General features: G+C 45.6%; 20 protein-coding genes, 4 long non-coding RNA genes, 4 other non-coding genes and 8 pseudogenes across 109 annotated transcripts; 21 read left to right on the top strand and 15 right to left on the bottom strand.

Moving 5' to 3' along the window:
- Positions 1-24028: 24028 nt before the first annotated feature.
- Positions 24029-26899, top strand: MYOG (myogenin). The gene is made up of 3 exons (XM_002760661.6): positions 24029-24551; positions 25299-25380; positions 25994-26899. Exons 1-3 carry the CDS (start codon positions 24081-24083, stop codon positions 26113-26115), a joined length of 675 nt encoding a protein of 224 aa, XP_002760707.3. The 5' UTR covers positions 24029-24080; the 3' UTR covers positions 26116-26899.
- Positions 26900-31365: 4466 nt separating this feature from the next.
- Positions 31366-84598, bottom strand: PPFIA4 (PPFI scaffold protein A4). Of its 20 annotated transcripts, XR_013529819.1 has the most exons (32): positions 84460-84598; positions 70987-71618; positions 66450-66551; positions 65862-66026; positions 65518-65592; positions 65185-65274; positions 64438-64629; positions 64012-64158; positions 63617-63751; positions 61693-61776; positions 61304-61435; positions 61048-61110; positions 60292-60383; positions 58188-58296; positions 56435-56643; positions 54318-54558; positions 53528-53563; positions 53177-53310; positions 52734-52900; positions 50463-50556; positions 49917-49998; positions 49349-49549; positions 48838-48929; positions 48566-48628; positions 47931-47957; positions 45686-45861; positions 41957-42054; positions 41138-41313; positions 38325-38393; positions 34315-34495; positions 33999-34107; positions 31366-33740 (listed from the first exon to the last, which is right to left on the bottom strand). XR_013529819.1 is itself a non-coding variant. In XM_035280566.3 (30 exons), exons 2-30 carry the CDS (start codon positions 71218-71220, stop codon positions 33691-33693), a joined length of 3624 nt encoding a protein of 1207 aa, XP_035136457.1. In that variant the 5' UTR covers positions 71221-71618; positions 84460-84598; the 3' UTR covers positions 31366-33690. The 20 variants fall into 20 exon arrangements, 8 of the variants coding, with proteins under 8 accessions (XP_035136457.1, XP_035136458.1, XP_035136459.1 ...); XR_013529820.1 differs by lacking the exon at positions 33999-34107; XR_013529821.1 differs by lacking the exon at positions 47931-47957.
- Positions 84599-84728: 130 nt separating this feature from the next.
- Positions 84729-87279, top strand: LOC118149436 (uncharacterized). Its single transcript, XR_004736839.3, has 3 exons — positions 84729-84928; positions 85625-85699; positions 87025-87279. It is a non-coding gene; the product is annotated as an uncharacterized LOC118149436 (long non-coding RNA).
- TMEM183A (transmembrane protein 183A) lies at positions 86370-103973 on the bottom strand. 3 transcript variants are annotated; one of them, XR_013529824.1, is made up of 9 exons: positions 103786-103973; positions 103493-103582; positions 102538-102705; positions 97231-97390; positions 95853-96033; positions 93912-94075; positions 93272-93352; positions 90350-90505; positions 86370-88455 (listed from the first exon to the last, which is right to left on the bottom strand). XR_013529824.1 is itself a non-coding variant. In XM_035280571.3 (8 exons), the coding sequence occupies exons 1-8, from the start codon at positions 103901-103903 to the stop codon at positions 88270-88272; spliced, it is 1140 nt and encodes a 379-aa protein (XP_035136462.1). In that variant the 5' UTR covers positions 103904-103973; the 3' UTR covers positions 86370-88269. The 3 variants fall into 3 exon arrangements, 2 of the variants coding, with proteins under 2 accessions (XP_035136462.1, XP_035136463.1); XM_035280571.3 differs by lacking the exon at positions 93912-94075; XM_035280572.3 differs by lacking the exon at positions 93912-94075 and having other exon boundaries at positions 97231-97387.
- A 17426-nt stretch (positions 103974-121399) lies between these two features.
- LOC118149497 (alpha-1,3-mannosyl-glycoprotein 4-beta-N-acetylglucosaminyltransferase-like protein MGAT4E pseudogene) lies at positions 121400-123276 on the top strand (annotated as a pseudogene).
- Positions 123277-138789: 15513 nt separating this feature from the next.
- Positions 138790-144458, top strand: CYB5R1 (cytochrome b5 reductase 1). Its single transcript, XM_002760658.6, has 9 exons — positions 138790-138856; positions 139149-139298; positions 139447-139519; positions 140036-140142; positions 140478-140607; positions 141300-141383; positions 142570-142655; positions 143185-143284; positions 143648-144458. Exons 1-9 carry the CDS (start codon positions 138842-138844, stop codon positions 143818-143820), a joined length of 918 nt encoding a protein of 305 aa, XP_002760704.1. The 5' UTR covers positions 138790-138841; the 3' UTR covers positions 143821-144458.
- A 3163-nt stretch (positions 144459-147621) lies between these two features.
- On the top strand, positions 147622-166163 carry ADIPOR1 (adiponectin receptor 1). 5 transcript variants are annotated; one of them, XM_035281504.3, is made up of 9 exons: positions 147622-147754; positions 152145-152211; positions 155164-155398; positions 158066-158182; positions 160490-160661; positions 161921-162107; positions 163112-163299; positions 164800-164993; positions 165295-166163. In XM_035281504.3, exons 3-9 carry the CDS (start codon positions 155258-155260, stop codon positions 165421-165423), a joined length of 1128 nt encoding a protein of 375 aa, XP_035137395.1. In that variant the 5' UTR covers positions 147622-147754; positions 152145-152211; positions 155164-155257; the 3' UTR covers positions 165424-166163. The 5 variants fall into 5 exon arrangements, with proteins under 5 accessions (XP_035137395.1, XP_035137392.1, XP_078212981.1 ...); XM_035281501.3 differs by lacking the exon at positions 152145-152211; XM_078356855.1 differs by lacking the exon at positions 164800-164993.
- A 7979-nt stretch (positions 166164-174142) lies between these two features.
- Positions 174143-174249, top strand: LOC118149663 (U6 spliceosomal RNA). Its single transcript, XR_004737217.2, has one exon. It is a non-coding gene; the product is annotated as a U6 spliceosomal RNA (small nuclear RNA).
- Positions 174250-177756: 3507 nt separating this feature from the next.
- Positions 177757-184210, bottom strand: LOC118149561 (transcription and mRNA export factor ENY2-like). The gene is made up of 2 exons (XM_078356854.1): positions 184043-184210; positions 177757-178307 (listed from the first exon to the last, which is right to left on the bottom strand). Exons 1-2 carry the CDS (start codon positions 184064-184066, stop codon positions 177948-177950), a joined length of 384 nt encoding a protein of 127 aa, XP_078212980.1. The 5' UTR covers positions 184067-184210; the 3' UTR covers positions 177757-177947.
- On the top strand, positions 184053-224193 carry KLHL12 (kelch like family member 12). Of its 3 annotated transcripts, none has more exons than XM_035281477.3 (12): positions 184053-184226; positions 188041-188271; positions 193884-194037; positions 195722-195939; positions 200255-200404; positions 202371-202485; positions 218367-218473; positions 219605-219800; positions 220571-220729; positions 221047-221145; positions 221888-222074; positions 222631-224193. In XM_035281477.3, the coding sequence occupies exons 1-12, from the start codon at positions 184053-184055 to the stop codon at positions 222755-222757; spliced, it is 1917 nt and encodes a 638-aa protein (XP_035137368.3). In that variant the 3' UTR covers positions 222758-224193. The 3 variants fall into 3 exon arrangements, with proteins under 3 accessions (XP_035137368.3, XP_078212979.1, XP_008983687.2); XM_078356853.1 differs by lacking the exon at positions 184053-184226 and adding an exon at positions 185703-185891; XM_008985439.5 differs by lacking the exon at positions 184053-184226 and adding an exon at positions 185703-186382.
- LOC103789267 (phosphatidylinositide phosphatase SAC2 pseudogene) lies at positions 210912-212720 on the top strand (annotated as a pseudogene).
- Positions 215429-215550, bottom strand: LOC118149609 (small nucleolar RNA SNORA26). Its single transcript, XR_004737180.1, has one exon. It is a non-coding gene; the product is annotated as a small nucleolar RNA SNORA26 (small nucleolar RNA).
- On the bottom strand, positions 219737-224507 carry LOC128930233 (uncharacterized). The gene is made up of 4 exons (XR_008477965.2): positions 224376-224507; positions 221458-221640; positions 221016-221157; positions 219737-219871 (listed from the first exon to the last, which is right to left on the bottom strand). It is a non-coding gene; the product is annotated as an uncharacterized LOC128930233 (long non-coding RNA).
- A 1972-nt stretch (positions 224508-226479) lies between these two features.
- On the top strand, positions 226480-241544 carry RABIF (RAB interacting factor). The gene is made up of 2 exons (XM_002760656.8): positions 226480-226629; positions 238457-241544. The coding sequence occupies exons 1-2, from the start codon at positions 226504-226506 to the stop codon at positions 238700-238702; spliced, it is 372 nt and encodes a 123-aa protein (XP_002760702.1). The 5' UTR covers positions 226480-226503; the 3' UTR covers positions 238703-241544.
- Positions 241545-262369: 20825 nt separating this feature from the next.
- LOC100393747 (tubulin alpha-8 chain-like) lies at positions 262370-266787 on the top strand (annotated as a pseudogene).
- Positions 266788-290604: 23817 nt separating this feature from the next.
- LOC103789266 (alpha-1,3-mannosyl-glycoprotein 4-beta-N-acetylglucosaminyltransferase-like protein MGAT4E) lies at positions 290605-297627 on the bottom strand. Its single transcript, XM_017966457.5, has 3 exons — positions 295694-297627; positions 295197-295293; positions 290605-293628 (listed from the first exon to the last, which is right to left on the bottom strand). Exons 1-3 carry the CDS (start codon positions 295796-295798, stop codon positions 292505-292507), a joined length of 1326 nt encoding a protein of 441 aa, XP_017821946.4. The 5' UTR covers positions 295799-297627; the 3' UTR covers positions 290605-292504.
- A 12978-nt stretch (positions 297628-310605) lies between these two features.
- KDM5B (lysine demethylase 5B) lies at positions 310606-396123 on the top strand. Of its 7 annotated transcripts, none has more exons than XM_002807724.7 (27): positions 310606-310925; positions 339687-339764; positions 341321-341443; positions 342827-342997; positions 347604-347738; positions 350838-350934; positions 352165-352274; positions 354477-354635; positions 356481-356600; positions 358705-358863; positions 359725-359906; positions 362105-362267; positions 370588-370707; positions 372251-372445; positions 375303-375484; positions 375650-375774; positions 381728-381878; positions 382032-382146; positions 382576-382931; positions 383490-383628; positions 386301-386480; positions 387440-387598; positions 389163-389648; positions 391086-391197; positions 392154-392308; positions 393495-393815; positions 394346-396123. In XM_002807724.7, exons 1-27 carry the CDS (start codon positions 310722-310724, stop codon positions 394481-394483), a joined length of 4635 nt encoding a protein of 1544 aa, XP_002807770.2. In that variant the 5' UTR covers positions 310606-310721; the 3' UTR covers positions 394484-396123. The 7 variants fall into 7 exon arrangements, with proteins under 7 accessions (XP_002807770.2, XP_035136929.1, XP_035136923.2 ...); XM_035281038.3 differs by lacking the exon at positions 310606-310925 and adding an exon at positions 310957-311109; XM_035281032.3 differs by lacking the exon at positions 310606-310925 and adding an exon at positions 311141-311982.
- Positions 394024-413514, bottom strand: LOC118149512 (uncharacterized). Its single transcript, XR_004737037.3, has 3 exons — positions 413228-413514; positions 407167-407251; positions 394024-397613 (listed from the first exon to the last, which is right to left on the bottom strand). It is a non-coding gene; the product is annotated as an uncharacterized LOC118149512 (long non-coding RNA).
- On the top strand, positions 411838-528869 carry SYT2 (synaptotagmin 2). 4 transcript variants are annotated; one of them, XM_035281046.3, is made up of 9 exons: positions 411838-412033; positions 514233-514433; positions 515392-515558; positions 517185-517304; positions 517758-517925; positions 518259-518426; positions 520190-520307; positions 521294-521427; positions 522590-528869. In XM_035281046.3, exons 2-9 carry the CDS (start codon positions 514250-514252, stop codon positions 522794-522796), a joined length of 1266 nt encoding a protein of 421 aa, XP_035136937.1. In that variant the 5' UTR covers positions 411838-412033; positions 514233-514249; the 3' UTR covers positions 522797-528869. The 4 variants fall into 4 exon arrangements, with proteins under 4 accessions (XP_035136937.1, XP_035136935.1, XP_035136936.1 ...); XM_035281044.3 differs by having other exon boundaries at positions 517176-517304; XM_035281045.3 differs by lacking the exon at positions 411838-412033 and adding an exon at positions 482185-482362.
- A 1956-nt stretch (positions 528870-530825) lies between these two features.
- PPP1R12B (protein phosphatase 1 regulatory subunit 12B) lies at positions 530826-777739 on the bottom strand. 21 transcript variants are annotated; one of them, XM_035281039.3, is made up of 27 exons: positions 777302-777739; positions 760150-760250; positions 713697-713827; positions 705994-706112; positions 702187-702346; positions 700732-700876; positions 699170-699244; positions 697312-697391; positions 696507-696646; positions 693304-693416; positions 690008-690211; positions 686911-686993; positions 685153-685278; positions 682500-682682; positions 678018-678200; positions 636130-636220; positions 630940-631146; positions 628258-628453; positions 628057-628169; positions 626782-626823; positions 561265-561281; positions 556329-556473; positions 554702-554806; positions 551119-551172; positions 549760-549810; positions 544131-544311; positions 530826-538479 (listed from the first exon to the last, which is right to left on the bottom strand). In XM_035281039.3, exons 3-26 carry the CDS (start codon positions 713801-713803, stop codon positions 544177-544179), a joined length of 2874 nt encoding a protein of 957 aa, XP_035136930.1. In that variant the 5' UTR covers positions 713804-713827; positions 760150-760250; positions 777302-777739; the 3' UTR covers positions 530826-538479; positions 544131-544176. The 21 variants fall into 21 exon arrangements, 13 of the variants coding, with proteins under 13 accessions (XP_035136930.1, XP_078212974.1, XP_008983676.3 ...); XM_078356848.1 differs by lacking the exon at positions 682500-682682; XM_008985428.4 differs by lacking the exon at positions 760150-760250.
- On the top strand, positions 571242-574624 carry LOC144580456 (zinc finger protein 318-like). The gene is made up of 4 exons (XM_078357338.1): positions 571242-571263; positions 571399-571451; positions 572159-572210; positions 573981-574624. Exons 1-4 carry the CDS (start codon positions 571242-571244, stop codon positions 574562-574564), a joined length of 711 nt encoding a protein of 236 aa, XP_078213464.1. The 3' UTR covers positions 574565-574624.
- LOC118149597 (small nucleolar RNA SNORA70) lies at positions 596421-596540 on the top strand (annotated as a pseudogene).
- Positions 688350-689772, bottom strand: LOC103789264 (peptidyl-prolyl cis-trans isomerase FKBP8 pseudogene; annotated as a pseudogene).
- On the bottom strand, positions 707549-708105 carry LOC108589169 (HIG1 domain family member 1A, mitochondrial pseudogene; annotated as a pseudogene).
- Positions 722513-722616, top strand: LOC118149569 (U6 spliceosomal RNA). Its single transcript, XR_004737147.1, has one exon. It is a non-coding gene; the product is annotated as a U6 spliceosomal RNA (small nuclear RNA).
- A 7429-nt stretch (positions 777740-785168) lies between the features above and the next one.
- Positions 785169-796516, top strand: UBE2T (ubiquitin conjugating enzyme E2 T). 2 transcript variants are annotated; one of them, XM_002760652.6, is made up of 7 exons: positions 785169-785240; positions 791601-791773; positions 792355-792424; positions 794472-794577; positions 794681-794779; positions 794927-795010; positions 796044-796516. In XM_002760652.6, exons 2-7 carry the CDS (start codon positions 791665-791667, stop codon positions 796170-796172), a joined length of 597 nt encoding a protein of 198 aa, XP_002760698.3. In that variant the 5' UTR covers positions 785169-785240; positions 791601-791664; the 3' UTR covers positions 796173-796516. The 2 variants fall into 2 exon arrangements, with proteins under 2 accessions (XP_002760698.3, XP_035136781.3); XM_035280890.3 differs by lacking the exon at positions 785169-785240 and adding an exon at positions 785560-785695.
- Positions 796517-811054: 14538 nt separating this feature from the next.
- Positions 811055-936706, bottom strand: LGR6 (leucine rich repeat containing G protein-coupled receptor 6). 7 transcript variants are annotated; one of them, XM_035280557.3, is made up of 19 exons: positions 935407-935448; positions 934996-935063; positions 904808-904879; positions 901980-902051; positions 893691-893762; positions 857149-857364; positions 851632-851703; positions 834328-834396; positions 830725-830796; positions 830410-830481; positions 828663-828731; positions 827335-827406; positions 826166-826231; positions 824979-825050; positions 824502-824573; positions 822753-822878; positions 821581-821741; positions 816324-816404; positions 811055-812770 (listed from the first exon to the last, which is right to left on the bottom strand). In XM_035280557.3, exons 3-19 carry the CDS (start codon positions 904867-904869, stop codon positions 811515-811517), a joined length of 2682 nt encoding a protein of 893 aa, XP_035136448.1. In that variant the 5' UTR covers positions 904870-904879; positions 934996-935063; positions 935407-935448; the 3' UTR covers positions 811055-811514. The 7 variants fall into 7 exon arrangements, with proteins under 7 accessions (XP_035136448.1, XP_078212964.1, XP_035136446.1 ...); XM_078356838.1 differs by lacking the exons at positions 934996-935063; positions 935407-935448 and adding an exon at positions 936243-936706; XM_035280555.3 differs by lacking the exon at positions 934996-935063 and having other exon boundaries at positions 935407-935820.
- On the bottom strand, positions 897927-898029 carry LOC118149621 (small nucleolar RNA U13). Its single transcript, XR_004737190.1, has one exon. It is a non-coding gene; the product is annotated as a small nucleolar RNA U13 (small nucleolar RNA).
- On the top strand, positions 931851-931965 carry LOC118149623 (small nucleolar RNA U13; annotated as a pseudogene).
- A 1614-nt stretch (positions 936707-938320) lies between the features above and the next one.
- Positions 938321-950749, bottom strand: LOC100895196 (uncharacterized). Of its 3 annotated transcripts, XR_013529808.1 has the most exons (11): positions 949765-950749; positions 946783-949095; positions 946287-946561; positions 945351-945954; positions 944345-944412; positions 942762-942852; positions 941197-941288; positions 940963-941077; positions 940710-940800; positions 940526-940602; positions 939173-939548 (listed from the first exon to the last, which is right to left on the bottom strand). XR_013529808.1 is itself a non-coding variant. In XM_078356843.1 (6 exons), exons 1-6 carry the CDS (start codon positions 941730-941732, stop codon positions 939181-939183), a joined length of 1029 nt encoding a protein of 342 aa, XP_078212969.1. In that variant the 5' UTR covers positions 941733-942483; the 3' UTR covers positions 938321-939180. The 3 variants fall into 3 exon arrangements, 2 of the variants coding, with proteins under 2 accessions (XP_078212969.1, XP_078212968.1); XM_078356843.1 differs by lacking the exons at positions 942762-942852; positions 944345-944412; positions 945351-945954; ... (1 more) ...; positions 946783-949095; positions 949765-950749 and having other exon boundaries at positions 938321-939315; positions 939474-939548; positions 941197-942483; XM_078356842.1 differs by lacking the exons at positions 942762-942852; positions 944345-944412; positions 945351-945954; ... (1 more) ...; positions 946783-949095; positions 949765-950749 and having other exon boundaries at positions 941197-942483.
- Positions 950750-960262: 9513 nt separating this feature from the next.
- Positions 960263-976542, top strand: PTPN7 (protein tyrosine phosphatase non-receptor type 7). 16 transcript variants are annotated; one of them, XM_078356835.1, is made up of 10 exons: positions 960263-960454; positions 962206-962375; positions 963282-963465; positions 963764-963848; positions 966352-966428; positions 967770-967907; positions 968256-968366; positions 969499-969656; positions 972136-972249; positions 974552-976542. In XM_078356835.1, exons 2-10 carry the CDS (start codon positions 962254-962256, stop codon positions 974643-974645), a joined length of 1083 nt encoding a protein of 360 aa, XP_078212961.1. In that variant the 5' UTR covers positions 960263-960454; positions 962206-962253; the 3' UTR covers positions 974646-976542. The 16 variants fall into 16 exon arrangements, with proteins under 16 accessions (XP_078212961.1, XP_078212956.1, XP_078212952.1 ...); XM_078356830.1 differs by having other exon boundaries at positions 962202-962375; positions 963767-963848; XM_078356826.1 differs by having other exon boundaries at positions 962202-962375.
- LOC144580388 (uncharacterized) lies at positions 975206-978895 on the bottom strand. Its single transcript, XM_078356836.1, has 2 exons — positions 978183-978895; positions 975206-976893 (listed from the first exon to the last, which is right to left on the bottom strand). Exons 1-2 carry the CDS (start codon positions 978640-978642, stop codon positions 976871-976873), a joined length of 483 nt encoding a protein of 160 aa, XP_078212962.1. The 5' UTR covers positions 978643-978895; the 3' UTR covers positions 975206-976870.
- On the top strand, positions 978464-989684 carry ARL8A (ARF like GTPase 8A). 2 transcript variants are annotated; one of them, XM_035281476.2, is made up of 7 exons: positions 978464-978763; positions 985127-985207; positions 985496-985569; positions 987084-987177; positions 987577-987644; positions 987882-987952; positions 988583-989684. In XM_035281476.2, exons 1-7 carry the CDS (start codon positions 978641-978643, stop codon positions 988630-988632), a joined length of 561 nt encoding a protein of 186 aa, XP_035137367.1. In that variant the 5' UTR covers positions 978464-978640; the 3' UTR covers positions 988633-989684. The 2 variants fall into 2 exon arrangements, with proteins under 2 accessions (XP_035137367.1, XP_035137365.1); XM_035281474.2 differs by lacking the exon at positions 978464-978763 and adding an exon at positions 978918-979175.
- A 5462-nt stretch (positions 989685-995146) lies between these two features.
- GPR37L1 (G protein-coupled receptor 37 like 1) lies at positions 995147-1001547 on the bottom strand. The gene is made up of 2 exons (XM_002760647.6): positions 1000871-1001547; positions 995147-996887 (listed from the first exon to the last, which is right to left on the bottom strand). The coding sequence occupies exons 1-2, from the start codon at positions 1001498-1001500 to the stop codon at positions 996072-996074; spliced, it is 1446 nt and encodes a 481-aa protein (XP_002760693.3). The 5' UTR covers positions 1001501-1001547; the 3' UTR covers positions 995147-996071.
- LOC144580389 (uncharacterized) lies at positions 999800-1001530 on the top strand. The gene is made up of 2 exons (XR_013529807.1): positions 999800-1000540; positions 1000752-1001530. It is a non-coding gene; the product is annotated as an uncharacterized LOC144580389 (long non-coding RNA).
- Positions 1001548-1051222: 49675 nt separating the features above from the next.
- On the top strand, positions 1051223-1052286 carry LOC108589108 (armadillo repeat-containing protein 1 pseudogene; annotated as a pseudogene).
- Positions 1052287-1087611: the final 35325 nt, after the last annotated feature.

Here is a 1087611-nt window from a genome sequence, read left to right as displayed (position 1 = left end):
CAGTGAGAGACTCCAGCCCATGGAGGAAAAAACAGAGAGCACTATGTTTCACAAGACAGGGCAATTTTGCCCTCCAGGTGACATTTTTGGTTGTCACAACTTGGGGAGAAGGGGAGAGTGGTGCCACTGGCAACTAGTGGGTGGAGGCCAGGGATGCGCTAAGCACCCTACAATGCACGGCCCTACAATTAATAAGACATGAAACAATAGGATCAAACTGCCAAAAGTTAGTTTTTTGAAAAGTCTAATACAATCTATAAAATTCTGTCAAGATTGATCAAGTAAAAAGCAGAAGAAATGACTCTAAAATATTAAGAATTGAAAGGGGGGACAAAATTATGTTGGCTGCAAGGATTTTGTAAAAATAATAAGATAATATTAAGAAAAACTTTTGTGCCAAAAATTTTGAAAAATTAGATGAAACGGAAACATTTTTAGAAAAACATAGCCTACTAAAACTAAGTCAGCAAGAACAAAACCTGAATAGTCTTATAACCAGTAAAGAAATCAAGTTAGTAGCTCTAGTAAAAATTCAAGAAACATTAAGTCCAGTCTTACAAAAACTCCAGAAGACTTAAAGAAAAAATCCCAACTCATTTTATGGACCTAGCAGAACCTGGATGCCAAAACCAGATCAAAAAAAGTATGCGAATAGAATTTTCCAGGACTTTCTACTCATGAATATAGCTGCAAAGTCTAAACAAAATAGTAGTGGACCGATGCCACAACATATAAAATGTACCACATCTTGACCAAGATGGGCTTATACCAGGAACAAAAGTTGCTTTATCGTTTTTTTTTTTTTAAATCAATTAATGTAATTCACCACAATAACAGATTAAAGAAAGGAAACCATATCACTTGCTGCCAAAAAAAGTATTTGATTAAAAATCCATTCATGACAGAAACTCTCAGCAAACTAGCGACAGAAAGATATTGATAAAATATTGCTTTTAAGAACTCACAGCAAACATACGTAATAGCAAATCCTTGACTATCTGCCCTATGAGATCAGGAACAAGAAGAGAACGTACATTACTACCACATCCACTTGGAAGTTCCAAGCTAGACACAGAAGGAGGAACACAAATAAAGTGGGTGGTGGGGGTGGAGGGTGGGGGGGAAAGTTATAAGTATTGACAAAGAGGAACCAAAATTGTTATTTTTTATGGATAAGATTATCTATGTGGCAAACCCTACAGAATCCGCAGATAAAGGCGTAGAATAGAAGCACTTGACAAGGTTACTTGTCAAAATCAATAGACAAAAATCAATTTTACTAAATGAATTTCATTTTCATAAACCAGCAAAACCAGAAACAGATAGAAAATGTAACTTTTAAAACTATGGTAATTCAAAATAAAATCAAACTGTAAAGTAGCTAGGAATATTTATAACAAAAGATTTGCAAGACTTTTATGGTGAAATGCACAGAACTATTGAGAAGCATTAAAGAATTATTTCATGTAGGAAACACTTGCACAGAACCCACAATATGTCAAGTGGTTCTAACTCTGTATGAACCTATTAAATCCTCATAACCTCCCCTATGAGAAAGGCACTATACTATATTCACCCCAGTTACAGATACGCAAATGAGAAACTATCCCAAAATTACAAATCTACTGAGTGACAGAACTGGAATTTGACCCCAGGAAGCTTAGCTACAGAATCCATGCTCTTAATCTTGTATTATGTTGCCTCTTATAATGAGTTAAATAAATGGAAAGGACATCCTGTTTATGGTTTGAAATATATAAAATTATAAAGACGTCAGTTATCTTCAAATTATAAAGATGTCAATTCTCCCCTATCTGTAGTTTCAATGCAATTTCAATCAAAATCCCAGGAGGTGTTCAGGTGCAACATCTTTCTAGGTTTTGAGGTTCACGTGCAGCAAAGGGGGCAAATCAGATCACTACCGTGGCCTATGTTGAAGTCAAGAACTAGACCACCCCTTTATTAAGCCCCTAATATATTCCAGTCACTGCACTAGAAACTGGGATACAGTGAGGAACAAAACAGACAATATCCCTCAATAACTGAAATCATACAGAGTATGTCCTTTGACCACAGAGAAACTAAGCAAAACACCAGTAACAAAAGATAACTTGAATATTACCAAATGTTTGGAAATTAAACAACATACTTCTAAATCACCCACAGAGGAAAGAATTCACAATGGAAATTAGAAAATATTGTGATCTAAATGGTTATGAAGACCCAAGATATCAAAACATGTGAGACACGACTAAAGGAATCCTTAGAAGAAAATTTATATTTATATATTAGAAATAAAGCCTTAGTACGTACAATAGAAATAAAGCATGGATATCAATCATCAAAGCATCCATATCAAGAACTTTAAAGAAGGGCAAGGTAAACCCAAAGAAAATGCAAGACAGCGCATAATAAAGATAAGAGCATAAATCTATGAAGCAGTTGAAAGAAAAAAAACCACAGAACAAAAAAGCAACAAAGCCAAAAGTTGATTCTTTGTAAAGACTAATCAAAAACTCTTCAAAAAGAAAATGGAGAAAACATATATTTCAACATCAGGAGTTAAAAAAGAACCATCATTACAAATCAGATCATACACAAATGTTAAAAATGTAAGGGGACATTATGAACAACTGCCAATACATTTGAAATTTTTCACAAAATGGAAAAATTCTTGAAATATACAAGTTACTAAAATTAACACTAAGATAACTAGAACTTAGTATGAACTAAGATAAACAGAACTTCATTAGATAAATAGAACTTCCTATTTCTAATGAAGAAATTAAATCTGCAATTTTAAAATTTCCTAACTCTAGGACTACATGGATCCCCAGGTGAACTCTTCTAAGTAGTTAATGAAGAACTGGGCATAAATCTTAAACAAAGTCCAAGATCACAGAAAAAGAAAAACACGCCCCAATTTGTTTTATGAGAATAGTATTTATAAATGTGATACTAAAACCTGACACGACTTTGTAAGAAAGGAAAATTATGCATCAGTCTCCTTCATGAACATCGTTGAAAGTCTAAACATAATATTAGCTAATCAAATGCAATGTTATAAAAAATATACGTATACATGACTTGACATTGAAAAGCCAATCAATGTAATTCACCATATTTACAAAACAAAGAAAGGAAAAGAATGAATGATCTCAATAGATGTAGAAAATTCATTGAATGCCCATTTATAGTAAAACACTTTGGAAACTAGGGGTAGAAAGAAACTCTATTAATCTGATTTTTTTAAGTATTTTTTAAATGACACCAAATATCAAGCTTAGTAGTAAAATATATAAAGATTTCCCCCTTTGAAATCAGGAATAAGATAAGGATGTCTGCTATTATGATTTCAATTCAACATTACACTAGAGACAACCAGTGCAATCAGGCAATACAAAATTAAAATGAATAAGAAATGTAAAACCAAAAATCCATCATTATTAGGCAATAACATGACTGTGAATATAAAACGTCCAAAAGAACTTATATATCTAAACTATTAAACCTTAGAAGTGCATTTACCAAGGTCACTGAATATAAGGCTAATATTAAAAAGTAATTGTATCCCTATATACTAGCAATACACAATTCTAGAATAAAAAACTTACAGAGCCTATATATATATCAGCATTAAAAAATCATATACCTAGGAATAAATCTAGTGAAAGATATTAAAATTCTTTACAATCAAGACTACGGGGCATTACTGAGAGATAGCATCGAAAAAATCTAAACACAGAGAGAGATACACCAACCTCATGGATTAAAAGACTGCATATGGTGAAGATGTTCTAGGGTTTTTTGTTGTTGTTGTTTACTTAGTTGGTTTTATTGGTAGAAATTGGCAAGCTAGTTCTAAATGAAGGAAACAATCTTTAAGAACAAAACAACTGGGGCAAGGGTAAATGGGAGAGATTGTAGCCCAGAAATGCATATATATATAGTTACTTAATTTACAACAAAGATATCATCGCATTGCAGTGGGGAAACAATCATCTTCTCAAAAAATCATATGATGTCAGTTGAACATCCATACGATGGGAAAAAAAATAAACGTTTATTCCTCAACCTCAAACCACATACAAAATTCAGTTCCAGGCATATGAAAACCTACATATGAAACATAAAACAATAAAACTTCTGGGAGAAAAAAGAAAAACCGTATCTGTGTGACCTTACAATGAGCAAAGATTTAACAGGAACGAACAGCATTAATCCTAAAAGAGATTGACAAACTAGACTTCATTAAAATAAACAATTTCTGTTCACCACAAGACATGCTTAAGAGAGTGAAAAGGCAAACCATATGGGAAAAAGACAATAACACACACACACACACAACACACACCACATTACAAAAGACTACCATTGAGCATATCTGAAGAACTTCTGTAATCAGTGAGAAAATCAGAAATTATCCAATAGAAAGATGGGCAAACTAATTGAACAGGAATTTCACAAATGAAGTAATCTGAATGTTTTCTTGAACATTTGAAAAAAATGTTCAACTTCATTAGTCATCAGGAATATTTAACTTTTATTTTATTTATTTATTTTTTGAGACCGTCGCCTGGGTTGGAGTGCAGTGGCATGATCTCAGCTCACCACAACCTCTGCCTCCCAGTTTCAAGCAATTCTCCTGCCTCAACCTCCTGAGTAGCTGGAATTACAGGCATGCACCACCACACCTGGCTAATTTTTGTATTTTTAGTAGAGACAGGGTTTCCCCAGGTTGGTCAGGCTGGTCTCAAACTCCTGACCTTGTGCTCCACCCACCTCCCAAAATGCTGGGGTTTGGCTTCCCTAAGTGCTGGGATTACAGGCATGAGCCACTGCACCTGGCAGAATATTTAACCTTTAACATGAGAGAAACCATTTTATCCCCTCCAGATAAACAATTTTAAAAATTAAGTCTGACAACACCACTATTCATGGAAGTATAAGTTGGTACAACCACTTTAGAAAAGAATGTTTACATTATTTAGCAACATTTAAGATGCATATACTCTGTGACTCAGCAATTTCACTTTTATATATTATATATAGCCTAGAGCAAATTTTCCATCTAGGAAATCCGGAGACATGAAGTAGAATACTCAGTGCAGCACAGTATTTAGTACTCCCACACTGAGGAAAAATACTTTCCATTGGTAGTAAAATTGAGGAATAGTTGTGGTTTATTTATACAATGGAATTCTGTATTACAATGAAAATAAAATGAATTGCAATGCACACAACACAGATGAAAAAGTTTGTCACAAAAGAAGACATATACTTTGACTCCATTAACAAAATATTTAAAACCATATAAAATAACAAATGACATATCATTGAAGGATAGAAATAAACAATGATAAATCTATAAAGAAAAGCAAGGAAATTAGAAGCGTGAAATTAATAATGACTTAGCTCAGCTCAGGGAAGGAATGGGTAAGATTATTCAAAGAAAATGATGCCAGGTTCTCTTTCTTGAACTGAATTGGCAGGGACATGAATGTTGTTGGATTATTTTATATATCATGATTTGTAAATATCTCCTATTTAGTAAAATTTGGTACAACAATTATAACTTTATGGATGTCGGATAATCTGGCTCAGGATGAAAAAACACAAGGCTGCTTCTGTACTAGAATTAACTACCCAGCAGACCATCAGTCATTGACATTGTCTCCAGAAAGCCCCTGATGACATGCTCTTCCTAAGAAGAGGGAAGTTCCTGGCCATTCTGTTTATATAGGGTTATTAGTCAATTTGGGCTGCCATAACAAAATATCATAGGATGGGTGGCTTTAGCAACAGAAATTTATTTTCTCACAGTTCTGGAGGCCAGAACTGAAATCAGTGTGCCAGCATGGTCCAGCTGTGGTGAGGGCTTTCTTCCTGAGAAGACAGATGGCTGCCTTCTCCCTGTGCACTCATCTGCCATTTTCTTGGTGTATGCATGGCTGGTGGGTGCAGATAGACAGTGAGGGAGAGAGAGTGCCTGTGCATGTAAGCTCATTAGGGCACTGATCCAATCATGAGGGCCCCATGCTCATGACCTCATGTCACTCTAATTATCTCCCAAAGGCCTCATTTCCAAATATCATCACACTGGGGGTTAGGGCTTCAGCACATGAATTTGGGGAACACAAGCATTTACTCCATAACATATAGCCACCCAGGTTAGCTAATTATCACTTTGGCAGGTTGAAAGGGGCTGAGGCCATAGGACTTGTCAAGAGTATGTTTCCTTAGAGGGTGGAAATGAGAGTGAGAAAAGAGCTCAAAGATTCTCCCCTCCTCCCCCCAGCAAGGTTGAGGATTTGCTTGGCTTTGAAACTTGAAAGCCCCTCTGCTGAGCATGGTGCCTGCATCTAGTCCCCTCATGTTTTCCATGCACATTTCATCTGCCTGGCAGCTGCTGGCCCTGTCCAGCCAGTGGTTCAGGAGGGAGCACACCACTTCTGTGCAATTTCTTGAAATGGGCACTTCGTTCTAAGAGAACTGTTCCCCAGAGAGTTCCTCGACATCTGCAGTGATGGAGAGTCCACGCACAGGCTTGAGGGTGGGGGAGGCAGCACAAAAGAGAAGCTTTAAATTCTAAAGTAGAGAAAACAAAACTCCTGCCAGAAGCAGGGGAAGATGGGGAAGGAGGCAGGGACCTAGGAAGCTTCTGCTCTGGTCTCAGTATTGGGGTTTCATAGCACAGATGGCCAGAGTTATTTATAACTTGCAACAGGCAGAGTTGAGATCCATGAAATGCAAGCGGCTTGGCTGACAATGACTGGGGCCAGCTAGAGATTGAGACCGCCAGAAGGCCTCCTAGAATGTGGGACTTGGTTTTAGGGATGGGGGTACCACCATGAAAGACTATGGAGCCCAAGTCCCCTCCTCCAGGCTAGATGAGAAGTTCTTCAGAGAACCACTGCTTTTAGGAATAATCATGGTCCCATTAATAATAATAAATAATAGCTAACATTTTATTAGCTGACTGGGTGCCAGGCAGTAAGCTAAGTGGGTTATTATCCTCATTTCCAAAATGAGAAAACTGAGGCTTAGTGAGGGTGAGGAACCAACCTAAGGACTCATCCATAAGTAGTGAAGCTCTCTGCCTGCTCTGTATGGGAAGGAGGAGAGGCCAAGGATCTAATGTTTCCCACTATGTTACATCAGCTCTTTGCCACCCAACAGAGGCAAGATCACTAGGGGTAGAAAGTTGGACAAGGAGCTTTGATTGGGGGGCAGTGACAGGGATCTGGAAGGATCTGGGGTTTGGCAGACCCAGGAGAGGTCTAGAAGGGAGGCTCTGGACAACGTGTGTGTGTGTGTGTGTGTGTGCATGTGCTTGTGTGTGTGCTCACACACAGGTGTGCGCACGTGTCTGTACACCTAAGTGAGCACCTAGGTAAAGGTGTTGTGATTATATGTAGAAGATATTAAATGCTTATTAAATGAATATTTCCTGGCTCTTGAAGAAAAGGCAGGCAGGCTGCTAAAGTCCAATGTGGCTTACTCCATTCTGCCATCTGTCACCTTAGGCAAGGACTTCCTCCTCCCTACTTCTCAGTTTCTCCTCTTTAAAATCAGACAGTTGCCCTAAGATTCTTCCCAGCTCTGATAATTTGTGCATCTGTGATTTCACTGTGGTTAGCACATGTGGAGAGGGGAGAGGCTGGATGTCAAAGGTCAAAGGCTGGCTACCAACCACCAAGGCTGACAGCCAAGCCCTGGCAAGGACAGCCAGCAAGACCGAAGCAAAAGGAAAACCAGTCAGGTGGCACCGTCTGTTCCCCAGCTCAAGCCCAGGAGCAGCATATGCAGGGAGTGAGGCGCCACGAGCACAACAGATCCTGCCAACACCCACTCCCAGGGCTCCAGGCACGGGTGCCAGGCACCCCCACCAATGGGTGGTTGGAATGCTCAGAAATTCACAACTCCAGGAGTGAGGCTGTCTGTCTCAGGATAAACAAAGCCCCAGGCAACTTGATGCAGCTCACCTACTCCTCTGGCTGCAACAACCCTTTTGAAGGTCAAGTCATCCAGCCCCCTGATGCAGTCTACAGTTCTACAACCCTCTGAATGACATCCTTTTTTCCCCCAAGTACCAAAGGGTCAGTAATTCACCTCAGGTCATAGAGCATGCAACTATTCAGAGGATTTAGATCCCTGAACTCTCACTGTGTGCCGCAGAAGGGACTTGCTTCTATGACATGGACTTTATCGCTTAGTTTCCCTAATCAATGAGTATGTACTGAACATCCACATGTGCACTTGCTGCATGTCTATGTATACACACTCTAAAGAGGAGTTGTCATCAAGGTTGTCCAAGGTCAATCTTACTGGTTGTAGACCTTAGTGGAGAAGACTGTCCACTGACTTTCAAGTGAGCCATTTGCACCACAGCAAATTTCTTAACCACGTGATATGGTTTGGCTCTGTGTCCCCACCCAAATCTCATGTCGAATTGTAATCCCCACGTGTTGAAGGTAGGGCCTGGTGGGAGGTGACTGGATCATGGGGCAGTTTCTAATGGGTTAACCATTCCCTAGTGCTCTCTCGTGATAGAGTTCTCACAAGATCAGGTTGTTTTTTTTTCGTTTTTTTGGTTTTTTTTTTTTGAGATGGAGTCTCCCTCTGTTGCCCAGGCTGAAGTGCAGTGGCGTGATCTCGGCTCACTGCAACCTCCACCTCCCGGGTTCAAGCAATTCTCCTGCCTCAGCTTCCCAAGTAGCTGGGATTATACGTGCTTACCACCACGCCCAGCTAATTTTTGTATTTTTAGTAGAGACAGAGTTTCGTCATGTTGGCCAGGCTGACCTCAAACGCCTGACCTCATTATCCACACGCCTCAGCCTCCCAAAGTGCTGGGATTACAGGCATGATCCACTGTGCTCAGCAGAGATCTGGTTGTTTAAAAGTGTGTAGCACTTTCCCCCACCCTTCTGCCACCATGTAAAGAAGGTGCTTGCTTCCCCTTCACTTTCCGCCATAATTGTAAGTTTCTTGAGGCCTCCCAGTCATGCTTCCTGTTAAGCCTGCAGAATTGTGAGTCAATTAAACCTGTTTTCTTCATAAATTACCCAGTCTCAGGTAGTTCCTTATAGCAGTGTGAAAACGGACTAATACACCATGACTGCCAGTCTGAAAACTGGTAATAATACCTAGCTCATAGACTCACTGTAGGGACTAAATAGTTAATGTGCCTAATCCATTTATCATAGTAAACAAGAAGGTCCTAAATGATGATGCAGCTGCTGGTGATGGTATCGTGATGATAATCACACTGCCCCCTGTAGCAATCCTACTCTGGGCCCAGGTATTTGTATTTCCCTGACCATCCAATCCCTACCAGGTGACATTACATGAAAAACGCAGCTAGCTCTAGGTTCAAGAATCACACACACACACACACACACACACACACACACACACACACACAAAACACTGCTCCTTGCCCTTGGACCGGGAAGTGTGAGAGCTCACAAGTTAACAAAGAAACAGCTGCTTTCACAAATCTAGTAACTGCCACGAAAGATGAGGCCTATGTTGTGGCAGCAGCCCTACTGAAAGATCAGGGTAGGAGGACCCCGAATCAGGGAAGGACAGGTTCCTGAGTTCCTATCCCAGGCCAGCCCCCTGAACCACCTTGCAATGCCCCTACTTCCCCACCTGTAAGCTCAGGAAAGCAAATCACAGGTGAGGTGAGCCACAGCTAGAAATCTGAAATCAGGGCTTTGTCTCCACTGTGGGGAGCCAAGGTGGGGTGAGGATTTGAAACAAGTGAATCACCGGATGTCTGGCTGCATGGACTCCTGCAGTGGGGTGAGGACGCGAGGCTTGGCACTCTAGAAATGGAAACAGCCTGCTCATAAACATCCCTGTTCCACCCAACCCCACCCCTACCACCAGGAAGCCACCTGCTTTCAGAGACAGAAAAGCAAATGGGTCCTGACTTGGGCTGGCCTAAGCACCCCCAGAAAGGGGAATGCAGACAGGCTGTGTGGCTCAGGGAAAACACTCCAGGCACCAGGGTCTGGAGGGTGGAACACAGCGTTCCCACGGCCCGCTATGCAGGGAACGCAGCAGATGGAACTGCACTGACTCCAGGGAAACATTTGGTTCCTTGTCTCACACCAGCTCACTGGAGAGGGTGGTAAGGAAGGCCTGGGGACAGACAAACAAAAGAGAAGGTCAGGGAAAGGCAAGGAAGCCAAGCCAGGAAGCTGCGCAGAAATTTCCTCAGATTCTTCCAGAGTCCCTGAGCAGGTGGTAACAAAATGCCAACACTGGAAGGAATTTTCTAGAACACTAAATCCAATTCCCTTATTTTACATATCTGGAAACAGGTCCCTAGGAAAGTCAGCACTGTGCAGTGGAAAAAGCCTGTAGAGTCACGGAGATGGGAACTTCACCAAATAGCTGTGTGATTTGGTGTAAGTTTCTTAACCTCTCTGATCCTCGTGTTTGTCCTTTGTAAAATAGGGACCCTGTCATCTCCACAGACATGTCATAGAAAGGGTGTGAGGTACTCAGGACATAACAGAGGCTCAACAAATACCAGCTTCCAATTCTCAAAGTCACATAGGGGTTAACGGCAGAGCTAGAACTCGAATCCAACGTCCCAACTTTCCACACTCCTTACTCCAGTTACGGAAAAGAGTCAAAGAAAAGACATGCCTGTGGCGTGCACTGGGGGTCGGGTAGGGAGAGGCCAACGCGGTGTTAAAGGGGTTTTCTCATGACCAAAGCACAGGAATGCATTACCAAGGGTTCCATTTTGGGAGCTTATTTAAGTGTGTGCCTGAGATGGATTAAAGGCTGGGAATGAACTAAATGTCATCTTGATGACCTGTTCAGCCCACAGATGGTAGAATTCAATTTACCAGAGGCAGGGTTGGTTATGCCACTCCCTAAACTCCCCCAAAGAAAAGAAATGAACGTGCATTCTTTCAGCCAACTAACATTCATTGAACACAAAACGTGACCTGAGAACAAGGTTTTCTTATTATCATTTTTGTCTACGAGGAAACGAATGTCCCAAGATATTAAAGAAGTTTCTATGCAGCTAGCAAGTGGCAGAGTCAGAATTCAACGGTGTCTTAGTCTCCTCTTTACTCAATGCTATACTGCATCTCCTGTCTTCTGATAGAGAGAAAAGAGTAAGATTGTGCTAAGGCTGAACTTCCTCAGAACAGTGTGCATGGTGTGCATGCCTTAGATGAACTCCCCAACTTCCCCCTTCTCCCCAGCAGAAGTAGCTCCTGGAGGCTGCCTTGGGATCTTGTTTCTGGAGCTGCTCTGGGGAGGAATCTGCCTAGGATCTCCTGGCTCCCTTGCCAAGGCCGGATCCATCCACTGGACAGAGCTTCCCGGGCCCCTCCCAGAACATCCTCACTGCCCAGAGCTCCACTGTGCTTCCCATGTTCACAGCCCCATTCTGAGAACTGAGAAGCAGGCAAACAGTGAAAATTTCAGAGCCTGAGAAGCAGATCCAGTCCCTGTCTAATGGTGGAGACACAATCCCTGACCTCAGGGAGCCACCATTCTTTAGGGGAGATGCAGCTCCACTCTGCCAGAGAGCTCCCAGGATAATAGAGTGATTGAAGAAACACTACCCTGCTCTAAGGAAGCTCCCAGTCTGATGGAGGAGACAAGAACGAAAGGATGTAAATTAATAACAGAGCCAGGCATGGTGGCTCATGCCTATAATCCCATCACTTTGGGAGGCTGAGGTGGAAGAACTGCTTGAGTCCAGGATTTTGAGACCAGCCTGGGCAACATAGTGCAGCTCCATCTCTACAAAAAAAAAAACAAAAAACAAAAAAATTACCTGGGAATGATGGCATGCAACCTGTAGTCCCAGCTGCTCCAGAGGCTGAGGAAGGAAGATCACGTGAACTCAGGTTGAGGCTGTAGTAAGCCATGACTGCACCACCACACTCCAGCCTAAGCCACAGGGTGAGGCCCTGTCTCATAATAGTAATAACAGAACTAATGCTAATTGAGTGCCAAGCACTTTGTAAATATGAAAAAATTCAGTCTATACAACAACCCTGTGAGACACATCCCATTTTTTTCCTTATTAAACAGATGAAGAAACAGAGGTTGCTATGGTCTGAATGTATCCCCCAAAGTTCATGCATTGGAAACTTAATCACCAATGTAACAATACTGAGAGGTGGGGCCTAACAAGAGGTGACTGGGTTATGAGAGCTCTGCACTCATGAATGGATTAATGTCATTATCTTGGGAGTGGGTGAGTTATCATGAGAGTGGGTTGTTAGAAAAACAAGTTTGGCCCACCTCTTGCTCTTGCCCTCTCTTGCCCTTCCACCTTTCACCAGCACAAAGGCCCTTGCAAGATGCTGGTGCTATGCTCCTGGACTTCCCAGCCTCCAGAACCATGAGCTGAGTAAGTTTCTGTCTATTATAAATTACCCAGTCTGTGGTATTCTGTTACAGCAGCATAAAGACTAAGACAGAGGCACCAACAGGTAAAATGACTGACATAAGATTACAAAGCTATCAAGTGATAATTCCAGGATTTAAAATCCAGACAGTCTGCTTCAAAGATCTCTTAAGTAAAAGAGAAAGATAAAGTGAAGCACTGGGCAGTAGCCAGATCCTCTAGCTACTGGTGGACTCCAGGTGGGCCAGCGACACTTGGTTTGGTCTAAGAAAGCTGCCTGAGGAGAAAAGAAGAACAGAACAGTGTTTCAGGTCTTGCAACATCTGGACCTGGATCCACACCTTTCTGGATGAGGGTCCAGAAAGCCCTGGATCACAAAGCAGGCCTGATGAGATCAGGATGGGGGAGCCAGAAGTAAGAGCAGTGAGGATTAGACCCGTAGAGGAAGGAGGCCTTGTGAGCTATTTGGATCAAGCACCCAGGAAAAGCCAGTAAGCCTGCCAAGGAAAGAGCTCATGGGGGACACAGGAAGCTCACAACAGAAGAATGTGGGTGGAGAAGAACATGAGAGAACACGCAATGGGAGAGTTTCCATGGGGAAGGCTCCTGAGTACCAAGCCTAGGGGTAAGATTATGGACAGGGAGTTGGCAAGGAGGCAAGCAGCAACAACAGCACATTCCCTTCACCCCTCATACCCAACAGGGTACTCTCAGCACAGCTCTCTTCGGGGTGCCCATCTTGAATGCTGTTACTAGTTTCCTGTGGAATAAGACACTGATCGTGAGCTGGGCTTTGGCATGAGACAGATCTGGGTTTCTGTTCCTGGGTTTACAACCTACCAGCTGCCTGCCTCTCTGAGCTCTGGGGGCTCATCTGCAAAACAATGATCATTATAATTACCTTATGGCATTATTGCAAGGATTAAATGTGACACAATTTATGTAGCACTTAACTCAGGGCTTTATTTTTACGTAGCTCAGTAAGTAATAACCCATAGGTTATATAGAATTTTAATTTCCATATATTTGGGGATCTTCAGAAATTTCCATTGATTTCTAATTTAATTCCACTGTGATAAGAGCACATACTCTTTATTATCAATACTTTAAATTTTATAGAGAATTATTTTATAGCCCAGTGTATGATCTTAGCAAATGTTTTGTGTGTCCTTGAAAAAAATGAGTATTCAGTTATTGTTGAGTGGAATAGCCTACAAATGTCAACTGATAAAATTGATAAGAGTTAAGTTTTCTACTTCCATAATGGCTTCATCTACTTGTTCTATGAATTACTAAGAGAGGAGCATTGGCATTGACATCGACATCTCTAACTAAAATTTTGGATAAATTTATTATAAATAGACAAAATAAAGATCTGTCTATTTCTCCTTTCAGTTTTGCTCTGTGGATGTTGAAGGTCTGTTGTGAGGTACACATAAATGAAGGATTAATATGTCTTGTTGATAAACTGACCCCTTTATCATTATGTAATGTGTCTCTTTATCTCTGGCAATATTCCTTCTTCTGAAATATACTTTTTCTAATATTAATATAGGTACTCCAGATTTCTTATGATTAGTTTTTGTATGGCATACATTTTTCCATCCTTGTACTCTTAGCTGTATCTTTATGTGTCAAATTAGTTTCTTGTAGACAGCCAATAATTGGATCTTGCTTTTAAATCCACTCTACTTATGTTTAATGCAGTTATAGATATGGTTAGGTTTAAATCTACCATCTTGCTAATAGTTTTCAAATTGTCTCATCTTCTTTTTCTTGCATCTTTTCCTGTATTCTTCTAGATGAACCGAGTTCCAATTTATCTCTAGTATTGGCTGATTAGCTACAAGTCTGTTTTTTTTTTTTTTTAGTAATTGCTCTAATGTTAATAATGCATCTTTAATTTATCACAGTCTACCTTCAAATAATATTATACCACTTCTTATATAATGTGAGAAACTTACAACAGTATACTTCTAGTCCCCATCTCCCATTCTTCATCCTATTGTTGTCATACATTTTATCTTTATTCTATAAACCTCACAACACATTATTATTTTTGATTTAAGTAGGCAACTATCTTTGAAAGAAATTTTAAAATGAGGGGAAACAGTCTTTTTATATTTACTCATATGTTTACCACTTCTGATGCTCTTCATTCCTTTATGTATGTTATATTCCCATCTTATATCATTTTCCTTCTGTGTAAAAAACTTCCCTTGACATTTCTTATAGTGAGGAATGGCTAGTGATGAATTCTACCAGCATATTGTTGTCTGAAAAAGTTATTTCACCTTCATTCTTGAAATACATTTTCATTGGATACAGAATTCTTGGTTGACAGACTTTTCTTTTGGCACTTTGAAGATGTTGCTCCATTGCCTTCTGGTCTTCATTGTATCTGATGAGAAATGGACAGTTTTCCTATCTGTTCCTCTATACATAATGTGCCTCTTTTTCTTTGGCTGCTTTAAAATTTTTCTCTTCATCACTGGCTTTCAGCAATTTGATGGTGTGCCTTGGTATGGTTTTCTTTGTGTTGATTCTTTTGGAACTTATTGAATTATTTAGATCTGTGAGTTTACAGTTTTTATTAGATTTGGAGATTTTTTTAGCCATTATTTCTTCAATAGAAGAAACAGGCTTTTTTGCCCTTTTCTGGAATTTCAATTACACATTAGTCCACTTGGTATGATATTATCCCACAGGTCTGAAGGTCTTTTTGTTTCGATATTTTTTCTCTGTATTCCATTTTGGGTAGTTTCTATTGCTTTGTACTCAGAGTCAACAAACTTTTTGTGCAATGTCTAATCTGCTATTGATCTAATATTGACAAAGTCCTCCAAAATTCCTATGTTGAAGCCCTAACTCCCAAGGTAATGTATTTAGAGATGGGGCCTTTGGGGGATAACTGGATGATGTGGGAGGGGTCCTGGTCTCATGGGACTGGTGTCCTTATAAGAGATACCATAGACCCTGAGATAGATCTCTCTCTCTCTTGCTCTCTCTCTCTCTCTAACTCCCCCACAGCCCCACCTCCATCCACAAACCAGGGAAAGCCATGTAAGCATGAGGGCATGAAGGTAGCCATCTGCAAGCCAGGAAGAGAGCCCTCACCAGAATCTGACCAAGCTGGCACTCTAATCTCAGACCTCTAGTCTCCAGAGCTGTGAGAAAATAAAAGCCTATAGTTTAAACTACCCAGCCTTAAGTATTTTGTTATAGCAGCCTGAGCAGACTAACACATAATACTATCCAGTGAAAGTTTGATTCCTTTTTATATCTTCTAATTCTCTCTTATGTTCATGTTTTTCTTTAAATCCTTGGGCATATTGAACAAATTTATAATAACTATTTTAATAAACCTATCTCCTAAGTCTTTTTTTTAAAGATAGGTTCTCATTCTATCTGGGCTGGAGTGTGGTGGCACAATCACAGCTCACTGTAGCCTCAGCCTCCCAGACTCAGCCTCAGCCTCCCAAGTAGCTGGGACTACAGGCATGCATCACCATGCCTGGCTAATTTTTTTGTAGTTTGTATAGAGTTTCACCAAGTATCACCATGTTGCCCAGGCTGGTCTCAAACTTCCGTGCTTAAGTGATCTGCCCACCTCTGCCTCCCCAGGTGCTGAAATTACAGGTGTGAGCCCTTTTGTCCAGACCCCTAACTGCTCATTCTATCACATTCCTATCATTTCCGGGTCTATATCAATTAATTGATTTTTCTCCTGATTATGAGTAACATTTTTTCCTGCTTCCTTACTGTCTGCTAATTTTTGATTGGATGACTAACCGTGGATTTTACATACCTGAGTGTTATATTTTGTTATAATCTTTTAAAAAGAATTGGACTTTGTTTTGGAAGGCAGTTAAATTAATCTGATGCTTTTGCAGCTTGTTCAAAACTTTTTGAAGGCAGATCTAGAATAGCCTTTATTTTATTATTAAGGTGTGACCCTTTTGTGATCTCAGTTAAATGCCCATGTCTTCAATGAGGCCTCTCATTTTGTCTAATGGAACTGAAAACATTCCCGGCCCTATGTGAATCTAGGAATTGCTTGGGTCTTTTTTGTTTTGTTTTGTTTTTTTGAGACATGGCCTCACTCTACCACCCAGGCTGGGTGCAATGGTATGATCACAGCTCACTGCAGCCTCGACCTCTTGGGCTCAAGCAATCCTCCCACCTCAGCCTCTGGAGTAGCTGGGACTACAGACACTCTCCTGTAGTCCCAGGTATTCATACTCACCTAATTTTTAAAAATTATTTTTAGAGACAGAATCTTGTCATGTTGCCCAGGCTGGTCTCTAACTCCTGGACTCAAGTGATCCTCCCCAGGTGGCCTCAAAATGTTGAGATTACAAACTTGAACCACCGTGGCTGGCCTAGGAATTGTTGAGATGAGGAAGACAGCAGAGATTGTTGGACTTGTAGAACAATTAGATGTGGAAGGATAAGAAATGAAGAGCCATGGCTGGGTGGGTGGTGGCATCGGTCACCAGTGAGGGGGATATTGGAATGGGGAGTGAGTGAGTGGCTTCTAGAGCAGATAAATTAAATTGTAGGAGTCTGCAAGACATGGAAGTGGAGAAGTCTACTAGCACTTTGGACAAGAGATCCAGCTCAGGGAGGAGGCAGAGGCTAGAATATAGACTTGGGAGTAATTAACATATAACATAAATACATAATTTAATACATAAAGGTAAGAGACATTAACATTTACCAAGCATTTATACACATGATAGTTAAAAGTAGGTGAAAGAATGAGATTACAAAGGGAGACAGTAGAAAAGCAGACTAAAAATTAAAATCCCTCTTAAAGGGTGGGCAGGGGTGAGGTGCATGAAAAGAACAAAGAGGGCCGGGTGCGGTGGCTCACACCTGTAATCCCAGCACTTTGGGAGGCCGAGGCGGGTGGATCACGAGGTCAAGAGATCGAGACCATCCTGGTCAACATGGTGAAACCCTGTCTCTACTAAAAATACAAAAAATTAGCTGGGCATGGTGGCACGTGCCTGTAATGCCAGCTACTCAGGAGGCTGAGGCAGGAGAATTGCCTGAACCCAGGAGGCGGAGGTTGCGGTGAGCCGAGATCGCGCCATTGCATGCCAGCCTGGGTAACAAGAGCGAAACTGCGTCTCAAAAAAAAAAAGAACAAAGAGGAGAGGAGAGAGCAAGCAAAGAGAGGAGGAGAAATGGTGAGAAAAGTCAGAGACCCAGGAGAGGAAGGGGCCATGGAAGGTAAGAGAGCAGAGAGTTTCAAGGGAAGTATGGTCAACGTTGTCAAATGACACAGACCAATCAAGTAAAATTAAAACTGAGAAATATCGGCAGGATGGCACCCGGTGAGGGTCTCTTTGATTTTGGGAGGAACCATTTTTGTAGCTTAGGGAAGGTAGAAGCCAATAAGTAGACAAGCAAATGGGAAGTGAGAAGTGGAAAGAGTAGGTGTAGACTCCATTTTCCAGAAATGTGGTGAAGAAGGAAAGGTTAGTTTTCCAGCCATAGCTGAGGAGGCTCCATGGAAAAGAGAAGGATTTTTTTTTTTTTTTATAGGAGAGATTTCACCACGTTTATGGGCTCATAGGAAAGGCCAGCGGACAGGAACAGTGGAATGAAGTCCTCAGAGGAGATAAAAGTAATGGGATCAATAGCACTGGGAGGGTTTCCCGAGTCTCTACAGTTAACAGGCAGCAAAGTTACTTACGATTGATAGGGAAGACATTATTCATCACCACATTTTAAAGATAAAAAAATGAAACCCACAGTGGGAAGAGAATTGCCTCAAACCCCACAGCTTGGGACTTAATAGAAGAGCTGCGACTCCCCTTGCCCCCTGGCCACACGACTTTCTACCCCAGAAGACTCCCTCTGTATCAGTGCAGAGCCTTGGCCACCCCTGCAGAAACCTAGGAAATGTTGGATGTCTGAGTCCCAGAGAGGAGAATGTAGGGAGGGTCACAGGGCACATTCTGGGAAGGGGTGGCTGTCTGGAGAGGGATTGAGGAGAAGACAGAGCTGGGAGGAAAACAAAGGCAGCTCCACCCAGGCAGCAGCTGCTTGCAAATATGTCACAACTTGTCAAAGAGGCAGAAATAGACGCAGTCCAGGGAACGGAGGGGGTGGTGGCATCCCAGGGCTTCTGAATCCACAGAGAGGGCAGATTTGGTGGGGTGGGAGGGAGTAGCAGTGAAGGGGACAGCCAGGGGAAGCAAATCCAGAGGTAAGTATGATAAATATATGCCAAACTGTTCTAAGTGGGTAGAAATGAATCCAGAGAACCATCTGGTTACCTTTCGGGGAGGTTAAACATGGGAGCAGAAGTGGAGATGGGAAAAGGATAAAATATGTCTAGGAAACCTGCCTTCTCTGATCCTCTGAGTCTACTCTTCAGGGCTAAACCTGGTTCAGACAACACTCAAAACAGTCCTCCTTCCCTGACTCCATGAACACTTCCTCCAGATACACATACTAAGTCAGGGAAAAAAAAAAAACAGCATCCTAACCAGTGAGTCCAGCATCTTGGTTTACAGATGGGGAAACTGAGAACCAGACAGGAGACAGGGCAACAACATGCCCTAACTCCGGGTCCAGGGTTCCTTCTTCTACTTTCCCTCTGCATCCTGATAGTATTTGTCCTAACCAGGAGCTGAAGGCCTGAAGGCCCTGTTCCCATAGGAACGTAGGATACTTGTAAGAAATCCCTGCCCATATTTCCAAAGGCCCCACCAGAGCCAGGTTCCCAGTTCACACTGCTGAGCCCAGTTCTGGTTATTTTTAAAACCAGCTCTTGGCTTCATCTCCCACCAATCACCCCCCCTTGACCCTCGCCCACTCTCCTCGGACCCAACTCCTTCCACCTCCTGGTCTGCATCTTCCCACACCCTAAAGCCAGAAATTCTTGAAGAATGATCCTAGCTCTGAGCTTCAGATTCCAGGCAGGGACGGGATTTCCCAATGGTCATCCGATGCTCAGTCCTCCATGGAAACAATGTGTGGCTGCAGAGTCCTGGTGGAGGGGGACACTCCCTTCCTCCTTACATCTCAATCCTGGTCCCATCTGCCTCCAAACCTCCCCTGTCTCAATCCCCCAGGCCTCTGCCTGGCACCTCCAGCCCATGCTCTCTCTCACACCTCTCCTGTATATTCTTTTCATCTCTCCAGCAGAACCTCTCCTGATGTTTCTCTAAACCCTCCATTTGAACTCTCCAACCCCTCACTGTCTGCCTACCTGTGGCCCCAGGCCCACCGGGAAATTATCTACTCACTTGCACTCTTCCTCACCTGCCAACCTCAGCGAGGGAGAGGACGCTCCGGGATTCAGAGCAGACACCCTTCACACTTCTGACATTCATCCTCTGTACCCTTGGGCAAATCGCTACCTTTTTCTGGGCCTCCCTCTCCCCACGTGTGGAGGAAGAAGGTGGACTAGTGGATTCTAGACTGCCTTGCAGCTCTGACATTCTGTGATTCTGTGATCTGTTCTCATCCCGCTGCAAAGCTACTGCCCCACAAATAATCAATGCTGATTTGCACGTAATGTTTTCGCATCTATGTCCTATTGAAATACACATGCATTTGCCACCCCCTACCTCATCTTCATCAATGGTACCCAGAGACCCATAGGAAAATATATGGCGACACCTGTTTGGAGTAGCCAGAGGCCCCCACCCTTCCAGACCTTTCTCCTTCTTGCTTCTCTATTCCCAAGCACATGAGACTCTAGAATGGAAAATTTGCTTTGATTTTAGCCGAGCACCTCGGCAGCCCAGATCAGCCCACCTGCAGTGTCAGCAGGAACTGGAAGATGCTGAAGGCCAGAGAGCTGTGACTGAGTGTGCAGCAGAAGGGGTAGTAAGGAGCAGGGAGCAGGTGAAGGGGATTTCTGAGCATTTTGAAATCCAGCTGCTACTATGCAAATGACATCAGCCCAGCATGCAAATAGACAGAATCAAGTTGAGACAGTCAGGGTGGGGGAGCCAACAGTGTGGCCGAGGAGCCCCAGTGGGGGAATAAGGGCTTCCTCTGGAGGGCGCAGGACTGCTGGAGGAGGAGGCTCCCATCAGGGCAGGGGGCCCTGTGTGCCCAAGTCAGCAGGGCTGGGGATTAGGGCCGGACGCCCTGCTGTCAGGGTGGAGCTGATGGATTGCCGCTGGTGGCGGAGCACAAAGGCTGTTCTGTGCTTGGCACCAATGTGTTCCCGTCCATCAGAGGGCAGCTTGCCGGGGTGGAGGGGTGTTCAGGGGGAGGAGGACCAAGCATCTAGATGAGGCGTCTCCACAGCTCGGCTCTAAGAGAAGAACGAGATGGGTAAACGGCCAATCCCCCTGTCAGGGTATGGAGAGGTCAAAGACACCTGGGTCACTCTATCAGCTCAGTCGTAGGAGGGTCTGTGCCCTTCAGCTGGGCCTTGACATGGTCCCCACACCACTCTACTCAGACATACACAAATACACACACAAACAGATTCACAGAAACCATGCACACTGTCACCCTAACCTCCCGGCTCTGTCCTCATGTTTGGTCAGAGGCAAACATCCAGGCACAAGGCCAAACGCATGCCCGACAGTTTCTGCAGGCAAGCACTGAGTCTAGGCACTGCTCTTGCCCCAGGTCAGGTCTCAGATGGGGCACTGACCCGGAGTGGGTGCTCCGTAAATATGTGTTAAGCAGATGAAGGAGTGAATGAATGAATTCCTTCTGTGGATTACATCAGCACTTTTTCTAGCCTGCTCTTTCTACCTTGGTTAGATGACTTTGTGTGACTACTCATCAGTGAGCACCCTGAAGGCAGAGAGCGGGTGTCTTAGTGACCCCAGCACCTGGCAAAGGTGCTAAATACAAGGTACTTGATTGAAAAAAATGAATGAATGAATAAACACACCCGGGGTGGAGCCAGGTCTTCCCTCCTCCATTCCTGCTGCTGTGGTCCCCTGCAGGGCACTCAGAAGTAGAAGAAAACACAAAGCAAGAAAAGAGAGTAACATTTGCCAGGTGTATCCATGTGCCAAGGGCCCTTTCACCTAATACAACCATTCCCCTACTTCGTGCACACCCACCACCCTTCGCTAGCGGGAAACTCGCGCCTTTTCCCAGTCGAATCCATCCTCCTGCCTCTGAGTGGGCTGTTCAGACCTTCATCATCTCACTCCTGGACAAGTGTCACGCTGTTCTGTGTGGTCTCCTTGCCTCAGCTCTCAAGTCCTTCCCTGCCCAGTTGGGCACCCTCCCCGCTGTGCGAGTTCGTCTCCAATCACCCCCTTACCTGAACCCTGAGCTCCATACAAACCAGCCTACCCAATGTCCTCCTGCCCTGCTCCCTCTCCTCATCCACATCCTGCCAGTTGTCCAAGAGCTAGCCCAGCATGTTCCCCAAACCTTCCGCAGAGGCCCAGCCTGCAGCAATTTTGCTGTCCCAAAATTTCCCAGAATCCTTCTGCAGAACCTACTAGTTTGCCATTGCTCACAGCCCCCATGTTTGCTGTGAAATGAACACAGCTCTCCCTTGTCTTGTAATCCAGGTTTCACATGTCAGCCCATGCTCACCAACTAGATAGTAAGGCCCCGGAAACCACCGCAGAGCAAGCCAGCTCCACCTGCATTTTATGGGAAGAAGACACATTATTTAGAGGTAAGTTGCACTGGATCCTGCAATGAAAAAGATGCAGTAGGGGGGTGTCTATAGTAGCTTCAACATGACTTCTTTTCACAGGGCTCACAGGATTGGAGTGTAAACCAAGGCATGTTTTTTTTCTTTTTTCTTCATTTGGCAGGAGATGTGTTGGAAATGGAGACTTCTTCAGCCCAGCTGGCCAGGGGAAAGCAAGGTTTAGAACCCACAGTGCCTGTGCATGCTACTTTCTATCACGTCGGTAGGGCCAAGAACAGAATTAAGACCTCACAGCTCCCCCTCAATATGCTTAGGGTTCTTTTCTTGCCCAGCTATGTTCCCGCTTTCCCTCTGTTTCCTACCCCAAAAGCCCATCAGAATTCTCCTGGCTCCTTGCTGGGAATAATGAGAAGAAGGAACGCTGGTTCTTCACATGCCATGCAGGTCTCACCTTCCCTGTGAAGTCTTGTCCCCCCTCCATTGTCCTTGCCACTGGCTTGAACTTATCAGTTTGATCTGTCATCAGATGAGGAGTAGGACAGATCAGACTTAGTCTATGGGGTCCCAGGGGAAAAAAAATCTGGGAAAAAAGGGTAAAAGATATAGGGAGCAGATTGCAGCTCAAAGCTGCACATCAATGGAGCGAGCTGTCTCCTGACATGAGCAAGAAGGTGACAGTGGCCACCTGGGAGGGGATTCAGGCATCAGGGCCTGGATAGAAAGAGGTGACCACTGTTGTCTACCAGATGGTAAGGTCGAGGGCAGGGACCCTGTCTGGGGTGTCCCTATAATTCCCAGCCCTAAGACTGAGCCCTGTTCATGCTGTTGTCTGAAGTCTGCCTACTGCATTGGAAGGAATTTGTCCTCTCAGATCCTGAGGCACCTACTGAGAGGTGATCATGGCCTGAGAGGCCTGAAGATTAAATAGTCCCTGCTCCACCTGACATTTGAGACCTGCATGTTACTTGTAAAATTGATGCCTTGGACAGAAAGAGGCAGAACAACCAAGCCCGGTGGTCAAGGAGAGAGGAGATTTAAGCTGAGTTTGAAGGCTCCGTTATTTCTCCTTTCCCACCCCCATCCACAGTAATGAGTCAGGAGAATTCTGGTGCTGGAAAAAGAGTTGAGGAGGTAACATAGAAGGACAAATCAATGGTCCAGAGTGAGACAGGGAGGAGACAGGGAGCTTAGTAATCTTGACCTTGATGCTCTGGGGAAGGTGGCAACGTGTAGGCTGTAAATTCTAATCCCTGCTCTGACCACGGCCGCTGTATTAAAGAGAAAATTTCTCTTGACCCCTGGCAAGAAAACCAAAACCCAAATAATTTCTCTTGCCTCAATTTACCCCCTGCCATCACATGAGACCTAAGAGAACATACAGGTCAAAGCTGCTTGGGAACCCCGAAAGTGGAATCCATGAGCTACTCTGAGTCTCGATCCTTCTTATCCCTGGATACTGAGTGCCCGTGGATACCCAGAATCTGAAGCAGTCCCATTCTTTTCGGAGGGAGGTCTTTAAGAGTCTCATCCGACTGATGTAGTGTAATTAAGGTGCTATCAGGAAGCAGGGAGATGGATAAGTTGACTCTTAGGGCCCCTTCCAGCCTAAGCCTACCTTTCCTTGTTCCCTCCTCCCCCTACAACCACCAGCTTCTTTAAGACTAGCAAGGAGAGAGTAGGCAGGCCGCCCAGCTAGGAGTAATTGAAAGGAGCAGATGAGAGGGGAATGTGTCCTCCCCCAATGCCCCTTGCCCCACCAGGGCTGCTGAGAAATGAAAACTAATCAAATTACACCCGACAGCCTCCCAACCCGTGCACAGGAGCCCGCCTGGGCCAGGGGCAGGCTGGCTGGGTGGGGTGGGGGCCATAGGGGAGAGAGAAGGGAATCACATGTAATCCACTGTAAACGTCTTGATGTGCAGCAACAGCTTAGAGGGGGCTCAGGTTTCTGTGGCGTTGGCTATATTTATCTCTGGTTCCATGCCAGCGGGGAGGGTTTAAATGGCACCCAGCAGTTGGCGTGAGGGGCTGCAGGAGCTTGGGGGCTGGTGGCAGGAACAAGCCTTTTCCGACCCCATGGAGCTATATGAAACATCCCCCTATTTCTACCAGGAACCCCGCTTCTATGACGGGGAAAACTACCTGCCTGTCCACCTCCAGGGCTTCGAGCCACCAGGCTATGAGCGGACAGAGCTCAGCTTGAGCCCTGAGGCCCGAGGGCCCCTCGAGGACAAGGGGCTGGGGACCCCTGAACACTGCCCCGGCCAGTGCCTGCCGTGGGCATGTAAGGTGTGTAAGAGGAAGTCGGTGTCCGTGGACCGGCGGCGGGCAGCCACACTGAGGGAGAAGCGCCGGCTCAAGAAGGTGAACGAGGCCTTCGAGGCCCTGAAGAGGAGCACCCTGCTCAACCCCAACCAGCGGCTGCCCAAGGTGGAGATCCTGCGCAGCGCCATCCAATACATCGAGCGCCTGCAGGCCCTGCTCAGCTCCCTCAACCAGGAGGAGCGAGACCTCCGCTACCGGGGCGGGGGTGGGCCCCAGCCAGGGGTAAGTGGCCATCCCATCCTCCTGCCCCAGGGGCAGGGCGCCAGAGGGAGGCACCTGGACAGCCTCAAGACCCCAACAGGGGTTCGGAGGGTTGAAGTAGGTGCCAGACAGGATTGAGGGGCTGCAGGAGCCCTTCCCTGGTCAGAGCTGGGCTGTCCAGCTGACCTCCCGTGTTCTGTGTTCTTTCCCGAGGAGATAAAGGCAGTGGGGAGGAAGTACAGGGGGGTGGGAGTGGGGAACACAGGACTAAAGAAAGGATCGGGAGCAAGGCTGAGGATTAACCCCAGCGCCTGAGTCAGAGCCTAAATGGCCAGGCCAAGTTCGCCAGAGAAGACTGCCTTGTCCCCCGTCTCGCCCCATCCTGGGTGTGGCTGAGCAGAGAGAAAACCCACTCAGTCTCACTGGAACTCCAGCAGGCCTGTGCAGAGCGACTCTCACTGGGCCAGTCTGTTCCCATTACCCTTATCCCCAGGGTCAGGAGAACCAGGGATCCCTTTAAGCTGGTGTCCTCTGAGGGCAGAACCACCACCCAGAATGGAGGCCAGGAAGGCCTGGAAGCAGGGCCTCTGGGGAGTGGAGGAGCTGGTTGCAAAGATTCTGGGGTTGGGGATGGCCTACACTGGAAGGCCACAGCCTGTGGCCCACCCTCTGACCCCACCACAGGTGCTTCTGCCCACTGGGACTAGGCAGACAGACACATCAAAGAATGGCTGTGCCCTGACCTTGGGCCTTCGCCCTGTCTTGCAGGTGCCCAGCGAATGCAGCTCTCACAGCGCCTCCTGCAGTCCAGAGTGGGGCAGCACACTGGAGTTCGGTGCCAACCCCGGGGGTAAGTGAGGGCAAACTTGGCTCCAATCCCTCAGTCCCTCCCTGGGCCAGGTTCTCCCCTCTTACCTTCTTCCTTGCTCTGGTCCTCTTCCTTGGGTCTCTGCAGGGACCTGCGGACTCCAGGGCCCAAAGGGTGGGCTGGGAGGTTCCGTGTGCCCCTATAGTCTTGACCAGCAAAGGAGTGATGGTGGCTCCTGCAGCTCCCCAGCTGATGCCTGGTGGCTGACCTTCTCCACAGAGAGGGCAATGTCCCCGCCCCAGGGGTCCCTGCGAAGTGCTGAGTCAGTGCTGCAAAACTGGGCCCAGAAAAGGGCAGGTCCAGTCTCTGAGGAGCTCCATCCTGCTCCAACTGGAGTGGTGCTTCCAAATCCTACCTCACTAGGGGATTTCAGAGAGGAGGGGAGCATGCGCGTGCACACACACACAAACACACACACTCACACACACAGAGCATGGGGAAAGGCAGGGACTAGGGAGTAGAACTCCCGAGCTTTGTCACCCATCTGTCCTGGAAAAACTGTGTCACCCCAAGGGTCCCATTCCCCATTCCCCCATTCTGGGCCTCAAGAACCCCCACTGCTCACTCAGGCACCACCTCCCACCTCCCCTTACAGATCCTCTGCTCGCGGCTGACCCTACAGACGCCCACAACCTGCACTCCCTCACCTCCATCGTGGACAGCATCACAGTGGAAGATGTGTCTGTGGCTTTCCCAGATGAAACCATGCCCAACTGAGATTGTCTGCCAGGCCGGGCATCCTTGTGAACCCCCAAGCTGGCCACAGATGCCACTGCTTCTACAGCAGGGGCCTCCTAAGCCAGGGCACCCTGATGCTAGGAAGCCAGCTCTGGGGTGCCATAGGCCAGACTATCCTCTTCCTCATCCATGTAAGGTTAACCCACCCCCCAGCAAGGCAATGGATGCCCTCATTCAGCTGCATCCTTGGAGGGCATCCCCTTTCCAGGGAGGTAAAGCAGGGGACCAGAGCACCCCCTGGTGTATGCCTCAGCTCAGGGGGCAAACTCAGGAGCTTCCTTTTTAATCATAATGTGGCCTCTAATCCCACCCCCCAAATGAAACGGTTTGAGAGACAAAGACAGTGTCCTGACCTGAACAAGCTGTGCATGTCTCCTGTTCTGGTCTCTTCCCAATGCCAGTGGCTGGGCTGGGCCTGCCCTGAATTGAGAGAGAAGAAAGGGAGAGGAACAATCCTCTGTTCCCGAGTCTCTGGGGGGCCAAGCTTTTGCAGTGAATATTGGGAACCTTCCAGTGGTTTTATGTTGTGTTTTGTTTTGTTTTGTGTGTTGTTTGTAAAGCTGCCATCTGACCAAGGTCTCCTGTGCTGAAGTTGCCAGGGACAGGCAGGGAAAGGGGGTTGGGGGCTCTTGGGGGTGATTTCTTTTGTTAACTAAGCATCGTGTGGTTTTGCCATTGTTTTGTATTTTTTTTTTTTTTTTTTTTTTTGCTAACTTATTTGGATTTCCTTTTTTAAAAAACGAATAAAGACTGGTTGCCAGAAGAGTGTCGGTGATGATGCAGAGGGAAGGAAATGACTGATAGCCCTGCCCCTCCCACAGAGCAGGGAGGGCAATGACTGACTTCCCCCTTCCCACTGAGCAGTCCAGACACAACCTAGTGGGCAGGGCTCCACAGCGCTGAGGGCCTCACCTTGCTGGTGGTCACTAGGCACTGGGGCCCCTGCTCTTTTTACCATGCCAAAGGAAGTCAGGCATGTCTGGACCTCGGTCTAGGGGGAGACCAGATTCCACAGACATCCTTGTGGGACACAGAGGACAACTGGGTAGGCACTCCATGGCACTCTACCTCACAGCCATTGTTCACAGGTTGCTATGCTCTGTGTCATATCCCAAAAGGTCCTCTGGTTTCAGTTAACTGAGCACCTCATATGCCCAGTGCTCAGCCCACAGCCAGGGTGCAGAGGTAGAATTTGTGGTTTCCTTTTCCTAGTCCCCACCTCTGCCCTGGTGTCACAATACCAGGAGCCCTGTAGAGAAGTGGGAGGTGAGAAAGGGAGTGAGGTCAGACACTGTAATTTCCTTGTAGGCTAAACAGCATGTCCCCTCCCCACTATCCTCCATTCCCTCCAGGCAGAAGGGGATCCTGGTTCCTGCTTGCAGCTCCCAGCATGAAGGAAATTCGGCTCAGGGAGGGTAAAGGGGTCCACAAAGAACAATGGAAGAGAAGCTGGGGTCCTCTTCATTTGGGTTGCTATTTTGCAAAGATTAGCTTCCTGAGCGTAGAAGGTGGGTGGGAAATTGAGAACAAAGATTTTTGGATAGATATTACATAGGGATTAACTGGAGAGTTCACAGGAGCTAGAATTCAAATGGAACAGGAACATCTACTGAAAACTTTATTCATTCCAACTGCTTGCAAATCATAAGTATACTCCAGCCCTACTTAATTCTTTGGGGTCCTTGACAACGGACTTAACCCAGTATTGCCTGAGGCTCTAGCGACCGCCCTGCACTTGCTGGCTCTGGGCTCAGCTGGGCCATCTCTCCCACACCCACCCTCCTGACCTTATTGCTGGAGAGGAGTTGACACTGTGTCCCTTGAGGTTCTCCAGAAACTCTGCCTAAGGAAAAGAATCAGAAGGAACCTCTGGAAGCTCACAGAACTCAGGTGAGGGTACCGAAGGGAGGGTCTCCCCCACTGCCTGCCTATCCCAAACCAGTCAGGCAGGGCTTACTGGGAATTGCAAATTGGCCCACTCTGCTCCCATTGGTGGAATTTTCTCCTTTTCAAGCTGGTGTCACTGAGTTTAGTCTTTCCCCCTTGGAAGAGCTGGAGAAGAGGACCAAGGTCATTTCCATGATTCTTAGCCCTGATTCACTGCCCTTGGGAATGTGGAGGGCAACTGGGCTGGCTGCAATGCCATGACTTTGGAATCTAGTCACTCTTTTATTACCCTCCGCAAATATTCAGGACACATTCATGGAGGATCTTCTCCCCTCAGGTTCATTTCCTCTGCCCCCGGCACCTCCTACGCTCCTAGGGTGGAAACAACCCTGTCACCTGCAGCTGTGACCTGCCCATCCGTTGCCCTCCTTCTGACTGGCCAAGGAAGGCACTCCGCTCTGCTGAAGGACAGGCTCTGGGCTTGCTGAAAATACATTTTTAAATCAACTCCTCTTCAGTTATCTTGAAAATTAGACAAGGAGGTTCACGTTCATTCTCTGGGAAGAATGAACAGTCCTCAGCAACGATACTGGATGCAATAGATCCCTACCATGGTGGCATGTAGACACTGTCGAATTACTTTCTCACGTCTTTAAGTCCTTAAGGGAAAAATAATCCGCTAGAATTCCACAGATGTGAATGGCAAACTCTGCAAAGCAGGAGCCCAGGCTCACTCATTATTTTCACAGAATAAACAATTGTTATCAAAGCACGGGACTTCCTTAAATTATGGAAGCAAATGCTTAATCTTCACATCAGAATTACAGAGAAGACTCCAATTAATGAATAACGAGTTAGAGTTCTTTAGGGAGATTAGCTCCAATTTGTTCTATAGTTGGAAGCACCTACAATAAATCAAACTGGGTTAATCAAATGTTGCCTAATAATGGACTTTAGGGAATCCACTACAATGAAAAGATAAACATTACTTAAAATTGGCATACTAATTGTTGGTGTGTAAATAGGAACTTCTTAGAGTGCTGAGATAATTGGCGTGAATTGAAGAATGCTTACAGTACTACTTGTGGCACTCTGATGAGCATTCTTAGGCATCTAACCTCTCAGAGTAATTGATTTGGGTAGACTGGAAAACCTTCTTAAGTGCTGCAGGTGTAGACGGGGTGGATCAACTGGAGAGGGAAGCGGCGGAGGAGTGACAGCGGAGGGTAAGAGGAAAGGATACCCCTTAGCTCAGGTATCTGCTTCCTGGGTAAAACGCCATCCCAACATGTTAGGTTCCTTAGGCTTCCCTGGGGCTTCTGGACCCCAGACTGGGACAGAAAAGCCTGAAGGTGAGACTGGAAGACTTCAGGCTGAACCAGGACCTTGCCTAAGGAAGTTCAACCGAGGCCTGAGTGGGAACTCCAGTCACAGCCCCTCCACAGTTCTAGCTGTGCCTCATCCCCCTCAGCCACAGGTCCCCATTTGGATCTGGATTCCCTATCCCACACTGCTTGGAGCATTCCTAGAGGGAGCGAACGAAACGGTTCTGGGAAAGAGACCTAGCTTCTTCTTTCCTATAAATGCAGACAGAACCATGATGTCCAGTTCTCACCTCAAGCCCAGCATGTCCAAAATCAAAATCAAACTCCTATTTCCACATAAGTCCACCCCGTCTATATCCCCTGTCCCAGTGGGAGGCAGCACAGGGAAGTCATAGTTTTCCTGGATCCCTCCAGTGAAGATCTCACTCCCATAGCCAGCCAGTCACCAAGACTCATCAATTTTACCTTTGATCTTAGAGACAGTAGCAAGGGACCCCCAGAGGCCAGCACCTTCCCTCACCTCTGTTTGCCCTTACTGGGCTGTGTCCAGGGTGCCTTGTCCCACTCCCTCCCCTCACGTGTGCCCATGGATGCTGCCATCCTTGCTCCATCAGTGTTTGGGGCCCCATCAGCCTTAAAGAGGACACAAGGATGCATGGTGCACTATGCTGAATGAAGGGGGTTCATCACTCCAGGAAGCAGAAGAAACACAGCCTGGTGAAGATTCATAGAAGCCAAAGACCGCAGGAGTTGTACACACCAAGGAGTCAGGGCAAGGGGGCTGGGTATCTGGGAAAGGCTTGCTGAGGCACAGGGGCTTAAGTTGACTTAAAAAAGAAGCAAGCAACATTTGATAAGCACTCCTTTTCCTCATGCTACTCCAAATGAAAAATAAAGAAAAGATAAACACTCCTGGCACTGGGTCAGGAGTTTTAACGTACATATTGTAGTTAAGGACAAGACACTGGAGTCAGGAAGACCTAGGTTTGAACCCACATCTGTCTCTTACCTGCTGTATCATCTTAGCCTTAAAATGTCCTGTTCTATAAAATGCTGAGAATATATCAGAGTTGTGAGGATTAATGAGTTAATATATTTACTGTGCTTAGAACAGTGTCTGGCAAACAATAGTGCTCAGTGATTTTTAGCCTTTACTAATATTAATCCTTATACGACCCTCTGAGAGAAGGCTGGTGCATTGATTCATTTGAGGATAGGAAGAGATCAAGACTGCCCTAAAGGACGGAACTCGCAGCCCAGCGTGGGACGCTATCGCTGCCCAGCCTGCGACGCAATCGCTGCCCAGCCTGTGCATTGTGCAGTGTTGGGAGAACAAAGCGTTGCTGGTTATCTAGCTCTGCTGGGAAGGGGAGGTGATGCCTCTGCAGTGATGCTTGAAGTGGTCTTGAAGGCTCAAAACTGCAAAGGTAAGGACAGAAGCAACTGTGCTGCCTTCTGGTGATGGGGCTGGGTGGACACCGTGTTTCTGAGTTGGGTGGACACCGTGTTTCTGAGTTGGGCGGACACCATGTTTCTGAGTTGGGCGGACACCATGTTTCTGAGTTGGGCAGACTGGAGCCTGGTGGGAGGAGAAAAGGTTGAGGAGGCAAGTCATCAATGGCTTCTTAGGCCACAGTGAAGAGGAGCTTCGACTCTGATCTAGAGGTGCTGGGAGCTGCTGAAAGTAGGAACAGTAGAGTGATGTGACCAGGGGCCATTCAGGAGAAGGAACTCCAGGAGCAGCGGGAAAGAGTGACAGCCTGACCAGATGAGCAAGATGAAGGAAGACATCGGGCTCCTCTCTCCTTATCTGGTCCTCTACCCACTGGGCACATGCAACCCAAACATTAATCTGTCAATCCTGTGCTTACATAAGTAAATAGACAGTTATTGACTATAAGTTCTCAAAACTGTGATATTTCCTCTCTAGAGTACAGCAGCCTTTATGACTGGGAAAGAAGATGGAAATCTCAGGTGAGCTTCAAAGTTAAAAAAAAAAAAAAAAGACTGGAGGCCATTTATACATTATCTTAAAACCAGGTTGTTTATTGGTATATACACACTCACACTCACACCCACACACACCCATACACCCATTCCTGATGCACTGAGCCAATACAGTACTGAGAAGGGAACTGATGAGATACAGGAGGCTGGTGTGGAGGGCTCGGGTCACTGGTGACTCTCCAAAGAAAAAAATATATTGACTATGAGGCAAGGGATACACCAAGACAACAGCCTTCCATCACTGTTTGCACAGATTTCGCTTCTCATCACCTCCCTGCAATAATTCTCAAGGTGCCCTGAATGGACCCAGCTTCCCCGGCACAGCTGCTACCTTACAACATGGCCAACAGTGGCAGGATTTGTAGAGGGGAGAGGCTGGGACTGAGTGTCCCATACAGCTAGCCAATCAAGAGCCACCTTACGGAGTCAGACGGCTGTGCAGTGCCCAAACCCACCAATCTTAGGAATCTCCATCATCTTGATATCCACTACCCAGGAATGGGAGCTCTTTATCTCCATCCAACTCATTTTCTGCTCAATAATCCCTCCATCTCCACTCCCAGAACTTGATGGCAGGGAGGCCCGGGAACGATAAGGGAGAGCAAGGGCAGGTGGCTGCCTTGACCAAGCCTAGGGGAGAGCCCACCCGCCACACCACTGATGAGCCTCTCCTCTACTGAAAAGGGGCAGCAAGCTCTAAACCCTGGCACTGCCCAGGTGCCACTGCTCCTTCTGGACTGGGTGCCCTGGCCCATTATCTCACCTGCTAGCCTAGTCCCTGCTCAGAACTCAAGGTGATCAGGTTGCAAAGCAGCTGCTCCAGTCACCTGTAGGATGGCACTGCCCTGGCCTCTCTCCAAGAAATGCGTGCCAGATGCTTTTCCTTTTCTCTCACTTTGATGAAGCCCTAGGGTCCATCATCCCGCCCTGAACATAAGTCTTGAACATTTCAGGCACCTTGGTGGGATGAGGGAGTACCTTGGTGAGGAGGGGGAATAATATTCCTACCAAATCAGGACCTGTATCCCTCAGCCCCAGTTCTCACCATGCTACTGGGGAAAGCAATGAAAATGGTTGAAGCTGGGCGGATCTTAGGAATTCTGGAAGGAGGCAGTCCCTGCACACCAAAAGAGCCTGGATTAGGGCTGGGTGGTTTGGGGATAAGCAGGAGAGTGGCTGCCTTCACCAACATTGGATCTCCTGGACGTGGACATGAATCACTGTAGGAGAAGCTATTTTCTTCCTGGGATGTCAGAGAAAGGATGCCTCAGTCTGCCTTTTCCCCATACTTGACTTTAGGGTCAATGTGTATTCAATCCACCCATCAGGTTCACGTTTATAGGGCTGGGGTTACTAAAGAAGTGAGGCAGAGGGGGAGAAGAGGGGAAGGGATGCTGGAAACAGAGTCAGCAATGCATGGTTAGATCCATTCTGCCCCAGAGCCAAGATCCACACAACCTCCCCTCCCTACAGCCCAGCAGGAGCTCCACAGATAGTTGGGGCAGGGAACATTCCCACTGCCCTTTGGGCTTAAGGCTACCAGAGGCCATTGGCTCTCCCTCTGGCTGGTCTGCCTACCTCTTATAGGGCAGGGGCTTAGAATTTCCCCTTCCTCGCCCTTGGTCGAGAGTTCAGGGATCCATTTCTCTCTGGTTCTTCCCAAACCCACATTTGGGATTCATCTTACGCCAGGGCCTGGAATCTCTACCTCAGCCTTCCTCCTCCCAGCCTCACCATCCTTAGGGAGAATGGGGCCTTCCTGTAGCCCTTCCCAGCCCCTCCCTGTCCCCAAGAGAATGGGAGCAGGAACTGCAGTCATGGTAATGGGTTGGGAAAGTAGTGATGCTGGGGGTGCCAAAACCAGCCGCCAGACTGTTTGGCACAGTCAGACGTGGACAGAGACCCTAAGGTTGAATAGCCCAAGCAGGGCAGCGTGTGAAATGACCGTTTCTTGGAAGCACCATCCCAGCCTGTGGCCCAGGATCCTGGTCCTGGTGGAGGTTGCAGTGCAGACCAGACTGGCTCCAGAAGAGGAAGGGTGGCTTCACATCCACCCTGGACTGCCCTTCTGTCCTTCCCCCAGAATCCCAAGCGTGGACAACCTGGGTACCTCCACCATACCAGGAGACCCCAGCCACATCCACCAGACTTACAAAGGACACGTGGTGGGACTGGGGATTGTGGGGTGCAGAGGAAGTGGACGAGTACATTCTGAGATCCAGGGCAACCGGAAAGTCACGGACGAGACTAGGAGCCGTGGAAGGAAGGGGAACGAGCAGGAGGGGTCTGGAGCCTGTGAAACCCAGAAGGAGGAAGCCCGCCCTGGGGGCTGTGGCTAGTCCCGGAAGGCGGAGAGCATGTGTCCGTAGAGATAGTGGGAGTGAGCTGAGGGAGAGAGAGAGACAGGCATCGCACTGAGGCAGGTTGCAGGGCATCTGTGAGGCGGGTTGCAGGGTATGCAGCAGCGGCAACGCAGCGTGCTCCAATCGCAAAGCGCCTGGGCCAGATGAAGCAGGAAGAGGCAAGCCGGGCAGACTGGCGAGCGAGGCTGGAGCAGCAGGGTAAGGCCGGCAGCCAGAGGTAGGTGCGTGGGGCCAGGGGCCAGCAGCAAGGTGCCCGCGTCCCCGGGCCTGGCCCACTTACCCCGAGCCACGGGCACACCCCCGTCAGACCCGGGGCGGGAGGGTGGGGGGTCAGCAGGAGTAGGTCCGAACCGTGGAGGTCTCCAGTCTCTGCGCCCCCGCCGTCCCGGCTGGGAGGAGTCAGCAGCCGCGGGAGAACACACAGAGCGGCGGGTTAGTGCGCGCACACGCTCCCCGCGGCGTTAGTGCAGCGGCAGCCCGGGAGCACGGGGCGCCAGCCTCGGCCTTGTCCCTCTCCGCCCAGTCCGGCCTCAGGTGCCAGGAAGGAGCCCGTGCTCGGCTGGGCCTCAGCCATGCCCAGCCCGCCTGTCACTCACCTTCAGGCATGATCTTCTTTGGCGGGGCCGGTGGGGGCTGCAGGGGCCCCAGGGTGGACACGCGGAAGCCCGCCGGGAGGGTCTCTGCCGAGGCGCTGAGCATGCCGCCGCCGCCGTGGTGCTCCCGCGGCCGGAAGCGCTTCCTCCAGGAGGGCGCACGGCGGAACACCTTGTCATCCCCCTGCACGGTGGGGGACACCAAAGGCCAGAGGGCCCTGTTGGAATTGCCATCCTCATGGCCTGCCTGGAGGGGGGCAGTCGCGGCAGGTTCTAGAAGCACCAATCCTACCCCTTTGGAAAGAGGGGAGCGGGGTCACCTCCCCTTTCTAGGCCTGAGTTTTTCCATCTGTTCAGTGAATGGAGAAACCCTGCGACTCTGAACTTCCCTGTCTCTGGCTGGCGGATGAAGGGAGTGTGTGGGGAGAATGTGGTTGGGTCTGCCATCCTGCGGTTGAACTGTTTCCCAGCCCACTGCAATCTTCTCAAAGTGGGCTTGGCATGACCACTGACCTTTCAAGGTTCTCCTCAGCCTCAGCCCATGGAAAGTGACAGCCAGTCCCGATACACACTGTCCTGTCCTTCTGGGGCCACTATGCCGGAAGAGCACTACCAGGAGGCAGACACCTGGCTTCTAATCCTGACTCTGTCATTTGATTGGCTATGTGACCCTGGACCAGATGAGTGACCTCTCTGAGCCTCGGTTTCATCATCAGTAAAATGGGAATAATAACATGTGTCCTATTTCTCAGGCTGCCTATTGCTAATGGGATCAGATGAAATCACCCGGTGACAGAGATGGGTCAAGCAGATGACCAAGCAGATGCAAGCTCCTCCAAAGGACATGGCAGGCAGCCCCTGCCATCTGCCCCCCTTACCCCTGCCAGCCATGTCTCAGAAATAACCATCTCTGCCACAGGGCACCCAAGGCCACAACCTTACAGTAGGCCCCTCTGCACAGGCCTCCCCTCCCCACACTTTAGAGCCTCCATCCACCCTGCTTGGAAGTCATGCCCATCTCCCTCCACCCCATGTTCTCAGAGCTGATGCAGGCAGGGTGGGACTAGCAGGAACAATGGACATTCACCCACCTGTTCTTGCCTCCACAACCCCTCCCAGCCCCGACCCCCCAGGGTTTGTTGTGTGTGCCCTGAGTGGTCCAAATGCTCTGATAAATTCTCAGCACCATGTCCCTCTCTGTCATAGCACTCCTCCTAGTAGCATTTTATATGTATTTATGAGATTATTTTATTAATACAGTCACACACCACAAGTTTCCGTCAGTGATGGATGACATGTATACGATGGTGGTCCCATAAGATTATAATACTTTTACGGTGCCTTTTCTATTTAGAAATATAAATACTTACAAATGCCAACAGTATTCAATACAGTAACAAGCTGTATAAATTCGTAGCCTAGGAGCAACAGGCCATACCATGTAGCTTAGGTGTGCAATAGGCTATACTGCCTGGGTTTGTGTAAGTCCATTCTATGATGTTCACAGTGATCGAGTTGCCTAATGATGCATTTCTCAGAACTCATCCCCATGGCGAAGCATCACTAAGCCACGCATGACTGTATCTTTCCTCCTCCCCTTTTCCCACCTCCTTCCTTTCTCCCTACCTCCATGCCTTTCACGTTCTCTCTTACTCTTTCTCTCTCTGTCAAATTCTATGCTCCATGGGGCAGAAACCATAATCTTTTTTGTTCCAACCAATGTATCCCCAACCTGTGAGCGGTGCCTGGGGTCACCTTAGGCACTCAATAAATACTCATTAAATGAATAGGTGGCAGCTGGCTCTTTATGCAGGAGTCCCATTCCTGACTCTGTCAGAAATGTTCCTTGTCACTGCTGTCCTCCCCTTGAGGATCCCTAAAAGGATCTTGCTCTTACCCTAGCCCAGAGCCTCTTTTCTCTCTCCTGCCTACCCCATTTCTCCATTTCTACCTTCAGCCAACCCTAAGACCTATTTCTACATTCCTCCACTGTCCCCTAATAATCAGATATTCTTCCTTCCCACTCTCCTCCTCCTTATTTCCCTTGAGTCCTCATTTCCATGTAGAGGGAGAACTGGATACCACCCTCAAGAGCCTTGGAGCTTGAGAAGGGACACTAAGAACCAAAATTGGCAGAGGGTCTGATTGCAAGAGACAGATCAAGGTTGCTGATGATGTGTCCAGACATCTGGACAGGAGGCAGTCTCCTTGGACCTCAGACCCTGTCCCCAACCCCAAATCTTACCTTATTCCCAGGACCTGGCTTCTACTCTATGCTTCCCGCAAAAACCATCCCTTCTAGCCCAAACCTACTTAAATCCCAAAAACCCCACTGCACTGCTCTATGTGTACCCCAATGGCTAATCAATAATGCTGCCCCAATGTCTAATCAATAATGCCACCCCAATGTCTAATCAATAATACCACGCCAATATCTGGGGCCTGATAGACCAGATAGCTCCACAAGCTTCCCAGAGGAAGTGGAACAAGGGGGAAGAGCTCAGGAATCAGACACATATCTGCTGTGGTCCTGCTCTGCCACAGCAAGTGAGTTCCCTCTTTGAGTTTCAATTTCCTCATCTGTACATAAGATGAGCATAATAACCTGTCTCGTGTGGTGATCATTACCATAAAGTGAGACATCATCATCACTAACCACCATGCCTGGCACAATGCCTAGCACAGGGCAGGCAAAGAATATTTTTGTAAGGACTAAAGGACTACATAGCTTCTAAATTAGCACAACACTAATAGATATATAGGAGTCATTTCTCCAGAGAGCAACAAAGAAAGCTGCGATCCTAAGTGCATGCAGAATTAGTGGGAGGGTCAGTATCACAGGGGCATTGGGAAAACTGAGATCTCTCAGAGTTGGGACAGCTCTGGGTCGGGGGTGGGACACTGCCAGTTTATCTCTTTTCGAGTATCCAAATGACCAAAAAATATACATATATAAATCTATTTTTTTCTCCCAAACTTCAAGATACCTCTGTGAATAAAATATTTCCACACATTCTATGTATTCCTGAGAGTGCCCTGTGTCTCCCTGAGGCAGAGCAATCCTTCTACAAAGGTGGGTTTTAGGCCCATTAAGAATCAAGGATCTGACTGAAGACAGAGCAGCGAAAAATAAACACACTCTGGGCTTTTAACTTATTTGGAGCCAAATCAACTATGGCAAACCTGACAGACAAGGGCAGTGATGGGAAAGTGAGGAGGGAGGAGGAAAGGAGAAAGAGGAGACAGGGGCCAAGGAGGGGCTATGACCTCAGGAAACTGGTACACTTAGGTCAGCATCTCAAAGGGGACCATAGACTCCAAATGCCAGGGTCTATGGTCTTCTCTTAGCTCAAGGGGAAGGCCTGATGAAATCAAGAGTGAGGGACTGTTCCTTCAGTGACCAGGAGGGCAGAGAGAGGAAAACTTTAACTTGGTGTGAAGGTAGCCCCAAGGGTGAAACTAGAGAAAGCTGGGATGGTAAAAGCCTGAGCAGGTGTTTAGCTGTGCAGACTGCACTGGGGAGTGAGAGAGCAAACCTGTCACTTAACAGCCTCAGCAGGGCACCCACCTCCACACACCCATGTTCCTGGAGGATGGGCTGGAGTCTTACTGAGCAGGCTGGAGGTATGCTGGGCTCAGCACTGAAGAGACATGGTCTCAGAGATCAAGAAAAAGGTATGCTCCCAAAGTTATGGCCTTTGGGGACAATCTTTGATCCTATGCAGATAGGAAGGTGGGGCACCAAATTGGAAGATGCTGGAAGTACACATGGGGCCTTCAGCTTTTGTATAGGATTTTCACAGAGACTTCGCCACAGCCTACTGCTACCCAAGACAAGTCCTTCTAGGACTGGCCCACCTCCTTGACCCCTTGACATTATCCCCATCCCCTCTGGCTCTCCTCCCTTAGATTAGCCTTCCAATAACTAGCCAAGGGAAGGCAGAACTCATGAACTTCAATCCAACTAAGATGACCAAATCCCCAAAGCCCCTAATTCATGGCCAGGTACTCACGTCATCCAGCTTCCGGTCTGTGCCCAAAGCCAAGAGGTTATTGAACTCTCTTTCCATCACTTGACGTGCCTGGAGAACATAGAGCAGGGGAGGGAAAGGTGGTTAACTAGAGTTAACTACCTTTATGCCATCTTTCACCTTTTTCATAGGGTCCAAGGGTAGAGATGCAAGGCTTCAGTGCATTTAGCCAATTAGAGACCTTTACAACCTTTCTGAAGCTTCTCCTTCAAGCAAACCTCAGAAGTAAAACCATAAGTCTAGGATTCTTTCATATACAACAAACTAGAAAAATGTATTCTTTAAAAAAAAAAAAAGTAGCAGCCTTGGCAACCTAGCAAGACCTTGACTCTACCATTTAAAAAAATTAACTTGACATGGTTGTGTACACCTATAGTCCCAGCTACTGGCTGGGCGGGAGGATAGTTTGAGCCCAGGAGTTTGAGGCGGCAGTGAGCTGTGATCGCACCGACACTCCAGACTGGGTGTCAGAACAAGACCCTGTTTCCAAGAAAAAAACAAAAAAGTAGGACCACAGAACACATAGATAAGCAGACTTCACCTGCTTGGAAAAAACATTGTCTGAAAGGGGAAAGTCGTGCCTGACTGTCTTTCTGGAGGGGTAAGTAAGCATATAAACCATGGACCACCAGAATTAAACTAATTTGAATTAAATAAATCTATTGGATAAGTTTTCACATCAAATTAGGAAGTCTGCTCAGTTATGGATGTTGGTGGTCCCTGGGCTGTGTGCATAAGCCCTTTCTCTAGGCCTCCCAGGAGATTAACTCATTCAGAGTTTTCAGAAATGCCAGAAATTGAAAAGTTTTCAAAATTGCTACCAGATATTTTTAAGCTTTTTTTTTTCTTTTCTTTTTTTTTTTTTTGAGTGACACAGGGTCTCACTCTGCTGCCCAGGCTGGAGTCCAGTGGCAAAATCATGGCTCACTGCAGCCTTAAACTCCTGGGCTCAAGCAAAGCTCCTGCCTTAGCCTCCCCAGTAATTGGGGCTACAGTCACGCACTACCAAACCCAGTTCATATTTTAAAACTTCTGTAGAGACTGGGTCTCACTATGTTACTCAGGCTGGTCTTGAACTCCTGGACTCAAGCAATCCTCCCACCTTGACCTCCCAAAATGCTGAGCATACAGGCCTGAGCTCCCACGCTGAGCCATTTTTAACCATTTTAAATGAGAAATTCCATATTGGGTCAGACTACTTCTCCCAACAGCTAAACTCAAAGACTGAGTCAGGAAATTCAGAAAGGTTAGAAAGCCATAGAGCGGTGTCCCTGCTACTATTTACAGAATTATTGCTGTCCTCCAAAACTGAATGCATTAGAGATAGCAAATCAAAGAAAGAGAAAAATCCATTTCTGGGTGGAAAATATTAACCGTAAGGACAGTCTGTGCCAGTATTGGGAACATAACATTTTTAGAAATGATTTGAAAGAAGCATAGTAAATTTCAAGTATCCAAATGACCCTGCTCCTCTGGGCAGTGAAAGGTAAGGAATATAGGTATAAATTTCAGCAGCTTCTCACAAAGCCATGTGAGTGGCCGGAAAGCAGATGAGGCTTTTGCCCAAAGTGGGCAAGTGGAGAGAACTGCACTTGGGGGAGAAATCCAAGTTCCTCTTGGAGAATCAGGGAATCTGTCCTATTCATTTTGACTCACTGGGGTAGAGGGGTCACTGCAGAATGCCTACAGGACACACTGGCCCTGTGCACTGCCACCACCCCTAAAAGGCCAATACACTACCCAGAATTATGAGACGACACAGCCCTGCCCTCACTCAAGCCAAAACGTGTCTGCTCCCAGAATAGACTGTGCAGCTCTGGTGGCTGAATTTCAAAAGGGATCTGACAGCTGCAAACAGTCCAGACAAGGGCAGCTAAAACAATCAGGGGACAGAGGCGAGTCTATATGAGGAAAGCCTAAAAGAATTAAGAATACTCTGTCTGGAGAGACAAAGGCTTGGGCCCAGAGGCCATACAGTAAGAGTTTATGAAATCACGAAAGGTGAGAACTGGTTAAATACAAATATCCTTACCAAACCTAAACTATTAGGAGGAGGTAGTTCCTTCCCCAGGAGCCTGACAGGAGCATTTTTAGGACAAATAAAATCAGGAAGTGCTCTACACAACAAGCAGTACTTCTAGAATCTATTATCCACAGGAAGTTAGAAAGGCCAGAACTATAAATAGGTTCAAGAAACATTTATATATTCTTAGATGACAGCTCCATAAAAATGACGAAATGTAATTTCAGGAGATGTTTAATCTTTTGAGCTGTTGACAGAGAGCCAACGCCCTGGCATGGCAAAGCTCTGGGCCGTGTGATTTGGTATATGTAGCTTTTTGAAGCCTGGGGGCCCAGGAGCAGATCCCTAGGGTGGTAGACAAAGGTGGTATGGGCTCTCTGGTCCCTCCAGGCCCTGGGACTAATCCCCCTCTAAGAAAAGTCAGATCAGAGAAGCAGGATGAAAAGGAAGGCTCAAAGTCTCAGCTAGGAAGTGGGGTTAGGAGGAGATGGAGGTACCCCGGGCAGGATGGGGATGGGCACTGTAAGAGCACATTGTGTGCCAGGCCCACGCTAGGCATGCTCTATATGTGAAGGCCATGTGTGCCCATGGGGGCTTGCTTATGCACAGGGACTACTGGAGGATTGAGAACACTGCAATCCCCTCTGGCAGAGACCCTAAAAAAGCCCCCGCCTCCCCTTTCTGCAAGATACCTAAGCCTTTGTGTATGAGAGAAAGAAAGAAAGCAAGTGAGGGAGAGAGGGAGAGACAGGTTGATTAAAAGGCCGCCTACCTGGGTGTTCTGTGTGGGGATCTGGAGGATCAGGGCCAGCGTGTTATGGTCGAAGTTCTCGTCCAGGGCCAGCAAGGCTCCATGCACACCACTCTCATGCAGGTTTCCTGCGTAGTCCCGGAGCCCAATAGACTGGACCCAATGAACCACCTGGTCATTGGTCCAAACCAGCACATCTGGAGGGTGTGGGAAGAAAAGGGATGGAAGGAGACACTACATTTCATCAAGGCCCTCCAAGGATGAGAAGCACAGCTCCCGAAACTCAGAGCCCCCAGTCTACCTTGCTCTCTGGCCCCAACCCCATCCCCAACTTTCCATATCTTCTTTTTGTCCTCCCTGGCACCTGGGCTCCTGGGGAACCAACCCCCTACTCACCCCATCCCTGCCAGGTTACAGAACCCAGAGTCAGGCTCACAGCCTCCGAGCTCTCTCCCCAGATCCCTTGCATGGGTCAGCCCCCTGCCCCAAGCTGGAATGGCCTTCTTATTCTTCCCACCTTCAAGGTCTCCTCTAAAACTTGCGTCTCCCATCCAACCCCACCCAGATCACCAAGTGCCACAAGCACTAGTCTATAACGCCATTCCAGAGGATTCACTGCATTTGTCGTTGGTGGCTGCTGTCTGGTATGTGGGATCGAGGGAGGGGAATTATAGCCAACGTGGCATGGACTATGTCTCCTCCAACAGACTGGGAGCTCCCTAAGGTGAGGCCGTCTCTGGGAGATTCCCTGAGCCACAGAATGCCTCCCCTCCACTTGGCTCAAGGCAGGAACCAGCCCAGCAGGCTGCTCCTGCACCCTCTCCAGCCTGACGAGCTTACCCTTGATCTCGTGCTGGCTCTCCTCTCGCCTCTTCTCCAGCTCCTTCCGGTCATAATTCAGCCTCTTCAGACACATGATGCCATACTGAAGACTGGTTCTGCAGACACACAACCCCCGAGCCAGAGCCTCAGTGGGGCCACATTCCCACCCCACCTGTCCCACATCCAGCACCAGCCACAGCATGTCCAGACCTACTGCCTCTAGCACAAAGAGCACCCCAGCCCCCTCGTACTCCTCCTTCCCCAGGGGCTTGCCCAAGATCCATCCCGAGGTTACTCCCTTTCTCTGTCTGCCCCATATCCTCCCTCTCAGCCAGGGAGCAGGCCTGGGGATTGACTGATGTGAAAAAAGTTCTTTGAATCAAACCAACATGTCCCTCTCTCTCCAGGCACTAGAATGACAAAGACCCCTACCACCTGCAAGTAGAAGAAAAAGCAAAAACAAGATACCCCTCTGTATCCACACTTGACTCAGGTCGTGACCATGGCCTATAAGATACTCCATGATCTGCTACCCTACCTGTCTAACCCCCGCTTCAGCCACTCTCCTTGCTCTCTCTGCCGCAGCCGCACTGACACCCCTGCTGCTCCTCAAACCCAGCAGGCTGCCTGGGCCTGCAGACCTCAGGGCCTTTGCACTGGTGGCTGCCTATGCCTGGAACATTCCTCCCCCAGTCAGCTGTGTAGCTTACTCCTTTTGTCTCCACTAAGTCTTTGCTTAAATGTCACCTTCTCAGTACAATTCACTAGTCACATTGTTCATCAGATTTAAAATTGCAATATCACCATCACCTCCCTTGGCCCATACTCCCAATCCCCCTCACCCTGGTCAAATTTTTTCCTAGCCTGTTTTGTCTATTAACATACCACATATTATCCCTTGACTGTCTCTTTCAGTTAGCATATAAGCTTGTTCACTGACCCTAAACCCTGAGCACAGGCAGGGACTCTACAGATGCTTGATGAAGTAAATGAAATAATTAATTCACACCAATTACTGAAAGTACTTAAACAGTATCAGGTGCACAGTAAGCATTCAGTAACTAAGCCAGGTACAGAACCACAGATCCGGAGGGTCAGAAGGAACCCTGGAGGCCATCAGTCCACACTCCCACCTAAGGCAGGAGTCACCTCTATAGCTTCCTTCAGGGTAGTCACTGAACCTGTGCCTGAACTCATTACTTCCCAAGGCAGCTCATTCCATCTTGGAAGAGCTGCAGTATTCTTCCTTCCTTGAACGCTCCTGTCATTCAGCTTCTCTGAGGTTTTCCATCTGTAGAGAATTAGAATGGAAGGTCCCTCCCAACTCTATCTGCTTTTGACTCTTATTGAGGGCACTGCTTTTTGAGATTAAACTGCACAGACTGCTCCCTCCTCCTCTCCCCTCATTTCTAAGCAGGAGGCTCTTCAGCCTAGAACAGAGCTCAGAGATGCCACTTCCAGGAACCCTTATCTGGCCCAAGCCACTCATGTGTGGCTCAAGCTGCTGGTTTAAGCCTTGCTCCACTGGGAAGGGCCATGTATACACACTGCTCGTGACTGGAAATGCTTTCTGTCTAATTTCAAACTCACTCACTATCATTTTCAGTCCAGTTTCTCTCAAAGCTGCTGCATGCCGCAGCAAAACTATGAAGCCCTGAAAGTTAGGTCAGCCTGGGTTTGACACCAGCTCAGCCCCTTCCTAGCTGAGGGGCATCCAGCAAATGTGAGATGGCGTCACACCTCTCCTGTAGGTGAGAATAAATGCAAGAGCTCAGCCCAGCCCTGGGAACACTACAGGCACTTGGTAGTGGCAGCACTGTTAGGGTGACATTCGTGACTATCCTGCATGCTTGTCCTACCATAACAGGAGCTCTTCTAGAAGACCTGCTCGATAGAGCACCATGTCCCAAGGAAGAGAGCTCTGAGTAGGGTGTCAAGAGACAAGGATTTGAGCCCCAGTCTGTAACCACCTGGCTGAGTGACCCGATGGAAATCGACCTCTGTTGAACTTGTTTTCCTTATCTGTAAAATAAGGTTTTAAAATATCCCTTTCTTGTCATAAAAATTATGATTTAAAAGAAATTTTAAAGACGTTAGAACATGCCTGTGAAATATTAAGTGGAATAAAAGCAGGTAGATACATAGTTTGGTGGTGAGATGTGAAAATGTTTTAGAAACTCTGAAGTACTCAAGATTCAGAGCTGAACCTAGAACCACAAGTGCAGGCCGCAATTCTCTCCTGGAGACAGGGCAGAGGGGTGGGGGGAGGATTTCCATAGTCCTGGCTGGGGCCGGGCTGACAGATCTTCCAGCAGCCCGGGCACATCCAGGTTTGGCAGGCGAACAGCTCATCTCTCCCCAGCCCTATCAATCACTGAGTAGGGGACAGGTGCAGCTGGGCCTGGCAGCCTCCAGGCAGAGACAAACGATTCCCTTTCAGCCCTAGCTGATTTGGGTGGGGGTGGGTGCAGAGGAGAGGATGCAGTCTTCCCTCACAAGTCAGCATTCCTGCTGGGGTCAGACGGGCCAAGGGTTCCAGGCCAGGAGGCTCTGCCTTTTGGTGGCAAGAGCACTGGACTTGAGTCAGCGTACCTGGGTTCCCCTGTACTCCACTATCATCCTTGAGTGACTTTGGGCTGCTGCTCCTCCCCATGCCTCAATGTTCTCATCCATAAAACAGGGACACTAACTAGATTCCTTCCAGATTTAACTTTCTATAAGAGTTCTCAGTTGGAGTGACCACAGGACATCCATGGAGCCCTGAGGGAACCTTGAAGAGCACTACTCCTTGTCTTATTATCCAGCCAAAGAGCCACCCACACGACCTGAAGCTGGACATTAAGAAGGACTTCCTAAAAACTGCCAACTCCTGGAACCATGCCCACCCACTGCGTTCTCCAGCACAAATGCCTGCTGGGACCAGGCAGGTAACGCAAGTGAGGGACGAAAGCTGGGGGGCCGGGAGGTCCCAGAGCAGGCCCACCTGTCCTGCTCTTCAGCTCCAGCTGGCTGCTTCCATCCTAGAGTGTGTTGACAGAGCTTTCAAGGTTTCAAGAGAAGCCAGAAATCCAGAATTGTATATAAAACCTCTTACTGTTTAAATAACTCAATTTGAGTTGTTAAGATATATGTGGGCCAAACAAAAACACATCTCTGGGCCAAATTCTGCCCGTGGGCTGCCAGTTTGGGACCTCTGCCGCAGATACTTTTGAACAGAAGATATTTTCAGCAAAGAGGAGGAGAGGACTGGATGACCTCCTATAAAAAAGGATGTGAACCCAAAGCAGAGGTTCCGATCTGGGATGCTGGCATGGCAAAGGCCAAGGAAGACCTTCCCCGTCACCTTGGGAGGAATGAGATGCCCAAATTGACCACCAGGTTCAGTTTGAGTCTTGTCAGAGTAAACACAGCAAATTCAGCAAGGCCAAAGATAAGCAATAAAACTCAGACCTGGGGGGACATCTCAAAGGAAGTGAAGGAAAGAAAAAGGACTTTTTGTGGCTTCAGGACTAGATATAATGACCTGGTCATTATGAGGACAAAAACCTGGTCAATCTGAGGATCAGAATCCTCAAATTACAGGATGAGACAAGGATTTGACAAGGGAGATTTTCCCAAGGGGGAGATCTGTTACCCCTCAGAAGAGGCCATGGGAAGAGATGGAGGCACCTCTGTTCCTGGAGGCAGACCCTCAGAGCTGGGGGAGGCCCCCACGAGGGAGGCAGCCCTGGGCCCAGCCTTGCTCACCGATGGAAGCTGTCCACCATCTTTAGGTGGACCCGCAGGTCCTTCTTGGTGAGGTGGTCCAGCATGCGGGCGTCCACCAAGCACTCCATGAAGTAGCTGCGGTACTGCGGGAGCCCCAGGCTGGGCAGCCATTCATTCCCAATCCACTCATGGTTCATGTCCCCATAGGCCAGGGTCTAGGGAAACGAGATGCAGGAGGTTATGGGGGAGGAAGGTAGAGCCGGCAGGCTGAGGCTGGTATAGCTGGTTGGGAGACACATGAATCCATCCTCTACCCGTGAGGGAGGAAGGGCAGTCCAGTACAATTTCAGTCTATCTTCACTAAGGGGGCTGGAGTGGTGGGAAGTGAGGATTTTAAATGGAACTTTTTAAGATCTCAAAATGATGTGATTCCACTCACATATCAATTACCTACACTATTGAACAGAAGTGGCTATAAGAAATCCTTCCTGTTAACTCTGCATTGCATTTGTGGTCTTGTGCAGCAGACATGGCTTCCTGACTCTCAGTGAGCCTCAAGCTCACTGAGCCCAGGGGAAAGGCTGTGTTGTTACAGAGAACCTGCCATGTGGCAAAGGAAGCCTGTCTCACTCAGGGACGAGGCTGGCTTCATGCAGGAAGCAAGGAAGTGAAATGTTGGTGGAGGATTGAAAAAAATAAAGGGTGGTGGCCTGTGCCTGAATAATCAGTGCTCATTCTCTAAGGCCTGAGCCTCTGCTCTAAGAATGCCCCAGGTCCTTTGTCGCTTTCCCACGCACACCCCACCCCCTGGTCCTGCAGGGCCTGTGCCATGTGGACGTGGCCTCCTAATCTGGGCAGGGCGCTCCTTGACCGCCCGTCCTGAGAAAGTTTTAGTTGTCATCGTGACCCTACCGCACTCTTTCCTTACCCTTACTTGATATTTTCAGATGGAAAACGTCTATTTTGCTCTCCTTTACAATGTAAGAGCTGACACTTGTAAGACTATAAGTAACATGCTCATTATGAAGCATAAAATGAAGTTAGCAACAGTGGACACCACCTAAGCTAAGCAGCAGAGCATTACCCCCACTGTACTCTGCATGCTGATGCTCACCATCACCGCCGGTCTCCTACTGCCCCTCACAGAGGGAACCACTATGCTGAGTTTTCTGACTAATCCCTTGGTTGTAAAACATTGTTTTACACATTTTACAGTCATCCATGTATATTTCCCTAAACAACATATTATTTTTTTTTTTCAGATGGAGTTTCGCTCTTGCTGCCCAGGCTGGAGTGCAATGGCCCAATCTTGGCTTACCGCAACCTCCGCCTTCTGGGTTCAAGTGATTCTCCTGCCTCAGCCTCCTGAGTAGCTGGGATTACAGGCATGTACCACCACACCCGGCTAATTTATTTATTTATTTGTTTTTTAGTAGAGACAGGGTTTCTCTATGTCGATCAGGCTGGTCTCTAACTCCCAACCTCAAGTGATCCACCCGCCTCAGCCTCCCAAAGTGCTGGGATTACCGGTGTGAGCCATCGTGCCCAGCTAAACAACATATTATTAATTTTGTTTGGTTTTTAATTTTGGTATCAAATTCCATGCACCTGTTAGGATCTGCATTCTTCATTTAACACCCATCGGATGGGTCCCCCCATCATCTCTGCCAAGGGTGTTTATGGTGTGAATGATTCAGCCAATCTCTTGAGCAGGTATAAACAGTGCTGCTCCTGCTCCATTCTTCTTCACAGCCTGCATCCCTGTCCAATATTGTCCCTGTGTTTATTGAGACTGCCTTTTTTTTCCCTATTGACATGGTTTGTTTACTGATATTATTGCTTTGTTTACTGCCTCCGTGAGGGCTTGCTTTGTTCACTTCTATATCCAGAGAGCCTGGTAAGGCCTAATACCTATAAATGTTTGTTCATAAAATGGACGGATGACAGAGCTTTGCTCAGTTCACCAGGGTGCCCCTGAGAGGGACAGGGAGAGGAAGAAGACCCATACTAATCTAGGTCTCATTATTCCTAGGAAAAGGGCGAGACTGAGAAGAAGGGCCAGAAGTGCAGGGGCCACAGCCCTCCAGGGCTCCTCACCTGCCATCCTGAGAAAGCAGAACAAGCAGCTAGAGGGAATGGGGTGGGGGTGAGGGATGCTGACAACCTGTGTCCAGGGCTTTTCATGGGAAGTGAGATTCAGAGATTCCTGCTGGGGAGAGAACCTACTGGAAGAACACTGTCCTGGAGTTCTGGGAGCTGGTTCTAGACAGGGGAGGGGTCTTACCTGAGCCCAGCTGCCCTCCTCACTGTCCTAGCAGGAACAAGTGCAGCGTTTAGGGGAAATAGGCAAAGTCAAGAAATCCATCAGCTCTACCCTAGGCCCCATCAAGGGAAAAAGATCCCCCAGTATCTGGCTGGGTAACTGGGGAAAGCTTGTCGGGATGGTTAAGAGAGAATACAAGGTTGGTGTGTGCACCCATGTTTGCGGTGAGGCAAGGCAAATACGTGTTTGGCAAAAACACACACCTCCCAGGCTTGACTGGGAGACAGGCAAGATGCCCAGCTCTCCCAACACTCCCCCTTCCTCCACCAGGGAAGAAGCACAAGGGCAGAGACTCTGTGGCTCAGGTCCATAGCAGGGCAGAGCCCTCCCCAGCCCAATTCCCCTCCTCTGCAGCATACCAATGGCCCAGGACAAGCTTGTGACCCCCTGGGAAGGACCACACACATACCAACTGCTCCCAGCCCACCCCTCTCCCAACAGCCCTCCACCCTGAGAGCAGATCACACATCAAGGATACCAGTCTCACATGAGGTCCATGGCAGCCCACTCTGACTGCCCACAACCTTCCCCTCATCCTGCGGGCATTATCAGTCTCAATCCCAGGCCCAAGGACAAAGGCCAAGGGCCAGACTCACTGTTTTAGTAGATGTTTCCAGAGTTTCCATCTCTTCATGGGTAACCCAGACATTCCCAGAAGACTGCAGGCAGAGAGGAAACCTAGTTCATCCTGAGTGTGGGTCCCCAGGATCCCCATCAGGCTGGACACCCAAAGGACAAGGACAAAGTTCCCTCCCTGGATCCTCCCAGGGGTCCAGCCCACAGCTCTGCACACTGTCTGGCTCTAAGCAAGTGGATAGCAGAAGCCACATCTCTGTTACCACCATAGCCACACTGCTTAGCACAGCACCTGGCACATAGAAAATGCTCAGTGTTTCTTGGATGAATAAGAATGTATGATGCTGATCTGGAGTGGGGGCTGACCTCAATCATGGAGATGGCCTGTAAGAAAAGATTTCACCCCAGGGGCCCATGGAGCAGTCTGCATTCTTGTGTTGGGGTTAGAGGACCAAGACAATATCACAAATGCCCTCTTCCCTTTGTTTCCCCCAACCTGGCAACCATATGAAACCCCAGAAAGCCCATCCTGGGAACTCTGCCCAGAAACCTGGAAATTTTGGCAGAGTAGGGATGGGGAAATGGAACCCCATGGGTGGAATGTGAGAGGCAGGGAACCAAGGCTGCTGGGATCCTCCTTGAATAAAGGTCATATCCTCCTGAAGACTAGGGAGAGCCCTTTGTGAGGATGGGAAGGAAGGGGCATGACTCAATGCTGCATCTTCCCAAAGCCCAACAGGAGACCTTGCGGACACTGTTCCAGGACCTCTGAAAATGTCCTGGGCAAGGGAGGGGTCACTCACAGTCCTGGAGGTGGGCGGGGCAGAGGGGCTGGTCAGTGACACCATCTCCTGAATGGCCAGGCGGAGCTTGAGCCGGTGCAGAGCATTGCTGATGCCAATCTCCCGCTGGATCTCTGTGTCCGACAGGGCGGACATGATGGCACCACTCTTGACGTTGGCCCGGCAGGCTGCCACGTACCAGGCAGGCATCCCTACCCAGAGCTGCAGACACCAGGCACAGGGGGTGTAATTCAAGGCCTGGGCCCTACCACCAAAAGTTTGGCAATAGCAAGGGGCAAGGGCCAGGCCTCATCCATGGACTCAGAATAACAAATGCAGATCATAGGAATGCGGAGGTCATCAAATCCCTCTCTCTCCCATTTTACAGATTAAAAGTAGCATCAGCTCTGTCCTCTGACTGGTATGTGTGTGTGCTGGGGAGAGGGAGAGGAGCTAAATGCTAGGCATGAGACATGTGCAGGTGGCAGAGGAGAAACACACTGTAAAAGTTCCAGGATGCCACCCATCTGCCCACCCCACACACCCTTCCCTCCAGACCCCTGAGTTGACTTCCTTGGCTCAGGCTTACCTCCAGCCAGGAGACCACAGTAGGACCATCCCACTGGGCAAAAGGCATTCCTTTTCTGCGGGCATCCTCAAGCAGCTGGTGTCTTATAGGAAGAGGAACAGCAGACTCACTAGTTCTTCCTTCTCTCTTAACTGTGCTTGCTCCAGGGACCCCTGGATAACCACAACCCTTGCTCCCCACCCTGGACTTCCTCCGCTCTATGCCTGAAGCAATATGACAAGAAATGGGACAGGAATACCTCTCCACCCCCAGAGGGCAAGGGGCTCTCTGCATGTGACCTGACACTGACTTAGAAATTTCAATCTGTCCTGCCAGAGATCCACAGGATCCAGGTCGCTCTCCCATCATCCCCTTGCCTCCTTCTCCCTAGGCACAACCTAAGAACTTTCTCTTAGCCCTGCTGTGCCCACATGGACCAGGCCAACTCAATTCAGGAAGGGCCTTGCTGGGATCTGGGTCCCTTAGCTCAGTTTCACAGCAGCCCAGGGGAAGGAAAGTAGGTGGGGGGCTGGGCCCCACCAGCAGAGCCTGGCCTGTGGCTCTTACTTCTTCTTCAGTCGCCGGTCCTTCTCTGCCTGGGTCCCCAGCTTGGCAGGCACCATAGGCTCCTGCATACCGAACTCGGAGTCTGTTAGCATAACTACAAGGAAAGAGATGTGCGTGTCAGCCAAGCCCTCTGCCTCTCCTCCCTTGCCTGGATCAAGGGTGGGGAACAGAAGCTGCAAATTGATGGCCTGATAGAACCACCCACTATTCCTGGAGTTTCTGCTCAATGTCCCTACATCCAGGCAGTCTCAGACAGTGGCATCAAGCAGGTCATCCCTAGTTTAGAGAGTCTCCCAAGATCCTCAGCCCTGGAGGTGTTTTCCAGCCAGATGGACCAAAGTTATCCCACCCAGATTCTAGACAGAACCTGCCCTTCCTTCAAGCCAAGATGCAAAGGAAACCCAGAGCCCCAGACACAGTGGGCCACAAGGCTCAGAGAGCAGGATGGCCCTGGCTTGGGTCAGGGTGGGGAAATCCACACACAGAGGTGTGTCTCTGGGCCTTCTTCTCTGGGTGCACTCACTTGCACAAAAACACAAAAGGGAGCATGTAGAGTTCTGTCTTCTACTAAACATCTCCTCAAATCGATGCTAGAACCCTACAGAATTCATGGCCAGAGGCAGAATCTTAGAATTAAGTCCTGGTCACACACACCCTCAAAATGCACAGTAGGCAACAGGTGTGGGTAACCCAGAAACTCATCTGAGGTACTGTCTCAGGTTTAGGTGCCAACATGGTGTGGAGAGCATTGGAAATCATAAGGCTTCACCTAAAATGCTTCTTCCCCCTGATCAAACCTTTCAGCTTCCCCTGTCTGTGGTGGGCTCCACAACTCCACTTGCCCCTGTGGACTGCAGAGGAAGAAGCTGGGCCTCATTCTCTGGGCTGATGCTCCCATATCCTGAGCAGAGGTGGCCATGTTTCCTCCTCCCCATTCCCAGATCACCCCTTCCTTCACACACAGACCTCTCCCTGTCTCATCGAATTCCTCTTTCTCCTTCCTCTTCCTGCCACCTCCTAATCTCAAGATCTCCCTCCTCCTCCTCCTCACCCAGCTAGCTATCTTCTAATTCACATCTTCCTGAGGTGCAGAAAGGTCTAATTATGCATTTGGGTCCAAAGGTTCCTTTATTCTCGTTGATCAGTTCCTCCCCTGCATGAAATTCATCCGTGCTCCCACTGCCTCAGGGGAACTTTTAAACTAAAACAGACGCTGTAGGGCTCTTACAGCTGGCCCCAGCCTCGCTGTCTAGTCCCATCTCCCCACTCCTCCCCTGCTCCTTCTTCTCGAATCTGAACATGCATAAGTACATACAAATCTCTCACACCCACAAAACTTTGCCTTTCCCAGACCACCCCCTTCCTCCACACACAGACCTCTCCCTGGCTCGGCTAATTCCTCTGTGGCCTTCACACTTCAGCTCAGCTGTTGCTATCAGACAAGGCCACCCCTCTCATCCCCGCCATTCCAGAGCTGACTTCTGAGTCCCAGAAGCACCCTGGGAATGTCTCTATCGATAGATTGTTCTGGAACTGTCTCTTCACTTCTTCCTTTTCATTAGACACTGAGCTCCCTGAAGGAATGAACTGTTGCTGAGCACCTGTTACTCAGCCATACAGTGGAACAAATGGCTGAATAGGTGACTGGAAGAAAAGGAGAAACAAGAAGAAAAATAGAAAAGAAGAACTAGAAGAGGGGCAGATGAAAGCCCACATGTACTGTGTACTGGCCACGTGCCAAGCATGTACCGGAACCCTATACTACCACAGAGGTGATAACGAGGTCACCCTTCCCTTCCTTGAATTTAATGTCTACAAAGCTATAATTAGGTGTTATCACATTTTGAGTCCCAGAGGCCAGATGTACCCAGAAATAAATTCCAGTCAAGAACTGACTCTTCAAAAGAAAGAACCAAGAGATTTCTCCTGAAGGTCCTGAGCACAGTACATCAGAAAACCTCCAAATTGAAAGAAACCCCAGAGGCCCAATCTTTCGCTCAATACAGGAGACCTTTCCACAGCATGCCAAATAAAAGCCACCCAGCCACTTCCTGATGCTTGTAGAGGCAGCAGCTTACCCCCTCAGGAGACAGTCCACCCTGCCATGAATAGCTCTGACCGAAAACTGCTTCTGCAGATCTGAAATCGCCTTCCTGGGGCTTCCCCCCACTGATCCCTGGGACGCGGGCAGAGAAGGCCAGTCCAAATACACCTTCCTGCTTCTGATGCCCTGACACCCGCCCAGACCTCCGTTCAGAAGGGGACAGAGACCATGGCCTGTGGCTCCATCCCGACTCGGCTGGATCAGCCTGCCCTTCTCCTTCTTCCCAAACAGGCGGCCAATGGACGACTTGATGCCCTTCCGCCTGGCGCCTTTGTGCAGGGAGTCCTGGCTGCTGTTGCTGCTGCTGGGGTTGCTGCCCTGATCCTCCAAGGCACTATAAGGTGACAGCCAGAAGGGGGCGGAATAAGAAGAAACATACTTAAGTGACAGCAGGAAAAGTGGAAGTTAGACCTTAGGAAGAACTTCTATTGAGTGTCAGAACTGGGGTGAGGGCAAGGGAGACACAGGAACTCCCTTCCCTGATGGTGTTTCAAAGAGAAGTAAGACATTCAGGAACCTGGAATGGGGGAGATGGGGTCCCTGCAGAGGCGGAGGAAGGGAGGAGGTGACCCTGCGGATGGAGACTAGAGGTGGGGCCTGCGACACTTACCTCTTGCCTTCCTCCTGGCTCAGGGCTGGGTGGCCAAGCTTCTCTAGCCGCAGCGTCCTGGGTGAGGAAGGAGGAGAAGTCTCACATTTTATGGTGGCTTTATCCTCTCGGTTCTCTTCCCGAGACACTGGCGACTGAACAGATAGTGGAGCCGTCAGGGGATAAGGGAGAGAGATCTCAGGCCTGCCTACCCAGCCCAGAAGAGGTGGAGGAGCATGGAGAAATGCAGTGGGGAGGCCCTGAGTGCCTCTCTGAGTTCAGACTCAGACTCAAGGGCCCTGGGGGAAGAAGCCAAAGGAAAGGGCGGCAGCAGTGAACCCGTTAGTACCTGGACCATCAGGCAGCACTCACCAGCAGCTTCCTCCTATGTTTTCTTAAATCACTGGGCTGCAAGAGAAAGGGAAGGGTAAGCTTGGACTCACCCTCTGGCTGCCCCAAAGCCAACCCCAGGGGAGCCCAGTGGTCTTAGGATGAGAAGACAGGATTCATGCCTCCCACAGCCCCAGAGAGAATATCACACCAGAAAATAAAGCTGGTCTAGAAAAACAAGTCAGGGCTTATTTCTCTGGAAGAAAGGAACAGGGGAGGGTAGTGGGCGAGTTTCTTAAGTAGTCTGGGCTCATCCAAGGGAGAGGGCAAAGAAGATATGACCTAGGCCCTTCCCAAACACAGGAGGTTGGTGGCCTGACATGTCAGGGTCTGCACACATTATGGGAAGAAGAAGGCAGGCCCAGCTGAGAACATGTAAGTCCTACTATCCCTTAAAACCCCTGCAGGCCCAGCTGAGAGCACAGGAGTGCTACCATCCCTTAAAACCCCTGCAGGCCCAGCTGAGAGCACAGGAGTCCTACCCTCCCTTAAAACTTCCCCAGCAAAAAAAAAAAAAAAGGTGGGGGGGGCAGGCACAGTGGCTCATGCCTGTAATCCTAGCACTTTGAGAGGCCAAGGTGGACAGATCACAAGGTCAGATCGAGACCATCCTGGCCAACATGGTGAAACCCCGTCTCTATTAAAAAATAAAATAAATAAATAAAACCCTCCCCCACAGGCCCAAGTGAGAGCACGGAGTCCTACTATCCCTTAAAACCTCCCCTGGTGCAGGGCCCAGTAATGCCAGGGCAACTCCTCAGCTGTCTCTCACCAGGGTCATGACCCCCATTCGGTCCAGGCCCTGGGCTGCGCTGCGGGAGGTGAGCTTAGGTGTAGAGCGGCCGCTGAGTGGTGGGGACGTGCTGGCCAAGGACAGGGCCGTCAGAGAGGTGGGGATGGAACCACGCTTGCGCAGCTGCTTCAGGTTTAGGGCCTCCATGCTGCCGCTGGTCACACGCGTCTCAATCTCTTCTGCACGGAGCTCCGTGGACTCCTTCTCTTCCTGAATCATCCTGGAAGGCAGGTAAAACCAGACCTCACCACTAGCCTCAGCAGGAGGCAGTAAGGGCGGATGCCTGCACTCATCCTCATGTGGTGGACACAAGGCCCAGCAGGCAGGGTTTGTCTGTCCCACTGGAGCTTAAAATAATGTCTCTCTCTTGTTAACTTGCCTACTCCCTCCATCTACAAAAACAGCTACTAAGGAAGAAGGCAGTTTGGTCAGTGGAACATAAACCACCCTGAAAATCAGAATTCTTGACCTACCCCTACCTAACTACGGGGGTGGGCTTAAGTCAGGTATTTTGCTCTGTGCCTCAGTTTCCCAACATATGCAATGATGAAGTGGTGTAAGTCAGCAGTTTCCAAGTGTAGGATTTTTAAATGATGCTGACCCCTGATGGGGTTTTCCCTGTTCCACAGAAAAATCAGAGAAATAATAATGGTGTATATGTGTGCATGGGAGGTACTCAGCGAGGACTGTATGCACACTTACACACACATACACACGGGAGGTACTCAGCGAGGACTGTATGCACACTTACACACACACACACACACATGGGAGGTACTCAGCGAGGACTGCATGCACACTTACACACACACACACACGGGAGGTACTCAGCGAGAACTGTATGCACACTTACACACACACACACACACATGGGAGGTACTCAGCGAGGACTGCATGCACACTTACACACACACACACACACGGGAGGTACTCAGCGAGGACTGCATGCACACTTACACACACACACACACGGGAGGTACTCAGCGAGGACTGTATGCACACTTACACACACACACACACACATGGGAGGTACTCAGCGAGGACTGCATGCACACTTACACACACACACACGGGAGGTACTCAGCGAGGACTGTATGCACACTTACACACACACACACACACGGGAGGTACTCAGCGAGGACTGCATGCACACTTACACACACACACACACACACACACACGCTGCAGTAAAGATGCCCACTGCCTTTCACAAAGAAAGACTCGCCTTTATTCTGAGTATGTCTTTCTTACTTCCAGAATGTTAAAATGTCCTTTCTTTTGCAGAATGATTGTGATAATAGATGGTCATTATCATTAATGTTTTACTTTGCAAAACAAAAAGCTGGTGGTCCTATGTTTGTACCTTCCTCTGTGTGTGTGTGTGTGTGTGTGTGTGTGTGTGTCTTCTTTGTAACTGGTCTGTGCAATACCTTGAACCATTGAACTGGATGACCTGTACAGCTCGTAAAGCTCTGATCCACTCCAGCTCAGATATTCCCTGCTGTTTGTCATTAACATTAATAAACTCATTAAAAAGTCAGGATAAAGTGAAGGTTTCACAGCTTTCCCTGTCACTGTTTTTGTTTGATGCCTCATTAGGGACAGGAGGCATAGTGCAGTGGACCGAGTTCAGACTTGAGTTTGAATCCTGGCTCTGTCACTTCTGTGCGGCTTTGGGTAAGTCACTTAACCTCTCTGAGTTTCTGTTCCTTTGTCTGTAAAGCAGGTATCATGCTGCCCACCTCAGGGACTGTGGTAAGACAGACAGTGACATTTACAAAGCTCTTACCCTGAGCTGGCCTCAGTAAGTGGGAGCTACACTCTTAGTGGTTATGATCAGCTGCAGGCCTGCAGGAACACAGCGTGTATCCTCCTGAGCCCAGCCATATCTCAAGCCCTGAGAGGGGAGGTAAAGCCTAAGAAGTCCACTGAGGCCCCGTCCTCTCACTCTGGCACATGCCCCACAAAGAGTCCCTGAACTGTGGCACTCTAAGTTGCAGTCATAAGATATGAGCAAATCCATATAGGATTTTTCCAACACAAAGGGCCCCGATGCCCTTCAAAGCACTTTCCAGGTCCTCCGCCTCTCCCCTAACCTGATTTCCTCGTTGATGGCATCCAGCTGCTCCTGCAGCATCATGGCCAGGGTCTGGGCATCTGAGTGGCCACTGGGGGAGACAACGTCTGTGGAGCCCACCAGACCTCCTGGCTCATCCTCATCCACGTCGGAGATCTCAGGGTCACTGTCAAAGGCAGGAGCGGCTGTCGGGGCCAGCATCCCAGGCAATGGAGAAGTCTCCCAGTCCTTAGCAAAGGAGGAGGGTGAAGGAGTCATAGTAAGACACCCAGATAACTGCAGAGCAGGACTGTCCCTACCTCTACCCAGCAGCCCTGACATCTCCTGGGAGCTGGCTGAAAATGCCACAGCACCAGACCTACTGACTCAACATCTGCATTTTAACAAGACCCCTGGGTGATGTGTTTGCACATTACAGTCTAAGAAATACTGCTCAAACTAGTTGAAAAAGCTAGCTAGCAGTGGTTAAGAAGAGAGTCCACAGAGAGCCTGCCTTGGTTTGAATCTCAGCTCCAACAAATTCTAGTGGTGCAACCACAGGAAAATTGTTTAACCTCTCTGTGCCTCAGTTTCTTCATTTGTAAAATGGGGATGGTAAAGTACTTACTCATAGATAGCTGTGAGGATCAAATGAGAATAATACAGGAAAAGCCCTTAGCACAGTGCCTGGCACAAAGCAAGCACCATATAAATGCTATCCGTTTCCATCCATGCAAACTCAAAGGCTGACTACACCCGGGGAAGCAGAAAGGCCAAGAAGACCTGACGAGACATTCGGCAGAGTTTCAACTCATCACAGGGCTGTGTGGTCAACCCCGAGAGGCGGCAGCTTCTCTGAAATCATCCTACAAACCTATCTAGTGGACAAAGGCCCAGAAGAGGGAAAGGCAGAATACTGAGCTGGGAGAGTCAGAAGAAGGAAGAGAAGGAAGGGGGCCAGGGACAGAAAGGTACTCTAACACCCATCTTCCACCACCCGAGCCCCCTAGCTCCCCTTCAGGTCTCCTGCAGCCTCTCAGCTCCTGGGCAGCTACTATGTTCTTATAAACAGAAAAAGTAAAGAAGTGGGGAGAGAAAGAAAAAGAGGCACCTTCCGGCTGTGACTCCCCCATAAGACTAGGGGTTTCTCAAGGGCAGAAATGAATCTTCCCAAGACTAGGAGCTCCCTCTTTCTCCATCTATATCCTCTAATACCCCAGTGCTCTAAATGCTATTGAGAGGACCTGGGCTCAGGATAAACCACGATGAATAATCGCACTTTCCCAAAAGATGCAACTCGGCATTTTTCTGCCCCATATCTTTCCTCATTCTCCCCTAATCTCCCTGGGCAGACGCAGACAGCGTGAACTCACAGCTGCTTCTCAGAAGACTCCAGGTCCAGGGCCAGTTAACCTGTCATCCCTCCCTCATCTCCCCCATGAACCACAGCTTTTGTTCCAGAAAGCTTGCCAAGTCCATCTTACCCATGAAGCCCCCACCCTGACCACCAGACACACACGCCTGCACGCCCAGGCACACGCACACACACTTCAGTGGGGCCTCAGGGACTGGCTGGTTGCCTGCCAGCCCCACCCCTTGCCCACCAGGAGGCCAAGGCAAGGCAGGGCACAGCTGTTGCAGCTGACGATGGCCTCAACCCCAGGGCTGCAGCTGTCGACACAGGGGAGGGAAGGGGAAGGATTTGCCCCACACACCAGCCGTCTGCGTAACTGGAGCCAGGCACGCGGCGAATTGACCCCAAACTCCCTGAGGAGACCCCTCCACCCCCTCACCTTGGCAGACTCTTCCCTCAATGCCGAGTAGCGGCGATGTGTGCCTGGGGATACGTGGGTGGTTGCGCCCAGGGAGAACCGCACATCTGCTGCACTGCCCATGTGTGACCTGGAGCAGGGACGGGGGAGAGAAAGACAGGCCCTGAGGACTGAGAGCCCCAGCTCACCCTCAGTGGGCACAAAGAGTCAAGGGATCTTCAGCTCAGAGAAGTCTTAGCACAACACGGAGCTGTCATAAATGTCTGAAGGGCTGCCATGTAAGCAAGAGAGGAGACATACGCTCTGGTGCTCCAGGGGTCAGAATGAGCAGGGGCAGAAAGTTCCAGAGAGTGGCTTTCCATATGGCATAAGAAGGATCTCCTGATGGCAAAGGCTGGCTTATGATGTAACCGGTGGCTTTTAAAAAGTTGAGTTCCCCAGCAAAGAGGTACTGGGGCAGAGGCTCTCTGGCCATCAGACACACATGGTGCAGGAGGGCTCCCGGCACTGGGACAGGTTGGAAGGGATGATGTCTAAAGGTCCTTCTCACTCTGAGGGTCTCCGTTTTTTGGTCTTCTGCCCAGCACTTTTCCTTGGGTCTCCCCATAATCTGGACTGAGTCCCTGGTTAAAATTCAAGCCAGGCACACCCCCTATCCCCAGGAAGCTTTAGGAGGCCCTGACACTGTCAGAAACAAGCTAGAGAAAACACTTTGAGTGCTCCAAGAGTCTATTCCAACCCTGAGATTCTAGGACCCAAGCAACAATCCTGCAGAGTATCTGGAAGCCTCCCCTGGGCACTCCATCCCTGTGCCGTCCTACTTGGAAGAACCCTTGAGGGAGCCCAGAACAAAGGGACACAGTGAGCCTGCAGCAGACTATACAAGTATACAAGGTCCCTGAAGGGAGAGGGAGTTCTTGCATATTCCCCTTTTCTCCCTCAACTCAGCTCCAATTCTGTTAAGTATCCAGTGATTCTATAGTTGAACTGAAGAATGCCCAACCACTATGGAAAGCTGAGCAGTGGCAAATGGCCTGGTGTACTATGGGCTGTGTTTTACTAATTGAGGGGTCAGGATGGGAGACATAGGAGAAATCCCAACTAGTTACCTGTCTCCATCCTCTGCTTCTCTTCATACCTATATGCAGTAATTCCTGGCGAACATGGAGATGGCACTTAAGCCTCTACCACCCCAGACACCCACGGGCTTCTCTTCTTCAAGCTCCATGTCCCCTTCCCTAGTTCAAGCACTGCCCCTCCACACACCCACATGCATATTTCCATTCACCGTTCCTCACGGTAGTTCATCCCCATTTCCTGGATAGAGCAAGCACATGACCAAAGGCAACGACAGGGTTCTGACCTATGAGACTGGTTTGGAAAGAAAACAGCCAAGAGCCATTACCCTTGAGTGGCACCATCCACTTCAGTCTCCTCTGTCTTCAGCCTACCTCTCTGGCTTGGGGAGTGAGGACAGGCTTGAGGTCTGAGTTCAACACCAATCGCTCCACAAAATGTGGGGGGAAACGCAGAGGTTCCCTAAACATGGGCCTAATTCGAGCATAAGGAGATAAACTCCATCTCTTACAATGGTTTCAAGAAAAGGGATGCCAAGACCATAGGGCTGCCATGGCGTCTCGACTTCCATTAAGGAGGTTTCCGATGCTCCACTCCAATCTCTCCCACTGCCTGAACGTGGGTGGGCCTTGACTCTCGAAGAACTGGAATGAGTAGCTCTCGTGGCCAGTGAGCCTTGCGGGACACAACAATCCCGGGGAGTATCTGGGCCTCACTTTGAGGGTAAGCAAGGGACCTGCAGACCTCTCTCAAGGGTGTGCCCTCGTCAAGGAAGGAGAAAGCATGGCCTGTGTCCTACCGCAGTGGGGACGGGACACTGTCTGTCTGATACCTCGCCTCTCAGCAGCCCTCAGAGGAGAGCTGCTCCCTCCCAAACTGCCCAAGTAAGCTGGATGACTCTGACCAAGTTCTGCAAGCCTCAATGTCCCACTCTGAGTAGGAGGAGGACCTGGAGGTCCCGGGCATTTTTTTTTTTGGAAGGAAGGCTCCTTCCGCAGGGTCCATCAGGACCCCATCCTGGCACGTCCAGCCTCTGGCGCTGCAGTACCTGGAGTGGACGCCGTCCACAAACGGCCCCCCTCGGCCCTTCAGCTGGTCCACCTCTTGGCGCAGCTTCTCAATCTCTTCAGACAGGCGGCCCTGTGCCAGCAGACCCGGGGTGGGGATGGGGGCCAGGGAGGGGCAGAGAGGGAGGGTGGGAGTCAGAGAGGGACAAAGAGGACAGCAGAGTTGGAGAGAAGCTGAAGAATGTACTACAAAGTCCAAAATCAGGGGCCCCAGGCCAGGCCCACAGATGACACCAAAAGAGAAGAGGTCCAACTGGAGAGTGAGTGGAAGGATGGGCAGAGGGGCAGGGCCGGGAGGGGGTCTCTGTCTGGGGAGGGCTCTGCTAGCCTAGACCTGCTGACCCCTCACCATGGCACAAACACACAGCAGATGAGGCGGGGCAGCAGAGGGCCCCAGCGCCCTCCCAGACCTCACAGACACTGCCGAGGCTGGGACGGAGGTGAACCCTCCCAGAATCACCAGGCTCTGGCCACACCAGGGTTTGAGGCCCCTCTCAAATCCTGAGTGGAGCCCCTCACTGGGCCCTGCCTCTCTGCTGTCCACCTCTGCCCTACACTTCCTGCCTCAGTTTCTTCTTCACCTGCAGGCAGCGACACACCTACCATGATGCGCCCTAATGAGGAATCACGGAACAGCGTATGCAGTGCACTAACATATGCGCTAACACTGCTGGGTGTCCTTTCCTCCCTGCAACCCGGCCCTCCCAGGCTGGGCGGGGCTGGCCGCAGCCGGGTACCTTGTGGTGGTGCTGCTCCTCAATCTGCCGCTGGGAGCTCTCCAACTCCTGGATCAACGTGTTCTGGGGGAGAGCAGCTGTGAGCCAGGCCCCTGCCTTTCTCTCCCAATCCAGACCTGAGCCTCAGGTGTGTAGTATCAGCGCCACCTCTCCAGTCTGGCCAGCCACCCCAGTGAGACCCAATCTGCACCTATCGCAGTCCCACCTTCCCACCCCACACTAACCTCTGGCATCCCAACCCCGCCCTTCCAGGCACCTTCTCCTCCAGGGCTGCCATGCGCTCCTTCAGGTGGAGCTGTAGACGCTCGTTGGACTCGCTGAGCAGCCGGTCCACTGTGTCTGACAGCCGCTTGTTGTGATCCTCGTTCATCTTCTCCCGCTGGCGCACCTACACAGCCACCTACCTCGCACCAGGCCGCCCTCACCAGAAGCCCCACCCTCTCCTGCTGGGGTTCGACTCCTCCCATCCTCTAGGACCTCTCTCCACTCTCCCGACCACCTCCTCCTGCAGCTTCCAGCCTCCTCCCACCCTCTGCTCTGTCCCTGGTCAGACAGAGCCCTTCCTCCGTGCTCCTTCCACAGACCACCCTGGGAGCCTGCCCTGGGGAAAGGAAGGGGCCTGCGGACCCAGCCTGGTGCCCTCACCCGTGCCAGCTCCTGGTTCTTCTCCTCCAGCTGTCCCTCCAGCTGCCGCAGGTGTTCCTCAATGTTGCCATGCCGTTCTTCAGCCTATGGGCAGGGATGGGTCGGTGCAGCCCGTAGACCTCTGTTCCTCCTGCTCTGGCCCCATATCCCCTGCACCCTAGTGCCAGGGTGGCCCTGGGGATTATGGCCCCTGGTACCAATGAAGCTCAGCCTCCACCTACCATCTTGGAGCAGAACCTCCATCCCCACTGCCTTTCTTCCCAGGTACCCCGACACCTGCCAGGTCTCCCCTACCTTTTCCCTGCTCAGGGCTCGCCTTAAAACATCCTGGAGCTAGCAGTTCAAGAGATTGTAAATCCTCCCCATGCTTCCAGAGAAAGCTCCACTTGAAAGCATGAGCCACCATAAATCTCTATGCTTCCAGATGGATAGAACCACACTGAAGAGCATGGACTCATGCCATGCCCCCTGGGTTCAAATCCTGGCTCCTCTCACCATGTGTGTGACCTTGGGCAAGTTATCAAACCTCTGTGTGCCTTCGTTTCCACAACTGTAAAATGTGGGTAATAACAGCACCCAAGCCCACTGAACCTTCGCAAGGACTAAATGAAATAACCCAAGGCCAATGCCGAGAACACAGTGAGCACTCAACAGGTGTCAGCCTCGCGTGGCTACCAGCACTGCCGTTAAACCCACCCAGGTGGAGGAGTCTCCCCTTCCAGTCATGGATGCCCAGAGATGGAGACACTCCTGTCTCTGCTGGCAAGATATTCTAGAGAGCCACACCTCTTATAGTCAGGCACTCCTTCCTTCAGCTCCTCCTGCGATGACTCACTTGACTGTATGAACATTCCAGCCATGCCTTGATGTCAGCTTTGGGAGATACTAAAGCTGACTACTCAGCAGCCCACACGTAACAACCTCTGCTGTGAGTTCAACCCAATCCCGCATTCCTCGAGGCTAGAATGACCTCTGAGACCATTCTGTCTACCACCACCATAGAGATAAGGACACTGAGGCCCGGTTAAGGCAGGGGCTGACTTTTCCCAGGTCGCAGAGCTAGTCACTGGCAGAAGCAGTGTTGGTCCTGGGTCTGCTGGGACACAGCCAGGCTGCAGTTCCGTCCTCAAAGCAGCTGAGCTGCACACTGACTGGCCAGCCTCTCCCTTCCGAGCACCGTGCCTGGTGCTTCCTAAACACAGCTTTTCTTCTCGCCACAGTTTGGAGAGAGCCACAGAGAGCCCCTATGAGGCTGACCAGCTGACAACACTGCTAAATTCTTTTGATTAACCCCTGCGTGCCTAAGTCCATGCATTTACCTGGCTCTTCCAGAACCTTTTATGTTTTCAGCCAGCATACCTCTCAGAATTACTACTGCATAAAGTATCCATTAAATAAAATCATATTCCCTTTTCTTTGTCCTAAAACTGCAGGATTCAACAACCAGAGGCAGTCCCTAGCTCTAGAATGCTTCAATTTGGCAGTCACAGATGTCCTCAACCTCACCCCCACTCATTCCCCTCCAGGGATATATATACCATATCCCTTCTAAGGTTTCATCTTTCCAGAGATGAAAGTCCTAATCTTTCTGCTCTAGCCCCAAACGAAAGTAAGTATTCACAACAACAGTGTAGATGATTAAAAAAAAAAGAAAAAACTTTGCATCAACATGGCTTCATCTCCTTCAAGTACTTTTACATCCCTTCTTATGAGATTGTCACATCCCTCAGAGTGATGAGGACAGGGATTACTCCTCTGACTGACAGGCACAAGGAGTGTGCTCCCTGGAGTCACACCGTGCCCGGGAAGCAGTTTTCTGGTTCCTGGCCCAATGCGCCTCCCATGCGCTCCCTTCCCTGCCTGGCTCCCTGAGAGCTCAGAACATGGGGGACAGAGGCAGATCCCAGGCCCCTGGCCCACTTGCCTTGGTGAGGGCTGCAATTCTCTGGGCCAGCTCAGCCTCCACCTCTGGCAGCGTCTCTGCCCTGCGCATCGTCTGCTGCAGCTTCTGCTCTGCCACCTCCAGCAGCTCCTGCAGTTGTCGGGCCTTCTCCTCACACTAGCGACGTGGGGGTGGTGAAGTGATTCAAGGGGGAGCACTGAAGCCCCCACCCCTACCCCAGCCTCAGCAGAGAGCAGATGACAGGTCAGAAGCAGCAAGGGACAATCTTGGTTGTTGGCTGCCCAAGATGCCTGACTTCCCCTTTCGAAGGGCAACCTGCAGGACCCCAGGGGCTCCTCAGCCACTGTGGGTAGGTTCATGAGGACACTTCCAGGGCTAAGAAAAATGCCCCCCACCCACCCACCCTAAGGAGGTACCTGGCGGTGCAGGGACTCCTTGTTGGCCAGCTCATTCTCCAGCTTGTCATTGAGGTCATGGATGGATGTGGCCTCGCGCTGAGCAGCCAGATACCGCTTCTCCAGTGTAGTAATCCGCTCTTCCATGTCCTCCTTCTGAGCCAGAGCCTGGGAGAAAAGGGGACGAGGGGAACGGTCACCAGCCTTTCCCTGCCCCCATCCTGTCTACGCCTCCCCACCCACACCTGGCTGACTGGAACCCATTAAGGGGCATGAGCTACACTCCCCTGTCAGTTTCTGGCCTTGGCCTACCCCTTCCATGACTGCCCCCCACAATGGACCCAGGCAAGTAGGCAGGTGCTCAGTCTCACGCCCCCAAGCCCTTGCCAGCCCTCCCTCCACACCCTCCATGATGAGGTCCCGCAGCAGGCCCGCACCCTCACACACCTCCCGGAGGTCCCGCTGATGCTTGCTGCTCAGCTCCTCTGACTTGATGAGGTCCCGGCGGGCCGTGCCCAGGTCTTCCTCAAGTTCGGTCACGGTTGCTGTCAGGGTGACCAGTCGCTCCCGGGCCTGGCTCAACTCAAAGTTCTGCTTCTCTAGGAGCTCCTGCAGCTCCTCTACCCGGCCAGCATCCTCCTTCAGGGACAGTGAGCTCTGTGAGTCACAGGAGCATTCCAGCCACCACACTGCCCTATCCCAGGGGGTAGGAGGAGGAACGGCACACCCAGAGCAGGCCCCAGGTGTGCCCCCAACATCACAGCACTCCTCCAGCTACAGTTTCCTCCCTCTGCGCCCCAGGAGGTCTCCTGACAATGAACAAACACCTTGCTATCCTGTGTCTCTCTTGAAAAACAAGTTTCTAGTTTTATCTGCTATGCCAGCCTCTTGTAACCCAGAAAGGGGCATGACTGGGGGAACAAAGGCTCAGAGAGAGAAGGAATCTTGCCTGATGCTACCACACAAGGTAGAGGGCACCTAACAATTCAGATAGACAAGCATATGACATGCCCAGCATGTGTGGGGCACTAAAACAAAAATCTACAGATTTCTTTGCAGATGAAGTAGGGAGAAGAAGAAAAGGTAAGTGGGAATATTGGAGAAAGCCCCCGATTTAACTCAAGCAGTTAGTGAGCCTCCAGCCTCCCATCCTGGGGAACACATGACCCCTGCTACCCAGCTCCTATGACCTACCTTCCACAGACGCTTCGGCCCCAGCTCCACAGTCCCTTCCTCATCTGCTGCTCCATCCCGGACCCCTGCCCCCTGCTGCAGGGCTGACACCTACAGAGCACACGCCCCAGGGCGATAAGTCAAATAGAAGAGAACCTCCCATATATTTCAGACCCTTCCCAAGCCTCTGCCTTGGTTAAACAGGTGTCTCCTAGAAAGAGGTGCTCAGCCTAGCCTTGCCTAGCAGCCTCCAGCCACAGCAGGAAGATATCCGATGAGAAATAGAGTAGGGCACAGGCGTGAACCAGCCTGGACTTCCAGGGGCTGCAGACGGAGAGTGAGCAGTCAGCTTACCTGCTGGTGAGCACCTGCCAGCTGCTCCTCCAAGGTGGTGACTCGCTCCAGTGCTGCCCGGAGCCGCTCTCGCACCTGCTCAAGGTAACGGGAGATGGAAGAAGAAAGGGGGACCCCACTTGAGTCAGGCTGGAAGAGCCTGGGCTTCGTCTACCAAGCTTGAGGGCAGTGAAGGGCCTGCCAAGAAGCACATTTGCAGGAGGGAGCCTAACAGGAGGACTTGAAGTGAAGACAATGGTTGAAGGGAGCCAGGGTTTCCTAAATACCAGATGCAGAAATCTCAGTACCAGAAATGGATACATGGGAGGCTCCAGGTAGGCTGGCTGGAGGGGGCAGATGGATACCTTCTCATCCAAGGCCTTGTGGTGCTCAAACAGTGACTTGAGGGCCTTCAGCACCTCCACCTCACTGGAGACCCCCGAAGGTGACTGGGCCTGGCGCTTCACCACGGTCATCCTCAGTGACCGTTCATGGCGGGACACCAGGCACTCCAGATGTTCCAGAAGCAGCTAGCAGGGAGCAGGGGAGGGCGAGAGGGAGTGCTGTAAGCATGTGCCCCAAGGGCTACAAGCAGTGCCCACGTGATCCCCGAGCAGACAAGAGTATAGCCATACCACTGTTAAAATGCTGAAATACTTGCGAACTGGCACAGAGCCACTGCCCAACCAATACTACAGAAGCCAACTGCCCGGCCTCTCCCCAGGACCCTGAGCTTTCTGTGAACCAGCAACTGCAGGTGGAGAGCCCAGCACTGTGGTTAAATGATGTGGCTCTCACCCCAGGATGGGAGACAGGAAGAGGGAAGGATGGGGCTTGAGTTAGGGTTGTGCCTGGCCCCAAGCTTGCCTGCTTTCTCAGTCAAGGTATTCACAACACACCCCCATACACACACACACACACACACACACACACACTAGGTCGTCCCCACTTACCCGTGTGTTATTCCTTTCTGCTTTCAGCTCTGATATCTCTTCCTCCCGCTCTAGAAGCTGCTCCCGACACATGCTCAGCTCCCGAGTTAAGGTGGCAAATTCCTGAAAACCCCCCCAAGGCCCCTCAGTGCTTGAGGATTCACTCCCAAAGCAGTGTTCTGCAGGCACAAGTCAGTGGTGGGATCCTCTCACCCAACCCTTACTTCCATTACCTCCCCGACTAAATCCCAGTCCATCCGCACTGCAGGTCAGTAAACCTGCAGCTAGCATGTGTTTCTCCAGAGGGGGCCACATCTCTGGGCCCTCCATGCATTCCATGTGTTAGAATCCAAGGGAACAGAGTTGTACACAGGAGTGAGACAGTCACTAAGTCTGCTCTGCAGGCCCTTCCCCATCCAGCCTCCAATATGACCAGATTACATCCTCCCTCCCAGTTGGCATTTCCATTTCTCCAGGAATTCAATGACATTTTCCTTTAGAAACTGATGGAGGAGGGCTGGGCGCAGTGGCTCAGGCCTGTAATCCCAGCACTTTGGGAGGCCAAGGTGGGTGGATCATGAGGTCAAGAGATCGAGACCATCCTGGTCAACATAGTGAAACCCCATCTCTACTAAAAATACAAAAAATTAGCTGGGCATGGTGGTACGCACCTGTAATCCCAGCTACTTGGGAGGCTGAGGCAGGAAAATTGCTTGAACCCAGGAGGCAGAGGTTGCGGTGAGCTGAGATCGCACCATTGCACTGCAGCCTGGGTAACAAGAGCGAAACTCCGTCTCAAAAAAAAAAAAAAAAGAAACTGATGGAGGAGAGTTCTGCGTCTGATTTGGTGGAATAAGGTCCAAACAGAAACTGATGGATATGAAAGAGGGAAGAGAAGGCTGGTGCAGTGGCTCACGCCAGAATTCCAGCATTTTGCAAGGCTGAGTCCAGCAGATCACCTGAGGTCAGGAGATGGAGACCAGCCTGGCCAACATGATGAAACCCCATCTCTACTACAAATACAAAAATTAGCTGGGCATGGTGGTGCATCTGTAATCCCAGCTACTCTGGAGGCTGAGGCAGGAGAATCACTTGAATCCTGGGAAACAGAGGTTACAGGGAGCTGAGATTGCACCACTGCACTCCAGCCTGGGCAACAGGGCAAGACTCCATCCCAAAAAAAAAACTAAAAAATAAAATAGGGAAGAAAAAGAGGTTTTGAAGACAATGTCTGCATGAGCGCCTCAGGGAGCTCCTCCAGCCCCATCCCAGGACTTTACAAATTGCAAGTAGTGGGTAAAATAAGCGGATTCAAGGACCTACCTAAACAGGAGCAAGAGAGCATGCGGACCTGCCCAGTCAGGCTTCCTAGGAGCTGTGCCCAACCAGGCAAGGGCTGTGTCCCAGCTCCTGATGCCAACGCACTTGCCCTGGCTTTACCAAATAACCATGTGCCAAGTATTACTTCTAAAGGGATCCATTTCCACACTGTCAGGCCCAGATGCCTTCAGAGACCTTGCCAGCCCACCCTCCTCCAACAGGACAAGCATACAGGGATGAGAGGCTGCTCCCACATTCCAGGCTCATCACAACCTGTGTAACTAAACATCACCTCCTTCCAGGGCGGTTTTCAGATGAGTGGCCCAAACTCTGTGGATGTCTGAGTCCTGAGAGTGATGCAACAGGCCTCACCCCTGTCCTAACCTGCAGCTCCCTCACACACCAAGGATTCATGTCCAAAGGAAGAACTCCCAAACCCCTCTCATCACTCCAGATAGGGCAAAAGTGGCTAGAGGGGTTGTGGGAGGGAACAAGGGACAAAAGATGCCAGAGCATGAGAAACCATGAACCTCTGATGTTATTACTTATTACTACCTTTCTAACAGGGCCATGGCCAAAGGTGGTCAAGGTCAAGCATCTCATCCTCCAGAAGCCCAGGCCTGATGCTGCCTCATCCCTCAGCTTATGCACACACACACTTTCACAGGCATATGCACTCAGGTACACATGCTTGTACCCAGAGACAGGATTTGACAGCCTGCCACCCAACCCTACACCATGACACCATGACCAAAAGGCTGGTGCTGCACCCTCTCCTGGCCTCAAGCTCAGCAGCTGTCTTTTCTCCCCCTTCACAGGATACCTGTCCCCTCTCTCCCCACCTCTAGCTTATCTGACACACTGCTGTCTACAAATCTACCAAACCACAATGCTGTCTACAAATACAGGAGACAGGGTCTCCTCTGTTACCCAGGCTGGAGTACAGTGGCTCAATTTCAACTCACTGCAGCCTGGACCTCCTGGGCTCAGGTGATCCTACACCTCAGCCTCCCGAATAGCTGGGACCACAGGCACGTGCCACCATCCCCAGCTAATTTTTGGATTTTTTGTAGAGATGATGTTTTGCCACATTGCCCAGGCGGGTCTTGAACTCCTGAGAGCCTCCCAAAGTGCTAGGATTACAGGAGTGAGGCACTGCACCCAGCCTACAAATGCAAACTTTTAACCTGGTTTTCAAATTTCTCTCTCGTGTCATTTCCATATGCCCTAAGACCCAGTCAGCCTGGATCACCTGCTGTTCCTAAACACCAGCATGCCCTCCTAATACCACATCTTGGCTCAGTGGACTCCCTCCCCGTGGAAAACCTCTGTCACCACCCGATGAAATCATAATCATTCTTCAAAGCCCATCTCAAAGGATACAGCCTTGCTGGGAGCTTTCCAGACTCCCCAGTGGGAGCTCTCTCCCTCTCCTGAAAGCCATTTGGAGCAGTGGTCAAGAACACCAACTTGGGAGTCCATCATTCAACCACAAATATGTGTGAGCACCTATCATGTACCAGGTCCTGTGCAGGTCACTGGGGACATAGTGACAAGAAAGATACAACCCCTACCCTCATGAAACTTCAGCATGGGAAGTCGAGTAGGCCTGGGATCAAATCTCAGCTCTGCCCCTGTTAGCTCTATGACCTTGAACAAGTTACCTGACCTCTCTGAGCCTCATTCTCTGATCTGTAAGCAGAGGTTAACAGTCCTCCCTCCAGGTGTTGTTATGAGAATTAAACGAGCCAATATATAGAAGGCACTTAGCCCAAGCCATCAAAGGCAGCTATTTTTATCACTGATATGTGCTTAATAACCCTTCTGGGCCTCTCTTATCTTCCTCTGCATTCTCTCCGGTCACATGGGTTGTGTGTCTCCTTCCTAGTCTGTGAGCTCCTTGGGGTTAGGAACTAGCTCATTCACTCCAGGGCAAGTTCAGAGCCCCATGCGAAGTGAAAGAAGAGGGCCCACCTCCCTACCCAGCTGCTTTACCAGGGCTCCATATTCTTGCCCACCAAGCATCACTTCTGCTTCGGAAACTCACCCACCCAGACCCAGCTCTGGTTCTCCTCCCCACGCCCAGGAAGGGCCTGGCGCTGAGGCTTGAGCTATTTGGTTCCTCAGGGCTGCCTCCCCAACCCCAGCAGCACCCTCACTGGGTCAGGGTGGGCTAGTGTCTAGAACTGCTTTCAATACCCATCTCTCCGCTCATACGGGGGGTGGAGAGGGCAGGATGTTCCCTCGGTCACTGTGAGCGCTGTCTCACAGACACACAACCTGCAGCCCTCTCTGGGCCGGGTTACCAGGCCGAGTTCATAGCTTCTTTGACAAGCAGCAGCTAAACAGTCCAAGAACCAAGTCACCCAGGCTCCTGCTCCCTCCTGTATCCCCAGAGCATGCGCTTGCCTAGGGTATCTACCAAGTGGGTGGTAAGTAGGCATTATCAGGGAGCTCAGGGCCAATGCAGTGAGGGAGAAATAGGTGCAGTGCTGAAAAACCTGGCCTCTACAGGCACTTTTAGCCCCTGACCACATACCACCTGGATGGCCATGAGCAACTTACTCATCTCCCCCAGCTTTAGTTCTGTGATTTGTACAATGGGATGATGGTGATAACAGCACCACCTTCAGAGTCATAAGAATTTAGTGAGAGAATCCTTAAAAAGTGCCATAGAAAGGACACAGTACATGGGACTACAGGACAGGTAGTTGTGCTGATGAGGAGTGTGAGACTGGATGTCGGGATGCCGAGATATGTGGCTTCTAGACTCAGCCCTGCCTATCATCTTCCATGTGATACCTCTTGCTTTTTTCATCTGTGCAATACTGGAGCTGGACGAGACGATCGCTAAGGCTTCTCCCGTCTCTACTGCCTGTGATTTCCCACCTGCCACCTCCAAGAATAGGGTACTGGAGAGGAGCAGGCAGGGAGGACGTTTCTTTCCAGTCTGGGGTGCCACCTACTGGCCGTCTGAGCTCCCTACAGCTGGCACCTATGGTTGCGTTTTCCTACCCACATCAAATTCCATCCATTTCTCCAGGGGAAACCAACTCCAAACTGAGGAGCTTGGGAGTAACAGGGAAAGAATTCAAGTAGAGAGATTAAGGAGAGTAAATGCTCGGTGAATTCCAATTGTTGACAGGCAAACAGACGCAGATGAGCTGAGGGCTCAGCTGATCTAGCGGGGCTAGAGGAGAGAAAGGGGTTAAGAGTGATGCAGGCCTTTGGGCCTTACCTGGGGGAGGGCAGAGTTAAGGTGGCGCTGGAGCTGGTCCCGCTCATGCAGGGCCTCCTGGAGCCGGCTCTGCGTGGCTGCCAAGGTCTCCTGACTCTCCCGAAGAGACTCCAGCAACTTCTCTCGCTCATCCAGCATGTTCACCATCAGCTGCTCGAAGTTGGCGTCAGCATCGGTGCCATGGGGGGGCCCCAGGGGGTCCCCCTCGTTGATTGTGGGCATCACCTCACACATGGTTGGGGGGGCAGGGCCTTCTCAGCGTCAGGGGACAGGAAGGGACTCACAGGGTTGGCACCTCCAGGGGAACCCAGTGCATGGGTCTCAGAGTGGGCAGTGCCAGGTGAGTGGACAGGTGGGCAGGGGCTTCTCCCATGGCATCAGTTGCTTTTGCTCTGAAAGGGGCCTGGGGTCTGGAGTGCCCCTGTGGAACCGAGCCAGAAGGCCTGGCTTAACTTCTCAGGGCTGGGGCTGGGTGCCCTCTGTCCCCAGACAAGCAGACAGCAGCCGAATGTGGCCATGACAGGCAGAGAGAGCAGGGCTGGAAGATAGCCCTTCTCTTAGACTGAGCACTGGAGCCTGGCAGAGTCCCAGCTGGATCTGGCGACACCCATCGTTTCTGGAGGGCAGTGTGTCTGTGGGAAAAGAGACTGCTGTGAGTACCAGCTGAGTGGTGAAGGGCATCAGGGGAGAGGGTGGAGCAGAGGAGACAGGACCTGAACTAGAATGCTGGGGGAGAGAGGGTGGTGCTGGCTAGCACATGCCCCTGCTCCAGGCTTACTCATTCTGATGGCACCTCCTTCGTTCTCCCAAGGAATGCACATGCCTACTGCCTAGCCTCTGCCTCCCCCTGCTCCCCACAGCTGTCAGAAGGGCAGCCACAGTGGCAGTGGTTCCCCTACCCACGTGGCTCGCTGGCCAAATATAGAAATGATTCAGTCAGCGGCAGGGGAGCAGCCAGCAGGATGCCCAGAGTCCTCCTGAGACCTGGGGGTGGGAGGGGAGGAAACAGGGTCTCTGTGCCACTCCTGGCCTTTTCCCCATCACTTAAGCCAACCAAGGCAAGTGCAGACGGTTATAAAGAACACTTAGTGGGAGTGGGTGTGAGTCCTGAAGGCTGGATTTGTGGGGTCATAGGAAACAGGGACAGAGTAGTTCCTGCCCTGGCCACTGGCACATCATGGCTAAGGGTTTGGAGAGGCACAGATTGGGTACTGGAGCAGGCAGAGAGCCCTGACCTGCTACACTGCCCATGAGTCAGGGAGGAGGCTCTGACTCAAGTCATTCCCCACTTCCAAAACCTGCCAAGGAGAACAGCACACAAGCCTGGCAGACAGCAGGCTTGGATTTTGAGTTCACAGCCTCCCACCTTTGCATCAGAGCGGGGACTGAATGATGGAAAGGAACACCAGGGTGATGTGGGAGTGGGGTGTGCCACTCCTGGGGTGGGGCTATAGTGCGGCCCCTATCATGGCTGCGAATCTGCCCTCTCAGCACCATTACCCACTGCTGACACTGTAGAAGTCACCACCAAGGTCAGTTAGCATGTGCACAGCCTGGCTCTGCTGATGCCTTCAGCATGTCACAGGAGCCCAATGGTCAGAGCAAAGGAAGCCAGCGATGAATAACGCCAAAGTAATGAGAAAGGCTGCTACAGCTGGGGATTTCTCTGCCTATAATCAGATTCCAACTCCCTGTCCACATTAGAAAGCTGCCACCTTAGTCGTTTTTCAGAGAGGACTGTCTTCAGAGGCCCCAGTTGCAGGAGAGAAAGGGTATGAAGCCCCCAGCACAGCGATGGGCACACTGGAGGTGCTCCATAAATGATGCTTTTCCTCCTTCCTCTCTCTTATCTTATGGGAGACACAGGGAAAGCCTTCTGTCCACCCTCAGGGTGAGAATAACAGGCAGACTAGGAGGGTCAGGGTGGGCAAGAGGCATCAGGATCCAGTGTGAAGCCAGAGGTCAGACACTGCACAGGCCTGTGGCAGGACTGAACCCTGCAGGGGAAACACAGAAGAGCCAGGCCTCTCCTACCTGGAGCCCTCCCCAGAGTACCGATGCTCTAGGCAGAAATAGAGGAAAGGAAGAGGGAGACTGGGGAGCAATGTGGGGTCGAGATCAGAGAAAAGTTAGTGCACCAGCTTGAAAGTTCAGAGCTCACACTCCTAGCCCTTCCCAGAGGGGTGTAGTAGTACAAGCAGGCATGCACACACATATGCTCATACACATATACACATGCACACACATGCATGTACACATACACAAGTGCACACACACATGCACAGAGACAGAAACACAGAGACTTAGAACAGACACCACGTGGCCACATACACACGCCCATGCATAGAAACTGGACACAAACTCTGGTCAAGAGCATCCTTCCCCAAGCCAGACAGTCACTATGGAGGGTAAGGTCCCAGAAGACTACAGAAGTAAAAAGTAGAGGCTTTCTCGGCCTCCTTTTTTCTCCAACATTCCTGCTGCCAGGGCAGCCTACTCGCACCTCCCTGCCCCTCAGAGCAGCTGGGAGTGGAGAGGAGGGGCTGCTGCCCAGTCCGACCAAAGCTGACATCTCCCTGAGGCTGATAACCGCCATTCCTCCAATTTTCCCACCCACCAGGCCCAGGCCCCTCCAACCTGAATGCTCCAGCCCTGAGGCTGAAAGGCCATATGGCCCCAGCCTACCTCCCCAACTCATCAACATCCAGGCCCACCTCCCCATCTTCCGCCACCCCTCCACACACACCAAGATGCCAAAAGAGAAGGCTAGGCTTGGGAAGGGGCCCCTTGTGGCAGAGGCTAACTTTGGAGAAGACTGTAGTGTGCCAGGAAGGAGCTTAGGTACCCCAGCAATGGCCCCAGCCCACCAGATTCCCAGGCAGCCTGCAGTGTAGCACAAAGGAAGAAGCCCAGAGCAGGGACTCAGGAGACGGGGGTACAGTTCTGCCACAGACCAGCAGGGCGACCTCAGGCTTGTCACCAATTACTGAGGCCTCAGCTGTAATAGCAAACCCACAACCCTGGTTTTGCCTACCTTAGGAGGATGAGCTCTTGGATGGGCAATAAATGAAGAGTAGAAAGCACCCCGTGATTGCATGGGAGTGTGAATTCCCTTAGTGTTGGCCCGCTGTGGGTGGAGTGTTTAAAGCTTCTTACAGGAAAGGGGCTGGAGAAGTTCTCAGGAAGGAAGAGCAGGACCTCAGGCTGCCCACTGTGAGGTACTGGCTATCTGGTCCAACTTGGCTCCCAAATCCTCCTGGTCATTTTAGCAAGTGAGAAGCCGGCTTTGGTTGCTTCTCTTCTCACTAACCCTTCTCTGGCCTCTCTCTAAACCAGGTGCCAGGGAGCAGCTCCACTTCCCCTGGCCAAATGGCATCATATAGAGCTGGTCTGAAGATGAGCCCAGAGAGGACTGCCAGGCAGATGCCCCTGAGATGACTGTCCAGGACCTCCTGCCCCTGCCCTGTCGGCCGCACGGGAACAGTGAGCAGAAGGGAGCCCTAGGACAGCCACATACGGCACCTGGCTCCTTCCGGCTCCTCTGGCTCTAGGGCCGTCTTTAAATAGCGCAATTATCATCTCAGCCTCACAGAAGCCTCCTCAACTCCCGCACAATTTCTAAGTAACAGTCACAGGTCCTGATTCAGAGGCGAAAGCTGCCAGTCCCCAAAGCAAGCATTTGCAAGGGGCTTTGCCGGGGAGGAGTGTGGGCAGGCTGTGAAAACAGTGGAAGAGGGCTCAAGAGCGAGTGGGTGTGAGTGCGCATGTGTGGGGGGTGGGGGCTCGGACAAAAAGTAGGCCTTGGGCCTTTAGAAACAGAAGAGGCAATTTGGGGGCCTCACTGGCATCACAAAAGTCACCCCCACCTTTTCCTAACGCACAGGAGGGATGGGCACAGGGTCTGTTGCTCTGGCTGGCCCCACACATAGGCCTGGCTCCCTCCTGCCTACCAGATGGCAGGCCCAGCAATGGAGCGAGCTGGACAAGGGCAAGGCTGCCAGCCCCTGCGGAGGCCACAGGCTGGGGCAAGGCTGCTAGGAGCATCTGAGGGGCTATTTAGCTGGGCAAAAACGGAGTCTCCGGGTGGCAACCACAAGGGAAAAGCGGAGGGTCAGACACCGCCCAGCTAGAGGTGAGTGGGGAGGATCTTAGGAAATGGAGAGAGATTGTGATTCCAGAAAAATAACAATCATCAGAGCTGCTATGAGTCACTCACATTTCCCATGTGCCCAGCACTGTGCTGCCAAGTGGCATGGATTAATTTATTTTGATCCTCACAATTTTTTGCATGGAAGATGTAATTCTTCCTCCCATTTCACAGAAGTGAGAACTGAGATGCAATGTCATATAACCAAGTCTACACAGCTAGTGAAATGAAGAACTAGGATTCAATTCGGTTGTCTCATGCCAAAGAGGGGTAGGAGAAGGAGGAAGAAGAGAGAGGGTGAAGACAACTCCTTCAGGCCTCATGTCTCCACCAACGAACCTTTTCCACCCTCATCAGAGGATGGCAGACAGACAGCTCCTCTTGGCCTTCCCTGTCCCTCTCCTCCTCCAGCCTGGGGGAAAGCCTCTACATAGCAGCCAACATGGTTATAAGGCCCTGGGGCGACCGAAAGGCCCCACTGGGAAGGCCCATCCACCACGTGCCCAAATTTCTGCTCGCAGCCCCTAGCTGGCTCCACACCAAGTTGTGGGCAGCTTCCCTGAGTTCCCCACACTGCCCCCACTCCCATAGGTACTGCAGAAACAGACACTCTTCTGAGCCCTCACCCTTGGGGCTCTCAGACATTCTCCCTGCAGTGGGCCTGCAGCCCAGCTCCCCATGCCTCAGGCTGCCCAGAAGCTTCTCTTTCTTCCTTGTCCAGCTCAGCACCCCCAGAAGTCTGGCCCTCACTCATCCTCTCCTCCAGAAATCCAGCCCCACCTCCTCTCCTGCTGCTCCCTAGCCCTTCCCTAGCCCTGCTCACTGGCCTGCTCCCAAGGCCCACCTATAGTGCCTGTTCATCCAGCTCCTCACTGGCCTGCCTCTCATCTCCCTTTCCATGTCAGTCTAATGAACTTAGATCATCCTGCTATGCTCATCTCAAACACCACTTCCTCCACGGAGTCTCTTCTGATCCCTCCAATGGGTGAGATCTGCCCTTCCGCTGACCCAGCATTGCCCTCTAGTTATACCTGTCTTCATGGGACTTCTCTTACATCATCTCATCTGTAGACCCATCTCCGAGTGCTCTGACACAGGGCCCTAACCCACATGGAACTGAACAGACCTGTGCTGACAATCATTCCAGGGCAGTCCATCCCTGACTGGCTTCAAACAAAGGGAACTCTACAACAGGGAAAACTGGCTCAAGGCCTTGGAAGCGTTCCTGTACCTAGCCCTCTGTTTTTTTTAGATGGAGTCTTGCTCTGTCACCCAGACTAGAGTGCAGTGGTGCAATCTCAGCTCACTTCCCGGGTTCAGGTGATTCTCCTGCCACAGCCTCCCGAGTAGCTGGGGTTGCAGGCTCCCACCACCACATCCAGGTTTTTTTGTTTTTGGTTTTGTGTTTTTTAGTAGAGATAGGATTTCACCATTTTGGCCAGGCTGGTCTTGAACTCCTGACCTCAGGTGTTTGCCCACCTCATCCTCCCATAGTGCTGGGATTACAGGTATGAGCCACCATGCCCGTTCTGAAAGTTCAACCTTCTTGAGAGCAAGATGGGGGCTACCCCTGTCTTGAAAGGCGGACTCCAGAGCAGCTGATGATTCCGAAGGCTGTCATGCCCACTGACCATACAGGTGACCCTGGTTTAAGAAATCTATGCTATGCAGGGAGGAATATCAGAAGAATGTCTTGTAGCAGAAGTTTTAAATCGTGTTAGACTTGAATTCATCAATTGTTTGAATGAGGGTGGGTGGGTAGAAGGATAACAAAATTACTGTTAGTGTTTCTTAAGGAAAAAGATGTGAATCCCAGCCTTATTTCAGGGACGCCTTTGAAGCTATGATGGACATAAGTCTAAATTAAATGTATGTATGTTTCATTATATTGCTCTTAAGACTACTGAGGTGGCAGTTTAATTCTTAAAAACAATAAAATGGAAGCATAAATACTAAAAACATAATAAAAAGATCCTGAAGATCCTGGGAAGATCCTGAATCTCTCTGAGCCTCCATTCGCCATCCTCTGTGAATGGGGATGATAACAGTACCCACCTCTGACAGATGCGACAGAGGATTTCTAGAGTCAGCCTACACAAAGTGCTGAGATCAGCACCCAGCAACACTCAGTAAGTGTTCATGAACTCTCAGCACCCTAGGCTCCCAAAGCACCTCAAGGCTGGGCCCATTTGTAATATAGTAAGAAAATTAAAAATCTACTCTGGCTACAGGAAGCCATTCCCAGAAAAAATACTCTTGGAAAAGCCCTACTTAAGAGTTTCTCGCGGTGATCCACAGATCCCTTTAAAAGCATACAGTTCTCCGGGCCCCTGACACAACTCGACTAGCACTGAGACTTCACCCCTCTGTGCTTCAGATTCCAAGTCTGGAAAATGAAGACTGTAACACACAGTATGCTCCAGTGCTCTCACAGGTTGTCATGAGGCTCAGAGAGGTAACAGACATGAAACAGTTCTAAGAAGTATAAAATGCCACCTAAGCACAGGTTAGCACCAGCTGCCTAACACACTCAGCCTCCTAATGCCAGGCTCATTCAGGGCACATGGAAGGAAGCATCTGTTCAGACAGGCTCCCCTGGGGTTGAGTCTGTGAAGCCCATTTCTCCAGCTGCTCCCCTGGAGTTAGACATGGGCCACCTCTTCCCAAGGCATGGCCCATCACTTGAGTGAGCACAGAACTTACTGTCCAAACCAGGACCCTCTTGGCTTAGAAGGACCTGTTTTAGACATAAACCACTGTTAACAATCACACCAGAACACAGGTTTCACCTGGCCATAGGGTCACCCTCGCCATCACCACCCTAGGAAGACTAGTGTCAAACTAACAGGAAGGCCAGGTATGGTGGCTCATGCCTCTAATCCCAGCGTTTTGGGAGGATGAAGTGGGAGACTGCTTGAGCCCAGGACTTCAAGACCAGCCTAGGCAACAACAACAACAACAGAGGAGGTGAGACCTCCTCTCTATTAAAAAAAAAAAAAAAAAAAGTAACCGGGCATAATGGCATGTGTCTGTAGTCCCAGCTACTTAGGAGGCTGAAGTGGGAGGAAGAAGGATCCCTTAAGCCTAGCAGGTGGAGACTGCAGTAAGCCGAGATCATACCACTTACTCCAGCCTGGACGACAGAGCAAGATCCTATTTCAAAATAAACAGACAAACAAAAAACAGCAGGGAAAAGAGAACTACAAGCCTCTGAGGCCCCACCGGAAAATAGTTCCTCTTCTGAAATACACAAACTTAGAGATATCGCACCTATCTTTTTAACTTAAGACTGGGATTAGCAAACTTAGCTTTATGACAAGTACCTTTAGGGGCAGCCCAGGGCCAAAAAGAGGGTGAAGAGGTGTGACAAACTCAAAAGGCTCCAAATTCCCTCTTCTTACTGTAATCCCATCAACACCAATCTGTCTGTTTTATGGGACATCTGATTAAGGTTTCATTTGTATAAAAGGATTCTAAGGCCATGAAGAGGTTTGAAAATCCCTGGTTTAAGTATTGTCTACAGAAGTCCCCTGCTTAAAAAAAAACAAACAGGAGTTCTCTCAGAAAGGATGCAAATCAGTGCAACAGTGATAACCCTGGGACAGCTACACAAGGAACATCAGGAGCCAATCAAATAATTTCCACATTCCAAATGTCTAATAGAGATCATACAGTCACCAAGCCAAAATAGGAGTGTGCACCACCACCAAACGCAGACACAGCTTTTGCTGAGCTCACATCAAGTACATTCCCAGAGAAAACCCTACACATCTTCTGCTAATCAGAGCCATTAATCAACAACTGTCCTCAAATAATATTTGCAAAAAAAGAAATGAAGTAATAAGTGTAGCATATTTGGAGAATAAAAATATTTCAAAACTAGATATCCGTGTGGGACAAATATTAAACAGGGTCCTCTGGTGGTGAAATAAAAATGCTCAAAAGTCACTGCATTCATTGATCAATCCAACAGATTAGGGAGCCATCGCAGGACAGAGAAGAGGACGGTCCAGAGTGCTAACAGGCACCAGGTGTAAAAAGTCCAGAGTAGAGAACTGCAGGGAGAAATGGGAGCATCATAAAAAATGTGCATGTGTATGCGGTCACAAAAGTAGGGGGGAGTATGAAAAGAGAATGGGGGGTGTCATGTGCCTTCATGCAACAGTGTGTGTGATCATGAGGACACATGGTAGGAGTATGAAAAGAGAATGGGGGGGTGTCATGTGCCTTCATGCAACAGTGTGTGTGATCATGAGGACACATGGTAGGAGTATGAAAAGAGAATGGGGGGTGTCATGTGCCTTCATGCAACAGTGTGTGTGATCATGAGGACACATGGTAGGAGTATGAAAAGAGAATGGGGGGTGTCATGTGCCTTCATGCAACAGTGTGTGTGATCATGAGGACACATGGTAGGAGTATGAAAAGAGAATGGGGGGTGTCATGTGCCTTCATGCAACAGTGTGTGTGATCATGAGGACACATGGTAGGAGTATGAAAAGAGAATGGGGGGTGTCATGTGCCTTCATGCAACAGTGTGTGTGATCATGAGGACACATGGTATACTTGTGCGGCCATGAAAAAGGAAGAGAACCCAGTGCAGTAGTTCATGCCTTGGGCATAAGCCCTGGGCACAAGCCCTGGGCACAGTGGCACTTTGGGAGGCCAAGACCGGCAGATTACTTGAGCTCAGGACTTCAAAACCAGCCTGGGCAACATGGCAAAACCCCAATTCTACTAAAAATATGAAAACTAGCTGGACACAATGGCATGCACCTGTAGTCCCAGCTACTCAGGAAGCTTAAGTGGGAGGATCAATTGAACCCAGGAGGTCAAGGCTGCAGTGAGCCATGATCATGCCACTGCACTCCAGACTGGATGACAGGGAGAGAGAGGGAGAAAGGGGCAGAGAGAGAGTATGTATTTGTGTGTATATGTCTGTGTATAAAGGTATGGTCCTAAGTATGGTGTCCTGAGAGCACAGGCATGAGGGCGAGTAGGTGGATATACTCATGAGAGTGTGTAGATGTGTGTGGTTATACGTACATCAAGGCTCAGACTGCATATAATTGTGCTTATGAGAACACATGTGCGAGTACACAGCCATGACAGTAAATGCATATGGTCATACATGCACAAGCATCTGGGATTCATAACTTCATACATGCATGCTCACAGGAGCACATGGGGGCTGTGAGAGCTTGTGCAATTATGCATGTGTAATTACGAAAGTGTATCTCTGGTCTTGAGACACTTATGAGACAGCTTAAGTCCATATGAGGCCTCCAACCTGTGTGAGAAGCTATGAGCGAGAGAGGAGGTAGGGATGGGGTGACAATGAAAGAATGAAAGCTCCACTTGCTCCAGGTGCTCTGCCTCAAACAGGACCAAAAATTTGGGGCACTCCGCAACTAGCCTAGTTTGAGCTGTGGTCATGGAACTGGGGCCATCCCATCCTTCTACCTACCCCCACCCATCGGGGATGCATTGCAGCGTCTCCCAAGCCCAGGCCTCCATGCCATGAGATTGCTTGGGTCACCCCCCTGCATGTTCCAAAATGCCCACTTCTCATGGAACAGCTCAGGCCCAGCCTCACTCCCCAGGCCTCCACGCTTAGCAGCACTCCTCTAGGCCAAAGGAGAGCCATCTGCTGAGGCCCTCTCCTATCCAGATCACATGCCATACCTGGACTCAGAAGGGATCTCTGAGGTCACACAGGCCACCTCCCACCCTGTGTGGAGGTTCCTTTCACAACATCCCTGGCAGCCCAGTCTTTATTATCCTTCAGGAACAAGGAGCTCACTACCAAATGAGGAAGGCTTCGTCATTCTAAGGAAGCTTTTTCTTAAAGTGAATGGAAACCCTTCTCTCTTTGAAATGAGAGTTATCCATCTGAAGACAGCGGCCATGAAGGCACATCAAGTATATATCTAACTTATGAGAATTCAACTCTACTGCCTGGGCGAAATAAGCAATAAAGGCCTCTAAAATCAAATCAGCTATTTCACCTGACACTCCACTACAAAATCATACCATGCATATGTACTCTTTGTAACATCACTGTACAATAGTATATACAGCATATATTTATGTAATTAATGTAGAATATGTACATACCATATCTATACATTCATACTATAGTTTAGAGTTACAAACCCGTACGCCATGCTTTATGAGAGACTGGGGGGGGCTTTCACTTCATCTACTGCCTACAGAATCTAATGCCCCCACAGGGATGTAACACCAGTGTCCCGGGTCCCCAGAGGCTTCCCTGCTCCAGGTTAAATATCTCCAGTAGTGAGGAGGCCCTGTTTCATGGAACCCAGGGGATCAGAAGACAGACCTCTTCAATTCAATCCATCGATCACATACTGAGTGATTTCCGTGCATCCAATACTGTTACAAAAGCAAGAGACATGTAAGACAAGGTTCACAGGCTACTTGAGAGAACACAGATACACATGTAATCACTGGAAAGCAGTACAGAGACGCATGTGGCCAAACACTCAGTCTCTGGCACAGCCGGGGGGTCAGTGCTGAGCACCACTTGAAGTACGACCAACTGAATTCACTGGGGGCAGCTTCTACTCCAGCTCTCTCGGAATGAAGCAGCCTCAGCCAAGGCCTCTCAACCACCAAGTGAAAGGCAGGTGGCTACTTCACCCAGGGGAACAGAGACACCTGAAGGAGGCCCCGAGGTTGCAGCACCCACGCTTCTCTGAAGGCAGAGCCATGAGCTGGGCAGCAATCATGCTTCTTGCATGGTGGGTCAGCAGCCAGGTGACAAGAAGAGGGGAGGCCTCAGGCTCAGCCCAGTCTTGGAGTCTCCTGCATCCTTGCTTAGAGCTCCTTTCCCCACTGCTGTTTCCCCCACCAGGCCTATCCCAGTGATATTCTCAGTTGCCTCAGGCCCCTTTCAGTATAGCAAATGCAGAGGGTCCCCTCGAAGCAGCCCCTTCCACAGTACATCAAGGGTCCCTCTGAGTCCTCCACTCTGCTGGCCACCCGAAGTGCCACACTCCTGTGAGCCAGCACCGTATGCCCTCCAGAGCTAATTATAGGTCAGTGAGCTAGCAGGCCAGAGGGGGACAGATGGTGACTTCATGTGGCTGCAATACACACTTGTCTCTCCCTCCAACCCCACTCCCTCTCCTCCATTTCTCTCAATTCCCTACGTGGGACCCAGACTCTGAGGCAGCTTTCACTCTCTCAGTCCTCCCTGCTCTTCACCACTCCTCCTCTCCAGCACATGCACAAACACACACACTCACGCATGCATGCATGCATGCATGCACACACACACACACACACACACACCCCTCCATACCACTCAGTTGCCAACCTTGTTTCTAAAGCAACTCACCTATGGAGCCAACACAGTAGGGCCTAAAGCCCAGGGGAGAATGTCCTTGGCATTCAAAGGCCTCGGCGCTAGCTGCCCATATCTTAAAACCCCCTTGGCACTCAGCTCCCCAGCCCTGCTAAGCCTTCATCCCCACCTCATCACCACCACAGCATGACTATTGGTACTCATACCTAGCTCTAGCTCTGCCATCCTCAGAGGCTCCATGAGGACCTACAAGCCATCCCTGACAACTCTTTCCAACTCTAAGATTTCAACAATCAACTCAGAGATGAGACCCAGGAACCTGGCTGCCTGCCATGCCCTGCCCCTCCAGACCTCCTTTACAACCCAGCAGCCAGACCTCATGCATTGCACGGTTCTGACATCATGACATGCTCAGCAGCACACACCCCCACCCCACTGCATGAGAATTCCCTTCCCCGCCCTCCTCCCCCACATTCTTCCATCTTCCAGAGATGGCATCTCCCACTATGCAGAGTGTCCAGGGCATTCTTAGCCCCCAGTAACCATTTTCCCATGCATTATCTCTTTGCTTTGAGATACTGTTTACCCAGGAAGCCTCCACAAGCCTCAGGACAAAATCTGAGAAAATAACCAAGGGAAATCATTCAAGCTGCCCTTTTGCCTAGGCAGCTTCCCTGGACTATCTGGCCAGTTAATACTGGTAAGGGGTGTGTGGGTTGGCGTCTCGTTCAGACAGCTGTTTAAAAGCACATGGACACAGTTCTTTCTTTTTCTACTCCAACAGCAATGTAACAGAATGGGGGCTGGGGGGAAAGGGAGGTGTTAACAGAACACCTAGTCTGTGTGCCTACTATGTGTACCTTTTAGCTGCTCCGTGGCTATAAATGCCTTCAGAAGACGTAGCACATAGTATCTGGCATATAGCAGGTGTCCAATAAATGTTTGCTGGATGTTGAACAAAGTACTAGGTACCAGATCCAACAACTCTGGAAAGGACCATGGGAAATCCCTGAAACCTGGCTGCTGGAGGGGGCCCTTAAGCGCACACCAGGAGGGATCTCCCTGCTAAGCAGAGCCTCCTTAACCACTTGCTTTCCACACAGAATGCCCCAGCTCTCCTACTCCTCTCATGGAAACTACCAGTACACCTCAAAGGTGACATCAGCTCCTAGTGGCACCTTGTCCTGGATCCCTCCTCCTTAAAAAAAAAAAAAAAAAAAACCACCCACACTATGTCTCCAAGTCCTCCAACCCGACCTCTCTCTCCCCACCCACCATCAAAACCTCAAGATTTGTGCTGGAAAACATCTCTACTGCGTGGACGTAAGTCAGTGCTCCCCTCCCACCCTTCTAGCTCAGGCATCTCTATTCCAGCCCTCTCTTCCTGTTGCGCCCACCCCTGTCCCCACCCCCAACAGGCCTCGGGTTGGCCGCTCCTTCCACCCCACCGCCCTGGCACTGCGGAGATGGGGGCATCTCTGGCATAGACTGAGGCTGGCAGTTCGAGGAATGGAGAGCTAGCGACAGGAACAGGGGTGCTATGAGGAACGCGGGAAGAATTAAGACCCCCGCGAAGCGCGAAGACCTCAGACCCTCAGAAGCTCGTGCCCAAAGGAGTGGGGCTGGCCCCGGAGCCAGGAGGTGCTTTTTCTGACTCTCCTGGAGGGGAAATGGGGGCGCAGTCTGCTCGGTTCCCACCGGAGACTCGCCAACTCGGCCCCCTTCCCAGAAGCGGATGGAGCGGAGGGCGCACTCCACGCCCTCCCCGCAGATCGGGCATCGCCCCCATCCTCACCCCCAAGGGCACAGGGCACCGCAAAGGCCGGCGAGGGGCGGTGGGGGTAGCAGTACCGACGTCTGCCGGAGACAGCACAGACGGAGTCCAAAAGGGCTGTTTCCCGAAGCGCGATAGACGAGACCCCTCCCCAAACTGTCGAGGGGAGCTGGAGGTGGGGAAAAGACGCATCCTACCCCAGTCCAGGCTCTGCGCGCTCACCTGCCTGCAACTGCCGAAGGCCGGGCGGCTAGGCTCGGAGGCAGCAGGGAGCCGACCCCGACCAGGGCAGCCCGACACGTCCTAGAGCCGAGCCGGCGCCGAGGTAGCTGCAGCCTCCGCCGCCCAAGTGCCCGACCGCGAGACCCCGCCCCCTCCCTCCGCGGACTCCCCCCCCGGGCTCCGCCCCCTGGGCGGGGCCGGACCGCTGTTCCCAAAGCCACGCCCCCCGCCCCCGAGCGCCTCCAGTATCGACACGTGACGAGAGCGCCGCTTTGAGGCTGCGCGCCATCTTGGTTGAGGACTCGGGAGGCCGAGGAGGTGGCGGAGTGCCAGAGTTTTACCCCGCAGGAGGGTCCGAGGGCCCAGGAGTGCTGCGACATTCTGCCCCTCCCTCTGAACTCACCCCTGTTCCTAGTCTAACAGCCTGTTCCCTAAATTGGCCTTAGTCTCAGCCTTGTAGTTGTCAATGGTTTGTCACCTTTCACACTTGCTCTCTCCTGCCCATTACTTGCTTTTCCTTTGATCGCACCCATTTTTAAAGTGGGGAAAGTCGATATCCAGATACTACATCTGTAGTATGCACTTCAGTGAATTGTGTCGCTTGCCTTCAGGCACCTGGCTGTTCTAACACTGTTACTACAAAACGAAGGGTTTGTCTATTACATATACATAGTATGAAAACAAGTCTCAAATGCCAAAATTTCTGACTGACAAATTTTAGCTAAGCCTCTCCATTTTCCTCAATTGCTCCCTTACCCTGCCCCCTGTGGCTATTAATGCATCTTTTCCATCTGCTTTGTGAAGTTTCATCACAGTGCCTACACAATCCTTTACCAATACCCAGTAAGCACCACTAAAAGTGTGAACCGTTTTTTATATACATGCAATGTGTTCATGTGTATGTATTTATAGATATATACACAGCATGTTCTACATCAGCAGCAAATGCTATAGTTGAGATCAATGACACATACAACCTTCTCTCATTTATTTTCCACCCAATAATTCACCATTTGGCATAATTTCCTTGCCTCTCTTTGAAGACAGAGAAATCTGGGTAATTCTGATCTCAGGGGTGATACATGAAGCTAAATTTGTGACCCTTGAACAGGACCTTGAACTGCACAGGGCCATTTATATGCAGGTTTTCTTCCTTCTCCAACAGCCCTGAGACAGCAAGACCTACCCTTCCTCTTCTTTCTCATCAGCCTGCTCAACATAATGAGACACCTAATGAACAGTAAATATATTTTCTCTTCTTTATGATATTCTGAGTAACATTTTCTTTTCTCTAGCTTTACTGTAATAAGGTATATACTACATATACAAAATACACATTAATCAACTGTTTATGTTATCAATAGGCTTCCTGTCAACAGTAGGCTATTAAGTTTTGGGGGAGTCAAAGATTATAGCAGATTTTTAACTGTGTGAGGTCTGCACCCCAAACTCTCACAGTGTTCCAATCACCTGTATGTTGTTTGGCTAAAAGAGCAAAATCATGGTACAGGTTAAAAACAGCTTTAAGTTATAAATATATATATTATATATATATATAATTTTAAGTTATAAATATATATATTATATATATATAATTTTAAGTTATAAAGCTTTATAACTTAAAGCTGTTTTTAACCTGTAGTCCAGAAAGTTCCAACTCTTCTTCAGGTGGTCTAGGATCCTCACCAAAAGGAAATCCCTGAGACACTTCACATCCTGTCACTAATAAAGCATGCATCATGCTAGAAAAGGCAACTCAGCCAATGCAGAGGAAGGCTGAAGTCAGGATAACTACTGATAACACATTTTACCAAGTGTTTGTCAATATTGTGCTAAGAGTTGAGGCAGCATCTAGTACTGTGTCACCATACTATGGAATTTGACACAAAAAACTCAGAGCTGAGTCAGAATACAATTATTAAGCCAAATTTATTTCACCCCCTTTTTAAAGGTACTCCTAAGCGGGGACAACAATGCACCAAGACGCTCCTGCTCCACGGCATCTTTAGTTCAGGCAACCAGGCAGGGATTGTGCTCCTCTCCTCCTGCCTCAAAGAGGCAACTTTTGATTGTAGAGATCTGCAAAGTGCTCATTGTCCTTAGGTTTTCTGTCTGTTATCACTTAAATGCCCAAGTTCTGTTTTTGGCTGACCCAGGCTCTCTCTCTGTGTGAACAGTTTTAATACCACCCTCAATGTGGGATAAGGTTAACTATTAGCAGCAAAATTAAGCAGATGCTTTCTAAGAATATTCCTGGGGAAGATGGTAAGGAAACACACACACACACACACACACACACACACACACACACACACAGTTTAGCAGTTTGCCTCACAAGACACACACACACACACACACACACACAATTTAGCAGTTTGCCTCACAAGATTTTCCTCCAAAAGATTTTCATTTTTAAAGAATACTGTCTTAATGCCCACCTCCTGGCAATATCCAGGTAATACCCAGTTTACTGATTAATTTTGTATAGCAGAGGGTGGGAGGAGAGAAAAGAAGCAAGGTTTTCTTCCTAGCAAAACAAAAAGACATTTGTGATCCTCTTCTCAGAGTACACCTGAACGACAGGAGTCATCTGAACAACAGGAAGGCATAAGCATTTCTGCATGGACGGAAGGCCAGGCTTCTGTAGGCACACAGGATGGCAGCAGAAGCAGCACAATACAGGGCAGAGCAAAGTCGCTAAGTGCTTATGGTTCGAGAGGCTGGTTTCAACATGCAATGCATTTTGTTAATGATTTTTTAGCATAATAAATGCCTTTCTAACAGTTCAGTGCAAGTGTCACCATCCTTCCTGAAATAACATTCTTGGTTTGTTTTACATTTTACTCAGAAATACATATTTAAAAGATCATTTCATCATCTTCTATACTTTTTAAGCTGATTAGAATAAGGTATACCACAATCAACTTTTTACTTACCCTTTTACTTTTTTATCTATGTACACTCTGCCTACTCCCTTTTACCACCATCTACCACAAGAAAAATGAGACGCATCTTTTTAAATTATGGTATAACAAAAGACCTGGGTCAGAATCCTAGCTCTGCATTTCCTGGTGCTACAGGTACAGTCACTGATTCTGTTTTCTCAACCATAAAATGGGAATATTATCACCTACCTTGCAAGACTGTGAGAAGTAGAGATACTATGTAAAGTTCCTAGTATAGTACCAAGGGTAATAAAGTCATCATCACCACTATCAGCCTCATGCAAAAAAAATACCTAAAATCCAAACTGGCAAAAGAAAATGTATGCAATAAATATTACAAATTATTTTTTAAAAAAGATACACAAGTCAATCTGGTAAGATTCTGAAAACCCTGTCACCTGCTTTATTTCTGGAGAAGGGTAAAGGGAGAAAATATTCACTTGAATTTGAGGGGGAGCTAAACTGGAAGCAACAATTTCAGGCCTCTAAAGTTCCTCTGATCGTAAGGGAATGCTGAAACTTGCTTGTTTGGAGATTCAGTTTAATTTTTCCCTAGAGCAAGATCAACAATTTTCACTGGGATAAAAGAATAAAGAACAAACTCAATAGCACCAAATGGGGTTTTAACACAGAAAACAGGGCCACTCCTTTTAAATGCAAATTTTTACATTAGAATATGTTCATAAATTATAGTTGTTATTTTTCCTCTTGATTCAACATTTCTCCCTCCCCTAACAGGAGCCCTAAAACCTGAAGAGCATGTGCATTACTAACCAGATATACATTCCAGCTGCCCCTTCGAAACCCGAATCTGATTACTAATGGACTAGACTCGGGGCTGCTTCCAAGGGATGGGAAGCAGTAACTATGCTCTCAGGGAGAATGGGTACTGAGGATGCCACCAGTCAAAGAGCCGAACACTGTGCACTGGGTCCAAGATGACTTGTACACCCTGTTCACTGCGCAGCTTCCGACCACCATGGACAGGGGAATCTTGGAACACCAGTCTCACTCGATGGTGCCGCATGTCCGTGCTCACATTGATAGTAAACTGAAATGGAAAAGCAAATTCAGTATCCAACTTACACAACCTTGGTTCCCAACAGCTCACTCTGAAATGAAATAATCCAAACTAATTTACCCTGGCTAGGCCACAAGATTAATCTCTAAATTATAACACCAACACTTTTTTTTTTGAAAGAGAGGAAGTCTCACTCTGTTGCCCAGGCTGTAGTGCAGTGATGGGATCTCAGCTCACTGCAACCTCTGCCTCCCAGGATCAAACGATTCTCATGCCTCAGCCTCTCAAGTAGCTAGGAATTTAGGTGTGCACCACCACAACTGGCTAATTTTTGTATTTATAGTAGAGACAGAGTTTCGCCATGTTGGCCAGGCTAGTCTCAAACTCCTGACCTCAAACGACCCCACCTCGGCCTCCCAAGTGCTGGGATTACACTGGGAGCAACCACACCCAGTCAACCTTTGTAAAGATATAAAAATTTAAGGACAATTTTATAAGGCCTTCTCAGCTTCACATGTTTAAACTAGGCTAAAGGCCTCACTAATGAACACTTTGGGAGGCTGAGGCTGGCGGATCACCTGAAGTCAGGAGTTCAAGATCAGCCTGCCCAAACACTATCTCTACTAAAAATTTAAAAATTAGCTGGTTGTGGTGGTGGGCACCTATAATCCCAACTACTTGGGAGGTGGAGGCAAGAGAATCCCTTGAAACCAGGAGATGGAGATTGTAGTGAGGCAAGATAGCACAGCACGGCACAGCACTCCAGCCTGGGCAACAGAATGAGACTCTGTCTCAAAAAAAAAAAAAAAAAAAAAACTGCATGTATGACACAATCTCAATTACACAGAATTATTTAAGAGCGAGACAGTATACACATATTAACAGACATATTAAGAGAACAGTTTCCAAAAGATTAATTGCAGTTACAGGACAATGGAAGTCTAAATCACCTTTACTTTTTCAGTAAATTTAGGTATTATTTAAAGTCATTTGCCATTAAAAAAAGCTACTTTCATTGTGGAAGGGGAACATCATGTATTTCTGAACGGAAGCCTAAGATATGGAGAAGACAAATTACATGAACTCTCCAGTTGCCAAGCCAGTGAAACATTTTTAAAACCTGGGAAAAATATGCCAGAGTCACATACATTGTTTACTAGTCTAAATGACTGGCCAAGCCTTGAACAGTGACAATATGACACAAAGGACAGAGCTGACCTGATCACCCTATATTTTAATAGCCATTTGTAACCCCATACGCATGCCTCAAGATCCTGACATACAGTGCTCATGTACGTATCTCATCATTATTCCTATAGTTTCTCAATCATTAATGATCGCTACACATGAAAATACAAAAACATTCCCTTTCCTACAAAGAAAGAAAAAAGGTAAAATATTCTCAGATATAATTAATGTCTCCACAAATCTGTCTGTTCCTAATATACAGGACTGATTTCAAACTTTTTTTTAAAAAAGAAGATATCTTCCTTCACAGTTAAATTTACAAATACCTCTCAAACCTCAGATGTAGCAAAAGTCTCTAAGAGCTGAAGGCAGTGGTTCATGCCTATAATCTGAACACTTGCGAGGCAGATACAGAAGAACTGCTTGAGGCTAGGAGTTTGAGACTAGCCTCAGCAACACTGTGAGACACCCACTGCTACAAAAAACAAAAATTAGCCAGGGGTGGTGGCGTGCACCTGAAGTCCTAACTACTTGGGAGGCTGAGGCAAGAGGATAGCTTGAGCCCAAGAGTTTGAGGTTGCAGTGAGCTATGATTCTGTAACTGCACTTCAACCTGAGTGACAGAGACCGTGTCTCTTAAAAAAATAAAGAAAAAAAAAGAGCTGTAGTTCATCTCCTTTCAGAATGACAAAAAAAAAAAAAGGAGCTGAGAATGACATCCTGAGTCCCCACTTACCAGAGTAAATATCATTCCCATGACAATCGGAATAAAGATGAAATTGAGGGTGGTGACCTGCAGTAGGCAGCAGTCCTGGTCTGGGTTGGTATGAACATCTTCATACTGAACGGGAGGCTGCAATCCTCCTGTACACTTGCTCTTTAACCTAGGGGACTGAAGAGAACTGAGAATTAATCCAATGGCTTAGAAGAAATGTATATGGCTCTAAGAGTCCACCAAAGAAAATCCTATGGCTCAATAAAAGCTAGTAAGATACATTTTACTGTCGTCTCCTCTCTTTATATATATGATTCTATATCAAGGTCAAAGAAAATCTGCCCTTTGAAAGAAGGGGAAATACATTTGGATGAGCAAATGTGTCAATGGGTTTATGCTTCGTTTAGATGGTATTCCTGGCCATTTGACAAGAAATGGAAACTTACAGCCTCTACCAGAGGTTCTACAATGTTTGCAAGATTGCAAATTCCTTGTAACTTGTCAGACTCCAAAGAACATCTTCTGCACAAAAGGGATGGAAGCAGATTAGGCCACCTATTTCCAGACACCATAAAACAAAGGAATCACAAGTCTCGGAACTAACGGAAGCCTCACCATTCACTTTCCTCCAGTAATCCTGGTTTCTGCTTCTAGTCACATTTCAACACTGAAGACTCACTCTCAATCCCTTCTCAGAAAGGTGTATGGTGGACTTTCTACCAGCATCTAATGGATACCACAGACTGTGCAGATCTTAGTAAATGCAAAATATCAGAACTAAAATTCTTCCCCGAACCATCTTTTTGAAATAAATCAATAGGAAAATAAGGTTTACTTTAATTACAAACTTACCTGTAACCCACCTGCCGTCACGTGAGGAATAAATAATAGTATTTATAATGTGTCTCATCAGTGAAATACTAAGTAGACGAAACAGGTGAAAACACTTCTCTATCAATCCCTCCCCTATCCTATGTGTTTTAACTGTCTCCTCTACTTAGTAATGGGTTTATGGGTTTTAGATATATAATGACAGAGAGAAAAATCCATAAACCTACTGCCATATTTGCTTATAATTCCACATAAGAATTTAGGGTGACTATAATTCCACCTAATAATACAGGGGTCCGTTGAGTGACACTGTCACTGTTCAAGGCTTGGCCAGTAATTAGAGTAGTAAACAATGTATGTGCCTCTGGCATATTTCTTCCAGGTTTTAAAACATTTTCATTGGCTTGGCAACTGGAGAGTTCATGTCATTCGCCTTTTCTGTATTTAAGGCTTCCATTCAGAAATACATGAGGTTCCCGTTCCACAATGAAAGTAACTTTTTTTAATGGTAAATAAGTTTAAATAATACATAAATATATTGACAAAGTAAAGGTAACTTAAGACTGCTACTATCCTGTAACTGCAATTAATCTTTTGGGAACTGTTCTCTTAATATGTCTGTCAATATGGATATACTCTCTCTCTTAAATAATTTTGTATAACTGATATTATATCATACATGAAGTTTTTATTGTAGACACCTCTCCCTCCCTCCAGGTTAAGCTACACTAATGACCTGGTTATATACTCCATGTATTCCATACTCATACAGACCTACCTACACACACATATTTAGAGATTTTGTGTTTTGACAAAAGATGGGATCAGACTGTTTCATGCATCTTGCTTGACTTCCTCAACAGTATCTCATCAAAATCCCTTTAAGCTGTCTCTTACAGCTCCAACCTCCAATTTTTTTTAAATGAGCTTTGATGGTATTCTTTGCACAAGTACCTTGATTTATTCATCCATTAGTGAGGCTTTCTTTAGCATAGTTAAATATATGAAGCTGAGAATATCTTATAAAATTACATGTGTGTATATGTGTCTATATTTTGTAAAATACATGTATACACATATTTTATATATGTATACACATACGTATATAAAAATCACACACTTTGGGGGAAAGGGAGTACAAAGCCATTTGAAAGTAACATTTACACTTCAGCCTTGAGTAATTCAGCATGAATACACTTACAAACAACCACATTATCATCATCACCCATAAGAAAATTAATAATTTCACACTATCCATAGCACATTCGGATTTCCAAAACTGCCCCCAAAATGTCTTTTATAGCTTTGTTCCCTTATCAAGGATCCACTCAAGATTTACTCTTTACAGTAGGTTGCTATCCTTGTCTTTCAATACAGAACAGTACCTCCTACCTTTTGTTTTCATGGCATTTTGGGTTGGGTATCCCTCATCCGAAATGCCTGGGGCCAGAAGTGTTCCTGATTTTTTCAGATTTTGGAATATTCATACCAGTTGAGCATCTGAAATCCACAAATCCAAAATCCAAAATGCTCCAATAGGCATTTCCTTTAAGCATCATGTTGGCACTCAAGAAAGTTTCAGATTATGAAGCATTTCAGATTTTGGATTTTAAGGCTGTATTTGGTTTGCTTTTAGTAAGGCAATTTCATGCCTAGTGTTATGACTTGAATGTTTGTGTCTCCTCCAAAATTCACGTTGACACTTAATCTCTGACACAATAGTATTAAGAGGTAGGGCCTTTAGGAGGTGACCTACTGGGAGAGCCCTCCCTCATGAATGGAATTAAGGCTTTTATAAAAGAGTCTTCACAGTAGGTTGAGCCCCTTTTGGGGCTTCCACCATGTGAGGACAAAGTGTTCCTCCCCTCTGAAGAATGCAATCAGACACCATCTTGGAAGCAGAGAGGACAGGCCCTCACCAAACACCAAACCTGCAGGCACCCTGATCTTGGACTTCCCAGCCTCCAGAACTGTGAGGAAATAAATTTCTGTTCTTTTTAAGTTACCAAGAGTCTGTGGTACTGTTATTGTGCACAAACAGACTCAGAAAGACACCTATGGAAATCTCTTAGAACAAGGTATTATCTGGAAAACAAAGAGAAGACCACAAACCTGTTTTTTGAACTTGAAGTTGAATTCCCACATTGGTTCCTGTCTGTTCCCAACAATCTTTCTGCACCAGAAAAGTAAGCACTGTAAGAAAGTAAAAATAAAATAAACCAAGAAAAAGAAAAAAAAAAAAATCAAAATACACTATAACAAAAATAATCAGCAAAAACCTTTCTGTTTGACAGCTCTAAAGCCAGCCACAGTCCCAATATTGAGATTTTACTTTGGCACAAATAGACCCCCAAGTTGACACTGGTGCAACATAAAAATAGACAACCCCAAGCCTATTCAATAAGGAGAAGAGGGACCAATATAAGTCAACCTCAGAGACTACTGACATCAACCCCTACTGTTCTCATCTTCAAAGACAGAAACATGTTATCTAGAGACCGGGGCATCCTCTGATTCAGCAGGCTAATCCTCTACATTAAAATATAAGGGAAGCCAGCAGCCACCAGGCAAGATGATACAAGGCCATAAGGTAGGCAGAGTGCTGGCCCTGTAATAGAAGCAAACTGCTCAGGACCTTCTGGGAGCAGACAGCCAGTCAGGAAACTACAGAGCTAGGCTGAATTCTGTCTAGAAATAAGCCCCTCAGTGAAAGTCAGGCTACAGCTAGGGTTAAGCACAAGAAGTGAAGTACCTCCCAGGGGATAAGGGGTGGGTCGTCCGCCGTGCCAGCTGTCCTGCCCTTCAGACATGCCCTGTACGTCCTGCTGTTCCATCAAAATTAATGGGCTTGGCTTTAAGGGGAAAACACTTCTGCTGCCATCACAACGGCTCCAGTGTCCCACACAAGCTATGCTACTGAAAAGAGAGAGAGGGAGAATCAAATACGAAAAGCTGGAGTCCAGGAACATGGGACAACTTCCTTTAGGCATGCTGGCAACTCCCTGAATGCCACGCAATCATGGATATACAAGTGGCAAGGCCATGCATGGGACACCTGCCACTGCAGGCCCCACACCCTCTTCAGAAATTCTCTAACAAGGCATAAAAGCAGCAGCCAGATGGCCTGGGCTTACTATCTGGATTAAGACCTTCGTTTTCGGCCGGGCGCGGTGGCTCACGCCTGTAATCCTAGCACTTTGGGAGGCTGAGGTGGGTGGATCACCTGAGGTCAGGAGTTCAAGACCAGCCTGGCCATCATGGTGAAACCCCATCTTAGAAAAATAAAAAATTAAAAAAATAAAAAGACCTTCATTTTCATTCTACTTTGGGTTTTTACAGTCCACTTTAAAAAAAGTAACATACAGTGATAAGAATATGAAGATAAGGGCATTTTGGAATTTAGGCAGTAGCACTTGCATTGTGCACTGGAGCCGCTAAGATGTGTCAAGCATGAGGAGTTTGCCCAATGCTGCTCTGCTCCCAGCAATTGATTCACTCCTGGCATGGCTAACTTTGGGATGATCCCCACGCTCACCACAGTTAATCTGATACTATCAAATGTTTCGGGGGGAAGGGACACTTGTAAGTGTGAGAAGATACACTGTCCAACTCATATTACAAGGAGAAGCAGCTGCTAGGTGAAATCCTACTCTCCCAGCAATCTACTCCTTCTCTAAATCCACCAGTTAGCATGATTATTAAATTGAGTTTGGCCAATGGCCCTGACTACCTCAATTTACAAAGCTGGGGAGGAACCTTGATAATCTTGAAATCAATAGTACCCTTTTAATTAATATGTATCAGGTAAAATATGATCACCCTAGAGCTAAACTGGGGTAAAGAATCATTATATAATGTCCAATACCATAAAAACAAACAACGAGAGAATGGGAAATGATATGGAACATCAAATTTGGGGTAGGAACAGAGTAACCTCATTTGACAAAGGTGATTTAGCAATTTCATCAGGGAGGAGAAAAAGAGAGAATGGACCAAAGGCTAGTAGACCTATTTACAAATCGGAAGAATGACAAAAACTTGAATATAAATGTATGAATATAAAACATCAAGGAAATCCCGAGATAAAAAGAGCCTAGAACACAGACAGAACTTGAGAGAACTAAGGTTTATGAATCAGGGTACCTAATAGTCTGTGAGATGACCTACCAGAGCCTGGCAATATCCTGGTACAGGGTACTTCCAAATGCTACAGAAGTCAAGTCTACACCACAATCTTTTAAGGCGATCAACAATAAAGGGTAAACCCTGATGTAAAGGTTGCATTAGAAAGAGAAAAACAGTGAACTGCTCATGTTGTATCTGTACCGTGATTTAAAACACCTCTTAAAAATTACAGCATATATCTACCATTTGAGTTGTGTTCTTCCTAGCCCAAACCATCAAAACCATTGTATCAAAAGTGATCCAATGTATAAAGCTAAATTAAAATAAAAAGAATAAGGAATACACTAAAAGCACAAGAAAGCTTTAAGGTAAGTATAAGATAAGGCAGCCCAGCACAGCAGAAATGTCTTAGAAAGGTAAAATCTCTAAGCCCCGAAAATTTTACATTAGTCCCGTAGCAGCCTGGGACCTGCAGCCCTCCCCATCAAGGAAGCTGGAGACAAGCCAGGATAACAAGACTACCATACAAGAGTCCATTAGTCAAACTCCAACACAAATTCTCACTCACTTTGGAATTCTTCAGTGTGCTGGGGGTGCTTTCTGGAATGGCTGGATTCTTGGAGATTCGAGCAGCAAATGGCTCATACATATGGTACAGAGATCGGATCACACAAGCCCGGAGGCAGCGCAGCTTCTCCATTGACTCTGGTCGCAGGCGCAAAGGCAGGGAAGCATCCAGCGTGTAGTGCCTGAAACATGACACATTACTCCTACCAATATGTGACCTGTCTCTCCTGCTCTAGGTCAGTCTCCTAAGACTCCTGGTCTCTGTATGAACTTTACTACACTATTCCACTGGCCAGCAGGTAGCTTGTCCCCAGTGCTACTTGACCACTTGGCAACTTTCAGCAACTTGTACGTCTTTGCCTTGTAATCCTGCAGTTCTCCATCTTTTTTTTTTTCTTTTTTGAAATGGAATTTCACTCTTCTTGCCCAGGCTGGAGTAAAATGGTGTGATCTTGGCTCACCACAGCCTCTGCCTTAAGGGTTCAAGTGATTATCCTGCTTCAGCCTCCCAAGAAGCTGGGATTACAGGCATGTACCACCACGCCCAGCTAATTTTGTATTTTTAATAGAGACAGGGTTTCTCCATGCTGGTCAGGCTGGTTTCAAACTCCCGACCTCAGGTGATCTACTGCCTCGGCCTCCCAAAGTGCTGGGATTACAGGCAAGAGCCACCACGTCCAGCCACCTCCATCCATTTTTAAAGCTAAAGTCCTCCCTTTTTCACTGAACAAAAGAGCAAATTCTGAATTGCTCAAAAAGAACCTATACTGGAGAAACCTGTAATGAAGAACTGCCAGGCTCTCCTATTAGATCTCACAATGAGTTCTCTACTCCTTTCTACTTCAACAGTCCTTCTCACCACAGCCTGACAGTTTACAATCATCCCTACACTTCCACACCTAGAATCAAAAACTAGCCCTTTTACTAATCACACAATTTACTTACTCCTCACCACTACAACTATACATAGGAGACATAAGTACAAAAACTGTGTAATTCTTAAAAATGACTAGCAACTCTAAGCAACACCAGTCCAGCTAAAAAGATGAGCAGATAGGCATCTGTAGCTCTGAATATTCTAGCTAAAATAAGCCTCTGACAAAAATTCAGAGAGTTCTCTCTGGGATTTGAAGCGAGACATTTTGCTAAAAGTGGATACTGGAGTGGGAAAGGAGGCAACCACATGGAAAACAATTACCTGGACAATTAATAATATCAAATTTAAATCAGACAGGGGCTCAAGAAGTCCAAAGCTGGGTCATGCCCAGACATGGAGTAGAGAAAGTGAAAAGAGGTCACCATCCAGTGAGTAGCTCCAAATCACAAACAGCAATGAAATCAGCTACACAGATAAGACAGTGAGCTCTCTGTGGTCGCACCTTCGGTACAACCTGGTCCAAAACGCAGCAGTGCAAGTGACAGTCCAGGCATTCTTACAAATCAGGGAAAAATTCACAATGTCCTCAGGACGGATATACGAGGCCAGCAATAGCCAAATATCCATGGGATACTCTTCTCCTCCAGCCCCGTCCAGTTCTTCTGAAACAGAAAAAGGAATAATCTTTGATCTTCTACACACATATCTAAAGATACTCGATCATTTCATTTCTCCCAAGGATTGCAGTTAAGAAATGGTTTTAAATACATCCACAGAAATCCCACAAACCTATCACTTCCTGTTCATCCTAGGTACTAGAAACTTTTAACTCCTGTTGCCCAAGAAAATAGGTTTTATTCTTAACGCCTTTATTTAACAACTACTGACATACCATTTTGAAATTTTACTTTTTATTTATTGTTTTTTTTTTGAGACAGAGTCTCCTCTGTTGCCCAGGCTGGAATGCAGTGGTACAATCTTGGCTCAGTACGACCTCTGCCTCCCGAGTTCAAGCAAGTCTCATCCTGCAGCCACCCTAGTAGCTAGAACTACAGGCACATTCCACTGCACCCAGCTAATTTTTGTTGTTTTTTGTTTTGTTTTGTTTTTGTTTTTCTATTTTTTACTGGTAACTGGCTGTGTTGCTTTGAGCAATTTTTGTATTTTTAGTAGAGATGGAGTTTCACAACGTTGGCCAGGCTGGTCTTGAACTCCTGGCCTCAAGTGATCCACCTGCCTTGGCCTCCCAAAGTGCTAGGATTACTGGTGTGAGCCACTGCGCCTGGCCATCATTTTGAAGTTTCAAAAGTGCCTTCGCACACATTGTATCATTCAACTCTAATAATTCTTCAATGGAATAAGAAAACAAAACCTTGCCACTCAGTCAAGGGAAACAGAACCAAGATTTTCTGACTCCAAATTTCAGCTTCTTTTTTGAGATGGAGTCTCACTCTGTCACCAGGCTGAAGCATAGTGGCACCATCTTGGCTCAATGCAACCTCCACCTCCCAGGCTCAAGTGCTTCTCCTGCCTCAGCCTCCTGAGTAGCTGGGACTACAGGCATACACCACCACACCCAGCTAATTTTTGTATTTTTAGTGGAGACAGGGGTTTCACCATGTTGGCCAGGATGGTTTCAATCTCTTGACCTCATGATCCGCCTGTCTCGGCCTCCCAAAGTGCTGGGATTACAGGCGTGACCACCGCACCCAGTCAAATTTCAGCTTTATGCTATTAAGCCCTGCTCTCGGTTTCTCTTTAAGTCTCCATGCACTAAACATTTTCAGTCAGGTAAAAAAACAAAATTGACTTTAAGATGATGTAAGGAAACCTTAAAGTATAAACTAAATTTAAAAAACCAGGTAAGTTAGAGTACATTCTCATTACTCACAACTACCTGCACACGTTTTTTTCCTTCTAGTTTCTCCTTGTTTCATTGCCAGTCTGACCTATGATCCAGAGACAATGAGTCACTCCTTAACAATGTATCCCTTTCTCTTCCTTCTTCCGAACTCATTAGTGTTAATTCTGTTAACCTTGATGTCCACTATACTTCTCAGGTTCAGGTAATACACATGCTCTGTAAAGATATCTGAATCTGGGCTAATCCTGACCCTAACCCTTATTTCAAACTGTCATAGAACTATTCTAAAACCAGCCTTCTTCCTTCCTGAGGAAAAAGTCCCTAACAACCTCCCCAAAGCTGCCCCTCCTTTTCTAGCTGCTTCCCACAGCTCTGTGATTAGATTAGGTTATTTGGTTAGGCTTGTCACAACAGAGACCCAATATGTCTAAAACAACATCATCTTTTCGATTCCTATCCCTCTTACAATCTCCAGTAACATGCAAGACTCAGTCTACCATGTCTAGGCCCCACTTTCTCCCACATAACCTCTTCTCTCTTTGAAAGAGAAGTCAAACAACTATTAACATTTCATCGATTGTGGCTGAGTAAAATGGCTCATGCTTGTAATTCCAACACTTTGGGAAGCCAAGGTGGGAGGATGGCTTGAGCCCAGGAATTTGAGAGCTTGAGCAACACAGTCTCTACAAAAAATTTAAAAATTAGGGGGCCATGATGGTGCATGCCTGTAGTCTCGGCGACTCAGGAGGCTGAGGTGCAAGGATTTATCAAGCCAAGATTTCGAGGCTGCAGAGAGCCAAGACTACACCATAGCACTCCAACCTGGGCAACAGAGTGAGTCCCTGTCTGGAAAAAAACAAACAAACAAACAAACAAACAAAAATTTCCTCTAGTGAGACCCATAAGGATTTTTACAAAGCAGAATGCTATTAAAAATTTTCTGCCTTCAGGGACAAAATTTAGTAAATAATGAAGAATTGTGTTTTATACATAATTATTAAGAGCTTTCAAAATGAAGGAAATAGAATCAATAAAGGAAAGCTTCACAGAGTTAAGTCATGAAGTACATGAAGAATTTTGATAGGCATAGGTTAAGAGGAAAAGCATGTCACGTAAATAAAGTGCTAACATGAAACCAACGGACTTAGAAAGCAAAACATGTGAGAACAGTAAACAGAAAAGTCTAACAAGATGGTAATGACATTGAGAAGTTACTGTTAAGTCTTTTAGATGTGATAATGAAATTTTAAAAGAGATTACTACTAAAATATTTATAGAGATGATGATGGTATGGAAATTGTTTCAAAATAACCGTGTGTGTGAGTGATAGGGTGGCGGAGTAATGGCTCAAGTAAAAATGGCCATGGGTTGGTAGTGTATAAAAACAAAATGGAAATTAAAAAAAGAAAGAGAAAAAACTTTTTCATGGCCATAAGTTGATTACCGTTGAAGCTGAGTAACAGTTATATGGAGTTATACTATTCTCTCTTCTTCTACATTTTTCATTAAAAAGAAGCTTTAAAAAAAAGAAGAAGAAAAATACACTGTACTTGCTAAAACAATAAAATAAAAAGAAATTTAAAGAAAAAAAAAAGATCAGTCTGACTGGAATGGAGAAACCTAATGGAGGTAAAGTGGAATAAGGAAGTAAAACATGAATTATGGTTAAAAGCCGGTAAGCCACAAATCATATATCTGGTGACTGGTAACCTGAATAAAGAAGTCTTACAATTCAATAATAAAAAGATAACCCAATCTAAAAATGGGCAAAAATCATTAGCCATTAGGGAAATGCAAATCAAAACCACAATGAGATAGATACAAATCCACATCCATTATAATTTAAAAAGTCAGACAATAACAAGTGTTGGTATAGAGAAACTAGAATTCTTATACACTGCTGGTAGAAATATAAAACGGTGCACCCACTTTGAAAAACAGTTTGGCAATTCCTCAAAAAATTAAACATAGAGTTTCCATATAATCCAGCAATTTCAATCCTATCTAACCAAAAAAAACCTGTGTCCACATAAAAACTTGTCCATGGATGTTCATAGCAGCCAAATAAAAAGCAATAAAAAAGAATGAGATACTGATACATACACAGTATGGATGAACCTTGAAAACATTATGCTAAGCCAAATAAGCTAGATGCAAAAGGCTACATATTGTATGATTTCATTTACATGAAATGTCAGAATAGGTAAAGCTGTAGAGACACAAAGATTAGTTGGTTTCCAAGGGCTGGAGGAGGGTTTGGAATGAGAAGGGATGCTAATAAGTACGGGGTTTCTTTTTAGAGTAATGAAAATGTTCTAAACTTAGACCATGTTGATGGCTGCACAACTCCGTGAATATGCTAAAACCACCAAATTGTACACTTTAAAAGAATAAATTTTATCTCGATTTTTTTTGAGTCTAAGCCATTCTGTGGAACATGTCCAAAAAAACCAGATAAATCCCTAACAGAATGGTGATAAGTAAGGATTTTAAGTGAAAAATTAAGAACAAGTATGAAGAATGTCAATACCGCTTGAGTACCCTTTATGAGAAATGCTCTTAGGACCAAAAGCGTTTCAGATTTTGGCTTTTTGGCTTTTTCCACATTTTGGAATACCTTCACTGTACTTATTGGTCGAGCAGCCCTAATCAAAAATCAGAAATCCAAAGTGCTACAATAAGCATTCCGTTTCAGCTTCATGTCAGTGCTCCCAAAATTTCAGATTTGGGAGCTTTTCAGATTTGGAATGCTCAACCTCTATTAACTTTTGTATCCTGAAAGAGAGGGCTATGACTAACAATAACTGGAATAATTCCAAAGCAATCATCCATTAATTCATTATTATTTGAATATACTTTGATGAATATAAATATTTATGATCTGATTCTCAGGTGAAAGTTCTGGTAATCGGAGACCAAAAATATATACATTTATTATTTATCAGCCTTCACCTAAATGTAGCTGATCATCTGAACCACTTTAGCTTTACAAATTCTGGCCTAAGCATGGTGGCTTATACCTATAATCCCAACATTTTGAGAGCCAAGGCTGGTAGATTGCTTGAGCCCAGGAGCTCAAACCCAGCCTAGGCAACATAGTGAGACCCCATGTCTCTACAAAAAAATAGAAAAAATTAGTGGGCATGATGGCACAGCACCTGTAGTCCCAACTACTCAAAAGGCTAAGATGGGAGAATCACTTAAGCCCAGGAAGTCAAGGCTGCAGTCTGCTATGATCTTGCCACTATACTCCAGCAGCCTGTCTCAAAAAAAAAAGAATTCTGAGTTCTACTCCAAGAGATTCAAGATTCTGACTTATTAAGTCTGAAGGAAACCCCAGAATCTGAATGATGGTTTGGCACATTATATACCATCAGTTTATTATTCTTTGTTTCATTTGTGTAAGTTTCATTGCTATTAGGATGTAAAAAAATATCACCTACTTTTCTATTTCCCACAGTACTTACTAGACACAAAGCAGACATTAATAATTATAGAGCACTTAAAAGCCCATGAAAATGTCTAACTCTGTGAGTAACAAAACTTGTAACAAAAAATCCACATATTTGGGAAAACATTTTTTGGTTACATCTGTTTCCTTACACATTCAGAAATCCAGAAACGCAAAGGCCTTTTGTTTTCACATTGCCATATGGGTTTTTACCTGATAACATGTTCTCAATGAAGGGCTACTATAGTCCAGTGCACAACTCTGGAACTCTACTAACACATACTAATCTCTTTCCCTCTCGAATTCAGACAAAAGCAAAAAACCCAGGTGTATTAAATTCTGTCCCACTACCAGTGTTCTTGTGGAGAGGCAAGTTTTCTTCAAACTCCCCTGGTATCACCTCTTATATCTTCCCCTGTGCTACTGGGAAAGTAACAGCTTCAATTTGTCACCACAGGCAGGTCTAATAAACCAAAAGAGAGCAAGCTCCATACCTTTGTGCCTCTTGCTTTTCTTTTTTCTGGAAACAGTTCTCTCATGGATGCTTTCCTCCTGGGCATCCATCTCATCACTGCTGTCGATGATGTCACAGGGCTCACCAGCCCCAGAAAGAGCTTCCTCTGCAGGAACCTGAGAGGCTTCCAAGCCACAAAGAGATTTTACTAGAAGAAAATAAGAGAATGAAATGGCACACAGTTCCGCCCAGAAATACAAAAACTTAGCCAAGGTATCAGCATCCATTCAGGAAAGGGGGGGCGGGAAACATCGTTTTGAGAGAGAAAGGTGAGAATCTGTCAACAACAACAACAACAAAAAAAAAGAAAAATTTTTGTATTTTAAATACAAAAAAAAATGGAAAGCAATGGGCAAACTGACTCCACAGCTGCAGAAACTGACTCGTTTTTTCAGCCCTGAAGCAAAAAGGAGTGCACAATTTTTCCACTATAAACCCTGCAGGATAAAAAATTATTTGTATTCCCATAAGTTCTACAGAGAAATGTTTGAGACCAGTTGAATCCAGTTTAACCCTGGTCCTGAGCTGGAGGTAGAGGTGTCATAAAATACAAGTCTTAGATTCATGAGTAAACAGACTGGAAGCAAGAGAAACACCGGAAAAGGAAAAGAACACTCCAAGGTTATTAAAAAGGAAGCACACTGCAGAGTAAAACATAAATGAACTACAGCAAAGGGATTAATATCCAAGAAGAATGCAGTGGAAACTAGAGTATGCAAACACGTTTTTAAATGCAAAGTAAGAAAATATTGCTGCTACAGAAACTGCTACTCTTGACTAATTCTTCCCCACCCCCAATACATAAGTTAACATTGAGAAGAGTAAACACGGTTACAGGAAGACGACTAAAGGATTGCAAGAAAAACAGATAAAAAATAAAATGCCTAGTTCTGTCATCGCGACATGAAGTCTTAAAAGGCTAGCGCAAAGCTCACCTTCCTGCTGAACAGCGTTGGCTACGGCTTTCTTCACTCGTCCTGACCTCACGACCGCCGGATCCGAGTTGGCGTAATCCGCCACGGTCACTGCAACACAGCACCAACCCTCAAAAAAGAGGCCTTCTCCCGTCAGCGTTTCCCCGCCAAGACCTCCTCCTCGCGGCAGGCCCCGCGACCGAGCGGTCCTCCCGCTGCGAACAGGCAAGCCCTGCCTCAGCTGCCCCCTCCCAGCTGCGCCCCCCCAGCTGCCAGCCCCAAAGTATTTCAGCGCCCCTGCCCCCCTCGCCCACCTCGGCCGGAGCAGGCGTCGTGGGCCCGGAACTTGAGTCGCTTTCCTCTCTTGGGCATGGCGACCGTGGCTGCCGTATCGGGGCGAGGCCTGCCTAGCGGGCCGGGCCCCCGGGCCATGTCTCCGGCCGGAGAGCCGGCCCCGGGAGCCGCAGGCCAGCTCCGCCCGGCTCCTCGGCCATCCCACACCGGAGGCCGCTAACTCTCGCGAGAGCATAGGTCCGGGTTTCGAGTCGCGTTGGCGGCCGACGCCCCTCTACGCGAACCAATCACCGCCAGGAGCAAAGATAAGTCATCATCAGGCACCGCGAATCAAGCTGGGTCCGGGTTCCAGGTGAAGAGAGCTGTTCTACTGAGTGGTGTCTGGTATTGTAGTACCTCGCGTCTCACAGACCCGGAGCACACCTGTGTTGATTAGAATGACGAGTTTACATCCTGGTCTTCTGGATTCTTCATAGTAATTCCTCTGCCCACACTCCCGGTCCACGTCAGCACCAGAATGCATATACACTGTCATCTTCGTGCTCTATCTCGGGCCACAGAGACTGGGCGCCTGCTAGTCCAACATAGGTCTGTAAGAGTCTTCACTCTATTTTATGAAAGCTATAAATAAATTTTTGAATTCTCAAAACAGGAAAAGACGTTCTTAAAAGTTTCCAGTCTATCACCATCCCCCAAAAAAATCACTAGAAACATCTATGAAAAAACTATCGCCGAGGCGAGGAGAATCGCTTGAGCCCGGGAGGTAGAGGCTGCAGTGGGCCATGATCGCACCACTGCACTCCAGCCTGAGGGACAGAGCGAGACCCTGCCCCAAAAAGAAAGAATACCGTCTTTCCTTTGTACTGAGAGAAGCGAGTCACTGAGTCAAAGTTACAGAACCGTAAGGGAGCCGAACCCTAGGCTATTATCACCACGACGAATAGTTATTTGGTGTCCTAAGTTATTCTCCTTTATCCTTCTAACTTCTTTGCAACTCCTAAAGCGTAATAATTCCTGGCTTGAGAAATTTAGGACCCAGGCATCCAATCCGCAGGATCTGCCAGAGAGTTATCTATCTTACTTTCAGTCTAATCAGCTAGAACAAAGTTTGTTAGGAGAAAAACCCCAGACCTTTTACTAACCTTATGTAACAGACTACCACCAGGGGTCGTGATAATAGGCTTGAATCTATTAGGAATTATAATTGAAGCTGAAGATAATTGACACAATTGTGTAATATTCAAATTTAATTTATCTAAAGTTATAACATGAAACAATGTCTAATAAACTGTTAACAAAGGAAAATTGTTTCAAATAAGGTTTCTATTTATATGTTATTCATGTTTGTAGTCCATTTCAAAAATGGTAAGTGCTGAGGCTTCTCATTTCACATTATAATAAAAAATTCATGGCTGGGTATGGTGACTCACGCTTGTAATCCCAGCAGTTAGGGAGGCAGAGAGGGGAGGATAGCTTGAGCTTAGGAGTGTAACACCTGCCTGGGCAACAAGAAGACCCCATTCTCCACAAAAAGGGGGAAAAAAAAGGTGCAATAAAAAAATTCACAAGTTCCACATATATGTAGATTTCTACTCATGTGGCATCCTGTTGAAAACACTCAGGCATTCAAATTCTGGAGGGAATCAAAGGTACAAGAAACATAAACCCTATTACATTGTCACTATTAAAAAAACTTGGGTTTTAACAGGAATGTTCTCTCATTTTTCAGCAGTATAATTACTATTTTAATGCATTGGATGAAATAAATGCTAGTTCCCAAAATTGTTTATTTCATCTTTCAAAATTTCTAGACTGAGAAGATTTTAAGCAAAACCTCTCAGACTCTGAAGTCTTCCAGCCACTATATTGGAACAAATTATCCTGATCTTTCATTCCACCTTTTATTAAAAAGCAAAAACTTTTAGTTAATAGCACTGTTAATCTCCAGATCGGAGGATACAGTTTCTTTCTAGGATGACAAGTAAAACTTACTAAAATTGTTATTATGTTTAAGTGCAAATGGCTTAGCCTAGCTATTAGGAAGAAGGTGGAAGAAAAATGTTCTCAAATATTTTCCTCAGAAAAATGAGAAATTTAAGAACAATATATGAATACCTATGCATTCGAATGCTATCTTTCTAGATTACGTCCACCCTACTTTTTTGGTATTAAATTGTCCTTTAGGCCAGGGGCGATGGCTCACACCTGTACTCCCACACTTTGGGAGGCCAAGGTGGGTGGATCACAAGGTCAGGAGTTTTCGGCCAACCTGGCCAATATGGTGAAACCCTGTCTCTACTAGGAAAAAAAATAAAATTAGCCGGGCGTGGTGGCACACCCCTGTAGTCCTCGCTACTTGGGAGGCTGAGGCAGGAGAATCACTTAAACCTGGGAGGCAAAGGTCGCAGTGAGCCAAGATCATACCACCGCACCCCAGCCTGGGTGATAGAGCAAGACTCTGTCTCAGAAAAAAAAAAATTGTCCTTTACTTTGCACTAATAGTAAATGATCACTGGAGGTGTTTGCTTTTTAAGGTCCTTTCTCATGAAATCTTAAAGGTGGCAAATCTATATTGGTTATCATAATTTTCTTTTAAATTGTAATAGCCTTTGAAATCCTAAAGCCTGGGAATCTTTGCTTTGGAGGTATTGGAAAAGTATTCCTTCTGATTTGAATAAATACATGACAGTGGAATTTCCTACTTAAGGCAGTTTATTATAAAAAAGTAGTAGTTTTAAAGTAGTCAAGAGTGTGATTATGAAATCAGACTTGCCTTCATCCAAAACTTCCCTCTGCCATTTATTATCTGTGTGACCTTGGAAAAGTTACTTAACCTCTCTGAACCTCAGTTTCCTTGCCTGTAAATTTCAGATAATAAAAAGCACCTGCTTCACTGGGTTGTTGAACTAATTAATTGAATTAACCCATAAAAAACATTAAAAATAGCACATAGTAAACCTTTCAACTGTTGTTATTATATTGGTGAAAAAGCTGTGGTGGTGGTGGTTATTTGAAAACACCTTAGGTGACTAATTCCTTTTTGCTTCTACTGCATAAAGAGAGAATACACAGAGTCAGAAGGAAGGCAACCCATTCCAGTTGATTAAAATGGTAAAAGATGGCCAGGCTCGGTGGCTCACACCTGTAATCCCAGCGCTTTAGGAGGCCAAGGCAGGCGGATTACAAGGTCAGGAGATCAAGACCATCCTGATCAACACTGTGAAACCCTGTCTCTACTAAAAATACAAAAATTAGCTGGGCACGGTGGCACGCAACTGTAGTCCCAGCTACTTGGGAGGCTGAGGCAGGAGAATTGCTTGAACCTGGGAGGCAGAGGTTGCAGTGAGCCGAGATCGCACCACTGCACTCCAGCTTGGCAACAGAGCAAGACTCTCTCTCTCAAAAAAAAAAAATGCTAAAAGACTAGTTAGTACTGAACATATAAGTGGAAGGGCTAGAATTCAGACTATCTCCAAAGTTCATATATTAAAAAAAGACTTCACTTTGGGAGGCTGAGGCAGGTGGATCACTTGAGGTCAGTAGTTCAAGAACAGCCTGGCCAATATGGTGAAATCCCATCTCTACTGAAAATACAGAAAAAATTAGCCAGGAATATTGGCCCATGCCTGTAGTTCCAGCTACTCGGGAGGCTGAGGCAGGAAAAAACACTGTCTTGGCCAGGCGCAGTGGCTCCCAGAACTTTGGGAGGTGGTGATGGGAGGATTACTCGATGCCAGGAGTTCGATACCAGCCTGGTCACCATAGTGAGACCCCCCCCATCTCTGTTAAATAAATAAGAATAAGGAATAAAAATAAAAACCACTATCCTATACTGCCTCTAAGATGGAAAAAGTCATACAGAACTTTTGTCTTTGATTAACATTGGTAGTCTAAGTACATGCGGAGTCAAACTGGCTAAGATAGAGAAAACCTGTAACAGAAAACAAACTGAAAGTGTACTTAATGAATTTCTAGTTGGGTGTGGTGGCTCACGCCTGTAATCCCAGCACTTTGGGTGGCTGAGGCGAGCGGATCACGAGGTCAGGTGTTCATGACCAGCCTGACCAACATGATGAAACCTCCCTCTCTGCTTAAAAAATACAAAAATTAGGCGGGCGTGGTGCTGCGCATCTGTAATCCCAGCTACCTGGGAGGCTGAGGCTGGAGAATTGCTCGGAACCCGGGAGGCAGAGGTTGTGGTGAGCCAAGAGCACATCATTGCACTCCAGCCTGGCCGACATAGTGAGACTGTCTCAAAAAAAAAAGCAATGAATTTCTGTGATGCACTAAAGCTCTGGAAAAGGTCTCAGAAGAATCTCATTCATAATAGGAATGCAGTGGCACTAGAAAAAGCACATTAATTAAATCTAGGGAAAATTGCCTGTGACTAACTTTATATGCCTTATTTAAAATATAGTATATTGATGCTGGGTGCAGTGGCTTATGCCTGTAATCCCAGCACTCTGAGAGGCTGAGGCAGGTGGATCACCTGAGGTTAGGAGTTTAAGACCAACCTGGACAACATGGCGAAACCTCATCTCTATTAAAAATACAAAAGTTAGCCAGGCGTGATGGCAGGTGCCTGTAATCATAGCTACTTGGGAGGCTGAGGCATGAGAATTGCTTGAACCTGGGAGGTGGAGGTTGCAGGAAACCAAGATTGCACCACTGCACTCCAGCCAGAATGACAGAGCAAGACTCCATCTCCAAAAGATAAATAGATAAATAAAATAAAATAAAGTATATTGGCCAGGCACAGTGACTCACACCCATAATCCCAGCGCTTTGAGAGGCTGGGATTTAATTTAATCCTCGGCTTTGAGAGGCCGAGGCTGGTGGATCACTTGCAGTCAGGAGTTTGAGACCAGCCTGGCTAACATGGTGAAACCCCGTCTCTACTAAAAGTTCAAAAATCAGCTAGGTGTTGTAGCAGGCGCCTATAGTCCCAGCTACTTGGGAGGCTTGAAACACAAGAATCGCTTGAGCCCGGGAGATCACACCACTGCACTACAGCTGGGCGACAGAATGAGACTCTGTCTCAAAAACAAAAAATAAAATACAATACAGTATATGGCCAGGTGTGATGGCTCACACCTCTAATCCCAACACTTTGGGAGGCCGAGGCAGGAGGATTGCTTGAGGCCAGGAGTTTGAGACCAGCCAGGTCAACATAGTGAGACCACCCCACCTCTATTTTATAAAGTAAATTTTAAAAATAAAATATAGTATATGATAAAAATAGTTCAATTCACATAGTTCTGAGTGGTTTTCAGTTAAAAGTAATAGTAACAGAGTAGCGTAGTGATTGGAGGCTCAGGCTCTAGAGGCAGATGTTCTGAGTTTGAATCACTGTAATCCTGTTAATAGGTACATGAGCCTGAGCAAATTACTTACTCACAAAAATTCAGTATTCTTATCTATAAGATGAGCATAATAATGATTCCCAATTCATAGAGTTGTTTTAAGGATTACATGAGATGATACAATACACAGAAAGCTCTTAGCCCAGCACCTGGCATGTAATAAGCACTCAGTAAATGTGGGCTACACTTAAAACTAGAAGCATATTCATTTGAATCAGTACCTCTCAGCCGTGACTGCACAATGGACTCCCTCCCTGGTGGTGGAATTTTATAAAGTACTGGTGACCTGGCTCTACACCCAAAGTTTCATATTCAATCAGTCTCAGGTGTAGCCTGGGCACTCACATTATTTTAAAACAATCCCCAGAGAGCCAGGCTGGTGGCCCCACCTACATTTCCAGCTACTCTGGAGGCTGAAGAGAGAGGATCCTTTGAGGCCAGGAATTATTCTCTAAATAAAAAGATTAAATCCCCAATAACTTAAATGTTCAGTCCTAATATTCAGAACACAGGTTTAGATCAAGGGCCAGCCAACCAGAGGCTGCAGGCCAAATCTGACCCCCACCTACTTTTTGCAAATAAAGTTTTTTGTTTTGTTTTGTTTTTTTGAGACGGAGTTTCGCTCTTGTTACCCAGGCTGGAGTGCAATGGCGCGATCTCGGCTCACCGGAACCTCCGCCTCCTGGGTTCAGGCAATTCTCCCGCCTCAGCCTCCTGAGTAGCTGGGACTACAGGCACGCGCCACCATGCCCAGCTAATTTTTTGTATTTTTAGTAGAGACGGGGTTTCACCCTGTTGACCAGGATGGTCTCGACTCTTGACCTCGTGATCCACCCGTCTCAGCCTCCCAAAGTGCTGGGATTACAGGCTTGAGCCACCGCGCCCGGCCTGCAAATAAAGTTTTATTGAAATACACATACCTATTTACGTATTGCCTGTGGCTACTTTTTTTCTTTTTCAAACAACTAATAATCACTTTAACAAAATTGATTAATCCTGTGCAGTGGTGACTTCAACACCTGCCTCAATACTGATGAAAGTAATCTGTTTAAGAGTCTCAGAAGTTGTGTCAGTCAGTGAGTCGCTTGTGGATTCTCATGCGGATTCATCTTGGATTCTTCTAAGTCTTAGAACCTTCACCACAGGAGTTTTTCCTCTTAGTGATTCTCAGAATCTTGGTAGGGATCCAAAATGGTCCTTTCACTTTGAGATTATTCTCCTTTGCACTTTTGATCAAGTCAGCCCACATCTTCACCAGGGTTGTTAGGTTCTGGCTAGTTAGGGTAATTTTATTAGAGACAGGGTCTTGCTCTGTTGCCTAGGCTGGAGTTCAGTGGCACAATATCGGCTCACTGCAACCTCGACCTCCTGGGCCCTAGAGATCTTCCCGCCTCAGCCCCCTGTGTAATTGGGACCACAAGTACGCACCACCATGCGCACCTGGATAATTTTTGTATTTTTTGTAGAGACGGGGTCTCTCTATATTACCCAGGCTAGTCTGGAACATGGGCTCAAGCGATCTGCCCGCCTTGGCCTCCCGAAGTGCTGGGACTACAGGCCTGAGCCACAGCACCTGGCCGGTTAGAGTAATTCTAATTCAGTGAATTAACTTGTGGATCCAGGGATGTCTTTTTCATGTTGTTAAAAGCTGCGTCTATGGCACGATTTCCTCTGGAGAGTGAACAACGGCGAGTCAGTTGCAGGAGTGGGCAGACCAGAGTTCCAGTACAGCTGCAACCACGTCTTACTCAAAGAGCTGTCTGTGGCTCGTTTCACTCTACAAGGTGTAGTTGTGACAAAGACTGACCCTTAAAATCTAAAATATTTACCATCTGGCAAGTTTGTAGACTCCTAGTTTAGAATAAAGTTCCTGGGCAGTCTGCACCACAAGAGGGCAGTATAGCCTCAGTATGTGATAATTGAGTCTACAAAAATAAGGAATCACATCAAGGATCACAGAAAAAGAACATATTTTTTCCACCTATAGGCTCCTTTCTCTAATTTACAAACCTGCATAAGTCTGTTCTGTCCTGAAAACCTCTATGACAAACACTGCTCCCTCCTCTATCTACTATGACTAATAAGAACAGTTTTAGCCCATTGTCTTTGTTTCTTTAGCACCCGGACAATTCTGTGTTACCAAACTCGGGCTTCAAAATTCACCTGTCCAGCCGGGCGCGGTGGCTCACGCCTGTAATCCCAGCACTTTGGGAGGCTGAGGCGGGTGGATCACGAGGTCAAGAGATCGAGACCATCCTGGTCAACATGGTGAAACCCCGTCTCTACTAAAAATACAAAAAATTAGCTGGGCACGGTGCCTGTAATCCCAGCTACTCAGGAGGCTGAGGCAGGAGAATCGCTTGAACCCAGGAGGCGGAGGTTCCGGTGAGCCGAGATGGTGCCATTGCACTCCAGCCTGGGTAAGAAGAGCGAAACTCTGTCTCAAAAAAAAAAATTCACCTGTCCATTGAAACTACTCTTCAAGGTAGCCAGTGACACCTTCATTGCATTTTCTACATTCTCTTTCTTATATTTCTAAGAGATCCCATCCTTCCTGAAATCATCTTCACCATGACACTCCATTTTCTTAGTTCTCTTCATTATCTCTCTGGACACCCTCACAGTGACCATGCTCTTTTTTCTCCTCCTATAACCTGTGTTCCCTATTCCACTCTGTTTAAAATGGGCATCAGTCCAAATAAATGCTGTTTTTGCTCTTGCAAATTATTAGCCATACTAAGTTTGGGAGTCGGATTGCTAAGTTGTAAGGGGCATGGCCAGGGTTTAGTATGCAATGGGGCCAAGTAAAAAGGAATTGATATTAACTGAAAAGGTTTGGTCAAGTACCACGTTCCAAAGGCAGACCACATGAATTGAAGGGTGAACATAATCTTCCTCAGCTTCATAATCCCACACCTGATGATCCAGTCAATTTTGGGGGCCAGACCCAAGTCTAATCCTTAGGGTCTTTATACTGCATCCTCTATCAGGGAACACCTGTTCCATTCCTTTTTACTGGGTAACACAGGAGCTCCGTAGCATAAAAAGAAAATGGGAGTTCCATTGCTAGCTATAGTACTTGCAGTTCCTATAATTAGCTGAGGGCTCTGGGAATTTAAAAATTAACCAGATGTGGTGGTGCAGGCCTGTCATCCCAGCTACTCTGGAGGCTGAGGTGAGGATTACTTGAGCCTAGTAGGTTGAGGCTGCAGTGAGCTGTGATTGTGCCACTGCCCTCCAGCCTGGGTGGCACAGAAAGACTCTGTCTCAAAAAAAAAAAAGGAAAAAGATGTATGATTTTTCAAATATTTTCTCCAACTTTGTGAATTGGCCTTTTACTCTGTTGTTAGTTTTGTGTTTTTGATGCACAAAAGTTTTTAATTTTCATGAAGTCTAAATTGTCTATGCTTTCTTTTGTTGCTCGTGCCTTCGGTGTCATATCTAAGAAATCATTGCCAAATCCAGTACTGTGAAGCTTTTGCCTGTGTTTTCTTCTAAGACTTTTATAGTTTTAGCTCTAAAATTTGTCTTTCACCCATGTCAATTTAATTTTTGTATGTGATGTAAGGTAAGAATCCAACTTCATTCTTTTGCATGTACATATCCAACTTTCTCAGCACCATTTGTTGAAAGGACTGTCCTTTCCCCATTGAATGGTCTTGGTTCCCTTATCAAAAATTATTTGACTGCATGTTAGAGTTTATTTCTGGGCTTTCTTTTCTATTCCATTGGTCTATATGTCTTGCTTTACACCAATACCACACCTTTTGATACTATAGCTTTGTAGTGAGTTTTGAAATCAGAAATGTTGGTCATCCAAATTTGCTCTTCTTTTTCAAGACTGTTTCGCCTACTCAAGGCAAACTCCATATGAATTTTAGAAAGGATTTTTCTATTTCTACAAAATACATTATTGGAATTTTGGTAGGTATTGCATTGAATCTGTAGATCACTTTGAAAATATTAACATCGTAACAATTCTGAGTGTTCGAATCAAAGAACATAGGATGGCTTTCTGTTTATTTATGCTTTTGTTAATTTCTTTGGCAATATTTTGTAGTTTTCATTGTATAAGTCACATCCTTGGCTAACTGATTACCTAAGGTATTTATTCTCTTTGATGGTATTATAAATAGATTTAGTTTTTCTTAATTTTCTCTTCAGACTGTTTGTTATTACTGCATAGAAATTCAACTGGGTTTTTTTGTGTTGATTTTGTATCCTGCTAATCTGCTGAATTAGTTCCAACAGGTTTTTTTTTTTTTTGGTAGACTCTTCAGGACTTTGTACATATAAGATCATATCTTCAAACAGATAATACTTTGCTTCTTCAAGTTGGGATTTTTTTTCTTTCTTTTTGCCTAATTTCTCTGGCTAGAATTTCCAGTACTATGTTGAGTAGAAGTGGCAGAAGTGGGCATCTTTGCCTCGTTCCTGATCTTACAGGAAAAGTTTTTAGTCTTTTACTGCTGAGTATGTTATTCACTGTGAATTTTTCATATATGACTTTTATTATGGTGTGGTAATTTTCTTCTATTCCTAAGTTGTTGAATGTTTTTATAATGAAAGTGTGTTGAATTTTGTCAAATGCTTTTTCTGCATCAATTGAGATAATTATGTGGTTTTCTTCTTCTTCATTATGTTATTGTAGTATATTACATTGGTTTTCACGTTAATTCAATCTTACATCCAGGAATAAATCCCTCTTGATCATGGTATATAATCCTTAAGGTACTGCTTAATTTTGTTGGCTAGTATTTTGTTGAGGATTTTTATATGAATGTGCAAAAGGGATATTAATCTGTAGTTTCCTTGCGGTATCTTTGCCAGCTTTGGTATCAGGGCAAAACTGGCCTCACAGAATGAACTAGGGAGTGTTTCCTCCTCTTAAATTTTTTGGAATAGCTTGAAGATTTATGTTAATGCATTAAATGTTTGGTAGAATTCGCCAGAGAAGCCACCAGATCTAGGGCTTTCTTTGTCAGGAGATGTTTTACTGATTAGACGTCCTTACTAATTATAAGTCAACTCGTAGTTTCTATTTCTTAATGATTGGGTCTTGGTATGTTTGTGTTTCTAGGAATTTGTCCATTTAATCTGGGATATCCAATTTGTTGGCATACAATCGCTCTTAATACTCTCTTATAATCCTTTTTATTTCTGTGAATCAATAGTAATGTCCCATTTTCATTTCTGATTTTAATGTTTTAGTCTTCTATCCTCTTATTCTTATTTAGTCTAGCTAAAGATTTATCAATTTTGTTGGTCTCTTCAAAGAACAACTTTTGGATTGATTTCTTTTCTTTTTCTTTGAGACAGAGTCTTGCTCTGTCAGGAATGCAACGGTGCAATCTCAGCTCACTGCAAACTCTGCCTCCTAGGTTCGAGGGATCCTCCCACCGCAACCTCTCAGGTAGCTGGAATTACAGGCGCACACCACCATGCCTGGCTAACTTTTGCATTTTTTGTGGAGACAGTGTTTGGCCACGTTGGCCAGGCTAGTCTTCAACTGCTGGCCTCAAGTGATTCACCTGCCTTGGCCTCCCAAAGTGCTGGGATTACAGGTGTGAGCCATTGTATTTTTTATTTAATTATTATTATTTTTGTTCTCTATGCTTTGATCTTTGTTGTTTCCTTCCTTCTGCTAGCTTTGAATTTTGTTATTCTTTTTCTAGTTCTTGAAACTGTAAGTTACGTGGTTATTGATTTGAGATCTTTCTTCCCCATGGGGGAAATTCATAGCTTCTTATATCTAAAAAGAAGAAAGATGGCTTTTGTTGCAAACGCTAAGTTTGATATGTCGTATTTTCATTTTTATTTATCTCTAAGTATTTTCCAATTTCCCTCTGTGATTTCTTCTTTCTCTTCTAAAAGGAGGTCCTAGAATATAGTTCCTTGATAAGCTACAACAAAGTTTTAGTATGTCAAGTGAGATACCTCACTAGTCCCTCTCATAAGTAGACTAGAATAACGGTTACCAGAGGATGGGGAGGGTAATTGGGGAGCAGGGATAATGAGAGATTGTTCAGTGAGTACAAAGCTGTAGTCAGACGGGGGAATAAGTTCTGGTGGTCTATTGCATACTAGGATGACTACAGTTAACAATAATGTCTGTTTCAAAGAGCTAGAGGAGAGGTTTTTTAATGTTATCTTCACAAAGAAATAAATGTTCAAAGTGATGGGTATGCTAATTACTCTGATTTAGCCATTGCACAATTTAGGCAAGTATCGAAACATCACATTACACTCCATAAATATGGAGACTGGTACACTTATGTGCCAGTCACAATTTTTTTAATGTACATAGGATAATGTTCCAATGAGCAAGGTCAGGATAGCTAACAAATCCTTTGAATAAAATATAATACAGTAGGATGATTTTTTTAAAACTGGGGGTAGGAAAGAATATTTTGCTGGGCACAATGGCTCACAGCTGTAATCTCAGCACTTTGGGAGGCCAAGGTGGGTGAATTGCTTGGGCCCAGGAGTTCAAGACCAGCCTGAGCAACATGGGAAAAACCTGTCTCTCCTGAAAATACAGAAAATTAACCAGGTGCGGAGGTGTGCACCTGTAGTCTCAGCTACTTGGAGGCTGAGACAGGAGGATGGCCTGAGCCAGGGAATTTGAGGCTGCAGTGAACCATGATTACACCACTGCACTTCAGCCTGAGCAACAGGAGTGAGACACTGCCTCAAAAAGAGAAAGAATATTTGTAGAATATATAAAAGTTCTCTAATAGTATCAACTGTGGGTAATAGGAAAGAACCAATATTGTAATACTCAGACTTGTCAAGGTATAAAATGTAAAGGAAGGAGAGATGAATAAGAGAAAACTATATTTTAACAATTAACAATGTGGGTTAATTTTTAAATAAACCATATAAATACCAGGGCTATGTAGGAAAAGCTCACACAGGTTTTGCTATTGGTTTTCTATATGCCTTACAGCTCTTTGGTTCCTTGTTTCCTACGTTACTATCTTCTTTTGTTTAGCTGGGGTTTTTTGTAATGAAATGTTTTAATTTTCTTCTCCTTCCCTTTTGTGTATATTCTATAACATTCTCTTTAAGGTTGCCATGGAGATTACACTTCACATCCTGAAGTTATGACACTCTAATTTGAATTTACACCAGCTTAACTTCAATAGATACAAAAACTCTGCTCCTATACTGCTGGCTCCCCACCCCTTTCAGTTATGGATATCATAAAATTATATCTTTATACATTGTGTGTCCAAAAACATAACTAATAATTGTTTTTAAAAATGCATTAGTCTCTAAAATCACATAGAAAACAAAATGTGGAGTCGCAAACCAAAGTTACAACAATACTAGCTTTTAGACTAATAATTGTATTTTATACTGGAAATTTTATAATCATTTTTACTTCTATATAAATTTTTTCAAAAGCAGCATTTTGGTTTAGAGAGAAGAAAGAAGACAAGGAAACTTTTTTAAAGACTAAGAAGGACACCCTTGTAATTCCAGCACTTTGGGAGGCCAAGGCAGGTGGATCACGAGGTCAAGAGATCGAAACCATCCTGGCCAACATGGTGAAACCCCCTCTACTAAAAAATGCAAAAACTAGCTGGGCTTGGTGGTGTGCACCTGTAGTCCCAGCTACTCAGGAGGCTGAGGCAGGAGTATTGCTTGAACCTGGGAGGCGGAGGTTGCAGTGAGCCGAGATCGTGCCACTGCACTCTAGCATGGCGCTTGGCGACAGAGCAAGACTGTCTCAAAGAAAAAAAAAAGACTAAGAAAGAAAAGGAGGAAGGGGTAGGAGAAGGAAAAGGACAAAAGGAAGAGCAAAAACCTGCGTATTTATCTCAGTCTCAAGTGAGTCATGATGCTATAGTTTTATACATGTGCCTTCAGCAAAATTGCTAAGTAAAGCTCATCTGTAATTGAAGACTTTTTTAGATATAAAAGTTCAATTTAGGATCATTATGGGGTAATTAGAACTGGTGTTAACTTCCTTTTATAAACACCTAGAAAATTGGATAAAATATAAGAAAAAAATGCCTTCAGACGTTGAACGACAAATAACCGAGGGGAGAAAGGACAGACACAAAGTAGGCCTTACAGTTCCCCTGGCTTTCTGCATTAAGGTAATTTCTGAAGCATTGACATTACAAAGCAGAGTTCCAGGAAGGAGAGAACTATGCAGGAAAAAAAGAGCTCCAGAAATCTGCATATGAGTTTCCTCAAGTCAAGACTACTGGGCCATGCACACATAAAGTAAAATTCCACAAGGTTGGGGGGGAGTGGGATGATGTCAATAATAAAACTGAAGCAGAGCAGAGGAAGAATATGGAAATTTATTGGGCCAAACATTAACATCAAGGGGGCTGGAAAGAATAGAGGTTTAATGACCAATTTATGGTGACTAAGAGATCTAAGAATCTGTTGGTTGTTGGGCCTAATCTTAGCCTGGAAAGGGGGGTGTAAGAATGAGAGTAGTGAAGAAAGACTCGTCACCTCCCTGTAGCTCTTCTTTGCAATTCTCCATGAGGGCTTTCTAAGTTGTTGAAGGTGTTATTCAAAACCTACTGCCAATTTAATTCAAAGTGATAGAATTGAATTCTAAACTATTTCTAAAATGCTGGGTTAAATCAGGATAGCTAAATTATGCTGTGGTAACAAACAATCCCAAATATCAGTGGTTAAAGACAATAAAAGTTTATTTCTCCCCCAAATTACATGTCTCATCCAGGTTTAAGGAGCAAGTGTTGACTCTGCTCCATGTAGTCACTCAGGGAACCAGGCTGACAGATGTTCCACGGTCTTACAGCTATGCCATCTGGAATGCAGAGCTTAGTCAGCAGAGTAAGGGAAGAGAAAAATTGGAGAATTTCATGTGGGTTTTTTACTGTCTTAGCCCGGAAAGGACACACACTAATTTCTACTCATTTTTCATTGGCTAGAGTTAGTATTGTATCCTCACCTAACTGCAAGTGGGCCAGGAATAGAAAAGCAAATGGAATATTTAGAGAGACTTACTGTGTTTACCACAGCTAGAAAGCTGGTGTTAACATTTCTCACCACCCAAATCTAACCTTCACTTACAAGTGGTGGGGGAGATGGTGAGCTCCCTGCTCCCCATTCAGAATGAATAATGATTGCTAGGTACTGTCTCCTGGGAGTGTGACCATGCTTGGCTGCCTTATAGGAGACATTCAGTGGCTTCAACCTACGCTGTGCAGTCAGAGACCTGCCCTTCAGTCACTAAGGTTGTTTAATTTTTAGTTTCAGAACAGTCCCTGCTTTCTCTGGACCTTCAAATTCTATTTGTCTGTGTGTGACACAAGAGACACAGACAGATGAAATTATTCCAGTGGACGTACTGCTCTGGTTATGGTAAGAATTTTCGTATGGTTAGAAACTTCTGGTTGGTTTCCATTTTCCTTGCTACCTCAATATTTCCCTTGGAAATGTTGCACATGCAATAAAGGGCTTATACTCAAATATTGATTTTTCACTTGACTCTGAGGTAGAAGGTCCTTCAAAAATTCTACCACCCCAACCAAACATGAGTTTGGAAGGGTAAGCCTTGAGAAATCAATCAGCATAATGGCTGGTAGATAGGAGAATCAGAAAACCCAAGGGGGAGCTTTAGTGGAGATTTGGGATTTGAAAGGATCATACTTGGGCCATTTACCTTCTTTTTTGGTTTCCTTTCCTCGGTACAACGCCTCTTCTGGTTGTATCCCTACTCCAAGAGGGTGTTTCCCTTCTATTGCATGGCCCTCCTAAGAAGTATCCTCTTAAAAGACCAGTTAGATGGCAATTTTTGCCTTTTTTTAGATGGCATACATTTGGGGTGAGGTGTTAGTATGCAGAGGGAGAAAGCTCAGGAAAGAATAAGCCAGTGTACCTTGAAGTAGGAACAGAAGGGGAAAGGGTAGGAAAATGGCACCTGTGTGCTTCTCTGAGCAGCAGGTAATTAAGATCCATGTGCTGCCCACATTTATCTGCAGAGCTACATCCAAACCCTGGCAGCATGCACCATTGTTTTTGGAAATATGTCACAGCAATTATATCCTTACTCCTCTTGAGCTGCTTCTTCCATGAGAAAATTCAAAATGTTGAATATAAACTTTGTTGGTGAGTACCAGAACCTGATTGTGAGTACCTGAACCAATTTTCAGTTATTAAGTAGGAAAATAGCTAAATAAAAGTCAACATTTAGGCCTTATCTATGTGGGACACTCTAGAATCACTGTAAATGTTCTCAGAAAAGAGAAGTAAAGACTTAGAATAATTTTTTTAACAAACATAAAAGAAAGTAAAATAATTTTGTTTCATTTTTCTTAAGAAAAGATGGCTGGGCACAGTTGCTCATGCCTATAATCCTAGCAATTTGGGAGGCTGAGGTGGGCAGATCAGGAGTTTGAGACCAGCCTGAGCAACATGGGGAAACCTCGTCTCTACTAAAAATACGAAAAATTAGCCAGGCATGGTGGTGCGTACTATGGTCCCAGCTACTAGGAGGCTGAGGTGGGAGGATGGCTTTAGCCCAGGAGGTGGAGGTTGCAGTGAGCCAAGATCACACCAGTGCACTCCATCCTGGGCAACAGAGGGAAACCCTGTCTCAAGAAGAAAAAAAATGCAATTTGCTTTCTGTAAATTGCTCTGCCATGAAGGATATAAATGAGTAATTTGTTATAACTATCAATGGTGACAGTAGAGAAGAATAGATGAAGAAAAGGGACATTTCCAGGGGAAAACAGAGTAGTACCAGATATAAGAGACAATTGACTGTTAGATGCCTAATTTGTGGTTACTAAGAAACCCACTTGCTAGAAAGGTATGAAATAGGAGTGATAGAGACTTCCTGTAGCTTTCCCTCAAAAACTCTGCCAAGGGCTTCTGTGTTATTGAAGAAATCAGTCAAAACCAACCCTACCAGCTTGATTCACGGTTACTTTCTAAATTCCTGAATGTAAAACAGCCACTTTCCACTGTCCCTTGATATATCAGTTGGATTTGACTAGGGGCAGGGAGGAAGAAAGGGGACTCCAGGCGTGGAGAGGCCACCTCTAGATGACCAGGGCCACCTCTAGATGACCAGGCTGACTGGTAGGAACAGCAGGCAATGAGGACCTGTGTGCTGGTCACCTCCCAACCAGGACCTGGGCATGGAAATGTTATTTTTCCCATTTCTCACATGAAGGATTGGAAACAGCTTCCCCAAGTGGACACCATCTGCAAGTGAGAAGACCAAATCCCACACAGTTCCTGGCCAGGCTTTGAAATCCACATTTTTCCTAAAACACCTCAGACCAGCTGGAGCTAAGCATAGGGCAGGTGTGGGGAGTGGTTCAGAATGTGTGCGTGGTCAGATCTGAGCAAGAGAAAGGACTCTAGAATTGAGGCACCGGGCACTAGCACATCTCACAGAACCAAGCCCCGGCCTAAGCCGAGGTGGACCACACTGGTTAGCCTGATGACAATGGGGGCAGACAGGTGCTTACTCCACACAAGCTTGGGAGCCCCACCTCCCGACTCAGGACCCATGACATCTGCTGGAAAGCCCTGCATGTTCTTATGATGAGGTGGAAAGAATGGTTCCCTGAGCCCTGTTGCTGGGCCTCCCAAGGAACAGGAAGCTGAGGCTTGCCTAGCCTGTTTTACAGGGTGATCTGATCCTAAATTGTCTTCAGAGAATCTGGGGATGAATCTCAGGACTGACGTATCTTATCCTCAGAAGGAAAAGGAGGACATAGCTTGGCGGACAGTTCAGGAACAAATCGGCTCTGAAAGCAAGAACCATCTGCAGACCTTGAAGGAGATGCAGAGAGACTCCCCTCTTTCCCAGCCCCTCCCCAGGAAAAGAGTGAGGATCTGGGAGGGAGTGGTCAGACTGGGAGAAGGCCAGACAGGGTATTTCAGCCAGAAAAAGGAAGGAGGGTCGAAAAGGGAAGTGATTGGCATGTGGTGAGCAAAGAGGGTGCTCTGAGGCAGTGTCACGCTGTGGAATTTGGTGCACGTTATAATCTCAAGTGTGTTTTCCTCCCACCTGGCCACCCCTTGAATGGCCAACAGGACAGAAGGGCCATAGTGACCCCGAGAAGGAGCTGTCCCATAGTTAAGTTCAGTCACGTCAGGCTCCCAAGGAGGGGAAGACAGGAAGGGGGAGGAGCTGGAGGGAGCCACTAGAAAAGCCGTTGGATAGAGGGCAAAGAGGGCCATGTGGACTTCTGGGCTAAGTGCACTAGACTGCTGGACCCTTGGGTTTACATAGGTTTTCTGACATTCTATAATCCACAGATTGACCTGTGTAGCTGAGACAACTCTGAAGGTCTAGGCCAGGCTAAGATACTTTGCCAAGCCAGCAAACTTCCCTTTGGTACCTGGCAGCCTTGCCCATGACAGAGCCTTGCCCTTCACAAAGCTTTCCCAAGAGCCTTCCAAAGTATTGACCACAATACTCTGACCAAATAAAACCATATCACCATTTTTGATCAGCTATTAACCTCCCATGTGGACCACATGCCCCAGGAAAAGGAATGTGAATTGTCACTGGGATCGGCATAAGGGGAAGGCTTGGGAGGAGAGTCCTAGGAACTCTTCACCCTCCTCAAGTGCTAGTATGCCTCATGTCTCCCCCAGGACTGCTGACCCTGGGGATTGCCTCGTTGCAGCGTCCTCGTGGGAGCTACCTGTTGGACACCCTGCAGTCCATGTTCCAAGCTTCATCAGAAAGTGAGCTGGAGTATATTGTGGTGCTAGTCCACCTGTCAGGTCCTGACCCTGAGTGGCTCGGCAAAACAGCTGCCAATATTTCAGGTCTCTTCACAACACAGATTGGGGCGGGGAAGCTGCTGGTGATCCACAGTGGCTCTCCTCTCCCAGGAGGTCTGAGTGACATTAATCACTTATCACCCTGTGAAGCCCTCTATTCCAGGCAGAAAGTAGATCATGCCCTCCTCATGAACTTTGCCAGCAACCTCTCTGATTACTTTCTACTGTTGGAAGATCATATTCATTGCACCCCTAAATTCGTTGGTGCTATCTCTTTGGCATTATCAGCCTGGAAAGAACTACCTTGGGTGATCCTGGAGTTCGCCCACCTGAGCATCTCTGGGAACGTTTTCCACACCAGTGACCTCTCCCGCCTGACAGCTTTCTTCCTCCTCTTCCAGAAGGACACTCCTACTCACTTGCTTCTCTCTGAATTTCGTCTTCTCTTGGCCCAGAATGTCCCATTCACTTCAGTCCCTCTGTCTTCCACCACACGGCTGATTATTCTGTTTGGTGACATATGCTTTCCTGTGGAGAAGGATAGGGTCTTTGGTGAACCAGACAACCCTGCTGCTACTGTCCTCACTGACATGGTATCAGTATTGACTGTGATTCCACAATACGCTTATACACTGAACGAGGAGGGCTACTCTACCTTAGATCCTTTAAAAGGAAACTACCTGACAGTGATTCTGGACAGGCCACAAAGAGTCACCCGGATAGCGGTGCTGACAGGCTCTGACAAAGAAGGGAGGTACCAACTGCAGCAGGGGCAAGTGGAACTCGGCTATGATCCCCAGGAGGACCCCAAGGGCTGCACTCGCTATGCCCTTCTGGGGCCGCTGGTGGGAGGGAATTTGGACCAGATAGTATTTTCTGAAAAAGAGTCTGTGGAAGAGTTGAGTTGTATCCGACTGCTGGTGTTGGCATCTCAAGAGTCTTGGCTCCTGATCAGGCAGATCAAAGTCTGGACCGAGCCTGAGGAAGAAGAGAAATAGAGGGCACAGTGGGGATTCTGAAAGAACTGCCTTTGAGAATGGAATCTACATGGTTGGGAAGAAATAAATCTACACACCAATCAAGGGCTGCTCATTCTTGGTAGGGTGGTCATACAATTTATTGTTCAAACTAGGACACTTTTGAAAGTGAAAGGAAGCACTCTTTAAAAACCGCACTAGAACGGTAGGTACAAACCAGGACTGTCCTGGGCAAGATGAGATGCAGTGTCCTCCTAATGAAGAGTTTTAAGGTCTGATGAGGGGTGAAGATAAGACAACATCCTTCTGGCTTCCAAGGGCGGAAGAGAGGGAAGGTGTCACCATGAACTGCCTTGTTCTTGTCTATATACAGGTATAACATCCTCAGATCTCTCTTTGAGGGAATTATTCATCTATCTAGAGTTGGCAATAGTCTTTTTTTTTTTTTTTTTTTGAGACGGAGTTTCGCTCTTGTTACCCAAGCTGGAGTGCAATGGCGTGATCTTGGCTCACCACAACCTCCGCCTCCTGGGTTCAGGCAATTCTCCTGCCTCAGCCTCCTGAGTAGCTGGGATTACAGGCACGCGCCACCATGCCCAGCTAATTTTTTGCATTTTTAGTAGAGACGGGGTTTCACCAAATTGACCAGGATGGTCTCGATCTCTTGACCTCGTGATCCACCTGCCTCGGCCTCCCAAAGTGCTGGGATTACAGGCTTGAGCCACCGCGCCCGGCCGGCAATAGTCTTAATAGTATATTCATGACTGTTGAACTGACTTTGGTTCACATCTGTAGACCCAAACCTTCAATATACCAAGGTTGAGTTCTTTCCAGAGCAAAGTTTGCTGAGCTGGGTTTAAGGAATGGATGCTTCAAGTATCTAATTTCCTAGAACTATGTGCAAAATTTGCTGTAGGCTCATATGTCCATTTTTTCTAAGGAGAGGATACTTTACTTTGATTCAAGCACTGAGATGTTTCATGTCTTTTCCTAAAAAGTTAAGAGTAGCTTTCAGCAGCTGTAATCTTCTTAAGGGAAGAAACAATGTTACTTACAGCAGAATCTTTCTATTTCCATTGGAAAATAAGGAGTTAGGATTACACATTCTTTCATGTATCTAATTAGCAAATATCTGGATGCATACTTAGTGTTGGATGCTTTTAAAGACGGTATGAATAATAAGGTGAACTAAACATTGATGATACCAGCAAGGGACTTAACAGCAAAAATCAGTAATTAAAATGAAATGTGACACAGATATCAATTCTCTCTAAATTGAATAAATTGATGAACCCCAATAAAAACACAAATGAGGTGTTTTGTAGTTTCTTTTGTTTTTGAAATTTTTCCTAAAGTTAAACTTGCAGAAAAATATATTTGTGCCTAGCCAGTTGCCTCTCACTAGAATGTTTATTCTCCCATTTCGTTAGAAACAGAATAATGTCATGGGAGACCGTGTGTACATTTAAAAAAGAAGAAAATACCCATGTTTCTTGCAATTTAGATTGGCCAATAATATAAAAGCAAAAAAATGCTTTGGGTGGAATTTCCATTTTAAAATTCCAATGGAGGCTTAGTTGGCTGGCAGAAACCTTCTTTTGAGTTGGCCTCCTGATTCTTCTTTACCTTATTACTTTACTGTTGCTTTAAATGAAATGCTTTATATATTTTGTTCAGCTTTTCTAGTTGTCTTCAAATAGAGCTTATTTGAATTATGTAGCTCAGTATTAGAAAAAGATTTTATGTACAACTTGAAAATATCTCAAGACACAGCATTAAATGAAAAATCAAGCTTCAGTACAACGTACACAAAATTATTCATTCATACATTTCTATTCGTGTAATTATAAAAAGAACCTGGAGGATTCTGTTACTGGCTATTTGTATGACTGAACCCTGTAAAAACACTCCTGGTTCAAATAACTAAGTATACTTCATGCAATACTTAAAAGCTGTTTTTAAGTTTATCATTGAAATGAAAAGAAAATAAATCTCAGAGACCAAAAAAGGTAAACAAAATAGAAACCCAGATAGGTAGATAAGAACTTAAGCTGCCTTTTGCCCTGAAGCAATTAACCAAGCACCTGCAATATTGAGCTCCTTTTTTAACAGCTATTTGAGCTGCATGGAACAAGAGAAAATGTCACGGATTACCCAAGATATCAAATATAACATGAGACCACCATGTAAAGCTGCAACGTCAAAGGACTACACACTCATCTCAGGATGCTAAAAATAAACATCTACCATAAAACAGACAAAATAAATTGTACCTATTTCTATCTTTGCACTATTAAGAGATAATCTTCCCTGATAACTCCTAATCATAAACTGTTCTTTATGTGGATTCGCAACCACTCAAATTAACATGACCAGGGGCTCCCGAAAGTCTCCAGTCAAGACTGTATTTTAAATTAGTCACAATGCAAGTTGTAGCACTCCTCAGGATGCCTGGAAAAAACAAAGCAAATCCTTCAGAAAAATCTAGGACTCAGAATCTTCTCAAAGTTCTACAAAACATAAGTTTATGGTAAAAAAATAAAAGTAAAAATGCAAACACACAAGGAAATAAGCCCCTCCCCCAATTCCGGAAGAAGCAAAAAAACAAAAAATTAGAAGCAGAGCTGAAAAGACGTCAAATATTGGAAATGCCATACACAGAATTAAAGATAACTATTAACATATTAAAAAAAAAAGTCAGCCAGGCGTGGTGGCTCATGCCTGTAATACCAGCACTTTGGGAGGCTAAGGCAGGTGGATCACAAGGTCAGGAGTTCGAGAACAGCCTAGCCAATACGGTGAAACTTTGTCTCTAACTAAAAATACAAAAATTAGCTGGGTGTGGTGGTGGGCGCCTATAGTCCCAGCTACTTGGGAGGCTGAGGCAGGAGAATCGCTCGAAGCTGGGAGGTGGATGTCGCAGTGAGCTGAGATAGTGCCATTGCAGTCTAGCCTGGGTGACAGAGCAAGACTCCGTCTCAAACGAATAAATAAATAAAAGTCAACACTGACAATTTAAGAATATGAAACTTAAAAAAGGACAAAGAGAACTTGATAAATAAACAAATAGAACTAAAGAGGAAAAAATGTTATAATTGAAATTTAAAACCAATGAACAAGTTAAAAAGCTGACTTGATGCAATCAAATAGAAAATTAGTGTAGAATTGAAGATATTATCCATAATGCAGCACAGGATTAAAATATAGGGAAATAATATGAGATCGAAATCACAGGCTTAGCAGACTGAAGAACAAATATAATTTCAGTCAGGGTTCTGCCCAGAGAGATCTGAGAATTAAGGAGAGGTAATGTTCAAGAAGGTACTAACTAAAAACTATTTTGCAGAACTGATGAAAGGAGCCAACTGTTAGATTGAGGAATCTCAATAAACAGTAAAAAAAGAAATCAACCCCTATCAGAGAAAAATACAGAACATCAAAGAAAAAATAAGTTACTAAAGGCAGCCAGAAAGAAAAGAAAGTTCACTTATAAAGGAAAATAATTACCCTGACAGGTAAGGCGGTGGCAACAATTTTGCCAGAAAACAAAACACTGTCTTCAAAATGTTATAAGAAAATGAGCAGCAACTTACAATTAACTTCTCAACCAAATTGTCTTTCAACATGAGAAGATTCTTAAAAAACTAATAAACACGAAAAGCAGGGAGTACCAGAAGATCCTCATTACTAAAGGACATACTGCAGGAAGCAGGAATATCATTCCAGCTGGGAGTCTAAGACACATGAAAGAATGATATGTAAAGAAATTAGTAAATGTTGGCTGCACACGGTGGCTCATGCCTGCAATCCCAGCACTTTGGGAGGCCTAGGTGGGCGGATCACCTGAGGTCAGAAGTTCGAAACCAGCCTGGCCAACATGATGAAACCCTGTCTCTAGTAAAAATGCTCTAGGTGACAGAGTGAGACTTCATCTCAAAAATAAGAAAATAAATAATGCCAATTAATAACCATACACTGGCCTCTAGGTGTTAAAGTAAAAAGAAGAATCACGTCTCTCTCTTTAAATCAAAAGAAATGATAAAGCTTAGAGAGGAAGGCACGTTGAAAACCAAGACAGGCTGGAAGCTAGGCCTCTTGTGTCAAACAGTTAGCTAAGTTGTGAATGCAGATAAAAAGTTCTGAAGGAAGGCCAGGAGTGGTGGCTCATGCCTGTAATCCCAGCACTTTGGGAGGCCAAGGCAGGTGAATCACCTGAGGTCGGGAGTTCAAGGCCAGCCTGACCAACGTGGAAAAACCCTGTCTCGACTAAAAATACAAAACTAGCTAGGTGTGGTGGCGCATGCCTGTAATCCCAGTTACTCGGGAGGCTGAGGCAGGAGAATCACTTGAACCCAGGAGGTGGAGGTTGCAATGAGCCAAGATCAAGCCATTGCACTCCAACCTGGGCAACAAGAGCAAAACTCTGTCTCAAAAAAAAAAGAAAAAGGTCCTGAAGGAAATTTAAAGTGCTACTCCAGTGAACACATGAATGATAAGAAAGTGAAGCAGTCTTATTGCTGATAGGGAGAAAGTTTGAGTGGTCTGGATAGATCAAAATTCCCTTAAACCAAAGCCTAATGCAGAGCAAGGCCCTAATTCTCTTCAATTCTATGAAGGCCAAGAGAAGTGAGGAAACTGCAGAAAAAAAGTTTGAAGCTAGCAGAGATTGGTTCGTAAGTTTAAGGAAAAAAGCCCTCTCCAAAATCTAAAAGTGCAAGGTGAAGCAGCAAGAGCTGAAGTGCATCACGTTATCCAGAAGATGTAGCTAAGATCATTGATGAAGGTGGCTGCACTAAACAGATTTTCAGTGAGAATGAAACAGCCTTCAAATGGAAGAAGATGCCATCTAGGGCCCTCTCTCTCTCTCTCTCTCTCTCTCTCTCTCTCTCTCTCTCTCTCTCTCTCTCAGACAGAGTCTCGCACTGTTGCCCAGGCTGGAGTGCAATGGCATGATCTCAGCTCACTGCAACCTCCACCTCCTGGGTTTATGTGATTCTCCTGCCTGAGCCTCCCAAGTAGCTGGTGTTACAGACGCATGCCACCACATCCATCTCATTTTTTGTATTTTTAGTAGAGATGGGGTTTCACTCTGTTGGCCAGACTGGTCCTGAACTCCTGAACTTGTGATCCGTCTACCTCAGCCTCCCAAAGTGCTGGGATTATAGGTATGAGCCACCACACCTGGCCTGCCATCTAGGACTTTCATAGCTAGAGGGGAGAAGTCAATGCCTGGCTTCAAAGCGTCAAAGGACAGGCTCACTCTCTTGTTTGGGGCTAATGTAGCTGGTGACTTTAAGTTGAAGCCATGTTCATCTACCATTTTAAAAATCCTACGGCCCACGGCCAGGCGCGGTGGCTCATGCCTGTAGTCCCAACACTTTGGGAGGCCAAGGCGGGTGGATCACGAGGTCAAGAGATCGAGACCATCTTGGTCAACATGGTGAAACCCCGACTCTACTAAAAATACAAAAATTAGCTGGGCATGGTGGCGCATGCCTGTAGTCCCAGCTACTCGGGAGGCTGAGGCAGAATTGCTTGAACCCAGGAGGCAGAGGTTGCAGTGAGCCAAGATCATGCCATTGCACTCCAGCCTGGCTAACAAGAGCGAAACTCCATCTCAAAAAAAAAAAAAAAAAATCCTAGGACCCTAAAGAAATATACTAAATCTACTGTACCTGTGCTCTAGAAATGGAATAACAAAGTCTGGATGACAGCATATCTGTTGATAGCATGGTTTGCTGAATATTTTAAGTCCACTGTTAAGAACTGTTGCAAAAAAAGAAAAAAAAAAGATTTCTTTAAAAATATTATTATTGACAATGCAACTGATTACCCAAGAACTCTGATGAAGCTGAACAAGAAGATTAATATTGTTTTTATGCCGAAACAACATCCATTCTGCTATCTATGGATGGATCAAGGACTAAATTTGACTTTCTAAGAAATACATTTAGTAAGGCTATAGTTTTTTGGTTTTGTTTGTTTTTGAGACTGAGTCTCACTCACTGCCACCTCCATCTTCCAGGTTTATGGGATTCTCCTGCCTCCGCCTCTTGAGTAGCTAAAGCTACAGGTGCCAGTCACCATGTGTGGCTAATATTTTTATTTTCGGTAGAGGCAGGCTTTCAGCATGTTGCCCAGGCAGGTCGGAATTCCTGACCTCAAGTGATCTGCTGGTCTCGGCCTCCCAAAGTGCTGGGATTACAGGCATGGGCCACTGCACCAGGCCTAGTGAGGTGACAGTTGTATGATTCCTCTGATGGATCTGAGAAAAATAAGTTGAAAAATCTCTGAAAGCGTTTACCATTTCAGATGCCATTAAGAACATTTCTTACTCATGGGAGGAGGTCAAAATATCAACATTGACAAGAGTTTGGAAGAAGTTGATTCCAGTCTTCATGAATGACTTCGAAGGGTTCAAGACTTTAGTGGAGGAAGTACCTGCAGAGGTGTTACTTCTGGTTCAACAGAACTATAATTAGAAGTGAAGTCTGAAGATGTGACTGAATTGCTGCAATCTCATGATAAAACTTGAAAAGATAAGGAGTTACTTCTTATGGATGATCAAAGAAGGGGGTTTCTTGAAGTGGAATCCACTGCTGGTGAAGATGCTATGAACATGGAAATGACAACAAAGGATGTAGAACATTATACAAAAAATTAGCTGGGTGTGGTGGCAGGTGCTTGTAATCTCAGTTACTTGGGAGGCTGAGGCAAGGAGAACCACTTGAACCTGGGAGGTGGAGGTTGCAGTGAGCCGAGATTGTGTCACTGCAGTCCAGCCCTAGCGACAGGCTGTCGACAGTGTGAGACTCATCTGAAAAAAAAAAAAAAAAAGGACATTATATAAACTTAATTGCAGCTGGGCACAGTGTCTCAATGCCCGTAATCCTAGCACTTTGGGAGGCCGAGGTGGGTAGATCATGAAGTCAGGAATTCAAGACCAGCCTGGCCAATATGGTGAAACCCCGAAACCCCATCTCTACTAAAAATACAAAAACTAGCCAGGTGTGGTGTCCCGTGCCTGTAGTTCCAGCTACTTGGGAGGCGGAGGCAGAAGAGTCACTTGAACCTGGGAGGTGGAGGTTGCAGTGAGCTGAGATTGACCCACTGCACTCCAGCCTGGGGAGACTCCGTCTTAAAAAAAAAAAAAGATGAAGCAGCAGCAGGATGTGAGAGGACTGACTCCAATTTTGAAAGAAGTTCTACTGTGGGTAAAATGCTCTCCAACAGTGTAACCTGCCACAGAGAAATCTTTTGGGAAAGGAAAAGTCAATCAATGTGGCAAACTTGATTGCCATGAAGGAAGGAAGCCAATAAATAAATCACTGGTCATTTATTTATGGGAGAATTGTACAGCCGTGTTCTTCATTAGAGGAAGAGTGATGAGATCCAGTGCTCAAGCAGAGGGAGTGATTTTAAATTAACTAATGGTAACAGGTGTAGAAGGCAGAGTATAAGGGTGCCAAAGCTGGAGAGTGGGTGGACACAGTGGAGGGGGTCTATAGAAGTTCTTTTCTTATTGCTTTAATTTCTCAGTGAAAAAAAAAGAGGCAAAGTTATAAATTGAGAGTGAGGATGAAGAAAAGGTAATGGAGGCTCAGAGGACAAAGAAGATGGGAAATTGTCTATGAGATTATGAGGGAGAATGAATTAGGGAAGCATTACAAACAACATAAAGGGCCTACTCAGGGCTCTTGACTATGAATTCAACAGGATGTCAATCATGACGGTTGTGTGTTTCTCCCAACCATGGTCAGCTGAATAGGTGCAGGCTCATAATAAGTAGAGAAGATTGACCATTGGACTTAAACAGTGCTGTGGGTTTTCCAATCTTATACAATGAATTGAGACGCAAAGCAGTTACAAAAACATGCAAGGCTATGACTATAGGGATGGACGACTGAGTTAAATCTGTGTAAGCATGGGAGAAAAGATGTCAGGGAGGTGAGGTGTAGTAAGAGATGGAGGCAGTTCAGTGTCTGGGTCAGCACTCAGTGTCAGTGATAACAAGACATGAGGTGCCCTGACGACCTCTCAGTACCTGAGGAAATCTCCCCACTGAAAACAATCCAGCAACTGCAGCTATTACTAAAGGCAAAACAGAACCAACAAAAATCTAACAAAGCATCACCAACTTCCATAGGAACCTTGCTCAAAATCACTGGCATTTTCTAGCGTGACCATGTGATTTGTAAATATCATGGGCCTTAAGAGTGAGGATTTGAAGTCAGAGTGCATGAATAAAAAACATAGCTCTACCTCTTAAGCAACTTCTTTCGGCCCCTCTAGTCATTTTCTCATCTCTAATACAGGAATAAAAATAGCTCCTACTCATAAGGCTGTGAACATTAAATGGTTTAATTAATGAAAGACATTTAAAAGAGTATCAGGCATGTACTAAGGGCTTGTTTATATTAGCTAATACCAACAGTGTCTTCATCATTTAAAGGGTTAACTCCTAATCCTTTGCAAGAATACCATCTAGCCACTACCTACATCTGCCAACTCACTGCTACTGGCCATCCCATACTCTGCTCATTTCCTGGAATACCATTTCTCCCATTATTCTTTGACAATGTACAATGCCCAAACAGGCATGGAGAACTTGGACTTGATTCAGACCATGTCCTTAGCAAAGACTGATCAAGGCACAGCACCGCACACAATGAGGGGTAGTGGGCAGGAAAAAGAAGATTAAAAAAACAATTGGAAGAAAGAAACAATCAATTGCAGTTATTTCCAGGGCTCTTTCTGTACCCATGGAAGGCATTAATTCCCTCCAGATATTGGCTCCTCACCCCAGCCTCTATCATGGCAGGAAAGATATGCAAGAGGTATAGCAGATGCTGAAAAACAGTTGCCGAAACTTGGGCTGTTTTAAATAACAAAGAGTGGCAAAGAACAGAGCAAAAGCAAAAATAAAATGAGACCACAAAGAAGTGTTTGATTTTGCTTCCCCAGTTCCACTCTAACCTCACCTTACATATACCTTTTCCCAGCCTCCCTGCATTCCATTATTCCAGGGTCCTCTTTTCAACTGTGGTTCTCAATCAGGAGCAATTTTCCCCCGGGGGACATTCAGCAATGTCTGGAGATATTTTTGGTTGTCACAGCTAAAGGATGCTATTGACATCTAGCGCAATAGCTGGAGATTGTGCTGTGAAAGAATAAATCTTGGGACCCCAAAATCACTAAGCCAGAGAAAAAAGTCAAGATGGGAACTGTATCAGACAAACATGCCTCCTTCCCCTCTTTTTGTTTTTAAACAAAGTTTTCCCTCTCGTTGGCCAGGCTGGAGTGCAATGGTTCAATCTCAGCTCACTGCAACCTCTGCCTCCCAGGCTCAAGCAATTCTCCTGCCTCGGCCTCCCAAGTAGCTGTGATTACAGGTACCCACCACCACACCCAGCTAATTTTTGTATTTTTAGTAGAGATGGAGTTTCACCATGTTGGCCAGGCTGGTCTTAAACTCCTGACTGCAGGTGATCCACCCACCTCAGCCTCCCTAAGTGCTGGTATTATTCCTAAATAAGATAGCCAAAAAGATTTTTGTTTTTTAAAGCTACATACCTTCCTCACAATTTGCCCATGAGGAAATTCCTTGTGGGCCTCAGGATCTTTATCCTAAAACAGTTCTGTTGAATTTCACCTTGGCAATGTAAATTAATACCTTCTCTTCACAGGTGCAGGACAAAGAACTCAAAGTCATCCTGCTCACCTGAGACAAATGCATATCTATCTGACAGCTCCCTCTGCCTTCTTTTTATGTAAAAATGCAGATTCACGGAGCCAAACTAAGGCACAAATGACCATTCCTCTACCCCAACCTCACATGTACATTGCATATTCAGTGAAAGGCTATCGAAGACTCAAAATAGTGCAACCATTTGTCTCTTATCTACCTATGACTTGGAAGCCCCTGCTTCAAGTTGTCCTGCCTTTCCGGGCCCAACCAATGTACATCTTACATGTAATGATTGATGTCTCATGTCTCCCTAAAATGTATAAAACCAAGTTGTACCCCAACAACCTCGGGACACATAGGACCCGCTGAGGCTGTGTCATGGGTGCATCCCTAGCCTTGGCAAAATTAACTTTCTCAGTTGATTGAGACCTAGCTTGGATACTTTTCGTTCATACTGTTAAGCAAACTATAATGGGCAGAACAGCCCTCGACAACAAAGAATTGACCAGCCCCAAATGTCAATGGTGCCAAGGCTGAGAAACCCTGCTCTTTGATAAGTTAGCAACAGCTTTCATGACGGAGTGAGACTACATTTAAACAATTGCACTAAAAGCAGACAGTGTCAAAATGATGCAGAGGGAGTAGATTCTTCAAACAGCAGATGGGTCAAATGCCACCAGAAAAGGCAAAACCACTAGTTAGATGAGCAAGGCATGGTACAGAAAACATGTCTGGAAAAACATCTATAAAGGACAGAATTCGTGAATGTAAAGTCTTTACATTTAGATGTGTGTGTTTGGTCAATTGAAGGTTTTACTTGGGATTTATAGTATAAAAATAATCTGAATCATTGAAAGAATTATACCTATATTTTACAAATCTATGAATGTCTCTCTCAGACCCTCTCCAACCAAGATTTTACCTCTGCCACTCAAGCAAAATTCTTCTTGTCATGATTTCTCCTGGCTGCACAATTTGAGGTTTGTCACAATACAAAGCCATGAGATTAGCAAGGACCTCTCCCTGGATCATTGCAACATTCAGAGGTAGAGCAGATGAAGGGGAACTAGGAAAAGAAAGTGGGAAAGGGTAGATAAAGAGGTAGGAGGAAAACCAACTATGTGTGCTGTGAGGACAGTGTTTCAAAAGCAGGTAATAATCAGCTAGATCAAAGGCTGCTGATCAATCAGGTTCAATGAAGCATGATCACAGATCATTGGAGATTTAAAAAAAAAATAGCAAGGAAAGGATTATAATGAAAAACAGCCCTGGCCAGGCATGGTGGCTGACACCTGTAATCCCAGCACTTTGGGAGGCCGAGGCAGCAGATCACCTGAGGTCAGGAGTTCGAGACTAGCCTGACCAACATGGAGAAACACTGTCTCTACAAAAAATACAAAATTAGCTGGTCATGATGGCTCATGCCTGTAATCCCAGCTACTAGGGAGGCTGAGGCAGGAGGATCAGTTGAACCCAGGAGGTGGAGGTTGTGGTGAGCTGAGATCATGCCATTGCACTCCAGTCTAAGCAATAAGAGCGAAATGCCGGAAAGAAAAGGAAAGGAAAGGAGGGGAGGGGAGGGAAGGGGAGGGGAGGAAAACGGGGAAGGGGAGGGAAACGGGGAAGGGGAGGGAAACGGGGAAGGGGAGGGAGGAAAGGGAAAGGAAGGGAAGGGGGTAGGGGAGGTGAGGAAAGGGAGGGGAGGGGGGAGGGAGGGGAGGGGAGGAGGCAGGGAAAGGGAGGAGGGGAGAGGGGGAGGGAGGGGAAGGGAGGAGGGGGAAGGAAATGGAGGAGGAGAGGAGAGGGGAAAGGAAAGGGAGGAGGAGAGGGGAGGGGAGGGGAAGAGAGGGGACAGCCCCATCTCCCTTGGCCCTAATTCTGTTCCCTAAACATAACTATAAGGCTCTACTATTTCTTCTAGTGTTGCACCCATCTTTCTAAATAATATACTGACACTGCCATTTTAAAATGTATTGTAAACAATTCCTTGTCATGTTAGGACATGTCCTTTTATTCGACTCAACAACAAATATCTCTTTCTGCTATTATTCTCCCCCTTTTTTTTTGGAGACAGAATCTCACTTTGTCACCCAGGCTGAAATGCAGCAATGTAATCTCAGCTCACTGCAATGTCAGTTCCAGGTTCAAGCAATTCTCATTTCTCAGCCTCCTGAATAACTGGGATTACAGGCATACACCACCACACCCGGCTCATTTTTGTATTTTTAGTAGAGACAAGGTTTCACCATATTGGCCAGGCTGGTCTCAAACTCCTGGTCTCAAGTGATCTACCCACCTTGGCCTCCCAAATTGTTGGTATCACAGGTATGAGCCACCTCGCCTGGCCCCATTCTTTCGATATAGTTCAATTAATAATTACATTTTGATGCTTTTTAAAAATATTTGCTGCTGAACAAGTAGTTGTTGGGAGACAATTCTCCAAAGCATTTCTGTATCTCAGACTATCTTTTCCAGGATGTATGGGCAGCGAACAACCTTAGAAGCTAGAGGTAGTGTCTCCTTTGACAGAGGGCAGATTTATTTATAAGGACAGTGACTCCCTCTGGGAGAGATTTAGAGGCATGGTTCTCCAGCCATATCAAGGGATAGTAAGATCTTCCCTCTTCTCCCTTCCCAGAGATTTCTTTGTTAACCAGGAAAATAAAGATAATGTCTCCCTGTGGGACAAAGATTGGGCAGGCTTGCTAGTGGTCCCCTTATAAGACTGGGGGTTTCCTAGGCTTAGCATTTCTGAGCTGTGAGGCAGATCCACTGTGTGCTCGCCATCCACCCAGGCCCACTCAACATTACTACTGCTCACCAAGTTCCCTCTTGGAACTTTCAGGGAAAGGAGAATTGCTGAAAGCCCATGCTGCCTGCTTGTCATGGGAACTAAAAGGCCCACTGTTTTCTTACTGGTTGGATTTATGGCAATGTGGCAAGTCAGCCTAGAAGCTTCACTGTGCTTGGGAATTGTTTGATCTCTTGATTAAACAATAGCAATCTGTGATTATATTTTGTGTATAATTATTTTCCTAGAGCAAATAATTGCCTCTTTTGTTATTTGCATTATCCGAGCCACTTGAGGTTCATCGGTAAACAGACCAAGTTTGCAACCCTCATGGAGCTTACACGCTGAAGTGCAGGATAAACAATGAAGATAATAAACAAGTGTGAAGCAGAGGAACTGCAGGGTTTCCAATGAATGGTTAGGCATGATCTGGCTGCAGTTATGAAAGTAATACTCTGCCTACTATGTAGAGACTAGATTATAGAGGAACAAGGATGGAAACAAGCCAGTTTCTACAGGAAGCTTCTACAGGAATCCAAGCAATAAAGGATGGTGGTTTAGACCAGAGTGGTGGCAATGGAAGTGGTGAAACCAGCCAGATGTTAAATATATTTTGTATATATTTTAGTAGCTGGGACTACAGGGCAGCGCCATGGCACTCGGCTAATTTTTGTGTTTTTGTAGAGAAAGGATTTTGCCATGTTGCCGAGGCTGGTCTCAAACTCTTGGGCTCAAGTGATCCACCTGCCCCAGCCTCCCAAAGTGATGAGATTACAGGCATGAGCCCAACCTGTTCTATTCTTTATTATTACCCAGGAGGAAATCCTAAACTTAAAAGATTGAGTTAAATAAAAATTCAGAAATACCTATATTTTCCTCCGGACAGAGAATAATGAAAGATTACCGTGAGTCACAGTGGAGTGGAGTTCACCACAGAATCTGAGACAGGAAGACCTGCCAGGTCATCAGGTCCCACCTCTGTCCCACTCAAGGCAGCAGCCCACCATTCCTGCAGCATTCATTTTCAGGAATGAAGGAGCTTTCCCACTACTGAGAACAACAGTTTCCAGGGTAAGCCCACGCTCAACCATTCTGTCCTGTGGTTCCCGGTGATCAACTCATACTTGTTAGAATGTGCCACTTTGGGGTTCAGAAAATGCAGTCACTGAGAGAGTTGTAGTTATGCTCTCCTTTGGTTCCATACCTCCCCCTCCTTTGCCATATCTATCCACTAGACGGAGGAGGGCCTAGAACCTCCAAGCATCAGCAGTGTGTTCTTAACCAAGCCAGCAGTGGGGGTGTCAGAAGCCCTGAAACATAATCACCTCATTCTCTAGGAACAGAAAAGAGGAAGGATCCCTTCCTTCTCCTTTTCAGCCCTCTCTGTACAGATTGGCACGTCACCATGCCCTGGCACACTCACTTCCCTCAAGTCAGTGTGCATGCCGGCTGCTTCAAAAATTCAGAGGAACATGTACTGGGGTCTTAGGAGCATTTTAAGCCAGTGCAGTGGAAAAGGAAAACTAAGTATCTTTTTTATCATTCACAGAGTTCACCAAATACAACTGAAAATGAGCTCCAATGTCCCTGCTGCCCTGATGGCATTAGCTTAAGATGTTGACAATGACATCTGCAGAGATCTCATCCATCACTGTACATAAAAGAGCAAATGTCATTCTAGTTGAGAAACTCTTGTATGAGAAAGAACCGTCATCTTGGGAGATCCGTAGCTCCAGCGGCTCCTGATGGATGTCTTTTCCTGCCTCCTCCTGTCCCATGCTTGTGCCCCGCACAGAGCTCATTCCTAAAACCCTAGCTGATCCTCCCTGCTGTCTTTTGAGCTATAATAGTAGCTGCCATTGTTGAATATCTTGCTTTATGACAGGCACTACCCTAAGCACATTAACATAGCTCATTGAAGCCTCATACCAAGGCTATGAACTAGATGCTATCCATCTATAGATAATAATATATATCCATCTGGAGATAAGAAAGTCAGGTTGAGTAAGTTATCTAAAGTCACAGAGCCAATAAGTGATAGAGCAAAGTTCTTAATCTGTAGACTCTTCCTCCAAAGCCCCCCACCCTTTTTTTTTTTTTTTTTTGAGATGGAGTCTTGCTGTGTCTCCCAGGCAGGTTGGATTGCAGTTGTGCGATCTCGGCTCACTGCAACCTCTGCCTCCTGGGTTCAAGCGAGTCTCCTGCCTGAGCCTCCGTAGTATCTGGGACTACAGGAGCAGGCCACCAGCCCGGCTAATTTTTTGTAATTTTAGTAGAGACAGTGTTTCACCATATTGGTCAGGCTGGTCTTGAACTCCTGACCTCAGGTGATCTGCCCACCTCGGCTCCCAAAGTGCTGGGATTACAGGCGTGTGCACCTGTGCCCGGCCTCCAAAGCCCTTTTTTTTTTTTATCCTAAGGGCACAAGAACCTAAATCAGGATGTGTAGCTTGGACTCTAAAGCCAAAGGAAGTTCCTGGATGATCCGGATAGCCTGACCGCTTGGCGCTGTAAACAAAATCAGTCTTTTGTCAAAAGGTGTCAGGAAATGAACTTGCCATGCCACTGTTCACTCCTGTAAGAGACTCCTCCAGGCTGTTCCATTGTTTAGCTGCAATTCAGCCAATTGAAAAACTAAGACGACTACACAATTATTAACTTCAGGCCCTTCTGCTCTACTTTAAGCCTGACTATGGTTCATCCTTACACTCTCCGCTCAGCATTGGCAGACTCAAGAAATTTCCAATCCCCCAATTTAGCGTGGTTCTACCATAGGCAGAACTCCCATCCTGTTCGAATATAAGCGGGTCAAAGTGGCCAGGACCACTTCACTGGGAGGAGGAGCTGGAGCCGCGGTCTTAAAATATCTTGGGGCCGAGCGCAATGGCTCACGCATGTAATCCCAGCACTTTGGGAGGCTGAAACGGGAGGATCATTTGAGGTCTGGAGTTCGAGACCAGCCTGACCAACAAGGTCTCTACTAAAAATACAAAAATAAATAAATAAATAATAGCCGGGCGAAGTGGTGCACGCCTGTAGTCCCACATACTCGAGAGGCTGAGGCAAGAGAACCACTTGAACCCGGGAGGAGGAGGTTGCAATGAGCCGAGATTGCACCACTGCACTTCAGCCTGGGTGACAGAGTGAGGCTCTGTATCAAAAAATAAAATAAATAAAATTTTAAATAAATAAATAAATAAAATCGGATAAGCACCGGAGTTACTGCGCCCGAGAGCCACCAGTAGCGGAAGGTGAAGGTCGGGCGCAGCAGAGAGGGCCAGGCCCACCTCTGCGGGCCCCGCCCCCAACAGGCCCCGCCCCTGACAGCTACTGCTAGGCCCCTCCCCCGACAGACCCTCACTGCCAGGCCCCGCCTCCTTCCCCCCCGACTCCGCCGCAAAGTCCCGCCTCCTGTTATGCTCCGCCTCTAGCCTGCCCCGCCCTCCGACCCACCCCGCGGCGCATTGTGGGATCGGTCGGCTGGCCGAGTGGTGGAGGACAAGACGCTCCGTCATGGGGATCCAGTGGGTAAGACCCTCGTTCCGTATCCTCCACTGGGAGACCCCTCCCCATCTGGTTCTGACCACTCAGCTCCAGACCAGGGGCTGTCGCTGCCGACCCCGCCCTATAGGGCTCTGGGCCCACCCTGGATGCTGGGGTGCCGGTCCCTTACACCCGGGCTCAGGACCCTGCCAAGTTACCCCTCTGCCCTTGGCATGCCTCCACGCTGGAGCTCGGGATCGCCACCCCTGGGACGGTCACCACCTGCGCCCGGGGCTCTTCCCCAGCCTGGCGGTCACGCTGCCTTCTCTACCCACAGAGCCCCGTCCTGCTGGCCTCCCTGGGGGTGGGGCTGGTCACTCTGCTCGGCCTGGCTGTGGGCTCCTACTTGGTTCGGAGGTCCCGCCGGCCTCAGGTCACTCTCCTGGACCCCAATGAAAAGTACCTGCTGCGACTGCTGGACAAGACAGTAAGTTGTGGAAGAAAGGGGCAGGGTAGAGGAAGGGACCACAGTGCTCCTGGCATGGAGGGGACAGTACCCACCGTGGTTGGGATACCCAAGGGATGTGGCAGTGCCAGGCGTGCTTGGTGAAACACTTGTGTCCTCCACCCTCCAGACTGTGAGCCACAACACCAAGAGGTTCCGCTTTGCCCTGCCCACCGCCCACCACACTCTGGGGCTGCCTGTGGGTAAGGAAAGTGTGGAATGGACTCCTTTCCCTGGTATCCTCAGAAGGTGACTCCCCTCCTGGGGTCTCATGAAACAAGCTGCTTCAACCTGTTTGCTCCCCACACCACTCCCCTTCCCCCACTTGGTTCTGCATCCTCCAAGCTGTGAGGTGCCACTGGACCCCTCTAGGGTGTGGCTTCTGTGACGTCCAACCAGCTTTAACACTCAACATTCTTGCCTCTTCCCTGCAAGATTTGCTTATTACTCCCTCTGAGCAAGCACTACTAACTTCTTCCCATTGCCCAGACCCTCTGACTCAACTGTCAAGGTCCTGGCAGTAACTGTTAAGTGTTTTCCTCAACTGGGGGTTTATGAGGAATCCAACTGAGGGTTCAACGGGGTGAATCTTCCCTGCCTGGTAGCTCCTTGGCACCACAGCAGGAAGCAAGACATCTTGTTCTCTCAAATCTCTCGAGTATTTTGAGGGATGCAGCACATCACAGGCAGCCCTTATGTAGCTCTCTGCACATCCCCAGGCAAACATATCTACCTCTCCGCCCGAATTGATGGCAGCCTGGTCATCAGGCCATACACTCCTGTCACCAGTGATGAGGATCAAGGCTACGTGGATCTTGTCATCAAGGTAAGGGACTAGGAAGGGACACCAGGGCTGCTTACCCATTCGTTCTGGGATTTGTAGAAATGTCTAAGATTTGCCTAACAGCAGGAAATGGCATGTACTTTGTGGATATGAAGAAAGTATGTAGATTTTCTTTCTACATGGAAAAAATAGCACATAGCTGATCCCTGCCCCAGCCTCAGGGAGGTTTAGTCAATATGCATTTAGTCATCCTGAAAGTCCCTGCAGATCCAACCCTATGCTTTCTGCTTTTTGCCAGCCAGGTTGGTTTGCTTTCCTCCACCTTAAAACTTCAAAGTGACATTCCAAATAAGGTATTTTTCTCTCTGTCTTATAAGGTCTACCTGAAGGGTGTGCACCCCAAATTTCCTGAGGGAGGGAAGATGTCTCAGTACGTGGACAGCCTGAAGATTGGGGATGTAGTGGAGTTTCGGGGGCCAAGCGGATTGCTCACTTACACTGGAAAAGGTAGTGACCTGTCTTCTCCTTGAGCCTGTCTCCCACTTTATCAGTTCCCACAGTCCTAATGGCACAGTATGGCTGTGTGTACACATGAGTGTGCACATGTGTAAGGGCCAGGGCCGCCCTTCCTTCTAAACATACCACTGATATAATAGAAAGGCATGATTCTCACCCTCATTTGCCACAGGGAGCAGTTCCTCACCCACTTGAATTCCCTAGCCATGGTAGCTGTGGAGATTACTAAAGCAAACATGTGTCCCTCTTCCCTCCTTCAAAAATTTGAGCCCCAGCCCACCCCCACCAGGGTGAGCTGTGGAGAGAGCCAGAGATAGCTTTTGGCCCTTCCCATGGGAACAACTGGGTGCATTAGCAAGTCCCTGGAGCTGCTGTGTACCACTTGGGAAAATAGATTCACATCTGGCTCCATGCCTGTCTCCTTCACCAGGGAGTGACACTTTGCCAGAGGCAGCTGATATGCCTTGAGGCTCTGAACTGACTCACAGATAGCCCTGGCTCCATTGTCCCTCAAGTGTATTATTGTCAGGGCTGGCTCAACTCAAACTTCCACCCAAGTTCCAGGATCAGATTTCATAGCAGCTGCTCAACTGGACTCGGGCAGATTTTCAATTCTGCATTTGTTTTCTAAATTTGCTGTATTGACTTTATTCTTCCATTGCTCTCTTCACCTGATTTCTCAGGGCATTTTAACATTCAGCCCAACAAGAAATCTCCACCAGAACCCCGAGTGGCGAAGAAACTGGGAATGATTGCTGGCGGGACAGGTACATTACATGGAGGGTCTTTCTCTCCCACCATTGTTGATTGTTTTCCTAAGTGACCCTCTGGAGACTGGTAATCATAGCCAAGTTTTTCATCAGGGATTTCCGGCAATGCTTAGAGCTCCCTAGTATCTGAAAAACAAACTCATAAGCAGGTAGAAACCAAAAAAATTTTAACTGATGGAATTAGAGAAATAAATCAAGTGAGCTTTCCTCATATTGAAAGGATCTAATACATTTTAGGTGACAGAAGAGGGAAGCAGCTAGGAATGACTAGCTAGGAAGAAAGAAACATTGCACACTACAATGTATTAGATACTATGTAGTCTAATAGTAGACACTGTGTATAGTCTTATACACTGCTCTATATTAGACACATGTGGGGCCGGGCACGGTGGCTCAAGCCTGTAATCCCAGCACTTTGGGAGGCTGAGGCGGGTGGATCACGAGGTCAAGAGATCGAGACCATCCCGGTCAACATGGTGAAACCCTGTCTCTACTAAAAATACAACAAATTAGCTGGGCATGGTGGCACGTGCCTGTAATCCCGGCTACTCAGGAGGCTGAGGCAGGAGAATTGCCTGAACCCAGGAGTCGGAGGTTGCGGTGAGCCGAGATCATGCCATTGCACTCCAGCCTGGGTAACAAGAGTGAAACTCCGTCTCCAAAAAAAAAAAAAAAAAAATTAGACATGTGTATATATCTACGAAGTAGGAATTACCCTTTTCCTTTTACAGAGAGACAATGGAGGTCCAGAGAGGCTAAATGATTTCCACAGGGTTATTTAACTGGTAATGGCCTGGAGCAAGATTAGTATCTGGCTCTGCCTGATTCCTAAGTACATGCACTTAACCTCTCCCAGTACAATGTTCTACAACCCTCATCACTGAATCCAGAAGTACTTGGAGTTATCTATGACATGGGAGTCCTAGCTTTCAAGGGACCTTCAGAAGAGACTTAGATTGGTTCCTAAGAAATATTTCTACAATATGAACTTACATGAATTTGGAGGGTGTCTGGAAATGTAGATATTGGAGAATATGCAGGAGTTTAGAGGACAGGAATGCTAAAGGAAAATGGAGTAGAGTGATGAATGAGCAGAATTAAGATGAAAAGCCTAGTCAGCCAAGAAGCCAGAACAGGGCAGAGAGTGTAGCCAGTACATTTCACTGTGGGTATCTTCATGCAGGAATCACCCCAATGCTACAGCTGATCCGGGCCATCCTGAAAGTCCCCGAAGATCCAACTCAGTGCTTTCTGCTTTTTGCCAACCAGGTTGGTTTGCTTTCTTCCACCCTATGACTTCAAAGTTGCTGTGTGGATAGGGCTGAGAGACATGGTAAGAATGGGCAGAACTGGCCCAGTGCCCTGTTTTAGTCTCTGCCCAAGGTCCTGTCTCCAAGGTACAGGGCCCTCTTTCAATAAAGAGGAGAAAGGACAGAGCACTGAATCCAATTCCTTTCCTGGCAAGCAAGGAAAGAAAACTTTTAAAGTATCTACTCTGGAGCAGAGAAACTTGTATCTTCTTGGTTAAATATTCATCTCTATTCCTTCATGATGTGTAAATAAAGGCTGTTCCCCTCTTCTCCTCATCCTAACTCCCTAAAAGCACTGCAAGTCTTGCTTATTTCCTAGAATTTTTATATTCCCTTAACCTTCTTTTTCTTAGTTGGAAAGTTGTAACAGCAAAATACTTTTTTTTGGTTATCTTTTTTTTTTTTTTTAACATTAAAACAACAGCAAAATATTTTTTATGTGGGCCTGAGAAGGCTCCTAAAGACTTTCCTTCCCCTTTGCCTTTCAGACGGAAAAGGATATCATCTTGCGGGAGGACTTGGAGGAACTGCAGGCCCGCTATCCCAATCGCTTTAAGCTCTGGTTCACTCTGGATCATCCCCCAAAAGGTATCCTTCCCATTTCTGGACATCCCACTATCCCTTCATCATCGACACCAAGGGCTTGCCCTTCTGTGAGTTCTGGCTTCAGTGGCTTGTCTCACACTGCCAACTCGGAAGTCTGAGTGCACAGCCACAGTGATCTCCTGGTCCCTTTCCTTTGGGTTCCTGTTTGCCAGGTGGGTGACAGGGATGGCTATGCTGCTATGGCTCAGCCTAAGGCAGGCTGAGTGTACCCATTCCCAGCTGCTGCTACAACTTGACACTTTCCAGGAGCCTTTCAGGTCCCTTCCCAGTGGTCCATTCTCATGGCACCACACCCTTTGCCGCTTGTATCTAGAGTGTAAGTACTTTCTTCTCCCCATACTTCAGACTGGGCGTACAGCAAGGGCTTTGTGACTGCCGACATGATCCGGGAACACCTGCCTGCTCCAGGGGATGACGTGCTGGTGCTGCTTTGTGGGCCACCCCCAATGGTGCAGCTGGCCTGCCATCCCAACTTGGACAAACTGGGCTACTCGCAAAAGATGCGATTCACCTACTGAGCATCCTCCAGCTTCCCTGGTCCTGTTCTCTGCAGTTGTCTCCCATTCATACTCAAGCACCATAAGCCCTAGATTCCTTTGCTGAGAGTTTTAGCCTTTTTGAGCTCCATCTAGAGCTGAAATCTGGATAGTACCTGCAGGAACAACATTCCTGTAGCCATGAAGAGGGCCAAGGCTGAATCACTCCTTGGAAGGCCCCTAAATCTCCCCGTGGCAACAGGTCCAGGAGACGTCCATGGAACAGTTTCTTCCATCGAGTAGGAAAAAAGGGAGCATGTACCCTTCGTCCAAGATTGGCTAGTTCCTTGATAGCATCTCACCTTCTTTATGTCTGTGATGAAAAGAACAGTCTCTGCAATGAGTTTTACTTAATATTCACTGTTTTACCTATGCCCAAATCCATACATGTGAGTGTAAGTGGAGCATACTTCCAGAGGTGGCCTTATGGAGATGGCAGGAAAGGAGGAAATGGTTTCTCAGACTCTATGGAGTCTGAAATACATATTTCTGTGTGTGTCTCTCTTGGCCCCTGCCCAGGCTAGAGGGAAACAGCTACTGATAATCGAAAACTGCTGTTTGTGGCAGGAACCCCTGGCTGTGCAAATAAATGGGGCTAAGGCCCTTGTGTGATATTGAAATGGTTGTCATGTCTGGGGTCCTTGTTTCCAAATGCCCAAAGACCTAGGGAGGAAGGGTTTGCCAGCAGGGAACTCTCCCAGGTGTTCCAAAGAACCTTTGAGAAGTTGTACCATGTGCTGAAATGTGAGCTGCCAGTAGACTCGGTGATCATCTCAGCAGCTGTCTCAGCAGAGCCAGAGCTCCTCTTCTCCCTGGAGGCCCTCGAGGTGGGGGAAGATGAACACACATTAGAGGGGACTTTTCTGAGCCCAGCTGCCCCTCACAGTGTTCCCTTAATATGCCACTCTTCCCCTTCTTCCTTCCCGCCCATCCTTCACCATATTTATCCTTCAGGGAACCTGGCACACAAATCAAAGTGTTGCCTTTCTGTTTGGAAGAGAAGCCATCTCCTTTAAAAAGTAACCTGACATCACCAGCCCCGGCCAGACTTGTTGATGCCTTGATGCCTGGACAGAGTTGGCCTCCCCGAGGCCCATCTGTCCTGAGCGCCAATCTACTCTGCTATGGGAGTCCAACCCTTTCCTAGGGTAGGACTAGGGCAGCCTCTCCAGATTCTTCTTTGTTAGTCTCACTGGAACAAAACAATGTGGTGGGCTCAGAAGGTCGGTCAGCATTGCTTTTCTGCTTCTCAGCAACTGTATATAGCTGTTTCTGAGGCTCCTGAGAGAAAGGTTTATGGGACCCTCAGGATTCACTCCTCCCTAGAGCAGAGGCATCAGTAAATTCTGTTGATGTTTTTCCACCCAACATTTCTTGATCAGCTAACGTGTATGGCACTGTGCTCTGTTACATAGGCTCAGCCACCTCACCTCCAGCAAGGAAAATCTTGCCTAGGAATGTTGGGCTCAGACAGTGAAGCAGGTTTGTAAAGAGAATTTCCCTCATGGAAGATCACCATTCCTCATCTGGCATGGGTTTTTGCCTCATGTGCTCAACATACGAACGTTTATTAAGGACTTGTCATGTGCCAAGCACTGTGCTAGGCCCTGAGGATACAAGTGTGACCAAGACTGGTCTGAGACCTCCAAAGAACTCACAGTCTAAGATAGACAAGTGACAAATAATTATAACACAGTGTGACTAATACCAAGCAGAGGTACATACAAAGCACAGCTGGGAAGAGGTTGAGAAAGATTCAGAAAAGAAGGAAGGGGAGAAAGAGCTAACATCTGGGCAACATAGACCCTATCTCTACAAAAACAAAATAAAAATTAAAAAATTAACTGGGCTTGGTGACACGAATCTATAGCCCAGCTACTTGGGAGGCTGAGGTGGGAGAATCCCTCAAAGCCCAGGAGTTCGAGGCTGCAGTGAGCTATGATCTTATCATAGTACTGCACTCCAGCCTAGATGACAGAGTGAGAGCCTGTCCCTAAAAATACAAACAAGTATTTTTGAGTTAATAGCTGTATATCAGGTACCGTGCTAAGTATTCAACCTATATCACATAATTTAATCCTCATGATACTCATATGAGTTGAAGATTAATAATTGGCCAAAGGTCGTACAGCTGGTCAGGGGCTGGCAGAGCCTAAAGCCAAACCTAGAAGTGGGCATTGTAAACTGCTGGCATCTTGCAGCAGACAATGAGAAGGGCAGTCCAACAGAAGGATCAGCCTGAATGAATGAAAGAGAAGTTCACTTTAGAGAACTAGTTCACCAAGACCCAACATGCCAGAGGGAAAATGGAGAACAATGAGGCCTGAGAGGTTAGAACCAGCTCATAAAGGGCCTTGAAACGCTGTTGAAGAAACCTGGACCCAGTCCTGTGGACAGTGGGAAGTTTCTGAGGATTGTATACAGTGGGCAACATGGTAATGGCTAACATTTTTACAAAGCATTTACCATTGGCTGGGTCTCATAATAAGAGCCTGCATGAATTATCTCACTCAGTCCTAACAAAGACCCAGTGAAATGCTATTATTTTATTCCCATTTTTCAGATGAGGTAATTATCATTTGGAGGGGTTCAGTTATGTGTCAAGATCACAGGCTGGTCTGGGACAGAAGCTTGGCTCTATATGACTCCAGAGCCCATGCTTTTAACCAAGACCAAGAGAACTAACCCCATGTCCCTGAGGCACCTATGTCAGATTACGAGTCACTTTCTCTGCCACTAGAATGGCACTAGTTACACAGTGAACTATGATCTCATGATTCCACCACTGCACTCCAGCCTAGGTGACAGTGAGAACCTGTGCCTAAAAAAAAAAAAATTTTTTTGAGTTAACAGCCACATACCAGGTACTGTGCCAAGTACTCTATCTACATCACATAATTTAATCCCCATGATAATCCTGTGAGTTGAAGGTTTGGTCACAGGAGGTAGATCGACATTGCTGTTCAGCAACTGTGGATCGCTGTATCAGGGGCTCCAGAGCATGGGCTGTAAAGTCACACAGAGCCAAGCTTCTGTCGCTGGCCAGTCTGTCCCCTTGAGCACATTATGGAACCCCTCCAAATGACAGTTACCTCATCTGAAAAATGGGAATAAAATAAATACTATTTCATTCTTGGGAGAAATGCGAAAATGGCCAGACCCTGAAATCCCCTTCTGTGTTGTGTGGTTCAAACAAGGGCTGCATTGCCTTAGGTCGTCTCCCCAATCTGCACTCGGTGCGTGTGGGAGCAGGAGCTGGGGCGCGGGTTCGCCAGCAAGAGTAGTTAGAAACAATTCTGCTCCCTGACAAGAAAATAACAGGAGCCAGAACTAAGGTCTAGCCCAGGGCCTGGCACACGGTAGGCGCTCAATAGTTTGTGGAAGGCAGGGAGGGACCATGCGGTTGAAGAAGGGATTAAGACGTGTTTAGAGATGAAACGACTGGCCTTGGGGACAGAGGAGATGAGACGAGGTGTATGGTAGAAGCTTCAGCATTCCCTCCCGGAGTTCCGTCTCATTCTCTGAAATTCCTTCTCCATCACGCACTCCAGGCTGCGAAGACGAGGCGGAGTGTGGAACGCGACCGGCGAGGGCAAGCCCGGGGCTGGTGGAGGTTACCTGGCCGCGGTGGGGAGGCGCGGGGCGGCAGGAAAGGCGGGGCAGCGGGGCGGGAGGTGTGGCCGGCGGGCGCGGGCCTGTGATTGGGACTCTGTGAGAAGGCCTGGGATTGGAGGGGCCCGGCAGAGCCCGCGAGGAGGTGACGCGGCTGCGGAGGTGACGCGTGCGGTCGCGCGCCCCTTCCGGCGCGGGGAGGGCGCTGAAGATAGGGGCCGCTCGGCCGCAGGCCGCCTCCAGCGCCGCGGGATGTAGCGCGGGGGACCGCGGCCCCCAGCAGAGCCCGCCCGCCCGCCCGGCCGTAAGTCTCCCCGGGGCTGCGCTGTGGGCGGGGACTCGGCGGGAGCGCGGGACCCCGGGGAACCGGCCCAGGCCTGCGGAGGGGACAGCCGTTGGGGGAACCCGCTCCGACGTGCCGAGGGTCCCGGGCCTCCGACCCGGAGCCGCCCGGCCTCCGGGCGTCCAGGCGGTGGAGGTTGTAAACATTTCCGGCCCCTCCCACTGCGCGCCGCCTCCGAGGCGTCCTAGGTGCGGTGGGCGCAAGTCCCCTGCTGTCCCTGGCTGTTCCCCGACTCCCGGCAGTTCTGTGAGTGCTGCGCCCTTAGCCCCGCGGGGTGGAGATGCCTGGGTTCCCCGGGTCGGGACCAGTCAGCCAGAGATAAGCCTGGCCCCGAGGCCCGCGCTTGGGGAGGGAGGGCTGCGGGCCTAGGTCGCGAACCGCCTCTCAGCGGGGAACACCCGTCCAGGATGGCTGGGAAGCCCTGAGGTTCCTCGACCAACCATCTTTGGCAGGTCAGGCCATGACAGTGCCCCCACCTTGAAGAGGTGGGAAGGGAGGTTGGTGATCGCTCTGCAGGATTAAGGTAATCCTGAAGACTGAAATGCGGGGCAGAATCTAAGCTAGTTTGGAGAAAAATGAAATTTCATTACCTTGGAAATCTAGAATTGATGTATGCTTTCTTCTGTTTAAGAATTTCGGCCTTCAAACCTTCGATTTTAAGAAAATAGATAAGTGCTTTCCCTCAGTTTCTGGTGCTTCGTGGGAGAATGGGAAACTGACAAGGCCAATTTCAGTTTACACCGTTTCAGGTGTCAGAGGAGCACTAGGAGGCCATGGTACTTTGCTAGATTTCCCTCAAGTAATTTAGAAGAGGGGCTAGAAAATACAGCAGAGAATACATAGGCTGCCGTCTTCAAAACAAATGAAGATTATAATGGCTGGTTGTTTTCTGAAATGAAGTAATAGTGGGGTCTGTTCACTGCTTTTCTCTTTTGCTAGTAGTTGGGTAGGCTGCAATGGTGCAACTTCGGTTCCTGAGGTTGTATATTATCTTTATCCTGCCAGGAATTTAGAGTGGTGCTAAACAGACTTCAACGTCAGTGTTCCCAGTTTGCAGCCACTACATTTATTTATTCCAGAAGTAACTTTTATGTACCCATATTGTGATTTACACTTGGGAAGTCAGTCATAAAAACTGATGTTACCTGTGACGGCCCATCTTAGGGTAGACCTCCGCAAAACTATACCGAATTGCAGAGTAGAATCTGAAAGCCTTCTATTCTCCGTGGTCAAGATTTTGCTAGCAGGTGGGAGAGAATCTCAGAAAAGTAACAGGAAGCAACATTAATCCACTGATCTCCATTGCTGATAGAAAAAGTACACCACCTTAAGTAGGCTTTTAGGCTATTTTCAGTTTCCTCAGTCTGGCCTCATTTTACCTTTCCAGGACTCCATGGAAAGATGAATTGTTTACTGCCCTAGGGACTGTGTTCCTTCACGGCTTTGTTCACGCTGTGTACCCTCCTCTAATGCCCTGTTTCCATCTCCATCTATCAAGATCCTTTCATAAAATCTTCTGCAAAACTGTTTTGATCACTTCAACTAAAGTTGCACTTTTCTTTTGAATTCCTCCTGCACATAATGGCACTAACCCTTGTAGTAATGTCTTAGGAAAGTTACTTCCCCCATTTAGAGGCCAACTATTTCAAGCCTCTGACCCCACTTTGCCGTGTCTCTGTGGCCACAATACCATGCATACTGTAAGTAATCAATCGGTATTCTCAGATTAATGAAGTATAGAAATTGCCCTTCTTTCTAGGCCAGAACGTTTGTTCTCTCTTTCCATAGGAAATTTCCTTTGACTTCTAATACAAAGCCAAACTGAAACCCTTTAACATTCCTGCAACATTATCCTGTCCTATCTACTTATTATCACACAGGTAAAATAAGCAGTCGTCTTTATATCTAGAAACTTTGTTAATTATGGTGAAGTTTTTTCTTGGACCACTTCCTGGACTTTGTTCCTCTCACCATGCTCAAAGTTGATTCCCTTTTTCCTGCTCAGAAATGTTGGGGGCATAGGCTGGGCACCTTGGCTTACACCTGTAATTCCAGCACTTTGGGAGGTCAAGGCAGGCAGATCACAAGGTCAGAAGTCTGAGGCCAGTCTGGCTAACATAGTAAAACCCTGTCTCTACTAAAAATACAGAAAATTATCCAGGTTGTGTGCACCTGTGATCCTAGTTACTCAGGAAGCTGAGGCAGGAGAATCATGTGAACCCAGGAGGCGGAGGTTGAAGTGAGCCAAGATCATACTATTGCACTCCAGCCTGGGTGACAGTGGGAGACTCAATCTCAAAAAAAAAAAAGAAAGAAAGAAATGTTGGCGACATGAATGATGTTACAAATTTTAAACTTTGTAACTATCTTGGATTGAAAAGATCCTTGAAAGTACCCTCTAGCCAGACCACTTCCATATATGGGTCTAGTTTGCTTCTGTTTCCTTAAGGCTTCTGGAGTACATGGTATAAAGTGAGTACTGTATTGTGCAGTTGTATTGACCATGTATCTGTAATGTACTTGAAAGATGGACATTAAAAATGGGCTCTCAGCCAGGCGCAGTGGCTCACGCCTGTAATCCAACACTTTGGGAGACCGAGGCAGGTGGATCACCTGAGGTCAGGGGTTCGAGACCAGCCTGGCCATGATGATGAAACACTGTCTCTACTAAAAATACAAAAATTAGCTGGACATCTGGCAGGTGCCTGTAATCCCAGCTACTCAGGAGGCTGAGGCATGAGAATCACTTGAACCTGGGAGGCGGAGGTTACAGTGAGCCGACACCATGCCACTGCACTCCAGCCTGGGGGAACAGAGCAAGACTCTTGTCTTAAAAAAAAAAAAAAAAACAACGCAGGGCTGGCATTGGCTGGGTATGGTGGCTCACACCTGTAATCCCAGCACTTTGGGTGACTGATGCAGGAGGATTGCTTGAGTCGGGGGGTACTAGGCTGCAGTGATCTGTAATCGCACCACTGCGCTCCAGCCTGGCTCACAGAGCAAGACCCTGACTCCAAATACAAAAAAAAAAGAGAAACAGAAAAAATGGACTGGCATTAAAATCTTTCATATGCCTGTATACTGTTTACTTTTTTTGTCATGACATTAGGAAAGTTTGCCTGTCTGTTAGGGCTCAAAAACACCCCTTCAGTCAGGCACAGTGGCTCATGCCTGTAATCCCAGCACATTGGGAGGCAAAGGCAAGGCGGATCCAGACTAGCCTGGGCAACATAGTGAGAAAAGGTCTGTACAAAAAATAAAATTAGCTGGGCATGGTGGCACATGCCTGTAGTACCAGTTACTAAGACTTGGGAAGTTGAGGTAGGAGGACTGCTTGAGTCCGGCAGGTTGAGGCTGCAGTGAGCTGAGATGACACCACTGCACTGCAGCTTGGGTGACAGAGCAAGACCCTTTCTTTAAAAAACAAACAACCAAAAAACTTCTGTTGGGGAAGAGCTACAAAGGAAGTCAGATTGTTTTTCAACTGGGAGGCTTGACATCAAGTAGGAGAGCTGAGGCCCTATTGCTGCAGTTTGGTGATTTCAAACATGTGCCTTTGCTTTGACTCATATTTCTCCAACACAGCTGTGAAACTATCCTCCTAACAGATGGTAGATAGGGGGAAAGCTGGCTGTGTTCTTTATCTGTACTGCTAGACTGATCTTGCTTTAGCACAAGAATCAAGCTAGGCATGGATAGAGCCTAGCCATAGAATCTCTAAAGGCCTGGGAACCCCAGATTAAAAACTCTTGAAGCTTTGTCTTCGCCTCCAGGAAAGGTGTACCGTAGCCTAGAAAACTTGGGAATTGGTTCACAGTATAAATGTCTCCAACACCTGTAAGTGAAATAACTCTCCAGCTAACTGACTGGTGATTAAAAATCAATCTTTTCCCCAAGTTTGGCACAGGATTATCTTATTTATAGGAGCACAAACACCTCCCTGCTCCACAGCTTTACTCTAATATCCTAGGTTTATCCAGTTGGAAAGCTTAGTGGTAAAGGTTTATTAGCTTGAGTTGAAGAAATCCCATCAAAAATGCACTCAGTGGAGTCTGGCTGAAATAGAATTTGCTATATTGGGTGTGGCAAGCTTGAGGGGAAAGGCATTTCCTCTAAAATACATAAGGATATAGAAAGCTGGCAGAGAGTTGGCCCTCCTAGGATCATTCTAACACCTTAAGGATTTGTTCTGATTTTACATCATAGACTAAAACACACTTGTAATTCTCCATTGTATGTGAGTGGTCCACCCCAGAGAAGTGGTATTTTCAGATCCTAGGATTATTTGCTCTTCTTTCTTGCCAGACGTCCGATCCCTATCTCTCCCTTTCCTGTCTCTGTGTTGCTACAGTTTAGAAGACCAAACTGGACAATGGACTTTGCTCACTATGATGACATGATCTCCATTGACCTTCATTGTATGTACTTTAATGCATGATGATATATTTTGTGTGATGAGTTGCAGCTTACTATTAGTTGTGGTATAGGTAGTAGTGATAAACGAGCTAGAGGGAATCAGAAGAATTAACAGAAAATGATTTGGACTGAAAAGGGAAAAGACTGTGATGATAACCAGAAGACTTGAGGGCATGAAAGCTTTTCAGATCAAATGATGAAATTAGTAAGAATGCCATGCTGGATTCTGCATGTGATCTTAGGACCCTAATTGCCCAACTTAAAATTTCTCTATATTATTCTCATCGCCTCTACTAAAATAGTTATATAGCACTCAAAATAACTGAATTTAGCGTGTGACCATTCTAGTTGAGGGGTTCTCTCTCTCCACTGCCCTCCTGGAGCAATCAAATTGTATCACTTATTTTGTGCATATCACAAACTGCCTATGTTATCTGGCTCTTTGAAAACAATGCTATAACTTGTTCAACTTGAACTTTGGACAGTATCTTAGAATGCCTTAGGGTGCTAGTCCTAAATACAGTTGCTAAATATTCAATTAATGTGTTGACTTACTCTCGGGAAAGGGATAAAAGAAGCCACCACAAGCACAAGAAAATGCACATGAACCCTTACCTACATAGAAGCTAAGTTGTATGCTCTCAAGCTGGAATTTGCCCCCTTCATTCATTCGTCTTGAAATATGGGTTCTAACCAAAATAAGAGATATTATTATTCTGTAATCCATATATTGCATCCCAGAACCAGAATTTTATTTTGTTTTGTTTTATTTCTACCCTGTGGCCTGATATAAATTACTACCAACAGTATTCCAAGCTAAGTGTGCCCCTCTTTTCAGACTTATTAGAGATGCCCAAAACTATTTATGTTTTTTGCTCACCATATAAAATATTTTTTAGTAAAGCTGTCGATTCAGTAGTACTTCACTTTGAGGAAATACGTTTTGAGGTTAGCCTATTGAGAAAGACTTCCCAGTGTCCCTTCTCACGTGGGTTGCCCATCTTCAAGGTTTTCAGAAGCCTCTAGTTTCCTGTTCTCCTTGAGTGCAGTTGCTCACTGTGACTGTGCTGGCATCTCATCAGAGCCTTGCATATTTATAGGAAGAGGAACTGTCTATGTGTTGACACCATATAAAGGTCTGCTGTATAGCAAGTTATTGTTTTTGTCTCTCTTGGACTAGATTTGCTGGTTGCTTTCAGCTGTGCTTGTGGGTTGAGCATAGCATGACTCACAACTGTTTAGAAGTTTGAGGATTGCCCTTACCTGATGTGTTAGGAAGTGTTCTCCAGAAAGAACCAATAGGATACATACATATGGATAGAGGGGGGATTTATTAGGGGTATTGGCTCATGAAGTTATGGGGGTTAAGTCCCACAATATGCCATCTGCAAGCTAGACAACTAGGGAAGTCAATAACTGTCTCAGTTTAAGGCTAAAGACCTGAGAACTCAAAGGGCTATTGGTGCATATCCCAGAATCTTAAGGCAGAAGAACCTGGAGTTTCTGATGTCCAAGGGCAGGAAAAGAAGAGGGGGAGAGAGAGAGAGAGAAAGAGAGTTTGGGGGTCAAAGAAAGAGATTTATAATCCCTGAGAAGGAATTGTGATTACTCTTAGATAAAAAAGAACACACGATATCAAAGATATTTGTATGTATAGTGAACTGCCATGGATGACATAGTGTCTCCCTCGTGAGCAAAGTTATGTTTACTGTCCACTGTAAAAGACTGGGGCTCCCTAAGCTTAAGTTTCCTCTCCCGGAATGCAACCCATTCCATGCACAGGTGTTACCTGGCCCTCCCTGCATTTCAATGTGGTTATTTGGGTTTGGGTGGGGCTTGGGTGGATGCAAGAATATGCTAATATTCTGGCTACTGCTATTGCTATAACTAATAAAGTCCATAGTATGGGGAGTGGGGGTGGGGAAAGTACTGATAATTTACAGCATAGTGGAAATCTTTGGAAACTTTCTCCCTCTTGCCCTCTTTTTTTATTTGCATTTTCCTGAGGCCTGATTAAAGACTACTGCTAAACTCCAACCCAGGAAAATCCAAAGTGTCTGAGATTTTTCCTAGAAAATGGAATTCTGGGTTTTTCTGATTTTCTGTGTGCCTGTCTCTAGTTTCTGAAATACTCTTTTGAGTGGGGCTTAGATTGTGGGTTGTGGTGGTTGAGACAAGTTGTTGCGGAGCTGGTTATTAGGTATGCGTGTGGCAAAGGGCAAACTGGGGCTGCCTCCTCATCTTCAGCTTCCTGCTTCCAGGTAAGTTCTTGCTTGCTTGCAGGACAGATTGTGACAAAAGCTTGTTATCCCAGGGTTGAACTCAGGCTATAATCCTATAATAGAATTAGTAGACTTTGCAGAGAAATTAACCACTAGGCATCTGTCCCACAACCAAGTTCCTTTTGTATGTATGACACGTTTATCAGAGCATTTGTAGATAATTGTAGATAAAGCCTAGCTGAGTTCAGTTGGCATTTATTTCATTTCTAAGCCTGGGTGATCTTATAGTATTTGCAGCCAGATGTTGGCTTTATATTTTTGTTCCTCAATCTTAGAGCTAGACCTTTCTTGGGCAGAGTAAGGTTTGGGAGTGGTAGGTGAGACTCTTCTGGCTAAGTGGTTCCATATCCTTGGGAGGGAGTTGAGCGTGGGTAGCTGGTTTTCTGTGGTGAAGTTGGGTGCAATAACCATAGATCATTTGAAGGCAAGCAACTTAATTATTATATTTTATTATAATAATTATTTCCAACCTTACCTATAAGATTAGTGAGGTTCTAGGTAAAGGTTGACATTAAAGAGGGAGGACAGAATAGATTTCATTTAAACAATTAACTGTTCTTTAGAATTGGAGACAATATATGGGTTGGTTAGCTTCTTATTCAATATTAGATTATAGAAATGAAATATAAGAGGAATAAATTGTCAATCCTTCATGTTTGTGTTTGCTTTTAGTGTCAACCATCACAGGGAGATCTCTGCCCCCAGGGGCTGAGAGACCCCAACCTTTCCCCAAGCTGAAGCTGCGGGGTATTGAGGTACCAGCCAGATGTCTTCCCACAAAGGATCTGTGGTGGCACAGGGGAATGGGGCTCCTGCCAGTAACAGGGAAACTGACACGGTGGAACTGGCTGAACTGGGACCCCTGCTAGAAGAGAAGGGCAAACGGGTAATCTCCAACCCTACCAAAGTAAGTCATCTTCCCAGGAGTCACCCCTTGTCCACTTTCTCTCCTTAGAACTCTGTCACTTTCTCTTTTTTTAAGATCTCACTGTCCCAAAGGAGGAACATAGCCTGGAAATATCTCTACCCAAGTCCCTATGACACTATTATAAACGTCTCATTTTCTGTTTTCCTCATTGTAAGCTTTTGGGAGTTCACTCATCTTGGTAACCCCAGTACTTAGCACAAGGCCTGCAGTCCAATAAATAACCAGTAAATGTCTGAATGAATGAAGGAAGCAGTCAATTAGGACGAGGTTTGACTTCATGTAACACACAAAAATCCATATAGCTTTGACAAGACAGAAGTCTCTCAAGCAAAAGCATTTCAGAAGTAATCCAGGACTGGTATGGAGGCTCCACCACTGTCAGGCACCTGTGTTGCTCCGCCATCACTCTAAATATGTTGCCCACATTCTACCCACCATGAAAGAAAAAGGAGGAGAAGAAAGTCCCTCTCTTTCCTTTTTATTTTTATTGAGACTAGGTCTTGCCATGTTGCCCAAGCTGGTCTTGAACTCCTGGGCTCAAGTGATACTCCTCCCTGAGCCTCCCAAAGTGTTGGAATTACAGGTGTGAGCCACTGTGCCCAGCCAACTCTTTCCCTTTTAACAGGACTGTCAGGGCTGGGCACAGGGCTCACACCTGGAATCCCAACACTTTGAGAGGCCAAGGTGTGTGGATCACCTGAGGTACAGAGTTCAAGACCAGTCTAACCAACATAGTGAAACCCTGTCTCTACTAAAAATGCAACAATTAGCTGAGTATGGTGGCACATGCCTGTAATCCCATCTACCTGGGAGGCTGAGGCAGAAGAATCACTTGAACCTGGGAGGCAGAGGTTGCAGTGAGCTGAGATTGCGCCATTGCACTCTAACCTGGGTGACAAGAGTGAAACCCTGTCTCAGGGAAAACAAAACTAAATAAAGGCACTATCAGGAAGTACCTCCTAACACTTGGGCCAGAACTTACTTACATAACTATATTCAGCTGCAGTGGAGGTTAGAAAAATGCAGCTTGAATAAAATTGCAGTAACACTGTCACCCTGAACAAAACCATGGACTTGGTTACTTAGGAAGAGAGAGAATGGATATTGGGGTAGGCTGACTGGAAGCTGTAGCACAAAATCTAAGATGGACCATGTGTTTGCCAGGGACCATCAACAACAGGAGAGGTATAGCCCAGAGAAGGAGTTGAACTGCCAGGCTCTCTATAGCCATGATTCAGAGCCTTGGGATAGAGAGAAAGTTCTCTCCCTTTCACAGCCAAGTGCTCTCCTGGGTGCACTCTTTCAGGCCCTGTTGTCAGTACTGCTGTTTTTCTCCAAACCAGTTCTGAGGCCCTGGTACTCCTGGGAGCTGCTATAGATAAAAAATGTTTCAGTCGTGACAGCATCCCCAGAGTCAGTGAACAGGGAACTCTGAACACAATTATTGTTAAGGAAATCTCTGAGACTCTGTCTTTTTCATTGTTTTGAAAACATAGACTGGGTGTAGTGGCTCATGCCTGTAATCCCAGCACTTTGGGAGGCCAAGGTGGGAGGATAACTTGAGGTCAGGAGTTTGAGACCAGCCTGGCCAACATGGTGAAACCCCATATCTACTAAAAATATAAAAATTAGTTGGGTGTGGTGGTAGGTGCCTGTAATCTCTGCTACTCGGGAGGCTGAGGCATAAAAATTGCTTGAACCCAGGAGGCAGAGGTTGCAGTGAGCAGAGATTGCACCACTGTACTCCAGCCTGGGCAACAGAGGGAGATTCCATCTCAAAAAAAAAGAAGAAGAAGAAGGGCTGGGCACTGTGGCTCATGCTTGTAATCCCAGCACTTTGGGAGGCCGAGGTGGGCAGATCACCTGAGGTCAGAAGTTCAAGACCAGCTTGGCCAACATGGTGAAACCCTGTCTCTACTAAAAATATAAAAATTAGGCCAGGCGCGGTGGCTCACACCTGTAATCCAAGCACTTTGGAGGCCAGGGCGGGCGGATCACCTGAGGTCGGGAGTTCAAGACCAGCCTGACCAACATGGTAAAACCCCGTCTTTAAAAAAAAAAAAAAAAAATTAGCTGGGTGTGGTGGCATACACCTGTAATCCCAGCTAATCAGGAGGCTGAGGCAGGAGAATAGCTGGAATGTGGGAAGCGGAGGTTTCAGTGAGCCAAGATCACACACTGCACTCCAGCATGGGCAACAGAATGAGACCCTGTCTTGAGAAAGAAAGAGAGAGAGAGGAGAGAGGGGGGATGGTAGAGAGAGAAAAAAAAAAAAAAAAAAAAAGTAATGGCCAGTAGAACTATTTGGGAAATGGGGGAAGTTGAGAACCACTGTCCTAGAGAAAAGGATGTTATTCAGTGCCTAGAGCTGGTGTGCTAATCTTGCATTCCTCCAGTGCTAGTCTGTGACAGTCCTTCTCTTACGCACTGCACATAGAATGTTCACTGCAGCATTTATGAAGGATTCGTAAGTCTCTAGTGTTGTAGACTCAGTATGTGTGCTTTTGGAGAAGAGACCACAAGACCCTCTGTAGGAAAGAGGCTGGGCAGAAGGCATTAGGTTTGGGTTTTTCTGGGTCTCTCTGCTCTGGAATAGTACAGTTTATGAGATGACTCCCTGGATTGCTGTGGTTTTTTACCCCGCAGGCTGAAGAAGAGCAAACATGCCCAGTGCCCCAGGAAGAAGAGGAGGAGGTGCGGGTACTGACACTTCCGCTGCAAGCCCACCATGCCATGGAGAAGATGGAGGAGTTTGTGTACAAGGTGTGGCCAATGAGCTTCTGCCCTGGAAGGGGAAGGGCAGCAGGCTTGTCTGGGATGTTCCCAGCCAGCAAGCTTGTGCTGGGTCGAAGAACTTTTACTCCTGGGAAGGAGTGGATTTGTTTTTTTTCTTTGGTTAAGATGAGGTAAATCAACATGAAGCTGGCTAAATTTTTACTGCCTACTCTGTGAGGCATTGTTCAAAATATATTCTTAAAACAGGGGTTCTTTTCTATGCAAGGGGTCCCTTTGGAAGTCATCAAAATATTTCAGTATGACATAGTAATATGAGTGCCTTTATTAACACATTAAATATGCATTAGTGATGAGCACTCATGTATTTTATTAAAGTTTGCAATTTCTGAGTAGTGATAGAGTATTTTGAAATACCTGCAGGACTTGTGTGAAAGTATCTGATTTCTATTGGTGACAAAGCCACAAGTTCTACTAATACCGTGGTTTGTTGCCTATGCTTATAATTGAGGAAAATGCTCAGTTTGTTTAGAGCTAAATGGAAATACAGTTTTTTCCCATCATTCCTCAGATCCTGTCCATAGTGCATGGATCCAAGATTAAGAACCCCTACTCTTAAAAGACATGGGGCTGGGTGTGGTGGCTCACGCTTGTAATCCCGGCACTTTGGGAGGCCGAGACAGGCGGATCACAAGATTAGGAGATCGAGACCATCCTGGCTAACGCCGTGAAACCTTGTCTCTACCAAAAATAAAAAATTAGCCGGGCATAGTGGCAGGCGCCTGTAGTCCTGGCTACTTGGGAGGCTGAGGCAAGAGAATCCCTTGAACCCAGGAGGCGGAGGTTGCAATAAGCTGAGATCACGCCACTGCACTCCAGCCTGGGCAACAGAGCAAGACTCTGTCACCAAAAAAAAAAAAAAAGACGTGGTAAGAACTTCGAATCTAATTGGGGAAGGGAATGGTACAGAAGGTTGCAGTGAGCCACGATTGCACACTGCACTCCAGCATGGGACATGAGGTAGAATCTCCTGGAGAGGGGTAAAGGAGGATTCTGTATGTTTCTTAAAACTATGTTTATGAGCCGGGCACAGTGGCTCAGGCCTGTAATCCCAGCACTTTGGGAGGCTGAGGTGGGCAGATCACAGGTTCAAGAGATCGAGACCATCCTGGCCAACATGGTGAAACCCCATCTCTACTAAAATACAAAAATTAGCTGGGCGTGGTGGTGCATGCCTGTAGTCCCAGCTACTTGGGAGGCTGAGGCAGGAGAATTGCTTGAACCCAGGAGGTGGAGGTTACAGTGAGCCAAGATCACACCCCTGCACTCTAGCCTGGCACCTAGCAACAGAGCAAGACTGTCTCAAAAAAACAAACAAACTATGTTTATACTTTTTTGTTTGTTTTTATTCAGTATATCAACTTTGAAATTTCAAGTATCCTAAAGGAGGTTGTACCATATTTTCTTGAAAGGTTGAGAAACACTGACCTAAAACTTCACCAGATAAACTAACATGAAACAAAGACAAAGGGATTTTTTTCTTTTTTGAGACAGAGTCTTGCTCTGTCGCCCAGGCTGGAGTGCAGTGGCGCAATCTCAGCTCATTGCAACCTCCGCCTATCCCAGGTTCAATTGATTCTCCTGCCTCAGCCTCCCAAGTAGCTGGAATTAAAGATGCCTGCCACCACACCTGGCTAATTTTTTGTATTTGTGGTAGAGATGGGGTTTTACCATATTGGTCAGGCAGGTCTTCAACTCCTGACCTCAGGTGATCCACCTGCCTCAGCCTCCCTTAGTGCTAGGATTACAGACCTGGATTTTTTTTTTTTTTTTAGACAGAGTCTTGCTCTGTCACCAGGCTGGAGTGCAGTATCACAATCTTGGCTCACTCCAACCTCCACCTCCTGGGTTTAAGCAGTTCTCCTGCTTCAGCCTCCTGAATAGCTGGGATTACAGCTGCGCACCACCACAGCTGGCTAATTTTTGTATTTTTAGTAAAGATGGGGTTTCACCATGTTTCACAAGGTCAGGCTGGTCTTTAACTCCTGCCTTGTAATCTGCCTGCCTCAGCCTCCTAAAATGCTGGGATTAACAGGCGTGAGTCACTGTGCCCAACCAGATTTTTTTTTTTTAATGTTCAGAATATGAATCAGGCCTCTACTAGCCCTGTTGGTGCTATGTCTTGGATATCTCCCGGTCCAGGCTGGTTCTCCACTATTACCTAGGACCATTCAGAGCCTGATTGACATCTTTCTAGACTGGTTCTCCATCATTGCTTGTCCTTGGGGAAGGTACTTTTCTCCAGTGCCCTACCTAGAGAAAGTGTGTATGTTCTAGGTCTGGGAGGGACGTTGGAGGGTCATCCCATATGATGTGCTCCCTGACTGGCTAAAGGACAATGACTATCTGCTACATGGCCATAGACCACCCATGCCCTCTTTTCGGGCTTGCTTCAAGAGTATCTTCCGCATCCATACAGAAACTGGCAACATCTGGACCCATCTGCTTGGTGAGTGATTTGGAAGGTTAAAAGTTGAATTTGTTGTCTCCCTAACTGCCAAGGGATTATAGAGCCAAACAAAGGTGATCGGATTGATTATCAGCTGGGGTTCTGTCTTTAAACTGCTAGTGACTTTAAGCTAGTGACCTTGGTTGACCCTTCATCACTGATCTTTAAAACTGAGAGTAAAAGGCTTAGAAACCAAAGAAATTGGAACTAAATATTCTTTTGTGATCCCTGGCAGAACTGTTCTAGGTGGGGACAATTCCTTCTACTTCATAATTTCCCACTGTAAAAGTAAAATGTCAGCATTTCAAAAACCGGACCTTTTGTCTGGTTTTTTGTGACTGGTGCTGCTTTCTTTGAAACGTTGAACTGTAGTTACACAGCTAAACCTCATAGCTTTCTGATTTTTTAAAAAATGTCAATAGCTCTTGGGGAAGGGGGTTTTGGTTACATGGATGAATTATATGGTGGTGAATTCTGAGATTTTAATGCACCCATAACCTGAGTAGTGTACATTGTACCCAATATATAGTTTTTCTATCCCACACCCCTACCTCATCCTCCCCCTTCTGAGTCTCCAAGTCTATTATATGACTCTGATTGCCTTCGCATACTCATATCTTAGCTCCCACTTATAAGTGAGAAAATATGCTGTATTTGATTTTTCATTCCTAAGTTACTTAGAATAGTGGTCTTCAGCTTCATCCAGGTTGCTGCAAAAGACATTATTGCATTCCTTTTTGTGGCTGAGTAGTATTCCATGGTGTATTTATACTGCCTTTTCTTTATTCACTCATTGGTCAATGGGCACATAGGTTGGTTCCATATCTTTACAGTTGTGAATTGTGCAAGAAACACATGTGTGCATGTGTCTTTCTCATATGACTTCTTTTCCTTTGGGTAAATACCTAGTAGTGGGATCGGTGGATCAAATGGTAGCTCTATTTTTAGTTCTTTAGGGAATCTCTATACCTCTTTCCATAGAGGTTGTATTAATTTATAATTTACATTCCCACAAGTAGTGTATATTCATTCCCCTTTCACCACATCCATGGCAACATCTGCTGTGGTTTTTTGACATTATAATAATGACCATTCTTGTAGGAGTAAGGTGGTATCTAATTGTGCTTTTAATTTGTATTTCCCTGATGATTAGTGATGTTGCCCATAGCTCACTGATTCAAAAATGTCAACTGTCAAGTGTACGCAGTCTATTTTTCCTTACAGGTTTTTTCTTTTTTTTTAATTTTACCCTCCTGCAGGTTTTGTGCTGTTTCTCTTTTTGGGAATCTTGACCATGCTCAGACCAAATATGTACTTCATGGCCCCTCTACAGGAGAAGGTGGTTTTTGGGATGTTCTTCTTGGGTGCAGTGCTCTGCCTCAGCTTCTCCTGGCTCTTTCATACCGTGTATTGTCATTCAGAGAAAGTCTCTCGGACTTTTTCCAAGTGAGTGGTAAGAACAGCATAGGAAAAGACTGCACTGTTGTCACATCTTGAGATCCCAGTGCTGACTGGGTGCTAGGAGCTGTGTAACTCCTAAAGGTTTCTTGGTATGCCAGAGGAAAGGCTTTCTGTTCTGTGGGGATACTGGGGTGATGAAACCTCTTAAACACTTCATGAACAGACTTACTGTGTCCTCCTCAACACATGGAGACCAATTGTGGATTATACTTTCTACCTGGAAAATACTGTCTTTTGTGAGGCTTGGAATGCCAGTAGGCTGCTTTCCAAGACCTTGTACCCATTCCTACAGTAACTTACTGTTGGCCCAAGCCAGAGTAGGGCGTGGTAAATTGTCTATGCTTCCTTCTGCTGGTGCTCCTACTCACCAGTCAGCTAAAGCTTATCTTTGCTCCCCATGCATTGCTGGGAGCTCCAGATGTCCATCATTGTGTGCTTTCTCTCTTCCCCAGCTGTGAGCCTGGGGTTCTATTTGTTTGCTTGTATTTGTTGTTATTGTTGGTTTGGGTGGTGTATTATTTTGTTTTTCCTAATAACACCAGTAAGAAGGGTACATGTTCCTCATTTAAAAAGTCAACTAAGACAGAACAAGCTAGAGTACCCCTTAATACTACCTCCGATTTAAGAATTCTGTTTTTAGAACTAATTCTAACAGAATTGGAGACTTTTCAAAGCCCTTCCTGAGTGTTATGCTGGGAACCAGCTGGATTGTGATGGAATTTCTAAACTCAAATGTGTACCACGGGAGATACAGCTGTTCACTAGTAAGGGAAAGGGGATAGAGTTTTGAGTGGGGATTCTTAGAGACTTTTTCATTGTAAAATCAAAGTTACCTTGTGGAATTTTAATCCAGAATACAGGATAGAGTATATGGGAAGTGAGGGGATGGTTAAATCTGGGAGCAGGTGGAGAACAAAAAGCGCTAGTTAAACGGACCATACAAATTCATTTCGCCCACTGATTTGTTTCATGTTTGTGGTTTTTTTTAGACTGGACTATTCAGGGATTGCTCTTCTAATTATGGGGAGCTTTGTCCCCTGGCTCTATTATTCCTTCTACTGCTCCCCACAGCCACGGCTCATCTACCTCTCCATCGTCTGCGTCCTGGGCATTTCTGCCATCATTGTGGCACAGTGGGACCGGTTTGCCACTCCTAAGCACCGGCAGACAAGAGCAGGTAGGTCAGAAGACATATGTAAACCTCAGAGGTTTTGGACCTTAGGCCTGATAGGCTCAAACCTATCTGAGCCTTAAGGTTTGCAGCTTGAGAACCCCACCCAAACCCTGATTTGCATTTCAGAACTTTCAAAACAGCATCAATTTCAAAGCTCAATTCTCCCCCAAGTGTAGTACTATTTCAGTAGAATGCTAGGACAGATCATTACCCAGCTGGTCAATTAACTGCAAGCAGAGATATAGCTACTCTTAGACATGGTTTGTGACAGTTTAAGAATGTAGCAAGCACAGTAATTTTATTGACCCGAGTCCCAAGCACTCAGACCCAGGGATTAAAATTAAACACTCAGAGGCATTTTACTAAGGGAAAAGAATGCTTGGTTTGGTGAATGAAAATACCTTGAGCATAAACACTGGTAACAAAGTAATAGCTACAAGCATAAACATCTGTGTGTTGTCTCATCGCATCTAGAGTCTGATTTTAAGCTTTTATTACTTGCAGCAACACCACCAATTACTGCTAGTCTTTAGCCCCTTTACAATTAATATCTGCTATGTTTTAACCTTCAGTTAAAATAATTAAATGTTGGCCAGCATGGTGGCTTATGCCTGTAATCCCAGCACTTTAGGAGGCCGAGGACGATGGATCACTTGAGGTCAGGAGTTCGAGACCAGCCTGGCTGACACGGTGAAACCCTGTCTCTACTAAAAATATAAAAATTAGCTGACATTTTGGCAGGTGCCTGTAATCCCAACTACTCGAGAGGCTGAGGCGGGAGAATCACTTGAACCTGGGGGACGGAGGTTGCAGTGAGCCGAGATCACACCACTGCACTCCAGCTTGGACAACAGAGCGAGACTCTATCTCAAAAAAAAATTAATAATAATAAAATATTTATCAAGCACTAGCCACATGCCATGCACTGTGCTGAAACAATGGTATCTACAAAGATGGAGAGGTGGTCTCTTCCCTTCAGCTACATGTAGTGTAATGGTGTTGAGACAAGTACACTCTTCCCTTGCTCTTGCCTTATCTGTGTGTCTCAGCAGCTACAGGATAACTGCTTAGCTGGGTATATCTGTCTGCTCAGGAGGTCAGAGTCTTGGTTATGTGAGAATTCTATGATCTTAGCAGGAAGCCTGTCCTACGCTTCTCTGACTTGGTAGCCAACTGAAGCCTTGCCATCTAAGTTGTGTACCCAACTTAGCCAAAGGGTCTTGACACATCATTTTTACTTAAATTCCTAACAGGTAATTCGAATATGAGATGTTTGTTCTTAGTGCTCCTTAAAAGCTGGTAAACACACAGTTTCTTCCCCTTGACGACATAGAAGAAATATCTGCTGAGTGTTATCCATCTTGTAGCTAAGTTTCCTAAACATGTACTCTTCATCCAGAAATAGCTAATTATCATAAACATTTGAATTCCAGAGTAAGACAGCAGTGCCTTCCATGTGCTGGCTGTTTCCTTGCTTGACAGTCTGATGTCTGTTCTGTTCAGGGGTGTTCCTGGGACTTGGCTTGAGCGGTGTCGTGCCCACCATGCACTTTACTATTGCTGAGGGCTTTGTCAAGGCCACCACAGTGGGCCAGATGGGCTGGTTCTTCCTCATGGCTGTGATGTACATCACCGGAGCTGGCCTTTATGCTGCTCGAATTCCTGAGCGCTTCTTTCCTGGAAAATTTGACATATGGGTAAGAAATGAGTCTTCCAGCAGCCCAAAGTTAAAGGTCTGAGGAAAAGGTGGTAAGAGACTGGGATCCTAGAGTGTTAGGAGGTACATACACATACATTGGAGGAAAATTGTCAATATTTAACACTTTGGTGTGTCTCTGACAAGGACTGTGTTTTTAAAACTTTCTAAATGTACCACTTTTATGAGATTAACATATTTGTTTAATTATGGAGAAACTAGAAGGAGTGAATGCTTTCTCCTATTTGTTTCTTATTCCTCCATGCAGTATCCTAAAGGCTCTTCTCTTTTTATTTCTGCAGTTCCAGTCTCATCAGATTTTCCATGTCCTGGTGGTGGCAGCAGCCTTTGTCCACTTCTATGGGGTCTCCAACCTTCAGGAATTCCGTTATGGCCTAGAAGGTGGCTGTACTGATGACACCCTTCTCTGAGCCTTCCCACCTGTGGGGTGGAGGAGGAACTTCCCAAGTGCTTTTAAAAATAACTTCTTTGCTGAAGTGAGAGGAAGAGTCTGAGTTGTCTGTTTCCAGAAGAAACCTCTTAGAGAATTCAGTACCAACCAAGCTTCAGCCCACTTTCACACCCACTGGGCAATAAACTTTCCATTTCCATTCTCCCAGCTGGGGATGGGGCATGGTCAAACTTAGCCATCCCCTCCTCGGCAGTCACCCTCCTCAGCAAGTCACCTACTGGCTCCTCACAAAGACAGTACTTTGAAACTCATGTTGAGATTTTATCCTCTCCTCCAACCATTTTGGGAAAATGATGGACTGGGACTCTTCAGAAATTCTGTCTTTTTTCTGGAAGAAAATGTCCCTCCCTTACCCCATCCTTACTTTGTATCCTGGCTTATAACAGGCCATCCATTTTTGTAGCACACTTTTCAAAAACAATTATATACCCTGGTCCCATCTTTCTAGGGCCTGGATCTGCTTACAGAGCAGGAAGAATAAAGCCACCAACTCTTACCTAGCCCAGCTAATCATGGAAGTGTGTCCAGGCTTCAAGTAACTTGAGTTTTAATTTTTTTTTTTTTCTTGGCAGAGTAATGTAAAATTTAAATGGGGAAAGATATTTAATATTTAATACTAAGCTTTAAAAAGAAACCTGCTATCATTGCTATGTATCTTGATGCAAAGACTGATGTTAATAAAAGAAAGTACAGAAGACACTTGGCATTCAAAGATTTCACATATATGTTCTTGATTATTTGCACAGAATTCCAAAAGATTAAGTAATACCAGTGATAATTTCAGATTCTCCTGAGGCACAAATTTGAATCATAGGCATTGACAGGGTGGCACATGAAGGCCAATAAATGATCTTAACTGAACTTCTAGCATCTGTTCCCTAGTATGCCTCTTTTTAAATGTAATTATTGCATGGACTATCGTTTTTAATTTTTTTTTTCATGGAGCCATTTGGAAAAAATAGACCATCTTGTTAAATCAGTATGCGATAGTAGTGTTCAATAATTAGAAGGTTCTCAGGGCCGGGTGTGGTAGCTCATGCCTGTAATCCCAGCACTTTGGGAGGGGAGGCAGGAGGATTGGTTGAGGCCAGGAGTTCGAGACCAGCCTAACCAACATGGTGAAATCCCGTCTTTACTAAAAATACAAAAATTAGATGGGTGTGGTGGTAGGCACCTATAATCCCAGCTACTCAGGAGGCTAAGGCATGAAAATCACTTGAACCTGGGAGATACAGGTTGCAGTGAGCTGAGATCACACCATTGCACTCTGGCCTGGGCAGCAGAGCAAGACTGTCTCAAAAAATAGTAGTAATAGGCCAGACACTGTGGCTCGCACCTATAATCCCAGCATTTTTGGGAGGCCAAGGTGGGTGGATCTGAGGTCAGGAGTTCAAGACCAGCCTGGCCAAGATGGTGAAACCCTGTCTCTACTAAAAATACAAAAACTAGCTGGGCATGGTGGCAGGCACCTCAGGAGGCTGAGGCAGAGAATTGCTTGAAACTGGGAGGCAGAGGTTACAGTGAGCCAAGATCGTGCCGCTGCACTCCAGCATGGGTGACAGAGCAAGACTGTCTAAAAACAAAAAAACTAATAGTAATAATAATTAGAAGATTATCAAAAGTGTTAGGATATATCCCAAAGTTTAAGGATATATCCCACATTGCCTAAGGTTGCCTCATCCAGGGGTCATTCCATGCCTTTCAATGCTATTGTGAATTGTACTCAACCTGACGTGACATTAGATAGCACAGTGATCATTTCTCAGCGAATGCAGGCAGTTTAAGAGAAGTCTTCTCAAGTTAAAGTTGGGTTCACATCAAGGATCAAGTTTCTAAACTGGAAGAACAAATGATCCTTTTAGAAAAATAATCCACCTACACCAACAGGAAAAGTTTGTCTGCCTCAAGTGGTAACCAGGGAAATGTAAATTAAAACCAAAATGATAAACTGTCTCCAGCCAGATTGAAACCAAATTAGAAGGCTATTATTGAGTGTTGGTGCAGATAAGGAGCAGACCAGTTGCTGCTATGGAAGTGTACACTGGCAGCACCACTTTATGTGGACATACAGCATATACATGTTAACATTCAAACATTTCACGAGACACTATACAATATGAAGTGCATCTGATATCTAACCTAGGTTACTTCACTTAAAAATACCACTGGCTGACCCCTAAATTGTTCTCATGACTCAGTAATAGGTCACTACTCATGCTTTGAAAAACTGCTCTGGAAAAACTTGGCTTGTACCAATGGGTTCATTGCAGCTATTTGTAGTAACAAAATATTGCAAACAAACCAAATATCCAAAACTGTTCGGTGGAAAAATGTATCCTGGTATATTCATATCATGGAACACTTGGTGGAAATGAATTACAGTGACAAGCGACAACACGGTTGAGCCTCAGAAATAAGATTGGCAGGAGGGAAGGGAAGCAACAGTGAGGGAATACATTGGCATAATTGCATGTAAGTAAAATCAAGAACGTTGCAAAATTAATGATAGGTTTAAGGATACAAACGTGGTAAAAACTTTAAAGAGGGAATTTAAATTCAGAATAATGTATACCTCTGAAGGACTACAAATCTTTATGTTATTTTAAATTAGGTAGTGAAGACCAGGTGCGGTAGCTCATGCCTGTAATCCGAGCACTTTGGGAGGCCGAGGCAGGTGGATCACCTGAGGTTGGGAGTTTGAGACCAGCCTGACCAACATGGAGAGAGAAACCTCATCTCTACTAAAAATACAGAATTGCCCAGGTGTGGTGGTACATGCCTGTAATCTCAGCTACTCAGGAGGCTGAGGCAGGAGAATTGCTTGAACCCAAGAGGTGCAGGTTGTGGTGAGCTGAGATCACACCATTCACTCCAGCAGGGGCAACAAGAGTGAAATTCCTCAAAAAAAAAAAAAAAAAAAAAAAAAAGCTTAAGGAACTGTTGGCAGAAGTCACAAACTGATGACCTGTACATTGAAAACATGCATAGATATGTTTGGCCTTGCACAATGAGAACAATCAACTGTGGCTCAAAAGCAGCTATGTATGTCCTTTATAGAGGGTTTGTGCTCTCAGTTCATCATGGTCCCTACCTAGAGTGATTGTCTCAGTGTACTCACCTGCCAGCATCTGAGTTTGCAGCCACTAGTATAAGAAATGGAAGGAAATCTAGGGATCATATCTGATCCAACTGCAGTTTCTAGATGAGGAAATGAGATCGATAGCAGTTGAGAAAGCCTCCTGTGTGTGGGAGAATTGCTTGAGTCCAGGAGTTGGAGGCTGCAGTGACCTATTATCAAACCACTGCATTCCAGTCTGGGTGACAGGGCAAGAGCCTATCTCTTAAAAAAAAAATGAATTAAAAAACAAACAACCTAATGTGTGTTTTTTTATTTCCCAGTGCTAGACAAGATCCAGGAAAGAGGATCTGAGAGGTAACATTTATTGGGGACCTATTTGGTACTTTTGGTATGTCATTTTACATCTTTGACTCTGTGGAGTAGGTAGTAACCATAGGTAGAAAACAAGTTAGTCTTTCCCCTAATTCTTCATTCACTAATAGGAAAGGGGTAGAATCAGATTCTTAGCTTTCATCCTTCGCCTTTTTTTTGTCTTTTGAGATGGAGTCTTGGTCTGTTACCCAGGCTGGAGTGTAATGGAACAATCGCAGCTCACTGCAACCTCTGCCTCCCAGGTTCAAGCAATTCTTCTGCCTCAGCCTCCCACATAGCTGGGATTACAGGCGCCCACCACCACACCTGACTAATTTTTGTATTTTTAGTAGAGACAGAATTTCACCATGTTGGCCAGGCTGGTCACAAACTCCTGACTTCAAGTGATCTGCTCGCCTTGGCAAGCAGAGGCTTGATTTCTTTAATCACAATTCATCAGTATTTCTGTCATTTACTTACTCTGTAGTGCCTGGCACCTAACAGGTCCGGACCACACTGGATATCAGCTGCTGTGGAGCTGCTTATTGCCTCATCTAGAAAATGGATGGAGTTGTATCAGGTGTAATCTCTAGGTTTCCTTCCAGTTCAATATTAGTGGCTGCAAATTCAGATGCCTCCAAGAAATTAAAATTAGCTGGGTGTGGCAGCAGGCACCTGTAATCCCAGCTACTCAAGAGGCTGAGTCACAAGAATCACTTGAACCTGGGAGGCAGAGGTTGCAGTGAGCCGAGATCATATCACTGCACCCCAGCCTGGTGGGGTGCAAGACTCCATCTCAAAAAAAGAAAAAAGTCAGCCGGGCATGGTGGCTCACACCTGTAATCCCAGCTACTTGGGAGGCTGATGCAGGAGAATTGTTTGAACCTGGGAGGCAGAGGTTGCAGTGAGCTGAGATTGTGCCACTGCACTCCAGCCTAGGCAATAGACTCCATCTCAACAAAACAAAACAAAACCCACCTCTTTTCTTTATAAATTACCCAGTCTTAGATATGTCTTTGTTAGCAGCGAGAGAATAGACTGATACACCATCCATTTTCAATTTTTAAAAAACATAACTTTGGGAACATTAGTAAACTTGGATTATTGCAGATGAATAGGACCCAAAGAAATTCTCAGATGTGTTAGTCTAGTTCTCTTTGAAATTAAATGTGCAAAGATTTTATTAGGGAAAATGCTTAGATGTAAAGGGAAGTAGGAAGGGGCCTAGAGAAGACTGGGACAGCCATTAGACCTTGAGGAAGAGGGAATAGGGAAAAGCATCCTAAGCTACCTTGCAATCTAAGGAAGGTTCAGCAAAGTCATTTTGGGAAGGTCCTCGATCTGTTGACAAGTCCCTTCACTGACAAAGGAGTCCCATCTCCCCTGAAATGGGTTTGCCTGCATATCTCAGCTCTCCCTAGTCAGGGGTAGGCAGCAGCCCTTGGGCGGCATAACCTTGGCCTGGGTGCAAGTTCAGGGAATGAATTCCTAAGCAACAGCTGAGGCACTGCTTGGATTACACTCAGTGAGTAATCGAGAGGTGCATTCTCATGTGTGCCATATTCTGGCAGTACAAAAATGCAAAGTATTTTTCCTGGCTGGTTTGCAGATTCCATCTACATTCTATGTACTTGATCTAGAGTTCCAAGGCAAACTCCCTGTTTTCCCTCACTTCAGTAGCCTGAGGCACTGCTTGGATTACACTCAGTGAGTAATCGAGAGGTGCATTCTCATGTGTGCCATATTCTGGCAGTACAAAAATGCAAAGTATTTTTCCTGGCTGGTTTGCAGATTCCATCTACATTCTATGTACTTGATCTAGAGTTCCAAGGCAAACTCCCTGTTTTCCCTCACTTCAGTAGCCTGAACACTCATAATCACCCCAAATGTCCAAACCATAAAGGCAAGATGTATAGAACCTGACTGACAACGTATCCATACCCACCCCTCCAGAATAGACCTAAGAAACTCAGCATTCTGGGATGTAGAGTATTGGGTCAGATATCCAAATGACTGGGAATATTCTTGTATAGGAAGGATAGTGTCCTATGAGAGAAAGACCCAAATACATGCCAGGACTGTACCCCTGAAAGAAACAAGAGCCAGGTGAAGGAGGTTGAACAAGATAGAAGTCTACACCATTCTTCTCCCCAGAACACCAAATTTTAATCAATATCTGTGCACAGAAAGGCATCATTAAAAAAACGAAAATCAGGTGAGCAATCACTGTACCTGGTTTTAACTACATATTGCTGTAAGAGGCACTGAGGAAGGCAAGAGAGACAGCCTTGAATTGCCAACGTCACCCCTCCATCCCCCAGCATTAGCCATGCGACATGGAGAGGAAATCTGTGAACTTGGGGGAGGAAAAGCATGGCAACCATGAGACTTTACATTGAACTCAGTGCTGCCCTGTCACAATGGGGAATAAAGCCATGCAGGGCTCAGACAGTGCCCATCTACAGAGGGAGCATTTGGACTAGCCCGAAGCAGAGGAGAATCACCCAACAAAGTGGACAGAACTTGAGTTTCTCTGCAAGCCTCACCACCATGAGCTGAAGTGCTCTGTGGTTCCTGGTAAACTTGAAAGGGCCAGTCTAGGACACGAGGACTGCAATCTTTTTTTTAAAGAGATGGAGTCTTGCTATGTTACCCAGGCTGGAGTGCAGTGGCTATTCACTGGCACGATACCACTACTGATCAGCTCGGGAGTTTTGACCTGCTCCGTTTCCGACCTGGGCCAGTTCACCCCTCCTTAGGCAACCTGGTGGTCCCCACTCCTGGGAGGTCACCATATTGATGCCGAACTTAGTGCAGACACCCCATCAGCATAACGCACTACAGCCCAGAACTCCTGGGCTCAAGCGATCCTCCCATCTCATCCTCCCGAGTAGCTGGGACTACAGGCACACGCCATCGCGCCCGGCAGGACTGCAATTTCTAGGCAACTCTTAGTCCTGAGCTGGACTTAGAGCCGGTGGACTAGTGTGGCATGTGCCTAGGGAGCCGATAGCTATATCTGCTAAGGGATTGCTTGCACCATCCCTCCCCTGCTTCATTGCAGCTTGCAGCAATGAAGATGACTCCTTCTTTCTGCTTAAGGAGAGGAGAATAAAGAGGACTTTGTCTTGCATCTTGGACACCAGCTCAGCACAGTAGGATAGGGCACCAGGCAGAGCTGTGAGGCCCCCAGTTCCTGAGTAGTATTTCTAGACAGACACTGGGTCAAAAGGAAACTCACTTGAAAGAAAGGACCCAGTCCTGGCAAGATTGAATACCTGCTGACTAAAGAGCCCTTGGACTTCAAATAACCAGCAGTGATACGCAGGGAGTGCACTGCGGGCCTTGGGCTCTGAGATTCGCTGGCTTTGGGAGTGACCCAGCACGTCCCAAGCTGTCATGGCTACAGTGAAAGACTCCTTCTGCTTGAGAAACAGCAGAGGGAAAAGTAAAGGCGACTTTGTCTTACACCTTAGTTACCAGCTCAGGCACAGTGGGACAGAGCAACCAGCAGGCTTTTGGGGTCCCTGAGTCCACGCCTAGGCTCTTGGACAATATTTCTGGAACTGCTCTGGGCCAGAATGGAGCACACTGCCCTGAACAGTGAGTCCCGGGCCTGACAGCATTTACCATAAACCAATGGAAGATTCCTTGGGCTCTAAGTGAACATGGGTGGTGGCCTGGCAGAACCCCCCCCATGGACTGGTGGTTGTAGTGGCCACAGGGAGAGACGCCTATGCCTGTGGAAAGGGGAGGGAAGAGTGAGAAGGACTTAGTATTGTGGTTGAGTGCCAACCTAGCTGTAGTAGAATAGAACATCAAGTAAATTGCTAAGGTTTTGAGCTCCAGTCCCTGGCTCCCAGACAGCATCTTTGGACATACCTGGTGCCTGGAGAAGCTCACTGCCCTGAAGGGAAGGACCATGGAAAAGACCTAGTGCTGGGCTGGCTTCAGGTCTGACCAAGCACAGTCCCAGTGGTGATGGCCACAGGGTGTTTGCATCATCACACCCCCAGTTCCAGGTGGTTCAGCACACATACAGACACTGTTTATTTGGGAGAAAGTAAGAGAATAGAACAAGAGTCTCTACCTGGTAATCCAAAAAAATTCTCTGGATCTTATGCAAGACTACCAAGGCAGTATCTCTACGAGTCTGCAAAAATCACAGAATTATTGGGCTTGGGGTCCTTGTCCCTTAAAATACTTGGAAAGCCTTCCCAAGAAGGACAAGCACAAACAAGCCCAGATGTGAAGATTATAATAAATACCTAACATTTTAATGCCCAGACCCTGAGAAACATTGACAAGCATCAGCACCATCCAGGAAAACAACCTCACCAAATGAACTAAGTAAGGCACCAGGGACCAATCCTGGAGCAAAAGAGTTACATGACCTTTCAGACAGAGAATTCAAAATAGCTGTTTCGAGAAAACTCTAAGAAATTCAAGATAACAGAGAGAAAATATTCAGAATTCTGTCAGTTAAATTTAACAAAGAGATTGAAATTATCAAAAAGAATCAAGCAGATAATTGAGAGCTGAAAAGTGCAACTGACATGCTGAAGAATACATCAGAGTCTCAACAGAATTGATCAAGCAGAAGAAAAAATTAGTGAGCTTGAAGACAGGCTGTTTGAAAATACACAGTCAGGCTGGGTGTGGTGGCTCACGCCTGTAATCCTAGCACTTTGGGAGGCCAAGGCAGGCAGATTATGAGATCAGGAGATCAAGATCTTCCTGGCCAACATGGTGAAACCCTGTCTCTACTAAAAATACAAAAGTTAGCTGGGCGTGATGATGCATGCCTGTAGTCCCAACTACTCAGGAGGCTGAGACAGGAATAGTGCTTGAACCCAGGAGGAGGAAGTTGCATTGAGCTGAGATCATGTCACCGCACTCCAGCTTGGTGACAGACCAAGACTCCATCTTAAAAAAAGGAAGGAGAAGGAGAAGGAGAAGGAAATACACAGTCAGAGGAACCAAAACAACAACAACAACAACAACAAAACAAAAAAAAAACAATGAAGCATGGCTACAAGATCCAGAAAATAGCCTTGAAAGGACAACTCTAAGAGTTGCTGGCATTAAAGAGGGGGTAGAGAAAAAGATGGGGTAGAAAGTTTATTCAAAAGGATAATATCAGATAACTTTATAAACCCAGGGAATGATAACAAAATTCAAGTACAAAAAGGTTATGGAACACCAAGCAGATTTAATCCAAAGAAAGACTAACTCAAGACATTTAATAGTGCTCGCTTCGGCAGCACATATACTAAAATTGGAACGATACAGAGAAGATTAGCATGGCCCCTGCACAAGGATGACACGCAAATTCGTGAAGCGTTCCATATTAAAAAAAAAAAAGACATTTAATAATCAAATTCCCAAAGGTCAAGGATAAAGAAAGAATCCTAAAAGTAGCAAGAGAAAAAAAACAACATACAGGGGGGCTCCACTACATCTGGCAGCAGCCCTCCAGGAGAACATGGTATGACATATTTAAAGTGCTGAAGGAAAAATAAATTACCCTAGAACAGCATATCTGGCAAAAAATATCCTTCAAGCATGAAGGAGAAATAAAGACCTCCCCAGACAAACAAAAATTGAGGGATTTCATCAACACCAGACCTATCCTACAAGAAATTCTTCAATCTGAAAGAAAAGGATGTTATTGAGCAAGAAGAAATCATCTGTGAGTGATTGGTGGCTGGGTGTGGTGGCTCATGCCTGTAATCCCAGCACTTTGGGAGGCCAAGGTGGGCAGATTATGAGATCAGGAGATCAAGACCATCCTGGCCAACCTGGTGAAACCCCGTCTCTACTAAAAATACAAAAATTGGCTGGGTGTGGTGGTGTATGCCTGTAATCCCAACTACTCAAGAGGCTGAGGCACAAGAATCACTTGAACCCAAGAGGTGGAGGTTGCAGTGAGCCGAGATCATGCCACTGCACTCCAGCCTGGTGACAGAGCAAGGCTCCATCTCAAAAACAATCAAACAACAAACAAAAAAATCCTAACTGGTAATAGAACACAGAAAAACAGTATAACACTGTAATTGTGGTGTGCAAACTACTCTTAAGTAGAAAAACTGAATGATGAATCATTCCAAAATAATAACTATAGCAACTTTTCAAGATATAGACAGTACAACAAGACATAAAGGAAAATAACCAAAAGTTAAAGAGAGTGAAGGGTGAGAAACTGTAGAGTTTTTACTAGTTTTTGCATGTTTGTTTATGCAATAAGTTTTAAGTCGTCATCTGTTTAATGGGTTAAAAGATGGTATTCACAAGCTTTGTGGTAATCTCAAATTGAAAACATACAATGAATACTCAAAAGATAAAAAGCAAGAAATTAAAGCATACCACCAGAGAAAATCACCTTCACTTAAAGAAAGGCAGGAAGGAAGGAAAGAAGGAAGAGAACATCAGAAAACAGATAATAAAATAGCAGGGGTAAGTCTCTACCTAGAGACTTTAATCAAATGCTAAGAGCTATTAGCATTTAATAGCAACATTAAACGTAAATGGACCAAACTCTTCAAAGACATAGAGTGGCTGAATGAATGAAAAAACAAGACCCAATGATCTGTTACCTACAGAAAACATATGTCATTTATAAAGATACACAGAGACTAAAAATAATGGAATAAGAAAATACTCCATGCCAATGGAAACCTAAAAAGAGCAGGAGTAGGCCAGGTGCTGTGGCTCATGCCTATAATCCCAGCACTTTGGGAGGCCGAGGCGGGTGGATCACGAGGTCAAGAGATCAAGACCATCCTGGTCAACATGGTGAAACCCCGTCTCTACTAAAAATACAAAAATTAGCTGGGCATGGTGGTGCACGCCTGTAGTCCCAGCTACTCGTGAGGCTGAGGCAGGAGAATTGCTTGAACCCATAAGGCGGAGGTTGCGGTTAGCCGAGATCATGCCATTGCACTCCAGTCTGGGTAACAACAGTGAAACTCCGTCTCAAAAAAAAAAGAGCAGGAGTAGCTATACTTACATCAGATAAAATAGATTGTAAGAGAAAAACAAGAGGAGGCAAAGAAGATCTTTATATAATGATAAAGGGGACAATTCAGTAAGAGAATATAACACTTGTAAATATATGTGCATCTAACACTGAAACAACCAGATATATAAAGCAAATATTATTAGAGCTAAAGAGAAAGACAGGCCCCAACACAATAATAACTGAAGACTTCAACACTCTGCTTTCAGCACTGGACAGATTTCCCAGAGAGGATATCAACAAAGAAACATTGAACTTAATCTGTACTATTAAATAAATTGACCTAACAGATCTTTACAGAACATTTCATCCAGTGGCTGCAGAATACACATTTTTATCCTCAGCATATAGATCATTCTCAAGGATAGACCACATGTTAGGTTATAAAACAAGTCTTAAAAGATTTTAAAAAATGGAAACGATAAGAAGCATCTTCTCTGACCACAATGGAATAAAACTAGAAATCAATAACAAAAAGGAATTTTGGAAACTATGTAAACACATGAAAATCAAACGACATACTCCTGAATGACCAGTGGGTCAATGAGGAAATTAAGAAGAAAATTGAAAGATTTCTTGAAACAAATGATAACGGGAGGATAACATACCAAAACCTATGGGATATGGGGAGAGCAGTACTAAGAAGGAAATTTATAGCTAAAAGTGCCTACATCAAAAAGAAGAAAGACTTCAAATTAAAAAAAAAAAAACTAAGAATGCATCTTAAAGAATTAGAAAAGCAAGAGCAAACAGAGCCCAAACTTAGTAGAAGAAAAGAATAGTAAAGATCAGAGCAGAAATAAGTGAATTTGAAATGAAGAAAACAGTACAAAAGATCAACAAAACATAAAGTGGCTACTATGAGCAACTATATGCCAAAAAATTGGAAAACATAGAGGAAATGGATAAATTCCTAGACACATACAATTTACCAAGATTGAATAATGAAGAAATCCAAAACATGAACAGACCAGTAAGACGTAATGAAATTGGATGTGTAATTAAAAGTCTCCCAGTAAAGAAAAGCCTGGGATCTGATGGCTTCACTGCTGAATTCTACCAAACATTTAAATAATACCTATCCTACTCAAACTGTTCCAAAAAACAGAGAAGGGAATATCTCCAAACTCATTCTACAAGGCTAGAATTACCCCGATACCAAAACCAGACAAAGACACATTGAAAAAAAAAAAAGAAAGAAAGAAAACTACAGGCTAATATATCTGATGAATATTGATGCAAAAATTCTCAACAAAATACTGCCAAACTAAATTCAAAATACATTAAGAAGATCATTCATCATGACCAAGTGGGATTTTCCAAGGGATGCAAAGGTGATTCAACATATGCAAATCAGTCAATGTGATACATCATGTCAACAGAATGAAATCACATGATCCTTCCAATTAATGCTGAAAAACATTTAATAAAGTTCAACATCCATTTATCATAAAAATTCTCAAAAGACTAAGAATAGAAGGAACATACCTCAACATAATAAAAGCCATATATGACAGACCTAAAGCTTGTGTCAACCTGAGAACCTTTCCTCTTAGATCTGGAACCTGAAAAGAATGCCCACTTTCACCACTGTTATTCAACATAGTACTGGAAGTTCTAGTTAGAGCAATCAGATAAGAGAAAGAAATAAAGGCATCCATATTGTAAAGGAGAAAGTCAAATTATCCTTGTGTGCAGATGCTATGAGCTCACATTTGAAAAAACCTAAAGAGTCCACAAAAACTATTAGAACTGATAAATGCAGTAAAGTTGCAGGATACAAAATCACCCACAAAAGTCACTAGCATTTCTTTTTTTTTTTCATTTCAAAATCCAAGCAAACCTCAAACTCATTCATGAGATATTTATTAAAATAACACATTTAGGGAAAAAAATCAATACAATGTATACATCATTACCGAAAAGTGTATACCATCATACAAAAAAGGATTTTATTTTGGGAAACTGTTTTCTAATTTATGGCAAGTTTTACTTTCAGAAATAAAACCACAGAACAACACAATCTAATTCAATCTTAAAGGCTGGCATGCTGAGCAAGGAATGTTCTTATTCTTTGTAGGAGTTCCTTCTTTACACTGTCAGGTACCAGGGCTCTGCCTTTTGGAGTGATTTCAGCCACCAAGTCATCAACAGTAACGTGTTCTAGTCCTTTTTCTTTAATTACCTCTTCACAGTGTGCCTTCAACTGATCCTTCCAGCCACATTCAATTAATTTAGCTCTCAGCAACTCTTTGAGACGTTCTCTTTCTCCAGTTTCTATCAACTTTTGGTTAATCGCTGCTCTCATCTGCGCATCTTTGTTCATCTTGCTAACCACACTCTTCGGCTGCCCGGACTTTGTCAGTAGCATTTCTATATGCCAACAGTGAACAATCTGAAAAAGAAATTTAAAAAGTAATCCCATTTACAATAACCACAAATCAAATACTAGGAATTAACCAAAGTTAAAAAAAAAAAAAAAAAACCTCTACAATGAAAACTATAAAACAGTGATGAAGGAAATTGAAGAACAGATCAAATCATAAAAAGATATTCCATGTTCATGGATTGGGAGAATTGATATTGTTAAAACGTCCATATTATCCAAAGCAATCTACAGAGTCAGCGCCATCTCTAAAATACCAATAACATTCTTCACAGAAATAGAAAAAAAGAATCCTAGAATTTAATGAAAGCACAAAAGACCTAGAGTAGCCAAACCTATCCTGAGCAAAAATAATAAAATGGGAGGAATCACATTACCTGATTTCAAATTATACTATAGAGCTATAGTAACCAAAACAGCATGGTACTGTCATAAAAACATACAGAGAGAACAATGAAACACAACAGAGAATCCAGAAACAAATCTGCATACCTATGGTGAACTCATTTTCAATAAAGCTGCCAAATAATATACACTGGGGAAAAGAGTCTCTTCAATACATAGTGTTGGGAAAACTGGATATCCACATGTCAAAGAATGAAATTAGATTCCTATCTCTCACCATATACAGAAATCAAATCAATATGGATTAAAAACTTAAATCTAAAACCTCAAACTATGAAACTACCATAAGAAAACTTTGGAGGAAATCTCCAGGACATTGGTCTGGGCAAAAATGTCTTTCTTTACTATTTCAAAAAGAAATTCTTGTTTCCAGTGGGGTTGGAAAAAATTTCTTGAGTAATACCACACAAGCACAAGAAAGCAAAGCAAAAATAGGCAAATGGGATCACATCAAATTAAAAGGATTCTGCACAGCAAAGGAAACAATCAACAAAGTGAAGAGACAATACACAGAATGAGAGAAAATATTTGCAAATTCCTCATCTGACAGGGATGAATAACCAGAATATACAAGGGGCTCAAACAACTCTATAGAAAAAAATCGGCCAGGTACGGTGGCTCACGCCTATAATCCAGCACTTTAGGAGGCCAAGGCAGGCGGATCATGAGGTCAGGAGTTTGACACCAGCCTGGCCAATATGGTGAAACCCCATCTCTACTAAAAATACAAAAATTAGCCTGGTGTGGTGATGTGTGCCTGTAGTCCCAGCTACTCAGGAGGCTGAGACAGAAGAATCGCTTGAACCCAGGAGGCAGAGGTTGCAGTGAGCCAAGATCACAGCAGTCCAGCCTGGGCAACAGAGCAAGACTCTGTCTCAAAAAAAAAAAAATCTAATAATCTGATTTAAAAATGGTTAAGGCCAGGTGCAGTGGCTCACACCTGTAATCCCAACTTTGGGAGGCTGAGGCAGGTGGATCACTTGAGTCCAGAGTTCCAGACCAGCCTGGGAAATATAGAGAGACTTCTTGTAAAAAAAATTTTTTTTTAATTAACAGAGTGTCATAGCAGGCACCTGTAATACCAGCTACTCAGGAGGCTTAGGTAGGAGCACTGCTAGAGCTTGGCGTAGGGAAGCAGCACTTGCAGTGAGCTGAGATCATAACACTGCACTCCAGTCTGGGTGACAGAGTAACACCTGTCTTAAAATAAATAAATAAGCCGGGCGCGGTGCCTCACGCCTGTAATCCCAGCACTTTGGGAGGCCGAGGCGGGTGGATCACGAGGTCAAGAGATCGAGACCATCCTGGTCAACATGGTGAAACCCCGTCTCTACTAAAAATAGAAAAAATTAGCTGGGCGTGGTGGCGCGTGCCTGTAATTCCAGCTACTCAGGAGGCTGAGGCAGGAGAATTGCCTGAACCCAGGAGGCGGAGGTTGCGGTGAGCCGAGATCGCGCCACTGCACTCCAGCCTGGGTAACAAGAGCGAAACTCCGTCTCAATAAATAAATAAATAAATATTCAAAAATAGAAATGGGCAAACAATTTAGACATTTTTCAAAAAAAGACATAAAAGGGGATGGGGCAATAAAAAAAGGCATGAAAATGGCAAATAGGCATATGAAGAAGTGCTCAACATCATTAATCAGAGAAATGCAAATCAAAATTACATAAGCTATCATCTCCTCCCAGTTAAAATGGCTTTTATCCAGAAGTCAGGCAATAACAAGTGCTGGCAATGATGTGGAGAAATGGGAACCCTTGTAAACTATTGGTGGGAATGTAAATTAGTACAATCACTATGGAGAACAGTTTGGAGGTTTCTCAAAAAACTAAAAATAGAACTATCATACAATTCAGCAATCCCACTGCTGTGTATACACCAAAAAGAAAGTAAATCAGCCAGGCACGATGGCTCACACCTGTAATCCCAGCACGGGCGGATCACAAGGTCAGGAGTTAGAGACCAGCCCGGCCAACATGGTGAAACCTGATCTCTACTAAAACTACAAAAATTAGCCAGGCATGGTGGCATGCACCTGTAGTCCCAATTAATTACTCAGTAGGCTGAGATAGAAGAATCACTTGAACTGGAGAGGGGACGGTTGCAGTGAGCCAAGATCACACCACTGCACTCCAACCTGGGTGACACAGCAAGACTGTGTCTCAAAAAAAAAAAAAAAAGGAGAAGAAAGTAAATCAGTGTATTGTAGAGATACCTGCACTCTCATCCATGCTTGTTGCAGCACAGTTCACAATAGCTAAGATTTGGAAGCAACCTAAGTGTCCATCAACAGATGAACAGATAAAGAAAATGTGGTACTTATTCTTGATGGAGTACTATTCAGTCATTAAAAATAGTGAGATTCTATCATTTGTAACAACATGGATGGAACTGAAGATCATGTTAAGTGAAATAAGTCAGGCACAGAAAGACAAACATCGCATATTCTCACTTATTTGTGGGATCTAAACAAACTAACTGAACTGATGAAGATAGAGAGCAGAAGGATGATCACCAGAGGCTGGGAAGAACAGTCGGGGTTGTGGGAAGGTGGGGAGGGTAATGGGTACCGAAAAAGTAGAAAGGATGGATAAGACCTGGTGTCTGATAGAACAGAGTGAGTATAGTCAACAATAATTGAATTGTACATTTAAAAATAACTACAAGCATACTTGGATTGTTTGTAATGCAAACGATAAATTCTTAAGTGGATGGATACCCAGTTTTCTATGATGTGATTAGTACACATTACATGCCTGTATCAAAACCTCTCATGTACCCTCTAAATATATATACCTACTATGTACTCACAAATATTAAGAAGAGAAAAAAAGAAGAAAAAAGATGTCTGAACTCGTTCCGTTGGTGTGACTTTCTTGCTAACGGCTTCTCCATCTTTCATTTTGTGAATAAAAGGAGTGGGCATACTCTAAACAAAGCCTGTTTTATTAAGTTCCTTCTCATATTTGGAAAAATCCTTAATTTAGCAGTCAGGAATTAGGCAATATCATTAAAGTACTATTTTACATTCTGAAAACAAGGAATTATTTTTACTTTTTATTTTTATTTTGTTTATTTATTTATTCGAGATGGTGTCTTGCTCTGTAGCCCAGGCTGGAGTGCAGTGGCGGGATCTCAGCTCCCTGTGACCTCTGCCTGACAGATTCAAGCGATTCTTCAGCCTCCGCCTCCCAAGTGGCTGGAAGTGCAGGTGTGTGCCACCATGACTAGTTACTTTTTTTATTTTTAGTAGAGACAGGGTTTTGCCATGTTGGCCAGGCTGGTCTTGGCCTCCTGACCTTAGGTAATCCACCCTCCTCGGCCTCCCAAAGTGCTAGGATTACAGGCATGAGCCACTGGACCAAGACTATTTTTGCCATTTAAAAAATTGAACATATAAAAATAAAAAAATTAATTGAACATATAAGGCCGGTCGCAGTGGCTCACGCTTGTAATCTCAGCACTTTGGGAGGCCGAGGAGGGTAGATCACAAGGTCAGGAGTTCTAGAGCAGCCTGCCCAATATGCTGAAACTCCGTTTCTACTAAAAATACAAAAATAATTAGCCAGTCGTGGTGGCACACACATGTAGTCCCAGCTACTAGAGAGGCTGAGGCAGAGAATTGCTTGAACCCGGGAGGTGGAGGTTGCAGTGAGCTGAGATCGAGCCACTGCACTCCAGCCTGGCTGACACAGCGAGACTCCGTCTCAAAAAAAATTTTTGAACATATAAATATATTTTGAGACGTGGTCTTACTATGTCACCCAGGCTGGTCACGAACTTCGGGGCTCAAGCAATCTTCCCACTTCAGTCTCCAGAGCAGATAGGACAACAGGTGCCCACCACTGCACCAGGCTCTGAACATTATTTATAATTCACATGATGAAAAATTCAAAAGGCAAACAAAAATTATAAAGGGCAAAACTCTCCTTCCCACCCTGTCTCACAGCCAAACAGTTCCTCTCCCCAAAGAAACCAATGTTACCACTTTATTTTGTCTTTCCAAATACAGTTTACACACACAAGCAAATATGAATATATCTTCTACGTTTTATTTTTTGTGGGGGGGATGAGTTTCCCTCTTGTTGCCCAGGATGGAGTGCAATGGCATGATCTTGGCTCACCACAACCTTTGCCTCCTGGGTTCAAGCGATTCTCCTGCCTCAGTCTCCCAAGTAGCTGGGATTATAGGCGTGTGCCACCATGCCCTGCTACTTTTGTACTTTTAGTAGAGACGGGGTTTCTCCATGTCGGTCAGGCTGGTCTCAAACTCCTGACCTCAGGTGATCCGCCCGCCTCAGCCTCCCAAAGTGCCGTGATTACAGGCGTGATCTTCCACCTTTTTACCCAATAATAGAGAATACAGATTGTTCACAGCTTCATGGTATTGGATTTTATGGATGTACTATATTTCATTGAATTGGTCCCCTACTAATGGACATTTAACGTTGTTGTCAATCTAATCTACAAACAATGCTGCAGTTTGTACATATGTAGTACATATCTTTTACATATGTAGTCTTACATGTGCATGTGAATAATTTTATTAAAATTGACAAATATTTCCAAAATGCCCCCAATAAATTTTATAACAATCTTGCATTCTTCTCTACAATGTGGAAGTCAGGGACAGTTTTAGACAAGGAAAACACGACATGGAAGATGGAGATGCAATGTAAATTTAGAATGCTGCCCACTTGGCTATGGTTTTAGTATCCTTAAGAATGAAAGGGCTGGGCGCTGTGGCTCATCCCTGTAATCCGAGCACTTTGGGAGGCTGAGGAGGGTGGATCACGAGGTCAGCAGTTCAAGAGCAGCCTGGCCAACATTGCAAAACGCAGTCTCTACTAAAAATACAAAAATTAGCTGGGCGTGATAGTGCGTGCCTGTAGTCCCAGTTCCTGGCGGGGCGGGGCTGAGGCCGGAGAATCGCTTGATCCCGGGAGGCAGAGGTTGCAGTGAGCTGAGATCATGTCACAGCATTCCAGCCTGGGCAACAGAGTGAGACTCCATCTCAAAAAAAGAAAGAAAAAGGGGGCTCACAGAAGAAAATAGTATTACCAATTTGTTGTCTAGACATTCAGATAAGTTGAACCAATTAACCTCTTTGCCTTTTCAGACACTAACTGCACCAAAATCAGTTAGAAGCGAACTTTCTTAAATTAACCTTCAGCAACCATAGCCTGGTGAAATGTCAGCAGGGGAGTAACAGTGGTGATAAGGCTGTCTAAGATTTCCCTAAGAAGATTCTTTCCAATTTCCCTCTTAATGTCCACCTTGTAGTGGCCACAAGTTCCTTTCACTTAATTGTCTTGGAGTGAAAGAAGTAAAATCACCTTAGTGGTGATGATAAGCCCCATTATGACGCAAAGTATATACGAGGTCTGTGGATCGCAGGGCTCAGAGGATTCTTGCGCAGCGTTGTTCGGCCCCAAGAGGTCATTGTGGACAATGGAAGGGAAGAAATTTGAGGCCTCCGTGGGTTTTCTCGATAGCAAAAAGTTCCTCAGTACCTGGAAGGTAAAACGCACTTCCTGCATTCAGATGTTTAGCATATTAAGCCTTAGAATTCTCTCCGTCTGCTCTGCCTCCTGAGCGGTGGGGAGGGTCTCAGGCTCATTCAATCGCCAAGCTGTAGAGCTATATTCCCAGGCTTCCTGCGGACCCCACACCACCCAACCGTCCGTCCTTCCTTCCATCTTTCCTTTCTTCTATCTTTCTCTCTCTCGCTCCCTCCTTCCTTTCTTTCTTTCTCTTTCTCTCTTGAGAGTCTCACTCTGTCGCGCAGGTTGGAGTGCAGTGGTTCTGCTGCCTCAGCCTCCTGAGTGGTTGGGATTACATTCGCACACCAGAACGCCCGGCTAATGTTTTTGTATTTTTAGTAGCAACTGGGTTTAACCATGTTGGCCAGGCTGGTCTCGAACTCCTGACCTCCAGTGATCCACCTGCCTTGGCCTCTGGGATTACAGGACTGACCACTATGCCAGCCCTCCCCCCGCCCCCCCCGCCTCCCCCCCCGCCCCCGACAGGGTCTCATTCTGTGGCCCAGGCTGGAGTGCAGTGGCTGTCAGGTCTCCATATGCAAGCCTGGAACCAGAACGTCTGAAGTCCTGCCTGCTGCCTGCCTCTGCTAATTGTCTCCCACCCCACCGCCTGCGTTGGCCATTGTCCCTAATCGCCCAGCAGAGCTTCCCCGGACAAGCCCCTCACCCCACCCTGCCATCTTAACTGTTCTTATGTTAAATGTGGATACCTCTCACCCCATCCTGCCATCTTAACTGCTCTTATGATAATGTGAATGCTCCTTGCCCCATCCTGCCATCTTAACTGCTCTTCCGCCTTACTCAACCCGCCATTGTAACTGAACTTGTGGTCATGTATACTCCTTGCCACTACCCCCGACCACTGTAACTGATCTTACTCTGCAACACCCTCGCCCCCCAAAATTACCCCAACTTATAGAACCAATTCCCACCCTTACTCTCTTCGCCTTTCTCAGATTCGGTCCGCTTGCACCCAAGCGAGAAATAAAATGTCCTTGTTGCCCACACAAAGCCTGTTTGGAAAATCTCTATATTAAATGCATTTAATTTTCGGTATTATTAGACGTGAATAACAGTGGCGATCCTGGCCCACGGCAACCTCTGCTGCCTGGGTTCAAGGGATTCTCCTGCCTCAGCCTCCGGAGTAGCTGGGACTACAGGCGCAGGCCACCACGCCGGACTAAATTTTTTTTTAAATTTTTTGGTGGAGACGGGGTTTTGCTGTGTTGCCCAGGCGGGTCTGGAACTCCTGAGCTCAGGTAATCCGCTCGCCTCAGCCTCCCAAAAGTGCCGGGATTACAGGGGTGAGCCACCGCGCCCCGGCCACCTGACCTTTTTCTAATTCGGCTTCATAGCAGTTTACAGAAGTCCCGCCCCCGATAAGGCAGGTCACGTGACACCGCCTCATCACGTGACGCGGACTCTGCGGCGGGAGGAGGGCGGTCCTCACGCTGCATTGCGTCATCACGTCGCGCGGCCGCGGGGTCCAGACCCGAAGGCTCCAGAGCCTCCGGAGCCTCCGGGTCTGGGCGGCGGCGGCGGCGCTTCGGCTCCTTGTGAGCCGCCTGCTGGCCCTGCGCCCCACCCTATCCCCACAGGCTGGGGACAGGCCCGGCGCGGCTGTGTGGGCACGGGAGCTGAGGTGAGTTGCGCGGAAGTGATGGCAGTCAGTCTTTCCCTTCCTGTCCATCAACTCCGGGTTATGGCCCTTCCCCCATCCTTGGTCTCCCTGCAAGGGAATCGGAGGCTCGCCCTGGATAGGAGGAAGGCTGCGTGGGGCGTCTGGCCTCGGTCGCCCTCTCATCTCTCCGCATACCTCCACCTGGCGGTGCTGGTCATATGTATGCCTGCTGGTGTCAGGGGGAAGGACTTCGTTTCTTTCTCTAGAATTTAGTCTTTCCCGAATGTATTGCCCCTCCCCTGCCTCGAATCTCCCGAAGTGGAATCCCTCTATTCAGATGTTAACGGAAGTTCTAGAAAATAGGTCACTTCAGAAAGGTGAGAGTGAAGGATATGCTGAGACTTGGAGTGGTGAGGCAGGAATCCCCAAGAAGGAAGACCACTTTGCACCAGGGTTACTGTCATTTTGATGTGGAAACGACAAACCCCCCTCCCTCCCAGATTGTCATCAAGGTAAATAGACATTTGTTTCGGACCCTTTTTACACCCCTGGAGTTGAAATTAAATTGACTTAAGGCTTCTTGAAAAACATCATATGCTTTGATGAATCACCTGCTTTTCTGTAAAATTGGTCTTGCAGAGTTGTTGGAGGGATTATCTATGGTGCTTGTAGTGTAAAATGCCAACTATAAACATAAGTAAATGAGAATTTAAGATCTCATTTTTCCTATTGAAAAATTGTGAGTTGTGGACTTTTAGAGACCGTCGTTTGATTCCCAACCTTGGATCATTTCAGAAAGTTTTGGATTCCAATATTGATTCGTTAACAGTAATTGACATTTACAGATGTAGAGTAGGAATACCTTCTTGTTGAAGAGCTTCAATAGCTTAAGCAAGTAAGTCCACTTGGGTGGTTTCCACAGTTCATTGTAGGTAATGGGTCCTCAATTGGTTTTTTGTTGTTGTTGTTGCTGTTTTTAATTTTTTATTTATTTATTTTTTTTCTGATGCATTCTCGCTCTGTTGCCCAGGCTGGAGTGCAGTGGCATGATCTAGGCTCACTCGATGGAGCAATTCTCAACTGCCTCCTGGGTTCAAGCAATTCTCGTGCCTCAGCCTTCCCAGTAGCTAGGATTACAGGCATGTGCCACCACACCCGGCTAATTTTTGTGTTTTTAGTAGAGACAGGGTTTCATCATGTTGGTCAGGCTGATCTCGAACTCCTGACCTCAACTGATATGCCCACCTCAGCTTCCTAAAGTCCTGGGATTACAGGCGTGAGCTACTGGGCTGGGCCTGAAGTTTCACTTTAAGAAGAAATCCAGATATATTTGGAAGTCATCAGACGTAATTATTTGCATACTTTAGAAAAGTACATTTTTACCGAACTTTCTTGCTCTAAGTTGAATACACACTTTTTTTTTTTGCATTCAATTCTAAGCATTTATTGTGCAACTTCTAGGATAGAAAGCATACATATAAAGCAGGATCTTCACCCTCTAAATGCTTATCTACTTATGGATATTAAATAGTAATGATATAATACCTTTAAGGAATTTTATATTTTATTTTATTATTATTTTTTTTGGGACAGAGTCGCATACTGTTGCCCAGGCTGTAGTGCAGTGGTGCAATCTTGGCTCACTGCAGTCTCTGCCTCCTGGGTTCAAGCAATTCTCCTGCCTTACAGGTGTGTGCCACCATGCCCAGCTAATTTTTTGGTATTTTTAGTAGAGATGGGGTTTCACCACATTGGCCAGGTTGGTCTTGATCTGACCTCGTGATGCGTCCGCCTCTGCCTCCCAAAGTGCTGGGATTACAGGCGTGAGCCACTGCACCCGGCCTATATTTTCATTGTATCATTTGACACAAGAACCTTGTGAAGATTTACAGGACATAGATTGTTTACTTACATTTCAGCGTTCATCATAATAAATGTCAAGTGGTAGGGACACTCCATGATAGAGGAATTCGGAGGAAGAAGAGAGAACTTTTACATGGACTAGATAGTAGCTAGATAGTGGTGGTTATGTCAGGTATAGGAGTGCCTTCTACTTGTATATGTTTGAGTCTGAGGAAGCCCCTTAGATTCTCAATTTGTAAAGCTAATAAATATGTTGTTTCCCTAGTTTTTTGAATATGCTCATTGTTTTTTTCTCTTGTAATTGCAGAATCCAAGGACCCCTTTTGTTTCTCTGCACCACTTTCTGGGTGACATTATGGCCCCCAAAGACATAATGACAAATACTCATGCTAAATCCATCCTGAATTCAATGAACTCCCTCAGGAAGAGCAATACCCTCTGTGATGTGACATTGAGAGTGGAGCATAAAGACTTCCCTGCCCATCGGATTGTGCTGGCTGCCTGTAGTGATTACTTCTGTGCCATGTTCACTAGTGAGGTAAGTGGTAAGTTAGCCCCACACAAATGAAACTCTCCCATTGAACTCTACTTGTCTAATTTCACTGAATAAAATGTGATATAATTGTGAATTTTTACAGTGTGATGTTTAAGTAGGCAGATTCTGGATAAGATCTACCACCTGACTATGCCTTAGTTTCCTCATCTTTAAATTAGGGGTAATAGTAATATGTAATAACACATGATTATTAAGGTTATTGTGAAGATTACCTTATAAAATAACTTACGAAGTGCTTAGAATGGTGTAATATGTAGTAAAGCACAAATGTCAGCTATTGTATTTTACTATTTCTTAAATTTGTCTTCCAATTTTTCTCCTTTTTTTGTTTCTAATTTTATTTATTTGTAAAGACAGGGTCTCACTATATATTGCCCAGGCTGATCTTGAACTCCTGGGCTCAAGTGTTCCTCCTGCCTTGGACTCCCAAAGTGGCCACACCTGACATTACAGGTGTAAGCCACTGCACCTGGCCTTTTCTCCTTCTAAAGTTTAAAAATTCTTAAGTGAATACCAGAGGGCTAAGAAGGAAGGAAGGAGAGAGGAGTAGGATTCAGATCTCACCCCATTCCTCCTAACAATATGTGAAGAAAAATCAGTGTAGATTTTAGGATAACTTCAAATGAAAGGAAGAAGAGTTTTTAATGAATAGCTGTACAGGTATAGAGTACATCACCTGAAAAAAGATGTTAGCTCATAAGCATTTAACCAAGGGAATTAGGAAAAAGGTGACGTGACAGAATACAGGTAGTGCTAACAAAGTATTAAGAAACACTGCTTAGTAATTGCCTGACAAAATACTTGAAATGTGGAGTAAGGCTATATTGTGTTCAGTGCTCCTAGAAAGCTGCACAGGAAGGAACATTGCAAGCCTTTGTTTTTCAAGATCCCAAGTCTGATTATAAGAGCAGATTTAAATGAATTACCTTGATTTTTTTTTTTTTCATAGCTCAGTCATGGGTGCACCACTGTTTATTATATTATCTACACCCATATGTATGCCTGAAATAGTTTATTACAAAAACACTTTTTTAAACATCTTTTTAAGCACAAGTATTTTTTTTTTTTTTTTTTTTTTTTTAGTTCTATCATCTTAGTGAAGATATTGCTACTGGATCAGGATGGGAGAGGCATATTCTATGATGGTAATAACTACCTTTTATGGGCCAGGTACTGTGCTAGTGATTGTTGTGCATATCTCACTCACCCTAGGGGTTGTTATTACCATCTCATTTTTACAAATGAAGGAACAGGGTTTCATATATTAAATCACTTGCCCAAACTCCCATGGATTATAAGTGCTCAAGGTAGAATTTAATTCTATATTTTCTGTCTTATAAAGTCCAAACTTTTTTTTTTTTTTTTAATTTTGGTTTTTAAGATGGAGTTTTGCTCTTGTTGCCCAGGCTGGAGTGCAATGGTGCAATCTTGACTTACCGCAACCTCCCTGTCTCAGGTTCAAGCAATTCTACTGTCTCAGCCTCCCTAGCAGCTGGGATTACAGGCATGTGCCGCCACATCTGGCTAATTTTGTATTTTTATTATAGATGGTTTCTCTATGTTGGTCAAGCTGGTCTTGAACTCCCAACCTCAGGTGATCCGACTGCTTTGGCCTCCCAAAGTGCTGGGATTATAGGTGTGAACCACCACACCTGGCCAAAGCCGGAATGGTTTTTAACTATTATGCTGCCTTAGTCTCTGAAGTATGAATTTTATATCCTACAGTCTACTTTTAAAACCAGTATAGTTAAAAATACTATGGGCTGATGCTCAGTCACATGGCTAGTAGGGAAAACAGGAACTGATAGGTCATTCCAGCTAATCCAGGCTAATTTTTAAATGAACTTGTGTGATAAAACAAGGTAGATCCCTGTCCTATACTGTTCTTCATGGGATATACCAAGAGCATCAGAAGCATTTGGAATTTACCTGGGTAAAGAGAGTGTCACCCAGCAGCTGCTGAGCATCAAATAAACTAGAACTGTTGACTGCTAATTATGTATTGTGTATCCTGTTTTTTGTCAGCTTGAAAATATTCTGTCTTTACTCTTAATTCAGAAATTAATTCTTTTTTTCTCATTTTTGATTTCTTTCTTTAAAAACTGACATCAGGCTGGCCGGGCGCTATGGCTCACGCCTGTAATCCCAGCTCTTAGGGAGGCAGAGGCGGGAGGGTAGCTTGAGCCCGGGAGTTCAAGACCTGCCTGGGCAATATAGCGAGACCCCGTTCTCTACAAAAAGGAAAAAAGACAAAAAGACAAAATAATAATAATAATAATAAAACTTGACATCAGGCAAAAAAATGCCAGATGGTTTTGTTTTTATTTTTCAGAGTAATTGGTTTAAAGGAGAGAGTCCAGAGACCTGGAATCTAGGCTTAGTTCTCTTAGCAATTCTGTATAAACCCTGTCAACCATCTAACTTCACTGGGTTGATCTGTAAAATAAAGTAGTTGAACTAGATGGTTTCCTTGTTCTCTTCAGCCATGAAATGCTCCTCAAATGTCATCTGATTGAAAGATCACAGGACTGAGGCAAGAGGACCTGGGTTTTATGTCTCTCTTTTTTTTTTCTGAAATACTTTGATAGCAATGATATCTGTCTCTCACTGGCTGAGTGACTCTGGTTAAGTCCTATATCTGCTTTGATTCTTAGATCCTTTATCTCTTAAGTAGTAATAATATCAGATCTAACTACCTTACCAGGTTGTTGGGAGAATCAGATGAAATAGTAGAAAATGAGAAGCACTGAAAAATTCTAAAGCAAAATATAAATGTGAAATGTACTATTGCTCTAATCAATATTTAAACTATTTGATGGAAATATAGGTTATTGAGTGAGAAATTTCAATTTCTGGAATACGTGTACTTACATATTTCAGTATCATAATTTTTTTTTTTAAATTTTTTATTGGATTTTAGGTTTTGGGAGTATCATAATTGAATGTATTTAATGTGTTGGGACAGTAATTGTTTATAAATATTAGTACTGTATTAAGTGTTAATAAAACCTAATATGTTTTTTCAAAATAATGTGCTCTTGACTTTTTTTACTGTTAGGGATTGATTTTGTTCTTGGCTTTGTAGAGAGTGCTTTTTGGTTATTCTCTGGCTGACGGAGAAATCAAACATGATAAAGCAATTTAGTTCATAATGGAGGTACACCAGATTTTTGTTAGTAAAATAAATTTCTAAACTAAGATTCAGTAAAAATTTTTATAAGGTATTTTTAGATAATTTACTCTCCTTTAAAGTTGAAGATTTCTTCTCTTAGCTCAACAGTTTTCTATGATTATCTGGCCTCATCAATACTCAACAGCTTCAAGGAGATATACTACTAACAATTCAGTTAGTCTAACAATATTTTGAAAAAGTAACAAACACTTTATTTGTATTCAGATGGTGTTACATAAGAAAGTCCCTTAGGATGACCTGCATATTCTTTTTCATCATTACTAAATGTAGTCTGAGGGCCAGGCATGGTGGCTCCCTCCTGTATTCCCAGCACCTTGGTAAGCAGAGGTGGGTGGATCACCTGAGGTCAGAAGTTCAAGATCAGCTTGGTCTACATGGCGAAGCCTTGTCTCTACTAAAAATACAAAAATTATCTGGGCACGGGGGCTCACGCCTATAATCCCAGCACTTCGGGAGGCTGAGGTGGGCCAGTCACTTGAGGTCAGGAGTTTTGAGACCAGCCTGGCAACATAGTGAAACTCTGCCTCTACTAAAAATATAAAAATTAGCTGGGAGTGGTGGCACATCCTTGTAGTCCCAGCTACTCAGGAGACTGAGGAAAGAGAATTGCTTGAACCTGGGAGGCAGAACTTGAAGTGAGCCAAGATCGTGCCACTGCACTCCAGCCTGGGCAACAGAATGAGACTCCATCTCAAAAAAAAAACAAAACAGAAATTAGCTGGGTGTGGTGGTGTACTCTTGTAATCCTAGCTACTTGGGAGGCTGAGGCAGGAGAATAACTTGAACCTGGGAAGAAGTACAGTTTGCCGAGATCGCATCAGTGCACTCTAGCCTGGGCAACAGAGCGAGACCCTATCTCCAGAAAAAAAAAAAAATGTAGTCCAGGGACAGATGATAGGAACTAGGTAATCCTGGAGAGACTGGAGTTATAACCCACAGGTCCTCTACAAATGTGAAATTTTTTTGAAATTCTGTGTCTTAGCTGGGCGCAGTGGCTCATGCCTTTGGGAGCACTTTGGGAGGCTGAGGTGGGCGGATCACCTGAGGTCGGGAGTTCAAGATCAGCCTGACCAACATAAAGAAACCCTGTCTCTACAGAATTAGCAGGGCATGGTGGTGCATGCGTCTAATCCTAGCTACTTCGGCACCTGAGGCAGGAGAATGGCTTGAACCCGGGAGGTGGAGGTTGTGGTAAGCCAAGATGTGTCATTGTACTCCAACCTGGGCAACAAGAGTGAAACTCTGTCTCAAAGACAAAGAAAAGAAATTTTGTGTTTTATCTTAAAAGTTGATGGACTAGTGTTATATTCATGGAAGTTTTGCATTCTATTCTGTGATACTTTTTTTTTTGGTATTTTTAGTAGAGATGGGGTTTCACTATATTGGCCAGACTAGTCTTGAACTTCAGACCTTGTGATCCGCCATCTTGGCCTCCCAAAGTGCTAGGATTACAGGTGTGAGCCACCATGCCTGGCCTATGTCTGTATTTTAATATGAAATTGATTTTTAAAGTTATTCACTGGCAACATTGCTATTCTAGGAAGGTGTCACATATTATTTACTCCGAGGGTATAGATAACTGCCCATTTCATTTGGAAAGCTACAGACATGTGACATATTTGCTTTATTCAAATCCAACAAAACAGGTCATAATTTTTATTTTTATTTATTTATTTATTTATTTTTTTGAGACGGAGTTTCGCTCTTGTTACCCAGGCTGGAGTGCAATGGCACGATCTCGGCTCACCGCAACCTCTGCCTCCTGGGTTCAGGCAATTCTCCTGCCTCAGCCTCCCGAGCAGCTGGGATTACAGGCGTGCGCCCCCATGCCCAGCTAATTTTCTGTATTTTTCGTAGAGACTGGGTTTCACCAGGTTGACCAGGATGGTCTCGATCTCTTGACCTCGTGATCCACCCGCCTCGGCCTCCCAAAGTGCTGGGATTACAGGCTTGAGCCACCGCGCCTGGCCTATTTTTTTAATTTTTAAATTTTTTTGAAAGAATCTCACTGGTGCCCAGGCTGGAGTGCAGTGGCACAATCTGGGCTTACTGCAACCTCCACCTCCCAGGTTGAAGCAAGCAATTCTCCTGCCTCAGCCTCCTGAGTACCTGGGACTATAGGCATGTACCACCACGCCCAACTCATTTTTGTATTTCTAGTGGAGTTGGAGTTTCATCATGTTTTCCAGGCTGGTCTTGAATTCCTCACCTCAAGTGATCTGCCTGCCTAGGCCTCCCAAAGTGCTAGGATTACAGGTGTGAGCCACCACTCCTGGCCCTTAATTTTTAAAGATATATGTTCAATTAATATTATTAACATCTGTAAGCTCTTAGATATGAGATTGTGCCTTTATCTTGTGGAATTATAACCATCATTCTTTTATACCTTTTACATTTTCAGCTTTCAGAGAAGGGCAAGCCTTATGTTGACATCCAAGGTTTGACTGCCTCTACTATGGAAATTTTATTGGACTTTGTGTACACAGAAACAGTACATGTGACGGTGGAGAATGTGCAAGAACTACTCCCTGCAGCCTGTCTGCTTCAGTTGAAAGGTATAGACATTAAAACTTGCTATGTCAAAATAGCCCTGGAAAGGTTGAAAATTAATAGTGTAAACTTAATCGTGACCATTTTGGAGACAAACTGGATGCTCACGTTTACTGGCTATCCCTTTTGTCTCATTAAGCAGTAAAAAATCAGATGTCAATAGCAGTATAAAGGAACTTCTGATATGCATATGTGGCTCTATGAAAGGAGCACTTGCATGTTTTTTTTTTTTTAAAAAAATGTAAGAAGAAATTATGTATTTTCTTACATACATGTATATAACACATCTGTAAGAAGTATAAAAAACTGATATTTTACATAGCCTACAGGGATACTCTTCATTTACCTGGCCATTAAGTAGCCAGGTTGATAATGAGGCTAGGGGGACTTTTCATGGTAAACCCTTTTGTATCTTCAAATATTTGAACTATGTAGAATATCTGTTAAATGAACTTTAAATTCATGCACAAAAAAATGATAGTTTTCACAGGATTACAGATGGTTTGTTTTCCCGTACAATTCCCAGGTTTTTTGGGTTTTTTTGTTTTGTTTTTACCACAGGGTCTCCCTCTGTCACCCAGATTAGAGTGCAGTGGTGCAGTCACAGCTCACTGTAGCCTTGAATTCTTGGGCTCAAGCAATTCTCCCACCTCAGCCTCCTGAGTAGCTGGGACCACAGATGCATGCCACCATACCCACCTAATTAAAAAAAAAAGTTGTGGAGATGAGTTCTTTCTGTGTTGCTCAGGCTGGTCTCAAGCTCATGGGCTTAAGTGATCGAGCTGCCATTCCTGGTCCCCAGTTTTTCTTTTCTTTTCTTTTTTTTTTTGAGACAGAGTTTCGCTCTTGTTACCCAGGCTGGAGTGCAAAATGGTGCAATCTCGGCTCACTGCAACCTCCGCCTCCTGGGTTCAGGCAATTCTCCTGCCTCAGCCTCCCGAGTAGCTGGGATTACAGGCACACGCCACCATGCCCAGCTAATTTTTTGTATTTTTAGTAGAGACGGGGTTTCACCATGTTGACCAGGATGGTCTCGATCTCTTGACCTTGTGATCCACCCGCCTCGGCCTCCCAAAGTGCTGGGATTATAGGCTTGAGCCATCGCGCCCGGCCCCGGTTTTTCTTTTTTAACATTCAGTTATGTTTTCATTATTCTCAGTTTTTATATATACATAATTGACACATTTTTAGTTTTTAATACATGATTTAAATAGCGTGATGCTTTTGCATTAGTGCATAGTTGTAAAATTTAAATACTCTGAACTTTTCAATTAGGTAAATATGAGATTTGTTATTACTGTCTTCTGCTTTTCTTTCACTCGAGTCATTTAGTAGGTTTTTGTGTAGAGTAGAAAATAGGTACATTATGCTGAATTAGTAATTGGTTTTATAGTTTGATTCCCAAGAGTTTTATAGGCATGTTTGTTGAACTGTGCTAGTGTCTCTGGATGCAATTCATCTTGCAATACTGATTTTAAAGAATAAGCAGAGACGGGTGTAAAGGTCTTGCTGAAAGTGACACAGCATGTAAGCCAGAAATAGAGTTTAAGATCCTTAAGCATAGAATTTCTAATCTGTTTCTTAGGGTTCATCTGATAACATGTAGAGAAGATGTCAACATATAAGAATATAGAGTAGATCACACCTGTCTGACTATTCTAAAGTGTTTGCTGCCTGTGTCTATCCTAGGTGTGAAACAAGCCTGCTGTGAGTTCTTAGAAAGTCAGTTGGACCCTTCTAATTGCCTGGGTATTAGGGATTTTGCCGAAACCCACAATTGTGTTGACCTGATGCAAGCAGCTGAGGTTTTTAGCCAGAAGCATTTTCCTGAAGTGGTACAGCATGAAGAATTCATTCTTCTGAGTCAAGGAGAGGTGGAAAAGCTAATCAAGTGTGATGAAATTCAGGTACAGATTTGTCTTTGTGTTATGGTTTCTTCAAGATTGGGCAATTACAAAACTGGCAAAGTAGGATGCAGTTACTTACCAGGGCTTCATATTCAAGTGTCCATATTGGCTCAAAGATTTCATTAATCCCTCCTGTACCAAATTTATTTGTATTTTTATGGAGAGGGAGTCTGCTACTTTCTTCAGTTAGGTGTATGATCCCAATCGGTAAGAATCACTATTAAACAGAGTATAGAATAAGCAGAAATTGGAAGTAAAGTCGGTATCTGTAGAACACGTCTTTATTACGCATTCACTCAGTTCACAAAATTTATTGAGAATATCTACTATGCAGCAATACTATGCCAGGTGCTACAGATCCCCAAGTGGGTAAATATAGTTTCTTGCTTTCAGAAAATTCACAATATGCTAGTAGAGACAGGGATATAGATAAAAAAAAAAAAAAAAAAGGTTGAGAGGATAATGAGAATAATGAGCCTATACAAAGTAAGGACATTACATAGAAGAAAGAAGAATAAACCCAGGTGTGGATCAAAAATGAAGAGATAAAAGTTTGGAAGTGAGGATCTTCATAAGCAGGAGACAAATCAAAACTTTCTTTTGAGGGTGCAGGGGATGGAAGGAAGGGACAGGTGAACTAGATCTTAAAGGAATAGTAGGCCAGGTGCAGTGGCTTATGCCTGTAATCCCAGTACTTTGGGAGGCTGAGGCAGGAGACCTGCTTGAGCCCAGGAGTTTGAGACCAGCCTGCAACATGGCAAAACCCCGTCTTTACAAAAAAATAAAATTAGCCTGGCATGGTGGTGAGCACCTGTGGTCCCAGCTACTTGGAAGGCTGAGGTGGGAGGATCTCTTGAGCCCAGGAGTTTGAGGCTGCAGTGAGCCATGATCACATCACTGCACTCTAGCCTGGTCAGCAGAGCAAGAGCCTGTCTCTTGTGGGGGAAGAAAAAGGAATAATGTTTCACCTACCAGTGGGATACTACCTGTACCAGGCAGGCATTCAGTGACTTAACCTATACAGAAGAATCTTAAGTCAATTCTAAATCAGATACCAGTAGCAGAGTTTTATTGCATACAGGTCTATAGTTAGGCTAAAAATTGGAGTGAGAAGTCCAATATAGTTATTAGATGTCTTTGAAGCCTGTAGTGTTGATCTCCAGTGGCCCAATTCTTTAATTTTTGTTTTTGCGATGGTCTCACTCTGTCACCCAGGCTGGAGTGCAGTGGTGCAATTATGGCTCACTGTAGCCTGTATGTCTGAGATCAACCAACTCTCCCACTTCATCCTCCTATGTAGCTGGAATTGCACACCACCACTAATTTTTAACATTTGTTGTTGAGATGGGGGTCTCACTATATTTCCCAGGCTGGTCTCAAACTCCTGGGCTCAAGCAGTACTAGCCTCAGGCAATACCATTTAAAGAAAGCCTAAAATATACTTCCATAAATGAAATGATTACTCCCTCCTAATTTATTTTGTTAAAACTAGGATATTTGTGTAATAGAATAACAGATCTTAAGTATACCTCTTCCAGGCTGGAGTGCAGTGGCATGATCTCAGCTCACTGTAACCTTCACCTCCTGGGTTCAAGCTCTTCTCCTGCCTCAGCCTCCCAAGTAGCTGGGACTATAGGCATGCATCACTATGCCAGCTAATATTTGTATTTTTAGTAGAAACAGAGTTTCACAATTGTGGCCAGGCTGGTCTGGAACTCCTGACCTCAAATGATCCACCCACCTCGGCCTCCCAAAGTGCTGGGATTACAGGCGTGAGCCACTGCTCCTGACCTTAATATATTTCATATCAAATTTAGGCAAGTGTTTCTTTACACCTTTCTTTAGTGACTGTTATTGGTGACATTGGTTCCAACTGTAGAGGAATTATTTTCCAGCCTGACATGCTGCTCTGTATCAGCCCGGAGAAGCTGCTATTGCAAATGCTGTTGAGACAAGAATTTGCTAAAATCTTAGTTCTCATCCTCTTAGTGTGGTACATTGTCTCCTTGTGCCGAAATGGCAGACATAGCCAAAAGATGTATTCATCAGACTTGGAAACTGGCAGTTCACTAGAATATCTTGATTTTTCTTGATTTGTTCACATATCGGAAAATACAGTGACTAGAATGAGCACTACAGATTTGAAGTTTACTACATATACATAATAGATAATACTTACTCAGCATTTACTGTTGGTTCACTTACTAAATACCTGTTGAACACTAACTGTGCTCAGAACAGTTCCAGGTGCTGCAGATCAAATTATGAACAAAACAAACAAAAATCCCCGTCCACTGGAGCTTCTTTTATGGCACTGTTCTTGGTATTTTTATCTTATTTAATTATCACATCTTCATTTTTCATAGGAGGAAAGTGAGGATTGGAATTTAACCATCATACCACAACTAGTAAGTGGTAGAGCCAGGATTCAGATTCAAGTAGTCTGGCTCCAGAGTCATTCTCTTAATCACTCACCTATGAGCTGGTCATGTTTTCAGTTTGTTTCTAATTGTCCAGATCAGGAAACAATCACAGAAGGCATTTATTTTGGAACTATACAGGCTTTGAAATAAAACTGGATGGAGCAGAGAGAACAAATAACTAACCTTATTTAGAAGCTGAAATGAAAACAGCTTGAGAACTCTTATGTATAGTTAAGTGTGTGTCAAGACTGCCCTTTGCCTTTTTTTCTGGAAAGAAAGCAAGTGACGCATTTTTTTCTGTTCCATATACCAGCCGGAAATAGGAACAAGATGTCTGACTCCCAGTTGCTAATACTTCCTCTTATCAAATCCAGTATTCTAATGCTCTCTGAATCTGGTTCTTGCTGAACTCTCCAGTTTCATCTTTTACTCCTCTGTTACCCTCATTGACTCTACTACACTAGCCTCTATCATTTCTTCAAGCTGCCAGTTCTTTTTTGCTGTAGGACAGAGCTGTTCAGTAGAACATTCTGTGAAGATGGAAGTACTCTATATCTATACTGCCTAGTTTGCTCCCACTAGCCCCGTGTTGCTGTTGGGCACTTGAAATGTGGCTTGTGCAACTGAGAAGCTGATTATTAGTTGAATTTGAATTAAGGTGAATGTCAATATCCACACATGGGTAGTGTATTGGACAATGCATTTCTAGTGCTTTTATGTGTGCTCCTCTGTCTGCCTTGCAGTACTGTCTTACTCTCCTGGCTAACTGCTACTCAGCCATCAGATTTCAATTTGTTACTTCTTCAGGGAGGCCTTCCCTGACCCACCACCAATCTAAATTAGGAAATCTCATGTTGTTCTGTCTCAAACCCCACTATCTTTCCTATGTCGTATGCAATAATAGATTGTTCATTTTTCTGATTTAACAGTTTGACTCCCCACTTAAGAGCAAGGATCATATCTGATTTCTTCACCATTGTATAATCAGTTTCCAAGACAGTGTCTGGCACTAGGAGAGGGGTTCGGTAAAGCCCTCAAATGAGTGAACTTTGTGAAACATTTTCTGCGTTTTTAGAGTATCACACTTCTTGGGAAAAGTTTATAGGGTGGTTTTTTTTATCTAGTCACAGTGACATTCTGAAAGGTATCTCCCAGAATATGTACTCTCTAGGTACTGGTAGAAGGGACACAGGACCTGTACTCAGGTGTCTGTCTTTGGGAAGTCCCAGGTGTTATGATATATATACCTAGGTCTTTCCAGTGATGTAGGTTTTTTTAGAGTGTCTCTCACATTATCTAATTGGTCATATGTAAGCTTAGACCTAAGTTCCCAAATGATTAATTAAATATATCTTCTCAAATAGCACAGTGCCTAATATATAGTAGTTGCTGGAAGGCTAATTGATATTGCTTTTGAAAACTGCAACCTAGTGATGTTAGAGAAGCTCCTGCTTCAGAGGCTTGGGTAGACAATTTGAGGGGTGAGCCTGGAGATCATTAGATAACAATTATGACCAAAAATTATTTTAAGAGTTGATTTCGAATAAGGCAACAGATTCTCCCACCTACCTTCCCTAAAGTTACAGAGATGACCAGAAGCAATTCAGGAATGGGAACAATTCTGAAATGAAGGCCAATATGGGACTGGTGATTTATTAGGCACTATTTTAGATTTTTTTTTTTAACCCGAATTGACTGTCATTCTTTTCTTGATCTGTTAGCTGTGTCTGAAAAAAGTTGTTTTCCCAAGAGCCTAGCTGTTGGGATAGGAAGATAGGAAATGATGGTGGTGGGCAAGGGGAAGCAGGAAGGAGAAAGCGAATGTGGTTACTATTTGAGATAGTGAGCTAATTTGAAAAGTAGATCCACGGTGTGTAATTACACATTTATAGGTGGATTCTGAAGAGCCGGTCTTTGAGGCTGTGATCAACTGGGTGAAGCATGCCAAGAAAGAGCGGGAAGAATCCTTGCCTAACCTGCTACAGTATGTGAGGATGCCCCTGCTAACCCCCAGGTATATCACAGATGTAATAGATGCTGAGGTAAGTAATGCAACACTCTCAGAATCCAAAACCGTGGCAAACTCTTACCTTAGTGTTATATATTCAAAATTGATTATTTTAATGTAGGCACAGTGTCTCCTGGTTTGCCTCTCGAGGAATGCCAGTGAGAGTGATGCTGGGTAGTCCCCAGGCATATTTCTAAGAAAAGTGAATTTCTTGACACAAATGAAAAATCTGTGGTTCAGTTTTGTGTTTTGCTGTCTTTTGTTTTACATGCCCCTAAGTGTTTTGTATCAACACCTGATAATAAACTTTGTCTCCTTCTCCATTAAACATAAATTGTTCAAATTGCCCTGATGCCTCACTTAGCAAACCTCTTCATTTTTGACTTCTGGTAAAACGAGTATGAAAGGAGTTTGATACATTTTAGTGTCAACTTTAGTCATATCATGTTGAGTTTATTTATAGAAGTGTTTTTCCAACTTTTTCATAATTTTTACCATATATACCACCTATGTTGCCTGGACCATACTTTGAGGGAGCACTGATTTATAGCATGGAGGTAAGGCCCAGGCCAGTAGAGAGTTCCTCTTGCTGGCACAGCCCTAGATCTGTTAGTCAGTTAATTACTAACAGTTTTCAGTTGTTCACACTAGAAAAGTTGCAAGATGGTTAGTGTCACATTTCAAACTCTTTTTCTCCTACTTGTGATTTCTGTCTTTCTTAGAACCCACTCACATATCCCTTGTGTTTAGTTCTTTACATTGTGGTTAGGAGCACAGACGCTGGAACCAGACTCAGGCCTGAAATCCCAAATTCACCCCTTACTCTGTGAACTTCTAGCAATGTCTTAATATATTTGTGTCTTAGCTTTCTTATCTGTAAAACAGAGATGATAATAGTGAAAGTTTTTAAAATCATGTCTTGTACGTGTTTACTACTGTTTATTGTTTGTTTTCCTTTCTAGTTCAACTGAGAACTTCTTGGGTCAGGTTAATAGACGTGCTTTGTAATTAGAGCTGTGTCCTTTAGAGTCCCAACAGGAAACAGATGGTTTGCTCAAAACAGGACAATTTGAGAAGAGTTTTTGTTATAAAGAAGCTGTTCACAAAGGTGCAAGTTTAGAGAAACAACAAAGGACAGTGAAATAACCTGGATTTAGGACACATAAGCTATTAACAGCCCCTAAGCCTGAGGGGACAAGGTTGAGGAGTGGTTACTAGAACCTTAAAGGAAAGAGAATCATGTAGAGTCACTGCCTTGAGAGAAACGTTGAGCTTTGGTTGGGCTATCCCAACCAGAAGCTAGAAGGCATAGGAAGCCCTATTGACACAGTTTGTATCGTATAGGCCAGCCTTCTGAGCCAGAGGACAGAGTGGAAAAGGGTACAGAGCGAGTTGGGAGGCAAATGAAAGATGCCTAGTACAAAGCTATCAGAAATAGACATGGTGATTACAACAGTACTGTGAACCTTGGGGGAGATATTTCAGACAAAATATACTTCTTCCTGTCACCCAGAAAATAAAAATCTTTTTGGTTTTTCCCTTATTATTTTTCTTGTTAGTTATTATGAACTTGTGTTTGCATAATCCTTGGAAGGACATACAAACTATGTAAAAATAGTTACATGTAAGCTCTGAGAGAGATGGAAAATACTGCTCCACATATCTTTTTATATCATTTGACTTTTGGTCCATCTAGTATATTATCTGTTTTTTAAATAACTTTTAAAAATCATTTGTGGATCTGAAGCAAGGAAAAGAACCTTGGAATGTGAAGAAACATGAGATGGTAGCCGAACTCCCAGTTGAATTAGAAATTAAAAAAAAAAAAAATCATTTCTGGAAACCCAGAGCATAGTTACTACTGGCAGTACTCCTGGAATCACGGGGCTTTGGAAACTGGTTTTCTGTGGTCAGAAGTCAATTCTTTGCATGTGCCCTTTGTACTCTTACAGTATTACAGGTATCCCCTGTGCCTCACTCTACTGTCTGCTGTATTTCAGCCTTTCATACGCTGTAGTTTACAGTGCAGGGATCTGGTTGATGAAGCAAAGAAGTTTCATCTGAGGCCTGAACTTCGGAGTCAAATGCAGGGACCCAGGACAAGGGCTCGCCTAGGTAAGCTGGTATCTTGGCAGAATGAGGAGATGCTTTCAACTTCTTGCAGGTGACAACGTAGTTGAAAATAACACTCTATAAGAAGTACAAAGACCTTGTTTCAGATCTTTTATGTTGTCATATCAGACAGGTCAGTTTACCACTCTAAGCTTTCTTTCCTATAAACCAAAGATATCTTCTCTATCTGCTGCACATAACTATTAGGAAACTATTATAAAAGTGCTTTATACATTGTCAAGCATTACTGAATATGTTACAATTTTTTGTCAATATTATGTAGAGTCTGTGAATCAAAGATAATTTTAGTGCCACTTAGAGGCATGTAAGTAGTATGTGCTCCCACCTACCTCTTCACTTCCCCTTATGTGGTTTCCATTCCAGAATGAAAAGAGGAAGAAAAGGAGCCCAGTATGGTAGAAAATACATGGGTTTTGGCAGTGACTGTGGCACGTACCAGTTAACCTCATACTAGGTGTATTAACGTGGGCAGGAACCTTAACCTCTGTGTGCTTCAATTGCCTCATCTGTAAATGGAACCGTCATGGGACTTGCCTGTAACATTGTTATGAAGAGTAAATGAAGTTATTTATGTGAAGCCTTAAAACAGTTGTTGGCACATAATAACTATGTATATTAGCTATTGTCTTAGCAAATAGACCTAGGTTCAGATCCAAGCCCCAGCAGTGGCTGGTTGGGCAAGGTATCATTTTATCTGAGCCTATACATCTGCCACTAAGATGAGAGTTAGTGTCTTATCTCAGTGGGTTTTTGGGAGGATTAAATGAGATGTATATAGGATACCTAACACTATAGCTGGCACATACTAAGTACTCAGATATTATCATACTTTCCATATCCTATTCTCTCTGCTTCACTGTCCCAAGAGCCTAAGTATATAATGTATAAAAGCATTTTATGAGTTATAAATTACTCTATATGTACGGGGTGGTATTTTGTTTTCCTTTCATCTGACTGAGGACTCATCATGCATACTAAGGTGTTAACTGATAAATAAGCTGCTCACTCACTGATGGGTTTAGGTAGAACGGTGATTTATCCCCTATATTTAACTTTTTTTTAATAGAAATGGGATGAGGTCTCACTATGTTGCCCAGGCTGGAGTGAAGTGGCACAATCTTGGTTCACTGCAGCCTTGGCCTCCCAGATTCAAACAGTCTTCCCACCTCAGCGTCCCAAGTAGTTGGGACTACAGGCATGTGCCACCATGCCTGGCTAATTTCTGTATTTTTTATAGAGACAGAGTCTTTGTTGCTCAGGCTGGGTCTTGAACTCCTAGACTCGAGCAATTCACCTGCCTTGGCCTCCCAAAGTGCTGAGATTACAGGCTTCCCATATATATTAATTTTAAAAATTAATTTATTATTATTATTTTTGAGATGGAGTCTCACTCTGTCTCCCAGGTTAGAGTATAGTGGTGCGATCTTGGCTTACTGCAACCTCTGTCTCCCAGGTTCAAGTGTTTCTCCTGCCTCAGACTCCTGAGTAGCTGGGATTACAGGCACGCACTGCCACGCCTAGCTAATTTTTGTATTTTTAGTAGAGACAGGGTTTCACCATGTTGGTCAGGCTAGTCTCTAACTCCTGACCTCGTGATCTGCCCGCCTTGGCCTCCCAGAGTGCTGGGATTATAGGCGTGAGCCACTGTGCCCAGCTGTTACTCTGTTTGTTTTTTTTTTTGAGACAGAGTCTTGCTCTGTCACCCAGGCTGGAGTGCAGTAGCATAATCTCACCTCACTGCAACCTCTGTGTCCTAGGTTCAAGCAGTTCATGTGCCTCAGCCTCCCAAATAGCTGGGACAATAGACAACTGCCACCATCCCCAGCTAATTTTTGTATTTTTAGTAGAGACGGGGTATCTCCATGTTGACCAGGTTGGTCTCAAACTCCTGGCTGCAAGTGATCCACCCATCTCGGCCTCCCAAAGTGTTGGGATTACAACTATGAGCCACTAAACGTGGCTGCCTCCCCTATATTTTTTAATGGCATAAATACTGTATGTTCATTGTAGAACTTTTAGAAATACAGAGAAGCAAAAAATAAAAATCATCTGTAATCTTACCAAAGAGAGAGAAAATCTTACCATTTTTTTTTAAGAGAGAACTTTAAGATAGGGCATTGTAGATGGTATTTTCTATTACTGCAGTATGACAAAATGTGATCTGTGTTTTATATACTTTATACAAAGATACATATCAACACAAGATAAATTGAAGGACTAAATGTTTGAAAAACTATGAGAAGATTAAAATAAATTATAGAAAAATATTTGCATACCTTCTGGATGGAAATCTTTCTCTGTTTTTGTAAAATACATGTAATAGGCTGGGTATGGTAGCTCACGCCTGTAATCCCAGCACCTTGGGAAGCCGAGGTGGCCAGATCACTTCAGGTTAGGAGTTCGAGATCAGCCTGGCAACATGGAGGAAATCCCATATCTACTAAAAATACAGAAATTAGCCTGGTATGGCTCACACCTGTAATCCCAGCTGCTCAGGAGGGTGAGGCAGGAGAATTGCTTGAACCCAGGAGGTGGAGGTTGTAGTGAGTGGAGATTGCGCCATTGCACCCTGCCTGGGCAACAGAGTGAGACTCCGTCTCAAAAATAAACATATATACACACACACACACACACACACACACACACACATATATTTAACATAAAATGTACCATCTTAATCATTTTTACGTGTATAGTTGAATAATGTCAAAAACACTTACATTGTTATACAGTCAATCTCTATAACTCTTTGTCTTAACAAGACTGAAACTCTGTAGCCATTAAAAATAACTCCTAATTCTCCCTTTCCTCCCAGGTTAGTAACCGTTTTAACCACAACAGAAAAACTCAGAATCCTTCAAGGTTACTTGACTACATTAAATTTGTTTTAATCGATGACAAAAGACAGAAAGTTAAAGACATGGACTAGAAAAAATATGTTCAACATGTATGATAAAAGGTTATATAAAGAACCCATATGAACCAATAAGATAAAAATAAAAGCCCAATAGGAGATTGAGTACAGGTAACACATACAGGAGGAAATATAAGGGACTGATAAACATTTAAAAATGTGCTTCATTAACAGGTCTAGAAATGAATATTAAGATAACTTTTTAAAGCTTATACTGTTCATATGCCTTGTGTCCTATTTCTGGAACTGTATGCTATAGAAATAAAAGCCAGTTTATAAGGATATATTTGTAAGAATATTGGATTTACTACAAATTGTTAGTATTGCCAGAAAGAAAGGGATACAACCTGAATTCTATCTCAAGGGGATCGAATAGTTGACTGAATTATCGTACAGTTTTACTGTGGAATATTATGGCACTATTAAAGGCATTGAGTTACATATTCTTAGCTGGGTAAACAGACTGGACCTACTAAGAGAAAAGCTTTCTCAATTAAAAAGCACAGGCAAAAACTCCTGTTATGTGTATGGTGTTTGTACAAGCCTAACCAACGGTATACAAAGATCCACACTGCATTTTTATTATTAATTAATTAATTTTTTTAGACAGGGTCTCTCACTGTCACCCAGACTGGATTTCAGCTAACTGCAACCTCCATCTGCCAGGCTCAAGTGGGTCCTCCCATCTGAGCCTGTTCAGTAGCTGGGACTACAGGTGCCTGCCACCATACCTGGGTAATTTGTATATTTGTTGTAGAGACAGGGTTTTGCCATGTTGCCTAAGCTGGTCTTGAACTCCTGGGCTCAAGCAGTTGGCCTGCCTCAGCCTCCCATAGTGCTAGGAACCACTGTGCCTGGCCCACACCAAACTTTTAACAAGATTACCCAACAGGGGTGGGATTACGAGGAAATACATTTAAAATCTTATTTATATACCTCTGTGTTATTACATAAGTTTGGTAATAACAAACTTGGCTCACTGCAACCTCTGCCTCCTGACCTCAGGTGAGCTGCCCACCGCAGCCTCCCAAGTAGCTGGGATTACAGGTGCGTGCCACCACACCTGGCTCATTTTTTGTATTTTTTAGTAGAGATAGGGTTTCACCATGTTGGACAGGGTGGTCTTGAACTCCTGACCTCAGGTGATCTTCCCACCTCGGCCTCCCAAAGTGCTAGGATTACGGGCGTGAGCCATTGTACCTGGCTGTTACTTTTGTTTTTTAAAATATTATCATTATTTTAAAAAATCAGGTTGGATATCCTTAATCTGAAAGTCTGAAACTCAGAATGCTCCAAAATCTAAAACTTTGAGTGCCAACATAATGCTCAAAGGAAATACTCACTGGAGCATTTTGGATTTGGTGTTTCTGAATTAGGGATGCTCAAATAGTTATGCGAATAAGTAATGCATATATTACAAAAATGTCTAAAATCTGAAGCACTTCTTATTCTAAACATTTTAGATAAGGGTTACTCAACCTATACCATGAGAGCCAGTGACGTAGTGGAAAGAACCTGGCACAAGGAGATAAGACATTTTGCTTACTTTGATTTTTACTCCCATTTCTGTCACTGACACTAGTAGCTTGCTGTTTGGACAAGGCCTTTAGCTTCTCTGGGTTACCAGTTCTTTATCTCTACATGAAGAGAGTTAACATTCAGTCACTAAAGTACTTTCCAACACAGAAAAATGTTTTTTTGTTTGTTTATTTTGCATAATAACACTCATCACTTGCTTATTAAACAAAATAATAAGTTTTTTAGTTTTTGAACTAAAAACTAAGGAATCAATTAAACCCAGAAGATTCTTTGGAGGTACATTTCCTGCATATCTCTGAATAGGCAACAGAAGGGGCTCCTGTCTGGTTAGAGAACTTGCTTATTGCCCTGACCTTGAGGGATTAAACTATGAATCTATATACCTTCATAATTTTGAGGTTTTTTTTTTTTTTTGAGATGGAGTTTCGCTCTTGTTACCTAGGCTGGAGTGCAATGGCGCGATCTTGGCTCACCGCAACCTCTGTCTCCTGGGTTCAGGCAATTCTCCTGCCTCAGCCTCCTGAGTAGCTGGGATTACAGGCATGCACCACTATGCCCAGCTAATTTTTTGTATTTTTAGTAGAGACGGGGTTTCACCATGTTGACCAGGATAGTCTCGATCTCTTGACCTCGTGATCCACCTGCCTCGGCCTCCCAAAGTGCTGGGATTACAGGCTTGAGCCACCACGCCCGGCCCCTGAGGTTATTTTTTAGAAGTTCTAAAAGGGAAATACTAAAGCAATTTCCAATTAGATTCTTAGCATCGCCTTGTCAGTGCCTTAGAAGGTAGATTGTTCCTCCATCATGTCTTCTACCCATCTCTATGCATATTGGTTGCTAAACCAGCTACCAGAATAATGACTCTTCTGCATACAGCAGAAGGATATTAAATTGACAGCCAAGTTAAAATAGCCTGCCAAATTTTAGTTATTAACCTTACCCATTACTGTCTCAAAGAAGATGTAATGGAAATTGCTTTTCTAATTTGTGGCTGTCTCCATTTTTGAACTAAAGATCAATGCAAATGGAAATCTAAGTCTCTGAACCCTGTTATTTTAGCAGTCCTGCATTAGCTCTTTTTCTCTAATAGTGTTTCACAGCACACACACTCCCCTTCCCTCCGGCTAAAAGTAATGAGCATGCCACTGCCAGGTTCTTCAGTTTTAGAAATGTACTTTTTCTTGTTAGATGTCTTAAACAAGCTTTTCTCATTAAAAAGATAAAAATCTCACTTAACAAGTACTCCATCATTGGCAGAGAAGAAACAGGCTTCTTCTGGTTGACCTTTTCACTAGCTCTGTTTTAGACAAGTCAGATTATTTCAGTATTGGTCCCCAACTTAGGGTTCAAAGACGTTAAAGCCTTATGAGTTCTCCCGGGGGAGGAAGACTTTCTAGGCACAAAATAGTGGAAGAAATCACAAAGGATAAAGTCAATATTGACTAAATAAATCACATAGAAAATTATGGCAAATTAGGAACATAGGTTTGGAACAATACTTTAAAGGGTTGAAGGGTTGGCCACTGCAGTGGCTCATGCCTGTAATCTCAGCACTTTGGGAGTCGAGGATGGTGGATCACCTGAGGTTGGGAGTCTGAGACCAGCCTGACCAACATGGAGAAACCCTGTCTCTACGAAAAATACAAAATTAATCGGGTGTGATGGCCCATGCCTGTAATCCCAGCTACTTGGGAGGCTGAGGCAGGAAAATCACTTGAATCCAGGAGGCAGAGCTTGCAGTGAGCCGAGATGGCTCCATTGCACTCCAGCCTGGGCAACAAGAGCGAAACTCCGTCTCAAAAATAAAGTAAAATAAAATAAAGGGTTAAAATCATTTGTGTGTAAAGAGCTCATAAGAATGCATGAGACAGGGGCAAGAGCAGTGGAGAGGTTGAAGTGGGCAGATCTCTTGAGCCTAAGAATTAATCACCCAGCCAACATGGTAAAACACTGTCTCTACTAAAATACAAAAATTAGCCGGAGGTGGTGACTCATGCCTGTAATCCTAGCTACCGGGGAGGTTGAGGCAGGAGAATCATTTGAATCCAAGAGGCGGAGGTTGCAGTGAGCCGAGATCACACCAGTGCACTCTAGCCTGGGTCACAGAGTCAGACTCCATCTCACACACACACACACAAAAAAAAGAAAAGAAATTAGTGGTTGCAAGTACTCGGGAGGCTGAAATGGGAGGGTGGGAGGATGCTTGAACTCAGGAGGTCGAGGCTGAGGCTACAGTGAGCCATAATTGTACCATTGCACTCCAGCCTGGGCAACAGAGCAAGACCTTGTTTCTAAAAAGAAAAAAAACAAGAATACATGAGAGAAACAATAATGATTGCAATGTACAGTTCACAGAAGGGGTGTAAAGCTTAAATATAAGAGGGAGTTCAACCTAATTAATAATAAGGTCTTATTAGTAATACAATAATTAAAAATATGATTTTTGGCCTACCAGAGTGTCAGAGATTTAAAAACAATATCCAGCGCCTCAGAAAGTGGAATGAGTTGGCATGGTGTTGGTGGGAGTAACAGCTTCAAAAAGTCACCTTGTATCAAAATAATTTTTTTTGAGACAGAGTTTCACTTTGCCTCCCAGGCTGGAGTGTAGTGGCATGATCTTGGCTCACTGCAACTGCAACTCCACTTGCTGGGCTCAAGCAATCCTCCCACCTCAGCCTCCTTAGTAGCTGGGACTACAGGCGTGTGCCACGATGCTTGTCTAGTTAGTTAGTTTGTTCGTTTGTTTTGATACAAGATCTTACTCTGTCACTATAGTGCAGTGGCATGATCTTTGCTCACTGCAGCGTCCACCTACTGGACTCAAGTGATCCTCCCACCTCAGCCTCCCAGATAGCTAGGACTTGGAACTGTAGATGTGCACCACCAAACCTGGCTAATTTTTTTGTATTTTTAGTAGAGACAGGGTTTTGCCATGCTGCTCAGGCTGGTCTTGATCTGCTGGGCTCATGCAGTCGCCTTCCACAGTGCTAGCGTTACAGGTGTGAGCCACCATGCCTGGCCCCAAATTTTTTTTTCTAATTCATGTTCATTACTCAGCATTCTTCCCATTTCTTTAAGAAAACAATCAGGAAAAGTTTCGTATTCAGGTTATTTATCACAAGAGTTATTTATGTGATTGTTTATAACCCAAAATTACGAACCCTGAAATGCCTAAGAATATTATAACCATGTACTAAAAGAGTTATTCATATATTTGGAAAATGAAATAAAAACATCAAGATACAATATAATGTAGTCCCATTTGTGTTTTATAAATACATAGAAGCGAGGCTGGAAGGAAATTATGTTACATTTTGGTGTGTATTGTGGAACTATCAGTAATATTTTTTCATAATACTTGTATTTTCCAAGTTTTTTAGTAGTAAAAATGTATATGTTTTATAATTACAAGGAAAATACTTTTCAAGTCTTTTTAACAGGGAGAAGTAATATGTGAGTGGGGATGGTGATTATACTATCCTTTAGTAATTTTTAAATTTTCTAAAAGAAAATCATTTTTGTGCTAGAAAAAGCTGAACAGGCTAACATTTGACTAAAATTATATCCATTCATTGTGAAACACTGGTGCTCATAGTTATCAAAAGCTCTGTTGGCAGTTAAGGGAAGTTAATTACTTTAACTCTCTTTGGTAGACAGTCTGTCAAAACACAGGATCTGTCAGGGGAAAATAATGAAGAGAGTCCTTCACAGCAGAGAAGCTTGGGAATCAGTTATCAAAGGTTCCCAGTCAGTTAGAGCCATTAAACTCCTGAGTGGCTGGTTTTTGTGGCTCATGTCTATAATCCTAGCACTTTGGGAGGCCAAAGTAGGAGCATCACTTGAGTTCAGGAGTTAGAGACCAGCCTGAGCAACATAGTGAGACTTTGACTCTGGAAAAAGTGTTGACATTTTTCCGACCACCTGTTACGTGCTAAGTGCTTTTCATTAAGGACAGAATATTTTTGACTGAGGATCGTGTTTGGCTGATGTAAATATTAATGCCAAAATAGGAAGCAAGGATGAAAGTAACACTCTAATTAGTAGTCGAATTTATTTTATACTAAACTGCGTCATGACATAATTTTTATGGCTTGGCTCAAGCAACAGTTTTCACACTGCACCCGCACTGATGCTGCTCACAGAGCTGTGGATGGGCTGTTTCTGCTTCCTAACTCTGCCTGCTATGCGGCCTATTGTGATGAAGTTGATACAGTAGACCAGTATCAACCACTAAGTCTAGAAGACCTGGAAACATTGAAACAGGTCCTGAACCCCTCTTTTTGGTAAGCCGGAGTTCTGCATCTGACTACACTACAGATAAAAAGAAGCAAGTGGCCATTTCTGTACCATGCGAGCTGTAATGTGCAGTCCTGAAGAGGATGGATAAGATCCCCTTCAGTGCATTGCAGAGATGCTACAGATCACCATCCAAGCCATAGGATCGGAGGTACCCATAATCGAGAAGAAGCTTGAGAGGAAGAACAGTTAAACCTCACAAAGACATCATTGGTATCAGATCTCAAAACCAAGGGTCTTTGGCCCAGGGAAAGAATTTTTTAATGAGCAAATTTTCATCTCTAAATCAAAAAGTGAAACAGACCAAATCCAGTAAAAATATTGGCAAAGAAACTTCCAGAAAGCTAGGAAACTTTACTGAACCTGAAACAAAAGTTAACTTTATAAAACCAAACTTAAAACTAAATCTTTGAAAATCAGATCATAGTCTTGAAACAATGAAAAACACAGGAGTGATGGGTAAGGTTCAGGCAGAGTTTGATGGGGACATGTCTTCAGGTAATGACTCATACCAACCCATGAATTCCTTACAGATTCTAAGTCTGTTGAAGACAGGCAGCTAGCTAATTCATGAGAGAGTGTAGGGCCAATAGATTATGTTCTTCCTAGTTGTGGTATTGTTGCTTCTGTGCCTCAGTTAGGCAGTTGGTCCCAGTCTCTTAGCAGCACTGATAGTAGCATTCATGCCCCTTCAGAGATTACTGTTGTCATGGAAGTGGGCTTGGAAAGGGCCAGGAGTCTCGTTTGAAGAAAAGTCCTTCTGTTGCAATTACACGTATTGACTGGCTTTGCCAAGCCTATGGATATTTACTGCCACAGATTTGTGCAAGATACATAAAACAGTGACCCACCTATTAGACATTAGATCTGTGTCTCAGCAGGCTAGTCAGAAAAGAAATCAAATGACCAAGTTTCCAACGAAGAAACCCAATCAGAATCAACAGAACAGACATCTCCTCAACTGTCTCAATTAGATGTGTCTCTTTCTGCAACAGGCCCACAGTTTTAGTTGAGCCAGCGCATTCAGTTGCATCTCAAAAGACCCTTAGTTCCGCTTCCAGCATGCTTGAACTTGAGACAGGGCTTCATGTAACTCCTCCTTCAGAGAGCAGTAGCAGCAGAGCAGTCCCTCCCTTTGCAAAGATTTGAAGTTCCATGGTTGTGGTTACCAGTATTACCCAAGCTGGACTAACCCATGGGATAAACTTCGCAGTGGCAACAGTTCAGAAGAGTCCTGCAGAACCTGAAGTGATTAATGAAGATGAAGTCCAGCAAAATGAACTTAAAAGTATGTTTGTACAATGCTAGACACAGATAATTCAGATTTAGCTTTTAGCCATAAGAATTCTTCCATTACTTTTATTTTAAAATACGAGAAGACGTTTTTACCTCTTGGGGTATTTTAATTGTACTGTCTGAATCCAGGGCCCACAAATTCTTTTTCTTGAAAGGGTTTTAAAAGGAGTCTGAACCTAAGTAGATTTCCAAATTTTAGAGTCAGGACTACAGAAGTGCATCATCCTAGAATGCGCAGACCTGAATAGCGTATACACTATGGAGCACTTTGCTTATCTGAAAGTAATTCAGCAACAGGTCACTTTGGGATATAACCTGAACCTTTTTTGTGTGGTGGGGTGGGTAGAATACATTAAGCAGACACAAGGGCTGGACATGCAGATACTTAGGGGATTAGAATTTTTCATAATTTGTTCTTTTTTTTTTTTTGATACGGAGTTTCGCGCTTGTTACCCAGGCTGGAGTGCAATGGTGCGATCTCAGCCCACTGCAACCTCCGCCTCCTGGGTTCAAGCAATTCTCCTGCCTCAGCCTCCTGAGTAGCTGGGATTACAGGCACCCACCACCATGCCCAGCTAATTTTTTGTATTTTTAGTAGAGACGGGGTTTCACCATGTTGACCAGGATGGTCTCGATCTCTTGACCTTGTGATCCACCCGCCTCGGCCTCCCAAAGTGCTGGGATTACAGGCTTGAACCACTGCGCCCGGCCTAATTTGTTCTGTTTGTTCATTCCTGTGTGTTACTTCTACAAAATAAAGTATACATTTAGTTTTTAGTGACTTTTAACATGTTACTGAAGCATTTAAATATAAAGCTATTTTAGTTTTGATGGCTTAACTATTCCCTGAGGAGTTGAGGGTCATTGATACTAAAGTCAAGAAATGATTCTCATTTGATTCTAATTTTCCCTGTATTCTACTTGAACACGTTAAAAATTTTGTTCTGCCTATACCATGTAAACCTAGGAGCATTAAGTCTTGTCAGGCACACAGTAAACCTGATAGATCAGATGTGAATACCAGCACCTATTAAATTTCTTTTTGCTGTTTTCAGGAATGTAAGAACACATGTATTGGCTACTGGAAGTTCTAGAAGGAAGTCAGGTTTTAAATTTATTCTAGGAGGGGCATCCTCAACCCCTTAATAGACGATCTACAACTTCAAAATATTAGTCTGGGCCAAGTGCAGTGGCTCACACCTACAGTCCCACCACTTTGGGAGGCCAGGAGTTTGAGACCAGCCTGGGAAATATCTATCTCTACAAAAAAATACAGAAATGAGCCAGGCGTAGCGGTAGACACCTGTAGTCCTAGCTGTGCAAGAGGATTGCTTGAGCCCATGAGGTTGAGGCTGCAGTGAGCTGTGATTGTGCCACTGCCCTCCAGCCTGGGGGACAGATCAAGACCCTGTCTCGAAAAAAAATTCAGTCTGAAGCACAATTGTGCTGAAACTGGTCTTCTGACTATAATCGTGACAACACAGAACTAGGGCCGCCTCTGTAAGCCACACAGTAAGAAAGTTGCACAGCATATTCCAACAAGTATTTAGAGCTTTACTCTCTTGAAGTGATTCTCAGCTGAACATTATGTCTGTTGTAACTTTGATGAGCATTCCATTTTTCTTTTTTATTAGTGGTATCTTTTTTTAATGTGTTAAATCTTGTGATTATTAAAGTACCACTATAATTTAAAATGAACCAAAACAAACCTCTTTGCAAATCACACCAATACCTCTTACCAAGTTCTGCTGTAGACATAGAGTTACCAGAATGTTTACGTGGAAAAATTTCAGCCAACAGGAAGTGTTGCCAGTCGTCTAGGTTTTGAATATGATCTATTTCCTTTGTACTTCTTTTCTCCCACCTTTCAAAAGGTGCCTGAATGAAATCATATGAAGATAGAGCGGGGGTTTTTATTTTATTTTATTTTGAGACCATCTTGCTTTGTCACCCAAGCTGGAGTACAGTGGCGTGATCTCGGCTCACTGCAACCTCTCCCTCAGCCTCCGGAGTAGCTGGGACTACAAACGTATGCTACCACACCTGGCTAATTTTTCTATTTGTATTTGTATATTTTTGTGACAGTGTGGTGCAGAGCACCACACCCAGGTAAGTTTTGTATTTTGAGACACCTAGGCTGGAGTGCAGTGGCGTGATCTCTGCTCACTGCAACCTGCATCTCCCAGGTTCAGGTGATTCTCATGCCGCACCCTACCGAGTGGCTGGGACTACAGGTGTATGCCACCACACCTGGCTCATTTTTGCATTTTTAGTAGAGATGGGTTTCATTGTGTTAAGCAGGCCGGCCTCAGACTCCTGACCTCAAGTGATCCACCCATGCCTCAGCCTCCCAAAATGTGATTACAGGTGTGAGCCACCACGCCCGGCCTTCTTTATTTTTTGAGACAAATTCTCACTCTGTAACTTAGGCTGGAGTGCAGTGGCACGACCTTGGCTCACTACTGCCTTAACCTCCTAGGCTTAAGTGATCCTCCCATGTCAGCCTCAGGAGTAGCTGGGACTATAGGCATTTGCTACCACACCTGGTAATTTTTTAAATGTTTTGTGGAGATGGCAGTCTCACTGTGTTGCCCAGCTGTCCTTGAACTGGGCACAAGCAGTCTGCCCACTTTGGCCTCCCAGAGTGCTAGGATTATAGTTGTGAGCCTCTGTGCCCAGCCTCCTTAGTTTTTTTTTTTTGTTTATTTTTTGGTTTTGGTTCTGGGGATGGGGTGGGGAGTTATATAAAGCAACAGAAGTAAGACCTGAAAAATCAGTAGAAAACTATAATTTGCATAGCACAGGAAGTACCTCTTGGTTGGTGTGGGAATTTATTTATTAATTTATTATTTTTTTAATTCTTATTTATTTATTTTATTCAAGTGTGACTCCAGACAGGATCCAAAGAGGAGATTTTCAGTCTCTTCCCTGGGTTTTATGGAGACTTACTTTACCCTTCTGTGTTAGCCTCTTCAAGCACTAGGTCAGCCTTAAAAGGGCAGAGGAAAGGACGGGGAATTTTTATTCAGACTCACGTCATCTGCTGGCATCATATTCCTCTGCAAGGGAAATGTCTGGATAGAAGGATCACACTTAACCTTCTCTATTCAAGTCAGGAAGAGAAGAGGTGGGGTACAAAAGGGACTAATAGGGGAATTGTGCTCCCAAGGCAGAAACAACTTGTGGTCCTAACTTCTCCCAGATTGAGGTAATTTTAGGCAGACATAAAATTAGTTTGGTCAATGAAGAACTCTTCATTCATAGGCTTTGATATCTTTTTTTTTTTTTTGAGATGGAGTCTTGTTTTGTTGCCCAGTCTGGAGTGCAGTGGTGCAACGTAGGCTCACCGCAGCCTCTGCCTCCTGGATTCAAACAATTCTCCTACCTCAGCCTCCCGAGTAGTTGGGACTGCAGGTGCGCACCACCACACCTGGGTAATTTTTGTATTTTTAGTAGAGACAGAGTTTCGCTGTGTTAGCCAGGCTAGTCTCAAACTCCTGACCTCAGGAGTTTGATCTACCTGCTTTGGCTTCCCAAAGTGCTGGGATTATAGTTGTGAGCCACTGTGCCCGGCCATGCTTTGATTTTCAAAGGCGCTGACTCCTGAGACCTACTTGCTGGCTCACTTTGGAGAGAGTCCACTTTATTTGGCAGTTATATAAGACAAAACCTTCTTAGAAAAGCTACATGGTCTATATGTAGGTATATATGGTTTATTAAGAAAAATCTCAAACATAAAAACAGTAATATAATGATCCCTTATGCCCATCACACAATTTTAATAGTTATCAACATGTGGCCTATTTTATTTGTTTGTTTGTTTATTTATTTAGAGGTAGAGTCTCGCCTTATTGCCCAGGCAGCTAATTTTTATATTTTTAGTAGAGACGGATTTTGCCCTGTTGGCCAGGCTGGTCTTGAACTCCTTACCTCCAGTGATAAATCAACCTCAGACTCTCAAAGTCCCAGGATTACAGGCATGAGCCACTGCACCCAGGCTATTTTGAAGCAAATTCCAGACTGGATATAATTCTGTCCCTATGTGTCATACTTCCACATATATCTCTAAAAGACAAGGAAAAAATTTTTTAAACATCTAGAATGCCATTATCACTGTTTAAAATCACACAACATTTCCTTATTTTCTTAAGTACCTGTTTGTGTAATTTTTTTCCCCATAATTTTTCGTTTTTGAGTACTTAATGTTGTTCAAATTAGGATCCAAAGTCCACACATTGCTGTTGATTTCATGTCTTTTTCAGTCTGTCTTAACCCAAAAGGTTTCTATCCTGTTTTGGTTTTTCCTAGCCAGTTTATTTCTTGAAGAAACGAAGTTCTTTGACTTGTAGAATTTCCCACATTCTGGACTCTGCTCTTGCATCTTTGTAGTGTCATTTTACATGTTCTTTTCCCATGAATTGCCTGTAAACTAGTGGTTGGACTAGAGGCTTGCTAAGAGGCTCAATTTTTTTGGAAAAAAGACTGACTACATGGTAGTGTGGTCCTTCCTATTCTTCACCATAAGGAAGCACACAGCGTCTCACAGTAACATATTAGTTTTTGACAGAATGACTCTAGCCCAGTAATTGATGTTGTCAAATCCATTACTTCATTGGGGGTTTATCTGTGCTTCCTGTCAGCTTCAAGGTACTGCATTGGCTCTTTCAAGTCCAGGTTACTTATAAGATTTATAAGATCACTTTGGTCTCCTAGATGCTTCCTAGTGATTGAATTTTCCAAAGCTCCAGCTACCTATTCTTTCCATGAGTTCTAGTGGAGCACACACATAGGGAATTTTCTCAAAGAGACTTTGCTCTTTGAAAAAAGCCAAGCTAGGTGCTGTGGCTCATACCTGTAATCCCAGCTACTTGGGAGGATAGAATATTGTTTGAGGCCAGGAGTTTAAGGCCAGCCTGGGCAATATAGTAAGACTCTCTCTCTAAAAAAAAAGAAGAAGAAAAAGAGCCAATGTAGGCAGTATTTTGTCAAAGTAAGGCCTTAGAGGGAAGGATAGGATATAAAGGCTGTCAGAATAGCTTCTTTGGGAAAATAGAGAAAAAGACTTTTCCTTTAAATCTCTAGTCATTTGTTGCCTGGTAGTTTTGATGAATAGGCAGGCAATGTGATCATATAGTTGACTAAATTGGAGAAGTAAATGTTCATGGAAAAGAGATTTTAGGCCAGGCACAGTGGCTCATTCCTGTAATCCCAACACTTTGGGAAACTGAGGTAGAAGAATCACTTGAGGCTAGGAATTTGAGATTAGCTTGAACATAGCAAGACTCTTTCTCAATTGAGAAAAAGAAAAAGAGATTTTAAGTCCATCACTTGGATCCTAAATTTCAACATGCAATTTTTTTTGTGACAAGGTTAGGAGAGTTCTTACTACATTACAACAACAAAAAACCTAATATTCTGCAGCAAGAGAAAATTAAAAAAAAAAAAAACCCTCCCAATTTGAGTTTGTCAGGCTGAGAAGTGCAGAGAGTGCCTTTAGCCTCTCACCTGCACTTAAGACCTCAAATATTATGTCAGTCAGTCATCTAACTGGGTTGAAATGGTACAGTGTCATGTTGAAGTTTGCCTTCTAGAGTTTTAATGTTGTACAGAAATTTAAGTTTCAGAGACTCAAGAGCTACAGCCTCAAGGAGAAATAACTCCCCATTCAACAGCCTCTTGATTATCTCCTATTTCAGATTGTATCCCTCAGCTACATAAAACAAGACATCCTAGAACTCTTTCTGTTTACACTTCCCTGTGACTAGTTATCTATCCAGGGATGCTGAACTAACCTATCTTTTCACTACCTTGTCTTCAGGAGCCAATGAAGTGCTTTTGGTGGTTGGGGGTTTCGGAAGCCAGCAGTCTCCTATCGACGTGGTAGAGAAATATGACCCCAAGACTCAGGAGTGGAGCTTTTTGCCGGTAAATAATGGTGAAACCATTTGTTGGGAGGGAGCTTAAATTCCTCAGTCTCTGGCTCCAGAGCATAGCTAATCCAACTGTAAGAGTAGAAAAGCCTAATAACAGGTTGTTTCTTACAGCAGTCTTGTGCACATAGTAGGTACTCAGTAAACAGTTTTTTTACTGTTTAGATTAGAAGATTATACCTTAGAAATGTTAGTGGCCCTGTGTCAGGTTAAATCAGATGGCCACCACTAGTTAGGTGCTTTTCTAAGCTGTCTTTATAATTCCCAGCACATTTCATTGGTCATGTTTTGTTAAAGTAAACCCAATGTTAAATTGTGTTGAATTGAACCCAGTGTTCAATTGAGCTCAGAAGTTTGGACAGAGCGTGGTAGCTCACACCTATAATCCCAGCACTTTGGGAGGCTGAGATGGGACGATCTCTTGAGGCCAGGAGTTCAAGACCAGCCTGGGCAGTATGGTGGAACTCTGTTTCTGCAAAAAAGTAAACAAAAAAATTAGCCAGGTGGTGCATGCCTGTAGTCCTAGCTGCTTGGGAGGTTGTGATAGAAGATTGCTTGAGCCCAGCAGTCAAGGTTGCAGTGAGCTGTGACTGTGCCACGCACTCCAACCTGGGTGACAGAGTGAGATCCCAACTCAGAAAAAAAAAGTTTGTATCTGTCTCCCTCAGCATGTCTCTCAGTGCTGAATGAACAATAGTAATTTCTGAGAAAACATGGAAATCCAATCCTCCTACCTTTTAAGGTTTTTATAATAAATCCTGGCCCTTTGATTAGCAATGTGGGAACACTTTTCCACTGTATGGAAGAATATCAGTCTCTTAGCCCAGTGCCTTATGGAAAAGAAAGGAGTCAGATACTGGATAACAGAAAGCTGTTAAATCTTTTGGAAACCTTGGAAAGAGGCAGATGTGCAGAAAGCTTACATCTTTAAGAGACCCACAACAAGCATTTCCTTCAGTAGGCAGCCATGGGTGGAGCCACTTGAGGATGAACCACTCAAGGAGGGTTCATGATGACAGGTGAAGCAGCACAGAGGTGTGTAGATACAACAGGGAAGATAGCAAAAGGAAAGGCCCGAAACTTACCTAACTGAAATGCTCTGTACCTCTTCTCTCCAAATCCATAGAGCATCACTCGTAAGAGACGTTATGTGGCCTCAGTGTCCCTACATGACCGGATCTACGTCATTGGTGGCTATGATGGCCGTTCCCGCCTTAGTTCAGTGGAATGTCTAGACTACACAGCAGATGAGGATGGGGTCTGGTATTCTGTGGCCCCTATGAATGTCCGACGAGGTCTTGCTGGAGCCACCACCCTGGGAGGTAGGCTTGATAAGCAGGGCAATATTTCCATCTTACTGTGGCTGGACCAGGTTTTTAACCTCTCATGTTTTCTGGCAGGAGCATGAAATATGGAGAAAAAAAATGAGGTCAAATATTATTATTATTTGAGACAGGGTCTCTCTCTGTTGCCCAGGCTGGAGTGCAGTGGCGTGACCACGGCTCACTACAGCCTCAACCTCCCCAAGCTCAAGCGATCCTCCCACCTCAGCTTCCCGAATAGCTGGAACTACAGGTGTGCACCATCATGCCCAGCTATTTTTATGTATTTTTAGTAGAGACAGGGTTTCGCCTTGTTGCCCAGGCTAATCTCTAACCCCTGAGCTCAAGTGACTCACCCGCCTTGGCCTCCCAAGGTGCTGAGATTACAGGTGTGAGCCGCTGCGCCCAGCCGACAAATACTCTTTTTGCTTTCAGACATATCAGTGTAATAGAAGCTGTTCAACCTTCATGGATGTTTCAGTACTGACTATAAAGTTCGCAAATCAAGTTCTAATGTGCTGGGTGGGGAACTGGCACTGGTTGTATTTTTTGAAAATTCCCAAGTGGTTTTTGAATGCTTCTGAGGATTTTAATTTACCCCATTCTTTTTAGATGTCTTTCTTGTCTGTAAAACTTAATTGACTTATCTCATTAAAAAATACTTTGTTTTTGCTTTCAGACTTTTAAAAGACACTTGAAAATTTTGTAGAGGAAAGAGTTCTAGAAATCTCTCATTCTCTAATAGTCTGTAATTTGTTTATTCTGAGCAGATATGATCTACGTCTCTGGAGGCTTTGATGGAAGCAGGCGTCACACCAGTATGGAGCGCTATGATCCAAATATTGACCAGTGGAGTATGCTGGGAGATATGCAGACAGCCCGGGAAGGTGCCGGGCTCGTAGTGGCCAGCGGAGTGATCTACTGTCTAGGTATCCTGAGTCTGCGATGCAGGAATGGGAGAGAACTCAATGGGTAGTAGATTGTGGGTAAGGGTTCCTTTTTAGCAGAATGAAGTTCATAGACTTCCCTTCAACTAAAACCCTGTTGTGTCAATGTATTTTCCATTAATTGGGATTATCATTTTCTTATAAGCAGAAAGTAGGATACTATCAGATTTCTGTTAGAGTTATTGGGACTCTAGTGGGAAGTTAAAACTAAAATAATTAGTTGAAGCACTCGGAAAAAGGCTGACCAGGAATAGGCATGAGGATTTACCACTCATCCTGCAGTGGTCTCTGTCTTCCAGGAGGATATGATGGCTTGAATATCTTAAATTCAGTTGAGAAATACGACCCTCATACAGGACATTGGACTACTGTTACACCAATGGCCACCAAGCGTTCCGGTAAGATCAGATCTGAGGGAGGAGACAATAGGCAGTGCTGTCAGACCTTTACATATATAGTAGTGATGCATGGGACAAACTGTAGATGAATGTAAAAATGAGATTCTGCTCCTCGTCTCTGCTTTCTCTAAATATTAGGATAAAGACAGTTTATATTTAAAACTAGATTATAAATTTGAAAGCAAAAGCCTTCATGTCTTTGTTCTCTCCCTACGTTTTAGAATGCTACAATTTTGTCTGTGTAGCACATGTTAAATAAATGTTTGTTAAATAACGTCTCTAATGTATAAGAACAAAAGAGTAGCACCTTACCTTCACGAGAGCTTTTTGAAGTGGAGTAGGCTGAGATGTAGAAAAGGAGAAAACACTGTGCTGTTCTAGTTTACATATTCTGAGTAAAAATCGCTTCAGAACCATAATCACAGTTCCTTTCCCTCCATCTACCTTTATTGCTGCCTTTCTTTCACTTCCTCCTTTTCTGAGAAGGGTGGGGCTCTGAGTTAATGAGAGTAAAGAAGAAAAGATAAATTTCTATTTATCTTTTATCATTTCAAATCCAAGCCAAAGGGTTTATAGATGGAATAACTTGTGCTGGACTAGATTATCCTAGCCTTGTCTAGGTCCAGTCCATATCTCTTATCTACTCTAGAACTCAGCTAGCCATTAGTGACCATAGTTTATTTCTATAACTCAGATTCTAGGCTTAGTACCATTCATTTGCTAATGCCTTCATTTTCCCCAGGTGCAGGAGTAGCACTGCTGAATGACCATATTTATGTGGTGGGGGGATTTGATGGTACAGCCCACCTTTCTTCCGTTGAAGCATACAACATTCGCACTGATTCCTGGACAACTGTCACCAGTATGACCACTCCACGATGCTATGTAGGGGCCACAGTGCTTCGGGGGAGACTTTATGCAATTGCAGGGTGAGGATTTAAACAACTCCAGACTCAGTATGTAACCAGAGCAACAGTCTGTGTGATCTGATCCTTATTTTTGGATGGAGACAACATTTGGGTAGGGGTAGACATCTCCAGTAGCAACTTGATTTTTTTAAATTAGATTTTTTTTTTTTTTTTAGAGACAGAGTCTTTCTCTGTCACCCAGGCTGGAGTCTGAGTAGAGTAGCTGGGACCACGGGTGCATGCCACTGTACCAGGCTAGTTTTTTATGTTGTCTAGGCTGATTTCAAGCAATCCTCCCACCTCAGCCTCCCAAAGTGTTAGGATTACAGGCGTGAGTCACCATGCTGGCCTCCAGTGGCAGCCTTAAGGAAGAACTCGTGTGGAAAAGAATAGAAGGCTAATTTCTTTCTTTAAATTTAATTGAGACAGGGTCTTACCATTTTGCCCAGGCTGGTCTCAAATTCCCTCCTAGGCTTAAGCAGTCCTCTTACCTCAGCCTCCCTCATAGTTGGGATTAAAGGCATGTGCCACTGCACATAGCTGATTCATTTTTTTCTTTTGCTGCTTTCTCACTCAGATATGATGGTAATTCCCTGCTAAGTAGTATTGAATGTTATGACCCTATCATCGACAGCTGGGAAGTCGTGACATCCATGGGAACCCAGCGCTGTGATGCTGGTGTGTGTGTTCTCCGTGAGAAGTGACCATTGTTGGAGCACCATCCAGAACTAGTGACCAGTCTGGTGGACAGTTAGTGGGAGAATCAAGAATCCTTTCCAGAATGTCTGTTTCTCACTATGAACAGGGTGATTACAGGCACCAGTGCAGTGATGATTGTACTTATTTGACATATATTCCGCCTTGTCCTGGTTATTGTTCCTGAGAAGGGTGGCCAGCAGATACTCCAGGGAAAAGAATGCAGATTGAATGGATGTGAGAGACCAGATCGCCTCTCCCACTGCCTTGGGGAGCACTTTCCTTTCGTTTCTAACTTACCACATGCTCAGTGTACTATATGTATGTTGTGCCTCATATGTTGCAGAGAACGAAGGTGAGTATAGCCTACTAGATGTGGGCAATATCCAGCCTAGATGATTGGAAAGGTACCAGTTTAAGTAAACTTGGTAAAATCCAAGTCTTTTTTTTTTTTTTTCCAAGAAAAGATACCTTTTCTAATCTACAGGTAGCTGGAGGCAACACAGTTCCATTCTAGAAGGAAACAGAAGGGAGAGCCCCATAAAACTTTGGGGGCAAGGGAGAGAGACTCATCGGACACTTCTTGTGGGGGATATGGTTGGTATATCAGAATTTAAGTTAGAATAAGTGAATCAACTGAATTTGATGGATTGTGAGTGAACCTAGAACAGCACTGAAGTATTACATAATCTGGAAGACTGAGAAGGGTATATCATTTGAAGGATCTTTTTATTTCCCCAAGGTCTTTCTGAAGTAGAATGTTACACATTTTAGCACTGGAGGCAGCATAACAGTGAACAAATGTTGGGATGAGAGAAGATGGCATCAATGTGCAAGTTCAGTATAACTGGGGATAAACTAGAAGTACCTGTGATTCTACGGTCTTATTCCCTGCCAGGGCTCATCTAGCCATGGCAATGTTTGCCTTGAATGGGGGTGAAAGCCTTTCTTTGTTGAATCAAATACTACTACACTGTTACACTTCCACACTATTTATTTGGGGATGGGCTGGGAGTGACAGTAGCCCAGTAGTTTAGCTACCTGATTACTGCCCATTCTTTTAGGAGTACACTTCTGCCAAGGAGTGGTTTGTACTGCTGTGTTTGGTACATTTAGTCTTTTTTCTGCTATAAGTTTCCCTTGTCTGTCCTTTAGTGTAGATTTTATTCATCACAGGACAGAATAATCAAGGACAACCAAAATCCTTTTGTCAGTTTCAGTACCTCAGCTATCAACATTTCTGAGCTATTATTTAATGTTGCTCTATGTCATGGAATGAAATTCTTGTTTTATGGATATTGAAATTTTATGGGAGTGTGGGAATGTGATAAACAACCTTTGCTCTGAAATTCCATTTTTCCCTTTTTCCCTGAATCGTATTGACCTACAGAGTTAATTTCCTTTGTATTTTTTTAAGAAAATATTAAAAATTAACAGTCTCAAATGCTGAGAGTTTGTGGTTAACCAGCATTGCCTTTAGCAGATACTTAGGGTTCAGCTGTGACCCCTGTGTCGTCAGCCTGTTCATCTTGTGTGTTTGCCAACTAGTTCTGCTATTTCTCTGTTAGACACAGGTAAGAGGCAGCCACTTTACACTATGGAGATTCTCATCAGTAAAATATTTACCTGATTTGCCGTATTCATTAGCCCCTCTCATGCTTGGAGTTACTTGAAAACCAAAGGAGTAAAGAAGAGATGTCTTGAATTCACTTAGCATCCACTTCAATTTTAGGGTTTCAGTCATGCCAGGCCTTTTTTCCATTTGCTTTGAATGATGGCATGTGATATTAACAGCTATGCAGAAGGCCTGCAAAACTGCAACAATCCTGATGCTTCCAGAACAGAAGGAAGGAGAAGCCACAGGAGGAAGTTATTTTCCCTAAAGATGCCTGCCAACTTTGGCAGATGGATTGCGCCTGCTAATTAAACCACAGCCTATAAAACATGTGGCTCTTCCTATCTCAAAAAGAGATCCAGGAGAGGCTGAAGGACTGATGGCTCTTATGCTGTCTTTGGTGCTGACAAATTAGTTTCAGACCAATGTCACAAATAGTTCATACACTGCAGCCACTGAATCTTCTACAGAAAAATCAACACATAAAACTGAATAGCTCCTTTTTCACTCTTTTCACAATCATACACACTTTCATGTGCTCACATACATCCACAGAGATACCCCTAATTTGGTGGGTTATCTTAAATTTTTTTTTTTGGAGACGGAGTCTCGTTCTGTAGCTAGGCTGGAGTGCAGTGGTGTGATCTTGGTTCACTGCAACCTCTGCCTCCCAGGTACAAGCGATTCTCCTGCCTCAGCCTCCCAAGTAGCTAGGACTACAGGTGTGCATCGCCACACCTGGCTAATTTTTTGTATTTTTAGTAGAAATGGAGTTTCACTATGTTGGCCTGGATGGTCTCAATCTCTCGACCTCATGATCCACCCTCCTTGGCCTCCCAAAGTGCTGGGATTACAGGTATGAGCCACCGCACTCGGCCAACATGTTAATTTTTTTAAGCTCCCACCACTGGCAACAAGCTACTTAGTTATCTAACCTAGGAAAACCAGCAGTTGCTTTGTGTCACCCCCATCACAATACAGACTTCCAGCTAGTTTCTAAGTTCTGTGCAATTTTAATTGTTCCAAGTCCATTCCCCTATCTTCATTCCCTCTGCTAGGTTCATGGCCTTTCTCAGCTAGACCCTAAGGTAACAGCCACTTAATACCCTTACCTTTATTCCTCTCTTCAATCTAGCCTCTCCATTTAGTCATAGGTTATCTTTCTGAAGCACAGAAGTACTTAACCTACAGCAGACAGTAAATATTGAACAGTTATTTCTGGCCTAAAATGCCAGATTCCCATTGTTCATATTATAAATGTTAAATTCTTTAACATGACATTAGATCCATGGAGCTCTGGGCCCACTGTACCTTCCTGATCTTACCTACCTCTATTATCACTTCTCCCCAGGTTTGTGGGTCAGCTACAGCGGTCTAGTAACCATTCCTAAATTTGCTCTCACCCTTGTTCATATACAATACTGTTCTGTCTGAAATAATCTTGCTTTCCTGACAATCCTAGTTAAGAGCAGTGGCTTTAGAGTTGTGCTGCAACCTTTCTGATCTTTACCTTTCTCATTTTGTGCACAAGAGTGCCGACCCCATAAGGAAAGTGTGATGATTTAATACGTTTCTAAAGGCGCTTCGACACGTTTTGCCGCGTAGTAAATGGTCACAATGATTAGAAGCGGCCAGCAATGACAGTTTCCACTCAACTTTTTTCCAGTACCAAAAAGATACCTGCCCCTCTAAGTAGTTTCCTATAGAAGAAGCCAATGTGGCTAAAATTTGATGGGAAGTCCGACCCAGATTCCCTTCACATTGCCCCCAATAAAGTCCCCATTCATTCAGGAGACTAAATTCAGATCTCAGAAAACTAAACAGTAATGTCAACCTAATGATTTATTTCTTTAGGTCTTACTATTAAGCACAGTGACCAGATGGGTATGGAGATGTGTCACTGGTCCCAAGAAGTGTCCCTGTCACAAAGCTGGTCGACACCTAGCCACTTATGTTAGGCAATGAATGAAGGCGCCTGCGCAGTAGAGTCCAGCGAGGGGAAGCGGGCGCCTGCGCACAGAAGTAGTGACCGTTCGTTCCCGCCCCGCCTCTGCCAAGCCGCGCCAGCGCAGTGAGGATCGAGCCAGCAAATACAGCGCCTGCGCGGCCGTGGCTGAGGAGCCTGTGGCGGCAGCGGCGATGGAACCAGCAGAGCAGCTGAGCGAGTTAGTGTCAGCCGAGGGCCGAAACCGGAAGGCGGTGCTGTGCCAGCGTTGCGGCTCCCGGGTGCTGCAGCCAGGGACCGCTCTCTTCTCCCGCCGACAGGTAGGGAGGCAGGTTGGAGGGCGTTTACACCCGCAGTCTCCCAGACAAGCCGCCCCAGTCGAAATCTGAACCCCAGCTCAATTTCCGGAGACCGCGCCCTCCTCGCGCGGCCTTAAGCCCCGCCCCTCGGGCCTCCGCTTTGCGAGGCTCCGCCCCTGGGGCCACCGGCGGCGAGGGAGAGAACCGGATCCCGCCTCGGGATCTTTTGCTGCGGAACCGATCCCTGGGTTCCAGTCTGCCCTGCCCTCCGCCCCCGGGGCCGCCGCGAGCGCGGGCCCTGCGCCCTGCCGCAGTCCAGGGCCGTTGCTTCGCGGGCGCGTAGAAGGGAGGCGCCCCATTCTGGCTCCCGGAGCTCCCGCCAGCCTGCAGGACCTGGCAGGTGCCTCTCGGCCGCCGCTCACCGCGGATGTGGCCGGGTTCCTGTCCTACTCCAGACCCCACCCGCCAGTCCTAATTTCTCCGTCTCATTTATGGCAGCCACCTGTTTCACGAAGGAGCCCCAGAAATAACTGGTGTAGGGGACGCGGCAAAATAACCCCGGTAACCTGCATACCGAGGAAGTTAACGTTTTCCAGATGAATCGTATTTCAAGTGCAATAGATACCTGACGTCCTGGAAGTAAATTTCAAAGAAAAACAGTTTTTTCCCCTTGAGTTTAGCAATTTTAATACCCTTCCTACCACCATGACCCCAAGTGAGAAAGTTGGAAAAAAAAAATTATTTCGGTCAACTCTGTATTGAAAAGTGCAAGTATAATGTCATTTCAACCATAGGGACATCCTGTCATTCAAAATTCTTTCTTTTTTTTTTTTTTTGAGACGGAGTTTCGCTCTTGTTACCCAGGCTAGAGTGCAATGGCGCAATCTCGGCTCACCGCAACCTCCGCCTCCTGGTTTCAGGCAGTTCTCCTGCCTCTGCCTCCTGAGTAGCTGGGACTACAGGCACGCACCACCATGCCCAGCTAATTTTTTGTATTTTTAGTAGAGACGGGGTTTCACCATGTTGACCAGGATGGTCTCGATCTCTTGACCTCGTGATCCACCCGTCTCGGCCTCCCAAAGTGCTGGGATTACAGGTGTGAGCCACCGCGCCCGGCCATCAAAATTATTTCTAAAACTATGCAGATCATCTTATAATTTCATGTGGTTGAACAGATCGTGAAGCGTAATGTCTAGTAGAAGAGCAAGAATCCCCCATACCTCCAAAACAGCCTTTTGTCAAAGGAGGAAAAAAGGAATCTGTGTATGTTGTTTTGTAGGTATATTGATGACTTTTTACCTACATATTGGTGGAGCCCCCAGCGTTCTTTTAAGACTTCCAAGGTTTGGGAGTAGAGTTGTCGATTAATTTTACTAAGTTCATGGCATTATGGAGTCAGTGGAAAGAACATGGATCTTGGAATTAAAATATACATGGAATTAAATCCTGACTTTATCATTCATTAACATTGAAAGAGTTATTTAGGCCGGGCGCGGTGGCTCATGCCTATAATCCCAGCACTTTGGGAAACCAAAGCTGGTGGATCACCTGAGGTCAGGAGTTCGAGACCAACTTGGCCAACATGATGAAACCCCGTCTCTACTAAAAAAAAAAAAAAAATTAGCTGGGCGTGGTGGCACACACCTGTAATCCCAGCTACTCTAGAGGCTGAGGCATTAGAATCGCTTGAACCTGGGAGACGCAGGTTGTGGTGAGCTGAGATTGCATCACTGCACTGCAGCCTGGGCAACAGTGAGACTGTCTCAAATTTGAAGAAAAAAAACAAAAAAGTAAAAAATTTAAAAAAATAAAGTTATTTAAACTCCATGAGATGCAGCTTGCTATTGTGTAAAACAGGGGTGTCCAGTCTTTTGGTTTTGTTGGGCCACATTGGAAGGAGAATTGTCTTGGGCCATACAACATACACTAACAGTAGCTGATGAGCTAAAAGAAAAAAAAAAAAAAAAGGCAAAAAAAAAAATCTCATAATGTTTTAAGAAAGTTTCCCAATTTGTTTTGGGCCGCATTCAAAGCTGTTCTGAGCCATATGCAGGCTGCGGGTTGCACAAACTTGGAAGCTTGGTGTAAAATGATGATGATAGAGGGAAGAATTTGCATGAAAGCACTTAGCACTGTGCCTAGTATATAGCCCATTATATAGGTTAGATCCCATACTCCTTTTCCGTGGCAAGGCTCTAATTTTTCTTTAATTAATTAATTAATTAATTTTTTTTTTTTTTGGCAGCTTCTTTTTTTTTTTTTTTTTTTAATTTTTTATTGGATTTTAGGTTTTGGAGTACATGAGCAGAGCATGCAAGACAGTTGCGTAGGAACACACATGGCAGTGTGCTTTTCTTTCCTTCTCCCCTTCACCCACATTTGGCATTTCTCCTCAGGCTATCCCTCCCCACCTCCCCCGGCCCTCCCCTTTTCCCCCCAATAGACCCCAGTGTTTAGTACTCCCCTTTCTGTGTCCATGTGTTCTCATTTTTCATCACCCGCCTATGAGTGAGAATATGCGGTGTTTCATTTTCTGTTCTTGTGTCAGTTTGCTGAGGATGACGTTCTCCAGATTCATCCATGTCCCTACAAACGACACAAACTCATCATTTCTGATTGCTGCATAATATTAATTTATTTATTTTTGAGACAGAGTGTTGCTCTGTCACCCAGGCTGGAGTGCAGTGGCACAATCTCAGCTCACTATAACCTATGCCTCCTGGGTTCAAGCCACTCTTCTGCCTCAGCCTCTCTAGTAACTGGGATTACCACCATGTCCAGCTAACTTTTGTGTTTTTAGTAGAGACGGTGTTTCACCATGTTGGCCAGGCTGGTCTCAAACTCCTAACCTCATGATCCACATGCCTCAGCTTCCCAAAGTGCTGGGATTACAGGCATGAGCCACAGCGCCCAGCCTGGTTTTGTCTAATTTTATAAACTGACATAAATTAAGAGTCTTTTTAATGGAGTTTATAGTTTTTTTAAAATTCTTAATTTTTTTCCTATTTATTGATTTTATTTATTTATTTATTTTTGAGACATCTTGCTCTGTTGCCAGGCTAGAGTGCAGTGGCATGATCTCAGCCCACTGCAGCCTCCACGTCCTGCGTTCAATTGATTCACCTGCCTCAGCCTCCCAAGTAGCTGGGACTATAGACGTGTGCCACCATGCCTGGCTAATTTTTGTATTTTTAGTAGAGATGGGATTTCTCCATGTTGACCAGGATGGTCTCGATCTCTTGACCTCGTGATCCACCCACCTCAGCCTCCCAAAGGGCTGGGATTGCAGGCATGAGCCACCGCGCCTGGCCTATTTTATTTTTATTTTTATTTTTTGAGATGGTGTTTCGCTCTTGTTGCCCAGGCTGGAGTGCAATGTCAGGAGTTCAGGACTGGCCTGGCCACCATGGTGAAATCCTGTCTTTACTAAAAATACAAAAATTATCTGGGTGTGTTGGTGGGCACCTATAATCCCAGCTACTTGGAAGGCTGAGGCACAAGAATCACTTGAACCTGGGAGGCGGAGGTTGCAGTGAGTCAAGATCACCAGGTGCATCACTGCACTCCAGCCTGGGTGACAGCGAGATTCTGTCTCAAAACAAAACAACAACAACCGAAAAAAACATAGAGAGACGGGCTCGCTGTATTGCCCCTGGTCTCAAACTCCTGGGCCCAAGTGATCCATCCACCTTGGGCTCCCAAAGTGGTGGGATTACAGGTGTGAGCCACTGTGCCTGGCCAGGGTCTTTTTTCCCTTCCCGTCCTTTTCCTTTCCTCTCTCCTTCCTTCCTTCCTCCCTCCCGCCCCTGTTTTGCTGTCACCTGACTGGAGTGTAGTGACACAAGCATGGCTCACTGCAGCTACCAATCAGCCAAAATTATTAATTCTTGTTTGATACTATTTTAAACTGATTTTGCCAAAAATTGTGTGGGCAAAATAAATTATGTATGTTATATTTCTTTTTGTTTCTCAACTGACACAGTGGCTCCTATTCTCTAGAAAGAGGTCTAATAATTGTTTAATGCATTTTATGTGTTTAAAAATGTTTTCCCTCTTTTAAAAAGACAAAAAGTTTTTTTTGTTGTTGTTTTTAACAATGGCTTCAACATTTCTGGAAATTTCCTATTTCTTGAGAAAGAACTGTTGGAAGAATCCTGTCCCCTTTCTGGACTCTAGCAACTCAGCTCTAATTTAACCCAGTGTTCTGACTCTCATCCTAATTTTTTTCTCCTTTCTTTGCTCAAATACTAATTTCAGCAAAAATATAACCTCTAGGACATGATGTAAATAGAAGTTAAAAAATTTCCTGGGAGATTCTAATGGTTATTAGTCCCCTCCTCTGCTCTGTGTCACATATTTTAAGGCGGAGAAAAACAGTTCTATCATTACAGAGAGCAAGGAGCTTCTGAGATGCCAAGCTCCTTAACTGAAGCTTTGGGGTGAACCCCCTAAAGTTTTAGGGTAGCTCTTTTTTGTCATAACTGAAATACTGTAGATAAACCACCATCAGGGCAATTACAGCAGGGCTGTTACTCATCTCTGCAGGTGTTAAAGGAGCACTCCCAGCAGTTAAGCCTGGAGAAGGATGTGTAAGGAGTCCTGGTTAGAGGTGGCCTACAGCTTTCTCTCTTGCTCCACCCAGTGGAAGAGAAGAGCCTAATAGTCTGTAGATGGGAACAATCAAGAGAGCTAGACTGCCAATCCTACCTTTCAGGTGATCCAGGGCCTGCCTCTTACTGTCTCTTATATTCCACAGCTCTTTAGTCTAAAGCAGTGTGTTTCTTGATTCCGTCCCCCACACCCAAACCTCCAAAAGACATTTAGCAGTATCTGGAGACATTTTTAGTTGTCAGAATTAGGGAGGTGTGCTACTGACAGCTTGTGGGTAGAAGCCAGGAATGCTTTTAATCATCTTTTTCTTTCTTTCTTTCTCTTTTTTTTTTTTTTTTCTTTTTTTGAGTTGGAGTCTTGCTCTGTTGCCAGGCTGGAGAGCGGTGGCACGATCTCTGTTCACTTAACCTCTGCCTCCCAGGTTCAAGCAATTCTCCAGCTTCAGCTAGCTGGGATTACAGGCATATGCCACCACACCCAGCTAATTTTTACATTTTTTAGTAGCGATGTGATTTCACCATGTTAGCCAGGCTGGTCTGGAACTCCTGACCTCAGGTGATCCACCCGCCTCCATCTCCCAGAGTGCTGGGATTACAGGCATGAGCCACTGTGCCCAGACCCTATTAAGCATCTAATAATGCACAAGACAGCTCCCAACAACGATGAATTCTGCAGCCCAGAATGTCAGTAGTGCCCAGGTTGAGAAACCTTGGCCTAAAGACTACAAAGCAGTCTTCCTATCTATCATCTCAGTCAGCCTGAGGAAATGATTCGCATCATTTGTTGTTTATACCACTAGACTATTAGGTCCTGTGTCCAGTCCGCTTCTGTATCTCCTATGTCTAGACTGTGCACATGAGTGAGAACTGAGTAAATACTGGAATTTAAATAAACTAGTGAATAAAAGTTACTAGTCCAGTATAATAATTAGCATGGATACAATAGATCAGTATATTCAGTTGGCACCATCACTTCGCTATTTGTGCAGCATGTGATTTGTGTTCTATTATTTTTACCTTTAAACTATGTTGGACTTGATCTGTTCTTTTAAAGTCATATGATTGTTTTCACATATGCAATGTTCATATCCTGGGGCCAGTTGCAGTGGCTCATGCCTGTATTCCCAGCACTTTGGGAGGCTGAGGCGGGTGGATCACCTGAGGTCAGGAGTTCAAGACCAGCCTGACAAACATGGTGAAACCCTATCTCTACCAAAAATATGAAAATTAGCTGGGCGTAGTGGTGAAAGCCTGTAATCCCAGCTACGCGGGAGGCTGAGAATCGCTTGAACTCAGGAGGCAGAGGTTGCATTGAGCCGAGATGGCGCTACTGCACTCTAGTTTGGGCAACAGAGAGAGACCCTGTCTCACAAAAAAGAAAAATAAAAGTTCATACCCTTGAACTCAGTGCTTCTCAGAACCTTACCCAGTTTCTGGTGGAGGAAGTGATAATTGAGCTGTGTAGAGGCAGGGTGCAGCACTGTGATGGTTCATACTTGTGAGAGAAAGCATGGGATGCTTGAAGAATTGAAAAGTTCAAGTTGGCCAGGGTATGGAGTGTGTAAAAATGACAAGAAGTGAGGCTGAGGTGGGATTAAGATGATTGGAAAAGAAGAGGGGAGGAGCTTCGGGATGAATCCTGTCCATGCAGGGTAGAAGCCCATGACTGGGGTGAGATATGGAATCAAAAGGAAGATTGAGCCAGGTGCCAGTCAGCTGTGGATAGGACTGACACCCCTGAGGGGTTGTGAGATGGCCGAAACCTTAAAGGAGCAAAGGTGAGCAGAGGAGGAGTCATAATTTGGGAACTACTTTTGGGAGCAAGGAGGACACTGATTCCCAGCCCCAGATCCTGAAGGATATGGAGTGTCAGAGGATGGACAGTGGCCACTGGGTTTGCGTCAGTGTCCTCAGCCAGAGCCTCATTTCTGTGAAGACAAAGAAAACAGGAAACTCCAAAGAGCTTGGAAATGTAGGAAAAGGAAGGTGATGCTGGAGAAGAAAGTTGCTGCTCTTGTGTATTTTTAGGGGGCCAGGGGAGCATTGTGGCAGGAGTGGGCAGTGAAAGACTGGCCTGTGGGAGGGAAAGTATGGGACAGTGTTGGGTTAGGACTGTGAGGGCAGAAGACCCCAAGGGCAGTAACCAAGGGCAGTTTCTTTTCAAACTAAATGTGCACTTCACAGAATGACCCAGCACTCTGGGGTCTTTTTCCCAGAGAAATGAAAGTTATGTGCACACCAAAACCTATACATAAATGTGCATAGCAGCTTTATTCATGATAGCCCCAAACTGGAAAAAGCCCAGATGCCCTTCAACAGGTGAATGGTTAAACAGATTGGTACATCTGTACCATGGAATACTACTCAGCAACAAAAATAGAATGAACTATTGATGCACATAACTTGGATGCATCTCAGTGACTTGTGTTGAGTGAAAAAAAAAGCTAGTTTCAGAGGGTTCCATACTGTATGGTTCCATTTATATAACATTTTTGAAATGACAAAATTTTAGAAACGGAGACCAGCTTAGTGGTTGCCAGGAGTTAGGCCTGCAGTGGGTGGTGTTTGATGAGCATGGTTATAAAAGGGTAAGGAGGGATCCTTATGGTGATGGAACTTAACCATGTTGATGGAAACATGACCCTACATGTAGTAAAATTGTATAGAACTAAATACACACGTGAGTAGAAGTAAACTGGGCAGATCTGAATAAGGTGTGTGGTTGTATCAGTGTTTCTCTCCCGATTGTCATTTTGCACATAGTTTTGTAAAATGTTATCTTTGGGTGAAACAGGGTAAAAGTTACATGGAATTTCTGTATTTCCTATAACTACATGTGAACCTGCAGTTATCTCAATAAATTTTTAATTGAAAAAATCAGGCCAGGCACAGTGACTCACACCTGTAATCCCAGCACGTTGGGAGGATCGCCTGAGGTCAGGAGTCTGAGTCCAGCCTGGCGAACATGGTGAAACCTCGTCTCTACGAAAAATATGAAAAATTAGCAAGGTGTGGTGGTGCGTGCCTATAAGCCCAGCTACTCGGGAGGCTGAAGCAGAATCCCTTGAACCTGGGAGGCAGAGGTTGCAGTGAGCTGAGATCATACCACCACACTCCAGCCTGGGTTGACAGAGCAAGACTGCTTAAAAAAAAAAAATCAGGACATTAAGTGGAAAAAGCCAGTCACAAAAGGACAAATACTACATGAATTCACTTCTCTGAGGTACCTAGAGTAGTCAAATTCATGGAGAGAAAGTAGAACAGTGGTAGCCAGGGGCTGTGGGAAAGGGGATGGGAGTATTGTTGAATGAGTACAGAGTTTGCGAAGATGAGAAAGATTGAAGATGGATGGTGGGGCGGTTGCACCATAGTTGAATGTACTTAAAGATGCTGAACTGTACGCTTAAAAATGGTTAAAATGGCAAATTTCATATTTTACCACAAAAAAAATTGGGAATCAAAATGGAACATGCATCTCAGCTATGTAAGTATTGCTATTATCTACTACTGTTCAACAAAATCGCCCCCAAACAGTGACTTCAGAACAGTGATGTATTTTTTTTTTTTTTTGAGACAATATTGTTCTGTCACCCAGGCTGGAGTACAATGACGTGATCTCGGCTCACTGCAACCTCTGCATCCCAGATTCAAGCGATTCTCCTGCCTCAGCCTCCCGAGTAGCTGGGATTACAGCCACCCGCCATCATGCCCAGCTAGTTTTTGTATTTTTAGTAGAGACAGGGTTTTGCCATGTTGGCCAGGCTGGTCTTGAACTCCTGACCTCAGGTGATCTGCCTGCCTCGGCCTCCCAAAGTGTTGGGATTACAGGTGTGAGCCACTGCCCAGCCCAAACAGTGATGTGTTCTGCTCAGGAATTTAGGGGTTGACTAGCCTTAGTGAGGCAATTCTCACTGGGCCCAAGTGTCCCACGAGAAATGGCAAAAGTTGTGTGCCATTTTCTAACCAGCATATGTTCATCAAGCAATCACCATCAAGCAATCACCCTGGCCTGCCCAGACCAGCGGGGAGGGGCATGGACTCCACTCTTGGTGAAGGGATTATCAGAGAATTTTCGAATGTGTTTTGAAACCACCACAAGTAGCCCCCAGAAGGGAAAAAATTATGAAAAAGTTAACCGAAGTGTACCCTGCATTGGAACAGTTTCTATTCTCATCTATGTTGTAGCATGCTTGCCAAGTTTTCTATCACGAGAATGTATTTTTACAATAAGAAAGGTAGTATTTTGTTTTTAAAATGGTGCTGTTAGTAGTATATCAGCAGTCTCACTGGGTTGTGGTGTTCCATCTGTTTCTGAAGAGGTGGTCCAGGATGCGCTGGGGTCCTGACAGAGCGAAGGTAACCCATGTGTTCAGGGATCTCACTGGCAACTTTGCACCAAGTCGAGTTTGCCTCAAATTACATATTACCTTTCTTTTGTTTCTACCTCCCAGTAGTCTGTGTAGAAATCCTCATTATATTCCAGATGTTCTATCTAATCTCCTGGCCCTAGCAGTTGTCCTTGGTGTTGCAGTGAAGAGGCTGAGATCCAAGCAGAGATGCACATACATATGCATATATATGGGTATAGTCTTGTGGGTCTGACTTAGAGGATCTAAGTAAAAATGGGAATGTCGAGGAATAGAGCAAACAGGACCCAATATGATGTCTTGAATGGAGCGTTAATAATAGTAGTACCAACCGGGCGCGGTGGCTCACGCCTGTAATCCCAGCACTTTGGGAGGCTGAGGTGGGTGGATCACGAGGTCAAGAGATCGAGACCATCCTGGCCAATATGGTGAAACCCTATGTCTACTAAAAATACAAAAACAATTAGCTGGGCACGGTGGCACGCGCCTGTAGTCCCAGCTATGCAGGAGGCTGAGGCAGGAGAATTGCATGAACCCAGGAGGCGGAGGTTGCAGTGGGCTGAGATCGCACCACTGTACTCCAGCCTGGCGACAGAGTGAGACTCTGTCTCAAAAAAAAGTAATAATAGTAGTACCTTTAAATCACAAATCAAAGGAGAGACGACTGGACAGGTGACGCTTTGTGCTACAGATGGGAACCGAGAGCAGGAAGTGGTGTTCTTTTGTTGGGCACCGCCCGAACGCTGATGCTTTAGTCCATTTTCTTTTTGTTTTGTTGGACACGCTGAATTCTTGGTTGATTGGTTTAGGTGTCTTAACTTGTCCTCTGAAGTTCACTCCGTCTATGTTAAGATGTGTGAGATTTCACACCTACAATATAGGGGATAAGCCAGAAATATATTTAGGAAAATTGAGGCCCACAGAGAGTTACAGATAGGACTGGAATTCCGGTTTCCTGGTTCTGTAATTTTGATTCCTCTCTTTGCCTCTGATTGTTCCTGTTTTTGTTTAAGGTAGAACAAAGTATTAAGGGCATGTTTAACATGAGGCAAAAAGAGTGACTGGAGTGACAGTATCACACAGTGGCTTGTGGCATAGCCCCAGCTACTTGGGAGACTGAGGCTGGAGGATTGCTTAAGCCCAGGAGTTCAAACCCAGCCTGGGCAATGTAGCGACACCCCATCCCTAATTACAAAAATGAAAAAGTATATTGTGGAGTGGGAAATGGGAAATAAGTGATATGACAGCAGCCGTATGAGGAGCAGAGGGGTAACACACTTCACTGGCTTTATATTTTGCAGTAGTCTGGGACAGCCAAGGGTGTATACACTATCCATATGGAAGAAATTAAAGCAATTATGTGAGTGCCAGAGGCCTCCTCCTAATGATTGAGAAGTCCTATAGATTGGAGGGTGCAAGCATCCTAGAGCTGACAATTCCAAACTGTAGAACTAGATTTTCCTTTTTGTAAGATAAATCCAGTATGTTCCTGCCTGACGGAATAGATCAAAGCCAGATATCCCCTGTTCATTCTTTTAACAAAATCGTTGAGATTCTGCTCCATCCCAGTTGCTGTTCTAAGCACTAGAGATCTAGGAATGAACAACATAAGCTCCTTGCTTTTCAGGAGCTGATATTCTAGTGGAGATAGACACATGGTAAATAAGTAAGCCAATAAATTAATACAATAATTTCAGAAAATAAGCAAAAAGTAAACAAGTAGGCATGGCATGAGGAGATGTCCGGGGAGATGAACGTGTTCATTTTCTTGATTATGATAACGGTTTCACTGGTATACATGTGCTAAAGTGAAAGAAACTGTGCATTTTATTTTATTACTTTTTGAGACAGGATCTCACTCTGTCACCCAGGCTGGAGTACAGTGGCATGATCTTGGCTCATTGCAGTCTCAATCTCCCCGGCTCAAGCAATTCTCCTACCTCAGCCTCCTGTATAGCTGGGACTACAGACATTTGCCAACATGCCCAGCTATTTTTTTTTTTTTTTTTTCCTGAGGCAGAGTCTTGCTTTGTTGCCCAGGCTGAAGAGCAGTGGTGTGATCTCAGCTCACCTGTAGCCTCGACAACCTCCTGGGCTCAAGCGATCCTCTTACCTCAGCCCATGAGTAGCTGGAACTACAGGCGTTGCACCACCACAGCCAGCTAATTTTTGTATTTTTTGTAGAGAACGGGTCTCACTATGTTGCCTGAGCTCAAGAGATGCTCCTGCTTCAGCGTCCCAAACTGCTGGGATTACAGGCATGCACCACCGCACCCAGCCCTAGCTAATTTTTTCGTAATACTTTTGGTGGTGGAGACTGGGTCTCATTATGTTGCCCAAGCTGATGTGCATTTAAAATGTGTGCAATTCATGTGTCAATTATACCTGAATAAAGCTCTTTTAAAAAAAATACAGTGGGCAGTAAGTAAAGCTAATTCAGGTCATTTGGTTAGAAAAGACCTCCTGAGAAGGCTACATTTGGGCTGACTACTGTGGAGGAGCCAGCCATGCCAAGATCTGAGGCCAGAGCAGGCTAACGCTCTTTGAGGATGGCAGGAAAGCCAGTGTTGTCTGAAGCATAGTGACCTGGGGAGAATAGGACCACCTGGGGCCCATGGTGAAGACAGCAGTGAGGCCAAGTTCCCAGACCACCCAGCTGGCGTCCCTCTTTCATTTCTCTTAAGAATCAGGGCAGGGACCAGAGGCAAAAAAGAGCCACCCAGGATCATCGTGTACAGCTTAACGAGAGGGCTTCTCTTTTTTAGTTTGTCATTCCTGCTAGGGAGCAATGTGAAGGGTACTGAGAATGTGGGTATTGATGGAACTGGGCCAGTTCAACTTCTGTGTTCTTTATGTTCTCTCCCACGGCAGCTTTTCCTCCCCTCCATGAGAAAGAAGCCAGCTCTGTCTGACGGCAGCGATCCCAATGGCGATCTCCTCCAGGAACACTGGCTGGTTGAGGACATGTTCATTTTTGAGAATGTGGGCTTCACCAAGGACGTGGGCAACATCAAGTTTCTGGTCTGCGCAGACTGTGAAATTGGACCAATTGGCTGGCATTGCCTAGATGACAAGAACAGTTTCTATGTGGCCTTGGAACGAGTTTCCCATGAGTGACTGAGGGGAGGGGTACTCAGCTCCGCCCCCAAAGATAAACTTGTTCCCCACAAGAACTGGCATTTAACGTGGTGTAACTGTTCCGCTGCCTTCTTCTCTATGCTAATATAAATACCGAGTACCAGCATGTCCACTTGAACATGCAGAGGGTTCATCCTGCTTCCTCAAGCCTCACATACATGCCTCCTGCTTAGTTCACTTGCCTCACATTTCCTAAGCTCCCTTTTCCCCTGTTTTGGGACACTGTGCTTCCGCAAATCTCATCTCTTCCCTGGCGTTCCGCCTAGGCTCTTGTTTTACCCAGGGGCTTCCTCTTTTTCTTGCTCTCGAAGAGCAGTATTCGACCTTTTAACTGTGATGACACATGACAAAAGATGCTTATGTGCTAATAGTTGAAAGTCTGCCTTTTTCTCATTCAAGAAAGCATCCGAACATCTGAAAGTGGCTTTGTTGTATGGCTGCCCTTGTGATCTACAGTAACTTCTTTCTAAAAGTAAAGCATTTACAAAACTCAGTATTTAAACCACCAACCAGAAACATTACTTTGGACACATCTCTAACACCATGTTTGAGCGCCTCTGCTCTAGGTTGAGAATGACATTTTATTGTGAAGATGGGTGCGGTCCCTCTGCCCTTGAAATCTTTTGGTTTCTTTTTATATTAGCTCCTCACTGCTACAGCCTAGAAGGTGAGAAACAAATCTTTAACCCCATCTGGCAGTCACTCAAGGAAAACCCAGCCCTGGCTGTTTACCCAGGCTCTCTCAGGATCAGAGTGGAGGGTATAGAATATGAGGGTTAGGCCTTTGCCAAATTATACACAAGTTTATAATTTGCCTCATCTGGACAGGTAACTTTCCTTTTTTCTTTTTTATTTTTTTGAGACAGTTTTGTTCTTGTTGCCCAGGCTGGAGTGCAGTGGTGCCATCTTGGCTCACTGCAACCTCCGCCTCCCAGGTTCAAGTGATTCTCCTGCCTCAGCCTCCTAAGTAGCTGGGATTACAGGCATGCACCACCACGCCCAGCTAATTTTGTCTTTTTAGTAGAGACCACCTCCATGTTGGTCAGGCTGGTCTCGAACCCCCAGCCTCAGGTGATCTGCTTGCCTTGACCTCCCAAAGTGCTGGGATTACAGGTGCGAGCCACCACAACCGGCCTGACAGGTTACTTTCTTCCTTTGTTTATAGGCAAGACTTCTTTAATGTACAGTATCATCATTTACTAAACATACTAAGCATGGTCCTCATGGAGTTTTGGTCCAACTGGAATCTCTCTACCAAGCCAGGATACAAACTTCCATTCAGATGCTTCTATTTCAATAGCTCTGGGGTTGCTCTAACAGTTTCATATTAGCAGAGTTGTTTAAGCCTTCAACTTGATTTCCAATTATTCCATCATTGCTATTCTGAAATGACTCACCGTCGTAGAAGGAAGTTTATTATATAACCAAGCTTTCAGGTATCCTTCTTCACCTCTGCAATTCAGACGGCCTAAAATTGAAATAAGTACTTAATAGAAACTTACTATCTGAAGTCCCTTCCATTGTTTTCTAGTGGCTTCCTCCTTCCTTACCCCCAAACTTTTTTTTTTTTTTTTTTGAGACAGAGTCTCACTCTGTCACCAGGCGCTAGGCTGGAGTGCAGTGGCACAATCTTGGCTCACTGCAACGTCCGCTTCTCGGGTTCAAGCAATTCTCCTGCCTCAGCCTCCCGAGTAGCTGGGACTACAGGCGCACACCACCACGCCCAGCTAATTTTCTTATTTTTAGTAGAGACGGGGTTTCACCTTGTTGGCCAGGATGGTCTCGATCTCTTGACCTTGTGACCTGCCCGCCTCGGCCTCCCAAAGTGCTGGGATTACAGGCTTGAGCCACCGCACCCGGCCTACCCCCAAACTTTCTAAGGGCTTCCTCACTGAAGTGCAGGCTGGCCTTGGGCGCAGTTTTGCAACAACCTACTCCCCAGGAAAGGTGGCTTCCTTCTGCAGTCAGCCTGAATGAGCTTCAGTAAGCAATTGAGAGAACTGTGTTTTTCTGACAAATGATCATGTCCATTGTTATGGCATCTGCAGAAAAACAATTACCCACTGAAGTCAGGAGCAAAACCAAGTAGACACCTCTAGGGACACATGGCCCCTGACATCACAAACCAGAACCTAAGCTAAGCATTTCTTAAAAATTAGGCTTTAACTGTTTGTTCTTTTTTAAATCATAGAATACATATTCGTTGCAGATAAATTCAAAACGTATAAACTTTTTTAATTGCTGATACTCCCACCATTCAGAGATTGCCAATGGTAATGTGGTATATATCCTCTTCAATGTATATGTATATATTATACACATGTGCAGTTAACAAATAGGACATCATCCTGTCCTCTTAAAACTTGCATGTAGGCCAGGCATGGTGGTTCACGCCTGTAACCACAGTACTTTGGGAGGCCAAGGCAGGAGGATTGCTTGAGCCCAGGTGTTCAAAAGCAGCCCGGGCAACATAGTGAGACTCTGTATCTACAAAAATAAAAGTTTGCCGGACATGGTGGCACATGTCTGTGATCCCACAGGCTTGGGAGACCTGAGGTTGGAGGATTGCTTGAGCTTAGGAGGATGAGGCGCAGCAAGTCACGTTCGCATCACCGCACTCCAGCCTGGGCGTCAGAGCAAGATCCTCTCTGAAAAGAAAAACAAAACTTTCATTTAACAAAATAGGATGAAAATCTTCCCACGACGGTAGATATGTATCTAAGTCCACCATGATTAGTATTCCATTGTATTGCTCTATTATAACAGTCCACTATTATGTTGTCTTCAATTTCTTGTAAACAATGATATGACATGCACCTTACATTCTGTGTGCACCTTCTTAATTATTTACTTGGCGTACATTATTAGACGTGGAATTGTAGGGTATGCACATTTTTGAGGCTTTACTGTATTGACACATCTCAAAAACTGTGCTGACGTGCCCTCCAGCAGCATAAAAGAGCACTCATTTCTCTGAACCCTCACGAACACTGGATATCGTTAAAAATATTTTGCTGCTTGTGCCTATAATCCCAGCACTTTGGAAGGCCAAGGCAGGAGGATCCCTTGAGCCCAGGAGTTTGAGACTAGTCTGGGCAACATAGTGAGACTCCATTTCTATAAAAAATGAACAAAATGACCTACCTGGGCACGGTGGTGTGTATCTATAATCCCTGCTAATTGAGAGGCTCAGGTGGGACGATAACTTGAGCCCTGGAGATGGAGGCTGCACTGAGCGTAAATCACACCACTGGCACTCCAGCCTGAGTGACAGAGTGAGAACCTGTCTCAAAAAAAGTGTACATACATATATATGTATATATAGCCACTTGAATAGGAAAACAGTATTTCATTGTTTTAATATGCATTTATTTAATTGAAATTTTTATATACTTATTGGTCATTTCTATTTCCTTTTTTGAGAACTGCCAAATGTTACCCTAGTAGCCAAAAATATCAAGTTGCTATTCTGCCTTTCAGTTTGATTTGAAAGAAAGAAAGGAATTTAAGCAATGGAAATTAGATTTCTGCATGTTCTTGGGAAGAATATATAAATTGAAAAAGCAGAGGAGAGCTGAAACCTGAACCTTAGGGTTTAGCTTCAGGTCAGCCAACTGATGATCTAGTCCACTGTAAAAAGCAAATGTCATTTCATTTCCCTCACACATAAAAGGCTCTCACTCCATACTTGTGAATCAGCTGCTATTTGCTGTGGGTAGATAGAGGCAACCTGTGCTTGCTGCTCCAAGTATAGATACTTCCGTTTTCTGTCGGGGAGAGCAGTTGATTTTGCGAAGGCCTAATTGTTTCCGCATGATTGTCGTTTTACAGAAACACAGAATCCAAGATGGACAATGGTGTACTACATTTCACAAATTGTCACCATGTTGTACATGAGGCTACATGTCTAACTGACAATAACTAGTGGGGACTTCTGCTTCTGGTAATCGTGCATAGGTCCTTTGGACTGACCAGCTCACTGGTCAACTAGAAAGGCTGGACAAAATATTTTTTAAATCTGTTTGCAGGCACTAAGAGAGCTGACATGGCTTTGAAGAATTACTAAACCAGGAGGGCAGAGAAGATGGGGATCTTGGGAGGTGGGCTTGGTGTGATGGACCATCGTTCTCCAGGGAGCATTTGTCAAACTTGGAGGCGATTCAGGGGCTTAGCACTGATTTTAGTAGCCTTTCAGAAGTAGGGGTCAGGGCCTGTTAAAGGGTGATGGACTTGGTGGTGTCCCTCACTTTTGGTTGAAGCCCTCAGTCTTTTGCACTCAGGAATAAGGGTGAGGCGATGTGGGAAACAGGCTCTTGGGACTGCGGCCCAGCTTCCAATTACCGATTTCAATCCTTGAAATTAGATTAAGGTGATCCCAGTGTGGTAGTTTGCTCAAACTCTTTGGATAAGCAAACAAAAACCCTCTCTAGAGGATATTATTATTATCCTAAACTTCAGATTATTTCTACAAACAATTTTGCTAATACAATATCCTGAGTACAACACAATGTAACCAGGCATGTGAGACCAGATAGCAGGCCCATAGTGGCTAGAGATACTGGCGCTGTCAAACAGACAAATAACTATTTACCATGTTCAAGGAGAGACACAAGCTTGGGAATTTCAGCAGCTACGTGGACACGTTTTGTTTTGTTTTGGGGTTTTTTGTTGTTTTGAGACAGTCTCGCTCTGTTGCTCAGGCTGGAGTGCAGTGGCACAATCTCGGCTCACTGCAACCTCTGCCTCCCAGGTTGAAGTGATTCTCCCACCTCAGCCTCCTGAGTAGCTGGGATTACAGGCATGTACCACCACGCCTAGCTAATTTTTGTATTTTTTAGTAAAGACGGTTTCACCATGTTGTCCAGGGTGGTGTTGAACTCCTGATCTTGTTGTCTGTCTGCCTCGGCCTCCCAAAGTGCTGGGATTACAGGCATGAGCCACTGTGCCCAGCCGGACATATATATTTTTTAAATATAATTCTAGAATTTTTAAGAATTCAATAATTAAGAATACAGTGGAATCAGCATGGGCAACATAGTGAGACCTTGTCTCTACAAGAAAAAAAAAAAAGAAGAAAAGAAAATAGCCAGGTGCATGGCACCTCCTGCAGTCCCAGCTACTTTCCAGGCTGAGGTGGGAGGATCACTTGAGTCCAGGAATTGGAAGTTTCAGTGAGCTATAATGATGTCACTGTACTCCAGCCCAGGCAACAGTGAGTCTGTATCTCTAACTTTAAAATTGACTGGGACATTTTAACAGCAGCTTAGGCACAACTGAGGAGAAAACTAGAAAACTAGGGGCGAGGTGTGACAGTAGACGTGTGAGACCACAACACAAAACCTTATCTAAGAGAAGTAAAAGAAAATAAATTCATGGGACCAGGGAATTACAGCCCGCAGGCCAAATTCACTCAGCCAGTACCTGATCTACTGAGACTCAGAAACTTTGAAGCTAAAAATGGTTTTTACTTTTTTTTTTTTTTTTTTTGATACAGGGTCTTACTCACACCCAGGCTGTGATTGTGCCACTGGATCTATTACCCAGTGGCACAATCACAGCTCACTGCAGCCTTCATCTCCCAGGCTCAGGCGATCCTCCCACCTTGGCCTCCTGAGTAGCTGGGAACACAGGCACGCATGTGCCACTGCGCCCGGCTCATTTGTATTTTTGTTAGAGACAGGGTTTTGCCGTGTTGCCCAGGCTGGTCTCAAACTCCTAGGCTCAAGTAATCCTCCTGCCTTGGACTCCCAAAGTGCTGGGATTACAGGTGTGAGCCACTGTACCTGGCCAGTTTTTATGTTTTGTAAATGGTCATAAGTTATCTATATAATATCTCCAATTCTGCCTCAGCCCACAAAGCATAGATACTTATCTAACTCTTTAAGAAAAAAGTTTGCTAACTCCTGAAACTGTTATCAATCTCATCTTTGCCAGGCACAGTGGCTCATGCCTATAATCCCAGCACTTTAGGAGGCCGAGGCGGGCAGATCACCTAAGGTCAGGAGTTCGAGACCAGCCTGGCCAACATGGTGAAACCCCTGTCTCTACTAAAAATACAAAAAAATTAGCCAGGTGTGGTGGTGCATGCCTATAATCCCAGCTAGGCAGGAGAATCACTTGAACCCAGGAGGCAGAGATTGCAGTGCACCGAGACTGTGCCATTGTACTCTAGTCTGGGCAACAAGAGCAAAACTCTTGTCTCAAAAAAAAAAAAAAAAAAAATCTCCAAACTGAAATTCAGTAAATCCCAGTTAAAAACTCAACAAGTTTGTGTGTGTAAAATTCAACAAACTGATTGTAAAAGTTAAATGAAAATGCAGAGAACCAGGAATAGCCAAGACAGTCATGGAGAAAAAAAAGGCAGGAGAATTTTTCTATTGGATAGAAAGTATAATTTTTCACAAGGATAGACAAATAGACTAATGGAGCAAAAGAGCTCAGAAACAGACCCGTGCATATATATGGACACTTGATTTATGGTAAAGGTAGGAGTGATGATTTGGAGGGGGCATGAGGAAGGCTTCTGCAATGCTGGTAATGTTCTGCATTTTAAAATCTTGGTAGTTGTTATATAATAAATTGAGCTGTACATCTGTGCTCTTTTCTGAACATATATTTTCACAATAAGGTTTTTGTTTTTCTTGGGACAGGGTCTCACTCTATCACCAAGGCTGGAGTGCAGTGGCATAATTGTGGCTCACTGCAGCCTCAAACTCCCAGGTTCAGATGATCCTCCTGCCTTAGCCTCACGAGTAGCTGGGACTACAGGTGCATGCTGCCGTGCCTGTTTTTTTTTTTTTTTTTAAGAGACGGGGTCTTACTGTGTTCCCCAGGCTGGTCTGGAACTCCTGGCCTCAAGTGATCCCCCTGCTTCGGCTCCCAATATGCTGGGATTTATAGGTGTAAGCCACCGCAACTGGCGACAGTAAGATTTTTTTTTTGAAGTGGAATTTCGCTCTTGTTGTCCAGGCTGGAGCGCAATGGTGTGATATCTGCTCCCTGCAACCTCCACCTCCCAGGTCCAAGCAATTCTCTTGCCTCAGCCTTCCGAGTAGCTGAGAGTACAGGGATGTGCCACCACACCCAGCTAATTTTGCATTTTTAGTAGAAACAGAGTTTCTCCATGTTGGTCAGGCTGATCTCAAACTTCCAACCTCAGGTGATCCCCCCACCTCAGCCTCCTGAAGTGCTGGAATTACAGGCATGAGCCACCACACTGGGCTGACAGTAAGATTTTTAAAAGAATGTAAGTAGTGGTACTAAACAAAGCCCACTTTTCTAAACATCAGTTCTTCCCTTCAAAATAAGATAGCATTTCATTTCCATTATCTTCTAGATGTATACATATTTAAAAATTAAATGCCTGAATCTACTTCCTCACTTCTAGGGATGATAAATTTTATATGCATAAGGGCTCAGAATAAATACCCTATCTGTCCTTGGTGCCTGGCCTAGTGTCTGACAAATTTATAATAGTTCAGCAAATGGTTTTGAAGATAATTTAAAATGAACTCTGCTGAATGCTGTATCATTTGAATGGGACTAATTTAAAGAAGTTCATGCAGATTTTTGAAAATGGAGCTAGAAGTTAGAATTATATTTATATTTTGGTTTATTGTGGCACTTTAGTTTTCCTTACACAAATAACAGTGGAAAACCAAAATTTGTGGTCATCTCTTTAAAAATTAAGAATTATGTACAAAAACTTAAATTAAAAGTGAAGAAATTCACAGGTATAAATGCAAACTGCTTATCGAGTTCAAGACTTAACACAGATAGACCAGCAAGACAGAAATGAAACTGGTTCAGGAGCTCTTGCCAGGCTCTAGAAAAATCCTGGAACACTGAGCTCCGACACATTAGTACCTCTGCATAGATAGGGAGACTGCAGGTCACACAGACCCACCAAGTCACGGACACCCTCCCACAAGCACGTCCTCACCTCAGCCATGAAGTTACCAAGCCACATGTACTAAGGGATAGATCAAAGATACGTACAGGATATTAAACAAATACCAAGGGAATAGTTAACTTGAACGTAAAGTCAAAATCAGCAACAAGTTCTACAATCCAGTGCTGATACACAAGTTTCAAGGACCAATTTCTTTTCAAAGGCTTGTTCTGGTTTCTTGAGGCCAGCATGGGCAAATTTATACTTATGCACTAAACCCTGAAGCACATGATACGCATCTGCTTGCAGTCCATGGAGAAGCATTTGCAGTGAGTGATGGAGGGGCCTGACTCATCCTACTTCTGATTGTTGATCCGCATCTGCTGGTAGGTGGCCATGGCAACCAGGATGGAGCTGCCAATCTACACAAGTACTTGTGCTCAGGGGAGGCGATGATCTTGATGTTCATGGAGCTGGGCACCAGGGTGGTGATCTTCTGCATCTTGTAGGTGATGCCCAGGTACATGGGGGTGTCAGCAGACAGCACCACATTGGCATGCAGGTCCTTGCAGATGTGCAAGTCATACTTTATAATGGAGTTGAAGGTGGCCTGGTGGATGCCACAAGATTCCATTCCCAGGAAGGAGGGCTGGAGCAGTGCCTCCATACACTGGAACCACTTAGCTCCTAGATCTTCTCCATAGAGAGGAGGACGCTGTGGTGGCCATCTCCACAAAGTCCAGGGTGACGTCACACAGCTTCTCCTTGATGTTGCGCATGACCTGCTCCTGCTTGGCTGTGGTGGTGAAGCAGTAGCTAGGCTCCCTGAACATCTCCATGGGGTGGCCGGTCATCCAGATGCAGGATGGCATAGGAGAAGGCATAGCCCTTGTAGACGGGCACCATGTGGGTCTCCGCTGTCTATGATAATACCAGTGATGTGACCAGAGGTTTGCAGGGGCAGCACAGCCTGGATGCCCGCATACCTTGCTGGGGTGTTCAAAGTCTCAACATTATCCAAGTCTTCTTCTTTCTGTTGGCCCTGGGGTTCAGGGTGCCTTGGGCAGCAGCACAAGCCATGTGCAGCTAATTGTAGAAGGTGTGGTGCCAGATCTTCTCCATGTCATCCCAACTGGTGATGATGCGGTGCTCCACGGGGCATTTCAGAGTTAGGATGCTGCACTTACTCTGGGCCTCATCACCCAGGTAGGAGTCCTTCTGGCCTCTCCCCATCATCATGCCCTGGTGCCAGGATGTCCAACAGTGGAGGGAACATGGCTCAGGGGGCACTGTACCCAGCAAAGCCAGCTTTGCAAATGCTGGAGCCATTGTCAATTACAAGCACCGTGATCTCTTCTTCCATCAGCAGGGGAGCTGGCAGTGGAGTGATGGGAGAAACCAGAGTGTGGGCTGGTGGTGAGGGAGTGAGTTATAGTTCGAATACAGGAATATTGGGGGCAACGTGTGGCAGCTCACACCTGCAGTCCAAGCACTTTGGGAGGCCAAGGCAGGAGAATCGCTTGAGTCCAGGAGCTTGAGGTTACAGTGAGCCATGATCACACCACTGCACTGCAGCCTGAGTGCCAGAGACTCTTTCTCCAGGAAAAAAAAAAAAGAATAGGTACTATGCTTTTTTTCAATGCTGTTTGAAAAAGACAATGAAAAAACAGTATACGGCTTACTGAGAGAGTAGTTCAAGGTGGTTGTGACCATGACTAAGTCTTCAGAGGGTAAAAGGGAATAAAGATGTTAACCTCAGCAGATGCTTTATTATTATTATTACTATTTAAACAGAGTCTCCCTCTGTCACCCAGGCTGGAGTGCAGTGGCATGATCTCCACTCACTGCAACCTTCACCTCCCAGGTTCAAGAGATTCTCACGCCTCAGCCTCCTGAGTAGATGGGACTACAGGCACGTGCCACCATGCCCAGCTAGTGTGCTAACCAGTTATGAACAAGATTTTCCTGTGTTTGGAAAATTAAGCTCCTGGAATATATAGGTGTAAGAATTTAGAGTTAAGTGGCAGGAGTGCCCACCAAATTCACTTGAAGTCAGTTGAAACTTAGAATGTATTTTGCCTCAGAGAGAAACAACAGATGTTGAATAGTTTTTAACCTATGACACAGCCCATATGTGTACCAGAAGCATAGCGCTATAACAAACAATTCTAATGTTGAATGCCAGGAGCAAGGCCTCTGCTGCTGTGAGCACAGGGTCCCTTCTCAATCCAAACTTGGTGACCCCAGACAGTCTATTTCAAGTTGGGGACTAGGATGAACTCTGACCTGCATAATGGTAGGGAAACTACTGAGGAGATAGACGGTGGGCTGGGAACACTCACTCCACCAAGGAGGTAAGAGGAGAGTGAGCAACTCCATGGGTTTATACATCATCCCTTCTCCCGTGTCCTGAATGGGCCTTGAAATGAGATGTAAAATAGGGATTGAGTGGAAACTGGGGGTTCTATCGTAGGAAGCAGCTGCCTGAGTCAAAGGGGAAATAAATTTCATGCTAAGACCAGAAGAAAAGAAAGTGCTCTCATGTCGACACTCAGCTTGGGCAACTGTTCTAAGGTATTTGTAAGAAATTCCAGGCAGGGCACAGTGGTTCATGCCTGTAAATCCAGCACTTTGGGAGGCTGAGGCAGGCGAATCACCTGAAGTCAAGAGTTCGAGACCAGCCTGGGCAACATGGTGAAACCCCATCTCTACTAAAAATACAAAAAATTAGCTGGGCATGGTGGTGTATGCCTGTAATCCCAGCTACTCAGGAGGCTGAGGCAGGAGAATCACTTGAACCCAGGAGGTGGAGGTTGCAGTGAGCCAAGACCGCGCCATTGCACTCCAGCCTGGGTAGCAGAATGAGACTCTGTCTCAAAAAATAAATAAATAGAAAGAAAGAAATACCATCATTTGAAAGCCAGGTACTGCTTATAGTCTTGGCACTGGCTCAAGAATGAATCCTGAAGCACGGTCCTGGTCTATCACCGTTTACCTTGATTCTTCGCCACTGGGTGAACAGGATATTCTTGTTCCCACAAAAGCCTCTCCATCCATTGTCTTTTGTCCTCCCTTTGCCCAGACTGAAGGATGTTACTTCAATTCACAGTGTCACTTCAATGCTATGTGGTGGAGGATGGGGAGGATATACATAGAGAAAGAACGCAGGTTTATCAGGATACTTTAGATTGCTTGAAAACTAGAGCTGACCATGGGGTTGGGGAAACAGGAGCATGGAGAGCCAGGGTGACACCATTTTAAAATCAACTCCAGCTCCAGGGACCATCAGGCAAGAATAGGTATAAAAATAAATAAATAAAATAAAATCAACTCCACCTTAAAACTAGCAAGGCACATTCTTTGCCAGTCACAACCCATGGCCATATGATGTTTTGAAGATGTTTTAGTAATGCCTGCAAGAACAAACTCCCATGATAGCAGAACGTCCAGCTGTCCCAATATTGCAAAGGATTGTATGTTTTTAAAATAGTTATCGACATACTTACACACTCAAATGCCAAGAATAACTTTCTTTGCTTTTTCTTTTTTTTTGAGATGGAGCCTACCTCTTGTCGCCCAGGCTGGAGTGCAGTGGTGTGATCTCAGCTCATTGCAACCTCTGCCTCCCAGGTTCAAGTGATTCTTCTGTCGCAGCCTCCCAAATAGCTGGGATTACAGGCACCCAAAGTGCTGGCATTAGAGGCATGAGCCACTGCACCTGGCTGAGATTTTGTTTTTCTTATACAGTTCAGCGAGTTCTAGATAAAATGGAAACATCAGAGACTCATTTGACACCAAGGAAACAAATGTGAAAAGCTTTTAAAAACCAAACTTCCAGCCAGGTGTGGTGGCTCATGCCTGTAATCCCAGCACTTTGGGAGGTCAAGGTGGGCATAGGACTTGAAGCCAGCCTGGGCAACATGGTGAAACCCCATCACTACTAAAAATACAAAAATTAGCCAGACATGGTGGCGCATGCCTGTAATCCCAGCTACTCAGGAGGCTGAGGCAGGAGAATTGCTTAAGCTTGGGAGATGGAGGTTGCAGTGCGCCATGATCACACCACTGTACCACTGTGGGTGACAGAGTGAGAACGCCATCTCAAAAACAGCAACAACAAAACAAACAAACAAAAACAAAAAATCCAAACTTCCATAAAGACTTGACCCAAAATTTTGGTCCACAGCTTTCCTTGGATTGCTTGATGGACATCTGGGTTATTTCCAATTAAGAAAAGTTTATCGGCCAGGTGCAATAGCTCACGCCTGTAATACCAGCACTTTGGGAGGCCAACGCGGGCAGATCACAAAGTCAAGAGATCAAGACCATCCTGGCCAACATGGTGAAACTCCGTCTCAAAAAAAAAAAAAAAAAAGTTTATGATATGGAAAAACATGTTTCTAGAATTGTGGAATGGTTTTCTCTAGAAAATGCTTCCTAAGTTTTCAGATTCACACCAGGTGAGTGTCCTTTATTGTTCCTTCCCTTCTCTGTGTTGTTCCTTTTCCTGCTGAGACTTCTGAGCCCCAGGAGTCATGGGATGCCCATGTTCCTTTACATTCCCTGGGGACTGGGGGTTAGGCCCCTGCCCAGGGCTGTGGGATGAACTGAGGTTCAGAGACATATTTGCCAGCACCTACTGCTTCTCCGTCCCCCTTGTCCCCTTGGTCAGCTGCATATTTGCTGTCTATGCCTCATTAGTGACACACACCACCCTCAGCTTGTATGCCCTGAAGCTTACACCTGTCTTGTTCCTTCTGGTCTTGATGGTTTTCATTCTTTGGGCTGTTTAATTCAGCATCTCTCTGGGCAGCATTGGAGGGCAAAAGCCTCCTGGAGACTAGTCTTACTGAGAAAATGAAAAATTTAATTCAGAAGCTATCTAAAGGTCAATTCAAATTATGGACTTGAAAATAGTTGCTTATGGCTGGGTGCAGTGGCTCATGCCTATAATCCCAGCACTTTGGGTGGCCAAGGTGGGCAAATCACCTGAGGTCAGAGTTCAAGACCAGCCTGCCTGACACAGTGAAACCCCGTCTCTACTAAAAATACAAAACAGTCGGGCATGGTGGCATGTGCCTGTAATCCCAGCTACTTGGAAGGCTGAAACAGGAGAATCACTTGAATCTGGGAGACAGAAGTTGCAGTGAGCCGAGATTGCACCATTGCACTCCAGCCTGGGCAATAAAGCAAGACTCTGTCTTGTGGGGGGAGGGAAGAAAACGATTACTTATAAAAAAAGGTTGAAAGGAACCAGTAAGTAGGGAAGAGAGAGAGATGAAGAAAGTTTTGGAAATGAAGCTGTATTTTTGGTAAGGAAAGTTATAAAGAGAATAATTTGATATAAAAAAGGTGGCCAGGCCAAGTGGCTCACACCTATAATGCAGCACTTTGGAAGGCTGAGACGGACAGATCACCTGAGTTCAGGAGTTCAAGACCAGCCTGGACAACATGGTGAAACCCCATCTGTACTAAAAATACAACAATTAGCCAGGGCCAGGCACAGTGGCTCATGCCTGTAATCCCAGCACTTTGGGAGACTGAGGCAGGTGGATCACTTCAGGTCAAGAGTTCAAAACCAGCCTGGTCAATATGGTGAAACCCCATCTCATTAAAATATATATATATAAATTAGCCAGGCATGGTGGCGCGTGCGTGTCATCCCAGCTACTCAGGAGGCTGAGGCAGGAGAATCACTTGAACCTGGGAAGCAGAGGTTGCAGTGAACAGAGATCGTGCCACTGCACTCCAGCCTGGGCGACAGAGTGAGAGACTCCATCTCTAAATAAACAAATAAATAAAGCCTTAACCCTTTTAAATCTCAGTGTTTTTATCAACCAAAATCCTAACAAACATAGCATAGGAATTATCTTGATAAAATGTAAAATCTTGGGTTTTTTTTTTCTAAGCATCTAGATAGTACATAGAGAACAAGGGGTTTTATTTTTTGTTTTGGTCTGTTTTTGTTATTTAATTTTTTTTTTATTTTGAAACGGAGTCTTTGTCTCTAGGCTGGAGTGCAGTGGCGCAATCTCAGCTCACTGCAACCTCCACCTGGGTTCAAACGATTCTTCTGCCTCAGCCTCCCGAGTAGCTGGGACCACAGGCGTGTACCACCATGCCCGGCTAATTTTTGTATTTTTAGTAGAGACGGGGTTTCACCATGGCCAGGATGGTCTCGATCTCTTAACCTCGTGATTCGCCTGCCTCGGCCTCCCAAAGTGCTGGGATTACAGGCGTGAGCCACTGCGCCCAGCCTGTTTGTTTGTTTTGAGATGAGGTTTCCCTCTTGTCGCCTGGGCTGGAGTGTAATGGTGTGATCTTGGCCCACTGCAACTTCCACCTCCCAGGTTCAAGTAATTCTCTTTTCTCAGCCTCCCTAGTAGCTGGGATTACAGGCATATGCCACCACACCTGGCTAATTTTGTATTTTTAGTAGAGACGGGGTTTCATCATGCTGGTCAGGCTGGTTTCAAACTCAGATGATCCGCCCTCCTCAGCCTCCCAAAGTGCTGGGATTACAGGTGTGAGCCACTGTGCCTGGCCTGATTTGTTTTTTAATACTGCCTCTGACATACCTTGACAAAAAAGGAGGAATATAAACTAAAAATAAAAATAAACCACTGGGCACCATGGCTCACGCCCGTAATCCCAGCACTTTGGGAGGCCGAGGTGGGCGGATCACTACATCAGGAGATCGAGATCATCTTGGCCAACACGGTGAAGCCCTGTCTCTACTAAAAATAAAAAAATTAGCTGGGCGTGGCAGTGGGTGCCTGTAATCCCAGCTACTCGGGAGGCTGAGTCAGGAGAATCACTTGAACCTGAGAGATGGAGTCGAGATTGCGCCATTGTACTTCAGCCTGGGTGACAGAGCAAGACTCCATCTCAAAAAAATGCTCCCTCCTGAATCTCACTTGTTTTTTGCCCTTCTTAGGACCTTTGGTAGCTATCTTGTTATTACCAATCGTAGGCACTGAAATAAAGGAAATAAAGGCATCCTGCCTTTGGGCCCCATAGGTGGGGCATCCAGAGAATTTTTACTTCTCCAATATTATGCCCATAAAATCAGCAAGTAGAAATTACAGAAGAATGACTATCATACCTCATCTCCATTTAAGATTAAGTGATCTCTACAGCCTGGTGTAGTGGCTCATGCCTGTAATCCAAGCATGGAGGCCAAGGTGGGTGGATCACCTGAGGTCGGGAGTTCAAGACCAGCCTGACCAACATGGTGAAACCCTGTCTTTAAAAAAAATTTTTTTTTATTTAAAAAAAACAAACATTAAGTAATCTCTCATAAATTGAGGATTATGTTAGGGAAACAGGAGCATAGGAGAACCAGGGTGATACATTTTAAAAATCAACTCCATCTTAAAACTGGCAAGGTAAGGAGGAGGAGGAGGAAAAAAAAGAAAACCTAGCAAGGCATATTCCTTGCCAGTCACCACTCATGGCCATAAGATGTTTTGGTTAAGGAAGCTGTTTAGTAATGCCCATGAGAACCGACTCCTATGACAACAAAATGTCCAGATATCCTGATATTGAGTAACAATATATGCTTTTAAGAGAGTTATAGGGCCGGGCGCGGTGGCTCACGCCTGTAATCCCAGCACTTTGGGAGGCCGAGGCGGGTGGATTACGAGATAAAGAGATCGAGACCATCCTGGTCAACATGGTGAAACCCCGTCTCTACTAAAAATACAAAAAATTAGCTGGGCACGGTGGCGCGTGCCTGTAATCCCAGCTACTCAGGAGGCTGAGGCAGGAGAATTGCCTGAACCCGGGAGGCGGAGGTTGCGGTGAGCCGAGATTGCGCCATTGCACTCCAGCCTGGGTAACAAGAGCGAAACTCTGTCTCAAAAAAAGAGAGAGTTATAATCATGCTTTGAGGTACTTACACACGCAAATGCCAAGGATAACTTTCTTTCAATCAACAGATTCCTAAATTGTCACGCTGTCAGCCCACCAGCATGTAGACATAACTTAGCTTTAACATAGGTAAAACCCCTACATAAGAAGAGTTTATTTATTTATTTATTTAATTTTTTTTTGAGATGGAGTCTCGCTCTGTCCACCTCCCAGGTTCAAGTGATTTTCCTGTCCCAGCCTCCTGAGTAGCTGGGATTACAGGTGCATGCCACCATGCCCGGCTAATTTTTTGTATTTTTAGTAGAGGCAGAGTTTCACCATGTTGCCCAGGCTGGTCTCAAACTCCTGACCTCAGGTGATCCGCCCATCTGAGCCTCCCAAAGTGCTGGGATTACAGGACTGACACCGCGCCCAGCCAGAAGAGTTTAAAACAATGATGGCGTGTTCCTCCTCTTGCTTTCTGAGAACGCCTCACTATGTAACTGAGTAGCTTTCAATAAACTACCTCTTACTGTGCACTCTGTGACTCACCTTGAATTCCTTCCTGCGTGAGGAAGATTTTAAATTCCTGTAAAGACAGAGGTGTTAAGGAGGGGGAGGAGGGGAAGGAGGAGGAGGAGGAGGAGGAGGAGGAAGAGGAAAGAGGAGGAGGAGAAGTCAGAAATAAAACTCCAAGTTAGGAGGCAGTCTGGATAATAGAAATAAATCCAAATGTCTTATAAGAGGATTAGTTTTAATCAGTTTGATATAAAGAAGTATACTGCCAATGGCAGGGGTGGAGGGCTGTGTAATTTCCATAAATAACACTGAAGATGTCACTGTTTCAAATGTATTTATAATCCCTGGGTTAGAGTCAACTCAGGAATGGAAAGACATTTTTAACTGACTGAGTCTACGGCAGGTGGAATGAGCGCTTCCTAAGGTGGGGCAAGCAAGAGATGAAGGTGTTGAGTTTAGGATTTTTTGAATTTATTACCAGGTAGCTTAATTTTAATCATTGATATGCCTGCCTTTAGTCAAAGGCAACAACTCAAATGTAGCATTTTGAGTTGTGTTGTTTTGCTCTTTATATACATGAGGTTTCAAAGCACTTATGTGGATGTTTGCCCACAGTGTCTCACCCTATCTCCTAACCAGAGGCATCCACTTTAGAGCTGGCAGTCTCATAAAGCCCATTAACAAGGATTGAGACCAAAGTATACTTTTCAGACTTTCAAGTTAACCTCTATACCCTGGACTTAAATCTTCTTGAGTCACCTGAACAAGCATTTCATTTCAAAATATTACAGGACAGTTTTGAATGACATGGTTAGAGTCTTGTTTAAAAATGGGTGCAGGTATCCAGGGGACAGCTGGTCTGATGTCACACTGGCCAGTGATGCAGTGACAGAGTCTTCCTGAGCTCTATCAGCAGAAAGTCGTATCAGCTGCAGATTTTCCTTAGGCAATTCAAGCCTCCAAGCCTGATTCTATATACAAACTGGGTGCACCTGTCCACGGGAAGGATGAATAGGAGACGGGGATGCTTTGGATTCCTCTGGAATGTGCTTTGCAAATACTAAGGGTAATCACTGGGTGGGGTGGTCAATCATTTGATAAGCCAAATACCAATTAACCCTCCCAAAAAGAAAGGGGCTAATTTGTTACACTTAGGTATTTCCAACTAAAACATCTCAGCTAAGGAGAAGTTTGGAAAGAGGGAAAAGTATGTGAATGCCCTTTAGCATGGAACAATATGAAACCACTACTGGAAAAAAATAATGCACAGGTAACACCTAAGTACTGCTCAGAATACTGCAGTGATCACATCACTCCTCTGCTCAAAACCCCTCGACGGTTCGAAATTATATGCCAAGGAAATTATATACAAACCCTTCAGCCTAGCATTGAAGGCCCCACGCTTCCCTTCCAACTCCACCCCACAGGCCCCACTCAGTCTGCTTTGGCCAGCCCGGGCTCTAGCAGGAATCTGAGTCACCTGAACCTGAGCAGCTGCTCAGGTCAAAAGAGAAGTAAACATCAGTTCCCGGCGCCTGCAATAGCCTTTCCAACACCTGTCTGCCCATCCTACCCACCCCAGCTGCATTTTGTCCCGTTCTGGAAGCTCCCAGCAGTCGGTTCTCATAACAGCAACTTTCCTTCTCTAATGGTTGCTGAACTTAAGTCTGCACCCTCCTCCAAGGCTGACACACTTTTCGAATCAGGTCCGCGGTATCGCTGGTGTAAAGTCCTAAAACTAAAACGGAACGAAGGTGCTTCCCCAAAGATACCAGCTCTTAGATCCCACACTCTCGGGGAAGAGGATCGAGCTGGCCTGGAGGACACGGACCCCTCTGCCTCCCTCTGGCTGTACAAACTGCCCAATGACCGGCTGCGGCGGGGATGTTTCGTGAGCGGCCGGCCAATAGCGGAGAGGGGGGCGGGCCTCGGTAGGGGCCTGGCCCAGTGAGAGGCGCACGGGGGACGTCCCCCGCGGCCCGCCGGGGATATATAAGGCCCCACTGGCGCCAGCACGGTGGGATTCGCGGTGTAGCTGGAGATTTGTAGCGCGTTTGCAGTCAGCGACCCTCCACCAACTTAAACTACTGGGTCAACCATGGTGAGGGACGCTGTGCAGGGGAGGGTGTCGCACGATAGGGAGGATGCCGGGGCCCCCGGGGGGTCGGTGGGAAGGGCCTGAAGCGCAGAAAGGAAGGACGTCCCGGCAACCCAGGGTGTGGGGTGGGCTGCACGGGGATGCCAGGGGTGTTTGGGCGTTCAGGGCGAGGGTGGGCTCTGCAGAAAGCCCGGGGACGCCCGAGGACCACTTTTCTACCCTACTTCCCTCTGTGGGAGACGGTGAGAGTTAGAAACGTTCTGAGCGCTCCAGGAGCGCCGCGGGACTGGGCAGGCTGGAGAGGTAAAGCGCGGGGCGAGAACGCGATGGAGTCGCTTGTGCGCTGCGCGCCAAGTTCGGGCAGCAGAGTCGGTCCTGCGGCGGAGCGCGCTCTGGAGCCTGGAGGGGATCTAGGAGCCGCCCTTAGTTCTCCCGAGGCGGTCCTGGACAAAGAGATGCCCGCCTGTAGCTGCGGTCCCCGCCTTCCTCTGAGATCACACTCCCACGCAGGAGGCAGGGCCCGGGATGATTGGGACGCTCTAACAGGTTTCTCCAATTCAGTACCTGTTTCCCTGAATGCCTTCGTCTTGGGCGCCCGACTCTGGCCAGAGGTAGAAATCCTGGACCTTTGGCCCCATGCTTGACTCGGGACTCCTGTAAGCTCTTGGGGTCTTGAAAAGAATGTTCTTGACTCCACTTCTCTCCTGTTTGGATCCCAAGGGCTTCAGGTCTCTCCGTTAAAATGGAGAACTTGGGGTGGGTACACAGAGGTTCCTGTGTCCCCTAAAAAAACCTCTTGATCCCGGTCTCTGTTCTGAGCCCCCTTAAAGGCTCTGAGGCTGTCTTGGAGGGTAGATCCTAAGACTGTTAAACTGTTACCTACCATCACCCTAGAAGATTCCTTCTACATTTTGGAGGTGCTTCGCCCTTTTAAATTGATCCCCTAGAATGTGGGTTGGGGTGAAGGACCAGAAGATGGGAGGGTTTCTCCACCACAGAAGCTACCTGAGTGAACAGAGTCGAAAGGTGGGGTAAGTCTTCTGGACTCCACCGTGATGCTTAATTATTAAGGGGTACTTGCTTGGTACTGTAGTTGGCAGGGACAGATGCTAGGGTAGGTGCCTGTCCCCCCAAAAGAGTTTGTGGGTGAACTTTCGGAAGGCTAGCTCTAACTCCAGGGCTGCTTCCTCAGTTGATCCACAGGTCTGAACTTCGCCTTCTGCCCTTTCGAGTTGTGAGGGAGACAGTTGCTGCACATGGGAGACCTCTTCTAGGCCCCAGTGCTTGAGTCTAGAAGCTCTTGGTGGGCCTGTCTCGGAATACAGACTCTGAACTTTCCCAAGCCACCCAAACAGCAGAGGGCACTGTGCAGTGGGAGTTGGCTGTTTGGTTTTGCTTTCTCTAGTTCCTGCCCCAGAGACCTAGGGCTTATATAACCACCACCTTGCCGGGCGTGGTGGCTCATGCCTGTAATCCAAGCGCTTTGGAGGCCGAGGCGGGTGGATCACCTGAGGTCAGGAGTTCAAGACTAGCCTGACCAACATGGTGAAACCCCATCTTAAGAAAAAAAAAAAAGTAATAACCACCACCTTAAGCCCTGCGTGAATGAAGGAAAATGAGGGCCTGGTGGTGGTTTGGCTTAAAGTATGGGAAGGCCTGAAAGAGAACCGAGTCTTCTGGGCTTTGGCTATTTTTTTTTTTTTTTTTTTTGAGGCAGAGTCTCACTCTGTCTCCTAGGCTGGAGATCAGCTTACTGCAATCTCCACCTCCTGGGTTTAAGTGATTCTCCTGCCTTGGCCTGCTGAGTAGCTGGATTACAGGCGCCCTCCTGTGATCTCATTCCTTGGTGAAAATTTACTTTAGTCTATATTCTTATCCCATTCAAAAGTGAAGTGAGATTCCCCTAAACATCAAAATTAGCCTAATTTTGTATTTTTAGTAGAGATGGGGTTTCACATGTTGGCCAGGTTAGTCTTGAACTCCTGACTTCAGATGATCTGCCTGCCTCGGCCTCTTAAAGTGCTGGGATTACAGGTGTGAGCCACCTTGCCCGGTCAGGCTTCAAAACTTTGGACTAGGTAACACTAAGCTTCAGCCCTTAGGAAAGACAAGGGTGCTCCCAGGGAAGGCTTTTCAAGCCCCCATCTTTTACTCCACACCACTCAGGGCATGTTCCTCTGCTCACCCTCATAGTGTGAGTGCATCTCCATCCACGTGGGCCAGGTGGGAGTTCAGATGGGCAATGGCTCCTGGGAGCTTTACTGCCTGGAACACAACATCCAGCCTAGGGTACCATGCCCAGCCACAATGCCCTGGGGAGCAGTGATGACTCTTTCAACACCTTCAGGGAGACCCAGGCTGGCAGACATGTGTCCCAGGCTGTCTTTGTGGACCTGGAGCCTGCTGCCATAGGTGAGTGGATGGAGGAGTAGGGCCCCCTCCCCCAGGCCATAGTTTTTGCTAGCGCCAATGTCAGATGGGAGCTCTGCTTAAGAGGAAAATACTTGAGATGAAAGCCGTCTCCTCCCATGAACACTGATGTCTGAAGTCTATTGCTTTTGTCTAGACTCTGTCCTCGGAAGGGGTCCTGGGGGCTTCCTGTATTGAGAGGAAGATCATTCCCACAGCTCTGCCTGGAGACTGCCAGATTATAAGTCAGTGTTCAGGCCGAGAATGCAGACTGAGTGGATGTAAAAGCAGAAATTTAAAACTAGCTTTTCCCTGCCCTCAGGCTCTTGAGGGTGGCCCATTGCCTAAGAAACAGGGAGCCGAGAACATTCATAATGGCCCTCTGCTTGGCCTTAACTGAAATAGGCCTCTTGTGGGATGTGGGCCTGTGTGAACCGGCTGTTGCTGGCTTCCGGAGGCTTTCCTGCTTCCTCCCTTCTGCAGCTGGATCTCCTCAGCTTCCAAGTCATGGCAATCCTACCCCTCCCCCATTTTTAAAAGCTGTTATTTTAGATGTTAAACACTGGACTGGGTTTCTTCGTTCGTCTGTATTCCTTTTCTCATTCCTTGGTGAAAATTTACATTAGTCTATATTCGAAAATGAAGTGAGCTTCCTGTAAACACCACTCTGATTCCTCACCCAGCAAAATGAAATGGCTGTGATCAGAGGGAAAGGGCCACCAAAGGTACCGCCTGCTCTCCCCATCCCAGGCCCAGGCAGGACCCAGCCTTAGAAGTGGGCCTCTGGGATGCTTTGTGTCATCACTCTGTTGAGCAGTTTGGAGCAGTAAAGGTTCTGGTGTCTGGTGTTCCCTTGGGGAATGAGACCAGCTTGTTTTTAACCTTTGTTCTTTCTCACCCTCAAGATGCGGTAAGAACTGACTTTTTTTTTTGAGACGGAGTTTTACTCTGTTGCCCAGGCTGGAGTCCAATGGCACGATCTCAGCTCACTGCAACCTCCGCCTCCCAGGTTCAAGTGATTCTCCTGCCTCAGCTTCCCAAGTAGCTGGGGTTGCAGGTGCCCGCCACCATGCCCCGCTATTTTTTTTGTATTTTTAGTAGAGACAGGGTTTCCTTACTTCCTTCACCAGGTTGACCAGACTGGTCTGGAACTCCTGACCTTAGGTGATCCACCCACCTCTGCCTCCCAAAGTGCTGGGATTACAGGTGTGACCCACTGCACCCAGCTCAAGAACTGGCATTTATAGGCAGCTCTTCCACCCTGAGCAGCTGATATCTGGTATGGAAGATGCTGCCAACAACTATGCCTGTGGCCAGTACACTGCAGGGAAGGAGATCATCAATTTGGTGCTAGAGCGAATCCGACAACTGGTGAGCAGGCCTCGAGGACCTACAGGAGGTCATTGCATCCTTAGCCTTTTCCCTGGCTGAGAGGCAGCCACAGCCTGTGCTGGTACCTGACATCATTCCTCCAGCCTGTCAGTCCACTCAGCTTCCCCTAGGGGGATGTGTGTTTTCCCAACCTGGATGCGGATCTAGGGTTGCAAGCCTGAATAACTTGCTCTGCCTTGAGTTTGTGGACTCAAGCTTCTGTCCTGGTGCTTCCTCACTTTGCCAGGTCTGTCTGATCCAAGCCTTCTTTGACCTTTGGTCGATCTCCACAGCAGCTCAGCTTGTGGTTCTTAGACTCTTACGCAGATCTGTCCAGGTAGGAGGGGCTCCTGCCTAGCGCTCAGCCATTTCTCCAGTTGACCCATCCCCTGTTTGAGGCACTGAGAACCATGAGTGAGGCTACCTGTGAGCCAGGACTTTGGCTCTGTTGCTGTAAAGGATTGTCTGGATATCCCCTCTGCTGCTCAGTAGACACTGAGGACTTGGAAGGGACTTGAGGACTGGGAGTCTGTGCCCCCTTCTTCAAGAATGAAAAGAAAATGCCTCCTAGAGCTAGAATTCTCTTATACGGTCACTACCCATGTGTCTGGTATAGACTGATGCTTTTCTTACCCAAGGAACACCTGTACCAGAATCACCTGGGGTACTTGTTAAAGCTTCGGGTTCCTGTGTTCCAGTCTCAGGTGACACCTGGTAATCTGTCTGTTCTTTTCCTTTTTTTTTTAACTGAAACTACCTTTGCATGTATGTTCAGTAAGTTGCCACCACCACTCCCACTCCGCTGTAACTAGATGGCAGAGCAACATAACTGAGAGGGCCTGGCTCTGACTGCAAATCTTATATCCTGTCTCATCCCTACCATTGCATAGACACAGCACTGTCTTTCCGGGTCATCTTTTCCCCAGGAACTCCAACCCTCTTGTAGATAATCTTTTTTTTGAGAGAGTCGCTCTGTTGCCTAGGCTGGAGTGTCACTAGTGGTGTGGTCACAGCTCACTGCAACCTCCGCCTCCTGGGCTCAAGCGATCCTCCCACCTCAGCCTCCTGAGTAGCTGGGACTGCAGGTATACACCACACGCAGATAATTTTTGTATTTTTTTGTAGAGATGAGGTTTTGCCATCCCAGCACTTTGGACAGCTGAGGTCCACCACACCTGGACAGGTGATCTTTTTTCACCTCTATGGAGGTGAAGCAAAAGGACATGAGGGAACTTTCTGAGGGTGATGAGAATTTCTTTATCTCTGTTGGTTTGGTTATATAGGTGTCTATGCATGTCAAATCATTCACCGTACATCCAATAAGATGCACACGCTTTATACTTCAAAGTCTTCCTAAAATACAGAAGTTAATGCAAGTGTAGTTGGGTAATAGTAGCTTTCAACACAGAAGTTTCCTCAGGAAAAGAGGGTTGGAGCAGGTGACGTGCCATCTGCATCCTTAACGATGTTATCTCCTACTCCAGACAGATGAGTGGGGCTTCAGGGCTTCCTGCTCTTCCATAGCTTTAGGGGTGGCACTGGCTCAGGCTTGACCTCCCTGCTGATGGAGCAGCTTTCTGTGGACTGTGGCAAGAAGCTCAAGTTGGAGTTTGCTATTTACCTGGTCCCTCAAGTGTCCCCGGCAGTTGTAGAACCCTATAACTTCATCTTGACCACCCACACCACCCTGGGGCACTCAGATTGCCTTCATGGTGGACAATGAAGCCATCTCTGATATCTGCTGCCACAACCTGGACCTCAAGTGCCCTACCTGTGCCAACTTCAACCGGCTCATCAGCCAGATTGTGTCCTCCATCACTGCTTCCTTGCATTTTGACGGTGCCCTCACTGTGGACCTCACAGAGTTCCAGACTCATCTGGTGCCCTACCCTTGTATCCACTTTCCCCTGGTGACCTGCTCGCCCAGTATCTCAGCTGAGAAGGTCAACCATGAGTGGCTGTCAGTGGCAGAGATCACCAGTGCCTACTTTGGACCCTGCAATCAGACGGTCAAGTGTGACTCTCGCCAAGGCAAGTACATGGCCTGCCACATGCTCTGCTGTGGAGAGGTGGTCCCCAAGAATGTGAATGCCGCCATCACCACCATTAAAACCAAGTGGAATATCCAGTTTGTGGACTGGTGTCCCACAGGTTTCAAGGCAAGTGGGTAAAGGGCAGTTAGCGCATGGCCTGTGTTCCTGGTGAGAAGGAGCTTTCTGCAGAGCAGGTGTGAGGAACAGATGCACAGGATCTTACTCTGTCACCCAGGCTGGAGCACACTGGAGTGATCTTGGTTCACTGCAGCCTCGACCTCCTAGGCTCAAGCAGTCCTCCCACCTCAGCCTCCTCAGAAGCTGGGACCACAGGTTTGTGCCACCACATCCTGCTAGCTTTGTCGTTTTTGTAGAGGTGGGGCTGAACCATGTTGCCCAGGCTGGTCTCAAACTCCTGGGCTTAGGTTATCCACCCACCATGGCCTCCCAAACTGTGGGGATTATAGGCATGAGCCACTGTGCCCTGCTAGAGGATGTCTAACTAGATAGATTTCAGCTGGTCTAGAAGCCAGGCCTTTGGACTGTAAGCTAGGGTGGATTCTACTTGAAATACTGCCTTGATGAAGAGTATCTGTTTCATTTTACTTAGCCTGGTAAATAGGCATTCCCAGAGCAGCCAGTCACACTGGGGAGAATGGCCTTCTCATCACTTGTGCTAGGGACATAACCACGTGCTATGGCTCCTGCTCAGAAGGGAAGGCTTTTAGAAGCCAGAGAGGCCCATTATCAGATGACGGGGAGAGTTCGGATCTGAAGGTCAGAAGGATTCTTGTGTTCTGCATCTGTGAATGCGTTCTCTTCCTTTTGCAGTACTGAGCAAGAAGCACTCATTTATGCCCCACCCTCTTCAGGGTGCTGGGCATATGACCTAGTTTGTTTTAAGGGTTTTGTTCAGGAATAAGATTCCAGATAGATTAAAGATGGCAGCTGTGGCATTAGAAAACATATATAGCTTTCCCGCCCCGTGGCACTGCTGTGAACATGACCACAACGGGAGGAGAGGCAGAGATAGTAGCTGCTTGCTAGTGTGGAGGAGTTGCCCTGCAGCTCAGAACTGGAAATGAGGGGTAGGAAATCTGGGAGGCAGACTGTTTCTGCCTCCATATTAGGAAGATCTTTAGCTACTTGGAGGAGGAATAGGCTGCCTTTAGGACATGGCCAGCTTGCTGTCCCTAGAGGCAGTAATGGGAAATTGACTTTTTTTTTTTTTTTTTTGAGAATGAGAACCACTAAAATGTATTATATATTCTGGGCTGGGTGCAATGATTCAGGCCTATAATCCTACCACTTTGGGAGGCAGAGGTGGGAGGATGGATTGAGCCCAGGAGTTTGAGACCAGCCTGGGCAATGTGAGACTCCATCTGTACAAAATATAAAAAAAAAAAATTAGCCAGTCATGCTGGCATGTGCTTACAGTTCTAGCTACTCGGAAGGCTGAGGTGGGCGGATAATCTGAGTCCAGGAGGTTGAGGCTGCAGTGAGCTATGATCGTACCCCACACTCCAGCCTCAGCAACAGAGTGAGACCCTGTTTCTTAAAAAATAAAACTACATATTCTGGTAGACTAGTGTTTAAAGTAGGTTAAATTTAGCTCTAATTGGAGTTTTTCCCTAAGTTTAACATTTTTAAAACTTAGTTTTCTTAACTACAGGAAAGGAGGGATACTAGTTCGTTTAACACCCATAGAGCCACTACCTGGATTTAACATCTAGGTCTGTTTCCCTTATTTTTGCTTTCCTGACCTTGTTTAAACTCACTCCTCTTTGTGGGCAGGGGGAGATGGAGCCTTGCTCTGTCACCAGAGTGGAATGCAGTGGTGGGATCTCAGCTCACTGCAACCTCCGCCTCTAGGATTCAAACAATGCTCTTGTCTCAGCCTCCCGAGTAGCTGGGATTACAGACGTGTGCCACAATACCCTGATAATTTTTGGTATTTTTAGTAGAGATGAGGTTTCTTCATGTTAGCTAGGCTGGTCTCAAACCCCTGACCTCGAAGTGATCTGCCTGCCTTGGCCTCCCAAAGTGCTGGGATTACAGGTGTGAGTTACTGCGCCCAGCCCACAAATGCTTTTTATAGTCAGTTTTTCAGTCGTGATCTAATCGAGGAGCAGGCATTATGCTGCTCTGTCTCCATGTAAGAGTCCACCCATTTCCTTGACTGTGACTTTGAAGTCACTTGTCTTGCAGAAGCTCCCTCATTCTAGACTTATTTCCCTATGCTGATAATCTTCCTCCATCTTTGTTTCTTATAAGTTGCTAAATGCCCCTTCTCCAGTTATGGGGATCCCTGTACAGACCTTCTGGGAAACATAGAATCAGGCACTTAGACTTCTTTGTTTCTTCTTAGGTTGGTATCAACTACCAGCCCCCTACAGTGGTGCCTGGGGGTACCCTAGCCAAGGTTCGGCGGGAGGTCTGCATGCTGAGCAGTACCACAGCCGTCACCGAGGCCTGGGCCCACCTGGACCACAAGTTTGACCTGAAGTATGCCAATCAGGCATTCATGCATTGGTATGAGGGCAAGGGCTTGGAGGAAAGGGAGCTGTCTGAGGCATGAGGACCTGGCTGCCCTGGAGAAGGATTATGAAGTAGGCACAGAGTCTTTGCGAGGATGAGCATGAGTTCTAGGGGTCCTGGCACCTGTAACACCTGGTCTCTCGTACCTCAGTTGTGTGTGTATAGCTGTTTCCTGAATCCCTACTAATACTGTTGATGTTGCAAGTGATCTGGAACTGTGTGGAATTCTGCCCAGGCAGTGGGCCATCTTTAAGATTCCCAGCTTCCTTTGATGTCTTTTTTTTTTTTTTCTTTAGATGGAGTTTTACTCTTTCACCAGGCTGGAGTGCAGTGGCACGATCTCAGCTCACTGCAACCTCTGTCTCCTGGGTTCAAGCGATTCCCCAGCCTCAGTCTCCTGAGTTGTTGGGATTACAGGTATGCGCCACCATGCCTGGCTAATTTTTTTTTTTCCGTATTTTAGTAGAGACGGGGATTCACTATGGCCAGGATGGTCTCTGTCTTGATCTCCTGACCTCATGATCTGCCTGTCTCAGCCTCCCAAAGTTCTGGGATTACAGGCGTGAGCCACCGCGCCCAGCCCCTTTGATGTCTTTCTAAGTGAAAGGGCAAGATGGCCTCTGCTGCTAGGGCCTCCAGCCAGGGCGTGTCTAGAGAAGGGTTGGCACTGCTTTTCTCCTGTGTGAGTGGCCCACCCTGACAGCTCTTTGCCAGCTCAGCACCCAGGCTGTAGAACTTCGACTTCACAGGGGTCCCTATTTGTGCCCCCTTGTTGCCAGCCCACCCCGAGGAAGAGTAAGGCTTCTAGAGGTTTTGATGAAAGCTGCCAAGGGTTTATCTGCCCCCAGTATTCTGGGACAGAAACTGCTGGGCTCCAGTGCCGCAAGGAATCAAGCACTTCTCACTCTCCTCCTGCCTGATGGCCAACAGAGGGCGGTAGAGGTTGTCTGCACAGGCCTGCCTGCAGCAGCCATCTTAGACTTGAGGGCTCTACCCTGATGTCTTAAAAGGCAAGGTCCAAGAAACAGGATTAAAAACAAAAAAAGCAGTGGTCTCCAGCCTGGGACTATGAACATGTGAAACAACTTCCTTTAAGGCACAGGGTCTCACTGTGTTGCACGGGCTGGAGTGTCATGGTTATTGTCACACATGTGGTCACAGCATGCTACAGCCTTGGAGTCCTGGGCTCAAGCCATCCTCCTGCCTCAGCCTCCCCATGTGGTGGACTATAGGCACCACCTCATACCTGGCTATGAAGTAAATTTTAAAAGTACCTGTGAGACTCGTAGGCAAGAAGTCTTATGTCTTATTCTCAACGGAGTTCCTAGGGAGGAAATCAGGAACTATTGTTCTAGAGCCGTAGCCATATCTGGTCACATGTGGTTTCAGAAATCAATATATATATATATATATATTTTTTTTTTTTGAGACGGAGTTTCGCTCTTGTTACCCAGGCGGGAGTGCAATGGCGCGATCTCGGCTGACTGCAACCTCTGCCTCCTGGGTTCAAGCAATTCTCCTGCCTCAGCCTCCCGAGTAGCTGGGATTACAGGCACGCGCCACCATGCCCAGCTAATTTTTGTATTTTTAGTAGAGACGGGGTTTCACCATGTTGACCAGGATGGTCTCGATCTCTTGACCTCGTGATCCACCCGCCTCAGCCTCCCAAAGTGCTGGGATTACAGGCATAAGCCACCGCGCCTGGCGAGATCTATGTTAGTAAAAGGTTCTGGTGGTAGCTAAGGACTAAACTGATGGCCCCTTCTAGAACAGTCCACATTCCAGGAGGCTGCTTTTATTATTTATTTTTTTGAAACACAGTCTCTCTCTCTCCCAGGCTGGCATGTAGTGGCATGATCTCAGCTCACTGCAACCTCTGCCTTCTGGGTTCAAGTGATTCTCCTGCCTCAGCCTCCTGAGTAGCTGTGATTACAGGGGTGCACCGCCACACCCAGCTTATTTTTGTATTTTTAGTAAAGAAGGGGCTTCACTATGTTGGCTAGGATGGTCTCAAACCCCTGACGTCAGGTAATCCACCCACATCGGCCTCCCAAAGTGCTGGGATTACAGGCGTGAGCCACTGCACCTGGCCAGGCTGCCTTTAAATAATGTGCTCAAAGTCCCCTCAGTCAGGAGAGATTGTAAGCTTATGTACTCTGCAACCACAGAGAATCTCCATGGAGTCCTGGCAAGGCTACTGAGCAGAACCTAACCCAGCCCCTGCCAGAAAGGCGAGGGCCACCCATACTCTTGGCCTGGATCTACCAACTCTGGGTTTGGACACTTAATTCTAGCATGTGTCTGCCTCTCTCAAGCACCAGTGAGCCTTGAGGTTGCCTAAGTGTTACCCGTGGCCTTGCTTTGGCTTCAGGGAACTGGTTACCAGCATTAATGTAGAGACTGATTCCCAGCATCTGTGGGCCTTGCCTGCTTGATCCCTGGGACGGCATTTGCTGAGAGGATGGAATCCCAGAGCCTACAGCATAGTGCCCAGGGTCATGGACTGCCCTACTATGAAACTGCGTGCTTAGGTTCAGAGGGGCTGTGGCCCTGTGTGCTGGTTGGTCCCCATGTGTTGGGCCTCTTCCTTTTTCCCCATCTTCCTCTGTATTTGCATTTCTGAGCAAAGAGGTCTGACAGTCTTCTGCTTGGCTTTATTTCCCCTTTCTCTTAGTCCTCATAGGCCCAAAGAGACAAGGGCCTCAACCTACTCTGTTCATGTGTCTTAATTCGCTAATAGCGTGGCTCTAACATGGGTGTGTGTCCATACTTGTGCCCCCTTTCTTTTGTGAGCAACACAAGTCTCCCTTGCTATAGCGGTTGATTTTTCTTTTCTTTTTTTTTTTGAGATGGAGTCTCACTCTGTAGCCCAGGCTGGAGTGCAGTGGCACCATCTCAGCTCACTGCAACCTCCATCTCCTGGGTTTAGGTGATTCTCCTGCCTCACCCTCCGGAGTAGTTGGGATTACAGGCATGCGCCACCACACCCAGCTAATTTTGTATTTTTAGTAAAGACGGGGTTTCTCCATGTTGGTCAGGCTGGTCTTGAACTCCTGACCTCAGGTGATCCACCTGCCTCGGTCTCCCAAAGTGCCGGGATTACAGGCGTGAGCCATCGCACCTGGCCTTGATTTTTCTGTTATACTCTGGAATCTTTCTTCAGAGCTGTACCTGGGAGACTCCTAACCTACTGGTTCCTCTAGTACTGGGGTTAGAGGTGGAATTAGGGCACACAAGGAAGGGAAAGAGATTGGAGAAACCTGCCCTATGAAAATGCCTACTAACAGATCTGGGTCTGTTCATGTGTGGCAAGTGCCTCTAGTCTGCTCTGCCAGTTATTTTCATCCAGAAACCAGTGAGCTCATGTTTTCTTTCCTTCTCTTCCTCTCACATGGCACATGAATCCATACATATTAGCAGTTCTTCCTGGGTTCAAACCATCATGTAGAGATACCACTCCCCTAGCACATGCCCCAGGCCACAGGAAGGCGAATATCCAATGAGGGCTGGACTCCTAACCCTGAGCACTCCTGTGATTAGATACCAGATAGAATGAGTCAGTTAAAGCTGGGGGTAGCAAGCTTGATGGTTCATTTGGATACCTAGCAGCTGCCATGCCTCTTCTCCTGGCCCCTAGGTAGAATGGAAAGTAAATCATCTTCTCATCTATGACCCATCCCTCTCTTTGTACTTTTGAAATAAACAGGAAGGGTTTTTGTTCAGCCTTTGCCTGACCTGAACCCCTACCTCCCCACCTCCAAGCCCCAGATGGGGCCCAGTCCCTTGGGAGAGCCTTGCCTGTGTTCCTTTCAAACTGGAACCTCTGACAGGGTGAGGATGAAGAAAAGAAATTCTTATCTTGGGATTGTGATCTGAAACTTAGAGACACTTGGAGTCTAAACAAGCACAGTTGACCCTTGAACTACAGGGGTTGGGGTGCTGACCCTGTGCAGTTAAATATTCACGTATAACTTTTGTCTGCCCCAAAACTTAGCTACTAACAACCTACCATTCACTGGAAGCCTTACCAATAATATAAACAGTCAACACATTTTTAATGTATTATGTATTATTCTGTGTGTGTGTGTGTGATGGAGTTTCACTCTTGTTGCCCAGGCTGAAGTGCAATGGCATGATCTCAGCTCACCGCAACCTCCACCTTCCAGGTTCAAGTGATTCTCCTGCCTCAGCCCCCCGAGTAGCTGAGATTACAGGCTTATGCCACCACACCCAGCTAATTTTGTATTTTTAGTAGAGTTGGGGTTTCTCCATATTGGTTAGGCTGGTCTAAAACTCCTGACCTCAGGTGATCTGCCTGCCTCCACCTCCCAAAGTACTGGGATTAGGGGCGTGAGCCACCATGCCCAGCCAATATATTACATTTTTTTTGGCCAATCAGTTTGAGCTTTGAGGTTGCTCAGGTTAGCCTTGAACTGATGACCTCACCTTCGCGAGCGCCATGACCTCCGGCGGGAGCCACTTTGGACCCCCCAATATATTACATTCTTAAAAGAAAGTAGACTCATGGCAACAAAAGCGAAAATAGACAAATGGGCCCTAATTAAACTTAAGAGCTTCTGCACAGCAAAAGAAACAGAGTAAACCGGCAACCAACAGAATGGGAAAATTTTCACAATCTACCCATCAGACAAAGGGCTGATATCTAGAATCTACAAAGAACTAAAGATTTACAAGAAAAAAAAAAAACATTCAAAATTGGGCAAAGGATATGAACAGACACTTTTCAAAAGATAAATATGCAGCCAACAAACATGAAAAAAAGCTCATCACTGGTCATTAGAGAAATGCAAATTACAACCACAGTGAGATACTATCTCACACCAGTTAGAATGGCGATCATTAAAAAAATCAAGACAAAACATGCTGGAGAGAATGTGGAGAAATACGAACACTTTTACACTGTTGGTGGGAGTGTGAATTAGTTCAACCATTGTGGAAGACAGTGTGGTGATTACGCAAGGATCCAGAAATAGAAATTCCATTTGACCCAAAAATCCCATTACTGGGTATGTATTCAAAGGACTATAAATTGTGTCATACAGACACATGCACACACATGTTCATTGCAGCACTGTTTACGATAGCAAAGACCTGGAACCAACCCAAATGCCCATTGATGGTAGATTGGACAAAAAAAAATGTGGCACATATACACCATGGAATACTATGTAGCCATAAAAAATGAATTCATGTGCCCTGTAGAGACATGGGTGAAGACCTAGAAACCATCATTCTCAGCAAACTGACACAAGAACAGAAAACCAAACGGCATGTTTTTACTCATAGGCAGGTGATGAACAATGAGAACACTTGGGCACAGGGAAGGGAACAGCACTCACAGGGCTAGGTGGAGGGGAGAGGGTCGGGGGGGGAACAGTGGAGAGTGGGGTGCGGGGAGAATGGGGAGGGATAACACGGGAGAACTGCCTGATGTAGGCGACGGGGGGTGGGGGTGTGGTGAGGGGAGGGATGGAGACAGCAACCCACCATGGCATGTATGTACCTATGCAATAATCCTTCAGGATGCAGGACATGCACGTGTACCCCAGAGCCCAAATACAATAATAAAAGGCTAGAGAAAAATAAGGAAAATATACTTACTGTCCATTAAGTGGAAATGGATCATCATAAAGGTCTTCATCCTCATCTTTACATTAAGCAGGATGAGGAAGAGGAGTTCTTGTTTTCAGGGGTGGCAGAGGCAAAAGAGGGTTGAGGAAGTAAAAGGGGAGGCAGGAACACTCAATGTAACTTGTTGAAAAAAGCCACGTATAAGTGGAGCCGTGCCTCTCAAACCCATGTTGTGCAATGGTCAACTCTATTCTACTTGGAGGATGAACATAAAGGAAGCATTGCCCTTCCTGGGCTGGCTTTCTCACGGATGTTGTTACGGGAGGGTGCAGCAGATAGACAATTTCTATGGCCTAGTCCTGGCCACAACGAGATCTAAACCTAGATGATGTCCTGCTGGTCACTTTGGCTTCCATTTATAACTGCCCTAAGACCCAGGTCCCCATGCTCAGCTGGCTCTGTGGAGGGGAAGGTGGTTATTCTGGTGATGCAGGACTGAAAACTAAGGGGAAGTGACCTAAAGGAGAGAAGACAGCACCTCCAAAGTGCCTGGTCCCTGTTAGAAATCCAACTGTTTCTGGCCTCCAAGAACAACGCATAGATGGGACAGGAGACCTTGACTGTTACTTTTTCTCTGTAGTGCAGACTCAGTAAGTTCTGCCCAGCTTTCAATCTGGTTCCTCGTCTACAGCCTGAGCTGTAGAGTCTTTTGGATTTGACTGCTCCAGGGTGTAAACTTGTTTTCTGTTGGATGCATTAGTTGTCTGTCTGTATAAAGAGAAAGACAGGATCTTGGGGCCTAACTTTTCCCTTATGAAGACTTGTGCTATTCTCAGCTCTACCCTGCATCCCCACCTTCAGAACTGGGATTCTGTGATGTGACTCATCTTGCTGCTGCTGGGCGTTCAGTGTCCTGCACTAGTACACCCACCTGCAGTGAGGAAGCTGCTCTTTTTCTGTCTTCCCTCGGCTTAAAGCTCAGTGGAGTGGGTGAGATATGTGCACAGTGCCTGGAGGGAACGGGGGCCCCAGGCAAGAAGAGGGGAGCTTTCCAGGAGGTCTGGCACTTGCACCAGATACTGACAATGAGCTGGGGTACAAGGAAGGGTTTAGGCAGAGACTGTTACTGGAAAAAAAACTATGGAAAACACGAGCACATCATATTTGGGTGATCTTGACTAGCTTGTAGCTGGAATTTGGAACAGGAAAGAGCTAGAGAAAGAGGTACAGGGCTGAATGACTGCTTTGGATTTCTTTTTTTTTTTTTTTCCTTTTTTTAATTTTTATTTTTTATGAGACAGAGTCTTGCTCTGTTGCCCAGGCTGGAGTACAGTGGTGCGATCTCAGCTCACTGCAACCTCTGCCTCCCGGATTCAAGCAATTCTTCTTCCTCAGCCTCTCAAGTAACTGGGAGTACAGGCACACGCCACCACACCCAGCTAATTTTTGTATTTGTAGTAGAGACAGGTTTTCACCATATTGGCCAGGCTGGTCTCAAACTCCTGATCTTGTGATCCACCCGCCTCGGCCTCCCAAAGTCCTGAGATTACAGGTGTAAGCCACCGCTCCCGGCCCTTCTTTTTCAAATATTTATTGAGCACCTATGATGAGCTATGGATTATTCTAGATGTTAGAGGGCTACTGTGGGAAGCAGAGAAGGTTGAACTTTCTCCTGTGTAAAATCTTCAGTGGCATTCACAGATAACCTGTCCTGAAAGCAGTGGTTCTCAACCTGGGACAGTTTTGCCCTCCAGCAGACTTTTGCCAATGTTTAGAGACATGTTGGACTATTGCAACTGCGGGTACGGGCGTTCTGGCATGTAGCGTATAGAGACCAGGGATGTGGCTCAATCCCATGAAGGACATAACAGATATCCCCACACCACAAAGAATTATCCTGCCAGAAATGTCAATACTGCCGAGATTAAGAAATCTTGCCTTAAAGGATTGCTTGCCAATTGCAAGATGGGTAGATTTCTGGGCATGGTACAGTAGAGAGAGAGAGCGGCTGTGGTAGTATTCAAGGTGAAAAACTAATGCTTGGACCAGAGCAGTGAGATGGTAGAGGGAAGAGTAAATGGGGTGAGTCACAGCCCTTAGTGACCAGTTGACATAGGACACAGGGAGGAGAGTCATGGGTGACTTGCTGCCTTGGATAGCATGAGATGTTGTCCCTCCCATGTTTCCCATTTGGACTTGGAGAAGAATTCAGTTTTAGATTTTGTATTAGTCTGCTGGGGTAGCCATAAGAAAGCACCACAGACGAGGTGGCTTAAACCACAGAAATGTGCCTCCTCACATTCGGGAGGCTAGAAGTCCAAGGTCAAGATGTGTTGGCGGGTTGGTTTCTTTTGAGGCCTCTCTCCTTGGCTTGCAGATGGCCATCTCTGGCCTATGTCCTTATTGCCTCCTCTTATAAGGATGTCAGTCCTATTAGATTAGGATCTACCCTTACGACTTTATTTTACTTTTTTTTTTTTTTTTTTGAGACAGGCTCGCTCTGTTGCCCAGGATGGAGTGCAATGGTGCAATCTCAGTTCACTGCAACCTCTGTCTCCTGGGTTCAAGTGATTCTCCTGCCTCAGCCTCCCGAGTAGCTGGGATTACAGGCACGCGCCACCATGCCCAGCTAAGTTTTGTATTTTCAGTAGGGACAGGGTTTCACCATGTTGGCCAGGCTGGTCTCAAACTCCTGACCTTAGGTGATCCACCTGCCTTGGCCTCCCAAAGTGCTGGGATTACAGGCATGAGCCACTGAGCCCCGCCAAAACAAGGTCTTCTAAAACAAGGTCTTCCAAACACAATCAAGGCCTTTTCATTTCCCTGGAAAGAAATGTATCAATAACTAGTAAAATAGACAGGTTAAGGCTAGCCCCCAGTTCCATCAGGAGCATACATTTTCCCATCTGCTTCCGAGTCCTGATGGGGCCGTAGAGTCCCCAGCACACGGAGCATGAAACCTACTTGCCCTCCGAGTCTAAGCTCGGAAGCGGGCAAAGTTAGGAAGGGGAAGCTCTAAACAAATCACAGTATAACGTGACAAATATGCATAGAAATGTGAGTAGAGTCCAGAAGCAAGGCAGACCTGGGGTAAATGGCAGTGGATTTTGGAGGCTGAGTTAGTTGGCCAGACAGACCAGGAAGGAACAAAATGAGGGGAACAGCATAATATCTTAGAAGTATAATGAGCTCCCTAACGCTGGGGCTTAAGGAGAAAGGCAGCGTGGTGGAAAAGAGATGAAAACTCAACATGGGTAGGCTATGTATCCATGGAACGGGAATCTTCTGACCAAAATCAAAGATTCGTGCCAAAGAGTGAGAGGAAGGGACTCCCCCAGTGCATAAGCCTTTGAGGGAGGGTGTGTGTGTGTGAATCACATGCCTCACAGTTCTGGGCCCTCCCATCCCGTGCATACTTGGGTACTGAGCTAGGATGGACCCGGTGGGAGGCAGGAAGATGGGTGTTGGAGCCCCAACTTATGGTGGAAGAAAGACGGTGACCACTTAGAGCCTAAGATGCCTGCGAATTAAAAGTCCAAGGGATGGTAATAAATGTAGAAGGTTCTCATGTCCTGGCATCTTCACAGTGAGGCTGGCTCATTGCCCAGGGAGAGAGGGAATAAAGTTAGAAACCAAATCCAAGCAAAAGTTCAGGGCCTCAAGCTGCGACCATCTCTGTGGACTTCCTGGGCACTCTGGCCAGCCCCGGCAGCAGGCTGGGGGCTATTGATGCTGGCTTCACTGGGGACTTGAACACCTGCTCAGAAGGATGTGGCAGGACTCAGCTAAAGAGGCTGCATGTTGCTTGCGGACAGGAAGAACGCGAAGCTGACAGCACATGCTTCCTTTCCCCGCCTCTCCTTACCCCAGTCCCGAAGGTCAGTCTTGAGGAAGAAAGACAGTGCAGTGTATCAGCCCCTGGGAAAAGAGAAGACCCCCTCTGTCACTTGAGGGAAGAATAGAGACCTGGTCAAGTAATTCTTCTGGATGCTTTGTCTATAAATTCAGGGACTTGGACTAAACCTCCAGTTAAGAACACCCTCAGCCTGGGGTGGTGGCTCACACCTGTAATCCCAGCACTTTGGGAGTCTGAGGTGGGCAGATCACCTGAGGTCAGGAATTCAAGACCAGCCTAACCAACATGGAGAATCCCTGACTCTACTAAAAATACAAAATTAGCTGGGCATGGTGGCACACGCCTGTTATCCCAGCTGCTCAGGAGGCTGAGGCAGGAGAATCACTTGAACACTGAAGGCAGAGGTGGTGGTGAGCCCAGATCATGCCATTTGCACTCCAGCCTGGGCAACAAGAGTGAAACTCTATCTCAAAAAAAAAAAAAAGCCCTCCACCCCAACCCCGACCACCACATGTCTCTATGTGGAACCCAGCAACTGGGAAAAAATGGAAAGATAAGGATGTCTTAGGTGTAGGCATCCCCCCCACACCCTATCCTGTCTTGCTGATCTAGAGTCTGAATTTTTTTTTGCCTCATCAAGTCTGGACAGGTCCTTAAAGGGTTGTGAGTGTCTCTTGAGGAAGGAGCTGCTTCCAGGCTGTCAGAAAAGTAGTGGGCAGGCCCAGAGAGGATTTCCTGCGGCAGTCACTGGTCCATGTTGTCATCTTGTTCTAGAGCATTGCACTACAAAACAGTCCCCAACCCTGAGGGCTCGGCCCCTTAGAGTGGGTTTTACTAGCTCCAGCACAAGCCATGTCTAAGGCTGCGATTAAGGCTCTGTAGAGGTGTGATGAGACAGTGATCTGGCCTTAGAAAGGACAGAGCAGGCCGGGCGCAGTGGCTCACGCCTGTAATCCCAGCACTTTGGGAAGCGGAGGCAGGCGGATCACAAGGTCAGGAGTTCGAGACCAGACTGACCAACATGGCAAAACCCCATCTCTACTAAAAATACAAAAATTAGCTGGGCGTGGTGGCACACGCCTATAATTCCAGCTACTCAAGAGGCTGAGGCAGGAGAATCACTTGAACCTGGGAGGTGGAGGTTGCAGTGGGCTGAGATTGGACCCCTGCCCTCCAGCCTGGGTGACAAAAGAAGACTCTGTCTAGAAAAGAACAAAAGAAAAAGGACAGAGCAGCAGTACAGCTAACGATGAAGAACACAGACTCTGAAGCCAGAATACCAGGATTTGAAGCGCAGCTTTGCCACCTCATAACGGTGTGGCCTTGGTCGTGTTACTGGCCTCGGTTTCCTGATCTATAAAATGAGACTAGAACAGTAGTACCTTTCTCAGGGCCATCTTGAGGATTAAATAGACAGTTCTGAGAACAGTACCTGGACACAGTGAGTGGTCATCAGTGCTCACTATGATCAATGTGATTAGGACCGTAACCCACCATGCGGGAGGAAAAGGGGCTTTCTGTTTTTAAGCACTTTCTCTTCCATCACTGTTCTCCATATAATCATCCTCTGTTCCTATTCTAAGTAATCACTTCTTTGTGCTTCTCTGTAGCTCTTCATTTCCCCAAAATTAAGCTCTTTTGAAGACGCTCGTTCTCAACGGTTAATTATTCCAATTTTCCCCTAGCCAAGGCCTCTCACTACTTGTATTCCTCCTCTTACCCCCTGAGGTTCCAGTGTCCTGGAGCCCACACAATTGGCTCTGTGCGCCCGAGCTCTGGCTGTAAGCCCGCCCGCACAAAGCGCCCCTCAGTACGTCTCTGTCCCCTCCCCTGCTCGCACCAGGGGCCCAGCTTCTCACCCGCACTCTCAGAAGCTTTTAGGTAGGTCAGAGGGTGCCATTCATTACATACAAGCACAACTTTGTCCTCGTTCCCAGCCACTCCGCTAGCAGTGAGACCCAAATACTTTATCTGAGTGATAGGCAGACATTGGGCTCTGACAGCAGGGCTTCCAGCAGAAGGAATCGAGCATGAATTACGAAGGCCCTGGGTTGTGTGAGGCTCATGGCAGCTATCTCTTGCTATGTAACAGACGACCCCAAAACCTAGTGGCTTCAAACCACCACCACCACTGATTGACTCACTTTTCTGTAGTTTGTGGGAGGGCTTGGTGGTGGTGCACTCTCTCTGTGGTGTTGACTGGGGCCACTCAGGAACTCAACATGGCCATACTCGCACATATTCACCGGTCTCAGCCGGCATGGCCGGGGACCTCCCTTGCTTTCTTAGCCCTTGACCTACAGGGCCTTTTTTCTCCAGCATGTTAGCTGAACTTCTTTACATGGCAATCAGCTTCCAGAGAGAAAAGCTGTGAGGCCTCTTAAGACCTCGCCCTGGCCAGGCGTGGTGGCTCACGCCTGTAATCCCAGCACTTTGGGAGGCAGAGGCAGGTGATCACCTGAGGTTGGGAGTCTGAGACTAGCCTGACTAACATGGAGAAACCCCATCTCTACTAAAAATACAAAATTAGCTGGCATGGTGGTGCATGCCTGTAATCCCATCTACTCGGGAGGCTGCCTGAACCCGGGAAGAGGAGGTTGCCGTGAGCTATCATGCCATTGCACTCCAGCCTGGGCAACAAGAGCAAAACTCCGTCTCAAAAAAAAAAACTTTGGGAGGCCGAGATGGGTGGATCACAAGGTCAAGAGATCAAGACAATCCTGGTCAACATGGTGAAACCCCGTCTCTACTAAAAATACAAAAACTTAGCTGGGCATGGTGGTATGTGCCTGTAATCCCAGCTACTCAGGAGGCTGAGGCAGGAGAATTGCTTGAACCCAGGAGGCGGAGGTTGCGGTGAGCTGAGATCGTGCCACTGCACTCCAGCCTGGGTAACAACAGCAAAACTCTGTCTCAAAAAAATAAAAACAAAACTTGCCCTTGGCCAGAAGCAGTGGCTCTACACCTGTAATCCCAGCACTTTTGGAGGCTGAGGTACACAGATTGCTTGAGCTCAGGAGTTTGAGACCAATATGGCCAATATGGTGAAACATCATCTCTACAAAAAATTACCCAGGTGTGGTGGCATGTACCTGTAATCCCAGCTACTGGGGAGGGTGAAATGGGAGGATCGCTTGAGCCTGGGAGGTAGAGGTTGCAGTGAGCCAAGATTGCACCACTGTACTCCAGCCTGGGGGACGGAATGAGACCCTGTCTCAAGAAAAAGACTTAGGGCCTTAAGGTCCAGATTCACTGGGATACGCAATGTTGTGTCTTCCCAATATTGTATTTTGAACTCCTAACCCCTCAGTACCTCAGAATGTGACCTTAATTGGAAATAAAGTAATTCCAGATTTTATTAATGAAGATGAGGTCCTACTGGAGTAGGGTGGCCCCTCATCCAATATGACTGGGATCGTTTATAATGGAGAAGTTTGAACATATACGCACACAGGCAGGCAGGCAGGAGGCTGTGAGAAGGTTGACATTATGCTGCCACAGCTATCAGGGGCTAGGAAAGAAGCCCAGGACAGACCCTTCCCTAGTGCCTTCAGAGGAAACATAGCCCCGCCTGCACCTTGATCTCAGACTTCTGGCCTCTGGCACCATGACACAATACATTTTGGTTGGTTGAAGCTGCACAGTTTGTGGCACTTTGCTGCAGCAGTCCTAGTGAACTAACAGAGAAATCAGGTCTGCCTCTTGATGGGAAAGATGGCAGGCATGTCCAGGGTAGTAGGAACTATATCCTTTGTGGACTGTCTCACACAGGGCTGTACAGGAGTGGACAGGACAGCGGAGGAGAAGACTGCATGTGGGGAGCAAAACCCAGCTTCTAGGTCTGACTGCCGAGAACATAATGGGAAGCTGTTTAGCTCTCCTTCCTTTTTCCAGAGAGCAAAAGGACAGACTTAGGTAAGACCTCCTTTTTGATTATTTTCGGCTTTAAAATTTAGTGCCTCCAGAAAAGAAAGAAAGAAATAAATAAAAATAAAATAAAATTTAGTGCCTCCATAGAGTTCTTTAGCCTGTACCAGATCCCCTGGAGGACTTGTAAACTCAGATTACCAGTCCCACCCTCTGAGTCTCTGATTCAGGAGATCTGGAGGGAGGCCTGATTATTTTCGTTTCTAACAAGTTCCCGGGTAATGCTAATGCTGGTTGAGACCACACTGAGAATATCGGTTTTAGGTCAGTGCCTCAGTTCTGCCTGCCTATTAAAATAACATGGGGAACTCTTAACAAATACAGTTGTTCCTCAACTTATGATGGAGTTGCGTCCTAATAAACTTAACAGTTGATTTAATACACTCAATGAACATTAGAGTTTAGGCCGGGCACGATGGCTCACATCTGTAATCCCAGCACTTTGGGAGGTTGAGGAGGGCAGATCACCTGAGGTCGGGTTCAAGACCAGCCTGACCAACATGGAGAAACCTCATCTCTACTAAAAATACAAAATTAGCTGGGCGTGGTGGCACATGCCTGTAATCCCAGCTACTCGGGAGGCTGAGGCAGGGGAATCACTTGAATCTGGGAGGCGGAGGTTGTGGTGAGACGAGATCACGCCATTGCACCCCAGCCTGGGTAACAAGAGTGAAACAACGTCTCAAAAATAAAAAGAATATTAGAGTTTAGAACATTTCCATTAGCCTAGGCTGGTGCAGTTGCTCACACCTGTAATCCCAACAATTTGAGAGGCCAAGGTGGGAGGATCACTTGGGCGCAGGAGTTTGAGACCACCCTGGGCAACATAGTGAGATCTTATCTCTACACAAAATAGAAAAAAATTAGCTGGGCATGGTGATGCTTACCTGTAGTCCCAGGTATTCAAGAGGCTGAGTTGGGAGAATTACTTGAGCCTGGGAAGTTGAGGCTGCAGTGATCAGTGATCAATCACACCATTGCTCTCCAGCCTGGATGACAGAGCAAGGCTCTGAAAAATAAAAAATAAAAATAAAATACGTAAATGAAAATTTTCCTAAGTGAGGCAAATGTGCAGGCAGAGTTGAGCACACGGTCCTAGGAGCCCCAGATATTCAAGGAAACAAGAATACAGTAAAACTGAGTTAGCACATGCTTTAAAAAAGGTTCCTCGGCCAGGCGTGGTGGCTGATACCTGTAACCCAAGCACTTTGGAGGCCAAAGCGGGCGGATCACCTGAGGTTGGGAGTTCAAGACCAGCTGACCAACATGGTGAAACCCTGTCTTTATACAAAAAGGTTTTTTTAACTTTTTTTAAAAGTTAAAAAAAGGAAAAAAAAAAAGGTCCCTCAATCTGACATTCATGGCTTAAACACAAAATATAGCTTTACAGAATGAAGAAATGGCCAGGTGTGGTGGTTCATGCCTATAATCCCAAGACTTTGGGAGGCTGAGATGGGTGGATCACTTGAGGTCAGGACTTTCTCTATTTTCTTAATAATTTTTTGTACTTACAATATTTTTTTAAATCTTCTTCAGTGAGGTTGAGAAAAAAATTTTTTTAAATCTTCATTTCTCTAGTTGTGACATATTTTCATTCTTATTTATATTTTTACCCTTTTAAACTATAGGTTTAGGCTGGCCACAGCGGCTCACACCTGTAATCCCAGCACTTTGGGAGGCCAAGGTGGATGGATCACTTGAGGTCAGGAGTTGGAGACCAGCCCCATCTCTACTAAAAATATAAAAATTAGCCAGGCATGGTGGCACACGCCTGTAATCCCAGCTACTTGGAATGCTGAAGTCGGAGAATTGGTTGAACCTGGGAGGTGGAGGTTGCGGTGAGCCAAGATTGGGCCATTGCACTCCAGCCTGGGTGACAAGAGCAAAACTCTGTCTCAAAAAAAGGAAAAAAAGAAAATTGCTAACTTGCTGAGGTTAAGAAATTTGAAATAGAGTTAGGGACTCAAGTTCCTTCACCTCTTTTGAACACTGTAATTTCTTCTTGCCCCACCTTGCAAGAACAAGGTGAACAAGATGGGAACTGGCCAAGAACAAGGTGGGAGTTTGCTTTTTTGTTTGGTTGTTTTTTGTTTTTTGAGACGGAGTTTACTCTTGTTACCCAGGCTGGAGTGCAATGGTGCGATCTTGGCTCACTGCAACCTCCGCCTCCTGGATTCAGGCAATTCTCCTGCCTCAGCTTCCTGAGTAGCTGGTATTACAGGCACGAGCCACCATGCCCAGCTAATTTTTTTATTTGTAGTAGAGACGGGGTTTCACCATGTTGACCAGGATGGTCTCGATCTCTTGACCTCGTGCCATGCGCCTCGGCCTCCCAAAGTGCTGGGATTATAGGTGTGAGCCACCGTGCCCGGCCCTGTTGTGTTTTGTTTTTGAGATGGAGTCTCACTCTGTTGCCCAAGCTGGGGTGCAGTGGCGCGATCTTGGCTCACTGCAATCTCCGCCTCCCACGTTCAAGTGATTCTCTTGCCTCAGTCTCCTGAGTAGCTGGGACTACAGGCGCCCGCCACCAAGCACAGCTAATTTTTTTGTATTTTTACCTGAGACGGGGTTTCACCATATTGGCCAGACTGGTCTCGAATTCCTGACCTTGTGATCCACCTGCCTCAGCTTCCCAAAGTTCTAGGATTATAGCCGTGAGCCACTGCTCCTGGTGAGTTCACTTGTTAATACAGGAGGGAGAAGGGGACTCCCTAAAGTTTCTACATTCGTCTTTGACATCAGCACGTTCTTCTACAAGCTCCAAGTGAGCTCCAGGAGACAATCCTCCCTAGCTGCCTCAGTGAATTCAAATCAAAATAACCTGAAACTACTGAGCACCTGTTCTGCAGCTGACTTTAAGGGAACAGAGCAAGCCTGGCAGTTAGGAAAGAGCTTGGGTCTCCTGGGGGAGCTTGCCTGAGTTCAGACCACTTTGTTGATGGTGTGAGCAAGCCACGTGTGTAACCCCTCCATGCCTCACTGACCCCACCTGGAAAATGAAGTAGAGTCTATCACATTAAGCTGCTCAGATGAAAGCAGGTAGAGTGCTTAGCACAGTGACAAACACCGTAATTTATATACCTCATGATTTCTACCACTCTGTGAAGTGATATTCTATTTTACCGATGAGGAAACTGGTACAGAAATTGATTTGCCCAAAGCCTAACAACTGGGACAGTGCTGGGCTTGGCCTGTGCACAAGCCTTTGGATTTGAGAGGCTCTGCTCTTTGCCTAACAGGGAGGGATGGGAGCCATCCTCAGGAGGTTCACTAACAGGCATGGGATCCAGCTACAGAACAGTCCCAAGCTAGAAACTGAGGTGACATGGTAAACAGGCCATGCATTCTCTGGCCTCACGAAAGGGAGTCAAGAAAGAAGATGCAAGTGACCAGAATTTTGAGTTTAGATAGGGAGGAGCAAGGAGGAAAGTTGGAACAGCACTCCTTATTCCTCTCCTGGACTGAGAGCAGCTGCTTTGCCAGGTAGGGTTGGGGGGACTGTAAATGTCATAGGCTTCTGGCTAAGGAGAATGGATGAAGAGCCTGGGGATGAAGCTGCCTCCGAGTCAGTTGCTTTTTTTCTTTCAACAAATAAAATGCCTACTGTGTACCCAATGCTTTGCAAAGCCTGGGATGCTGTCGGCATACTGCTCGGTTCCTATCCTCAGGAAGCCCATATTCAGGGAGCAGAGGTGGGCGGATGCAGACCTGGGACGGTCACACAAGTCTCTACAAGCATGCAAAGATGAAGGTCCAACGACGGCAAGTGACAAGCAGCCCTGGCCTTGTGTGAAGAGTCGGGGAAGGCTTATCTGAGGAAGTTTCTTCAAAGCTGAGGATGGGCTGGGCAGTGTGGCACATGCTTGTAATCCCAGCACTTTGGGAGGCCAAGGCGGGCAGATCACCTGAGTAGCTGAGGTCAGGAGTTTGAGACCAGCCTGACTGACATGGAGAAAGCTTGTCTCTACTAAAAATACAAAATTAGTTGGGCATGGTGGCACATGCCTGTAATCCCAGCTACTTGGGAGGCTGAGGCAGGAGAATCTCTTGAACCTGGGAGGCAGAGGTTGCAGTGAGCTGAGATTGCGCCATTGCACTCCAGCCTGGGCAACAAAAGCAAAACACTGTCTCAAAAAAAAAGCTGAGGATGAGTAGTCAGCTAGATGGAGGAAGTCTGGGCCAGGAAGTGGTGCCTGCAAGAGAGCCAGGGCAGGCATGAGCTCAGCTGCAAGGTCCATGTGGGTCAGAGGGTGGGAGATGAGCTGGTCAGAGGTGGTGGTAAAAATGGTTTTACCCCAAAAGCCGTGGAAGGACTTTAAATCGGGTAATGTCCAGTGAAGGATCTCTTGCCTTACAATTCTGAGCCCTCCCACATTCGTCTCATTTGATTGCCACAGTAACCCTGTGAAGATACTACCTCCATTTTACACGTAAGGACGATTGGAATCCTTATCCAGTTGGAGGTCAGATGTCTGAAATTACATATCCAGACCACACCTCCACCCCTCCTCTTGCTCTTTCTCCTACCAGACAGACACCACTACACCCAAGGGAGATGATGATGCCTGTAGGGGACCCAGGGAGCCCGGATGGTCTCTCTGCCCTACTCTTAGCCCTCATGGTAACAATACTGCTCCTTGGATGCACAGCGCTCCTAAAGTAGCCCAACCAGAAAAGGGAGAACTTTTCCCTGAGGCCACTGGGTGGGAGAAAGCTGCCCTTCCCCACCCACCTGGGGCAGGGCTGGCAACAGTTGAAATGTCCTGCCTGCCTGAGCCTGTCTGAAGCTTCCTAGCAAAGAAGGATCCCAGACCCAGTGAGGGAGCAGCCCAAAGCCCAGGGCTGAGTGTACCATTGCCCTGGAGCCCCTGGAGTACATCAGCAGGGAGCAACAGAGGCCCTTGGAGGGAGCTGAAGCCTGTGGCCCCCCATGGAAGGGTGGGGGTGAAAGAGGGTGCCAGGCTTGAGAAATGCTGAAGGCTAGGCACCTCCATCCCCTGGAGAGGGAGAGTAGAGCTGATGCCCTCCTAGTGTCTCTCATTTGCCTTACATGGAGAACTCCCTTTAGCCCCAGTGCCAACCCTATGTGGAGCTGGAATCCCTGTTTCATTGGTGGGGAGACTGGCTCAGAGAGGTTAAATAACATAAGCTCTCTCAGCTAGTAAACAGAGATGAGATTAAAACCCACGTTCGAATGGCACCACCATCTATGCACCTTCCTTTGAACCATAGTAAACAGAACTTACTCCCAACGAGAGCCCCAAAGCTTCATGGAGGAGGTGATGGCGGACACCCTCCTCTCGGGTGCTTAGCGCTCAGTAGGAGCTCAGTAACTGTTTGGATGAATGAGAAACCTGGAAGAACAAGGGTTGCTGCTGGGTCCTGGAGGTGGAGAGGGTCAGGGTGTCAACTGTGGTGCCCACCAGTGGTGGGTTCCTCCCCAGTTCTCCAGGAATGAAGGATTGCCATGGTCGCTCCAGTCTCACCTGGGCAGCCAGAGCCTGTCTCACCTTTCTCAGCAGGAACTGGCTACCAAAAGACACAAATGCCTTTCCCCTAAAAGGCAATTCAGGAGGCTCCGAAGCGGCTGCTTTTGATAAAGGAAGGATGTGGCCAGCACAGAGGGAGGAAAGGAGGTCAATGGAGAAGATAGCTGCCAGACAGACCTGAAGGGAGCCCCAGAGCTGCAGAGAGGATGCAGGGTAGGCCGTGTTCACACTTCACTTCCTCCTTCCACGCCCCCATCAGAGCCCCACTCTTCACATTGGCCAAGGTCAAATTGCTGGTCACCAAGAAAGGAGGACACCCATGTCCCCCACAGCAGCCTGAGGCCACCTCAGCCTTTTCCCTGGGAGAAGGGAAGCCACATCACAGGTCTGATGGGGTGAAAGGGGCAGGATGTTTGGGTCTCCCAGATTCACTGCACTGAGAGAGCTGGGACAGTCAGGGAAAGGCCTGGGCCCTGCTGGCAGTTTGGTGGAGACTTAAGTGGGGTTGCTAAGAAACCACCTCCCTGCACTGGTGGGAACCTCCCTGAGACGCCCACCTTTGGCTGCATGAGGTGACACAGGAGCTGGCCCTCAGGCAGGGTCTAGGTTGTCACAATCTGCACGATCCATGCAGATTCCAGGTAACCAGTCTCTCATATATGTATATTTATAATATGCAAAATAGGAATCTTCCCCGCAGTGTGCTTCTGAAGATTAAATCAGATAATGTATTCCTATGAGCTTTATGAACTGAAGTGACATGCAAAAGCAAGGGATTATTCACTAATTCAGCAAACATCCACTGAGCTCGAGCAGTGGATTTGGAGGTAAAACAGGAACTCAATGTCCAGACAAATCCAACTCAAGGTGCCCTGAGCTGGCTACTGCAGGGGAGGCAGGGATTAGTACTGCAGACAAGGAGGGAGGAGGCTCCAGGCAGGGTGCGGAGTATGTGGGTGTCAGGGAGCTACTGAACACCCGCCAGGAGCCACGTAATCTTTTCTCCTTTATTCTTTGGTAATACTAGCAATGGCTAACATTTTTCAGTGCTAAGTACCACGCAATGTTCTAAGTATTCATGGTATTTCTTGTCTCTTAATTCTTACAGCCTGTATTCATACCCCCATTTTACCAGATGAAAAATGGGGTCCAGAGGTTAAAGTAACTTCCCAAAGTCACTCAGCTAGTAAATGACAGGTAAACTTTGAACCCTTTCAGACTCCAAAGCCGTGGTTTTAACCTCCTTGTTAGAAAGCCCCTTAACTTTTATTCAACCCTCCAAAAATCCTCTTAAGCAATATTTCCTTAACTTAAGGATGTCACCCTTCCTCTTTCCCCAAAATGGAATCTTTTATTTATTTTATTTTATTTTTAAGACAGGGTTTCACCATGTTGGTCAGGCTGGTCTTGAACTTCCGACCTCGGGTGATCCGCCTACCTTGGCCTCCAAAGTGCTTGGATTACGGGCATGAGCCACTGCGCCTGGCCCAAAAACGGAATCTTAATTCCTTGAGCTTTTTGTAAGAAGGTGTCCAGCTTGTGAGAGGCCAGAATGAGGTCGGCAGGGCATGGAAAGAACATCTGAAGGAAAGTGAAAGTGTTTATGAAGGGACCAGGGCCTCGAGTGAACCAGAAATCAGACCCAAGCCCAAGGCCCCTTACCTCTGCATCTCACCTATCCCAAAAAGTGCAAGCAAGGAGTTAGAGGAGGGCGACAGCAGCATTTGTGCTCAGAGAAGCGTCTTGCTTTCTGGTAACCAAGGCTGATCTTGTAGAGTTCACTTCCCCCAAGGAAAATTAAGGCAAGTTGTGCTCTTTTTGTTTGTTTATTTTGTTTTGTTTTTTTGAGACAGAGTTTTGCTCTTGTCACCTAGGCTGGAGTATAATGGTGTAATCAGCTTACTGCAACCTCCACCACCCTGATTCAAGTGATTCTCCTGCCTCAGCCTCCCAAGTAGCTGGGATTACAGGTGCCCATCACTTTGTCCAGCTAATTTTTTTGGTATTTTTAGTAGAGACGGTTTTGCCGTGTTGGCCAGGCTTGTCTCAAACTCTTGACCTCAGGTGATCCACCTGCCTCAGTCTCCCAGAGTGCTGGAATTACAGGTGTGAGCCTCCATGCCTGGCCAGCAAGTTTTATCCAGCTGTCTTTCTTGTCTTCCCCTGCCCTAACCCTCGCTTGGAACAGAAAAGGCAAGGAAGGCCTCCACTTTAGGGAAAAAAATAATGTCCCAGAGAAGAAGATTTGGGGGATGGGAGGCTAGTAAGGCTCAGTCAGGCAGTAAACCCCCTCCCTTGCCTGGCATTTCCTTTAAGGAGAAGAGGGCCCTGGAAGGATGGCATTCTCAGAACTCATCACCAGAGCCCCTGGGACTATTCAGTGACCTGCGTTCCTTTCTTTCCTAACTGCATATTCCCTGCCAACCCCATAATAACTTCCCTCATTGTCTGCGCTCACCATTCAGCTTCTTGAAGGTGAGACCCCCAACCCAGCACATGAAAAGTAGGCCTATTTTGGGGACATAGGTTGCTCACTTAGTTGTGTATGGCTCGAACTCACATCACCTGCAGTTCAGAGTCATGGCCACCTAAACTCCAGGCCCCTCCAACCTGTGATAGCACACCCCAGTCTGTAGCAAACGTAGGACTTTCTTTCGAATGATTATACTAACTGTAAATCATCTGGTGGCTCATCCTAAATAACGTCAAGCCCCAAATAGGGTGGGTCAATACCAGGAAGATGCCAACCTTTGAAAGTGGAGTTAATAGGGCCGAGCATGGTAGCTCATATCTGTAATCCCAGCACTTTGGGAGGCTGAGGCGGGTGGATCATGAGGTCAAGAGATCGAGACCACCTTGGCCAACATGGTGAAACCCCATCTCTACTAAAAATACAGAAATTAGCTGGGCATGGTGGCGCATGCCTGTAGTCCCAGCTACTCGGGAGGCTGAGGCAGGAGAATTGCTTGAACCTGGGAGGCGGAGGTTGCAGTGAGCCAAGGTTGCGCCACTGCACTCCAGCCTGGCACCTGGTGACAGAGCAAGACTCTGTCTCAAAAAAAAAAAAGTGGAGTTAATAGAATCAGCAGCAGATTTATTCAGCCATCTTCAGAGTGATCCATGCTCAGAGGGGCTTGGTGTTACTGATAGAGATAGGGGTATGTCCCAGAGATCTATCTAGGGGACCAATGCTTCTGAAGCTAAAAATAATCATCTCAGAGGATCCCAGGAAGTTGTAACCCTATCAAATGTGTGGTAACATGAGGCAAAACTTAACTTGAGGAAGCTTCCCCAGAGCAGAGCAGAACTGTGGCCTGTAGTGGTTTTTGTTGTTTTGTTGTTGCTGATGATTCTGGGTTTTTTTCTTTTTTCGGTAGAGTTCGGGGGGTCTCACTCTGTTGCCCAGGCTAGTCTTGAACTCCTGGGCTCAAACGATCCTTCCATCTCAGCTTCCCAAAGCACTGGGATTTAAAGATGTGAGCCACTGCACCTGGCCATTGTGTAAAAACCATCTTTTGATAACATTCTGAATTAGTTGCCAGCATTCAGAAAATTGAGAGGTCTAACATAAAAATTGAAATTTCCAACTTCTCTTGACATATGACCAGATCTGCAATGCTGGGCCCACCTTCTCACAGGATACCTGTCCAGGAACACTGAGCTTCAGAGAGGGTCTGAAGTCCCGAGTTTGCCATGAGTCCACCACTCTCCATCACCCCCAGATATGGAGGCTGAGACTCAGTTGCCAATTATGATGACACTTTTGCTACTGGATTCTTACACCAAGTCTGCTTTACCTGGCTATGTTGTCTTGTGGCCCCTGTAGCCATAAGAATGAGGCCTCAGCCACTGTCTAAGGCAGAGGGTGACTTGATATGATCTCAGTCCATGAAGAAAGAAATGGGAAGTACCATTCATCAAGTAGCTATTAATATGCCAGGCACAGAAATAGGCACCTTATACATATTTCCTCCTCCTCCTCCTCCTCCTCCTTCTTTTTTAGATATGATCTGGTTCTATCACTCAGGCTGGAGTGCAGTGGTGGGATCTCAGCTCAATGCAACCTCTGCCTCCTGGGATCAAGCCATCCTCCCACTTCAACTTCCCAAGTAGCTGGGACTACAGGCATGCACCACTTCACCCAGCTAATTTTTGCATTTTTTTGTAGAGACAGGGTTTCACTATGTTGGTCAGGCTGGTCTCGAACTCATGAGTTTAAGTGATCTGCCTGCCTTGGCCTCCCAAAGTGCTGGAATTACAGGCATAAGCCACTGCACCTGGCCCATATTATTATTTTCTTCTTCTTCTTCTTCTTCCTCTTCCTCTTCCTCTTCCTCTTCCTCTTCCTCCTCTTCTTCCTCCTCTTCTTCTTCTTCCTTCTTCTCTTCTTCTTCTTCTTTTCTTTTCTTCTTCTCCTTCTTCCTCTTCTTCCTCTTCTTCTTCCTTCTTCTTTCTTCTTCTTTTTCTTCTCTTCCTCCTCCTCCTCCTTCTTCTTTTTTTTTTTTAAAGAGACAGGGTTTTTCCATGTTGGTCAGGCTGGTCTCGCACTCCTGACCTCAGGTGATCTGCCTGCCTTGGCCTCCCAAAGTGCTGGGATTACAGTCGTGTGAGCCACCGCACTCGGCCTATTTTCTTTAATTGGTTTCCCCATCTTGACCTCTTTCCATCCAGTCCTCATGATGCCCGTAGTCATCATGCCAAAGCACAACTCAGATCATTTTGTTGTCCTTCTGAAAACAGTTTGATGAGTCCCTGTTGCCATCAAGATAGCCTACACCCTTTAATTTGCTTCTACAGCCTTTTGTTCTTGTTTTTGAGACAGAGTCTTGCTCTGTTGCCCAGGCTGGAGTATTGTGGCATGATTTTAGCTCACTGCAGCATTGAATTCCTGGGCTTGAGTGATCCTCCCACCTCAGCCTCCTGAGGAGCTGAGACTACAAATGTGAGGCACTGTTCCTGGCCGGTTTTTAAAAAAATTTTTTTAAAGATATAATTCACATAACCACAAAATTCCTTCTTTTCAAAGTACACAATTTAATGGTTTTTAGTGTATTAACAGAGTGGCGCAACCATCACCACAATCAATTTCAGAACATTATGATCATTCCCAAAAGAAACCCTGTACCTGTTAGCAGTCATTTCCCATTCCCCCTTCCCCAGCCCCTGGCCACCAATCCACTTTCTGTTGCTATGGATTTGTGTATTCTGGATTCATATAAATGAATCATACAATATGTAGCCTTTTGTGACTGGTTTCTTTCATGTAGCAGAATGTTTTTAAGATTCATACATGTGTCTGTTTCATTCTTTCTTATTGCTGATTTATTTCACTGTATGTATGTGCTATGTTTTCCTTACCTGATCATCAGTTGGTGGACACGTAGACTGTTACCATGCTTTGTTAATAATAATGCCCCTGTGAACATTCATGTATAAGCCTTTGTGTGAATATATGTTTTCATTCTCTTGAGTATGTACCTAGGAGTGGAATTGCTTGAAAATATGGCAACTTTAACATTTTGAAGAACTGCTAAACACTTTTCCAAAGTGGTTGTATCATTTTACAACCCCACCAGCATATATGAGGGTTCTAATTTCTCCACATCCTAGACAACATTTATTTTCCTTTAAAAAAAAATTATAGCTGGTCAGGAGTTCAAGACCAGCCTGGCCAACATAGTGAAACCCCATCTCTGCTAAAAATACAAAAAAATTAGCTGGGCATGGTGGCAGATGCCTATAATCCCAGCTACTTGGGAGGCTGAGGCAGGAGAATCACTTGAACCCGGGAGGTAGAGGTTGCAGTGAGCCAAGATTGCACCATTGCACTCCAGCCCAGGTGACGTGAGAGACTCATCTCAAAAAAACCCCACAAAATTATAGACATCCTTGTGGGTGTGAAGTGGTATTTCATTGTGGTTTTGATTTGCATTTCCCTAATGACTGATGATGAAATCTTGGCCAGGTGTGGTGGCTCACACCTGTAATCCAAGCACTTTGGAGGGCAAGGTGGGCAGATCACCTGAGGTCGGGAGTTCAAGACCAACCTGACCAACATGGTGAAACCCTGTCTTTATTTAAAAAAGAGAAGAAGAAGAAGAAGAAAAGGAATCTTTTCATGTGCTTATTGACCACTGATATGTTGTCTTTGGAGAAATCCCTTAGCCTGTTTTTAAAGTGGGTTGTCTTTTTATCATTGAGTTGTAAGAATTTTTCTGTAGATTTGCAGATGAATGATTTGCAGATATTTTTTTTCCATTCTGTGGATTGTCTTTTCACTTTAGTGAAAAGTATCCTGTGAAGCACACAAAAAAATTTTAATTTGTTGGCTGGGCACGATGGCTCATGCCTGTAATCCCAGCACTTTGGGAGGCTGAGGCGGGTGGATCTGAGGTCAGGAGATGAGACCACCCTGGATAACACAGTGAAACTCCATCTCTACTAAAAATCCAAAAAAATTAGCCAGGCCTGGTGGCATGCACCTATAGTCCCAACTACTCAGGAGGCTGAGGCAGGAGAATCGCTTGAACCCGGAAGGTGGAGGTTGCAGTGAGCCAAGATTGTGTCACTGCACTCCAGCCTGGGTGACAAGCAAGATTCTGTCTCAAAATAATAATAATAATTTGTTGAAGTCTAATTTATCTATTCTTTGAATGCTTGTGTTTTGGTGTTATGTCTAAGAAACTTGCCTAATCCAAGATCATGATTGATATTTTTGTTTTCATCTAAGAATTTTATAGTTTTAACTCTTAGATTTAGGACTATAATACTTTTATATGTTAATTTTTTATATGATGTGAGGTAGGAGTCCAAATTAATTCTTTTTTTTTTTTAATTTAACTTTTTCTTTTTTTTTTAAGACTAGGTCTTAAAATGAGAGCTGAAAAAGTCACTGGGTTTTGACTATTCTCATCATGACAAACAGGGAAGAGTTTCAGTAGCATTATGGATGCAGAAACCAGGGTTAAGGAGTGAATTGCTGATGAGAGAGTAAAGTTTTAGTTACAAACTTTCTTTTTTTTCTGAAACAGGGTCTCACTCTTGCCCAGGCTGGAGTGCAATGGCATGATCATGGTTCACAGTAGGCTCGACCTCCTGGGCTCAAGTGATCCTCCTGCCTCAGCCTCCTGGGTAGCTGGGACCATAGGCACATGCCACCATAACCAGCTAACTTTTTAATTTTTTGTGGAGACAGGGTTTTGCCATGTTGCCTATGTTGGTCTTGAACTTCTGGCCTCAAGATATCCTCCTACTTCAGTCTCCTAAGAGAGGCTAGAATTACAGGCACGAACCACCACACCCAGTCTAGTTACAATCTATTTGTGTCCAAGTTTGTCGGTGAGGAAAAGAGGGAACTAGATTGGCACTATGAAACAGCTTAAAGGATAGAGCTAAGGGATTTGTTTTATTGTTATATGTCCATCTGCTACTTTCTTGCACTTCTGAGATTTTTTTTTTTTTTTTTTTGAGACTGAAGTGCAATCTCAGCTCACTGCAACTTCCACCCCTCCTGGGTTCAAGCAATTCTCCTGTCTCAGCCTCCCAAGTAGCGGGGATTACAAGCACATGCCACCATGCCTGGCTAATTTTTTTTTTTGTATTTTTAGTAGAAACAGAGTTTCACCATGTTAGCCAGGCTGGTCTCAAACTCCTGACCTCGGGTGATCCTCCCATCTTGGCCTTCCAAAGTGCTGGGATTACAGGTGTGAGCCACCATGCCCGGCCAAGATTTCCACTTCTAACGAGAGTCCCTTTTGTGGCTTTTTATGATGTCAGTTCTAGGGATTCGGCTGTGGTTTTCCTGCCTGCCTTCCTATGACCACATACCTCACCCCCACCTCTGCCTGTGTGTGAACATAGATGTGCATCCACTTGCGCACATACACATACACACAGATGCCTTGATTTGGGCTGATCTAGCATCGCAGGTATCTGAAGATTTTGGGAGTGACCAACAACTCTTCCTAAATTTGAATAAGCTATATCTGCCCCAGCAAAAGATATTCTATGTGAGTTGTTTGAGTTGAAAGGAAGCGACAAGTCTCCTGACATCTTGGCGGCACCAAAAGACTTGACAGTCCTCTCTCTTGGCCCTTAATTCCCTTGTGTCTCCCCTATGCCACTCATATAGGCTAGAATAAAATGGCTTTAAGATTTTAATTTTCATCCCTCCTACTGATTTGTCTTCAGCATTGATCCACTTGCTGCTAATTGGCATTTTTCTCCCAGAGGTAGATATGCCTGATTATAAGTCCCCCAGCCTGACCAGCTTTCACCACCAGCCTCACACAGCTCATGTGGTACCCCATACCTTTCAGAAGTATCTGCTGATCCATCTGCCCCTCCAGAAGATGTCCCAGCAAGGTGAAGCTGGTGCAGTGCTGAAGCATCCCCTCAAGTTCGTAGCCCAGCTCCACCTGCCCCTTTTCCAGGGCGTACCTCCCATCCACAATGGAGCCCGTCATCACTTGCAGCCTGCTCAGGTTTGCTGGATGGTTCAGAACCACTGTCAGGTGGTTTCCTATACTAATGTTGTGTGTCCAAAAGAATGACTCATCCAGAGTGTAGGCCTCCCAGGGGAAGTGCACATTGGAAACCTGCATATCAGTGAAGACAGCTGCAGGCGGGTTATTGGGACCAATCGTGTTCTTTTTCCGAAGTCCTGTGGCCTTCTGCTTGTGATCAAAGGCAGCATAGGAGACCCTGCGGTAGAAGAGGAAAGATCTGCAGAGGATTGGGCTTTCCTGGACCAGGAGGGTACGGAAATGAGAAATCAGGCTGTCAAGGAGTTTCTCCTTGTAGAAGAGGAGGAGGAAATGGGCCAGGAGTGGGAGGTCCCTGCTGTGGAAGAGTTTGCCAAGGAAGCCCATATTGGAGAACTCCAGTAGCACCCATGAGTTGGACTTCATGGTGGCCACCCTCGAGTAAATGTGGGTGACAAAGTTGGGGGCAATAAAGACATTGTCCTCTATTAACAGGAAGTAATCAGAGAACTTTGTGGCAAAGTTCATGAGGAAGGCGTGATCTATGTTCTGCTTGGAGTAGAATTCTCCAAGAAAGGCCTCATCCCTGACGCTGTCCACAGTCGGGTAGGCATCGGATGGAGCATGGATCAGTAGCAACTGCCCTTCCGAGATCTGTGGGCTGAAGAGGCTTGAAATATGGGCAACAATTTCTCTGAGCCAGGTGATGTCAGAATCTGCCAGGTGGACCAGCACCATGAGACGTTTCTGCTCAGCCTTAGAAGAAACACGGAACAGGGAGACCAGTGTGTACAAGAGGCTGCTTCCATCTCCTTGCTGCACTGAGGAGATCCCCACCGTCAGCCATCCTAAGGAGAGGTAAAATTGGGGCGACTGTCAGTGTACAGGAATAGTGACGGTTGTCAGAAGGGTTAGGGGTTGGGATGCTATGTGGGACCTTCACTCTTCCTTTCTTCCCTCTCATTTCCCACCTGTTCTTCCCTTTGGCAGAGGGGATGCTTGCATCCTTGCTACTCCAAGTGTAGTCCTTAGTCCAGCAACATCAGGCTCCTCTGTAAGCTCATTACAAATACAGAATCTTGACCCCTACCTCAGATTTAATCAGAAGCTGCATTTTCACAATATCACCAGGTAACTTGCATGCACAATAAAGTTTGAGAAGTACTAAGCTAGGTGATGCTGAGTCTCTGTGGGTTCTGCTGAGTCTTCTTTGAGCCTAGAACTTTGTAGTGTATGGTTTAGGGGCTCAATAAATATTGGCTATTATAGTCATTATAATTGTTGTCAATTATATTACTGTTAATTGTTGTCATCTTCCCAAAGCTGTCCTTTGAAGAAGGTATATTAGGAAAAGGACTTCCCAGCTGGGAGTGGTGGCTCACACCTGTAATCCCAGCAGTTTGGGAGGTCAAGATGGGAGGATTGCTTAAAGTCAGGAGTTCAAGACCAGCCTCACCAACATGGAGAAACCCCGTCTCTACTAAAAATACAAAATTAGCCAGGTGTGGTGGCACACACCTGTAATCCCAGCTACTCGGGAGGCTGAGGCAGGAGAATAGCTTGAACCTAGGAGGCAGAGGTTGTGGTGAGCTGAGATCACACCATTGCACTCCAGCCTGGGCAACAAGAGCAAAACTCTGTCTCAAAAAAAAAAAAAAAGAAAAAGGACGTCCCTTAGAAGTCAGGAACCCAGGCCAGGTGCGGTGGCTCACACCTATAATTCCAGCACTTTGGGAGGCCGAGGTGTGTGGGATCACGAGGTCAAGAGATCGAGACCATCCTGGTCAACATGATGAAACCCCGTCTCTACTAAATATTCAAAAATATTAGCTGGGCATGGTGGTGCGTGCCTGTAATCCCAGCTACTCGGGAGGCTGAGGCAGGAGAATTGCTTGAACCCAGGAGGTGGAGGTTGCGGTGAGCTGAGATCGAGCCATTGCACTCCAGCCTGGGTAACTAGCGAAACTCCGTCTCAAAAAAAAGAAGTCAGGAGCCCAGAGTTTTTGTCCCAGTTCTGCTGATTTTGTGATCTTGAGCAAATCCCTTCAGCTCTGAGTTTAGTTCCTGATCCATAAACTGGGGGAGTTGGACTATGTGACTCTAAGACCCCCGCTAATCCAAATGTTCTCTAGTCAAGTGAGTCCACCTTCTTATAGCAATTAACTTTAGTAACTTGCCAAGAAGGGAAAAAAGAACAGTGGTAGCTAACTAACTTTTTTCTCCTTCCTCCTCATATTGCTGATATGTAAATATTGCCTTGGGGAAGGAGGAGAAAATTGTCTGCCAGAATCTACTATTCCTAGGCACAAATCTGTCTTCCTTCTTCCCTCTTCTACTTTCCTTCCTATCTGGCTGATCTCTCTCTCTGTCCCTACTTCCCCTGGGGTACTGAATTCTTCCTCTTGTTGGTACTCACTCTTTCTTCTCTTCTGGATTTTTTCCATATATTTGAAGGTGAGGCTCTGCCAGTCTTCTAGTGGTCTTGGGTCCTTCCTGCTGTTATAACTGGCCTCCTGGGGCAGTGACAAGGACAAACATATATATCGTTTCATAAAAAGAACAGTTTACACCCCAGTGGCTTCCCATAAGCTTTTCTGGGGAAAGAATGGAGTGAACCATTTTCCCTAGAGTGAGCCCAGCACATTCTCAGGATGCTTGGCCATTGGCTAAAATATCCAGGGCTCAAGCAGTATCTGCTGTCTTCTTTGTCTTAACTAATATGGAGAACTAATAGACCTGGTTCCATACCCCCATTCCCTTTGGAGCTTCCTGCTCTCAGGTGAAAAGGTACAGGAGGAAGGAAAGCCCAGGGACTTTCAAGAATCTGCCAGTCCACACCATTTCCACCCTATATTCCCAGTTCCCAAACTGAGCAAGTTCAAGACTTGCTGCTTGGCCTTTGATAGTCATCACATTTTGATCGTCTTCAGTTTCCTTGGGGATTTTCAAAATGATGAAGAGCCACAGGAATACAATGCCCACTGAGAGTAGGAAGCATTTCCTGATGGAACACCGCATTGCGTCTGCGCCCGGATACGGTTCCTATAGCAAGAAGTCAGCATGTACAGCTTGAGGACTCGCTTCTTCCCACCCATGCCTAGAACCTCCCTTCCGTCCTCTGGAAGGCTTCCCCGCTCGTATTAACCACCCCCTGCCTGCCCCCATATTCTGTCTTTCCTCATTGTTAACTTATTTCCTAGATTTCGGCCCACTACAGCCTCCACCTCCCAGGTTCAAGTGATTCTCCTGCCTAAGCCTCCTGAGTAGCTGGGATTACAAGCACGTGCTACTGTGCCTGGCTAATTTTTGTATTTTTGGCAGAGATGGTGTTTCACCATGTTGGCCAGGCTGGTCTCAAGCTCCTGACCTCAAGTGATCCACCCACCTCGGCCTCCCAAAGTGCTAGGCATGAGCCACCGAATCCGAGCACATCCTTTTATCTGATCTACGAACCTGATACAATAGAGCCTATTCCTTGCCTAAAGAAGGAAGGTCACTTGTCCTGTGATAATATTGGTTGCATTCACTTCATATCCTTAGTGATTCAATTTCAAAATGATGAGGGAGGGTTGGCTGAGGCTTTAGTGATACAGTTTATCTGAGTAAACAGATGGCCATTGTACTCTCCTTACCCCCACTTTTTATTTTTGAGACAAGGTCTCGCTCTGTTGCCCAGACTGCAGTGCAGTGGCATGATCATGACTCACTTCAGCCTTGACCTCTCTGGTTCAAACAACGATCCTCCCACCTCAGCCTCCCAAGTAGCTGGGACCACAGATGTACTACACCACCAGCTAACTGGTTTTTTTTTTTTTTTTTTTTAAGAGATAGGCTCTCCCTGTGTTGCCCAGGCTCATCTTGAACTCCTGGCTTACATGATCCTGTCTCAGCCTCTGAAAGTGCTAGGATTACAGGCATGAGCCACCACACCCTGCCTCCCATACTTTTTAAAACAAAAATCAAGCTATTAAAACAACTAACCCTGAGTGTTGCTAAGTGCTATGCCAAATTGCTGTCTTTGTCACTTTTTTAATAAAGAGTATCCTTAATTTATTCTAGTCTTTTTTTTCTGCCGCCACCCTCTTCCTCTTATTCCAGTCTTTAATCTTATTCACAGACCTTGATTAGAACATGATTCTGTTAACTTAGAGTGAAAAAAAAAAATCCTTTCCTGTGTGTTGGTTTATTGGAATTCAGGCTGGCTCAGCCTCAGAAGTGCTTGTATGCTGCTCTCTTCCTCTGTGAGTGTCTTTTCTCTGGTGAGATGTGTTTCTCTGATTGCTTTGAGATTATCAGAGGAAAGGCTTTAATATGCCATCTCACCTCTTCTTGATTCTTTCCCTGTGTGATCAGTACACAAAAGAAAAGCTGTAGTCAGTGATTTCTGTGCTCCGGAGGCCATACTATTCTCTAATCTCCCCCATTTCCAGGGATGCCTTCGACTGTAGTATTTTGGTAGAGGTTAACATACTTCTCTCCCTTAGTCACTTCGCTTTGCGATGAGTTATAAAAGTAGGCTGGGCATAGTGGCTCACGTCTGGAATCCCCGCTCTTTGGGAGGCTGAGGCAGGAGGATCTCTTGAGCCCAGGAGTTCTAAGACCAGCCTAGGCAACATAGGGAGACCTCCATCTCTATTTCGAACAAAACAAAACAAAACCAATAATACTTATATCTCCAGGTAATCACAGGGATGAGGAAATAAATAAACCTTCTTTATTTTTTAGGCAGAATTTCACTCTTGTTGCCCAGGCTGGAGTGCAATGGGACAATCTCAGCTCACTGCAACCTCCGTCTCCCGGGTTGGAGAGATTCTCCTGCCTCAGCCTCCCAAGTAGCTGGGACTACAGGCATGTGCCACAACGACTGGCCAATTTTTTTGTATTTTTAGTAGAGATGGGATTTCTCCATGTTGGTCAGGCTGATCTCTAACTCCTGACGTCAGGTGATCTGTCCGCCTTGGCCTCCCAAAGTGCTGGGATTATAGGCGTGAGCCCCCATGCAAGGCTAAAAAATAAATCTTATGTGCATTTATTTTTTAAATAATTAAATCATTTAATTATTAAATTAATCATTAAATAATTAAATAATTAAATCATTAAAACATAAAAATAAATCTTTTTTTTTTTTTAAAGACGGGGCTTCACCATGTTGGTCAGGCTGGTCTTGAACTCCTGACCTCAGGTGATCCTCCCGCCTTGGTCTCTAAAGTGCTTGGATTACAGGTGTGAGCCACCACGCCCTGCAAAAATAAATCTTATAGTAGTTAAGTTTTTACAGATTAAACTTTTCTCACTTGACTTCCTTAAACAAAGACTTTTAGTCCCATGGGTGATTAACATACAAACCTCTTCATGTAAAAAAAAAAAATAGACCTCTCTTCTCTAGACCATAAATACATATATATACACACACACACACTGAACAAAAGGGCTTTAGGGGCCAAACATGGCTCATGCCTGAGTCCCAGCACTACAGGGAGTGTTGGGAGGCCAAGGTGGGTGGATCACCTGAGGTTAGGAGTTCAAGACCAGTTTGGCCAATATGGTGAAACCCCTTCTCTTCTAAAAATACAAAATTTAGCCAGTCATGGTGGCATGTACCTGTAGTCCCAGCTACTCGGGAGGCTGAGGCAGGAGAATCAGGAGAGGCAGGAGAAACTTGAACTTGGGAGGCAGAGGTTGCAGTGAGCCAAGATTGTGCCACTGTACTCTAGCCTGGGCAACAGAGCGAGACTCTGCCTCAGGAAAGAAAAAAGGAGGGGTGGGCTTTAGGGCCAGGCAAGGTGGGACTGGGATAAAAATCACCCAGTGGAAGTGTTTAGGCACTCAGGCCTGTAATCCCAGCATTTCGGGAGGCCAGAGTAGGAGGATCACTTGAGGCCAGGAGTTGGAGACCAGCCTGGGCAACATAGGGAGACCCCATCTCTACGAAAAGTAAAATTAGCCAGGCATGATGGCAACATGGCTGAAGTTCCAGCTACTCAGGAGGTTGAGGTGGGAAGATCGCCGAGGCTGCAGTGAGCTGAGATCATGCCACTGCACTCCATCCAGCCTAGGCAACAATGAAAACCTCTCTGTCTCTCTCTCTCTCTCAAAAGAAATAAAAATAAAAAAAGGTTTTAGGCAGGGAATAATGTTCTAATTGCAGTTAAAGGGTTTCACCACCACAGGTATAGCTCTGCTCCCTTTTTGTACCTCCCGTGTAGTTTCCCAGTCACAGAGGGAAGACTGCTCTCAATGAGCTCTCTTGAGTTTGACAGACTTCTGGAAGAGGCAGGAGACAGAGGGAAAAAAAAGGGAGCTGGGGTGATAAGGACCAGTCACTCTAGGACTAATGAACAGAGGGTGAGGCCAGGCATAGCAAACAGAGGTCTCCCCAGCTTTCTACCCTTGAACTAAGCTCTCTCTGTGATGTTACTGTTGTGTCCTACCCACCTACACCCCATTGTCAGAGGAACGCATGTGCAGGACTTACATGTGACCAGTGTGTGCTTCATCAGTGGGAGCTATGACTCCTCCTTCATCCTAAAGCCCAGCATCAGTATCTCTTTAGATACTGAGCACTCCCCTCCCCACCCCACCATGTCCCTACTTCCTTACCTCTCTCCTGCATTCTTTCCTTCCCTCCTGTTGGTTCCACTGATGCTTAGGTTCTGACTCCTGCTTCCTTTGGCCTTCCCAAGTTCTTCACCCCTGCAGTTATGCTCTTTCTCTTCTGCATGATCTGTTTCTCCCCTTCTACTGGATGATTCTCATCACTAGGAAAAGGAGCTTTATTATCTCCCAGTGGGTGGGAAGAAAGGCAAAAAGCAAAATGCCTCCCTGAATTTGTGTTCTCTTCTAGTTCTGTGTGATTTCTCTACAACTGCACACGGCAAAGGCCCTTGAAAGTGCTTCGTTGTTAACTAGCCCCACTTCATTTCACATTCTCTTTCCTCATCTTACTCAACCGCTCTGCAACTTCGATTGGGTTGACTGTTGTCACCTCCGTGAAAGACTTTCTGCTCTGGCATATCTCTCTTGCCACACTGATGGCTCCCTCTCAATTTCCTTTCCTGGCTCATTCTCTTTCCAACCTGGAGATGTAGGAGTGTGCTGTAGATGTAGGAGTGTGGTAGGGCTCTCTTTTCTTCCTACACACTTTCCCTGGGGGATTTTATCCCAGCCCCATGGCTTTAAATTACACACACACACACACACACACACACACACACACACACACAGATGCACATAGGTGAATGAATGTGTGTATGTATGTATCAGATAACCCCCAAATCTTATCTCTAGTCCTGATTCTTTTTTGTTGTTGAGATGGAGTCTCAATCTTGTCGCCCAGGCTGGAGTGCAATGGCGCCATCTCGCCTCACCGCAACCTCCACCTCCCAGGTTCAAGCGATTCTCCTGCCTTAGCCTCTAGAGTAGCTGGGATTACAGGCATGAGCCACCACGCCCAGCTAACTTTGCATTTTTTGTAGAGATGGGGTTTCTCCATGTTGGTCAGGCTGGTCTTGAACTGACCTCAGGTGATCAGCCCGCCTTGGCCTGGCCTTCGGAGCCACCTCGTAGCCCTCTAGCCCTGATTCTTGTCTTGCTCCCTATCCTGAGCTCCAGATTACCAGACTATTCAACATCTCCAATTGGATGATAAGTTATCTCAACTTTAACAGAACCAAAATAAAACTACAGATTCCTCCTACCTCCCAAATTATTTCCTCCCTACGGTTTTGTGGTTTCTTTTCTTTTCTTTTCTTTTTTTGAAATGGAGTATCATTCTGTTGCCCAGGCTAGACTACAGTGGCGCAATCTCAACTCACTGCAACCTCCACCTCCCGGGTTCAAGCAACTCTCCTGCCTCAGCCTCCTGAGTAACTGGGATTACAGGCGTGCATCACTACGCCTGGCTAATTTTTGTATTTTTAGTAGAGATGGTGTTTCACCATGTTGGCCAAGATGGTCTCAAACTCCTAACCTCAGGTGATCCGCCCTCCTTGGCCTCCCAAAGTGCTGGAATTATAGGCATGAGCCACCATGCCCAGCCTCTCAGCATTTATTTCTACCAGAAGCTAATTTACTTCTTTGTGTGTGTGTTTACTGTCTGTCTCCATCCACTAGATTAAAATATAAGTCCTTAAAGGGCAGGGGCTTTGTTTGATTCAGTGCTGTATCCACAGCACTTTGCTTAAAACCTGATCCACCAGAAAACATGCTCAACAAGTATTTATTAACTCTCCAATTATAGGGATTACATGCTAATGGTGAATGGTCATTTTTCTCCAACAAACACTATGCTAGGTGCTAGGGGCACAACTGTGTCAGGGCGACTGGGCATTACTCCAGAGAAGGGAAGTATATGGGTGATGGTTAAGTGCTCGGGCAGTGGGACTCAGACAGCCAGAGCTGGAATCTCGTTCTGCAAGACTTGTCCATGTGACCTTGGGCAAGTGACTCAGCCTCTCTGAACCCCAGATCCTCATCTATAAAATGGAGATGAAAATAATGGCTACCCAGGACAGGGCTGGGCTAACTGTAAATAAATAGGATAAATGGTGGCTGCTGTCAAGAGTTCTTATGAGAATCAAAAGAGATCATCCTATATAAATTGTTACTATTTTTCTTTTTTTTTAAATCCATATCCCAAGATAGTACCTAAGGAATTGTTATTATTTTTTTAAAAAGAGACTATTCACATAAACATACTTGGCATATAGCAAGCACTCAATAATTGTTAGCTTTTGGCTGGGTGCAGTCACTCACGCCTGGAATCCCAGCACTTTGAGGTGTGCAGATCACCCGAGGTTGGGAGTTCAAGACCAGCCTGACCAACACAGAGAAACCCCGTCTCTATTAAAAATATAAAAAAATTGGCCAGGCGTGGTGGCGCATGCCTATAATCCCAGCTATTCAGGAGGCTGAGGCAGGAGAATAGCTTGAACCTGGGAGATGGTGCTTGCAGTGAGCTGAGATCGTGCCATTGCACTCCGGCCTGGGCAGCAAGAGCGAAACTGCCTCAAAAAAAAAAAAAAAAAAAAAGTCTTTTCTGTAAGAAATTACTACCATTTACCATTTTCAACCATGGAGACCAGCACTGCTTGTTTTCCCATCATGCCGGAAGGGTCCATCTTCACTTATTCCCAAACCGGCATCTCAATTTTTTTCTTTTAGATTCTCACAAAGATAAACAACACTCTGAGAACCTTTCTGTGTCTTGCCACCTGATTCCCACTTTTCTAAAAGATTTAGAGAAGGCAAAAAATAGAGAAGGAGAAATAAATATTAAAAAGCCCTGACAGCCACCCAGGTTCCTCATCCACATTGCAGTTAGGAGCGGCCGTCCACGACAGTGTGCCTGTGGCCAGTGTGTGTTCTAGGAGTGGGCTCTGCACTTCGCTGGAAGTCAGAGTTCTCCTTTAAGCCTAAGGGCATGAACTAGACCCACAGGGTAGGGATGGGGCAGGAGCTCTCCATTCCAGCATTTCTCTATGGGTGGCTTAGCTAATGCTCCCTTCAACCATTGTTGCTTCTGAAGGGCAAGAATCTCATCACCCCACTAGTCTCTTCAGGCAGGTGGAGAAGGGGTGAGGCCACAGGCATGTGTGATTGGCCCCCACAGTTTCTTAAAAATCTGAGGAAAGGGCTGGGTGCAGTGGCTCATGGCTGTAATCCCAGCACTTTGGGAGGCCCAGGTGGGTGGATCATGAGGTCAAGAGTTCAAGACCATCATGGCCAACATGGTGAAACCCTATCTCTACTAAAAATATGAAAATTAGCCTGATGTGGTGGCACACGCCTGTAGTCCCAGTTACTCAGGAGGCTGAGGCAGGAGAATCACTCTAATATGGCGACAGAGTGAGACTGTCTCAAAAAAAAAAAAATCTGATGAAAGATTGAACATTTAAGAATTGGGAGAGCTGGACAGGTGTGGTGGCTCACGCCTGTAATCCCAGCACTTTGGGAGGCCGAGGTGCACAGATCACTTGAGGCCAGGAGTTCAAGACCAGTCTGGCCAACATGGCAAAACCCCAACTCTACTAAAAAGGCAAAGATTAGACAGGCATGGTAGCACATGCCTGTAATCCCAGCTGCTTGGAAGGCCAAGGTAGGAGAATTGTTTGAGCCTGGGAGGTGGAGGTTACAGTGAGACATGATCATGCCACTGCACTCCAGCCTGGGTGACAGAGGGAGACCCTTTCTCAAAAAAAAAAAAAAAAACTCCAAGAATGTTATGAAGAAAAATAAGAAATAAAAGAAGCGTTAAAAAAAAAAAAAAGGCTGGGAGAGCTTATATAAAAGCCTAAATAACTGGCTCCTCTTGAAAAATAGAAACTTACTGCAACCCTGGTTCGAGGAGTGATGGTCCACAGTAGCTGGACTTGCATCCTCACCTCTCCACAGACTCCACTTTGCTCACCTTCCCCACGTACCTGCCTGGCTTCTACACAGCCATTTGAGTTTTTAACTCCTGTTCTCACTCAGGTCTTGAGAGATGTGAAGACTATGTTAGCTGTTGGTCTTACATGTGGCACCTGTTTAGCATAAGGTACTATAAAGATAAGGCACAAAGGGACCCCTGAGGTTGAAGGGCTGTGGGTAGAGACAGAAGGAAAGTGTGCCGGGCGCAGTGGCTCACACCTGTAATTCCAGCACTTTGGGAGGCTGAGTCAGGAGTTTGAGACCAGCCTGGCCAACATGGCAAAATCCCATCTCTACTAAAAATATGAAAATTAACTAGGCGTGGTGGCATGTGCCTGTAGTCCCAGCTACTCAGGAGGCTGACACAGGAGGATCGCTTGAACCTGGGAGGCAGAGGTTGCAGTGAGATCGAGCCAATGCCCTCCAGCCTGGAAGACAGAGGGAGACTCTGTCTCTAAATAAATAAATAAATAAAATAATGATGCAGACCAGTGAAAGAAAGAAATGGTGAGAGACATGGAAGAGAGAAGACATAATTATTGATTTTGTATATGATGTAGACAATATTTTGGGGGAATTCCAGTGTTCATGGGGAATATAGGGGGAGTGGCTGAAATTAAGATTATTTTTATTTTTTAGAGATGGAGTCTTGCTTTGTTGCCCAGGTTGGAATGCAGTGGCACAATCATAGCTCACTGCAGCCTTGAACTCCCACCTCAGCCTCCCAAGTACCTAGAACCACAGGTGTGTGCTACCACACCTATTTCTTTTATTTTAATTTTTGAGATAGAGGCTCACTCTTGCCCAGGCTGGAGTGCAGTGATGTTATCTCAGTTCACTGCAGCCTCCGCCTCCCAGGTTTAAGCAATTCTCAGCCTCCCAGGTAGCTGGGATTATAGGCGCCCGCCACCAAACCTGGCTAATTTTTGTATTTTTAGTAGAGTCAAGGATTCACCATGTTGGCCAGGATGGTCTTGATTTCCTGACCTTGTGATCCACCCGCCTTGACCTCCCAAAGTGCTGGATTACAGGTGTGAACCACTGTGCCTGGTCTTTTTTTTCTTTTTTGTAGAGATGGGGTTGGGGGTCTTCCTATGTTGCCCAGGCTGGCCTGGAACTCCTGGCCTCAAGCAATCTGCCCACTTCAGTTTCCCAAAGTGCTGGGATTACAGGTGTGAGCCATGTGCCCCAGCCTCAAGATTAGATGGGTATGCATAGGGAAAACTCACCATTAGGTTGTATTAATCAGTGTTCTCCAGAGAAGCAGAACCAATTAGATGTGTATATGTATATGTGTACACAGAAAGAGAGAGAGAAAGAGAGAGACTGATTTATTTTAAGGAATTGGCTTAAACAACAGAAATTTATTTTCTCACAATTCTGAGGGTTTAGAAGTTCAAGATCAAGGTGTCAGCAGGGCATTTTTTTTTTTTTTTTTAAAGGAGTCTCACTCTTAACACCCAGGGTGGAGGGCAGTGGTGGGATATCTGCTCACTGCAGCCTCTGCCTCCCGGGTTCAAGGGATTCTCTTGCCCTCAGCCTCTGGAATAGCTGGGATTACAGGCATGCACCACCACACCTGGCTAATTTTTGTATTTTTATTAGAGATGGGGTTTCACCATATTGGCCAGGCTGGTCTTGAACTCTTGACCTCAGGTGATTGGCCTGCCTTGGTCTTCCAAAGTGCTGGGATTACAGGTGTGAGCCACAGTGTCTGGCCAGCATGGCATTTTTTCTGAGGACCTCTCCTTGGCTTGCAGATGGCCATTGTCTTCCAATATATTCACGTGGCCTTCCCTCGGTGTGTGTCTGTGTATATCTTCTTGAAATCTGCCTAAATGGGAAGAAAAAACTAATCTTGAAGCAGTATTTTTTTCAAACTGAGGGTCACAATCTGTTATAGGTCACAACTTAATGAGTTTCAACCAGCATAAGTAAATACATCACTATATAAAGGTAATATTATTTTGTAAAACTGTTTTTGCTCTTGCTATGTAAACAAAAATACTGGAGATTAGTCAAAGTTTGAAGCCATTGTAGTCTAGAGGGGAAAGAATGGATCGATGTTGGCAGATTAAGGGGCAGCTGGTGGTGATATCTGAGATGAGGCTTCTGTGTCCTCTTTCCTTAGCTTTAGAAAAGTCAGCTTGGTGTTTTGGGAAGATCACAGGTAGGCACTAGAATGAATATTTGGTTCCTAGCCCTGTTATTACTGTCTGTGTGATTTTTGGCTAATTAACCTTTCTGAGTCTCAGTTTCTCCATCTGAAAAATGGTAACACTAATACCACTCATTTCACAGGGCTGATGTGCTCAATAGACTATGATTTACTCCCAGCTAACAGCCCCATCTTATTCACGTTACTACAGTATTTCTAGTGGTTCCCATATCCCTGATTTCTGCCAGGAAGGAGGAAAAAGGGAATTTGCCTGTAGTATTTACTGTGTCAGCTCCTGGGCTGGGCACTCAGCATGATTTGGCTGAACATGGAATTCCAAATTCCCAGTTTCAAATGGGGATTTACAGTGGTGGTCTGTAAAAGTTCTGACATCCTGTTGAAGCAGGTTTCTTTCCCTTCCTTCCCTCTCTCCCTCCCTCCCTCCTTCTCTTCTTCCTTCCTTCCTTTACAGAGTTTTGTTCTTGTCACCCAGGCTGGAGTGCAATGGTGCAATCTCAGGCCATGGCAACCTTCACCTTCCAGGTTCAAGCAATTCTCCTGCCTCAGCCTCCCAAGTAGCTGGGATTACAGGCATGTGCCAACACGCCAAGCTAAGTTTTGTATGTTTAGTAGAGACAGGGTTTCACCATGTTGGCCAGACTGGTCTCGAACTCCTGACCTCAGGTGATCCACCCACCTCGGCCTCCCAAAGTGCTGGGATTACAGGCGTGAACCACTGCACCTGGCTGCAGTTTTCATTCTATTGGAAGTTTTTCATCCAAGATGCAGGCAATTCCAAATATTCCAGCTATCCAAGGCCATTGAGCATGCTGCAAGGGGCCCCTCAGCCCAGATACCCAAATTGAAAATGCTGGTGGTGCTGCTGCAGGATGAACCCGCAACATGAATTTCCCTCTCATTCTCACAGCTTCTCTAAGCAGCTCACAGGATTGCTCCTTGGGAGTCCAGGGCTTCTAAAGTTGCCCAACCGGAATGGGAAGAAACACGCCCCGAAGCCCTGGTGTGGCTAACTCTGCCCCTCCCAATCCCTGTGGGCAGGGCTGGCAGCACCGTGGGAATGTCCCACTTGTCAGCGCCTGAACCCGACAAGGGTCTAGCCCTTTGAGCCTCACACCCAAGTAAACCAAAGCCCAGCACTGAGGGTGCAGTTACCCTGGATCTCATTTGGGCTGAATCAGCAGAAAAGTGGTTCCAGGACGGGAAAGGAAGAGCAGGTGGGAGGAGAAAGAGGTATTTATTAGTTACCACGTGGCTCCCACGACCCAGACCCAGCTTCCCAGGGACAGAAGCCCAGAAATGAGCACCTTGCCAAGCTGTGAGCTGTTTCCCAAGGGCAGCCCCAACAGCTGTGGGTAGGGCAGAATAGGGAGCGCAGAAGTGCCCCATAAGAGACCAGCTCAGGAGAAGTTGATAGCATAGGAGGAGTTGCTGGTTCCCGGGAATTAAGCAGGGCAGGGAATTGGGGAGGATGGGTTTATCTCACCCATGGTGCCCACCTATTGTGGAGGCTCCCTCAACACTGTTCTGAGCCTTCTTCCTGCTTAATGTGGTCAACCAGATTCTTCTCTTTGTCCAGCCCAAACTCCATCCTCAGCCAATCGGAGCCAGCGAAACTCAAGGCCATTTACCCTCCCCTTCAACAAATATTTGTGGAGTGTCTGCCGCGTGCCTGGTGCCAAGGAGACAGACATTACTCCTTCCCTCTAGAGGCTTACAATCTGGCGGGAGAGGAACAAGTATGGGGAGAGTGCAGGGACACCGCTGGAAAAAAAGACAAATACTGAGTTATAAGTGTTGTAATAGGGGGCAGTAACAAGACGTTGTGGGAATACACAAAATGAAACAAGGAGGCCAAATCGCGACGGTTTGTGGGTTTCACAGGGGACATCTGACAGCAAACATTCCAGGGTACGACGGAGAGGTGGTGAGGAGAGATGATGGTATTGAACTGGCGAGATGAGCTGAGATGAACTGCGAAGAGGACGAGGGAAAGCTAGTGCCCTGGAGATTGGGGGAGACGAGAGGATCCACCGGGCTGGGAGGGTAAGGATGGTGTAGAAGGGAGGCAGCAAGAGCAAGGCAGAGACCGGAGGCCAGGGCGGAAGGGAGGCGCACGGACGACACCAGGAGCTCTGGAAAGTTGTCAGAGGCGGCGAGGGGGTGGGGAGCGGGCCCTACACGTGCGCTACGTGCAGCGCCGGCAGCTGGGGAGCCCGACCTGCCCCCGTCATCCCCGAACCGGTCCCAGGGCAGTTGCACGGCTCCAAGGGGAGGGAAAGGGGTACGTCCCACAAGTTTGCAATCCCGGAGCGTGGTATTCCCTACGCGGCTACCGGAAGGAAGGAGGGAGCGCCTCATCACCAGGCGGGTGGATCTAGGGGAGGAGGCTGCTGATCTGGGGGCGCAGGCTGGGGAGTGCGGGGGGGGGCAGCCGGTTGGGGACGTGAGGTGTGGGAGCTGGATGGACAAGATGAGGATGGAGACACCTAGGGATGTGTCCAAAGAATCTGGCGCTGCACAAATGGGGGCGGTTTGGGGGACGGAGGCCCGGGCGGGGGCGGAGTGTTGTCCTAGAGTAAGGAGGGGGTTCCTGGAGACGTGGCACTCGGAGCTGGGCTGGGTTCCGCTCCGGCCGCTATGGCTGCAGCCCCGCTTTGCCCTGGGAACCCGAACCTGACCCCGCCCAGGCCTTGCTCCCAGCACTCTGGGAGCTCCGGCCCGGCACCTCCAGGCTGGGGTTGCCCAGGTCCGGCCTCTGGGGTGTACAGCCTGCCCCAGACGAGACAATGCGGCCCCGGCCCCGCCCCCGGAGGCTGACGCACCCGGTCGCAGGCCAATCAGCGCCCGTGGCTAGGCTCTTTAAAAAAAGAAGGGCCGGCGCGGTGTGGCTGTCAGCTGGACGGGATCCCTCCGCCCATGTAAACATCATAAAGGGCATGGGGAGCGTCTGCTGCGGGCGGGGGAGCGGTTGCCTTCCGGGAGAGTCTTCTTGGTTCCTAGGTTCCCCCTCAAGACGCCGGCAACCGCCCCCTCCCTTAACGTCACACCAGGTCCGTTGGAAGCCAGACAGCTTCGGCCTGATCTGGGAGCAATAAAATCTCATCATTTGGGGTCACTACCGGAAATGGAGGAAGCGGGACTGGGAGACCTTGAGAGTTGGCGAGCGAGAGGGAATCGTAGGACGCGGCTGATAATTGGGAAAGATTTTCTTAGGCTTGTACTTCCCGTGTACCTCGGTTAAATAATAGTCATAACTCATATGTGTCTAGAATCTTTCTCAAAGTTATGCCTACCTGGCTTGTAGGCTACCAACGTTAAAGGTGAAAGTACTCAACGCTTTCCCGAGAAAGCACATGACAAGACAATCTTCATCAAGACCCTCAGAGGCACAGAATGGCCACCAAAGAGGCATCTTCTACCCAACTTTTTATTTGGAATTATCAAATGTTCAGTAAAGTTAAAGTAAATTTGCAGAAAAATCCTCTATTACCCACTACCTAGATTCCATTATAACTTGCCACATCGCATATCTATCTTGCACTGATAATTCTAATAGTGTGCTAGCTGTCCCCTGAGCGTGATTCTCCATTACAATGGGGAACAAGAAAGGCTCCAGTCCCAAAGCCCTGGAGAGCTAAGGATTACGTTTTCCCAGGACCACTGTGAACTCTTTCCGGGCCAGGTATCTCCGGGAAAAAGTTTGTTGAAGGGGAGGCGGTTTTCCTTTCTCCCGCATGACCTTCCCCCTTTTTAACTGAAGACTTCTCAAGGATAAGAGATTTCCTTCTACTAGGTGAATCTTAAAGCAGAACTAAGATCTTGACAAACAGACCTTGCACAGATTTGGCTGCTTTCTGGATGAAAGAGGTCATTTCAATGTTGATGTTCTACTGTTTGAGCTTCCTCTCTTTTCTGAGGCTGGGCACCCCCCACTCACCCCCGACCCCCGCCAAAAAAAAGGCGCCTCAAAAGTGTTCATAGCTCTTAAAGTACGTTCGTTAACCTCTCTTTGCCTCCGTTGTCTGCTCTGCAAAATGAAGATAATATCGTACCTACTCAATATGGGGGTTGTGAAGACTCAGAACAGTGCTTCTTCACACACAGCATTAAACAGCGGCTATCACCCGTATGCAAATAGCTCCCAGATTTATATCTCCAATTCTGATCTCGCCTCTTCAAATTTATACCCTTCAGCCTGTTGAAGGATGCCCCGTTGGGTATCTAGCTGTATGTACCAGAGACACCTCAAACTCAACGTGTCCAGAAATGAACACAGTATCTTTTTCCCTTGAAAAACTCGCCTTGTGTAAATAATTGGGGTGAATGTCCCAGTAATGCCAACAAGCTAGCTTCTACTCAGGCAGTTACGTCAGTCACCTGAATCTTAATACCTCATCTTCCCTCCTCAATCTGTCACTAGGTCCTAATTTTATTTCCTACCTTTCCATCCCTTGTTCATAATCCTCAGCACCACTGCCTTAATTTAGGTCCTATAACTTCTTGTCTGGATTATTTCAAGACTCTTTTGCCCCTCTCAAGTCTGACCTTGTCATAGACTGTGGATGACTGTTTTCCCTGCAACGTCTCCACCTCCGAATAAATAGTCTCCATCACTTATTAGCCATATGCACTTTGGCAAATTGCTTAATCTACCTATGCCTCACTTTCCTTATTTGTAAAGTGGAAATAAGAGTACCTACCTCATAGGGTTGTGTGATTAATGATGCGACAAAACCGTGCCTAGGATATGAAAGTGCTCAAAAGTGTTACATTATTATTATCATTACTGTTACTGCCTTCTCACGAACATACTCTTTGTATGTTCAAGCTGTTATCTCTACTGGAAAATTCTTCATTTCTAATACTCTTTCCAAAACCCCCTCCTGGGTTTTCCTGCACCCACAACTGTGTACTGACATTATTGAATGATTGGCTTATGGGACTGAGCCTTTCTACCAGACTTAACTTCTTCAGGGCCGGAACTCTGATACGTAGTAAGTGGTCAATAAAAGTTGGCTCAACTGAAACCCTAAGGTTTCAGTTAAACTCCATCCAAGGCGAAAGGCGCGGCCCCGCCCGATTCGGGGGCGGGGCGGGGAGCCCTGCACGGAGGGTGGGCGGGTGGGGGAGGGGTGGGACTCTTTTTCCTCGCCGTGGCGGCGGAGGCGCACGGCGTGGGCTTGCGGCGAGACGTCGTCGTCGGAGGCTGAAAAAGCCCAAGGTGCTGCCGTTGCCCGTACTACTCGGACTTGCTGTGGCCCGACCTGCGTCTGCACGGGTCTCGGACCGAGCGGAGCCCGCAGCCTCGGTCCCAGAGCCCACCCTGCTCTCGGTCCTGCCCGGCTTGGGGTGATGGAGCCGGCCACCGCGCTGCCCCCGGGCCCGCGCCCGGCGCTGCCCCTCGGGGGCCCGGGCCCGCTGGGCGAGTTCTTGCCTCCCCCCGAGTGCCCGGTCTTCGAGCCCAGCTGGGAAGAGTTCGCGGACCCCTTCGCTTTCATCCACAAGATCCGGCCCATAGCCGAGCAGACTGGGATCTGTAAGGTGCGGCCGCCGCCGGTGAGTCACGCCAGCACCCCGGATCCAGCTTGCGGCTGGGGGAGGGAGCGGGGACGCGCGGGGCCTGGGAGGCCCAAGGCGCGGGGGGTGGGGGAGCCTGTCGCCCCTCCGGCCTGGTCAAGTTTGGGGCTGCCTAGAAGGTTGCATTTTGAGGCTGGGGGAGGAAGACGGCGGCTTTTCCAGGGTCGGAGATAAGGAGCGTGGGATAACCGGGGGCTTTGGCGGTGCCACTGGAGGGCCGGGTCGCCGCGGGGCTCAGGCGGCCGGGAGCGCGGCCGGGGCCGGGGATTCGGGTTCGGTTCCGGATGGAGTGATGGCAGGAGGCGGGGGTGGTCGCGGGGGAGTTCCCTCACGGAGCCCAGCGGAGGCGCGGGCTGGAGGGGAGGACTGTGGGCCCGGCGAGGCTCAGCAGGCTGGTCCTCGCCTCCGCTCCCGGGGTGCGGGGGTGTGTGATGGGGTGGGGGTGGGGGTGGGGGACTTGCGAGTTGTCGTGCGAGGAGGAAAGTTTTCAATATGGCGGCGGGAGCCCCTGGTCCTTTGTGTGGTGGCGGCGTCGGCCCGGAGCGGCCCTCACCTGGGCGCCCCACCCTCCAGACCAGGGCACCCCTCCACCGCCTGGTCCCTGGGCCTCCAGGTGTCACCCGGGCCGGGGTCGAGAAGGGGGCGGCCATCGCTGGCTGGGGGCGGGGAGGAGCCGCGGGTCCGGCCCCGGAGCGGATGTGTTGTGGGGAGCGTTAGTGTCTGGGGGACACTTTTGGGGCGGCGGGGGCGGGACGGGCGGCGGTGGGCCCCGTTGTCCGCCCGCGCTCCGGAACGCGCACACACCCAGCTTCTTCTGGCCCAGCCGCTGGGCTCCCCAGGGAGGCCTGGGCTGTGCTGGTGGGGACGGGGTCGGGGCGAGGCCGTGTTTGTAGGGGAATGTCAGACGAAGAGACCTCCGAAGATTTCGTGCTCGTTTCCCCCGGCCCTCAGCCTCCTGGCGCTGAAAGGCAGTCACCCACCGCAGCCCTTCCAGCCCTGTCTGCAGCGACTCGGACCTGGGGGCAGTGAGCGAGGGGTGGGTGTTGCTGAAACCATCCCTAACGGCTCCAACGTTCGCTGAGGAGAGCCCGGCCAACTCCTTCCCCCGTGGCCGGAACTGGGTGCGCTCCTACACCTCTGGTTTTTGCCCACCTTTCGGGACGGTCTGAGTCCGAGTTAGCCTAAGCGGCGGTTGGACGGGCTGGGGCCGTTGGGAAGGGGGTTTAACTGCCTTTCCTACTGTTTAAGAATCTTCTCCCCACTCTCCTCCCCTCGCCCCCCTCTCCTAAGTGGAGGAAGACCCCCTCCCAACCCTTCTCCCTTAAGCATGCTCTTTGTAATGACATTTTGAGTTGTGGGGATTCTGTTTGGAATCGTTATGTTTTGGAAAGCTGTTTTCAAGGGAGATCCCTGAAAATAAGGCTTCTTATCCCAACCCTTCCCCACCCCAAATTAAAACATGGACGCCTACTTTAGTTTTTCTTAAGCAAGTTTGAAAATGGAGGTGAAATATATGCTTCAGAAAATAACTGGCCAGGGAATATAAGGGAAATATTTGAAAATAGATCAGTTTCTTACAGCGAAGTGGGCAAGGTTGATTCTTGCTGCTTGCGGGAAGTACGTTTTTGTAGTGCAAAGAGGGCTGCAGAAGTTATAACAGGGCTGGTTGGAGCTGAGGTTTTAATTCTTGAGTAATAGGTCATGTTTCACACAGTAGCAATGTTGCTTTATGTCACATGCTAGGAAGGATGAATATGAATATTCCACATTTGCATTAATTGGATTTTATTCAGAATTTGGGTAACTTGACTAAGTTCTTAGTAACCAAAATGAGGGGAGTCAGGTTCCTGGGAGGTGTCCTCCATGTTGGTATTGTGGTGTACCAGGGCTGGGGTAAATCCTTTATCTTGCTTTCTTGTTCTTTGCCTTTTAGAGGGCCCTTTTCCTGAAAAGATAGTATTGCTCTGGTTAGGTTTGGCTACCCATTTCCTCATCTTGGCTAGAATATTAATGGTAATCTTTGCAAAATGTGTAATTGAATTGCCTTTTCCCCACTCTGAATGCCAGACAGACATGATGGCCACCATTTTGTATTGAGAGTACTACATAGTACAGCCTGAGGAAAGGGGTTAAAGAGGCACCAGTAATCTACAAATACAACCAGTGCTCTGTTTTGGAGACCTCCTTTGTGTGGAGGGGGCTTGCTTCCTCCTTTGTTTAACAAACTCCTATGCCAAATGGAAAGAGTTTGGGAGTATTTGTTGTTGATAAAACCACAAAAAGGGAAATCTTTCTAGAAGTTGTGCTCTTGAAGAGGGGTCTTGTTGGAACAAAGGCTTCTTAAGAGATGTAAACAGTCTTTGTTTTAGAAACTGTTTTGTTTTTAGGAAAGCTAACTGTGAACAAGTGGTTTCATATAGTTGATATATAGCAACAAAAAAGATATGAAATATTTTCCATGGTGATAGCTGTATAATGTCTGCATTTCTGGAGGATTTTTGTTAACTGAGTTTTTGGAACACAAATGGTTATATTAAAAGGGGAATTGGGACTATTGGTATTTTACTCGTTAGAAGGTAAGGGGAAGTATAAAACATTTCTGTCTCCTTTTGTTCTTAACCTTTGTAGCTTTATGAAGGTACTTACTATAGCTTCAGTTTATAGCTGCTTTCTCAGTGAGGCTCCCAAACTGCTTGGCTTCTGACAAGGTGCTTACATTATTTGGTACGTGACAGCTTAGGGATTCTCAGAAATTTGAAAATATAGTAAGCTAAATGTGAGAAAACGTAATTAAGTCAAGAAGACTATACTTCAACTCGATTGAGTTTGAAGTTTAATACAAACCTTTGTTTCAAATTATATCAACTATGTAGGATAACTAGGCTTGTTTTCTGGACTGAGACCTTCCTAAATTTGTGAGTAATCTGGCTTCTGGTTTTGTCACCTTTAAAATGCAAATTTTGATTTCTTCCTCAATACTGTACTTAAGATGTCTGTTTGAGGACAAATGATATTTTCCATATCACTTTGTGTTATTTGGAGATGAATAATTTTAAATGTGTAACTGTTAGGCAGAAAAATAGTTGGCTGCTCAGTAAATACTTTGTCTCTCAAATTTTGATAGGAATATATTTATGACTTTATCCTGCTTTCAGATGTCTAACATTTGGCCATAGATTCCACAGATTTCTTCATTGTGTCCAGAAAAGGTTTAAATCAAATCCCAGAGGGCACAAGAGACGAAAATGTTTCAGCTTTAACTTCTTGTAGTTACTAGTTTGATGCCTTCATCTTTATAGCTAAGTAAAAAACCGCCCTGAAATGTTTCAGTACCGTCAGCATCTTTGAGTGAGCCTATTGATTCCATTCCTAGAGAAGGAGGAAGTTACTTCTTTGCACTGTAGAAGTGTTAATGATACAGAGCTCTTTTACTCCCATTCCAGCGTATCATTCTCCCTAACTTTGGATTTGATTGATTTAGGCCTAACCCTCTCTCTGTGTTTTCCCAATTTCTTTGGTGTCATGAAATCTTTCCCTAGTTGTGGTATCTTTGGCTACTTTAAAGCTTTAACGTTTGGAGAAAGGGCTTAGTAAAACATCCTTGAGCAAAGGAAGAACTTATCACTCCTTAAAAAAAACACTTTGAAACGTAATTCATACAGCGTAAATTCACCAATTTCTGATGCGCAATTTAGTGTTTTTAATATTTTCACAGAGTTGCGCAGCCATCTCCACAATGGATTGTAGAACATTTTCCATTTCCCTCAAAGGAAACCCTGAACTCACTTGAAACTATTTTTTAAGGCAAATTTAGGACTATACTGCCCAGGAGAAAAACTTGGTAGGAGGTTGGATTAAGTCCTGCAGTTCCAGGTCACAAACATCTACCTTAATCAAAGCAAAACCAAACTGTATTTGTTGTGGTTATTGAATGGGTGGGTGTTTAGCTAATTTGACTTTGCCAGTGGTAAATTGGGCACATCAGTAGCCACAAACATATCTACACAGATATAACTCTTAGTGAACTAATCAACAAAACTTGTAGACTTTAAGAATGGAACGTGAATGATATTGCAAATATATGAGTTGGCAAAAGATTCGAGTCCCCTATCCCTACTGGAAAAAGATCCTTCCCTTCCTATGATTATAGGATATGGTTTTAAACAGGCAATCTAAACTTTTTTTTTTTTTTTTTTTTGAGACAGAGTCTCACTTTGTTGCCCAGGCTAGAGTGCAGTGGCGTGATCTTGGCTCACTGCAACTTCTGCCTCCTAGGTTCAGACAATTATTCTGCCTCAGCCTTCTGAGTAGCTGGGACTATTAGGCACGTGCCACCATGCCCAGCTAATTTTTTTTTTTGTTTTTGGTGGAGGTGGGGTTTTACTATTTTGGCCAGGCCGGTCTTGAACTCCTGACCTCGTGATCCATCTGCATCGGCCTCCCAAAGTGCTGGGATTACAGGCATGAGCCACCAAGCCTGGCCCAATCTAAACTTTTGAAAGAGGGAAATGAATAGAGAATTACCTTTGAAAAACATTAATAAATGTTATCTATTAAAAGCCAGGGCTTGAAATTTCCTTTTTAAAAAAAATTTCACTGTCACCCAGGCTGGCATGCAGTGTTGCAATCAGGGCTTCCACTTCTTGGGCCCAAGTGCTCCTCCCTCCTTAGCCTTCAAAAATTTTAAATTTTTTGTCAGGACAGGGTTCCTCACTACGTCGTCCAGGCTGGTCTTAAACTCCTGGCTTCAAGCAATTCTCCCGCTTTGGCCTCCCAAATTGCTGGTATTACAGGCACGAGCCAGCGCACCTGGTCTGAATTCTTTTGTTGAGATAATGATGAGAAAAGTTAAAGAAAATAATTAACCCCTGATGTTATTCTTTCTGTTTCTAGGGTAATTTTCTTTGTGAACTGTTGGCCCTAGCCTTGGAGTATTAGGGTATTTCAGGTTGATAGATTAGTGAAAAATGGTATTATTGGTTTAAATTTATAAGTGGGTAGGAATCTGATAGTGAGGGAATTTTCTCTTAGATAAAAAATACGGGGCCAGGCACAGTGGCTCATGCCTGTAATCCCAGCACTTCTGGGATACCTAGGTGGGGAGATTGCTTGAGGTAAGGAGTTTGAGACCAGCCTGACCAACATGGTGAAATCCTACCTCTACTAAAAATACAAAAATTAGCTGGGCGTGGTGGCGGGCTCTTGTAATCTGTAATCCCAGCTACTCCAGAGGCTGAGGCAGGCAGAGGCAGAGGTTGCAGTAGGCCGATCGCTCCTTTGCACTCCAGCCTGGGCGACAGAGTGAAATTACATTAAGAAAAAAAAAAAAAGAGGCCAGGTGCAGTGGCTCACTCATGCCTGTAATTCCAGCATTTTGGGAGGCCGAGGCGGGTGGATCACAAGGTTAGGAGTTTGAGACCAGCCTGACCAACATGGTGAAACCTCGTCTCTATTAAAAATACAAAAATTAGCTGGGCATGGTGGTGCACATGTAGTCCCAGCTACTCTGGAGGCTGAGGCAGGAGAATTGCTTGAACCCAGGAGGCAGAGGTTGTGGTGAGCCGAGATCGCGCCATTGCGAGCCGAGATAGCGCCATTGCACTCCAGCCTGGGTAACAAAAGGGAAACTCTCTCCAAAAAAAAAGAAAATACAAAAATTAGCCAGTTGTGGTGTCATGTGCCTGTAGGAGGCTGTGGCAGGAGAATTGCTTGAATCTGGGAGGCAGAGGTTGCGATGAACCAAAGATTGCACCATCGCACTCTAGTCTGGATGACAGAGCGAGACTCTTTCTCAAACAAACAAATTAAAAAAGACCCTGTAAACTATTTGATTAAAAAAAAATAGAATCCTGTTTAAATGCTGTAATGGGACCTTTTTGTAGACTTTTGTAACCTTTCATTGTTGCCTTAATTGGACCCCATTAAGGTTGTCTATAGAAAAAGATAAGGGAAAGCCTATACCCCTAAAATGAAAGTGCGAATTAGGTCTCTGGTGTTTAGGGTTTTTGAAACCTATGCTTGTACTTCTTTCCAAATGCCATCTATAGCTTTGAAAAACCGCTAACTGCCAGGCCTGGTGGCTCATCTCTATAATCCCAGCACTTTGGGAGGCTGAGGCAGGCAGATCACGAGGTCAAGAGATCGAGACCATCCTGGCCAACATGGTGAAACCTTGTCTCCACTAAAAATACAGAAATTAGCTGGGTGTGGTGGCATGTGGTTGTAGTCCCAGCAACTCGGGAGGCTGAGGCAGGAGAATTGCTTGAACCCAGAGGCAGAGGTTGCAGTGAGCTGAGATCGCACCACTGCACTCCAGCTTGTCTCAAAAAAAAAAAAAAAAAAAAAAAAAAAAACCAACTAATCTCGGAATACCTTGCTTTCATCATTGGTTAGTCCTCTCAGCTTCGTTTGTGTTGAGATTGTTGTGTGATTTTTTTTTTCCTAAGAGAATTAGATATTCTCTAATATACCTGTTATAGTACAGATCACTGCCAGCCTCAAAAAATAAAATTAGATGGAATGAAGGTTGGGAACTGGAGGGCTACCCATTCTTAAATTTAAGTTTGGGTCTCTTTAAGGGGACTCACCAGAGGCATACTGACAAATCCCTTTGGGGTGAGTAGGTGGATGAGTTGATACCTTGGGAAAGCCATGTTCTTGGGCTGCTGCCATTAACTTTTGATTAAAGTTTGAGATACTAATAACTGGATTTATAAAATCCATATTGTGAGAAACTTGTTTTAGACATGAGAATTGTATGCTATTGAGAAGTTTATAAGTATTTATTAATTGCCGTGTCCTTGCATGGTTAAAGAGAAAAATGAGGTGACTTTTGTATACCTCCACAAATTCTTCAGAAATGTTTCTTTTTCTGTCATTATCGGATGAATTCTTTGGTGAATTTGCTTTTTACAACCAAGTTTATGAACCAGACTCATGAAGAAAAGATGTGTCTAGGACAACGAGGCATTTCAGTTCCATTATTGTAGGATGTTTGGAACAAAGATGCAGAATTTGACTGAATGAATTCTTTTAAGTCCTCTCCCCACCACCATGATTTAAGACATTCAAATCTTTAACTGTAGACCATTCTTCTTAAAGCACCATCAGCGTATATCTTGACATGGCCTTAGAGTCATCCCATCTGTGCTGCTGCTGATTTTTTTAAGCATTTATTTAAGCTTTCTTATATTTCCTAATCATTTTGTTCTGCCAGACCCATCACTTCTAGGGAGTAAATTAAAAACTTTTATTATGAAAGATGTCAGCATACACAAAAAGTGTAAAGAATAGTTACTTTAGCTATTTTCCTAGACAGAATAGCAGAAAGTGGGCCAGGCACAGTGGCTCACACCTGTAGCCCCAGTGCTTTGGGAGGCTGAGACAGGTGGATCAGAGACTGAGACTATTCCTGGCCAATGTGGTGAAACCCTTCTCTACTAAAAATACAAAAATTAGCTGGGTGTAGTGGCACATGCCTGTAGTCCCAGCTACTTGGGAAGCTGAGGCAGGAGCATCACTTGAACCCGGGAGGCAGAGGTTACAGTGAGCCAAGATTGTGCCATCCATTGCACTCTAGCCTTGTGACAGAGCAAGGCTGTGTCTTCAAAAAAAAAAACAAAACAAAACAGAAAGTGGAGTAGCAACATTGGGATTGAGAGAAAACTTGGAAAATTCATTCGTCAAGAACAGCTTGGCTTGGCTTTTTCCTATGCAGGTTATAAGTGACATTTGAGCAATTGGGAGTGAGTTTTCTAGCCTTCAGTTCAGTGATGGTCACTTTGCCCAATTAGGATAGGGATAGTATTTCTCAGTTTTAGTCAATTGCTTTGTAACACATTGTTGGGACCTGTCAAGTAACTTGACCAGTCCCAGGCCTGTTCTTGGCACATGGTGGTGTGGGAGTCAGTTGGTGGGTGGAGGGCGGTCTCTGTTAACATGACTCCATTCTCTATCTGTTCATTTTTGTATTGCCCAGACTTTATCTCAACTTTCCTTTCTTAGGAGGGGCCCTTCTGGTCAGAGTAGGTATTTAGCCTGACAGAACAGAACTGAGATCAGTAGTAACCAAGAAATAGAATGACGTTCTAGTCCAGGCATGGTGGCTCTCACCTGTAATCCCAGCATTTTGGGAGACTCGAGGCAGGAGGATCGCTTGAGGTCAGGAGTTTGAGATCGGCTTGGGAAACACATTAAGACCCTATCTCTACAAAAGACAAAAAGTTAGCTGAGAGTGGTGCTGTACCTGTAGTCCCAGCTACTCAGGAGGCTGAGGTGGGAGGATGGCTTGAGCTCAGAAGTCCCAGGTTTCGGTAAGCCCAGATTGTGCCATTGCACTTCATCCTGGGCAACAGAGCAAGACTTTGTTTCAAAAACAAAACAAAACAAAACAAAAGTCCCTTCCTGGAAAAGGAGTTTTAGGGAAATGAGAATTTGAAGAGTTAATGAATTACTGCTTAGATTGTAAGGTCCAATTTAAAAATTAGGTCATTGGATAATATTTTCTACTAATAATTTTTTAAAATCTAAAGACTTCTCCCCCCTTCCCTGAAATAATAACTTCATTTTTCAGATAGGAGATGCCAGCAGTCAGAAGGTCACATAATGAATGACCTTTTAGAACTTGTTGATTCCATTTCACATGGTAATCTCTTGTAAAATGCTGTGAAATTTAACTTATTTTGCAGGGATAAAAATGAGGTTTATCAAGGGGACTGTGTGTATGTATATTTTTATCACTGTTTTTTTCTTTTTAAATTAGTTTTCAAAAGTTAGTTCCTCTATTATGTAAAAGAGGACAGGAGGGGTATTTTCTAGGTTTTAAAAAATAGGTGGGTAGAGTCTTCAGTCTAATTGCATCATAACCTTGGACAAAGTCATTTTACTGCAACATATGCTTGTCATCTGCTATAAGGGGATCTGACACTGACCTAGGGCTGCTGTCCAGACTAATTAATTGATGGATTGCAAGGAGCTTAAATCCCAAAGCTTTATTTTCTCATTGCTAAGAAGAGTCTGGGGACAGATTTAGTGAGGCGAGGGTTAGTGCCAAATACACATCTCTCATTTTCCCATGTAGTGAAGGGATTTCCTCCCTCTCCCCCAGGGACAGAATCTTGCTCTGTTGCCCAGGCTGGAGTGCAGTGGTACAATCATAGTTCATTGTAGCCTTGACCTCCTGGGCTCAAGCCATTCTCTTACCTCAGCCTCCTGAATAGCTGGGACCACAGGTATATGTCCCCACACCCAGAATTATTATTATTTATTTTTATTTTTAGGGACAGGGTCTTGTTGTGTTGCTCAGGCTGGTTCAAAGTCCTGGCCTTAAGCGATTATCCCACCTCAGCTTCCCAAAAGTGCTGGGAGCCACTGTACCTGGCTGTGAAGGGATTTTTTTTTTCTTGTTCTGTTGCCCAAACTGGAATGCAGTGGCACAATCACAGATTCCTGCAGCCTCGTACTCTTGGGCTCAAGTGATCCCACCGCAGCCTCCCATTTAGTTGAGATTATAGGCACGCAACTCCATGCCTGGCTAATTTTTGAAATTTTTTTGTAGAGATGGTGTCTCACTGTGTTAGCCAGGCTGACCATGAAGAGATGTTTTAAAAGTGAAACTTGAAAAAGCAAAAGCCCATAAAACTAGAATATAACCAGCATAGTGGCTCATGTCTGTAATCCCAGCACTTGGGGAGGCGCAGGTGGGAGGATTGCTTGAGCACAGGAATTTGAGACCGGCCCAGGCAACATAGCAGACCCTGTCTGTACAAAAGAAAAAAACCCATAAAAAATAAAAGCCAACTGAACAAAAAACCCTAGACTATATAGACTGTAATCCTTCTATTGGTTTTCTGTTCCTGAATCTTTCTTTTTTCCTTTTTTTTTTTTTTTTACATATATATATATTTTTTTACAGATGGGGTTTCACCATGTTGGTCAGGCTGGTCTTGAACTCCGGACCTCAGGTGATCCGCCCACCTTGGCCTCCAAAGTGCTTGGATTACAGGCGTGAGCCACTACGCCCAGGCTTGTTTTTTTTTTTAAATAGAGATTGGGTTTCACCGTTTTGGCCAGGCTGGTCTTGAACTCCAGACCTGGTGATCCACCCATCATGGCCTCTGAAAGTGCTGGGATTATAGGCGTGAGCCACCGCGCCTGGCTATTTTCCTTCCTTCCTTCCTTCCTTCCTTCCCTCCCTCCCTCCCTCCCTCCTTCCTTCCTTCCTTCCTTCCTTCCTTCCTTCCTTCCTTCCCTCCCTCCCTCCCTCCCTCCTTCCTTCTTTCTTTCCTGTCCTTTCCTTTCTTTCCTTCCTTTTCTTCCCTTTCTTTCTTTCCTTTCTTTCTTCTTGTTGAGACAGAGTCTGGCTCTGTCACCCAGGCTGGAGTGCAGTGGTGCAGTCTTGGCTCACTGAAACTTCTGCCTTCCGGGTTTTAGCGATTCTCCTGCTTCAGCCTCCTGAGTAGCTAGGATTACAGGCATGCACCACCATGCCCAGCTAATTTTTGTATTTTCAGTAGAGATGGGGTATCACCATGTTGGCCAGGCTGGTCTCAAATTCCTCACCTCGTGATCCGCCTGCCTTGGCCTTCCAAAGTGCTGGGACTACAGTCGTGAACAATCCCGCTCAGCCTTTTTTTTTTTTTTTTTTCTTTGAGATGGAGTTTCACTCTTGTTACCCAGGCTGGAGTGCAATGGCGCGATCTCGGCTCACCACAACCTCCGCCTCCTGGGTTCAGGCAATTCTCTTGCCTCAGCCTCCCGAGTAGCTGGGATTACACGCACGCGCCACCATGCCCAGCTAATGTTTTGTATCTTTAGTAGAGATGGGGTTTCACCATGTTGACCAAGATGGTCTCGATCTCTTGACCTCGTGATCCACCCGCCTCAGCCTCCCAAAGTGCCGGGATTACAGGCTTGAGCCACCGCGCTCGGCCTATGCTTATTTTTTATTTTCCAGATAGGGTCTCACTGTGTTGCCAGGTTGGAGTGCAGTGTGATGTGATCTTGGCTCACTGCAACCTCTGCCTCCTGGGCTCAAGCCATACTTTCACCTCAGCCTCCCAAGTAGCTGGGACTACAGGTGTGCACTGTCATGCCCAGTTATTTTTTGTATTCATTTTGATAAAGATGGGGTTTCACCATTTTTGCCTAGGCTGGTCTTGAACTCCGGAGCTCAAGGAGTCCATATGCGTAGGCCTCCGACAGTGCTGGGATTACAGGCACAAGCCACCATGCTTGGCCTGTTCCTAAACAGATAAGCGAGATTAACATTTTTTAAAGGTGGAGCTGTTAAAAAGCGTTTCAGAACATTTGCAGATGCATCTGTGTGTCTTGTGCAGTGTGTGTATATAGGCAGGAATTTAGTTTGGTGAGATTTGTGTTAAGGGTTTACAAGGATTTAAATTTCCCCTAATATGGGATGACTGACGTTGTGGAAGCCATGCAAATAGAAGGATATTGTACTTACCTAACAATTTAAATAATCTCAATTCATATCTGACAGAAGGGGTCAATAGATGGAGTCTACTAATTTTGTAATTATCCTGCTTGGAAAGTGGGGAGAAAAGTAGAAGAGGTAGCAGGAAAAATGTTTACTTAGATCTTTAAAGAAAATATCTTAGGACAAGAGCCAGCTCACATATTTTATGCTTTCATTTAATTAATTTATTTTTTGAGGTATAGACTTAGGGAATTAACAGAGGTGGGGAGAAACTAGACCAGGTTCCAGGATTTCTTGGCTCCTTGAGGCAGGCCCAGCTACAGCAAACACAGAGGGAAACACAGGGGAGGGGCAGATAGAGATTTGGTCTTGAACTTGGAGGGTGGGAAATTGATGATTCTCAAGATGGAAATAGTAGGAAGAAGCTGTGTCTGAGTAAGGCCTGGGTTGCGCAGAGGGGCAGCCTACCCCTGGGCCCCTGGGGCTGTTGCCCATTGGGAAGGGAAACAAGGATCCTCCCCTCAGGGCCAAGGAAAAGACACTTAGTTCAGTCCCTCCTCCCCACTTTCCCCATCCATAGGAGAGTCAGGGGTTCTTGCCTCCTTGCCCCTTTGAGTGTCCCAGAGGCTGATCCCGATTGAGTTTAAGAAGCTTTTGCTGAACTCATAAGTGGTAATTGAGATAGCATAGGAGGGGGTAGGTAGCCTTGATCCAAGGGTGGAACCCTGCAAAGAGCCCCCTGATGCTTGACTTGGTGCAGATCCACCTCTGGGAAACCACATAGAGTCCATGTGCAGGGATGTCACTGTCACAGCTTCCATCACTGCCAGTGTGGCCTGGTATTGAGTCTTCACTACCATAAAGGGTAGAGTTGGCACTGCAGCCACCCATCCTCAAGATGCTGCCAGCCACAAAGCTTACTCCCTTGGATGTCATGGGACCATGGAGGTCCTTTGGCCTGAGCCCATTCAGCCAGCAATTCACTAGCTCGTAGTTGAACTAGTACAGGGTTGAGAAGGGCACATATCAAAGGAGAGTGGGGCCACAGTGAGCACCAACCACTCTAAGCCACTGCAGCTCAAACACAGATACCAGCACATAGTGCAACACATGCTGAACCTGCAGCTTTGTCTGCATAAGCTCCAGGGTACTGATGATTGCAGTGTGGGTACTGATGATTGCCTGAGTGGGTCAGCACACCAGCTAATAAGGGTATATAGAGGAAAGAGATAGGCCTCACAGGAAGGCCTTGAGTTGGTTGTAGGCAGTGAAGTAGTTGGTGGTAGCTGGCACAGTCATCACCAGAGTGGCTGGGAGGCCACTCTGCAGGGTTCTGGTGTCCCTGTGCTTCAAAATCATCACAGAGGCATCCATGGTGTCAGTGAGGCTGGTAGGGTCTTAAAACCAGGTGGCACAGCAGAGACCATTTGCTCATAGGTACAGAGACTCCAGAAAACCATTGTAGTACAGGAGACATTTCCCTATGGATTGAAAAAAGGAGGGCAGTTTGACATGAGAGGCTCTGAAGCATGAAGGAAGGTGTCAGCTCACGGGTCACCAGTGGGTACTGACACTGCAAATAGACCTTCTACCGTGTCCAAGCAGGGGTGTCATGAGGAAGGAAGTGAGCACAGCCCCAGCACCTGAGGCCACCAAAAAAAAAAACAAAACAAAAAACAAAAACAAAAGTAGCCTCTTAGGTAGACCCAGGTAGAGAGTAGTTACCTCTTTTTTTTTTTTTTTTTTTTTTAATGAGACAGAGTCTCATTCTGTCACCCAGGCTGGAGTGCAGTGGCGTGATCTCAGCTCACTGTAACCCCTGCCTCCTGGGCTCAAGCAAGTCTCCTGCCTCAGCCTCCCAAGTAGGTGGGATTACAGGCATGTGCCACCATGCCCAGCTAATTTTTGTATTTTTAGTAGAGACGGAGTTTTGCTATGTTAGCCAGGCTAGTCTCAAACTCCTTACCTCAAATGATCTGCCGACCTGGGCCTCCCAAAGTGCTGGGATTACAGGTGTGAGCCAGCACACCTAGCCCCATGTAACTTTTATTACAGTGTGTGTGTGTATATATATATATATATATGAAACTTTTATTTCATATATATATATATATGAAAAAACATAGTACATATAGGATTTAGTTCTTGCTATCCATGGTTTCAGGCATTCACTGGGGGTGTTGGAATGTATTCCTCCAGATAAGTGGTGGGGGTGGGGGGCGGACAGACCAACATATACTATATTTCTACTGTGATTTTAATGTCGATTTTTTGATCTTGAATCAGTCACTTAATACTGCTTTCTGAATGTATTAAGGCACTCCCCAATGTCCCCAATGGTATATATATTATTTCAAATCATCAAGTGTTTACGTATTTTAGTTAGGAGCAGACAGCCAGGCTAGGATTTATTTTACCTGCTATGTTCTTTATGTGCCCATAGGCAAATTTTTGTGCATTCTTGAGTTTAATTTTTCCCACCTCACTGGCTTGACCAAATTGTAATGTTCAGAGAACTAAAGCCTAAACTTGGTGTGTCTCAAGAACTTGATTGAAACTTTTCATTAAGTACATATTCTTACGAGGCATCCATACTACAGGCTACAGATACTGTAATGTTATATTACTCTAATCACATTTCCCTAGAAACAAAGAACAAATCCCTATCAAACCCACATAATTATAAAGTCTTTAAGGCAGGATCCTCCCAGTTTTCTGTGGTCATACCAACTCATCATTTGGTGATATTTAAACCGGATGGTAATATCTCATTCTTACTAGGCTTTAACTTGGAAGAGATGGGAGGTGGGAGCTCTTGGGATTTGTATTCTGGGCCTGATGTGGTGGCTCATGCCTGTAATCCCAGCACTTTGGGAGGGCTGAGATGGGTGGATAACAAGGTCAAGAGATCTAGACCATCCTGGCCAACATGGTGAAACCCCGTCTCTACTAAAAACACAAAAAAATTAGCTGGGCATGGTGGTGCGTGCCTGTAATCCCAACTACTTTACTTGGGAGGCTGAGGCAGGATAATCACTTGAACCAAGGTTACAGAGGTTGCAGTGAGCTGAGATCACGCCGCTGCATTACAGCCTGGTGAACAAGTGAGACTCCATCTCCCCTCCCCCCCCCGAAAAAAAAGGATTTGTATTCTTTTTTATAGGACAGTGGGGAAGGGATGGATATGAGAATAGTTTATTATATAGAGAAATTTGAATATTACCTCCACTTTGTAAAATTCCAGGTCTTTAAACTTTTCCCTCTCTCAGAGGCTCTCATCCAATATGATACCTTTTGGACAAATTGAGAACACCCACCAGATTTTCCAGTGAGAGGTTGGCTTCAGGGATTTGTACTAGAGTAGGGTTTGGGGTTTTAAAAAATTGTACTTGGTAGCAGCTCATTCTTCTGGGTTCCTCTATAACTACATTTTTTCTCTACTAACGCTGTGGCTTTTCCCATCTTCCATTTCTAAAATATATTTTTCATTTATAGAATATATAATTGCTCATCAAGATTTTTTTGACAAGAACAAAGTTTAGAATTTGATTTAGGATTCTAAGATAGTTTGGTTTTGAGGGGTGACATTTGCCACCTGGGAAATAAAAACTTCAAGGGAATAGAGATTTTGTGGAAAGAATACTACTGTAGGAATCGAAACGTTGGGTTTGTGGCATGTGTTCTGTTATTTACATGTTATCTTGAGCTCCTAACCTTAGGAGCTTCGTGACTATTTTCAGAGCTTTATTCTGTTAACCTGCCTATTAAATGGACAACTTAAGATGTTAGCCCTTCTTTACATAGTGAGGCCTAAAGAGGTAAGGAAACTTGCCCAAATCCTGGTGGAGCCAGGTTTGAACCTAGGCTGTGCAGTTCCTCAATTACTGCTCTTTTTTTTTTTTTCCCTGTGTTTTTGTTTTTTTTCCTTTTTGTGGAGAACGAGGTCTCGCTATATTGCCCAGGCGGGTCTCGAACTCCTGGGCTCAAGCTATCCTTCCGCCTCTGCCTCCCTAAGAGCTGGGATTACAGGCGTGAGCCACAGCGCCTGGCATATTACTGCTCTTAACTACTGTATTGCCTCTATTTTTTTTTTTGAGATGGAGTTTCGCTCTTGTTACCCAGACTTGGAGTGCAATGGCACAATCTCTGCTCACCGCAACCTGCGCCTTCTGGGTTCAAGCAATTCTCCTGCCTCAGCCTCCCAAGTAGCTGGGACTACAGGCACGCACCACCATGCCCAGCTAATATTTGTATTTTTAGTAGAGATGGGGTTTCACCTTGTTGACCAGGATGGTCTTGATCTCTTGACCTCGTGATCCACCCGTCTCGGCCTCCCAAAGTGCTGGGATTATAGGCGTGAGCCACCGCGACCGGCCTGTATTGTCTCTTATATAACCATAGTAATGATACAATTATGATTTTATGAGATTAATGGGAAATTATGACTATTATTTTGGCTTATATACTTTCTATCCTGGTAGGTTCAGCAAAACAAAAACAAACATTTGTTAGTTTTTGCTGCTAAAGCAGATCCATTTTATAGAAAAGGAAACAAACTGAGTCTGAGAGAAGTGACTTGCCTAAGGTGACACAGCCTTGAAAGGGCAAATCAGATGTTGCAAACTATGGCTCTTTATTCCCAAATTCAGTGTTCTTCCTTCTAATTTCGTGTATCATGGCTCTCTTCATAGATAACAGAAATTAACCTGCTTCTCTCTTCCATCTCCCCTTACAGTCTTTTTGAGTGCAGTCTTCTCTCTTCCTTCTGGCCACCCAGACTTAACTGCATTAATAAAAGTAGTAAGCTGCATGTATACAGTTATCAAAGTGCCATTTAGATTTGTGTGTTTTATCTACTTAACAGTATTTATGAGCTTAGCCCATTCATGTACTGTTTTTTTCTTTTTTTTTTTTTGAGGTTATATAATTTCTTTATTGATTTTTTTTTTCTTAAAATCAATTAACATCCATTATAAAACTTTAAACATATAAGAGTAGGGTAAAAATAAAATGTATAAAAACTCCTTTGCACTCTCCTCATTTAGTTCTCCACAGAATTAACAATTGTTAATATTTTCTTGTTTATCCTTACAGAATTCTATTTATTGGTAAGAATTGTGTCATATAAAATGCATTAGCCAGGTGCAATGGCTCCTGCTTGTAATCACAGCATTTCTGGAGGCCACTGTGGGAAGATTGCTTGAGGGCAGGAGTTCAGGACCCCATCTCATATGTTTTTTCTTATGCTTTCTCTTGCACATTTCTTTATTATATTTCTTACTCTTTTAATAGAACCATTGACTTGTCTGCTTATGTGTCATGCCAAATTCAAATGAGAGTGATAGATGCTCTTGTATTGTGGGGTACCTGTTTAACTTAAACTTAGCCCGGAGAGTGTCTATGAGGGATTTGCTGACTAATCTTGTCTTGGGATACTGTTTCTGTTTCTGATTTTCCATTTTCCTTTTTTTTTTTCCTGTTCATTGTCCAGATCTTTTTCGATTTCCTCTTTTTCTTGCTCTCTCTTTCACCAGCTTCTCCTTCTCCTCTTGATTTCTGCTTTCCCTTTTGTTCATCTTCACTGTAATTTCCATTTGATTGTTCAGGATTTTGATCCCAAGGCATAGCTGGTTGTTTCTGTATAAAAAGATTTGAATCATCAGGGGCTTCTGAAGTATGAGGATCTCTCTCCATCTTAAAAAAGTAGATTCTCCCACTTCCTGGACGCCATCCCTTTCTGGGCCTGAGTCAATGGCTGTTCTTTCAAAGCTTTCTTTCTTGTTCCTCTTTCCCCTACTGTTTTCTTTGTGACCTGTGCTCTTTGAATCCTCATGTACTGTTAGTTGGTTGGCTCATTTATATGTAAACTCCTGCCTCATCAACTCCAGTGACCACTCAGCTTCACATTGGAAGAGTATTTAGGACTGGGCTCCCTGTGTAAATGTACCTCTGCTTGCCATCTAAAGTCATTCTGGGGTTCATCCCAGAATAACTGAATTAGAATCTCATGTGGGCCTAAGTGTTTGAATTTTAAAAAGCTCCTTTGGTCATTATAAAGCTCTGCTAGGTTTGAGACCCACTGGTTTAGGTAATTTTATGACAGATTTAGGCAGCTAATATAAGGAATTCTCAAAAAAAAAAAAAAAAATCGAAAAACCCAAATCTCAAATGTAGAAAACAATAAAAATAAAAGAAAAAAAATTAAGGAATTATCTTACCTGTTGACTTCAAATTAATCAGAAATTTCTAAGTTCTACGGAAAACTAGGCAATTCTTTTTATCAACCCTGTTGAATGAAGAAATGAATGGAGTCCTTGGTGGTGGTTGTAGGCTCAATTCAGTACTTATTATTGATATGTCAGTAAGTGCATTGTGTTAAAGTTCTAGGGTTTCAGAAATAAACAGCTTTGACTTTAAAGGAACTCAAGTTAAAAAGGAACTCACCTCAAGTGATCTGCCCACTTCTGCCTCCCAAAGTGCTGGGATTACAGGTGTGAGCCATGGTGCCCGGTCTGATTTTTGTTTGAAATATTTTTTGTAGAGACAAGGTTTTGCCACGTTGCACAGGCTGGTCTTCAACTTCCAGGATCAAGCAGTCTGCTTGGTTGGCCTCCCAAAGTCCTGGGATTACAAGCTTGAGCCACTGTACTTGGCCTGCCTTTCTTTTTATTATTTTATAGAAATGAGGTCTTGCTGTGTTGCCCAGGCTGGAGTGCAGTGGCGCCATTGTAGCTCACTGCAGTAAATGGGACTACAGGCATGTGCCAGTATGCCTGGCTAATGTTTTAATATTTTGTAGAGATGGTATCTGACTGTGTTGCTCAGGCTTGCTTCTCTCTCTCTCTCTCTCTCTCTTTCTATTTTTCTTTCCTTCTTTCCTTCTTTCTTTCACAGAGTCTCACTCTGTCACCAGCCTGGAGTGCAGTGGCACAATCTCAGCTCACTGTAACCTCTGTGTCCTGGCTTCAAGCGATTCTCCTGCCTCAGCCTCCTGAGTAGCTGCAATTACAGGCACTTGCCACTACGTCCGGCTAATTTTTGCATTTTTAGTATAGAAGGGGTTTCACCCTGTTGGTCAGCTTGGTCTCAAACTCCTGACCTTGTGATCCACCCCACGCCCAGCGCCTTCTTAAATACAGTTGCAAATGTGTCATCTTTAGATGGGACATTGGCATAACAAAGATGTTGCAATCTTGTAGTATTTTCAGACTGATTTTTAGTCTCACTGCTGTTTCCTGACCCTGATGTTGAATATCCAGGAGTGATGACCAGTTTATAAAGTTCTAAAGGTGCATGTGTTTACAGATTTAATGAGGCCTTAAAGTTAGGCTGTGGGATGTTTAAGCTTTCTCTGCCCTTGGTACCCAGGTAGGTTTGGGTGTTGCTTAGGCAAGGTTGGGGGCAGAATTCAACCTGTTTTTCTAAATCCCTTCTTCCAACAGACAAATCATTTTTGGAATCTTTTTAAAGTATGTATTTTTTGGAATCTTTTTAAGGTATGTAATCTTTTCTTAACCTTGGCAGCCTCAGTTTTCTGCCAGAAATTTTTCCTTGCTGGAATTCTAGGTATGGAAAAAACACAGTCAAAACTACTTACTAAAGAATCTCCTTGGGAAAAACTGTGACATTGTATCTACTTGATGACAGCATGGCTTTGTATGGGCATGCTAAAGTAATATGTGTACACCAATTATAATTATGTAGGGAGAAAGATCTGAAATGTCTTCTGATCCCATTCATTGACTGAAGGATCATAAAATGCCTGTGAATGACATGAAAAAAAAGTGCTTTCCTGTTTAGAGGATATACAAATAAAGATTATTATTATTGCCAAGTTTTATTGAAAGTGGTGAAAGAGGAATTTGATGGGACTAATGCTTAAAAAGTAAATACCATGATATATCCCTTTATTATTACTGTATTTTTATTTACTAATAGTCCATAGAAACAGTGCTTTGCATTCCCAGATATTTAATATTCAGAAGCTAAAATAATCTTTGAAACACGTTCTTTAAAACTGATAGCTTTCACCATGGCCTATCTGTAAAAGTTATAATTTTAATCAAGTTCTCATTCCTTGGTACTTAATAATGACTATTGAAAGTCCACAAATGATTGCGTTGGTATTTTCAGGGTCTTTTTGGTGATAGGGCTTTAGGGAAGACTGGGTTGACCCAGGTATAACTTTAATGTTGACATTGTACAAAAAGGTGGTCAGTAAGTCACTGTTAATGAATGGAGAATACACTTGTAGGGCTGTGTTTTAAATATGGATGGCCAGAGTTCTTTGGAAGGGCTGATTGTATGGGGTGATCTGAAGGGCATCCAGTAGGGCAGTTGTTTCAGGACCCTTGGAGGGTTCCCAAGACCCTTTCAGTGGGTCCAAGAGAACTTACTCCTTTCAAATAAATGTCGTGGGAGGCCAGATTTACTTCACATTCTTTTAACCAAAACAATATACCACACCTGATTGCAGAAGAAATTAAAATCCAGTTTATTTATGTTAAACCAGTCATTAAAGAGATTTTGCAAAATAATACAATGCATTACAGATTAAAGAGATAATTTATTTTAGAGATGTTTCAGTTTTAATTTCTAATATTTTAAAAAACTACAGATACAATTTATGTAAATTAACATTCTTTGAGGTCCTCAATTTTTAAGATTTTAAAGGAGTCCTAAGGCCAAAACGTTGTTACTGCAGTATTAAAAAGGAAAACTTCGTTGGGTGGGTGGCTCACAGCTGTAATCTTAGCACTTTGGGAGGCCAAGATTGGAGTAGCCCTTGAGCCCAAAAGTTTGAGACCAACTTAGGCAACATAGCAAGACCCTGACTTAACAAAAAATTGAAAAAAAAAAAAAAAAAAAAGCCTGATGTGGTAGCATGCATGTGTACTCAGGAGGCTGAGGTGGGAGAATTGCATGAGCCTGGGAGTTTGAGGCTGCAGTGAGCTATGATTGTGCCACTGCACTCCAGTCTGGGAGACAGAGCAAATTCCTGTTTCAAAGAGAAAAATTTTTTTAAAAAAAGGGAAACTTGGTCCCGCAAAGGCTTGACTCCATAGGAATAAAACTAGGATGTGTAAGTGGTTTCTTCGTGCTTATTCTTTTAAGAGGCCGTTGCCAAACCAGTAACAAGTTCAATAAAACTTCAGTTATTCTTTATTCTTCACCAGTCTGTTGCTTCTATGAAATGAAAATTTTAAAGTGTTTTCTAAAGGGGAAACAGTATCCCCATATAACCGATAGGAACCTAAGAACCAAAATATTTAAGTGGACTTTTTTCTTTTTGAGACAGGCCAGGAGTACAAGACCAGCCTGGGCAACATGTCAAGACCTCATTTCTACAAAAAAAATAAAAATAAAAATCATGCATTAGTATGACACATTTGTTACAGTTATATTTCTTTTTCTTTTTTTTTTTTTTTTTTTGGTGGCAGGGGACAGAGTCTTACTCTTGTCACCCGGGCTGGAGTGCAGTGGCGGGATCTCAGCTCACTGCAGCCTCTGACTCCTGGGATCGAGCAATTGTCCTGCCTCAGCCTCCTGAGTAGTTAGGATTATAGTTGCTTAGCTTTTGCCCCAATAAGAGAACATACAGTCAAGAAGTTTTGTATAGTTAGGCACACAGGAAATGGCATGGTATTGGGTTGGTGCAAAAGAAATCGTGGCTTTTCTATTTTTGCTTTTAATGGCAAAAACCACAATTACTTTTGCACCAACCTAATAAATGTGAAATATTGCTGTTAAGGAACTATACATAGGTTTGCTAGCTACAGTATTAACTTTTACTGTATGCAAGTTCAATTCCATTGCCGTCTGAGCAGCTCTACTCTCAGCATTGCTGTCTGCCTTTCCCCCTAACTATATATCTAAAAGAAAATCTTAGCTTTTCAAGCATGGAAATCTATCAGAATATGCTCTTATTTTAAACAGCAAGGTTGGGCTGGGTGTGGTGGCTCATACCTGTTATCCCAGCACTCTGGGAGGCCAAAGTGGGAGGATTGCTTGAGGCCAGGAGTTCAAGACCAACCTGTGCAACATAGTGAGACCTCCGCCTCTAAAAAAAAAAAAATTAGCTGGCCATGGTAGTGTGCACCTATAGTCCCAGGTACTCCAGAGGCTGAAGTGGGAGGATTTCTTGAGCCCAGGAGATCAAGGCTGCACTGAGCCAAGTTTATGCCACTGTACTCTAGCCTGGATGACCTTGTCTGTTAACAGAAAAGCAAACCAAAAACAAGTCTGTGCTAGACCTCTTGGAAACTAAAGCTTTGCAACATGAATATTTTTCTAAGAACAACCAATGCTTTTTTTTTTTGGAGACAGGGTCTCGCTTTGTTGCCCAGGCTGGAGTGCAGTGGCGCAATCTCAGCTCACTGCAACCTCCACCTACTAGGTTCAAACATTTCTCATGCTCTGCCTCCTGAGTAGCTGGGACTACAGACATGCACCACCACACCCAGCTAATTTTTGTATTTTTAGTAGAGACTAGGTTTTGCCATGTTGGCTAGGCTGGTCTTGAAATCCTGACCTCATGATCTGCCTGCCTTGGCCTCCCAAAGTGCTGAGATTACAGGCCTGAGCCACCACACCTGGCCAAAACTAATATATTTCGACCATTTACTTAAATAAAGTTAAGTAAATGCCAGGCACTTGTCTAAGGGTTCTACCTGCAGTATTTTACTTAAGCCTCACAGTTACCCCTTTATTCACATACCTAAGTTACAAGGAACTTAACCTAGTACAAAGCCACACAGTAGTACCAGGATTTGCACTCAGGCAGTGTGACTTGAGAATCTCTCCTCTTTGACAACTATTTTGATATACAAGGTAAAGGTAAATGGCATCAGTGTGTTTTTAAAATGACCATTGAGGAAATAACAGTGGGGAAATACAGAGGAACCCTTTCACCTGTGTTAAAGTGGCTATGATAAAAAGTGCTAGTTGACAATTACATACCAACTAGGGTTAGGTTGGAAGGATAGGGTCCTTAAAGGCAATGTATAGAGGTCAGATGCTCCTTGAAAGTTGAGGTAGCAGCACTTTCTGTAGAGGAAAATTAATATTTTCAGAATTTAACGATTATAATTGTTACTTTACAATTTAATGAAAAACCTTTATATTTGTAAAATCAGTTCTCACCGTAGTCCTAAAAGGTAGCTTGCTTCCTTCCTTCCTTTCTTTCTTCCATCTTGACAGGATCATACTTTGTCATTTAGACTACAGTGCAGTAGCGGAATCTCGGCTCACTGCAAACTCTGCCTCCTAGGTTCAAGCAATTCTTGTGCCTCAGCCTCCTGAGCAGCTAGGATCACAGGTGTGCGCCACAGTTCCCGGCCAGTTCTTGCATTTTTTGTAGATACTGGATTTTGCCATATTGGCCTGGCTGGTCTTGAACTCCCAGCCTCAAGGCCTGCCTGGGCCTCCCAGAGTGCTGAGATTACAGGCATGAGCCACTGTGTCTGGCCCTATTTGGAAGATCTCAAATGCAATTCTTTGTATGACAGTTTTTCTGATAGACACCTATCAGTGTGGCAATTAGACTCCCTCAGGAGCTCATTGGTAGTAACTCCTGCTTTTCTTTTTTTGGAGTTTATAATGGTTGTAATATCCCTGGTTCTAGCTTTTGCATTTGTGCAGTTGTTATAAAGACATGTTACTGACCTAAAACCATTCATTTGATGAGACAGCAATCTTGGCCAGGCGTGGTGGCTCAGCACATTGGGAGGCCAAGTGGGCAGATCACAAGGTCAGGAGTTCAAGGCTAGCCTGACCAACATAGTGAAACCTTCTCTCTACTAAAAATACAAAAATTAGCTGGATGTGGTGGCACATGCCTCTAATCCCAGATACTCAGGAGGCTGAGGCAAGAGAATCCCTTGAACCCAGGAGGCGGAGGCTGCAGTGCATCGAGATCGGGCCACTGCACTCCAGGCTGTGCAACAGAGCAAGACTCCCTATCGAGAAAAAAAAAAGGAAAATCTTTGCAATCTATCCAGCTGACAAAGGACTAATTAATATTCGGAATTTATAAGGAACTTAAATTTACAAGAAAAAACTCTATCAAAAAGTGGCGAAGGATATGAACAGACATTTCTCAAAAGAAGACATTTATGCAGCCAACAAACATATGAAAAAAAGCTAATTATTACTGGGCATTAGAGTCATGCAAATCAAAACCATAGTGAGACACCATCTCACGCCAGTTGGAATGGCTATCATTAAAAAGTCAGGAGACAACAGATGCTGGAGAGGATGTGGAGAAATAGAGCTTTTACACTGTTGGTGGGAGTGTACATTAGTTCAACCATTGTGGAAGACAGCATGTCAATTCCTCAAGGATCTAGAACCAGAAATACCATTTGACCCGGCAATGCCATTACTGGGTGTATACCCAAAGGATTATAAATCATTCTACTATAAAGACACATGCACACGTATGTTTATTGCAGCACTGTTCACAGTAGCAAAGACTTGGAACCAACCCAAATGGCCATCAATGATAGACTGGATCAAGAAAGTGTGGCACATATACACCATGGAATAGTATGCAGCCATAAAAAAAGGATGAGTTCATGTCCTTTGCAGGGACATAGATGAAGCTATGTCATTCTTAGCAAACTAACACAGGAACAGGTAACCAACAAGAAACACCACATGTTCTCACTCATAAGTGGGAGTTGAACAATGAGAACACATGGACACAGGGATGGGAACATCACATACTGGGGCCTATTGAGGGGTGGGAGGGGTATGGAAGGGATAGCTTTAGGAGAAATACCTAATGTAGATGACAGGTTGATGGGTACAGAAACCACCGTGGCATGTTTATACCTATGTAACAAACTTGCACGTTCTGCACATGTGTCCCAGAACTTAAAGTATATATATATATGTGTGTGTGTGTATGTATGAAGAATAATAAAGCTTTGTAAAAATCTAAAAAATACATATTACATTTTAAAAATTTTCAGGCCGTTTTGAAAGTATGTTAAGTCTGAATATTTGAACATTTACTTCTATATTCTGACATTTCATTTTTGATATGCTTTTGATCTCTACTTAACCCAGATCAATTCATTTCTGAAAGCCAACAACTTTTATAACATATTAGAAGCAAAGCTCTGGGCAATATAAAGGCTTCCTGTTATCTTACCATAGAATATCAAGAAGCATTGTGAGTTCCTTTTGCTAGGTTGTGTTCTATACAGTTAAACAAACTACTTTAGTTTTTAGTTATTGAGCTAAACAAAAATAAATTAGACTTTACTCTTTTCACTTAATGGGGGTAGTTTTTTAACTCTAACAAAGTGTATAGTATGTTTTTAACTGATATACAAAATAACTATGTTAAACACTTGAAGCCCTTACCCATAATTGCCTTTGCTTTTTAGCTTAACATTTTATCTTGCATTGCTAATGGGCATTTTTACTGAAGTCGTTGCTATCACTAAAAGAAACAAAATTTCATTTGTATATTTATTTTAGAGCTAGGGTTGTGAGTGCTCTGATGCCCAGGCAGGAGTGCAGTGGCCTAATCATAGCTCACTGTAAACTTGAACTCCTGGGCTTAAGTCATCCTCCTGCCATAGCTTCCTGAGTAGCTAGGACTACAGGTTTGCACCACTATGCCTTATTTTTAAATTTTTTGGTAGAGATAGGATAGAGACTGGTCTCAAACTGCTAGCTTCAAGTGATCCTCCTGCTGCTGCCTCCCAAAGTGCTGGGATTACAGGCATGAGCCACTGTGCCTGGCTGTCATTTTAATTCTAAACTAAATGCAGTCTATAATGGTAAGCTCCAACAGTATAGATTTGAAATGTTAAAAAGCCTCTTTTCTCCTTATTATTGTGATATTATTTAAAATCTGTATATGTAAAACTCAACACAATATTATTAGGTGGGAGCAAATGTAATCGTGGCTTTTGCCATACATGTATATGTATGTAATGGCAAAATTATGGCTTTTGCCACATATATATATATATTTTTTTTAGGAGTAGGAAAAGCTGCAATTATATTTGCACCAATCTAATATGTTTTTGTTCTAGTTTTTTTACTAGTTGAAGCTTGGGTATATTTCCATATTTAGAACATCTAGATTTTTTTTTTTTTTTTGAGATAGAGTCTCCTTTGTGCCAGGCTGGACTACAGTGGTGCGATCTCAGCTCACTGCAACCTCCAACTTCCTGGTTCAAATGATCCTCCTGCCTCATCTTCCCAAGTAGCTGGGATTACAGGCATGCGCCACCACGCCTGGCTAATTTCTTTTTTTTTTTTTTTTGAGACGGAGTTTCACTCCTGTTACCCAGGCTGGAGTGCAATGGCGCAATCTCAGCTCACTGCAACCTCCGCCTCCTGAGTTCAGGCAATTCTCCTGCCTCAGCCTCCAGTGTAGCTGGGATTACAGGCACGCGCCACCATGCCCAGCTAATTTTTTGTATTTTTAGTAGAGACGGGGTTTCACCATGTTGACCAGGATGGTCGCAATTTCCTTACCTCGTGATCCACCGGCCTCAGCCTCCCAAAGTGCTGGGATGACAGGCATGAGCCACCATGCCTGGCCAGATCTAGATATTTTTTTATTAGAGTTTATTGGTATTTTATTGTTGGTTATAGATATACCAACATTTATTTAGCTTATTCTCTACTAATAGATACTTAAATTTTAATTTGAAGCAATTTTGCAGTGAATTTCCTTTTGCCTGTTTGTAAATTCCTATCAGAAAATTGCTGGGTCACAGGGCATGCGCTGTTAATCTGATAGGTAAAAACAATGAGAGTTTATATATTTCTTGAATTTTGAGTGAAGTTGGGCACCAATGTCATGATTTGCCATTTTTCCCTTTTGGGTGTTAATACAATTTGCCCATTTTTCTGTAAGGTTATTATTGATTGGTATGAGCTCTTTATAAATGTAGCACTTTTAAATGCTATACAATATTCAGTGTTACTATAATACCATAATAGTCATATGTTTCTAACATAATGCTACAGTTAATTTCACTCATGTATTTTTTTCCTTTATTTTATTATTTATTTACTTATTTATTTTTGAGACAGAGTCTCACTCTGTTGCCCAGGCTGGAGTGCAGTGACGTGATCTTGACACTGCAACCTTGGCCTCCTGGGTTCAAGTGATTCTCCTGCCTCAGCTTCCCGAGTAGCTGGGACTACAAGCGTGTATCATCACGTCCAGTTAATTTTTTTTTTTAATTTTTAGTAGAGACGGGGTTTTGCCATGTTGGCCAGGCTGGTCTCCTGACCTCAGGTGATCTGCCCACTTCGGCCTCCCAAAGTGCTGGGATTATAGCAGTGAGCCACTGCCCCTGGCCATTCATATAGTTTGTTAACTGTGGTTGAATTGTTTTCTTAGAATAAACTTGATATAAAATGGGTTTAAAGGCTGTGAATTTCCTCTTACTAATATAGTCACAATCGGAAATAATTACCTTTATTATTTAATAAATATTTAAACTATTTCAGATTACATTTAAAACAGGCAAGGATGCAAAAATCGCTTACAACCCAACCACTAAGAACAGCCTCCATTGTGAGCCTTTTTGCTCTAGATATCTTTCCAATGTTTTATATTTCTATTGTAAAACCTATTTCCCCCCCCTTAACATATATAGGGAAAATCTCCCCACATTAATAGAAATCTATACTACAGGGTACATTTTTTCTTCTTTTGCTTTTTTCATTGAATTATACTAAAACGTACATAACATTAAATTTTTGCCATTGTAACCATTTTTAAGAGTACAGTTCAGTGGCATTGGGTACATTTACATTGTTGTACAACCATCACCATTGTTCACCTCCAGACCCTTTCATCATCCCAGACTGAAAACCTATTAACACATAATTTTTATACCTTTAGCTGTTCTCTTGTTGTGGACATTCATTTCCAGTTTTCTCCCTTTATAGGTAACAATTATATATATATATATGAGATAGCAATTCTTCCATGATAGAAAAATTGTCTAGAGAACAGTTGTCTATATGAGTACACATATTAAGGGTATTGTTTTTTTTGAGACAGCTGTTGCCCAGGCTCGAGTGCAATGGTGCATTCTTGGCTCACTGCAACCTCTGCCTCCCAGGTTCAAGTAATTCTCCTGTCTCAGCCTCCTGAGTAGCTGGGACTACAGGCGCCCGACACCACACCTGCCTAATTTTTGTGTTTTTAATAGAGATGGAGTTTCACCATATTTGTCAGGCTGGTCTTGAACTCCCGACCTCAGGTGATCACCCACCTCGGTCTTCCAAAATGCCAGGGCTATAGGCGTGAGACACTGCACCTGGCCAAGGATGATTTTTAAAATTGGATTTGGATGTCAGTTTTTCTCCCCCTGACACCACTGAAGAATTCACCCTCAATTTTATTTATTTATTTATTTTCCATTTTTTCATGTTTACCCTCAATTTTATAATAAAAGTTAATGTGAGTCAGGCTCAGTGGATCACACCTGTAATCTCAGCACTTTGCAGGAGGCGAAGATGGCAGAATCACTTGAGCCCTAGAGTTTGAGACTTATTTGGGCCATACATGAACCTAGGCCTCGTCTCTAACCAAAAAAAAAAAAAAAAACTTTAAAAATTAGATGAGTGTGGTGGTGTTCATCTGTGGTCTCAGATACTTGGGAGGCTGAGGTGGAAGATGGCTTGAGCTCAGGAGGCAGAGGTTGCCACGAGCCATGACTGCACCACTGTACTTAAGCCTGGGCAACAGAGTGAGACCCTATACCAAAGAAAAAAAAATTTTAGGGAGCCGCGGTGGCTCCAGCCAGTTGTCCTGGCACTTGAGGAGGCGAGGCCATGAGTTCAAGGCCAACCTGAGCAACATAAGAAGCTCTCATTGATTAACAAAAATAAATAAATAAAATTAAAAAATAAATAAAAATATAAAAGTTGATGTGACTGGAAAGTTAAATGTATTTTTTAAAATTATAGATAATATAGCTGTTAAATAAAAAATGAGATACTTCTGTGATAATACAGAAGTCAAAGTGTCTTTTGCCTATTAGTGTGTGTTTTTTTTTAAACAGTCTCAGTGACATTGCTCATGGGAACGTTTGTGGGGAAAGGTGTATGTGTGATATATCGTTTATTTGGGAAAGGGTGTTCATATGTATTTTGTTGTTTTCGTGGACAAAAGATTGAGAAACTACTACTCTATGTTCTATTTTGTTTAATTGGTTAGAATCAGATTTACCTAACCCGGGTTTTAATTTTAAAACAAATTTTTAAATGTCAAATACTTATAAGTTATTCTAATAAGAGCCTTTGCTTTCTCCTAGGATTGGCAGCCACCATTTGCATGTGATGTTGATAAACTTCATTTTACGCCGCGTATCCAGAGACTGAATGAATTGGAGGTAAATGTTCTGTTTGCCTGTATTCCAGGGGGACCCTCTTTGAAATTATTAGAATATATTAAAATTGTTACAGAATCACCAATATAAATCTGTTTTTAGATTTGTATTTGAGTAAACAAGAAAATTTCTTTGAATAGAGAACAGGTCTTTAAAATATTGAATTGGCTAGGCATGGTGGCTCACACTTGTAATCTCAGTACTTTGGGAGGCTGAGGCAGGAGGATTGGCTTGGGCAACATAGCAAGACCCTGTTTCTACCAAATAGTAATTTAAAAAAATTAGCCAGGTCTGGTGGCACGTGCCTGTAGTTCTACCTACTCAGGAGGCTGAGGTGGGTGGATTGCTTCAGACTGGGAGGTCAAGCCTATAGAGCCATGGCTGTGCCACTGTATTTGGCACTCCAGCCTGGGCAACAGAGCAAGACCCTGTATAATATGTATTATATAACATATATATTATATAATACATAATATTATATATTACATATTATACAGGGTAAATATTTATATATTTACATATGTGCAGACACACACACACACATACAATTGTATTTTTTTTGTAGTGATAGGTCTCCCTATATTGCCTGGGCTAGTCAAACTCCTGGGCTCAATCAGTCCTCCTGCCTCTGACTTCCAAAGCTGGTCATATAAAAGCATGTTTACTTGCCATATAATTTTAAACAATAATAGGGAATTGTGCTTATAGTACTACTTAAGCTCCTTTCAGAGTGCCTACTTTCATTGCAGCAAGGTATACTACTGAGTGTTTCACTCCCCGTCCGTCATGTGGTAGGGACTGAATCAAATTTAAGTCAACTAAAATTTTTATTTATTTCTGATATGGAGTCTTACTCTGTCACCAGGCTGCAGTGCAGCTGCACAATCCTGGCTCACTGCAACCTCTCTGCCTCCTGGGTTCAAGTGATTCTCCTGCCTCAGCCTCCCAAGTAGCTAGTATTACAAGTGTGTGCCACCAAACCTGGCTAATTTGGTATTTCACCATTTTGCCTAGACTGGTCTTGAACTCTTGACCTCATTATTACTTTTTGAGATGGAATCTTGCTCTCTTGTCCAGGCTGGAGTGCAGTGGCGTGATCTTGACTCACTGCAGCCTCTGCCTCCTGGGTTCAAGGGATTCTCCAGCCTCAGCCTCCTGAGTAGCTGGGATTACAGGTGCACCTCACCACACCTGGCTGAGTTTGTATTTTTAGTAGATATGGAGTTTCACCATGTTGGCCAGGCTGGTCTCAAACTCCTGACCTCAGGTGATCTGCCCCCCTTGGCCTCCCAAAGTGTTGGGATTACAGGCATGAGCCATTGCATCTGGCTGCCCATGTATACTTATTTAACCAGCTTTATTTTGTGTATTTTTGGCTGTTTCTCATTGAATTTAGAAAGTGGTATTGTATGATTCTGCTGAAAGAGCATTACATTTTTTAAAAAGTTTTTAAATGATATTGTAATTAAATATTCTAAGAAAGAAAATATCACATGGGCAGGTAATAGGAACTTTAAAATAAGCTAAATGAGATGAAAACTCAATTCATTGTCTTTTAGGCTCAAACTCGTGTAAAATTGAACTTCTTGGACCAGATTGCAAAGTACTGGGAGTTACAGGGAAGTACTCTGAAAATTCCACATGTGGAGAGGAAGATCTTGGACTTATTTCAGCTTAATAAGGTAAAGGACTAATGACCATCTTACTCATTTAATAATCTTACTGACAGAATGAATTTGGTCTTCTTTGCCTTAAACTTACTGCTCAGTGAGGTGGCTTGTGCCTGTAATCTTAGCACTTTGGGAGGTTGAGATGGGAGGATTGCTTGAGCCCAGGAGTTTGAGACCAGCTTGGGAAACATGGGGAAACCCAGTCTTGACAAAAAACATTAGCCAGGCATGTTGGCATGTGCCTGTGGTACCAGCTTCTTAGGCGGCTAAGGTGGCAGGATCACTTGAGCCCAGGAGGTGGAGGCTGCAGTGAGCTGTGATTGCACCACTGCACTCCAGCCTGGATAACTGAGTGAGACCCTGTTTCAAAAAAGAAAAAAAGAAAAGAAACTTATTTTTTGAGATGTGTGAAATGAGATTCTCAAGTCAATTGAGTGATGAGGATCGTCAGGCTCTGCTTCCCTGGTCTTGAAGCCTTGTGGATATTTTGCTGCCACCTGTTTTTGTCATTTTTGAACTTTACAAAAATTCTGCACACTGTTTCTTTTTATTACAGATAAGGACACTGAGGCTCAGGGTGATAAAGAAAAAGCTAAAAAAAACTGAGTTATGACCAGGTGTGGTGGTTCATGCCTGTAATCCCAGCACTTTGGAAGGCAGAGGCGGGTGGATCACCTGAGGTTAGGAGTTGGAGACCAGCCTAACCAACATGAAGAAATTCCGTCTCTACTAAAAATACAAAATTGGCCAGGCATGGTGGTGTATGCCTGTGATTCCAACTACTCAGAAGGCTGAGGCAGAGGAATCGCTTAAACCGGCAAGGCAGAGGTTGCAGTGAGCCGAGATCACACCATTGTACTTCAGCCTAGGCAACAAGAGCGAAACTCTGTCTCAGGAAAAATAAATAAATAAATAAAATCTGAGCCATAATTCAATACCAGGCCCATTTAATTCTGAAATTTACATTATTTGCATCAAACATGCTGGCATGCATCCTAGTCTTTAGTCTCTGGAGATTTGAGTCCAAAGTAAGACCAAGTATTACAGCCCCTTCTTTGGTTAGAGATTTAGTTTTAGGTAACGTGGTTCTTTACACATGATTGCTTTGAGGATTTGAGAAGTAGCTTAGAGGGGACAAAATGTTTATGGACCATGTTGTCAAGAGAGATGTTTAAATTTTCTAGCTTAAAATTGGTTGTGTGTCTGTGTGTGTGTGTGTGTGTGTGTGTGTGTGTGTGTTTGGCAAAACTTTTTTTTTTTAAACCCTGATTTTACAACCAAAAACATGTTTTTAAAAGGTAACCATAGCCAAGAATATTTTCCTCTTGGAGTCATACTTTGGTGCGATTAGAAGTGACTTCCATATAGTCGTTTCTAATTTTGCTATTTTAACAGTTAGTTGCAGAAGAAGGTGGATTTGCAGTTGTTTGCAAGGATAGAAAATGGACCAAAATTGCTACCAAGATGGGGTTTGCTCCTGGCAAAGCAGTGGGCTCACATATCAGAGGGCATTATGAACGAATCCTCAACCCCTACAACTTATTCCTGTCCGGAGACAGCTTAAGGGTGAGTTTGGAGACTAGTTTTATTTTACTACTTGTTGGTACATTGTCTGTCCAGGGAAATGAAAAGGCCTTGATTGTGTTTGGAAGACCTTCTTTTAGAAGATCTTGTTTTGGCGGCACATGATGTCTCATGTCTGTAATCCCAGCACTTTGGGAGGCCAAGGCGGGTGGATGACCTGAGGTCAGGAGTTCAAGACCAGCCTGGCCAACATGGAGAAACCCTGTCTCTACTAAAAATCCAAAAAATAGCTGGGCATGGTGGTGGGTGCCCGTAACCCCAGCTACATGGGAGGCTGAGGCAGGAGAATCGCTTGAACCTGGAAGGCGGAGGTTGCAGTGAGCCAAGATCATGTCACTTTACTCCAGCCTGGGCGAAAGAGCAAGACTCTTGTCTCCAAAAAAAAAAAATGAAAACCTTGTTTTGTGTGTTTTTTTCTCCAATGTTTTTATTCTGCTTTGAGAGCCACTATACTTAGAAGTTTGTTTCTGGAATGAGGAAGATTGTGGAGGAAATTTTTTTTATTGTCAGAAGCTGAAATCTGTATCAACTTCACTACAGGTGTTTTTTCTTTACAACAGGGAGTTATTACGTACTTGTTACAACTTTGCATTCACTTTAAATTTAAAGAATTTAAAGTATTTTAGGCTGTCATATGAAGGTATAAGCTATGAAATAACTTGCCTACCTATTCCAGCTAAGATTTCTAAGAGATTGTCAGAATGTTGATACTGATAAAAGATGAGATTTTATAATGTCACATAGCTAATGGTTTTCTTCCAGTGTTTCCTGGGTAGCCATGTTCATTTCCTGACAAAAATGGTATTTGTGAGATTATTCACTTAAAAACTTTTAAATAAAACAATGCTATAAAAATTTCCATTTATTTCCAGGCCTTAGTAGAAAGAAGAGGGGTGTCATCCATTCATACCCTTTGAGTTATTCTAGGACTTACAGCAATGAGCCGTATAGTTTTAAGAATTGTTTTCTATCCTATAGAGAGGTAGGAAGAGAATAACATAGTTTCTGAGGAGTAAATCCCTAATCAAAGTCCTGTCCTAATATTACAGACACACACACGCACACACACACCATCTGTAATGCTTAAATCTGGCAGATTTTGTTTTTCTTCCCTCTATCCCTTATTGATTCCAGGTGAATTTTTTTTTTTAGCCTAGAAGAAAGTAGCTAATCTGACATTCAAAACCTTTTTAAAATTGTATTTATTTATTTTAGTACATTATATGAATGTTTAGTGACCCATGGATGAAATTGTTTAGAATATTGAATGTGGAACCTTTTTCCCTCTTATAGTCAGATCTAGATAGAGTTGCCCATTATAGATTAATTTTCTTTTCTTGAACACTTCCTAAGTTCAAGAGGAAGTTACAGAGAAGAAAGAGAGAGTCCCTTTAATGCTGCTTTGTGGGTTGTAACCTTTTAGAAATGTGTCACTTATATACTTAAAAAGGCAATGAAGTTTTATAGTTAAAAAGCACTTAAGCATTTATACAATCAAAGAGTCTGAATGGAATAAGTATTTAAAGGTACTCTTTTGTAAACATTGCATCTACAATATAGGTAAATATTTGTGGAGGGACTTAACTGTGTACCAGGGATGTTTTAGAAAGTGATACACATTCATTGTAGAAAGTTTAAAAACATAGGAGGAAAGTATGGCAAAAATAAAATCACTCTGAATACTTCTACCTGTTACTTCTCTTAGGGCTATTTTTATGCATACATTCACAAATTGGGAGTGTACTTTTCACATACATCATTGCATCTTGGATTTTTTTTTAACTTAACATATCATGAGCATTTGCCATATCATTGAATATTTTTTGAAAACATTTCTAATGACTGGCAATCCATTTTTTATAGCTGGACTTTATTTTGATTTCTTCTATTGTTGAATGTTTAGGTCGGTTCTAGTTTTGTGTTATAATATGATGAACATTCTTTGTATGTAAATTTTTATACCTGTTTCTGGTTTTTGAGATACTTAGTAGGGCAAGAATTGGAGAACATATAGTTAAGAAAAACAGAGGTGTGCATTGAAGGAATTGTTGCAAAAGGGTCAATTGGAGTGTAAGTTAATTTTTGGGAAGTGGCCAGGTGTGGTGGCTCACCCCTGTAATCCCAGCACTTTGGGAGGCCAAGGCAGGCAGATCACAAGGTTAAGAGATCAAGACCATCCTGGCCAACATAGTGAAACCCTGTCTCTACTAAAAATACAAAAAATTAGCTGGGCATGGTGGTGTGTGCCTGTAGTCCCAGCTACTCAGGAGGGTTAGGCAGGAGAATTTCTTTAATCCAGGAGGCAGAGGTTGCAGTGAGCCGTCCTGCCTGGCCCTTGATGACAGAGCGAGACTCTGTCTCAAAAAGAAAATTGTTTTGGGGAAGCTTAAGAAAAGTTGATACATTGTTATAATGGAACAGAGGCCTCAATCTTGCATCATCATGTTTTCTGAATGTTTTTCCGTCTTTGTGGGATGATGTGATTATGGCATGATTATGATATTAATCACTTCTAAGTCCTAGATTGTGCCTAGGACTAGTTTTTCAAAGGTTAAAATTAATGTCTGTGTATTAATAACATTAGATATAAAACTAACATATCGTGTATTTTGAATTGCGGTTTAGAACAAAATATTAAAGCTCTTTGTATTTCTTCTAAAAAACTAAAGGGTGTGATTTTCTTAGGTCTCCAAAATCCTTAGAGAACCAAGCAGACCACGGATGGAACCATTGAGACTAACTAGTAGGAGATAGGAACCACATATGTAGTATCTGTATTTGTGATCATCCACTTAACACAATTTATGTGATTCAGCTCCATTAGTATTTTCCTAATCTCTCATACTTTTGTGTCTCAAATAGAAAGTACATTGTATACATAGAGGGGATTAGCTTAGTTTTATTCCCCTCTGCATAATTTCATTAAACATACTCTAAATGCTCTATTGAGGACTTTTTACAGGAAAGAAGGCAATGTTCTATACTAATTTTTTAAAAAATAAAATAGTTGTTTCTCTCAACTGTTACTGGTATTTAATTTGTCTCATAACTTTTTTTGTTTTTTTGTTTTTGTTTTGAGACAGAGTCTTGCTCTGTCACCCAGGCTGAAGTGCACTGACACATTCTTGGTTCACTACAACCTGCACCTCCCAGTTTCACGCAATTCTCCTTCATCAGCCTCCAGAGTAGCTGTGATTATGGCACGTGCTACTATGCCCAGACAATTTTTGTATTTTTTGATTTCACCATGTTGCTTGGTTAAGCTAGTCTCAAACTCCTGACCTCAAGTGATCTACTTGCCTTGGCCTCCCAAAGTATCAGGCTTATAGGCGTGAGCCACTGCGCCTGACCCAACTTTTTTCAGATTGTAAATGTTTTAACTGTTAGGAATATAATAGTTAACTTTTCTGGATCAAATCAAAGTGTAGGTTTAAGTAGAATGAGCAGAACATTTAATATTTATAGGGTGCTGTTACCAGTGGTATATTCGTTACCTGTTAACAAGTAATGAGTCAATATTTTTTGATAGTATATCATATTTCTTAACTATTAGAAATAAATTTTATCCTTTGTTGCTTTGTGCTTTCTGTTGTTCTTCTCCCAGTGTCTGTATTTCTGCAAATGTGAGGGAGAAAGAAGCCAAATCTTATTAATGAGATTTTAGGGTACTAACGGTGCCCATAGTGTCAGTACTTTAGGAAGGTTGTTATTTCCATGTATTTCATTCCAAATATAGCTGCTGTAACACATCCCAGAGGGTTACTTTAGAATTTGCTTTTAAAAAGGTTTTTCATGATGTGTGTGTCATCTTATGAAAGAGTAGTATTTAACTGAAATTCATATTGGCTTTAGTGGCAATATGTTTGTTGTGTTAATGTTATGTTGGCCTTAAATGTCCTCCAGCTTAGAATTAAACTAAAAAGAAGAACCAAAGCAAAAATAGATGCATTTCTGATCAGAACCAAAGTTATTACTCTGGGCTACCGGTTGATCTTTGCCTTGTGAGTTGGACTTTGTAGGGATATGCTGTAGTAAATGGAAACCCTAGTGAGGAAGAATACTTTAGTCAAAAGACCTGTTTCTTCAATTCAGGTGATACCTTTAGATAACTTTGCTAGTTACTATACAATTGTAAAATCTAGAAAACATATTGGAGTCTCTATTTTTTAATTCCAAACACTTTTAAAAATGAGATATTTTTAATATGGAAAACTGTTCTGGGAGCTTATAAGGGGCCTTTCTAACAATTTAGACCTATTAACGGACAGTTGCAAGCAAAAAAATTCCGAGTGGTTCACTGGGAATGCCTTGAGACTGCTATGGCCTGTTGTAACCTGATGATGTCAACAATGAAAAGTCAAAGCAACACCACCTGTTAAAATTTTTAAAAATCTTTTTTTACCTGTATATGTGCATGTATGTGGTTTGGTAACTGCAGACTTGTCTTTATTTTTATTTAGATTTCTTTAAATTGTAGGCCTGTTATGTTATCTACATAAGTAGTTGTAAAATATAACTTACAAAAATCCACTGAATGTCTCTAAGATTAGAAAAAGAGGGAATTCATCAGTACAGTTGTTATTTCTAGTGTTTGCAGAAGCCAAATCTGACCACAGACACCAAGGACAAGGAGTACAAACCCCATGATATTCCCCAGAGGCAGTCTGTGCAGCCCTCGGAAACATGCCCCCCAGCCCGACGAGCAAAACGCATGAGAGCAGAGGTAAGAGCTTCATGAGTTTGATTAGAAAGAATCTCAAGCCCTAATACTAATGGCTGTCTGTCAGTAGATTTCTCTTATGTGTATGTTCTTTGTAGTTTTGAACCTTGCTAATCTCACAAAGGGATGCTGTTTGTATTCCAGCTTTTACACTTGGGTAAATTACACTACATCAAAGGGGTAAGGAATTGAAGAAATCTTTCTAAGTTTATGCTGCTGGGGCAGATAGCTGCTTGTTATTAGTCAAGGCCTTAGGAAGAATTGGTGTTCTTGTGTTGTTACTTGGATTGCCCATTACCCTGACAAAGTCGGGTGATGTTTAACGGAGATTCTAGAAAGCATGAAGATGAGGAGTTTTTTTAAACAGAGTGGTTAGAAGACAGTTAAAGCCAACTTTTCTCATACTTCCTTTGTTTTTTGTAAAGAGACAGAGTCTCGCTCTGTTGCACAGGCTGGAATGCAGTGGTGTGATCTCGGCTGACACAACCTCTTTCTCCCAGGTTCAAGCAATTCTCCTGCCTCAGCCTCCCGAGTAGCTGGGACTACAGGCACACGATGCCACGCTCAGCTAATTTTTTTTTAAATTTTAGTAGAGACAGGGTTTTACCATGTTGCTCAGCTTGGTCTTGAACCCCTGAGCTCTGCCTGCCTTGTCATCCCGAAGTGCTAGGATTATAGGAGTGAATCACCATGCCCAACCCACTTTTCTCAGACTTTTTTATGGAATCAGTGGCACATTTTTATGCTAAGCTGAAGAATTGGGCAGCTTGAGGGGGCACTGAATAAATAGGATGAGATAAAAAAGACACATGAGGGAAAGTCAGTAGGGAAAGATTGATAAGAAAGGATTTGTTTTTCTTCTTCCTCCTCTTCTTTTTAGAGATGGTCTGACTAAGAAAGGGTTTTTTTTCTTCTTCCTCTTCTTCATTTTAGAGATGTTCTTGCTCTGTCTCCTAGTGTGGAGTGCAGTGGCATGATCATAGCTCACTGTAAGCTTCTAGGCTCAGATGATCCTGCCACTTCAGCCTCTTGAGTAGCTGGGACTACAGATGTATGCTGCATATGCCCACTTAATTAAAAGATTTTAAATAGAGACAAGATCTCACTGTGTTGCCCAGGCTGGAGAAGGATTATTTGCTTTAAGACTTTTCTGTGGCCAGGCGTGGTGGCTCATGCCTGTAATTCCAGCACTTTGGGAGGCCAAGGTGGGTGGATCACCTGAGGTCAGGAGTTTGAAACCACGCTGACCAACAAGGTGAAACCTCGTCTCTGGGAAAAAAAAAAAAAAAAAGACTTTTCTGCTCTGAGAATTTTTCCCTGAGAAAGAAAGAATATTTTTCTAGTTATCTTGTTCCCATACCAGAGGTATAAAGATTTTGGATTCCTGCCTAGCCTGATGGACATGTGAGTTTTAGGACTCAGTGATCATATATAGGTAACTGTTCAGAGCTGGGAAACCTCATATTGCATTAATCATAGTAAATCAGTCACTGGCTTTTGATAATTATCAAAAAAATTTTTAAAATCAGCCATGTTGTTTTCTGAAGAAATAAATAAGAGAATTGTTTTTCACTTGGTAAGTTGAGATAGGAAAAATATTTAGTGACTCCTTTTTTCTTAAGGAAGGAGACTGCCCAGAATAAGGAAAATGGTTATTTGAAGCCCATAAGCATGTTTAAGATTCATTAATCTATGGATCAGTTCTTTCTTGAGCATATTCTTGATCTTATAAATGTATATGTAGGATGTGCCCCAGTGCTGTGGATGCCTGTGTCTGCCTCGATGACACCTGACAGTAATGATATTGCCCATGGAAGAAACTCTTTTTAGCAGTGGATATCCTTAATATGTATGAAGAAACACGGGCAAAGTGAGAAAGTATAGTTCCCCAAATATTTCAGCATTACAGACCACAAAAATAGTTTTGTTTGCTTTACCAGTAAGTATCAGCACTTTAAGAAATAATAGAGATTGGCTTATCTATCCTCAATGAGGAAGGAGTCCTTAACAGTTTAGTGATGTTAGAAGTGTAGTTTATAATAATAGTTTGTTGAAATAATTTATGGAAAGTTATTGTGGAAGCCAAATTTTCTATAAATACTGGCAGACCTTGGAAGAGGTCAGCAAACTCTTAGAGGCTACTGGAACTACTTAGTGCCATTTGGCTTAGTGCGACAATTTAATAAAGCATAAAGCAAATAGATAAGAACCTTCTAGGAGGAAAAATAAGAGTTGTCCTTCTGAATTTGAATAGAAACACTTCTCTTTTTTTTTGAGACAGAGACTGGCTCTTGTTGCCCAGGCTGGAGTGTAGTGGCATGATCTTGGCTTACTGTAATCTCTGCCTCCTGGTTCAAGCAATTCTCATGCCTCAGCCTCCTCAGTAGCTGGGACCACAGGTGTGTGCCACAACACCTGGCTAATTTTTGTATTTTTAGTAGAGACAAGGTTTCACCGTGATGGCCAGGCTGATCTTGAACTCCTGGTGTCAAGTGATCCGCCCACTTTAGCCTCCCAACATGCTGGGATTACAGGTGTGGACTGTCTTGCCTAGCCACAATTTGTTCTTGATCCTTTGACTTTTCCCTACCTTTTTTTTTTTTTTTTTTTTTTGAGACAGAGTCTTGCTCTGTCACCCAGGCTGGATTGCAGTGGCGCAATCTTGGCTCACTGCAACCTCCCCTTCCCGGGTTCAAGCGATTCTCCTGCCTTAGCCTCCCGAGTAGTTGGGACTACAGGTGCATGCCACCATGCCCAGCTAATTTTTTTGATTTTAGTAGAGACAGGGTTTCATTGTTGGCCAGGCTGGTCTTGAACTTTGTTTGACCTCAAATGATCTGCCTGCCTCGGCCTCCTAAAGTGTTTCTATTACAGGTGTGAGCCACTGTGCCTGGCCAACTTTTCCCTATTTTGAAATTTCTCATCCATGCCTTAATAGTAGTTTCAAAGGTGAGCTCTCTTCCTTAGGAAGAGAGAGAAGTATGTTTTGAATACCCTGTTAATAGAAACAATTTGTAGGATATAGTCGCCTTGAGATTCCAGAAATATTAAAGAATATTTCTTCTTAAAGGAAATATTCATATATATGACAATTTTTTTTAGGCCATGAATATTAAAATAGAACCCGAAGAGACAACAGAAGCCAGAACTCACAATCTGAGACGTCGAATGGGTTGTCCAACTCCAAAATTTGAAAGTGGTAAGAAAATTTATCCATGAATAGGAAAGAAAAAGTAAATAAAGTAAAATTAATTATTAATAAAGTAAACATTATAAGCTGAAAAAGTCAATAGAAAAAAATTTAAAAGTAAATATTAGAGCAGCTATTGCATAGTAGCCACTGGGTTGGGCTTTGAGAAATAAAATCTTAATATACCAACAATGTCCTTGTTCTCATAATTAACTGACTAGTGGAAGAGAGAAACGGATGCTGTGTGTATGCGTATTAGAAGTGTGGATGACTTTCTCACCTGTAGTAAGCTGCTACTTTGAAATTTGAATCAATACAGTCATTGAAAAGAAGTAATTTGTGAAAAATATAGGTGTCTTTGACTAAATGTCTAATAGATTTATTTCAGTCAAGGCAAACAGACATTTTCTAAATCTGAATTGTAGTTAATTGGGCTTGCCTGGCTATGACTTGATGTAAGTCACTGAAAGGTGAATTGAGATTCTCTTAAGAGAAATCTTACTCCTATATAGGAGGCATATACAAATTAAGAAGTTACTAAAATTTGCTCCACTTAAGCATTAGTGAGCTAGTGGAAAGGCAGCATAATGCAGTGGAAAGTAATAGAGATACAATATAAAGTAATACAGTAATCTTCACCCAACTGCTAACTAGCTATGTGATCTTAGAGGTATTTCTTGACTTACTCTAACATTAGTTTTCTTACCTTTGAAATGGGTTTGTTGGATTAAATACTTAATGGAAAACATTTAGCCCACAACACCTACCAAATGATAGTTCATTAATTGATAGCCAGTGTTTTAGCTAAACTTATCAGTCTTCAGAATCAGGAATTTGGAGACCAGGAGGATGACCAGGAAGTCATCTTAGATCATGGAGAGATAATGTATGATGAGGAGGTATAGTTGGCCTCTTAGAGTCATGGCCAAGAGGAACTTTTTTTCATGAGTATATATTATGTCTTGGTCTTAAGAAAACTCTAGCTCCTATTTTGAAAGCATACAAACTTCAGGGACATCTGTAGACATAAACTTAAATCTTGAAATTTAAATGACACAAGAGTTTGCATTTTTTCCAAGTAGTCGGGATTTGAGCCCTTGAATAAAGTATACTGGGTGCTATTGCTACTAAAATGAAAACACACATGAAATTATGTTTGTGTACAGTGTGTGCATTGGAAGGGAGGAAGTGGAGAAAAGCATCGTACAGAAATAGCTAATTTTGAATTGCCTCCTACAGAGAAAGAAATGAAGAGTAGCATCAAGCAAGAACCCATTGAGAGGAAAGATTATGTTGTAGAAAATGAGAAGGAAAAGCCCAAGAGTCGATCTAAAAAAGCCACCAATGCTGTGAGTGACATCTCCCTTTCTCCTTTTTCTTCTTTTCTAATCTACTTTACCCCCCCAGTTTAAACTTTTCTGCCTTAAATAAGACTGTTTAATTTAGTGTTCGACAATAAAAAGATATTTTGAAGTCAGTTTCTAGTATTAGTTAATAAATGAAGAAATACATGATTGTATTATGAAGATGGTAGCAACATCTAGGGGGCATTGACTGCCGTTTTTCTGGAATACTTTTACTTTAGCACTAAATAATATTGAACACTTCTACTTGAGCTTAAGGATAGATCAAAAATCCAAGTTAGGCCAGGCGTGGTGGCTCACGCCTGTAATCCCAGCACTTTGGGAGGCCGAGGCAGGTGGATCACCTGAAGTCAGGAGTTCAAGACCAGCCTGACCAACATGGTGAAACCCTGTCTCTTAAAAAAAAAAAAAAAAAAATACCAGTTAGTGTTTTCCAACTTTCCAGCTAGCAAAGGGAAGGAAGGAAATGAAAAGAAGGAATAAAAAAGGAAGAAGGAAGAGGAAGGAAGGAATGAAAGGAAAGTAGAGAAGAAAGGAAGAAAAAAAGAACAAAGGAAAGCAGTTGTAGCGGGTAGGGAGGAGAACATGGCAGAGTTAGAGGGCTGGGAGCTGTTTACTCTGTGGAAAACTTTTATTAAATGTAAAGCCCGATTGCATTAAAGGGATCTGGTGGTTCTTCTCTCCCCTTCCGAGAGCCTGAAACCGTGCTTTTTTTCTTGAAACTAGAAATTATTCTAATTGAATGTTCTCTCCATAAATGTCACCCTCTGCCCTACCCTCTCTCCCCAATACTATCAGAAAACTGACAGAGCTAGATTTTTATTTACTACAATAAATAGACTGAGTGAAACAGTTAGACTCCTTGTTTAGTTGAATTCTCAGCTTTTCTAGTATTGAGTAATGTATTAGTTTGCTAGGGCTACCATAAGGATGTACCACAGACTGAGTGGCTTAAACAACAGAAATTTATTTTTTCACAGTTGTATAGGCTGGGAAATTTGAGATCAAGGTGTTGGCAGGGTTGATTTCTTCTGACCCTCTTTCCTTGGCGTAGATGGCTGTTTTTCACATGGTCTTTCCTCTGTACATATCTTTGTCCTTATAAGGACACCAGTCATATTGGATGATTACCTCTTAAAGGACTCATTTCCAAATATAGTCACATTTTGAGGTATTGAGGGTTAGGACTTCAACATGTGAGTTTTGGGGGGAATACAGGGTACCCCATAACAAATAATAATATGCCTTATCACTGGGCATTAGAGGAATTTCTTAACCATGGCCCCTTAATTAGAATTAAAAGTGGTAATTTATTTTTATTTTTTTAGAGATAGGGTCTCACTCTGTCACCCAGGCTGGAGTACAGTGATACTGACTGACACCTTGAACTCCTGGGCTCCAGGGAGCCTCTTGCCCCAGACTCTTAAGTAGCTGGGACCATGGGTGTGCACCACCATGCCCAGCTAATTTTTTTTTAAATTTCTTGTAGAGACAGTGTCTCGCCATATTGCCCAGGCTGGTCTCAACGGCTGGCTTCAAGCATTCCTGCCAGGCCTCCAAAAGTGTTGGGATTATAAGCTTAAGCCATAGTGCCAGGCCTAAATTAGTAGTTTAATATGGTTAATTGACTTTAAAGCTGTTTTGTTTCAAATATCAAAAAGTTGTATTTTTTCCTTCATAAATTCTACTTTTGATTAGATTGGTAATTTATTACTTACTACCTGGTATCTTCCCCTGCCCACCCCCCCCGCCAGACAGGGTCTCTGTCACCCAGGCTAGAATGCAGTGGGGTAATAAGGGCTCTCTGCAACCTTAACTTACCAGGCTCAGGTGATCCTCCTGTCTCAACTCCCTAGGTAGCTGGGACTATAGGCATGTGCTACAATGCTTGGCATCTTGTTTTAGAACCTTCTAAAAACTAGGTCTTTAAATAACAAACTTTAAATGCATGACAATTGAGAAAGCTAGGAAATTACACTTTAGATTTGGGTGTGCATGAGATATTGTGAAATATTCCTCATAGAAAGTGAAGCATTTTTATTTAAAATATTCCTTATACAGGTTGAAGCATTTGAAGCAGGATGAAGAGACTAGATTATGCCTCAGATTCATTTCATTCCTAGAATTTTAGAAAACCAAATAACAGCTCATAATTCCTTTGTTCTGTACCCATTTTTACTGCTACAGGTGGACCTGTATGTCTGCCTTTTATGTGGCAGTGGCAATGATGAAGACCGGCTACTGTTGTGTGATGGCTGTGATGACAGTTACCATACCTTTTGCTTGATCCCACCTCTCCATGATGTTCCCAAGGGAGACTGGAGGTGTCCTAAATGTTTGGCTCAGGTGAGAGTTAATGGCAGAAGTAATATTAGAGAATTTTCTTTAGGTCATTTTACTTTGCCTTTGAGTTTCAGGGACTACTTTGTTGCCCAGGCTGGAGTGCGGTGGTGCAAACATGGCTCACTGCAGGCTCAACCTCCCTGGCTCAAGCGATTCTCCCACCTCAGCTCCCCAAGTAGCTGAGACTACAGGCCTGTGCCATGACGCCTGGTTAATTTTTTGTATTTTTTTGTACAGAGGGGGTTTCACCCTTTGCCCAGGCTGGTTTCGAACTCCTGAGTTCAAATAATCCTCCTGCCTCAGCCTTCCAGAGTGCTGGGATTATAGGCCTGAGCCACCTCACTTGTCCTGCCTTTGAGATTTAGATTTGGCAGTCAACAGTAATGAAGCCCGTGAAGAAAACTGGGCTGGACCTGAATAGGAAAGAGGTCTTAGAATTAAGTTCCACAATATATGTAGGTAGTTAAGAGATAGAAAATAATTTTTAGTAACTATCTTATTTTTTATTTAAAAAAATTTCTTATAAAAAGCTTACATGCTCTTTGCAATAATTATTAAAACACTGAACAACTTAAAAAGTAAGGCTGTGATTTTACAATGCATACATAACCACTGTTAATGTCTTGGTGTATATTCATTCGGACGTTTTTCTATTTTAAGCAAATGGAGTTACATTATAAAAGTAATTTTAGCAATCTGCTTTTTTTATTTATAGAGACATTTTCATGTACCACTGTGATTACTGATGTTTTTAATAGTGCATGCTGTCATTGGCAAAATCTGGAAAGGATCTACCATTACCTTTATGGGGATTATTTATTTATTTATTTAGAGACAGGACCTTACTTTGTCACCCAGGCTGGATGGAGTGCAGTGGTGTCATCTCAGCTCACTGCAACCTCCGCCTCCTGGACTCAAGTGATCCTCCCATCTCAGCCTCCTGGGCAGCTGGGACTACAGGCTTGTACCACCATTCCTGGCTAATTTTTATATTTTTAGTAGAAAAAGGGTTTTGCCATGTTGTCCAGGCTGGTCTCAAACTCCTGAGGTCAGGTGATCCACCTGCCTCAGCCTCCCAAAGTGCCGGGATTGCAGGTGTAAGCCACTATGCCCGGCCCTGAGGATTATTTTGTATTAATATTATGAAGCAGTCAGTCTATTACCCTTGTTAGGGCTGGATTATAATATAATAGTAAGAAGGTTTATGGATGTAAAGTTTTGAGTGCTTTTCCATGTAGCTGTGTTACAACATAAGGGTATGTCCATCAGTGGGAGATTATTAGGCATGAGACAGGGCAGGGGGCCATGGGTGTTAGATGAATTATTTAGCACCTTGTAATAGGGATGGGTCTGGAATATTTAAGTCTGTTGGCTCACAAAGATCTAGGGCAGCTTATATTGCTCCTGTTACCTCCCAGTATTAGGTTATAATCAAATATTGCTGGCCTCAGAGCCATTCCGTTTCCATCAAGTAATTTCTCTCTATATTGATTTTATAGTTTTAACTCCCAGGAGGACATTATTTCTCTTATTTACAGTATTGAAAACATTATTTGATTCTGAAAGAAGTAGAGTCTTTAGGCTGCCTCTTTATAAATACATAAATGTATCCAAGTTGTGGTTGTTAAAATTGACATTTTATTTGCTCATTAGCAAATAAATAAAATGTGTTTCATTGGCTTATTAAAACAACCACATTTTTCAGGCAGGTTTATTTTTATAATATAGACCTAGCATAGAAGTAAAATACACAAAGCCTTGTTTTTTATCTGCCAGCTTGATGATTGATCAAGTATACTTGATATTTTCAAGTGTCATCTAGAACATAATTTTATTTTTTATTTTCAGGAATGTAGTAAGCCACAAGAAGCATTTGGCTTTGAACAAGCAGCCAGGGACTATACCCTCCGTACCTTTGGGGAAATGGCAGATGCATTCAAATCTGATTACTTCAACATGCCAGTCCATGTATGTACATATATACTGCTTTGATTTAGGATTTTAATAACTTTTGGAGAAAGTGTATCTGAAAACAGATTTTTAGTTGAGGCTCACTCTGGTAGACATTATCACACAGAATGAAATCTTTAATTTGTTTTGTGGTATTTAAAATTTCACAACACTTTAAAAAGCATTCTGATATTTTATTTGAAGATTTCTCTGAAGTTACCTCTTCCACACAGATCATACAGCAGCAGTAATAGAATACTAATTTAAAAAAATGACCAGCAGTGGTTTTGGCCCAACAAATATGTATCGAATGACTGATATGTGCCAAGGAGTGTACTGTGCATTGGGAACACATTTGTAGCATATTACATAATCAATCATTAGTATTATAAATTTCAGGATGAGTCAATTTTTAATTCCCCTTTATTCACTTTGAAGCATACGCATGTTCCATTCAGCATTTAATACTCCATCGAGTACACCAAAATGAAATGCTTTAATTCTGGATATTTAAGCTGTGATTTTTCTCACTACTAATAAAGCACTACAGCAAACCCTTCGTGCATGTAGAACTCTCTAATTGGGATAATTATTGAGGTCAGATGACAGTCATTCTTCCTCATTCCATCCCAGTCGCTGTATCAATTTATGGATCCCAGCATTATATGAATGAACTTGCTTTTCCCTAACATCTCTAACATCAGCTATTAGTTACTTAAAGTATTTGCTTATTTGTGGACTTAAATTTATACTTCATTTGAATTTTCAGTTCTCTTGACTTCCTTATGTGTTATAATATTTGCCCATTCTTTTGCTTAACTGATCCTGATAACTTGCATATAACCTCTTCTATTTGTGGTTAATTTTATATTTTGATAGTCTATTAGATGAGGACATTGAGGGATAGACATTTAAATGTTACCTGCCTCTGAATTTACACCAGATTAACAACAGATTGACAATTAGTCTGGCGACTTTCTATTCTAAGGGCATGCTGCTACAGATTGCTCATATCCTATATACTGGTGGTCCCCAACGTGTCCCCCCCTCAGCCAAGGACAGATACCAGTCTGTGGCCTGTTAGGAATGGGGCAGCACAGCAGGAGGTGATCGGTGGGCAAACACCACCTGAGCTCTGCCTCCTGTCAGATCAGCAGCAGCATTAGATTTTCAAAGGAGTGCACACTCTATTATTGTGAACTGCCCATGCAAGGGATCCAGGTTGCATGTTCTTACAAGAATCTAATCCCTCTCCCCACCAGCCCTCGTGCCCTACCCTTCCCCATCCATGGAAAATTGCCTTCCATGAAACCCATCCCTGGTGTCAAAAACACAGGGATATTGGGGATCACTGCTATATATATATATATATATATATATATATATATATATACTCTCTTTTTTTTTTTTTTTTTGAGACAGAGTTTTGCACTGTCTCAGGGCTGGAGTGCAATGCCACAATCTCGGCTCGCTGCAGCCTCCGCCTCCAGAGTTCAGGCAATTCTCAATTCTCTTGCCTCAGCCTCCTGAGTACCTGGGATTATCAGCACCTGCGACCACGCCTGGCTCATTTTTTGTATTTTTAGTAGTGATGGGGTTTCTCCATGTTGGTCAGGCTGGTCTGGAACTCCTGACCTCAGGTGATCTGCCCACCTTAGCCTCCCAAAATGCTGGGATTACAGGCATAAGCCACCACACCTGGCCTATACTCTATTTTTTGTGTCAGTTGCCTACGTTACTCTCAGACAGATCCAGTGAAAAGAATGAAAGGATGGACTTAGGTAATATATTTGAAAGCACCTCAAAGTATACAGCATCACTGAAACAACAAACCATTACTATTACTATACAGTTTATGTTACATATTTTGAAACACAGAAATATCTCCAGGTCATAAATAATTGCTTTCCTTGGCTCTCTTTTTACAGTTGTGTCCTGGCTGGTAGAAGAACATGAATTCCGTTTAGACAGTAGAGGTTTCCTGAATTGCCTAGGATCAGTTATAGAACATTATAAATAAAATTTTTCCTTAGGTTGCTCTTCTTTGATTCCCATCACTGAGCTTATCTAGTCAGGTTGGTCACAGACAGTTTGTGAGGAAACTAATTTTTTCTATTTCCAGATGGTTCCCACAGAGCTTGTTGAGAAAGAATTCTGGAGACTGGTAAGCACTATTGAGGAGGATGTCACAGTGGAATATGGAGCTGACATTGCCTCAAAGGAATTTGGCAGTGGCTTTCCTGTCCGAGATGGGAAGATCAAACTCTCACCCGAGGAAGAGGTAGGCATATAAGTGGCTTGGAAATTGAGGTATTTATTGAAATTCTGTTTGGTTGGTTTATTATTACTTTTAGCAAATCCTTAATGACCAGATTTTCAGTGATTTCAAGAAAAGTAGAAAGCCTACAGAACTATGTCACTATATTGTGACGATGGGGGGAAATTACTTGCCACCCCTTCTCTTTAGATTTATAACCTTGGTTTCTCCTTAAGAAAACCTAAAGGACTGAGACTAGGTCTATTTATTTTTGAACTTTAATGTTTTTGAGTGTTATTTTCCACATACTAGCAAACTCCTACAAAGAGTTCTATTTCTATTTTGTTAGGGAAGTTCGATTTTTTTTTCTTTTTGGTGATTTTCTTTGGAAATATTACATATGTTCAGAAAAGTACAGTTATATGTAAGAGCTTGAAGAATTTTCACAAATTGAACACAACCATATAACCAGCACTAACTGAAACAAGAAATGGGACATTCCCAGCACCCCTGAAGCTCCTTTTTTGCCTGCTCTCCTTCACTACTTTTCCTCTTTCAGGACAAGCACTATGCCCTCAGGATAATCACTATCCTGACTTCTAACACTATAGATTTGTTTGCGTGTTTTGAACTTTATATAAGTGGATTCATTGCTTATGTTCCTCTACATATATTTTTAAAGACAGATATAAAACTATATACTGTATGAGTCCATTTATACAAAGCTCAAAATGGGGCAAAATGAATCTCTGGGCATCCTAGAAGGTCAGTGTGGTGGCCCCTCCTCTTTCACGTTTCTTTTTTTATTTTGAGGGAAAATATTTTTAGCTGGCTTTTTGAAACATATAGATAAACCTTAATCCTCTTTTGTCTTCTTATTTTTAGGAGTATCTTGACAGTGGCTGGAATTTGAACAACATGCCAGTGATGGAGCAGTCTGTCCTTGCACATATTACTGCTGATATATGTGGCATGAAACTTCCTTGGTTGTATGTGGGAATGTGCTTTTCTTCATTCTGTTGGCATATTGAAGACCACTGGAGCTATTCAATTAACTACTTGCATTGGTGAGAAGTTCCAAAAAGAACCCATGAATAGTATGCAAGCTAGATAGGAAAACTTTCCATTTCAGCGCAGTTGTGTCTTAACTGTGTCTAAAGAGTAATGAGATACTTTTTTCCTTAAGGTTTTCCACTTCTGTTAGAACAGGTGTCCTGACAAGGCAGTGGTTCTTAAGATTCCTAGAGTATCTATGAATTCCCTGAAATTGCACACACACACGCGCACACACACACACACTCTCACAGACACACACACACTACTTTGCAAGAACAACGTATTTCTGGGGGGAAGGTTAGCTTTTATCTGAAGTAAGGAAGTCTTTACTTAGGCCAGGCGTTGTGGCTCATGCCTGTAATCCCAGCACTTTGGGAAGCCAAGGTGGGCAGATCACCTGAGGTCAGGAGTTCAGACCAGCCTGGTCACCGTGGTAAAACCCCATCTCTCCTGAAAATATAAAAATTAGCTGGGTGTGGTGGTGGGCACCTGTGATCCCCGCTACTTGGGAGGCTAAGGGAGGAGAACTGCTTAAACCTGGAAGGCAGAGGTTGCAGTGAGCTGAGAGACTGCACCATTGCACTCCAGCCTGGGCAACAGAATGAAACTCTGCCTCCAAGCAAACAAATAAAAAGTCTTTACTTACAGAAAAAGCGTACTCTAAGAAAAAGTTAATTTTACTATGGAAAATCTGATTTGGTGGCAGTGGTATCCTGGATACCCCTTTAGGAGAAGTGTAAAGTATAGTAGGTACCACAGTGTCCTCCAAGTCTGTGTGACTACCAGCTTTGCTTTTGTTGTGCTGATTCAAGTATCATTGTGCAACGTAGTGTGAGCCTTATCTTTGTGTGTGTGTTGAGGGGGCAAGGCGGGAGGGAAGCATCTGCAGATAATTTAGGCTACTTTTTATCTCTTCAAGCCATTTCTTCACATCTGTTTTCTTCTCCTCTGTTTTTTTCTAAATACAAAAATACTTGAAGATCTATATCTGACTCAAATCCTCACGCAAGGAATTTGAGGATGTACCACAACATAGAGAATTGGCATATATATAATCCTGCTTCTCTAGGCAATTGCTCCCAGCTGTAATGAAGATTATATTTATCATACCTCACAGGGATGTTACAGACAAATTGTTTGATAATTTAAAGTGCTTTGAAGAATAAGAATTCTTTAGAAACGCTAATTGCCTTTCTTATTAGTGTTTAATTTAACCTCATCTGCTAGAATGGGCAAGGGAAAAGAAAACTGGTGAGTTGCCTTCCCTTGTCAGTTGCTTTAGGAAACTGTGATAATAGCACATCCTGAAGCGACTATGATACACCTTATATTCTTAGAAATTCTAGATATCAGCTGGGTATGGTGGCTCACGCCTGTAATCCCAGCACTTTGGGAGGCCGAGGCAGGCATATTCGAGACCAACCTGGTGAACATGGTGAAACCCCTTCTCTACTAGAATACAAACATTAACCATGTATGGTGGCGTACACCTATAATCCAAGCTCCTCAGGAGCCCAAGGCAGGAGAATCACTTGAACCTGGGAGACAGAGGTTGCGGTGAGCTGAGATCGCACCATTGCCCTCCAGCCTGGGCAACACTCAGTCTCCAAAAAAAGGGAGGGGCAGGGAATTCTAGATATCTGCATATCTGCATTTACTAAAGAGTCAGATACAAATGGGACGGGGAGAGGGACCTCAGATGCTGTTCATTCATACCTGAAGGCAGAATGCATTACATATGTCCACGTCACATTTTTAAAATTTATTTTTACTTTTTTTTGAGATGGAATCTTGCTCTTGTTGCCTAGGCTGGAGTGCAATGGTGTGATCTCGGCTCACTGCAACCTCTGCTTCCTGGGTTCAGGCGAATCTTCTGCCTCAGCCTCCCAAGTAGCTGGGATTACAGGCACCTGCCACCATGCCTGGCTAATTTTTGTATTTTTAGTAGAGACGGGGTTTTACTATGTTGACCACACTGATTTCAAACTTGCTGACCTCGTGATATGCCAGCCTCAGCCTCTCAAAATGCTGAGATTACAGGCGTGAGCCACCATGGCCGGTTCACATCACATTTCTAATGGTACTTCATCAGTTTGCGCATTCTTTTGTAGCGTAGTCTTACAAAGCAGAGTCTGAAAAATATGAACTGGTAACCCATTTCGTTTGTGTTGGTATTGCAGATTGATTTATTTTTACAATCTATTTCCAGGGGTGAGCCAAAAACCTGGTATGGAGTCCCAGGGTATGCTGCTGAGCAGCTAGAAAATGTAATGAAGAAACTAGCTCCAGAGCTCTTTGTGTCGCAGCCGGATCTCCTCCATCAGCTTGTGACCATCATGAACCCCAACACCCTGATGACTCATGAAGTGCCTGTATGTTCTGGGTTAATCCTCCTGCCTCTCAAGCTTAATTCACCTCTTCTCTTATTCCCTTTTATTCACTTTTTTATGATGTTTATTTGGTTCTGTATTTCCATAACATAACTTGATAGCAGAAATAGCTGTTTTGTTGTGGTACTGTATATTTACTCCGTGGGACTGGATCCTCAGATACCATAAACACTAATTTGTTGCAGCTAATAACTAGATTGCCAAACAGCCTGGCATTGCAAGTAATAATTCATTGGTTTTAGTACATTTGTAAGTGAAAATTTATTTCAAGGTCTTGAGTTTGTATTTTAGGGTTCCATTCTAGACTGAAAAGTCTAGAGGTTGCTAAATGAAATGGCAACTATACAGTCATGGGACACCTACCGACAGGGATATGTTTTCAGAAATGCATTGTTAAGTGATTTCATTGTCATGTGAACTTCATAGAGTATACTTACACAAATCTAGATGTAGTTAACTACACACCTAAGCTATATGGTATAGCCTCTTGCTGTTGGGCTACAAACCTGTACAGCATGTTACTGTACTGAATACCTTAGACAGTTGTAACATAATAGTAACTATATTTAAATGTATCTAAACATAGAAAGGTACAGTAAAAATAAGAAAATAAAGTATTATAATCTTCTTTTTGTTGTTTTTTTGAGACTGAGAGTATGATGGCACCATCTTGGCTCACTGCAACCTCCACCTCCTGAGTTCAAGAGATTCTCTTGCCTCAGGCTCCCAAGTAGCTGATACTGTAGGCATGTACCATCACACCCAGCTAATTTTTGTATTTTTAGTAAAGACAAGGTTTCACCATGTTGGCCAGGATGGTCTTGATACCTTGACCTCGTGATCTACCTGCCTCAGCCTCCCAAAGTATTGGGATTACAGGCATGAGCCACCACGCCTGGCCTTACAATCTTATGGACCATCATTGATATATGGTCTGTCTGTGACCAAAATGTTGTTACGTGGTGCATGACTATACTGGCTTCCTTTTGGAGAATACTCCAGAGACATTTCGAAGGCTACATTGAAATGAATGAAGAGGGCTGGGTGTGGTGGCTCACACCTGTAATCCCAGCACCCTGGGAGTCCAAGGTGGGCAGATCACAAGGTCAGGAGATGGAGACAGACCATCCTGGCTAACACAGTTGAAACCCTGTCTCTACCAAAAATAGAAAAAAATTAGCAGGGCGTGGTGGCATGTACCTGTAGTCCCAGCTACTTGGGAGGCTGAGGCAGGAGAATCACTTGAACTTGGGAAGCCAAGATTACAACATTGCACTCTCAGCCTGGGCGACAGAGTGAAACTCTGTCTCAAAAAAAAAAAAACAAAGGCGGGGGGGCATGAAGAGTCTATCTTAGTTAAATAAAATGTAAATGATACATTTACAATGTTAAAGTAAATTATTGAACTTACAACCTAAATTTTATGCTTTAGGCTAGACAGTGGAGACAACTGAAAGGCCTTTTATTTGAGGCATTATAAATTATGCATGGACTGTAGCTTAGAAAATAATCACCAATTAGCACCACAATCCCACCATCTCCTCATAGTGGGTTTTTTTCTCATTGATACTTTTCTTTCCTTACGTTGACCGGTCTTTCCAATTTGTTAGGAGTAGATTGCTTTGAGACCTGACCCTTGTTCTTTAAAAATTGAGCAAACCTTCTGAGGTTAGATTCTGGACCTACAGTGATAGGTGAATGAACTCCTTGTGCATTTAGGGAGTCATAATCAAAGGTAAAAGATAATGTTTAAATAGACAATGGAAGGGTGGTTTAGTTTGACAGTGGTGCCAACTATTAGACTGATCTAGTAACTCTACTGAGAATCAGAAAGGGCTCATAAATGAGATGACATCTGTAGTAGGAGCTGTAACTCTGATAAATTATCACATTTGGCAGAGTCAGGGAAGGAGGAGGTATTCCAGGTACAAGAGATGGTGTTCCTGTGATGGGTAGTAGTCTTTAGACAGAATCCTGAAGACTGTATTACCACAGATGGCTGGGCTCCACCCCCAGAATTTCTGATTCTATTTTATTAGTCTGAGTGGGGCTTGAGGATTTACATTTCCAACAAGTTCCTAGTGGGTGTTGATGCTCTTGTTCTAGGGGACCATATGCTGGGGAAGCATTAGTGTAGAGATATAGAGGCTTGAAAAGGAATCTAATATTATTATATAATAATAAGCTTAGTATAACGATTTGCGTGCCTAGAGCAATGTAGGTACTTTTGGGATGATGGAGGTGGTAGGAAGAAGGGAATGATGGGAGCTAAGTTTGAGGTCCAAAATCAGGAAGAATTCTATATGTTAATGAGATTCTTGGAACAGAGTGGGATTTCTTTAATTGGTGGTAGAAGGTACTATTTTGGGGGTAATAATAACATATTAGGATATTCTTAATTATAGCTGTATTTAAAAGTTGTACCTGATGGCTGATTAGGAGCAGCTCTGGATTGCAGCTCCCAGTGAGAGTGCAGAGGCCACTGCAGGTGATCCTCAGGCAAGCAGGGCCTGGAGTGGACCTCCAGCAGTCCTATAGCAGAGGGGCCTGACTGTTGGAAAACTAAGAAACAGAAAGAAATAACTTCATCATCAACAAATTGGACATCCACTCAGAGACCCCATCTGAAAGTCACCAACTACAAAAACCAGAGGTATATAAATCTACAAAGATGGGTAGAAATCAGCACAAAAAGATTGAAAACACCCAAAACCAGAAAGCCTCTCCTCCTCTAAGGGATCACAGCTCCTCACCAGCAAGGGAACAAGGCTGGATGGAGAATGAGTCTGACGAATTAACAGAAACAGGCTTCAGAAGATGGGTAATAAGAAACTTCTGAGCTAAAAGAACATGTTCTAACCTAATGCAAAGAAACTAAGAACCTTGAAAAGAGGTCTGACAAAAGGCTAATGAGAATAAACAGCTTAGAGAGGAATATAAATGAATAGATGGAGCTGAAAAACACAACACGAGAACTTCACGAAACATACACAAGTTTCAGTAGCCAAATTGACCAAGCAGAAGAAAGGATATCAGAGGTCGAAGATCAACTCAATGAAATAAAATGAGAAGGCGAGATCAGAGTCAAAAGAAATGAACAAAGCCTCCAAGAAATATGGGACTATGTGAAAAGACCTAATCTATATTTGATAGGTGTTCCTGAATGTGAGGGAGAGAATGAATCCAAGCTGGAAAATACTCTTCAGGATACTATCCAGGAAAACTTCCCCAACCTAGCAAGGAAGGCCAATATTCAAGTTTAGGATATACAGAGAACACCACAAAGATATTCCTCAAGAAGAGCACCCCAAGGCACATAATCCTCAGATTCACCAGGGTTGAAATGAAGGAGAAAATGCTAAGGGCAGCCAGAGAGAAAGGTCGGGTTACCCACAAAGGGAAGCCCATCAGACTCACAGCGGATCTCCCAGCAGAAACCCTACAAGCTAGAAGAGAGTGGGGGCCAATGTTCAACATCTTTAAAGGAAAGAACTTTCAACTAGAATTTCATATTCCTCCAAACTAAGTTTCATAAGCGAAGGAGAAATGAAATCCTTTGCAAACAAGCAATTACTCAGAGATTTCATCATCACCAGGCCTGCTTTACAAGAGCTCCTGAAAGAAGCACTAAACGTAGAAAGGAACAACCAGTACCAGCCATTCCAAAAACATACCAAATGGTAAAGAGCATCAACACAATGAAGAAACTGCATCAACTAACGGGCAAAAGAAGGAGCTAGCATCAAAATGGCAGGATCATATTCACACATAACAGTATTAACCCTAAATGTAAATGGGCTAAAGGCCCCAGTCAAAAGACACAGACTGGCAAATTGGATAAAAAGCCCATCAGTATGCTGTATCCAGGAAACCCATCTCACTTGCAAGGATACACATAGGCTTAAAATAAAGGGATGGAGGAAGATTTACCAAGCAAATGGAGAGCAAAAAAAAAAGCAGGAGTTGCAATCCTAGTCTCTGATAAAATAGACTTTATACCAACAAAGATCAAAAGAGACAAAGAAGGACATTACATAATGGTAAAAGGATCAATGCAACAAGAAGAGCTAATGATCCTAAATATATATGCACCCAATAAAGGAGCACCCAGATACATAAAGCAAGTTCTTAATGACCTACAAAGAGACTTAGACTCCCACACAATAATAGTGGGAGATGTTAACACTCCACTGTCAATATTAGACCAACGAGACAGAAAATTAACAAGGATATCCAGGACTTGAACTCAGACCTGGACCAAGCAAACCTAATAGACATTTACAGAACTCTCCACCCCAAATCCACAGAATATACATTTTTCTAAGCACCACATCACACCTACTCTAAAATTGACCACATAATCGGAAGTAAACCATTCCTCAGCAAATGCAAAAGAACAGAAATCATAACAAATAGTCTCTCAGACCACAGTGCAATCAAGGTAGAACTCAGAATTAAGAAACTTAACTCAGAACCACACAGCTTCATGGAAACTGAACAACTGGCTCTTGAATGTTGATTGTATAAACAATGAAATGAAGGCAGAAATAAAGATGTTCTTTGAAACCAACAAGAGCGAAGATACAACATACTAGAATCTCTGGGACACATTTAAAGCAGTGTCTAGAGGAAAATATATAGCAATAAATGCCCGCATGAGAATCAAGGAAAGATCTGAAATCAACACCCTATCGTCAAAATTGAAAGAGCTAGAGGAGCAAGATCAAAAAAACTCAAAACCTAGCAGAAGACAAGAAATAACTAAGATCAGAGCAGAACTGAAGGAGACAGAGACACAAAAAAAGCCTTAAAAAAAATCAATAAGCCGGGCGCGGTGGATCACGAGGTCAAGACATCGAGACCATCCTGGTCAAAATGGTGAAACCCCCTCTCTACTAAAGATACAAAAAATTAGCTGGGCATGGTGGCGCATGCCTGTAATCCCAGCTTCTCAGGAGGCTGAGGCAGGAGAATTGCCTGAACCCAGGAGGCGGAGGTTGCGGTGAGCCGAGATCGCGCCATTCATTGCACTCCAGCCTGGGTCACAAAAGCGAAACTCCATCTCAAAAAAAAAAAAAAAAAAAAAAATCAATAAATCCAGGAGCTGGTTTTTCAAAAAGGTCAGCAAAATAGACTACTAGCCAGATTAATAAAAAAGAAAAGAGAGAATAATCAAATAGATGCAATAAAAAAAATAAAGGGGATATCACCACAGATTCCACAGAAATACAACCATCAGAGATTATTACAAACAACTCTATGCACATAAACTAGTAAACCTGGAAGAAATTGATAAATTCCTGGACACTTGCACCCTCCCAAGCCTAAACCAGGAAGAAGTCAAAACCCTGAATAGACCAATAACAAGGACTGAGGTTGAGGCCACAATTAATAGCCTACCAACGAAAAAAAGGCCAGGTCCAGATGGGTTCACAGCCAAATTCTACCAGACATACAAAGAAGTGCTGGTACCATTACTTCTGAAACTATTCCAAATAATCCAAAAAGAGGGAATCCTTCCCATATCATTTTATGAGACCAACATCATCCTGATACCAAAACCCGGCAGAGACTCAGCAAGAAAAAAAAACTTCAGGCCAATATCCATGATGAACATAGATGCAAAAATCTTCAATAAAATACTGGCAAACTGATTGCAACAGCACATCAAAAAGCTTATCCACCATGATCAAGTAGGCTTCATCCGGGGATGCAAGGCTGGTTCAACATACGCAAGTCTATAAATGTAATTCACCACATAAACAGAACCAAAGACAAAAACCACGATTATCTCAATTGATGCAGAGAAGGCCTTTGACAAAATTCAACAGTTATGCTAAAAACTCTCAATAAACTCTAGGTATTGATGGAACGTATCTCAAAATAAAAACTATTTAAGACAAACCCACAGGCAATATCATACTGAATGGGCAAAAACTGGAAGCATTCCCTTTGAAATGTGGCACTCGACAAGGATGCACTCTCTCACTACTCCTATTCAATATAGTATTGGAAGTTCTAGCCAGAGTAATCAGGCAAGAAAAAGAAATAAAGAGTATTCGGTTAGGAAAGGAGGAAGTCAAATTGTCTCTATTTGCAGACGACATGATTGTCTATTTAGAAGACCCAATTGTCTCAGTCCAAAATCTCCTGAAACTGATAAGCAACGTCAGCAAAGTCTCAGGATACGAAATCAATGTGCAAAAATCACAAGCATTCCTATACAGCAATAACAGACTTAGAGCCACATCAAGAACGAACTGCCATTCACAATTGCTACAAAGAGAATAAAATACCTAGGAATACAACTAACAAAGGATGTAAAGGACCTCTTCAAGGAGAACTACAAACCACCACTACTCAATGAAATAAGAGAGGACACAAACAGATGGAGAAACATTCTATGCTCATGGTTAGGAAGAATCAATATCGTGAAAATGGCCATACTGCCCAAAGTAATTTACAAATTCAACACTATCCCCATCAGGCTACCAGTGACCTTCACAGAACTGGAAAAAAACACCTTAAACCTCATATGGAACCAAAAGAGAGTCCGCATAGCCAAGTCAATTCTTTTGGGGGCCTCACACTACCTGACTTCAAACTATACTGCAAGGCTACAGTAATCAAAGCAGCATGGTACTGGTACCAAAACAGAGATACAGACCAATGGAGCAGAACAGAGGCCTCGGAGGCAACGCTACACATCTACAACCATCCAATCTTTGACAAACCTGACAAAAACAAGCAATGGGGAAATGATTCCCTGTTTAATAAATGGTGTTGGGAAAACTGGCTAGCCATGTGCAGAAAGCAGAAACTGGACCCCTTCCTGACACCTTATACTAAAATTAACTCCAGGTGGATTAAAGACCTAACACCATAAGAACCCTGGAAGAAAACCTAGGCAAAACCATTCAGGACATAGGCATAGGCAAGGACTTCATGACTAAAACACCAAAAGCATTGGCAACAAAAGCCAAAATAGACAAATGGGACCTAATCAAACTCCAGAGCTTCTGCACAGCAAAAGAAACAGTTATTAGAGTGAATTGGCAACCAAAAGAATGGGAAAAAATTTTTGCAATCTACCCATCTGACAAAGGGCTAATACCCAGAATCTACAAAGAACTAAAACAGATTTACAAGAAAAAAACAAGCTCATTCAAAAGTAGGTGATGGATATGAACAGACACTTTACAAAAGAAGACACATATGAGGCCAGCAAACATATGAAAAAATGCTCATCATCACTGGTCATCAGAGAGATGCAAATCAAAATTACATTGCGATACCATCTCACGCCAGTTAGAATGGCGATCATTAAAAACTCTGGAGACAACAGATGCAGGAGAGGATGTGGAGAAATAGGAACACTTTTACACTGTTGATGAGAGTGTAAATTAGTTCAACCATTGTGGAAGACAGTGTGATTCCTCAAGGACCTAGAAATAGAAATTCCATTTGACCCAGCAATCCCATTACTGGGTATATAGCCAAAGGATTATAAAGCATTCTATTATAAAGACACATGCACACGTATGTGCATTTCAGCACTGTTTACAATAGCAAAGACTTGGAACCAACCCAAATGCCCGTTGATGATAGATTGGACGGGGAAAATGTGGCACATACACACCATGGAATACTACGCAGCCATCAAAAACGATGAGTTCGTATCCTTTGTAGGGACATGGATGAACCTGGAAACCATCATTCTCAGCAAACTGACACAAGAACAGAAAATCAAACACTGCTTGTTCTCACTCATAGGCAGGTGTTGAATAATGAGAACACATGGACACAGGGAGGGGAGCATCACACACTGGGGTCTGTGGGGAGGAACTAGGGGAGGGACAGCATCGGGTAGGGAGTTGGGGAGGGATAACATGAGGAGAAATGCCAGCTGTAGGTGATGGGGAGGAAGGCAGCAAACCACACTGCCATGTATCTACCTATGCAACAATCTTGCATGTTATTCACATGTACCCCAAAACCTAAAATGGAATAAAATATATATTAAAAATAAAAATAAATAAAAGTTGTACCTTGAACCTTGATATGGCCAAATTTTTGTTTTGTGTTCAGATACTAATTAACTTTGATAGTCTGGGATACTGCTCCATCTTGTGACAGAAATTAGTGTCTCTAGGTGATATTCTACAGTAATTTGTTTTTTGTAGCTCAATTTCAGAAAGCTGCCTTTTTTGGAAAATTATCTAATAGTCTATGTCCAGATTGTCTTTAGTAACAATGTCACTCTTTGAGAAACTCAAAAAATCTTCAATTTCTGTCTCTTTAGGTTTACCGAACTAATCAGTGTGCTGGAGAGTTTGTGATTACATTTCCAAGAGCCTACCACAGTGGTTTTAACCAGGGTTTTAATTTCGCTGAGGCTGTTAATTTCTGCACTGTTGATTGGGTATGTAATTACAACTTAGTGAGCCTTTTCAAATTTATTGTTTTTCCTGAGGAAATGGAATATAATGTTTTAAAATGTCATGTGGGCTGGGTGCAGCGGCTCACTTGTGTAATCCCAGCACTTTGGGAGGCTGAGGCAGATGGATCACCTGAAGTCAGGAGTTCAAGACCAGCTTGGACAACATGGTGAAACCCTGTCTCTACTAAAAATACAAAAATTAGTCAGCCATGGTGGTGGGCGCCTGTAATCCCAACTATACTTGGGACACGGAAGCAGGAGAATTGCTTGAACCCAGGAGATGGAGGTTGCAGTGAGCCAAGATCGTGCCATTGCACTCCAGCCTGGGCAACAGAGTGAGACTCTGTCTCAAAAAGATAAATAAATGTCACATGGATAGTTGCCTTGACCCATTTCTGCTCAACTGGTCAGTCTGCAGATTGTTTACCAGTCCACAATGAGATAAAGCACTTGTACCACAGTGTAAATCAAGCATGAATTACCTAAGCGTACTGCTTCGTTCAGCTGACGTTTTTTCTTTTGTAGCAACACTTGATGAAGAAAGGAGTCTGTTGATTTACATTCTGGCTGGGGCTCAGCATCTCATTGCACACTGATAAATAATTCCAGTGAAAGGCTATACTTTGTATAGTACCAGCTTAAATTGTCTACAGTACGACAATTTAAGGACACATTTCTTTTCGGTTAGTTGTAAAGTTTTTTATATTTGTATTAATACTTTTCATTTACCTAAAAAGATCTAGATTAAGTTAATTAATCTAATTAATTATAACTTGGTTGCAATGATACTTGCTATATCTATACTTATTTCCCATTATGTAGTTTTTGGTGTATTATTCCCTGAAGTAAGTTGATCATACCAATTCAGTACAATTGTGCTGAATATATTTCAGGAAATATGTAAGTTCATACTTCTAATTAGATTCTGCGTTATTGTAGATATTAATACATTGTTAATACATTTGGTCTTTTAAAAAAAACAACAATTTTTAATTAAGATATGTAACATGCCAGATCTTTGGGTTGTAAAGATAAATAAGTCCTAGGTCCTAGGCTAGGAATCTTAAGAGTCTGGAATTTTGTTTGTTTATTTTTTTATTTTTGTTTAAGTTTTTGAGACAGAGGCTCACTCTGTCACCAAGGCTGGAGTGCAGTAGTGCAGTTGTTGACCTTGCAACCTTGACCTCCCAGGCTCAAGCAGTCCTCCCACATCAGCCTCCTGAGTAGCTGGGACTACAGGTGTGTACCACCACACCTGACTAATTTTTATATTTTTTGTAGAGATGGGATTACACCATACTGCAGACTGGTCTCCAATTCCTAGACTCAGGCAAGGCTTGGCCTCCCAAAGTGTTGGAATTACAAGTGTGAGCCATCTACCTGGCCCAGAGTCTGGTTTTAGGGTGGGTAAATGATAATGTGTTATGACCCACAGTGTGTTTGGTAATTTGATAGTATGGGTCAGAAGTGTTTGGAAATATAAGAAAGATGAATGTTGTATATTTATTTCTGTCTTTTGATACAGCTGCCATTAGGCCGGCAGTGTGTGGAGCATTATCGCTTGCTTCATCGATACTGTGTGTTTTCCCATGATGAGATGATCTGCAAGATGGCTTCCAAGGCTGATGTACTAGATGTTGTAGTGGCTTCAACTGTTCAGAAAGACATGGCCATTATGATTGAGGATGAGAAAGCTTTAAGGGAAACTGTCCGTAAATTGGTAAGGCTTATGGAAATCCAACTGCGTGTTGCCATTAGGTACTAGTAAAATTCTTACACACTTTAATATCATTTCAAGTAGTCTTTTTAAAGCCTACTTTTTTTGAGGCCATTTTAATAGATATATAGTAGTATTTCATGGTTTTAATTTTTATTCACTATCTTATTTGCCACCTGTCAGTCTCTTTGAAGTAGCTGTTAAATGTTTTGCCCCTTTAAAAAAAATGTTTTGTAGAGACAGGGTCTCACTGTGTTGCCCAGGCTGGTCTCAAACTCCTGGGTTCAAGCTACTCATCCCATTGTGCTGAGATCATAGATATGAGCCACCACACCTGGCTTGCCCTTCGTTTATTAAAAATTTGGATTGTTGTAATAATTCTTTATGTATTCTGGATACTTGTTTGTTTGTTTGTTTTTTAATCAGATGGGGGTTTTATTTTCTCCCAGTCTGTGGCTTGTCTTCGATTCTTCTACCATTGTCTTTTAGCAAGCAGAAGGTTTTCATTTTGATGAAGTCCAGTTTGTTGATTATTTTCTTGTGTGAATCATGTTTTTTTGGTTTCCTATTTAAGAAATCTTGCTTAATCTGAAGTTACAAAGATTTTCTCCTACAAAGTCATCTAGAATTTCGTAGTTCCACACTTTACATTTAAGTCTTTCACCTATTTCAAGTAATTTTTGTTTTTCAAAGTATGAGTCAAGGTTAATTTTTTTGCATGTGGATATCTAGTTCTTCCAGCAGCATTTCTTGAAAAAACTGTCTTTTCTTCATTAAATTGCTTTGGTACCTTTGTTGAAAATCAATCCACCCCATATGTATGTCTATCTGTTGTATTCCGTTGATCTGTGCATCTAATTCTCTTGCTCATACCAAATGTTTTTGATTACTATAGCTTTTTAAGAAGTCTTGAAATCAGGTAGTATGAGTCTTCTACCTTGTTCTTTTTAAAAATTGTTTTGTCTCTTTTACTTTTTTCATGTAAATTTTATTATCAGCTTATTAATTTCTACCAAATCAATTCCTGTTGGGATTTTGATTGAGACTGAATTAAACTATGGATAGTTTGGGGGATGATTGATATCTTAATAATATTGAGTCGACTGGATGCAGTGGCTTAACGCCTATAATCCCAGCACTTTGGGACGCCAAGGTGGGCAGATCATGAGGTCAAGAGATTGAGACCCTTCTAACCAACGTGGTGAAACGCTGTCTCTACTAAAAATACAAAAATTAGCTGGGTGTGGCAGTGCATGCCTGTAATCCCAGCTACTCAGGAGGCTGAGGCAGGAGAATCCCTTGAACTTGGGAGGCAGTGGTTGCAGTGAGCCGAGATCGTGCCATTGCACTCTAGCCTGGGTGACAGAGCGAGACTCCATCTCAAAAAAAATTTTTTTTGAATCTTCCAGTTCTTGAACATAGTAAAATTTTATATTGCATGTTTTTTGGCACTGTTATAAATTGTACTTTTAAAACTTTGAATTTCTAATTGTTTATTGCTAGTATTTAAAGAGACAGTTGACTTGTATATTGGCCTTGTCTCCTGAGACCTTGCTAGAAAATACTTAATTTCCACAAGCTTTTTCATGGATTCTTTGGGAATAACAATATCTGCAAATAGTCGTACTAAATTTTTTTTTTAATGTGCCTCTTTGGGTAGAATCCTAGAATATTGGCTCTCTGTAGCCCATTGTAGTTTAACAGCAGGTCACCTACCTTCCCCCCTTATATTTTACAGTTGGGGAAAACAGTGCCCAGAGGATTTATGTGACTTACATAAAAAATAGTAGCTCATTTTTAGAACTCTGAGTCTAAATTTTTTTTTCCAGATATGAAATTTACAAATTAAAATTGGGTATGAAGTACATGATTCATTCTCAACTAAAATCCTTAGAGTTGGTCCTTAATCTTATTTTAAACAAAAATTTAAATCTCTCTATCCCATGAAGTCCTTTTTAATGACCAATTCCAGAATAAAACCAGAATCTACAAATTAGCATTTTCCTTACCTTCCTCATCTTTGTTGGTCCATATAATGGACCAATGGAAATAGTTAAAAGGTTAAAATACAGGATAAGAGAATAAAACAAGCCCAATGTTTCATAAACTGACTGGCATTCTCAAGGCTGGATTAGGATCCAGTTTTAGATAAGGAAAAAAGGTGATAGAAGTTTGGTCTTTGAATGACAAAAGGCATATCCAAGTAGGGTTCTCTAGATGTATGGTGGTACAGATGATGTTGAAATTTACTAGTTCAAGACCTTATTTTTCCTGACAGTCTTTAGTTAGGAAATGTTTTTTTATGACTTTAGTCTTTCTTCCTATTGCACAAATTTTCTAACTATTCAGGTAATGACATCCTTTTAGATAACTTCCTGTAAAAGGCTGAGACCACTCAGCATCTTCCCAAACTCAGCGATTTCTGCATGAGTTTTTTCCAATTGTCCCATCGTCTTCCATTTCATTTTTGTCCTTTTAATAGATTCTCCATATGTCCTCAGAAGTAGGAAGCATATTCCTTTCTTTTGCTCTTATCTATACCCAAAATGTGGACAAGGCTAATTTGGAGTAGAGTAGACAGCTAACCTCAGTAGTTTTAGAGTCCTGTGGTGTTCATACTGAGATCAAAATGGCCAAACATAAGGACCTGCCTTGTCTAACAAGGAGATCTCCCTAGGCAAATGAACTTGCCTATATTTCCTAGGTCATTTGTTACCTTGTATGCCACACATTTTAAATCATGCATCCCTATTTTGGCAAGGTTTTTTTTTTTTTTTGAACTCAAGTACTACTGCATGCTCATCTTGGGCTGGTGGATTATATTATCCTTTGGAGGTCTCTAAAGTACACTTTGTTTTAGGGCGTGATTGAATCAGAAAGAATGGATTTTGAGCTATTGCCAGATGATGAACGTCAGTGTGTAAAATGCAAAACTACATGCTTCATGTCTGCCATCTCCTGTTCTTGTAAACCTGGCCTGCTTGTTTGCCTGCATCATGTAAAAGAATTGTGTTCCTGTCCTCCTTATAAATATAAATTGCGGTAAGTAAGAAGAATGATTTTTTTTTTGACCCTATGGAAAACAGTTGATCCTTACTAAAAAGCTCAATGATACCCCAGTTCTAAGGCTGAAATGTTAAGTCTAAAACATCTAGTTTTCTCCAAAGCTACACATGTCAAAGCTAAGTCTGGTGGTATTATTTCCAGGTATAGGTACACACTGGATGATCTCTACCCTATGATGAATGCATTGAAGCTTCGAGCAGAATCTTACAACGAATGGGCCTTGAATGTGAATGAAGCTTTAGAGGCAAAGATCAACAAGAAGAAAAGTATGTGAAGCAGAAAGTGACTTGGTGATTGGCAAATTGGGGCTCATTGTGATGTAATCAAATTAAAATCAACAAAACATTGCTTTAAACAGTCTGACTTCATCCTTAGCCCCTCTATATAGCCAGGTTTACAGAGCACTAGCAGAGAAGGTTTAAAATCATCAGTGGATAAGGCAGATAGATGAGGCAGTGGATAAGGCAAAATTTGCATCACAGTGAAATTTTGGTATGCGAGTTGTGCAACATTGCTTATTTATCAAAAAAGTACTGTTAGGAAACCTTTATTTTTGTCTTAGAAAAAGTAATTTCACATTTCATACAAAGCCTTTGAAAGCTTTTTAAAACTTCAAGACAAAACATCTGTGACAAAGGCAGCGTTGATACTAAATCAGAGTCTCTGAAATGATAGTTTATCACTTCTTAGTTCTAATTAAGGTTAAGGTCCCTGGTACTTGTCAATACCTTTGAAAGTTGCTGCTACCCTTTTTATCTCTCTTTTTCTCTTATAAAAATAGAGGTTTTTTGTTTTTGTTTTAAATTTTAAGCTCAGGGATACATGAGCAGATTTGTTTCATAGGTAAACTTGTGTCATGGGCGTTTTGTTGTGCAGATTATTTCATCACCTAGATATTAAACTTAGTACCCATTAGTTATTTTTCTGGATCCTCTTCCTTCCTCCTGCCCACCAGCCTCTAATAGGCCCTACTGTGTGTTGTTCCCATGTATGTGTGTGTTATTCCCCTCTACACATCTCTGTGTTTTCATCATTTAGTTCCCACTTATATGTGAGAACATGCAGTATTTGGTTTCCTGTTCCTGTGTTAGTTTGCTAAGTATAATGGCCTCCAGCTCCATCTACGTTCCTGCAAAGGACATGAGTTCATTCTTTTTTATGACTGCATAGTATTCTGCATAGCCATATTTTATGGCTGTGGTACATATGTACCACATTTTCTTTTTTTTTTTTTTTTTTTATGTCCTGAGAGTAGTGTCCAGTTTGCTAGTGCTCCAAGAGACCGGTGCAGTTTCTGCCTGGCATTCTGTGACCTAATTTTGGAAGCATCACTGCGTTTTTTTCTAGAGAAGATGACATAGACCCTGCCTCTTACTGGGGAGCAATGTCCAAGAATTTGGGGCCATGTTTGAAAACTGTCACCATCCCTATGATATATTCTTTTGCTGTTTATTGCCTATATCATATTTGGGGAAAAATATTGAGCACATTTCTTTCATAAATTATGTTGGTTAATGTAAATTAAAAAAATAGAAATTAAGTAAGTTTTAGAATAAATCTAGTCATTCTGAACCAGATATTTCTATTTGTTTTTTCATACTAGCTCGTTAGTAGTAGATCCAAATGAACCAGGTATTTCTTAGATATCTATCTTGCTTTCTTTTAATTTTTTTTTCTTTCTATTTTAATTTAATTTAATTAATTTATTTATTTATTTTGAAATGGAGTTTTGCTCTTGCTACCCAGACTGGAGTGCAATGGCGTGATCTCGGCTCACCGCAACCTCTGCCTCCTGGGTTCAGGCAATTCTCCTGCCTCAGCCTCCCGAGTAGCTGGGATTACAGGCATGCGCCACCATGCCCAGCTAATTTTTTGCATTTTTTTTAGTAGAGATGGGGTTTCACCATGTTGACCGAGATGGTCTCGATCCCTTGACCTCGTGATCCACCTGCCTCGGCCTCCCAAAATGCCGGGATTACAGGCTTGAGCCACCGCGCCCAGCCTCTTTTTTTTTATTTTTTAAGAGATGGGGTTTCACCATGTTGGTCAGGCTGGTCTTGAACTCCTAACCTTGTGATCTGCCCACCTCGGCCTCCCAAAATGCTGGAATTACAGGCATGAGCCACCGTGCCCAGCCTTTTCTTAGATACTTCCTTGACTTATCTTTATTGTGTAATCATAGTATCTTTTTTGTATATTAAATTCTATATATATATTTTTTTTCTTTTTCTTTCTGGCCATCCCATTTTATTTTATTTATTTTATTTTTTTTAGTGGGACGGGAGAATCACAAGGAATCAGGTGTTCAGAGGAATGTATTGAGGAGAGGTGAGGAACTAGGATGTTGAAAAGTAAAAAAAGGAGAGAAGGAGAGGAAGAAAGAGGAAGAAAAAGAGGGAGGGAGAACAGGAATATTGCTTCATTCTAAAAATGGGTATTAATAATGGCCGATCAATATTTTGTCTATTTAAAATGGAGAACTCTATAAATATTTATTGAGTCTACTTGTTCCGGATCTGAGTTGAAGTCCTGGGTATCCTTATTAATTTTCTGTCTCGTTGAGTCTAAATCTCGTTATGGGTCTTATGTATCTGGGTATTAAGATCTCTTATTGTTGGATTGATCCTTTTACCACTATCTTTGTTGCTTTGAAATCTATTTTATCAAATGTGAGAATTGCAACTCCTGGTTTTTGTTTATTTATTTATTTTTGCTCTCCATTTGATTGGTAAATTTTTCTCCAACCCTTTGTTGTGAGTCTTTGTGTATCTTTGGATATACCATTAGGTTTTGGCTGTATCTTTTGATTGGGGGATATAGTCGATTTAAACTTAGGGTTACTGCCATTTGATGTTAACTGGCTATTTTATCCATTCGTTGATGTAAATTCTTCTTTATGTTGATGCTCTTTACTTTTTGGTATATTTTTAGAAAGGCTCATACTGGTTGTTCCTTTCTATGTATAATGCTTCTTTCAGAAGCTCTTGTAAAGCAGGCCTGGTGGTAATAAAATCTCTGAGTACTTGTTTGTTCATAAAAGATTTTATTTTTCCTTCAATTGTGAAGCTTAGTTTGGCAGGATTCTAGGCTGAAAGTTCTGTTCTTTAATTATGTTGAATATTGGCCCCCACTCTCTTCTGGCTTGTAGGGTTTCCGCTGAGAGATCTGCTGTAAGTCTAATAGGCTTCCCTTTATGGGTAACTTGGCCTTATTCTCTGGCTGCCCTTAGTATTTTCTCCTTCGTTTCGATCCTGGTGAATCTAACGATTATGTGCCTTGGGGTTGCTCTTCTTGAGGAATATCTTTGTGGTGTTCTCTGTATTTCCTGGGGTTGAATAGTGTCCTGCTTTGCTAGATTGGGAAAATTTTCCTGGATAATATCTTGGAAAGTATTTTCCAGCTTGGATTCATTCTCTCCATCACATTCAGGTACACCAATCAAAAGTAGATTTGGTCTTTTCACACAGTCCCATATTTCTTGGAGACTTTGCTCATTCCTTTTCATCCTTTTTTCTCTATTCTTTTCTTGTCGTTTTATTTCATTAAGTTGGTCTTCAACCTCTGATATCCTTTCTTCTGCTTGATCCATTTTCTTTTTTTTTTTTTGAGACGGAGTCTTACACTGTCACCCAGGCTGGAGTGCAATGGTGTGATCTCGGCTCACTGCAACCTCTGCCTCCCAGGTTCAAGCGATTCTCCTGCCTCAGCCTCCTGAGTAGCTGGGATTACAGGCACATGCCATTGTGCCCAGCTAATTTTTGTATTTTTAGTAGAGATGTGGTTTCAACATCTTGGCCAGGCTGGTCTTGAACTCCTGACCTTGTGATCCACCCACCTCAGCCTCCCAAAGTGCTGGGATTACAGGCGTGAGCCACCACACGTGGCCCACATTTTCTTTACCCAATCTATTGTTAATGGGTATTTAGGTTGATTCTATGTCTTTACTGTTGTGAATAGTGTTGCAGTGAACATACATTTGCATGTGTATTTATAATGGAATGATTTATATTCCTTTGGATACCCAAAGGAATATAATGGCATTGCTTGGTCTAATATACCTTGGTATATACCCAAAGGAATATAATGGCATTGCTCGGTCTAATGGTATTTTGGTCTTTAGGTCTTTGAAGAATAGCCACACTGTCTTCCACAATGGTTGAACTAATTTATACTTCTACCAACAGTGTATAAGCATTTGTTTTTCTCCACGACCTCACCAGTATCTGTTACTTTTTAATAATAGCCATTCTGGCCGGGCGCGGTGGCTCACACCTATAATCCCAGCACTTTGGGAGGCCGGGGCGGGTGGATCACGAGGTCAAGAGATCAAGACCATCCTGGTCAACAAGGCAAAATCCTGTCTCTACTAAAAATACAAAAATTAGCTGGGCATGATGGCGCGTGCCTGTAATCCCAGCTACTTGGGAGGCTAAGGCAGGAGAATTGCTTGAACCCAGAAGGCGGAGGTTGCGGTGAGCTGAGATTGTGCCATTGCACTCCAGTCTGGGTAACAACAGCAAAACTCCCATCACCAAAAAAAAAAAAAATAGCCATTCTGACTGGTGTGAGATGATAGCTCATTGTGGTTTTAATTTGCATTTCTCTAATGATCAGTGATGTTAGGCTTTTTTTCATATGACTGTTGGCCACATGTATGTCTCTTCTGGAAAAGCATTTTTTCTTTTCGCCTACTTTTTTAAAGGGGTTTTTTGCTTTTTTTCTTGTAAATTTAAGTTCTTTATAGATGCTGGATATTAGACCTTTGTCGGATGCATACTTGCAAATATTTTCTCCCATTCTGTAGGTTGTCTGTTCACTCTGATGATAGTTTATTTCACATTTCAGAAGCTCTTTAATTAGATCCCATTTGTCAGTTTTTGGTTTTGTTGCAGTTGCTTTTGGCATCTTCATGAAATCTTTGCCTGTGTCTGTGCCTATGTCCTGAATGATGTTGCCTAGGTTGCAATCCAGGGTTTTTATAGTTTGGGGTTTTACATTTAAGTCTTTAATCCCTCTTGAGTTAATTTTTGTATATGGTGTAAGGAAGTGGTCCTGTTTTAGTCCTCTGCATATGGCTAGCTGTTATTCCAGCACCATTTATTGAATAAGGAATCCTTTCTCCATTGCTTGTTTTCGTTAGATTTGTTGAAGCTCAGATAGTTGTAGGTTTGCATTTTTATTTTTGAGTTCTCTATTCTGTTCCATTGGTCTGTGTGTCTGGTTTTGTACCAGTCCATTTCTCTATTTTAACTTGCTTTCATTTCTGTAGCCCAACATATAACTCTACCCCCTTTTATTTAGGGGAGAGGAGCAATATCATTGTCTATGAGCCTAGTGTGCTCTGCTTAAGTGAGTACACTAATTACTCAGTAAGTGGAGAATAAAATGCAGGAGGAAAATGTGGTTCAAGCCACAGTAAGATTTATATTTGCTTTTCTTTCTTTCTTTCTTTTTAAGACAGGGTCTTGCTCTGTGACCTTGACAGGAGTTCAATGGCATGATCATGGCTGACTGCATCTTTGAACTCCTGGGTTTAAGTGATCCTCCTGTTTTAGGCTGTCCAATAGTTGGGACTACAGTTATGTGCCATCGCACCTGGCTGAGGTCTTTAATTTTGTAGAGATGAGATCTTGCTGTGCTGACCAGGTACATAGGCATGAGCCACTGTACCCAGCCTAAAACGTGTCAGATCTTAATGTTTCCATAATTAAGTTCAACTTTAGGCACTTGTTTAAAGAACTCCATGCTCAGCTGGCTTGGTGGCTCATGCCTGTAATCCCAGCACTTTGAGAGGCCGAGGCAGGTGGATTACGAGGTCAGGGGTTTGAGACCAGCCTGGCCAACACAGTGAAACCTTTCTCTACTAAAAATACAAAAAGAAAATTGGCTGGTGGCGGGCGCGTGTAGTCCCGGCTACTCGGGAGGCTGAGGCAGGAGAATTGTTTGAACCCGGGAGGTGGAGGTTGCAGTGAGCCGAGGTAGTGCCTGGGCAACAGAGCGAGGCTCCATCTCAAAAAAAAAAAAACCAAAATATCTCCATGCTCAGCCACAACCCCACAAAAATCAAATCAATAAATTTATTAATAATTTAAAACATTGCAAGAATTTGTAAGTTACATTTCTAGACCAGAACTCGCAAAAGCAGTCTCCTCTGAATTTCATACCAGTAGTAATAAACGTAATGATTACAGAAAAGATGACTTTTTTCTTCATTCCTAGGCCTTGTCAGCTTCAAGGCTTTAATTGAAGAATCTGAATTGAAGAAATTCCCAGACAATGATCTTTTGCGACACCTTCGCTTAGTCACACAGGATGCAGAGAAGTGTGCCTCTGTTGCACAGCAATTGCTTAATGGCAAAAGGCAAACTAGGTATGTGCTTCTGACTGCATGAGTTTGGATTCCTTGGCACCTATGTTTGGAAACCTGTTGTTGACTCCTTCTGTCTTGAATTTCTGTGACCACTTGGGTGTGGTGGACATACATATGTTCTTATACGGCTTCCTTGGGCCTTTGTCTTTATAGATACCGATCTGGTGGAGGGAAATCCCAAACTCAGTTGACAGTGAATGAGCTCCGGCAGTTTGTAACACAGTTGTATGCTCTTCCATGTGTCCTCAGTCAAACACCATTGCTAAAGGTAACCACAGAGGGATATGTGGGAAAATACTTGGGTAATCCTGTATTTTGTAAATAAATTAGATTGACAGTACTAAGTAATCTTCTTTGATGATTAATATGTACATTTATCTGCAGATGCTTTTAATAAGACATTGAGTGGTATGTGTGTAGAAAGAGATTATAGTAGGCCCACAGAGGGGAAAAAAGTTGGAAATTTTTACTTTGAAAGTGACCTCAGCTAGTTGAAGTTGGGATAAGCTCTCCGTTATAGTCACTTAGTGTTTGCTGTCAGTTGGCTTATGTATTATCTTATTACCTATGTTATTACTAGAATAGAATTAAAGGAATGGTAAAGGATCTCATTGAATATGAATTTAAGATTCTAAGTTTTAAAGAAGCCAATTACTGAAATTACTGTTTTGATGCAACAACCTGTGTATTTTTTTAGGATCTCTTGAATCGTGTAGAAGATTTTCAACAGCATAGTCAGAAACTACTCTCTGAGGAAATGCCTAGTGCTGCGGAGCTGCAGGACTTGCTAGATGTCAGCTTTGAATTTGATGTTGAACTTCCACAGCTTGCTGAGATGCGTATCCGTCTGGAACAGGCCCGTTGGCTGGAAGAGGTGCAGCAAGCTTGCCTTGACCCCAGCTCCCTTACTTTAGATGATATGAGACGTCTCATAGACCTAGGGGTAGGGCTGGCCCCATATTCAGCAGTGGAGAAGGCTATGGCCCGGCTGCAGGAATTGCTCACAGTGTCAGAGCACTGGGATGACAAAGCCAAGGGTCTCCTCAAGGCCAGGTAAAAAAGCAAACATTTCTCTTTCTTTGGGAAGGTTGGACAGTTATCTCCATCTTAAGCATAGAGCATAGTGATTGGTATGTGGCAAGTGCTCGGTAGCTGTAGTTACTATGCATGTGGAAGATACGTAGAAATAGCTGAGATACCTGGAGCTGCTTTGGGGCCTGAATAAAATAATGTTAATTTTTTTTAATTTTACTGATTATAAAATGAATAATTCAATTGGACACACCTTCTCTAGAGTTGGTTTAATGAAATTTCCCTGGATCCTGTTAATATCCTGTCTTTGGGAGAGGAAAATATTTATAAATGGGTGAAGCTGTTTAAACTCAGTTAGCATATATGTTTCCAAGGAGTCTTACAGAGAAATGTCTGAGAGTTAATAGGGACTGTTCTGTAAGAAAACAGTGCAGATAATTTTCAACAAGAGCAGACAATGCCATTTGAAAAAATTTATTTGCCATACTGAATTTTCTTTGACATGCTATCTTTTTGGCAATCATAAGAAAAATGAACCATCATATAAAATGCTTAGTAGTCTGTGTTTGCATTTTGTAGGCCACGGCATTCATTGAATAGCCTTACTACAGCAGTAAAGGAGATTGAGGAGATCCCCGCATATCTGCCCAATGGTGCAGCTCTGAAAGACTCAGTGCAGAGAGCCAGAGACTGGCTTCAGGATGTAGAGGCCCTGCAGGTTGGTTTAAAAAAGTATATATGAATGTGTAAGTGCATCCATAAAGAGCAATATTGGAAAGTTGTTAAGAATAATGTGTTGGATTTCACTGCACAGATTCAATATTTTAGGGGTTGACCAGAAGACTAATTCTATTCATACTTATTTGGATGTATTTACCAGCTATTATCCTGACCAGTTGTCTCAAATATTTAAAGCTTAGGTAATGTAACCAACTTTTTCTGGGATCTGGGGAGTCTTTTATAACAAACTTGAGTACTTGACTGCAGATTGAGGCCAAAGAGCTAACAATGAAAAGTAGTGAGAGAAAGAGTCATTTTCTGCTTTTTGATGAGTATTATTACCTCTTATTGGCTTGTCCACAGCTTTGGAGTTCAAACAATCAGTAATAGCAGATTCAGTGAATCTAGTTATATGATTAAATGCCCAAACTAAACCCCAAGGCCCAGAATTTTCATGAAGTAGTGACTTATATGTACCCTCCCAACCCTACAAAAGAAATAAAACCTACCCTGTTCCAAAGTAATTATCCAAAGTATCCAAAGTCATTTCCACCAAGTATTTATGGTCTTATTATGGTAGATGTTACACTTATTAGCTTGTATGTAAGTTTTTTAAAAAATTAAATTAACTTATACCATTGTTGAGGTACAAAAATAATGCATTCTGTAATATGATTTTCCCAGCGTTCAGATGACTGGCTGAATGACTTAATTTGAAAAGTGTTTGATGGAGAATGTCTCCTTTATCTTTCTTGTCATCATAAACCAATAGGTCTTACTGACCTGTTGGGGAAAAAAAAAAGTCTCAAGTTCTGTTTTGTTGAAGCCTTCAGATTTTAGGAATAAAATACTGTCTTTCTTTCTGAATATTTGTGTAATTTTATGTGGTGCTAATTGGCTAGTCACTAACAAGAAGTACCAAACAGGACAATTCTAGACAAATGTTTGCAAGAAAACATCTGGGCATCTGTTCTTGTTAATAGGGAAAAGAAGATACGTTGTTTAAGGAGATTGCATAATTAAGGACTTAATCCAGCAAGCCAAAGAAAAAAACCAAGAAAGTATTAACTATGGACATAAACTTCCTTAATGAGAGTTTAGATGCAGGTGCTTGTCAATGATAGTTGGTACTGTAGTAATTAGTTTTAGTCATGGTCCTCCTTTTTACTCCATGACTGGTAGCAGCCAGAAGGTGCAGTCATGGCAATAAGGAGAGGCTGGCATGTAAAATCAGAAGGCAAGGGCATGCTTCTGTTGTGTTTATTTCCTTCATATTTTATATGTATATGCTACTTACTATGCTTGCAACAGTGCCATTAAGGGCAAAAGGCAAGTTTTGCTTCATTCCTGAAAAAGTAGCTTACATTTTTTTGCATACTATATTTAAGGACTAATAGACATAACAACAAGGAACTACTTCATATTTAGTGGATTATTTATTTTTAAATGTTATACGGTATTCTGTTTTACACATAGAAGTACTCTGATATCTAAATTAAATATAGGAATAGCATGTAATTTATGAGTCACATTCTTAAGTGTCAGTCGGAACATTTATGCCCTAACAGTTTTAATCCTGTAAGAATAAATATCAAAGGCAGTGAAATAGCAATCTACCCTATCTTCCCTAGTTGTCCCAAAAATGTCCCTTATGGCTGTTTGTCTAACCCAGGAACACACGTTGCACCTAATTGGCATCGCGTTACGTTTCTTTAATCTTGCAGTGTTTTCCTCCCCACCGCAGTTTTTCTCATGTAACTGACAGTTATCCTATGGTATGCTCTACTTTCTGGATTTGTCTGGTTGTTTCTTTGAGGAGTGTTCTATTCTCCGTATTTCCTATAAATTGGAAGTTAGTTTTAAAGCCCTGATGTAACCAAGTTAAACATTTTTTAATAGAATGAATTAAAATGTCAGGTAATATTGTATATTCTGTATTGTATCACAACAGGAGACATATTTGGATGGCCTACCATTAGTGATGCTAAGTTTTACATTGTACTGGAGTAACACCAATCCATTTCATCCTCTGTAATCTAATGCTTTTATTCTCCTTCTAGTTTGGCTATCTCTTTCTCAAAATATAGTTCCCAGACCAGCAGTATTAGCATTGGCAATAGCAGCTTCACCTGGGAACTTGTTAGAAGTGCACATTTATGGATCTTCCTCTAACCTACTGAATTAGAATATTTGGGGATGGGACTAAGGAAACTGTTTAAATAAGCCTTCCAGATGATTCTTATGCATGCTAAAGTTTGAGAACCACTGGGCTATCTCAACTAATATTTTAGTTTCCTGAATAATTTATGTTGAGTTGCTTTAATTCATCACTGGTGAGTGGATTGGAGTAAAATATTGTTTTGCTTTTTATTTGTGTAATTCAGTGTGAAAGTCTTGAGTTAGTACAAACCTTCGTTTCTGTTGAACTCCATCTTAAAAAAGAAGAAAAACCACCACCACCAAAAAAACTCAAACTAGGTTCTCTGAAGTATTTGTGTAATAAAGGAACAAATGTCACTTCTACCCCCAACATCATTGGTTAGTTGGCAGTTTATTTAATCACGATTTGTGAATTTAGCATGCTAAGATCATGAACCAATCTGAATTATGCTTTTTCTATTTTTCATAGAGGTATTCTTTTTTCCAAACTGCTATAATTTTTCTTATTAGGCTGGAGGACGTGTGCCAGTGTTAGACACACTCATAGATCTTGTTACACGAGGCCGATCTATCCCGGTACATCTGAATTCTTTGCCAAGACTGGAATCCCTAGTAGCTGAGGTTCAGGCATGGAAAGAATGTGCTGTTAATACATTCTTGACTGAGAATTCTCCATATTCTCTCTTAGAGGTAAGTTTATAACCAGCTCATCTGCAAGACCTTAGATCTCCTAGTTTGGTAAAACATGCAATTCATCACGTACAAAGACGACATCATAGATTAATCTATATTCTGTGAGTTGTTATTCCAGTAAAGCCAGGGTGATTCTTCTAATCTTCTGGTGAAGCAACCTTTAAATATTTTCTTGATTCATTTAGGATAGCAGTTAGAATCCAAAGAAGAAAACTTTTTCCTGTTGGGTGAAATTCCTCTGTGTTGAAATTGGACTCTTAAACTTGACCATGCTTCACCCACCTGAATTTAGTAAGCCTGATAAATGATCTCCCCTATCTTTTAAAAGTGCTTTAGGCCAGGCTCTATGGGTCACGCCTGTAATCCTAACACTTTGGGGAGGCCAATGTGGGTGGATCAACTTGAGGTCAGGAGTTCGAGACCAGCCTGGCCAATATGGTGAAGCCCCGTCTCTACTAAAAATTAAAAAATTAGCCTGGCATGGTGGCGTATACCTGTAGTCCCAGGTACTTGGGAGGCTGAGGCAGAATCACTTGAACCTGGGAGGGGGAGGTTGCAGTGAGCCGAGATTGTGTCACTGCACTCTAGCCTGGTGACAGAGTGAGATTCCATTTCAAAAAAAAAAAAAAAAAGTTCTTTAGATGGACTTTTTATATTTTCTGTAAGCTGTTGCTTGTGCATCATGACTGGGATCAGTCAGTATGTACCACATGTTTTTTACTTGTTAATTGAATCAGGAATCAGTGGATCTTTTATGTGCCTTCTTCCATCTCCCTTTTGTAAAGGAGAGTCTCAGTATTGACTCCTGAGTCTCTCAGGAGAAGATGTTCCAAAGAAAATCTTCAGTACTAAGAAATGCACATCCTTTTTACTGCTTAGGCTTTTATTTTGGGACTTATACCTAATGCTTTATCTGAAATTTATTTTACCATTGGTTGTGCTTTGTCCCACATTAGGTGCTGTGTCCTCGATGTGATATTGGCCTTTTGGGATTGAAAAGGAAGCAGAGAAAGTTTAAGGAGCCCTTGCCAAATGGAAAGAAAAAAAGCACCAAATTAGAGAGTCTGAGTGACCTGGAGAGAGCTTTAACTGAAAGTAAAGAGACTGCTTCAGCTGTATGTAGGGGTTTTTTTTCTTCTCCTTTCTGCATTGTTGAGGAGAATAATTTTTTCTGGTTTATAGGAATTTAGAGAAGGCAAGTAGAGTAACTTGAAAGTGCTCAGTTTTACTGAAAAGACTTTTTGAAAATTGTCAAGTGTAAGAGTTTTGAATGGTAAGATGCATAGAGGTGTAAAATTTCAGGGTAGGCTTCCCAGTCAGTGTCTTGCACGGGCAGAAACAGTCTTGTCAGTGCCTGTGGATTGATCCAGGAAGGAATGCTGACTAAAGATATTGGGCTAATATTAATAGATATATGAAACTGCAGTGCCAATTTATTAATTTGCAGTAAGAAGGACATTTAAAAGTTTGCTGGATATTTTGATACTCATCTCGAAGACCTTAACATCTCTGACCTGTATTTAGTAAATACTGTTCATTCAAAGATGACAGTTTCAAGAAGATAAAGCAATGTGTAACCAATGTTACACATTGAATACCTTATCAGGATGAAAGAGGGATAGCTATGTGATGATGCTTTTAACGGCACAAAGCATTGCCCGTCCTAGAGTGGGAATGTATACCGAATGGGTTCATCCTTGGATCCAGGCATCTTCTCCCATTGATTTCTTTGTAGCTGCCAAATCTCTTGTGAGAGACATGGGTTGCCTTGATTTATTTATGTATTTTGACACAGATGTTCTTTGGTGTATATTTGTATATTTGGTTGGGTTCTAGACACATTTCTGCCATCAGAGGTCCTCCATTACATCTGGTTCATTTTTATAAAGACTAACTGAAAGTTACAGTCTCTCTCTCCTGAGATAATATATATGTTGGTTTGAAACTTTATATGCAGTATCTTTCATAGATTTTAGTCTGTGCCCATCTAGTCTTTAGACCCCTGGTTTAAGAATTCTCCCTACACATTATCTGTTAATTTGTGGTAGAATTCAAAGATTAGTCATTTCCTTTCCATCTCTAAGCTGTGAGAAGTTACCTTGTTATCATATAACCCACACATATTACCTGTGTATTATATTTACAACATAAGTGGATTTTTAAAAAATTGTGTCCACAACCTTGTTCATCCTTTTATACACACACACACACACACACACACACATACATACATATACACCAAAGGTCTTTTGCTTTTAGGGTTTTTATTTTTTTAAGAGACAATAGTTTATTCTGGCCTCGTAAGGGTGCTTCACCTGGTGAATCATGATGGATCTAAAGTGGATAGATGTGATCATTAGAAACGGTTTAACTGTGACACTTTTTTTTGAGAACTTGTTTACTATGTGTCAGGCAAAGAGTGCCCTTAACTTGTCATCTCAGCCCTGTGAGGCATGCACTATTATCACCTCTGTTTTACACATGCAGAAATAAGAAATATAGCCACAGTGGAATATGTGACCCCAGGTCACCCACACAGCTTAGTATGAGGCAGAGTCAGGATTTGAATACAGATAGTAATCTACTCAGGATCCTATGCTCTTAACCTCCAGGACTTTGAGTTTTAGGGAAAGGCTGAGTTCTCTATGACATCATCTTTGATTGTTAACTCTTTTTCAGATGGCAACTCTTGCGGAAGCTCGCTTAAGGGAAATGGAAGCCTTGCAGTCTCTCAGACTTGCCAATGAAAGGAAATTGCTCTCGCCTGTCCAAGATGTGGATATAAAAATCTGCCTATGTCAGAAGGCCCCAGCTGCCCCTATGATCCAGTGTGAACTCTGCAGGGATGCTTTCCACACCAGTTGTGTGGCAGTACCCAGTATTTCACAGGGTCCCCGAATCTGGCTTTGTCCCCATTGTCGGAGGTCCGAGAAACCTCCATTAGAGAAAATTCTGCCCCTGCTTGCCTCCCTGCAGCGAATCCGAGTTCGTCTTCCTGAGGGAGATGCACTTCGATATATGATTGAAAGAACCGTGAACTGGCAGCACAGAGCCCAGCAACTACTTTCATCAGGGAATCTTAAATTTGTGCAAGATCGAGTGGGCTCAGGACTGTTATATAGCAGATGGCAAGCCTCAGCAGGACAGGTGTCAGACACAAACAAGGTGAATCTGGACTCTTCTTGTTGGGTTATTGGGATTTTTGCAAAGCTCTGTACCTTTCTCTTGAAACTGTAGCTTTGGTGTTGCTATTCCCTTGGGGATCACTTTACCGTTACCAGCACCCACTTTACCTGTAGCTTCCCACTTCAAGAACATGCAGGTATCCCATATTCTTTTAGTTTCCTCTGCTTCTAATAGAAGTTGTTTCTCAGGCATTGTTTTTATAGAACACATATTTACCTTTTTACAGATACAAATAATTTTTTCGTTTATATGTGTGCTGACCCATATATATTTTACATATACATATATGATGTATCTTTAAATCTTTGCTTGACTAAAAAGTTTTTTACCCTGCTGCTTCTCATGTAAGTCAATTAGTAGAAAGGGAAGGTGCTTCCTGCCTCTTAAATCTCTTTTTGGAAGATAAGTTTTTGGAAGCAGTGTTTGAGCACTATGTTATTTCAGAGGAGAACTCCTGGGTTTCACACCATTTGCGATCTTTCTCTTTTGACTGTCACTGGATGGATAGAGTTTTCTGTCATCCTCCATAGGTGGCTGCAGTAAAAGAATGTAAAGACAACAAAAAAGAACAATCAGAAAGTCAGTATTCAATTTTTTTAATAAGGTTAATCTGATGTTTTTTAATTTGATACATATTTTTGTACCAGAGATATCACAACTCTCTTGTGCAATGTGAGTATAGACACATGGATTATATGAGTTAAATTGTTGCTAAGATCAGAGATGCGGACCAGAAAAAATAGTCTCTCTGTCCTATTTGTTTCTTTGGTGTTTTATTTCTTTTCAGGCTTCTGAAATATAGTGCCCGACACATAGCAGATGATGAATCAAATATTTGTTGCATAGATGAGTTGTGGCATCTGTGCACACTCCCAAAGTGGAGTCATTGGTGTTCTTTAACCAGGAGGTGCTAGGAGTTTACCTTTCTTATTAAAGGGAAAGGACACAACTATTACTTATTAATTCATGTTCAAAGAAGTGTTTCCCCTAGCTCCTTTAATAAAACACTAAGGAAGATAGGGAAGTGGTTATGGATGATTTCTGACAGGTCCTCATTTGGTTTACTCAGAGGGATACATATGTGTTCATTGTATTTTAATCTTCAATAAGGAGAATTAGAAAAAGATTAAAAGGCTATATGATCTGTTCTTACACTGAGAAAATGGCTTATTTCCCAGTGGTCTTTACATCTCTGAAATCAGTCCAAGTAAAACTGGAAAGATTAAAGGCTTGGTCTTTGGGAGGATATGAGTTGATCTGGCCAGTTACGAAATGCCAGGAGACTCTTCAGTAGGGGAAAATCAAGTTTTTTTTTCCTAGTTGCCTGCCTGGGTAATGCAAGCTAGTGTCATTGGACTAATGGGAGTATTTTTAATCCTGAAGAGATTTCATTATAAAACTTTTTCCCTCCATTAGGTATCTCAGCCTCCTGGCACAACATCATTTTCCTTGCCTGATGACTGGGACAACAGAACCTCATATTTGCACTCTCCCTTCTCTACTGGATGGAGTTGTATCCCCCTCCATGGTTTGTATTTTGTTATTATTATGTTAAGGGCTGGATAGTAATGAGTTATCTTGTATCACTAGATTTTTGTTATAGATGATCAAGTACCATAAAAAAGGACTTTATGGCCGGGTGCGGTGGCTCACAGGTAATGCTAGCACTTTGGGAGGCCGAGGTGGTGTATCACCTGAGGTCAGGAGTTCAAGACCAGCCTGGCCATCATGGTGAAACCCCATCTTTTTTTAAAAAAAAAAAAAGGACTTTATGGTAAAATATAGGCTATACAGTATTTGCAGAATAGGGAAGGGATCCTATTTGAAGGCTTCTAAATGGAAAGGAAAAGAGAGAAAGGCTTTATATCCATTGTCCTCAGGGATTATAAAGGGTTCATGCCACACCAACTGATAATTAGACACTGGTGTCTAAGTCACAGGCTCCCTTGTTGCTTCAATCCTTAGGAGACTTGTGGAGAATCTTAGGGATAATCCACATTTGCTAGAGTACTGATCCTTAGTCACAGCATCTCCTTGTATGTCTAGTAATGTGGTTAGAGCTCCTTGATCTACTCAGACTGTTCATACTGTGGGCCATCAGTTTGTTTCTATGCTTTCTTTCTTTCTTTCTTTCTTTTTTTTTTGATGGCCTATAGACTAAGTATCATCTGATGTTTCTATGCTTTCTATTAGAAGCCATCAAGGCAGAAGTACAATCTCTTCATCAGCAATAAGTTACATGAGAAGGGGATTTAGTGTAGAATTAATACTAGTAATCAGAAGACTTAGGAAATCTAGTCTTCATTCTGTTTATTGTGGTTTTAGGCACATTAAGTAAACCTCACTTAAACTGAAGGTAATTTGCAATTTAAGAAGGAGAGGGAAGTAGTATGAGGGGCAGTCCTTCTGTTTGTCTCATAGATCCAATTGTGAATGTGAAACACCCTTTGTTGTTAACATTTTGATTTGGTCTGTCTTTAACAGGTGTTAGTCCAGACGTGAATGAACTATTGATGGAAGCCCAGCTGCTCCAGGTATCCCTTCCTGAAATTCAGGAACTTTACCAGACTTTACTTGCAAAGCCAAGCCCTGCTCAGCAGACTGACAGAAGCTCACCAGTGAGACCCAGCAGTGAGAAGGTGAGTGTCTGAGAGGCTTGTGGGCAAGGCACAGTCTGAGGTGGAGGTATGCTTTTTAGTGTCATTCCATCTAAATAGTTTGGTGAATGAGATGGTATCTTTGATCCAGAAAAGGATGCAAACTCTCTACCTCACATTTCTGCTCCTAAGGCTGTCAGTGAGAAGATAGGTGCTGGATATCATCTGCTACGGTTTGGGTATGCAACCTGGATTTTGTTCCTGTTTTAAGTCACTGTGTGAATATTTTTTTTCTTTTTAGCAAATGCCTCCTCATCATTCCCAAGTGTTAATGGTGAGAAGCAGGGTTATTTTTCCCCTGTAAGAGAAATACTGTAAGGATGATTGGAAAGACATTTTGGGATAAACTCTTAGAATCAAAGATATTCCTAGAGTCAACATTTTAACATGCTTTCTTTTATTCCTCCAAACCTAACAAGACAACTGGTGTGAGGACTGGGTGATTAGACTGATCCATTTTGAATGCTGACTTACTTGAAGGATATTCCTTAATACTCTGTTTCTTAACATAATTAAGGATACTGCTGCTACCACTTCCTTCTAGTGAACTGACTGACCTATTACATTTAAGGCCCCTGAGAATACTACTGGGAAGCCTGAAGCTAAATTAGGGAAGAACTCTAAAGATAGCATGAGGGCTAATGCTGGCATTTAGAATTTCATTTTTTATTATGATACCAAGTAGTATGGCATGATCATTGAATGTATTCAGTTAATACACCTTCGAGTTATAAGGTATGGGGTGTACATCCTTAAAGAAGGAAGATATTAGTGTGGTTCCTCAGGAGCCTATAAGTCGAAGGATAGACAGAAACACCTAGACAGAAACACAGAGTAGTCAGTCATTCAGGGATTTGGTGAAAGGAAGACTCTTGGTGGGCACCTCTCCATCTTCTGGTATTTGTTGGCTAATTTGAAGGCTAATCACGTCTTTAACATTCCTTTTTCCAGTGATCCTTTGGTAGCACTAACAGTGACAGGGAAAGGAAGTATGTTAAACCCAAACTGGTTAAGACTGGGAGGGGGAGTGGTTAAGATGCAGTATTTTTTTTTCTGTGTAGAGTAGGGGAATCATCTGATTTTTAATTTACATGTTCTCTTTAGCTTCACTAGTTTTAGTAATAGGTGAACCATAGGCTAAAATTGAACTTTCCTATCTTCCATCCAGAATGACTGTTGCCGAGGGAAGCGAGATGGAGTTAACAGTCTTGAGAGAAAACTGAAGAGACGCCTGGAAAGAGAGGGCCTCGCCAGTGAGCGGTGGGAACGAGTTAAGAAAATGCGGACCCCCAAAAAGAAGAAAATCAAACTGAGCCACCCCAAGGACATGAACAATTTCAAGTTAGAGAGAGAGCGTAGCTATGAATTAGTTCGTTCTGCTGAAACTCATTCCCTGCCCTCAGACACATCCTATTCCGAACAGGAGGACTCTGAGGATGAAGATGCCATCTGCCCAGCTGTGAGCTGCCTGCAGCCAGAAGGAGATGAGGTCAGTGAGGTTTGGGCCATAGAGGACGTGCTTTCCCTTAACTCAGAAACCCTGTAAGCTAGACCTCATCTCGCTGGGTCTTTCTCTTCTGCTTATCTACTTTGAGCTGATCTGAATGGATTGCTCAGCCCTCCCCCCACTGATATCTGTGCTCTTACCATCGTTCCTGGGTCTCCTCCCTTTTCTTGAAGAAACTCTTGTTCTTCCCTTTTTCCTTTTCTTGCTCTTCCAGCTTTCACCTTCCTGGCGCTAAGAAGGTGGGAGGGATGCTGATGTAATGCCCTTTGGCTTATCACAGGGCAACGCTGTCTTTACCCCAAAGCAGACACGACTTGAAGAATGACTTTGACTCGGTTGCTTTGGCTAGGGGGCCAGCTACACTCATTTGGCTTAGCTGTTGTGCCAGAGGTCCCATTGGTGGGACAGTGGCCGTTATTGGCAAACGGCCTGAATTTCTTGAGGCTGGACTGCCCAATTTTGAATCCATTTTTTTCCTCTGAAAACCCCATCTTCCTGCTCTTTGTAACCAGGTGGACTGGGTCCAGTGTGATGGCAGCTGCAATCAGTGGTTTCATCAGGTCTGTGTTGGTGTCTCCCCAGAGATGGCAGAGAAAGAAGACTACATCTGTGTGCGCTGTACTGTGAAGGACGCACCAAGCCGAAAGTAAAAACACAAAAACAGATACCCCCCCCCCTACTTAATGTAATTCAGGACTCCAACCAAGAGGATTTCTTCAAATCTCAGCAAAGCTACAGGACTGGTACTCAAACCAGCCTGTAAACGGTGCTATTTCTATTCCTTATGGGATCATTTTTCCAGGACTCTTTGAAGAAAAGAAAAAACAACTAAAAAATTTTTTGACACTTTTTGTATTTTTTCCTTAAGAGCTGTTTGTGGTTGTTGAGGTTTGAAAAGCTGTTTTTTGCAGGGGCTCCCACCAATTTGGAAGGCATTGAAGCTTGCACCTTTTCATGTACAGCATTAAAATTTTACCTCTGTCTGGGATTTACCAGCTTAAGAGTCCAACTCACTTCCAGTGCCCAGAAGGGCACCCACCAGAAATTCCAGTAAATCCTCATTTGAGGAAGGTCTCCCTTGTTTACTCCTTTGCCAGATTGGGAAAATTTTTAAGTTTTTCACTTCGGGGGGTTTTGTTTGTTTCTTCTTTTTCTTTATCCACTTTTCTTTTTCCTGGTAGACTAGGTTTATTTATCTGAGCAATAACTTCTGTGTTGGTTTCCATGGCTGGAATTAAAACAAAACAAAACAAACTTCCAAACAGTGTGTTGGTGCTTTAGCAATTGATTGATGTACAGAACACAAATGTCTAGTTTCTAGTGTCACTGATGAACTAGTGATGTAGAAAAGAGACTTCTCTGTAAGTAATTGCCACAGCTGTATTTTGGCTTTCTCCCTGCCCCTTTCTTCTGCCCCTATTTTTTGGTAGCTTGTATCAAATGTTACAGTTTATATTGTGGAATAAATCCTTCATCCTAACATAACACTAAATGCTGATTATTTAGAGCCATTAGAGCACAGCTTCTTCTGCCCCTCTCCATTGTGGGCTTACACAGCTAGAAGGGGCTGCTTGCTTTTGCTTCTGCCCAACCGAGTTGCAGTGGCAGTAGATGTTAGCCTGCAAACAACATCAGGGGATTCTTCTTTTGTGTCCTGCTCTGTTTGGTGGGCCAAAGGCCTACAGCCCTTACTAACAAAGAACCCCTCTGTCTTTAAGGACTAGAACCTGTCTTTAAAGCCCTGCTCTTGTCACTAAAGCTTTCTCAGAATGTTGGCAAATCACTTCAATCCTCAAATCAGTCCTTGTGGAATGATGCCATTATTATATTTGAATTGACAGGAGAACTTGGTTTTAGGGTTAAGATGTTGGAAGGAAATCTAAGGAAAATTAATCTTCATAGAGGTCCAAGTTTAGTATATGTCTTGAGAGGAAACTTGTGAATTCCCAGGCTTTGCCTCCTGGTTTTCTTTCTCATTTCTTTCTAACTCTAGCTGTCATTACTGGCTGTGGATAGCCCATAGCTATTTTCCTTGCTTTTCTTTTTTAAAGGGCTCTGTTCTGCAGTGGAGAAGACATTCCAGTGAACAGAACAGACTTTTGCTTACTTTTTCCTATTCTGTTGCCAATATTTGTTTTCCCCACATTCTACAGCCATAAACCTGAAGATTAGTAAAATTGGTGGGTCTTTAATAAAACAACAACAAAAACAGCAGTTTGTGATATAGCAGAGATTTAAATGTACTCTTCCCTTTTATGCACTTCAAATAATTAAATCTCTTTAAGAATGACTTCTAGTTGTCTGCAGTTTTCTGCAGTTGTGATGTTTCTCCTCGTCTGATGGGGATTCTGGGGCCAGTGGAGAAGAAGAGTCTCCAGAGTACAATCTGGAATCATCGTGGTTTGGCCTTGTTAGTATTCAAATTCTTAGAACCCCCTTCCTCACCCCCAACATTGAGCTATGATCCCAACTGTCCCAGTCCTTTCTTCTATTGAGAAATTAAGCTTAAAACAAGACTGCTGCTAGTATAAAGCCACTGCTTATTTAGAGAGCTTCTGCCATCTAGTATGCACAATCTCTGCCCCCATCCCCGCTAGTTTGTCTTCTTCACCTGTGGGTGGTACACACTCCCTGACAATAGCATCCTTAAGAAGATAGGATCTTTGTACCTGTGAGTGAGGCAGAAAAGGTAGGCATGTGTGTATTTAAACCACGCCCTCCCTGGATGAGAACCACTGAGCATTTTACATGTGACGATGCTGAAGTTAAAGAGAATGTCAGTTGCCCAAAGCTGTACAACTAGTAAACAACGAAACCTGGGTTTTTTGTCTTCCAGTTCTCCTACAATATTCCTCCTACCTTGTACACCATCACACTACCAGTGAACACAGAGATACATTTACTTTCCCGTTTATGCCTTCTGTTTGTTGTATCCCTAAAATGACTACTCTGATGTTGTGATTTGAAAACCATGTTTCATTGTGTGTTAGCTCTGAAGCTGGCCTGTACCAGAGAAACCTCTGAATTTGTAGGGAAACATGATACAATGCACACAGAAACTGACAATTCAGTTTCCATCTCCGTAGTCCTGCAGGTATGTGAGGTGGGAGAGGGGAAGGACTGTGTTTAGTTAGAGCCTGAGCCAGGAGGAGGGTCAGTGGGTAAAGAGAATCCAGTGAACTCTGCACCAAAGGGTAGAGAAAGATTATGTAATTTGGACTAGCTTTACAGGAAGTTGACATCTTTACAGCTTCATTTCAGTATCCTGGGAGGTGGGATTCATTTATCTATCCCAAGGGTAACCTAAAGGAGAGATGCCACTTGTGGTGGAGGTTGGTAAAAACCTGAATCTCCCTGCTTCCTTCTCCAGTGCAGAGCTTAAGAAAATGACAATAAAGATCTTGAGGCTTTGGGTATTTTGGCAAAGTGTCCGAAATGTACCTAATTTTGCCATTATACCCACCATCAAGAGTAACATGGCGCTTTGGGTGTTGGTGTAAGATTAGCCTGAGAATAGAGTAGATGTCAGCCTGGAAGAGGGTGAAACATGGCTCTCTACCAATCCAGGTGGTACTCTGAAGGGCCCTTGTAATGGGTTTCCGCCGCTTTTTATTCCACTTAAAAATCTTGATGGATATTTGGCAGTCTGTTAAGACCTGCTTCTGGCTTAAAGCAGGCATTGATTGGTAAATAGTACCCATGGGTGTTTTTCTGGGTTCAGTCTTGCCTATGTTTCTTGCCATATAGCACAGACCGGATTGGATTCCAGATGCTGTATACCTGTAACAGGAGACAGAATTGGACAACAAGGATTTTAAGAGTCATTGCCCATTGTGATGCATTAAGCCAGAGCTGATTACTCATTATCAGACTGACTACATGCTAGTCCATGCTAGTGTCAGCCTATATTAAAATAGTCTTTCCTTGCCATAGTGCTGCAGAAAACACAATTCCTTCTGATGAAACGTTGTTTCTTGGGAAGAAGAGGTGAGGAAAGCAATGAAGATCCCAGTGTCAGCCTTTATTGAGCTATGTATGAGGGTCAGGGTCCCTCAACTCCTAGTGACTATGAAGCAGCCGAGTGCTGGCTTTGCCCTCTTTGCCCCTCTGTCACCAGTGCTTTGTATGTGGCTCTCTTAAGCCTCTGAGCTTTCTCTTGGGAGGCTTCATATGTAATTTATAACAGAAATGTTACTGAAAAGCTGCCTAAACAACAAAAAAAATGTATACAGTAGGAATTTGTATAAAGTAATACTGTTGTAAATCCTGTCTGAGGGTGTAAAGAATCAATTTGTAAAGTGTATATTTTCACTTCTCCCTTCAAGTTTGTATGAACAAGTTTTCATGTCTCAATATTGCTTACATAGGAATGCACTTTACATTTTTATCAGTATAAATGGAACATTTAAAGCCAGTCAACAGCAGATAATCCAGCTCCCTGCTTGTGTTCTGGGTTAATTGTACAAGGATGAAGAAAGTGAGTTTGGGTGAGTGTCTTATTTTCAGGATAACCGACTGCATTGCAATAATGGACTGGAATGATGAGGTCATTTGACTTGTTCCAGGTGAGTGGAGGCCAAAGAATATTCTTTCTGCCTCCCCTTGGATGGGAAAATTGAGAAATTTAAAAGTTGCTCTAAAAAAAAAAAGTTGCCTTTCTGAGGAAACAAAAGTTATTTTCTCTATTTAATATAAATGTCCAAAGGCATTCCCTAAACACCAAAACTTTTCGCTCCTGGCAAACTTACCTAGCTAGAAGTTGGAGAGGAGTACAGTTGCAAACGCTGCCTCCTTTCTGCCCTTGTCAGTGCTTTCTCACTGATCATTATTCTACTGTGAACCCACACACTCAAAAGCCTCTTTTGTATATGATCAGGACAAGTAGTTCAATGGTTAATTAAAAAGTTAAATTAGGGCCAGGCGCGGTGGCTCATGCCTGTAATCCCAGCACTTTGGGAGGCCAAGGCGGGTGGATCACGAGGTCAAGAGATCGAGACCATCCTGGTCAACATGGTGAAACCCCATCTCTACTAAAAATACAAAAAATTAGCTGGGCATGGTGGCGCGTGGCTGTAATCCCAGCTACTCAGGAGGCTGAGGCAGGAGAATTGCCTGAACCCAGGAGGCGGAGGTTGTGGTGAGCCGAGATCGCGCCATTGTACTCCAGCCTGGGTAACGAGCGAAACTCTTGTCTAAAAAAAAAAAAATAAGTTAAATTAATGGATTAGAAAAATACATTTAACCCAAATCTTATGTATATTAGAGTTCTCAAACTCAAAAATTGAGAAAAATTATAGTTTGGGCATGAGGGCCTTCATAATAGCCAAAATACATTATCTATGATTTCAGCTTGAGCTTCTTTAAAATTATTTTTAAAGAATTTGCACAACAAAAGAAATAAATTTTTTTTTTGAGACAGAGTTTCACCCTTGTTGCCTGGGCTGGGGTGCAGTGGCGCTGTCTCAACTCGCTGCCAACTCTGCCGACCAGGTTCAAGCAGTTCTCCTGCCTTAGCTTCCCAAGTAGCTGGGATTACAGGCTTGTGCCACTACGTCTGGCTAATTTTGTATTTTTACACTACATCTGGCAAATTTTGTATTTTGACACAGGGTTTCACCATGTTGGCTAGGCTGATTTTGAACTCCTGACCTCAAGTGATCCACCTGCCTCAGCCTTCCAAACTGAGCCACCATGCCTGGCCTAGGAATTTGATTTTAGAATTCTAAATATTTACTCATTTTCTCCAATGTTTTGTAAGAATTCCACACACCTAAATTGACAGTTTTACAAGTAAGTAACTCAATCTAGTTTTTATAAAAACAACTTCACACTCATTTCATTGGTTTATGTAATAGTCAATTAAAACATAGTTGCTATAACAAATTGACTAGTATGATTAGGAACAACTACTACTCAGTGAGAATAAAAGAGCAGGCCACGGGTGTTGAGCAGGCTAAGACCAGAAGTACATTTTACAGAAGGAATGTAGAGGGAGAGCGTAGGCTGATCCAAGTTGCTTAAGAGAGTGTCAGTATCGTGTATGGGGTATTGAGGGGCGACAGTTGGTTTTGTTTTTGTTTTTTTCAGACAGGGTCTTGCTCTTTCACCCAGTTTGGAGTACAGTGGCGTGATTGATCACAGCTCACTTCAGCTTCCACTCCCATGCTTCAAGTGATCCCCCACCTCGGCCTCCTAGGTAGCTGGGACTAGTGTGGGCCACCAAGCCTGGCTAATTAAAAAAAAATTTTTTTTTATAAAGACAGGGGTCTCACTGTGTTGTACAGGCTGGTCTCAAACTCCTGGTCTCAGTGGGGGGGATCATCCTGCCTTAGCCTCCTAAAGGCAAGAGAGTGTTTTTAAATCACTTGATCTGTCTCTTGCAAGACTTTTCTTTTTTAGACAAGTCTCACTCTGTCTCTGAGGCTGGAGTGCAGTGGCAAGATCTTGGCACACTGCAACCTCTGCCTCCCAGGTTCAAGCGATTCTCCTGCCTCAGCCTCTGGAATAGCTGGGATTACAGGTGCCCACCACCACACCCAACTAATTTTTGTACTTTTAGTAGAGACAGGCCTGGCCTCAAACTCCTGACCCCAAGTGATCTGCCCACCTCGGCCTCCCAAAGTGCTGGGATTACAGACGTGAGCCACTGCACCTAGCCTCTTGCAAGACTTTCTAAGCTCCTAGGAGATGGTTGCTATTTAAGATGCTCCATAGCTTCTGAAGCCATCCTAATTCACTGGCCAGTTATAGTGCACTTGGAATTTTGTCCTTTTAATGCTGTGATCGCCCATCATAGTCACTGTTCCTATTTCACAGGTGTGAAAACCAAACAGATTAAGCAACACTTGCCCAAGTCAGTCTAACTAAGAGTATTGGCCCTGGAATTGGGGAACCTCCTTCATCTCTGTTGCTGTCCCCACATTTCTTCTTGCTCCCAGCCAGCAGGGAATAGAGTAGGCAAATGTAGCTTAGGGTTTGACCTCCAGTCCCTGATTTTTTTTTTTTTTTTTTTTTTTTTTTTTTTTTGTAGCCCTGGTTGTGGAGTACTCTTATTTTTTAGAGATGTCTTGAAATCTAGCGGCTATGTTTAGCCTTGAAGTGGCCACCCTCAAATGGACCAAAATGCCTCAAATGATTCTTTTTCTTTTCCCTCTTGAGACTGAGAAGCTATGGTCCTTAACATGGTGTGTTCCACAGGCACCTCTGTATATTCTCAGGCAATGTCATAGGAGGAGGCAGATCCTGGGCATAGGCTTCTGGGCGTTGGCATGCCTTGGGAGGTTAGCAGAGGACATGGTGGACATGAGTGCCCACAGCCTGTTTCTATGCTCTCTTCATTTCCATACCACCCCACATTCCACTCAAACCCTCCAAGGAGCAAGAATGCACAACTTAAGTAGGTCTTAATGGATCAAGGAAAAGAATGTCCAGAAAGTTAAGCAGACGGGTGTTTGAAGGGAGAATAAGGCAGTATGACTGAATATGCAAGCACTTAGCTCAATATCCTTCCTTCCCATTGATTTCATTCAGTATGTGTCCTTTGAGCCACTGCGAAACTTAGGGCAACTCTGGCTGCCACTTCAGCTTGGCCATGAGATAGCACCATTTGGTTTCCGTAAGTGCCATCTATCCTCACCATATTAATGGTTTGTCCTGGGGGCCAACAGGAGAGAAAAACATGACACTGAGTATAGGTAATAATCTTGAATAAGATAAGGGTTGGGGACAGGATCAACAGGTATGATTACTGAGGGCTTTCTATGAGTCCAGAATGATGGGGTCCTTAGGGAAGCAGACATAGGAAGGGATCATTATCTTCTTTGCTAGCTGGCCTATAGACAGCAATGAGGAATCAGTTGTGGAGGAGGTATGACTTAAACTGGGATATGGGTAGAAGTAGCTGAGCCAGACTCCAGTCAAGCCCATGTCCTTTTAATACTGTGACCTCTGTCACATCAGTGACTTTAAAAAACAAAATACTTGTATAGCACTACCTAAGGTACTGTTCTTAAGGCTGGGTTTTTTTGTTTTTTGTTTTGAGACTGTCTCTCTCTGTCTCCCAGGCTAGAGTGCAGTGGCATGATCTCTGCTAACTGTAACCTCCACCTCCCGGATTCCAACAATTCTCATGCTTCAGCCTCCCAAGTAGCTGGGATTACAGGCATGTGCCATCATGCTTGTTAATTTTTGTATTTTAGTAGAGATGAGATTTCACCATGTTGGTCATGCTGATCTTAAACTGGTCAACTTTTGACCTCAAGCGATCCACTCCCCATGGCCTCCCAAAGTGCTGGGATTATGGGCATGAGCCACTGTGCTGGGTCATCTTAGTAAGGCTTCACATGTATTATTTAATCCTTGTAACACAGGTAATATTTCCCTGTGGGTGAGAGTGGAAGGCTGGAATTTGGATGCAAAATTGTGCCCTCACTTATAAGCTTAAGAAAAATCTGCCTCTGTAGAATAATTTGTTAGCTTTAGAGTTCAAAATAGGAGCATGCTCCATATCTGCCAGGTCTTTGGAGATGAGGGCAACCAGTGTTCTGAAAAGGAAGGCTTTGCCCAAGAATCAGTAGCCCAGTCTGAACTAATGGCAATCACAGTTATCTTTCTTGCTTCTAATATCAATCCCAAGGAAGGCTGTGCCCAAGTCTGCTGCTTTTTTGCTCAGGAATATAAATCAGTAGCCCAGTCTGAACTAATGGCAATCACAATTATCCTTCTTGCTTCTAATATGAATCCCCTAATATACTGAAACCATAGAGTGGGGCAGGTTATTGGAGAGGAATAGGATATTGGATAGGATATTGGAGAGGAAGTGGGTGTTTTCCAGGCCCTTCAGGACAAGCCAGCAGAAACTTATAAGCAACAGAAGAGGGCAGCAGAGGACCAGGACTGGGCTGCTTTCTCCTTGTTCCCAGGGCCGGGACAGGGTCCACGGGAGGGGAAGCAGTGGTGGAGGGAAGCAGTGGTGGAAAGATTGAAATACCCAAGGCCACCATCTATTCCTTTTCTGGTCTGCAACTTGCTGTAAAGTTAGACATCAGGATCTAATCTTCTGCAATGTTTTACCTCTCACAAAATTCTTTAGTTCATTGTCTATATCTAACCTGCTTCCTGTTTGGAAGATTAGGTTGCAGATTTAATATATATTAAGTTTTTACTCTATTTCCTGCTTTTTAAAAAAATAAAGACAAGGTCTCACTATATTGCCCAGCCTGGTCTTTAACTCTTGGGCTCAAGCTATCCTCCTGCCTCAGCCTCCAACAGTACTGGGATTACAGGTGTGAGCCACCATGCCCGCCTAATTTTTATCTTTTTAGTGATGGAGTCTTGCTATTGCCCAGGCTGGACTGGGCTGTAGACCTAAGACTGAAGATCAGGCTTTGGATTCTCATTCTAACCTGAGGTGGAGCCAATTCCAAAGCCAGTAGTGATCCCAGTTATGTGCCTAGCATGCTAACCACCTCCTGCATTCTCAGCCCTGGACTAGGTTTCATAGATTTATATAGAACATGGACACTACACTGTACCCAAGGAGCCTGAAATTTAATAGGTTTCTAAAATCTAATAAATTTAGACAGGAACTATGTGAAAAAATGTTCTAAGTTTCTTGTTCCAGTGTGCATGCACATTGTGATGGGGCTAGAGAAGAAAGAGCAAGGCTTAGGAAAGGCGAAAATTTGAGGTGACACTTGAACTAAGGTTATTGCCAAACTGGCCACGTGGCCTTGCCGAGGATGGAGGCTTGATTGAAATATTTAAAATAAGACTGGTTTACAAAGTCCCTAGGATTACTTTGACCTTACCTGCCCCTCCTCTCATAAGTCTGGTTTGACTGCAGCTCCGTAAAGCAGCACCTAAGGTAAGTCAGGGGCATTGGCTGCAAATTGTTTCAGTAATGGTTCTCTGACTAGGACAGGCCTTGACTCAGTGGTTCCCTTGAATACTGAGGCTGCGTACATATTCTCTGGCTGCGTGAATGGAGAAGAACCACAGAAAAGCTCCCAGGAGTCTGTGCTCTGCACTTTCAGGGACTTCTATGTGGCCAGAACAAGGTGTACATCTAGGGCAAGCTGAGGAAGAAGGCATTTGGCATTAGCACACTTCATTATGAGAAATAATAAAAGCTAACACAGCACTTAGTACATGCCAGGCATTGCTCTGCATGCTTTGCACATATTAACTCATCTCATCTTCACAACATCCCAATGAGATCAATAGTATCATGCCCATTTTACAGATGAGGAAATCGGGCTCCAGAGGTACATAGACATTCAGCTGGTACATAGACATCCAGGATGCACCCAGACAGTCTGGCTCCTGAGGCTGAGCCCTGTAAACAAGATGGAAGGCCTCTGAGTACTCTTGAGCTGCCTCTCAGATGTGTGGTTCTGCAAAGCAGTAAACCATTCCTAACAACTCCCCAACATAGCTGCTGAAGGATGCCCAAAGGCTGTGGTTTTTCTCCCATCAGTAGTTGGGCGAGACTTATACAAGCCTTCTTTTAGAGAACTGAGTGAACATTCTGTTTTTCCTAAACTGGTTTGGAAAATTCAGTCAAGTCAGAAATGCATTTCAGCTGCCTCTTTAAGGCTATGGTAACTGCTGCCCTCAGGGGCCTGCTGGGGGGTGGGTGGCAGCTCTACCATGGTACTCAGCTATCCCCAACTCCTCCACCCACCATCCGCAAAGTCACCTCAGTTGGGACTGAGGCCAGGAATACTGCGTTCCTGGCAACCACAGCAAATCTGTACAAGGAAGACCTTAGTGACGGGGAACTGCATAAGCAAATGCATGGGAACTCTTAAGGTGCCTGGCCTGATGAGGGAAAGGAAACCAAGCCATTAGGCACGTTGGAACCAAGGTAAGTTGCCCTTGGGAATAGCAGAACATTTTCAGCCAGAAGCTCCTCGACAATGCTCCAAAACCTGGGTAAAAGATGCAACAATGCCAGGCCCGGTGGCTCACGCGTGTAATTCCAGCACTTTGGGAGGCCAAGGCTGGTGGATCACCTGAGGTCAGGAGTTCAAGACCAGCCTGGCCAACATGGCAAAACCCTGTCTTTACTAAAAATACAAAAATTAGCTGGGCATAGTGGGGGGCACCTATAATCCCAGCTACTCAGGAGGCTGAAGTTGCTTGAACCCAGGAGGTGGAGGTTGCAGTGAGTTGAGATTGCACTACTGTACTCTAGCCTGGGCAACAGAGCAAGACTCCATCTCAAATAAGAAAAAAGACCCAAAAAGCATGTGTTGCTTGTAGGTCTTACCACGTACACATACGTACACACACAGAGAGAGCTTCTTGAGTCTAGAGACCATGTACAATCCAACACCCCACAGCCAGGGGTTGGGGTGGTGAGGAACAGGGTCTAACAAAGGCTGTTCAATCCTCGTTTTTAAACTTTTCTCAAGCCAGACCCTAGACAGTATGAGGAGGTAGGCAGCTATCCCATGGCTTCTAGACTCACTGGGCTTCCTTGGAAAAGTCACTCAACCTCTCTGGAACAAACAATGTGGAGAATCATCATTAGGCTTGCTGGCCTCTGGAGCCAGAAATAAGAGTTACTCAACACGCACTGAGCTCTGACTGAACATCAGGTACTGTGCTAGATATCAGATAACCTCAGCTGACTCACCACGCTGCTATGAAATGAAGTCACAACTCATGGCCTCTGAGGGGGAGCTGAGATTGGAACTCAGGAAGTCTGGCTCCAGAATCCAAACTGGTGAGCATGACAGTATATTGTATGTGGCCGCCTTTGAGAAGTCAGCAAGGGAAGGGAACTTATAGGCCCTCTAACCCAACTCCAGCTGTGAGTGGTTTTTCTAAAGCATAAAATGGATCAAGTTGCTCCCATACTTGATTCCTTCAATGCTTTCCATTACCTTCTGAAGAAAATCCAAACAGCTGGTCTACAGAATCTGTCATGAGCTTGCCTTTGCCTCTCATCTTTCCCTTCTCCCCAAACCTACCCCATACTCTAGATCCACTGAGCCCTTTTCATTTCCCTATGCCACATAATAGTAGCTATTTTGTTAAGGCCCTGCTCACTTTGATTACCATTATACTACTTAATCTTTACAACAATCCCTCAAAGTAGGTGGTGAGGTCTTCATTTAACAAATAAGGAAACGGAGGCTTTACAGCAGTCACACAGCTTTGACTCCAACGCTTAAGCTCTTCAGTGAGTGCACGGTATACTTTTATCCCACTTCTACTGTCTTTGCCTGGAATGCCTTTTTCTTCATTGCCTACCTAGAGGACCAGTCCTTCCTTCGGAGATAGCTGAAAGGTTATTTCATCGGGGAAGCCTGCCATCATTTCTTCCTACCAAGTTGTGTTAGTGGTCCCCCCTTTGGTTCCCATAGCATCTTCTACTTTTCTTTTGGTACATATATCTCACTCCCTGCATCAAGGAGGCTGTGAAATCCTTCAAGTGTGTTTAAGTGTTCCCCTCCACGTTGCCTGCCCTGACAGGGCTCCTGACAGATAATACGCTAGGTGGTGGTATTTGCACTCCAGCCGGGGCAGTTGTTTTTTTTTTTTTTTGAAACAGAATTTTGCTCTTGTTGCCCAGGATGTGGTACTATCTCAGCTCACTGCAACCTTTGCCTCCTGGGTTCAAGTGATACTCCTGCCTCAGCCTCCCAAGTAGCTGAGATTATAGGTGCTCCCACTGTGCCCAGCTAATTTTTCTATTTTTAGTAGAGATGGGGTTTCACCATGTTGGTCAGGCTGGTCTCAAACACCTGACCTTAAGTGATCCACCTGCCTCAACCTCCCAAGGTGCTGGGATTACAGGCTTGAGCCACCACACTCAGCCGTAGTAAATGTTATTGACTGGATAGATGATGGGCACATGGACAAATACGAAGCTTAAGAGACTTGTTCCAGATTTGCTCCTGAGCTACAGAGAAGAGTGGCAGATCGACTTGGGATACCAAAGAAAGGACCGTATCAATCCTAGGGCTTCTTCCCTGCATTTCTCTGCTGTGGCTTCTTGTGCTTTGGTGCTTGCCTTCCACAGCTAGGGCACATCTCAAGGGCAGTTCTGTGATACAACTCTGATTTAGGGAGAGTTTTAATGGACACAGGGATATTAAAGCACCAGGGTTAATTATTCAGAAAATGTTTCAACTGATTTGCTTTTCATCTTCCCCCTGATGGGCAGCTTCAAAGCCTACAGTTGCCCTCTGGTAAGGAGAGACATCCTGCCCTTGTGTGATTAGTAGTCTGAGCCATTGACTCTTCACATTCCACAAGGCAAGCACCTCAGAAGAACCTCCTCTTCTATGAGAGGTGAAAACTGAGGCTCAGCAAAACTTACCTGGGACATAGAACTGTGACTGGTGCTTCACTGCAGAAGGAAGAAGGGTCTGCTCTGGTGTTGTAAGTTATTATTCCCTTTGAATCTGGGAAGGAAAAACAATCATTGTTACTATATGAAAAGACGAGGTCCTCGTGATATTCTTTAGGATCTGACAGAATTCTGTGATTATTATTTGCATCCTAGTGACTTTCTTCCATATGCCAGATATGGTCTTGAAACTTTAAATAAAGTTTCTCCTCTAGGAGTGTAATATTATAGATCAGTAGTCCTCTGTCTTCCCTATTCTGTTGTATTTCAAAGTTTTATTTGAACTCAGTTGTTTTTTTATTTTATTCATTGAATAGAGAAATAATTATAGTCTACTTAATCAGCTTTCTGGAAGAGTTGGCCTTCACTGCCTGTTAGGATACTAGGGTTTTTCTTTTTTAATTAAAACCTAGGATATCATGTAGATTATATGATATATGATAGTTATATTTATTTTGCTCATGTTTGATTTCTTTCCCCACATCTGATCAGTTCATGTCTTCTGTACTGAAAGCATCTGAAGGTCCGGCTCAGTGGCTCATGCTTCTTATCCCAGCACTTTTGGAGGCCAAAGTGGGAGAATCGCTTAAGTCCAGGAATTCAAAACCAGCCTGGGCAACACAGAAAGTCCCTGTCTCTACACAGAATTAAAAAATAAGCAGGGCATGGTGGTGCATGCCTGTTGTCCCTGTTACTTGGGAGGCTGAGGCAGGAGGATCACCTGAGCCTCAAGGCTGCAGTAAGCCCTGATTGTGCCACTGCACTTGAAACTGAGTGACAGTGGCTGGGCGTGGTGGCTCACGCCTGTAATCCTAGCACTTTGGGAGGCCGAGGTGGGTGGATCACCTGAGGTCAGGAGTTCAAGACCAGTCTGGCCATAATGGTGGAACCCCATCTTAAAAAAAAAACAACAACAAAAAAACTGAGTGACAAAGCAAAACACCCATCTCAAAAAAAGTAAAGGAAAAAAAAAGGAAAGCATTTTATGAGATATCTAAGTTTGACTATAGCATAAAGTACGTCGCTGGGCGTGGTGGCTCACGCCTGTAATCCAAGCACTTTGGATGCCAAGGTGGGTGTATCACCTGAGGTCGGGAGTTCAAGACCAGCCTGACCAACATGGTAAAACTCTGTCTTTATTAAAAAAATAAATAAATAAAAAATATGTTATTATTTGAGATGGAGTTTCACTCTTGCTGCCCAGGCTGGAGTACAATGGTGCAATCTCGGCTCACTGCAACCTCTGCCTCCCCCCATGCAAACGCTTCTCCTGCCACGGCCTCCTAAGTAGCTTGGATTACAGGCGTCTGCCACTATGCCTGGCTAATTTTTGTATTTCTAGCATAGACAAGTTGTCACCATGTTGGCCAGGCTGGTCGCCCACCTCAGCCTCCTAAAGTGCTGGGATTACAGGTGTGAGCCACCATGCCCGGCCAGAAATATACTATTGAAGTTTAAGTACTATAATGGTTATAAACACTGAGCAGGGCCTTAGCAAAATAGGTAGCCACCACTATTATGTGGCTTAGGGAAATGAAAATAGCTCAGTGGAGCTAGAGTATAGGGTAGTACAGGGTAATTTAAATAAAAGATAAAGTACATTTAAGCTTGGTATGTCTACAAAATCAGATTAGAAGAAGAAAACCAAGACCTTTAGTGATAGAAATTGCATGTAAGTCTTAAAAACCATTTACTCAATTACAACCAGCGAAGCAGGCGTGTTTCAGAGGAGAATTTGGTCATTGTTTGCTTAATTGTCAGGAACAATACCAACTGCTCAGGAAAAATAATATGGGTATGAGCAGGAGGTGGGAGGACAGAACAACAGCTTTCTGAAGGAGGGTTTGTTTCTGTGTGTGTCAAGACAAAGCAGGAAATGGGAGCGAGCCAGGGCCAGCAGTGATAAAGACTCGCTCTCCTGTCCCAGCTTGTTTCTGTTTACTCTAAGGAAGATAGCAGAGCTTGGAACAACTTTGCAAGGATGAAAACCTGACCAGAAGCAGCAGGGGAACAATCCATGTGTGAGGTAGTACAAGTGTCAGTGGACCTATGATCAAGGATGGACGAAAATGGAATTCTTCAAGCAGAAGGTGGGTGGCAGGCAGGAAAAAGGTAGAGTGGCTGCTTTCAGTCCCCAGTGAAAGCTGTGATGGGGGCAAGATGCTGCAGTTCCCTGCTCTTTCCTCTCTCCTCCATAAAAGAAACAGAAAATGAAACCACCAGGAAGCACACTATTCAGCAGAAAGTGGTAAAACAATGTAATTGAGGGAGTTGTAGACTTTCTTCCTAAATAACTCTCAGTGTTAGCCCTCCCCTACCTTCTGTGGGTTCAAAATGATCTTGCGTGGAAACAGAGGGATTGCCCTGATGGTCCTGGATGGGCATGCAATTTAGTGATGTTGATCTAAGATCCAGAGGCTCACTTTCTACAATGTTGAACAGTTGAAAAGCAAAGTATCTAATAATAGGCTGGGTGTGGAGGGGGTGGATGTCTTTTCCATTCTTTCCTCTTCCAGCTCCTGAAGCCTGGGGGAATAAACAAGAGGGATGCGGAGCTCCTGATTAGGTTTGTAACCCAGACACCACTGGTCCTGATGAATTAAAAGAACATTAAAGCCGTAGCCAGGGACACCACATTTTTCATTTAACCAAATTGATTGCAGCACTGACTCTCCTAATAGCCTAGGAAGGCAGGCTGGCTTCCTCTGATGTGCTTAGGAGAAGCTGGGGCGGCAGTTGACACAGGGCTTTGATCAGAACAATAAGCAGCTAAGTCTGTTGTGGTGGAAGAGTTGAAGCGCATCAGGCCAGTTCGCTAAGCTTGATTTTTTTCGAGGAGGCTGCAGCCCTCGTCAATATGGGGAGGAGGAAGGAGCAAATAGAGTCAGCCCCTTTGGGGAAGCAACAAGTCCTGGAACACACCTGGCTAAGGGTGTGGGCGGTGGGTACTCTCTTTGAATGTGAAGGTCTCATTCCTAGTCCATTGTAACTTGGCTCCCCACTTTCTCCACTGCCCTTGTTAGGGCTGCTCCACAGGAGAGTGGGAAGGACATCTCTGCCTCAGGGGCTATGGGCACAGCTTCAGTGTCATTGGGGGCTACCAGAGGTCTTCCCGGACCTCTTTCGTAACGTCCACTGAGGTAGCAACCACTTGCTGCCTTGCTCTCAGGCAAGCCAAACTGGGGATAGTCTCCAGCTGGGGATGGTCTGCCAGTAACACCTGGTATTATTGGCACAGTGATCTTGAAAAGCACCCTCCACTGCCTCTTGTCTCTCCCAAGGTGGAATCCCACTTGTTCTTTGCATGTCTTCGTAATACATTCATTGCACCTCTCACTCAGCAAGTATGTATCGGAGACTGACCTCAGGCCATGTACTGTTTTGTACCCAAAAGAGAGGCAGGATGCTACAGTGCTATTATAAAAGTTAACTCCAGGCCAGGTGCAGTGGCTCACACCTGTAATCCCAGCACTTTAAGAGGCTGAGGCAGGTGGATCCCTTGAGATCAGGAGTTCAAGACCAGCCTGGCCAAACAGCGAAACTCCATCTGTACTAAGAATACAAAAATTAGCCGGGTGTGGTGGTGCATGTCTGTAATCCCAGCTGCTCTGGAGGCTGAGGCAAGAGAATCGCTTGAACCCAGGGGGCAGAGGTTGTGGTGAGCCGAGAGGACGCCACTGCACACTGCACTCCAGCCTGGGAAAGGGAGTGAGACTCATCTCAACAAAACAAAAACAAAGTTAACTTCAAAAGAATTAAAGTGGATATTCAAATTGTGCTGTAAGGAAGTCCTGCTGCTGCCCTGGCAGCTCCTGGGTAGGTTAGGAAGGCCTCCACTTTGCCCTTGCCACCCTTCTCTTTCTCCCAGGCTCTTCCGAAATGCCACCACTTACTGTCTGCAGCTCCTTGGCCCAACGCACCATTCAGGGATTGTTTCCCCACCTGCAAATTGCCCAGCCATAATGCCCAGCTTAAAGGGATGTCTCACACATTAGGCAAACTAACACGTGTGAATGCCCTGATTTTAATAACCAGTAGCGTCCTCCTTTCCTTCCTACTGCCTTCCAGCTCTTCTCTCCTTGCCACCTTGCAGTTCTTCCTCTCCCCTCTGCCGCTCTGTTTCCATAGGCCCCAGGCGCCATCTCCCAAGCATCCTCCTCTCTTTCTCACCCATCCTTTAGGCTCAGAAGCCCACATTATCCAGGTGGCCACTCTAGGTAGCGATGACCTAAGTGGGAAGGGGAGGAGGGAGGCTAGGGGCTCAGGGCTCCCAAAATGGCTATGAGGCCGGGGGGCTCCTGAACCCAATAATTTAATCTTGAGCTGCAGTGGGTTCGGGAAGTTGGGGAGAAAGTGGCTCGAAAGGAGACCGGCCCTCTGGGGTAGGGAGGATGGAGCCTCTTTCCAGTCCATCTTCCTGCCGGGGAAGCCGCCTCCTTGACCTTGAATAGGAGGCGGGGACGCCGAACGCCTAGGGGGCTGCGGAGAGAGGACCCGTCCCTGGGGGCAGGCCCGCCCACGCCTCCTCCGGGCCTCCTCCGCCTTGGTTCCCGCCCTCCCGCGCCGCTCGGTCTCCTCCCCTCACTGCAGCGCTCGCCGCGCGCGCCCATCGATCAGGCCCCCTCCCTCCGCCGCCTCGGCGCAGACTGCTAAGCTCAGCAAGTCTTGCGGCAAAGGCACTTCGAAGCCGAGTTGGGGCAGCGGCGGAGCGGGGACTCCGCGTCCCAGGGGAACGGGCGCACCTGCGAAGCTGTCGCCAGCGCCGCGTCCTTGCGGCCCGACGCCCCCTCACCTCGGGGACCCCTGGTCTCTATTGCCTCCTTCGGGTCGCCCTCCGGTAAGTCCACAGCCGTGCCGGTGGGGCACGGACCTCCCTCCAAAGTTTCTCCTCTCCTGCCGCTGCGTCGAGGGCAACGGGTGGTCCGGCTCCCGGGAGGTGAGTGACGCTGGGGAAGTTTGAGGCCGAGGGGCCGGTAGTCCGCACCGTCCTTTGGGGGAGTTTGAACGCGTCCAGATGGAAGGTTCGTCTGGGGGAGCCGGACCTGAAGGGCGGGGAGCTTCTCTGCGGGACTGGGACTGGGACTGGGACTGGGGGCGGGGGGACAGATTTCCTTCCGCCGTCTCCCCGCGAGTTGCTGCAGAGAGGGGCGGGCCACGCGTCCCCCGCAACCCCCGGCTGTGCACCCTCGCCCCTCTTTCCTGTCCCTGGGACCCCCCGGCCCGCCCCATTGGTCTCCAAGGAAGGTTCTTTTGCCCCAGTCTCAAACTGCGGGACCCCTGGCACCGCCGTCGTGGGAGGTTGGGGTGAGGGGTGGTCTGGGCGCTGGGAGCCGGAGACCCTGGGTCAGGGAGAGGTTGGGGACACGGATCGCGGGGCCATTTGGAGGCGACGGGCACGAGGAGCTGGGGCCCGGGCCCGAGAGGGGGATGGAGGCGCCCTCTCCTCTCTCCAAATCTCATGACTCAGCACGACCTAGGACGCCCCGTCCCTGCTTCAGCTCTGTCCCCAGGGCTGGGCTGGCAGCCTGGCGGGTGCTCACAGACCGACTCCCCTTTCTAGACTCTTCCATGTAGCTTTCCCATTTGGGGTTCCCCCTTTCCCTGCCTATGTTCCTTTCCCCATCTCTGAGGCACAGAGCTTTTAATTTTCAACTAAAAAGAGGAGCTTTATCGTTTCCCATCCCACTAAGCCAGGCCCCCTCCGCCTATCTCCTTTTCCCTTTTCATCTCCACATTCCACAGGTGCCTCCAGCACACCCCTAGCCCCCAGCTCGTGTGGGGTCTCTCCTGGCAGCGCACCGTCCTCCCCCACCCCCAGCTGAGGTGGTGGTGTAGGTGCTCTCCCCGCAGCAGCGGAAGGAAGGGAGTGCAAGGACAGAAGAGGCCTGGCCCAGGAGGGGCCGCCGCAGTGGGGAGGGAAGGGCAGACGCCCCGGTGAGCAGGTAGCCCAGGTTGGGTTGGGGTATGAGGAGAGGAAGTCCTTAGGATCTGGGGGCGTTGAGGAAGCCAGAAAGGCCAACTGGGGTCTGACCTGGAAAGCAGAAGAGTGCCCTTCTCTCTCTTCCCTACTGCTGCTGCCCTGAGAGGCCTCTCCCAGGTGGAGTAGATTGTCCTCCATCCAATCCAGCCAGCTCTCCATCAGCTGGCACTTCATTAGAGGGGTTGACAGTGAGAAGCAGGGAAGCCCTTAATCCTTTCAACCATCTCTCCCTACACAGGACCAAGTCCAGCTTTGGGGCTACTAGAAACATCTCTGTGACCAGCAGAGATGCTGAAAAAAAATAGCCATGCCCAATGACCCTAGGCAGGCCGAGGGGTAGGTGGGAGGGGGCATGGTGGCTCTGATGCAGTGGGACGTGCCTGGCGTCCTGGTCCTTTGGAACAAGAGCGGTGGCCTGGCAGGCACTGCAAGCTGCAGCATATGTCAGGGCCCTGGGGGTGAGTCAGCGTCAGGGGTCCAGCCAGACACACTGCGCCTAGGGAGTCCAGCTCCAACCCAGCTCCTCCCATGCCCCTGGGGAATGGCCAGTGCCCACTGAACCCTGACTCCTGGACTCCTTTCCCTCTGGGTGGCCGCCTCCACTCGGCTTGGCTGCCAGGCAGATCCCTGGCTTCACCCTCTAGGACTCCCCCCAGAGGGCTGGCTTTTTCTGGGGACTTCTCGGGCTTAATCCTTACCTTCTCCCCTTGTTTTGCCAAAGGAGGAGCTAGGGAGCTTCGGGAAAGCTGAGGAGAGGGAGGCAGAGGAAAGTGTCTAGGTTATAGTCTCACAGAGACCTGGCCCACTGTGCCCTGGAGGAAGAGAGACCAGACCACTCTGCCGTGAGTCAGTTTCATTCTGCAGTCCAGGAGCTTGTATCCAGGCAGCCTGGGTTTTCTTTTTGGGGAAGGGGTGATTATGCAAGAACATTTCTTTTGCAGCTTTGGGGTCTGACATCTGCAGAACAGGACCAGGGAAAGCAAGACGGGTTGGTGTTTGTAAACATTGACCTTTTGCCCAGAGAAGCTTGCAATTGGCTTCAAATTAGGACTGAAGCTGGTTTCACACTGGGCAAAGCATGTACCTTGCTGAAGACCTTGCAGGGCTGCGGAGACCCTTTCTGGAGCTGGATCTGGGCTGTCTTGCCCTCACACTGCAGCTAGAGCTCGTTCTATTCCTTCTTCCTCAGGCAGCTTCCAGGCAGGTGTGACAGGGCTGTCCCTGAAACTGCAGAGACCTGGCGGGGGTGGGTGAGTTTTGGAGGTGGCTGGAGAAGCCTCTTCCCTGCCCCCCCCAACCCCTGGGGACCAGGCCACCCCAGTGTTCCCCATCCCCTAGGCAAGCCTGACCTCTAGTCATTCATTCTTCCTCCATCTGAACTTTGTCCTATCTCAATGGGGTCTCCTTTTCCTTCCCAGTTTGGCCCGTGCAGCCCTCTCAGGGGAGAGTAGATAAAGGGGCACTGAGGACTCTGGAAGCAGGGGGATAGGGCAATGAAGACACAGTGGGAGGAGGCTAGGGTTCATTTGGCTGGAAGAATGGCCGTCATTCCCTTCCCTAGACAGAAACATCCTCATGGACGAATTAAGGCTGCAGATGAGTAGAAACACTACTTCACTTGGGATTCACTCTGTGAACTTTCCTGATCTAGGCAAGTTCGAGCTGGAGCCAGACATCACTGAAGGTGGTGGGGATACTCTTAGAGAACTGGAACGGCAAGCCAGAGGGAGCAGTAGGGGAATTTCCTCAGTGCAGTGGTTAAATACGAAGCACCAAAGAACAGGAGCCCATCGGACACATGCAATTCTAAATTCCCTAGGTGAATAATCCATCCATAGGCAACGAGTTGATTCTTCATCTTCCACTCGGTCAGAGAAGCTGGGATTCAGTTATGGGTTCTCCTGGGCTCCAGAAGCCTGTGATGAATAATATAGTTTCACTGGAGAAACATCAAGTCAGATTTTTTTCTACGAGGCAGCATGGTGACTAGCCAGATTGCCATGGTTCATCCTGGTTCTGCCACTTGCTCTGATTTTGGGCAAGTTCATCATACTCTGTTTCTCAGTCTTCCCATCTGTAAAATGGAGCTAAAATTCATATCTATGATGTAGGTTGTTCTTGGTGAGGATGAGATGTGTTAATTCCTGCAAAGGGTGTAGAACAGTGCCTGGTGCAGGAGGAGTGCCACCTGAGTGCTTTCCATTTTTACGTGGCCTGTGGCTCCTTTCCTTCCTACACATAGAATGCTGTCTTGGGTTTTCCAGCTGGAAGGAGCATTGTCCACCTTTCATATTCTTAAAACTCAAGGGAAGGAGCTGCCATCACTCCGTTGGTGGTCATTCCCGCATTTCATTCCTCTAACTTGAAGGCAGTTCTTCTTGATGCCTAATGAGTTGTTTCTTGCCAAAGCTTGATGTCAGGGAAGGATTTGTCCCAGCAATCCTTCATTTTCATCCCTGGAACTGACAGTTCAAGGAAGCAGCCAGAGTGATGGGTAAATTTGGACCCAGGCCTAGAGGGACCTGACAGTCACTGTGAGTCTGGAGGGCAGTGGAGCACCTAGTTGCCAGCCCCCTCCCCTAGAGAGGCTGGGTCCAAAATTAAACATCAAGAAGGAGGCCCAGGTCAGGTGCGGTGGCTCACGCCTGTAATCCCAGCACTGTGGGAGGCCGAGGTGGGAGGATCATTTGAGCTCAGGAATTCCAGACTAGCCTGGGCAACATGCAGAGACCCTGTCTCTATAAATAATGTAAAAATTAGCTGGGTATGGTGGCACACCAGGCTGAGCAGGAGGATCGCGTGAGCCCAGGAGGTTGAGGCTGCAGTGAGCTATGGTCACGCCACTTCACTCCAGCCTGGAAGACAGTAAGACCTGGTCTCAAAAAAAAAAAAAAAAAATTCCCAAATCCAGGACAAGCAGGAGATACTGTAGAAGCTTCCTCCCTGGATAATTTTCAGATGAGGATAAAGTCCCCCTGGCTGAGTGCCAGGGAGGAGGTTAGATTCGGAAGGCCCCTCACACTTAGGGAAGTAGGATGTGAGTAGCTGGGTCCATTAAAAGGCCAAGCAGCCCCCAGATCTGAAAGAAAGGGGAGTTACCTGCTGCTGTAGAGTCAGGAGAGGCCCTTCTTTGGTCACTTTAGCTGGGGACCTCAGGATTTCAGCTTTTGCTGTCAGTAACACTAAGTGTCAGGTATAAGAAAGGGCAAAGCCAGCTTGGGTCCTGCACAACCAGGAACCTGGGGCTCCTTGCTATGCGCCTCCCCGCGCCAGGATAGAGCGGCTCGCAAGGGCTGTCAGTCTCTCATCACTGCGGTCCTCTTGCTGTGCCATTGCTGTCCACACTTTATAATGAAGGGCAAAGGCCCAGAGAAGTTTTTGGTTGCTCAGAATCCCCAGATCCTAGGCGCTTTGGGGGGCCTTGCAGGCCACAGCAGGTGAGTGGCCAGAACCCTTCCCCCTCTCCTTGTCGCTTATCACCAGCTCTACGCACGGTGGGGAGCCTGAGAACGCAGGTGTGGGTTCTTGGGTTGAGGCCACTAACACACTGAGTAGAAGCAGGAGGCTGGGCGATTGAAATCAGGCAGCAGCCTTTACAAAAATTAGGCAGTGATTCATTGGAGGAATTGAATCAACTCTTCCTCCCTGGTGTTGGGTTTCCTTGGTCTTCCGTAAGGGCTCTGGCACCTCCTTCAGGAACACCTGCTCTGAATCAAGGAGGGAGGCCCCAGGGTGAGCAGACTTGAGTGCATGATGGGACACTCCACTGAATCCAGACCTGCTCCAGCCTCAGCAGCCCTATCTGTGATGGCATGCTGATGTCATCAGCACCAAAAGCCACTGCAGGTTCCCAACTCGGCAATTAAACGGCTCCTCTGGAGCCCAGCAGCGGCGTGTGTGTGTGTGTGTGTGTGTGTGTGTGTGTGTGCGCGCGCGCGCGTGCCCATGTGTGTGTATTGAGGGTCCTATGGGTGGGCTGGGGAGGAGGGCTCCTTGCAAAGGCAGGAGGAATGGGAGTTAGTTGGTGTGTGACTGCTTTTCTCCTTTGGAGACGCCAGATCTGAGAAGTCAGATCCCTGTGGGACTCACAGCCCAAAAGTCAACGCTTGTATGTAGGTGCAGCCAGAGTCTAAATTCAGCCTGAGCCAGAGCACCCCGTTCCTTCCTGATTTCCTACTTTCCCCCCCTTTTCCTCTGCATTCCACTCCGATGCACTAAGCACCTCTGTAACAGGTACCCGGGACTGTAAAGGGGAACTCAAAATAACCGTGTCTCCTCTATCAGTCCAGGTGCTCCCCAAGGCCAGGGCATGTGGTTCCTTTCCCTGGGTCCCCCCAGCCCACAAAGAGAGCTCTGAAGCTGGGAGCATTGGTGGTGGTGGCTGGTGCAGAGTGACAGGGCTCCCAGATGCTCTCCAACCCCAGGATAGCTGCCTGTCAACAGGAGGCTTTCCTCAATCATGAAGCTTTCTTCACTTTCTCCCTTCCCCCGCACAGAAACTAGAAGCCCAAGGGCTTCATCACTGGACAATCTGGGACCAGGGGAGGATAGCAGCTGGGGGGGATGTCAGGAAGGTTCCCCCAAGGCATTTGTGAGGACCAGGTGCCTCTCAGTAAAGCAGGGAGTCCTCAGACCATGGAGAACTCTGGCAGGACTTCCCATAATTGGGTTGGTACAGTGGCTCTGGAATTTAGTAATTAGGAAATATTGCAATTAGAGATGGAATTTACCCATTACTATTCCATGCATCTTAATACAGGAACCTGTAACTATGAGCTTGGCACTAGGGAGATGGGAAAATAGAAGTGAATGGAGAAATGGGATGAGGGAGGGAAGGGATGGGAGGAGCTTAACCCTTTCCATACCCAAGTAGACTGAAGGAACAGCCTGGGGGTGATGCAGGGTTAGGGCAAGCCCAGCAGCCCATCGCATTTGTAAGAGGTGATCCAGGCAAAAATCACAGGCTCCCTCTAGGCCTTCTGCTTCTTTATCTCACATAGGATCAGATGCGGGACTTGGCAGGGGTTGGGAGAGTGGTGATGGAGAGCAAGAGGAAGAGGCTGCAGGGGAGAAGAGCTCTTCTTCCAGTTTCCTGCTCAGCTGTGTGTAACCACCTGCAGTAGTGTGCGTGAGAGGAGAGGGTGCCTTGTACCTCATCTCTCCCTCCCCACTTGTTTTTTTCCCCCTCTTTTTACTCCCCTTCCTCCTATTTGTAGCTTCATTTTCCTCTGAAGTCAAATGAGGCATTTGTGTTAGTGCAGGGCAGAGCTGGGTAGGGCTGTGTGTATGGTTGGGGGATGTCAAAGGGGTGGTGGTCATTTCTTCACTTTCAGAGCAGAAATGACTTCCTCAAGGCCAGCCCATGCTCTGAGCTCCAAAGACCTTCCCAGAGAACCTCTGCTCCCTAAGGGCTGGATGGTGTGAGAGAAATCTCTTTTCCTCACCATTAATTCCCGTCTGAACTAATGGTCCAGATGCATTGGGCACATCCTTCCTCTTCTGCAAAGTGACTGGGAAGCAGCTTTTATGCTGTTTATAGAAAGGAAGCATTTTCTGGAGTAGGACCACCCCTACTTCTGTTACACCTTAGCTCCCTAAAGGAGAGGGGAGCTGGGAAGGCAGCTTGGGCTGGTGGAGGTCTCTAAGGATCCTCCTTGTTTTCTGCCTCCTGTGCTTATTTGGTGAAAAGCTGTTTTAACAAATGCACAATTTTTTTTTTCTTTGAAGATGGAGTCTCCCTCTGTTGCCCAAGCTGGAGTGCTATGGCACGATCTCAGCTTGCTGCAGCCTCTACCTCCCAGGTTCAAGTGATTTTCCTGCCCCAGCCTCCCAAGTAGCTGGGACTACTGGCACACACCACCATGCCTGGCTAATTTTTGTGTTTTTAGTAGAGACAGGATTTCACTATGTTGGCCAGGCTGGTCTTGAACTCCTGACCTTGTGATCTGCCTGCCTCGGCCTCCCAAAGTGCTTGGATTACAGGCATGAGCCACCACTCCCAGCCAAATGTGTAGTTCTTTACCTTTATCCCTTTTGGGGCTGTCTGGCCTCCCATTTTCATTATCTGCCATGGATCTTTCATTGCACCAACTCAGATGGACCAAGTGACCAGCCCAGTCATGGGACCTGGGATGGGATGTTAGGAGAGTGGGGTGGAGACCTGCAGGCAGGAGGAGAGGGGATCACTCACACCACACACTCGGAGTGCAGGAAGGATGAACAAGAACCTGTTGGTTAAGGGCTCTGGGGTCTTGGAGGGAAGCAGACCTAGGGCTTAAATCATCCTCACCACTAGGAGCCAAGAGCTACAGGTAAACCCCAGAAAACTCAAGGGCAGCTGTGGGTAGGATCGGTGTTAGCGGGAAGCATGGAGTTAATTGGCTGTGGGAGGGTTCCCTCTCCCAGTTTGACTCTCCCACGAGGAGAAAAAGGCATCACTTTAATAAGCTGTCCTGGTTCCAAATCAACCCTGGCATTGCAGGAGGCGAAGGGGGGAAGCACAGCTGAGAAATTGGATTAGCTCTTTGATGCTGGGAACTGTGCTGGTGGCAGTGGCTGCTGCAGGAGGCAGGGAAGCATCGAGAACTGAGCCTGCCATTGGCAAGCCAGCCCCAGACTGAGGCTTCCCAGGGAGGTGTGCTCCATCCCTATCAGGTTTCCTACTGGCAGAAGGTGGCAGGTGTGCCCTGGGGTGGACAGTAACAGAAGTCCAGGTCCTCACCACTGCAAGTCTGGGAGGTGTCTTCGGGCTTCCCCTGGAGTAGATAATGAGCCCCAAAGACCTCAAAGTGAGACAATGGGGAAGGGGGAGAGGAGAGGCCCTCACAGTTGCATGTTCTGTAAAGCATAGCGAAATAGCATGTGTGTGGCTGGGAGTCAGAGGGCCTAGGTTCAAACCAAGACTGCTACTTCATGCCCATGTGTCCCTGGGAACAAGTTACTTAAACTTTCTTTTTTTATTTTTTTCCTTTTTTTTTGAGATGGAGTTTTGCTCTTGTTGCCCAGGCTGGAGTGCAATAGTGGGATTTCACCTCACTACAACCTCTGCTTCCCAGGTTCAAGCGATTCTCCCGCCTCAGCCTCCTGGGTAGGTGGGACTACAGGCATGTGCCACCACGCCCGGCCACTTTTGTATTTTTAGTAGAGACAGGGTTTCTCCATGTTGGTCAGGCTGGTCTCGAACAGCAGACCTCAGATGATCTGCCCACCTTGGCCTCCCATAGTGTTGGGATTGCAGGCATGAGCCACCATGCCTGGCCAAGTTAAAGTTTCTGAACTTCGGAATTCTCGTCTGAAAATAGAGACAGTAACACACAGGGAACAGACCCTTGTGAAGGTTACGTTATAGCAGTTCTCAAGGTGTAGGCCACAGGTCCCTGAGAGTCCCTAAGAATTTTCAGGGGGGTCCATAAGGTCAGCGGTTTTCACGATAGCACTAAAGTTATGTGCCATTCCCATGTTTGAGGCTGACGGTGCTAAAGCAATGGTGGGTGAAGCTGCTGGCACCTTGGTGTGAATCAGGGTCATGGCATCACACTGTAACAGTCTCTGTGTTCTTCCACACCACATACCTGCTAAACAGAGTAATTGGTAAATAACAAAATGCCAGTTTCACTTAAGAATGTCTTTTTTTCACAAAGCAGCTAAGATAATTATATTGAACCTTGATTCTGGAGTGCATATCTTTTTAATATTCTCTGTGATGGAATAAAAGCACTTCTGCTTACGGAAATATTACACAGTAGTTTCTCAAACAAATAAGCAAGTAAACACCAGTCTACCTGTGCATCTGTTTGAGTTGCAGGCTGAACTAGCCATTTTTTCGTGGGATACCATTTTATCTAAAAACAACCGACAAACTCCTGTTATTCAGACTTGAGCATTGAGCAGACATTTTTGCAAAAATGAATGAAGTCAGCTTATCACTTCCAGAAAAACAACTGATGGTATTTGTGGCCAATGATAAAATTCAAACTTTCAAACAAATATTAGAATTTTGGAAAACTCACACGTTACTATGAAAAGGACTTTTGTGATAGGATCGTTGGGAATATTAATAGATGTGATTTGTTGATATTGTTTAATCAAATTCATCAATATTTGAAAGATTTGTACAACTTGGCAAGCCAGTGTCTTACAAATGATGAATGAATGACGCAACAAAATCATGCAGAGAGGTAAACATGCATTCCAAGTGTGAGGTTTCAGATTCCCCACTGCAACTGATCTTGAAGAAACTACCAGTTGTTGAGTGTTGATGTCATATCAACAACAAGTATCCACAGTGATCCAAAAGGGCTTTGTTAAATACCCCTCCCCTTTCCAGTTACATATCTGAGGGTGGATTTTCTTTCATCTTTCAATCAAAGTAACGTATTGCAGACAGACCGAACATGGAAGTTGATATAAGACTTCAGCTACCTTCTAGTGAACCACACATTAAAGAGATTTGCGAAGATGTGAAACAAGGCCTTCTTCCTTCTTACTAGATATTTTTACTATACAAAACATCTAGATTTTTTTTTTGTCTTGGAAAATATAGTTACTTTTTTTTTTTTTTTTTTTTTAGACGGAGTTTCGCTCTTGTTACCCAGGCTGGAGTGCAATGGCGCGATCTCAGCTCACCGCAACCTCCGCCTCCTGGGTTCAGGCAATTCTCCTGCCTCAGCCTCCTGAGTAGCTGGGATTACAGGCATGCGCCACCATGCCCAGCTAATTTTTTGTATTTTTAGTAGAGACGGGGTTTCACCATGTTGCCCAGGATGGTCTCGATCTCTTGACCTTGTGATCCACCCGTCCTGGCCTCCCAAAGTGCTGGGATTACAGGCTTGACCTACCGCGCCCGGCTTACTTCTTATTAAAATATGTTGTGTTAACATGTAATGAGTTACTATTTTAAGCTGATAATTTGAAGCACAGCCCAGAGCTGGGCACACAGTAAGTTCTTGGTAAGGATGGCGTGAACCCCCAGAGTGCCGGGCTTCCCAGGGTTTGGCGTCATAGGGCAGAACCTGGGGGCATTCTCTGTATCTCAGAAGTCCAGGGTCAGCCTGGCAGGCTGCATGGAAGAGCCCGGCCCAGAGCTGCCCAGGATGGAGGGAGACCAGGGGGCACCTAGCTCCTGGCTTCCGTCCAGGTGGTCTCTGGGGATGAGGTTCCTTCCAGGGCTGCCCGGGGAGGGGAGCTTTTCTTGGAGAAAAGTTGGGAGAGCAGGGTATCTAGGGAGAGTTCCTCTCAACCTCCCCAACCCCTGCCTTCACCAGAGCAACCCTGCATTTGTCTGCCTTGTGTATTGAGGTTCTTATACTGGAATTCTCCTAAGCTGCTGTTTAAAGGAAGGGGTTTGAGGCTTCGCAAAGATTTCAAAACTGTGTAGTCCAGGTCTTTATTTTAAAGACAAGGCCCAGAGAGGGAATGTGAGTTCTCAAAGTATAAATGGCAAGCAGTCAACTTAACAGTGATCGAGGCAGAACTGACACATGAGAGACCGTGCTTGATGGAGCCTCTCAGTTGGCAGAGCCCAGTGCCTGTGCAGCAGCAGCTCAGCAGATACTCACACACTGGATACAAAAGCTTCCTGTACAGTCTCTCCTTTTATCTTTGTAACAAGCCTGAGCTTTATTGAGGTATAATTTTTATTTTTTGAGATAAGAGTCTTGCTTTGTCACCCAGGCTGGAGTGCAGTGCATGATCCTGGCTCACTGCAACCTCTACCTCCCTGGTTCAAGCAGTTCCCCTGCCTCAGCCTCCTGAGTAGCTGGGACTACAGGTGTGTGCCACCATGCCTGGCTAAGTTTTTTTGATTTTTAGTAGAGACAGGGTTTCACCACGTTGGCCAGGCTGGTCTCAAACTCTGACCTCAGACAATCCGCCTGCTTCGGCCTCCCAAAGTGCTGGGATTACAGGCATGAACCACTGTGCCTGGCCTATTGAGGTATAATTTATAGATCATAATATTCACCTGGTTTAAGTGTACAATTCAGTGATTTTTTAGTAAATTTGCAATACTGGACAAGTATCACTACAATCCAGTTTTAGAGCATGTGATATATTACCTCTATTTACAGAGAAAAATTGTCCCAGAAAGGTAAATAAATATCCCCAAGGTTACACTGCTATTGGGTGGCAGAATCAACATCCAGATTCAAGTTTATCTGTCCCAGTGCCACACCCCCCTCATTCTGCACACTGTAAAGAAGGGGGTCAGGAGGTCCACTGCTTGGGAACCATGGACAAGTGCTCCAATGCAGGCTGGCATTCGTGGGACTCTCTCTAGAGCTGGTGGTGCCAGTCCAAATTTGAGCACTGGAGGCTGGGCACAGTGGCTCACACCTGTAATCCCAGCACTCTGAAAGACCAAGGCAGGAGGATGACTTGAGCCCAGGAGTTCAAGACCAGTCTGGGCAACATAGCAAGACCCCCATCTCTACAAATAATAACAATAAGAAAAATAGCTGGACGTGGTGGCATGCTTATATTTGCAGCTACATGGGAGGCTGAGGTGAGAGGATCTCTTGAGCCCAGGAAGTTGAGGCTGCAGTGAGCCGAGGTCATGCCACTGCGCTTGTATTCCAGCCTGGACGACAGAGCACTACCCTGTGTCTCAAAAAAAAAGAAAAGAAAAAGATAATTTGGTTACTGGCTCTATCCACACAGCTCTGGATGCAGAGGAAACCTGAATCCCAGCCCCCTCAGGACTTCAGTCCCCCACAAATAGGGGACCTGAAGTTCTTCCCTTAGCCTCTATTTCACAGGGGACCTAAAGCTCCTTGAGCAGGCCCTCTAAGGGTTGCCTGCTGGGAAGTACAATCTCTAGGAAATAAAATCAGTCCTTAACACTAGTGACCTCAACCGTGGGGAAGTTCTTCCTTGTGTCTAGCCACATTCCTCTTGCTGTACTGAGTGCCTATTTCCTGTCTTGCCTGGTGAGTCTGGGGGTTGATGCCTAGTTCAGAGGCCACAGAGAAATGCTGAGAGCTGGAAAGAGAGTCAAGACTGTCTGCCTGGACAATTGCCTGTTGTACTTAACATTTAGCATTCTGATCTCCAAGGACAACTGCTTTTTTCTTTTTCTTTTTTTTCTTGAGACAGTCTTGCTCTGTCCCCCAAGCTGGAGTGCAGTGGCGATCTCAGCTCACTGCAACCTCCGCCTCCCAGGTTCAAGCAATTCTCCTGCCTCAGCCTCTCAAGTAGCTGGGACTACAGGCACATTCCACCAGGCCTAGCTAATTTTTTTGTATTTTTGGTCGAGAGGGGGTTTCACAGTGTTAGATCTCCAGACCTCGTGATCTGCCCTCCTCGGCCTCCCAAAGTGCTGGGATTACAGGTGTGAGCCACTGCGCCCAGCAAGGATGGCTGCTCTTTTCACAGGAAGGCCAGGCAGTCTTCATGTCTCTTCTGTGGCATTCATGGCTCTGGCACTGAGAGAATGTGGTCAGTTCTTCCTGGGCGGATGAGTGTAGTGAAGGGCAGGGAGGCTCTGCAGGATGGTGGAAGAGCCACCTTCAGACGAGGTCAGGTATCTACCCAGGCATACCTGGCATCTCTCTGTTCTTCAGCAGGCACAGGACTGGGTAATTGATTGCCCTGGCACGTGGCTCCTTCTCCAACTTGGCCAACCTTGAGTGTCCTGCTGTGCAGGCACCTCTCTGTAGGGGCTGCTTCTAGTGCCCATTTTAGACGAGGCCTGGGGAAAGACCCAGACATGTTAAAAGATGAAGGGGAGGGTATTCCCTGTGATGAGAGGGTTTACTTGAGCAGATTGAACTTTCCTTGGGGAGGGGTGGTGAGACCTTGGATGCTGCCCTGTGGAGGTCATCCAGCTAACACAAGAACCAGGACCCTGATCCTTCACCCTCCCAGCACCCCTGCAGTGTTTTCTTTCCCTCTGGCTCCTCCTTTCCCTACCAAGGAGCTGTATTGCAGACAGACCCTGGGCCTGGCAGCTATCGGCAAGGAAGAAATCAATAGCAAATGCGGAGGCAGGCTGGAGCAGTCTCCCTAGGGTAGGGTTTTCTTTTTATAATTTTAACATTTTATTTTTTCCAGCTCTATTGAGGTATAATTGACAAATAAAAATGGTATATATTTAAGATGTACAGTGTAATGATCTGACATATATATACCTTATATGGTGATTATCACGGTCAAATTAATCAACATACCCATCAGCACACATAGGGGTGGGTGGGTGTCTGTCAATGGTGAGGACACCTAAAGCAGATTGAGACCTCTGAGACTCTGAGTCCTGGGACACAAGGCTCTGGCTCTTTTCCTCTCCCAAATAAACTAGACAGCTTCCCCAAAAAGCCCCTTCCAGGGTCTTGTCCACTGGCCTACTTTCAGAGAGCATTTCCTTCATGTGTGAGGTTCTCAGCATGTTGGGACATTGGGCTCAGAGTAGGGAAGACTCACACCTTTACATAGATGCAAACAGACCTCACACACGGCTCTTGGCAGGTTGCCTGTGGCAGAGGTGCCTCCCTCTCACATTCCTTGGAAAGTGAGGGTGAAATTGAACCTGAGGCCTTCTCTCCAGCTGGAAGGAAACTGCTCAGGTGACGCTGGCCCCCTCTCCTAGTCCATGTGCCATTTCCTGGCGGGGCTCAGGACTACTCTGGGTGGGATCCTAGGCTGGGTTCTGGCTTAGTGCCTTGTAGTTGTGTGGTTTGCTTGCAGACTTTGGACCTGTGGCTTCCCCCAACCATTGCTGCCTTTCCAGACCCTGTGGCTGCTGTCATCTGCCATCAGGAGCCAATGCTCTCAGTGAAGCTTGCTCACCTGTGGCTGTTAGTGGAACCCTTTCTGCAGTCAGCATGGGTCTGGGCTGTGGTCTTTGGAAGCAGGCCTTGGTGGAAAGGTGAATGAGACCATGTGTCTGCGACCAAAGCTTGGGACTCAAGTCACTGTCCTAATGACGGAGGTGGGGGAGAGGGTGATAGTGAAGAAAGGCATGGATGAAAGCAGACTCATTAAATCCTTGCACCAACATGAAGAGCTCTTCTGATCCCCTTGCTTCAAATACATCCCATGGTGCTAAGATGCCTTTTTGTGTCCAAGGTTCTATAGAGAAGGAAAATTCATGACATTACCTCTACTCCCTCCTCAATGTTGGGTCCAGGACTGGAAACTGGGACCCCTGGCCTTGTAGCTTCTCATCTGTGTGACACTAGCCAGGCCCCCATGTGCCCCAGGGCCACTGTTCCCCAGGCTCCCACTTATTCATTCATTTATTCATTCATCCAAGAAACACATTTGTGGAGCAAGCACTCTGTGCAGACTGCAACTGTGATGAAGACAACAGACAGTTCCTGCCCTCATGCCTCTTACAGGCAGAGGGAAGCAAGACATTAAACAAAAGAATAGCACAATTGTTTATTTAATTACAATTATGATCATTGGCATGAAGTCAAAAGTGCTTAATTCTCTGAGGGTTTATAATGGGGGCTTAGCAGGGCAGGGAACATGGTGGGTGCATGGCCACCATGATGCTTGGGCTGTAGGGGCAGCTGGCATAGGCATCCTGGGTCTTTTCATGAAGTGTCAGATTCACTCTCTGGCACTGCCAGGAGTGTGTGCACCTGGTGCATATGTTACATCACCCTGGAAAGGCACGGTCAATAGGAAGAGTTCTGAGCTGGGAGGCAGGATTTGGGTTGTAAAAGGGACTGGAACTTCTGGCTCTGCCTATAGTTCCCCAGGTGACCATGAACTTGTCACTTTTTCTCCTTTCTCTGTTCCATCCTTTGTAAAATGAGCTTTGACTAGAAAAATCCCTGAAGTCCCTTCCCAGAGTCTTGGAAAAGCATTAGAGGTTTCCAAAGGCAAACTATAGTTTTTCCACTGGAGACTGAGGAAGGAATTTAGGAACAGTTCTGAAAAATGCCACTCACTCCAGAGAACAGGAGGGAGGAGAAGAACAAGCCCAGAGTCAGGAAACTGTGGGGTGACAAATGGAGGAGTGCACATGGCAGATGCATCCCCAGGGAGTCTGGACTCGGGGATGGTCACATGGAGACTCAGGAGAAGGCTGCTGTCATTGCACTGAAGGTGCAGCTAGAGCAATGATTGGTTGGGAATTGCAACGAGAAGAGTTTAAATTTGATATTAGGCAGCACTTTCTTGCTTATAGCACTGAGACAACAGGCAGGTGATTAAAGAGATGTAAGGGAGAGTGTCATATAGATGTTCCAGAAAATCAGAGAAAGAGCCTTTGAGAGGGAGATGGTTTGCACAGAGGCAGGGGCGATGGATGACCTTACAAGGTCTCTTCCTCAGACAAGTCCATGAATCTCTTCTCCTCACGTTGCCACTGATGTCAGCGCTGTCTGGATGTCTGTGAGAGGAAGATGTCAGGTCCCTTTGGAAATGAATTTTTGACCATAAACTATCCCCAGTTCACATCTCCCGATGACACATGTGGCTAACTGTGCCGTTGTCCCACTCAATCAAATGGAGTTCAGTAACACCTTTGCTCCCTTGTCCTGCTGTGATATAAATATAGCTCTGAGAAGTGTATTAGTTGCTGACAGTATGGGAGCTGGGGAGGCTGGGTTTAGAGGCCAAGGGAGGCCATGGAGTTCATGTTTCAGACCTAGAAACAAGGGCTGGAGATGGGTTCCTTGAGAGCATGGGATTGGGCTGCTGTGAAGCCATTTTCTCAGGAGGCTTTGAGGCAGTTATATCTCTAGATCAAAAGGATGGGTCAGATGCCCTCTGAAGGGTCTTTTGTGTCCTTGGACTTTTTGTCATTACCAGTGGTTGCAGGTGTTCCCTGTGTGGGTGTGGGTGGGGGTGGGGGTGGGGACATGTATTGCATTAATGTGTATGTCTGGCTGAAGATTGCAAAAGGTCCAGTGACACCTTGCTTTCCATTTCTACTGAGAAAGATGCTCTACACCTTCAAACAGTGGTTCACAATGTCACAAAGACATGGGATTAACCCATAACATGAAGGATTTTAGTTAGATATAAGGAGGAATTTTCAAACACTAAATATGGTTAGATATTATAACAGAAGACCAAGCAGGTGGCAAGACCTCCCTCAAAGAAAAGAGGAGTCTGGGATAGGATAGACATTGAGAAAAGATAATTGACCATCAAGATTCCTTCCAGCCAAGGGTTTATATGTGTGTGGGTATAGACATGTTGGAGAGAGGAATGTGCACACAGTTGTCAACCAGTTAACTTACATAAATGTATCACAGTGTCGGAGGAGGAGGAAAGGAAGGAGGAAGGGAGAGGAGAGAGGGGAGAGATGAAGAAGAGGAAAAAGTAGCAAAGAGAAAAAGGAGGGGAAGGAGGAGGAGGTAGTGGTGGTGAATAATGCTGGACATAATAGGGCTTAGCAGGGTGGAACCCCTTCCTTTATCAGTGCCATGATGTTATTGCTGGAGTCAGGGATGGTGTGTGGCTGTGTGTGTGTAAATTCATCCTCAGGAGACTTCAGTTATGATAGTCAAGCCTGCAGTAGGACAGGCAGGTGCCCCTTACCACGTGGGCAGGCTGCCATTTAAATTCAGGATTCTGTGCATAGCCTACGAAAAGAGCTCCTTTGAATGTGGTCTGTTTACACATGCTGAACATTTGCCCTGCCAGCAAGCCACAATCATCCACCCTCAATATTGAAGAGAGAGTGAAGAGTGCGAGCCTTGTGAAGAATGCAGCTTCTATTCTTTCAGCGGAATGCCAGTCTGGGGCTCAGGATAGACTCAGCTCCTTTTTTTCTAACACAAATCTGATATCATTACACATGTATCCCAGGGGTATCTAGGGTTTACACTAGAAAATGCATAAACCTCTGATATGGTTTGCATGCTCATCCCCTCCATATCACTTGTTTAAATGTGATCCCCAATGTTGGAAGTGTGGCCTGGGAGGTGTTTGGGTAATGAGGGCAGATCCCTCATGAATGGGTTGGTGTCCTCCTCATGGTAATGAGTGAGTTCTTGCTCTGAGTTCATGCAAGATCTGGATGTTTAAAAGTGTGTGGCGCCAACCCCCACCTCACTCCAGCTCTTGCCATGTGACATGCCTGCTTCCCCTTCACTTTCCAGCATGATTTTGGGCTTCCTGAAGTCCTCACCAGAAGCAGATGCTGGTGCAATGCTTCCTATACAGCCCGAAGAACCATGAGCCAATTAAACCTTTTAAAAAAATAACTTACCAGCCTCAGGTATTTCTTTATAGCAATGCAAAAATGGACTAGCACAATCTCGCCAATGGAGGAAGAATGAACAGTACATCTATTTTTTTTTATTCTGTCCCAAACTTGACTCAAGGGACCCACAGGAGGGTCACAGTCATGATCCTGGACTTTGGAGGATGACCTTGAAAGATCTTGATTCCAAACCTCCAGCCTCTTGGCAGGACCGATCTAAATCACCCCAAATCCTGTTACATATGCTCCAAATTTCTCTTGGCCTTCCCTTCCAGTGGCTTCCTTCTCAGAAAGTTTCCCCTTTGGCTGTTTCAGTCATCAGTATCAGTCCTGCTGTTTTCTCATACTCGGCTTCTCTGAAAGGATGTGTATCTCAGTACCTGAGGGTCAGGTGGTCATGCCCAGATCAAGGTGATGAGTTGAAGTGAGAGGCTTGGACTCTGTACGGTACCCCTCCCCATGGTCTTGAAGGATACCTGTCTTGAAACACGGTCTGCCTGTTTACCTCTTTGGAATTAGTCTCTGCCACCTTTACTTAAATGGTCTCTTGGATTGTGTTATCAATTTGTGCCTGAGTCCTCCGTAGCACCCTTGCAATTCTGGAAACCCCAACAGTATTTAGAAGTGGAAGCCATGGCTCCTCCAGATGGGGAGGTTCAGCACCACGGACAGAGCTCGGTGCTGCCCTCTGGTTGCTCTCAGACAGGAGGGTTGAAAGCTTGAGTTGTCCTTTCAGCGGTGGTTTACGCCTGTAATACCAGCATTTTGGGAGGCCGAGGTGGGTGGATCACGAGGTCAGGAGTTCGAGACCAGCCTGGCTAACATAATGAAACCCTGTCTCTACTAAAAATATTTAAAAATTAGCCTGGCGTGGTGGTGGGCTCTTGTAATCCCAGCTACTCTGGAGGCTGAGGCAGAAGAATTGCTTGAACCTGGGAGGCAGAGGTTGCAGTGAGCCGAGATTGTGCCACCGCACTCAAGCTCGGGCGACAGAGCAAGAATCTGTCTCAAAAAAAAAAAACACCAAAAAACGGAATCCTCGGGTGATGGATGCATCAATATCTCAGAAATCACCACAAAAGAACTTCTTCTTGTGACCAAACACCACCTGTTCCCCCAAAACCTATCAAAATTAAAAAAAAAATTAAGCTGAGTGCTAGTAACTTCCTCCCCTTCCTCCTTCTGTCCTAATTAACTTTCCTCCTCCTCTTTCATTTTCAGTAATATTTTTAAAACTTTTTATGGAGATAAGGTTTCACTGTTTGCCCAGGCTTGTCTTGAACTCCTGGGCTCAAGCCATCTTCCCACCTCGGCCTCCCAAAATGCTGGGATTACAGGTGTGAGCCACTGCGCCCAGCCCTAACTTTCCAATTCTGGCTGGGAAGAAGACCAATGTTGTATAACATTGTTTCTGCCCTTTTGGGATCTTAGCTAGGCCATCTCCTCTCTACAGGCCCTACTTTTTCATGTGTAAAATGAGGAGAATGAACTCCAAGCTCAATCACACTATGAGCCTGAGTGCCCATGATTGCCTTTCCCAGAAAGTCTTTAAAAGTAATCTCAACCTGCAAGGCCTGAGTTAGAGTGGGGCCAGTTTAACTTGTAGGTGATAGGAAGCCATGACCTCAGGTCCTGGAGTCTGGCAGTGTTCTCCCAAAGTCAATGCCTTGTATCTTTCTCCAGCTTGTTGAAACGTTTAGAGCAGGCGACTCTTCCATGTAATGTTTATTATCCCAGATACCTCATTGCCCGCCTCATTCATAGGCAAAATGCAGCCTGTCTTGGTGGACTAGGCAGATTTTTGTGATGGGTAGTGGGTATGTGAGCTTAATTGGAGATAGACCTCCAAATGAGGCTGGAATGCCTAGAGGGGAGCAACCTACATAGGAGTTAGAGGGGAGAACCAAGGCTTCTTTGTGTCAGGTCAGAGCAGGGTACTGTGCTGGGCTCTCCCTCCCTCCCTCTGTCGCAGTGACACCACCTCAGTAGGAGTGCTAGGCTGCAGTGGGAGCAGCCGGCAGTGGGAGGAGGAGGCATGGCTGGATAGAATGGCATGGAGCCAGATGTGACTGGAGTGCTGGGCAGAGACTGGCAGCTCTCCAGAGCTCTGAGGGCTAGGGGTGCTTGATGGTGGGAGAGAGAATGGAGTGCCAGACGGCGGCTGTGTCCTTGAGTGCGTGTAGCAGGGCTGCACCTCATTTCTGGCCTCTTGGTTCATCTGAAAAGGGTCATCCTCTGTTTTCAGGCTCCAGGAATCTTGCAGGGAGGAGGGAGCTCTTCTCTATCCTCTAGCTCTTTCTCTTCCCATTCTCTCCCATCCCCACCACCCCCTTCCTTCCCTCCCTCCCTCCCTCCCTCCCTCCCTCCCTCCCTCCCTCTCTCCTTCTCTCTCTTCTCTCTTTCCTCCCTCTTCTCCCCCTGCCGCCCCACCCCCCCAAAAGGGTCTTGCTCTGTTGCCCAAGCTGGAATACAATGGCAGGGTCTCAGCTCACTGCAACCTCAACCTCCTGGGCTCAAGTGATCCTCCTGCCACAGCCTCCCAAGTAGCTGGAACTGCAGGTGCACGCCACTGCACCTGGCTAATTTTTTAAATGTTTTGTAGAGACAGGATCTCACTGTATTGCCCAGGTCTGGTCTTAAACTCCAAGGCTCAAGCGATCCTCCTGCTTTGGCCTCCCAAAGTGCTGGGATTACAGGTGTGAGCCACCATGCCTGGCTGATCTACATGTCTTCACCATGCCTCTCACCACCTGAGAATTCAAGCCTTTGTTGTTTTCTGGGCACTTAGCATGGAGCAGAAGGTGTAACTGTCATCCCTTTGGTCATGGAATAGCCAGCCCAGGCTCTGTATACTGAGTGGGATCACTTGAAATGCTCCACAACCTCCCAAACAGAAAAGGGGAAATTTTAGGCAATATTTAGGTTACCTCCTATCTCCCCTTTTGGAGAGAAGCTCCTGCTCTTAAGCTCCCCTCAGAGATGCCAAGTGCCCAGTTCTTGGGGGTTGGGGACTCTGGACAAAGTGGAGGCAGATCCTTGCTTAGAAGAAGACTGTTGTGTGCATGTGTAAGTATGGGGAGAACTGGGGGCTTAAACCTCTAATACCAGGAATATCCACTAATCAAGTCTATCCCTGAAAATGATTGCCCAGACATGGGGGCAATTCTGGGGCACAAGGCTAGCCCAGGGGAGCAAGCTGGTTCCACAGTCTTACTGCAGTGAGCCCAAAGCTTTGGGTCTTAGAGAGAATCTTTCCTTCTACTAGGTCAAGGGAGCACAACTTACGGGGAGACTATTAAATTGTCTTCCTTTACTCTTAGGAAGACAATTCTAATAGAGCAAGAACTTAGTCTGTTTTAGTTGTAAACCCAGTGCCTTATTCAGTACCTAGCACTTGGAAGCTACTCAGTAGATGGCTGTTGAATGAATGTTGAAGAATTAGAACTGTTCAGACTTGGTGGCTTGCTGTAGGAGGTGTGAGTGCCTTGTCCTTGGGCATGTCTCAGTAGAGTCCAGGGACCATTAAACTGTTAGGTTGTTGGAGGGACTCATGCAGCACTGATGGTTTGGGCTTGAGGCCCATTTCCCTTTGGCTCTGAGAATCCATGTTTCTGTGACCTCTTTTGAAGAAAGGAGACCTCTAGAATGGGGCTGGAGCAGGGCTGGCAGTGGGCATCTTACTCGGAGACATGCAGGCCAGTACTTTTTTGCCCAGCCACCTCTGCTACATCAACCTGCTGCCTGCCACATGTGCTTCTCAAACTTGATAAAGAGCCTGTCTATTTCTCTCTTCTTGGAAATCTTGATTGTGAGGTTCCTATGTCCCAGTCTCAGCTTGGCCTGTGGCTTGATGGCCATCTGTTCAGTGGGGTGGTATCTATCTGATGACTGCATACACTTTTCAGAGGTGGGCGCTCAGTAGGACCCTGGGCGGGTGGGGTGTAGGAGAGATCATTGGTTGCCTTCAGGGGGAGTGGAGGCAGAGTGGGTGTGGGTCTCAGCTCCAGCTGTTCCCTTGCTACGTCCCCGGCTCTGGCCCTGACGGAGATGAATAATTGATGGTGACTAATGGATCATTGCTCCTATATGAAATATTCAGCAGGGACTGTGGCAGGTTTGTGTAATCAGATGTTTCATGCTGCCCTCCTGGTAGGTTTGGGACTCCTGAGTTTCCCTGACTCTCAGAACTGTGGGGTGTTAGGGGGGTACTTCCCTAGAGAGAATTGGGTTCTGGGTAGGGGAGCCTTCTCAGGTTGTACTTTACAGAAGATGGGGGGGGGGCAAGGCCTTTAATTCTGGGAACCTGACTTACCTACCTTGTTGGGGGTGTCTACACTGCCCTGAGGAACTACCAGGAGGGATCACTATTAGTAAAGGAGCAGCCTGCAGCCGTGGGATGTCTAAGGGGGTCAGGAGGATGCTGATGCTGGACAGAGAATGTGTTAACCCTGCTCTCCGACCATGCTCCCTGCGCCCTAGGCACTCAGAATAACCCTGTAGAGCAGCCTTATTATGAAGATGAGGATGGGGAGCTCAGAGAGTTTAAATGACTTGCCTGAAGTCACACAGCTGGTGAGTTGTGGAACTGGACTCCTTCTCCAAGGCCTCTCCACAGAGCTGTCTGCGAAGATAGTCCCTTGGTCTCTTCTTCCCAGTCCATGCCCACCTCTTCCCCTCCTTGCCTTCCCCACTGACTCTGTGGGAATGATATTATGGGATCCCAGGATAGAATTGCAGCCACAAGCAGCTGTGTGCTTGATAGAGCTGGCTGGTCTGTGATGGGAACATCTCTGTGTGTGTGTGCATGTGTGCGCACGCGTTTGTGTTGAGGGAGAGTCTGAGGCTCATCCTTGCCCCTATGAGGTGGTGGGCTCAAGATGGTATACATAGGGGTATGTGCTAGTCTCCTTCCCTTCCTTAGGGGGTAGGGGCTAAGAGTGGTCCAGCCACACCATCCCCTGCCTTTCCTGATCACAGCTCAGCAGGGAGGAGAGTGATCCCCTCCCTCATGGATCAGACCCAGGAATTCGGGGGTCTTAGGAGATTCAGTTTGGGGGCTGGTTCCACACGGAGGTTGAAAGTTTCTTCTCTTACTGGGGCTGGCCCCTTGGAACTGCTCTGTGAGCTGTTAACCTTCCGTGGAGCTGCAGGCCACACATAGAACACCACGTCCTGACTCCCCGTTTGGATTCCACCCCCCACCCACTGTCTTCATGACTCCCGTCACTATCCGAGGCTGGGTGAGGATGCTGCCCAGGGACATCTTTACTTTAGAGATGAACAACTCAACTCAGACCATGCTCACCAGTTCTGAAAGACCCCATGGAAGGGTCAGTGCCCTCAACCATCCCTTTCAGCATTTTACAAGCTCCTTCCACTATCAGGAAGTTCTTCCTGCTCTCTAGTCAGAGACCTTCTTGCTACAAACAAATATGTCCTCTTGTTCCTTGGGCTGCAGATCTCTCTCTTCAAGGTCTCATGTAACATCGCAAGCGTGGGAGACGGATGAGTAATGCTTGCTTAACAGAGAGGAAAATGCAATTCAGGATTTTGGGTTTAGAGCCAAATCCCTCTGTAGCTATCTCTCATCTCCAACTTGACACATTTCTCCACTCGATACCTGGTTGCTGTCCAGGGGGCTGAATTGGAGCATCCTTGCAGGGGAAACAGGGAGGACCTGCTGCTGTCCCCTTCCTCATGCAGTCCCAGCCTGTTCCAGACCCTCGACTGTGCCACCCTTGGGGGCAGGACAGAGCATAATGACAGGGCCATCCCTGCTTAGGAATGAATAAAAACCTTAGTGAGCTTTCCCTATTTCCTCTCATTTCTCCCTTCTGGGCTGGAGGAGAAGGACTGAACCACTGTGGGAGGTCACATTAGCCCATTTTGCAGATGAGGAAGCTGAAACTCAGAGATGAAAGGGGTGTGCCAGAGTTCACATTGCAGAGTGGAGTGTGAGAGGGTTTTGGGTCCTGTCCTGAAAGCTAGCCCCTGGGGATGGGGGGTGATAGTGACCAGAAAGCCAGGCTTTTCCTCACAAATGGGGTCTCTCCTCCTCTTCTCTGCTACAGGAGGGGCTGTGCTGACCAGATGGGCTACAGCATGACACAGGCCCATTCTGTCATCCTGGCCACCGCCTCCATCCCGTTAATGTGTCCTCAGAGTTGTGGTGACATTGTGAAAAGACATTTTTTTTCCTTGCTTATTTCAGCTTCAGTTCAGTGTTAGGTACAAAGAACTTGGCAGATAGGAAGAGACAGGAGGAGAAAAAGGGTGGCTTTTATGTCTCAGATTCCCAAAGGGAAAAATTAACAGAGGATCTCTTCCTAAACAAAAACAAGGCTTTTCTTGCAGAATCCTTTAGATCCCCCCAGTCTGAGCCACATATGTGGTTGGCTGCACCATTTTTAAGGCTCTTTTTTTTTTTTTGAGATGGACTTTCACTCTTGTCACCCAGGCTGGAGTGCAATGGCGCGATCTCGGCTCACTGCAACCTCCGTATAAGGCTCTTTCTCTCTACCGTCTGGGCAAGGGGAGGTCCTCTCCCGCAGAGCTGCCTCTTCTGTCCAACAGTCATGCCATTTTCATGCTCAGCTGAAGGTCGACCACACATCCCACCCAGGACTAGGTTCTGCGGGGAGGAAGAGAATGGCCCCATGGTGTCAAGGTGCTGCTCTGTCTCTGAGCAGCATGGTAGAGATTGAGAGTAACTCGTGTGGAGATGAAGAAAGTGTTGGGAGACAGCAACACAAACCTGCCACGGGGATGGAGCATTTGGGGCCAGGTGGGGCCAGTTGACCCAACTCAGGCTTTTGGAGTTCAGTGATGAAAAAACCAAGGGCTGGGCAGATGGGGGAGGGGGCCCAGAGAGGAGGGCACTTGAACTGGGCACACACCTCAGTGGCTCCTGTGAGAGTTCAGCCATTCATTTAGAAGACATTTTATAGAGTACATACCTGGGGGGCAGGTGTTTTGCTAAGTCATGGTGATATAAAAACGCTTAAGACACAGCCCTTTCCCTCCACAAACTCACAGTCCAAGCACGTCACCAGGTCATTTGAATACAGAAGGGTAAGTGTGAAGATAAATTGACAGGCTGCAGCTCAGTGAGTGGGGAAGCTGTCAGTTCCACCCAAGGGAACCAGAGAAGACTTCACAGAGTAGGAGCTTCAGCTGGTGCTTGAAGAAACAGTAGGCATTTTCCAGATGGACAAAGGGAAGAACATTGTTTCAAGCAGAGGGAATCACGAGAATGAGGACTCAGAGGTGTGAAGCTCTCTGGTGGGCTTTGAAGAGCTGGAGAGGAAAGCAAACATGGGCGGAGGGGCATGCATTTGGCAGGGCATGAACAGTGATTTGGAGGGTGGTGTTAGGAAGAGGCAGAGAGAATAGGGGCCTGTTTGGGATGAAGCTGTAGGAGAGACGGAGGGTGGGAACTGGTCAGAGCAGTGGCTGTTCTCCACCCAGGGCCAGAGGTGCTGGGAATGGGTTTCAGGATGACCAGAATGATTTGTCCTTGGCCCCTCAGGAGGACCTGAGAGTGGGAAACCCCCAAGCCCCCCACCATCACTTCTTTCCCAGGCCAGTGGCACAGAGGTATCAGGGATCCATCTTCTAGAAGGAAAGAGAGAAGCTGTGAGCTCAGTGCTTTCCTTGAGACCTTGTCTGTCTGTCTGAGGTTAAGACAGAAGGTAGACATGACATGAAGGCAGACGGAGGCAAGCAGGTGACAGCAAGGACCCTGGACCAATGTGCCAAGAGGGTTGTATTAGGCCATTCTTAGGTTGTTATAAAGAAATATCTGCACTGGGTAATTTATGAGAAAAGCGGTTTCATTGGCTCACAGTTCGGCAGGCTATACAGGAAGCATGGAGACAGCATCAGCTTTTGGCGAGAGCCTCAAAAACTTCTAATCATGGTGGAAGGCAAAGGGGGACCCAGACACCTCCCACCAGGCCCCATCCAACACTGGGGATTACATTTCAACGTAAGATTTGGGTGGGACAGATATCCAAACCATATCAGGGGCCCAGGGTCATGTCCTCCCAGGCTGACCCTCTCTCTGGTAGATGTGCTTGGCCCTGCCCTGGGGGCTTCCTGGCAGGAGCGCTCCTCCCCAGGAGTGCAGACAGTGAGAGCTCCTGCATTTGCACACCCCCAGACCCTAGACCCTCTGAGACTGTGTCCCGATGATCTCACTCCCTCGCCTGCCTTGCAGGAAACAAGCCTTCTAGCAATGTGAGCCTGTTTCCCTAGTTAATGGAGCTGGGGAAATGTGCATTCATTTTTTCCCTGAGCTGTGACAGGCAATGGGAAATTTGCCCTGAAATAAGCTTCAGTGTGGATTGAAATAAAACACTCGGTATAGTTTGCAACAGAGCATTAAAAAGGAATAATACAGGCATTTCACCTGACCGAATCTGCTTTCCAAGGGTAACGTTTCCCTCAAACTTTCTTTTCTTACCCAACCAAGCATCCCTTCATGTGGTGAGGTGGGGTGATGTGGTGAATTACCTGGGAAAGAGGCTGGGTCAAGGAACGGCTGATGTCAGTGCGCCCATGCCGAGAGACACCAGGAGACCTGAGACCTTTTATTTTCAAAATAATGGTGACTTTAGAATTCTGGAAGAAAGAATGGGTTCATTTAAAAGCCCCTGATGCCTGGACTTGAATAATTAAACTCAATTGATTCTCCACATTGATAATGGGATTCTGCTGGTGTGAGCAATGGAGGTATTAGGATAGGGCCCTGGAATAGCGGGTGCTGGGGGGGCACTGGTGCAGATCTGGTTCCTCTAAGCAGCCCCCCTCTTCTATTTCTCATAACCTATAACTGAACTCTACCGGAAGAATGATGAACGCCAGCCAGGTGAGTGGGAAATGGCTCTGCTTTAGTTTACTCCTTAGGAGGAAATGCACTGTTTGTTCAGTTGGCCACTTCATTGGCAGGTTTGCCAGGACAGGGCTGAACTCCCAGACTTCCCCTCACTGGCCACCACTGGGTCTGACCTCTCCCTTCCCAACTTCCGTGTCCTCCTCTGCATGCTGCTGCCCTCATCCTAGTTTAGGCTGGTGACTCCCCCAACCCCGCCCATAGCCCACTGCTGCACAGGTATTCCTGGAATACCCTTTGAGCATACCATCCCTCCCTGCTGTGTCCTGGAGGGCATCAGGTGCCAGAGAGAGGGGTTGGGTGCCAGTGCCGGGAGTCAGTGAGTTAGAGATGGATCCATTGGGATAGGGCATTTCATCAGAACATTGTGGCCTGTGGGGACAGAAGGTAGGCTTCACAACATGCTGAGCAACATGGTAGGTCAGAATGCAGGGACCAAAGGGAGTAACTCACTAACCCACTGAAACCAAATACACCACGTGTGAGGGGCACGTTGCAGTGGAGACACCCAGAGACGAACCCCATGGACATGGTTCTACACGTGCTCCCTTTTCAGTGGGTAGAGACACCTGCACACCCATGCTCATGGCAGCACAATTCACAATAGCCAAGATACAGAAACAACCTGAGTTCATTGACAGATGAATGGATAAAGAAAATGTGGTGCGTGTACATGACAGAATGTTACTTAGCTGTTTAAGGAAGGAGATGCTGCTTTTTGTGACAACATGGATGAACCCAGAGGACATTATGTTAACCGAAATAAGCCAGACATAAATACTGTATAATCTCACTTATATGTGGAATTGCAAAAACAAACAAACAAAACTGAATAAGATGGGGAGAAGGAGGTCAAAGGGTGCAGCATGCAGTTCTGTAGGATGGGCAAGCCTAGAGAGCTCATCCACAGCAGGAAGACTACAGTTAGTTATATTGAATCACATGCTGAAAATTTGTGAAGAGCAAAGATAACTATGGAAGGCGACAGGTAGGCTAATCTGCTTACCGGTAGTAATGATTTCACTGTATATATATATATATATATATATATATATATATATATAAAAATGTCACGGTATACACCTAAATATATACCACAAAAATACATTAAAATTACTTGCTGAAATATATTTCAGTAAAATGTATAATGTATAATATATCACATAAATATATGGCATATACACAGAAAAGTGCACAAATCCTAAGTGTTGGTAGTTGGATGAATATATACAAACTGAACACACCTGTGTAACCTGCAGCCAGACCAAGAAATGGAACATTACCAGCGCTCTAGAGTGGAAATGATCCGGAGTGGATGGGAAGTGCCTCAGTTTCCCCAAGCATGATTTCTAGCCCTGTAGATAAGGTTTGCCTGTTTCTGAACTGGAGTAGTATAGCCTGCACTCTTTTTTTTTTGAAACAGGGTCTTACTCTTTCACCCATGCTGGAGTGCAGTGGCACCATCATGGCTCACCGAAGCCTTGACCTCCCAGCTTAAGCAATCCTCCCACCTGAGCCTCCCAAGTAGCTGGGACCACAGGCATGTACCACCACGTTCAGCTCTTTTTTTTTTTTTTTTTTTTGAGGAAGGGCGGGATGAATGAAGGGAGGAAGCGGGGCGGAGGGAGGGAGGGAGAGAAGGGAAGGAAGGAATTCAAGCAATGAGAGAGGCATTGCCGACCTGGATCTAGAGGTTTACAAGTTGATTTCTTTTTTTTTGAGTGAAGGAAAGAAGAAAAAAATGAGTAAAGGAGAGGAAGAAAGAGGAAGAGAAAGAGGGAGAGTGAGTGGAAATATTGCTTTATTCTTAAAAAAAAATGAGTATTAATAATGGCCAATCAATATTTCATTTAAACCTATGAGTAGGTGTGATGTGGTATTGACTAGAATGTTTATTTTGTGTATTTGAAGTGGAGAGCTCTATAAATATGTATTAAGTTTACTTGTTCCGGATCTGAGTTTGAGTCCTTGATATCCTTATTAATTTTCTGTCTCATTGTGTCTAAGTCTCTATGTATCTGGGTGTTAGGATCGTTAGCTCTTGTTGTTGCATTGATCCTTTTACCACTATATCTTTGTTGCTTTAAAATCTATTTTATCCGATATGAGAATTGCAACTCCTGCTTTTTATTTATTTATTTTTGCTCTCCATTTGGTTGGTAAATCTTTCTCCATCCCTTTGTTTTGAGTCTTTGTGTATCCTTGCCTGTGAAACAGGTCTGGATGTAACAGGCCGTTGGGTTTTGCCTGTGTCTTTTGATTGGGGGATTTAGTCAATTTAAATTTAGGGTTACTGCCATTTGATGTTGACTGGCTGTTTTATCCATTCGTTGGTGTAAATTCTTCTTTATGTTGGTGCTCTTTACTTTTTGGTATATTTTTAGAAGGGCTGATACTGGTTGTTTCTTTCTGTGTGTAATGCTTCTTTCAGAGGCTCTTGTAAAGCAGGCCTGATGGTAATAAAATCTCTGAGTTCTTGCTTGTTCATAAAAGATTTTATTTTTCCTTCAGTTGTGAAGCTTAGTTTGGCTGGATATGAAATTCTGGGCTGAAGGTTCTGTTCTTTGAGGATGTTGAATATTGGCCCCCACTCTCTTCTGGCTTGTAGAGTTTCTGCTGAGAGATCTGCTGTAAGTCTGATAGGCTTGCCTTTGTGGGTAATCTGACCTTTCTCTCTGGCTGCCCTTAGTATTTTCTCCTTCGTTTCAGCCCTAGTGAATCTAACGATTATGTGCCTTGGTGTTGCTCTTCTTGAGGAATATCTTTGTGGTGTTCTCTGTATTACCTGGGGTTGAATATTGACCTGCTTTGCTAGTTTAGGAAAATTTTCCTGAATAATATCCTGAAGGGCATCTTCCATCTTGGATTCATTCTCTCCGTCGCATTCAGGTACACCTATCAAATATAGATTTGGTCTTTTCACATAGTCCCACATTTCTTGGAGACTTTGCTCATTCCTTTTTATCCTTTTTTCTCTAATCTTTTCTTTGCATTTTATTTCATTAAGTTGGACTTTGACCTCTGATATCCTTTCTTCTGCTTGAACAATTCGAGTGTTTAAACCTGTGCAAACTTCTCGGAGTTCCTGTATTGTATTCTTCAGTTCCATTAATTCACTCATACTCCTCTCTAAGTTGTCTATTCTCAATAGGATTTCATCAAACTTTTTTTCAAAGTTCCTAGTTTCTTTACGTTGGGCTACAACATGTTCTTTTAACTCACCGAAGTTTGTTATTATCCATTCCCTGAAGCGATATTCTAGCATTGGGATGCGCTCGTTCTTCATCAAGCCTTGTTCCATTGTTGATGTGGAACTGTGATCATCTTTAGAGGGAGAGGCGTTCTGACTTTGAGTATTCTCAGCATTTTTACGCTGGCTTCTTCCCGTCGTTGTAAGTTTATCCTCCTGTGGTCTTTGAATTTACTAACTTTCAGATTAGGTCTCTTGAGTGGGCGTCCAGGTTGTTAGTTCCCAGGGCCAGAGCAGCGGCGTTAAAACTGATGGTGCTTTTCTGCCCAGGATTCTCTTGTCTGGCTTCCTTCTTGTGTCCGTAGTGGGCGACTCTCAGCTCTTTTTTTTTTTTTCATTTTTTGTAGAGATGGGGTCTTGCAGTATTGCCCAGACTGGTCGCAAATCCCTAGGCTCAAGGAATCCTCCTGCCTCCACCTCCCCAAAATGGTGAGATTAATTATAGGCGACAGCTACCACACTTGCCAGTATACTCTACTTTGTGACTGGCTTCTTCCCCTACATGATATTTGTGACAGTCACCTGTTGCATGTAGTTATAGTTTATCCACATTGATGTGTCTTATTTCCTTGTGTCAATGTGCTTCAACTATTTGTCCATCCCCCTGTTAATGACATTTGCAGTTTTCAGTCTGGGGCTGTTATGACTAGTGCTGCTGTGAACATACTTGTCATGCCTTTCGGGCAGTGCATTTCTCCAACTGGGTCCTGGGGTGTGTATTGTTTGGTCATTGCAGGGTATGCATTTTCCAAAATGCTTTTGCCAACTTACCCTCCTACCAGCAGTGATGGCGAATTCCTGCTGCTCCATGTTCTCGGTATTCTCTGTCATTTTACTTTAGCCATTCTGGTGGGTGTACACGGCATCTCTGTTCCATTTCAGCATGCACTTCCCTGATGACTAAAAGAATTGAGCCCCTTTCCAAATGCTTATTGGCCATTTGCCTATCCTTTACTGAAGTTATTATTTAGGTCTTCTGCTCGTGTTACTACTAGGTCATCTGTCTTTTTCTTTTTTTCTGAGACAGAGTCTCACTCTGGCGCCAGGCGCCAGGCTGGAGTGCAGTGAGGTGATCTCGTCTCGCTGCAACCTCCGCCTCCCAGGTACAAGCAATTCTTCTGCCTCAGCCTCCCTAGTAACTGGGACTACAGGTGCATGCCACCATGTCCAGCAAATTTTTGTATTTTTAGTAGAGACAGGGTTTCACCATAGTGACCAGGATGGTCTCGATCTCTTGACCTCGTGATCCACCCACCTCGGCCTCCCAAAGTGCTGGGATTATAGGTGTGAGCCATCACACCCGGCCATCTGTCTTTTTCTTATTGGTTTGTGGGCATGATTGCCACCTCTCCTGCAGGCCCAGGCACTGATCCTTCACTTGTGAGTTTCCTCCTAAAGCAGAAGGGCTGGGTTCATAGCTAATTGCATCCCTGTTCCGGCCATCACCTGCCTACTGGGTCAAGTCTGCTTGGCATCTACCGTATAGGCTCGTCCATGGTCAGCTCCACGCTAGCTCCACGGCCTTGACTCTCAGTCGTCCCCACCCTCAGCCTATGCCTTGGTCAGATGGAAGTACACCCAGGCCTGAATCCGCTCTGTGCTTTGCCACTCCACGCCTGTGTCCAGGTGTGTTCTTCGCCTGGAAATCTCTCCAGGAGACTTTTAGCTGATTCAAGCCACCCCCTTTAAGGTTCAGATTAAATCCCACCTCTTCTTTGAAGCTTTCCTAACTCAGATCATGGTCTCCTCCTCCCTGACCCCTGCCATTGTTGTTCATCTGCCTCCTTTCACAATGACCTGTATTCTGCCTTGTGACAGTTTTGTGTTGCTGGCTTAGCTTATCATTTAACCTTTTGTGTTTATGGCCACATAGATAGTATCTCTGTGTTTCCCACTGTGGGTGCATGTTTGAGCCAGGCAGGGGAGGGGCAGCCAGAAGTCATGCATAGTCATCCAACCCCGTCATGCTTTGCCACCCCCTCATCAGGTTGCTCAGTCAACCAACGTGCTCCCTTGTGCACCCCCATGTGCCTGGCTCCCAGCTGGCAGCTGGGGAGAAATGCGGCAGGGAATGGTATCCAACCTCTGAGAGGTCAGGCTCACTGGCAAGGCAAGGCAGGGACCTGAGGAGCTACGGAGGTGGTGTTAGAGCCAGTGTGGGCTGGGCTGGCTCTGGGCAGAGTGGTCTGGGAGGCTGGATTTCAGAGGAGTAGGAGGGTTGTGGCTCACTGGCTGCTGTGGCCCTGGTCTCATCGGGTAGAGCTGTCAGCAGCTTCACTATTGGCTTTTTGAAGGGGTAGCTGATGAAGTCATGGCCTCAGATCTGATCCCTGCAGAGGCTCATAATTGCTCTCAAGCAAGCAGCATCGCTCACCTCTGCTCCAGGCACCCGGGGTCCTGCCTCACTGGCCAGGCGGTGCTGGGAGACATGAATCCTTTCCTCCCCTGACTGCTCAGCTGGTTTGTTGGCGCTGCTAGCCCAGGCTGGTGGGGGAGTGGGGGCGCTTGGTGCCGTACACGCCCACTGTGGGGAGTCATCCAAACAGCCATCTGAGGTCCTGCTGTCTCCTTACCCAGAGGACGACGTCCCTGCCCACAGATCGTTAGGCTAGTCCCACTCTCTGCTTCCTTTTGAGCCAGGGCCAAGCTCAGGCCTTTGCCCTCGGGGCTCAAGATCATGCATTCTGGTCTGAAGCTTTTTATCAGCTCAAGGATGAAGGGCTTTCAGTGGGGAGCGTCTTAGAGGTTTCACTTAACATTTCCTGAGTGCTCCCTGCTGCCAGCGGGCACCATGGCGGGAGAAATTAAGGACCCTGCCCTGGGGATTTCTCCAGTTAAATAAGACGAGACACCAGTGGGGAGGTGGAGGATTCTCTGCAGCTGCTGGCTCTCACTTTTCATTTCCTGGGCTCCAACCCCAGGGCTTATCCCTCTAACTTTCCCTCTCACCTCTGGGGTTGTTTGGATGGAGGGAGAATCCCTTGTGCAGCCTTCAGGAAGGGCAGTGGGAAGGGTGGCTTCCAGGAGGGTGAGAGGATTGCAAGAAGGTGGGCTTCCGATGGGTTGGCTATGGCTGGGGGCAGGAGGAGGGGGTGTGGCTTGATCCAGGTGAGACCAGGAGTCAGGATGGGGCCAAGGATGGGAGGAGCTGGCCATTCAGAATGATCTAACACCTCACTGAGGCATTAGCTGGACTGCATTTGAGGGAGGGCTTGGACAGAGACCCATGTCAGAGGCATCAGGCAGCAGCAGTGACAGGGAAACAGTGTTTTTGTCAAGGGTTCTTCGCTTGCTCCTCAAATCACCTGGCAGCTTAGCCCAGCCCTATTTTCCCAGGGCCTACAATAAGCAGTAGGGTTTATGGAAATCCACATGCAACATCTGGAATGATGGGATCACGCCACCACTCTGCATGTCCCTTTGTCTTCAGGAATTTGCTTGTTGGACAGCCCCACAGGTGTTTGACAGAGGCAAGGGCTTCAACTCTCTAGGAATGTTTTTAGATGGAGAAAAGCAGAGAGGGGCAAGGAAGAAGCTGTGAATGAGTGGGGCAACTCTCTCCCCTTGGGCACCTTCTCATTCCCTTCCCATCTTCTCGGCCTATTGTTTATAGCAGTGATGATGTTGTGGATTTTTTTGAGACACGGTCTCACTTTGTTGCCCAGGCTGGAGCGCAGTGGTGTGATCATAGCTCACTTCAGCCTCATCCGCTTGGGCTCAAGCCATTCTTCTGCCTTGGCCTCCCGAAGTGCTGGCATTACAGGTGTGAGCCACCACGCTTGGCCAACAGTGGCAAATTTAATCACCAAAAGGTTCTCTGTATGAGAGAAAGAATTAGTTACAAAGATTCCATAGGTAGATTCAATTTGCTATGGCTCCTTGGGGCAGAAACTTGTATGTTCTAGTTCCCTATTTCAGCACCAATTACATCATGGCCTATATTAATTTAAATACTCTGAATTTTCATGTTTGATTTTAGGAATCTCTATATTTGGGCAAAATGTGTGGAGTCCCAACTAAGTGCAGGCCTGTGCTGGGCTCTGGGATATAGAAACAAATAGCTACGGCCCCTCCTTTCAGAGAGTGCGTGTCCTGGGGAACTGACATGAAACTATTAGTTCAGTACAGTGACATGGTGTTCGGGAGGATGGAACACTGGTCATGCTAAGCACCAGTGGACTTCCAGAGGAGATGACATTTGATAGATGTTTTGTAGGAGGAGTAGAGGTCATTTGATGAATAGAGGGCATTCTAGGTAGAGAAAGTAACATGGATGACAGTGGAAAGGTGTGGCACAGCGCTGAGGGCTTAAGGAAGCCTGGAATCTGAGTGAGGGCCTGGGAGGGGTTGAAGCTAGAAAGGAGGGTGGAGGGTGGAGGCCGGATCCAAACTCCTTAGCTGGGCTAAGGAGTTTGGATTTTTTTTCCATGGAAGGATATTAAGCAGGGATGTGATATGACCAGATGTGCCTTTTAGAAAGTTCAGTCTGGCAGACATGTGACTCCTGGTTTGAAGGGGAGCAGTGCAGACGGCGGGGGAAAGAGTTAAGAAATAATTGTGGAATCTAGGTGAGAAATGATGAGGGCCTGGACCTCTGGGAGATGAAGTCTGCATTTGAGAGCTAATTAGGAAGAGTCATGCACCAAACTTGCTAACCAATTATAAGTGGGAGATAAAGCAAAAAGAAACTGTGATGAGTTCTTAGCCTCCAAGCCAGACAACTGAGTCAGTGATGGTGCCAGGAGCTGGGAAGGGAAATACAGGAGCGAGACTAGACTTGATTTGAGGGAAATAATGAGTTTAGTTTGGATATGGGGAATTTGAGGTACCTTTGGGTAATTACCAATAAGTGAGGGTGGCGGGTACTGGTGCTCAGGGGAGGCCCAGGCCCTAGGAGAAGAGAAGGAGTCTTCCCTGTCAAGGCAGCCATAGGAGAACAGGAGGGAGACAGAGAAGAGAGTGGGCAGAGGGCCCTGGGGGATGCTGATACCAGTGGGACCAGTGTCTCCTACTCAGCAGCTGAGGAGGAGAAGCTGAGCTGAAGGAAGGAGCCATAGGAGGGCAGCAAGAGATAGGATAGGCATCACCCCAGAGCAAGGGAGAGAGGGCAGAAGGGGTATGGTCCTTAGCAAATGCCTGCATGGCCAAGCCAGGCAGGGGCAGAAGTGTCCCTGAGAACCGGCATTTCAGAGGTCACTGGGGACCTCTGTGTAAGCTGTTTCATTGGTTAAGAAGGGCCAGCGTCAGGATGGAGGGCAATATGTGTCAGAATGTAGGGTGTTGGGTCAGTAGTTGTGGGGGAGTAGAGACTCTGAATGTGGCAGCAGGGAACAGCCACGAATCTGTATCAGGAAGAACAGATACGTGTGGGTAGCTGGAGGTCATGTGTGTTTTAATTTATAAATGGTATAAACCTGAGCTTATCTGTAGGCAGGGGAGGCAAAGTAAATTGAAGGTAAAAGGAAGTTTGGGGATGTTTGGTGAGCAGGATCCTAGCAGAGGCAAGACAGACTTCACTTTACAGTGAAGGGACTGACCTTTTAAAGGATGAAGGACAGTCCCTTTTGAGCCCTATAGGGAGTGCGGAAAGCCCCAGAGAAAGAGACTGAATACAGATTTCAGGGAGGGACATGAGCATTAAGGGAGCTGTATGAAAACAGGATCTCAGAGAGGGAGGGGTACTGGGTGAGCTTTGGAATGAAAAGATGAAGGAAGAGGTGGAGACTTGGAGAGATGTTGAAAGAAAACAGACACAGTCTCTGAATCAGAGATACTGAACCTGGTTTTGCTTCCATCATGGAATCTTTGCAGTGCCATATTTTAAAACAAAATTTAGAAAGGCAACAGAGCAGAAAAATACAACAAGCATCCATTTTATTTTATTTTATTAGTTTTTCTTTTGAAACAGAGTCTTGCTCTGTCACCCAGGCTGGAGTGCAGTGGCATGATCTCGGCTTACTGCCATCTCTGCCTCCCATGTTCAAATGATTCTTGTGCCTCAGCCTCCCAAGTAGCTGGGATCACAGATGCCTGCCACCACACCTGGCTAATTTTTGTATTTTTAGTACAGACAGGGTTTTGCCACATTGGCCAGGCTGATCTTGAACTCCTGACCTCAAGTGATTTGCCCACCTTGGCCTCTCAAAGCACTAGGATTACAGGCGTGAGCCACCACACCTGGCCACAGGCAACCATTTTCACAGAACTAGTAAATATTAATGTTGGTCAGTCTGTTTCCCTAGATAGTTAAGAACAACACAAATACTATATATACACATTCTTCCTTATAAAAATGTAGGTATGTATGTAAGCCATCACAGGTAAAACTAAAATCCCTCTTGGAGATTTTACTCCTCAGTAAAGCACCCAAGATGATTTTGCTTTCATATTTCATAAATTGTATAGTGTTGGGTTTACCTGATAATGTCTGATGAATCACCTCATAAGAAACCATCTCAAATTAGTGGCCTAAAACAAAAACAATCATTTACTTTGCTCAGAAATCTGCAATTGGAGCAGGGATCAGCAGGGATGGTTCATCTCTGCTCCACATGGTATCAGTTTCCTTGGGGTCCCTGGAGGATCTGCTTTTAACATAGCTCATTCACATGGCGAGCTGGGGCTGGCCATCAGCTGGGAATTCAGTGAGGGCTGTGGGCCAGGGCTTTCTGTTCCTTTCCATATGGAGCCCTCCATAGGCTTCTTGAGCTTCCTCACAGTATGGTGGCTGGGCTCTGAGAATAAGTGACTAAGAGAACAAGGTGAGAATTCATTACATTTTTATTATGTAGCCTTAGTCGTGTAGCATAACTTCTGCCATAATTTACTGGTCAAAGCAGTAACAAAATCCATCGAATTTCAAGGAGAGGAGGGTACATAGACCCTCTCTCTCAACATCAGAATCACATTATCAGAAGAACATGTGGGATGGGAGATGAGAATCTGTCACATATGCATTTAAAACCTATATTTGTCTGTTCTCACACTGCTATAAAGAACTACATGAGACTGGGTAATTTATGAAGAAAAGAAGTTTAATCACCTCACAGATCCATAGGCTGTACAGTAGGCACGGCTGGGAGGCCTCAGGAAACCTACAATCATGGCAGAAAGTGAAGGAGAAGCAGGTACTGTATTCACACGGCCAGAGCATGAGAGAGAGAGAGAGAGAAGGTGGAAGCGCTACACCTTTCAAACACCCAGATCTTGTGAGAACTCTACCATGAGAATGGCAAGTCTGCCCCCGTGATTCAAACACCTCTCACCAGGCCTCTCCTTTAACATGTGAGGATTACAATTAGACATGAGATTTGGGTGGGGACACAGAGCCAAACCATAGCAAAGCTTTCACATAAGCAGTATTTTAAAGTGTGTGTGTGTGTGTATGTATATATTTTGAGACAGAGTCTTACTCTGTCACTAGGCTGGAGTGCAGTGGCATGATCTCAGCTCACCACAAACACCCTCTGCCTCCTGGGTTCAACTGCTTCTCCTGCCTCAGCCTCCCGGTAGCTGGTACTACGGGTGCGCACCACCACACCCAGCTAAGTTTTGTATTTTATTAGTAGAGATGGGGTTTCACTACGTTGGCCAGGATGGTCTCAATCTCTTGACTTCATGATCTGCCCACCCTGGCCTCCCAAAATGCTGGGATTCCAGGGGAGAGCCACCGCACCCGGCCAGTCTGTGTTCTTTAACTTTCTTTTTTCTCACTCAGCATTATGTTTGTGAAATTTAGAGCTGAACTTACTTTTTTATACCTGTCATGGCTGGTGTTCAAGTCCACGGAGTGAGGAGGAACTGTTAGCAGTATCATGAATTTGCTTTTGGTATAGCCTTCGATTATTAAAGCCAAAATGCTAGCCTGGGAAAAGCTTCTGTTTTGATCAGCACTATTATATCCAAAAAGCTGAGCCTGGTTTGATGTGAAATGCAAGGTTCGTGCCAATTGTTTAAGCAGGAGCTTCAGCAAGAAAGGTAAAGAGGAATGGAATCGGTATGAATTGATTGAGGGTCTGTGTGCTACAGACCCTCAAAGAGACAGACAGACACCCATGGATGGGGAGAAGGTTTGTAAGCTGAGTAGAGGAGTTCAGAGAGGGTGGGATAGGATGGTGTTGAGCTAAGAGCTGACTTTGGGAAGGATTCTCTGCTCCGTGGGCTCCTCCAGGCCAGGATGGCGTCTCATCTATCTCCCTGTCTCCAACTCCCCGGAGGGCACCTGGCTCAATCAGTGTGGTCAAATGTGGGAAGTGGGACTTGAGCAGACTCTGAATTGGGTTGGGGGAAGGGAGGAAGGTGGGCATTCTGTAGCTGGGACCACAGCCTGAGTACCCTGGGCTGGAGGGCTGGAGCAACAGTGAGACATCCAACTGGCTGCAGGCATGGAAAAGGCAGTGGCCTTGGTGAGACTGGCCTTTGAAGTGAGTAGGGTTGAGACTGAACCTGGCTTGCCAATTACTGATGGCTTACCAATTACTGTGATGACCAGAGGGACAAGTTAGCAGTTTCCTCATCTGTAAAATAGACATAGTAATGCCTGCCTAAACTGGCTGTGAGGATTAAATGGAAAGACGCAAAGTGTTTAGCACAGTGTAATGCACCTAACACACGGTAAATGCTCAAGGGAGGTTAGAAATGATTACGATTCAAGCTGGGGTCAGCTGACGGTGGCTTGACCCCTAAGCTGGAGAGCTTTAATTCGGTCCTCTAGACGTTGTTTCAGGTTTATTAGCCTGGCTGCTAAGACTGGTTAGAGGAAATGGGGTAAGGTGAAAGGGGACCAGCCAGCAGCTCATGCAAGATATCCATTTGTGAATCAGTGAATGAGTATGTACCATCCTTGAAGACTGGGATTCTTCCTGCTTGGTGTCCAAGGAGCTCTAGTGATGACATTTGCAAGTGCATGTATCCACATGTGGGTTAGAAACTGCAAAGCCAGCCTTTCTCTGAGTCACTGCAGCCCTCAGAATGACTCCAGCCCCTTGGGAAAGCCTTTGCTGAGTGCCCAACTCAACCACATCCCCTGGTCGGATACTCTCATGGCTTTCTATGCTTTGCATTCATAGTCTTCACATAATGTTTGATTGTGTGTGTGTGTGTGTGTGTGTGTGTGTGTGTATGTGTTTGTGTATAATTATTTAGTGTATGTCTCTCCCACAAGACTGTAAGCTCAATGAGAGCAGGGCCTGTTAGTGTGTTTGGCACACACTTAGTTGTAAGTAATTTGTTGAATGAATGACTGCACATTAAATATATGGTCACACAGACTCGTTCTGATTCATGTGCCCAACATGCTCAGTATTCACCGCATCTTATTCTTCCTTAGTAGACATCATATTGCACATATGCAGACATCATATGGTTGCACATATACAGTTCTCATTCAACTCTACTCCTGGGCCCTCCTGGGCACCCAGCGCTGTCCATGGGTGGGTGATAAAGCCATAACAAAGAAGGCCATGGCCCTCTCTGGGCACCTGACATTTTCTTGAGAGGTATAGACAGACAATAAATAAGGTAAGTTCTGAACAAGATAATTTTAGATAGTAGAAAGTGCTCTGAAGGAAGTGAAGCAGGCTGAGATCATGAATGACCTCTCATGAAGAGGAGACACTGAGATTGGTGTGAAATGCCCGAGGCAGAGCATGCTGGGCCATGTGGGAGGGGACCGGCTAGTCTGAGGGTGCATGGAAGGGACATGTGGGAGGCTAATGTGACCAGAACAGTGTGTGAAGGTGAGAGAGCAGAGCTGCAGCACGTGAAGTGGCAGGTCCAGACTGTCAAGGTCAGATTAAACAGTTGGGGTTTCATACCAAGTGCAGTGGGAGTCCTTGGAAAATTTTAAGCTGAGAAGTGATTTGGTTTACCATAGAAAAAGAATCCTCAGGCTGATAACAGATTATACTCCCATCGGTTATACAGATAGGGATGAGTGATTGAGCCCGAATAGTCACACTAAATACCTGCAGCCATTTATCAAAGCTCATATTTCTATATTCCCACATGTATACATATCACGTCATATTACACAGACTCACATCCTTCCACACAGATGTTCATATGCTCAAATGGACCATGTGAACACTGGGGTATATGCATAATTAAAAACACATAGGCCAGGAGCAGTGGCTCACACCTGTAATCCCAGCACTTTGGGAGGCTGAGGTGGGCGGATCACCTGAGATCACGAGTTCCAGACCAGCCTGGTCAATATGGTGAAACCCCTACTAAAAATACAAAAATTAGCTGTGTGTGCTGGTAATGCCTGTAATCCTAGCTACTTGGGAGGCTGAGGCATGAGAATTGCTTGAACCTGGGAGGCAGAGGTTGCAGTGAGCCAAGATCATGCCACTGCACTCCAGTCTGGGTGACAGATTGAGACTCTGTCTCAAAAAATAAAATAAATACATCTGTGCTGTCATGTTCAGAAATTCACACACATACTCACACAAAGATACTCACACATTAAAAAAATACATTGACCTGCCACACAGGCTTCATGTGTTACAAATATCACATGTATGTAACGGCACATGCACATATTCACTCCTACCCAGAACCAACCAACTCTCACTGCCCATCAGCCAGGCAATCTCATTCAGGCTTCTAACAGCAAATGAGATCAGAACTCTATGAGGAATTGTCCTCTCTGTTGAGCATAAATGTGCTAAATAAATCTCCCTGCCTCAAATAAATCTTGTAAGATGTAGAAAATGCATTAAAGGCTAAGAAACTAGAGGTGGCTGGAGACAGCCATGGGAACAGAGTAGTAAATCTGCAAGGGGTGTGCCAGCAGCCGGGGCTGTTCAGGGCAAGGAAAGGAGCTGGGGTGCAGGCGTGTCTTCCTGGAGGTCACCCCAAGGTAACCATTGCCTTGTTCCTTGGGTAATGTGTCCCTTCAACTGGAGCCGTTGGGACCCCCAGCTAAGGATGTGGGTGAGCATCGATCTTTGTGACACAGAAACATCCATATGGTGACAAAACATTGATAGGTTTTTGGTTTGTTTGGGCCTGATTTAGACGTGAATTGCTGATTCTTTCCTGCAATGTAGCTGAGGTTCCAGGCCCCTGATTTTATTATGTTGTTTGCTCCATTTTCACTTACCTTTTAACTTACACGTTCCAACACTGAAGCTGACCCGCCACACAGGTTCTTGCTGTTTATTCTGGAAAACTTATAGTTTAGACATCTTCCCCTTTTCAGATGACTTATTAAAATGTTCAGTAAACCCAAGCCCACCATCTACACTTGGGGGATGGCTAGTATGTTATTTTCTTCTGTTTTCCATCTTTAAAATTTTCTTGTAACTCCCCGTACACCATCCATAAGCCCAGATTTCTGGGCAAGAAGTGAAAGATGTCTTCATTCAGTTTACATACTAGCAAACGTTTGGATATTGTGAGACAGCTGGAGCCTGTGCTGCCCTCCCGGATGCTAGTTTGGTTATTTTGGCTCTACATTTTTAAGATTTTTCTTTAGTTTTTTGCAGTTTTCCTACAACATGTCTAGATGCGAATTTCTTTGTAAAATTTTTTGCTCCTTGGGATTTGTTTGGTTTCTTGAATCTGTGGATTGATGTCTTTTATTAGCTCTGAGTGTCGTCTTCTGCCCTTCTCAAGTGTTGCCTTAGCTCCTGTCTCTCTCTCTCTCTCTCTCTCTCTCTCTCTCATTTCCCAACTGTAATTCCAGTGAAATGTCTGTTTTCTTCTCACCCTCTTTTACCCTTTATTCTGCTTCTACCAAGTTTTTGCCACTGTGTTCTGGATCATTTCTTCTGATCTCTTTTCCAGTTCATTAAATGTTGTCTTCAGCTGTGTTGAACTTGAGGTTATATCTGTTCATTGAACTTGTATTTTCAGTTATTGTATGTCAATACAATAACATACAATCTTACCATCTAAGTCTGTACCAGCCGCCAAAATGAAATGCCGTAGACTGAGGAGCTTAAACAACGGACATTTATTTCTCACATTTCTGGAGACTGGAATCCAAGATCAAGGTGCTGGCAGAATTGGTTCTGGATGAGGGCCCTCTTCCTGGCATGTAGATGTCTGCCTTCTGGCTAAATCCTCTTCCCATGGCAGAGGACCCCCATTTCATGGCCTCATCTAAACCTAATTCTCTCCCAAAGGTCCCACTTCCAAATACCATCATGTTGGGTGTTAATGAATTTCAGCATATGAATTTTGGGGTGACACAAACATTCAGTCCATAACACTGCATTTATCAATTATAAGCTTTATATTTTATTGTTTTCAAACTTATATGGCACATTTTATAGTTTCTGGCTCCTTTCTGAAATTTTCGATGTTAGCTTTTTATTTACGTGACACTGAAAACATAGTTGTTCTGTGACCAGTATCTGCCATTCCTCTATCTGGAGTCCCTGTGGGTCTATTTCTGTTTTCTGTTGTTCCTGCCAGTTGGTTCTCAAGGTGTCTTGTTTCCTTGTGTGCCTGAGTTCCTTTAATTATATGCTAAGCACTGTTCTTGACAAATCATTTGCTATCTTCCCCCAGAGAGAAATTTTTCTCTTTCCTTTAAATTGTTATTCTCTCTTTCATTCAGAGAGAATCTTTGTTTGCTTCTGCAGTGTGCCTGGGGGGCATTCCTAGGGCAGGGCACCTTAATTCAAATTCAGGGCTTAAGTTTTCATAGCCAGAGAGTGAAGTCCCCTTAGAAGGCATGTAAGGGATGAGCCCCTTTGGGGTGGACCCTGGACATTGACTTTCATTTCTCTAGCCCTGGGAGGCTGCTGAAAGTGCAGCCCTGCCAAGCTGTATTTCTCAGCAGTTTCTTCCTGATGGACAAATGCCCTCCGGGCAAAAGCGGCTTCCAGCTCTGAGTTTTTGTTGTCTTCTAGATTTGGGCCCAGCATTTCCTCACTATCTTGTCTTTCACGCTGTTTAGGTGCTTTTTGCATTTCATCAAGCTTTTTTCCTCAGTAGGAGGGTCGATCTTGACGACCTAACTTTCCTTGCTAAAAGTGGGTCTCTCCACCTTGGCCTGTGCACACCTGGCCACCCATGGCCCTGGTGCTATGCTGGGGACTGGCCTCTGAGGCTGTGAGCTTGTCCCAGGCAGGCAGGAGTGGCAGCACTTCCCTCTAGCTCCAGCTCCAAGACCTTCACACATCAGGGGCTGCCTCTGGTTTTCACGCTTTCCCCAGTCCTCTTTGAGTTCTTTTTTCAAAGGTGGGAAAGGCTGATTGTGACTTTTTCTAAAAAGAGTGGCTCTGCCTTCTTGCCCCTCACCTGGGTTGAAGGCTCATGCAGGTGATGAGAGTTTTGCTGGTCTGACTGCTTCGTTAGGTCAGCTGATCACTGCTGGGAGTGATGGGCTGCTGATCACAAGGGGTTGATTCTTTGGCCTCTGTATCAACCCTGACTAGGTGAACAGACTCAGGTCCAGCTGACCCAGCAGAGATCACGGGGTGGCCTTGGGGTGGTGAACCAGGCCAGCCTGTGATCCAGCCCCCATCCACAGGTCGTTGAGTCAGTTGTTCCCCTTGTTTCATCAATGATACTGATGGCTGTGTATGATTAGTCAGAATCCATATCGATCAAAACCAACTGGGACAAATAAAAGATGATTTTTAATACAGAGCAGTGACCCAAGACTGTCAGGGGCACCTTCCTTTCATGCTGCGCCCTTGACAGCTGCTTTCAAACATTAGGTGTGGAGAGGGCTAAGTCACCCATCTCGCCCACCCATGTTGTTCCAACCAGACTTGGCCGTTACAAATGGTCATACCCACGTTGTGCTCACAGCTCCCAGGGAGTGCAGTAATTAATCCTGGCGAGAACTTCATTAATCTTGATTTAGCACCCAATGGAGCTGTGCTCTTCTTCCCCCTTCCCCTTCATTTTTCTACACATTTAATGACTGAAGGAAGAATATGAGTTCCCAGGGAGAGCTAACAGCGGTTAGGGGATTCTGTGGCTTTTCAGCTCCTTGGAACTTCAGGAGCCCCAACACAGTTTTCAGCCAGTAGCTCCCTGGGTGCCAAAGGAAATTCAGCAATGCAGGGGTTAAAGGGTTAAGTGCCCGATGCTCCCACTTCTCTGTGACCCTGCAATCCTATGCTGTCTTGGCCTGGGTTTCTGAGCTTCTGAAATAACAGTATCTTCTCAGTTCCTTCTCCATCTGCTTCCAGTGCTCCTGTGAGGCCGGGTCACTCATAGGATCTCACAAACTGCAGAGAGGGTAAATTCTAACATTCCTGCATTACTCTTAACACTGAAAACGCCTCTTTTAGAAGCCATGGCTCATAGCATTCGAGGTGTTCTCTGAGTCCTCCCTCTTGGTTTGCCACACGCCCTCCTTCCTCACGAGTGCTGGCATGTATCAGTGAGTACAGGTATGCTGATGAATGTCGTGGTGTGGGTGACCCCGTCATTCAGTGTAAGCTTTGTACTCATCAGGCCCTTTGCTTCCACACCAACAAGGATAAGCTATCTCCAGGCACATGGCAGTACTTCAGTTATTCCCAGATCTAAAAGGCCAGCTCCTAGGTGGGTTGACTGAGTGAGAGACGTGTTTCATGTCTGTCTTTCTACTCAACTATGGTCTTGAAATCTATTAAAGATAAGAATTGTGGGGTGGGTTTTTTTTTTTGAGACAGGGTCTCACTCTGTCACCCAGGCTGGAGTTCAGTGGCATGATCATGTCTCACTGCAGCGTTGACCTCCTGGGCTCAAGTGATCCTACCACATCAGCCTCTGAGTAGCAGGGACAAAAGCGTCCACCACCAGGCCCAGTTAATTTTTAATATATTTTTTTGAGACATAGTCTTGCACTATTGCCCAGGCTGGAGTGGAATGGCATGATCTCGGCTCACTGCAACCTCCACCTCCCAGGTTCAAGCGATTCTCCTGCCTCAGCTTTCTGAATAGCTGGGATTACAGGTGTCCGCTACCACACCTGGCTAATTTTTTGTATTTTTAGTAGAGACGAGGTTTCACTGTGTTGGCCAGGCTGGTTTTGAACTCCTGACCTCACGATCCACCCTCCTCTGCCTCCCAGTGCTGGGATTACCGGCATGAGCCACCATGCCCAGCCTAAACTATTTTTTTGTAGAGACAAGTTCTTGCTATGTTGCCCAGGTTGGTCTCAATCACCTGAGCTCAAGTGATCCTCCTGCCTCAGCCTCCCAAAGTCCTGAGATTACAGGTGTGAGCCACCATGCCTGCGCTAAACATAAGAATTAAACGTTACTTAGTATTTCTAAACAATATTTTAGTGCACAGTGTAATGCAAGATGTAAAGAGATGCAAAGACTTTGTCTAGTTATGTGACTCACAATATCTCACTCTGTGTTAGTAGCTGCTTAGCCTCACTGATATTTTCATGGCTTGTGTGGAATTAATGCCTGCTGAATTTATTAGCTCTACCCTAGACTTTCAGAAACATCAACAGGTCCCCAAATTCCTGAAGACTTGGCATAAATGAGATACAGACAGATACCTGATTACTGCAAGATTACTACAAGATTCCCCTACTCAGCCAATCATTTCTAACTGATTTAACAAGCCTCCTTGGCTTCTGCTTCAAGAAATACATGTGGCTTCAACACAAAGATCATCAAGCTGCCCAGGGGCCACTGGTCAGTGCCTCGACACCCTGTCTTTGAGGAGATGCCTTATGCAGTGGTGGGTGTGGCTTGGAGTCAGACAGATTCAAGCCCAAATCCCAGCTCTGTCCCTTGGTGGCCATGAGCTCTTATGCAACTTACCTGCTTTTCCTCTGGAAAATGGACGGAGTAACACCTGCCTTTAAGAAATACTTCAAGGCAAGGAATTATTATTCTCCTAAGAAGAAAAATGCACATAAATGACTAGCACAGGTCTGGCATGTAGTAAGCACTTGATAAATGAGCGTTGTCATTATGTTCTCCTCCCTGAATAAAGGATTTCTAGCTATTTGCCCGAGTCTTTAAACCCTGTGGATCTTACAGTAATTCTACCTATAACCTTCACTAGCAGTTTTCACTCTTAACAAACTACAGCATGAAAGTATAATCCCGATTATATTTTTGCATTTATTTGAGTAATGTGCTATCAACTTTATAAAGCACTTTCTCGTGTACTGTTCTGTTTATCTCCCACATCACACCTGAGAGGTTTAGACCATAATGAAAAAAAAAGACTTGAAGCAGACATGTGTCTTACCCAGTTTATCTGAGTGTGTCTGAGTATACAAACGGATGTGGATGAGCGCATGAGAGATGAGTGAGCCTGTGTCTCCACGTGTCTGTGTCTAGAGTGCGGGAGCCCTACAATATGGTCGATGAATTTATACTCCTGGGGGCTACAGCCCTTCTGCCTCTATTCTGTTCCCACCAAAATGTCCTTCTCCATTTGTTTGTGTGCTGTTGAGCTGCTACATAGGCTTTGATGATGCTGAGAGGGAGGATTGCCTGAAAATACCCGAGAAGCCTACTGTGGGCTCGGTCTGTTACTCTCATGGGACTTAGGTATTGACAACATAGCTTTATCTTGCCGGCTGTAGACTATCTGAAGATTTACTGATTGATGTAAGCTTCACTGTTAGACATAGCAATGGGGTTTGTTTAGAATGACCACTATAAAATAAAGTATCCACATCTATTTCTGATAATATCCACACAGGAAGACAGACAGACAGACACACACACACACACACACACATACACACACACACACACACACACACTCTCTCTCTCTCTCTCTCTCTCTCTCTCTTTCTCTCGGCTGGTCACTTGCCTGTTTGTCCTTAGATCCTTTCCTCTGCTTGGCAAACTACATTTCCCAAGCTTCCTTGACAACTGGATTCTGGGTAGGTTCAGCCACAGGTAGGCATTGGTAGATACTGGAGGGCAGGAGAGGGGGAGAATCCCTTTGTCTTTTTGCCTCAAGTGGCCTTTCTGGCAGTAGTTGTGTTTTCTCTATGGATCTAGTTTTTAATAGAAGGCCCCAGATTCTGGGTCCTGTGAGTACTGCCTCCTCCTGTTTTTCCTCCCAGCCCTAGGTGTGGTCATGGCTCTCTAATACTGTTTTCCTTTGGGTTCAGTCTTTTCCCCATCTGACTTCTCAGTTCTTTGTCACCTGTCAAATTACTATAAGATTCACAAGGTTTAAAGACTTTAGGACAAATGGAGAGAAATCCTCTATTTGGGGAAGAGAACATAATGACAGTCTTCTGGGTTTTTGTTTATTTCTTTGTATGTTTTGTTTTTTTTGAGACAGAGTCTTACTCTGTTGCCCAGGCTGGAGTGCAGTGGTTTCATCTTGGCTCACTACAACCTCCACATCTTGAGTTCAAGTGATTCTCCTCCCTCAGCCTCCTGAGTACCTGGGATTACAGGCGCCTGCCATCACACCCAGCTAATTTTTGTATTTTAAGTAGAGACAGGGTTTTGCCACGTTGGCCAGACTGGTCTTGAACTCCTAACCTCAGGTGATCCACCTGGCTTGGCTTCCCAAAGTGCTGGGATTACAGGCACGAGCCACCATGCCCGGCCTTCTAGGTCTTTCAGACAGTGAATTTAATAAGAGGATTGGGGGCTGGGCACTCTGACTCACCATGGTAAACACATTGATCATGGAGCATCGCAATAGACCGATAGGGTCATTCACTTTGGGCTGTGTCTGTGGCACACCTCTGAAATGGTACGTGTTTATCATGGAGAGACTGTTCTCTTCTCCTGCCCTACCCAGCATCTCCAGTATTCAGCCTTCAAACCCTCTCCTCTCTGTACATTATGTGTGGGGCCTAAAGAAGATGCAGAATTTGGGGCCGGGTGTGGTGGCTCACACCTGTAATCTCAGCACTTTGTGAGGCTGAGGCGGGCGAATCACAAGGTCAGGAGTTTGAGACAAGCCTGGCTAACATGGTGAAACCCCGTCTCTACAAAAAATACAAAAAAATTAGCTGGGCAAAGTGGCGGGCACCTGTAATCCCAGGTACTCGGGAGGCTGAGGCAGGAGAATCACTTGAATCTGAGAGGCAGAGGTTGCAGTGAGATGAGATTGTGCCACTGCACTCCAGCCCAGGCGACAGAGTGAGACTATGTCTCAAAAAATAGAGGATGCAGAATTCTGGGCCCTCCGCATTCCAGGTTTGCTCTGTGGGACGTTGGTCTGTCCCAATTTCCTGGATGGGAATCTTCTCTGAGGGAAGAGTGTGCTGCCGTTTTCACCAGGAGGCTGGATCTAGATTTCGATGAAACAGCCAGTCAAGCTGTCAGATCACTGGGGAAATTTAAGTGAAATTAATTGTTTGGCATCGTGAGGACCAGGGACTAGATAATCCTTTTTTCCTAATGACAGCTGCTTACAAAACTAACTTATTTTAGTTAGCTTTTTAAGGAAATAAATTTGTGGCCATTTATCTGCTACTTAAATTAGAAATCATGATCACTAAATTCCATTTAATAAGCAACAAAACAAGTGTAAACGTTGCACTGATGATTAATGAATGTGGAAAGGTGAACAAGGAACAAATGAGTGAGGGGAGCGAGAGGGACAGATGCGGGGGAGACGGAGAAGAGCAAGCGGGGAGGAGGGAGAGGTGCAGTGAGGCCCTCCCGAGAGATCCTGGTGTACAGAAAATGGGGAAGTGTAGAAAACGACCTATAATTCATGAAGCAGTGCCCTTACTCTTCTGGCCTTGCAGGATGTCACAGCTGAGGACTTTCAAAGGAGCTTTATCTTGCTAGCAATAGACTATCTGAAGGCCCACGAGGCAGAGCTCCAGACAGGCTTTTCCCTCAGTGGCTTTGATCCAGAAGGAACACCAGGCATCACGTATTCATCTGCCTGCCTCTGACAAGGGCCTTGAGGTCAGGCGCCTTGAGGTAGGTACTTAGCGCGGGATTTAGTAAGTGCTCATCATTTTTTGATGAACGTCACTGAAAGGGAATCAGAAAGCTAAGAAGGAGTATAAGAAGTTATTTGGTTCATCCTCTCCCTGAACGACATACCTAGGTACCAAGAGGTGACAGCAAAAACTGTCCTGTTGTGGTGGTTGTTGCCCTTTTCCTCCTCATTACTTTCATCCCAGGAACAAGCTCATTGCCCTTTTAGAATGCAGCAGAGTTTCTCAGAGCAGAAGACTGTACGAATAAGAGCAGAATATACATAAATTACTTTAAATTGAAATTAAAAACTTTAAATAGGCACACCATAGAATGGCATACTATTTTCAGTAATGAAAAGAATGAACTCCTCTTAGCTGTAACAACATGAATGAATCTTGGAATAATTATGCTGAGAAATCTGGGTGCAGTGGCTCTAGCCTGTAATCCCAGCACTTTGGGAGGCCGAGGCAGGCAGATCACCTGAGGTCCGGAGTTTGAGACCAGTGAAACCTTGTCTTTAATAAAAGCACAAAAATTAGCTGGGCATGGTGGTGGGCGCCTGTAATCCCAGCTACTCAGGATGCTGAGGCAGGAGAATCACTTGAACCCAGGAGGCAGAGGTTTTAGTGAGCTGAGATCACACCATTACAATACAGCCTGGGTGACAGAGCTAGACTCCATCTCAAAAAAAAAAAAAAAAAAAAAAGAATAATTATGCTGAGTGAAAGGAGCCATCCCAGTGGAGTGCGTCCTGTAATGATTTCATTCATATAAGACTTTCAAACAAGTAAACTTGACGATGAACCAAATCAGAGGTTACCTGGGCCTGGGGATGATGGGGGCTGAGTGCAAAGAGGCACAGGAAATGCTTTGAGGTGATGGAAATATGCTGTATCGTGATTGGGGTGGTGATAAAGTGCGTATACACTTAACAGAATTCATCAAACTGCGTACTTAAAATGAGTATATTCAGTGAAGTGGATTGGAAAACATAAAATGGGGCCAGTGATGGAGATTGGGGCCTTGTTGCTGTGGCGTGTGTGCAGGAAACCCAAGTGGGATGCTGTGAGCCACCTTCCTCCTAGCTAAGGATGAACCGGAATGAGAGGCGTGAGCTTAGACTTCACGGGAGCCTTGTGGACTGTTAGAAGGAGGGCCTTGGAATCTCTTTCCTCCCTGTACATGGAAAGGTCCTCCCTCTACCTCCTCAACATTCATATTCTCTGTTTGGGGAAGCCAGGGTTCAGGCAGTGGGTGAGCCTGCCTTTCCCTACCTGCGTTGCAGAGGAGAGACAATGACTTGAATGCGGAAGAGCGTGCAGCCAGGCAGCTGACATCCCGATGCTGCTCGTTGCAGATGCCAGAGGGCACTGTGCTTGTGGAATCCTGGAGTTGCGTAACCTGGCTGACCTTACATCCAGGGAGTAACTTCTTGGATCCCAAGCCCATCTGAAAGTTAGTGCAAACACAGAGAAAGGAGCCTCCATGCTTCTCAGAGCCCAGCAGACCGAGCACCTGAGGCAGGCAAGTGCCTCCAGAGTTGCCCCCAGTCTTCCTGCCCTGTCTCCCACGGCCCTGCAGCTCGAGTGCAGGTCCCTTAGCCAGCCTCAGAGGAGATAATGTCTTCAATTGCTTTAAAATACTCCGGAAGAAAACGTGTGAGGGGGAACAGGTAAAGGAAGATTGTAGAATATTCTTACAAATGGAAGTTGGGCAATGAGCAGATGGGACATACTATACTCACTTTTGTGACTCTGCGTATTTTTGAGGATATATTCATAATAAAAGGCCTTTTAAAAAAGTTACCACTGAAGTTTTGAAGTCGAGAGAACAGAAACACAAAGGTGCTGTGAACAGACACAGGAGCTTCAGGAAGAGGAGCCAGTTTGGAGGCAAAGGTTTTTGGAGTTTTCTTGGGGAAGTATTGTGGATGGGGTACAGATGGTGGCACCCAGCAAACTGGAAAGAAGAGGCCAGAGCTGGGAGCAAGGCTGAACTGCCGATGTGGTATCTGAATGTCCGTGCTAGAATGTCTGCTGATAAAACGTGTGATCCCAGAGCCCTTCTTAATGCTGTGAATAATGGCTTCAGAATCCCTTGGTTCTCCCTCAGAAAATTTAATGCCCTGCTGTCCCTGGGGCAAAGGTGGCTTGAATTCACTTGGAAGCCATGAAAGGACTTCCCCAGGTCCTTTCCTTGATTGCTGATACCTTGATTGCTGTTCCTTGCCCCACATACCCATGATCCCAGGAAAACTTCCAGAAAAGAGGATTCATGATGTTACCAAGAGAGGTTAAGTGACTGATGACAGTTCACATAGCTAAGCATATTCCAAGGAGTTAGTACTGCAGCCTGCTACTGCTTCCCTCCTCTGGGAAAGAACAAACTCATTTCCCCTTCCAAGCCCCAGGCATTTCTCTATTATTACTAGCAACAATTTACTATGGGCCCGGGACTTTGCCAACCAATTCCATACATATTATTTTTAATCCTCAACAACATTATTAGATGGATATTAGTAACCCTCTTTTACAGGTGATGATCCTGTGGCCCAGAGAGGTTCCCTGACTTGTCCAAGGCTACTCAGGTAGTAAAGGCTCAGCTAATGATGGGGCCAAGCTTTGTGTAATGCCAAAGCCTGTATCTGTAACCATAACACACAGTGTCTCTTAATGAGCCTGGCACGTGCCCAGAGAAGTTGGGGACATGTGCACTCACCTAGAGAGGATGGAGATGTAGGGCCTTTCCACCCACCCAGCTCCATGCCTCGCCCCTCTGTTAATGACGTACCTGAGCAGGTGGAAGGGTAGCACTTGGCCCTGCCAGTACCTTCGCTCTCATACTCCAGGTAGACTCTGGAGGAGCCCTTGGCCTCAGCAAGTTTTACTAATTGATGCTCTATCTTCCAGATGCTGCCCTGAGCATTGTTACTAATTAGAGGGTTAACTTTTGCCTTGAATGTACAGGGCTCTGCCCCAGGCAGGGGGATCAATGAGTGTAATCTCTGCATCTTTAGGAAGCAGTGAGGCTGCAGAGGCGGGGGAAAAACACTGGGATCTGAAGATCTGGGCATGGTTCCAATTCTGTCGCCAACTCACATACACCATGCCTCTTGCCACTTCCTGCTCTTTGCCCATGGTGTGTCCTCTGCCTGGGATGCCCTTCTTATACCATGTGCTTGGGTAATTCCGATTCTCCCCACAACAAAAACGCTGCTTAGAGGGCCCCTTGGCTCCCGGGCCGGGATGGCACCTCCTGTCTGTTCCCACTGCACTGATCATCATAAGTTATACATTGCATGGTGATCACATGTGTGCCTCCGCATTGGAGGGTGGGCCTCTTGTGGTCAGGAACCACAGCGTATCATCCTTGTGTGTCCAGTCACTAGCACAGTCTTGGTACCTGGTGGACTCTCAAGGTGTCTGACAAGTGAACTAACATGGGTAAATGCGTGCATGAGTGAAGGAAATGTGCTAGATTTGTGACCAACTTCAAGCAAATTTCAGTCCCACTCTGAGCCTCAGTTACTCCACTAACAAAATGTGGGGATTGGATTCCATTAATTTCAAAGGCCCTTTGCGCTTTAGAAACACTCCCGCAGGGGTGGAGGGAGAGGGCCAGCACCTGCAGAGTGTTCTCTCTGAACACCTGCCCCCTTGGAGCAGAGACTGGAGTTGGCAGGCCGGTGATGGATGCAGGACTGGCATGAAAAATTGAGGCCACGGGCTGAGCTCCCCCTGCCAGGCGGTGCGAAGGCTGCTGAGTGGCACAGGGCAACCATGAGGGAATGTTATCGATGACCTGACACTGTGTTTGGGGGATTAGCCCGTCCTCACATGTAATTATGAGGCATAGGATCATGCAAAGGGACAAGGCTGCGTCGGAGAAAAAAGAAATACCTTGTACTCAGCGGTGGCGATGAGTGAGCTGGGGAGGAAGACCAAGCCGTCCATCTCTTCTAGGCTGCCTCTGCTTGGCCTAGCCAGTAGGTGGCCTCAGTAGGTGCCACCCAGTAGGTGACAAGTGGCAGTTGGCTGGACCCTGCCCTCTGGCTTGGGATTTGGAACTGAGGGTTCCCAGGGGCAGGTCTGTGGTCCTAAGGGCTCTCTCTTCCACCTCCCTTTTCTGATAGGAGGTTAGCATCCAGCACAGTGCCCAGCAGGAGTCGGCACTCCACGGTATCGATTGAACCAGTGAATACACGAATTATATGGTCCATGAGGGCAAAGATTTTTGTCTCACCCAGTGCTCTGTCTCCAGCACCTGGAACCATGTCTGGAGTGCAGTAGCTGCTCAGTAAGCATGCGCTGAATGATTACGTGTCTTGAGGAAAGCGGGTACAGAAGTATGATACTGTGGCAGAAGAAGCAAAGCAGTAGAGAGTCCTTAAGTCCAGACAGAAGAAAGACTGGGGGAGAGGAAGCTTGCAACATGCCGCAAGCATAGGGGCCTGCATCCAACCACCCAGGAGCGATGGGCTCAGAACCGTCTCTCCTTTTCTCTGGGGAAGTGCTTCTCAAAATGTGATCCGCCGGCAGGGTGCAGTGGCTTATACCTGTAATCCCACCTTGGGAGGCTGAAGCGGGAGATGGCTTGAGCTCAGGAGTTCAAGACCAGCCTGGGCAAAATGGTGAGACCCCATCTCTACAAAAGTATTTTTTAAGTAAAATTTTTTTAAATAAAAAAATAAAGGTGGTCCATGGACCACCGTGTCAGAATCTCCTGGGGTACCTGAACTGAGCTTGCTGAATTGGGATCTCTGGAGTCGGGCCTGGGAATCTGAACTTTATGGAAGCTTCCAGGAGGTTTTTAATGCACGTTGAAGTCTGGGAGCTATTTGGTGAAGGCTGCTGTGGAACCAGTCCTGTCTTTCTCACCTGCCATGCTGGGGTAGTAGCAGTAACAGAAGTAGTAGCCACCAATTGCTGAGGGCATATATGCACTGTCATGTGATCCTCCCAGCAGCCTTATGAAGTACTACTTACCCTCTTACAGATGAGGAAACTGAGGCTCTGACAAGTTATTGAACTTGCCCCATGTCATGAAGCAAGAAGGTCGCATAGTCAGGACCAAAGTCCAGCTCATGTATGTTACACTGTCCTGCCCCACTAGCTCCTTCTGCTTTCTTGCTGAGATGTTCCCCCTTGTGGCTAACTCAGGTCCCCCTTACTGTCCTCAGAGCCCAGCCCCCTGTTCTGACTTCATGAGGAGAGAGCTGTCACCTCAACTGGCAGTGGGCATCTGCTCTAGCCTGTGTTTTGATGGAAATACATGAAGCAGAGTGGACAGAGATTCTTGGACAGAGAATCAGTTTGTTTTCATTGAAGGACCTCTGTGCCAAGCTCCGGCCTAGAGGCCCCTCCTGCCCAGACCTAGGGGGTTTAATGGCAGCGGGGAGAGGTCCTGCAGGTAGTAACTCTGACCCTACCAGCCCAGCTCCCCACCCCTCACCCCCAACTTACATGTCAGCAGCTGTCACCTGCTCGACAGATGGGCCGACTGGCAGCACCTCTCCCTGGGCTGTACCCAGATTGGCTTGGCTGTGCCCTGGCTGCCCCTAAGCTAGAACCATCTGTGCCCAAGAGAGACCCAACATTAGAGGAGAAGGGCAGACGGAGCTCTCATAGCCCCTCCAGGTCATGCGGAGAGAGCATAGGACCTTGTGCTCACCACCACCTGCTGTGTCCAAATCGGGCACCCAAGAGCCAGGACAGAGACTGCAGGGGCAGCCCCCCTCTCCGCAAGGGCCTTTCAGAGTCCTTTCCAAGGCCAAAATGCCACTCGCTGGCCAAACGCTGCTGGCCTGACCACACTTCTAAGCTATCTCTTTTTGCTGCTCTCTATCAGCAGAGAGCCCCCGGTGTCACTCCACGGCAATTGGAGTCCTAGGAAACCCTCTGCTTGGTGGAAGGGAGGCCCCGAGCAGGCGGGGATAGGTCTGCCCCTGGGTCCACTCAGCCCTTCTTCTGGATTTATTTTCACAGCTGATTGAACTCATCACCTTTTTAATGGGGAAAGCAGAGCTGGACTAAAAACTTCCCTTAAATTGAAACCCAAGATCCAGAAGAACAGGGACAGAGGTGGCGTGTAAGCAGAATTAGTTTGCTATGCATTGGGAAAGGGGAGTGGTCCCTTCTACCAGGGAAGGAGACAGGGTGGTCAATTTCGTGCCCTTTTGAGAATGCTGCAGCAGATTTGGTATTTGATACCCCAAAGTGGGAGGGGTGTTGTCATCCTCCCTCCATCCCTCAGAAAACTCATTCAGAGAGGGAGACAGAGAGAGATTTTCTTCAGTCTGAAGGCATCTCTGCCTCTATGTGAAGGAGCCTGAAGCCAGAACCCCTAGGGATTGGGAAATTGAGAAGTGCTCCAATCTGGCAAGTGTTTAAGTTCAATCAGTCTGTGTCCCAGCTTTTAGGAAGGAATCAGCCACTTCATACTCCTTCTACCTAGACCTCCTGACTTCACCCTGAGCAGGGTTTACGGGGCCACACACTGGCAGGGATAAGAGGTGGGTGCTGGCACCCTTAATCGGGGGGGGGGTCAACACATTTTGAGGCAGTCTGGCCGCTCCTTTTTTAAAGCATTTGGCTGCACATTTCCCTGGGAAATGAGAAGTTTTAGGAAAAAAAGACTAATAAACCCGACTACTGCATTGCAGTGCCTCTGAGATTGGTGCAGGCTGCTCAGCTGCTGTCTGAGGCACACAAACACTACATGTGCTCACCAGCCCGCACCTAGACCCCCAGTCTTCTTACTCCTCTGGTAGCTGCTGTCATAGCCTGGGGGCCAGAGGCTGGGAGGCGGGGGGACATCAGCCATCCTGTCACCCAGGTCTGGACTGGCCCAGGGCAGGATCCAAGAGGCATCAGTAAAGGCAAAGGTGGGTATTTCTGACCCAGGGAAGGGACACGGTGGCCAAGCCTGGCTGACTTCCTGGGCTGTGGCTCTGCTGCCTCAATTGCCCTTGCCACACGCTCTGGTTATTGCCACCGTCCGGGGCACTTTTAACTGAAATCTGCAGTCCCATTTCTAGCAGCATCCAGTGTGAGATGCCCTCATCATTTTCTCCTTTTTCTCACTAAAAAAGGGGCAGGCAGCTTTGTCATCCACCCACCTCCAGTCTCCCAGCTCACAGAACCATGGAATAGCAGAGCTGAAAGGGCCCTAAGAGATCACCTAGTCCAATCCTTTTAGTTTCTTAATAAGGAACCTGAGACTCAGAGAGGAAAGGTGACTTGCCCAAGGTGACTCGGTGAGCTGGGGGCAGAGCTGATCCTACAACGTGGGCCCAGAGGTAGCACAGAAAGTGCTTCAAAACATGCGGAGTGAACCCAAGTGAGAGGGTCCCCATGAAGGGGCCGGTGACTTCCTGCTGATTGAGTAACGAATTCATTGATTAGCTGTTCAAGGCAGTCAAGGAGGAGATACAGGATCAGCATTAGGTCCCCACCAAATACACCCTGAGCTCCCTCCAGGGCCCTGGCCCCTCTGTAGCCCTCTGCTTTCACCGTTTACCCACCTGCTGGCTTCCAGTGCTTGTCAAAGACAATGAAGGGATCCCAGGGCTGTTGTCTGTGCTGACTGCGCTCAGTTTCTGGACCCACGTATCAGGGGAAGGGGGAGGCCAAGCAAGGGGGGTCTCTTACATCTCTCACCTCAGGAGCCAGGGTCCCCAGGGTTATCTTACAGCTCTCCAGTGTGAAGGAGGAGAGGGGAAATGCAGTGACCACCACACCATTTTCCAGCTCACATAGCTGTCTGACTGCTCCCTCCCAGACTTCTCCTAGAGCCCTGTGGTAGTTCCCAGTTACTGCCTGCCTTGGGTTGAAATGCCTAAGAAGCCAGGAGCAGCTTCTGTCCAGGGTCCTGACCTGACCTCCCCGGGAAATAGGCTTCAGCTCTCACTGGGAGGAGTCATGGGTGGAGAAAGAGGCCCACTTCGGGACTTGGGTTTCTCTTCTACAGGCTGCCCTTGGGACTCTTCTGGTGGGCTGCTTTAAAGACTGTGGTGAGCGTGGCTCGTGTGTGGGTGTGTTTGGACTGGCTGTGCCAGAGACTGGACCCAATGAAAAGGCTTCTGTGCCATGACCATAATAAGGTTGGCTCAGCCTCTGTTGAACCTGGAATTTGGACAGGTGGCTTTTATGTAGGCTGTACTATACTTCTCTGGACATCCCATTTTAAAAAGGACACACACAGACTGAGCCTTGCCCAGACCAATTGGCCAGGAGGGCAGAGGCAACAGAAAACACTGGAACAAGTATGAAAAGAACAGTTTGGATTAGACAAAGGCACCCAGGGAAACCATGGTGGCTGCTTCCAGAGAGCTGGAGAGTGGTCCTGTCTTCTGAAGGGCTGGACTGTCTGGCAGTGGACACCACAGGGAGAGAGATTTTAGTTCAAGATAAGGAAGTCCACCGTAACTCTTAAAGATGTCCAAACAGTGGCAAGAGCGTAATGTGGTGGGTTGCCTGTTGCTAGAATGTTCTAGCAGAGACTGGTTAGGAAATTCCTGCATGAAGCAGGAGGTTGGGCTGGGGATAGCTAAGTGGAAATACAAAGGAAACTTACCTATGTCATGGCTGTGGCATGGAGTTGGGCCCTCTACATATGTGTGGTATGTTGAACTTTACATGTGGCCCAGCTCGTCTAAACTGCACACCATCCTTGCCAAAAAAGACATTATTTCCTGCTTTTATAGTTGACACAATGAGCCTTAGAGAGGTTAAAGACACTTCCCCAAGGCTGTCTGTTTGGAAAGCAGCTGTTGGGACTTGAACCCAGTCTGTCTGGCTCCTGATCCCTTGGTCTTGGCTCCAAGTTTCAGGCTCACGGGGCCCTGGGATAAACGCCCAGATAGAGGCTTGCACCACTCCTGCTCTTAGTCTAGAATTGAGAGCAGCAAAATCAAGAAGACAAGGGAGCCAAAGCCTTCTGGGGCTGAGGATCTGGAGTCTCGGGAAATTTCTGTTTACCTTGGAGTCTGATAGCAATGACCAGCAGGGGACCCCAGAGTTCAGCCTCTGAGTTACCCGGACCAGGCTGATGCTCCCGACTGTTCTGATTGGAGCATGTGAGTGTGCGTGTCTGTGTGCACTCGTGTGTGTGTGTGTGTGTGTTCCACAGCCTGCTTTTCCCACCAGTGCCGCATGTTCACTCTTCAACCCCTTTCTCACAGGCACGGCCTGCTGTTCACACCCTCCTCTCTGCACACAAGAAGCCACACTTTCTGGTCCTTGTTTCTTGGCCTGGGGTCACACCTGCTGCTGCTCAGACAGAGAAGCCCCCCTCTCCTAGCTGGTTCAGCACTTTCTGCCCCAAGCAGGCCCACTCCCTCCATGTCACCTCATGTGTGATCACCCTTCCCTGTGTTCTCCCTGCCAGCATCACTGTGCAGCCCTGGACCAGTGGGAGGACATCAGAGATCCACATCTTCTGGTCTTTGCCACCCATGGCACAGATGAAAGGTGACTGGCACTCCTGGGGTCCCTCAGACCCTCCCTCAGCTCTGCAAATGCATACCCATTTCTTTTTGAGAGACAGCACCTGGAAGTGAGAATGTGTCAGGCAGGCCCGTACAACCCCTGCCACTTACTGTGGGACCCTAGGGACACTGCTTAACTTCTCTGAGCCCCAGTTTCCTGTTCTGGAAAACAAGGACGGGAACACCTCTCCCACCAGGGCCACATAGGTTAGGCGTGTAAAGACCCAGCACAGTGCGTAGCTAAACGGTGGTGTTCGCTTGTGCCTGAATTAATGGTAGTGTTCCCTTGTCCCTGAAGACTCTCAGGCACTTTATCAGCTGTCGGCTCAACAGTAGATAAAGAAACTGGAAGGAACTTAAATGACTCTGAGATTAAAGGAAAAAAAAAAAAAGCAGAACAAAATGACATTGTAAAAATGAGGTATGTTTCAAGTCTGCTAGGGACGAGCTTGCAGTGAATAATTCTGGGCTTCCTCAAGGCCTGTCCTGGGCGCTCATCTCCTGCCATCCAAAATGGCCACACCCTGCAGTTTCAGCCTCCTCCCCTGAGCAGATGACTCACAAATGTGAATCTTCAGCCCAGCCCCTCCTCTAAACTGTCTTGCTCACCTGTCTGCATGTTCAACGTCTCTACTTTGACACTTCTAAGGCATCTCAACACCCAACTCATGCTCTTACCCTCTTGTTCACAACTGGTCTGACTCTACGGAATTTTACCACAGTGAGTGACACTCCCATTCAGCCCACAGTACAAGCCAGGAGCTTAGGAGTTACTCTTAACGCCCCTTCATCCTCTCCCCTCACACCCTACCCAATACCAAAGCCAGTCACTTTTTTCTCTTCTTTCTCGAACCCTCTACCTCTTGTCATCTCCAGCAGCCTGGACCAGCCGTGAGCATCTCTCACCTGGATTATGCAGAAGCTGGTCACTCTGTCTGGAATGCACTTCCTTCTTTGCTGCCTAGTTAATTTTGGCCAAGCTTTCAAGCCTTAGTTCAAGGGCCACTTCCTCCAGAAAGCTGTCCTTGAGCTTACTGAGAGGTCTGAATCTATCCCACACCCCATAGTGCTGGTTGTAAGACAGACCTGATGTATGTGCGTGTGTTTGGGTGGGGGCAGGGGGTCAACGATCAGCGTCACCTCTCCAGGTAGGATGAACACCCCACGAGGGAACAACCTTGTCTGCTTTTGCTCATCATTAACTCCCCGATGCTGGGAACAGCATTTGACACATGAAGTAGGCAAGTAACAAAAGATTGTTGAATGGATGAATGAATTGGCAGGAGTGAGTCTGGAGTCAGGTTTTGCACTTGGGCAGAGAGCCTGGAGGAAGGCATTCTGGTGCCTTCAAAGAAACAGGGCTGACCTAAGTCAGGTGCTGCAGGTGGAGGCAGCTATCACAGGCTCAGCAGAAAGCGGGTCCACCAGGGAGAGCCGGCAGCAGAGTTGCAGTGGAGAATGTGCCTTCTTGGGTCACGTGACTATGAAAATATTAGTCCTCAGGAGCAATTAGTTAAGTTAATTAGCTCATCCATTTAAGCAGCAGCTAAAGCAACGGGCCCGAAGACCGTTTGGGGAAAGACACTCAATTATTTGCACCAATGTCACCCTAATTTCCCCAGTAAGCTCAGCTGTAGCTAGGCAAGGGAAGAGACTTGAACACTCAATTAACTTCCTCTGTTTGGGGCCTGGAGTGGGACGGGTGGTGGGACCTGGGGAGTAGGGCTGGCCGGAAGCAGGCTGCCAGGGCCCTTAAGCCCCAGTGGCCACATTAAGACTTTGCATCTCTCATTGACCCTTCTGTTCAAGACATAGGTTTTCTGGCCCCTGAGACATCACTCCAGAGAGCGGATAACTTACTCAAGGTCACACAGCAAGTTAGTTCTAGAGACAGACCCAGAACCCAGGCTCCCAGCCTCCTTGACCAGGACCTCCTCTTCAAGGAAGGAAAAGAAGAGGTGCAAAAATCACTGTGGTGACCCATGGAGGTCCAGTGGGTTGTGGCAATGTAGCCGCACAGCATGCTTCGAAGCATGCAGAGGCACCTTGCCTCCACTGCAGGACTCCAGCGCCCAGTTTCCCTGTTCCCTGTCTGGAAAATGAGGCCAGTGTTTGTGGGAAGTGGGCTTGTAGATGCCCACATTCCCTATTTCCAGTCTCTGGGGATGGTCTGTTTCTGACCCCCATGCAAGGTCAGCAGTTAAGACAAGCATCTGCCATGTACCCAGACTGTGCTAGATGCTTGGCGGGGGGGGGGGGGTGGGTAACTGCCAAGGTATGTGACAAGACCCCTGTGGTAGCACAAGCAAAGTGACTGGAGAACAGTACCAGCCAGGCATAGTGACATGTCGAGCTGTGTGTCTGTGAGGACAAATCAGAGAAAACTGAGTTGATGAGTGAGGAGATGGATTTAGGGGGCTTTGAGGGAGAACTGAGGACTCTCTGGGTGTGTGTGAACCTGTGTGGGGAAGTATGAATCTATGCAGGAAGATGAGGATGCAGGTGGACTGGAGGGTTCAGGAAAGTCCGTGTTGCGGGCAGAGGCATGAGAGTTGGAGTGATGAGGTGAGGCCATTTGGAGAAGGGCCATTTGTCTGGGTGCAGTTGGAAAAGGGTGATGATCAAGATTTTCTGTGAAAATAGTGGCATTCAGATAGCAATCCTCTCATGCAAGAAGACAAGGAAAAACTTGTGCCATCAGAGAGGGGCACATTTTCCATGGGCTGCTGAGCTGGGGGACTTGCGTGCCAGGCTAGGTTTGGAGGAAATCCAAATTCTAAGGGGGGGGTGGGCGCTGGGAAGGAAAATGATATGCATCAAAGGCCAACTCAGGCTCTAGGAGCTGTGCTTTAAATGATGAATTGATGATGAATGTTCCTTAAGAAAACGAAACTGGAGCTCAGAGAGTTTAAGTCATTAATCCAAGTCACACAGTTAGCACAAGGCAGAGCCACGATTCTGGGCCTGATTTTGAAGCCAAGGTCTTTTCGCTGAAGCAGTCCTCTCACCCTTGGCTACATGGAGAACGACTGATGATGGACCCCTCCCAGGATAACTGAGTTGGAATATCTGGGAGACTGGGCTTGAGCACCTTTCCCTGAAGCTCCTCAAGTGACTCTCCTGGGCAGAGAAGTTGAGAGGGCCTAGCAGCAAGCTGCCTCCTGCTTTGGTCCCCAGGTTCTAGCCATTGCATCACAGGGGACTGGCCGCTGTCACCATGCACTGACTCCATTGCTGTCAAGGATGCAGGAGGTAGGGAAGACACATTTGTGCACTAAAGTTCATCTGGGACAGGCCTCCTGCAGAAAGGCAGGTGCCCGAAATTCAGAGGGGGAGGTGAGAGATGAAAAGCTTAGGGAGTCTGCGTGGTGGGTCCTTGGAGAACAGGGAAGACAGTGGTTGAACACACTGACCCCTCCTTGTCACCCCCACCCCGGATTCATGCATGACCCAGGAGTTCCTCTTCTGCCGTCACCACAGCCCTTGACATATGTTTGTTTCTCCCCAGGAAGCCATCCTCAGATGCCACTCACCCAAGGCAAAGGGGCGATGGCTGTTCCCTCAACAGATGTGCACATGGCTCCTTGGGCCCTTCCACTGACATCAGCCACCACCAACTCCCCCAGAGATATTTGAATGGTTGTGATAGACAGTGTTTCATACTTGCTGTGTGACTTGTTTAAGCATATTCTTCAGCTTTCCAATTCTGTAAACTGGGTAGAATAATATCTGACTGGAAACATATACCTGAAAGCTTTAGGAAAAAGAAACTGTTTAAGAGCATTTTATAGCTTTTTGGCTGTGAGATAATAACTATTGATAGATAGGAACGTGCTGAGGTGGAAAGAATGAACCAGCATTTGAGTCCAGTAGTTTGCAATCAAATGCAGTCACTGCCATGCGTCAGGTTCTTAACATCTTCAGAGCAAGTTTTCCTGTGTGATTTATGAGTCAGTGAATTCCATATCTTCTGTCCAACCTCCTTTCTGAACTCCAGGCACACATTTCTAGGGGCCTCCTGGATGTTTCCTCCTGAATACGGCACAGGCTCCCAAACTGAGCACATCCCAGGCTGAACTCTCCGCTCCCACCCGCCCCAGTGCTTCCTCTTTTGGTGACTGATGTCCCCATCCTTCCCGTTTCACGAGCCAGAGATCCAGAAGTTGTCCTGGACTCCGCTCTCTTCCTCACCCCCACCTCCAGTTAGCCACCCAACATGGAGTCTTGCTTGTAGATGAGGAAATCCACCCCTTCCTTCCTGCTCCCACGGCGCCTCCATGGTGCAGACTGGTCATCAGCTTTCCCTGAACCTACTGCAACACCCCTCTTCTCACTGCCTCCTGCCAGCGCCCTGCTTCAAGCTTTCCGCTGTGCCTGCTGCCTCTGTGGGCAAAAGTCCCATCCCCTTAGCCCTGCATGCAAGGCGCTTCGCATCCAGGCACCGACGCCCCTCCTGCCCCACTCCTGGTTTCTCCTTCACACTCTGCCCAGTGCCTCTAGGCGACGCCCAGTGTCCTCCTGCTTCCATGCTGGAGCACTTGATATTCCCTTTGCCCAGAACACCCATCTCTCCTCAGGATCAGATCAGAAGCGTACTTCAAGAGACACTCAGAAGCCATCTTCTCTGGCTGTGCCTTCATCCCCACCCCCATGTAGGCCCCCAGGGCTCTGGCTCCACAATCCTGTGTGCACACCTGCTCTTTCCCCCATGCCGCACTGTTATCTGCCTATGTGCCTGTCCTCCCCAGCAAAATTCCAAACTTTTGTGGGCAGGGATTGTGTCCCAGAGCACGCTGTATCCCAGGGCCAGGCAGAGCGCAGGGCACATACTATATATTCAATAAAAGCCTATCATAGCCAGGTATGGTGGCAGGTGTCTGTAGTCCTAGCTACTCAGGAGGCTGAGGCAGGAGAATCACTTGAACCTGGGAGGCAGGGGTTGCAATGAGCCAAGATTGTGCTGCTGCACTCCAGCCTGGGCAACAGAGCAAAACTATGTCAAAAAAATAAAATAAAAAGCATATGAAATGAATGTTTGACAGAGATCTTTGCTGGATCCTTTCTCCCCCAAAACTCCAGCTACTCTGGAAGGAACGAACACACAGGCTGTACCCCTTATATATGTGCCCAGCCAGTAGGAAGTGTCACTGTGTGCAAGCACACGGCCCTTTCTGGAGTCCTCTCAGCTAGGCTGGAAACCCCAGCTCACAGGGGGCAGGTGTACCTGGAACATGGGGCTCACCCAGACAGAGCTCCTCAGACTGCAGTCTACACACCTGCAGATAGGGGAGGTGATTATTTTGGCTTCTTGGATCCTCTAGGAAGATCCTCTGAGCCCAACCCCAACTCCCTTTTCCTCTTCTGGGGCCCTCTGCCGAACATCTGTTCTTGGAGGGCTTACATGTCTGGCTCGAGTCTAGAGAGAACTTGGAATCGCTTCGCATGTCCGGGAAAAGCCCTTATGGAGGGAATGGAGAAGATCTGTGCTTTTGTGCAGGGAAGACTGGAGCTGGATTCACAGCAGGCTGGGAGACTGAGGTAGTTCTGTGGTCTTGGGCAGGTCACATCACTTCCCAGAAGGTGGATGGGTTTTAGCACCCCAAAGACCAGCGCTTGCATACTGGCTCTGGCACTTCCCAGCTATGCAGACTTGGGCAAGGCATTTGCGTTCTGGTAGTCTGTTTTCCCAGCTGTGAAATGGGAACAAACACCAATTTCATAAAGTAATTACAGGGATGAGGTAGGATCCAAGTGTCTACCACGCTGTTCAGTTTATGACCAAGGAAGGAAGGAGGGCATCTGCGTCAATTGGCAAGGCATATGGCACGGGTTTGGAGTGCAGCCTCAGGTGACGATGCTCAGGTTCACATCCTACATCTTCCTGTTTCTAGCTGTGTGACCTTGGACAAGTTATTTTACCTCTCTTTACCTCAGTTTTCCCGTCTCGAAAATAGAAAGAAGAATAATCCTCTCTCCTAGAGTCATTGTAAGTATGAAGTAAATAAATTCATGTGAAACCCTTAAAATAGTACCCGGCACATGGTAAGCATGAACGCATACTTCCTATCACCGTTGCCATCAGCCTCATCAGTACCATCATCTCAACACTTGAATCTCATTAACTCCAAGAACCTACTTGCTCTTGCGGGAAATCTTGTCTCCCCCAGATCTGCTTCATCCCAGCATATGATCTGGGAGACCCCTAAAGCTCGTATACACACCCTCACATGGTCTAGGCTCCACTTGATGCAGGTTTCAATGTCTCTAGTTCCTCCGGCAGCACCACTGTCCGAAATTGCTGCGTGGCCTCTGACGCTTGGGCCCTGCTCCTCCTGCTGATGTACCTGTCTGTCAAGGCTTTCAGTCTTCCGCAGCCTTAGCTGCTCAGCAGCTTCTTTCAAAGAGAGAATGAGAACAGTCCCTCCCTGGGTGACATGATCATTGGAGGGGCAGAGTCTCACAGCAGGTTGCTTGGGCCTTGAAGTGTTAGATTTAGTGAGCTTGCTCTCAAGACAGCTCTTTCATTTACACACAGCCACTTCTCTTCCCAGGACCGCTGGGTCAGACAAGGTCAAGAGCCAGCCACTCTGCCCAAGCGGGAGGGTCTCTCTGTCTGACCTCAAGTCCTGTTGTGCAGTCTTGCTTGTTTTGTCAGCTTAATTCTTTCTTTTTGACCATAACCCCTACTTAACCACTGCCCAAAACCTCTCTCTCTGTCTGGAGCCTGGCTGTGAACACAGTTCAAGTTTTTTCCCCAGGGAACTCCTCTTTGGCCCCCAGGTAACCCAGTGGATGCAAATCCATACTCTGGAAGATGCCGGCAGATGCCTGTGCTTTGAGGGGTGCATCTCAGTCTCAGCTGCAGCCCATCCTGGATGCCTTGCCCCCTGTGACATATATAAAATGTCTGGTACATAGCAGGCCCTAAAAAACCAGTAGGTATTTTTTCGGTTTCCTCATCTGCAAAGCAGAGATAATATAAAAACAACGGCTATAGCTCACACCTGTAATCCAGTACTTTGAAAGTCCAGGGTGTGTGGATCACTTGAGGTCAGGAGTTTAAGACCAGCCTGGCCAACATGATGAAACCTCATCTCTACTAAAAAATTCAAAAATTATCCAGTCATGATGATGCATGCCTGTAGTCCCAGCTATTTGGAAGGCCGAGGCAAGAGAATTGCTTGAACCCGGAAGGCGGAGGTTCCAGTGAGCTGAGATTGGGCCATTGCACTCCAGCCTGGGCAACAGAGTGAGCCTGTCTCAAAACAAAGAAGCAAACAAACAGAACAGCTAACATTTACTGTGCCCTTATTATGTCCAGGCATTGCTCTAAGTTTTTTAAGTGTATTAACTCATGCGATATTCACAATGATCGTATGAGGTAAAACTTTCTGTTCCATTTTATGGATGAGCCGAAGAGTGCTAAGTGCCTTAGCCAAGGTCACACAGCTGCTAAGTGGCAGAACCAGGATTTTGCTCCCAGCAGTCTGGCTTCAGACTATATGTTAATCATCATGGGGTCCATGCTAATGCTAAGAATTACTGTGAGATCCAATGATTCTATGTCTTATGGCTCTATACAAGCACTAAGAGCTGCTGCTCAGATAGCTCAGTGATTTGGAGATGGGGAGGAGGGTCAGGGAGAGGGTCTCTCTGAGCACTAGTGATGGTCATGGTAGTGACTGCAGGATTTAGGGACTCTTTACAGAAATCTAGTTGCTGTGTTTCTGGAAGGGAATAACTGAGAGCCATTATTTTGTTTGGACAGGTCTGAAGTGGGGAGGGAACTCAGTCAAGGTGAAGAACTACATCAGCTTCTCAAGCATCCTCTTCTCTCCCTTCCCCTCTTCCTCCCTTACTCCTTTCCAAGAGAGAATGAGAACAGTCCCTCCCTGGGTGATATGGGTCTGGGGGCAGGGGTGGGGTTTCTAGTAAGGCTGCCTTCACACTGCCCAGGCAGGCAGCCTAGGTTCTAGCTGTAGGGGGTGCTCATGGAGTATTGCTCCAGGGAAGGGGTTGTCAGACTCCCAAGCAGCAGCCTTCACTAAGGCCTAGATCACTCAGAAAGGAGGACACCTGAACAGCCACAGAAAGCCAGCCCAGGAGACTGCAAAGTTCTCTTTGAGGCACCTCTTCCTGACATGACCCTTCCCTCTACGGGACCTGGAAACATATGGGCAACAGGAGCCTGATCCTGCTGGGCTGGCTTAGAGCCTAGAGTTCCAGAGCAGCTCCAGTGTTTCTGTAGAGGAGGGACTTAAGAATTGCCATCTCACTGGAAGGGAGGTAAGGGGCCTTGATTTTAGTCTGTGGACTTATTTTGAGGTGACTTTGGGAGGATGCTGATAGAGATTGGGAAGGAGGCTAAAGTCTCCCCAACCCTACCCTGGCCACCGTGGCTCTGCCAACGCCTATCCCCAAAGCTCCAGGCCTGGGGTTCGTTTGTGCTGACACCTGAGGCCAACCCAGGGACAGTGCAGAGTCCCATGCTTGGGATGCAGACTGGAGAGGTGAAGTCTGGTTGGGGAGGAGCTGGCTGCAGCTGCTGTCCACCTTGTCCAGGAAGCCTAGAGGGAGACGTGAGGCTTTCAGGAGCCACTAAGTGAGGTGGGGCTGCGGAGGAGAGAGAGTTGGGGTCGGGGAGAGGAGGGATAGTTAGAACTCCGGGGAGAAGGCTGAGGGTGGAGTAATAGGCTCCTTCCTTTATTCCTTCAGCCCTATTCCTTTATGCACACTCCCCCACAGGACCAGCAGCCTGGAAATTCCCGAATCAGCCTTTTCTGCAGTCCAGGGTCTATGACAAGCAAGCTGCTGCTTTCTGAAGAGAGGCTCCATCCAGCCAGGAGCAGCGGGTGCTGCAGCACTGCAGACCCCCTGCTTCCGCTTCGGGAGTGAGGTCTAGGTCCTGGGACAGGGCACGCCTGGAGGGAGGATGGGGGGGATTCGCTGCGGGTATTGGGAATTTCCCAGTTCCCCAGACTCTGGGGATGAGAAGCCCTGGAAAGCCCCGAATGACTGCCCACCCCGCAACACACATGCACACGGGATTTTTGTGTGTGTGAGGTGGGGGGTGAGGAATGTCACTTCCTGGGTCAAACACCTTTATTCCTTCAGCAGGGCTAACACTGCTATGCCAAGAATGGTGCTGAGCTGGTCTCTATACATACATGATCCTGTTAATCCTTATGAAAAGTCTGTATAAAATCCCCATGTCACAGGTAAGAAAGTTGAGGCTTAGAGAAGTTATGAAATTTGCCTGTAGTCACACAACATACAGAGGCAGCACGAGGATTTGAGGACGCAGGATTTGAGGTGTTTACTGAATGCCTACTCTGGGCCAGTAGGCTAGATGAGCAGGGGTACTTGCCCTCCTGGAGCTTACAGTATAGTGCTGGGTGGGGGTAGACTAGAACAAGGAAGGATGAGGGTGATGAGGGCTGCAGAGGAGATGCATGGGACACACAGGAGAGGTCAGGACACTGGGACTGGCAGGATGGAGGAGGCTGGCATGGTGCAGTGGGGCATGGAGGACAGCATGTGCAAAGGCTCTGCAGCAGGAAGGAGCACAGCCCTTCTGGACCCTGGGAGTGGGCAGTGCCAGGTCAAGCTGGAGGGTTGGTAAGGGCCACATCTAGAGATACTGGTGCAGGAAGCCTGCAAGGAGAGGACAGGGGAGGATGGACAGTCAGGACCTAAGGAGCACCTGGGGAGGAGGGCGGAGCTCGAGATATGCACCCAGCCCACACAGGCTCCCAAGACCCAGCTCCATGCCCTAACCCACCTCAGGACCTTAGATGAGTCATCCACCCTTTGGGGGCTCCCTGGGCTTCAATGGAGTGAAGAATTATCCCTTCCTGGCCCTGCTGCCTCCCGGGAAAGTTGATAAGAATTCAAGTGAAATTAAGACTGTCAGGCTGTCGTCATCCCTATCAGGGGAAGAGTCCTCTGTGGCCTGAGGGGCTCTGAGTGAAGCACAGCTGTGTTTCCTCCGGGACTCACCGTGTTCCCATCCCTCCCTCATTTTAGCCCAGCCACTGCCTGTGCAAATGTCACCCGATCCTTCCACACTCCATCAGAATTCCACTTCTGCCCAAGGGGAGAGGGCACACTGGAGGCAGCGTAGACGTTAAACAGGGTATTTTCAGAAGGAGCAGACGTAACCTTACAGAAGTGCTTTATTTTCTGTAATTAGACTTTATTTTGCTGGAGGCAGCTTTGTGTAAGACTCAGGCGTCTCTTGGTCCATTTTCTCAGAAGGAACCGTGGGGGTCATTTCATCCATCCCTTTTCATCTAAGCAGCACCATGTTCTAATCATGAAGGCAAAAGCTTTCCCTGTCACACAGGATGCTGCCCCAGACCCTTAGCATCAGGAAATCCCAAAGTCGAACCTGAATCCAGCCTGCTGAATGAAATTTCAGCCCCGTCCTCCCTCCTCCTAGCAAAAGAAGCGTTGGGGGAGATTGCAAAAAAGAAGCACTTCTCTCCCCAGGGAGAAACCCAAGAGGAGCAGCGGGTATTGCTCTTCAGCCCGAACACCCATCTCAGGTGACAGGTCCCCTCAGTGGGGGTGGCGTGGTGGGGGCAGGTTACAGGAGTGTAGCAGTGTCAGGGGAAGTCCTGGTGCCCTCCTGCTAAGCATCTGACCTTGAGTCCTTTACCCAGGTCCCCTTTTCCATCTGAAGAACAGTAAAGGGTCAGCAGGCCTGACTAGAGGGTCTCAGGCATGGGTCCTCTCCCCCAGCCCACACGTGAACACACGCACACACCCTTCCCAACACCCAGGTATGCAGGCGCACACTCCCCCACAGGACCAGCAGCCTGGAAATTCCCGAATCAGCCTTTTCTGCAGTCCAGGGTCTGTGACAAGCGAGCTGCTGCTTTCTGAAGAGAGGCTCCATCCAGCCAGGAGCAGCCGGTGCTGCAGCACTGCAGACCCCCTGCTTCCGCTTCGGGAGTGAGGTCTAGGTCCTGGGACAGGGCACGCCTGGAGGAGGGAGGATGGGGGGGATTCGCTGCGGGTATTGGGAATTTCCCAGTTCCCCAGACTCTGGGGATGAGAAGCCCTGGAAAGCCCCGAATGACTGCCCACCCCGCAACACACATGCACACGGGATTTTTGTGTGTGTGAGGTGGGGGGTGAGGAATGTCACTTCCTGGGTCAAACACCAAACTCGAGTCCTGGCTGTGGGTGTGCAGAGCGAAAGCAAATAGAAAGCAGCTGCATTGAGGGTGAAGAAGAGGCTGAGGGAAGAGGGATGGGATGGGGTGGAGCTGGGAAGGTCAGGGGTGGTTAATGGCTGAGCAGCGGCAGAAATTTCCACCTGGGGACCCCCAAGGTCTTATCAGATGGGGTTGGGGCTTGAGGGTGAGGACCAAGGGTGAGGTTGAGGCACAGGTGCCCAAGCTGTCCGTCTTCCCTGCCCCTCCTGGTCCTCCTGGTGCTCAAGGCAGGTGTCAGCCTCGCATTTCCCAAATGAGAGAAAGCAGAGCTGCAGAGGTAGGCGGTGCTGGCCATGGCAGAGCCCTTCTGCTGGACTCCTATCTGGGAGCAGGCAGAGGGTCCTGTGGCAGCTGACGCTCCCTCCTCTCCCCCCATCCCGTACTCCTCCATCCCCCGTTTCTCCCTCTCCAGGTGGCCTGTGAAGAGCCCATGCAGGACCCCTGACCTCACCCTCCGGGACTAACTGAGGTTGGGGACCGTGGCCTGCCCGGAGCCCTCGGGGGAACTCCCCAGCTCCCCTTCCCCTGCAGCATCTTCCTTTTGTTCCATCTCTCTTCTCCTTCCCTTCTCTCCCTCCACTCAGGAAAACCTTCATCCGTATCTCCTAAAGCAAATCGTTTCCCTCCCACCCCCGCCCGCCACTTGCACGCTGTTCCCTACAGCCAGGGGGTCTCCTCCCCACCGCCCCAGCCGCCCCCTTCCCCAGCCAATCCCCGCACCCGAGGGGCTGGCTGGTGGGTGGGGTGGTGAGTGTCGCAGGAGTGCACGGAGCTGGGCGGGGACTCCTCCGCTGAGTCGGGGAGCCTGTGAGGCCCTGGGGTGGGAAGCCGGCCCGCCCTCCCCAAACTTCTGCAGGACGCGCCAGTTTAAACCCCACTTCCCCCCAGCGCAGCCCCTCCTGCACACGCCGCCGCCGCTTCCCGGGTCCCCGTTTCCCACCCGTTGGCTGTCCGGACGGGAGAAGGGGGAACGGGAGAAGGGAGGCGTGGGCGTGCGAGACGGTCTGTTGGTCGCAGGGATTGCCTGGGGCGGGGGCCCTGCTTCGAGGTTTGCGGGGATCGCCCTCGGAGGGGCCGCACGAGCTCTGTGCAGGCAGATGTGAGGAGCATCTCAATTGGCGGGCGGGGGAAGCAGGATCAGGTTGTTACTACTGCAGAGAGAGAGAGAGAGAGAGCCGAGAGCGAGCGTGTGCGGGAGCGGGCTGGAGGAGAGCCGCAGCGGCCGGGCCAGTGGGGAAGTGGGAAGCGGGACCTGGACTTCGGACCCCGGCTGTTCCCGCCCCGCCCCGCTCTCACCACCAGCTCTGGCAGAACCGTCCGGGAACATCCCAGGGTAAGAGGGAACCCCAGGAGGGGCGCCCCACGAGGGCAACCCGTAGTCCCAAGTGAAGCGGTACCTCCACCGACAGTTGCCACCCCTAGGGCGCGGGCGGACCCGGGGTCGCCAAACAGGGACACTCGGACTTTTGGGGCTTGGCGCTCACCGCGGGGTGAACTAAGTGTAGAACTGTGCCCGCGGTGGGGACTGTAATCCGGAAATCCACGGGCGTCGGAATTACCAGGCTATTCTCAGGGGAGGTGACCTGAATTATCTCGGGATCCCCTCGCCCCGACCTGTTTCTCCCCGCAGAGATCCCGGGTCCGAGCGGAGAGAAGGCGAGAGAAGCCGCGGTGCCTCCGCATTGGGACTGGGGACCTGCTGGGAAGCGAAGGCGCTTGCTGCAGAGAAGCTGTGGGAAGGGCGGGGAGGTGCATGAAGTGGGCGTGCAGGGAGAAGTGGGTGCGGGGTGCGTGGGACCCCGCTGCGCCCGCTTCGTTGAGGAGCTGGAAGACCACGCGCGCGTGACGCTGGGGAGCCCCTGGCACAGAGTGGGGTGTGCTGGGGGCACCGGCGGTGTGCGGGGCTGGCTGCCTTTCTGTGCCCCCCCCTCCGCCTTGCCGCAGCCGTCCAGGGTTGGGATGTGCGGCTGCATTTTCCACCCCTTCCTCTCCCGGGAACTTTCACACACTTTAACACACTGCGGCTCTGTACATTGGAGAAAGCAGGCTCCTGGGGATCCTGGCAAGCTTGCAGATACCCAGGTGGGCGATGGGAGGAGGCAGCTGGGCAGTGGGAACCAGCGCCCAACTCAGTTTGCTGTGTAACCTTGGACAAGCCGCTGCACCTCTCTGAATCTCAGGGTGATGGAGGCACGTGGTGCCCAAAACTGGAATGGGGACAAGGTGGGGGAGGGTTCGCGGGGGAACAAGCTCACGGGCAAGCCTGCCCCAGCCTGCCTGGGAATTGCCGCCTTTGGTCACTGGCCTCTCTTAAGTGAGTTAAGCGCTCACTTCCGGGGCAGGGGGTGGCTAGGCGGAGCTGTGAATCCAGTGCCCCAGGGAGAGTCAAAGCTTCCTTTCTGACCTGTCCCATGACCTTGGGCAACTCACTGACCTGCTCTGGGCCTCAGTATCTTCACGGGGTTTGGAATTCAAGGTATCTGAGGTTTCTCCCAGTCCCAACACCCTGCAGGTGCCACCCATTGAAAGGATGGAGGTGGGGTGCAGCTGGGTAGAATGACCTAGCCTCTGGGAAGATGGTAGCTCCCCTACGCACCCTAAGTGGTTCACTGGTCATCTCTCCCCACTGTCAGAATCCAGCTGATGGGGAAAAAGGCTTGCTTTTCAGCATTACACACCCTCTTTGCAGAGGGCAGATTCTTTCCTGGGGAACGGTTCTTGGTGACAGATAGATGACCATTGGTTAAAGGGTGATGTCACAGACCTCACAAGGTCATGCAGTCTGCTCTCTACCTCCAGACAGGGCTGTATCCACCTCAGATAAGGAAGATCTGAAGGAGTCCTCTCGTTTTAGGAAGATCTCCACTACAATGGCCTAGAGCACCCCATTGTGTGATGGGATAGTCCTTGCCACAGCAAAGTCTACTCTAACTCCTTTTTGGGATGAACTCTGCTTCTGTCTTCAGTTAAGATGAAACAATAGCTTCTTACTGACTGGGCATTAGGGTGTTGTGAATGAGTCCTGGTTTGAGACATGAGAGCTGAGTTTAATTTACAGGCTCTGCTTCCAATTTGTGCGACCTTATGTGACCTTGGGCAAGGCCCTTTCTTGCTTTCCTCCCCTGTGCATTGAGAAGGTAGAACTAGATAACTACTCAGGCCCTTGCAACCCCACAGTTCTGTGGCTGCAGTTCTGGGCTGGTGTCTGAGTAGCAGGAAGTGGGCTTGGCTGGATGACAGGAGCAGGTGGTCTCCAGAAATTCCCAAAGCATTGTCCTCCCACTTCTGTCACCAGAGTCGAGACAACTTGAGAGAAAATACTGTGGGTGAATTTCAAAGGCCAGCACACTGCTCAGGGAGTCCCCAGGAGACCCTGGCTCTCCTGTTATTAGCTGTGTGACCTTGAGCAAATTACATCTTTGAGCTTCAGTTACTCAGTAGTCAAAACAAAATGAGAAGAGTGGTGGTATTTTAGGGTTTTTATGGGGATTAAACAGGAAGCATATGTAAATACTTGGTCCAGTGCCAAGTTAAATCCTCGATGAGTGGTAGTTATTGTTAATAATAATACTTGCCGTGTAGCAAGCAGGTGGTAGGGCAGCTGTGAGCAGTGGCCACGGGGAGCACGGAAAGACTGTGGGCTTGCAGTGTGATCTTCCCCTACCACCTTCAAAGCTTCCCTACAGAATGGTAACATCAGCGCTCTCTCTGCGTCTCTCTCTGTAACGGTTAGGACCATTCTGCAGCAGAAACTTCATGAGAAACAGAGACTGCTGGACTTTCCCATAATCTCACACCTGTTTCCTTTGGTTCTTCCTTCCCCACTCTCTGCCGCACCTCTGCGATTATGACAAAAGGGGCCTTTTACTCCATTCCCCGAACCTTCTAGGAATGGACCAACTGAGAACCAGAGAGGGGTAAGGCCGGTTGTCCCTGGAGCAAGTGGCTGAAGGCATGCCTACAGCCTGGTGGAAGGAGTGGCAAAGGGACGGGCTCAACCTGGAGGGAACTCCCAGGACCCCAGGGCCAGGACTGAGGTTTACCCCAGACTTGCTATGTGACCTTAGGCAAGGCGTACTCCACTGTGGACCTCAGTTTTCTCGTATGTGAGGTGAAAGCTTGGTTTAGATGACCCAAAGTCCTTTTGGTTCTATTGATCCATGGCCTGCCTTTGCCGAGGCGGGGTGGAGTGGAGTGGAGAGGGGTGGGAGGTTTGTTGGAGTCATTCAGACTTTGGGTGTTCCCTGCCCCCTAATTCCAGTCCTGTAAGTCAGCTTGGGGAGACATGATGATCTCCCCTTCTCAGTAAGAGTGCTGATGGTTAAGAGCAAAGCCTTTGCAGATGTCTACAGCCAGGTGGAGGGAGTGGCAAAGGGATGGGCTCAACCTGGAGGGGGACTTCCAGGACCCCAGGGCCAGTACTGAGGTTTAGCCCAGACCCGCTATGTCTAGGTTCCCATCTTGGCTCGCTCCTTAATATCCATGTGGATTTAGGCAAATTATCCACCTCTGAGCCTCAATGATCTCATCTGTGAAATGGGAATATTACTTACCTGGAGTAGGAAGTCCCTACTGTGATATTAACCAGTGTACAAGGAATGGGTGTTTGAGGTTCTATGTTTTCACAGAGAGGGTTCAAGTTAGAGGAGGAGCAGGGATACAGGTCACAGTCCTGCAGTTGTCACCATGCACACACTCCCCCCAAATGCCCCAGTGTCTCCTGTGGCCTCCTGCTATGCACTGGCCACAGGCTCCAGGAGTTTGAATGCTCTGGTCTCCGTCCTGGGGCCTGGAGAAAGGAAGAGCTCAGCCACAGAGGCCAAAGGCCGAGCAAGCTTAAGTCTGAGAGCAGTGTGCTAACAAAAGGCTCCCGATGATGAGGGACCACGAGCCAGCGGCGTGGCATCCCTCCATTCAAGGTTAGTCATGAGGAAAGGCTGTGAGATGCAGCCTTAGAGAAAAGGCTGACGGAGTGGGGCACTTCACCATCCACAGGGATGTGCAGATGAGTGGCATGGCAGGACCAGGCACTGAAAGGGGCTGTGGGATCATCTCATCCAATCCTCTGGTTTTGATCATGGGGAAACTGAGGCTTAGAGAGGGGGAGCTCCTTGCCCAGGACCACACAGCACATTGGCACCCACAGTGGAGCTTGCTGGCCCTTGTACCCTCAGTGCAATGCTCTTTCCTTCCTCCCTGTTAAGCAGAAGCAGTTATTTTCCATCTTTTCTAAAATCAGAGCACAAGGTAAAATGCCTTGACTGCAACAGAAAGGACGTGGGTCCAGATAGGAAGGAACTTCCTGATCTAGATACTGAGATCATGGCGTCCAATCTTCCCATTTTGTAGAACAGAACACGGAAGCCCAAGAAAATTAAAGAACTAGTTTAAGGTGACCTGGTCTCAGACATTTGAATTCCCGGGCCTGAGCTCTCTGTTAGGCCTTGAGCCACACTGCTGCTCTTGAGCCAGACAGGGCAGAGGATAGCCAAATGTGAAAAAAATAAACCCAGATGGGCTTGGGGAAGGGAGGGAGGACAGAAAGACAGAAGTATTACTTCCGAAACCACGCTTTTCTGTCTCCGCTTGTCTCAGTTGACCCCTGCTCAGAGCTATAGAGGCTGACAGTCTGCTTTGCCCTCTGAGAGGAGAGAGGAGGGAGACAATAGCCAGCCCCATCGGTCTCACTTCCATTGACAAGGCTGAGTGAAAGAAAGTCAATATTTGCACAGTGGCAAAGGACAAGGAATAAGTCTGACTTGGGATGGGGCGGCCTAGGGGCTTACAGGGTAAGGTGGTGGGGAGTGATTCTGAAAGGAAAGGCTGCAGTGTGTAGGGCCTGGGTGTGAGCACTTGACTTCTAAAGGAGCCTTTGGATTTTCCGCATTAAATAACCCTTTGTATTTCGGAGTTCATCCGGCCCCATTCGCAGGCACCATCCTCCCGGAAGCCCTGATCCCTAATAAATTTCCCTTATTGTTTGGAGCTGACACCTCCCCAGCTTTCAGCTCCCTGGAGAAATGGAACTTTTGAAGCTTTTGCAGAAAGGCCTTGGAGCAGATGGCCCATTGAGCAGGTCTCAGGCAGAAGCTGCAGCAGCTGCGAGAAATGCTCTCTTCCTTAACTGGGCCTAGGGAAAGATATGGAAAAGACCTTAGCAGGTCAGGAGAGGCTGTGAATATTTTTTTTCCTGCCTTTGTTTTGTTATCTTCATTCTTCTTCTCTGCATCCTGCTCCCCTTTTCTCCATGTCCCGATTTTGGGGAGGGCTGGGGGGGAGGAGGAGCAAAGCCCACAGCCTTTCCCCAACTGCAGTGGAATTCTTGAACCCTGTAGCAGCTGCCGGCCCCTTCAGTGGCTTTTGTGATTGCTGTGTTGCTCATAGAATCCCATCTTAGCAATTTAACAAAGGGTGCATTTGGGAGCAGAAGGGTTTCTGGTAGAAGGTAATGGGCTATACTGCAGCAGGAAGGGTTCGGGTAAGGTACAAGGAAGGACTTCCTACCAGGGGAATCACCCTCTGATGTCCACCATCATAGGTGGGCAGCCATGTGAGTTGATCTCCTGGACTCTCTTACTGTCTTGGGGATGAGCCAGGTTTGTTACCTGCTTCTGAAGGGACCACAGTGACATTCCTGGAGGTCAGTGCTACCACCCGAGACTAAACCTGGTCCCACAGCCACCAAATTGATGATCAGGGCTGGCAGTCTTTGGAGACCAGAAAGCCAGAGGGGCTTCCTAAGCCCATAGTTTGGCCCCGGGCTTGGGGAGGCTTGGCAGAGTGACTGACGGAGGGCAGAGGGTGAAAGGGGGAAGGAGAGCCCCCGGCCTGGCCTCAGCCCAGCCAGCCCTGCAGCCAGGAGAGATACTGCAGCACCGATGAGCAGCCGGCAGGAGAGTCTCTCAAAGCTGCTGCTCACAGTGGGGCAGGCCTCGCCTGCCAGCTCCAAGCCTGTCTTCAACCTGCTCCCCACTGCTCGGCTGGGCCGAGACTTGAGGGCAGCCGGCTGCTCAGAGACAGATTGCAGCCTGTCCCCTGTCCCCGACCCCAGCACATGGCACCTGGGAGAGAGCACAGCCCAGCTCCCAGACTTACGTGGTCTTGCTGCATTCGTACTTTGTCCTGAGCTGACTTGTGGGACCCTAGTCCATGGTTTTTGGTTTTGGTTTTCTGTTTTTTTGGGGGGACAGGGTCTCACTCTGTCACCCAGGCTGGAGTGCAATGGTGTGATCACAGCTCACTGCAGCCTCAGCCTCCCCAGGCTCAGGTGATCCTCCCACCTCAGCATCCTGCAAAGCCAGGACTACAGGTGTGCACCAACCACCACGCCCGGAAAACTTTTGTTTTGGGATGTTTTTCTTTTTTTTTTTTGGCAGAGATGGGGTTTCACCACGTTGCCCAGGCTGGGCTCAAACCCCTGGGCTCAAGCGATCCTCTTACCTCAGCCTCCAAAAAGTGCTGGGATTATAGGTGTGAACCACCATGCCCGGGCCCTAGTTCATGTTTTAGTGAGACTTGGGCTATGCGGAACCTGGTACTCGTATGCTTGGCACTGATGTGCCGTGGTTAAACCTCAGATGCTGGGGCTGGGTATTCAAATCCCAGCTCCTCTAGTTTTTTATCTGGAACTTTGGCTAAGTTATTCAAACACTTGTTACCTCAGTTTCCTCATCTGTAAAATGGAAACGAAATAGCTTGCCATTGGGTTGGCATGAGGATTTGAGGTATGACTGTTTACATATAGTTCTAAGAATAGGCAGTAGCTGACACATGGTGCTATAAAGATTTCACTATAAAGTGCTATAAAGAGTGTTGTTATGGTGTTTCTGAAAACTGAACAGGGACATTTTGTAGATAAACGTAGCAGCAGAACTGGGAGTGGGCAAGTCAAGGATATGCCTGGCTTTGATGAGAAGGATCTAAAATCTGGTGAACGCACTATTAAGTTAATGCACATGGCCCCATGCAAATGATTTCTCTCTATCTCTTGGACCTCAGTCGTCCCCATTAGAAAATGTGGAGAGGGATGCCTGTCTTCCTCATTTCCCCCATGATGTCCCGGGATCAAATAAGGTGGCTGATGGTCTGAAAAAGCCAGTGACCTAGCGGATGCGCAGGCTGGCCTCTTCCTGTCCCTTCTCTGGAGCACATGCTGGCTTCCTGGCAGAGTACCCGGCGTGTTTGCTCTCCCAGTGAGGCCACTGGACTCTGGGTGGCTCCAGGCTGAATCCAGCCCTTCTCATTTTCTGTTCTTATTTCCCCTGGAAAAAGGATGGTGGTTTTGTATCTCTGAATGCTCCTTAGGAAGGGAGAAGGAGTGTTTCTGAATGCTGTCTTTAGTTATACAAGCAGAGAAGGGGCAGGAGAACCTTTCCTTTGAGCTGGGACACCCTGGCCATGATCTCCAGACAGACTAAGGTGATGCCTTCTCTGGGGTGTCAGAAGTGGGAGCTCCTTCCCCCACCACCCGCAGCCAGACTATTCACGGTGCAGGGAGGCAGGAACGGGGGCTGAACAGAAGCAGGACATTGAGTCAGTGTCCCATTCAGTATCTTTCCTGCCAGGTAAGACAAGGACCCTGGTTGTTAGTGCCCTTGTGGCCTCCTCCTCCCTGGGTGGGAGGCAGAGCCAACCTGACCTGCTCACAGTATTCTACTGATGGCTAGATTAGGGCCTCATGGATTGGCCCCAATATCCTCTCCCAAGAACCACAGAGGTGACCAGGCTGTGTATTCCCAAGCCAGCAACCAAATGACACCCTTTGCCCTATAGACTTCCCGCCTGGTCATCTGGGGTGAGTTGTAAGTATGGAGAGGGAAGGCCACTTGATTTTAGAGATACTCAGGGCCTTAGAAATGCGTGCTTCTGGAGCTGTCCTCAGAGCCTCTTCCTGAATATCATTTTACCAAGATCCCCAAAGACGAGGTTTCTTGGCTAAGGTCATCCCCAAAATCAACCATGAGCTCATGGCTTAAAGTCCCCTATATTTCCTCTGCCCCTTCCCCCAGGCTTCCCTAAAGAAGGCATCCAGCATTGGCTAGAAATGTAGGCGTCCCATCAGGTGCCTGCCTCCTGTGACCCCGCTCCTAACCTCAGATCCCCCCGAACATCATCCATTCTAAGCTGGATGGGTTTGGATTTGACACAGGAAGAACTTCCTGAGTGACTTCACTGGGACAGGGAATGGAGGCTTTCCCCAAGATACATAAGGAAAGACCTGGTCTCCATGGAGCAAGTTTTAGGAGCTTCAGGAATTCGACAAAACAAAGTCCAAAATCAGGTCCACAACCCACTCACCGTGGGACTTTGGGCAAGCCGCTGACTCTCTCTCAGCCTTATCATTAACTTGGAATGGATGTGACTTACTGTCTTACTTACGGAAGTTTATAAATATATATTTACTTTTTAAAAACAGCTGTATTGAGATATAATTCATACTACACAGTTCACCCATTTAAGTGCACGCCTCCACCCCACAAAGGAACTCCATACATACTAACAGTCACCCTCGATTCTTCCATTCCTCCACCCCACAAAGGAACTCCATACATACTAGCAGTCACCCTCGATTCTTCCATTCCTCCACCCCACAAAGGAACTCCATACATACTAACAGTCACCCTCGATTCTTCCATTCCTCCCAGGCTTAACCAACGAATAATCTACTTTCTGACTCTATGAAATTGGACCTTCTGGATATTTTATTTAGATGGAATTATACAATACCTAGTCTTCTGTGACTTCCTTCACTCACCTAATGCTTTCAAGGTTTAGCCATGTTGAAGCGTGTGCCGGTACGTTGTTTCTTTTTATTACCAAATAACATTCCATTGTGTGGATATACTGCACTTTGTTTCTGCATTCATCAGCTGATGGATATTTGGCTGATTCATTCCACCTGTCAGCTACTCTGAATAATGCTGCTCTAAACACTTGTGTAAGGGTTTTCATGAGGATGTGTATTTTCATTTCTCTTGGGTGTATGCCTAGGGTTGGAAGGATTGTCAAATGGTATACTTATTTCTAAATGGTATATTTATATTATTGGGCTCTGTTCTAAGTATTTTATGTGGATAATCTCCTTTAATTATCACAATACGAAGTAGGTACCATTATGGATCCCTGTCTGGGAAAGTGAAGAAATGGAGGCATCATTTGAGGGACATCAAGGGACTTGTCCAAGGATACTCAGCTAAGAGAGCCAGGATTTGGACGCTGGCATCTGACCCTTTGCTCTTCCGCCACCTTCCTCCCACATGTGAAGTTGAAGTGGGAGAATGTCTGAAAGTGCTCCCAGCCTGAGTGTAGTAGGTGCTCAAGAAATGTCTGATGGATGCTGGAAAAGGGCCAGACACCCTGCATTTCGCTGTCTGACTCACCATGTGGCTTTAGGGAATTTGTGTCCCTTTGAGCCTCAGTTAAATTTCCCCAATACATAAAGCGTCAACATGGCATTTCATAACAGACAGAGCTAGATGGGAGGTATAGTATCATGCAAAGAGCCCTGGATTCTAGCTCTGGCTCTCACTGGCTTGAAAGAAATAATTTTCTTTCTCTGTCTCTTGGTTTCCCTGCCATTCAATTAGAGGCTGGAACAATTGACCCCAGGTTTCCTATCAGCTCACCCTTCCTGTGTGAGTTCTGTTTAAGTTTCCTTCCAGCTCACCCTTCCTGTGTGAGTTCTGTGTAAGCTTCCTTCCAGCTCACCCTTCCTGTATAAGTACTGTGTTCTTCCTCAGCAACTGGAGCCCCCAGGGACCTAAGCTGGAATGGGTGCCCAGGGCTTCAGGTCACTGCTGTGCTCAGTGACACTTCTCCCACTTAGTGTGTTAGAAGGCCAGGTAGGGGGCTGAGTGAGATGAAGATGGGGAGAGGGGAGAACCCCGCTAAGCCTCCCTCCCTTGGTGTGGGCTGGGGACCTTCCGTTCTCTAAGCCAGAAAACAGCCACCTCACCTATACATCCTCACTCTTCCCTGGCTCCCCTTATCTTGAGTCCTGCTTCTCTGGAGTCCTGCTCCCTCTGGAGTCACTGCAGCCCTCATTCCAATGAACTATCCAGCCGCCTTCAGAGGCTTGGCCTAGCTCCTGGTTTGGGATCACTTATGGGAAAGTGCTGAGCAGCCACTGGGTGCCCAGCGTGTGTCAGTTGACTTACATAGGGGTCAGTATTTGAGCGAGTGGCTTCCCCTAGGTCAATTGAATGATTCCCCAGTTCAATTTTCCCCATCCTTTTTTAGCAAGAGCATTCATTGCGTTCTGCAAACCCAACCTGGCAGCACCAAGTGAGGTGCATCTGCATCTTCCACCTGCACAGCCACATCCCGAAGACTTTTCCTGGGCCCTCCCTCTAGTCCATCTTCCTTACTTCCTGGATGCCACCAGTCAGAGCTCCTCCTGCATCTCAGGTCCCGTGCCAAGTGAGTAACATATAGGAGAGTGCATTTACCCCTCTGTGGTGGGAATTTGTTGTGTTTCTATGGAAGAGGAAGCATGTCCAGGACAGGGAAATAATTTCTCCAAGGTCACCAAGCCAGTAGGTAACAGTGGAAGGATTTGAGCAAAGGCAGTCTGGTCCCAAAGCCTGGGTCACTTGACTGAAAGGAAAGATGGCATCAAGGGCTTTTAAGGGGGGCCCAGACCCAGGGAAATTGGGTGGAGCGTCTCTGGGCAGGTGGACTCTGGACTCCTCCAGGGCAGGGCCATGTCTCTGTCTTATCTCTTACACTGTGTGGAGAACAGCTGAGCCTGGGAACGCCCTCTTCTGGACTTAGTCTTCGCACCCACAGAACAGGGTCTGACATTTCCAGCAGGCCTGTGCTCCAAGCTTTCCTGGAGATCTGGTGATGGCCCAGTAGCCTGCCTTCCACTGGTTATAGAGTCAGTTTCTCTTGGGTTTGCTCTTGCCTCTAGTGTGATGAGCTGGAGTCGCATTCCCAGCTCCACTCCCCCAGTGCCTGCATGTTTCACTATTTTTAAGCTTCGTGGGTTTAATGAGCTGCCTGCTATGACACGTCTTCAACATTCACCTTTTCCTCCAACGAACCTCAGAGAGCTAGGTTGGGCTGCTTTTACCCTTGACAGTGCCCCACCCCAGTCAGGAGGCCGGAGCTAGGCTGTTTCCCTGCTGGGCCCAGACTGGGCTTCCTGAGACCCCCACTGCGGTGTGCCCCACAAATTACCTAGCGGTGACAACACTGCAAATTCCAGGCCCTCGGGAGCTGGCCCCTTCTCTGGTGCTGCCTTCTGTCTTGTTTCTCCCCTCCTACCCCACCTCAGCCCCTTCCTGCAGAGTGGTGATGTCATAAAGGGAACTCCTGTGCTCTCCACTAATTTAATTGGCAACTACTTCTCCTTGAGGACAAACTGCCTGGCAAACCAGCAGGGCCTGGTGAATGAGGCCAGTCGGCAGCAAGGGCTGGGATGGAGATGTCAGATTTAGACACTCTCTGGGTTGGAAGAAGGACCTCAGATTTTATCTAGGCCAAGGCTGTGTCCCCTTATCTGAGTCCTGTCTGTAACATCCCTCCCAATAGTGGGCTAATCTCAGATTGAATGCTCCCAACGATGGAGCACTCATTACCTCCTGGGACCACCACCCCATCAATGGGGTGGTGCTGACTGTGCAAAAATCCTCCTTCATTTTGAGCCTAAATCTATTTTCCTACATGAAGAGAGGAGACCGGCTGGTCTTGGGTTGGAGGCCAGTGGGTTCATTCATTTTCTTCCTCTAGCCCTCACTGCTGCAAAGGAGGAACCACAATTCCCTCTTCATGAGGAAGCATGCATGTGTCATGGGCAGGGCAGAGGCACCGCTGACCCACAAAGATGTGATGTGATTCCTTCCTCTCAGGGGACTTTGTTGGGGTGAGGTGCCACTGCAAAGAGCTGAGAAGCTGCTAGAAAAAAGTGTGAAGCGAACCTGCAGCAGAAAATCAAACACTGATGCAGGCTAGCTCTGTCTATGGGGACGGTTATATGCTGGCTCTCTGTTGCCAGCTCCAGGGAGTCAGGGTCTGATAGGAGCCATCCTAGGAATTCCACTTCTAACCAGGGATCATCTGCAGGGTGACTGAAACTCCCTGCGGTTCCACAGAGCCACAGATGCTCACCCATGCCGGCTTTGGTAGGCAGGCAGCTCATTAAGCTCAGGATCTTGCTAGCTTGGAAGAGCACTGGATTGGGAGGCAGGTTCCTTACCCTATCACTTTGGACAAGTCCCTTCCTCTCTCTGGCTGTCAGTGTTCTCAGCTGTGGTCTGTGCTGTGCGTGGACCTTCAGAAATGATGCGGGGCTGGGCGCTGCAGCTGCCGAATGCTGTGTGTGTGTGTGTGGCTGGAGGTGCTTCATCCTGGGCCGTGCTCTGCAGGGCACAGTGTTTGTCACCAGTGGTCATATGAAGGGGACAGTCCTCTGCCAACCTCCATTCCCCCCTCTCCACTGGCCCAGAGCAGGGAGGCCAGAGCCCTGTGTATTTCACTGCTAAGCAGGGCCAGGGCCCATTCACAAATGTTTGCTGGGGCCTGGGGGTGTGGAGCAATGCCTCCACTCTGGCGAGGGAAAGCCCAGGGGCCTTGGTGTCCTGGCCCAGGGAGGCTCTCCTGTCCTGGGTCAGGCTCTGTGGAGAGGGTCCCACATGATGGCATCTCTGGAGCCAGGGGCATGTTTGGCCGTGTCATCACCTTCCCAAGTCAGCTGTCATCTCTGCACTTTCCAGGGTGGTGGCTGTGAGGGGCCCATTGTGGTTTGTGGTTGTCGGACACCCACCCAGGCGGATGTCTCTTCCTGGAACTGGCCACCGTCTTCTAAGCAAACTGCATCTCCTAAACCTTGGCTCCGTGCTGCTCTTCCAGGAAGCCTTTCCTCAGTGGCACCCTGGTTCTTGGTGCCTTTGCCTGTGGCTCTCAGCAGATGCACCTGCGATCGTGGGAAGGCTGGTGGGTGATGCGATACACTTTGCTGTATTAGGGTGTCCGTTTCCTCTCCCCGGGGTGTCCTCTAGCACCCCATCAAGCCAGAGTATGTGGGAGCCAGGCCTGCAGCACTGCCCTGGGTCAGCTCACAGCGCTTTCTGCTCTTCACATTCAGTTTTCTTTTTGATTGAGTTATGGTTTAGATGCAGTGAAGTGCAGGACTTAGGGGCATATGCACCTCATAGTCACCAGAGGAATTTCTCAGAAAGATCCCTGTTCCCTCCGAGCCCCTGCCTGCCCCTCACGTGTGGCTGCTCTATTGCCGTGGGGTCATTTTCTGTTCTTCAGAGCTTTCCTCCCATCCCTGGTCGTGCCTCAGTTTCCCTGCCTTTCCTCTTTCTCTACAAATCCTCCAAATACTGATACTACTAGAAGCCCATCTCTGGCTTTCTTCTTATGCCCACACTCTCCCCGGGGAATTATTCTTTTGTGCTAGTGACTTCTGGAGACACTTCTGAGCAACACACACCTGCCCGTCCAGCTGCCTGCTGGGGATGGCCCTCACCTAGTGTCAAACTCCTGGGCCCCAGTGATTCTCCCACCTCAGCCTCCTGAGTACCTGGAACTACAGGCACACGCCACCATGCCTGGCTAATTTTCAAATTTTTTGTAAAGACAGGGTTTCACTGTGCTGCGCAGGCTGGCCTCGACCTCCCAAAGTGTCCGGATTACAGGCATGAGCTGCCATGCTAGGGGTGGATTTCGACTGGGACATCCTTGGGGAGTCTGGGCAACCTTTCCCCTTCACATCTCAGTGTTGTCATCTCTAGAGTGGGAGTGGCAGTGACAGGAAGAACAGCTAGACTCTGCTGACTTTTGAGAGGAAGATGCGATCAGATATCCACAGATGAGAACTTGAAAACTTGAGTAACCAAAGTGGAGACTCAGCAGCCAGTTGGAGAGGCCATGGCTGCTGAGAGAGGCCTGAGTATCGGGGAAGGCGGACTGGGGGTGGGGGAAAGGCTTGGTAGTATCTGGGCACAGGGGCAGGAAAGCAGCCAGGGCTAGTGCATGGCTCAGAGGAGAGGACTTGGCCCAGAGTTGGGCCTCAAGAAGGCTGTCTGGGTTGGAGCTAAAGGCATGGGTAGAAGGAGGACCATTTATTAAGGGAGGCTTGAATCATCCCAGGAAGTAAAACAAAGGGTGTTGGCTTAACCTGGTCCTTCACAGGGGTTAGCAGAGATGCTGCCCCACCTCTCCGCTGGAGCCATCCCCACGTGCTCCTCACAGGCCTACGCCAGCCTCGCTCAGGAGCCAGCCATGGGCATAACACCATGCTTTACATGTGGTGCTCCTGAGCCTTACAGCCCTGAGTGGCAGCTTCCAGTATCACTCCCATTTTGCAGATGGAGTGCTGAGACCCAGAGAGGTTAAGCAACCTGCCCAGGTTCCCTTGGCTAAAAGTGGCAGAGCTGAGACTCCAATCCAGGTTGGCCTGCCCAGAGCCCAGGTGCTAATTCACCCCACTTGGCTGCACCTGTGTCTCACTTGGCTCCTCTTCCTCAGCAGAGCTATCTTCTAGCTTTGGATCCACGTAGAACTCCAAATTAAGACTTTCCAATTTGGAATTCACCCCCCATGGCTCCCCTCCTCCAGCCCACGGGTGTTTTGAGGCCAGGGTTCATACCTCTTGGCCCCTGTCTTCCATGTCCACCCGGCCCGGGGTCAGGCAGGAGAGTGGGCTACTTCTGAGAACCTAATTGTGCCCCCGGGACTTGCATGCTCTACTGTAGTTTCTGGAGACCACAAGCTGTCAGAGGTGTTGGTGATAATGGGCATCTCTGTCTGAAGAGTGATGGACACAGCTCCGTCCCTGGGGCCTGGCCAGCATCTGGAAGGACGGAGGTGCTCTTGGAAATGGGAGGAACAGACTGCACCATCCTAGGCTGGCTCCCTGCCTGGGGTGCCAGCTCCCAGCTCCTACCGAAAGCAGGCTGGGCTCCCCAGACGTCTCCTGACCTCTCCCAGGTTCTAGCATGGCCCACAGTGAGCTACTCTGTTGCCTGGGAGTACAGCCCATCCTTGGGGTAAAGGTGCTGTAAGCAAGCGACCTGTTTCATTCCTCACTCAGGCTGTTTCCTCAACTACAAAATGGGCATCACAGTCCCCATCTCACAGGACTGTGATGAAATGGAATGCAGCACTGGCATGGAGTGGGCATGGTGGCGGTCTCCCTCCCTGCCCCTGGCACCCGCCTCTGGGCCCACTGCCTTCGTGATCTTCCCGTTAGACCCGCCTTCCCAGTGTGCTTGAGGAGCTCGAGGGGGCTGTTTGTTGGGAAGGAAAGAGCCCTGGGCTGGGTGCTAGGAAGTTTGTGTTCAAGTGCACTCTGAGGTCTCGGGCAAGTTGACCTCTGAGCCTGAGTTGTCTGCTCCGTCAAGGGGCAGAACCACATCTGCTGCACCTCCCCGAAGGCCTGAGCTCTGTTCTCTCGTGGTGAGCTGCGTCAGGATGGGGCTGGATTTTCCTCGTCTTGTATTCCCAGCACTTAGCATGGAGCAGGATTTGGAAGAAACAAAGTGAGGATCAGATGAAAGAGTGGATTTTTAAGCAATTTAAAATGCTAGTGGGTATTTTCAAGGTTGGGTGAGGCAGACAACTCCTGGTCGGCCCCTCAGTAACCAGGGAATTGGTCTTCCTGCTCTTCCTTTGCACATTAGTCTCCGGAGAACCTGAGCTGCTTGGGACCCCCTTTCTCTGCAGGGAGCCATGGGCCTGCCTCCCTACAGGCTGCCCTCGCATCTCCCCCGGTGGAGCCCCGCAAGGCAGTGTGCCTGCTCGTCTGCACCCCACCCGTGACCACTCAGGCCCTGGGTGTCAGGGTGTGACCTAGACAAGGTGCCTCTTCTGGCTTTGGGGTTTCCCATCTCTCCTTTGGCAGGGAGCTTGATGGGACGGAGGTTGCCAGAGTTGGAGGGCAGTGCCTGGTGAGATCCCCCGCCGCCTCTGTTACCTGCTGCCAGGCTCAGCAATCAGGCTCCTCCTCCGGGACCTGGCAGGGAAGGCAGTGGTAAACAAGACACGTTCCCACCTCGCAGCCCTAGTCCTCTGGGAGCTGAGCTGCTTATGCAAGCACCTTTGACACCACACAGAAGTGATGCAGTTTCTGCCAGATGAACACACACAGCCAGGGAGAATTCTGGGGCTCAGGCTCCCCAGCTGCACAGCCTCTGCAGCAACCCTTGCCCTCTGGGACACAGCCTGGGCTGGCTCAATCCCTAACTTGACGAGCGCTGCAGCAGTCATTGTGGGGAACACGATGTGTGTCCTTGAGTCCACGGTCAGCGTGGACTTGGCCTAGCCCTGCTGAAAGGAGAGCTGGGGAAAGGAAATGAGTATTTATTTAGGGTCCACTTTGTGCCAGCACACGTGGCCTGTTCAATCCTTATAACCATCCCTGTGAGACAGGCACCTGACCCTCGGTTTGTAGCTACGAAATGATCCCAGAGAAATTAACTCATCTCCCAGGCTGCAGAGCTGCTAAGCATCAGGTTGGAAAGCAGCCACGACCCCTCCCCACTTTGCGCCACCCACCTTCAAATGTAGGACTCTCCAAGCATCTCGGAGGGCCGGGTCTTAAAAGCTGAGAGGCTATCTAGGCCGCGTGCGGTGGCTCAGGCTTGTAATCTCAGCAGGTGAATTGCTTGAGCCCAGGAGTTGGAGACCAGCCTGGGAAACATAGTGAGACCCCTTCTCTACAAAAAGTAGCTGGGCATGGTGGTGCACCTGTAGTCCCAGCTACTTGTCAGGGTTGAGGCAGGAGGATCATTTGAACCTGGGAGGTCCAGGCTGCAGTGAGCTGTGATTGCGCCACTGACTCTAGCTTGGGCAACAGAGTGAGACCCTGTCTCAAAAAAATAAAAATGAAAGCTGAGGGGCTCTCTTGGGAGATGCAAAGCCACTTTCCAAACCTTGGAAAGAAGGGGAGATAAACCAGGTCTCCTGATACCTCGTTCAGGTCCCAGACCTCAGGCCACCTTTGGAGACAGAGGGTCTGGCAACAGATGTCGCTGCAGAGGGAGTAGGGGGCTGGTGACCCTGTGGTCTCTTCCAACCCCAAGGCTGTAAGGTGACACGCACCCTAGTCCACTCCCTCTCATTACCCAAGTGCATTGCCTGTAGCTATCACCCTGGCTTCCTGGACAAGGGGTGTGGCTGAGACCCCCAGCTCTCCCTTCCCTGGGGCTTCTTACATTCCCACATATGGCAATGTAATGCACCTGCACGCACACATTTGCATACATGTTCACGGCCAGTTCATGTATGTTTATACATTAATACATGGTGTTCATACACATGGTGTTCACACGCGCGCACACACACAGCCTTTCTGGCATTCTCTGCCGTGTCTCATGGCTGCTGTCACCCATCTCAGCTGGGCCTGAGAGATAGAGACAGGCCTCCTCGTCTGGTGCTGCCGGCTAGCAGACGCCACGATGCTGATGTTCTGCTCCATTACGGGGCTAATGGAGCCTCCCTCTGCTTCCAGCCTCCCACCAGTTGCCCACCTCCTCCTTTCCAGGGTGTGAATATTGACTGGGGCCCTGAGAGGCAGTGAGCCTGGCTGGGGTGCCCAGTTGTGTGTGGAGGGTGTGGGCGTGGGCCTGGGGTGCACGTGGGGCTGGAGGTAGGCGGCAGGCTCCTGGATCGACAGCAGGGGGCACCAATAGGTCTCCTCGTCCAGTCGCAGGGAGGAAGAAGGGCTGGGGAGGAGGCTGCGGTGGCTCCAGCTTCTCTCCCTCAGCTTGAGCCTGGTGGGGCACCGGCCAGCCAGCCCCCGCTCTTGCCCCGCCCACTGACAACACCCCCTCCCCTTACACTCCCTGCCCATGCTACCCACACACCCTACTGCCAAACACATATGCCATACTACACACCACACACACACGCCATACTACACACCAGACACCCTACTACACACACACACACACACACACACACGCCATACTACACACCACACACACACCACGCACACCCTACTACACACCAAACACATGTCATACCACACACCACACACCGTACTACACACCACACACATGCCGTACTACACACCACACACACCCTACTACACCCCCACACATACCCTACTACACACTACACACATGCCATACTACATACCACATACACTCTACTACACACACATGCCATACTACTACACACCACATACACCTCCCACACACACACCACACAGACACACACCAGGCACACCCTACTACATACCACACACACATGCCATACTACACACCACAGACACCCTACTACACACCACACACACCCCACACACACACCACGCACACACTACTACACACCACACATGCCCTACTACACCCCACACATGCCATATGACACACCACACACACGCCACACACGCACCCTACTACACACCACAGAGGCATGCCATACTACAAACCACACACATGCCATACTGCACACCACACACACTCCCCACATACACACACCATGCACACCCTACTACACATCACACACACACACACACACACACCCTGCTACACAGCACACAGACCATACACACCCCACACAGACACACACACCACACACATTACACAGACACCATATACCACACAGATACCCCCTACTATGCACCACACACACACTACTACATGCCACACACCCTACTACACACCACACAGGCCACACAGACACACACCACACACACCACACACAAATGCCCTACTACACGCCACAGACACCACACACACCACACACACACTCTACTACATGCCACACACCACACACACCACACTCTATAGACACCGTACTACATGCCACACATACGATACATACCATACCCACCCTACTACACACCACACACACACTACTACATGCCACACCACACATACCCTACTGTGATGCCACACATACCACACAACCACCACACACACCCTACTACATACCATACCCACCCTACTACATACCATACCCACACACCAGACACCATACACACCCTACTACACACCACACAAACCACACACACACCCTACTACACACCATACAGACACCATACACACCCTTACTACACACCACACACACCCTACTACATACCATACCCACACACCAGACACCATACACACCCTACTACACACCACACATACCACACACACACCCTACTACACACCATACAGACACCATACACACCCTTACTACACACCACACACACCCTTCTGTACACCACACATCCCACACACACACCACACCACACACACTCTACCTCACACCACACACATTGTACACAGCACATACCCTACTACACACCACACACACAGCACACGCTTCTACATACCACACACACCACACAAAAACACATACACACATACACACACCACACAGACACCAGACACACCACACATCACAAACATCATATACACCCTACTGCACACCCCACACCCCACAGACACACCCTACTACATATCACACACACCACACAGACACATACCACACACATCTTACTACACACAACACCTATCACACCACACACCATACACACATCCTACTATACGCCACACACCATACACACACACCACACATAGCACATACGCACTGCTATACACCACACACCACACAAACATACTCCACACACACTACACCAAACACACCACACAGACACACATAACACTCATCACACACACCAAACACACCCAACTACACACCACACACACCCTACTACAGACCACACACATACCACACACACACACACCCTACTACACATCACACACCATATGCACACACCCCACACAGCGCACACACACTGCTACACACCACACAGACCATGCACATACCCTACTATACACCACACTACAGACACATACCACACTCATCACACACACACCATACATACCCAACTACACAACACATGCAACACAGACCCTACTACACACCACACACACTATTACACACCCCACACAGCACACACCCTACTACACACCACACACACCCTACAACACACCACATACACCACACACCCTACTACACACCACAAACACACTACTGCACACCACACACACTACTACACACCACATACACCACATACCCTACTACACACCACAAACACACTCTACTGCACACCACACACTACTACACACCACACAGACACACCACACGTCACACACACCCTACTACACACCACACAGACACACATCACCCATACCCCAACTACACACCACACACATACCCTACTACACACCACACACACCTCACATGCACCACCCCCCCAACTACACACTACACAGAAACATCACACATACCACACACACCCAACTACACATCACATACCACATACACACCCTACTACACACTACTAAACACCACACACACCACAGACACACATACATACTACACACTACATACACCACACGACACACACGACACACACCCTACTACACACCACATACCTACCTCACTACACACCACACACCACAACACATACCCATATTAGACACATCACAGACTCACTGACACATCACACACAAACTCACTATACCCCATACTACACGTATATACACACCACACACATGCCACTACCCACCACTACCCACATACCCCCCAACACCCACTATACCCTCCACCCCACCTCACCCCCACACATCATACACACCTCACTCACACCATATACACATACCCCACTGTCCCCACACCCTAGCGCCTACATTACACACTCACTACACATACAGCGCACACATCCTACGTGCACACCACACCATATACACCCCTGCCCACCACACACTTGCACATATCACATAGGCACACTCATACCACACACACACCACCACACTCATGCACTCCTATTAAAAGGCTTTTGCTTTCGTGCCAAACCTCTAACCCTGTCCCTTAGAGGGATGGTGCTCGGCCGAGCTAGTGTGTTCAAACCTTGTAACATTTAGTCAGAAAATGCATCAATTTTTAATGGTTTGTAGCTGAAAATGAAGATGTGCATCTGGCGTGAAGGATAGCAGGACTGTGCTGGAAGGTGCTGTGTGTCTTGTGAGGCAGAGCTGCTCACGATGTGGCCAAGGATCCATCAATTGTGTGGGTTAATCACTGCTAAGCCACGGGAGCTCCTCTTCCCCCAGGTGAGCCCTCCCTTACCTGGTAGTTGCCCACATGCTCTGCAGAAAGCAGCGCCTCTCTTGGGAGCGTGACCAGCGCAGACCCCCATGGTCCCACCTGTTCTCCTTCACACTCATAGTATGGGCACACCAGACCTCCTGGGGCCCACGGTGCAACCCCCCTCCTCCCACACACACTTTCCATATCCTAAACCAAGCAGCCCAGGGCCCGCTGGTTCTCAAGCCTCCATCTGTCCCCACTCTATCACCCATTTGGGGTCCCCTACCCTTCCCCGCCTTCTCCCAAGCATCTTGACACCCAACCATTGAAAGACCCTTTCCTCTGCCCTAGAACAGCTGCCTGTGGGTTTGGGAGATGTTGTGGGGTGCTGGAGAGTGGGGAGCCCGGGAGGTCCAGGATTCTGAGTGTTTGGAGAAGGAGGTGGGAAGGCAGCCCATTTGGGGGCCAGAGGCAGCCCCCTGGGCTGGGAGCAGCTGGGGACCCCAGCGGGCGGCTCAGGGCTTGCTAGGTAGCTGGGCTGTGACTCAGCAGCTTCTCTGCCTTGGCTGGAGTGCCCGTGCTGCAGTACTAACTCCCTCTCCAGGGAGCCTGGACTCCAGCTCCTCTCCCAAGGGGATGGCCGGCTCCTTTGTCCTGTTTCCAGTTGTGATCCTGGCTGGGGTGGCAGAGCAGAGGGTGGGCCGAGGGGCTTGGCCTGGCCAGGGCATCCCTCTGCCCCTTCACCACTGCTACCCATGGACTTCACAAGACTTAGCCAAGGATCAATGGAGCAATTCTCATTTTCCTTCTCTGGCATCTATGCTGAGATCAGCAAATTCTAGGCCACCTGATGGGAGCCTCCGAATCCAGGGGCTGCGGATTGAGCCTTTCCTGCAGCAATCTTGGGCTGGCCTGTTAGCCTCCCTGGGCTTGCTCGTCTGGGCTCCCAGGGCTTGGTGGGGTGGCCTGAGGGGTGACAAAGGCCTGGAATCCGAAAATTGACAGCTGAGGCAGCACCGCCAGCAGTTATAGCCATGTTGTTTGTGAGATGGAGCTAAGTTACCTCCCTTTGGGGTCTCAGTTTCTTTGTTTTTGAAACGAGGCTGTGGACTGTGTGGTCTGTAAGATCTTCAGCCCTCACAGGCTGGGCTTTATTAATATTTGCGTGTGATTTAAGGACATCCACGCCTGGGGTCTAGGTTCAGAGAGAAATAATCCGAGGCAGGTGTGAGGTGCCGCAGCTTACAGAGCCTTACTCGGGAGCCTTCACCTTTGATCATGGAAGCCGTCCTTAAGGCAGGCAGGGCAGGGATGCTTAACCCTCACTTACGGACAGACGTTCAAGCCCAGGGAGGCTAACAGGCCGGCCCAAGATTGCTGCAGGAAGGGCTCAATCCTCAGCCTTTGGATTCTGAGGCTCCCATCGGGTGGCCTAGGATTTGCTGATCTTAGCATAGATGCAAGAGAAGGAAAATGAGCATTCGTAGATGTAAGAGAAGGAAAATGAGCATTGCTGCAGCAGGAGAGATTGAAGTTAGACACTGGAAGGACCTTCCAACTGTCAGGAACCCAGGAGTTGTTGCTTCCCCAGGGTCAGTCGGGAACAGACTCTGCTTCTGTGTGTGCGGAATGGCAGCCTCGCTGCCAAGTAGAGGTGTGCATGGACTGACCAAGAAGGCTTATCAGGCCTTGGTACACAAGGAGCTCAAAGAAATGGGTAATTTATTTTCAGAATGAGCTGGAAAATTAATTCATTAAAACTTTATCCTCAGCCTCCCAGGACCAAATGTTGGACTGAAGCATTGGTGCAAAACATAAAGACATACATTTCTCCTGAGGTATTGATCTTCGTAGCCCGCTGACTTCGGGGAGAGGCATCTTGCTGCTCAACCTTTTCCCATCTCATTACTTTGGCTTCTGCAAATACAATGCTAGGAAAGATTAAATACTGTAAGCTGTATCCAGTCAGTCTCCATTATCTGCATTAATCGAGGCCAGTACTGAGTGGGGTAATCCACAGAAGTGCCTAGTCCCCAGATTATATTTAATTGGTTTGGGGTGGCAGCTGATGGTGAGTTGAGAGTGAGTGTGTGTGTGTGTCTGTATGTGTACACGTGCACACACACAATGCTTTTGGTGAGGGTGAGGATCGAACTTACCCATCTTTGATGGGATCCATTTTGAGGAGTCTCATGTGGGGGCACACCAAGGGAGCACAGAAGCTTGCCGGAAGGGACAGCAGGGCTTCCGGTCTCCTGATGCTTTGTAGGGAAGAGGAGAAGCAAGGTGAGGGGCGAGGTGGCCTCTGAGGGTGAGAGGGAACGGTCCTGGTGGCACGCTCCCTGCAGCATGCCTCCCCCTGGAGCAGGTCTGGCCATTCCTGGATGAGCTATACAAACCCACTCACTGGTTCTCTCTCTTGGTCAGGTGCAGTGACTCATGCCTGTAATCCCAGCACTCTGGGAGGCTACAGCAGGAAAATTGCGTGAGGCCGGGAGTTCAAGACAAGCCTGGGCAACATAGTGGTGCCCTGTCTCTATACAACATTTTAAAAACTAGCCGGGCATGGTGGTGCACATTTGTAGTCCTAGCTCCTTGGGAGGCTGAGGTGGGAGGATTGCATGGACCCAGGAGTTTGAAGGCTGCAGTGAGTTATGGTCACGCCCCTGCACTCCAGCTTGAGCAACAGAGTGAGACACTGTCTCTAAAAAATAAAATGAAATATACAAACCGCCTCACCTGTTTTCTCTTTCACAAGGCTGAGGGTCCAGCTCCAGGGTTCTGAAGTACCAGAGGGTGGAAGAGACAGGCAGATATTTGTGGGGTTCAACATTTTAAAGATACAGAAAGATTTTTCAGCTTCTCCGTTTCCAACTCCCCTCCCCAGAAGCGACTACAACTAATGTTAGCCTTCTGCACCTTTCCAGAACCGGCTGTGAACATAGCATATGCTCCTCCCCACCCTTCACGCAGGTGTCATGCTCACTCCTCTGCACACCAACTCTTTGACTATCTCTCTTGGAGATCATTCCCTATTCTCCCACACAGAGCAAAGCTCCAGGGCACCAGGGCTTTCTGTGATATTCCCACGTGGGCTGACCATGGGCAGAGTGAAGACCCTCAAAGCAGCACATGTAGAACTACTGAGAGTGTGAGTGTGAGAGTGTGCGAGGTCGTCTCACCCCCCTTTTCTCCTCCAGCCTCGCTCCCCTTCCCTCCTACTCAACTTGTCAATCAAGTCTCCCTCGAGTTTAGGTACAGGAATGCCACTGAGCTCTGAGCACATCTGGGCGTTTGGAGTTGAGGAAAGAGAGAGCCTCTAGACAGGTGTTGTTTCTGCTTGTTGTGGGAGGGCTCGTAATGAGGGCAGAGATGGCGGCACTTCCATCCGCCTGCACTCCCACCCCTAGGCTCTCTGTTCATGCATTCTTCTTGATACTCACCTAAGTCCTGCTTTCTGCATGACTTTTCTCTCCATATAACAGAGAGGAAAAAAATGATAGGACAAAGGATAAGTCAACCAGGTTGTCACCCGCTCCACAACTCCTCACCCACCCTAGGCCAAGTGTGGCTGATGTTCCTAGCAGAGTGAGCCAGAGGCAGTTAATAGGTGCTCTGAGACCCCAGCGTGTTCTTGGGTCTGTGCAGGGACTCAGACCACATATGCCTGAGCCTGGTTCCTCTTGGACCACTGCTCCCAGCCCTGGGGTCACTTGCAAAGGCCTGAGTGCTTGGGACTGACACTGTCACAGAGGCCAAATGGCCATCTTAGGCAGACAGACAAAAGGATAGCAGCCAGTGGACTGGGAGGAGAAGGGAATTCCTGCGTGGATTTGGTTTAGTGACCTCGATTCTGGTCTACCCCTGCTTCTCCAGCATCATTTCCCACTATTGGAGACTCCCCCTTCCTGAGCTTTCCCTGAGGACTGGGCCCCCCACCTTGCCCCTGAGCAGGAGACCTGGCCTCAGTCAAATTTAGACCCAGATCTTTATTCTGACCAACTGTGTGACCTTGGGCAGGTCACTTGCCTGTCTGGGCAGTGTTTGCCTTATCTTTGAATGATGCTAGTAATTGTGTCCTCCTGGGTGGGTTAGATGAGAACGTCTGTGTGCTCACTAAACAGAGTTATGGTGATGGAACCGGTTGTTGCCCCAGTGTCGTCCTGCCCACCCCGCCCTGATGCAGCCTTTCCCGGGTTTGGGGTGGAGAGCACCTTCCAGGTCCACAGAGCCTTCGAGGCTTATTTTACTTCCAGCAACTGGGCTTGGACTTTGACCTGTCTGGCAAGTGTTTCCAAATTACTTAGAACTTCGTGTTTTCAGTGTGGCGCCCAGATCACCTGCATCAGAGGAAACGGGAGCTTTTTACAATGCAGACCCCGGGGTATGCTCCAGCCCACTGAGTTATCTGAGTTAGGTTCTAGGGGACAGTGTGCAAGGGCAGGGGGTCTGCATTTTAACAAACTCCCCAAGGGGTTTTGATGTAGGCCAAGTCTGAGACAGCCTTCTTCAGTCCCTTCCCTTGTATATCTTCTCCCCTGATGGGGCCTCCCAGGCCCTCCCTCTTGAGACCTTACCCTGTGGCCCAGCAGGCTGGGAGTAGGCATCTCTCCCCATCCCCAGCCTCCATCTGACAGCTGCGGCCTTCACCTAATGGCCCCATTTCATGCTTTCCTGCTCGGGTGATTCTGACCAGACAGAGGAGTTCACTCTGTCCTGGGAGCCCTGGCACCTGGATCCATTTATCATCCTCAAGTCTTCCAGCCGGCTGCTCTCCCCGGGGACCGCAGCTCCCAGCCATGCGGGAGGTGGGGCAGCTGTGAGTCCCCCAGGATTTGGCTCTCCCTGACCCCGTTCTCACCTCCATTCCTCCCCAGCCACGGCAGCCCTGCCTCCTAGAGTGGGGGAAATAATCCTGGAGGCGGAGGGGGCTGCTGGGCTGTGGAAGGAAGCACCGGACTAGGGGTCCAGGGACTTGGATTCTTCCTCCACCAAATGCCTGTGCGATCTTGGATGACTGGCTTGATCTCTCTGGGCCTCCAGGAGTCTTGGGTGGGACGGGGAGTGTGAAAGGGGTTGGGCTGCTTTCCCTCTTTTTCCTTTTTTTTTTTTTTTTAACTTCTCTGACTCTAGAAGGGACAGCAGAGCCAGGTGATAAGGGGCCACATCAGAGGGAGAATCTGCCGAGGGAATCTTGGTCTCTCAGCTACTGGAGCATCTCCCAGGGAAAATGGAAATGCAACCCAAGGGCAGCCTTGGAAAAATCAGTACATGCTGGGCAGCTTCTGGGCTGTGGGAAGGGCTCTCATTTAATCCCAGCCTCAGCTCAAGAGTTCAGTAATAAAAGCTGTATTCCAATAGTTAAGAAGTCTGATGCTCAGAGAGGTGAAAGAAAGAACCCAGGGTAAAATGGCTCATTAACGGGGTATGCCTGACTCTTTATGGTCCCAGGCTTGCTGCAAGAGGAGAGGAAGGGTGGGCAGTTCCCAGAGCCATGTGCAATGCCCCCACTTCTCTTGCCGGCTTTAGCGTCTCACTGTACACACACACGCTTGCACACGCGTGTGTATGCACGCTATTAGAACAAATGATTTCAGGCTGGGCGAGGCGGCTCATGCTTGTAATCCCAGCACTTTAGGAGGTGGAGGCAGGTGGATCACCTGAGGTCAGGAATTCAAGACCAGCCTGGCCAACATGGTGAAACCCCATCTCTGCTAAAACTATAAAAATTAGCTGGACATGGTGGCACACGCCTGTAATCCCAGCTACTTGGGAGGCTGAGGCACCTGGGAGGTAGAGGTTGCAGTGAGCCAAGACCATACTATTGCTCTCCAGCCTGGGTGATAGAGTTTTTGAGACTTTGTCTTAAAAAAAACAAACAAGCCGGGCGCGGTGGCTCAAGCCTGTAATCCCAGCACTTTGGGAGGCCGAGGCGGGTGGATCACGAGGTCAAGAGATCGAGACCATCCTGGTCAACATGATGAAACCCCGTCTCTACTAAAAATTACAAAAAATTAGCTGGGCATGGTGGCGCGTGCCTGTAATCCCAGCTACTCAGGAGGCTGAGGCAGGAGAATTGCCTGAACCCAGGGGGCGGAGGTTGCGGTGAGCCGAGATTGCGCCATTGCACTCCAGCCTGGGTAACAAGAGCGAAACTCCGTCTCAAAAAAAAAAAAAAAAAAAACAAACAAAACAACAACAACAACAACAAAGAGTTTGGCAGTGTTGCAGGGTACAAGACTGAGATATAAAAATCTGTTATATTTCTATAGCAATGAACAATCTGAGTGAAGTTAAGAAAATAATTCCATTTATAATGACATCAAAAAGAATAAGATACCTAGGAACAAAAGAAGTGCAAAATGTTTATGTTGAAAACTACAAAACAATCTTGAAAGAAATTAAGGTCTAAAAAAATGGAATAATAGTGTAAAAAACTCAAAATTGTTATGATCCCTGAGCTGATCTACAGATTCAACACAATGCCTCCAAAAATTCCAGCTCTTTTATAGCAATTAAGAAGCTGGTCCTGAAATTCATATGGATATGGAAGGAACCCAGAATAGCCAAAACAATCCTGATTAAAGAACGAGGCCTGGTGCAGTGGTTCACGCCTGTAGTCCCAGCTCTTTGGGAGGCCAAGGCAGGTGGATTGCTTAAGCCCAGGAGTTAGACCAGCCTGGGCAGCATAGGGAAACCCTGTCTCTACAAAAATATAAAAATTAGCCAGTTGTGGTGGCATGGGGCTGTAGTCCCAGCTACTCAGGAGGCTGAGGGGGGAGGATTGATTGAGCCTGGAGGTCAAGGTTGCAATGAGCCATGTTCACACACCCCCAAAAAAAAGCAAGTTGGAAGACCCATACTGCCTGATTTCAAAACTTACTACAAAGCTATGATAATCAACACAGTGTGGTCAACAGCAGGTCAAGTGCAGTACTGCCATGAGGTTAGACATACAGATAGAATTGAGAGTCCAAAAACAAACCCTCATATTTATGGTCAGTTAATATTTTTACAAGGGAACTAAGACAATTGGATGGGGGCAAGAACAGTCTTTTCAATAAATGTTACTATATCAAATGGATATCCCCATACAAATGAATGAATTTGAACCCCTTCCTTACACCATACCCAGATTGTAGACCTGAAATTAACTCAAAAGTGAATTGTAGCAACACAGTAGAACCTCATTTCTAGAAGAAAATTTAAAATCAGCCAGATGTAATGACATATGGCTGTAGTTCTAGCTACTTTGGAAGCTGAAGCTGGAGGATTGCTTGAGCTCAGGAGGCCAAGGCTGCAGTGAGCCTGGGTGACAGAGTGAGACCCTGTCTCAAAAAATAAGTGGATTGTAGCCTTGAATGCGTGAGCTAAAACTATACAACTCCCATAAGAAAACATAGGAGCAAATCTTGGTGCCCTTGGGTTTATTGATGGTTTCTTGGATATAGCACCAAAAATATGGCAACAAAAGAAATAGTTAAATTGGACGTCATCAAAATTGAAAGCTTTTGCTTCAGAGGACACCATTAAAAAATAAAAATACGACCATGTGCAATGGCTCATGCCTGTAATTCCAGCACTTTGGCAGGCTGAGGAGGGCAGATCAGCTGAGGTCAGGAGTTTGAGACTAGCCTAGCCAGCATGGTGAAACTCTGCACTAAAAATACAAAAGTTAGTGGGGTGTGGTGGTGAGCACCTGTAATCCCAGCTACTTGGGAGGCTGAGGCAGGAGAATCGCTTCAACCCAGGAGGCGGAGGTTGCAGTGAGCCATGATTGCCCCCCTGCACTCCAGCCTGGATGATGAGCAAAACTCCATCTCAAACACACACACATGAAAATATGACCTAGAATGGGAAAAAATATTTGCAAATCATATATTCAATAAGGAACTGGTGTCCAGAATATATAAAAATTCTTACAACTCAGTAATAAAAAGACGAATATCTTAAAATAGCCAAAGGATTTCAATAGGTATTTTTCTATGGAAGACACTCAAATGACACTCTACATGACCACATGTAGAGATGTGCAGCAGCGTTAGTCATCAGGGAAATGCAAATCAGAACTACAGTGAAATGCCATTTCACCTCTACTACGATTCCTGTGAACAAGAAGACATAATATCAAGTGTTGTCTGGGATGTGGAGAAATTAAAACCCTCATACGTTGCTGATGGGAACATAAATTGGTGCCGGCACCTTAAAATGTGAAACATAGTTATGACCCAGCAATCCCATACTTAAATATCTACCCGAGAGAAACATATCCACACATGCCCACACAAAAACTTACACGTGGATGTTTATAGCAGCAGCATTCATAATATCTCACAAGTAGGACATATTAGCTACATTTAGTTATAAAATAGCTAAAATGGTCCAAATGTTCATAAATTGATGAAGGGATAAATATATGTTTTAGGCAAGGTGCAGTAGCTCATACCTGTATTGCCAACATTTCAGGAGGCTGAAGTGGGAGGATTGCTTGAGGCCAGGAACTTAAGACCAGCTTGGGCAATATAGGGAGACCCCATATCTACAAAAAAATTAAAAAATTAGCCTGGCATGATGGCATGCAACTGTAGTCCCAGCTACTCAGGAAGCTGAGGTGGGGAATCACTTGGGCCCTGGAGGTGGAGGCTGTGGTAAGCCATGGTTGCACCACTGCACACCAGTCTCACTCTGCCTTAAAAAAAAAAAAAGTGTTCTACCTACATAGTGGAATATTACATGGCAATAAAAAGGGAATGAGATACTGATACATGCTACAACATGGATGAACCTCAAAAACATCATGAAAGAAGCCAGTCACAAAGACAACATATTTCATAATTCCAATGATATGAAATGTTCAGGATGGACAAATCTATAGAGACAGAAAGTAGATTATTGGCTGCTGGAGCTGGGAAGAGGATGAGAATAGAAGTGACTGCTAATGGGACCTGGTTTCTTTTTGAGGTGGTGAAAATGTTCTAAATGAGACTGCTAATTGTTGTACAAACTCTGTGAGTACAATAAAAAGCACTGAACTGTACAGTTTAATGGATGACTTAAAAGGTATATGAATTACATCTCAATGAAGCTGCTTTTAAAAAAGTCACAGAGTCCTAGACACTTTGGTGGAAGTGAGGGGAGATGGACCTGGCGAAGGCCTGGACACTTCTCTTGATCTCCTGGTGTGGCTCCTTGTAGTTCTCACCAAACTCGATCCATCTCTCTGCCCCCAGAGGGGAAGTCCAGTGGACCTTGTTTTTTCATTTCAAAATAAGTTTTGGGGTCAACACTATTTCAACATGTCATGTAGTAAGAGTTTAATAAATGCTTGGTGAATGAACATGCATTGCATCAATGTACAGGTCACCAGAAGTACTTAAGGTTAGAGCAGTCTTCAGGGCTGGGGAGGTGATCTCAGCAGGTTTTTAAAGGAAGGGACAGAACTGAGCTCCTAAAACATTCCTTCAGAAGAAGACTGAGTCCAGAGGAGAGATGACTCATCCCTAACATACAGTGAGAAAGTCTCACGTTTTTCTTTAAATTCTTGTGCTATATGCATCCTACTCTATATTTTCAGCTTGTTTTAATTTAAAAATACTGTAAACTGCCATTCAGTAAAATGGATGCTTCAGGGAGTTGTGCTGTGTATCCCTGCATCCTAGAATGTCTGTGGGTGTACCCTGCTATGCTCCCTCAGAGGAGCTCAGTCAACAAATACCTCCTGAGTGCCCACTGTGTGCTTGGCATGAGGGCTGCTGTTGCCAACACAGGATCTGCCCTCATGGGACTTCAGTTGAGAAATGAGTGCATAGCCCCAAGGAGCAGAAAGAGCTTGGCGGAGAGGACAGTTGCAGTGGGCAGAGTTTGGAAGCTCGTAAGAACGTTACCTTAAATGAAGAACAACATGTATGCCATGTTTAACTAGCAAAAAGTTGACAACTGCCTAAATGTCTAATAGTGAAATGGCTAAACAAATTTTGGTATTACCATGTAGTAACTATTTAATAATAAAGAAAAAATTTAACAAAGGAAAAGGCTTATGATGAAATTTTATGTAAAATAATCTTCAAAAAAAAACCTATATATAGTGTGGTCTCAGCATGTAAAACATACTCAGAAAAATACCAGCATAGACTGCCCAAAAGGCTAGTTGTCTCTGGATGATAGAATTGAGAGGGATTTCTCTCTCTCCCCCACCAAACTTTCGACAATAAGTCTGGGTCGTGTTATTAATAAACATGGCGTCTTTGATGCAGGAAGGCTAGTGTGCAGGTGCATGTGGGGCGGGGCTAGAGATGGACCTGGGGCAGGGGTTATGGAGTAGACCAGGGGAGGAAGGCTAGGGATGGAGATGCTGGTGCTGTCTTCCCAGAGGAGAGGTTAAAACAAACCCCGAGTGAGCACTGAGGGAGCCAGTGAAGAAAGCGCTGAGGGCTGAGGAAGAGAGTCTTGAAGGGCAGGAGGAGGACTTGGAGTCAGGGATCATGAGAGTTCAAGTGTCATGGGGATAGGCAGAGAATCTAGACAGAGCAATGTCTGAAAATCCTTGGAAGTCAAGGAGAGAGGTTGAAAGAGGAGCTCTCAGTGTAAAACCTTGTCTCCTTCCTAGATTTAAATGAGAGATACAGGAGAGCGATTAGGTATGCAGGCTCTGGAGTTGGGCAGACCAGTTCAAACCTGTTTCAGAACTTACAGCTAAGTGACCTTGGAAAAACTGTCTAGCCTCTCTGAACCTGTTTCCCCATCTGTTAAATGGAAACAACAAAGACCATTAGGTTGTTGTTTGGATTAGGTGAACAATGCATGGAAAGTGCTTTGCATAGTGCCTGACACATAATGTACTATTTTTTTTAAGAGACACAATCTTACTTACTTACCCATAGCTCATGTAACTGACCTCAAAATCTTGGACTCAAGTGATTCCTCTGTCACTTCAGCCTCCACCATGCCTAATTAAAAAAAAAAAAGTTTAAATGTTCTTGCTATGCCGCCCAGGCTGACTGTGTACTAACTGGATGATGTCTATTATTATTGTTTTACTACAGTTGTTCCTATTGTGCAGAACATCTTCGATCTATAAAGAGTTTCTCCTGGTCCTTTGAATAGGGCTTTCTGAGGGGAAGATGACCTCTGGGATGTTCATCCTGCCCTCTTCTCCTCTCATTCCCCAGCTGTCCCCTCTGCCACCATGAGGAACATTTTCAAGAGGAACCAGGAACCCATTGTGGCTCCTGCCACCACCACCGCCACGATGCCTATCGGACCCGTGGAAAACTCCAACTCCACTGAGAGTGGGGGTGCTGGGGAGAGCCAGGAGGACATGTTTGCCAAACTGAAGGAGAAGTTTTTCAATGAGATCAACAAGATTCCCTGTGAGTGTCCCTGGTGGCTGAGAAGGTGGGACAAGGCTAGAGACTGAGAGGGGTGAGAAAGGGTGGGGACACCACTGGGATGTGATTTGCTGTGCTCTTTCCTAATGCTTAGATTTCAGGCTGGATTTTTGGAAAGCCCCTGTAGGAATGTGGGAGGGGGAAGTAGGGTCTGCCATTAATGTAGCAAACAAAGGGGTTTATGTGCTTCAACTTCTCAGGGGAAGAAAAGTTCTTATAATTTAAAAAACTGTCCAAAGATGAAACCAAAAGGAGATGAAAAATTATGAAACAGAAGCCACTGTTCAAGTTGGCCAATAACATTTTGAAATTTATTTTGGAAGACAAAAAAATAAAAGCCCCTCCTCCTTTTGAATTCCTGGTAGAGGCTATATAGGAGACACCAGAGATGCAGTTTAATGGGGAGCAGCCACGCTGGTGGGAGATGGTGCTTCAGAACCATGGAGAGCAGCCCAGAGTCCATCCCCAAACAGTTGGGTTTCGCAAAGCCCAGCAGTGGTCTAGGTCCAGACTCAATCTTAAGGAGCTTGGCCTTTTCGGGCTATGCATCAGCCCTCTCAAGACTTGGCACAAGGGATGGAGGCCAAGGGACCGATAAGCATCATCCCATCCTCTCCAGTATGAGCCGCTCCTCTGTAGATTACACTAGTCAAACTCAGTAGAGCTAAACTGATATTCTTTCATGCATACAGCTGGTTGCTACCTCTCAGCCAGCAGGCTATACCAACAAGGGCAGTAAGAAAAATAAAGGCATTAGTGAAAAGGCATGCAAAGTGTATGCAACTTACATGCAAATCACTCATGGGTGGTGGCTTTTAAAATGTGGGGTGTGGGCATTGTGGGAGGGCAGTCATATTCCTGACCCATTTTTGCCAATCCTACGGGGTCCGGGGCTGCAAGGCATGGAGCTGCTGACCCCGGGTTTTCTCTATGTGGGCAGTACCACCCTGGGCCCTCATCGCCATTGCTGTGGTTGCTGGGCTCCTGCTCCTTACCTGCTGCTTCTGCATCTGCAAGAAGTGCTGCTGCAAGAAGAAGAAGAACAAGAAGGAGAAGGGCAAAGGCATGAAGAATGCCATGAACATGAAGGACATGAAAGGGGGTCAGGTAGGGCACCCTGGATGTGAGGGGGACTGGAAGGGGCTTAGCCCAGGCTTTCCTGATACTGAAAGGGGAAGCAGAGGCTCCTGGTCTTCCGCAGCCAAACCAGCTCCTCTCCTTAAAACTCGGTTCTCTCAGTCCAGGCGTGGTGGCTCATGCCCATAATCCCAGCACTTTGGGAGGCTGAGGCAGGCAGATCACCTGAGGTCAGGAGTCTGAGACCAGCCCGGCTAGCATGGAGAAACCTCATCTGTACTAAAATACAAAATTAGCCAGGCGTGGTGGCACGCGCCTGTAATCCCAGCTACTGGGGAAGCTGAGGCAGGAGAATTGCTTGAACCCAGGAGGCAGAGGTTGCAGTGAGCCAAGATCTTGTCATTGCACTCTAGCCTGGGCTACAAGAGCAAAACTCCTTAAAAAAAAAAAAAAAAAAAGAAGAAAAGAAAAAAACTCAGCTCTCTTGATTATATCTCTAGTATAACACCATTTACCTGGAGGCCCCTGAGAAGTGGGAACCTTATTCCTGTGTTAGCATGAACTCAAAAGACAGTGAAGGAGAACAATATATTGACCCCCTAATGAGGCTACTGGGACAAAATGTTGGAAAGAGACAACCCCCACCAGCAAGACACCATCGGGTCACCCTGTGTTTTCCTGCCAGAGAGGCTAAAGGATGCTATCTCATGGGAGGCATCTAACTGGGAGTGGGGCAGGAATCAAATGAGGCAGAAGAGTGGCCCCGAGGCACCAAGACAGAGCCAAGAGGAATACATCATTAATCATATGATGATTTCATTTATTTTCCCCAGTCTTTTGATGTTGGTCAGCCTAGAAACCTCCTCTTCTTCTTTTAAGTTTGCAGAGGCCACTGTGTGCTTCCCTTTTCCCCATATTTGTTTTGGTGGTGACTAGGAGGAATCTTTCTCAAGGAATCCATACGGAGGATAGAGGGAAGGGCCTGATCTCAAGAAGCCAGGGATCTAAGTGGCCTTTGAGAGTGTGTGTGTGTGTGTGTGTGTGTGTGTGTGTGTGTTTCCCCAAAAGGAACCTGCAGTGTGTGCTTGTGTGTGTTGGGACGGGTTCCAGCCTGACTTGGGTGTAGCCCAGTCTGGTCTCGCTGAGTGGCTGTGGTGGCTTCAGGGGCTGGTTTGAGCTGCAGGATTTTCTCTTATATTGCTTTCTTCTTTCTCTCTCTACCTCTGTGGGCTCCCTCTGCTCCTGTCTGCCTGGACCGTACTTCTGGTATGTCTTGCCCAGGATGCGTGGGGCCTGAGCTGGGGAAAGTGTTGGGGAGAGGGCTTACAAGGCAAGCAAATCCCACTCCCACCCCTGCCTCCAGAAGCTGTGGAGCACTTGGCACAGGGCCTGGTCCCTTAGCGCACTGTGCCTCACAGGGAGGAGAGCAGTGCCCAAACCAGAGCCATGTCTCGAACACAGGGCTGGGGTAGCAGGGCTGCTGATGGGCGTGAAGGAGGGTTCCACAGCGGGGCCACATTCCCTCTTTTACCCCCACCACACACAGCCCTGAGTCAAGGGTTGGCACAGAGGGGCTGGCTTCCCATCACCCTGTGCCAAGCCAGGCCACTCTATTCTCCCCTTTAACTTGTTCTCTCTCTCCCCCAGCGCCCACAGGATGACGATGATGCAGAGACAGGCCTGACTGAGGGGGAAGGTGAAGGGGAGGAGGAGAAAGAGCCAGAGAACCTGGGCAAACTGCAGTTTTCCCTGGACTATGATTTTCAAGCTAATCAGGTATGCAGGGCTGTTTGGGCAGAGTGAGGAACCGGGAAGCTTGGGAGTTGGGTGGAAGGGGGTTAGAAGCAGCTCCCTCCAAGGTGTGTGGGGACTGCTCCTTTCCATAGAGTGAGGCAGGCTGGAAACTGCAGGGCCTATAGCTCCCTCTGGACATTGATGCTGGGGTGGCCACCAGCCTGCTTTGGGCAAGGTTCCAGGTTGATTATGCTGTTAGCCTGCCCACCAACCTTGGGCAAAGCAATTTCTCTTTCAACTTCTGGTTCCCTAAATGCCAGTCTAAATTCCTTGGGATGGAAATGGAGACCAATCTTCCCCTCTAGCACAGCCTCCCCTGATCCCCCTGCCCCAACTGCCCTCTCTGGGAAGGAATTGGTGGGAGCTGGGTCTGGGGCCAGTCGTGTTGGAGCAGTCCTGAGACTCAGGCCCCCTTCTCCCCATCTCTCTCCACAGCTTACTGTGGGCGTTCTGCAGGCTGCGGAACTGCCTGCCCTGGACATGGGAGGCACCTCAGACCCTTATGTCAAGGTCTTCCTCCTTCCAGACAAGAAGAAGAAATATGAGACCAAAGTCCATCGGAAGACATTGAACCCTGCCTTCAATGAAACCTTCACCTTCAAGGTAATGAGGGCTGGAAGGGTGACTCCACCTCCCTTCCTGACCCCAATTCTCTGCTGAGTTCTACAGACCTTTCCTTGGTCCTTAGCCAGGGCTCAGCCTGGAACAATGGCAGCCTGGACTGCAAAACTTCCCCAACCTCTTTGGAGAATCAGGATCCGTCCCAACCCCCCCCCCCATTCTGCTCCCCAAAAGCCCCGGGTCTTTCTCTGCCTCCACACACTAACTGGGACCCTGTGGGCTAGAATAGAGGCCACTTCCCAGGGACCTGCCCACAGCACCCTTGGAGGTGCATGAGTTGCTCTGCCCTCCTCTGATTCTGCTTGTGCCTTGCAGGTGCCATACCAGGAGCTTGGGGGCAAAACTCTGGTGATGGCCATCTACGACTTTGACCGCTTCTCCAAACATGACATCATTGGAGAGGTAAAGGTGCCTATGAACACGGTGGACCTCGGCCAGCCCATCGAGGAGTGGAGAGACCTGCAAGGTGGGGAGAAGGAGGAGGTAAGAGCAGAGATGAGGCCAGATCCGGCGGAAGGATGAATGTAGAGGTGGGCTTTTTCCTCTTGGCATGTTGGAAATAGGGTGGGCTTTGGAGGTAGGCGACCTGTGTCAGGACCCCAACTCCACCCTGCCTGGCTGTGTGACCCTGTGCAAGCTGCTTATACTTTGGACGCAGGTTCCCTCCTTTAGTCTTTTCTTACAGATAAGGATTCACTACTTATGTAAAGAGTCTAGCATAGCGACTAGTATTTTGGTAGGTACTCAGATAAATAAAAATACCATTATTGTTACTCCTAAGCTTCTGCTATTACCTAAGGCCAGTGATTCATGCCTCTGTGCCTCAGTTTACCCATAAGGAGAGCTTGTGTTTGTTCTAAAGGATACTCAGCAGGGGGACTTGTCCTCCCAGAACTGCTACACTGCTACAGCATCCATCCATGGACTCAGTAAATATTTGCTAAGCAATTGCTGTGTACCTAAAACTCCATTTGAGCCATTCCTCCTTCCAGGCATCAATCATTTGTCCTGGCCAAGGCCCTGCTACTGAGCACACTGTAGGCAGTGATGGAAGGCTGAGTAGAGAAGCTTAAGACATCCTTTTGTCCCCTGTGCCTTGGAGGAAGGTCAGCACACCTGAAGCAGGACCTGTGTGATGTGGTCAGTTTTGGGCTGGCTGGCTTTGACTCTGAGCAGTTTTGACTCTGCAGTGTGGTGCTGGCCGTAGGAATTAGGAGGCCCGGGTCCTCAGCCTGCCCGCAGTTGGTGCTGGCCTTAGGAATTAGGAGGCCCGGGTCCTCAGCCTGCCCTCAGTGTGGTGCTGGCCGTAGGAATTAGGAGGCCCGGGTCCTCAGCCTGCCCTCAGTGTGGTGCTGGCCGTAGGAATTAGGAGGCCCGGGTCCTCAGCCTGCCCGCAGTTGGTGCTGGCCGTAGGAATTAGGAGGCCCGGGTCCTCAGCCTGCCCGCAGTTGGTGCTGGCCGTAGGAATTAGGAGGCCCGGGTCCTCAGCCTGCCCGCAGTTGGTGCTGGCCGTAGGAATTAGGAGGCCCGGGTCCTCAGCCTGCCCGCAGTTGGTGCTGGCCGTAGGAATTAGGAGGCCCGGGTCCTCAGCCTGCCTGCAGTTGCATGACTTTGAGGAAACCATCCGCCTCTGGGAACCTCAGTTTCTCATTGGTTACAGAGAATTCGTGTCTTGTTTACATCAAAGAGCTGCAGTGATAGTAACAAAGGAAGGGATGCAAGTTGCTCTGAAAACCACAAATCACTCTACAAGTGGAATGGTTCACAAGGAGAGACCTTGGTGGGTGCGGGTGATGAAGGAAAGAAGGCTTCCGAGACATTTAGTCCCCCAGGGCCCTCGGCGATGGACACGTGGCTAACACGCCTGCTTCTCACACCCCTTCCCACCTTACCAGGGCCTAGGGTAGGAGCACAAACATACTCCCAACCTCCCAGATCCCAGATCCACCCAGGGATCCCTCCCTCAGTCCTGCCACTGCAGCTGTCCTCTACCCCCTCATCTGTCAGCATCCTCCGCCCACGGCCCCCGAGGTCCCAGCCCGTCACTTTCAGGGACTTTGTTGCACTGCATCTACTGGCCCCAAGGTCAGATGCTGAAGACCTTCTCGGCCATCACAGATACAGGGACTGATGAGGGAGGCAGGAACACACCACTGTCTTGCTAACTTTGGCAAGAAATAGGTCAACCACGAGAGAGGCATTAGGGTGGCTGAGATGACCCAAGTCCTGCTTTTCCCCCTGGACAGCCAGAGAAGCTGGGCGACATCTGCACCTCCCTGCGCTACGTGCCCACGGCCGGGAAGCTCACGGTCTGCATCCTGGAGGCCAAGAACCTCAAGAAGATGGACGTGGGTGGCCTTTCAGGTATGCGCAGAGCTCCTGGCTGCCATTGGGTGGCACCAGCGAGCCAGTCAGTCAGCACTGAGTCCCAGAATTTGCACACTCCAGAGAGGAGGAACGCTTTGCTGCCCTGGGACCAAGATGTCTCCTCAAGGAGCAGGGGAGCCCTGGCTTCCCAGCCCCTCCTTTTCTCCAAGGGCCCCTTGTCCCCATCAGAGCTGCCTTCCCAACACTCTCTGGCCATGCACTGTGGGCTACTGAGAAAGGGATCAGAGAAATTTCATCCCTAGATGAGTTAGTGCCTTAAGATTTTACTTCTCCCGGGGAAGTGGGCAGGGCTTTGCCCAAAGCAAGACACGTTTCTAGACGAGGCTGTAGGTCTGCTCACTCTGCCCTGGAAAGGGGACGGGGAGGGAAGGCGGCGGAAGATGCTCTGAATATCTCATTTACCTGGCACTGAAAGGGGCTGGCCCATGGCACAGGGCTCTGGGGGATGAAGCCTGCTGCCTCAGCTACCTTCCCGGAGAATCAGCACTAGGCATGGGCTCCAACCAGCATGTTTCAATGCCAGCCCCGGCTCTGTCCCTGACCCACTGTGTGACCTCTAGCAGGTCATTTCTTTTCTTTGGCCTCAGTTTCTCATCTGTAAGATTAGGAGGATTGGATTGGGATCATGACCCCGCAGATGTGTCCTGCTTCAGTACTCCCCGCCCCTCCCTAGTACAGGGTCACAGGCCAATCCCACACTCTTCCTCACAACACCTTACTTACACTCAGAAATGTCGCCCACCCAATGCTTCAGGAAGCCACCACCAACTGGTCAGAGTTGGTCCTTGAGGTGAAGCTTTTTGCCACCTTTGAACTGGATGGCGTGACTCGGGGCTGAGGGCCTGATCTCAGCAGAATGAATATCCCATCTTGACTGATGCTCTGGGTGGAACTTGGTGCATTCTGCAGGAAGGCTGGGGGCTAAGGGGAACCTCTCTGGGGCTGGGATTCTCCCTCCACAGACCCCTATGTGAAGATCCACCTGATGCAGAATGGCAAGCGGCTCAAGAAGAAGAAGACAACCGTGAAGAAGAAGACCCTGAACCCGTACTTCAACGAGTCCTTCAGCTTCGAGATCCCCTTTGAGCAGATTCAGGTGCTGGAGCCCTCAGGTCCTAGGCATGGAGCAGGGATTCGGGAGGCAAACATGTATGGGGAGGTTGAAGAGAGGGACTCACCAGAGATCACAGAACAGCCTTGCTCAGGTGGTGGGAGGCTCGAGGTCTCATGGTGCCTGGCTGGGGCGTCCTGCCCGAGTGCTGCTTCTGGGGATTCCCCTTTTTTGAGGAGATAAACAGGAACTAATTCAAAAATTCTGCACATCATTCCTTTAGGACTTTGAGGACCGTGGTCATGGGCACAGGTGTATGTGGGGGTATAGCAAAGGTGCCAGAAGGGTCTGGTGCTGGCCGAGAGGGTGGGAGTGGCTGCCTCCTCATCCATCCTCTCCAGCCACACCCTGCCTTGGCCATCCCTGCCCTGTGTTCGCTGCTCTCTAGATCCTTCCCATCTACCCATCTGACCTGCTCCTTTCCTCTTTCCCTCCACCCTTCCTGCCTTCTCTACTCTTCCTTCTCACCAGCAAGTTCTGTTAATGTTGGAGATGAGGTCTGGTTTTCAGCATTTCTGGGTATGAGTGGGATCTGGATGTGGTAGGACAAGAAACCCTATACCTCAGTGACTGAATGTCTAATGTTCCTCAGATGCAAATGCACTCTCAGGTCTCTATGCCTCTAATCAAGCTAATCTGTTTTCCTGGAATCCTCTTCCCCCTTTTCTCTTCCTAGAGAAATTCTCAGACTTCATGTCCTAGTCACCTCTGTGAAGCCTTTTCTGATTGGCCCCAGCAGGACTGTCACCTCCTCTGAGTTTCCACAGTACCTGGTGCCTCTATCTCTCTAGCATAACCTTTATCACTTCATGTTGTAAGTTTTCAATTATGTGTTTGTTGATCTCATTGAGGTGAAATTCATCTTTTCATTTTTCCTTCCCTCTTCTCTTCATGCAAGTGCTTAACACCGTGTCTAGAGCACAGTACATCCTTAATAAATACCCAGTGGTAGGAACAAAGGCTGCCAAAGGGGTGGCCTCTGCCTCCATGTCAATTCACTCTTCACTGGAGCAGAGATGAAACCAAGGAGCCCCGGGAGGCCTTCCCTTCCTGATCATTTGGAGTAGAGGTTGATAGAGGAGAAATTTGGTCACGGGATCCCATGTCTCAGCCTGCCAACTTCCTCCCTCGTTTGTTTTTCTCGCAGAAAGTCCAAGTAGTGGTCACTGTGCTGGACTATGACAAGCTGGGCAAGAACGAAGCCATAGGCAAGATCTTCGTGGGCAGCAATGCCACGGGCACAGAGCTGCGGCACTGGTCTGATATGCTGGCCAACCCCCGGAGGCCCATCGCCCAGTGGCACTCGCTCAAGCCTGAGGAGGAGGTGGATGCACTCCTGGGCAAGAACAAGTAGACAGCAGCGGCTGGGACCCCACACCTTTCACGAACACTGACAAGATCCAGAGCTATCAATACCTCAGTTACGCGACCCTAGAGGTTTTCTTTCTCCTTTAATTTGTTGGTGGTTGTGTCCTTGTTTTTCCTTGTTTTTCTCTTTTTAAAGACCAACTTCCCTTTGGTGGCTGTGTGAGGAGAGTCCCCTAAGAGGTGAAAGACAAGCCTGGCTCTGTTCATGGTCCCAGGAGCTGCCCTTGCTGCATGCCCTATCAGTTTCCCCCACTCTTTCAAAGCTTCGCATCTGCCTCACCCCCAAGCGAGGCCCTCTACTGGCACAAACTTGCAGCACTTCCTGTTTTTTGGTTCTTCTGGACCAACAAAATGGCGGCACATCCTGCTTCCTGACAGGGAAGGCATCATAGTGGCCAATGATCTGTGTGTGAGTGTGTGTGTGTGTGTGTGTGTGTGTGTGTGTGTGTGTGTCTTTGAGCATCTCTCTTCATTCCTGGAATGGGCCATGGACAGTGAAGTGTGGGAAAAGAAGGCTCTTTGGGGACCCTGACATGAAGGAAGTCCACTAAGTGGGAGATCTTCTCTTATCTATGGCAAAGTCTCAGGATCCTGCTCAGATGTTGGAGCTTTCATACTCCTGTTGGTGGCTATTTGGGAGGCAGCAAGATGTGAAGACTGGATGTGTCCAGAACTAGGACCAAACCCCTGATGCTGTCAAAGACTTCCTCCTGCCGGTCATAGTTTCCCCAGAAGTTCAGTTCCTGGGACATTCATGGATATGAGTTATTCATTAATTTGGTCAGACTCTGACAGGGACTCTCAGTCCCAAAATCTCACTCTTATTGACAGTAAATATTGAACCTTGAAGAAACAGAAGTCCCATGACCAGAAAGACTAAAATTAAACTCCTGGATCTTCATCCCATCCAGTGGGAAACACAGATGCTTTCTCCTTTTCCAGAATATAAGCAGTCTGGTTCATTTGTATTTATTCCCCATTGTGCTTTTGCTTCTATTTCTCTTTTAAGTGGAGCAACACTGTCTGAACACACGTTATCTGTGCAGAGCCATAGGACTTTAAAAGGAAAGTTTAAATGTTCTTAGTTGCTCTGAGGTCCAGGTAAGAAGGGGGTGATAAGAGGATGGGGGATAGATGTCTGAGATTTCCTGGGATAAGATATAGGAGAGCATTGGAATTCCCCCAAACTCCCACTCCTTGCTTCCTGGGCCCTCTGCCCTCCATGCTGGAGAGCTGATAGGTAGCTGGAGTAGCCCAGGGAGACCTGTGGGGAGGCCCGGTCCTACCACTGGGGGGCTTCTCTCTTTGAAGGCTAAAAAACAAAGGGCATCCATTCCAAATGAGTAGCAGAGGAGACCTGCCAGGATTTCTGCCCATGCTCAGTTGTATCCCATTCCCTGTTCACCTTTTGTCCCCAGCACTGATATAAAAGCCATATATATATGTTAGTCAGGTTTGCACTGAGTCTTCTTCCAAACCTGCAGCCTGGACAAGAGAGTGAGGTCCCCTTGTGGCTAGAGGCCAGCCCTCTTTGCCTCCCTTCCTTTGGCCTCTCTCTTCCATCCATGAAGCCCTTAGGCCCTTGCCGTTTTTTCACCACAGAAGACTCACGGCTTCTCCAGAAGCCTGAGTATCTCTCTTTCGCAGCACAAACGGCAGCATTTCTATCCTGCCCCATCTGGGCCACTTCAGCTTCCTGTAGACACCTGAGACAGATGGATGGTGTTGAGGGAATCAGGCTTTGAGGACCCAGCATGAAGAAGGTGCAACGTGTCTTTTTATTATTTTAAAAATAGGGAAGGGGCTTTGGTTTCGCTTTGTCTTTTGGATGAAGGAGTGAGGGAAGTGAAGGAATACCCCCACTAGAAACAGATTGGGAAGCCTGCCTGTCTCTCGGAGATCCTTCTTTGTCTTGTTAGTGGTACATGGAAGTTACATTTTTACTGGGCTGTGTGTGTTTGTGTGTGTGTGTATGTGTGTACTTAACGATGGGAAGGTAAGACTGTGATCAGGATTATGAGCTGTGGTCCGTGGGACCAAAGGTGTGGCCATGGTAGAGAGTTGTAGGACAATCGGGTGTTTTCAGAAGCTGGGTGGCCACAGAGTGGAATTTCCTGATATGGACATCAGAAATCACTGGACTCTTCTCCCATCCCCAGAGTTGTGGGATTTTGGTGCTTTCTCAGGGTCTCTGCCCAGACTCATTCTCTTTACCCATATCCCACAGACTCACTCATGGAGACCCCCTTGTCAATATCCCCTCTGCCTTTATTCCTTTCCCCTTTCCCAATCCACCTTCTACCACCTGGGATTCTTTTCCACTCATGAACTTCATTCAACCCTTCCAAAGCCCAATATTTGCACTTCCTTGACCAGGAGGAAAGGCAATGGTAGGAGCCTCTGATGGTCTGGGTGTCCATGTGCCTGGTGACCAGGGCTGGGTTTTATTACTCTGAGCCCACTGTTAGTGAGCAGCCTTGATGGGTGGGGACAGGTTGCTGAGTGACTTTGAATCTTGGCACCAGTGTGGAGCCAGTGTGGGTGTGAGGAGCAGTGCCTTCCCCAGGTTCCAGCTGGTCCTGACATGCCACCTAGCGGATGGCATCTGTCTTGGTCCATGGGCTTGGTGGGAACATGCTTCTGCTTGTTGTTTTCCACACCTGAGGGTGGATGTAGCTCAAACCACAGGGCATCATGCCAAACACTCACTGCCGGGCTGGTTTATTTCTGGGGGTGTCAGGGTACTGGGGTGTAGGCACTAAGCAGGATCTAGAGTTAGGGTGTCTGGCTAGCAAGGAGTTCTGGATGCCTCTGGGGCTATGAGTTTTCATCTCAAGGTCTGTTTCAGAGAGAGGAAAGTAGTGTAGAGGGGATTTTTAGAGAGGCTGAGACCGTGAAAACCCAAACCTGATCCCACCCAGAAACCGGGGTAAGGTCTGAAAGCTCGTTTTCTTCTTCCTCCCTGAATAATTGTTACAGAAGCAAGGCTAACTCTGCCAGAGCTAGAGGCAGATTTTTGGACTTTGGAAGTGGAAGCTGAGGCCTGGGGAGAGGCTGGGTAAAGAATGCTGGGGCAATCCCAGACAGTAGGCAGATACTCGGCATGAATGCGAAATGACTTTCCTGGAGCTGGAGGATGAGGCAGCAGGGATTAGGCCACAGCTTCAGATCCTGACCTTTTTTTCTTCCTAGGAAAGCATACATAACTTGTGTCTCTGCGGAATCAGTGTGGCATGATTTTGCTGGCCCAAGGCATCAGCGAGAGGGAGAAGAGGGGTTGCTACAGCCCTCCTGCGGGTAAAACCGGCTCTCTTAGAAACCTGCTTCGATGCAGTGGGGTGGGGGCAAGCGTGGTAGCAAAGAGGTTGAGAAACCTCCCTGGGATTGGGGAGTGAGAGCTTCCGTGTTCCCTTAATGTCCTAGGCTAATTCATAAGGCATCTAAGTCCTGGGTCTCACCCAACCTCAGAGAGAGAAAGCCTGACCCTGATGGTGTCCCCATCCCCTCAAAGATAGAGATTGAGCCAGGAACTGCCCTCACATCCTCTGCTCTGCCCCTTCCCTTCCCTCTCCTCTGCCCCTCCCACCTACAGCTGTTTGGGGCGCTTTCTCAGAGCCCTGGGTGGTGGCAGGCACGGAGGAGTCCCAAGTACTGATCCTGGTGGCCCAGAGCCCCATGCTGTGGTTGCCAGATTTGGCAAATAAAAATACAGGATGGCCAGTTACATTTGCATTTCAGATAACGAACAATTTTTAAGTACAAGTATGTCCTAGGCAATAGTTGGGGCATATTATTCTAAAATATAATTGGTTGTTTATCTGAAATTCAACTGGTCATCCTGCATTGTGTCTGGGGATGCTACCCTATGACTTTTCCCCTCTCCCTTTGGTCCCAGGGGGCCAGGGACCCCAAGGATTTGACTTAACCAGTTTTTTGAACTGCAATATTGAGAAGGGGACACTGTGACTTGAAGACACATGAATTTATTTTTTAAGCGACAACAAGAACCTTCTGAAGCCATTTGAGCCTATCTGCCCCCTCCATCGTATTTAATTACATATAAAAGAAGATAATTACCTAGAAACATATGAAGAGAATCTTGTTTAATCAAGATGCATGTCTACAACTTTCTGTAAATAGCCGCATGGCAATGCTGAGAGTCCCCTTGATCCCCCAACTGCAAACCTGTTTTACAGAACTGGTTGAGGCTGTTTCTTTGATTTTATGTCGTGTAAAGTCTTTGTCCCCCAACCCCACCCATGTCTCCTCCCATTGGGAAACCCCCCATGGGAGCCATCAGCAGGCAGGAGTCGGTGCCAGCTCCGGTCCAGCTCTGCTGCGGGAGACGCTGGAGGACCCTGTCGCCCTGAAGGCCTGTTTGCTGCACATCTGTCTGCAGAGCCAACCTCGGGGTCCGGTGCAGTGTCCAGCCTGGTATCTGGCATCCCAGTAGCTTCCGTGTCTGTGTGTGTGCGGTGTGCCCCTTCCTCCCACTGTCTGAATTCACTGAAAAGCCATAAAGGGGGTCTCCTGCTGGAGACTTGGCCTCCCTAGGCTCCTCCCAGGAGCCCCCATGTCCCTCTGACTGGCTCCCCACAGAACACTTGTGAAGGGCTCACCTGTTGTCGCCCCCTCCTGCTCCCTCAGCCCTGTATCATGAGAATGGACAGTGTCTAGGGCTTCCAGTGGGGCCTTAGGAGATGCCCATGCCGGCCCCGCCCGAGCTGGCTTCCTTGGCTTGGGTTCACAGTTCAGCTCCATCTCTACTCTGGGTGAGGCAGCAGTGGGACTCCCTGGTTCTGGATACCTTTCCTGGGGCCCCTGTGGAGGTAACCAGGACTTTCAGGAGCAGCCAGTCAGGGGCCCAGCCAGGGGTGACAGAACCATTCCTGCTTACTCACCTCTGTGGTTTCAGGGTCCATGGGTGGTGATGGAGGAGGGACTCAGGGAGAAACTGGTGAACACAGGGGCTGATGCTCTGCCCTCGCACGTCCTCCTGCAGTCCGACAGAAGCAGCCCAATAGCAGGGCGACCTCAGGGCTACCAGGGCTCCTCTGAGAGTGGAGTAGGCAGGTTCAGCTGTGAGGGAGGGTCAGAGGCTTGGGCAGAGCAGGTGTGAACTCAGCCCCCTGACCACACCTGCTCCCCAGAGCAGCCCCAGCCAGTTGCACCAGGTAGCAGAGAAGTGAATAGAGAGGCCTGAGGCTTCTGAGGCCCCAGGTCATCCTGTTAAACTGAGAGGGATAGGTAGCCCCACTGCCTGCAGCCCCTGGCCCCACGAGTGCCTGAGGGCAGTAATGCATAGGAAGAGCCCAGGACGCCTTAGGCCTGGCAACTGTGATGAATATGAGGAAGGAGAGAGAGAACAGGAGGGGAATCAGGTAGGGCGCATTCGATGAGGCCAGAAGTGGCAAGGCGGGCTTGCTCTTCACAAACCACGACTTGTGAGTACACAGCAGTCCCAGGGACCTTTGTGCTGGGACATGAAAGAGTGGGGAAGGTGGAGCGGGCCGTTTCAGAGCAGGCTGGAATCGGGTGCTTGGATGAGTGAAGACGTGTCTTGCTTCCTCCAGCTCTCTCTGGGGCCCTCCTACTCTCCACACCCACAGCAGAGACAGAAATGGAGGAAAAAGTTGAGAGAGTGTCTGTATGGCGAGGTGATGGGAGCAGTGTGCGTGGGGTGCCAAGAGTTCCTCCATCCCACCTGCCTTAGAGATCAGGACTTTAGGGGGGCCTCTTCAGAGATGCTGACCCTTCCGTCCTGACTACTGCCCATCGAAGGACTTGATCTGCTGCTTTCTGAAAACCTTAGGGCTGGAAATTTCAAAACCAGGGCCTGGCAGAGCCTACCTTCACCCAGGTCACCCCACCAGGAGTCCTGCCTTTGTCTCCATGGGAAGGACACATGTACAGTCCACACCACCCCCGCTTCCCCACCTCTGCTTGGCAATGCTCTCCATCCCCCTTGTGTGGACTCTGTTGTTCTTGTCTGATCTCTTGTCAAATTGTTATTTTGTAATGAGCTGCGCCTCCTTATTAAAGAAATGAGCTGAAAGAAACCTGGGGGTGGGGGATGTCTCTGGTTGTTTTTGCTGTGCTGAGGTGGGGGTGAGGGAGTGGGAGCTGCCTGTGAGGGTCAGTATGGTGGGTGAGGGTGATGAGATGGTCCTGAGGCTCTGGCCTCTAGCCAGAATCTCCCTTCAGGGAAGCAGCAAAAGGGGCTGAGGTGCCCCTCTCCCGGAAGTGGATGAAGACCAGACTGTCACTCTGGTGGTTGCTGGGGCCCACACATCTGACTGAAGACACTTGCCAGGCCTGTGGAATTGTGGGGAGCGTGGCAGTGCCGAGGAACATTGTCTAAGAAGCTGGGTGGGGCAGTGTGCTGGTGGGGACTATACTCTTGAATTCCCTTAGGGAACAGCCACAGTCTGAGCCCAGTGACAAGAGGGAGGCTGGCTCTGGGAAATGGGAGTTTGAAAAGAATTTCTACGAAGTCCTCAATTGTCTCTTTGCAACGAACTTGAAATGTCTTTAACTTCTGAAGCAAAGATGTTAGGGACCAGGGATAAGGCTTCAGAATTTTTAGGGAAAGGGAAGAAAACACTTCCCCAAACACCAGGGAAGAGTAAAACTCCTTCAGTTCCCACTTCCGTCTGTCTCTCCTCCTTGAGGACACACCAGCAGCTACCATTTTGTCAGTTTCCACCAGCACTTGTCCTCCAGGAACATCATTGGCTAACTTGTGCTTGCCCATCAGGTTCAACAGCATGAGAGGTAGTGAAGGCAAGCCAGGGACAGGAGCTGCCCCCCCGGGGAGCGTGAGCCCAGATCCTTTACCATCTATCTTGTCTTGTTGCTTCAGTCCCTGGGGCTGGGTAGGATGGGTGGCCTGGGTTGGGTGAGAGAAATAAGCCTTTCAGCAGGACTGGGATTTATCACCTGAGGGTCTCCTGGCTAAGAAGGTGAGCTTTTGCTCTGCTAATGCGGAGGCTGTGGCCTTCTCCTTTGCCCCCAAGAGGGCTGGACCACATGATGGCTAGGTGATACTGTCTCTGCAGACCTTACCACAACCAGCGGGGGAAGGAAAAAGAAATATTTGCAGTCTAGGAATCCTTTGCATCGGTCATGCTTCTTTGCCTCTGTTTTGGGCCCCAGGACAGGACTGAATTCTTCAACCATGACATCAAGTATGTTCTGCTGCTGCTTGGGCTACAAAGAGCTGGGTGACAGCAGAGGAAAAGAATCTTCCCTCCCTGACCTCTCCCCAAGTCAGTGACCAGGGATTTCCGCTTGGCAGAAAACACAGGGCTGAGCAAAGCCAGAGGCAGGGCTTGCTGGAGAAACCAGACCCGAATCCTGGCTGCCTAGGGTCAGACTTGGCCACCCACGTACAAACCCTGCCAGTGAGCCTGAACAGCTCCTCTCTGGGTATGGCTCCTTCATTTTGAGTTTGGACTTAACCTTCAATAACTCCCAAATAACTTCTGTAGTTTGGAGCTACAGAATAGTTTTGGATCTCCCGAAATAAACAGTGACCTCACGAGGACTGTTTTATGTACATAACAGATGACTAAGGGTGATGCCAGGAGACTTCCATGAGCCCAAGGAAATCACCACCTCCCTAGACCAACTTTCCCATGTACTACAGTGTGCTAGTGTTCACCTGGACGGGCTCCACACCCTTGTCACTTGGCCCTGCTGTCTTCCAAGAAATAACCTAGTTACTTGAAGATTGAAACCTTCTCCTTATCTTCATATGCTTCTTTTGAACTCCAATCTATGCTTCTCCTTGGCCTGACTCCATTTAGGAAATTCCTTGATGCTACCAGAGATCCTCATCTCAGTGGCCACAACTCACTTGTGGCTGTCCCTGGGGAAGGGGCCTCTGTGGACAGGAGCTGCAGGAGGCTGGTGGGTGAGGCCCTCACCAATGGTAAAGAGGATATAAAATCAGAAGAGGCTGCCCTAGATGTGAAAGTCTATAACTTCCATGCCCTGAACTGTGGAGACAGTCACAAAGTTAAAACACAATTTTATTTACTCATTTATAAATACTGTTGTGTTTACAGGCATCATATAGATGTGAATATTATTCCCGAACTTTCAAACAAACACGGAATACTCAATAGTATATAATAACAACCAGGAAAACAAAATCGTCTTAGGGTTGAAAGGCCACTCAAAATTGCATAAAAATACATTCAGTTCACAAAGCAAGTCTGGCTTCCTCTTCCTAAACACCCCAATCCCACCCCATCCCAGGTGTATTTACAGTGGACTGAAGTTAATCAATCATACAACTCAGCTGAAAAAGTTACACCATCTGATGTGTTAACCTTGGTGGAAATCAGGTGAGGGGTGGAGGAAAGACACAAAATGCTACCACTAAAAGGGGGGAGAGGGGCATGGAGACACCAGGGTGGTTCTTTTCACCCCTGTTGATCAAGGTCAAGGTAAAGACAAGAATGAAATTGAGTGGTTCACACCAAAGTCTGAGCATGAACCACTCAACTGAGCATAGGCTGTATCTTCTCCAAGAAGAATGCAAGGGTGAAACATTTCTTCCTCCTTCAGGGAAATCATTGCCCTGGTGTGCCAGCCAGTGATAGACCCAACCTTTCAAAACTTTAAGGGATGCTGGCTAGAAAAGTAGGTATTCTGCATTGCTGCATCCTCTCAGAACCTCCTCCAACCCCGCAGTCTGCCTCCTGGTGTCTTTTCCTCCAAATTCTCTTTACCTGGCCTCTCTTCATTAGAAGGCAAGTGGGAATCAGTTCCAGGTTCAGTAGAATGGGAGAGAGAACAGGCAAAGGCACAGATACTTAGGCGAGAGTCAAGCTACTTCTGGCCCTAACATGTCCCTTGTTCAGGATCTACATTCTGACTCTTAACTCTGGTTTTGGGAGAACATTAGAGGTTCTTAAGAGGCTCCTTACCATCAGTGTGCCCTTCCTGAATCCTTGGTCTTTGAATGGGCTGAGCTGTTGCCACCAGATGCACTGAGAGTTTATGCTGGGAAGATACACTTGTTTTAAACTATAAACAGTCTCAGGACGAAGAGTAAACCAGACATGGCTACCCATGGTCTCCTTGCCCAGGACATGGGGGAGTCATATGGGCCTATAAGTCAAACCTCATCTCTGAGGGGCCGTTAGCATAGCCGGGGAGCTTTGAAACTGGGAGAGGGGGCAGTGATGATGGTTGGTTATATTCAACTTCTCCAGGAATCTGGCTGATGCACGGAAAACCACCTCTAAAGCACCCTTGGCTCCAAGTGAGGAAAACAAGGAATTAAGAATGTGGAGGGGTGCTGTGTATGTTTATTTTGGAAGGACATAAGAGCATCCTGATGTCACCCTAAGGGGCCACCCAAGTAAATCTTTACTGGAAACATCAGGGAAAAATTTGGAGAAGAAATAACAGAAAATATCACTCTGGCAGATTCACAGTCCAAAATGATAAGCAGATGAATTGGGGAATGGTTCAAATAGGTCCTTTGGGGGATTAGAAGGGAGGGGAAAAAACAAAAGATATGATTTAATAGAATAATATACTTGGATACAATTGGTTTCTGAGTTTTCATTTCTAATCAAGTATATGCCAGACCTCATTTTAAAAGCAAACGTGCATGTGAACACACATAAGCAGGAAGCAAGAGTTATCCCTAAATTGCTAAACCTTTTTTGGTAAGGCCAGAACATTCATTAATGGTATTGTCTTTAGACACACCCACCTCTTGCAGTTCTCCACAAGGAGGGCTTCTGGGACACTGGGTTGTAAGCCATACCTGGGTTCCATGTTTGCCCTCAACCCTAACTCTCAAAGGAGAAGTGAATCACCTTTTACCATGCAGCTGCTGGCTGCTGGTCACGATTCTCTGTTTTTTCTCAGCCCTCAGAAATCACCTCATTCCTAGTAGCTGTGACCAACAGTTCCTGGACTACGATGAAGTTGATCTATTTTCCCATCTAATCAGAACACAAAAGATCAATAGCTATCCCTGATAGGGTCTACTGCTTCCCGAGCAGTGTCAATACCCATTAAGGAAGCTGATTAAAATCTCTGCTCAGCTGGAAGCTGAGGGATGAAGTCACCAGTGAGACAGAACTCACCTGTGTGTGCCGAAGCTTTGCTTCTGTGAAATCCTTCCCAGTGCTTGCAGCTTCCACCCTACTCCTTGTCCAAAGCCCCTGGGCCTTCTGCCTTCTTCCCATTGCAGTTTCCAGGGTCTCTGCCCTTTCACTCCAATTATACCCAGTCCTATTGGAAGCCTGCGAAGGCCAAGTGCTGTTCTATGCAATATGGTTGTGTGGACTCTGGGTCTGTAAACACTGCTTTGGTAGTCTCTTCAGACCTGCTTTGAAGGAAAGACCATCTTGAACCTCCTACTTCTGATAGTCCAGAATCCAGAGGAGGAGCTCAGTGGAACTAAAGATTGAGGTTTTTATCGAGGAAAATTATCTTGCTGCTGTAAGGCAGAGTTCAAGACAATGAACCAGATGGCGCTGAGCAGAAAAACTATTAGTCTGCTATTTGGGTGTGAAGACCCACAGTAGATCACATTTTGAGAAAGCTGAGGAGAGGTGGTTGAGGAAACCTATGAAGCAGCAGGTCTATTTCCTATTAAAACAATTTGTCCAAAGGCTGCTTGCAACAAATTGATTTCTATCCATTTCCCCATGAGCTCCAATTTCCACCTCTGCAGGTTTTAATAATCTTACCAAGCCATTAGGAGGGAAAGCCATTGCAACACCATTCAGTTACCCACATTATTAAATTCACTTCCCAACAAGGATGAGAAGTCAGCCTTGATGTGCTCATGTTAAACAGTTTTAAACCCAGAAGAAAGCAAAAATTTTTGCACTTGGATTTTTGAGGTTAGAATTTTTAAAGCAGAAATCCAAAGAAATGTTCTGATCTTTCTAAGAATGAATAAATCACGGAATTCTAAGCCAATAGGAAAGGGCACATAAAAATTATCCAGTCCAACCTCATTTTACAGTGAGGGTGACCTGCCCAAAGTCACATGGCTAAAAGAAGGGATGGCCTTGGAATACAGATGTTCTAAGACCTTATCTTTTTATGTTGCCTTTTTCTGTCCTCAAAGCTGCCTTGCTTATTGGGTCGGGAGAACTCACATCTTATGAGGGGTTAGACCCTGCCTTGAAAATCAATATGATGGGCTGGATGTGGTACCTTGGGTCTGTAATCCTGTCACTTTGGGAGGCCCAGCCAGGTGGATCACTTGAGCCCAGCAGTTCGAGACCAGCCTGGGCAACTGGCAAAACCCTGTCTCTACAAAAAAACACAAAAATGATCTGGGCATGGTGGTGTAGACCTGCGGTCCTAGCTGCTTGAGAGGCTGAGGTGAAAGGATTGCTTGAGCCTGGGAGGCGGAGGTTGCAGTGAGCTGCAGATCACACAATTGCACTCCAGCCCGGGTGACAGAGTACAGTGACTGACATCTGTAGTAATCACTGGGCCTAGATTTAGGCAAATTACACCACCTCTGACTGATAACTCTGTGCTAAAAGTGCAGTGCTGGCATAAACAATGGGGTATGAGGACCCCTGATGATATCTCTGTGGGAAGGACACCAGGGCTCCTGCAGTGTTACCTCACTGATAAGCTCCAGTGGAAAATCTGGTAGAGTTTCCCTTTCCTTTTTGCTTAAATTCTGAATCCGTTATCTTTCTTTTTCCTTTTTGTACCTTTTGAGGTGTCAAAGTCGCCTGGAAGCTGAATAACTGGTGACACTTTAAATAGTTCTCTCTTCTCCAGGCTTCTTCTGCTTACCCCATGCCCACCTCATGAGTGCCAACACGCACCAGTAGCCTGGACTGAAACACTGGCCTTTCTCTGAGAGGAGACAGTGTCTGTCTGTGGCTATGAAAGGCTGCAAAGAGAACAAAAATGCAGACACCTAACAAAGTACATGGCTTTGAGGTTTCCTCTTTCATCATCTTTGGCTCAATGAAATGCCCCTAGTGGAGAAACAATAATTTACATACACTTCTGTGGGATCCACAGACTATTGAGTTTTAGCTTCCTTGCCTCCTGAGTGGAACCATCTAATAAGCACATGGTTTGGGGAAGGGAAATGGGTAAAATGTTGCAAAACACAGATGTGAAATCTCACTAGTGGCCTCAAATAGCAATAAATGAATCTAAGTGTTCTTAAACCTGGGGTGGGAACTAGGACAGAAACCAGGGAAAGCCCAAAGAGAAGCAAACACATCCTGCAGTTGGAAGACACGGAGGTTCTAGGGAACATCAAGTGAGAATGGCCCACTAGAGAATCTAGGGCACTGAGTAAGCCCAAAGCATGTCTATTCTTTAGATTCCTTAGTGGCAACACCCTGAGATTCACATAACCCTTTCACTACAGACTGGGATGGGGCTAGGGGTCATCATACTCTGGAGCTGTCTGGATAAGGGTCAGCAGCCCTGGAAAGACAAACAGATGAACTTTAGCAACAGAATCTCTGGAACGGCCAAATCATTACTTCCAAAGGTGTGACTCAGTTTTTGAAAAATAACAAATTAATGAAAACAGAGGGTGTAAAGCTGTACCAAGAACACTCTTTCCCATTCTGATGCTTCGTGTAAAGACTCTAAGTCATAGGCCTGAGCTCATGTTGTTGGCCAAGTCTGCAGCTAGTCATTCAGCTTGAGCTGCCTGGGGTGCTCATGAGTATCCAAACCAGCAGGTTAGGACTAAGGATTGTGGCCACTGAAGAGGCTGGCGGTAGGTACCTGTCTAAGCAGCACAAGAAAAGGGAGACTGGCTGATGCCAGTATCCAGAGAGAACTGCTGGCTAGTAGAAGGCCTGTAACTACCACCTTATGGGGCTTCCAGACAATACAGCTGTGAAAGAATGGTATTTTATCTCTGGAGACAGACCAGAAATCAGCTCATCTAAAATTAACTGCATAAGGGAAAGTACCTGAAACTGCCCAGGAGAGCTTACATTTTCATGAGTTCTTGGCCATAGAATCCAGTTCCTGAGATTGAAAAGCTTGCAAATTTCTTGTCACAAGGAAAACTTTTTGGCAAGAAAAGTGAGCTTTAACATGAAAGGGCCCTGTGAAGGGGCAGGGGTGCAACACCAATCTAAGAGTTTTGAGAACCTGCCCCCAATACTTTTGAAAGGCACAAACACATCTGAGGGGACTCTTTGTAACCCCTTTCCCTGGGCTATTGAGTGGAAAAGGGTCAAGATGTATTCCTAATAATCCAATTTTCCTAAGAAGTATGATCTTCCTTCCCCAATATTCAAAAATGTGCCAGGATAATTAATTAGTCAACACCCTGTGTTGATTTCCTCTCCCAGAATGAAGGAAATGCTTATAGTGAAAGATATAAAACTTACTACTATAATTTAGCATTCCCTGAGAACTGAACTTACATACAGTACTCCCATGATAATACAAAGTCCCAAGAGAGTAGCAGCTTCTCTTGAAAAATGGTTGGAAATGGAAGACAGAATTTTATATACTCTAAAAACGGGGTTTTGTCAGAGGAAACATATCTCCTGTTCTGGAATTTGGATCTTGAACTACAGCTTCTAGTTTAAAGGCATGTGATGTTTCAGACAGAGGGCCATAGAGAACTACACGTCATGTCAGGAAAGGAATTAACAGACAGAGGTAGTATATGTTACAGAAATGAACCACTCTAAACACTGAATATCACTGGCAACCCTAAAATGTTGAGGATTTAATGACCTGCACACTCAAATGAACCAAGGGATAAAATTCCTACAAAAGGAAAATACTCTAAGTATTAATGCTAGGTTATCATCAAGAACTAATGGTTTAATTTTGCACTGGATTTGTGGAGTATTCTCTCCAGGCCTGGGCATGATATTTTAAAGGCTGATTTTGTCTAGAGGAGGATGTGACAGGTAAGAAAAACATGCCATATGAGGAATGACTTAAAGGACTAGGGTAACAGCAGCTCAAAGTAAGACTGAGGGGAGACCACCCACTGGACGTATCTGAAGGGCTGCTAAAGAGCTGCAGATAGATCTGGACTACAAGGAGAATCCACAGGCAGACTTCAACACATATTAGGAAAAACTCTCTCATTATTAGAGTTGCCCAACTTTTGAGTAATAATTGCATAGCCACCAGAGGCTACCTGACCATGCCCATGGGTTAAAGCTGTGGTAGCAGGGGTCCCTGTGACGGAATAATAGAAAGCTGGACCTACTGACCTCTGGGCCTTGCCACTCTAAACTTCCATGACTCTTGTCAATGGGTTGAAAAGTACTTCATTCCATTAAACCCCTATTAAGTGCCATTTGCCCTATTAATTTCTAAGAAAGTAAATCTCTCCCCTAAATCTAACCACTGGAAATAATCGAATTCACCACTATTCTCACAGCCTAATGGGCTGCTATCATACATCTTCTTTCTCACAATGTTGCAAATGGCCTCAGATACTTGACTTTGCTGTATGTGTCTTTCCAGCCTACTTCCATTTCCTAGTCCATCTCCCAACCATCTCCCCTCCTCACCTCTCATTCCCCCTTGCACTGACTTCATTTCTCATTAGAAGCAGGTGTCAGAGTGAAGAGAGGAAAACAAGGTCAAGGAAGGGCAGCAGAATGGGGTATTCAGAGCCCAGATTTTTTTTTTTTTACAAAGAAAATCACTTTGCAGGGGGAAGATAAGTGGGAGATGAAAACAATGAGCTGACACTTATGCCATGATCTGGCTTTTAGGGAGGGGGCAGTGGTGCTGCCACCAAGGCACCAGAGCGATGATTTTCTTGTCTCCAGAATAATGATTTCCCACAATGGACAAGGACAACTGAAGTCAGGTGCTCTGTCCTAGCTTTTACACCATAGAGTGAGGGGGTGGGGGAGTGAGAAAAAAAATAAAAGGACAGAAAGGAAAGGAATAAATAAAGCCAGGGCCATTTGAGCCTTGGAGAAAGGACTAGATATGAGGGAGGAATAAGGGTTAAAATCAGTCAAGGAGTTACTGGGGTAGAAAAAATACAATTAAGTCAATTCCTGAGAGGTGAAGAAGAATAGAATGCCTCAATGCAGCCACTGTCACCTTGGACTCTTAACAGCTCCAGAGACCATCCAATGATCAACTCAACAACCTGCTGTTTCTCTTGGCACCTCAATCAGGATCCTGGAGTGGCTACCACAAGAATCACCTATATCAGAGGGCACTGAGTCAATGTAAAAAGCTGAAGGATACTGATTTGGGTAGAAGCTTTACATGTTTGGACCAAATCCAATGTGGACAAAGTAGCTGAGCAGCCGGAAGTTGAGGGGTCCACAGCTGAGCCTGGTGTACTCCCCAGAGCACTCTCCAGATGGCTCGAATGATCACGATCATGCTTCAATTAAAACTGTCATAAAACTTGGGATAGGGGTGTTGGAAGAACAGGGCATTGAGAGTGCAGAGAAAATGTAGAGTGTACAGAGGTGACTGAAGAGGGTGTTAGAAGTGTCCTTCCACCAAAACATCCATTTCGTTTGGCTGGAAGGCAAGGACTGGGAAGAGGGGTGGAGGCAGCAAATGCTGTCCTTTTCCTTCCTCCTAATTCTGGAGCCTAGCCTATTTGGACAGTTTGCTGATGACTCTGATGAGGGCACCATTTTCATCTTTCAGCCTCTGGTTGTCGGATTTCAGTTCTGTTAACACCTGTAGGGTGACAGAGGGAAAGGTGAGTTAGAGCCTGCCAGGATCTCCTCCTTTGCCCTCCTTGACCAGACCAGGCCAGCCTGGGAAGCAGGGCCTTCTGAGACATTGTGTCGAATAAACTCTCATGATCCCTTCTCCCAGGGATGACATTCCCTTCAATCTTCCTATTTACTGAGTTGGTAATGTTAATCTTTAGGGAGACTATAGCCCCTCCATCTTTTGAGCTGGCATATTTAGCAGTAATATCTTATTTCTTCAAATGCAGACCTCCCGTTCCACACTGTATATCCTTTCATTCTATTGAGTCAGTAACCACTTTCAATTTCTCCTGCCCTTGAACTCACCCCTAGTCTAAAGAAATTGGGGAGAGAGCCAAAATGGGCTGGTGAGGACATAGGGAAAGAATTCAGAAAGGGGGTGGTGGTCAACTAGAAAAATTAAAGGAGGATACTGCTTCACTTCTCATCAAAAACAAGAATGCAGGGCAGAGAGGCAGCACTCGGCTTTCCTGCTATATGCACAAGATGATTTAAGGGTCCTCCACCTGGTGCCTGTGGTGAATAATCCACCAAATTCTCGCTGGTCATACTACACACATCCACTTTCAGCCATTAAAACTCAGAAAACTTACAGTCACAGAGCTGTGAGGCATCGTGAACACTAGGTATGTATTTAATCCTCCCCAAAGCTCCCCAATGATAGTCACCAAAGGATACCCAGAGGTCTTATCAGCAGTTTTAGGGGATGGCATTGTAATTCACAGAAATAGATGCTTGTAGGGCAGGGGACGGAGTGGAAACTCAATTTTGTCAGTTCTGCCATCTTGGAACATTACACATAATGTTCTTCTTGTGAAACAAAGGAAAACGAATAACCTCAAATTCCGTCCTGGAAGTCCAAGTCTTTGTTACATGATCAGGCACTTCTGACAAGTACCCTGTGCATCTGAAAAATCCTAATGGGATGTTGATAAGGGTACAGTTTATATGTGGGTCCCACTGGCAGCAAGAGCGATTTAGGATAGAAGGTTAAGTACACTGCCACTCTGTAGGCTACGGAAATCTATATCTGTATCTGTTCAATACAAGTGTCCTTTGACTAGTCATTTAAACCTATAGGACCCCAGGGGCAGGTAATGCACCCAGTAAAGGGTGACCTGGGCTGAGGTATTATGAGGCCTGTTTAGTTCTAGCTCTGGCCCTGCTACTAACCACTTGGGAGATCTAACTGTACCTTAAGGAATATAATCTGTTTCCTTGATCTCTCAGGGAATATAGGTTAAATTATATAAACATATGTGTATGTACACATATATGCATCATAGATACATAAATAATTTGTATCAGGGAAATAAAAGGAAAATCACTGAATATCTATAATGTGGACAGCACTGTGCTAGAGGGTCTCCCTAGTGCCTCCTAAGACTATGATACAGTCATTATTCTGATTTCTACAAATGGGGAAATGAAAAGTCCCATAACTAGTTCGAGGCACCCAGCAAAGCTAATATTGAACCCCAATGTGCCTGACTCCAAAGATCATTCTTTTACTACACATGGGATGGAAAACAAAACATCAAAAATGTTTGAAGAAATGGAAATTCCAGCATTGTCTTGTCTTTACTACTACTGATCTATTACTTTAGGCAAATCACTCATCTTCTCTGCTTCTATTTTTGTACCTCTGTAAGAACAATAGTCCCTGTCCTACTCTGTCATATGGTAGGGACTCTGTGAGGCTCACAGGAAGTAACAGATATGGAAGTGTGTTGACATACATAATGAGCTTCACGATACTGAGTATTCCTACAATCACTGTGAGTTTTCTCATGACCATGGGAGGGCAGGCAAATTATCTGCAAACTTTATTAAGAAGACTTTAATCCAGAAAATATCAAAATAAAGTTGCAGTCCTTTGACCCTGGTCTCCCACCTCTGATTTAATCAAAGCAGCTCTGGCTGCCCTCTCCTTCATTCCTCTATCCCTGTAGCCCTGTACCAGACTGAATGCTCGGAAACTCATTTCAATGAGATTTTTAGAGAAAGCCCAGGGTGGCCTCATGTTTCCATGTTCCCTCTGCCCTTTAATGCCCCATCCTGGGGCTGCAGCTTGGGTATAAGTGAGAGTGTGAAAGCCACATTTCCATAATAGGATTCCATAGGTAGGAAGAAGCTATATATGGCAATGGGTTACATTTCACTGTTTAACAGCTCATGAAATCAGAACTAAGCTGCCTTTAAAACAACTTGTAGAGTCTTGTAGAGTTTTGGTGATTTATTTTCACATTAAGAACTCAATTCCTTGAAAAAAAAATTTTGGACAAGGCAGTTTTGCAGCTGCAACATGCTACAATTGACATCTAAAGGGAGTGGCAAAAAGTGTAAGAAGTGGAATGTAGAAATCAAGGAGGGAAAAGCCTCACAAACTTCAAGTTCAGAAGAGAGAGAGGGAAATGAACAGTGTTATCTGATAGCCACTTGAAGTTTAAGAATGGTTAAAAAAGAACATATGTGAAAGTACGATATAAATATGAAGTCTAACAAAGCTTTATCATTTTAACTCTCTGGATCTTAGTTTCTCAATTTTTAAGTTCCCAGCTTATCACAATTTGGTGTTAAAGATATCCTGGGCACCTAAATGGCAGATGCACAGAGTAGACTTACAAAGCTCCAATTCCTCTTATGGCAATACTGCCTTCACAGTTATAAACCATATCCAAATAGTGAAGGCCACCTTGTCACTTCCCTGGCTGGCCCCAGGGCTACCACTAGTATTCCTGAGCTTCTCCTGGCTCCACTTATGTCTAATACTAGAGAATGGTAACTAAGATTTCCGTGCATTTGAAGGTTGTTGGAAAGTTACAGGTTCATTTTAGAAAGAAAGCTGTTCTTGACAGCACTCTGAGCCACGATACCTCTTTCCCACGTAAACTATTTTGATAGATCTCAACTAAAATCCCTCACTTCACAAAAGATTGTGTTGTGCTGAAATGGTGCTCTTATAGTATTGGCTTATTAAAAGCAAAAAAGAAACCTAGAAAGAAAAAAAAAAGATATCCTGGGCAAATACAATTAAGTACATATTTTCTCAACTATTACTTCTTACAGTCTTTGATGGGGAATGTGTTTAAGAGGAAGAGGCTATAGGGGTCTTAAAGCTTCTGAGACCTAGGGGAAGGCTATTTGTAGGTTAAGAGGGACTCAGGATGAGTCTTGCATGAGCTGTCTTGCTTCTAACTACAAGGAAAGTGGGAAGGGAATCCCCGCTGCTATTCTGTTGGTAAGTGGCTTGTGATACATGCTGAGTTAAGATGATTTTTCCCAGAACTATTAAAAAAATAAAAAAGGTAGAGAAAAATCTCTTGATCGCACTGCCAGTTTGGCTTAGTTATCCTTCCTTCTGGCAAGAATCGGCAAGGTTTTTTTGTAAAACACCAGACAATAAGTATCTTAGGGTTTGCAGGTCAAATGATCTCTGTGGCTATGCCTCAGCTCTGCATTTATAGCACAAAACCACCCGTAGACATATGATAATATGTAAACAAATGAATATGGTTCAGTTCCAATAAAACTTTTATTTTGGACATTGAAATTTGAATTCCATATAATGTTCGTGTTAATATGTCATAAAATGTTATTCTTCTTTGGATTTCTTTTTTTGACTATCTGTATGGCTTATGGGCCATACTGGTGGGTCACAGTTTGCTAAGCCTTGCTATGGTCATACCAGGCAATGGCTTTATTTACAGTAGCAGAATCTTTTGGTAGGTAAATGGCTCTTTAGAAGTTAGGCTTTAAGAAGGAAGTCACAGTGCTGAGAAAGCAGAGTGCTGCCCTTCCTCCCTCAGCTGCAACGTGGGGCACAGTGTAGTTGCTCAATAGACCCTTCTTGCATTATCTGGGCCATATGCTTAACAAACAGTGAAAACGGTGCCAAATATGCAGAGAGCTTATATTACAGTGGTGAAAAGTTTGCACTCTGGAACCTGACATATGTGGTTTGAATTTTGGTTCTACCACTTACTCTCAGAGTAACCTTGGGCAAGTTACTTAATCTGTGACTTTTTTTTTTCATTTGTACAATGATTGTTTTGGGGAATAAATGAGAAAAACTATATAAGGTATTCAGCACAGGCCTTATAAATGACAACTGTTAAGGTTATTAACTATTAAAAGCATGAGATCTAGTTTTGCCCCAGATCCTGTACTATCTTGCAACAATAAAAATAACTGGATATCTTTTGGCGGCGGGGGGTCCCTACTTTACCCTAAGTGAAATTTTCCTGGAATGTTGAGGCTAACTTTAAAGCATGGAGTCTGGACATAACAGTGGCTGCTTACAGCCAGGTCACGGTAGGACTTCCCTTTCAATCTTTTTTCTGCCTGTGTTAGCATCTGCAGCAGGATATTAGCTCAGCCCTATGATAATTTGGGTGATTCAGTTCTAGTGGATATTAGCTGCCAGCTACTAACCCTGAAGGTAAGAGCAAAATAGGCTAAAAGAAAGAACAGGCCCTGGACAGGACTAATTAGATTGCTGCTGACAATTAAAAATTCATCTCAGAGGAATGGTGACCTCATCATACCATCTTGAGATAGAAAAACCAGGTGTCTTGTGAGCTTGTCTTTCAGATCCAGAGCCAGGGAAAGGCTCCAGTTTGCCAAGCACATTTTTGGTTCTCAGTTGAAAATAAATCCCTGCTTTCTGCTCCACTGCCTGCCATCTCCTTTGCAAAGTTGGCCCCATTAGGGAGGGCCTGGCTCCATGAGGGTCTCATTTATATAGGCTGTGTTCTGCCTCATAGTCCACACACTAAGGGCAGGGAGGGCCACATCCCTAGAGTCCAGACATTTGTGACGGGAATAAGAGAGATGCCTACTAAGGAGGGAGAAGAAAGCAAACACTTCTGAAAGAAAGAGGCAAAGAATGCTTATCCAATTCTGCTTGAATAGTGGGATGGAGAGTGTTTTTGCTGGTAGTGGAGCTGGGCAGGCATAGCTCCAACCTTGAGTTTTAGTCCTCTCCATTGGTAATGCCGTAGTGAGGACTGCCTGGTAACCAAAGGGATGTGGTTCTTAACCACAGTTGTATAGAGGAATCAGCAGGAGAGCTTTGAAAAAATACTGATGCCTAAGTCTCAACCCAGACCATCTGGGGATGGACCCAGACACTGGTATATGTTAAAAGCTCCGAGATGTTTCTTGCAGCCAAGATTGAGAGCCTCTGCCCTCGATTACCCAAGGCCCAACCCAATTGCTCCAGGGCAGTGGGTTGCACTTGGGTTGCTATTGGCTAAAAAAGACTAATCTCCATTTGGCAACAACACCACCAATGAAATATGTATATGTGTATGCACACAGGTGTATGCACATACATGTGTATACCTATGTGTAGCCGAGTGGACAAATTCATATCAATCTCTAGGGAAACAGAAGGTAATATGGTGACCTTACCAAATGAATATACTGGTAGCCCAGTTGAGGTCTCTCTTGCTGCCTCCCTTGACCTAGGCTGGTGTCAGGGATTCTATGAACTCAGTCCTGGCTGCTTCCATCTGCAGATAACCAAGCTTTACAGGAACCTGCATATGGAGGTTCTGATGGAGGGAATGAGCACAGAGCTTCTGGGACCAACAAGAAGACTGAACCTGCCTGGAGTAGTGGAGGAGGAAAGTGAGGTGAAGAGGAGGGGCAAGAACTAGAGCTCCTGGGTGTCCGAGGACTCGATGGACTCCGAGAGTCTGGCCACCACTCGGGTCAGGGCCCTGTTCTCAGCCTGCAGTTGCTCGTTCATCTGCTTCAAGGTTTGAATCTGTTTTAGCTGGTGGAGGTTCTGTAGAGAGTGAGACATGAAAAGGACAGACAGACAAGACAGAGAGAGACAAGACAGACCAGAGGAGAGAAAAGTAGGACAAAGAAATCACGTGACTTTTTGTTTTTGTCTTTAGTTTGCATGCAAGAAAGGAAATGAGAAATGCAGGAGTCATGGAGCAAATGGGGGCAGGCAGAAGGATGATGGAGAAAAAGCACCAGGGAGGGAGAGCTGTGTCTGATTCTTGGCTAAGATCTAAATATGCCATATGCACATAACCGCCAGGCTCTCAAAAAGCACATATGGATTGCTTTGGGGAATGAAAGCCCAGCATGAGGTCTGGGGGCTTCCGAACCAAATTAACATGGTTGAGACATAGCTTCAGGGACCCTTCACCCTGACTAGAGCTGACGACTTGTTGCGTTCCTAAATCTAGCTGCTGCCCTTTTCTCTCTCCCTTCCTCTAATCTTCCCCCTACACTCAGCTTCCTGTCCTCACTTTGTTTATTTATCTGAGACAGGATTTGACTCTGTCACCTGGGCTGGAGTGCAGTGGCACAAAACTAAAACATCTGCCTCCCAGGGTCGAGCCATCTTCCCACCTAAGCCTCCCAAGTCTCTGGGACAACAGGCATGCACCACCACACCTGGCTGATTTTTTTTTTTTGGTAGAGACAGGATTTTGCCATGTAGCCCAAGCTGTCCTCAAACTCATGAGCTCAAGCAATCCTCCTGCCTCAGTCTCCCAAAGTGCTGGGATTACAGGTGTGGGCCACTGCACCTGGCCTCTTTTTTTTAATTTAAAAAAATAAAACAAGGAAAATAAAAGAGAGGCCTATTATTTAACTATTTTTTGGTATGGGGCATGTATTGTTTAGAAGGTTGAAGTGACACATATCAAAATATGAAAGAACTGTCAGCTCTCTGGGTGGTCCTCTAGCCTGCTTTGTAGGAAGTTTCATTAACCCTGTTAGTTCTCCCCTGCAGTCCAGAGAGACTGTTCCAGGATCCAAAAACTGCTAACCTGTCTCTGACCTGCTATATGATTATATGCATCACTAAATTCACAGCTAACCGTGCTCTTTGTTTCAGTTCACGCAGTTTGAGAGCTGATTAAAGGTGCTCATAAACAGATTCATACTCTGGAAATTATAGCTGTGCACGAAAGCGGGAGAAACCATAAATGCCCACTGATAATGAAACTAGCTGGACCAATGTGCTAGTCCAGCTTTCTGTCTGTCAGTGTCATAAGTGGAACAAAATAACCAGCTCACAGACATTCTTCCTAATACCACATATTCCATAAGACATTTAAAGACTTTAATAAGTAGAATTATATCAAAGGCCTGCCGACTCTGCTACTGTCCTTCCTAAGTAGTCATCTGAATTGCCCCTGAAACTAAGACCATCAGTTCTTTGGGAGGAGAATAATGATTTTCTATGTGAATGGGGTTTCAGAGATGAGGATGGAGAATCTTGTGGGTTATAATGACCATAAAAAGGTGGCCAGGTATCAGAGAAAAGTCTCTTCAATCTACGTGATGAGAAGGATAGAAATGAAAGATTAGTGCAGTTATAGTTGTTTGGGAGTAAAGAAGCAAGAAAATGAAAGGTAGCATGAAGTGGGAAAACAGTGAAAAGGAAAAACAAGCAGAGACAAACTGCTGAATCTTGGAAAAAAGGTAGGCTAACCAAACTGTCCCATGTAGCCATTAGAGGGTGAGGACTGGCCAATCTTCTTTGCCCACTGTAAGCATCTTGGCCATGGAGAGGACAGAGGAGGGAGATCATGGTACAGCATATGAAAAAGATTAAAGCAACAGGCAGGGACCGAATTTAAAAACCAATGGAAAGTCCTGGCTCTCACCCTTCTTTGGTGTTGACACTGGACCAAAGTTTTCAACATAATCATTGTCAAATAATTGTCATTGTATGAAGTGGTACTTGCCTCCCAAGGAATGACATTAAAGACATGAATGATGAAAGTGACTTAATCTAACAAGTGAGTATAAGCAGATCAAGGTGAAAGAATTTGGAAGTTATCAGAGTGAGGGAGAGAGGCAGGAAACAATCTGGTGGAATGTTCTATAGGAAGCAGTATTGAAAATAAGGCAAGGCAAGGCAAGGCAAGGAGGAGAGGATAGCAGGGCCCAGCGCAAGATGGGAAAGGGCAGGGCTAAGGAGCAGGGTCAGCTAGTAACCTTTCCAGAGAAAAAATAAAACTTCCAGGACCAGTCTAAAAGGTAATTCATTGCTGGGTCCCTCTCATGCAAGCACCTAGGAAAGGAAGGGGAGAAGGTCTGGCAAGGAGGCTGATGCTGAATGGAGGATGCAGTAGAAAAGTAATCACATCTGATGTGGGCCAAGACCAGGTGCAGGCCTGGCACAGCTCATACTGACATGCACACCTGTCAGAAGTTGGCATATAATCCTACTCCAATCCAGGATCTGGGTGGAGTTTCTCCTGGGGAGAATTCATAAATACTTACCTTTCCAATAAAAGGCCAGAAAGGCACAACACATCTCATAACTACAGAGAGCCACATACACATCTGGGTTACCCCAGCTCATGGTTCCCCCCATTTCACCTGGGCTTTGTACTTTATTTGCTGGAGTTAGAAAAATAGGACTGAAGTCACTTTCTTTTCTTGAGTAACCTACTGAATTTTTAAGGGTTTACTGGAGATCGGCCCCCTCCATTGTTCCCTGCTAATTGCTCCAAGGAGATTTGAGCATCTGTACAAAACAAATATGCAGCAAGCATGACCAACTGGCCCCAAGCTCTACTGCGTTCCAGTTCAGCAAGACAGTTACCTGTACCTTTGGCCAGCTACCTAGTACAGAGAGATTTTGGCCACTAATCACTCTAGCAATGTTGGTCACCATAAACCATAGTCTGAATGAAGAGCTTGAGAGCTAAACAAGTATTTTCTTAGACTCCTTTAGGGCCAGTCATACCAATTTTATTATATTTATATATCTGTATATTTGAAGTTTTCACCTTCAAGTAGGTATAGACAGAAACATAAAACTGGTAAGACTGCGGAGGTGCAGATGCTTCTCCCCCTTAGTCCGCCAGCGGTGCTGGCTGATGGGCAAATCTGGTATTGGGCTTTGACTTGAGCACATGGTGTTTAGGGGTTTTAGAGTTTATAGGCATTTCTTCTTCATTTGGCTTTGTGATAGATAATAGAGAATAATGGACAACTGGCTGAAGGTGAGTGAATGTTTTAACTAAAAAACAAAATCAGTCTCAACACAGCTTACCTATTGGTTTGGGGACTAAACAGTCATGATCTGGCTCCACTTGGTAATTTAAACAACTGATTTTAGAGTTGCTGGCAATTGGCTTATGGATGGGGAGAACAAACACTTTCATATCTTACAATCTCTATTGAGGAAAGCAAAGAACTCATGACCTAGTTTAGGAAATTGTAGACTGATAGTATAAAGAGACAGAAACAAAATGTAAGTGCTGTCTCAACCTATAGAATTGAGAGCAACTAGAACCACTGAAGGGGCTTTCATAATTCCCAATTTAGAATTGGAACAGAAATAAGAAAGAGCCTCAATTTCTCTATTTGACCACTTTCTGGGTATCCATATGTGGGCCCGCTTGGATGTGAGACAAAGCCCCATGACTGTGGGTGGAGGACTGCTTTGGGCTCCGAGGAGCTCCTTGGAAGGTTCCAGATTTGGCCATAATTACATGCTCTAAATCAGCATTTAGGCCATTTCTTAATAAGCAACACTGACAGCTGCCTAACAGCAGAGTTCATATGGTATAACTCAGGAGGTGTCAAAAGTGGAGGAGCCTCCATGCAACAAGGAGCTGCAGATATTCATTCATCGAGAAATGGTTAGCTCAACTGGGTGTGGTGGCATGTATCTGTAGTCCCAGCTAATTGGGGGGATGAGATGGGAGCATCATTTGAGCCCAGGAGTTCAAGTCCAGGGCAATATAGTGAGATTCCATTTCTTAAAAATTAAAAAGGAACTGGTCATCTCTAATAATTCATTGCTCTAAGTGGGAAAGAATACTTCTGTGTGGTAGTAAGGTGCATTTGAAAAAATCAGAAGATGGAGAAGTTTAGGTGTTAGGGCTTACTGTTCTACCATCTCAGGAGAATCAATTATTCATGATTTCTATTTCTTGCTGGTTTGAATCAACTTGGAAGATTTAAAGTGTTTGAGATATAAGCAGGTATTACTTAAAATTCTATGTGAATGTTACAGTTACAGCCTTGGATGGTGGTAAGAAATGCAGGAGCAAGGCTCGGCATTTTTCCTTCATTCTGGAATTACAGAGTAATAGGACGGATTACGAGCACCAGATCTGGTTTAAGTTAAAACTACAACAGATTTAAAATTTTTTTTTTTTCCAGTAAATAACCAACCTCTTTAGGCCACTGGAACAATAAACATCTCTCCCAAATTGCGTATTAGGGATGCCTACTCATAGAAACACATTTGGGGATCTGCCTAATACTATCCCAGTGCTCGCTTCCCAGCTGAAGAAACCTGTCTCACCTAAAAAGACATCATGTATCTGGTAAAATAAGATCCTTGAAGAAAGAAAACAGCTGAGCAGGTGCTAAGTAACTGTGGGCATGTAGCATCATGCATTGCAGGAATCAGATGTTCCAAAGTCATCTCCACGTGGCTACCCTGACCAGCAATATGTTCCCTACAGCTCTCTATCCACCTTCCCCCTTTCACCCTCCTCCCCTCCCCCAACCCCATTGTCTTCCATGGCAGCAAATTGACTCCTTATGATAGATTTCCAGTTCTTAGCACTCAAAACTGCCCAGGATGACAGTTGTCTATTAAAGTGGCTAATGGAGGTGATGGTTACAGGTCATAGTGAGGAGAGAAGGGAAAGTAGTGAGCTGTGAAGTGTATCTGGTGGCATGAGCTTATTCTAGTGGGAGAGTGTCAAGCATCCTTGAATATTTCAGAGGAAACGAACTGGGCCAGGAAATCAATATGTAAATATATTTTTATTCTGCTGCAGAATGATTCAATCTGTGTTCTTCCCAGCAAAGGGATGGGGTGGGAGGGGCACCAGGGAGGAAAGCCTATGGCCATGCTCAGGCTTTCCTAGGCACCTAAAGGGAGACGTCCAGAGCTGGAAAACTTGTTCTAGCCCTCTCATTTACCTTCTAGAGGTGAAGATGCTGCAAGCCTTAACATTTCAATTCAAGTTTGTTTCCAGCCTGCCGAGACCTCTCCTTAAACCAAAGGCAGCATTGTTTCCTAGGAGGCCCTTAAGGTGACCTCAATGGATGTTGTGTGAGCCGAGAGAGCCTAGGAAATGGTTCAGGAGAGATGCTCAGTTTTTTACACATCATTTCTTACAGGTATGGAATTTGCAGTGAAATCTGGAGTGGGGAGGCCTATGCTCAAATATGAAGTCTTGGCAGGCATTCAGAGAACAGACATACAAAGAGAAAGAAAATCTCTTCATACCTTCATTTCTTCCTCCATTTCTGACATTTTGCGCTCCAAGGCTCGCCTCTCCTGTATAGGAATAATGAGACTGTTGAACATTTACTGAATTCAGAAGGGAGTAAAAATGCTGCCTCTTAGCTGCTTTGTGATCAGCAGATTCATGGTCAAAGGGTTCGTCAGTAGACGAACCTTACTCAGGAGATTTGAGCACTATCTGATCCTGCCACTTGTGGGATGGAGCTACTTCACTGATAAAAATCACATCAAAATCCCGTATCATAAAATTAGTAGATACATGGAGAAGCACCTTGCTAATATGCAAATGGACCAGGACACTCAGTTATTCTGTGCAGGTTGAAGATTTCATAGAATTTCAAAGGTATGCAATTGACTAGGGCCCCTGCTCTCTATTATCAAAAACGCATCATTATCTTCAGTAACAATCTCCCTAAATTCCTAGGAAACCGCTTCTCTCATGATGGGGAGCAGATGGTGAGCTGGGAAGTAGACATTATTGTCTAAGAAACAGCATCTCTCCTCCTAGTTTTTTCCCTCCCCCTGTAATACTCCTCTGCCCCTCCATTTTTCTTTACCAGCGTCTGACTTTTGGTTCAGCCTGAACCCAGTGAGGAGTTTCTGATCAGATGGGATACTACCAAGGAGGTCTGGTTACAGGCCAAAGGAATAAAATGTAAAACTTAGCTGCTTTCCAAATTAAACAGACAACAACCGGACAGATGGGAACATATTATATCCCTAGGGTCAAATCAAAGCTGGGGTCCATCAATAAATCTAATTGAATTTTCCCAATCCAAGAATGTAAAATCCCAGAATAATATTCTGAGTACAGTTGGAAGGAGGTCAGCAATTGAACCAGAAATCCTCCCCTCAGTCAAAATGAGTGAAAGCCTGAGTTGGCTCATGTTTCAAGCTGTAAGACCTAAATCAATGGCAGAGGGTCCCACTGAAAGCTTCCATTTTGTTTAAGGCAATAACAAGGGTAAAGAGACTTTGCTGTGTGTGTGTGTGTGTGTGTGTGTGTGTGTGTGCCTGCAATACAGTAAACCAAAAATGTTATGGGTTGTGTGAATATGCAGTTCTGCCCATGGTCGAAACATTGTATGAGATGACCTTCCAAGGACCCTTCCCCATCTTAAGACTGAATATGTGTAAAGTACTGACATCTGAGGAAATCAAAAGGACTAGCAATCAAATTACTGCCCAGAATCAGACAAAAAGAATTTATCATCAAGCTGGGAATGGAATGTGGCAGAACTCCCTCCTTCTTAAGATGGACTTTTTCCATTGGCATGAACAACAAAGTTAGAGACAGTCAGAAAGAAGAGATGAAATGGGGGGAAACAGACGTGAACATACCCGTTTCTCCATCTCCAGCACTGATGATCGGTCAGAGGTCTTTTCTTGTTTCTGCTGGTGCAAATGGAAGAAAAACAGTTGTTACTTAAGTTGTCTCAGGGCCAGTAGAATACCCAGTCTAGTTCAGTGTCACTACTGGACATCTAGAAATAAACAGTAAAGCTCTGGATTTCCCCTATAGCAGGAATCCCCAGCAAACAGGTTCTGATAGGTCTCTAAGCCTAACATTATCACCTCTCTGAAGTTTGCAGGATTCCCTCTGAGGAGGAGAAGGCAGTAGTAGGATTCCCTGAAATTACAAAGACATTACTCACAATACATAATCTCTCTCTCTCTTCCACTAGGTCTTCAATGCTAATTATAGTCTTATATCTCACCATTCTTCTCCCCTCTTTATTCTATGAATAATATCACAACCCAGAGGAAATTAAAAAATGGCTTTTCTTTAAAAGGCAGGCAGCTCCTGAGCTTGAATATCTAAGGCCAATGGCACTTGTCTAAATAATCGCCTTTCCCCTATTCTTTCTGTTTTGGGAATTAATACCATTTTTCTTCTAAAGCAGTGGTTTTCATATGTGGATGGGCTTTTAGGGGTTCTTCGGAGTCCACTCATGGCATCTGCCTTGCTTTGAACAGAGGTACTCCACTTTTATCTGTCTTAACATTCAGCTTTCAGATAAGGTAATTTTATTTGAATAAAAGATTTAGAATGTTTATTTTAGATCATCTTTGACTTAACTTTTGCAGAGGGGCTGAAAAGATTTAGCCTCAGGACTAAAAACCAGAATAACCTCAGATAATGACCCTTTCTTAAAAAGAGAATGAAAAACCCTTAAGTCCCTTTTGGCTGTAGGGTCATAGAACTCAGCAGAATTTCTAACATTCAGTAGACATTTAATAACTGCTGGGTGATTATTTTTATTTTGCTTAGTGTCATGCAGAGACAATTATTTAAATAAATACAGAAATTATGCTGGTCAGTCAGCTGCAGTGGCTCACACCTATAATCTCAGCACTTTGGGAGGCCAAGGCAGGTGGATCACGAGGTCAGGAGATCGAGACTATCCTGGCCAACATAGTGAAACCCCGTCTCTACTAACAGTACAAAAATTAGCTGGGCATGGTGGCACGTGCCTGTAATCTCAGCTACTCGGGAGACTGAGGCAAGAGAATCACTTGAACCTGGGAGGCAGAGGTTGCAGTGAGCCGAGATTGCGCCATTGCACTCTAGCCTGGCGACAGAGTGAGACTTTGTCTCAAAAAAAGAGAAAGAAATTATGCTGGTCTTCTTGCAGTGGTTTCTTTTTCTTTTTAATTAAGGAATGGCCAGAACTAACAGTAAAACTCAGAATTCTGTCTCCTGTTCCGGGCTTTCACCTTCAGTTCAGAAGGGGCATGGCCATCTGCCTTTATGCTGCATCTACTATGAAGCAGAAGGAAAAGAAAAAAATGCAGAAATAGATTCTACAGCTTGTTCATATTCTCATAAGTCTTTCTTTCCTAAGCCTAAGGAGCTGTAGAAGCTGTGATGATTTCAAGATTTTCAAGGTTTATATACACAAATAACTAGTTTTTTGTTTGTTCTGTTTCAAATTTTGACTCCCTTAGAGTATGGGTGGATCGTTTATGTAAAAATATTGTGTATGCTCATATGGTAACTGTCTCCATACAAATGTGTCAGGCTTACAAGCCCTCCCTCCACTGGCCTGCCAAACAACTCCATTTTTGGTAAACAGCAGAGACTTAGTTTGTAGCAGCACCGTTTCTTCTGAATTTCAATAACTTGTATTTGGCAAAACTAAGTATATTCTGACACACCCAGCAAAGCAGTTGGCCGAAGAGTAATGCTTTTCCCCAGCAACTGGAAAGGCTGATTTTATTTTCAATGCCCTCTGTGCAAGTCAATGTCAGCAGCTTGTTAGACTGCTCACTGCTATAAGGCACGGGCTGGTGGAAATGCTGAGAACCCCTAAAGGTCAAGACATATGCTGTCAGAAGCTTCTGCTGAGGAAAGTGGGGAGCAGGTGAAACTGCTCTTCCTGTGGTTCCTCACATGACTGCATGACTGCTCCTTAATTTTCTGTAAAACAATCCTAGTAATAACTGATGAGAACCAGCATAAGGTCTGTATGTATAAACCACTGCCAATATGTGGCACCATTCAGAATAAAAATTAGCCCCAGATTTCTTCTGAGGGTCTACTGTGAATGAGACATTTTTTTGCCTGGCTCAATAATGTTGGAGTGAGAAGAGACCTTAAGATTTATTCTGTCCACCCACCTGCCTTAAGGCACGGTTATAACTATGTGTGTATATTTTTTTTCTTTTAGATTTAGACAACCTACTTTTCTTATTCCATGAGATCACTTTAAGCCTAGTTATTATCTATCTGTGTTGCAGTCGGTCTCAGGAATTTCCAGTAGAGCCATGTTGGGCTACTATAATCAGGAAGAAGAGGGTGGCTCTTCTAAGCTGACAGGCAGTTCACAGGACAGGCCAACCATTTTGTACCTGGGCAAGCCCTGCTCCAGAAAGTGAGCATCCTGGCTGTCTTGCTGGGGTTCTACGCAGCTCTGTGGGGGTGTCTTGCAAGTGTTGGCACCCTCCTGCTCATCCCATTCCAGAGGGGTTACAATAGGATGATTAGAGGGTACTCAGCCACCCTGCCCTCCAAACTCCATGTACTTGGTACCGTACAACCCTAGCATTTTAGTCTTTGCTTTTTTATAGCCAGTCATATTGCCAGAATGACTAGCCACCTCTGGTTTTCATTTCAAGCCTTCCTGGTAAAGAATCATTTAACTTCAGCTTTCAAATTCTGAATCCCCAGGCATTCTAGGAGGGAAATAACTCAATAGGTTTCCTGTTAACTCAGCAATAACCTAAGGCAGTGCTTGCTTTAGCTTTCAGTGTTTGTTTCACTGGTGATGAGGTTATTACCTCTAGCATCCTCTAAAGCATCATCTAATTAAATCAGACCTGGCAGTGAGAGGATATGGGTTATTAGTCTTTCTGCCACGAATATTCCTTATCTGTAGGCTGAAAAAGAGTAGTGGCTTGGGGAGATAACATATGCTACAGAATCTTTGCTTTGGGACTTAATCCTATGTTGTGGCACCACCTTTGCCTTTGATTTGTTGTTATATGGCATAAGCAAACCACTTATTTCTCTAGGCTTAATTTATTACCTCTCTGCCCTAGGTTTAATAGTGTCTTGCTTGTCTCTCTACCAGTGGTGATGTGTAGATAAATTAAACTGAAACATAATGAACAAGACAAGAGAAACTGTCTAGGACTAGCTTTGTAGTTCTGGTTTATGCTTTTCTACTAAGAAAGTAGATGATGCTCTATAATTAGAATTCAGACCATCAGGAATTGTTCACTGAATTATCATTTTCCATTTTAAGTTAAACACTGACTGAAACCTAAAATCAAATTATAATCTAAGAAGCTTCTATGTCATTGCCCCTGAGAAGGCCCGATCTTGACTCCATCTCACTTCCTGACCCTTACAGCCCTAGTCCAGTTTGCTTCCTTACATCAACCCTTGGTTCCCATCTTTTTTCTTCTTCTTCCCTCTTACCTGGGCCACCTTCTCAAGCTTGGATTTTATATCTGCTAGCTCTAGCTGGGCCTCCTGAAGTTTTGTTTTCAGTTTTTGATTTTCAGTCAGGGCACTCTCATAGAGCTAGAGGAGGGCGAAAAAGAGGATCAGGGCTCATGTTAGAATTCACACCATTTCATCACTTGAGAACGCCCAGGGCTCTGTGCCCCAAGCCACCACTGTATGGTAGATAGAGAAGATGAAGGAAGTTTAGGGAGCAGAGTACATTCAGCCAACTGGTTTCTTGCTTTTTCAAAGTGATGAAGACAAAGAGAATGACGATGCTCCAACTTCAATAATGTTAATCTCCAGGGGAAAAACAGTCATTCCATTTTATCCCATGGAACATTATCACTGCTCAAAAAAACAATGAAAAAGAGAATTATTTTTTTTGGAACCAGCCTAGTATGTGTATTGATTTTAGTCAAGTTCTGCTTAACAAAACATTAACAGAACAGGAACTCTTTATTCCCTTTTGAGACAGGGTCTTGCTCTGCCACCCAGGGTGGAGGGCAGTGTCATGACCACACCTCACTGCAGGCTTGATGTCCCAGGCTCGAGCAATTCTCCTACCTTAACCTCCTGAGTAGCTGGGACTACAGGCATGAGCCACCATGTCCAGCTAATTTTTCAATATTTTTTAGAGATGGGGGTCCCAACTATGTTGCCCAGGCTGGTCTTGAACTCCTGGGCTCAAGTGATCATCCCACCTCACCCTCCCAACATGCTGTGATTACAGGTATGAACCACCATGCCCGTCCTAAACTTTTCTTAACAAAAATATTTTTTCCTGGTATCTAAAACATCTGAAAGGGAAAGTTTTAAAGTCTACTCTTAGAGCTAGGTACTATTCTATAAGAACAAAGGAAATAAACTGTAAAGTGATGATGAATTTCTTTTTTTTCTTTAACTAATACAAAGTAGTTTTTAGTTGATATTCTCAGGAACTTATCAGAAGCACATGTTTGTTAAAAATTACAGTCTACCACATGATTCTCTGGGACTCAGAAAGACAGCATTAGGTTTTTAAAATCCTTTTTATATCCTTAATTTCTTACACTTCCAAATATCTGATTCGAACTATGTATTTACTGCACTAAAAACAATATATGGCTGGGCATGGTAGCTCATGTCTGTAATCCTAGCACTTTCGGAGGCTGAGGTGGGAGGATTGCTTGTTGCCAGGAATTCAAGGCCAGCCTGGGCAATATAGTGAGACCCAATCTCCACAAAAAACTAAAAAATTTAGCCATGTGTGGTGGTGCATGGCTGTAGTTCTAGCTACTCGGCAGGCTGTGGCAGGAGGATCCCATAAACCCAGGAGTTTGAGAGTGCAGTTAGTTATGACTGCACCACTGCACACAGCCTGGGTAACAGAGTGAGACCCTGTCTCAAAAAAGAAAAAACACACACACACACCTCAATATATGAAGGGGTCCTTAGCTTTTTGGAGAGGAGAAGTAAACCCAGAAAACTGCAAGGAATTATTATTACTTATCTTTTATTCTGATTATTCAAAACTACAGTAATTTTTCTGAATGCAGTGGGGAAAGGCTGAGAGGTTTATACATCACCCAAGAACCAGATAATTGAATAAAGAGCCTACTTTTTTATAATCTCTGTTGCTGTCTTCTTCTACACGGCTGGTCAGGGTGGCTAGACGGGCCTCCCGGGCCTCCCGACGGGCTCTTGCTGAAGCCCGGTCACCATAAGAATCACTGGTTGTAGGATTACTACCTCCTGATTCCAACCTGTGGGAGATAATATTAAAGGTAAAAATTGGTTTTGAGAACAAAGTGGTGGCGGGTGGGGGGAGGTAATGCTCAAGGGGAGTTTGAGCCTTTGCTAACTATTTCAGAGCCCTGGCCAGAAACAACTCATAACATTCTTTCCTTCAATCCTCTGCCAGCATTCCCAGACCTCAGGGCTAAACGGCACAAGCTTGGAGAGGGAGGCCGACCATCATTTGCCAAGAATGAAGCTTATTGAAAAACTAGTGGTTTGGACTTATGTGCTGACTTAAATCTTAAGAGCTTTTCAAATTAGTTTAGGATTGAATAGCTTCCCTCAAAAGTGTGCTTTTAAAATAAAGGTTTCTTGAATTTCAATGGCTCTTGGAAAAATGATTACAATGAAATGTCAATGAATCAGAAACATATGGACTTAGAGATCTGAGTTGGAGGTTGAATAGGAAAGAAACAGCCACTAAGGGCATGGTACATATGTCTTTTAGGTGCTCTACAGGTCTTCTGGAATCCTAAACATTTTAGGGATACTAACACAGTACCCAATGAGCTAGTTTTCTACCATTTTATCTATACTCCACATCAAGACTGCTGTGCCTGTGATTAGATTTTCTACGTATTTTAGCAACTGAGCTCTTAGAGTTGATATCGGTTTTATTTCCAGTATTGGTAAGTTCATTAAGAGAAGGATCTCTCAGCTGATTACCTGTTTAAGTGTACAACTATCACCCTAATCCTTAACACTAGTTTATATTTTTCTCAGACTTTGCTCTTTACAAATTAAAAGGCAGCACTTATGAAACTGAAATCAGCCCTGCAGAGTGCTACATCCTGAACTGGGATGGTTTGAAGAGTCACAAATGTGAAACTTGCATCTAATGTGTCTGTCCTGTGGTAGCTATTTGCCATAGCTGGGGGTGGCGAAGATGAAGTAAGTACTAGAAGAGGGAGAAGAGCAATAAGGAAGACACAGAGAAGGTAGAGGCAAAGTAATTAGCTCCTAATGACAATAGTGGCCACTTTTCATTTACAGAGATGCTAAGTCCCACATTCTTCAAAACATTCTTTTTCTTTTTTTGTTAAGAAAAATCTCTTTATTGAGTTTCCTGATTATAAAAGCCATATACGCTTGTAGAAAAAGTTAATACTGAAGTATCTAAAGTAGTAAGTGAAAGGGTCACCCCATAATCCTACCTAAGAAATAACCACTTTTGGCCAGGCATGGTGGCTCAAGCCTGTAATCCCAGCACTTTGGGAGGCTGAGGTGGGAGGATCACAAGGTCAGGAGTTTGAGACCAGCCTGGTCAACATGGTGAAACCCCATCTCTACAAAAGATAAAAAAATTAGCCAGGCATGGTGGCAGACACCTGTAATCCCAGCTGCTTGGGAGACTGAGGCAGGAGAATAACTTCAACCCAGTAGGCAGAGGTTGTGGTGGGCCAAGATCACGCCATTCCACTACAGCCTGGGCAACAGGGCAAGACTCTGTCTCAAAAAAAAAAAAAAAAAAAGAAAAGAAATAGGACTTGTAACTGTTTAATTCATACCCTTTCAGAATGTCAAGTATATTAATATGTTAAAATACATATTTCTATAAATAAATTCAGATAATATACACTGTTGTCTAACTCCTCCTCCTCTCTATACTTACCGCTCTGATTGTGGGCATCTTGCCATCTAAGTAAAAACAGATTTTTCTCATTAAAAAAAAAAAAAGGCTGCAGTCTTCTCCATTGCATGCCTGTAAGGTAATTTAACTAATCTTCTATCGATAAACACTTAGATTTTTCAAAATCTTTAGCTATTATAAACAACGCTAAAATGAGCAGACTTTTCTATAAACCTTAGTGCCTCTGTCCAATTACCTTCTTAGGATAAATCTTAAGAGTGTAACTGTTTGGTCAAGGGGTAAATATATTTGAAATGCTGATATACATATATTGCCATATTGTCCTCCAGAGAGATTTAATCCTTTCTAATCCAATAGTTGATACATGATATCTGTCATTAATTTAAATATTATATTTTATTTATTTATTTTGAGACAGAGTCTTGCTCTGTCACCCAGGCTGGAGTGCAGCAGTGTGATCTCGGCTCACTGCAACCTCCGCCTCCTGGGTTCAAGCAATTCTCCTGCCTTAGCTTCCCCAGTAGCTGGGATTATAGGTGCACACCACCCTGCCTGGCTAATTTTTGTATTATTTAGTAGAGATGGGGTTTCACCATATTGGCCAGACTGTTCTCAACCTTCTGACTTTGTGATCCTCCAACCTTAGACTCCCAAAGTGCTGGGATTACAGGCGTTGAGTCACTGTGCTCAGCTAATATTTTAAAATCATTATGAATGATAAATATCTTTGTTTATTTGTATTTCATTTTTTGTTTGTTTGTTTGTTTCTGAATTGCCAAGTCATAGCCTTTGTTCAGTAGGGTAATCATCTTTTTCTTATTATAGTGGGGGAACCTCCTATATAGTAGGGCTTTTAAAACTAGGCTGCAAATATTTTTTATCACTTCACTTTTTGTCTCTGTTTATAGTGTCTTTTACTTAGAGATTTTAAATTTTAGATAATTAAATTTGATGCTTTTTATCTTTGTGTATTGTCAGAGGCATATGAACCAGAGCAACTCCATCTTGAATAGGGATTGGGTAAAATGAGGTTAAGACCTACCAGGCTGCATTCCCAGATGGTTAAGGCATTCTAAGTCACAGGATGAGAAAGGAGGTTGGCACAAGATAGAGGTCATAAAGACCTTGCTGATAAAGCCAGTTGCAGGGTTGCAGTAAAAAGGCCAGCCAAAACCCACAAAAAGCAAGATGGTGACAAGAGTGACCTCTGGTTGTCCTCACTGGTACACTCCCACCAATGCCATGACAGTTTACAAATGCCATGGCAACATCAGGAAGTTACCCTGTATGGTCTAAAAAGGGGAGGCATGAAAATCCACCCCTTGTTTAGCATATAATCAAGAAATAACCATAAAAATGGGCAACCAGTAGCCCTTGAGGCTGCTCTGTCTATGGAGTTGCCATTCTTTATTCTTTCACTTTCCTAATAAATTTGCTTTCACTTTACGGATTCTCCCTGAATTTTTTCTTCAGTGAGATTCAAGAACTCTCTCTTGGGGTCTGAATTAGGACCAATTTCCAGTAAAGCTATCACACTTGAAAAGGCTTTTCCTATATAAAGATTATAAAATATTCTCTTCTTGGCCGGGCACAGTGGCTCAAGCCTGTAATCCCAGACTTTGGGAGGCCAAGGTGTGTGGATCACGAGGTCAAGAGATTGAGACCATCCTGGTCAACATGGTGAAACCCCATCTCTACTAAAAATACAAAAAATCAGCTGGGCATGATGGCACATGCCTGTAATCCCAGCTACTCAGGAGGCTGAGGTGGGAGAATTGCTTGAACCCAGGAGGCGGAGGTTGCAGTGAGCCGAGATCGCACCATTGCACTCCAGCCTGGGTAACAAGAGCGAAACTCCATCTCAAAAAAAAAAAAAAAAAAAAAATATATATATATATATATATATATTCTCTTCTAACTTTTATGATAAAACACTTTTCTCTTACAAATTGTAATCCATCTGAAATCCATTTGTTTGTTTTTTTGGTATGGCTGAAGGGAAGGATATAGTTGGTCAAACAGATAGTCAACTGTCCTAATGATCACTTATTGAATAATTATTTCCTCATTGAGATGAAGTCACCTGTGATTTTTTGAGGGCTATGGATCGTATTCCACAGATCTCTTTGTTTATTCTTGAACTAGTGCTTCACTGTTTTAATCAATAGTTTCATAGCATACTTTGAAGTCTGTGGGGAAAAGTTTCCTTTCACAAATGACCATTATAAATACAAGAGAGTTCACAAAAGATTACAGTAAAATAACACTCTCCAACAATTTTGCAAAACTAAGTAATTTTCTGCTAGGTTAGAAGTAAATGATTTGTCCTCAGCTGCTGCCTGGTGAGAGGACAAGCAGAGGAAAAATGTAGGTAAAATTTAGAAGATATTAATAAGGCAGAACCAGCTCAATACCAAAGTATAAGGAAACTCATTTGCCCTATGCTCCCATAACCACATCTTCCCACAATTTCTTAATTTACCCATCAAAGGAAGAGTAGAAAAAGAAAGATTCCAATTTTTGGGTCTGTAGTCTATTATTTTTTATTTAGCTCCTTTTTTCAGAAGATCAGTTTTGTACGCTTAGATACTAGGTGAAAAACTGCAAAGGGTCATTCCCCAACTTTTGATATCTTTTCTTAATTTTTCAGCAATTGCAAAAGAGGTCCTTAGTTCCTTCATTCAACAAACTACTAACGTGCACCATCTAGGCACGAGGTATTTTGTTGGATCCACTATTAAATAACAGTATCTAACCTCAATCCGAACCACCAAATTAGGTTAATTGCTCTTCTTTGTGCTCAGAATACCGGTTGTACTTTTAATGGGCACTGATTAAGTTCTATTGAAATGATCTGTCTCTCTAGTGGCTTGTTAGCTAATTGAAGGTTATGGATACTGTCTTACTCACGTTGTTTCCCTAATACCTAGCATGGTGCCTGGTACACTGTTGCTTTAAAAAAATTAATCTAGTGGAAGTCTACAGGGTGAATTGGAAAGAGGAGAATCTGCAGGCAGGAAGGTAAATTATTGTAATGGCTGTGGAAATTAAAAGAAAGGAAAGGATGTGAGAAACATTACTGAATTATTACATACAGCTAGGTTTAATTAGACATGCATTCACTCACAAGTATTAAGCATGCATATAAAACAGGCTGAGTTCTTACCTAGAAAGTCTTTCATGCTAGAGAAAGGAGACAAAAACAAAAACAAAAACAAAAAAGAAAAAAGAAAAGAAAACAGCATTAGCAAGAGACTGATTTGTATTATTTCCATCTATAAATGCACTTTTCAAATCAGATGGCTGAACACAGCTGGAGATGGGGGGTGCCATTTAAGAAAAGCAATCAAATTGACTACACAAAAGGCGACAGCCCTAGTTCACACTTCTTTGTATGCCATGACTTACTAGATTTGAGGCATTAGGGCTAGCATTGTTTTAAACTGGAAGTTAGCAAAATGTAAAATGATTAAAAATTTCTCCCCTCCCCTCCCCCTCCCAACTAACTCACCAGGCTTGTGTTCTAGGAGGGACTATCACTGACTTTCTATGTGACATTTGGCCTCTCTGGATCTCAAAATTCATTCGATCAATTTCCTTCAGTTCACAAATTCCCAACCTTGCCCTGAATGAATACTGCAACTACAAATATTAAAACTCAAGAGACTTCCTCAGTTTCTCCCAGGTTGCTAGGGAAGAAGAGTAAGGGAGAGGGGAGAAAGTCCCATCCTAGTCCCTAGGTAAAAAGAAAGTACTCTGAGGTCTCAAAAGAAAGGAGTTTTACAGATACGGCAGGTAAGCTTGGTCATTGTAAAATCAAACAACAAGTGCTTATGTCTGTGTTTGATATTTATTTTTACTGTAGATGAACTTTACCCTCCTATCCCTTCATTCTTTTTTTTAAGAACTCTGGCAAATAAAAATTCAATTGATTTAAATCCATTTAATTTTTTTTTTGAATTGTTAAACAAAGTCTTCAAGACAGACAAGAGGAGGAAAAGAAACAAAGGTCCAGTAATCTACAAAATGGATAATGAATCCTTGAACTTCTGAGGAGTTGCTTGATGACGCTGCTTTGCATTAAACCATCCCTGGAAACCACTGGCTTGTCAAACAACACAGCAGGACAACCCAACACACCACACCCTACAGCTGTCCAGGAGAAGTATACAGTGACAGCACATCTGAGTAAAGAGGACTGAATAGAGTCACCCTGATAAAAGATGGCATTTCTTAATGCAAACTCTCTTTAAATTAGGGGTTGAACTCATCAGAATAATCTTGCACACTTTTGCAAAAGCCTCAATACTGGAGATTCTGTTTCAGTAGGTCTAGAATGCAGCCTTCCTATATGTATTTTTTAAAAGTACCCCAGTGATTCTATTGTACAGCCCTGGATAAATACCACTGTACTAAATGAAAGTTTTTTTTTTTTGTTCTGTTTTGTTTTAACATGGAGACATGCCTCTATTTGAGGTGAGAGAATCATTAAGACTCATTAAGTATATGGTATATTCTTATACATTGAGTTGAGAATACTGAAAGTTGGAAATCTAAAATTCAGGACAATTCCAGGCATTCTTCCTGTCCCACATTTATATAGCTAATCTCCAGTGGCACTCATATGTATACCCCACACTATCCAAGCCTACTTTCTCAACTTTACCTAAAGTTTTTTTTCTTGATACCTTTTTTTCAAAACAGAAACTAAATTTTAATCACCTCTCAAGAACTAACATATATATTGGGCTGGGTGCAGTGGCTCACGCCTGTAATCCCAGGACTTTGGTAGGCTGAGACAGGAGGATCACTTGAGCCCAGGAATTCAAGACCAGTCTGGGCAACATGGTGAGACCCCATCTCTACAAAATAATTTTTAAAAAGTTAGCTGGGCATGGTGGTATGCACCTGTGATCCCTGCTACATCAAAAGCTGAGGCAGGACGATCACTTGAGCACAAGAGGTTGAGGCTGCAGTGAGCTGTGTCTGTGCCACTGCACTCCAGTCTGGGTGACAAAGTGAGGACTTGCCTCAAAAAAAAAAAAAGTATGCAAGTGAAGTTGGGATCCTGGGGGCTATGTCACTCATGAGCTTTGTGAGAAGACTCAGCATCTAGGTGAATTAAAATTCATAGTCCCGGAAAACTTTATTGTGACATGTCAAATACTTATGAATAATTGAGACTGAACTCCATACCAGCAAATGCAAAGCATCTATTGTATTTAAGAGCCCACTGTGTGCAGAGCCCTGTAGAGGAGGCACTGAGGAAGAAGCAGAACAAGTTTCACCACAGAACCAGGAGAGCACTATGAACATAATTAACAAATTTGCCTGAAGCAATGCAGGAAAAAGCATGAGAATATGTGCTATGGAGATAACAGTGGTAACCCAATGGCTCCAACTAAGAAAACCTAAAAGATAAGAGTTTTGGGATGATCATATTAGAGAAAAACATACAAACTCACATTTTTTTTTTCCTGGTAACAAAGATGCAGAAGAGATATATACATTTAAAAAAAAACATATTGTTATGGAGGGAAAGTTTTCTTAAAATTCCATCTTATTCCTAGTTATATTTTTAGTACCTACAGGGCCAGAACACGATAGATATTCAATAAACACTCACTGAACTGAATTGTTAATGCTTCTGAGAAGTGTGATGGCCTTGGCTGGACCTGAGTTCGAATTTCTGCTCTGACATCTAGCAATGACATCTAACTTGGCAAGTTACCACTTATTCTAACAGTAAGAATTAACTATGATAGAAGGAAGTGGACTCTTAAAATGTCAGCTTCCCCCCACCATTCCTCTGCTTTCATTTTTTTAACATAAGAATATTAAGAATATTATATTAGGCCAGGTGCAGTGGCTCACGCCTGTAATTCCAGCACTTTGGGAGGCTGAGGTAGGCAGATCACTTGAGGTCAGTAGTTCGAGACTAGCCTGACCAACATGGCAAAACCTGTCTCTACTAAAAATACAAAAATTAGCTGGGTGTGGTAGCACATGCCTTTAGTCCCAGTTACTTGAGAGGCTTAGGCATGATAATTGCTTCAGCCCAGGAGGTGGAGGTTGCAGTGAGTAGAGACAGCACCACTGCACTCCAGCCTGGGAGACAGAGTGAGACTCTGTCTCAGAAAAAAAAAAAGAATATATCGGCTATTGATGCTGGTTAGAGTTTCAAGGTATGAAGTAACAAAGCTTCAAACCTTTGTTTAAGGGAACTGAGTCCACATGCAACCAAATAAAACAATAATCTAGAAGGCCATTTAGTTTCTCTCAGTGCTTCTTGGTAGAACAGCCTTTAAACTACACCCTTTATACGGGAGTAGAATTCTTGACACTCTCTCTAAAGACGGACTTTCCACACCCTCTTAGGTATGGAAAAATGACCCATTTACAATCAAACTGGTCCCTTGGGTTTTCTTTTTCTTCCTCCTATTGAACTGTGAGCCCATGTCTGCGTGGTGTGCACAGACTGAAGCCTAACTTTCTGACAATTAAATCACGCTTATTTGCTGACTTTTCCTTGAAATGTGAAACCTAACTTGAATTTTTTCTGTTTTTTAGTTTCTTTTTTGTAAATATATTTGTTGGGTAAGATTTTACTATATCTTTAGCTTTAAATTCTTCTATGTAGATTCTGGCAGCTGCCTCTATGATGAAGAAACAAGTGTTTTTTTGTTTGTTTTTTCCATTAAAACAGGGAAATTAGGATTTTACCAAGCATCAATCTTAGCTATTATCTATATATCAAATGCTAATCATTTCCATTGCTTTATTTTTTAAATGACATGTAATTAATTCTTTTCATTTAGAATGTTCTGGAAGCACAATTAAGCCAAGAAAGTTCTCAGACAGACATGTGACTGTATAGTATAACTGTGTATACTGTATGAACTTCACTGAGGAGGTTGACATAAAATACAAACACTTAAAAATTTAAAAACAGAAAAAATAGGTTAGCACTATCAAGCAGCAATCAGAAAAAGCCCACAGAGTTCCTGGATATGAAATGGCAGATCCCAGAGGGTTTTCAAGAGACCTGAATTAATTTTTCCACTGAAGAGAGCTCATGGAGGAAGGCAATGATAATGGTGCTCACACTTGTGATTGCCACATCAATTTTTGTCCATATAGGCTTACTGTAGGAGTAAGCAGGTATTCCCTATAGCCACCTAGGAAGTTGATGACTGACACTCTTACTTCTGCTTGCTAGGCGTAACCAAAAGCAAACATCAGAGTCTGTTGCTTATTAGCTTTTAAAGGCTTGTTAAGATTCCTTGTTAAAAATTTCTTTTTGGGTAACCTTTTATAAAATGCGTAGGTGTTGTGTGATCCAGCAGACAAGGCAGTAGACAATTTACCTAGATCCAGATATCAGAGAAAACAGAGTTTGCAAGTTAATCCTCGATCTTTCCTTGCTACCTCTAACATTCCCTCCATCTTTTACCTGATTTTTGGAGCTACCTGGAATCCTTGTTACTGTTGCTGTTTTTAAATAGTATTGTCTTCAGGGTGTAGCCTTAGCAATGTCCTGGGAAAGTCAAACCTACCAATTACAGGAGAGCATATACATCTCCTAAAACCTCAGAGATTAGTGAGATTCGGATGCAGTAGAGGTAACACACTTACCTTGATACAAACAATATTATTAAGGAAGAAAACTGGACTTCTAAGGGTGAATTATTCTCACTGTAATAGAAATGGTTTCCTTTCAGTTTTCTAGCCTAAAAAGAGTAAGGCAATATAGCGTAAAAGTATATAGGGTTTAATGTTTAATTCCCCCAATTCTGATAAAATGGCTTAGGTTTATAGATCACACTTCCTTTCTAATTTTCACTGGTGGAATACCTCTAGAAACTATTATTTTGCTTGGCTTCTTGATACCCTGAATAATTTGGGGTTTGATGAAAAAACACTAGTTGGATTTAGGGAAAGAGAAGTCAGAGGTTCTTGGGTAAAGAGGCAGAGTGGCTGGATTGATACAGAAGATTTAACTTTAATTTTTCCTCTTCATCCTGCTGTCATTCAAACTAAGCACAGATCAAATCAACTGTTAGGCTGACACGACTGCCAACCCTGCAGGGAGACTACTGAGTAAATCTAGGGAGCAGGAGGTAGGACAAAGTGGGAGTTTTGCCTAAGTGATCTCAGGGGAATAGGGAGCCAGGAAGTGGTATCAGAAGAGGCAAGCAGAAAGAACACAGAAAGAGGCTAGGGAAAGAACACTGAAGCTTCTCCCAGAGAAGAGGTCAGCCGACTGGGCAGGAAATAAGGGGAAGTCCTAGAACACAGGGCTTAGGGACTCCAGCCAAATCGATGATCCTTCAGAGGCTAGGAATGTGGACTTATCTTGTCTATGCTCTGGGAATGGTCCCATCCTTCCATCCTCTCACCTCTGTACACTTCCTCGCTCAAAAACAAGTTATTCTACTCTGTAAGTAGAGTCTGAATAGCTTATCTTCACATGATGATATCATATATTTTAGAAAAGGCATGAATCTTTTATCCAATTGATAGGTTAATTTACAAATTTATTATGTTGTATGCTCTAATCTGGAAGTCTTCGAACTGCTATAAATGCTTTTGTTAAAGATTGTTTTGCTCTACCTTCTATTGACGACAAATGATGGCAACTAAAATGAGACTCTGGTGTGTCTGAACTAGATAGAAACTGTTCAAAGAAGGAATTACTTTCACAGCTTTTATGGCCCAATTGGGAGCAATAGATAATGTGCATGAGACTCTGGAGGAAAAGAGTCTAAAAGCTGCTCAGAAATCAGTATGAACACAGAGAGTAGAGGTAAAAAGAATGATTAGCTAGATAGACCACAGTTTAAAAAATGTCCCAAAACTAAGAAACAGGCTTCTTCCCTTCATACCTCTTGAAATTCTCCCATAATAATCTCATTGCTTGGGCCTGTTTCTAATAAAAGAAGAGAATGAAGATCACCATTAATTCAGATGGCAATCCAAGAAAGGGACAGAAACCAGACTGGTTTTGATTTGTGAAATGTGTAGTCCCTCAAAACACCAGAGACTGGCTTAGAAAGATCCCTACAAAAGCTTTAACTTGAAAGTTATCAGGAGTTCAGGAAGGCACATAATTAAAACCAAACTCCTACCAAGTTTAAAATAAAATTGTGGCTCAGGAAAGCTGGGCCCAAGGGAAAGGAATGAGACCAAGTCACATGTCTGCTGCCAAGGCTGAAACTGGTTTAACTCATGCTCCTTTTGGAGTCATGGCTTGACCCCACAGTGATGGGAAAAAACTCCTATTGACATTTTCCCTGATGAGGGACTAAGCAGAAGGAACATTTTATATTATGTTCTTGTGTACTAGCTGAGCCAGGAGAAACAATTTGAGCTATTCTGGGATGGCCTACAGAAAACCATTTTCTTTCCCTTCAGTGTTCTCAGAATATTGACTGATGATGAACAAGTCAATAATGTGAGTGTGGCTGCAGCAAGGACCCTTCAAATTTTCAGAGTTACTACAAACCGCATGATGGTCTGAGTTAATTGCTAAATAGTATAATTTTGTTAACCTTTGAGTTTAAGAATCATTCTGGTTTCATATATATGTCCAAGAAAGACAAAAGTTTTCTAGCCTTCTATCTTTTTTTTTTTAGACAGAGTCTCGTTCTGTCACTCAGGCAGGAGTGCAGTGGCACGATCTTGGCTTACTGCAATCTCCGCCTCCCAGGCTCAAGCAATTCCCCTTGCCTCAGCCTCCCGAGTAGATGGGACTACAGGTGCACACCACCATACCTGGCTTATATTTTGTATTTTAGTAGAGATGGGTTTTACCATGTTGGCCAGGATAGTCTCAATCTCCTGACCTCGTGATCTGCCCAACTTGGCCTCCCAAAGTGCTACAATTACAGGCGTGAGCCTCCATGCCTGGCCCCAGCCTTCTATCTTAAGGGAAGAGAACTCTTCACAATTTAAACAGACAAGATTCTTAGGAAACTTGAAATAAGGAGAATCTACCTGTCTCTGACTTTGAAGTGGAGCCTGCATTGTTCCAGTAATTTATCTGGGGATCCTGAACAACCTGGAAATAAATGTGAGGGTGGAACAAGAATTTCCAAGTTTATGCAAAGATGTGACAGAAGACAATGACAGTGAGGCCTATGCTGGTATTTTTATATTAAAAAATTAATATTTCCTTATTATCATCAAATTTTCAATTTCATTATTTTCTATTGCTGCCAAAACAAAATTTAGTGGCTTAAAAATCCATTTATTATCTCACAGTTTTGTAGGTCAGAAGTCTGCACAGTTCTGCTGGGTTCCCACCTCAAGTTCTCAGTGGTCTGAAATCAAGGAGTCTGCTGCTGGCTTTTATCAAAAGTATCTGGGGAAGGATCTGCTTCAAGATCATCCAAGCTGTTGGCAGAAATCCAGTCCTATGTGGTTTCAGGTACCCACTGCCTTGCAGGGTGGTAGCTGCTTACTGCTTGTAGAAGCTCCTATATTCCTTTTCACATAACCCCTCTGGTTTTCAAACCAGCAATGAAGCACTGAGTTCTTTTCGCACTTCACATTTCTCTGGCTTTCCCTTCCATCATCTGTTGAGAAGGCTCTAGGCCTTTACAGACTCATGTGATTAGCTCAGACCTACCCAGAAAAAAACTCCCTAATTTAAGGTCAACTGTACTATGTAACATAACAATCATGGGAGAGCTATCTTGTCATACATGTGGGGTCTAGAGATTAGGCGAGGACATTTTGGGGGAGGCATTTTAGAAATTCCAACTATCACAAGGATCCCCCTTAAAAAAAAAAGGTCTAATTTATCTGTAACATCCTAAAAGAAACATCCATAGTACATGCCCTCTCAGCTACACTGGGTGATTACATACATTCAGAATCAGAGCAATACCAAAAGCACTGTCTTACGCAGGGAAAAAAACAGGCATCCATGTGACCTGGTATACGTATGTGTAAAAGAGCATACTTCAAAAGAAAAATTAGCTTTCAAAGCAGGTATTAAATCACATATGTCTTCATCATAAGTCTTGATATACAACTACTTTAAACATACAGAACTACTTAATATATACAGAACAAAAACAGTTAAGTATAATAAAATACAGTACTTACATTCAGTTCATATTATAAATAATATTTCTGAAAAATCTCATATGGCAGATTGTGACTATCCTATCAATTTAAGGCATGTAAAAATGGTATCATGTAATATCACCTCACATATTGCAGTATACTTCACTATATTTTAAAAGAAAAACCATTAAATTCATTACATGATAGAAATAGACTCATTTTTTGTTGTCTTTATTGTGCTACCTAATATTATTAGAATTTTAAAGCTCTTAGCGTCTCTATGCAGGTCTGTACCTCCCCCCTTTGTGAATATTCCCAGCTTCTGAAGAATTTCTGGATCTTTTGGGAACTCACATTATAGAAGGAAATATATGGATATACTAAGGCCTCCATAAAATATGTAAGGCAAGCCATTTTATATTTATAATTCATAAACTCTTGAGATTCATAAATGCATTCACAGGCTCAGGCATATTCTCCATCTACCTTTCAGATGCTGTGTACCACATGTGATGAAAATGACCAACAGGAGAATGAGGAGCTCTAAAACTTGTGTGGCTTTAGCACATGGGTCACATTTCTCACATTTAACATCTATTTTTACTTTCCTCATGGCTTGGAGTTTTAGGTTCACACAGATGTGTGCAGCCATCTGAAACTATGAAATACATTCGGATGATTAAAAAAAAAAACAGCCTCATCAACACATGAGAAAAGAAGCCTGATCAGTCCCCCCAAAAAGAGTCTAATAGTACAGCATAGAGCATATCATAAATTCTAAAAGTCCTTATTTAGGCCTTAAATCCCGTTTGAGTTTCACTCCATTTCTCTAATTGAGATTCCAGGTCTCTCCCCACTAGTCTGTCAAGGTTCTTCAATAGATGATGTTATTGACCATCATTATACCTCTTTAAGAAGTAAGTTTTCCATGAAGCATGGGAAGAGATGGATTTTTTCATATGGTAAATGTCATCGTCCAGCAGCCTGTTTGGGTAGCAGTCATTTTAATTTTATTTGGACTAGGCTGTGAACCAAAACTTTTTGCAAAGAAATTAGTGAGCCTATCCAGACCTCACATTTCGTGAGAAATAAATATTAATACTTGGAACCTAAGTAACATAAGGTAGAACTTTTTATTTCTGAGTAGATTCCAAAGAAGGTCAGGCAGAGTCTTTCTTTGTTCTTGGCTTTTTCTCTTTTGATTCTCAAAAAAGCCAAAATATTAACTCACATATTTTAGAGAGATAGATATACTAGCAAATTGCAATAAACAGGAATCTGAATTGACTTGGGCAGACTTATGGTTAGCCTTCATATTAGAAGAAAGATTCTCTCTTTTTTATTTTTTTGAGACGGAGTTTCGTTCTTGTTGCCCAGGCTGGAGTGCAATGGCGCAATCTCGGCTCACCGCAACCTTCGCTTCCTGGGTTCAGGCAATTCTCCTGTCTCAGCCTCCTGAGTAGCTGGGATTACAGGCACACGCCACTATGCCCAGCTAATTTTTTGTATTTTTTGTAGAGACGGGGTTTCACCATGTTGATCAGGATGGTCTCGATCTCTTGACCTAGTGATCCACCTGCCATGGCCTCCCAAAGTGCTGCGATTACAGGCTTGAGCCACTGCGCCCGGCTAGAAGTAAGATTCTCAAATGTGTGGCCTCTGAATCCTTTCCAGATGGCTAAATGGGATAGGAGCTGAGAGATCAAATCTCAGGCAGCAGTGTTCATTCTCTGCATTTACATTAAGTACCTGTGTGTGCCCAGCCTTGTAAGTAGTACTTAGAGGAATAAAATGGACAATTACAGAATATAAGACATGGTTCTTTGATCTCAAAGAGCTCTTCTTTGAAGAGGAAAGATAAGTACACCCATAAAACAATTAGAGAGTAATGCAAGAAAGTAACTGATTGAATGGAATCAAATGTTAGATCTTCTAGTACAAACAGTAAATAAAAAGGGGTAGTTAGGAAAGAGACCAATACTGACTAGACACTTTTGTCAAGGTAATAATGGAAGGAACAAGCCTAGTGGATACATCAGCCTGAAGTTTGAGACTGGGTGGTCATGAAAAATGACACTGTTCTGTGTAATTTGTAAGTAATCTTACATAAGTTGGGGCCTTGTGAGGGCCAGTTATCTCAAAGTGCCACTCTGCCTTGAAAGACAAAGTTCAGAAGGATAAAGAACCGAAGCTTTCTTTGATTCTTCCACTTTCATACCCCCAACAGGGAACCTGAGTCTTCAGATACACAAGGTTCTTAGATTTCCCAGAGCAGAACAGGTATTTTAAAATGTAGACTTTGGAACAGAGGATGCTTTTGTGGTTTATTTTCTTGGTTTTAGCAGGGAAGGGTCTCCTCAGATGAGAAAAACCTCAGTAATTCAGGCCCTACTAATTCAGAACTTGTTATAATTTAACAGGTCCTGAGTTTTATCATAGATACTTAAAAGTACTAAAATGATACATCTGTCATTTTATATAGGATATATAAAAGAGAGAGAAAGAGATTCTGGCTCTGTCAAAGTGTACTGGCATGATCATGGCTCACTGCAACCTCAACCTCCAGGGTTCAAAGTGATCCTTCTGCCTCAGCCTTCTGAGTAGCTGGAACTACAGGAATGCACCACTACACCTATTTTAAAATGATGTAAAATTCTGACTTTGGCTGGGTGCAGTGGCTTATACCTGTAAGCCCAGCACCTTGGAAGGCTGAGGCAGGAGGATCACTTGAGCTCAGGAGTTTGAGACCAGCTTTGTCAACAGGTTAGTGAGGCCCCAGCACACCTGTAGTCCCAGCTATTAGGGAGGCTGAAGCAAGAGAATTGCTTGAGGCCAGGAGTTCAAGGCTGCAGTGAGCTGTGATGGTGATACTTCATTCCAGTCTTGGTGACAGAGTGAGACACTATCTCAAGAAAAACAAATTCTGACTTTTTACTAATCTAGGTTTATCTGTTCCTGTTATTCTGTTACATTTTTCCTTCTTTAAGATAGCTTTTGTTGTCACCATCTATCTTTCCAAGTCAGATTCAGTAGATATTGGTAATAGTTTAGGAGCTATTTAATGAAGAGACAGTAGTTCCACTGGAACATCTACACACCTTACTGGTTAACACTGAGGCTCTTGATCCAGACTGCTGGCTCCAGCATTTACTAAGTTAAGTAATCTTACATGGTTACTTAACTTCTCTGTCTCAGTGTCCTTGTCATTAAAATGAGATAATGGTACTTGGTGTTTACAGTTATGGAATGCATTAAATGAGACAATAAATGTAAGTGCTTGGTACAGGACTGACAGAGTAAATGTTCGATAAATGTTAGCTATTGATATTACTACAGTTTTCCCTGCTTTTTTTCTATTTTCTCTCTTGTCCCACTTTGGTCTTTTGGTTCTCCCAATTCTTGTTGGCTGCAAGGGGAATAGGCTCAAATAAATTCCTCAGCACTCAAGTAAAGGGTTTTGATTATTTGTAGATTTTGATTATCCAGGCTAATTCCTACTTCCCTTTCTAATCTACATACATTTAATTAAGGTCATTATTTTACTGTCTGGATGGATATATGTCCTCTCAGACAACCAACCATGTAAAGTTGATTTTGGAAATCAATGCAAAACATTTTTGAAAATGCTATAATATAGTCTCATCTATTTTACAATTTTAATCTAGAATATTTAACTTTTCATACAAACAACTTTTAAAATAGCCACTTGCAATTTTACATGCAACTACTATATGAAGATGCTGCTTTCACAATGAACTATGAAGAGGCTGAAGTCCAGACACACTTTTGGAATCTTTACCTCATCAGGTCCATTGGTAGAACTCTCTGCATGCTGTGTAACCAAAAAAGGCTGTTGGGTTTTGGAACTGTTATGAGAACTAATAACATCCCAGTTGTGAATAACCATCACCCACTGCATGATAACCAGGCCAATAATAGAATAAAAAAGAAGGTTACAAGAAATAAAAAGCTGATGAAAGCCAACTCTGACTGTTTCCCTGTGGTCTTCTTACTGTAATGAATTGCCAGCTCACCCAAATATTATGAGATTAAGAAAAGAAATTAAAACCAACATTGAATAGTCTGGGAATTTTTCCAAACTTTAAAAAATACTACCTTGTCACACAGCTAGTCATGTACTGAAAACAAAACTAGAACCCAACATAAAACTCATAACCAATTGGCCATTAACTAAATTTCTGGATCCTTTGAGAACTGAAACTTATCACTGTAACATAACATAACACAATACCTCTGAACAAAGAAACCAGATACAAGACCTGCTGTCTTCCTGCATGTGATTCCAGTGGTGATGGAATAAGAAAGAGCCATTAGAAAAAGAAACATCTCTTATCTACTTGTGCTTACTTCTCTCAAGGTTTATACTGTCAGCCCTTCCTTATGCTACATCTACTCCTTAGACAAGTTCACCACTCTTATGGCTTCAAATGTAAATATCAGCATTTTTAGTCGATGATTTTCTCCTAAGGGTCAGACCAACTACTTTCTGGACATCACTATGTGAATGTCTGAAAGTACCTCTAATTCAACATAATCCAAAAGTGAAACCATTTCCTCACTCAACAACTTTTAGCTGCCTGTGTTTGCCAACTCAATTTTGTCATAGTATTTTTTTCTTTTTGAGACAGGGTCTCATTCTGTCACCCAGGCTGGAGAGCAGTGGTGCAGTCATGGCTTACTGAAACCTCGACCTCTTGAGCTCAAGCTATCCTCCCACTTCAGCCTCCGAAGTAGCTAAGAGTATAGGCCTGTGCCACAATACCTGACCAGTTTTATAATTTTTTGAAGAGACAAGTGTCTCTTTAAAAAGAAATGTTAGGATCCCTTCTCCTAACATTTTGAAAACCGAACTTACAGAAAATGTTGACCGAGGCTTGGGGGGCCTAGAGGGAACACACCAGGCCCTTGACCTGTTAGCAGGAGGAATGATGCCTGAGGAAGTAGAAAAATCTTCCCAATTAGACAAACAAGAGTCACTCAGATTGGAATTAAATGCAATTAATTCTGTAGGCCTTGGGCCATCTCCTTGCCTTCCAGACCTTGTTGACTTTGTCACATGGACCTCTGGAGTTCAAAAAGATAAACTATGTTCTCCACTCTCTGAGCCAGGTTACGCTTCTAAGTGTAGCTCCCTGGAGATGGGGCCATTACAGCTAGAAATACTGAATGCATCCATCACAGAGGTGGCAATTCTGCAAGTAGATGATGACAGTGGCAACCCTCTGAATTTGGTTAAACCTCCAGTGTCAAGGTCACCTCCAAGGGAGCAGGTAGTTGAAGACAATATGGTCCCTCAGGAAATGCCTGAACAGGAAGCTACAGTTGGTGCCACCCAGGACCGCACGGAGTCCAGTGTTCACAACTACGAATAAATACCTAGAGCTGCTTGCAAATGAATCAAATTGGCTTCTAGAAATCAGATGCCCAGATGGTCCAGGACTAGTTTGCTATCTCATCTGAAATATACACCAAGAGATGCAGTCAGCATCTTACAGTAAATGTTCATGGAAACTGAAAAATTTACCTCCTTTCCTTTTTCCTTTCCCCTTAAAATACCAGACAAATCAATAACAACTTCTATATATATCTGTAAAAATGTATTTTCTGGGTGTTTTTGGTCAATTTATTTTCTCCCACTTTGTCATTAAAATCAGATGTCTTAATTGGCAAAAAAAAAAAAAAAAAAAAAAAAAAAGCTATAGATTTTGGGATTTTCTGAGATAGCCAAGCCCCTGTATGCCTGCACTGGAGGAAACCAGCCCTTAACATGGACAGAGGTAGAGCAACAGGCTTTTGACAAGCTCAAGACTGCCCTGACTGCGGCCCCAGCCTTAGCTTTGCCAGACATCTCTAAACCTTTCCAGTTGTTTGTGCATGAAAAACAGAGTTGCTAAGGGGGTGCTGACCCAAACTCTGGGACCCTATTCCCGGCTAGTCGCCTATTTTTTTTTTTTTTTAGACAAACGCTGTTTTATTGATTTCAGTTTGACACTAGGAAATCTCACAGGAGAAATACAAATCATACGTACAGCATTTACATCATTGAAAATTTCCATTGGTGATTTTTTTGGCAGAATATTGGTCTTGATTCTGTGTAATATGACGATGTAAAACGTAGCTGCATGGGGGTGTTCTGTAAAATGCTTGAATCAATTGTGTGAAAGCATCACGCAAATGGCGAATTAAATTGGGTTATGACTGAAAGGTTATAAATCATTCATTCCAGTTCCACGAGCAGATCCCCTTCTCCAGCTGTGCCTCCAGCTCGACAGTGTACAGATTTTACCGTGCCAGTTTTCAGCTGTCACACTGTTCTGCATTTTCATGGCTTCAATCACACACATTTCTTGACCTTCAGTGACCACTGTACCAAGAAACTGAATGTTCATGCTTCCACCTACTTCTCAAGAAAGACAAGACATTGCCCAGGCTGGTATCAAACTCCTGGGCTCAAGCAAGCCTCCCACCTCTGCCTCCCAAAGTGCTGGAATTACAGATATGAGCTCCTGCACCTGGCCCTTATCATACCATTTTCTACCCAGTCACCTAAACCAGAGACCTGGTAGTCACACCTGACTCTGCCCTCTCTCAGGCTCATCCTTACCTCTATTCTATCAGTCCATGTCTTGTCAATTCTATCTTCTAAACAACTGAACGCCTCTCTATACTTCCCAGAAAAAATACCTCTTCCCAGGTCCGTAACATTTCTCACCCGGAATACTGCAATCAAGGGCCAATGACCTGATCACGTCCTGACCTCCCCTCCCAATCCAGCTTCCACAGCTGCCAAAGTTATTTCTCTAATATGCAATTCTGAACACAGCAACTTTACTTCAAATCTTCATTCCTTTATTCTTTATCCACAGGCTAACTCCCCAAATCCTCAAAATTATATACTAAGCCTCACATGACCTGGGTTTGCTAAGCCTCCTGCCTCATTTCTTATTACACTTCCAAATATATCTTTCGTTCTAGCCACACCAATATGCATCTCTCAGAATAATGCCGTTATATTACCATGTTCTTTTTCCACCTTTGTGATATACTGTTTCCTGCTTCTTTGTCCATCTAGCTTCTATTGTTCTCCAAACATCAGGCTAATGTATTAACCACTGGCTGATCTAAAACTCCCTGAACCTATGTCTTTATTAGAAAATTCACCTCCCTGGTGTTCTAATTCTTGATTTTCTTTATCTCCCCAATTAGACTGCCAATTCTTTGAGGGCAGGATATGTGTCTTTCATTTATGAATTCCAGTGTCCAATATAAAGCCTACTACAAAGAAGATGTTAATACAATGTTGTGGGAGGATTCAAAATAGGGCAGGTGGCTTTGATACATATTTATCATGAAAATCAAATTAGAGTAGAAGGGCAGGACATCGCTTGCAGAAAAGGAGCTGATGCCTTTGAAGCTCTCAATCTCTCTGGTCAACAAACTAAGACTTCAGATGCCATATCCTTCAGCTCTACGTAGGACATGAATTAACGAGGCCAGTCTCTACTTAGAATTAATGTAAGGCTCCAAATGGGAAAGCTACTTTTAATGCCACAGGTTTTACTGTTCTAGGAAGATTCCTTGGGCTGAACAATTACTGCTATTGATTTTTCTTGAGTGGAATAAGAAACCCCAAAAACGAATACACTAGTAGTTTTAATTAGGCAGAAAAAATGGTTAACAGAGTGCACTCTTAATTACCATTGTTCATCCAAGTGTTTCTCATTCCATGACAATGAATTATAAAGTGAAGTAAAAATGGATTCCAGGCCGGGCGTGGTGGCTCAAGCCTGTAATCCCAGCACTTTGGGAGGCTGAGGCGGGTGGATCACGAGGTCAAGAGATCGAGACCATCCTGGTCAACATGGTGAAACCCCGTCTCTACTAAAAATACAAAAAATTAGCTGGCATGGTGGTGCGTGCCTGTAATCCCAGCTACTCAGGAGGCCGAGGCAGGAGAATCGCTTGAACCCAGGAGGCGGAGGTTGCAGTGAGCCGAGATTGCATCATTGCACTCCAGCCTGGGTAACAAGAGCAAAACTCCGTCTCAAAAAAAAAAAAAAAAAAATAGATTTCAGATTGGTAGTGCCTCAGATGCAGTGTTGGATGTACAGAGGATATGACAATGTACTAAACAACCGTTTGGTGCTTGTCAGAGGAGGGCATAAAGCACATGCAAAAAATAATTATCAACACTGACCGTCTGGAAGGCAAAGAGGCAGAATGCCTCTGGCCTGCTAACCAAAGTCACTATGTAGACAAGCTCTCATGAACCCAACAACACTTTATCATCCAATTATTTATCAAATGTACCCTAATTAGTTTGTAGGACTGGTTATAAAACAAAGCTAATTGATTAAATATTCTCTTTATGTACATTAATGGCTGAGTGAAAAATATGTAAAATCTTTGTATTTGTTTGTTTTCTGTCATTGTTTTAAATTGAGATGTTAGAAGTGAAGGAATAGCAATCCAGATTAAATGGGAAAATGCTACTGATCTTGGTTTATAAATACAGGTCAAATCCTATTACAACAAATACCAATTCAATGAAAATCTGCCTAATTAAAAGATTCCCAGGGTTCAGTTGATGACCCACTTCAAGATTTATTCAATAAATGTCAGATAAGCACTACAATTTGGACATCCTCTAGTATTTGTTTCCTTTAAATATATCCTGTACCAAAACAATTTTAAATTAGCAAATAATAATTTGAGGATATTGACCAAAGATTACCTGGGTCTTACTTTTAGGATAATTTAAAAATGCTAAACCATCTAAATTGAGTAGTTCCCAATTTATAGAATTTATAAACGTTAGACCCAATAATATACATAGTGATTAAAAATCAAGAGCTAGAAGTGTCTAATGTATTCGTAGCTCAGAATTTTTCCTTTAACTACAAAGACTCAGAAGAAGAATATTTTTTTTATGTTGGAAAATTACTATCAAAAGAAAGTTTTACTACTAATTGTATGAACCCAGCATCGTATATTAGAGTTGTTTCATGGTATGTGAAGAGAGACTGAGTTTTCACATTCTCATCACTATCTATGTGGTATGGTTCCTATTAGAAATGCAAGTGAATCTGGAAGTTATTCCGCTTTTCCTAAGTAAGAAATCAGAGATGATCAGAGCTGTTACTCAGGGAACTCCTCAACTTTTAGACACAAAAAAGATGCTGAACTAATGGAAACTTCATATGAAAGCCAAAAGGCAGTTAAAAAATTATTTCATTATTCAGGGTCAACAGAGACCAAAACAGCAATATTAGAAGCATACCACTTGTAACAGTCATTCTTAGTGACAGTGGGAACAAGTGGGGGCATGCCAAAAGGATGGATGAAATTTTCTCTAGTGAGGAAGAGAAATGTGTTTGTTTATTTATTAATTTATAGACAGTTTTGCTCTTGTTGCCCAGGCTGGAGTGCAGTGGTGCAATCTTGGCTCACTGCAACCCCCACCTACCAGGTTCAAGTGATTCTCCTGCCTCAACCTCCCAAAAAGCTGGGATAACAGGTGCCCACCACCATGCCCAGCTAAGTTTTTGTATTTTTAGTAGAGACAAGGTTTTACTGTGTTGACCAGGCTGGTCTCGAACTCCTCATTTCGTGATTGACCTGCTTCGGCCTCCCAAAGTGCTGGGATTACAGGCATGAGCCACTGTGCCCAGTCTGGATGTATATTTTTTTTAGTTTTTAAAGATGGGGTTTTAACCATGTTGGTCAGGCTGGTCTTGAACTCCTGACTTCAGGTGATCCGCCCACCTTGGCCTTCAAAGTGTTTGGATTATAGGCGTGAGCCACCATGCCCGGCCGTGGATGTATATTTTTTAAAACCGTGTTGAATAGCATAATTTTGTGTTCAGAGAGTTAAAAATATTTATTATTTTCAAAATACAAACTATAGAAGGTAAACAAAAATCTTAGCTGGTGAGGACTATCTTCTACATACAAGTGATTTTTCATTAGGGAGTATATTGGTATACTCCCTATACATAATCTCAAGGCAAACATTAGATTTTTATATTATTTTAAAGGGTCATAGGCATATGGAGTATAGAAACACTGAACTGTGAAAAGTATCAGCTGCTGTTAGGAGTTTAAAAGTAAAGGTATATGATAAAAGTTTGTTTTCTGTTTTCACAGAAAAATCATCCTGCCTTTTGTTTCCTCAAGTTAAAAATAATAACTTAAGTTTGAGTTACAGTTTATAGTTTGCCTTTATTGCTTCTGGAACATTAGATGAAGGATACAGTGCCCAAAATATTCTTTCCATATCAATAGCTATTATTTTAAAATTCTGAGGATATTTTCCTTAAATGGGGGCATTTACTATTTAGCCCTGTTAACAACACTAAAAACAGAATCAAACTTTTAAATGCTGGCTGAAATTTCAATCCTGTTTTGAAGAATGTTGGATTAGGGGCTGTCCCTCTGTAACTCTGTGCCATTTCTAGAAGAAACTGTATGCATGTATACAAGTCTCAAAGAAGTTTGGAAGAGGACAGTAAGAGAACTGTCCTGACTTTAACTCTGAAATGCACACAGAAACTTCCCAGTATCTTTACTGTAAAGACTTAAGCATTTCCACTATTAAGAGAAATATGAAGACCCTGAAGCCCACAAGGCCTCAGGCTCTGTGGGGTCCATGGTCCCAGAGAGTATAACTGGGATTTGAGAACCAGGCACAGGAGATTCAGTTATGGCCTGTCAATTCCCTCCCGTGGCCTATAATTACAGCTTTCCTCCTTCCTGCAATTTTGGTTTCTTGTGTCTCCATCAAGGGTAAATTTTGGACTCCCACAGCTACTTAAGCTTTTAATTGTTATCATTGCCCTTTAGCATATTCTTTTTTTTTTTTGAGACGGAGTTTTGCTCTTGTTACCCAGGCTGGAATGCAATGGCGTGATTTCGGCTCACTGCAACCTCCGCCTCCTGGGTTCAGGCAATTCTCCTGCCTCAGCCTCCTGAGTAGCTGGGATTACAGGCGAGCGCCACCATGCCCAGCTAATTTTTTGTATTTTTAGTAGAGACGGGGTTTCACCATGTTGACCAGGATGGTCTCTGTCTCTTGACCTCGTGATCCACCTGCCTCGGCCTCCCAAAGTGCTGGGATTACAGGCGTGAGCCACCGCGCCCGGCCCCTAGCATATTCTTAAACTTGACTTTCAAATATATTTGAGATGTACTCCAATGTTACTGGGAATATGGGGTTTTAGACTCAGAGAGCTCAGAGGCTTTTTTTTTTTTTTGAGATGAAGTCTCACTCTGTCACCAGGCTGGAGAGTGGGGGCATGATCTCAGCTCACTGCAACCTCCACCTCCCGGGTTCAAGAGATTCTACTGCCTCAGCCTCCTGAGTAGCCGGGACTACAGGTGTGCGCCATCACACCTGGTTAATTTTTATATTTTTAGTAGAGACGGGGTTTCACCATGTTTGCCAGGATGGTCTCAATCTCTTGAGCTGGTGATCTGCCCACCTCAGCCTCCCAAAGTGCTGGGATTACAGGCATTAGTCACCATGCCCAGCCCAAGAACTCGGAGTTTTAATCAAAGCTCTGCTGCTGCCGGGCGCGGTGGCTCAAGCCTGTAATGCCAGCACTTTGGGAGGCCGAGGCGGGTGGATCACGAGGTCAAGAGTTCGAGACCATCTTGGTCAACATGGTGAAACCCCGTCTCTACTAAAAATACAAAAAATTAGCTGGGCACAGTGGCGTATGCCTGTAATCCCAGCTACACAGGAGGCTGAGGCAGGAGAATTGCCTGAACCCAGGAGGCGGAGGTTGCGGTGAGCCGAGATCGCACCATTGCACTCCAGCCTGGGTAACAAGAGCAAAACTCCGTCTCAAAAAAAAAAAAAGCTCTGCTGCTTACTAGCTGAGCAACACTGGGTGAGCCACTACTCTTCTATGTATCTCAGTTTCCTCACATGTAAAATGGGGATAGCAATACCCACCTTTCAGTGTAGCTGAGGATTAGCCAGTTACAACCAGGCATCAAAAGGCATATGAGCACAAGAACAGCATCACAAAACCAGGTGTTAAAGAACACTCAAAACCAGTCTTTAAAGAGTACCCTAATTAGCTTGACATGAGAGAAAATGAACTAGCCTTGGGAGATCTTAAGAGATGAAATCTTCATTTTATAACCAGTCCTTAGTGTCAGCAGCCACCAAATGAGTCTTGCATATCTTTTACTCTGACATTAAACACATAAGCAACATAATGGAATATGAGTGGTATATGAAAATCAGCATTCTCTTTATCATAGTCTCAAGCCATTTGGACACTGGAAGTTGGTTACAGTAAGTTGATATTATTGTAGGAACCCACAGTAAGTGACGACTAAAATTGGGAAGCAGTCTCTTATTAAGCCATCTATATTTTGGCTTCCTGTAATTCAGATTTTCTCCCACTGTGACCTCTGTCTAAAAGGCAGGGACGAGGGGTGGTGAAACAAGGGTAGGGAGGGTAGTAGCAGCTATTAGAAGTGAGACAAGATGAAAGCAGTACCTAACTCTAAGGAAGAAAAGGAAAAACAGAAAGGGAAAATGGGGGAAGGTCACCAAATAGGTAATTGTCAACTGCTCACCACACTGCTCTATAAGCTATGGTTATAGTGGGAACAGACACTAGTAAGGGGTTCTTTACAACTAAAGGTACTACTGAGTATGATAAGAGGGAAGGAAGCAAAGATAAACACCAACTGAAGTAAGGTGTTCAGTTTTGTAGACCTGGATGGTGGCCACCAAAAAATTCCCAATAGTTAGTGGGGAGAAAGCATTCTGTGGCTCCTTGGGAAAAAAAGGTACCCGTCTATGTGTTGAAGAGACATTCCTGGAACTCAATGACAGTAACATATATTGAAGCCCCTCTTGGTGATCTCACTAAAACTTGTGAATAAAAGCAACAAAATTCTTTTGGTATTCTCATCCCTAGCTGAGGTCTTATACCAACATGCCATATATCAAATTCTACTACATGGTAATTTATACTGTAAGAAAGACATTGAAAATTGATACAAAATAATTGGAAAATAAAAATCACACTAGTCTATTAAGGCTTCTTGCAGATTTTCTCCCCATAGCCTCCTAAATAAGAAAAATAAGAAGGAAAATCCTTCTTCTTACTCTGTATATACAGCAAAGCACAATCTAGTTCCCACAAAAGGAACTGCTATACTGCCTGCTACCTAATATGCCCATCAGAGTTTCTCACCACTTGCTATTGGTAGCAGTTCTTGCTTTTGTCAGCTTCCCACAGAGGAAGACACTAAATTAGATGCAAATGCCCATATGAAAATCACTTCATTGAGACATTCAACAGAGAAAAGGGAGGAAAGTCTCAAATGGTTCTGCCTAGGACATCATAAACACCTCTATACAGCTGCTTGTCAATGGCCAAGAGTTAGTTCTTTGGCTTTTAAGCATGAAATTTCCTGAAGGTACTTGGTGATTAAGGAGTAAAGTTCCAAGTGGCTGTAACTCCTTGCTCATTTTGGTCTTTCTCACAGACATACAAAATAGGCAAAGGCATACTCTACCTCACATACATACATACACAATGCACACAAAGAACTCACACAACTGAAGCTTAATGTATATAGTTTCATGGCCATTTCAGAGCTTTTTCTCTGGAAACACAGCATTGACCAATAAAACACAAGAAAGGTAGTGACTAAAATAGCCATAGAAATTAAGAAAAGCCTTGTAAGATAAGATGATAAGGATGGCAAAATCTTACTGTTAAGCAGTTTATAACTGATGGTTAAAAGCTAAAAGGCAGAAACTGTAGTCTGACATATTTAAGTCTGCTTTTACTTAAGCCTATATTAAGTATTATGAACCATAACTTCTTGCAGAGAAGCTTACAGGGTCTTTACTTGCAAATTTTCTTTTTTCCTCTACTGATTCCCATATGCTCTGAAATCCCTCTGCTCTAAACCTAACCCCTCAAGTTATATATATATACACATTCTCTACCTTTGACACAGCTATGAACATATGTAAATAAAAAATGCTGCTTACTCGGAGAGTCTTGGCAGTCGGGGAGGGAGATGCTGGGGGAGAATCAGACTGAGATTTCCTATTCCGAGTGAATTCTTTACTTCGGGTATATAAAGAGGACATGGTTCCTTAGGATGTAGACAGACACTCAATCACTGGATTCTTCGCACAAAGCTGAGAAATTTCCCCTGTAGATTACCCTCAGAGAATCTCTCCTTTTGAGTTGATGCAAGATGACTTTGGATAGAACTAAATAAAGGATAAAAGCAGCCCTGTAAATTATAGTCTTGAGCTCTGAACCAGTCCCCAGTTACACAGAGTCTGAGAGGCGTCTTCCACCAATATTTTCAATTCAGTTTCAACCACAGGTTCTCAGGACTGGTAGCTTACCGTAGAGGATATTGTGCTGAGCAACACCTTTTATGCCTAGATTGGGTCCTTGATTCTCCTCAAAGGACACTTCTTATTGAAGCTGGCTCTCCAATAAAACCTGAGTCTAGGTTCCTGATGACACCAGATCAAATCCCAGAGGAAAGACGACCTTGGATCCTGCCGGCAGTGCGTCTGGGAACAACTACTATCACTTTATCCAGAGGGAAGAAATACAAATCCGGTGGAAATCATGCTGTCTTTCCTTAGCTTGACTCCACTGGGCTGTAAGGCATTTGGAACTACTATGATAAATTCAGGTCAAACAACTTAACAACAAAAACAAAAAAAACAATAAATAAGGAACCAAGAGTTTATAAGAAGGAAGCAGTCTGAGGAAGTCAAGTTTCCCTAAGTCCTCCCAGACGAAGCTGCTTTTACATATAAACACTCACAGTCATACACACATCTTTTCCCCTCCCCTCTTCTATTTTCTGACATTCCAAATCCCTATTCGCTCAGTGAGGAATGCTGGAGAAGAGCCAAGGGCAAAGATTCACTTTCAGCTCAGAATTCGGGTTGCCACTTGTAGGAGGAAAAGAAAGCCTACCAGCTTCTAGGAATAAAGGGAGGCTCTTTGAAGGCATGCTCAGGGGCAAACCTCACCAACCTTCCAGTGTTCCCTGCCTCAGAGTAGGCAGCAGTCTCTAAGATGATTGCTCTGAATATTATGAGAGGGGGGATTTTTCAACTTCTAGACCTCTTAAGTAACAATGCCCAGACAGAAACATTAGTAAAAGCACCTTTAGACCTTTATGTTCAGTTTTAATGAAATGTCATTCCTGTTGCACCATGAGGAAGCAAACTGAAGCTCTGGCTCAATAGAAAGAAAGCTCTCTGTACATTACAGACCTTACTGGCTGGATCTGTAAGTGTAAAGCTTACCAGTTTCCTAAGATGCCAAAATCAGGGAAGATGACAATGGAAAGGGGCATAAAGGTGAGGGAAAATAAAGAAGGGTCAGAAATGAAGAGAGAAAACAGAGACAGTAGTGCAACTGCAAAACTACAGGACTCAGCAGTATAGGGAAAATGAAATTAAAAAGAGAGGAATTTATTTGCATGGTGTTGAAGGATTTTGGATTTGACCTTGAAGAAACATCTAAAATTTAGTCTTTTGCACTCTGTTGTTACTACTACACTAACCAAAACTTCTAGGCCAAATGCTTTTTTTTTTTTTGAGACAGAGTTTTTTTGCTCGTTACCCAGGCTGGAGTGCAATGGCGTGATCTCGGCTCACTGCAACTTCCGCCTCCTGGGTTCAGGCAATTGTCCTGCCTCAGCCTCCTGTGTAGCTGGGATTACAGGCAAGCGCCACCGTGCCCAGCTAATTTTTTTTTTTGTATTTTTAGTAGAGACGGGGTTTCACCATATTGACCAGGATGGTCTCGATCTCTTGACTTCGTGATCCACCCGCCTCGGCCTCCCAAAGTGCTGGGATTACAGGCGTGAGCCACCGCGCCCGGCCAGGCCAAGTGCTTTCTAAGCTGACAAGTTTATCCCCAAAGTAACAACTCTATTCTCTCTGGACTCTTAGAAACTATCCTGCTTTCCCTTTTTCCACATGAAGTTTATACTTTTCACTTCAGACTTTCTCAACATGCCTTTCCCTCTAATTGCCTTGACAACTTCTTTATTCCTGTGATCAATTTTATGAAATTAAATCAAGGGAAGTGATCAGCTGCTTGGAAGTTGGTCTGAAGAATATAGGTTGAAAAGAGTTTCATAAACTCATTCTTTTAGATTGAGAATGAATCAAAACCCCTTTATTAGGGGTCCTGGAAATTATACAGTCGTCCTTAAGAAGACTGATCATTTCTATCATAAACCAGAATATACGGTGTCTCAAAGGCCAATTGTCGCAGGCTCGGTGGCTCAGGTCTGTAATCCCAGGACTTTGGGAGGCCAAGGTGGGTGGATCACCTGAGGTGAAAAGTTTGAGACCAACCTGACCAACATGGTGAAACTCTGTCTCTATTAAAAATATAAAAAGTTAGCTGGGCATCATGGGGAACGCCTGTAGTCCCAGCTACTCAGGAGGCTGAGGCAGGAGAATCACTTGAAACGGGGAGGCAGAGGTTGTAGTGAGCCAAGATTGTGCCATTGCATTCCAGCCTGGGCAACAAGAATGAAACTATGCCTCAAAAAAAAAAAAAAAAAAAAAAAAAGGCCAATTAGTTCAGAATTCAGATCTTCTATTATGTATGTTATAAATACAGATTATATAGTTAATCTCATCTGATAAGAGTGAGTCTCCATTAAATCTTTTCGCTTAAAGAAATATTGATGTAAACCTAAATACTAACATTCCCATTCTTGGTAGCATGACTGGCTAGGGAAAATTTAGTGACACTTTTTTAATATGTTGAATGAAAGTCACCAGTTTATGTTATTCCTTAAAGGCATGACAAGAACAACTTAATCAGACACACTTTCCTGACCCGTTTCTGTAAGGTTCATACAGTGATTTCATCTCATTGGTGAACGTAAACCTCTTTTACTTCAAACTGGCCTCTTTTTACTTCTATCTTATGTCCACTTCTAGGAATAATAACAATGACAACCTCTTTTATATTTTGTAAAGTGTTTTAACATATATTATCTCACCTGATCCTCTCAACCACTGAAAAGTATATCACTATACAGTCATACCCTGCATAACCGATGTTTCAGTCAACAAACCACTGAAACATCTGCATAAGACTATAATGGAACTGAAAAATTCCTATCACCTGGTATTTACCATACTATATTTTTAATCATTGTTTTAGAGTGTACTTCTCCTTCTATTTATATGTAAGAAAGTTAACTGTAAAATCACCTCAGGCAGGTTCTTCAGGAGATATTCTGAAGAAGGCATTGTTATGATAGGTGACAGCTCCATGCATGAAGAAGACCTTCCAGTGGAATAAGATGTGGAAGTGAAAGACAGTGTACTGATGATTCTGACCCTGTGTAGGTCTAAGCTAAGGTATGTGTGTCCTAGTTTTTAACAAGAAAGTTTTTAAGTTAAAAAAAATAAAAATAGATAAAAGCTAATAGATTAAGGATATAAAGAAATATTTTTGTACAGCTATATAATGTATTTGTGTTTTAAGCTAAGTATTACTGTAAAAGGGTCAAAACATTAAAAATATTTTAAAATGTATAAAGTAAAAAAAATTATAGTAAGCTAAGGTTATTCATTACTGAAGAAACACTTACCACTTGCTCACCAACTCACCCCAAGCAACTGCTAGTCCTGTAAGGTGCATTCATGGTAAGTGTTCTATACAGGTATATAATTTTTTAACATTTTATACAACATTTTTACAATATCTTTTCTAGGTTTAGACACACAAATACTTATCATATTCCAGCTCTACCGAATTAAATATAGTAATATGCTGTTCAGGTTTGTAGCCTAGGAGCAACAGGCTATACCATGTAGCCTAGGTGTGTAGTAGGCTGTACCATCTAGGTTTGTATTAAATTCACTCTATGACGTTTGCTCAGGGATGAAATTGCCCAACAACGCATTTCTAAGAATGTATTCCTGTCGTTAAGAGATTCGTGTCTGTACTACTATCTTACAGATCAAGAAAGTGAAGTTCCGAAACGTTAAGTGTCTTGGCCAAAGACATAGAGCCAGTAAGAGGGAAGCAAAATGCAACGGCCTGAAGAATAAGCTTTGGTTGATTAAAGTAAAGTAAAAACAACTCTGAAAAGATCTAACAGTTCAAATCCTTCAGTAAAATTCTGAGTATCTGAAACACTTGCAGGAATATATCAGACACAGAGAAACAGAACTGAATTCTCCAGAAAGTGGAATGTAAATTCTTCCTTTCTTTCTTCACTTGTCCTTTTGTAGATTTACTTTTTTTCAACCCAGCCAACAAGTATTTATTGTTCCTTTCTGACCAAAAAGACATTAATTCCCCTATGAAAATAAGAACTGAATGGAAATATTCTTGACCACAGACTTCTACAGGATGAGCTTTGTAAACTACCACTTCTTTAGAAAAGAACTCATTCCAGATAAGCAGGATAGGATGTTGAGTTCATCTATTTTATTTCTTGTAGGTAAAAAAGAGGGAGAAAAAATGTCTATAAATGTTAGGGTGTTGTTATAACTGAATTAAGAGCCCCAGGTAGTCAGCTCAACAGAGTTTCCAACGAATATATGAATTATCAAATAGAGGAACTGCATGTGTTTGTTTTTGAGATGGGACACATCAAATGTGTAAATAAGCCAATAAAATGCCTCATGATGTGAATGCTAATCATCAACTCTCATTGACTCAACTCTCCCAAAAGTTAGTAAAGGAAGAAACTAATGAACCAGTTGAGTAATTTCTACTTTTTCCTCTTTTTATTTTTTAAATCGCAAAAACCTAAACGGCATGGTTTAAGGGTGATGTTTGGTAAAATGCTCCCCAGTGATGATTCCCAATGCTAGCAATATACCGCAGTACTGTACACATGGTTTGGGAAGGATGTGGATTTGAGGTCAGATATCCTGGGTTGAAATTCTAACCCCTGCTCAACTGCCTGATATGATTAAGTTCTTCAGCTTCATTGAATCTTATTTGGTTCACCCCCCAAATAGTGATAATGATGCTTATTTACAGAGTTGTTATATGGTTTAGGGGACACACACACACACACACACACATCATCATCATCATCATCATCATCATCCATCACAGTACCTAGCATGTGGTCATGCTCAATACATGGTCATCATCACAAAAAAGTGCTCGGTTAATATGGACATATGCATTTATAAAATATACGTAAAAACCTAAATGAAAATCTGAAGCAAAGAGCTTAAATATCACTTTATATTCTATGCACTTATTTTCCTTGTGATTAAGTAAAAGGTTACTATACTAGAAAGAGATGACAAAATCTCCTTTTCAAATGCTTTAAGGAAAAATTTATCTCTACCTATTTTCCGCCTTCCCTCTTCCCAACTTTCCTTATTTCTTAGAAGGTGAAACCCTGGCAATAAGAGGAGGGTACAGTGGTGAGGTTGTAGCCTGGTCTACTTAGGTCTAGTTAGGGGATTGGCTTTATACAAGGGATTGAGCAAATAAGTACACATACTGAAAATGGCAACTAAGTTTCTCATTGTTGGAGAAGCCAGGCATAAATACCAAAAAAAGGGAAAGCTAGAAAGAATCCTGTGGTGGTATGTAGGAATTGAAGGTATTAGTATGAAATTATGATTTTCAATATAGATAGATAAATAAAGATATAAATGTAGGTGTATATGTAAGTAAATGCATCCATTGCATATCTATCTTTCCTAGCTCTGTCCACTGAAAGAGACCAGGGAAAAGCAACACTACAGCAGCATTTAGCACACCTAGTGCCATTGTTTCTAAATGCCACTTTCTACTAAAAGGAACAGGGCTCCCTGGAGAAATGACTAATTCCAAAGCTGGAGTAAGAAAAAAAAATGAGCCTGATCTCTTGTGCTAGAAGGTAAAAAAGTACTTAAATAACACTTAAATGACATGACATAAGGATATAGAAGCTTGCTTAAAAAGCCAAACCTGGGATAATATGAGCATCAAAATAAATAACAATAGCAATGAATTATAACCCACTGACTAGGAACCCATGAGTAGACACTGATATAAATAAATGAATGAAAAAACAAATGGGGAGGAGAAAAGGTTCTTGCTTACAATAGAATGCCTCCTAATAAATGTAGGAGTAATGAAGTTAGAAAAATTACTATTTGGCAATCATGACTGTAAAATCAATCCGAGAAAGAAGTATTAATGGATGTCCAAAGTAGTGGGTAAAAGTAGAGGAGAAACTGGAATTTACATAGTCTCAAAGTATTGTGTCAGAAAATATTTATTTATCACAAAGGAGGAAAAACGAACTTTACCATGGAGAGACCTGGCAGATGTCATCTCAATCCAGTGATCAAAGATAAGACCACTAGTAACATGACAAACTAACAGCATGACATGAGAAGAGTACACTATCACTTCTGTGACATTGTAGATAAAAATGCATAAACTGGGTCTAATCATGAGAAAACATTGGATAAACCTAAACTGAGGGGCATGTGTGACTAGCCAGCTATCTTAAAAAATATCAAGGTCAACCAGGTGTGGTGGCTCATGCCTGCAATCTCAGTACTTTGGGAGGCTAAGGAGGGTGAATCGCCTGAGCCCAGGGGTTCAGTATTAGCCTGGGCAATGTCATAAAACCCCAACTCTACCAAAACCGAACCAAAACAAAACAAAACACACCAAAAATTAGCCAGGCATGGTGGTGCCTACCTGTAGTCCCAGTGACTCAAGATGCTGAGGTGGAAGAATCCTCAGAGCCCAAAAGCCAGAGGATGCAGTGATCTAAGACCACACCACTGCACTTTAGCCTAGGCAACAAGACCCTATCTCAAAAACAAAAAACAAAAAGCAACAACAACAAAAACAAAACCAAGGTCATATAAGGCAAGGCAAGTCTAACTAGAGACACACAAAAATTGGGTATAAACACCAATCCTGGATTGGATCTTTCTGCTCCATTGGACTTTATTAGGACAACTAGTAAAAATGTGAATGTGGTCTCTAGGTAAAGGGTATATAGTAATTCTTTAACCTATTCTTGAAATATTTCTGTATGTTTATAATCATAAAAAAAAAAGTTTTTTTGTGCTTAGCATACATCCAAGCCAAAGGAAGAAAAAAAAAAGTTTTTTTATCTCACTATAGTGAGAAAGGGGGACAAATGAGTGACCTTTTTTTTTGAATTCTTGAGAACTTTGAAAGATAGTCTCTCATTACAGAGGACTCTTAAGATTATTCGTTCACCAAAGAGTTGGGTTTGCTAATGGAAGCAGCCAGTCACTAGGGCTGAAGGAACAATGATTGCAAGCTGAGACTCATTAGTAGGTTATGAATCAATTTAGTGGCCACAACCAGATCAATAAAAAGTGAATCTAACAGAAGAGCAAATGTTGAAATGCATTACACAGAGTCAACTAAGGTATGTTTTTGTCAAAGGTGTTTGAACCAGAGGGACTCCATCTTGAATAGGGCCTGGGTAAATAAGGCTAAGACCTACTGGGCTGCACTCCCAATAGGTTAAGGCATTCTTAAGTCACAGGATGAGATAGGAGGTCAGAACAAGATACAGGTCACAAAGACCTTGCTGATAAAAGAGGCTGTGATAAAAAAAGCCAGCAAAAACCCAAATACTGTATATTGTACCAATTCAGTTTATAAACTAACCTACCAAAAAATTAATTTGAGGAAGAGGCAGAGACATTTTTGAAAGACTAGGTAATGTCTACCTAACTACTGATCTCCTTTAAAACTAAGATGGTGATGAGAGTAACCTCTGGTTGTCCTCATGACTTATTATACACTAATTATAATACATTAGCATGCTAAGAGACACTCCTACCAGTGACATGGTGGTTTACAAATGTCACGGCAACATCAGGAAGTTACCCAATATGACCTTAAAAGGGGAGAAACCCTGGGTTGCAAGGGGAGGAGAAATTGCCCCCACCTTCCTGGAAACTCATGAATAATCCACCCCCTGTTTAGCACATAATCAAGAAATAACCATAAAACCAGCAGCCCTTGGGGCTGCTCTGTCTATGGAGTAGTCATTCTTTTATTCCTTCACTTCCTAAATAAACTTGCTTTCATCACTTTGCTTTATGGACTTGCTCTGAATTCTCTTGTGTGAGATCTAAGAACCCTTTCTTGGGGTCCAGATCGAACTTTTTCTGGTAACAAAACCACAAAATCCTTCAAGGCCCAAAGGAGATCAGTAGTTAGGTAGACATTACCTAGTCTTTCTTTCTTTTTTTTTTTTTGAGACGGAGTTTCGCTTTTGTTACCCAGGCTGGAGTGCAATGGCGCGATCTCGGCTCACTGCAACCTCTGCCTCCTGGGTTCAGGCAATTTTCCTGCCTCAGCCTCCTGAGTAGCTGGGATTACAGGCACGCGCTACCATGCCCAGCTAATTTTTTGTATTTTTAGTAGAGACAGGGTTTCACCATGTTGACCAGGATGGTCTCGATCTTTTGACCTCGTAATCCATCCGCTTCGGCCTCCCAAAGTGCTGGGATAACAGGCTTGAGCCACCGCGCTCAGCCCTAGACATTACCTAGTCTTTCAAAAATGTCTCTGCCTCTTCCTCAAATCAATTTTTTGGTAGGTTTATAAACTTCTCAGTAGGTACAATATACAGTATTTTAGTTCAGATTTAGGTAAGAAGGTGATGAGTCAAGTATTACCAGTTAAGAAGTATAGTTTAAAATCTCTGTTCCTTCTTTTGGAATGGGGCAGTCATTTTCAGGCCTATTTATGAATATAAGATGCAAAGAAAAAAATTTTTTTTAATTTTCAACTTTTTAAAATTTCAATTTAATTTCAAAATATTTTTATTTTATTTTATTTTTATTTTTATTTTCGTTCATCAACTAACAACTATTAAGTTCATATTCTATGCAAGGTATTATTTAGGGATAGGGATATACAAAGTAAGACATGATTCATGTCTTCAAAGAGATTATAGGAAATCTCAAAATTTGTATCACAACAAAGATCTCCATACTGTCAATATTAATATCAAGCCCTACTCTTCCATATAATTTTATATAATTTCTGATCTCATAGTAGACAATTTGTTTTTAAAGGAGACCATCAATAGCATGCAGCCAAGTCAGAAGACACTCAAGAATTCGTAACAGCTTCATTTACTATTCTATGCTTTTATAGTGACGTTTTATTACTGGGCACTTAGAAGGGCCACAAATATTACTCGGGGGCAAGAGATAAATAAGAAGTTCCAAAGGAAATAGGAGGTCCTTTGTCACTACTTCTTCTGATTTTTTCACCTCAATCCTGTTTAATTTATGTCAGGTGACAATCCTCCCCAACTGTGGGGGATGGAAAAGATGATAACTCACATTTAATGTTTACTCCTGCACAGATGCTCCTGAGTAAGGGAGACATATTAGGGACTTTACCACAAAATGAATCACTTACCATCACTTCTTCTTTGAAATGAATCATTTTAGAATAGTCAGCCTTCATTCCAAATGTAAAGAAATACAGAACAAAAAAATGTCATGTAATTCTTTCAGAGTCATAAAAGGCCTTTGACATGTGTTTTTTGTGAACAAGCAATAAAAACTAAAATCAGACCAACAAAATATATCCACTAACAGCTTATGCATACTCTAGTGAGTTGCTGGGAGTAGGGGGAGGAGATGGTGCTATTTTGGAATACAAGGCAGCAACAGAGAGGCAAAGCAAGACAGGATCTACAAGTTACACAGCATAGAGCTCACAATAACTTTACTAGCCAACAAAATGTTCCCAATCTTGCTCTCATATATTTAAATAATCATGCCCCAGGGTTATGAATGTTTAAGTCTCAGAAACTCATTTAAGAGTAAGAGATTATAAAAGCCCTTTAAGAAAATCATTCTTAAGGTTAAGTCTTTCTCCCATGATCTGGGAAAAAAAAAAAAAAAAAAAAAGGAAAATCATTCTGCAAACCTGTCCTAGAATTGGTTCAGGAGTTTAGTACTTTGCAATTAAATTTAAGTTAAGCAATGGCTTACAAAGGAAAACAGAAGTGAAATCTACCTCTTTTAAATGTAAACAACATGGCTTTTCCCCCTTCACACTTTTTTTCCCACACTTTTTCTAGCCTTCACACATAGGCTAGAAACATCAATAAAGGTAGAAGGGGCAGAGGTTTTTCATGGGGAGCAGAAGGGACAACACTTACCACAAGAGCTTTTGAAAATATGTGGGCACACTGGTTGTGGGCATGGTAGAAGGTGGAATGTGGACAATAATTGGAAGGTGCTATTGGCATTTCAAATGCCATAATCAGGGATGCTGAATGCTTTCTATGCTGCAAACAGACCCACATAGTGAAGAATTACCCTGCCAAATGCTCATAGCACCTTGAAGAGAAAAAAAAAAACTGATCTGATCAGAAGCACTAAAGGGTATATTACATCTTTTTTGATTAGCTTAAAAGTAGCAAAAGGGCTCTATATAGTGTTAAACACTGAATAGGTAGCTTTAAAGCATATGATTTATCTGAAATTTTTGTTAAGACTATAGTTAAGAGTTAGGGAGAACTGGGGAGATAGTTTCCTCACATTCTTCAGACATTACAATTTAAATATGTACAGTTGTACAGAAATTTAATGTCAAGAAAAGTGTTTTAAAATTTAGGGAGAAAAGTACGGAATTAATTTCAAAATAACTTTTAAAATAAATAAGTCCATTTAGTTCTAAAAGAATCTGTGTTAAGTTGTGCTTATAATCTATATGCCAGGCAAACATATTACCACCTGGTGGCAACATACTTAAATTTAAGCTCACATGTTTGATAACAATGAGTTTCTTGAAAATGTCACCTATAACTTTAAGAAGGTTCAGAAAGTCTATGGAGACAAAGTTTCACTCTGTTGCCCAGGCTGGAGTGCAGTAGTGCGATCACAGCTCACCACAACCTGCACCTCTAGGTTCAAATGATTCTCCTGCTTTAGCCTCCCAAGTTGCTGGGACTACAGGCACATGCCACCATGCCCAGCTAATTTTTGCATTTTTAGGAGAGATGGGGTTTCACTATATTGGCTAGACTGGTCTTGAATTCCTGACCTTGTAATCCGCCCACTTCAGCCTCCCAAAGTGCTGGGATACAGGTGTAAGCCACTGTGCCAGCGTAAGTTTTTAAATTGTCATCAACTTGATTTTTAAAAATGTCCTGTTAGTTTTCTTTAAAGCCTATAAATGAGGCTGAATGGTCCATCAGGTGCTAAGAAAAAATAATTCTCTCCCATTTTTAGTTAACTGCAGAGTTTTAAGGAAAAGGCCCTAAGAAAAGCAATCTATTTATGATTCATCCAGAAATTTAAATACTTCAACTAGTCTTCATAGTGGTGAATTTACAGTTGATCCAGAAATAAAGGCCGCTCTGTTCATCTGGGTTTACTAAAAATACTCCCTCCCAACTTCTTTTTTTTAAAATAATATCAGAGATCCTGGAAGAGTATAGGAAAGACTCTTCCTAGTCAACAATGAACTGGCATGCACCCTTTTTGCTCTGCAGATACTTCTGATAAATACAGTGTCAATGTCTGTTCATTCGTTAGTTGTCTATTTGCCATCTATATACACTTTATCTCCGGTAAAAATACTGTAAAATAGTTGAAGATGAAAGATGCTATTGTACTACTAGGTTTATCCTCCCATTTTCTTTATTCTCAACTATTTTCTTTGGTTGCAATTGAATCCTCCAGATAACTAACTAATCCTTTTTATGCCTTTCACATTTCCGCTGAAGACCATCTTGTCCTCTTCATTAGGGCTCTGTCAGGAGAGGTTTAAGCTTTGGTTCTAGCTAAAAAATAAGGCTGTAGCTCTGAAGATGACATAAAAGTTTCTCCCTATGCCTAAGATTTCAAATATATGTATACATTTGAAAGAGCATTATTTTTTGGCCAGATGATTTTTGCTCATGGCAGGCAAAAAACAATTTGTGCATATATATGAAAACAAACAAACAAACATTCAATCCCCATATAATTCAGAAATAAAGTTTCTTCAGCCAGCTATGGGGATGGGGGAAACAATTCCCAGGGTACACACATTAATGGTCCTGTCAACTCTGCCATTTTCACATTGCAATGCCAATGCAATTCCACATAAACACAATTATGCTGAGGCAAACACTGTTGCAGAGTACAAGAACTACATATGCACTGCTCTAAGAAATACAACTTGTGAGGTTCGTGAGGCATGATAATGTTTGTGGCAAACAGGACCAATGTAAGAATCAAATTAATTAGATTCTTAGAGTCTCCTGCTTAGCATGCAGTACAGTAAACAACTAAGCTCCAGGATGACAACCACCACAAATTGTTCTCTTTGAGCACAAAGGACACGTAAAAGCCAAGAGCTGAGTGCCCCAGGCATGGTTCTAAGCCATTTGTATCATGTTAGTAACTAGGCAGGTCAATTTGGGTGGTGATGACAGTGTGATACTAAAGTCACAGATTGAATCTCTATATAACTTGGCATCATATTAAAACAAACCAAAATTTTTTTCTATGCCACAGACTGTCAGTGACCTAGCTATCTTACAAATACCTGCTGTTGGTCATAATACAGACCAAGAGTGTCCAAAACCCATCATTACAACTGGAATCAAAGAAGAAAGCAGGTCCACACAGAAGGATGAGCACAAAGTCAAAGTTTCAGTCCTTAAAACCTCTGCCACTAGGTATAATCAAATGTCTTTCTAGTGCTGTTTGTGGGAAGCATTCAGACTCTATTTTTGTCTTTCTTATCCCAGTTCTTAGCCTCTTTTTGTTGTTACTAAACAAGTTGGAGCCAAGACAATCTAGTGTAGATTCTGGCTTCCCTCTTTTTATTCTCTGAAACAGTTTATGTAAGACAAGTATTATTATACTTGTTCCTTGACAGTTTGATAAAATTCACCCCCCAAATTACTCTAGGCTTGGTGACTTTGGCAGGAGGTTGGGGAGGTAGTGGTTAAGTATGATTAAATTTCTTTAAAGTTTATTGGACTTCTTTGTTTTGCCATTTCTTCCTAAGACATTTTGATATTTTATGTTTTCCCAGAAGAGTGCCCACTTAAATTTTCAAGCTTACTGTTATAAAGTTGCTCAAAATAATGTCTTATATTTTAAATACGTTTTTCTTAATTTTGTCTCTATTTTTCTTCCTAATACTATTTGTTTACACCTATAGTTTTTCTCTAGATCAGCTTGTCAAAGGTTTACTGCATTTTCGCCTCCCTGATGAAGTTCAGGGTACAGTGGCTGGAAAAAAGCAAGATTCCCTGGTTATGCATGCAGCTCAACTGTCTTATGTGTTGCTTTAAGGGACCTTGAAGACATTTCCCTCTCCCTACTGTTGGCCAAATGAATGCCTCTGGTCTGTTTTTCTCTGCATCCCAGGCCCGAGACAATCATGTAAGATCACTTTGAGAAGTTCTTAGAACACTGTAGTCAAGGTGGACACTGGAAAGTAAAAAGGCTTACTGAATTTCATATCTTTTCAAAGAATAGCTTCTGCTATTAACACTGATTTCTACTGCTATTCTGTTTTCTGTTCATTAATTTCTACTTTTATCTTTATTTTACTTAATTTGGGCTTACGGTTTTCAGCTTCTTGAGTTGAAAGCTTAGCTCATTTATTTTCATTGTTTCTAATTTTTTAACCTTAAACATTTATTTAAGATTATAACTTTCTCTCTTTAGCTACTCTACAAGATCAACTGTGAAGTAATTTCACTGTTGTTCAGCTCTAAGTATTTTGTAATTCTCATTATAATTACCTCCTTACCCATGCAGTATCTGCAAGGAAGCTTATACTTTTCAAGTCTCCTTTTCTTCTTTAGCTAACTTTTTGTTGACATTACAAAAAAACTATAACTCCTCCATAATCTCAATTCTATATGTCTACATCCTATCTTTCCAGCTTATTCTTTCTACTAGGGTGACCCCGAACTATCTTCAACCTCATGGAATCTCCACGGTCACTCATGCTCTTGATGTCCCCTCACTCTCCTCTTTAGCTTACATTCCATGAGCTATCATTATCATCATCACATTCCCTCTTTTCATAGTGCTTGGCAAAACTATAACCTTGTTTAAATCCAGTTTTCTGCCTACTCCACACCTGCACCTGTGCAACTAAATGTGGCTGGAAAAAAAATACAACCATGCTCATTGGTCTCAATTTAAATTCATTATTTTGAACCATTAGACTCTAATGTGCACACAGATACTTCCCTTGTCTATTTACTTTCCTAGATAAATACTTCACCACTTTCCCTTTTAAATCAAACACCCAACACTTTCCTCCCTCATGTTTTTCCTTGGCTGCTGGTCTTGCTTTCTATTTCACCAAGAAAACTGAAGCAATCAGAAAAGAACTTCCACAGACTATCACCACATTTAACCACCATTTACCATCTTCTCGCCTGTTACCACTGATGAACCTAACATGCTTCTATTTGAAGCCAAATCCTTCAACTTGCGCCCTAGATCCTACTGAAGGACCTCATTAGAGCAACTCTCCATTCTTCCTTTGTCATTTTTGCTGTTGTTCTCCACTGGGATAATTCTCATGAGCAAACATGCAGCTTAAAAATACACCCTTTTCCAGCTAGGTGTGGTGGCTTATGCCTTAATTCCAGCACTTTGGGAGGCCAGGAAAGGAGGATCACCCGAGGCCAGGAGTTTGAGACCAGCCTGGTCAACATGGCAAAAGTCTGTCTCTGCTAAAAACACAAAAAATTAGTCAGATATGGTGGTGAGAACCTGTAATCCTAGCTATTTGGGAGGCTAAGGCAGAAGAATCACTTGAACTTGGGAGGCTGCAGTAAGCCGAGATCATGCCATTGTACTCCAGCCTGGGAGACAAGAGTGAAACTCCATCTCAAAAAACAAAAACAAAAACAAAAAAAAACACCCGCCCTTTTCTTGACTCTACCTCCCCAAAAGCTGCCACTCCATTCCCTTGCCAGCCCCTTCATGAAAAACTTATCTCTAAAAAAAATTAACTTTCTCAATGTTTCCAATTCCTCTCTTCTCAATGTGGCTTAAAATTACTTCAATTGGGCTTTCTGTCCCACTATTCCAACAAAACCACTCTTATCAAGGTCATAATGTTATAAAAATCAATGGTCACTTCTGTGTTTTTTTTTGAGACAGAGTCTCACTCTGTCGCCAGGCTGGAGTGCAGTGGCGCAATCTTGGCTCACTGCAACCTCTGCCTCCCAGGTTCAAGCAATTCTCCTGCCTCAGCCTCCCAAGTAGCTGGGACTACAGGCGTGCACCACCACACCCAGCTAATTTTTGTATTTTTAGTAGAGTCAGCGTTTCACCATGTTGGCCAGGCTGGTCTAGAACTCCTGACCTCAAGTGATTTGCCCACCTAGGCCTCCCAAAGTGCTGAAAATACAGGTGTGAGCCACTGCACCTGGCCAGAATCTAATTTTAGACATGTTGGTTTGAGGTATCTATTAGATATCCAACGGGAAATTTTGGCAGCTTGGTTATACAGATCTGCCAAAATGCTGTGGAGCATTTAGATGATATTTAAAGCAATGAGACTGTATCAGATAACAAAAAGACAATATGGAAAAGAAAAGAGGGTCCAAGAAGTATCTGGTGTCCTTTCCAGTGTGAGTGAAAAAAAAATGTATGAAGAAAGAGGTAGTTATCACCAGTGTTAAATGTTGCTGATAGGTCATATAAGAGGAAGACTAAGAACTGACCATTGGCCGGGCTGGGTGACTCATGCCTGTAATCCCAGCACTTTGGGAGGCCGAGACGGGCGGATTACGACATCAAGAGATGGAGACCATCCTGGCCAACGTGGTGACACTCTGTCTCTACTAAAAAATACAAAAATTACCTGGGTGTGGTGGTGCACGCCTGTAGTCCCAGCTACTTGGGAGGCTGAGGCAGGAGAATTGCTTAAACCTGGGAGGCAGAGGTTGCAGTGAGCCAAGATCGCACCATTGCACTCCAGCCTGGCGCCTGGTGACAGAGCAAGACTCTGTCTCAAAAAAAAAAGATACAATGAATTTTGGGGACTTGGGGGAAAAGGTCGGAGGAGGGTAAGGGATAAAAGGTATATTAGGTACAGTGTACACTGCTCAGATGATGGGTGCACAAAATCTCAGAAATCACCACTAAAGAACTTATTCATATAACCAAAGATTACCTGTTCCCCAAAAACTGGTGGAAATAAAAAATAGATAAATAAATAAGATTAGCTTCCTAGTTCCTTCCCCAACCTGCTTCATTTGTAGCCTCCCCCATGTCAGTTGACAGCAACTCTATCCTCCCAGTCACTTTGGCGAAAAACCTTGCAATCATCTAAAATTCCTCATACTTTCTGTCGCATCCCACAAGCCCCTCCAGGAGACGTTGGCTCTACCTTCAAATATACCCAGAATCTTACCAGCTTTCAACAACTCTATTGCTACCATGTGATCCAAGCCCCATCATCATTTCTTGCCTGGATTCCTGTAATAGCCTCTCAGCTGCCACTTTTGTCTCAAGTCTAATCTCAATACAACAGCTTGAATGATTCTTTTAAAACTTAAGTCTGATCACATCACTCCTCTACTCAAAATCCTTCAACAGCTCCTCATTCTGTGCATAGTAAGTGACAAAGGCCTATGATGCTCTATATTCACATTATCTGATTTTCTTTCCTGCTACTCTCACCTGTCATTTCTTTCATGTGCCAGTACTCCCACCATATGGCCTTTGCTGTAGCTGTACCCTCTGCTAGAGGACCTCACTATAGTACATGTGAAGAAATGTTCTTCCTTCAGATATCTCTGTGGCTAACTCTTTTGGCTTCTTCAAATCTCAACGTGTCAATAAGATTTACTCAGACCCACTGTTTATATTACAACCTATACTTTCTCTACCCAATCCTCTTTAAAGGAATTCTCCTTTCTAGTTTTTTTCTCTAAACTGCATCAGTGTCTAACATATCATATACTTTATTATGTTTACTGTTTACTGTCTGCCTTTCCATCTTACTCCTTTTATCTTTGTCTATATTGTTGACTAAAGGATTCCAAGAGCCTTGAATAATATCTGGCAAATATTAAACAAATAAATATTTCTTGAATGAATGAGTGAATACTGATTTTTCATTTAGCATGGTCACAATACACACATCCTACATGCGCTATATATCTGTTAGATTGGGCTGGTTAATTATGTTGTTCAAATCCGTTATGTTCTTGAATATTTCTGTCTGATATATTGGTTTCTAAGAGAGGTATGTTAAAATCTGCAGCACTGACTGTGGATATGCTACTTCTTGTTAATTCTGTCAGTTTTTTTTTTTTTTTAAGAACGAGAGAGAGAGAGAGAATTCTGTTTTTGTTTTTTATATTTTCAGTATCTAGAGTAACTGTATATCATCTCCATGGATTGTTCCCTACTAAGACATATATTTCTGTGATTTGATGATTTTAAGCAAAAACATGTTCACGTTTTAAACGACGTTCATGTTGCCAGCTTTCACTTGGTGATAACCAAGAGAAAAATTTTCCTGTATTTTTATTTTTTGTCTTTCAGTGTTATTTTAAAAACAGCATATGGAAGGATAATCTGAGTACCTCTGTGGCTTTGTAATTTATATTATGATTACTTACATATTTTATTTTGTATTTCCTACTTCCATGTTTTTCCTTTGCTTCTTTTTATCTTCTTTCCTGCCCTCTACTGAACGGAGTGAAAGTATTTAAAAAATTACCTATCTTTTCTCTTTCCGCTACTGATTGAGGAGTTGCACCTTCTATTTCTATATTTCTATTCTGTACTAGATACCTTATATTTAACATACTTAACTTTTTTATTTAAAAGTCCATAAAATTAATCTGTATCTTCTCTTAAAACAAGGGCTTTAGTATACATTTACAGCTGTAATACCATGTTGTTATTGCTAAGATTCAGTTCTAGCTTTAGAAGCATATTAGCTTTATCTCATATTTTAACATTTTTTGCTTTTGTATTCTACTTCCTTCTGCATTTATTTTTCTCTTTGCTGAAGAACATCCTTTAGTTCTTTTATCATCAAGAGTTTGTGAGTTGAAAACTTAGCTCTGGAGGGGACGATCGAAGATGGCCGATCCATAACAGCTCGGGATTGCAGCTCTCAGTCAAAGCGCAGAGAACTAAAGGACGCCACACTTTCAGACAAATTCTGGTCGCTCACGGAGCAGAAGATCCCCAGTGGAGGAACCACACGGGTCGCCAGCTCGACTCTTGTGGCCGGCGCAGGGGTTTCGCCGGCACCTCGGCATGGCAGCTCTCGGAGCAGAGTAAACAGGGCCAGCTCCCCTTCTGACCGAGGTTTGGAGGACCCACACAGGTCCCCAGCACCACTCCTGAGACCAGCGCAGCGGCTGCGATGGCACCTCAGCGCGGCAGCTCTCGGCGCAGAGTAAACGAGACTGAAGTCTGGTTCCCCTTCTGACCCAGGTCTGGAGCCCGGGGAAGGCAGAGTCGCCCATTACGGACACAAGAAGGAAGCCCGACAGGAGAATCCTGGGCAGAAAAGCACCATCAGTCTTAACGCTGCCATTCTGGCCCTGGGAACTAACAACCTGGACGTCCAATCAAGAGACCTAATCTGAAAGTTGGTAATTTCAAAGACCACAGGAGGATAAATTTACAACGATGGGAAGAAACCAGCGTAAAAAGGCTGAGAATACTCAAAATCAGAACGCCTCTCCCTCTAAAGATGATCACAGTTCCACATCAACAATGGAACAAGGCTTGACCGAGAACGAGCGCATCCCAATGACAGAATCACTCTTCAAGGAATGGATAATAAGAAACTTCTGTGAGTTAAAAGAACATGTTGTAGCCCAACATAAAGAAACTAGGAGCTTTGAAAAAAGGTTTGACGAAATCCTATTGAGAACAGACAACTTAGAGAGGAATATAAGTGAATTAATGGAACTGAAGAATACAATACAGGAACTCCGAGAAGTATGCACAGGTTTAAACACTCGAATTGTTCAAGCAGAAGAAAGGATAACAGAAGTCAAAGTCCAACTTAATGAAAGAAAACAAGAAGACAAGATTAGAGATAAAAGGATAAAAAGGAATGAGCAAAGTCTCCAAGAAATGTGGGACTATGTGAAAAGACCAAATTTACGTTTGATAGGTGTACCTGAATACGACCGAGAGAATGAATCCAAGCTGGAAAATACCCTTCAAGATATTATTCAGGAAAATTTTCCTAAACTAGCAAAGCAGGTCAATATTCAACCCCAGGTAATACAGAGACCACCACAAAGATATTCCTCAAGAAGAGCAACCCCAAGGCACATAGTCGTTAGATTCACCAGGGTTGAAACGAAGGAGAAAATACTAAGGGCAGCCAGAGAGAAAGGTCAGGTTACCCACAAAGGCAAGCCTATCAGACTTACAGCAGATCTCTCAGCAGAAACTCTACAAGCCAGAAGAGAGTGGGGGCCAATATTCAACATCCTCAAAGAACAGAACCTTCAGCCCAGAATTTCATATCCAGCCAAACTAAGCTTCACAACTGAAGGAAAAATAAAATCTTTTATGAACAAGCAAGAACTCAGAGATTTTATTACCACCAGGCCTGCTTTACAAGAACTTCTGAAAGAAGCATTACACACAGAAAGAAACAACCAGTATTAGCCTTACTAAAAATATACCAAAAAGTAAAGAGCACCAACATAAAGAAGAATTTTCATCAACAAATGGATCAAACAGCCAGTTAACATCAAATGGCAGTAACCCTAAATTTAAATCGACTAAATCCCCCAATCAAAAGACACAGCCAAAACCCAACGGCCTGTTACATCCAGACCTGTTTCACATGCAAGGATACACAAAGACTCAAAACAAAGGGATGGAGAAAGATTTACCAACCAAACGGAGAGCAAAAATAAATAAATAAATAAAAAGCAGGAGTTGCAATTCTCATATCGGATAAAATAGATTTTAAAGCAACAAAGATATAGTGGTAAAAGGATCAATGCAACAACAAGAGCTAACGATCCTAACACCCAGATAGGAGACTTAGATTCAATGAGACAGAAAATTAATAAGGATATCAAGGACTCGAACTCAGATCCGGAACCAGTAAACTTAATAAATATTTATAGAGCTCTCCACTTCAAATACATAAAATATACATTCTTGTCAATACCACATCACACCTACTCATAGGTTTAAATGAAACATTGATTGGCCATTATTAATACCCATTTTTTTTTCAGAATAAAGCAATATTTCCGTTCACCCTCCCTCTCTCTCTTCCTCTTTCTTTCTCTCCTTTACTCATTTTTTTTCTTTCCTTCTCAAAAATAAAAAAAAAAAAAGAAAACTTAGCCCTGTGTATCTGAAGATGTCTTTATTTTGCTCACACTTTGTATATAAACCACTGTATAAAATTGTAAGCTCAGTTATTTTTCTACAGCACTTTGAAGACATTAGTCCATTTTATGGTGTCTACTATTGCCAGACCTACTGCCAATTTGACTACCATTCCATTATTCAGAATTTTTTTGTTATATCTGTAGTTAGAATTTCAGATTTTCTCTTCATCATTAATTTCCTACAATTTTATTATCATGTATGTAGTTGTGGATTTATTTATCCTGTGTGACACATGGTAGGCATTTTCTATTTTGAAGATTCAAATTCATTTCTGAAAAAATTCTTAGCTGCAATTATTGTTGTTCTTATTGCCACTTTTTCATTATTTTTTCTCCTTTGCAACGCCTAGAAGATGTATGTTAGAGCTCCTCAGGTCATTTTTCATGCCCATCTCTCTCTTTCATTTTCTTCCAACTCTCTCTAAACTGCATTCTGAAAGATTTTCTCAGTTCTATTTCCTAATTCTCTAATTTTCTCTTAAGCTATAAAGAGTATGTACAGTCTAACTGTTCTTTTACTTCAATATTGTATTTTTACATTCCAATATAATATTTTTCACTTAAAGATGTCTAAATGCTTCTCTCTTACAGCTTTCTCTTGTTTCATTATCTGTTCTTGATTCTGTAAAATCTAATTTCTTCTGTACATACATTGAGAATTTTAACTTACTTTTAAATTTTCTTCAGATTGTTTTTTCTCAGGTATAAATGCTCTCATTTCTTGGGTTTTCTTGACTGCTTTTTCAAGATCTTAGATTTTATTGGGTTCTTTGGAATGTTTTGGGGGCTCAATTTTTATAACTAAAAAAAGTAAGTACCTGTATCTATAGGGCAGTTTTAAGTTGCCTCAGCTTAAATCTGATCATGTGCCAACCTTGAACCAGACCTTAAGTTGGTAGCTCTGAGTTTTCTTTCCTCCTAGGTAGCCCAATTCTGAATTTTTAGCCAAAAACTATTTTGGGTCCAAGTTCTATCTTGAGGGTTTCCTGTGCTTGTTTGTGTCTGCCAATTCTTCTTTACTTCTGGTCAGAAAAGCAGCTTATTCCTGGCTATGACATTGCTGGGATGAGCTAGACTAACCCAGCTCCCATTTGCAGTGTGCTCTTGGGTCCTGGGTTCATGCACAGACAGGATCATCACCAAAAAACAAACAAAACAAAACAAAAACCTGGTCCCAATTGCCCATATCCATTCATAGCACCCCCCTCCCCGCCATCACAGTGGCTTTTTATTACGGGTCCAAAGAGACTTTTCTTTCTTATTTTTAAGAATAACTATGTAATAAGACTCACGACTATTTAGAAGTCCCAGAGTAGCTTTCTCTTTTGAAATAATAGCAGTTCAATTTTCCTGACCTCACCAGTCTGTAAACATTAGCATATATAACAGAAATTTCAAACTCGAATAAGCGTGAATAGTAGAGACAAATTTCCATTATTTGGAATTTGTTTACATTGAAATAAATAAAAGATGTACTAGGAAATCAGAAATGTAAGGAAGATGATTTTTAAAGAGTTAAGAAACTTGGGACAGAAGCAGACTTTACTGTAAACCTTATGTACAAACTCCATCACTGCTTCCCATAAATGGAATCAGACTAAGCAAAGAAGAGGGTACTTTCCACAGCACCAGGAAGGGCCACTGCAGCCAGCAGAGTCCTGTAATAAGCACTAACCTTCACTCCTGCACCTGGAAGACAGCCATCAGCTTAGTGGAAAGAATGCTGAACTGGGAACTCAGAAATGTTCTAGTTCATTTTCTACCACTATGTCATTGTACAGCTTAGGCTAAGCCAGGCCTTCTTTTGGGCCCCAGGTTTCCATCTGTAAAATAAAAGAGTTGGGCTAGAACAACTTCTAATGTACCTTCCAGAAATAATTTTCTGTGACCTTAACAGTTTGGTACTTTATAAGTAGGCTGAGTCCTCCATTCTTCAGCTTGCTCAGTAATAACCTACCAGGTAAAAGAAGAAAACAATGCCATTTCTGAAATCAGTCTTCAAATCAAATGAGAGAATCACCAGATACATGGTTTTGTTTGATCACCACTCTGCAAAGGAACAGCCTAGTAGCTGACGTTTCTGTGTGGGTGTACACACAATCTAAGTTTTAAATAGAAAAAGCAAACCAACCTAGACCAAAACAAAAACCCTCCACACAAGCTCCAGACACAACAGACATTAAAAGCTCTTTTGAACAAACATGTCTGTTTTTAATAGCTGAGAAGACCAAAAAAGAAAAAAAATTTCAAACTGACCAGATACAAACGTAGATAAAGATAAAACTAAGCAGCATGCATCAAAGGATATGACAGATCTGACTCTACACACTGCAAAGTCTATACAATTAGAAATTTCATGTGAACAGATATGTACAGAAGAGAATGAGAAAGAAAAAGATAAAATCGGAGTTCCACTAAATGGAAGGAAGAGTGGATTAAGAATTTTTAGGCCGGGCACGGTGGCTCAAGCCTGTAATCCCAGCACTTTGGGAGGCCGAGGCAGGTGGATCACAAGGTCAACAGATCGAGACCATCCTGTTCAACATGGTGAAACCCCATCTCTACTAAAAATACAAAAAAATTAGCTGGGCATGGTGGCGCGTGCCTGTAATCCCAGCTACTTGGGAGGCTGAGGCAGGAGAATTGCCTGAACCCAGGAGGCAGAGGTTGCGGTGCGCCAAGATCGCGCCATTGCACTCCAGCCTGGGTAACGAGAGAGAAACTGTCTAAAAAAAAAAAAAAAAAGAATTTTTAGTCACGCCTATAATCCCAGCACTGTGGGAGGCTGAGGTGGGTGGATCACGAGGTCAAGAGATCGAGATCATCCTGGTCAACATGGTGAAACCCCATCTCTACTAAAAATACAAAAATTAGCTGGGCATGTTGGTGCGCACCTGTAGTCCTAGCTACTTGGGAGGCTGAGGCAGGATAATTGCTTGAACCCAGGAGGTGGAAGCTGTGGTGAGCCGAGATCACGCCAATGCACTCCAGCCTGGGTAACGAGAGGGAAACTTCATCTCAAAAAAAAAGAAAGAAAGAAAGAAAGAAAAAGAAGAAAAAAAAAGAATGTTTTAGATTGAGGCCAGACACAGTGGTTCACACCTGTAATCTCAGCACTCTGGGAGGCAGAGGTGGGCAGATCACTTGAGGACAGGTGCTTGAGACCAGCCTGGCCAACCCAGCAAAATCCCATCTTTACTAAAAATACAATTAAAAAAAATTAGCTAGGTGTAGTGGTGCACGCCTATAATCCTAGCTACTCAGGAGGTGGAGGCGTGAAAATCGCCTGAACTCTGGAGGTAGAGATTACAGTGAGCTAAGATCACACAACTGCACTCTAGCCCCGGTGACAGCATGAGACCCTATTTCAAAAGAAAAAGAAAAAAAAAAAATTAAATTGGGTTGAAGTGGCAAGGAAAACTCAAGATCAAATCTCAGAGCTTCCTAGAGCCTTGACTATTGGCCACAGTAAAAATTTATGTGAATTCTTTAATTTCACAATGCAGTAAAAAAACAAACTGATTTAAACTTTATAGGTCTGGAGGATGGAAAGTTGGCACACAGCTAGCCATAATACCAAGTCTTCAGATAACATACTAAAGCCAAACTGTTTTCTTAAAAAACAAACAAACAAACAAAAAAAACGAAAAGCATCTTATCATCTACATTACTATATGTAAGGTACAGTGTATTGCATTGACATTGCTATGTATGTATAGACAGACTATATTAAAGGTGGGTGTCCAGCAAGTTTCTATCCACCATTCCACGCTTCCACCACAGCTGAAGTAGGCAATCAGTTTGAAGAGCGAGATAAAGTTCTCTGACAATTCCCACTCAGTTCACAAAACAGCCACTGAGCAGTCTTCACTTTCATGCACACTTTTTGTAAGTGTGTTACCAAAGCATTTAAGGGGGAAAAAAAATTACACAAGTAACAAGACCTCATTGAAGAAAATTTGGGAAATGAAAAGTAGAAAAAAAGTCACATTTAGTCTCATCACAGAAATACAACACTTTGTATTTGTATTTGTGTTAACACTTTGCTCACTTTCTCCGTTTTTTTACCTGGGCCTGAGTATCTGCTACACCCTTATGGTTTCTAATCACATGACATATACAATTGTGTATCTAGTTCATTTAGTAATATTTTATTGTAAGCATTTATCCAAGTTATTATATTCTCGTTGTAACTCATTTTTAAATGGCTGCCTTATATTTTACTCTATTTTAAGGAAACTCCCCTAAATGGCTAGCTGGTGGGGAATGGTAAAGCACACTATGATTCATAGTGTTCCATTAGATGGATGAATCATAGTTTACTTAACTGCTGCCAGAATACTGGACATTAGGCTGTTTCCAATATTTCTGCTATTATAAATAGCTAAATGAGCTAAGTCTGTTTTGTTCAATAGTGCCTAATAGCCTTCCACATACGAGGCACTCAAGTGTTTGTTGAATAAATGTTTATAGAGCTGCCTACATATAACATACCTTATGGTAACAATTTCTGTGCATAAAATCCCCCTCCCTCTCATATTTAGTACTGTTTCCCAGAGATACATTTTTATAGGGGGCTATACTGGGTCAAATTGGGACTTCTGTCAATCTGGCCATTTGCTTCTCAGAAAAGAATGACTAATTTGCATTCCCAACAGTAAAATATGGGAAGGCCCGTTTCACTATATTCTTAGCTAAATTGGGCATTATCTTTTCAAAGTCTTTGCCTACTATAATTGATTTTTAAACAAAGGTTACTTGGCCAGGTGTGGTGGCTCATGCCTGTAATCCCAGCACTTTGGGAAGCTGAGGCAGGTGGATCACCTGAGGTCAGGAGTTTGGGATCAGCCTTGCCAATATGGTGAAACCCCATCTCTACTAAAAATACAAAAATTAGCAGGTCATGGTGATGGGCACCTGTAATCCCAGCTTCTTGAGAGGCTGAGGCAGGAAGAATTTCTTGAACCCAGGAGGCAGAGGTTACAGTGAGCTGAGATCACGCCATGGCACTCCATTCTGGGTGACAGGGAAAGACTGTCTCAAAAAAAAAGTTACTTGATTACAATTTTAATTTATAGCTTTCAATACCAATAAGATTACACACTTTTTCTTATGCTTGTTAATTGTCTATTTTGAAATAGCATTCTAATAATCACTATCTAAATCTAATTTATTCCTGGAAGGTAAGTTGTGGACCCAATATTTTTAGGAAGTAAATTCTGGAAGCAACTTTAAGGAACTATCGTAAATACATGGCTGAGACAGCTTATTCACAGAGCAAGTCTGGAACACTGCAGTGTGCTTTTATTAATGGTAAAATTGGAAGCCAGAGTTCTCAGTTCCTGATTTTTTTCTTCATATTTATCTGTTATATAGTTTTCTTTTATTTGTGATATTTGTCTGGGGTGCTGCTGTAATTTGGGAGGGGAGAGCTGGGAGGAAAAGATTCCTTTAATAATTCTTCTAAAACTTTTATTTTAGGAAGTCATTCTAGATTAACCCAGAAACTCTTAAGAGCTGTTTCCCACAACTGTACTCTGTAAAAACTTCTTTAGCCAAGATAATCTTGGGGTGGCTTAGCGGAACTTTGTCAACCCTGAATTATGGTTTCTCTCTGAAAGCATTCTGTACACAAGTAAGCTAGACACAGAAAAGGCAGAAGCACAGTCAGAGAAAAAATGTCGGTCTGGGCAACATTACCAGTAATGAGAACCTGATGAAGGCTGATAAGCACACCTCACTAACTAATCCAATAACTAGCTCTTTTCATAACTGTTAGCATAACATGTGGAAAATGCTCCTCTGCAGCAGAAGTATAATTGCCTTTTATTCCTTCAAGATACTCTTGCAGGAGTAGGCAAGAATGTTGATCTGCCATCTATTCTCAACAAGGAGAGAAAGCAGAAATGTGGACTAAGGATTGTTAGGGGGAAGCAATTTAGATGAAATCAGGTACTACAATGTACCAAATGATATGAAAATTAGATCTGTTTGAACCCTGTTTCAGCCTTCATGAGGATTTTTTTTTAATGGCAAACTATCTTGGAGCTCTGCCTCAAAGCAAATGGCTACTAATCAAAGGCTATTAAATTCCAGAAAATCCATCAAAATCGTTACATGCAGATGAGTCACAAAGAGAATTCATCATCCTTCCATGCTCCGCACCCTACCAAACTGCTCTCACAAGTCAGCAACATCTCCTTATTGGCAAACCTACAAGATATTCTTCAGTTCTCAAACTACTGGACGTGATTACACAGGACTATTGGTCGCTATAATTTATCTTTCCAACACTTTATTTCTTTCTCTTCTTTTGATAACAGAATCCCTTTAAATGACCCTGTCCTAGCCCTACCCCTATAACAAATGGTAGCTGCTACTCTTGTTTCTTTTTTATCACTATAACCACCCTTATTGTTATCATTATCAAAATCATGGTGGCTAAGATTTATTGATCATTTACTATATGCCAGACACTGTTCTGTTCACTTTATATGTATTATCTCATTTAAAGAAATGACCTATGTGACAGGTACTATGACTTCTCTCATTTTAAAGTTGTGGAAACTGAGACACAGGGAGTATACAATTTGGTCAAGGTTACACAGTAAGTAGCAAAGCAGGGACTTGAATTCAACTTGGTTTCAGGGTTCAGGCTTCACTGCCTCTCTGGCTAAATCTCATCTAATTTCTGGCTATAGAAACTGGTTCAGGGAAGTTCATCTGATCCAGGAAAGGTCAATCAGATATATGAACACTAGGATGCCAGGTGGGGTGATGCACACTGGTAATCCCAATATTATGAAGGTCAAGGTGGAAGGACAATGTGAGCCCAGGAGTTTGAGACCAGCCTAGGCAACATAGTGAGACTCCATCTCTAGAAAAATTAAAAAGAATTATCAGGGAAGGGTAGCACATGCCTGTAGTCTCAGCTACTTGGGAGGCTGAGGTAGGAGGATCACTTGAACCTAGGAGGTAGAGGCTGCAGTAATTTGTGATCATGCCATGCACTCCAGCCTGGGCAACAGGCTGGGCATAATGGTCTGGCATAGTAATCCCAGCACTTTGGGAGGCCGAGGCAGGTGGATCACCTGAGCTCAGGAGTTCAAATCAGCCTGGCCAACATGGTAAAACCCCATCTCTACTAAAAATACAAAATTTAGTCAGGCATGGTGGCAGGGGCCTGTAATCCCAGCTACCTGGGAGGTTGAAGCAGTAGAATTGCTGGAACCTGGGAGGTGGAGGTTGCAGTGACACAAGATCATGCCACTGCACTCCAGCATGGGCTTCGGAGTGAGACTCCATCTCAAAAGAAAGGAAAAGAAACAGACCCTGCCTTCAAGGAGTTCAGTTAGTTGGCAAATACAACATAGTATGATTACCACTACATAGTAAATGTAAATTCACAGTGCTGGGGGAAACCTAGTCAAAGGAAGGCTTAATCTAAAACATGAATATATTTTTAAAAAGTGGAGTAGGGAGAGGAAGAGGCAGTAAAGTAAGAGAAAGAGAATTCTAGGGAATGGAAATAACATGTATGAAAGCTTAAAGATGGGAGATGGGGAGACTGGTGAAATACTATCATATGAGCTGCCTTTATTTATTTAAAAATTTACCAAAGGTACGCATTGTGCTAAACACTTTATATACATTATTACTGCTATTCCTTAAGCCTATAAAACAAGAATAATCTTATTTTTCCAGATTAAAGCACTTTCAGAGCTCAGAGAGGTTAAATTACTTTTCTAAGGCCACACAGCTAATAAGAAACGGAACCAGCTTTGAACCTAGGTCTTCTGGCTCTGAAGCTGATTCCATGCATCCTCCCAAGTACCTTGGGACTGCTCTTTATGCTTTTATCATCCACATCTAGTAAAACATCAAATCCTGCTGAGTTTTCATATTTCTGACATTGTTCCATTCTCTCCATACCTACCATTAGAAACTTAGCTCATTATCTTTCATCTGGACCCTAAGCTATAATTGCTTTCTAGGTATAAAAATACCTAGATATGTGTACATATCACAGTAAGTCTGATCAGCATATCTCACTTTCACAATAAGAGATTCACCAAGTTAATCTGTATATGTACCATGGAAGAAATATTCCAGTTCTTGTCTAAGGCCAGCCCTGGAATATTCTAGAGCCTAGTCAGGGGCCTTCTTTTCAGCTTATTATGCTTGTTGGTGATCTCGCCCAGTCTTCTGACTCTAAATACCATCACTAATGCAGTAAGTTCCACATCTGTATTTCTCTAGCTTTAATATCTCCCATAAAGTCCAAATTCCTACTTGACCATTGCCTACTTGACATCTCAACTGGGATGGCTAATAGAACTATCCCCAGCCCCACTAAAATGTGAGTATTATGAGGTCAGGAATTTTGTCTACCTTGTACATTTTGCATCCCTAATGCATGGTACCTAACACATAGTAGATCATCAATAAATATATGATTGACTAAATAAACACATGCTGCTATGAGAGCAAAACACTTCCCGAATGGGACTGAACTGTCCTAAAGGGCCTTTGAGAATTTGATACTCTGGGTTAAATGTGTATTTCTGGAGGACAGAAAGGAGTAGAAGTTGGCTCTAAGCTCCTTTAGTGCTACGTTTAATCCTACGCTTTAATGACTGACCTACCTGGGATGTTAGCAATCATTAAACATTATACCTCTAAGAACACTATCTGTCAGACTTGCCTGTTAAGAATCACTTTGGAAGCCCTTTACAATATAGATTTCCAGGACTTCCACCCTCTACCACCATGTCACCTCTCTATCCAGAATCTCAAGGGAAGAGGTCTAAAAACCTACATTGTAAACGAATAACCCCAGTGATTGTTATTGACAGGATTGAGGGAGACTAACAGAGAAGCTTTACCCACTACGTTGTCACTGAAAATGGCTCAGCTTGCTGGATTATCAGTATCTACACATGCCCTTAGCTTTAAGTCAAGCACTCAAGAAATGATTTATAAACTGCCCAAATAATACTTCATTAGTTTTATTCCAAAGTACTAGAGGTCACCAGTGACCTAAGAGAGGCCTTCTCAGATTATAATATCATATATGGGGTACACCTTTATTCTCAAGAAAGGATCTGATTTGGTTTATTTGGCACAAAATTAATTATGCCAACCCATGCTCAATTCCCACACTTTATATGAGTCTTTACTGTGACGTATTAATGTCAGTTTTCATCACTTTTTCCCTTAAAATTGTTGAAAACTCAGGATTTCAGCTTCTCTTCCCCCAAATCCATTCCTCTTAACTCTCACTTCAAGCAAGCACAGGGTCACCACTTTGAAGAGTTCTGTCACCCCTTCCACAAATCCCCGAAATGTTTTTCCTGCACATATTCGGTAGATTAAGGGTTGACAAGGCAAAAAGACTAGTAAATTTCATAATCTACTCCTAACTAAGAAATTGAAATGACAACAAGCAATTAAAGTGAATGACAAGCACTTTTCTGACAGGCACTCTTCCAAGAATCTGTGAGCCTTCAAAGCAAACTGACTTATGGTCATAGTCTACAAAAGCTGAATTTCAAGTATTAACTGATTTATATTCCCAACTGTAATCTTAGCTAACCTCAAAGACTAGTCCTTGGGAAGTAAGAACGAATAGGATCAGATGAGAAAAACAAATAGGGACACACTGGGAGAACCATTTCAGAATTTCTCCTCAAAAAGTAATTAACTGAAACAATAGAGAGACTACATTTAAAATGACATGGAAGCAACTCCCCCTCTTTCCTTCACTTTCTCATTCAGGAAGCTTTACAGCTTGCTTCCTGCTGCATGACCAAAACTCATTAATGCTGTCCCAAACAACACTTATCCCTCCAAACAACACTTATCCCTCCAAACAGATGACGTCCCCCACAAACTGTTGCTGATAGCAAAGAATCAGGCAAACTGGCACAATGCAGAGTTACCAGAGAAGTGCTTGGATGAAAGAAAATTAACATTTGGAGTCATGTTGACATTAGCAAATAGTTTCTGTATCAGTAACCTAGAGCAGAGGCCAGCAGACTGCAGTGTGGCCTGCAGGCCAAATCCAGTCTACCAGCCTGCTTTGTAAATAAAGTTTTACTGGAACATAATCACTCCCATTTATTTACATATTGTCTATGATGGCTGCTTTCCCATTATAAAAGTGGAGTTGAGTCATTGCAACAGATTACATGGCCAGCAAAGTAGAAAATATTTACTACTGGGCCCTTTTCATAAAAAGTTTGCTGACCCCCTGACCTAGAGCATCACGTGCCAAAGATGAAGTGAGGCTGCTGCCACTGTCCCACCCCCAACATGTACTGCTGGAGAATAGGTATAAACAGCTGCTGTTCCTATCAGTCTCAGAAAGACAGTGTTGACACTTCACAACAGCCAGCCATTTGGAGAAATGAGAAATAAAGCATTCAGTCATCATAAACAGCCCCATATTTCACCCACTTGGCATACCACTTTTGAAAGCCCCACAACTCCTAAGTAAAATGTCATCTTAAAGTATACAATATTTTATTTGATGATGTAATATTAAAACATGTTGTTTGCCTCTTAAAATGCTTCTGTTAACTGAAAAATTTTTTCAGAAACATGACAAGAGCTACAAGCTCCAAGGTCATAAGTTCTTGTATTATGTATTATGCTATGTATTAATTTGCCAATGGATTTTTAAAACTTTCCTGCTTTCCTCTCAGTAGTCAATAACACTGACAGAGTTTAAGGTGTAAGAGTTCAGGTTGTAATAAAACATTTTAAAAAATTTTAAGTATTAAAAAGTCAAAAAAAATTTTAAAGTACATATTCTATTAAGGGACATCTGTGTGAACATTTATGTACCTTAAAGGATCATATTAGGTTACAAAACTATGGTTTGTCTCTAAGATATTCATGTCACTAAATGGCTGCTATCTGATTCTTGAACTTGCTTGTCTGAAGACTGAGACAGTATGGAGAAAAATTAAAACTGGGAGGTTGTAACCATTCATCTTTATTCTTTATTTTTACAAGCTTTATTCAGGAAGATTTACAGCTTGGGATAGATAGTCCAACTATCCTACCTTTGAGATTCTACCAAAATAACCCTTTTAAAGGTAATGTCTGTTAGTGCCTTAAGTTCAACGTTCCTGCTGGGGCAAACCTATAAACACTCTATTCGCTGAAAAAGGACTTCAAATCCCACATGATGTTTTCTACCTCAATCATGGGGCTAGAACTCTAACATTAGCTAAGCCTAAGCCATGGTTAAGGCTCTCCAGCCATGTTATCAACAGGAGAAATGAATACTTCTGTAACCAAGGTAACCCTTAGACTCCAACTGAAAGAGAAACAATTATTCCTGGAGGCTCTCTATGATCAAAGCCATCATAGAACTACTTTGATAAAAGAGTTGAACCCAGGTGCTTTGAAGACAACCTTATAAAACAGTCATCATAGTAATGATGGGGGTCCCAGGAATGCTCCAGCTGACAATGATCCTTTTCTAAAGAATGTCATTAGTTAGTTTTGAATATGTTTTTTAAAAAGAAAAACTTTGGGAAAATACCAGCAGGAAATTCACTAAAATGTTAATAGTTTCTTCTGAAAAGTATGGTTCTGGATGGATATGGACAATTTTTTCTTAGCCTTTATAGCTGAAACAATCCCTTTCCATAACAAATATTTTTAACACCCCCTTACTATCCTGAAATAAAAATCACTGATCTAAAACTTAGCTAAAATCATTAAAAAATAATATTTATTTTTAAATAAACACCATTAATATGAGAATAAAAGCAATGTACTTTATAATATGTATTTTAATGTGTTAATGCTTGGGCCAGTAAACTAGAAGAAATAAAGAAGCAGTCAGAGATTTGGATACATCACAGAATCATCATGAAGGCAGAGGTTAAATGAAGATCTACAGAATGTGTAGCATGATGTACTCATTATATAAGTGGCACTGCTGTCAGGGATAAATAAAACTAAGTGCAGTTTCTCCTCATTTACATGAAGGTTGAATTTTTAGAACTGTCTTCCTCCCCCCGTCAAAATTGAGCTCATACATAAAATCAAGTTTGGTTTTAGACTCAGATAATTAATAGGTTTTCATCTATGACTATCAAGGGAGACAGTCAAAAGTCAAGTAAACTTCAGGATACTTGTTTGAAGTGGGGTATTTTAGGATAACTAGTTTCTCTGTCCCTTTCCACTTAATGCATGTAGAACATACCCCATCACCGTGTTCCCTGAAAGTATCCCTATGAATTTTTACGATCTCCTCTAGCAATCCTCCTGCTGCTTTTGAGACTACTGCTTTATATTTTTCTATATTTCATGAATTTTCTTTAACAAAATTTACTAAGTTTTATAATTATTTTTTTTAAAAAGCTTCAGCAGAGTTTTAAGTTCATCAGTGTTCCTCTAATAAAAAGACATAAGGTCACAAGTCACTAACACAAAGTAATATCTTGAAAGCAGTTGGAGGCAGAAGAAGAAATCAGAAAAAGAAAAGGTCAAGAAGTTAACTATGCCATCCTTAGTAGGTGGATAAACCTTTCACATCTTTTGATGAGAGATTTGAGAGAAGTCCAAACAGATACCTCAAAGATCAATTTATTCTACCTTAAAAAAGATTTATGATTAAAGTAGAATTCACTGATGTAATGGGACACTAGGTCCAAAAATTACAGGGTCTCAAAGGAATACATGTGAGCTTTGATTACTGAGATTTCCTGGGCAACAGCACGACCTAAAATTAATAAAGTCCATAAAAGGAAGATGCCAAAAGAAACTTTGTTCTTAAGATGGTTTATACAGCTTGGGCTACAGCAAGGCACAACCCATATATAGAAAATCACAGTATCTGCAGTATTTTAAGAAACTATAGTTGCAAAGCAAGAGCAAATGTACAGTGAGAGGAAAGATCCTTCGAGGCCAATGTGGAGTCAACCATTAGAAGAGATTCTTCAGTGCACGCTGGATAACAGGCAGCTTCTCACATACAGTTTTGGTTTGCTGCCATTTCTCAATCTCTTTTTCCCTGGGACTGCCCATTGTCATCAATTGCAGAAATCCAGGACAGCTTGCTTTTCTACATGTGGAATGCCTGCCAGTTCCCAGAGGCTGGCTACCACAGGATTGTTTATAATAGCCATTGCCTATTAAATTTATCCTTACTTTTATGTTCTTATGAACATTATCAAGCTATCAAATTTCTCAGACTTCTCAAAACCCTCTCACTCTGGGGACAAGCCATCTTTTCCTTTTCCTTTTTCCAGTAAAAAAAATCTGCCTTTGAGAGGAGAAAAATCTTTATTTTATTATCTCTTTAAGTCTGTTAAAAGCAACAGAGGCATGTTTAAAAAATAGATTTCGGTTGTTATGTAATATACTACAAAAAATATTACTTTACTACATAAATAACTATTAGATAGCTCATCTTCTGTGTCTTTAAACTTAGTCAAACTGTTGTTCTATCTCCACAGTGCAATCTTGTCTGGGAAATACCTTACCATATTAGGCAATCAGGCACCAGAGACAGAAGAAAACAAAACAGACTTAGGATTTTACCTAAAAGGAGAATGGCAAAAATACTGCCTGGTGGTGGAGAGTGGACAAAAAGTTGCTGGACACCCTCCAGCAGATAAAGGGTCTTCACAAGATTAAGTAACAAGATTAAAAAATTCTGCTTGAGAGAAAGGATCCAGCAAATAGCCAGAAGCAATGTTGTGAAAATTTGGAGAAAAAAAGCCTGCTATTTACTCAAAGAAAGAAGGTGGAAAAAAATAGTAAAGATCTCTGAAACTAGGATTGTTGGAAGCACTAGCAAAGCAGCATTAATGAGATGGGTTATTTAGGGATAAAAATTAAAGCCTGCTTACTTGACAGAGAAGCTGCATGGACATGACAGGTGCTCAACAAGTTCCAAACACAATCTGAAACATTTAGTCCTTGTGCCTTTCCTTTCTACTCAATTCTTTTCTCCTACTTCAGCAATCTCCTTTAAAACTTATTCCTCAAAATTCTTCAGTTACATGTCAGAACACATGTTGGAGTTATAGAGGACTTGGGGCCACTTCTCTGACTCTCCAAATAATCCATTCTTTAAGGATAAATTAATAAATAAGTTCAAAATCATATGATTCTAAGGCCAATAAAAGTATTCTGAAAGCCTTACTCTCATCCAGATGTAGGAACTTATAGATTTGGAAAATAATTTACATGGATCGTAATCATCTCTATTTAAATGTATTAGCTCATTTTCATTTCACAACTCTAAGAGGTAGATTATTATTATCCAGACTTTATAGATGAGGAAACTGAGGCATAGAAAGATTAAATAAACTATCCAAAGTAGTTAAATGGTGAGGCTGGGGATAAACACAGGGAGTCTAGCTCCTGGGTCAGCACTCTTAACTATTATGGTATATTACCTGTCATAACAGTATGTGGTATAAGAAATATAACCGGTATAAAGATACAAATTTTAAAGATAGTGCAACAGCTGTGCAACTAGGACTACAACTATGCGATACCGGCAAGGTACTTAATCTCCTGGGCCTCAGCTGTTAACTTTAAAGTGAAAGTGTTAACTAGGGGGCCTTTAAAAGTATTCTTTAGCTTTAAATTTTGTCTATAACTGTCACTCTAACCACCGGAGAGCTATTAATAAATCAAATTTTAATATACCTTCTAGTGCTAGGTGTTTTATTTCTAAAAAAAGTTTTTTCCAAGAGTCTTCTTTTTGTGGGGGGACAGGTTCTCACTCTGTTGCCCAGGCTGAAGTGCAGTGGTGTGATGTTGGCTCAGTGCAACCTCCACCTCCTGGGTTCCAGTAATTCTCATGCCTCAGCCTCCTGAGTAGCTGGGATTACAGGTGGGCGCCACCACACTCAGCTAATTTTTGTACTTTTACAAGAGACGGGGTTTCACAATGTTGGCCAGACTGGTCTTGAACTCCTAACCTCAAGTGATAAATCCATCTTGACCTCCCAAAGTGCTGGGATTATAGGCGTGAGTCACCGTGCATAGCCCCAAGAGTCTTAATTGAAATTGAAGTGACAGTTGTTCAAAGATCTAATAAAACAGAAAAATTTGGCAAAGGGGACTAAGAGGTAAGTTAACAGATCAGTTGCAGACATGGTAATCAACAGAATCCCTCTGATGTAGTAAGAAGAATCTTCTGACATCGCTGGATTTCAAAGATCTCTAGACAAGGTTGCAAAAAGGAAGCAATTTCTATTTCAAAAGATGCCAGAAGATGCTCTGGAGTGTCCAACTCTCCTACACCATTGCATGGCGCATTTATAAACGGACTGAGTAGATTTCATGGGAAATAGCCCTATATAAAGTTTTTTTTAAAAAGGCAAAATAAGAACAATAATAAACCTGCCTATTGTTCCATGTGTTTTGTTTGATTTTGTTTCGAAAAAAGGGGGAAACTGTATCCATATTCTCAGGGTCAAGTACTAGGATTGCTCGGTTTCCCTTGCTGATTCTTCCCTTCTCCTCACTTTGAATTTCAGAGTGCTCCAGGGCTCTGTCTTTGGGCTTCTTCTCTGTCTACATTCACTCTTTTGGTCACATTCAATCTCATCTATAGGTTTACTTATATCAAAGATTTAATTCCAGCTTGGCCCTTAAACCTGAATTCCAGATTTCTACAACTAACTATCCCCTTGACATTTCCATGTGAAAATACGTCAATCGGATCTATTAGATTAATAATTCTAAAACCATACCAAATGCCTACTTTCCCCCCCACCAAATCTATTCTTCCTGTAGTATTCTCCATCTCAGTTAATAAAATTCCATGTTTTCAGTTGCCTTAGCTAGAAAGTCTTAGTAGCAACCTTTACCCTCTGTTTTATCCAAGAAAACAGCAAATCTCATTGGTTCTAACTTCAAAATATATTCTGAATATGACAACTTCTCAGCATCTTTACTGCCTACTATTATCCTGGTACAAACCACCATCAGTTTCCCCTGGATTGTTGTTTATAATGGCCTCCTAACTGATGTCCCTGCTTCCACCAATGTCCTCTCAGAGGACATTCTCCAAAATAGGCAGTGACCCTTTAAAATATAAGTATAATCATGTCACTCTTCTGCTCAAAACTACAAAAGCCAAAGTTCTTATAATAACTTATCAGTCTATGTCATTTGGCTTTCTTGCACATTCCACTTAAGTCACATTGATTTATTTTAACCTGCCCACAAGCATACCAGACACCTGTCTCAGGGTCTTCGCAACTGCTGTTCCCTCCTCCCATAACACTCTACCCCCATTGTCCACATGGTTTCCCACCTTGCTTCTTTTAAGTCTACGCTTAAATCATATTTTCTCAGTAAGGCTTATCCTGACCTCCCTATTTATAATGTCAACTTCCTTCCATGTTGGCACTTCTAATTCCTCCTTAGCCTACTCTATATGGTTTTTCCATAGCATGTATCACCTTTTAACATAATATTTACTTTACTTTTTTTTTTTTTTGAGATGGAGTCTCGCTCTGTTGCCCAGGGTGGAATGCAGTGGCACAATCTTGGCTCACTGTAACCTCTGCCTCCCGGGTTTAAGCAATTATCCTGCCCTAGCCTCCTGAGTAACTGCGATTACAGGCGTGCACTACCACGCCCAACTAATTTTTGTCTTTTTGTTAGTAGAGATGGGCTTTCACCATATTGGTCAGGCTGGTCTGATACAACTGGCCTCATGATCCACCCGCCTCGGCCTCTTAAAGTGGGATTACAGGAGTGAGCCACTGTGCCTGGCCCTATTTACTTTACATATTTATTTATTGTCTGTCTCCCCAACTAGAATGTAAATTCCATAAAAGCAGGGCTTTGTGTTCATTGTTGCATCCCCAGAATCTAGACAAGTACTTGATCATAATAGGCACTTAGGAGCACTTACTGCATAAATAAATGAGAAGATGCTTATAAAAGCGAAGACAGGCCAGGTGCAGTGGCTCACACCTGTAATCCCCGCACTTTGGGAGGTCAAGGTGGGTGGAAGGAACACCAGGTCAGGAGATGGAGACCATCCTGGCCAACATGGTGAAACCCTGTTTCCACTAAAAATATAAAAATTAGCTGGGCGTGGTGGCATATGCCTGTAGTCCCAGCTACTCCGGAGGCTGAAGCAGAAGAATCGCTTGAACCCAGCAGGTGGGGTCTGCAGTGAGCCAAGACCGTGCCACTGCACTTCAGTCTGGGTGACAGAGCGAAACTCTGTCTTAAAAAAAAAAAAAAAAAATCGAAGGCAGGATAAAATGAAAAATGCATTTAGTGGCTTGTACATTTCTAGGGCATTTACTCTCTGTTAAAGTTCAAAACTCAGCTCTGCTAGCAAATTCTAATTGTGTTCTTTTATTTAGTTTGAACCCTTGCATTTAATTGCTTACCTATTTTAGAACACTTTTGCCAACAGATCTCTCCACTAGCATACCCACAGTTATCTAAGGCAGAAAGCTTTATATCTATGATTTAATAATTTTTTAAATACTACCTCCTTTACCAATGAGTTTTGAGGAATGACTAGTAATCCAGGCCTACTGATTGCCTTTTGGATGGGGACAACTACATTGCTAACTTTGAGGGTAAGGTTTGAGTGATTTTGTTCAGATTAAGTACCACCTGATTTATCTAAAAGCAACAGAGATTCTAGGAGAAAATAAAAGTATAAAAGTCTTACTTCCTGACATATATAACTACCCACCTATATCAAGGACAGCAGAAGAATGCTGATGCTCTACCCACTGAATCTTGATACTCTGAGTAGATTTTTAAGTTGTCCTTCAAGAAGACGTTCCTTCACTCAAGGAGGTGAGATGCTACTAGCAAGTCAATTCGAACTATGTAACCTGCTGAGTAAAAAAACCAAATGGATGAATAGGGAATAGAAAAGGATATAAGTCCTCAATTTCAGGTTTGCTTCATTACAGTCAAACAAAGGGGTTCCCTGAAAAAAGGTACAGGTTGCTCACCTAGCAGAGATGTCATATTCCCAAATTGTTAATTTCTCTGGGCCTCAGTTTTCTTAAATGTAAAATGAGATTCCTAACCCAAGATATCTCTAGATTATCTTCCAATCCTATGATAGCAGAAGCTGGGAGGCAAATACCTTTACTACATCGAACTGAGTCCTTCAACAATTCCTTTAAAACAAAAGCAATTTGTCTTCTGCTCAGCTTCTTTAGGGCACTATTCTGCCTGTTCACCAACATCTTTTCTGTTGAACACTTGTGCCCTCTAGTGATAAATTCAATTATACAACAGGATTGGCTTGGAAAACAGCTCCAGAGAAAACAGGGAAAACAGTAAGAAAGCAATAGATAAAACTCAATGTAAAGAAAATGGAATGCAGGCCAAAGATGCAGGTTAAAAAAAAGATGGAAATAATCCAAATGGTCATTCCTTCTGTGATGTACCTATGCTTGTTCCCTCCAGGGCAAACATTCTATGTGATTACTGCTATAGTAAAGAAAACAGCAAACACACTCCTGAACATAAAAGCATTTTCAGATAGAATTAAAATAATCCTATTCCTCAAATTAAGATGCAGATTAAGTTTCTTTTTCATTTAGAAAAACAAAAGATCTATTAAGATTCTCAGAGACTATCTGTCCTATACCTAATGTGGATAAATAAAAAAGAATTATTTTCAAACACAACTGTCAAGGAGGTGCTAAGATGTCAATTTTATATATTCATTGTTAGTTTCACTGGTTCATTAATTTGCCAATAGGGATGGTTTGGAATAAAACCATGCACTATGTTGGGCTTAAGCAGGGTCCCCAGCCTTCTAAGCATGTTCCTTGCTGTCCTCAGCAGAGCAATGCATGACTAGTCTATCACTCTCTTTTTAAAAATTTTAAGTTGACACATTATAGTAGTAAATATTTATGTGGTACAAAGTGATATTTCAATACATATATGCAATATGTAATGATCAAATCAAGGTAATCAGCATATCTATCACCAAAAATAATTTCTCTATGTTGGGAACATTCAAAATCTTCTCTTCTAGCTGTATGAAAATATACAATAAATCATTAACTATATTCACCCTTCAGGGCTACAGAACACTAGAACTTATCCCTCCTACCTGTAATTTTGTATCTGTTAACCAAACTCTCACTATCCCCCTTTTCCAGACTCCAGTAACCACAATTCTACTCTCTACTTCTATGAGCTCAACTTTTTAATATCCTACATACTAGTGAGAATGTGTGGTATTTATTTTTCGTGACTAACTTATTTCACCTAACATAATGGCTTCCAGGAACATTCATATTGCTGTAAATGACATAATTTCATTCTTTTTAATGCTAAATAGTATTCCACCATGTACATATTCCCACATTTAATTTATCTATTCATCTGTTAATGGACACTTAGGTTGATTCCATATCCTGGATATTGTGAACAGTGCTGCAATAAACATAGGGGTGCATATATCTCTTTGAAAGACAGAGAGAGAGAGAGAGAGAGAGAAAGAGAGAGAGAGCGCGCACTGAAAAGCCTAACCGCTAGACCACCAGGGAGCATCATCTCTTTGATATACTGTTTTCCTTTCCTCTGGATACATACCCAGTAGTGGAACTGCTGAATCATATGGTAGTTCTGTTTTTAGTTTTTGAGGAGCCGCCATACTGTTTTCCACAATGGCTACACTTATTTATATTCCCACCAACAGTGTATTAAGAGTTTCTGTTTCCCTACTTCCTCATCAGCTTTTGTTATTTTTTGTCTTTTTGATAATAGCCATTCTAACAGATGAGATGATCTATTTCATTGTGGTTTTGATTCGCATTTCCCTGATCAAATATTCTCTTGATAACAAACATTATGGCCATTCCTAGCCATAAATCTTATCTGTATATAAATGTTGGTTACATTTTTCTTGGTATATAAAAAAGGAAATGAACTTCAATGACATCAATAGAGATTTAGTTTAAATAATAGAAAGGTCTTCTAAACCACACTGTTGTTACTGTTATATAAGTGAGGTATCAATCTTCTTTTGAAATCTTTAAGAAGAGCGGGGAAAACTCATAGGTATTTTGAATCATTTAGCTCTAACCCTGACTGGAGGCATAAAATAAAACAATTGAAGTTTCCTTTCTACCATTAAAATTAAATATTATTGGCTGGGCACTGTGGTTCACGCCTATAATCCCAACATTTTGGGAGGCTAAGGCAAGAGGATTGTTTGAGCCCAGTAGTTCGAGACCAGCCTGGGCAACATGGTGAAACCCCATCTCTAGAAAAACTCCAAAAATTAGCTGGGCATGGTGGCTTGTGTCTGCAGTCCCAGCTACTTGGGATGATGAGGTAGGAGGATCACTTGAGCTTAGGAGGTTGATGCCGCAGTGAACAATGACTGCACCACTGCACTCCAGGCTGGGCAACAGAGCAAGATCCTGTCTCAAAAAAAAAAAGTTACATATTATTGCTGGATGATTTCTATCTTTTCCATTCAATTCCCTGTCCTGAGAGGCAAACACTATTCTTATTTCTATCACCATGAATTAGTATTGCTGATTCTTGAGCGTTAATGATGAAGCGTTTTAAGGTGATGGAAAAGTTCTGTATCTTGATTTGGGTGGTAGTTTTGCTGGTACATACAAGTGTCAAAACTCAGCAAACAGTATATTTAAAATCTGTGCATTAATTGTAAATTATATTTCAGTTAAACAAGATATTAGAATCTTGGGAAGAGACAACTTTATAAATAATAGATACTATCACCCTTAAGAAGTGGGCTAGGGAAGAGAAGGAAGCCAACATGACCTCAATAGCAGATATAGTTTTATTGATCTAAAAACCAAGAAAGGAAAGAACTGTCCTGGCTTCTCAACTATTTCCATGCTGATTAGCTAACAGTACCATTTCAATAGAATGCCCCCTGCTTTGACTGGCTCATTTGTTGTTGCAGAGCTGAGTCAACTTTACTGCCTGATGGATGAAAATGGAAACAGGGTAGAAAGATGGTCATAAGATACTACTAGATTGTCTTGAAGTAGAAGTGCAGCAACTTACGTTGGTCCATGACCAGGCATGTTACTCTGTAGGCCCATATGGATAATGGCATCATGCTTGCTAGCATTAGGAAAAGAGTGCTCAATGGAGAAAAACAGCTAAGAATTTCACTGAAATTAATGAAACAAGCAAATATAAGATTTTTTTTTTTTTTTTTTTTTTGAGATGGAGTTTCGCTCTTGTTACCCAGGCTGGAGTGCAATGGAGCAATCTCAGCTCACTGCAACGTCCGCCTCCTGGGTTCAGACAATTCTCCTGCCTCAGCCTCCTGAGTAGCTGGGATTACAGGCACACGCCACCGTGCCCAGCTACATTTTTTTTGTATTTTTAGTAGAGACGGGGTTTCACCATGTTGTCCAGGATGGCCTCGATATCTTGACCTCCTGATCCAGCCGCCTCAGCCTCCCAAAGTGCGGGGATTACAGGCTTGAGCCACTGCACCCGGCCAAATATAAGACTTTTACAAAAAGGATGCCTCACCCTATGCTGATTCATTATCAGCCTTTCTTTCTGCACTGTTGGCGAGGCTGGAGATTGGCACCTGGAATATACTTCTTATAGCAACCCCAGCTTACCTGCATAAATTCAAAGTTACCAGTCCAGAGATAATGAGCTGTTTATTATTTTTGATTCACAGTGTTGTTTTCTTGATACATGGTAAACACTAATAGATGCCTTGTGTAATTGGATGAGTATTTTTTTGTCTGACAATGTCTTTCACATGAAACTGCAACAGTCTCTGCTTTTCTTCATAATTTTAAGTCAACAGTCCTAAATTAAAATTCTCTAGGAAGCACTGCATCAAGATCATCTTAATTTTCCTTACTTGGTACCCTCTAGGCAAGATTTTCTAGTGCCAAGAAGTTTAGAAAAGTAGACAATAGAATTTTCATTGGCAAAATTGTCACTCTTATGACAACAAATCCTTCCTTTCTGTAATTCCCTGGATTTAAGTGTCCTATATAATTCTGTACAGATAATGTTCCATTTCAGTGCTCTATAATCTGTAACTCAGATCCTCTGAGTTATATTTCCTGAGTTATATATTCTCTGAGTTATAATTCCCCAAAGGAACATTCTTATATTCACTCTTCTTATCTCCAAAAGCCTTTCCAAGCCCCTTGAAGAAACTAAGAGTTGCTGTAATTTATACACATACACACATGCACACACTCTTGCTCCAAGGAATGTATATACTATTTCCACACCACACGGCTTGTCTTTACGAAGTAGCCCCAGTTTCAACCAAGGCCAGCCAATTCTTACCTACGTCACCATTAGTCATTAAAGACACTGCTTTTTGGAAGCCTGCTATTGTCTGTTTTGTATCTAGACTAAAATATAGGCAAGTCAATGACATTATAATATTTATATCTTCTCTGCTAAAAATTAGTTGCCAATTTTCAATACAGGTTATTAAACATACTCTGAGAACATACTTATAATAAGTTGTAGGATACAAAAAGGTCATCTTTTTACATAATTTCAATAGAAAAACACATGTATTTCAATTAGTTTAGTCAAAACCAAATTCCTTCCTTCTTGGAAAACAGTACTGAAAAGAAGACCACCACCAATCGTGTCTGAGTGGCTTATAGGAGCCTGGAGTATCTTCAGAAAAGCTGAACTTAGGCCTTTCACTGCAGGGAAGAGTTGGACGTCAGGCCTTAAAGGGTCAGAGTTATATAAGATGCCAGATGTTTAATCTTATTTCAAAGTCAAATATAAATGACTTTGGGATTGTCTAATGTTTTACATTCTCCACATTTATGTTCTTCTCTCTTGGTGTAGATCCAAAAAGGAACTGGTATCACTCTTCACTTTTCATTCAAATATTTCAAAGTACTTCATATAATACAATAACATACTCACAAGAGAGAAAATGATGGATCCCATAACAGTGTGAAAAATTGGCAGACATCATAGAAAAATGTAGGAAACTGGTTCAAGGACATGGACATTGTTACACCACATGATAAAACAGTAGTGCAGACTAACACCTGCCGCATCTTTTAGAGGAATATCTATCTCCAATCTCCCTCTCAGCTAAAATCTTCATAAGTCTTGCCCTTTCTTCTTTAAAATTACTTACGAGAGCAAGACTGTGCTCTCAAGAGACATGCCTCACTGGGTTGTCACTTACCCATGCTTCTTTGACCTCTTCAGAGACATCAGTTTCATCCTCCTGTAAAAGGAAAAGGTAGAAAATCAAAAGGCTCATCGTCACAGACATCCTTGAAAGCAGCAAGGTCAGATCCCATCAATTATGTGTCTTGGCATTTCAAACATGGGCAATGAGAATTGACTGTCAAGTGATGCACTGTTACTGCTACTTTTCACAGCCAACACAGGTAGGCAACTTAGAAATGTCACCTGTAGTCTAAAAAGTCAAATTGACTACAGCTGGAAAAGGGATATCTTTAAGACAGATAGACTTCATTATTATCTTTGTCAAGATTTATCAGTTTATTTTGCCTTATAACAATGAAGTACTTTTTTCTAAGAAATAATTTCTTTTTTTTTAAAGATGGGGTTTCACCATGATGGCCAGGCTGGTCTTGAACTCCTGACCTCAGGTGATCCACCCACCTCGGCCTCCCAAAGTGCTAGGATTACAGGCGTGAGCCACTGCACCTAACCTCTAAAAAATAATTTCTAATAGATGACTATTACTGTCTCGTTTCTTGTCTCACTGAATAAGTATGTCCAATTTTCAAATGAGTTACTGGTAAGCAGGGTCCTCTTTTCCAAGTTATTGGTCACTTGTTCTTTAAAATGCCAATAACAAGGTTGAATGAGAAGGGTACAGAACAAGATATGGAAGAGGATGAACTACTGAATGTTAGTGGTGTCCAGCTTGGAAATAATATTTTAAAAATTAAAAAAATAAACTACTAAATGTGTATTTGTAGTTAGTAAGCATTGGTATATCTGTCTTTATTTTAAAGCCAGAGTTAATCTATTTTATGTTATTTGTTCCTTTCCTTGAGATTCTTGTAGCACTCCTACAATATTTAGTTAGAATCTCTGCCCATATGTGGCACTAAGATACTGTTGACTTTACTACATGACATTCAGGGAATATTAGGAAGGACTACTAAAACTTGACAAGCTTATTCACTTGTTATATTGGTTTATATGGCTGTTGTATATTTCCAGTTTTTAAATTATTTGCCAATTTACTGAGTGCCCACCATGTGCTTACATGTGCTTCTCACTGTATTAGATACTGGGAATCTAGCAGGAACATACAAATGAGTCCCACACTAGTTAGGTCTTTCTTCTCTTTTCCTCAGTAATACTTCTCGAGAATGTGCAAAATTCATGGCACCATGCAGGACTCTTTATTTTAAACTCAACTGAAAGGATGGTGGCCAAGAGTAGTATGATATGCCTCAGCACAGACCAATCCACTTACATCATTTGTCCAGAAATTGATGCCTGTGCCTCTTCGCCGTTCCTTGGGCCGCCTCCTCTCTCGAATGGACAGCCTCTTAGAGGACTGCTCATCCAAATCTGCTTCTTCATTCTCTGGCCAGAGATAAAATAAAGTATGGACTTTAAGAATATGGGGGATGTGCACTGTGGAGGGGCCTGTGTCTTTTGAAGCTCCACATACCATTTTTGTCCATTTCCTTTGCAGTTGTAGTGTTTGTGGTAGTCTTTGAACTCTCAGAATCCGGGTCTGAGAATCTACTTGTCCGTAGCAGGTGGGAACTGGAACTGGTGTAGAGTGAGGGTCTTGATGTAGAAGGAGACGATGGCGTGGTGGGTTTATCTGTCTGAGTTGGACACCTCAGGCGACGACAGATAGGCTAGAAATAATCCACACATGAGATATCAGAAGTCAAGTCCATCTAAAGGATAAGAACAGCAGGTTTATACAAAATGTTTTTGTGGGTCAAGATGGCCAGGGAGAGACCTATGTTGATTCCAGCTAAATAACTGTAAGCTTGCTTGACTCAGAATACACTGAAGTTTATACACTGAACTAAACTACATTATTGGGGCAGTTAATTAGAAATCAAGCGGCAACAGAGGCCTAAGGTAAAGACCATCCAAGAGCGCAGTAATACCGGGGAACACCTTGGGGTGGTTGCAGAGCAGGGAATACTGCTCTGGTCCCACAAATGCCTTCTCAACATGGACACTGTATAAGGGCCTCATAAAGAGGGCTTATGCAAAGATCTCTGAGAAGGGAGGCGACCTGTGCTCACAAGATCGGGGAGAGTCTTTGCAGATGGGAGCTGGCAAGGAGGAGAAAAGCCTTGCAGGGCAGAGATCATGGAACACCTCAGACTCTGCCTAGGTTCTCTTAATATGGAGTGATGTTAATTGCTCTATGTCCTCAGTGCTCAGGAGATAAAAGCCTTGTTGCACTGGGTGTGGCTCCTAATCTGCTATACTGCTGATGCAGCCGCACCCTGATAACAATCTGTGACAAACTCAGAGTACTAGTTTAGCACATTTGTCCCCCGGACCCATGCTGTAAATTCTACTCTTGTGTCTCTGTCTTTATTTCCTTTTCTCAATCCCTCATCACTGCCAGGACTAAGGGCACCCACTTATGGGGTTGGGCTGGTTCTCAACATTTTTTTTTTCATATTGAGAGGCTTATGAGTAGATGATGATCAATACTGAGTACCTGGTAATAGGCACTCAATAAATGAACTAGACAGCAAAAAACCAGCTGCTGGACTCCTACTCTGAGAATCCTATCATGTTGGGAGTAGTCCAAGTAAATTATTCATAAATTGACCAAAGGGTACTAGATAGCATTAACCGTGTAAATAAAAATTCCTTTGATCTTGGAATGAAAATAAGAATGATGGCCTTTTTTAAGATAGAGTGCTGAAAGGCAAGGTTTATGTAGGGTAATAAAAAGCTCAGAAGCATGAAGCAGCAAAATGTAGAAATTGTCTGAGAACAGAGAACAAATGTGAGTATCCTACCAAGTTCTGAACACTCTACCAGCTTGCCATAACTAGGCTTTCTAAAGTTTCCATTTTCATTTTTGTAGTGTTTTTGTTTTTGTTTCTTTCCTGAGAGTTAGGACAGATAGAGCCTAACAATAAGCCTTAACTTGGTTTATGGAAGACTCAGAGATAGATAAATTCTTACTATACATTAAATTTATGGCATAGCGATTGTACAAACTTTTGTGATTTATAAAGACAGATACAATAAAATGTAGTAAATTTGGAGTCCGACAATCTTTGTTCAAATTCTAGCTTCAGCATTTACTAGCTGTGTGACCTTGAATAAGATACTTAGCTTTTCTGAGCCCTAACATCCTCATCTATAAAAAGATATAACAACTTCTTCAGAGAGGATTATGAGGATTAAATAAGAAAATGTGCATTAGGTGCTTAGAAGAATACCTGGTAATAGGTGCTCAATAAATAGTAGCTTATAAAACAAACAAATACAAAATAGAACTTCAGTTTATGGAATCTATCCATTCAGAGTCACAAAGCAAGAAGGAGATTCCTTTCTTCTATAACCACAGTGACCATAACATTAATCAGTTCAAACTGGGACACTTTTGAGAGTGCAAAAGAGTGGTAATGATAATTACACAAAGACAACAATTATACTTGGAACCACCTTAAGTAAACCAGGAGTTATGTTCACCCTAAATATAATCTTAAACCTCTGACTACCAACTCCACTAGAGCAATGAAACATAAATCAAAATGACCCTCCCAACAGTGACACCCACGAGTGCTTTGTAAGCCCTTAGGTTTGCAAGAGTTTGAAAAACAATACACTAGTGGTTAAAAGAGCAAGTCAGACTGCCTATGTTCAAACTCTGGCTTAACCACGTCTTACTGTGTGAAATGTTGGGCTTAAATGTCCTTAACCTCTGTGATTCAGTTTCCTCACATATAAAATAGAAATAGTAATATTTACCTCAGAGGGTTGTTATGAGAATTAAATGAATTAATACATATGAAGAACTTAAAATAGTGCCTGGCATAAAGCAAGCATGTACTGAGTAAAGTAAACACTCAATGCATGCTTACATTTTTATTTGCATTTTGTTATACTATGACCTCCCTTTTTAGAAGAGGACATTTATTCAAAAGCGTCACGGAACTCTCAGAAGAAAAAAATGATCATTTAAGGACTGACATCCTCCAAAGTTTTGTCACACAGGTTTGCCAACTAAAGACAGGCATACAGAGTGAGTTGTCCACTGCAAGGCAGAACATAGCCTTTGAACTATCAGTGAAGAAGATACTCCCCAAACTAATTACCCTGCTTTTATCACAGTACATGCCAGCAAAAATGAGCTCACCTCTTCATCCAGACTCCTGCCCCAGGGCTGCTGGCCCTCCCCAGCTTCCGTTGCTGGGACTGCTGAGGGCTCATGCTTCTCAGGGCTCCCCTCAAGCCCCCCTTCAGTGTCTGTGGGCTTCTCACAAGGCTGCTCCTGAGCTTGCCTCTCTGCCCTCGACCGGCTGAAAGTCCTTTCTGCTTCTTGAAGATCTGTTAGGGTGACACCCTGGGAAAATATCACAAGATCAGGGCTGTTTCATACTAACCATGGAATAACTCTTGATGATTGAGCAGGAGTATTCCCCAAAAGATCAAATAGTTACAAATCCCAAAATGAAGCCCCCAAATGGATAATGAGGCCATTTCAAGCAATGTATGCTTAAAATAAGCACCTCAGTGCACAAAGAACCCAGGCCTGAGTCTAGGTACATTTTGAATGTAATACTTTGGTTTTTCTGGTTTGATCTCCAGAAAATAGGTCAACATTGATGTCTGCCTGTTATAGATATACTTTTTCCATACCAAATAGTTCCAAGTATCTTTACTGAAAGGTCCCTACCCTCCCAAGATCAAATGGTTACCAACAGAGATTCTCTAAACAGCAGATACTGGAAAAAAAAATTTACTTAAAAAAAGAAAAACCTGGTTCAACAAGATGAAAATTTAGAGCTAGACTAGAATAACAACAACAAAACCTCTTAAAACCCTTACACTAGCTTTTTTTTCCTTTTTTTTTTATACACCCATTTCCTGACAAGACTAGCTTTTCTCTAACATCAATTCCCACGTAACTCTAGGAATCATATAGGGATATTCCAACAATTAATGTTCCCCCGACCAGGGTCATAGGAGCAGCAAGACCGAAGAAAGGCAAATGAAGATACAACTACAGGAGAAGGGAGAAAAGGAGTTTAGAAAGAGTGTGAGCTGATTCCAACTCAAGTAGTTATATGCATGAGTCCTCAGAAGAAGGAAGTTCCAAAGCTGGAAGGTAGCTGATCAGGTACTGTATCCACGACTTGCTTCCCCTCCCACCCCATGCTTTTTTATTATTCATTCATTCACTTAATCATTCTGTTAATAAAGAATTAAGTATCCTTAGGCACTAGAACTACAAAGACAAATCAAATGATTACTGTCAAGAACCTTTTAGGGTACCAGAAAAGACATAAGAAAACAGACAAGTACAATGAAAGTATGTAAGTATTAAAACAGAAAGAGGAGTATGTAAGAGGAAAACCTAACACTGAGTTTTAAAGAGTAAAAAGAACTTGTGTAGCGGGAGGGAGAAAAGGAATTATAGGTAGAAGCGTATACAAAGATTGAGAAACAAGAGAGGCCATGGATGACTTAGGAATCTGTAGGTAACTTAGCAAAGATGAAGCCCGCAACAAAGGGAAAGTTGGAGGAAAGAGGGAGAATGAGGATAGCTGATTTTAGGAAAGCAGGCAGAGGCTAGGCCATGGCACATTTTGTAAGCTATGCTAAGAAGCTTAGATTTTACTTTCTTTGGGAGTCAGTGGTCCCCTTGAGAATCTCATGAAGACTACTGAGAAGCTAATAAAATCTCCTCAAAAATTATGTACACATTTCAAGGAGTTCAAAGATCAATTCAAGTTTTGTCACTCCCTCTCTACTGAATCTTTCCCTCTAAAACGTTTCTCTGTCTCTCCCACCTTCAATTCTATGCCCCTCTCCAGCAACCTCCCTATCTTTTCCCGTTCCTTCATAAACAAACTTGAAATCATTCCAGAGCAATTTCTCTTTCCCTATGATTTCTCACTCATTTATTTATTCAATAAGTATACATTGATTTATTTACAGTATGCTGGTACAAAAGATGAGCAAAAGCATAGTCAGTCTTCCTTTTCACACCCATTAGGAAAGTTATTATCAAAAAAAACAGACTGGGCACAGTGGCTCACACCTGTTAATTCCAGCACTTTGGGAGGCTGAGATGGGCAGATCACTTGAGGTCAGGAGTTTGAGACCAGCCTGGCCAACATGGTGAAACTCCGTCTCTACTAAAAATACAAAAATAATTAACCAGGTGTGGTAATGGGCATCTATAATCCCAGCTACTTGGCAGGCTGAGGCAGGAGAATTGTTTGAAACCTGGAGGCAGAGGTTGCAGTGAGCCGAGATCATGCCGTTGTGCCTTGGAACTCCATCTCATAAAAACAAACAAACATTGGTGAGGATGTGGAGAAATTAGAACCCTTTTGCACTGCTGATGGGAAATAAAATGGTAGAGCCGCTATGGAAAACAGTATGGCAGTTCCTCAGAAAATTAAAAATTGAATTACCATATGATCTAGCAAATTCCTTTTCTCAGTATATACCCAAAAGAATTAAAAGCAGGGTTTCAGGGAGATATTTGTATGGCCATTCTCATAGCAGCATAAAATATCCAAAAGGTAGAAGCAACCCAATGTCCACTGACAGATGAATGGATGCACAAAATACAGTATCCATAAAAGACTAAAATATTCAGTCTTTAAAAGGGAGGAACTTGACACATGCTACAATATGGATGAACCTTAATAACTGTGCTAAGTAAAATACTACACAAAAGAACAAATACTTTATGATTCTACTTATTTGAGGTTCCTCGCCTAGTCAAGTTCATAGAAAGTAGAAGGGGAGATGCCAGAGGGAAATGAGGAGTAATTATTTAATAGATACAGAGTTTCAGTTTGGAAACAGGAAGAAAAGTTCTAGAGATGAATGGTGGAGATAATTATACAACAATATGAATGTACTTCATGCCATTAAACTGTAAACTTAAAAATGGTAAAACTGGTAAGTTTTATGTTATGTATTTTTCACCACAATAAAACAAAACTAAAAAACATAGTCCGTCTTGGTCCTCATGGGGGTTACATTCTAATGGAGGAAACAGACAAATAATCATCAAGTAAAAATAAAGGAAGAATACATGACCTACTTTGGGAGAGTCAAGGAAGACAACAAGGGTGTTTTTGCTGCCATATATGATGTCTCTTTTCCAGTGATCAGATTTCCTACTTGACCTCTGTAGTGAGCTCAAGACTGCCCTGGCCAACACAGTGAAACCTTATCTCTATTAAAAATACAAAAATTAGCTGGGCACGGTGGTGGGCTCCTGTAATCCCAGATACTCGGGAGGTTGAGGCAGGAGAATCACTTCAACCCAGGAGGTGGAGATTGTGGTGAGCTGAGATTGCACTGTTGCACTCCACCCAGGGCAACAAGAGCAAAACTGTCTCAAAAAACAAGGCTGGGCGCGGTGGCTCAAGCCTGTAATCCCAGCACTTTGGGAGGCCGAGATGGGTAGATCACGAGGTCGAGAGATCGAGACCATCCTGGTCAACATGGTGAAACCCCGTCTCTACTAAAAATACAAAAAAAAAAAAAATTAGCTGAGCATGGTTGCGCATGCCTGTAATCCCAGATACTCGGGAGGCTGAGGCAGGAGAATTGCCTGAACCCAGGAGGTGGAGGTTACGGTGAGCCCAGATTGCACCGTTGCACTCCACCCAGGGTAACAAGAGCAAAACTCCGTCTCAAAAAACAAACAAACAAAACAAACAAACAAGAAACAACCACGGAACTTCTCCTTTCCACTGGAAATGGACTTTTTATTCACTTTCATGATGCTACTATTTTCTGATTTTCTTTTCATTCTGTTTCATGGGCTCATCTTTCTCTGCTTCTTTAAATAACAAATTCATAGACTTCTCTCCATTCTCATTACCATTACAACTTGATTTCATACCCTTGTAATCTGGGGACTACAATACAGCTTCCCAGCAACTCTTCTTGCTTCTAGGCTTGGCAAACACATCTCTACCTACCATTCCCATCAGTTTTCTGCATGGTGATTTTTCTAACACACACACCCACACACACAATGTAGACTATATCATATTCCGTTAAACTGCTTCAATGACTCCCTCAGGGATTCCTTTTTTAACATCTTTATTAAAATACAATCCATATATCATAAAACTCACCATTTGAAAGTATACAATTCCTTGGTTTTTAGTTTATTCACAGAGTTATAAAATTATCATCACCCCTAATTTCATAACATTTTCATTACCCCAAAAAGAAACCACACACTCATTATTCCCTCCCCATTCGTTCTTCACCCCAGCCCTGGCACTCATCTAATTTCTGTCTGTTTGAATTTGCCTATTTGGGACACTTCATATAAATGAAATCATAATATATGGAGTGTTTTATTTCTGGCTTCTTTCACTTAGCATAATGTTTTCTCAAGGTTCATCCATGTTGTAGCATGTAGCAGTACTTCATTCTTTTTAATGCCAAGTAATATTCCATTGTACAAATATATCACATTTTGTTTATCCATTCATTATTAGTCAATAGACATTTAGCTTGTTTTTACTTTTTAGCTATTATGAATAATGCTATTATAAACACCTATATACAAATTTTTATATGGACATATGTTTTCATTTCTCTTAAGTAGAACTGCTGAGTCAAATGGTAACTCTTTGTTTAAAATTTCGAGGAATTGCTAAACTCTTTTCCCTTAGGGATTCTTAAAATGTATTGGGGATATAGGGATGTATAGGGATTCTTAAGGTCTTTGGGCACAAGTGGAATAATTAATCTTGTGAAGGAAAAGAGAAATCTGTTCTAAGCCTGGAGGAATATTGGTGAGAATGGGTAGATGTAGCTGTAAATTCATTTGATTCTAAATAGTGTAAGATTCAACACAGTGAAAACTTTTAAGACTGTGGCTGGAATAGGGCAGTCATTTTCATGTGTGTATTTTGTTTTGTTTTTTCAAGATGGGGTCTCGCTCTGTTGTCCAGGAGGGAAGTGGCACAATCTTGGCTCACTGCAATCTCTACCTCACAGGTTCAAGCAATTCTCCGACCTCATCCTCCCAAGTGCCTGAAATTACAGGCACCTGCCACCATGCCTGGCTAATTTTCATATTTTTAGTAGAGACATGGGGTTTCACCATGTTGACCAGGCTGGTACTGACCTCAAGTCAGGAGTCCTCCTGCTCTCAACTCCTTGGCCTCTCAAATTGCTGGAATGACAGGCATGAGCCACCACACCAAGCTGTGTGTGTGTGTGTGTGTGTGTGTATGTGTTTAAATCAGCAGTTGAAAATGGATATTTTAGTTTTGACTGTACCTCCAACAGAAGGGTAGATAGACAAAATGACATTTTAAAAAGCTACACTCACTTGAGTAGACCTTCGTGTCTGCCGAGCTTGTCTGGAGCGTGCTTTCCGTAAAGACTCTGCTTCTTCATCCCGTACAGGAGTCAGATAGGACCTGCAGAGAAAGAAAAGTAGCAAAAAAAAAAAAAAAAAAAAAAAAGATCTTTGATCTTTGCTGCATATACTTGAGGAATGACAAAATGCTTCCACATACTTCTGCTTCCACATACTAAAGAGATTTCTACACTCTAGGAATGAACTAAGCAAAGTCAAAATGACAGAAATGCTATCAACCATCAGTAAACATTATAGAATTCAAGTCATTACAGTAGTCCCCCTTTAACTGTGGTTTTGCTTTCTGTGATTTCAGTAGCCCATGGTAAACTGTGGTCTGAAAATATTAAAGAAAACTCCCACCAATAAACAATTCATAAATTTTCAATTGTGCACTGATCTGAATAATGTGGTCAAATTTCATGCTGTTCTATTCTGTCCCTCCTGAGATGCAAATCATGCACTGTTGTGGTTATCACAGTGCTTATGTTCAAGTAATCTTTATTCTACTTAATAATGGACCCAAAGTGCAAGAATAGTGATGTTGGCATTTTGTTGTAACTGTTCTATTTTATTAGTTATTAATATTATTGTTAGTCTCTTATTGTGCCTAATTTATAAATTAAACTTTAGCATAGATATGTATTTATAAAAAAAACATAGTATTTACATAGGGTTTTGTACTATCTGTAGGTTCAGGCATCCACTGGAAGTCTTGAAATGTATTGCGAGGTGGCTCATGCCTATAATTCTAGCACCTTGGGAGGCCAAGGCAGGCGGATCACCTGAGGTCAGCAGTCCGAGACCAGGCTGACCAACACGGCGAAACCCCATCTCTACTAAAAATACGAAAATTAGCTAGGCATGGTGGCAGGCACCTGTAATCCCAGCTACTCAGGAGGCTGAGATAGGAAAGTCACTTGAACCCTGGAGGCGGAGGTTGCAGTGAGCTGAGATCACGCCACTGCCCTCCAGCCTGGGTGACAAAGTGAAACTCCATCTCAAAAAGAAAAAATGTATCTCCCATGGATAATGGGGGACTATTGTGTTTGTAAATGTGTTGCTGTTCACACAGAATCATGTCATCTGTAAAATGAGAATTTTATTTATTCTTTCCTATTTTTGCTGTTTTATTTATTTTCTTGCCTTAATGCTCTGGCTAGAATCTCCAGGACACACTGAAAAGCAGTGATGATAGTAAGTTTTTATTGTCTGTCATCAAAGAGAATGCTTCCGGTATTTTATCATTAAGCGTAATGTTTGTTGTAAGATTTATGCAGATACCACTCATCAAATTAAAGCAGGTTTCCTGCAGAAAACAGGCTAAAAGGGTTTCTCATTGTTGTTTTTTAATCATTAGTGTGTGATGAACTTTATCACATGCTATTCTTCTCCATATATTGAGATGACCGCTTTTCTCCTTTTTTCTAATTAGTAAGGTGAATTACATTGAATAATTTCTGAATGATAAAACAACATTGAATTCTTGGGACAAACTCAACTTGGTCAAGATGTACCATGTTTTTATATAGATTTTGAAACATATTCATTATTATTTAGTTTAGAATTTCTACCGTGTTCGTGAAAGACATTGGCTTATAATTTTCCCTTCTTGTAATATGCTGGTCACCTTTGTGAATTAAGGTTATATGAATTGCAAATATTCTCTATATGTCTATTTCTGTAAGAATTTGTGTAAGATTTGGGTTATTTCCTCCTTAAATGATTGGAAGAGTTCACCAATCAAGTCATGTAGGTTTACAGTGTTCTTGGTGGGAAGGTTTTATTTTTTATTTTTGAGACAGAGTCTACTTTGTTGCCCAGGCTGGAGTACAGTGGCACAATCAGCTCACTACAGCCTCAATCTCTTGGACTCAGGCAATGTTCCCACCTCAGCCTTGCAAGTAGCTGGGACTACAGGTGCACGCCATCATACCTGACTAACTTTTTTTGATTTTTAGTAGAGATGAGGTCTTGCTATGTTTGCCTAGGCTGATCTTGAACTCCTGGGGTCAAGCAATCCTCCCACCTTGACTTCCCAGAGTTTTTTATAGGTGTGAGTCACTGTAGCCAACCCTTATGGGAAAGTTTTAAATAAAGGATTCAATTTCTTTTTCTTTTTTTGAGATGGAGTTTCACTCTTATTACCCAGGCTGGAGTGCAATGGTGCGACCTCAGCTCACTGCAACCTCTGCCTCCTGGGTTCAAGCAATTCTCCTGCCTCAGCTTCCCGAGTAGCTGGGACTACAGGCGTGCACCACCATGCCCAGCTAATTTTTGTATTTTTAGTAGAGATGGGGTTTCACCATGTTGACCAGGATGGTCTCGACTTCTTGACCTTGTGATCCACCCGCCTCAGCCTCCCAAAGTGCTGGGATTATAGGTGTGAGCCACCGCGCCTGGCCAGGGTTCAATTTCTTTAATAGAATTAGGCTTATTCCAATTTTGTTTTGGTAATTGTTTAAGGAATTTTTCATTTTGTCTATATTATCACATTTAGTGGCATAAAGTTGTTAAAAATATTCTTAGAATATATTTAATTGTTATTTTAATATCTAGAGCAGTGATTCTCAAATTGTTTTGGTCTTGGGATCCTTTAATATTTTTTAAAATTATTGAGAACCCCAGTGAACTTTTATTTATATGGGGATTAATACTTATCTTAATAAAAATAAAAATTTAAAATTTTTAAAATGTATTAATCCCTTTAAAAATAATGGCAGCCATGAGCAGTGGCTCATGCCTATAATCTCAGCACTCTGAGAGGCCCAGGTGGGAAGACAGCTTGAGCCCAGGAATTTGAGACCAACCCGGGCAACATGGCAAAACCCTGTCTCTGCAAAAGATACAAAAATTAGCCAGGCACAGTGGCACATTCCTATAGTCCCACCTACTTGTGAGACTGAGATGGGAGAATGGGCTTGAGCCTGGGTGGCAGAGGTTATAGTGAGCTGAGATTGTACCACTGCACTTATGTCTGGGCAACGGAGCCAGACCTTGTCTCAAAAATAATAATAATAATAATAATAATAATAATAAAGCCCTATATAAGATGGAGTAATGTCAGCAGGATGGCCAAATTGAGTTATCTAAAGCCCATCTTCTCCACAAAAAGGGACCAAAACAATGAATAAACAACTAAAATGACCAAAGTACTCTGGAGAGCACCAGGGGAGCAGCAAAATCTCTGTGGAGGACAAAAGCCCAGGGCAGCACCATAGAGAGGGGAGCAAGGCATTCTGCTTCTGCCACACTGTCTCCCCTACCAGGATCAGCCTGGAGCCAGGGGAGACTTCTTATGAAGAAAAAGTAAGCTGGAGATCACCAGTAATTCCCCACTGCTACCACAAATGCCAGAAACTTTTGCTACAGGAAGAGTCCCCCAGTCCTCACTGAATACAGTTTGAAGAGTAGTCAAGAGTTCATGAAGTAAAAAGCTCCTAGAGTAGGAGCTCACCTTGAGCGCTCCCTTCCCCCAACCCTCTCAACCTAAGCTGCTGCTACTCAGTGCCATCTTGAAACTGGACCTACTACTAGAGTGTGCCCTTCCTTGTGGTCCAGTAGCCATTGACTTTCTCAATTCCTATAGCCCTGCCATCATTCCACCATGATCCCACAGGTGCCTGTAGCACTACAATCCTAGGTGCCTAAAGCCTAGGCCAGATGGAACAACTGAGATCTCTACACTTGAACCCACGTGGCGCACTATCCTCCCAACCCCAGGAACAGCCAAACCTGCACAAGGGGAAACTGCCTAACTGCTGGCCAGTCCCTTCAAAGGCACACACCTTCACTGCACAGCCAGTTGGCCAGCTGAACCCATGCACACCCACGCCCAGCCCAACAACCAATCCTACAGTGGTTCCACCCTCGACCACTGCAGAACCACCCAACCCTGCTGTGGCCACACACCACTGTGCCCAACAGTCAGTCTAGTGACAGCCCTGCCCCCAAAACAGATCACTGCAGGGTCATGTGGCCCTGCTGTACCCATGCTTGGCCTAATAATTGGTCAAGCAGCAGCCCTGTCCCCCTGGATTTCTCATGAAAAATCTTGTAGGCCGGGAGAGAATAAGATGATATATTCAGAGTTTGGGGGGAAAAAAAACAAATGTGTCAGCCAACAATACTGTATCAAGCAGAACTATCATTCACCAATGAGGGAAAAATAAAGACCTTCCCAGAGAAGCAAAAGCTGAGAAAATACATTGCCACTAGACCAGCCTTACAAGAAACACTTAAGAGAGTGGCATAACTAGAAATAAAAAGATTATAAGTACTTTCATGAAAAGATGTGAAAATACAAAACTCACCAATAGAGGTAAATTCATAAACCAAATTCAAACTAGCCCAGTGATATAATGATGCTATGTGAGTATCTCAGTCCTCTAGTACAAAGGTTTAAAGTCAAATGGTCAAAAACCATGACAGTTATTTAGTAGTAGCTAAGGAACACAATAAGAGTAAATTACAGCATCAAAAGAGAGAAATCTAGAATATTTTAATGCAACCAAAGTTAAGTTGCTATCAGCTTAAAACAACCTATTATAAGACTTGTAATGTTAGCCCCATGGTAGCCACAAAGAAAGAAATTACCACAGAGACACAAACAGGAAAGAGAAAGGAAACAAAGCTCAGCACCACAGAAAACCACCAAACCACAGAATTAAATAAAAGAGCAAGAAAGGAAAAAAGGATCTATAAAACCACCAGAGAAAAAAATAACAAAATGGCAGGAGTAAGACCTTCTCTATCAATAATAACCTTCAATATAAATGGATTAAATTATCCAATTAAAAAATACAGAGTGGCTGAATGGATTAAAGAAGACCCAATTATATACTGTCTACAACAGACTCACCTAACCGTTAAAGACAAACACAGGCTAAAAGTCAAGAAAGGGAAAAAGATATTCCATACAATTGAAAACTAAGTGAGCAGGAGTAACTATGTCAGATAAAAAAAGACTTTAAGTCAAAAACTGTGAAAGAAGGTCATTATACAATGATAAAGGCTTCAATTAAACAAGAGGATATAGAAACTATGAATACATACATGTATCTAACAACAGGTAACCCAGATATATAAAGTAAATATTATTAGAGGTAAAGGGAGAAGCAGACTGCAATATAATAACAGTAGGGGACTTCAATGCTCCACTTTTAACTATGGAAAGATTATCTAGACCAAACTTGCCCAACCTCATTGAGGTGCAATGATGCACCTCAAGGAATGCATGAGGCCTGTGGGCCACATGTGCCCAAGATGGTTTTGAATGTGACCCAACACAAATTCATAAACATTCTTAAAACATTATGAGACTTCTTTTGAGATTTTTAAAAATCTCATCAGCTATTGTTAATGTATTTTATGTGTAGCCCAAGACAATTCTTCCAGTGTGGCCCAGGGAAGTCAAAAGAATGGACACCCCTAATCTAGACCAAAAAACAAAATGAAACAAAAAACAAAGAAACATCACACATAAACTGTATCACAGACTAAATGAAAACCTAACAGACATTTACAGAATATTCCACCCAACAGCTGCAGAATACACATATTTCTTAACTACAAATGGAACATTCTCCAGGAGAAATCACATTAGGCTATAAAACCAGTCTCAGCAAATCTAAGAAGATAGGTCACATCAAGTCTATTTTTCTGACCACAATAGTATAAAACTAGATGTCAACAAGAAAAACTTTGAAAACTTTACAAATATATGGAAATTAAGCAAAATGCTCCCAAACGAGCAAGGGTCAATGAAGAAATATAAAGATATATTTATAATCTCCTTGATACAAATAAGAATGGAAAGACATCATACCAAAACCTATGAGACACAGTAAATGGAATTTTACAAGGGAAGACTATAGCAATAAATGCTTACATCAAAAAAGAAGAAAGATACTGCTTCACTCCTTCAAAAAAAGAAGAAAGATTTCTAGTAAACCACCCAAAAATGCACTTCAAGGAACTAGAAAAACAGAAGGAAACTAAATCCAATATTGGTAGAAAGAAGGAAGTACTAAAGCTCAAAGTAGAAATAAAATAAAGACTATAAAAACAATTCAAGAGGTCAAAAAATTAGTTGGGTTTTTTGAAAAGACAAACAAAACTGACAAATCTTTAGCTATACTAAGAAAAAAAAGAAGTCTCAAATAAAATCATAGATGAAAAAGGAGACATTACTACTGATACCACAGAAATAGTAAAAGATCATAAGAGACTTATGAACAAGTATAAATCACCAAACTTGATAACATAGAAAAACAAATTCCTGGACACATGTAACCTACCAAGATTAAATTATGAGGAAACAGAAAATCTGAACAGATTAATGAGAAAACTGAATCAGTAATAAAAAGTCTTTGGCCAAGCACAGTGGCTGACCCCTGTAATCTCAGCAATTTGGGAAGCTAAGGTGGGAGGATCACTTGAGCCCAGGAGTTTGAGACCAGCCTAGGTAACATATGAAGCCTCAACTATACAAAATATAGAAAAATTAGCCAGGCATGGTGGCATATGCCAGTGATCCTAGCTACTTGGGAGGCTGAAGTAGGAGGGAGGATCACTTGACCCTGGGAGATCAAGGGTACAGTGAGCTGTGGTCATGCCACTGCACTCCAGTATAGGTGACAGAGTGAGATCTTCCCCCCACCAACCAAGATGAAGTCGTGCTCTGTTGCATAGGCTGGAGCACAATGGCGTAACCTTGGGTCACTGCAACCTCTGTCTCCTGGGTTCAAGCAGTTCTCCTGTTGCAGCCTCCTGCACGCACTACCACACCCAGCTAATTTTTGCATTTTTAGTAGAGTTGGGGTTTCACCATGTTGGCCAGGCTGGTCTCAAACTCCTGATGCTGTGATCCACCCACCTCAGCCTCCCAAAGTGCTTGGATTAGAGGTGTGAGCCACCATGCCTGGACTGACACAGTGAAATATTATCTCAAAAAAAAAAAAAAAAAAAAGCCTTCCATCAAAGAAAAGCCCAGGACCTGATGGCTTCACTATTAAGTCTACCAAACATTTAAAGAAGAACTAATACCAATTCTCCTCAAATACAAATTCTTCCTCTCCTGAAGAGGAGGAAATACTTCCAAATTCATTTTATGAGGTCAGTATTACCCTGATTCCAAAATGAGTCAAAGACATAACGAAAAAAGAAAATGACAGCCCAATATCCCTGATGCATATGGATGGAAAAATTCTCAATAAGAATCTAGCAAACTGAACACAACAACACATTACAAAGTATATTCACTATGATCAAGTGGGATTCATCTCAGGGATGCAAGGATGGTTTAACATATGCAAATCAATAAATGTGATATACCACATTAACAGAAAGAAAGACAAAAACCGTATGATCATTTCATTAGACCTAGAAAGAGCATGTGACAAAATTAAACATCCCTCTGTAATAAAAGCTCTAAAAAAAATTAGGTATGTAACTCAATAGAATAAATGCCATATATAACAAATCCACAGCTCACAGCATACTAAATGGGGAAAAGCTAATCACTTTTCCTCTCATATCGGGAACAAAACACAAAGCCCACTTTCACCACTTCTATTCAACACTGTCCTGAAAGTCCTGGCCAGAGCAATTAGGCAAGAGAAAGAAATAAAAGGTATCCAAATTTAAAAGGAGGAAGTCAAATATTCCCTGGTTGCAGACAATATGATCGTTTTGGTTGACCCTTGAACAACATGGATTTGACCTGTGTGAGTCCACTTAGATATGGATTTAAAAAATAAATATATTGGGCCGGGCGTGGTGGCTCACACCTGTAATCCTAACACTTTGGGAGACTGAGGTGCATGGATCACCTGAGGTCAGGAGTTCAAGACCAGCCTGGCCATCAAGGTGAAACCCTATCTAGAAAAATAAATAAATAAACAAACAGGAAAAATTTTTGGAGATTTCTGACAATTTGAAAAACTCGCAAACTGTATAGCCTAGAAATGCTGAAAAAATTAAGAAAAAGTTTGGTATGTCATGAATGCAAAAGATATATATAGCTACTAGTCTATTTTATCATTTACTACCATAAAATATACATAAATCTGGTATAAAAGGTTTTTATCAAAGCTTATGCACACTTACAGACTGTACACATTGCCATTTGCAGTCCAGATAAATGTAAGCATAAAGATGCAGTATTAAATCATATCAGCATCAAATTATCTGTAGTATATACTATAATAATTTTGTAGCTATCTCCTGTTACTTTAAAGGTGAGCTCGTGTTGTTATCTCCTTATACACTGTGATACTAATCATCTCCAAATGAGCAGTAGTGCCTCCAATAAATTGCATATCACAGTAAAAAGTGATCTCTTGTGGTCCTTGTGAGGTACTGTTAAAGAAATTTCTCTTCCTGGGTCGGTGAGGGGTGTGGTTTCAAAGGCAGAAATTTCCCAGCTCATGCCTCCATCCGGGGACCAGAGGGGTTTCAAATGTAAAGTTCTTTGTATGGGTTTCCCATGCGTGGGCCAGGTAGGGAAAGCTAGGTTGGGCTCCTTTGTCACAAAAATCCCGCTGAAAGCTCTGGGAGAAAGGGGCTCTGTAACTCAGGGCTGTGGACCAAGTAGCCAATCTGGTATCAGAGTCAAAGATGAATTACTCCAGAGGAAGTTTGAAATAACTCCTCTCATTGGACAAGAACATGAATGGGGAGGGAATAACTCGAGGGTTAAAACTTCAGCTGTTCCTTACCTGAACGGATATCGCTCTCTAGACTCCCCTCCCACAACAGCATGGGAGCTGTCTCTCTCTGTCTCTTTCTCTCTGTCTAATAAATCGCTCTACTATAAAACTCTTTGGGTCCACAATATTTATTCGATCAGCAAACTCACCATGCCTCCGGGACCCCTTTCCCCATTCTTCCGGGTTAGAGGGGCCAAGAACCTCTTTGGAACTGGGAGCTGGATACACTCCCCTCCTTACATCTATTGATGAGCCACCCGGGAGATGTCAGACTTCAGAGCAGTGAGTGATACTGAACCCCTTTAGCTTGCTAATCTGTCATTCCCCTTGTTTTAAATTTGTTAAGGAGGTAAAAACCGGGCACCTATCAGCCATCTAAGTGTGACTAGCATGGCTGCCAGACTAAAGACATGGGTGTCAGGCTTTCTGGGAACACACTTTCTAACCCTGGCTCTTTGGAACTGGGAGCGTTGGGTCAGCTGTGAGCCAGCATCCCTTTCTTACTGTTCTTTCTTTCTCTGGGCCAAGCCAAGGGTTGGCAGGAGGAAAGAGCCACAGTCCCAAACTCCTGGTTCAGTCCGGTTGACATTGTGGCCCTGCTTAGACCTCTTAAGAAAAAGCCGCCTATGCAAGCAAGCCGTCTTTCAAACCCCAACCTCCTGGGTCCATATATCCGTGAGGCAAACTTCTTCCTGGCTCTTTCCTCTAAGATATTTCCTACACATGAGGTTATCACCCTTCTTGCTAGGATTTTGAGTCCTCAGGCTTATGCCTATGGGGACCTCCTACAGTATAAATACACAGGGCTAGTTCCCTTAGTCCACTGTGAGAGGTTATGTCCTCACAGAGCCAGAGTCTATCAGTGGGTATTGTAGGCTATAGGACATTTTGTTTTTTGTCACTGGCAATTTCCCAATCCTACTGAGTGGTGCCAGAATCCAATGACAATTTGACTTGCCTAGGATTGGCTCTCCATACAGCAGAACTTCTCCATCTAGAATACCATAGTCAGACCTGGTTTGAGGCTCAAATAGTTAATTACAGGCCCCACAACCCTAGGGCATATTCCTAGAATGGAAAGTCGGGCAGGGGAGAAGGCCCGGGTACCGAGGGCACTGTTCCAGCCTTGGCCATGTGGTCAGCCATTACCTTCTGCAAGATTGTTGTGCTTAGAGGCCCTTCTCAAGGAGTTTATTCTCCTGTGGGAGTTTTATGGTCAGGCCTATGTTAATTGAACTCTTGATAGGGAATATTGGCATCCATCACCCAAGCCTCACTGGCCTAGTTCTTCAAGGACACACTGGTACAGGGCCACTAAGGCCAGCAGTCCCCATGTCCTTATAATCAAAGAGGAAATTAGACAGTGAGGGTGTAACCATGACTCCAGTAAGCATGATTAAACCTGGCACATAGTAGGGCCCAGAAGATGATCATGCATCTAGGGCACAAGGAAACTGCAAGGTGCTATAATTGGAGAACACCCCAGGGCTAGCAGTTACAAGGAATAACCAGGGATGCAGGAATCCCTGTGTTCAATTTCAGATGGGTGCTGTTCTTTGCAAGGCAAAATCACCCTTAAAGTGTATACTGGATAACTGGGACCAATTTGACCCACAATCTTTGAAGAAGTGGCTCTTTTTTTTCCTGCCAAACAGCATGGCAGCATTACCCTCTGCTGAGTGGAGAAACCTGGCCTCCTAAGGGAAGTATAAATTATAACACCCTTCTACAATTAGACCTGTTCTCTAAGAGGGAAGGTAAATGAACTGAGGTCCCCTATGTGCAAGTTTTCTTTTCTCTAAGGGATAATCCTCAGCTATGTAAGGCTTGTAACCTATGCCCTACCTTAGTCATTTTTCACATCCAGGTACCCTGGTTCTTCAATATGTGGATGACTTACTTTTAACTAGTAACTCAGAAACCCAGCGTCAGCAGGCCACCCAGGACCTCTTAAACTTTCTAGCCACCTGTGGATATAAGCTTTGCAAATTAAAAGCCCAACTTTGTAGGCAAGAGGTAAAATACCTAGGGCTTGCCTAGGGGCACACAGGCCCTTGATGGAGAATGTCTCCAACCCATACTGGCCTTCCTCCATCCAAAAACTTTAAAACAGTTGCTTAGGAATAACTGGTTTCTGCCAATTGTGGATTCCCAGATGTGGTGAAATAGCCAAACCCCTATACACTGAGTACGGAAACCCAAAAAGCTAACACCCATCTAATACAATGGGACCCTATAGCTGAGGCAGCCTTTCAGACCCTAAAGCAGGCACTACCGCAGGCTCCAGCTCTAAGCTTTCCTACAGGGAACGACTTCTCCCTATATGTTATGAAAAAGGAGTGGCACTGGGGGTTCTTACCCAGACTTGGGGGATGATGCCACACCAGTGGCATACCTCAGCAAGGAAATTGACGCAGTAGCAAAAGGCTAGCCACACTGCTTGCGGGTTGTAGCTGCTATATTGGTTTCAGAAGCTATTAAAATAGTGCAGGGGAAGATCTAACTGTATGGACTTCACATGATGTAGCTGGAATTCTGGCCTCTAAAGGAGGCCTATGGCTCTCTGACAACCACTTATTCAAATATCAGGCCTTAATGCTTGAAGGACCTGTACTTCAGCTGCGTATATGTGCAGCCCTCAATCCAGCTACTTTTATTCCTGATGAAGGGGCAGATAGAGAAACAAAACTGTCAGCAGGTTATAGCCCAGAACTATGCGGTTCGAGAGGATCTCTTAGAAACTCCTCTAGCCAATCCTGACCTTAAGCTATACACTGACGGAAGTTCATTTATGGAAAATGGAGTTCGGAAGGCAGGATACACTGTAGTCAGTGATCAAACAATACCTGAAAGTAATTCCCTTCCTCCTGGAAGTAGTGCCCAACTGGCAGAACTAGTGGACGTCACTCGAGCTCTAAAATTAGGAAAAGGGAAGAGAATAAACATATACACATATTCCACGTATGCTTACCTGGTTCTCCATGCTCATGCAGCCATATGGAAGGAAAAGGAGTTCCTAACCTCGGCAGGAACTCCCATTAAATATCATAAGGAAATTTTAGACTTATTACAAGGTGTCCAAGAACCCAAAGAGGTAGCAGTCTTACACTGCCGAGGTCACCAGAAAGGAGAGGAGAAGGAAGCAGAGGGCAATTGCCGAGCTGACCTAGAAGCAAAAAGGGCAGCTAGACAAGAATTTATAGAAGGACTTTTAATATGGGGAAAACCCCTCCAGGGAACTAGACCTCAATACTCATCAGAAGAAGTAGAGTGGGCAATCTCCCAGGGACATAATCTTCTTCCTTCAGGGTGGCTAGCTACTGAAGAGGGAAAAGTACTCCTACCTGCTGCCAGCCAGTGGAAAGTACTTAAAACCCTACATCAAACCTTCCATACAGGTATAGAGAATACATATCGAATGGCCAAATCTATATTTACAGAAAAAAGGTCTCTTCAAGGCTGTCCAACAAATAGTCAAATGATGTGAAATATGCCAGAAAAATAATCCTTTGGCACATCACAAACTTCCTCCTGGAAAACAACAGCAAACGTGTCATTATCCCAGGTGAGGACCGGCAAATGGACTTTACCTATATGCCTAAGTGTCAAGAGTATCAGTATCTGTTAGTATACGTAGATACCTACACAAACTGGGTTGAGGCTTTCCCCGCAGAACAGAAAAAGCCCAAGAGGTAATAAAAGTCCTATTAAGGAAATCATCCCTAAATTCGGACTCCCTTGCTGTCTTCAAAGTGATAATGGCCCTGCCTTCAAAGCTGCAGTGACCAAAGGAATTTCCAAAGTGTTAGGAATACGGATCATCTCTGTGAAGATGGTGCTTGGAAGCCTCAGTTCTCAGGGAAAGTGAAAAAAATGAATGAAATCCTTAAGAGACACCTAAGGAAACTGGAACAGGAAACCCACCTCCCATGGCCTTCTCTATTATCAATAGCACTCTTAAGGGCTTGAAACTCTCCTCAGAAGATAGGACTCAACCCCTATGAGATGCATTATGGACAGCGCTTTCTTACTAGTGATCTCTTATTAGACAAGGAAACAGCAGATCTAATAAAGGATATGACCTCCTTGGCTAAGAGTTTCCCTTGGCTAAGGGAAAGAGTTGTTCTGCCCTGGAGACTTAGTGCTTGTTAAGTCTCTCCCCTAAGACTTTCCCTCTCTAGGCCCATCTTGGGAAGGACCATTTTTGGTTATTCTGTCTACCCCAACAGCAGTTAAGGTGGTGGGAATTAACTCATGGATTCATCACACTCAGCTGAAGCCTTGGACACCTCCTGAAAAAAATCATAGGCCCTCCACTCCACGGCCTGAAGTTCCAGGAGATGACCTTCGTACACCTGTGAGCCATTAGAGGACCTACATTTGCTCTAACGAGATGCCCAGGAAAGTAACTAATCATGAGTCTAACTTACATCCTGACATTAACAGGACTATCACTCTTGACTTTACTATTTGTGGACTCTATGCAATCACCCCTATGGATTGGCCTACATCTTATAAAGTCTCCCTCAAATCATATGGGGCGTAAAGTCCCCTTGGTCACCAATCTACAAATTCCATCTACCTCAAACTTCACTTGTGTGAATTCTACTAACAACTCCAATGCTACCCTATGCCAAAACTGGGTTGCCTTACCTCCAGGCCTCAACTGCCTAGCACCAGACTTATTCTTTGTTTGTGGCACCTCAGTTTGCTGCTGCCCGAACAAGATTCCTGGGGAAATATGCTTTTTCTCCTTCCTAGTGCCCCACTTCATGACGATTTACACCGATTCTCAGGAGCAGAGTCTTCTCTTGCCAAGGCCATGCCATACTAAAACCCCAATTACTCCTTTCATAGTGGGGGCTGGAATAATAGAAAAACTTGGTACTGGCATTGGAGGAATTACTACCTCTACTCAGTTTTACTAAGAGCAATCTCAGGAGTTAAATAATAACATGGAAAAGGTTGCTAATTCTCTCGTAACTCTGCAGAAGCAGCTTAACTCTTTAGTTGCTGTGGCTCTTTAAGGGCCCGAGATCTGCCAATAGCCGACAGAGGAGGAACCTATCTCTTTTTAGGAGAAGAATGCTGCTACTTAACTTAGTTTAAGACAATACCAATCAGTTATTGCCTTAAAGTTAAAGAACCCAGGGACCAATAGACACAGGGCTAAAGACCTTCAAGAAACAGGATCCTGGAGCTTGTTTAACTACTGGCTGTCCTGGCTCTACCCTTTTACAACCATTCTATCATTGCCGGCCTTCGGGCCTCTCATCTTTAACCTTCTTGTCAAATTCGTTTCTTCTAGAATTAAGTCCATGAGGCTATAAATGGTCCTGCAAATGGAACCCTGGATGTCCTTGCCTCATGAGTTCTAGTAAAAACCTGGTAGGTAAGATCAGGAAGATTTTACCTGACTTGGAATCTTAAATATTTGAAATAACACATGTGAAATCACACTACTTTTTTTTCTAGGGGAAAAAAATAGACAAAAATATGAAAACAAAAACCAACTAAAATTCCATCACATGGAGATAATCCCATTTTTATTTTACTGCATTTATGTCCAGATTTTATGTATATATACAATACAAACTATATATAGTTTTCATATACTATAAAACTATAAAAAACTATATACTATGAATATCACACATATTATTCTGTAACCTGTGTCAATATATGAGAGTTTTGCTAATTAAGAAAATATATATAAAAATAAAACCCATAAATTCCAGTACTTGAATTGTAAATGTTTTTCAAGGAACATTTTCATTTATTTTTCTTTATCTCAGATGGGCATTCCAAGGCTCACGGAAGTAATGTGCCTAACTTATAGCTGTGTTGAGGACAAACTACCTTTTCAGTAGAGACTAGGTCCTTCTGTAATACTTTCTAAATTCTAGACCAGTTGGTCAGCAAACCATGATCTTGGGCCAAATCTGGCCAGCAACATTTTTGTAAATAAAGTTTTATTGGAATCACAGCAGAGTTTAGTAATTACAACAGAAACAACATGGCCTGCAAAGGCAAAAATATTCACTAACTGTCCCTTTATAGAAAAATATTGCTGACCCCTAGGTAGAGCAAGCCCACACTCCATACTCCTTAATTTTTCTGAGAAGCATTGCAGCCTTCCATGAATCTGAATGCTACAGGATTCTTCACTGCTATGCAAAGAAGAGAGATACAGTCTCACAGAACAGAAATAAAAACTTTAAAACAATAATGGAGGCCATGGCTTCTCATCTATGCCTTCTGGCATCCAGATAAAACTAGGTTAACACTCACAGTTTAGTAGCATGAGAAGGAATTCAGATGCCAAAGTCCTTTTATTACCATCTCTATCTACTATGTTTCCTAGAAGGCAGGAAGAATTTTTCTTTGTATTTGTTATGATATTGAGATTATATAATCAGTGGCATTCAAGTAATTGATTACAAGAGAATTAAGCATGAATTCACAGATATACTTTGTACTTGCCTCTAAAGTTTATACTGCCTATTCACACACTATATATAAAATAGACAAATTTTATCTCAAGAAGTTGTGCTGGGAGAATTGCTTGAGCCCAGGAAGTCAAGGCTGCAGTGAGCCATGATTGCACCACTGCACTCCAGCCTGGGGTAACAGAGGGAGAGCCTGTCTCAAAAAAAAACAAAACAAAAAAAAGTTGTGCAAAATATCCAGCAAATAACCGGTGAATATTCTGAAAGTCACAGTAAATAATAATAAAGCAATAAAGTACCCTGGCATAAAAATCATACTGCCTGGGTTTGTACCACAGCTCCTCAGCTTACTCACTAGGTGATCATGGATATTATTTTGGCACTCTAAACCTAAGTTTCTTATATAATGAAGATATTAGCGGTTGTAATAGATATATAGATATATTAACAGAGTTGTGAAGATTAAACGCAAACCCACTTTAGGTACTTAGAATAGAAACTGGCACACATTTGCTGCTACTACCATGAGCAGAACTACTACCATCATTACCAATACTCTTACTACTACATTATTCTCATTGTCATATTAAAAGCTCATCAGTAATAATTTGGAAAGTAAGAAAGGACAGGTGTGCTACAATATTCATCATATCTTAAAGACTTCCCTTAATTATTTTTACCAGGTATGGGTAACTCATTTGGAAGAGGTCTTAATTCCCTTGAAATATTCTCCATGAAGGTTCATAGGGTTACCTAAGTAAAATAAAACTACTCCAAGTAGAAGAATGAAAAAGAAATAACCATAATTTCCAAGGAGAGAATAATGCTGCTTGCTCTAGAATGGTAACAAAGTAAATTTTGTCTGGAATCCAATAGGAATTTGGGTCTTGAAGTAGCTTTAGAGTGCTATACCTCAAATCTGTTGAGGAGAGAATGGTATTTAAACATGTTCACGCCAAACAGGAAAGGAACTAAGCTGAGTACATAACTTTTATAGATGTCTCTTACAGCATATGTCTTTTTTTTTAATTTTTAAAATTTATTTATTTTTGAAAAAGTCTTGCCCTGTCACCCAGGCTGGAGTGCAGTGGTGCGATCTCAGCTCACTGCAACCTCTGCCTCCCAGGTTGAAGTGATTCTGCCTCAGCCTCCTAAGTAGCTGGGACTATAAGCATATCCCATGAAGCCCGGTTAATTTTGGCATTTTAAGTAGAGACGGGACTTCCACCATGTTGGCCAGGCTGGTGGCAAACTCCTAAACTCAAGTGATTCGCCTGCCTTAGCTTCCCAAAGTGAAAGAATTACAGGTGTGAGTCACCACAGCCCGGCCATAAAAAATTACTATATTTATATATTATATAGCTTATAATATATAAAAAATAATATAATCAAATACATACTATGTAAATATTTTATAGCATATGTCTAACACTGACCACCAAGGACGCTGGGTTCATTAATTAAAGAATATCTAATAGTCTTATAAGATAGTCTGTCATTCATTGAACAATGTCCTTTTTTTTTCTGGAGACAGAGTCTCACTCTTTGCCCAAGCTGGAGTGTAGTTGTGCTATCTTGGCTCAGTGCAACCTCCGCCTCCTGGGTTCAAGCAATCCTCCTGCCTCAGCCTCCCTAGTAGCTGGGAATATAGGTACATGCCACCATATCCAGCTAATTTTTACATTTTTGAGTAGAGAAGACAGAGTTTCACCATGTTGGTGAGGCTGGTCTTGAGCTCCTGCCCTCAGGTGATCTGCCTGCCTTAGCCTGTCAAAGTGTTAGGATTACAGGCATAAGCCACCATGCCCAGCCAATGTACTGTGCCTTAATATAAGATTATGTCAACAAAAGTTCTTCAGAGATCCCCAAAAAACCTTTGATACCAACCTGGAAGCATATATAGATAGCTACTGGGGGCAGGGGCAGGGGCAGGGGGGCAGACTTAGGGGAATAATGGGAGTCATAGACCTATGCATACAGACTTTATGACTTCAAGATGTCATTTGATCTAATTCTAAGACTTCAGGTAGACACAAAAAATATCTTCCTATTTTACAGATGACTCAATCAAAGCCTAAGGAGATATTAAAATACCCAAGGTGTTATATACCTAAAGGGATTATAACCATGTTCTCCTGCTTTGGGTATAGCTTTTCTTATACTGTACCAAATAAAAACTTTCTCCACCCAGTACCATGGTATTCTGGCTATGTAGATTTATGCAGCAAGACATTTCTTCTTCCAAATCCAGCAATATCAGGAACTAACGGATAACAATGTCTTGTACTAAATTTCTCCTAGCATCCCCTGACATTTCCCAAAAGTTTGTCATAATCAACACACCATTCTTGGGAAAGTATGATTTTTACATTTCCAGAAGTTTCCATCAACATGCTATAAGACTGTCATGAAAAAACTATAAACGTCAAAAACAAAGGGATAAATTCTTCTTTGGAGGATGCAGTTGACTCTACGGTTGCTAGGACCCTGTGAGGCAAATTTTAGTTCAAATTTTCCCTGCTCTTCTTAATTGGGAAGGGGAGGCTAATACTATGGTGCAATAGAAAGAATAGGTATCTGGGTTCTAGTTTTAGCTCTGCCATTAATTACTTGTTTGAGCTTAAGAGAATCACTTAATCTCTTGGGCCCCTAGTTTTTTCATCTGTAAAATAAAGGGGTAAATCTATAATTTTAAAGATCCCATTTAGCTTTAAACCATGGTGAATCCATATTTATGCTGACTCTGGACAAATGGCCTCTAAGTCTCCTCCCTAAAATGTCTATTCATCAGTCTGGCCAAATACTAAATTTCTTATATTTCATAGGTTACTTTCTTTAGTTCTGTCCAAAGAACTTTGTGTGATAATAAAAATGTTGTACACCTGCACAGCCCAATATGGTTGCCACTAGTCACGTGTGTTCACTGAGCACTTAAAGGAGAAACTTAATTTTAAATTTAGTGTTAATTATTTAAGTAGCCACACATGGCTACTGATTACCATACTGAACATCACAGCTCTAGAAGTCCCAATAATCCAATTAAAATACATTATCAAGCCCTCTTCTCAAACCTGAAAACCAGATCCAACTCATAAAACATAAACTTAACAAAATTTTGTCAAGAATGCAATTTGTGGCTGGGCAGGGTGGCTCATGCCTATAATTCCAGCACTTGGGGAGGCGGAGGTGGGCGGACCACCTGAGTCCAGGAGTTCGAGATCATCCTGGCCAACACCATGAAACCCTGACTCTACTAAAATAGAAAAAATTACTTGGTGGCCTACACCTGTAATCCTAGCTACTCGGGAGGCCGAGGCACGAGAATCACTTGAACCTGAAAGGCAGAGGTTGCAGTGAGATCGCACGACTGTGCTCCAGTCTGGGCAACAGAGTGAGACTCTATCTCAGGAAAAAAAAAAAAAGAAGAAGAATGCAATTTGTTAGTCAGCTAAGTTTAAAAATAATTGATTCCATTTTCTTCTCAAAGTTCTCATTTTTCTCTTATGCTTCCTAAGTATTACAGTAATCTTAAATTTTTATATGTGGTACTTTAAGTAGTACGATATAGTGCCGGGGTTCCCACCTTTACAACAGTTCTATAGATATAACAAATAGGAACAAGCTCACAGATACAGCACACTTTAGAGTGACTTTTTCCCAGCAGCATTTATACTCTGCTGTCTCCGTATGCCTTACCCTGTACCACCCTAGTTTCCCTCTGCCCCCTTTGACAAAGACAGCTCCAAGAAGACAGGCTGTTACCTCCTCGAGCAGGCCTGCATAGCAGAATGAAGGTCAGGAGATGCGTGGAAATGAATAGCAAGAAAGGTAAGTGGCTGCTGGGAAAGACTGCAGTCTCAGCACCCGGTCTCCCTTGGAAACTGGAAAAGGCTTGCACCGCCACTGCTATACAGCAAGCCAGAGGCAAAGCTTGTAATTTGCTAACAAGCTGCTACTAAGGAGGAGGAGAAGGAAGGGGAGGAGAAAAGGGAAAGAAGGCAAAATCTTGAGCCTCGGCAGAGCCAATGCTGCTAATAGTTCCCAAAATAACATTCCATTAGATGCGTGTTTTATACACTGTACCAAATCAATCAATACTACTTCTCATTTGACAGGGAGGGGAGAGAGAGAAATTCTTCCTCATGTTAAAGAAGACAGAGCAAAAAGAAATGCAGCATTCTCATTCTGGATCCTATTTCATCTGCCCTTGAGCTACCCTAGTTGCTGCATCTATCCAAGTCAGCTGTAAATATTGCCTCACTTGAGGCTCAGGCATAGTGAGCTGGCAAATGCCAACAGTAGTGAGGAGACAGATAAAAATGGAACACCTGACACCCAGAGAAATGCAGGAACAAATTTCTTATCCGCTATAAATGGGTTAAACCTACATAGAGAAAGAGTGTACATACCACTCAATTTGATAAGCTAGCTACATACCAGGAATATTTCTAGACCTAATATGTGTCACATATCAAAACATGAGCTGATTTCATAGTTTAGGACAACTGCATTCAGATGCTCATGTGTCATTTTTGGCCTCTCTAACTGGACACTGAGATCAAAACTGATGTTTAAGCAAGGAATCAAAGCTACAATTCCATTAAGGATTTTTTAAAAAAGAATTTCTCTCAGCCAAACTAAGCATTTCTTGAATCTAGACCTATAATTAACTGGCCCTAAATGTCAAGAGTGCTGAGTTTGCAGGGGTTGAAGTCAGCAAATTTTGTCTGTAAAGGGCCAGAGAGTAAATCTTTTAGGTTTTGCAAGCTCGGCTGTGAGGCCAAAGCAGTCATAGACAACACATAAACGAATGGGCAAGGCTGTGTGACCACTGCTTGCCGTGCTACAACCAGCAGAAGTGAGCAGCTGCAACAGAAACCATGTGGCTTGAAAAGTCTAGGCCGGGTGCCGTGGCTCACACCTGTAATCCCAGCACTTTGGGAGGCCGAGGCAGGTGGATCACGAGGTCAAGAGATCAAGACCATCCTGGTCAACATGGTGAAACCCCGTCTCTACTAAAAATACAAAAAATTAGCTGGGCATGGTGGTGCGTGCCTGTAATCCCAGCTACTCAGGAGGCTGAGGCAGGAGAATTGCCTGAGCCCAGGAGGCAGAGACTGCAGTGAGCCGAGATCACGCCATTGCACTCCAGCCTGGGTAACAAGAGCGAAACTCCATCTCAAAAATAAATAAATAAATAAAATAAAATAAAATAAAATAAAATATTTACTATCTGGTCCTTTGCAGAAAAGTTTGCTGATCCCTGCTCTAGACTCTAAGTTACCTATCACCAAGCTATGGCTCAGAGAAGTCCTTTTGCTTTAGAGAAAGTGTAAGTCTGGTGTTTCTGTGACCTACTTTCGATAAGTACTATATCATCTTGAATTCTTTTCTATCTGAACATTTGTTCCATTAGAAACATGCCAGCCTCAAGTGCCAAAGCCACTTTCACAATGACAATGTTTTACTTATGTAGGTCACTCTACGGTTAGTTCATTGGTCAGAACAAGTGTTACTGATGTAAGAATGGCAGATTCAAGCACCAACAGGGCCAGTGAGTGCTGCTTTATTTCATACACATCAGCTATACCAGCTGGACGGGGCCAACTGTCTCAAATATTTATCCTTTACTACAAAGCAGACCAAGACAAATTCAGTACCATCGATTTTTTTTTAAATAAGATAGCCCAAGAAAGTCAACACACAAATGTGTATGGAAATAACCTATATCTCAAACAATATGGGGAATGGTTAAATAAATTAAGGAACATTCATATGATAAAATTACAGACGTCAAAAGACAAACTAAAAAGTAGTACAGATACATAAGCTCCAAAATATTTGTTTCTGGAATATATATAAAAAACTTTTATCCATTTTTTTAAAAAAAGAACCAACCTAATTGCAACAATAAAATCAACAAAATATGTAATCAAAATATGAGCTGATTTTGAAATTCACGAAAAAGGAAACCGGAAAAGTTAAGAGAAAATGTTGTTTCGCTAGTGATAAAAAAAAAATGCAAATTGAAATGACAAATGATTTCATCTTCCTTAGATTACCAAAACATCAGCAACAAAAAAAATTTCAAGTCTAACCTAGTTGTAAAGAATTAGAAACTCACATACATTGCTGGTGAGAGTATAAACAGGAGAACAAGCAGGCAGTGTCCAGTGAAGATGCACTTATCCTATAGACCCAGAAATTCCATTTGGAAATAAATACTGTTGAGAACTCTTGCATGTTTGTGTCAAGAAACATGAAGAATATAAACAGCATCATCATTAGTATTGGGGGGGAAAAAAGACCTAAATACCTAAATGTCCATCAGCACAGGAAAAAATCAAAAACAAACTGTGGTATAATTATACAATTGGCTAAAATAAGCATTTACAATGAACAAATAGAATGCTAAGTGACAAAAGCAAGTTTTAGAAAGATGTGTGCAGATTATATCATTTATATAAAGTATTAAACATGTAAAAGAATTACATAAGTATGCAAATGAATAATAGTAATACAAATTTGAGAATGATAAACAGCAAACTCAGGATAGTGATTACCTTTAGGGAGAGAGTCAAGGGATGAGACTGAGGAGAGATACACAGGGGCTTAACTATATTTTATTCTTAATAAGTGAAGCAAATATTGCAAAATATTGGGATCTGATCAGATCAGAAGATGGATAAATTGGGTGTCTGTAATATTTAGTTTATTTTTTTATTTTTACTTTTTTTGAGACAGATTCTCACATTGTCACCCATGCAGGAGTGCAATGGTGTGATCTCAGCTCACTGCAACCTCCACCTCCCGTTTTCAAGTGATTCTCATGCCTCAGCCTCCTGAGTAGCTGGGATTACAGGTGCCTGCCACCATGCCCAGCTAATTTTTTGTATTTTTAGTAGAGATGGGGTTTCACTACATTTGTCAGGCTGGTCTTGAACTCCTGGCCTTGTGATCTCCCAACCTCGGCCTCCCAAAGTGCTGGGATTACAGGCGTGAGCTACCACACCCGACCAGGTGTCTGTAATATTTAATAACTTTTTCTTTTCTTTTCTTTTTTTTTGAGACAAGGTCTTGCTCTGTCACCCAGGCTGAAGTAGAGTTGACACAATCATAGCTCACTACAGCTTCAACCTCCTGGACTCAAGTGATCCTCCTACCTCAGCCACTTGAGTAGCTGGGATTAGAGGCACAGGCTACCATGCCTGGATTTTTTTCTTTTTCTTTTTTTAAATTCTCTGTAGAGATGAGGTCTTATTATGTTGCCCAGGATGGTCTTGAACTTCTGAGTGCAAGTGATCCTCCTGCCTCTGCCTCCCAAAGTGCTAATATTATAGGCATGAGCCACCACACCTGGGAATAATTTTTTAGAAGAAAAAACCATATACAGCATGACCTCAAAATAAATAAAATATATAAAGATATTAGCAGTGATATTGTTGATGGTGAGAATATGGGCAATTTTTAATTTCCATTTAAAATATAGTTATTGTGGGAAATTTTGTAAACTTTTTAAAAGTTAAGGTTAAAAACTTTTAACTTTGAAAAATGATCATTAATATTTAAAGGACTGTTCCAAACAGTAAGCTATACATGAAAGAGAAGTATTGTATTTCACACTTTTTTTTATTACCGTAGTTGGTAGTGATATAGAAAGACAGGTACTCTCCAGGATAAATACTAAAGGAAGTTAAATATGCCAGAAAAATATTGGTTGGCCATAGGGGGCGAAGAGAGAGATTAGAGGTCAGAAGTGGTAGAAGAAGGAGTTCTAGCTTGTGTAAGGAGGCCATCAGGAAAGGACCTGTGTTAGCACAGGTAGATTCACAGACTCCTCTACTCTCACCAACTCCTAGAAATCGGTCTCCAGCTCCTGTAATCACTAGGATGGCCTCCAGTAGGGAAAAAGAGGGTACCTGGGGAAGCAGGAAAAGCTCTTAGACCTGCGGTTCTTAACCTTTATTGAAATCTAATCAGTCTTTAACAATCAGATAAGAACTGTAATCTCCTACCCCTAAAAAAGCACTTATGTATATACAAAATTTGGCTAACAATTTCAGGGATTTCTGAACTTTCCATTAGCTCAGATTATGAAGGAAAGAATCTAGAAAAGAAGAACTCCCTAAAAGATCTAAATCAGATTTACCTTCAGAGAAAAACTCTAAAAGAAGTCTATTATTTTCACTTTCCACTTACCCTACTTTGCAGATAAATCAAATTGATTTAAGACTCAGTGGCATTTTTTTTTTCTTTTTTTGGAGTCAGGTTTCCTGAGGTAAGTTTATATATGGTAAAATTTCCCCATTTTAGTATATAGGTCTGCGAGTTTCGACAAATGCACAGAGTCCCATAACTATCACTGTAATCAAGATACAAAACCAGTTCTGTTACCCTCCAAAACTCACTCATGCTACTTGGTAGTCACGCCAGTCCTAGCATAAGGAAATTTTTTTTTAACTTTTATTTTAGATTCAGGGGCACATGTGCACACTGCACATTTGTTTATAGGTAAACTTGTGTAACAGAGATTTGTTGCACAGATTATTTTATCACCCAGCTACTAAGTCTAGTACCCGATAGTTATTTTTAAAACTCTCTGTTGAAGAAAGACATTGACTTTTTCTCACACTAGAAAGTAATATATAAACCAACAACTGCCTTCCCTCATTAAGATAGATGTTGGCCACTATACTGAACTGTAGATTATAATAAAAAATGATCGCTTCTACCCACAACTAATCACAATTCTTGAAGTTCTAAGAAGGTAGGGGGTACTCTCTCATTAAATTTAGCACAGTGCCTACCTTTTATTAGGTACTCCAAAACAATTATTGAACGGAATTAAGGTTATGGATGAAATTCAGAATCTGGGCTATGCAGTTCTGTTTTAGGGTTCACCCTAATTTACCATTGTTAAAATTTGGTCAGTAGTATATTGGTTCATGCACTTATTTTGTTCATTCTATTCAACCATTTTCCCACTTTATCTTTTTTTTTTTTTTTTTGAGACAGAGTCTTGCTCTGTCTCCCAGGCTGGAGTGCAGTGGCATGACCTCAGCTTACTGCAACCTCCGCCTCCTGGGTTCAAATGATTCTTGTGTCTCAGCCTCCCAAGTAGCTAGGACTACAGGCAATCACCACCATGCCTGGCCAATTTTTTGTATTTTTAGTAGAAACAGGGTTTCGTCATGTTGGCCAGGCTGGTCTCAAACTCTTGACCTCAGGTGATCTGCCCGCCTTAGCCTCCCAAAGTGCTGGGATTAGAGGTAGGAGCCACTGCACCCAGTCCCCACTTTATTTTTCTTTACCCATTTCAGATACTACATATGAAAATGAATGTCTGTTCTGAAGCAAGATTTTGTAAGGGAGTTGGACATATTAAGTACTGATAATTAAAATTTAAGACAAAAAAATGCCATAGAGACAGCTCTGGAGAGGAAGCCTGAGGAGTATCATGAATAAAATTTTGCAGGGGGGTGATCTGGGCAGAATCTAAAGAGAATAAGAGACTTCCTAGAAAACAAGGGAGGACAACAATGCTTGCAGGATCATTCTCGGATTTCAAGCAGGAGAGTGACTGGATCAGATTTGCATATTAGAAAGATCACTAATGCTGCACCACAGATGATGGAATGGTGGGGTGGGGCAGGGGAGAGGAAGGTCAAGGGTCCAAGTTAGGAGGGCCTGAGTTAACAGAGGGCAATGCAGATGGAGAGGAGAGGATGGAATTGAAGGATTCTAAGGGAGAATGACAGACAGGACTTGGAGACAGACTAAATATGAGAAGAAAAAATAAAAAGGCTTCTAGTTTGATTTCCAAGTTCTCAGTTGGGTGACATGTAAGACCATTAGCAAAGAGATTTTTAAAAAATAAGTGAGAATAGGCCAGGTGCAGTGGCTCACGCCTGTAATCCCAGCTCTTTGGGAGGCCAAGGCGGGTGGATCACAAAGTCAAGAGATCAAGACCGTCCTGGCCAACATGGTGAAACCCTGTCTCTACTAAAAATACAAAAAATTAGCCGGGCATGGTGGTAGGCGCCTGTAGTCCCAGCTACTCGGGAGGCTGAGGCAGGGGAATCACATGAACTGGGGAGGTGGAGGTTGCAGTGAGCTGAGATCATGGCACTGCACTGCAGCTTGGCGACAAAGCAAGACTCCGACACACACACACACACACACACACACACACACACACACACACACACACACAGTGTTTTTAAGGCTAGAGGAAAGAACGGTTTGGTTTACCTGTTTGGTTATTCCCTCTTTCTAAAGAGGACTTGAGAACACTTACAGAAATGCATACCTATAACAATACTTTAAATAGATAAAGGGAAAAGGAAATAAGAAATAAGGAGATAAAGCAACAGCCAGAAATGGCTATTGTTATGGAGTGACTACAAGAAGTCAGGCACTGTCCTAAGTCCTTTACATGAGTATAATGAAGTTCTGCAAAGAAGGCTGAGTTGGAGAGAGAAATCTGAGTGCTAGCTATAGCAACTGGAGTGGATGAGGTCAGCTAGGGAGAGTCCCAAGGAAAGAAAAGAAGGAAGCATAAGGAACAATACCTAAGGTGGTTACAGAAAAAAAAAAAAAGGGCTAAAAAGAACACAAAGAAGGAGCAAACAGAAAAGGTAGAAGTGAGCCAGGAAAGAATAATATCAGAAAGGTTATGGTAGAATAAAAATTCAGGAAGACTATAGTCAACGTTACAGATTGCTGCCATGATTCAAGGTGAAAGGTGAAGTGACTAAGGAAACCAGTAATTAGGAAGTTTACAGGGCCCTTGCTAGAAAAAAATTCACTGGATTGGGGCATGGGGCAGAATTTCTATTTCAATAGGTTGAACAATGAATAGAAGGCCAGGAAATGGATAAAGTGAAATTAGAAGACTGTTTCAAGATTAACAGTGAAGGGAAGAGTGAGATATGGTAACCCCAGAGAGCAGTGCAGGCCCAAGGTTGAATCCTATTATGACAGGAAAAACAAGCACCTGTCAAGGACAAATAAAATCATTGTGCAGTTGTATTTTTGTCACAGATAGAGCTAAGCTTGCAGTTTTGCTTCCCAATGTTTATGAATTTTGTATGCTAAGTGTTCTTTTAAACATTGTCCGTTTTATTACAAAGAAATTCAGTTCTAAAAGGATTCTTGAGCAATGACTATATTTTATTTACATGTCAATGATCAATGAGCCATTTTCAGCACAAGTGTGCAAGGATTGTGAATCATCCTCTAGTTGCCTTTATCAGGTTAGAAGACTAGATTTCCTCAGAAAAAAATAAATTTAAAAGCTAGGTCAGTATACTACCCAGTATTATCTAAGAAACTCTCAGGAAGAAGAAGAAAAATCATTGTTTAATTTAAAGGAGAATCAGAAACAGGCCTTCAGGTAATTGCTGTCAGCCAATTCCATTTTAAAAAATACTTCTTAAAATAGAAATATGCCTGCCCAATGCTCTGGAACTGTCCCAAAGATAAACTTCTTATACTCAGCATCCTCACTCAATCCTGGACAAGCCATGTGACCCAAAAGACAACCTCTTACTGGGTTCTCAAAACAAAAACAAAAACAAAAAAACCCTATTTCCCATATAGATTTCAGAGAGGCTAGAAAGTTTTCAATTTGCTTCACTTTCAGAAGTAATACATCCCTATACAATGACTCATTTCCTAGAAGTTCTACCTCTCCTCAAATAAATATGAAGAGATTCCAACCACTGTCCTTATATTGCCAAGCTCGTGGTATACGAAGGTCCAATGAAGACTGACCCCTTGGACACATTTTCTTGAAGGTGTAGAAGAACAAGCATGGACCTCAAAGTCCAAAAGACCTGGTGTTGAATTCTGGCTTTTCATTACAAATTCTGTGACTGTGAACAGATTCCTTAATCTATCTGAGCCTTAATCCATTCTCTTATGTGTATTAACAATATTACTTAACTGACCAAGTTACAAAGATTAAATGCATCTAGCAGGGTACTTAGCATATAGTAAGTTTTCAAAAACATTAATTCTCTTATAGCATTTAAACCTTTCATATGCTTAAAAGCCAACTCAATCTCCTCTGGCTCCATTTGAAGCTCTTTTTGATCACTCCATCCTACACCATTCATCTTCTCTGAACTCTTAATATACCTACCTAAACACAATTTTGCTCTCAAGGATATATTATTCCTTAATATACACTCATGCTTACTATGTGTACATTTGATGTCTTGTATCATGTGTGCACCTAGGGCATGTACCTTTTTTATGATATTCATAGTTCTTAACACAATATTGAGCACATAACTAAGACAGTCACTGATGACTTAGAATGCTATTATTTTATAATCTAATATTCCCTATAGTTCTCCTAACTCTACCAATTAGCTGATTAAGAAACTTAACAAGAGGCCAGGCATGGTGGCTCACACCTGTAATCCAAGCACTTTGGAGGCCAAGGCAGGCAGATGTCCTTAAGTCAGGATTTCAAGACCAGCCTGACCAACATGGTGAAACCCCATCTTTGAAATAAGACATAAAAATTTATATATATTTTTAGAAACTGAACAAGAGAAGCTAAATGGCTTGCCTGAGAAGGCATAAATTGTGGGCTTAGCTGAAGAGTAAACTAGGTATCCTGTCTTGCAACCCAGGGAACTTTATAGCTTGTACCTGCTGCTCTTGTGTGAAGGAGTGCCAGAGCAGAAGCACACAAAGGGACTTCAGATGCCAAAAAATATCTGCATTCTTTATATTAAAACATTTAAATGGAATGGGATAGATTGGCTCATCTGAAAACTGATCCAAACACAAAACAGGGTCTTTGGTAGCTTTACACTCAAGTAGATCAACAGACATTCTTCTGCTGCCCTCTTATGGGCATAGAAGATCACTACACATGAGCTTATTTTCATTTGAGAAATAATTTTATTCAGTGAACATTTATCCATCATCTTCTATTAGGCTCTGTGGTGTGAAGAAAACCCAATTTAAAAGCACCCTCAAAAAGCTCCCAATGTAGTAATGAAAAACAACAACATACCATTTAATTAATTAGTAAACAGATCCTAAAACAGTGTTACACACACACAAAAAAAAGCAATGAAGACAGAATACTAGTTTTAGGCTGGGGCTCAGGTGTAGCAGGGTAGTCCCACAGTAGATTTTAATTTGAAGGAGTTCTTATGGTAGGAATACAATTTTGTTAGGCAGAGAAGGTGAGAAGAAGCTACACCAGAAAGAAGGTCACGCGTGGACAAGGGAAGAGGGTCATGAAAGTAAAACGTACAGGAAATAGGCCTGATCTTTCTACCTGAGTAAAGTGACGCAATTTCCAGGAAGAAGAGTTGAGAGAAAGGGATAAGAAAACTAGAGAAAAAGATAGTCCTGGGTAGGCTGAATTCAGAGTTTGGTGAGTATTCTCTCTGCAGGGCTGAAATAAACTAATCATCAGCAGGATTTTCTATATTGCCTGACTCAGTATATGTTTGAATTCTGTCCAGAAATTGGTCCTCTGAACAAGATCAATTAGAAAACTTCTCACATACATGGAAAAACATCAACTTCCATTAATATTCAATCTGATTGTACAGTGTGTAGTAAACAACTTTTACTCATACCTGATGGAACTAGTCTCTTCATTTTTTAATTTCAAAGGCCAACTCAAGTTGTAATCTGTCCCTTCACCTATGTAAACCAGCTTCTTTCTGTAATTGCCCTAAATATCCAATAATGCTTTTTTTCTGTTTTACTTATTAAAAGATGTATTACGTAATATTTAAGGCAAACAAAAAAGATATAAAGAATAATAGAACCATCACCTGTGTCTTACCATCTAACTTAAGAATAATAGTGCCAATTCCAGTTTCTTAAAAAGAGAAGCATATGCCAGGCGCAGTGGCTCACGCCTGTAATCCCAGCACTCTGGGAGGCTGAGGTGGGCAGATCACCAGGTCAGGAGTTTGAGACCAGCCTGACCAACATAGTGAAACCCCATTTCTACTAAAAATAGAAAAATTAGCCAGGCATGGTGGTAGGCACATATAATCCCAGCTACTCAGGAGGCTGAGGCAGGAGAATTGCTTGAACCCTGGAGGCAGAGGTTGCAGTGAGCTGAAATCATGCCACTGCATTCCAGCCTGGGGAACAGAGCAAGACTCTGCCTCAAAAAAAAAAAAAAAAAAGACAAGCATGTTTCTACTTCTTGAAACTCTTAATTGTCCTCTGCTACCCTAATATTCTGGTACCCTGATCTTTATTAGTCAGTGCACATGTTTAAATTCACTAGGAATATGAAGAAATGATATTTCTAGAGAAGTTCCAAACTGGTTATATCTTATTCTTACCACTTGCCTTCTCCCCCTTTTCAAACCATACCACGAAATCAATGTATGCAACCAAGCCAGTTTCCCAAAGAAGCATGCAACTAGGACATTAAAGCTATCAAAGGAAGAAATTTTACCTGCTGCTTCTGACATTCCATGCCCAGCACTTGATGTCTCAACTGGCACACACTCTGTGTTAGCCTCCAAACACAGAGAATGCTAGTCAACTACAGCAGAGGCTTGTCTCAATACCCCAGAACACCCAGATCAACTTCCTGTGCCTCTGATTTCCATAAAACCAGGAATAGCAAGGAACTCTACTGCCAGATCAAATCGTTCCAGGTGAGAGGTCAAGCGACCTCAAACACACCCTGCCACACACCTGTGCAGCAACTTTCCCAGAAGCCCAATTTTCAACAAACGGGTGGCCACTCCTCTGGCTGTCCTTCCCTAGTAAACACCAGAGCCCATTTTATGAGATTGTACCAGCAACTGTCTTTTCCTAACATTGGAAAACTGCTAAAAGAGAAGGGAAGGTTGAATGAGGGCTCAAAATTCTGGTCCCTCCTACATGTCACCAGTATTCACAGCTCTGAAAAAAGAACCACTTTATCAGAAGATTAACCGCAAAAACATGGCTGATAAGGGCTTTGAGTAGCAGGTGTTAGGTGACTGTGTCTTCACTCTAAATGGCTGGGAATTGGGATAGAACTACCAGAGGTTCTGCTACAGAAGGAAATCCATTCTTGTCCTTTCTTCTAAATGCACGTGTCCTGAGGGGGAGGGGGAAACACTTTAAGCTACTCCTGAACTGTTAAGAGGTGGGCTGAGAAACTGCATGACGAATGCCCTTGTCTCTGGAAAATGAAGTGAGATGGTGTTGGCAACAGCCATGTTTAGCAACAGAAATAGGGAAAAAAGAAAACAGACTCTTATTCAAGGTTCTAAATCTCATTGCTTTAACTCTTAGTAGACACTATTCAGGCCTTCCTTTCCAGAACTGTTTGGTGGAGCTAAATAGTACTGTTATTTTTAAACACCTTTACTGAGACATAATTCATATACCCATTAGGTGTATCATTTAAAGATTTTTAGTATATTCAGAGTTATGCAATCATCACTATAACCGATTTTAAAACATTCTCAACATAGTATCAAAAGTATCCACTACTGCATAGTATGGAGTATACTTTTTTGGGAGACAACAGAAATTGACTTCACTAACTTAGCCAGGAAAGGAATCTGTGGGAGGGAATTACTAGTATTTTTAACATAAAGAATATCATTGGGATAGGAGGCCCAGGCTCTAACTCTCCTGCAAGGGTCAACTGCTACCATTATCACATTTAGCTCACTAGTTGTTGCCTCAAATAAATGTTCAAGTGCTTAGATTCCTGGACACCACTTGGTGAGGGGAGAAAAGGCATAAGAAGGTACCTGTGTATGGCTGCCACTTACTGTGTCACCACAGTGGAGATTTTCCCTTAGAGTTGCAGAAAATAATGTATGGCATTGTAAATAATTGGCAAAGAGATCAGAGGTGGTACAAGCGAGCTTACATTTAAAAATTAAGTCTCCTAAACTTGAGATATGGAATCCCTATATAGCATATAGGTTTTAAAAATTAAATAAATAAAACAACCTAAAATCTAAAATGTTATTAATATTTAGCATTTTATGGTAGATCTTATTTCCAAATGTGTATTAGCTCTGAAGACACATGGATCTTAATGAAAGTCATAAAAGTATTTCACTGGTAATGACATAAATAATTGTCACATATATCTCTAAGTTGTTTTGTAGTTTGCAAAGTACTTTCACATAGTCTGTCTCATTTGATCCTCATAATAGCTCCATTAGATGGGTTTGGGAAAATCAAGTTACTCATAAATTTTTTTTTTTTTGAGATGGAGTCTTACTCTGTCGCCAGGTTGGAGTGCAGTGGCGCAATCTCGGCTCACTGCAACCTCCGCCTGGGTTCAAGTGATTCTTCCGCCTCAGCCTCCCGAGTAGCTGGGACCACAGGCGTGTGCTACCACGCCTGGCTAATTTTTGTATTTTTAGTAGAGACGGGGTTTCACCATGGCCAGGATGGTCTCGATCTCTTGACCTTGTGATCCGCCCGCCTCGGCCTCCCAAAGCGCTGGGATTACAGGCATGAGCCACCACGCCCGGCCACTCATAAGTTATTTTAAATCCTCATATATATACAAACAAGGTAAGCATTATCTCTTTTTTACATCTGAGGAAAGAGTCAGAAAGGAAACTCACACACACAAAAATCACACAAATAAGAGGCTGAACTGGATTCTATTTTTTTTTTTTTAAGAGCTGGGGGTCTTACTATATTACCCAGGCTGGTCTTGAGTTCCTGGCATCAAGTGATCCTCCTGCCTCAGCCTCCTCAGTAGCTGGAATTACAGGTGTCAGCCACCAGGCCCCATTTGAACTGAAACTCAGAAATCAATCCTGTGCATTTCCCACTAAGTCCAGCCATTCACAGTTATCTAGGGGTAGCCTCGTCTCTTAGGGAGCAACATATCATAATTATTGTTTCAAAGAGACATATTCTGAAAAAAAAATTACATAGAGGTGCCATGACACTGGAAACTGTTTGTAAGGTATATTCAGTCTGGTGAAGCCTCTTGTCATTCTGCTACCTAAGGATTAGAGCCAAAGCACTAAAAGGATTTCCTTTTTTCTTTCTATACCAGAATTTTTGAGAGTCCCACAGCATAATCCTAATTATATAAGCAATCCAGAGACCTCCAGAATGGTAATATAGTAGAAAATGTACCCACTGCTACACATGTTTCACTTTCTTCCTGTTCAATATTCATACTCAGGAAAAGAGCTTATTTATATCAGTAGAGAAAAAACTTGCTAGAGGCAGCATGGCTGCAGACTTTTAGGTAACTAATCATTTAGAACAAAAATGGAGAAAGATTGGAGTCATCTGTGGAACCTCTTTTCTAGAGTACCTTTTTGAATTGACAACTGTCCGTCTTTAGCTTGGACACAGAGGAACAAATCAAATTACTTTTAAAAACCATAACTCAGAGTTTAAATTCTTGATTTAAATTTTGAACATTCCAAAGATGATGCCAAGTTAATCTGCTGACAGCTTCACACTAGTAGGTATAACTACCTACCTTATAAAGACCTAGGGCCGGGCGCAGTGGCTCAAGCCTATAATCCCAGCACTTTGGGAGGCCGAGGCGGGCGGATCACGAGGTCAAGAGATCAAGACCATCCTGGTCAACAAGGTGAAGCCCCGTCTCTACTAAAAATACAAAAATTAGCTGGGCATGGTGGCGCATGCCTGTAGTTCCAACTACTTGGGAGGCTGAGGCAGGAGAATTGCTTGAACCCAGGAGGTGGAGGTTGTGGTGAGCCGAGATTGCGCCATTGCACTCCAGCCTGGGTAACAAGAGCGAAACTCCGTCTAGGGACTGAAGAAGGCCAGTAAGTATGGTATATATGACCCAGCCAGTACTCACTGTATGTGACCAAGCGAAGCAGAATCATATATAATGTGAGCTATTTGGGAGAGACAATTTTAGCTTATTGTGGAGAAAAATTATTTTTTACCATTCTACAAAGAAAAGAGCACCCATAAAAAAGACATAAAATTCAGGGTTGGGTGAAAGAGAAAAAGATAAACGAGTAACAAGAGAATCAAAGGCAGACACTATCAGACTCTAATATTAGCAATGGGAATTGTTTACATTTTGTTGCTAAGGAAAACTTGGGGCTTTGGAAAATGAACCCAACCACTACACTATTGTGACAGCTGCTGTCTGGCCCTGGTATTCCTGCAGAGCTATGTGCCAACAGCTTGCCACTTGCCATTTCTACCCTGTCAAATCAGTCTCTTTATAATCAGATGACCTTGTTGGTTTCTACAGTTCTCACAAGCAATCCAAAGACTGAATAGCAGTTATCAAAATGCCATGAAGATAGAGACTGTTGCATTCTGAGCTGTGGCTAGCCCCTGAATCAAAATCTTTATTCTGAATGGATAATACTCAAATTCAAAAGAATAGTCAGTGAATTCAACAAGGAGAAAAAGAAGGCCTAGGTGATGGTCTGCATTCTACCTCTGACTCAAAGTGTCATATTAAGCAAATGACTCTATGCTCTTAGGGCCTCAGCATTCCCATTTATAAAATAGGGAGCATATATTCTATTCCTTTCCATCATGTAAAGAGAATACGTTTAAACACACTTGAGCTTTTCAGTGGGGGGGAAAAAGGAACTTCACAAATCCAAGATTATGCCCTTCTTAAAAGGAATAAACTGTTTTACAAGTTCTGTCCTTAGTTATGTATGCAAACCCGTAAATTATCTAGAATCCTGTAAACCTTGAATCTCTATTATGTTTACTCTTCAATGATCATGGACTTCTTCACAGACTTACATCATAAGAAAGACTGTTGTCACTATAATTAATTTTCCTTCATGCCCTCCTGCTCCCTCTGCCCCATTATAACAGTAATCCTTTATCACTCTGGGACTTTGGAAAATACAAAAATAAAAATTAAAAGTATCCATAATACTCTCAAAAATCCAGTATTAACATTTCCATGTTTATTACTATTTGGCATCACATTGTATTCCTTTATATCTAGCTTTGTTCATTTAGCAACATATGTGTAGTTAACAAACGAGTAAAGAACTGTTAGCACAAGGGTGTAAAGCTGAGGCTGATCACTGGTCAGTTGGTATGCACATACTCACTTATCCCCACTTAAGATAAAACAGTCTCAGAAAAGGAGAGCCAGCTGTGCAACTTAATGGTAAGACCCACTCCCCAACTGAAGTGCTCTAATTACACTGCAAATGGAGATTATTCCTGAGAGAGAAACTTCTACTACCCTTAGGTCCTGCTGTGGCCAGTTTTAAAACTCCATTTATCCCAATGCTCACTAATTGTTTAAAATTGGACCTGTGAACACAGGCTTCAGGCTTTTATCAAGGTTTCCCAGTAGGAGTCAAAATGTTTCCACAAAGAGCTGATTACAGAGAAAGCTGCAGCTTCAAGAGAATTAGCATCCAGCATGCTCTTTCAAAAGGAAAATTTAGCTGTTTTCAAAACATCTGTTTTTTTTTTTCTTTCAGTTTATGCTTGTCTAGCCAGAGAAACTAAATGGCTTTAATTCTGTAAAGGCTTAAATGATATGTTTTATTTATCAAGTCATTCCCCTGCTGAAACTCCCTCAATTGTATTCTATAGCTTCGAGAATGGAAGTTCAAATTTCTTAGCGTAGCACAGACAAAAATCTACACAATTTGGTCCCTGCCTACCTTTCTAGCTTGACAGTTTCCAAAGTTTCTCCAGTGGAATACCAGTCTTGGGTTTCTTTGAAAAAAAAAAACAAAACTACTAGATGGACTACGAAATATGGAAAATGGTGCAAATCTCCTAATCACTCCCATGTTCTACTCCAACCCACTCCCCAGAGAGGAATGACTGAGAAGGCTCTGAGTGATCCTATTTAATTTTGTTTAATCCATTGTTCCCAAATTCATTTGACCACAGAATATTCTTTTTCCTTCATCTAAATGTATTCCACAAAAGACATTTTCAGAAATGCTAGCCTGGCCACATCTGCTCCCAGCTTCAGGCCTTCTGAACTTGTTTGTTTCCTGAATTTCCCATGTTCCTTCTCAAATACCATCCTCCTATTACTACTTACGGTTAGCTTCCAGTTGCCTTTCAAAACTCAACTCTAGTCACCTCCTCTGGTAGGCCTTCCTTGTCACCCTATTCAATCTAATTTAGATTCGTCTCCTCTATGCTTTCATAGCAATCTATACATATCACTTAACAAATGTACTATATGATGTACTTGTTTGCCTTCCTATAATAGTTATATCCTCAAGGACAGAAAAAAATGTTTGCTCTTATATCCTTAATGCCTCTGTCCCTGGCACATGGCAGTCTCTCAATAAATGGTTGTTAGGTGCTTTATATATGTGAGTTTCCAATAAGATTCTATATAGAAAATACTATTTTGCAAAATCTTACATTTTAAAAACCATTCCTGATTCATTTACCTAACTGTTCCTATATGTGTTTCTATCTGCAGTACAGCTGGTCAACTGTAATTCTTGTTATCTATTCCAATAATAGTTTGAGGTTTCTTTCTGCAATAAAGTTTTATTACAGGTTAGTCTGCATCTATGAGGTTATCTTAGAACTCTCCCTCATGGTGACCTTCAGTGTTTATGTTTTATGTGAGTTCATCTTTGTTTGAAACTGTTTTTATAGTTTACAGTCTTTTACTCTGGGTTGCAGATGTGTTCCTTCAAGGTGGTTTTGAATTTACTTGTGTCAGGGCCCCAGAGTTTCAAGAGTACAGATCCAGTTTCTGTATTAAATCCTTGGCTTGGGATTTCCAAACTATATGAATAGTGAAAATTTCTCACAAATGAGTTGTCTATCCCAACCCACACCCTTGTATACATTTTCTTCCTTGCCACTTCTTTGAGCTATGGGCTAAGAACCCTTTTTATGAATGGGGCAGTCCTTTGAGATTTCTAGCTTGATACAGTTTTTTACCTACAGCTTGCAAGCCTTAGTAGGTCCAGAGCATGCTTTCTACATACACATGGCATTAAAATCTGAGCATCCAGACTTTATGGTCTACATGTAGGTCTGACACCAACATTGGGCCAAACTACTCTGGCTTTTGAGTACTCTTCACTTTTGTCATCTGGGAGTTCCCTATTATTTTTCTGAATTCAACTATGAATTTCTGTTCATAATGGGCAAGGGAGCCTTATAAGTTCCATCTATCACATTGGAATCATCCTCCTAAACATTATTTTGAAACCATTCACTTTTTTTTTTTTTTTGAGATGAAGTCTTGCTCTGTTGCCTAGTCTGGAGTGCACTGGGATGATCTCAGCTCACTGCAACCTCCGCCTCCCAGGTTCAAGCAATTCTTTGCCTCAGCCTCCCAAGTAGCTGGGATTGCAGGTGTGTGTGACCACTCCCAGCTAATTTCTGCATTTTTAGTAGGAACGGAATTTTACTGTGTTGACCAGGAGGTAGAACTCCTGACCTCAAGTGATCCACCCTCCTCAGCCTCCCAAAGTGCTGGGATGACAGACATGAGTCACAGTGCCTGGTCAAGATCATTCACTTTTGTCTAACTCTTCTACCATTATCTCAGTGCAAGCCACTGTTCTCTCTCATGATCCTTTCTTCTGCAATGGTTTCCTTACTGGTCATCTCACATCCATTCTTGTCTATTTTTCCTCATCCAAGTCATATGTAATACTGGAGCCACAGTTTTAAAGTCAGAACTTTAAAAACTATAGGTCAGATCATGCTACTTTTTGCTTAAAATCTTCTAATGGCAATGACCCAGAAATTCTGTTCTTAGGTATATAACCAAGAGAAATGAAACCAGATGTCCATGCAAAAACTTCTACACAAATGCTAATGGTAACATTATTCATATCTAAAAGGTGGAAACAACTCAAGTGTCCATCAACTTATGAATGAACAAACAAAATGTGGCATATCTATACGATGGAGCATTATTCACCTGTTTATATAAACATGTTTATATAAACATTTATATAAAATGTCCAAAATAAGTAAGTCTATAGATAAAAAGTAGAGCAGTGGTTGCTTAGGCCTAGGGGAAATAAGGAGACTGTGGTTTGAATAGCTACAGGGCGCAGGATTTCTCTGTAAGGTGATGAAAATGTTCTGCAAGCTACTGTGATGATGGTTGCACATATCTGTGAATTTACTAAAAACCACTGCATTGTACACTTTAAATTGGTGAATTGTATGGTATGTGAATTCTCTCTCTACATATATATGTATATGATATATGTATGTATATAGCTCCTACCTCCTCCTCAAGCTTCATCCTAGACATCTCTCTTTCTCTATTCTTAGTCACAATGCCTTCTTCCAGTTTTTCCAAAAGGTCAAGAACTCTTCCACCTTAGTGTCTTTTCAATTGCCAGAACTTTTGTTTGGAATCCCCAACTTCTCTTCATGTAACTATTACTTAACCAGCAGATCTCAGTTTGAGCAGTATCACACCCTCATGAGAGCCTTCTTTTATCCTTCAGGAGAAGACAAATCTTTTTTTTTAGAGACAGAGTCATGCTCTGTGTCTGAGGCTGGACTACAGAGGTGTTATCATAGTTCATGGTAGTCTCACATTCCCAGACTCAAGAGCTCTTCCGGTCTCAGGCTCTTAAGCAGCTGGGAGTGTGTGCCACCACCCAGTTAATTTCTTTTATTTTTTGTTTTGCTATGTTGTGTAGGCTAGTCTTGATCTCCTGGTCTCAAGCGATCCTCCCAACTTGGCCTCCCAAAGTGCCGGGATTACAGATGTGAGCCACCATACCTGGCCAATAAGGAAAGTCTGTCAGCAGATCTTCAGTAAGACACTGTTATAACAACTCATATTACTTCTTTATATTACATAAACATTCATAATAACGAAAAGGTGGAAACATTTAACATTTGTCTTTTTCACTAGCATATTTGTTTCACAAGGGCTCACATCATATTTGTCTGGTTCACTAATATATCACCTGGGCTTTCCATAGCATCTGGTAACAGGTACTTCAAAATATTCAATAATTATTTTGAAGATGAATGAATGCTAGAACATATTCAGTAAATGAGTTCAACAGCTCTATATCTAACATCTCCCTACTTATTTATCTTGTGCCATTCCTAAAATGCACCTATCTTGACCTGTACTTGATGTACCACATTCAACTAATAATTCACTAATATTTTGATTTAACTCTTTGATTCATATATCTGGTCTCTGCAACAGGTACTATCTTATTGATTGTAGGTTACAACATTTCCAGAAGGCAGTAAAACTAAGTTTCCCAAATAACAGTTCATGAAACTAGGTATTTAATAATGCAGTTTGATAACCTGATTTCCCCACTCTTTCTGGGATCATACTCTTAATGAGGAATTTACCTCATTTTACTTCTCTCAGCTCAGAAAGGTTTTTTTAAAGAGAGTTTTTGTCAGCTAATGAAAAGATTACTTTTGCATTTAGTTTCTAGGTGAAACTAACAGTATCTAAATTACATTTGAGCTTTTAAGTATATAAGCATTTACCATTCAAGATTGATTTATTACTATTTCCTTGGCTGGAGACCAATTTTTTTTTTTTATTATTTGAGACGGAGTTTCGCTCTTGTTACCCAGGCTGGAGTGCAATGACACGATCTCGGCTCACCACAACCTCCGCCTCCTGGGTTCAGGCAATTCTCCTGCCTCAGCCTCCTGAGTAGCTGGGATTACAGGCACGCGTCACCATGCCCAGCTAATTTTCTTTGTATTTTTAGTAGAGATGGGGTTTCACTATGTTGACCAGGATGGTCTCGATCTCTTGACCTTGTGATCCACCCACCTCAGCCTCCCAAAGTGCTGGGATTACAGGCTTGAGCCACCGCGCCCAGCCGACCAATTTTTAAAAGACAGTAATTGGCTCTGAAACCTGTTAGCCCAGAAAATTAATTTCCTTCTCTTTTATGTACAGAAATTTAAAAAAAAAAAGGAAGAAAGGAAGGAAAAGAAGAAGAAAGACACTATTTTCCAACTCAACATCTCCTTTAACTTCCTTCTCAAAATGTGTCTTTATATAAAAAAAGTCTTTATAATAGACACATAAGAGCTGTCCTTATAATAAGCAAACATAAAAAGTTTAATTTGTATTGTATCATATAGATGATATAACTTTTATACTTACTACATGTCCATATACACTCACATGGGACCTGATGGCTTCACTGCTGAATTTTACCAAACACTTAAAGAAGAATTAGTACCAATCTTACTCAAACTATTCTGAAAAACAGAAAAGAAAGGAATACTTCCAATCTCATCCGGTAAGGCCAGCATTACCTTGATACCAATCAAAGACACATCAAAAAAAAGAAAACTATAGCCAACATCAGCAAACCAAGTTCAACAACACATTACAAAGATAATTCAACATGACCAAGTGGGATTTATCCCAGGGATGCAAGGATGCTTCAAAGATATACAAATCTATCAATGTGATACAGCATATTGACAGAATGAAGGATTTAAAACCTTATGATCATTTCAATTGATGCTGAAATAGCATTTGATAACATTCAGCACTCTTTCATGATAAAAACCCTCAAAAAACTGGGTATAGAAGGAACACATTTCCACACATTAAATGCCACATATGACAAACCCATAGCTATTATCATACTGAATGGGGAAAAACTGAAAGCCTTTCCTCTAAGATATGAAACAAGACAAGGATGTCCACTTTCAACCACTGTTATTCAATATATTGCTGGAAGTCCTACCTAGAGCAATCAGACAAAATAAAGTAATAGGCCGAGCACAGTGGCTCATGCCTGTAATCCTAGCATTTTGGAAGGCCGAGGTGGGAAAATGGATTGAGCCCAGGAGTTTGAGACCAGCTTGGGCAACACAGTGAAATCCCATCTCTATCTAAAAAAAAAAAAGAGAGAGAGAGAAAATAATAAGTGACACCCAAATTGGAAAGGAAGAAGTCAAATTACCCTTGTTTGCAGATGATATCATGTTACATTTGGAAAAACCTAAAGACTTGACCAAAAAACGATTAGAACTGAAAAATTCAGTAAAGTTGCAAAATTCAAAATCAACACACAAAAGTCAGTAGCATTTTTATCTGCCAACAGTGAACAACCTGAAAAAGAAATCAAGAAAGTAAACCCATTTACAATAGTTACAAATAAAACAAAATACCTAGGAATTAATCAAAGAACTAAAAGATCTTTACAATAAAAACTACAAAACACTGACATAAGAAACTAAACAGCACACAAAAAAAGGACATTCCATGTTCATGGACTGGAAGAATCAATATTGTTAAAATGTCCATACTACCCAAAGCAATCTACAGATTAAATGCAATCCCTATCAAAATACCAACAATATTCTTCACAGAAATAGAGAAAATAATCCTAAAATTCATATGGAACCACAGAAGACTCAGAATAGTGAAGCCGCCCTAAGCAAAAAGAACAAAAGAATAACATTACCTGACTTCAAATTATACTACAAAGCTATTATAACCAAAGCAACATAGTACTGACATAAAAACAGACACATAGACCAATGGAACAGAGTAAAGAAATCAGAAATAAATCCATACATCTACAGTGAATTCATTTTTGACAAAGGTGCCAAGAACATACATTGGAAAAAAGACAATCTCTTAATACACACAAAATATTAAAGTGCCTTCCTTTGGATATTCAAAATAATATGAAGTCAAACTGAAATCTAAATTTTGGTAAGATTTCACCTGGTCTAATCTTTTTTTTTTTTTTTTTTTTTGAGATGGAGTTTCGCTTACCCAGGCCGGAGTGCAATGGTGTAATCCCGGCTCACTGCAACCTCCGCCTCCTGGGTTCGGGAAATTCTCCTGCCTCAGCTTCCTGAGTAGCTGGGACTACAGGCACACGCCACCATGCCCAGCTAATTTTTTATATTTTTAGTAGAGATGGGGTTTCACCATGTTGACCAGGATGGTCTTGATCTCTTGACCTCATGATCCACCTGCCTCGGCCTCCCAAAGTGCTGGGATTACAGGCTTGAGCCACTGCGCCCGGCCTCACCTAGTCTAATCTTAACAAGGGATAACTATAGCCTTAGTTTTTAAGTACATTTGACACTTCCAAATGGAGTACATTCTATTTTTTAATACTTCCTCAAGTAGGAGAAAAGAGCCCATTGTTGCTTGGTCACATTTTCCAAGGTTTCTCTTAACCCTGACAATCAAAAAGTTTTTCATAGCTTCCACCTTACATCTCTTTTATGTCAATTCACAATGTTCTCTCATACCTCCTCTCTAAAGAAATTACAGAATAACTAGTCACTATTCTTTTACCATATCATCACATACTATTCATTTCCTTTTCTGGTATTCCACTCAAATTAATCAAAACTTTATATCCTTCTATTTCCTTGAGCCTTGTGTCATACTGTTACCTTTCTTTGCTGCCAGAGAAATCAACATAGACTATCCATAACAAAACAAAAGACCCTTCTCTGTGCTTCACAGGTTCTCCATTACAAAATGGAGAAATAATGCCTAACAACTGTTTCTATCACAAGACAAACAAAAAAAGATATGCCTAAATCCATAGCGGCATAAGTGTCTATGTAAATAATCAGAAACAATTGAGGTCTCCACCAAAAACCAATTGCTCAGAGGCAAAAGACAGAACATAATATAAATATATATTTTCATAAATGTATTTGAAATTGGGAAAAACACTTTATGCCCATTCCTTTATCTTCTACCTCAAAGCAGAGCCCCACAAATGAAATCAGTAACCCAACATACCTCCTCTTCTCCCTGGCTTCCACAGAGGAGTCTGTTCCAGTAATGGAGAGCACAGGAGTAGTTGTAACCCCATTGGCAGTGCTTGGTAGAGGGTGATTGGTGATCACACAAAGCGGGGTGCTAGAAGAGACATTGTCTGCTGTTTTCTCTGCTGTGGAGTCAGCCTGGGATTTGTGAGGAATCCTGAAATCAAAAAAGATACAAGCAGAAAGGAAATGGTAAGTCATGCTATACAACAAAGCACTGGCACAGAGACAGGATTAAAGAGAGGTTCGGATAGGAAATCTTGCTCTGATTTTGTTTTTTGGTTTTTAAATTTTGAGCTCTTACAGCTTGGAATAGCATAATTACACATTTAGTCTGACATCCTTTGCCTGAGGAGTTACATTTTATGAGACTTGTATGTGTACGTGTGTGCCTGAGATTTTATTTTAACAAAAATCATTAGCTATGACACAAGGCGAGATAGTGACATATGCAAGAGTGCTTTAAATGACTCCCCAGTAGCGTCTGGTCTCCACACATGCACACGAAGACAGGGCCTCTCTACACAAGAAAAAGACACTGAAGTCACTTACGATATTAGTCTCCACCTGTTCCTTAATTCTTGGCAGTGGGAGCCTTTGTGGTAGTCCTCAGCCTAGATTTGATGACCATCTTCTTGAATTATCCAGAGACAACTGATACTCTAAAACCTGGGTATGCTTAGTTCTCCCTCACCTAGTTTAGCAACTGTTCTTTCTTTCCATTTAACCAAATGCCTAATTGTCTAAATTCATAATTGCAAAAGTGAGAAATTGAAACAAAAACCAAATCGGATTCTGTAAGTAACCTTAACTACAGACTTTTCAACAGCAAGCTGTATAATTAAACTCATTTACATGAAAACAAGATCTTTATTTCTTAACAAAGAGTTGGGAGCAACCATTGGCTCTCCACCCAAAAAGCTATCATTTGTGATGTCACAGCTGTTGCTGGGGTAACAGAGATCCAAAATTGATATAGAGATGGAGAAAGCAATGAAAAGCACAAATATTAAAAATCTATTTTTTTCACCTACTCACAATTATTACCTGTGAAATGTTCATAGGTAGCTCTAAGCTTACTTCCAAATAATCACATTACAAGCTTGAAAAAAAATAATCAAAATATAAAAACCTAAATATGGTACCTAGATACAAATATAAAAACAGAATATTTTAAAAGATAGAGGTAGAATCTAAAAAACACAAGCTACTTCTACAGAAGCAATTAATAACTAAGAAAAAAGGTGAAATTTTATAGTCATTTTATTTTTTTAGTCATTTTTTAAATAAAAAAAGTGAAGGCAAAAAATTCCTCAGACTTACCAGATATGAGTCTATAGGAAGTACTGATAAGTTAGCTAGACACACAGCTATAAAAAATTACACTTGACCCAACCTTACCTGAAGTTCTTTTTAGGTTAATAACATATTTGGTCTCACTGTAATTTCTTATGCTGTTGAAATGCCCAGGATTTAATTTTATTAAATTACATAGTAAGACTTTTACTATTACTTTAATATGCTGTGTAATTTTATAAGTAGATTGTTAGAATAAGAACAGTCCTAGAGCAGAGATTAGAGGATATACAATGGAGTAGAATAAATATGGGCTTGGGAAATACTTGGGGCTACATGTAAGCTCATGTACCTTCTCTGATCTCTTCTTCATTGATAAAGTAGAGATAATGGCACCTTAAAATACAGGGTTCTTGTAATGATTAAAGAATGTCTGTAGAACACCTGAAATAATGCCTGGAATAAAAGATAAACTCAGCAGAAACAAACAGTGACAAAATAGGTAAGAGTTTTGAAATGGACAAATCTAGGTTCAAATCCTACCTCAGTTCCTCACTTAGCTGTGTGACCTTTGGCAAATGATTAACCTTTTGGTCTGAGTTTCCTCATCTATAAAATAATATTTCATATAATAGGGGGCTTATTATAAGACAATAAATGATATATGTATGAGTGAGACAACTAGTTGTCTAACCCATATCCATTGTCCATCTTCTTTATGAACTGAATGCCTATATTATTGAGGGCAGCAATATACCCAGTTAAAAATCCACACTTCTTGGCTGGGTGTGGTGGCTCACACCTATAATCCCAGCACTCTGGGAGGCCGAGGTGGGCGGGTCACCTGAGGTTGGGAGTTCGAGACCAGCCTAACCGACATGGAGAAACCCTGTCTCTACTAAAAATACAAAAAGTAGCTGGGATGGTGGCACGGGCCTGTAATCCCAGGTACTCAGGTGGCTGAGGCAGAAGAATCACTTGAACCTGAGAGGCAGAGGCTGCACTGAGCCAAGATCCGCCACTACACTCCAGCTTGGGCAACAAGAGTGAAACTCTGTCTTAAAAGTAAAAAAAAACACAAAACACAAAAACAAATAAAACCCATACTTCTCAGTCTCCTGGCCACTAGAGGTATCCAATGAGACATATGCAGGCAACTACTACTACTGGGAAATTTCTCAGTTCAGCAGCATTCTTTTATCTGCTTCCCCCTTTCCTTCTTCTTCCTTAGAGTAAAGCCATGATGGCTAGAGCTCCAGGAGTTATTCCGGACCATGGGGCAACCCATGGAAATGACAGCCATGATGCAAGACCTGTGGAGCAGAAGGAACCTGGATCCTTTAATGACTGTGGAGCTACTGAGCCAGCTCTGCATATTTCTGGATTTTCTTAAGTGCAAAAAAAAAAAAAAAACCCTTTAACTTATTTAAGCCACTACTATTTAGATTTATCATTACATGTGAGCAAACTAAACCCCAATATAATTTTTATATAATACCTAACCAAATGCCTGTCACATAATAGGGTCCAACAAATGGCAGCTGGAATTGTTTTCTCTCAGTTGCATCTTTTTTCCCCCAGAGTTTCACTCTGTCTTCCAGGCTGGAGTGCAGTGACGCAATCTCGGCTCACTGCAACCTCTGCCTCCCGGGTTCAAGCGATTCTCCTGCCTCAGCCTCCTGAGTAGCTGGGATTACAGGCACCTGCCATTGTGCCCGGCCAATTTTTTTGTATTTTTAATAGAGGCAGGGTTTCACCATATTAGCCAGACTGGTCTTGAACTCCTGACCTTGTGATCCACCCACCTTGGCCTCCCAAAGTGCTGGGATTACAGGCATGAGCCACCGTGTCCAGCCCAGTTGCAGCTCTTAATAGTTATAGTAATATATATATATATATAATTATGAGACTTGTTATAATATATATAATTATGAGACTTGTAATATATATAATTACATATATAATTACATATATAATAATATATATATGTCAAATATAATAGTAATATAATATAGTAACAATAATCTCTCTGTGTTTCTTCATCTATGGTGATACTAATTAACATGTCTATGCAATTGGATTATTATGGGACCTAATAAATTTACCGGTAAGTATACAGTATTATTAATAATCCATCATAAACTCTGCCCTCCTGGCTGAATTAATGATCATCACTTATTTTAGGGAAAGAAATCTAGAAAACTGACAAATATCAATCAAGCAGCACCAACACTGGCATTCTTGCAACAACACTATCATTAAGATTTTTTTCATTTTCTTTATCAGTTGTAGACACAGATCCCAAAAAAGGAGATCCTTTGCCACCACACATAAAGGATTAAAAGCCACAGTTAAAATGACAGTCAAAGTCCTAATATACTTTCACAGTGACTCTCTACCATGGTATCCCTTAGATGAACTAGAAACCAAGAAGATACTGCGCCCAGAACACAGTTTAGACAAGCACAAATCTCTCCATTCTCTCTTTTTTTTTTTTTTTTTTTTGAGACAGTTTTGCTCTTGTTACCCAGGCTGGAATGCAATGGCGCAATCTCGGCTCACCGCAACCTCCACCTGCTAGGTTCAGGCAATTCTCCTGCCTCAGCCTCCTGAGTAGCTGGGATTACAGGCACGCGCCACCATGCCCAGCTAATCCATTCTTACAGTGTGTCAAGCAAAATGCTCTCGTTGCCTGGGAGTTTTCAGAAGGCTATCACAGGCTTTTGAAAAATGAGCTAGCTTTCTTTCTGATTTGGGTTTGTATGCCATTTAAAAGACTAAACACAAGAGATTCCTATTACAATTACTGGAAAATTAATAGAAGTAAAATATGAAAATATTTTCAATATTTAATTTACCACAATGGTATGACCCTTAAATTGTAATCACAACTGGTAAGGTTGTTGAGAGATGAAATCAGTCATCTTAAGCTGATGTCCAAACACTAAGTACAATTATACATACCCTTTAATTATTCAATATGCAACTGTTGACTGGCTAATAAAAGTCAAAGCAAAAACATCCTCATTAAATTTCAGACATTTTCTCAGGAATTCTAACTTGTTTCTATAGTGATAACGTCTCTTTGGTTCAAATTTCATGTGTTTTCAGAGGCATTAACTTTGATGAATGCAACTCAAATGGCTCCAAGAAGCCTTACCTGCCATGATGTACAGATGCAGTAGTGTTTGCACTGATTGGTGCAGGGCAAGAAGAGGCAGGTTGCCACTGGCTGCCCCGAGAGGTAGATGAACCAATGGTAATGGGTGAGGTAGCAGGAGATGAATTGCGATTGGCTGAAATGTAGGGACTTGTGGGGTCACTACTTCTACCAAATGAAGCACTGCAAAACAGCACACAGTCACTTTCTTCAGGACATGCTGCTCACCCACCCTTTCCCAGCACCACCTTCCCACCCAGATTGTGCACTTAAAAGGAATATAGACTAAAGAAAGGGTATGACAACTGGAAAGTGAAGTGATCAACTCCAGCTAGAGCTGAGTCACTGGCAGCAGCAAGTAGGCAATCATCAAAAGAATGAAGGAATCATCACTCTTTGAAGGATGGTCTTTCTGGTCAATCATCCAAAAGAGTGAAGGAACATGGAGGAAGAGAGATGATACTGAATGAGGGAAAGCAGGAAAGTAGATTTTATGATAAGAAGAGAGGCTAAGAAGGGAAATAACAGGAAATAGGAGAATTTTATTAGAGCAAATAATTCCCAACAAACCCAAGGCAAATAATCATGCAACCCCAAATGTCTACCTGATATAGAATTAGCTCTGTAAAAGCTAAAGTAAGACCAGAGAATTTGGAGAGGTTGTGGAGTAGAAATTTAAAATTTAAAAGTGGAAAAGAGTAAAGAAGCTCTGTGAAAAAAAATGACTTTGAGAACTGCAGTTATTCAGCCTAAAGCAAAATTGCCTTTGGGAGGATTTAAAGTTTTAATTCTAGAAAGTAATAATGTATGAGCAATAAAAGGCAACTTATTTGTTTCAATTGAAGATGGGTAAGAACCATCTCACTTGCAGCAAAAAATTATTTGGGTTCAAATTTTAAAAGTATTTCTTGACTATAATAAAAATGAGACACTTGAGGGGATAACTGAAAAAAGCTTTAAGCTTTCCTTTGAAAAGAAGTATTTTAATATGGGCCATATGAAAGGAATTTCTGCCTAAACACAAGAGATGAACTAGAAAATGGACCGTGTATGAGGTTTGGCATAGCTGGGAAATGACAAATTTCTCCTCACACTTGCTCTTCTAAATGTTGATGGCATATGATTCTTTCCTTTTAAAAAGATCACAAGATAGGCTTTTATAAAATTAAAAAGTGCTTTAGGGTTATAAGAGAAGAGCTTTGGAAATCCAAGGTATGAAGCAAGTTGTAGATCTTTTCCTCGAAAAGTACTCACATCATTAAGCATGGTTTTGATCCTAAACAGAGAGGCAACCCTTCCCTTCACTGTTCACCATAACTTTGCCAAACTACATCTAGCAAACCAAATGCCTCTCAACCAATTTGCTGATTATTTGGATCACAAAAATCAATGACCTCACCACAGAATAACTCCATGCCTGGAAATTAAATGCCAGCTTTCTCCCTTCCCTTGTTCTAGAACATTATTTTCTTAGAAAAGTTTTCTTGATCTTGGATCCAACCATAAGGAATAATAATGCATCTAGGAAGACCAAGGCCTTAGCCATTAAGACAAATAGGTGACAGCCTCATAAAGCAAGAAACACCTCTTTTGTATGATGAAGCATCAGTGAGATCATCAAACTTTCATACTTCCAAAGTTGAGCCCTTTCTTACAGAATGTATCTACAGAACTGAAGAACATTAAAAGGCAACAGTGGCTGTGTGTTTTATAGCTATTTCCCATGTTCCAACATTGACAAGTCTTCCTGTCAAGTGGAAATAAGTGTGATTCCAAAGAGTTAATCTGCGCATCTAGTCTATGGCCAGGGCCTGTTTCTAAGGTAGCCAACCAATCATCTAAAAAACCTAAGGCTATGGTGTGAGGAGACAGTGGGAGGGGTTAAGTGGAAGTGAAGAAAGAATTCAAAGTAAGCAATAAAAAACAGATTCTTCCACATTAGCAGCAAAGTTCAAATTAAAATATTAATTAAGTATATTTTGTAGCTTAATGGCTCTGGCAAAGGTGCTTGGTTTGCTGGCTAGTATGTGGCAAAGAAAATAATTGCAGAAAAGGGAATATAGATGAGAAAAGAAGGAAACCCATGTACCTTCTCTGCACCAAACTTGCGAGTTTCACATCTTGATGGATCTGAGGGCCATTAAAGTCATAAGAAAAAAAACTCAAGTCCCTAAATTAACAGGCTTCAGTATGAAACTTCTTTAATGCAATAGAAAACTGTCCCCATTTCCCACCCCTCACCACCCTATAGTGTCCCTCCCTTCCTCCCCGCAAAAGTATCACATGGGACGAGAACTACTCTACTTCAGAAAAGGGGGAACCAGTTACAGGACAAGGATAACTTAAATTCAGTCTTGCTCAGAGATTACTGAAAGTCCCTTCTGACTAAAAATTTTAATAAGACAGAGAGGATGAAATATAAAGCCAGATATGTAGTAAGAACCTGAAATTAGCTTATTTTAATTCAATTATTAAGAGAATATATTAATTTTATTTTTTAATTATTCAAGATGTTAATTCTAAGAAATCTAAAAGTAATTCATTTTGATTCATTTCTATGGTGTTAATTGGATATAAAAAGGCATGCAATTATTACCCATAGTCCCATGGCTAGAGTGAAAGAAACATCTCCCACCCCCTTCGAGCCTGGTACCTTTTCAAGTAGGTTGATACATAGGTGGAGGGAGCAATTGTCTGTGGGGTTTCATTTCCCTTTGCTTCATCCCTCCATAGCTGCCGGGTATAGGAGCCACTCCTCACTAGATTAACAGCTGATTCTCTGTAGAAGCATGAAAGAAAAACAAAACACTGATTCCTACCACCAGTTTTGTCCATGATACAATACAGAGAGAGAAGAGCAATACAGGCAAACTATAATATGGCTAATAAACACATTTTTCAGGTGATTCTGTTTAATATACCTGTTTCCTGTACAGAACAGAAGTATTACTGTCTGCATTCTTTTATCAACTTTGAACCAATTAATTTCAACGGGTAACAAAGTCCTCATGTCAAAGGTCTCTAACCCTTTTGTAATGAGAAGTCACTTTTGATCCTTATTTAAAAAGTGCTTTGCGGCTGGCCATGGTAGTTCACAATTCCAGCACTTTGAGAGGCCAAGGCAGGCAGATCACTTGAGATCAGGAGTTTGAGACCAGCCTGGCCAACATGGTGCAACCCCATCTCTACTAAAAATACAAAAAAAATTAGCCAGGCATGGTGGCACACGCTTGTACTCGGGAGGCCGAGGCATGAGAATTGCTTGAACTCAGGAAGCAGAGGCTGCAACAAGCTCAGATCATGCCACTGCACTCCAGCCTGGGTGACAGAGTGAGACTGTTTCAAAAAAATAAAGGAAAAAAAGTGTGTTGCAATCTGTCCCAGTAGTAGGTGGCTTTTAAGTTAAGCAGAGAAGGAAATGATGGGGGAAGATGAAGAAGTCTGTTACCAAGAAAAAAGGTTACTACAGAAGGGGAAAGGGAAGGAAGACTTGCTGGAAGCCTCTTTAGCATTATAAATGAAAAGGTATCCAGGAAAGTGCTGCAGTAAGATTTCTGATCCACAATTGGTAACTCAGGGTCTTCGTTACAAAAGCTATGGGTCTCCACGCTTCACAAGGTTCTCTAGCACAATCCTTCTCAAACATTAATTGTATTAATATTTCAATAACCCAGGAAATTTCGTTAAAATGCAGATTCTAATTCTGTAGGTCTGGAGTAGGACCTGAGAGTCTGCAGTCCTAACAAGCACCCAGGCTAGGAGCTGTGGTTCATGCCTACAATCCCAGCACTTTGAGAGGGCAAGTCAGGAGGACCGCTTGAGGCCTGGAGTTTGAGACCACCCTGGGAAACATAGCAAAACCCTGTTACTATTAAAAGCATTTTTTTAAATAAAAATAAAATGTACCTGGGTGATACCAATGCTGCTGGCTAAGGTCTGAGATCATGTTTTGCCTTGAGATGCAGCAATACTTCAAAATCCCTATATTTAACTAATTAGGAAGACTTTAATTTTGCCTTCTGACAAATTAGAATTTGGTCAATTTAATTAAATAACATTATTTTAGTGTTTACTATGTGTTAAGCACTGTGCTAGGAACTAGGAAACAAGACAGACACAGACCCTACCTTTACAGAGCCTGCTGGAGGATTAAAACTAATCTATGTATGGAAAAATCGGGGAAGACTTCGTAAAGACAGCAATGTCTAAGCTGGAGTTAGAATTTGAAGAATAAAGAACTGGCATAGCAAGGATCTAAGAGTTGAGAGGCGTTCTAAGCAGAAGGAACCAACAATTCATAATGTGGTCAGGCCACCTGAGGGAAAAAAGCGGAAGAGTAATGGCCAGGAGATGACTATAACGAACAGACCTAAGAGGACGAGAACCATCTTTTGCCCGATGTTAGGATTACCTGTTCTCCTTTTCTTCAATGTCACTTGTGCTATTGAGCTTCCGGGGTGCTAGTGAACTAATATAGCTTTTGTTTTCTCTTTCCTGTAAAATAAAAACAAGTAAAGCACAAGAAAGGTACAATACTGGCACAGTGTAAAACATTTTGAGTAAAAAAGCAGAACTTAATATGCCTGTATAATTTTATTTCTGGATCCAACACTAATTCTATTTTTAGTGGTATTTAAAAAGGTTAGCTTTCAAAAGCTTTTTCCTAACTTTCTTCCATTAAAAAAACAGTATGAAGGGAAATAATTCTCATGGGAAAGTCAGGATGAGCAAATAAAGAAAACAGCAGCACAAATAAGCAGTGGCTATGCCAAGAGAGAAGGAGAGTCTTTGAAAAGCCACAAACAGAAAGCTCCACTCTAATATTCCTGACGAAATAAGATTTATGTAGTCCCCAGTACATCTTTTCCTTGAAATACAGCTTCCTTAGGACTATGTACAGTAAGTATGCTGCAGAGTTAATCCAACCAATATGCCTCATCTCTTTGAGTAGTAGTCTCCAGAAATATAAAGCAAGAGGACTGTGATTACAAGATGTGACCCCAGAGAAAAGCACTAAGAGAGTCCTATAAAATCTGGAACTAAAAAGGGGAGAAAATAAAAATTTACTTATCTTGAATGAATACACAAACTATTTGTAAAGTTAGCTTAACCATATTTTCCATATTAATGAAAGAATGACAAGTTAAAACATTTTTTTCTAAGTACTAATTTGCCTGAGCTTTACTTGGATTCAAAGCCCAGGTAAGGGAGCTTTGCTTCTAAACATCAGAAGACGTTTCTTTCAGGATAACATCTTAGGCCATATAAAAAAAGTTTTTTTGAGACAGGGTCTCACTCTGTCACCCAGGCTGGAGTGCAATGACCTGGTCTCGGCTCACTGCAACCTCTGCCTCCCCAGGTTCAAGTGATTCTTGTGCCTCAGCCTCCTGAGTAGCTGGGGTTACAGGCACATGCCACCATGCCTGGCTAATTTTTGTATTTTTACTAGAGATGGACTTCCACCATGTTGACCAGGCTGGTCTCAAACTCCTGACCTCAAGTGATTCACCCACCTTGGTCTCCCAAAGTGCTGGGATTACAGGCATGAGCCATTGCACCCGGCCTTTTTTTTTTTTGCAGGGTGGGAGGCTTTATTTCACTGTGGTGGGGAGGTGGGGAGCTGGGCAGGTGGGGCAGGTGGGGCAGGTGGGGCAGGAGGGACAGGTGGGGCAGGCGGGGCAGGAGGGGCTGCCCCGAAGCCTACTGAGGAGAAACTGAGGCCGGCCCCAGCAGAGACCTAGCCCAGAGGGAGGAGGGCTGGGAGGAAACTGGGTCTAAAGGAATGAGGGCCCCCTTCCTCTAGGCTTTCCTCCTAGAGGGCCTCAGTCCCTCCTCTGGTTGGGCTGCATGACCCCCAATCATTGCTGCCCCCAACCCAGAGGAGGAGGAGGCCAGACCAGGGAGAGCAGTGGACAGAGAGTCTGGGGGAGTTAGGGAGCACAGGGCAGGGTCCATGGTGTGCAGAGGGGGTGATGTCCACCTGGGTGGTCAATTTCTGGCAGCGATGACCACAGAGAGCGCCACACCCCCTAAGGCAACAGCAGTCGCCCCAAACAGCCACTTCCATGGGACTGACCAGGCACCCTTGCCGGGGCACTTGGTGGGCAGCCGGCTGGGGTTGCCCAGCATTTTCCAGTACAGGGCAGTCTCCGTGCTCCACTGTGCCACGTGCTTCTTCACCAGCTTCAAGAGCTCTGCGTGGATCATCTTGTTGGAAGGTTCCAGCTTCGGGGCCGCCCTCAGGATGGGGATGGCCTCACTGTCCTTGCCCTGCTAGGCCTCTGTATTTTACAAAGAGAGCCTTGATATTGTCTGGATGGTGTTCCAGCATGAGGCTGCAGGAGTGCAGGGCTGTGCAGTACTGGTCAAGGTTCAGCTGCAAGGCCACCAGGTTGGTCAGATGCTTCACCTTCAACCACAGAAGCTGTTCCTCCTCTTCAAACGTCATGTCCACTTTGGCACTGGAGATGACAGCTTTGATGGCGAGGTCATAGGAGTTGGTGGCCAGAAAAAGTCTTCCTGCTGATAGTGGGTGTTGCCACACTTCCACTTCTGGCTGGCCAGGGCCACGCACTCCTGCCCAGTGAGCATCTCCAGGTCAGGCCCGTCCATGGCTGTCTTCAGGGTCACCTCCAGGCACAGGGTTGCATATGTATGGGCTCCTGCCCTGGGGGCCATAGCAGTACTTGGAGTCAGTAGAGACCATGGCCCTCTCCCCTATGTCCCTGAGTGAGACACTAAAATCCAGGGCCTGGATGACTTCACAGTCACTCAGGGAACACCAGCTCTGGCTCCTCCTGCACCACTGTGCTGTTCTCTCACGATATGCAGATGCACGGTCACCACCTGGCCCTTGACTGGGCGGCTGGAACCCGGTGGCCCTGGGACCAGTGTCTTCTTCCTCAACAGCAGGTTCCCTAGGATGTCTAGCCACTCTTCTGGGACAGGAGAAGGGGTAGGCTCAGCCTCCTCTACCGGGGGCTGTCCCATATCCTCCAGCAATAACAGCTCACTCAGGTCATATTCCTCCTCCTCTTCCTCGCCCTCTGAATCCTCGACCCCTCCCAGCACCACGAAGTCCTCAAGCAGGGGACGGGGGGGGGGCGGCGGGGGCTCAGAGGGTTCAGCACAGGATGCCATGCTGCTGGGGTACGAGAATTGGCCCTCTGGTTCTAGGATACCTGCCTGGGGTCCTTCCTGCACCCTCCTCCACCATATTAAAATGTTTATGTTTCTGATCCATTTTTTGCTTTAGGTAAGAGAGCAAGGAAGAATGAACTAACCAAAAGGAAAAGCTATTTTTAAAGCTTTTTTTCTTTTTTGGCTAAGCAAATAATAGCAAGCAAATAGCTAATTGATTAAACTATCAGTGTGCCTGTCTCCTTTTAAAGGCTTTGCATTTCCAAAATCAAATTAAAGACTAGAAAATATTTTCATTTTTCCTAAGACTGAATTTTCATTGGGAAAAAAAGTGCCTGGAATTCCCCCTTACCCTACCCAAACTGCACCTTATCTTTGTTGTCCAGCAGAGCAGAAATCCGAGGGCTTGAAGAGGAGCGGTAGACGGAAGAGCCTCGGTCCCTTAGAGGTTCCCTGGAATTGGCCACCTCACTCAGCATGTTGTGGCTGCCAGTTTTTCTCAGTCCCAATCTCCATGAAGAAGGAGATTCATCTTTGGGCTCTTCCGGCTTGTTAAAAATGCCAGAAGAGAACTATCAAAGAAGCAAATAAAAGAAAAGAAAAAGAAAGGCTCTGATGATTCTTTCTTAGCCTATTTGCCTTTTCCACACTTAACTAAGTTCAGAGAGGCAACATAAGGTAGCTAGGAAGAACAAATACATGGCAGGCTTTCTGCCAATGTTCCCTTCCTCACCCAGCAAACCCTAATAACCTCTCCAGGCTCTTTCTTCCTAAGCCAAAAATACCCTCTGATTCTTCACACAGTGCTCCTACCTGACAAAGTTGTTCTGAGAAATTAAACATCATTTGCTATCCCTGTGCAATTAATACTGACATGGAACACCAGGAGATTGTATTCTAGTAATACTTCTTCTAACTCACTGTGGAACTGAAAATAAGATACTTTACTTCTCTAGGTCTCAACATGCTCATCTGTAAAATAACAATAATAAGCTTAATCCCTCCTTATAATATGTGGAGACTGGAAAAAATGAGACCAGCTAATTTACCTTTTATTTTTATTTTTGAAGTAGGGTCTCACTCTGTCACCCAGGCTGGAAGGCAGTGGCCTAATCAGGGCTCACTGCAGCCTTGACCACCTGGGCTCAAGTGATCCTCCCACCTCAGCCCACTGAGTAGCTGGGACTTCCTGCATGTACCACCATGCCCAGTTAATTTTCTCTAAATTTTAGTAGAGACAAGGTCTCCCTACGTTGCCTAGGCTGGTCTCAAACTCCTAAACTCAAGCAATCCTCCCACCTTAGCTTCCCAAAGTGCTGTGAATACAGGCATGAGCCCATGCCCAGCCAGGAACGAGCTAATTTATAAATACATTTTAGGGTAATATGATAAAATGATTTAAGTTAACACTGATAAAAATTCTAGAAGCCACTCCACTCAAATTCTAATTCCTAATTTCAAGAAAATTTATTTGCTCTAGAGTAGCAGTTCAGAGAACTTTAGATTTCACTGACCAGGAAAAAATAAAAAAGAGGTCAAAGGGTTGCTATGTTTTTACCTTTTAAATTTTGCCAAAAGAGAAGATGGTTTCTTTTTGAACAACTAATCATCACCACTATTTCCTTAAAAATGAAATTTTAACATCAGAAAAGAAAGCTTTATGGAAAGCTTACATTGTCCTTAATTATCTCATTTGGCCATAAACTAGGGAAACATCATAGACTAGCATTAGGCCAAGGACCTGCACTTTGGGGCAAAACTAGTCTTTGGAACACAAGCCAACAGACCCTTCCTGAGGTCCAGGACCTTTTCAAGAAGACTTAGGTCTTTCTTCTAACATGAGGCTACTTTTACTGCCCCATATCGTGAAACATCAACAAAAATATTAAATCACTCATCTTGATTTAATGGATTTTCCCTTTTCATCAGTCATCTGAATGTACACATTAATGTAATCCTTCCAGCTTTAGGGCTTCAATAATGTCAGTTTTTTACAAACTACCCTGATTCTAAGGGGGAAAATGCCTTTCCCAGCATCATTTTAGTGAGAGAGAGAGAGAGAGAGAGAGAGAGAGAGAGAGAGAGAGAGAGAGAGAGAGAGAGTGTGTGTGTGTGTGTGTGTGTGTGTGTGTGTTTTGAGACAGGGTCTCACTCTATTGCCCAGGCTGAAGTACAATGGAACAATCACAGCTCACTGCAGCCTTGACCTCCTAGGCTCAAGTGATCCTCCTACTTCAGCTGCCCAGTCCCAAGTTGCTGGGACTACAGGTGTGTGCCACCGCGCCTGGCTTTTTTACTGTTTGTAAAGATGAGGTTTGCCCGTGTTGCCCAAACTGGTCCCAAACTCCTGGGTTCAAGTGATTTGCCCATGTTGGCCTCCCAAAGGGCTGAGATTGTATGTGTGAGCCACTGTCTTACTTAGCATTTTTCTATTGAAAACAGTAGCAAATCTAGGCATCCTTAGAAGCAGTGACAGTATATGAAGTACAACTAAATGACTGAATAATGAGTGAGAATTATATTTATTCAAAACCTCTTTAATTATTTACAATGAAGCTTCTAGGGATAAGTAGCCAGGCCTTTGTTCTCTCATTTCCACGAGAATACCATAAGCCAATCTTTCCAATTCATAAAGTGCTAAGAAGATCAATAAGTTTATAGCTATACATCCACAGGGCTTTTTCAATAGCTTCATTCTAAAGAACTCAAATCAATTCTTAACCTCAAAAGGAATTTTATACTTTGTAGAGCACGGTCATTGTTCAACTGAGTCTCACTGCCTAGAAGCCTACAGATTCTCAGAGGCCTGACAAAGTTATAGAAGGAGGTGCCTCTGGTATTTCAACAAATTATTTCTACCTCCGCCCTCTACTAATCATAAGGTACTCATGAAAGTAAAGTCTTGCCCCCCGCAGGGGGTATTAAAAAAATAAAATAAAAAATAAAAAAAGAAAGTAAAGTCTTAAAGGAGAATTAGAAAAAGAAGAATAACCATCAACAAAATGAATGTTGGATGCTGGATATCTTCTAGCCCAGCCCACACTTTACATGTAGGCATCTTAACTTTAGATACAAAGAAAATAGGCAAATGACAAAATCTCTTTGGTCTCAGACTACTCTCTCTTACATTATCTTAACACATGGTAGCCAAATTTGGTCTTACAGATTTTTGGGGGCAATGTTATAGGTTGAAAGTTCGTGTCCTCCCAAAATGCATACATTGAAGCACTAATTCCCAATGTGACTATATTTGGAGATAGGGTCTGTGAGAAGTAAAGAAGTTTAAACAAGGTGTCAAACGGGTGGGGCCCTAATCCAATAGGGCTGGCTGGTTACCTTATAAGAAGAGAGACACCAGAGCTCCTTCTCTCTGCCATGTTAGGACATAGTGAGAAGGTGGTTATATTCATGTCAGGGAGAGGGCCCTCACCAGGAACTGAATTGGCTGGTACCTTGATCTGAGACTTCCCAGCCTCGAGAACTGTGAGAAATACATTTCTGTTGTTTAAGCCACCCAGCCTGTGTTTTTTGTTATGAGAGCAGACTACAACAGGCAGGAATATATTTTTATTATTTTGCAAGAATGTACATTTAAGGCCATTCTAGGTGTGTGCTACTGCAGTAAGGTGAAATATGATTCCCAAATTAAATCAAAAGTACTCACCCTCCTAGCAGAAGAGGAAGAGAAGGTATTTTGAGCTGGTGCTGGTATCTGCTCCGTGATACTACTCTTGCTTTCAGAGTTGGAATGGTTGGCAAAGGCTTCTGTCTTTTTATCTGTTATTTAAGACAAGAGAAGTAACAAGTACTACTATAAACATCTTACCTTTGTGTCTATGTCCTTTTCTGCTAATAGAAAAGGTTTGCCCATTATCCAAACAGATTATTAAGGCCTTGTAATGCTTGGATGTAAACTAACATAAGACCTCTTGCAACTGTTGGCAGAAGAAAATAAGCTCAATGTTATTTTCATCTTGGTACGCTCCAAGTCCAACTTTCAGACAAAAACTGAAAACTCCACTTATTATATCATATATAAAATCTATCTATAGGGATCTCATCCTTTTCTATAGTTTTACCTTTCATTTCTTATGCAGATAATTTCTACTGGGTTCCTACTATTACTTTGAGGAGTCCCAGATCAAAGTCCAGATATTAGGCATTCCACTTGCCAGCTATGAAACCTAATTCACCTACCCTCCTACAGTGTCAATTTCCCATTCTAAAAAGTGGTGTTGATAATGTATACCTCAGATTGTGGTTGTGAGAATGAAATAAAAATGTTAAAGTGTGGTGCAAAGTAAAAAGTACCACACTTTTAAAGTTTCATTGTAATTCCCTGAACTAGATGCAATGTTTCTTACTAGTAAATACCCTTGACCGCACTTATTATTTCTCATGTGACATGTATTTTATTCATGTATTATCCTTTCTATTCCCTGACTAGATATACTCAACAAAAAGTATTCAATAAATGTGAATGTCTGTTATGTTCCAGGCATTGAGCTGAGACCTGGGTTCAGTAATAAACCGAGTCCCAGACAAAACGACGAGTGCTGCAGCAGAGTTAGGAAGGCAGTGCTAGGATAGAAGAACAGTGCGGCGGCCCGCTTCCTTTCAGCTTCCTGTACCAGAACAACTTTTTCAATCTGCTGGATCCTACAGTCCTACAGAAATCACTCGACAAGCATTGATGGCCTGAAATGAATTTAGGCATAAACTGTACAAACAAATGTTCAGGAACAGGAAAGCTCGGTGCATGTTTGATGAAATTAAGCAGTCCAGCTTGGCCAAAATATGTCCTTATCTATGTACAGCATTGGAAAGGTCAGCTGGAGCTAGATTATGAAAAGTCCTGAAGGCCAGAGCATGAGGCTTGGGGTTTATTTACTCTGTAGGCAAAGATGGAGTGAGGGAGGTAGTCATAGGTTTAAATAGAGGTGTAGCATAATCAAAAGGGTACTGTGGGTGTTTATACCAACAGCAATGTGAACACGGACAACAGAGAACAAGAGATCTGAGGCAAGGGTACACATCACAAAGCAATGACAGTAGTTCAGGCAGCTCCCTCCAATTTTTCTCATACCTTAGCCACTAACAAAAGTGATCTAGCATAGTGCAAGTTCAGATATTTGTTCCAAATACTTGAAGGCTAGAATATGTAAGTTCTTAATAAATAATCAAATATCAAAAAGATGCACATTTATAAATTCTGACAGGTACTATAATGGCATTTCCAGAGCAAACTGTGATGACTAACAATAGAAGTTCAAGTCTCAATGAATAAAAGATCATCTCCTACACTGTAAACTTAGCTGGTGCCTGTCTTCTCTATAGAACTGATGATTCTCTAACTTCCTTTGGTGACTGACATTCAATGAGCCTCAAAGATTGAGACATTAAGAAGGGTAGTATTCTCCCATAATGGAGAGAAATCGTATCAGCAAAGCCAGACCGCATCAGGAGCTGGTGCCCAGATAACAGAGTAAGTTAAATATCTTCATTATGGGTAGGTCAGCCGCAGCAGAGTTCAGAGGACAGCACAGACGCCATTATAAACTCAATGTGTGACCATTTCCCCTCTATCAGAAACATTTCATCTTATCATGGACTCCAGTTTGGAGGGATAATATGGTAGTGAATGTGGGACATAGGTATACTATAAAATCTTAGTTTATAATTAGCTTCCAATTATCTATGAGAACTATTTCTGTTGCAGTTGAAACTCTATTCAGTAAAAGCCAGTATTCTCTTCTCAGTGTTTGCCTGACTATAAATCAAAACCTGTGGATTATTTTATAGCTTCTTGGTCTGACCACAAAAAATATTCACAAAAAATACTTCACTTTCACTGTTGGGATTCCTGTCTTGTCAAACAATAAACTTAAGAAGCTCTAAGGCTAGGCATGGTGGCTCACGCCTGTAATCCTAGCACTTTGGGAGGCCAAGACAGATGAATCATTTGAGGTCAGGAGTTTGAGACCAGCCTAGCCAACATAGTAAAACCCTGTCTCTACTAAAAATACTAAAATTAGCTGGGTGTGATGGTGTGTACCTGTAGTCCTGGCTACTGGGGCAGCTGAGGTAAAAGGATAGTTTGAGCATGGGAGGTGGAGGTTGCAGTGAGCTAAGATCACACCACTGCACTCTAGCCTGGGCAATAGAGTGAGACTCTGTCTCAAAAAAAAAACAAACAAACAAACTCTCTATATGAAGTATATGTTATCAATAGCCATAAAGGTAAATATGATTTTGTTCCTTCCTCATTCCCCAACTCAAATAATGCGGGGGAAAAAGATTTTAAAATTCTGTTTAGGGACTCACACAAACCTGAGAATTAAATGCAAGTATTCACGTTAATTTGACCCTAGGAGCTTCTGCAAGAGCTCATCTTCTTTGCCTCTCAGCACAATGGCATTTTGGAATCTGGCCTCTATTCCAACTACCAAAATGGGGTAAGGACAGTTGGATCCCTCACATAAGTATTATTATTATTATTATTATTTAATTTTTTTGTAGAGACAGGGTCTTGCTATGTTGCCCAAGCTGGTCTTGAACTCCTGACTTCAAGCAAGTCACCCTGCTTGGTCTCCAAAAGTGTTGAGGCACTGTACCTGGCCTTCACCTAAGAATTCTTTGTGTACCTTATTATATGGCTATATAGGAATCAGTAGATATAGTCTAACATAGCTCACAGTTTTTGTATCAGCTGGTCACCAGCAATTTGATCTCTTATCCTTGAAAACTAAACTTCAAGCTCTTTTTGGAGTCCTGTGAGGTGCTCCAAAGGTGCTAGCTCTCTGACAAGGGGTAATCTCCTTATACTATGGAGATAGAGGATCTTTACTATGAACATCTTTGTATTACCTGCCTCCTTCTCAGTTTCTGACTCAGAAGCTTCATCTTCACCTTCCTCCTCCTCTGAGCTGGAGCTACTAGATTCTTTGTTTTCTTCCCCCATTTCTTGGGACTTAGGAGTCTCCTCCTCATAGAGCATCTTCTCTTTGCTAAATTAAAGATGACAACTTGAGTATAATTCAGAAGTGATAATCAGGTATAATAAAGGGAGTAAGTCTGTAAACCTATATGTGGAAACAATAACAGAAACACATTCAAATTCTTCTTTACATCTGTGTGTTTTTCTGAACCCTTCATTTTTGCAGACTAAGATTTAGTATTTGACTACAGAGTGTGACTCAAGGAAATCTGGCCTGTTTAACACACAGAAAAAAAAAAGAAGAGCTATGAATTTTGATGATGGTGGATACATATTCAAAAAAAATCATTTAACAAATGTTTACTGAGTACTTATTACATGCCAGGAATCATGCTAGGCACTGGTATAGTCATAAACAAAATAGACACTGTCTCTTGAGTTCATGAAACTTATAGTAAGTAAAGGCAGAAGCTGAGACTAAGAACACCTAAGCCAGGATTTTAAAATAGTGCACACAGTCTCAATTAATTTTGAAGTTTAAAACACAGTCAACCATCCTTAGTATCCCCCTCACATATCAACGCCACTCTCTTGCCCCACAAACTTTCCCACAAGTTTATAAGATCATTTGGCTAAATACAAACATAGAGTTTCTTCACTTTATACATTCTGAAGTTAAGTATGTGAATGACACAGAGCAAAGCTCATCCCTTTCCTTAAACCTAAAAGTCTTACTTCTTAAAGAGCCCAATCTGCATCTTGCTGTTCAGGTCTGACTCAATGAGTTTATTCCGTGTCTCCTTTTCACTTCGAAGCTGGAAATGGAGAAAACAGAGAGAAAAGGGAAGAAGTTGACTACTGGTGAAAAATCATCAGTATTGAGAACCAAAATGGTACTGACATTCTGAAGAAAACAGGACCAACACCAAAGAGGTAGAGGGGAACCCAAGAAAAAGAGAAACATATCAGCTGGGTCTCCTTAGATGACAGAACTCATCCAAGATAGAATAGAAAAGCCATGGTATTAAGAGCTTCAATAAAACTGCTCCTATCAAATATCCAAACCCAATCTTCAATAAAAGCCTAGATTCTGAAGGAGAAAAAGCCAGAAGGAACCTGAAAGAATTCTTTATGATTCATATACTGAAATAAGTTGGCAACATTTCTAAAGAAAACACAGGTACCAAATGGGAAAGAAACCCTTAGAGAAAATGGTCTGCTATTTAGATGCATGCTCTAGACAAGATGTATTTATATCCCTGGAACTCCAAGTTATGCAGAGGGCAAAGATAAGTACCATTCCCACTGGTGTAGAAATATTATTTCATGATTAATACTATTGATGCTCAAAAACCTAACCATGCTAGGTAGAGAATACACAGGAACTCTCTATTTTTGCAAATTCCATGTGAGTCTAAACTTATTTCAGAATAAAAAGTTTTAAAAATTACAAGAACCTAACTGTGCAAAGTATACATCTTATAATTAGGGAGGCTGTTGCTGCTAAATAACAGCATTGACACTATACTTGAAAATCCTGGTTTCAGTGATCCTGATTGATCAACAAAGAACAAAATGAACTTTATGTTGTGTTTGTCTGCGCTTTATGTATGTGACTTCCCCGCTGAGCCTTAAAATAACTAGAATCTTCACTTTACCATTCCAGACATAATGCTGAACACAACAGAGGTTAGGTATGGTTGATCTGTCCCATCATTGAGCTATGCAGTTATCTGATTCAGAACTGCTGTTCCCCACATCTGTCCTAAACTTTAGTTGACATTAGCTGAGTGACAGCAAGTACAAAAGAAAAAAAAATGCCATTGACTTTTTTGCACCTAATGTCCCACCCTAATATCATTGATCTTTATTATCCTCAAATTATTCATCTGCTTTATGAGTAAAAAATATGGCTTATTCACTTTTCATCTGTATATTGGGTGGGTTTTCCATTCTGCAGTTTGAACACAAATACATACTAATGTAGTTCTCTTGTATAGTACTAATTAAGCCAAAGGCACGTGTGATCAAACGCCAAAAGATTTAAAATGAAGAGCAGAGAAAGGAGGACTGAATTCTGGATGTTTCATAAAACTGGAATAAGTATGAATCACTGACCAAATACTCCCCTAAAGGACTGTTTTAGGATTGTGTTTCCTTATTTTTTAAGAAAGAAATATATATTCCTCTCTGTAATCAATGTACTTAAATAAAGATAGCCTTTTAGTCAATAAGAAAAAAAAAGTCATGAGTGTCCTCCACTCTGGTACTTTCTATTTCGAAAAACCTCTGATTTGAACATATCACATTCATTTTTCTAGAACTAAAGGGTAATTATTAGTTTTTTTTTGTTGCTATTTTAACTTTCAACTCCTTGAAGGCTATCATACAATGAGCAAAAAACCTGAACAAGAATAGTTTCTGGGATACATTCTTCTAACAGACTGTTTATGTTCCTGAAGGAAACAATGAACATCTCTGGAAGGCCGATATGTCCATTTCAACTCTCAGCAGATGTAACTGAAACAAGTGATGAAGATACTTGGTGTGAACTGCAAACTATTAGAAAAGTTTGAAAGCACCAAAGACTTACCACATTCTGCTTCTTCTGGAGCATCTCCAAGTGTTCCACAAGACCCTCATCAGCCACATCAAATGGTGTCTGGCCCTGGCAGAGAAAAGGGACAACATGACTGATAGAAAACAGAAAAAGCAATTACGTGACTTTATCAAGAAACTATTCAATAGTCACTTTTTGCCTTTGACTCCAATAATAGCCACTTCCTAAACTAATCTACCACATATTATGATAATAGCTTCATCTATCACAGAGGACACATAACAAGAAACACCAAATTCTTTAAATATAGAGTTTGTACAACAGTATTGAGGAAATAGCACCATTTCTAGTCCTGTCATTTGGCAAATAATAAAGTGAAATCCCTACTTGTATCTGTTCTAAAATGGTCTTAATTGCTATGATAAATTCCATAAAGGACTCTTCAAAACTGCAGAGAGAGGTTCAGGACACATGTGTAATAAAGATTAAATCATAGGAATCATCTTCCATCCATTCATTCATTCATTCAATCATTCAGATAGGGTTTCATCTTATTGGCCAGGATGGTCTTGATCTCTCCTGACCTCGTGATCTGCCCACCTCGGCCTCCCAAAGTGCTGGGATTACAGGTGTGAGCCACTGCACCCAGTTAAATCATCTTCCTTTAAGTGAGAGGAGGACTGACAAGAAAGTTACCTCTATTAGGAGCCATCAGCATAATTAAGAACCCTGACCCATAGTCTGAGAATGAAACATGGGTTCAGGAGAGATGTGAAGCAGATAAGAATACCTACTAATTAAAAGGCCATATCTCTGCACTCCTCGAAAATCAGTACATTTATGGGCTGGGCACAGTGGCTCACACCTGTAATCCCAACACTTTGGGATTACTCAACTCAATATTCACTTTTTGCCTTTAATTTCAATAATAGCTTTATTATTTGCCTTTAATTTCAAATAATACCTTAATCTGTCACAGATGACACATAACAAAAAACACCAAATCCTTTAAACACAGAGTTTGGGATTACAAGTGGCAAGGCAGGGGAATAACTTGAGCCCACGAGTTCGGGACCAGCTGGGAAACCAGTGAGACTCCATGTCTACAAAAAAAAAATTTTCTAATTTTAGTTAAAATAAAATCAGCAGACATAGGGGATAGGAGTTCCAGAGTTCTAAGTTGTTTGAAGTGAGGCTGAATAACACTATTTTCTGTCAAACTCAAGGATCTGTCATTATAACATTTTAATGACTCATATAAATACAGTAACAATAAAATCTTTCATACCTCATCACAGACAGTAACATTAGGCTCCTCAGAGCTCATTTTTTGCCAAGAACAAATATATATTTTTTTCCTGTTTTAGAGGCTTGAATATAAAATCAGAAGGTCCATGGGTTTTATTTTGAATAACAAACATAACTCTGTGTTAATAGGGCCAGAGGCAGGGTGGTGGAAGGTAACATCATAGCTACCAATGATATATATTTCACCAGAACAACTCAGGCTGCCATTGAATAGAGATGTTAAGCCTTTTATTCTAGAAACCCAGCCACCAACCTCATTGTTCTTTTAGAGGTTCAGGCTCACTAACCAGTTTGTTTCGAATATCCATGTCACAGAGTGCTTCTGCCAGGATGGAGCAAGCCTCCTTTACTCCCCAGTGTGCAGCAGCATGGAGGGGAGTCCAGCCATCATAATCCTGAACATTGAGTTCATAGCCAGCCTGAATTAAAAGTCTAAAAAGAAAACCCAAAACAAGACATGTATCTCCTTTATATTACAGTTTTCTGGCAAGTAAACTATTACCTAATTGATATTTCAGGTTTTGGCCCTGAACCACAGGGGTCTTAATGATTACTTCCGCCCTCTAAGGCACAGTTTGGGTTTCATAGTTACTACCTTGTGTACCAATCATAGATAACCTTTATCAATCTTCTCAAAAAAGTCATATTCCCTAGGCATATCCATGTTACACTACACAAAGGGAGTATACAGAAAGGTATGTACCTAAGATTAACTAAAGTGTAATTCAATTAGCCAAATCACATAACTCTTAAAGGTACATTTTCCATTTTCCAGTGCAGGGAGGAAGTAACATATAAAAATGAAGACTCTAATAGGCTGTCAATAGACTAGGTCATTCTATCTATTTGTAATAGTGACAACAATAAAAATAAAGTTTAAAAAAATAAAATAAAATGAAGACTCAATTCTCTTCAGGGTATTTTCCCAACTAGCTTTCTGGTTGGTCTTTCTAGGATACTATATTTATTCTAAATCCACATACCTCCAATTTCTTGCTAACTATAAAGCTATAATTTAACTTGTATGCACAGAAGAGAAAATATTTGACTCCTGAAGACCCAAACTACATTGGGCCCTTATGGATAGCACTCTTAGGCAGAAATGGAGCACCAAAACACTGCTTTACCTACTAGAAACCCCCTATTAGGTGAAATATAAAATACTAGAAGAGTCCAGTTAACAACTGCACATATAATGCCTTTGGCAGCCCATGTATTTGGGAAAGCCTGTCAACATTAAGTACCAATAGCTATCTAAAGCATGTATGGATGTAAGGAAAAATGGAATAGAGAGTAGTAGAGTCCAAATTCCTCATATACGTTTGACTATCCTGTGCCAGCTGGGCACTGCATACTCAAGATTTAGATAATTAATCTAATGACACCAAAGAAATTATATAAGTCAAAAGGGAACAAATGATCACAAGTATAATAGGTCACAAGAAGAGGTAGTTGCAGGGATATTAATGCCAAATCATAGAACTGGAAGAAGTCACCTCCTAGGACAGTGTACCTCAACTCTGTTTCACATCATGCATGTCAGTGAGAAGCTAGAGGAATGGCAGGAGGGAGGGACACAACCCACGGATGAATACCAGCAAAATGTGAGAAAAGTCTGCACAGTGAGGAAACCAACAAAAAAAGGACACACCATAGCAGAAAATTTAATTCAGCCTCTGCTTCTAAAAGCCATTTCATCTTCTCCCAGTGAACCACTCCTGATTGATATAAATATACAATACCTGAGGACTTCAGAGTAGCCCTTGGCAGCAGCCACATGAAGGGCTGTAGCCCCTGAGCGAGCCTGCCTCACATCCTCTATTTTCCCACTGTTGAGCCACTGGCGGGCATCCTGCAACATCTGCTGCTCTTCTGCTTTTCTTGACTGCTCTAGATCAACTCCTACAGAAAGCAGATACCAGATAGCTAGGATTACTAAAGGTCCACTTAAGTTTGACAGGTTATTTTCCTTAGATTAAGGCACATCATAAATATAAATACAAATAACAATTTAGCCATCAAGTTGGTAATTATCAAATTTAGAATATCAATGGCATTTGTACACACATTAATGGTCTTACCAGAGTTAAATCATCAGGTTAAATATTATATGATACAGATCCATTAAGGGAATGCACCTAAAGTTGTTTTCAACAGAACATAAAGACAAAGGGGACATTATTTTTACATTATAATATTTGTACAAAGCTATAAACTTCCAAGTCTCTAAAAATTTTAGTTTTCCAACAATCTTTCAAGGTATACATAATACACAATCCCGATTTAACAGATAAGGAAAAAAAATAAAAAGGTTAGGCATCTTGCTCAAACTCACAAAACACATTAGTGACAGAGCTTGCCACTAGAACTCTGATATCCTGGGTTCCTCTTTGTCATTCTTCTTCTGGGTCCCAGTCCACTCACTATACCATAGGATTAGTATCCAAAATCTTGGTTTCAGGTATTGATATACTTTAAAAATTGAACTATCTCTAAAATTCATTTCCATATACAGGTAAATACACGGATTTGAAGATATATAATCTAGAACAGATTAGTAGGTGATCTGCAGTTTAAAAACCTGTCTGCTGCCAGGTGCGGTGGCTCAAGCCTGTAATCCCAGCACTTTGGGAGGCTGAGGCGGGTGGATCACGAGGTCAAGAGATTGAGACCATCCTGGTCAACATGGTAAAACCCCGTCTCTACTAAAAATACAAAAAATTAGCTGGGCATGGTGGCGCGTGCCTGTAATCCCAGCTACTCAGGAGGCTGAGGCAGGAGAATTGCCTGAACCCAGGAGACGGAGGTTGCGGTGAGCCGAGATCTCGCCATTGCACTCGAGCCTGGGCAACAAGTGCGAAACTCCGTCTCAAAAAAAAAAAAAAAAAAGAAAAAAAGAAAAAAACATTATGAAAGAACTCTAAGAGTTCCTCCCGTTACCCAATAACTCTCCAATATTTGTGCCAGTGAAAAGGGGTTACGGTGGGGCATACCCCATTATACAAAATAATACAATATCTCAAATACAAACATACCCATTCAAAAAGTTTTACATTCATTAGCAGTCTTTGTGCTTGGTCTGCTCCCTTTCAGCTCTTAAAAGAGAACCTGCCAGGCACTGTGGCTGATGCCTGTAATCCCAGCACTTTGGGAAGCCAAGGTGGTTGGATCACCTGAGGTCTCAGGAGACCGAGACCAGCCTGACCAACATGGTGAAACCCCATCTCTACTAAAAATATGAAAATTAGCTGGGCATAGTGGTGGGTGCCTGTAATCCCAGCTACTCAAGGAGGCTGAGGCACAAGAATTGCTTGAACCTGGGAGGCATAGGTTGTAATGAGCCGAGATTACGCCACTGCATTCAAAAACAAAAGGAGAACCTGTCAACGACCTAAGTATTATCTATTATCTGTGTGATTTTGGGAGATGAATGGGTTAAGAAGTGACCAATTTAGAACAGCTCAGTACTCCAAACACAAAGAAGTGTTAGCAGTGCTACAAAGTTAAGCATATACATAAATACCGCTTTCTTTTTTTCTTTTTTCTTTTATTTTACTTTAAGTTCAGGGGTACATGTGCAGATCCTGTAGGATTGTTGCATAGGTATACACACGCCATGGTGGTTTGCTGCCTCCATCCCCCCGCCACCTACATTAGGTATTTCTCCTAATGTTATCCCTCTCCAATCTCCCCAACCCCTGCCATCCCTCCCCTAGCCCCCCATCCCCCAACAGACCCCAGTGTGTGATATTCCCCTCCCTGTGTTCATGTGTTCTCATTGTTCAACACCCACTTATGAGTGAGAACATGCGGTGTTTGGTTTCCTGTTCTTGTGTCAGTTTCCTGAGAATGATGGTTTCCAGATTCATCCATGTCCCTGCAAAGGACATGAACTCTTCCTTTTTTATGGCTGCATAGTATTCCATGGTGTATATGTGCCACATTTTCTTAATCCAGTCTATCTTTGATGGGCATTTGGGTTGGCTCCAAGTCTTTGCTGTTGTAAACAGTGCCAAAATGAGCATACATGTGCATGTGTTTTTATAATAGATCAATTTATAATCCTTTGGGTATATACCCAGTAATGGGATTGCTGGGTCAAATGGATAAATATCTCTTTCAACAGAGTATGCTCCTTAATTGAAGAGTCAGCAACCAAAATAGAAAAAGTGGTTTCTCCAATCAAAATTATTTCTTAAAACTTGAGTTTTTTTAAAGTTATTTGTACATTTTAAAGCAAATCTTAGGAGATAAAACTGAGTAAGAATGGAGGTTAAGCTAAGCATAAAATTCTTCAGTTCAGTAGGGCACAAAACCACGCACAGCTCATGCCTGTAATCCTAGTACTTTGGGAGGCTGAGGCGGGCGGGTCACTGGAAGTTAGGAGTTTAAGGCCAGCCTGGCCAACATGGTGAAACCCTGTCTCTACCAAAAATACAAAAATTAGCCAGGCATGGTGGCGCACACCTACAGTCCCAGCTACTCGGGAGGCTGAGGCAAGAGAATCACTTGAACCTGGGAGGCAGAGGTTGCAGTGAGCCAAGATGGCACCACTGCACTCCAGCCTGGGCAACAGAGTGATACTCTATCTCAAAAAAAAGGACACAAAAACTATACATGGAAGGCAGCAAAAGCAAGTAGTTACTGACCTAGAAACATCATTATATTAAGGTAAGATCAGCATAACTTTCTCTAAAAGGCCAAATATGAAATATTTTCAACTTTGTGATTTATCCAATCTATCACAACTATTCAACTCTGCTGTTGTAGCACAAAAGCAGTTTTGGATAATACGTAAACAATGCACACGGCAAGAATTGGCCCTGACTGTTCTAAAAGTTCCTATTGGGAAAGACCACCACTGGAGCTAAATCCTCTGGGATGAACTACACATTGTGAGTAAGGTAGTTTAGCAGAAGGACTGAAAAAAAAATCACTACAAATCTTGTCCACAGAGTTTTATGATAGAAAAATAACCCAGGGACTTCCAGGTAGAAGAATTACATCCTATTCTGTGAAATCGAGACTTCTAAAACTATAAAATAGGCATTTTTAGAATACATTATTCTAAGTTAGTGTCCTCACCTTAACAAATTATCATAATAATTTTCATGATTAGTTACAATAAATATCTTTAGCAGCACTACTCTTAGCTCTCATCAAGGGAAAAGACGCAAAGTCACAAACTGAATTTGGCTAATACTCAGATTTACACTGTATCCCAATACCTTGCATACACACAGTAAGAAACCTTCACACTTCTCATCAGTTCACCCTTAACTGTATGATGGGTATGCAACCTCTGAATGGCAAAACAAACAAACAAACGAAAAAAACGGAATGACTGGTCATCCTTTTGGCATCTGGACTATTTTTGTGTGAGTCATTATGAGGATATATGATGCCAGATTAATGATTAATGCAGTAGAGATAGATGAAATCCTCTCCTGTCATATGATAGTGAAACACTCTACACGACAAATGGATTATTTTCTGTAAATGGCAGTGTTTGAGAATCTTTCCTGGCCCCCTCCAATCCATGAAGTTACCTTGCTTCTTTACTTGCTCCAGAAGAAGATCTTTCATGGCTAGCTCTTCTGCAAGGTCAGAGGGAACTTCTCCTTCACTATTGACAATACCTACACTGGCTCCGTGGTTAATGAAATACCTGCGTAGACAAGATCCAGGATCAGTATTATCTGCGAATCTAATGTAAATTTATACTCATGCATCTGGCATTCAATAAACAGAAAGTCTCTATTTTGAGTTTAAAACACGGTCCCAGATAAGATATTCCATTATTAATTTCTAGGAGCCTTAAACTTCAATAATTAAGACTGAGGGCTTCCCCATTTCCTAATTAGAGCAATTCGAACAAACAGGGTTTCTTTCACTCATATTACTAACTACCAGCCTCTTACTCTCAGTGGATGGCAAGAGGATTTCTAAGTAACATAAACAATGCATGCAGCCTTAAACATTCTCAATACCAAATTGGAGCTTATTAAGTAGTGTTGGGGGAGTGAAAATAGAAGAGTAAAGCACTCATTAAAATGTGCATAAATCTGCCTTAATTATGCCTCCACAAGACTCTCCTATCAACCAACCATCCACATGAAATCTTTCTCTACTCTAAGATGAAACTAAATTACTTAAGAAATATTAAAATGTTAAATAATTAAATTATAAATCCGAATAGAATACCTGATTCTGAAGAAGAAAGGTCTAATAATTTCAATACCTTACATAGATCTTTTCTGATTTTCAAAGTTCCTTCACATAAAATTATATCATAAGTCTTAGGCAACATTTTTTTTTGATGGGTCGCTTACTTTAATGACAATACATATACCATGTTATCATGATGGAATGTAAATTCAGTTTAGACAAGAGCATTTCACCAGTGTAATAGCATTCTGTACTATATAAAAGTTTGGGTATACTGTCTGGCCAAACCAGCTTGCTCTTAAGTCATTAATCAAACCCATTTGCACACACTTAAAAAGTGTTTATTTACCTTTGCTATGAGTGCTTAAAATACATATTTCTATTTCAAGATGACATTCAAAATTTATTCTAATATAACAGCAGCAAAAATATAATTCATAGTTACACAAGAACTAAATTAGAATCTGTAAGTTATTCTTATGTTTACAACTGAGATTCTTTAATAAATACTACTATTATGCAGCTCTACTGTAAGCTTTCTACATTTGGTTTAAACACACGCACATATACGTACTGTTAGTTGTGGAGAGCTTTACAAGTTAGAATCCATGAACTCTTTGGACAGAGTTCTAAAAGGGCCGGCCTGTCCACAAAACAGGCAGAAAAAAGTTAAATTGACTGGGGCAAATAGAACTCTTATATAACAGCCAAAACATCTGAGATTCTGCAGCAAACTGGGATTACTTCAGGGTTGGCCTGTTATTTTCTTTAGAACTAAGTTCAGCTGAACGATTTAAGAAGGTGGACACTTCAACATCATCAAGTGCATTTAGGTGACACGTTTCTTTCAATTTGACTTCCTTGAATGACCTAGTTAGTAAACTAGCCACTACTAATGCAGTCACACCAGGCAAATCAAGCCTGCAAGAAAGGAAGCCAATATTCAAAATGCCATTTTACCATCTAAACCCATACAAATTAGTTTATTTTCAACAATACATAACTTCAATAAAGAGATGCCTAACTAAAGTAAGCTCCTCCAACAAGACCAAGACAGCATCTCTTCTTCTAAGGCTTAGGTTTTGACCAGTATTCCCGATACACGGGATAGCCCATACCAACAGTCACTGCTCCTACAACAAAGCCCTGGGCTGCCACATGCATGTGGATCAGATGAACAGACATTTTAGTATTTCCCCTGCTCTTCAATTTGTATAACCCATATGCAACAATTGCTGCAAAACCTGCCATTCCAATGGGCATGAATGGTGCCTTTTTAGCTTTTTGAATAAGTTTGGATCCCTGATCTTCATCATATGAAGAAAGGGAAATTTCTGGGTCTGCTGACATAGTGGTTGCTTGAAGAATCTCCCTGAGAATTTTCTATGAGGTTCTAGAGCAAGAAAACCTCTCACATGCCAACCTGCTGCTGATTCCTGCATGCGCGCCAAGTCCCGCGGCTTCTCAGGCAACATTTTGAAGTAGGCAATATGGGTATTATTACCATGACATTAAGAAATTGAGGTCCATTTATATAAAGCAATTTTCTCAAAATCACATAGCTGGCAAATGGCAGAGGGTACAGCCCCAGTCTTGACTCAAATCTAGTTCATGTTTTCTCTAAATCAAGTCACTTTTGGGCTAGTGAGAACTCTAATAATGCTAAGAGCTCTATCAAATACTCAGAAATATTTAAAGAATAAAGAAAAATTATTCAGATTAGACTTCAAGCCATTCAACAATTCTGTAAGGGTTTTTAGTCCAACTGACCATGCCATGGATGGCATGGTGACCTCTGCGACCTGCACATACACTCCAGATGAGTTCCTGGAACTAGAAAGTCTGAAGTAACTGGAAAACCACAAAAGGAGAAGAAATGATCAACCCCTGCGGCACCTAATTAACTTTGAGACATTCTTCTGTTGTTCCTTATTCCTGCCTCAACTGATAAGGCAACTGGACTTTGTAACTGACCTTGGTCAACCTCGTGCCTCCAGACCCTACGACCCCCTCCCAGCTTGCAAAAGCTGCCCTGACCTGTAACTTATATAACTTTCCAATGCCTACCCCAAACCTATAAAACCAACCCCTCTTCCACCTCCCTGAGCTGACTATCTTTTTGGACTCAGCCCACCTGCACCTGGGTGAATAAACAGCCATGTCGATCACACAAATGCTGTTTGGGGAATCTCTTCATTCAAAGCACATGTTTAACAAATTCAATAAACATTTACTGGTCCCCTATCATATTCAAGAAATCACATTTTAGACACTGTAGAAGATTAAAAAAAAAAAAAAATTTCCAGGCTTAACTTGCTTAGCCCACTAAAAAAAAAAAAAAAAAGATAATCAATATGTGCCCGCTGGCCACTGCATTCAAAGAACTGGCAGAGGGGGCCAGATGCAGTGGCTGACTGCTATAGTCCCAGGCAGGCAGATCACTTGAGGCCAGCAGTTTGAGACAAGCCTGGTCAACATGGTGAAACCCCATCTCTACTAAAAATACAAAACTTAGCCAGGCATGGTAGCAGGTACCTGTAGTCCCAGTTACTCAGGAGGCTGAAGCGCAAGAATTGCTTGAACCCAGGAGGCGGAGGCTGCAGTGAGCCAAGATCAGCCTGGGTGACACAGCAAGACTCTGTCTAAAAACAAAATTAAAAAATTAAAAAGTTGACAGAGGGAAAAGAATCAACAGAGATTAGATTAAGACCATGTTTTTGCTTTCTCAGTGCCTACTTGGTATAATAGAGCCTCAATAAATGTTTGTTAATTTATGGATCAATCCCACATGTATAATAAAGCTCAAAGGCCTTCACAATTCTCTGACTTTCTACCATCTCCTTCATTCCCTTATAGTCTCAGAGGAAGACAGACCTTATTCGATGCCAAAACTAACTCTTTCTATTTTTATTCTTAATTCTTTCAAGTTCCAGTTTTCTTTTCATAAACTACCCCTTCATTTCCACATATTCAATAGCTCTTTTCTTCTGATTCGTCTCCCTTAGGCCAAAGGAATATTTAGGTACACCTCCCGTACCCTGAAATATCAAAATACAAATAATACACATAGTAGGCACTCAACAAATGTTTGGTGGCTTGAAGTGTACCCTATACTCTATAATCAAACTAAACCACTTACTGTTCCCAAACACATCAACTCTCAACCAGCTCTCTTCCACAGCTTGTTTCTTCCAACGAGGTGGGACACTCTTCTTTCTCTTTTCCTTTGTAGAAACCTTTCATTTCTTTCAAAGTTCATTTAAAATGCTTTTGCCTTCATGAAATCTTTCCTGTTCTCACAAACTGAATTCCCTCTTGCCTTCCTTTAACCCCATCCTCCCTCCTCTCCTCCCCAACAAACACTAATTCTAGACCTGTCATGACTTACACTGTACCTCAATGCAATCATTCCATCAGATTGAAAGCTACTTGAATGCAATGTGAAAGGAAAATAAAAACTTGGGACCCTAATTTCACTATGCTAAAAGAGAAAAAAAATAAGCTGAAAACTGAGTCATGCAAGAAGCTGCCTTACCTTCTGTTCCTAAGCAGATAGCTACAGATAAAAAGTTAAATATCTCTACAGGTTCTATGTTTACCTCTATGTTCACCTTATCTTATATAAAGTGCTGATTTACTGAGCATGAGATGAATACTTGACTATTCCCCTACTGGCTCTTTTCCTTTTGCAACATGTGAATTCAGGAATGTGACCATGCCCTCCCCATTCCCCCACCAGGCTGCTTTTCCCTTTTAAGTATTGAAGCTCTCAAAATCATCTTTGGGGAAAGGCACAGATCTGTCTCCTGGGCACACATCCTTATCTTTGGTAAAATAAAATTCTAAATTGATTGAGACCTGTCTCAGATACTTTTTGATTTTCAGCAACAACTGGGTCTTCCTCACTATTATCATCGCCATGGCATCTAACCCTTGCTTTTTTCTCCTGGCATTCCATAAATATTGCTTGAATTACATGAAATATCTTAACCACTCTGCTCTGATGTCCATTTCATCCCTACTGGATCAAGCATAATGTCACTTGGATATACAGGACCCTGCTTTTCCCATGTTCTACAATCAAGAACATGGGAAATGTTCTAGCAGAAAGTAATTGGGCTCTCTGTTTTTCTATTTTCTACAGTTTTGGGGAAAAAAAGTGAAAAATCTTTTTAGCTTTACTTTTACCTGGACAAGAATAATTATCAACCTATAAAGTAATTTCTACTTTATCTCTGAAAATCCTTACAGTTGCCCAAAGGCTCACAAACAGCCACTAGCTCAATAAAAATGCACCTAGAAAATAAAGCCTTCTCCTTCCTAACTCATCACCAAAACAAGGTCTTTATTCTACTATTCTAAGGGAGGAAAAAAGGAAATAGAATATGTTAAAAAACTGAGACTAAATTAGCATCTCAAAAAACTATAAAGGCAAATGCTGTACCTTTGGGTCAATCTGCTGCTCCTAAGTTAAACATTTATTCATAATAAAAATGTAAAAACACTCAGCATTAAGACTGAACTCATTTTAAAATGAGGAAAAAAGCCTCTGAAGCTCCTTCCTTTTGATGAAACATACTGAGACAAAAGATCATCATGAAACATGAAATAGAATGTACTTGTATTGTTCCTAGAAAGCCAGTTTGCCTTTATTCATTTCTACTCCCTTCAAAGTTAGAGTTCCTAATGATTGTGGGAATAAGAATATAAAGTCTAAGATCCTTCTAGTCAATAGCTCTCAAAAATTTACCAAAAAAAAGAAAGTCTAAGATCTTTAAGTGACAAAAATAAAAATGACGAGATGATCAGGGACAGATCTTATTTAAAATATTCTCCACTGGCCCTGAGGTAAAGCAACCAAAATGAATAGTACAATGTTTTTTTTTTCCACTGTATAAAAAAATGCTGCATACTGCAAATAAAGAAATGACAGTAAAGTCAAAACCTGTCTAATAATGATATACATAAAATAAAATAAAGGCCATCTCTACCACCATCCCACCTCTGCAATGGATTCTGGTCTAGATGACCTTTCTCCTGGTCAGACTTCCATGTCTAATTTGTAATAATTTGTCTTAGGAAATAGTTACTCTCACAGATTTATTTCGTTCAAGGTAATATTTGTTTGAACTAGAGATTTTTACATTTTGAACTTACTTCCAGAACTATATTCATTCATAAAGATGAATTAAAGATATCACTGTAAAAAATGCAATTACAATCATTCTCTGTACTTAGCTTCACACAACAGGAGGATAATGCCAACACAAATGATTCTAATTCTAAGCATGAGCTCTCCTTAGAAAAGAGAAAGAAAAGGTCGGGCATGGTGGCTCATGCCTGTAATCCCAGGACCCTGGGAGGCTGAAGCGGGCAGATCACAAGGTCAGGAGTTTGAGACCAGCCTGATCAATGTGGTGAAACCCTGTCTCTACTACAAATACTAAAGTTAGCCAGCCATGGTGGCATAAGCCTGTAGTCCCAGCTACTCAGGAGGCTGAGACAGGAGAATTGCTTGAACCCAGGAGGCAGAGGTTGCAGTGAGCCGAGATCACGCCATTGCACTCCAACCTGGATGACAGAGTGAGACTCCCCATCTCAAAAAAAAAAAAAAAAAAGAAGAAGAAAGAAAGGAACTTGGGAAAAAATGGAATCCTTGAATGTAATGAGATTTGGTAGCTCGAATATCAATCACAAACACCCACCTGAACAAATAGCAATTGAAAGGCCATCATGTTCTATAAATGTTTCTTAAATAACTATTTTAAGTGAAATCACTTGAACTCTTGGGCATCAGAATTCTGGCATTACTGGATAAGATTAAAAATAAGAGCCCTCCTTATTAAACTCTGAAAACAGGCAGCCTAGGGGATGAAAAGGTTACTGACTTTTATTAAATTGGAACAGAGGGAGGAATCGAGAGTGAAGAAAACTGCATTGTTGATTTCTGTTGGCTTTGGGGACAACACAGTCATCTACTTTTTAGAACAAGCAGCCCAGTCAAACACCAGTGCTGCTGCCTAAAATTTCTCTGGCTCTGACTCTCCCTTTGTTTAACTTCTCCCACAGAGCATCCCTGGGTCAGCAGCAAACCTAGCAACTCAGGCTCTCCCTTAGGAAACCTGGGCAAATCAGACTCTGTGGGAAGTCATTCTCAGGCCTCTACAGAGCTGCCAACAATTCTCCCTGCTGTTTGCTGAACAGGAGAAATGTAATGGAGCTCTAATCATATTATTGAAAAGGGCCTTCAAACAAGCAATCTGATTTTCAAAGGGGCATAGAATATCATGATTTTATTTAGGGAATTAACGTTAACAATATAAATTTACCCTCATCTAGAATACACTCAACTGTCTCATTTTAAAGATATTTCAACTGCCAAAGTCTCTTCCTTGTTTAAAAATAAACTCCCTGATCATTCCTTCATACAACAGATATTTATTCAGTGCCTCTTACATCTCAGGTACCACACGGCCAGGATTCTTCTGCCCAAGGGAGGGACAACTAGTTGTCCTGGAGATTAGTAGCTACTAATGTAGCTTATTAAACATTCCCATTCTACTAATGTGGAGAACACATGCCAGTGCACCTTTCCTTTATTCCACATGTTTAGGCTCATTCTTCTGATATTAACTACATGAGTGCTGTGATTGGTATGCTAGGCACTTTTAAAGCAGTGCTTCATTTGTACTAAGCACTAATTTAAAACAAACAAAAAACAATAAAACAGGTTTACAAAGAATCCAGAAAAAAATCTCCAGGCCTGCCGATATACATGCCCAGCTATAGTTGTTCAGAAAGTGAACCCAGACAGTGCAACAGCCACCTCTGCATATCCCAGCAAATATAAATTACCTGAAAATAGAAGCAAACAAAAAGAGTTTCAACAAAAAAACTATGGGTTTAGCAGCTTTACAAAACATTGTATCAGCTATTCCTTAAACATAATTATTCAACTTTCTGCTTTTGTAATCTGTAATAAAGAGAGATTAAAACAATTTATAAAATTCGAATTACTAAGAGAAGAGTAATGAAGGCTATTCCTACAAATACTGCAAAGCCACATACACAGAGACTCACTCACTCTGCTATGTTGAGATAGCCACAGGAAGCTGCTGCATGAAGGGGTGTCCAGCCCTCGTTGTCTTGCTGGTTTACATTGGCTCTGTTCTCCACCAGAAACTTCACCATGTCCAAATTTTCATCAATACAGGCCTAAAAAGAAAAGTCCGTTCATTCACTCAACAAGTATTCATTGAGTTCTACTACGCGCCAGACACTGCTCTGAGCATTGACAATCCCCAGCCGTTCTAAAATACGTTAATTTCTATTTCTTCCATACGATGTCCAGAGCATGACTTCTAGGCTTTGTGATCTTATGCAAGCCCCTTGATGTCTCTGTGCCTTAATATCTCAACTGTGAAACACGTATAATGATACTTAATCTTATTTATCGTACTATTAGTACTAATTGTGAAACTGATTTCTAAAGTGCTATGAGTAAGCTGTTACACCATTATATTATAAAAAGGAAAGCATGTTACAAAACAATGATTTGTATATGAACTTTACTTCATCGCCACCTATTTGTCCCAGATGCTTATTAATTTTAAAAGAAAATAATCAGAGGATTGCCTAAAGCCAAGAGTTTGAGACCAGCCTGGGCAACACAGTGAGACCCTATCTCTATTATAAAAAAATGCATTCATCCATTCATTTAAAAAAGAAAAAATTACACAGGATCAAATGCATTTTTTTTCTCCGTGGGAAGTTGTAGTTTAAGGCTCAATAATTGCTAAACAATCCCTACTTTGGTTTGAAAGGGTAGGGTGATAATTTCAAACAGAAAAAATGTATTTTTGTGTATTTCTGAATGGCTTCAAACACTATGGCAAAGTATGCTTGCGGTTATGGATAGTTAGGGATTCTCATCTGCTCATTTCATGGCAGCAATTAGGAGAAAGCAGAGAGGCTTTTTGAATAAAGGCTTTAGGCTTACCATAAGACTAAAAGAAATAGTCTCGAACAGCAATGAGATCTAAAAAAACCAAAAGGTTGTCTTGACATAGCTGCAGAATGAAAATGTCGTAGAAGGCCCAATGTGAAAATGGTAATCATTATCAAGGCGTGGATGGTTACAAAACCATTGGGATAATTCAGGACCAAGAAACAAATGAGACTCCTTTTTCAAAACTTGCCTTTTAATCGCCTCCTTTTTTATTTTTTTCATGATTCTTGACAAGGAGTGCTTTAAGATAACCCCTCCTTTAAAAAACAAGGCTAAAACTTTAGCTAAGGAAGAATTATCCAAATCAAAAAGTTTTCATAATAATATTAAGATATTTCTTGCATTTTTATTGTGTTGACATTTACAATAAAGATGCAAAAGCAATGGTGAGTAAAACTGCTGGTGTCTTACCACAAAGCAAGACAATCTCATCAAAAAATACCAGCAGGTACTGTATTCTTCCTTACCACACACTCACAGTTAAAAAAAAAAAAGCCAGTTTCACTGAGAATAACTTTGAAGATGCAGTTGAAATTATTTTTTTAATACTCTGTGTGAGAAAATGGAAAGTATATCTAAAGCGCTTCTGCTGCATTTTGAAGTATGATGGTTGATTCTAGGAAAAACCACCTCAGGCCAGGCGTGGTAACTCATGCCTGTAATTCCAACACTTTGAGAGGCTGAGGCAGTAGGACTGTTTGAGCCCAGGAGTTCAACACCTGCCTGAGCAACATAGACCCCATCTCTACAAAAAATTTAAAAATTAGCCAGGCATGGTGGCACACACCTGCAGGCCCACCTACTTGGGAGGATAAGGTAGAAGGATGGCTTAAGCCTAGGAGGTCGAGGCTGGGTGAAAGAGCAAGACCCCGTCTCAAAAACAAAAACAAAAATAAAAACACATCATTTGTGCGTCTGCTTCAGTTACAAGATGAAAGACACTTTTTGAAATCAAAATAACACTTTTTATTCAAAAGAATAACCAACAAATTATGATTATTCAGACTTGAAAATGAACAAATTAAGCCTGTCACTCCAGAGAAAATAATCAGTATGTGTTGCAATAAAATTTGACCATCCAAGTGAAAATAAGAATTCTGGGAAACAGCTACCACCATGAGGTCGACAACCTCCCAGTATTCACTTTTCTGATAAGATCTGTTTGACTACCAACAAATCCGATTAGTTGATATTATATAATGAAATGCATTTACATTTGTATAAGTCAATGAACCTTTATTTTCCAAATAAACAAATACACAGTGTTAGAAAATCACACGTGAAGTAAAAGATTCAAAGTACAAGTTAGACCAATGGGTTTCAATGTAACAGAGTTAAAAAAAAGTCCACTGACATGGTTTCAGTTTCCACACTGCAGGAAAATTTAAGAAACTAATTTCTTAAACTACTATTTCTAAAACTTACATTTAAGAAACTGAGAGTCGCCCATTTACCGACACAAGAAGGAAGCCAGACAGGAGAATCCTGGGCAGAAAAGCACCATCAGTCTTAACGCTGCCGTTCTGGCCCTGGGAACTAACAACTTGGATGTCCAATCAAGAGACCTAATCTGAAAGTTGGTAATTTCAAAGACGACAGGAGGATAAATTTACAACGATGGGAAGAAACCAGCGTAAAAAGGCTGAGAATACTCAAAATCTGAATGCCTCTCCCTCTAAAGATGATCACAGTTCCACATCAACAATGGAACAAGGCTTGACGGAGAACGAGCGCATCCCAATGACAGAATCACTCTTCAAGGAATGGATAATAACAAACTTCAGTGAGTTAAAAGACCATGTTGTAGCCCAACATAAAGAAACTAGGAGCTTTGAAAAAAGGTTTGATGAAATCCTATTGAGAACAGACAACTTAGAGAGGAATATAAGTGAATTAATGGAACTGAAGAATACAATACAGGAACTCCGAGAAGTATGCACAGGTTTAAACACTCGAATTGTTCAAGCAGAAGAAAGGATAACAGAGGTCAAAGTCCAACTTAATGAAAGAAAACAAGAAGACAAGATTAGAGATAAAAGGATAAAAAGGAATGAGCAAAGTCTCTAAGAAATGTGGGACTATGTGAAAAAACCAAATTTACGTTTGATAGGTGTACCTGAATGCAACCAAAAGAATGAATCCAAGCTGGAGAATACCCTTCAGGATATTATTCAGGAAAATTTTCCTGAAGTAGCAAAGCAGGTCAGTATTCAACCCCAGGTAATACAGAGAACACCACAAAGATATTCCTCAAGAAGAGCAACCCCAAGGCACATAATCGTTAGATTCACCAGGGTTGAAACGAAGGAGAAAATACTAAAGGCAGCCAGAGAGAAAGGTCAGGTTACCCACAAAGGCAAGCCTATCAGACTTACAGCAGATCTCTCAGCAGAAACTCTACAGGCCAGAATAGAGTGGGGGCCAATATTCAACATCCTCAAAGAACAGAACTTTCAGCCCAGAATTTCATATCCAGCCAAACTAAGCTTCACAACTGAAGGAAAAATAAAATCTTTTATGAACAAGCAAGAACTCAGAGATTTTATTACCACCAGGCCTGCTTTACAAGAGCTTCTGATAGAGGCATTACACACAGAAAGAAACAACCAGTATTAGCCTTACTAAAAATATACCAAAAAGTAAAGAGCACCAACATAAAGAAGAATTTTCATCAACGAATGGATCAAACAGCCAGTTAACATCAAATGGCAGTAACCCTAAATTTAAATCGACTAAATCCCCCAATCAAAAGACACAGCCAAAACCCAACGGCCTGTTACATCCAGACCTGTTTCACATGCAAGGATACACAAAGACTCAAAACAAAGGAATGTTGAAAGATTTACCAACCAAATGGAGAGCAAAAATAAATAAATAAATAAAAAGCAGGAGTTGCAATTCTCGTAGTGGATAAAATAGATTTTAAAGCAACAAAGATATAGTGGTAAAAGGATCAATACAACAACAAGAGCTAACGATCCTAACACCCAGATACATAGAGACTTAGATTCAATGAGACAGAAAATTAATAAGAATATCAAGGACTCGAACTCAGATCCAGAACAAGTAAACTTAATAATATTTATAGAGCTCTCCACTTCAAATACATAAAATATACATTCTTGTCAATACCACATCACACCTACTCATAGGTTTAAATGAAACATTGATTGGCCATTATTAATACCCATTTTTTTTTCAGAATAAAGCAATATTTCCATTCACCCTCCCTCTCTCTCTTCTCTTTCTTTCTCTCCTTTACTCATTTTTTTTTCTTTCCTTCTCTCAAAAAAAGAAATCAACTTGTAAACCTCTAGATCCAGGTCGGCAATGTCTCTCTCATTGTTTGAATTCCTTCCTTCCCTTCCCTTCCCTTCCCTTCCCTTCCCTTCCCTCCCTCCCTCCCTCCTTCCCTCCCTCCCCCACTTCCTCCCTTCCTTCCTTCATCCCTTCCTTCCTCCCTCCCTTCCTCCTTCCCTCCCTTCCTGCCTTCCTCCCTTCCTCCTTCCCTCCCTAAAAAAAAAAGAAACTGTCAGGTCGGGTACAGTGGCTCACGCCTATAATCCCAACTCTTTGGGAGGCCGAGGTGGGTGGATCACCTGAGGTCAGGAGTTTGAGACCAGCCTGGCCAACATGGTGAAACACTGTCTCTATTAAAAATACAAAAACTAGACAGGTATGGTAGTGCACACCTAAAATCCTAACTACTCAGGAGACTGAGGCACAAGAATCGCTTGAACCCAAGAGGTAGAGGTTGCCGTGAGTCAGGATGGTGCCATTGCACTCTAGCCTGGGCCACAGAAACTCTGTCTCAAAAAAAGAAACAAACAAACCATCACTTGTTGGAATTTGGCATAATATCCAAGAAAAACAACTATAATTGTCTGAACAGACTATTCAAATGCTCCTCCCTTTTCCAAATATATACCTTTGAGAGGCCAGATTTTATGTACTTTCATCAAGATAATATATCACAATATAGACATTAAAAGAATATAGATATTAAAAAAATTTATAAAAATGTAAAACAATATCATTTTAAATCAAAATATGTAATTTATATTAACATGTAATCAGGGTCATTGTTGCTTTAGATTACTTAATAAGTATATATTTAATAACTACATATTTTAAAAATTTCTCAGTAACATATGATAACCAATACAAACAAAGTCCTGTCAAATTTTGGGAGTCCTTAATGAATATTTTTAAAAAATATACATATTTTATTGCATTTTAGGTTCTAAGATACACATGCAGAACATGCAGGATTGCTGCATAGGTACATACATGGCAATGTGGTTTGCTGCCTCCAGTCCCCCATCATCTATATCTGGTATTTCTCCCCATGTTATCCCTCCCCAACCTTCCTACCCACTACTGTCCCCTATTCCCGCACAACAGACCCCAGTGTGCAATGCTCCCCTCCCTGTGCCCATGTGTTCTCATTGTTCAACACCCACCTATGAATGAGAACATGCAGTGTTTGATTTTCTGTTCTTGTGTCAGTTTGCTGAGAATGATGGTTTTCAGATTCATCCATGTCCCTACAAAGGACACGAACTCATCCTTTTTTATGCCTGCATGAATTTTTAGGTATAAAGGAATCCTGAGATCAGTTTAATAACCACTGTCTTCAATCAAACATAGCAAAAGATATTTCATGGTGATAATGAACAACTATTTAAACAGCAAAAGGTTACTATGGAAAGAATCAAAGTTAGAACTCTAGAGGACCCTTGTAACTACAGGACTTAAGTAGCACGTATCATACCAAGGGAACTTACAGGAACTCCCTTCAGAGATCAGAGATAAACCTCCTATCAATCCTGCCTAGAAAGGGATGAATTTAAAAAGGCTGACTTCATTTAGATGAAAATTTAATTAGGTAACTTGGTTACAAAAAAGCATCTTTATTAATTTTTCCCAAAATAATTGATACTCTTTTTACAGTTACTGAGATTAGCTAAAAATATCAATCTATGTTTGATTTGATGCTATATATTTCTCCAATCTGACCTTCTGGCCTATCTGACTGTTATAGCCAATACTCACGATGGTCTCATTTTCAACAGCAGCTCCAGATTTCTTCTATGATGTTTTCTTAGATTTATCAACTTCCACAAGCATACCCCACTCTTTACCATGTAAAATGTTTCATAATTATTCATATTTACACATAGTTCATAAGTATGTTTATCAATAAATTGTCATATATTGTATGTCTGTGCATTTGCAATCCCATATGGCAAGGTCTAGCCAACTCATTACAGAGTATCTCAATAAAAACTGTAAATAAACATTTTTATTTTATTTTTCTTTTTTGTAAACATTTTTAAGTAAAAGGATGGAAGGGGACACTTTCAAAAAGGTACTGAAGTCCAAGAAGAAAAAGGTATTTTAAAGGTTGTACTAAAAACACTCTTTGCCCTTAATAATAACTCCTATATCAAGAAGGTCAAATGTGCTGTCTAAACCTGTTTAGGCCAGGACACCTGGTCAACTGCTTCTTGCTGGGTTGCAAAATTTCTTTGGCTCAGAAAGAACAATCTAAATGCTTAGCTCTAATGTCCACACCACTATCAAGCAGACTTTTAGAAGCTAATGTTTTTAAGATCATTCTTTGGTCTTTAAAGACGACCTCAGCCACATCCAGAGGCTCTAAAATAAGCCCAGCTAGTCCAGGTATCAAATGGGAGAAAAATTACCTTTTCTCTTTCCTCCCCTCTTACTTCTCCTCTTTCTTAATCTCCTCTACCCCATCACTACTTCAGTTCTCTTCTTTTAAATTTTGTGATATTGTGTCTATAAATCTCAAATCCCTGATACAAAAAAAATTTTTTTAACTGGGTCTTGCTATGTTGCCGGGGCTTGTCTTGAACTCTTGGGCTCAAAAAGCCTCTTGCCTCAGCCTTCCAAGTAGCTGGGACTACAGGTACACACACGCCACTACAGCCAGTTTGATACAAAACTTTTATGAGAATGACATTCTAAAAAAGTTTGCGAGAACAACAACAAAACTAGCCTAATCTAAAATGTAATTTGGTGATCATCAATCCGTGAAGAACCATCTTGGAGAAAATAAAGGAGGCCAACTGTTTAAATCATTCCCCATACCCTCCACAAAGTGAAGAACGATATTATTAAAAACACCAGTTTTGGCCAGGCATTGTGGCTCATACCTGTGGTTCCAGCACTTTGGGAGGCTGAGGTGGGAGAAGTCTATGCAACATAGTAAGACCCCATTTCTATTTGTAAAATAAATAAAAGCACCAGCTTTGGAGTCAGACAGACCAGGGCCTGCATACCTGCTCTGTGGACATGTACAACCTTCAGTGGGGTATTTAACCTAACTTTTAAGTGTATGTACTAATCTATAGCATTGAGAATACCACCTACTTAGTAAGGTTTTGTAAAGATTAAAGGAGGTAAGCCCTTGGAATAGTTTCTGACTTTGTTGTTGTTAAGGCAACAGTATAACATACAGCAACTACCTCAAGGGGAAAAAAAACACAAAAAGTGCTTATTTCTCACTGATCACAGCCCTCCCCACCCTCAGTACCTTACAGGAGGAAAGCTGTTTGGTTAAAAATGTCGTTGAACTAGCAAGATTCTGGAGGTTGTTTGTAAGTCTAACTGCAGAAAAGTCCCTGTCTAATGTTCAGAATCCCATGGGTTCTTAAGTTCAGGAGCTATATGAATAAAATAGTTGCACCTGGTTAAGGTGGAAAAGCATCATCGTTGTAGATGAGACCAATTAACAGAGTTGTAGGACGCTCACTCTCATGAAGCATCTTGGAGTGACTGTTCTCTTGCTCTCTTTCTTTTTTTTTTTTCTTTTTTTGCCTCTAGAAGAAGGAATATGACTAAAGCATGGATGAGAGACGCACAGTTCCTGAAAACCTTCTCAAGTGAATAATGACTAAATTTAGATGCCCTTCTGCCCACTCCATCTGCAGCTGTGCTGCTGACTCATTCACGACTGAAGCATGGTAGATGAGCAGATTCGCCCACTTATAAAACTGTGTCCAGGGACATGAACTTCAACACCATGCCTCTACACGGAGCTATGCTAAACCTTACAGAGAGATAGGTCTTTCCTTTTCTTGGGAAGCAGGCTAAACAAGCTTTTGATGTTACCCAAGATAATGGGGAAATTCTTTGCATTTGGCCCAGATTCCTTCTGATGCAGTTTAAGTCCATTTCCTCCTATTTTGCATTCCTGAAGACACCTAAAATTTTACTTAAGTAACAACGTGTTCTAAGCTCCTTAAGAAATAGAGATATGACTTAATTACTAGTCTGAAGGAACTATTTAGAAAAACTGCCAGGTAACAAATTAAAGCTTCCTAACATCAGCATGTCACATTTGTCTGGCAATGACAATCTCCAAGGAAAAATACTTGATTTTACCAATAATCTCGGGAAAGAGCACTGTGATCTCACGACTATACCTGATATTGCTCTCTCCATATCAAAGGCAAAAATGGCTGATGATCAATCAGTGCCAGGGTTAAATCTGGGAGTGCAGAGAAGGCCTTACAAAACAAAGCCTCCTCGGTTCCCAAAATAGCCTACAACTGTCGCCACCAGCAAGTGCCAGCTTTCAGAGCTGACCTTGCTGTTGTGTCTTAGAATACCGCTAATACTACCTGCCTTGGCCTCAGAGCAACTCTCTTCCCCATAAAACCCAGCTCCAATTGTCTGGGCATATGTTAGACTAGAAGCTGGGCTTAGTGCAGCCTAACACCTACTTGTTTGGATTTTTCAGCCCACTCTCTCCTTGATTTCAGCAAATCATGCTGACAAAATTATTGAGGGAGTATATCAAAAACCACCACCAAAAGAGTAAAAAGGCAGTCCACAGAGTGGGAGAAAATATTAGCAAATCAGTGCTCACTTCAGCAGTACATATACTAAAATTGGAACAATACAGAGATTAGCATGGCCCCTACATAAGAATGACAAGTAAATTCATGAAGCATTCCATACTTTTATAAGCAAAAATAAATGTACATAATAAATTTTTAAATTTCAAATTATATATGTGTTGAGGGATTAATATCCAGGGTATATCAAGAACTCCTAAAACTCAACAACAAAAAACAACCTGATTGAAAAGTGGGCAAAAAGGAATGGCCATGTCTCCAAAGATATGCAAAATGACCAATAAGCATATGAAAAAATGCTGAATGTCACTAATCATTAGAGAAATGCAAATCAAATCTACAATGAGATACCACCTCATTCTTATTAGGATGGCTATTATCAAAAAAACAAAATAGGCCTGTAGTCCCAGTTGCTTGGGAGGCTGAGGTGGGAGGATCGCTTGAGCCCAGGAGATTGAGGCTGCAGTCAGCTATGATAACACTGCTGCACTCAAGCCTGGGCAAAACGCCCAACCCCATTTCTAAAAATAAATAATAAAATATAAAAATGAAATATTAGCAGGCAAGGACATTTTTCAAAAGTGTTGGCAAGAATGTAGAGAAATTAAAACCCTTGTGCACTGCTCAGGGCAATGTAAAATAATATAACCTCTATGGAAAACAGTATGGAAGTTCCTCCAAAAGTTAAAAATAGAATTTTAAGTTCAGAAGAATTCTGGGTATATACTCAAAATAACTGAGGCTGAGCACAGTGGCTCACACCTGTAATCATAGCACTTTGGGAGGCTGAGGTGGCTGGATCGCCTGAGCTCAGGAGTTCAAGACCAGCCTGAGCAACATGGTGAAACCCAGTCTCTACCAAAATACAAAAAATTAGCTGGGCATGGTGGCGCATGCCTGCAATCCCAACTACTCGGGAGGCTGAGGCACAAGAATTCCTTGAAGCTGGGAGGTGGAGTTTCCAGTCAATGGAGACTGTGCTACTGCACTCCAGCCTGGGTGACAGAATGTCACTCTGTTTAAAAAAAGAAAAGAAAGAAAAGAAAAGAAATAATAATAATTGAAAGCAGGGTCTCAAAGAGGTATGCGTATACCCATGTTCACAGCAGCCTTATTCACAATAGCTTCAATGTGGAAGCAGTGGAAGAGCCCATTGATGGGTCAATGGATAAGTGAAATACAGTATACACATACAATGTGTATATACCAGAGGGAGTGTGGCCTGATGACACCTTGATTTTAAACTTCTAGCCTCCAGAACTGTGAGAGAATAACTGAATAATTTTGTTTTAGGCTACCAAGTTTGTGTTAATTTGTTACAGAAGCCACAGGAAACTAATAAAGTTGCCGTAGAATAGGGAATCAGAACCTAGACAGTCTGCCATATCCTCAATCCTTACTAGTGACTGAAAATCACAGCTGTAACTGATCCCTTCTTTGACAGATAAGAAGTGATCAATAAATTTATCATACAACTTTTTAAAAGACAACTAGATTAAATAGAAACTTTTTAACCAATCTCTGGCTCAAATAGCAAAACCCTGAAAGAACTAATCATGGTTCTCACATGAAGCATTTTACTGAAGGTATTCTGGCTAAGGACTGAAACTGGGATAGAAATACTGATTGATGAGGTCCCTGTGAAACCCAGCGTTTCTAAGCTCAAAGTCCCCTTGCCCCAACTAGGCGGCCAAGGAATCATACGCCAAGAAACTACACAGCTGTCCCTCAGTATCCATGGGAAACTGATTGCAAGACCCCCTGCAGATACCAAAATCCACTGAGGGTCAAGTTCCTTAAATAAAATGGTATAGTATTTGCATATAACCTACGCGCATCCTTCCCAATACTTTAAATCATCTCTAGATTACTTAAAATGCCCAATACACTATAAATACTACATAGTTATTATACCGTACTGTGTGTATTATTTTTATCAATATTAAATTTTTACTTTTTATTTTTCCTAAATATTTTCAATCTGCAGTTGGTTGAACCTATGGATGCAGAACCCGTGGATACGGAGGGCCAGTAGTACAAATAAATTAAAGATGATAAAGAACTCAGTAAATTTGGCAATCTCCAAGATCTTTACTACAGGAAGGCTTTAACATATTAGTAGTTAAGATTGACTGATCCAGAGCTTGAATCAATCCTTCCAAGTACCTGTCTCTCCATTCCAATCATGATATAATATAACTACTGTTTAAGTGGGAATCATCACAGCAGTCTGCTCCAACATGACAGGTGACCCTAGCAACTGTCTGCCCTGTGTGTGAGAGACTCATAACCCTATTGGCAGAGACAGTTTGGCACTCAAATGGTGAGAACTATATCTGATTATGTACTTAGTGGTCAGGCAGCCTCTGGACACAGATCTGTACGCTTTCAAGAGAGACAGCCAGGAGAGAGCAGAAGAAAAGAATTTTCCATGGAGTGTCATACTGATTAAGATTTTGTTCTCAGTAAACTGGCATATTACTTCAAGACTGCAAATGTTTACAAGTTGGGACCAGAGAACATCTTCCTTCAATTAAGAACAAGTATCATATTGCCTACAGTACTTAAGTTTCAAAAATGTGTTCATTTTGGATTCTAACAAGCCCTTCCCTTGTTTCCCTCAATCTTCTCTATTCCCCATGCTTTTATTCACCTAAATGAAGAAAACTTATTAGGCTGTCTTACAACATGGCAACTTTTGCACTACACATGGTTATACATGTCTGAGCTCTTGTCATCAAGCCATTTTTTTTTTTAGGTTGAGAAGAAAGAAGATGAAGAAAGGGCTCAGAAAATGAAATCTGCATTTTTCTCAAAGCTCATGAGTCATATTCAAACAGAAGTTGTATAGTTCCAATCTCCAAATCTCTACTTTGTTACTCGCTGATAATTCTAATTTTGAGGAACAATAAATGTGGCCTACTAATTGGGATAAAAATCTCAGGTATGATTTTCTTTCAGATCAGTCTTTCAGAGTTACATAGCTGAGTAACTCTGACACTTATATATAAGTAAGAAAGTTCTGTTGAAATTGCCTTCTTACAAATTCTGCAAATAAGAGCTGAGACACGCTAAGTAATGGAATGAGACATCTTAACAGACTTGATCAAAGAGATTACTTGGAAAAAGTCTATTATAATAAAGTAGTAAAGGAAGAAAAGAATGTGGAAGCTGGAGCAATAAGCATTAGGACTTTTCATGTTACAAATGAAGAAACTCAGCCTTGGAAAAGCTAAATGATTCTCATTTAAGGTCACATATTCAGTCACAGAACCACCTAAATGCTTTCTACCTACCAATTTAGATGTGTCTGAAATAGAGTTCATGGCCAGGGTCAAGAAACTACTTGGTTCACGGAACATTTTCAATGCTTGATACCATCTACCTAAATATAGCTTCATTTTAATGTATACAGTGTAAACCGATACTAGTCTAGCTCTCCAATAATTTTTTATGAGGAATGTGGCCAATTGGTCAACTTGAGTTGGTTACTCTTAACTAAACTACATGCAAAACACAAAGATCTCATTAAAGTGTTTTGGTTACCACTCTGTTTATTAGCATGAGTCTGGATTAGAAACCTCCTTCATATCTTGGCTACCTATCTTAACCACAGCCCCCCAATGGTCTACCCTGCTGCCAAGTTGGCATGTAGAGTAAATTGTTGTCCCATGGAGAAGGATGTTTCTATTTAACTCCAGATCACTCTGTGCCCATAAACAAGTGTTTCACAAGCCACAAGAGCACAGCCTGAAAGCTATGGCACGGGCAATGCTCCATAGCTATCAAGTAAGCCTGAGGAAAAGAAGGAAGGTAATTCTGGGATCTGAGTTGAGTAAGGAGTGAATGCCACGAAGAAATTACAGGCAGTTTAAATCTGCAGAAACTATAAATCAGCACACCAAATATTACCCCTAAAAGGAGACATTAAGTAAAAGGTTATTTTCCCAGCATATTTTCATCAAGAGTTTTACATAGCAAAAGTGAATACTATTAGTCCCTATCACTTATTGTCATGTCCCCCTACATGTAGAATACTACATGGTAAAAGATACGAGAAAAAGCAGTTTTATATCCCTACCCAGCACAGTATACAGTTAAGAGCACAGAGTATGAAATAAGACTTCCTGAATTCAAATCCCAGGTCTAACAGTTAAGCAGTTTTGTGTTCTTGGAACAAGTTATTTCTGTCTGCTTCAGGTTCCTCATCTGTTAAATTATCATACCAAACATAAGAACTACTTCGTGAAGTTACAATTAGGATTAAATGAGCTAATGCACATAAAAACACTTCATTCCTGGCACATAGTAAAATGTTATGTGTTAGCTGCTATTATTATATTACCCTTGTATAGTCTCTAGAGTTAACAAAGCACCATCCTTTCTACACAAGAGGAAAAATAATATACTTAAAATAAACATCCATATACTTCTATGTAAGTAATGTTATATTTAAATATAAATATAAGCTCTATGTAAGTTCCTATACATATGAACAGATCACAGTCAGGTTTCATTCATAAGGGACAAAAGTAAAGTTAGGATTAGAGCAAAGGAAAACAATGGGCCAGGGCTCCAACAGCTGACTCCTATAGCTGGTAAAGAAAGTTGAGGGGCTTTAGACTGTGTTTTACCATAACAGAGTCACTGGCTGCTGAGGGTCCACCAAGTCTAATTTTAGCACAAGCAGAAAATCTAAGAAGATAGATTTAAGTTCTGGATTGGACACTAACTCATATTACCAAAGAATAGGTTAAGAATTTGTCTCAGTTGCCTGACTGTAATATGCATTTCCATTTATTCACGTAACAAATATTTACTAAGGCCTGTATCACATTAGACATGGTCCTCAGGCAGAGATGTAGGACTAAAAAATGATTAAGACTTTACCATTTAGTGGTGGAAAGAGACATGTAAATGATACAGTGCAACAGAAATAATCTCTAATATAAAATGAGAGAAAAGTACAAAGTGTTGCAGTGCACAGTAAGTAGTTACTAACTTGGTCCAGGGGTGACAGAAAGCACCTCCCAGTATAAACATTATTTACTTGAGTTATAAAGAAGAAAGGGAACACTGAAACAGCAGCAATGAAAAGAATCTGAAGCAAAGAGAATAACATATGCAAAGGTTTGGAAAAGACAGAAAATGACTGTTTTTGGCATAGTGAGAATTTGGTATGCATAGACTAAGACAGGGGTGGAGGTATGCATAGAAATTTAAGTAGGGCTTCATTTGCCATACTGAGAAATTGAAACTTTACCCTACGCTAGTGGAAAATAGAAGAAATTGTGGCTGGTAAGGGTGCATTGACAGCCATGAAGTTTCCTCTATCCTATCCCATGATAGTTTCACCTGAGGCAACAGGGAGGTATCGAGGTTTTTAAACCAGAGTGATACTATCAGAATTGTATCTTAGAATGATAATTGCAGTGGGAACATGAAGATTGAACTGCTGGGAGGGAAAACTCATGAGAGATATCAGTGAGGAAATTGTAACCCAGGCTAAGAGAGGATGAGGTCTTGAAGTAAGGTACTGGCAGCTAAGACATTGTGAAGGACATGGATTTGAGAAGTACCCCTGAGGTAGAATGAAGAAAACAGAGTTACTTATTAGAATGTCAGTGGTGAGAAAGGATAACATGGAGATTAAGAGCTTAGGGCCGTGGGTGAATTGTGACATCACTTAGACAAAACAGGGAATATAAGGAAGTCTGAGAAGTCTTTTCTGTTTCTGATTCCCAACTAGTGCTAATTTCTCTTAAAGCCTAAGTGACTAACATCCAGGAACTATATTTAAGCAGCAAGCTAACATGTACTGTTGCCCTTTGCATATTAAATAATCCTAAAGAGAGCCTAGAGAAATCAGTGCCAACCAGCCCAGCCTCACAGCTGTTCCCTGCCCCACAGCAAAGTTCTGGTTGGGTCAGTGTCATGAATACCATGGCATAGGCCTGGCAAGGCATTATTGTACAGCAGCCTTGTACAACAGGGGAATTGAGGTTACAGTATAAGGTCTCAGCTACGGCTGAAATCTCTTTAAAGGCACGTGTTAGTGATAACAATGGTAACTATAACTCAAGAGGACACCCCCAATTTCTTCTCAAAAATTGAAATTTTTAGAATAGAAAATGAGTTGGTAAATTAAAAATATATTGTTTGGCTCATATGGTATTTTAAAAATAAAATTTTTTTATAACTATCAAGCCAAAAAAAAAGAAAATGTTTTTTGCACATGAAAATTCTATATTTGAAACTCCTTTTTTTTTTTTTTTTTTTTTTTTTTTTTTTGAGACGGAGTTTCGCTCTTGTTACCCAGGCTGGAGTGCAATGGCGCAATCTCGGCTCACCGCAACCTCCGCCCCCTGGGTTCAGGCAATTCTCCTGCCTCAGCCTCCTGAGTAGCTGGGATTACAGGCACGCACCACCGTGCCCAGCTAATTTTTTGTAATTTTTAGTAGAGACGGGGTTTCACCATGTTGACCAGGATGGTCTCGATCTGTTGACCTCGTGATCCACCCGCCTCGGCCTCCCAAAGTGCTGGGATTACAGGCTTGAGCCACCGCGCCCGGCCCCTTTTTTTTTTTTTTTAAGAGACAGGGTCTTGCTATGTTGCCCAGGCTGGAGTGCAGTGGTTATTCACAGGCGTGATCCCACTACTGATCAGCACGGGATTTTGACCTGCTCCATTTCCCACCTGGGCCAGTTCACCCCTCCTTACACAACCTGGTGGTCCCCCACTACAGGAAGGTCACCAAATTGATGCCAAACTTAGTGAAGACACCTGATCGGCATAGCGCACTACAGCCCAGAACTCCTGGGCTCAAGCAATCCTCCCATCTCAGCCTCCCAAGTAGCAGAGACTACAGGCATGCGCCACTGTACCCAGCTAAAACTGCTTTTTAAAAATTAGATTACCCTACAACACTGTGGCCAGATTCCCACAAAGTAACAACTGGTTGAAGTTGAGTAGCAGCTGCCTTCTTTAGGCATAGTATGTGTTTCTCAGTACCCCAGGCTGCACCTCTCTCTACTATATTACACCAAACCTGCTTTATTAATTTATATTACCTGCCCATACCCTTTACTTTCTTATTTTCCCAAAAAAATTTTATTATGAAGATGTTCAAACACACAGAAAAGTTGAAAGAATCACAATGAACACCCATATACCCAAACAAGTCCACCATTAGGCACTTGCTTTATCATGTACATCCCTTCATCATTCATCCCATTTCAGATATTAGTAATAATTTCTCCAAAGATTTCACTGTAAACTAGAGTTCAATACCTCTTTACAGTATTATTTTTCTTTTGAAGTAAAATTTACATACAATAGAAAGCACAAGTCTTAAGTACACATTCACTAAGTTTTGACAAATGTCTGTATCTGTTACCCATTATAGTAGGTGTTTTGCATCTCTCAGGCATCTGACCCCTTGGACAGAGAATTGTTTTTCTACCTTGCTCTGACCTCAGCACTGTCCAAGGCCAAGGAAATGCTAGCTATGAGCAGAAACATAGTTGATCTCTCTTAAAGCTGCATCTTGTTTCTGCTAGGCCTTAATAGTTCAAATCTGGGAGAATCAATTTTGTGTATCTGATAATATAAATTCACTACTGAGGCTGAAAACAGAAGAAACACTAGAAATTGAGACTTTAGAAACCTAAATAACTTAGTTTTTTCCTGAAAGCATCAAGCACGATGATACAAAAAAACATGGCCTACAGTTCAAACTTCAGACTGCTATGTCCCAGAAGAAGGGAATTAGAATGAAAAATACAAACCAATAAATAACACGAACATCCCTTGAGATCACACATGGAAGAGTTAGATTCTACTCTTCCTGACTAGATTATTGGTAGTACCAAGGCAACAAAAAAAGCTTCTGTGATTTTGTTGGTAAGACAAGGCATTCCTAAGCCCAGAAAGAAAAAAAAATTCCTAAGCAAAAAGGCAGAAACCTCATGTTCCAAAAATAGAAAACAGATAGGTAAAAACATGAAAGAGGATTCAATATTTATTGTTAAGGCAAAGACTTGCCATATAGCCTGGCAAAGCAATGGCATCCTTTTATGGAAATGAAAATGAGAACTGTCCCATCTCCTTTGATGGTAAGTGCTTACTTATCTGTAATCAAATCCAAAACTCCTGGAGCACTTTGTTGGCAAGGTGCTCAGAATTAGGTGAAGCTTGCCAAGATGGAGAATTTCAGATGCTGTCGCAGAGGCACCAAAGGTTAAGCAGAGTGTGTGTTACCTTGCTTTCAATCTGTCTCAACTGTCTCATTTATAGAGTGGCCTCAAGCCCAAACTCTGAACAACTGTGTATGTAGGACAGAGGTAGAGGAGAAATTTCAGAACAGAATGGAGGACATTACAAGATGCTGTATTGGAAAAAACGTCTGACTTTAATGTCACAGCCCATCCTAATCTTTCCACAGCTAAGTTTCCTAGCTATGAAAGAGAAACACCAAACTTAACCTTCTTTTTATTTCAGGGTTGATGTGAGGATACAAGATGACAAATATGAAAACAGACTTTTAAAAATATAACTAATACATAAGTCCAAGTATTGCTATTAATGTATGATCCTCTTTGTGTTAATTAATAAAACAAAATGTACTGTGAGGCAGTATAGTGCATTGATTTAGAACAAAGTTTCTCTGTAAAGAGCCAAATAGAAAGTACTTTATTTGGGAGACCAAGAAGCATGAATTGCTTGAGGCCAAGGGTTCAAGAACAGCCTAGGCAACACTGTGAAACCCTATCTCTACAAAAATTAAAAATTAGCCAGGCATGGTGGTATACAACTGTAGTCCTAGCTATTCAGGAGGCTGAGATCAGAGAACTGCTTAAGCCCAGGAAGTCAAAACTGCAGTGAGGTATGATCATGCCACTATACTCTAGCATGGGTGACAGAGCCTGACTCTGTCTCTAAAAAAAAAACAAGAAAAAAAGAGAAAAAAGAAAGAAGTACTTCACACTTTGCAGATCATAGTCTCTTGCAAACATTGTGATAAGTTTTACATATCACAAAATAATTTACTTCTTTTTCATTTTTTCAGCTAATTAAAAATGCAAAAACTATTTTTAGCTTATAGGCTGTACAAAAACAAGTAGTGTGCTGGATTTGTCCATGAGCTATAGTTTGCTAACCCCTGATTTAGAGCATTGGCCAGAAAATTTGAATTCAATTGTCAGCTGAAGAACTTAATAGCTATAAGACCTTGTATAAGTTACTTAACTTCTTTCTGCCTCAGTTACCCCATCTTTAAAATGGGAATAACAGTAATATTTATGTCTTAGTATTATTATGAAGATTACATGACTTTATATGGGCACAGCAGTTGGAACAGTGCCTGGCACAAACTTAACTCCTCATGCATATTGCTGTTAGCTATTAAAAACCATTTCCTCTAACAGTTCTGCAAGTGTGTCACACTTTCACATGCCTCCATACATTCACACATGCTGCTTCCTCTGCCTGAAATGCATTTTCCTGCTTAGAGCTTCTACATGGTCTGAAAGACTTAGTTTAAACATAACCTTCTCTATGAAGCCTGCCTTGACTGTTCTCATCCTAGCAGACACTAGCCACTACCACCAGTTTCCCATTACTTATTGTAGTGTATTGGATTTTATTGTCGTTATCTTTGATAGGTCAAATTCTCCGCAAAACTCTTTGTATGCAGAGTCTATGACTTACTAATTGTGTCCCCAGGGCCTAGAATGTGCTTTACACACACAAAGCATGTTTTCACTTAATATATTAACAATACAGAAAGCAAGCTAATAGATTAATAATGAGGATACTAGTTATGAGCCCTAAAAATGAACAAAATCATGTCCTTTCCAGCAACATGGATGTAGCTGGAAGCCATTATCCTAAGTAAACTAACATAGGAAGAGAAAACCAAATTCTGCATGTTCTCACTTATAAGTGGGAGCTAAACATTGGATATTCATGGATATAAAGATGCAACAGTAGACACTGGGACTACTAGATCAGGAAGTGAGGGAAAAGAAAGGGAGAGGGATCAGAGATGTAAAACTAACTACTGGGTACTACACTCACTAAATGGGTGATAGAATCAATCATATCCCAAACTTCAGCATCATATGATATACTCATGTAACAAACTTGTACATGTACCTCCTGAATCTAAAATAAAAGTTGAAATTATAAACAAGTAATAAGATCTTTTTAATCTATCATGAAGAAAAAGCAATCAGGCCCAGTGTGGTGGCTCATACTTGTAATCCCAGCACTTTAGGAGGGTTAGAAGGGAGGATTGTTTAAGACCAGCCTGGATAACAAAAGGAGATCTCACCTCTACGAAAATTTTAAAAATTTTCCAGGCATGCTAACACATGTCTGTGGACTCAGCTACACATGAGGCTAAGGCAGGAGGGATCACTTAGGCCCAGGAGAACGAGGCAACGAGGCTGCAGTGAGCATGTACACATCACCACACTCGAGCCCTAGGTGACAAAGTGAGACCCTGTCTCAAAAAAATAAAGAAAAGAAATAAATCACCTAGTTATATGACAAATGTGAATAAAATTAAATATGAAAATAATTTCTAATCTCCTATTTTCAGTAAAATTGGCCATGTTAATATTCATCCCCAGGCATATCTAGTGAGCATCCACAGGTTGTCTTGGTGCTATTATTAGTTGGTAGCAGGTATCTTAGAATCCACACACTGATAATCACAATACTAGCTTTTAGAGATTCAAAAGCCCATCTCCCATCTCAATTTACAAAAAAATGTGTTTAGTAGTGAGGAGAAACGGAAATAAAATAATGAAATGTGAAATTTCCACCAATAAAACGAGTATAGCAAAAAGCAAGAAGTTAACAGAATGAAAGCCCTTTTCTGAGCCTGCTCTTAAACTCTTGAGGAAATAGTCAATCATCAAAAGGCTTCACCAAGGCCACTGAGAGAAGTATGCTTTCTCAATTTGTCAGGATTGTAACTAAAACAGAGTTACTTGGGCAACATAAGACACTACCCTTGCCACTCTCAACCTGCCAAGGGTGTTGTACCCCTCTACTTAGACTTCTGCCAGGCAAGCTATGATACAGTGCCCAAATGATCCTGTGCCAGACACAACAATCCCTCTCACAGAAGGTTCCTTGTGTCTACTAATACTAGGCTAACCAGCATGCCTGGCATACTGTCTCTTAAAAAAAAATCAAAGCTGTTTTGGAAGAACAGGTTAAAGGAGGAAGGGACTCCAACAACTAAATAGTGAATATTTTCTGAAAGGCAATTTAATATCATCAAAATAAATTGAATGCTATAATAATGAAGAGAGTCCAGTGAAGATTCAGATCGCAGCCCCCAGGTGACACTAACATGACAGAGAGGACGAGGATGAAGTAGGAGCTTTCCCTTTGCTAGGTTTCCTAAGTTAATGTCACACATGTAAAAATCCCAGCTGTTTGCTGTGGAAATAATAACGTTAGAATCTGTTTGTCCTTGGGTTTTTGTTTTTGCTTCTTCATTTAATGTGTGTGTGAATGTATGTGTAATGCACGGGCTGAGAATCATTCGTTTTTCCAAAGGTCTATTTTCCTCTTTCAGAGCACGAGATCATATACTATGAGAATATGCCAAATTTAAGAAATTTGGCATACTGTCTCCTAAAAAAATCAAATATATAAAAAATCCTTTTTAGCTGGGTGTGATGGTGCACACCTGTATTCCCAGCTACTTAGGAAGCTGAGATGGGAAAATTGCTTGAATCCGGGAGGTGGAGGTTGCAGTGAGCCAAGACTGCACCACTGCATTCCAGCCTGGGTGACAGGGTTCCATCTCAAAAGTAAAAAAGAAAATACTTCTGTTAAGACTATGCTGTATTCTTGCCAGTGCCATCGTTATTACTACTACTATTGTCATGATTTTCTTTGGTGCCAGGAAATAGCTTCATGTATAGTATTTGATTATTGATGAATTTGGACATTCTCAGAATTGCTAACTCCTGGGACAGTAACTTTAGATACACTATTATCAACAGCTTTTTTTCTTCCAATATATTACTGTTATCTGATTAAAAGTATTTGGCTTTCTTATATTTTAGAGCTAGATTAATTTCAATGGGATAATAGAAGTAAGTTATAATGCTATCCTTTCTTCCAAAAAACTCAAATTTTAAACATATTCCCATGGGTCTTCCCAAAAGTCCTCTAAGGAAGGGAAAGCTTGAGGAATATGATAATAATGGTGATAGCAGCCAATATTTTTTCTGGTCTATTTGAAGCTGGGCATGTGGACAAGAGCTGGCAAGAGAGTAGAGTGAAAAGACAGCCCACCACAAAGCTATGAGAATTTCTAGCATTTAAAAACCATGTAGGAAAGGATGAGTGAGCAAAAATGGTATAAACCAGAGAAGAGAAAATAAAAAGAAATTTCTTTTCATTTTCTTGGAAGCCATAGGATGAAAGGCAATTTAATATCAATTTATTATCATGGAAGCCATAGGATGAAAGGGTTTCAAGAAAGAGAGTGGCTGATGTTACTAACAGTCAAGTAAGCGGAAGAATGGAAATACCGGAATTAGCAATGTGAAGGCCACAGAGGACCTGAGCTTGAAGTGTTTCAGTCCAGTGATGGGGCAAGAGCAAGATAAGAAGGGAATAAAGAGTGAAAGGAAATGAGAGTATTGATAAGTCTTGAAAAATAGCTAAGAAAGGGAGGAAAGAGAGTAATAGCTGGAGGCCAGGGAGGAGCCATAAAATGTTGTTATTTTAAAATAAAAGACTTGAGCATATTTAATTACATTTGGAAGCATTCACATGAAAAGAAAAGGTTGGAGAATAAGATTGGATAGCGTGAGATTAAAGAGAAAGGCTCCAAAACAAAAGACAGAAGGATTAGCCTTAAATGGGAAAAATTTGGCCACTGCAATAGAAGGGAAGGAAAAAGAGAGTGAATGCCTCAGATATAGGTAGAGTGGTTTAAAGATAAAAATTGAGGCTGGGGCAGTGGCTCACACCTGTAATCCCAGTACCTTGGGATGCCAAGGTGGGCTGATCACCATGGTTAGGAGTTTGAGACTAGCCTGGCCAACATGGTAAAATCATGTCTCTATTAAAAATACAAAAATTAGCCAGGCATGGTGGTGCATACCTGTAATCCCAGCTATGTGGAAGGCTGAGGCATGAGAATCACTTGAGCCTGGGAGAAGGAGGTTGCAGTGAGCCAAGATCATGCCACTACACTCCAGTCTGGATGACAGAGTAAAACTCCATCTCAGGAAAAAAAAAAAAAAAAAAAATTGAGCCTGGGCAACATGGTGAAATTCCATCTCTACAAAAAATACAAAAATTAGCCAGGCATGATGGGTAGTCCCAGCTACCTGGGAGGCTAGGGTGGGAGGATCACTTAAGCCCTGAAGGCATTGCACTTCAGCCTGGGCAACAAAGAGAGATCTGGTCTCAAAAAATATTTATAACAAATAAGAAATGCCCATCTAATTTCTCTGTTTTCTTTCTTATCTGTGAAGTAGTGATAACAGTAGTAACAGAGGTAGTGGTAGGAGCAATAATATTAATATTTATTAAGTACTTACTATATGTGGGTGAAATTCTGCACCATATATTATATTGACTCATTAAATCCTCCTAGCAATCTAGTAAGATAAATACTATTATTTATAAATAATAAATATACTTATGATCATTTTTAGAAGACTAAGTAACTTGCCCAAGGTCACATGGCTAAAAACTAAGGAGCCAGCATTCAAATCCAATCAGTCTGGCTCCAGAGCCTAATTCTGCACCATTTTTATTATACTGGCTCTAAATTCAACAAGCTACAGGTCACTAGAGACTTTAGTCTCATGTTAAAGCACTTGTTAAAAGGGTTTTTTGGTGCCGTGATAAAGACAAAACCAGATCAGAGTGGTTGTGGAGTAGGAAGCAAAGCAGTAGGAGGTGGTACCAACTGTTGAGAAAAAGGGAGAAAGTAGAATGGTCAGAAGGGTGAGGAGCGTACAGAAGTATGAAATGATCATGTCAGAGAAATGAGTGAGTTGACCGGGGACACATGATTGGGTTTCCAGACAATGGAAAGGATCTATTTGAATTTGGTGACCATGAATGTAAAGTGATAAAAAGTGTGCTATTTGATGATTTTCATCAACTTAGTTGTAACCACAGAGAAATCAGAGTTAGGTTAATCTTGTTAGGACGTTGCCAGAGAAGTTCAAAAATTTCAGAGAGCTAAGGAGTTTAGGGTTTAGGAAAAGTGTCATTAAAATAAACAAAATCTAAACAAGACAAGAAGGAAAGCTGATGAATTATAAAGAAGTAAATGGGAAAAAGAATTGGAAGTCTCAGTTAGAACTGGTTATAATAGCAGTGATTGAACTAGCAAGTCCACGTTATGGCCAAAAAGCCAGATGCATTAGAGGAGGAGCCGAGATAGGTGAAAATTGTGTCATGAGTATAACTATGGAAGTGGATGACAGAGCAAGGTAGAGGAAGAAATCACCCAAAATGAGGAACATTTTGAGGAACAGTCAGCCAAGTGAATGTTGGATGACAGCAAAATGAGATGAAGAGTAAGTTGTGAGCTAAGTCTTTGATAAATGAGGGGGTTAAAAGGTGGCATGAGGATTCAAGTAGCAGATGTATTTTATTTTTATAAGAGGGTATAGGAAGTAATGCTCAAGAAGTGACAATGGGGAACAACATGGTCCTAACACTATTTGCTAACACTGAGTTATGTGAAACAAATGAAACCTACACCACTTGAGAGGGCTTAAGTCTATGACAGTAGCAGAACTAATGCTATGGGTTCCTAATTGCCAAACCAAAGCTCCATTCACTATCAGGTATACTATAGCTTTTTCCTTCAAATTGATTTTCTGTTGTTGTTGTTGAGACAAAGTCTCACTTTGTTGCCCAGTCTGGAGTGCAGTGGCACCATCTCAGCTCACTGTAACCTCGGCCCATGCCTCAGCCTCCCAAGTAGCTGGGATTACAGGCACCCACCACCATGCCCAGCTAATTTTTGTATCTTTAGTAGAGACGGGGTTTCACCATGTTGGCCAGGCTGGTCTTGAATTCTTGACCTCAGGGGATCTGCCCACCTTGGTCCCCCAAAGTGCTGAGGTTGTAGACGTGAGACACTGCACCCAGTCCAAATTGATTTTCTTAATCTAGCAACACAGAGTATATTTTTATTGTTAAGAAAAAAAAAATAAAAATCTATCTACAATTTGGTATATATGCTAAAATACTGTCTGGACACTTATGTGCTTACATGTACTTTTCATATATCTTTCAGCATTTTTAAAAGCATAAATGGGGACATATTGTATGTACTTTAGCGAGTTTTTCTTTCTACTTATACAATATCCTTTTGTGGTGTTAGTATAGGTCTATGTAGGTCTATCTCTTTTGTTTTTTATTTACTTATTTTTTATTTTTTTTTTAAAGACAGGGTCTTGCTATGTTTCCCAGACAAACTCCTGGCCTTAAACAATCCTCCTGCCTAGGCCTCCCAAAGTGATAAGATTCCAGGCGTGAGCCATCATGCCCAGACAAAGGTCTACCTCTTTTGTTCACAACTGCAAAATATTTCCATACCCATTTATATAAATTTCAGTTTTTTCTAATTTTTTTTACTATAAACAAGGAATAAAAGAACATTTCTGCACATACATCTCTCTGCACATGTGCTAGAATAAGGAAAAAAATAAAACTTAGGAGCCAAATGATCTGCATATTATAAATTCTGCCAAACTCCCTTCTTAAAAGGCTTTGCCCATTTACAAGACAGTTAATTGTACCCATTTCCCCAATTTCATATCAATATACATGCTTGAAATAACTAATTCTTTTTCTGCAAGGAAAAAAAGACTAATTTTTAAATTTCTGTTAAAGTATTGAGCAAAAATACCACAACAATACACCAGTGTTTCAATTTGCATTTTGCTAATTAGCAATGAAATCTGAGAAGTATCTCATGTGTTTAAAATTTTTTTTTAATGCTAAAACAGCTTTATGTATTTATTTGTTTGTTTGTTTGTTTTTGAGACGGAGTTTCACTCTTGTTACCCAGGCTGGAGTGCAATGGCCCAATCTCTGCTCACCGCAACCTCCGCCTCCTGGGTTCAGGCAATTCTCCTGCCTCAGCCTCCTGAGTAGCTGGAATTACAGGCACGCGCCACCATGCCCAGCTAATTTTTTTGTATTTTAAGTAGAGACGGGGTTTCACCATCTTGACCAGGATGGTCTCGATCTCTTGACCTCATGATCCACCCGCCTCGGCCTCCCAAAGTGCTGGGATTACAGGCGTGAGCCACCGTGCCCGGCCCTTAAAACAGCTTTATTGAGATATAATTCACATACCATACAATTTGTCCATTTAAAATATATAATTACAGGCTGGGCATGGTAGCTCACTCTTGTAATCCCAGCACTTTGGGAGGTCAAGGCAGGTAGATCACTTGGGGTCAAGGGGTTAGAGACCAGCCTGGCCAAAATGGCAAAACCCTGTCTCTACTAAAAATACAAAAAAAACTGGCCAGGTGTGGTGCTGCATGCCTGTAGTCCCAGCCCCTCAGGAGGCTGAGGCATAAGAATCACTTGAACCCAGAAGGTGGAGGTTGCAGTGAGCTGATGAGGTCACACCACTGCATTCCAGCCTAGGCAATAGAGAGAGACTCCATCTTTGGGGAAAAAAATTAATTTAAAAAGTATATTACTTCAAAGATAAACTTAGATTTTAAAGTTGTTATTAGTTTTTAAGTTAGTCACAGATAAGTGAAACCATCACCACAGTCAATTTCAGAAAATTTCCATCATCTCAAAATGAAGCCCTGGGGTCAGGCACTGTGGCTCACACCTGTAATCAACACTTATGGAAAGCCAAGGCAGGTGTAATCACTTTAGCTCAGGAGTTTGAGACCAGCCTGGGCAGAATGGTGAAACCCTGTCTATAGCAAAAATACAAAAAAATAGAAATTAGCCAGGCATGATGTGGGCCTGTAGTCCCAGCTACTTAAAAGTCTGAGATTGGGGGAACAATCCAAGATGGCTGATCGCTAACATCCCGGGATTGCAGCTCTCAGTGAAGGCGTGGAGAACTAAGAGGATGCCACACATTCAAAGAGGATGTCGCTCATGGAGCAGAAGATCCCCAGTGGAGGAAACACGAGGGTCGCCAGCGCGACTCTCGTGGCCAGCGCAGCAGTTACGCTGGCACCTCGGGGCGGCAGCTCTCGGAGCAGAGTAAACAGGTTTGGAGGACCCACAAGGGCCCCCAGCACGACACCAGAGCCCCGCGCAGCGGCTGTGATGGCACCTCAGCGCGGCAGCGCTCAGCGCAGAGTAAACGGGACCGGTTCCCCTTCTGACCGAGGTTTGGAGCCCCGGGAAGGCAGAGTCGCCTACTACGGAAACAAGAAGGAAGCTCAACAGGAGAATCCTGGGAAGAAAAGCACCATCAGTTTTAATGCCGCTGCTCTGGCCCTGGGAACTAACAACCTGGACGTCCACTCAAGAGACCTAATCTGAAAGTTGGTAAATTCAAAGACCACAGGAGGATAAACTTACAATGATGGGAAGAAACCAGCGTAAAAAAGCTGAGAATACTCAAAGTCAGAACGCCTCTCCCTCTAAAGATGATCACAGTTCCACATCAACAATGGAACAAGGCTTGATGGAGAATGAGCGCATCCCAATGACAGAAGTACTCTTCAAGGAATGGACAATAACAAACTTCGGTGAGTTAAAAGAACATGTTGTAGCCCAATGTAAAGAAACTAGGAACTTTGAAAAAAGGCTTGATGAAATCCTATTGAGAATAGACAACTTAGGAGTATGAGTGAATTAATGGAACTGAAGAATACAATACAGGAACTCCGAGAAGTATGCACAGGTTTAAACACTCGAATTGTTCAAGCAGAAGAAGGGATATCAGAGGTCAAAGTCCAACTTAATGAAAGAAAACAAGAAGACAAGATTAGAGATAAAAGGATAAAAAGGAATGAGCAAAGTCTCCAAGAAATGTGGGACTATGTGAAAAGACCAAATTTACGTTTGATAGGTGTACCTGAATGCGACGGAGAGAATGAATCCAAGCTGGAAAACACCCTTCAGGATATTATTCAGGAAAATTTTCCTGAACTAGCAAAGCAGGTCAGTATTCAACCCCAGGTAATACAGAGAACACCACAAAGATATTCCTCAAGAAGAGCAACCCCAAGGCACATAATCGTTAGATTCACCAGGGTTGAAACGAAGGAGAAAATACTAAGGGCAGCCAGAGAGAAAGGTCAGGTTACCCACAAAGGCAAGCCTATCAGACTTACAGCAGATCTCTCAGCAGAAACTCTACAAGCCAGAAGAGAGTGGGGCCAATATTCAACATCCTCAAAGAACAGAACCTTCAGCCCAGAATTTCATATCCAGCCAAACTAAGCTTCACAACTGAAGGAAAAATAAAATCTTTTATGAACAAGCAAGAACTCAGAGATTTTATTACCACCAGGCCTGCTTTACAAGAGCTTCTGAAAGAAGCATTACACACAGAAAGAAACAACCAGTATTAGCCTTACTAAAAATATACCAAAAAGTAAAGAGCACCAACATAAAGAAGAATTTACACCAACGAATGGATCAAACAGCCAGTTAACATCAAATGGCAGTAACCCTAAATTTAAATCAACTAAATCCCCCAATCAAAAGACACAGCCAAAACCCAACGGCATGTTACATCCAGACCTGTTTCACATGCAAGAATACACAAAGACTCAAAACAAAGGGATGAAGAAAGATTTACCAACCAAATGGAGAGCAAAAATAAATAATAAATAAATAAAAAGCAGGAGTTGCAAATCTCGTAGCGGATAAAATAGATTTTAAAGCAACAAAGATACAGTGGTAAAAGGATCAATGCAACAACAAGAGCTAACGATCCTAACACCCAAATACATAAAGACTTAGACTCAATGAGACAGAAAATTAATAAGGATATCAAGGACTCGAACTCAGATCCGGAACAAGTAAACTTAATAAATATTTATAGAGTTCCCCACTTCAAATACACAAAATATACATTCTTGTCAATACCACATCACCTACTCATAAGTTTAAATGAAACATTGATTGGCCATTATTAATACCCAATTTTTTTCAGAATAAAGCAATATTTCCATTTACTCTCCCTCTTTCTCTTCCTCTTTCTTCCTCTCCTTTACTTATTTTTTTTTCCTTTCCTTCTCTCAAAAAAAGAAATCAACTTGTAAACCTCTAGATCCAGGTCGGCAATGTCTCTCTCATTGCTTGATTTCCTTCCTTCCCTTCCCTCCCTCCCTCCCTCCCTCCCCCCTTTTTCCCTTCCTTCCTTCCTTCCTTCCTCCCTACCGTCCTCCTTCCCTCCCTTCCTGCCTTCCTCGCCAAAAAAAAAGTCTGAGGTGGGAGCATCACTTGAGCCCAAGAGGTGGAGGTTGCAGTGAGACAAGATTGCACCACTGCACTCCAGCCTAGGCGACAGAGTGAGGCCCTGTCTCAAAAAAAAAAAGGAAGTCCTGTACCCTCTAGCTATTGCTCTCAACCTCTTACCCCTAAGCAACCACCAACCTACTTTCTTCCCACTCCAGAGATTTCCCCCCTAGTCTTGACTTTCACATAAATAGAATCATATAACATGTAGACTTTTTTTTTTTAAGATGGGGTTTCACCAGGATAGCCAGGCTGGTCTTGAACTCCTGACCTCAGGTGATCCACCAACCTCGGCCTCCCAAAGTGCTAGGATTACAGGCATGAGCCACAGCGCCCGGCAATATGTAGACTTTTGTGACTGACATCTCAGCATATGTTTTCAAAGTTCATCCAAATGGTAGCATGAATCAGTATTTCATTCATTTTTACGGCTAAGTAATATTCCAGTGCAGACATACATTATAGTTATCCTTAAGATGATGAACATTTGGGTTGTGTCCACCTTTGGTTATTATGAATAATGCTGCCATAACATTTTTGTGTAAGTTTTTATATGGACACGTTTTCATTTTTCATGGGTACACCTAGGAATGGAATTGCTGGTAAGGACATATGTTTTCATTTATTTTGGGTATACCTAGAAGTGGAATTGCTGGATCATATGTTAACTCTATGTTTAATTATTTGAGGAGCCATCAGACTGCTTTTCAGTAGCTGCCCCATCTTACATTTTTACCAGCAGTAAATGAGAGCTCTAATTTCTCCATACCCTCACCAATACTTGTCACTATTTGACTTTTTGGTTCTAGTCATCCTAGTGGATACAGAGTGGTGTCTCATTATGATTTTCATTACATTTGGCTGATGACTATTGATGTTGACTGTCTTTTCATGTGCTTATTGGTCATTTGTGTATCTTCCTTGAAGACACGTCTATGTAGATTCTTTGTCCCTTTTTCAACTGGAGTATTTTAACTTGTTATTATTATAATAAAGTTATTTGTTTATTATATAATTTATAATTTTTATAAATTCAAATTATTTTTTCTTTTGTTGCTCATGCTACAGTGACATATCTAAGAATCCTTAGCTAAATCCAAGGTCATGGATCTCCAATTTGATAGCTCATCAGTAAAATTCAATCAATTAATCAATCAATCAATACAAGATCATGGAAAACATTACTGCTATGTTTTCATCTAAGAGTTTATTATTAAAGTTCTTTATATATTCTAGATACAAGTCACTTACCAGATATATTACATAATTTGCAAATATCTCTCACTCTGTGGGTTGCCTTACCACTTTTTTTTGTTTTTTTGTTTTTTTTTCTTGAGACAATGTCTCACTCTGTCACCCAGGCTAGAGTGAACTGGCAAGATCTCAGCTCACTGCACGCGATGCCTTCTGGACCCAAATGATCCTCCCACCTGAACCTCTTGAGTAGCTGGGACTACAGGTGTGTGCCACTGTGCCTGGCTAATTTTTAAAATTTTTTGTAGAGATGATAGCCTGCCCGGAGCTGGTCTTGAACTCCAGGACTCAAGTGATCTACCTGCTTTCTCGACAGTGTCCTTTCCAGCACTTTAAAGCTTTTAGGCCAGGAGTGGTGGCGGCTTGTGCCTGTAATCCCAACATTTTGGAAGGCTGAGGTGGGAGGATCAGTTGAGGCCAAAAGGTTGAGACCAGCCTGGGCTACATAGTAAGACCCCATTTCTCCAAAAAAAAAAAAGAAAAAATATTAGCTGGATGTGATGTCACACACCTGCAGTCCTTGTTACTTGGGAGGTTAAGGTTGGAAGATCACTAGAGCCCAGGAGTTCAAGATTACAGTGGACCATGATTACACCACTACACTCCAGCCTGTGCAACAGAGTGAGACCCTGTCTCTTAAAAATAAATGAATAAGGCCGGGCGCGGTGGCTCAAGCCTGTAATCCCAGCACTTTGGGAGGCTGAGGCGGGTGGATCACGAGGTCAACAGATTGAGACCATCCTGGTCAACATGGTGAAACCCCGTCTCTACTAAAAATTACAAAAAATTAGCTGGGCACAGTGGCGCGTGCCTGTAATCCTGGCTACTCAGGAGGCTGAGGTAGGAGAATTGCCTGAACCCAGGGGGCAGAGGTTGCGGTGAGCCGAGATCGCGCCATTGCACTCCAGCCTGGGTAACGAGCGAAACTCCGTCTCAAAAAAAAAAATAATAAATAAATAAATAAAATGAATAAAGCTTTTAATTTTTATAAATTCAAATTATTTTTTCTTTTATTGCTCATGCTACAGTGACATATCTAAGAATCCTTAGCTAAATCCAAGGTCATGGATCTCCAATTTGATAGCTCATCAGTAAAATTCAATCAATTAATCAATCAATCAATACAAGATCATGGAAAACATTACTGCTATGTTTTCATCTAAGAGATTATTTAGCTTTCACATTTAGGTCTTTGATCTATTTTGAGTTAATTTTTGTATGGTGTGAGGTAAGAGTCCAACTTCATTCTTTTGCATGTTATCCAGCTCTCCCCAGTACCATTTGTTCAAAAGACTATTCTTTCCACGGTGAATGGTCTTGGCACCTTTGTCATGTTTGTCAGCTGACCATAGTTGCATGGGTTTATTTCTAGACTCAATTCTATTCCATTGATACACATGTCTACCTTTGTGCCGATACCACACTGTCTTGGTTACCATTGCTTTGTAGTAAGTTTTAAAATGAGGAAGTGTGAGACCTTCTACTTTGTTCTTCTTTTCAGGATTGTCTTGGCTATTCCATGTGGATATTATCTCATACCACATAGTAGTTTATTAACCACATAAACTACTTCCCATTCATAGTCTTTCTTCATTTTTTTTCAGATGGTTAAATTTCTTAAATTGTTTAAAGAGCTCATTACTCTAGGTACTAATGCTTGATCACAAAATATTTTTCCTAGTCTGTCATTTGTCTTTCGGCTCTCTTTAGGATGTTTTTTGTCATAGAAAAGTTCTGAGTTTCATTTTGCTCAGGAAGCCTTCTCCATCCCACCTTTTCCTTGCTTCCTAGTTATAAAAATATTCACCTATATTTTCTTCTAAAAATTATATAAGGATTTGATTCCTTGGAACTTATTTTTGTGGATAGTGAGAGTTAGGAGGTATAATCTTTTCCCCCAAGTAGAGAGCCAACTTTTCAGCTGAGCACAGTGGCTCACACCTGTAATCCCAGCACACTGGGAGGCAAAGGTGGGCACGTAATGAGGTCAAGAGATCAAGACCATCATGGCCAACATGATAAAAGCCTGTCTCTACTAAAAAATACAAAACTCATCTGGGTGTGGTGGCATGCACCTGTAGTCACAGCTACTCCAGAGGCTGAGGCAGGAGAATCACTTGAACCTGGGAGGCAGAAGTTGCAATGAGCAGAGATCATGCTACTTCACTGCAGTCTGGTGATAGAGTGAGACTCTGTCCCCCCCGGCAAAAAAAAAAGAAAGAAAGAAAGAAAAGAGATTCTGATGTGGTAGTTGAAAGGAATTTATAATAATTCAATTGATGCATTTGGAAGCTAACTGGGAGTCCTGGACTAAATTTTTCCCCAAATGTTCAAATGTAACATTTTTAATTTTAGTGGTAACATCTAAGATCTGAGGAAGCCACAATCCAGGCAATAAATCATGGCTTGCAGCCATGATCCAAATGGAATCTGATAAAACCGCCTTACTATGAGATTGAACAGATGCAAACATAGAATTTTCTAGAAGCATTAGCACGAATTCATTAAATCAGAATTAATAAGGGAAACATGGAATTCCCCACACCTGTCCAACAAGTAATCAAGAAAATGTAACAGCCAGGCCAGGCAGTGGCTCACTCCTGTAATCCTAGCACTTTTTGAGGCGAAGGCGGACAGATCACTTGAGGTCAGGAGTTCAAGACCAGCCTGGCCAAAACAGTGAAACCCAGGCTCTACTAAAAATACAAAAATTAGCTGGGTATGGTGGTGCACACCTGTAGTCCCAGCTACTCGGGACACTAAGGCAGAAGAATAGCTTGAAACCAGGAGGCAGAGTTGCAGTGAGCTGAGACCACACCACTGCACTCTAGCCTGGAGGACAGACGAAGACTGTCTCAAAAAAAAAAAAAAAAAAAAAAAAAAGGATGAATGAAAGAAAAGAAAGATTTCCAATCGCAGTTTAGGTTTAGTCACGGTTCTCCAAGTACATGACTACCAGATTTGGGGGAAGGTATTTCTTCAACCTGTTGTTGTACGTTCAACCCCACAAAAAGGTAATGGGATGATTTCTCTTCTCAGCTGCAATCAGAGAAATTAGATGAAGTTTTTCTCTCAAACCAGCTAAACTTTTCTCCATTGATTTGTTTCCCCAAGTATTTCATTAGAAAAAAAAAACAACAACTATGATTTCCCAGCCTGGCCAACAAGGTGAAAACCCCCTCTCTACTAAAATACAAAAAATTAGCCAGGCATGATGGCAGGCACCTGCAGTCCCAGCTACTTGGGAGGGTTAGGCAGGGGAATCGCTTGAACTCAGGCAGCAGAGGTTGCAGTGAGCTGAGATCACGCCACTGCACTCCAGCTTGGCAACAGAGCAAGACTCCATCTTAAAAAAAGAAATTATGATTTCTCAGATTAAAGGGTCCTAGCAGATTTCAACCCTTGCCTTCATAAATCTTAACAATCTCTTAAATAGCTGAGGTGGTCCTATCTCCAAGATATTTTTAATAATTCAGTTTAGAAAACTGGAGTCTAACTTTATCTGACCTGTAGCTAACTGGACCTTAGATCCTTAGGGAATGATTAAAAAAAAAAAAAAAGATTTAATCCCCTGTAGTGGTTAGCGATTCAGAAGATAGTGATAGCTAAGTATTGCCTTCTCTCCTCTGAGATTAAGATAACCAACTAGTAATCCCAGTACTTTGGGAGGCTGAGGTGGGTGGACCACCCGTCACTGCTAAAAATACAAAATATTAGCCAGGCGTGGTAGCACAAGCCTGTAGTCCCAGCTACTCCGGAGTTTGAGGCAGGAGAATCACCTGAACTTAGGAGGCAGAGGTTGCAGTGAGCCGAGATGGCGCCACTGCACTCCAGCCTGGGCGACCAAGAAAAACAACAACAACAAAAAAGATAAACAACTAGGACGGGGAGGAAGAAGCCTCAATTCTAAACCTCATCAGAGATAAAAACAAGTTTTTTGTGGTAGGTTAAAATTTTGATTTTTTTTTGCTTTTCTATTTTACACAAAAATAGACATTCAAGTTCTCTAAAGAATATTTCTTGTTTCCTAGAAAGTGCCTGACATAGAGTAAATATATAATAAATATGTACATTTTTAAGTAAATGGATGAATGGATAAACAAGTGAACAAATTCTCTCTCCTTCCTTAAGCTTCCATGATAAACCAATTACCTTCAGCTTCTCCCTCTGATCGCTTCTTATTTTTCCTCTTTCTATTCCAAAATATGTAATTTCCCCAAGGAAATTTCCTCAGTCTTCTGCTTGTCTCAACAATGAGAGCGCATCTTTCATAAATTTTAACATTAGTTCATTCACTCAAGCAGTGTGCTGGGCCGAGGAGAAAAAGATGATTGAGGAAATCATGCTTTCTGTCATCAGGAACTCACACTATAGCATAAGAAAAGTCAAATACAAATTTGTGTAAGATAATATCACGTGTGGTTTGCTAAACCAGCAACAAGAACAACGTGTTATGAGAACAAGAAGGAAGGATGAATAAATTCTGACAGGGTAAACTTCACAGAGGAAGTGACACCTGAGTCAAGCCTTGAAGTGATTAGGAGGGTTTTACCATAAGGAAAGAGAACAGCATCAACAAAAAGTTCATGAGGAGTGCTCAGGAGATGGCACATAATAAATGTGAAGGTATGTGAGTGAGGTTGAGGAGTGGAAGGGAAAACAACTGGTAAGACAGATTGAAAGCCTTTTGGTTGCTTTTTTACTCTGCATGTGAATAGCTTCAAAATGCAGAATTGCATCAAAATCTCTGAGATACCTGGTAAAAATACAGATTCCTGTGCTCTACTCCAGATCTACTAAATGGAAATTACCAGAGTTGGGGCTGAGGCACTGGTATTTTTCTTTAATTCTCTCCATTCTTAAACAAATAGAATCTGTATTTAATGAGTATTCTGATGTAACCAGGCTTGAAAGCCATTGCTGGATTGTTTTTTAAAGAAAGTTATATTATTAGATCGGTATTTTAAAAATAACAAGGTACTACTAGAAATAGACTGTAAAGATATAAAATTATGAGGAAAATAGACCTATGGCAGTCTATGGCAATGATGCATTCATTTATTCAACAAGAATTTTAAAAATACCTGCTATGTACCTACAAGTTTGCATAAGGATGACATTCTCAACTAGAATACTAGCAGTGTAAATGGAGACAAGAAGACAGAGTTAAGAGATATTACACAGAACTGACACAACTTGGTAATTCAGTAGACGGTGGAGATGGGGACAGAGGGAGCAAATCCCAGTTTTCATCAGTGATTCTCAAACTTGAATAAGCATCTGAATAAAAGATGCCTGGGTCCTACCACAGACCTAATGAATTAGGCTCTTTGGAGGATACAGTTTAGCAGTCTCTATTTTTAACATGTGCCTCCAGGTGATTCTCAGGCAGTCAGAGGGGACTCAACATGGGATTGTCAATTGGGAATCAATGCCTTAAATGACTGAGTGGCTGATGATACTTCAAGAAGAGAAAACAAGAGGAGGAGCAACAGATTTTGTGATAGGATGAGATCAATTTTGCTCTGGAAATACTGAGACCGAGAGAAACCTGTAAGACATCTATATCAAGATGCCTAATGGGCGGCTGGAAATGCAAATCTGGAGTCCAGGAAAAAGGTCAAGTTTAAACAGGTCAGGGTTAGAAAGATCTCGACATCATTAGTACATAAGTGATGGATGAAGTTATGGGAGTGCCTAAGGTTACAAAGAAAGAAAGAATATAGAGAAAGTGGGCTGGAGATAGAAATCTGGGTAAACAGTGGGCAATGGAAGAGGAATAGTGAGCAAAAGAGTGATTCAGGAGGTAAGAAGAGCATCTGAGGGGAAAAAGCATAGTTTTGGAAGCAAAAGAGTAAGAGTTTTAATTCATAAGGAGATCAAGTAGACAATATGTTATAAAATGCTCCAAAAGGATAAGAATTAGGATGGTCAGGTAAGGTGGCTCAAGTCTGTAATGCCAGCACTTTGGGGGCTTAGGCAGGCGGATCACAGTCAACATGGTGAAACCCCACCTCTACTAAAAATACAAAAATTAGCCAGGCATGGTGGTGCATGCCTGTAATCCCAGCTACTTGGGAGGCTGAGGCAGGAGAATCACTTGAACTCTCGGGAGGCGGAGGTTGCAGTAAGCTAAGATCCTGCCACTGCACTCCAGCCTGGGTGATAAGAGCAAGACTCAGTCTCAAAAAAAATAGAATAGAATTAGAAGAATGATAAGGTGTGGCATTTAGGAAGTCTGTTGTGAACTTTGAGGAATCAGTTTCAGTATAATGGAGCAAAGTAGAATAGTGGGTTTACACTACTACTTAAAAAGAACTTGAAGAGAAAGGAAAGAGATAGGTCAGTGATTTGCAAGAGAGTTAAGACTGAAAGAAAGTTCTTTTGGTGGCCATTTTTATTATTAAGAATGAAGACAAAAAAAAGAATGAAGACATATTGAGGCAAGAAAAAGAAGAGAGCAGGAGAGAAGAGAGTGAAGACACAAATGAAGAGATAATTGGTCTACTATTCTAGAAGAGGCAGAAAGGATGGCATTAACCTGTAAAAAGGAGGACGAATGATAACAAAGATAGTCTGGAGGTAGAGAGGAAAGTGCTGAATGTGTGTCTTTTTTTTTTGAGAAATAGATGATTAGGTCAGCGGTTAATAGGAAAGAAAGTAAAGATGTGACTGGAAGCATGAACATGGGAAACAGAGCCACTAGGAATGATTAAAACATTGGCGGGAGGTAATAAAGACCAGGATGAGAGTATTTTATATAACAAAAACACATGTAAGCACATGTACTTCCTTACATGTAAGGAAGTATTCTGAGCAGTTCTTATACATTAATACAATTACTTCTCATAATAATTCTATGAGTTTGGAACTCTAATTATCTTCATTTTACCTGTGAAGAAACTAAAGCACAAAGAGATTAAATATCTGCCCAAGCTAGTAACAGAACCAGAATTCAAATTCAGGTGGTCTGGCTCCAGAGTCTGTGCTCTTAACCACTTTACAGTGCTTCTTTTTGTTTTTTGTTTTTTTTTTTTGAGACGGAGTTTCACTCTTGTTACCCAGGCTGGAGTGCAATGGCGCAATCTCGGCTCACCGCAACCTCCGCCTCCTGGGTTCAGGCAATTCTCCTGCCTCAGCCTCCTGAGTAGCTACCATGCCCAGCTAATTTTTTGTATTTTTAGTAGAGACAGGGTTTCACCATGTTGACCAGGAGGGTCTCGATCTCCTGACCTTGTGATCCACCCACCTCAGCCTCCCAAAGTGCTGGGATTACAGGCTTGAGCCGCCGCACCCGGCAAGTGCTGCTTTTTTAATACAAAAATCAAGTCAGTTGTTATGAAGCCAATAAGAAATGTTATTTAATTTTTTTCTTTCCAAGACAGAGTCTCACTCTGTTGCCCAGGCTGGAGTGCAGTGGTGCAGTCTCGGCTCACTGCAACTTCCATCTTCTGGGTTCAAGCAATTCTCACGCCTCAGCCTCCCAGTTGCTGGGATTACAGGCATGTAGCACCACATCTAGCTATATTTTGTGTTTTCCTAGTAGAGACGAGCTTTTGCCATGTTGACCAGGCTGGTCTGGAACTCCTGGCCTCAAGTGATCCACCCACCTCAGCTTCTCAAAGTGCTAGGATTACAGCACACCACCGCAAAGTTTAGGAGAGCAAGACTAGGAAAAGGCAAAGTACACAGAACACAAACTAAAGGAAGCAAAGGGCACTTACGAAAGGAGAGCTGTAATGACTAAATAGATTGGGAATCCAGCTGATTCTGACTTCAAAATGTATCTTTGGCCCTAAACTTTTTTCTAAATTCCAATAGTTCACTGCACATTAGCAGTTTAGTATCTCACAATCTTATCTCCAATTTTAAGTGTCTAAAACTAAGCTCTACTCTTCCCCCACATCGGCTTCCTTTCTTGCCATCCCCCTTTGCATTCATATTATAATTTAGAATGAAAGCTATATGAAAAAAGTAGCATCTTCCTCACCCTTCACCATTTTCCCCCAGGCACCTAACTTAGTTCAGTATCCAGCACAAAATGGATGCTTAATAAATACTTGTTAAATACCAGTACTGTTCTCAAAATCTTAAAATTGTCTTTGACCTTTCTTTCTCCTGCTTCCCATAGCCAGTAAGTCTCAATGTCCTTTATTTTTCTTAAATGCCTTTTCACATCTTACTTTACTGTCCTCTTAGATGCCTTTTGCTATTGCCCTAGAAGCTAATAAGTTACTGTGCATCTTAACTCATCCCTCCTTTCTCTAATCAATCCATCCAACAGTCTTGTCAAATTAATCACTTAAAATACTACCCTTCTCACATTACTACTCTACTCCAAAATATTCAATCTGTTTATTTAATAAGCAGTTATGAGATACCCAACCTGCCAGGAACCATGCCTTCTGCAATTGAAAATAACCTCTATCTTCTCAGAACATCTACACTAATTAGCCAGTCTATTCATTCCATAATTATCCCTATTTAAACAGCTAGTTGTCACTGTTTTCATGTAACTGTGTCTTTGCTCACCAAATGGTGTAACGGGGTAGCCAATCTTTTGGCTTCCCTGGGCCACACTGGAAGACTTGTCCTGGGCCACACATAAAATACACTAATACTAATGACAGCTGATGAGCAAAAACAAAAACACCAAAAAAAATCTCATAATGTTTTAAGAAAGTTTACGAATTTGTGTTGGGCCACATTCAAGCCATCTGGGCTGCATATGGCCTATGGGGCCATGAGTTGGACAAGCTTGGTGTAAAAGGTTCATCTCCCAGCAGTCAAAAAGAATGAAAAACTATAAGGGTAAAAAAAATTGTCTCTCATGAACTCCGGTTGGTCCACTATCCTATTATTTAATATTTACATCATATTGAAAAAAACTTTAATGATCCTTCCCATATTCCCTTACTACAAATAACAACTTCCAGGTAATTTTTACATCAAATAAATGACTAATTTTATTTAATATGTAACTTATAAAAGAATGCACTCTTTATATATAAGACTGTATTTACATACCAATCCCTAAACTGTGTTTTAAAAATTTGTTTTATTCTTACTACCACTCACATTTCTATCCATCCATTCAATTTATGCTTTCCGTTTGCTTCCAGCTGATTTCAAAGCTATAATCCCTACGACACAGCAAATTGTCTAAATTTTGCAAGAACTTTCAACATCAGAGGCCCTTACTCCTATCAGTTGCACTCCTCACGTTGATACACCCCCTGAAGGTCAAGGATCTCAATTCTGTAATATTTTTAGCATCTAAAATCCTGGTTTATTCTCTCCTTCTAGTTCTCGTGGTCTTTAAAAGACATAAGAACATGCTATCCAATTCCTAATTCCCTGTTAACCCCTAACCAACCAAAGTTTAATAAAAAAACTAAAACAAGAATCAATTATTAAGAAAGAAAATCAAATATTTTTAAGCAAAAGCAGTTAAAAGGTTTGAAATACAAACTGATTATTCCAACTCTGATTATTCTTATTATCAACTGGAATACCTCACTGCTTTTTTCTTACTACCCCCTTCTTCCTCTGCTTAGTTCATTCATTGAACAAATATTTATTTGTGGCAGATTCAATTAACATAATAGTGACTAAATTAGGCACAGTTCCTCCCTTCCCAGAGTCTAAAGTGTATTGACCATAAGATAATATGACAAACTATAAGACTATATGACAAGTTATGACAGGTAAACTATAAGAAACAAAGTGGAGGCTGGGTGCCATGGCTCATGCCAGCATTTTGGGAGTCTGAGGTGGGAGGATTGCTTGAAGTCAGGTGTTTGAGACCAGCCTGGGCAATATACTGCATGACCTTGTCTCTACAAATAAAGATTAAAAAATTAGTCAAGCATGGTGGCACACACCTGTAGTCCTATCTACCTGGGAAGATCCCTTGAGCCCAGGAGTTTGAAGTTATAATGAGCTATGATTACACCACTGCACTCCAGCCTGGGCAACATAGTGAGATCTTATGTCTTAAACAAACAAACAAACAAAAGGTATAAAGGGAAAACATAGTATGGGTTATGCCATGGACTCCTTAGAGGCACGGATGTTGAACCTGAGACCTGTAAAATTGGTAGGCAAAGGAGAGAGACAATAAGGACTGCGGAAGTAGGGGAAGGAAATGTAGTAAAACCTGGAGATGAGAAAATGATATAATTGGGAAAGTGAAAAACAATCAGTGTGGTTGAAGTACAGAAGTCAAAAATAGGAACAAGAAGTGAGACTGGAGAACAGGGCAATGACAACCACTGAAAGATTTTAAGACAGGTGTGAAATATTCAGGTGTTCCCAGCTGAAGCACAGCAAATAATTGGAGAGCCCAGGTGCAGTGGCTCACGGCTGTAATCCCAGCACTTTGGGAGGCTAAGGCAAGCAGATAACTTGAGGTCAGGGGTTCGAAACCAGTCTGATCAACATGGTGAAACCCTGTCTCTACTAAAAATAAAAAAAATTAGCCAGGCATGGTGGCACATGCCTGTAATCCCAGCTACTTGGGAGGCTGAGGCAGAAGAATCCCTTGAATCCACGAGGCAGAGGTTGCAGTAAGCTGAGATCACGCCACTGCACTCCAGCCTGGGCAACAGAGCAAGACTGTCTAATAAAAAAGAAGAAACTAGTTGGAGAAAGAATTGTAGAAGCATGGAAATCATTCAGCAGACTGTTTCTGTAACCCAGGTGAGAGACAAATGAGCCCAGTCCTGGTGGCTCGTGCCTGTAATCCTACACTTTGGGAGGTGGAGGTCGGCGGATTGCCTCAGCTCGGGAGTTTGAAACCAGCCTGGGCAACATGGTGAAACCCCGTCTCTACTAAAAAGGCAAAAAAATTAACTGGGCATGGCAGCATGTGCCTATAGTCCCAGATACTTGGGAGGCAGAGGTTGCAGTGAGCTGAGATTGTGCCACTGCACTCCAGCCTGGACAACAGAGCAAGACTCTGTCTCAAAAAAAAAAAAAAAAAAAAAAGAGACAAATGAAAGAAGATGGATCTGATAGACATATAGGAGGTATGATCCATAGGACTTGGTGACTGCAAGTTCATGAGAGGACCATCATGAGAGGTCCATGTCCCTTTTATTCCCTACTATATTCCCAGTGCGAAGTCTCTAGCACATAGTAACTGCTGGTCAAAACTGCTGAACAAATAACAAGAAAAAACAAGGAATCACAGATGTTATTTAGGTTTCTGGCATAATGACTGAGAACAGAAAACAGAGGAGAAGCAGTTCATATAAAATATACTGTGTGAGGTACCTACAAGCCTCCAAAGGAAAGATAGAGAATCAAGTTGGATATATAGTTATAAAGCTCAGGAGAAAATGTAAAATAATGGCAGTCTCAGTGCCTCAGTTAAAGCTACAGCTGATAACTGTCACTTTTAAAGCATACTATGTGAGACATCATCCCAATAATCCTTTTAAATTTCCCAGGGTTATTAACAGCTTTATAATCAAGGGTATAAAAAATTAATATACCTTTTTGATCTTAAAATCATTAGAAATGGTATTTTATTTCTTGACCAAGTTGGTGGTAACTCAAACCTTTGCTTTATAAAAATCCATTAAGTTATGCATTTGTGTTTTGTGTACACTTCTCTGTGTGTTAAATTTTGCAATAAAAAGGGGATTTTATTTAAACCTTCATAAACTAGAAATAAGAAAATTCCTTAATCAAAGAAGCTATTGGAAACTAAACACCATTATTTCTTTTCTTTTCTTTTTTTTGAGACAGAGTTTTGCTCTTGTTGTCCAGGCCGGAGTGCAATGGCACAATCTTGGCTCCCCACAACCTCCACCTCCCAGGTTCAAGCAATTCTCCTGCTTGAACCTCAACCTCAACCTCCCGAGTAGCTGGGATTACAGGCATGCACCACCACACCCAGCTAATTTTTGTATTTTTTGTAGAGACGGGGTTTCTCCATGTTGGTCAGGTTGGTCTCGAACTCCCGACCTCAGGTGATCCGCCCACCTCAGCCTCCCAAAGTGCTGGAATTACAGGCATGAATCACTATGCCCAGCTAACACCATATTTCTAATAGAAACACTAGAGACATTCTTGTGAAAGGGGGGAAAAAAGCAGACAAAGACATCCTCTGTCACAATTATTAATAGTGCTCTAAATGTTCTGGTTAAAAATGAAGACCAGGGGGCCGGGCTTGGTGGCTCATGCCTATAATCCCAGCACTTTGGGAGGCCAAGATGGGTGGATCACAAGATCAGGAGTTCAAGACTAGCCTGGCCAAGATGGTAAAACCCCATCTCTATAAAAATAAAAATTTAAAAAAAAAAAAAAAAAAATGAAGACCAGGGAAAAAAAAAAAAAGGAAGGTATAAACATTGGGGTCTTTGGGGTCTTTTCAACAATGGTACTGGGACAACTGGATAGTTACATGCAAAATAATAAACTTGGACCCCCTACCTCACATTATATATAAAAATTAACTCAAAATTTATCAAAGACCCAAGCTAAAACTACACAACTCTAAGAGAAAACGCAGGTATAAATCTTTGTGACTTGGGAACAGGCAATAGTTTCTTAGATAAGACACTAAAAGTACAACCAACAAAAGAAAAACTAGAGAAATCAGACATTATCAAAATTAAAACCTTTATAGTGTCAAAGATATAAACCTTTGGGGCAAAAACAAAAAGAAATTATCAGTGGCCAGGTGCAGTTGTTCACACCTGTAATCCCAGCACTTTGGCAGGCCGAAGCAGAAAGATCACTTGAAGTTAGGAGTTCAAGACCAGCCTGACCAACATGGCAAAACCCTGTCTCACCAAAAATACAAAAATTAGCCAGGCATGGTGGTGTGCGCCTGTAGTCCCAGCTGCTCAGGAGACTGAGGCATGAGAATCACTTGAACCAGAGAGGTGAAGACTCGTTCTTAAAAAAAAAAAAGAAAAGAGGGCCAGGCAGGGTGGCTCATGCCTGTAACCAGCACTTTGGGAGGCCGAGGCAGGTGGATCATGAGGTCAAGAGATTGAGACCATCCCGACCAATATGATGAAACCCCGTCTCTACTAAAAATACAAACATTAGCTGGGTGTGGTGGTGCGTGCCTGTAGTCCCAGCTACTCGGGAGGCTGAGGCAGGAGAATCGCTTGAGCCTGGAAGGTGGAGGTTGCAGTGAGCTGAGATCGTGCCACTGCACTTCAGCCTGGCGACAGAGTGAGACTCCGTCTAAATAAACAAAAGAAAAAAGAAAAAAAAAAGAAAAAAAAATTATCATCATGATTAATAAATGCTAATATATAATTGAAAAAATCAGAATTTGAGAAAACTAATAAATAACATAGTTCAGTAAGAAAATCAAATAAGGCCGGGTGTGGTGGCTCATGCCTGTAATCCCAGCACTTGAGAGGCCAAGGCAGGTGGATCAAGAGGTCAAGAGTTTGAGAACAGCCTGACCAACATGGTGAAACCCTGTCTCTACTAAAAATACAAAAATTAGCCGGGCATGGTGGCGCTCGCCTATTGTCCAAGCTACTCAGGAGGCTGAGGCAGGTGAATCACTTGAACATGGGTGGCGAAGGCTGCAGTGTGCCGAGATTGCACCACTGCACTCCAGCCTAGGCGACAGAGCAAGACTCCATCTCAAAAAGGAAAAAAAAAAAAAAAAAGAAAGAAAAGAAAATCAAATCAAATAAGCCAGGTGAGGTGGCTCATGCCTGTAATCCCAGCAGTTTGGGAGGCCAAAGCAGGCAGATCACGAGGTCAGGAGTTCAAGACCAGTCTGGCCAACACAGTGAATCCCCATCTCTACTAAAAATACAAAAAATTAGCCGGGTATGGTGGTATGAGCCTGTAATCCCAGCTACTTGGAAGGTTGAGGCAGTAGAATTGTGTGAACCTAGGAGGCGGACGTTGCAGTGAGCTGAGAATGTGTCGTTGCACTCCAGCCCAGGTGACGATGTGAGACTCCATCTCAAAAAGAAAAAAGAAAAAAATCAAATAAATACTACTACTTTTTTAAAAACTACTTTTCTTTCTTTCTTCTTTTTTTTTTTTTTGAGATAGAGCCTTACTCTGTTGCCCAGGCTAAAGTGCAGCAACAAAATCACAGTTCACTGCAGACCTGAATTCCCAGGCCTAAGCGGTCCTCCTACCTCACAGGCATGCCCCACCATGTCCAGCTATAACTCAAATATCAATAATCAGAAAGATAAACTAATTTTGGAATACTCACACAATGGAATACTTCTCAGCCATAAAAAAAGAATACACTATGGATACATCAAAAAATGAATAAATCAGGCCGGGCGTGGTGGCTCAAGCCTGTAATCCCAGCACTTTGGGAGGCCAAGGCGGGTGGATCACGAGGTCAAGAGATCGAGACCATCCTGGTCAACAAGGTGAAACCCTGTCTCTACTAAAAATACAAAAAATTAGCTGGGCATGGTGGCTCACGCCTGTAGTCCCAGCTACTCAGGAGGCTGAGGCAGGAGAATTGCCTGAACCCAGGAGGCGGAGGTTGCAGTGAGCGGAGATCACGCCATTGCACTCCAGCCTAGGTAACAAGAGCAAAACTCCATGTAAAAAAAAAAAAAAAGGAATAAACCTCAAAAACATTAAACTGTCTCAAAAAAAAAAAAAAAAAGAATAAACCTCAAAAACATTATGTTCAGTTGAAGAAACCACACATTTAAAATGAATATTCTATATTTCATTTAAAACAGCTAAAACCGAAAGAGTGGAACACCTGGCTTCTAAACAGGAAGTCTAGCCCAGTGATGAGAGACAGAATTAAATACGGGTGATGTTGAGAAAGGCAAGAAGAGTTTTGTTCAGAAGTGTGCCCAAGGCTGGGCATGGTAGTTCACACCTGTAGTCCCAGCACTTTGGGAGGCTGAGGTGGGTGAACTGTTTGAGTCCAGGAGTTCATGACCAGCCTGGGCAACATGGCAAAACCCCATCTCAATAAAAAAATTCAAAAATTAGCCAGGCATGATGGTGTGTGCCTGTAGTCCCAGCTACTCAGGTGGCTGAGGCAGGAGGATGGCTTCAGCCTAAGAGGCAGAGGTTGCAGTGAGCTGAGATTGTGCCACTGCACTCCAACCTGGATGATGGAGCCAGATCTTACCTTAAAAAAAAGTACCCAGTGCCACACCAAGGTAAAGGGAGGCAAGCACGAGAGTGGGCCTCCCTCTCTCATGCATTTGGTCTCTGCATAAAGAGACCAAATCTCTATGGTCTCTTTATGCAGAACACAGTTCAGACCACTGAATTATCTCATACAGATGCCAATCAGAACACAGGCATCACTGAGGGGAGGAGACACTGAGGGAGTATCTGCAGAATCCCAAGAAGTACATCCCTGGAACAAAAACTATCTTTGCCAGTACTAAGAAGGCAGAAAGGGCAGACTTGATACCTTATCTCAGAAAAACTAATAATGAGTAATAATTGGCCAGATGACTTTTTTATGTATACACAATTTATTTATTTATTTAAAATTTTGACTTTGGCTTGGATGTATGCTAAGCACAGTATACACAATTTAATAGCTAATTCAGATCATGAATAATTCACAGAATATTTTTGTTGTGCAGTCCTGATTTAACTAAGACTAGTTTGGGGTTAAATGAACACTTTTTAAAAAATTTTTAGTAGTAATTCTGATTCAGTAAATGATATCACTGTTTCCCCCTTCTAAAGCTATGATTGGACTTAATCAGTAGTGTTCAACTTTTCACAAAATTGGCGAATGCCATTTTAAAACCAATTGGAGACTGGCTTTATATTGAGATTTATATAACTGGCTATATGAATAGCTTTAAATACTGGGGAAATGTCTTCACTGTCTCAGAAGCAAGCAAGACCCACCTGTGTTCTGTGTTCATGTGCCTCTTAAAGGCAAGGACTGAAGATAAGGTAGTAATGTCTACTTTATATTTCTGGTCTTAACTATGTCAATCTAATTAGAAGTCTCTGCATCTAAAATGTTTCCTTGGCATGGTGGTTCATGCCTATAATCACAGCACTTTGTTGGGGCTGAAGTGGGAGGATTGCTTGAGGCCACAAGTTGGGCCACATAAAGAAGACCTTGTCTCTACATAAAATAAAAATAGCTGGGCATGGTGGTACATTCCTGTAGTCCTAGCTACTCAGGAGGCTGAGGTGGAAGAATGGCTTGAGCCCAGGAGCTCAAGGTTGCAGTGAGCCATGATTGTGCCATTGCACTCCAGCCTGTGTGACAGAACAAGGCCCCATCTCAAAATGAAATGGTTCTTTTAACTTACTGAAAGGCATTTTATATGGCTATATATACAATATTAAATAAAGAATAGTTAATATTTCTTGAAAAAAGAAAAATAGCCAAAACTAATTCTAGAATGATAGAAATTATAACAGTGGTGGCCTGGGGGAGGATGGAGGAGTGTGGGCGGAACTTTCAAAGGAGACAAAAATGTCCTATTTCTTGACTTGGGTGATGGTTACTATATTAGGCTATTCTTGTACTAATTGCTATAAAGAAATACTTGAGGCTGACTAGTTTATAAAGAAAAGAAATGTAATTGTTTCATAGTTCTGCAGGCTGTACAAGCATGACACTAACTTCTGCTTGGCTTCTCAGTAGGCCTCAGGGAGCTTTCACTCACAGTGGAGGGTGAAGTGGAGCCGGCACATCACAGGGTGAGAATGGGAACAAGGTTGGCGGGGGTGGTGCCACATACTTTTAAATGACCAGATCTCCTGAGACTGCACTCACTAACCCTCCCCTATGACCTACACACTTCCCGCCAGGCCCCACCTCCAACATTGGGGATTACATCTCAACATGAGATTTGGGTGGGACAAATATCCAAACCATATTGGTTACATGGTTGTATACATTGTCAAAATCCATCAAACTGTAGATTTAAACTCTATGCATTTTACTATATGTAAAATTTACCTCAATTTTTAAAAATGAGAAGGTGAGGAAAGTTCATCTGAAATTTTTAGATACGATGGCCAGGAAGTGCTTCACTGCAAAGGTGACATTTGAGTAAAGACCTGTAGAAAGTAAAAAAGCAAGCCATGTGTGTATCTGATGGAATAGCATTCCAGGCAGAAGGAAAAAAAGATGCGAGACCCTTAAGCATCTATTCCTAGCAACTAGAGTTTTTGAGAAACACGGAGGACGCTAATGTGACTGGAATGGGTTGAACAAGGGAAAGACAAGTTCTGAGAGCTAAGGGGGGATCAGATCATACAGTGTCTGGTATGTCACAGTAAGACTCATCAAAGATTTTTATCTTCATCTTAGTTTAAAAGAAAATCACCTAAATGCCTACTAAGAATAAGGCACTGTGCACAGACAGCTTACATAAAGCTTATGTAAGTAGCAAAACCAGGATTAGAAAGTAAGTATATCTGATTCTAAAGCTCATAATCTTAACCACTTTGTTTTACTAACTCAACATAATAATAGTCAATATTTACTAAATGCTTACTATCAATAAGGGCTTTATATCAGATCTTCCCAATCATTTATTGTTCTAAAATGGCTTATAAGTGTAATGTAAAGATCGTCTGAATGAAATTCTGTATTGTATTAAAAATGTTTTGCAACCAACTAAAAATCAAGATGGGTAAAGTTATATTTAATTCATATGGTTCTCTACATAAACTTTCTAATTATACTTTTGGTACAGAAAACTATGCACGTAACTCTACTATATGGAACCACTTACGTACCATAGTTTTGGTATATAAAAACTATGCATATGGCACAGTACACTGACTCCATGAAATAGCTCCTTCTCTTGATCTTTCTGTTGAATCATTTTAGTCTATATTTTTATTTTAGTCTACATTGTTTAACATCAGTGAGGTTCTACGTTTTGCACACATATGTAAAAAATGTTTTCTATTTAATTTGCTCTAATCTCTCCACAATTTCTATATGTATGGTTGTCATGAATAGTATTATAATCATCAACATCATCATTACTAATAAATACATCTGGTATTATTAGGTGTTCTTAAATAAAACAATTTTGAGGCCAGGTCTGGAGGTTCACGCCTATAATCCCAGCACTTTGGTAGGGCAAGGTGGGCAAGGCATGAGGTCAGGAGATTGAGATCATCCTGGCTAACACGGTGAAACCCCATCTCTCCTAAACATACAAAAAATTAGCCAGATGTGGTGGCACACACCTGTAGTCCCAGCTACTCAGGAGGCTGAGGCAGAAGAATAGCTTGAACCCGGGAGGCAGAGGCTGCAGTGAGCCAAGATCACGCCACTGCATTCCAGCCTTGTGACAGAGTGAGACTCTGTCTCAAAAAAATAAACAAACCTAATTTTGTAGTTTCTTGATTGTTATTTCTTAATCTATTATTCAGATATTTTTATTCTATTCCTCGATGTCTGATTTTTAATGCATTTTCTTATCATGACTGTATTAAGAAAACAGGATGGATTTTTTTTTTTAGACGGAGTTTCGCTCTCTTAGCCAGGCTGGAGTGTAGTGCTGTGTTCTCGGCTGACTGTAACTTCCGCCTCCCGGTTCAAGCAATTCTCCTGTCACAGCCCCCCGAATAGCTGAGATTACAGGTATGTGCCACCATGTTGGCTAATTGTGTTTTTAGTAGAGACGGAGTTTTGCCATGTTGTCCAGGCTGGTCTCAGACTCCTGACCTCAAGTGATCTGCCGCCTCAGTCTCCCAAAGTGCTAGGATTACAGCCATGAGCCACCACACCCAGCGACAATGAATTTTTATATCAAATTCACAAATATCCTCTAATTTACCAGGGATGTTATACAAATGTCATTTTCTGTGTACACTATGACATGAAGGAGGTAGGAAAGCAATGCTTTAGGTATTATTTCATACTGAGCAGATACAGAATTCTGATAACATAAAAATCTCATTAGCAATGGAATGCTAAAAGAAACCTACCTCTATAGAACTATGTCTCTAAGAAGTGTTTTGTTTTGTTTTGTTTTGTTGAGACAGGGTCTTACTTTGTCACCCAGGCTGGAGTGTAGTACAATCACAATTCACTGCAGCCCCAAACTCCCAGGCTCAGGTGATCCTTTGGCCTCAGCCTCCTGAGTAGCTGGGACTACAGAGATATGCTACCGTGCCCAGGTAATTTTTGTATTTTTTTGTAGAGATAGGGTTTTGCTATGTTGCCCAAGCTAGTCTTGAACTCCTGCGATCAAGCAATCTATCTGTCTCAGCCTCCCAAAGTGCTGGTGAGCCAGGATTTCAGAAAACAAGCACAACCTAGGTAGAAGACTAAAAGCTTCTGAGTCAGACAGATCTGAGTTTAAATATCAGCGTGACCTGTAAGCTCTAGGTTAGGACAAATTACCTTCTCTGATTCTTCTTTCTGATCAATAAATGGAATAAACCACCTATTTGGTAGAGCTGTTGATGTAAAGATAATGTTTAAAAAGCAAAATGCATAGCAACACTTGGTATAAAGTGCACTCAGTAAACAGTATTTTTCTTTCTTTTTTAGAGACAGTCTCACTCTGATACCCAGTCTGGGATGCAGTGGTGCAATCTTGGCCAACCACCTGGGCACAAGGAATCCTCCTGCCTCAGCCTCCTGAGTAGCCACAACTACGGGAGACCACGCTTGACTTTTTTTCAGACAAAAGATTTCCCTATGTCTAAAAATGCCCAGGCGGGTCTCAAACTCCTGGCCTCAAAGTGATCCACCCACTTTGGCATCCCAAGGTGCTGAAATTACAAGCATGAGCCACTACACTTGGACACAGTACTTAGGATAATTGTAACACACCGTGAATTCAACTATGTTAAAATATTTGCAAAAACTAAGATAGCCTAAAGAAGAACAAAGAAAAAAACTTAACTGTTAGGGTGGTATCTGTAGTAATTGTTTTTTGTTTTAAAGAATTTTGCTGGCCAGGCGCGGTGGCTCGTGCCTGTAATCCTAGCACTTTGGGAGGGTGAGATGGAAGGACTGCTTGAGCCCAAGAGTTCCACTGGGCACTGTCCCACTGGGCAACACAGTGAGACCTCATCTCTATAAAAAATCCAAAAATGAAGTGGGAGGAATAGAAGTCAAGGTAGTAGTGAGCCATGATTGCGCCACTGCACTCTCACAGGGTGACAAGAGCAAGGCCCGGTAATGTTATCATATTGCTTAGTAGTAGATATAGAGATGAATAAGTCAAATGTAAAACCTATTCTTAATAGAAGCAATAGATTAATTCTCTTGGAACATGAATAGTTACCCCCGATGTTTCTATTACTTGTAAATTTTTGAAAGAGAAATACAACTATATGGCATTATCCTTCTTCAAAAGTTCTTCAAAAGAATTTAGAGCACATTGTGCCTCTTCTCAAAGTACTAATAATTGGCCAATAACTACATTTTCATAGATAGAAAAAACCTCAAAGCAGAAATTTGATAAATAGAACCTTTCTCTTTTCTTTTCTTTCTTTTTTGAGATGGAGTCTCACTGTCACCCAGGCTGGAGTGAAGTTGCATGATCTCAGCTCACTGCAACCTCTGCCTCCTGGGTTTAAGCAATTCTCTACCTCAGCCTCCTGAGTCACTGGGATTACAGGCACCTGCCACCAGGCCCAGCTAATTTTTGTACTTTTAGTAGAGACTAGGTTTCACCATCTTGGCCAGGCTGGTTTTGAACTTCTGACCTCGTGATCCACCCGCCTCAGTCTCCCAAAGTGCTGGGACTACAGGCATGAGCCACCATGCCCAGCCTCAGAACACTGCATTATATTTTATTTCTGTAACATGTTTAAGGTATTCCTTCAGCTTTTTTCTAGGCCTCATACTTCTCATTTGTATTAATAAAATGGGCCAGGTACAGTGGCTCATACCTGTAATCCCAGCACTTTGGGAGGCCAAGGCAGGCAGATCACTTGAGGAAAAAAGTTCGAGGTCTTGATGATCTTAAAATATATGAAGGTAAATGTGAAGATAATGATCAATACCCTTTTCTCCACTTTTACTATGAACAGATTAATAAGAAATAGAATCACCATGAAGTATGAGAATATAGACCAGAATATATCTTTAAATTGATGAGTTTGTCAGCAACTGTGGGATGCCTGAGAGCAAAGCACAGTTGTATGCCATCTCTGTATCCCAGTATATTACAGTATCTGGTATCCAGGAAGTGCTCAATACAAATGTGCCCCCCAAATTAATAAGAGACCGTCTGACTGTTAAAAGATTCAAACTACAGGCCAGGCACGGTGGCTCATGCCTGCAATCCCAGCACTTTGGGAGGCCAAGATGAGTGGATCACTTGAGGCCAGGAGACCAGCCTGACCAACATGGTAAACCCTGTCTCTACTAAAAATACAAAAATTAGTCAGTCATGGTGGCACACCCCCGTAATCCTAGCTACTCAGGAGTCTGAGGCATGAGAATCACCTGAGCCCAGGAGGCAGAGGTTGCAGTGAGCTGAGGTGGAGCCATTGCACTCCAGCCTGGGTGACAGAGGGAAGCTCTGTCTCAAAATTAAATAAATAAGACATTCAAACTACAGAAGTGCATTATAGAGATGGGACAGAAAGAACATTTCTCTTAAGAAAAAGGAAGATAACCTTCTTGCAATAATTTAGGTAATAGCAGAAAAATTAAATTCATAATTTTTCAAAGTGATTTTCTTATTTAAAAAAAAAAAAACAACCTTGAGCCTTGATGATCCTGTCATGGACTGGCTATAGCACATACAGAGCTGAAGCAAGGCAAACAGTCTCCACTCTAAACTGAAAACTGGTGCCAGTCATAAATATGTTACCTGCTTTAAAAAAATACCTATTAAGCACTTAGATTTCCAGAAGTCAAATTCTCCTAATACTAGCCCTCTATGGCAATTGTGAAGTATGAATAAATGGGGCTCCTCACTAGAGTCCTTGTGCTATAGGAACTCTCCAGCAGGTGAAATGATTCTCAGCAGATGGAGGGCAGCTTGATCATCCTTCAAAATTACTTTCCATTACCCTAGTGATTTACAATGAGGTGAGTTATTCTTTTGACCTCATTTTTCATGCTATTTACTGTCAATGAGGAACAATTTAGACATGGGGAGGAAAATCAGTACAAGAAGTATAATTACAAAACAGTGACGCTACATCCACAGGACCCAAACACAATCCGTTTTAGCATTTTAAAGTCACATTTCATAGCTAGGCCAACCAACTTCTAAAAAATAAAAATCACTAACTAAAAAAAGATACCTGGCAAAAATGTTGCCAAGTAGCAGGAAAAAAAGTAACGTGCCTCCCCTGAAAGGCCCACATATAAATAAAACAGTTCATAAAACCAGACATCCCACTGTGAAATTCACATTCAATTGGAAGGGCTAACTTCTCTTAGGCCTCAAAGAGCACAACAAAAGCCATCCAACCCAAATCTCCATATGAATGCCCTAACGTCACTTCCATTTTCTAAGACAAGCACCTCATTTTTCCACAGTGGACTACCCAAAACTAATGTAGCTAGAATGGACACTCTTCCTATCTTTTCCCTTATAAAGCAGGTCTCTATTCTCCTTACACCGCCATGTTACTTTCTATTTCTTTGGTTTTCTTTGGAGCCTTCCCTTTGAAGTTTTCTTTCATAAGGGACCTCAAGGGCTGGCAGTTGTCTTAGGGAACAAGAAACCATATTACTGAACCGGAATTCTGAAAAATACTTCAAAATACGGGCAATGATATGGTTTGGATATTTTTCCCCTCCAAATTTCATGCTGAAATGTGTCCCCAATGTTGAGAATGCAGCCTGGTGGGAAATGTTTGGGTTATAGGGGCAGATCCCTCATGAATGGCTTGGTGTCCTCTCCATGGCAATGAGAGGTTCTTGCTCTAATAATTCACATGAGAGCTGATTGTTTAGAGTATGGTACATCCCACCTCTCTCTATTTCTCCTGCTTTCACTATGTGATGCACCTGCTCCCCCTTTGCCTTTTGCAATGATTGTAAGCTTCCCCAGGCCCTCGCCAGGAGCAGATGCTGGCATCACGCCTCCTGTATAGCCTGCAGAAACTGTGAGCCAATTAAACCTCTTTTCTTTATAAATTATCCAGACTCGGGTATTCCTTTATAGCAACAAAAACAGACTAATACAGGTAACTTCAGTTAAGAGTTAATAGTAAAGATATGAAATGACAGTAGAGAAAGTGTTTACTCCATTGCCAAGCACTGAAAATATTTACATATGGAGGGTATTACGAATTTAAACATTGGGCACCTTGTCAAGCCTTGCAACAGTCAATACACTCAACCTATGTTAACCATTTTATTCACCATTTATTTTTATTTATTTTTTGAGGCAGAGTTTCACTCTTGTCCAGGCTGCAGTGCAATGGCGCACTCTCAGCTCACTGGAACCTCCACCTCCCGGGTCCAAACAATTCTCCTGCTTCTCAAGTAGCTGGTGTTACAGGTGCCTGCCACCAAGCCCAGCTAATTTTTGTATTTTTAGTAGAGACAGGGTTTCACCATGTTGGCCAGACTGGTCTCGAACAGCTGATCCACCCACTTGAGCCCCCACAAAGTGCTGAGATTAAAGGTGTAAACCACTGTGCCGGGCCAATTTAAATTTTTTAAGCTGATCACTGTTAAACCAACTAGAAGCTCAACGCAAGGAGCTTCTTGGGATGTGATGATAATTTGAATTATTAACTAATTAATAGAATTCAGGTCTAGTCAAGACTGGCTTGAAAGTTCAAAATTTTTGCAGGCCCTTAATGGCCACTAAATCACAAAGAGAGAGATAACCTGACATTATTTGCCTCTTCATGGAAGTACATGCCACAACCTATGATGTACTTTTACCAAAAAATTTGAACCTGATTCAGATCGCTTTTTTTTTTTGAGACCGAGTTTCGCTCTTGTTAGCCAGGCTGGAGTGCAATGGCGTGATCTTAGCTCACCACAACCTCCGCCTCCTGGGTTCAAGCAATTCTCCTGCCTCAGCCTCCTGAGTAGCTGGGACTACAGGCGTACGCCACCATGCCTAGCTAATTTTTGTATTTTTAGTAGAGACGGGGTTTCACCATGTTGACCAAGATGGCCTCAATCTCTTGACCTTGTGATCCACCTGCCTCGGCCTCCCAAAGTGCTGCAATTATAGGCATGAGCCACCGCGCCCGGCCTGAACCTGATTCAGATCTAATCTCTAATCACCAGTTTATGGAAAAGGCATGGGACAAAAGAACATATTAATACCACAAGCAAGCAGTCAGAAAAGTCTAGGTTGTAGAGAAATTCTAAAGTACAAACAATCCAGTTTTTCAACAAATAAGGTAAGAGGAGAAAATGAGGAGGAAACCAAAGATTAAAATACCTATCAATCAAAACAGACCTTATTTGAATCATGACTTGAATAAACCAACTGTTAAAACACGCACACACCTGTGAACAATCAGGGAAATTTAAACACTACTAAAATATAATTTTAAGGAACAAGATTTTGACTTCTAGATATACTAATAAAATTGTGAATTATTATAATTTTTTTTTAAAAGAGACAGGGTCTTGTGATGTTGCCCAGGCTGGAGTGCAGTGGCTATTCACAGGCACGATCCCACTACTGATCAGCACGGGAGTTTTGACCTGCTCCGTTTCCGACCTGGGCTGGTTCACCCCTCCTTAGGCAACCTGGTGGGCCCCCGCTCCCAGGAGGTCACCATATTGATGCAGAACTTAGTGTGGTCACCTGCATAGCACACTACAGCCCAGAACTCCTGGACTCAAGCAATCCTCCAGCCTCAGCCTCCCAAGTAGCTAGTACTACAGGCACGTGCCACCACACCTAGCAAAACTGTGAATTATTATTTTCTTTTTTTCTTTTTTTGAGATGGAGTCTCGGTCTGTTGCCCAGGCTGGAGTCCAGCGGTGCAATCTCAGCTCAATGCAACCTCTGCCTCCCGGGATCAAGCAATTCTCCTGCCTCAGCCTCCCAAGTAGCTGGGATTATAGCCATGCACCACCAAGCCCGGCTAATTTTTTGTATTTTTAGTGGAGACAGGGTTTCACCATGTTGGCCAAGCTGGTCTCGAACTCATGACCTCAGGTTATCCACCCATCAGGCCCCTCAAAGTGTTGGCATTACAGGCGTGAACCACCATGCCCGGCCAGCTGAGTGTTTTTATTTAAATTTCTACCTTTTAGAGATATACATTGAAATATTCACAAATAAAACATAAGCTGGGCACAGTGGCTCATGCTTGTAATCCCAACACTTTGGGAGGCTGAGGTGGGTGGATCACCTGAGGTCAGGACTTCGAGAGCAGCCTGGCCAAAATGTGAAACCCTGTTTCTACTAAAAATACAAAATTAGCAGGGCATGGTGGCACATCTCAGCTATTTGGGAGACTAAGACACACGGGGAGGCAGAGGTTGCAGTGGGCTGAGATCATGCCATTGCACTCCAGCCTAGCCAACAACAGCCAAACTGTCTAAAAAAAAAAAAAAAAGGAAGTGGGGGGTGGGGGGGCGTCGTGCATGGCGGCTCATGCCTATAATCCCAGCACTTTGGAAGGCCGAGGCAGGCAGATCATGAGGTCAGGAGTTTGAGACTAGTCTGATCAACATGGTGAAATCCTGTCTGTACTAAAAATACACACACGCAAAAAATTAGCAGGGTGGTGCATGCCTTTAATCCCAGCTACTCAGAAGGCTGAGGCAGGAGAATCACCTCAACCTGGGAGGCGGAGGTTGCAGTGAGCCAAGATCATGCCACTGTACTCCAGCCTGGGCAACAGAGTGAGACTCTGTCTCAAGAAAAAAAAATTATGTGATATCTAGGATTGGCTATAAAATAATCCAGTATACTCTAGATGAGTTTCTATAAATGAAACGAGATTGGCCATAAGTTGATTACTTTTGAGAATTCATTATATCATTCTCTACTTTTTTATCTTCTATTTTTAAATATTCCATAATAAAAAGGTTTTTTTTTTTTTTAAAAAGGGTCACTAGACCAATAATTCATATAGAAAAGCCAGAGTTCATGCCAGATATATAATGAATATTTAGAGCATGGCCCCATAAAATACTTCCCCAAATTTGCATTAGATTAATATTCTAACAGATTATCACTGTGTTATAACATTTAAGCATACTAAACATAAAATCATTTCTAAATTTTTATATAAACCTTTTCCATAACTACAATGAAGTAGAGTATTTCATTAAAAACCACATGCAAGTCAATTTCCAATACTGAAAACTAAAGCCTCAGTTTTCCTTCCTTTTTTTTTTTTTTGAGATGGAGTCTTGCTCTGTTACCCAGGCTGGCATGCTGTGGCATGATCTTGGCTTACTGTAACCTCTGCCTTTGGGGTTCAAGCGATTCTCCTGCCTCAGCCTCCCGAGTAGCTGAGACTACAGGCGCATGCCACCATACCCGGCTAATTTTTTGTATGTTTAGTAGAGACAGGGATTCACCATGTTAGCCAGGATGGTCTCGATCTCCTGACCTCATGATCTGCCCGGCTTGGCCTCTCAAAGTGCTGGGATTACAGGTGTGAGCCACCGCACCTGCCCAAAACTTCAGTTTTTCAACTGAATCACATCATGAAACAAACACACTCTGTATGCCTGATAAAACTTTAAGCCCCCCAAATTTACTCAAACTGTTTACAATCTAAGATCAATAGTTTAAGAAACAATTCTTTAAAATTACACTTCAAAAGCAGGAAAAACCCTAACATATTCGAAGACAAAAACAACAACATCAACTAATTGGGCAAGCATTCAATTAGCAATCCAAATGAGGATTTGATCCTTGTCCTATATAACATTCTGGGCCAAGATCTTAATCTGGATTTATTATTACTATGTTGAACCATTAAAGAGTTATTAGACATCCCAAACCTCCTTCTTTCACCATCTTAGAGAAGATATCAATGTAATTCTCATCCATAAGCATAAAACAGTCTCAAATATTGATAAACATAGTATTCCCCTGACACCCCTCAAGAGCCAGAATGCTGGAACAGAAAATCGCTATGTAGCCAACTTCCTATTATAAGTGATAATAGTAACCAACTATTCTGGAGACCATTCCCAAAATTCAATTTAGTTTCTAAAGTGTATCTACTGCTAAGAAAAAGCAACAAAAAGCACAGAATCAGATACACAGTAGACACTCATCTCTTTATTGGTACTAACCTCCCTATCACTATTCTCCCAAGGCTGCCTTCCAGTGAAAGTGCTAGTGAGTGGGAAATAGGCCAAACTAGACTGAGAAGTAAAATAACTTAAACTAGAGAATCAGCATCACTAATAGGGACATAACCTTCTTGCCCCTACTGTCAGGTTTAATATCCTAAAATATTCTTAACTCATGAATAATGACACCACTTGAACTAGCCAGAAATCAGCTTTTAAAGTGTCTTGTCATATATTGTTGACATTTAAATTACAATCATACTGATGGAAAATCTATATTTTTTTCTCCCAAAAGTCAACAGAAAAGTTATCCTTAATACAAAAAAAACCCTGCATATAACCTCCACAGAAGTCTCTAAAAATATCTCTACTGAAATTGCTCTTTCAAAGTTTAAATGATCAGATCAAACAGTCTTTTTACAGGCCTTCTCCTCAATTTCCTTTTACACCATTTACCATCCATTCCTTGAAATACCTCAATATCACAGTTTTTCGGTTCTTCTCTGTGTTAGTTTCCTATTGCTGCTGTAATAAAATACCATAAACTTAGTTGCTTAAAACAATACAAATTTATTATCATAGCATTCTGGAGGTCAGAAGCCTGAAATCAGGGCCTGGCACAGTGGCTCACGCCTGTAAACCCAGCACTTTGGGAGGGCAAGGCAGGTGGATCACCTGAGGTCAGGAGTTTGAGGCCAGCCTGGCCAACAAGGCGAAACCCCATCTCTACCAAAAATACAAAAATTAACTGATTGTGGTGGCAGGTGCCTGTAATCCCAACTACTCAGGAGGCTGAGACAGGAGAATCACTTGAACCCCGGGAGACACAGGTTGTGGTGAACCAAGATCATACCACTACACTCTGGCCTGGGTATCAAGAGCAAAATTCAGTCTCAAAAAAAAAAAAAAAAAAAAGTCTGATTCTCATTGGGCTGAGTTGTCAAATTGCTGGCAGGCCTGGTTCCTTATGTGGAGGATCTGAGAGAAGAACCTACTTCCTTGCCTTTTTCAGCTTCTAGGGTCCACCTGCATTCCTTGGCTCACAGGCCCTTCCTGGAATCCTGCCAATCTCTTGCTTCCTTCATCATATCTCCTATTCTGATTCTGCTCTCTTGCCTCCCTCTTTTTTTTTTTTTTTTTTTTTTAATAGAGATGGGATGTCACCATGTTGGGCAGGCTGGTCTCAAACTACTGACCTCAGGTGATCCACTCATCTCAGCCTCCCAAAGTGTTGGGGTGTGCCTGTAGTCCCATTTACTATGGAGGCTGAGGTGGGAGGACCACTTGAGCCTGAGAGGTTGAGGCTGCAGTGATCAATGGTCACACCACCACACTCCGGTCTGGGCAATACAGAGAGAGACCCTAACACCAAAAAAAAAAAAAGGAAGAAGAAGAAAGAAGAAAGAAGAAAGAAGAAGGAGGAGGAGGAGGAGGAGGAGGAGGAGAAGAAGGGGAAACAAATTTGATGGGACAAATGAAAGTCATTTTTATCTATACTTTCAAAAAGAACACACAAAAAGCTGAATTTCCTAATATGGCTTTGAGGTCCAACGTGGTCTGATACAACATATTAAGCAATTTGAAGATGTAAGCTACTAAAATGACTCCGGATAGATGACTATTCCAGATGAACAGTAATAAAAGAGCAAACAGGATTTTCTAAATCCTATGTCACCATGGGTCCTGATACTACGCAGAATTCATCAATACTCAGGGTAAGGCAAAAGTAACTTCACAGATGGAACTACGAGAGGAATGAGTAATAAATTCAGAATACAAGAGAAAAGTTTAAAAGCACAAGCTTTATTTTACCATGTAAGTTAGCACACAAAATATACTATTTTATATTGAACTGAACACTTAGTCATCCTGGTCATCTTCTGTCTCAATCTGAATATAAATTGCTCAGCCTATCCTCCTCCCCATACTTGTCCCTATATCCATCTCTCTTCCTGAGAAATATGTGATTTCAGCCTCCCTGAGGCTACAGGGCCAGACTGAGGCGACTCTAGAATGACAAAGGCTTATTCAGCTACAAGTTGAATTCTAGTCTGGGGTGACCCTGAGGTTCCAAATTTGGACCCTGCACATTATAAAGCCAGTCTGAATTTCTTCCTTTTTTAAATTTTTTTGAGATGGAGTCTTGCTCTGTTGCCCAGACTGGAGTGCAATGGTATGATCTCAGCTCACTGCAACCTCCACTGGGATTCTCCTGCCTCAGCCTCTCCGAGTAGCTGGGACTACAGGCTCATGCCACCATGCCCAGCTAATTTTTCTGTTTTTAGAAGAGACGAGATTTCACTATGTTGGCCAGACTGGTCTTGAACTCTTGAACTTGTGATCCACCTACCTTAGCCTCCCAAAGTGCTGGGATTACAGGTGTGAGCCAGCATGCCTGGCCACCACTCTGAATTTCTGAATCAAGCATGGAATTATTCTAATCTCCTTGGTAGCCCTCCAGATGAAGACTGATTAGACTGCACTAAGAGACAAGACCTATGGTGAGTGACATCCAGTATCCCTTACCATACTCAGGACAGATTTAAGAGTCAACATAATAAGTAAGCATTCATTTTAATGAATCCTAGAAAAATCCCTTTTCTGGCTGGGCACGGTGGCTCACACCTGTAATCCCAGCAATTTGGGAGAGCGACGCAGGCAGATCATGAGGTCAAGAGATTGAGACCATCCTGGTCAACATAGGTAAAACCCCGTCTTTACTAAAATACAAAAATTAGCTGGGCACAGTGGTGTGCACCTGTAGTCCCAGCTACTTGGGAGGCTGAGGCAGGAGAATTGCTTGAACCCAGGAGGCAGAGGTTGCAGTGAGCCGAGACTGGCCACTGCACTCCAGCCTGGCGATAGAGCGAGACTCTGTCTCAAAAAAAAAAAAAAGGAAGAAAGAAAGAAAAATCTCTTTTCTGAAAGCAAGCACTTGCCTCTTACAACAGCAATAATTTGGTAGATATAGTTTTTAAGCACATGTATCTAGGCCTAGAGTACCTAAGATTATAAAGCTAAGGTTACCAATATAGGTGCTAATAGTCAAACTTAATAAATAAATAAGTTTTAAAGTACTAGACCACATAGTATTATTAACAAATATTCCTGGCCTTACAATGTGTATACGCAAATGAAACAGAAATTCCTTTGTGAGCAAATACATGCTTTCAAGGGTTCTACAATCAGATTAATACCTTGTTCATTAAGGACTCTAGGACACCACATGCATACACACCAATTCTTAATTTAGTCATTGAAATTTAGCCTGCATCAGTTTCCAAGGATTTTACCAGAGTTGGTCTAACCTTTGAGATACTTCTTATCCCAGTCTAATTCAAGTATTATTAATAGGCTCCCCGGAGCTTGTTATCTTTGACTCAGGCACCTCGTGGTCTCATCAAAAGCTGCCAAGAAAAGTCTCTAAGTCAAAAGAAACATCAAGGCACCACAAGCTGCAATGCAAATTATCTACTGTGTCGCTGTAGAAGGAGAAGAAAAATTGTCCCCCAGTATTATCTGGGGGCTTCTTCTAACAAGCCAAGACAATAATCCACAGTTGGTCAAGTGGCCATGGACAAAAGAGAGAAAAGAAGCAATTATCCAGATAATTTATATCATGCTTGTATAACAGATGGACATTTTAAATAATAATTCAGATAATTGTACCACTCACTCTCCATTTCACAGAAGGTGAATCGGTTGTAGAGTAGGTGGTTCAGCTACTGACAGCTCCAGTCTCACATTTGAAAATAGGTCGGCCAGGCACGGTGGCTCATGCCTGTAATCCCAGCACTTCGGGAGGCCGAGGCAGGCAAATCTTTTGAGGCCGGGAGTTTGAGACCAGCCTGGCCAACATGGCAAAACCTCATCTCTACTGAAAATACAAAACAGCTGGCATGGTGGTGGGCACCTGTAGTCCCAGCTATTTGGGAGGCTGAGGCACGCCTCAGCGCTTAAACTTGGGAAATGGAGGTTGCTGTGAGCCGAGATTATAGAGATTATACAACCGTACTCCAGCCTGGAAGACAGTGAGACTCTGACTCACAACCAAAACAAAAGAAAACAAACAAAACCAAAAAAACTTCCCAAAGTCATGGAGAAACATATTGTAACACTTCGGAAACTGGCTTGCAATGTTTTGAAACCAATAAAGGCCCATTGTCTTGATTCAAAGATATAGATTCTCAACAGAAGATCTTAAATCTTTAAGCAGCTTAACTTTTAGCTGACTTTGTCTCGGCCTGAGTATACCTGTTCAATTCAACTCCTTGTCAGCCCTATAAGTGGAAACGAATGCTTATATTGTGTTTACAGATGCTAAAAGAAAAATCCATAGCTGTCATCCCCTTCTTCTTTTATTTCAAGAAATTATTAGGCCAGGCACGGTGGCTCACACTTGTAATCCCAGCACTTTGGGAGGCCAAGGTGGGCAGATCACCTGAGGTCAGGATCACCTGAGGTTAGGATCACCTGAGTTCAGGAGTTGGTCAGAGCCTGGTTAACAAGGTGAAACCCCGTCTCTATTAAGAATACAAAAATTAGCTGGTTGTGGTAGCACACACCTGCAATCCCAGCTACTCAGGAGCCTGAGGCAGGAGAATCACTTGAACCTGGGAAGTGGAGGTTGCAGTGAGCTGAGATCACACCACTGCACTTCAGCCTGGGGGACAGAGTAAGACTTCATCTCAAAAATAAATAAATTAATTAAAATATTACTGAATGTGAAGAGTATATAATTGAGAGATGTTGCGCTTCATGACCTGGGGTGATAGTAAGAGAGAAAGAAAGGAACCAAGGAGGTTAGTCTTGAAAGAAGGTCTCAGAAAAATGGTTACCTGGTATGGAAGGGAGATCTACCATGAGTGCTCTCAAAGAAGGTGCTTTTCTCACAGTGATGTTAAAATGTGCATGGTAAGAACCAAACTCAACCAACTAGCAGCGTTACCTTAAAAGAAACAAGGCTAGAGAGTTACACTAAGAAAACCATGCTTTGATAGAAGAGTGATTCAAAAAAGGAACACATGGACTAGAAAGCTGGATTGTATTTCTTTATCCTCTATAAACCCATGAAATGATTTCTTCCGGAATCCAGATCTCGATCGCCTTTATATTCCAAATACATCTGAAAAATAAGAATTCAGCTGGTGCAGTGGCTCACGCCTGTAATCTCAGCACTTTGGGAGGCCAAGGTGGGCGGATCGCCTGGGGTCAAGAGTTCAAGACCAGCCTAGCTAACATGGTAAAACCCTCTTTCTAATAAAATAACAAAAATTAGCCGGGAGTGGTGGCAGGTGCCTGTAATCCCAGCTACTCGGGAAGCTGAGGCAGGAGAATCGCTTGAACCAGGAAGTCAGAGGTTGCAGCGAGCCAAGATCGCGCCATTGTACTCCAGCCTGGGAAATAGAGTGAGACTCCATCCCAAAAAATAAAAAGAAAATAATTCACCTTCCCAAAGAGTTCAGAAATTTAAGGTTTAAAATTTAACGTGGTTCTCTTAGATTTTATCTTATTTTACATTCAGCTCTTTATTAAGTGGGACATAAAGCTCTGGTGATTTAGATCTGAAAAATCCATGCTTGTGGACCACTTCTTTACTTTCTAACTTTGCACAAATAATTTTCCTGAGCTTCAGTTTCCGCATCTGTAAAATGAGAATAACAACACTACCTGCCACACCTACTTCAAAGGATCACTGCTGAGATTCGTAAGAACATGTGAATTCAAACAGCAAAGCACTCTACAAATATTGGTTGCTACCTTAGGTGGTGAAATATTCTGAGCAGAAAAAAAGATGAATACAAAATAGGGTGAAAAAGTTTCTTCTACCTGAGACAGAAGTGTGTGTGTGTGTGTACATATATATGTATATATATATGTACATATATATATATGTACACACACAGTGAGAAGTAACTTTAAGCTACTGACTAAATATATTTAGGAAAGAGGTCTGAGATAAAGTTATTATTTAAAAGGGGATTCTCATGCCAACATCCACTTTGCACAGACGGCAGAAGAAGAAAAATAAGAAAGATTAAGAGTGGGTGTCTGGCTCTCAGCTCACCAAAATAACTGATGAACTTCCATTCGAGGAGAAAGGGTGTCCTTAGTCATGACAGTCAGTAGATAGAGAATACTGTTGCATTAGGTGATAGAAGTAAAGGTGTTACCAAACACAGATCATCCACAATCTATACAGTAAAGCTATGTATAGGGCATGGGATTTCTATAGAGCACTTTAGAAAAAAATGAATAGAAAGGCTATTCCATAAGTATCAAACAGAAGTAATTCAATAACTTAGTTCTCCACAGGACGCTCTCAGGGAGGTAGCACTGCTGAGAAGAAAGTTAAGATACCTGTAACAACGAGGTCGGGTGTTCTAGGAGCTATAGCTTAGAGGCGACACAAACTGTTTTGAAGTACTACAAATCAACAAAACAAAGAGTAGTTTGAGATCTGATTGTCTTTACCCAGTATAAGGCTTTACTCTAAGTGATCTAAGATATTCTATAATGGGGACACACAACAAAACAGAATTTTCTGAAAGGGCATCAGACCGATGACACTGTGCCTATGAATGACACGGTGTGCAAGCACGCCAACCAGACATAAGTGAAGATAACTAATCTATAGGGATAGAAGCAGGGACAAGATCATCGGTAACCATGACAACACAAGTAGGTGGAGGGAAATACAAACACTGACCAGGCAGCGGGGTGACACTATTCCTAAAGGTAGAGAACCTGGTGTCGGAAAAAGACTTGATTAGTGGAGGAAGCTGGCCAAGATGAAACCGACTAGCCCAAAAGGGTAGTGTCCGTGCAGGAAGACTCGGCGGCAACACTGATACTCCCCAAGAGACAGCTCGCAGAGTCAAAGGCTCATCCGTAGGAGACTGGACGCCTCTAAGACCGAGAAAGGAGTTACCTGGTGCAGGGCTGTCAAGCCGTCCACGTTGACAGTGTTGATATCGGCACCTCTTGCCAGAAGCTTTTTCACCTCGTCGGTGTCCCCGCTAGAACAGGCGGCCAGGAAGACAGCACCGTCTTCGAAGCGGACCCTGGGGCTCCCGCGCCTGGTCAGCGGCTGCCGCCCCGTGCCTCTTCGCTCCGCAGGCTCCTGCTCTGTCAGTGAGCCCCGCCAGCGCCGAAGCTGCTCTGCCCGCCGCATTCGCGCCGACTCTGCCCGTTTCCCTCCTATATGCTCCAGCTCCGCCATTGCTGAGGCTTCGGCAGCTGCTGCCAAAACTACCAACACTAAATTACTGCTGAGGCTTGGGTTGCCGCTGCCACCTCCCTCAGAGCGCTTCAGCCGGGAGCAGAGGGCGGAGACCCACGCGCCGCCATCTTTACTCCTCCCGCCACTAGCACCGCCCGCACGCTCCCTAGGCTTCAATACGCAGGCCCTGCCCGGGCTCGGGTCATCACGGGACTTGTAGTAAAGAGGCCTGCCCTAAGGGCACTTGATGGCGGTAAGGGAACTACAAATCCCTGGATGCATCAGAAAAGAGGCGAGGACCGGCGGCTCTCTCTTTAGCCACCGGACCCAGCGGGGTCACCTTTGCCCTAAAGCTGGAACTGTCTCCTGGATTGGCATCTGCCTCTTCCTTTGGGCATTTTGGGAGTTGTAGTTTTTCTTGTTACGACTAGTAACTAATCTTAGCTCCCTAATTTTCTCATCAATCCTTTGGAGTGGAAAAGGGGCGGTAATTATGCCTATTTCCTGAAGGGGAGAACTAAACATTAAGTTCCTAAATGACTGGAATCTATGTCCTAGTTCTAATTCTAGAGTTTTGTTAACATTAATCACAGTAAATGTGAATGTGTGTGGGGAGGAGGAGCATACGTACACAGTATTACATGTTTTCCATAAATACTGTCAGCATGGACACTTATTTTAGGCCCAGAAAAGATCTTGAAAACGATGCATTCAGAAGTAGTGAAAAGAGCTTAAGCTTTGAATTTAAATTGAATTCACAGCCGTAGACAAATTACTTGACTTCTCTGAGCCAGTTTTCTTATGTGTAAATGAGAATAATATCTCACAGGGTAGTCGTGTGGATCAAATGAAATAAAACATGCAAGGATGCCTAGTACTATCTTTGGCACATATTGGATCCCAATAAATAATTTCTCTTATCTCTCCCTCCACCTCTTCTAATCTTTTCATATATCTTAAATTCCTACAAGACAGATGTCTTGTCTTCCATGATTTTTATTAAATTTATTTTCTTTTGAGATAGTCTCAGTCTCACTCAGGCTGAGTGCAATGGCACATCATGGCTCACTGCAGACTCAACCTCCTGAGCTCAATCGATCCTCCCACCTCAGCCTTCTGAGTAGCTAGGACTACAGGCGCCCACCCCCACACCCATTATTTTTTAATTTTTTTGTAGAGTTAGGGTCTCACCATGTTGCCCAGGCTGGTCTGGAACTCCTGGACACAAGCAATCCTCCTGCCTCAACCTCTCAAAGTGGTGGGATTACAGCCCTAAGCCACTGTACCTGGCCCATGATATTTTTTTCAAAGCTAGAGAAAGATACTATCAAACATACTAAATTCCTAAGGTAGCAAATAGGACATTTTTATATTCACCAAGACTGGGTTATAAAACATATATCTGTCTGGTTATTTTGTTTAAGACAGGGTCTTACTCTGTCACCCAGGGTGGCGGGCAGTGGCATGCTCATGGATCACTGCAGCCTCAACTTCACAGGCTCAAGCCATCCTCCCACCTCAGCCCCCAAGTAGCTGGCTGAGACTATAGGCCTGTGCCACTACACCTGGCTAACTTTTGTATTTTTTGTAGAGACAGTTTTGCCATGTTGCCCAGGATAGTCATGAGCTCCTGGGCTCAAGAGATCTACCCACCTCAGTCTCCCAAAGTGTTGGGATTATAGGCATGAGCCACTGCATCCAGCCAGTCGGACTGATTTAATAACCATAACCTCCAGTGCTCTAGCCCTGAACATAGTATAATTAAATATGTTACCCATAATGAAAGAGTACATATACAATTATTATTTAAACTTTTCTGTATGTTTAAAATTTTTCATTAAAAAATGTTGCAAAATGATTGGGGTATTGTAAAGGGGAACTTTATTATATTCTGTCATGTGAAAGTTTGCCTGTTCCTCAATTTCCCCAATTTCCCCTGAAATGAAGTGTAAATCACATATTAAGGAAACAATTAATTATTAAATTGAAAGCCTCAAATGAAAAGTTACATATAAATGTAAAAATTATGTTTAATAATATTGTGTTGGCTGGGCGTGGTGGCTCACGCCTGTAATCTCAGCACTTTGGGAGGCTGTGGTGGGCAGATCATGATGTCAGGAGATCAAGACCATCCTGGCCAAGATGGTGAAAATCCATCCCTGCTAAAATACAGAAAACAAAATTAGCTGGGCATGGTGGCAAATGCTTGTAGTTCCACTTACTTGGGAGGCTGAGGCAGGGAAATCGCGTGAACCCAGGAAGTGGAGGTTGCAGCGAGACAAGATTGTGCCACTGCACTCCAGCGTGGCAAAAGAGCGAGACTCTGTATCAATAAAATAATAATAATAATAATACTGTGTCTACCTGCCATATGATTTAGTTGGGTATTCTTAAATACATTATAAATACTAATTAAGCCTCATGTCACATCTGTGTACTATGAATAACAATGTACACAAAGATAATCAAGGTATAATAATGTATATATTATGTAACCTCATTTTCCTTACTACATGTATTTATTCATGGTTACCATAGAACTTGTCATGTCTCATTATTTACTGCAATTAAAAATTTTTGGCCAGACGTGGTGGCTTATGCCTGTAATCCCAGCACTTTGGGAGGCCAAAGTGGGCAGATCACTTGAGGTCAGGAGTTCGAGACCAGCCTGGCCAACATGGTGAAACCCCATCTCTACTAAAAATACAAAAATTAGCTGGGCGTAGTGGTGGGTGCCTGTAATCTCAACTACACGGGAGGCTGAGTCAGGACAATTGCTTGAGCCCAGGAGGCAGAGACTGCAATGAGCAAAGATCATGCCACTGCATTTCAGCCTGACACAGCAAAACTCTGCCTTAAAAAAAAAAAAAAAAAAAAAATATATATATATATATATATATATCATGAGAGTTACTTTGTAACATGTCACAATGGGACCTCCTCTTATTCCAATTCAGCCTCTTGCTGATAATTAATACTGCCCACAAGCTCCCAAATAGAACTCTCCCTTAAGAATAAAATAAAAGGCCAGGCATGGTGGCTCATGCCTATAATCCCAGCACTTTGGGAGGCTGAGGCGGGTGGATCACAAGGTCAAGAGATCGAGACCATGCTGGTCAACAAGGTGAAACCCCGTCTTTACTAAAAATACAAAAATTAGCTGGGCGTGGTGGTGCGCGCCTGTAGTCCCAGCTACTCAGGACGCCGAGGCAGGGGAATTGCTTGAACCCAGAAGGCGGAGGTGGCGGTGAGCTGAGATTGTGCCATTGCACTCCAGTCTGGGTAACAACAGCAAAACTCCATCTCAAAAAAAAAAAAAAAAAAAAAAAAGAATAAAAGAAAAATTGATATTAAATCAAATAGGTAAGAATATTCATAGGTCATTTCAGTATTATGTTTCTGGTATATGATAGCTGCTCAGTAGATAGATAACCCTTATTAGAAGATCAGTATGCCAGTAAAACAGAAAGTTATATATAAGATAGTTTTACTGGCATACTGGTCTTCTAATAAGGATTTTTAAACTGGAGTCAGTTTTTCAGGGATCAATAATTTTTTTTTGGCTGCATTCTTTTTGTATTCAGAATTAGGGAGCAAAAAATACCTGATTCCAATTCTTTAAATAAGCCAAAATTGACCCACTCCAAGTTAAATCCTTACTTTCCCAAGAGATATAAGCTTAAATTTCATTCTGTTTTTTGGAGACAGAGTCATCCAGGCTAGAGTGCAATAGTGCCAACATAACTCACTGCAGGCTCAAACTCTTAGACTCAAGCAATCCTCCTCCCTCTACCTCCTGAGTAGCTGAGACTATAGGCACATGCCGCCAGGCAGGCTAAAATTATTTTATTTTATTTTATTTTTATTACTATTTTTTTTTAAGTAGATACAGGTCTTGCTATTTTGCCCAGGCTGGTATTGAACTCCTGGCTTCAAGCAGTCCTCTCGCCTCAGCCTCCCAAAGTACTGAGATTTTAGGTGTGAGCCACCATGCCCAGCCTGAGCTTAAATTTCAAAAAGAATTTAGTCAAAAAATAAATAATTTCCAGGAAGCCAGAAGTACTTTCTTACTATACTTATTTTATTTGCTTCTTTCCTTCTTTTTTTTTCCTGTGGGAGTAAGAGTGTAATACCTTCTTTGGAGATTTCACAGAAAAGTGTAAGTAGCTAAATTCCTTGGATAGTTTAAGTGCATATCTACTCGGAGAGAGAGAAATATACCTTCTGGCTATATGATTATTAAAGTAGTAATAATTTTTTTTTTTGAGACAGAGTTTTGCTCTTGTTACCCAGCTGGAGTGCAATGGCACGATCTCAGCTCACTGCAACCTCTGCCTCCTGGGTTCAAGCAATTCTCCTGCCTCAGCCTCCCAAGTAGCTAGGACTACAGGCATGCACCACCATGCACAGCTAATTTTTATAATTTTATTAGAGACGGGGTTTCACCATGTTGACCAGGATGGTCTCGATCTCTTGACCTCATGATCCACTCACCTAGGCCTCCCAAAGTGCTGGGATTACAGGCGTGAGCCACCGAGCCCGGCCCGAAAGTGGTAATAATTATTATAATGTAATTAATTTAACAGGCTCAGCCAAAACAAATGCCATGAAAACATTAATCTATCTATAATGACTTGAAATGTTTTTTCAAATCAAAATCGTATTTTTTCTAAAACATCTTTCCCAACCAGGGCTTTCTGAGAATAACTTACATAATCAGCTCATTAAACAAGTATGGTAATTTAAATTTCCTAAATAAGTACTCTATTCTTTTATTATAGTGGGTCAATTTTAGCTTATTATTCTTTTATTATTTATTTTTGAGACAGGGTCTCACTCTGGATTTGCAAGTGGCACAATCACAGCTCACTGCAACCTTGACCTCCTGGGCTCAAGCTATCATCTCACCTCAGCTTCCCAAGTACCTGAGACTATAGGCATGAACCACCATGCCTGAGCAATTTTTGTATGTTTTGATAGAGATGGGTTTTTGCCATGTTATTCAAGCTGGCCTCAAACTTGTGGACTCAAGCGCTCTGCCCACTGAGGCCTCCCCAAATGCTGGGATTACAGGCATGACCCACTGCACCTGGCTATAAGCATACTTTTTTTTTTTTTTTTTTTGAGTCTCATTCTGTCACCTGAGCTGGAGTGCAGTGGTGCGATCCCAGCTCACTGCAACCTCTGCTGCCCAGGTTCAAGTGATTCTCCTGCCTCAGCCTCCTGTGTAGCTGGGATTACAGGCACCTGTCACTGTGCCCAGCTAATTTTTGTATTTTTAGTAGTGATGGGGTTTCACCATCTTGGTCAGGCTGGTCTTGAACTCCTGACCTCATGATCCACCTGCCTCAGCCTCCCAAAATGCTGGAATTATAGGCGTGAGCCACTGCGCCCGACTAAGTATGCTATTCTAAAGAAAATATAAGCCTGGCCAACATGGTGAAATCCCATCTCTACTATAAATACAAAATTAGCCGGGCATAGTGTCGGGTGTATGTAGTCCCAGCTACTAGGGAGGCTGAGGCAGGAGAAGTGCTTGAACCTGGGAGGTGGTGGTTGCAGTGAGCTGAGGTCGCATCACTGCACTCCAATCTGGGGGACAGAGTGAAACCCTGTCTCAAAAAAATAAAAAATGAAAATAAATAAAATATTTTTTCATATACTACTAAGTAAATCCTGACAAATAATACTGTGAACAAATAAAATACAATTGTTATACTTTCATAAGTACTAAGTAAGCCTGCTATGATGTGTTGTTAAAGTGAAGAAACTTTTCTAAAATAATAATTTTCATATCTCCTCTACACTTAAATAAATTATAACATTACAATGCTCCATTTTAAAAAACAATGACACCTGTAAAAAGTTTATGAAAATCTTTTAGCCTGGCCTGTGTTCCAACCAGTTAACATACCCCCCTCTGGTGGACAAATGGAAACTGTACACTAAGGGTATGGGGTTCTTTTTTTTTTCTTTCCCTTCGTTTTCTTCTTCCCTCTCTGCCTCCTTTTGTTCCTTCCTCTTTTTCCTTCTACCCTTTTTCTTTCCTCTCGTTGCCAAAATTATAGGGACTTACTTGTTTTATCAGAGCATCTCTCTTTTCCACCAGACTCAATACAGTTCTTGCTTTTCCTAAGAGACATTTTTAAGACCTATTTCTCAAAGAACCACCAAAGGAATTAATCAATTTCAGTTCTGAAGACAGAACTGTAATTGAGACACAATTACAGTAGGGGCCAGAAGAAAATAAAGACAGGCTTGGAAAGGACTAAAACAGAAAACATCGGTAGTAAAATAAGGAGCAACTCAATTGTGACAGAAAACACTTCATTAAATGCTGAGTAAATGCTAACAATAAATGCAAAACCCCAACAGCGAACTGGAAATTAGACTGGACAAGAACGGGATTCCTTATGCTTGTTTTACAACTTCATAATAATTAATAAACTACTGTAGTTGGCTTATTCCTACAACTAAGGTGAGCAACCCCAGGGAAGCATCACAGAGTCCTAGTGAACATGTGGGTCTCTTGATAGAAAACACACCACACAATGGTCATAGGGAACCAGTTGCCACTTAACACCAATTTTGACTAGATGTAGACCTCACTAAGTGGCCAAAATAATACTCTACAAGTTTAGAAAGAGACTGATTACTCCATTACCAATAATAGTAATAAATAGTATAATAGTAGTAATAGTAATAAGTTACTATTACTGCCACCTTTGTTCCAAAGCTACACAATGAGCTGAGAGCAGTCAGATGAGGGCTGGCTTTTTGCTTGTTTTTCCACCCACAGCATTCCCAAAGGCTAGTCAAGTTCCAGCATAGTCCTTTAGATTAAGTCAGGTCTGCCCCATCCTTTAGCGCTTATTGGCCTCTAGCAGAGGCAGCTCTGCGAAGTTAAGGTTGGCTTAATTGTAAACAGGTTCTTCCTTGTTCAGAAAGTATACCATGCATGCACCTAGAGTTGGAAGACGGTTTAAAAGCCATCTATTCAAACTGCCACCCAGTGCAAAGATCCTTTCTGCACTATCCCTAACAAGTGATGATCTAACTGCCACTTGAACATTTATTTCCAGTGGTGAAGGAATTCACTACCCCTTACGTTTACCTATTTGTTCTTCAGAGTTATAATTGATAGAATGCTTTATTGAGCTAAGTTCTCCATCTCTTATTCTTTCATCCGTTGTCCTTACATGTGTCCGCTGAAGTAGTAAAGTCTCCCATATATGAAAAATATTTAAAATAAAGGAAGACAGCTACCAGGTATTCTCTTCTCCAGATTAAATATTTCTGGTTCCTTTCATTGTTTTTCCTAAGAAACGATTTCCAGCTCCTTCCTTGGTCTGACAGAGCCGAGTTTGTAACCGAACTTGGACCGCCTGATGACGTCTCAGGGTTGAACCACAGGGTGTAGAAAGCTGAGTGGCGTCGCCCGGCCCGCGTTCTCATTTGAATGCGTGGGTATTCAGAGCGCTGGCCAATAGAGAGAAGCGCTGGCTGCGCTTCTTTCCCGGGGGATTACTGTGGGCCAATCACAATCCTCTCAAACAAGGGGCGGAGCCACGCCAACAGTCTGAGGTCGCGCAGGCACTGGTATCCAGCTGGTTCGCTTGTTGCTGCGTTGTGAGGGGTGTCCGCTAAGGTAAGCAAGGAGAGTATTCCGGCTCCCCATCTGTAAGAACGTACCACGGAGGTGGTTACTGAGCCCTGGGGGGAAGGAGTCCTGTTTCCGCTTAACATGGGAGTTTTCGCCTCCTCTGAAAGCAGAGCCTCACAAAAGCCACTACTGAGCGGAGGGTCTCCCCGTATCTTTGCAGGAAATCGTGGTCAGAGTTCCTCTGAGCCTTCCTCCTGCAGCTGGAAAGGACATAACAGCCCACTACTCGCCGCGGGTTGTGCACTGGCTGTTTTGCCTTCTTCAACATCTGGTCCAAACCCACGTTTCGGTCATTAATTATCCAAATTTACTACACACTTGATACAAGAAAGGACTAGGGACCTGCCTTCAAGGAATTCACCCTTAAGGGGAAGGAACTGTCGGGGGAATTAGAACAGGATGCAAATTGATGTGGACGCGGAGAGGGTGACATTGGAAAGGTGTGAGGGTGGGGATGCATTACTAGGGAAGGAGTTGTTATTTAATACGTACATATCTATAGGTGTGAAAGAATACGACTTTTATGGGCAGCAGGAATAGGGCTGTATGGCTGAAGCATGAGTTTGTGGAGAGTAGATACTAGATATAAGGCGGGATGTAAGGGTTAGATTGTAAAGAACCTTTATACCCAGAAAAATAGGCAGTTATTCGTGGCAGTTGAGCCAAAGAATGGCGCATGCCAATTTTGGTTAATATGGTGAGATTGGAGTCTGGTTGCTCCCTTGGGAGAAATTGTCTTGCCTGTTTTAATCCCTTTACCATGGCTTTCCACTGTTCTCATTTTATATAAAGGTACGCTTTATACTTTATACTGGGTATCTATGAGGGATGGTTCCAGGACATCCTGCGGATACCAAATCCATCAAAGGTTAAGTCCCAGATATAAAATGGTGTAGTTTTTGCATATAACCTATGAATGTCCTCCCGTATACTTTATATTTAAACTATGCTTGTCCTCCCCATATAGTTTATATTTAAGAGATTTAAGAGCCTTTGTTGCTCAGGCTTGTCTTTTTTTTTTTTTTTTTTTTTTTTTTGAGACGGAGTTTCGCGCTTGTTACCCAGGCTGGAGTGCAATGGTGCGATCTCGGCTCACGGCAACCTCCGCCTCCTGGGTTCAGGCAATTCTCCTGCCTCAGCCTCCTGAGTAGCTGGGATTACAGGCACGCGCCACCATGCCCAGCTAATTTTTTGTATATTTTTTAGTAGAAACGGGGTTTCACCATGTTGACCAGGATGGTCTCGATCTCTTGACCTCGTGATCCACCCGCCTCGGCCTCCCAAAGTGCTGGGATTACAGGCTTGAGCCACCGCGCCCGGCCTTTTTTTTTTTTTTTTTTGAGGCAGAGTCTTTCTCTGCCACCCAGGCTGGAGTGCACTGGCATGATCTTGGTTCACTGCAATCTCTGCCTCCCGGGTTGAAGCAGTTCTCCTGCCTTAGCCTCCCGAGTAGCTGGGATTACAGGCATGCACCACCATGCCTGGCTAATTTTTGTATTTTTAGTAGAGACAGGGTTTCCCCATGTGGGCTAGGCTGGTCTTGAATGCCTGACCTCAAGTGACCCACCTGTCTCAGCCTCCCAAAGTGCTGGGATTACTGGCATGAACCACCTTGCTGGCCAGTTTTGTTTTCTTTTGTTTTTGAGACAGACTTGCTCTGTCGCCCAGGCTGGAGTTCAGTGGCATGATCTCAGCTCACTGCAACCAACTTCTGGGTTCAAGCCTTTCTCCTGCCTCAACCTCTTGAGTAGATGGGATTACAGGCCTCTGCTACAGCACTCCCCCCTCCCAAAAAAATCCCTAAACTAATAAACCACAAGGATCTCACAAGAAACTATCGCCTGGGCGACAGTTCGAGACTCCATCTAGATCTTGGCTCACTGCAACCTCCTCCTCCTGGGTTCAAGCAATCTTATCTTACTGAATTTTTACCCTTTTCCCAATTTGATTTAGAGGATCTGTGAATCTCAAAGAAGTAGAGAGACAGGTGATTGTTTGTGGGATAAAATTTAGGTCCACATTAACCACAATTTTGGAAGGTGTAAATAAGCTAATTTTTGTATTTTTAGTAGAGAGGGGATTTCCCCATGTCTGCCAGGCTGGTCTTGAACTTCTGACCTCAAGTGATCCACCCAACTCAGCCTCCCAAAGTGCTGGGATTACAGGCAAGAGCCACTGCACCAGGCCTCACAGGCTGGTCTTGAACCCCTGCATGTCCTCCCATATACTTTATTTATTTTAGAGATGGGGTCTCCTTTTGTTGCACAGGCTGGTCTTGAACCCCTAGCCTCTAGTGATCCTTCTGCCTTGGTCTCCCAAAGTGCTGCAGTTACAGGTGTGAGCCACCATGCCGAGCCCTGCCCCATATACTTTGGATCATTTCTTAATTACTTATAATACCTAATAAAATGCTGAGTAAATAGTTGTTACACTGTATTGTTTAGGGAATAATGACAAGAAAAAATGTACAGTACCTGTTCGGATGAAATTTAAAAATAAATTTTTTTTGAGACAGTCTTACTCTGTTACCCAGGCTGGAATGCAGTGGCACAATCTTGAAGTACAAAACACTTCTAGCAAAAAAAATCTTTATTTTTAAGAAAAAAATATTTTTTCTCATTTTCTATTTTTGTCATAAATTTTTGTTCTTTCCAGTGGAACCAAAACTTGAACTTCCTTTTGGTTGATACATGCCCAGCAAGACTGATCAAAGAAAAGATGGCACAGATAAACAGTGTTAGAAATGAAAATGGAAACAGAACCATAGATAACTACAGAGATTAAAAAGATAAAACATTATACAAATAAATTTAAAGTTGCATGAAATAGATAAATTCGTGGGAAAATTTAACTTGCCAAAATTGAGGCAAGAAGAAATAAAGAACTTGAATAACATTTAAATAAATTGGATTTGTAGTTTAAAATTTTCTTTTTTTTGACACGGAGTTTTGCTCTTGTTACCCAGGCTGGAGTGCAATGGCCCAATCTCGGCTCACCGCAATCTCTGCCTCCTGGGTTCAGGCAATTCTCCTGCCTCAGCCTCCTTAGTAGCTGGGATTACAGGCGCGTGCCACCGTGCCCAGCTAATTTTTTGTATTTTTAGTACAGACAGGGTTTCACCGTGTTGACCAGGATGGTCTTGATCTCTTGACCTCACGATCCACCCGCCTCCACCTCCCAAAGTGCTGGGATTACAGGCGTGAGCCACCGCGCCCAGCTAAAATTTTCTTAAAATGAATACACCAGGACCAGATAGAGTTCTTCCAGACAACCTAGTAACAAGTTATCTCTTGGACTAATCCACAGTTTGTCAAAAAAAAAAGGAGGTAGCATTCCCTAACTCATTTTAGAAGGCTAGTATGACCTTAATACCTAATAATGACAAAATTATAAAGGACAGTTATAGGCCAAGCTTATTGATTAGCATAGTGTTAAAAGCTTTCGCTTTAAGGTTAGAAATCTGACAATACCAACTATCAGCTTTTCTTTCTATTTGTTGTTGTTGTTGTTGTTGTTGTTGAGACAGGGTCTCACTCTGCCACCCAGGCTGGAGTACAGTACAGTGGCACAATCATGGCTCACTGCAGCCTCCATCTCCCCAGGCTCAGGTCATCCTCCCACCTCAGCCTCCTGAGTAGAGGTTCATGCCACCATAGTTGGCCCAGCTATCAGCTTTTCAGGCTGATGCCGCCATACCTGGCCCAGCTATCAGCTTTTCTATTCAACATTGTACTGGAAGTTACTGCCAGAATAGAAGGCAGGAAAAGGATTAGAAGGGAAGAAATAAACTGATTATATGAGGATTATATGATTGGCAGTGTAGAATTATCATTCCCAGACCACTCCCCACCCCAAATAGATTCATCATTAGCATTATTAAGGCTTTGGTTAAAAATCAATTCGATTTATATGTCCCCATAAGAAATGGGTGGATAATAGTGTTTTTGAAGATATAGCAAAAATATAAAGTACTTAGAAATCAATCAAACAAAAATTAGGTAAAGCTTTGTAGAGAAAATTACAAAACCTTTGGAAAGCATCAAAAAAGACTTAAACAGCATATTCATAGATCTTAGAATTCAGTATCATAAAGATATCAATTCTCTCCAATTTTGTTTATAGTGTCAATAAAATTACAATCCAAATCACAGGACCCTGTTATGATTTGGATTATAATTTCATATATACAAATTTATGTATGTATTTATGGACTCACAAACTGATTCTCAAATCTATATGGAAGAGCAAAGAGCCAAGAATAATCAAGTCATTCCCGAAGAAAAAGACCAGGTGGGTAAGCTATAGTAAAACATCATGCTGTATACCTTAAATATATACAGTTTGTCTCAGGGAAGATCCATACACAGAAAAAAATACACACACATACACACACACACACACACACACACACACACACAATTTGTATTTGCCAGTTATACCTCAGTAAAGCTGGGAAACAATTTAAATAAATAATAAAAAATGAATAAGCCATGGTAATTGAAACAGTGGAGTATTGTCTCAGAAATAATCCAGTTAATCAATGGAACAAATTCAAGAGTCCCAAAACAAATCCACATATACAGAAAGTTAATTTATAGTCATATCAGCCGGGACTTATTCGATAAATGACGTTAGAATAATTGGCTGTTCATATGGGGGAAAACTTTAAATTGGACCCCTACCTTACTCACTGTACATAAAATTCAATTCCTAGTGGATTAAAGATTTAAATTTGAAAAGCAAAATTATAAAATATTTGAAGACTATGTAGAAATATCTCTACATTTGAGGATAAGGAAAAATTTCATACACAAAATATAAAGAAAAAAAAATTTTTTTTTTTTTTTGAGACGGAATTTTGCTCTTGTTGCCCAGGCTGGAGTGCAATGGCACGATCTTGGCTCACTGCAACCTCCACCTCCTAGGTTCAAGTGATTCTTCTGCCTCAGCCTCTCAAGTAGCTGGGATTACAGGTGTGCACCACCACACCAGCTAATTTTGTATTTTTAGTAGAGATGGGATTTCTTCCATGTTGGTCAGGGTGGTCTCGAACTCCCCACCTCAGGTGATCCACCCACCTCAGCCTCCCAAAGTGCTGGGATTACAGGTGTGAGCCACCGCACCCAGCCAGGAAAAGATTTTGAGATTGATCACGTTAAGAGTACGTGTTCATTGAAAGACACCATGGACAACATGGAAAGATAAGCACAAACTGGGGGATATTTGTAACACATATTGAAGAATTTGTGTCCTTTGCTTGGTTAGTGGAGGGAGAACTAGAGTTGAAAGGAGTGTTGGGTGAATATGTGTGTGGGCGTTGGTTTTAGGTGAGAGAGATTTTGAGCATATTTGCATATTGAGGGTGAGAAAGATGGAATAATTGGTGGACTGGTATCCCTGAAGATTGGGAGGATGTAGAATTCATAATACATGGAGAGAACCTCAGACATTTAACATTTGCTTGTATCTCAGAATGTTGACTGCCTCTACCACTCTTGCTCTCACAAAGCATATGTAGACTTCCTCACAACAGCTAATATTTGTCAAGTCCCTTACTGTCAGGCATGCTAAGGCTACAGTAGTAAGCAAAATCAGACCCAGGCATGACCTCATGAGTTTATAATTTATCAGTGGAAACACCCATTATTTAAAACCTTTAGTGTTTTTATTTTTTATAGAACTTTTTACAATTTTAATTCTTTATGTAAACAATATATTTGCTTGGTAGATAAACATTCACAAGAAGGGAATAGAAAAAACTCAGATTCCCTTGTCAGAATAGAGATAATAAGAGGAATCTTGGCTGGGTGTGGTGGCACATGCCTGTACTTCCAAGCTACATGGGAGGCTGAGATGGAAGGATTGCTTGAGCCCAGCAGGTGGAGGTTGCAGTGAGCTGAGATTGCTCCACTGCACTACAGCCTGGGTGACAGAGCAAGACCCTCTGCCAGGTGCATTGGTTTACGCCTCTAATCCCAGCACTTTGGGAGGCCAAGGCAGGCAGATGACTCACCTGAAGTCAGGTGTCTGAGACTAGCCTGGCCAACATGGTGAAACTTTGTCTCTACTAAAAATAAAAAAATTAACTGGGCGTGGTGGTGCACATCTGTAATTCTGGCTACTCTGGAGGCTGAGGCATGAGAATTTCTCAAACTCTGAAAGTGGAGGTTGCAGTGAGCTGAGATGGTGCCACTGCCCTTCAGCCTGGGTGACAGAGTGAAACTGTTCGTTTAAAAGAAAAAAGAGAGCAATCTGTCCCCCACCATCACTACTTTGAAGCTGTTTGCTGAAAACTTCATAGTCATTATTGTTGATGATTTCATGGTTGCCTCTTTTCTCCTCCAGTGCATCCCAGCCAGCTCTTAGTGTGGAGCAGTGACCTGTGTGTGGTTCCTTCTACTTGGGGATTATGCAGAGAGCTTCACGTCTGAAGAGAGAGCTGCACATGCTGGCCACAGAACCACCCCCAGGCATCACATGTTGGCAAGATAAGGACCAAATGGATGATCTGCGAGCTCGTAGGTATCAAATTATGTATATGATGAAGGTCATGACCCTATTGAAGATTGTGCTGAAATCAAACATTTTGTATATTCTAAAGTAAGGAGCAGTTATAAGGTTAGAGTGCCCTACCATCTTTCTACCCAAATGTGTTCACATTTATAAAAGGTTTGTTTCACATTTCTTGCTTCTTTGACTTTTTATTATGCCTTTGGTTGATGTATAGCCAAGATAAAAAGCAGCGAAGCAGTGTTTAGATCAAAGATAACCATCTCAAATATCTATGAGGCCAGATGGGAAACATACATGATTAGAATATTGCAGTCCAAACAAAACAAATCCATAGGTTGTATTTGGCCTTGTGGCGAGCATTTTGCACCTTCTGCTTTAGATTTCGTATATGTCCTTTGTTTGACACCATCAACTTTTTGAGTATATTAGCATTGTGGCATGTTGCATGAGGACTTGTTAAAGTTCTGAGAGAGAATTATTGTCCTAGGCCTAGTTTCTCTGTTAGGACCATAGACCTCATTAGCTCCATATGGTGGTAATTCGAATGATCTGATTGCCTGTTAACTTTTTCTTTCTTTCTTTTAAGAAATAGTAGGTGGAGCCAACACACCTTATGAGAAAGGTGTTTTTAAGCTAGAAGTTACCATTCCTGAGAGGTTAGTATGAATCAGCTTCTCAACCTAGATGGTAAAGTACATTTATTGGAAAACAGAGCAATGTAGTAGATGGAGCATTAAACGTAGGGGTTAAAGGACTAGGTTTTAATCCTGGCCTTATCATGACTTAATGTGACCTTGACCAAGTTATTTTCTCTCTCTAGAGTTCAGTTTCCTTCTCAAAAAGAATGGGCCAGATCACATCAAAGGCCCCCTCACTTTTTAAATTGTGGTAAAATATACATGACATACAGTTGACCATTCTTAAGTGTATAGTTCAGTGATATTAAATACATTCACATTGTTGTGCAACCATCACCAAAATCTATTTCTAGAACTTTTCATCCTCCTAAACTGAAGCTTTGTAGCCATTAAACTATAACTCCCCATTTTTCCCTGCTCTCAGACTCTGGCAACCACTATTGTGCTTTCTTAATATTAAGGTTCCCACCCCCCTCTTTTTAAACTTTTAGGTTCAGGGGTACATGTGTAAGTTTTTGTTTTGTTTTTACACTCCCACCCCCGCCGCAAGTTTTTTATATAGGTAAACTCATGTCATTGGGATTTGTTGTACAGATTATTTCATCACCCAGGTACTAAACCTAGTATCCAATAGCTTTGCTCTTCTCTCTCCTCCCACCCTCCACTCTCAGGTAGGCCCCAGTGTCTGTTTTTCCCCTCTTTGTGTCCATGTGTTCTCATCATTTAGCTCCCACTTATAAATGAGAGCATGTGTATTTGGCTTTCTGTTCCTGCAAAGGCCATGATCTCATTCTTTTTTATTGTTAAGGCCTTTCTTAATTCAAGTCTCCTTTAAGGCTCTCATCAGGTAAGTTATAGTTACATATTTGTACAGAATAGAAAGAGAAGAAATGAATATCTAACAGTTGAAGCATAGACTTGTAATCACTAGGTCAGATCATGGCCAAACTTATTCAAGTCTTGAGAGAATAGCTTAATAATCATGTGGTGCATCAGTTTTTAAAATAGACTGGAAACTTTGCAAGGTCTGTGTCTCACTAAAGATACATAATAACTAAATGAAATGTATAAACCTTAATTGAGTCCTGTTTTGAAAAACCCAGCTATAAAAATTTAAAAAAAAAAATTAGGGAGAACAATTGAAATCTGAATAAGTGATATTAGGGAATTAGTTCTTAAATTTTTCATAGGTATAATAGTATTGTAGTTACATAGGAGAATGTTCTCATTCTTAGAAGATATGCTCAAGAATTTAGAAGGTGGTCAAGAGATCGAGACCATCCTGGTCAACATGGTAAAACCCCGTCTCTACTAAAAAAAAAAAAAAAAAAAAAAAAAATAGTGGCCGGGCATGGTGGCTCACGCCTATAATCCCAGCACTTTCGGAGGCTGAGGCAGGTGGATCACGAGGTCAAGAGATCGAGACCATCCTGGTCAACAAGGTGAAACCCCGTCTCTACTAAAAAAATACAAAAATTAGCTGGGCATGGTGGTGCTCGCCTGTAGTCCCAGCTACTCGGGAGGCTGAGGCAGGAGAATTGCTTGAACCCAGGAGGCGGAGGTTGCGGTGAGCTGAGATCGTGCCACTGTACCCCAGTCTGGGTAACAACAGTGAAACTCCATCTCAAAAAAAGAAAAAAAATAGAAAAAATTAGCTGGGCATGGTGGTGCGTGCCTGTAATCCCAGCTGCTTAGGAGGCTGAGGCAGGAGAATTGCCTGAACCCAGGAGGCAGAGGTTGCTGTGAGCCGAGATCACGCCATTGCACTCCAGCCTGGGTAAAAAAAGCGAAACTCCGTCTCAAAAAAAAAAAAAAAAATAATTTAGAAGGTGAAGTGGCTTGAATCCAGGTGGTAGATCTATGAATGTTTTCAGTACTGTTATTTTAAGATGATTGATTGTAAATTTTCATAATGAAAGTTTAGGAGGAGAGAAAGTTTGCCTTCCAAAGGCTGTCTCCCTGACATTTCTGTAATACCAACATTATTGTGACCAAGAAACTGTTTTAAATGTATTTAGAAGGAAAATTATATAATGAAAATTATCTCTTGTCTATTCTTTCATAGGTACCCATTTGAACCTCCTCAGATCCGATTTCTCACTCCAATTTATCATCCAAACATTGATTCTGCTGGAAGGATTTGTCTAGATGTTCTCAAATTGCCACCAAAAGTGAGTTGTAGGCAAATGGTTGACTCTACAGCATTCTATTTTATTCATCTATTAGAGTATCGCATTCTAATATAAAAGCAACTATTTATCTGTTTGTGTGTAGGGTGCTTGGAGACCATCCCTCAACATCGCAACTGTGTTGACTTCTATTCAACTGCTCATGTCAGAACCCAACCCCGATGACCCGCTTATGGCTGATATAGTAAATATCCCCATTTCCCTCTGCAACACATATCCTACCTTGTCTCCACCACTAACTCCCCCTGTGTGAGGATAGCTGTAGCAGCTCTAACTGACTACTGCAAATCATTTTTTTCTCCATAAACTCTTCTCTTTGATTTTATCTCAGTCCTCAGAATTTAAATATAATAAGCCAGTCTTCCTCAAGAATGCCAGGCAGTGGACAGAGAAGCATGCAAGACAGAAACAAACGGTATGATGTTTGCTACTGTTGTCAGTTAATTAAGTATATAAAGTATATATGTATAAATAATGTTTCTTAGATTTGCCAAATTTGTACTAACCTCTAGAATGACTAGTTGATCTTTTTTTCCTGTTGCAACCTTCTAAATAATCATTCAGCAAAATAGCCTAATAGCTCAACCAACTGTAGATATTTTAGAACAGTTATCATATGTTGGCAACACTAGAGGGCAGGCAGCATCTGGTTAATTTCTTTTATAATGTGGGTAGCAGGGATAGCGGGTGGTGTCTCAGATTCTTTTTTGCTAAATTGTCCTTTTAACACTGAGAAGAATCTATATTTGCAGGGACTAGTTGCAGAAATAGGGGGAAACTTACTTTTCTTAGGGGACCATCCATGGAAGAAGTTTGAAGGAAAAACTTCAGGTCAATAGAATTTCTTAATTTAGCAAAATACAAATTACTGGAACATGGAAATTAGCACATCATAGTTCTTGCTGAGTTACACCATCCTTCATATTGAGTTAAGTAGCGGTTGTGTTACTTGTAAAAAGAAATAAAAATTAAAACATACGAAACAATTGAGGAAAGCCGGGCACAGTGGCTCAAGACTGTTATCCCAGCACTTTGGGAGGCCGAGGCGGGTGGATCGCGAGGTCAAGAGATCAAGACCATCCTGGTCAACATGGTGAAACCCCATCTCTACTAAAAAATACAAAAAATTAGCTGGGCACGGTGGCGTGTGCCTGTAATCCCAGCTACTCAGGAGGCTGAGGCAGGAGAATTGCCTGAACCCAGGAGGTGGAGGTTGCAGTGAGCCGAGATTGCGCCATTGCACTCCAGCCTGGGTAACTAGAGTGAAACTTCATCTCAAAAAAAAAAAAAATTGAGGAAGATTTTTTGAGAGAATATCATATGCACAATGCAATATATAAATCTTGCAACGAAGAAGAGCATGGAAATAATATTACAGAGCTTTGTTTTTCTCCATCCTGGCATTTGTGTGAACCTTACTATATTTCACCCTATCTCTTCCCTTTTAGGCTGATGAGGAGGGGATGCTTGATAATCTGCCAGACGCTTGTGACGACTCCAGAGTACACAACTCAGCACAGAAAAGAAAGGCCAGTCAGCTAGTAGGCATAGTAAAGAAGTTTCATTCTGATGTTTAGGGGATTTGTCCTGGTCCATCTTAGTTAATATGTTCTTTTTTTTTTTTTAATTTTTAATTTTTTTTTTTTCAAAGATGGGGTTTCACCATGATGGCCAGGCTAGTCTTGAACTCTTGACCTCAGGTGATCCACCCACCTTGGCCTCCCAAAGTGCTAGGATTACAGGCGTGAGCCACCGCGCCCGGCCAGTTAATATGTTCTTTGCCAAGGTGATCTAAGTTACCTACCTTGAATTTAAAAAATTGTGTATTTGATGACATAATTTTTGTGTAGTTTATTTATCTTGTACGTGCGTATTTTGAAATCTTTTAAGCCTGGAAAATAAATAGTCATTTAATGTTGAATATGTGTTTATCCTGAATGTGTGTCTGGGAGTAAACTGGCCAGAGAGCTATATAATCGGAATGTTAAAATATTTGGAATTGTTGTCTGTTAGTTTGCCGGCTTACCAGCTTCACTAGGGACATTGAATGTTTGACACAGATGTAAAATAGCTGTAGAAACAATTCAATTACCCTTACAGTTTCAGGGATTATAGCTTTTCTGAGGTCTTAAAATAATGTGAGAAGAAGACAATAGATTCTTTTGCAAATTTTTAATTTTTTTTGAAACTTTTGCTTTTTGTGATTTACATAGCTGACCGGAATTGCTGTGATAAAACTTTCATTTGTTCAACAAATACTCATTGAACACCTACTGTTTGCCAAGTAGTATGCTAGTGTTTGAGAATGAAATGGTGAGAAAATCAGATGCTAGATTAACCAAATACTCAAACAAATTTAAGTAGGGATTTCCTCTCTCCAGCATCATTTTATGGCAAGTACCATTCTGGACAATTTGGTACCAAACTTGAATTCCCTGCTTATGATTTTACAATACACTTGACTTATCTTTGTAATTCTATTTAAGTAACAGAGATAACAGATTTGAGTAGAAATCAGCTGAAGTAGAAATCAGCTGAAGTAGAAAGAGGTTACCCAGGCCAAGTGAAGGCTTTTTGCGGAATGTATTCTAGATATTGGACCTTCCTAGGGAGGTGAATAAAGACTGTAATGCCCTTGTCCCTATCCCAGTATAGCAATGATGGTTTTTACCTAGGCTAGGCACCATGCATGTAAAATGCATCTCTGAATAGGCAACTTTCATTCATCCACCTACGAATTACCTTGTACTCTTTACTGAGCAGCAGCCTGCCATACTGCTCATGTGGTGTTTGGACCCTGGCAAAGAACAAGAAGTACAAATTTATATAATCCATTAATGACAGGTCATGTCAAAAGTCAAAAATACAAATCTCTAACCTCTACAGAATTTTTGAACCCACTTTTCAAAATCAGTTACTGGTCTCTTTTTAAAGCCCAGGAATTACTTTTATTCCAGGCTTGTGTCCTGTGCTTATGCATACTTAAGTCAGGTTTGGATTTCCAAATGCCACATGAACAGTATGGCAGGCTGCTGCTCAGTAAAGAGTACAAGGTAAATTCATAGGCAGATGATTGAAAGTTGCCTTTTCAGAGATGCATTTTACATGCATGGTGCCTAAAAATCATCATTGCTACACTGGAATATGGACAAGGGCATCATTTACATGCATGGTGGCAAAAATCATCATTGCTACACTGGGATATGGACAAGGGCATTATAGTCTGTATTCACCTGCCTAGGCAGGTCCAATATCTATAATACATTCCACAATTAGTATATCATTTAGGATACTTACAGTTGTGAGTGAAATTCAACTCAGACTAGCAATATTGAAGGAAGTTCATTGCCTTACTAAATAGAAAGTACAAGGGTAGAGTGAACACCTGGATTGGTGGATTCAAAGGTTCAACAATATCAATATCTTGGTCTCTTTCCTTCCGTCCTTCATAGTATCAGCTTTCTCTTAGGCTGTTTGTTCCTGAAGTTTCTTCCCCTCCTAGGGTGACTACCAGCAGCAGTTGGGGTTATGTACTTTATTCAGCAGGCCAGGAGGCTCTACTTTCCATGAAGCAAAAGTCTCTGTAGACACCTTGAAAGCAATCACCATGGCCAGGGAAATGCTATGTGCTGATTACTCTGGGTTAATAAACCCAGATATGAAGTGAGAGATGGACTTAGGAAGTAGTTGTAGGAAAAGAGTACCTCCTATAGGACAAAATCCCTTACACTTCTATCACCATGTCTGGTCAGCTCTACCAGCTACTTCTCCCTACCCCTACTTATAACACTAGTTCAGCTGCCATCATCTCTCACTTGCACGTTAGCCATAGCCTTCTAACTTGTTTCCTTGCCCCCATTCTTGACTTTGACCTACCATGCTCTTCACAGCACCAAGAATAATCTTTTGACAATGTAAGTTGGATTTGGTTTCATTCCTCCAAGTGGCTTCATCTTGCAATTAAAAGCCTAGTCTCCCTTGACCCATAAGACCCTGCATGATCTGGCACCTGCTTGTTTTATCTATCCATCCTCATTGCATACCCTCAACCCTTATACCGTATACAGACCTGCTTTCAATCTCTTGAACACACCTAGCTCATTCCTACTTCAGGGATTTCATATATGCTATTTCCTCTGCCTCCTACATTCCCCAGGATAGTCTCAGCTTGAATGTAGCTGCCTCAGAAAGTACTTGTCTATCCCATCTAAAGGAGCTCTAGAGCCTCAGATACTCTCTGGTCCATAGCCTATTGCGCTAATTAATTTTCTTTATAACACTTGTATCTATCTGGAAATGTGTTCATTTTTATTTATTTATTTCTTTTTTCTTTTTTTTGGGGGGGGGAGGAAGGCAGGAAGGAAGGGAATAAGGACGGTAGGGAGGAAGGAAGGGATGAAGGAAGGAAGGAAGGGAGGAAGCGGGGAGGGAGGGAGGGAGGGAGGGAAGGGAAGAAAAGAAATCAAGCAATGAAAGAGACATTGCCGACCTGGATCTAGAGGTTTACAAGTTGATTTCTTTTTTTTGAGAGAAGGAAAGAAAAAAAAAATAAGTAAAGGAGAGGAAGAAAGAGGAAGAGAAAGAGGGAGAGTAAATGGAAATATTGCTTTATTTTGAAAAAAATTGGGTATTAATAATGGCCAATCAATGTTTCATTTAAACTTATGGGTAGGTGTGATGTGGTATTGACAAGAATGTATATTTTGTGTATTTGAAGTGGAGAGCTCTATAAATATTTATTAAGTTTACTTGTTCTGGATCTGAGTTCGAGTCCTTGATATCCTTATTAATTTTCTATCTCATTGAATCTAAGTCTCCTATCTGGGTGTTAGGATCGTTAGCTCTTGTTGTTGCATTGATCCTTTTACCACTATATCTTTGTTGCTTTAAAATCTATTTTATCCACTACGAGAATTGCAACTCCTGCTTTTTATTTATTTATTATTTATTTTTGCTCTCCATTTGGTTGGTTAATCTTTCTCCATCCCTTTGTTTTGAGTCTTTGTGTATCCTTGCATGTGAAACAGGTCTGGATGTAACATGCCGTTGGGTTTTGGCTGTGTCTTTTGATTGGGAATTCAGTCAATTTAAATTTAGGGTTACTGCCATTTGATGTTGACTGGCTGTTTTATCCATTTGTTGGTGTAAATTCCTCTTTATGTTGGTGCTCTTTACTTTTTGGTGTATTTTTAGAAAGGCTAATACTGGTTGTTTCTTTCTGTGTGTAATGCTTCTTTCAGAAGCTCTTGTAAAGCAGGCCTGGTGGTAATAAAATCTCTGAGTTCTTGCTTGTTCATAAAAGATTTTATTTTTCCTTCAGTTGTGAAGCTTAGTTTGGCTGGATATGAAATTCTGGGCTGAAGGTTCTGTTCTTTGAGGATGTTGAATATTGGCCCCCACTCTCTTCTGGCCTGTAGAGTTTCTGCCGAGAGATCTGCTGTAAGTCTGATGGGCTTGCCTTTGTGGGTAATCTGACCTTTCTCTCTGGCTGCCCTTAGTATCTTCTCCTTCGTTTCAACCCTGGTGAATCTAACGATTATGTGCCTTGGGGTTGCTCTTCTTGAGGAATATCTTTGTGGTGTTCTCTGTATTACCTGGGGTTGAATGTTGACCTGCTTTGCTAGTTTAGGAAAATTTTCCTGAATAATATCCTGAAGGGTACTTTCCAGCTTGGATTCATTCTCTCCGTCGCATTCAGGTACACCTATCAAACGTAAATTTGGTCTTTTCACATAGTCCCACATTTCTTGGAGACTTTGCTCATTCCTTTTTATCCTTTTTTCTCTAATCTTTTCTTCACGTTTTATTTCATTAAGTTGGACTTTGACCTCTGATATCCCTTCTTCTGCTTGAACAATTCGAGTGTTTAAACCTGTGCATACTTCTCGGAGTTCCTGTATTGTATTCTTCAGTTCCATTAATTCACTCATACTCCTCTCTAAGTTGTCTATTCTCAATAGGATTTCATCAAACCTTTTTTCAAAGTTCCTAGTTTCTTTACGTTGGGCTACAACATGTTCTTTTAACTCACCGAAGTTTGTTATTATCCATTCCTTGAAGAGTAATTCTGTCATCAGGAGGCGCTCGTTCTCCATCAAGCCTTGTTCCATTGTTGATGTGGAACTGTGATCATCTTTAGAGGGAGAGGCGTTCTGACTTTGAGTATTCTCAGCTTTTTTACGCTGGTTTCTTCCCGTCATTGTAAATTTATCCTCCTGTCATCTTTGAAGTTACCAACTTTCAGATTAGGTCTCTTGAGTGGACGTCCAGGTTGTTGGTTCCCAGGGCCAGAGCAGCGGCGTTAAAACTGATGGTGCTTTTCTGCCCAGGATTCTCCTGTCGGCCTTCCTTCTTGTTTCCGTAGTAAGCGACTCTGCCTTCCCGGGGCTCCAAACCTCGGTCAGAAGGGGATCTTGTCCCGTTTACTCTGCGCCGAGCTGCCGCGACGAGGTGCCGGCGGAACCGCTGCGCCGACCACGAGAGTTGCGCTGGTGACTCGTGTGTTTCCACCACTGGGGGATCTTCTGCTTCGTGAGCGACCAGACTTTGTCTGAAAGTGTGGCGTCCTCTAGTTCTCCGCGCCTTCCCTGAGAGCTGCAATCCTGGGATGTTAGCGATTGGCCATCTTGGATCGTTCTCCAATGTGTTCATTTTTAAATGTATATATTGTCTCACTGTAAGTGCTGGGGATATAGTGGCTACAAGGAACTTTACTCTCTAATTACAAGAAACACCAGAGCCAAAAGCTATTAGAAGTCATCCTACCATTTCTTTGCCTGAAGTACAGAAGACTGGGCTAGAGAACAGAAGTGACATGCCTGAGGATTTAAAATCCCTGCTCCCTACTCCCAGCTCAGGGGAGGATGGGAAAGGGCTAAAAGCATGGACTTAGGTCAAGAAGACCTGGTTTCAGCTCTGGCAGAGCTGCTTATAAGTTGTGTGACCTTAGCTTTCTATTCAGTCCTTCTACTTTTTCATCCCTCTGTAAAAGGGATGATGATGATGCTTAAGACTCATGAGGTTGTTGTGAAGAGACAATGAGATGATGCATGTAAAGCATTCAGTACAGGGCCTGGCACAGTGCTGACATTTACCAAGTGCTTAGCAGGGGACTAGGGGATGGAGACAGCCATCCAACCATAGGTGGGTCTTAAGGAGCTGCCCTGCCCACTGCCTACTTGCCAATCTGCTCTGTTCCTAGGATAAGCAAGCTGAGCTGTTTCTCAACCCCAAACCCCTAATTAAAGAGAGATGACATCCATGACTGATCGTATAAACATTGCAGATTCCAAGTTCCCCTCTCCTGCTACCCCCAATCCCCCTCTCCTCCACCTCTCCCCAAAAACTATCTAAATAAGAACAGATTTTACCACCCACCTTGTGGGCAGACTCAGCTGAGGCTGGAACTTGCTATTTATCCTTCGGCTGCTGCGGGAATTCAACACATACAAATAAAGCTCCTTTTCCAGCCAAGTGTGTATTTTTCCATCAGCATGTGGCCCCCCTGCCCAGGTTGTCTTGTTTAGGTTGGGACAGCCCGAGGGAGGGAAGGACAAGGAAGGGGTGTGGGGCTATGATTTCAGAACCTGCTCCCCAGGATGGCTGGCTGCAAGACATCTTACAGTCCTGGACCACACTGGGCTGCCAGCGAAGCCCAGGAGAGGTTGGGGTGATGGACACAGACATGCTACACACAGAAACAACACATTCCACTTTCTCCTAGCTTCTTGGCAAGTCGCCCTTGCCTCTTGCCAAGGCCCCCAGAGAGTGTCCATCCCTTTCTCCATCTCTTGGTTTATATCAGGGATGACAGGTTATTCAGAATGTCTCGCTTATTCCACCCACCCTCCCACCCCACTACAAGGTTTCTCCCCTTCATGTGCTTGTTTTCCTTGCTCACCTTTTCCCCTGATCCCACATCCCAATAGAGTGTGTCCCTTCCTGACACTGTCTTCTTCCTTTAACTAGGACCCTGAAACTGTGCTTTAAAACAGGGTCTGTTCTGACAGTTTCTTCTCTCAAAGATTCTTCCATCACAGGCAACTTTTCTAGGGTGCGAGTTCTTAGTCTCTAGGTTCTCTCTAGGCCTGGGAGATATTGCCATGCACTAAGCTAAACCCTTCACGTGAATTTTTTTTTTTTTTTTTTTGAGATGGAGTCTTGCTCTGTCACCCAGGCTAGAGTGCAATGGCGTGATCTTGACTCACTGCAACCTCCGCCTCCTGGGTTCAAGTGATTCTCCTGGCTTGCCTCCCCAGTAGGTGGGATTATAGGTATATGCCACCATGCCTGGCTCATTTTGTATTTTTAGTAGAGATGGGGTTTCAACATGTTGGCCAGGCAGATCTTGAACTCCTGACCTCAGGTGATCCACCTGCCTCTGTCTCCCAAAGTACTGGGATTATAGGTGTGAGCCACTATGCCTGGCCTCATGAAAAATCTTTTGAAATTTTTCCAATAATCTTCAGAGTTTAGATACTATGATTATCCCCATTTTACTGATGATGAAACAGATTCAGAGAGGTTAAGTAAAACTTAAGGACAACTGGCTGTTAAGGATAAGTCTGGAATTCAAATCCAGGCCTGTATGACTCCAGAATCGTATTTGTCAGCTGTATGGATTCTGTTCTAATTTCTTTTTTTTTTTTTTTGAGACAAAGTTTCACTCTCATCATCCAAGCTGGAATGCAATGGCACCATCTTGGCTCACTGCAACCTCCGCCTTCAAGCGATTTGTCTGCCTCAGCCTCCTGAGTAGCTGAAATTACAGGCGCCTACCACCATGCCCAGCTAATTTTTGTATCTTTAATAGAGACGGGGTTTCACCATGTTGGCCAGGCTGGTTTAAAACTCCTGACTTCAGGTGATCCACCCACCTTGGCCTCCCAAAGTGCTGGGATTACAGGTGTGAGCCACCACGTCTGGCCCTGTTCTAATATTTTTACGTCTGTCTCCACAGAGTAGCTGTGGGATAATGGGCAAGTTTCTCCTCTATAAAATGTGAACATGGCTTGAATGCTCTCTGAGGTTTCTCCCAAAGCTGACACTTGGCAGTTCTGCAATTCTGAAACTTCCTGCATAATCCAGGGACCAAGGGCAGAGCCTGTGGATTTCTGGTTTAGTGATGAAGTAAATTAGGTTGGTCCGTTACCTTCTCATCTTCCCTTTTTATTATCTTTACTCCTTCAGCATTCTCTTGACTTAGGTTCCCTGCTAGGGATTTTCCACCCAGGCCCACTGTTAACTCATCCTGACAATACTTCTGTCTCATCAAATACTTTTGCTCATCAGATACTTTTGCTCATCAAAATTCCCATTTAGGCCAGGGATGGTGGCTCTTGTCTATAATCCTAGGACCCTGGAAGGCTGAGGCAGAAGGATTGCTTGTATTCAGAAGTTCGAGAGCAGAAGTTCATGAGACCCCCATCTCTACTAAAAATTTAAAAAATTGGCAGGGTGTGGTGGTGTATGTCTGTGGTCCCAGCTATTCAGTAGGTTGAGGTGGAAGGATCGCTTGAGCCCAGGAGGTCAAGGTTGTAGGGAGCCATGATTGTACCACTGCACTCCAGCCTGGGTGACAAAGCGAGACCCTTATATTTTTTTAAAAAAATTTTCATTCAGTAACTGTCCTCTTCTACACTAACAGTTGAAAATAGGTCAATGGGTTTACTCCTTGGCCATAGGTAGAAAGTGATGCAGAGAGGGAGAAACCTATCTGGCTTCTTTTCCATGCAGGTGACAGAAATCTAACAATCTTACTTGAGCAAACAAAAAGTATTGGTCTACAACCTAAGTCCAAATGTGCTTTCAGGAATGGCTCAGTACAGATGCTCAGATAATGCCATCAGGATTCATTTCTCTCCAAGTGGCAAGACAGATACCAGCAGCTTTCTTCCTACCAGTCCAGCAACTCCAGTGAAAGAGTACTTCTTTCCCATCAGCTCCAGCAAAGTTCCCAAGTTGGAACTCATTAGAAGGATTTGAGATGTAAACCCATCCTTGGAACAATCACTGTGGCCAGGGATTAGAATAAGCTGGTAGGGTCCGGGTTATATTACCACCTCTGGAATCTGGCCTAGGGTCAACCCCACCTGAAAGGTATGCTGTAGAGAGCAGAGGAGGTAGTCACCTGAAGGAAGGTCAAATTGATGTTACCAGAAGAAAGGAAGTGGCCATTTCCTTTCTTCTAAAGGAACAGATGCCCTGGGCGAAGGGCTATAGGCTATTCCTAACCTGAAGGAATAAGTAACTATGATGGTGGAATTTCAGCCTCTGTGGTAGCCAGGGAAGAAGCTATTATAAAGGAGAGGGTTGGGAAACTTGGTAGCCTTCAAATCTCACCATGTAACTATCTGCCCATTCTGGGTTATTTACATCTCCTGGCCAGATGGCCCCTTTAGGTTGGAAAACAGAATCTTTTTTTTCTTTTTTCAAATTGTCATTATTATACTTTAAGTTCTGGGGTATATGTGTAGAGCATGCAGGTTTGTTACATAGGTGTGCACGTGCCATGGTGGTTTGCTGCATCCATCACTCCGTCATCTACATTAGGTAGTTCTCCTAATGCTATCCCTCCCCTATCCCCTCACTCCCTGCTATCCCTCCCCTATCCCCCCACACCCTGCTATACCTCCCCTAGGCCCCCACCCCCCAACAGGCCCTGGTGTATCATGTTCCCTTCCCTGTGTCCATGTGTTTTCATTGTTCAACACCCACTTATGAGTAAGAACATGAGGTAGGAAAACAGAATCTTTATGGATGTACTTGGATATATTAATTTCTTTTTTTTTTCTGTGAGACAGGGTCTGGCTTTTCCCCAGGCTGGAGTGCAGTGGCATGATCCTGGCTTACTGCAACCTCCTAGGCCTCCCACTTCAGCCTTTCAAGTAGCTGAGACTACAGGTGCACGCCACCATGCCCAGCTAGTTTTTGTATTTTTTTAGACACGGGGTTTTGCCATGTTGCCCAGGCTGGTCTTGAATTCCCAAGCTCAAGCGATCTGCCCACCTTGGCCTTCCAAAGTGCTGGGATTACAGTTGTGAGCCACCATGCCTAGCCTATTAATTTCTTAATACTTTTTTTGGCAGAAATTAATTGAGCACCTTTCTTGTGCTAGACCTCATGAAAAGGACTGAGGTTACAACAGTGAATGAGACCAGCATGATCCCTGCTCAGTTGGAACTTTCCTGCTGTGCCTGCTGTCCATTCTGAGAGAGTAGCCCAGCCCATAGCCCTTCCCAAGGGAAGTCCTGAGCAGTTATATTTTGTCCAATATGACCCCACGCAAATGTACCCATTCACACACTACAATTTAGCGAACCGGGACAGGTTCCTGGCCTAAGAGGGATCAACCCACTTGTTGGCCATTAACCTATGATTTGGCCTTTTGTAGAAAAGGAAGTTTGGCTAGTTCCATTCTCTTTCAGTCTTTCAGGATATTACTTGTTTGATTCTTTCTCAGTTTTTCAGGATATTATTCTGGGAAATTTTAAAAGGAAAATGACAAGGAAATTAGCCCAGGAATTGAAAGCTGATAATAGGATGTATCCAGAGACCTTGAGGAAGGACAGGAATCATAGTGAGGCACACATAAGCAGAAGTTATCAATAAACATAGGCTGTGAGTCAAAGGAAACAATTCATTTGTACAATAAATAATCATACCTTTTCTTTACCCCATTGCTGGGTCAAAAGAATTATTTTGTCTCCCTTATTGCTTCACATGTATCCTCTCAAAAATTATTCTTTTGACCCAGAAATTCCACTTCTGGGAATTTATCTTACAGATATACTTTCTTACACAGGTGCTAAATGACATTCATGCAAGGTTACTTGTTACAGTATTGCTTTTAAGTGCAAAAGAGTAAGCAACCCAAATATCTGTCAGAAGGGGAGTGATAAGATGAAATCATGATACATCTACATAATGGGCTATAACCTGCTTCAAAAACATTATAATGCTTCCTTTACTGATGAGGAAACGTCTTTGAGCTATATTAGCAGGTTAAAGAAGCAGAAGCAGGACTGTGGTATGCTACTTTGGTAAATAGGAAAACTAAGCTTATATATGCATCATGCTAGTATACATATTTTCAAAACTCTGGAAGGCTATATAAGAAACTAATAACAGTGGTAACCAAGGAGGGCTTGGGAAATAAGCAAATAGGGGTGGAGATGGGAGGGAAACTGTTAAGAACATGTTATTTGAACCATGTGAATGTATTACTTATTCAAAAATTAAATGTATGAAAAGCTTTTTAAACAAAAGGGGTGGGGGGACAGCAGCTGATTATGCTTGAGAAGCAGACAGATATAAAACAGGCCTCCAGAAAGCAGCCGAACTGGCTAATTGTGGGCACCACAGAGAATAATCAAAGACTGAATCCAGAGTGGCCCTCTAGTTTCAGGTACCACAAGGCCCAGTCCTGCTGCTCTTTCTGGCCTTGGATTTATTTGCTGAGATTCTGCCTCCTTTATTGCTTCACGTGGATCCTCTCAAGAAACACGTACTTACTTAACTCCTGGGTTTCTGTCTCTTAATCCAGTCTAAGAAGAACAGCTGAGGAAATGGTCTTCTCTGTAGTTGAACCAGAAAGATAGAGGGTTTGAGGTTTGAAATATTCTGTTTTCTTTTCTTTTTTTGAGATGGAGTTTCACTCTGTCGCCCAGGCTGGAGTGCAGTGGCGCCATCTTAGCTCACCGCAACCTCTGCCTCCCAGGTTCAAGCAATTCTCCTGCCTCAGCCTCCTGAGCAGCTGGGACTACAGGCGCATGCCACAATGCCCAGCTAGTTTTTGTATTTTTAGTAGAGACAGGGTTTTACCATGTTAGGCTGGTCTTGAACTCCTGACCTCGTGATCCACTGCCTTGGCCTCCCAAAGTGCTGCGATTACAGGTGTGAGCCACCACAGCCAGCCGAAATAATCTTTTCTCAAGAGTGGAGGGCAGGTACTCATGAAGGCACCAGTTTTCCACTCAAAAGGGAGGCAGGCACTAGTCGGTAAAGCCCTAGTATCATTCTGGGACTAGCACCTTGTCCCCATGATTGCAAGTTTTGTTGAACTCAATCTCCCTCCCTCCCTTGAGAAAGGGCCACTTGTCTTAAAGGCATCATCCCACTCTGAAGCAAGGTGGGAGGGATTCCCAAGGCAGAGTGTGTGACAGAGTGCACTCATGGAGAGGAAAGCAAGCTGATGCTTTGGGGTTCACATTATCAGGAAACCTCAGCAGTAGGGTTGGGTCTGAGAAGGTGTTTAGGGTCTGAATATTGAAGGCCCAACCTGCTCACTGCTTTCTTTAGATTATTCTATGTCTAATCCAGTGCCAACCACACAAAGGGCACTTTGATATGGGTGAGTGGAATGGATTCTGAAACCTACGAACCTCAACCCTGAGCCTCCTTAGCTGTGCCAAGGAGCACCTAGGACACTAGTTGCTCCAGAACTCACAAGACAGGTAAAGGAAGAGCCTTGCCGCTGGTCACTCCTCTCTCAAATACCTCTGGCCACTTCCATGGCTTCACCAGAGGCAGCAGAAAGGAGTTGAGGGACACATATCGTACTTCACTTTCGCTTTATTATACAGAAGAATCCAAATTCTTAACAATCCTTATACTTAAAGCAACTGGAGAGGACACAGAACTGAAACTCAGAAGTGAGGGGCGGGTGGTGAGTGGTGGGTAGAAGAACTTGCTAAAGCAGAGCAGAGGCAGTTAGAAGAGATGGTGCTGGAGAGGATCAAGGGTTTTAGCTACTGCAGCTCTGATGTTGGCTTATGAAATAAGAAAAAAATTTTTTTAATAAAAATGTTTCAAACGGTAAAAAAATTTAAAGAAAAAATGGAAGAACAAACAAAAACATGTTCTGGCTACTTCCCATTATCCTCACTCAGGCCTATTTATTGTCAGCACTTCCTTTTTTCATTCCCCTACTCTTTAGACCTTTTATCCTTCCTGGAAAGAGAAACTAGGAGGATATTGGAGGCTAGTGGAGGAGAGAGGAGGGTAAGGAGAAGGTCCAGCTAGGGGCTCTGTTCATCCATAGCCTTCAAGTCTCAGCTCTGCATGTTTTGGATTTTACCATTGGTATGTTCAAGGGTGCTTATAAAAACCATTTCTGCCATAACAGCTTCTCTTCCACAAGTCGGTCTGAGATGAGATTGTAGTTGGCACCAGTTACCAATGCACAGAACACAGGGCACAGGGCAACACACGTGGTCAGCGGTTCTCAACGTTGCCATCCACACATCCCTCTTGGACAGATTCTTCCCCATGGATACTATTTTGGAAGATTTCATCAACCCAACAAAATGCATTTACGTGCATTGAATAATTTGTTTTTTGATTTTGTGATCAAGGACATACATAGTCTTCATAATCTTCTACAAATCATAATGAAGATAACCAAAGGAGTAACATACTGACTTGCTAGAAATTCAGTCAAAAACCAAAAAACAAACTCTACTGCCACGCTTTATTTTGGGTAAGCATATATCAACCAGATTTTCTGAATAATGAAACAGTTAATGGCAAACATCTCCACGCCCCTCCTCCACACCGCTCCTCTAATTCAAAGGTTCAGCAAATGCTCCTCTGGCCAGCACGGCTGGATCTTTAGAAGCAGATGATAAGGTGACAGTGGTGTTACACTAGAGCTTGCAGCCAAAAATCACTGGTCCCCTTTTCATAGAAGAGGCCACGTGTAGGGAGCAGTTCCTGTAACTCCTAAACCTCCAACACATGGCCCCTGTACTCCACCTCAACACAGACTCCTTAACTCCAAGGGGAACAATGATCTCATGGTGGGGGCAGGGAGGGTGAAGGGATCTGGGGTGACTTTTTTACAAGCTAATGGTCCCAAAAATGGTACAAGTTTTGTCATCCCTAAGGCATCACAGAGAAAGAATTCCTTTCCCTGATAAGAGTCACCAATTCTTAGTACCCAAAGTAGAGCAAACTCTTTCCTTTAAGAGCTTTTGATCAGCTCTGGGGAAGTTGGGAGAGCAGGGTTCTCAAATAAACAACTGATAAATAAACCTGCCATCATTTAGCGAGTGCTGACACTGAGGCTGGCCTCATGGTAGGACCCTAAGTTTCTTCTGGGATTACAAGGTCGGCACATTCTGCTTCAGAGCCTAGCGACTAGCGGATACCATTTAGAAATGTATCAAGTTTCATCCATGAAGCTATACCACCTGCCTCAGTCTAGGCAGCCTTTTTGTCCTGTGTCAGAACTAGGCATTGGGGACAGCAGGGAGATAGCAGAGAAGCTAAGCTGCAGAAACTTGAAATACAAAATTACAAGAAGGGCTTTCTTGGGGGTTGCTGTTTCAATAGTCCCTGGGGATAGGGCCTGGCTGAGGACCATGCCAGAATTGAAGAAGATTGTTTTCCATCTGGTCTCAGATTCTAGACTCCTATCCTCTAGATGTGACTGATGTTAGGGTACCCTAGAGCAAGTCTTGCCCTTTTCTGAGTCTTGGATTCTCTTTTTATGTCTCCAAGAATTACCTTTAATGTCTGGAAGGATGCCCCTGCTCTCGCCTCCTCACTCTCAGATTGATTATGTGTGTATTTGGGGCTGGGTAAAGGGGGCATTCTGAAAATGCTCAGAGACACTTACTTGGTAAACCATGGGTAGAAAGGTCATGAGGGGAGAAGCAGAAGAGTCAGTGGCCTATTTGGGGCACCCAGGGTGCCAGATACCTACAATGCTTTCTAAAATTCAATACCTACAATACAAATCCCTCCTCTTTTCTGACTAAGGTCTCCTTGTCCCAAAGAGTAGCCAGGTCCTGCCTACTCTTTGGGACAAGGAACATCTGATGGATGTTTGGGACAGGGAACATCTGATGGAGAAAACTAAGAGGGCAACTAAGAGCCAGAGGGAACGCAGATAGCCCTGCCAGGATCCAGGAACCCTACTATCCCTCTTGCAGCAGACAAACTTTCACTGGTGCTTGGGCTTGCTGAGGTCGACGGCAGGGTGATGAGAGAACACACAGGGATCCCTCTCTCCCTGCCCCAACTCAGGGGTTTGAGTCTGGAACCACAACGGGAGGCTTCTCCTCATCCATCCCAGCATAGGATAAGAGAGGTGGGAGGTAAAGTGTTGAGAGTCTCTACTGGTGGATGGAATCATCAGTTACCTCTGGCAGTTCATCCTAGGATCAGGACTTTCAGGAAGTGGTGGCATTTTGTGATGTCATTGGGTAGCACTAGATGGTACAGAGATGAGCTCCCTGGGAAAGAACAGTGCTAAGTTCTGTCTTGTTAACAGATATTCCAGGAAAAAAAACAAAACAAAACAAAACAAAAAAAAAACCAAGCAGACAAAAACCTGTTACCAAATAATTCAGGGAACTGGGTTACACAATGTTCAATAGATTTTACTACTGTAGGGCTTCTCAAGACCTTTATTACACTACCATGCACTGTGAATCTCTAAGAAAAAGACATCATGTGTAATCTCTTCCAAAGCTTATTTTAATAGGAAGTCTTTATGCATGGCATATGTCAAGATTAATGGCACACAGAACACATTCGTATCTTATCCATGAGTCACATGGGAAATCACCTTCCAGGCCTTTCTCTGTGAGGTCTCCCTGTCCACTGTGCCCTGATCAACCCCCCACCTCTTCACTCTCTTTACTTCCCTCATTTCTCTTAAGCAGACAAACGTCCAGGTCTCTGGCTCACAGCTTCAGACATGACAAGGCATGAAGGTGAAGCAAAAGCCAGGCCAAGAAGCACTCATGCTGATGGTCACAGGAGAGAGGTGATCAATGGAGCCAGGGACTGGGCCATCCTGCTATGGATCACACTGCTGAGTTTTGGTTGTATTTATTTTAGAAGCAGCCATCATTTACCGAGGGGGAGAGAGAAAAGGGAAGACAGGGGAGAGAAGAATGGGGAGGGAAATTTTACACGTGTGAAGCAAAGGCCAAGCCAGAGGGCCGAAAGCCGCCAACCCCTGATGAGCCTCCACCTGCTGGCTTGGCTCCCTCTGCCCTCAGCAGCAGTTCTCCATCCATGGAAGATTGGGGGTTCCCAAAGTGGTTCCCCTCCGGCTCTACACAATGGCTGCCCTCCAGCCTGGGGGCCCCTGGCTGCTGACAGGAGATGAGGGTCACTGAGGGGAAGCCATACGTTTCCAGCCCAGGGGGCCGCCCAGCCTCAGAAGCTTCCAGAATGAGATCCACATCGGAGAAGGCCACCAGGGCCTGGGTAGAATCGCAGGAGCTCTTCTCCAGCTCCCCGGCTGCAGCATAGGCGAGGGGCCCTGGGGCCCCTGCGCGGGGCCGGAGCCTCCGAAGGTCATCCCGGAAGTGGGGGTTGAAGAGCAGGTAGAGCAGCGGGTTGAGGCAGGCAGGCAGGGGCAGCACCACCAGCAGGACAGACTTGACGGCCTCGGGTGTGACAGGGAAGAGGCCCAGCATGGAGGCGAAGCTGAGGAAGGCCACGGGACAGTAGAGGAGCCCATCTGCGAAGATGAGCCAGGCCACGTGCCTCACCATGGCGCAGTCCCACACGGCCTCAAAGTCGCCCCGCGGCAGGTCACAGTAGAGTTTGATGTAGGCACCGGCCACGACCAGGAAGCAGAAGGAGTTCATCATTACCAGGGCCACGGCGAAGCCCAGGGCTGCGGGCTGGCCCTCAGGCGGCGCATAGGGCAGGCAGAGTGGGGAGGCCCCGTATTCGCCCACGGAGGCCAGCGGCAGTGCGGCGGCCAGCCCGGCCAGCGCCAGGCAGCCCAGGACTCCTGCTCGAACGCTGCCCAGGGAGGGGGACTTCCCGTAGGCCCGGACGCAGGAGACAGAGACGCTGCACTGCACCGCGGCCAGAGTGAGCAGCAGCACCGACGCCTCCGACCCCAGTACCGCCAGGAAGCCAGTGGCCCGGCAGCCCACCCCCGTCTCCCAGCGGGCGCCGTACTCAGAGAACTGGCCAAAGGTCAGGGCGTCGACCGAGGCCAGAAGGCCACAGGAAATGCCAGTCAAGGTGTTGGCGCCTGCAATTGCACCTACCACAAACTTGACCGGGGGCAGCGGGACAGGCCCGCCGGCGAACACGGTCAGCAGCACCAGTCCATTGCAGAGCACTGATAGCAACACGATGGCCCACACGGCCAGGCGGATGCCCCAGCTTTCAAAGAGGTGCTCACAGGGCTTGAAGGGGCCTGTAGGAGAGAGGATCCGACATTAACCCTGGGCCAGAGGATGCTGGGACCAGGTTCTGAGGACAAGGTCAGCCTCTGCACTCAGAGAATTTCCAGTCGAAAGGAGATGAGCATGGCCTCTGCCCTCAGAAAACTCAAGGTCTAAGGGAGGCTGACCTGGTTTCTGCCCCCAGAGAACTCCTAGTTGGAGGGTCTCTCACCTTAGAGACTCCCAGCTGGGGTTGTGGGGAGGAGCAGTGGGACATACAACTCTTCTTCCAAAGAGCTGCAAGTGGGGTAACCCTAACCCTGCTCTCAATTACACCAGAACATAGAATGCATATAGGTCGGGAGTGGTGACTCATGACTCTAATCCCAGCACTTTTGGAGGCCAAGGGGCTGGATCCCCTGAGGTCAGGAGTTTGAGACCAGCCTGGCCAACATAGCAAAACCCCATCTCTACTACAAACACAAAAAATTAGCTGGGTGTGGTGGCACACACCTGTAGCACCAGCTACTTGAGAGGCTGAAGCAGGAGAATCACTAGGACCTGGGAGCTGAAGGGTGCAGTGAGCGGAGATCGTGTCACTGCACTCCAGCCTGGGTGATAGAGCATGACTCTCTCTCTCAAAAAAAGATATAAGCACACACACATGGTACAAATTAATATAGTACAAACCCGGACATTGAGCAAATGTTAAGTGAAGGACAGCACTTGAAAGAAAGGCAGTACAGGCTGTCATCAAGGAGTGGAGAGGGTATCAGCTTTGGGAGACATGGCCAGTAGGGACAGAGGAGTGAGGGACTGCCCAGACAGCAACCGGTCTATGCCTGAGCCTCTGTTTCTCTGTCAGTCCCCCGTAATCCACTAAGGCCCCCACTGTGGGAGAATCCTGACCAAATATTCTACCAGCCTGCCTCCCTTGCTCTGTGACAGGGGTACAGCCCACATTGAGTATTTGTCAGTCAATCAGTGTTTGGGAGGTAAACTATCTGAAGTCCAGTAAATCAAAATACAGATGACTTCTTTCCAACGTGGGTCCATTTGAGATGGGTGACATCCCGGTGTTTGCCATCCGTCTCCCCAAAGTCTGTTCCTAAATCACCTTGTAACTTTGGAAATATTATTTCTTCATTTCCTTTGGCTTCAGACTCTTATTCTTCAATGTATTTCTAGGTAGCTTGTGAATTTGAGAGGCTTTTGTGGGAGCTACTTATTATTATTATTTTTTTGAGACAAAGTCTTGCTTTGTCACCCAGGCTGGAATGCAGTGGCAAGATCTTGGCTCACTGCAACCTCCACCTCCCAGGTTCAAGCAATTTTCCTGCCTTGGCCTCCCAAGTAGCTGAGATTACAGGCACATATCACCAACCTGGCTAATTTTTGTATTTATTTAGTAGAGATGGGGTTTCACCATGTTGGCCAGGCTAATCTCAAGCTCCTGACCTCAGGTGATCCACCCACCTCGACCTCCCAAAATGCTGGGATTCCACATGTGAGCCACCATGCCTGGCCTGTGGGAGCTATTTTTAAACCATTTTTTTTCTTATTACCAAATAGGTAATAACTGTAGAAAATTTGAAAATGTAACATGGAAAAATTAAAATGACATGACACTTCACTTCTCGGAGATAGCTCATCATTTTCATACGTTTCCTTCTGGTCTTTAAAAAATACATACATACATATAGGTTTTTAAACTTAATTCAAGGCCAGGCGTGGTGGCTCATGCCTGTAATCCCAGTACTCTTGAGAGGCTGAGGTGGGTGGATCACAAGGTCAGGAGATTAACACCATCCTGGCCAACATGGTGAAACCCCATCTCTATAAAAAACAAAACAAAACAAAACAAACTAAATTAAGATTTTGCTGTTGCCATGATTTGAATATGGTTTGTTTTCACCAAAACTCATGCTGAAATGGAATCCCCAATGTGGCGGTGTCAGGCGAGGCCTAGTGGGCAGTGTTTGGTCATGGGAGCAGACCCCTCAGGAACAGATTAATGTCCTCCTGTGGGAGTGAGTGAGTTCTCCATCAATCCAGGGAATGGATTAGTTCCCTAAGAGCAGGTTATTAAAGGGAGTCTGGCCTCTCTCTCACCCTGTGATCTATTTGCACATACCCGCTCCCCTTCTGCTTTCCATCACAAGTTGAAGCACCCTGAGGCTCTCATCAGATGCCCAGGCTTCAGCCTTCTAGCCACCAGAATTGTGAGTCAAACAAACCTCTTTCCTTTGTAAATTAGCTAACCTCAGGTATTCTGTAATAGCAACACAAAGTGGAATAAGACAACTGTATATAAATTTCTCATTCTCTTTAAGTTATATTTTTATATATGAAAATATATAAAAGAAAGTTATATTTTTATATATGAAAATATATAAAAGAAAATATCTTCATATTACTCAAAACATATCTTATATACCACAAAATGTACCATAATTATTTGACCACTTGGTATGAGTTACTTTGGAAGCAAGCTCACGTTGGACTTTGTCTTTTGGAACTTCCTCTTTTACCTCATCCCTGCTGATTACTGGTTTTCAGAGGTGAAATTTCGATCGCATTGTGAATGAAGCATGTGTGTTTCCAAGTCAGAAACAGCACCTGCTTCCTCCCGGTTGGGTTAGTGCTCTGGCCCCAAGCTGGCACTAGGGGGCGTGTTGTTGTCACCAAGCGCCGAGAACTCGGGCTGGGCAAGGTCAGGCAACCACTCATTCTCTATAGGCTTTAGAGAAGGTAAAAGGAGAAGGCAAAGGTCCTGGGCCAGAAAAACCTGGAAAACTGGAAAATGGAGGTGGAATGAAATAGAAAAAGCAAACTGTTCATCACTTTCTGTACATTCTGAAGAGTTCCCATCCTTGCCTAAGTAGCATGGTGCCTGCCGCCTTCTGTGGCCTTGTTAGCATTTTATATGCAAGGGAAGGGATTTCCTCGCTCTAAACATCTCAAGTTGAATTGCACCCCCCAAAAAGAGAGTTTTCTTATTTGCTTTATTTTTTCACAGCAAGATGGATTTAGGTTAGACTCTAAAGGAGGCTTCCCCAACTGTAAGGGTTAGATGGTGCTATAAGGAGTTACCCAGGGATACTATGGAGTTTTTCTACTGTGCAGAGTTTTAACAAACACTGCAATCTTCCGGGAATGGAGCAGTGAGGGATGGAGAAGTTGACCTTTCAGAGTCCCACCTGGCTCTAGGATTCTGTGGTATGGGTCTTAGACTGAGGGAATACTCAAAAGCAGTCCCACGTGCCACCCTGTGCAGTGGGGGTGGAGGCATTCTTTCCTGCTTCTCTCCTGTGTGACAGTAGTTTTCTCCTGGATGCATAAATGCTAATTGGCTGATTGCTTGACTTCCCCTCCACTCATGCTACTCCCTGCAAGCAGCCACCCAAGGGAAAGAACTCCAGTTTCTTCCCCAGGAACTATGAAAGGAGAGCCCTCTGTCAGCGGGCTGAGAGTCAGGCAAAGAATGGAGCTGCAGACATGCCTGGCTGAATTAGTACCCCAACTAGGTGGCTGGGCGCCCCTTCTCCATTCCCCCTCGTCCCCATTCCCCAGACACCATCTCACCTGGAGTAGGGCTACACTGGACACTGGGGTGCGGCTTTGAGTCCTCCATCTCCAGCTGGAGCTCATCCAGGTCCAGGTCATCTGAGAGGAGAGACAGGAAAGTGATGCAGGGCCCTGGGCCTTGGTGTCAGTCAAGCCCTACCTTTCTCTAAACACCCCTTCCTTTAAGCAGTTGTCCCCTGTAACTCTGCTCAGCACTGGTCGTTCCAGCAACCCTGCACATCCATTTCTACCCTTGGGGGTAAAGATTTGGTCAGCTTCCCATTAGCCACATGTGGATGATCAGCACCGGAAAGTGCACAGCAAACATTTCATTGAGACCTTCTCTTTCTATTCATCAGGGCTCTGTGCCTTATCCAGTCGGCCTTACTCACCAGTGCTGCTTCGAGTTGGAGTGGAAGCTGTTTTAATAATATATGCTAGTGATCACACGTTTCTCTACTCTGGCTGGGCTGTCACTGTAATTTTGTGTCCAGTTGTGAAAACTACACATTAAGAAAAACATCAGTGCGCTGAAATGTCTTCAGATGTGAACTAGGGACGGTGAGAGAGCAGAAGCCATTTGTGAGAGAAATAATCAAAGCAGCTGGGCGGTGTTTAACTTGGAGGAGGCAAGAGTTAGTGGGGATATGCTGGCTGTCCTCAAAGGGCTGAAGGAATTAGACTTCTACATGCTGTTTTGCCTCAGAGGGTAGAACCAGGATTAGTGGATGGATTGTAGAGGGAGGCAAATTATGATTCTAATGGAGACATTCTACTTGTCACTACTAACAAGAGCAAGTTCCCACAATTAGAACTGTCCAACAAAGGAACACCCCACCTTCAACAGATGCAGAGTAGGGCCACATCTCCGGAGTGCAATTCGGGCACTGGGCAAATGTAGAAGAATTTCAGTAAGAGTGGGCCTGCTCTCAAAGAGCTTGTGGAGACTAATAAGGAAGCAAACTATCATGCTACAGTGAGCAGCGCCAGCAAGCAGATTTATTTACTAACTAGAAGGGAATAATTTGAATGTTTCTCCCATAAAGAAAAGACAAATATTTAAGGTAAAGAATATCCCAATTAACTCTGATTTGATCTTTACACATTATATGAATGTATTAAATAATCACACGTGCCCCCCCCAAAATATACATCTATTATGTATCAATTAGAAAAAAAATTAAGCTAGTAGATTTACTTAACAATAAGGGTTAACATTCCTTGAGTTCTAATTCTGCACCAGGTACTATGCCCAGCAAGTCCTCATCTTCATGGTCCCATTAACCTTCACAGCAGCCATGTGAGGCAGGTGACAGATAAGGAAACTGAGGCTCATTGAAGTTAAGTGGCTTGTCCACAGGCTCACAGCAACAGACCACAATTCAGATGCATGTTAGTCTGACTACAGAGCCCAGATGTTTTACTGTTATGCCTTCCCAGGCAAGGGACTGATTTTTTTTTTTTCTAAGACAGGGTTTCACCATGTTGGCCAGGCTGGTCTTGAACTCCTGACCTCAGGTGATCCACCCACCTCTGCCTCCCAAAGTGCTGAGATTACAGGCGTGAGCCACCACACCCATCCGGGACTGATTATTTTGGGAGATCAGAGGGTGGGGAGGGTTGAGGAGATTTACAAATGCATGAGCTGAACATGATTTGTCGCTGATGATCTAAAGCAGGAAGTCCCCAGTGTGAGAGAAAGCCTTTTACATTGAATCAGAGTGTAGCATCGAAGGCGGGACTAGATCATCTTTAACACTCTTTTCAATTCTAAGGCTACACTTTACACTTTCTTTTTCTTTTCTTTTTTTTGAGATAGAATTTCACTCTTGTTGCCCAGGCTGGAGTGCAATGGCGTGATCTCAGCTCACCACAACCTCTGCCTCCCAGGTTCAAGTGATTCTCCTGCCTCAGCTTCCCAAGTAGCTGGGAATACAGGCATGTGTCACCACACCTGGCTAATTTTGTATTTTTAGTAGAGACAGGGTTTCTCCGTGTTGGTCAGGCTGTTCTCAAACTCCCGACCTCAGGTGACCTGCCCACCTGGGCTTCTCCAAATTGTTGGGATTACAGGCGTGAGCCACCGCACCCAGCCTACACTTTTTTTTTCTTATTCACTATTGCAGTGTTTCTCAAACTAGGTCCTGTGAATTCTAGAGGGTTGCAGGCATGTTGGAGGTCCACAAATTCTATAAGAATTTTTAAATGAGCTGGGCGTGGTGACTCATGCCTATAGTCCCAGCACTTTGGGAGGCTCAGGCAGGTGGATCACGAGGTCAAGAGATCGAGACCACCCTGGTCAACATGGAGAAACCCCATCTCTACTAAAAATACAGAAAAATTAACTGGGCATGGTGGCCTGTGCCTGTAGTCCTAGCTACTCAGGAGGCTGAGGCATGAGAATTGCTTGAACCCAGGAGGCGGGGGTTGCAGTGAGCCAAGATCACGCCATTGCACTCCAGCCTGGGTAACAAGAGCAAAACTACACCTCAAAAAAAAAAAATTTGTTTGAAATGAGAATCTACAACATTTTATAATCTATAAAGACAGTTTTTTTTTTTTTTTTTTTTTTTTTTGCAGTGATAATCCATCACTGAAAGGCTTTTTAAAGAATAAGTTTCTCAAGTCAGACTGGGAAATGTGTCTGAAGACCCAAGCTGGGGAAAGAATGGCTTGTCTTCAAAAGGCAACTGTACAATATTGAGGTTTAAGAGCTGGCATCCTGTGGGCTCTTCCTCCATCACACAGGGTAATCGATAGGCAACTCCGTTGGTTGCACTTGTTCCATCTTTGGTTCACAGTCTGTTTCCTGTGTGGCTCCTTTCTCTCCACTTAAAGGGTGGATACTGTCAGTTGGGAGTTTTCCCAGGAGGCAGGAAGACTGTGAAGCTGCCTCCTACCCATCAGGGTAGGTAGGAGGCCGAGCTGTGCCCAGAGAGTCCTGGCATTTCCTCCTCTCTCTACCTTTCACTCCCTGCTCTCCAGAGCAGAGCTCAGCAATTCTTTGAAATCAAAATGCATGAATGAAACACAAGGGGTGAAACCCGTGGACTCTGTCTGAGGCTGGGAAAGTCACAGCCAAGGTGTTAAGTAACCACTCTTCAAACGAGGAGGAAATAGAATCTGGCTGGAGCAGCAGCTCCTGGCTTTCCTTCTCGAGGCTCATTAGCTCCCACAGGAAGTGGGGGGCCCTGCCCTAGCTCCCGTTACAGGCGGCAGGCAGCCCACGATCTTGACGCCCTGTGGTTCTCCAAGACCTAAGCCCGGTGGAAAGTTTCACCTTGAGGAAGGAAAGTTTCCATTCCTCCCTCCAGTCCCCTGAGGGAGTGTTCAGCAGACATCCGGGAATGTCCCCCGGGGACAGCCGTCTGGGGCCCAGAGCCAGCCAGGCTGCTGGGCTCCTCCTCATCAGGTCCTCACACCCTCCCTAGGGAGGTGCGTTAGTACATTGGGAAGAAGGCTCTCAGAGACCCCTAGATTGCCTGCCCACCATTTGCCCTCCAGATACCGTGCCCTGGACTCCACAGCTGCACTCTCCCTGTACATGTACACCAGAAGGCACCAGTCCTCAGTAGTAGCAGTGAGCATACTTCATCATTTATGGAATCTTTTAGTCTTCCCCAACAACCTGTGAGCTATGCATTATCTTTCTCATTTACTTATTTATTTATTTATTTTGAAACAGAGTCTCACTCTGTCACCCAGGCTGGAGTGCAGTGGCATGATCTCAGCTCACTATAACCTCTGCCTCCTGGGTTGAAGCCATTCTTCTGTCTCAGCCTCCCCAGTAGCTGGAACTAGAGGTGCATACCACCATGCCTGGGTAATTTTTTTTTATTTTGGTAGACATGGGTTTCACCACTTTGGCCAGGCTGGTCTCGAACTCCTGACCCCAAATGATCCACCCGCCTTGGCCTCCTAAAGTGCTGGAATTACAGGAATGAGCCACTTTGCCCAGCCAATTATCTTTCTCATTTAAAGGAAATTAAGGCTCAATATGGTTACATGACTGGTCCAATGCAATCCGACTGGTAAATATTGTAGTTGGGTTTGGACCTCAGTTCTGTCTACACTGTCATGAGATGTTTTTCTTTTCTTTCTTTCTTTTTTTTTTTTTGAGACTGAGTTTCGCTCTTGTTACCCAGGCTGGAGTGCAATGGCGTGATCTCGGCTCACCGCAACCTCCGCCTCCTGGGTTCAAGCAATTCTCCTGTCTCAGCCCCCCGAGTAGCTGGGATTACAGGTGCGCGCCACCATGCCCAGCTAATTTTTGTATTTTTAGTAGAGACGGGGCTTCACCCTGTTGACCAGGATGGTCTCGATCTCCTGACCTCGTGATCCACCCACCTCAGCCTCCCAAAGTGCTGGGATTACAGGCGTGAGCCACTGCGCCTGGCCCCCGAGATGTTTTTCTTACATGTTTATATTTGATCTTTTTTTTGTTTGTTTCTTTTGAAATATTGTGGAGAGTTAGAAATGGAAAAAGAATCCCCCAAAGCAGAGGATCCCTATTCTCTCCCTCCTAATTCTGCTTATGTTCTGCAATATGGGGCAGGGGAGGGAAGCCCTTTTCTCTGCCCTTAGTATCTAAGACACCACTTAGTAAATGGTCCCTCAAAACCCACTTGGCCACCTGCCTCCAACACGTGCCTTTTACCCTAACTCTTCCAGAAACACAGACAGATGGTCCAAGACAGCCTGCACTGGAAGGTCCTGTTCACAAAGCTCTCTTGCAGCTGGTGGCCACTGAAGTCTCAGTTTCAGACTCATGGGGCAGACTGCTGGTGCAGGATGGGCTTGGACGGCAATAATCCCTACACTGTTCCTTTTGGTTCTCGGACATGTTATGTGGGGATTTTATTTTTTCTGGAAATAGGTTTAATTCAATTGATTTAATTAAATCCTATTGGCTCAGATTGATGTAATAATGGGTCTTCTTCTCTGAGAATACCCTAAGGTTGAAGGAGAAGAAACATGTGGACCACAAGGGGAGGGCTAAGTGAGATGGTGCGTCAGAGGCACATTGTGAGCTGCAAAAGGCTAGGCAGATATTGCGACATTGCCACAGCCATTGTTACCATCATTTTCTTGTCCCAAACACCTCTGGGTGTAGCCTTGGAGAGACAAAGTGCAAACAGAAGTAGAGTTTCCTCCCAGGGCACAGGCAGCTCCTCCCACCTCTGTGGAGCTTCCCTCTCAGATCCTCAAGGAATCCCCTCTAACTTCCTCTCCACAGCCCACTATCCTCCCCAGCCCAGGGGCCCCAGTCACTCACAGTGATTCTCTGCTTGTCTGGCAAGGAGGCCCAGGGGCCTTTTTGAAGACGCCTCATCATCAAGGTGAAGGTCCTCGGCCTCCCATTGCCCAGAGGCCTTGAAGAAGCTGGCACACGTCCCATAGGGACAGCACTGGTAGGCATAAGGCACCTCCAGGATCCTGGTGAGGAAGAGGCAGGCAGGTGGGCTGCCTAAGCATCTTTGGGGTCTAAGACCTAAGTCTGATTTAAGAGCTCTCCATCCCAGAGGCTGGGCACTCAGTGTCTGTCCTTCAACCCCCACGTTCCCTGTTCACCGTGCTAGCAGCTTCCCCGGCTTCCTTTGTAAGGGCCTTGCAGCCTGACTCCTGATCTGAAGGGCTCTGGATGCATTCCTGTCTTCCTCTGTTCCTCTTGGCAAGTGAGATGGGGAGAGAAATGTTCTGCCCATTGTTTAAGGTCCTCTCTGCAGGTTCAGAGAAGGGAGAGGCTTCCCCAAGGCCATACAGCACTGCCAGTGCTCTGCTCCTCCTCCCAGGCAGCACCTCCTCTTCTATATTTGAGGAGACGGATTCTCCTAGCGATTCTTCACTCTGGCCCTCAGTGAGACCTGCACCGTATCCCTCCCCCATCTCTGGGCATATTGGAGCTGGATTTGGTGCCCTCTAAGGGTGAGTGCAGAGGCCCTGAGGGCATCTCATTAGCATGCAGCAGACCCGGCTTGGGCCACACAGGCTGCACTACTGCTGCTGCATGGAAGAGGCCTGGATGTCATTAGCACCAGGGCCTGGCTATGCAGCTTGTTTTCCACTCATCAGTCCCTGAGCTCTGCCCTGATTCCAGGGGCTCAGATGCTGCCCAAGTGAGGGCAGATAATCTAGGCATGTGGAACCAGGTGAGGCACAAGGAGGACTAGGGAGTCTGCACATCATCTTACTTCTATCCTCTTGGGTCCCAGTGCCCACTAGGGTTGGTGCTTGGGACAGGGGAAAATGTTACCAAGGAGATGAGGAAGGGAAGGCATGAACCAGATCCCATTTGGTCTGCAGGCAGTCAGGTGAGCCCTTCCACTAAATCTTGGTCAAACCCTAAGTCTCTAGGCTCTTCTCAGGGTGGGGCTGTCCAGCTTTCTCCCTGTCCCTCCAGAGCCTCCAGTTGGCCTACCCAGGTGTTGGGGAAAGCCAGTCCCTCACCTCAGTTTTGGGAAACTGTCCTTGGAGAAGGCCTGGGAGAGAGCCAGGTTCCCTTTGAGCTTCAGATGCATCAAGCCCCCAAGTCCAGCCAGGGGCAGTGTGGTCAGCTGGTTGTCTGTCAGGTCCCTAGGACAGTGGATGGTCAGGGTTATTGGCAATCAGTGGGACTGCTGAGGGGGCAGGGCTGTGCTGAGGATGTGGCCAGTGTGCCTGGGATGGAAGCAAGAGGAGAGGAGCAAAGGACAGAAGAGAAGCTTAGAAGAGAGCATTGAATGCTGAGGGAAGAGGGCAGCCAAGAGTTGTTAGAGGCACCATCTACAGCCTATTCATTATTTTATTCACTCGTTCATTCAACACATAACGGTGCCAACTATGTACCAGGGACTGTTCTAACTTAATGCCAAGCTGTCCCAATTTGTAGGTAAGAGCTCCCTCAACCACAGGTCCTATGCCCAGGACTGAGTGCCATCTAGGAAGCCCTGCCCAGCCCCCCTAGGGAACCTTCCTGTTGTTGATCCCATCTCCTGCCTTTCCTCCCCGTTTTCTGATGACATAGAGGCCCGAGTCTGGGATTGGACAGAGCCGGTCATCTGGCTACAAGCAGGGATTGGGTCATCCGTTCCATCTTGTAGAGCCTGCTTTGTAGCCAGAGGTGAGGACATGCATGTTCTTCTACTGGAGACACATTAGAGGAAGCCCAGGGTTCCAAACCAAACACCAAGACCACAGACTGTGCGTCGTGGAAACAGCCCTGGACTGGAAGGCAGGAAACCTGGCACTGTCACCAACTCGCTGTGTAACCAAGGGGAGCCGCAAATCTGCCTGAGCTTCAGTGTCCTCATCTTTCAAAGGGATAAAAATATCCACCCTACCTATCTGGCAGGACCAGAGCAAACAGGAGGGGGAGACGGAGGTGAGAGTTTTGTAAAGCCATGGCCCCAGTCTGAGGAGGAACTTGTGTGCCTGCTGGGAGTTCTGGCCCTTGGCTTTGAGTAAGCTTCTCCTCCTGGGCCTTGGAGGCCTCACCTGTGAAATGAAGTGGGTGGGGATAGATAGACTGAGGCCAGGGCTGGAACCAGCCCGAAAGGAGTCTGTGTTAACCAGAAAAGAGCCCAGTCTGGGCAGACAGTCTGGGTAGCCTTTAGGACTCACAGCTTGGCAAGGAGGTGGCAGGATGTCAGCTCCCTCTTGGGCAGGAGCCCTTGTGAAGTGAATAACCTGCCCCACAGTACATGGCAGCTGCCGCAGAGGCCCCTTCCAGCCCTGACACAATGACCATGCAGCCAACACTGATCACTGTCTGTTTATATCCTATGTAATTTAAGGGACCTGAGGTCCCATGCTGCCCCATAGAATGGCAGCCCTCTACAGCAGTGCTCAAGCAGGGGACCCTTGAGCTCTCTGAGACCCTCCTGTGTGTGAAGGGACTCCAGGCCCGATACATATTCTTTATTGGCATATAGAGAGGATGGGGGATGGACCCAGCCAGTGGGGGATGAGGAGGGCTGAGGCTGCCAAAACACTGCAGAACATTAGCAGATGATGTTCCAGAGCTTGCAAGAGGCAGGCTCTCTGTTTATTAGGCCCCACACGCTGTCAAACGGATTGTCAGAATGACTGATTAGACTGAGGCCCATCTCCCTGGGATATGCATGTTCCTGCTCTAGGGTGGCCCTCCTGCCCCCCTTGGCCGGCCCATAGTCCCGAATAGACCCCAGCATCCTGGAGGAGAATGCAGCAGGCACTTACAGCTTGACCAGGGAGCGCAGGGTGGAGAAGGCCTCGGGGTGGATGGACCGGATGGCATTCCAGCTAAGATCCCTGCAGGCAGAGAGGGTGTGACAGGAGGGGACAGTAACATGTGGAGGACTCACTGTTCCCATCATGGGCTCTCCCTCATATGCCCCTGTCTGACCTGGCCCTAGTAACAGCAACCTTAGCCTTTGTGGGGGGAAGGTACCTGCTGCTGCCCAGCTCCTAAGCTGGCTGTGGCCCCAGGAACAGGGACATGACAGCTTGGCTCCGGAGCCTCAGGACCTCCTGGGTACCAGCTAGAGAAGTGTGTGTGTGTGTGTGTCTGCGTGTTGGGGGTGGGGGCTATGGAGCTGGGAGGTGATGTGCATGTCACGTCTGCTGAAACTGTACACATGTGCTATGAGAATGAGCATGGCTGGCAGAGGGACACGGCGGCTCCTCCATGGCCCATCCCTGGGTGCAGGTACTCACAGGGCTTGCAGGGAGCTCAGCTGGCTGAAGGTGTCAGCTCCAATTTCCCAGATGTGGTTGTGTTGGAGGCCGCTAGGGCAGCAAGAGAGGCTGGATGAGTCGGCAGGCTCAGACCCTGGCTCTGCTCCATGCCCCCCGAGCACTGGGAGGAAGAAAGGAGAGCCCCCCACTTCTCCTGGCACAGGAAGAAAGAGCCCAGCCCGAGGAAGTCACCAGAATTAAAGGGAGCACAAGGGGATCCGGTTGCCTTGGGTAAGTGGGTCAGGAGACAAAGCCACAAAACCATCCCTGTGGCCCAAAAGGGAGTCAGCTTCCAGTGTTCCCACTGGGCTTGGCTCCCGGCCCAGCCGAACTGGCCCCCACCTCCCATCACCATGGGTCCTCCAGACCCTAGCCCAGAAGCAGAGCACCGCCCAGCCTAAGAGACTGGCCCGAGCTGGGAAGCACAGTTCAGTAGACAGGTTGTCTGAACGGGAGATAGACCCTGGGCCTCAGCCATGCGGAAGACCCTCCTTCCCTTGGCACCTAGACAAACAGGAGACCCTCATACCCCTACCCTGCCCCAGCCCCAAAAGGCATGGCCCTGCCTAGAAGCAGGGGACAGACACAGGGAGGCTCAAGAGGCCGTGCTGGCTTGAGAAAACAGGAGCTGGGTTAACAGAGCTTAAAGAATTTTTAAAGTGATATTTCTTTGTGACCTTTGAATCCCAGGCTTCTTCTTCCACATACGGTTTTAATGTCTGTGTGTAACATGCAAACACATACACACATATGCGTGTGTGTGTTTACGGGGGTATGGAAAGGAGAGAGCATGTTCCAAAATGCAGGGTGTTCCAACTCCTTACAGCCTTCTCCAGTCCAACCCATGGAGCCCTGATGCGACCCTGTCCCTCCACTGGCCTAATCACTCCTGCATTTCTGCGTTGCTGTTGACTCATAAGGAGCCACCTTGAGACTCCTTTTGGACACCAGCTCCTGGGTCTGTCATCTGCTGTGAGTCCTAGGGCCACTGTGCAGGCCTCTGCCAAGCTCTCAGCCCTAAACGCTGGGTTCAACAAACTCAGAAAAGAGGAGGAGGAAATGTCAAAGTGTTCATTGGCCCTTACTGACACCCCAACACGCCTCCCTGCAAGACTTGCTCAGGGTCTGGCTGGCATGCCTTTGCCTCTCCCCCACCCCAGACTCACATTTCCTCCAACTTCTGACACCTGTGCAGGCTGGGCAGCTCCTCAATTTGGTTGTGAGACAGTTCCCTGGGGAAGAGAAAGGCAGGGCTGGGGTGAAGTGGTGGCTACTTGAGGGCTGTGGGGGCAGGGGAGTGAGGGCTCTGGCCAGGGCTGTGCCTTCCTGTCAAGCAGCCAAAGACTGTGGGGACCCCACAGCAATGCAGCTGTTGATACGTCTCACACCAGGGCACCAATCTCCTCAATTCACTCTCTCTGCATTTCCTCCTACTGAGTCTTGCTCCTCACTGGGCCTAGATGGGGCTACCTTATCATGTGATGGCCTGAGGGCACTTGGGAGAGTCCTGGGGGAAGAGGAACCAGAATTGAGAGGGGCGTGGTTAGAGGAAAGAGGCAGAGAGTTGGGGAGAGGGGCACTGAGCCAGCCAGCAGAGAAGACATCAGATATCACTGAGGAACGCCAACCCAACCACCTGCAGTCACCATTTATGGGACCGGCAGGAAAGATCAGAGCTGAAGGCCCTTAGGGATCATCTGGCCCAACCCCTTTCCTCAGCAGATGAAAAACCTGAGGCCCACAGAGGGGACAGGACGTGCTAAAGGACATACCACCAGTCAGCGGCCAGGCTGAGTCTGGAGCCTGTGTCTCTGGACTCCCAGTCTAGGGCTCTTTCCACACACCGTGTGTTGGTCCACCCATCTTGAGCTGCGGGTCTATGGCCCCTAGTGAGGAGCCTCAGATTCAAGTTAGAGTCCAAGGAGAGAGGAAAACTCCCCTTGCCTTCAGAGGTCACTTAAGTACCTCCACAGTCCCGAGATCCCAAGAGGGGACTAATTTTCTTGTGTAAATTAGCGTAATAATGTCATTTATTGGCACTATGCACTAGGTGCTTTACCTATTTTTTTAACCTTTACAAACTGACCCATATTTTATAGAGGAGGATATCGAAGCTCAGTGACATTAAAGAGTGAGTCCAAATTAATCAAGCTAGAAAGTGGCAGAGCTGTGCCTCAAACCCAGTCCCTCTGGGGCAGGCTCTTAGCAGGAGTCTATGCCGCCCCACTCTCCAGGAAGAGAAGTGACCAAGTGGGACAGAAGCAGGAGAGGCCTTTTGTGGGACATGGGGGTGGGGGCACAATGCCAAGACTGTAGAACGCTTGTGAGCACTCACAGGACTCGGAGCCTGGGTAGCTGTTGGCACATCCCCGATGGGAGCAGCCGGATGCCTGCGCGGGTCAGGGTCCTGCAGGGAGAACAGAGACAGAGCTGGCACCAGGCCCGGGGCCCTGCCATTCCCAGCCACCCGGCTCCAGCTCTGGACCTGATAGTGTCGTGGGATGACGGAGTTAACAAAAGAGAGAAATGGAGGGAGAGACAGGGTGGGGGGTGGGGCTGTGGGGACAGAAATGAGCAGACACTGGCATCTGAGCCCCAAGTTCCCCTGGGCCTGGAGGAGCTGGGGGAGGGGAGTGGAGAGAGAGGGCCACAGCCCAGGGCTCTGCTTGGCCGACAGTCCCTGCATGTCCAGCCCAGCTCCAGGCATCCCCATCCTGTCCCTACCCCAGGTCTCATAATGGTCTCAAGCAGCACTGGGCCTGTAGGACAGGGACACAAATCTCCGCTGTAGAGACCTTAAAGACGGGGGATATTCATGGGCAAGGAGTAGACAGAAAAAAACCGTAGTGGGACCATGGGAACCAAGCACAGAATTTGGTCCCTGTGCCTCGGAGGAGGGAGAAAAGATGGGAAACAAGGGAAGAACCAGGCGCTGGTCTGGAGAGGGCTGTGGGGGCAGGTTGGAGTGCCAGCTTGGCTTAGGGCAGGGTGTCCCAGGAAGGACCCAAGGCCAAGGTCATGTCTGGGGAATGACTACTTCCCTCATGGAAAATTTTCCACATGCCAACGAATCTAGTGGAGAGACAATAGAGGCACAGAGGAGAGTCCCAGTCCCAACGGTGCCATGAATGAGCTTTGTGGTGCGGGGCAGGGCGGCCGACTTCCTGACACTCACTTTGGGTATTTGCTCAGTTGTTTCATTTCATTCATTTAAATGTATTGAGGGCCTACTGTGCTTTGATACTCCCTCCCTCTACGCCATAGGATATAATACTAGAAAATACAAGAATGTCTTTGTTGGAATCAAGCTTCAGAAAGGCAAAGAAGATGGGTTTTCACAACCCTCCTCTCCATCGCTTCAACCCAATATACCTGTGTCTTGGGTTTAGGAGCTTTGAATTCATACCTGAAAAATCCAAGCATGGTAAAGAGAGAAAGGCCAGCCTCCTCCCTGCCATCCCACCTGCCACCTCCTGACCTTGCCTGTGGGCAGTGCCACATTAGAAGGAAGCCATGGACCCCTGAGGTACAGCCAGCAGTAGAGGCAGGCTGGGTAAGAGGGAAGCAAAGAACCTGGACAGCCTTCCAGGGATAAGGAGGTGGAAGAGCCCTTGGGGATGCAGCTGGGTGACATATAAGGTGGAGGGACAGAGAATCACTCACAGGATCTCCAGGCTGGTGGTGCCTTTGAGATCTGGAACCTCCTGGATGTCTGTGGCACCATTCAGAGATCTGGAAACAGATAATGAGCTCTGAGGAGTGGGATCAGAGCATCTCAACATCCAGACTCTCAATTATCTGTTTTGTCTCCCCTCGGGGACTCCTCCTTTGAGGACAATGTCATCCTTCCCCGCAATCTCCCTCAAGTCAGCCACCCAGGCCCTGGTGGAGTCTGAGCCACGCTTAGCAGGGTCCAACCAGCCATTTGCCCAAGTTTGCTCAGCATGCTCTTGCCCAAACAGAACGGGGTAACCTCAGCATTCACCGTTCAGCTTGCCAAAACCCCACAGGCAAGCAACATGGAAACGACCTCTGGTTAACAGACCACAGCTTGGGTGCTTCTGGAGAAGCCCTTGGCTGCTGGGTTTTGCTTATTAGAACCTGAGATAGGATCTCCCCTAAATTGTCATCTGTTAGAACTTTATTAAAACTATCAGTTCTCTTTAGAGAACTGCTTTAGACCAGTGGTTTTCCTTTTCCCCACCACCTCCTATCTTATTGAGGACACGGACCCACATGGGGCCTGCATGTTGTGAAAGGCCCTGAGGAGGCAGTGTGGGGTCCAGAAATGAGCCCAGAATCTGAAATTAAAAGGTTCTGGGCTCGTGCCCAAGCAGGGCCTCAGTACCTCATGTTCCGTGTGTAAAATTGACCAATAACACCTACCTCACAGGGTTAGGATGCAGATGAAATGCAGTAACAGACATGAAAGTTAAGTATGTGCTTTGGAGATGTTGGCTGTGTTACTGTGATGCCACAGTAGGCTGACAGCAATCCATGGAAGCTTTTTTTTTTTTGAGACTGAGTCTTGGCTCACTGTCACCTCTGCCTCCCAGGTTCAAGTGATTCTCCTGCCTCAGTCTCCCAAGTAGCTTAGCTGCAACTACAGGCATGCACTGCCACGTCCAGCTAATTTTTGTATTTTTTTTTTTTTGAGATGGAGTTTCATTCTCGTTGCCCAGGCTAGAGTGTAATGGCATGATCTTGGCTCACTGCAACCTCTGCCTCCCGGGTTCAAGTGATTCTCCTGCCTCAGCCTCCCGAGTAGCTGGGATCACAGGTGCCCACCACCATACCCGGCTAATTTTTTGTATTTTTAGTAGAGACAGGGTTTTACCATGTTGGCCAGTGTGGTCTCAAACTCCTGACTTCGAACTATCCACCCACCTCGGCCTCCCAAAGTGCTGGGATTACAGGCATGAGCCACTGTGCCTGCCTCCATGGAAATTTCTTCAAAAAAAAAAAATGGGACTTGGGCTAGAAATTAGAGAATGAGAGAGGGGAAATAATGATGGCATAGCAAAGGGCCCAGGGATCTGGGCTCCAAGGCCGCAGGAGAGCCACCCTTGAGAGAACATAGCATATTCAACTCTTTGGTCATTTTTGGAGAAGCCACCATGAGCTACCAGGAGGCCAAAGGAAAGTCCTTGGCTATGGAGATGGACCATTTTTTGCCCCTTTAAGACCTGGGAAGAAGCCACAGGTCAGGGAGGTGGAGGGAGGCTATTACATTTAGAAAGAGGTGGGAACGGATCTGAGCAAAGCAGAGGCCTGCAGCCTTGAAGACCATGCCTTGAAGTGGGCTTGCGCCTTGCAAGTTAGAGATGTGCTGGCGGAAGGCAGGAGAGAGAATGGAGGAGTGAGGAAAAGGGGAGGTTCAGGCTGCAGCAGCCTTCAGGAGACAACTTACAGCGTGTGGAGTTTAGGCAGGTACTGGAACGCCGACCTTCCCACAGACTGGATTGGGTTGTCATAGAAGTGTCTGGAAGAAGAAGGTCCAAACACCGAATTCAGTTTTTCAGATCTTTCTGCTGGGACTAAGGCCAACCGCTGCTTTCTTTTCCTACCAATGTAGGCCCAGGAAGGGACTCGCAGGGAACGGCAACCCCTCCCATACTTCTGCCTCCCTGCTGTTTTCTAGGGCAGTCCCTCTGGCCTTCCCATCCTCTGTCCTCCTCCCTGAAACACTGTTCAGCATCAAGAGACCAGAGAAAGTAACACTCACATTGTCTGTAGCAGAGGGTTCCCCATGAAGGCCTTTTCTGGGATGGCCTTGATGTTGTTGTTATGGAACCCCCTGGAAGACAACACCCGGGAACCAGTGAGGATTTGGAGAAAAGTACAGTGGGAAAGAGGCATGGAATTCCACGGGGCTTTGGACAGCAAGCTAGACAGTCCATAAGACAAAGAGGCATCTGCCTGGAGATTCCAGGTTTAGATTCAAATACTGCCTGTGTTGCTGGTTTTTTTTCTTTTTTTTTTTCAGACAGGGTCTCTGTTGCACAGGCTGGAGTGCAATGATGCGAACTTAGCTCACTGCAGTGTGGCCTTAACTTCCTGGGCTCAAGTGACTCTCCTGCCTCAGCCTCCCACATAGCTGGGACTACAGGCATGTGCCACCATACCTGGCTAAGTTTTTGATTTTTTTTTTTTTTTTTTTTTGTAGAGACGAGATCTCACTTTGTTGCCCAGGCTAGTCTAGAACTCCTGGGCTAAAGTGATCCTCCTGTCTCTGCCTTCCAAAGTGTTGGGATTGTAGACATGAGCCTCCACACCCAGCCAATTTTTCTTCTTGTTCAATTACACACCCTCCTTTCCCTAACAAATGTGAAAGGAGTGAAGGGTGGAGACCTGGGCTACAGGTCTCAGGAAGCCTGTGGCAGCAACTCAAGAGCAAGAGGCAGAGTTCAGGTCCCAGGAGGGGAATCCTCTCCTTAGCCACTTGTGGTAGGAGCCCTGGTGGGTCCCCACAGAGGAAGTCAAGGGTATATGAGAGGAAAAGGAAGATACAGAAAAAACACAGCTTCCAGGGGATCCCAGGTGAGGGATGCTCCTCAAATGGAGGCTGGCTTGGCCTCAAGGCCCTGAAATAAAGAAACATAGACATGTCAACAGTACGCAGCCAGGGGTACAAGGTGTGGAATGGGACACTGAGTGACTGTGGATGGCACTATAGGAAAATGAGGACTGAGGCACCCAGATGAGGGTCTGACAGTCTGGAAGCCAGGAATTACGTGTTTGGTTAGTTGGGAAGAACATTTCAAAATAAATAACATGTTGGACTGAAAAGTACATAACCTGTGCAGAGCAGGCCCCTTTCCTTCCCCCTCTTTTTTTTTCTTTGAGATGGGGTCTCACTCTGTCACCGTGCAATGGCAAGATCTCAGCTCACTGCAATCTCCACCTCCAGGGTTCAAGCAATTCTCCTGCCTTGGCCTCCCAAGTAGCTGAGATTACAGGCATGTGCCACCAAACCCAGCTAATTTTAGTATTTTTAGTAGAGACAGAGTTTCCCCATGTTGGCCAGGATGGCCTTGATCTCTTGAACTCATGATCCACCCACTTCGGCCTCCCAAAGTGCTGGGATTATAGGCATCAGCGACTGTGCCCGGCCCCTCCCCCTCTTTTTTATGGGCAGTTTCTGGCATCTCTGTCCCCCGGCCTCTGCTCACCTCTGTTTTCCTCCTGCCATCCCATTGTGACTTCCATCTTCACACTGTCTCACTCATAGCTTCATCCTCAGACACCTCCAGCCAGTGCCATCTACCCAGGCCTATTTGTTCATTAATTTATTCCTCTCATCTGCTCATTATGTTTTTCTTAAACTATCTTTGTGTCTAACGTTGGGCCAAGCTCTGAGGGATTTAGACGTTTCTAAGACAGGGGCCCTGTCCTAAATCAGCTTTCTCTCAATAGATGAGAGAGAAGGAGAGATGGATAGACAGACAGGCAAACCCTGCCCCCACACCTTTTTGCCCCTGTGACTAACTTAGGTCTCCTCTCTCTCCGATAATGCTTTATTGCTTCCTGGCCCAGTGCTTTTGCACATCCTGTTCCCTTCAGGCCTTCTTGATCGATCAAATCTCACGCTCCTCTCAGGCCCCAGCTCAAAGGAAAAAAGTCAGACCTTGGTGACTCTGGCGATGGAGAACTTCCAACAGTTTCTCACTTACACTTTTTTTTTTCTTATGGAGTCTCACTCTGTCACCCAGGCTCGAGTGCAGTGGTGCAATCTCGGTTCATTGCAATCTCTGCCTCACAGGTTCAAGCCATTTTTGTGCCTTAGCTTTCCAAGTAGGTGGGACTACAGGCACGCGCCACCATGCCTGGCTGCTTTTTGTATTTTTAGTAGAGACGAGGTTTCACCATGTTAGCCAACTCAAACTTCTGACCTCAAGTGATCCACCTGCCTCGACCTCCCAAAGTGCTGGGATTACAGGAGTGAGCCACCATGCCCAGCCAGACTAACTGGTCCAGTTGTTCCCTATCTGCCACCTACATCTGGCATTCACCCCTTCAAACTTCTGGATGAGGTGAGTGAGGTGACATGGGGCTAGTACTGTAGGTGTCAGGTGGTGGTGGTTGTTTCAACTATAAAGATACTAAGCTGGCCAGCCACGGTGGCTCATGCCTATAATCCCGGCACTTTGGGAGGCTAAAGAGGGCAGATCATGAGGTCAGGAGATCGAGACCATCCTGGCCAACATGGTGAAACCCCGTCTCCACTAAAAATGCAAAAATCAGCAGGGCATGGTGGTGTGTGCCTGTAGTCCCAGGCTGAGGCAGGAGAATCGCTTGAACCTGGGAGACGGAGGTTGCGGTGAGCCGAGATTGAGCCACTGCACTCCAGCCTGGCGACAGAATGAGACCCTGTCTCAAAAAGAAAGAAAGAAATAAAAGATACTAAGCTGCCTGGAGATTTGGGGCTCCATTCATGAGTCTCCAGGTCCCCCCTTAATCTGGTCCCACTCTAGCTGTATAGTAGAGCTCTTCTTGTTTCTTGAGAGGGCCTCTCCAGTAAAGCTGCTTCCCATCCGTGCTCCTTCCTCTGCCAGCTCAACTTCCTACCTGGGTCTTTACCTACCGTTTCTTCCTTTGAAATGCCTCTCTGCTCCCCATCACTGCCACCTGAATCCTGATATCCTTTAAGGCTCCTCTCAGGATTAGTACAATGATCTTTCCATGTTACTCTGAGCTCCCACCAGTGTTTTAGCTAATACTCTGTAATTTATGGTTGGCGTTATATACCATTTTGTCCTGTTCCCTGTTTTACCTATGTTACTTTGTGTCTTCAATGAAGCTGAGGATGCTTAGACAGGGCCATGTCAATCTGACCCTTCGTTTGTGTTTATCACTAAACACAGTGCTGGCCATACTGGGTGCTCAGTGAATGCTGAAATAAAATAAGTGGTGGCTTTGGGGAACCAGAGACAACTTTTCAGTCGCCCTGGGGACAAAGTGCTGAGGAGTGATCCTGTAAACCAGCTCCCAGCTCTTTTCCTCATTCTTCTCTGGACACACCCCAACCAAGGCAGGGGCAGTGCCAGGCCCAGGCTAAGAGGAGGTGGCTTGTGCCATGGGTTTTCCCAGGCTGGAAGGGCTCAGGGCCATTTCGGCTATTGATATACCCCCAGGAAGTGCTCAAAGCCAAGCTAATGAGGCTTGGGACTACTTAGAGCTGCACTGGGGCTTGGGGAGCGGAGGCCAGCTACATCTTCCACAAGGACCATGGGAAGTGAGGAGGTGAGAGGATGAGACAGCTCAGGCTGGCTTCAGCCCCTGCCCTTGGGACAGGAGGACATCCACAGAAACCAACAGAGGCGCTTACAGTTCCTGTAGTCTGCCCAGGGTCCGGATGGCCACGGGGAACTCCTGCAGCTCGTTATAATTCAGGTCTCTGGAATGGAAAACAGAGCAGTCATTAGAGCAAAGGCTTAATGGGGCATGTCAGGGTCCCTGAGACATGGAAACTTGGCTCTGGGCTTGGCCAGGGAGATGGGTTTTCCAATCTGTTGGATCCCATGGCCAATGTCTGGAAACACGTTTTTGGAATATTCGTGCTCCATTCCTATTTCGCAAATCCTCAGGCGCGGAATCTTCCTGGCTGCAGAACTGTTTTGAAGGGGGAGACATACTTTAGGGGTGTGAATACCTGGAACCATCTCCCTCAGAATAGTCCCTGCCAGCTGAAGAAAGCATCTCAAGCCTTTGGAAACATCAGCAGAGTGGAGGAAGTGGGGAAGTGTGTGATCATTAACATCCTATAACCAGTACTAGGGATTCCAGAGGTACCTCGGTGACTACCTTAACTATCTGTGGTCTTTGCTGTCATCCCCTATAAAAATGGGGAGTGTGGACCGGGTGCGGTGGCTCACGCCTATAATCCCAGCACTTTGGGAGGCCGAGGCGGGTGGATCACGAGTTCAAGAGATCGAGACCATCCTGGTCAACATGGTGAAACCCGGTCTCTACTAAAAAATACAAAAATTAGCTGGGCATGGTGGGTAACACCTGTAGTCCCAGCTACTCGGGAGGCTGAGGCAGGGGAATTGCCTGAACCCAGGAGGCGGAGGTTGCGGTGAGCCGAGATTGGGCCATTGCACTCCAGCTGGGTAACAAGAGCGAAACTGTCTCAAAAAAATAAAAGGGGGAGTGTTTCTTCTCTTTGCGTGAAGGCACAACAGCTATTTTCTCTTTACTTTTCTGTACTTTCCTTTTTTTCTTGCAATGAGCATACATCACATGTATAATTAGAAAATGATGAAGGTAATTTTAAAAAGAGTGGCAACCCAAGGAGGAGAGAATATGAAGAAACAAGCATTCTGATGAATTATTATCAGAATTTAAACGTGTACAACCTTTCAGAAACGATTTGACAACACCTTTTCAAATTAAAAGATTCACACCCAGGTATTCAAGTCTAGGAATGTATATGGGTAAGTACAAGGATACTCAGAAAAACACTACTCAGGCACCGGGGCAAAATATTGACCCATAAGGGACCACGGTGTCACTCCATCAACTCTTTTTTTTTTTTTTTTTTTGAGATGCAGTCTTGCTCTGTTACCCAGGCTGGAGTGTAGTGGCACAATCTCGGCTCACTGCAACTTCCACCTCCTTGGTTCAAGCAGTTCTCCTGCCTCAGCCTCCCAAGTAGCTAGGATTACAGGTGCATGCCACCATGCCCGGCTAATTTTTGTATTTTTTTTAGTAGAGACGGGGTTTCATCATGTTGGCCAGGCTGGTCTCAAACTCCTGGCCTTGTGATCTGCCCTCCTCGGCCTCCCAAAATCCTGGGATTATAGGCATGAGCCACTGCGCTTGGCCTCCATTGACTCTTTTAAGGAAGCTTCTGTGTCTGTGCCTTTCATGGAGATGACAGGATGAGAGAAGGAAGAGGAATGGAAGAGACTCAGGGCAACTTTTATTTTCATCTGAAAAGATTTAGAATTGCTTGTGACAAATAGAAAAGAGCCCCAAAGGTGGGGGAGCCCCAAGGGAAGAGGTGAGTGTTGCAGTTTTTAGGGAGACAGTAAAGAGTAACTGGGCAGTAAAGAGTGAGAACTACAGGGAGCTTCTGGAAAGTTGTACTCCCTGTTATGTGATGAGATCCCCTCTATACCATCCAAGAGCTTCCAAAATTGTAAAGTTGGGCTTACATTTTACTCAGTAGCCAATGACTTAGCTCCATGTGGAAATGCGACTGATTTGAGGGTGTCTTGATCCCTCTCAAATCCTGTTTCTGGGGTCCTGGGGTTTGGCAATAGATTGGGGGAAGACACAGTTGCAGCGTCCCTCCTGAGCCTCCCAGGATGACCCTGGCCCACCTCCTCAGCCTTTTAAAGCCACCCCTGCCCTGGCAACTTTCATGGCTGTCCAATGCCAGGCAGGGGACCACGTGGAGGCCCTCTAATTACAGAGTGACTTGGCAGGGTCTTGTGGATGAATACCATGTTAACATGGAGATAATGACAGGCTCCTCTGTGTGACAGGGTCATTACACTTAATAGTCCACAGGTAGAGCCAGGAACCCAGCCCAAGGGCCAGAGGGGCAGTGACAAGCGTCTGGCAGCCAGTGAGCCGGATAATTGTCCCTCACTAAACACACACACACACACACACACACACACACACACACACATACACACTAATTACCCGATTACCCTCAGACTGCCCTGGTGATCTTGGGTAATTACAGTAGAAAATCCCTTCTGCTTTGCTTCTCTCTGCTTTGTTCTCTAGTGAGTCAGACACCTTTGCCTCTCATGTGTCAAACCTTGTTGATTCGCTCACATAGAGGCACCCGCAGGCTGTGTGAGGATGTGGTCAAGAGGAGGCCAGGATGTGTGCAAAGCACTTTGACTGAAACCAGAGGTATTAGAGTTGGAAATGGAGGAATTTTCAAACTGTAGAGTTCCTGGAGTTCTACCAGGGACTACAGAAAATGCCTAGAAAACCAGGCTGGGAGAGTTGAGGATGGAGGCAGGGATGAAGGCAATGGCCTTTCTTTTTGGTTTTAAATTGTGTACATGATTCATTCTTGTATCTCAGTATTTGAAAAGCAGGTGCTCCCCCTTCATCTTGGCTCAGCTCACTAGGGAGTTCTCCACTATTGCCCGAGAACCAGATTTTCCATAAATAATATGGAAGTATCTTTATTGAAAAGTCCTACTTTTTTTTTTTTAATTGGAATCTTGCTCTCTTGCCCAGGCTAGAGTGCAGTGGTAGGATCTCAGCTCACTGCAACCTCTGCCTCCCAGGTTCAAGCGATTCTCCTGCCTCAGCCTCAGGAGTAGCTGGGATTAAAGGCGTGAGCTACCACACTGGGCTAATTTTTGTATTTTCAGTAGAGACAGGGATTCTCTATGTTAGGCTGGTCTTGAACTCCTGACCTCAGGTGATCTGCCCGCCTCAGCCTCCAAAAGTGCTGGGATTATAGGCGTGAGCCACTGTGCCCAGCTGAAAAGTCTTAAAACTGTGTTATTATCTCAAATGTAAAGTATTGCATTGGTCTGGCTTCAGAGACTTTGCTTGCTATTCCATAGGCCTAGAATGCTCTTCCCCAAATACTCCTATGATTTACTCATTCAATTCATTCAGGTCTCTACCCAAATTATACCTCATCAGAGAGGCCTTCCCTGACTGCTCTATCTAAAATAGCATATTCTGTCATTTGCTATTCCCTTATCCAGTGTGATAGATTAAAAGTGACCACAGATCCTTTGTGGTTTCTCTCAAGACATGACATCTACCTGAGGCTGGGACGGCCTTGTCTGGCATGGTCTGACCGAATGAGATGGAAGTGATATAGTGTGACTTGGTCCTGGGTCACAAGAGGCCTCACAGCCTCCGCCTTTGCTTTCTTGCAATGCTCCCACAACTATGTAAGAAAGTCCAGGCTAGACTCTTGAATGACGAGGGCCATGTGGGGAGAGAAGATAAGCTGACGGGCAATACCAAAGCCCCAGACATGTGAGTGACCTCCCTCTACCTCTTAGTCCTGGTTATGCACAGATGACCACAACCTCATGAATGAACCCAGGGCTTGGCTCCAGCAGAAGAACCGCCCTGATGTGCCAGCAAGGCTATGACTCATGAGAAACAATAAAGTGATATTTTAAGCCACTAAATTTTGGGGTGATTTGTTATGCAGCAATAGAGAATGAGACAGCCTCCATTCTTTTTCTTCACAGAACTTAGTTACCTGACATATATTTGTTTATCTTCTTCCCACCCAATCAGAATGAAAGCTCCTTGAAAATTGTTTTATATTCTAAATACCATAATAATCCTGGCACATAGCAGGAGCTCAACAAATACTTGATGGATGAATCAATGAGGACATCTGAATAAATTGATTAATGAAACTGTTAATGGCCTCTTTAGGAAATCTAGACTATTTGGGGGAACATCCTTAGGATTTTGAGGTTGATGTCACAAAAGGCACAAGACAGTCCTGAATGGCTTGCCTGTGGCCACAGAGACCAATGTAACTTTGCTATCACTGAGTCCTTATACAGTTCATTGCACCCATGTCCAGGCAATTAGTTGAGTAGTTCCAGCCCTCCTTGGCAGTTTCTGGTCAGGAATTTTGCAGGAGTGGCCTAACAGACAGTAGCAAAAGATGGGAAAAGGCATGGGAACTAGAAGTCTATTTTTGTAGAGAAATGTGAGAGAATAAAAATTGTGCAAAGGTGAAAGAGAATTCTGCAAACTCCATGCCAATGAGGTGGCCGGAATTTTCCCATTTGGACATCTACCCAGATTTAATGACCTGGGTAATTGCCAAAGTCCTGCTTCATATAGTGCCATGTAGATGTAATCTCTGGCTCTAATTGTCCAGGGAACATGTCTTTGCAACTCTCTCTGCTCCTGATGAATTCAGCTCAGTGCAACGAACATTTGTTGCCTCTTCAAAATACACAAATAATTCTGCTGGGTAAAGTGGAAGGTAGAGAGATGAGTTAAAAAAAAAACACTGCTATCTAGACAAATGCACAAGATGATGAAACGGGCATCCTTGACATGACTTTGGAGAGCACACAAAGCATCAGGACCTTCACAGACTGCAGTGATCACACCACAGCTGTGAAGACCATGAGGGCTTCATGGAAATGTGACATTTGAATCCGGTCTTGCTAAAACAGCAGGATTTCAATATGATGGGATGCATGGATCAAGCAGAGAGAGCATGGATTTAGAGGAGTTGAGTGCTGTGGAGTCGTTTTTGGAAAAGAGCAAACAATATAGCTTGGTTGGGGCAACGGGCAATATTTGGAGGTAATTCTAGAGGACTCTCTCCTCTGGACTGTTGTGCACTTCTTATCTGATGTGCCTGCCTCCATGTCATTTATATGATAACATTGACAGCACTGTCTGTGTGCCAGCCACTAAGTGTTTTGTCCAAATAATCTCTTAACCCTCACAACAGCCTCAAGAGGCAGATTCTACTATTATACTCACTTCACAGTTGAGGAAAGTGACACAAAGAGAGATTAAATTAGTCACTCAATCACACAGTTGATAACTGGCTGTGGCGCATCCACTGTCTATAAGTCAAAATCTACTCTTTCTTTTCTCTGTGGCTGCACTGTCTAATACAATAGCCACCAGCCATGTGTGGCTATTTTAACTACAAATAATAAAATGCAAGATTTGGCTCTTTCACTAGCCACACTTCAAGTGCTCAGTAGCAACATGTGGTTAGCAGCTATCATATAAGAAGCACAGATGCAGAACATTTCCATCATCCCAGAAAGTTTTATTGGGCAGTGCCAGCTAATTGTAATAGGAGAAATAGCCAGTAGTGGAGCGAGAGTGGACTTCTCAGCCTCCCTCACAGCAGGTGTGTCAGAAGTGGTGCATACTGCATCTAGTCCAGGATTTATAAAATAGACAACTTGTCTCCTCACTGGTGTTTCTAGCCTTCCACCAGCTAAAGGCCAAAAACAATGAGGCCCTGGAGGTGGCAAGCTCCCAAGAAGCCTGGTCCCTGACTCATCACATGGACGAGGGCCCCCTGCCAAGAAGACACACTCTCCTTGGACTGTTACATGATCCAGAAATAAACTTCTATTGTGTTTATGCCATTACACATGTTTCGGTCTATATGTCACAGCCATTTAGCCTACCTGAACTAATTCAGTGTCACAGCCAGGATTTGAACCCTGGCAGTTTGAGTCTGAAGCCCACATTCTTAGCGACTACACATCTGCCAGAAAGATCTTTTTAAAATGCAAAACTGAGTCTGTTCCTCTCCTGTTGAAAAATCTGGAAAGGCTTCCAGAACAAGGGCTTACACACAAAATTCAAATCCCTTAATCAGCTCTAATGCCCTTAACTAATCACTCAGCTTCATCTGCCATTTCTGTCCTCCATGGGTTCTGCCATTTTCACACCCTTGTGTAGTTACTTGCGCCCCTCATGCCCTCAGCCTCGAATACCCTTTTCCCACATCCTCAGCTGTTGAAATCCTAGTCATCCTTTGAAGTTCAGCTCAAATATACCTTTCTCCCTCAATCCAACCCAATTCCTGTAGTCAGAATGAGTCACTCACTCTCTCGCAACTTTTCCGGGATTTTCTTCCTCTGCATGCATAGCATTACAATAGTAATGATAGTAATGACTATGTAATAGTCATGGTTCTAGGTGATTTGCATATATTAATTCATTTAATTGCCGTGCCAACCCTTTGAGGTAGGTACCATAATGACCTCCATTTTGCAGATGAGAAACCGAGGCACAGAGGGAGATAATCACTTGACCACAGTTCCACAGCTAGTAATAGAAGGGCTGGGATTGAAGCCCAGGTGGTTTGAGTCCAGAGTTGGGTTTTCTGCAAGCATATCTCCTCAATGAGACAGGAAGCTTTTTGAGGCTAGGAAGCATATGGGTTCACTTTTGGATCTCCCACAGCCCAGGCACAAGGACATACATGTGAATGTTCATTGTTGTAGATGATCATTTGAGTCCACTGTGCAATGTCTCAAGATGGGGCTCCTTTGGCCCTGGTAACTGGCTGCTTCATGGCAGTGTCTTGGCCTTTGGGATTAGACTCTAAGACGAAGGTTCTTGGTCAGCACCAGGCTCAGTCTGAAACTTCCATTGCAGGATGGTTTATGATACCCTAAACTTCAGCTGGAAAACTCTTTCATGGGTTAATAGACTATTATCTTTAACAGCCCACAATCAGCCAGAAGCCCAGGAAGAGTTTGGTGTTCTGTCTCCTGCTCCCGGGAGCTAGAAGCAGATGGAGAAGGACTGAAGTTAAAGAGAAACCACTTCCAACTCCAGCCAGAGCGCAATCTGGAAGCTGCAGCTGTCCAGAGCTCAGACACTCCTTCATCTGCTCGGCTGTTTCTAGCCAAATCCAATCAAAACAGATGGCAAATCCATGCAATCGGTAAAGGTAGCAGAGAAGGCAACCCAGGCCTAAGCTGTTCAAAGACCCACATGCCCAATTTTCTCTTTTCCATCAGGCTATGCAGAAATGGCCAACTTCAGAGATCTCTGGGGAGCCTCACTGTAGATTCAGATGTAGATTCAAAGTACAGAGCTGGCAGGATTTTACAGTCATCCTGTCCAGTCCCTTCTTTTTGTTGATGAGGAAATGGGCTTGGAGAGAAGGTAAATTGCTGCAAGTCTCAGAGCCATCAAACTCAGGCCTCTTGGCTCCTGGTTTAAAACACTTTCCTATATTCTGCATAGAGTTGGATCCTGGCTGCGCTCTAAATAGCAGGGCTAAGAAAACGTTTTAGGGAGAGAGGATAAATGGAGGCGGAGGATTGGGCTCCTGCAGGAGTTTCTTTTCGTGCTTCTAAGCATGTCAAAGCCAAATAATTATGATTTGAAGGTCAGATGTCTTTTTGTGTGTTATCTGTATTAGAGAGAACTCTTGCCTTCTGTGTACCAACAGGATCATCTTGAACAAATCTCTTAATTTTCTTAGCTCATTTCTTCACCTGTAAATGGGAGATACCCATTGCATATGACTGCTCTGTTCACCTGGTCCAGAGACTGGCATAGAGTAGATGTTCAAATAATACCAATTCCTTTAACCTCTTCCTTTTACTAGACATAAGCTACTAGAACTGACACTTTCATTCTTTAGATGCTACAAAAGTCAGCACACAACTTGGCCCATCCCCTTTTCACAGCAAATCAGAAAGATGAGTATCATTAATTGGGCTTCCACTTACATTTTTATTACTGGATTATAGATAAGGGCGCATGCAGGAGTATGGGTGAGCCTAGCTCCCCATTGTGAAACGCAAAACACAGAAATTTCTGATGGATTGTAAACTCTGAACTGCCTTTTATCTCCCAAAGGCCTGGAACAAAGGCAAGCCTGCACAAGAATACCTGTCTTAATTGCTTTTCTCATACTGCAGACAGAGCCTCTCTCCTAAATATGACTCCACGTGCTTGGGACAGATGACTGGGTGAGCCAGGAGCCAACCAAAACTTTATGACTAACAGTATTGTTTTACCTTCTAAACAATCTACACAAAAGGCCGCCCATTAATAAATGCAGCAATGAGTAAAGTTGTCATTAGTTTCCATCGAGAGACACAGATACAACCTCCCTCCTTCCACCTACGTTCTCTTCCTTGCCAGAGAGAAAATTCAGGATCTACCTGAAGCAGTATCAGTGCTGATTATAATGAAAATGACTGATCTCTGAGATTGAGATTGCTTGTCGCCCTGCCTTAATGAAAAACCACAGAAACCTAGAATTCGAAGACAGGTAAAAGGTAATAGTCCAAACGACCCCCAAGGAGGAATCATCTCTGAGATTCTGGCCCAGTGAGGATCCTGGAACTATGTAAAGGGCAAGGCACCCACTGACATGCTGTGTGTCTGATGCTGTCTCTGTTGGGCCACTCTGTAGATTAAGTCACCTTTCCTTATCGTCAGCTGGAGTGCCCATCTTTACTTCCCCTCTTGGCCCTCATCCTGTCCGCTGGAAGAGCATAAAATGTGTGTAATGTGCCTTCCAAATATGACCATTGTACTCTATCAAAGGCTTCTCTTCAGTTCTTTGAATCACATTTTGTGACACTTCATATCCTCACCACCCTTCCCAGGACAGCCTTTGCCACACTTAAAGTATGGTACCTAGAACAAGATCCAGTCCTCTGGATGTGATCAGACCTCTGTGAGCAATACTCCTCTCACCTGGGTGTTTGGAGCCCATTAATGGAAGTGACCTGAAGGCTTAGAGATGCTCCTGACCATAGCAGAATGTGGCCTGATACTCTTTCCCAGTGACTTGGACCTACTGGTCAAAAGCTGAGGTCTTGCAACTGGCTTGTGGGAAGGTAACGTTGCCTGAAGGGAGGACCGAGGGACCATCCCCGTGGGTTCAGTCCATATCCAAGTCCTTTCTCCAAGACAGCATGGGACACGTGTGACAGCTCCCAGGCTGTGAGAGGACTGACTAGAGGATATTTACATCTAGGGTTCAGGGGAGAGGTCTGGGCTGGAGACTGCATATCTTGGAATATAGACAGACATGACTGGGGCTGGGAAGAACCTTAGATGTTAGATAGTCCAACGCCTCCAAGTACAGATGGGAAGACTGAAGCCAGCAGAGGAATAAAGATTTGCCAAGGGCCATAAATCTATTTGTTGAAATATTTGTTCAACAGATATTTGTTGAGTACCTTCTCTGTGCCTGGCACTGGGTCAAATGTGCAAATACAAAAGTGAGCAGAATTCATGGAGAGGTAGGAGGTAGGCAATTAAGTGAGTAAATAAATTATTAGAGTATCATTGTGGCGAGTGACATGGAAAACACTAAGTAGAAAACGGAGAGTGCTGGGAATGGAGGTCTCAAAGTGCTGACCAGGGAGGTCACCATTTAAATGGGGACGTTTGAGCAAAGTCTTGGAGGAGGTGAGGAAGTAAACCATGTGGATAATGGTGGAAAGAACATTCTAGACAAAAGGAACAGGCTTGATGCAGGAATGAACACAGTGTATTCAAGGAGGCCATCGTGCCTGGAGTAGATTGAGGGAGGGCTGACACCAGAGAGGCAGCAAGGGTCGCAGCATCTGCCACCTGTAGACCAGTACGGAATGTTGGCTTTTTCTTCTGGAGTATGTTGGGGAACCAACCACTGGAGGGTTTGGAACAGAAAAATAACATGACCTGATTAGTATTTTAAAAGAGTCACTCTGGCGGTTGTGTTGAAAATAGATTGTAGGATGACAAGAATGAGAGCAGAGTGACCAGATAGGAGGCCACTGCAATAACCCAGGTAAGAGAAGGATGGAGGCTTGGAGCATCGTGGTAGCAGTGGAAGGGGAGAGAAGTGGCCAGATTCTTAATATATTTGGAAGATGGAGCCAATGGAGTTTGCTGACAGCTTGGATATGGGATATGAGAGAAAGAGAGTTGTTCTGGATGATTCCAAAGTTTGGGTCTGAGTACCTGCAGGAGTAAAGCTGCCATAACTGAGCTGGGGAAGACTTCTGGTGGAATGGGTTCAGGGAGAGACTCCAGGGTTCAGCCTGGGCATCTGTTAGATATCCAGTGAGCATGTTAAGAGGGGCCTTTGAATATTTAAGCCTGGAGTTCAAGAGATAGGTCTGGGCTGGAGTCATCAGCAAACATTCAAGACCATTCAAAACATTCAAGAAGACAGAAGAAGCAAGCGTAAATAGAACTTGAGCCTTGGGACGTGCCAAGGTTAAGAGGTTAGGGTGATAAGGTCAGAAATGCTGGGAACAGTGCATTCACGATAAGTTTAAAAGAACTCAGGACTCCTGATCTAGAACGCTTTGGTCTCTGTGATGGCAGGGGCTACACTTTGTTGTTCATAAATGTTTTCCAAGTGACTATAACAGTGGCCTGGCATATACTAAAAGCTTAATAAATATTTATGGAATGAGTGAATCTAAAGAAACAGAAGACAAGAGTGGTAATCTTTCATTCTTACCAGCTCCTCCTTCCTACAGATAGGGGAGGGCCAGACCTGAACTTCTTTTCCTCTCCATGACATCTACTAAGGAACCTGTGGCCAAGCTCCCCACCCCCTTAGCCTCCCTTCCTCTCCATTGCAGACAGCTGGCTGGGGTGCCTGTGGGAGCGGTCGGCGGTGGGGGTAGAGTTCACAGCGGAAGTTTTGGCCCCATTGCCAGCAGGGGAGGGAGAGGCAGCAATGACAGGAGCAGTGACCTTGGCTACCCCCCACACCAGGGCAATGGGAAAGGGAATGTTGTGTTGGGAAGAACTATTAATAACTCGTCACGGTCACAGAACGCAACACAAACTCATTGGGCAGCTCAATTTTCTGCCTGTTAAAAGTCATTAGTGGTTCTGCGGGGGAAGCCAGAAAGAAATGTTTTATATGGAACAATAAATTCCTCTATAAGCCACAAAACCCCACAAATTTGCAGCTAATAAACCCACAAATGTAAGATGATTAAGAACTGGCGAGGAAAGAGAGTTCCTCAATTCTTAGCCTCAAGAGGCAGTGTGGTCTGATGGGCTGATGCTGGGCCAAAGGCAGAGAAACCCAAGTTCTAATCCTGGCTCTTAATTAGCTGAGTGCCCTTGGGCAAGTCATCCACCCTTTGTTTCAGTTTCCTCGACTGTAACATGAGGATGCACTATTCCTGCCTTGTCTTTCTCAATAAGTGGTTGGGGAGATAAGTAAGATATAAGACGAGACAGCTTTTGAGAAAATAATATTTCTAATTCTCTTAACTGCAGGGAATCATTATTTGCCCAGTGACTAGTGGGATGATTATTTGCCCAGTGACTAGTGACTTACCTTGAGATAAGAAGGCAAATTTGCAAGATTCATCTGGACCTCTGCTCAACCCATTAGCCTGTCCACAGAGAGCTCTGTCATGGAGACTCCCAGGATAGCTGCATAGAGGGTTGCATTGTATGTAGCCCACAAAAGATATGTCCATGCCTGGTACCTGTGAATGTACCCTGGCACCTGTGATTGTGAGCTGATTTGGAAAGAGAGCCTCTGTAGAAGGAATTAAAGATCTCAAGATGAGATCATCCTTGGTTAACAGGGTGGGCCCCAAATCCAATGGCAAATATTCCTACAAGAAGAGGAGACACACAGAGAAGAGACACAGAAGAAAACAAAAAAGGCAACATGAAGATAGAGTCTGAGACTGGAGTGATGGGTCTACAAGTCAAGGACTGTCACCAGACACCAGAAGTGAGGCGAGAGGCATGACGTGGATTCTGCCTCAAACCCTCCGGAAGGTGCCATCTCTGCTAACACCTTGAATTTGGACTTCTGACCTCTAGAACTATGGGAGAATAAGTTGCTGTTTTCTTTTAAGCCACAAAATCTGTGGTAATTGGTTATGGCAGCCATGGGAAATGAACACAGTAGCCTTGTCCTGACTGCCTGGAAATTCCCATCCATCCTACAGAGGAGATGAGACACAGCATGGACCACTGTGAAATGACCCTTCTGGGTAACATTCTCCTGGCCACCTTAGGACACATTCCATCCAACATTAAATGGGAGGATAGGAAAGAAAGCCGACATAAATCAAATACCTCTAATGTTCCAGGCACCATGTGAAGTCATCTCATTCAATGTGGTCCTTGACAACAGTCTTCTCAATTAAAAAAAAATTTTTTTTTTTGAGAGAGAGTCTCACTGTGTCACCAAGCTGGAGTGCAGTGGTGTGATCTCAGTTCACTACCACCTCCACCTCCTGCGTTCAGGTGATTCTCCTGCCTCAGCCTCCCGAGTAGCTGGGACTGCAGTCATGTGCCAACACACCTGGCTAATTTTTTCTGTATTTTTAGTAGAGACAGGGGTTTCACCATGTTGGCCAGGATGGTCTCGATCTCTTGACCTTGTGATCTGCCTGCCTTGGCCTTCCAAAGTGCTGGGATTACAAGTGTGAACCACGGCGCCCAGCCCTTTCATTGAAAACTATTATCCTCATTTTCTATTTGTGGAAATTGAGGTTCTTGAAAAGTCAGGTGACTTGCACCTGTCGCATGCTGGTGGCAGAGCCAGGATTTGAATCTAGGTCTACTGAGTCAAGCCAAATCTTCATTCTACTCTGAGAAGAACCCTGAGCCCTGGAAGGACCTCAGTGGAAGTCCACCTGGTTTCCTGTCCCTGGCCAGAGGCTGATATCAGGGCGAGGAGGGAGAGGTGGCCAGCTACTCTCAGAAGCAAGTCAGAATCAGTTTCTTGTTGGGATTAGTGGTTTCCAAGACACACAGAGAGAGGAACATTTTCTAGCTACAGCCGCTGTTGAAGTAAAAATGTTCTGTGGAAACACATCACCAGGGCATCCGTCCCCAGACGAGATTTGATGTGGAAGATACAATTTTGTATTATAAGGCAGAATTCCATAAATTTTTTCTCTGCTTTCTTCCCATCCCAGGCCCCTGTGGAATGCTGGTCCTGATTTAGAGAGAGAGCTGGGGCTAGAAGATTTCTGTTCTCACTATGGCCCAGGCTCTTCTCCAAAGGGAAGGGTCAAGCCAGCACAGGGCTCCAGTTGAGCCTGATTTGTTTAATGAGGTTATAACAAGGTCCAGGGAGTATCACCCAGGCCAGAGAGAGGTGAGACGCTGTCGTCCCCGGGTCCATCCTGGGCCCTGTCCCCTCTGGGTTCTAGCTCAGATTCAGCCATCACGTTCCCAGATGTAGAGCATGAGAGTGGGCCCTGTAGGGTGCAGTTGGGTTTGCTAGACCTTTTTATTCCTTGCAAAGATTTTATTTTTAAGTATAGCTAGGAGTTCAAGGATCATTAGCTGTCAGGCTAGACTAGCTCCTCATGGCCTCTAAGCACACATTTCCAAACACTGACATAGGAGCACAGGCACCTGGTTTCAGGTCCTGAGACCTCCTGGGAAAACCTTCCTAGAAATGTTCTTTACCATTCTCTCTTATCTCTCAGCCTAGATACCCGGGAAGTCCTATGATTGATCTGACCTCGAGGGAGCTAGTACTAAATGAAGCAACGTGTTATGAAGCGAGAGGTATGGTTTCTAGTGGTTTACCATCATTTACAAACTATAGAAACATGGGCAACTCACCCCCAAATATCTACCTTTGGTCTGATCTGGTAAGTGGAAACACTACTTCACAGTCTGGGGGCTAGACCACCTCTGATTCTCAATTTCCCAACAAGCTGTGGGTCATCCTCATTGTGGAAGTAGAAAGGAGCTGTGGATGCAGGATGGAGCATGTCCTATTTGCTTCTGGCTGAGGTTTCTTGGCAAAGTCTGGAATGATGATGATTACGTCAGGAGAAATGTCCTGGGAGCTTTCTTCCTATGAAGGTCAGACTTTCCCAGAGGGCAGCAAGGTTTCTGCAGGAAGGGGGTGGGGCGGGTGGAGTTGGCACGATTTGTTCTGCTAAGCAAGAGAGAGGCCTTAACAGTGCCTATCCCCTGAATCTTGCACAAATCACTTGGATTTGCTGGCCCTTTTGGAGTAAAAGAGAGCATGGTGTATGTCTCTCACACTTTCTCCCCATCTCTGAGGTAGCCTTGCGCAGATGAAGGAAGTGAGGCTCACAGAGGTGGGGGTACTTCCTCTGGCTGACCCACCTTACAGAAGCAAAGCTGGTTGGAAGCCAAACAGCCTGGTCTCCAGAGCTGAGGGCATCACAGAGGCTGTGTTGCTGCAGGTGCACTTGTGAAGGGCATTTCTGTGCCATGCTGGGTTGTGGGGTGGGGCTGCCTATGTGGAGTGAGAATCATGTAAGGCTTGAAGCATGTGGCACATGTGCTGCATGTGCACGTGATCGGCTGTGCAGTTCCAGATGCCTGTGTGACCACGCGTGTGCATGCCCGCACCTGGCCCCTCCTCCCCAGGTGGTATGGCTGGGGGCCGCTTTCCCCGCTTAGAGGAGTCTGCAGAGGAGCCAAACCACAGCTCCAGCCAAACCACAGCTTGGGCCGCAGGGGTTTGATCTTCCCTCTGCTGCCGGAGATGAGAGAGGTCTAAGTGGCAGAGATTTACGGGGCCTGAGGGAGAAATACCCTTCCAGTGAGAAGCTCACATGAAAAGCTCCAGAGTAATAACTGAGGCTGCAGAGCGTGCCAATTATGCAACAATTAAAAGGTTTGACTATCATTTCTTTCTCCTTTTATTCTCCCAGTTACTCCTCCCCCCGCCACATCTGGCTGCCCCTGCAAGCTCCCCAGCAAATGCTCTGGGGAACAGAGGATAAAGAACACACTTTTCCCCCTTTTAATTGGAGATCAAAAGTTGGAAGAAGAACTTGCCCCCTCAAGGGCAGGAAGAAAGGGGTATTGTTGAGATGGAGTCCCTCAGCGGAGGGGATGGGAAAGGAGAAAGGAGTGTAGGGCAGGTGCCTGTGCAGCTTGTCAGGGTCTGTAAGAACCTTACAGACATCATCTCATGTAATCCACAGGCCAACGCTGTAGGATTAGTACCATCTCTGGCATCATGTTTCAGATTAGAAAACAGAGACTCACAGAGGCAAAGGCTTTGACCAAGGTCACACCGCTGGTAGAATTGGCATTGGACCCCAGCCTGTCTGAAGCCAAGGGCTTTGCTACCAGGCTCCTAGCCTTGGCTTTCCCATTGGTAAAGTGGGTGCAGGCCCTGGGCTTTGTGTGATGGAACCAAGTGCTCCCGTAGATGAAAGGTACAGTGGGCGCTTAGCGGCAGGATTGCTCTGTAATTCAGCCAGCACCAGCTGAGCCAAATGCCCTGCTCGGCAATCCATTGGCTAATTGAGAAAGAATTAGGCAGTGTGCCCCAAAAGTGAAGAAACAGCAGCTAGTTGGCTTTTTAGAGGTGCCAACCCACAGCCGGTATATGTACCCCCTCCTCAGCTGATTTCCCAGCAGAGCTAACAGCGCCTACACTCCAGGGCCCATGGCCTTGGACTCCTGCTCATGCACTGCCCTGCTCATGCATGGCAACTCCAAATGCTGCCCTAAAAGCTCTTGTATCTCCTGAGGAAGGGTGGCTGTGGGGGCACAGGCTTTTACAGGGTAGTGAGCATCTCTTACGTCTAGGATCCCCCCAAACAGCTGGCACATAGCAGGCTCACACAGTTCACATCTGACCCAGACAAAAGAGGACAGCAGGCTGTACCCAAGGGACTTTCAGGTACGTTTTCTCGTTAACACACCCTAGGTCTGCTCTGTCTCTAACTGAGGAAGTAACTCTGGGCGGCTCATGCCACCTCCTCAGACATCAGTTTTCTCAGATGTTGATTGAGTGGGTTGGACTGCCCAGAGTTAACTGTCCAGCTGTCTATGACAGCTAGAGAGGGCAGAACACGTAGCCCAAGTCACGCACAGCGGCAGGGAGAGGTTGCGATTTTCCTGCCTCCAAGCTGGAGCTTGTCGCCCACACCTCAGCCCTCAGTCTTCTGGAGGGTGAGCATGCTGGCAAAGCTGGGCTGGCTCTGCCGTTTCTCCTGCTTCAGGCTGAGCGCAAGAAAGCAGCCACACTCCTGCGTCTTTGGCCACAGGGAAAAAGAGTGGAGCTTGGGTTCAGCCTCCCCATTCCTTTTCCCTGCACCACCACAAATGCCGTCGGCCCAGGCCTCCTGGGGTAGCTTTCGCCCAGTGGTTTTCTCCAGTAAGTTGCTTCCTAGGCCACAGCTTGGCTTTCAGCACGTTCTCCTCTGCTGCTTTGGATTCCTGAAAACCCCTCACCTCAGGAGTGATGTTCTGGAGTATATGCAGGTTGTGTGGAGAATAAGGGGGGTTGGTTATGGAGGGTGAGGTGGAGCAAGTGGGGGGCAAGAGAAACTGACCATCCCCCTGACACCAAGAGCTCCACCCCAATCTCAGTGGCTCACACTTGGTGACCTGGGGGTCCTTCTCTCCCCACTGCCCCTCTCCCAGGCCTGTACCAGGTGGCCGTGGCAGCCAGCTCCCTCATGGGAGCTGAGGGACCCCAGCTGGCAGCGATGGCCACACTTAGCCCAGCTAGTTGTTTGCTCAAGTGGGGCCCACTCAGCCCACTGTGTGGGGGCTGGCAGGACTCCAGAGGAAATGATGGGAGGCTTTGGGTGCATTCTGACCTTAACTGAATTCCAGGATGATGATGTGTGAATAATATGGCTTTTTGAGAGTCAACAGCTTGGGTGCTTTTTATAGTCAGGCTGGAGCACTGAATGGGCCATCTCCCCATTAACCATTTAGCTAGTTAGATCAATTGGCAAACAGTCCCAGCATTACTCTGTGGTATTACTCTCCCTTCCGTCAGCAGCCACCCTTACACAGATGTCAAAACGGCCAACAGGTCAGCCCCAGCTCTGCCCCTCTGCCTTCTATTTCCCCGGCTTCATATTCTAATTCCTTGAGCTTCTTGCAATTCCCATTTCTGTCCAGAATTTTCATTATTTCGGTGGTCTCTGCCTGCAGGGAGATCCCAGGTTCCTACTCCCTCCCTGGCCATTCTGAACTCCCAGAGAGCACATTCTGACCACTTGAAGGAGGAAGAAATTCATTCTCAGTGATATTCCAGGGAAAGTGCCAGGGAGGGGCGTGTGGGTGAACAAGCCGGGGGCCAGACCCCAGCATCCCAGGCCTGCTGGCCCTTCCCTCTGTGCACTCCCCTCACTCCAGGGCTCCAGGACTCCAGGCTTCCATCACCAGGCAGACAGAGTTTGACCAAGACCTCAAAACTCACAGTGTCTCCAGATTGTGCAGCCCCTCGAAGCTGTGGGTCCCCAGATGCTGGATGCGGTTGTTATGCAAATGCCTGCACAGGAAGAAAAGATGCATCAGAATGGGCGCCAGTGGCACTGCGGCCCAGGGATGGAAGAGCACACGGTGGCACGAGCGGGAGAGTGGAGGCAGAAGCATGGACAGAATGACCCTAATGGTCCGTCCCTTTGTTTCCAGGAACAAAATGACTGGCCAAGACTGACTTCTGAAGCCACAGTCTCCAAGGCTGGATTGACCACAGGCTACCCCGTTTTGATTTCCTACTGAAGGAAAAAGGGCAAGGAGAGCCCAGGCCAAAGCTAAAGCAGGCTCCCCCTAAGCTCTAGGAGACAGGCCTGATGTCAGAGGGGCTCAAGTCTGAGGCTTTTTCTATGGCTGGGCTCTGCAGGACCCAGCCTGCCTGACTCAGTGGCCAGACGTACTTACAGGAGCCAACAGCAAACCGCTGCAGACAACATATAATTAAAGGCGAAGCTTTCTGTTACAACTGGAGAGAGCTGCAGACACGCTCAGAGAAGAAGGAGATTGGTGAGGCCGGAGGAATCAAGGAAGGCTTTATAGAGGTGGTGATCCAGAGCAGGGCCTTGAAGGACAGGTGAACTGAGCAAGCAAAGGGAAGGGCATTCCAGGCAAAGGGGGCCCCAAAGTGGTGCAGCTTGAACAACTAGCAGATGGAAGGGCATTCCAGGCAAAGGGGGCCCCAAAGTGGTGCAGCTTGAACAACTAGCAGATGGAAGGGCATTCCAGGCAAAGGGGGCCCCAAAGTGGTGCAGCTTGAACAACTAGCAGATGGAAGGGCATTCCAGGCAAAGGGGGGCCCAAGGTGGTACAGCTTGAACAACTGGACAGAGCTATCCAAGCATAAGCCAGAAAAAAATGACATTGCATAAAAATTATGAAAACATGCAACAGGGAAACAGCAAGAAGAGGAGGCAAAAGACAGGCAAAGCTTCAAGCCTAGAAGAAAAGATAACTAGTGAACCAGGAACACAAAGAAGTGTATCACAATAGCCTTCTGCTGCAAAGCAATCCAATAAAACAGTATTTCAAAGATAAATCTTCTTAAATGAAAGGAAAAATGGCACAGTAGATGAAGGAAATTAGTTGAGGACCAACACTACATCACTAAAAGGAAAACTATTCAAGGGCCTGGACAGCATTTCTCAGCCTCCTGTCCACTTCATGGTCACCTCCTGCTAGAAGCCTCTCTCTTCCATCCCATGAGTTGGAGGCAGGTGAAGGACTAAGGGGTAGGCCAGGCGCGGTGGCTCATGCCTGTAATCCCAGCACTTTGGGAGGACAAGGCAGGCAGATCACGATGTCAGGAGTTCAAGACCAGCCTGGCCAACATAGTGAAACCCCATCTCTACTAAAAATACAAAAATTAGCCAGGTGTGGTGGCAGGCACCTGTAGTCCCAGCTATTGGGGAGGCTGAAGCAGGAGAGTTGCTTAAATCCAGGAAGTGGACGTTGCAGTGAGCAAAGATTGTGCCATTGCACTCCAGCCTGGGTGACACAGCAGGACTCTATCTCAAAAACAAACAAAAAAACTAGTCAATAAATTTAAAACAAGGGACAGTGTAGACACTGCTAAAAATTGAAGTGGCATCAGAGAGAAAACTTGAGATAATCGTGGTGACAATGGTTGAATAAGACAAAAACATGAAAACAAAAACTAAATGCTGAAGACATAAAGGTGATTTAACATAAGCATCATTGATGTTTCTGGTGCAGAGAATCCAAAAACGAGACTGAAGATGTATTCAATGACATAATACAAAAAATTCCGTAAGATGATGAAAATGGAATCTGCAGCTCCAAAGCGTACATTGTTCCAGGATAATTGGATGGTGAATCTTCTATACTGTGACGTATTCTAGTTAAACTATTAAATTCAAGAATTTAAAAACATCTTCAGGCAGAAGAAGGAAATCACTGACAAGTGGGAAAAAAATCAGGCTGGCTTCTAAGTCATTGTTCAAATATAAAGTCAAGGGACAGCCTCACCCAATGTAGATGGGTAAGGGCAGGACTCCTGTGACCCTGGGGATTTAAAGCTTCTGTCTGTCTTCCCCATTGTTCCCCACCTGCTCCATGAGGTTCCAGTTCAGGAGACAGACTCCTGTCCCCAGGGAGCTTCTGATCCAATGGGGGAAAACACTGCCTTCTGGGAGTGATCTCCCCTTACCAAGGAGTTTTAATTCTTCCAATTTCCTTCACACCTATATCCCAGTTGTCATCAAACTCTATCATTCTTCCTGCCTCCTATTGAAATCCCATCTCCATTTTCCACCCCCTTCTGCCTCCCCCAGTGTATCAGGTCCAGACCATCTCAGCTAAACATCCAGCTCCAGGCCTCCAACTCCCTCCGCTAAACCATTCATTCAGCCCTGGTATCTTGGGCACCTCAAATGGCCCAGTTTGGGGAGGTGTTGGGGCTTATAGTCCAGATGACACACATGACACCACTGCTGTCCAACTGAGTGCTACCTAGGGGTCCTGCTGGTGCCACAGCAGTGGTGGTGGTGGGAGACGGGGCTTCACATGTGGCAGAGCAGCCTGATGATGATGAAAGGTCAGGCTTTAGATTTAAGAGAAGCCCCTTCACCTCCACCTTGCTTGCCTGTTCACACCTCCAGATAGGCCCCTGTCCACCCCTTAATTTGAATCAAATGTCTTTCTTCCTTCCCAACATATCCAGTCTTCCTTATCTTCCTCCTGGGCCTTCCTACAGCTCATCCCATAGTCCCTGGACATCATTCCTCAGCCTCCTGTCCACTTCATGGGTCACCTCCTGCTAGAAGCCTCTCTCTTCCACCCCATGAGTTGGAGGCAGGTGAAGGACTAAAGGTAGGCCAAGCACGGTGGCTCATGCGTGTAATCCCAGCACTTTGGGAGGCCAAGGTGGGCAGATCACAGGGTCAAGAGATTGAGGCCATCCTGGCCAACATGGTGAAACCCTGTCTCTACTAAAAATACAAAAATTAGCTTGGTGTGGTGGCGCACACCTGTAGTCCCAGCTACTTGGGAGGCTGAGGCAGAAGAATTGCTTAAACCTGGGAGGCAGAGGTTGTAGTGAGCTGAGGTTGCGTCACTGCACTTCAGCTAGGCAGCAGAGCAAGACCCTGTCTCAAAAAAAAAGATTAGGACTAAGGGGTGATGTTTCTGGCCTCTCCCCATGCAAAGGGATCAGTTTTCCTCTATCAGCTTTGCTCCCGCACCAGCAGGTTTTCTTTCCTTAGTCCCTGGTTCCTCATTGTCCTCAGTGGGCCCCTCCCCATCTCTCCTAGATCTATAACAGGCCTGACTCACAGGCCAGTTCATGGCTCCTGCCCAAACCTTGGAGTCATCCATGACCCCCCTTCTTCTTGGTTTTCTACCCTTTGAAAATCTCTCGATCAGGTCAATGCTTTCTTCAAACAGCCCTCACAGTCATGCCTTCCCTTCCATCCTTTCTGCCACCTCCTTAAACTAACTAGATTTTGATTGATACCGAGAGCCTCTGAACTGACCCTCCTGTCTCCAGTCTGCGTTGGTTCCAATCCAGCCTTCAAATTAATCTTCCTAAACTACTCCCTTTTAACCCTTGCCTGAAAAGCTTTGAGCTTCCCTCCCACATGGGCAGATAGGAGCCAAGCTCCCTGCACCAACGTTGCCAGTCCCAGCGTGCACCTTTCCAGCTTCTTCTCCCGAGCTCTGCACGGGACCCTCTGCTTCAGCCAGACTGGTCTGGTCACTGGCAGCCAAACACGCTTACTCTCCCTCCCTGTCTTTATCGCTATCTGCTCGGAATGCCCCCATTCTCTTCACTTCACCATCTTTCCAGGTCCAGGCCCGCCCCACCTTCCCCAGGAAGCCTCCCTCTCCTCCACCTCAGCCTTCTCACCATACCTGTGTTGCTACAAGTCTGAACTTGTCATCTGGCTGTGTTAGAATAAGTTACACTACAGCATGCATTATTTTTACCCCATATTTATTCTGCTGTTTCAACTGGACTGAAAACCCCTCGGGGGCAGTGTCTGTATCTCAGTTTCCTGAGTTTTCAGTACGCCACATGGGGGCTCAATAAATACCTGCTTCTGCTCATTCATCTGGGACTAACTATTTCTCCAGTAATCTTTTTTTTTTTTTTTTTTTTTTTTTAAATGGGGTTTTGCTCTTGTGGCCCAGGCTGGAGTGCGATGGTGCCATCTCTGCTCATGGCAAACTCTGCCTTCCGGGTTCAAGTGATTCTCCTGCCTTAGCCTCCTGAGTAGCTGGGATTACCAGCATGCACCAATATGCCTGGCTAATTTTGTATTCTTAGTAGAGACGGGGTTTCTCCATGTTGGTCAGGCTGGTCTTGAACTCCGAACCTAAGGTGACCCGTCCTCCTTGGCCTCCTAAAATACTAGGATTACAGGCATGAGCCACTGCACCTGGCATTTTCCAGTAATCTTATCCCTCATAGAGGCCTGACCCCATCCCCTCACAATGTCATGGGGCTACCACCGAAGCTAGAACCAACCACCTTGTTCTGTTTACCTCTATAAATACTCCCCACCTCATGACTCCCAGAAGAAGGGAGGATGTGGCATCCTGACACAAGAACGTAGTCCACAAGGTCTTCATCTTGGTTCTTCAGCTTCTCAGGACAGGGAATTAGACAAACAAACACGTGCCTGCCTTTTCATGGCTCAAATGGAACTAGGCATCATCCATTCCCTGGCTTAGAAAACCATGCCAGATCTCCAAAAGCAGCGGAGTAGGGGTGGGGCAATGTTACCCACTCAGGAGAGCCACTAACACGCATGTTCCTAAGCCATGTTCCTGTAGCAATTAGTGTGTAACCCAAAGCAATTATACATGACCTCCAAGCCCTTTTAGTAATTACCCTATGAACTTACCAATCATTCATAGCAATTAGCTGGGAGCTAATTTGCCCTCTAAAGTTCCCACTGGGAAGGCAGAGTTAACTCCAGTCCCCAATTCCTGCCAGGGATGCTATCTCCCAGGTAATTACTGTGATGGGGCTTTGCTGTCTAATTACAAGTGATGGCTTTTCTCTGCTTCTTAAGGCCTAGGAAATGAGATGAATTTACCCCATCCCTGTGCCAAAGCATATGACTGCATCATCTGATTGTCAAATATGATAGGCATTACTTAAGAAATTTTTGATTTATATTCCAATTAGCATGGTATCGTTATTATATCTGCATGGCAAGAAAATAACAGCTTAATTCCTATTTTCTGATTATAATACCCTGACCCTTTCGTGAATCTCAGAGCACTTTTCCAGCTCTCATGTCATTTGATTTTATGATAACCCTATGGGATCAACAGGGAACGGTCATCCTCATCTTTTTCCAAAGGGAGGCCGAAGATTGAGCAACATGCAGAGAATAGCAAAGTGAGCCAGGCTCTAATCCAACTCGGGTCAACATGCAGCCCCAGCCCCCATCAGGACCCAGCTGGGGATGGGGAACAGAGCAGCACTCACAGCACCACAAGGCTGGTGAGGTTCTGGAAGGCGCAGTCAGGGATGTGGCTGATGCGGTTGAGGGCCAGGGTCATGGCCTGCAGGGCAGGGAGGTTGTTGAGGGCCCTGACAGGGATCTCCGTGAGTGCATTGTCGTCCAGCCAGAGGTGGCGGAGGGAGGACAGCCCCTCAAAGCTCCTCTCCGGGACCAGGGAGATGAGGTTGGCATCTAGACGCCTGGTGGAAGAGAGGATGGAGAGGGGTCAGTCCAGGGCAAGATGCAGACCAAGCTTTGGGGGTAGACTGGGCCAGCTGGGCCCTCAACAGGGCCTTTGAGGTTCCCTGGGACTAAAGTTTTGACTTGGCCACCAAGTATCCTGTATCTCACCTCTTCAAGTTTCCATATTTGGCTCCATTCCAACCCATAGTTCTTTTTTCTGAGACTGAATATCGCTCCGTTGCCCAGGCTGGAGTGCTGTGGTGTGATCTCAGCTCACTGCAACCTCCACCTCCCACCAACCCATAGTTCTTGATCCTCTATGCCACATGTTTCTAAGAATGGCCCCACCTCTTCCTCTCAGACCCAAGGCTGAACCCATTACCTGTTCGTGGATACCCAGTATTCCCCTTCACAACCATACTCCCAAGCTTCCAAATCTATGCCATAGTACCCTTACCCTCTGAGTGTGACCTTCACCTTCCTAACCCTTCTATGACAGTCCAAGACCATATAATGAAGATGTTCCCAGCATTGGCAGAGAGAATGCCCTTTGAACCAAACCAAAGAAAACTGCCTCCCCAAAAATGTAAGCCATTCCCTGTCACCCATTCCTAGCACCACCTATTCGTTGTCTCTTCAAGGTCCCAGGTGCCAAGGGGCTTCTCGCTCAGTTGATGACCTCTGGGAGGTTCCTGCATGCCATGCTGAAGCTTTTGATGAGCTGCCTCTCAGAACAGGTGAGCAGATGGTGGGTGATCCTGTTTGTCCATTACCAGCAATTCTAGGGTGACACGAAGACTACTGATGGGAGCCCTAGAAGAGCTCGGCAGCCCAGCAAAACAAGGAGACTTTCAACCTTAGCTTTTCACAGATGTGCCCAGGCCATGATAGCCTTTATCAATATGCTACTGTCTCCGAGTCCCAGGTTGGGACTTGGGCTTAACCCCTATTGCCCTAAGCAGACAGTCTCACAGGGACCAGAAAAACTGACCTGTGACCATGGATCTATTGCTGGGCTTTCCTATCTTGGATCAAGGCTTAGCACAGAGCCATGGTCCTCCCCCATAGCCATATGGCATGTAAGCCATGGAAACCCAGCGTATCCACAAAGGCCCTACAGCCCCTCATCCTGAACCCAAAGAAGAAGTGATGTGATCAGTAGGGTGGGATGGGTGATCTTCTTTCATCCCAACAGCACAAGCCCACTTGTAGAAGGTCCAGTAGTGCTTCTGCCTTTTCCCTAAGCATCTCACCAATGCTTTCTCTGTGAAGACCTCAAGCACCACTGGGAGACATCCCTAGCTCACCAGCAAGGGGGCCGTGGGTGGATGGGCCAACACTGCTGTCTTGGGTGTGAAAGCACATTGACCAGGACACCTCTTGAAAGCCGTAATTAGGAAAGACTTCCCACCCACATCAAACCTGCCACGATGGGACCAATAGCCCTTCAGTGAGTGCCCTCTGCTGGCAAGGCCTGCCACCTTAGACATGGTTCTCTAGTGGTGGACGTCATACCCTTGATGGTGTGTGGCTGAACCATGGGGAGCTTGGTAGAAATGTGGACTCCTGTGGATCATCAGCTCCAGCATCACCTGGAAGCTTGTTCGAAATGCAGAATCTTAGGCCCCACCCCAGACATACTAAATCAGAACTTGGATTTTAACCTGACACCAGGTGATTCATTGATTCATCAGCAAAATCATGTTTTTAAAGCACTGATCTAGGTTTTCCAGATCTGACGCTCTGGTCTAATGAGCCTGGATGGCCATAGAAGAGAGGAAGACTGAATGAGGATACAGAAAGCCATTTCCTGCTGTGATTAGTGCTCAGCTGGTCCCGAGAGCCCTCGTTCTTAGATATGATCATCACTCCAGAAGATGAGGGCTTTACCTCAACCTCCTGCATATATGACCATAGCAGGCACTCCATTCAGCTGTGAACTCCCAGCACTCAGCACGATGCCTAGTTTGCAGACAGCTCTCTATGGTTTTTAAATAAATGAGTGAATAAATGCTCTCTGAATCATCTGCTTCCAAGCCTCAAACTGATGGCCTGACCAAGCATACCAATAAGCTAGAGGAGACCTGGACAGCTCCCCTTATCAGGGATGGTCAGGGATCCTGGCTGTCCTGCTTTGACCCCCCATTCTATTGTGGTGAGGGCTCTCACCTCCCACTTTCCCCCATCTGCAGATGCCTACCCGGCAGAGGCCCAGACTCTCCTCCTGACCTTCAGAAGGCCCTTTCCATGGGGGCAGCATCTTGGTCCCAGATTTTCCAGAGACCACGGACAGATACCTAAACCCTGAGTCCTGCTTAGGACCACACAGAAGTCATGTTTGAGATGGTTATTAAGGGAGGGTAGAATCTCAACAAGGAGAGTTGGGAAGTCGGGTGTCATGAATGAGGGACTCCAGGGAAGAGAATACAGGTCCAGGGTGGATGGGGGAAGGGAACACAGATTTCAGATATCCTTAAGAGGTCAAATTGATAAGGCACAGCAACCCACTGGATTTGGAGGCCAAGGCAGGGCTGGGGCCTGACTCATCTCACAGATCCGGGCCTTGCCCTCTGCTACTGCCTACCTAATGGGTAAATTAAGAGACCCAGGAAGCCTGAATCCCTAAGGAGGGCAGTAGAGAAGTTCAGGGCAGAGAACATCCCTACAGTGACAACCATAACACCAATAATAATCATTGTCTCCATTTATTGAGTCCTTGTCATATGCCAGGTATACAACAACACCAGGTACTGTGTCCTATATCTTCTCAAAAATGCCATTGAGGTAGCTCTGATTAGCCCCATTTTACAGAGAGATTGAGCCCCCCAAGGTCCCACAGCTAGTAAGCTGCAGAGCTTAAATCTGAACTCAAGTTGTCTAATGTCAGAATTCATGTGCCTCACCATTGTGTGATGCTGGCACCAGGGTGCATGAAGTGGGGTAAGAACCTGTTCACCTAAGACAGCCTGGGACACCAGGGCAGAGATTGTGGCTGAGCTGAGAAGATGGCCACGTACCATTAGGAGGTGCTGAGAGGTAGGCAGGAAGTGGGTCAGGGCAGGGCAAGGAGAGAAAACTGACTGTTAGCTCGGGGAGCACTTGGAAGTCACCTCTGCTATGCATGTGCGTATGTGTGAGTATACACGTTTGCCAGCCACCTGCGTGTGCATGCTCACACATGTCACCTATGGTCCTGGTTAGTCCATCTCCTGCATTTTCTGTAACCCATAGGCAGGAGAGCTTGGGAAGGGCACTTCTGCCAGGCTGGGCACTGGCTCAGCACAGGACTTCACTTTCTAAGCCTCTTAGAAAACGGCTGGATGGGCTGGGCCTCCAGGCCTCTTTCTGCTCTGTCCAGGAGAATCTATCTTCTGTCCTGGCTCATGACACACTGAAGTGGCATGTTGGAGCAGCCGAGGGCTGGGGAGGGGTGGTGTTTGCAGCCCTGCTCCTGGTACTTGGGGACTGGGACACACCAAAGGAGAAAAGAAAGCAAACTGGCAATATAAGAAGGTGGAATGAGCACATGGAAGAAATTGGCCAGGCATGTGTTTGCGTTTGGGGCTAGCAGAGAGCCAGGGCATTTACACTCAGGCCAGGTGTGCTTGGGGTGGGGCACGGACCCAGGGCAGCACTGCCAGATACAGCAAATGAAATAACACGCTGCCCATTTAAATCTAAATTTCAGATAAATAACAATTTTTAGCATAAATATATCCTGTGTAATATTTGGGACAATGCCCAGTTAAATGTGAATTTCAGATAAGCAAGTGTAAGTCTGAATAAGTCTCATGCAACATTTGTATTTTATCTTGCAGCCCTGACCCAAGGACTGTGGGCTTCTCCATCACACAGATGTAGCCACAAATCCCCTCCTTCAACCTTTTGTGTTGCTCTCCTCAGCTGTATGGTTTGATGACTGGCCCACCCCAGAGACTGAGGACAAACACCCACTTAGAGGGAGACTCCAAGAAGTACAGAGGGGAGTGAAGGAGGCAGCAGGAGGCAGCGCAGTGCTGGCTTCTATTCAATTTTCTCCTCTCTGCCTTCTCTCTCTCCATTTCTTCCTTTTATTTTTTTTTTTTCCCCTTACTGCCCAGGCTGGAGTGCAATGGCTCCATCTCAGCTCACTGCAACCTCTGCCTCCCAGGTTCAAGCGATTCTCCTGCCTCAACCTCTCGAGTAGCTAGGATTGGAGGCACCTGTGGCTACATCCAGCTAATTTTTTGTATTTTTAGTAGAGATGGGGTTTCACCATGTTTGCTCTCGAACTCTTGACCTCAGGTGATCCACCCACCTCAGCCTCCCAAGGTGCTGGGGTTACAGGTGTGAGCCACCGCACCCGGCCTCCCCTCTCTTTTCTTGTTGGACACCTCTTCCCTGTACCCAGGAACCTCTGACTCTTGGGGACCCCTAAGGGTCGGCACCTGGCTATAGAGCAGTCCCGTCTACTATCTCCCCACCTGCCCCTGATGGAATGAGGTGCTCTCTGGAGAAATCCCCCACCTTCTCGAGTCAGGGTTCAGGCTCCTCTGGGATCTCTAGTCCTCTGGGGTAGGTGGGCTCTAGGCTCCCCTGCCATCTGGCAGCCAGCGGAGGGATAGTGGGGAGCTGAAGGAGTCTCTGAGCAGCCAGCAGAATCCTCCGCTTGGGACTAAAAGACCTTTGTAAGCAGCTCCCCGTCGAAGGTGGGAGAGGGATCCTGACCGACTCTGGCTTGGCAGGAAGAAGAGAGCAATTATACCAATTAAGCTCTGGAATAGAATCAACAACCCCCAACAGCGCCTCTTGTTCTTCCACGTGGGCCTGGGCCCCTTGAGTGATTTCTGATTATAATTCTTACCTGCAGTAATGGGGCAGATTAGCAGGGACCTCACAGGCCAGTTCAGGCTTGCTTAGGCTCTGGGGAAACAGCTTAACCTCTCGAGGGCCAAGCTGCTTCTCATACTCGCCCAGCCAAGGGCTGAGGCTGAAGCAGGGAGCGAAGGAGGGATAGGGACCCTTCCGTCCAAGTCCCAAGGGGCAGGTGGTGTGACAGTTTCCTGGTCATAGGACATCCCAGGGAGATGGGGACATGGGGGCCTGGTCCCAATGAACTGAAATGAGATGACCTAACAGGGAGCAAGTGTAGCAGAAGAGCTTTAGTTTAGACAGCAAGAAATGACTCACTGACAGCGACCCAGGACAATAGTGTACACTACGAATCACGCTGCATCAGAGCCTGAAGGAGCCTTCGGCTTCACTTGGCTCCTCTGAGAAGGCTGAAGCCTAGAGAGATAAAGGGAAATGCCCAAAGGCAGAGGCAGAGCTGGGACTCAAACTCAGAGTTTCTTTTCACTCTACCAGTCTGGTGTGCCCAAAGCGAAGGAATGACAGACTCACACCACTCTCAGCTGCAAGAAGCATATTTCCATTTGGAAACCAGGGGTCCTTACAGCCCATAAGGACTAAGTCAATTGAACGGACCCTTTCTGGAATTTCTTTCTCTAATCTACCTTATATCCTACCAGCTCTTAGTCAAATACACCATAAAAGGGACAGATTCAGGGGTCTGAGTGGACCTCTAGCTGATCCATGGATGTCATCAAGCATTCATTTAAAAGCAAGCATGCATGCAAAGCTCCATGCTCAGGGCCTCGCCACAGTACCTGCTCCCTGAGCCCAGGCTGACTAAATTCAAAGGTCAGTGTGCCCTAAGGGAGACAAGGAGGAGAGCAGGGGGAAGAGGGCAGGTGTCTTCTTCTGTTTCATTCAGGTCAGCCACGACTTGGGTCCCCTCCTCAGCTCCGAGCCACATTACACGAGAAGACATGGCAATCATAGGATAGAGGGCTTTAGGAGTAGAGAGAGGCTGAAACCCAGAATTCATAAGAAAAGGTGGGTCTGAAGTAGGCTCCACAGGGCTGGGGCACCATCCAGGAAGGAATTCCACTTCTCATCCAAGAAGAGGAACGTGGTGCTTCTGGAGCCTCTTCCATGACACGGTCTCATCCTAAGAAAGTATCTCCAGCCAGTCCTAGATCTGAAGTATCCCTTTCCCTCCTCAGCCCATCAGGGTTTTGCAGAGTGGAAAAGGAGGGTCAAGGTTCTGTTTCAGATGCTGAAAGCTCAGGGAAGGGGAGCCCTCAGCCAGCTTTCCTCCAGTGACTCACAAACTCAGGTTGCTGCATGTGGTGGGCTTCTCTGCCCAAATTCCCACCCCAGCCTGGCTGCCTTCCTCTCTCCTGGAAGCTGCCCATCACTAAGCCCCTCCTTAATAGGACTGGCTATATAATGAGAATGAAAAGGCTGTGTTCTAAAATTATTAAGAATCTCGAGCCGGACACAGTGGCTGAAGCCTATAATCCCAGTACTCTGGGAGACCAAAGTGGGCAGATCACCTGAGGTCAGGAGTTTGAGACCAGCCTGACCTACATGGAGAAACTCCATCTCTACTAAAAATACAAAATTAGCTGGGCACTGTGGTGCATGCCTGTAATTCCAGCTACTCAGGAGGTTGAGGCAGGAGAGTTGCTTGAACCTAGGAGGCGGAGGTTGAGGTGAGCCAAGATCGCACCATTGCAAGCCAGGCACAGTGGCTCACGTCTGTAATTCAAGCACTTTAGGCAGGAGGATCACTTGAGCTCAGGAGTTTGAAACCAGCCTAGACATAATAGCGAGACACCCTCTCTAGAATAAATTAAAACATTAGCTAGGCATGGTAGCACGCTCCTGTAGTCCCAGCTACTCAGGAGGCCAAGGCAAGAGGCTTCTTTGATCCCAGAAATTGAGGCTGCAGTGAGCTGTGTTCATGTCACTTCACTCCAGTCTGGGCAACAGAACAAGACTCTAGTTCCAAAACAAGCAAACAGACAAAAAAATCTCAAGATGGCAATAGAGCACTAAACCAGGTGCAGGTCCCTTCTGCTGTCAGGGCCCTGGCAGCCACACAGGTCGCAGGCCCGTGAGGTCAGCTCTGCAGTTTTCCCAAACTGAAAAATCCACAATAGCTGTGGGCTTGGCCTTCTCCTGTCCTCATTTCCTAACTGTGTGTGTGAGAGGAAGGAAGAGGCTGGGAGGTGAGCTACCTTGAGGACAGTTCATTTGACACGGGATTACTGATTGTCTGCTCCTGGCCAACCCCAGGGCTGATTTTTCATTTCTATGTCCCCCACCCCTATTTGGCTACATAGCTGACTTTCAGTTGAACACAGGAAGGGAGAGAATAGAGAAAACGTGGGCGTCGGGAAGGGGACATCTCAGACTCTGGTTGGGGTAGAGAATGAAGGGCGGAAGGAGGACAACATTGAAAGTTAAAAAAAAGAAAAAGCAGCCACTATGGAAATGGTTATTCTGTGGGGAAAATATTCCACGTGGGAGCCGTTGATTGCCTGGAGGGACCAACAGCCCTGACTGAGAGCCTGCCAGGAAAGGCAAGGGTTCCAGCAGGGAGCAGGCTGGCACCTGCCAAGCAGTGAAGAGATGCCCCTGGGTCTTCCATAGGAGGCAGAGCCCACTCTCCCGCACCAGCACCAGTCGCCAGTGCCATGTGCCAGCCTCTGCATGGAGGGCCACGGGGATCCATTGGGGTGGTGGGGCTCCCTGCCCATGGCATGTCCTGGCCCTGCTTGGCAAGAGGGCTTGCCCAACTGGGGAACTTGCAGATTCTGCACCCACAGACTCCACCAACTCAGGCACGGGTGCTCCTGAGCCTCTGCCTTCCCCCGAACTGACACCCCTCCCAGCCCCTCTCCTGGAGAACACAGCTTGTGTTCTGTGAAGGCTCTTTATGGTCTCCTGAGGGCTTCCATAAAGCTCTACTGCCCCCACATCCCTCCCTCACTACCTATCAGGCTGCCTGAAATACCTCTCATTACAGATGGTATCATTCCTTTTGTCTTCAATTCAATAGGATTGGATTAAATCCAACAAACATTCATTGAGTGCCTAGTATTATGCCAGCCTTGTGCTCAGTTCTAGGGTTCAAACTTGAATAACACATAGTCTCTTTCCAGAAACGCTCTTAGACTGTTCGCTTTGTTGTTTGATAAAACAATATAAAAGCTAAGGCTTAGCTGATAAAAGCCTTAGCTTTTTTATTGAGAATGAGCTAATTGCCAGGTGTGCTCAGCATTTACATATATTATCATATTTAATATTCACCCCAGCTCTGTGGAGTAGGAACCTTATGCTTCCAATCTTGCATGCAGAAAAGGAGGCCCAGAGGAATGAAGCCATTGGTCTGACTCCAAAGGTACCACTCAATTCAGGCTTCTTGATGAGGCTTCTCGTTATCAAGAATTGAACATCAGAGCTTGTCCCGAAAAGGCCCATCCCATCTCATGAAAAGAAGCCTTCTCAGTTAAGGAGTGCAGTCCCAGCCGGGGCCCTTAGGGGGCTGAGAACTGGGGCTGTAGGCAGGAAAGGGGGCTAAGCCGTGTGTCTGCACTAGAAGTAGTCAGCAAGCCCGGAACCCATGTGACGGACTCCAGAGCCAGCTCCAGGAAGCTCCCCTTCAAGCAGGTGCCAGGCATGGACCTACATACAGTCTGAGCAGCTAAGGACTCCCCAGCCTGTCATCCCTCCATCTTGGGTGCTGCATGCCTCTGGTGTCCTCTAAGACAACACTGTTCAATAGAGCTTTCTACAATGAGAGACATACTCAGTATCCACCCTGTCCATTATGGTAGCCACTGGGCACATGTGGCTATTGAGTTCTTGAAGTGTGACCAGCATGACTGAGGAACCACATTTTAAATTTTGTTTTAATTGACACAGGCCATAAGTGGCTACCTTACTGGATAGCACAGTTCTAAGAAATTAGCCAGGCTCCACACAAGACATGAAGGATACAGAGATGAATGAGATTTGGTTCCTACCCTCAAGTAACTCATAGTCTAGCAATGAAGATTAACAAATAACCAATTGTGACGTGTGTGTGTGTGTGTGTGTGTGTGTTAGAGAATGAGAGGAAAAGAGAGTCTGTCTGAATATGGTGTGCACCAAGAGTTGAGGGAACGAATTGAAGGGTGTGGGATCTTCAGCCAGGGAGGTAGGGCAAACTTCCTAGAAGGGGTAAAGAGGCGACATTCGTGTTGAGTCTTGAGTAATAACTGAATTTTCACCAAGTAGATGAAGGTAATGAGCATTTCTGGCAAAGAAGGGTGTGCGCAGAGGTACTAAACAAAGAGCAACACGGGAGAGGAGAACAACTTGTCTGTGCTGAGAGCAGAGGGTCCTGGGTGAGGCAGGGAGTGAGGGCTCAGGTCAGATGGGAAAGGTAGGAGGGAAGAGAACGTGCTGGTCCTTAGGGGCTTTATGGATCTGAACTCGAAATTGTAGGCGCTGGGAAATCTGGGTTGAGAAACACCACCCTGATGGGGTGGGGGTGGGGGTGTGAAGGCTGGCAACGGTCTTGTTCCTGATGATACACAGGATGCTGTGACTTCAGACAAGTTCCTTTCCTCTCTCCAGGATCAGTGTCTTCACCTGCTCAAGGAGGGGTTTGCTTCAAGAGTCCCTGTGGCTCTGTCCTTCTAAGAGTCTATGCCTTCTTTGGACAAATTCTCCTGTGCTATGTCCCTGTGTCCCCACGCAGGCCAACTTAGAAACACATGGTATTGTGCAGAGGTACAGAGTAGCCAAGCCCCATCCCACACCCGCCAGGCAGCTCAAGATGACCACATTCTACCATTTGGATACCATTCTTTTTTTAGAGTGTAGAAGCTGCCTGCTGTTGTTTTTCTAAAAAGAATCTGGAAAGTATTATTAGGTAGTCTTTTAGTGGAGAACAGCTTTTTGAGAGAAACTTCTAGAAATGAGACACAGACTTGGAACACAGGGAGCTTTGGGCCAGAGAGATTGGGATCTGGGAAAGATGGTTGATAGAGATGGGAGGCAGTCAAAGGCCAACTTTGGAGCTTTGAGCATCTCTACTCAAGTTACCACTTCGGTGGCTTTTCTCCCCCATTACATGCAAAGACCCCTGAAGACATGGGCTGTGTCCCCTCTTCCTGAAACTCGCCCACCATGGATATTCAGTCTGTATCTTTTATTGGTCCAGTTGTAGGCACTTCCAGTACTATTCAGAGGATTGCTTGCTGAGGAGACCACAGCAGTGGAAGTGAGAGCTAAAAGGGACCCCACTTCACTAGGGAGGAAAGAGGACCCTGAGAGACCAAGTGATTTCTCCAATGTCACAGAGTAAAGAGAGGACAAAGCCAGAGAAGGCATTGGTTTGGGGTTCAGTGTTCTTTGAGTTCAGTGTTCACTTCTCTCCTACCCCTGCCCTTTTCCTCTTGGGAGAAGAAGAAGGTGTTCATCAATTGCTGCTCTCCCTCCACAGTGCCATGGGGAGCCCCCAGAGACACTTCCTGGGCCACTCGTTGAGGAACTATGAAGATGCTGGTCTCTAAGAACCACTCCTTGGCAGCATCCAACACTTGGGGCCCATCCCTTGAGTCCCAGCAGTGCCTCTCCCCATCTGGAACACATGACCAGGCCCTCACAGAGCACACAAGCCCTGAAGAGTCCCAAAGTGACAACGTTTGGGAGTTGGAGCCTGAGCACTCCTGGTGGGACAGTCCCATGGCGACAGATAGCATGGAGAGCTGAGGAGGCCAACTAAGCCACCAGAAGCTGGAGTGAGACCTCCGATTCCCATAGGGGTGGGGTGGGGGTGATGGTGGATGGAGCCTCGAATTAACGTTACCATGCCCACTTACACCTGAGGGGAGATGGGCAGCTGGGAACTAGAGCAGCACTTTCTCTCCCTCTCCTCACCCAGGGGAAAAGTTTGTTGGAGGAAAGTGATTTCATCAGCTCTGATTTATGCCATCTAATAAGATCCTTCCCCTCACTGTCAGCCTCTCAATAGATCAAAGGTGGGATATTAAAACGAAGGCAATTCAAACTGGTTCTCCAGGCTATGCTAATGCCTCAACTCCCCTTTCCCTCTATCTGTCAGGAGAATTGATGGGTGTGCAAGAACCCTGGGGGGCAGATAAAGTACTTCCTTTGTATACATCAAAGGATGATACCTGAGCATTCCTTCAAGCTATTCCTTGTATTTTATTCGGCAGCAATATATAAAAATAATTACCCACCCTCCAGGAGGGAGGCAGAGAAGTGCCTCTCTGTGTAGCCTTTATGAGCTTTCCCCAAAGGCACAGACCTACAGATCTGGGCAGAAGGCCAGCTTTGTGGGTGACAATCCCGGAATCCTGGGGTGGGAACTACAAAAAGCCATCTCATCCATCCCCCAGCCTCCAGCCATTGAATTGCAGACATAAGGCTGGTTTCTGGGGACCTTCGTGGGCTGTCTGAGATGTACTTGGGAGCTGGGTCCTGTGGTTGCTTGAGGCCTGGCTGTCTGCCCTGGCAAAGGGTGGCTGTGGTTGGTGGAGGAAGAGGCTGATGGAGATCTTCCTGACTTGCCTCTCCAGAAAGGGGGCAGTGATGTCAGAAGCTTAGGGCATAGAATTGACATTCCAGAGTTTTAAAGATACTTAAAAGCTGTCCTAGCAAACTCTGTAGTAGCAGACACCAGGGAAAACCAAGGCATTTATCAGCACTTCTAAAAGCATCATGGAGAAGGGAGAGAAGAAAGGGGAAAAGTCCATATTAGCCCTGGTGTCCCACAGGGTTTCAGTCCTTTACACAATCTATTTTCTCCCTCATTCCAAGAGCTCGCAGGCTCTCTGTGAGCAGTATGAAAACTGGAGAGGTTATACCTGTGTAGTTTCAACCCTCCCCTCCCCAGCCTCCCTATTTCCTGCCCCCACATCCCTCCATCCATTAGTTTCTCCATTCATCCATCCATCCATTCATCCACTCACACAGACTACAGAATCATCCCTCCATTGTAATCTTGTTTGTTTCTTGTTCAGAATTATCTATGGCTTCTAGTCAACCCCAAACTCTTTGGCTTGGGCTTCGAGATCCCTTCCCTGAAATGACTGTCTCACAAGCCTAATTTCTCAGAAGATTTCCCCCAGTTCTCAATTTCATATGCAAATGTGCCTCTCACTTTACCTCTTTGTCCCACAGTATGTGGTTTATTCATCTTTGGATCTTTGTATGGATCGGTGCCCCTCTTTGAAAGATGTTCCTTCATCCTCTCTTCAAAGCTCTGCTTAAAACTGCTCTTTCTAGAGCCTCCTGACCTAACCTCACATAGTTCTGTTCCCACCTCTATTCAGCATCTTCCAAGTCCTTAGTGACTGGTCGGTGAGTACCCACCACACCCGCAACCTGTGCTGAAGCCATAATCCCTCTGCTCTAGCCTAGGGAGGAAATGAAGGAACAAGTCAAACACACTCAACTTGTCCCAGTTAAAATGGAGGAAAGCTTAGCTACCTTCTCATTAAACACCTATGAAGATATATAGAGAAAAAACAAACAGAAAAAAAGATGTACGCTGGCCAGGTGCAGTGGCTCATGTCTGTAATCCCAACACTTCGGGAGGCCAAGGCAGGTGGATCACCTGAGGTCGGGAGTTTGAGACCAGCCTGGCCAACATAGTGAAAGCCCGTCTCTACTAAAAATGCAAAAATTAGCCGGGCATGGTGGCGGGTGCCTATAGTCCCAGCTACTTGGGAGGTTGAGGCAGGAGAATCGCTTGAACCCAGGAGGCAGAGGTTGTGGTGAACCGAGATTGTGACACTGCACTCCAGCCTGGGCAACAGAGTGAGACCCTGTCTCAAAAAAGAAAAATAAATGATCATGACTCGGAAAATCATTTACTGAGGGTGTAGTAGAAGTTATTTGACACCCTCAGTAAGGTACAAGAAAGCATGACCTCTCTGAAACAGGAAGAAAAGTCCGCAAAAAGAAAAAAGCTAAGACAGAAGAACAACAGCATAAAATAAAATAAAAGGCAAGTTTCAAAGACAAATTGAAGTGCAAATGGAACTAGGTGAGATATGGGAAGACTGCAGGGGAAGGAAATTGAAAAACCAAAATTCAAATTTGCATTGTAGGTAATAACAAGCAGACATGGCACAGCAAAAACCTGAATTAGCAACGGGGAGAACAAACATGAGACGCTCTCCTTGAAGTCAGAATAAAAGGACAAAGGGGCAAAAATAACGGAAATAAACATGAGATAGATAGGAAAGAGAACTGAATTTGAACTTGAGAATCGTAGGTATTCCAGAGGATTAAACCTAGAGGGAACAAGGCAGAAGCACATGTTAGCTGTAATTGAAAGAAAACATTTGAGTTGAAAGAGTAGTATAGATTTAAGATGTTTACTGTGTCTCAAGCAAACTCAGTGGAAAGAATACCTCAACACATTCTGGCAGACATTTCAGTTGTAAGAACAAAGAAAAAAAAATCTTGTAAGCATTCATAAAGAAAAAATACGCTGTCTTTGAAAGAACAAAATGATAAGGCTGACCTCAGAATTTCCTGGCATACTGCACGTCCATAAATGGAGCCTTATCTACAGGATTCTGAGAAAAATAGATTGTCATCCAATGATTTTATATTGGCCATGAAAAATATATTAGTTGGCCACAAAAATATATTCTCAAATATATAAAAGATCAGAAATATAGTTGTTCTTGGGGGAAAATTACTTGAAAATATACTATAGGCAATCACGAGAGATAATTTTTAAATGAAGAACTCAAGAATGGGGAATTTGGCAGAGCACAGTGGCTCATTACCTACATTTTGGGAAGCCAAGGCAAGCAGATGTCAGGAGTTCCAGCCTGGCCAACATGGTGAAACCCCGTCTCTACTAAAAATACAAAAACTAGCTGGGTGTAGTGGTGCGTGCCTGTAGTCCTAGCTACTTGGGCGGCTGAGTCAGGAGAATTGCTTGAACCCAGGAGGTGGAGGCTGCAGTGAGCCAAGATTGTGCCCCTGCACTCTAGCCTGGGCAACAGAGCAAGACTCTGTCTCAAAAAATAAAATAGGCTGGCGCAGTGGCTCACACCTGTAATCCTAACACCTTGAGAAGCCAAGATGGGCAGATCACCTGAGGTCAGGAGTTCAAGATCAGTCTGGCCAACATGGTGAAACCCCATCTCCACTAAAAATACAAAAAATTAGCTGGGCATGGGGGCACACACCTGTAATCCCAGCTACTCAGGAGGCTGAGGCAGGAGAATGGCTTGAACCCAGGAGGTGGAGGTTGCAGTGAGCTGAGATTGTGCCACTGCACTCCAGCCTTGGCCACAGAGCGAGACTACGTCTCAAAATCATAATAATAATAAAATAAGATAATGGGGAATTCTTGACTTTTACTTCCAGGAAGGATTGGAGAGGCTGTTGTTTTTGCCTCAAACAACTGAAAAACAACAGGTTTGAGAGACTGGGCAGCAGGCAGCCCAGGACAGTGATTGTGGAGAGCTGGGAGACACATGGTGTGAGCCTTATGATTAGCTGAGCTTCCACCTGGAGAGGGTGTCCATGCGGCAGAACAGAGAGAGGGAACTCAAGCAGAACTTGTGTGCCCTCCAAGTCAGGAGATAGCGTGCAGAGTTCAGGGAAGCCAGGGTAGCGAAAATTTGAGGGACAGAGTAGCTAAAAGAGAGAGGGAGAGAAACGGAGAGAGATGGGAGGAAGGAGGAGAAGCCGGGAGAGGGAGAACAATAGAAACATCAATTAAGCCTTTAAAGGCTTGACAGATGTGAGACAAAACATCATTTAAATCTTTCCGGAATATAACTCATTTTCTCAAAATAATTTAATATATTAGCACAAATGGAAAAGATTTTGATGAAATGGATAGTTTTCAGGAAAAGATAATGCCCAAAACTGACTAAGAAATAGAAAACCAAAGAGTTCAAACACTAAAGAAGAAATTAGAAATGTTATCAAAGAATTTTTGCTCTTCGAACACAGGTTCTGGGTCCAGGAAATTTGTCAGTAAATTTTTCCAAACTTTCAAGTAAAAAATAATTCTCATACTCTATAAATTGTTTCAGAGATAGAAAACGCTGGAATGATAATTCATTCTTGGACTCAGTTTAACCTACTAACAAAAGTGATCAAAGAGAGCACAGAAAACAAGCTATAGCCCATTCTCACTTATGAATATTTTATTAGGATTTACATATTGTAAGTACAATACTGGCAACAGAATGCAGTAAGAATAATGTACCACCATCAAGATGAGATTATCCAAAGAATACTGTGATGTCAAAATAATGAATTCTATCATAGTATAATGGGTTCAGTATATATAATGGTAATATGTACTAAAAAACCACTCGGTAACATTCAAAACTTCTAATTTAAAAAAGTGTAAAATATTGACATAGAGAAATACTTTCTCAACATGGTAAAGTCTATTATCTCAAAGGATATCCAGTATCACACTTAATGAGAAAACACTAGAGATCTTCCCCTGAAAATCCAGAACAAGATAAATATGTTCATGTCATAATTGCTAATAGTCATTGTTATTGTTCTATTAGAGGCATAATTATTACTTACAAATAATATTAGATATCTATAAATTCCAAGAGAATCAATGGTAAAGCCTTAAGATTAATAAGAGAATTTAATAAAGTGATCAAACACAAGATGAATGTGTACACCTCAATACTTTCCTAAATTCCAACAATAAACAGAAGACACAATGGTGAAAACATCCCCTTTACATTAGCGATAACCACCAAGGAAAGCGTATAAACAAACGCAACCCAATAAATATCATGGAATAATTTTAACAAGAAATGAGACATTAATGGAAAAAACAAAGACTATAAAAAGATTAGTGAGATACATGAAAGATGTTCTGAATTAAGAGAAATAATAAATCCTGCAGGAGAAGACTATACTTTGAATTATGTAAAACCTCTACAAATCAACTTATAGACAATGTAATTCCAACTAAGATCCCAATGGGACATTTTTGGCAGGAAGTGACGGCACCCTCATAAAATAAAACTGAAGTTCATGTCATATAATAAATAGATGAGGAATATATAACAGAAAAATGAACAGGGACTGCCCCTATTAAATATTAGAAACTTAATAAAAATCCACAAAGAAATTGTATCAAATAAATGAGTGCAGCAAAGCTGCAGGATACAAGATCAAAATATATAAATCAACTGGATTTCTGTACACTTGCAATAAGCATTCCAAAAAAAGAAATTAAGAAAACAATTCCATTTAAAATAGCATCGACAAGAACATAATACTTAGGAATAAATTTAGCAAAAACAGTGCAAAACCTATATTCTGAAAATGACAAAACAATGTTGAAAGAAATTAAAGAATGCCTAAATAAATCGGGATGTATCCTGTATTCATGGATCGGAAGACAATATTGTTAAGATGTCAATATTCAACAAATTGATCTACCGATTCGATGCGACCACTATCACAGTCCCACTGACCTTTTTTCAGAAATTGACAAGCTGATTCTAAAATTTAAACAGAAAAGCAAGGGAGCAAGAATAGCCAAAATAGGCTGGGCGTGGTGGCTCACGCCTGTAATCCCTCCTGACCCCCCGGCTACTGCTGTGCTCCAGATCCCCTCCTGCAGTGGTCTTCTAACTGGCCTCACTCATGGACCATGGCAGAAGCTCTGAGGTCCAACACTTTGGGAGGATGAGGCAGGTGGATCACGAGGTCAGGAGATCAAGGTCATCCTGTCCAACATGGTGAAACCCTGACTCTACTAAAATACAAAAAATTAGCCGGGCGTGGTGGCACGTGCCTGTAGTTCCAGCTACTCTGGTGGCTGAGGCAGGGGAATTGCTTGAACCCGGGAGGTGGAGGTTGCAGTGAGCAGAGATTGTGCCACAGCACTCCAACCTGGCTATAGGGCAAGACTCCCATCTCAAAAAAAAAAAAAAAAAAAAAGCCTTGAAAATAACAAAGCAGGAGGACTCACACTTCCCAATTTCAAAATTTATTACAAAGCTACAGTAATGCAGACCATATAGCACTATGTGGTAAGGATAGATATATAGATCAATTGAATAGAATTCAGAGTCCAGAAATAAATTCTTACATTTATGGGCAATTGATGATCCAGAAGAGTGCTAACACAATTCAACAGGAGAAAACAGCCTTTTCAAAGAATGGCATTTGGGATGACAAAAATGTCGTGCTGGAACAAGTGGATATCTACACGCAAAAGAATGTAACTGGACCTCTACCTACATTGTGTATGTGTGAACCATATACAAAATTTAAAATGGCTTAAAGACCTAAAACTATTAAATTCCTAGAAGACAACATAGGCATATATCTTTCTGACCCTGGATGAGGCAACGGTTTCTTAGATATAACACCAAAAGTACAACAAACAAATAGACTAATTGGACTTAATTGAAATTAAAAACTTGTGCTTCGAAGAATATTATAAAGAAAGGGAAAAAGACAAAAGACAGAATGAGAGAAAAACATTTTCAAAGCATATTTCTGATAAGAGACATAGATTTACTATATAAAGAACTGTGACAACTCAATAAAAAGACAACCCCATTAGAAAATAGGCAAACGATCTAAAGGGACATTTCTCCAAAGAAGATATACAAATGGCTAATAAGTGCATAAAATGATCCTTAACATCTTTAGTCATCAGGGAAATGCAAATCAAAACCACAATGAAATACCACTTCACGTCCACTAGCATGGCTGTAATCAAAAGACAAAAGCAAGTGTTGGCAAGGATGTGGAGAAACTGAAATGACCATACAGTACTGGTAGAAATAGAAAATGGTGCAGCCACTTTGGAAAAGAGTTTGACAGTGTTTCCAAAAGTTTTACAGAGAGTTACTCTATGACCCAGCAATTCCATTCCTAGTTATATACCCAGGATAACTGACAACATATGTCTACATAAAAACTTGTACACAAATGTTCGTAGCAGCATAATTCATAATAACCAAAATGTGGAAACAATCCAAGTATCCATCAACTGATAAAGAGGTAAAATAAATCCATACCAAGGAATATGCTTCAGCTATAAAAAGGAATAAAGTGCTGTGACATGTATAAATATATACATGGATGAACCTTGAAAATATTATGCTAATTAAAAAAGAGTCAGCCGTTAAAAGCTACATACTGTATGTTTCCATTTATATAAAATGTTCAGAACAGGCAAATCCAGAGAGACAGAAAGTAGATTACTGGTTGTCAGGGGCTGGGGGAGGTGAGATGGGGAATGACTGCTAGTAAGTAAAGATTTTCTCTTTGGAGTGACAAAAATACTCTAGACTTGTTGATGATAGTTGCACAACTTGGTAAATATGCTTTGGTAAAGTATCAATTCAGTGATAATCAGATAAAAGAGAATTTTATGCTGTGTAAATTATATATCAATTTTTTAAAATATGTAAAGCTAAAAGACTTACACTAGTGATGTATTAACTCAGTTTTAAAGAGACAATAAACCAGACACTGACATAATATGTAAAGAGTTAATGTATCATAAAGAAAGCATGTGTGTTTGTAAGAGTATGTGTGCTCATAGAGAAATACACAGAAATGTTAACAAGCATTGTGTCTGGGTGGTAGAACTGTGGGTGATTTTTATTTTCCTCTTTTTATTTTTTGTATTTTCTAAATTTTCTACAATGAGTCAGAGCAAAAATAAACATGTTTTTAAAAACAAAGTGCGTCAGTGTATAATTAAGTCGCAGGCTGTTGGAGAGATGAGCTGAGGGGAACCGGCCAGGGAGCGCTCCATGGAGTCTGCAGCCTGAGCAGGAAAGGGCACTGGGGAGGGAGCTGGAAAGATATTTATCTGCTTCATTTCACCTGCTCTGTATCCCACCTTTGCCTGGATTTCCTATCCAATCAGTCACCATGTCCTGGTAATGGAATCTCAAGGCCATGCCCCCTCGTCCTGACCCCATGCTACTGACAGCTGTGGTCCAGATCTCCTCCTGCAGTGGCCGTGGCAGAAGCTCTGGGGTCCACTATGGACAACCAGGTCCACCGTGCTTCTCTGGGACACACATCTGTCTCCATGAAAACCCCGCAGTGAGCCTCCCTCGCCTGTGAGGGAGTCCTTAGTTTGTCATCTCTGCAGACTTATCTCCTTCAAGCGGGCTGGCAGGAGGTACCACAAGCACAGGAAGCTGTGCCCACACCAAACCAAGCTGCCATTCTCTAAATCAACGTCACGCCCATCCCTGTGCCCCCAATTTGCTGCCTGTATGCTTCATTCGGGGATTTTTCCCTCCTAGCAAAAGCTGTCTTTTCAACTCTTTTCTCTTTCTTTTTTTTTTTTTTTTTTTTTTGGAGAGACAGAGTCTCACCATGTTGCCCAGGTTGATCTTCAACTGCTGAGATACTCCCGCCCCAGCCACAGTGCTGGCGCTCTCGCCCAGCAAATACTTGCTTCTCCCCGTCCCACAGCACTCTGGACTTTGCATATGCACCTGCTATGTTCTAGCATGTACTATTTGTGAACAGGTCTCACAAGCCTTACTTAGTAACAAACTCACTGAAGGCAGGCGCATCAGCGCCTGGCATGGGGAAGGGGTACAACACAGAACTGCAGAAGGCAAACCTAGTGGCAGGAATGACCCACATTCACTCATGGCAGGGGCAACTCACCACTGGAGGGACCATTCCTGAGGTCAGGGGTGGAGGAAGTATCTTTCCCTTTCTCAATAATCTAGTTTGGCAGCAAAGCCTGACTAGAGGCGAGGAACCCCTCGAGTCTATCCAACCCCAGTTCCTCACAGCCAGAGTTTCTCCGAGCTGCCCAAAGCATCTTCCTCAGACTCCTTCCCTGGTGGAAAATGATGATGTGGTAGGAGCCAGTTCTGGAGATTAGCCTAATAAGAATAGTAGGACCATCTTGACCAGGTGTAGTGGCTTACACCTGTAGTCCCAGCACTTTGGGAGGCTGAGGCAGGTGGATCACGAGATCAGGAGTTTGAGACCAGCCTGGACAACATGGTGAAACCTCATCTCTACTAAAAACACACAAAAAAATAGCCGGGTGTGCTGGAAGGCATCTGTAATCCCAGCTACTCGGGAGGCTGAGGCAGGAGAGTCGCTTGAACCTGGGAGGCAGACGTTGCAGTGAGCCGAAACTGCACCACTGCACTCCAGCCTGGGCAACAGAGTGAGAGCAAGACCCTGTCTCAAAAAAAAGAAAAAAGAATAGTAGAATCATCAGTAGTTATTGTGCACTCAGGATGTACCTGGCATTGTGCTAAGTCTTCCTATACGTCATCTCATGAGTCTTCAAAACAACCGCTTTATTATTCCCAGTTTATAGATCACAAAACCGAGGCTCAGAATGTTGAGACAATTTGGTTTTATGATCCTTCATCTAGAAAATGGCAGAGCTGGTTTTCACAGAAAAGCAGCACTATTTTCAGAGACCCTAAAATCATACACCACCCTTTCAGCTAAAAGGAGAGATTATTTCAGGTGCCCCAGTCTGGAGTCCCAGACTGAGCCAGGACTTCAGTGTGCGGGCCCCTATATCAGGACGTCTTCCTGCTGGGTATGTTGAAGCCTTCCATTAAGGGGCATGGTGAGGGTGCCCACGCATGTGCCTGACACGATGCTTGGCACGTAGCAAATGCTCCCTAAGGCTTATTTTACTTCTTTCCTTGACTTTCAGGTCTCAGAGCAGTCTGGACACAGTCAGATTCAGGACACTTGTCAGGGAGAGAGAGGAGACAGGAATCATACCCATCTAACTTGGGCTGGGCATGGAGCCCTTTCTCAAACTTTTCAGACTTGCCAAAAGGCTACCATTTAGTGTCCCAATCCCACAAGTCCGAAACCAGATCTCCAGGCATAAATAAAGGCTAAAGGCTATTTATCATCGGTGCCCTGTTCCTCCCTACAACCTGAATTCTCATCAGGTTCTTCTCCATGCCTCTGGCAGCAGGTGGTTGCTGGCAGGCTCTGTTCCACCAGGGCATTTGGCTCAGCTGGTGAGGATTAAATTACAGAGCAATCCTGCCACTAAGCATCCATGGTGCCTTTCATCTACAGGAGCCCAGGGCCTGCACCCATTTAACAAATGGGAAAGCCAAGGCTACGAGACAAGAAATTGTTATAAAGAGTGAGGATGCCTGTCTCTGGTAATTTAGTATTCCCCAAGTGTTCCCTGAAGGCCCAGAGTCAGACAGAATTATTCTAGGAGGGCTTCCTGGAGGAGGTGAGGGCTGCACTGATGCAGGCAGTATAGTCAAGCCTTGGCGGAAAGGAAAAGGAAGGACTTCCTAGTCTGAGAAACAGCTTAAGCCAAGGCAGGGAGGTAGAAGGACAGGCTTGGGGAGGTGGGGGGAGAAGGGGAAGTGGCTTTGCTGGAGTAGAGAGCAGGGTAGAGGGACACCAAGGTGAAAAGAGTTATAATTTAAAGGAAGATTTGCCCCAGCTGGCCAGGGGTCTGTGGGCGGTTTCTGATCTCAGAGGAGTGAGATGACAAAAGTGGTGACATTCGATGACGTGGAGGAGCCTTGGGCACCCGGTCACCACACCCCTCCAACCCATTCACCCGTGCAAGAGGCACAACTAAGAATTTGGGGACTATTCCTTTGCCTCCAATCTCCCCCTCAGCCCCTCAGCTGACACACACCATCTGGCCCTTCCCTCTTCAGTCCTCCTTCTCCCTCCTCAGTCCTCCTTCTCCCATCTCTTCTCTCTCTTTCCCCTTTTCCTCTCACTTTCCCATCTCCTCTTCCTTCCAGGTGGGCTCCCCTCCAGCCCCCACACTCCAGATGTTCTGGGGAGGGGTTTACTCTAAGACCCTTCAGGCCTCCAGTTAGCAGATGTGCAGCAGAGAGGCAGGATAATTGGGCCAGGGGAGGATGCTGGGCTGGGGCTGGGGCCAGAGGCAGCTGCATTGGCCCCAAAGGCCTGGTGGCTCCCCAAGGAGCCCAGCAGCCTCACTCCTGTCCCCTGCAGCTGACAGCAGGAAGGAAAGGCAAAGCAACTGGGGGAGTTCTGCCTGGGGAATTAGAGTCTCCTGGCTCCCCGCTTCCTCTTCTTCCCTCCCCTGCCCCCCACACCCCAACCTCGAGCTCTGGAAATGGTGAATGCCCCCACGCAGTCTTCGACGCTGCACCTGTAGCCCCAGCCTTTCCATTCCCTCTGAAGGCTCAGGGGCTGCAGGGACATAGATTATCCTCACATAGCAGGTAATTCTAAATAATGTTATTCTTGGCTACAGAGGACACTGTACGGCTTTTTTAAAATAACAAGTTTACTTTCCCATTCCTGTTTTATTTAGGGTGATCCATATACAAGTGTGTAAGCTCTGACAACATACTGTCAGACAGTGGAGGCCCGAAGCCTCCTTACACACCTTGTCTCTGTGAATTCACCGCACAGAGAGCCCATGCTTGCCACTGGAAGACAACAGCATTGCCTCTATCAGGCCGTCATCCGTGGTCATCTTGTTTTAAACCCCGTGGGCAGCTTTCCTGCTTTTACTCCCCTCTCAGCTCTGTCTGCTATCCCACCTCCCCAAAACGTGACAGGCATGGCCTCAGGAATCAGACATACATAGGTTTAAATTCAGCTCTAGTTTTACAGATTGTGTGTTACTGAGCAAATTACTTAACCTCTCTGGTCCTGTTTCCCCATTCATTAAAATGTACAATTATAAGCAAAGATCACTCAGTGCCTACTATGTGCCACATATTGTACTGGCAATGGGAAATCCTGAATTTGAAAAAAGGACACCCAGGCTGGACATGGTGGCTTACTTCTGTAATCCCAGCACTGTGGGAGGCCGAGGAGGACAGATCACCTGAGGTCAGGAGTTTGAGACCAGCCTGGCCAACATGGTGAAATCCCATCTCTACTAAAAAGACAAAAATTAGCCAAGTGTGGAGGTGGGCACCTATAATCCCAGCTACTCAGGAGGCTGAGGCAGGAGAATTGCTTGAACCTGGGAGGCGGAGGTTGCAGTGAGCCAAAATCGCACCACTGCACTCCAGCCTAGGTGACAGAGCAACACTCTGTCTCAAAAAAAAAAAAAAGAAATTAATAAATACATTAAAAAAGGACTCCTGGTCTCCACCTGCATGGAACTCAGAGTACAGAGGGCAACGGGATGAAATAAGAGAGTAACAGTAGGATTGCAGGCTGTTCTAGGAGTGCAGCACAGAGGCAGCTGAATGAATCAGAAGAGGCTTCCTTCAGAGGAGACAGGAGCACAGGCTGCAGGCCCCAAAGAACTGCAAGTCACTCAGTCTGCTACAGCACACAGTGCGGGGGAAGGGGTGAGAGATGGGGGAGCCAGAACGTGTGTTGCCTTGTGCATTAGCCAAGGAGTTCGGGCTTTGTCTTTGGGACATTTGGGAGCCAATTGAGAATTTTAAGCAGGGGAGTGACATGATCACATTGTATCTTAAGATCCATCTGGCTGCAATGTGGGGAAAAGACTGGGGTAAGTTCCGAGTGGAAGCTGGGGGCCTGTAAGGAGGCTGTCACAGCAGCCCAGGCAGGGCACGATGGTGGGCAGATAATGGCAGCCACCAGGAAGTAAAGAGAAGAGGACCTACTCCAGAGCGATCAGGATGTAGTCACTGGGGCTTGATTGATTGGATGTAGAAGTGGTGAAAGAGTGAAGGATGACACCCAAGTCTCTAAATGATGTTATTTCTTGAAACAGAGAATGTGGAGAATAAATATTCATGGAAGACGATGGGTTTACTTTGAGAAATGTTCAGTTTTAAACTCTGTGAGTCATGCAAGTGGAGATTCCAATAGGCCATCCATTGTATCAATCTAAGCTAAAGCTAAGACTTGGGAACCATCACACATGGGTAGTTACTGAGTCCACAGGCAGATAAGAAACTCCCCAGGGAGAAACTGAGGCACAGATAGAGCAGAGCCCCCAAAGAATTCTGCCATTTATAGGATGGGCAGGGGAAGAGGAGCTTGCAAAGAGGATTGAGGAGTGACTGGAGAGGTAGGAGGGATCTGGGAGAATGGGGTTCTCCTTACAGAAGGCATCGGAAGAAAGGACTTTAAGGAGAGAGTGGGCAACATTATCACATGCTGCTATGCAATCAAATAAGGTGAGGGCTGGAAAGCACCTTATCAGAAGGGTAAGAATGCTTCACCTGTAGAGGAAGAACTGATGGACAGCACTGATGTGGACTGTGAAGCGGGGGAGAGAGCGAAGGCAAGAGCGGGCTGCAGTGGAGCCCCGGGTAGTGGGACTGATGGTCCTGCTGCTGAATGGAGATCAGCCTGAGGAAGGCGTCTGGTATCTGTCATGTGGGAGATGCTCAAAGAAAGATTATTTCCTTTCTCTCCCTTCCAACTGCTGCCTTCTCTCCTCTTTCCTGACTGTGGTGCCTTGGCTCCCAGGAGAGCGATGGGGCCAGGGTCACCTCTGCTGATGGTCCTCTGTGGCTTCCAGCCCCAGAAAGGTGCTGGACTCCCCACTCACCAGGCAATAAAGGTGGGACGCCCTCCAGAGAAAAGGTGGAAGTCTTCCAGGAAACATGGGGAGGGCAGAGAGAGCCAGACTTGCCCTTTTTCCTTGGGGAAGAGATTGCTTTGCGAGGGGACAGCGATGATGTCCTCTCTGTGGGCTGCCAGGGCCCTGAAGGCACTGCATCCATTCCGTGACTGCCACCCCACAGCAGCACATCCCACCAAACACCAGGGGCCTCACTCCTCCCTCTCCATAGACCAGACCCGTCCCAGGACCCTCAGAGTCCTCCAGACCAGGCAATGCTGGAGTTGTTTAAGGGAAGGCAGAGGAAGGAGCTGGCTCCAAGTCCCAAAACAGGTGTTAGGGTGGTGAGGGGAGGGAAGTGACTTTGGCGAGAGTCCTCCGGATGGGGTCACATTCCAGAACAACTGATCTTAGAGCCATCTGGTTGAAGTGGTCACAGAGGCTCATAAATAGATCTTCCCCTTCCAGAGCCAAAAAAGCATCTGCAGACCTGCTCTGGGTTCCAGCTAGCTGCAGCACACTGATTCCCTGGGTGACACTGGGAAGTCACTTCCTCTCTCAGCTGCTTGGTTTCCTCACCTGTAAAGGAGTCCATTGGACTGAGTGACCCCCATGATGCCTTCCAGACCCGGTATTCTAAGGTCCTGTGGTCTCAGGAGGGCAGCCTCCACCCACGCAGCCTCAGCCGGTGGCCAGGGCAGGAGCTGGGTATGCTTGCTGCCTTTTCCGGTTGCTGTGTGGATTTCCACCCTCCAACAAGTGGCTGGCAGCCACCTGGGCTCCAAAGGCTCATAAACGATGGAAAATTACTCATAGACTTGAAAAAGATCACGCTTTCCCAGCCCCTGACCCTTCTTCTCTCATCAGGATGGCTGAGGGGCTGGGGAGGAGGGGCCGGCCATGGCTCCAGGGGTGTGGCTGGTGGAAGGCTGCTGCAGGCCACAGGCGCTGGCTCCACTGTTCCGGGCTGCAGCGTGAGCCTTCTCTCACCTCTCTGGGATTCTCTAAGCAAACTCCCAGAAAACATCACAAAGGGATCAGAGTGAGATAGTCATACATTTTCTCCTGCCCCTAGGCTAGGTGAGGATACCTTCCCAAGAAGGTACTTTAGCCCTTTCCCCTCTGTGTGGTATAGACAGCTGGGAAGTTCTTCCCAAAGTCTAACCTTTATCTCTCCAACTGCATTGCCCAAGACATCATCCAGTACCTTTCACTGCCTCCAAGCAGGTCCATGACCAAACCAGTCTAAACCTTACATTTCCATGCCATGTGTACAAGTGATGGCAGAGGTACAAAAAAGGGGTTCTAAGGGATGGGGAGTTTCTGCAGAAAGTCCTTAGAGCTTAGGGACAGGCCTATGGACAGTTGATAATGATTGTTGCCCATCTCAGCTGAGGTTGGGAGAGGGCACAGGGTGTCCTGGAAGCTCCTGAACAAAAGAACAGTGATTCCCAATTTTGAATTGCATACTAATCCCCTGGGGGATGGAGGGATGGGTCCTGTTAAAATGCAGACTCTGCATCAGCAGGTCTGAGGTTCTGCACTTCTACTCCTAAGTGATGCTGATACTGCTGGCCCGTGCAGCTCACTTTGAGTGGCAAGGATCGGAGCCGTGACTCCCAAACCTCACTCTGCATCAGAATCACCTGGGAAGATTTTTTTTTTTAAATCCAGATTCTTGGGCCCCAGCCCTGAAGATTCCAGTTCAGGAGGTCTAAGGGGCCTGGGGATCTGCACTTTGTAACCTTCCCTTGTAATGTGAGGCAGAAAGCTCGGGAACTAGACCTCAAGGGTCCCTCAGCTTTCCTTCTGCATAGTCTAAAGTCATGGTTAAGAGCACGAATGAGCTTGGTATTCAGATGAACCATTTTACCAAGTGATCAGTTCCCTACATCTTAATTTCCCCATCTGTAAAAAGTGATCACAGGACCTCCTTCAGAGACTTGTTGCAAGGAATGAGATAGTCTGCCAAGCATTCGCCTAGAGCCTGGTAGCGTAGAAAGCACTCACCAAACATTAACTACCCATGTGATTCTTATTACACACATTGGGCTTCACCTGGTTTTCATCATTTTAGTCAACTTCTCTTTTAGCTTTTATATACACATTTTTACATCATGTTCACTTGCACTGATTTTTCTGTCACAGAAGCTTAAGTGCACAGAACGGGAGGATGTGTGAGAGGGGAAGGATGAAGATGGGTCTGGATAGATCTAATATTCCTACATCAGACCATGAGCTGCTGAAAAGGCAGGGCCCTTGTTTTATTATTTATCTCAGTATGTCTTGTGCCAGGTATTTCAAGCCCAGATGGACAGATGGATGGTTGGATGGATGGAGGATGTACGAATGGATAGATGAAGGGAGGGAGGGAGGGAGGGAAGGATGGAGGGATGGGGGAGGGATGGAGGGATGGATGGCTGGATGGATGGAGGATGTACGAATGGATAGATGAAGGGAGGGAGGGAGGGAGGGAAGGATGGAGGGATGGGGGAGGGATGGAGGGATGGATGGCTGGATGGATGGAGGATGTACGAATGGATAGATGAAGGGAGGGAGGGAGGGAGGGAAGGATGGAGGGATGGGGGATGGATGAATTGATCGATGAAGGGAGGGAGGGAATGAATGGATGGAGGGATGGGGGAGGGATGGAGGGATGGATGGATGGAGGGATGGATGGATGGAGGGATGGAGGAATGCAGTATCTATCCTCTTCCCATGGGGGAGGGATTACCCACCTCCTGGCCCCGCCTGGGGGCTTACTTGCACCTACACCAAAACTGGGCTATCAGTTCCCAACACCCAAGGTGCTCTTGCCTCAGGTCTCTCAGGACTTGCCTGCTTGGGCTTTGTGGGGCTCAGAGGGCAGGAGTGGTCCAGTTAGAGGAGAACATTCTGGCCCACGAAGGCCCCAGCACCACAGCCAGAGAGGGCCAGCAGGAAGGCTGAGGAGCCCCACAAGTCTAAGCTGAGGTATCTCTCTTGGGGCCCAAGCCCTGCACTGCTCCTGGGTGGCCCAGCTTGGGCCAACTCTGTCCCAGACCAGCATTTATGGCTGAAAGAATCACCCCCGATCCCCTGGCCCCACCCACCACGAACACTCTCCTAGCATCTCTCAGGAGCCTAATTACCCATGTTCAGATCCTTGTGGGCTGCAGGGGGCTGCCCGCCCGCCCACCCACCCACCTCAGAGCAGCTTCTGCCCCAAACGCACGTGGTAATCAACTCCCGGAACCTTGGGAAGATCCAAATACAGTAGCATATAATCATGGAGCCCAAAATAGCCGTGCCAGGGAGGCCATCTGCCACCTCGTGCAACCCTGGGGACCCCTTGGCTGGGCCCTACAGCACAGCTGGGCCTTAAGGCCCTCGGGCTGGCAGGCAGGATGTCTGGTGCCAACAGCATTCACTAGATCACCTGCACAGCTTGTAGGCAGATTTGGGGGGAGTTCCACAGCAGACTGGGCATCTTCAGGATGAAGCCTTAGATCAGAGCACCCCAGACCTCAGGCTTTGTTGCCCCCTTCTCCTGCCAGCTCTGGGCCTCAGTTGGCCAGGTGCCCCCATGGTGGGCACAGCTGGCTCACAACTACTGCTCACTCTAACCCTCCTATTTTCTTTTTCCTGACTCGAGCCCCAGCTTCTCACTCCCAAGTGCTCTCTCACAGCATCCAGGCCCACTTTCCCTCTTCCCCTTACAGTGGGTGAAATGGAGGCCCAAGAAGATATACAACTCCCAGATCCTGTCAATGGGCCTTATTTAGGAAATGGGTACTAAGGATCTTGGGGTGAGATGGTCAGGATGATCCAGGTAGGCATGAAATCCAATGAGAAGTATCCTTATCAGAGACGGCAGAGACAGAGAGCAAGAGGAGAAGGCCACGTGAAGGCAGAAGGCAGGGACTGGACTGCAGCAGCCACGGGAATGGCAGCAGCCGTGGGAAGCGGGGAGAGGCAAGGAAGGACCTAGCCCTGGAGCCCTCAGAGGGACCGAAGCCCTGCCGACACCCTGCTGTAGAACTTCTGGCCTCGGAACTATGAGCGAATGCATTTTGGTTGTTTGAAACCGCCCAGTTTTTGACATTTGGTTAAGGCAGCACTAGCGTACCACATCCCTCTCTTCTGTAACAGCGGCCCTTAATTTCAGTGTGCATCAGAATCACCTGGAGGGCTTGTTAAGACTCAGCGGGCTAAGCCCACGCCCAGAGATTCTGATTTACTAGGTCTGGGTAGGGCCTGAGAACTTACCTTTCTAATAACAGTGTTCCCAGTGATGCTGAATGCTGCCCATCTCGGGACCACACTTGGAGAACCGCTGGTCCATAAGCTCTGCTCGTCACTTAGTTTTTGATCCTCGGCTTTAGTCCTTCTCCCAAGGACAATTTCCTTGTCACCCCCCACCCCCGCCATGATGTCTTCTTCCTTTCCTCAGTGCTCAGGAGATCCAAGAGGATGACTCCTTAAGAAAAATCCCCAATGCCATGGACAACTGGCTCCTTCTCTTAGAATCACCCAGGCCTCCCACTTGGGGCCTTGAAGGTTTGTTTCCAGGAGGCCTTGAGTGGTGACGTCAGTCATGGAGGGCGCTTCTCCCATCACCATAAGATCCTCCTTAGCTCCACCCCGGCTCCATCCCTCAGGCAAGTCCCTCCTGCTCTGTACCTCCCCTGCGAGTCTGTGTGTAAAATGGGGGCTATAATTGCATTGCTATTCCTCACAAGGAAAGACAGAAGAGCCATTTCTGGTGCAAAGCTCCTGGAAATGTCCTAATGCTCTTCATAAGAAGATGGTTATTAGGCATGACCAGCCTCACGTGCTCTCTCGTGGACATTTTGGGGTGCTGATCAAGACCAAGGGTCTCCAGGGCTCAATGCTGACACCACAGTGTTCACATCCCCTAGCTCCTCAGAGCTAGAACCATCCCCTTAACCCAGGCTCCCCATATCTCCAGCATACCTAAGGTAAGGACAGAAATACAGAAATCCAGGATCCTCAGGCATGCCCCAGCAGAGCTCAGAACCCAAGGTCAGCTCCCAACCCCACTGATGGGCCACTTTCCGGGGTGTCATCTCATTCAGCCCCCTCAGAATTGCTCTCGAGAGGCAGCCCAGCACCATGGTTAATTGCATGGACTCTGGGCCAGGCTGCTTGACTTTTGACCCTGGCTTAGCTATAAGTCACTTTATGGCTCTGTGCCTCAGTTTGCTCATCTGTAAAATGGGGGTGATAGGGCCCGGCACAGTGGCTCATGCTTGCAATCCCAGCACTTTGGGAGACCAAGGCAGGCAGATCACCTGAGGTTGGGCGTTTGAGACCAGCCTGACCAACATAGAGAAACCCTGTCTCTACTAAAAATACATTAGCCAGGCGTGGTGGTGCATGCCTGTAATCCCAGCTACTCAGGAGGCTGAGGCAGGAGAATCACTTGAACCCAGGAGGCGGACGTTGAGGTGAGCCGAGATCATGCCACTGTATTTCAGCCTGGTGACTGAGGGAGACTCTGTCTCAAAAAAAAAGCGGGGGATTATGAGACAACTAGCAGTAGCCATCCCAGAGGAGTACTATGAGGATTGAGGGAGAGAATAAGTGCAATGGCTTGCACATGGAAGGTGCCATCTAAGTGTTGGTTATTGCTATTCGCCTTGGCCATTAGTCTGGGGGTACAATAGTCCTTTGGTGGAAGGTCAGAGGCATGGGATGAGGGGGGCTTGCCCAGAGATCCCTCGCTCTTGGTTCTTCCTGGGAACACCACCAATCCTTCCTAAGACCTCCAGCACTGGACAAAATGGTTCAGCCATTTTCTCCTGGAGCAGCTCAAGTCTTTCCTCCTCATCTCAACTCACAGCATTCCTAGGAGACTGGAAGGGTTCAAAAAGGACACTTTCCATTGCACAGTAAGGGAAACTGAAACCCAGAGAGAGCAAGTACCCAGTAACCATAAACAACTCAAGAGCAGAGCCAGTAACCCCATGAGGAAGTCCCTGTACCTCTATGGCATGACATTCACTTGGGATGCCTGCCTGCCAATCAGCCCATTTGACTCTCTCATTTTAGAGATAGAGAACCTTGGGCTCGGAGAGAGGAGGTGACTTGCCATGGCCTCATAGCGGTTTAGTGACACAGCTAGGACTTGGACCCAAGTCTCTGGATCCTAAAGATTGTAGCTCTAGGAGATGTACTAAAGGATAGAGGTTAAGAACCTGCTACTTTGGAGTTGGAGCTAAAGTCCCAGCTCTGCTACATCCTAGCTGTGTGACCTCAGGCAAGTCGCTTAACTCCTCTGGGTTTTAGTTGCCTCATCTACAAAATGGGAATAACAGACACTATTTTATAGGGCTTTGGGGATTAAATGAGATATATGAATGTGCTTAGCATATTGAAATGTGCTAAGAGGGAGCCCTCCTCCTTCGCGCGTCACCGGGGCCCAGCTGCCTTCCCCGGCCCTCGAGCACACCAGCACACACATCTATCCACTCTGGCTTCTCCATTTTTTTCCTCTCAGCCAGCAACCAATGTGTTTTGGATTGGTTGGCGTGGGCTGAGAGGGTTGGGGTAGTTCAGCCATGGGTTTCAGTTTGGAATCTGGCACTGCTCTTGATTCATTTCCCCGGCTCTAGACAATGTTTGCCAGTTTCACGTGGCTGTCCTTCGCAATCATGCATTTCCCCCTAGAGTATCCAGGCTTGGGCTGTTTGGCTGTTTTCTCCCCTTTATTTTTGCCACTGTGCTTTTCCGACTCTTCTCCTGGGACCAGCTGGAGCTCCCCAGGCCTCAGCCCAGCACAGCCCCCACTTCTTCTTTGCCATGTTCTCTCCCCCTCACCCTGCCTCACCCCCACCCAGCTTCTATTTTCCCCCAGGCTCTGCTGGCTTCCCGTGGTTTCTCTTGGCCTTGGCTCAAGCCTGGTGTGACATGTCTGGCATGACCATTCTCCCCCTCCCACACTGGTCAGGGAGGAAGCAAGTGTATTCAGGGAGGAAGCTGTTGTGGAGCTGGGTGCTGCCAGCCCAGGTGCCAAGCCAAACAGTTTATGCATCACATTCAGCTGGGTACCTGGGCCTAGAATGCCTGGCTGCCCCCCCTTCCCTAGCCTTAGCCCCACTCCTCACTCACCCAAACCTACCTCTTACTGTGCCCCCATCTGGTTCTAGCTGGTGGAAAGTGGACCACAGGACTGAGCCTTCCCTGAGCCTCCAGAAATGTCCACAGGAGTTTGCTCAGGTCCCCAGGTGGGCTCGGTCTCCTCTGGGAACACATTACCCCAGGAGTGGCATGGGCAGGGGATGTATCCTCCACATCCATCCCTGCTCCATTGATTTCCATCAGGGAGGACATTTCCATTTGCTGGTATTCCTTGGGAAGCAGGGAGGGTCGCCCAATGACAGCCATCAAAAGGTGGCTTCCCCTGTGGCCTCTGGAGCCCAACAACTGGGTGTAAGCCTGCCATCCCCACTCACCAGCTCTGACTTTGAAAGAGGCCCTGAACTTGTCTGCCTCTATTTCTTCATCTGATAACAGAGAGGACAATTATTAGAGAGGGGGTTTTTTGAGGAAGAAGTCAGACAATATTCATAGAACATCTCATGTAGCTTTAGGGGACCTTTAGCCTGGCCTTGGGCTTTAGACTGAGGGTGCAATAGTCCCTTGGAGGAAGGTCAGAGATATTGAATGATGGGTCCCTGCTGGCACAGAGACGTCCAAAATATTGTCATTTTTTCCCATTGTCTCCTTTCAGCCTAGCCACCTGGGCCTGCTTTTACTGTCGCTATCTAAGATGGAGGGACCTGGATAAGGTAGAGCAGCACCTTACCATGGGACCTGGGGTGGTGCCTCCCCGAATCTCCCAATTTCCAAATGCTCAGAACACAACACCTACACATACAATCTTCCAGCTGGATTACAGACCTCCCCTCTTCCCACCAACACACACACACACACACACACACACACACACACACACACACACTGATGTCCTGCAGGTCAATTGACCAACCTTCCAGTTTCTCCAGGATACTTGGTCACCACAAATTCAATGTGTCCCAAAGTGGCCTCGGCACACCCCCTTTCCCTGCACCCTCCCCAGAGCACTCGACTTCTTCGGTTCACTCTGCCTTTACTACGCAGTCAACGTGTTCTTTCATATCTTTCTTTTTTTCTGAGACAGTCTTGCTCTGTTGCTTAGGCTAGGGTACAGTGGCGCAATCTCTGCTCACTGCAACCTCTGCCTTCTGGCTTCAAGTGATTCTCGTGCCTCACCTGCTACCATGCCCAGCTAATTTTTTGTATTTTTAGTGGAGACGGGGTTTTGTCATATTTGCCAGGCTGGTGTTGAACTCCTGACCTCAGGTGATCCACCTGCCTCAGCCTCCCAAAGGGCTGGGATTACAGACATGAGCCACTGCGCTCAGCCTACATGTTCTTAATAAGCTCTTGCCACATGTCAGACTCTTGCTGACGGTACACCCTGATGTTAAAGCCTGAGAACTGTCAGCTTAAATTCTCTCCCTCAACGCCCACATCCAGTCAGTATTACGACGACCAATGACACCTGTAGAAGTAGCAACAAAAGGTGCTGCTCTCATTCTTTTATGTATATTCAATCATTTTATTCTATCCTGTTGAGATACATAGATACTACTATCGCTTCTGTTTTACTGATGATGAGGAAACGGAAGTGTGGAGGTAGTCTGAAGTGGTCTGCCCAGGGTCTTAGAGGCAGTAAGTGAGTAAGTGAAGGAGCTGAGAGGTGAACCCAAACAATCCGACGCCAGTCTCACTGATAGGACTTCTAGCTACTTCTAGTCCGTCCGCTTCTCCTTTCACCACTGCCCCTGTCTTTCCTTTGGCCACTGCCATGCTGCCTTGGTTTAGGAGTCTCTTCATTGGCATCCCCAACTTCAGGCTTCCCCTGATAACTGCTGCCAAAGTAATTTTTCAGAGACACAAACCCTATCACCTTGCTCTCCTCCTAAATCTCATCCCGTGGCTCCCCGCTGTCTTAAGAATAAAGTCCAAATTCTTAGCAAGGCCTACCTACTTTTCAGGTATGACCACTTCTAACTCCAGAGCTTCTTTCCCCACTACTGCCCTTCCCACTGGCCCCCCACCCCAATACACACACACACACACACACACACACACACACACACACACACACGGTTCTGCCAGCCAAACTCACTCTCTCTAGAATTTACTTGGTTCCTTCTTAACTTTGTGCCTTTGCAGCGTGTGCTATTCCCTCTGTCTGGAACGCCCTTCCCTGCCTCTTCACCTGATTCTTACTAATCTTTTATGACTCAACTTTGATTCTGCCACCTCAAAATAATTTGTTTAAAAAAAAATGGATAGGCCTGGCACAGTGGCTCATGCCTGTAATCCCAGCACTTTGGGAGGCTGAGGCGGTGTATGACGAGGTCACGAGATTAAGACCATCCTGGCCAACATGGTGAAACCCCGTCTCTACTAAAAATACAAAAAATTTAGCTGGGCATGGTGGCGTGTAGTCCCAGCTACTCAGAAGGCTGAGGCAGGAGAATCATTTGTACCCGGGAGGCGGAGGTTGCAGTGAGCTGAGATAGCGCCACTGCACTCCAGCCTGGCAACAGAGCCAGACTCTGTCCCAAAACAAAACAAAACAAATAGGATCAGGCTGGGCACAGTGGCTCGTGCCTGTAATCCCAGCACTGTGGGAGGCCGAGGCAGCTGGATTTCTTGCACTCAGGTGTTCCAGGCCAGCCTGGACAACATGGCAAAACCCCATCTCTACAAAAAAATACAAAAATTAGTTGGGCATGGTGGTATATGCCTATAGTCCCAGCTATTTAGGAGGCTAAGGTGGGAGGGTGGCTTGAGCCTAGGAGGTGGAGGTTGCAGTGAGTTGAGATCAGGCCACGCACTCCAGCTTGGGTGACAGAACCAGACCCTGTCTAAACAAAACAGGAGTGGGGCTATCAATGACTGGTGAGATAAACAATCTCACAATAGCATCACCGTACATTATAACTGTGTGGAGTCATTTTTTTTTTTTTGCAAATCCCCCTCACATTGGCTATATATTTGATCTTCCCAACACCCTGTGAGGCAGGGAAGATAATTATCCTCCCCTTGAGAAACTGAGGTTCAGAGAGGGTAAACGACACAGGATCAGAGCCAGGACTTGAAGCCACATTTTCTGTCACTCAGGCCAATGCTCTTCTTGCAGGATTACAAGAAGTAAAATCTATGCATCTGCCTTATAACTGGGGGAGTGGGTAACTTGGCCTCTGTCCCCTGCCCTGTTATGCCCAGGCAAAGGAGAATAATGGGGCTGAAAGTGGAAGCTAATGGTCTGGTTCTCCCAGCTGCAAGGGCTGCCCACTTCCCAGAAAGTGTAAGGACAGTTGTCTGTACCGCCCAAAAGCTCCATGCCTAGCGTGAAAGCAAGACCTTTAGTGGTCCCAAGAACTCAAAATATGTGATTCACAATTTTTCTAGAAATAGTAAACTTAGTTAACAACCTCAAAAGTGTGAAGAAGTCCAGTGAAAGTCTAATTTCTTCCCCTATGCAGTCCTCTTTGAGGCTGTGGATGAAATGTCAAATTCTCCTCACTTCTCCTTCCTTATTTTTGGCTGTCCCTGCTGCCCTGGTGCCCTAGACAAATGATGATCTGCCCCTGCAGGTGGGGAGCAAGCACAGGCTTGCCTGGCCTTTGGTCTTCTGACCTTGGCCTCTAGGGGCATACTGGGTTACCTGGCCCTGTCCAAGGGTGAGGCTGGATGAAGGGAGAAGAGAGGGCTGGGACCAGATGCCCAGCACTTATTGGGATGGGGGCAGAAGTTGAGACAGTGTGAGGAGGCAGGTTCTGCCACTGGGGCTGATCGAGCAGCTGAGGGGTGCCAGGGACCAGACACAGAGGCAGGAGGGTAGAGGGCACCCAGGGAAGGAGTAGGGGAGGAAAGCCCTCACCACAGGCAGGTGTGGCACAGCTGCTAGCCAGGACCCCCACAGCTTGCCCTCTGCATATGGTGGAATGGGGCCTAAATATCAGTCATGGAAAGGAAAGTCACCTTTTCCCACCTCCTTCCTCCTTCCACCCGCGGAGAAGTCAGAAGTGGTCTGACTTCCACATCCATAGACTGAAGGCGGAGAATATTAGAGGCCTTTGTCTGGACACATTGCATGCCCACTATGACTCAGTTTCCCCCACTAGCTAACTGCCGTACCCCAATCCTGCCCCCCAACTTTGACTTCTCCCAAAAGATCTGTTCACTCTCCCATTAGATGAAGTTGTACCAGATAATTAAGTTGGGTTCATCAAGCATGGATGAGGCACCTACTGTGTTCCAGGCCTTGGGCAGTGCACTATGTGGATGAAGCCCAGCACCTGGCCCAGCGGCTCCGACTGGGCTGGGTTACATCACCCTGGAGAACCTGCTCCTGCTTCCACCCTCAGGTGGATCTGGCTTCCATGATGCCCCTGCTGGACAAGAAGGGAACTACGGGGCTCCTCGGAGGGAGGGATCTGTTATGGGTGGCCTGTGAGTCCCTGAGGGCAGTCCCACCCCCAAGTAGAGAAAATGAGTATCTGAGCCTAGCCTCCTTCCCACCCACCACAGAGCCCAGGGGCAAGAGCAGGCTAGGTAGAGAAACAGCCCCTTCCTGACGCTTCTTTTGGATGGCAGTCTCCATCCTCGACCCCAGGCTCCAATGGCAGAAAGCCAGTCGCCCTAGGACTGCTGCCCTGGTGGCCTCACCTAGGGAGGTCCCATTCTCAGTCCCCCAGTGGGGCCTGGAAGCCCTCCTCTCCTGAAATTCACAAAGGAGTGTACACATCCACACGCTGATGACAACAGAAAACCCTGGAGAAACCAAAACCAGGAGCGGCATGCTGTCTGGAACACGGGCTGGGAGAGGGGGGCCTGCAGAGGGAAGGGAAAGCTGAGGCAGGTGGCCCTGGGCTGTGACTCAGGCCCCAGGAAGCTGATGACTCCCAGACTGGCCCTCTAATGACTCACAGCGACTGCAGGCTCGGCAGCTCCCACAGCGCCTCTGCAGGGATTCCTCCCAGCTGGTTGTTCTGCAGCATCCTATGGGGGAAGAGAAAGGGCTTTAAGGACCCACATGGCATGTGGAGCTGGGTGGGGGGTGCCAACTCCTCCCTTAAACCTCCAGCCCCAAGCCAGACCCCTCCTTTCCACCCCAGCCTCAGAGCCCCAGAGAGAGTCTGGTCCAGCTCCCCTGCCTTGTTAGTGCAGAATTAGAGGCTGCTGAGGTCCCCAGGGGGTTGTACATGGGGCAGGGAAGCTCAGTGTGCAGGGAGGGGGGCATCTCAGAAGAGTCCCTAGGATGAGGTGGGAGTGAAGAAGACCATGGAGAGGAAGGAGAGAAGACATCCTGAAGTCAGGATACTTGGAATTCTGTTGAAGTTTGGTCAGGAAGGATGGGGAAAATGTAGGTTGTCAGTTTCCCTGTCTATTCATCTGAAAGGCTAAAGGTTTCTTTGTGGAAGGGGAGGATGTGGATGAGGGTAAGGCTGCCCTTAGGGTGTCAGGGTCCCAGGCAAAATATATGTTTTTGGGAGCCTTTGTCTATAGGAACAATTCGAAGCACCCAAGAGGAGTGTATCCACACTATTCTGATGGCCCAGTCTCACCTAATCCCTCAAAGAAGTGCCGTGCCAGCCAGGGAAAGCAATCTGCTCACTGCTGCCCTCCAGGAAACAGGGTCCAAGCCACAGACCCCACAACGACTCCATCGGCAGGAGTCCTGGAGCTCCTTGGGGCACCTGGAAGCCCCATGTGTAGGGCAGAGAATCAGAGAGCAAGCACAAGGGGAGAAATAGGGTCTGGGCGCCTCTCCAGGTGGCACTGCTGACTCTAGCCAACCCCAGGCATCAGAGCGGTCTTAGAAAGTTTTGAGGATAGCACTCGAAAGTGCAGGGAGTCCCTGAGGCACAGAGCCCTGAGCAAGAGGAGGAACTGGATAAAGACATGGGAGGAAACCCTTGGGTAGCAGTTGCCATCTGCACTTTCTTTACCTCCAGGCCTTTAGATCCAGAAATGAGGAGAAGGAGAGCTTGCAGGGAGTTCATGGAAGAGCTGGGGAAGCAGGAAGGAAGGAAGCCACTGACTGCCCTGGGCACAGTGAGTGAGTCCTACCCTAGGAGATTCAGTCCTCCCTTTCTGGTATAGCCATTTGTCTTTCAGAGGGGAAAGCCTTGGCCCACGACTATTCAGGTAATTCCTCTTCAGGAAGAGCAGCTCATTTTCCAGTCCTTTAGTTTAATAATAGCAATGGCTAATGTGCCAGGTCCTGTTCTTAGAACTTGCATGAATTCAAAGTTATCCTTGTTACAACTCCAACAGATAGGAATTATTATCATCCTCATGCTGAGGGTCACGTCACACAACTGGTATGTGACAGAGCCGGGCTTTGAACCCAGAGAGTTTGGGTCCAGAGTCTAGACACTTAACCATTACACCACAGTGTCTATCATACAGCAATGGCCAGAAAATGCTGAGCAGTAAGATGATGAGCCTGCGTTGTTATCCATGCCTCCTATGGGATGTCCTGGTCAGAGTCACATGTCATCTCTCTTAAACTCTTCTATGGATATGTGAAAATCTCAAATATGAACCCAACCTCAGCATCATAAGAACAAAAGAATGCTGGGCTCACCGTGGGAAGGGGTGGGGATAGGAGGAGCCCTTCATAGAGGCAAGGCTGCAGAAAGGAGAACAAAGAACAAAGACAGACTTCGGGGAGCCCTGGGATTGGGTTCCTCCTTGCCACCCCAACGGTGGGGAAGAGGCAAGGGCAGCACAGAGGAAGGGCCTGGCTGCAGGCAGGGGCAGAGCCCAGGGCTGTGAGCAGCTGGGGGACTCAGCTCCTTTCCATACACACTCTGTGATCCTGCAGGTCTGTTGGCCTCCACTGGCCCCTTCAATCCAGGCTCCACCCAGTGCCAGAGGGACCTTTCCAGTTTCAGAGTTTTGCTTCAGGGTTGGAATGTAAACCTGTGTCTCTCAGGCTTCCTTAAAGTATAGTTGTCACAGGTGCAGGCTCTGAAGTCAGACAGCCCTGATCCGCATGCTAGCTCTATTGCTTTCCAGCTGTGTGACAGTGTGTATGCCACTTAAACACCGTGGGCCTTAGTTTTCTCCTCTATAAATTGGGGCTGATACTGACCTCATGCACTGATTGTGTGGATCAAATAAAATCACCCCCGTAAAGCACTCAAGGGCAGTGTCTCACACAGAGGAAAAGTTCAATAGCACATTCGCTGATATTATTATCATTATTAGTAACTGGTCTCAGTGTTACCACTTACTGGATGACTTGAGTAAGTCACTTCGTTTCCCCTCTCTGGACCTCGATTCCTTCATCTTTCAAAGGAAGAGGCTGCCAGAAGGCGCATAAAGCCTCACTCAGTGGTAACATTCCATCCAGGGCATTCCCCAGCCTCTGCCCTGCTTAGTGTTCTACCCTCCTAGCCATCCTGACTTCTTTCATCTAAAGAGTGGGCCTTCGCTTCCCATCTCCGGGGTCTGCCTTGATTCTCAAGCGGAAGCCTGAGGGTGCTTGGAGGAAGGATACAAGAGAAATGTTGGCTGAGAAAGCAGGGGGTCACAGGGTGCACACAACTCCTCACAGCGCCCCCCTCAACAGGGCCAGGGAGGCTCCATCTGGTCACTGCACAGGTGAGTCCCCAGCTCCATGGGGCACCACAATGCATCTCCACCCACACCACCTCCTAAGATTCTTCCATCCTCTCCTTTGTCAAATCCAAGACAGAGATCTAGAAAGATCTCCAAGGTTTCTGAATTGTACCTCCTCCCAATACAGACCCTGCAACATCTTCCCAGGGCATTTAATTTTCCTTCTAGTGTTAGGGAACTCATTGTATCCCCAGACGATTCATCCCATGCCCGTCTGATTATCTGAAAGTTCTTTTATTTATGGAATCAACACCCACCAAACTTGAGGCCAGCATGGCAGTCGCTTTGGCCCTGGCCCATTTCCCTTGATGTTCCTGGTCTCATTTCCCAGCTGTCATCTGTTTTTTGAACTACAACTGGGTTATTAGTTATAAAGGTTGGAAGTGTCTTTAGAAGGAAACAACCCCTTTGTTTTCCAAGATGAGGAGATGAAGGCTCAGAGAGGAAAGGTAGCTTGTCCTAAGTTACAAAGCAAATTAATGGCAGAATCAGGACTAGGACTCAAGTCCTGTCTCTCAGGCCAATGCTTTTGTGACTACATTTTCCTACTTCTCTTCATAGCCCGGTTCTGCATGGGGAGGCTGTCTATCTAATCCAGTGGTTCTCAGCCCTGGTTGTACATCAGAATCAACAGACAAAGTTTTAACATTTTCTTTTAAGAGATGGGGTCTTGATTTTGCCCAGGCTGGTCTCAAACTCCTGGGCTCAAGCAATCCTCTTGCCTCAGACTTCCAAAGCGCAGGGATTATAGGCATGAGCCACTGCACCTGACCTCTGGGATGATTTTTAAGATCCCAATGTCCAGGTCACACTGAAGCCCAGTTAAACCTCTGGGGCAAAGTCTCTGGGGGAAGGAATATTAGGCATCAGTGGTTTTGCAGGCTCTCAGGTGACTCTAACGTGCAGCCGTTGGTCTGGTAGAGGTCTAGTCCCCAGCACTCCTCCCCTCCTCACACATGTGAAGCATCTCCATGGCCAGAGAGGCATTTGGGGGCAGGAACCATGAGTGTCACATCCAAAAGATACAAGAGAGGTGATCCACCAGTGCTTTCCAAAGGCTTTAGTTCTCCTTATGGGGCTTACAGGATAGGCAGGTAAGATACAGCTTGGAGTCAACCACCCTCTTCACTCACTTTAGCCAGGGACTGCCTTCATCTGCTTTATGTGTCTGGACTTCTGCACAAAGTGCTTTTTTTGCCTTGAGATGGTATTTTGCTCTTGTTTCCCAGGCTGCAGTGCAATGGTGCCATCTCGGCTCACTGCAGCTTCTACCTCCCTGATTCAAGCTATTCTCCTGCCTCAGCCTCCCAAGTAGCTGGGATTATAGGTGTGCACCACCACACCCGGCTAATTTTGTATTTTTAGTAGAGACAGGGTTTTACCACGTTGGTCAGAGTGGTCTTAAACTCCTGACCTCAGGTTATCTGCCCACCTTGGCCTCCCAAGTGCTGGGATTACAGGTACGAGCCACTGGGCCTGGCCCACAAAATGCTTTTGATTGTGTTTTACGTTTCCTTTTTAAAAAATTTTTCATGTAGACGGGTAATGTGCTGATGCCGTAACAAGGTCCAAGGGTGACGCATCTCACACATACGTGTAAACACCTGATCAGCACATGTAAGAACTACATAAGGATCTGTTTTAAGTTTCCACAGCTAAAAATGCTGGAAATTTTATTCTGACTGCACCATTTTAAAAGGTGAGAAAATGGAGGCTCAGAGAGCGGAAATCTGAGGTCCTCCCTCACACCTGTTTTGGGGTCTGGTGAGGCTCTGAGTCTGAGCTCAAGGCTTCTGACTGTATGATACACTTCCTGTCATCCAGTCCCTTGGAGGGATGAGGGCAGCAGGCCTTGACTTATGTATGGGGGTAACCCAGAGGGGACAGCCTTCTCCCCCGAGTCAGGCCAGTGAGGCTTGGACAGAGCACAGCACTCTCAAATGACTAGCATGTCCCTTCGTGGGTCAGTTCAATTCAGTTCATTGACACTAATGGAGCCCGGACGCAGCCAGGCATGGTCACCGCCTAGCCAGGTGGAGAGTAAACACAGTCAATGTCAACCGAAGACGGCTCCATACAGGGTGAAAAGAGCTACGCTAGAGGTTGGCATGGGGAGATATCGTCGGGAATGGGTCTTGGAGATGCTAACTCCCAATCACTCCTCTACCACCAAGAGCCAGGGTTTCATATGGGATGCCCCAGCTCCGGAAACAGCAGCTGCCTTCTGAGAGCCTTAGTCTTTATCAAGATGGCATGAGCTAGGAATCCGAAGTCACAGACTTAGAGGGATTTGGGGCTCGCACCTGGGAAAATATCCTGCCCAGTCTATTGTGGGCAGGACAGGAGGCAGGTCCTCAGACTGTCAGCCCCAGCTTCCCAGATCTGGGCCTGGTGAGAAGCAGCTGAAGCCCAGCAGAAGCCTTTCTAAATGGGGTCAGGCTAACCTGGCATAGGGAGGGAGGAGCTGGTCTGCAGCAGTGGGAATGTAACCAAGGCTCACGCCTCATTCAGCTCTGTGAGAGGTCATCCCTGGTGAAAGAAACCTGGGATGGAGTCGGGACAGGAACCTTTTGAGATACAGACTGGAGAGGCCTGACACACACACGCACACACACATCCCCACATCCTCAGGCCACAGGTCAAGATGCAGGAGCTCCAGCCAAAGCTGCTCCTGTATAAAAACAGGCAGGGGAGGAGCCCTCAGCGGCTCAGGCATTTTCCCACACGCCTAGGGCAAAGGGAAGCGAGGCGTCCCTTAGGACAGCTCCAGTGCTGAGCCGGGATGGTGAGACTAACGGTGGTAAGACTAACGTCTGGGCCTTGCCAGCTCTATAGGACTGAGATAGCAATGTGAGACCGAAAATTCCCTGCAGCAGCTGACTCTCTCGATCTGAGCCTGGCCAGAGCCTGTGGGTTGAAGACTTGGAGAACTCCCAGAGGAAGAAGAAGATCGAAGAGTAATGTTGGCCGGGTGCGTGGCTCATGCCTGTAATCCCAGCACTTTGGGAGGCCAAGGCGGGCAGATCTCAAGGTCAGGAGTTCGACCATCCTGGCCAACATGGTGAAATCCCGTCTCTACTAAAGTTACAAAAAAATTAGCCTGGCATGGTGGCACATGTCTGTAATCCCAGCTACTTGGGAGGGTGAGGCAGGAGAATGGTTTGAACCCAGGAGGTAGAGATGGCAGTGAGCTGAGATCATGCCATTGCACTCCAGCCTGGGCGACAGAGCAAGACTCTGTTTAAAAAAAAAAAAAAAAGGGTAATATCTCCAGGTCAGGTGGGGATGAGTAGGAGTGTGGGTAGTGGAGGAAAGACATGAGAGAGGGCTTCTGTCACAGTCATTTAAGAAAGGATCAGAGAGGGAATCTTCTTTATTTAATCCTTTGCTGTGGGAGGGAAGGACCAAGGCAGAGTGTCCCACAGGGACAGCCCAGCCTCTGAAATAAGACGAGGCCACTCAGATAAGGGTCCCAGACCCAGAGAGGACTGGGGAGCTGTAATGTGACTGTCTCCTGGTACAAAAATAAGTTATTATCATGGTGCTGCTGCTCTATATTTCTCACAGCTCTGAAAAGCTGGCAATGGAAGGAACTACAAGGGAAATTGACATCAGACATCAGAAAGTAATTCATGCCCAGGATGCAGGTGAAATCTTCTGCTTTGAAGCGTGTAAGAGGATAAGTCCCCAAGACCACCCAAACTATCCCTAAGGTAGAGAGGCTCTGCAGGCAAAAGACTGACACGAAGGCTTTGGGGGACCAGGTGATCTTTGAGGATGGGGCAAAATTGGGCTCAATGGCAAAGTGGGGAGCAGATAGCTTGGCTGGCCTCAGCTCCCACTCAGCTGCTGCCCACAACCTCCCCCTCCTGCCCTACTCACTGAGCCAAGGGTGCCATTTGTAGAAAGGGGGGCGGGAGGGCTGTGGTTTCTCCGAAGCTTTGATTTATTGCCTAATGCAGGGAAAGAAGAAAGAGGAGGCTCATCTCTAAGCCGGAGTCTTAGGAACGGGACGTGAGTCTTCACATCTTCTGAAGGCCCAGTAAACAGAGCCCTGCTCTCTAATCCAGGCTGCAGGTCTGAGCCTGCCACTGGGCACAGACACGCCACCAAGCAGGCTGCCTGCACTGCGTGTCTGTTTCAGAATGCCTCCCTGCTCCCCAGGGCAGAGATGTTTATGGGGAGAGAGACACAGAGAGGAGACAGGAAGAAGCAGAACTAAGAGGCAGAGGATAGAGGGACAGAGAGTGGGACAGCAAGGTCTGAGACAGAGAAGGAGAAAGGGGAGACAAGGAGACTGAGGCTGGTGATAGACAGGAAAGGCCAAAGGACAGAGCAGAGAGTAAGGGAAAAATAGAGACCAGAGAGCCCTGGGAATCAGAGATGCACAGGCAGAGGGGCCAGAGACCAACAACACGGGGAAAGGAGTCAGTGCTTAGATGAGGACTATTGACCTTGATCACCTGGAAGCCTGGAGCTCATGGGCCAAGGAGGGCAGGACCACCACTAGCCCATCAGCACCTCTGAGTACATTTTTAAAAGATATCCCTTTCTGGGTGGATGCAGCCCCAAGCCAGAGCACACAACTGGGCTTCACCCCCTTCTCACTCTCTTAACCAGATTCTCTGGTGAAATGAACAACCTGCTCAACTGTACAAAGGAGACCTGCAAGTCAAGTCAGGGGTAGGGGAGTAGCAGAGCTGGAAATGACTCACCACTTTAAGGAAGTCCCAAATGCTCATTCTATTGCTCCAGCATCAGTCCCCAGTATCCTCACTGTCTTCCCAAACCAGACCCTGTGGCAACATACCTTCCCTGGGAACCTCTCCTGCCTACCTCAGTCCCTGTGCAGCCACTTCCTCCCAATGCCTCTAACCCCCACTCATCATAAGAACGTGAGGAGGCTTGGGGAGGACCATCTTAGTTGGAACAAGGTGAGTCATGGGTTGGGATGGGAAGAGATTGTGCCTCAGCCTTACTGTCTCTGAGATGGGCCATCAGTGGAAGCTAGGTGAAATAACAAAAGGTCCTCTCCGACTCTCACTTTCCTTTTGCTTCAGAGGGAAGAGGCAAAGGAGAAGCAGGGAGGAAGGAACCTGAAGGCTGAAGGAGTGAGTTTGTTTACAGCCAGAATGGAAACTCAGTGCTGCAGCTGCAGAGACTGAGGTTGGGTTGCAAGGGGAGGGAGAGGCAAAGAAAAGCCACCTGTATTTCTCCTCCCCAGAAACAGTCTTATCTCTCTCTCGGGCTAGAGGTCATGGGGAGAGTCCTGTGGGTCTCTAACTGAACTCAGTCCCACAAAAACCTATATCCATGGTCATCATACACTTTATATTTTTTAAATGTTTCACTTTCTTTTAGTGTGGCCAAATGTAGCAGGTACAATTAAATGTTGGTTTACAAATCATAAAGTTTGTTACAGACAAGGTGAAGCAAAGAAATGAAAATAACAATTGAAACTGAAAGTGAAGATAAGGAAATAATAAGCAAGTCAGTGGTAAAGCAAGACTCAGGTTCTACAAGTTTGATTTGTTCACAATTCTCAGTGCCACAGCTCTATGTAAAATGAGGTGTGCCTATACTTACAGGATCTTCAGGCTGTAGAGACCAGAGAATGCTTGTCCCGGGATGTGTGAGAGATGGTTCCCAGAGAGACGTCTGGAAATCAGAGACAAGGGTCAGCGATGTTGGCCGGTAACACAAGGAGGTGGTGACCTCTGTAAGTCAGTGTCTTGGGATGGGAAGGGAGGGTGGTGGTAAGAACTACCATTCATTCATGTGTTTAATACTTCACATGCATTGCCTCAGTTCTCACAATAACACTGTAAAGTGCCTATTATCCCCAAATTTCATATGAGGAAACCGAGGCTTGGAGAAGTCAACCACTTCCCTTAGGGGTCACAGAAGCAGTCAGTGGTGTGGCATGGTGTTCTCACCCAGAGCTGACTAATTTCAGGGCTCACAGCCACAGTTTCCCCACATCCTCTCCTATGCTAACTGGATTCCCCACTGCCTGCTCTCAACCGCTGACTGCATTATATGGTGTCATCCATGGAGGGATGAGTACCGGGGGTGTGTCTGTGTCTCTCCAGGCCCTAAACTACACAGCTAACCCTCACTAATCCAGGAGGGCTAGGAAATGGGGTGCTGGAATTCATCTAACATTTCGGTCTAATTAAGTGTTTCCGTGTTTGTCAGGGAGTGATCACCAATTCTGAAAGGAGCAAATGCAACGAAATACACTCAATGCTGAAACCTGACAGAGCAGTTTAATGGTGGATGATTCAGAAGACACTGCCTGATCTCCAAACTCCCCAGAGACATTATTATGTGCATCAGTTGCTACCAAGAGGCTTGTAGATGTGGAGATTATGCTGACATACCTCAGAAGCTATTTTTAAAACATCTATCTTTAATTAAAGTCTCTTTATTTGACATTTACTGTTCTAAAAAAAAAACTGTGTGGAAAGGCATCGTGACATCTGAGGTCTCCTAGCTTGAGCTCTGCAGGTGGGTACTTGCCATGGAAGAGTCCTTTAGGTGGGGTCTCTAAAATGGGTCCAGCCTGGCACAGTGGCTCATGCCTGTAATCCCAGCACTCTGGGAGGCCAAGGCGGGTGGATCATGAGGTAAGGAGTTCAAGACCAGCTTGGCCAAGATGGTGAAACCCCATCTCTACTAAAAATACAGAAATTAGCCAGGTGTGGTAATGTGCACCTGTAATCTCAGCTACTCAGGAGGCTGAGGCAGGGAATTGCTTGAACCTAGGAGAAGGAGGTTTCAGTGAACTGAGATCTCACCACGGCACTTCAGTCTTGGTGACAGAGTGAGACTCTGTCTCAAAAAAAAAAAAAAAAGGGTCCAGCCCTCTCAGGGAATGGGAGATGGAAAGTCAGCTCTAAGTTCTCAGGGTGTGTCCTGGGTCACCTGCCGGGGGTCCTGGGCCTGCATTCTTGCTTTGCATTCCCACCTAGGCTGTGTCAACTCCCCCTCAAAAGGCCCCTCCACTGCCTCTTACCCTGTCCACCTCCTTTGAAAACTGGCTTAATCTTCCTCCTCCAGGAAGGCTTTCCTGCCCACTGGCCAGGCCAACCCTGACCACTCCCTTACACAGACTGCCCTGGGTGCCTGAGCCAACAGCGGCCACATTTCCCTGCTGGCATGCTGGCCACACTGCTCTTCAGCCTCACCTGCACGCTCCCTGTGGGTGGCAGGAAGGTTTTTCCCTTGTTTTCTCCCAGAGTACCTTGAGTTTGCCTTCCACCAGTGGGGGTTCAAAAAGTACTTGGTCTGGAGACCAAGCCATGGCTCTGGGGGTCAAAAATCCAACAGGGGCAGGTTGACTGCATCCTTGGGGAGCACTGTCTAGGATCGAGGTGGGGAGATCTGTTAGGGGAGTAGTGCTGCCAGAGTAGAGATGAAATTGTGAGTTTGGGGCCAGGAACTCACAGTTTGCGAAGTTTCTTTGTTTATTATTTTGTACTTAAATTCTAAAAGAGCCAGACAAATTCTAAAAGAGCTGTAATACTCAGTTTGAGAAGTTTAAGCAAAATTTCTAGAGCCCCAAGGACCTATGTGGTGTGAAAATAAGAATAAACAGGGCTGGGAGGTGTTGGAAATACAGAGCTAAGATGAAAGCAAAGATTGGGACAGAATGACCTGGCTTCCGGAGCAGGCAGGCCAGTCACTCTAACCCAGGAGATGATTTAGTCACTCTAACTGGAAGATGATTTACTTATGACCACCCCTAGCATACCTAGCATATAAGGCCAGATTAAGAAACCTCAGTCTGAGAGTGACCACAGTGGGCAGGGTAACTTCGTGGAGGAAGTGAGCCTTTACTGTAAGGGACGGTCTCAGATGTGGATCCTTTAGGCCATGGGGAACTACAGAAGGCTTTTGAGCTTGTGAGATGCATCTTGAAGGTGTGCAGAGTAATTTAGAATGGAAGGAGGATGTCTGTGAGTTGGAAGGCTGGTTCAACCCCCAGATATGAGGGGACATCTGGGGCAGTAACAGTGGGAATAGAGAAGCGGGGTAGAGGTGAGAGACATCCCAGAGAAGAACCACCAGGACTTGGGGAGGGGCTGGTAGCTGGACACAGGGGATGACAGCAAGTCAAAGATGACTCCCAGGGAGAAGTGTGACTATTCGTATTAGGAAGGAATGCTGCAAAGAGGAGCTGGTTTCAAAGAGGAATGAAAGCTAGATTTTAGACTCCCTATGCCATGGGACCCAGCATGTCAATTCACACCTGGGGCAGGTATCAGCTGAAGAACACCCTGCTCTCAAGAACAGTCTTAGCTTCCCAAGTCCCTTTCTCTTCTCTCCACTCCACCTCCAGGGGAGCCCTGGTTCCAGAGACATTAGACATAGCCCACACTTGCCTCCCACCCTGCAAAGCATCTACTCACAGCTCCTCCAAGAAGCGAAGTTGGTGGAAGAGGCCAGGCTGAAGCTCTGTGAGGTTGTTCATGCTGAGGTCCCTGGTGGAGAGAAAATGGGAGAAGGAGCTGTGAACTCCCCACTTGGGCTATCTGGCATGGTCCAGCACCAAACCCCCTCAAGGGACCACCAGTGTTCCCACAGTACCCTCAATCCAGGCTATCCTAACTCCAAAGCCAGTCTGGCAACAGCAGCTGCATTATCTCTAAGAGCAATAACTGAGCTGGGAGTCAGGTCTCTTCCAGGCCATTTGTGGATTCTCTCTATATGGTCTCCTACTTTCCCCTCTGTTTTTTACCCTTTCTTTGACACTCCCCTGGGATTGACTGTGACTGGGATTATGAAGGATACTGGCCTCCCTATAAAGGGAGGAACTAGAGTAAAATTATTAGAATTTCAGAGCAGGAAGGGAAGGATCACCAAATACAAATAATAGCTCACCCACTCTTTTTACCAGTGGGGAAACTGAGGCCCAGAGATCACTCACATTCCAATTTATGGAGCTGGGTCATTCAGTATTCATGAACTGGTATGACTGTCCCTGGGCTCCCCATGGAAGACCATCCTCTGGTTCAATCCCAGAGCTAATGGCATTTCACTGCCCTTTGAGGTGTCTACCAGGCTCTACCTGTTTGCCTCCCTTAGTCCAGGGGTCCCCACCCCAGGGCAGCAGACCAGAACTAGGCTTTGGTCTGTTCGGAGCCAGGCAGTACATGCAGAGGGAGGTGACGGGGCAGGTGAGCATTCTCGCCTGAGCTCCGCCTCTCGTCAGATCAGCTGAGGCAGCATAAGATTCTCAGAAGAGTATGAACCCTACAGTGAACTGTGCACTCGAGGGGTCTAGGCTGCGTCCTCTTTATGAGAATCTACTTAATGCTTGATGATATCAAGTGGAACAGTTTCATCCCAAAACCATGCCCCATGCTCCACCCCTCATCCGTGGAAAGATTGTCCTCCACGAGACTGATCCCTGGTGCCAAATAGGTTGGGAACCACTGCCTTAGTCCACCTGGAAGACGTGGTCCCTTGACACATCATAGAAGGTGCCTAGATTCCCAAGTGGTAAGGATCCCAGTCCCTCTGCACATTCACAGCCTCCATCATCTTAAGCTTCCCCATCATCTGACAGACCCTGTGGGTGGTTTCAGTGTCACTGTCCTCTTAGGGGCCCTGAACACAAAATAGTTACAACCGTTACCCTGGCATTTACTGGAGGCCTACTCTGTGTCAGACACCAGCTAACCTTTATCCAAACAACCTCCCTCTGTTCTCACAATACCCCCAAATTAGCTTCCATCATTATCTCCATTTTATACTCAAGAAAACAAAGAGAAAGGAGCACTGAGCTTTGAAGGCAAAAGGCCCTGAAGTCAAATCTCTCCTCCAAAGTTACCTATCAGACCTTGGGCCCTTGACTGCTCTGACGGTAGTTGACCTCATCTATAAAATAGGATAGCACCAAGCTAGGAGGGTCCTTGTAAAGATTAAGTGGGCTAATGTTCACAGACTGCCCAATGAACAGTACAGACACAGCACATATTTGCTTTACTCCTTCTGCCTTTCCCTTGGTGTCCTGTGGGCAGGCGTCCTAGCCCCACAGGCTGGTAGGAGAGGGGTTTGTGCCTTCCCCACAGGCCGGTGGGAGAGGAGTTGGTGTCTTTCCCACAGGCTGGTGGGAGAGGAGTTGGTGCCTTCCCCACAGGCCGGTGGGGCTGGGATACTTGCCCACAGGACACTGAAGGAAAGATAGAAAGAGGAAAGTAGTGGAGAGGGGTTGGTACCTTCCTCTGTGGGTCTTACCCTGCGTTCACATCTTCTTCACAGTTTGTGCCTGGGTGAGCAACATTGTGTGAGACCGTGTGTATGTGTCTGACACATTCGAGTTCCTTTCTACTGCAAACTCCTAATAGCTGATTCTTGTCTCTGCCTGCCCCCTCCCTGAGGAGGTACAGAGGTGGGCCCAGACGAGACCACCACAAGGCTGGGCACTGCCCCCAAGCCATCTCAAGGCTTTCTCCTTTCCCTAGGCATGCACTGCTGCCCTCCAACTTCAGTGTCTCCATTTCCCCCCAAGAAATGAGTGTGTTTTCTGTGTGTGCCCAGAAAGGCAGGCTGGGAACGGCCGGGAGAGCTTGTGCTTGGGAGTCCTGTTCCAATCTATAAAAAGAATGTTTAGTCTCAAATGTTTTATCTTTGATAAAGCCTGGGCTCTGGACTCCATGTCCTCCAAGGAAGGAAGACATTCCGTGCAGGGTAGAGCCAAGGAACTGGCACGCTGCACCTGGTGCTGCTTCTCGTCTACCATTCCCGCCCTGCTTCCTGGCAGAAACAGGAGGGCCACCTCTGGGCTTGCTGTTCTAGAAACAGGGCTCAGAAGAAGCTGTAGCTGGTGTGCTACGGCCACAGTTTAAGGTGGGAGAGAGGCAGAACCCAGAGAGTTTGTCTATGGATTTTTTTTTCAGAGTTTCACTGTTGTTGCCCAGGCTGGAGTGCAGTGGTGCAATCTCAGCTCACTGCAACCTTTGCCTCCCAGATCCAAGAGGTTGTCTTGCCTCAGCCTCCCTAGTAGCTGAGATTACAGGTGCCTGCCACCATGCCTGGCTTTTTTTGTGTGTGTGTGTTTTTAGTAGAGGCAGGGTTTCACCACATTGGCCAGGCTGGTCTCAGACTCCTGACTTCAAGTGATCCGCCTGCCCCAGCCTCCCAGAGTGCTGGGGTTACAGGCGTGAGCCACCGCACCTAGCCTGTTGATGGATTTTAAGTCAGGGTTTTGTCCTCAGGATGTTTTTAGGTCCCACTCGCCTCAGATTGTGGCTGAAATGTGAAGGGGCGGGAGCACACTGGGCAGCGGCAGCGGCAGGGGACCTCCGGCGGCGCCTACAGAAGCCCATGCTGCAAAATCTGGGCCGATCTGACTCCTCCCCCGGTGTCCCACCCCTGGCTCATTCTCAGCAAAGCAGGAGGCTCGAGGTGCCGCAAAAAAAATGATTACCTCTAAATATTTACCCTGCGCATTTCTGGATGTGTCTCGACAGGAATGCAGCGGGAGTTCAAGGAGCACTCAGGGCATGTGACTCAGGCCTCATCACTCAGCTGTCCCTCCAGGGGCCGGGGCTGCAGAGGCTCTGATGTCGCTCCATGGCCCCCACCCCACCCACTCCCTCTGCCCCACCACCCTGACTAGCGGCCTCATTGTTCTCCCCTGCGGTGGAGGGGGCCTGACCCCCCCCACCTGCCCCCACATCCTGCCCCAAAACAACACAAAGCCCAGCTGTAGTGCTCAGTAGAGGGGGTGGGGTGGTGCAAGGAGGGTGAATTTCCACTGTTCACGGGTGGGGGGAGCCCCATTCAGGGCTGGCTCTCTCGAAAGGAAAAGCGGTGAGGCTGGTGCCAGGGGAAGGGGAAGGAAGAGGACCGTGTAGAGTTGGAAGAGGGAGGTGAAGTGGGGATTTCAAGGCTGAGAGCCGCCAAGCCAATGCCACGGGCCTTGGGAATGGCTAAGGGCCCTGGCAAGAGGCACTGGGCCCTGCTGGGAGGAGGCTGTGCCTGCACAATGACAGGGCAGGAACTGACACACAGAAACTCCAAACACAGAGGCTGCTCTGCCATGTTGGTGGTTCCTACTGACATATGACTGTCCTGGGAGGTTGGTTGTACAGCTGGTTTCTTGTGCAACTCAGAGGGCACAGCTCAAACTTTCAGGCCATGCCTGGACCCAGGGGAAATAAGATGGCGCCCTGGATTCTTGGGGTTAGGTTGTAGCTACCACATTCACTTGGCTGCATGAACTTGTAGATATTTGCAAGAAGTGGGGGTCGTAGGTTGGGATACCTGGCTCTTGGATGTGCTTGTCTTGTGGGTGCTGGGCATGCGTATGTCATGTGTGAGGGTACATGTGTGTATCTGCACACATACATGTACAGCCAGGGGACTGAGATGATAGGTGGTGATCCCATTCTGAAGCCTTCTTCTTGGGAGCCCTTGGGACTCCCAGAGGGGCCTCTCAACTAGACATAGCCATGATGGGGTAGGGATGGGAAATGTCTCAAGGAGAGGCTTGCAGGAGGGGAATGCAGAGAAGAGAAGAGAGGGGCAGCCCTGGGCCTGGGAAATGGAAGTTTCTGGCTGCACATGAGGAAAATGTTCTCAGAGCTCTATGCTGTGAGGCAACCAGACCACCCAAGGAAGGTGGGTGAGGTGGCGTCACCATGGAGACAGGGAACAGGTTTGATAAGAGGGAGGATGCTGGGGAATGGAGGGGGCAGAGAGCAGCTGAAAGGGGCTGGGGTCATAGGAGACCCTCCCCTGAGGCAAAAGGGCTCATACCCAAGGGCCTGAGGGGGATTGGGTCTGTTTGAATTTTTCTTATGGGAGGAAGAAGCAGTGAAAGACAAGCCTCCGTGTACCCTGGGGTGGACCGGGGGAAACTGTGCCCACCTCCCCTGCTGGAAAAGAGGCCAGAGAGGCAGAACCCCCTTTTCCACTGTCTCCACTGTGGACTCAGGTTGCCCATCTCTGCAGCCAGGAAAAGGCCACTTATTTTATTTATGTATAGATTTAAGCCATATAACTTGATGATCTGATCTCTGTATACATTGTGAGATAATCAGCACAATCAAACTACGATAGTCATCACCTCATATAGTGTGTGAGTGTGCATGTGCGTGAATGTGTGTGAGTGTTTATGAGTGTGTGTGTGTCTGAAAGGAGCACTTAAGATCTACTTTCAGGTAAAGGGCAGCTAGAGTGGCCAGGAGACGACCCCTGTCCCCAGGCGTAGCTATGCCCCGCAGTCCCCTCCTCTGTGAGGTGTTCCCAGCACCCCCTGCCCCCATGGTATTTTGCGTATGATCACTCAACAGTGCTTACTGAGCACTTACCATGCGCCTAGCACAGCATCTGCCTTTGTTATCCCCCGTGCACAACACTCACTAGCTGTGTGACCCTGATCACATCACTTCCCATCTCTAGCCTCCATTTTCTCACCTGCGATGTTGAAATAATGATAGTAATTACCTCACAAGAATTGTCGTGTGGGCCGGGCGCAGTGACTCACACCTGTAATATCAGCACTGTGGGAGGCCGAGGCGGGTGGGCCAGTTGAGATCAGGAGTTGGAGAACAGCCTGGCCAACATGGTAAAATCCCATCTCTACTAAAAATACAAAAATTAGCCGGGCGTGGTGATGTGCACCCGTAATCCCAGCTCCTGGGCAGAGGTTGCAGTGAACCGAGATCCAGCCACTGCACTCCAGACTTGGTGACAGTGAGACTCTGCCTCAAAACAAAACAAAACAAAAGAGTTGCAGTGTAAGTACATGAGTTAATAAATATAAAACACAGTGTTGTCCGGGCGCCGTGGCTCAAGCCTGTAATCCTAGCACTTCGGGAGGCCAGCGTAGGTGAATCACCTCAAGTGATTCAGGAGTTCAAGACCAGCCTGACCAACGTGGGGAAGTGCTGTCTCCACTAAAAATATAAAAATATCAGCTGGGCATGGTGGTGGGCACCTGTAATCCCAGATACTCGGGAGGCTGAGGCAGGAGAATCACTTGAACCTGGGAGGCGGAGGTTGCAATGAGCCAAGATCGTGCCATTGTACTCCAGCCTGGGCAACAAGAATGAAACTCTGTCTCAAAAAAATAAATAAACAAATAAAACACAGTGCTCAATAACTATGCCTTATTATTAATATTCTAATCATCTAACTGAATTATAATTATTAGTATATAATAACACAGATGACTATGTGTTTTTTTAAGACAAGGACTTAACCTTAGTCATCTGTGTGTCCTCCAGTCCTATCAGGGTGCCTGGCAAGTGGGGTGCTCAATAAATATCCAAACGAATGCATTACGGACATAGACAGACGTTCCTGTGGCCAAGCCTTTACTCCAAGGAAGTTCTTCTGCTGCCTAGCGTCAATGTCTCCTCCAGTGCTACAAGGGTCTAACCTCTGTGAAGAGCCTACTCCATGCTTAGTTCCAAGCCAGCACCCAATCAATGAAGGCTGTTAACGATGCTCACTGTTCTCTGAATTCAGCATTCTCTAGAGAAATTAAAGTGAGTCCTCCTCCAAAGATTCCCTTGGCTCCTGCAGCAGACTAGCAACTTTCTCCTGAGCCTTCTCTCAGTCTCTGACCAGGGCCTAACAGGCTGCCCAGACAACCTTCAGCAGCAACCCCTCCCCATGAGGGCCAGGCTGGGCTGGGCACATATCCTGCCATGTCAGGAAACAGCTCGGGGGTTGGCAAGGAGCAGGCCAGGCCAGTGTTGAGAGTCCAAAGGTGGGGTTCTCTCCCAGGAGACAGGCTGGCCGCCACTGAGACCATTTGGTGTTCAGAGAACACTTACTAAATTCTTCTGTCAACAAGAGAGGCAGGTGATGGGGTAGAGGGGAAAGAATGCAGAACCTGGAATCAGGGGACCTGGTTCCCTTAGACGACTGCTAAGTTCCCTGCCCACCCTAAAGGTCATGAAGTTGTTTCCCCACTGGCTTCTATGTGCTGAGGTCAGTGCTGCGTGAGGTGGAGACGAAGCCCAAAGCGAGGTCCAGGCATTAGAGAGCTGAGTGTTGCCGGGGAAGGACTGTTTACTCACAAAGGAATGGCAAACCTCCATATATGTACTCCGCTTTGCGGTTTATAAACTGCTCTGCAGCCACCCTCCCAGTTAGGTTCTAGACCATGTGCCCAGACTGGAGAGTACAACGGACACTCTCTGTTGTACTCTGGTGAGGAGGGAAGGCTTCCTGGGCAGAATGAGGTGGGGCATGGACGAGACATGGGCAGCCCACGGAACTGAGATCAGAGTGGAAAGCACCAGAGAGCACCTCATGTCACTTGTGGGGGCTCTGTTGGCATTGCGGATGGGACAGTTCTTCACTGGGCGGGACTTTCCCACTCGCTACAGAGCTTTCGGCATCCCTGGCCTTGTGCATAAGGGCTTACGGCATTTCCCTCTTATTGTGATCATCAAAACACCTCACGAGCCTGGACAACATTGCGAGACATTGTCCCTATACAAAATTTAAAACTAGCAGGACATGCTGACACACACCTAGAGTCCCAGCTACTCAGGAGGCTGAGGCAGGAGAATCCCTTGAGCTTGAGAGTTTGAAGCTGCAGTGAGTTAAGACAATACCACTACACTCCAGGCTGGATAACAGACTGAGACTTTATCTTTTCAAAGAAAATTTTAAATTAAGGAAAACACCCCCATGCGTTTCCAAACACCCTCTGAATAGCAGGCGCTCTCCTCTACCTACACTCCTTCAATTTGGTGGTGCAGGAAGAGACTCAGAAGAACACAGTCACCTAAGGACACACGGCAAGTTCAAGAGTGGGTGTTACAAGTAGGTCTCCTAAAACCCTGGGGGAAGCTCTTCCCACCCCACCAAATTGATCTTAGTTTCTAGTGCAGCCTCCCCATTTTAGACGGCACCTTTATCAGAGATAACTTGAATACTAACTCTCATCTCTGAGATTCCAAACACACAAGATGACATAAAATTCTCTCAAATATTTTGCAATTTTCATTAATATCCAAAAAGGACAGTGTACCTCCATCAGGAAAAAGTGTGTCTATCTTCACACACACACACACACACACACACACACACAGGAGCACAGCCTGTTCTCTGGCTTTGCACAAAGTCCACAAAGTCTTGCGTGAGAACAATGCTGTATTTTTAAATAAAAGAGATATTGGTTTATTTGATCCTTTCTTGGCCCCCTTGTTGGTAAAACGAATGTCTCCTAGACTGCCTGGAGTGGCAGGAGGACTTGTGATGGAGGGGATGGGGTGTGGGGGAAGATAGTAAAACAGAAGCTGGAGGGGTGCCTGGAGCAGGGGGCACTATTTGTGAGGGGAGAAAGTCCCTGGCAGTTGCTAAGCAAAGGCGAGGCTTGTGGGGCAGGGAGATGCTGGGCACCCAGAGTATCGCCAGAAGGCGACCCAATTCATTCAGGTGAGGCTGGGAGGGATAAAGGCAGGGGAAGGAGACATTCCGAAAAGTCAGGTGAGAAAAACAAAAAGATGGCTTTTTTTTTTTGCCCTGAGTTAAAAGACCATGGAAGTTAGAAGTCAGAGACTGTCCACTGCATCGTGATGTTTCATTGACGTGACGTGGAGCTTCCAAAACCCTGATGACAGAGAAAGAAGGCCAGGGAGGGAAGAGACCCAGCAGAGATCCTTCTCTCTCAAAAATGCTAGATTTGGAAAAACATGGTTTGGCACCACCATAGGAACCAACTTCAGGTTAAACCATATTGCTCCGACCTCTTCTTACTGAGAGGGGTTAATCTGACAGCAACAGCATGCCAAGGGTGTGGGCCCCTGCGCAGAGCAAGAAGATGGAGACAGTTCTGGGGCCGGTTCTCATCCTCAGCACTGCAGGGGAATCCCCTTGGGAGGGAGTTAGGCTGAGGGGACATCTCTGGCTCTCCCTGGCACAGCTGCTAAGCTGGAGTGGCCCAACAAGTCCCTGAATCCCAATCAGAAGTATTACAGCAGATCAGGTGCAAAGGGCTGCTCCTGCCCCAATGTAATTAGTTGTGGCCCTCAGAGAACCTGGGGAGGTGTTCCCCTGCTGGTGCCAGAGCCGGGAGAAGCTTCTCGAGAGCAAAGTGTGGCACAGGGATTGCATAATGCCTGTGTGTGCTTCTCCTTCAATGGCTCCTTCCTCCCTGCTAAGCCATGCCACCCACAGGCAGAGAAGTTAAAGGGACCCAAGCCCAGGCCCAGCTGGGGCCATAGTGTGACCTGAGAACAGCCCAGGAGCATGACAGGGCAGAGCCTCTGGAGAGCAATGAAGATATGAGGAACTGTTTCTGGGCCCCCTCTCTTCTCTACCACCTCTTTGAGAGATAATGCAAGACTTATACTGTACAGCACAGTGGCCAGTAGCCACTTGTGACTATATTTAAATTCATTAAACATAAATTTTAAAATGCAATTCCTTAGCTGCACTAGCCACATTTCAGGGCTCAATAGCCACATAAAGCTAGTGGCTATAAAGCTAGTGGACAGCACAGATCTAGAACCCATCTATCATCGTAGGACATTCTGCTGGGCAGCATGGAACAGCCTCTGCTGTCAGACAGACCTGTGTTTGATTTCCAGCTCTGCCACTTACTGGCTATATGACTTTGGACAATTATTTCACCACTCTCTGTCACAGTTTCCTCCCTGGTAAAGTGCTTAGGCCCTTTGAGTATCACCACCCAACTCTACCATTTACTGAAGTCCAGTTCAAGTGCCTCCTCCTACAAGAAGCTTCCAACCTTCAACCATTCATTTAGTCATGCAGCCATTTGTCCATTCAATATTTATTGAGCGCCTAGTATATATCAGGCACTACTCTAGGTGACAAGCGGCAAAGTCCAATCACAGATGATCCCTACTCTCAAAAAGCCAAGTTAAGTGGGGACAATGACAAGAAGGTGGACAATTACCAGCCTGAGTGACAAGTGCTGGGACCGGGACTTAAGTGTCACAGGGCTTTCTCAGACTAATCCCTTTGGCCTTTTGACTGATCTCTGTGGGTTCAGTCTCAGAGTGAGGCCACAAGAACCTGTCCTCGATTACAAACTGTCATCTCCTAATCCCAGATTGCTCATTCATGTGGCTAGTCTCCCCAAACAGGCTGGGAGCTCCTCCACGGCTCCCAGGTGTCTGTCCTTGTCACATACACACACAGCTCCAAGACCCATTTTCTACAGCTTCCGAGGGGTGGGCACCCCACATGCAGGCCCTGGACGAGGGATTGAAGAGGGACCGAAGACAGATTCTGTGGCAGGAGGGAAATGGAATGAATCCAGCACATGAAAACGGCAGTGGCTGTGCATTCGGGGACTTGCCTGCACAATCCTGCTAAGCCTGGGTCTCCCCTGACTCACCAGAGTCTCTTCTAGCCCTCATTCTGATCTCCAGCTCCATCTAGAAGGGCACTGTTTCTGTGTGTGGAGGTATGTGGGTGTGAATTATATCTTATCAGACTGGAAGCCCCTTAGAAAGAAGGACTGAGACATCCCATTCGATCAGACCTCTCCATGCATAAAAACTGCACTTCCCTCCTGTGCTGGAAATCCCTGAGCTCCCAGCCAGGGCCCCCAGGAGAGGAACTGGGTGGAGCTGGAGCAGGTGGGAAGAACTAGGGCTGCACAAGGATTGGGGAGGTGAAGTCAGACCACATCTCTGAGCCTTGTTTGTTTAGCTGAAGCTCCTTGTCCTGTTGCCTTTATTTCACGGATAAACAGGCAGGGTGTGTCTGGGGGTGGAAAACTGGAGAAAGTCCTCTCTATTCAGAGCCCCACCCTCACCACCCCCACCAGCACCACTCGCCCCATCGCAGATGGAAGCTTTTCTTTCACATCAGAGCACCCTCCTCCCCCCTCTCAACCCAGCAACTCAACTCACCAACACACACACACACACTCCCCGAGGTGACCCTAACACCGTCTACCCCCACTCTAGCCAGAGGATTTTCTAAATTGGACGGGATCCCAGACTCAATTTGAATCTTGGGGGGAAGCAGAAGATAAAGTTCAGAGTACATAATAAAAAGAGCTACCTTTGCTGGGTCAGACACTGTGATAAAGACTTGACTGGCCCATTTTACAGATGAAGCTCAGCAAAATTAAGGTGTCTCGCCACCTAGCCATATCTCCAGACCCCCACTCCACATCTTTGCAGTTTACAGAGCTCCGGAACATCCTTGGTTTCATCTAATTGTATCCTTTGTAATAGGCCAGGGAGCAAAGCATTATTTATTCCCATTTTAAATGAAAATAAGGAGATTCGGAAATATCAAGTTACTTTCCTCTGTGTCACAACGTTAAGAAGTGGCAGCGCGAACCCACGCCAGGTGGTTCAGCGGAGCCCCAGCCGCACACAAGTATCCGGGAGCGGAGCGGCGGCCCGGGAAGCGGGGACCCGCCTCTCGCGCGAGTCCCTGCCCCCCAAGTCCCCCTGCCCGCGCCCCTGCTCCCCCTAGAAAGGGCCCGGAAGTGGGGAGGTGGCCTCGGCTCCCCGAACAATGGAGGGGGATTAGTGCCGGCCGGGTTAGCGCCCCACCCGTCGTGTCGGCCTCTGGGTCCGGCTCCCCAGGACTGTGGAGGACCTGTGGAACTTTCCGGAGCTCGGCACCCCTCCCCCAAGCCCACCTGGGCGCACCCCGCCCTGCACTCCTGGCCCGGGGGAGCTTCTTAGCGGCCCTCTCCCTCCGAGCGCCTTCCGGCCCCTGGGGCCTCGAATGCCAGCTCCGGGGTCCAGTGCCCGCCACCCTCCGCGCCGATCTGCACTCGTTCTGCCGCCTGCGTCTGCCCGTCCCTCTGGATAGCGCCCCACCCATCTACCCGCTTCCTTAATTCCGGAACTGTTTGGTTAATCGGAGCAATAGAAAGACTACATCCGGCCGGGCGCGGTGGCTCACGCCTGTAATCCCAGCAGTTTAAGAGGCCGCGGCGGGCGGATCATGAGGTCAGGAGATCGAGAGCATCCTGGCCAACATAGTGAAACCCCGTCTCTACTAAAAATACAAAAAGAAAAAAATTAGCCGGGAGTGATGGTGTGCGCCTGTAATCTCAGCTACTCGGGAGGGAGGCTGAGGCAGGAGAATCGCTTGAATCCGGGAGGCGGAGGTTGCAGTGAGCTGAGATCACACCATTGCTCTCCAGCCTGGGTGACAGTCTCAAAAAAAAAAAAAAAAAAAAAAAATCGAAAGACTAGATTCAAGATCTGGATCTAAAATCCCTGCCCAGCAAGAGGTCCTTCCTGATATCTAGCCTCACTCCCTCATGCTGCAGTTGGACTGAATAGAGCTCTCTGCCTTATACTGAGTGTAGTGCTTAGTGGCTCTGGGGATCAGACTGCCAGAGTTTGTATCTTGGCCGTAACACTTAGATATTGGACTAGTTCCTTTCCTCTCCGTGCCTCAGTTTCTGCATCTATTAGGGTCTAATATTCCCCGTAAGAGAATGTGGTGAGGTTTAAATGGGAGAATCCATGGTTGTGGCATGGATGTCAGTGGATGTTTCTCTCACCTGCATGCAACCTCCAGAGCCCCGCCTGGTGGAGAAGCAGCTGTAAAGTTAGGACAGAAGGGTTGGGGAGGCTGGGGGTAGAGGAGGGCGTTCTGGGTCAGCCCTGCCCTTAGGAGGCAGCAGCTGCCGCTTCTCTCTGGTGCCTCCAAGTGAGTGACACCTGCCTCGCCCCTGATCTTCTCATCTTTGATCTTCTGATCTCTGGCCAGGGTCTCCCAGCCAAAGGCATTCCTGTCTCCCTTGCCTTCTCCAAGGAAAGGCAAAGGGCTGGGCTCCCTCCCTTTGCCCCAAGCTCCTTCCTCCCTCCCCTGTGTTGTATGTGTAACTAAGACTACCAGTCAGGCCCTGGGATGAGGTAACAGCCAGGACCCCTAAGGTGGCAGTGTCTAGGGGGAGGAGAGGACATGGGGAAGGGTTGGACATCAGGGCTGTTTCTGGGCATGGTGCCCTGGGCTGGACCGGACACTGTTGGAGAGGTGCCTTCAGCACAAGTTCCTTACTGCCAGAGCAGGTTTATACAGAGCCCTGGATGAGCACTGGAGAAAGTGTGTGTGCCCCTGTGGATAGAAAAGAGGGAGAAAGTAACGTCCCCTGCCCCCAGGAAGCTTCAGTCTGAGGAGAGATTCAGAACCACAGATACTGCTGGACAGAGCCTTATACATTAGTGCTGGAGGGATCTCAAGTACCTGTGGGTCAGGGAGGGCTTCCTGGAGGAAGCTTGGCCTGAGCTGGCCAAGGGGGACATGATTTGCCTTCAGAAAGTAGCCTGACTCAGAGCTTTGCAAAAGGGGAAATGAGCTGGGGGTGTTAGGATGAGAGTGAGGGAAAGTGTGGTGGACGAATGGTGGCCCCCCAAAGGTGTGTCTACCTCCTAATGCCTGGAGCCGGTGAATATGACCTTACTTGGAAAAAGGGCTCATAAGACCTATAAAGAGACTTAGACTTCCTAGACTCCCACACAATAATAGTGGGAGACTTCAACATCAATATTAGATAGATCAACGAGACAGAAAATTAATAAGGATATCTGGGACTTGAACTCAGATCCAGAACAAGTAAACTTAATAAACATTTATAGAGCTCTCCACTTTAAATACACAAAATATATTTAAAAAAAGAAAAGAAAAGAAAAAGGGCTTTTGCGGTTGTAGCTAAGTCAGAGATCTTCAGATGAGTGGATCCTCCTGGATTATCTGGGTGGGCTCTAAATCCAGTGACAGTTACCCTTGTGCAGACACACAGAGGCCACACATGCAGAAGAAGCTGAGGTGGAGAGAGAGGCAGAGATTGGAGTGATGCGGTAACCACCAGAAGCTGGAAGAGGAGCGCAGGGGGGTCTCCCCTAGGGCCGCGGACAGGAGTGTGGCCCTGCTGACATCTTGATCTTGAGTTTCTGTTGTTTTAGGCCACCTAGTTTGCGGTACTTTGTCATGGCAACTGAAAAGTAACCCAGGTAAGTGTGGAGCAGACAGCAGAGCCTCGGTGTGCTGCTGGTCCTCGAGCCCCTCTTCCCACTGTGACTTCCTCCTGCTCCTCCCTCTGCTTGCGCTCCATCACTGGCCCAAGCCAATGACTCATCCCACACTTCTCCACCTATGAAAGTCATTCTCACCCACCTTGAGACTCCCTCGGATCGACTCTGACCCAGCAATTCCATTCTGGGGACTCGACCGACAGAAACACATCCGTATGCTCACTGGACAACCAAACAAAACTGCTCGTAGAAGTGCTGTCTACGATATGCACAACTGGACCGTGTCCAGCACCTGTCAACAGTGGAGTGGGTGAACTGGGTTGTATTCACCCATACCATGCAGCAGTAAGGATGAATGAACTATGACCACCAGCAACAACATGGGTGAATCCTCAAACATGGTGAGGCAAAGAAGCCAGGTGCAAAATAATGCCCCGTTTATGATTAGGTTCAAAACACGGGCATAGTCACCCATGCGCTTAGAAATCACAGTGGTTGCTATCTTGGTGGGGGTGGGTAGTGACCAGCAGAGGGCATGGGGTGTAGGCCTTCTGGAAAGCCGATGATGTTTTCTTTCTTGGTCCAGGAGCTGGTTACACAAGTGTATTTGCTCATGGAAATGTATCAAACTGTCCATTTATGATATGTATTCTTTTGTCTCATGTATATAATATTTAGTTAAAAAAAAAAAAACTCTGGGCCGGGAGCAGTGGGTTATGCCTGTAATCCCAACATTTTGGAAGGCCAAGGCAGGAGGATCACTGGCTACCAGGAGTTTGAGATCAGCCTGGCCAACATGGTGAAACCCCATCTCTACAAAATACAAAAATTAGCCGGGTGTGGTGGCACATGCCTGTAATCCTGGCTACTTGAGAGGCTGAGTCAGGAGAGTCACTTGAACCTGGGAGGCTGCGAGGCAGAGATTGCACTGAACCAAAGATCACACCACTGCACTCCAGACTGGGCAACAGAATGAGACTCTGTCTCAAAAAAACAAACAAATTCTGAAAGTCTTCCATGAACCTCAGGCTTTCTGAGGCCTCCCCTCTAGGTTCCCATGGCATCCTGTGAATGTTTCTCAGCTTTCATGTCATTAAGTTGAGAGTAGATGTTTATTTCTGTGTATTGTTTTTATCGTACTCATCTGTATCCCAGCACTTTGCCCAGCCTCTGGCACACAGTAGATGCTCAATAAACACTTGAGATTTGCCGGCAGGCCATGAGCTTTGGTGTTCCCAGACTTCCCTCCCAGGGTTTCCTGGCCATTGGCCCCAGCTCCCTGGATCTTCACAGGACTCCACAGTGAGACACACTCCTTCCCACTGCTGCCCCATCCTGCCCACTTCCTAAATGCCCCACAACTAGCCTATGCTTGTCTCCTGCCTCACGCTTAATGCATAGGATGGTAACTTTCTGACCCACCCGTAATCTCTCTCAATGCAGAATTCAAGTCTTGCTTATCTTGGATCTTCAGAGCCTAGGCAAGTGTCAGGAACACTGTGGAGATTTGAGAACCCACAGCCTTGTCACTAGAGTCCTCTATCCAAGCCTAGGGTAGGCACATACCTTTGTTCTTCCTAGCTTGTTTGGAATTGGATGAAAATTTTCAAAAGAAGTTTTCTTTAAAAAAAATCAAGAGAATGAATAGTAAAGGCAAAAGCTTCTAAGTGGAAGGGTTTCTAGAACAGATGTCTCACTCTAATGAAACCCAAGCCTGGCCACGAGCTGGCTGACTGGCAGCTTAAGAGGCTCCCCAGCGCGGCTCCATCCTCACCGCAGCCGTCTGGGTTGGAAGCCACACCTTGGGCTCTTGCCTGCAGTGGAGCCAGGTTAGTGCTACTACTAGGTCTGGAGGGGGCGGCCCTCCCTCCCTCTCTCTCAGGTGAGTCCATCTGCTCCAGCCTAGGGTTTTTGTTTTTGCTTTTCTGCTCTGTACCTTCCAGCATCGGGACAGTCATTTGTTCATTCATTCATTTCTTCATTCACTCATTCATCTCTTTGCTCATTCCACCAATAGTTTTGAGTGCCCATGTGCAGAGGGCTTGTGTCAGCACTAAGGGTACCAGGGGAGCATGTGTGGTCTCAGCCAGTCCCTTACATCCTAAATGAAACATGCTTCCTTGCCTCTTCCAAATACTCCCCACCAGAGCTGCAGGGTTCTGGTCTGAACCCATTTCTTAACCATATCCTTAAATCCTTAAATCAACAGTGATGTCCATAGGGCTGTTTCTTATAGACCTGGATATAAACCAATGGTGCGTTGCCTAAGTACAAGCTAAGATAAAACAGTTCTGTAGGAGATAGACAGTGGCTGTCCAGTGACTCTGCTGATGATCTGACTTATTCCATGAATAAGCTTGAGGCAGTGCTTGGCAAACCCTAAAATGCAGATTCTGACTCAGTAGGTCAGGGGTGAGGCCTGACTTCTGCGTTCCTCACATGCTCCCAGATGATGCTGATGCTATGCTGCTGGGTTGTGGACCATACTTTTAGTGAAAGGCTTTAGGATATCTAAGGGAGTCGATAGAATAAATCTCCTTTAAGCAATATGCTATAAATAGTTTTAAATCAGTTTTTTTTTTCTTTTTTGCTGAGCCTTGACCAACTGACTCAGAAATATGCCACTGTGGCCTGGTTTAGAGAAAGGCGTCTGCCCAAAGGGGCCAACCAGAGGACAAAATCCACCCTGCCCCACTCATCAACTTTGTCCGCTCCCCACGTGGTGGGGCACCGGGGGCAAGCGGCACCCTTTTCTACTTTTCACAAAGGTGTTGCCTGGACTAGCTGCAGTCCAGAACCCTGTGGGGTAGGCAGGCTGAGTGGATGTGTGGATTTCTGAGGAGGAGCAGGCAGAGGCTCCTGACCTCCGCAGCAGCAGGCAGGCCCTTTGGGATCCTTGGGGACAACAGGTGTGGCATCTCCAAGGTCGCCTTCAGAGGCCAAGATCACTTCCTCATGGAGAAGTGACATGAAACCCAGGTCACCCCACTATTGCTTGTGGGGCTAACAAAGAAGGGGTTAGCTTTAGGCTCTCTCCCCTCCGGCCAAAACAAGAGGAAAACTCAGGGGAAACCAAGGGACCACATCCCCAGGGGGCAACACTAAGCGAACGGTGGGGTGTAATGACTTGATCTGCCCATCTGGAGGTCCCAGCCCAGGTTAGGGGCAAGGGGCTGGAGTAAGGGGTCAGAAGGGCTCCCTAGGCCAAGTTTCTGAGCTTCCAAGCCTTCCCCTGTCACTACACTCCCTACCCCTACGGCTCCAGGGCCATTCGTCAGTCAGTGCTGGGTGTGCCAGAGTTCCAGGGGTTAGCCCAGGTATTTCCTGACCCCAAGCCCCACCCCCAGCAGGTCCCCTGGGCCCCGCAACATCGTGCCTTTGCGCCCCCATGCCAATCTAGATGGTGAAGCTAATACTTTCTGGCAGGTGGAGGCAGGGCAGGCAGAGGGGGAGGTGGCACCCTGGGCTTCTGCATTCTGAGTAGGGGAGCAGGCAATGAGGCGAGGGCTGGCATGGCGTCGGCTGGCGGGGGGGTGGGCATTCCTCTTTCCGCTGGCTGCACATAGTTAATGGGGGGCCTTGTTCTGACTGGGCACACAGCCCTGGAGGTGCTGGTTGTGGCCATGTCCTGACCCAGCCCCTGGGATCTTAAGTCTCACAGAGTGAACACTGCAAATCTCAGGGGACCCAGGCACCTTCCTGACATCATAGTCTCCCCATCATTAGCTCACTCATGCCCCTTCTCTCTCTCTCTCTCTCTCTCTCTCTCTCTCTCTCTGTCTCTCTCTCTCTCCCCCCCTGCATCTTTATTTATACACCATCATTTGTCTCTATAATATCCTGGGGTCAGGAATTCTCATCCCACAGAAAACAGACCAAAAGGCATCAGAGGACTTGTCCAAAGGCACTCAACATGTTGGCAGCAAAGACAAAGTTCTAGCCCAGGGTCTCCTGCTCCCACTTCCACCAGGGACCAGACTATAACTCCAGTTGCTGGGGTCAGGAGGATTGCAGATGAAATTGGAGAAGGGAAACTTTGGAAGTGCCCCCTTCCTCCAGGGGACTCATGTAGCCCTCACTCCACAAGACACAGAAAAACTACAGCAGGAGTGTGGGAGATTTGAGGGAGGGGCTGAGCCAGCAGGGCTCTGCAGGTGAGCGGTGGGATTTCCCGCTACTCCTGCCCACAGCTCTTGTCCAGGGGCTCACACAGTGCGTTATAAGTATTTATCTCCCCAGCTGGACCAGGAACTCTGTTTGTTGTAGTGAAAGTTAGAGTCAGCACCTAGCACAGCTGTGCCTACTACTAAGGGTACGTTCAATACATGTTCATAGGTTGAATAAATGAAAAATAATAGCTAACATCCATTGAACAGTTACTGTGTGCCAGATGCTGGCACTTTCCATATATTAACTCATTTAACAAGTGCATCATTGTCATTCCTCTGTTACAGGTGAGGAAACTAAGGCACAAAGAGGGTAAACCTTTCCCTAAGGATTGGCGAATGGCAAAGGCAGAATCTGACTCGGGTGGCAGGGCTCTGGGGTTTGTGCACTCATCCACTCTGCTAGGTTATAGGAAACTGGAAAGGACCCCGACACACACGGGATGCTGACATCTGTGGGGTGGGCCCTCTGCCCTCCCTTCCAAGCAGAATCCCTGCCCACCAGACCCTGACAACTGCCTAATTCCCAGAAACACCAAGACTGTGGTGTGCCCCTGTGTCCACTCCAGTACAGCCCATAGTCCCTGGCCCCTGCAGATGCCACGCTCAGGCACCTCCCACCCAAGGATGCTCAGTCTCCCCGCTAGCCCTGGGGCCACCTCCTGTGCATCTGGGCAAAGGCTGCCTCTTCTCCCCTGTGGCATCCCTGAGAAGGAGACCCCTTCCTCTCATCCTCTCCTTCCCTAGCCCCTAGGTTAAGGGCAGAATGGGCTACATAATATGCAGGACCAGTCAGGTGTGGTGGCTCATACCTGTAATCCCAGCACTTTGGGAGGCCAAGACAGGTGGATCACCTGAGGTCAGGAGTTCAAGACCAGCCTGGCCAACATAGTGAAACCCTGACTCTACTAAAAATACAAAAATTAGCCAGGCATGGTAGTGGGAACCTGTAATCCCAGCTACTTGGGCGGCTGATGCAGAAGAATTGCTTGAACCCGGTAGGTGAGGGTTGCAGTGAGCCAAGATCACGCCATTGCACTCCAGCCTTGTCTCAAAAAATAAACTAATTAATTAAATAAATAAAATAATTTGCAGGACCAAGTGCAAAATAAAAATGTGGGACACCTTGTAATAAAATTATTAAAAATTTTACACAGTTCTCTCACCAATAATGCCAGCACTTTGAGATGCTGAGGCAGAAGGATCACTTGAGCCCAGTTCAAGACCAGCCTAGGCAATATAGTGAGACCCACTATAAATTTTAAGTTTTTTAATAATAATAATTTTTAAAAACTTAAAAATTAGCTGGGTGTGGTGGTTTGTACCTGTAGTCCCAGCTATTCGGGAGGCTGAGGTAGGAGGATCACTTGAGCCCAGTGGATTGAGGCTGCAGTGAGCAGAAATCATGCCACTGAACTCCAGCCTGGGTGACAGTGCAAGATTCTGTGTCAAAAACTAACTAGATACATAAATAAAATAACACACACACCCACCCCAAAAAATAACATGGAAACAGCAAAGCAATGGCCCAAGCATGGGGCCCGGTGTGACTGCGTGGGTGGCATGCCTGTGAAGGGATCCTGGCCACCCAGTCACACATGCTGAAGCAGGTAACTGCACTGGGGGGCTGGGTCCAGGATGGCCTGAGAGGTGAGCTGGTTCCTGTCTCTGACTCCTTTGGGGCCTGAGCTCTCACCTGCCCCAGGTGAGTGCGGGTGGGAGCCGAGGTCCTGTCCCAATTCTCATTCTCTCTTGCTTTTGTCCTAGACAATGGTCCCGTTCCTTTCTTGTCTCCTCCCAGTCTCCTAATCTGCTCTGTCCACCACAAAGGCAGGGGATTCGTTTACGGCCCCTTCCTGCCTCAACTCTCACAATTCCTGGACACTTGATCCAGCGTCCCCATCATCAAACACTCCCAACCCTGGGTTGCCCCAGATCTGGAGCGGAGGGGGAGGAGAAAAGACAAAATGCATAGACTAGAACTGTTTACAGCCCTGTCCTGAGCGCCCCCTGCAGGCAGACACCCATAGTAAGGGTGTGTGTGTGTGTGTGTGTGTGTGTGTGTGTGTGTTTGAAGGAACTGTGTGTGCATATGAAGAAGGTGTGTGTGTTTGAAGAAGGTGTGTGTGTGTTTGAAGGAGGTGTGTATGTATATGTTTGAAGGAGGGGTGTGTGTGTGTGGAGGTGTGTGTGTGTGTGTGTGTGTGTTTGAAGGAGGGGGGTGTGTGTGTATTTGAAGAATATATGTGTCTGAAGGAGGTGTGTGTGTGTATTTGAACAAACTGTGTGTGCATTTGAAGAAGGGGTGTGTGTGTGTGTATTTGAAGGAGGTGTGTATGTGTATGTTTGAAGGAGGTGTGTGTGTGTGTTTGAAGGAGGTGTGTATGTTTGAAGGAACTGTGTGTGCGTTTGAAGAAGGTGTGTATTTGAAGGAGGTGTGTGTTTGTGTGGGTTTGAAGGAATTGTGTATGTTTGAAGGAGGTGTGTGTGTGTGTTTGAAGGAGGTGTGGGTATGTGTTTGAAGGAGGGGTGCGTGTGTGTTTGAAAGAAGTGTGTGTGTGTGTGTGTCTCTGAAGGAGATGTGTGTGGCATGATCCTGAGAAAAGGAACCACGAGCATGAGCACAGACACAGATCCTGCCTTCAAGAACCTCCTAGTCTGAAGGGGGAGGCATGGCCCCTACCCTAAAACAGATCCCCTCTCTTGATGCAAAGAAATACGGCTCCTGTCCACAAAGAACCCTGAATCTGATGAAGTAGAGCATCACAATCAGACAAACATACAGACGGATGGGGACACACACACCCTACAGAGACATAGTATACGTATACCACCTGATATTTCCACAGGAAATAAAATCACACCCCCCAAGCAGGATCTTGCTTCCTGCAACAACTCATCCGGCAAAGATGACTATCGACACTTGACAAACGAGTGTCAACCTTGCTCTTCCCATTCCTCAGCCTGTGGGTTTTCCTTTGCACCACAACCACCTTTCAGGGGCTTCTGCATTAGGGGCATCAGTTAGATACAAGTGTTCCTCCTCTCTGCCCTGCCTGCTGCGGAGTATCTGGCCCCGCCTGGTGTGCTTCTCACTTTCCACAACAGGTCACAGTTATCTGCACTTGTCTTATCTCTCTCCAAGCCTCCAGGGCAGAGGGAAGAGGGCAAGCATTCAATCCACATTTGTCAAATGAACAAATGAGTGAGTGAATGAATGAATGAATGCTTCTCACAACAGCCTGGGAGTTCAAGTGGCACTATCATTGGTTATTAACATGGGGCATAAGGGGCACCACAGCACCCGTGGGGATGACAGGTACTACCAGAATCCACACGGCGTGTTGACGGCAACCGGGGCTTACAACACTGTACGGAACTGTACCGTCCTTCTTCATGCGAAGGAACATGGAGCACGTTGGGAGAGGTCCAGAGACCTGGAGAAAAGAACCCTCAGACCTGGTTCACTGGGAAGGCTTCCTTCCTATAGGTGGTGCTAAAAGTTTCTTAGCTGCGGCTGCTTTTGGTCTGTTTCCCAGGAGCCAGTGATAACTCAGGTAGGGGGCAATTCACACCTGCAAATCACACAGGAAGTTGGAATAAACCTCCATGTACTAGGCTCCCATTTTCCTGGTTCACTCACATATTCCCCCATACAAAGACATACCTCCTCTGCCCTGCAGGAACCTCCACAATGCCTTGGGCTGGGGCTGCTGCATGGAGACAGTGACTCCGCACTGTTCTTCTGCTCCTCCCCCTCCAGGAGTCCATCTGGGCTTGGCTTTGTGCCTGGGGACTGCATCCAAGCCCCTGACACTGGTGCAGTGGAAGGCACTCAGCACCTTTCTGCCATCCCGCCTCAGTTGGGACACTGTTGAGGACACTCCCACCCCCTCCAGAACTTCCAATTCCAAAGGGGAAAGGATGGTGTCAGGGGCAGAGGGTGAGAGGAACTGTGTCCTAGAACTGACCCTCTGGGTCTCACTCTCACTAAGCCTTAGGCAGGCAGAGTCAAATAGGCAAAATGAGGGGCCACTGCAGGCCTGCCTCCACCCGTCCTCCCAAGTGCCCCTCTCAAGGGGAGACCAGATAGATAATAACCATAGCTCCCGTAGACTGGGCATTTGCTATGTGCCAAGCACTGTGCCTAATTATAAACATCTTTCTGTATGCCCACTTTGAAACTAAGGAAACAGAAGCCAAGAGAGGTGAGGAAACACACAGACCGCAGCCGGTTAGGGCTAGAGCCTAGACTTGAACCCGTGTCTGCTTGGCTGCAAACATGCACTCTTTCCCCTATAGCAGTGCTTCCAGGTGTGTGCCCAGATGGGGTCTCCTATCCCCTGGGGTGGCTGGGTGTTGACCCGGGTTACTGGGTGCTGTTGGCCTGAGCAGCCTCATTGGTTTACTGGGGACACTGAACACCTTGCATTGGGTTCGTGTGCCTGTGTATGTATGTTTTTGTGTTTTTAAAATGTGTGCCCTAAGGGGAAAAGGGCAGAAAGCCCTGCTCCAGAACATGCTGCCCAGGAAGGGACGTAATGGGCTGTGGACGTGAAACACGAAAGCCCCAGTGTGGTTCCTCATTCCCTCCTAGGCTCATGGCTTTCCCTTCTCCTGGCCCTGAGCTAAATCCTTCCGGCCTTCAGGACTCAAGTCTCTTCTCTCTCCCCTGGGCCTTCCCTGACCACCTCAGTCCTCCTTCTCCCTGAACACCCATGAACCTCACCTCTGGTCCACCCTGCATGCTCCCAGGATTATCTGATACAGTGAGTTCACTTTTCATGTGCACCTGGCTGGTCTCTCTCTGGCAGTCAGCACCCTGACTGCCTCCCAGAGGTAGGTCCTCAACAGCAATGCTGATGATAATCTCCACATTCAAGGATTCTGTCTCACCCTCCCAACCAGCGTCCCCAGTTTCTGTGCTAAGCCCCAATACTGTCCCCTCCAAGCACCCCCCACAGATGGGCTCCCAGAAACCACTGCTGGCAGATGGGAGGGAAATGGGGCAAACCACTGATCCTTCCCCAGAAAGACAGGAGTGGTAAATAGGCTTTGAGAGGCTGCTTGGCCTGGGATTTTGACATGCCCAGAGTCCTGCTCACTCTGTTGGAGCTTGGAAACCCCTCAGCTGTGGGGGTCTGAGAGGCAGTAGATAAAGTGGGTAGGAGGGAGGCTGCCTGGGCTGAAATCCCCGAACCAGCAACTACTGGCCGGCTGTCTTAGGCAAGCTCCTTAGCACTGAAAAGGCTTGGTTTCCAAATTGGTAAGTGGGGATAACGCTAGCACCTCCGTCATGGGGTTTATGCAAGGTGATGCAGATAAAGTGCTTGAGCATGCTTCTCACCACATGCCAATCATTCAGCAAATGCTGGTTCTTACTGTTATTGGTAAAGGAAGAGACAGCAGGGTGGTGGTGGCTTCCTATGTATGTCTCTCTGAACCTGTGGGGGGCCATCCAGGCTGGGTCCCAAGAATGAACGTTTCTGATGAGCTAGTGTCTTTCTGGAAGAAGGTCACAGTCCAGGGAATGAAAACACCAACCAGGAAGTCACCCTCGCTGTGCTGGAGCACACAGGAGAGGCAGAGAGCTGGGCACAAGATGCTCCCCCAGCCCCAGCCTCAAATTCACAGCTCACAGTTCATCAGAGGGGGCCCCCATCTCCCAGGGAGGGGGAGAATGGAAGGTACAGCGCATAGGCATCCCCTGATGGTTTCTGGAGGAGAAAAAAGATCCTAGTAGAGAAGGGAGGGCTGGGGATGGGAAACAAAGGAAACCTCAGCTCTGGAGGTGCCTTGAGTAGCCGGCCCCAGCCCCCCCCACCCGCCAGCCACCAGCCTGCCCGTGGCCTGCTCTGGCATGGCTCCGGGGGGCACAGTGCCAACCCCTGAGCTCTCCCCCCACCATGTCCTTTCACTGCTTCCAAAATAACTCTCTGCTCGCTGCCCAAGTTTGGCCTCTCGGGTGTTCTTCTTCTCCTGGGACCTGTTCTCCCATGTCTGAAGGCTGGAGAAGAGACCTGAATTGTCATTAGGAACTGGAGATCACTCCATTTTTGCCAATGGATTAGTTAGCACCAAGGGGCCCCCATAATTCTGAGAGACCCCCAAGTCAGCAAGTTCATTTCAGTTTGGCTAAAAGAAGTTGCCATTTTCAACATGAGGAAGGGGGATTGGCATTCTCTCCCCTACCCCATCTCCTGCACCTTCCCAAGGTGTCTGAAGCCCCAGCGGACCCCTTGATCTTGGCCTGGTCCCAGTAGTGAGTCTAAGGTCACACAGCCCATTAAGGATGAGCTCAGAAAAAGATCCTCACAGCCCCTCAGAGCATATCTGCCCCCCCCACCCCCACAGCCACACTCCCAATCCCAAGTGCCCCATTGAGCTACAGCAGAGAGACTAATTTCAAGGAACTCCATTTCTGGGGAGAAGCTGGACTCTCCAGAGAGCACTGACCTAGAAGTCCAGATTCTTCCTCTTTGGAGAGTCTCCCACCAGGCAGCAGGCTTAGCCCTAGCTCCCCCAGGCATCCCCTGGGAGAAAGATCATTTCCTCCATCATCGCAGCCCAGGAGCCCAAGAGCAGAACTGGCTGCTTGAAAGGTCCGTTTCCCTGAAAGTCAGTGCGAGGGGGCTTTATTAGTAAGGAAGGAGGGCGGGAGGGAAGGAAGGGTGATCTGATGTGACTCCAGAAGATGAGACTCTGCCATCCTAATTCCCCATCCTGTCACCAGTAGCTCTGCTGGGCCCTTTCCACGACAGCTTACTTGTAGCTGAAGGCATTAAGAAAAACAATATTAATAGTAAATATTTTGTAAGCCCTTATAGCATAAAAGACACTTTGCTTCCTTTGCCTCATTTGCTCCTCCTCACAACCCTTCGAGGTAAATACTAATAGTGTTTTCATTTTAAAGATTGAGAAACTGGAACTTTGGAGAGGTTAAGTGATTTGTCCAAAGACACGGCTCATCAACAGTGGAGCTGAGACTCGAGCCCACGCCCAGCAGGGCCTGCCCATTTGAATCCCCTCTCCTGCGCCCCGTCTGTCTCTCCCCTGGGGGGCATGGGTCAGTGCGGGAAGCAGGCTGCAGCGCGTGTGGGGCCATCAGGGTTGAGAGCCCATGGAATGGGGGGAAGGCGGGTGGAGTGGGGGCGGGCTGGGGGCCAACTCTGCTCTGAGCCAGGCTTTCTTCTCCTCCGCCAGCCGCCCCACCCAGCCGCGCCCCATGCCCGCTGCTGCCAGAGCCGAGAGGTTTCCTTTTTCTTTTGCCTAGGGCTGTTTCCTGCCTTTCCTTTGAACTGGGGTGTTGGCTCCCCCACACATTCACCCACCTCTGGCGACCCCCCGGGTCTGCCTTCTGATGGGCCCGCCCTACCAGGCTCCACTTTGGAGCAAGGCTGGCACAGGAGAGCTCTAGGGGACCCCATTTCCTGGAGTCACTGCGCCCCTCCTTCACCCTTCTCTTCCCCACCCTGGTCTGGATGCTGCCTGGGTGCTCCCCTTCCCTTCTTCCCTCCCCTCACTGCCTGCTGCTGAGCCGCTCTCCTCGGGAGATTTCTCTGTCACACACCAGGAGCAGGAGACTCAAAGTGGATTGCTCCCTGCCTTTCCCCCTTGCTAGTTTTTCATCCAAAACATGGCTTCTCCAGACATTGAGGTCCAGAGAAGTTTTGGGACTTGCACAGGGTCTCATAGCAACTGAGAGACTGAAGATTAGAACTCACAAACCCCAAGTTTCCGGAAGGAGGAGTCAAACTCTTAGAATCTATTAGAAAGGGCGACTAAGACTGAGCTGGGGAAGGGTGGCCTTGGAAGTGAGAAATGAGAGCTGGCACCTTGACACCCCCCTCCCCACCCCAATTCACAGCACATCCTCTCCAAGGCTGGCTCTCCCCTACTAATGCCACCTGTTTCTCTGCTTCCTCATCTGTAGCCCCTGCAGGGGCCCATCTAGACCACGTAAGGGAGCACACTGGGGTCTTCCATCAGGTGCTCCCTTCCCCTCCCTGGTTTTTCTAGACTGTACTCTTAAAAAAAAAAAAAAAAAAAAAAAAAAAAAAAAACCTAAAATTGCCCAGGCACTGTGGTGAACGCCTGTAATCCCAGCACTTTGGGAGGCTGAGGTGGGTGGATTACCTGAGGTCAGGAATTCAAGACTGGTCTGACCAACATGGTGAAACTCCATCTCTACTAAATACAAAAAATTAGCTGGGCGTGGTGGAGGGTGCCTTTAATCTCAGTCACTTGGGAGGCTGAGGCAGGAGAATCGCTTGAACCCAGGAGGTGGAGGTTGCAGTGAGCTGAGACTGTGCCATTGCACTCTAGACTGGGCAACAAGAGTGAAACTCTGTCTCAAAAAAAGAAAAAAAAAACCAGCAAAAAAAAACTAAAATTACTCTGCGTTCCCAGTAGAGTTCATTCCGTCTTCTTGCCAGTCTCTTCCCTCTCTCATAGCCCCCAGCTACAAACACACCTATCCTATGCCTTTCATAGAACAGGCCGGCTCCCCTCCCTCCCATGCTAGCTCCAGGTCTTCCTCCTCCAGGAAGACTTCCATGACTAACATTTCTTGGCCCTGGCCACCCTAATAACAACACTGGCTAAAATCTACTGAGCTCTTCCCACAGGCCAGACATTATGCCAAAGCCTTTGCAAACATTATCTCAGTGAATCCACACAGCAACGCTACGAGGTAGACCTTAACCCCGTTTACAGATGAGGAAACCAAGTCACAGGAGGGCTGATCAACTGGCTGGGGGTCATGTAGCTAGTAGGTCATAGCTTGAACCCTGCTTTGTTGTGGCAAATGCCACAACCCCTTAGTCTCTGCCTTCAGCATCCTACCTGCATCTCTTTGGCTGTAGACATCCACTGCAAATTACCCTGCATCTACACACACAGAGAGACAGACACACAGAGACACGCACACACACACCATCTAACCTTTCAGACGAGTCCAGTGGTTATCAGTTATCACAGGCAATCCTAAAGGGAGTGAATCCCAAGAAAGCAATAAGCAATTGGAAGTGCGGGTTGCTTGGGGTGCTGGCCCCTCCCTCAGCCCTGGTGGCAGGAGGTGATGAAAATGGGTGCTTGGGCGTGACTGCAAGTGTATGAGCCTCGGGTCTTTCACAACTAGCTGTGTGAGGCACCTTTCCTGGCACCATCTGTTTACTGACACTGCTCAGCCTTGGGGGCCCAGAGTAACTACCCAGATCCTTCTACTCAGGAACAACTCCGGGGATTATCTGCCTCACAAGTGATTTGTTGTCTGTGTATTCCTGTCTCTGCATTGTGTGCATGTGATTGATAGAATAGAAGAAGAGGCGATCCTTTTGTAGTTCAGAAGCGTGAGGATTGGGTTTTCGGACTCACGTGTGAGAAGTGCCCCCTTCCTCAAACCTTGCTATGAAGGCAGCACATTAAGGCACATTTTTTCTTAAAAAAAAAAAAAGAATAGAACAGACATCATGCCTTCTCATCACCAGCAGACTGGATGTCCCAGAGCCAGGGGCCCCATCTCCCCGTCAGTCTATTCCTGGAACAGGCCCTAGCCAGGGAGAATGTCAAAACTCCATTGAGTGTCAATGAGCCTCGCTGAGACTACAGTTTAGGAGGAAACTTGAAAAAAGAGATGTATGAAGGATTGTGAGGATCTGAAGCCTGTCTTCCCAACCTTGATCAAACAGGGCTGCGATTGAGTCCAAAAGCAGTAATCGTTTTTGGACATGGGTGTCAGGGCAAAGAATATCAGTTGGCTATACAGACGCCTTTCTGGTCTTCCCTAGAACCCAGATGGAGGGAGGCAGAAGCACCTACCTCATGGAAGGTATTGGCTGGAAGGAGAAACATCTCACAGCTGTGGGGTCGGGGAGTGGATGCGAAGTCATTTTTACTGAGACCAGGTCAAGGAATGTGCAAGAAGACTTGCGAGAACGTTCTAGAGCCCATAGCTCCTGGGTGCCTCCTATGGTTCTGTCTATGGCTCCTTCTAAGGGTCTTCAAGTTCTCTCTGGCTTGCTACTTTCTGCATATTCAAGTGTTTTAACATTTTTCATTCTCAACTCTGTGTCAGGAGGACCTAAGTCCCCATCCTCCATCCTGATCCCCAACCTCCAATTTTTACCAATGGGTTGGGCTCCAAGTTCCCAGAACCAGCCAAGTTTGATCAAGAGCTGCCCTGGCAGTCACCTCCCCAGCACACACCTCTCTTCCTCCAGCTACAAACCATTCCCTTGAGTTCTACACTCACCACTTGAGTAGGCTCAATTCCCCTCCTGTGTGGAGAGGCCTGGTGGCTTACCTCTACCTCCACAGGGCAGCCATAGGAGGCATGATCATACTAGCCACCATTTCAGAGTCACCCTCGGTGTCAGGCTCTGTGCCGGGGACTTTCACTGAACATATTATCTCATTTAATTCTCTCAGCAACCTGCTTCCTCCTCTTCGTGTACACATGAAGAACCTGAGGCTTAGAGGTGTTCAGTGAATGACTCTCAGTAGGTGGCAGAGCTCGGAAGGAACCAAGGTTCGAGCAGCCCAGACAGAGAGGCATTGCTGGTTATATCATCAGATGCAAATCTGCACCGTCCTCAGCAAGGACTGGGCTACATGGGGCAGGGCCAGGCTGGGCATCTCCTAACATCACCAAAAAGGGAAAGGAGCCCCCAGACCTCCCTGCCCTGGCTCTTCTCCTAGCCAGCCCTCAACCCCACCTTCAGGGGCCTTTGTGGCAGAGCTGTTCTCCAGAGAGGGCAAAGAAAGAAGATTCCTCCTCTGAGCCACCCTCAGGACAACTGTAGGGACCCTTCATGCACCATCCAGATGGGACCCCTCCGCAGCCCAGGGCAGGGGACACAGTCCTCTGCCACCTCCCTCCAATAATCCAGACTCCACCGCCAAATTCCCCACATTCCCTCAGGACCCATACCCTCTCCAGCTCCCACTCCCTCTCCTCCCTCTGCCACTCTCAGAAGCATCCCCTGAGTCTTGAGAGAGTGGGGACAGAGGGGCTTTCTCGATCCCCAGGAAGACACAGATCAGCTCAGAAAACCCCACCTCCACTGAACCCAAATGCAGACTTCCCTGCTCTGAGGGAATTGTGACGAACTAGTGGGAAAATCTTCAGCATGGCGGGTGGGTTGCTTGAATTCCAAAGGTGACACTGTACCTCCTTCCCCAAGTCCTTCTAGAAAAAGGATCATTGTCCAGTCTAGGAAGACTTAATGCTGGGAAGGGATGCTGAACCATCAAGCTCTGGAAGGCCCTATATCCCCTGCCCCTTCAACCTGGGCAAGCGACCTCTCTTTGGCTTGCCCAGAGAAAGGCTCCAGAGAAGTCATGTCTAAACTCTTTAGCCACAGGATCCTGTCTACAGATGAACCAATGTCATATACTCCCAGGAAATAAAACTGCTGAAAACAGGGCTGGTCTGGGTGTCGGGCTGGGGCCGGAGCCTGCTCTGCTTTGCCAGGTGCTGAGCACCTGGGTCTGGGCAGCTTGTGCCTTTATTCCCATGACTGCCTCTGCCGTCGCCACTGCACTGTGGAGGATTTCATTTGCCCTTCTGGAAGATGGACCTTATTTTTCCCTTCTCACTCCCTCACCTGTGCTCACAGCCTGTGCCTTTTGAAGTGGAGGAGAACATCCCGACCTGGGGACAGGGACATTTGGAGAGGTGACCCATGAAGAGTTGCCATCTGGGACCCTCCACCTCTCACCAGGACACTGCCAGCACTGAGCAACCTTTTAGTTCAACAAATTCTTGCTGGCCCCTATAAAGCCTTGCCCAGCCTCCTCTTCCTCTGAGCTCCCAAGTGCTGGAATCCTGAAGCCATGAAAGGCCTCTTTCAGGCCAGAAGGAGCTCTGGGATTCTAGCCCTCAGCAGAAGGCCCCAGGCTTTCCCACCTGCTCCCAGCACCTCTGAGGTGAGAACCCTGCAGGCTGGGCTGGAGGAGGTTTCCTTTCCCCAGAGCCGGGCTGGGGGTGCAGTGTATGGCCCGGAATGTGCTCTTACACCCTCCTCCTGCCCAGGTGGTGAGCAGTCAGAGCCCCCAACCCTCCGGTTGTGAAGGGACACTCCTTTGAGCCAGACGGATAGGACAGCTGCCCCCAGTAGGGTCCCCTTCACGCGCCATCTCACCCCAACTCAGATGCTAAAAATGGTTCTCTGGTTTTCAGCCTCGGCGCCTGCCCACAAATTAGTGTCTCCAACTCAGCCTCTTGGGACATGACTTTAGGGAGGACCCTGAAGGAGCCAGGAGGCCCCAGCTAAGGGAGATGGTGCTGGCATAGTCCCTTTCCGAGGAGACAAGAGTGGATAAGGCCCCCCTCCTAGCTTCTGGGACCCCCCCCCCCACGAAGGCCACCCAGCCTCATCGTGACAGCCTTGTTGTCCTCACCATGGCAGAGGAACAGACATGACTTCCACCCCACTGGGGCACCTCCCCTCACCTCCCCTCACCTCCCCTCACCTCCACCTCCAGTTCCAGTTCCAGTTCCATCTGCTTTGCCCTCAGCCACGGTCCCGGGCACTGATCAGCTAGAGGAGAAGGCAGCCACAGGAGATGGGGCAGCCAGCCCCGCGCCCTCCTGCTCAGGGTTCAGAATCCACCTCGCCTAGCTGGGCGCCCACAGTGAGCCCATAACCCCGGAGACCAACAGGGAAGCCAAGTCGGGGAAGCCCGGGCTCCCTGCTGGCCTGAGATTTAGTCTCACATTCTTCTCCCCTCCCCAGTCCCCCGGCGCTCAACTTGGAAGGGGGCGAACCCTCCCCGGATGCCCGCGCCCCAGGGCACCAAGCAAGCAGGTGCCCTGCCGAGGCCAGGACTGGGCGCTAGCGGACAGCCCGCAGGACCAGGCGGGGACAGGCGGGCAGTACTCACAGGTAAGCCGTCAGGGGGTCCAGGTCCCCCGGTACGGCTGACAGCCCGAGCTCAGAGCAGTCGGTCGACAGCATGATGCCGTCCTCCTGGCAGTGGCAGGGGGCCGGGCAGGCGGCGGGCCCCGGGCCGGGCTGGGGGGCGCTCCGGGAGGCGCACAGCGCGGCGCAAAGCCACAGCGCCCGGAGCCCTGGCGGGCTGGGCATCTCGGCGGCTGGGCGGCTAGGGCACCTGGCGGGCGGGTGCGCGGGCGCACGGGCGCGGTGGCCGCCGCTGCTCCCTCCCGGTCCCGGCGGGCTGCGCCGTCGGTGGGGACCGCCCCGCGCGCTCTGCTGGGCGTCGGCGGCGGTGGGAGCGCCGGGACTGTGCAGTCAGAGAGGGGCAGGCATTGTTGAGTGATCTTCGTTATTCAGTTTCACAGGCTGGGCTTGGCAAGGGAGGGAGACCAGCCGGAGGAGGAGTCAGGGAAACTTTCTACGCTGCGGCGCGCTCCCCTTCCCTCCTTCCCTCGGAGCTGGCAGCAACTTCATCCAGGAACGAAAAAAAAGGAAGAAAGCAAAGAAACCCAAGCGAGCAAAGCTCAGCCCGTCAGAGACCTGCACTTGTTTGGAAAGGGTTCCCCAGGGCCTCGGCCGCGGGGCTCTGGACCCTCCTGCCTCTCGGGACAGCCACGGGGTCCCATGGAACCCAGAGGAGGCCTCTGAGAGAGACCTGGGGGCTCCCAGGGCCCCTCAGATGCCTCCACCACGTTTCAGACTGGAGGAAATCAAGACCCACGAGGAGAAACGATTTGTTCAAGATGACACGGCTGCTGGGGCAGCCCCAGAGCTGGCACTCACCCGCCCGCCTGGGCCTGCCTCTTGGACCGGAGAGCGGAGTGAGGGGCTGCGCTGGGAGGCGCCAGGCTGCAGAGGGGCCACTGCCCGCTGGGATGACCCGGCCGCTGGCGACCCGGAGCCGTCTCCTCCCTGAGAGCCGGAGATTCCACGCCCTGACTCCGGAGAAACGGGTGTGGACTTCCACCCGCTGAGTGCACCCTGGGTGGAAATGCACTCCTGCAGCCTCCGTCAGGCTTCCGGCCCGGGGACCACCTTGGCCCTCTCTCCCAGGACCTCAGGAGGCTGAGGAACCGCGGGCAGCCCAGCTGGTTGTCAGAGCCCGCTTCAAAGTAAGCGGATAGGCGCCCCCTGGAGGCCGGGTGCTGCCGCTGCAGCTCAGCCACCCCGAGGCCGGAATCCCACCAAGGCGCTGACCTGGCGGCCCCAGAGCCCTGGTGAGCAAGGGGCATGGTGGTTAAAACGGAGGTCAGCCGGGCTCGGTGGCTCAGGCCTGTAATCCCAGCACCTGAGGTCGGGAGTTCGAGACTGACCAACATGAAGAAACCCTGTCTCTACAAAAAATTAGCCGGTCATGGTGGCACATGCCTGTAATACCAGCTACTCCTGAGGCTGAGGCAGGAGAATCTCTTGAACCCGCGAGGCAGAGGTTGCAGTGAGCCGAGATCACGCCATTGCACTCCAGGTCTGGGCAACAAGAATGAAACTCTGTCTCAAAAAACAAACAAAACAAAACAAAACTGAGGTCAATCGCTGTTCTCTCCTTAGACCCCAGTGAGCTGGCTGTGCTTCCTTCGGGCAGCCTCTTGCTCTCCCTGGTCTCTCCCATGCTGAGTCAAGCCCGAGTCCCGAGCTAGACTGGTCTGTGGGCCCCCTTCCTTCCATTTTTGCCCTGTCTCCCCATGGTCCAGCCAGAGGGTATACCAGAAACCCTGGACCTCAGAGGCATCCAGGATTTCTTCCGCCCTGTACTTCCACATGCCAGGACCCTCTCATCAATGCCACTTCACTCTCTGATAACTTCCCAGGGCTGGAGAGGCTGCACAGCTGGACCAGAAATGAGCAGACCCTGACCCTAGGCCTCCAGTTGGGGCCATGGCACTGAAAGTAGAAGATGAGCCTCCTAGAAAGGCCAGAGGATAGGCCTGTATGACCACAAAGACCCACAGATAGAGCCACCTCTGCCCTATAGCAAAAGCTACCACAGGCCAGCCTGTCCTTCCTTCATTCAGCCATAGCCTCAGCTCCATCTCATCTGCAGCTCCTGCTGCTCCAACGTGAGGTTTTCCTAGGGTGGAAAAGCCATGGTTGAGCCCTGTTGCAACCTCAGCAGCAGCTGCTTGAGACAGGCTCAGGCAGCTCAGAGCAGAGCCTGGAGCCTGCCTTTGTGAGGGTCATGAGGGGGCCAAGCTCTCAGCTCCTGATACACGCAGCGTATAGAGGACACCGACATTCAGTCCTCCTGGGAGGGCACCAGTGCTTAGTCCCATTCTGGGAAAGCTCTCAATTAAGCAGCCAGCATAATTTTTGTACCCTTCCTCCACCAGGCCTGAGAAGGCCCCTCCCCTGACTTCTGGCCCTTGCACATTAGTAGGAACTCAGGTCGGCCCAGGAGCTCTCCGTACTTCCCCGTTTGGGGAGATCCAACTTCATTTCAGGAACTCTTGTTCTGGTCTGTCCAGGCTTCCTCTGCATCCTCCCAGGGCCTCCCACCAGGGGCAGTTGGTGTCCAGCATCAGGCACTGCACCTGGAAACTCGCAGTCTAGCCAGGGAGGCAGGCCAGAGCCCAGGCAGCCACCAGCTATTATGCACATGTGTGCAGTGCAGTCCTAGAGCATGCAGGACAGACAGCTGCCTCCCCACCCTCTTTTCTGGTCTCTGCTTCTCCTCCTGGTTTTTTCTCCATATGCCCTCCCTGCTTTCTCCTCCACCTCCCTCCTATGTGGAGGGGAGGAAGGAGGAGGGAGTGAAGAAGCAGGGAGAACTTGGCAACTCCACCTGAGGGGTGCCTCCAGTGCCTGCCTTCCAAGTCACAGGGTGGCTCTGGCACCTCCACCCTGGTGGGAGCTGAGGGTGGCCCTGGGGGCTCTGGCAGGTAGAGAAGAACGGGAATGGCAGGAGAAGGGATGTGGGAAGCAGCATAAATCCTGCTGCATACAGGGTGGCAGGCAGAGGATGAACAATTTGGAGCTGTGATTCTGCATCCAAGGCTCAGCACCACAGGAAACTAGACGTGGAGAGGCCGAAGTCTGAGGAAACTGAGAAACTGTAGGATTAGTGGGGAGAGGGTTGCTCCAGGGGAAAAACCAACAGCGCAGGGGCCACAAGACACCTGGTTCAGCCAGACTCCAGCCCTAGCTTCCATCCCGGCTCCATGTTTCACCACAAGACCCACATGCTGGACCCAGGTCCGAGGATGGACAGACAGGACACACCGAGCCTCGTGCTTGGCCACATGTCTTTATTCTGAGACTCTGCCCCTTTGCAGCACAGGGCCCAGTGGAGGCCGCCCTTCCAGGGAGCCCCGGCCATGCGGAAGTGTCAGGGCTGGCTGTCCCCATCCAGCAGGGCACAGACCTGCTCTGACACTGCACAGTGACCAGTGACGACTCAGGGCAGCCTGTCTGCCAGTGCGCCGTTCAGACAGTTGTAGAGGTAGATACTGCTCCTGGAGATGGACACAGGGGCGGGAGGCTCACCCCGCCTGCCCCAATCTAACAGAAAAAGTGTCCCTTGTATGTCCCAGTCCTAGGACTCCATCTGGGAGATTGCACAGCGGTTCACAGCGCCACCTGTTGGCTGCCTGGGTGGTGTGGCCTAGAGGCCTGGGCAGAAGCTCGCTGATCTCTCTGCCCCTTTCCACAGCTGAGGCCCCCACCACTCCCCCAGCACCACACGTGGCCTCTGGTCGCCTCCGGTCGCCTCTCACCAGTGTTGGCGTCATGAGGCCACAGGTCTGAAACTGCTGCAGGGCCTCCTTAAGACATCCACGGTGCACTCAGACCCTGCCTGCTGCAGCAGCTGCTCCGTGGCCAAGAAGGTGCCCAGCTGGGTGGCACCCTTGCTGCAATTGACCTAGAGTTGGATGGGGTACCTAAAGAGGTGTGGCAGGGGTGTCTGGGGATGTGAGAAAACCCAACCTGGGCGCAGGAACTGAGAAGGGACACTGAATGCTTGGTCAGCCAGCCAGCCTGGGCCCTGGTAGGGAGGCAGTAAATTCCCACCATACTCACTGTTGACTTTCTCCCCTGTTGCTCCCACATCAGCTGCCAGAAGTCCTCCAGCGTTTTCTTGAGTACAATGAATTCCTGTGGGTAGGTGTAGCCCCGGGATGAGGGCGCAGAGGTCAGGAACATGTTAAAAATGCTTGGTGCCAAGCACACAGCAGATTTCCAACATCTGACCTCCAGGAGTAAGGGTGCTGTACCCACACCTACATGCGTGCAAACACGCTAACATGTGTGCACCCAGAATGCAGACCAGGAGGACTGACTTCAGAGACACCACCCCAAAGGGACAAGAAAAGCCCCAATGAAAACAAGCTTCTGACATGTGATAAATAGTCCATCTAGACCATCATTTTCACCTACCCAGAGTTACCTTCCTAAAACCAAACTCTGTGTTTATTCCTTGCTCAAAAATCTCCTATGGCTCCCCATTGTCCACCAAATAGAGTCCAAAGCCCTCAGCCTAACAAGCCCTCCTTCATTCAACCCCAGGCTACCTTTCCGTTACATCTCCCACTGCCCAGCACCTCCCCACTCACCCCTAGAGCCCTCCCCCCGACACATACACACTGTCTGTGCATTACTGCCTGGTTGTTCTCTGGCTGCTCCTTCCAGCCAGAAGAATGTCCTTCCCTCTTTCACACTTATCAAAATGTTACAAGTCCTGCATTGATAAATCAAATGCCCCCTCCTCTGGGAAGCCCTTCTTGATTCCTCAGGTGGGCCAAATTTCTCCTTCCTCCATGTGCCCTGAACACAGTGCTTTGTTCCTGTATTACAGCCCTGGTCACAAAGTGTGGTGAGTGTCACACACATGCCCACATGCTCCTTTGAAGGTGGGGAATGTGACTAACTCAGCTCTGCCTCCTGCAGGCTGAGCACAGAACCCAGCGCACAGCAGATCCTTGCTAGACACCTGCTGGATTGAGCTAATGCAGCCCAAGCTGGTGATCTCCTAGAAGGCTGCTACAGCTAACGAAGGCCAGTGTGGCCTGCAAACCAGCCCATCTCCCAAGCAGATCCCAGATCCCACAGACAGCCTCGCCAGTGGCCCTTACTGGGATGAAGTTGGTTTTGATGTAGTCAGAATGGGGCTCTCCCTCCAGCTGGGTCAGCCTGTCCCTGGAGGGGTCATCTGCAGAGAGTGAAAGCTGTGCATTCAGGGCTGGGCACATGAAGCCCCTGCCCCCATGCCAAGCCCTAGCCCTCTGCCACGCCTCCTCTGCTGCCCCCAACACTCACAGGGTAGCACATGCAGGTAATGGTTCTTGGTGGTGTTGGGAGGGTGCTCAGTCTCCAATCTGGGCTGCTCCTTGCCCACCTCCTTTAGCTCCTGCAGGGTTCAAGGGTAGATACTGGTTGCTGAAGTAGACACATCTTACCCGGTGCCAGGAGAGGGGCAGTGGGGGCAAGTGTGCAACTGGGAGTTCCCTCTAGACCTTCAGACAGGTCCCAGGCTTCCCTCCTCTGAGCCCAAATGTGGTAGAGGCCTTACCTTGAATTCCAAAAAGAAAGCCTGGTGTGCGTGAGTGCTCTTGGCCTTATAGCTCTGCCTGAAGCTGTGGATAGGGATGGGCTGGTGGGTCTTCCTGATGAGAGGGGGGGTCTGTCTGATGAGAGAGGGAGAGGGTAGCCCCCCAGCCTTAGGTTTGCAGAGTCCTGCCCTGCCCTCCCCTGGGTGATGGGTACAGAGCAGGGGACCTCCGTCCTGGCAGCACAACCTGATCACCTGGGGGCCTGTTGGAAACGCAGATCCTGAGCTCCACCCTGGGTGTGGGGCAGTGTGCACGTCCTACGAGCTCCTCCAATGCCCAGCCTTTGCTGCAAACCACCAGCGTGGGAGAACAGAGAGGGGACAGGGGACATGTAGCATGTGGACGCGTTGCAAACCACCAGCGTGGGAGAACAGAGAGGGAACAGGGGACATATAGCATGTGGACGCATTGCAAACCACCAGCGTGGGAGAACAGAGAGGGGGTGGGGGACATGTAGCATGCGGACGCGTTGCAAACCACCAGCGTGGGAGAACAGAGAGGGGACAGGGGACATGTAGCATGTGGACGCGTTGCAAACCACCAGCATGGGAGAACAGAGAGGGGGCGGGGGACATGTAGCATGTGGACGCGTTGCAAACCACCAGCATGGGAGAACAGAGAGGGGGCCGGGGACATGTAGTATGCGGACGTGCACACACATGCCTGAGTCCCCTAACTCCCTCCCCAGGTCCTGAAGAGGGCTTCTGAGCACAGCCAGTGCCCAGTTCATGTCAGCTCCATGGGAGGCTGAAGTGAGGAAAGAAGGTGAGAACTGGAGACATGTGATGGTTAATTGTGTGTCAACTTGGTTGGGTCAAACATTATTCTGGAAGTTTCTGTGGAGGTGTTTTTTGTATGAGATTAACATTTGAACTGGTTGACTGGGTAAACTCTAATGTGGCTGGGCCTCGTTTAATCAGTCGAAGGCTTTCATAGAACAGACTGACTCTGAGCAACAAGGAATCCTGGCAGCAGGCTGCCTCCAGATGCTTCCCTGAGCCTGTGGCCTGCTGGTCTACCCAGATTTCTGGACTCACCAAGCCTCCACAATTATATAAGCCAATTCCTCAACATCTCTCTCTTCCCCCGCTCTCCCTCTCCTCTCCTCTCCCTCACCTTTCTGTCCTCTCTCTTCCTTCTCTCTTCTCTCCATATACATGCCCTGATGGTTCTGTCTCTCTGGAAAGTCCTGGCTTATGTATGAGTGCATTTGGAGGAGGAAGAGGCCACATGGGCAGAGAGGAGTGGGGGCGAGAGGTCCAGGCATTGAAAGGCATTTGGGGAGGTGTGGTGGTGGCTGAGGAAGAAGAATGGGGGTCTGGCAGAGCCTTGCAACCTCCTGACTGGAACATAGACACAGCAGAGTGGGTGGCAGGGGAGCTTCGGCAATGCCACCATGGCCCCACAAGGCAGGGAAGAGCAGGAAAATGCACTCACGGCAGGTTGTAAGCAGTCAGCTCTTGGAAAAATGGATCCTTCCTTACCTGCAAAAGGTGAGGGGGCACGTGGGAGGCAGCCCCAGGGGCAGGGAGCTGGCCTGCCCTGATCACAAAGTTCTTCCCAGCCCTTAGCCTTCTCTCCCACTCAGCTCTGCACCTTCACCACCTCCAGCACAACAGACCCAGCACAGCCCAGACACTGAGGACACAGCCCGCCATGGGGCCTGCCACTGCCGGCAGGGGCACTGCCGTGGTTTGTTTGCAAACCAAAATGAGGCTTCTGAGGGCTCGTCCCCACTCCCTTCAGCCTGAGCCCTCACCTGTGCTTGGAACCTAGCTTGAGCTGCCCATTGCATGTCTCTTTGGTGTGGCCACAGTCCTCTGTACCCACAGAGACACTGGCCCGGGGCTCTGTGGAGGGAAGGAAGGAGTGGAACATAGCAGCCTTGTCCCACAGACCCATGCGAAGCTCTCCTGGACCTGGGACCCTCTGGGTGAAGGGTACAGTGACAAAACCCTGTACCCTGGAAGTCCCAGATACCAAAGTGAGGCCAGAGATGGCAGCATGGGGGAACATCTGGATGGAAACTGGGAACACCCAGCAACCCCTCCCTGCCCCCAGTTCCCGGGCATGCCCCGAAGACCCCACTCCCTTCTCTGACACCATCAAAAGAAAAGAAAGAGGGTAGAGTCGTGGTTTCCTGGACTTTCTAGAACTGCATTGTTCTATATCGTAGCTACCGAACATTAGAAATATGGAAATTCCAACTTACAATTTGCTGTAAGTGTAAAATACACACCAGATATCAAAGACTTAGTAAGAAAGAAAAGAATGTAAAATATCTCATTAGAAGTGTTTTTGGCTGTCTGCAGTGGCTCACGCCTGTAATCCCAACACTTTGGGAGGCCAAGGCAGGTGTATCACTAGAGGTCAGGAGTTCAAGACCAGGCTGGCCAACATAGTGAAACCCCATCTCTACTAAAACTACAAAAATCAGCTATGCATGGTGGCGCACCTGTAATCCCAGCTACTCAGGAGGCTGAGGCAGGAGAATCACTTGAACCTAGGAAGTGGAGGTTGCAGTGAGCTGAGATCATGCCACTGCACTCCAGCTTGGGCAACAGAGAAAGACTCTGTTTCCAAAAAAAAAAAAGTGTTTTTAATGGGTCACATGTTGATATTTTAGATATTTGGGTTTAAATAAAATGCCACTAAAATTAATTTCATCTGTTTCTTTTTACCTTTTTAATGTAGTTTTAAAAAGACATTTAGCGGGACACAGTGGCTAACGCCTATAATCCTAGCACTTTGGGAGGCCAAGGCGGGTGCCTGAGCTCAGGCGTTCAAGACCAGCCTGGGCAACACGGTGAAACCCTATCTCTACTAAAATACAAAATATTAGCCAGATGTGGTGGTATGCACCTGTAGTCCAAGCTACTTGGGAGGCTGAGGCAGGAGAATTGCTTGAACCTGGGAGGCAGAAGTTGCAGTGATCTGATATCACACCACTGCACTCCAGCCTGGGCAATAGAGCAAGACTCTGTCTCCAAAAAAAAAAAGACATTTTAAATTACTAATGTGGCTTGCCTTACATTTCCATTGGACAGGGCTGTTCTAGAGCCCCGATGGCCTGGGAGCATCCATGTACAGAGGGGCAGAGCGGGAAGTCAGCAGGAGTGTGGACAGCAGCAGGCGGCAGTGATGCCACAGACTCTCCTGCCTGCATTCGCAGCTCGCCCAGGCCAAGTCTGGTGCCGTGAGCACTGGCTCTGGGCCTCCCCACTCTGCTAAGCGGGACATGTTCTCCCAGCAGTCTAAGCTCAGTCCCTCCTGCTACTCGTTGGGGATGAGGCTCAAAAGAGGGGTCTCCTCCCCATCTCCAGGGCCCAGTGCCTGCCCTACCTGAGAAGGCTGAGAAGGAGATGATGGTCTCAGGAGGGCTGCAGCTGGTAAGGGCTGTAACGATGAACCTGGGCAGAGAAACAGGATCCGCTGTTGGGGAAAGGCAGGCAAATAAGGCGAAGCCCCTCCCAGCAATCTGGATCACGAGCAGTAGACACTCAGACAGTGAGCGCTCCTCCACAGGGGAGTCCAATGGGTTCTTGGTTTCCATTTCTGGTTGGGCCAGTAAAGCCCCTTCCTCATCCCTCTTGTCTGCTTATCACTAGAGACAGAAACTAAAAACCATGGCCTCAGGCTGCTAAAAGTCTAAAACAAAATAGAACAGAACAGTAACAAAATAAGGCAGGCTGGACAAGCTTGGCAGAGGTCACGTATCATGCTATCTGCCACCGTACAGCAAACTCTGATTTCCTTGCCTGAGAGTAAGAGGAAGCTCTAGAAATAGGTACCTGGGCCTGGCACAGTGGCTCACGCCTGCAATCCCAGCACTCTGGGAGGCCAAGGCAGGCAGATTACCTGAGGTCAGGAGTTGGAGACCAACCTGCCCAACATGGTAAAACCCTGTCTCTACTAAAAATACAAACATTAGCCAGGCGTGATGACTGTGCCTGTGGTCCCAGCTAGTTGGAAGGCTAAGGCTGAAGAATTGCTTGAACCTGAGAGGCAGAGGTTTCAGTGAGCCGAGACTGGCCACCACATTTCAGCCTAGGTGACAGAGTAAGACTATCTCAAAAAAAACAAAAATAGGTGTGGATATCTTGGGAACTGCCCTGGCAAGCTGAAACAGAATACACTCCACCTTCCTTTTGGGGGGAAAAAACACTGCCTAACAAATGAGTGTTCCCATTTTTGCCTTATCTGCCGGGAAGCTCAGTCAAAACACTGTTGGCCTTATGGACCATCACCTGCATTCTGCTTATAAGTCAATCCAGATCTCTTGTTTGTTTACAAACCAAAATGAAGCTTATAATGGCTCGTCCCCACTCCCTTCAGCCTGAGCCCTCACCTGTACTTGGAACCTAGCTTGAGCTGCCCATTGCATGTCTCTTTGGTGTGGCCACAGTCCTCTGTACGCACAGGCACCGTCCAGGATCTCGGCACAGCCCAGGGCCCCAGGTAGAAGGGGTTGGGGAGCAGAATGGCCAGGTAGGAGTCATGTCCTCCGTAGTAGTGGTCATGACACATGTGGTTGATGGCTTCCTGGGAAGACTCAGTCATGGGAGAGAAGTGGGACATGGGCGGAGCAGGGTGGGCAGTGGGGCGAGGCCTCTCTTCCTGCCACAGATGGGTTACCCTATCTCTCTAGCATGTGCCCACCATTCACATTAGCACTCTCCTCCAGAACATTCTGGTTCTCCTTCCTGCTCCGAGACTCATACCAGCCTCACATATTTCATCTTACTGGTCTCAGTCCCCATCTTACCCCGCCACCTACTCCATGCCACAGCTAGGGTCTCCCCATCCCCTCCTGGGCCCAGGACTCACGTGACATGGTGGTGGTGGCAATGATCTGCCCGTCACCCTTGCCAAACATGCCTCATGGGATCATTCTCCCATTTCTGTCCCAGGCTCCAGCTCGGGGGCCAGGGTGAATGCTGGAAGATGCCAGGCTGGGGATGGAGAGGAGGACAGTGAAGACCTGGCTGGGTGCCTAGCAACCCATCTTCAAGGGCAGGGACCATGCCATCACAGCCCCAGTGACTCTCAGTGTCTGGCAACAAATGGCTAATGTATATAATTAAATAAGGACTAGAAGGCTCCTGGGCTAGGGTACCAGGACATGAGGCTCAAAAGTATGGTATCAAACTAGCAAGATCAAGGCCAGAGGAAAGGGCTGGGCCCTGGGGAACTGGGAAAACCCCAGGCAGCCAGGACCAGAGGAGAGACATCCCCAGGAAGACAGGGAACGGAGGCAGTCCCAGAGGCAACAGAAGCTGCCTACCCTCGGCAGAAGTGGAGAACACCACGGTGACCGCCCGACTCCGTTCCTGCTTGGCATGGAGAGGCTGGGGCCATAGGAAGTGCCAGGCACCAGGTCGGGCAACAGGACTGCATTCCTGGAGGTGTTGGCCTGGAACATGAGGTGAGCATTCCCTCCTCCTGCCAGCTGCTCTGCCACCACCAGACAGGTGCCCACATCCCTGGCGGGCACCGTCCAGTTCAGGGCCAGGCAGGTGGCCTCAGGCTGGCACTGCACATCCTCTACAGGGCCAGGCTCTGTTGGAATCAAAAGGCTCTGCATTGGGTGGGTGTCAGCACACTCTTATGAGCAGGGCTTCTGGGTAGGAGCTCTCAAAATCCACAGGCACAGAGGACTGGGCATTTATTTCCACAGAAAGGGACATCAGCCAGGGAGAAAAACATCTCATTTGGACATGACTGCCCAACTGGAGAAGCATAAGGGGCATAACCCAGAGCAGGGTGGGTGCAGCATCCACCTGGAGAGAGCAGGTGGCTCGGAGTTGAGCGGGCAGCGCTGCCACCCGGATCGGGCCTGCATCTCAGGGTACCGTCGTCCTTCCCCACGCTGACATCTGCATACCAACAGGCAGCACCATGCGGTGAGTGGACGCCTGTAGCGACCCCACCTGGCACAGCACTGACAGGGAGAGCTTGGGCTCAGGTGTGAGGCCCCTCAGGATGAGGTGGGCTTGGCCTGACATCAGGGGGTGCTCCCAGGAGAGGTGCCTTGCCTCTGAGAGTTGGGTGCAGCATGCCCCCTGCCCCACGGGGCCTCTGGTCCAGGCAAGGTTGACTGACCACAGCCTCGCTCGCATGCACGGGCACCAACAACTCACTGGGCATACAGAGGGAGGGAGAGAGGGAGGGAGAGCAGTCAGCCAGGCCACTGGCCCCAGTCCTCAGAGCCCCATGCATGGTGCCAGGGCCCTCGGGTGTGGAGATGGAAAATGGGCTAAAGGGAGCACCACTGAGGGATGACCCGGGGCTCTCAGAGGCAGCCTTGCCCACCTCTCCCACATTGCTGCCTTCCTCATGCCTCACTCACGGGTCCATCCAGAGGTGTTGGCTGCTGCAGTGTGGAGGGTCCCAGCCTTCATGACAACCTGTCTTGTATTTTGTGCTTGGAGTCAGACTCAAAAAGCTTGTGCTGGCCACCTTGGCTCCCACGGTGCTGGTGTCTGCCAGGGTGCTGCCTGCTACAGGGTCTCGGCCCCCAGGGTCATGAACCCAGGATGCCCGGAGCTGGGTGGGACCTTCACTCGTCACATTTACCAGAGGAGGGGCGAGTGGGCCTGCCAGGAGAGCCAAGGTATGGAGGATGTGGAGAAGCAGGAGAAAGATCTACACTCAATCTCTGGCTCTCCCCTCCCCAAAAGACCCCCGATTTCTCCCTTCATCCTTGGCCTTATCAAGAAACACCCAGGAGCTAGAGACACTGCTTCAGTGTGTCCAGTGAGCCCAGGATCCCACTGGAAAGCAGGGCCCACCATTGACCCCAGGCGGCAGAGTCCAGGCTAAGCCTAAGTTGAACAGATGAACTAATCACTTATTATCGCCATGCCCCTACCCTTCTCACAGGCAGAGCTAGGGTGGGCAGCATGAGCGTTAAATGGTGTCCCTTCTCCCAGCCCCTGCACTAAGGAGTTTTTTGTTTTATAAGATGGAGTCTCACTCTGTTGCCCAGGCTGGAGTGCAGTGGTGCAATCTCAGCTCACTGCAACCTCCAGCTCCCAGGTTCAAGTGATTCTCCTGCCTCAGCCTCCCAAGTGGCTGGGATTACAGGTGCATGCCACCACACCCTGCAAATTTTTGTATTTTTAGTGAGTCACCAGGCCTGGGCAAGAAACTTTTAAAGACCCTTATAGCCGGGCAAATGTGAACCACTGCTGGACACAGTGTCTCATGCCTGTAATCCCAGCACTTTGGGAGGTCAAGTTGGGCGGATCACCTAAGGTCAGGAGTTCAAGACCAGCCTGGCCAACACGGCAAAACCCCGACTCTACTAAAAATACAAAAACTAGCCAGATGTAGTGGCAGGTGCCGATAATCCCAGCTACTTGGGAGGCTGAGGATGGCAAATCACTTGAACCTGGGAGGCAGAGGTTGCAGAGTTGAGATCATGCCACTGCCTTCCAGCTTGGGAGAAAGAGGGAGACTCTGTCTCAAAAATAAAAAAAGAAATGAAAGAACATGTTGACTGAGTAGTAAAGGAAGGGTCTGGGGGCCCAGGCAGCACCCCTCCACCCTCAGAGCTTGAACCCGCTTAAACCCAGAAGCCACATGAACCTGGCCCAGAAGTCAACACTCTTTTTTACAAATGGGGACACTGAAGCTCAAAGAGGGCCAAGGTCTGCTCTAGGGGCTCAGCCCCAGCTAGAACCCCAGTCTCCTGACTCCCAGAGTGACCTCTTTCCAGCTCCCTCCCAGCCTGGACTCCAGGCAGGATCCAGACAACAGTGACAGGAACAGGAGGAGGCTGGGAGTGGTGAGAGGAGCCGCCACATTGGAGAGGGATGTGCTGAGGGGTGGGGAGACCCAGCTATCCCTTAGCTCCACCAAGAGCTCTGCAGGCAGAAGGAGCAGGAGGACTCAGGCCATGTGAGAGGGGCTTCCCAACGCAACTCTATGAGACCCCAGGGCTTCCGGGGAGGAGAAAACCTCGCTGCGAGTCCCACACTTGAGTAGAAGCAAGGAGCGTGGACGCGGTCACACTGCCTGCCTGAATCCCGACTCCCTACTGTGCTGAGGAACCTAGCGCCAGTTATTTCTCTCTGCCTCAGTTTTCTCATCTGTGAAATGAAGAAAACCACAGTAACTACTTCCTAGGCTTGGCATTATGAGACTTAGTGAGAGCACACAGGCAGAAGACCTGGCCGAGTCCCCAGTAAATGCTAGCTATTGCTGTTAGGAATTTTTTTTTGAGAGGGAGTCTCACTCTGTCACCCAGGCTGGAGTGCAGTTGTGCAATCTCGGCTCTGCAACCTCTACCTCAAGCTAATTTTTGTATTTTCAGTGGAGATGAGGTTTCACCATGTTGGCCAGGCTGGTCTCGAACTCCTGACCTCAAGCGATCCACCCACCTCGGCCTCCCAAAGTGCCCAGCCTTGCTGTTGTTATGATTAACCACTAGAGGCTCAAATTACCACTCACCTCCTGACTGTCAGCCATGAGAGAGCATTAGGAATGCCACACTCAGGGCCTCTGTACAAGTGAGCAAACCCCTTCTAAAAAGGGTCTGCCCATCTTCTAGAAGGCCTAAAGGGCCAGGGCCCTGGGGGGGTGGTCCCAGTGAGAAGAGTGGGGTTACCTGGTGACTAGGGACCTAGAGTACAACCCTAAGCTGGTACATGCCCCACCATCAGCCCTGCTGCCTGCCCGCAGACCACAAAGAGGCCAAGGGGCCATGCAGCCCCCTGGGAATCCAAGGAGCACGCTAGGGGAGGGCGGCCAGGACTCACGTGTCCAGCCCATGGCGCTGGTGCTGCTGTTCTGATCCAGCCCCTGCAGTGTGGCCAGCTGCACCAGGAGCTTGGAGCCCGGGGACAGCTGGGCCCAGGAGAAGCTCCAGACCTCTGCAGCCAGTCTCCTCCCTTTCCAGAGCCAGAGGCCTCAGGCTATAAAGCTGCGTCTGGAAGCCACCCCTCCAGCTTGGTGGGGGACTCCAGGAAGCCCTCAGGGCAGGAGGCTGACTGGCAAGGCTCAGCTCAAGTTGGCAGGAGGAGCAGGGACTGGAGGAAGGATTAGGAAGAAACAGATGTGAGGTCACCTGAATCCCCTGCCCCTCCTCCCGGTGAGCTACACCCGTCTCTTCAGTCCCCAAGCAAGCTGCCAGTACTCCCAGCCAAAAACCCCAGCTTCCACAGGGCTCAAAGGCTGCCCTCCTTTCCCTCCCAGGAACCTTCTAAAACAGATGCCTGCCCAGACACCTGCTGCTTCCTCCCTGACTGTCCGCCCCTGAGAGCATGGCGCCCACCCTCTCATACCTCTTAGGTCTGCTCTGAGCTGGTCTCCAGCTCACCTGCTGACATTCAGTTCCCACAAGTTCTCTGTCTTGGGCCTGTGGGCCTTGGTGCACGCTTAGCCTCCTGCTAAGGCCCTCAGCTGTCCTCTCCAGCCCCAGCAGAGGCCCCTGGGCATGGACCACACCCTGCTCCCCACCAGCCTGCTCACTCAGCTCACTCTTCTCCAGGAAACCTCCTCTGACTTTTTAAGCAGGTGTCCAAGAAGGGTCTGCCTTCTAGAAGGTGGGCAGAACCTTTTTAGAAGGGGTTTGCTCACTTGTAGCAGCCCTGGCCATGACATTCCTCATGCTCTCCCATGACTAACAGCAGGGAGGTGGGTAGCGATGGGCCACGAGTGGTTAATCATAACAGGTGTGAGTCCTAAAAGATTAGACTGAGCCACATAAAATTCCCGAGATTCAGCTGTTTTAACTTATAGGAATTCCTTCCTTCCTTCCTTCCTCCCTCCCTCCCTCCCCCCCTCCTCCCTCCTCCCTTCCCCTTCCCCTTCCCCTTCCCCTTCCCTTCCCTTCCCTTCCCTTCTTCCCTTCCCTTCCCTTCCCTTCCCTTCTTCCCTCTCCTCCCCTTCCCCCTCCCCTCCCCTTCCCTTCCCTTCCCTTCCCTCCTCTTCCCTCCCCAATCCCCCTCCCCTCCCCTCCCCTTCCCTCCCCCTTCCCCCTCCCCTCCTCTCCCCTCCCCAACTCTCCCCTCCCCTCCCCCTTCCCCCTCCCCTCCTCTCCCCTCCCCAACTCTCTCCTCCCCTCCCCCTTCCCCCTCCCTTCCCCCTTCCCCCCTCCCCTCCCCCTCCCCCCTTCCTTACTTCCCTTCCCTTCCCTTCTTTTTTTTTGAGATGGAGTTTCGCTCTTGTCACCCAGGCTGGAGTGCAATGGCGTAATCTCAACTCGCCGCAACCTCTGCCTCCTGGGTTCAGGCAATTCTCCTGCCTCAGCCTCCTGAGTAGCTGGGACTACAGGTGCCTGCCACTACACCCAGCTAATTTTTGTATTTTTAGTAGAGACAGCGTTTCACCATGTTGGCCAGGCTGGTCTCAAACTCCTGACCTTGTGAGCTGCCCAACTCGGCCTCCCGAAGTGCTGGGATTACAGGTGTGAGCCACCTATAGGAATTTCATATGGTTCAAACTAATGCATTATGTACATTCCAATTAGTGCATTAACAGATATGATATATAAAATCATATGCTATATATATGCCATCTTGTTTGTCTTCCTAGACTATTCATCATTTTTGGCCTCAGTAACTGGTTTCATACCAAGAAAATGGGAGTCATTCATTGAATATTTGTGGAATGGATGGATGGATAGATGGATGGATAGATGGATAGTGGATAGACAGTGGGTAGATAACCAACCAGATGGAAGGAGGTAGAAATTGCTTGCAAATAGATTCATGAAAGGCCTCATCTTATACTCATGGCCTTCTGAGTCAAGAATATGGCACACAGGCCAGCCACAGTGACTCACGCCTGTAATCCCAGCACTTTGAGAGGCCGAGGTGAGCAGATTGTTTGAGGTCAGGAGTTCCAGACCAGCCTGGCCAACATGGTGAAACCCTGTCTCTACTGAAAAAAAATATTAGCCAGGCAAGGTGGTAGGTGCCTGTAAGTCTAGCTACTCAGGAGGCTGAGGCAGCAGAATCACTTGAACCCAGGAGTCGAAGGTCACAGTGAGCCAAGATCCTGCCACTGCACTCCAGCCTGGGTGACACAGTGAGATTCTGTCTCAAATTAAAAAAAAAAAAAAGAAGAATATGGAGCACAGAAGTGCAGAGTAGAGGGTGCCAGTCCCCCAGACCACGGCCCTGGGCTGGCCTCCCATAGGCTGCAGCCAGGAACTCATAGGTACAGGTGTGGCCAGAGGCCCTGGGAATGTGGCACTGAGGGCCTGAGGGCCTCAGGGCCCAGAGTGATGTTCTTCTCGACTGGCCCACTTAACCTCAGAGGAAGCCATCCCAGGCACCTGGCCCTACCTTCCAGCTTGCCCAGAGCTTGGCAGGCAGGGGAGTCAATACCAGGTGGAAGGGGGCAGAGGGATCTGTGGAGAAAAGAAATGTGTGCAGGAAGACCTAAATAGCAGAGGGGAGGAAGCCCACTGGTTCTGTGCGGCTTCTCTATGCACTGGCCATGCCTTGTCCCAATGTGAGCAGCCACCACTTGCCACCACATTCTGGATGAACACTGGGATCTGGCTGCTACCATCTGACTGTGGACAATAACAGAAATAAACACATCAAGTGATCAAACGTGCACCTGCCAGCGTGGTTCTGAGTACTACATGTGGAAACTAACACAGAGAGAAGGTAAACAACGTGTCCAGAGACACACAGCTAGTGGGTGGCAGAAACAAGACTCAGAACGCAGGCAGGCTGCTTTGTCTGCCCTTAACCACGGCACAACGGGGCTTCTCTAAGTAAAAACTCAGTGAAGCTGTGAGGAAGCCAACATGGGCTTTCAACCCAAGTTCAGGTCGGCTCTTCCTCTCTCCGAACTTCAGCTCCCTCTACCGTAAGATGGGGAGAATATGATTTCCATAGGGCTGCTCTGAGGATTCAAGGAAACAATACACAGAAAGTGCTTAGCACAGAGTCCAGCACACAGAAGGGTTCAACTGATAACTATCACCACCATCATCTCCTTAATAGGTGTCCACCACCAGCCAACTGAGGAGCACTCCCTCTGAGCCTCCAAAACACCCTCTCCCCTGCCAGTTGTATCCTGGCTACTTGACCCGCGAACAAGAGCTGGGAAGTCTCAGCTGTGTCTCCTTTACTCCCAGGCACTCACAGGTCCACTCTGTGGCATTGGGCCCCGCTGTCCGATGGGGCCCAGCAGCAGCACTGAGCATCAGCTCATGGAAGGGTGCCCGGAGACAGGTGAAGGAAGGTGTGACATGAGACTCCTCATCTGACTATTGCAGTCAGGGTGGTGCCATCTAGGAGGTCTGTGAGCACCAAGTGGAGCCCAGCAGCCCTCTCAGAGCCATTCCAGGAGGCTTGCCAGGCACTGGTGCCCAGGGTATGCAGTACCAGGTGATCTGGAGACACAGGGGCTAGAGGACGGATGGAGAGAACAAAGTCAGGCTCTAGAAAGGCCCTGGGAGCAGGATGCTGGCATAGACACTGGCACCAGGAGCACAGAAACCCAGGCACATTGGAACACCGCTGCCTATGAGGCTCTGGACTCTCCATCACTCCCAGATTGGCTGCCACCCTAGGCCTTGCCCAAGTGCCCACCTTACCTGTTTACTGGTGGAGGCTGGTTTTTGCTTGGAGGTTGCCAGCCCAGGTGGTCACTTCCAAAATATACTCACTACCTGGCAAGAGATTGCCAAAATTGCAGGACAGGGTGTCAGGGACAGGGAGATACTATGTGCCAATGTCTGGGATTGTAGGTGGGAGAGGAGAAGGTGGTGGCCATCCTGCTCCCCAGGGACATCACCCCATGAGGCCTCCAGGCTGGATGGGCTCCCGAGGCTGTGGAGCTGCAGTCCATGGACAGCTGAGGGGGCTGCATCAGAGGGAGAGAGAGATGCCAAGGTCAGGGGCACCGGGGCATCACCCTTCTTCTTGTAGTGCTCCTAAATGGGTCAGTGAACTAGACACGCTCTACAGAGAAGGTGCCCTCCCTGCCAGCACTCCAGGGCAGCCGCCTCCTGCCCAACCTCAGGCAGGCAACACCCCTGCCCTTTCAGCCTGCAGGCCTCAGACCACTGTGGGTAGTGAGGGTGACAGTGACATTCTGCCTAAAGGGTCACAGGCCAGTCACTTCCAGCTGGTAGTGACTCCCTGGCACCAGATCCTAGAACTCAAAGCTGGATGCGTGAGTGTGGACCTCGAGCTGCTGCCCTTTGAGAGAGCCGAGGGGGCTCAGATGCATGAGGCAGAGGGCATGGGTGAACCCGCCTGGCTCCGGAGCTGCCCAGCTCAGAAAGAGGCTAGTAGGTCTCCCCTGGCTGGTGACGTTCACTATAAGTGGTGGGCCTGGGGAAAAGAAGGGGCTTTCAGAACCCACTAACAGCCTTTCTGCCCTACAGAAGAAGGAAAGGCAAAAAAAAAAACAAAAAACACCAGGGTAGAGGCAGGGTCTGGTGTGGAAAATTCGCCCTACACCCCCGACTCTTCACCCCCAGAACTCCCTCCCCTGCTGAAGACACCCACCTCCACTCTCCTGCCTGAACTCCCTTCCAGGGAAGGGCATGCTTCTTCCTACGGGAAGAAAGTGGGCAGAGACCCAGGGAAATGGACAGGGGCCTCTGGGTAGGCTACTGGAGTGGGAGGGCAGGGCCAGGGTCCAAGAGAAGGCTCTGCTGCCATGTCTGACAGCCCCACTCAGAGATGCCAAGGGGCATCTCCCGGAGGCATGCCCACTGCACATCTGTTCTCCAGGCAGGCTGAGCAATCTGTCCTCACCTGTCCTCACTTGCTGTGCCGCATGCTGGCCCTGGTGGAAAGGGAGCGGCCTCTCCCTGCTAATGCAGAGAGTGCTAATCTAGGCCTGTGGAGTGGTGGAAGGCCTAGATGTGCCCTGGAGAGCGGGGACTCCACCTGATGGCCTGCCCCCCATGCCCACCTTATCTCTGCCCCAAATCCCCAGAGCCAGAGCAGGGCAGCGAACGGGATTGGGGGCCTCATTCCAATATCTGCAGAGTAAAGTCAGGAAGCAGCAAGGTGGGGAGCCAGTGCCCCTGGCCCTCTTTGCCCCGTTGGCTGGCAGGCAAGCAGGCAGGCAGGCATGGGTGGGAAGGGCAGAGTTTCAAGCAGAAGCAGGCAGCAGGCAGCAAAAACAAGGGCCTGCCTCTCAGTCCCAGAGCCTGAGCCCCCATCTCTCCAGCCTTGGCAAGACTCTTGAAGGGAGAAAGGTGGACACTGGCTCAGAAGGCGGAAGGGGACTGTGACTCTCATGCTGCAGACAGACCCACCTTTTCCTGATGCCTCCCTACCTCTACCCCACTCCCAGCCATCAGCTCTCCAGGGAGGAAAGTGTCCTGTGCTCTTGGGAAAGACCAAGAGGAGAGGTGGCTTTGCAAATGGACACATTTACAGCTGGCTCTCCCATCTCTGGCCCTGGAGGAAGGCGCAGCGTCTGCTGTCATCGGGTGCGAGGTAGACAGTGTTTCCGTGGCGGTGTGTATGGTCCTGGTGACCCCATGTGGATGCGTATTCCTGTGTCCTGGGTGGATGGCCAGCTAAGTATGTGTCTCCTTTTATATGTCCACATGGCACCATGCTCTTAGGGACAGAAGCACATCCTTAGGCCCCTGAGTCACAGCGATTGTAGAACTAGAGCCTACCTGGCCCTTGGGCCTCCTCCAGTCCCACCTCACCACTGCCAGATGAGGAAGCTGATAACCAGGGAGGGGAAGAGCCTACGTGTGTGAGCAGAAAAGCTGGACTTGAACCTGGGGGCTTCATACTCCATAGAGCAGAGATGGCGGACCCTACTCCAAACCTCCCAAATTGGGGTCCTGTCCGCTGGGAATCCTCTGAGGAGCAATTCAAGTACCTAGGACTTCTGCTTGCCTTCCCCCACTTCATCTCCTGGATCAGCAATGTCCACCCTGGTTCCCCAGCCCCCTCCCAACCCCCACCTGGCTTTGGGCACTGCAGAAACCCAGGCAAGCCTGGCCTCAAAGATATTGAACTTGAACTGCTTTACCCCTGACTAGAGCCCGCAAGTCACCTTGAGCTGCTCACCCAGGTGCTCCCACCCACAGACAGCTGAGGATGAGAAAGGAGAATAGTAGAAAAGGCTTTGGGCCCTGGGAGTGAAGCCCAGGACTCGAACAAACTCAGGAAGTGGCAGGGCGGATGGGGGGATGTGTGGAAAACAGACAGGTATAGAAGTCTGAACACCAAGGCAGCCTCGGTGGGAGCTGGATTCTCCTGGGCCTGCCCCAGAGGGAGGACAAGCCAGCCTCAAAGACCAGCTCAGCCCGGATCCCTGCTCAGGCCACAGCCAGGGGCTGCTTGCCCCTCCCCTGCTCCACCCAGCCCCAAACCTCAGAGCCGCCCACCCGGCCCCTAGATGGGGCCTGGAAACTCAGCACTGCAGACTCAGGAGATTTTCCAGGTTGTGTGTGCGCCTGCGCACATGTGCTCTGTTGAAAGGCGGGGGTGGGGTAGGGGAATGTTGCAACCAGGGAAACTGATGTGAAAGGGAAGAGGTCCCAGGTCCCAGTCTGGGCAAGAGGTGGAGGAAACATCGTGCCTTCTCATCCCACTCTTATCCCACCTCACCTGGGGACACCTCACTTTGTTCTTTCTGGTAGCCTTGACCAGCAACCAAAAAGGGGACAGGTGGGGTGGACGTGCCCTAATTTGGAATCTAAGAAGAGACGCACAGGACACAGGTCTAGGGACAGGCAGGGGGTATCAGAACCTGCCCAAGAATCCCCACAAAAGAGAGGCCTGTGGGGCCCAGCACAGACTCCATAGCTAGTCCTTTGGGCAGAGCCTTGAGGAAGCACCTGGCCTTAAGAGGCACAGCTGACAGCCCCTAACCCTGCCTGGGGGACTGGGAGACAGGGCTCCTAGAGGTTCTGAGAAATAAGCAGCTTCCCCAGCCCAAACCTCTCCATTCAGCAAAAGAAAATGTACCACAAGGGCTGTATCTCCTCCCCGGCAACCACCCCCACAGACAAACCCACATCCTCTCCCTAGAGAACCCCTGGGGTTCCCCCCACTACCCCGAAGTCTCAGGGCACCTTACTGATTCCTTCTGGAAAGAGCCAGGCAGGAGGCAGAGGAGGGCAAGGGACAGGTCCGGAGTCCTGGCTCCCAAATGTGAACTTGGCCTGGCCTCTTCCTGCAGCTGTCCCAGGCAGCGCTCTTCTAGCCCCTCTCTGCTCTCCCACAGCCTGAAACCAGGCCTTGGGCAGCTCCCACACTGGACAAAGGTAATCGCTGGGTAGTAGAGGAGCAGCGCGGCTCAGGACAGCCAAGCGGCCTACTCCCCCTGCTGCCTATACTATAGGGAAGGTGGCCAGGGAGTGGGGGAAGGCCTAGGTCCCCCTAACAAGGTCATGGGAGAGCAAGGAGGGGCTGGGTATGTGTGGATTGCCACTGTGTGTGTGCATGTGTGCAAACGTGGGCCATGAGGGTGTACACTCCTGTCTGGATGGATGCATGAGTGGGTCCAGGGACAACATAGAGTGGGAGGGGACGGGAGCCCCTGGGAAGAAAAGGCCACATTGGGGAAGAGATGTCCATTTGGCTGGCTCTGGGCTTGGAAGAAAGCGGGGGACTCTCTTCTACCCTAAAACCTTCCTGCCAAGGTCCTGAGTCCAGCCACAGGCGAAGAACCAGGCACTTTCCTAGACCTCCCGGCAGGCTGGCCCCGGCACCCCAGTGCTGAGCAGAGCTGGTTTGCTGGTCCTCTCAGCCAGGGGCAAGGGGTAAGGGACGTTCCCCTTCACCCAAAAGGTAGCAGGAGTTCCTAGGCCTGGCACAGGGGTGCAGCTTTGAGATAGGGGTACAGGTGTCACTGTGGTCAGCCTGGACCCATCCCATGCCCCTAACAGCACTTCCCGATCACCATGTCTCCCCTGCTGTGTCCCTGCCTCCTCCAGGATGGGGCTTCCCAGATCCAGTTCTGTCTCCCTGACACAAACAGGAACAAGCCTGGGCCAGTAAAGTTGGGGTAGAACAAGCCGGCTCAGGCTGGCCTAGGATTCTGGGGGAGGGAAGGATGCAGGAGCAGCCACCCCAGATCCTGGTGCTTCTCTAAAGAGGAGCCGAGGAGGGCAGCTAGGAGGGAGCAGAGCCGGTGAAGTGTGCGGGACCCAGGAATGCTGGCCCTCAGCAGCTGACGCTCTCCCCAAGATCCTCCCCTTGGATTATTAGAGGGTGGTGGCCCTTGCCTCTGGGGGCCAACTGCAGCCCAGCAAGGAGCTCCTTACTTGCTAGGGGCTGGCAAGGAGCAAAGAATTCTGGGAATCCCAGATTTAATGGCTTTCCCTGGGGGGCTTCTGATACTGGGGACAGGGAGCTGTGGCTCACAGCCCTGGAACTAGGGGTCACTAGAGGGGGAAACAGAGTCAGGACGTGCATGGCCAGAGCTCGGGAGGGCTGAGGGCACCCCCCACAGCTTCAGATGGAATAAGGCTGACTCTCATGATGTGTCATGCCCTGTACCAGCCCTGCCCCAGCCTGGCCTGGTGGTTTGGGACGCCCCTCTCTGTCCTCCCTGGAGTAAACTGCCCTATCCAGGATGCTGGGAGACCCCCAGGAGTGACTCCTTCGGGAACCTCCTCAGTGCTGGGGTGGAAGTGCCTGGCTTTGGGGAGAAAGTCAGCAGTGAGGAGGAAGAGGGAGGCTGGGGAGCGGTGAGACCCATGACCTCCTCACCCTGTGCCGCTCCCAGGCTCCCAGGCCCACTTCCCCAGCCAGCTCCTCCAGCTCCTCGCTCCTCTGGCCTCTGACTCCCGAGCTCTCCATGAGCAAAGCACTGCACAAGCTGGTGAGGGAGGCGCTGTGAACATCCCCCAGAAGAGGGAGGAAGCTGAGGAGGAGACCGAGGCGGATACCGAGGCTCAGGGTGGCTCAGCGACTTGGCCAAGGTCACACAGCTAATAAGCTACATTCAGACTCACATGCACAGGTCTTTCTGATTTCTGACTATTACTATACTTTCTCTGGAGTCGAGGGTGGCTAGAACCTAAATCTCAACCCAGGAACACAAATCAATTCGAGTGATGGAAGTTTGAGAGCTTGCTGGGACCTTTCGGCCCCAGGAGTGGGAAGTTCTGGAGGGGAGAGGGAGTCACTCCCAGGAGCCTCCCAGCAGCCCAGATGGAGCAGAGTCCACTCCAGACAGGTCAGAGAGGGGTGACCCAAGTCACCAGGCCAGGCTGGGGAGGGGCTGGTGCAGGCCGACAGGTGTCTTGTCCCTTCTGAGGCTGCAGTGGGCACCCTCAGCCCTCACGAGCTCTGGCCACACACCTCCATGGATGTCCAGGCATCCCTAAGCACAGGAGAAGAGAGAGTGGGCAGGAGGCAAAGAGTGACTGTCCCCTCCACCCTAGACCCACCCAGAGGGAACGGGGGATCCTTGAGGTCCTGCCTAATGCCCAACCACTACCCCCGCCCCCAACTATCTTGCCCATCTCCTAGCTCCCAGTTTCCTTGCTCCTTGCTCAGAAGCTCAGCTTCCAACTGCTCAACCATTGCCAGGCCTCAGTCTGTGGGGGAAAGGGGTGGGCTCACAGCCAACAGGGCCTGGACCCTGGAAACTTGGGGCCACTAGGCAGACCTGTGTGGGGAGGGCTTTGTCGCTTCCTCCTCCCACCCCTGTGGTGTCCTAGCTTCCTGTTCTTGATAACAATCAACATAGGCCCAGAGCCCAGCCCGCTTTCCAACCCCCACCTGCCCCCACCTGCCCCCTCCTGCACCCCCAGGGCCCCTGCTACCCACCGGTGGAAACACTGACTGGTGTAGGGGGTGAGGCAGAGGCCAGTCGCTGGGTCACTGCCTGCAAGCACAGTAGGGGCTCTCAGGCTCCCGCTCCTCTCCACTCTGTCCTGAGCACAGGAGCCAACCCCTTTCCCAGCCCTAATCCGCCTCCTCCTCAGGGAAACCCACCCACTCCAGAGAGGAGCACAGGCTGCAGGAAAGAAGGCACCAGGGTCTGCTGGCCATGAAGGGACTCAGAAAAGAGCCAGCCCCTGTCCCCACTGCCAAGAGCAAGCGCAGGTGCTGGGAGGCCTCCTGAGTTTCAGAGGGTTATTGCTGTCCTTCATATCCAGCCCTCCCCAGGGGGCCAGCAGAAAGCCAGCCCCTCCCGATCACCCCCTCCAGCGTGCCTACCCCTGTGCCTATGGTACCTCATTTCTTTTTTGCTGTCACCATTTGACAGCTGAATCAGGGAAGTGGGAGGAAGAAAGAGGACGTGGATTGTGCGTGTTGGGGGCCGGGAAGGGAAGGGTGTTTGAAATATTACAAGGTAAAAGGAGGCGTGCAGCAAGCGTGAACCAGCTGGGCTGCTGGCCCACAAGGAGCCTGCCAAGGCCAGGCAGGGGCAGGGGGCAGAGGAGTCTTGCACTTGGGGGCCACCCCTCAGGTCCCAGGCACCCCAGCAGCGAAGAGGACATGGGAGTCCCCTGCTGTGAGGGCCAGAGACTGTCTGCTGTCTGTAAGTCTTCCAAGCAGATGTCAGGGTTCTGGGAGGAGGCCCGCAGGGGATTGGGGGCCCAGGGGAAGCCCCTCAGATTCCCTCCTACAAGTGGACTCTGCTATCTGCCTACGGAGAGCCCGGCTGTGGCACAGGGCATGGAGACGACCTTTTTGGCCTGGCCGGGGCCTTTCCTTCCCATTGTGAGGCATGGATTCTTGCCTCCTCCTTTTCCCCACCCCAAGTCTGTGTCACATCTGCTCTGGGAAGATGTGGTCTGTGCTTGGCCATGAATTCCCAAGGCTTGAAGCAGCAAGGGCTTCGAGGGAGAGGGCTGTGGGGCAGAGGCAGAGAAGCAGAAAAAGCCTCTGGCCAAGGTCAAGACCCAGAGGAGAAACACAGCAGGACGGGAGAGGGTCTGGAAGCCGGGGGAAGCAGGATGGTAGAAAGGCCTAGCCCCTCACCCATTCCCAGGAAACAGGGCCTTGGGATCCATAAGGGCAGAGGCAGGAGGCACCCGACCCCTGGTGGCAGCAGCAGCAGGCACAGGAGGGCAGCATGCAGCTGGGGTATGCGTGGGTGGCAGCAAGGAGGGGCGGAGGGAGGAAGCTGGCTTCCTGAAGCCTTCTCAGCCCTCAAAGACAGACTGACAGACAGACAGACAGCTGGCAAGAGGCAGCCTGGGGGCCACAGCTGCTTCAGTAAGTATCTGAAGGGGGACCGGGAGTCCTGTGGCCCTGGGGGTTGCGAACTCCAGGGATATAAGGGGGCATCTGCAGGAGGGAGTATGGGAGGGCGAGTGGGGTGCTACAGGGCCTGGCTGGGGAATGGGTGCTCACAGCCCTGATGTCCCCCAGAAGGGGGTAAGCACGGAAGCCACAGGGAGCTGCAAAGAGAGCGGAGGCTGAAGACCCCCTTTCTGCTGCCAGAGACCCTCTTTCTACCACCCACACCTGCGCCGGACCCTCCCTGTCCCCTTACCTCCATCCCTGCCTTGCTGACTAATCACCCCCACCACCTTGCCCGCTGTGACCCTGGCTCTGGGAGATACAGACTGTCCCCAAGAGGAGATGGTCCCACCATCTGCATGCCCCCTGTCTTGCCCCCAGCTGTCGCCTCACCATGCACTGTCGCTCAAGGGCTTGGTGAGGCCATTTCCTGTGACGGTTACAGAGGCGGGAGGCGGGGGATGGGCAGGAGGAGGAAGGAAACACCCCCAGCCTACCTCCCTGGACAGACACCCCAGAAGCCAGAAACGGACTTAAGAGTGGAACATCAGCAGTTAGGAGAGGACCCTGCCGGGGTCCTAGAGCTGGCCTGCCTGGCTGCCCACCCATCTCCAGCACTGCTGCAGCTGCCATTCCCTGTTGAGGAGAAAGCCCACTGGTTAGCTCCGAGATGGCTTCTGCATGCTTTCTCCCTTCCGTCCTAGAGAACACATGTCTTCCATTTCCTCCCTTGCCTTCTCCACTTGGACCCGCAGAGCCCTGTGTGGCCTCTCTCTTCTCTCTCCTCCTCCTTTTGGCTTCTTTCCTATCTTCATCCACAATCTCTACCTTTATCTTGCCGTTACTCTAACCCCAGACTGCCTTCTGCCCTGGGTCCCACCAAAGAGATCCTGTCCTTCCTGTAGTGAACATGAGGCTACCTCTTGGGAAACAGGAGATGCCCCAGTGAAAACGGAGCGCAAAGCCGGCCTGGGCGTGGAAGCCTCCTTCTGGCCAATCAGGCAGGCCAGGGAACAGCAGCGGAGGGCCCTGTCTTTCAGGCAGACCTCATGGCTGAGTGAGCCTCTCCTGGGCCCAGCACCCCACCCCAGCATGGTCCAGGCCTGTGGAGGGAGCTCCACAGCCCAGCCACCGACCATTTCTTTGGGGGCAGCCATGACCCAGCCTCTGCCTGCCAAAACGCCAGCCAAGAAGCATGTGCGGCTACAGGAGAGGTAAGATCTCCCCTGGGGGAGGGGTCTTCCCGGCCCTGAGCCCCATTCCCTTCCTCCCTTTCCTCCACCTGCCCCTCCAGCTCTGACAACATAGTCCAATTGTTGACTCCAGTATGCAAAGGAAACCAGTAGTGCTCATTTGCATGTGTTTTGCATGTCTGGAGCACAGAGTTTCTTAACAACCCTGAGCCTGATCCCTAAATTCCAGGCCAGGCCAGTGGCCTTCTTGGTGCTGGATGCACGTCAGAGCCACAGGGCCTGGCTGGGAGTGGGAAGAGGCAGGCAGCTGGAAGGAGCAGTTGAGTTCAAGGCTGCCCTGTCTGGCTGACACAGGGCTGAGCCCGGCATGGTAGCTCATGCCCAAAATCTCAGCACTTTGAGAGGCTGAGGTGGAAGGATCTCTTGAGTCCAGGAATTGGAGACCAGCCTGGGCTAGGAAGGGGCGGGGGGGAATGTATACAGCAGGGGCCTGAACCCTAAATTCACTGGGCCTCCAGGTTAAAGTAAAGACAAGAAGCGGCCCCCTCAGAGGTGCCTCATAACAGTAATACTTGTAAGAAAAGCAAGTATGGTCAGGCACAGTGGCTCATGCCTGTAACCAGCACTTTGGGAAGCCAAGGCAGAAGGATCACTTGAGCCCAGGAGTTCAAAACCAAAAAAAAAAAAAAAAAAAAAAATTATTTTAAATTAGCCAGGCACAGTAGCATGTGCCTGTGGTCCCAGCTACTCCGGAGGCTGAGGTGGGAGGATCGCTTCAGTTCAGGAGTTTGAGGCTGCTATGAGCCATAATAGTGCCATCACCTTCCAGCCTGGGCAACAGAGAGAGACCCTATACCTAAAAGAAAAGATAAAAAGCAAAACAAATACGATTGGGTGCTCACTAGGCAGTGTGGACTGTGCCTGCAGGCGGGGCTCCAATGTGGCTCTGATGCTGGATGTCCGGTCCCTGGGGGCTGTAGAACCCATCTGCTCCGTGAACACTCCCCGGGAGGTCACCCTACACTTTCTGCGCACTGCTGGACACCCCCTTACCCGCTGGGCCCTTCAGTGCCAGCCACCCAGCCCCAAGCAGCTGGAAGAAGAATTCTTGGTAAGAAATTGAGGTCCCTTCTGAATTGCTCTGCTCTGTGTCAGAGGCAGCCAGCTGGAACCATTCTCTCACAGGGACCGTCGGCCTGTCTCCTCTTTGGACCCTTAGGAAAGAGAACTCTAGGGCTGGGGGAGGGGGCTCCACCTGGGCTTCGCCTTCTGCAGCCACCCCATCTAGGCCTACATATTAATATCAAGAAGGAACAGCCAGAGCCCAGTTGTTCTAGAAAAGAATAGAAGAGGAGAAAAGGCGGCTAGGAAGGGGAGTCAGCTGCTCACTCATTTCTTCCCCCTGCCAGAAGATCCCTTCAAACTTTGTCAGCCCCGAAGACCTGGACATCCCTGGCCATGCCTCCAAGGACCGATACAAGACCATCTTGCCAAGTAAGATCTGCAGCTAGGATGAAGGGAGTTAGGTATAGGCCCTGGGGCTGGAGAACTTCAGAAGGCAAGGTACACCGTTTCAGCCAGGGAAGGATGACCTTACTTGGGGCATCTTCTCTCAGCAGAGAAAGGGGGAAGAAGGAGCAGGAATGACAACAGCAGCAATAATAATGTTTGCAGATGTGCACCCTGGGCCAGGCCCTGCTCTCAGTCCTTTATATTCACTAATTTCTCATAACGATCCCATGAAGTTGGTACTGCGATATTATGATGACCATTTTACAAATCGCTGTGCCTTCACACTAAGGCACAGAGAAGTTGAATCTCTTACCTAAGCTATTCAACTTAGCTACTTGCACCAAACCCTCTTCCTCATTTTTCTCTCTCATGGGAAATGCCCAGCCAAGGCTTGCAGTGAAAGAAGGACCACTAAGAGGGCTCCCAGAGAGAGGGCTTTGAGAAAGTCAGATGGAGGAGGCAGGGCAACAGCCAGCAAGAGAGCAGTAGTGGGGGTGGGGATGGAGGATACTGGGCTAGGAGGGGGTGACCCTGCAAGCTGACAGACACAGAACCAGCACCTTCTATTTTTCAGAGGCAGGCACGAAGCCCCGGGGCCTCTGCCTCCCTCCCCCTCTCACCCTACAGGGAAGCTACTCCCAGCTTGAGGCTTTAGCTCTGGAGCACACGAGTGCTGCCTCCTGCTAACCCTCCTGGAGTGCCCTCTGCCTGCATGGGCGGATCAAGGGGCTATTAGTGCTATTCCAAGCCACGGGAAGGAGTAGCCCTTGTTCTTGGCCTAGTTCTAATCAGCACTGCAGCCACCAGAAAAGGGAAAAATCCCTTTGCTTGAGATTCCTGTGGTCCCCAGGACACCCTCTGGCCATGAGCAGGCTGGTATGAGCAGAGTGAGAGTCTCTTCTCCTTTCCTCACAAGCCGTCTTCTTCATTCATGTTTGGGCATGGAGGAAGAAATGAAATTTAGAGAATTCTTTCCCCTTAGAGGCAGAGGCCAAATGCCTCACGGCTAAGTAGGATTTGAGTCCTAGTCCCACTTCGTGGCTGTGTGATATCTGACAAGTTGCTCATCTGAATCCCGTATTCACCATTAGAAAACAAATTCTTCTTCCTCTACATCTCTTTTTCCATTCCTATTGGCATAATCTTATTCTAAACCCGTACTGATCTCAAGGATAGAATCACTATATCTATTAGAATATTATATATTTCTTAGGCCAGGTGTGGTGGCTCATGCCTGTAATTCCAGCACTTTGGGAGGCCGAGGCAGATGGATCACCTGAGGTCAGGAGTTCAAGACCAGCCTGGGCAACATGGTGAAACCCCATCTCTACTAAAAATAAAAAAATTAGCTGGGCGTGATGTTGGGTGCCTGTAATCACAGCTACTTGGGAGGCTGAGGCAAGAGAATTGCTTGAACCTGAGAGGTGGAGGTTGCAGTGAGTCAATATCATGCCATTGCACTCCAGCCTGGGTGATAGAGCAAGACTCTGTCTGAAAAAAAAAAGAGTATTATATCTAATATTCCATCTTCCCATTTGGTCTCCGCTGCTCCATTCCCTTTCTATAGTCCATCCTATACAGCACCACTCAGTTAACCTTCCCAAGCTATTCCTCTGATCACGTCACTATCCTGCTCAGAAACATTCTATAGCTCCCTACTGTCTGAGTATAAAATACTTCAGTGGCGGCCAAACATGGTGGTTCACACCTGTAATCTCAGCACTTTGGGAGGTCGAGATGGGAGCATTGCTTGAGGCTAGAAACTTAAGGCCAGCCAGGGCAACAAAGTGAAACCATTTCTCTACAAAAAACGTAAATGAATGAATAAATAAATAAATAAATAAATAAATAAATAAATAAATAAATAAATAAATTAGCCAGGTGTGGTGGCATGTGCCTGTAGTCCCAGCTATGTGGAAAGAAATATTGCTTGAGCCCAGGAGTTAGAGGTTGCAGTAAGCTGTGATTGCACCACTGCACACCAGCCTAAGCAACAGAGTGAGACCCTGTCTTTATTTATTTATTTTGAGACAGAGTTCGCTCTTGTTACCCAGGCTGGAGTGCAATGGTGCAATCTCTGCTCACCGCAACCTCCGCCTCCTGGGTTCAGGCAATTCTCCTGCCTCAGCCTTCTGAGTAGCTGGGACTACAGGCACGCGCCACCACGCCCAGCTAATTTTTATTTTTTTTTGTATTTTTAGTAGAGATGGGGTTTCACCATGTTGACCAGGATGGTCTCGATCTCTTGACCTCGTGATCCACCCACCTTGGCCTCCAAAAGTGCTGGGATTACAGGCTTGAGCCACCGCACCCGGCCTGACCCTGTCTTTAAAAACAACAATGGTTCCAGTGGGGTATCAGGCCGCCTGCTATATACAAGGTGCCATGACTGTGATGAGCACAGGAACTCTCCTCCTTCTGCCCCTGCTGGAGTCTGTGTTAGTTGGTCACCTTTTGACCTCTGCTGCTGATTTCTATTTCCTAGATCCCCAGAGCCGTGTCTGTCTAGGCCGGGCACAGAGCCAGGAGGACGGAGACTACATCAATGCCAACTACATCCGAGTGAGTGGTCTGCTGCAGTGGTGGGCAGGGGATGGGGAACTCTCAGATGTCTGAGAATATCTTCCAGCCATGGCTGGTGGATCAGGTGCCTGCATTTCCCACCCTCCCTGCTTCAGCTCACCTCTGTCATAGACCTACCAAGCTGAGCTGGCACTGAACAGGCCCCAATTCACCAACCTAGACATCGGAGCAGGTGTTAAAAATATTTGGAGAGACCACTGAGTCTCCCTAACCTCCCCATCAGCCCTCCCATGCCGCCCTCTAGACTTAGCAGGAAGTTAGCATTGTTGAGCCCAATCTCCAGCTGCTTGAGGGCTCACAGCTCCCGAGACCTGCATAGGTGATGCCAGCACTAATGGAACCTCCCTCCCTTCTTTTTTTTTTTTTTTTATAGACGGGGTTTCACCATGTTGGTCAGGCTGGTCTTAAACTCCTGACCTCAGGTGATCGGACAGCCTTGGCCTCCAAAGTGCTTGGATTACAGGCGTGAGCCACCATGCCTGGCCCCTCCCTCCCCTATTACCTTAAATGCCCCCAAAGTAGCCCCTCTTATGTGAAGAAGGTCGATTGACATCAAGATACAGGAAGCTCTAGGCCAGGTAGGTGCTCCACGCCAGCTTCTCACTGCTGCGGGCCCAAAGGAGAAGTAAAAGCAGTGCTCTCTAGTGGCTCAATGTGGGTAAGACAGCAGTCAGGGGTGCAGGGAGGCGATAAACCTCTTAGCTCGGGAAGCTGTGGGGACACATGATCTTCCATTTACCGGTCAATACCAAATCAACTGCAGTCGGGATTTCACCATCATTTGAGGAGCCGGCAGCTGAGGATCCTGAAGGAGAGAAAATCAGGTTAGGGAGAGTGCGCTGCATTTTGCTATTACTTTTATAGAAAAGTAACAAGTTAATGTGAAACTGTCACTGAACAAATATTAAACACTGTTTAGGTATTTTATGCTAGAAGAAAGCAGCAGGGGAGGAAGGGAACAAACATCTGCAGAGCACTTGCTATCAGCTAGACTCTCAATATATCTTACTGAATTTAATCCACTCTACATTACGATGTAATTATCATGCCCAATTTACAGATGATACAACCGAGGCTTACAGAGGCTAGGTAACTGGCTCATAGTGGCACAGCCAGGAAACTGAACAGGGATCTGATCCTTACTCCAGAACCTGAATCCTTTCCACCATGTGGCTTCTGAATGTGCGTGTTCATGCACGTGTGTGTCTACACGTGTAGTTCACAGCTTCAGGCTGACCCCAGCACCTGAGGCATCCAGGATCTCCCCAGAGCTCTGCTCTCACTGACCGCCCCCCTTCCCCTGTGCTTCCACCTCCCCAGGGCTATGATGGGAAGGAGAAGGTCTACATTGCCACCCAGGGCCCCATGCCCAACACTGTGTCGGACTTCTGGGAGATGGTGTGGCAAGAGGAAGTGTCTCTCATTGTCATGCTCACTCAGCTCCGAGAGGGCAAGGAGGTAGGAGCAGAGCCACACTTCTTGATGAACCCAGAAAGTGCTACGCTCACCCCACCCCCAACCCCCACCCAGGGCAGCTCAGGACCAGAGGCTTCCCTGGAATCCAGCCCCAGCCCACACTTCTCAGAACATTCCCTGACATAGACCCAGGGAGGCTGTCCATGGCCAAAATATAGGATAGAGTGAGCACTCTGCCTGCAGGTATCAAGCTCAGAAGAGCCAGGCCCCCTGTTGATGACCACCCATCCAGTAGGGGTGGAAGATGGGGAGGAGACACTAGCCCCTCTCTGCTACCCCTTTCCCTGCTCCAACTGACCCTCTTCTGACTCCCAGCTCTCTCCCTCCTAGAAATGTGTCCACTACTGGCCCACAGAAGAGGAAGCCTATGGACCCTTCCAGATCCGCGTCCAGGACATGAAAGAGTGCCCAGAATACACTGTGCGGCAGCTCACCATCCAGGTACCACCCCTAGGGCCAGGCCCAGTGGGAAGTTGGGCCACCCAGAGCATCTCTGGAACTCAGGCCAGCTCTTTGCTAAGAGCCAAGGGTTTGCTCATCTAAACCATCTTAAACCCACATCTGTAGAAGAAAGAGAAACTTGAGCACTGTCCTCAGCCTCTAGTCTAATAGGGCAAAGCCAACAAGCCAAATAGGAACCACCAGGAAGTGCCACTCGTCTGTGTGAATGGTCAGACGAGAGGCAGAATCCAGGAGTCATGCCTAGGGAAGGAGATGTGGAAGGCCAGGTGTGGTGGCTCACACCTGTAATCCCAGCACTTTGGGAGGCTGAGTTGGGCAGATCACGAGATCAGGAGTTCAAGACCAGCCAGGCCAACATGGTGAAACCTCATCTCTAGTAAAAATTATAGCTACCTGGGGTCTAAGACAGGATAGTCACTTAAACCCAGGAGGCAGAGATTGCAGTGAACCGAGATCATGCCACTGCACTCTAGACTGGGTGATGGAATGAGACTATGTCTTAAAAAGAAAATGGTGGGGCACAGTGGCTCACGCCTGTAATCCCAACACTTTAGGAGGCTGAGGTGGGCAGATCACCTGAGGTCAGGAGTTCGAGACCAGTCTGGCCAACATGGTGAAACCCCATCTCCAAAAATAAAAATAATTTTAAAAAAAGAAAGAAAGAAAGAAAGAGATGTGGAATAACATGTACACAAGGGCTTTTAAAATGCCTTCTATTATTTTCTGTTGTTTTATATTTTTGAAAGCATTTCTCCATCAATTCATTCTCCTCCAAATATCCTGGCAAGTAAACCAGTAAGATAACACTGTCCCCATTTTCCAGGTGACGAAAATGACATTAAGAGACTTGCCCAAAGTCGTGTGCTTATTAGAATCAGAGCCAGGACTTGGATTTGGGTCTCTCCCAGGACAATGCTCCTTCCCAGCATTTTGGAGAGGGGAGTGGTGGAGAATGAAGAGCGGGAAAATTGCAATCTAGCCTGCTTTGAGTAGATGATCCCGCCCACCCCCATAGGGTAATTCCAGCCCTTGCCCTCCTCAGGCACCAGAGAAGAAGGTAGACAGTGCCCTCTACCCTGACCCTGGTTCCCATGCCTTGTCTCCAACCCAGTACCAGGAAGAGTGCCGGTCAGTAAAGCACATCCTCTTCTCGGCCTGGCCCGACCACCAGACACCAGAATCAGCTGGGCCCCTGCTGCGCCTAGTGGCAGAGGTGGAGGAGAGCCCCGAGGCAGCCGCCCACCCCGGGCCCATCGTGGTTCACTGCAGGTGCGTGGCCTCCCTCCCACTGCAGCCTGGGTACTGCGCGCCCCTCCCCTGGCCCCTGGGTCTCTCCTGGGGAAGGGTCTGAGCAGAAAAGCATCAGACAAGCCTAGTTCTCACTTGGACATGACTCGCAAGGCCATTCAGCAAGGGCTCTATTCTTTTCACCTCCTTCATGCAGCACCCAGACATCTGGGCTGGACACCCAGGCCCCATCCACAGGGGGGATGGAATATCAGGAAGGTCCCAGTCAGCTGCAGGAGGACATAAACAGGATTCCAGCTGTTGGGGAATTCATTTACTCATTCAATGAACATGTATTAAAAACCTATTATTAGCCAGGCCTGGTGGCTCACACCTATTATCCCAGTACTTTGAGAGGCTGAGACAGGCAGATCACTTGAGATTAGCAGTTTGAGACCAGCCTGGCCAACATGGTGAAATCCCATCTCTACTAAAATATATAAAAATTAGCCACACTTGGTTGTGCACACTTGTAATCCCAGCTATTTAGGAGGCTGAGACAAGAGAATTGCTTGAACCCTGGAGGCAGAGGTTGAACCTTGGAGGTAGAGGTGAGCAGAGATCACGCCCCTGCACTCCAGCCTGGGTGACAAAGCGAGACTTCATCTCAAAAAAAAAAAAAAAAAGAAAAGAAAAGAAAAGAAAACCTATTATTGTCAGGCACAGTGTTAGATGCTAAAGAGACAGCTGTGAACAAAGCAGTTTACTTTCTTCCCAGACAGGTTTACAGGCTGGTGAGAAAGAAACCGGATTAGGCCAGGCGCAGTGGCTCACGCCTGTAATCCCAGCTCCAGGGAGGCAGAGGCGGGTGGATCACCTGAGGTCAGGAGTTCGAGACCAGCCTGGCCAACATGGTGAAACCCCGTATCTACTAAAAATACAAAAATTAGCCAAGCGTGGTGGCACATGCCTGTAATACCGGCTACTTGGGAGGCTGAGGCAGGAGAATCGCTTGAATCTGGGAGGTGGAGTTTGCAGTGAACTGAGATCACACTACTGTACTCCAGCCTGAGCAACAGAGCAAGACTCCATCTGAAAAACAAAAAGAAGGCAGATTAAACAATTAAATACCACACAATGTATGGTATGAAATGTGATGAAAGCCATGATGGGGATATTATGGCTAAGAGAGACTTTGACCAAAGGAAGTTTTGCAAGAGAAAGGCCATCTAAGCCAAGCTAAGACCTGAAAGGTGAATTAGCCAAGTGAAGAGAGGGAAGGGAACACGTTCTAGGTGGTGGAACAGCGTATGCTAAGGCCCAGGGAAGAAATGTGAAAATGGATAACTGCTGAGGGCAGGATTATGGGCTGGGTCCAGAGGTTATGTGTGGGGTAATGATGAGAGATGGATTTGGAAGGCCAGTGAAGGTTAGATGTTAAGGAGCCTTGTAGGACTGGCTAAGATGCTTGGATGTGCTATTTTAAAAGAACACTTTGGCTACAGTGTGAAAAAGGGATTGGGGTTAAGTGAGAGGGTGTCGTGGGGGACAAGACTAAAGAGAGCATTTGGAAGTGCATATCCTAAAGAAAACAGAGCACAGAGGCACAAGCACCACAGAGGGGCCTCCCAGCCCACCTACAGGCAGCACTGAGATGTGCTGGGAGTTCATTAGGGACTCACGCAAGAGGAAGGGGAGCCCTGGGAGCCTCTTTATTTCAAAATAAAGAGAGGGCATGGTGGAGGAGAGTAGAGCAGAGAGAAGACTGTGGGAGGGCACCGAGGTGGGAAACAGAGGGGCTGGGCGTGGGCTACATGAAAGATGAGTCTGAGGTGGCCGGGGGCTGTGGCTCATGCCTGTAATCCCAACATTTTGAGAGGCTGAGGTGGGCGGACCACAAGGTCAGGAGCTAGAGGCCAGCCTGACCAACATGGTGAAACCCTGTCCACTAAAAATGCAAAAAAGTTAGCCAGGTGTGGTGGCAAGCGCCTGTAATCCCAGCTACTAGGGAGGCTGAGGCAGGGGAATTGATTGAACCAGGGAGGTGGAGGTTGCAGTTAGCCAAGATCACACCACTGCACTCTAGCCAGGGTGACAGACAAAGACTCCATCTAAAAAAAAAAGATAAGTCTGAGCTGAGACGAAGTCAAGGTTAGATAAGGAGGGCTCGAGGCTCAGCACGTTCACAAGTGGGGAACTGTCCATTGGAAACCGCTGTAGCCTCTCAGCAGAAGGGAAATCGTCAAAACGTCCACAGGGACCAGGAGGTGCCCCTGTTAGGACAGGCTTACAGTGAGGCAGGTAAGAAATGTAAGCTCCTCCCAGGCCAGTTACAACCTGCCTCCAGCAGGGTCCCCAGGGGGACTGGAATCTGGAGTACTGCTACCTTCCCCCATCTCCAGAGCCCTATCCCCAAAACACAGTACTTGCAGGTCCCATTTCCTTCTCCGTAGTTTGGGGCCCTGGCTCCCATATTCCCTGTCTCCCTTGACCTCTCTATCTCCTCCCTGGCTATATCCAGTGCAGGGATTGGCCGGACGGGCTGCTTCATCGCCACACGAATTGGCTGTCAACAGCTGAAGGCCCGAGGGGAAGTGGACATTCTGGGCATTGTGTGCCAACTGCGGCTAGACAGGTGGGTCTGTGGATGTAAACAAGGCCAGCAACGTTAATAGGGGGGCCTCAGTGCCTCTGGGCCCCAGAGCCCTGCTCAACCCCATCACCATCAACCACTCCTGCAAGAAAGGAAGAAACTCTTTCTGCTTAGAGCTGTTTATTTTGCAGCTAGCAACCAGGAAAAAATATCTATCTGGATGGCTGGGCATGGTGGCTCATGCCTGTAATCCAGCACTTTGAGAGGCTGAGGCAGGTGGATCACCTGAGCTCAGGAGTTCAAGACCAGCCTAGCCAACATGGTGAAATTCCATCTCTACTAAGAATACAAAAACTAGCTGGATGTGGTGGTGGGCACCTGTAATCCCAGCTACTTGAGAGGCTGAGGCAGGACAGTCGCTCGAACCCAGGAGGTGATGGTTGCAGTGAGCCAAGCTTATGCCATTGTACTCCAGCCTGGGCAACAGAGAGAGACTCAAAGAAAAAAACTCTATGGACTTACCCTGGGCATTCAATCTTACCCCCAAGTTCCCTACTCAGAGGAAAGTTAGCACGTGGGGTGTGTTTAATCCAAGATATGAGGCAGCAGCAAGTAGTGCAAAGAAGCTCACTAGGTGGAGACAGAGCCAGTATTCAGATTCGGACTTCTGTCTCACTGAGATGTCAGCTCACTAGGCGGAGACAGAGCCAGTATTCAGATTCGGACTTCTGTCTCACTGAGATGTCACTAGATTTCTCTGAGCCCCCATTTCTTTTTCTTTCTTTCTTTCTTCTTCTTTTTTTTAATAATAGAGATGGGGTCTTACTATGCTGCCCAGACTAGTCTTGAACTCCTGAGCTCAATAATGCCCCCTTGGCTTCACAAAGTGCTGGGATTACAAGCTTAAGCCACTGTGCCTGGCCCCTACTTTATCTAGAGAGAGATAATGGCTCCTTCCCCCAGAGAACTGTTGTAAGAAATGAATTAACTTATATGAAAGTGTTTTGGAAATGAAAACTACTGTACAAATGTGTAAAATCATTATTTTTACTTTTAAGATTATTGGAAAGAAAGAAACTTGCTGGGTGCGGTGGCTCATGCCTGTAGTCCCAGCACTTTGGGAGGTTCAGGCAGGCAGATCACGAGGTCAGGAGTTCGAGACCAGCCTGTCCAACATGGTGAAACACCGTCTCCACTAAAAATACAAAAATTAGCTGGTTATGGTGGCATGCACCTGTAATCCTAGCTACTCAGGAGGCTGAGATAGGAGATTCCCTTTAACCTGGGAGGTGGAGGTTGTAGTGAGCCAACATCACGCCACTGCACCCCAGCCTGGTGACAGAGTGAGACTCCATCTGAAAAAAAAAAAGAAAGAAAGAAAGCAAAGATGAATAAAGTTGCTGGGTGCAGTGGCTCACACCTGTAATCCCAGCACTTTGGGAGGCAGAGGCAGGCGGATCACCTGAGGTCAGGAGTTTGAAACCAGCCTGACCAACGTGGAGAAACCCTTTCTCTACTAAAAATACAAAAAATTAGCCAGACATGGTGGCACATGCCTGTAATCCCAGCTACTTGGGTGGCTGAGACAGGAGAATCACTTGAACCCGAGAGGCAGAGGTTGCAGTGAGTCGAAATCATGCCATTGCATTCCAGCCTGGGCAACAAGAGCAAAACTCCATCTCAAAAAAAAAAAAAAGAAGGAAACTTGAGGCTCAGGAGTATTCCTGGCCTGACCCCCAAGGCTTCAGAGGTCTGGTTTTGTCCCAGGAGCTGAGTGGATTAGGGAAGACCAAGTATCAACATGGGGCATCACCCTCAGCACACCAAGCCACGTGTAAGGGGCAGAGGACTTCTCTCAAAGCAGATCTGGGGGGCAGCAAGGAGGAGTAGCAAGTAGAAAAGATGAATATAGGTTGCTCATGTCTGTAATCCCAGCACTTTGGGAGCCTGAGACAGGCAGATCACTTGAGGTCAGGAGTTCAAGTGACCTGGGCAACATGGTGAAACTGCATCTCTACTAAAAACAGAAAAATTAGCTGGGCATGGTGGCACATGCCTGTAATCCCAGCTACTCAGGAGATTGAGGCAGGAGAATCACTTGAACCTGGGAGGTGGAGGTTGCAGTGAGCTGAGATCATATCACTGCACTCCAGCCTGGGCAACAGAGTGAGACTTCATCTCAAAAAAAGAAAAGGAAAGGAAATATGAATATAGGTAGAGGTGTTGGCGTGTTCTTTGAGAAAGTCGGGACTTTCCCAGTAGGACCACGAGGATGTTTGGCTGGAGCTGTTCAGCTAGCACCCTGACCCTCCTTCACTTATGGTCTGTGTGTTTCTCCTTGCAGAGGGGGGATGATCCAGACGGCAGAGCAGTACCAGTTCCTGCACCACACTTTGGCCCTGTATGCAGGCCAGCTGCCCGAGGAACCCAGCCCCTGACCCCTGCCACCCTCTAATGGCCCAGGTGCCCACCTCCCTCAAGCCTGGGAAGGTGGGTCTGGGGAAAGTGGGCCGAGTGATCCGGGAGTACCTTATGGGTGAGTGTGGGAAAGAAGTGCCTCCTCAGTGGCGCTTGCAGTCACAGAAAGCACATCAGCAAGGACAAGGGGCCAGATTCCAGTCTTCACCACTGGCCACTCCTCTGCTTCCTCTGTTGGCCCCGGATGGACAGTAGGGGGAACCTCCAATGTCTCTCTGAACTTAAAGACAGGAAGCCCAGGTGTCCTGGTCTTCTCTACGACACTCTTTGTGAGCTTTAGTTTCCTCTTCTATAACATGAACATTAAGTGCTTAGCTGCCATAAGGGAAAAGAAGTAAGAGAAGTTTCTAGAAGCCACTGCAGCTGTATCCCCTTCCTGGGGCTGACAAAAGGGTGATTCCAAGATCATCCTTCACCTGAGGCCCTGCCCGAGCACAGGCCAGATGCGAGAGTGGGGAAAAGTCTGGTCCTGATCTCCAAGTTTCAACATCCTAGCAGTGACTCTGCTCCCTGACCACACATCAGAAGGGCTGGACAACCACGATCAAAAGTAAAAACAAGGACTGAGGTTGCCCTTGCCTCCACCCATGTGTCCTGAGAGTAGGCTACAGAGGTGACCAGGCCTGGCAGTTGAAATCTGGAAGAGGGAACATGCGAGGCTACTCAGAGGCAAAGAGGGCTGCTCCTGCCTCTGTGGTTGCTGGCCACTCCCGCCAACTACTCTTAGGGAGGCTCTCAGCAGTCTCTGTTCTGCTTCTATGGCTCAGATAATACCCTGGGTATGCAGGAAGGCAAAAGAAAGGGGAGCCGGGTGCAGTGGCTCACGCCTGTAATCCCAGCACTTTGGGAGGCCAAGGCGGGCAGATCACCTGAGGTCAGGTAATTACAAAAAATTAGCCTGGTGTGGTGGTAAGTGCCTGTAATCCCAGCTACTCAGGAGGCTGAGGCAGGAGAATCACTTGAAACCGGGAGGCGGAATTTGCAGTGAGCTGAGATTGCACCACTGCACTCCAGCCTGGGTGACAAGAGCGAAACTCCATCTCAAAAGAAAGAAAAGAAAGGAGGCAAGGGGAGAAGAGGAGGCAAAGTGCTCAGTCTGGTTTTAGAAAACCAACCACGGTGGGCCATGGCCCTCTCTACCCTGCATTTGCTGAATACACCTGGAGAGCTTGGTTGTTTCCAAAAACAATCAGGGTCATAACCATCCATGCAAACATGGAGGCTGGACGGAATCGGGACCCCTCACCATCTACCCCAGAGAACTAACGCCCCTCATCCATCTCGGCATCAACAATTTCCAGGGCACCTCAGGTCTATCTCAGGACTGAACTCCACACCTCAGGATTCGTCCTCCTTGAATCTGACACTGGCTGCCCATCCTGAGATGGGGATGAAGGTGAGATGCCGCATCACCCGCATGCCGCCCCTGAGAGCTGCCTTGGTTGCTACCAGTTCTCTGTGGAAACCGTAGGAGCTAGATCTGGAGAACAGCTGGGCTTCCTCACTCAGGACTTCTCTCCTGAAGAACATGCAGTGCTGAAACTGAGGATGATTTCCCTAATGCTTCTGCTTGGCCTTACGGAGGAGCTCCTCCTTCCTTACAGGCCTGGGGTGGACTCGCCCGCACCTCCACCTCCCCTGAGCCCTGTGAGAGGCACAACTCTATGCCAATGAGGCGAGGTGGGGGGCTCTCAAGTGCCTGATCCTCTCCTGGGCTCAGAGCCAGCCTGTAGGGAAGCAATAGCATAGCCCCACAGGCCCTCCCTGGCACTGTCACCCCAACCCCCTCAGAGCTCAGAGGGTACAAGCTCCAGAACAGTAACCAAGTGGGAAAATAAAGAATTCTTGGATGACTGACTCATTCCTTCTTTCCATCTTCTTCTCGGGCCTCTGGGGCCTCTTTGTAGCAGGAGAGAGCGAAAGACTCTGCAAACCAGGGACAGGCAGGCTACAAATCTTTGCCCTTGGGATATGCACTTTTCTAGTACTTCCAAGGACATACAATAAGGTGAAACCAAAGTCAATTTAGAAAGTGAGACAGCAGCAGACGTCATAGTCTACTCAGGCAGATGTAACAATTCACACTACCATAAACCAGGAGGCTTCTAAACAACAGAAATGTATTGCTCACAGTTCTGGAGGCTGGGAAGTCTGGGATCCAGGCCCTTGAAGACGTGTCTGGTTCCTAGGCAGAGCCTTCTTTCTGTCCTTGAATGGTGAAAAGGTTGTGGGCTGGTGTTCTTCCCCCCAACTTCACTGGCCCCTTTGATAAGGCTCTACCCTCATGACTTCATCACCTCCCAGTACCATCACCTTAGGGACTAGGACTTCAACCTATGAATTTTGGGGGCACAAACATTCAGCCCAATAGCCTTTATCTTAGGAGCTGGAGAGGGCCTTATAAAAGACAGAGGTTGGAAAGATGGTGATTAATAAACCAGAATATTGGTGGGGGGCTGTGGCTCACGCCTGTAATCCCAGCACTTTGGGAGGGTGAGGCAGACAGATTGCTTGAGCTCAGGGCTTCGAAACCAGCCTGGACAACATGGCAATACCCCGTCTCTACAAAATATACAAAAATTAGGCGGGCATGGCGGCACATACCTGTAGTCCCCCAGCTACTCAGGAGGCTGAGGTGGGAGAATCACCTCATCCCGAGGAGGTGGAGGTCACAGTGAGTTGAGATTGCGCCACTGCACTGCAGCCTGGGTGACACAGTGAAACCTTGTCTAAAAAACCCCAAGAATATTATGCTAGCCCAAGACCTTTTGATTCTTCTGCTTTGGTAACTTTGACTATTTGGGGTCATCTAACTCGGGTTGATTGGACAGATATGATTGATACTGATACTTTACCCACTTTTGACTATAGACTACATGTGACTACATTCGGAAACCAAATCCCAACAGGCAGCCAGCATAGGCTGGGGACTGCCAGAAGCCTGGGCCTACAGGGACGGCCAGCTGGGGTTGTCAGCCGGCCTGCGCAGACCTTTTGGGTGGGTCCTGCAAGGAGGGTGGCGGGAGGGGGGCATCTTTTCAGGCACTCCACACCCACTATCACTTCTCCTGAAGAATACTCTGCTTGTCACCAAAACAGGCCAACATGTTCCTTTGTCACAGATGTTCCTCACTGGAAACCGCCCCCACCGCAGGACTGTATCTGTTTCCGGATCTTGGGGATGCTGGTAAAAATCGGGATCAAGTTCAAGCGTCCGTTTCACTCGGGGTCAGAGGCTTCCTAACAAGTGGTCAGGGTAAATTGTGATGAACAAAACAAGATGGAGTAGGAAAAGACCCAAATACGGTTGTCTCTCAGCACTGGGTGCATTTGAGAGGATGGGACTGTACCCAGGGATGCTCAGAGGCAAGGTTCAGGGACAAAAAACCCTCCATTTGCGTCCCTGTCGTAGGGATCTCATCTTCGTGTCCTGGAAAGTGGGTGACCCACCCTCCTTCAACCTGAAAAGGCTCCTGCTTAACTGGGACCTCACCCACCTCGAGCCCACCACCCTTTAAGAAAGGGGGTGTCAGTCCGGTCGCTGCAGCCAGGGACAGGAGAGAAATAAATTAGACCCCACTCCCCAAGCGCCCTTCGACGCCAGCTGCCAGTCAACCCCCGCCGGTGAAGCTGCAGGTTCCCCGCCCACCCCACCTGCGGGTGCGGCCCCTGGCCCCCAGCTCTGGCGGGGGAGGAGCGCGCGCTCGGGTGCGAGCAGGACACGGCCGGACCGCGCGGGAGGGCGGCGGCGGCGACGGAGGAGGAGGGCGCTGAAGCCACACCCATCGGCGAGCCGATTCCGGGGCAGCGAGTCCTCCGCCGCCGCGCTCGAGCCTCCGCCCGCACCGAGCCGCGGGACCCGGGACGTACTGGGGAGGGGCCGCTCCGGGCCGCAGCGCGAGGGCAGCGAGGGGCGGCGGGGACCCGGCACCGGGCGGGGCCGGCGGCAGCGACCATGATCGCTTTGTTCAACAAGCTGCTGGACTGGTTCAAGGCCCTGTTCTGGAAGGAGGAGATGGAGCTCACGCTGGTCGGGCTTCAGTACTCGGGCAAGACCACCTTCGTCAACGTGATCGCGGTACGAGGGCGCCGGGCGCGGAGTCCCTGGGCTCGGGCCGCGGGTCGGGCCTGTCTCCGCCCGCGCCGCGCCCTGCTGAGCCGGGGTCGCCGCCTGGCATGGCCGGGCACGGCCGGGCGCCGGGCGGGGGAGGAGCCGGCCCCGAGCGCTTGGGGCCTAGTACGGCCCGCGCAGTGGGGGACCCGGCGGCGCGCGACCCGCTCTTCCACTCGGGCGGGTACTGCACGGCTGGGGGCAGGGGAAGGGGGGCGAACCGACAGGGCCGATGCCACGGGGCAGGCGGCACCGAGGGGCTGTCGAGGCAAGAGGGACCAGCCGCCGGCTGAGGCGGGCCCCCTCTAGCCCCCGCGCACTGGGACATGACGGGGCGAAAGTGCCGGGGCCTTCCTGTCCCGCGGGCAGAGAGTCAAGGGTAGGCCGAGTGGCTTGGGAAGGGGTCCGGGGCAAGCCCAGCCCCACCCAGAGGGCTTAACCCCTCCTTGCCGGAAGAGGAAGCCCCTGGCCTATTGAGGGGGAAGGGAGGTATCCCCGGGGGTAGAGGAGTCAGCTGAGGCCCTTGGCTGCAGCCCAGAGTCCTCCTCAACCTCTCTCCGACCCGCAGTGTCTATCGGGGGTCCAGGGAGGATGCCATGGTAACGGGAGTTTGGAGACTCCGTCCTGCTCCGAAGTTGCGGGAGGAGGTGCTCCCGACAAGAGAGGATGGGGTGCAGGGGCACTGCCCGCTGGGGCCCGGGGAGTGGCTCGAAGGGCCGTGGGTAGTCAACACTCAAGTGGGTGATTGTACGAGTCTTTCAGTGCCAGGCGAGTGGTTGGGAAGGAGTTAAAATCTCTCTCAAAAAAAGGGGAAGATGAGCTCCATGGGTGTGAGCTGAGGCTGCAGTAATGGCTGCGGCCTGCCTGTCAGAGCCAGGCTAGACAGGGCTTGTGGGTTGAAGAAGCATGGGATAGGGGCTGGGGTTGTCCAGGGACCTGGCCCCAGTCCCAAAGCTGAGGTTGCCAACAACTGTGAATTGGCCAGATAATAACCAGAGATACTGATAAGAGAGGTCAGCAGAGAACTGTGTCCCGCCCGCCGAGGTAACCCAGCTGCCCGTGTTGTTGCCCTGCCTTGCAGAAGATGGGCCTCTGGACAGGTCTTAGCATCTCACTTCACTGGACCTGAGGCATGAAGGCAGATGGAAGGCTCCAGGGGCAGGCACCCCATAGTTGTACAATTGAGCTCTGGCTTCCTTTCCCAAACGTGCTCTGCCAATGACCTCTGCCCTTCCTCAGCCCAGCATCTCCTGGTTCCCGGCCTAACAGGGCAGCGTCTTCGAGCCAATGCTGCGGTTTTGGCACAATGGTTTCCGGAGCTAGTGCTCCTGGGCTCTGTCTACCCAGGCTCTGCCCTTGAGGTCAGAGACCCTCTGGTTAAACTTGGCATCGACTATGGCTTTTGGGTTCCCAGAGCAGGCACACAATACCTGTACTCCCACCTGAATCTGCGGGCCTGGGTGGCTCGGCTTCTAGGCGTTTAGGTCGGGGAAAGGCAGCGGGGCCTAGGTACCTCCTCGTTCCCCGGGGTGTTATTACACTGTGCTCTGAGACAGGGACCCACAGGTACCCAGGTGGGTTCGGTTTCTGGGTCTGCCCCTCTAGACCAGCCTCATATCCAGAGAGTTGGAGACTATAGCAGGCCAGAAACAGAACCTAAGAGTCCCAAATTCCCCTGCCAGAGACAAGAGTTTCTGTGATGTACAGGAAAAGTCCCCCATCTCCAGCCCACATGTTCCCCTTTTTTATGTTAAATTTGCCACTTCTGCTGGTACATTCTAAAAGAGCAGACAAGCTAAATTCTCTTCTTTAAAGAGGCTTCCCAAGGAAAACCACCCCATGTGGGCTGCAGTTGGAATTCCAGTGTCCCGGTCCATCCAGTGTTTTCAGATCCTCTGGGACTGCCACACTGGCATTCCTGCCCACCCTGAGTAGAATCACAGTTGAGTGTCTTCCAGAAAGAAACCCACAGTTGGGACCCCTGGGCTCTGTTCCCATGCCTACCACTGAATTTCTGAATTACCTTTGCCTGTTCATTTGGCCTCTGTTTGTCTCAGATCTTTCTTCATTGGGTTTTTTCTACTCACTCTATGAGGTCTGACTGTAAATAGAAATTGAGTTTAGTGTGTCTAGCTGCTCAGCAGGTTAATGTGAACTGGAAAGAAATTATATACAAGGCCGGGCGCGGTGGCTCACGCCTATAATCCCAGCACTTTGGGAGGCCGAGGTGGGTGGATCACGAGGTCAAGAGATCGAGACCATCCTTGTCAACAAGGTGAAACCCCGTCTCTGCTAAAAATACCAAAACTAGATGGGCATGGTGGTGCGCGCCTGTAGTCCCAGCTACTCAGGAGGCTAAGGCAGGAGAATTGCTTGAACCCAGAAGGCAGAGGTTGCGGTGAGCCGAGATCGTGCCATTGCACTCCAGTCTGGGTAACAACAGCAAAACTCCGTCTCAAAAAAAAAAAAAAAGAAAGAAATTATATACAATGCTTCTAAGAACCTAAAACATCACCAGGCACTGTAGCTCATGCCTGTAATCCCAGCACTTTGGGAGGCCAAGGCGGGCGGATCACCTGAGGGTAGGAGTTTGAGACCAGCCTGGCCAACATGGCAAAACCTCGTCTCTACTAAAAATACAAAAATTAGCCTGGCACGGTGGCGGCTGCCTGTAATCCCAGCTACTTGAGAGGCCGAGGCAGGAGAATCGCTTGAACTCAGGAGGCAGAGGCTACAGTGAGCTGAGATGGCGCCACCACTGCACTCCAGCCTGAGCAATAAGAGCGAAACTCCATCTCAAAAAAAAAAAAGAACCCAAAACATCATTTGAGCTCTGAAAAAGTTGTGATGCTAGAAAAGTGAGACATGTTTTGTCCTAGGGAAACAATAGGGTCATTTTCAAATATTTAAAAGTCTCAAAGACTGTCCTGTGAAATAACTAGTCTTGGAGTGCCCAAGGGGACTCAGGAACAATGGGTGGACATTCTAGGAATGATGAATTTTTTTTTTTTTTTTTTGAGATGGAGTCTCACTCTATCTCTCAGGCTGGATTGCAGTGGCGCGACGTCAGCTCACTGCAACCTCCACCTCCCAGGCTCAAGCGATTCTCCTGCCTCAGCCTCCCAAGTAGCTAGGATTACAGGCATATGCCACCAAACCCAGCTAATTTTTGTATTTTTAGGAGAGATGGGGCTTTGTCATGTTGGCCAGGCTGGTCTCGAACTCCTGACCTCAGGTGATCTGCCCTCCTTGGCCTCCCAAAGTGCTGAAATTACAGGTATGAGCCACCATGCCTCACCAGATTTTTAACTCAATATAATGAATTTTCTGAGAGTTGGAACTGACCGAAGAGGGAATGGGGCAGAAGGGATTCAAGTCTGAGACAAGAGGTTGGGCTGCATGACTTGAGGTTACTTCCAACCTTCAATGAGGAGCTCTCACGACAGGGAGGCGTTAGTAGGGAAATTAAGTCATAATCTGATTCCATCTCAGCTCCGATTCACAGCTGAGCAGGACCTACTGGTGCTGGGGAGCCTCCCAGCACCCCCTCTGCCAGCATCACATTCTGCCAGGCTGGGCTTCTCATTTACTTGGTAGCCTGTGAATCTTCTAGTTGCCAAAGAGCAGTGATGGTTCCCCGTGCTACGTCGAAACCATTTCCAAGCACTTTGTGAGTCAGTTACAGTTCCTAGGAGACCGAAACCCTTCTCCCCAATTTTACATTCAGAAACCCTGAGGCCCAGAAAAGTTCAAGTTTCTTGTCCAAGCTCCCCCGGCATGAGTGATAAACAAGAACGGGGCCTCCTTCCTCGCACTCGATGTTCTTAACCAGCAGGGATGAGGATGGGGTAGACTGCAGCCTGCTGCTGGGGTCTGGGTAATCCCAGCACAATTAATTCTCCCTGCTTAGCCAGGAGAAGCCACTCCCTCTTCCTCAGTGGTTCCTATCTTTGGGGGCTCTCAGACCTTTCTGATATCTGAGAGAAGTTAGAGACCCTTTCTCCAGAAAAACATACATACAAACAAAACTTTGCACACACAGATTGTGTACAATTTCAGGGAATTCAGGGAATCTCTGAAGCCCAACTGTGGACCTCAGGTTGGAAACCGCTGCTCTACCTTGTCCCTGGGTGTCAGTCAATTCTTACATCATCCTAGGGCCCTGATGAATGGGCGGTTTCTGCAGATACATGGGAATCCAAGCGCTATTCAGATGGGACATCAGGAGTCTTCATGTGGACTTGGAGGCACCAAATAAGAGTCGATCATCTCCTACGCCTTGGCTAATGGTCAGAGCCCCTGATCTCTTTATGTAACCCAAGGCAAAGTATTCCTGCCAGCTGGTGGGAGAAAAAGGCATTGTAGCCGGGCACGGTGGCTCATGCCTGTAATCCCAGCACTTTGGGAGGCCAAGGTGGGTGTATCACCTGAGGTCAGGAGTTCGAGACCAGCCTGGTCAACATGGTGAAACCCCATCTCACCTAAAAATACAAAAATTAGCCAGTCATGATGGCAGGTGCCTGTAATCCCAGCTACTTGGGAAGCTGAGGGGGGAGAATCGCTTGAGCCTGGGAGGCAGAGGTTGCAGTGAGCCAAGATCGTGCCATTGCACTCCATCCTAGGTTACATAGTAAGACTCTATCTCAAAAAAAAAAAAAAAAAAAAAAGCCAGGTTGTGGGGAGGATGGTAAAGGAACAGGGCTTGGCTGAGCACCATGGTTCACTCCTGTAATCCTAGCACTTTGGGAGGCCCAGGCAGGCAGATTAGGAGTTCGAGACCATCGTGGCCAAAATGGTGAAACCCTGTCTCTACTAAAAATACAAAAATTAGCTGGCTGTGGTGGCACATGCCTGTGGTCTCAGCTACTTGGGAGGCTGAGGCAGGAGATGGAGGCTTGAGCCCGGGAGATGGAGGCTGCAGTGAGCTGAGATCGCCCCATTGCACTCCAGCCTGGGCGACAGAGCAAGACTCTATCTCAAAAAAAAGGAACAGGGCTGTCACCTTCAGGTTCAAAGTTGAGTGAGCCCCATCTCTTTAGCCTGCTTCCAGGGGATAAGCAGAAGTGTCCTACCTGTGAACACGGAGATAGGGACTGGGAGGGAGTTGGGTCTGGTCTCATTTGAAGCCTGTAGCTCATTTAGAAGAATCCAGAGATCTTAGAGACAATATAGAATGGGTTTTGGGGGATGGAGTTACAGTCAGGCCCCCACCCCTCTGTATTCAGCAAACATTTACTAATGCTGTTACTATAGATTCCCCCTGAAATGTTCCTTCTAGTGAGGAGACATGTACGTAAGTAAGCAGGCAATATAGAGTGTGGGTTATCCTTCCCCACAATGGCAGTGCGGTACAAGTAAACCAAACTGTGGAGAATCCAGGAATTGCTTGGCATCCCTCAAAATTGGCCATTTTGAGGGATGGCCAATTACTCTGCCCCAAGTTTGACTCTTTAGTTTGAAAATATGTCTGCTTTCTTTGAGATCCTCCTTAACTATTAGAACACGACATTCTTGGAGTTCTCTTCCTGGGAGGTAATTTCTGTTAAAACACATGCTCTGAATGAAGAGACCCCCCCCAAACAGGCATTGTGTGAGCAACGTGGCTGTTATTCACCCGGCTGTGGGTGGGCCGAGTCCTAAAAGAAAGTCCGAGGAGGGCGGTGGGATAGGACTGGGTTTTGTAGGCTGGGGTAAGCAGTGGAAAGTTACAGAAGTTATAGTTTAGGGTGGTTTTTTTTGCAAGCTGGGAGGGGGTCGTAGGGTCTGGAGTCACGAGGTTGACCAAGGTTGATTACAAAGTCCAATGGCCTTATCAATTGGGGCCGGAATAAGAAACAGCAGAAGAATGTCTCAAGTTAGCAGGGGTTGATTGTTCTGCTTTTCAGGATCTTCCAGTTACCTCGGGTTTTCTAACTCTGGAAGGCCCTCCAGAGGTGTACGTGAGGGTCACGGCGGTCGTCATAGCATCCATGGTGCCATCAGTCAGCCTAAAAGACCGTACAATTTCTTCTTCCTCTCCACTGGAGAGAAAGTGGCGTCAGTCACTACAGAGTGATGGAGGTTAGACTTGAGGAAGAACGTTCCCCCATCTAGGCAGAGAGATGGAGACTGATAAAAGCAGGCTCTTCGCAGGGCATCCCCAGGTGTAGGTGGGACACGTAGGTTGGCTACGGCCAGTCCTGCCTGAAAGCAAGGGACGTGCAAGAGTATCCCACGGTGGGAAGTCTCAGAAGCTCCGGCCTGGCGTCCGCACGGTTCCCGCAGCCTCCTGGCCTGCGGCTGGAGCCTGTGGATTTTTGCACCGTTTCCCATTCTGAGTCTTCTTTCCAGTCAGGACAGTTCAACGAGGACATGATCCCCACTGTGGGTTTCAACATGCGCAAAATCACCAAAGGGAATGTGACCATCAAGGTGAGAGCCCAGAGGCTGGGCAGGGGTGGGAGGGTGCAGAGGACTCTGTGTGTGTTGGGGGAGGCAGCCAAGGCCCCTGGGAGGAGTGAGCTAAAGGAGGGCAGAGGCCAGGGTCTCCCTGCTGAGGAGCTGGGAAAAGACAGCTGTGAACTCTTTCCAGGGGAGAACTGAAGAGAAAGCGGGGGAGGCAGAGGAGAGTAGGGCAGGATAGGAGGGGACATTTGGGACCCAAGACAGGTTGTCGTGGCCTGCCCACTACTGAGGCTATGTCACCCTCTTATTGCTCAGCTCTGGGACATTGGGGGACAGCCGCGCTTCCGCAGCATGTGGGAACGCTACTGCCGAGGAGTGAGCGCCATCGTGTAAGTATGTGGGAGGCGGCGCTGGTCTCTAGGCTGACCTGGCTCTCCCAGCCCTGCTTCCTTCAAGGATCTCCGAGGCGCAGGGCTGTGTTAGACGTGATTCTCGGTTCACGACACAGTGTCGGTGCATGGCCTGCCTTTATTTTGCATGCTGCTTGTTTCTTAGTGGACAATTGCCCTGGGCACTCACTACCCAATCTAAGAAGCAGACTAGCAACCAGCCAGATGCACCTGTGCGTCCTCTTCATTGACTCCCCCAACCCAAAGTCACCACTGTCTGGAATTTTGTGTGGTTTAAATGTTTCATTCTCTTGCTTTTTAAAAATAACGCTTTTTGGCTGAGCATGGTGCCACACACCTGTAGTCCCAGCTACTTGGGAGGCTGAGGCAGGAGGATTGCTTGAGCCCAGGAGTTTAAGGCCAGCCTAGGCAACATAGCAAGATCCTGTCTTTAAAAAAATAAAATAAATTTTAAACATTGAAAAATGGTGGGGCACAGTGGGAGGCCAAGGCAAACAGATCACTTGAGGTCAGGAGTTCAAAACCAACCTGGGTAACATGGCAAAACTTTATCTCTACAAAAGTACAAAAATTAGCTGGGCCTGGTGGCACGCACCTGTAGTCCCCGCTACTCAGACAACTGAAGTGGGAGAGTCTCTTGAGTCCAGGAAGTCGAGGCTACAGTGAGCTGTAATCCCACCACTGCACTTCAGCCTGGGTGACAGAGTGAGAACTTGCCTCAAAAAATAATAATAAGAGGCCGGGCGTGGTGGCTCATGCGTGTAATCCCAGCACTTTAGGAGGCCAAGGCGGGTGGATCACGAGGTCAGGAGTTCGAAACCAGCCTGACCCCCGTCTCTACTAAAAATACAAAAATTAGCCAGGGGTGGTGGTGAGTGCCTATAATCCCAGCTACTCAGGAGGCTGAGGCAGGAGAATCACTTGAACCCTGGAGGCAGAGGTTGCAGTGAGCTGAGATCACCCCACTGCACTCCAGCCTGGGTGACAGAGTGAGACACTGCCTCAAAATAATAATAATAATTTATGAGATATATATATATATGCTCAAACAATAGATTCTTCAGAATAAACAGTAAGTTACTTTTTAACCTGATAACAAAAAGTATCTTGCTAAACAAAATATTCTGGATTTTCCTTTGCTTTTTTTCACTCTAACCTTATTTAGTCTTTCCATGAAAACATAAGTGGGTCACTTTGAGAGGGATTTATAGCTAATCCTAAAGGGCCCACGCTTTTCCACATGAGTAACGGCTTCCCCAGAGTAGCACTTGGAAGCTAATGGCAGGCCCCAGGAATCCCTGCAGCTCTTTGCTCCCATAGATTCAGAAACATCCTCGGAGTACCTGCCTTGAGCCAAGCAAGGTAGCCCGTGGGTCCCAAGGTGACAAGCTGCCACAGAGGCTCTCACCTCCAAGCAGCAGCTCCTTCTCTTCCTTGCACGACCTCGGCCTGTGATGTCAACATGCTTGTCCCCACCCTGCCTTTGTCTCCAGGTACATGGTGGATGCTGCTGACCAGGAGAAGATTGAGGCCTCTAAGAACGAGCTTCACAACCTCCTGGACAAACCTCAGCTGCAAGGCATCCCGGTCAGCGGACCTGAGGGAGCGGGATGGGGAGGGAGACCGGCTGGGTAGTCACTGGGGGCAGGGAAAAATCAAGCATGGCGGCCAGGTGTGATGGCTCATGCCTGTAAGCACTTTGGGAGGCTGAGGTGGATGGATCACAAGGTCAGCAGTTCAAGACCACCCTGGCCAAGATGGTGAGACCCCCGTGGCAGGTGCCTATAATCCCAGCTACCCAGGAGGCTAAGGCAGAGCATTGCTTGAACCTGGGAGGTGGAGGTTGCAGTGAGCCAAGATCTTGCCACTGCACTCCAGCCTGGGTGAGGGACGCAGAGAGGAAACGGGCTCAGGAGGCCAGCTCACCACCCAGACAACCTGGGCACAGCTGCCCTAGACCTCATCCTCACCCTCCCTTCTCCGTAGGTCTTAGTCCTGGGTAACAAGCGAGACCTCCCGGGAGCATTGGATGAGAAGGAGCTGATTGAGAAAATGTGAGTTGGGTGGCTCTTTATATTACTTTCTGCTCTCCCAATTCCCCAACTGCCAGACCAACGGTTTAGGCTTGCTGCTGTTCTCAGGATTAGCCACACGGTGGCAGAAGAGCCCACCTTTTCAGGCGCCTCCCCCTCCTTGTAGCCTCTTGAGTAGGAAAAAGGCCCTGCTGTCCCCTAGCCCCAGACCCCCTGGGCGATCATAGCTTCAGCCGACTGTGCTCTGGTTTCCCCCAGGAATCTGTCTGCCATCCAGGACCGAGAGATCTGCTGCTACTCCATTTCCTGCAAAGAAAAGGACAACATTGGTGCGTGGGATTGGGCAAAGGGAGAGGGAAGAGGCCTTACTGGGTGTTTTCGTGGCTCTCAAAAGTTCTGGCTCCACACGTTCCTTTAAGTCCAAGCTCTGTGGCTCTCAGGTAGAAAAGGCAGCCGGGCAGCCCAGATTCTGAGCACTGTCCCAGCTCCTCCCAAGCGGTTGTGTGATCTTGGGCAAATCCATCCCCGCTCTGGGCTTTCCCTCATCACTTCTAAGATTCCAGAGTTGGATGCGGTGATTCTCAGGCCCCTGCTGGCTCTGGCATGCTGTGGCTCTGTCTCTTTCCCAGCACCAGGTCCCGCCACCACCGTTCAGAGCTGTGTGGCGCTTGCCAGCTCTGGAATTCTTGTTCGTTTGTTTTTGAGAAAGGGTCTCGCTCTGCTACCCAGGCTGGAGTTCAGTGGCGCCATCATGGCTCACTGCAGCCTCCAACTCCACTCCTGGGTTCAAGCGATCCTCCCACCTGAGCTTCCCACATAGCTGGGACTCCAGGTGTGTGCCACCGCTCTGGCACCTCTGGACTTCTGATGCCCTTACGTTTGGTGTCTTGGGCCTCTCTGCCGCCCCAGCATGGCCAGCACTTGCAGGCCTTGTAAGCCGTTCTCTTCTCCTCCCTCAGATATCACCCTACAGTGGCTTATTCAACACTCAAAGTCACGGAGAAGCTGAGACTGCAGCCCTTCTCCCTCAGACCAGGGACCGTCGTCATCTAAACCTGAAGCCGAGCTCCCCGCCCACCCCCTTCGTCCCCCTAAGCCCACCCCTCCTCACCCAGTGTGAGGCGGGCCCTCTGGGGACCCCAGAGTCCTGTTCTGCTGAGGTTTCAACTCCTGTTTTTATTGTAAAATAAATTGCCCCCTATTCTGGCCCCCTAACTTCTCACCCTTCCCCTTGCCTTTGTCCCTTAACCCAGCCCTGCCGCCCTCCCAGCAGCCCTGGGCCACAGGCCCTACCCCTGGCTCTTCCCCAGTCGCTCCTGTACCTCCCTTTCCAACACTCTCTGTTATTGTCCTGTGTGTACAGTATATATATGTATATATATTTTAATTTTTTAATTTAAGCAAAGACTAAAATCAACCATTTGATGCTGCAGGGGCCTTTCAGGATCTGGGAGGGGGTAGTCAGGAGGAAGGAGGGAGACGCAGGTGTACTTGGGCAAGTTCAGATCAGGAGAGGTAGAGGCTGGCACCTGGGGCAGGTACCAGCCTGGGCACTGGTGGCCGCCCCCCATCCTGTGTGTTTTCACCACCCAATCTGGCTTGTCCCGGCAGCGCTTGAATGCCACAGGCTGGCAGGGGCCTCCAGAGGCCCTGCCCCTCGATCCCCAGCCTGGGTAGGGCCACCAGGTACGACCAGGTACCAGAGACCACCAGGAGCACGGGGCAGAAAGCCAGCGTCCATGCCCCAGCAGCCCCCTCCTGCCTGTCCCTGGCTCCCAGCTCCCGCCCCTCCCCAGGGCCCCCACCTCCACGGCCCACTTCATTTTCTGTTCTCATTTTGCAGAGTTGCACAGGGAGAGAACTCAGCATGGGGGGTGGTTCTTTGGGTTCTGTTTGTTTATTTGTTTAATTTGATGGTTTGTAAAGTGATGTTCCTCTTCCTTTTTTACACTTTTCAGCTCATATTTAACCTCTGTTTGGAAAATGATTCTTGTAACTGTACATTTTTTTGCCTCCTAATAACAATGACAAGAACAAAAATAAATGACCGATTTTGTGTTGGGGGGGTGTATGGTGCCAGTTACTTTTCTGCAGTTGGCATGGGCTGCCCAGCAGGCCCACAGGGCCACCAGCACACCCCCACACGCTGGTCACCAACAGAGCCATGGGGCGCGAGCACATGCCCACCCTGGAGCACAATGGCACTGTACAAATGGCCTCCCACACGTGTGTCGGGCTCTCGCACTTTCTCTTTCTCATTCTCTTCAGATTTCCGTGTAGTCCCAGCTTTGAGCCAGCGGCTGCTGCGTGGGGCTGCAGAGCTCGTTGAGGGAACTGCCCAGGGCTGGGTCAGGAGGCAGTGGCACAGGCTGGATGCTGTTTTGTATGGAAACTACGCTGCCCTTTTCTTACACTCAGTTCAGGCCTCAGCCCCTCTTTCCCAGGCCCTGGATCTCACTGGCAGCCAGGGTTGGGCCAGAACCAGAACCCTGTCCCTCTGGCCGCCAGTCCCTACCCCAGAACCAGTTAACTGTGCTCCAGGGGTAGGGCTGGGCCCACAGAGCCTGGGAGATCCTCACCGCCTTTGCTGCCTCTCAGTTAGTGCCAATGCTGTGCGTTTCCCAGTAGGAGCCCTGCTCTCGCTCCTCTGCCGGATCTGAGTCCTCCCCCGACCTTACCGTCAGAGCTGGTCCCTCGGCACTGCCCACAGCTGCTGCCTCAGAGCCTGGTAGCCCTGCCGAGGCCATCTTGACCCAGTTTCACAGTAAGCCCCACCTCCTCCCGCTCTACCTCCCTCGGCCTCTCCTTCACCCTGGAAAATGGAGCAGGCCCTGCAGAACACCCCTGCTCTTCTCACCCCTCGCATTTCAGGAAAAAAGGAGTGGAATTGTCCCTTAGTCCTGAGATTGCAGATCTTGACTCCCGGTTCTGGGTGCCCCAGCCCCTCACCTTCATTGGTGCCCAGGGCTTCCTCCTGGAGGCAGTCATCAGAACTGTCAGAGGAGGGCCTGCCGGTAAAGGCAGTTCCCCACTGCCGCAGAGTTGGAGGAAAGAATGGATGGAATTTGGCATCTGAAGCTAAGTGATTCCAGGGTACCTCCCAACTCCAAAGGAAATGGGACGTACCCTCCTGGCTAAGGAGGTTGAAGGGGGGCCTGGGCTCTGTCGCCTGCCCTCTCCTGGCTACAAATACGGCTGGGTTTGCCCTGGGCCTGGGATCCCGGGAGAGGACCAGCAATCTCACTCCTCTGGGGCTGTTTCCAGGTTGAGCTGCCCTTCTCAGGTCCTGTTATCCTCCCTGAGGATTGAGGTTTGAGATAAGAGAGCTGGTTACCAGGAAGCAAGCGAGCATCATCCTTCCACAGTGCCTACAGGCAGCAGGGGAATATGACTTAAAGAATTTGGTCATATTCTTTTCAGACTTAGCCCACCTGCACCCAAGTGAATGAACAGCCATGTTGCTCACACAAAACCTATTTGGGGGGTCTCTTCATTCAAAGCGCACATTTTAAACATTTGGTGCTGAAGCCTGGGATGGGGGAACCCCTATGGGAGACCAAACTGCTGTCCCTGTTCTTGTGCTCCCTCCATGAAGAGATCTACCTACTGCCTTGGGGTCACAGACACACACCTCCGGCTGTTTGGTAAGCAGTCTCTCTTTTTCGCTTTCCCATTCTTCTGTCTTTTCCTTTCCACTTCTTCCCCCTTTCAATTTCATCCTTTTTCCACCACAAAGACAAGGAATTTTTAAAAGTTAAAAAAAAAAAAGAATTTGTCCAGGGGCTGGGTGCAGTGGCTCATGCATGTAATCCCAGCATTTTGGGAGGCCAAGGTAGGTGAATCACTTGAATCCCAGAGTTCAATACCAGCCTGGACAACATAGTAAGGCCCTATCTCTACAAATAATCAAAAATTATCCAGGTGTGGTGATGCATGCCTTGTAGTCCCAGCTACTCAGGAAGCTGAGGCAGGAGAATTGCTTGAACCCAAGAAGTAGAGGCTGCAATGAGCTGTGATCACACCACAGCACTCAGCCTGAGTGACAGAGTAAGACCCTGTCTCAAAAATAAAAATTAAAAAATGTGTTCAGCCAGGCATGGTGGTACACACACCTGTAGTCCCAGCTACTCAGGAGGCTGAGGCAGGACTGCTTGAGCCCAGGAGTTCAAAGCCAGCCTGGGCAACATAGTGAGACCTCTCAACTCTCAAAAAAAAAACCAACAACTATTAAAGTTGAACGGGGAACAGATCATGAGTATAAGTAAATTGTCATGCTTGGGGCCTTTTGATGCCGAAACCTGGCTGCATTTAAGAATCCCCTGGCCGGCGGGTGCGGTAGCTCAAGCTGTAATCCCAGTACTTTGGGAGGCTGAGGCAGGCAGATCACGAGGTCAAGAGATTGAGACCATCCTGGCCAACATAGTGAAACCCCGTCTCTACTAAACATACAAAAAATTTAGCTGGGGGTGGTGGCGCATACTTGTTTGTAGTTCCAGCTTCTCAGGAGGCTGAGGCAGGAAAATTGCTTGAACCCAGGAGGCAAAGGTTGCAGGGAGCCAAGATCGCACCACCACACTCCAGCCTGGTGATAGAGTGAGACTTTGTCTCAAAAAAAAAAAGGGCCAGGCACGGTGGCTCACGCCTGTAATCCCAACACTTTGGGAGGACAAGGTGGGTGGATCACGAGGTCAAGAGATCGAGAACATCCTGGCCAACATGGTGAAACCCCGTCTCTACTAAAAATTCAAAAAAATTAACTGGGCGTGGTGGGGTGCACCTGTAGTCCCAGCTACTTGGGAGGCTGAGGCAGGGGAATTGCTTGAACCTGGGAGACGGAGGTTGCAGTGAGCCAAGGTCATGCCATTGCACTCTAGCCTGATGCCTGGTGATGGAGTGAGACTCTGTCTCAAAAAAAAAAAAAAAAAAATCCTCTGGCCAAGCCTGCTTCATAACACTAGAGAATTGAATTCCTTGCTGGGCATGGTGGCTCATCCCTGTAATCCCAGCACTTTGGGAGGCCAAGGCAGGTGGATAATGAGGTCAGGAGTTCGAGATCAGCCTGACAAACTTGGTGAAACCCTGTCTCTACTAAAAATACAAAAATTAGCTGGACATGGTGGCACATGCCTGTAATCCCAGCTACTCAGGAGGCTGAGGCAGAAGAATCGCTTCAACCTGGGAGGCAGAGTTTGCAGTGAGCGGAGATCGCACCACTGCACTTCAGCCTGGGCAACAGAGTAAAACTCTATCTCAAAAAAAAAAAAAAAAAAAAAAGGCCGGGTGCAGTGGCTCAAGCCTGTAATCCCAGCACTTTGGGAGGCCGAGGCAGGTGGATCACGAGGTCCAGAGATCAAGACCATCCTGGTCACCATGGTGAAACCCCGTCTCTACTAAAAATAGAAAAAATCAGCTGGGCATGGCGGCGCGTGCCTGTAATCCCAGCTACTCAGGAGGCTGGGGCAGGAGAATTGCCTGAACCCAGGAGGGGGAGGTTGCCGTGAGCCGAGATCGTGCCACTGCACTCCAGCCTGGGTAACAAGATCGAAACTCCGTCTCAAAAAAAAAAAAGAAAAGGAATTGAATTCCCAAAGGGGAGGAAGAAAAAAGGTTTCAGGTGCTTGATGTATCTTGTCTCATTAAATGACCATAATCCTCTGTGAAGGACAGATTATTCCCATTTTACAGATGAGGAAGCTGAGACTGCATTTAAGTAATTGCACACAGCTTCCAAGACAGGTGCTGAGAAGGTGACTCGAAAGTGGAGCAGGGAGAGGGACCCAGTAGATTCGGGCTCCCCTCGCCCCTGTAACCTGGCATCAGGGTATGAGGGCTGGTCTGAAGTCTGCCTTGGGTGAGCATGTCAGCGGCACCTCAGAGCATCCCAGCTCAAGTCCATCGCCCACCATGTGCCAACCCTGCCCCCCAAGCCTGGGACCCCTAAGCAACAAACCCCACATTGTTCCCCCAGCTGGCCCAGGCTGCAGGGACAGTGGCTCTTTCCCAAGGCCGCTGGCCTGCTGACTGATTCTGCAAGCCATTCATGTTGGCAGGCCTGGGAGGCGGCAGAGGCAGAGCCTTGGAGCCACCATCTCTGCCCCTTCCTCTCTGAGCCGGCCAACCAGCTCCAGGAGGAGAGGCGGAGGGCACCCTTTGTGGACGAGGCCCCCTAAACAGGATGCTGAGGGGTCTGCCTCCCCTGCCCTCTCTCCCCCTGTCCTGGACTTCACCTCAGTTCACCTGGCCCCTTCCTGTGTCCCTTAGGAAGCTGGTGGTGCCTCCGGGCCAGGGGGTGGGTGGGTGAAGAAGGAGTTGGGGAAACATGGAGGAAACAGTCCCCGGGAGCTTCAGCGCAGCAGTCCCGTCTTTGGTCCCCTCTCCAACCTGCTCCCCCACCCATCTGAAGTCTCTACAGACAGGGCTGGGGGCTTCAGTCACCGTGGCAACAGGTCTGCTGAGAAATGGGTGGGTGTCACTCCCCAGCACAAAGGCTGTGCGCATGGCAGCGCCATCACCTAGCAACGGCCTCCCTCTCTCTTGGCGGCGTCACCCGTCCTGGGGGTGGGTGCCAGGGAGAGAGAACAAGGCTGTTAAGATCCCCAGGAGAGGGGGAGGGAAGCTTGGGTACAGGGCAGGCTGAGGCCAAGGGGTGTGGGTGGGTGGACAGAGGAGAATGGAGCCCCGGGCGCTCGGAACCCCCACCCCTCCATGTCCCTGGGCTCCGGGGACACTTCCTGAGGCCCTGTGTAGATGCTGTAGGTGGGCCTGGTGAGCAGAAGTCTGGTGGGACCCAGGAGTGAGCTTCAGACAGGGGCGGTGGTTCTGAGAAAAGCCGAGCTCCCAGCAGGGCACGATTGGTGGCCTGGATGAGGCATCACTTCTGGTTGATGTTGTGACAGCTTCTCAGGGACCCACAAGGCTAAGGGTGCCCTCCGGAAGGGCCCAGAGGTGGGACTGGGGGAAGTAAGTGGGACTTCAAGGGCCAGACCCCGCAGGCAGAGCTGCATGAAGGGTCTGCTGCGGATGGCGGGAGCTCTGCAGGGAAGGGTGGTGCAATGGGGGCTGGGTGGGGGCAGGCCAGGGCAGGCAGCTGGGCGGTCTACAGGCAAAACAGTCCGTTCTAAGAAACTGAACAAGAGCGGTTCTCAGAGTGACAAAGGCTGGGAAGCCCTGAGGCTCACAGACGGAAGACCACTGGACTCCCTCCAAGGGGGGCTTTGTGGAGAGAGGGCATAGCAGAGATGAGGGCTCCAGAGGAGATACTTTGCAGGCTTTTGACTTCCCAGGGACCATGGCGTTTAGGCCAGAGTGAGGACTTAGGCCCCCTGGCTCCCCAAACCCTCCATCCTCTCTGTCCCTCAAAAGCCATAAAACCCTTGGAGTCCCCAGGGCCACAGGGCTGTGCTGAACATCAGCCACAGACAGGCCAGGTCAGGAGAAATTCCCCAAGGCACTGCCAGGCCAGGAAGGCCCAGTGCATCTGGGCCCTGCCAGGATATGGCACAAGAAAGTGGATGGGCAGAGGGGTAGCTCGACCTAGTTTATTGTTTCTCAGGAAGGGCCTCCTATGGGAAAGCACCTAACCAGGGGGTTGGGACGGGGCAACCAGGGGATCCCAAAGAAATGAGGAGGAAGGAGAGAGAAATCCTCCAGAAGAAAAGAAGGTGCCAGTAGGAGGAGGCGTCCAGGGCTGGAACAGATCCGGTCCAGAGAAGAGTGTGCTGAGGCCAGGAGCGGTGGCTCACACCTCCAATCCCAGCACTTTGGGAGGCCGAGGCAGGAGGATCACTCGAGGTCAGGAGTTCAACACCTGCCTGGCCAACATGGTGAAACCCTTTCTCTTCTACAAATACAAAAATTAGCCGGGTATGGTGGTGCACACCTGTAATCTCAGCTACTCAGGAAGCTGAGGCGAGAGAATTGCTTGAACCCAGGAGGCAGAGGTTGTAGTGAGCTGAGATCGAGCCATTGCATTCCAGCCTTGGTGACAGAGCAAGACTCCGTCTCCAAAAAGAAAAAGAAGACTGTGCTGAGCCACATTGGGCTGGCCCCCAAGGAGCCCCCGTTTCAAGACAGGGTCCCAGGTTGGGGGAAGGAAAATGATGCGTGAGGAGGGTCAGGCTCCAAGGCAGACAGAGGGAAGAGAGGCCGGACCCAAGAGAGGGCAGGCGACGTTCTGGCTCCCAGCTGCTGGGACTCAGATTTTCTGGGCAGTTCTAAGGACCTAGAAGCATCACCGCTCACCAGTGGAAAGGACAGGGTTGGAAGGCCCTGCTAGGGACAGCAAAGGCCCCCTGTGGGGAGGGGCCTTGACACCCCCAAACCTCAACAAGAGGAACCAAGTCCATCTCTAGACAGCAAGACAGGCAGCAAAGCAAGACCTATGGGGAAAGAACAGCGGACACTGGCGGGGTGGTGGCCCCTCCCTCCCGCCCCATTCCTGCTGAGGCCTCAGCAAGGCGTGCCCAGGGGCAGGAGCGGCGGTGACTCCCTGGGCTTGTGGAAGTAGATGGAAGAGGACACCTCGGTCTTGAGCTTGTTGTCCGAGCCGCTGGCGGCCGAGGCCTCTGGAGCCCCACCGCACTCCTCGCAGCAGCAGCAGCAGCAGCAGTCCAGGAAGGCCTGGCCCAGCGGCCTGCAGATGCAGAGGAGCAGCACCGGGGTGATGGCGCCCTTGAAGAAGGCAGAAAACTGGTTGATGAGGCCCAGGAGGTCCAGGGTCTGGCGGGTCAGCTCAGTGGAGAGGTAGGCCACCACGATGTTGCAGACGTTCTCCGGGAGGGTGCAGAAGGCGTAGACCACAGTCAGGCCCACCACAGTGCTATTGAGCTGGCTCTCACACTGTTCGTGCTTGCTGGCCCTGCACTCCGGCTTCCTCCCTGGAGGGCCTCGCACCCGCCACGTCACCAGCTGACAGGTGACCGTGAAGAGGATGGGCAGGCAGAAGTAGCAGCCGAAATACCACCACATGCGGGCATTCTGGTAGGTCATCACCAGTGAGTACAGGGACTCAGGCAGGCTGGCTGAGGGTTTCATGATGCACGAGTCCAGGGTGCCTATGGTGGGGGCGGGCTCCTGTGCCAGCTGCCACAGTAGGAGCTCGGGCACAGCCAGTGTCATGGAGCCCACCCAGATGACGGCCAGCTTGGCCAAGATGGATTGGCACCGCTCGATGGGCCTCACCTTGGGCAGGGTGCTGGTGGCCACGTGGAAGCGGTCAATGCCCAGGGCACAGAGACTGAAGGTCGTGACTCCCAGAGAGGAGACCTGTGGGCAAGGATGTGGAGGAAGAGAGAAGCACTTGGTCAAAACCTATGGGGACAAGGAAGGACACCTGGCTTCTGGCTCAGTTAGACCATGAATTGAGTGATAAACATAGAAATTATGATAATGGGGCTGGGCAAGGTGGCTCACACCTGTAATCCAAGCACTTTGGAGGCCAAGGTGAGCAGATCACCTGAGGTCGGGGGTTCAAGACCATCCTGACCAACATGGGGAAACCCCGTCTTAAAATAAATAAATAAATAAATTATGATAATGGGCCAGGCACGGTGGCTCACGTCTGTAATTCTAGCACTTTGAGAGGCCAAGGCCGGCAGATCATTTGAACCCAGGAGTTTGAGGCCAGCCTGGGCAACATGATGGAACCCAGCCTCTACTAAAAATACAAAAAAATAGCCCGTCATGCTGATGTATGGCTGTAGTCCCAACGACTCAGGAGGCTGAGGTAGGAGGATGGCCTGAGCCCAGGCAGTCGAGGCTGCAGTGAGCGGAAATCACGACACTGCACTCCAGCCTGGGTGACAGAACGAGACCTTGTGGAAGGAAAAGGAAGGAAGGAAGGAAGGAAGGAAGGAAGGAAGGAAGGAAGGAAGGAAGGAAGGAAGGAAGGAAGGAAGGAAGGAAGGAAGGAAGGGGAAGGAGGTAAGGAAGGAAGGAAAACAGTTACAACTCCATTAAATGCTCCATTTAATGAGCATTTCCTATGGGTCAGGCACCTTACATGTCATCACATTCCCAATCAACCACCTTCAGTTGAAACTCAGGCTCAGGCAGGAACAGTGACTTGCCCAGGACCACGCTGCTGATGAATGGCAGAGCTGAGGTTTGCACACGCACCTGCCTCCTTTCCCTTTGTTCTTTGCCTCTCTGGATGAATGGCCTGGCTCCCACAGACCCTGATGCTCTCTGACAGACTTTGGAAAATCATCTCCAAGGAATAACTGAGATAAAGACACAGAAGTTCTGGATCTTTGCAGGTCCTTTCACTTCCTGTACCCCATTATGTGCACGGATGGAGTGAATGGTCTTGAACATGGCTTGCACATGTGCCCACAGGCACGCGCACACACACACACACACACACACACACACACACACACACACTCCTGCTCCTGGCCCTGTCCAGAGAAGCCCAGGGCCTGTCTGTGTGGGGAAGCAGCCCCCCTCCGAGCAGCCTGTGCCCACCATGCTCAAACACTATTCATCAAGCACAGGGAAAACCACCCCTTGAGCCAAGAGGAAGCAGCCCTCACGGCAGGGGAGGAGATTGCTAAAGAGCAGGAAGGAAGAGGAGACCCTCCCGGGCCATCAGATGCTGCCGGCCACACTCAGGGATTGTGCTCAAATCCCCCTCCTGTCCAAATTCTTCCCTCTTCTGGCTGGGGGAACACAATCCCTGGCTTTTAGCACAGCCACTAAGTGTCCTTTGTGAGAACCCCAACCCCCTCTCTTGGCAGGCGAGCCCAGGCCTGCGGAGGCACAGCCTTCAGGCTTGGGTAGAAACGCCATTCTCTCTCCTTTTTTTTTTTGAGACAGCGTCTCGCTCTGTCACCAAGGCTGGAGTGTAGTGCCGTGATCTCAGCTCACTGCAACCTTGCCTCCTGGGTTCAAGAGATTCTCCTAAGTAGCTGGGACCACACATGTGCACCACCATGCCAGCTAATTTTTGTACTTTTAGTAGAAACAGAGTTTCACCATGTTAGCCAGGATGGCCTCTATATCCTGACCTCATAATATGCCTGCCTCGGCCTCCCAAAGTGCTGGGATTGCAAGCTTGAACCACCATGCCTGGCCTTCTCCTTTTCTTTTACATCTCAAAAATATCTCAAGTTTTATTCCAAGCTGCCTTCTCCTGCTCCTTCCTCAGCGCCATCCTGAGACCCTCCCTATGAAAGGGTGTTGCTGGGCGTGGTGGCTCACACATGTAATCCCAGCACTTTGGGAGGCCAAGGCAGGTTGATTGCTTGAGCTCAGGGTTGGCGACCAGCCTGGGCAACATAGTAAAACCCCGTCTCTACCAAAAATATAAAAGTTAGCTAGGCATGATAGCGTGTGCTGTGGTCGCAGCTACTTGGGAGGTTGAGGTGGGAGGACTGTTTGAATCTGGGAGGTGGAGGTTGCAGTGAGCTGAGATCACACCACTGCATTCCAGCCACAGCGACAGTGAGACTCCATCTCAAAAAAAGAAAAAGAGCGTTGTTTCCCTCCTCCCATCCTACCACCCAGCCTGGAAGGATCCACTCTGCCAGCCTATGGATCATCACTGTCCTCCGGGAGGTATGGAGGGGCTGGCCCAGGAGGACATATTACATACGTTGGGACCCACAGTCAGGCAGGGCCAGGTGTGTCCATTGACCTACCAGCCACATGCAAGCAAGAGGTCCTATGTGTCTGTCCTTTTCCCCTTCTCTTCTATACCATGACCAAATAAAAACCAGCATCTACTGATTTTAATTCTAAGCACTTTATAGACATTGCCCATTTAATCCCTTAAGAATTCATCCAGATAGCTATTATTATTATTGTTATTATCCCCAATTTACAGATGAGGAAAGTGAGATTTAGGCAGTGAAAGTAATTTACCAAATCACACAGCTAGTGATGGGGAAAACCCAGTTTCTAATCTAGTCTGCTCAATTTCAGGGTCCTGCATCTAAGCACGCACAGCTCACCTGGGGTGTGAGCACAAGTAACTAAGACGCAAAGGCTCTCTCCAGCTGCAGGGTCTGCTTTTAGTGTGGTGTACCTTTGGACCACTGTCAGTCTCCCTGGGTTGGCAGGGACAGGAAAGAACTATACCCACTGCTGAGACTCAGAGTCCGTCCAACTATGACATCATCTTTGTTACATGGTGAGGTGGGGACAGACCTTGGAAGAGGACCCGTGTCCATCTGCCTGATCCTGAGCCCTTTTCCGGCCAGGCAAGTCCCTCTTGACATGCAGCGTCATTCACAGAGGAAGAGCAGCTTCATAGGGAGGCCACGGTCACTCCATTACCCTCCATGCAGACAAATTTGAAAGCCTTTGTTTGTTTCGTCTTAGAGAGTGGCCTTGCTGTGTCCTGTATAAATGCACAGATGGGTATGTTTCTGCAGTGTTTTCAGCTGTCTCACTGTGAGCTACATATCCTTTGACATCCATGGACTTATCTCAGAAGCTCCCAGAAGTGAGGGCATAGTGATATACTTTAGAACTGTGGTCCAGGCCAGCTGGAAGGACTGTCTGGATTACCCACCCTGGTTGGGAAATGAAATTGGAGAGGTAATGCAGCCTGCCCAGTGATACCCAGTATGTCCGTGGCAGAGCTGAGATTAGAGCCCCCTACTAGCTCCAGTGCCCAGAACCAGGTGTTCCCTTTCAGAGAGGATCTAGGAGGTTCCTGGTGGAAATGACAACAGTGACAACAAGAATCCCAGAAGGGAGGGAAGAACAGAGGGGTCTTTTGCTCTGGTTCTTGTATTCTCGGGGCATGGATGCTGACTTGATCAAGAGGGCTGTGTGGGAAATTTGGCTCTCCTTTCAAGCACTCCTTCAGGAGGCAGGAGACTGAGGAGCAGCGAAGGGGGCTGTGGGAGCAGGCAGCAGCAGGGGGTACAGAGGGAGGAAGAGGAGTTGCAAAAAGGACAGCAAGATCTCAGGTCTAGGGTGGGGCAGGGGAGGAGGGCTGAGGAAAGGGAAAGCAGCTTTGGGTCTGGAGAAAGTAGGAGAGACCTATCTTGAGGTTGCTCCTGCAGCAGGGGATCACGCTGGGACTGGAACTCAGGTCCCGCACACACCCTCCAGTCACCCTGGCCTGCTTAGTTCTGAGAGCAACCGGAAACCAATACCGTATTTGTCTCTTTCTCCAAGGTAGAGGAAAAGCAAGTCAGAGCTCCCAGAAATTCCACCTCCAAGGGCCTGATGGAGACTTTGAACCCCTTCCCTGGATAGCAGCCTCCCAGCTGAGCTCAAGAGCAACACACACTCACCTCCATGAAGGGCACGGCCCGACAGGAAACATCACCCAGTAGCCTCTGCTTGGTGATCTCATTGAAGATGACAATAGGGAGACAGAAAAAGAGGACCAGAAAATCCCAGAGGGCCAGGCTGGCGAGGATGGAGTTCCAAGCGCTCTTCAGGTAGTAGCTGTGCCACACAATGCACATGACTGACAGATTGCCCACGATGCCCACTGCAAACACCACCAGCGCCAGGAGCATGACAGCGTAGGCACTGTAGGAGCTCTCGGTCACCGGATATAGGGGGTTCTGGATCTGCAGCCTCCGCCCCGGTGCCCCCGTCAGATTGCCCCTCAGCTCCTGCCCACTGCCTGGGGTGCCCCCATCCTTGTCGGGGTTAGGGCTGGTGGCCACCAAGGGCTTGGTGGGCTGCAGGCCAGCAGGGTGAATGGGCCGAGGGTACTCTGCCCACTCCTCAGGCACATACTGCTGCACGCCCTTGCCCTCTTCATCCTCAGTGCCCCTCTTGAATCGGCTCTGCTGTTCCTGGGTCTCGGCTCTGTGCCTTCCCAGGTGCAGGAGGGTACCCCCAGAGACCCTGCTTGGCCCCACAGCCAAAATCACAGCAAGAGAGACAGCCAGGGACCACGGCCACCGCATGGCTGGACGAGCAGGAGGCAGCCACCCTGGGAAGAGCAGGTGAGTGCAGGGGTCCAAGAACTGGGCTCCAGAGAGGCAGCTGGCCGGCTGGGTCCGCCTCCAGTCAGGCGTCTGGCATCACCCGCCCTCCCTCCCAGCCTCCGGCCACAGGCCCGGGCAGGGCCCTCTGCTGGACACACAGCACTCTTTGCTCCCCTCACACATCTCATCCTCCACGACGCCCCTTCTCAGGCCCCACAGCTTGTCAGGCTGTAGGGGGCCTAAGAGCGCACCTGCTCCAGGCCCCTGGGACCAAGGAGGAAATGTGGACTGCCTAGGATGACACAGGGAGGTGGGGCAGAATGGGAACCGGGCGCAGGTCTCCTGATTCTAAGGCAGCTCCTCCTTTCAAAACACTGCAGTAACCACCACTGTCACTTACTGAACACTTACTAAGTCCTCACACTCAGCTGGTTTCTCGATTAAGCCTCGACTAATCTCAGTTTACAAATCTGAGGTTTGTAGAAGTCGGTCACTTGCCACACAATTGATATGAGGCAGAGCAAGGCTCAGAACCCAGATCTGACTCCAGAGCTTTCTAATTTTTTTTTCTTTTTTCTTTTTTTTGAGATGGAGTTTCACTCTTGTCACCCAGGCTGCAGTGCAATGGGGCAATCTCAGCTCACTGCAACCTCTGCCCACCGGGTTCTAGTGATTCTCCTGCCTCAGCTTCCTGAATAGCTGGGATTATGGGCACCTGCCACCATACCTGGCTACTTTTTGTATTTTTGGTAGAGATGGTATTTCACCATGTTGGCTAGGGTAGTCTCAAACTCCTGACCTTAGGTGATCCGCCTGCCTCGACCTCCCAAAGTGTTGGGATTACAAACATGAGCCACTGCACCCAGCCTAAAACACCATATTCTGAGCCAGACACAAGATCCATGGACACTCGCAATAACACATCTTTACCCACTACGTGCTGTGTTCCAGACATTCAGAATACAAAAATGTAGCCGGGCGCAGTGGCTCATGCCTGTAATCCCAGCACTTTGGGAGGCTAAGGAGGGCGGATCACAAGGTCAGGAGTTTGAGACCAGCCTGGCCAACATGGGGAAACCCCGTCTCTACTAAAAACATAAAACTTAGCCAGGGGTGGTGGTGGGTGCCTCTAATCCCAGCTACTCGGGAGGCTAAGGCAGGAGTATTACTTGAACCCAGGAGTGGGAGGTTGCAGTGAGCTGAGATCGCACCATTGCCCTCCAGCCTGAGCAATAGAGCAAGATTGTGACAAAAAAAAAAAAAATACAAAAATGTAGATCTCTGCCACCAATGAGCTTTTGGTGCAGAGAAGGAAATACATGTGTAAATTCAGCAAAAGACCAAGACTCTGTCTCAAAAAAAAAAAAAAAAAAAAAAAGAGAAAAAAGCCTAGGTGAAGTGGCTCATGCCAGTAATCCCAGCACTTTAGGCGGATCACAAGGTCAGGAGTTCAAGACCAGCCTGGCCAACATGGTGAAACCCCGTCTCTACTAAAAATAAAAAATAAAAACTAGCCGGGCGTGGTGGCACATACCTGTAATCCCAGCTAGTCAGGAGGCTGAGGCAGGAGAATTGCTTGAACCTTGGTGGCAGAGGGTGCAGGGACCTGAGATCATGCCACTGCACTGCAGCCTGGGCAACAGCAAGACTCCGTCAAGAAAGGAGAGGGGAGGGGAGGAAGAAAGGAAAGGAGAAAGAAAGAAAAAGAAAGGAAGGGGCCAGGCTTGGTGGCTCACACCTGTAATCCCAGCACTTTGGGAGGCCGAGGCAGGTGGATCACTTGAGGTCAGGAGTTTGAGACCTGCGTGACCAACATAGTGAAACCTCGTCTCCATTTATAAAAAAAAAATTATTAAAAAAAAAGAAAGGAAGGAAGGGAGGAAGACAGGAAGGGAAGAAAGAAGGAAGGGAGGGAGGGAGGGAGGAAACCTACCACCTTCCGCCTTGGGGTGTGGCTTTTGGGTATTTGGGTAACTAGAATCATCCATCATCTCCAGCATCACCACTCACCAAGTGCCACACTGTGTGCTAAATGCTTGCTATAATTATCACTTAATCTTTATATTATTACCCCAGACTCTAAAAGGTAAAGCAACTTTCCCAGGTGAATGACAGCCGAGATCCAAATGCAGGTTTGTTCAACTCCAAAGGTGAAACTCTTTTTTTTTTTTTTTTTGAGACAGGATCTGTCTCTATCATCCAGGTTAGAGTGCAGTGGCATGATCTAGGCTCACTGCAGCCTCTGCCTCCTAGGCTCAAACAATCCTCCCGGGTAGCTGGGACCACAGGCATGCATCACCACACCTGGCTAATTTTTGTATTTTCAGTGAGACAGGGTTTTTGCCATGCTGCCCAGGCTGCTCCCAAATTCCTGACCTCAAGTGATTTACCCGCCTCAGCCTTCCAAAGTTCTGGGATTACAGGCGTGAGCCACCTCACCCAGCCCAAGCCTGAAACTCTTAACCCCTCCTTTGTGTGACTTCACAGAATTTTAACATAGGAAGAGATGTTTGAGAAAATTCACACCAACCTTCTTATTTTTCAGAAGTGGAAACAAGTCCTGAGAAGCCAAGTGACCAGGCCAGGCACTCGGCAGTCCTGTCTCTGCTGTGGGATCCTCGGTGCTCCACAGGCACATGCCAACACAGCATAGACTCAGGCCCAGGGCTGGTACGTAGAGAGCAGAGTAAATGTTAGTTCTCTGCTCTTTTTTTTTTTGAGATAGTTTCACTCTTGTTACCCAGGCTGGAGTGCAATGGTGCGATCTCAGCTCACCGCAACCTCCGCCTCCTGGGTTCAGGCAATTCTCCTGCCTCAGCCTCCCGAGTAGCTGGGACTACAGGCGCGCACCACCATGCCCAGCTAATTTTTGTATTTTTAGTAGAGACGGGGTTTCACCATGTTGACCAGGATGGTCTCTATCTCTTGACCTTGTGAACCACCTGCCTTGGCCTCCCAAAGTGCTGGGATTATAGGGGTGAGCCACCGCCCCCGGCCCTGTTCTCTGCTCTTAAAAAAAAAAAAAATTAAGAGACAGAGTCGTGCTCTATTGCCAAGAATAGAGCGAAGTGACATGATCATACTCACTGCAGCCTTGAACTCCTGGGATCAAGCAGTCCTTCCACCTCAGCGTCCCAAGCTGGGACTACAGGTGCACACCACCCTGCCTGACCTTCTGCCTCTTCTTTTTTCTTTTTTTTATCCCCCTCCACCCAGTTTTTAGTTTCTTTCTTTTTTTTTTTTTTTTTTTCTGCTTCTTATTTTGTTTTGTTTTAGAGACGGGGCCTTGCTCTGTCACCCAGACTGGAGTACAGCAGCAGGATCTAGGCTCACTGCAGCCTCGGCTCCTCCTGGGCTCAATTGATCCTCCCACCTCCACCTCCCAAGTAGCTGGGCCCATACATGTCACCATGCCCAGCTTTGTTTTTTTTTTTTGGTAGAGATAGGATCTCCCTCTATTGCCCAGGCTGGTCTAGAACTCCTGGGTTCGAGCAATCCGCCCACCTCAGTGGGATTGCAGGCGTAAGCCACCTCGCCCGGCCTCTTTATGCTCATGAATATGCCTCTGTCGAAACTTACATTTTGCCTCAGGCAGAGTAGGTGCTCAATAAACACTGACTACCTGAAAGGGTGCCCCTTGTCCCAGTCCCTGTGAGGATGGTTGGAACGTCAGAGGCCACTAGGTGGAGCCAAATGTCCACTGATGGAACTTAAGGGCCTGGCCTCAGACCTTCACCCCATCTGGCCCTAACCAATCCCACTCTGCCCACGTCCTGCCCATAGACTTTCTGTGGCTGTCTGAGGATGCCATCTGAAAAGAGATGACAGGGGACAGGATGGGTCCCCAGGGGTTGAGACTAGAGGGATGGGGGATGTGCCTACTCATCCCCTCCAGCCCTCTGGAGGGTGCCCATTGTGGGTCCCCCAAAAGTACCTTTCTCCTACTTCTAGTTCTTTCTACCTTACAAAGATTCATCTCTCTGGACCAAGCTGGAGGCATCTCCCCTATTCAGAAGCCTGCCAGGCAGAGATGGAAGACTCTCCTAGCCCTTGGGAGTGTCTCTCCATGATCCCAGGAATTCCCCATTTCTCTCCCTGGGAGTTTCCCCAGTGCTGGCTACAGAAAAGGTACTGAATTGGGACACGGTGTGAGGGAGGCACTGAGGTGGCACTGAGGTCATCTGAGCTGGTGTGGAAGCGCCACCCATGAAAAAAATAGGAGCGAATGTTGTATTGAGCAGATTCCATGTGCCATACGTTCTCCAGCCAAGAGCACACTCTGGAATCAGAGAGCCTGGATTTAACCCCTGGCTCTGCCATTTTTTAGCTGTGTATATGACTTTGGTCAAGTATGTAACCTCTGTCCCTCGGTTGCCTCATCTGTAATGTGAAGATAGCAACAGGCTTCTTGTGAAGATTAAGATTAAATGCTGGGCAGGGTGACTCTCCCCTGTAATCCCAGCACTTCGGGAGGCCGAGGCAGGAGGCTCACTTGAGTCCAGGAGTTTAAGAGCAGCCTGGGCAACATGGCAAGACCCTGTGTCTACAAAAAAATACAAAAATTAGCTGGGCACGGCTGGTGCATGGCTATAATCCCATCAACTCAGGAAACTGAGGTCGGAGGATCACCTGAGCCTGGGAGATCAAGGCTGCAGTGAACCATGATTGTGGCATTGCACACCAGCTTGGGCAGCAAAGCAGGACCCTGCCTCAGAATAAATAAGTAAGATTAAATGATGCCAGGCGTGATGACATACACCTGTAGTCCCAGCTACCTGAGAGACTTGAGAGGCTGAGGCAGGAAGATCCTTTTTTTTTTCTTTTTTTGAGACGGAGTTTCTCTCGTTACCCAGGCTGGAGTGCAATGGTGCGATCTCGGCTCACCGCAACATCCGCCTCCTGGGTTCAGGCAATTCTCGGCAGGAGGATCCTTTAAGGCCAGTAGTTTGAGACTGTAGTGTGCTGTGATCTCGCCTATGAATAACCACTGCACTCCAGCCTTGCAATAGCAAGACACCAACTTAAAAAAAGAAGACTAAATGAGTTCATCTATGAAAGCCATTAGAATAATATCTGGCACATCAGTGTCCGACCTACCCTCTGCGGGAAGACTGAGCTCATTGGGAAAGAAACCGGACCGCAGGCTAGAGGAAATTCCTTAAGTTCAGGCTTTATTGAGAGGAAAGAGCCTCCGGGCGGACCAGCCGGGAGGAAGAGGAGAATGGCCGCGCTGCTCAGAGGGGCAGGGTTGTTTTATAGGGGGCTGAAGGGCTGGGGGGTGGGGAAGCCAAAAGCCGAGGTGGTGGGCAACTGTTGGTCAGTTTGAACTGCTGGGTGGGAAGCTGGGCGGCGGGAAGCTGGGCGGCGGGAGGGCTAGGACCGGTATGTAAAGTGAGAGATAAGGGAGCCTCTTTGTGGGGGAGGGAAAGAGAGAGAGAGAGAGCGTTTGCGGTAGGGGCAGAGTTTTCCAAACAATAGGCACCGTCTGCATGCTAGCTACTGGCTAGAACTTACTTGTTTGATCCTCACCGAAACCTTATAAGGTAGGGTAGCATTTTTTTTTTTGAGATGGAGTCTCGGTCAGCCTCCTAGGCTGGAGTGCAATGGCATGATCTCGGCTCACTTCAACCTCTGCCTTTCAGATACAAGAGATTATCCAGCCTCAGCCTCCGGAGTAGGTGGGATTACAGACCCGCGTCACCACGTATGGCTAATTTTTTTGTATTACTTTTTAGTAGAGGCAGGTTTCGCTCTGTTGGCCAGGCTGGTGTCAAACTCCTGACCTAAGGAGATCCACCCTCCTCTGCCTCCCAAACTGCTGGGATTACAGGCGTGAGCCACCACACCCGGCCCAGGTAGGGTACTATTATACCTACCCGTTTTATAGATTTGGAAATTGAACAAGCAGAAGGCAGCCAAAGAGGCAGGGAGGGCAAATTCTGAGACAAGCTCTTTCCCCTGCCCGTGTTTCAGTCTGAACAGGAACATGGATCTGGCCTGTACTGGACATGGAGTAAGGCTGGGGGAGTGTAGACAGTCTGATCCTACTGGATTTCACTGTGTCATTCTCCTCCAAGCTCTGGACCCCTGGCCCCAAATGGCACTTAGGTCCTGCTCTGGGGGACAGATGAAGGGCCACTAGTGGGAAAATACACTTCTAAAAGTCAGAAGATCTGGAACTGAGTCCCAGCTCTGCTACCAGCTAGCCCTCTGATTTCAGGAATACGTCAATTCAGTCATTTTAAAAAGATTTGTTGAGTACCTACTATGTGCCAGGCATTGTCCTAGACATTTGGGAAACAGAGTGAACAACACAGCATGGCCTCTGCCCTCATGAAATTCATATTTGAGGCTGGGCATGGTGGCTCATGCCTGTAATCTGGGCTACTTGGGAGCCTGAGGCAGGAGAATCACTTGAACCCAGGAGGCAGAGGCTGCAGTCAGCCAAGATGGTGCCATTCCATTCCACTCCAGCCTAGGCTACAGAGTAAGACTCCATCTCAAATAAAAAAAGAAAGAAAAGAAATGTGGCCGGGCGCAGTGGCTCATGCTTATAATCCCAGCACTTTGGGAGGCTGAGTTGGGTGGATCACGAGGTCAAGAGATTGAGACCATCCTGGTCAACAAGGTGAAACCCCGTCTCTACTAAAAATACAAAAATTAGCTGGGCGTGGTGGTGTGCGCCTGTAATCCCAGCTACTCGGGAGGCTGAGGCAGGAGAATTGCTTGAACCCAGAAGGCAGAGGTTGCGGTGAGCCAAGATCGTGCCATTGCACTCCAGTCTGGATAACAATAGCAAAACTCCGTCTCAAAAAAAAAAAAAGAAAAGAAATTCACATTCGAGTAAAGGAAGCAGTCACGAAAAAGCCAGATTCCAAGGAGTATAGCTATAAATTGTGATGAAGTCATGAGATCATGAAACCTCTCTATCCTTCCATTTTCCCCTCAGTAAAAGGTAAAGGGTATGCTTGTGGGCCTGAAGTCTCCCAAGCATGCTATGGTAATAAAACGCAGTCATTTAAAAGGCATTTTTAAAAGGTAAAGTGGACTGCTAAGATACTGTAAGTCAGTGGTTTTTTATTGGCTCATCAGGATCAGAAACACCTGGAAACTGATTTGAAATGCACATTCTCAAGCCCCACCCTAGACCTGCTAGATCAGAAACAGGGTGGGCCCAGCTTCTATGTGTTTTTCTGGCAAGTCCTCGGGGGATTCTAATGAAGGCTAGACTTGGAGAACTACTATACAAAGTATTCCCATTGTATTCAAACGGTGGGGGATGGGGATGGAGGGGATACTTGTAGGAGGAGACAGAGGGAGGAACCTGTGCCCCTGGATCCCCCAGATCAGGGGGTCACTGAACCTCTGGTGAGCATGTCCTGTGTCTCCCTATCTTGGTCCTCGGTGCCTGGCATTAAGTAGATTCTTGGTACATGTGTTTCAGGAACAAAAAACACAAGTCAATGGTAAATAGAAACAAAAAACTGCTCAAAACTCCTGCCTGTTATATGAAGCCAAAATCTCCTTAATTGGGGTGGGAGGAAATTTCTGGCTTCCTCAACAAAAGTAACTACAACTTTCAAGGTGGGCTGTGGATGCTGGCTCACTCCTGTAATCCCAGCACTTTGGAAGATGGGCAGATCACCTGAGGTCAGGAGCCCACCCTGGCCAATATGTTGAAACCTGTCTCTACTAAAAATATGCAATTAACCAATGGGAGGCTGAGGCAGGAGAATCGCTTGAACCTCGGAGGCAGAGGTTGCAGTGAGCCAAGACTCCAGCCTGGGTGACAGAGTGAGACTGTCTCAAAAACAAACAAAAACTTTGAAGATGATCAGTAGAAAGCATTTCAACCATCTTCTGCTCCTGCCTCAAGATGCCCCTTTCCTCAGGAGATCTCTTGCTGTGACCTTCCCCAGCCACAGCAGCCAGCTCCCCACATGCATGTTCCCAGCACATCTCACCATCTTTCCTCCCTGGCCTTACAGCACAGCTAAGGCAAGGCTAGAATGTTCAGATGCAATAAAATCGTCAAGAATGCTAAAGAGCTAATAGCATAGTTGGTTATAAGGAGCCCAGGGATCCGGTCAACAAGCTGTGATCCTACCTCCCAGATCCCAAAGCACCCCCCATCATATCTCCTAGCTGGCACCCAGTGCTAGGAGCGCCCTATAAACACCTACTCTCTTCCAAGTCCACACCAAGAGAATGGGTGGAGAGAGGTCCTCTTCTGCTTACTAGGACTGATCTCTAGGTTAGTTTCTCAGTAAAGACCCTTTCAGTGTCAGAGGAACTACAAGGACTGGCCTCTCAGGGCCCAACTGGATGCAAAATCAGAACAAAACCCCAAGCATTTATGAGACACAGGCTGTGGGAGGATAGAAAGCCAGGTTGGTATTTGTTTAACAAATGTGTACCGAAAGCCTTTCAAGTGGCAGACATATCATTGCCACCCAGAAGCATTTGTTATTAACCCCTCCTTTGACAGAGCTCACTACTTTCAAGACAGCCCATTCCAATGTTTAGATGGCTGTAATAATGCAGAACTTGCCCCCTTATCAGAAATGTGACTCAAGGAAAATCCACCCATTGGCTCTGATTCTGTCCCCTGGAAGAGACAGCACACACACACACACACACGCACACAGGATCCAGGTGCAAGACACAGTCAAGCAGGCATAACATCAAATACAGAAGGAGTAGGCACTGGCCACAGCAACAGGTGGAAGTGTGTGTGAGGATGGCAGCACACAGGAACCAGACAGGCTTGGGTGGGTCTAAGAAGGCTTCCTGAGAAGTCTTAGAAGGGGTTTCAGCCCGGCGCCGCGGCTCACACCTGTAATTCTAGCACTTTTGGGAGGCTGAGGTGGGCAGATCATGAGGTCAAGAGATCGAGACCATCCTGGCCAACATGGTGAAACCCCCATCTCTACTGAAAATACAAAGATTAGCTGGGTGTGGTGGTACATGCCTGTAGTCCCAGCTGCTCGGGAGGCTGAGACAGGAGAATCACTTGAACCTGGGAGGCAAACATTGCTGTAAGCTGAGATTGTGCCAATGAACTCCAGCCTAGGCAACAGAACAAGATTCTGTCTCAAAAAAAAAGTGGTGTGGGGGGGTTTCTTCACAATCAGAATTTGATGGAAGTGGGAGTGCTAGTTTGGCAGAAAGGAGGTGGGGCAGAAGGGAGCTGGTGGGGAGGAAAGACAGACTCCAGGAAGAGCCAGCAGCTGGGTGGAGCCCAGCATCATTCAGCTGAAGGAGAGAGTCTGGTCCCTGCAATCACAAGACCAGGCAGTGGAGCCTGGGCAGGAGTGGGTTGTGGCTGGAGGAGCCTGGGAATCCCCACAGGGCACCCTGCATCCTCTCATATCTCCTTTCCCCATTGATTCTAGGCACATTGCACTGTCCCCTACAGATGCCTGTACCAGATTCTCATCCTTAGCAGCTGGAGGGGCAGGCTGGAGGGCCCCCTGGTGTGTAGAACTGGGTTCTGAAGCCCTGGGGCAGGTGGAGAGGGATGGGATAGAAATCTTTTTTTTTTTTTTTTTTTGAGACGGAGTTTCGCTGTTGTTACCCAGACTGGAGTGCAATGGCACGATCTCGGCTCACCGAAACCTCCGCCTTCTGGGTTCAAGCAATTCTCCTGCCTCAGCCTCCCGAGTGGCTGGGATTACAGGCACGCGCCACCATGCCCAGCTAATTTTTGTATTTTTAGTAGAGACGGGGTTTCACCGTGTTGACCAGGATGGTCTTGATCTCTTGACCTCTCGTGATCCACCCGTCTCAGCCTCCCAAAGTGCTGGGATTATAGGCGTGAGCCACCGTGCCCGGCCATCTTAATGGGGAAAGCCAAGTCCCAAGCTGTAGCTGTGATGGGTTTGGCTGCAGCCAGGGGCAAGTGTGGAAAGCTGCCACGGTTCCTCTTGAGGTGGCTGTCTGGGAGACGGAGCAAGAGCTAAACTTACAGTGGTCTTAGGTCCTGCCTCCAAGCTGTCCAGGCCCCTCCCCAAGCCCTTGCCCCAGGTCCTGGCACTGCTGCCATCCCCTCCCCACCCCACACAGCCACGGGGCAGCAAGGCTACGACAAGCAGATTATTCATTGCCAGGTGCCCTAGCCATGTCCTTTCTGCCTTCTTGCCCTGATGTCCTGACATAAGCTGCCAGAGAGCTCAGCATGAAAGAATGCAGGGCAGAGCCAAAGAGGAGGGGTTAACCCTTCCCTAAACCGCATCTGCCTGGACAGCTTTCAGGGGGCCGCTGAGTGGGTGGGGAGGGAAATGATGGTTGAACTTATACCTCTGAGTCTCTCTAAGCCTAAGAGGAGCACCTTCTTTCTGCCCTTCTCTGGAGTTGATGGGTCACCCTAGACACATGAAATTGGATCCATAAAAATCCACATTCCCTTACTTTCCACCTGTGTGGCCATGGGCAAGTCACTTAATGTGTCTTTTTCTCAGTTTTTCTTTTTCTTTTTTTTTTTTTGAGATGGAGTTTCGCTCTTGTTACCCAGGCTGGAGTGCAATGGCACGATCTTGGCTCACCACAACTTCCGCCTCCTGGGTTCAGGCAATTCTCCTGCCTCAGCCTCCCAAGTAGCTGGGACTACAGGCATGCACCATCATGCCCAGCTAATTTTTGTATTTTTTTAAGTAGAGACGGGTTTCACCATGTTGACCAGGATGGTCTCGATCTCTTGACCTCGTGATCCACCTGCCTCTGCCTCCCAAAGTGCTGGGATTATAGGCGTGAGCCACCGCGCCTGGCCTCTTTTTTGTTTTTTGAGACAGGGACTCACTCTCTCCCAGGCTGGAGTGCAGTGGCATGAACAGAGCTCACTACAGCCCCCGACTCCCAGGCTCATCCTGCCTCCACCGGGGTTACAGGGCCATGCCCGACAGAGCTCACTACAGCCCCCGACTCCCGGGCTCATCCTGCCTCCACCGGGGTTACAGGGCCATGCCCGACAGAGCTCACTACAGCCCCCGACTCCCGGGCTCATCCTGCCTCCACCGGGGTTACAGGACCATGCCCGGCAGAGCTCACTACAGCCTCCGACTCCTGGGCTCATCCTGTCTCCACCGGGATTACAGGACCATGCCCGGCAGAGCTCACTTTTCTTTTTTCTTTATTTTAAAATAAAATTACTTTAAAATAGGCTGGGTGCAGTGGCTCATGCCTGTAATTCCAGCACTTTGGGAGGCTGAGGCCGACGAATCACTTAAGGTCAGGAGTTTAAGACCAGCCTGGCCAATGATGGTGAAACCTCGTCTCTACTAAAAATACAAAAATTAGCTGGGTCTGGTGGCAGGTGCCAGTAATTCCAGCTTCTCAGGAGGCCGAGGCACAAGAATTGCTTGAACTCGGGAGACAGAGGTTGTCTTGAGCCGAGAATGAGACACTGAACTCCAGCCTGGGTGACAGAACGAGATTCTGTCTCAAAAAAAAAAAAAATTAATAATACATTCTCAGCAAACTGACACAAGAACAGAAAACCAAACACCGTATGTTATCACTCATAGGCAGGTGGACACAGGGAGGGGAGCATCACACACTGCGGTCAGTAGCGGGGCTAGGGGAGGAACAGCGGGGGTGGGGAGGGATAATGAGGGGAGAAATACCAGATGTAGGTGATGGGGGGATGAAGGCAGCAAACCACCTTGCCATGTATGTACCTATGCAACAATCCTGCATGATCTGCACATATACCCCAAACCTAAAGTACAGTTAAAAAAATTAGTAATAATAATTGTATTTTTAAATAGAGACACAGTCTTGCTGTGTTTCCCAGGCTGGTCTCAAATTCCCAGGCTCAAATGGTTCTCCCACCTCAGCCTTCCAAAGTGCTGACATACGGGCAAGCACCAGCACACCTGGCCCAACCTCGGTTTTCTTGACTGTAACAGGACAATAACATGCACCTCCAAGGTTGCTCCGAACATCAAATTATGTAACTTAAGTGGTGTATTCCTGACACAATGCATGTTCTTGATGAATGTCCATTTCCTTCCTCACTCCCTCTATTCCCTCATCCTCCTCACAACTGCCTCATTCTTCCAGTCCCACTAAGAGCACTGTTCCAATGCCTTCAGGCACTTCTGCTTACAGGGTGCAGCATACCCTGAAACCCCCAGGCTGGGGGGGGGTCTCAGCCTTCTGTCCTGCAATCTGGTAATGTGGCTCTGACTCAGACTGCGGTAGGATCTTGGGCCATGCTGCCACTATCCCAGGTGTCCCAGAGACCCTGGAATGGGTTTGAGGGTTTCCTCTCTGGCTCCTAGGGTAATGAGTTTACTTTATGCCCTGCTTTGCCATTACCGGAGTGGGGAAGAGGCAGAGAGTGCTTCAAAGGGAGGGGGCAAAGATCCCTGGCCACACCTCCCTGTGGGAGAGATGGAGGAAATTCCCTGTATACAAAGGAGGATAAATATAGACACAGAGGCCAGGTGCAGTGGCTCATGCCTGTAATCCCACCACTTTGGGAGGCTGGGGTGGGTAGATCACTTGGGAGTTCAAGACCAGCCTGACCAACATGGTGAAACCCTGTCGCTACTAAAACTACAAAATTGCTGGGCATGGTGGCGCATGCCTGTAATCCCAGCTACTCGGGAGGCTGAGGCAGGAGAACAGCTTGTACCTGGGAGGCAGAAGTTGCAGTGAGCTGAGATTGCACCATTTCACTCCAGCCTTGGGCAACAAGAACAAAACTCTGTCTCAAAAAAAAAAAGACAGAGACCCCCACCCCAGCTCTTAGCTCTGGAACAGAGCCCAACCTCTATTCCCTAGAACAGACAAGGCCACCCTGGCTCCCCAAAATCTTGGGTGAGACTTGATTTATGCACGAATAAAATGATTTCCAGCCATGGGCAAAAGTCCTCCTACCTCTGACTGTCCTTGTCTGTAGAGGTCAGATCTTGCCCGCTCTGAATCTTCCTGGGATTCATTCTGTTTCCCTCCTATCTAAACCAGCGCAGAAGTCCTGTGAGTTTGCAGGGGCAGGTTTTGCCTGTTTTGGGGCCTGTGACCTTGGGGGCTGAGGGAGGCCCTTTGCTGAAGCTACCCTACATACCTGACATGAGAACAACCTGAAGGCGCCTGGATACCTAGTTCCTGTGTGTCTCCCCAGTGCCTAGCACAATACCTGGTGCAAAGGATGCACTTCATGCATATAAGTTGTTTCATTTTTAGCAGGACTCTGCTTGAAGATGTGGCCGCCTTCAGTCAAGGTCATGTCTAGAGGCTCAATACTGGATAGTATGAACGCCCTGCATCTGGAGGGCTTGAAAATGTCAGGGTTACACTGAAACAAGTTTTAGATTCCGCGTCTCCCTCTGTTGAGGTTCCTCTGGCACAGAGCGCTGAAATGCTAGTTTAGCTAGCACCTAGATGTTAGTTCATAGACCCTGAAACTCCCAGGCTGGGGGGCGGTCTCAGCCTGCTGTCCTCCAGCCTGGTAATGTGGCTCTGACTCAAAGGGCTGCAGGACTTTGGGCCATGCTGCCATGATCACAGGCATCCCAGACCCTGGAATCATAGGCGCTGGATGGCTCTGGACTGCTGAGCAGTCAAGATGTGGCCAGGTCAGGGTGTGGCCAAATCAAGGGGAACCACATGCTGCTGGGAAATATACCCAAAGGGTACATCCCACTGACCTGTGGTCAGCAGCCTGAAAGCATCATTGCCCATACAGGGAACACTGTCCTTCTAGGCTGGCAGGAGAAGGCCCTAAAGATAAGGCAGTTAAGCAGAGCACGGTGGCTCATGCCTCTAATCCCGGCACTTTGGGAGGCCGAGGCAAGTGGGTCATGAGGTCAGAAGTTCAAAACCAGCCTTGCCAAGATGATGAAACCCTGTCTCTACTAAAAATAAAAAAATGAGCCAGGTGCAGTGGCAGGCACCTGTAATCCCAGCTACTTGGGAGGCTGAGGCAGGAGAATTGGCTGAACCTGGGTGACAGAGGTTGCAGTGAGCCAAGATCATGCCACTGCACTCCAGCCTGGGCCATAGAGTGAGACTCCGTCTCAAAAAAAAAAAAAAAAAGGCAGTTGAACTAACTAGTTGAACAAACTAGTAGAACTGGTGCCTATGAACTAGCAGTTTTCCCTCACAGTTGACGGAAGATCCCTGTTCTGCTAGCCGCGGCGCAGGACCTAGGGTAGGAAGGTTGGAGGACATACAAGCACAGTGCCCCTTGCCCAGGTCTTCCTCTGGGCATGCCTGATCCACCGAGGCCAGCTGGGGGGCACTCCCCTGCAGGAAATCCTCCAGGGTGGGACCATGGGGCCAATGTTTAACCTGGCTCCTGGAACTCTAGCAAGATGCCCTTGCCAATAATAATAAGCACTGAGCCCTCCTCTGGATGGAGAAACCCTCCCTCTAGGCCTAGCTCTCATCCATAAAATGGGACTCTGCTAGGGGCACTCTCAGTCCCCTCCAAGCACCAGTATTCCCAGAGAAACCTAGAAAGGATGCCCAGTCAATGCTTTTGTTTGGTTTTTTGTTCGTTTTTGCAGAGGATGAGGGAACATGTCTGGACCACTGTTGGCCTAACAGTTCATAGAGAGCTGCCACTGGGCATTGGAAAGGTATATTTAGGTCTGCTGAGATATCCTGGACCTTTTCTCTTTTGCCAATTTCTGAGCCAGGAAGGTGGAGGACAACAGAGATGGTGATGACCTTGGCAGAGGCAGGAAGGAGCTGGGCTGGCAGGTAGATTTACATCTGTGCAGGTGCAAGTTTATGCATTTGTGTCTGTCTGAGCTCAGTATAGATCAGCATGCATCTCCTTCCATATTAGAGTTACAGAGCTCTCCATTTACAGGTGTAAAAGAGATTAATATTTCTTTCTAGAATGGTTGGGGCAGGGGTGTGGTTCAGCAGATGGCTAGCAGGTTACAGGTGTGTCTGGCTGAAAAAAGTCTCTGGCCCAGGGCGTCCTGATTGGCTGTCAGTGAGTCACAGCGGTTGGATTCTTGGAACGGAGCTAATTGGCTGTCATGGAGTTGGGGTCATGCCCTGCCTTATCTTTAGGGCCTCTCCTGCCAGCCTAGACAGACCATGTTCCCTGTATGGGCAGTGACGCTCACAGGCTGCTGACTGCGGGTCAGTGGGATGTGCCCTTTAGGTATATTTCCCAGCAGTGTGTGGTTCACCTTGACCTGGCCATATCCTGACTTAGCCACACCCTGACTGCTTAGCCCTCCAGAGCCCCATGGCTGGCATCCTATGGGGGAGTGATTCCAGGGGCCAGTTGACTGTGACCTGGGAAAGTCACAAAGGTATTTCCTCAGTTCTGGAAGTGCCATCCGAACTGACTGGCAACACGAAAGTATTTGTGGGTAAACACTGTAGAAACCAACTCTGGCTTCTGTAAAAGGCCTCTGGGGAGACAGGCAGGGAAGTGTTGCCATGATAACCAGCCTCTGGGGATCTGAGCAGAGAGCAGAAGAGAGGCAGGCAGAAGGGGTCCCTGCCTTGGCTTTCCGATGCAAGGAATCCTTGAACATGCAGGCTATGGGAGTGGTCTGCCTCCCAGGCTCAAGTCACATGTATGCACAGGGCTTTTCACTTCTCCTAGGCCTTTCATGGATGTGACTTCATGCCCTTTCAGGAGGCGGGACCTAGACAGTTACTGGGGCTAGAGATGAGCAAAGCAAGGCCTCCAGGAGCATACACACTGCCCAAGGTCACAAGGCAGAGACCAGCAGCCAGCAGGAACCCAGCAGACACAGGGACACCTGGCCAAACTCGCTTTTGGTCTGTCCACCAAACTAGCTTCAGTACCCTCCCATCCCCCATTAGATTCCCAGGGACCACTCAGCTCAGGGTAGTGGGAGGAGCTGGCATAATCTTCTTGGCTCGGGGCTACAACTTCTGAGAAGTTCAAACAGCCACATATTTCCCCATCCTCCTCCTCCCACCTGTCTGTCCACCTGAGTAGAATACAGTTTCTGCGTCTGGGCAGTGTGGGGGGAACTGAGCTGGGGAGACCTTGGCAGGCCCCTTACCAGCTCCCTAGGGCTGCCAGGCTGCCTATTGGTACCCTGGACTCCCAGCTCTTGCCCGCCCAGGCTGGCACAGTTGTCATCCAGGGTGCCTGGGCGGACAGCCAGAGAGAATTTTCCACCTGCCTGCCTTTGTTGTCTGCTCTGTGGTCTGAAGCCTGGGCCAGGGGAGGGGCAGGTGCTGGGTATCTGCAGGAGAGCTCCAAGGTTGTCTTGGGCTGCCTCACATGAGAATTGCCAACCTTCCCGTGTTCCGCGACCCAACAGGGTTTCTTTTTCTCCATGGGGGAGATGTGGAAGCTAGTGGGGATATGGGAAAGTTGGGCACTGGGGTGAGGATGCCCACCTGGGTAACCACAGAGTGCCAGGGTTAGAAGGAGCCTAGGCTCGTCCAACTGAGCCCCTACCTTGTAGAGATGGAGACATTGAGGCACCTGCCTTTTACAGATGGGGATAAGAGGGCAGGGGACATGGCCAAGGTCACAAAGGGAGGGTAGTTGCCCAGCTATGACTCAAAGCTGCTTTCCAGACTCACAACCCAGTGTCTGCCACCAAACCTCCCAGTCTCCCCACACCCTTCACTTTTCCATTCTGGGCTGAATCAGGTGACACGTCTCGCAGTCGAACCTCTCCTATACCCTGCCCTCTTTTCTTCACACAGGATGTGTGGGCCAGGGCCTGCCCTCCACACCTCCTCAATGTGAGCAGCAGCTCTCGTGGTCCCCACTGCCTTCAGGGACCCTCCCCTCCCGGGACCGGCAGAGCTCTGTGTAGGGTCCTCAGGCTGAGGGCAGGGCCCGGGCTGCTCTAGGAGCAGTGTGTGAATGAAGACAAACCCAGTGGAAGAGAGACAAGAGGCAGCCAGCTGAGCTCAGCAGCTGGACCAGGGTGGCGGGCTCACTTAGCCCTGTGCTCCCCAGGTGCCTCACCTCTCTAGAAAGCTCCAGCCCCTACGCTGGCCTTGGGCCACCTGTGGGGGTGGGTCAGGCAGGGCCCCAGTGTTGCCAGGCCCCAGAGCCTTATACCTCTCCCTCCTGCAGTGAGGTGACCCAGGTGCACCTGCTGGGGCTGCGGCAGGGGGGAAGAAATAAATGAGAGGCCCTAGGCAGGGGTGGGGCGAGGCTGAAACTGGGTGCCTGGAGCTGGAGGAGTCATGTCCTCACTCGGGGACCACCAAGGATAGGACAGACAGTGAAGGATGCCGGAAGGACAGATTAGGGACAAGACAGGGCCAACTCAGGAACTCAGGTCCCTCCCCACCCCCACAGCTCTCCTATCTGGGCCTCTTGAAAGGGTCCTCAGAAGTCTCTCCTCTAACCTCTTTGTTTTATTGAATTAGGAGGCTGTGCCCCAGAGAAGACAAGTGACCTGTTGGGGACACAAACATGTTGGTAGCCTCAGGTCTCCTGAGCCAGTCATGGGCTCAAATCCCAGAGCCAAACACAGAACTCCAACAAGCTTTTCCTGCCCACTGGTTTGGAGAGAAATCTGTAATTACAATCATGGCTAAAATGCATGAGCTGCCCTGGGGATAGGAGGGACCTGCAGCTCCTCCACCTCCCTGACGTCAGCCAGTGTCACCAATCCCCGGAAGCCCTGCCCAGTGGTGTGACATCACAGGGCTGGGCCAGCTTTGCTGGAAGGGGCTCCACCCTAGAGAGAAGGGTGGAGGGATTCCAGTCTGGGTCTGTTGCTATTGTACAATGCGCCTGCAACCTAAATGCAGGGGTTATCGAAACCCGAGGGCCTCTCTGCTGCCCACCTCCCACTCCCTCTGAAACCCAGGGTTTCTGGGGCTGCCACGGGAGTCTGAGTCAGCTCACAGGGCCAACTTATGAATAACATCAAGTTAGGCCTTCCCTGACTACGCATAGCATTGTGGTTAAGAAGGTGGAATTTAGAGAATTCAGAGTGTCAGGTCATCCTAGCAAATCTCAGCTCCTTACTAGTCAGCTGTAAGACCTGGGCTGGTTTCTGACCTCACTGAGCCTCTTCTATAATTTGGGTGTGAGATTACCTATCTTACAGGATTGTTTTGAAGATTAAATGAAGTGACCTGTGCATCACTTGGGCACAATGCCTGGCATGCAGCAAAATGGTATAAATATTACAGAAGAGTACTGCACTGGGTGTGGTGGCTCACACCTGTAATCCCAGCACTTTGGGAAGCTGAGGCGGGCAGATCACTTGAGGTCAGGAGTCCAAGACCAGGCTGGCCAACATGGTGAAACCCCACCTCTACTAAAAATACAAAAATTAGCTGGGCATGGTGGCATGTGCCTGTAATACCAGATACTTGAGAGGCTGAGGCATGAGAATCCCTTGAACCCAGGAGGCAGACGTTGCAGTGAGCTGAGATCGCGCTATGGCTCTCCAGCCTGGGCGACAGAGCGAGACTCTGTCTCAATAAATAAAAAAGAACTCTAATAGTAATAACTAAGGTTTGAAACCTTGCACTTCCATCACAGAAGAAGAGTGTAGGGCACTTCTTGGCTTTATCTGTCCATTCAACAAACTTTCTGAAGACCGGTGAGGAAGCATCCGTCTGACCAAAGTGACAAATGGAAGTGATGGGCTCCTCTTACAGATATAGAGGGCGCAGGACAGGATTAAGAGGAAGGACAGACAGCCAGGCACGGTGGCTCACGCCAGTAATCCCAGCACTTCAGGAGGCCAAGGCGGGCTGATCACGAGATTGGAAGTTCGAGACCAGCCTGGCCAATGTGGTGAAACACCATCTCTACTAAAAATACAAAAAAATTAGCCAGGCATGGTAGCAGGCACCTGTAATCTCAGCTACTCAGGAGGCTGAGGCAGGAGAATCACTTGAACCTGGGAGGCAGAAGTTGCAGTGAGCTGAGACCATGCCGCTGCACTCCAGCCTGGGCAACACCGCGAGACTCTGTCTCAAAAAAAAAAAAAAAAAAAAAGAGGGACAGAAAGAGACAGGAGCTTTCCAGTTACTCCAAAACCAAGTGCACCTCCTTCTGTCTGTGCCTCTGCATAGGCAGGTTTTTTTGGACTAGAACTCTTTGCTATTCACTCCAAACCTCTTTTTTTTTTTTTTCCCCTGAAATGGAGTTTCGCTCTTGTTGCACAGGTTAGAGTGCAAAGGCATAATCTTGGATCACTGCAGACTCCACCTCCCAGGTTCAAGCAATTCTCCTGCCTCAGCCTCCCAAGTAGCTGGGATTACAAGCATGTGCCACCACACCTGGCTAATTTTTGTATTTTTAGTAGAGACGGGGTTTCACCTTGTTGACCAGGATGGTCTTGATCTCTTGACTTCGTGATCCACCCACCTTGGCCTCCCAAAGTGCTGGGATTACAGGCTTGAGCCACCATGCCCGGCTATCCTAGCTTTTTTTTTTTCTTTTTTTGAGACGGAGTTTCACTCGTTACCCAGGCTGGAGTGCAATGGCGCGATCTTGGCTCACCGCAACCTCCGCCTCCTGGGTTCAATCAATTCTCCTCCCTCAGCCTCCCGAGTAGCTGGAACTACAGGCATGTGCCACCATGCCCAGATTTTTTTTATATTTTTAGTAGAGACGGGGTTTCACCATGTTGACCAGAATGGTCTCGATCTCTTGACCTTGTGATCCACGTGCCTCAGCCTCCCAAAGTGCTGGGATTATAGGCGTGAGCCACCGCGCCCGGCCCTTAGCATTTTTTTTTATTGTGGTTTGTTTATTTGTTTGTTTTGAGAAAGAGTGTCATGCATGTTGCCCAGGAGGGAGTGCAATGTCGTGATCTCGGCTCATCACAATCTCCGCCTCCCAGGTTCAAGCAATTCTCTTGCCTCAGCCTCCCCAGTAGCTGGGATTACAGGTGCCCACCACCACATCCAGCTAATTTTTTTAGTAGAAACGGCATTTCATCATGTTGTTCAGGCTGGTCTCAAACTCCCAACCTCAGGTGATCCACCTGCCTCGGCCTCCCAAAATGCTGAATTACAGGCATGGGCCACTGTTTCTGGCCTATCTTAGCATTTGGCACACTCTTTTATGATAAATGGTCTCTTCCATTAGACTGTTAGCCTCCCTAGGCCAGAAACCTCTTGCTATCTGGAATTCCCAAGAAAGGTAAGAGTAAATGTTTGTGGAATGAATGCATGAAAGAAACGGACTCTTGCTGTGACACATATTTCCCTGGGTTCTGTGCCAATGCAAAGGGCCTGACTAACCGTACATCCTAAAGTCCCCAGTCTAGCCAGGGTTTATGCTGCTGTCCTGTTATGATTATTGAGAGCACTCCCTTTTCCTGCCAGAATGTCCAGGTTTGAAGGATAAATTTTATAGTCACCCTTCTGTCAGAGAACCCTGGAGGAAACCCAGTTTCACCAACAGAAGATTTCTTATTACTTTTTTTTTTTTTAAGACGGAGTTTCGCTCTTGTTGCCCAGGCTGGAGTGCAATAGCACGATCTTGGCTCACCGCAACGTCCACCTCCTGGGTTCAAGCAATTCTCCTGCCTCAGTCTCCCGAGTAGCTGGGACTACAGGCATGCGCCACCATGTCCAGCTAATTTTTGCATTTTTTAGTAGAGACAAGGTTTCACCATGTTGACCAGGATGATCTTGATCTCTTGACCTCGTGATCCACCCGCCTCAGCCTCCTAAAGTGCTGGGATTATAGGTGTGAGTCACTGCACCCAGCATTCTTTTTTAAGACAGGGTATCACTCTGTTGCCCAGGCTGGAGTGCAGTGGTGTGATCTCGGTTCACTGCAACCTCTGCCTCCTGGGCTCAGGTGATCCTCCCACCTCAGCCTCTCAAGTAGCTGGGACCACAGGTGCATGCCACCGTGCCTGGCTAATTTTTAAATTTTTTTGTAGTAATGGGATTTTGCCATGTTGCCCAGTTTGGTCGCAAACTCCTGGCCTCAAGAGATCCTCCTGCCTCGGTCTCCCAAAGTGCTGGGATTACTGGCTCAAGCCACTGCGTCTGGCCTTCTTTTTACTTCTTAATTATTTCCTTTTGCCATCCTTTTGTTCATTTTCCCAGCCGTGTTAAGAGATATGGGTGGAATACCTTGGCTCAGCCTGGCCTGGGTTAGAGGGGAATGGGCAACAATAAAGAGACCTGTGGCCGGGCGTGGTGGCTCAAACCTGTAATCCCAGAACTTTCGGAGGCAGAGGTGGGTGGATCACTTGAGGTCAGGAGTTCAAGGCCAGCCTGGCCAACATGTCAAAACTGTCTCTACTGAAAATACAAAAATTAGCCGGGCATGGTGGCAGGCACCTGTAATCCCAGCTACTTGGGAGGCTGAGGCAGGAAAGTCTATAGAATCTGGGAGGTGGAGGTTGCAGTGAGCTGAGATCAGGCCATTGCACTCCAGCCTGGGTGACAGAGTGAGACTCCCTCTAAAAAAAAAGACAAAGAAACCTGTGGGGAGAGGGACCAAGGGATGTTGCAGCTGCAGCAGTACCTCCCAAGACGAAAGGTCCCCTGCTAGGAAATTTAGGGGCTGCCTAAGGAAGCTGAAAGAAAAGGCACTGCAGGTACAAAGAAGAATTCAGTAGGTCCAGCTGGTAGGTGAGGAGGAAACTGCCATACAATCAAGCTCTTTGAGTCTAAATCCTTCTGAGGCCTCAGCAGGGCCAGCCCACCTCTAACCTGTGACTGCCAAGCCCCAAAGCACCCACAGTAAAGCTATGGAGACCTAAGAATCCTCCACCCAGATGTAGGCAAACCCGATCCCTGTGCCAGCCAGACCCCAAGGAGAGTGTAGGCTTACCCTTGCCCCTGGCACCCTCTCGGGGATGGGCTGCCTGTTTCTCTACAGCCCCTAGCAAGGATTTCAATGCAGTGTGTGGAGAGGTGGGAAGAGGAGGTCTGAAAGAGACAGGATAGAGGAGAGAGAGAGAGAGAGAGAGAGAGAGAGAGAGAGAGAGAGAGAGGGAGAGAGATACTGAAACTGGATAACCATGGCAACCAGTCAAGAAGTCTGGAACAGATCTGGAGGAGGCCTTCAGCCAACACCTCATTCAATTTATTCAGCAAACATTTATTAAGCCTCATAGGGTGCCTGCCAGGCACTGGGCTAGACCCTAGGGAAACAGAAATAAAAAAACAGCCCCGCGCTGTGGAAGCCCACAGGCTTCCGGAGGAGGCCAATGAGCAAATAGATGCTGCTAAGGACTGGCAGGGATGCTGGGCTGGAGGGAGGCCAGGAGTATTGCTGGGGCCAAGGGAGTGCCTAAATCCAGAGGTCTGGTACCCAGACAAGGGTGGGGGTGCTCAGACACACAACTGACCCCTGACCTCAGGCCTGAAGAGGTGTAGAATCAGCCAGGCCAAAGCAGGAAATAGACAGGTTTAAGAAGGGGAGAAGCACCTCAGAAAGAACCTCTAGCTGAGGGAGACAGGAAGAGCGTGGAATTTGCTGAACCTTGCGTATTTTAGTGTGCCTTCTTAAGAAAAATTATCCAGAATTTTGAAATTAGACCAAAAAATGTCAGCATGGTCTTCCTTTTTTTTTTTTGAGACGGAGTTTCGCTCTTGTTACCCAGACTGGAGTGCAATGGCGCAGTCTCGGCTCACCGCAACCTCCGCCTCCTGGGTTCAAACAATTCTCCTGCCTCAGCCTCCCGAGTAGCTGGGACTACAGGCGTGCACCACCATGCCCAGCTAATTTTTTGTATTTTTAGTAGAGTTAGTAGGGGTTTCGCCTTGTTGACCAGGATGATCTCGATCTCTTGACCTCATGATCCACCCGCCTCGGCCTCCCAAAGTGCTGGGATTATAGGTGTGAGCCACCGTGCCTGGCCAGCATGGTCTTTCAAAATCATTCTAAAAATTAGGCGGTGTGCTGTCAGCTGGTAGAGACAGGAGGCAGGAAGATTGCTTGAGCTGGGAAGGTGGAAGCTGCAGTGAGCTGAGATCCCACCACTGCACTCCGGTCTGGATGACAGATTATGCCTACAATCCCAGCACTTTGGGAGGGCAACCAGCCTGGGCAACATAGTGAAACCTCATCTTTACTAAAATAAAAAATTAGCTGGGTGTGGTGTTGTGCACCTGTGGTCCCACCTTGGGAGGCTGAGGCAGGAGGATCACTTGAGTCCAGGAGGTCAAGGCTGCAGGAAGCCAGGATCATACTACTGTACTCTAGCCTGGGTGACAGAGTGAGACTGACTGTTTAATTACTGAATAGAGCCCTATAGACCTCTGTAAATTTGATGTTAACTGGTAGGAAATTGATAGGTTGCAAATTAAAAAAAAAAAAAAAAATTTAAGCGACAGGGTCTCACTCGGTTGCCCAGGCTGCTGGAGTGCAGTGGCACAATACCGCTCACTGTAGCCTTGGCCTCCTGGGCTCAAGCATCCTCCTACTTCTGGAGTAGCTAGGAACACAGGCGTGAGCCACTATGCCTGGCTAATTTTTAAATTTTTTTGTAGAGACAAGGTCTCACCATGTTGCCCAGGCTGTTCTTGAACTCCTGACCACAAGTGAACCTCCTGTCCTGGCCTCTCAAAGTGCCTGGATTATAGGTATGAGCCACCATGCCAGGACAGATTAAATAAATTTTTGATGTGGCCCACTATTTTCGTAGGAGACATGCTTTGAAATTTTTGAAAATAACGTCACGCTCTCCTGGGTCGCGACCGATCCTCGGTGGGCGAGGGACGGACATTCATGGCGAATGGGACCGCTCTTCTCGTCCCGCCCGCGGGGGCCCCTTGCCTCTCCTCCCCCCTACCTGTGGGATTTGTGTCGGGAGGCGTAGGGGTAAGGAATCTGGCCCGACCTTGCTGTGCTCCCCCGTCCTCCGCCTGGCGGGGACATTAAAAACATTTTTTTTTTTTTTTTTAAATATAGTCTGGGCACAATGGCTCACACCTGTAATCCAAGCATTTTGGGAGGCTTAGGCGAGCGGATTTTTTGAGTCCAGGAGTTTAAGACCAGCCTGGGCAACATGGCGAAACCTAATCTCTATTATTTAAAAATAAATAAATAAAACAAATTACACAGAGGGTTCTCTATATCCATAGGTTCTGTATCTATGGATTCAACCAATTTTGGATTGAATATACTGGGGGCGCAGTGGCACATGCCTGTAGCCAGCACTTTGGGAAGCTAAGGTGGGTGGATCACCTGAGGTCAGGAGTTTGAGACCAGCCTGCCCAACATGGTGAAACCCTGTCTCTACTAGAAATACACAAATTAGCTGGGGGTGGTGGCAGTCGCCTGTAATCCCAGCTACTGGAAAGGCTGAGGCAGGAGAATCGCTTGTACTTGGGAGGCGGAGGTTGCAGTGAGCTGAGATTGCACCACTGCACTTCAGTATGGATGACAAGAGTAAAACTCCATCTTGAAAACAAAAAAAAAGATTAGCTGGGCATGGTAGCATACTACTTGGGAGGCTGAGGCACGAGAATTGCTTGAACCTGGGAAGTGGAGGTTGCAGGGAGCCAATATGGCACCACTGCACTCTAGCCTGGGTGACACAGCAAGGCTCTGCTGCAAAAGAAAGAAAAGAAAAATAGTGGGGAAAAAATGGATAGCTGCATCTGTACTGAACACGCAGACTTCTTCTTGTCATTATTTCCTGAACAATATGGTATAACACCTATTTACATAGCACTTACATTATATTAGGTATTATAAGTAATGTGGAGATTTAAAATATATCTCCACATTTTTCTACAAAAGAAAAATTGGAGCACACCTGTAGTCCCAGTTTCTTGGGCAATGAGGGTGGGAGAGTCACAGTCACTTGAGCCCAGGAGGTCAAGGCTGCAGTGAGCTGGAATCATGCTACTCTAGCCTGGGAAAGAGACCTTGTTTCAAAAAAATGAAAACAAGAAAAAACAAACAAACAAAAGTATATGAGGCAGGGCGCCGTGACTCACGCCTGTAATCCCAGCACTTTGGGAGGCTGAAGCAGGCAGATCACCTGAGGTCAGAGATCAGCCTGCCCAGCATGGCAAAACCCCATCTCTACTAAAATACAAAAGTTAGCCAGGCGTGGCGGCTCACACCTATAATCCCAGCTACTCGGGAGGCTGAGGCAGGAGAATCGCTTGAACCCAGATTGTGCCACTGCACTCCAGCCTGGGCAGCAGAACAAGACTCTGTCTCAAAAAAAAAAAGTATGTGAGAGAATATGTGTATGTCCCATCCCATTTATGAAAATACTACACTACTTTATATGAGACACTAGAGAATATGCAGATTTGGGTATCCTTGAGGGTGGGGGGGGTCCTGGAACTAGGCCCCCACAGATACTAAAAGACAACCATTCTTTGATAGAGTGTGTATGAGATCATAATGGGAAAGGAGGGCTTTGTGTGTCACATTAAAATAAAGGGAAGAGGGTGCACTGTTGTGCCCCTGTAGTCCCCGCTACTCAGAATGCTGAGGCAGGAGGATCACTTGAGTCCAGGAGTTGGCGTCCAGCCTAGGCAACATACAGTGAAACCCTGCCTCAAAAACAAAACAAAAAAACAAAAATAGAGGTAGAATGTGTGTTTAACTTTATAGGAAATTTAAAAACTGTTTTTTTTTTGAGATGGAGTTTCATTCTTGTTCCCCAGGTTGGATTGCAATGCTGTAATCTTGGTTCACCACTTCATTGCTTCAACCTCTGCCTCCAGGTTCAAGCAATTCTCCTGCCTCATCCCGAGTAGCTGGGATTACAAGCATGCACCACCACACCTGGCTAATTTTGTTTTTGTATTTTTTTTTTTTGAGGAGACGGAATTTTGATCTTGTTGCCCAGGCTGGAGTGCAATAGCACGTTCTCGACTCACCGCAACTTCTGCCTCCCAGATTCACGCTATTCTCCTGCCTCAGCCTCTCAAGTAGCTGGGATTATAGGCATGCGCCACCATGGCTGGCTAATTTTTTGTATTTTTAGTAGAGACGGGGTTTCTCCATGCTGGTCAGGCTGGTCTCGAACTCTCAAACTCAGGTGATCCGCCCTCCTTGGCCTCCCAAAGTGCTGTGATTATAGGCGTGAGCCACCGTGCCTGGCCTTAATTTTGTATTTTTAGTGGAGACAGGGTTTCTCCATGTTGGTCAGGCTGGTCTCAAACTCCTGACCGGTGATCCGCCTGGCTTAGCCTCCCAAAATGCTGGGATTACAGACATGAGCCACCACGCCTGGCTAATAAACTGTTTTGTAGGTTTTTCTGGGTGTGTTGAGACAGGATCCTGCTCTGTCACCCAGGCTGGATTACAGTTATGTGATGATGGCTTCCTTCAGCCTCAACCTCCTAGGGCTCAGGCAGTCCTCCTGCCCCAGCCTCCTGTGTAGCTGGGACCAAAGACATGTGCCACCACACCTGGCTTTTTTTTTTTTTTTTGTATAGGTGGGTTCTCACTGTGTTTCCCAGGCTAATCTTGAACTCCTGGGCTCAAGTCATCCTCCTGCCTCAACCTATGAGAACAGAAACCTAAATATACTTTTATGTTTCACATGATAACTGGGGCAGTTCTCATCCCATAGAAGGCAGGATAACCCTAACTGATGCTTGGGTTGCTCCTCACCTGCCCCCACACTATTTTGGTTTATTGAGGGCATAAGGGGCTACGAGGGAGCCCTGGATGTCTGGGTATAAGGTCTGGCATCTGCCTGAAGGGTGGCTCAGTGGGTGGTCACTGAGGATGGAGTCTCCACCACCTGGGTTTGTTTGAAAATGTGACTCTTGCCAGGCGAAGTGGCTCACGCCTGTAATCCCAGCACTTTGGGAGGCTCAGGTGGGTGGATCGAGAGGTCAAGAGATCGAAACTATCCTGGCCAACATGGTAAAACCCTGTCTCTACTAAAAATACGAAAATTAGCTGGGTGTGGTGGCATGTGCCTGTGGTCCCAGCTGCTCGGGAAGCTGAGGCAGGAGAATCACTTGAACCCGGAGCTGGAAGTTGCAATGAGCTGAGATTGCGCCACTGCACTCCAGCATGGCAACAGAGCAAGACTTTGTCTCAAAAAAAAAAAAAAAAAAAAGTGATTCTTGGCCAGGTGAGGAGCTCACACCTGTAATCTCAGCACTTTAGGAGGCTGAGGTGGCAAATCACCTGAGGTCAGGAACTTGAGACCAGGCTGGCCAACATGGCAAAACCCATCTCTACCAAAAATACAAAAATTAGCTAGGTGCAGTGGAAGGTGCCTGTAATTCCAGTTACTAGGGAAGCTGAGACATAAGAATTGATTGAACCCAGGAGGTGGAGGCTGCAGTGAGCCAAGATTACGCCAGTGCACTCCAGGCTGGGCAATAGAGTGAGACTGTCTCAAAAAAAAAGAAAGAGAGAGAGAAAGAGAGAAAGACTCTCAGTTCCACCTTGCAAAGAAGGAAGGGAGGGAGGGAGGGAGAGAAGGAGAGAGGGAGACTCTCAGCTCCACCTTGCCCAAAGCCTTTGGGCTCAAACATGGCATGGTAGCGGGGGTGCTTGCAGTAGGGCTTGCTTTCGTGCTCGGCATACCCCAGTGTGGCCCCCAGTGTGGCCCTCAGCATCTAGACACATTTCTCACGCTTCAGGAAGGGCTGTTGCTAGTCCTTGCCCAAGGAGGTCACTTGCTGAGCAGTTTCTCTCCTTGTTGCACTTGGGACACTTGGATATGGTGGTGCCTCATCTGGGGCAGTTGGCGGCGGTTGAGGTGGAAGAGGGCGGTAGGCTTGAGACTCACTTTGGGGTCTTTAAAATAAAGGATTTTATTATTGTTGTTATCATTTTTTGAGATGGAGTCTCACTCTGTCGTTCAGGCTGTAGTGCAATAGTGTGACCTCAGCTCACTGCAACCTCTACCTCCCAGGTTCAAGCAATTCTCCTGACTCAGCTTCCTGAGTAGCTGGGATTATGGGTGCACGCCACCACACACGGCGAATTTTTGTATTTTTAGTAGAGACAGGGTTTCACCATGTTGGTCAGGCTGGTCTCAAACTCCTGTCCTTGTGTTCCGCCCGCCTCAGCCTCCCAAAGTGCTGGGATTACAGGCGTGAGCCACCGCACCCGGCTTGTCTTCTTTTTTTTTTTGAGACAGGGTCACCCTCTGTCACCCAGGCTGGGGTACAGTGGCACAATTTTGGCCCACTGCAACCTCTGCTTCCCTGGCTCAAGTGATCCTCCCACCTCAGCCCCCTGAGTAGCTGGGACCACAGGCACATGCTATATGCCTGGCTAATTTTTGTGTTTTTTGTAGAGATGGGGTCTCACCATGTTGCCCAGTCTGGTCTTGAACTCCTGGGCTTAAGCAATCCGCCCACCTCAGCCTGGGATTACCAGCAAGAGCTGCCACGCCCCACGGAAATAGAATTCTTAGAGGTTAGTTGCAATGTAGACTCTGAAACTGTATCAATGAACTTTTTGTACTCTGTAACATTAAAATCCATTGTTCCTTCATTTTGTAGGAAACTTTTAGGGGGTGATGGACATGTTCACTGTTTTTATTGCGGCGTTAGTTTCATGGGTGTATACATATGTCAAAACTTATCAAACTGTACACTCTAAATACATACAGTTTATTGTCTATCATTATTACTCAATAAAGATGTTTTTTAAAAGCAATCCTAAGAACCAGATTGTCCTGACCTATTCAGAGAAGCAGCATGGCATGAAGGAAAATATGTGAGTTTTGGAAAACAACTGCCCTGGGTTTGCCTGGCACTTCTTAGCTATTCTTCACTGGGTTTGCCTGGCACTTCTTAGCTATTTTCTTCAATGCCCAAGAATGAGCTTGGACATTGTCCATTAATTCACTCATTTCATATGTGTTGAATACCATGAGTCTCTACAAGGTGGGCCTAAAGCACTGAACAAGGCACAATCCTCAGTTGAGGAGCTTATGGTCTGACTGGGGAGACAAGCAATGACAAGACAGAGTGGCAGAGAGCTCTGTGGAAATAGCTGGGAGGGGCAACCAATCAGACGGTTGTGATCAGGGAATGCTTCCTGGAAGAGGTACCATCTCAGCGAAAACTTCCCTAGGCATAGGGTAGGAATTCATCAGGCAAAGACAGGGAAAATGAGCTTTCCCAGCAGAGGGAATGTGATGGCAAAGGCCCAGAAACCCAGAGAGTGCTCCAGCAAGGTCACAGGAGAGTGGAGATAGCGGGTGGGGTCCCGGGACAACGCCAAGAGAAACCTGCAGTCAGACCCCGAAGGGCCTTGTTTAGGCCTATTCTGAAAACAATGGAGAGACACCGAAGGGCCTTCAGGAGTGATGAGATCAGTGCTATGCTTCAGAAAGATGACTCTGTTGCAGTGTGGAGAATACATTAGAGGGGCTGGGGACCGGAAGGGCAGGTGCTGGGAATAGTCCCTGAAGGGATGAGTTGAACATATAAGGAGTTTTCATGGATCACAAATTTTATTATTATTATTATTATTATTTGAGATAGAGTTTCACCCTTGCTGCCCAGACTGGAGTGCAATAGTGGAGTGCAGTGATCTAGGCTCACAACAGACTCCACCTCCCAGGTTTAAGTGATTCTCCTGCCTCAGCCTCCCAAGTAGCTGGGGACTACAGGCATGCATCATCATGCCTGGCTGATTTTTGTATTTTTACTAGAGATGGGCGTCACCATGTTGGCCAAGCTGGCCTCAAACTCTCAACCTCAGGTAATCCACCTGCCGCAACCTCCCAAAATGCTGGGATTACAGGTGTGAACCACCTCACCTGGCACCTCAGCAATTTTTAAACTTTTTTTTTTTGAGACGGAGTTTCGCTGTTGTTACCCAGACTGGAGTGCAATGGCATAATCTCGGCTCACCGCAACCTCCACCTCCTGGGTTTAAGCAATTCTCCTGCCTCAGCCTCCCAGGTAGCTGGGACTACAGGTGCGCACCACCATGCCCAGCTAATTTTTGTATTTTTAGTAGAGATGAGATTTCACCTTGTTGACCAGGATGGTCTTGATCTCTTGACCTCGTGATCCACCCGCCTTGGCCTCTCAAAGTGCTGGAATTATAGGCGTGAGCCACTGCACCCGGCCTAAACTTTTTTTTTTTTTAAGAGATACAGTCTCACTATGTTGTCTAGGCTAGCCTTGAACTCCTGGGCTCAAGTCATCATTTCACCTTCTCCTCCCGAAGTGCTAAGATTATAGGTGTGAGCCACCGTGCCCAGCCAGGACTGATGGTCTTTAAAGGAACTCGACCACGTGAGAAAGTTACTCCTCTCTGGGACTCAGTTTTCTTTTTTCTTTTTGAACCTGAAAAAAGATGGGACTCAGTTTTCTTATTTGTAAAATTGGTACAGTAATATGTAACTTACTAGGTTGTTGTAAATTTTAAATGAAATTGAGACCAAGGCAGGAGGATCACTTGAGCCCAGGAGTTTGAGACCAGCCTGGGCAACATAGGGAGATCCCATCTCTACAAAAAACAGAACAAAATGAAACAACTGGTTAGGCATCATGGCTCATGCCTGTGCTTCCAGCTCCTCAGGAGGCTGAGGCAGGCAGATCATTTGAGCCCAGGAGTTTGAACCTGCATCGAATTATGACGAGACCACTGCGGTCCATCCTGGGGAATAAAGTGAGACCCTATCTCAAAACACTAAATAAATAAATAAAATTAAAAATAAATAAAAATAGGAATAAAGTTAAAATAAGGCACCTAACGAGTGTCTAGCCCAGGGTATGTTTTCAGTACAATGGCTTCTTTTTTTTTTTTTTTTTTTTTTTTTGAGATGGAGTCTTGCTGTTGCCCAGGCTGGAGTTCAGTGGCATGGTCTCGGCTCACTGCAACCTCCACCTCCCAGGTTCAAGTGATTATCCTACCTCAGCCTCCAAAGTAGCAGGATTACAGGTGCCTGCCACCATGCCTGGCTAATTCTTGGTATTTTTAGTAGAGACAGGGTTTCACCATGTTGGCTAGGTTGGTCTCGAACTTCTGACCTAGTGATCAGCCCGCCTCAGCCTCCTAAAACCCTGGGATTACAGGTGTGAAACACCACATCCAACTGGCTGCTATGTTTTGTTGTGGTTATAATGTATTCCCTTTGAGGCTGGGCAAGATGTCTTGTGCCTGTAATCCCAGTACTTTGGGAGGCCGAGGTGGGTGGATCACCTGATCTCAGGAGTTCGAAACTAGCCTGGCCAACATGGAGAAACCCTGTTTCTACTAAAAATACAAAATTAGCCAGGTGTGTTGGCGCATGCCTGTATTCCCAGCTACATGGGAGGCTGAGGCAGGAGAATCAACTTGAATCTGGGAGGTGGAGGTTGCAATGAGCCAAGATCACACCACTGCACTCCAGCCTAGGCGACACAGCAAGACTCCATCTTAAAAAAAAAAAAATTTTTAGTCCCTTTGAGGAGGCTGAGGCATGGATGAGTGATGATATGAAGGTCAGGACCTGGTGCTTGAGACACCTCTGGGTCCCGCCCAGGTCTCACTCTTCTCCCCTTCTCTTCCCTTCCCTACAATTGGCCTTCTAAAGAAATGTGGCTCAGCCTGTAATCTCAACACTCTGGGAGGTCAAGGTGGGTGGACCACAAGGTCAAGAGCTCTAGACCAGCTGGCCAAGATGGTGAAGCCCTGTCTCTACTAAAAATACAAAAAATAACTGGGCTTGGTGGCACATGCCTGTAGTCCCAGCTGCTTAGGAAGCTGAAGCATGGCCAGGCGTGGTGGCTCAGGCCTGTAATCCTAACACTTTGGGAGGCCAAGGTGGGTGGATCACCTGAGGTCAAGAGTTCAAGACCAGCCTGGCCAACATGGTGAAACCCCACTTTTGAAAAAAAAGAAAAGAAAAAAAAAAAAAAAAGGAAGCGGAAGCAGGAGAACTACTTGAACCTGGGAGGTGGAGGTTGCAGTGAGCCAAGATCGTGCCACTGTACTCCAGCCTGGGTGACAGAGTGAGACTCCATGCCCACCCCACCCAACCCCCCAAAAAAAGAAATGTGGCTCTTACCTTCTCGTAGAGTCCAGGCATTCTGTTTCTCTCCATTTAGAGAAAATAGAAAGTCTCCTGTCACCAGATAGAAGGTACTCTCCTGAGGAGAGCATCCCTTGAATCTGACTGCTTAGAGCCCAGGGCACCCATATGACCCTGTCACACTCTGACTCCTTCCTCAGTATCTCTGACCCATTTAACTCCCTGCGTACCCCTGCCCTCATCTCTCAGCCTCCAGCAAAGCGAAACCCTGGCCAGATGACTTCCCAAGGGCAGCAGAAGCTGGACACAAAGTCCTTGGGCAGCCTTCACCATGGTGACAAGCTGGAGGCAACTGGCCCAGCGGAGAAGGCAGATGTCTCAGCCTATCTCCCCCACCCCTTTCTGCCCCTCTGTCCTGTCTTCCTAGCTGCCTCTTTCCTTCTGCTCTCCCTGTGCTCCTCACTGGCTCTCAAGGTCCCCTTTCACTTGTTCACATAGCTTTCTGAAAAGAGGCAATAGATATGAACATGACTTCTAAAATTTGGAAAGCTGGTAATGGTTTTACACACACCTGCACACACACGTATTCTTCATCTCCTCCCATCCTTTCCTCTCTGTCTCTGTCCCTGCCTATTTTTTGGACTGACTACCCTTTTCTTCATTTCTCACCCTCTCCGTTCCCTCTCCTCTTCCCAGATCTGTTTCAGGCTTTTGGCTCCTCCCTTCGGCAAGACTGGAGTGATCCGAGCTCCCCTCTTGCCATCTTCAGGAATGAGATGCCTGAGTAGCCCAGGATGCTGCCAAGGGGCACAGCAGAGTCTCCTCTGAAGCCACAGACTGGACGTTGAATCCCATCCCATCTGTCTGATCAGTCACCGATGCTCCCCATGCCTCAGTTTCCTTATCAATAAAATGATGTGTTGTGATGATGAGTACATATGTAGATTTCAGCTCATATGAACATAGGTACGCCATAAAGAGAATTCCATAGTATGACAGCTGACATCCCCAAAACTCATCCATTCTCTCCCACTGCCTACTCTGTCTGGGTCCTCAGTCTGAGATCAAGAGCCCACTCATACACTCCTGATGGCCCCCAGCCCTGGACTCCACCAATTGCCTCCCAGGGAAACCTCCCTCCCCCTACACGCGATCACTCCCTCTGCCAGGGTAGCAGCCAGCCACAGCCGGCATGAGCAGGACTGGGTTGGGAACATCTCCAGCCCCCTGCGTGGCCCAGGGTCAGTTTCAAGCCCTTCTGGGGTGGGAGGAGGCTCAGGGTGGGGCTGCCAAAGTCAACACAGCCTGTATCCACGGGCAGGGACCGGTTTGGCACCTGCAGGCCTGGTTTCCAGCTCACATGCTTAAATCTTGACCTCTCCTGAGGTGAACTGGAGTTTCGCTCCCTCCAGTTTTCCAGTCTAACATGTCTCTGTCTCTGCCCTGCAGTCTGGTCATTGCTCTTCAGGACCGTAGACCCTCCTGCCGTTCCCCACCCCAAACTCCAACTAGCCCCTAAAGAGCTTCTGCCCTCACACCCTCTAAACTTAACACCTAAAATGGAAGCTACTTGCCACAGAACACAACTGATGGTCACATTAGCATGACTTTGCTACTCTTCTGTCTTCATTAGCATAACTTTATTCCAGTAATCACTGCCCTGGTAAAAGACCTGATCACTCACTCTAGGAACTTCCCCCAAAGCCCATTAACTCTTCAATGGAAGCATCTACATTGAGCTTGCTTCCTAACATTCTTTGAATCCCTTGTCTCAGAAATCCTGGGCCAGGCTGGTTGTCGCCCAGGCTTGAGTGCAGAGGCATGATCTTGGCTCACTGCAACCTCTCTCTTCCAGGTTCTAGCAATTCTCCTCTCTCAGCCTCCTGAGTAGCTGGGACTACAGGCACGTGCCACCATGCCCAGCTAATTTTTTGTATTTTTAGTAGAGATGGGGTTTTGCCATATTGGCCAGGCTGGTCTCGAACTCCTGACCTCGTGATCAGCCCGCCTCAGCCTCCTAAAGTGCTGGGATTACAGGCATGAGCCACCGCGCCCAGCCTAGGGGCTGGATCTAACTGACAAATGGGTGAGGGGTGCAGCTGGGATGGTCAGAAACCCGCCACCAATCCAGACTTCTCTCCCTTGCAGGAAAGGGGAGCAAAGCAAAGACCTCACCCTCTCCAGCAGTATTTGTTTTGCAAACTCTGAGGGCACCCTATGCTCAGATCCCAGGGAAGCTGTGAAGGGTGGGAGGAGGAGGTGGAGGCAGCTCCACATGGGACACACGCTGCTGTGTCCAGACTTACCACCTCCTCCTCATCCCAATGTGCCCCCTTCCTCATTCCCGCTTCCAAATGCTCTCCAAGTTCTAACTTTCACTCTGCACAGCCAATCCTGCTTCCTACCCTGCTGCCTGTAGGCTAGATGCAGAAACCTGGCTATGAGGAGCCAGCCCTTCCCCAAATGTAGCAGGGTCACTAGATAGCCCAAAGTTGGCCTCGACAAGGATAAAACTGCATGCATTTTGAGCATGAGGCTGGAGCAATTCAGAAAAAAATCCCCCCTTTCACCCCTGTCTGAGTCCTGTGTGCCCCTTGGGCCAGCAGCGGGATGTCATTAATGCCCTTTGCCCATCATGGGCAAGCTTGATGGGAGCCAGGCAGCTGCCTCACCCAGCACTGCCCTGTCCCTACCCCCTTCCCCTCCCAGGGAGGGGCTGTCCTTCCTCTCCCCGAGTGCCTCCCGGAGCTCGGGACCCAGGGCTATACAAAGAGTCCTTTGTCTGTGTTGGAAACAATTGTTCTCCCCTTTATGGAAACAAGGGCTGTGTCTCATAATCAAGCCTTCAGAGGCGGGATCAAAGTGCACTGCAGCTCGGGTGCTGGGGCTTAGGGAGTAGTCCGAAGAGCCACTGACAACCTGTCATCGGCTCCTAATCTTTACCTGTTCTAAACCCACTGAGAACACCATTTCTTCTCTGGGCTGGGCCTGTGTGAGCCCTTGGATGGAGAGGGAAGGGAGCTGGGGGGGACAGGAGGAGGACAGAGTGAGTCTCCCCCTCCTGACACCCAGGGCTCAGGTTACAGCCCCTGACAACACAACATTGGGTGTGAACGTGCAGAGAGGCACTACCTGGTGAGAAAGGGAGGTGCCTGGATTGGCCCAGGGCCACCCCCATCTTCAGGATCTTCAGTCGGGGGAAACACCCTCGGACTCCCAGGGGCCTCTTCTCCCTATTTGCTTTGGGGTGGAGTGACTCTCTGCCCAGAGACACATGGGACCGGATCCCTGTTCTGCCCACAGCTTTCCAGCCCTCTGTTTGTTACCACCCAGCCCCTTCCCACCTCCCAATTCCTCCCTCTCCTCCGTCCACCTTTCGGCCCTCCCCACCGTTCCCTGCATAATCCACACTGGAAAGACTGGGTGACCCCACTCCCACGTGGGCCTTCCCTTCTCCATCCCGGCCACATAACCAGGCCTGGAGGCTGAAAACATGCAGGTTCCAGACCACAAACTCCTTCTTTGCCGCCCAAAACATCCCAAACACCTTTTCCAGAACCCAACAAAAACAAGTCCTACATCACTACCTGGAGATGAGAACCAAGTCTGTCCTCCAAGGTTGGAGCCTCTCTGGGCAAGTGCTACAATCGGAGCACCAAAATCACATGATCAGAACCGGAAAAGCTCTTAAGGACAAACTAAGGGGCTTGTGAGCCTGCTCCTCTCAGTCACACACAAAGTTGTGGCTACCAACTCATTATTCTGGAGAGATCAACAGATTCTGTTGGTATTTCAAACATAATTTAAGAATCATCTGGCCAGGCGCAATGGCTCATGCCTGTAATCCCAGCACTTTGGGAAGCTGAGGGGGGCTGATCACCTGAGATCAGGTGTTCGAGACCAGACTGGCCAACATGGTGAAATCCCATCTCTACTAAAAATACAAAAGTTAACGGGGGATGGTAGCACACACCTGTAATCCCAGCTACTCGGGAGGCTGACACAGGAGAATCACTTGAACCCAGGAGGTGGAGGTTACAGTGAGCCCAGATCAAGCCATTGTACTCCAGCCTGGGCAACAGGAGTGAAACTCCATCTCAAAAGAAAAAATCACCCATCTAGTCCAATCCATACCCTTTTACTGGGGAGACTGAGGCTCCTTGTGAGAAAACTTTCGTTAGGTCTCCTAACCCCCAGGCCAGAGACGGATCCGTGCTCTTCCTGTGCGGCTTGTCTCCCTGCCAGCAGTTACCTACAGGGGTTCCTAGCTTTTTGCAAAGATCACCATTAATTCAAATGTCTGGGAGACCCAGTCCTTCCCTGGAGGAAGCTTACAATCAAGCAGAGATGGAATAGATAACAGCAGACAGGCCAGTGGTGGCTGAAGGTGGCTGACCAGGCACTGTGGCTCCCTCCTGTAATCCCAGCACTTTGGGAGGCCAAGACGGGCAGATCACTTGAGGTCAGGAGTTTGACACCAGCTTGGCCAACATGGTGAAACTCTGTCTCTATTGAAAACAGAAAAATTAGCCAAGCGGGGTGGCGTGCACCTGTAATCCCAGCTGCTCGGGAGGCTGAGGCAGTAGAATCACTTGAACTGGGGAGGTGGAGATTGCAGTGAGCCCAGATCACACCACTGCACTCCAGCCTGGGCCACAGAGCAAGACTTAATCTCAAAAAAAAAAAGAAAACTAGTCCTCCCAAAAAGGCAGGCCAGGCGCCTCTGTCCTACCTTCAGGCCTGGGCCTGTGGGGTCAAGGCAGACCAAGCATGAACAGAGCCCTGGTGGGGCTTTGGTGTGCATCCTGCCCCAAGGAAATTAGTGTTCTGTTCAAGAAACAGGACACAAGGCCCCCTCACAGCAGCCAGAGGGTTCAAACCCTCCATGGCTCCACATCTTACAAGTAAAACCCAAAGTCCTACAAAGGCCCTGTGATATCTGCCGCTGCCCTAGACCTCATCTCTGCCCCATACCCTGGGCTCTGTTCCATCTGCGTAGGCCACCTCACTTTTTCTCATGGGAGCCAAAGGTTCCAGCTGCTGGCCCTTATAAAGGCAGAAGGGTGTGATCCCTTTTCTCACCCACCAGAAGGAGGTTAACAAGAGAAAATATAACAGATTTATTTAATCAAAGTTTTTGTCTTTTTTTTTTTTGAGACAGTCTCTCTTGTCACCCAGGCTGGAGTGCAGTGACACAATCTCAGCTCACTGCAACCTCCGCCTCCTGGACTCAAGCAATTCTCCTGTCTCAGTTTCCCAAGTAGCTGGGACTACAGGCACGTGCCACCATGCCCAGCTAATTTTTGTATTTTAGTAGAGATGGGGTTTTGCCATGTTGGCCAGCCTGGTCTCGAACTCCTGACCTCAGGTGATCCACCAGCCTCAGCCTCCCAAAGTGCTGGGATTATAGGCATGAGTCACTGAGCCTGGCCCAAAGTTTGTTTGTTTTTTTTCCTCACTCTGTAGCCCAGGCTGGAGTGCAGTGGTGGGATCTTGGCTCACTGAAGGCTGACCTCCTGGGCTCAAGCGATTAACCCACCTTAACCTCCCAATTAGCTGGGACTACAGATGTGCAGCACCATGCCTATCTAATTTTTAAAAATTTATTTTTCATAGAGACAGTGTTTCACAATGTTGCCCAGGCTGGTTCAAGCAATCCTTCCATCCAGCCTCCCAAAGTGCTGGGATTAAAGTGTGAGCCAGTGGGCCTGGCCTATTCAATCAGAGTTTAATTTTTCACAACCAGCCTGGGTAACGTAGGGAGACCTCGTCTCAAGAAAATGTTTTTTAATTTTTTTTTTTTTTTTTTTTTTTTGAGATGGAGTCTTGTTCTGTCACCAGGCTGGAGTGCAATGGCACAATCTCAGCCCACTGCAACCTCCACCTCCTGGTTCAAGTGATTCTTCCACCTCAGCCTCCCGAGTAGCTGGGACCACAGGCGAGTGCCACCACGCCTGGCTAATTTTTGTATTTTTAGTAGAGACGGGGTTTCACCATGTTGGCCAGGATGGTCTCGATCTCTTGACCTTGTGATCTGCCTGCCTCAGCTTCCCAAAGTGCTGGGATTACAGGCGTGAGCCACCGTGCCCAGCCTACATTTTTAAAAAAGTTTTATGTGACATGGGAGCCTTCAGAAGTAAAGACCCAAAGACCCAGGAAAACTGTCTGAGTTTATGCTTAGGGCTGATGAGGAATGGCAGCTGTGTAGAAATGTGATTGGATGGCCCTGGCATGGGGGCTCACACCTGTAATCCCAGCACTTTGGGAGGCCAAGGCAGGAGGATCACAAGCTCAGGAGTTCAAGACCAGCCTGGCCAATATGGTGAAACCGAATCTCTATTAAAAATACAAAAATTAACCGGGCGTGGTGGCGCACACCTGTAATCCCAGCTACTCAGGAGGCTGAGGCAGGAGAATCTCTTGAACCCGGGAGGTGGAGGTTGCAGCGAGCCGAGATTGTACCACTGCACTCCAGCCTGGGCAAAAAGAGCAAAACTCCACTCAAAAAAAAAAAAAAAGAAATGTGATTGGACAAAGGGGTATGATCTAATTAGTGACTGAGAGAGGAAACACCGCAAGGCCTGTCTACCCAATACTTCTTGGCTTCTTTGTGTAGCATTTCTTTCTTTCTTTTCTTTTTTGAGATGGAGTCTCACTCTGTTGACCAGGCTGGAATGCAGTGGGGTGATCTCGGCTCACTACAACCTCCGCCTCCCAGGTTCAAGTGATTCTGTGACCTCAGCCTCCTGAGAAGCTGCGATTACAGGTGCATGCTACCATGCCCAGCTGATTTTTGTATTTTAGTCGAGATGGGATTTCACCATGTTGGCCAGCCTGGTCTCGAACTCCTGATCTCAAGAGATCCACCTGCCTCAGCCTCCCAAACTGCTGGGATTACAGGCGTGAGCCACCATGCCCAGACTGTAGCATTTCTTCTTCCTAGGTCTGAGGAAGGAACCCCTGGGATGAGGGTCTTTAAGGAAGAAGGGAGAGGGGAGAACATAACCTCTCTAGGTTTTGCTTTCTGGGAGAGGGATTCGAGTTTCTGTGGCCTTGGGGAAGAGGAATTCTGGTTTCTATGACTTGCTTTGAAAGAGAAAGAAAGACAAGACAGCAGAGTAGGAGATCAGAGAGACTCGAGTGCTTCCTAGGCCTTCCCATCTCCTCTAGTTCAAAGTACTCAGCGTACCTTACTTAGGGGAATTGTGTTCTGAGCCCTGCCTGGAAGTCTCTTCTCTGAGATGGTTCCATGGCTCCGTCCTCAGGCCAGTGCTGAAACCTTCTCTTAACCAAGACATCTGGGAGGAGCCCACACCGAAGCCTACCCTCACCCCAGTTTCATCTCCATCCTTTTCTTTCTTCTGTTTTATTTTTTTTTTTTCAGGGAATATATCAGCACCTGACATAACTGTATGTTTCATTATTGCTAATTGTATTTTTTTAAGTTGTTATTTATTTATTTATTTTTTAGACTGAGATTCGCTCTGTCGCCTAGGCTTGAGTGCAGTGGCATGCTCCCAGGTCCAAGCGATCCTCCCGCTTCAGCCTCCCGTGTAGCTGGGACTGCAGGTAGGCACCACCATGCCTAGCTAATTCTTGTATTTTTTGTAGAGACCAGGCTTCGCTATGCTCCCCAGGTTGGGAGGACAGGCTTTTTGTCTGTTTTGTTCTCTGCTATATCTTCAGTGCCTACAGCAGCACACAGTAGGAACTCAATAAATATTTCAATGACTATTGTTGAAAGAATATGGGAAAAGAGGGCCAGGCATGGTGGCTCATGCCTGTAATCCTAACATTTTGGGAGGTTTAGGCGGAAGAATTGCTCGAGCCCAGGAGTTCCAGACCAGCCTGCAACATGGTGAAAGCCTGTCTCCACAAAAAATACAAAAATTAGCTGGGTGTGGTGTCCAAACTACTGGGGAGGTTGATGGGGGAGGACCACTTGAGTATGGGAGGTTGAGGCTGCAGTGAGCTGTGATGGTGCCACTGCACTCCAGCTTGGGTGACAGAGTAAGACCCTGCCTCAAAAAAAAAAAAGACTATAGGAGGCTAGGTGTGGTGGCTTACACCTATAATCCCAGTACTTTGGGAGGCCGAGGCGGGCAGATCATATGAGGCCCGGAGTTTGAGATCAGCCTGGCCAATATGGTGAAACCTCATCTCTACTAAAAGTACAAAAATCAGCCAGGTGTGGTGGTGCATGTCTGTAATTCCAGCTACTCAGGAGGATGAGGCAGGAGAATCACTTGAACCCAAGAGGCAGAGGTTGCAGTGAGCCGAGATTGTGCCACTTCACTCCAGCCTAGGCCACAGAGTGACACTCTGGCTCTCAAAAAAAAAAAAAAAAAAGATTACAGGAAAAGGAATATTAGATAAACCACGTGGCTCCAATTTCCCTATATGGAAAATGGGAAGGATTAAACTGGATCTAAGATTCCATCTGTCCCCAGGAGTCAGGCAGGCTGTGCTGGGGTGGCTTGGGTGGGCATGGAGGTGGGGCTGAAAGAGACAGTTTGCTCACAGGCTTCAGAACAAGCCTGTATGCAGCTGGCGGGGTGGGGCAGGGCGTGGAGGGAGGGGCGATGGAATCACCTTGCTAAGGAGCCATCCAGAAGATTTCAAAATTCCCTGAATGAGACAGGGTCCTGGTGAGGGCAGCTTCTGGTCAGGGCATGCGGCCCTTCAAGTAAACAGCAGTGCCTCAGCAAACAGCAACATCCCTGCCTACCACACAACCAAAGATTTACGCGTCTGGATTCTCCCTTTTCCCTCAGCCCCTACATCTGATCGACTTTCGAATCTGCAGTTCTTCCCACTCACCTGTCACAGTCGTTATCTTTAACAATACTAACATTTGGCGGGCGTGGTGGCTCATGCCTGTAATCCCAGCACTCTGGGAGGGCGAGGCCAGCGGATCACCTGACGTCAGGAGTTTGAGACCAGCCTGACCAACAAGGAGAAACCCCATCTCCACTAAAAATACAAAATTAGCCAAGCACTGTGGCGCATGCCTGTAATCCCAGCTACTCAGGAGGCTGAGGCAGGAGAATCACTTGAGCTTGGTGGGTGGAGGTTGCAGTGAGGAGTGATCGCACCGTTCCAATCTAGCCTGAGCAACAAGAGCGAGACTTCGTCTCAAATAAAAAGTAAAAACCATTAACATTTGCAGAGCACTTCCCACAGGCCATAGCCTGTCTGACCTTCCCAGCCTAGTAAAGCAGGTCGTCCCTCCAGCTCCTTCCCTTGAGGACCCATTGCTGCTGGAAGGCCCTTCCAGCATCATTCAGGTCTCAGGCTAAATGTCACTTCCTTGGAGTGGGCTTCTATTACCACACCCTGTCACCCTGTAGCAATTGTCCTATTTTAGTTCCCCACAGAGCACTTGGCACTCCCTGTGGCTTCTCTGGTTTGCTGTCTGAATCCTCCATTTGAGCGGAAGTCCCACAGGGGCAGAGTCTGCCTCCTTCACCGCAGCATCCTTCACCTGGGGCAGCACCAGGGCTCTGTGAAGACAGGTGAAAAGAAACCCCGTTTTATAGCTATGAAAACAGAAACACAGAGGCTAAGCGGCTGGTCCAAGGTCTAACAGTCAGTGGCAGAGCCAGGATCCATACTCCCACGCTGCGCCTCCTGCTCGCCATGCCTGTCTCTCTGCCCTGCTGCCACTCAGCAGCCACAATTGAGTTTTTCCCATTTTTTTTTTTTTTTGAGACGGAGTCCTGTTCTGTCACCAGGTTAGAGTGCAGTGGTGCGATCTCGGCTCATTGCAACCTCCGCCTCCTGGATACCAGCAATTCTCCTGCCTCAGCCTCCGGAGTAGCTAGGATTACAGGCACACACCACCACGCCTGGCTAATTTTTGTATTTATTTATTTTTTGAGATGGAGTCTCACTCTTGTTGCCCAGGCTTGAGTGCAGTGGCATGATTTCCGCTCACTGCGGCCTCAGCCGCTTAGGTTCGAGCAATTTTCCTGCCTCAGCCTCCCAAGTAGCTGGGATTACAGGTGCACGCTATCATGCCCGGCTAATTTATGTAGTTTTAGTAGGGACGGGGTTTCACCATGTTGGCCGGGATGGTCTCAAACTCCTGACCTCAGGTGATCTGTGGGCCTTGGCCTCCCAAAGTGCTGGGATTACAGGCACGAGCCACCGCGCCTGGCGCAAAGTAAATTTTCAAACTGTAGATCAGATTCCTTTTGACTCATCTTCCCGTGGCTTCCTTTTCTGCATATTGCATGTCCAGACTTCTTATCTATGTGTATCTGACTGTCTGCATCAGGCCTCTGCCCACCCTCATCTCTCCAGCTTCTTCTTGACCCCCAGACAGATCACGCTCACTCCTGCCCAGGGCCCTTGCACTGGGTCTCTCCTCCCAGGAAGGTTTTGGCTTGGCTCATTCTTATCCCCCTGGTCTTCATACTAAGGCCATCCTGACCACTCTAAGCCTCCTATGCTCTCCCCATAGTCCCTCTCCACCACAGCCCTCTTAGCCTTTCCTCTATTGCACTCAGCACCCACTACAATTATTGACTTATTGTTTCTCCCCAGCCACACAGAACACAGCCCAGTGAGAGTAGAGGCCATGCCTGGTGGCTTCCTCAGTGTGTCTCCAGTGCCCAGAACTGTGCCTGGCACAAAGTGGGCACGCATAAAATATTTATTAAATGGCTGGACGCAGTGGCTCACACCTGTAATCCCAGCACTTTGGGAGGCTGAGGTGGGTGGGTCACCTGAGGTCAGGAGTTCAAAACCAGCCTGGACATCATGGTGAAACCCCATCTTTAAAATATATATATATATATTTATTAAATGAATGAATGCAGGAGTGAATGTGTTTGGGAAAAAGGCCCAATGTGCAGGAAAGGAATGAGGTTGGAAAGGCAGGGCTGGCTGCTGAGAGTCATTTCATAGGATAAGCGCAGAGGCCTGCAGGCCCAGGCACAGACCTCAGGAGAGATGCTCAGACTACTGTTAAGAGATCCATGACACTGACGCTCCTGGCGGTGCTGGGACTGACTTGAGAGCACAGTGCTGGTTATGACTATAAACTGGCGAAAGGCAAACAGGTGAGACTGGTGAGCTAAACCCAGTGCATCTCACTCCTCTTATCAAATTTCTCTGAAGCTGTTATCTCTCTGGACTTCAAACAGCTGCCTCTTATCTTCAGCCCAGCCCAAGCGGTTATCAGGTTCTAGAATAACAGCTTTCCAGGCTGCTAGGAGCAGAGCCCAGTGCCAGGTCTCCAGCCTGGCATGGGGAAGGCCCGAGTGTGTCTTCCTTGCACTCAGCAGGGCCTGTTCACTCCCAGTCCCCAGAGTCCCTCGTCGCAGCACAGGAAGGGCAGGAGATAGGTTGAATCTCAATGAAGCCACTTTGGGTAGGGGAAGAGCTAATTAAAAATTTTTTTTTTTTTTTTTTTTGAGATGGAGTCTCGGTCTGTCGCCCAGATTGGAGTTCAGTGGTGTGATCTTGGCTCACTGCAACCTCCACCTCCTGGGTTCAAGTGATTCTCCTGTCTCAGCCTCCTGAGTATCTGGGACTACAGGCATGTGCCACTAAAATTAGACCATCTTAGACCGTTTAACTTTTGTATTTTTAGTAGAAACGGGGTTCACCATGTTGGCCAGAATGGTCTCGATCTCTTGACCTTGTGATACACCCACCTCAGCCCCCCAAAGTGCTGAGATTACAGGTGTGAGCTGCCACACCCTGCTAAAAAATTTCTACTCACAGTTCCAGCTGCTCTCACCAACCTGTTAAGGGACAGGTCCTATGTCTCCTCTTATCACCTGAGGCATGGGTTAAAGTCTTCTTTTTTTTTGAGACGGAGTTTCGCTCTTGTTACCCAGGCTGGAGTGCAATGGCGCGATCTCAGCTCACCGCAACCTCTGCCTCCTGGGTTCAGGCAATTCTCCTGCCTCAGCCTCCTGAGTAGCTGGGATTACAGGCACGCGCCACCGTGCCCAGCTAATTTTTTGTATTTTTAGTAGAGACAGGGTTTCACCATGTTGACCAGGATGGTCTCGATCTCTTGACCTTGTGATCCACCTGCCTCGGCCTCCCAAAGTGCTGGGATTATAGGCTTGAGCCACTGCGCCCGGCAGGGTTAAAATCTTAAATGGGATCCCTGGGACCCCAAAACATGACTCGATGTCAGGCCTCCTTTGAGAATATCCCAGTCCACAGCATCCTTCAGTGCGGGAAGTTGACCGGAGAGAAGTAGGCCCTTCTAAGTGCCTTACTCTAAGGGATCACTCCTTAGCCACCCAAGACCAAGTCACCCTCAGAACTTTGAAGCCAGATGGGTGAGAGGGAGACTGAGTCACTCTGCAGGACAGACCAGACCCTTGGGTTCTGCCGCCTCACCATCAGCAGAACACAGAGCTCCAGCAAAGTCCAGGAGGCCACAGGCTGACACCCACCTGGCCTCACTTCATACCAGGTGGTGCACTGGCCCAGGCCCCATGGACAGGGGACAGCCAGGGCCCTCCCTACACCTTGGGGCAGGGGCAGGAGACAGGGCAGGACAGCAGGCACAGCATGACATGCCCTGAAGGACTTGTGCCAGCTGCCTCATGTCGCTGCCCTCCCTCTGTTAGCTGTAGAGATATGTGTACGTCTGAGCAAAGGGAAGGCTTCCTAAGGCATCTTTAGAAGCTGGCCAGACCCCTCACTTCCTTGCTTCATTCCACTTTGAAGCAGGAGGTTCCAATAAGGAAAAGCAAGCACATGCAAAAGTGGCATTAGGAACAGCATGTCACCACTATGCAGAGCACTTTATCAGTTAATGACGGCCAGAGATGGGCAGAGAGGGGAGCTTGGACTTGACCCTAGGGACAAAGGGAGGCTGTGGTGGAGCTTTCAGTAGGGGATGGACAGCATCAGATTTGCAGGTTTTAAAGACTCTCTGGCTGGACTGACTGGGGAGGAGCCACAGACAGGAGGGACAGACTTAGAGGAGGAGCTGTTAGCAGTGCAGGAGAGAAACTGACCGTTTGAGAGAGTCCATAGTACGGATGTGTTTTCTCAATATAAAGACACTGGTTTGGCCAGGTGTGGTGGCTCACACCTGTAGTCCCAGCAATTTGGGAGGCCAAGGCAGGCGGATCGTGTGAATCCAGGAGTTCGAGACCAGCCTGGACAACATGGTGAAACCCTGTCTCTACTAAAAATACAAAACTTCAGGCCGGGCGCGGTGGCTCAAGCCTGTAATCCCAGCACTTTGGGAGGCCGAGGCGGGTGGATCACGAGGTCAAGAGATCGAGACCATCCTGGTCAACAAGGTGAAACCCCGTCTCTACTAAAAATACAAAAATTAGCTGGGCATGGTGGCGCACGCCTGTAATCCCAGCTACTAGGGAGGCTGAGGCAGGAGAATTGCCTGAACCCAGGAGGCGGAGGTTGCGGTGAGCCGAGATTGTGCCATTGCACTCCAGCCTGGGTAACAAGAGCGAAACTCCGTCTCAAAAAAAAAAAAAAAAAAAAAAAAAACTTGGCTGGGCATAGTGGCTCATGCCTGTAATCCAAGCACTTTGGAGGCCAAGGCAGGCGGATCACCTGAGGGCGGGAGTTCAAGACCTGCCTGACCAACATGGTGAAACCCCATCTTTATAAAAAAAATCAAAAATACAAATACAAAACTTAGCCGGACGCAGTGGTGCAAGCCTGCAGTCCCAGCTATTCGGGAGGCTGAGGTGGTAGGATCACTTGAGTCCAGGAGGCAGAGGTTGCAGTGAACCAAGATTGTGCTACTGTACTCCAGCCTGGGTGACAGAGTGAAACCATCTAGAAAAAAAAGGCACTGGTTTGAGACTAGCATGGGCAACGTAGTGAGACCCTGTCTCTAAAAATAATCGAAAATTAACTGGGCATGGTTGTGCCCATCTGTAGTCCCAACTACTTGGGAGGCTGAGGTAGGAGGATTGCTTGAGCACAGGAGGTTGAGGCTACAGTGAGCTGTTACTGTGCCACTGCACTCCAGCCTGAGCAACTGAGAAAGACTCTGTCTCAAAAAAGAAAAAAACAAAACACTAAAAGCCAAATGCCAAGTTTGTGGTGGCTCATCAGAAGTTTTTTTTTTTTTGGTGGGGGGGACTAAGTCTTGCTCTGTCGCCAGGCTGGAGTGCAGTGGTATGATATCGGCTCACTGCAACCTCCGCTCCTGGATTTAAGCAATTCTCCTGCCTCAGCCTCCCGCATAGCTGGGACTACAGGCGCATGCCACCAAGCCTGACTAATCTTTTGTATTTTAGTAGAGACAGGATTTCACCATGTTGGCCAGGATGGTCTTGATCTCATGACCTCGTGATCCACCCACCTTGGCCTCCCAAAGTGCTGGGATTATAGGCGTCAGCCATAGCTCCTGGTCCAGAAGTTTTTAAATGTTTCTGAAAAAGTCTTCTTCCTCCAAAAGGCTGGGAAGGCCTCTATGTATAGGTAACACCCAAGCCCCTTCCTCAGGCCTCCTAAGCCTTCCAAGGTGGGGCCCAGCCTTGTTCTCCAATGCTGTGCCCCTATTTGCACCCCAGTGTCCAGCCTGAGGCCTAGTGCCCTCCGCCCAGGTAACCACGGTGGCCCATGCCTCCCAGCCACTGTGTAGGCTGTCACTGCCGCAAAGCTTTCCCCACTCCCTCCTGTGTCTTGTTCAACGCTCAGCCCGGCACCTGGCCTGTGGTAAAGCTTTCAATCAATACATGTTTTACACACAGCAGAGGCAATCACTCCCTCTTTACCTTCATGCAGAGTACACACCTCTAATACCGGACTTAGGTTGCTCAGCAATAGCCTGTTTACTTGACATCTCCACCCAGACTGCGAGCTCAAGAGCTGGGGTGCTTTCATCTTTGTGTCCTGGCTGCCTGGCACACAGTAGGTGCTCAGCTGGCACACAGTAGGTGCTTAACAAAAGCTTGTTGAATGGTTGCGTAACACCCATCTAACCTTCCCTGATCACTTCTGAGAAACCATAGTACATCTATGGCACCTCTTATATCTCTCTCACCACACTCCTCTGTAGCCCAGCAGTTAATCCAGGTACCTCAGACAAGTCCAGGTTCAAATCCTGGCTGCACACTTGATGATGACCTAGCACATCCCTTCAGCCTCAGTTTCCATTTGGTGCCCATATTCCATTATGGAAGTGGAAGAATGCAATCAGGTCGTTCCTGGCAAGAGTTTGGCAAATGTCGAATAACTGCAAACTTTGTTATTATGGCCTCGCCCACAGTTTTCTCATCCCCAGAATCCTGAAGCCAGCCGTTTAGTGCCCCAGAGACCTTGCTCTTAGAGAGTTAAGATGCCCTAGACATGGCCAAAAACAAGAAGGTCCAAAGTGAAGATAACATTTTAAAAAATGGGTAGAATGGAAGAACGAGTAGGAAGAAAATGAAGGCTGGGCCGGGCAAGGTGGCTCACACCTGTAATCCCAGCACTTTGGGAAGCTGAGGTGGGCAGATCATGAGATCAGGAGATCAAGACCAGCCTGACCAACATGGTGAAACCTGGTCTTTACTGAAAATACAAAAATTATCTGGGCGTGGTGGTGGGCGCCTATAATCCCAGTTCCTCAGGAGGCTGAGGCAGAAGAATTGCTTGAACCCAGGAGGTGGTTGGAGTGAGCCGAGATCTGCGTGACAGAACTAGACTCGGTCTCAAGAAAAAAAAAAGAGAAAGAAAGAAGAAAAGACTGGCCAGGGTGGCTACAGAGGGCCCTTGAGGCTGCCTGGGAGTGCCTGCGTGTATTGGTGTGGCAGGGCCAACCGTCATGGTCCAGCACCCGCCCAGCATCTGCGTTCTGCTGCAGCTCTTCTGGCCCGGGCTGGCGGCAGCTTCTTCCCACATGGCTCAAGGGCTCTCCATCCTCAGCTCCCTGGCTCTCCCAACAAACCTGCTGTGAATTTCTTGGGGTTGCTTTCCACTTAGGGACTGAGAAGACTTGGACATGAGGGACAAAACTGTCATCAGGAACCCAGACTGGCTGCCTAGAAATATGGCTTTCCCTGGGCCTCATCATTCTTTTCTTCTTCTTTATTTGAGACTGAGTCTTACTCTGTCGCCCAGGCTGGAGTGCAATGGCATGATCTCGGCTCACTGCAACCTTCACCTTCTGGGTTTAAGCAGTTCTCCTGTCTCAGTCTCCTGAGTAGCTGGGATTACAGGTGGACACCACCATGCTTAGCTAATTTTTTTGTTTGCTTGTTTTTGGGTTTCTTTTTTTTGAGACCTCTTGCTCTGTCACCCAGGGTGGAGTACAATGGTGTGATTTTGGCTCACTGCAACCTCCACCTCCCAGGTTCGAGCAGTTCTCCTGCCTTAGCCTCTCAAGTAGCTGGGACTACAGGGACGCACCACCCTGACTGACTAATTTCTTCTGTATTTTTAGTAGAGATGGGGTTTCACCATGTTGGCCAGGTTGGTCTCAAACTGCTGACCTCAGATGATCTGCCCTGTTTGGCCCCTCAAAGTGCTGGGATTACAGGCGTGAGCCACCGAGCCCAGCCTTAATTTTTGTATTTTTAGTACAGATGGGGTTTTGCCATGTTAGCCAGGCTGGTCTCAAGCTCCGGACTGCAGGTTCGCCTGTCTCGGCCTCCCACTGGGCTGGGATTACAGGTGTGAGCCACCACACCTGGCCTGTAATTCTTTATTTGTCAATTGGGATAGCAATTTCTATCTCATAGAATTTTTTTTTTTTATGAGACAGATTCTTACTCTGTCACCCAAACTGGAGTGCAGTGGTATGATCTCGGCTCACTGCAACCTCTGCCTCCCAGGTTCAAGTAATTCTCTTGCCTCAGCCTCCAGAGTAGCTGAGACTACAGCCACACCTGGCTAAGTTTTGTATTTTTAATAGAGACGGGGTTTCACCATGTTGGCTGGGCTGGTCTCAAACTCCTGACCTCAAGTGATTCACCCGCCTTGGCCTCCCAAAATTCTGGGATTACAGGCGTGAGCCACCGCACCCACCCTTTGTCATAGAATTTTAATGTTAAATTAGATCATGTTAGGTTGGCCATATAATTTATTATCCAAACCAGGATACATTGAGATGAAAGGAGGCCACTGTCTACATTTACACTGGAACAATAGGTCCAAGCCAGGACTGTCCCAGGCAATCAGGGAGGTAAGGTCACCTTGGGTTCTGCATATACGTGCCTCGCCTTAGGGGTAGCAGCAACAGCAGCCCCTCATTGGCTCTTCCACTGTGTGGTGTATGCTTCTAAGTGCTTTGCCTCATTTGATCCTTACAAATAATAGAAGTGCCTAGGCTGGGTGCAGTGGCTCACACCTGCAGTCCCAGCACTTTGGGAGGCCAAGGCAGGCCGATCACAAAGTCAGGAGTTCCAGACCAGCCTGGCCAGCATGGTGAAAACCCATCTCTACTAAAAATACAAAAATTAGCTGGGCGTGGTGGTGCCCGCCTATACTCCCTGCTACTCAGGAGGCTGAGGCAGGAGGATCACTTGAACCCGGAAGGCAGAGGTTGCAGTAAGCTGAGATTAAGCCACTGCACTCCAGCCTGGAGACAGAGGGAGACCCTCTCTCAAAAAAACAAAAACAAGGGCCCGGCGCAGTGGCTCAAGCCTGTAATCCCAGCACTTTGCGAGGCCGAGGCGGGTGGATCACGAGGTCATGAGATCGAGACCATCCTGGTCAACATGGTGAAACCCCGTCGCTACTAAAAATACAAAAATTAGCTGCGCACGGTGGCGCGTGCCTGTAATCCCAGCTACTCAGGTGGCTGAGGCAGGAGAATTGCCTGAACCCAGGAGGCGGAGGTTGTGGTGAGCCGAGATCGCGCCATTGCACTCCAGCCTGGGTAACAAGAGCGAAACTCCGTCTCAAAAAAAAAAAAGACCTGGGAAGAGTGTGCAGAGCCTTTCCCGGCCAGCGCCTTCACTCTTTGACTCCCTCAGTTAGTCCGCTTGTTTGCGATTACAGAGGCTGGGGCTGCGAACCGAGGGTCTCGCTCCGCGTCGCCTGGGTCTCTATCTCATCCGTAGGTGTGGCCGTAATGGTGCGGCAGGCTCTGGACTCCTAAAGCTTTGGAGCGAATTTAAGATTTTATTCGTGTGCATGGCATAGAAGATGAATTCTTCCACCTCCACCATGAGTGAAGAGCCTGATGCTCTATCGGTGGTTAAGCAGTTACGGGATCTAGCAGCAGATCCATTAAACAGAAGAGCCATCGTCCAGGATCAAGGATGTCTGCCTGACCTTATTTTATTTATGGACCATCCCAACCCTCCAGTCGTCCACTCAGCTTTACTCGCTCTTCGATACTTGGCAGAATGCCATGCAAACAGAGAAAAGATGAAAGGAGAATTGGGTATGATGTTGAGCCTACAAAATGTTATACAGAAAACTACAACTCCAGGAGAAACAAAACTTTTGGCCTCTGAAATCTACGACATTCTTCAGTCCTCCAGTATGGCAGATGGTGATACGAATGCACGTCGAAGGAAAGCTCACTTTTTTCTGGGAACTACAAACAAACGTGCCAAAACAGTGGTTTTGCATATAGATGGCCTTGATGATACGTCTCGGAGAAATCTATGTGAAGAGGCTTTGTTAAAAATTAAAGGTGTTATTAGCTTTGCTTTCAAATGGCTGTTCAAAGATGTGTGGTGCGAATCCGTTCAGATTTGAAAGCTGAGACTTTGGCATCAGCAATAGCATCAACCAAGGTTAGGAAAGCTCAGCAAGTTGTGAAAAGCGAAAGTGGAGAAGAGATGCTTGTCCCATTCCAAGATACTCCTGTGGAAGTAGAACAGAACACAGAGCTACCTGACTACCTGCCTGAGGATGAGAGTCCCACAAAGGAACAGGACAAAGCGGGGTCCCGAGTGGGCTCACACCCAGAGGGTGGAGCTAGCTGGCTGGGCACAGCTGAAAACTTTTTATCCAGATCATTTTATTGGTGACTTCAGTTTGGGGCTCAAGCTCACTTTTTTCTGGGAACTACAAACAAACGTGCCAAAACAGTGGTGAACCAACAAGGGGCCAGTTTTCCATTCTTGTGGTGAACTGTCAAGTGCAACTTGCAGTAAGTTATCATGGAAGGTTTTTAGATTATGTGATTGCGTATGCTGCATTTTACATTTCATACATTTTATCCCACTGAGTGGTAAAAAGGACAGTGGCTATGGATGGAGTTGCTTTGTTTATGAAAGTAGTTTGGTTTTGTTTTCCTTCATTTAATTGCCATATATATATATATATATATATATATATTTTTTTTTTTTTTTTTTGGGGGGGGAGGAAGGCAGGAAGGGAGGGAAGAAGGACGGTAGGGAGGAAGGAAGGGATGAAGGAAGGAAGGAAAGAAGGGAGGAAGCGGGGAGGGAGGGAGGGAGGGAAGGAAAGGAAGGAAATCAAGCAATGAGAGAGACATTGCCGACCTGGATCTAGAGGTTTACAAGTTGATTTCTTTTTTTTTTGAGAGAAGGAAAGAAAAAAAAAAATAAGTAAAGGAGAGGAAGAAAGAGGAAGAGAAAGAGGGAGAGTAAATGGAAATATTGCTTTATTTTGAGAAAGATTGAGTATTAATAATGGCCAATCGATGTTTCATTTAAACTTATGGGTATGTGTGATGTGGTATTGACAAGAATGTATATTTTGTGTATTTGAAGTGGAGAGCTCTATGAATATTTATTAAGTTTACTTGTTCCGGATCTGAGTTCGAGTCCTTGATATCCTTATTAATTTTCTGTCTCATTGAATCTAAGTCTCGTATCTGGGTGTTAGAATCGTTAGCTCTTGTTGTTGCATTGATCCTTTTACCACTATATCTTTGTTGCTTTAAAATCTATTTTCTCCGATACGAGAATTGCAACTCCTGCTTTTTATTTATTTTTGCTCTCCATTTGGTTGGTAAATCTTTCTCCATCCCTTTGTTTTGAGTCTTTGTGTATCCTTGCATGTGAAACAGGTCTGGATGTAACATGCCATTGGGTTTTGGCTGTGTCTTTTGATTGGGGGATTTAGTCAATTTAAATTTAGGGTTACTGCCATTTGATGTTGACTGGCTGTTTTATCCATTCGTTGGTGTAAATTCTTCTTTATGTTGGCGCTCTTTACTTTTTGGTGTATTTTTAGAAAGGCTAATACTGGTTGTTTCTTTCTGTGTGTAATGCTTCTTTCAGAAGCTCTTGTAAAGCAGGCCTGGTGGTAATAAAATCTCTGAGTTCTTGCTTGTTCATAAAAGATTTTATTTTTCCTTCAGTTGTGAAGCTTAGTTTGGCTGGATATGAAATTCTGGGCTGAAGGTTCTGTTCTTTGAGAATGTTGAATATTGGCCCCCACTCTCTTCTGGCTTGTAGAGTTTCTGCTGAGAGATCTGCTGTAAGTCTGATAGGCTTGCCTTTGTGGGTAACATGACCTTTCTCTCTGGCTGCCCTTAGTATTTTCTCCTTCGTTTCAACCCTGGTGAATCTAACGATTATGTGCCTTGGGGTTGCTCTTCTTGAGGAATATCTTTGTGGTATTCTCTGTATTTCCTGGGGTTGTATTTTGACCTGCTTTGCTAGTTTAGGAAAATTTTCCTGAATAATATCCTGAAGGGTATTTTCCAGCTTGGATTCATTCTCTCCGTCGCATTCAGGTACACCTATCAAACGTAAATTTGGTCTTTTCACATAGTCCCACATTTCTTGGAGACTTTGCTCATTCCTTTCTATCCTTTTTTCTCTAATCTTTTCTTCACGTTTTATTTCATTAAGTTGGACTTTGACCTCTGATATCCCTTCTTCTGCTTGAACAATTCGAGTGTTTAAACCTGTGCATACTTCTCGGAGTTCCTGTATTGTATTCTTTAGTTCCATTAATTCACTCATACTCCGCTCTAAGTTGTCTATTCTCAATAGGATTTCATCAAACCTTTTTTCAAAGTTCCTAGTTTCTTTACGTTGGGCTACAACATGTTCTTTTAACTCACCGAAGTTTCTTATTATCCATTCCTTGAAGAGTGATTCTGTCATCAGGATGCGCTCGTTCTCCATCAAGCCTTGTTCCATTGTTGATGTGGAACTGTGATCATCTTTAGAGGGAGAGGCGTTCTGACTTTGAGTATTCTCAGCTTTTTTACGCTGGTTTCTTCCCGTCATTGTAAATTTATCCTCCTGTCTCTTTGAAATTACCAACTTTCAGATTAGGTCTCTTGAGTGGGTGTCCAGGTTGTTAGTTCCCAGGGCCAGAGCAGCAGCGTTAAAACTGACGGTGCTTTTCTGCCCAGGATTCTCCTGTCGGGCTTCCTTCTTGTGTCAGTAGTAGGCGACTCTGCCTTCCTGGGGCTCCAAACCTCGGTCAGAAGGGAAACCGGTCCTGTTTACTCTGCGCTGAGCGCTCTCGCGCCGAGGTTTGCCGTCTCAGCGGCTGTGCCGGCCTCTGGTGTCCTGCTGGGGACCCGTGCGGGTCCTCCGAACCTGTTTACTCTGCTCCGAGAGCTGCCGCGCCGAGGTGCCAGCGGAACCGCTGCACCGGCCACAAGAGTCACGCTGGCCACTCGTGTGTTTCCTCCACTGGGGGATCTTCTGCTCCGTGAGCGACCAGAATTTGTCTGAAAGTGTGGCGTCCTCTAGTTCTCCGCGCCTTCCCTGAGAGCTGCAATCCCGGGATGTTAGCGATTGGCCATCTTGGATCTGTCCTCAATTGCCTTATATTGTAAAAACCATGGGTCCACTGTTGAAACCAAATGTGTGTGTGCAGCTTTACACTTTATTTTACATGAAGCACGTGATTAGGGAAACTCATTTTCTCCTCAAGCCTCAGGACCTACCTGAAGAAAAGTTTTCTTGTAGCTCAAGTTGTGCATGAATTACTGAATATTTTACTCTGCTTTTCTTCATGAAAGTTACATGCTTTGGTACTCCTCACTGAAAGCTGAAAACATTTCTTATTACCCTCTTTTGTGCCTTTTTATTTTGCCAACCATGTTTATAGAAAGGACATGACTGATGACATTTTGCAAATTAAAAACCTTCATTTGAACATGGTAGTCCCTTAGAAAAACAACTCTACAAAGATTTTGCAGCCTTATTCATTATAATTTTAATAAAATTAACACAGAATTGGTGAAGAAGAAGGAAGCATGTATGTTAGTAAAGTGTTTTTGGAGATTATTTGAATGTGACTAAATGTGGTTCTAGTTGACTTCTTTTCACTTTGGTTTCTATCAGCTCTTGAGAGTTAAGTCCAACCACGATATTGCAAACAACTGTAAATGGTCTCTAGGCCTTACTTTGTGATTATACATTATCTTCTGATAGAAAAAAATCATGATAGTAAAGAACTGACAAACCGAAAAAAAAAAAAACCAAAAATCAAATGCCTATAATAACATAACACCACTTTGGTGCAGAGTCTAGCTGTAAGACATGAATTGCTTGACAGAAGCCTATTCGGTAGGTGTTTCTTTGTATTGCCTTTCATGAATTTATTTTGAAAATGCTGCAGTTGCATTGAATGACAAAGACCCAAATTATTGCTTATGAAGAAATAAAACCAGCATTGATCACTTAATCCTGTTTCTCATGTCCAGGCAGAAAAACGAACTTCAGTGAAGGTAAGATAAATAAATACATATACATATAATTTTTTGGTAGGTAAGTGCTAATTACATATATGTAATGCTTTATTAAATTTCTGAAATATTTAGTAACTAAAGTTTTCTTTTTGGAAATTAAATCCAAATACATTTTAATGTTGATATGACTGAAAACGGGAAGAAATTGAAATTCCTTTTTCATCAACATGTAGAGTTGCTATTTTACTATTTGGACAATGCAGTGTGAAAATTGGACCCCAAAGGGTTTTCTTGTGTTTTCATTGTAAAATACCATCACCAGTGAGAGCCTTGAGTTCACTAACATTGTGACCTTCTGGAGGGAGAGTTATAGGGGGTATTGAGGATGATTTTTTCATGTGTCTGGTTTCCGATTCAAGTGACATGCGCAAACTGAGAAACAAAAACAAAACCCCAAAACTCTGAGGGCGCCTGTTGCTCTAAACACATAATAGAACTTGCTGCCAGACCAGGTGTGTTGAAAAAGGAAAGTAAAACCACCTTCTTTCTAGAGCCATTAAAGCAAAGTTTCCTGTTCTTACAAATTTGTATTTTATTTTGCTTTGCCACGCATCTGCTTATTTAAAAACTACATCCCTTTGGTAGTAATGGCCCAGGACAAGTAGGTATTACTGCTTGATGTTTGTGTGTTTGAAGTGTGTTCTTTTATTCCAGATCATATAGAGCAGTTAAGGCAACTGTAACAGCATTTTTTGAAATACATAGTAAAATAATAAAAGGTAACATAATTAAAATTGAAACACACACACACACAAAAACACGCACACAAAAAAAAAGAAATAATAGAATTACCTATTTTACAGGTGGATATCCGCCATTTTATAGGTGAATAACAATAGGCATACAACATTAAGTAACGGTTTTTCTTTTGAAGGAAAATTTGTATTGTTTTAATTATTTTTATGTACAACAGTGTACATTTAACCCCGTTTTGTGGCATTTTCTTTAGCCTTTGCCTTTTCGAGCGTGGCGATGCGAGCCACAGACTTGGGACCCAGGACATTGCCTCCCCAGTGACGGCGGACCTCATCGTGTCTGTCATTGTAATTAGTTTGGATAGCTTCCACCAGCTTAGCCAAAGACCTTTGTCTTCCACCTGTGTGAAAGCGACAGTGGTGCAGGTCTTCCTGTGGACTAGACGTCCCAGTCTTGCCTTCCCCTTGATAATGCAATAAGGGACTCCCATTTACGACACAGGGCAGGCAAGAAGACAACCAGCTCAATGGGATCCACGTCATCTGCAATGACCACCAGCTGAGCCTTCTTGTTCTCCACCAAGGTGGTGACGGTGTTGACTCCTGCTCGAAGGACACGTGGTCTCTTAATGGGGACGTCCCCTTTGCCAGCCGCTTTCTTCTCAGTCGGGGCCAACAGCCTCTGCTTCTTTTCTTAGTCTCTGTCTAGACTTGTGGGTCAGCTTAAGCAGCTGAGTAGCTGTTTGGCGGTCCAGGGCCTGGGTGAACTGGTTAATTGCAGGAGGCGCTTTCAGCGCTTATAGAGGATGGCTCTCTGCCACCGCAGCCTGATATAGTGGGGCCATTTCACAAAGGGGGTGAGGTCTCTTTTGGGCTGGATGTCCTGTCCAATGCCACAATTCTTCGGCCTTTTCTCAAACAGGGGATTCACCACTTTCTTGCCCTCCTGCTTCTTCACGACAGCAGGGGCCGGAGCCACCTTCTTCCGCTTGGCCTTCTTTCCCTTTCGGCATCTTGGGCGGCGGGAACAACAGGTTTGTTTGCTTTTAGGCTAGTCAAGTGAAACAGTGGGATGTAACTGGTTGTGATCAATTAGTTGTAAACACCAAGTAATACATCTTGGGTCACCCAGCTGGTAATGATATTAGAGACGGAATCCAGAGTCATATGTGCAGGATCACCAGACCATGCTGGCATTGGTCAAAGCTGCTGCTCTTCCTGAGTAAGCCATCCCACTTGGGCTCCCAGGAGTCAGTCTCTCAGCCCTGGCTCAGCAGGTTTCTCCCTCAGGCGTGTCCGTCATGCCAGAGGCCCCTCCTCACTGTCTAAGCCGTCGTTGATGTCTCCTACAGTACAAGCCTGTGGGCTGCACATGCATTTTGCCCCTACAGACATCACGCTCTATTCGCCACCTGCAGGTCACGCTCCCTTGGCTGCCACTCTGACCTTGCCGGTGTTTACAATGTCGGCTACAGTCTGGCTTTTTGTCGCCAGGGCAGCCACCTGGTCTCCATTGTTTCAGAGTCCTCTTATTTCCGCTGATAGCAACAAGCCTCTCCTACTAGGAGCCTCAGCCTTCAGAGGAAAGCTGCCACTGAACTTCTGAGTGCTACTGGGGTCCCTCTCAACACTGCATTCCTGATGGCCTTGGTGTAAATGGTGCATCCTCTGGGGCTTCTCATGGAACCTAAACATCTGATGGGTCTTCTGGTAGCACCCAGCATATCATTCGAGCGAGTTCCCTTCCCTGCACTTTTTAATTCTTTCCTTCACCATCTGCTGCAGTAATTCTGGTGCTGCAACTTCATTCACTGTGGACACTTTTTCCAGCTTCTAGAAGTCATCATGATGGCTTCGAGTTCATACCTCTCCTGAGATTCTCACTAAATCCAGCATCTCGGGAGAGCTCAGTAAAGTCAATAAATTTTCCTATCCATTATATATATATTTATAAAATATAAATATATATTTTACATTATTTTAAAATTTAATTAAAAAAAATAAAGACAGGGCTGGGCACAAGAGCTCATGCCTCTAATCCCAGCACTTTGGGAGGCCGAGGTGGGTGATCACTTGAGGTCAGGAGTTTGTGACCAACCTGGCTTACACAGGGAAATTCCGTTTCTGCTAAAAATATGAAAATTAGCCAAGTGTGGTGATGTCTGGCTATAATCCCAGCTACTCGGAAGGCTGAGGCTAGAGAATTGCTTGAACCCGGGAGGCAGGGGTTGCAGTGAGCCAAGATCATGCCAGAACACTCCAGCCTGGGCGACAAAGTAAGACTCCATCTCAAAAAAAAAAAAAAGAGAGAGACAAGGTCTTGCTATGTTTCCCAGGCTGGTCTTGAACTTCTGAGCTCAAGCCATCCTGCCACCTTGGCCTCCCAAAGTGCTGGGATTACAGGTGTGAGCCACCATGTCTGGTCTCCTATCCAATTTTATGTTCCAGCTCCTTAATCAAGCATCCTCAGAATCATTCCACCCAAATTCCCCTGGCACTGCTAGTACTGCTGATTCTTGAAGCTCATTTGAAATACAGTCTCTTTTCTCTGTCATTAGGACCAGCAACTCCCCAGCTGGCTTACTCCAAGACTTAAAGTTTTAATAGTCAGAAAAGGAGATGGTCCTGAAGGGACACAAGTTGTCTGGCTGGAGTAAAGCCTCTGCATTGCCTTTGAGCAAGGGTTGGTGGGGAGGCAGTGCTCCTCACAATGTGGAGGGGTGGGTCACATCTGCAGATTCAGAGTAGCCTGCGGTACTAGGATCTTCAGGAACCTTCACCCAGATGTCTGCACTCATAGATGTCTCCATCCAATGGGTCAGGGTATAAGATTTTTCTAAATGTTATTTTATCCTTTCTTTGACAAAGGATCTGGCTCTATTGCCCAGGCTGGAATGCAGTGGCATGATCTCGGCTCACTGCAACCTCCACCGCCCAGGCTCAAGGGATCCTCCCACCTCAGCCTCCCTAGTAGCTGGGACTATAGGCATATGCTACCACCATGCCTGGCTAATTATTATTATTTTATTATTTTTGAGACAGAGTCTAACTCTGTTACCTAGGCAACAGTGGCTCAATCTCAGGTCACTGCAACCTCTGCCTCTTGGGCTCAGGCAATTCTTATATCTCAGCCTCCCAAGTAGCTGAGATCACAGGCATGAACTACCACACCCATATATCCAGCTGATTTTTGTTTTTGTAGAGCCGGAGTTTCCCCATGCTGCCCAGACTGGTCTGGAACCCCTGACCTCAAATAATCTGCCTGCTTCAGCCTCACAAAGTGCTGTGATTACAGGCATGAGCCACTGCACTAGGCCAAGACCTTCTGACTTTCACACCTGAATTTCAATTGCTTGTTAGTCCTCTCAGCTGTTTTTTGTCTTTCTACAGAAGTCGGTCATTTAGCAACTGCCATTCGGCAGCCCTCTCCTAGTCAATACCAGTTCCTCCACACCGGCCAGGTTCCTGGGACCGTACACCCTCCAGTGCATTCTCTCCTGCCGGTATGCCTTCCGGATTTACCACCAGTAAAAGTTTTAACTCTGCCACCTTGTGCCAAAAGCCCTCTGTACCCCACTTCCCACCAGAGATGAGGTCCTCATTGCCAGCTAGGCAGTGAGGCTTCCAGCTCCCAAATCCCATCTTATCACCTGCTTTCTTGGGCCGTTCCTGACTAGGTTCTTTGGAAGCAGAAACTGAGACATAACTGACATTTGTTAGGGATGAACCCTTCTTTTTTTTTTTTTTTTTTTTTTTTTGAGACTGAGTCTTGCTCTAACACCAGGCTAGAGTGCAATGGTGCGATCTCGGCTCACTGCAACCTCTGCCTCCCGGGTTCAAGTGATTCTCCTGCCTCAGCCTCCTGAGTAGCTGGAATTATAGGCATGTGCTACCATGTCCGGCTAATTTTTTGTATCTTTAGTAGAGATGGGGTTTCACCATGTTGGCCAGGCTGGTCTTGAACTCCTGACCTCATGATCCACCCACCTTGGCCTCCCAAAGTGCTGGGATTACAGGCATTAGCCACTGGCCAACACTTCTAAAGGTAAGACAGGAGGCAGGACAGGGCTGAAGGAGAAGCTGAGCTGCCATGCCGGCCTGTGAAGACTAGAGTAACCCACGGAGATCTCTGCAGTGAGTATTGCCTGTCAGCTCCTCCCACAGTGAGCTGTGTGGCCAGCTGTTTCTACATTTATCTTAGTCACTGGATCTGGGCTGCCTGGGGGAAGGCATGACCTCAGGCTCTCTCAAACTGAGGCAGACTGTGACAGAGGTGACAGCTGGGAACTATCTGGTGGCCTCACTCCCTATACCTGGGCAGTGAGTCCTTCTTTGAGGGAGAATCTATGCAGCACATCTCTGAATCTACAAAAAAACAGTTTAACATTCATTCAGTCAACAACATGAAGTTTATTACGGGCTAAACACTGTTTTAGGTGCTGCAGATGCAGCCGTGTGGGAGAGAAGCACGCACTCTCATATGGGGCTGTACGACTTAACAGAATGTTCACCTAGAAATTGTCCGACCTACCCAAACAGAAATCAGGTTGACATCACCTTATAAAATTTGAGAATTCTGGTCGGGCACGGTGGCTCATGCCTGTAATCCCAGCACTTTGGAAGGTCGAGATGGGGAGTTCAAGACCAGCCTGGCCAACGTGGCTAAACCCCCATCTCTACTAAAAATACAGAAATTAACCAGACGTGGTGTTGCACGCCTGTAGCCCCAGCTACTGGGGAGGCTGAGGCAGGAGAATCACTTGAACCTGGGAGGCAGAGGTTGCAGTGAACCAAGATCGCGCCACTGCACTCCAACCTGGGTGACAGACCGAGACTCTATCTCAAAAAAAAAAAAACAACCTTGAGGATTCTAATAAAAATACCAGACAGAAGGCCATTCACTCAGAGGGGAAGAGGGACAATATTATTCTAATGTCATCTCTTATGGGGTTGCTTTAATGTGTAAAAGAAATGGGGCCAAGCGCAGTGGCTCACGCCTATAATCCCAATACTTTGGGGGGCTAAGGTGGGTGGATCGCCTGAGGTCCGGAGTTCCAGACCAGCCTGAACGACATGGAGAAACCCTCTCTCTACTAAAAATACAAAATTAGCTGGGTGCGGTGGCTCACGCATATAATCCCAGCACTTTGGGAGGCTGAGGTGGGTGGATCACGAGGTCAAGAGATCGAGACCATCCTGGTCAACAAGGTGAAACTCCATCTCTACTAAAAATACAAAAATTAGCTGGGCATGGTGGTGCACACCTGTAGTCCCAGCTACTCGGGAGGCTGAGGCAGGAGAAGTGCTTGAACCCAGGAGGCGGAGGTTGCGGTGAGCCAAGATCATGCCATTGCACTCCAGCCTGGGTAACAAGAGTGAAACTCCGTCTCAAAAAAAAAAAAAAAAATGAGGCTGAGGTTGGGTGCAGTGGCTCACACCTGTAATCCCACCACTTTGGGAGCCCAAGGTGGGCAGATCATGAAGTCAGGAGTCTGAGATAAGCCTGGCCAACATGGTGAAACTCTTTCTCTACTAAAAATACAAAAAAAAATTTAGCTGGGCATAATTTTTTTTTTTTTTTTTAGATGGAGGTTTTGTTTTTGTTTTTGTTTTTTTTGAGATGAAGTTTCCCTCTTGTTGCACAGGCTGGAGTTCAATGGCATGATATGGGTTCACCTCAACCTCCGCCTCCCGGGTTCAAGTGATTCTCCTGCCTCAGCCTCTTGAGTAGCTGAGATTACAGACATGCACCACCACGCCTGGCTAATTTTGTATTTTTAGTAGAGATGGGGTTTTACCATGTTGGTCAGGCTTATCTTGAACTCCCACCCTCAAATGATCCACCTGCCTGGGCCTCCCAAAGTGCTGGGATTACAGGCGTGAGCCACTGTGCACTGCTGACTTTCCTTGTTTTTAATTACCTTGGCAGTTTAAGGATTCCTGGAGAGATGTTTTGGTGAATGCCCCAGAGTTGGGATTTGTCTGCTGTTCCTCTCCTGATTAGAAATGGGGTTGCAGAGGCAGGGCTGGGTGTGAGCATCATCTAGTAGGGCAGTCATTTACTTACATCAGTGTGGACGTGTGATGTCTGTGTCATACTCTGGGGTGTAGACTAACACTACTTGATTTTATGTTCAGATTGTTCTGACTTAACCAGCAAAAGCTCTTTCAGTTGCTTCCTGTGTCCCTCTGACACACTAAATATATATATACATATTTTGAGAAGCAGTCTGGCTCTTGTTGCCCAGGCTGGAGTGCAGTGGTGTGATCTCAGCTCACCTCAACCTCTGCCTCCCAGGTTCAAGTGATTCTCCTGCCTCAGCCTCCCCAGTAGCTGGGATCACAGGTATGTGCCACCACGCCCAGCCAATTTTTGTATTTTTAGTAGAGACAGGTTTTCTCCATGTTGGTCAGGTTAGTCTCGAGCTCTCGACCTCAGGTGGTCCATGCGGCTTGGCCTCCCAAAGTGCTGGGATTATAGGCATGAGTCACAGTGCCTGGCCTGGGATTATAGGCATGAGTCACAGTGCCTGGCCTTTTTTTTTTTTTTTTTGAAATGGAATCTCGCTCTGTCACCAGCCTGGAGTGCAGTGGCACAATCTTGGTTCACTGTAACCTCCACCTACTGGGTTCAAGTGATTCTCCTCCCTTAGCCTCTCAAGTAGCTGGGACTACAGGTGTGCACCACCACACCCAGCTAATGTTTTATTTTTAGTAGAGACAGAGTTTCACCATGTTGGCCAGGATGGTCTTGATCTCGTGATCCATCCACCTCAGCCTCCCAAAATGCTGGGATTACAGGCATGAGCCACTGAGTCAGGCCTGACACACTGAATCTTAAGACAGCATGGGAAAAGCCAGAAGCAACTCAATTTACAGTAGAATGTGGGTAAAGTGACAACGTGTGGCTTCCAAGGCTAAGTCATAAAAGACATTGCCACTTTCAACTTATACCCTCTGAGGCTGCTCACTTTGTGGGAAGCCAGTGGCAGTGTCAGAAGGACGCTTAAGCAACCTCTGAAGAGGCCTCCACTGGGTGGAACTGGGGCCAAGAGTCACCATCAGCTCTCCACATGTGTGTCTGGGCCTCCTTGGAAATGGATCCTCCAGCCCCAATCAAGCCTTCAGATGACTGCAGCTTTAGAGGGACCCCAAGGCTGAGCACACAAAGATAGGCCCCACCAGAATTCCTGACAAAAAGAAACAGTGGCTCACGCCTGTAATCCCAGCACTTTGGGAGGCTGAGGCAGGTGGATCTCTTGAGGTCAGGAGTGTGACACCAGCCTGGCCAACAAGGAGAAACCCCACCTCTACTAAAAATACAAAAATTAGCCAGGCATGGTGGGGCACACTGGTGATCCCAGCTACTTGGGAGGCTGAGGCAGGAGAATCACTTGAATCGGGGAGGTGGAGGTTGCAGTGAGCCGAGACTGCACCACTGCACTCCAGCCTGGGTGACAGAGTGAGACTCTGTCTCAAATAAAAAAAAAAAAAGAAAGAAAGAAACTGCGAAACGATGAATGTTTTTTGTCTTTTTTTTAAACCTCTAAGTTTTGGAGTAATTTGTTATGCAACAATAGAAAACAAAGGCACAAGGGTGGAACACTATACAAAATAACACGTATAGGACGTGGTCCACCTGGGCGATAAAGTGAGACCCTGTCCCTACAAAAAAATTAAAAAGAATTAGCTGGATGTGGTGGCATGCCCTTGGAGTCCCAGCTACTTGGTGGAGGATTGCCTGAGGCTGGGAGGTGGAGGCTGCAGTCAGCCATGATAGCACCACTGCACTCCAGCCTGGGTGACAGGGCAAGACCCTGCTTCAGATAAAACCTCAGAAAAACCAAAAACAGAAAAAGAGCTTCTGGAAATTACATACATGAAAACAGAAAATATAAACTCAATAAAGGGTTAGAAAAAACTTGAGGAAATCTTCCAGAAATTAGAGCTGAAAGACAACAAGAAGCAAACAGGAAAGAAAAGTCTTAGACAATTCATTCTAAAGAGTCCAACTTCTGAAAAACAGGGGTTCTTGAAAAAGCAAAGAGAGAAAACAGAAGTAGAAAAGTACCACTGAAACAATCCAAACAGTTTTCCAAAAACTGAACTGAAATATTCTTAAGTTTTCAGGTTGAAAGGGCATGGTAAATGCTCAGAATAATGTTTGAAGACAGTGTACTAAGTGAGCCAGGCTTGGTGGCTCACACTTGTAATCCCAGCACTTTGGGAGGCTAAGGCAGGCAGATCATTGAGGTCAGGAGTTCAAGATCAGCCTGGCCAACATAGTGAAATCCTGTCTGTACTAAAAACACAAAAATTAGCTGGGTGTGGTGGCCCACGCCTGTTATCCCAACTACTTGGGAGGCTGAGGCAGGAGAATCACTTGAACCCAGGAGATGCGGTGGGCCCTGATCGCATCACTGCACTCCAGCCTGGGTAATAGAGTGAGACTCCATCTAAAATAAAAAGGCAGGAAGAATGAGGGATACAGAAGAATCGAGGATGACAGATGACATCTTGAGTTTTGGCTGTAGCAACCTAGTAGAGAGAAGTGACGGTTACTGAGATGACCAGGAAGAAGTCTGCCTTACCTCTGGCCCCCTGAGGGCATGACCGGATTTCACAGGCTCCGCAGGCTGCAGGGAAGCAGCACCCTCAGGGCTGGGCCAAGTTCAACTGAGGCCAGAAAGTGAAGAGGGTTTGGTGGAGGGTGGGAGACAGTGGGAGATAGATCAAGGGAGAGGAAACCCATCACCCGAGTCAGCAGCTTGCGGGAGGGCAGGCAGAGACAGCCAGAGGGACTGAGAACCACAGCACTGTGTGTGGCCGCAGCAGGCACGGTCCCCACTGGCAGCTGGCAATGAGATTGGTTGGTTCCCCAGATCTTGTTTGTTTCTTTAACATCCAGGCTTTGCACGAACACCCACGTCCCCTTCTCAGAAAATTGTCCATCCCCTTGTTGGAATTCTTCTACTAAGACAAAATTTCCCTTCCAGTGACCTATGCCCAGTAGTTCTTGTCTTTTTGTTTGTTTGTTTTTTGGGACAGGGTTGCCCAGGCTGGAGTGCAGTGGTGTAAGCATGACTCACTGCAACCTCAACCTCTTGGGCTCAAGTGATCCTCCCACCTCATCCTCCTGGGTAGCTGGGATCACGGGCATGTACCACCATACCCAACTATTTTTTATTTTTATTTTTTGTACAGAGAGGGTTTCACTATGTTGTCTAGACTGGTCTCAAATTCCTGGGCTCAAGCGATCCTCCTGTCTCAGCCTCCCAAAGTGCAAGGGTTACAGGTATGAACCGCAGCGCCCATCCATTCTCAGTGTTTTTTTTTTTTTTGAGATCGAGTTTCATTCTTGTCGCCCAGGCTGGAGTGCAATGTTGGCTCACTGCAACCTCTGCCTTCCATGTTCAAGCGATTCTTCTACCTCAGCCTCCTGAGTAGCTGGGATTATAGGCATGTACCACCACTCCCAGATAATTTTGTATTTTTGGTAGAGACAGGGTTTCTCCATGTTGGTCAGGCTGGTCTTGAACTCCCAACCTCAGGTGATCCACCTGCCTGGACCTCCCAAAGTATTGGGATTACAGGCATGAGCCACCTTGCCCGAATCAAGTGTTTCTTGATTTACCTTCTGGTTAACTACAATGCAGAGTACATGACTTCTGTGCTTCCTCACTTTGAACATTGAAAAATTTTTGCCTGGTCATACCAAACCTTGGCAAGAATAATATCACTAGTCACCAATGAGAAGGGTCACTTCTGCAGTGGGTCTTTAAAAAGAACAGGTCAGCCAGGTGCGGTCACTCACGCCTATAATCCCAGCACTTTGGGAGGCCAAGGCGGGTGGATCACGAGGTTGAGATCGAGACCATCCTGGTCAACAAGGTGAAACCCCGTCTCTACTAAAAATACAAAAATTAGCTGGGCATGGTGGTGCACGCCTGTAGTCCCAGCTGAGACGGGAGGCTGAGGCAGGAGAATTGCTTGAACCCAGGAGGCGGAGGTTGCGGTGAGCCGAGATTGTGCCACTGCACTCCAGTCTGGGTAAGACAGCGAAACTCTGTCTCAAAAAAAAAAAAAAGAACAGGTCCAAGTTTTCTTTTCTTTTTTATTTTTTTAATTGTATTTTAGGTTTTGGGGTACATGTGAAGAACATGCAAGATAGTTGCATAGGTACACACGTGACAGTGTGATTTGCTGTCTTCCTCCCCTTCAGCTATATCTGGCATTTCTCCCATGCTATCTCTCCCCAGCTCCCCACCCCCCGCTGTCCCTCCCCTATTTCCCCCAACAGACCCCAGTGTGTAGTGCTCCCCTTCCTGTGTCCATGTGTTCTCATTGTTCAACACCCACCTATGAGTGAGAACATGAGGTATTTCATTTTCTGTTCTTGTGTCAGTTGGCTGAGAATGATGTTCTACAGGTTCATCCATGTCCCTACAAAGGACACGAACTCATCGTTTTTGATTGCTGCATAATATTCCATGGTGTATATGTGCCACATTTTCCCTGTCCAGTCTATCATCAATGGGCATTTGGGTTGATTCCAGGTCTTTGCTATTGTAAACAGTGCTGCAATGAACATTCGTGTGCATGTGTCCTTATAGTAGAACGATTTATAGTCCTTTGGATATATACCCAGTAATGGGATGGCTGGGTCAAATGGAATTTCTATTTCTATGTCTTTGAGGAATCACCAAACTGTCTTCCACAATGGTTGAACTAGTTTACACTCCCACCAGCAGTGTAAAAGCGTTCCTATTTCTCCACATCCTCTCCAGCATCTGTTGTCTCCAGATTTTTTAATGATCGCCATTCTAACTGGCGTGAGATGGTATCTCAATGTGGTTTTGATTTGCATCTCTCTGATGACCAGTGACGATGAACATTTTTTCATGTTTGTTGGCCTCATGTATGTCTTCTTTTGTAAAGTGTCTGTTCATATCCTTTGCTCAGTTTTGAATGAGCTTGTTTATTTTTTTCTTGTAAATCTGTTTTAGTTCTTTGTAAATTCTGGATATCAGCCCCAAATTTTTTCCCATTCTGTCGGTTGCCAATTCACTCTAATGACTGTTTCTTTTGCCGTGCAGAAGCTGTGGAGTTTGATTAGGTCCCATTTGTCTATTTTGGCTTTTGTTGCCAATGCTTTTGGTGTTTTGGTCATGAAGTCCTTGCCTACTCCTATGTCCTGAATGGTTTTGCCTAGATTTTCTTCTAGGGTTTTTATAGTGTTAGGCCTTATGTTTAAGTCTTTAATCCATCTGGAGTTAATTTTAGTGTAAGGTGTCAGGAAGGGGTCCAGTTTCTGCTCTCTGCACATAGCTAGCCAGTTTTCCCAACACCATTTATTAAACAGGGAATCCTTTCCCCATTGCTTGTTTTTGTCAGGTTTATCAAATATTGTATGGTTGTAGATATGTTGTGTTGCCTCCGATGCCTCTGTTCTGTTCCATTGGTCTATATCTTTGTTTTGGTACCAGTACCATGCTGTTTTGATTACTGTAGCCTTGTAGTATAGTTTGAAGTCCGGTAGTGTGATGCGTCCCACTGTGTTCTTTTTACTTAGAATTGACTTGGCTATGCGGGCTCTCTTTTGGTTCCATATGAAGTTTAAGGTGTTTTTTACCAGTTCTGTGAAGAAGGTCATTGGTAGCTTGATGGGGATAGTATTGAATCTGTAAATTACTTTAGGCAGTATGGCCATTTTCACGATATTGATTCTTCCTAACCATGAACATGGACTGTTTTTTCATTTGTTTGCGTCCTCTCTTATTTCGTTGAGCAGTGGTTCGTAGTTCTCCTTGAAGAGGTCCTTTACGTTCCTTGTTAGTTGTATTCCTAGGTATTTTATTCTTTTTGTAGCAATTGTGAATGGCAGTTCGTTCTTGATGTGGCTCTCTTTAAGTCTGTTATTGGTGTATAGAAATGCTTGTGATTTCTGCACATTGATTTTGTATCCTGAGACTTTTCTGAAGTTGCTTATCAGTTTCAGGAGATTTTGGGCTGAGATGATGGGGTCTTCTAGATAAACTATCATGTCGTCTGCAAATAGAGACAATTTGGCTTCCTCCTTTCCTATTTGAATACCCTTTATTTCTTTTTCTTGCCTGATTGCTCTGGCTCAGGTTTTCTTTTTAATGTGATGTTGTTTGTTTGTTTCTGATGGAGTCTTGCTCTGTCGTCCAGGCTGGAGTGCAGTGGCATGATCTCAGCTCACTGCAACCTCCACCTCCCAGGTTCAAGTGATTCTCCTGCCTCAGCCTCCTGAGAAGCTGGGATAAAGAGGCAGAAGCTCACTATAGCACTTATCTCAGACTGGGTTGTATTATAGTCAATCACTTTTACTGAGCAACAACTAAGTGCCAGGTACTATACTAAGTACTGAGTACCCAGTGGTGCTGAAGACACAGTCCCAATGGCATAGGAGACAGACACATTAACTGACAAAGATGAGACAATGTGAGTAGGGCTGTCTTCACCTCCCTAGACTCCGGGCTCCATAAGGACAGAACCTATGTCGGACTCAGCTTTTTCTTACCTGTAAATAGGTGTTTCACAGGTGGTTGTCGAATTAATATAAACGCCTTTTAAATTAATTAATTAATTAACATAAACTGCCTTTCTCATTGAGACCAGAAGTATCAGGGTGTCCCATTCGAGCCTGCTGAAGTGGACCAGAACTGAGACAGACCAGAAGTTTCGGGCTCCACTTCCCTCTTTCACTCCTGGAGCTCCTAGCTCCCCCCAAATCCCCCCAACCCATGCTATCAGTGCAATCAACCCCCCCCTCTTTTTTTTTTTGAGACAGAGTCTCGCTGTGTCACCCAGGCTGGAGTGCAGTGGCGTGATCTCAGCTTACTGCAATCTCTGCCTCCTGGGTTCAAGCAATTCTCATGCCTCTGCCTTCTGAGTAGCTGGGATTACAGGCATGCACCACCATGCCCAGGATAATTTTTGTATTTTTAGTAGAGATGGGGTTTTGCCATGTTGGCCAGGCTGGTCTCGAACTCCTAACTCAAGTGATCCACCCACCTCAGCTTCCCAAAGTGCTGGGATTACAGGCTTGAGCCATCATGCATGTGCCAGCCACCCCTTCTTAAATTAACCACTTATAGAATAGTAGAGCTTGTCTCTCCAGATAAGGGGCTGTAGGGAAGGAAACAAGCCCAGGCAGCTTTCCTAGCTCCCCACCTACCTCGTCCCCCCAGGATATGTTTGCAGTGAGCATCCCAGCATCCCCCAGGCCACCCTGTTAATCTTGTTAATGGGTCCTCCTAGAGAACCTGTCTCCTCAATAACCCTGACCTGATGAAAGCAGGAGGCGCTGGGCAGCACTGTGCGCCCTGCCGTTTGCAGTTACACTTGCTCAGCTGAGCGCTTTGTTAGGTTCGTGACTCCAGTCTATCTGGTGACTGGAGTCTGTTTGCAGAGGGCTGCCACCAGGTACGCTGACATTCTGCTCCACTCTCTGGTGCCAGGCCCACGTGACCACACCTGCCCATGCCCCAGCAAGGCTGGCTCAGGTTACCCGTGGACACCCTGTGGTTCCTCAGGAGGCCCAGGGCTAAGTAGGAGGGCCCTGCCCCACCCTCCAGGTGGCATGGATGCTTGAGGAACACAGAAGGGCCCCACCTGAGATCTCTGGGAGAGCCGTGAGGACATGCAGTGGCCTTGGCTGTAATAGATACCAGAATCTGGGAGCAGCCCCACTTCCCATTTCCCAAGCTTCACTGCATGGGCCTCACTAAGCCGCTTGGGGCTTGTCCATACTTGCCCTGTGTCAGTGCCAGCCTTGGCCCCTCCCTATCTTGACCACACTAAGCTGGGAAAGTGTTCCAGATCATAATCACAACTGCAGCCGGGCGCGGTGGCTCACGCCTGTATTCCCAACATTTTGGGAGGCCGAGGTGGGCGGATCACCTGAGGTCAGGAGTTTAAGACCAGCCTGGCCAACATGGTGAAACCCCGACTCTACTAAACACATAAAAATTAGCCAGGTGTGGTGGTGCATGCCTGTAATCCCTTGGGAGGCTGAGGCAGGAGTATCACTTGAACCCAGGAGGTGGAGGTTGTAGTGAGCTGAAATTGTACCACTGCACTCCAGCCTGGGTGAGGAAGTGAGACTCTGCCTCAAAAAAAAAAAAAGAAAGAAAGAAAGAAAAAGAAAAAAAGCAACATCAGTGACCAGTGGTCTCCTGTGAGGGTGTTTCTGCCTCCTGTGCTCATTGTCGCGTTACCATCGTCTCAGCAAACGCCTGGACTCTGTCGTTGCCGCCTTTATTTCTTATGCCTCCCAGCTCATTCATCAGCAAATTCTTTCAGCTCCATCACCAAAATATAATCCTAGTCTGTCCATTTCTCACCATCTCCCCTGCTCCACCCTGGAGGCCTGCAGTGGCCTCTTAATGACTGCCCCACCTCCACTCTTGCTCCTGTCTATTTTCACATGGCCACCAGAGTGAGCTTTTAAACATGTTAATTGGACCGGGTGTGGTGTCTCACACCTGTAATCCCAGCACTTTGGGAGTCCGAGGCAGGAGGATCACTTGAGGTCAGGAGTCCAAGACCAGCCCGGCCAATATTGTGAAACCCCGACTTTATTATTTAGCTGGGCATGGTGGTGCACACCTATAATTCCAGTTCCTCGAGAAGCTGAAGCAGAAGAACAGTTCGAACCCAGGAGGTGGAGACTGCAGTCAGTGAGCAGAGATCTTGCCACCACATTCTAACCTGGGCGAAGGAGATAGAACCCATCACACACACACACACACACACACACACACACACACACAAAGGCCGGGCATGATGGCTCATGCCTGCAATCCCAGCACTTTGGGAGGCTGAGGCAGGCAGATCACCTGAGGTCAGAAGTTCAAGACCAGCCTGGTCAACATGGTGAAACCCTGTCTCTACTAATACAAAAAAATTAGCCAGGTGTGGTGGCACCCACCTGTAATCCCAGCTACTTGGGAGGCTGAGGCAGGCAGATCACCTGAGGTCAGAAGTTCAAGACCAGCCTGGTCAACATGGTGAAACCCTGTCTCTACTAATAATACAAAAAAATTAGCCAGGTGTGGTGGCACCCACCTGTAATCCCAGCTACTTGGGAGGCTGAGGCAGGCAGATCACCTGAGGTCAGAAGTTCAAGACCAGCCTGGTCAACATGGTGAAACCCTGTCTCTACTAATAATACAAAAAAATTAGCCAGGTGTGGTGGCACCCACCTGTAATCCCAGCTACTTGGGAGGCTGAGGCAGGAGGATTGCTTGAACCTGGAAGACAGAGGTTGCAGTGAGCCAACATGGCACCATTGCACTTCAGTCTGGGTGACGAGGTTAAACTTCATCTCAAAAAGAATAAAGAAAAATAGATCAGACTGAATAACTCCCTAATTTAAAACTGTGCTTTCTCATCACCCTTAGAATAACACCCCAACTTTTTTTTTTTTTTTTTTTTCGAGACGGGGTCTCGCCATGTTGCCCAGGCTGGAATGCAGTCGCTATTCAGCGGCGCAATCCCACTACTGATCAGCAGGGGAGTTTTGACCTGCTCTGTTTCCGACCTGGGCCAGTTCACCCCTCTTTAGGCAGCCTGGTGGTCCCCACTCCCGGGAGGTCACCATATTGATGGCAAGCTTAGTGCGGACACCCGATCAGCATAGCGCACTACCATCCTGCCTGGTTCTTTTTTTTTTTTGAGACTGAGTCTTGCTCTGTCACCAGGCTGGAGTGCACTGGTGAGATCTCAGCTCACTGCAACCTCCGCCTTCTGGGTTCAAGTGATTCTCCTGCTTTAGCTTCCCAAGTAGCTGAGACTACAGGCATGCACCACCACACTCAGCTAATTTTTGTATTTTTAGTAGAAACTGGGTTTCTTGTTGGCTAAGATGATCTCGATCTCTTGACCTTGTGATCCGCCCACCTCGGCCTCCCAAAGTGCTGGTAGTACAGGCATGAGCCACCGCACCCGGCCTAACACCCCGACTCCTTGCTCTGCCCTGCAGGAGCCTGTGCATTCTGGTCCCCTGTGGCTACCTCCATAGTCATCTGGTGCTACCATGTATTCACTGGCCTTGGCACACAGCTTCCCTGTTTCCCTGAAACACCCAGCTTGCACCTGTCTCAAGGACCGACTGCTGTTTCCTTTTTCCTCTGCTTCTCACCAGACTGGTCTCAGTTTAAATCTCACCTATTCAGAGCCTCCACCCAGCACCCTATCTAAAATGGATCCCTCTCCCAACCCTGCCCCACTCTTCAACACTTCACCCAGCCATCTTGTCTTCAGAGCTCTTATCCACCTGAGATTATACAGTGTCTTTCTGTACCTGTTTACTCTCTGATCCTCAGGAGCCCCAATGCAAGCTACTCAAAGACAGATCTTGTTTTTTTTCCTGAGATGGTGTCTCCCTCTGTCACCCAGGCTGCTGCGGTGCAATGGTGCAATCTTGGCTCACTGCAATCTCTCCCTTCCAGGTTCAAGCGATTCTCCTGCCTCAACCTCCCAAGTAGCTGGGATCACAGGTGTGTTCCATCACACCCAGCTGATTTTTGTATTTTTTGGGGGCGGGGGGACAGAGTCTCGCTCTGTCACCCAGGTCACCCAGGTTGGAGTGCAGTGGCACGATCTCAGCTCACTGCAATCTCCAACTCCCTGATTTCAGCAGTTCCCCTGCCTCAGCCTCTAGAGTAGCTGGGATTACAGGCACATGTCACCACGCCCAGCTAATTTTTTTGCATTTTTACTATAGACGGGGTTTCACCATGTTGGTCAGGCTGGTCTCCAACTCCTGACCTTGTGCTCTGCCTGCCTCAGCCTCCCAAGGTACTGTGATTACAGGTGTGAGCTACTGCACCCGACCGTGATTTTTGTATTTTTAGTAGAGACAGGGTTTCACCATGTTGGCCAGGCTGGTCTTGAACTCCTGACCTCAGGTGATCCACCCGCCTTGGCTTTAAAGTGCTGGGATCACAGGTGTGTGCCACCACACATGGCCCAGATCATTTTCTTTTCTTCTTTCTTTCTTTTTCTTTCTCCTTCCTTCCCTCCCTCCCTCCCTCCCTTCCTCCCTCCCTCCCTCCCTCCCTCCCTCCTTCCTTCCTTCCTTCCTTCTTTCTTTTTCTTTCTTTCTTTTTTTTTTGAGACTGAGTTTTGCTCTTCTTGCCCATGCTAGAATGCAATGACGTGATCTCAGCCCACTAAAACCTCCACCTCCTGAGTTCAAGCAATTCTCTAGCCTCAGCCTCCCAAGTAGCTGAGATTACAGGCATGTGCCATCATGCCCAGCTAATTTTGTATTTTTAGTAGAGTCAGGATTTCTCCATGTTGGTCAGGCTGGTCTTGAACTCCTGACCTCAGGTGATTCGCCTGTCTTGGCCTCTCAAAGTGCAGGATTACAGGTGTGAGCCACCATGCCCAGCCCCAAATCTAGTTTTTAAAATAGCTTTTATTGGACGGGCGCGGTGGCTCAAGCCTGTAATCCCAGCACTTTGGGAGGCCAAGGCGGGTGGATCACAAGGTCAAGAGATCAAGACCATCCTGGTCAACGTGGTGAAACCCCGTCTCCACTAAAAATACAAAAAAAAAAAAAAAAAAAAAAATAGCTAGGCATGATGGCTCGTGCCTGTAATCCCAGCTTCTCAGGAGGCTGAGGCAGGAGAATTGCCTGAACCCAGGAGGCGGAGGTTGCAGTGAGCCGAGATCGCGCCATTGCACTCCAGCCTGGGTAACAGGAGCAAAACTCCGTCTCAAAAAAGAAAAAAATAAAATAAAATAACTTTTATTATAGGTTCAGGGGTACATGTGCAGTTTTGTCATTAGGTAAACTTGTGTCACAGGGGTTTGTTGTACAGATTATTTCATCACCCAGGTATTAAGCCTAGTACTCAATAGTAATTTTTTCTGATCCTCTCCCTCCTCCCAGTTTCACCCTCAAGGAGACCCCAGTGTCTGTTGTCCCCCTGTTTCTGTCCATGTGTTCTCATCATTTAGCTCCCACTTGTAAGTGAGATCATGCAGTATTTGGTTTTCAGTTCCTGCATTAGTTCATTTAGGATAATGGCCGCCAGTTCCATCCATGTTCTTGCACAAGACATGATCTCATTCTTTTTTTGGCTGCATAGTATTCCATGGTGTATATGTACCACGTTTTCTTTATCTAGTCTACCATCAATGAGCATTTGTAGGTTGATTCCCTGTCTTTGCTGTTGTGAATAGTGCTGCAGTGCATGTGTCTTTATGTATAATGATTTCTATTCCTTTGGGTAATGGGAATACTGGGTTGACGGGTATTTGTTTCTAACTCTTTTTTTTTTTTTTTTTTTTGAGACAAAGATTTGCTCTTGTTGCCCAGGCTGGAGTGCAATGCCGCTGTCTGGCTCACTGCAAACTCTGCCTCTCAGGTTCAAGTGATTCTCTTGCCTCAGCCACCCAAGTAGCTGGGATTACAGGCACCACCACTCCCAGCTAATTTTGTATTTTTAGTAGACACTGGGTTTCTCTATGTTGGTCGAGCTGGTCTAGAACTCCTGACCTCAGGTGATCCGCCCGCCTTGGCCTCCCAAAGTGCTGGGATTACAGGCATGAGCCACCTCGCCCGGCCTTCTGTTTCTAACTCTTTGAGGAATCCCCACACTGCTTTCTACAATAGTTGAACTAATTTACATTCCCAACAACAGGGTATCAGCATTCCCCTTTACCTAGAAATCTTTCCAGCATCTGTTATTTTTTTACTTGTTGAGGCATATCTATTTTCTGTCATGTCTACATGAGTGTCCCCAGCAGCTCTGCCAAAACGTCTCAGTGGAAACATTTTTGAGTGATGAATGATGCTAACAATTTAGATACATTCTCCTCTACTCTTATAGGAAACTCAAGGCCCACCAGCTTTTTTTATTTTATTTTATTTTTTTTTCTGAGGCAGACTTTCTCCCTGTCACCCAGGCTGACATGCAGAGGCAGGATTGCAATCTTGACCTCCTGGGCTCAAGCAATCCTCTTGCATTAAAAAAAAAAATATTTTTTAAATTTTTATTTATTTATTTATTATTATTTTTTTTTTGAGACGGAGTTTCGCTCTTGTTACCCAGGCTGGAGTGCAATGGCGCGATCTCGACTCACCGCAACCTCCGCCTCCTGGGTTCAGGAAATTCTCCTGCCTCAGCCTCCTGAGTAGCTGGGATTGCAGGCACGCACCACTATGCCCAGCTAATTTTTTGTATTTTTAGTAGAGATGGGGTTTCACCATGTTGACCAGGATGGTCTCGATCTCTTGACCTCGTGATCCACCTGCCTCGGCCTCCCAAAGTGCTGGATTACAGGCGTGAACCACCGCGCCTGGCCAAAAAAAAAATTTTTTTTGAGTCAGAGTCTTGCTCTGTCTTCTAGGCTGGAGTGCAGTGGCGGGATCTCAGCTTACTGAAACCTCTGCCTTCAGGGTTCAAGCAATGCTCCTACCCCACCCTCCTGAGTACCTGGAATTACAGGCATGTGCCAACACAAGAGGCTAATTTTTGTATTTTTGGTATCGATGGGGTTTCGCCTTGTTGACCAGGCTGGTCTCGAACTCCTGACCTCAGGTGATCTGCCCACCTCAGCCTCCCAAATGCTGGGATTACAGGTGTGAATCTCCACACCCAGCCCATTTAAAATTTTTTGTAGAGAGGAGGTCTCATTATGTTGCCCAGGCTGGTCTGGGACTCTTGGGCTCTAGTCATTCTCCTGTCCTGACCTCCCGAAATGCTGGAATTACAGGCATGAGGTATCCTGCCCAGCCCCCACCACCTTTTTAAAAAATAAAGTTATGATTATTATTTTATTTATTATTTATTTTTTGAGACAGAATCTCCCTCTGTGGCCCAGGCTGGAGCGTAGTGGCCGGATCTCAGCTCACTGCAACCTCCACCTCCCAGATTCAAGCTATTCTCTGCCTCAGCCTCCCAAGTAGCTGGGATTACAGGTGTTCACCACCATCCTGACTCATTTTTTTTATTTTTAGTAGAGACAGAGTTTTACCCTGTTGGCCAGGCTGGTCTCAAACTTCTGACCTCAAGTGATCCATCCGCCTTGGCCTCCCAAAGTTCTGGGATTACGGGTGTGAGCCACTGTGCCTGGCCCCTACCAGCTTTTTGTAAAATATTTCTAACAGTAGAAATTGGTCAGACCGTAAGTTGTATGATTCCATTTATGTGGAATGTCTAGAATATCCAAATATTTAGAGGCAGAAAGTCGATTAGTGGGTGCCAGAGACGGAGGGGAGGGAGAAATGGGGCATGACTGCTAATGGGCACAGGGTTTCTTTCTGGAGTGATAAAAATGTTCTGAAATAAGCTAGTGGTGATGGCTGCACAATTCTGTGAATATATAGAAACCACTGAAGTGTAGACATTTAAAGGATGCATGTTATGGTATTATGAATTAAATCTCAACAAAGCTGCTATTTTTAAAAAGAACGTGGCTATTATATAATTGAAACATTGCCCAATGGGTAGAAAAAAGAAATGAAAAATCGTATTAAATTCTACCCCCTCGCTGGGCGTGGTGGCTCACGCCTGTAATCCAAGCACTTTGGAGGCCAGGGCGGGCGGATCACCTGAGGTTGGGAGTTCAAGACCAGCCCGACTAACATGGCGAAACCCCGTCTTTATTAAAAAAAAAAAAAAAAAAAACTACTCCCAGAGATAGCAACTACCTATTAACGAGTGTCCTTGCAGACATTTTGCTGGCAGCGTGCACTCTTACAGACAGAGAGAGTTACTCTCAATCTTTTCTAAGATCATAAAACCTGAAGACCATGACATACTCCCTCAGCAACCTGGGCCGAACACAGGAGTGAGTCTCACCAGAGCATGAAGGGCTTCTATTATAGGGTAGGGCTGTGGTGATGGGAGAGGGGCTTTGTGGTTTGTAGAGACCCACCAGCTATCATACACGAACAGCATCACATTATAAATGCTCTCCTGTTACCTGCATTGTTTATTTAATCTTGCATCCTGGCATATCTGTGTTAATATGTAGGGCTTTACACCAACCCTTCAACAACCTTGCAATAGTACACTGTGTGGATACTGCATGATTTACTAAACAGTCCCCTTTTCTTTTCTTTCTTTCTTTTTTTTTTTTTAGACACAGGGTCTGGCTGTCACCTAGGCTGGAGTGCAGTGGCACAATCACAGCTCACTTCAGCCTCCACCTCCTGTGCTCAGTTGATCCTCTCATCTCAGCCTCCTGAGTAGCTGGAGCTACGGATGGGTGCCACTACGTCCAGCTAATTTTTAAATTTTTTGGGAGAGATGAGGTCTCACCATGTTGTCCAGGCTTGTCTTAAACTCCTGAGCTCAAGTGATCCTTCCATCTTGGCCTCCCAAAGTGCTGGGATTACAGGTGTGAGCCAACGCACCCAACCCTAACAATCCCTTTTAATAGGCTGCCTCTTCTAGGAAGCCTTTGGGACCACCTACACCAGTGTGGACTGCCTCTGCCAGCTCTTCAAGCTCCCCATTGATTGCCCCCAGGGTAGAGAATCTAACAATGACAAAGAAAACTCTTGAGGTTGAAATCTGTGTACTGCCGCCTTTGTTTCCTCACTGGAACCCCAGGACTTCAGCAGAGGGCATATACTGTTAGAAAGTACTTATGGAATGAATGAAACGATAGTGACTTAGTAAACAATCTGAGTAGATAAATTAATGAGTAAAGCTGACCCTGGAGCAATCTCCAGCGTCTCTGAGGTTGTTAATAATAAACCATCTTCCCCGTGTATTAGGGTAGTTTTAGAATATAAAAAGCATTTTCGGCCGGGCACAGTGGCTCATGCCTGTAATCCTAGCACTTTGTGAGGCCAAGGTGGGTGGATTACCTGAGGTAAGGAGTTCAAGACCAGCCTGGCCATCATAGTGAAACCCCATCTTATTTAAAAAAAAAAAAAAAGGCCTGGCGCAGTGGCTCAAGCCTGTAATCCCAGCACTTTGGGAGGCCGAGGCAGGTGGATCACGAGCTCAAGAGATCGAGACCATCCTGGTCAACATGGTGAAAACCCGTCTCTACTAAAAATACAAAAAATTAGCTGGGCATGGTGGTGCGTGCCTGTAATCCCAGCTACTCAGGAGGCTGAGGCAGGAGAATTGCCTGAACCCAGGAGGCGGAGATTGCAGTGAGCCGAGATCACGCCATTGCACTCCAGCCTGGGTAACAAGAGTGAAACTCCGTCTCAAAAAAAAAAAAAAAAGGCATTTTCCTGGGCATCACCTCCTTCCTTTTGATTTTCAACAGATGAAAAGGCATTATCCCCCTATTTTGCACTGAATTAACTGAGACTTAGAGAGGTCAAAGGTGTGAGCCTGTCACCCAGGCTGAACACCTCCCAGGTTCAAGAGATTCTCCTGCCTCAGACTCCTGAGTAGCTGGGATTATAGGTGCACGCCACCACGCCCAGATACTTTTTTTGTATTTTTAGTAGAGACAGGGTTTCACCATGTTGGCCAAGCTGGTCTTGAATGCCTGATCTCGTGATCTGCCCGCCTCAGCCTCCCAAAGTGCTGGGATTACAGGTGTGAGCCACTGAGCCTGGCCCACTCTGCTAATTTTTGTATTTTACTAAAGATGGGGTTCCATCATGTTGACCAGGTTGGTCTCAAACTTCTGACCTCAAGTGGTCTGCCCTCTCTGGCCTCCCAAAGTGCTGGGATTACAGGCATGAGCCACCGTGCCAGGCCCCGACCTAATTTTTCAATTATTCATAGTGACAAGGTCTCAATATATTTCCAAGGCTGATCTTAAACTCCTGCACTCAAGTGATTTGCCTGTATCAGCCTCCCAACGTGCTGGGATTACAGGCATGAGCCACACAGACCGTCCCCAGAGAGATTCTCTTCATGCAGCATGTGATGTGGTCTACAGACTGCTTGGTGCCAGTCCATGCTTAGATACTATTAAAGTAGTTTGACAGAAAAATGTTACATCTGTTCAGTCCAATAAAACAACTACAACAAAATGGGCTTATAATTTGTATATCCTTTTTTTCTTTCTTTTTTTTTTGAGACGGAGTTTCGCTCTTGTTGCCCAGGCTGGAGTGCAATGGTGCGATCTCGGCTCACCGCAACCTCCACCTCCTGGGCTCAGGCAATTCTCCTGCCTCAGCCTCCTGAGTAGCTGGGATTACAGGCACGCACCGCCATGCCCAGCTAATTTTTTGTATTTTTAGTAGAGACGGGGTTTCACCATGTTGACCAGGATGGTCTCGATCTCTTGACCTTGTGATCCACCCGCCTCGGCCTCCCAAAGTGCTGGCATTACAGGCGTGAGCCACCGTGCCCGGCTATCCTTTTTTCTTTTTCTTTTTCCAGCAATTCATTTTTTTTATGCTTTGCAGTAGTTTTAGACTCGAAATTAGAAACAACCCAAACCAGAGCAAAACAAAATTGGTCCTTCACAGATAGTCTGAGAAGCTCTGGTCTATGAGACCTGGGCTGGTGTCCAGGCTTCACCACGACAAGGTAACAATTTGACCTTGGGTGAGCCTCCCAACCTGTATGACTCTTAAGTTTCCTTATAAGTGGAAAGGGATAATAATAGTACCTACTCCACAAGGTTGTTGAAAGCATCAGATAACATATGCAAAACATGTGCCTACGTAGTAGGTGATAATTCTCTCCACCCGTTCCCATCCCCTCCCATCCTTTCTAGTGACTCTGTAATGGTATATTCTGGGAGACCAGGGGAAACCCAGCTTAAGAAAGGGCGATGGAGCAATAAGTGCTGGAGACAGGCAGAGTCGTGGCTCTAAAGAGTTGGGGAAGGCTGGGCGTGGTGGCTCATGCCTGTAATCCCAGCACTTTGGGAGGTCAAGGCAGGTGGATATCGCCTGAGGTCAGGAGTTCAAGACCAGCCTGACCAACATGAAGAAACACCATCTCTACTAAAAATACAAAAATTAGCTGGGCGTGGTGGCACATGCCTGTAATCCCAGCTACTCCAGAGGCTGAGGCAGGAGAATCGCTTGAACCCAGAAAGAGAAGGTTGCAGTGAGCGGAGATCGTGCCATTGCACTACAGCCTGGGCAACAAGAGTGAAAATCAAAAACAACAACAACAACAACAAAGAGCTGGGGAAGAGCAAAGAGAGCTAGAAAATCTCTTCTAGAGGGAGCAAGAGCTGTACAGAGGACCCCAGCCTTCTAGGGTGCCTGTGTTCGGAATAGGACTAACCTGTGAAGGGGAACAGACTGTGCCACCTGTGAAGGGCATCAGACTATGGCCAAATAATTATTTTGGGCTGAAGACAACTGAGACAGCTGACACAGGAAAAACTCTATGCCCTCTCTCTCTCTGTCTAAAAGCAGGACATACATTTCCCTTTGTAAATGTGACATATTGGGACCAGAAGTAGTGGCTCATGCTTGTAATCCCAGCACTTTGGGAGGCTGAGGTGGGTAGATCATTTGAGGCCATGAGTTCGAGATCAGCCTGGGCAACATGGTGAAATCTCATTTCTCCTAAAAATAAAAAAATTAGCTGGTGTGTTAGTGGGAATCTGTAATCCCACCTACTCAGGAGGCTGAGGCACAAGAATCTCTTGAACCTGGGAGGTGGAGGTTGCAGTGAGCTGAGATTGCACCACTGCACTTGCTTCAGCCTGGGTGACAGAGCGAATCTCTGTTTAAAAAAAAACCCTAAATAATCCTTATCTATCATTATTTTCCCCATATATTTACCATAATTTACCATCCCTAAAACCCCCTCTTCTTTTGTCTACTGATTTGTCCACAATTTATCACCCTTTGTTAAAATGCTACACAAGCGCCAAGTCTAGCTGCTTTTTTAGGTTTTCATTTTTTTCTGTGTAGCCCCCATGCATCTGAAATTTAAAACATTGGCCGGGCACAGTGGCTTATGCTTGTAATCCCAGCACTTTGGGAGGCCAAGGCGGGTGGTTCACCTGAGGTTGGGAGTTCAAGACCAGCCTGGCCAACATGGTAAAACCCCATCTCTACTAAAAATACAAAAATTAGCCAGGCTATGGTACATGCCTATAATCCCAGCTACTTAGGAGGCTGAGGTGGGAGAATCACTTGAACCCAGGAGGTGGAGGTTGCAGTGAGACGAGAGCATGCCACTGCACTCCAGCCTGGATGACAGAGGAAGACCCTGTCTCAAAAAAAAAAAAAAAAAAAATGTTGGGCTCAGTGGCTCATGCCTGTCATCCTAGCACTTTGGGAGAATGAGGTGGGCAGTTCACCTGAGGTTGGGAGTTCAAGACCAGCCTGACTAACATGGAGAAACCCTGTTTCTACTAAAATACAAAATTAGCTGGGCACAGTGGCGCATGCCTGTAATTCCAGCTACTCAGGAGGCTGAGGTAGGAGAATTGCTTGAACCCGGGAGGCAGAGGTTTCGGTGAGCTGAGATCATGCTGTTACACTCCAGTCTGGGCAACGAGCTAAACTCCGTCTCAAAAAACAAACAAACAACACACAAAAAAAAAAACCCTTATTAAATGTCTTTTCTTTTGTTAACGTGTCTTTTGTCAGTTTAATTCACAGTCCCAGCAACAGAACCTAAAATAGTAGTTTGCATTCCCTACACCTTCCTGTTTTAGCCCCTGAGCTTCTTGAAGACAGATATCCCACCTCCATCAGCTTCTTGGCCTAGTCCCTTATCTGCCAGTTAGTATCCCGGGTCCCTTGTGGGAGGCTTGCAGTTAACTCAGGTACAGGGAGTGGATTAGGCATGGGAGAGGGAGCCACAGCTGCTGTGGGCTGGTAACTGTGGGCTGTGAATTCAGCAGAGGTGGGACAAGTGGCTTAGAATCCAGGGACTGCAGGGGTAGCAATGAGGCTGCTTTCCCAGCGCTGGTGAAATGCTTCACTGGACTTTGGCACTACAGGCTTGGCAGTAGGCAGTAGGCAGTGAGCCATAGACCAGCAGGACCTTGAACAATTCCTTCTAGAGCTGAGAGACAGCCTGGGGGCTGTGAACAAAAATCACAGAGCTAACAGCCCATGTGGATGACAGAGAATATGACCGGGATACATCTCTAACACTCTTTGGAGGTTGGGAACCCTTTCATTAGGGGTTGGTTAGGGAACCCCTGGCCCCAGGCTGCCCATAGCTAAGCTGAGTGCCCATTGTAGAGGAAATGAGACAGGCTTCTTGTAAAGATCTGTTGAAGAAAACCACCATCACCGGAATATGCATAGGTCTTTGGCAAAGGACAAGTAAAGATGAAATCCAAGTCACTGTGTCCCAGGACATACAGCATCATGTGTGGGGACTGCAAGGCTTTGCCACAGGCATCTCCGGGCAGGGAGCAGGCTAAGTCAGCAGTTCTGGAGGCACCCTGAGCCTCTGCCTTGCTCAGCAGGACCCCCAAAAGCAGGTACCCAGGTGATCTTAGAGCCGAACCTCTCTGTGTGCTAATCTGCCATCCAGAGAAGCTGAGTAGGAATGGGACCCCCGGCATGGGGGCAGGGTTGACACCTCTTCTACTCCTCTGGAGGGAAGGCAGTGCAGATTCAGCAGGGTAGGAAATTGAAGGATGTCCTGTTCGAGGTCATGGCCATCTGGTGAAGAAGACATCAAGATCGTTTGATGAGAGTCAAGAGATGCAGGAGCTGCAGGTGAGGGATGGAGGAGTGATGGAGGGAATGGGAGAAAGAGCTGTCCAGGACCGTGCCCCACCGAGATGGATGCCACGGATTGGTAAAGTCACCAATGAACACAGCTGTGATCTAAGCACTCAGCAAAGGGCTGGGCACATAGTAAGCACTCAGTACATATTTGTTGACTGAGTACACAGTCATCATTGTTGTTGAGAGAGACAAGAGATCAGGTGGAAAACATATCTTACGTGAACTTGGTCAGTTAATCCTCTGGCGGTGGAGGAAACTTCTCCCACTGAGGCACACCTACCCAAGGCCTCTACCCTGACCCAAACTCCTGACTCTGCCCTACCTAAAATAAATCTGGAGGCTGCAAATGCCCTGGAGGCTGGACACTGGTGTTTCTCTTCCTCTGGGACACAGGCTGACTCAGACTTGCCTCATCTGACGCCTATATCCCTTGCCCAGGTCTGCCTTTCCCACTTGCTCCTTCCAGAAACCCAATCCCAGGTTCACTTTTGCTTCCTCAACTGACCTGACTGCAGAACAAAGTCCAGACAGAGGGAGAGCCACCCAGGGTGCCCAGTGCCACCACCTCCTCCTGGGCACCACGATACAGTAGGGCCTCCCATCAAGGTAGCTAGCAGCTCAAGTGTGTCTCTTATTGCCAATTCTCCTCTGTCTCTCTTTAGACCTGTTTTCCACTAGGAAATGCCCACTGAAGATAAAGAATCTTTGGTCCTCTTATCTCTGAGAGCTTGAACACAACTTTCTGGCACTCCCTGGACAAGGTAGCCACCCCCCGGAGGCATCCCATCCTTTTGGAGTTGGCCAAGAATTCCTGGCCCAAGGCAGCAAGAGCCTGGCAGCAGCACTGCCATGGAAAGGAACAGAGCTTGCTCCCCAAGGGCCTGAAACACCTGCCAGTACTGCCACCCGGTCTCCACCCCCAAGAGCTCTGCCCAACCTGTCCTGCAGGTGTGTCTGGATCAGGGCCAGTGGGGCCCAGCACCCAACTAATTTACGGGAAGGAAGGATGTAAACAGAGGACAAGGGGCGGGCAGAGGGCAAAGGCAACCCGGGTCTCTTGTTTGCACCTCACTCAGCTCAGAGGCTCCCCATATCACACCCCAAGGGGACTTGTACCCTGGGGTCCCGGGAGCTGCCCACCAAGGGGCAGCACGTGGTGCCATGAACTGTCTTTTGTTTACTTTTTTGTTTTTTTGAGATGGAGTCTTGCTCTGTCGCCCAGGCTGGAGTGCAGTGGTGCGATCTCGGCTCACCACGACCTCCGCCTCCCAGGTTCAAGCAATTCTCCTGCCTCAGCCTCCTGAGTAGCTGGGATTACAGGCATGAGACACCACGCCCAGCTAATTTTTGTATTTTTAGTAGACGGGTTTTCATCATGTTGGTCAGGCTGGTCTCAAACTCCTGACGTTGTGATCTGCCTGCCTTGGCCTCCCAAAGTGCTGGGATTACAGGCGTGAGCCACTGCGCCTGGCTATGAGTTGCCTTTATTTGCCCTCCAACCACCAGCCTCCGGATTTGTCTTAGGCAGATCAGAGTCAGGAGTCTGGGCAGGGGCAGAGAACTTGGGTAAGTATGCCTCAAATGGGAGAAGTTTCCTCTGCCTTTATTTCACCTTCCCCCCATCACCTGGGCCTGTCGCTGGCACTGCCCTTGGCCTGCCTGTCCTCCCTCACAGCATGGCCTCAGTCCCTACCCACTCAGCCTATGGCCAGGATGCAACTAGAGAGCGGCTGCTGCTGAGCCATTGGCCAGAGTTTGCCACGTAGCCCACTCAGGGGAGGGAGGCACTTTAGGTTTTGTTTTCCCACTTCAAGAAGTGGAGAGAAGGCAGGGGATAGAAGGCCAAGGACATTTGAAGGGGCCTCAGCAGTTATCAGGTTGGAACCCAGGTAGAGTGAGAATAAATAATACCACTTGCCTCTCAGGGTTAATCCGTGAAGGATGCTTTTAAAATTTCCTATGGCCCACATACTTGTGGAAATTTAAAAAACTCCATGCAGTCAACAAATCTTTTTTTTTTTTAAGAACAAATATTTATTTTTTCTTTTTTTGTAAGAGAGGGGTCTCAGCCGAGTGCGGTGGCTCACACCTGTAATCCCAGCACATTGGGAGGCCGAGGCGGGTGGATCAGAAGGTCAAGAGATCCAGACCATCCTGGTCAACATGGTGAAACCCCGTCTCTACTAAAAATACAAAAAATTAGCTGGGCATGGTGGCACGTGCCTGTAATCCCAGCTACTCAGGAGGCTGAGGCAGGAGAATTGCCTGAACCCAGGAGGCGGAGGTTGTGGTGAGCCGAGATCGCACCATTGCACTCCAGCCTGGGCAACAAGAGAGAGAGATGGGGTCTCGGTATGTTGCTTAGGCTGGTCTCAAACTCTTGGGCTCAAGTGAACCTTCTTCCTCAGCCTCCCATGTAGCCAGGATTGCAGGTGTGAGCCACCACTCCTGGCTAACATGTATTTCTTGACCATCCACCAGGTTCCAGGTACGCTTCTAGGGCTGGGATACATCAGCGAACAAAACAGACCACTGCCTGCCCATATTAGCCTCCATTCTAGTGGGGGATAGATATGAAACAAGATAAATACACAAATATCTCACACATTAGATAATGATGAGTGCTGGGGAGAGAGAGATGGCACAGGAGAGGTGGGGAGGGGTTGCCAGGGAGGTCTTCCTGATGAGGGGTTATTTGAATAAAGACCTGAAGCCACTAAGGGACAGATCCTGATGAGTGTGGAGGGGAGGATTGGGGCAAGCAAAGAAGCAGGGCAAGGTGTTGAGGGGGGGCCACGTGTGGCACCTTAGGAGGACAGTGAAGAGGCTGGTGCTGCTGCAGGGAGGGAGGGAGTGGGCAGAGAAGAGGATGTCCAACACGGACCTTGGTGCCAGTTCCCCCAGGACTGTGTAGGGGCTCAGTGTGTGCTCTAGTGAGAGGAACGCCTCGGAGGGCTCTGAGCAGAGGAGAGTCATAGCTCACTCATGACTCAGCTGGATCACTCTGGCTGCTGGGTTAGATAACAATACATTACTAATAAATGTTGACCTTTTTTTTTGAGACAGAGTCTCGCTCTGTCATTCAAACCGGAGGGCGAATAGTGCGATCTCAGCTCACTGCAACCATTGTCTCCCAGGCTCAAGCAATCCTCCTCCTCAACTTCCGAGTAGCTGAGACTACAGGTGTGCACCACCACGCTCAGCTATTTATTTTGTATTTTTGGTGGAGACAGGGTTTCACCATATTGCCCAGGCTTGAACTCTTGACTTCAGGTGATCAGACGACCTCAGCCTCCCAAAGTGCTAGGATTACAGGCATGAGCCACCATCCCCAGCCAAATGTTGGCTATTAGTTTTGAAATGTTTTTTAAAATTGTGGTAAAATAGACATATTATAAAATTGGTCATTTTAACCTTTTTTTTTTTTTTTTTTTCCTGAGACGGAGTCTAGCTCTGTCACCCAGGCTGGAGTGCAATGGAGCAATCTTGGCCTACTGCAACCTCCGCCTCCTGAGTTCAAGCGATTCTCCTGCCTCAGCCTCCCGAGTAGCTGGGATTACAGGAGCCCGCCACCACACTAGGCTAATTTTTGTATTTTTAGTAGAGACAAGGTTTCACCATGTTGGCCAGGCTGGTCTCGAACTCCTAACCTCAGGTTATTCACCCGCCTCAGCTGGGATTAATCCCAAAGTGCTGGGATCACAGGCATGAGCCACCGTGCCCAGTCATAACCATTTTTAAATGTATAATTCTGTGGCATTAAGTACAGTCACATTCTTGTGCAATCATTGTCACCATGCATCTCCAGAACTCTTTTCACCCTCCCAAACTGAAACTCTGTACCTGTTAAACAGTAACTCCCCAAGCTCCCTCCCCCCACCCCAGCAACCATCATTCACTTTGTTTCTAGTAATGTGACTGCTGTAGGCCTCTCATGTACGTGGAATCCTGCAGCCTTTGTCCTTTGGTGTCTGGCTTATTTCTCTTAGCTATTAGTTTTTTATTCTTTCATTATAAAATAGGAAGAAAAATCATTGCTTTGACTACCTCAGAATTGTCATACGAAGACCCAAGGAGGTGACGAATGTGAAGGTGTTTTATACATGGTGAAACCCAGTCCAAATGTTAGGATTGCCAGGGTCATTAATCTGCCCAGGTAGAGCCTCCCAGATGGTGGTGAGGCAGGACATGCTGCATTGGGGGGATTTCTTTCTTTTTTTATTATTTATTATTTTTTTTTTTTTTGAGGTAGAGTCTCACTCTGTCGCCCAGGCTGGAGTGCAGTGGCGTGATCTCGGCTCACTGCAACCTCTGCCTTCCAGGTTCAAGTGATTCTCCTGCCTCAGCCCTCTGAG

This window comes from Callithrix jacchus, chromosome 19, assembly GCF_049354715.1.
Source record: "Callithrix jacchus isolate 240 chromosome 19, calJac240_pri, whole genome shotgun sequence".
NCBI classification, from domain to species: Eukaryota; Metazoa; Chordata; class Mammalia; order Primates; family Cebidae; genus Callithrix; species Callithrix jacchus.
The sequence above is the reverse complement of the archived record's forward strand: the minus strand, read 5'-3'. Positions and strand labels throughout refer to the sequence as shown.

Bases quoted from the DNA above. Each gene is read 5' to 3' on its own strand.
- MYOG (XM_002760661.6), top strand. From the start codon at position 24,081: ATGGAGCTATATGAAACATCCCCCTATTTCTACCAGGAACCCCGCTTC. The intron at 24,552-25,298 runs GTAAGTGGCCAT...CCTGTCTTGCAG, and splicing joins GGGGTGGGCCCCAGCCAGGG to GTGCCCAGCGAATGCAGCTC. The intron at 25,381-25,993 runs GTAAGTGAGGGC...CTCCCCTTACAG, and splicing joins GTTCGGTGCCAACCCCGGGG to ATCCTCTGCTCGCGGCTGAC.
- PPFIA4 (XM_035280566.3), bottom strand. From the start codon at position 71,220: ATGTGTGAGGTGATGCCCACAATCAACGAGGGGGACCCCCTGGGGCCC. The intron at 56,644-58,187 runs GTGAGGGGGTGG...TCCTTTGCTAAG, and splicing joins TGAGGGAAGAGTCTGCCAAG to GACTGGGAGACTTCTCCATT. The intron at 53,311-53,527 runs GTGAGTGCTGCC...CTATCTGTTCAG, and splicing joins AACATAGGAGGAAGCTGCTG to TCGCCAGTGTCTCGGGAAGA.
- TMEM183A (XM_035280571.3), bottom strand. From the start codon at position 103,903: ATGGCCCGGGGGCCCGGCCCGCTAGGCAGGCCTCGCCCCGATACGGCA. The intron at 102,706-103,492 runs GTGAGCTTTGCG...ATTTTCTTCTAG, and splicing joins CAACGCTGTTCAGCAGGAAG to TAAAATCTCTTTGTGGCTTG. The intron at 88,456-90,349 runs GTAAGTGGGGAC...TTTCCATTTCAG, and splicing joins TGGGAATGATATTTACTCTG to TTTACTATCAATGTGAGCAC.
- CYB5R1 (XM_002760658.6), top strand. The intron at 139,299-139,446 runs GTAAGTTGTGGA...TCCACCCTCCAG, and splicing joins TGCGACTGCTGGACAAGACA to ACTGTGAGCCACAACACCAA. The intron at 140,608-141,299 runs GTAGTGACCTGT...CTGATTTCTCAG, and splicing joins GCTCACTTACACTGGAAAAG to GGCATTTTAACATTCAGCCC.
- ADIPOR1 (XM_035281501.3), top strand. From the start codon at position 155,258: ATGTCTTCCCACAAAGGATCTGTGGTGGCACAGGGGAATGGGGCTCCT. The intron at 160,662-161,920 runs GTGAGTGATTTG...ACCCTCCTGCAG, and splicing joins CATCTGGACCCATCTGCTTG to GTTTTGTGCTGTTTCTCTTT. The intron at 162,108-163,111 runs GTGAGTGGTAAG...GGTTTTTTTTAG, and splicing joins GTCTCTCGGACTTTTTCCAA to ACTGGACTATTCAGGGATTG.
- KLHL12 (XM_035281477.3), top strand. From the start codon at position 184,053: ATGATAAGCCCCATTATGACGCAAAGTATATACGAGGTCTGTGGATCG. The intron at 202,486-218,366 runs GTAAGCTGGTAT...CCTTGTCTTCAG, and splicing joins CAGGACAAGGGCTCGCCTAG to GAGCCAATGAAGTGCTTTTG. The intron at 222,075-222,630 runs GTGAGGATTTAA...TTTCTCACTCAG, and splicing joins AGACTTTATGCAATTGCAGG to ATATGATGGTAATTCCCTGC.
- LOC118149561 (XM_078356854.1), bottom strand. From the start codon at position 184,066: ATGGGGCTTATCATCACCACTAAG. The intron at 178,308-184,042 runs GTGATTTTACTT...TTTCTTTTTCAG, and splicing joins GGCTTATCATCACCACTAAG to ATTGTTCACTGTTGGCATAT.
- RABIF (XM_002760656.8), top strand. From the start codon at position 226,504: ATGGAACCAGCAGAGCAGCTGAGCGAGTTAGTGTCAGCCGAGGGCCGA. The intron at 226,630-238,456 runs GTAGGGAGGCAG...CTCCCACGGCAG, and splicing joins CTCTCTTCTCCCGCCGACAG to CTTTTCCTCCCCTCCATGAG.
- LOC103789266 (XM_017966457.5), bottom strand. From the start codon at position 295,798: ATGCGGTGTTCCATCAGGAAATGCTTCCTACTCTCAGTGGGCATTGTA. The intron at 295,294-295,693 runs GTGATGACTATC...TCACTGCCCCAG, and splicing joins AAACTGAAGACGATCAAAAT to GAGGCCAGTTATAACAGCAG. The intron at 293,629-295,196 runs GTGAGTACCAAC...ACCTCTCCTTAG, and splicing joins AATCCAGAAGAGAAGAAAGA to GATGGCTGACGGTGGGGATC.
- KDM5B (XM_035281032.3), top strand. From the start codon at position 311,239: ATGGCAGGAGGCGGGGGTGGTCGCGGGGGAGTTCCCTCACGGAGCCCA. The intron at 311,983-339,686 runs GTGGGTGTTGCT...GCTTTCTCCTAG, and splicing joins CTGGGGGCAGTGAGCGAGGG to GATTGGCAGCCACCATTTGC. The intron at 354,636-356,480 runs GTGAGAGTTAAT...TTTTATTTTCAG, and splicing joins GTCCTAAATGTTTGGCTCAG to GAATGTAGTAAGCCACAAGA.
- SYT2 (XM_035281044.3), top strand. From the start codon at position 514,250: ATGAGGAACATTTTCAAGAGGAACCAGGAACCCATTGTGGCTCCTGCC. The intron at 515,559-517,175 runs GTAGGGCACCCT...TCTCTCCCCCAG, and splicing joins AGGACATGAAAGGGGGTCAG to CGCCCACAGGATGACGATGA. The intron at 520,308-521,293 runs GTATGCGCAGAG...CTCCCTCCACAG, and splicing joins GGACGTGGGTGGCCTTTCAG to ACCCCTATGTGAAGATCCAC.
- LOC144580456 (XM_078357338.1), top strand. From the start codon at position 571,242: ATGACACTGTTCTGTGTAATTT. The intron at 571,452-572,158 runs GTATTTTAAAAT...TCCTTCTTTAAG, and splicing joins GATTTCCCAGAGCAGAACAG to ATAGCTTTTGTTGTCACCAT. The intron at 572,211-573,980 runs GTAATAGTTTAG...AATTTTTTGAAG, and splicing joins GTCAGATTCAGTAGATATTG to AGACAAGTGTCTCTTTAAAA.
- PPP1R12B (XM_008985428.4), bottom strand. From the start codon at position 777,592: ATGGCGGAGCTGGAGCATATAGGAGGGAAACGGGCAGAGTCGGCGCGA. The intron at 699,245-700,731 runs GTTAGTGAGCCT...TTTCTCTGCCAG, and splicing joins TGGATATTCGAAACAAACTG to GGCCAGACACCATTTGATGT. The intron at 551,173-554,701 runs GTAAGAGGGAAG...CATTTGCACCAG, and splicing joins AGCTTGAGAAGGTGGCCCAG to CAGAAACAAGAAAAGACCTC.
- UBE2T (XM_002760652.6), top strand. From the start codon at position 791,665: ATGCAGAGAGCTTCACGTCTGAAGAGAGAGCTGCACATGCTGGCCACA. The intron at 792,425-794,471 runs GTTAGTATGAAT...ATTCTTTCATAG, and splicing joins GAAGTTACCATTCCTGAGAG to GTACCCATTTGAACCTCCTC. The intron at 795,011-796,043 runs GTATGATGTTTG...CTTCCCTTTTAG, and splicing joins ATGCAAGACAGAAACAAACG to GCTGATGAGGAGGGGATGCT.
- LGR6 (XM_078356838.1), bottom strand. From the start codon at position 936,691: ATGCCCCTTGCTCACCAGGGCTCTGGGGCCGCCAGGTCAGCGCCTTGG. The intron at 904,880-936,242 runs GTGAGTGCCAGC...TCTCTCCACCAG, and splicing joins AGGCAGGCCCAGGCGGGCGG to GGACCTCAGCATGAACAACC. The intron at 812,771-816,323 runs GTGAGATGGTGT...TCTCTCCTACAG, and splicing joins CCAGTGTAGCCCTACTCCAG to GCCCCTTCAAGCCCTGTGAG.
- LOC100895196 (XM_078356842.1), bottom strand. From the start codon at position 941,732: ATGAACTGGGCACTGGCTGTGCTCAGAAGCCCTCTTCAGGACCTGGGG. The intron at 941,078-941,196 runs GTGATCAGGTTG...CTCTCTCATCAG, and splicing joins CGTTTCCAACAGGCCCCCAG to ACAGACCCCCCCTCTCATCA. The intron at 940,801-940,962 runs GTAAGGCCTCTA...TGAACCCTGCAG, and splicing joins CTTTCTTTTTGGAATTCAAG to GAGCTAAAGGAGGTGGGCAA.
- PTPN7 (XM_017966557.3), top strand. From the start codon at position 961,843: ATGCTTTCTCCCTTCCGTCCTAGAGAACACATGTCTTCCATTTCCTCC. The intron at 962,376-963,281 runs GTAAGATCTCCC...CTGTGCCTGCAG, and splicing joins CATGTGCGGCTACAGGAGAG to GCGGGGCTCCAATGTGGCTC. The intron at 963,849-966,351 runs GTAAGATCTGCA...TCTATTTCCTAG, and splicing joins ATACAAGACCATCTTGCCAA to ATCCCCAGAGCCGTGTCTGT.
- LOC144580388 (XM_078356836.1), bottom strand. From the start codon at position 978,642: ATGGTCGCTGCCGCCGGCCCCGCCCGGTGCCGGGTCCCCGCCGCCCCT. The intron at 976,894-978,182 runs GTGGGTGAGGTC...TCACCATTCAAG, and splicing joins TAAAGGGTGGTGGGCTCGAG to GACAGAAAGAAGGCTCTGCC.
- ARL8A (XM_035281474.2), top strand. From the start codon at position 979,029: ATGCCACGGGGCAGGCGGCACCGAGGGGCTGTCGAGGCAAGAGGGACC. The intron at 979,176-985,126 runs GTAGGCCGAGTG...TCTTCTTTCCAG, and splicing joins CCGCGGGCAGAGAGTCAAGG to TCAGGACAGTTCAACGAGGA. The intron at 987,953-988,582 runs GTGCGTGGGATT...CTCCTCCCTCAG, and splicing joins CAAAGAAAAGGACAACATTG to ATATCACCCTACAGTGGCTT.
- GPR37L1 (XM_002760647.6), bottom strand. From the start codon at position 1,001,500: ATGCGGTGGCCGTGGTCCCTGGCTGTCTCTCTTGCTGTGATTTTGGCT. The intron at 996,888-1,000,870 runs GTGAGTGTGTGT...CCTTGCCCACAG, and splicing joins GGGCCGTGCCCTTCATGGAG to GTCTCCTCTCTGGGAGTCAC.